The sequence below is a fragment of the Pelophylax lessonae genome, assembly GCF_965119305.1.
Source record: "Pelophylax lessonae genome assembly, chromosome: 10".
Classification (NCBI taxonomy): domain Eukaryota; kingdom Metazoa; phylum Chordata; class Amphibia; order Anura; family Ranidae; genus Pelophylax; species Pelophylax lessonae.
The window spans coordinates 123,666,938-124,664,437 of NC_138777.1; the positions used below are offsets into that span (position 1 = coordinate 123,666,938).

Here is a 997,500-nt window from a genome sequence, read left to right on the forward strand (position 1 = left end):
CCTCTTCTAAAGTTGATGCACAAGAAAGCCAGAAAACAGTTTGCTGAAGACAAGCAGACTAAGGACATGGATTACTGGAACCATGTCCTGTGGTCTAATGAGACCAAGATAAACGTATTTGGTTCAGATGGTGTCAAGCATGTGTGGCGGCAGCCAGGTGAGGAGTATAAAGACAAGTATGTCTTGCCTACAGTCAAGCATGGTGGTGGGAGTGTCATGGAATAGGGCTGCATGAGGGCTTCCAGTACTGGGAAGCTACTGTTCATTGAGGGAACCATGAATGCCAACATGTACTGTGACATACTGAAGCAGAAGCAAAATCCCCTCCCTTCAGAGCCTGGGCCGCAGGGCAGTATTCCAACATGATAACCACCCCAAACACATCTCCAAGATGACCACTGCCTTGCTAAAGAAGCTGAGGGTAAAGGTGATGGACTGGCCAAGCATGTCTCCAGACCTGAACCCTATTGAGCATCTGTGGGGCATCCTCAAATGGAAGGTGGAGGAGCGCAAGGTCTCTAACATCCACCAGCTCCGTGATGTCATCAAGGAGGAGTGGAAGAGGACTCCAGTGGCAATCTGTGAAGCTCTGGTGAACTCCATGCCCAAGAGGTTTTAGGTAGTGCTGGAAAATAATGGTGGCCGCACAAAATATTGACACACTGGGCCCAATTTGGACATGTTCAGTTAGGGGTGTACTCACTTTTGTTGGCAGCGGTTTAGACATTAATGGCTGTGTGTTGAGTTATTTTGAGGGGACAGAAAATTTACACTGTTACACAAGCTGTACACTCACTACTTTACATTGTAGCAAAGTGTCATTTCTTCAGTGTTGTCACATGAAAATATATAATAAAATGATTACAAAAATGTGAGGGGTGTACTAACTTTTGTGAGATACTGAACATACATACATACATACCCCTCTACCTGTCCTGCTAGTTTCTCCCTAAAATAGAGTGTATCTCTTAATAGTTGCAGCCATGTTATGTGAGCCGTCCATCCAGGCTTCTGATACTCCCACAAAGTCAAACTGCTCCATTGTAGTTCATCCACTTTGTTTGCGAAGCTTCTTGAATAAAGCTTAATGCCACTACTCTTTTTGTAGACTTAGGTGATATAGTTTGAGCCCTGGCCTCCCCTCTATTCCGCTCCTCTTTTTATATCCCGTTCCCTTGTAGAAATTTTTCTCCATATTGTATTTTCTTTTCTGATTTCTCCTCCCAGATCCTAGTTTAAAAGCTACTTCATCTTTGTAACATTTTTTTTCCCCTCCAACAGAGCTGCAACAGAGTTGTTTTCACAAATTGCAATATACTGTTAACATTCCAAGATGTTAATGATGAGGCAGATTCATTTTGTTGCTATTGTGGGCAGATTATTCTGCAGGGGCATTTTATTAGAGGGAGACGTGGACCTATCTAGGGAGCCTCTGTCTTTAGCTACCCCATGTATGAACCCCCAAATGAAGCTTCTTGAATTGAATAAGTCAACAGCTCAAAATAATTTAAACAGCAGGCTGCCCTTAAAGGGAATTAAATGATGTACAGGAAAAATGAATACTTACCTGTCGGATGCTGTGTGGACAAGGCATCCCACCAACCAAGAATTGTTGGATACTAGCAGTACCAGTAGCAGCTCCAAAGAGTATAGATTTAGGTTGCCTGCCAAGCAGGTTCGAATTATTAATTTACTTCTCATGGTATAGTATTGAAGAACCCACTACCTTTAACTTCTATATCCTCTTAGTAATTGATTTGAATAGTGCCAGATTACAATATCACCTTTTGGACTGGGAGTTTATAACCTTTTTTTTAGGATAACAGACCAATATGTCCATATACCCCTTAACCAGCTTTTAACCACTTTACTGCTGCTCACTAGAGCTCTACTGCGGCAAAGTGGCTCGATACCGTCTGACGACGTAGACCTACGTCAGGCGCGATCACGGCTCCCGCGGGTGCCGATTCTGATCGGATTCGGTAGGGAACCGATCAGTCACCAGATACAGACCAATGATTTTTGGTCTGTATCTAGCGATCGGTTCCAGCCAATGGTTAACTCTCCCCTGCCTGTGTAATGTAAACACAGGCAGGGGAAGTGATGTCACTGTCCCTTCTGGAGCCCTTTCGGTTCCAGGAGAAGACAGAGACACATCAAAAACGTGAGTTTCCACCAAACACTACACTGACACACCTCACATAGGCACATTTAACCCCTTCATCACCTCTGATCACCCCCTGATCACCCCCAAACCCCTCACAGTGAACACTATATACAGTGGTATACAGATCTTTTACTGATCACTGTATAAGTGTCACTTGTGAGCCTAGTTTGTGCTTGCGCTAGGCCCAAATAGGGTTAGGGCACCCGCCACCTATCCACTAATTTTAACCCCTTGATCACCCCCAGTTAACCCCTTTACTCCCTATTACTTTGTGCACTAAATACAGTATATAGGTAAATACTGATCACTGTATTTAGTGTCACTTGTGACCCTAATTTGCGCTAAGCCCACATAGGGTTAGGGCACCCGCCACCTATCCACTAATAAACTTTTAACCCCTTGATCTCCCCCAGTTAACCCCTTCACTCCCTATAACACAGTGCACTAATATATACAGTAAATCAGATAACTACTGATCACTGTATTTAGTGTCACTTGTGACCCTAATTTGCGCTTGCGCTAAGCCCAAATAGGTTTAGGCCACCCGCCATCTATCTCTCATAAAGGTTTAACCCCTTGATGACCCCCAGTTAACCCCTTCACTCCCTATCACACAGTGCGCTAATATATACAGTATATCAGATAACTACTGATCACTGTATTTAGTGTCACTTGTGACCCTAATTTGCGCTTGCGCTAAGCCCAAATAGGTTTAGGCCACCCGCCATTTATCCCCTATAAAGGTTTAACCCCTTGATCTCCCCCAGTTAACCCCTTCACTGCCCTGTCACAGTGTTCACTATATACAGTGATTACCGATCACTGTATTAGTGTCACGGGTGACACAACTTAGGCTAGTTAGCGTCAGGGTCCCACTACACCACCGTTACTTAGCGTCAGTTAGAGTCAAGTACACTAACACACATACACACACACACACCTCCATTACTAGTATAGTGTTTGAACAGATCAATATCTGATCTGATCAGAACTATACTAGCGTCCCCATAATTTAGTGTTCCCAAAACGCAGTGTTTGCACAATCAGCACTGATTCCTGCTAGCACCTGCGTTTAGCCCCCCTGCCCAGGCCACCTTACCTAGGCAAGTGTAGTAATCAATAGATTACTGACACTTCCAAAAAACACAAATCACACAAAACCACTGCGTTAGCAGAGTCAGGCCTGATCTCTGTTAGCACTAGCAGTTTTTTTTTTGTAGCGACCAAATAGTCCTCGACAACCAGGTGCTTTTATTACCTAGTAGTCACACTACTGTACCGGTAAATTTAGGTACTAAAATGACCAAACGTTGGTACAGTGGTGAAGAGGTCTACAGTATAATGGCCATGTCAGATGAGAGCGATGGGGAAGCCTCACTGGCAGAATCAGGGTCAATATACGAACCAGATGACAGCAGCGGCTCCCTGACAGATAGCTCAGACAGAGGGGTCCCTGCTAAGGTCAGTTGTACCCGACCCCATTTTGGAGTTGCTGATTTGCAAGAACCGGGAGTTTCTCGTATGCAGCAGAGTGCCAGTACTAGTGCCGCTCACACTTCTCGTGATCTGGCAAGCACGAGCGCCCTAGTACACCCTGGACCTACAACCAGCACTGCAGTATCACCTGGTGACGTGGCGAGTCACCTAAGTGCAGTTGAAGCTGATGCGGTGGCTAGCACGAGTAGTGGCCCGCAGCCACCGCGTATCCGAAGACAGGCCCGTAGAGCCCATAGTGCCCTCCCTGAAGCGCTGGCATTTCCTAATTGGCAGCCCACAGATTCCACAGCGCCAGTACTTCCCCCATTCACTGCCCAACTTGGAATCCACGTGGAGACAGCTGGTTTTAATCCCATTAACTTTTTTGAGCTGTTCTTCACGGAAGATCTTTTCATATCTACAGTATTGTGGACCAATCAAATTTATACGCTCAACAATTCATCGCCGCCAACCCAAATTCACCCCTTGCCAGACCATTCGGCTGGAATCCTATTAAGATTCTCGATTTAAAAAAATTTCTGGGCCTTTCCCTCAACACGGGCATCACAAAAAAGAATGAATTGCGGTTATATTGGTCCACTGACCCAATTCATCAAATGCACGTGTTCTCTGCTGTTATGTCCAGGATTCGATACAAACAAATATTTTGGTTCATGCATTTCAACAACAATGAACTCTGTCGTCCTCGGAGAGACCCTGAATATGATCGGCTCCACAAAATTCGGCCCCTCATAGACCAATTCAATCAGCGGTTCGCAGCCTTGTTTACCCCCCAACAAGATGTCTGCGTTGATGAGTCCCTGATTAAGTTCACTGGCCGCCTTGCTATCAAACAGTACCTCTCTAGCAAGCGTGCCAGATACGGGGTCAAGTTGTATAAGCTGTGTGACAGGGCCACAGGCTATACAGTTAATTTCCATGTCTATGAGGGAAAAGATAGCACTGTGGAGCCCCCCGATTGCCCAGACTACATAGGGAGCAGCGGTAAGATAGTTTGGGACTTGGTGTCACCCTTATTCGGAAAGGGGTACCACTTGTATGTGGACAATTTTTATTCAAGCTTGCCACTTTTTAGACACCTCTTTCAATTGCAAATTGGCGCTTGTGGCACCGTGCGATCTAATCGTCTGGGCTTCCCCCAACGGCTAGTAAATGCCCCACTGAGCTCGGGGGAGAGAGCCTGCTTGAGGTGCGATGAATTGCTTGCAGTGAAGTGGAGGGACAAACGGAACGTTTTCGTTATGTCCTCCATTCACCCAGACACGGCAGTCCAAATTACTACGGTCACCGGTATTGTTGTTGAGAAGCCCCTCTGTGTCCACGACTATAGCCGTAAAATGGGAGGGGTGGACTACAATGACCAGATGATGGGAACGCACTTAATTGCCCGTAAGGCCAGACGCTGGTACAAAAAAGTGTCTGTATACATTTTTCAATTGGCTATTTACAACGCTTTTGTCTTATACAAAGCGTCTGCCGGAACATTATCCTTCTTTCAATTCCAAGAAGAGATAATCAGAGCCCTTCTGTATCCAGATGGTGCTCCTGCCCAAATTCCCCAACCAGATGCAGTGAGCCGGCTGCATGAGAGGCATTTTCCGCAATACCTCCCGAGTACCCCTACCCAACGATACCCCAAAAAAAGATGCCTTGTCTGCAGCAAGCACAGATTTAGGCGTGACACCCGTAATTATTGTCCCGACTGTCCTGACCGACCTGGTCTTTGCCACGGTGACTGTTTCCGTCGCTACCACACACTGGTGGATTATTAGCGTAGGGTACAGCACGGCACAGTTTAGGGCATATTTACACAGGGTCTCAAAAGATGTTCGATGGTTATCGTCATTTTGAGAGACCTGAACCTGGAACCTGGAACTCGACGTTTGAAGAAAAAAAAAAAATACATAAAAGCCAAAAATAGTTGTCGTCTGTCATTTTTTATGCTCTTCTACACTTCCTACTGTACTTTTACTGTACTTTGTTTTTCATTCTTTTGTGACCTGTTTCTCTTGCTGGTACTCGTCGGCTACCACATTGATTTTATATATTCTGACACAAACAGCATTTGCGCTCAGCAGATATGGATACCTTTGCTGGCAGCAGCTGTGGTGATTTTCTGATTTCAGCACTGCAGTTAAAATCCTATTTAGGTATACGTGGAATAGTGTCGTGTATACCCATCAATAAATTCAGTGGGTGGTTGTTTGGGCGGTAAATGATGAGTAATATTACACATTATTCCTGTGCTGATTTCTGATAGGTTCTCTTTTTTTCGCTCAGCCCACAGGCTGCATGAAAAAACAAAAACAAAACTTACACTATATGCCAAACAAGGACCAGCAATGTACTGGTGCATTGCTGGACTTTGAGTGGTTGTACCAGGATGATGCCTGCAGATTTAGGCATCATCTTGGTATCGTTTTTTACAGCCAGCGATCGGCTTACATGTAAAAGCAATCCTAGTGGATAATTGGCCGCTAGACTGTTTTTACATGCAGTGGGAGGGGACTCCCCCCCCCCCACCGCTGCCTTCCGCCGCCTTCCACGGTTTTTCTCGGGCTCTTCTGTCCCACCGGTTAACCCAAGAGTGCAGTCGGTGGTTCAGTTATCTAACCATAGAGCTGATTGGAGATGAGAATGGCTCCAATCATCTCTATGGCCTAAGATATCGGAAGCTACGAGCAATTCATGACTTCTGTTTCGCCAGAAATAAACAGCGCCGTTGGGAAATTCGGAAAGCATTTTATCACACCAATTTTGGTGTGGTCAGATGCGTTAAGGTCAGAGGAAAGATCTAGAGTCTAAAAGACCCCAATTTTTTTTTAAAAAGAGTACCTGTCACTACAGATTGCTATCATAGGGGAAATTTAAATTCACTGTGATAACAATAAAAATGATAAAAAAAAATGAATAAAAAGGTGTCAAAATAACATAAAAAAGCAAATAAAAAAAAAAAAACCAAGCCCCCCTGTCCCCCCGTGCTTGCGCGCAAATGCGCACACAAGTGTTGCTCTAGTGTCATATGTAAACCGCAATTTAACCATGCATGTGAGGTATCGCCACGAACGCTAGGTCAAGGGCAGTGATTATTACAGTAGACCTCCTCTGTAAGTCCAAAGTGGTAACCTGTAAAGACTTTTAAAGGCTTTTAAAACCGTATGTAGTTTGTTGCCGCTGCACGGGCGTGCGCAATTTTTAAAGCATGCCATGTTTGGTGTCTATGTACTTGGCATAAGATCATATTTTAAATTTTACCAAACAATTAGGAATCATATAGTGTATTTCTGCATTAAATATAAAAAAAGTGCTTTTTTAACGCAAAAATTGTGTTTGGAAAATGTGTGCGCAAATACCGTGTGACAAAAAAAAAAAAAATTGCAACATTGTGGTCTAAGGGACCCTTCTCTTGGTTTGGTAGGGTTGCAATAGTGAAGATGAATATTCTTCCCCGTCTACTTTACATCCTCCATGCCCTCCCCATTCATGTTCCTCCGTCCTTCTTCAAGTCCTACCAACGTATATGTTCGGACTTTATATGGCGATCCAAAAGGTCGAGACTCCGGTGGGACACGCTCACTCGCCCCAAAGCAGAAGGGGGGGTTGGCTTGCCACACTTGCTTAAGTATCACTGGGCCTGTCATCTTACCCGGATAATTGACTGGCACGCGCATGCGGGTTCTAAGGACTGGGTGTCCTTGGAGTCCGCAGTGTCTGCCGTCCCCGCGCATTATCTCCCTTGGGTGACGCCGTCCAAGACTCCACGCTCAATCCTGACTCACCCCGTTACGGGTGCAACCCTGCGCCTCTTCCATACGATACGTCGCAAGTTGGATCTTTCCCCGAAACTTAGTCCACTGCTACCTCTACACGCCTCCCCAGAATTCCCACCCGATCTCTTTTTCGTCCCGCCTACGGGGCCATCCGCAGAAATGCCCTTTCAAGCGCGTCACTTCTTTGCCGACTCTCACCCTCTCACACACCAAGCCCTTCGTCTTAAATACCCATCTGCTGCCATTCCGTTCTACAGCTTTCTACAGATTAGACATTTTTTACACAGCGCACAGAAGGTAGCAGACTGGACTCGCTCTCTTACTTCCTTCGAAAGACTCTGTGAGGCGCCGGGGCCACATCGTCATCTGATATCAATACTCTACACGATGCTTTTTCCGACTGCCCACGCACACACGGAGGCGCTTCGGTCTAGGTGGGGGAGAGACCTTGGCAGGGACATTTCTGAGGACGACTGGACGAGAATTTACTATCACATGCATAAGGGATCACTGAACGTTCTTGCGCAAGAAACCGGCTATAAACTCTATGCTAAGTGGTACAGAACCCCAGAATTATTGCACAGGTTCTCAGCAGCTAACTCTCCTACATGTTGGAGGTGTGGCCTACACCCAGGCTCCCTCTTGCATGTCTGGTGGGAATGCCCCGTCATGCAGCCGTTCTGGAGGAAGGTACACTCCCTGATTCCCCGGATCACCACCTATACTCCCGACTTTACTCCGGCGCAATACCTGCTGCATCTCACGTCTTTGCCCTACTCGAGTTACAAAAAGTCCCTTACGCTGCACCTTATCAATGCAGCCAGGATGTGTGTGCCTTGTCACTGGCGTTCTACCTCCCCCCCCACAGTTGCGGAGTGGCTGAAGAGGGTTCAGAGGGTGGCAGAAATGGAGGACATTATTGCGCAGGCTAAGGATACCCACCACAAATATTACACAACCTGGGCTTCCTGGATACATTTCACGACTCTCCCTGACTTTCAAACACTGACCACTGCATCTTAGATGCTAGTTACGTCCTGCCGGTCGCGGGACGCCTCGGACATCTTTTCCCATCTACCGCTGCTTACTTCTTTGGTTGAGACCCCTCACCGGCACCACGGCCATCAAACCCACCATCGGAGTATTTTTCCCCACGCTGTCCCTTTCTTCTCTCTTTCTTCCTGTCTAACGTCCTCTCCTCATGTTTTTTCCCTACACCTCCCTCTGTTATCCCCCTCCTTCCCCCCCTTACCCTGATGCTCCCTCCAAGCTGCAGACCCGACCCCGCCCGCGGGCTGGAACACTTCCCTCCACTAATCCCTCGTATGGGTTTCTTCGGAATTACCCACCCCAAGACGGCCTACACGCGTTTGCCGGACATGTGGGGGGAACCGCATGTGCCCTTGAATAAGCCTTATCCGTGTCATACGCAATCGGGATAAACGTTGCAACGGTTTCTTATTTACGTGTTCTCCCCACGGCCCTGAACCATGAGTATGGGGACCAAGGTTGTCATCTCCTTTCTAAACGGTTTACAATGCCTGCCATGTGATGATCTTGTTTATTCCTATACTCCACTGTCTGATTGTGTCGTGGTTTGTTCATACAACCCTATTCACAATATGTATTGTTGCTGTTTCCCTTGGTTTTTTTTTTTTCATTTAATGCACTTCGCTATGCCTGAAAGTGTTGTTTACTTTTTTACTTGTAATGTCATTCCATTTTAACTCAATAAAATGTCTTTAAAAAAAAAAAAAAAAATTGCAACATCAACCATTTTGTTCATGTTTGGGGGTTCAAAGTAATTTTCTTGCAAAAAAAAAAATGTTTTCATGTAAACAAAAAGTCACAGAAAAAGGCTTGGTTTTCAAGTGGTTAGAAGAGTGGGTGATGTGTTGCTAAGATTGAGCATAAAATGCCAGGACTGTTCAAACACCCCTCAAATGACCCCTTTTTGGAAAGTAGACACCCAAAGCTATTTGCTGAGAGGCATATTGAGTCCATGGAGTATTTTACATTTTGCTCTAAGTTTCAGGAAAATGACAATTTGTTTTTTTTTTTGTTTTTTTTTTACACAAAGTTGTCACTAAATAATATATTGCTCACGCATGCCATGGGTATATGTGAAATGACACCCCAAAATATATTCTGCTGCTTCTCCTGAGTACAGGGATAAACCATGTGTGAGACTTTTTGGCAGTCTAGCCACGTACAGGACCCCCGAAAACCAATCCCCATCTTCAAGTTTTCTAATGGCGTAAATTGCTTATTTTACCTTTGCACTACCTGACACAGTTTCAGAGGCCCTGACATTTCAAGATAGCACAACCCCCCCCCCCCCAAATGACCCCATTTTGCAAAGAAGACACTCCAAGCTATTAGCTGAGAGACATGATGAGTCCATGGAATAGTTTATATTTTGCCACAAGTTTCGGGGAAAATTATTATTATTTATTTTTTTTTTGCACAAAGTTGTCAGTAAATGATATAATGCTCACACATGCCATGGGTATATGTGAAATTACACCCCAAAATACATTCTTCTGCTTCTCCTGAGTACAGGGATACCCCATGTGTGAGACTTTTTGGGAGTCTAGCCGCGTACAGGACCCGGAAATCCAATCCGCACCTTCTGGCTTTCTAAGGGCGTAAATTGTTGATCTCACTCCTTACTACCTATCACACTTTTGAAGGCCATGAAATGCCAAGATGGCACAAAACCCCCCCAAATGACCCCATTTTGCAAAGTAGACACTCCAAGCTATTTGCTGAGAGGCATGGTGAGTATTTTGCAGCTCTATTTTCTTTTGGAAAATGAAGAAAAATCAGGAAAATGCATATTTTGTTTCCTCTTTTTTTCAATTTCCAAAACTTTTTGACAAAAAGTGAGATCTGCAAAACACTCAACATGCCTCTCTGCAAATAGCTTAGTGTGTCTACTTTCCGAAAAGGCGTCATTTGGGTGGGGGTTGTGCTGTCTTGGCATTTCATGGCCTCCGAAACTGTGATAGGTAGTCAGGAGTAAAATCAACAATTTACGCCCTTGGAAAGCCTGAAAGTGGTGATTGAATTTCGCGGTCTTGTATTTGGCTAGACTGCAAAAAAGTCTCACACATGGGGTATCCCTGTACTCAGGAGAAGCAGCAGAATGTATTTTGGGGTGTCATTTCACATATACCCATGGCATGTGTGAGAAATATATCATTTAGTGACAACTTCGTGTAAAAAAACAAAAAAAAAATAATAATATATTTCCTGGAACTTGTGGCAAAATATAAAATATTCCATGGACTCACCATGCCTCTCAGCAAATATCTTGGGGTATCTACTTTGCAAAATGGGGTCATTTGGGGGGGGGGGGTTGTGCTATCTTGAAATTTCAGGGCCTCCGAAACTGTGATGGGTAGTGAGGAGTAAAATCAAAAATTTATGCCATTAGAAAACCTGAAGATTTTCTGGGTCCCGTACACAGCTAGGCTCTTAAAAAGTCTCACACATGGGGTATTACCATACTCAGGAGAAGCGAGAGAATGTATTTTGGGGTGTAATTTCCCATATACACATGTCATGTGTGAGAAATTTATCTTTTAGTGACAGCTTTGTGTTAAATAAATAAATAAAATAAAAAATTGTAATTTTCCCAAAACTTGTGGCAAAATATAAAATATTCCATGGACTCACCATGCCTCTCAGCAAACAGCTTGGGGTGTCTACTTTGCAAAATGGGGTCATTTAGGGGGGTTTTGTGGTATCTTGATGTTTCAGGGCCTCCTAAACCGTTATAGGTAGTGAGAAAATGCAATGAAAAATGTACGCCCTTTGAAATTCTGATGGTGGGGATTGGTTTTCGAGGTCCCGTACACAGCTAGGCTCCCAAAAAGTCTCACATATGTGGTATCCCTGTAGTCAGGAGAAGCAGCAGAATATATTTTGGGGTGTAATTACACATATACCCATGGCATGTGTGAGCAATATATCATTTCAATGACAACTTTGTGTAAAAAATAAAAAGAAATAAAAAATTTTTAGTCATTTTTCAAACACCTGTGACAAAAAAATTAAATATTCAATGAGCTCAACATGCCTCTCAGGACATTCCTTAGGATGTCTACTTTCCAAAAAGTGGTAATTTGGGGGGGGGGGGGGGTTCACTGCCCTGCCATTTTAGCACTTCATGAAATGAGATAGGCAGTCAGAAATTAAAGCTGTGTAAATTTCAGTATTTACACCATAGTTTGTAGACACTAAACTTTTGCGCAAACCAATAAAAATTGAGATTTTTTTTTGTCAAAGACATGTAGCTAAATACATTTTGGCCAAAAAATATGACATAAATTGAGTATATTGCATATTTTTGAAAAGACAAAGTTAAAAATGTCATTTTTTCTCAAAATTTTCGCTCTTTTTTTATTAATATCGCAAAAAATAAAAAGTGCAGAGGTGATCAAATACCACCAAAAGAAAGCTCTGTTTGTGGGAAAAAAAGGACGTAAATTTAGTTTGGGTACCACATTGCATGACCGCACAATTGTCAGTTAAAATCACGCAGTGCCGAGTTGCAAAAAGTGGTCCAGACGTAAGACAGCAAAATCCTCCGGTGGTAAAGTGGTTAATATCATCATCATTACCAGCCCCATTAAGGTACTATTATGACTTCAAAAGCTGTAAATTGTGTGTTTTTTTTTACTTATAGATAGCTGAAAACAGAACAGTACTCCTGCCTTATTACATAAATTTGTGGTAGGAAACACATGACACATCAAATAAATTGTAATATCTTGAGCATTGTGTACTTCTAAGTTCATCTTTGCATACCAAGTGATTATTGGATTGGGTGAATTTATGGTGAAAAATATGCATGCTAACATTTGCTGTTTGCATATTCATCTATTTTAAAACTTTATCCTACCGAATAGTTTTTATTTTAAGAAAAGTTCTTGTCAAAGATAACACACCTATCTGTTTGTTTCCCCTCTTAATATCTGTATATATGCTTTGTGACATTTGTCTCGGTATATCCAGCTATAATTTTTGTATGACTAATGTCCAAGAAAACTGTTCCTTTATGTAAGATTTAAAAGGTATTTTTATAAGCTGTCTACTAAGCATTTATGATTTACTCATCATTTAGTTACCAATTTATAAATTGCTCTTAGTTGCGATGGGGTTAATTCAATCTCCTGGAGCCATTTCTTAACATATTAGTTTAGAATCAATCCAAGCTCGCATTTTTAATCAAAATAGTATTCAGAATATGATTCCTAAAGATTATGGTTTGCTAGATTTGCAATACATATCTGGTCTGTATGACAGATTGCATTCGCACTTGAGCTGGCTGGATAATCTAAAGTCAGTTGACCTTTAATAAAGGGGAGGAAAATACCATCCTTAAAAGAGGCACAGCAGGTCATCTTAATATGCTTCTATCCTTAAAAATACACCAAGGAGTTTAAGCATTGCTTCAATCATTGTTTAAAAATAATCTGCAAGGAACAAACATATATGCATCTATATTAAATATGAATGTAATCTATGTGTTTCACTAATGTTGATTTAAACACAGATGGCTAAAACAAGGGCCAAATATTCCAATTTTCTTGAAATGCTAACTGACAAATGTAAACACATAGGCTATTACCCTGGTACCTTTTGACTGGATAGGACAGTTGCTTTGTTCAATATGTATGTAAAGCGCTGCCTTAAATTAATGGTGCTATATAAGTACCTGTAATAAATAAGAAATTAATTAATAAAAAAATAAAAAGTGCATACACTTCTTGTATGTGCTTTAAATTCGTTTTTTAACTATTTCATTAATGACAGGCTATTATATCTGTTGGGCAAGCACAAAAATATACCTGTTGATCCTGCCACAATTCCTGGGAGCTGATAACTTCCTGTGCTCCCTCAGAGTAAAACACTCTTGTCAATTAAATTGTCTACCTCTGGGGACTGAAAAACATCTTCTATTTTTTTGGACAAGAGAACAAGAGGAGGTGTTCTGAAGTCTAATAGCATTTCTCCTCTATAGATACAGTATAGTGATGAGCATTGTCACCCTAGAACAGATGATGTGCTACTAGAGGGGCCACCAGGAGAAAATAAAGGAAAAATCCTAAGAAAATGAATGCAGGCTCTACATTTAAGAACTGGTTAGCTGCAATACATCACGTTTTTGGGTTTGGGTTTTTTAGGGGGTTCAGATATGAATTAAGCTTAATTTCATAGCATATAATAAAAGCAAATGTTTGTACATGTGTACATGTACCTATAATAGTCAGGCACTATTGACCTACCCATTATTAGTAATCGGCTGAGATGAGCGTGGTCATCCTCCAAATTCATCTGCAACCCAAGTTCCGAAATACCAGTTTTTTTGTACACCAATGAGCTTCCAGCCAAGTCATTGCTCATCCCATAGTTCAAGGAAATACAAAAAATCAGGAGTTTGGAGTTCAGGCAAGAGATGATTTTAGAGGATGCCTGAGCTCATTCCTAATGATAAGTCATGTTAGCAAATGTGCTCTGATGGATGATTAATCTACTTGACATACAGTAAACTGGTAAAAAGAATCCCTTATTTAGAACATATAAGGTGTAAGACGGATGAGGTGAGAATCTCAGTTTGATTTGATTATAGAGGTTCAATGGATTGTGGGGTGAAATATCCTTATCCCTGTCATGTGGTTTCTAACATTCTTTGTACAATCTATTTTGTATTTACCAACAACTATATAGTGTGGGGGTAAAAAAAATCTTGCTTGAGTTTTTGGCAATAGCAAAAATTTACACACAAGCATGTACAATATGTAATTGTAAAAAAAAAATCTCAAAAAAATCTTAAAAAAAAATCCCAAACAACAAACACAAAAACAACAAGAGCACATAGAATGTTTCAGTATTTTTTCAAACTTTTAAACTGTTTTTGAGCAATGTGCACAATTTCAATCAATGATACCCATTCACAAAACAGCAGAAAAAAACTACATATGTTTAGCAGGCCCTCTCTTGACCTGCTGATAAAATACATTTTGTTTCTAAATAAAAGGTATATCACACAGTGAAGCAACTTCTAGGAAAAGGTTTTTTACATGACAAATTAAAATGACAAAAAATAAAATAAACTATTTTATAGTTTTTATATTTATATGGATGGATTTTACAGGTATCAAAATATATATATTCACTATTTCAGTTCATCTTTTATCTTTATTTCACATTTTGGGTTTTTGACATATATAAATTAATTAACAAATTATAATTCATATATACACATTTTTACAAATACACATATAAAATAATTTTTTCACATATATTTTTGATTATATATAGTTTATATACATATATTCGTATTATATATATTTTTTTTCACATCAACCACATTATAATTTTATTAGCACTATATAGATGTGTCTATGGGTTTTTCTGTATCACTTGCAATTAGGAAAATGGTTTGTTACTTCATTTGTATCACCTGTTTTTAATTGATAATTGGATTTTTGTGTGTGTATATATTGGGATGCTACATCCATTTTCTTTGTAATGATTAAGCACACAGTGTAGTGTGCGAAACGCATCTACCTTTGTCACTATTGTCACGTTGGGATGTCCAGTTAATAAATCTGGATTTTGACCTCATCTGGAGTACTGCCAATTCGTTTTTCTTTATTTAAACACAAAAACAACAAGAGCACATAGAATGTTTCAGTATTTTTTCAAACTTTTAAACTGTTTTTGAGCAATGTGCACAATTTCAATCAATGATACCCATTCACAAAACAGCAGAAAAAAACTACATATGTTTAGCAGGCCCTCTCTTGACCTGCTGATAAAATACATTTTGTTTCTAAATAAAAGGTATATCACACAGTGATGCAACTTCCAGGAAAAGGTTTTTTACATGACAAAGGCATGCCATTACCCAACCCTGTGTAACTTATCATTGGTTTACCAACAAAACATTTCAGTATAAGCAGGTCATGCGAGGACTTATTGAACACATGGCTTTGTTTTCACCCTTATTCTGCCTTTGACACTAATTAAAAATCGATTTTGCTGAGTGCAACCTGAAAAAGAAATGGATACTGTCGATTTTTTTTTTTTTTTGGTCACTTACCTTATTATAGAAAAAAATATACTCACCTTCCTTCCACTTCCTCTCTCTGCGGCCGCGGCTCGGGCAGTCTCTTCTGGTTTGCGATGACTCCTCGGAAATGACGAGCGGGGCCGGTGCAGTGCATTGTGGGACTCCGACGTCACGGAAGAGTACACGAAGAGAGACGCTGTGGCTTCAGCTGCCCACACCTGAGATGGCAGCGCTGGAGAAGAACTTTTCAAGGTAAGTATTTCTTCTTACAGGTAAGTGCGACCCGGGACAGTTCAGAGGCTATCCACTATAGAATGTACTAGCCCTGACTCCCGGGGTATTTTTAGCTAAAATTGACCCCTGAGGCCAGAACTCCGCTTTCATTTCTCTAATATAGGGAAATCTCTGAGAATTGTCAGAAATGTCATTAAAATTTAGGCATAGAAAAAAATTGTCAATTTTGCTCATCCATAACTGTCTATTCACTGTCAGCAGCACTGTCCAAGCATATACATTTAGATCACACACAGGCACAACATATTCATGAATAAAACACACTTAGACCATACCAAGTACATATACAACTTTTTTCACATTCATACTAGTCACAGCACATATAAGTGAAAAGAGTAAAGTGTAAAAGGATACAGGCTTCAGACCTTGCTGCTCAGTTTTAAATTCAAATGGACAGACTGGCACCCAGGACCGGATTTACATCTCATGAGACTATAGACAGATAATTCTGAAGCACCCCCCCCCCCACCCCCAAAATTAAAAAAAAAAAAAAAAAATTAATCAACACAATCACTCCTAAGCATAAATTCTCTTTGCAAGTTCAAATTCTCCCTAAACAAAAATATAACCCCCCCCCCCATTCTCACAATCCAAATCCCCCTTGCAGCACATCTTTGCCCCCAATCCCACCTTCCAGCTCAAATCTCCCCAATTCCCCAAAAATCACCCCTCCTAGAACACATCCTATTTCCTTCCAAATCCCCCCACCTTGCACAAATCCTCTCCCACAAATCTCCACTCCTAACATAAAATTTCTTCCCCAAAAATCTTCACTCCTAGAGTAAATCCTCCCCCCAAATCCCCACTCCTGGTGTACAGTAAGATTTCCCACCAAATTCCCCTCCTAGTGCAAATCCCACCCAAAATCACCCCTCCAAGCACAAATCCTTTCGCCTCAAATCCATCCTCTTAGCACAACCCCCTTCAAATTACCCTTCCTAGCACAAATCGATGCCCCCCCCCCCAATTCTCCTCTTCTAGCACAAATCTTCGCCAATTCTGCCCCCTAATACATAAGTTCCCAATACCCATTCCTAATTAAAGCATGAATTCCTCCTCTTTGCCCTACAGACTTGCAGTGGGCATGGGTACAATCTTCATGGGGGGGAGCTGTCCTTGGGCGAGGCACAACTGAAATATGGGAAGGTGCAGCCCCCCCCCAGCACCCCCTAGATGCGGCCATGTACAGAGAGGCTCCCCTCTAGGAAGGGCACCTGTAGACACATGTCTACAGTGCCTAATGGGCACTTACTGTATATCCAAGCTAATCTCTCTAGCACCTTTAACCTTGACTTCACTCCACTGTGTACAGTACGTACCTTACTGGAAGCATGGCAACCGGGTTTACATTCTTGGTTTGGTCAATGTGAAATTATTAAAATAAGGATTCTGCAAAAATTCCTCTATCTTTTTCAAGCTTTACCCATTGTTATCCCTACAAGCTATTTCAAGCAAGTATATTCTCTTTTCACTGACGTTATCTGGGCACATAAGCAACAGAGGATTAACTGGAATCTGTCGACACTTCTCAAGCAATTTGGGGGATTTGCCACTCCAGACCTTTTTAAATTTACCCAGGCATCCCACTTAGAACACCTGGTCAACTGGTGTCGTCATGTGGATATTAAGCTCTGGTTGAGCTTGGAACAATGGCATACCCTGCTGCATAGATCTCCATGGTGCTTCGGGGATCAACCCTTTTCTCTCAAAACTCACCCACTCATAGGGCCTACAACACACACATGTTTTGAGCTCTTTTCTACCTTCAAGCTGTCCTCTGTAGACTCCATGTTGTTACCCATTTTGTGTAATATACATTTTGCCCCAGGCCTTCTGGAGGGGGCTTTCCGCTCGCTAATTGAGTTGAGGCGTTATCGAGTTCCCCATTTCTGGATGATCAGTGCTTGGCCCATGTTGCAGGTCTTGATAAATGCAGCTGGCCTGCTCCATTTAGATTTTTTGAGAGCTGTGCAATTACATAATTTTCTACACTCACCACCATCCCCCAGTAACTTTTGCCACCATTTGACTATACTTAAAGAATACTTTACTGACTAAGCTTCGTTACCTCACACACTCTCACAGATGTACTCTAATGGCCTTGCTGCCCGATGATTTACAACTGCCCTTTCTGTTAAAATATCTTTGGTCTTTCCCCAATCTCACGAATTCCTGGAAATAAGTTTTATGGATTACACAAAAATTTCCTGTTTAAAGGTGTTCCTGAGTTTCAGGCCTTTTTCTTTTATATGTTTCGGAAATTCTGGACAAAATTTATATGAAATCGGTACTCTATCATCTCCTTAAAGCTGATAAATTATGTATTTCTCTTACCTGGAAAAAAGACACAGCCACTGTCCATTGGGCTGTGGCTCAAGAAGGTAAAGAAGTTGAACCTGATGGAGGATCTGGTATTGATGGCGCAACATAAATGAGAGATATACTGAAAAAACTTGGACTTTATGGACCATGTATGTTGACGCTGAGAAAGTTTTCTCCCTACCCTGACTTTTTTAGCTTTCTCTTTTCTCCCCTATATGTCTTCTTTCTCTATTCATTTAAAAATGTTGGCAGTCTTTGTATTTGCAGTGTGTCTACAATCCTGGTATGTTCTCCCCGGCGACTGTCCTACTCTGGGACTGCTGGGGCTTCATTATGGTGCATTAGGTTAATGTTTGACTATTTATGTTCCCCATTTTCCTCTTTTGTATGGAATGGAATCAGTGTTTAGTATTTTCATATATTTGTTCCTTGTCTAGTCTAACTAGATTATTCACTACATTCCTCTGATTTACAGTGCTTTGCAAAAGTATTTGGCCCCCTTGAATTTTGACCTTTTGCAACATTTCAGGCTTCAAACATAAAGATATAAAACTGTAATTTCTTGTGAAGAATAAACAACAAGTGGGACACAATCATGAAGTGGAACAAAATTTATTGGATATTTCAAACTTTGTTAACAAATAAAAAACTGAAAAATTGGGCGTGCAAAATTATTCAGCCACTTTACTTTCAGTGCAGCAAACTCTCTCCAGAAGTTCAGTGAGGATCTCTGAATGATCCAATGTTGACCTAAATGACTAATGATGATAAATAGAATCCACCTGTATGTAAACAAGTCTCTGTATAAATGCAGCTGAACTGTGATAGTCTCAGAGGTCCGTTTAAAGCACAGAGAGCATCATGAAGAACAAGGAACACACCAGGCAGGTCCGAGATACTGTTGTGGAGAAGTCTAAAGCCGGATTTGGATACAAAAAGATTTCCCAAGCTTTAAACATCCCAAGGAGCACTGTGCAAGCGATAATATTAAAATGGAAGGAGTATCAGACCACTGCAAATCTACGAAGACCTGGCCGTCCCTCTAAACTTTCAGCTCATACAAGGAGAAGACTGATCAGAGATGCAGCCAAGAGGCCCATGATCACTCTGGATGAACTGCAGAGATCTACAGCCGAGGTGGGAGGCTCTGTCCATAGGACAACAATCAGTCGTATACTGCACAAATCTGGCCTTTATGGAAGAGTGGCAAGAAGAAAGCCATTTCTTAAAGATATCCATAAAAAGTGTCGTTTAAAGTTTGCCACAAGCCACCTGGGAGACACACCAAACATGTGGAAGAAGGTGCTCTGGTCAGATGAAACCAAAATCAAACTTTTTGGCAACAAAGCAAAACGTTATGTTTGGCGTAAAAGCAACACAGCTTATCACCCTGAACACACCATCCCCACTGTCAAACATGGTGGTGGCAGCATCATGGTTTGGGCCTGCTTTTCTTCAGCAGGGACAGGGAAGATGGTTAAACTTGATGGAAAGATGGATGGAGCCAAATACAGGACCATTCTGGAAGAAAACCTGATGGAGTCTGCAAAAGACCTGAGACTGGGACGGAGATTTGTCTTCCAACAAGACAATGATCCAAAACATAAAGCAAAATCTACAATGGAATGATTCACAAATAAACATATCCAGGTGTTAGAATGGCCAAGTCAAAGTCCAGACCTGAATCCAATCGAGAATCTGTGGAAAGGACTGAAAACTGCTGTTCACAAACGCTCTCCATCCAACCTCAAGCTGTTTTGCAAGGAGGAATGGGCAAAAATGTCAATCTCTCGATGTGCAAAACTGATAGAGACATACTCCAAGCGACTTACAGCTGTAATTGCAGCAAAAGGTGGCGCTACAAAGTATTAACTTAAGGGGGCTGAAAAATTTTGCACGCCCAATTTTTCAGTTTTTTATTTGTTAAAAAAGTTTGAAATATCCAATACATTTCGTTCCACTTCATGATTGTGTCCCACTTTTTGATTCTTCACAAAAAATTACAGTTTAATATCTTTATGTTTGAAGCCTGAAATGTGGCAAAAGGTCGAAAAGTTCAAGGGGGCCGAATACTTTCGCAAAGCACTGTATATTATAGCTATGGATATCAGACATTTTTGTAAACATTTTGTACCTATGGCTAAGTGTGTGTGTGTGTGTGTGTGTGTGTGTGTGTGTGTGTGTGTGTGTGTGTGTGTCTTATCACCTGAACAATCTGAAAACTGCCTTCTTTTCTGAAATTTTTTTTTAAAAAAACTCCACAGTACATAAAAAATTCACAGAACACAGATTATATTTACAGAAAATACATAGATTAAGAACTTCAAGAAACAGTACAAACCATCTGCAAACACTCAGAAGACACACACTGAATGAAGATAGAGCAAAGTTAGGCAAAAATAATGATTTGCCAAGAAGTTATAAAAAAATATAAAAAATATCACTTTTGTTTTTAGGCGATTAGAAGTTATTTAGCAGTATTTTCCTTAGGGTACACATACAAGTAGTATTAACTGTTTGCTTGTTTCTTACAGTAAAATAGTTTGCACAAGGAAAAAGTCTATCACGGGACAAACATGATGCATAAAAGTAATAATTCCCATTTTTATAAAAACAGATTTAAATGCTTCTCAGAACAGTGATAAGGAAATATCAGACTGGGAGTAATCCTTAATTTACTGGATTATTTCACTACAGGTACACTACTTAGGTATTTGCAAAAGAGAATCATCAATACACCAAGAAACATGTTTAAATAAAGACTGCAAATTCAGTTACAGAAAATTTAAACATGTAATGGTTTGAGAATGCTGAAGAGAAAATGTCTAGTGTAAAGCCAGCTGGAAGAAGCTTAGCTTCCATCTAACGTAAATATAATCTAATGTAGTACACCCTTTGTGTGGTACAGGAAAAAAGTTTATATTTTTCACCCATCCTATGTAGATGTCTCCAAATATCTATTAGGGAAACATTCTGGAAGAAATGCTAGTCGTTTCTTTTAATTTTAGTGAAGGGCAAAAAGGAGATCTATCTAGCACTCCTTCAAGCACACACATATACAATTTCTTTCCCAGTTTTCTTCTAAAACAATTGAGCATTTTTTTTTCAAAAACATTTTGATGAAATCAGTAGTACTCAGAAAGTGATGATTAACTTATTGAATGGATTGACTTCTCATCATGAAAATGTAATCTACAATATGATTTTAAACTAGTCAGATTTTGCACTATTGCATTATGCATTGTCACATGAAGTATCCTATGCTCCATGGTACCACACGCAGCATTCATAACCAAACAACCTCCAGACATACATAATAAATAACACAACAACTTCTTATTGGCAAAATCTTATGGCCGCGGCCTTTATTAATTGGTTTCAAAGTATACTTATTTAAACTTCAACTTCATACGAACAACGATACCACTTATAACTTTAATTTCCATACCATTTTCAACTCAGCTATTACAGCTCGAGTTGAATTACCACATTTTAATATTAAATAAACTGTCCCCCTTTTCCAAGAAAAGGTGACCCACCACACTAACAAGGCCGCGACAAGGTAGGGAGGGTTGGGTGAGCTCTTCCACTTGACTCTTCCCGCGACGTCTGCGCAATTTTCCAGTCAGGCCCCCTATTTATAACCATCCCGGGGACTTCTAGCAGTTTCCAGCACATTCTTTTAATTACACCTATCAGGTGTCAAGCCCCCCGAGAGACCCCGCCCTCACCTGAAGGGGAGACATGAAACCCCCAATAGCTGTGGTGGTACCATGAGCAAAAGGGGGACACTATAAGAAAAAGTGACCGCAAGATGGTCCTGTAATGTATAGATATATTAGTTCATTGTAATGAGATTTCACAAATCAATTCAAGGGTGAAAAGTTTATTTAAATACGCTTTACAGTATTTATCACACCCTCCTTGATTAAACTACAATGTTCACCCTATGCGTTTACGTAATGTCTGCTTTGTGCAACCTACATAAAAAAGATTGCAAGGGCAACGCAATATGTAAATGACAAATTTGGATGCACAGTTGATAAATTGCCTGATTTGATATACAGTATGTTGCCCTTACTGTCTGTGATGTGACCCATGGCAGATGAATTGACATCTTACACAACCTCATGCTTGACATTGGAATATGCTTGTTCTATTATCAAAAAAAGTTTGAAAAATTGTAATATCCATTGTATGGGTTTCCTCCAAGGGGTCAATATACTGGGCACTAGAATATTTTTGAGGGTACGTGCCAACCTAAAAGTATTGGTGGGAGCTGTAGGTATTTCAGAATTTCACTTATAATCTAATTGCAAAACATTCCAGTGTTTACAAAGGATACTGGATATTGCTTTGTACTTATCATTGAATCCAGTGATAAACCTGACTATTTTTAGATCTTGTGTACATTCATTCTGCAGTTTTTGTGAGGTGGACAAGTGTTTGTATGAGCTCATTAATTAACCGTTTGGAATAACCTTTCTCTATTAATTTTTTTTAAAGCACTTCACTAACCTCTTGCGATGTTGTTGCGCCAGGCAGGGTGGTGGCAACTAGTATACTGCAAGTACCAATTACTGGCAGGAGGTTTACATTAATTGTCCGTTGCTGCCTTCATGTGACAATTCCAAATCAAAAAAGATTTGTTTCTTGCGGTCCATGACGTATGTAAACTGAAAACCTAAAGGATTATGGATAAGGGTTTGGTATGGATTTTGGGTGGACCCCATGCCATTTTTTTTTGTGAATTTTGTATAGTTTGTCATAGTAAGGATGATCTAGGGGAGGGCACTGTGTATTGTCATGGAAAAGAAGGAAGCACATTATCATAGCGTGACCTGGACATTACAGAGGAGTAAATGGGCATTTAATGGATGGGGTGGATGGATCAGGAGGTATGTCCTTCATTTTTTTTTTGTAAACCATGTTAATAGTGATGCTCCAAAGGAACTTGAACTCCTCCACTGTGAGATGTCTCCATTCAAATGGATGGGCATAGGATGAACTGGGGTTGTTTGCAATATTTTGTTGGACAACAAGATTGCTCTGGTCCTGAATAAACTTAAGTAAACTGTCATGCAAAAATACATTTAAAAAATCAATTTCTGAAAAATTTTCAACATTCGCCTGCACACGTGGCTGTGCGATAAAAGGGGGAATACTTGCTGATCTTGAGTTGGAGGTCAGCCATAATGGGTTTTGCCAGTGCGTCTGGGAGAAATGTATGGGCCCTAATTCTTGGGGTCTGATATAATATTCCTGTATTTGTACTGGCCCTTTCATCCTGAGGCCCAGGTCTAGCGCCGTTGGTGTTTGGGGATTGACCATTGGGGTGTATGGTTCTGCTGATGGCTGCCTGGTTTTCAAAGCACCTTATCCTTTTAGGAGGGTCTCTTTTCTCCTCCGCTTAAGTTTGCTAATCCACTTCTTTCAACAGGTTCATACACTGAATCAAAAACAGATTGTGAGAGCTCCCTGCTGCTCTCATCAGTCATACTAAGAATTTGAAATACCTTCTCACTAGTGTAAACATTTTTGGACATGGCTGGCATTGCGCATGTGTGAGATGAGCTGAAGTTTCAGATTGGTCCCACAGCCTCCCGGGACATGTCCCAGGGGAAGGGGTGAACTTCAACAACTCTTGCCTATGTAATAAGTGGGTACCTGTTAGCAGTTAGCAGTCAGAGAAAAAGTTCTCACTCCCAGAAAAAATAAACTGCCAATAATGGTAGAGGAGTTAAAGTGAAGTTCCAATTTAATATTGGGAACATACTCTCTACAATATTTGTTTTTTTTGTTTTTGATTTTGTTTTTTTGTGGGAAATACATTATACTACAATGCTGATTTCCACAATTGCAAATGGCAGTTGTGGGGCCTATTTTCGGGCTTGGGGGCACACAATTAATACTCACTACAACATATGGGGTGTTTTGCCTGGAAATTAATGACACTATATCGCTGATTTCCATAGTTACAGAAAGCTGTTGGAGGTCCCATTTAAATTGGGCTTAAATGCAAATAAATGAAATCTTGGAAAATACTCATCACACTATTTGGGTTTTTTTATGAAGGAATTATACTGTAATGTTGATTTAGGCATTTAAACTAGCTCCTGGGGGGGGGGGGGGCAGGGGGGGGAGCTAGTCAAAGTCCAGAATAACCACATGTTAGCAGAGCTCTGGACTCACTGGGAATAGCGGCAAATAACAGCCCCACGGGGGCCCTTACAATCATCTCAGCTGAGCAATCTACCTTCCAGGATCCAGTGGAACATGACCTAAAAGAGGAAAAAAAATGAAAGGCACTAGTGATGAGCCGAACACCCCCCGGTTCGGTTCGCACCAGAACACCGCGAACAGAGGAAAAGTTTGTTTGAATAAACAAACCCCATTGGAGTCTATGGGACTCAAACCTCGAAAATCAAACGGCCTCATTTTGAAGGCTTAATTGCAAGTTATTACCCCCAAAAAGTGTATGGGAGTCCAGGTACTGACCTGGGGAACATGTAGCAATGAAAAAAGTTTTTAAAAACAATTGTTTTTAAAGGAGCACTGATTTACTGATTTTAATGAGGCTTAAAGTAAAACTATCAAAATGAAAAACTCCTTCAAATATCATGCCTGGGGGGGTCCCCTGAATGTGCCTGTAAAGTAGTGCATCTTTACGATGTATGTAGCCTGCTGCAGCAATATTGACATTTCTAAAGCAAAAAATGTCATATACAAATATACATACAAATTTCGAATTGCATGTACTTGTCATACGGGTGCAGAAAAATTGGGCCTTGGTTGTTGGTGGTGCCTGAACACCGTAACCAAGCCCTCACAGTTACTCTTGCTGGGCGCAGGAACGGGCCCTGCTGCTAAAAAATCCATACAAATTTCAAATCGCATTTACTTGTCATACAGGTGCCAAAAATTGGGCCTTTGCTGTTGGTGGTGCCTGAACACCATAACCAAGCCCTCACAGTTACTCTTGCTGGATGCGGGAACAGGACCTGCTGGTAAGAATTCCATACAAATTTGAAACTGCATGTTCTACACAGGTGCCAAAAATTGGGCCTTTGTTGTAGGTGTTGCCTGAACACTGTAACCAAGCCCTCACAGTTACTCTTGCTGGGTGCAGGAATGGGACCTGCTGGTAAGAATTCCATACAAATTTGAAATTGCATGTGCTACTCAGTTGCCAAAAATTGGGTCTTTGTTGTAGGTGGTGCCTGAACACCGTAACCAAGCCCTCGCAGTTACTCTTGCTGGGTGCAGGAACGCGACCTGCTGGTAAGAATTCCATACAAGTTTGAAATTGCATGTGCTACACAGGTGCCAAAAATTTGGCCTTTGTTGTAGGTGGTGCCTGAACCCCCGTAACCAAGCCCTCACAGTTACTCTTGCTGGGTGCAGGAACGGGACCTGCTGGTAAGAATACCATACAAATTTGAAATTGCATGTGCTATACAGGTGCCAAAAATTGGGTCTTTGCTGTTGGTGGTTCCTGAAGACCGTAACCAGGCCCTCGCAGTTACTCTTGCTGAGTGCAGGAACGGGACCTGCTGGTAAGAATTCCATACAAATTTGAAATTGCATGTGCTACACAGGTGCCAAAAATTGGGCCTTTGCTGTTGGTGGTGCCTGAACACCTTAACCAAGCCCTCACAGTTACTCTTGCTGGGTGCAGGAACGGGACCTGCTGGTAAGAATTCCATAAAAATTTGAAATTGCATATACTTCACAGGTGCCAAAAATTGGGCCTTTGCTGTTGGTGGTGCCTGAACACCATAACCAAGCCCTCACAGTTACTCTTGCTGGGTGCAGGAATAGGACCTGCTGGTAAGAATTCCATACAAATTTTAAATTGAATGTACTACACAGGTGCCAAAAATTGGGCCTTTGATGTTGGTGGTGCCGATGGCTCAGTCCTGACAGTGTGAGTCACAGAAAAGCTTCAGAAAAGGTTGGACCCGGGGCGCAGAGCGGTGCGCCCCAAGCCCACCCATTTGTGTGACAATAACGAATGAAAATTCGCTATTGTCACACGGATCCTCCTCGTGGCCAATCAGGAAGCGGGTCCGAGATCCGTTTCCTGATTGGCCAAAAGGCGAAACCATGACATTGGTTGAGGAGGAAGCGGGAAGACTCGCGGAGAAGCCGCCGCTGCAGGTAAGTGCACTGGCTTTCTGCATTGAAAGGGGGCACGCTGTGGCCAGTCTGCATTGAAAGGGGGCACGCTGTGGTCACTGTGCATTTAAAGGGGGCACAATGTGGTCAGTCTGCATTGAAAGGGGGCACACTGTGGTCAGTCTGCATTGAAAGGGGGCATGCTGTGGCCAGTCTGCATTGAAAGGGGTCACGCTGTGGTCAGTCTGCATTGAAAGGGGGCATGCTGTGGTCAGTCTGCATTGAAAGGGGGCACGATGTGGTCTCTCTGCATTGAAATGGGGCCAGCTGTGGTCAGTCTGCATTGAAAGGGGGCATGCTGTGGTCAGTCTGCATTGAAAGGGGGCACGATGTGGTCTCTCTGCATTGAAATGGGGCCAGCTGTGGTCAGTCTGCATTGAAAGGGGGCACGCTGTGGTCAGTCTGCATTAAAAGGGGGCTCGCTGTGGTCTCTCTGCATTGAAAGGGGGCAAGCTGTGGTCTCTCTGCATTGAAAGGGGGCACGCTGTGGTCTCTCTGTATTGAAAGGGGGCACACTGTGGTCTCTCTGCATTGAAAGGGGGCACGCTGTGGTCTCTCTGCATTTAAAGGGGGCACGCTGTGGTCAGTCTGCATTGAAAGGGGGCACACTGTGGTCAGTCTGCATTGAAAGGGGGCACGCTGTGGTCTCTCTGCATTGAAAGGGGGCACGCTGTGATCAGCCTTCATAGAAAGGGGGCACATTGTGGTCTCTCTGCATTGAAAGGGGGCACGCTGTGGTCTCTCTGCATTGAAAGGGGGCACGCTGTGGTCAGTCTGCATTGAAAGGGGGGCACGCTGTGGTCAGTCTGCATTGAAAAGGGGCACGCTTTGGTCAGTCTGCATAGAAAGGGGGCTCGCTGTGGTCTCTCTGCATTGAAAGGGGGCAAGCTGTGGTCTCTCTGCATTGAAAGGGGGCACGCTGTGGTCTCTCTGTATTGAAAGGGGGCACACTGTGGTCTCTCTGCATTGAAAGGGGGCACGCTGTGGTCTCTCTGCATTTAAAGGGGGCACGCTGTGGTCAGTCTGCATTGAAAGGGGGCACACTGTGGTCAGTCTGCATTGAAAGGGGGCACGCTGTGGTCTCTCTGCATTGAAAGGGGGCACGCTATGATCAGCCTGCATAGAAAGGGGGCACGTTGTGGTCTCTCTGCATTGAAAGGGGGCACGCTGTGGTCTCTCTGCATTGAAAGGGGGCACGCTGTGGTCAGTCTGCATTGAAAGGGGGCACGCTGTGGTCAGTCTGCATTAAAAGGGGGCTCGCTGTGGTCTCTCTGCATTGAAAGGGGGCAAGCTGTGGTCTCTCTGCATTGAAAGGGGGCACGCTGTGGTCTCTCTGTATTGAAAGGGGGCACGCTGTGGTCTCTCTGCATTGAAAGGGGGCACGCTGTGGTCAGTCTGCATTGAAAGGGGGGCACGCTGTGGTCAGTCTGCATTGAAAAGGGGCACGCTTTGGTCAGTCTGCATAGAAAGGGGGCTCGCTGTGGTCTCTCTGCATTGAAAGGGGGCAAGCTGTGGTCTCTCTGCATTGAAAGGGGGCACGCTGTGGTCTCTCTGTATTGAAAGGGGGCACACTGTGGTCTCTCTGCATTGAAAGGGGGCACGCTGTGGTCTCTCTGCATTTAAAGGGGGCACGCTCTGGTCAGTCTGCATTGAAAGGGGGCACACTGTGGTCAGTCTGCATTGAAAGGGGGCACGCTGTGGTCTCTCTGCATTGAAAGGGGGCACGCTGTGATCAGCCTGCATAGAAAGGGGGCACGTTGTGGTCTCTCTGCATTGAAAGGGGGCACGCTGTGGTCTCTCTGCATTGAAAGGGGGCACGCTGTGGTCAGTCTGCATTGAAAGGGGGGCACGCTGTGGTCAGTCTGCATTGAAAAGGGGCACGCTTTGGTCAGTCTGCATTGAAAGGGGGCACGCTGTGGTCAGTCTGCATTGAAAGGGGGCATGCTGTGGTCAGTCTACATTGAAAGGGGGCATGCTGTGGTTTCTCTGCATTGAAAGGGGGCATGCAGTGGTCAATCTGCATTAAAAGGGGGCACGCTGTGGTCAGTCTGCATTGAAAGGGGGCACGCTGTGATCAGCCTGCATAGAAAGGGGGCACGTTGTGGTCTCTCTGCATTGAAAGGGGGCACGCTGTGGTCTCTCTGCATTGAAAGGGGGCACGCTGTGGTCAGTCTGCATTGAAAGGGGGCACGCTGTGGTCAGTCTGCATTAAAAGGGGGCTCGCTGTGGTCTCTCTGCATTGAAAGGGGGCAAGCTGTGGTCTCTCTGCATTGAAAGGGGGCACGCTGTGGTCTCTCTGTATTGAAAGGGGGCACACTGTGGTCTCTCTGCATTGAAAGGGGGCACGCTGTGGTCTCTCTGCATTTAAAGGGGGCACGCTGTGGTCAGTCTGCATTGAAAGGGGGCACACTGTGGTCAGTCTGCATTGAAAGGGGGCACGCTGTGGTCTCTCTGCATTGAAAGGGGGCACGCTGTGATCAGCCTTCATAGAAAGGGGGCACGTTGTGGTCTCTCTGCATTGAAAGGGGGCACGCTGTGGTCTCTCTGCATTGAAAGGGGGCACGCTGTGGTCAGTCTGCATTGAAAGGGGGGCACGCTGTGGTCAGTCTGCATTGAAAAGGGGCACGCTTTGGTCAGTCTGCATAGAAAGGGGGCTCGCTGTGGTCTCTCTGCATTGAAAGGGGGCAAGCTGTGGTCTCTCTGCATTGAAAGGGGGCACACTGTGGTCTCTCTGTATTGAAAGGGGGCACACTGTGGTCTCTCTGCATTGAAAGGGGGCACGCTGTGGTCTCTCTGCATTTAAAGGGGGCACGCTGTGGTCAGTCTGCATTGAAAGGGGGCACACTGTGGTCAGTCTGCATTGAAAGGGGGCACGCTGTGGTCTCTCTGCATTGAAAGGGGGCACGCTGTGATCAGCCTGCATAGAAAGGGGGCACGTTGTGGTCTCTCTGCATTGAAAGGGGGCACGCTGTGGTCTCTCTGCATTGAAAGGGGGCACGCTGTGGTCAGTCTGCATTGAAAGGGGGGCACGCTGTGGTCAGTCTGCATTGAAAAGGGGCACGCTTTGGTCAGTCTGCATTGAAAGGGAGCACGCTGTGGTCAGTCTGCATTGAAAGGGGGCATGCTGTGGTCAGTCTACATTGAAAGGGGGCATGCTGTGGTTTCTCTGCATTGAAAGGGGGCATGCAGTGGTCAATCTGCATTAAAAGGGGGCACGCTGTGGTCAGTCTGCATTGAAAGGGGGTACACAGTGGTCAGTCTGCATAGAAAGATAATTGCATGTGCTACACGGGTGCCAAAAATTGGGCCTTTGCTGTTGGTGGTGCCTGAACACCGTAACCAAGTCCTCGCAGTTACTCTTGTTGGGTGCAGGAACGGGACCTGCTGGTAAGAATTCCATGCAAATTTGAAATTGCATGAGCTATACAAGTGCCAAAAATTGGGCCTTTGCTGTAGGTGGTGTCTGAACACCGTAACCCCTCACAGTAGCAGGGTTGCTGTTTTTTAGACATTTAAATTGTATGCACCTGTCATACAAGTGCAAAAAAATTAGGCCTTGGGGGTTTGTAGGGACCTAAACCAAAAACATTGTTGGAAGCTAGCAGAATCAAGGTAGAGGAATAAGATAGGCAGCATATGCAGTCTTCAAGGGATGGCAGACCCCTAGCAAATTCAATCAGTTACATCAGCATCAGGGGCTTGAAAGCTCTTGTTAATCCAGAACTGGTTCATTTTGATAAAAGTCAGCTGGTCAACAGTCTGTGGACAGACGCATTTTTTTGTCCGTCACAAAACCTCCAGCAGCACTGAACGTCATGCTGGAAGCACGACAGGCCAGTAGCTCCATTGCATAGTGAGCAAATTCTGGCCAGTGGTCCATCCTCAAGACCCAGTAAGCCAGTGGATGCTCAGCTGCAAAGGTCTCCAAGTCTGCTCTTGCGCCTAGATAATCATACACCATATGATGGAGACGATCCAATGGTTGCTGAAACCTAACAGACCTGAGTTCTGCTGAGGACAAAATAACTGTTTAAAGGCATTGGTCAGCTGGCCGCCTTCTCTACCGCTACTCCTTTGGCTGAACGATACCTCAGAAACACGTCCAGAGAATGTTGACCTCCCATTGTCTGGAAAGGTGGTACACAAATTTTTTTCAAGGCCTCCTCAAGATGTTTCATCCTCTGCTCCCTCTGCGAAGGCAGGATGAGTTCTGCAACTTTACCCTTGTAACATGGATCAAGAAGGGTTGCCAAACAGTAATTATCCCTCTCCTTGATAGCACAAATCTTCAGGTCCTTTCGCAGGCTTTGCAGAATCAGGGAGCCAATGCATCATAAGTTGGAGGAGGCATGAGCTTCTGAGTCCTCTGGGTCACTAAGGATGACATTGTCAGCAGGAGCAACCTCTCCCCAAACACGTACCACTCTTGGGACTTCTGGGGAATCAAAACCATCCCTTTGAAGACTACTGTATGCTATTCCCTACATCCATGCTGCCGAAATCCTCATCCTTCTCCTCCTCCTCCTCCTCTTCCTCCTGTTTTGTGGCCCTGCAGAAATGATAATCTGCATAAAGAGGGCCATGTGAGGAAAGGAAGTCCTCCTATTCCTGCTGCTGATCTGCCTCAAGTGCCCTGTCCATGATTCCATGCAGCATGTGCTCCAGCAGGTAGACTAGCGGGATAGTGTCACTGATGCATGCATTGTCCCGGCTCACCATCCTTGTGGCCTCCTCAAATGGTGTCATAACGATGCATGCATCCTTAATCAAAAGCCACTGGCGTGCGAAAAAAAACCAATCTCCCAAGACCCTGTCCTTGTGCCATACTCGCACAGGTGCTGATTGATGGCCCTCTGCTGTATGTGCAGCCGCTGCAGCATTGTCACCGTTGATTTCCACCTGGTGGGCATGTCACAAATGAGGCGGTTGGTGGGCAAGTTGAATTCCTGTTGAATGTCAGATAAGCGAGCACTTGCATTAAATGAACGGTGGAAATGGCCACAGACTTTTCTGGCCTGCCTCGGGAGATCTTGGAAGCCCGGGTATCTGGTCAAGAAACGCTGCACTACCAGATTCAGAACATGTGCCAAGCATAGAACATGTGTCAAGTGTCCCTGTCAGAGGGCGGAGAGGAGGTTGGTGCCATTGTCGCATACAACCCTTCCTGGCTCAAGCTGTCGTGGCGTCAACCATCTCAGAGCCTGCCCCTGCAGAGCTGACAGAATCTCTGCCCCAGTGTGACTCCTATCCCCTAGACAGACCAATTGAAGCACAGCATGGCATATGTTTGCCTGACTGCTTGTGTAGCCCCTTGAGTGCTTAGGGAGCACTGCTGCTTCAGAGGACAGCTGAGCAGAAGAGGACATGGAGGAGGAGGAGGTGGTAGATTAGCCAGATGTGGCAGAACCAGCAGCAGCTTTTTGGAGGCATGGTGGCAAAACAAGCTGCAACACTGAACCCTGTCCTGCATCCTTCCCAGCTGCCAGCAGAGTTACCCAGTGCGCCGTGAAAGAAATATAACATCCCTGTCCATGCCTGCTGGATCAAAAGTCAGAAGTAATGTACACCTTTCTGCTGACCGCTTTGTGCAATGAGGCCAAAACACTACCTTCCACATGACGATAGAGAGCCAGAATGGCCTTACCCAAAAATAAATGCCTTTTTGGGACCTGCCACTGTGGTGCAGCACATTCCACAAATTTGCGAAAGGGAGCCGAGTCTACCAGATGAAAAGGCAGCAACTTTAATGCTATCAATTTGGCCAATCTAGCATTAAGATGCTGAGCATGTGGATGGCTGGGACAGTATTTATATCTACGGTTCAAAAACTGGGGTAGTGAAATTTGCCTGCTGCTCAAATCAAGCGGTGGTGTACTGTTGGCAGATTGGGTGCAAGTCTATGTGCCACTTATTGCTATACCATCATCCCTCTCAATGCTGGTATTTAAGAAGGCATGAGGTACAGTAGGGTTAGAGATCACAGATGAGGAGCAAGGTGATTTATGCTTGTTTTGATCTGGTGCCTCTTTCAGGTGCTGTTGCCAACGGACTGCATTGCAAGTCATCATATGCCTTGCTTTAGGGGCAGTTAGGGATCGGCTGCAGTCATACAAATCACTCTGTTAATGTACACAAAAGTCCTTTTCAGGGCTGGTATTTCGGTATAGGTGAGGTGAAGTCTGGTACACACAGTGCCAAACTCACTGGCCAATTTTTTGAACTGGTGTGATACACCAATGGCCCCCCAATACCACATATTGAAGTGGGGTGTTATTGAACAGTATAATTTTCTAAGATTGTATTTTAGTCCTGCAAAAATTTGGCCTCTTTTGCTGTGTTAACTGTGCTACACACAGTGACAACAGTTACTGGCCAATTATTTGTAGAACTGGTGTGATAAACCTGTGTCCCCCCAATACCATAGATCGAAGTGAGGTGTTATTTAACAGTATACTTTTCTAAGATTGTATTTTAGTCGTGCAAAAATTTGGCCTCTTTTGCTGTGTCAACTGTGCTACACACAGTGACAACAGTTACTGGCCAATTATTTGTAGAACTGGTGTGATAAACCTGTGTTCCCCCAATACCACAGATCGAAGTGAGGTGTTATTTAACAGTATACTTTTCTAAGATTGTATTTTAGTCGTGCAAAAATTTGGCCTCTTTTGCTGTGTCAACTGTGCTACACACAGTGACAACAGTTACTAGCCAATTATTTGTAGAACTGGCGGACTGACGGACCGGCAGATAGGGAGGAGAGGCAGGCAAAACTTGCATTGCACAAGAGGTACAAACTGACTGCAAATGTATCAGGAGCGAGCCATCAACCATGTACAGTCACATCTGGCGTTCCCAGGACGCCGTCACAGGGCTCCGCAGTGTGGGCTTTTTTTTATGTGTCCATTGCTGACAACACTGTTGCCATCTGCAGCCTTTGCAGTCAACGCATAACTCGCGGTAAGCCCAACACTCACCTAGGGACCACCGCCTTAAGAAAGCACCTGAAATTACATCACCGAGCCCAGTGGGAGCAAAACCGTCAGAACCCACAAAGCCACACTCCAGGCTCTCTCTGTCCAGCCTCTTCTCCTTCTCCTGTCTCCTCAAAGTTGTCCAACACTCCACCTTCCATGATGCCGTCGTCATGTTGTTATGGAAAAAGGCAGGCTTCTGTGGCTCAAATGTTGGAGCATAAAAAAAAGGTGTCCGACAGGTGTCCGACTACATCGGGTTAACGGCCGATGTGGACACTCTGAGGAGTGATGAACCCCTGGACTACTGGGTGGGCAGGCTTGACCCCTGGCCAGAGCTTGCACAATTTGCAATGGAACTGTTGGCTTGCCCCCTGTCCAGTGTCCTGTCCGAAAGGTCATTCAGCGCAGCAGGGGGGATCGTGACTGATAAGCGCACTCGCCTAGCTCATGACAGTGTATACTACCTCACATTTATAAAAATGAATGAGGCATGGATCTCTGAGGAATTCAGCACATGTGACCAGTAGACCAGGTTTCATCGAAATTCCTCATGCCAGGCCACAAATATCCGAAAGACCGCCATCCACCCACAACAATTCCTGGTCCTTGTCTTCGCTAAATACTGCGCCATAAAAGGCATTTCATGTCCATTGAATGGCTAATTTTTGGGGCCTATACAGGCCGACACTTACTGTTCTGTGTACTGTGAATGCCTAATGTACCTCCAGCCATCAAATACTAAGTTCTTTGCTGTCAGTTCAACCCATGCAAGCTAATTTTTGGGGCCTATACAGGCCGACACTTCTGTATCCTGTGAACGCCTACTGTACCTCTAGCCATCAAATACTAAGTTTTTGCTGTCAGTTAAACCCATGTGAGCTAATTTTTGGGGCCTATACAGGCCGACACTTACTTCTGTATACTGTGAATGCCTACTGTAGCTCTAGCCATCAAATACACTACGTTCTTTGCTGTCAGTTAAACCCATGTGGGCTAATTTTTGGAGCCTATACAGGCAGACACTTAACTTCTGTATACTGTGAATGCCTACTGTACCTCCAGCCATCAAATACACTACGTTCTTTGCTGTCAGTTAAACCCATGTTGGTTAATTTTTGGAGCCAATACAGGCCAACACTTAACTTCTGTATACTGTGAATGCCTACAGTACCTCCAGCCATCAAATACTACGTTCTTTGCTGTCAGTTCAACCCATGTGAGCTAATTTTTGCAGCCTATACAGGCTGACACTTACTTCTGTATACTGTGTGAATGCCTAATGTACCTCTAGCCATCAAATACTAAGTTTTTTGCTGTCAGTTTAACCCACGTGAGCTAATTTTTCGGGCCTATACAGGCCGACACTTACTTCTGTATCCTGTGAACACCTACTGTACCTCTAGGCATCAAATACTAAGTTCTTTGCTGTCAGTTAAACCCATGTGAGCTAATTATTGGGGCCTATACAGGCCGACACTTACTTCTGTATACTGTGAATGCCTACTCTATCTCCAGCCATCAAATACTACGTTCTTTGCTGTCAGTTCAACCCATGTGAGCTAATTTTTGCAGCCTATACAGGCCGACACTTACTTTTGTATACTGTGTGAATGTCTAATGTACCTCTAGCCATCAAATACTAAGTTATTTGCTGTCAGTTCAACCCATGTGAGCTAATTTTTGGGGCCTATACAGGCCGGCACTTACTTCTGTATACTGTGAATGCCTACTGTACCTCCAGCCATCAAATACTACGTTCTTTGCTGTTAGTTTAACCCATGTGAGCTAATTTTTGCAGTCTATACAGGCCGACACTTACTTCTGTATACTGTGTGAATGCCTAATGTACCTCTAGCCATCAAATACTAAGTTCTTTGCTGTCAGTTCAACTCATGTGAGCTAATTTTTGCAGTCTATACAGGCCGACACTTACTTCTGTATACTGTGAATGCCTACTGTACTTCGAGCCATCAAATACTGCATTCTTTGCTGTCAGTTTAACCCATGGGAGCTAATTTTTGGAGCCTATACAGGCCGACACTTACTTCTGTATACTGTGAATGCCTACCGTACCTCTAGCAATCAAATACATTATGTTCTTTGCTATCAGTTAAACCCATGTGGGCTAATTTTTGCAGCCTATACAGGCCGACACTTACTTCTGTATACTGTGTGAATGCCTAATGTACCTTCAGCCACAGAGTACTACGTACTTAGCTGTCAGGTAAACCCATGTGGGCTATTTTGTGGGGCCTATACAGGCCAACACTTACTGTTCTGTGTACTGTGAATGCCTAATGTACCTCCAGCCATCAAATACTAAGTTCTTTGCTGTCAGTTCAACCCATGTGAGCTAATTTTTGGGGCCTATACAGGCCGACACTTCTGTATCCTGTGAACGCCTACTGTACCTCTAGCCATAAAATACTAAGTTCTTTTCTGTCAGTTAAACCCATGTGAGCTAATTTTTGGGGCCTATACAGGGTGACACTTACTTCTGTATACTGTGAATGCCTACTGTACCTCCAGCTATCAAATACTATGTTCTTTGCTGTCAGTTCAACCCATGTGAGCTAATTTTTGGAGCCTATACAGGCCGACACTTACTTCTGTATACTGTGAATGCCTACTGTACCTCCAGCCATCAAATACACTACGTTCTTTGCTGTCAGTTAAACCCATGTGGGCTAATTTTTGGGACCTATACAGGCCGACACTTACTTCTGTATACTCTGTGAATGCCTAATGTACCTTCAGCCACAGAATACTACGTACTTAGCTGTCAGGTAAACCCATGTGGGCTAATTTTTGGGGATATACTGGACGACACTTACTTCTGTATCCTGGGAATGCCTAATGTACCTTCAGCCACAGAATACTACATTCTTAGCTGTCAGATAAACGCATGTGGGCTAATTTTTGGGGGCTGGAATGGCCGACACTTGCTTCTTTATCCTGTGAATGCCTAATTTTTCAGACTGGAAATGAAAAACAATGGGTCTGTAAAGGTTCCGCCAAATAGTGGAATGGATGCGGACCCATTTTACAGATGTGTGAATGGACCCTATATGTATTAGACAATGTATTTACCGCCTGCTGTCAGTTCTGGCTGATTTATGAAAAAAAAAAAAAAATTGCTGTAAAAAAAAAAATAAAAAAATTAGGGCAACTTTTTCAATTGCAATACTTCTGTTAAGACATTGTCCATGTGCTGGGGCTATTTGTGCACAGCTAGTACATCTTTTGTGGCTGCAAATATGACCTAAAGGTTTTTAAAGTTCGCCTCCCATTAAAGTCAATGGGGCCCGTCGCAAACTCGCGGTTCGCAGACTTTTGAGAAAATTTGTGGCTGACCCCGGCCGATGTTCGTCCATCTCTACTGGTGATGACCCTAGCATAAGGAACAAACTTTTTAGAGAAAGGGAATATAATAAGACACGTGGCCTCTCACTAAAACTAGAGGAAAAACGGTTTAACCTTAAAATACGTAAGGGGTTCTTCACTGTTAGAGCAGTAAGGATGTAAAAAAACTATTAGATGGGCACCTTAAAGTCCAAAACATACAGGGGTATACAATGTACGGTTAACAGCAAACACACACACACATCATAGGTTGAACTGGATGGGCTGATGTCTTTTTTCAACCTCACAAACTATGTAACTATGTAACTATGTGTATAATCCAAATGGTAATGAAAATGGCTCTGTGTCCTGTGATGTACTCCAAGAAATTTTCACATGGTGATTAAACTAATAAGCCTGTTGTTTTACAACTTACTTCAACACCTGTCCTCACAAAGTAGCAGCTAGAGGGTTGGGATTAACCATATATTCAATCCATCTATGGCTAGCTTAACACACTCTCTTCCCAGACTGACAACGCTCCTGTCCAAAGCTTTACTACTTCATTCATAATGCAGACACCGTAAGACAGGAAGAGGTAATTTACTAAAACAGGAGAGTGCAAAATCTGGTGCAGCTGTGCATGGTAGCTACGGTAATCAGCTCCTAACTTCAGCTTATTAAATTAGGTTTTGACAAGAAAACCTGGAACGCAGAGCTGCACCTTTCAGTTTTAGTAAATCAACCTTGAAGTGTGTTAGGAAAGAAAAAAGAAATGAATACAGCCACCACATCTAAGGATTAATAAGCAGGACATTTTTATTTATTTATTTTTTTCGGAGGGGGGTTAATAGTTAAATATGGCTATATTTATCATATGATCGCATAAAATGATTAATGTGTTAACAAGGTTTAGAAGAAGAACTGAAAATTCAGATCGATCTGTACTAGATAATAGTGATATAATGGTGTTTCAGAAACAGTAATAAAAAATGCTATGAATAAAAGAGATGGCAGTGGAAAGTGTAGTCACGTGTACCTTTAATTTGCTGGTAAATCATTAAAACAATTGTGGATTATATGTCAGTTTAGGAAGAAACAGCAAACGGATATCTGTGCTGTTTTGTGGCTGTTTAAATGCAAAAAAGTTGCTGTGGCTGGGTGGTAGATCTGGGTGTTTGAAGGTAGAGGAAGAGTCTGAAGGCACCGAGGATCAATAAAGAAAGGTATTTAACAGTAGAAGGGGAAAATTAAAAACCTTTGAACACCCATATCTCCCTCCCCAGTCTAAGAGCCTTTTTCGTTTGCATTTAGACAGCAACAAGCAGCACAGCCATTTGCTGTCTCTGCCTGAACTGATACATACTGCAGTTTTTTTTTTTTTTTTAACAGATTTACAACAAAATTAAGCCTATAACCTTCCACTGCCATATGTTTTACACTGAGCTGTTTTTATTACTCTTTCTGAAACATTACTTTATCACCATTATTCAATAGAGGTCTATCCAAGGAAACCTCCTGTTCCTGCTCCACACATGACCTCACCCACCTATGGCCATATCTGTGACTGAGTACTCTCTGAGATTCAAACTGTGAGGTACAAGGAGTGGGGAAGAGGGAATGTATTGTGTAAAAGGTGAGTGGGCTGGGGTCTACATTATGTGTGAGGAGGGACAGGGGACTTTTTTTTTATATGTGAGGAGGAGCAGGGGGCTCTTGTTTGTGGGTGTGAGAGGGAGATGCAAGGAGATGCATTGTATGTAAGTTTTAGGAATGCAGGTGACTGCATTGTTTATAAGTGTAAAGAAGAGGGGGCAAAGATCTGCATTATTTGTGAGTGTTTGTTTTGTTTTTTGGCTGGGTTTAAAGGGGAAGTGCAGGATTATGTAACATAGCCTGTGCATTGCATTCTTCTGATTGCCATTCTCTGTACTCTATATACCCCTACTGTTCCTCTGTACGTTATATACTCCTGACCTCTGTACTTCATATGCCAGTAGTATACTCCTGACCAAAAGTGTTCATTGTCTTAACAGTTGCTGGCTGCTATATAGTTTTCTGACTATTTTAATGATGTTCTTTTTCAAGGTAGTGTAACCAAGTCCTTTGTTACTATAGTTTTGTAGGACATTCATATGCTGTATATTAAGTTAAGCAATTCCTTTATTCTGCCACAAAATAGGTATGATGAGTATGCTGACCCCATAAACTACTATTAAGCATCAGGAATGCTGGGAGTTGCAATTTCTGGGCTTCATCCGTGACACTGTACTGGCTGAGGTTTGAACTACAAGCCCCATATACAGTACCACCCTGAAAGCAGGTAGAGTGAGGGCGAGGGGTTATAAAAACAAAAGCTCAGAAAATAGTAGGGCTCATAGCGCCAGACCCTAGTCCGCAGAAAAGAGAGACTAGCCCCTTTCTCCCCTGCCGATAAACTCCAGTGCCATCCACAGCAGCACAGTTCCGCTGCACGTTGGCACGTTGGCCACCATAGGAGATCCAGAGTGCCCAGCCTGATCTACCACCCACCCTCTAAGCCACCTAGTGTACCTCATATACTACATCAGCCTGCGTTGCCATCTATCAAGCTGTCCCCAGTGACCCAACACACCACAGACATCACACCAGCCTATTCTGCCATCCATCAAGCTGCTACAGTGAGATCAGCACCATTCACCAAAGGGGACCATCCACCACCACAGGCTGTCAACTTGACCCAAAGATCTGGTGGGTGGGTAATTGTCCCACTTTAGTGTAATTTCTCCACACAAAATGCACTTTGAACAAAGTGAAGCTACAATCACCTCCCGTTCAGCCAGGTAAATCAGCCAAGTTATCCCTCAGTTAGTCTGTTGTCTTCCATTCTAACTTTACATCTTACCAGGCTATCTAAAGGTGATATCGGGGTACCATTATATTGTGTGCAGTGTCCAACTTTCATTAAGCGCGCCAACGACACAAGGGACCCAACGTAGCCAGCAGAAGATTGAAGGTGAGGACTGTATATAGTTCATTCAGATGTTTGCATACTGTTTCATTTGCAGGAGAAAGCCTAGGCCTAGCTCACCCTCTACAGGTACACTCAGGAAATGTAACTATAATTTGCTACATCAATCATCAGCCTGTTGCCTTACACTTATGGAGAAAACTACAGCTTATGCTGTTTGGGTCAAATTTCAGTTCTTCCTATTTGTGCACATTGCCAGTGTGCTACGTGTTCTATTGTATACTATACTGCTGTACCCTGTGCATCTGCTTTCTAAGAGATAATATAATGTCCTCTCCTATACAGTCTAGAATTTGATTTTAGGGTGACCCTAAGGTACTCTGACATTTGCAAACCCATGTTGTCTATGGGTCTAGGTGGTATAATCTGAGGTTTTTTGGGGAGTTAAGGTAAGAACAGAGGACCCAAAACTATTAGCATCTCCTGCGGGGGTAGTGCTGCAGTAGGCTCAGACAAAGCTCTATTCTGTGTGAAGAAAAGTATGTGAAATGGAAACGTTTAAGTTTTTACAAATGGTTGTCCTGCCTTATTTGTCTCTGTGACTCTTGTTTGTGGCAAAGTACTTAAAGAGACCATCTTACCAGATCCCAGAGACCATCTTACCAGATCCTTTTTTTAAATTATTATTTTAATTCATTAAAACAAGCATAACAGATACCAACAGCATACATGTATCTAGTATCTATTATGCTTCATGTTTTCAAAAAGGCATATATGAGGCGCATGCGCGGCTTCCGGACAAGGCGGACACATAGAGAATGAGCTCCAGACACCGTCGGCTCTCCGCTGCCCCTATACCGCTTCTTTCTGCTCCACAGGCTACTGGGGTAAGCTGCACATTATCCTGACATCACACAGGACCCCATGGGAAAGATTGGCCAGAAACGGCATGGGTACACAGCACCTTTTGAGCCGCGCACACAGGCCAACATGGACCGCTTCGTTACTAGGCAACAATCCCCGGCCTCAATTACACAGCTGGGTCGGTTCTCCTCTATGGATCCCATGTTGGGGTTAGATAACACTAACGATCCCCCCCCCCCCAGGTACATCTCTACGGGTACCCTCACCTCCAATGCCTGCACAGTCGGTGTTAACCCCTGCTATTCTGGATGAGAAATTGCAGGCCCTGCTCTATCAGATTACCCGCAATATTGTTGCAGAAGTGGGAAAATTGTCCCTGGAATTGAGGGGGGAGATCACACAGATTGGGCTATATACTGACACTCTAGAAACTGAGTTCTAACATTCAGTTACTCATCTCCAGTTGCAGCAGAAGGATCTGGAGAACCGTGAAAGGCACCAAAATCTGCATTTTCGAGGCATACCTGAAACTGTGGGAGACAACAATTTACGCTCCTATTTGCTGGGCCTTTTTAGCACATTAGCCCCCAATATAGTGGACATTGACTGGCGTTTGGACCGGGCTCACAGGTCCCTGGGCCCCAAACCACCTGCTGGAGCTAGACCCAGGGATGTCATTGTTCGCTTTCATTACTATGATAGTAAGGAGGCCCTGACTCTGGCTATCCGCAATAAAACACAGGTGGAATACAAGGGTGTTAAAATTCAGATATTTAATGATCTTTCACCTTGGCAAATGGAGAAATCTGAGACCGGTAACCTCACATTTGCAAAAACACCGTATTCCATATTACTGGGGCTTCCCGTTCCGCCTGGTCGTCACTAAAGATGGCACCCAGCACAGCATGCGTGATCTCCGAGGCTTTCATCAGAGGTCTGGGTCTTCCCCCATTGCCTGAAGAGGAGCTTGTACCACAACAACCTCTGGGTCGCCCTGCTCCAGCCACCCCAGGACGCCTGTGGGCCCCTGCGAAGACTCCACAGCGGAAATCTACTGCAATTCCTCAACGCCCAAGTTTTTCCAGACTTCTGACCTGAACTGCTCCAGCTGTTTGTCAAGTTTTTTTTTCCATCCACTTCCCACCTTACTTCTAGGTCTGTTGTGTTTGTGGCCCTCATATGGGCTCTTGGCTGCCCTGGCTAGGGTAGATTTTTCCCCTCCCATGGGGTTTTCATGTTTATGATGTTCTACATTGTTATGGACTGCTGTTTTTTTTTTTTTCACAAACCATGGGTCTATACGGCCCTTTTTTTCCTATTCGCTGGAGAGCCGGCGGGTCCCATCCCCACCGGAATTCATTTTCTGGAGGCACCCGTGTTGCCCTACCTGGCCCAGGGCTTTGACCCTGGCTTCCCTAGACACCCTGGTCTCTCAGGCTTCTCTGTGATAGATTTGGTTGACTTTTCACTTGTCTTTTTTCTGATGCAGTTTTTTGTTTTTTTGTTCCTTTTTTCCAACTGCTGGATTTTTTTTGGTTTTAGTCTGGCCTTTTGACTTTGAATATAAGGGTCGTGCCTCTGTATCTTGTCACTAGACACGCCACAGACTGCATCGGGAGATAACTGTTTTTTGTGATGTAATGTTTATGTACAGTATCTGTTCTTTTGTTCAACGCTTGTGTCCTATGCTCAGATTCCTTGCCATCATGGCTTTGAGATTTCTCTTATATAATGTGAAGGGTTTGAATTCAGTACAGAAGCGTTGGTTGGCACTTAAAGAATTTTGGTCCTCTAGGGCAGACGTGATCTTGGTTCAGGAAACGCATTTCCGCCCTGGGGGTTCACTTAAATTTGCTTTCAAATATTTCCCCACCTCCTTCATGGCATCTGATCCCTCTGGTAAAGCAGGGTGGTGGTCCTGTTTGGGAAGTCCTGTCCTGTCTGTGTTAGGGAGTCCCTCCTTGACCCACATAGGAGATTTATTGTATTGGTCTGTAACTATCTGTTGCTCTCCTTTACAGTGATTAACCTCTGGATGAGATCTTACAGTCTACCTCTCGGTTCTCTCAACCCTTCACGATAGTGGGGGGTGACTTTAACCTGAGTATGTCTCCCTATTGAGATAGGCAATCTCTCAGATAGGATACTCCTTCCCGTAGACTTCTGACAAAGGCTAAGGCCTTTCGTAAATGTGTTTGTTTCCATAGACTCTTTGATTCCTGGAGAATTAAGCATCCTACACATAGACAATTTTCATTTTATTCTGCTGCTCACAAAATGCACTCTAGACTTGACCATTTTCTTATCTCTACTCCCCTTATACCATGTACGGTTAATTCTGTTATACTTACCATTACATGGTCGGATCACGCACCTATTATTTTTGAAGTATCCCTGACCACCTCTCCTCCCAAGGCTTGCCATTGGAGCTTAAACGTCCGCCTCCTCCAGACTCAGGTGATTCGGGACTGATTGGCTGAGGGCCTGAGGGAATTTTTTGATCTGAACAAGGATTCGGTAGACAAGGTCTCCACATTGTGAGAGGCTCACAAAGTCTTTTTCCGGGGCACTTGTATTGCGGAAGGTTCCCGTTAAAAAAAGGAGACTGATGGCCTTAGAACCTCTTTCTTGGCCGACCTGCGGTCAGCGGAGTCCCGGTTTTTGGGCTTTCCCTCGGTGTCGGATCTTAGGAAAGTTATTTGCATTCAGGAACACATCAAGACTCTGGATCTGTCTAAAATGTCATAAAAATTGGGGGGTGGGGACTGCCTCCTTCCCTGGGCGCAGTGTGTTCCCGTGAGGGGCGCCGGGGAGGGGGGAGGGGCCCGGGCCCGCTGCCCACCGGTGTGGCAGATTGGAGGCAGTGTATCTATTCTGACTTGAGTTACCGTTCTATGGATTATACAGTTCTATGGGTACAATACAGACCTGCTCACGGATATAGAAATACGGGACAACTTAGGAAACAGTGACCATAGGTCAATTGGTTTCAGTATTATTTACAGTAATAGGAAACACAAGGGTAATATAAGGACACTGAATTTCAAAAGAGCCAATTTCCCTAAACTGCGCTCGCTGCTAGAAAATATCAAATGGGATAGAACCCTGGGAACAAAGAACACGGAGGAAAAATGGGAGTGCTTCAAGAGCATACTTAACAAGGGGATTGGCTAGTGCATTCCAAAGGGAAATAAATTTAAAAGAGCAAAACTAAACCCTGGGTGGCTAAACTCCAACATAAAAATGTATATTAGTGCTAAAGAAAAGGCCTTCAAAAAATACAAGACTGAGGGGTCATTGGCAGCATTTAAGCATTACAAAGAGTGTAATAAGAAATGTAAAGATGAAATCAGGGCGGCTAAAATAGAACACGAGAGACATATAGCGGAGGAGAGTAAAAAGAACCCCAAGAATTTCTTTAAGTATATAAACAGTAGGAAAGCGAGGCCAGAACACATTGGCCCCATAAAAGATGACAAAGGAAATATGGCCACTGAGGACAGAGAAAAGGCGGAAGTGTTAAATAATTTCTTCTCTTCAGTCTTCACAAAAGAATCATGGGGCTACACGAACCTTGCTTGTAAGGCCGAACTAAATAATACACCTCAGGAAGTGCCGCCATGGCTAACAGAAGATAGACAGAGCTAAACTAGAGAAACTTAACATAAATAAATCCCCGGGACCGGACGGCTTGCACCCGAGGGTTCTTAATGAGCTCAGCCAGGCCAGACCATTATTCTTGATCTTTAAGGATAGTTTACAGACGGGTATGGTGCCAGCCGATTGGAAAAAAAGCCAACGTGGTACCAATATTTAAAAAGGGGCCGAGATATATCCCGGGTAACTATAGGCCGGTCAGCCTAACATCAGTAGTCTGCAAAATTTTGGAGGGGATGTTAAGGGACCACATACAAGACGTTAGTAATGAAAACGGTATTATAAGTAGTAATCAGCATGGATTCATGAAAAATCGTTCGTGCCAAACCAATCTATTAACCTTCTACGATGAAGTGAGCTGCCACCTAGATAAAGGAAAGCCTGTGGATGTGGTGTATCTGGACTTTGCAAAGGCCTTTGACACCGTTCCCCACAAACGCTTACTGTACAAATTAAGGAAGGTAGGTATGGACCATAAGGTGAGTACCTGGATAGAGAACTGGCTCCAGGGGAGAGTACAGAGAGTGGTGATTAATGGGGAGTACTCGGATTGGGCGGGTGTGGAAAGTGGGGTCCCCCTGGGTTCTGTCCTGGGACCAATCCTGTTTAATTTATTCATAAATGATCTAGAGGAGGGGATATCTAGTACAATCTCAGTATTTGCAGATGATACTAAACTAGGCTTGCCAATATCTTCTATGCAGGATGTGGAAACCTTGCAAGCGGACCTGAACAAAATAACGGGGTGGGCAACTACATGGCAGATGAGGTTTAATGTTGAAAAATGTAAAGTAATGCACTTGGGGGCCAGAAACCAGAAAGCAAGCTACTCACTAGGGGGGGAACCTCTGGGTGAGTCTAGGATGGAAAAGGACTTGGGGGTACTGGTAGACAACAAGCTTGGCAGTGGCATGCAATGCCAAGCCGCCGCAAGCAAAGCCAACAGAATACTGGGATGTATAAAAAAGGGGATTCACTCCAGAAATAAAGAGATTATTCTCCCACTCTACAAGACTCTGGTCCGGCCACATCTGGAGTATGCTGTCCAGTTCTGGGCACCGGTCCTGGAACTAGAGAAAGTCCAGAGAAGGGCAACAAAAATAATTAGGGGAATGGAGGATATCAGCTATGAGGAGAAGACTACAAGCACTGAACCTATTCTCTCTGGAGAAGAGACGCTTGAGGGGGGATATGATATCAATGTACAAATACTGTACTGGTGACCCGAGCATAAGGAACAAACTATTCAGAGAAAGGAGATACAATAAGACACGTGGCCACTCACTAAAACTAGAGGAAAGGCGGTTTAACCTTAAAGTGCGTAAGGGGTTCTTCACTGTAAGAGCGGTAAGGATGTGGAATTCTCTTCCACAAGCAGTCGTATCAGCAGGGAGCATTGATAGTTTCAAAAAACTATTAGATGGACACCTAAAAGACCACAACATACAGGGGTATACAATGTACGGTTAAAAGCAAACACACACACACATCATAGGTTGAACTGGATGGACTGATGTCTTTTTTCAACCTCACTAACTATGTAACTATGTAACTATGGATTACTTTGGTTAATTGATATTTTTTATACTTTGCACTATACATATTTGTATTTCTCTAATCCATGTCTTGCAATTGCCAAGCTGTTTTCGCTATGTTTGACCGAGCCCTGTGGGCACACTTTGCACTGTTGTAAATTTTGTTTACTTTCTCATAAAACCTTAATAAAAATTATTGGAAATTAAAATGTCATAAAAAGTCATTGATGTGGGCATGGCAATGTTTTTACGAATACTCTAATATGCCCCACCAAATGTTGGTTAACAGGCTTCGACCTCGTCCCTTTCACTTGGTCCCGGATCTGCTGCTACAACCCGATGGTACCCCTACTCATTGCCCTTTCACTATGGCTAGCATTTTTGGCACGTTCTACAGTAAGCTCTACAACTGTCTCACCCCTGAAAACTACTTCACTTCAAGACAACTTTGACAAATTTTTTCGTGACCTTTCACTTCCCAAACTGTCTGCTGCTGATCTGTCCAAGCTAAATGCGGACATCTCTTTTGACGAAACTTGCAGGTACAATTAAATACCTGCCCTCCCGGAAGGACCCTGGCCCTGACGGACTGCCTTACCTCTACTATAAGACCTTTCTGCCCACCTTAGGTCCTCATTTACTGTAATTATATGCTTCTCTGCTCCAAGGGAAGGTCCCTCATCCTCAATTTATTCATTCTTATATTTCGGTTATCCCCAAGCCAGGTAAGAACGCTTAGCTCCCGGATAATTACAGACCAATTGCCTTGTTCAACTCTGACTATAAAATCTTTACTAAGATTTTGGCCAATAGATTATCTGGGTTCATGCCTAAATTGATTGACTGGGCTTTGTTATGTCCCATCACGCAGGGGATAACAGCAGACGTACAGTGAATCCAGGGCCGGTACAAGGGGGGGGCGGAAGGGATGGGTGCCCTGGGCGGCACAATTTAGTGGAGGAAGGGGGGCGCATCGCAGGTGAAGCATGTGTGACTAACACACCCTGGTATGAACTAACACACCGGGCGGGCAGGCGAGCGGCTGCTAATGGCTGTACCGAAGTGAGCCCTTCACTTCCCTGTCAGGCGGGTACCTCCGCTGACCAGGAAGTGAAGGGCTTACTTCGTTACAGCCATTAGTGGCCGCTCGCCTGCCCGCCCGCCCGGTGTGTTAGTTCATACCAGGGTGGACTGATCCATCCGACCGAGTGCCCAGGAGCAGTGGGGGGGCCCCATGAGAGGATCCTTTGAAGTCAGTTCCGTATCAACGTCCGGCATTGTGATTTACAGTGAAGACTCCTGTCAGCTTGCGCCTCTCTTCTTTCTGCCTTCAGTTCTCCTCTCTCCCCGCCCGGCGCCCGCCTCAATGACCCTCTTGGTTGCTAGGAGGACTGCCGCTGTACACACTGAGGAAATGATCTGTAGAACTGCTCCGCCTCTTAGCTCCACCCCCCAGCTCCGACTCTCACACACACCTTGCTTGCAGCAGTACCTGATTCCCACCGGTCTAATAAAAGAATACAAAGGAGGCTCCATATTTCCTGGGATGCTACAATAGGGGTTAATTGTCTACCTGAATGGCTGTTACAGTGAGAGTATGCATAATGGGGTAAGGTAGAATAATGCTATTGAAAGCCTCTATGGTCCAAATGGAGATCCTAAAGAGGGCAGGGGGTGCTTCTATAAAGATTTCTATGATCTCTGTAGGTCTCTAAGGAAGGGGGGCACTGATATAAGGGAACTGTGAGCTAACAGGGGTCTCTAAGGGGGGTGCTGACTGCTGATATAATGGATGGTGACCAACTATTAGATCAGCAGCACCCCCACTTGCAGATCCCCCAATAGATCATAATCTCCTTATATCAGTGGACTGACCATTTAGGGGGAGGTAAAGCTGGGAGGGCAGCGGCAGTTGCTAGGTGACAGTGGCCTTGTTACTAATGGCAACCCAGACTTTGTCACCCTCCTGAAGCCTCCTGGGAGGGCAGAGCAATGTGATCCTTTCCACCTGTAACCATAATCATCAGTCATGAGTGAACTGAGCTGAGACTAGGTGATCAGCTTCATGATCAAGAAGGAGGGCTGGGTATCAAGCCAGCAGCTGGTGGTTCATTTTCAGCCCTAGCTGACCAACCCGGCCCCTGGTGAGGCCCACAATGCCACCCTCCATCTCTGGGGAGAAGATCAGACAAGAGCCCTGAACTGGGGAGAAGATTCCAGCTGACCCAGGCACAGGAGAGGAGATCAGAGGCTCTGTACTGGGAGTCATGTATTATCTACGAGTCACGGGGGTCTGGTGGGGGGTACAGAGGTCTGGTGTTATCTAGGAGTGGGGGTATAGGGGGGCTGGTGTTATGTAGGAGTTTGAGTATAGAGGGGCCGATGTTATCTAGGAGTGGAGGATACAAGAGTCTGGTGTTTTATAGGAGTAGAAGATACAGCAGGTCTGGTGTTATCTGGAATTTAGGTGTCCAGGGATCTGGTTTTATTTAAGAACAGGGGCTTTAGGGGTTTTGGTAATATCTTCTAGTGGGAGGGTACAGGAAGTCTGGTTTTATCCGGAATTGTGGATACAGGGATCTGATCGTATCTGGGATGGAAAGGGGGGAATGTTTTTGTGAAGGGGGATCAGGGGGTCTGGTTGTATTTGGGAAGAAGTGTACAGGGGGGTCAGGTATTATCTGAGTAGGATCCGGTGCTATTTGTAAAGGAGGATTATTTGGAAGGTGAGGAGTCTACACATGTACGTCTGATTTTCTATATGACATCTTGCATTGTATACCTGTATGATGATCTAGCACACCCTGTATACTTGCACTCACCTAGAGCGAGTGACAGACACTATGACAGTATTTTTTACTGCTAGAATAAATGTACAATTCAAGACTTGTGTGGGTGTAAGAAGATGTCCACCTCTGCTTCGTGTTCTGTCACATTAGGAAACCTATTGGAATGCATAGCGGCCATGTTGGAACGCATGGCGCATGCGCAGTAAGTTGTTTTTGGCCGAACGTCACTTCCGGTTGCAGAATCTGATAGGTAGTGTTATTTTGATAGAACACCCCCCGCCCACCTACTCCCCTGTGATTTAATACAGCAGGAAACTGTCAGCAGATCCCAGCCAATGATTTATGACCGGGACCTGTTGATCGACCTGAGGGGGGGGGGGGGCGCAGTTTGCCATCTTCGCCCTGGGCACTGGATGACCTTGTTCCAGCACTGAGTGGATCTGATTGACCTTCTTAATAGATTTCTTCGTACTGCAGTGGTCCTGAGTTTAGACGCCCAGAAGGCCTTTGATAGGCTGAGTTGGCCTTATCTCTTCTCCACACTGACACGGTTTGGTTTGAAAGGCCCTTTCTATACAGCATTGGAAGCCCTCTATTCTCCTACCAAGACCCAGGTCTGGATGTCGTCTGCCCTTGTGTCGCCTCTGTTCCCCATGTACAACGGTACCCGACAGGGAAGCACCCTTTCTCCTTTACTTTTCATACTTTGTTTGGAGCCTCTGGCCGAGGCCATTTGCTCCCATACTGACATTAGTGGGACTGCTGCGACACAGGGAATATAAGCTATTTTTTTTGCAGACGACGTCTTGTTAACCTTGACAAATCCCTTGGTGTCCCTGCCCTCTCTCCACTCCGTGCTGTCCTCTTTTAGCGCCATATCGGGTTACAAAATTAACTCCTCTAAGACTGAGGCCATGCTGCTCCATATGCCCCAGGAGCTCTTCTTCCAGTTGCAACACTCTTACCTATACAGGTGGTGCCCTAGTGCACTCACCTATTTGGGTGTTAAGCTAACCCCTTCCTATTCAAAGCTATATTCCACTAATTTTGTTTCCTTGTTTCGTAAGGTATCTAGATCTCTACAGCAGTGGACAGGTTACGGGTTATCACTTCTGGGACGCATTCATTTTTTAAAGATGTCAATCCTACCCAAATTACTTTACTTGTTTGATACCCTACCTGTGGCAGTCCCTTTGACCCAGCTTAAAGCGCTCCAATGGACCTTTCTTAAATTTATATGGAATAATAAGGCTCATAGAGTAGCCAGCTCAGTGGTGTTTTCCCTGAGGAGGCGGGAGGACTTGGGGCTCCTGATGTTATTAAATATTATTATGCTTCCCATCTTTGAGTGGTGGCCTCCTGGTCTTCTTTGGCAGCTCACAATCGATGGTCAGAATTAGAGAGGGGTGTGATTTTCCTGGTCCCTCCCTGTTCATTGCTGTGGTCCACTGTGTTAAATGCTGACCGGGTACTGAAGGGTATGTGCCTCGTTTCCATGAGTACTACCTTGGATGTTTGGCGTAAATGTTTCCCTAAGCTTTCTCTCTCTTCGTCATGTCCCCCCCTTACTAATATTCTATTTAACCCCCTGTTACCAGACGGGTGTGGCCCTGGTCTCGAGCCCCCCTTTTTCAGCTCCGAAACTTTTTTTCTCTTTCGAGACATTGCGGGATAAGTTTGCCCTTCCTAAACACTCTTTTTATTTTTACCTACAAATACGCCATTTCTTCCGATCTGGAGAGACCTTCGAATATTTAAGTGCTCACGGTCCTCATCAGAGACATTTGGTGTCCTCCATTTACAACATCCTTCATGATGCCTTGCCGATAGCTGAGGATTATCACCCTTATATGCGAAAATGGTCGGTGCTATTGCAACGCCCTATAACTTTACAAATGTGGAGCAAAATTTGGACTTTTGCTTTTAAATCCTCTAGGTGCGTGGTGCAGAGAGAGACTGCTTTAAAAATCCTTCTATTCTGGTATAGAACCCCGGTCCGCTTACATAAAATAGATCCGTCCTGTTCCACCAGGTGTTGGCGGTGTGGGGTGGAACTGGGCAAGTTATACCATATCTTCTGGCAATGCTCTGATTTACAACCTTTTTGGAATATGGTCATGTCATTGATATTAACTGTTACGGGATTGAACTTGCCATTAGATCCGGTGCATTACTTGTTAGGACTCCCGTTCTTCAGTATCTCCAAACCTACTAATAGACTGATTTCCTTTTTTCTTTTGGCTGCTAGAAGGGCTATTCCGCTTTGTTGGCTTCAGCAAACGCCCCCCTGATAAGCCTCTTTTCTTGCGTTTGCTTTCGAAGATTTGGAGGATGGAATTCCTAACGGCTACTGTTCAGGATGAGATTGCAAAATTCAATACTGTTTGGGATGATTGGGATCTCTATACTCTTAAGTCTATATGATGCTTGTACATCTCCCCTCCTTGTTATTCTTGTTTCTTATGTTGCTTGATCGCAGTACTGTGATACATTGGACATTGTGCTCTATTGTTGTCAACTTGTTGTTGTTCTTTTTTTTTTTTTTTTTTTACGGGGGGCACCATCCTCTAGTTTGTTGGTTGTATTTGTTACATATTTTTCAATACAAAATATAATTAAAAAAAAAAAAGCATATATAATAAATGAAATGTGAACTAGTGATTGGGTCTCTTTGAAGCATATCTTAGAATTGCGTATTAGTGTATCTTAGCAAAGGTGTACTGACAAAATCAAAATATATTCCACACTAATGTAAACACAAATGTAAGTGTAAAATCAGCTTGCAAGAAGACTGATATGTAAAGTCCATATAAAAAAATGCATATAAAAAAACATTTAAAGAGTAACTCCACTTTTGTTGAGAAAAAAAAACAATCCCTTCTGGGTAATCAATTTACAGTACATTGCAAGGGACTTAAACTTTGTTGCAGATTCCTAGTGGCTTCTGCTCTGAAGTAATAGTTGTTTGTTTGACCATGTCTTTTGCATATTCTTAAAAGGAATGACTGGTTCATTATCATCTGATACATTTTTAGTGTTCTGATAAGAAAAGTTGCGGCGTCTCCATCACTTTTAGATGAAATTAGCCCTTAGGCAGGCTATACATTATATACGATATATTCTAAAGGCTATACATTATGCAATTTTCCTTCCAGGGGTTGAAGGAAGGAAATTGCTTGATTCTCCCATAAACACAGTCCGTGTCGATAAGGGAATCAACCTGGAGAGCTATTGTGTTATGCCAGCCGGGTGCGCAGGGAGGCTTTCTCGCCAGCAGAATACAATGATCACATGTCCCGATGTCCCTATCTTTTAACCAGTTCCAGTTTGAACCAATGATGACATTTCTGTCATACATGAAAAAATCGGTGTGTACATATAATATGATAAATATGTATAATTTTTAATTTTTTTTTACTGATAAATTTGATTACGTTTTACCATAACAACAACCAGGGTACAGGTAAGGTTGTTAGAGAAATACTTTAGACATGAAGAAATCTAAAATAGATTGAGAGTAAATAAACAGAACTGGGCCCTAGACAAGAAAGAGTAAGAAATAAGATATTGCTCATGAGACTTTCCATAAAGGGCATTGAGGCATGGATGGAAGATATATATCTTTTCTAAGCAGAGACTCTGGAGAATAAAATGGTTGTTGCAATTTTTTATGTTATCAAATGCAAACTTTCAGGAAAAAAATGCACCTTAATGAGTTTTAGCGAGCACAAACAATACAATACCCAATTTTTTTGTAAAACATAATAGATAATGTTGCCCCAAGCAAGATAATGTTGCCCCTAACACGTCACCTTTAAAATTGCCTACGTCAGTGGAACGGCACTAAACTATGATACCTAAAAATCTCCATAGGCAACATTTTACAGGCTACCAGTTTAGAATTACAAAGACGGTCTGGTGCTTTAATTATTGCTCTTACACAATCACGGTGATACCTTACATGTTTCTGCAACTTGATTGGAGCCCCCTGTGGTAAACTCAGTTGATTGGACATGATTTGAAAAGGCACAAACCTCTCTATATAAGGTCCCACAGTTAACAGCGCTTTTTAGCCATGAAGTCCATGCTTGTAGCATCATACTCAAAAATACTTGAAGCTGTAATTGGTGCCAAAGGTGCTTCACCAAAGTATTGAGAAAAGGCTGTGAATACTTAAGTACTTGTGATCTTTTTTTCTTTCATTTTTTATTTTTAAATAATTTGCAAAGATTTCAAACAAACTTCTTTCACGTTGTCATTATGGGGGATTGTTTGTAGAATTTTGAGGAAAATAATGAATTTAATCCATTTTGGAATAAAGCTGTAACATAACAAAATGTGGAAAAAGTGAAGCGCATGTTGCTTTTATAGTGGCTAGTGGTAAGATATAAATCTATTCTGTCCTATGATTTTCATTTGTGAATTGTAGCACTACCATATTAGAGGGTTCAAGGCTATTCTCTTACATTGAAAACAAAGCAGCAAAACTGATTTGTTGGTTTTGGAACCACCTCCTTTTCCTCCAAATCGGTTTTGCTTGTAAAACAGAAGAAACCCATGTTTAAAATGTTGCCTCTCCACTATTTTTATACATGCTGCATGCAGTTTGTCAAAACCCTCAATGTAAATATCTTGTATTAATCTTCTTCCGAACGTATATGTGACTGCTAACTTCCACCTCCTCAGTGTAAATGAGTGGCTGCAGTGTAATTCAGCTTCATTGTTGGTGCACACATATACTGTACAGAGAGCAGCCATAGCTTTGCATGTGACTGTTTGGAATAAAATTAACAATAGGTATATTATAAATTGTGTATGTGTATTAGCAATGGGGAGGCAACATTTTAAATGTGGGTTATTTTAGACTTTCCTTCTACTTAAAGCGTAACTCCACTTTTGTTGAGAAAAAAAAATTCCCCTCTGGGTGATCCATGTAGATTGCAAGGATTATAACAACCTGCAGAATCCTACCTTTTGTTATTCTTAAGAAATAACTGTTCGTCTGTTCCCTTGTGCTGAGTGAGTCGAATGAAAGTGGTTTCATAATTATCAATCAGCTGTGCAGCTGCAGAGCACTAATGAGGAAACCTGCTGGGATGACATGTTCCTATTGGGAATATCTCACCAAAAATGACATTTTTGTTGCAGCGGATGCCTGAAATCTGACTTGTATCTTAGGTAGACTTCTGGGAAAATTGGTGAGCCAATCACACAAGCAGGAAATTATGTTTCTGGGGGGTGGTCAGTACACATTCTGTGTACAGAACACCTCCAGGTAACCATATTGCATTGCATTTTCAGAAAATTACAGCGGCTGCAGATTGAAAAGGAAAGGTAATTTTTAATAACATTCAATTACAACACGACTTGTGTCGCGGTTGTGTACGCTTTTTTTTATTCTTTATTTGCTTTTTTTTTCTCCACAAAAGAAGAGTTACCCTTTAACCACTTAAGCCCCGGAAGATTTTACCCCCATTCCGACCAGGGGGTATTTTGCGATTCGGCACTGCGTGACTTTAACGGACAATTGCGCGGTCGTGCGACGCTGTACCTAAACTAATTTGGCGTCCTTTTTTTCCCACAAACAGAGCTTTCTTTTGGTGGTATTTGATCACCTGTGCGATTTTTTGATCACGCGCTATAAACAAAAAAAGAGCGTCAATTTTGCAAAAATAGCAATATTTTTCACATTTTTTTATATGAAATTCCCCCAAAAAAAAATTTAAAAATCAAAATTTTTTTACTTTTTCGGCCAATTTGTTTTATGCTACCTATGTTTGGTAAAAAAAATCGCAAAAAGCGTATTTTGATTGGTTTGCGCAAAAGTTATCGCGTTTACTAACAAAGGGAAAGATTTCTGTCATTTTTGTTGGTTTTTTTTTAACGTGTAATGGCGGCGATCTGCGATTTTTTTTGCGGTACTTGCGACATTGGGGCGGACAGATCGGACCCTTGACTGACATTTTTGACACTTTTGGGGTTACCAGTGACATTTCTACAGTAATCAGTGCTATATATATATGCACTGTTACTGTAAAAATACACTGGTAGTGAAGGGGTTAACTTTATTTGGGAGAGGGGCTGTGTGTATCCCTAGGGGCGTGCTTTCTACTGTGATTGGCTGGGGCTTGAGCTGTATGGACACTGATCAACGGATCTACATACTAGATCCGAGTGATCAGTATCCTAACAGCAAGGAGAATGACAGGTGGCTTGTTTACACAAGCTGCCTGACATTCTCCCTCTCCCCCGCCGATCGCCGAGTGACCGGCGGACATCGGGTCCGCCGGTCACACGGGCGGGGGGGTCCGTGACCACGCGGGAGCGGGAGCGCGCCTCCGGGGGCGCGCGCTCGCTCCCTAGACCCTCACAAGCTAGTGACGTAGCCCTACGTCACTTTGCCTGTGAGGGGCTGACTGCCGACGTAGATCGGCGTTAGGCAGTCGGCAAGTGGTTAAAAGCTTAGTGAGCAGTTTCCAGCCTAGAATAAACAAACTTTTTTAGGACAACAGTATTTCTTGGAACATATAACAGTAACAACATAAGAAAACCAACAAACACAATAACTAAATCAATGCTAGATATTCAGAAAAAAAGTTTTCTTTTTTTATAATTTAAACAAAGAATATAGCTGTTTATAATAATAATGTAAGTTACATGTTAAAATAAGCAATAATTGCTTTAAACTGTACATTACAGACAAATTATAGAGGTAGTTTAATATGGCGGCTAATGAAACAACTGCAGAATTTATATCCAGAACATTTTAACTTCTCTCAGCAAACATAATATGTTATCACTAACATCAGACTGACTGAAGACATTTAAGTTAACATTGTGATATAAGAATAAAAATCATGTAAAGGATGCATTGAACAGATACCCAACGTTGTTTTGAATAGTCAACTGTATCTTCAAATTGATCTAGCCCAAAGTATTCATACTTTATTTTGTCTTCTGTCTTGAATCTCATAAAGACAGCCAGTGCTTCAGCTGTAGGTAAAACACATACTGTGGATTAGATAACTAAAAGTTGTGGTTTTTACAAATACAGGTTTACAATATTGCAATTAAGTATTTTATGGCAAGTATGATAACTTTCTGGTGGCAGTGGTAGGATATTACATTTACAATAGCATCAGATTGGCAGTATTCAATATATTTATGGAATTAAAAACCATATTTTAAAATTAAAGGCCAAGATCACTTTTAGGACTATGTTACATGTTACGTCTGAAGTTAGAGTGTAATATGTAGCATTCCAAAGCACTACTTCCCCACCCCCCCTGAATCCCTCCCTCATGACAGCAGGCTGTGGTTCCTTTTCCCTTCAGTTGCTGTCACATTTAAAATCAGTGTGACTCTGTGGGGCTCTGCCCACACAGCCACATCATTTATTCACAGAGATTTGTTAAATAAATAAACCTATAAGTCCTGTCTGCCACCATGCCTGACGGACATGTAGTTTTCAAAGAACTACAAGTACGCTGATCAGCACGCTCATAGTCCATTCATTCTTCCTCCAGCTTTCTAACCTAAAGGCCTATGGAGATATGGACATAAAGCTGAAGGAAGAGTGTGCAGGAGCCTGACATTCCACCCATGATCCACTGGACTTAGGTGCAATGTTTGCAAGTTCCTGTAAAAAAAATAAAAAAATGAATGCATATTTTTTTCCTGCAAAATTATGTGCATTTATTATTTTTAAAGGTGAAATTTAGCCTTCAATTCATTATATCTACATACATTTCCATTATTCACATGCACTGTCCTTATTTTAACAGAATGTTATTCACCCTACATAAGTTACAATCTTGTTTCCACAATAAATCATTTAGAGCCGTTTCACACTACCGCGACCAGAAAGTCGCCCCATGAAGGAGCGACTTTTTAGCTTGACTTTGAAGAGACTTGTTTAGAGACTTGGAAGAGACATGGAAGAGACTTGTAAGAGACTTGTAAGAGACTTGTGCACTACTTTGAAGAGACTTAAATGATAAGCGACTTTGTCTGTGGGGAATGCCTGGCTAATCTTTTTCTTCTTCCTGTCTGATAACAAGTCGCTTGAAAATAGATAAGTATCCGACTTAGAGGTGACTCCCATTGAAGTCTATGTGTACAAGTCGGATACAGGTCGCCTTGAAGTAGTACAGGAACCTTTTCTGAAGTCAGAGCGACTTCAGTAGTGCATATTAAGACGGCTCTCATTCATTTACATTGAATTTGTGATGACAAGGGACTTGAGGCAACTTGAGCACACAAGTCGTGTCCCAAGTCAGAGTAGTGTGAACCCGCTCTTATAAGGAGATAAATATATGTAACGATTCCAGTTATGAAAAAAGCAAATTCCTGTTTACCAATTTAATTTGCACAGGTTTGGATAACTAATGTGAATCCTCACAAATGTTACTGTGTGAACATTCTCAAATCCTTATCAGCCTCACTGAATCATGTTATAGTGTGTATTATTAACAGCTAAACCACAGGAATCCTTAACACACTAACCAATAATGCTATCCCTTTGAGTATTCATGCACTAACTTAGAACACAAGACTGTTTGTAAGCTCAAGAAGACACTGAAGCACATGCAGAAAATAAATCTAGTGGCACTTTGCTGCATCGCTGGAAAAACTTCTTAGGCGCAGCACAATAACAAGAACATAACTCAAGAACATATAGCCAGATTCCACTACTATACAATAGTGTGCATCATCCTACCTTACTGTTATTTTATTCTTTACCATTCTATTAAGTATATATATATATATATATATATATATATATATATATATATATATGAGAGCTGCTTTTTTATTTTACAAAGTGCTGAAGTTAGGCTTACATTTTTATTTTTATTCATAGCTCTCGGTTAAATATATATATTTTTTTATATACACCACTTGGATCAATGCTCTAATAAAAATGTTAATTATTTTTTTTCCTTATGTGTTTATTTACTTATTTATTATTGAAGGCCAACATTGTTCATGTACCAAGGCATGGTGTACTGTGGGAATGCATGATCTCTTTTCATCAACGTAATGGGTAATTCCACTTTTCAAGCTGCATCGGAAAATACCTACAATATATATGTCAACATGTCCCCATTCACATAGCAGAACTTAAAAGAGAACACAATAGCTCCAGGGAAGGGATTCCCCCATCAACACAGTCAGTGTTGATGGAAGAATTGAACGATTTTCTTTCCTGCAATCACACGTACAATCTTTGGCCAGCTAACCTGTCTGTAAATTGCAGGCAAATTATATCTCATCACTTCTTCTAGATTGAACACGGTCTATCTTAACAAAAGGTTTAGAAACTTAGCTTCTTTATTGCATATACTAATGAGTACTGGACTGAGCTGTTCCTAGCCCAGCTATTGGGACAGATTATGCTGAGCTAGCTAAAATATATGCTAGCAGCCAGACTTGACACCTCCTCTGAAACATTAAAAAGTTTAAGAATTATTTAAAAAAATGTTTTATAAGTATGATGTAAAAATAGGAACACATTACAAACATATAGTGGAGTATTCTCAAATTTGACTGCAAAAGTGGAAATACACTTTAACCACTTGCCGTCTGCTCACTAGAGCTGTACTGCGGCAAAGTGGCTCTTGTAGGTCTGACGACGTAGTACTACATCGGCAGACACTCCCCCTTCTAGGCGGCTCGCTCCTGCTGTATTCAGTCACAGCGGGAGTCGGGCCAGGGGAGGAGCAGCGGCGCCGCTGCTCTTCCCCGATCGTCAGGGAATCGAGTGTGGAGATCCGCCCGCTTGTGTAAACACAAGCGGGTGGATCTCCTAAGTGACAGGCAGGGTCAGATTGCAGGGTTCAGCATAGCTGAACCCTCGATCTGTCCTTGCGTCACACAGTCACCTCCCCCCACACATGTCAGTAAGCACCAGGCATACATTAACCCCTCCCTCTCCAATAAAATTAACCCCTTCCCTGCCAGTGTCATTTTTATATTTATAGCACAGTATATTTATATTTATAGCACTGATTACTGTAGTAATGTCACTGGTACCCCCAAAAGTGTCAAAAATGTCAGTCAGGGGTCCAATCTGTCCACCGCAATGTCGTAGTCCCGCAAAAAAAATCGCAGATCGCCGCCATTACTCGTTAAAAAAAAACACCAAAAATGACATAAATCTTTCCCTTAGTTAGTAAACACAATAACTTTTGCGCAAACCAATCAAAATACGCTTATTGTGATTTTTTTACCAAACATAGGTAGCAGAAAACAAATTGGCCAAAAATTTAAAAAAATTTTGATTTTTACATTTTTTGGGGGGGAATTTCATATAAAAAAAATGTGAAAAATGTTGTTATTTTTTCAAAATTTACGCTCTTTTTTTGTTTATAGCGCAAAAAGTAAAAATCGCACAGGTGATCAAATACCACCAAAAGAAAGCTCTATTGTGGGAAAAAAAGGACGTCAATTACATTTGGGTATGGCGTCGCACGACCGCGCAATTGTCAGTTAAAGTCGCACAGTGCCGAACCGCAAAAAGTGGCCCAGACGTAAGACAGCAAAATCCTCCGGTGGTAAAGTGGTTAAGCTGACCTCCGGGTTTACTGTCACTTTAACTATTTTATTTTGGCCAAGATTTGCATTTTCTGAATGAATACAAAGCTTCCTTTGATTGAATGGGGTAGGCAGATGACGTTCTGATTCCTGTCTTAGCCAATCAAAGGAAGCTATGTATTCATTCAGAGAATATGAAGCTGCCAATGTTTGGCTGAGCAATGCTTAGCCCAACCCAAATTGTTTCTGAGTGTGAGACAGGATGTTCTTGTCTCACTGCTGGAACAAAAGGCTGTATGATGTACTGTATGTAGCTAAGGCTACATACATTTTACTCAGCCTGCCCAGCAGACACACTTGTTAGGGTAGAAAATTGTTTATTTGGGCCAGCTTGGGCCAAACAAACTAGTTAAAGGGACAGTAAACCTCAAGATCAGCTTAAAGGTGCCCAATAATTACATTTTTGAAGAACACAATTATAAATGAAATTGCTATAATCATTTTTAGCCATGTAGACATTGCACTAAAACATTCCACTTTGACATGCTGCCAAGCGCACTCCATGACCTGGTCAGCTTTTCCAAATGAAAATTACACTGTATTTAAGAATTGTTATATACAGAAGTACAGGACTAAAATGTAAGAAGGTGAGAGACTTCAGTTGGGCTTTAATAATGTATTTAAGCCATCGATTTGGGTAGAGTGGTGAGTGGCTAGATTCACTGTCAGTTTTTTTTTTTTTTGTGGCTGTGTCCCTGCTTGGGAGATTTTTCTGCACCAGGACAAATAAATGTTTCAGTTGTCACTGGAACAAAATAAAGGGAGTATCTTCCCACCGGGATACTTATTATGGTGACAACTGTCTAAGATGTGATGTAACTCACTTTAGCAAAAATTTCTTCCATATTTTATTGCATCTACAGGCTAAGAAATGAAGTGGAAAAAGTTTGGGATTTAAATACAGGAAAAATTGAAAACTCATCATATTAAGGACACCTATAACTTGTCCCTCTTTGATGAATCATGTGAGATTCTAGCTTTACAGGCCCCACTGAGCAAGCAATAAGTAATCTAGAAACTTAGGAATAAAGCTCAAATAGCTTAAAAACTAGTTGCAATCCCACCTTAAACTGCCTTATGTTTCCTTGCTGAACAAGATAATATTCATTTTCTGGGGTGATACAGTAGCCAATCTTCTAAAAAAAAAACAAACAAAAAAAATATTAAAAATGAAATTTTGCATCAGGTGTACATATAAATGTTACTTAAGTAGCAATGTTACAGATTATGAATACAATAATATAAACATAAGTTTTAGGTAATAATAAAACATTCAAATACAATACATTCATTTAAACAAAGCAAACAACTGTTTCCTCCTCAAATAGGCATAGATCATGGAGGAAAATTACTAAGTGCTCTCAGAATCTCTTGCAGCTGTGTATAGTAACCAATCAGATTCTAGCTTTTATTGTCAAAGCTTAACTGAACATGCTGAAGTTAGAAGCTGTTTGGTTTACTATGTACAGCTACACCAGATTTCTTGTGCACAAGTTTTAGGTAATCTCCCCCCAATTAATCCATCCAGTGGTCCTCAACCCTGGCCTACAGGCCAGATTTTAGGTATTACCTTGGGGAGATGCAGACTAGAGTACTGCAATCACTGAGCAGCAAATGATATCACCTGGGATGTATTTCAGTTATCTTGCAAATCTGGCCTGTTAGTGGGCCCTGTAGGCCAGGGTTGAGGACCACTGCACGGACATGCAAATAGTCTCCAATATAAATGCCACACACAAAAACATATGAAATCTGTCTTCAGTAAGCTTTATTTTCTTTTAGTGCTATTCTTATTGTTTCTATTCCCTCCTAATGTTAATGTTTATGTTTAACACTATTTGAACATTATCAATATTAAAAATATTGTATGGCAATATTTCTCATGGAGTTGTTAATGTTTTGTTTGTACAAATTATATGAATTATTGTCATGATTGTATTGTAATTATGTTATTTATGCCCAGAAATAATAAAACACACATATTCTTTTCATCCACAAGATGGAGCTTGCATTTGGATACCTTTTTCTTTTAGCAATCTTTGAATCGATTGCTTTATATGCAATTTACATAGAGAGACTGGCTCCATCTCTCTTCCTTGAGGGACACTATGTAAGTGTGTGATGAGCAGTGTTTTTTTGAGCCCCTGAGGATGTCATCAATATGTTTTGAAAGCGTAATTAAACATTTGTGTCGGGGAACATTTCTCACATATACAATTTATTGTTAATTCATTTATTTTGGTAATTAGCGCCAATAATCATAGAGGATTTTTCGGTATGCACATCAGGGATTATTTGTGGAAATAGAGTGTTGATGAGATTTAGCGCTGCACATACACCATTTACATTGCATATATTGTATATCAGAATATAAGGTGAGATGCTTTTCTCTGTGATTTTGGCTGAGAGCGCAATTAACTATTTTTTTTTTTCCTAACCACTTCAATACAGGGCACTTTCACCCCCTTCCTGCCCAGACCAATTTTCAGCTTTCAGCACTGTCACACTTTAAATGATAATTACTCAATCATGCAACGCAGTACCCAATCACATTTTTTATAATTTTTTTCTTTTGGTGATATTTAATCACCACTAGGTTTTTTTTATTTTTTGCGATATAAGTGAAAAAGAGCGAACATTTTGAAAAAAAAAAAAACATTTTGTTTCAGTTTTTATTATAAAATTTTGCAAATAAGTAATTTTTTTTTCATAAATTTGGGCCAAAATGTATACTGCTACATATCTTTGATAACCCAAATTAGCCCAAATTAGTGGATATTATCTAGTCTGTGTGAAAATTATAAAGTCTACAAGCTATGGTGCCAATCATTGAAAATTGATCACACCTAATCACACCTGATGTACCGACGGCCTATGTCATTTCTTGAGACCCTGAAATGTCAGGATAATACAAATACCCCCCAAATGACCTTCTTGGAAAGTAGACATTCCAGAGTATTTAGTAAGAGGCATGGTTAGTTTTTTGAAGTTGTAATTGTTTCCCATAATTCTTGGGAAAATTAAGAAATGCTTTTTTTTTTTGTTTATTTTTTTTTTACACAAAATTGTCATAATAACAAGTTATTTCTCACACACAGCATATGCATACTGGCAATTACACCCCAAAATACATTCTGCTACTCCTCCTGAGTATGGCAATACCACATGTGTGAGACTTTTACACAGCCTGGCCACACACAGAGGCCCAACATGCAAGGAGCACAGTAAGGTGTTCTAGGAGCATAAATTACAAATATAGTTTCCTAACGACCTAACACACTTTTGAAGAACCTGGAGCACGAGGACAATGGAATTACCCAAGAAATTACCCCATTTTGGAAAGCAAACACCCCAACGTATATTCCATGAGGCATTATGAGTCTTTTGAACATGTCATTTTTTTCCGCAAGTTTTTAGAAAATGTGGAAAGAAAATGAAAACATTTGTTTTTTACACAAAGTTGTCAATTTATAAGATATGTTCAACACATAGCATCTACATAGCAAAAATTACACCCCAAAATACATTCTGCTACTCCTCCTTAGTATGGCGATACCACATGTGTGAGACTTTTACACAGTCTTGCCACATACAGAGGCCCAACTTTCAAGTAGCACCTTCAGGCGTTCTAGGAGCATAAATTACACATCTAATTTTATTTCAACCTAATATATTTTGAAGGCCCTGGAGGACAAGGACAATGAAAACGACCACAAAATGACCCCATTTTGGAAAGCAAACACCCCAACACATAATCTATGAAGCAAGGCCTGCAGATAGGTACTCAGGTACTCTAATGGGCTGCAGACAGGTACTTGGGTACTCTGATTGGCAAGAGACAGGTACTCAGGTAATCTGATGGGCTGCAGATAGGTACTCAGGTACTCTGATATAGGTACTTGGGTACTCTGATGGGCTGAAAATAGGTACTCAGGCACTGTGAGCTGAAGACAGGTACTTGGGTACTCTGGGGTACAGACAGGTACTTGGATACTCTGATGGTCTGCAGATAGGTATTCGGGTACTCTGGGCAGCAGATAGGTACTCCAGTACTCTGATGGGCTACAGAGAGGTTTTCGGGTACTATGATGGGCTGCAGAGAGGTATGGGGGTACTCTGATGGGCTAGAGACAGGTACTCAGGTACTCTATTGGGCTGGAGACAGGTACTCTGATGAAAGGTACTTGGGTACTCTGATGATAGGTACTCGGGTACTCTGATGGACTGGTGACAGGTATCAGGTACTCTGATGGGCTGGTGACAGGTACTCGGGTACTCAGAGGACAGGTACTCGGGTACTCTGATGACAGATACTCGGGTACTCTGATGGCAGGTACTCGGGTACTCTGATGGCAGGTACTCGAGTACTCCAATGACAGGTACTCGGGTTCTCTAATGACAGGTACTTGGGTACTCTGACAGGTACTTGGGTACTCTGATGGGCTGATGACAGGTACGTGGGTACTCTGATAGGTTGGTGATAGATACTTTGATGGGCTGGTGACAGGTACTTTGTTAGGCTGGTGAACGGTCCTCATTATGGAGGGGCAATCAGTGTGTTTACTGTGCACTGTAATTGGTAACTAGGTGTTACCACAATCTCCTCCTCCCACAGGATCGGTGTGTGAGGAGGAGAGCCCGGTAACAGCTAGTTACTGCGGTATGTTTACATTCTGTGTGTCATTGATTGGACACAGCCGGTCAAATGGTAAAGAGCCAATTCATTGGCTCTTTACCCTTATTGGGGATGGGCTGTGTCAGAGTGACACTCTCCATCTCTGATCGCCACTCTGCGTGCCCCCAGGGCGCGCAGGAGTGGTGTGCACAAGGACATTGCATGTGGCCGGCTGGGATTGGACACAGCCAGTCACATGGTAAAGAGACATTTTTTTTTGGCTCTTTACACTGATCGGGGATGATCTGTGTCTCGAGGGACATGCCTCATCCCCAAACGCCACGCTGTGTGCCCCCAGGGGCATGGGAGGGCAGCGAGAACGGGCGGACATCATAGAATGTCCACCCGGAGGGAGAGAGCTTTCCTGCCGGCGTCATTTTACAATGCGTCAGTAGGGAAGTGGTTAAGCAATAATATAAATAATGAAATAGGCAAAGCAGGATATAAGCATTCATACATAGTATAGTAGTTGAGGTTGAATAAAGACAATAGTCCATCCAGTTCAACCTGTGTAGGTGTGTGTGACCGTAATCATCTCTCATACCCCCTTATGTTCTGATCCTTGACATGTATGTCCAAGAGTCTTTTGAAAGTAGCCATACTTCCTGCAGAAACTACCTCTTGTGGTAGAGAATTCCACAATCTTGTAGCCCTAAAGAGTAAAGAACCCCCTGTGTTGCCTGAGGTTAAAACACTTCTCATCTAATCGCATTGTATGTCCTCGCGTCCTCATACAATCCTTATGACTGAATAGCTTTTTTTCCATGCTGAGATCACGAGGTATTTGTAAATTGCTATCATGTCCCCTCTCAGGCGTCTCTTCTCCAGGGAGAATAAATTAAGCGATTGTAGACGATCTTCATAGTTAAGGTCCTCCAATCCCCTAATTAGTTTAGTTGCCCTTCTCTGGACTCTCTCCAGCTCCAACACATCCCTCCTGAGGACTGGACAGAATACTCCAGATGCGTTTGTGTCCCACTTGTTGTTGATTCTTCACAAAAAATGACAGTTTTATATCTTTATGTTTAAAGCCTGAAATGTGGCAAAAGGTCGCAAAGTTCAAGGGGGCCGAATACTTACGCAAGGCACTGTATATTGCTTTCCTTAAATCCTAAACCTAGCACCCAATTGTAACCTTTACCTCTAAACCTAAAAGGCAATACTGACATTTGCCCCTAACCAGAAAGAATACATCTTTTATTTATCTGGAATAGCAAGTAGTAGGCAAGGGAATCAAATGTTTTAGGCACCTTTGTAAATTTGTGCACACCGACAACAGTGAGTTGTAGAGGCAATAAGAAGATGAAAGGCTGGAAGAGAGGGCAGAGTTAGGGTCTGTGAGGGCATCTATAATTTTGGGCACCCTTGGCACATGCCCCGTATCTCTTCCTGGTGCCACAGGTGCTGATGATTCCACCTTTGGCTCCACCCTCTGTTTGTAGGCAGCCTTTACCCTCAAATCCTTTACCAGTTCAAATTACAATGTACAATACATTATGCTCCACCCTTTTAGCGCTGCCTCCATGCCCGCTGAACCAGCAGTTTATACCTGGCTTGGACCAGCTCTCATTGGGCTTTCTTCTGCTGCCAGCATGTGCCATACCATGCATCCACTTCTATGCTGCCTCTGAGTTTGAAAGTATTAATGGATGTTAATCTATAGACTGGTGCTGCAGTGTTAATTGTCTGTGTGGAGGGGGGCAGCATGACCAGTGAGTAATATTGGGTGCTCAGTGTCTATGACTCTGTGGATGAGGGCAGAGGGTTTAGATGTCGTAAAGTGATCTTGTCATAAAAAAAAAAAAAAATCCAAGGCAAGTGTACTAATAGTGTGCCCATGCTGCACTATTAAAAAGAAATCCTCCACTAGAAAGCTAACACTTCCGATACTGCCAGCTACAGAGGCTGCAGGATCAGCACCTGGGTTGCCTACGGTGCATGGTTCACCCTGCTGATCCCAGAATACCATAGCAGTGGATGCTGAAGTACTTTAAATATGGCTGAATTCTGCACTCTCTGTAAAATAAAGAAGTCCCTTTGCGCTACTGTTTATAAGTAAAGGGGTAAGTAATTTAGAATTATTGCAGCTGCTCACATCAACACAGAGGGGTTTATTTATTAAAGCTAGAGAGGGCAAAATTAGTCGCAGTTCTGCAGCTTACAGGTTTTATTGCTAAAGCTTAAATAATCAAGCTGAGGTTAGAAGCTGAATTGTGACTCTCTAGCTTTAGTAAATTAACCCCAATGTGTCCCCACATTTAAAAAAAAATAATGATATTAATAATTGATGTGGAGCTTTGATTTAATTTGGCTGACTATAGTGTGGAATCTTGTAGATAAGAGATAAGGTGTGTCTTAATTGATCTGTTTAACAAAAAGTGATAGTGTGTGTATATCTATCACAAAAACACAAATTTAAATGTGTACTATTCAACTCATATCCTATAAAGTCTTCCAAAATATAAAGTCTTCTCCATGCTATGTACAGTATTAGTTTGTATACATCCACAGTAGTGATGAGCCAAACAGCCCCCCCCCCCCCCCCAGATCGGTTTGCACCAGAACACAGAGGAGTGAACAGAGGAAAAGTTTGTTAGAATAAACAAACCCCATTGAAGTCTATGGGAGTCGAACCTCGAAAATAAAACGGCCTTGTTATGAAGGCTTAAATGCAAGTTATTGCCCCAAATAGTGAATGGGGGCCTGAGTTCTGACCTGGGAAACATGTAGCAATGAAAAAAAAAGTTTTTTTTAAAAACGAACATTTTTAAAGGAGCAGTGATTTACTGATTTTAATGAGGCTTAAAGTGAAATTATAAAAATGATAAATTCCTTCAAATATCGTGCCTGGGGGGGTCCCCTGAATGTGCCTGTAAAGTAGTGCATCTCTACTATGTATGTAGCCTTCTGCAGCAATACTGACATTTCTAAAGCAAAAAATGTCATATACAAATATACATACAAATTTCAAATCAAATGTACTTGTCATATAGGTGCAGAAAAATTGGGCCTTGGTTATTGGTGTTGCCTGAACACTGTAACCCTTTATAGTTACTCTTGCTGAGCCCAGCAACGGGCCCTACTGCTAAAAAATGCACCTGTCATACAAGTGCAGAAAAATTAGGCCTTGGGGGTTGGTAGTGACCTAAACCAAAAACATTGTTGGAAGCTAGCAGAATCAAGGTAGAGGAAAAGGATAGGCAGCATATGCAGTCTCAAATGGATTGCAGACCCCTAGCAAATTCAATCAGTTACATCAGCATCAGGGGCTTGATAGCTCTTGTTGATCCAGGATTGGTTCATTTTGATAAAAGTCAGCTGGTCAACAGAGTCTGTGGACAGACGCACCCTTTTGACCGTCACAAAACCTCCAGCAGAACTGAACGTCCGTTCAGAAAGCACGATGGAAGCAGGACAGCTGGAGTAGCTCCATTGAATATTTAGCTAACTTATTGATAAGTTCTGGCCAGTGGTCCATCCTCAAGATCAGTAACCCAGTGGATGCTCAGCTGGAAAGGTCTCCAAGTCTGCTCTTGCGCCTAGATAATCATGCACCATATGATGGAGACGCTGCTGATGGTTGCTTAAACAGCCCTGGCTGCTGCTGAGGACTAGAGAACTGTTTAAAGGCAACGGTCAGCCGGCCGCCTTCTCCACTGCTCCTCCTTTGACTGAACGATGCCTCAGAAACACGTCCAGAGAATGTTGACCTCCCAGTGTCTGGAAAGGTGGTACACAAATTTTTTTTCAAGGCCTCCTCAAGATGTTTCATCCTCTGCTCCATCTGCAAAGGCAGGATGAGCTCTGCAACTCTACCCTTGTAATGTGGATCAAGAAAGGTTGCCAACCAGTAATTATCCCTCTCCTTGATAGCACAAATCCTCGGGTCCTTTTGCAGGATTTGCAGAATCAGGGAGCCCATGCAACGTAAGTTGGAGGAGGCATGAGCTTCTGAGTCCTCTGGGTTACTAAGGATGACATTGTCAGCAGAAGCAACCTCTCCCCAACCATGTACAACTCCTGGGGTTTCTGGGGAATCAAAATCATCCTTTGAAGACTGCTGTATGCTATCTGTGATGGTACTCACCATCACTGGGAGTGAAAGACAGATACTTAATGGTTTGAATTGCTTCAAGAAGGACAGTAATATTTGTAAGCAATATCGCTCAAGAAATATGAAGATTTAATCCCACTTTACACTGTGAGACCTATAGCCTGTATTATTAGTATTCATAGCAATACGTAGATGTGTATTCCATGTACTTCAATGTAGGAGACGAACATACTGTCTTGTCCTATTGTCTATTTTGAGATGTGATGTGTATTGTGTCATATCCCCTAGACAGTTTGCCTGTCCCATTGGTAAATGTTAATGACCTCACATTGTTCTGCCCAGATGGCTAGATAATTAGTTCAGGTTAATTCTGTTTCTGTATACAATTTCCTCTGCATATGAGAATGTAATCAGGCAGAGGGGAGGGATTGTGTACACTGTATGGAAGTGACTGAGTGTAAAACTTGGATTGTGAATTTCATGTCCTGTTCCCCACAATGTCCACCTGGTCGGTAACCTTGTGGGGAAAAACTGTATAAAAGAGCACCTGTACCATTAAACCTTGAGTTGTACTTCACCCTCAATCTAGAGTCCTGTCTCTTATTGGGGGAATCTGTTACAAGGGATTGCTATGCTCTTCAAATTCCCTTGAATAATTACTAAGCTCTTACTGTTCCTGCTTCACTCTCTGGGGAAAGAGAGGTTCACCCACTGGAACCTGGTGCATTGTCGTAGGTCCAGGGTGGGTAGAAGACAGCGAGATCCCAGCCATGCTGCGGCAGTTTGTGGGGTCTGCCGTGGTTATGGTGTCTGGTGGAGTGATTGGAGCTCTCTGGAAGCACTAGGAGCTTCCGTCAACGGAGGTACCCAGTTGGGGTGTCCGTATTCCGTTAAAGTATCCTCTACATCCATGCTGCCGAAATCCTCCTCCTCCTCTTTCTCCTGTGTGTTTTGTGGCCCTGCAGGAATGATATCTGCATAAAGGGGGACTTGTGCGGAAAGTAAGTCATCCTCTTCCTCCCCGCTGTTCTGCCTCAAGTGCAAGCTGTCGTGGCGTCAACCATCTCTGAGCCTGCCCCTGCAGAGCTGACAGAATCTCTTCCCCAGTGTGACTCATATCCCCTAGACAGACCAACTGAAGCACAACATGGAATCTTTTAGCCTGACTGCTTGCGTAGCCCCTTGAACACTTAGGGAGCACTGCTGCTTCAGAGGACAATTGAGCAGAAGAGAACATGGAGGAGGAGAAGGAGGAGGAGGAGGTAGTGGAGTAGCTCTGGCTGTGGCAGAACCAGCACCAGCTTTTTGAAGGCGTGGTGGCAAAATAAGCTGCAACACCGAACCCTGTCCTGCATCCTTCCCAGCTGCTAGCAGAGTTACCCAGTGCGCCGAAAAAAAATAAATGTCACGTCCCTGTCCATGCCTGCTGGATCAAGAGTCAGCAGTAATGTGCACCTTCCTGCTGACCACTTTGTCCAACGAGGCCAAAACACTACCTTCCACATGACGGTAGAGAGCCGGAATGGCCTTTACGCGAAAAGAAATGCCTTTTTGGGACCTGCCACTGTGGTGCAGCACAATCCACAAATTTGCGATAAAAAGCAGAGTCTACCAGATGAAAAGGCAGCAACTGTAATGCTAGCAATTTGGCCAAGCTAGCATTAAGACGCTGAGCATGTGGATGGCTGGGACAGTATTTCTTTCTACGGTTCAAAAACTTGGGTAGTGAAATTTGCCTGCTGCTCAAATCAAGCGGTGTTGTACTGCTAGCAGATTGGGTGCAAGTCTCTGTGGCACTCATTGCTATACCATCATCCCTCTCAATGCTGGTATTTGAGAAGGCATGAGGTTTAGTAGGGTTAGAGATCAAAGATGAAGTGCAAGGTGATGTATGCTTGTTTTGATCTGGTGCCTCTTTCAGGTGCTGTTGCCAATGGACTGCATGGCAGGTCTACATATGACTTGTCAAGCAGGTGGTGCCCAAGCGGCTGGTGTTCAGTCTACTGCACATGTGCTGAAAAAAGCCCACACTAATGAACTTTTGCGAGTCGGCAGTGAGTTTGCAGCACCCTGCACCTGTGGAGCTCTGTGCTGTGATGCAATAGGTTGGCTACTGCTATGGCGGCCCCTGGAGCACATCCTGCCTCGTTGGAGTTGTGCATCCTCCTCATCCTCCTCCTCCTCTATCCTGTCAGGCACCCAAGTACAGTCAGTGACTGCGCCATCCCCTCCCTCCTCATCACTGGAGAAAACTTGGCAATATGCTTCAGCTGTGGCAACATGACTGCTGGTTTCTTGTCTGTCATTGTCACCCCCTCTCTCTAGGCTCACGTTATTCCCTTCATCAACCTGGGAACCAACATCACAGCTTTCAAATTGCTTTGCATCCTCCAGCAGGATGTCACTGACACTATGATCGAATAGTTCAGGTGACGCCTCCATGCATGATGGTGGGGCGACAGAAGGAGTAGCTGTGGAGAAGGAGCCTGTGGAACGGGCTGCTTTGGCAGCTGTGGTGGAAGGCAAACTATTGTGAGCGTGGGTGTACGCAAATGACCGATTAACAATACTCTTACTGATATGATGTAATCAATAGCCCTATAGATGAGCTGTGCTGCTTATAGATGTAAGCAAGTGACTGATTAACAATATTTATGGACCCGCGGATGATATCTCGTTGGCCCTCAAGCAACTCAAGCCGGGCAAGTTCCCGGGCCCTGAAGGGCTCACGGTGGGATATTACAAATCCTTTCCAGAGCTCCTATCGTCCCCTCTGACTCGCTTCTTTAATGCCTTCCCAGACTCTCCGACCCTATTCCCTGACCTCCTTTAAGCCCACATTGTTGTGATACCTAAGCCCGACAAGGATCCTTCCTTAGTGACCAACTATAGGCCCATCTCTTTACTCAATGTGGATATAAAAGTCTATGCAAAAACTTTGGCAAACAGCTTCCTACATCTTATCCCCGACGTCATCTCCCTAGACCAGGTGGGGTTTGTCCCTGGTCGAGAGGCCAGGGACAACACCATTAAGGCCCTCAACGTCCACCACTGGCTCACCTCTTCCCGCACGCCAGGCTTTCTCCTGTCGCTTGACGCGGAGAAGGCATTCAACAGGGTAGCATGGGACTACATGATCGCAACCCTGGAAGCTATTGGCATCTCCAGAAAGATTCTAGACTTTATCCGGGCCCTATACTCTGGCCCCACTGCCAGGGTGCGAGTCAACGACCACCTGTTGGATGCCTTCTCCTTGTCAAATGGCACATGTCAGGGTTGCCCCTTATCCCTCCTTATTTTTATCCTTACCCTGGAACCCCTACTTCGCAAGCTGAATTCGAATCCGGACATTACTGGTGTGACTGTAGGTGCCAAGTCCTATAAACTCGCGGCCTACGCCAATGATATTTTACTATTTCTCACACAACCAGTAACCACTTTGTAAAAGCTCCTGAAGGACCTGGATACATTCCAAGCACTCTCGAATCTCAAGATAAGATAAAAATTGGGGTAATGGCGCTGCCTTAGGTAAAGGGTTAAGGTGTCAATGGTGATAAATAAATAAAATGTATAAAAACACCGTAGTGTATATTTGGGAATTGGTGGTCAATATATTATCAGTGCAACAAATGTATGAATATATAGAATCAACATATGATATATAAATAGTAAAACACAGTGGCTGGTGTGTGACAATATCCCAGTGGTAAGGTGCAATCAAGGTGATAACGTGTATATAAGGATAAAACTATGATCAAACAATGAAAAATGAAATAAATATAGTGCACTAAAAATTGGTAAACTACAAAGGTAAAATGGATAAAACAAAATATAGTGGTAGTGGCAAACAAAAGCACAATAAGGTGCACTAAAAGTATATAGAAGGCGTCTAGGCGCTCAGAGAAATTAAAGTGACAGTAGAAGAAATAAAGTGCGATAAAGTGCACAAAAGTGAATAATGCATATAATGGGGTGACTGGCTGAGAAAAGTCCTTTTAGCCAATAATACAGTGGTGGTGTGTATAACCAGATTAGTCCATAACCAAATGGATATACAGGTGACTTTGATGATAAATCTTAGGGTGACCCCGTGGTGGGTAACTGGTGAGGTGCTGGGTGACCCCTAAGGTAAATGTCCAACTAACCAGATATACCCACCCCACACAAGGGTATAGAGCGGGTATTAGATGCAGGCAAAGGTCGCTCCGTGGGCTCCTATCTCCCTTCTGTGATGGGGGGATGTCGGGGGTCGTCCCTGGGGATCCGTGGTATATAGGCATCCCAGAAGGGGTTCAGGATCCTATGGTCCTCTACTTTGGGAGCGGTAGTATATCCAATGATCCATGTGTGTACTCCGGCCAGACGATAATGTGTAGGGGCAGGAGGGTCATATAGGGCAGAAAAGAAGGCTAATAGTGTGATACCATAAAGCCTTTATTGGAAAATCATATAAAAATGGGTACTCACAATATTGCGGTCAGTAAAAGCAATGAACAGCATCCTGGAACTCAATGCGTTCCACCAGAATGCCGGAACCGGAAGTGATGCAAAGGCGCTGTACGTGTTTCATCATCAGACGTCCTCTGCAACGTCGTATCGTTTCCAGTAAGCTTCCTTATTGAAGTCGGCAGGGACACTCTATTAAATAGGTAACGTGGGTGGTCTGGCAGGTGATTAACTTATTGATTCGAAATTCTTCCCCACTCCATCTGGACCTGAAATTTAGTGTTTTCTTTGGTTGGTTCCTGGCCGTCTTGCATGGTAGGCATCTATTACATCGTATGAAGCCTTTAAGTTCGGGGAACATCTTGACAGGTCTTGGAGGATCTACAGCATTGTGGACCAATTGATTCCATAAATCCAGGGCCTTCCTATAAATAAATTTAGGTTGGTTTGGTAATATTTTGGACAAGGTTTTGTCTGACTTCAATATAGGCCAATACTTCTTCACTATTTTTTCCGTCTGTCTAAAACCTTTATGGAATCCTGTTATAAAAGCCAGATCGTCAGATTTACGTGGTGGAACCCTCGGTTTATGTAAAAGTTCATCCCTGTTCATATTTTGTACCTTATTCCTGATATTAGTTAACTTCTGTTTATTGTAACCTTTTTCTTCAAATCTGGTCATTAAAATATCTGTTTGCTGGGTAAAGTCTTCCAGGTTAACGCAATTTCTTCTAATTCTGACGAATTGGCTCTTTGGGATACTCTCTTTCCAGGTAGGATGATGACAACTCGTTGTGGGTATATACCCATTCCTTCCTATCGGTAGGTTTAAAATAGGTCTTACTCTTAAGGCATTGGTCCTCTTTATAAAATATGTAGGTCTAAATAATTGATTTGATTGCGACTCCAATCTCCAGTAAATTTTATCCCGTAAGGGTTATCATTCAATTTTAAAAAGAAGTTGTTAAAAGATTCTTCAGTGCCCTCCCATAAAATAATGATATCATCAATATATCGTCGGTAAAAAAACAAGCTCTGGAATGTTTTGTGTATAAATAGCCTCTTCTTCTAAAAGATCCATGAATAAGTTAGCGACGCTTGGTGCATAGCGGGCTCCCATTGCTACTCCTTTTGTTTGTAGATAGTAGTCATGTTTATGCCAGAAAAAAATTATATTGTATTTGTGTTTGTTTTAGTTTAGTAAGTTCATGTAGGGCTTTGTCCACTGCCTTGAGTCCGTCTGTTTGTCTGATACTAGTATAGAGTGAATTGGCATCTATGGTAGCCAGGATACAATTTTCTGGAATGTGCAATTCTTTAAGTGCCCTGATGAGGTCTGTACTATCCTTGAGATAGGATTTTCCCATTTTCACTGCTGGTTGTAAGTAACCATCCAAATATTCTCCAAGCCCGGAGAATAGTGGGTCCACCCCACTCACAATCGGCCTGCCCGGGGGTTTTACAGGGTCCTTATGTATTTTAGGTAGATAGTAGAGGACTGGGATCTTACTTGTCTCAGGTAGAAGGTATTATGCTTCTTTTTTGTCTAATATCCCTAGTTCCTTGCCCCTATTGATACAATCCTTCAGTTTTTTTCTATGAAATCTGGTTGGATTGCTTCTCAATTTTTCATAAGTGCCTTCTACCCTTAGTAGGTTAGCCATTTCCTCTTCATAATCGGTTTTATTCAAAATAACCAATCCCCCTCCTTTGTCCGCGGGGGCGGATAATTATTCCCTTCTTTTTCTCCAGTTCCTTTATGGCTTGTTTAATCTTGCTATACTTCTTTGGTTGGACTTTAATTTTGCGTAGATCTTCTTCGACCATTTTCTTAAAGGCTCCAATACATTCTCCTCCGGGTACTTGTGGATTAAAAATTGAGTGATTTCTCAGGCCTGAATGTATAAAAGAAGTATCTGGTACAGTGGGTGTGGGTCCCTTGAGTTAAAAAAAATGTTTGATATTGAGCTTTCTTAAAAATTTGTGCAAATCTATAAAAACTTCAAAAGGGATCAATTTCTTTGGTAGGGGCGAATTTAAGACCAAGATCTAAAACCTGCAGCTCTTCATTACTAAAAACAATATCTCTGAGATTAAAAATACCTTGACCTAAAACTCTCGTCTTCTTTTTCTTCCTCCCTCCTCTCTTACCTCTCGTGCGTCTCCTTCTTCCCAATAATGGTTTTGGTGATAAGGTCTCATATATCCTTCTTGTTGTGGTCTTCTCCATTGATCTTGGTAGTCTCTTTCTCTGTTTGTGGTAGGTCTCCTGTCTAGGGAGTAATTGTGGTTCCATCTGTTCTGTTGGCCCTGTGGACCTCTCCATCCTCAATCTCAAGATATGTTACTCGAAGTCTGAGGCACTTAATGTTTCCCTACCGGCGCACCTTCATTCTTTCTGCCAACAAAACTTCCCTTTCCGGTGGGAACCTCAGGCCATCACTTACCTGGGTATTCAGATCCCGGCCAAGCTGTCCGATTTATACGCAAAAAACTTCACCCCCATCGTTAAGTCTGATTTGAATAAATGGGAGAGTGAGTCCTTCTCGTGGTTTGGCAGATTGGCCATCATAAAAATGAACATCCTCCCTAGACTGCGATATGTCCTTCAAACGATTCCCATCAAAATTCCCCCTGTATTCTTCCAATCTTATCGGCGAATATGTTCCGACTTTATCTGGCGCTCTAAGCGCCCTAGGTTGTCTTGGGATCTCCTAACCACGTCAAAATCGTTCGGGGGCCTGGGCTTACCCCACCTTCAGAGGTATTTAGGATTGTTGACTGCCACAATAGTCGCCTCACGAAGGACTGGGTGAATCTTGAAGATACCATGTCCCCCTTCCCCATACGCTTCCTACCATGGTCTAGCCCCAACTCCACTCCGGCGCCCTGCACGAAACACCCCCTTACGCACCCCACCCTACTTATTTTTCGCCAGCTCTGTAAGACCTTGGACATATCCTCCAGACCGGGCCCCATGGTCCCCCTATGTCACAACCCGGACTTCATCCCTGGCTTGGTATGCCTTGACCCACTTGTACCCTTGACTGACATCCCGCACAGGGCAGCTCACTTCTTCAAGGAGGGTTCCCTTCTCACTTACTCGGACCTTTCGCGGAGGTTCCCCAAATGTAAGATCCCATTCTTCAATTACCTACAAATCAGAAACTTCCTACTACATACTAATGACCTCACTGCATGGCATAGAGATGTCACTACATTTGAGGACCTGTGCGCTCGTACGACTCCCCAACATCACTTAATCTCCAACTTGTTCTCCATCCTCTCGCCGAGACTCCCCCTAGGGTCGCACGACTCTGTGATTGCTGGGAAGAAGACCTCGCCATCTCACTTAGTGGAGATGACTGGGACAGGATCTTTACCCACATGCACAAGGGCTCCAGGAATGTGTATGTGCAAGAAAGTGGTTTTAAAATCTTCTCTAAATGGTACAGGACCCCTGATATTCTACACAAATTTTCGTCGGACGCGTCTCCTATGTGCTGGAGGTGCAACAATCACACCGGCACCCTGCTTCACATTTGGTGGGACTGCCCTCTTATAAAACCCTTCTGGTAGGAGGTCCACTCTCTTATTAAACACATCACCACCTACTCCCCAGCCTTTCCCCCAGCTCAATACCTCCTCCACCATACGCCCATCCCGCAAAAAGCATACAAAAAAAAGTTGATCCTCCACCTCATTAATGCAGCGAGAATATGCGTTCCATGTCGCTGGCTATCTCCCCATCCTTCCACTGTTGCGGACTGGCTCCGCAGAGTGGGTAGGATAGTGGAGATGGAAGACCTGACCCATCAAGCCCACGATTCCCCTGACAAATTTTACATCACTTGGGCCACTTGGCTCCACTTCTCCTTCTCCTCCGAATATAGTAAATCGTTAGGCGTGGCAGGCTAACCGGCTGCATTCTCCTTTTTCAGACATAGCTGTGACGAGCTCGCCGGTTCTTATACCTCCCCCCCTTTCCCTTTTTTTTTTTTTTTCTTCGCTGTCGCCTCGCCTCCCTGGCAGCCATTCATGTTCCTGTCTCGTCACCACACAGCGGTCCTTCTGTTCTACCCTCCTATTTCTCCCCGTCCCCTAAAGTACTGTAGTACCAAGGTACTAGGATGACCTAGTTGACCACATGCACTTACCAATTTCCCGCCCTCTCCAATATACCCTTCTGCATGATACCCCTGTTCCCTCTATCTCTGAGATAGTCCTCTCGTAGCCCCCTGAGGCGCACGGTCTGGGGCAGCAGACACAGTGTGTTCCCCTTGGGGTTGTCCCCCCCCCAAGTTCGTGTGTCCAAGGGCCTCCTAGGTTTGAAGTGCATGGACCGCATCTCCCTCAAGATACAGCCAAGGGATCCCACAGTGCCATTCGCCTTTAGGGCGCGCATTCTCACTCAGCCCGATCCCTTTTTGGTACTCAAATGCTTTTCCTGTTGCACAAACTGCCTTCATTTTTTGGTTAGCTCATGTGCTTTTTCCCCTTTTTGCGCTTCAATGGTTTCTTTGTTATTAGCTATGTGCCATTTGGCACGTGTTATTGTTACACTTACTGATGTTTGTTTAAGCTTTCTTTATTTTTTATGCATTCAATGTAACCTTACCTGTATGCTTATAAAAATTTCCAGTAAAATGTTTATTAAAAAAAAAAAAATAATCAATACTTATGGACAGCATGGATTCATGAAAGACAGAAGTTGTCAAACAAACCTGATTTCTTTTTATGAGGAGGTAAGTAAAACATTGGACAGAGGGGTGGCTGTGGACCTAGTATACTTGGATTTTGCAAAAGCGTTTGACACAGTTTCCCACACACGACTAATGTGTAAAGTAAAGTCTACTGGCTTGGAAAGATTGGTTTGTAATTGGATAGAAAATTGGCTAAAAGATAGATTTCAGAGAGTAGTGGTTAATGATTCTTACTCTGAATGGTCTAAGGTTATCAGTGGTGTACCCCAAGGTTCAGTGTTGGGACCATTACTTTTTAATATCTTTATAAATGATATAGAGTCTGGGATTAAAAGTACCATTTCAGTCTTTGCAGATGACACCAAGCTTTGCAGTGGAATAACTTCCTTACAGGATGTCTACAACTTACAAGCTGTTCTCAATACACTGTTTAATTGGGCAACTATATGGCAAATGAGGTTTAATGTTGATAAATGTAAAGTTATGCACTTTGGGGCTATGAATATGCATGCATCATACATACTAGGTGGAGTAGAACTGGGGGAATCCATAGCGGGGAAGGATCTGGATGTTCTGGTAGATCATAAGCTTAATAATAGCATGCAATGCCAAGCTGCGATTTCCAAAGCAAGCAAACTCCTTTCTTGTATTAACAGAGGCATGGACTCCAGAGAGCGAGATACCATTTTGCCCCTGTACAAATCATTAGTAAAACCTCATCTGGAATATGCAGTTCAGTTTTGGACACCCGTTCTTAAAAAGGATATCGGGGAACTGGAGAAAGTGCAGAGAAGGGCTGATATGACCAAACTGGTAAGAGGCATGGAGGAGCTCAGCTATGAGAAAAGATTAGAGGAACTGAATTTATTCTCTCTTGAGAAGAGAAGATTAAGGGGGGATATGATCAACATATATAAATACATAAGGGGTCCTGTGACATGAGTCACTTTGGCTGGGGGGCTTGTGGAACCCAGATTGCTTTAGGGAGGTTGGGAGACTACTTGTCCAGCTTCCCCAGTGCCTCTTATGTGTAAGTCACCCTGTGTCTATTAGGGGCACAGGTAGACCAAGAACCCCAGTCAGGTCTGCACTAAGCAGACTCGCTGTACAACCACACTGGACTCAGCCTTTCGTGTTACCCCGGTTATATGTGTGGTTTGTGTTGGGGGAGTAAGGGGCTCTTTCACTTGGGACTGTAATATTTCTGAACAGTGTCCCTCAGGAAATATATATAAGGATATATTGCAGATTGCTAGGATATTGCATAAAGTGTTTTCATACCCTTGCTAGTGGGGTGGGGGGCTGTTATTGTTGAATACCTGCATTCCATTGTTCTATTGTTCATGTCTGCCTTGAGTAAGCTTATACATACTCTCCAGCCACTGTACAATATTTTTAGATGTTGCCTCTGAATAATTGCCATGGCATCCTTAACAATCAAAGAAAATTGCCGGTTATAAAAAAAAAACAGCATGGGGCCCTCTCAAAATCCATACCAGACCCTTATCCGGGCATGCAGCCTGGCAGGTAAGGAAAGGGGGGGCAAGTGAGCGCCCCTCCTTCTGAACCATACCAGGCCACATGCTTTCAACATGGGGGGTGGGTGCTTTGAGGCAGGGGGGGCATGTTGATGGGGACAAGGGCCTCATTCCACATCCCTGGCCGGTGGTTGTGTGGGTCTGGGGTCAGGGGGTTTATTGAAATCTGGAAGCCCCCCAGATCCTACTCTCCCACATCTGAATTAGTATGGGGTACATAGTACCCCTACCGATTCAGCTAAAAAGTGTCAAAAGGTAATAAAAATACACATGGTTTTTGACAATTCCTTTATTAAAAATTAAAAAAATAGTGTCTCCCGATATAAATCTATCATCAATCACGCCGGCTCCTGCGCCCAAAAAAGTAAAAAAAGGCAGAGCCCCCCACCCCAATGCACCCACCCTTTTGTTGAGGGCATGCGGCCTGGTATAGTTCAGGGAGGGGGGGGGGGGTCCACGCGTTTTTTTTTTATAACTGGCAATTTTTTTTTTTATTCAGCTGTCAGCAGGGAAACCCATTGACAGCTGATGACTCTTCATTTGTTAAGTATGCCATGGACAGTTTTTCAGCTCCGCTCCTTAACACCCCCCCGAACACCCTGAAAATTTGAGTGTTGGAAAAATGGGCTGAACAGCCAATCTTCATCCCAAACTCATGCTCGGGCCGAACCCCTCGCCCAGCACTACCTGTCTGGTAGGTTGTAAAGGGCCAAATTAATTCTAATGGTGGTCCTGTCTGAAACTCTCAGTTTCTTATAAACATCTTTTGCCACACTAATCACACTAAAGTTGCTACCCCTGCATTAGAGTGTATTATTATCTGGTATTGACTTTGGGGGGGGACCCCACGCCATTTAAATAAAAAAATAAATAAATAAATACATTTGCGTGGGGTTCCCCTTAAAATTCATAACAGACCCGAAGGGCTGCTACAGATGTGCCACTTTACAGGCAGATTAAGGGAAACCCCAGGTACTATGTTTAAAGGAAATTTTCATTTTTATTGTTGCACTTTAAGCATCATTAAAATCTCTGCTCCTTAAAAAATGATTGTTTTAAAAAAAATGTTTGCATTGATACATGTCCCCCGGGGCAGTACCCAGACCCCCATACCCCTTTAATAGCCAATTAATTGCATATAAGCCTTCAAAATGGGGACATTTGATTATTCCTGTTCGGCTCCTATAGACTTCAATAGAGTTGGCCTTTCGAGTTTTCCTCTGTGTTTAATAGAATGGAATACAAATATGAATTATATATCCACTACCTGCGCAACCTAATGGTGAATAGCTGAACTAAAATTAAATATCAATTTTATAACCATTAGTTATTGGTACCCCAAAATCCAGAATACTCCCCACTCCCCCCATCCCCCTTTCCTATTGAGTACCTCTTTAACTGGGGAGTTTGAGGTCTCTCTTATCCCATTACCCCAATTTTTTGATATTGTCTACTATCTGGAAGTTGGTACCATTTATAAATGGATTATTCTAGGCATTTAATACTAAAAATAAATATCAGTGCATAAAAACATATGTGTAAAGCTGCTGGTTATTTAGACCACAGGACCGATCAACTAATTAGTCATTCGATTCTTTAACCACTTCTGGACCGGAAGATTTTCCCCCTTAATGACCAGACCATATTTTAAGATTCGGCACTGCGTTAGTTTAACGGACAATTGTGCAGTCGTGCAACGCTGTACCTAAATAAAATTGATGTCCTTTTTTCCCATAATTAGAACTTTCTTTTGGTGGCATTTGATCACCTGTGCAATTTTTATTTTTTGTGCTATAAACAAAAAAAGAGCGAAAATTCTGAAAAAAAAAAAAACAATATTTTTCACATTCTGCTATACAACATTCACCCCCAAAAAATTAAAAACTTAAAGTTTTTTAACATTTTAGGCCAATTTGGCTTTTGCTACATATTTTTGGTTAAAAAAAAAAATCGCAATAAACATATTTTTATTGGTTTGCACAAAAGTTATCGCGTCTACTAACTACGGGAAAGATTTATGTAATTTTTATTGTTTTTTTTTTTTTTTTACTAGTAATGGCGGCAATCTGTGATTTTTTGCGGGACTGCGACATTGCAGCGGACCCCTGACTGATTTTTGACACTTTTGGGGGGGACCAGTGACATTACTACAGTAATCAGTGCTAAAAATATGCAGTGTTACTGTAATAATGACACTGGCAGGAAAGGGGTTAACACAGTAAGTGATCAAGGGGTTAAATGTGTACCTAGGGGTGTGTTTCTAACTGTGTGGCTTGTGAAATTATCACAGAGACCTGTGTTACCATATAGCAGGCGCTCTGTGATCATTGCAGAGAGAAGGCTGTTTTTACAAAAGCTGACCGTTCTTCTCTTTCAGGGGGGAGCGATTGCGGGTGTCACCTGCCCCATGCATCGGCATCCCCGCTGCTGAGTGGAGGCAGAGCGCGCCGCAGCCGATGTAAACTCGCCCCCTAGCTGCAGGCGTGCGACCGACGTATACCTACGTCGGTTTGCGCAGGAGGGCCACCCTGCTGCAGTATAACTGTGGCGGGCTGTCAGGAAGTTGTTAAACCATGCTTAATAATATCAAAATTAATAATCCATAGTATACATAAAATCAAACAATAAAGTGCAATCCGTGCATATGTGCCAATAAATTGCCCCTAGCATGGGCTGATAAATTATGCTGTGATTGCAATATACAAATTCATACGTGGAAATAAAGTGCATATGTGCAATTAAATTATGCCTTATATTAGTGAAACATTAACGTTGACAATATATTAAATAAATAAATGAATGCATAAAGTGCTGTGAGTGAAAAAATGAACAGATCTTTTACTCAAGAAAAAAGTCCTTAATCACCAACGTGATTTATACATGCAATAGTGGTCTAAATTAAATCATTCTTCCAAACTTCTTCATAAAGTGTGCTGCGATAACCTTCGTGTCCACCACCAGTGGCCAAAATTGCCTACTTACTGGAGGTAAGTATTACTATCGACTGATTTGAGTGAGGAAGAAGACAAAGGGCGCCAGGTCACAATATAGTATGAGAAATATGACAATTTTTTGTAGTGAATTACATGTAAAAACGATCCAAAATACAGCCAGTAAGCCATGAACAACGGTACTCGCAATGGGACACATCCGGGATGATCAGATCCGGGGACCTGCTGAACGATCCTGTGCTGTGTGGTAGTGTCTATGATACAGGTGCCGGTTGCTGCTGTAGGTGGCGCAGGCTCCCTGGATGGGCAGCCTTGCAGATGTCTGTGTACAGCGGGGTCGATGAAAGCAGTGACCCGGAACCGGAAGTGATGTCAACGACCTGTCAGTTCCTCCACGGAGTCTGACAGGAACCAGAGAGCTGGATAGAGTGTGGAGGGCGGGCAGCAACGTCGTTTCAGAGGTCCTCATCCTTCATCAGGCAGGCCCACCCCTCCACTGGAAACACTTAAAAAACGAAACAACGTTGCTGCACGCCCTCCACACTCTATCCAGCTCTCTGGTTCCTGTCAGACTCCGTGGAGGAACTGACAGGTCGCTGACATCACTTCCGGTTCTGGGTTTTTATATTGTGCACTAATCAAGCGGCTTAAATACTATCAAACCACTCAACAATATTTAGGACTATGGTCTCTCAGATAATACACTTTTTTTTTTTCAAGCATAGTTTTTACTGGGTTTTTAAAACAGTACAAGACAAAAGAAAGCGAAAAGTAGACATGTACCATAAAGAAAGAACATTGCAGACAATATACTGTAGATGCCACATCCAGCAGAAATTGCCCAGCATACAGATGTTAGGATTTTAACAATCAGTTAAGTCATGGTACTAGCCACTATTTTGTCCAAAAAAGGGTATTGGAAAAAACCCCAGTAGAAAAGGAAACAGTATAAACAAGCCAGGCCAATATTAATAATAGTAAAGAAAGGTAACAACTGAAATATTAGCATTATGGGGTTGATTTACTAAAACTAGAGAGTGCAAATCTGGTGCAGCTCTGCTTCCAGGTTTATGTTTTTGTCAAAGCTTAATTAAACAAGCTGAAGTTAGAAGCTGATTGGCTACCATGCACAGCTCCACCAGATTTTGCACTTTCCAGTTTTAGTAACTCAACCCCTATGTGTCAAGTCACCAATAACACTGGCAGGGAAGGGGTTAACACCAGGGGTGATCAAAGGCTTAAATGTGTCCCTAGGGGGTGCTTTCTGGAATGAACACAGGGACCTGTGTTCCTAAATAGGAGTAACACAGAAGCCCTGTGTTCATTGCTGACAGAAAAGCGCTCTGCCAAGTTTACAACGGCAGACCGCTGCTCTGTCTCCACGGGGAGAGATCGCAGGTGTCAGGCGGCAATTACGGCCGCTGGGCCCGCAGACCAGCTTCCCCTGTGACGAATGGGCGTGCGCCCCCATTGGCGGTCCTGAAAAGCAATGTTCAGTTATGTCGTTTCACCGGATAGAGCTGACTTGCCTGTGTACTGCTGGCGGTAGGCAAGCGATTAACTATTTTTTTTTGTTCAATTCTCCTTTAAGGGGGCATGGCAGGGGGCGTGCCCTATGCCTACATACTTTTGCTAATAGGTGTTCTTCGCTCCTATTTTAAAAAGTTAGGGGGTATGCAGAAGTGACATCATGGACGTTGCTTTCCGGGTCACAACACGAAGGGGAGGAGAACAGGTGTGTGTCCGTTCTTCTTCCTCCCCTCCACCTGCCAGGAACCCGCTATGCTGGTCTTAGGCCCACAGATGGGTAAGCGGAGCCCAGAATACATGGCAAGAGCATACAAGGTGTGGGGCGCTGTCTGTCAGTTTTACACACAATCCTGGTGGCTGCAGCAACTGGATTGTGTGTGAAACCCCCCGCTGCCAGATCTATACTATGTACGGACGGAGTAAGGGGTTAAAGAAGTGATTTTAAAATGCATGGCAATTTAGAAACAGGCAGCTTCTGGTACTCCCCTCTACCTGAGAGGAAATGCATGAGTAATAAACATAACCAGGCAACTGTACCTCAAAGCTGAATAGACCAAAAGAGTTTTTCTATCCATCAAAATGCAGCAAGGATGCAAGGACAAGGTAATACTTTCTCTATACAATGGAAGAAGAAGATTCAGTGCTGAAGGCCATCAAGTAGCTGGAGACTATGGGTCAACAAACATACCATGAGAACAGGATATTAACAAGATAGTAAAAAAGCAGTAGTGGGCAGTAAAAAATGTCTTTTTTTCATGGATGTTTACAGCTACAGTTCTGTGCGCAGGAGACATCTTCGGGGCTAGTGAGCAAAATCTGGTAGATTTATAAGACCAGAGATTTAAATTAGGTAACCATATCTTCATTGGGTTCTGCCAGATTCCACTCTGGGTCCTGACACTCTGAGACTGAGGGCTGTTTACGAGGCTGATCCAGTGGGTCCAAAATTTGCCAGTTGCGTAAGAGAGATTGAGAGAGCAAAGAGTGTGGGTTTTCCCCTCTTTAGTAATTATTAATTTCACTGGATGACCCCAAATGTATGGCACAGGGGTATTGTGAAAGTTCAGAGATTTTTGTGCTGAAGCAGGGTACATTGGGACAAGTCAGCATAGAAAGACCAGCCAGCATACTGTTTAGGCATTGCAGTCGCTTTTCGCGTTACCAAGAGTAACTTCTCTTTGATATGATAAAAATTAATGTGGACTATTGTATCTCTTAGTAGTTTGTTCGGCAGGTTGAGAGGCTTAGGTAATCTATAAATGTTTAACAATCAGTTCCGAGGGGGTACATCAGGCAGGAGATCAGAGCAGTTTAGTAAAGTATTCTCTAGAATTAGCAGGTCCAAACCATCCGGGGGATCCAGGAGCAGAGGAGGGACTAATACTCACTAATCCACAGGAGAAGTGGGTACCACTCCAGACAGAACCCCTCACCATTGAAATGGGGGGCTGTCGGGCAGAGGAAACCTGCCACTCCGCCCAGAGCCCAGTCGTATGTGACCTTGCAAGGCTTTTAACTCGCCGGCCAGCCCCTGTCCTGTAGGGCCATGTCGCGGCCAACCCAGCACATAGCTCCCATCTGCACACACTCAATGGCGTGGCTGGGGAGACCACTGGATCAAGATATCCAACCCATTACCCAACTCGACAATTGATTGTAGATCTCCACAGGAAAAAAAGAGGAAGAGAAAAGAAAAAATAAGAAAAATGTCAGAACCAAAGATCCCAGCAGGGAGCCAGGTCCTTACTCCTGAACTAGGCTGGAAAAAAAAAAATGAAGGCCTATAGCAGAGAGGGGGATGCATACCAGCTAGGACTGCCCATAGGTGTGGTCAAGTTGTTTTTTTCTGCCTAGTGTCCTACTCCTATGGGGGGGAGATATAACCCTAATGGTTTGGAGCTGGAGAGAGTCCAGAGAAGGGCAACTAAACTGATTAGGGGATTGGAGGACCTTAATTATGAAGAGCGTCTGCAATCGCTTGATTTATTCTCCCTGGAGAAGAGACGCCTGAGAGGGGACATGATAGCAATTTATAAATATCTCAATGGTGACCTCGGCATAGAAAAACAGCTATTCAGTCGAAGAGATTGCATGAGGACTCTAGGGCATACAATGCGATTAGAGGAGAAGCGTTTTAACCTCAGGCAACGTGGGGGGTTCTTTACTGTTAGGGCTACAAGATTGTGGAATTCTCTACCACAAGAGGTGGTTTCTGCGGGAAGTATGGTGGCTTTCAAAAGACTCTTAGACGTACATCTCAAGGATCAGAACATTCAGGGCTATGTGAGATGATTACAGCCACACACACCTACACACATTGAACTGGATGGACTATTGTCTTTATTCAACCTCACCTACTATGTAACTATGAATATGGATCGCTGTGTCCGTCAATGAATGAAAGAGAAAAAAAGAAATGTTTTCAAATGGGAGCTTTCTGATACTACAAAGTGATCACACCACCTTCACCTTAAACATATAACCAAAAATCAGTGTAGATACTGTATTATAAATTAACAATCCATTCCCAACTGATATCAATATATACATTAACCACTTTACGACCGGCGCACGACGATCTACGTCGGCACTCAGCCCCGGCCAGGCAAACTGACGTAGGCCTACGTCAGCACAATTTGCCGGCCCTGTGCGCGCTCCCGCGCGTCCCCGCCGCCGATGATGACTCGATTGGGTTCAGAACCGATCAGTCATCAGGTCCAGGCCAATCATTTTTGGTCTGGACCTGTTGATCGGTCCTGCCCAATCAGATCATCCTCTAAGCCTGTGAAATGTAAACACAGGCTTAGAGGAGATGTGCCCTCCCCCCACAACGGTCTTTTTGGATCCAGCGTGAGAGGAGAGCACATCTTACTGTGAGTATTGCACCAAGCACACCCACACACAGTTAGATAGGCACATTTCACCCCCGATCGCCCCCCCAATTAACCCCTACAGCACCTGACACAACACACACTATATACAGCATATAGCATATACCTATATACCTGTATAAGTGTGATTTGTGAACAGGTGTAGCCCTTGCGACCCCCCCTTTTCCACTCAAATTACCCCCCACCCCCCCCTAATAAAGATTTAACCCACTGATCTCCCCTGACCCCCCCTGATCACCGCCGTTAACCCCTACACCCTCTGTCACATCAGCACTAATACAAACGCAATATACGGTGTTATTGTATTTTTGTATTAGTGTCATTGTGATCAGAATTAGCGCAGGCGACTAAGTTTCTGTCCCAAGAAGGTTTAGGGTCCCCGCCACCCGCCCAATAAAGATTTAAGCCCCTGACCCCCCCCCCTGATCACCCCTACACCCCCTGCCATAACACACACCGTATACAGTATATAGCATTTTGCTATATACCCGTATAAGTGTGATTTGTGGTCAGGTCTAGCGCTTGCGACCCCCCTTTTTCCACTTGAATTACCCGCCACCCCCCCTAATAAAGATTTAAGCCCCTGATCCCACCTGATCCCCCCCTGATCACCGCTAGTTAACCCCTACACCCTCTGTCACATCAGCACTAATACAAACGTAATATACTGTGTTTTTGTATTTTTGTATTAGTGTCATTGTGATCAGAATTAGCGCAGGCGACTAAGTTTGTGTCCCAAGGAGGTTTAGGGTCCCTGCCACCCGCCCAATAAAGATTTAATCCCCTGATCCCCTCCTGATCACCCCTACACCCCCTGCCACAACGCACACTGTATACAGTATATAGCATTTTCTATATACCCGTATAAGTGTGACTTGTGACCAGGTTTAGCGCTTGCCACCGTTCCTTTTATCCTTAGGATACCCGCCAGTCCCTTCCAATAAAGATTTAAACCCCTGATCCCCCCCTGATCACATCCCGTTAACCCCTACACCCTCTGTCACATTAGCACTAATACACACATAATATACTGTTTTTACTGTATTTTGTATTGGTGTCATTGTGACTTGAGGTTGCGCTAGCTAGCTAGTTTCTTTCCCAAAGGAGGTTTAGGGTCCCCGCCACCCCCCCCAGATCCCCAGCGCATAGTTTAGAAGTAACCCCTTGATTGCCACACACGCACGCACGCACGCACCTACACTTCCATTTCTAGTATAGTGTTTGAACAGATCAATATCTGATCTGATCAGAACTATACTAGCGCCCCCATAGTTTAGGGTTCCCAAAACGCGGTGTTTGCACGATCAGTACTGATTCCGGCCAGCACCTGCGTTTAACCCTTTCACCCAGGCAAGTGTAGTAATCAATAGATTACTGTCACTTGCAAAAAAACACAAGACACAAAACCGCTGTGTTAGCAGAGTCAGGCCTGATCCCTGCTAGCATTAGCAGTTTTTTTTGTAGCGCTTGAAATAATCTTCGACAACCAGGTGCTTTTATTACCTGTGAGTCACATCACTGTACGAGTAAATTTAGTTACCAAAATGACCAAACGTTCGTACAGGGATGAAGAGCTTATCAGTTATATGCTGACCGAGTCATCTGATAGCGAAGGGGAAGCTACAATGACCGAATTAGTGTCAGTATATGAACCTGATGACGGCAGCGGCTCCCTGACAGATAGCTCCGACGACAGATGGGTCCCTGTTAGACCCAGGCGTACCCGACCCCATTCTGAAGTTGTTGTGATGCAGGAATCGCAGGGTGCTCGTATGGAGCAGAGTGTGGGTACTAGTGCCGCTCATCCTTCTGGCGACCTGGCAAGCGCCAGCGGCCTAGTACAACCTGGACCTAGTACAACCAGCACTGCAGTAAGACCTGGTGACGTGGCGAGTCCCCTAAGTGCAGTTGAAGCTGGTGCGGTGGCTAGCACAAGTAGTGGCCCGCAGCCACCGCGTATTCGAAGACAGGCCCGTAGAGCCCATAGTGCCCTCCCTGATGCGCTGGCATTTCCTAATTGGCAACCCACTGATACTACAGCGCCAGTACTTCCCCCATTCACCGCCCAACCTGGAATCCACGTGGAGACAGCTGGTTTTACGCCCCTGAACTTTTTTGAGCTGTTCTTCACGGAAGATCTTTACAGATCTATTGTGGATCAATCAAATTTATATGCACAACAGTTCATCGCCGCCAACCCAAATTCACACCTTGCCAGACAATTCGGCTGGAAACCTATAACGGTTTCCGAATTTAAGATCTTTCTGGGCCTTTCCCTCCACATGGGCATAACTAAACAGAGTGAATTGCGGCTATATTGGTCCACTAGCCCAGTTCACCATATGCGCATGTACTCTGCCTCTATGTCCAGGACGAGATACGAGCAAATTCTGCGATTTATGCATTTCAGCGACAATGAACTCTGTCGTCCTCGGGGAGACCCTGCATACGATCGGCTCCACAAAATTCGGCCCCTCATAGACCACTTCAATCAGCGGTTTGCAGCCTTGTTTACCCCCGAACAAGTTGTCTGCGTTGACGAGTCCCTGATTAAATTTACTGGCCGCCTTGCTATGAAACAGTACCTCCCCAGCAAGCGTGCCAAGTACGGGGTCAAACTGTATAAATTGTGTGACAGGGCCACAGGCTATACAGTTAGTTTCCGGGTCTATGAGGGAAAAGATAGCTGTGTGGAGCCCCCCAACTGCCCAGACTACATAGGGAGCAGCGGTAAGATCGTTTGGGACTTGGTGTCACCCTTATCCGGAAAGGGGTACCATTTGTACGTGGACAACTTTTATACAAGCGTGCCACTATTTAGTCACCTTCTCGATTTACAAATTGGCGCATGTGGCACCGTGCGACCTAATCGCCGGGGCTTCCCCCAACGGCTTGTAGATTCCCGTCTTAGTCGGGGGGCGAGAGCCTGCTTGAAAACGGACAAATTACTTGCGGTGAAGTGGAAGGATACACGGGATGTTTATGTTCTGTCCTCCCTTCACCCAGACACGACGATCCAAATTCCTACGGCAACTGGCGTTATGGAGAAACCCCTCTGTGTCCACGAATATAACCTTAACATGGGAGGGGTGGACCTTAACGACCAGCTTTTGGCGCCGTATTTAGTTGCCCGTAAAGCCAGACGCTGGTACAAAAAAGTGTCTGTTTACCTATACCAATTGGCTATGCTGAAAGCCTTTGTCCTATACAGGGCGTCAGGACGAACTGGATCTTTCCAGGAATTCCAGGAAGAGATCATCCTTGCCTACCTGTACCCAGGAGGCATGCCTGCCCAACTTCCCCTTCCAGATGCAGTGAGCCGGCTGCATGAGAGGCATTTTTCACATGTCCTCCCGAGTACCCCTACCCAAAGATGGCCCCAAAGAAGATGTCGTGTCTGTAGCAAGCGCGGATTTAGGCGTGACACCCGTTATTATTGTCCCAAATGTCCTGACCAACCTGGTCTCTGCATCGGGGAATGTTTCGAGCGCTACCATACACTAGTGGATTATTAGCGTAGGGTACAGCACGACACAGTGTAGGGCACATAAACACAGGGTCTCGAAGGATGTTGGATGTCCATCGACATTTTGAGAGACCCAAGCTGGAAGAGAAGATCGCAGATGATCGCAGTCCCTCCCAAATCAAGAAGTAAAGGAACAGTTAGAAAGAAAAATAAAAGGATCCAAAAACTGTTGTGGTGTCAGTAATTTTATATGTCCTTCTACTCCTTCCTACTATACTTTTTTCAATGTCCTTTGTTTGTTTTTTCATTCTTTTGTGACCTGTTTCTCTTGCAGGTACTTGTCGGCTACCACGCATTGATTTTATATATTCTGACACAAACAGTGTTTGCGCTCAGCATATATGGATACCTTTGCTGATAGCAGCTGTGGTGATTTTCTGATTTCAGCACTGCAGTTAAAATCCTATTTTGGTATACGTGGATAGCGCCGTGTATACCCATCATTAAATTCAGTGGGTGGTTGTTTGGGCGGTTAATGATGAAGATCCAAAAACTGTTGTTGTCAGTCATTTTATATGTCCTTCTACTCCTTCCTACTATACTTTTTTTCAATGTCCTTTGTTTGTTTTTTCATTCTTTTGTGACCTGTTTCTCTTGCAGGTCCCTCGTCGGCTACCACGCATTGATTTTATATATTCTGACACAAACAGCGTTTGCGCTCAGCATATATGGATACCTTTGCTGATAGCAGCTGTGGTGATTTTCTGATTTCAGCACTGCAGTTAAAATCCTATTTTGGTATACGTGGACAGCGCCGTGTATACCCATCATTAAATTCAGTGGGTGGTTGTTTGGGCGGTTAATGATGAAGATCCAAAAACTGTTGTTGTCAGTCATTTTATATGTCCTTCTACTCCTTCCTACTATACTTTTTTTCAATGTCCTTTGTTTGTTTTTTCATTCTTTTGTGACCTGTTTCTCTTGCAGGTCCCTCGTCGGCTACCACGCATTGATTTTATATATTCTGACACAAACAGCGTTTGCGCTCAGCATATATGGATACCTTTGCTGATAGCAGCTGTGGTGATTTTCTGATTTCAGCACTGCAGTTAAAATCCTATTTTGGTATACGTGGATAGCGCCGTGTATACCCATCATTAAATTCAGTGGGTGGTTGTTTGGGCGGTTAATGATGAGTAATACTACGCATTATTCCTGTGCTGATTTCTGATAGGTTCTCTTTTTTTCCGTTCAGCCCACAGGCTGCATGAAAAAAAAAAAAACCTATATGCCAAACAAGGACCAGCAATGTACTGGTACGTTGCTGGACTTTGAGTGGTTATACCAGGATGATGCCTGCAGATTTAGGCATCATCTTGGTATCGTTTTTTACAGCCAGCGGTCGGCTTACATGTAAAAGCAATTCTAGCAGGTAATTGGCCGCTAGACTGCTTTTACATGCAGTGGGAGGGGCCTCCCCCCCCCCCACCGCCGCCTTCCGCAGCCTTCCATGGTTTTTCTCTGGCTCTCCTGTCCCACCGGTTAACCCGAGAGTGCAGCCGGTGGTTCAATTATCTAACCATAGAGCTAATTGGAGATGAGAATGGCTCCAATCATCTCTATGGCCTAAGATGCCGGAGGCTACGAGCATTTTATGACTTCTGTTTCGCCAGAAATAAACAGGGCCATTGGGAAATTGGGAAAGTATTTTATCACACCAATTTTGGTGTGGTCAGATGCGTTAAGGTCAGAGGAGAGATCTAGAGTCTAAAAGACCCCAATTTTTTTAAAAAAGAGTACCTGTCACCACAGATTGCTATCATAGGGGATATTTAAATTCACTATGATAACAATAAAAATGATTTAAAAAAAAAAAAATTAAAGGAAAGGTGTCAAAATAACATAAAAAAGCAAAAGAAAAAAGAAAAAAAAAAAAAATTGAGCCCCCCCCCCTTACCCCCGGTGCTTGCGCGCAATGGCGCACGCAAGCGGTGGTCTAGTGTCATATTTAAACCACAATTGCAGCATGCATGTGAGGTATCGCCGCGATCACCAGATCGAGTGCAGTAATTCTTGCAGTAGACCTCCTCTGTAAGTCTAAAGTGGTAACCTGTAGAGACTTTTAAAGGTTTTCAAAAATGTACATATGTTTTTGTCGCTGCGCAGGCATGCGCAATTTTTAAAGCATGTCATGTTAGGTGTCTATGAACTCGGCATAAGATCATCTTTTAAATTTTACCAAAAAAATTGGAATTATATAGTGTATTTGTGCAATAAATTAAAAAAAATGTATTTTTTTCGCAAAAATTGCGTTTGGAAAATCTGTGCGCAAATACCGTGTGACAAAAAAATTTGCAACATCCACCATTTTATTCTATAGGGCCTCTGCTTTAAAAAAATATATAATGTTTGGGGGTTCAAAGTAATTTTCTAGTAAAAAAAAAATATTTTTTCATGTAAACAAAAAGGCACAGAAAAGGCTTGGTTTTCAAGTGGTTAGAAGAGTGGGTGATGTGTGGATAAGATTGAGTATAAAATGCCGGAACTGTTCAAACACCCCCCTAATGACCCCTTTTTGAAAAGTAGACACCCAAAGCTTTTTTCTGAGAGGCATGGTGAGTCCATGGAGTATTTTATATTTTGCCACAAGTTTCGGGAAAATTATTATTTTTTTTTTTTTTTTGTTGTTTTTTTACAGAAAGTTGTCACTAAATGATATATTGCTCATGCATGCCATGGGAATATGTGAAATGACACCCCAAAATACATTCTTTTGCTTCTCCTGAGTACAGGGATACCACATGTGTGAGACTTTTTGGGAGCCTAGCTGTGTACGCGCCCCCGAAAACCAATCCACATCTTCAGGTTTTCTAATGGCGTAAATTGCTGATTTTACCCCTGACTACCTGTCACAGTTTCAGAGGCCCTGAAATTTCAAGATGGCACAAAACCCCCCCAAATGACCCCATTTTGCAAAGTAGACACTCCAAGCTACTGGCTGAGAAGTATGGTGAGTCCATGGAATAGTTTATATTTTGCCACAAGTTTCGAGGAAAAAAATTTTTTTTATTTTTTTTTATTTTTTTACACAAAGTTGTCAGTAAATGATATATTGCTCACACAGGCCATGGGTATATGTGAAATGACACCCCAAAATACATTCTGCTGCTTCTCCTGAGTACAATGATGTATGTATTGTGAGACTTTTTGCCAGTCTAGCCGCGTACAGGACCCGGAAAACCAATGCGCACCTTTAGGCTTTCTAAGGGCGTAAATTGTTGATCTCACTCCTTACTACCTATCACAGTTTTGAAGTCCATAAAAAGCCAAGATTGCACAAACCCCCCCCCCCCCCAAATGACCCCATTTTGCAAAGTAGACACTCCAATCTATTTGCTGAGAGGCATGGTGAGTATTTTGCAGCTCTAATTTTTTTTGGAAAATGAAGAAAAAACAGGAAAATGCATTTTTTTTCCTCTTTTTTCAATTTCCAAAACTTTGTGACAAAAAGTGAGATCTGCAAAACACTCAACATGCCTCTCTGCAAATAGCTCAGGGTGTCTACTTTCCGAAAAGGGGTCATTTGGGGGGGGGGGTTGTGCTGTCTTGGCATTTCATGGCCTCCAAAACTGTGATAGGTAGTCAGGAGTGAAATCAACAATTTACGCCCTTGGAAAGCCTGAAGGCGATGATTGGTTTTCGGGGTCCTGTACTCGGCTAGACTGCAAAAAAGTCTCACACATGGGGTATCCCTATACTCAGGAGAAGCAGCAGAATGTATTTTGGGGTGTCAGTTCACATATACCCATGGCATGTGTGAGCAATAACGGAATTTTTGTAAAATCTTACCTGTAAAATTCCTTTCTCTGAGTCCTCCGACAGTCGCCGCCTCTTCATATTCGTCACATATGGGGTATTAGACTTTGCTCCGAAGGAGTAGCTAGGCAACAGAATATGTTAACAATAAAGCTTTAACATATCCCACCCTCAAGGGGTGGTCCCCTCAGTCAATACCCTCCTACTTCCTGCAACCATATCTCAGTTTTAGTGGAATAGCAGTAGAGTATACATTCAAACCCCAAAAGAGGGGCGGGGGCGGCGACTGTCGGAGGACTCAGAGAAAGGAATTTTACAGGTAAGATTTTACAAAAATTCCGTTTTCTCTTACGTCCTCCGACAGTCGCCGCCTCTTCATATTCGTCACATATGGGGACGTCCCAAAGCAGTGCAAACATGAGGGGTGGGAAACGCATCCGCGCCGAAAGGCAACGCAGTCTCCACATCAAAGAAAGGAACCTTACCAAAGGAAGGAAACCAGCTGGGCAACAGCAAAAATAAGTGCTCAACAGGAGCAACAACCCAGGAAAAGACAAAAAACCCAGGGGATACAAAAAACTATCCCAACAGCCAGGAGTCCCCAACAAGGGACCCTAGGGAACAGCCGCACTAAGAACCTTGCGGCCAAAGGAAGCATCCGCCGATGCCTGAACATCTACTTTGTAGAATTTTGTGAAAGTGTGCACGGTCGACCAAGTCGCCGCCTTACACACCTGGGCTACAGAAGCCCCATGACGGCAGGCCCAAGACGTACTCAGAGATCTAGTAGAGTGCGCCTTCACAGGCACAGGGGGAACCTTCCCCTGCAAGGCATAGGCCTGTTCAATGGTCTGCCTGATCCATTTGGCGATGGTAGAGGCCGAAGCCGCCATGCCCTTCCGAGGACCCTCTGGAAGAACAAACAAGGAGTCCGTCTTACGAAAAGACTCAGTCGATTTAAGGTAAACCCTTATCGCCCGAACAACATCCAGAGAGTGCAATCTCATCTCCTTTGGATGTTTAGGCTTCGTGCACAACGAAGGCAAAACAATATCCTCGTTAAGATGGAATTCCGAAACTCGTTTCGGCAGAAAAGAAGGATTAGGTCGCAAGACCACCTTATCCAAATGAACAACCAGGTACGGAGACTTGCAGGACAAAGCCGCCAGTTCCGACACCCTGCGAGCCGAAGTGATCGCCACCAAAAAGGCGACCTTTTTGGACAACATAGACAACGAGATCTCCCTGATCTGTTCAAAAGGAGCACGTTGTAACACAGATAGAACGAGATTCAAGTCCCAAGGGGGCAAAGGATCCCTCCTAGGAGGAACCAGATGCCGCACACCCTGAATAAAGGTGCCAACCAAGGAGTTGGAAGCCACGGGACGTTGAAACAGAACGGCCAGCGCAGACACCTGACCCTTTATCGTAGCCAGCGCCAAACGCTGATCGACACCCGTCTGAAGGAAAGACAGCACACGGGAAACCGAGTACGTGCGGGGTGAAAACCCCCTGGACTCACACCAGGCAAAATAGGCCTTCCAAGTACGGTAATAAACCTTCCCCGAGGAAGACTTCCTCGCGTTGATCAAAGTATGAACGACCTCTGGAGAGAGACCCTTCTCCTTCAGGACCTCGGTCTCAACAGCCAGGCCGTCAAAGCCAGCGACTGTAAAGCAGGATGGTAAATCGGTCCTTGAGACAGTAGATCGTCTCGAAGAGGCAGACGCCAAGGGGCGTCGACCGCCAGATTCACGAGGTCTGCGTACCAGGACCGGCGAGGCCAGTCCGGTGCCACAAGAATCACCGTGCTGCGTTCCGAGTGTAACCTGCGAAGGAACCTGGACAGCAACTGAATCGGTGGAAACGCGTACATCAGCCTGTACTGATGCCACGGGGCCACTAACGCGTCCGACGCGTCTGCCCGAGGGTCGCGCGTCCTTGCCACGAACCTCTTCACCTTGTAGTTGAGGCGAGACGCGAACAGGTCCACATCTGGAAGACCCCACTTCGCGCACAACATCTGGAAGACAGCCGGGTGGAGAGACCATTCCCCCTGATCCAGGGTCTGGCGACTCAGATAGTCCGCCTGCCAGTTCTCCACTCCCGGAATGTGAACCGCCGTTATCGCCGGGACATGAGTCTCGGCCCAAGATAGAATGTCGGCCACTTCTCGAGCCGCTCGGGCACTCCTGGTGCCCCCTTGGTGGTTGATGTAGGCCACCGCCGTGGCATTGTCCGTCTGCACCCGAACCGGGCAGCCCTGCAGCCGGTCCGTCCAGCGATGAAGACAGAGCCTTATCGCACGCAATTCCAGAATGTTGATCGGGAGGGAAGACTCCCCCTCCGACCAGGTCCCCTGGGCGGACAGAACGCCCAGAACACCACCCCAGCCCGACAGGCTGGCATCCGTGGTGATTACCGTCCACGAGATCGGACGAAACGACTTGCCCCCGGACACCAACGGGGACTGGAGCCACCACAGAAGGTTTTCCCTGGTGCGATGACTCAACGAGATCTGAAGATCCAGAGATTGAGGTCGCCCGTCCCACCTGGACAGGATCTCCGCTTGGAGACCCCGCGTGTGAAACTGCGCGAAAGGAATCGCCTCGAAGGCCGAGACCATCAATCCCAGACATCTCATACACGTCCGCAGAGACGAGTGTGGAACGTCCCTGGGGGACCTGACTTCCTCCTGAAGAGTCCTGAGTTTGTCTTCCGGCAGGAAGACCTTCGCCTGCACCGAGTCCAGTATCATTCCCAGATAGGGGAGACGAACCGACGGACTCAGTGTCGACTTTGGAACATTTATAGTCCAACCAAACTCCTGCAGAGTTTGCATCGTGACAGACAGGTCCTCCTCCAGACCCTGTCTGGTCGCAGACCGAACCAGAATGTCGTCCAAATACCCCAGGACAGAAATGCCCTGGGCCCTCAATAATGCCAGAACCGGTGCAAGCACCTTGGTGAAGACCCGCGGAGCCGAGGCGAGACCAAAGGGCAACGCCACGAACTGGTAGTGATCCTCCGCAATGGCAAATCGAAGGTATCTCTGATGACCCTTGAATATGGGGATGTGAAGGTACGCATCCTTCAAATCGATGGAGGCCATGAATTCCCCCGGAACGAGGGCAGCCACCACCGAGCGCAGGGATTCCATGCAGAACTTGCGAACCCGCACAGAGCGGTTCAGAGCCTTCAAGTCCAGAATCGGACGAACCTTGCCCTCCTTCCTGGGCACGGTGAACAGATTGGAATAAAACCCCCGAAATCTGTCCCGATGAGGCACCGGAACCACCACTCCCTGAGCCCTCAGGTCCCGCACCGCCAGGTGCAGATCCCGCAGGCGCTCTGGAGACAGTTGAAGATTTGAGGGAAAAAATCTGCTCTCCGGCCGAGAGAGAAACTCGATCTTGTAACCAGATCGAACGATTTCCAGAACCCATCTGTCCCGCACACGGGCCAACCAGGGCTGAAGAAAACCGAGCAAGCGTCCCCCCACCCCAAAACTGGGTGAGGGCGCCCCTTCAGGCCGAACTGTTATGGGCTGCAGGTCCGGATTGGCCGGACTTCTGTTTCCCAGACCAGGGCTTCTTCTGAGAGCCTTGGCCTTTGAACGGTTTGCCCTTGTAGTGCGGCCGAAAGGCACGAAAGGACCCCTGAGGGGGCAAAAAATTAGCATGCTTCTTCCCAGAAGCCCCCTTAGCCTTGGGGAAATGGGGCAAGAGAGTGCTCTTACCCCCGGTGATCCCCTTAATCAACACATCCAGGGACTCCCCAAAAAGGCGAGACCCATCATAAGGCAGATTGGCTAAGGTCTTACGTGAAGATTGGTCCACCGACCAACATTTCAACCAAACCAGGCGGCGAGACAACACCGCCACGCTGTGCACACGTGCAGCCAACGGAATCAGGTCCAGGTCCGCATCACACAGATACATGACACCCTGGTGGATCTGATCCACCATATCCAGGGTCGCCGCCGAGGCCGAATCGGCCACTAGGACGCGCCTAAGCATCTGCGTCCAACTTGCGATCGCCTGGGCCGCCATGAGAGAAGCAAACAGAGCCTTAAGCATAGAACCCGTAACAGAATAAGTATGACGGGCAAGAGACTCCAGTCTCCTATCCGTGGCATCACGGAAAACAGGGGAACCCTCTGCAGGAATCGCAGTGGCTTTGTTCAAAACCGCAATTGCATGATCCACTGGCGGAGGCACACACCACCGTTCATCAGTGGCAGGCGAGAAAGGATAACGCAGCTTGAATTTACTTGGTACCGCAAAAGGCTTGCGCAGATCGCGCCATTGATCCTTAACAGCGCGCTGAAAATCAGCATTGCAGGGAAAAACCTGCGGCGTCCTGCGTTTTCTCTGCGTCCCATAAGCCGCCAAGGCAGCGGGGGGACACACTTCGTCCTGCAAACGTAGCATGTAAACCATGCGGCCGGAGCGGGCGCCGGTAAAATGGCGTCGTTTGGCGCCGAAAACGCCGCTCCACAGTGCATAAAAAACACACACATTACATCCCAATATAAGGATACATGTTAGATCGCCGCAGCGATCGCTGTATATGCCCAAACATGCCAAGAAAAAACATGCCCCACAGCACACAGCTTCTCACACTGCACAGTGTCATACAGCTCCCCCCCCCCCTTGCAGCCCACAGCATGCAGCCGAGAGATAGGGAGACAAGCAGTGTGATTAAAGGCAGGTTACACAGTCCCAGACTGAGACCCCCCCAGACAGACAGGTCCCCACATAAATACACTTACCTCACATGGCGTGGGGAACCCGCACAGGCGAACAAGCCGCTGCACATGAGGCAGGGAGAGTCGCAATTCAAGACGCACACAATGGAGGTTAAGAAACCGCACAGCGTCCGATGAGGTAGCCACCTCACCAATCATCCCTGCACCGAACAGGGATGGGTCGTTCACTGTGCCAGGAGCGTTACCTGGCTGAACGCTCGATGGCAGACTGGGAAGCCACTGACCCACGACCTGCGACCAGGGGGATCAGCCCGAGACCCAGTCCGCATGATCCTCTTCGTCCGAAGAACTAACTAATGCTGACAAAAATAACAGCTAAGTAAAGATAGAGAAAAAACTCAAACAAAATATTAAAAAGAAGAAAGAGTCTGGGACAGAAAGTCCCAGCACAGAGAGAGCCAGCCACTCCTGACAAGCTAGACATTAAAACTGAGATATGGTTGCAGGAAGTAGGAGGGTATTGACTGAGGGGACCACCCCTTGAGGGTGGGATATGTTAAAGCTTTATTGTTAACATATTCTGTTGCCTAGCTACTCCTTCGGAGCAAAGTCTAATACCCCATATGTGACGAATATGAAGAGGCGGCGACTGTCGGAGGACGTAAGAGAAATATCATTTACTGACAACTTTGTGTAAAAAAAAAAAAAATATATATATATATATATATATATTTCCCGGAACTTGTGGCAAAATATAAAATATTCCATGGACTCACCATGCCTCTCAGCAAATAGCTTGGGGTGTCTACTTTCCAAAATGGGGTCATTTGGGGGGTTTTGTGCTATCTTGGAATTTTAGGGCCTCCGAAACTGTGATAGGTAGTCAGGAGTGAAATCAACAATTTACGCCCTTGGAAAGCCTGAAAGTGGGGACTGGTTTTCGGGGACCTGTACTCGGCTAGACTGCAAAAAAGTCTCACACATGGGGTATCCCTGTACTCAGGAGAAGCAGCAGAATGTATTTTGGGGTGTCATTTCACATATACCCATGGCATGTGTGAGCAATATTTCATTTACTGACAACTTTGTGAAAAAAAAAAATATATATATATATATATATTTCCCGGAACTTGTGGCAAAATATAAAATATTCCATGGACTCACCATGCCTCTCAGCAAATAACTTGGGGTGTCTACTTTCCAAAATGGGGTCATTTGGGGGGGTTTTGTGCTATCTTGGAATTTTAGGGCCTCCGAAACTGTGATAGGTAGTCAGGAGTGAAATCAACAATTTACGCCCTTGGAAAGCCTGAAAGCGGGGACTGGTTTTCGGGGACCTGTACTCGGCTAGACTGCAAAAAAGTCTCACACATGGGGTATCCCTGTACTCAGGAGAAGCAGCAGAATGTATTTTGGGGTGTCATTTCACATATACCCATGGCATGTGTGAGCAATATTTAATTTACTGACAACTTTGTGAAAAAAAAAAAAATATATATATATATATATATATATATATATATATGTATTTCCCGGAACTTGTGGCAGAATATAAAATATTCCATGGACTCACCATGCCTCTCAGCAAATAGCTTGGGGTGTCTACTTTCCAAAATGGGGTCATTTGGGGGGGGTTTGTGCTATCTTGGAATTTTAGGGCCTCCGAAACTGTGACAGGTAGTGCAGAGGTGACATGCACAATTTACGCCATTAGAAAACCTGGGAGTGTTGATTGGTTTTCGCGGTCCTGTACACAGCTAGGCTCCCAAAAAGTCTCACACATGGGGCATCCCCATACTCAGGAGAAGTGGCAGAATGTATTTTGGGGTGTAATTCCACATATACCCATGTCATGTGTGAGAATTTTATCTTTTAGTGACAACGTTGTGTAAAAAAAAAAAAATAAAAAAAAAAAATAGTAATATTCCCAAAACTTGTGGTAAAATATAAAATATTCCATGGACTCACCATGCCTCTTAGCAAACAGCTTGGGGTGTCTACTTTCCAAAATGGGGTCATTTGGGGGGGTTTTGTGGTATCTTGACATTTCAGGGCCTCCTAAACCATTAGAGGTAGTGAGAAAATGCAATGAAAAATGTACGCCCTTTGAAATTCTGATGGTGGGGATTTGTTTTTGTGGTCCCGTACACAGCTAGGCTCCCAAAAAGTCCCACATATGTGGTATCCCTGTACTCAGGAGAAGCAGCAGAATATATTTTGGGGTGTAATTACACATATACCCATGGCATGTGTGAGCAATATATCATTTCAATGACAACTTTGTGTAAAAAAAAAAAAAAAAAAAACATTTTTAGTCATTTTTCAAACACCTGTGACAAAAAAATGAAATATTCAATGAGCTCAACATGCCTCTCAGAACATTCCTTAGGATGTCTACTTTCCAAAAAGTGGTAGTTTGGGGGGGGTTTTGTACTGCCCTGCCATTTTAGCACTTCATGAAATGAGATAGGCAGTCAAAAATTAAAGCTGCGTAAATTTCTGTATTTACACCATAGTTTGTAGACGCTATAACTTTTGCGCAAACCAATAAAAATACGCTCATTGAATTTTTTTTGTCAAAGACATGTAGCTAAATATATTTTGGCCAAAAAAAAAATACATAAATTGAGTATATTGGATATTTTTTAAAAGACAAAGTTGAAAATGTCATTTTTTTGCAAAATTTTCGCTCTTTTTTTATTAATATCGCAAAAAATAAAAAGCGCAGAGGTGATCAAATACCACCAAAAGAAAGCTCTGTTTGTGGGAAAAAAAGGACGTAAATTTCGTTTGGGTACCACATTGCATGACCGCACAATTGTCAGTTAAAGTCACGCAGTGCCGAGTCGTAAAATACCCCCTGGTCGGAATGGGGGTAAAATCTTCCGGGGCTTAAGTGGTTAAACAGGTAAATAACTAAATCAAAATACAGTATCACAGTATGATTTACTATTATTGGTTATATCATAACTGTGTTTTGTGTGATTTTTTTTCACATTTGTGCATATTCGAATATTTGTTGAACATTTATTGTATACACTGATTTGTGATGCACTGTATATTTTTTATGGTTATTTTTTATTATCATACTGCAGCACTGTATTTTTATTTGTTTTTTTTACTTATTTATATATTGATATCAGTTGGGAATTGATTGTTGATTTAAAAGGGTGGTACAAATGGAAACGGAGATGGTTCCTATCATAGTTTTTAGAAATCATGAAAATTATTTAATGTGTAATAAGAACCAGCTTTTTTAACATTATTGCATAAAAAAATGTGTTCATGCAACTCTTTTGCTATTTCCAGGAAGAAGAGAGCCTCTTTATACAGATTATTTAGTAATACGTTAATTTACCTTTTATAGATTAGCATTTTGACTGGACTCATTTTCAAAGTTGTAATACTTTTATTTAGCCACTGGAGGTCACTGTTGTAATATTTATCGTATTTCACAACCTTTTTGATGCTCTTAGTTTTATATCTCAAAGGAAACCTACTCTGAGAGAAAAACAAAGACAGTTTTTCCTAATCTTGTTAATGTGCTCGTCACCTGGCTGTTTTTTTTTTTTCACTACGTCATTCATTTATTGAAGTCAGAACTCCTTAGCTGCATAGAAGGAAGTTTGATTGTGTTGAGGTAAATAAAGAACATGTTCATGATACCTACATCCCACTATAATTGACAATGTCAAACAGGACTAATAAGTCCAAATAGCAAAGAAAAAGGAGAAAATACAAGAAGATATGAGAAAACACAAGAAGAGAAATTAATGGAAAAAAGAAGAGATGAAAGAAGAGCCAGAGAAACCAGGAACAAGAAGAGAAAAAGAGGGCTTTGGGGATTTTAATGGTGCCGTACAAAGATAGTACAATGGAGTTAAAACATTAAATCAATTTTTATTAACAAAGTATCTAAAAAACACACGGAACATGACAATAAATGGTACACACACATACATTTTAAAAGATTTCCCCAGTCCTGCTTTAAATTGTTTGGGTGGACCTTATCCAAGCACATTCTGAGCCTATATATATATATATATGCAAAAAATTCCTCTACTATGTAGAGATATATATTGCATTGGCCTATAAATACATTTCTTATTTCTAGGAATAATTCCATGTCTGAATAACTAAGCTGTTGATTCGAATACCTCTGTACTCAGTGTTAACATCTCCTTCATTAAACTCCCTGGTCAGCTATATCTGCTTCTGTGCTGTAGCGGTATGTACTCTCTTTCTTTATGAAGAGCACATTTTATTGGGTCTAATGGAGCGTTGATCTATACTATTACGACCTTTATATCAATTTTTTTGATTGGAGGTTATTTATTTCCTTCTGCTCTATTGAGGTAACCATCTCTTTCTCTAATAGTATAATTTTCACATAGTTCTTATATACATTCACTCACGCACTCGTCCTGGGGGTTGGTTTTCTGTGTTCGCCTCTCCTATATACCACCTATGGGTCTTGGTGCTCGTCAATCTATATGCTTCTGAGGAAGCGGGGTGCAAACTGCGAAACATGTCAGGCAAGGCCTTTGCACAGCTTTCTGGCTCTCTAGGCCTATTGATATAGAGAGATCTATTTTAAAATGTATGTGTGTAGCATTTATTGTCATGTTCCGTGTGTTTTTTTAGATACTTGGTTAATAAAAATTGATTTAATTTTTTAACTCCATTGTACTATTTTTGTACGGTACCATTAAAATCTCCAAAGCCCTCTATTTTCTCCTTGTTAGTAGGGATGATCGAACTTTTGAAAAGTTTGGTTCGACCAGAACACCCGAACCTCCCAAAAGTTCGGCCCGGATTTCAGAACCCCATTGAAATCAATAAGACCCCAACTTCGGTAATCAAAAAACACCATTTGAAGCCCTAAAACCCAATAAATGCACCTAAAAAGTGCCTAGGGTTCTGGGTCATACCCCAGGGATTATTAATCACACAAAAAAAAAGTTCTTAAAAATTGTCATTTTTGATAGAGCCAATTATTGAAAAAAAAATAAATAAATAAAATTTCTTTGGATTTAGTATCTGGGGGGTCTAAAAAGTGTACCTGTGAAGTTTCAGCTCTGTAGCATGTCCAGAACCATAAAAAAAAAACATTAAAAAAAAAGATTGTTTGTATTTTGTCACTTATAGAACAGGTTAGTGGCTTCTCTCTTTTCACACCTTGCCGGTTTAGTAGCAAGCGATTTTTTGGGCATTTTTTGGGGTCTTTTCAGGCAGGCAAAACATCTGAACTTGTGTATACGGGTATATATACACACATACTTATATGTATATATACACCTAGACATATATAGGTGTGATAGTAGCAGAAATATATGCTTGCGCTAATGAAATCATTTACACGCTCCTATAACACCTATATATGTCTAAGTGTAAAATACATATAAGTATGTGTTTATATATACCACTATACACAAGTTCAGATGTTTTGCCTGCCTCCAAAAACCCCCAAAAAATGCCCAAAATAATGCTAGCGCCAAAAAAAAAAAATGCCCAGGTGTGTTGTTGCAGGCATTTTTGGGGGGTTTTTGGAGGCAGGCAAAACATCTGAACTTGTGTATAGTGGTATATATACACACATACTGATATGTATTTTACACTTAGACATATATAGGTGTGATAGGAGCGTAACTATATTGGTGTTAATTGTTTCATTAGCGCAAGTAGTGTTTTCTGCTCCTTTCACACCTATATATGTGCAGGTGTATATATACATACATGGGTGTGTATATATATACCCCCTATACACATGTTCAGATGTCATGCCTGACTCCAAACATGTGCTCAAAAAATCCCTATAGACGCCTGCAGCCAAAAAGCAAGCTGACAGGGGCGAAGCCATATTACTGCAGCGAAAGTGACTTCAGAGAAACTAGCTTTTCTCTATAGCGGTCACCCTGATATGGAAGGGTTTTGTCACCCTGCCAAAGCAGTCACTGTCAGTTCACCCTACACTACACTACGGTCACCCTGGCACTTAACACTTTCCCTACAGAAACTAAATTATTAAAGCTAACTAAAGTGTAAAAGAGCACCCTAACTACACTAGATATCCCTTTCCTCACACTAATAAATGCTAAATGACACTTTGTAGCAGAAGTCCACGAACTGCTTCCACTCTCTTCCATGTCCCTGTATAACAATGCTAGGAATTTGGCGGGGGCTATCTTATATACTGGGGGGCGTATTCACTAATGATTGGTCTATGGACCCCCTAGTCACTCCAATCACATTCCTAGCATTCTTCTGCCACCTCAATTGGCTTTTGCTAATGGTTCTGGTCCAATCATGGGCTTTTAAAGCCCATTTCCTGTCCCATTGCATTTTGGTTGGTTCTGGTTGCCGAATTCCGAACTTTTTGGGCAAAAAGTTCTAAATTCGGCCGAACCTCGAACAGCCAATGTTCGGGTCGAACCGATGGTCGACCCAAACCGTTCAATCATCCCTACTTGTTAGTGGTTTCTCTGGCTCTTCTTTCATCTCTCCTTTTTCCTTTGGTTTCTCTTCTTGTCTTTTCTCATATCTTCCTGTATTTTCTCCTTTTTCTTTGCTATTTTGACTTATTAGTCTTGTTTGACATTGTTACTTAGCTGCATACTTTTGGGTCAGTGAAAGTATTGAAGCTACAGTGTCAGCAAATTATATTCTAGAGTTGGTTGAGGTAAGAAGAGCCTACCATAATTAGGGATGGACTTCCCTCCCCCTCCTCTGGGTTTCATGCTCCCACACCCAGGGATGTTTTTTTGCAGACGAGATACTATACATGCAATTGAAATAGCATATTGTGCCCCCCCTCCCCCTGGAACTACCGGACTGATCGAATGGCGGCTTTGCTGGTGCTCGCTTTGGACTTGCGCCCCGGAGGCACCTTTCTTGGTCCGGACTGAGACTGTAGCCTTTCCCCGGCCCCCGACCTGCCCCGCTGAACTCCCTGTAGGCTCCTCTGCCTGAGGGTCTGCTGTCTCCCTCCCCTGCATGTGCCCGGGGACCCTGCTTCCCCTTGCCCGGGAGCCTTGTCCCCTGCCCCCCTTCTCCCTCCATGGAACTACCCTCTGGGACTCACGGAACATTTTCGGATTTTTTTCTTTTTCTTTATATTGTATTTTTATTATTAATCTGTGACTTTCATCTTTGGGACTCCCCTGTCCCCTGGTGTGTCTCAGATGCTGCACTCAACGGTCCTTTATTGCAGTCCATGCATTGTGTGTTCATGTGTGTATGCATTTTCTGGTGGGGGGGTGGGAGGGGGGAGATGTGTCGCTGTTATTCCACTTTTGGCGGGCTGTGTTTCCCTGGGAACTAACGTTGGGCGGGTGGGTGATGGGGTAGAGGGTTTGGAGTCTACCCACCCCCTGACTCCACAGTTTCTACAGCGGCGCCTGTCGGGTGGAGGGAGGAGGGACGGGCACGCGGTTCTGGCCGCTTTGATATGCAGGATGCTGTGGGGTGGGTCGAGAGGTGCCCTGGTCCCGGGAGGGGCGGGAGTGGCGGGACGGGTGGCTTATATATGGCAGTCCGGGGGGATGGCTGGAGCACCGGGCTCTGCTGGTGCTTAGCTGCGAGGCCCTGCGGAGTGCCAGTGGTCCTGTTCCCGGAACTGTACGGGCACTGAACGGCCAGGTACTTGATATTTTGGATCAGTGGGAGGGGTCTACCTCTGTCTCCTGGTGCCCGGCTACAGGTCTATCGTGAGAGGGGGATCTGCCCGGTGGTTTTACCCCCTAGAGGCTAAGAGAAGGGGTGAATGTCCCCCATTGGGGGGACAGCTGGTGGGTGAAGCTTAGATAGGTAATACTCCATCTGGTTTGACTCAGGGAGGTGGGGTGCCCAAGGGTTTGGGTACCTGAAATGTTATGGATACCTCTCTCTGCCCATACATCCTCGAATGATGGGTGCATGGAGGTTCCTGGCTTTGGTGCTCCTTTTGTTTGATACTGTTCATACTTACTTTGTTTATGGCATTTTATTGTTCCTTTTGTATATTGCAACTTTGGACAGGGGGGCTCTGACCGTGGAGCTTGTGTATCTTAAGTCGGTCTCCACCTTTAGACTCTTGTCCCCCACTAGGCCTACGCCCCTTCTGTAGGTCTTCCCTCCTCTGGGGGGAGGACCCTGGGGTGTCATACTTTCTGCTTTACTAGGTTTTTCTATTAATTTTCTTGGGTTTGGCTTGGGTTTCCCTTAGTCTCCCCCCTCCCCCCCAAACTTCCATCTACCTCTCGTCCCCAGCCCTCCCCCCTCCCCTTCTCCTTTCTTTCCCATCCCACCCCTGTCGTTCTGCCCCCTGCTCCCCTACCCGGCGTAACTTTCCCCTCCTTACTCCTCATGGATCCCGTGCGGGTGACCTCCCTTAATGCCAGGGGACTTAATGTGCCCGAGAAGAGGCGCATGCTACTGGGCGAATTGCGCCGCCTCCATTCAGACGTCGCCTTCATCCAGGAAACTCACTTTAGGGACGGGGGTCTCCCCCTACTCCAGAATAGATTCTACCCGTGTGCGTACCACACCGCCAACTCTGAATCCAAATCCAAAGGGGTGTCTATCTTGATCTCGAGCCATCTTCCATGGACCCTCTTGGACCGTAGGGCAGACCCGGAGGGCAGATTCTTGTTTCTCAAGGGCCGCCTTGGAGAGGTCAAGGTCACTCTTGCTACAGTGTATGCCCCGAATGTTCACCAGGAGACGTTTCTCCGGAAGTCCTTGACATTCCTCCTGGATTTTTCGGAAGGTAAACTCCTCCTGGGCGGTGATTTTAACCACACGCTCGACCCAGCGTTGGACACCTCTGTGGGAAACTCGTCGGTGTCCGGAGGACGGCGTTGCCAGGTTCAGACCCTGCTCCATGACCTTCAACCGTGGATGCATGGCGTCTCCTGCATGCAGGAGAACGTGATTACACGTACTTCTCAGTCCCTCATCAGGCATATTCTAGTATTGATTTATTCTTACTTCCCCACTGCCTCCTGCAACACGTTGTAGGCGTGAAGATAGGTGCCATCACATGGTCGGACCATGCCCCAGTGACTTTGTCGGTTAACCTAAGCGGCACTCCTCGGGATTCGGAGTGGCATTGGTGGTTAAACGAGAGTCTTCTTCAGGACCCCGAGGTCCTAGCCGATGTCACTCAACAACTGCAGACCTTTTTCCATTTCAACACCACCCAGGATAGTGATCCGGCAGTGAACTGGGAGGGCCACAAATCTGTGATTAGAGGGGTTTTCATTAAACATGGGGCGTGACTTAAAAGGGAACGGGAGGCTCGGCTGGAGGGCTGAGGTGGTAGCCATAGAGAGCCGTCATAAGCGGGGCCCTGACCTGGGAGCTGGACAGGAGCTGGCCCGGCTTTGGGCACAGATTGTGGACCTGTTGTGTTACAGAGCCAAAGCAGCTTTGCAGAGGTGTAAGCAGTTCACGTACGAGTCAGGGGACAAATGTGGGAAAATGCTGGCACGCTCTCTTCGAGAACAACAGACGGAGTCCTATGTTCCCTGGCTGCTGGACTCGGCGGCTCCAAGGTTCATCTTCCGAAGGATATTTCTCGATGCTTTGGTGACTTTTATTCCCGCCTATATGGTCTGCCCCAATGGCGTTTCCACCTGACGGCAACGTCGTCCTACTTGGACTCTGTCGACTTGCCACGTGTTTTGTCCCCGGACAGGGAGGAGATGGACTCTCCCTTTACTTTAGAGGAGTTATCTGTGGTCATTGCTTCAGCGAAGAGGGGAAAGGCTCCCGGACCGGATGGTTTCAGGGTGTCCTATTATCAAACGCTACACACTATCCTGGATCCCCCTTTACTGCAATTATTTAATGCTGGTGACTCCTCTTCATTTCGAGAGGAATCCTTGAGTGCCCATATTTCTGTTATACCCAAGGAAGGGAAGGATCCCTCGGTCTGCAGTAGCTACCGTCTGATTTCGCTGCTCAATGCAGACCTTAAATTCTTTACTAAACTTCTGGCCCTATGTCTGCTGGTCTTATATATTCTAAACCCTCCGCCGCTTCGGTCTGGACAGCCGGATGTTGTCTTGGATTCAAGGTGTGTACACCAACCCTAGTGCTAAGGTGAAAGCGAATGGGTCCTTTCGGACCCGATTCGTATCTTTAATGGTACATGCCAGGGGTGCCCTCTGTCGCCGCTGTTTTTCGCGCATTGGAGCCCTTTCTAACAAAGGTCCGAATGAATGCGGACATCTCAAGCTTTTCATAAGGTCTCAGCGTACACCGATGACCTTCTTTTCTCCCTGTCCCAACCCTTGATTTCACTCCCGTGTCTCCTGAAAGAATTTGAGCTCTTTGGCTCTATTTTCAACTTGAAAATCAATTTTTCAAAATCGGAAATATTGGGGATTGCATTGCCAGAGACCTTGCGAGACCTTTTGACCCACAACTTCACCTTTCGATGGGCCACGGGGGGACTTAAATATCTGGGCACTCTGATCCCCCCCGACCCAGCGGATCTGTTCAGCCTGAACTTTCCCCCTCTCCTAGCGACCATTCTCGCGCTGCTCGCAAAATGGTCCAGGGGGCTTCACTCCTGGTTCGGGAGGTGCAACATCCTCAAGATGTCGATACTCCCCAAATTGTTATACTTGATGCAAGCGCTTCCGGTCTCCATTCCGGTAGCCTTTTTTAAACGGGTCGACTCTATCTTTACTAACTTTGTGTGGGCAGGGCGGAGACCACGCCTAGCACGGCGCCTACTGGTGCTGTCCAAGCGGCATGGCAGAGTTGCCTTGCCGGATGTCAGACGCTACCATCAGACGGTCATGCTGACAAGGTGGATTGATTGGGCACGCCACGCAAGCCTGAAGCAGTGGGTTACCTTGGAGACCTCCTTATTTCCCATCTTCTTACCTAGAGAATCTTTGCTATCTCGGAACATGCCTGCGGAGGTTAAGCAACATCCTACAATTGGACCGACGATTAGGGCATGCTCCTCGATTGCGTCTGGGAAGGGACTCTCGGACGCCCGGGGCCGACTCCTCCCGATTTTGGGGAACCCACGCTTCCCTCCGGGCTGCGGGAGGGACAGGTTCAGCGAGTTGATTCAGGAAGGCACCTTCCAGGTGTCACACTTTGTCACAGGCAATCAGCGGCCATCTCTGTCCCAACTCACTTCGCCTGACGGTGTATTTCGCCTGTCCAGGTGGCAGGCATTGCAGCTACTCCACTTCCTCCGTGAACTTGGCCACCCATCACACTTTACGAGAGACTTGAAGCCCTTTGAACATTTCTCAAGGACACATGCCCCATGCCCTTTCTCAGTTGTACACACTTCTATCTCAACCTTCAGAGGACTTTGTCCTGCTGGGTATCCTCAAGTGGGAGGGGCAGCTCAATCGGACTTTCTCCGATTCCCAAAGACGCAACATGGTCCGATTTTCCCTGAAATCTTCCATTTGCACACGAATCCAAGAGTCCAACTACAAAATTCATACCCATTGGTACTACTCCCCTGCTAGGCTCAGCCGTATCTTCCCGGAAGCATCTGATAGGTGTTGGCAGTGTCAGTTAGATAGGAGGACTATTTCCCATATCTTCTGGAGCTGTCCTATGCTACAAGACTTCTGGACTGAAGTTCATCGCATCTCTCAATTAATGACGGAAAGAGCCATCCCTGACGACCCGGCATTCTTCTTGCTTCATTGCTCCGGTATGAAACGATATAAACGCTCTGTGTTATGACACCTTTTGGATGCAGCAAAATCATGCATAAGCCTATGCTGGAAAAGCTTGACCCCCCCCCCCGACGATTTCCCTCTGGTTGCAGAGGGTGAAATGGATTCATGATCTGGAGGACTTGGTGCTCACTGCACGCGGTAGAAAAGAGCAATACACAAAAACGTGGGCTTGCTGGAATGCGTTTATACTTTCTGATGAAGGCCGGGCTTTGAGTGAAACCCCCTGCAGTTGTAGACCTGCTCGGCGCAGGGGTCACCCGTGCGGGATGTACTTTCACACGCACCCCTTTTTTTTTTGTCAACCCCTCCCCCCCCTTTATTCTTTTTCTTCTCTATAAACCTTTCCCTACTTCCTTTTCCACGACCCCCCTTTCCCCTTTTACCCGTTCTAAGCTCTTTTACCCCCCTTAAGCTACTGTTACTATATTGACCAAATGGCTTTTGGCCACGCATGTATACCTTGCTTTACTTTAGTGTACCCGCACACCATGCTGACCTTAGTTGTTACCTGATATGATGCTCAGAAGGCCACCCCTATTTCGGTCATACTTTTAACGAGTGCAATGCATACATGCTCAATGTTCCGTTGTTTATCATGATGTTGAGACTCTGTCTCTTGCACTTTCTGGTGATCTTGTCAGTTACCCTTTTTTATTTGTATTTGCCTATGTTTCACTGCACTTTGTACTTTGTTTATGTTTTCTAAAATAAAATAAAGAATTTGAAAAAAAAATAAATAAATAGCATATTGTAAATTTTAGTACTATATAGTTTTCTCTGGATAATGATACAGTGGAATTACTTATGTGGAAACCTTGGCTTTTTTGGGTTTAGCATTTTTTATGTATTTTATCTAAAAAAAAATGTACATTTTATATCCAGTGCCATCTTAAGAGCATTATAGGTCCCCAGGTAATGCAGTTATTTATTGGTACCTCCAACAAAATCAGTGTTTTAACATTAACACAACATTTGGATAATATAACACGAGCTTGAAAAACAAGAAAATACAGACTGGGATGGCATAGTACGAAAGCACTATGCATTATTTATTACATTTTGATACTTCTTTGTAGAGAATTCTTTTATAATTGTCTTGAAGTCAATGGTCTTCAGGAAGTCATTTTCTATACACATGAGTGAAAGCCAGTTCAAACACTGCTACCCCATTGTGCTGCAAAGCAATTTTTTTATTACAGAGACCCCCCCAGGGACCCCTTTACATTACACAGCCCCCCCATGGACCCCTCTACATTACACAGCTTCCCACCCCCACACCTCTGGACCCCTTTACATTACACAACCACTCCCATGGACCCCTTTACATTACACAGCCCCCTGGACCCCTTCACATTACACAGCCCCCTGTGGACCCATTTACATTATACAGCCCCACCTATGGACCCCTTTACATTACACAGCCCCCCATGGACCCCTTTACATTACAGAGAACCACCATGGATGCCTTTACACAGCCCCTATGGACTAATTTACATTGCACAGCCCCCCATGGACCCCTTTACATTACATAGCCCCCCATGGACCCCTTTACTTTACACAGCCCCCATGGACCCCTTTACATTACACGGCTCCCCCATGGACCCCTTTACATTACATGGCCCCCCCATGGACCCATTTACTTTACACAGCCCCCCCATGGACCCCTCTACATTACACAGCCCCCCACTTAGCTATGGACCCCTTTACATTACACAGCTCCTCCCAGCTCTCCCCCTTTCTACCTTATTTGGGCATGCTGCATGCAGAGCGGGATACACAGGAGAGCGGAGCAGAGAGCAGGAGGCACTAAGGCAGAACGAAACCGCAGCCCTGAATAGACAGCGCAAGCTGCGGGAGTTAACTTTCCAAGTAAGCAGCAGGTGATTGGTTGCTAGGGGGTCCTAGCAACCAATCACCTGCTCGTTAACTTAGAAAGTTAACTCCGGCAGCTCCCGCCGTCTATTCAGCGCTGCTGTTTCTCACTCTCCCATTTTGCCTCAGTGCCTCAGTGCCTCCTGCTCTGCTCTCCTGTGTTAGTAAGCGGCAGGGGCAGTCCAACAGCCGGCCCTGGGCGTCACCCCTCAGATGGGACATGGCCGTCGGGACTAATGCTTGCCCCTGGGGCTGGGTCACTGGGCAGGTAGGGCCCCCCCCCGAGCAAGTGGGGCCCCCGGGCAACTGCCCAGCGTGCCCATGCGGTAAGGCGGCCCTGTTTATATCTCTATTGTGATCTGTATGGTGTCTACAAAGTCCATATCTTTTTATTTATGCTGTTGGTAACAGGTGTCAGCTTGATAACCATGGAACTAGTATTTTCAGAATTATTTTATTCTCTCAGTATAGATTTCAAGTGAAATACTTTCTGATCTACTTGTTCATTCTGGTTCAATAACCAAGAAAGGATTGAAGTCAGAAGGTCAGTAGGACAGCCAATGCACTTTAACCACTTAAGCCCCGGAGGATTTTCCTGCTAAACGACCAGGGGGTATTTTGCGATTCGGCACTGCGTGACTTTAACGGACAATTGCGCGGTCGTGCGACGCTGTACCTAAACGAATTTGACGTCCTTTTTTTCCCAAAAACAGAGCTTTCTTTTGGTGGTATTTGATCACCTGTGCGCTTTTTACTTTTTGTGCTATAAACAAAAAAACAGCGTACATTTTGCAAAAATAACAATATTTTTCACATTTTTTTATATGAAAATGTAAAAATCAAAATTTTTTAACATTTTCGGCCAATTTGTTTTATGCTACATATGTTTGGTAAAAAAAATCGCAAAAAGCGTATTTTTATTGGTTTGCGCAAAAGTTATTGCGTTTACGAACAAAGGGAAAGATTTTTGTCATTTTTGTTGTTTTTTTTTTTTAACGCGTAATGGCGGCGATCTGCGATTTTTTTTGCGGTACTGCGACATTGGATCGGACCCTTGACTGACATTTTTGACACTTTTGGGGTTACCAGTGACATTTCTACAGTAATCAGTGCTATACATATGCACTGTTACTGTAAAAATACACTGGTAGTGAAGGGGTTAACTTTATTTGGGAGGGAGGGGCTGTGTGTGTCCCTAGGGGCGTGCTTTCTACTGTGATTGGCTGTGGCTTGAGCTGTAAGGACACTGATCAACGGATCTACATAGTAGATCTGTGTGATCAGTGTCTTTACACCGAGGAGAATGACAGGCAGCTTGTTTACACAAGCCGCCTGACTTTCTCCCTCTCCCCCGACGATCGCCGAGTGACTGGCGGACATCGGGTCCGCCAGTCACACGCGTGGGGGGGTCCGTGACCGCGCGGGAGCGGGAGCGCGCCTCCGCGGGCGCGCGCTCGCTCCCCAGAGCCTCACAGGCTAGCGACGTAGACCTACGTCACTCTGCCTGTGAGGGACTGACTGCCGCAGTAAATATACTGTGAGCAGTCGGCAAGCGGTTAAGAAGATTGGCCATGTAAACTTACATCTTTCACTTGGCACATAGTTGCATAGTTAGTCAGATTGAAAAAAAGACACAAGTCCATCCGGATCAACCATAAAAAAAAAAAAAAAACAGTATTGAAAATCATACAATCCCATATACACAATTCTATACCCGCTGTTGATCCAGAGGAAGGCGAAAATAAACCCCAGCAAAGCATGATCCAATTTGCTACAGCAGGGGAAAAAAATTCCTTCCTGATCCCCCGAGAGGCAATCGGATATTCCCTGGATCAGCTTTACCTAAAAAAAAATGTTAGTACCCATTTATATTATGTACACCTAGGAAAGAATCCAGGCCTTTTTTAAAGCAATCTAGTGAGCTAGCCAGAACCACCTCTGGAGGGAGTCTATTCCACATTTTCACAGCTCTTATGGTGAAGAAACCTTTCCGTATTTGGAGACGAAATCTGTTTTCCTCTAGACGTAAAGAGTGCCCCCTTGTCCTCTGTGTTGACCTTAAAGTGACCAACTCAAACCCAAGTTCACTATATGGACCCCTTATGTATTTATACATGTTGATCAAATCCCCCCTTAATCTCCTCTTCTCAAGAGAGAATAAATTCAGTTCCTCTAATCTTTTCTCATAGCTGAGGTCCTCCATGCCTCTTATCAGTTTGGTTGCCCTTCTCTGCACTTTCTCCAGTTCCCCGATATCCTTTTTAACAACTGGTGTCCAAAACTGAACGGCATATTCGAGATGAGGTCTTACTAATGATTTGAACAGGGGCAAAATTATATCTCTCTCTCTGCAGTCCATGCCTCTGTTAATACAAGAAAGGACTTTGCTTACTTTGGAAACCGCAGCTTGGCATTGCATGCTATTATTAAGCTTATGATCTACCAGAACACCAGATCCTTCTCCGCTATGGATTCCCCTAGTTCTACTCCACCTAGTATGTATGATGCATGCATATTCTTAGCCCCCAAGTGCATAACTTTACATTTATCAACATTAAACCTCATTTGCCACATAGTTGCCCAATGAAACAGTGCAGTGAGGTTGAGATTGTAAATTGGAGACATCCTGTAAGGAAGTTATTCCACTGCAAAGCTTGGTGTCACCTGCAAAGACTGAAATGGTACTTTTAATCCCAGACCCTATATCATTTATAAAGATATTAAAAAGTAAGGGTCACAACCGCTGATAACTTTAGACCATTCAGAGTAAGAATCAATAACCACCACTGAATTCTATCTTTTAGCCAATTTTCTATCCAATTACAAAACGATCTTTCCAAGCCTGTAGACTTTACCTTACAAATTAGCCCTGTGTGGGGAACTGAGTCAACCGATTTTGCAACAGATTTCTTTTAAAGCAAATCTCCAGAAAATAAAAGGATGGTCTATTATGTATGTGTTGGAATGATTTTAGGAAGATTTTCTGCAGAAAATACCTGCATAGGATGCCTATTGGAGGCTGATCTTCAGTGCTATGCAGGCTGATGCAGGCTGAGTGAAAAAGATGCATGCTAGTGAACTTATTGAAGGGTTAGACCACAAGAAAAAAAAAAGGGATGGAGGCAATCACTGGCTTAATATTTCTTGAGGACTCTAGAGGTGAGATCTTCCTGCTACAATTTCGGTCTCTGCACCCTCCCACTCTAATAACAAGTCCAAGCGTAATATTGCCCGTGCATACGTTCCTGAAAATAGCTGTAGTAATGCTGGGTGCTGTAATGACCACCAACGTTTCGAAGCCATGCAGGGTCCCTTCGTCAGGCAAGTGACAAAGTGCAATACTGATCACCAAGCATTTAACAAACAATCCACCAATCAGCGCAAACAATTTTTGCTTAACCCCGCCCCCTGACATAAAAGTGATATCATAAAACCACCATTACACTCAGTTTAAAAATATGATATAACTGTCAAGAGCAAAGATGCAATTGTTAAAAAAAAAAACAATAAAAACGTACAGGAGGCATTACACCAAGGAGAATGATGTTGGTCACTTTTGAAAGTTAAAAATTCATATGTATATAATAAACAAGCCTTCTGGCTTTAACCAGCAGCGGGCCGTACAGTCTTGGGATATTGTGATTTCCTGTTGCCTAGCTGCAGGGAAGTGTGTCACTCACCCTCCAATGCTGTGCACACTGAGGCACATGCGCAGTAGCGGTAAATCACTTGTGTGGGCCATAGAAAACGTTAAATGCTGCAGCGACTGCCAGACTGTAAAGAAGATGGGACCGTACTGAAGGGAGGTTGAGGTTGGAGCCATCTAGTGTATGAAAAAAGAAAGTGCTGTGTGGGGAAGGTATAGGAGGCAAAACACAGAAAGGGTAATATAAAAAGCAAAGGAAGAATATTTGAGAATTAAAGTGATTGCAAAGTTTTTTTTAAAAAACAAACATATTATACTTACCTGCTCTTTACAGTGGTTTTGCATAGGGCAGCCCAGATCCTCCTCTTTGGTCTCTCTTCACTGCTCCTAGCCCCTCCCTCCTGTCGAGTGCACCAGAGCCAAGCTGCAGCTCCGTGTGTCCATTCAGACACAGAGCTGCCGTTTGGCCCCACCCACCTTCTCTCCGGATTGGCTAACTGACTTTGATTGACAGTCATGGGCAGCCAAAGGCGCCACTGCTGTGTGGAGGGAGAGTCCCAGATGGCTGAGGGATTCGTGGACATCGCTGGACAGAGATGGGGCTCAGTTAAGTATTAGGGGGTGCTGGGGAGGCTGCTGCCTACAGAAGGCATTTTAGCCACTGGTTTGGTGAGGTCAATACGAGCATAATTCGCTGTCTTAGCCAAGGCTGTCCTGATGATCTTTTTGTGAATAAAACTCGATCAGACACACAACCACACAGAACCTTAACATTCTTAAAGCTGATGATGCCCTGATGACGGATCTGAAGAACTCGCCATTACTTGTTGACAAACGTGGAAAGTCTTTACGGGACTTATTAGTTCAGGCAGACCCCAGATCAAAGTATGCTAAACTTTTCATCAGGCTGTTACAGAAACAGGACTGTTACAGGGGTTACAACTGTAATGTCTGCAACTCCCTTATATGCGGGGAAATTTTTGCACATCCTCAAAACAAGCCTACCAGATACGCAATTAGGCTAGCTGTAACACTGATTATTTTGAATACGAATACTAGGAAAATTTATACCGGCGTCTCGCCTGGGGAGGCATAGCTTATTCGATGAGATGCGAGGTCTTTTCCCACGCCAAAGAAATATGGAGAACGCCTTGGAGAGGTCCTGCACATCCTTATGCTTAATCAATAGGGGAAGTGTCTGAAGAAAGTACAGGATGCGGGCAAAACTGACCATTTTGATCAGGTGGCATCTCCCCAGAAGAGACAGCGGCAGGTTCTTCCAGTTTTCCAGTTCCCCCTTCACTTTGGTAAACAAAGGTGGGTAGTTGAGGGTATAGATAGATGCAGGGGTCCTACCGATTCTTATACCCAGGTAAGTGATGGAGTGTTGCGCTATTTTAAAGGGGGAGTCCGATTCCCAACTTCGGGCCGTGCCCAGCCCCAAGGGGAGAATCTCGCTCTTGGAATAGTTTATTTTAAGGCCCGAACATTTCCTAAAGGCATTAAATGTGGACACAATCGTGGGGATGTCTGCAGAGGGGCATGAGGTGAATAGGAGGACGTCATCTGCAAATAAAGAAATCCTCAGGTCCGTGTGACCCCGACGGATCCCATGGAGGGGGGCAGGGCCAGAGAGGTATCTAGATAAAGGTTCCATGGCCAGGTTAAAGAGTAGTGGGGACAGCGGGCAACCTTGGCGAGTGCCTTTAAACAGTCAAAAATCCTCGGTCATTGAACCGCCTACACAGAGTCTGGCCGTCGGGGAAGCGTACATGGAAGTGATCAGGCGAACGAACGAGCCCTGGAAGCCCATGGCATCCAAGACCCTACGCAGCCAGACAAAGTTTACATTGTCGAATGCCTTTTCGGCGTCTAGGGTCACAATGGCCAAGTCTTGCGAGGGGTACAGACGTGCCTGCTCCAGTACCAGCAGTACTTTCCGGATGTTCGCCGAAGCCGACCGTCCCTTAGTAAAGCCGGACTGCGCAGGGTGGATCAGGTGTGGCATAATGGTTGCCAAACGAGAGGCAACGATTTTTGACAGTATTTTCACATCAAGATTAAGTAATGAGATAGGGCGGTAGGATCCTGGCTCCAGGGGGTCTTTACCCTTTTTTGCAAGTAATTTAATAATGGCTTGGTTGCCCGTTGGGAGGTAGGGCCCGCCTTCCCAAATGCTGGCGTACACCGCCACCAAAGTGGGAACCAGGCTTGCCGTAATGGATTTATAAAATTCCCCCGTAAGGCCGTCTGGACCAGGCGATTTATTTGCCGTGAGATGTCTAATAGTGTGTGTGACCTCTTCCGCCGAGATAGGTGAATTCAGCATGTCAAGCTGGGCAGGTGTGATGCGAGGGAGTCCCGTATCTGATAAAAACATCTCACCCGAGGCATCATCTACTTCCTCCGGGCCGTAGAGCACAGAGTAGAAGTCTCTCATAATACGCTGAACGCCTTGGGGGGTGGAATCTACAATACCCGACGGATCTCGCAGGGATCCAATATGTGTGGGCGACGGTCGACCCTTGCACATCTTCGCCAACAGTTTGCCAGCCTTATTGCCGAACCTGTGCAAGGATGCCGCAAAATGCGCAGTGTGCATACGTTCGACCTTATCGGCCCATTCATCAAAGTTCTTTTTGGCCAAGACCCACTGTTCCCTGTTCGACTGAATATCATTTAGTAAAAGAGAATGATGTGCCTCGCGAAGACGATTACTCGCCGACTTATAGCCGCTTTTCGCGTGTCGTTTGAAGGCCGCCGCATAGGAGATGATACGACCTCTCAGAAAGGCCTTACCCGCTTCCCAGAACAAATGGGGGGAGGAGACGTGGGATGCATTGGTGTCAACATATTCCTGCCATGCCCACTCAAGATAAACCTTAAAGTCCTCGTTGTTAGCCAGAAAGGAGGGGAAGCGCCATATCAGGGGAACAGGAGGGGAGCCGGTGAGGTCAATGGTTAGGGAGAGTGGAGAGTGGTCCGATATCGCTATGTCGTGGATCACTGCGTCTTGAGTGGCTAGGTAGTCAATTCTGGTGAAAATTTTGTGGGGGTGGGAATAAAATGTATATTCTCTATCTGTCGGGTGGAAATGTCGCCAGACATCTGTCAGTGAGAGGGAGTCAGTAAGAGTGGCAAGAGGAGTGGGGGGGCCGCCCGGGCTAGACCGCGCATCCGCAAGGGGCCGAGACCTGTCAAGGACTGGGTCCATGACAGCATTGAAGTCCCCCCCATCAAATGGGGGATGGGAGGGAGAGCCAGAGTTCGGGTTGATAACATTGTATAGAAGGACTGATCAAAAACATTGGGAGCGTAGACTTTAGAAACAATAAGTTCCTTGCTGTTGATGCGGACATGTGCCGAGACATATCGGCCTTCCGTGTCCCCATCCACCGCAATAACTTCTACCGAGAGCCGTTTATGAAACAGAATGAGGACACCTGCTTTGCGTCCGAGTGCTGCAGAACCTACCACTTTGCCTACCCAGAGTTTTTCCATCCGAGCCATGTCAACAGAGGAAAGATGCGATTCCTGAATAAGAGCGATATCGGCCGGAGACGTTTAAGATGTCTCAGGACTTTCATTGTCTTAGCCGGGGATCGAAGACCTTTGACATTCCAGGAGATTAGCGTCATAATTCACCTAATGGGGTTAGATATCTGTCACAGTCCATACTGCGGCTAACCATTATCATGGGGATAACTAGATTCATGCAAACAAATAAAGATCGCCACCTGATAGGAGAGGGTCGCCATGTATGAGTGCAGACCAGAAGGAGCTTGGCCCCTGGGGAAAAGGACTGGGGGGAGGGGGGAACTGGAAAACCGGGTAGGAAAACACCAGAAGAAAACATGAACATAACATAGTCGCATAGACTTCTCTTTTTTCCGCATGCGTATGCGATGGAGCACAGCTCCCCAAGTGCGTCTCCAGACACAGTGGGGGACAAGTGTAGCCCCGTTAAAGAGAGTGTCCGCAGAGACTTGGGTCGCGACCCACAACATAGTGTTGGGCAGCCATAGCATATAGCATCACGGAGAAAAGGCACAGTAAAAGAGCATTAAACAGCAGAAAAATAACAAAAAAAAAAAATAACAATGGTTTCCAAGCAGTTAAATACAGAATAGATCTCCAGTGCAAGAAAACTATCTTACGCTATCAGTCGTTGCCTGGTCAGAGCCACCCGGGAGCAGTGCCCGGAGGATAAATGTATCTTAGGCCCTCTTAGAGGTAAAGAAAAAAAAAAGCCAACAGGACACACGAACGATTCAGCGGGGGGGGCCTCCGCGGCCAGAGCTAACCACGTCAGAGTAGCGTTGCTGTTTCGGGGATTCCTTCCTAGGGCTTTGAGGGATGTCCGGTCTGGAGAAGGAAAGGGATTTGGCCGAGTTGCCATGACCTGGTTCGCCATGGTGCAGTGAGTGGACAAATTTCTCTGCCTCCGCTGGATTTTGGAATGACAGCTGGTTGCCGTTCGGTGCCCGAAGGCGCAAAGTCGCCGGATAGGCCAAGGTAAATTTAATGCGTTCCTGGTGTAGCTGAGAACATACGGTTTGGAAAGTCTTGCGTTTTTTTGCAACTTCGACTGAGTAGTCTGCAAAGATGAGGATTTTCATGCCTTCGATCTGGAAATGGGGGTTTTGGCGGAACTTCTGAAGGATGGCAGATTTGTCTGCGTAGTTTAGGTATTTCGCAATGACTGGGCGAGGGGTCTTGCGTTCCTCCGAATAAAGTCCCATTCTGTGGGCCCGTTCAACCACACAGGTCCCTTGTATGCCCAGAGCCGCAGGGATTTTCTGTGCACAGATTTCTGGAATGGCCGAGGGTTGGACTGATTCCGGAATCCCAATAAATCTCAGGTTACTCCGCCGAGACCTGTTTTCCAAGTCCTCCAGCTTGTCCATAACAAGACGATTGAATTTATCCTGGGTTTGCTCTGTGCCCTGCATCTGGTGGATTTCATCCTCCACACTGGAAATCCGGGATTCAGCTTCAGTGAGGCGGTGGGAGTGAGACTCCAGCTCCTTCCTAATCACCGCCATGCCAGCAGCCACAGCCTGCTCCACCGATGCCTGTATGGTGGGGGTGAGCAGCTCCACCACCGCCCTCGCAATCCTCTCTGTAGAGGGGTCCGGGGCCGAAGAGGACGCCGTGTTGGGTGGTCGGAGGTCACCTTCTGCCTGCTTACCAGTGTCCATGGCCGCCGATTCCGCTGCCGGACCGGAGTAGGCCGCGACCGCGGACTCGATTTGTGCCGGGCCCGGCGGAGGCTTTGCGGCCGGTTTTTCCAAATACTGCTCCATTCCGGAATGAAGGGCAGATAGCGGCCGGGTCCGGGGAGTGTCCCGAGGCAGAGGAAGGTGTTGGTGGCAGGCTGGATGCGTTGGGGCTGATTTTATAGGCCAGATTGCTGGGGCGCACCGCGGGAGCTGCTTAGGAGCCTGCTACTCCATGCGGCGTCGGAACCGGAAGTTCGATTATTTTGTATACCATGTTCACTGATGTATGTTGGTAAGACTATTGGCCCCTTTAAACAGAGACTTCAGAGACACGGGATTGACATCAGGACTGCCTTGGCTAAGACAGCAAATGGTGCTCCTATTGACTTTACAAAACCAGCGGCTGCATATTTTGTGATAAAAAACATCAGGTGCATGAACTTAGGGGCATGGTAATTGAACATTTTGATCACCCAGTAAGAGGGGGTGAACACAACTGCCTCCTCTTACGCAGGGAGGCTTCCTGGATTTACATGTTAAATACAGTACAATCCAGGGGCCTAAACTCTAATTTGTCCTTCACCCGTTTCCTTGATTAGAGATGATTTGTTAATGGACGAGTTCAGGACTGAACTTTGTAAATGGTGTCTCTATCCTTCCTATTTTACACTTCTTAAACTTAGCTCTTGTACTTTCCCCTTCATTATTTTTGTTTCCTACTTCTTCTTTGTTTCTCTCCTCTTTCTCTTCCTACTTTTTCACTACTTGTTCATTTACCAGGTTCTGTTTACTCTCTGCCCCCTTTTTTTCTTACGTTTTTCCTCTTACATTTTTCTCTTACATGTTTTCCCCTTCGGTCTCGCCTGTTATCAACCATTTTTATTTTGTTAGTTTTTTTCCATATCTTTTATTTATTTTTTATTTATATTCTTTTTTTTTTCATTATTTCTCCTTTTTTTCTTAATTTTCTTTTTAATTTTCCTTTTCGTTTTTTTTGCTCTTTCAATTTCTCTGCAGTTCTTCCTCTTTTGTTCTTCTTTCCCACTTTCCCATTCTCGTCTGTGTGTTTTATCTTCTATACCTTCCCCATACAGCACTAGCACTTTTTCATACACTAGATGGCTCCCCTCAGTACGGTCCCATCTTCTGTCAAATGTAAATGACACACCTCCCTGCAGCTAGGCAACATAAAAACACAATATCCTGGGACTGAACAGCCCGTGGCTGGTTATAGCCAGCAGGCTCAATTATTATACTTCTAAAAGTTTTACTTTAAAAAGTGGCCAGCATCTTTCTCCAATGGTGTAATACCTCCTGTAGTTTTTGCTGAGAGGCTATTTGCTGAGAGGCATGTTGAGTGTTTTACAGATCTTGCTTTTTGTCATTAAGTTTTGAAAACTTGAATACATTTTCCTTTTCTTTCTTAATTTTCCAAAACAAATGAGATCTGAAAAATACTCACCATGCCTCTTTGCAAATACCTTGGGCTGTCTACTTTCCGAAAAGGGGTAATTTGGGGGGGGGGGGGGGGGGGTTGTGCTATCTTGGCATTTCATGGCCTCCAAAACTGTGATAGGTAGTGAGGACTGAAATCAACAATTTACGCCCTTAGAAAGCCTAAAGATGGTGATTGGTTTTCGAGGTCCTGTACGCAGCTAGACTGCCAAAAAGTCTCACACTTGGTATCCCCGTACTCAGGAGAAGCAGCAGAATGTATTTTGGGGTGTCATTTTACATATAACCATGGCATGTTTGAGCAATATATCATTTAACTGACAACTTTGTGTAAAAAAAAAAACAAAAGAAAAACAAACAAACATTCTTGTCATCTTCCCAAAACTTATGGCAAAATATAAAATATTACATGGACTCAACATGCCTCCCAGAAAATAGTTTGAAGTGTCTACTTTGCAAAATGGAGTCATTTGGGGGGGGGGGGGGGGTTGTGCTATCTTGACATTCCAGGGCCTCTGAAACTGTGATAGGTAGTGAAGAAGCAATTCACAGTCTTAGAAAAGCTGAAGGCGTTGATTGGTTTTTGTGGTCCTGTACACAGCTAGGCTCCTTAAAAGTCTCACACATGTTGTATACCTGTACTCAGGAAAAGCAGCAGAATGTATTTTGGGGTGTCATTCCACATATACCCATGGCATGTGTGAGCAATATATCATTTAGTAACAGCTTTGTGTAAAAAAAAAAAAAATTAATTTTCCTGAAACTTGTGGCAAAATATAAAATATTCCATGGACTCAGCAAATAGCTTGGGGTGTCTACTTTCCAAAAAGGGGTCATTTGGGGGGGGGGGGGGTCGTTTGAACTGTCCTGGCATTTTATGCCAATATTAGAAGCTTATGCCACAGATCACCCACTCTTCTAACCACTTGAAGACCAAGCCTTTTCTGACACTTTTACATGAAAAAAATATTTTTCTTACTAGAAAATTACTTTAAACCCCCAAACATTATATATTATTTTAAAGCAGAGGCCCTACAGAACAAAATGGTGGGTGTTTCATTTTTTTTTTTATCACACGTATTTGCGAAGAGATTTTCCAAATGCAATTTAGGAATAAAATACACTTTTTTAAAATGTAATGCGCAAATACACTATATACTGCCCAATTGTTTAGTATAATATAAAAAATGATATTTTGCAAAGTACATAGATTCCAAACATGACATGCTTTAAAATTGTGCATGCCCGTGCAGCGGCAACAAATACATACATTTTTTTTTTTTTTTTCGATCAAATGATTTTTATTGCATATTTTCAAACAGGGAATAAGAATGAGCAGGTATAAGTCAAAACTTAGCACACAGGAAAACATTTCCATTAACAGCAAGATTCAAGCCACCCTAACATCCAAGTCAGATTGCCAAAGCCTTTAGAGATTTTTATGGTAAGCTTTACCATGTAGAAGGCGATCTCTGTCATCTCCCTTTAACTGAAAAACGCAAGCGTATTTGGGCCTACCTCAAAAAGGCTAACCTACCAACCCTCTCCAAGCGCTCCCTGCGGAAATTGGAAAATGATTTTTCTGTTGAAGAGTTCCAATTGGCACTAAAATCCACCCAAGTCGGTAAGGCACCTGGCCCTGATGGCTTCACGGTTGCATATTTCAAAAAGTTTGCTGATGTCCTACTCCCTCACTTGACCTTTTATGCCAACTCCATTTCTAAATCCTTGGGTTTTCGTCCAGAATCATTAGCTGCTCACATTTCGGTCCTACCCAAGCCGGGCAAAGATCCCACAGAATGTGGAAGTTACCGCCCTATATCCCTCCTGAATGTGGACCTTAAATTGTACTCTAAGGTGTTAGCTAACAGACTACTGCCCTTGATCCCCTCCTGGGTCTCAGCTGATCAGACTGGTTTTATCCCCGGTAGAGAGGCGAGGGACAACTCTCTTCGTGCTCTCTCTCTAATCCACTTTGTCCGCACTAGGTCCCAGCCTACCCTGTTCCTTTCTACTGACGCTGAAAAAGCGTTTGACAGGGTGGACTGGGATTATTTGTTGACTACCCTCCGTTTTTTTGGCCTTGGCCCCAAAGCTATACAACGTATTGCAGCTTTATATTCCCAACCAACGGCACAGGTGCGGGTTAACGGCCTCCTTAGTACCCCCTTCCCCCTTCATAATGGCACGCGACAGGGGTGCCCTTTATCGCCCCTTTTGTTTGCCATTTCCCTAGAGCCCTTTTTAGCCACTATTAGGCATTCCAACGATATACATGGTGTCACTGTGAACCGTCAGACGCATAAATACGCAGCTTATGCGGATGACATCCTTTTTTTTATCCAACAACCTCGTATCTCTTTACCTGTTCTCTTACGAGCTTTCGCAGACTTCCGCCACCTCTCAAACTTCAAGATCAACATGTCTAAATCCGAAATATTAAACGTTAATCTCCCCCATACTGAAGTCTCCGCTCTGTCCCCACATTTCCCATTTCAATGGTGTCCGGACAAATTGAAATACCTAGGTATTTATTTAACCCCCCGCTTGGATAATTTGTTCCGTCATAACTACATTCCCCTACTTAATACGATCAAATCAGATCTTCGGCAGTGGTCCTCTTTACACCATTCCTGGTTGGGCAAGACCAACATAGTTAAGATGAACATTTTGCCTCGTATCCTATTTTTCTTTCAAATGTTACCGCTGGGTGTTCCTATTGGGCTTTTTACTATTTTGCAGTCATTGCTTTCCAGGTATATTTGGCAGGGCAGGCGCCCCAGGATTGCCAGGACGACGCTTTTCCGTCCAAAGCGTTGTGGGGGGCTTGCTCTCCCTAGTATCAGGGACTATTTCCGAGTGGTCTCACTAACCCGTGTGGCTGATTGGAAGTACTCTATTAGTTCTAAATTATGGGTACAGCTGGAATACGATCTATGTGACAGAGACTTGTCTGCAGTTCCATGGATTCCAAGGTCCGCCAGGGCCCTCTCCCCATACACCTCTCCCTTGACCCTATCAACCTTGTCTGTCTGGGACTCCATGCACACAAAGCTCTCCTGGAACTACAACTCTCCTTTAATGCCTCTGTTGAATCACAACCACTTCATGCCTGGCAAACTGGATGCTGGATTTAAAAATTGGTCTCCTAAGACTCCTCTCTTGTTATCTCACGTAACCCACTCCAAAACTGTGAAGCCACTTAGCCACATTTTGGGATCCAGCCCCGCGACGGTCATGGACCATTGGAGGCACAGACAGTTATCCAGGTTCATAGCTGCTCTTCCACGTCCGCTGCGTGACTCCAAGGATTTGAATCCTATTGAGGCAATACTGGCCCCTCGAGACCCCCCCCCCCTTCACTCCACCTCGCAGTTTTACAAGGCACTTATCTCATTGCAAGGCCAACCCTACCCGGATTTCTTACACAAATGGGAACTGGATATTGGATCCCAAATTTCCGATAACCAGAAGGACAAAATTCTTGCATTGGCTCACATTTCCTCTCTCTCCACCAAGGTGGCGGAGTCCAACTACAAGTTACGGTCCCGTTGGTACTATACCCAGCGGAAAATGCACATTATTTCTCCGGCCATCTCCCCGTTATGTTGGAGGGGATGCGGAGATACTGAATCGCACGCACACATCTGGTGCCACTGTTCAATAATACAACCATTCTGGATGGAAGTCCTTCGGCTTATACATGTGATCACGGGAGTTACGATCCCATCAGATCCTTGGGTCGCCCTGCTTCATGGAACGAACATGCCGCTCTCTAAGTACAAAAGATCAATGATCCCTCATATGCTTAATGCGGCCAAAGCCCTGATCCCTGCCCTCTGGGGCTCACCGACCATTCCCACGATACGTCACTGGCTATGGAAAATCTATACGACATACCAATTGGAGGATCTTACTTTCATAGCCCGTGACAAACTAGACCGTTTTCACTCTGCCTGGCAACCTTGGTCTTCTTTTAAAAACACTTCTTCATATGTGGCCCTACTCACTGAGGACACCCCCCTTGGTTTATTACCTTCTAATGTAATCCTATCTGATTAAAGTTTTTATTATTTGATACATAAGTCACCCATGGCCTACTTTCCCACCCTCCTCTCCCCCTTCTTTCCCCCTTATCTCTCCCTGCTGCTCTCTCCTCTCCTTTCTCTTTCTTTTCTGCTTTTTTCTATCCTTTCACTTTCCTATAGGCTCTCTCTGACATTGGTTTTATGATACAAGATGTTGTGCTATCAGTATGTTTTCTCAGACTTTTCATGACTGGGCGTACTTGAAGCTCACTGAGATATTCATGCACTCATTGATATTGTTACATGGCTATTTGCCGCATTTAATGTCGGATTGTATGGTCTATGTTCTGTTTTTCTTTGTTTTCTTGAAAAAATTTTCAATAAACATAAATTAAACAAAAAAAAAAAAAACATCCAAGTCAGTCTACATACATATTACATTCCATTCAGATAAAAAGGATACGAACGTGCGAGGTGCCATCTAGTGGCGTAAAATAGTATTATCTGCAACAAGTGAAACAATTTGTATAATGTTCTCGGGGAGTAGCTGAAGGCCATCTAGTGTTCGAAACCGACATTGCAAGAGCTTAGTTAGTCAAATAAAATCATGTGGTGTAGTGTGAGGAATACCATTGTGTCCATGTTTGCCATCTGGATTGCTCCCTTTGGTATTGCTCCTGGGTAGGAGTCACAAGCAGTTCAAAAGTTTTGTGCGTTTGGGTAGTGTTTATAACCTCTAGTATGGATGGGGGTTGTGCGGTTTTCCATTTTCTAGTGATGTTTATTCTGGTTGCTAGGATTATATTAATTACCATTTTTCGGAACTTCAGCGGGATTTGGTCAATTGTTATGTTCAACAGAGCTAGTTCAGGGGATGGGGAAATACGGGTCTCTACAAGTTTAGAGATCAGGTTGAACACATCTTCCCATAGGGCGAGTATGGGGGGACATGTCCACATTATGTGTTTAAGCGTGCCCTGGAATCCACAGCCTCTCCAACAGGTGGATGGGGCTGTGGGGGCAAAGTTTGCAATCACGTATGGAGTGCAAATACATACATTTTTAAAAGCCTTTAAAAGCCTTCATGGGTTACCACTTTAGATTTACAGAGGAGGTCTACTGCAAGTATTACTGCCCTCAATCTGACTTTCACGGCGATACCTCACATGCATGCTGCAACTGCTGTTTACATATGGCACCAGACTGATGCTTGCGTTCGCCTTTGCGTGCAAACACGAGGAGACAGGGGTGCTTGCATTTTTATTTTTTTTATTTTGCTTTTTTATTTTATTTTGACACCTTTCCTTTTGTTTTTTTTAATCATTTTATTGTTATCAAGGGGAATTTAAATATCCCCTATGATAGCACTATGTAGTAACAGGTACTCTTTAAAAAAAAAAAAAAAAAATTGGGGTCTATTAGACTCTAGATCTATCCTCTGCCCTTAAAGCATCTGACCACACTAAGATTGATGTGATAAGATGCTTTCCCAATTTTCCAGTGGCAGTGTTTATATCTGGCAAAACAGAAGTCATGAAATACTCGTAGCTTCCGGTATCTTAAGCCATAGAGATAATTGGAGCCATTCTAGTCTCCAATCAGCTTTATGGTCAGCTAACGGAACCACCGGCTGCAGTCTCAGATTACCTGGTGGGACAGGAGAGCCCGAGCCCTGGAAGGTGGCGGGAGGGGGGGGGAGCCCCCCCCCCCCACTGCTTGTAAAAGCTGTCTAGCAGGTAATTTTTGCTTTTACATGAAAGCCGACTGCTGACTGTAAAAAATGATACCAAGATGATGCCTAAATCTGCAGGCATCATCCTGGTATGACCACTCAAAATCCAGTGATGTACCAGTATGTTGTTGGGCATATATTGTAAGGTTCTTTTTTTTTTCATGCAGCCTGTGGGCTGCATGAAAAAAGAGAACCTAACAGAGTCCTCCATTCACATCGATCAATGTGGATGAAGAAATCTCTGCCAGAAAGTGTGTGGTATTAGACCTCCCAGCATCTACCCACTTCTAATGATCAGTATCCATCAGTCCAAAGGGTGGTGATAAATGGGGAGTACTTAGAATGGTCTGGTTTGGAAAGGGGGGCCCCCCAACGATCGGTCCTGGGGCCAATCCTATTTAATTTATTCATAAACGACCTAGAGGATGGAATAAACAGCTCAATCTCCGTATTTGCAGACGATACTAAATTAAGCAGGGCAATAACTTCTATGCAGGGTGTGGTAATCTTACAGGATGACCTGAACAAAATAATAGGATGGGCATCTACATGGCAATTGAGGTTTAATATTGAAAAATGTAAGGTAATGTAAGGTAATGCAGGGAGGCGCATTGATAGTTTAAAAAAACTAATAGATGGGCACCTTAATAACTACAACAACCACAACATACAGGGGTATTCAAGGTACTATTGACATAAACACTTATACACACACACACACTCATGAACTGGATGGACTGCTGTATTTTTTCAGCCTCACTAACTATGTAACTATGTAAAGATGGGCATTAATGCAATGTTCTTTTTTTCTCCTTCAGCCCATGAGCTGAAGGAAAAAAAAAGAGCATAGCATATTCCTCCATTCGCATCGCTCGATGTGGATGAAGAAATCTCTGCGAAGAAAAGTGTTCTGTCTCAGCATCGATTGTACCTGTGACCTTCTTGTAGACTCAGTCTGAAAGTGTTTGCAGCAGGTTGAATGATGACTTTAACAGATAGTTTACTCAATGAATAAAGACTCCAGAGGTGTTCTCCAATGCTTCTTTATGCTTCAAGTTAGCAAAGGGCATAAACATAGAGGCTTTTCCATAGGTAAATTTCCAATGAAGTTACACAGCTTCCACACTCTGCAGTCTCCTCATAACAACTAAACAAAATGGGAGTTACAGCAGGAAATGGAGATGGGAGAAACCAACTAGCTAGAAACAGCAGGAGTGCTAGGATGATACCAATAACATAGCATAATATAACATGTAATAACAACTGCTAGACAGTTAAAGCTGTGTGGCAGCACACTCCCCGCCTGGTATCGTGAGATACCACTACACAATTATTTTCCATAAACATACAATTAACATTGCATACAGTAGAATGCTATGTAGCCCTCTCCTCTAAGCTAACTATGCTAGAGGTCTAAGTGACTCCTTCACATAACACTGAATCAGAATTTTTGGAAGCAGGCATAATTAGGACTGTCTCAGTGACTGGTCTCAGGAAGGTTTTTGGGCTCCCGTCCTTTACAATCCTGACTTCCACACTTCGGACCTTTCCATCATCACTAGCAATGGCCTTTGTAATAACTCCAACTGGCCACTGGATCCGATTTAGAAGAACCAGGTCCCCTTCCTTTAAGTTAGCCTTCTGGGTTTGCCACTTTTTACGTCCTTGGAGAAGTGTGAGATATTCCCTCCTCCATCTGTCCCAGAAACAATCTGAAAGGTATTGAGCGTATCTCCATTGACGTTTATATATGTCCTTTTCATCAAAGATGCTCTTTGGCGCTGGGTTCTGTCCAATTTTCCGGTTCAATAATGCTTCTGGAGTTAAAACAGTCGGACATTTTGGGTCTGTGGATACAGCGGTCAACGGTCTTGAGTTGATTATTGCAGCGACCTCAGCAAGGAATGTAGTAAGTACTTCATGGGTAAGATGTGAAGAACTCACATCAAGCAACATAGTATCCAGTATGCGCCTTGCCATCCCAATCATACGTTCCCATGCTCCGCCCATGTGTGAAGCGTGTGGTGGGTTGAATTTCCACATGCAGCCTAGATCACTCAAATAATTTCCAACTTGTTGTCGCTCGATCTGTAACTCTCTGCAAGCACCAATGAAGTTAGTTCCACAATCTGATCTCAACATCTTCACGGGACGTCTTAGAGCAAAAAATCTCCTTAGAGCATTGATAAAGCTCAAAGTATCCATTGACTCGATTACCTCGATATGCACAGCTCTTACAGTTAAGCAAGTGAACATTACAGCCCATCTTTTGCTGTTGACTTGACCACCACGACTTTTACTGCCGTTACTGTCCATGGTCCAAACACATCGATTCCGACATATGCAAAGGGTGTATCTTGTTGTCATCACAAGTAGTCTGGTACACTGAATCACCAAAGTCCTTTTGAGAAGTGAGCTTGCAGTTAATGCTTTGGAGTGCTTGATATGGAACTTCGTTCTTAAAATCAAGTCTTTCCTTCACATAATAGTGCAATGGACATTTCATCAATCGATAGGTAACATTAGTTTTGTAGGAAGCTACATCCAAGAGCTTGTGAGATTGGTCTAAACAGACTTCTCCTATTATCACCCATCCAAGATCAAGTTTTTGGGCCTGAGGAGCATCATCTGGACCGTTACATAACTCTCTTATTTTATGAACTCTAGGAATGTCTCTCCCTAGTAGAATCAAAATCTTAACATCCTTGTTAAGTGGAGGAATGTAGTTAGCAATGTGGCTCAAATGAGGGTGATGACGTGCAACCTCTGGTGTGGGGATTTCTTCTCTGTTGTTCGCCGGTAGCTGATCACATTCGATTAGAGTTGGAAGAGGAAACTCTGTGTCCTCATATTCTGATGCAACTATGAAGCCATGGGCTCTTCTTCCAGAAGTATTGACCTTTCCTGCACATGTCTGCAAGGTATAAGACCAGGTCTCTCCTTGAATGTTGAATAGGTCAAAGAATTCTGTACTGGCCAATGAGCGATTGCTCTGATCATCGAGTATGGCATACATTTTTATGGAATATTGTGGAAATCCTTCAGGAAAAACCCTTACAAGACATATCTTGCTACAAGACTTGCTATGAAGCCCTTTTCCACATACCTCTGTACACCTTGTGGTTACGGGGTTGGCATATTGCTCAGTTCTCTCCCCGCCATCATCTGATGTAGTCTTGGGGTTGCTGCCGGGTGAAGGTTTCCTTTTGAACAGGTCTGAATGAAGAGCGTCCACATGTTTGGCACTGTTGCAGAGAGAACATCTGATGGCGATCTTACAGTCTCTAGCTAAATGATCGGAGGATGCACAACACTTAAAACAGATATTATGCTCTTTGAGAAATGACTTGCATTCTTCAATAGGCTTTTTCTTAAATGCACGACATTTGGAGAGTGAGTGTGGCGCATTATGAATAGGACACTGTTGATTAAGATTGCTTGCTTTGATGTCTGTAGCTAAGACGTTGGATGCTATCGCGGTCTTCCTCACGGCAATAGGATGCCTTAAATCCTTGAATTTACTGTTGGTGGCAATACCCCTTGAAGTACTTAAAGGAATGGTGGTTGTATCTGGATAGAAGAAGCTTGGGTCATTCTTGGATCTTGCAACCTTCCGCACGAACTCTGCAAAATAAGAAAAGGGAGGGAAGGAAACATGATGTTCATACTTATACTTTGATCCTACACTAGTCCACTTTCCCTGAAGATGACTAGGCAACTTTGCTACAATAGGATTTACGCCCTGAGCAGTGTCTAAATAGCTAAGACCTGGTAAACTAGGATCTAACTTAGCAATTTCAAGTTCATGAAGGAGGTCACCTAACTCTCTAAGCTTATGATTGTCCTTAACAGAGATCTTAGGAAAGTCGTTTAGTCTCTGGAATAAGGCAGATTCAATGACTTCGGGGCTCCCATAGTCTTGTTCTAGACGTTCCCAGGCAGAATCAAGGCCTGCTTTAAAGTTATAAATGTAGACAGATTTAAGTCTCTTTACTTGTTCTGAAGATTGACGCCACAACCACTTTATTAGTAGGTCAAGTTCTGCTTGAGGTTCAATGTCCAAGTTCTTGGTTACCGCCTTAAATGTAGATCTCCAACTCCTGTAGTTCTCTGGGCGGTCATCAAATCTAGACAGTCAAGTTGTAATCAACTCTCGTCGAATCATATACTTGCTGAACTCTGCAATGTCAATGCTTTCAGTTTTTATAGCCACAGGGGGTACTGATGGTGCGCCGTCTTGGACCATGGTTGGTATATGATGTTGGCTGGTAGGTAGAGAGAAAGGTGTTGTAGATGGGTTTAATCTAGGTAAGGGTCTGTCGTCTGAAGGTCTCTGAGCATTTGAAGTTAAAGAGAGCTGTATCAAAGGGGGTATAGAGTTCATTCTGTAGTCTTCTGCTGTGCCCTTGTAATCTCTATGCACATAGGGTTGTGGTGGCACATGAGCTGCGTAGGTTGATTCACTTGATTTTGTGACGTGCGGTAGTTGTGGAGGGTCTCTGTTAGTAGGTGTGTCTAGTTGACCAGCTTGCTTTGGCGACACATTGCCTTCTGGTCCACTTGCTGGATGATTATGAGAAGAATCTCCAACTGTAGGTGGGACTGTATTGTCGTGGTTCTGAGTTAAGACAAACTGTAGGGTCCTTTCAACAGGGTCTTGACACGCAGCCAAGCTGGTACAAGCTGCTCCTTCTTCTTCCAATAGGGCTTGTTCCAAGACAGATAACTCTGCTAAAGCTACTTCCTTTTCTCTGTTCTTCTGAAGAATTTCTAGCTGAGCCTCTGTTTCTGCTTATATTCTTGCTTCAATGCGTTTAGCTTTTGCTTCCTTGCATTTAGCTTCTGCCTTGAAGGCTGCTTCTTTTTCAGAGCAGGTGGCTTGAATCTGAGCTACTGCAACCTTTTGGCGAGCTTTGAGTATTTGGTCGCTCAGTATTGACCTTATAGTGCAGGACCGTAATGACTTAGAAGAAGATTTATGATATGAGCGGGCAGACCTAGAAGATTTTCCTGAGTGTCTGGAAGAAGCAGATTTACAGGATGTAGTTTCATGTAGCTGTGCTAATCTACCTTCTATCTGTGCCTTTGCTTCAAGATATGTGCTATGCCTCTGCTGGTCATTAGAAGTAAAGTCCTTTAATTCCAATGCAGCTTCCTCTATGTTGGAATGTGACAATAGGGAATAGTACTTTTCAGAAAGTCTTTTATAATTCTCAAATGCCTTCTTAACCCTTGAGAGAGCAGTGTTCAATTGCTCAGAATTGTTGCTAGTTTCATTAGTGGCTGTTATACAACTTAAAGTCTTTTCCCATAATGCAGTCAGGTTACTAGATGTTTCTTCCTTACTTGCTTCATAAACCTCCCTTGCCTTCAAGGATGGATGAGGGGCTCTGACAGGCCGAGAAGAATGAAGTAAGGAGTCTGCTTTATCTTGACGAAATGCAGGTAACTTGTGAGATCTCTGTCAGACATAATAAGTACTGTATTTCTGGTGTCTTGTTAGAAATCTGCCAGAGCTCAGCTCTGTAAGTAGTGACTTCTGTTAGTAAGCAGGCTGGGCTGAGAAGCTGGGTATTTGTTACAATAGCTAGCTAGTGCTGAAACTAGTTCAGACTGGATAGCTCATCTCAGAAGGCTGTAATAGTAATGAAGCATTCAGTAGGTGTCTGGTTTCATATGCAGAGTAATGCTTCTGGTGACTGCAGGTAACACACAGGCAAGTGGCTACTCACGTTTCTGAAGCTGCAGATACCTGTGATGGATGCTTCTGGAAATTTACTTTCTGAAGCTGCAGAGATAACCATGTGATGGATCCATAGAAATTTACTTTCTGAAGCTGCAGATTCTTGGAAATTTACTTTCTGAAGCTCCAGATTCTTGGAAATTTACTGTTCTGTCTCAGCATCGATTGTACCTGTGACCTTCTTGTAGACTCAGTCTGAAAGTGTGTGCAGCAGGTTGAATGATGACTTTAACAGATAGTTTACTCAATGAATAAAGACTCCAGAGGTGTTCTCCAATGCTTCTTTATGCTTCAAGTTAGCAAAGGGCATAAACATAGAGGCTTTTCCATAGGTAAATTTCCAATGAAGTTACACAGCTTCCACACTCTGCAGTCTCCTCATAACAACTAAACAAAATGGGAGTTACAGCAGGAAATAGAGATGGGTGCAACCAACTAGCCAGAAACAGCAGGGGTGCTAGGATGATACCAATAACATAGCATAATATAACATGTAATAACAACTGCTAGACAGTTAAAGCTGTGTGGCAGCACAAAAAGTGTTCAAAAATATATGGTCAAGCATAGGTGAGTTACTTTCTCTGTGTCCACCCCATCCCCTATGCTTCGCCATATATGCTCTTTTTTTAACCGCGGTGGTAAAATTACCTCCTACAGTGCTGCAATCATTGATTTACGTATATGCTGAGAGCAAACGCTGATACAGTAAGAATAAACAAATCTGTATTGCAGCTGATGGGCGTACCTGCAAAGCAAACAATGGTTAACAATAAAACTCAGTAACAATAAAACATTACAAAATAATAGTATACAGTGCAGTAAAACAGTAGAATGTTGGTATTTGACCATATATTGGGAGCACATTGGTTTGAACATGAAGCAATTGTGCATAGATGTGTAGCAAAGTAATATTTAATAATGCCAGGGGCCCCTAGACCTCCAGGAGCTTGAAGAGAGAAGACTGTAGAACTAGCAATATGATGGGCTTTGTTGTGTCAAATAGGAGGTGTGAGGTGGGGATTTGGTTGGTGGGGAGGGGTTGGAGGGTGGGGGGAAAGGGGAGAGGCAAGGAAAATTGTGGTACTACTGGTTGTGGTCGCTCATCCTTCAATGTTGGGTTAATGTGGCAGCTCTGTAAAATAGGCCCCCCAATCCCTCACAGCTTACCGGAGTGGTGGATGGGGGGGGGGGCAATAAGCAAAGAAAAGAGAAGAGACAGATTAAATGTATCATCTGAAAATAATATCATATAATGTTAGAGGCTTAAACACACCAAATAAGAGATACAAAATACTAGAAGAGCTCAGGCGGTCTCTAGCTAAAAATGGATTTTTGTAAAATCTTACCGTAAAATCCTTTTCTCTTAAGCTCATTGACAGACGCAGTCCTCTTGATTAATATCAAATTGGGTTATACTGCCCTCTACAGGAGTAGGACACTAGGCAGAAGGAAAACGTTCTGGCCACACCTTAGGGGTAGTCCCAGAGGGTATATCCTCTCTCTCTCTGCTACAGGATGTTAGTTATGTCACAAAGCAGTGTCAGAGAATTTTACCCAACCCAACTCAAAAGTAGAGGGGCAGGTACTGCGTCTGTCAATGAGCTTAAGAGAAAAGGATTTTACGGTAAGATTTTACAAAAATCAATTTTTCTCTGTCGCTCATTGACAGACGCAGTCCTCTTGATTAATATTAAATTGGGACATCCCAAAGCAGTGCCACAAATGAGGGGTGGGATAACAGAAATCAAAATCCAATCTAGAAGGCCCAACCGGTGCCAGCTAGAAGTTTTAAAGGCTCATCAGACAAAAGGATGAGACTCAACTGAAAACCCAACAGAAAAAACCCTCGAGGTAGACCAACGGTCTCCTCAAATTGCGGCCTGCAAAACCTTGCGGCCAAAAGAGGCATCCAAAGATGCCATCACATCAACTTTATAAAATTTTGTAAAGGTATGAACCGACGACCAGGTAGCCGCCTTGCAAACCTGGACCACTGACGCCTGATGGCGGAAGGCCCAGGAAGCACTGAGCGCCCGAGTGGAGTGCGCCTTAACAGGGAACGGAGGATTCTGACCCTTAATAGAATAAGCCTGTACCACCGTCTGTCTGATCCATTTGGAGATAGTCGCGGCAGATGCTGGCAACCCCTTTTTGGGGCCATCCGTGATCACAAAAAGTGAATCCGTTCCACGAAACGAGTCCGTAGTTTTCAGGTATACCCTGATTGCCCGAACCACATCCAAGGAATGTAACGCACACTCCCGAGGATGACTGGGCTTAGGACACAAGGAAGGTAGCACAATATCTTCATTCAGATGAAACTCTGAAACCACCTTAGGAAGGAAGGATGGATTTGGACGAAGAACCACCTTATCCCTAGGCACCACCAGATATGGGGAACGGCAGGATAATGCGGCCAGTTCTGTCACCCTGCATGCAGAAGTAATGGCCACCAAGAAGGCCACCTTCTGGGATAATGTAAGTAAGGGAATCTCCCTGATATTTTCAAAGGGAGGTTTCTGAAGAACCGCCAACACCAGATTAAGATCCCAGGGCGGTAAGGGCGTGCGCACTGGCGGAGCCGCACCCCCTGGATGAAATTCCGCACCAAGGAATGGGTAGCCAAAGGTTTCTGAAAGAAAATTGCTAACGCTGAAACCTGACCCTTGACCGTACTCAAGGCCAGCTTCTGCTCAACCCCCTGTTGCAGAAAAGCCAAGATTCGGGTCACCGAATAGGTACGTGGAGGAAATCCAAAGGATTCATACCACGCAATATAAGACCTCCATGTGCGATGATAGACTTTTCTGGAAGTCGCTTTCCTTGCTTTAATTAAAGTAGGAATAACTGAAGTTGACAATCCCTTGTCCTTCAGCACCTGAGTCTCAATAGCCAGGCCGTTAAAGCCAGCGATTGTAAAGCAGGATGGAAGATCGGTCCCTGAGACCGCCGATCCCCTCTGAGAGGAAGTCTCCAAGGAGCGTCCGTGACCAGTCTGATCAAGTCGGTGTACCCGGGTCAACGAGGCCAGTCCGGAGCTACCAGGATAACTGGAATTGCCTCCACCTCTATCCTGCGAAAAATTTTCGGCAGCAACTTGAGAGGAGGGAAGACATACAGTAGCTGATACTGTCCCCACGGGGCGACCAGCGCGTCTGCTGCGTCCGCTCGAGGATCTCGGGAGCAGGCTACAAACCTCCGCACCTACCTGTTGAGCCGAGCTGCCAACAGATCCCCCTCCGGGGTGCCCCAATGAAGGCACAGCTGGTGAAATACCTCTGGATGAAGAGGCCATACCCCTTGATCCAGAATCTGACGGCTGAGATAATCTGCCTGCCGATTTCCACCCCCGGAGTGAATACCGCAGGGGAAAAGGGAACAAACCGTTCCGCCCAATGAAGAATGCTGGCCACTTCTATGGCTGCCAGGGCACTCTTGGTGCCCCCTTGGTGATCGACATAAGCCACGGTCATGCCCTTTTTTCGACTGGATCCGAACCGGGCTGCCCTGGAGCTGCTCGGTCCAGTAAATCAGACAAAGTCTGATCGCTCTCAGTTCCAATACATTTATCTGTAACCTGGATTCTATCGGAAGAAATGACTTCTCCTGGCTGAGCATCGGAGACCGAAGCCACCAGACCAGAGACTCCCTGGTCCGCTCGCTCAACCGGATCCGATTGTCCAGAGAATCGGGATTCCGATTCCATTAGAAAAGAATCTCCTTTTGGAGAGTTCAAGCATGAGACTGGGCATACGGTACTGCCTCTAAGAAGGCCACCATCAGTCCCAGGATCCTCATGCAAGTCTGAAGGGAAGGCCAGTTGACGGACAGTAACATCCGATTCGTTCACTGAATCTTCCGGCTCCTGGTGGGAACTAGGAATGATCTTTGGGAAAAGTGAAGAAAATGTTCTGCTCAAGGAACGGGAACTACCGCTCCCTGTTGCATCAAGTCCATTACTGCCCCCCGCAAAGCTTTTAAGCGATCCGGGGATAGTCGAATGTTTGAAGGGAAGAATCGCACCGGTAGAAGTGATCGAAACTCGATCTTGTATCCCGACCGTATGACTTCGCGAACCCCTTTGTCCGGGATTCTGGAAAGCCATGGATCCGGAAACCGGTGAAGACGTCCCCCCACCCCAGAGATGGGTGGGGGCGCACCTTCAGGCTGTATTGGTCTTATCTTCAGGTTTGGCTGAGCCGGATCTTTGTTTACCCGACCAGCGCCCTTTGAAACCCCCTGCAGGGGCTTTGGAGGGCTTTGCCTTATCGCCCGCCCCAGCGGAACGAACAAACTTTTTATGAGCGGAAAAGGAAGGTCCTCGCCTGTTACGAGGTCCTTTACCCTTAGCAGTCTGTGGCAAAAAAGTGCTCTGCCCCCAGTGAGATCCTTTATAATCTCATCCAAGGTGGCCCCAAACAGGCGATCCCTTTGAAAAGGGAGATTAGCCAAAGCTTTTTTGGAACCTTGATCCGCCGACCAGCACTTTAACCACAACACGCGTCTGAGGACCACTGCTGAAACCGATGCACGCCCTAGCAAGGGAGTGGCGTCCAGGGCGGCGTCACAGATGAACTGTAGCCCTTGTATAATCTGCTCCAGCAAATCGGATACTGCCGGGGGGATACTTCTCCCCTTTATGTCACGGCGTAACAATTTGGTCCATTCTGTCAATGTTTGTGAGACTAAACCAATGGCCACCACTGGCCTAAATGTTGACCCTATCAGGGAAAAAATGGAGCGGGATTCGGCTTCCACTTTTCGATCCACCGGATCCCTAAAGGACGGAGCGTCCTCCAACGGGATAACAGTGGCTTTGTTTAGTCTGGAAATCGGTGGGTCCACCACTGGTGGTACCGTCCATTTTTTAAGGAGGGATTCCTCAAACGGATAGCGCCTAGCAATGCGTTTGGAAATAGCAGGGGTTCGTTTCAGACGATCCCATTCTTCTTTAATTAGATTACCAAAACATTTGGGCAAGGGAAAAACCTTCGCCATTTTGGTAGGCTTGCTGGTCCCAAAGGGAATTTCAGTGTCAGCTACCTCTGCCGGTGTAACCTCAAGACTTAAGGTTTCTCGGACAGACATGACTAGTGCGTCCACCAACGCTTCTTCTTGTGCTATGGCGGAGGCAGGAACGTCCTCCTCGCTGTCTGAGGAGACCGTACCGGAGACAGCAGCCCCAGAAGAGGGACCTGCAGCTGCAGTGACAAGCTCAGAATCCGTATCTGAAGTGTCAGATGAAATAGGGGTAGGCGGGGGTCGCTTTCTTGACCCCCGTCCCTGACAGGCTACCTCCACCCGGGATACCAAAGACTCCAAAACTGCTGATAATGCATCAATCACAAGTGGGGCACTGGAGGGTCCTGCGGCCACCTCGACGGGATCAGGTGGGGATACATGTGTGGCAGGGTCCATGATTAATCCTAGACACTTGCCAGCAAACAAAAAATAATTGCAAAGAAAAAACTTTTTTTTTTTTTCTTTTTGTAATCCCCCGGCGCAACAGCGCCCCTCAGTGTTACCTGCTTTGGACCCCACAGAGAGAGAGAGAGACCCCAAGGGCTCACCACCTGATGCACAGAAGCTTCTATCCACCTGCTTTCAGCGCTGTCTCTTACAGACAGGAAGTCTTTTGGATTGTTTTCCCGGGTAAAGGAGGCGGCTCCGCCCCTTTACACACCTTACGGGGCCTCCCATGCTACTCCTCGAGGTAGCTGGTCATCTCCAAAATGGCCGTCCCCATGCCGGAGACACGAGGCTACGCCAAGATGGCGGCCCCACGCGACCTGCGGGAGGATGGCGGCCCCTGTGGAAAGATGGCTGCGGCCTGTGGAATGCAAGCATCGGCCTGTGCGGCCTGCGGGAGGTGTGCGGCCTGCAGGAGGTGTGGGGCCTGCGGGAGGATGGCGGCCTGCGGGAGGATGGCGGCGGTGGATGGCGGTAGTCCAGGCAATTGCAACCTTATGTATAAGGTAGGATATATCACCCTCTTACATGGCCATCCTAACAGTAATGCCAGCCACTGACATCAGTCATGGTCCCTTTACAGTGCCCACTCATACAGTGACTACCGATAGTCAGCTCCCAAACCAAGCTTCCTGGTTCTTATTCACCAAATCACTCTCAAAAGGGGGATCTGTGACACCTGTTATAGGATAGAGGGGGGACCCAGGATCATGAGGGTCCGATCATCCCAGGGAGGGGCCCGCGTCCACCCACAAACCCGTCAGGGGGAGAGGGGGAACATCTTACTCACCATACCGGAACAGGCTGGGGCCAACTCCTGACAGAACCCCTCTCCACCGAGGTGGGGGGGCTGTCGACCAATACGGACGCCGCGACTCAGTTTCCAACTGGTCGTCGGCGTCCCGGCGAGACGTTTAACTCGCAGGGTCAGTCCCCGTTCAGTGGGACTATTTCGCGGCCGACCCAGCGCGGAGCTAGGGCCTGCACGCGCTCGTAGGCTGACTGGGGTGACCACTGGATCTCAACATCCAGCCCGTCGCCCAGCTCCAGCATCATTGCTTGAAGATCTCACAGGAACAACTGGAGAAAAAAAGCTGCCTAAAAATTTTTTTCTAAAAAAATCTTGCCAGGACCAAAGATCCCAGCAAGGAACTTAGGTCCTTACTCCTGACTAGACAGAAAAAAACTAACATCCTGTAGCAGAGATAGAGAGGATATACCCTCTGGGACTGCCCCTAAGGTGTGGCCAGAACGTTTTCCTTCTGCCTAGTGTCCTACTCCTGTAGAGGGCAGTATAACCCAATTTGATATTAATCAAGAGGACTGCGTCTGTCAATGAGCGACAGAGAAAGTTATTTTCTTGCAGGAGACCTATATTACACAAGATTCAAATGTAAAAATATATTCAAAATATCTTCCGAACTAGTACTATGGGGACTTTGCTAGAGATACGAGATTCTGCCTGGAAGAAAGACTGGTTGACCCAGAGGGCCGTTACATCTTTCTGAAGGGACAATTGCAGGGAGCTGATTGTACCCTAGCAAATATATACTGTCCAAATAAAAACGCTAAATAATACCTGAGGAAAATATTGGATACATTGTCCACGTTTAAAAAGGGTCATTTAATATTGGCAGGTGACTTTAATTTTTGTATGGATCCATTGTTGGATTGTACAGCAAGTGCACAAGAGTGGGGGGGACTCCAACTGAGAAAAGTAGGAAGCAAACTTTTCCAATGTCAACTGGTTGACGCCTGGAGGCTCCAACACTCAGAAGACCTCATACACACTGACGAAACGTGCGTAAGGTGGAACGCGCGCTGCACACGTCACGGGAGCCTGGGTGGAACGCAAGCCGGTACTCACCGCTCTCCACTCGTAGGCACCATTTTGGCTGACGTTTCTCTCGATTTTTTATGATTTTTATGTACTGTGAACCCGCAAACTTTATTAAAGAATATTTTAACGGTACTGCACTATTTGGAGTTTTTTTTACTCTCTGCCCTGATCGGACCCTGAGGATCCAGGCCATCCAGGAGAGGGATTCCGTATCATTACGGGACTACAAAGCCCAGCAGTGACTTACCTGGCCCTGGCGGCCATAAGGCTCATTAGGTCTTAATACCACACTGTACCTAAGACCCACTACTTCTGGTGAGTGCACCCCCCTATTATTCCTCACGGTTGACACCACAAAAACCAGCATTTGGATTATTGGAGGACCCAGCACAGAGCACTTTCCTTTATTGGCACTCATGTTTTATCTTTATATTCACCTAAGTCACATATGAACTTTTTACTTTATTTTTGCACTATTTTGCACTAAAGGCACATATATGTCATTATATTCTATTTATTGTGATTTATATTTATTGTGATTTTCGTTAACTTACATATATTTTTCATCACCTCCTACACCCATTGGATATATGATACTGTTATTATTTAATGTATACAGTATTGGTTTTATATCTCTATATTTATTTAGAATCACTTAGTCATTCACATATATGCCTACAATCTTTTAAACCCAGAATATTGACAAGCCACTGTCCATCCCTGGGTCTATTTTAGCAAGCGCTATAGCAAACCTCAAATAGTTTTGGGATTTTACCTCACATCTTTCTACTCCCCCGTCCACTCAATGTACTCAGGACTGGATCATATAATGATAGAGCACAAGCTGATAGAAGCGGTCATTAGTACTTCAACAGGAACTATGACAATCTCAGGTCGCACACCGATTACCATGTAAATAAAACTCCCAGGACCTCATAGTAAAGTGTATACATGGGGAATAAATAAAGAACTATTGCAGGATGAGGAATTGAGAAGAAGAATAGAAGAACGAGACCAATATTTCCTAGTATATGAAACCCCCGAGGTGTCCCTAGCCACAACTTAGGAGGCTCACAAAGCATATATTACAAGGGATATTTATGTCAGTATGCTCTAGGAAAAAAAGGAAAGAACTGCACATATACCCGTATATACTCGAGTATAAGTTTACCCGAATATAAGCTGAGGCCCCTAATTTTACCACAAAAAAGTGGGAAAACGTATTGACTCGAGTATAAGCCTAGGGTGGGAAATGCAGCAGCTACCGGACCCAACTGGACCACCACGAGACACAAAACAGGGGCTGCGGGCATAGTATTGGAGATGGCGCAGGTCATGGTATAGGCATGGCACAGGGCATGGCACACGGCATAGCACAGGTTATGGCACAGGTGATGGTAAATGCATGGCACAGGCCATGGTACAGGCATGGTGCAGGCATGGCACAGATGATGGTATAGGCATGGCACAGGTGATGGTATAGGCATGGCACATTTCATGATACAGGCATGGCAAAGGTCATGGTACAGGCATGGCACAGGAGATTGTATAGGCATGGCACAGGTGATGGTATAGGCATAGCACAGGTGATGGTACAGGCATGGCACAGTATGTACAGGCATGGCACACCATAACATGATTTAATTTTAATGTTAGCTGTAAACAATAAGCACATACTAGAAAGATAAAAACACTTTGAGAGAAAATTTTCCAAGGCTGAGGGCTGCTCTCCAATGCTTATATAGGGAGGGAATATTGGCATTGATGAACACAGAACAGAAATGGGAATTCTTCAAAACGACTGTATGCAAATGCGGCAAAATATATTCCCATGGGCAATATGTTTAAAAGGCTAAAAATAAAAATCCATGTGGCTCACAGCCTAAGTTAAGAAAAAAGCTATACCAAACCGACTAAAGGTATCTCCCTTTTTTACGACATCTTGGGTTCCAAATCTCTCTTTACTAAAACGCCCCCGATGGTACGTTGGGGACAAGATCTGGGGACACAATTTACACCGCATCAATGGACTCAGGCATTTTGAACGGTGGCGACGGCAACACATTGCACCAACCACTGGGACCTGTCCCAGAAAATAGTGGCTAGATGGTATAAAACCCCAGTGGTCCTAGCGCAATTTATACCGAGCTACTCGCCCCTTTGCTGGTGTGGCTGTGGCCAGTCAGCAAACATTCATCATGTGTTTTGGTCCTGTGTAGGTATATCTAGTTACTGGAAAAAAATATTCCAAACCATGGCAGAAATCTCTGGTATCCTTAGGCGTCCTGACCCTGCTCTGGCTCTACTCAATATAGGGATTCAGGAATACCCGAAAGAGTTCCGCACCATAATGGTCCACATCCTCCTTGCAGCGAAATTGATCATTGCGAGACATTGGAAAGACAGCTCTGCCCCTAACCATAGTGAAGTGCTAACCCAGGTAAACCTTAATTACCAATACGAATGGTTGTTAGCTGGTAGGACTTTATCATCTATGGTCCCGTTCCAGAAACAATGGACAGAGTGGGCATCATGGTTTCCTCAAAACCCGACCTAATGAGCTCTCATGGTGGTGTAGGTTATATTCGACATTGGTGTACTCATAGCTGGTTGTTATTGTTGTTGTTATGTGATACTGATGCTGAAAATTGCATGCCACACAATTGTTTACTGTTCAGTATTTCTTTGACTTTCCTTTTCATGCGAGTGAGCGTTTGTTACGGCTCTATGTCTATTTGTATGTTGTTGATAAAATTTCAATAAAAACTATTTGAGAAAAAAAAGCTATAAATAATAAGAAAAAAGCTTTTAAAAAAAATAAACATGAAGGAACATTCTTATAAATGAAATGTTACAAAGAATAAAACAGTATATGTAAAAAGGAAATCAAGGCCAGAACTACTTCTGGAAGGGCCGCCTTCTCTGAATCGTCCACTTGACCATCAGATCCATAGACACCATAGCGTTGACCATTTTAGACACTGTTAGTCAGGTGGGAAGAAGACAGGACCAGGAGTATTCTGTTCCAGAACATTGTGATCCAGAGACAATAGTCCTCTTGATTATATCGAACTGAGCCCCGAGGCACACAAGAGACTGAGTTGGCTCCAGGTGTCTCTTGTCCAGAATCAGCCACCAGCTGAATTTGAGGAGCACTGAAAAGACCTGAGCTCTGGGCCCCAGCAGCTGCCCTCTGCCTTGGCACAGTAGGAGAAGAACATCCAAGTAACTATGCTGGGATATGCTACTTGCTGTAAAAAAGACTATAACAACCAATAAGATCCTGAAAACACACAGGATGAAAGCCTGAATGATAGACAAGCGAGCTGGAGATGGCCTTGACCTATGGCAAATGGAAGGAACTTGCGGAAGTATTCTGCAATGGGCACATGAAAGTAAGCATCTTTAGGTCTATTGAAAATGGGCCAGTCACCTGGCTGGACCACCTATGAATCAGGGACAATGTTTCTTGAACTTCTCCTTTTGATGAAAATTGTTTTCAGGTGTGCAAGGTCTAAAACCAGCCTCCACAAGCTGCTCCTCTTTATGACCATATAGAGGGGCGAATACATGCCCTGAAATCTCTCGTGTTCTGGGACTGGCACAGAAGCACTTTGCGACACCAGTGACTTTACGTAATACAAGAGTATATGCTTAATTTTACCTCAGAGTGAAGCAAAATCCATGGAAACTAATCTGAGATGGAGGACTTCTGATGGACCATGCGTGTCCTGAAAAGATCGCCTTGACATTCCAATAGACTGAAGCTCAAACTCAGTAGCTTCTTGAATACCCAAAGTCAAGTTTTTAGCATACTTCTGAGGGTATATCTGGCCTCTTCACCAGCTCTTCCTAAAAACGTGCAACCCTCACGTTTGTCTAGGCACTGTGTCTACCCTTACTGTGTTGTCTGAGGCAAGACCCGACTTGCCAACTGTGGCCCGGGTTACGGTGCTATCCAGCTTGCCAAAAGATGAAGCTCCCTCAAAGGGATCTTACACTATGTCTGTTAGAGCAGGGATTAGCAAGCCCAGGCCCCAGCCATAGCACTCTTTGACGTTACTGATGGGGGCATAACCCATGCCACTATGCAGATGATGACAATTGGAGCCTCACCAAGGCAACTGACACCAGCTCTGGCTCCTGAACTACCAAGTTTCTGAAAACATTCTTAAATACTGCGTCCAGATTCTCCTTCCATGTTTTCATTGTTTTAACATGGCCAGAAGAGCCCAGGCTGACTTTCTGGCCATTCACTGCATCCTCCAAAAAAGAGCAACATGCTTACTTTGTAGAAAATATATACAAAGTATATTCCCTGCGCCAAATATAGAGCAGCCAATAAATATAAAAACTGAAGAGATAATATAATGATAAAATTAATGATAAAATTGGGTGAGATTTGATTAAAAGAGCAGCTGCTGTAAAAAGTAGATAAAATGCCGAGGAATGGTCTTTAAAAAAGGCCAATTACAGCACTTGCTGTCTCACTATAGTTCTAAAACTTACCAATAAATACTAATGCTTGTAAAGTGCTTAATATGTCTCCATAACTACCACTTTAAGCAGAAAACCATGTTTAAGAAACGTGAAATTAGATGTGATAAATATTATAAGACATTGATATAACAATGATTAATAATCCAATAAAAATAGATGACTGTGATTGAATTAATTAAATATATAATCAATGCTAAAATATATATATATTTAAAATGTCCAATAATGGTGACTGGTGCTTAAATAATAAATGTCCTCAGTGAATATCTATCCATACAAAGTGCAAGTGCTCTAGCTTGAACATGCTTGCTTGCCTCATCAAGGCATCAACAACTAGAGAAGCAGCCTTTAGATGCTTCACATCCTTATCTCTGAATGGATAGAGCGCGGCCATATTGTTCAGAAGGGAGGTATATCTCGTGACCTTGCTCCACTCATTCAAAATTATGTCCCTTATTTCTGTTAGGAATGGGAAATTAGAATTAGGTGCTTAAAGAACTTCCTCTTGCTTTGCAGGAGACTCATTTAAATGCCCCCTTCATTGCCTTGACCAAAGTCACAAGGGCAAAGTGACTCATCTCCCTCTGCAGTTTTCATAGATAGATGTCTTGGCTGGGAGGGTTCTAGTTCTTCCTGGCTGTCTTTAGTGGGAGAGCATGCCGTAACGGCTGTTGGACTTTGCGTGTGGCTTGTACCCCACTCTTTAAGAGGTTCTTGTACCACGTGCCTCACCAAAGATTCCATTTGCTTGAAATCTCCATCCCCTTTTCCACCTGCCTGGCTCACACAGAGACTTGCCCTCTGGGACCTAAGTCCTGTATCCCCAGCAGGCTCCTTCCTTGGAGCGGCTGACATGGTGGAGGATGCAGTGACTAAAGGAGGATTCAGAGCTATTGCTATGAAGGCTGGACCCTGACGTTGACCAATGATGACTAAATCTGAAAGAAGAATGTGGATGTTGTGACCTAATGAGGTCTTTATCATCTTGTGCCGTGTATTGTCAATCTGATCTAGAAGGAAAAAACCTAAAAAAAACAACAAAATAGGGAGCAAGCGAGGAAAGGAAAAGGTTAAACACACCCTCTCATACCCGCTTCACAAGGCCCCCATCAAAGGCTGGCCACAAGGGGGGGGGGGGGGGGCAGTGATACATCCTTAGGGTGGACCTGCACAGACAGTGAGCTTCACAGGTGATTGAACCAAGGCCGGATCACACACACACAGGCAGCAAACAAGGGTGTTCATGCAGAGCATATACCTGTGAAGACTGCACACAGCATTTTAGGATAACTGCTGCAAGGCGACTACAGCGAAATCCCAATATCGACAGTGCTGACCACTGATTGAATTTCTCCACTGTAATGATGCCACCACCGCCCACAGAGCACATGCACTGGGCAGGAGTAACCCAGCGATGCCAGGCCAGGGCATTTATGGCCACCTGCTAATAACTAGGCTCTTAGGCCATACTGCCACTTTGCCTGCCAATGGCCAGGCTTAAAGCAGAGTTCCACCCCCCTTTCGGGGGAGGGGGGTTCCCCACTTCTGGGAGACAGTGCCACAGCGCTGTCCTCTGGAAGTTCGACCCCCTCCTTCTTCCTCCACCACCAGGCCAATTAGAAAGCGCAGCGCGCTTCGCGCATGCACAGTAGGGACCCAGCTGTGAAGCTCGAAAGGCTTCACTGCTGGGTTCCCCTACCTTGAATGGCGGCGACAGTACCAGAGAGCCAATACGAAAACTGGCTTTGGGTGCCGACATGGCGGGAACCCTGGACAGGTAAGTTCTAATATATAACAAAAAACTACAAACAAATGTGACTAGTGATAGTGCATATAATGAAATGTGCAATAATACAAATGAATCAATAAAGAGACCGGCAGCATACACTTGATGTGCCTACACCCCACAATACAAACTAAATAAACCAAAAAATAGTGATGCGCCTGTCAATTGTGCACAAATAGTGATTGACAGACTCAAAAGTCCGTGTCCATAAATAAAGCATTCATCCAAGTGTCCATATGATAAATCAATCAAAAAGGTGAATCCACCCCCACGTGTCCAAAGGAATGATCTACTGCAAACTTAATTAAGTGCTTCTGTGAACAGTGCAATAATGGGTCAGTACCAGCATTAATAAAGCACAGAGATCTTCGGATCACATAGGCTATAGGAAGCCTGTCACCTGTTTTGTCATAAATTACATCTTCGGAGGCATGGAAGCCATGTTCATTCATCACGCATTATATATACTTAAAAGTGGACAGTGTCAGTAGGGCAGTTTGGTGTCAGTAGGGCAGGGGATGGTATCAGTCAGTAGAGCAGAGGTTGGTGTGCAACGCATACTAGCACATTATTGCATTGCCTTGCTAGCTAACCTCATTAGATAGTATTGTGTGGGTAATTCATATATTGCATAAAGTGCATAAAGTGCACTGTGCTTAAAAAAAAAATAGAAAAAAGATCAGCAAATTCACACATTCCCTTTGGAGTAGTAGCATCATATACCAACACCATACCATATTTTTATACTCATACCTCTACTCCAAGAGGTAGGTTGGAGGCAGCTTATACCACACTTTAATATATACACTCTCCATAGCGCTGGTTAATCCAGATTTCTTAAATTCAGGGACTAGCTGAACATATATAATCACAGGTAATAAAAGTCCCCAAAACCAGACCAGGAGTTTCAGCAGAAAGAATTCAAGGCCTTTAAAAAAAACCCTAGATAGAAAAGCATGCCACCCCTGTGCAACAAGTGGGGGTTTACCCAAAATATATTGTGCAGTCCTAGATCCCAGCCGCGTTGGTGGTTTCCAGAGCTCTGAAGTCAGTGGAGAGGCCTGCCACGCCTCCTGCCTTCTTCCTGGTAACGTCTTGGCTGTCTGTCTCTCCACTGACCTCAAGTCTCTGGAAACCACCAGCGCGGCCAGGGTCCAGGACTGCACAAACACAGCTATCCTGACGGATATCCCGCAGTGAGACTTGCTGCTTTACATATGCATTACTTCTTTTATCTTGTAAGTTATTAGCCTTCTATTAAACGTGGTGCTTTGTATTTACTACACTTAGACTGGTGCTACTGTTTCTCCCCCTATATTATTTACCACAGCAACCATTTCATCCTGCGATTAAGACTCTGACTGGAACTTCCGGTTCCGGCGCCTGATGTGGTAGACGAGCAGCAGACGTACATCACTGGGCTTCCCGCAACCTCTGGTAACTAATCAGCATGGATCGCTTTGTTACTCACGGAGCCCTTACGCCGGGAGATCCCCACTCAGCCCCTGCCACTCAGGCTGTGCAGCCAGCCATCATGGCTGACGCTAAACTTCCTCCACTGGCGGGCCCGGCAGAGTCAGCGATGCTGCATCTCCCTCCCTCAGCTCTGCCCCAGGAAGATGAACAATACTCCCGCATCGCCCAAGTGGTGGCCGCATTACTCTCCCCCACCATCACCTCGGCAGTGGATCGGGCGGTCACTGCAGGCATTGCACAGCTCTGTAAGGAAATGGGGGAACATTCTAAAAGGATCACAGATATTGAACACCGCATATCTGATGTTGAAGACGAAATACAGGCGAATATGGCTAACGACCAACGCTGCTCTCAGACCCAGAACTACATCCTAGAGAAATTGGAGGACCTAGAAAGAAATTGGAGGACCAATTATAGGAGTTCCAGAATCAGTCACTAATGCCTCCCTGGAAGAATTCTGCTCCTCAAAGATCCTGCTGGCCTTAAGGATTTCTACCCCGTGCTCAGTTGAATGGGCACACCGTTTGGGCCCCCCTTCAAATGACCAGCGCTCCCCGCGCCCTGTGATTGCCCGCTTCCTCAATTATGCCGACAGGGTGGCGGTATTGAAGTCGTTCCGGAATGCAAAATCTTTACAACTGGATGGCCACAAACTATTGCTTTTTGCGGACTATTCGCAGGAGGTCGCAAGACGACGAAAGGCATTTCAGCCAATTTGTACCGCGCTTTTCCAAAAAGGAATCAAGTTTACACTGACCTATTCGGCTATTCTTCGTTTCACCACCTCAGCAGGCGAAGCTAAATCATTTTCTCACCCTGATGAAGCCGCCAACTATATCCAGGCATATATGCAAATCCCAATGGAGACCCAAGCCTCTCCTTCTCCCTCCCACTCCCCGGGAGTCAGAGACTTGCGCAGCCCAAGAAAAGACTCCCCCAAGAGGGCCCGCTATGCGCATAAATCCTACAAATGACCACCTAAAATATTTTTGCTGGAGCTCCCTCCTGTGTCCCAGTGAAATTCCTCATCCCAATGGTTCCTACCCATCAGCAGTACCTCTACTCCTCCAGAGAGGGAAGGGGTCATTCTTTTCTTTGATTCCCGCCTTCCGCCGTCTCGGGTGTGGCCATCTTTGCTCCTCCGGTAATGCCGTCAGGGGAAGATGTTCCTCATCAGGAAAAAAGTGAAGTCCAGGGATACTCTGGTATGTGTTATTTTTGTTATTTTCTTTATTTTAGTTAGCTATGTTTTATTGGCTTTAGTTTCCCCCTCCCCTCCTACTGGGAATACCGCTCTATACTTTTTACCCACGGTGACATTCTACTTACCATCCCTAGGCCTTAAGGGGCTTTTACACAGGTTGCTATCCAATTCTCTTCCAACTACTCTATACAACGCCTCTGTCATCTTCATCATCCCCTCCACTCCCCCATAATATGAAAATAGTTTCCTGGAATATTAAGGGGTTGCGATCCCCGCACAAACAGATCCTTAGACACTTAAAAAGGATGAGGGTTGATATTGCCCTACTCCAAGAGACCCACCTAGATTCTGCAGATTATCATCGAATGCGCAAACTATGGGTGGGCCAGATATTTGGCTCAGCCTCGGTCAAACATAAGGCAGGAGTCCTCATACTCATCAACAAAAATATGCCCTGTAAAATACTATCAGAGGAATCAGACGATCTAGGAAGACTGTCAATCCTCAAGATTAAAATCCACTCCTCCACTTTAGCCATAGCGAATATCTATGCTCCCAACTCACCCTCTAAATCTTATTTAAATGACCTATCCTCCAAATTAGCTCCCTATGTCCACTTCCCACTCCTATTGGGAGGTGATTTTAACACTGTGATGCATCCCGTGCAAGACAGATCTAGGGGTATTCAATCCCGACCCCAACCCCATCTTTCAGATTTTGTATCCGCTTTACATCTCACTGACACCTGGAGGCTGTCCCGTCCTCTAAACAAAGAATATACCTTATTCTCCCCACCACATGATAGCTTATCCAGTATAGACTATTTTTTCTGCAACCACCTACTACTTAAATTCACCTCGGACCCAACTATTGACCAAATAGCAATTTCTGATCATGCCCCAATATCTATCACCTTTATTGATCCTAATATGTCCCCCTCAACCCCTATATGGCACTTTCCTTCTTATTTATCTGACAACGGAGACCTTCAAAACTTCTATATAGCGCTTGGTCCTCTTTTCTTAAAGACAACGAAATACACACTGATGACCCTCTCTGAGAAACGGGTAAAGCGGTCATCCAAGGCAGGATCATTGCCTTTGCTTCAGCTCACAAGAAGGCCACTATTGCCCGTTTTCAGGAAGCCAGTAAAGCATTGCGCCTGGGCCAGGCCAGTCTTTCCTACGATAACTCCCCTCCCCAATCCCCAGGCCTGGAAAGAGGCAAAAACTAAATTTGATCTCTGGATGGAGGCCAGAGAAAGCTTTCACCGCTCGCTACTCGATCTCCACTTGCATAAATTTGGCAATAAGTCCGGTAAACTCCTAGCCCACCTATGTAAAGGTCCACGTTCTTCAACACATATCGCGTCCATCAAGAAATCATCAGGAGAAACTACCACTGCCCCCAAAGAAATCAACTCTGTAATCAGAGATTTTTTTGCATCTCTATATGGTCCCAACCCCATTGAAATGGACACTGCCAAGGCCTTCCTAGATAAAGTCTATATCCCTACTTTGGACCCTACTGTTATCTCAAAACTTAATGCCCCCATCACTCCGGAGGAAATCCATTCGACTATAGCCTCTCTAACCCCAGGGAAAGCCCCAAGCCCTGACAGCTATACTTCGGATTTCTACAAAATGGCCACAAATTCCATCATACCCACCCTGACCAAAGTTTACTACCACATTATGAACGGAGGGCAATACTTACAGGAGGGGGGCTAGCTGCGCTGTCACATGCTACGGACCATTCTGCAGGCGGCCGAGCACTTTTTATGAGCTGCTTTTCATCTGTCTGTTTTTTTTTTTTATGTAAGTGTTTGCCTTTTTTCCAATAAATTTTTATTGAGGGTAATGCACCATCAGTTCCTTTCTTTCCCTTTGAGTATTATGCCCTTGGCTATTGTGCCTTGAGCCACCGGAACCTACAACTGCGAACAGGACAAGTTTTCTGGATATCCCAGCGAGAGCACACCACTCTTTGGTATCCATACACTGGATTTCCCATTCCAGCAGTCTAAGCTCATATCTCCCTGATCTCGGGTAAGAATCCATCTTTACCACCGGGTGTCACCATCTCACCACATTGTCACCTTAAAGTTTGAATGTCACTATTGAAGGATTTTGCGGTAAGAGGCCACCTTGAACATCTAATAACGTGAAACACCATCGTCTGCCCCTATTGTCACGTCACCTTGGCACGGACTCACTTATTTATTCCTTTTTAAGTTTAAGCAGACCCACATTATTTGAAAAACTTTCACGCTTGTTTTTTTACATTTATTACAATAGATTTATGTGAAACACTATTGTCTGCATATATTGTCTTGTCACCTTGGCACGGATTCACTAATTTTATGTATAAGTTCCAGCAGACTTATTTCATTTGAGATTTTTCATGATTGTTGTTTTTTACATTCAGCATATTGATTCTTCTCTTACTGTTAGCGCACTATTCCTTTGCTATTTTTCCATTATTGTCACATTTCTAGTGCTGCTTTCATTTTTTTTCATTTTGTTTTGCGCACCTTCACCTTTTACAAATACTTACAAACCGGGTTCCAAGCACATATTAAACTGATACCAAAAACCAGGGAAAGACCCCAACGAACCTAGCTCTTATCTCCCGATATCCCTATTGAACCTCGACACTAGAATTCTCTCCAACTTGATCGCCAACAGATTGGCCGATATTATGCCAACAATCATCCTCCCCACTCAATCCGGCTTCACAAAGGGTCGCTCAGCCACCTCGAATATCCAGAAGGTCTTGGCAGTCCTGGACAAAGCTAACCTGGATCCCCTTAATGACATGGCCATAATCAAATTAGATGCAGAAAAGGCCTTCGACAATGTCAGCTTCTCCTGGCTCTGCTTGGTCCTTGAGAGATTTGGATTTCGGGGTCCTTTTCTGCATCTAATTTCAGCAATGTATTCCTCTCCCCGTGCTAATGTAGAAGCATGCTGACAAATTTCTTCCCACTTTATAAAGGTACGAGGCAAGGATGCCCACTATCCCCGCTGCTATTTAATATTGCAATCGAACCTTTATCACGCTACCTCTATGCACATTCGTTGTTATATGGAATACACATAGGAGATCAAGAAATTCATACAGCCCTTTTTGCAGAGGACATATTGATCTTCACGTCTGAGCCCTCCTCTGATATTCCCCTAATCCATGACATCTTTCGTAATTTCCGAGCCTGCTCTGGTCTTAGAATAAATTTTGCCAAGAGCGAGATCCTCCCTCTTTCCCATTCCAAAACCCTTCAATAGTCAGATCATTCTGTCTTCTCTATAGCCAAATCCCACATTAAATATCTAGGCATTAAAATAGGCAGATTACCATCTTCCATCTACACCCTAAATGTTCCTCCTGTTATTGATGCAATCAAGAAACAACTGGAGTCTTGGTCAGAATAACCCCTCTCCCTTCTGGGCAGATGCCACCTCTTTAAAATTGTTAGCTATCCCAAACTGCTCTATCCTATGCAAATCATCCCTCTTCTTCTCAAGCATAAAGATTCTCAAACTCTTTATAGAGCACTCTCAGCTTTTCTATGGCACAATAAACGCCCGCGTATATCTGAAAAAACTCCAAAGGCCGAGACGGGAGGGGGGTGCCAACATTCCAGATATTAGACTGTATAACCTATCTTGCCTCTTAAGGGTGGGCATTGATTGGGTCTCGGGGGTATCCAGGTTCTCCAATGTTGATCTTGAGTCTAAATTGATTGCACCTTTTAACCTAGGTGCCCTACTCCAATTTTCTCTATCTGCAGTACCAGCTTACATAAAAAATAATGTTCTTTTACGGGACACTATAATCTCCTGGAGGGAAGTTAGCAAGAAACTGAATCTATCCCCCTAATTCTCAAAATACCTCCCTATTTTGGGTCACCCCTTATTTCAACAATCCAGACAGTATCAAGCTTTTGCTTCATGGACCTCGGGCGTTTTCACCCACTTTACCCAACTCTTCGACCCAACTTTAGGACTACCTGGCCCCCACTTAGAACTTTGTAACACCTATAACATCCCGTCTAGCCACTTTCTATATCTACAACAAGTAATAACTTTCGAAAAGGCAATGTGCCCAGACAAGTCAAAGCGCTTCCGGGAGTCATTGCTGAATGCAATATTACCAATTAAAAAAACATAAACTCTCGGATGTATATAAACCCATCCTGGCTCTCCGATCTCAACAGAACTCTCCTAACTCAACCTCTCCTTGGAACAAAGACTTTAATTTCCCAAACCTCAGCTCATCCATACTACAAGGATAAAACAAGACGTGCAAATTTATTGTGAATGAATTTTGGAGAGAACCACAGCTTAAAATCCTTCACAGGGCCTACTCCCCTTTTTCCTCCTCTGTTGACCAGCCTACAGCGCAATCCTGCTCTTGGTGTCATCTTTAAAGACTTACCCTTGCCCACACACTATGGTCATGTCCTGTCATATCAGTATTTTGGTCTGAGGTACAGCAACTAATCCATTTAGTAACAGGCCTGACCCCGACGAACAACCCACTCCTCCTAGTCTTCAGAAATTTGAACGGTCCCTCCCTGGACTTGGACCGTAATCAGACTGTATCTCTAAACCGTCACAAAGCCTGAATTTCATCGTGCCTCATGATCGCCCGGCGGTCCATACTCAGGAAATGGACAGTCTCTCATCCCCCTAAAATCAAGGAAGTTCAGGAAGAACTCACAAAGCTTTACTCTAAAGAACTTTTTGACATGAAACTTTTCACAGGACCCTCCCCGTCTTTCCTCACTAAGTGGGACCCATACTCAGCTACATTCCCCCAGGCCATCCCCCTCACTAACCAATGTGATGCAAGATCTTCCAGCTCCTGAGCTCCCATCTGAATGTCCCCCGATTGCTTTGACATGCCTGTCTATATACTCCCATTGGTATTCCTTCCCAAGTTGCTTCTCATCCCCCCCCCCCACCCCGACTCCTTGACCCTTTCTTTTCCAATGGATCTTGAATCCGGTTATTTGGTTTGAACTTTTAGACTTTAGTTATACGACTATATATATCTACTTGTAATGTTGATTTCTACTTTCCTGCAAAGTTTGTTTGTTATTATTTGGAAAATTTCAATACAATTTGTTTAAAAAAAAAAAAAAGACGACTCTGACTGGGCCACCCCAGTCCTTACAAAATCTGGTCCAGGGCAAACCACTCCACAATCAGAATAGGGGTCATCTCCCCAGGCTTCACCCAATCCTAGAGTATTAGGGCTAAGCCTGCTCATAACCTATCAAAGCACAAGGCATGGTGTCCTGGCTCATCCTTGAGGTAAGATTTGCCCCCAGCCTGTCTAGTATTTCTACCTTGAGCAGCTTATAATCCTGTGGTGATTCCAGGGGAAAAAATACAGTATGCCTGCTGGAGATCTATACATATATAGCTATACATATATATATATATATATATATATATATATAGTAAATTGTATGATATACTCTATCTACTGTATGGAGACTCATGTTTTTTTTTTGTGTATTGTCACAGAGCCTGGGGAAGTGGGACATTTGGAACCCACAAAATGCATCATGTACAAATCGTTGAGATTCTCCCTACTATTGCCATAAAATATTTTGGAAACCATCTAGCATGAATACAATGAAGCTCATAAGTGTTCTAGAGTAGGGTGGGATGGCCAAGGATTTATTGTGAAACAATTTCAAATGTATTGTTAAACATATTGTGAATTTATGAATAAGCCATGCTTGGCTAAAATGTGATGCAAATTTAATGTTACAAAAAAAATGTAATACATTTATAAATGTATTATTTATGAAAAAACATAATGAAAGTATGCCTTTAGTGTGGAGAATTGAGATTTATAAAAAACAATACAAAATGCACTCACAAGACTCAACACAGCCAGGTGTTATGGTCAGAGATGTCAGGCTCTGGGATCCTGGAAGAGATGAATGCTTTTCCTTTTTTTTTTTTAGGCTGTAGGAGAAACATTGTTGGGTGGTTGCAATGACTGATGGCTGGATTGGAGGGCTGACTTATGTTCCCTTACACTGAAATGTTCACCTCTTCTAGGATCCCTGTGGCTGACAGCTCTGACCAATGCAGGTTAAACGCTCATGGAGATAACACTATACCACCAATACCGTCTATATTGACTATTGTGAGTGCATCTTATATTGTCTTCAATAAATCTCCATTCTATTTTACCTTACTACACTTTAGGCTTACTTGCGCTGTGTTTTCTTTCTGGTTCGCATGTGTCTGGAGCTCCGACTCCTCACCCCCTGGCTGCATTGGATGTATCTTAGTGTTAGAGAGGTTTTTGCTAGTGAAGAGAACTACATGTGGCACATAGACTGATTGACATCTTTGATCTGTTTGTACAACACTGTACATTTCGATAATTATTTTTTATTTAATTGTTCCTGAGTTTGTAAATATGATTGCACCACATGATCACTGGGGGAGAGTGGGGGGAGGGGTGATCTTTGTAATAGCACACACTAAAATTTCAGTTTTGGGAAGTGAGGTTGAGTGCAGAATAAAATCTTTTTTATTACTCAAATAATTTTTTTTTTTTTAATTTTCATAACCCACAGGTATCATGGCTTTACACATAGCAAAATAACACAGCATAGATTAATGAAATTGTAAAATTTACCTGTTCAAAGGTCCCAGGCACAGTGAAGAATTTGTAGAGAGAATAGATGGGGACCAGAATCATGGATGACAATGCAATGGCCCATCCAGTTCGATTAGCCCATGGAGGAAAGTTGTAGTCCTCATATGAAATAGGACTGTACGTCACAATACTAGTGATCACAACAAACTGAGATAGAACAAAGATACAGGTAATTAGCTTCACGAATTCAACGTTTTAAGCATGCAGGTTACTAATATTTACAGCATCTAAAGATATGAAGTTTGTGGTTTAAAATACAATAAACACAATATATATATATATACTGTAAATATACATATATAACAATAAAATAAAAAAATCCCCGTGCGATCTTCTATGTAATGTGACCAGGTGACCACTTTTGCTGTTTTGCTGCTGCTTGCAATTTCCTGTCCTCTCACACACCAGCCAATACTTATATAATACCTGAGTACAGCGCTGCAGATACCAAAGTTACAATATTTTTCCTATCACAAACACCATATAAACCACAAACTGTACAACCTCAATCTATGTACTTAAAAAAAACAAAACAAAGCTATGTACTGTTCATATGTAACATCACCCTGTGCATTTGATAAAACAGTTGTGGCCAGAACAAATAAAAGTCCACTTCAATCAAAATCTTGTGTTCAATGCTTTGTGCTCCACAATTATCTCAATATCATACATGTGACTCTACATGTGATTCCACCACCAGTAACAACATACTTTTCACTTTGATGTTTGGCCCATGAACAATAGGTTTTAGATGCACCTCCCCCTTTAAGAGGCATATGGAAACTAGGTATTTTTTTAAACCTTCCTGCTGGAGTCGTATACCCCTTTATCCTCCATACTTTCCTAATTTTTTCAGCCTCTGATGTTGACTCCAAAAATACCAGAACCTATGCCTATATATTGCTCTTTGACCTTTCCCACAGATGAGTGTATTGTGCACTACAGGTAAAAGTGTGTATACCTCCCCCTTAAGAGTAAAACTCCCTTCTTCCCACGGCTCATTCCTGTATATAAAGTGGAAAATATAAAATGGAATGCTCCACCAATGTACTGCTTAAAATTTAGAGTTATCGTCTGAGAAGAAGTGACCATACATTTTCCAAAAGGACAAAAATCCTGTTAGACAACTGTCTAGGATGGCATTTTCCTTCACTATGGGGACAATTCCTCTTATTTCCTGTTTGATGTGTGTATGACAGTGCTGAGCTGATGTAAAAATTGGTTCTGGTGGCTATAACAAAAGGTGCATTTTCCTTCAAAGAAGCAGATTCGTGTTGAAAATACAGTAATGGTGTATCATTTTTTAGTCCTAGGTTGCTACCTCTCTGATAACAACAAAGGGAGCACTCGCCAATCCGTACATTTTGAGATGTGTACGGGGGAACACCTGATACAAAAGTTAATTTTACTGAAAGGACTTTTTGAATTATTTAATAGTAAAGCCACCTTTAGCCGCTTGCAGACCAGCCTTCGTAGTTTTATGGCAGCAGGTTGGCTCTGTCCTGCAAAATGACATACCTGTATGCTAGTGGGGGCGCGCACGCCAATAAGATACAGGGGGAGCCAATCAGCGGGTCCGGCAGCTACGATGCTCGCCAAGCACCCACGATCGCTCCCCATAGAGACAAAACAGCGGTCTGTCTCTATGATCCATATCACTGCTCTTTTTTTTGTCAATGTCCAATTTGAAACAATTTTTGCTTCCACTTTTAACGTATCTGTTGTTTGTATCTCAATAAACTTGTTATATTTTTATATATGGAGTATTCCATGCACTTGTATGTCTACAGAGCATATCCCAGCCCTGGAAAATCCCAATCTTGGTAAGGTTGCAGTCTGATGTTCTTTCAGATTTTGGTCTGACCCGGACTGCCCCTAACCATTCTCTGCTATTTTCTAGTTTATAGGGATGTGGCTGGTATATAGTCAGTAAAGTGAGCCAACAACCTTCACTTTTCTATCTCAATGGGTCCAAGGATTTTATCCTGATACCTAATGGCAGTCACTGTCTAGCAGGGCCAGAGTGGGACTCATTTTCAGCCCTGGAGTTTCATGCCTTAGACTGGCCCACTTTAGTTCACGACTCCCTATATTAAAATAATGTAATTAAAACCTCAGAATATAAGTTTGCAATGGCGCACTGTTCTCTACAGCCTTGTAATTCATTCAGTGAGAGAGAGAGAGAGAAGGAGGAGTGAAATAAAGAGGGAAGGAGAGGCAGGGAGCGAGAGAGAGAGATAGAGAGGGGTGGAAAGAAAGAGGGAAGGAGAGAGAGAGAGAGCAAGTAGGTGGGGTGGAAAGAAAGAGGGAAAGACTGACCCCCCCTACACTGCTCCCCCTACACTGACCCCTACACTGACCCCCCTACACTGACACTTTCCTTCACTGAACCCTTACACTGACCCCCCTACATTGACCCCTTCACTGACACCTACACTGACACCTACACTGACCCCCCTACACTGACCCCTTGACTGACACCTACACTGACCCCTTCACTGACACCTACACTGACCCCCCCCCCCCCCACCTTGCAGCAGTGGTATCTGTAAACCTCTAGCTGCTGCCTCTGCAGCTTAAACAGCGGGAGTGATAGGGAGCTGTAAAATGAGGCTCAGCAACATGTTTTATTGCCCGCCAACCGCAAGTGTAAATGAGCCCATGGCTAGGTTCACACTGTTACAGGTGGTTGCATGTGCGGGACAGCGTGTAAATGGCACCTATTCCCACAACCACCTGCAGGAAAAATTCCCTGCTCTTTTACAGATGCGCAAGGCTGCCATTTATTCCTTTTGGCACTCCCGCGCATCTGAAAATGCAGCACATTTTTTGGTGCGGGAAATTGCATGGTACTTTTGCACCATGCGATTTTGCTGCGGCTGTGTTTTCATAAAGGTGCAGGGACCTTTTTCCTGTGTTTCCTGCAGGTACAGTAGCCCATTTAAATGAATCGGCTGCTGTACCTGCGCAAATGTGAGTCACAGAAAACGCATTAGTGTGAACCTGATATAATAGCCACCTAAATGGAAAATACATACGGCAAGGTGCCTCTAACATATTTTACTGTAATAGCACAAAGTCACTTTAAAAAATATTTCTGCTGAGTACTCCCCTATTTATCAATCATATCCGCAGTGCTCAGCTGAAAAGAGCAGAATATCACTGCATTGTGCAAGTGCTATAGATATTCGCGCCCAGAGGCATCACGAGCCGGGTGCGGGGGGGGCGGGCCGCACCCGGGTGTCCGCCGAGTGGAGGGTGACACCGCTCTGCCTCTCTTGTCTCTTACTGTGCGGGCCGCCGCGCCGGCATCGCCGCTGCGCCGCCGCCGCATAGACGTACTGTGTCAGACAGACAGTGAGTGTGTCAGTGTCACTCAGTCTGCTGCCAGCCAGTGCCTAGGCTGGACTTCTTTGCTCCGCCTCCTCTGGGCCGGGCCGCGCGCCCTGAGCCTCCCCTCCCTCACTCCCTGCTCTCACGTTCAGGCAGAGCGGGCGGGGGCGGAGCCAGTCGCGGGGACTAGGGAGAGGAGGTGAGTAGTCATGTGCGGGCGGCCAGGCCGGGTGATGTGAAGTGAACTTAGTGCAAATAATTGATCTGGTGGCACTGGTGCAATTTGTCTGTCCCTTATTAATGCTGCATTATGCACAGGCTGGCTAGCACAGTGACAGACTCAGTAACCGCAAACTCTTCTCTCTGCATGCAGGCTGCAGCCCTACTTTTGGCAATGGTCTCCACTCCCCAGAAGTCCAGCCTGGACTTGGCCCACCAAAGACAGATTTTCAGTGGGCTCTGCTGCTCTGCACACAGCTCTCTCCACTCCATCCAGCAATGTAGTCAAGTCCCATCCATGTAGTGGCTGCAGCCTGCAGTCCTTTCTCATCAAGAGCAGTTTCACTTTCACAGAGTACAGCTGCCAATGCAGCCAGTTGCACTGCAGTCCTCCTTCATCCCTGGTCTCCCCCAAAATGCTTGTTGCTCCTCCTCTGTTGGAGAAGCTTTCCAGTTCAGCACTGTCTCCACTGCAAAAAGAGAGAAACTGCAAACAGGGGGAAACAGAGCAGGCTAAATATATATATATATATATATATATATATTTACAGTCTATAAAGTAGTCCAAACAAAAAACACATCAACCAGTCTGGCAGGCTCTCAGGGCTCTTTCACACGGTCCGCCTCCGGCGGATCCGTGCTGCTCAGCGAGGATCGATCCGCCGATCCCCGATGAGCCGGCGGATGACGGCTCCGTCTCCGCTTGCAGAGCGGAGAGGGAGGTGTCACAGCTCCCGCTGCTCTCTATGGGGGATCGGATGAGAGTGGACCGCCTCTCTGCAATCATCCGATCCGATCCGATCCCTGAACGGATGGAAAAATAGGGTTTCCATCCGTCCAGATTTCACGCACAGGATCGGATGCGGATGGCAGCAGGTGTCAGCGGAGGTGTCTCCGATGACATCCGCTGCCCCATAGAGATGCATGGAGGATGCATGATATTGTAATTTAAAGGTCATTTTAATTCTCCTAGTTATTAATGTCGCTATTGCCATTACATTTAGTGTTATATGGGAGCTATGATTTACGAGTTACATTAGTTAAATAAAAACACATTATTAAAAGGGGTTGGGGTGACACCATGAGTTACCGCACCGGGTGACACCAACCCTAGTGACGCCACTGTTCGCGCCAAAATGATTACTAAATTAATTAAATTATATATAGTGGTGAACAAAACTGCAGCTACCTTACAATCACCAATAGGGAAAGAGTACTCTACTAATATTAAGAAGCTATGCTTCAATTAGGCAGCGCATATCTTGTCTTCCAAAATTGTGCTGAAATGTAAGAATTATACTATAGTGACATGGACTTTTAAATAATACCAATCCTTATAAATAATTATTAAAGTGCATAAATGTCAAAAATTAATAAAATATACATAAAGTGCTCTGTGACATTCATGTAAACATCCGTATCCAAAAGAATATAACTGTGTGTATATATTACTGCAATCAATTAAAGTGCTTAGTGGTCATGAAATACCCAATTAAATACAATTATATGTGTTAGGCCGCAGGCCTATATTTGTGGGAGGAGCTAGCGTGCCTTTAAGACGCTGCTCCTCCCCTCCCCGCCTGCCGCGTCACACGCTGTCACCCCGGACAGCCGAACTTCCGGTTGGGCAGCAGCCGCCGCTGCCCCCGCCATCTCCGCTGACACGGCCGACACCGCCATCTCCGCTGTCACGGCCGGCTCCGCCATCTCCGCCATCTCCGCTGACGGCCGACACCGCCACTCCGCTGACGCCCCCGCCACCACCGCTGTTTCCTCCCGGCCTGCCTGCAGCTTGCTTCCAGCCTCATGCACCGTCATCTTCCGCTCGGGCGGCCCGTCCATCCGTCCGGCCGCCGGGCGGCAGGTACTGCTGGGGGGGGGGGGAATGTTACTGGGGGGGTCCTGCGGGGGCTTGATTCTGCCTTGCCTGCTCCAGGCCACGGCTACACTTCATACGAGGGTCTCTGGGGGGTCTTGTTTTCTGCCTTGCCTGCACCAGGCCACGGCCCTGCTTCTTTCTACTCTTTCTGTCCGTACCACTGTACTAGCTGTGTACTTCTACTGTTTTTTTCTATTTGCTACTTTGGGTTCTGTTGCCCTGCCTATGGACACTGCCTTGTTACCATGGTACTGCCGCTCTAATACTGTCGTGACTAGGGGTACTGCTACTACTGATACTCGTGCTTTGGGTTGATACTCTTATACTATTGTTACTATAGGCACGGCTACCTTAATACTGTTGCTACCAGGGGTACTGCTACTCTGCTATACTATTTGCCTTGGGCATTGCTACTCTAACACTATTGTCAACACGGGTATTGTTACTCTATTGGTACTAGGCATACTACTCCGTGATACTATTTCCATGGGTACTGCTGCTATGGATTGTCACACTACTGTTACTGCTGTTATCTTTTTGGTCTACTGCTATTCGTGCCACTTCACTCCCATGTCGTGTTCTACTGTTTCAGCTACACGGCTATACTGTTAAATACCACAACTACTGCGTGCCGATACACTGCTATGCCGGTACTGTGTGCACCATGACGGTATATACTGCCACATTTTCTATTTCCACCGCACGCGCTACTGCTTACACCTACAGAGGCGCTGCCAATATCATTCCTTCATGCACCATTGCTTACATGCCGTCATGCATGTCACTACCATGGACGCTACCATACGGCCACGCTATATCACCATTGATACTATTCCCACCACATGACTACTATACACTATTGTTTCACTACCTACGCTGTTACCACCGCCGTGCTACGGTTACACTGCTACACTACTTGACTTCCTATACGCATGTGGTGCCGCTGTTATACTACTACACTACGTACGCTACTTCCGTGTGTACTACTACTACTTCGTTATGTTGCACTACCCTTTCATCAAGCCTCCGTATAGGGTTAGAGAACTGGCTATTTAGGGCTAGGCGCTGGCCTTAGTCTCCCTGGTAGCTGGTCCCGCGAGGCCAACACCCCAATCTCAACACGGAGATTTTTTCGCCCTCGGGCCAAATCATAGTTAGTGCCTCGCATCCACCCATCTCTTGGGGTCATAGTCAGGGCCTCACCTGTCACGGCCACACGTTAATCTTTTACCAGTCACCGAGAGGCCAACCCCCCGCCACCACGCTAGTGGCTCGTGCCCCACGCCCAAATCATAGATAGAGCCTCTCATCTGCCGCTCGGCAACTAGCAGGGCCTCACCTGTCACGGGGTAGTCAGCTTTCGCCTCGGCACTAGTTAGCCAGCCAGTTCTGTTTTAGCTCAACAGTGTTTGTTTAACCAATTTTTCTTGTGTGTTATTTTCTCTTTTCAGCATGTCTCAAGCAGTCATCGTAGGCGAAGGGTCATCCCCTCCAGGCACACCCGCTAGGCCTACCACCCCTGTGAGAACTGGTACCCCCAGGGAATTCCGAGAACCTTCCACGCCAGGCCCCTTGTAAGACCCTGGACCATCCCCAGGACTTCGTCTGTTTTTAGCCATACGGGCTCCCCTTTTCAGCTACGGCAAGGAGGCTGTATCCTGTGTACAGCTCTCAGCACATCCTGGGGTTCCTGGACTGGGTACCAGCTCTCGGGGGGGGGCTCGGACGGACATTAAAGGACGCTAGACTCCATCTTCTGATCACTACAATCAAACAGTGTCAGACTGTCCAAACTGGAAACGCTGACCATCCCACATGGTCCCACTTCCCTCTAAGCCGTTGCAGGCTCTCACTCCTAACAACTGATGGAGTAGGCCCCCAGCCTCGCCTTTCTTCCCTTCTGCTTCCCCAATCTTTTCCCCGGCACATTGTCCCCCCAGCACTCCGCTAGGACATTTTTGAGGGGTGGACGTGTACCTGGTTTCCTTACTATCTGCCTCCCTAGTTGATGTAGGAAACTGGGTGTACAGTTACGGTGATTCGGCCATCATGATGAAGGCCGGAGACCCAAGACTCTACAAGCTTCCATACCAGATTTTGTCCTAGCCTTCGGCATCCACAGGGACATTGCGTGCTCCGTGCGTTGCAATGCCGGAAGGTATTAGGTTTTAACTTCTTGTGGTGGTTGACTTAGGCGGCAGTACGGGGGTTTTCTTGTCCTTCGACTTCCACAATCTGTATCAGCAAGCAGTGGCAGCTTGGCCCAGTTTTACGTCCGTTCTCACTGGAGCCTCTTGGGCTCAGAACTATCTTTCAGGCATTTTTTCGCAGGCTTAGGCAGTCTGCTCCTCCACCTCTCCTACTGCCGACCTGTGCCCCTCGGAGGCTGATCCCTCCTTTCCTGGTTCCTCATGGGGGAGCTAGCAAACCCGATCTACGTAGCCTAAGGGACAGGCTTGGTCGTCCCGTCATTTGTTTGGCTCAATTGTGCTTTAACCCTTATGGAGGTGCCTGTAATTTTAGTGCCTGCAGTCTGCTGCACATCTGTTCCATATGCCTTGGGCCCATGCCAAATCCATGGGCCTGCTATGCCGCCAAACTCTATTGGGGTAGGCACCAGCGCATATTCCAATAAACATCTTGTCATTATCTGTCTGCTCTTCGTTCGTCCACTAACCCGAGCCTGTATTTACCCTCATTCTATCTACCTATTCTCTCCTTACCGTTTCACCCTGGTCATGCCATCCAAGCCAACTTGAAGGCAGGTAGGGCCGCATGGCTCAGTTAGTCCGTCACCCCTACGCCTTGAGTTGCTACCCATTCGTCCTTCCTTGTTCATGGTGTCAAGGGCAGTAGTATGTTACTTCCTGTTAGTCTCACGTTTGGGGCCTTGAGTAGCCTGGGAAGTTTCGTCACTTGCTGAGACTCCCTGCTGGTTCCTCCTCTTTTTCTCTAGATGCCCCACGATGTTTCATCACGTGGATGATTTCCTGTTGGTCGCACATAGCGACTGCAACCCTGTCAATCCCTTGGCACTGTAGCACCGTCACTACCTTAGGCGTCCCCCTGTCACTAGACAAGACTACTGTACCCACCACTAGACTAGTCCTCTTAGGCGTCACACTCGTTTCACGCCACACAGTCTAGTCCCCCCGTGGTCAAACTCGGGCGTTTCGCTAGGAAGTAGTTAAGTTCCTACTAGTTGGAACTTATTCGTAAGGATCTTCATTCTGGTTGGTTCCTTGAATTCTGCAACGCGCATTATTCCCCAAGGTAGATCATTTTTCTAGGCTGTTGGGCTTATCAACGGGCCTTCCAGATGAACCTTGGACGCTCAGATTCCCCGGCTAGGGTAGTCCTGGCTATGTGATTGGTATTCCTGGTACACCAGCATGGGGTCTCCATGTTCATCCCACCGGGATCCGCCCGATCCTCCACATTTGGCGAACCCTCTACGTCTGGACGGACGCAGCCGCCGTTACCGGGTTGGCAGCACTCATAAACTCTTCTTTAGGTGTTTGTTGGCCGGTTAGGTCTCTTGACTTATCCGCCTCTCGTGAGACTTCGGCCTTTTTAGGGTTTTACCTGATAGTAACGCCGGCTTTCGCATGGGGCAATCCTGGACAGGTATGGCTGTGAAGTATTAGTATCAACTAGGCAGCCGAGACGAGATCAAGTAGGGCCGTTCATCTTCTTTGATCATCATGAGGCTGGTTCGCTGGCTGACCTGGGAGGCAGCCACCGGTCAGTTCTTCCTCTTTGGCGATATTCACAAGTTCCCCAAGTTCGTCAAGTTGATCCTGGGCTAGCCCGGTTTTTGGCTCACTGTGACAATTGTCCCGGGTGGCCGTATCTGCGGACACCAGGAGGACTCACGCCAGAGCCTTGACCATCTTCCAAGGTTCTCAATTGAACTTGTCTTACACGGTCGTTCAGTTCACCATGGTCGCATTCGCTGTTTTTGCCACCTTTTAGCTCAGACTTCTCTATAACACGGGCAAACTTTACTTTGTCTAGCGTACAATCCACGCTTTGTCATCTCCTCCAAGCCTTTCTCCTTTCCTCAGGGTTGCCCAGTGAAGAAGGTATTGTAGGTTTGGTAGGGAGAGCATCACGAGACATCAAGCGCTGCCCTTAGATGGGAATTCCGGACCTTCTGGCGTACTGGACACGTCACCATTCGAACCTCGTACTTCCTAGTCATCAACTTCCATTTATTAGTCCATGGGCTCTTGGTCCCGGGATTTCACCTTTGCAACCCGGTCGGCTAGGCAATCGTGCCTCCTCGAGAGGTTAGGTAGGTAGAGGACCGCTGTCCTTTCACTCCGACGTTCAAAGGCCGGGCAGACATACCATCCGTTGGCATCCCCGTCTACCCGACCGAGGTTAACTGGTGCCTAATTGGAATCCTGTAAATCTTCCAGCTCGGGACTCTCCCAGCCGCTCTCCGCTATTCTCCCTGACAGGTAGTCCCCTAACCACTACTTAATTTATGTTTTACATTCGCTCGTTGTGCATTGAATTAGGCTGGGACCCCTCTTCGCATTCCGGACATTCATTCAGAACAGGGGCGGCTTCAGCTGCTTCTAGTGCCAATACGCCAGGGCACATAATTATAACCAGGGCGATGGGAATCAGCTATTTTCCACGCATACACCCCTCACCCGGGGAAAGAGGTAAGGTTAGCCTTCAAGAATCTTGTATCGTGAGTTGTGACTAGTATTAGTGTGTTTACCGCTTACTTTTTGCCCTCTTTTATTTACAGGCCTACCCCCTACGTCGGTTCCGGCACACCACACCGACTTATCCATACCTGCAGGTTCTAATCATCATTAATTAGCCGACCACAAGTGTTAGGCCGCAGGCCTATATTTGTGGGAGGAGCTAGCGTGCCTTTAAGACGCTGCTCCTCCCCTCCCCGCCTGCCGCGTCACACGCTGTCACCCCACCCAACTTCACCCTTTTTTAATACTCTATCCCTCGGGTGGGCCCTCTTTTATTTACAGGCCTACCCCCTACGTCGGTTCCGGCACACCACACCGACTTATCCATACCTGCAGGTTCTAATCATCATTAATTAGCCGACCACAAATATATAACACTTCAAACAAATAAAAGTGCTTTTGTGCTCAGTGCTACTATAATTTGATCACTCAAAGTTCAGTGCAAAAAAATTGTCCAATATTCTCCCAGTGAAGTATTCGCGACCATGCAGGGGAACAGTGGTGGTGGGTATCTCCTATTCACCCGTGCAGTATTATCTCTGGGGTGTGCGCTTACCAGAGGGATATGATCCCTGTTACCTTATGGCAACCAGGATCCTGAACGCTTTTTAGCTAATATTTAGCCGTTGAATGGTCCTCTCGTCCACTTTTCCTGTGTTTGGGATCACCTATATGTCTCAGGGTAAGTAATAGGAGAGAGACAAGGGACTTCTCATGGTGTAGTATGTTCAATAATCGTTTCCTTTATTACGGGTTCATTAAAACTCATACAAAATATAAAATCAATTAATGCCTATGTAGCATTATGCTGAATAGCTGTATATACTAATTACCGGATCACGGAGAATAGCAAGCCCTCAGGTGCAAATCACGTCGCTCCTTCCCGGCTACTAGTCCGGCATCCGGCGTGCGTTCCAGCTAAACTCTGCAGTGAGGCGGATCCTGGTTGCCATAAGGTAACAGGGATCATATCCCTCTGGTAAGCGCACACCCCAGAGATAATACTGCACGGGTGAATAGGAGATACCCACCACCACTGTTCCCCTGCATGGTCGCGAATACTTCACTGGGAGAATATTGGACAATTTTTTTGCACTGAACTTTGAGTGATCAAATTATAGTAGCACTGAGCACAAAAGCACTTTTATTTGTTTGAAGTGTTATATATATATGTATATATATATATAATTGTATTTAATTGGGTATTTCATGAGCACTAAGCACTTTAATTGATTGCAGTAATATATACACACAGTTATATTCTTTTGGGTACGGATGTTTACATGAATGTCACAGAGCACTTTATGTATATTTTATTAATTTTTTACATTTATGCACTTTAATAATTATTTATAAGGATTGGTATTATTTAAAAGTCCATGTCACTATAGTATAATGCATACATTTCAGCACAATTTTGGAAGACAACATATGCGGTGCCTAAGTGAAGCATGGCTTCTTAATATTAGTAGATCACTGCATTGTACCTGTAATTCTTCAGTGTTCTTGGGTTTAATCTGGGCATCTTCTGTCTGCTTCTGTCCCCGTCTGTCAGCCCGCCCACCACCTGAATTGCTTTAGTGTTCTTAGCTCTGCGTGCCAGGGATGTAGTCCCGACATTTTCTTCCTCTTCTGCCGGCCTCTATCCCCGCCCACCACGTACAGCACTTCCCTAGACCATTAACTACAGGTCTGATAGGAGGTGGGCGGGGACAGAAGATGCAGAAAATGCCGGGACTCAACCTAGACACAGAGCTAAGAATACTAAAGCAATGCAGGTGGTGGGCGGGCTTACGGTCAGGACAGAAGCAGAGAGAAGATGCTGACAGTAAACCCGAGCCCTAAGCACTTCACCTCCGCTGCGCCCCCCTCCCCTTTCCTACAATAAATTGTTCCACCCCTTGTACCGGCCCTGCACTGGACCAGCCCACCGGGAATTCTCCCGATGCTCCCGATTGGCCAATCCGGGCCTGCTGTCTAGCCTGTAGCAGTCTGCGTGTCCCTCCATGGATATGCCTCCCCAGACCACCACTGACCCACCACCAAACCTGTAATGCTGAATGATGTTACAGGCAGCATAATGTTCTTCACGGCTTCTTCAGATCCTTTCATGTCTGTCACATGTGCTCAGGGTGAACCTGCTCTCATCTGTGAAAAGCACAGGGCACCAGTGACTCCACGGTGTCGGGACACACTAGAGCAGTCTTTTTCAACCAGGGTGCCTTGAGGCTTCTTCAGGGGTGCCTTGGCAAAATGTCTATAAATTTATCAAAAATTGTATACAAGCCAGCAGGTGGATGAAGCATACCTTTCAGTGACACAAAGCCACAGGTTTTCATTATGCACCATTACAACTTTCTAGACACTGGCATCCTAACAGCTAATGGTGGTCTCAGTTAATAAGGAGGATGTCTGTTGCCTCCATATCATCTTTGTTTGACCCTCCTCTGCCCCTCTCCCTCAGCACTGGGGTGACATTAGCTAAAGGATGGAGAGAAATTGAGGGAGAAGAGAAACATTGGAATACTAGTCAGTACCAGTGTGCAAAAGCGTATTTGCTTTGGAAGAAAACATCACCTCTAACGTTGGCTGTCCTACATCTGTAGATGTCGCTGCATTACCTGAAACTATTTGAATAGCTTTTACATTTTTAAAATCGCAAATCGCGAATGTGCGAGATTTCGGCAAAGGAATACAGTAAGGGCGGAAATTACGTCAGGGGGAGCCGGCGAAAGCAGATAACATGGCGCAGCCGAGACCAGGAAGCAGCAAAAAAATTTACTTCCATAAAAAGGTATTTTATGAACATTTTAATTTACCTATTTAATGTGCAATGCATTATTATTGTATGTTCTTTACATACATTCGAAAAAAAATAGATTTTTACAGCTGAGTTTACTTCCTCTTTAACACCAAAGCAGCATATATATATATTGTCAAAGCAGTGCTATAGATCCAACAAATATTGTGCAAAATATTGCGATATGAGACAGAAAATAAAGTGCAAAAAGTGTAATATGAAACAGCAATCTATTTATGAGACAGTAAATATTAAACATGCATGTTCCAATATGAAACAGAAAAATAAAGTGCCATAAAAGTGCAATATGAAACAGTATTCAATGAATGGCAAACATACATCCAACACTTGGCCATGCATAAAACTAACAACTAATGTGCAAACAGGCAAAGTGCATATTGCAGTTGTGAAGTCCATAGTGGAAACAAAGAACATTTGTATGTGTTCTTTGAACTCAGGTATGAAGAGATTGATCACCAGCTAGGAGTAATCATCACGCCTCTTACCAGAATAGATGGGCCAAACGTTATAATGGCCAAAAATGCATAAGGTGTTAACACAGGCTGGGCGCTCAGCTTGGAAAACAATGTTTATCACTCCACAGTCAATCCCAATAGAATACCAAGAAAAAATAATACAAATCTCCATAGTGCGTGATGATTATTCCTAGCTGGTGGTGGATCTCTTCATACCTGAATTGAAAGAACACATACTGATGTTCTTTATTTCCACTATGGACTTCACAACTTTCTTTTTATGATATAAGGACCTTTACATATGTACGGTGTCTGTTTGCAAATTACTTGTTACTTTTATTCATGGCTGTAGTGTTGGATGTATATTCACAATTCATTAAATTCTCATTGGCACTTTATTTTGCTGTTTAATACTGGAACATGCATGTTTAATATTTGCTGTTTCATATTGCACTTTATAGTTTTCCGTTTCATATTGCACTTTTTGCACTTTATTTGTTAGATCTATAGCGTTGCTTTGACATATATATAATAACTTGATAGGGTTGAATAACTTCCCTACTTTATTTAAAACCAAAAAAGGTTTGCCTATACATACACTTGCCTATACAAATGAACCAAGGTAGATCGCAAAGTCAATCAAAAAGTTTACAGCAGTTTAACAGTTTAACCATTTCATTGCAATAAAATACAAACAGAAAATTACAACATTAATAATATACACAAATTAAAGAACAAACTTACAGATAAATTAATTTTTCAGGATAAAACTTTCTATTAACCCTGTATCGTGGTGATTTATTTATTTATTTTTTTGCACCATTTTGAAGCCCTAAAACCCAATAAATGCCCCTAAAAAGTGCCTAGGGTTCTGGGTAATGCCACAGGGACTATGAATCAGGCAAAAAAAGTTCTTAACAATTGTTGTTTTTGATAGAGAGCCAATTATTGAAAAAATTATTGAAAAAAAAAATTAGATTTCTTTGGATTTAGTGTCTGGGGGGCCTAAAAGTGTATCTGTGAAGTTTCAGCTCTGAAGCATGTCCAGAACCAGAAAAAAATCGATTATTTTTCTTAGAATTTCAGTAGCGCAGGGATGGTGTTACCCTCCTTTCACACCTGGGCGTTTTTGTTTCAGGCTTTTTTGGGCATTTTTTTTTAACTTCTGTATAGGGGTATATATATCCATATATATATATATATATATATATATATATATATATATATATATATATATATATATATATATATATATATATATATATATATGTGTGTGTGTGTGTGTGTGTGTGTGTGTTTATATATATATATATATATATATGTATACCCCCAACCCAGAATCTGCATAGTGGGGTCACCCTGACATGGCAAAGTTCGCTCACCCTAAACTACACTACGGTCACCCTGACATGGCAGAGTTCGGTCACCCTGACATGGCAGAGTCAGGTCACCCTAAACTACACTACGGTCACCCTGACATGGCAAAGTTAGGCCACCTAAACTACACTACGGTCACTCTGACATGGCAGAGTCAGGTCACCTAAACTCAACTACGGTCACCCTGACATGGCAGAGTCAGATCACCTAAACTACACTACGGTCACCCTGACACTTAAACTATCCCTACAAAAACTAGATTTTTGAATCTAACTATAGTGGTATATAGTACCCTAACTACACTGCATATCCCTTTCCTCACACTAAAAGAACAGCTCCATACAGCAGAAGATCATTGCAAAATGACACTGGAGCTTTACAAGCAGCAGGAGAAACACAAATGCTTCCACTCTCTTCCACAGCCTCTGTATTACAGCGCTAGAGGTTTGGCGGGGCTATGTTATATACTGGGGGGCATATGGGGGGCGTATTCACTCCTGATTGGCCTCTGGACCCTTTAGTCACTCCAATCACATTCCTAGCAGACTCCTGTCCCCTCAATTGGCTTTTACTGATGTTTCTGGGCCAATCACGGGCTTTTAAAGCCCAGTTCCTGTCCCATTGCATTTTGGGCGGTTCTGGTGACCGAATTCCGAACTTTTACCTCAAAAAGTCCAGAATTTGGCCGAATTTCAAACACCCAACCCGAAACACCCGAACCGTTCGATCATCCCTAATGTTGAGAGTCATTACTTCAGTCACTACTTCAGTAAAACATCTTAGGATACAGTTATCATTATCCTCATAAACTACGTTCCTCATAGTAAAGTCTGGGATAATTCATTAAAGTGGAACGGTCCCTATGTGATAACATAATACAAATGTGAAAAACATCCAATATGGTAATCAAAAAAACAAATATATCTTCCACAAAAAACACATTCACCATATCATAACATATAAAAGAAATGCAGTGAACATATGGAACGCATAAATATAAGCCATAAATTATAATAAATAAAAAAAATATACAAACAGCGAAAAACACTTTAAAATTCCATACAATAAGGTGCTATGAGAATTATATGTAGAATTTGTGATTAGCCATGAAAAAGTTCATAGATAAAGTGTTGTGATCATGGTGAAATTCCAAACAAGTGGTGCAATCTGATGCTCAATCCAAGCAATACACAACCTTACGCAATGGCCGCTCACCTCTAATTATAAAGTAATGCACATCAATCTGTATGGGCTGCTGGAAATGATCTCCGGTTCTGATCTGAAAGAGGAATCACATTATTGTGTTTTTAAATGTAGATTTGCTATATCTTAACAAAAATACATGTTTTAAATACTACACCATGAGGAGTTCTTTCTACCCTTTCATGTGAGATGTTATGAAATGACACTCAGCATATAGAAATCATTTTCAGCAGCCCATACAGCCTTGGTGCACATTACCCTGTAAATAGGAGTGTATGGAGATTGTTTCCAGCAGCCAATACAGATTGATGCGCATTACTTTATAATTAGAGGTCAGTGGCCATTGCACATGGTGGTGGATTGATTGGATTAAGCACCAGATTGCACAATTTGTTTGAAATTTCACCATGATCACAGCACTTTATCTATAAACTTTTTATACGGCTAATCACAAATTCTACATTGGACTCTCATGCCCCCTTATTGTATGGAATTTTAAAGTGTTTTTCACTGTTTCTGTTTTGTTTTGTTTATTATTTATGGTTTATATTTATGTGTTGCACCATATGTTCACTGCATTTGTTTTACCAGATTTAGGTATTGTTACTATATATGCTCCCAACATCTCTGGGGGAAAAAAAGAGCCCGAAGCAGCCTGTCATACAGACATCAGTGAGGTAAGGAGTCAATATTGAACAAAAATATTTATAATATTCAGCCGGCAGGCCGTCTGGCCTAGGAGATTTCCCGATTGAAAGAGAATTAACGGCTTTCTCAATTTCCAGTCCTGTGAATGGGTCATTCAAAGTACTAAGATGTTCATCAGTCAAATGGGGAAGATCTAAATCTGTCAAAAATTAGTGTATAATGTCAACCGTAGCTGTGGAGTGAGTTGGTCATTTTGAAGATTGTATAATTCACTATAAAAATCCGTGAAGTGATCAGCAATTTCGTGAGGATTTATTATTTTATATTATAGGGTAAATAATATTAAAAAGGATATTTTTGTTTTCATCTTGATGCTCTTAAGAGCTGTGCATATTTAAAAGTCCAAGTCCTGGGGAACCTGTATGTTCTACACAACTGGCCAAAGAAGCAGAAAAATACCTCTAAAAATAGCTGGTGAATATATTTAATTCCATACTGGGCCCTAAGGGTGCCACCTTCAAACTTAGCAAATTCTCCCTAAGCCGGGTTACACCATATATAATTGTCTGGGGAGCTAGACAAAGGTGTATCCCCTAGGTTGTGAGAACAAATACAGAACACCTTCCCCACCTCCTTCCCCGAAATCCCTCCCTATACTGTATATTATATTAGGTAGGGTTTCATAGGATATAGCCGCCGCCGCCTCCAGTGTGGCTGTCGCTTTCTGGGTTTGGGGAAAAAAACGCCAGTGGAGAAAAATCAGCTGAGAGACAAAACAGTATCTGGTGGGAGTGCCCACGAATCCGAGGTTTCTGGAATAAAATTTTTAGCATGATGCACAAAGTCACTGGGCTGGCAATTCCCAGAATTCCTGAAGTTGCCTTGCTTAATAGCGCTCTGGTGAAGGGTCCAAAATCCAGCTTGAAACTGTTACACTTTATGCTGCTAGGAGCGAAACTTACCTTAGCACGAGCGTGGAAGTCACCTTCGATGTCGGTGGTGGCAGCCAAGAGGAAAATGTCCTGGATCATGACCCAGGAGAAGGTAGTTAGCATATTTTCCGAGAGAAGCAGGCTGAATTTGATGTAATCTGGGAGCCCTGGTGTTTGTATGTCACCCCACCTTCCTCATAGCTACATATGTTTTTGTTTTTACATTTATCCTTTTGGTTTTTTTCTCCCTTTTTTATTTCCACTCCGGCATCTCTTTTCCTGAATTCTTTACTCCTCCCTTTTCTTAGTTTCCTCTATTCTCTCCTTTCTCTATTGTTTCTTGCCTGGCTCTTTCTATCCTTTTGTCTCTCAGGTATCACCAATACCCCGATATACGGAGCCCTAACTGATCGTTTATAGTTGGGGTGAGGGTTGACACCCTATTATGATTTTAGCGGGCCCTGACGTGTTTTCATTCAATGACAAAGTTCTCCTCTTAGTAGAATAAGGGGTGCCTTTGCACAATTGTTTTGTTCACATGATCTCTAGGTCACTTTTTCCTTGGGATATATTTACCTTTCCATAATGTATTTGTTCTCCTGTTGTTCTCTTACCACAGGGGGGTATTGGATATGTACTGTTTTAATGCTATGTTTTTGTTGTGATACCTGTTCATGTTTGCATTTTGATTATACTTTGAAAATAAAAAAACTTTTGCAAGTAGAGAGGCAAAACAGTAGGCCCTCAAATGTGGCCTCATCAGCCCCCCCCCCCCCCCAAGCCAAGGGTAATTTCAGGGTAGCTAAAGATACTCTAGGAGAAGGGGAGTCCCACAAAAAATGTCAGTCCTATCGAGTCTATGACCTGGAAAACCTTTTTTTTTGTAGGGAATTGGACAATACTGTATATATAGAAATTTGGGGAGAAATATAATTTTGAATACTTTCACCCCCAAGTAGCGAAAGGATAAAGATAATGGGATGGGATAGTCCTCTGGGATGTTGTCGACAGCATCAATAAGGAACAGGGACAATTTTGACCAATTAATGCAGAACCTAGAAAAATCTCTGAACTCCTGAATCAAGGCAAAGGCAGCTGACAGAGAGGGGCCCAAATGTCGCAGATACACGGCTAGGTTTTTGTTTTACTATTATTATTTCTATTTGTTTTCTGAGACACTGTAAAGAACCTGTATATAGACTTGTAAACGTCACAAATAAACACTGCACTGTTTTGTCACCACCTGCTTGGATTTAGTATCTGTGCCTGAGAGGCTGCTTATCTCAGGGAGCTTTGTACCTTCTACCTGTCCCCCAGCCTACATATGGTGGATGTCTACCTAAAGGGCCAGTACCTAGAGTGACTAAACATGGAGGAAATCCTCAAATAGTTGGTGTTATCTAATGCTGTAGAGCAGCAAGCCAATGCTATTGCACAGGAGCAAGCAAAGGTGCTGTGCCAACAGATTGGTGCTGTGCAGAAGCAAACACAGAGGCTGTTTGACCAGCTAACCAATGCTGCAAAACAGGATGGGAAACCCCTGACTGAGGTTGTGGAGACACTGGCACAGTAGTCACTTGCTAAAATTGAAGGTGTTGGAGACAAGCCCTCAGCCATCCATCTCTACAAGAGGGCTGCAGATGATGACCCAGAGGCCTTTTTGCTGAATTTTGAAAGGACCGCTGAAAGGGAAGGTTGGCGTAAAACCCAGTGGGCTGGAGTGGTCACCCCCTTACTTACTGGAGAATCTCAGAAGGCCTATAATGATCTGGAGACGGCAGAAGCAAGAGAGCATGAGAAGGTCAAGCAAGAAATCCTGGCACATCTTGGTGTCACCTTGGATGTTCGGGCACAGTGGGTCAGCAGCTGGTCCTTCCGAGATGAAAGGCCCCCAAGCTCACAGATGTTTGATCTAATCCACCTGGTGCAGAAATGGCTACAGCCGGAGTCTCTGTCTTGACCACAAATAGTGGAGCATGTGGTCATGAACCAATTCCTGAAGTCACTACCAATTCCCTTGCAGAAGTGGGACCCCAAGACGGTAGACAACCTGGTGGAGCTCAATGAGAGGTGCTTTGCTGCAGACAGCCTGGTCACCACCCCTACAGCCGCACTGACTTTTCCAGGGAAAGTGTGTGGTCATTTTTGGTGCCAGGTCTGAAAATTAGCATCCCAAAGAAGGGAAGCCAGGGCCTGTCAGCAAACCTAACTGGCTAAATGTTGAGTGTTTCTCTTGTCAGGAACTGGGTCATATTGCAGCAAACTGTCCATTGACAGATGAACCTATGCAATGTAACATATCCTTCAGATGGCAGCCTATGTTGCTATTTTATACGCTGCAGCACCAAATCTGGGTAAACGCATGTGTCAAATGATTGTCAATAATAACCATTTTAAGGATTTGCTGGAGCCTGAGGTTGCCTGGGGAGCCTGGAGCCTTGCCCACAGCCAGTAAGGGTGCAAGTCTTCTACATTCTAGTTTTCTGACCCTAATGTGCACAAGGAAAACGTTGGTACCGAGCAGAGAAAATACCCTACCCTTGCCAAGGCCTGGGAAAATGTAGTAGTGATTAATGAGGTACCTGTTGAACCAGAGGACAGGCCCTGTTTTCCTTATTTCAACAGCAACGAAAATTTATTGTATCGTCTATATAAAAAGAATGATGAAATTGTTGAACAGGTGGTGGTCCCCAAGCCCTACAGGCAAGTGGTGTTAAAACTTGCCCATGGACACTTGCTAGGTGGTTATTATGGGGTTGAGTCTCGTTGGCGCACGGGCTCCTCGGGAACCTCTCCCTTCGTTATGGGCTTACGCTTCACATTCCTTTACCGGGGATTCTCCTCCTGTTGTTCCCCCTTTCCAGTCCATGGGCAGGGCTTACCGTTGGTTGGTTCCAGTTTTTTTTTTTTTACCTGAGTTTGGAACCTGGGCGCCACGATCGCCCTCCCGGTTAGGTTTTGTCCAACCCCCATAGTGTCTCCTTATCTACTGCAATAATCCATTTCATCACCTGTGCTCGCAACTATACACTACCTTCCCTGTTTCCGACTCCGTGCTTGGTAGGTAGGCGGGACCTCCTGCCACCGGACCGTCCACTAACCTTTTCCTCCTCCTCTCCCCTGCTACCCCCCTTCCCCCTCTCTCTTTCTTCTTTCTCTCTCTTCCTTCCTTCTCTGCATCCCCCAATCTCTTTCCCCCTTCTCCCTTCTCCTTCCCTTCTCTGTGTCCTCCACTGTGCCCACCCCCCCTAATCCGCGTGTGATGCACTCCCCCAGGGTGAGCGCCCCCGATTCAATCCTGAAGATACTATCCTTTAATGTCAGGGGTTTGAACGTTCCTGAACGTAGATCCAAACTTTTGCTCTCTGCTCGACAGGCCAAAGTGGACGTGGTGTTTTTGCAAGAAACCCATTTCCGCTCGGACAATATCCCCCGCCTACACGACCGCTTCTACCCGACTGCCTACCACTCAACTTCTAGCATCTCTAAGTCTAAAGGGGTCTCTATCCTCGTCTCTAAAACTTGCCCATGGACCTTACACGATTCCGTCTCTGACCCGGATGGGCGCTATCTTTTCATTAAGGGATCCATCCGAGGCCAAACTTTCACTTTCGCAAACATTTATGCCCCAAACAAACGCGTGGTGCCCTTTTTCCGGGCAACACTCCTCCATTTGACGGAATTCCAAACCGGTACCCTGGTAGTAGGCGGGGATTTCAATGTAGCCCTGTCTCCCCTTCTCGATGTCTCCTCGGGCTCTTCATCCCTCCCTTTCTCTGCCCTACGAGCGATTAAGACCCTTCTGAGAGATCTCCTGTTACATGACGCCTGGAGAACGTTACATCCAGATACGAAGGATTTCACCTACTTCTCACACCCGCACAACAAATACTCCAGGATTGACTATTTCTTTATTTCACAGACTGCCCTATCTTCTTTACTCTCTGCCTCCATTGACCCTATGTTTCTGTCTGACCACCACCCGATCTCCATCTCCCTCTCTCTGCTACCCGACCCTGGTCGCTCCCGTTCTTGGCGCCTAGACAATTCCTTACTCTCTGACCCGGTTTATGTCTCGGAGCTGAATTCCGCCCTGCGGGAGTACTTTGCCTATAATGATACACCAGAGGTGACCCCCGCCACGTTGTGGGCGGCACATAAGTGTACCATTAGGGGCGTGTTTGTTGCCTTAGCCGCAAAATGCAATAAAGAACGTCGGGCACGTATTGCTACCCTTACTAAATGCATTCACTCCCTGGAACGCGCGCACAAACTCACCTTGGCCTCGCAAACCCTGACCGAACTTACTCAGACCCGCCAGGACCTCCTGACTGAACTGGGCTTCATTACACAACGCAAATTTGCTTTGCAGCAACGTTTGTTCTACGACTGCGGCAATAAATCGGGCAAACTCCTGGCTAGGGCGCTTCAAGCACGCCGGGCGGCGAGGACGGTTCATTCGATCACGAACCCGCAGGGCGGGAAGGCTACTTCCACCACTGAGATTGCCCACCAATTTCTGGCCTATTACCGTGCGTTGTACAATTTAGGAACCGGTGATCCCGACCCCTCTCCCTCTGACAGAGCCGCACGTATTAAGGCTTTTTTGCAGGATTATTCCCCTCCGCCCCTCTCGCCAGAAGCCATTTCGGAATTGGATACCCCCATCTCCTTGTCTGAAATGCAAGCGGCGCTCAAACAACTCAAGCCGGGGAAATGCCCGGGCCCTGATGGCCTGACGGTGGGATACTATAAGACCTTCGGGGACATTTTGTCATCCCCGATGTTGGCAGCATTTAACTCCTTCTCCGACTCCCCAGCTTTGCACCCCGACTACTTGGAAGCCCACATCACCGTTATCCCTAAACCCGGTAAGGATCCCTCTCTACTGACCAATTATAGGCCAATCTCCCTCCTCAACGTCGACATCAAATTATATGCCAAGGTGTTGGCGAATCGCTTGTTGCCTCACATTCCCGACGTTATTTCGCTTGATCAGGTGGGTTTTGTCCCCGGCCGGGAAGCCAGGGATAACACCCTCAAGGCCCTCAACATTCACCACTGGCTCACTTCCTCCGGTACACCTGGGTTCTTCCTCTCGCTCGACGAGGAGAAGGCGTTCGACAGGGTTGCCTGGGACTACATGACTGCAGCATTGGAGTCTCTGGGCATCTCTGGCCGCATGTTGAACTTTATTGCAGCCCTTTACTCGTCACCCACTGCGCGGGTGCGAGTCAACGGGGGCCTGTCGGACGCCTTCTCCGTGTCGAATGGGACCCGGCAGGGGTGTCCCCTCTCCCCCTTGATATACATCATCACCCTCGAACCCCTTCTCCGCCGTATCAATTCCAACCCCGATATCAATGGGGTAACCATAGCCCACAAAACGTACAAATTGGCGGCTTACGCCGACGACATTTTGTTATTTTTAACTAATCCGGCCATCTCCTTACCGAACCTTCTCCGGGACCTCGACGCTTTCCGTCTGATCTCCAATTTGAAAATAAACTACACAAAATCCGAGGCCCTCAACGTATCCCTCCCGCCAAGCAGGGTGCAATTCTGCAAGGACAACTTCCCATTTCGTTGGGAACCCTCCGCCATTACGTACCTATCCAAATTCCCTCGACCCTTACTGATCTATACACGCGAAATTACTTGCCTCTTTTACAATCTATCAAGGCAGACCTTTCTAAATGGGAGTTGGGCCCCTTTTCCTGGTTCGGTAGGATAGCGGTGGTTAAAATGGACATCCTCCCCAGGCTCCTTCATATACTGCAGGCTGTTCCTCTTAAGCTCCCCCCAGCTTTTTTCAGCTCTTATCGCTTGGCGTGCACATCCTTCATCTGGCGTTCGAAGCGCCCCAGGCTATCTTGGGACGTTCTGACTGCCCCAAAGGAGGTAGGTGGCCTCGGCCTGCCGCACCTGCAGAAATACTATTGGTCCTGCCACCTGGCGAGAGTGGTAGGTTGGCACAAACACCGCCATATCAAAGATTGGGTCACACTGGAAGAGTCTTTCTCTTCCATCCCTATACACCACCTGCCCTGGATCTCGCCCCCTGCCTCTTCGGCATCATGCCACAAACACCCGATCGTCAACCCCACGATCATGGTTTTTCGTAAGCTGTGTAAGACCCTGCATCTAGCCTCTTCACCCGGACCTATGGTGCCCCTTACTCACAATCCGGACTTTCCACCTGGCCTTTCTGGCCTTCCCCCGTCGGGTTCCGTTCCCAACATCCCGTGTAGGGCTGAACACTGCTTCCACAAGGGCAAGCTGCTTTCTCACTCCGAGTGGGTACAGAAATACCCGGAATTCAAGCTCCGTTTTTTCAACTATGTACAATTTAGAGACTTTCTACTTCGCACCCCTGACATTTCGTGCTGGTTTAGGGAGCGCACCCCCTTCGAAATCCTCTGCAGTTCGCCCGAACCACAACGACATCTCATCTCCTCTCTGTACTCCCTCCTCTCCCCGCAACTCCCGCCTCGCCTCGCCTCGCCTCGCTCGACTGCGAGCTCAATGGGAAGAGGTTTCGGCCACTACCTTGTCGGACGACGACTGGGAACATATCTTTTTCCATATCCACAAGGGCTCTAGGAATGTCCACACCCAGGAGAATGGCTTTAAAATATTTGCACACTGGTACAGGACACCGGAAATTTTACACAAATTTTCGGCCGAACTCTCCCCCTTATGCTGGCGCTGTCACCTCCAAACTGGCTCCCTCTTGCACATCTGGTGGGATTGTCCCCGGATTCAGCCCTTCTGGAGGGAGGTGCATGCCCTTATCACCCGCATTACTACCTTTACGCCGGATCTCAACCCTGCTCAATTCCTTCTCCACCACTCCTCCCTTCCCCAACGGACATACAAGAGGTCCCTGGTCTTCCATCTGATTTCTGCCGCCAACATGTGCATTCCATGTCGTTGGCTTTCACCTTCCCCCCCCACTGTAGCCGACTGGCTGCGGAGGGTGGATAGGATTTCCCGAATGGAAGACCTCACCTTTCAAGCCCTTGACACCCCTTCCAAGTTTTATGACATTTGTGCCCCATGGATCGACTTTGCTGCGTCGGATGAATACCGTCGTCTGCTGAACACATAGCTTGACCACTTACTACCCCGATATGCCCACCTTTCGGCCGAATTCTGGGGGAGTGCACCCACACTCCTCATCTCCTTCCCCCCCTTTCTCTGGCTTCTTTTACCCCCTTCCCACTTAGTCCGCCTTTCCTGCTCTCCTTCCTCCCTTTTTCTACCACTCTTCTAACCCACGGCCTCGTGGCGCTCCCTGCGTCCACCCCCCCCTTCTGGTTTTCCACTACCCCCTCCCCACCCCCTTTACCCCCTGTACCCGTGCTCAGGGAGGAGCGGTCCGTTCACATTTGCAGATGGTGGTCCCCCGGTTTTGGACGCAGCGTGTTCCCCTTGGGGGTGTCCATTCCGAGGGTGTACCTTCCAAAACCGTCATTTTGATGCCCCCTGACCGCCCCCCTTCCATATCTTTTCAAGCTGCTGGGTCGGAGTTCCTACCTCTCCCCCTAGCTGTTCTATCCTTTATTCTCCAACTCCCTCTTCTGAGAGCATTTGGCCCTGTTGCACACCTGTTTGGGCCCATGTTGATGGGGCTCGAGCCCGAGCCACATCGGCCCCTTCTAACGCGAGTCGTACCTAAGTGTTAAATGTGTATTTTGTTCTGCCAGGTTACACGTGACTTATCTTTGTTTTTGTATATACTGCATATTTCAGATTCCTGCACCTAGGTGCGGTCTACGTTGCTCTCGGATGTGTAATACTATTTGTCCTTATATTTGCTGATTGTGCCACATTGTTATCACTTGTCACTGTGCCTTATTGTTTTTCCCAATAAAACGTTTATTAAAAAAAAAAAATTAAGGGGTTGAGAAAACCGTGGAAAGGGTGTTACGCAGGTTTACTGGCCCGGGATACCGAAAGATATTGACAGTTATTGTCAATCATGTCCTGTGTGTGTCAAATGTCAGCCCCACTTCCAAAGTCCTTTAGTGCTCTTACCCATTATTGAAGTGCCCTTTGAGAGGATTGCCATGGACCTTGTGGGCCCCCTCCCCAAGTCTTCCTGGGGTCATCAGCATATTCTTGTAATTATAGATTATGCTACCCATTACCGCGAGGCAGTTCCCTTACGCATCGGATCTGCTAAGAACATTGCCAAAAAGTTGTTCATGGTGTTCAGTTGCATTGGGGTCCCTAAGGAGGTTTATATGACTGCATACTTTGCGACATGGCGAACATGTGTGCATGCAGGCATACGCAAAGCACGTCAGATCCTGGTGCCCTCTGGCGTTTAAAAGCAAGATTTTGGCACATGGACATTGCTGACTGGTCTTCAGCTTCCTGTTCCTATGTGTGCTTATGCCTCTGATCTTCTGTTAATGACCTGGCCTGCCCTTGGATTCCTTGTCTCTCCCCCAGCTCTGACCTCAGATTGCCCACGGATCTGCTCTTGTCCCCATTCCTGTGTATGACTTTGGCTTGCCTGACCACGTTTCTGCTCTTTTCTCTGCTGACCAGTGGCTTACCGACCTCAGCATTCATCCCTGACTACACCTCCTGCTTACTTCTGTCTGCTGTGATCTGCCCTGGTGCCTACCTGCAGTACCCAGCATGCTGTACCTACCTGTAGTACTTACCTGCTGTTCCAGCCTGCAATTCGTACTTGCTGTAGCCAGCCTGCTGCATTTTCCACTGTAACCTGTTTCCTGCTGTGTGCAGTCTGCACCTTTATCAGCTCCACTGGGTCCTACTGCTCACCTCATCTGGTATCCACCTAAGGGCTCTTTCACACGGGCGATCCGATCAGATCCGCCTGTCAGTTTTTTAGGCGGATCTGATCGGATCCTCCATGCAGCTCTATGGGGCAGCGGATGTCAGCAGAGACACCTCCGCTGACACCCGCTGCCATCCGTATCCGATCCTGTTCGTGAAATCTGTACGGATGGAAACCCTATTTTTCCATCCGTTCAGGGATCGGGTCGGATCGGATGAGAGCGGACAGACGGTCCTCTCTCATCCAATCCCCCATGGAGAACAGCGGGAGCTGTGACGCCTCCCTCTCCGCACTGCAAGCGGAGACGGAGCTGTCATCCGCCGGCTCAGCAGGGATCGGCGGATCGATCACCGCTGAGCAGCACGAATCCGCCTACGGAGGCGGACCATGTGAAAGAGCCCTTAGGAGAGATCTCCACACCTGAATCTCTCATCTGTGGCACAGCTGGCAATCCCTCCTTCTTTGGGCTTCATGTTCCCTGTTTCCACCTTCAGGGACACTGAGCACTCAGCTGCAAGGAGAGTCATCTCAGCATTTCAGCTTCAAGACCAGGTATGTGACATAGATACTCAGCAAAGTGTTTGGTGTCTGCCCTCACCAAGGCCAACAACTCAAGCTTGAAGTAGCTGTAGTTTGCAGTGTTCTTGTCAGCACCTTGTGTTTTTGAGAATACAGCCCCTAGTTCTGTACTGGCATTGGTTCTTAGCCATAATGGAAAAGGAGAAGTCCCCAAAGGTCAGAAACTGACGTCAGCTACTGCTTTAAGTCAATTGCCTTACCTTAGCCCCTGGTGTGTTCTATAGAACACTTATGACTTCCTAGTATGTAGATTTAGGATGTAAAAACCAGTAAGACACAGGAAGCAACTGACCAGCTGACCTCAGTAGCACACACCCTGCACCCATCAACTACTGTATGTTTGCACAGCATTCCTCCAGTCATGTGTTTTCCTGGCTTGTCAATGCAGGCTGTCACAGCTGCTATGTTTGCTTAGCATCCCCAGTGTCTCTCCAGTTGGGCCAGGCCACAGGCTAAACTCTCTGGGGCCAAATGTGGTCCATGGGCGATAGATTGAACACCCTTGATGGAGAGCAAGGGCCTATCTGATTGGATACAGAGTGAATAAATAGATAGGTGGGTCCTCTTATTCCATAGTTTTGATAAATCAAAAGGAAATTGTACAGAGATTGTAAAATCAGATTGCATATAGTATGGCTACCCGTTGACTTTCTCTACTCTCTTTTTTTTATTTATTTTTTTAACCATATTTTATTATTAACCACTTCCATACCGGGCGATTTCTGGCACTCCGCTCCTGCATGTAAAAATCATAATTTTTTTGGTTGAAAATTACTCAAAAACCTCCAAACATTATATATATTTTTTTAGCAGAGACCCTAGGGAATAAAATGGCGGTGATTTCAACTTTTTGTGTCACACGGTATTTGTGCAGACATTTTTCAAACGCATTTTTTTTTTGGGAAAAAAAAACAGCTTTATGAATTAAAAAAAAAAATAAATAAATTTAGCCCAATTTTTTTTGTATAATGTAAAAGATGATGTTACGCTGAGTAAATAGATACCTAACATGTCACAATTTAAAATTGCGCACACTCGTGGAATGACGCCAAATTTCAGTACTTAAAAATCTCTATAGGTGACACTTTAAAATTTTTACAGGTTACCAGTTTAGAGTTACAGTGAAGGTCTTGGGCTAAAATTGTTGCTCTCGCTCGAATGTTTGCGGCGATACCTCACATGTATGGATTGAACGCCGTTTACATATGTGGCCGTGACAAATGCATATGGACCATCTGGTCCTCGCAGTCTCTATGGTGTACTTCCGCCAGGGCCGGGCGAGACGGTAGAAGCACCGGAAGGCGGAGGGAGGGGGGGTGTCCCCTCCCACTGCCTGTAAGAACGATCAAGTGGCTGAACAGCCGCTTGAATTGTTCAGATGGTGAAGGGAATCGCTGGCTAAAAAAAAATGATATCAGCTGCAGGCATCATTCAGATATCCACACTTAAAGCTTAGGACGTCATATGACGTCCAGCAGTAAGGAAGTGGTTAAGGTTCACAATGCACAAATACAATAGACAGGTAGATATGTCATATACATACATTGTACATTTGAGGAACAGGATAAACAAAATAAACAAGATAGACAACACTTTTCACTGCCGGGAATCCTAGAGATATATTTTGAGATGACCTTTCTGTGACGTAAAGCTAGGAAATCTATTTCCAGGAAGGTTTATCATCGAGTTTGGAGGGCATACATTACTTGGTGTAAGTCTCAGGAGGTTTCTCCCCATTCCTTTTCTGTGTCTCGTCTGCTTGAGTTTCTACAACTAGGTGTGGATCAACGTTTGGCTCTGGGCACCATCAAGGTCCAGATTTCCGCCTTGGCCATATTTTTTCAAAAGCCGTTGTCTGCAAATTCCTTGGTTCACACTTTCGTGCAGGGGATTCGCCATCTGGCTCCTCCGGTGACATCCCTGGTACCTCGGTGGGATCTCAATTTAAGTACTGTTGGTACTTCAGAAGCCTCCTTTTGAAAACATTTGTGAACTTTCCCTGGTCACTCAGCCACAAAAGGTGGCCTTTTCGGTGGCTATTACTTCTGCACATAGGGTGTCGGAGTTGGCTGCGTTGTCCTGTCAGTCACCTTACCCGGTGGTTCACAAGGACAAAGTGTTATTACGACACTGTCAGGCGTTCCTTCCTAAGGTCGTCTATGGGTATTATTTAAATGAGGATATTGTGTTGCCGTCTTTGTGTCCTATGCCGAAACATCCTAAAGAAATTGCCCTACACTCCTTGGATGTGGTTCGGGCAATCAGAGTGTACCTGGCAGTGACTGAGTGAATTTGTAAATCTGATTCTTTGTTTGTCCTTACGGATGGATCTCGTAAGGGGCAGGCCGCTTCTGCTGTGACCATTTCCAGATGGATCAGACAGACAGTGGTAGAGGCCTAATCTATTAAGGGTCAGGTTCCTCCTTTCCCTGTCAAGGTGCATTCTATGAGTGCGCTTGGTCGCCTCCAGGGCCTTCCGTCATCAGGTGTTAGTGGTTCAGGTGTGCAAGGCGGCTACATGGTCATCTGTGCACACATTCACAAAGTTCTATAATGTGGATGTCCTTGCATCTTTGGATGCTGTGTTTGGCCACAAAGTTTTGCAGGCTGCGGTTGCAGAGGCTCCTGCCTCTTGAGGATGTATTTTTTCCTGGTGATGAGCTCCAGTTGTTCTTGGTTGAGCTCCTGGTTTACCTGGTTGGCTATGTTTAGCCCTTGTTGGGAATTAGATCTATTGTTGTGTTTTTTCCCATCCCTCAAATTGACACTTTGGGACGTCCCAAGGGTCTAAGAAGATATGGAGCTGTGTCCGTCAGTGAATGAAAGAGAAAAATGAATTTTTGCCTTACCGTAAAATCCTTTTCTATGAGATTCACTGACGGACACAGCATCCACCCCTCTGTTGGATTTAGTTATGTATTCTTCTGACACTGCTTGCTAAAAAATGAAGTCCTATAGCAGGAAGTGAAGGTATACCTCCTGGGACTGCCTCAGGGATGTAACCAAATTTGTTTCTGCCTAGTCCTACTCCTGAAGACAGAGCAGCATAAGCCCAAGGGTTTAAGAAGATATGAAGCTGTGTCCGTCAGTGAACCTCAGAGAAAAGGATTTTTACGGAAAGACAAAAATCTATTTTTTTTGCCCGACACGTTACTCCAATTTATTGAGGACCAGACAAATCTATTTGCCCAACAGTATATTGATAACAAATCTTGGTCTGCTAGGTAATATGATTTGAAGGTGTTTGTCTGCTTTTAATATACTGTAGGCCAGTAGTGTTGTATGATCTTCTCTACTTGTTTGTATTGTACGTTAAAATCAAATATGATTGCTACTTGCTCTGATTGTTGGTTGTATTCCCTTGTTACAGTACATTTTATATTCATTTTGAAAACTTCATTAATTCTTTCTTCAATAAAGTCCCAATTGTATCCTTTATTGATTATTCTTTGACCCATTTGTGTAGCTTGCTCTATATAACCATATAATAAAAATAATCAGCGCAAGCCCTAAATAAATAATACAAGAAAATAAAAATAATGTGCACAAGGCTGCAAACAATCAGTGCCAAACACAAAACACCTGTGATAACTAAATAAATAATATTGCTGCGCCAAGTGAGTGAATCAATCAATCCATATACAAAAATAATTTGTTGTGACTAAATCTTATCTCAATCATTCGAAATCAATCCATAAACTGTGATGCCAGGTGATAAAATCAAAACTTAAACCGTGATGATAATAATGATGATAATAGTCCCAATTCACAGTGAAAAAAGTGACACAACAGTAACTGAAACAATCTTCATCCGTGAACGTGTTTAAAGGTTCTGCATGCTTCACTCCAAGTGCTCCTGGTGACTAGTGTAAGATTAGCAGCTCACCTTAGAGACAGACTCCCGAGAGTCAAAATACACTCTGGGATAACCACAGTCGCCTGGTACGCCTTCCTATCACCGCCTCCAGATACTCTCTCCGGGTATATAAGGCATCCAGTGTAGAAATAAAAAGAAATCTGGTGCTCTCTGCTTTGTAAGGCTATTTATTATTATGTAAAAGATGAAAATGCACTTACAATTTAATGCACTTGAAGCAGTGTGGACTTTCTAAGCATCAAAAAGACTGCCTGTAGCCTCCGGGAATCGACGTGATGACGTGTAGGCTCCTCCCCCGTACGCGTATGAGGATCCTATATACTGCTACTGCCGCCGTCGTCCCGCCCAACTCCTGGCGGGGAGACCGCGCCGCACAGCGCTATTAGAGGGCTTTGCCAGTATTCGTTTCCGACATTACTATCCAGCCTAATTCTCCTATTACCTCCGGAAACATCCGAAGCGATCTTAAATCGGTTCATATAGACCGACCAACCGATCCTTTACTCATTCACCTATGATTCTGAAATTTCTTTCATTAGAAGCCTGCTCGCATCCTATTCCTGGAGGCTCGAAATTGACATCTCCACAATATACATCTATGCAGTGTACCATATCTTCATTTTATTTAATTCCACTGCCAAAATATACCATATATCAACAATCAGAAAATATTCACAATGTAAATTATTATCAGACCTACACCTATATGGATATCAATTTTATTAGAGATCCATAGGATGTTTAATAGCCTATTTAAAGTTGTGTCACTTTTTTCACTGTGAATTGGGACTATTATCATTATTATTATCATCACGGTTTAAGTTTTGATTTTATCACCTGGCATCACAGTTTATGGATTGATTTAGATTTATTGAGATGAGATTTAGTCACAACAAATTATTTTTGTATATACTGTAGATTGATTGATTCACTCACTTGGCGCAGTAATATTATTTATTTATTTTGCTCTATATAACCCCTCGTATTCTGACGGTTGCATCTCAGTCGCATAAGTTGGCCTTTGGGTAAATTGTGTAGCAACTTTTTGTAGTGGCAACTATCTGCTGGGAGATAGCTATTTTGGTCTATATTTTTAAAATTTGTTTTAGTAGTTATTCCATTATCTTCCAGTGTAATTCCAGATCTAAAAATATAATATATGTATTGGCTCATTCTGGCCATAATGGACTCAATACCATTCACAATTGGGCTTGCTGGTGTATTATCCTTGTCTTTATGTATCTTGGGCACTGAGTAAATAATGAGAATTTGACACATTTCGGGGACTAAATATTTTGCTTCTTTTTTCTACAGAATTCCTAGTTTTAATCCTAAGTGAACTACTTTTTCCAATTCCTTCTTGAATGTATTGATTGGGCTGCTACGCAATTTTGGATGATATTTTATTCACATATTACACCTTTATTGATATAAAATAGGCAGAGCCAATCACTTCACACACACCCAGACGCAATTTTGTTTCCTCATCTTCCAATAATCTGTTCATTATTTTGTGATATTTTTCCTTTGAATTACAATTCCTCCTCTTTTGTCTGCCAGTCTTATTACAATGTAATTTCTCTTCATGAGATTCTGAATACCTTTTTTCATATAGTTTGATTCTTCTCTATTCTTTATTTTTAGATCTCTTACATCTTGCAGTACTAGTTTTTTGAAAACTTCTATGTGTTTATTGTCTTTACCAATGGGTTAAATATTGACTTGTTGCTTAAATTATGATGTTGTTTATTTAGGCACACACTTTTTCTGTTTAGACATTGCCAAAAAAAAAATGTAGTATATTTGTTTTGGACCATTAGGGAAAAATTATATTAAATATGCAATTGTTAAATGTATATTATATTCTGTATGTAATCATTATTGGGTTAAATGAAATTTCTGAGATCAGGATTAAAATATTTAGCTTTGGGCAATGGTGACTTATTATGTTAAGAAACACAAATTTCAGATGTTTTGCACAAAAAAAAATGTCATAGGTTATGCTACAAGGGGTAAAGAGGAATCCTTAAATATCACAGATGCTAAATCTTTTCCGGCAGGTGACCATTTCCTGCAGCATTAGGGCACATTTACTGGCTGAGGTCACATTCCATTGCACTATTATCTTAACAACAAGTGTATGGAAAATATAAATTCAATTTAATTATCCATACTGTGGTAAAATATGTGTTATAAAAGTAGAAAGTCAAATTATAATCTTTCATTATTACATTTGACTGTACAAATTAGAAAAGAAGAAGCACACACATATCAGGTTCTAAATAAGGATTAAATTGCTACATTTTACTTCTGTTTCATACTATACAGGAAACACTGAAAATGAAGAAAATGACTGGACACACGTGCTGGAAAGTACTAAATGTTAACAGAGTATATAATTTGGATACTTTTGCTTTTATATGTTCTTTAAAAAAAATTTCTGCAATGTTACAGACAAGGAGGGTGGAAATGTTTCCTTTTCTTAAGTTCTAAGGGAGCAACAGAAAAATCCCAGTTCCACTTTCCGGTAACAAGGTTTCTGGGAATCTTTCAGTACATCAAATCTGAGATAACTGGCTCCTCCATAACAGGAAACATAATCAAACAAGCAGGGAAAAAAAACCTTCCTACCCCTTATCCCTCCATTGAGATTAAAGTAGACTACATCCACCAGTGGATGAGAGGGGGAAAAAAGTAGACTTGCTGTCCTTGAAGACTCCCAGAAACATAAATGTTACAAAAGTGTAACTGGGATTTTCTTCAATCATCTTCCAGGAAGGCAAACCTGGGAGAAAAAGCAAGTAAATCAGGTCTACCTCAGTGTGGGACCACTGTCTGTAAGACCTTCCTACCAAACGCTCCTGCTGCTGCAAAAGTACCTCCATTCTATAATGCCTGACAAAGATATCTTGGCTGGACTATGTGGCTGCTCTGCATATCTGTTCCATCTGTTCCACCAATGTCCCTGCCTTCTCCGCCCAGGATGCAGCCAAGGATTTAGTGAAGTGGGCTCTTAAGGAAGATGGAAACTGAGAACCCTAAATCATGTGGGCTTGAAAGACTGACTGTGTAAACCACCTAGCAATCAATCATGGGCCTGGCATTTGATGTCTGTATCCCTTGCTTAGGACCACTAAAAGGACCAACAGGTAGCTCAATCTGTGAAACAAGGACACTACTTTGGACAAATAAAGAGGAATAAATAATAATCTGTCCAGAAGAATGATTAGTAAAGGCTCCTTGATAGACAAACCTTCACATCCCCTTTTCTCCTATCCATAGCGATGGCTAAAAGGAAGCCAACTGAAAGTTAAGAGATTTAAAGGAAGCTTCCTCCCTGGCTTGAAAACGGCTGGACAAGTACATATCCAAAACACACCCATACCTATGTCTTTCCACATATCTGAATGCTGGTATATCAGCTATGTAGCGTATGTAGCGCTGCTAAAAATTAATAAATAAATATGTGTTCATAAAAAAACAATATAATAAGCTAAAATGGTGATGAATCAACCATCAATAAAGTGCCGTTAAGTGCAAATTCTGTGCAAAATAACCAACTCATAAAAAGTGCAGATATTACAATGTAAAACTCATAAAATGCAATCTATGTGCAAACAGTCCATATATCAGTCCTTTGAGATAGCAGGAACTGGATGCTTATTCTTGTGGCTTCGGGGTATCCCCCTTAGGGTATCTACTTACCACTATGTGGTGAAATTGAAGCAGATTGAAGCAAAGTAAGCTGTTGTTTATCCTGTGTCTCCTGCAAGGCTGATTTGGCTGTATATTGGAAGCGATCCTTATTCACAATGCGGTATCCCCAGGTGTCCTCATAGAAATAAAATTACTATGCAGGTAGCACCAGCATCTACACTGTTCTCGAGAAGTTCTTTCACAGCAGTTGCAAGGCTCAGCACTACCTGACCAGAACAAATCTGATGGACAGACTTGCGGTCTATTGGCTTGATTTCTTTTGCTGGTTCAGTACTTATGACAGACGCACGTTAGGATATATATGATAATGGAAGTTATTCTGTAACGAAGGCAGCCTTGCCATTAGTAAATATGGTGACCATATTTACTAATGGCAAGGCTGCCTTCGTTACAGAATAACTTCCATTATCATATATATCCTAACGTGCGTCTGTAGTTAAATGCACTATTAAGCAGAAAGGACCTGGGAAAATAATGACCATGACTATTCCACAAATTTCAGGTGCCCTGATGTTTAAAACATGATTCCACTCCAATATTACTGGGTACCTTGTGATACTGATGAGTGCTAAGTTAAAGTGGTTGTAAACTTTAGACATGAAATACGAACAAAGCATATCCCTGTATAGTGTGTACTTGTCTCAATTACCGTAAGTGTAATTTCTGTCTGCTGCTTCATTCCTCTTCTGTCAGCATGAATCACCTCTGACAAGTTTTTATGACACCAAGAGAAAAAAAGTGACAGGGGAGGAGCTCAAGCTGATTGACAGCCTGAGCTCTGTTCCTGTGTGCTGTGTGAAGGGGGTGTGTCCCTTCCCTTCAATCAGCCCTCAGAGCTCTCTTCACTGAGCTCTGCATAGTGTTACTTATGCTCCTTTTTTTCTGACAGCTCAGACAAGCTCTGGACTTTGATTTGCTGCAGATAAACAGGTACAACTTATGCAGGAGGATTAGTTTAATCTCTGGGTTTACAACCACTTTAAGCAGATCAATACTTAAGGAAACAAATTATGTAGTTAAAAGCAAAACATTCATATTGGCTTGCTACATCATGTTTTGCTATGAGGGTTTTATGAAGGATACATATAAACATAAAATACAGCAAGGATACATTCTATAGTACCATAACATACCAAGTCAGGTATACGGGTCAGATTGATTATGAGTCATACTACATATACAGGCTAGTAATACTGACCATAACCCTGCAATTAACATGTACTGTAGGGTATACTGTGAGTGACCTGTATATCTCTGTAGAAATCTGACATTTTACCCCAGGCACACAACCAGTCAATACTTTTGTATATAAAACAAAACCACTATAAAAGAGTATAGTGAGCACACAACCTCAGTACTATAAGCAATATGGTTTCATGTATTATGCTATAACATGAAGAAATTACTGTAGGAAGAACTACAAAAACTACCACAACATAGGGCAAAACTCATAGGTTACTCCATGAGGTATATGCTTTACTAAGAAGGGTGATTTTATAACCTACCTCCAGTGGTAGATGACTGGAACTATGTCCTATATAGAGCAACCATAAGGTGACTTAGCCTAAGGGAGCCAGGATGGGTAGGAATCAAAATTTTAAACACAGCGACCCCCCTGCCATGTTTACGGGGCTCTGCATTCCCACCTGCGGGCCCATTTATGTTGTAGTGGGTGGTGTCTGCTGAGCTTCCCTCCTGTGCACAGACAAGTAAATGACGTGTATAATGTCACTTCCTGCTCCTGAGCTGTCAATCACCAGGATCAGCGACCGGTGAAGCAGCTAACAGAACAAAGATCGTATTCTATCAGCTGCCTCACCGGCCACATATATGTTATCACATAGGGGCTATTGGTTCCCTATGTGATAGCAATAAAGGCATGTAAAAAAAAAGAAATAAAGAAAGAAATAAAAATGGGTAAATATGTAAATAGACACATGAAAAAGGTCTCCTATGTAGGAAAACGTGATTTGCTAATTTAAGAACCAGAACTCATGCGTAGGGATGAGTTTCGAGTTCAAATCAAACGAAAGTTCAACCGCAAACACTGCCTGTTGCCCGTTCGTCGAATGACGAACAAATGTGCTTCTTCCGGGGAAATTTGAGCGCCCGCATCCATAATGCACTGCGCGCGTGCCCTTGCAGTTCATTATGTGATTAGCCAAAGTATGCACCCTGACCTCCAAATCATTTCTGCCATGATTGGACAAAGGCAGGCTGCCTTTAGCCAATCATAGCTCAGGGGCTAAGCACACACCCCACACTATATAAAGGCTGCTCACACAGCAGTGGCGTGTAGTGTGTGACTGTGCGGGCGAGATGGGATGTGGTTGAGGCAGGGAGAGGAAAGTGCTTTGCAGTTTAGCATACAGTGCAGTGTAGTCTAAGACATTGATAGTAGCAGTCAGTAAGGCAGAGAGAGAGATTTGTGCTTTTAAAATTTAAGAAATCAGAAGTATATTCAGCAGTGCAGTATATACCATAGACCATATACCATAGTATAGACCATACATTTATATGTATATATAGATATAGGGCAATTGAGTACATATTAGACCATTCAGTATCAGTCAGCTCAGTATAGACCATGCTTTGATATCTACATATATATATATATATATATATATATATATATATAGGGCAATTGAGTATCGATCTGTCAGTTATATATATCAGTCCATCCAGTTCAACCTATGATGCGTGTGTGTGTTTGCTTTTAACCGTACATTGTATACCCCTGTATGTTGTGGTCTTTAAGGTGTCCATCTAATAGTTTTTTGAAACTATCAATGCTCCCTGCTGATACGACTGCTTGTGGAAGAGAATTCCACATCCTTACCGTTCTTACAGTGAAGAACCCCTTACGCACTTTAAGGTTAAACCGCCTTTCCTCTAGTTTTAGTGAGTGGCCACGTGTCTTATTGTATCTCCTTTCTCTGAATAGTTTGTTCCTTATGCTAGGGTCGCCAGTACAGTATTTGTACATTGATATCATATCCCCCCTCAATCGTCTCTTCTCCAGAGAGAATAGGTTCAGTGCTTGTAGCTTTTCCTCATAGTTGATGTCCTCCATTCCCCTAATCATTTTTGTTGCCCTTCTCTGGACTTTCTCCAGTTCCAGCACATCCTTCCTGAGGACCGGTGCACAGAACTGGACAGCATACTCCAGATGTGGCCGGACCAGAGTCTTGTAGAGTGGGAGAATAATCTCTTTATTTCTGGAGTGAATCCCCTTTTTTATACATACCAGTATTCTGTTGGCTTTGCTTGCGGCGGCTTGGCATTGCATGCCACTGCCAAGCCTGTTGTCTACCAGTACCCCCAAGTCCTTTTCCATCCTAGACTCACCCAGAGGTTCCCCCCCTAGTGAGTAGTTTGCTTTCTGGTTTCTGGCCCCCAGGTGCATTACTTTACATTTTTCAACATTAAACCTCATCTGCCATGTAGTTGCCCACCCCGTTATTTTGTTCAGGTCCACTTGCAAGGTTTCCACATCCTGCATAGAAGATATTGGCAAGCCTAGTTTAGTATCATCTGCAAATACTGAGATTGTACTAGATATCCCCTCCTCTAGATCATTTATGAATAAATTAAACAGGATTGGTCCCAGGACAGAACCCTGGGGGACCACACTTTCCACACCCGCCCAATCTGAGTACTCCCCATTAATCATCACCCTCTGGACTCTCCCCTGGAGCCAGTTCTCTATCCAGGTACTCACCTTATGGTCCATACCTACCTTCCTTAGTTTGTACGGTAAGCTTTTGTGGGGAACGGTGTCAAAGGCCTTTGCAAAGTCCAGATACACCACATCATCCACAGGCTTTCCTTTATCTAGGTGGCAGCTCACTTCATCGTAGAAGGTTAATAGATTGGTTTGGCAAGAACGATTTTTCATGAATCCATGCTGATTACTACTTATAATACCGTATTCATTACTAAAGTCTTGTATGTGGTCCCTTAACATCCCCTCCAAAATTTTGCAGACTACTGATGTTAGGCTGACCGACCTATAGTTACCCGGGATACATCTCGGCCCCTTTTTAAATATTGGTACCACGTTGGCTTTTTTCCAATCAGCTGGCACCATACCCGTCTGTAAACTATCCTTAAAGATCAAGAATAATGGTCTGGCTACACTTTTAGTATAGTGCCAGTCTTATGGGACGAATTGGGCCAGAAGGCAGGGTCCAGGAGGCAAATCAGTCTGGCACCTCCATAAAGCGCTCCCACTGCTACCTGCTGGATTGATTTGATATTAGACAGACCACAGGTCGCCGACCACAATTAATACAACTGGCCCGACGGCCGCCAATGCTAATAAGTGTGGTACTGCAGCCTAATGCTCCGCCTACCCTCCTCTGCCCCAGGTATGGCAAGCATTATGTCAATAATAGAATTTAATTTCTTTAAACATCCTTGTCCTTGAGCAAGCATATTCAATTGCATCATATACAATTTAAACTTTTTTTGATATGATGGCAATAATATTTTGGACCTGCTCACCTCATATGTGCTATCGCAATATGTCACTGGAATATTAAGATTACTCTTATCTTGTGTTTGCTGCCACTGATTATTTCACTTATTTGTATGACTATGGACTTCCTAGCCATTATACAAATAAGTAAAATAATCCTTTGATTACAATCAGTGGCAGCAAACACAAGTTCAAATATCTTAAAAAAAAGGAGTAATCTCACTAATCCCGTGACATACGGCTGTACTAATGGGCACTGATAAAGCTGCACTGATAAGGTAGCACTGATATGCTGCAATGATGGGCACTTATATGCTGCACTGATGGGCGCTAATAGGCTGCACTGGTAGGCGCTGAAGAGGCAGCAATGGTGGGTACTGATAAACTGCACTAATGGGCACAAATGAGGCTGCACTGAGAAGGCAGCACTGACATGTGGCACTGATGAGACTGCACTTATTGCCACGAGGTGGCACTGATAAGCTTCACTGATGGGGCTTCGCTAATATGCTGCCCTGATTGGCATTGATATGTTGCACTGATGGGCACTAATAGGCTGCACTGGTGGCCAAAGATGAGGCTGCGCTAATGGCCACTGATGAGGCGGCACTGATAAGCTGCACTGATGGGTTGCACTGATAAGGCAGCACTGATATGATGCACGGATAGGCTGCACTAATGGGCACTGATAGGCTGAACTGGTGGCCACTGATGGGGCTGTACTGATGGCCATTGAAGAGGCCGCACTGATATGCTGCACTGATGAGGCTGCACTGATGGGCAGTGATGCGGCTGCACTGATGGGCACTGATAAGGCTGTGCTGATGGCCACTGATAAGGCTGAACCTATGGGAACTGATGAGGCTACGCTGATGGGCACTGATAGACTGTGGCTGTGGTCTGTGGTTTACAGCTGACAGGACGGGTCATAAACAGGAAGGGGTGTGGTCTTTACAGGAAGGGGTGGGTCATATTTTTTAAATTAGAGGGTGCACAAGTTTAGTCAGGCCTAGGGCAGCACAAAACCTAAATACACCAGTGGTGGTGGGGCTTACAGCACCAGACCAGTGCAGAACTCCAAGGCTAAGTGGCCATCTTGGAGTCTTCAGCACATGCGCCTCTGTGCAATGTACATTTTCTTTTTTTTTTTTTTATTTAAAATGTTTGAGCATAACAGATAAATAACCATGACAGAACAGGTACAAACAACCATCAAACATACATTTTGCATCTTGTGGGGGATACACCAACCTGTGGGTGGGCAAGATAGGGGGAAAAAGGAAAGATAAGTGGTCAGAACTCGATGACCTAAGGAGGGGCAGAGGAGGGGCAGAGGAGGCAATCCTGAGTGGATCTCGAAAGAGAAATGTGAAATCGTCCGAAGGCAAGTCTGAGTCCTTTGAGATGAAGGCAAGATAAGCGTTCCATTTGTGACAAAAGGACTTACATGATGAAGGGGCCGTAAAATCCGCGTTAAGGCGGTCAATGGAGAGGAGTGTGGTAAGCTCTGATCTCATACGAGAGATTGAAGGGGGGGACGTGGAAATCCAATGCGCCAGGATCACTCGTCTGGCTACTAGAAGGCAGGTGAGGATCCACAGACGGTGTGTGTTAGCAGAAGTGTTTGACCATTTTTGCAAGCGTTTGTCCCAATATCCGAACAAGAGTAGCAGAGGGTCTTTCGGTACAGAGATGTGCGTCACATCATTAACGAAGGACATAATTTGATCCCAAAACAGTGATATGGAGGGGCAGGACCAAAACTTGTGGTAAAGGGATGGTCTCTCAGTAGAGCAAAGAGGACATTTGTGAGCGTCAGGAATTGTTTTATCAGATAGGAAAGGGATATGTGCTCGGTGGAATATTTTTAACTGAGTTTCTTTCCAAGTAGCATTAGGCGTAAATCCAAGAGTAGAGCGCAGACCACTAATCATGTTGGGCAAAGTATCTTCACCAGGGAAATCCTTGAGCCAGTTGGAGGCAGTGGACGTAAAAGAGGCTGGGGGACACGTCCTCAGAAGGGGTTTGTATATGCCGGAATCCAATAGATTATCAATGAGGGATGACCGGAACCTGTCCTCAGGTTTACCGGTCGCAGTGGTAATAAAGTGCAGGCATTGAGCCAAGTAGAAAGAGTCTGGTCCCTGTAAGTCATATTCGGCCAAAAGAAAGGTACGAGGGTGAGGATTACCAGTCTATAGGTCGCACAGGTGTGCAAAGTTCACCAATCAAGAAATTTAGAGAAATAAAGAAGTAGTTTCAGGAGTTTGCGTACTTCCCTCCATGCAATATCTGTATCCCTAAGGAGCAAGTTATGGCAAAGCTCTGGGCGCATTTGGGCCAACTTGACATGGAGAAGGGCAGACAGAGAAAAGGGGCTGGACTGAGTCTGAGATATCCAGTCCAAGGCCACCCTCAAAAGACATGACAAATTATATAATCGCAGATCAGGGAAATTAATGCCAGCGTCGCGCCTGGGGAGGCTCAATTTTTTAGAAGAAATTCGGGGTCTCTTTCCCCTCCAAAGGAAACGGGAAAAGGCACGTGCTATTTCTTGTGCGTCTTTATGTCTAATCAGCAGGGGTAGAGTCTGAAGAAGATACAATAGACGTGCAAAGTGTAACGCTCCTGCGTTTTTATAGTAAGCTGGATTTGCAGCTGCAGAATCTCCACTCAGTAGTCATGTAGAGATGTGTTGAATTACCAGATCCAACTCTCCAGACTCATCACTGTGGACCCGCCTGCTTCAGCATACAGATATACACACACTCAATAAGATGTTCCTGGAGTGATAGGATGTATATGACAGTATAGAGGTGATGTGCTGAAGGGACAGGTGTGAGCAGTGATAGCAATGATAAGCACTTGATAGTAATGTTCAGGAGAGTAGTAGACGGTAATAGGTAGGATGCAGATAGGTTAGTAATCATGTATGGTAATAGGTGGTAAGGACAGCAGATGATATACAGGAGAGACTAACCCAGTGCAAGGATAGATGGTAGTAGACTCAAGAGCTAGCAATCTATGTAACAGTGCAGATGATAGAATTAGTAATGCATAGATAGTAACAGTCCTTAATGTGCAGAAGTAGATAGTGTAAGTTTGTTATGGAGGAATCCCCTGTGGGGTACTTATCACTAGTAAGGTTAGTAAATAGAGGGGTCCGGTAGTGAGGGAGTGATCCGGTAGCGAGATACGGGATCAGTATCGAGGTTCCGGTCTGTTCCAGGTAAAGAGAATAGCTGGAGGCTCCGGCAGCATAAGACAAGGCTTGTAAGCATGCGGTTAGATCAGGTAGCGAGATACAAGATCAGAAAGTGAAGCACAAGAACAGGTAGCGAGATACAAGTCCAGGTAGCGTCAGGCATAGCTGTATACTGGTGGCTTGAACGAACAACCTGAGAGAGAAAGCCGGCGATTGAAATAGCCGCTCAGAGCGGCACTCAGTGATGATGTCATACGGCTTAAAGGTATATGCGTTCCACCTAACTAAAAAGGTGGGACGCAATATGAAAAGGAAAATGGGCAATAAGGGTACCAAAGGTACCAGAATCTTACACAAAGCTGACTATTTTAATTAGGTGGCATCTCCCCAAAAGCGACAGCGGCAGTTCCATCCAATTTTCCAGTTCTCTCTTTATTTTGTAAGACAAAGGGGGATAGTTTAGCGTGTATATAGAGGATGGGGTCCTCCCTATTTTAATACCTAAGTATGTGATATGATTAGTCGCAATCGCAAACGGGGAATCTTTTTCCCAAGACCAGGATTTGGCAACCCCCAAAGGGAGTATTTCGCTTTTAGAATAATTGATCTTCAGGCCCGAGCATTTCCTAAACTCATCGAAGGTGGAGACGGTCGGAGGTACGTTGGCGAAGGGATTAGAGGTAAACAACAGGACGTCATCAGCAAACAGGGAGAGGCGTAGTTCCTGAGAACCCACGCGTATCCCATGTAGGGGGGCTGTGGTTGAAAGATAACGGGAGAGGGGCTCGATCGCTAAGTTGAATAAAAGCGGGGATAGGGGGCAGCCCTGACGAGTACCTTTGTAGAGGCGAAAATCTTCAGTCAGGGAACCACCCACACATAATCTAGCAGTCGGAGAAGCATACATGGAGTTTATGATGTTAACAAAAGAGCCATGGAATCCCATGGTCGACAGGACCCTGCAAAGCCAGGCAAAGTTCACATTATGAAAAGCCTTCTCGGCATCAAGTGTAACTATGGCCAGGTCATTGTTAGGGTGTATACGTGCTTGGTCTAGTGCCAGCAACACTTTCCTTATATTGGCAGTGGCTGAACGTCCCTTCGTAAAACCTGATTGTGCCGGGTGTATAAGGTGGGGCATGATGAGAGCTAAACAAGAGGCAATGAGTTTCGAAAGGATTTTCACGTCCAGATTCAATAACGAAATGGGTCGGTATGAGCCCGGGTCTAAGGGATCTTTACCTTTTTTTGCTAATAGTTTGATAATCGCCTGGTTACTCATTGGTAAGTAAGGACCGCCGTTCCATATGGATGAATATACTTCGACGAGTGTGGGAACTATACTAGGTGCAATGGCTTTGTAAAATTCTCCAGGGAGACCGTCAGGACCTGGGGCCTTGCTAGAGGCCAAATGTTTGATCATCTGCAGGACTTCGTCTGGAGAAATGGTGGCATTTAACATGTCAAGATGTTCTCTACTGATAGTCTAGTGCCAGACAAAAAAAGGTTGTCCACAGAACTGTCGACCTCGTCAGTTGCATATAAAGAGGTGTAAAAGTCTTGCATAATGCGCTGCACCCCTTGGGGGGTAGAATCAACCAAACCCGCAGTGTCCCATAAGGAGCCAATATGTGTGGGGGATGTCGGGCCTTTGCACATTTTCGCCAGGAGCCTACCCGCCTTATTGCCGAACCTGTGCAAAGTCGCAGAGAGGTGTGCCTTGTGAATGCATTCTAATTTGTCCACCCAATAGTCAAAGTTTTGTTTAGCTGCTAACCAGGCTGTACGAGCTGTGGGGGAATCCGTCAGAATAAGGGTCCGCTGAGCCACCCGCAAACGTTCGCTAGCTAATTTATACCCGCCGTTCGCGTGTCTTTTGAAAGCTGCAGCGTACCATATGATGCGGCCTCTCAAGAAGGCCTTGCCCGCTTCCCAAAAAAGGTGTGGGGAGGTACAGTGTGATGCGTTAGATGTCAAGTATTCCGTCCACGCACGTTCTAAGTAAGATTGAAAGTCAGCATTGTTCGTCAGGTAGTAGGGGAACCGCCAAATAAGAGGGGTAGCTGGGACGTCAGATATGTCCAGGGAGATGGAGATCGGGGAGTGGTCTGAGACCGTTATTTCATAAATAGTGGCATCATGCAGCGTAGGAAGAAGGGAGTCAGTACAAAAAAAATAATCTAGTCTCGTAAAAAGTTTGTGGGGGTGAGAATAAAAGGAGTATTCACAATCCGTAGGATGCGAGTGCCGCCACACATCAGTCAGCGAGAGAGAGTCGAATACCGACGCCAGGGGGGTGGGGCATTCAGGAGCGCAAGGGGGCGATGACGCAAGGGAGGAAGACTTGTCCAAGACGGGGTCCATCATTGCATTAAAATCACCGCCGACAAGGCGGGGGACGTTTGGCAGTGCCAGGATGCGTGCCGATATTGCCGTATAAAAAGACTGGTTGAATACATTAGGGGCATATATGTAAAAGACAACAAATTCTTTACAATGGAGACGAACATGGGCCAAGACATAACGACCATCCGAGTCCGTGTCCACTGAAAGGATCTCCACTGGAAGTCGTTTATGGAACAAAATCAGCACCCGGCCTTGCGGCTGGAGGCCGCCGAACCAACAACCTTCCCTACCCATAATTTTTCCATACGTGTCATGTCTTCCGCTAGAAGGTGCGATTCTTGGATAAGAGCGATGTCTGTCTGGAGACGTTTAAGATGTCGTAAGACTTTCATCCTCTTAGCTGGGGATCTAAGACCCTTAACATTCCATGTCACTACTGTCATGGGGTGGGAAATTGAGGTGTGTATCTATCAAACTAGATATAGTGCTTACCAGTACCCAAGGGTGAGGGTGAGAGACGCCTAACAGAGTTGGACCCGACGAGTGCCTGTACGTAGATGAAGAGAAGGAAATGTTGAGGCTGAGTGCATGACCACTTGAGGGGACAGGCGGGGGAAAAAACAAACAGGAAAACTGGATGGAGGAAAAAATAAACATAACAGTAAACATAACAATAAAATCGCATGAACTTCACTTTTTTCCACATGTGTACACTAAGGAGCGCGACCCCCCAAGCAGGACTCCGGGGATAGGAAGGGGTACAATATGACCCATATTAAGGACTTATCAACCAAAGTAGTTAGGGTCATGGCCCGCATCGGGCAAAAAGGCAACCATAGTGTACACACCAGACGAGGGAGAGGACCACACCTAAATCAAGGCGCTAAAATACACATCAACTAAGGCAGCGAAACCTAAAATGTATGCAGATTAGTATAACACATGGAAAATTAACCTGAGAAGTGCACCAGGACAGGTGCTAGAGACCTCCCGGGCAAGCAGCCCAGAGGTATTAGCCCCAGGGCCATTTAAGGCAGAAAGTAGAAATGATCCAGGACTGGAGGGGGAATCAGTGAGGTGTGACCGGGCGACCAGAGCTAACCACATCAGAGTACCTTTGCCGTTTGGGGGAGTCCTTCCTAGGGCTACGTTGAACCAGAGGTCTAGAAAAGGGAAGGGATTTGACCGATGCAGGGGGCCTTGATTGCCATGATTGAGTGAGCGGACAAAGTTCTCTGCTTCTTCTGGATCCTGAAAGGATAGTTGGTTGCCGTTAGGTGCACGAAGGCGTATCGTCGCCGGATAGGCCAAGGTGAATTTCAAGAGTTCCTGATGTAACTTTGAGCAGACAGCTTGGAAAGCTTTATGTTTTTTTGCGACTTCTACGGAATAGTCAGCAAAGATAAGAATTTTCGTGCCCTCAATTTGGAAATTCGAGGTTTGGCGGAATTTTTGTAGGACAGCAGATTTGTCCGCATAATTTAAATACTTGGCTATAATGGGGCGAGGGGTCTTGCGTTCTTCGGAGTAGAGACCCATTCTATGAGCCCGCTCTACCACGCACGTACCTTGTAGGCCCAGGGCAGCAGGGATTTTCTTAGCGCAGAGTTCAGGAATAGCGGAGGGCGCAATGTTTTCCAGGACCCCGATAAATCTAAGGTTGCTCCGGCATGACCTGTTCTCCAAATCCTCTAATTTATCCATGATTATGCGATTCAGCTTGTCTTGGGATTGCTCTGTGCCCTGAAATTGGTACAGTTCATCTTCCACATTAGAGAGACGATTTTCCACCTCTGTTATCCTGTGGGAGTGTGCATCCAACTCCTTTTTAAAGGCTTGCCATGCCAGCAGCAACAGCCCTTTTCACAGAGGCCGCAATGGAGGGTGTGAGCAGGGCCACTACAGCCTGAGCTATCTTTTCTGTGGAGGGGTCTTGCGGAGAAGAGGCGGCAGTGTGTGGCTGCTGGGAGAGGTTCGGTTGCAGCTGTGATGTGTCCATGGCCGCTGCGTCTGACAAGACGGTGGTGCAGGCCGAGACCGCGGCCTCGATTTGAGGGGTGCCTGGCGACGGACGCGGTGCGGCCTTCTCCAGGTACTGCTCCATCGGCGCGGATGATGGGAAGACCTGCCGGGTTCCAACGATGTGAGGAGCAGGTAGGGGCAGATGGAGGCAAGCAGGGCGAGCTGGGCAGGTTTTTAAAGCCGATCTAAGGAGTCCCGCCACGGGAGCTGCGTGAAGGCTCACCTACACCATGCGTTGCCGGAACCGGAAGTCGTACATTTTCTATCCTTTGTGCATGATTGAGCATTCCAAGATATGGGTTCAATTGGCTAAGTGAAAAACATACTTTTGTCTTACGTCCTCTGACAGTCGCCGCCTCCTCTAAGTCATCACAATTGGGTATTGTCCACCTATCCGTAGGAATAGCTAGGCATATAGACTTAGTCAAAAGACAAAAGGCATTAGCATATACACACCCACGGGGGCTGTCCCATCCGGTCAATACCCCCCCTGCATCACCACTCCCAACTCAGTTTTAGTTTGCCTAGATTAGGAATAGTCAGGCTACCTTGTGCTGGGGCTTCAGTCTCAGCCTTCCTAAATCTTTCATTTGATTTTTCTTTTAAATGTCAGTTTTTTTCTCTCACTTTACTAGCTGTTTATTTTGTCAGCTTTAGTGTTAGTTTATTCTTCGAATGAAGATGGATCATGCGGTGCTGGGATTCGGACTGGCCGCCCTGGTTCTCCAGGGCACAGAGGGCCAGATGGACCCCCAGTCACCATCGAGCGTTCAGCTATGGTTCGCCCTGGCATTAAGAACGACCCATCCCTGTTTGCTGCAGGGATGCAGCCGTGAGGTGGCTACCTCACAGGACTTGTCTGCGATACTGCAGCGTCATGTCCCTGGCTCACGGCACTCCCTGTCAGATGAGGACAGAGGTTTATCCGTGCATAGAGGCTCCCCCACACCATCGGGTACAGGTAAGTACTTTCTGTGTGGGGCCTCTGTCTGGGGTGACAGTCTGTGTTGCTGTGTGTCCCCATGTCTGTGCCTGTGTGACTCCCTGTGCGATCCCTGCCGGGTTTGCTGTGTGAACTGTATGTTTTGCCGGGGGTCCCTGTCCCAGTGTCACCTTAGGTGCATGTTTGGGGGTACAGACTTGTGTGTTGTGCGGCGACCGCTGCAGGGGAAAAATCGCGCGGTCCGCCATGTTTTTTAATATGCACACGTGTATAGCCCCTCTGGGGCGAGTTTACAGCTCATTTTGGCACCATCCGCCGCCATTTTGTGGGCGGTGGAACGATCGGTTCAGCCGCATGTCGGCGGCCATCTTGGTGTAGCCTCCTATGCATCCCTATGGGGCAGCCATTTTCCCTGGGGTCTGGCTTATAGCCAGCCCCCCTCCAGCAGCATTTCCTCTTCCTCTCAGACAGCACAGGCACAGGTAGCAACGATCTGCGGGCTCTGCAGTGTATCTCTCTCAGTCTTCTTCTGCATACTGCTTCTGGCTCAGTTTTCTTTCTCCTTTTGGGGGTCTTCATAGCTGTGACAGTAGCGGTGGGCTGCGCACTCCGCAGTGCTATTTAAGGGGACAGTACATTACTTTTTTTTTTGCACTGTAGTTTTTTATTATCTTGAGCCATGGATTCTCAGGAAAGAAAGTTTCCTCCAGCTTTAGTGGGGGGCCCCAGTTCTCCTGTGGCCCCGCTGCGACCTGATCTGGCTGCTGTGGTTGCGACTTTAGTGGCAAATATGGAAATGCTGATGTCTGAACGGGCTGCGAGAAAACGGCCAAGGCTGTCTCTCTCTTCTGATTCAGATGGGGATATGGCTGCTGCTGCTGCTGCAAGCGTGCCCTTTTCAGGGTCCCGCTCATCCTTGGACCCCCCGGGGTCTGAGGGGGAGGCTGAGGTGGAGGGTGTTGATACATCCTCCCCAGGGTCACCCGAAGAACAGGCGACCATGGATGAGTTGATTGTTTCTGTTAAGGAAACCTTACATTTAAAGGATGAGCCCTGTCCTCCGGGCGTTGTGTCCTCATTTGGGACGCACAGGACCCGCAAGTCTGCGCAGGTTTTTCCCTGCCCAGCGGAATTCCATTACACTGTTAATGAAATGTGGCGCACGTTGAAAGGTCCATTCCTGGTACCTAGTCGGTTCAAATTGCTTTATCCTTTTGCGCCGGCTACGGAATCACGATGGTGTGTGCCTCCACAGGTAGATCACACTGTGGCCGTGCTGAACAAGGCTACCTTGGTTCCTACTGAGGATACCTTGGTTTTTCGGGATCCCACGGACCGGCGGTTGGAGTCTCTAGCCCGCCATTCCTATACGGTGGCGGGTTCGTTGCTCAAACTGGTTTTCGCGTCCGTTATGGTGGCTCAGGCGGTGGCTGATTGGATTAAGGTGCTTAGATGCAACCTAGTGTCCGATGACGTGCCGCCTGCATGACTGGAAATGGTGGACCAGATCCATCAAGGAGTCATGTATCTGTGTGATGCAGCCCTGAATGAGGCCCCCTTGGTGGCTCGCCTCTCGAGTGTCGCGGTACTTAACCGGCCACTGATATGGCTGAAGAGCTGGTCGGCCGACCAGTCCTCGCGGAAAACTGTTGCTGATTTTCCCTATGCTGGCTCTCGCCTTTTTGGCGAGGGCCTGCCTGTTCGCGCACAGACGGACAATGCTACCGCGGTGGCTTACATCAACCACCAGGGGGGCACCAGGAGTGCTCAAGCAGCCCGGGAGGTGACCGACATCCTGTCTTGGGCCGAGACTCATGTCCCGGCGATCTCAGCAGTTCACATTCCGGGTGTGGAAAATTGGCAGGCCGACTATCTGAGCCGCCAGACCCTGGACCAGGGGGAATGGTCCCTACACCCGGAGATCTTTTGGATGCTGTGTGCGAAGTGGGGATCCCCAGACGTGGATCTGTTCGCATCCTGGCTAAATCGAAAGGTGGAAAGGTTCGTGGCAAGAACGCGCGATTCGTTGGCGGATGCCTCGGATGCGTTGGTGGCCCCTTGGCATCAGTATCCTCTGATGTACGCCTTTCCTCCGATTCAGTTACTATCCCGGTTCCTTCGCAGATTGGTCTCGGAACCGCACATGGTGATTCTGGTGGCGCCGGACTGGCCTAATTGCACTGAGATAGCTGGGTAAGGTGAAAATTGTGTATAACAGTTTATTGAAGCACTTATGCCTGGTGGATGACCACAGAACACACATGAACACAATACATGATAAAATAATAAAAACAAGTACATACAGTGGATAGCATCACAAACAGACCACAATGACAAATTAATGGGTTCTGACGGAAAAGATCAAAAATATTGGGCCACATCCATATGATTGAGAGTACAATGCCTACAGTGTTCCTAAATAGGAATTCCGTGTGATTGAGAATAGCTGAATCTTGATTGGGCACTGTAAGTAGCAAACCACCTATAGTTAGATGATAGAAGCAAGTGAAAACCAAGAGAAGAAGAAAAAAAATCCCCTAGAGTAGGTATGAATCCAGAAATTTGAAATTAAATGGTATTTCAATTGCTGCTGAAATAGGGGATTAATGCTGGCTGGACGATGAAGACTCCAAATGATGATAATGTCCATCAGAATTTAAACCAACACAACAACAGGTTGTAACAATCTTCTCCAGTTTTGCATAAGCATGGATCGAACGATTACCAGCCGACCGTCCAGTAGTGAGGTTACCTGTCTCACATGTGGTGGGGAAACAGGTGGGGGGGCCCTTGAGTGCTGGCAAGTAAGGGAGATTGTGGACCTTAAGGTCGTGAAATGTATATGAAAAGTCCGTACCTCCGTGTGTGAATCCGCGGTGACCCGGCGGCTTGTGCAATCTCACAGCGGCGTAGTCCCGTACAGCGCTTGCTCCTGCCGAGTCTCTGGACAGTGACGGACAGGTCCGTGACGGACGGTCTCACGTCACATCCGGTAGCGGCGAGCAGTTTAGCCGGGGAAGCCGTAGCCGACCAAAGGCTGTAGGGGTCACCTTCACACGTCAGGGAGGTTGGTCGTAGTGATGCAGTCCAGCTGGCAAGGCTGACGCGTTTCACCGACTAAGTCGGTTTCATCGGAGCTAATTAAGGGGGAGCAATGGATTCCCATTTATAGTGGACAATAATTAATTGACCCCATTCAGGTGAATGAAAATTGACCAGGGGCCGTCGACATGTTATAACATCATTTGGCCACCAGGTGACAGTATGCTGTTTATACATTCAAAGGGAAGCCAATATAACTCCATAGAACTTTGCTTGTACAATGCACATCTCCACGGCAACTAATACTGGGCCATATCGAGTCCGAGAAGTCACTCAGCATGGCCGAGCGTAGCCACAACATGTTGATGTACCATTTAAAAATATTTTGATTAAAAAGATAGGGGCCTCTTGAAGCCGAATATAGCCATAACAATAGAAAAGGCGGGGTTACTTGGAAAGGCAAAAACACAAATGAAAATAGATTACAATGTGCATTCAAAAATCAAACTAAGAGATTAGAAGACCCAGAGGTACCAAGTGCTGCAAATGATCACATAATCAAAGGTCTGATGTAACGGAGGGGACCTAGTAAGAAATATATACTATTACTATAAATGACCTCGGAGTATCACTAGTTCCCCATATTATGGGGACAATCAGATGCATTATTAACCCCTTCCGTACCGCGTCATGTAAAATGACGTCGGCACAAATCCTTTCTCGATCCGGGCGGACGTCATATGACGGCGCCCGGATCTCCCCGCTACTGCGCGCCCCCGGGGGCGCGCAGCGCGGCGATCGGGGGTGAGGCTCGTCCCTCGGACTGAGCCCAACCCCGATCAAGGTAAACAGCCAATGAAATTGGCTGTTTACCACGTGATCGGCTGTGTCAATCACAGCCGATCACATGAGCGGCTCCAGCGCGAGCCGCTCGTTCCTTCCTTAATGCGCGCCCCCGGGGGCGCGCAGCGCGGCGATCGGGGACGAGGCTTGTCCCTCGGACAGAGCCCATCCCCGATCTAGGTAAAGAGCCAATGAAATTGGCTCTTTACCACGTGACCGGCTGTGTCCAATCACAGCCGGTCACAAATGTCATCAGAGAACACGGTAACTAGCTGTCACCGTGTTCTCCTCCTCACACACTGATCCTGTGTGAGGAGGAGATTGTGGTAACAGCTAGTTACCAAGTACAGTGCACCCCAACCACACTGATTGCCCCCCCCCAATAAAGAGCACCTGTCACTAGCCCATCAAAGTACCCGAGTACCTGTCATCAGCCCATCAGGTACTCTGATGACAGGTACTCGGGTACTCTGATGGGCTGATGACAGGTACTCTGATGGGCTGGTGACAGGTACTCGGGTACTCTGATGATGGGTACTCGGGTACTCTGATGACAGGTACTCGGGTACTCTGATGACAGGTACTCTGATGGGCTGGTGACAGGTACTCGGGTACTCTGATGATGGGTACTCGGGTACTCTGATGACAGGTACTCGGGTACTCTGATGACAGGTACTCGGGTACTCTGATGACAGGTACTCGGGTACGCTGATGACGGGTACTCGGGTACTCTGATGACGGGTACTTGGGTACTCTGATGACAGGTACTCGGGTACTCTGATGACAGGTACTCGGGTACTCTGATGACAGGTACTCTGGTACTTTGAGTACCCGTCACCGGAGTACCCGAGTACCCGTCATCGGAGTACCCGAGTACCTGTCACCTACCCATCAGAGTACCCAAGTACCTGTCACCTACCCAGCAGAGTACCCGAGTACCTTCCACCTGCTCATCAGAGTACCTGACACCTGAAGTACCCGAGTACTTGCCACCTGCTCATCATTACCCATCACTACTCATCAGTACTCATCAGTACCCATCAGTACCTATCACCTATTAGTATCAGTACTGATCATCCGTACCCATCAGTACAGTATCAGTATCACCTATCAGTATCAGTACTACTCATCAGTACCTATCACCTGCCTGTCACCTGCCCATAAGAGTACCCGTGTACCTGTCACCTGCCTATCGGAGTACTCGAGTACCTGCCACTTGCTCATCAGTACCAGAGTACCTGTCACCTGCCCAGCAAAGTACCCGAGTACCTGTCACCCTTCATACAGCCACCATGTCTAAGTCCAAAAAGGTTTATATACGTCCTCCGTTTAAACCTAAATACCGGTGTTATGGCAGCAGATAGCTGCCATAACCCTGGTATTTTTTTAAACGGTGGACGGTTGGCTTTCCGATAAGGGTGGTCCCAGTGGCGGATTCACCGCGGGATCACCCTTCCGGGGTGGCGGAAGAGGTGCCCCCTCCCGCTGCATTCTGGTCCTTTTCCCCGCTTACCGGACCCGCGCAGCGGGGAAAACGATCCGGTCCCAGATCCTCACAGACAGGATGTCGAGTGAGGGCAAGCTTGCCCTCACTCGACTCTATGGTCTTGGAGGACCGGAGCTACGGCAAACGTCGTTGCCTAGCAACCAGTTTAAAGGTCCCTTTTTTTTTTCATTTTATTTAATTTTTTTTTTTATTTTTTTTTTTTATTTTTTCTATCTTTTAGTGTACTTGTGAGATCTGAGGACTTTTTGACCCCAGATCTCACAAAAAAGAGGTCCTGTCGTGCCTTTTTCTATTACAAGTAATGTTTACATTTCTTGTAATAGAAATAAAAATGATCAATTTTTTTTTTTTTTTAAAAACAGTGTAAAAATAAAAAATAATAAATAAAATAAATAGTAAAAAAAAAAAAAAAAAAATTAAAGCGCCCTGTCCCCGCTAGCTCGCGCGCAGAAGCGAACGCATACGGAAACCCCGCCCACATATGTAAACAGTGTTCAAACTACACATGTGAGGTATCGTCGCGATCGTTAGAGCAAGAGCAATAATTTGAGCCCCAGACCTCCTCTGTAACTCTAAGATAGCAACCTGTAGAAATTTTTAAAATGTCGCCTATGGGGATTTTTAAGTACCAAAGTTTGTCACCATTCTGTGAGCGTGCGCAATTTTGAAGCATGACATGTTGGGTATCTATTTACTCGGCGTAACATTATCTTTCACATTATGGAAAACAATTGGGCTAACTTTACTGGTTTCTTATTTTTTAATTAAAAAAAGTGATTTTTTTCCCCAAAAAATTGCGTTTGGAAGACCGCTGCGCAAATACGGTGTGATAAAAAATATTGCAATAATCTCCATTTTATTCTCTAGGGTCTCTGCTAAAAAAAAATATATAATGTTTTGGTGTTCTAAGTAGTTTTCTAGCAAAAACAACTGATTTTAGCTTGTAAACACCAAATGTCAAAAATAGGCCTAGGCAAGTGGCTAGGATGCATGATGATGCTCCTTGGATGTTTAGGCCCCTCTATATGGCTAGGCTGTGAAAAAGTCTCACACATGTGGTATTGCCATACTCAGGAGGAGTGGCAGAATGTATTTTGGGGTGTCATTTTTGCTATGTACATGCAATGTGTTAGGAATATCCTATAAATTGACAACTTTGTGTAAAAAAAAAAAAAGTTTTTATTTTTTTCCCACATTTTCCAAAAACTTGTGGAAAAAAATGACATGTTCAAAGGACCCATAATGCCTCATAGAATATACGTTGGAGTGTTTGCTTTCCAAAATGGGGTCATTTTGTGGACTTTTCCATTGTATTGGTGCTCTAGGGCCTTGAAAAATGTGATAGGTAGTAAGAAAGTTTTATGTGTATTTATGCTCCTAAAACGCCTTATGGTGCTACTTGGACGTGGAGTCTCTTTTTGTGGCCAGGCTGTGTAAAAGTCTCACACATGTGGTATCACCATACTCAGAAGGAGTAGCAGAATGAATTTTGGGGTGTCATTTTTGCTGTGTACATGCTATGTGTTAGAAATAGCTTATAAATTGACAATGTTTTGGGAAAAAAAAAGAAAAAAAAATGTTTTCTTCATTTTCCCAAGAATTGTGGGAAAAAATTATAACTTCAAAAAACTCACCATGCCTCTTACTAAATACCTTGGACTGTCTACTTTACAAAAAGGGGTCATTTGGGGGGTATTTGTACTGTCCTGACATTTCAGGGCCTCAAGAAAGGAGATAGGCCATCAGTACATCTGGTGTGATCAATTTTCAGTAATTGGTACCATAGCTTCTAGACTCAATAACTTTCACACAGACTAAATAATATACACTAATTTGGGTTAATTTTACCAGAGATATGTAGCAGTATAAATTTTGGCCCAAATGTATGAAGAAAAATTAATTTTTTGCAAAATTTTATAATAGAAACTAAAAAAAAGTGTTTTTTTTGCAAAATTTTTGCTCTTTTTTTGCTTATATCACGAAAAAAAAAAATCCCAGTTGTGATCAAATACCACCAAAAGAAAGCTCTATTTGTGTGAAAAAAATGATAAAAATTTTGTTTGGTTACAGTGTAGCATGACTGAGCAATTGTCATTCAAACTGTGAGAGTGCTGAAAGCTGAAAATTGGTCTGGGCAGGAAGGGGGTCTAACTGCTCTGTATGGAAGCGGTTAAACAGGGCCATATGATGACCCAGAACATATTCAGGCCATTAGTACTGGCCGGGATACCGGATATTCACTAGAGGGAAAGACGACCCAGATCAGAGTACATACGTAAAGAGTCATATCAGTAGTATGGTCACACTAAACGGAAATCTGATACTGGGTCGGGACATAAAGTTGTTAAGAGACAGATAGAGGAGAGGGAATGGTCAGAGGGGATGTAGATGGCAGATTTACCACTTATGGGGTTAAGAATGGCCTCAAGCTGAACTCAACATTCAGCCCAACAGGGGCCAAAGACCCCATTTTAAAAATCCAGAGCTTTTCTTTCTGGAGTAACACAGTGTCAAAGTCTCCACGTCTTGCGGGGAGCTTCAACGCATAGATGCCACGGAATAGTAATCCATCCGGGTTGGCACTGTGGTACTCCAAAAAGTGTAGGGGTATCGTTTTATTATCGATTTTATTCCTAATATCTGCCAGGTGCTCCAGAATCCTGACCCTAAGTTGACGCTTTGTCTTCCCGATATAGGATTTATTGCAGGGACATATGATTTGATAGATCACCTTTTCAGTTTGGCAATTAATAAAATTGTTAATGGTGAACTCCTGGCTCATGTCGCAACTATAAAATGTTTTTGAATTTATTGCTTGTTTGCAAATAGAGCACTTTCCACATGCAAACATCCCTTTAACTGGGAGCAAGGACGTCAGCCAGGTTTGCGGAGTTTTAGTACGCACGAACTCAGAGTGAACTAGGGCATCTTTTAGATTTTTCGCACGTTTGGCGGTAATAAGGGGTCGGGGTCCCACAATTTTTTCAAGTAAAGGTGATACAGTTAGGACCTGCCAGTGTTTAGTAATTACCTCACGGACCTGGTCCCATTGTGAACCATAACGTGTGATAATCCTGGGATGGATTTGTTGATCTGACCCAGACAGAGGTACAGAGTCATCCTTTTTGAGGAGTAACTCCGATCTCTGCCTTGGTCCCACTTTTTTTCCGGGCCCGTTTGATGGTATTATGGGAATAGCCCCGTTCCCTGAACCGTCTATGGAGATCTCTGGCTTCCATTTGGTAGTCGGCCTCCTCTGTACAGTTCCGCTTAAGGCGGAGAAACTGGCCTACAGGAATACCATTGATTAGCGAACGTGGATGGTGACTCTGTGCAAGAAGTAACGTGTTGGCCGATGTTGCCTTACGGAACATAGTCGTTTTTAGGCTAGAGCCCATACGGGAAATCAAGAGATCCAGAAAAGGTAAGTGGTTGGCCGTCGCTGTATAGGTCAGTCTTATGTTTTTATTGTTGCAGTTCAATGCTTCGACAAATGCCTCCAGTTCTGATGTGGTCCCTCCCCAGAGGAGCAGTACATCGTCGATGTACCTCAGCCATAAAAGAGAATGGCCGCGGTACATCGGGGATGGATAAACATCCTGCTCCTCCCACAGGCCCAGATGAAGGCAAGCATATGCCGGGGCCCATGGTGCACCCATGGAGGTGCCCCTGGTCTGTACCTGAATTCATGTGGAATTCTCCACCTACTGTCTACTATATACAGGAGGGGGGGAAGCAGTGCAAGCAGCCAATCTGTTGTGCTGCAGTGCAAGGAGCCAATCCGGTTTGCTGCAGTGCAAGGATCATGCTTGAGTAATGCTGATAGGAGGTACTGAGTGACAAAGAGCTTAGTTCTTCAATGAACTGCTTCTCCCTCATTGACCATTCACAACCTGTAGCAGAGAATGATCAGCCCCCAGAGATTGGGATGCTCGAGAGATGGGACTTTGCTAGGGTGCAGAGCTGTTAAAAACTCAAGACTTGATCAACAGAAATAACTAAGCGTAACTCCACTTTTGTTGACAAAAAAAAACTTTCCTCCCTGGGTGATTTATGAACATTGCAAGGATTTAAAAAAAATATGTTGCAGATTCCTAACTTTTGTTATTCTGAAGAAATCCCTGTGTGTTTCTTTGTGCTTGTGTGGGAAAGTGCATCTAATAGGAGTGGTTTCATAATTATCAATCAGCTGTGCAGCGGCAGGACAATAATGTTCCTATTGGGAGTATTTCATCGAAAATGACACTTTTGTTGCAGGGGGTACCTAAAATCTGACCTACATCTGAGTGCAGATGTCTGTAACATTCAATTACAATATAACTTGTGTCGCAATTGTATACGCTATATTATTTTTTCTTTATTTGCTATTTTTTTCACCACGAAAGTGGATTTATCCTTTAGATTATCTGGTAAAAGAACTCCCTATATGTATCTCATCTGTGTATGCAGCGGTTTGCCTAGACTTCAACTTTAACCACTAGCCCTCTAGAGGATTTATCCCCTTCAATCGAAAGTAAACCCATCCATTTAACAGTTTCAAAAAACAGTTACATTCACTGTTTTACAGGAACACAGGATCAATACCTTCCCTTCTGACAGAAAGGCATTCTGCCTTGTTTATATAAGCAGATTGCTGTTTTGCCTGTGTACTGTTTAGTCGGTAGACACTGAGTCCACAGTACTCGCTGCTGTGTGTGATTATGGTGGAAGCGGGTCGCCGGCAGAGAGCGTACAAGCCCCAGACCAAGAAGTTTTAGATCATGTACTAGGTACGTAATCTGGCACAGAGTGGCCACCCTGTCGCAGTATATGTACAGTAGGCAGTCCACAAGTGGTTAATAAATAACCCACTTAGGCCTCTTTTGCATGGGGCAGACTCCGTAATGCACATCCACCTTCTCAGCAGGTTCCTCCGCTGATCCCCACTGAGCAGGCGGATGACAGGTCTGTGTCTGCTTTGCCATGCAGAGTGGACATGGACACAGCTCTGCTGTTCTCTACGGGGCGGTCGGACCGCCTGTCTGTTTCCATCTGACTGCCATCTGATCTGCCTGTTCGATGTGAAATGGATTCCCTATCTTTTGGTGGACAGAATCGGATGCCGGCGGGTGTCAGCGGACGCACATCCGCTGACATCTGCCGCTTCATAGAGAACAATGGCTGGTCCGATCATGTCTGACTGAAAAACACACAAGCGGACCTTATCGGGCAGCCCATGTGAAACTCTTGGGAGAATGGACTTTGCTATGTGGTATAGCTGTGTAAATCTGAGGACCTTATACATGGAAATACTTAAATTACTGTATTTGGTAGGTAATACAGTTCTCCTATATGTATTTATTTGTGACTACAGCTGGTTGCCTAGAGGTCAGCTTTAATAAATAACCCATTTATTCTGCAAGGGCTTTAGAAGCAATACATGCGATTTGCACTAGTAGTTTTCAGTGTAAAACTTCCAACTCCAAGAACTAGCATGAATACTGAAATTTCCCATTATTCAACTACCAAAAGTATCTTGCATAGTAAATCACTCCATTAACAATTTAAGTATATGTAGAGCCTAACAGAATGATGCTTAGTTTGAAAAACACTGTGTATCAAAAACATTTTGCCATATTTAAAATAACAGTTATTTTTGTACTATCTTGCATCTCAGTGTTGCTGATCTCAAGCAGACAATCTGCAGTTACTTCCCTTCACTCTAGTGATGACTGCATACCATTGCTTGCAGTCTCCATCAGAAGGCCCTCTGACAGGATGACAATGCAGGAGCACAATTGGGAGAAAGGAGCAGAGTGTTGTCATTCTATGAAGGTACCTATGCAAGGATCCTCATGGCAGGATCACTAGGTATTATGTTAATGAGAGCTGCATATTTAAAGGGTAACTCCACTTTTGCGGGGAAAAAAATAGCAAATAAAAAAAAATAATAATATGACGTATACAATTGTGACACAAGTCAGACTGTAGTTGGTTTTTATTAAAAATTACCTTTTCTCTTTATGGAAAAAAAAATGACCTTTTCTTTTCAATCTGCAGCCGCTGTAATTTTCTGAAAACACAATGCAATATGGCTACCTGGAGTTGTTCTGTACACAAAATGTGTACTGAACACACTCCAGAAACATCATTTCCTGCTTGGCTCAACAATTTTACCAAAAGTCTTCCTAAGATACAAATCAGATTTCAGGCATTCCCAAAACAACAATGTCATTTTTGGTGTGATACTTCCAATAGGAACACCTCTAAAGGGATGCAGGCCCAGCAGTTTTCCTTATTAGTGCTCTGCAGCTGCACAGCTGATTAAGAATTATGAAATCACTCCCATTACACCCACTCAGCACAGAGAAACAACAAACAGTGATTTCTTTAGAATAACAAAAGGTAGAAATCTGCAACAAAGGTTGTTATAATCCTTGCAATGTACATAGATCACCCAGAGGGGATTGTTTTTTTTCAACAAAAGTGGAGTTACGCTTTAAACATTTTGATTATGCATTAAAAATTACTTGGAAAAAAACATTATCATTGTAGATGTAGCACCCTACAAGGTAGGTGCTAGGCAAAAGTATAGTGGGCCTTGGCTGCCTAACAGCAGGGCCCTGATTTTCAGCTGGGCTTTCATGTCTCCCAGGTTTTGCCATTGAGAGGGGAGTCTCCCCACTGGCTCTATGAGAGGGCTCTCATTGGCCAGTGGAGGAAACCCAATCAGGGGCATATTCAGGCTTGTATCTACCCCAGGAAGGCAGATTCTGCCGCACAGCATTCTGAGAGTGAGTATAAGTTTGGGGGGAGGACATGACGCAGCGTCTTTTGGCGGGAAGCAGAGTCCCAGGAGGGAGAGTATGGCTGTCTCTCCTCCTGTCAGAAGGATAGGGCGTCTCGGGCGGCTTGCCTGAGGGTACCTAGAGAGCTAAGCTGAGCTGCAGAGAAGATCTGGTGTGCCGAGGACCAGCGGAGTTGAGGGGGCCCAGTTTAAGGAAGGCATTCCAAGTTTGTGAGTACTGTAACTGCCCCTGGGGGTCTGCCTAGCTGAGAGGGGACCATTCCGGTGAAGATCCAAGGGATCCAGGAGCTAGCTAGCGGTAAAGGGGTGCCTAGTGAGAGGACCCTGAAGTGCAGAGGGGGTGCCTAGTAGAGGACCCTGAAAATGTAAAGGGGGCGCCAGCGGTTGGGCCCTGAAGAGTTAATGTGTGCAGTGCAGTGGTGTTTTTAGGTTTTGTGCTGCCCTAGGCCTGACTAAGTTTGTGCACCCCCTAATTTAAATATAACCCACCCCATCCTGTAAAGGCCTCACCACTTCCTGTTTATTACCCGCCCTGTCATCTGTACACCACAGACCACAACCACAGTCTATCTGTGCCCATAAGCATAGCCTTATCAGTTCCCATAAGTTCAGCCTCTTCAGTGCCCATCAGTGCCACCACATTACTGCCCATCAGTACACCCCCATCAGTGGCCACCAGTGTAGCCTATCAGTGCCCATTAGTGCAGCCTATTGTACCGGCAGGTAGCAGTGTGACTGCTTTATGGGGGTGCCAGACTAATTTGCCTCCTGGACCCTGCCCTCTGGCCCAATTTGCCCCATAATACTGGCCTTAAACTAAAAGTGTAGAGCAAGCTGGTGGGGACCCTTTTCGTGCAAGAGCCGGGAGACGGCTGTTTTTTTTTCATGTGCTGTGCAGATTTTTTTTTTTTTGCTGCCCCCCTACAAAGTGCCGCCCTAGGCCTGGGCCTTGTTGGCCTAGGCCAAGATACAGCACTGGTGCAGTGTACAGTGTTGAGAGTTGCAGCAGCACAAGCAGTTACAAGGAGCTACTTCAGTCATTGAAGGGCTGGAGGGAGCTGTTTACAGGACTTTTAAGCTTAACAGAGTGCAAGAGTCAAGTCTCACTACACTCCAGGATGTTTTGAGTTAACCAGAGGGTTACAAGTCAAGTTCTAGCACAGTTCAGTAATAAAGCATTTTTTAAGCGTCAGTAAGCGTTGGTTGGCATCCAGCTGGCGTCAAGACAGCGCGAACAGGCATTTTTCTGCAAAGTGTCCCAGTTGTACCTAGTTGAGTCAGAGGAGGATCCCACTCATTCCCTTCTCCCATCCCCATTTTCAAATAAACAAAACAAACCAAAGATGCCGGAATGGTCATTGTGTCAACTCTCACACTTGGGTATTCAGCTTAAATGGGCTGAAGGTGTCACCGGTAACAATGGCAGACCCATATCAGGCCCAAGGCCTGGAAAACCTGCTACATAAAGTTTATACAGGACATTTCTTTACATCTACTGTACATTAACCAATCCCATACCTGAACAATTATTATTTAACCCCTAAAACATACACTTACCACTTAACTTTTCCCTTACACTAACAACATACCATTTACCCATCTCTTGACATTTAACACCATCCAATCATAACACTTTAACAAACCCCTAAAGTGAGCACGTTTTAATAAACCTTTAAATTGTGTCCAAGTCATTTTACTTACCAATAAGAAGGCAGGGCTAACAAATTTCCAGCAGAGTCTCCAGTAAAGGCCAGGCCTAAAACCAACCATCCTGTAGATGTCATCACTGAACCTATCCACACCTAAAAAGGAGGACAAACATGTAAAAATGTATCCTCATGATCCAAAGTAGGTAACAACTAAATGTACTAATGCTTTGTATAAGGGCATGATTATTTATTTAATTTCAAATTTTTTTCTAAATTCCAGCTCCCCTATATACTAATATAGGATTAATGTTCCTCTGATGCGGAAAAGAAATGATCTTTTCTGACTTTTAGGACAGACCTTACGTCAGCCTGCAGTGTGCTCCATAAAAAACTCCTCCGTTACTCCATGCTCTGTTCTGAAATTTGGTATTTGAGACGGAAAAAACAAGTACAAGGAAGTGGTTTATCAACTGATCTTATTAACACACACACTGCACCTGTCTTTCTCCTCCAGGAGATTTACCCCACCCCCCTCTGTTTTTTTAATGTCTTCCAATGCAAACATTGTCAGTAAGCTTCTCTCTCTATACACAGGCATCAGAAGTTTTGTACTTTATCCTTATCTTGCATAGATTGTTCATTTGGCAGAGTGTGCAGGAGCTGAGTGATAACAGCCTATGTGGAGCAGAGGTGAATTATTCAAATCAGGAGAAGAGAAGGGTTTGCTCTAAGCATGGCAAGCTGAAACATGCTAAAATTCCCCCTAAAAAAATGTATGAGCGAGTGTGAGCTCCTGCTATGAGGAGATGTAAATGGGGCTTGACAGCTGAGATTCATTGTCGATTCTCTCTCCCTCCTATATATTTGTATAAAGATGGCCATACACTATGCAATCTGATTGTACAATCTCTGTACAATGTCCTTTAGACTTACCAAAACTGTGGAACAAGAAGTCCCACCTGAACAATCTATTTATTTTGCATCAAATCATACAGGCCCTTGCACTACATAGCTAAAGGTAGATCTAAAGGAGATTGTACAGATTGTAATGTGTATGGTCACCTTAAGGAAGAAGTAGTAAAGTGGGTGGAAATAAAGCAAGAGTTGGTATAGTAATGAGGGAGGTGTGGTCCAGAGGGGTAGTACACCCCAAGGCAGGTGCACGATAGGAGATGATCTACCAGAAGTGATTAAAGTAGAAAGAATTTTTTTTTAAAATTCAAAAAGAAACATGAAAATTGAAAGCTGATGTGGACGAGAGATAAGCACATTGGGATGGCTTGAGCAAAAAAGACATTAGAAAAGGCTTCTATTTATTATGACCAAAACAGTGTTGCGCTAAATTGGAAATAAAAAATAATGATAAACAGTGAGTCCAAGTGCCAAACTCAAAACGCAAGTGAAGAAGCCACAGGGGAGAGTGGCGTAATGCATAAAGGGGGAGTCAGGTGGCATGTATCTTTACTTGATCTGGATGCTTTGTTATATCATATTGCTTGTTTTTAACTGAATAAATGTGAGTGCATTTTCTTAAGCTTGGCTAGTATTCTCTTATGCATTTTAACCATGATACTGCACTTCCGGAGATTTATTCTGAGAGTTCCATGGAGTCATGCCAGTTGGGAAAGTTCTATCGTCAGAGGAGAAAGTGAGCAGAGGACCCATTATCTGGTGTATAGTATTGATTACCATTATGCTATGTTGGCCCTTTTGAGGGTCTTGTCCTGAGCAGGCTATTGGCTACCCTATTGGGGACTTAATAACCTCCATTCTAAAATTAAAGGGATTGAAGAATCTCAGAACAACATCTTTTGAATGCTCCCCCACACTCGCCCAGGGAATAATGCTGCAATCTGATATGGGCTTCCCCCCTTTGACCTCAAGAGCAAGCGCATAAATAGATGTTTTTTAATATCAGGGTGCAAACTACCGGATGTGACGGCTTGAGGGTAGTGGAGTGTTACCACGTCCTTGAATGGTTTGGAATGGCCCACATTGCTCTCCATGATGAAATAGGAGTGGATGAAACACAGCAGCCTATTGTGACCTCCTGTAATTGGTGGGGTAGCACCAGCATCATTTCAGAGGCAGGATCTACTGTGTTTGGTTTTATCCAGTGCCCGTGAGCTACATGTATTTTGTATTTGTATATTGCCTTTGCATTATTTTTATCCTGTTTCAATAAAGTACCATTTCTTTTATCCACCATATACCCCTGTTTGAGCCATTCTATGCAACTTCTTTTTCCTTGTTCTTCATATGTTTTCAGTTGCTTGGCTCACCGGTTATATACCGTTAGGTATTTGGATGGTAATTTAAGCACTTGTTGTCACATCCTCACACCCCAGGATTTTTCAGGGCATTTGAGTGATTTCCTGGTGTTTCATTTCCCTACCCTTCTCCCCAGCTTTTGTATACTCCTGTAATAGGAGGTCTATGCTCTCTGGTATGAGTATATCTTGTATGTGGTGGTGGTGAATTCACAAGGTGAAGGGACCCCATTTGAATCTAGAACACAGGAATTTCTTTTCAATTATCATCACAGCCTTTTTGGATTGTTTACCTGTGTTCTGAGTTTGCCACTTGCACTCACTTTTTATTATTTTTTTTGATTTTTAATTTAGCGCAACACTGTTTTGGTAATAATCTTTATTGTGATAAATATCTCACGTGAGTGGTGCAGCTTTGATTTGTTTCATATATCACAAGCACAATATTCTTTTGTTGTCAATTGTTCTAATTATTATTAGAAATAACATTCTGCCTGAAAAGGTGAATTTACCTTTAAATCTCTCCAAATGTTATTACTAGAAATTACCCTGCTCTTTCTAATAGCTGAGAATTGGCATTTTAAGTGGATATTTAGTCTATGATATATTAGTATATTTATATCCTTTTACATAATTGATTCACCCAGTTGTACCCTTCCTAGAGTGTATGGTGAACTTATGTTAGCCCTGAGTGAATAACTTCACATTTATCAACAAACCTCAGTTGCTATGTAGCTGCCCTGTCGTCCTTTTCTAAGTTAAAAATTCCAATATATAGAACATATTGAAGCTCTGGGACTAAGATAATCTTGTAAAATGATCTAATTGGTTCCTGATCATGTGATAAATATAACAAGAAGTCATAGTGGGAGGACCAAGCTACATACTTGCATTGTTCCTTGCCTCAGGAGATTATATTTAGATGCAGAAAAGGGAGTAATGAAGCATTTCAAAATTCGATTATTGTTCTGGTTTAAGCACATCTATGTTGGAATTTTAAAATGTGTAGAAAAGGTTGGAGTGACTGGCTGTGGAGCAAGATGGCTGCCTAATCTCACAGCTCTCCTCTGCCAAAGGACGTTTTTTTACTCCCTGATGGCTATGCAGCATCCACAAGATGGTGCAGGAGCAGAGCTCAATACACAGGCTCGGATACTTAGTTGCACTCGGGAGAAATTGAATGGCCAAAATGATATGGATAGCATCACCTCTGAAATTGCTTCCTCATTGCAGCCTGCTTCAGATTGAGGTAATACAGCAGCTATCTCCCCAGCCCATTCCCCTGATAAACCACCGTTTTCTAGTAAGCAGCACTGGACTACTTCTGCACACCTTATGCACACTGAAGAGGACTGCTCTGGGTCTTTGAGTGCACATCCTATCAGTGATAACCCAGCCTCAGAGCACACAATGAAACTGATGGTATTATCACAACACAATGAGCTAAACTCATCTAATTCTCATTTGCACTCCAGAATTGATCAGGTGGATGTGCATACTGGCTGTTTAAAGAGCAAAATGAGTGACCACCCCACAGTTCACAATGAAATGGTAGATGCTTTTGATTAACACTCTGAGGCACTCCAACAGTTGCATGCTAACATCTCTGATTTTGAGGATAGGTCCCAGAGGAATAATATTAAGTTTAGGGGTATCCCAGAATCTATTAACGCCGGTGACCTCATCTCTTATCTCCAACCATTAATCCACCAACTCCTCCCAGACCTCCTGTAGACGTTATGAATACTATACACCACATAACACCGCGCCTTGGAAATTCTCTAACAATCAATTATCCATTATATAAGCGCATGTGTATATGGTTATAACAATCTAAACCAACAAAAAAGTATGGAAATAAAATAATTAAAAGGTTTAAACTGAAAATCCAGAAATATTTGCTGAAGTCTCAATAACACAAAAGTGTCAAACAGGAAATCAAAAAGTGTTCATAGATTTTAGGAGGCACTATAACATTAATAAATATCTGTATTACAGTCCCAAAAATGCTCTACCACTCCAACTGTGAGTCACACTCACCAGATACTTATGCATCACATATAAATGATTGTCAAAAATCAATTACACCACTTCCTCTAATGGTCCTTATTAAGCATTTGCATTCAGTGTCAAAGTAACTCAATAATAGCCCACTCTGATTGTACACTCCCTCCACCTCTAGTGTGCCTCTCACCCAACTCCTCAACATGTCTGAGCCGTGGTGTCACATTTTTGGGATGGCGTGTGATATCACTTTCAGTTGCCATGTGGCTGACTTCTTCAAAGTGCAAAGTCGCATGGCACAGCAACAGAACCTTATATAGACCTCCCCCTGAAAAAGATAACCCTGTACACCCCAGGAGCAACACTTTCCTTACATAAAGCCATACAGAAGAGGGAGAGACAACCACAAATTGTGCTTAAAATACAATTGGAGGCATTTAAAATAAAGTGCGGACTCCATAAGACCTTAAAGCTACATACCGTATAGCCCTGCATAATCTATAAAAAAAACTCCTCACTAAACAAAGCTAAAGAGTAATGCTGAAAAGTTAAAGTCAAATCAGTGTGTGTACACCTTACCACCCCCCCCCCCTGCTCTCCCTGAGCTTTCAACTGGGTGTCTGCATAAAGAAAGAAGTTGGACAGTGGGTGGTAATAAAAAAAGAAAAGTGGTATAATAAGGAGGTAGGTGTGATCCAGAGAGGTCATGCATGCCCTATTCTATAATCCAGTAAAGCATGGCATGATGGGAAATTAGGTTTTCTGGATGGCCCAGGAAGTCAGGGCTTACAAAGTATTTTCAAAAGGCATGAACAAACGTGTTCAGTTTCTAAGGTGTCATGGACGAGGTAATTGAGATAAAAGAACATTGGGATTGCTGGGGTAGAAATTATATTACAAAATTCTTCTATATTATGAACAGTGAAATTATTGATTAATGGGCATTTTTAAATGCTCTTATATTTTGTATTTTACATTTTGGGAGGAATCACTTCATTACTTCATTTGTATGTAGTGGTTGCCACCATCCCTACTACTAAACATTTAAGTAAAACAATTCTCAAATTGGACTTTGTCGGCAACCAAAAAAGTGTACAAAAAAAAAAAATCAAAAAGAAACTTCTTTTATACAAAAATACAAAAGTTACCATCTTCATTTATATATGATAACATTTCCACCATACATGTGTGACACGTTAAAATAAAGCCTTGTACTTGTATTGTATACAACACAAACATAAAATTTTGTTTGCACTTTTGTTGGTACGTCCAGTTGCAGTCTGCTGTAAAAGATGTCAATTCACAATTAATCTTTTGACTGGCAACACCAAACGCATTTCAGATCTTAACTATAATATATTTTTCATCAGGGAAGAGAATACCACACTAAAGAGAAACAATATCATGATGAGGTATATCATGGTATACATCTTATCCAATGAAATGATACAGCAAAATGCAAAAATACTAATTATTAATTTACACAAATAGCAAGCATGATATGCCCATCAAATCACCAAGATCTTCCAAAAGGTGGACCCACCAAGCAGGAGGGAGGCCTCACTGCACACAACAGAACCGCCAAGAGACCATATGACAGTCGCCAGTTCTGCATAAAAGAAAGAAAGGTATTATAGTGCCCCTCTTGGTTGGCCAAGGATAGTCATCTACACAGAACTTATACCAATTTTTAACATTGTCCTATTAGTGTTTATTAAAAAGACCAACACAATGTACAATAGGTATTTGTGATTAGGACTTTTGTTTTCCCTCTACTTCTGTCCTTCTGGCATCACTATTCCCCAAAGGTGCCATTGCTCCCCTCCTCCCATACAACTCCCTACAAACTACTTACGTTCTCCTAGTAACCTACACTTCCATACATCCATCCTTGCACCTCCTCACATGCAACAGCCATTTCAACCATCACCCACCCCCGCACATACAGTATATTCATACTTTAAGTCTGCAGCTAAGCACTGACCCCCCCCCCCCCAACCACAGTTGCTCCAGAATCACACCAATCCCTCACCACATGTACAGTAACCACTCACACTTTGAGAAATACATCAGGGAGGAGGTAAGGAGGTAGCAGTATCAGCTGCCTGTATGATTAGGAAGAGCAGCTGACACTGACGCAGATCTAGCAAAGTGCTTGTGAGCAGATACTGGGGAGGAGAGTGGGAGGAATCTCATGCTTCAGTGGGCGGCTTTTGCAGAGGTCATGTGGGTGTGTTCAATGACGCCAGAGCCTGCTGCACTTCCTTGCTCCACTAATGACTATGCCATCCTACAATTTGCTTGGGATGGATTACAGGAAGACATGAAGGGAATCTCCTGGCTGAGGTATGGCCTGTTTCTGAAGAGAGGGATAGAGTTATCTCTGCTCTAAAAAAGGTACATTACAGCTATACTGGCACACAGAGAAGCTGTAATTTAGGGGGGGGGGGGAGTGAACTTAGCCTTTAAGGTGTAGCTCAGACCTAACAATAAAAAGTTAATTAAGATCTTAAAGAGTATTTGACCTGCCCTAATATACCATCTAAAAATGTTCAAAAAGCACACCCTACACTAGAGCTCTTCTTCTCGTATCTTGTTAGCTTGGCAAATAAATCTAAACAACCCCAATGGCTTCAAAGCCCCTAATTTAAACCTATTCTTAATTTCCTGCTTCCCCCTCCCCCTTTTTAAAAAAAATCACTGTAATGGATCAACCAGCACCCCAACCGGGTACCTCTGTTGACGGATGCTCCTTGTGCTCCCCGAGGGCTGCAAGCACTCCACCCGACACTATATGCACCTCAGACCCCACAAACCGCCGCAGCTTGGATGGGGTCTCACCGTCTCTTACCCACCCTGGACCTATGACAAGGCTCCAGGTTTCCGTGGGTGACCCTCTCTTTCCCCAGAGAGTGAAGCAGGAACAAGAGCAAGCTCTTACACAAGCTCTTACAAGAGCTTAGTGATTATCCAAGGAAGTATGAAGGACATAGCAATCCCTTGTAGCATATTCCCCCAATGAGAGACAGGACTCTAGATTGAGGGTGAAGTATAACTCAAACTTCAATGAACAAGAAACAGACTTTTATACAGTTTTCCCCCACAAGGTTACCGCCCAGGTGGACCTTGTTGAAAACGGGCCCTGACATTCACAATCCAATGAAAACAGAGTTTTACACTCCCATACAGTGTACACAAAAGATATACACTGTGGGACAATCCCCCCTCCCCCTTATCAGCCAATCCACATACACATATACATCCCATAATAAGCTTATCTTAAGGCAGACAGAACAATGTGAGGTCATTAACATTTGAAAATGAGACAGGCCCTATCCACATTCCCTCCTAATACGCAAACAATAGGGAAGTCTGCCAATGACAGTCTGTGTGTCTCTCTCTCACAGACAAGCATATGGAATACACTGTGTAAGGTGGTATTAAATCTTCATATTTCTATATGAAGATATGGTTGACAAATATTACTGTCCCATATGAAGCATATCAAACCATTAAGTATCTGCTCCTCACCTCCAGTGACGGGTAATACCATCACAATCACTAATGAAACAGTTGAAATCCAGGCACACATTTTAATCCCACGGACTGAGAGATTTCCGCAAGGAGGGATATCCTCTGTCAATGCCCCAAAATGTAAGGCTTGATGGATCCTTATCATACATCTGCATAAAATGCAATGATACCCTATGTCACTATGTTGACGATGGCTCAATAAATATTCTGTATATGTTTGGAGATATATTTTTTAAAGGGCATTTAGTATGGCCCACATATATCAACCCTCAAGGGTATTGTAATGCATATACCACATTCATGGTATTGCATGCTATAAACTCACAGATCTCATATTGCTTATTATCAGTAGATGACCTAAAAGACTGGCTTTTAGCCATGTTATTCTGTGTTGTTCTGCAAGCCTTATATTTTCAGCCTGCAAAGAAACCTTTACTATCTTCAAAAAGGACCTGTTTGCTGGGGGGTCCAGGTATTTTTAACCACCACATCATCAACATTTGGCACCCTCCAATAAATAAAGGTGTCTTTGGTAACATTGGGCCTAGAACCCTATCCTTGCACAGTATATGCCAGTGTTTGTGGAACACCTTCAAGTTTCAACCTCTCTATACTGTGACTAGAAGTCTGAAATAAACCCCCATTGTTGGTTTGGGTATCAAACTAACTGCATCAGTAACCTCTTTTTATCAGGCTAATTTTGCCCCCTTTTTGAATAAGCTCCCTAAGGAATCAGAGCATTTTTTTAAGCTTGCTGTTTTTTGGTTTGGCTGACTGGCTGCATCTAAAATGCTCCAATAACCCCAGTTGTTCTATTAATTCAGGTAATTTCCCATTTCAGTTCCCTTATCCTTTTTCACATCCATACAAGCTCTCTTAGGAAAGTTTGTGTGGCAACGAAAAAAAGGTTAGATGTGCACAAGCAAACCTAATAAAACACAGGTCTGTGGGGGGTACTGGGTACATAAACATCAGGGACTATTACATTGCCTCTATACTAGTGAAACCCAAATCCTGTTTCACCCCTAACTCTGTTTATGGCACGACATTGAAGCTTTGCAGATTCCTGGTCACAATTTGAGTATTTGGCTACTTAGTGCACCCAGAGTGAAATCTCGAAACACAGTTCTTTCCCCCCACCATCATTGCTACATTTACAGCTTTTGCCTACTTCCACTCAAATGCCTCTAATGGTGATATTCCCTGCACAAAACCTTTGCGACTCACCGTAATTTTCTAATCATCCCCAACATTTCATTAAAATCTTGGCAGGATAAAGGCTTACTACAGGTTTCAGATCTTTAATAATATTCTTAAGCCATTCCCTTCCCTGCAAGAGTCATTTGCACTTTCTTCTGTAGACTGCTACAAATACATCCAAGCAACCCATTGCTTCTCCAAAACCCCCCACCTCCATGTCTCCCTGCATGCACAGGCGTGGAAATACCTATCATATAGTAACAACCATGCCAAAGGAATCTCCCTGTTCTACAATTAGTTGTAGGACAAGACCTTATTTAGTAAACTACCCCCTATTATTAAATGTGCAGGCGATGTGGGTCGATCCTTTAGTGATTTCCAATGGTTAGCAGCCCTTAAACATAGTTTCAGAGCAACCTGCTCCTCCAACTTATGGGAACTCATCCATAAATTTAACCTCAGATGGTATATTACCCCATACCAGATCCAAACCTTTGATCCAGCTACCCCGCCTTTCTGTTGGAGAAATTATGGGGGAATAGGGAGCTTATACCATATCCTGTGGGAATGCATTAAGGTATCAATCTTCTAGAGGGGTGTATTCCAACTCCTATGTGAAATCACTGGAGTTATTGTAGAGCCATCACCAGATCTGGCTTTGTTATGCATTGGCATTGAAAACATTCCTCCTCCTCTCCATTGTATTTGCACTCACATTCTTCAAGCAGCCAGCTTGGCGGTTGATCGCCATTGGATATCCCTGGACATTATATCCAGACACAATATGATTACCTTAGTGCACACCCCAGCTCCAATGAACTCATGTTTGCTGCAAGTGTAGGTCATTTATTATCTGTAAAGGAAAATTGGTCGTACTGGCTTGATTGATACCAGCAGATGTTCCATGATTAACCACTATAGATCTGTATTGCTATTTCTTGTAGATTTTGACACTTTTACCACTCTATGTACACAGCAGTAATGCTCCCTAAACTTGTTTTCTATTCTTACCCTTCTGTTGTTATCTACTCATGTCAACCAACTATTGGTACTTACTGTATCTATACTTCATTACGTTGTATTTGTTTAAAATTAAAAAAAATATTATTGAAAGAAAAAACATATCAGGAGACACTTAAGGAACCTAATATGTACAGACTTGGGGAAAAAGGGAAAGGGGAGGCATGACTGAAACCTTTAAATACATCAGGGGTGTGAATAAAGTTCAGGAGGGCAGTATTTTCAGTATGGAGTCAAGATCAAAAACACTCGAGCATGACTTTAAGCTAGCAGGAGGAAAGTTCAAGACTAATTTTAGAAAGTATTATTTTACTGAAAGAGTATTCGGTGCTTGGAATAGACCTTCAGCAAAGGTAGTGAGTTAGTCAACAGTAAGTGCTTTCAAACATGCTTGGAACAAACATCGATCTATACTCAAAAAACAAATAAATAAACAAAAAAAAGACAGACAGGGCAGAGCTGGTGGACCACTTGGTCTTTTTTTCTGCCATCACTCTTCTATATTTCTAGAACATAAATTATCAGCTTTTCTGTAAAGAGGGAGGGGGGAGGGATAACATTGAAAAAAAAGTTGTTAGAGTATGTTTAGTTCTGCTTTAACCATAATACCTCCCTTTCACAAGTACATAGACAAGCCTGGCAAAAGGTTAAAGGGCAATTTGACTTGTGGGCTGATAAATATAAGCAAACAAAGCCATCCTGCAGGGACCCTAAAAAACCACAAACATTGTAATAAGGCATATATGTTTTTGGATCGGTTAGTGCATACCCCTACTAACAGTTGTGCTCATAAGTTTACATACCCTGGCAGAATTTATTATTTTTTGGCCATTTTTCAGAGAATATGAATGATTACCCAAAAACTTTTCTTTCACTCATGGTTAGTGATTGGCTGAAGCAATTTATTATCAATCAACTGTGTTTACTCTTTTTAAATCATAATGACAATATAAACTACCCAAATGACCCTGATCAAAAGTTTACATACCCCAGTCCTTAATACTGTGTATTGCCCCCTTTAACATCAATGACAGCTTGAAGTCCTTTGTGGTATTTGTGGATGAGGCTCTTTATCTTATCAGATGGTAAAGTTGCCCATTCTTCCTGGCAAAAAGCCTCCAGTTCCTGTAAATTCTTGGGCTGTCTTGCATGAACTGCACGTTTAAGATCTCCACTGAGATGGCCACTCCAGAACCTTCACTTTATTCTGCTGTAGCCAATGACAGGTCGACTTGACCTTGTGTTTAGGATCATTGTCATGTTGGAATGTCCAAGTACGTTCCATGCGCAGCTTCCGGGCTGATAAATGAAAATTTTCCTCCAGTATTTTTTGATAACATACTGCATTAATCTTGCCATCAATTCTGACCAAATTTCCTGTGTCTTTGCAGCTCACTCATCAGCGATCCACCTCTGTGTTTCACAGTAGAAATGGTGTACCTTTCATCATAGGCCTTGTTGACTCCTCCCCAAATGTAGCATTTATGGTTGTGGCCAAAAAGTAGGGATGATCGAATTTTTGAAAATTTCGGTTCGACGAGAACACCCGAATTTCCCGAAAGTTCGGTTCGGATTCCAGAACCCCATTGAAATCAATGGGACCCGAACTTCTGGAATCAAAAAACACAATTTTGAAGCCCTAAAACCCTATACATGCCCCTAGAAAGTGCCTAGGGTTCTGGGTCATGCCCCAGGGACTATGAATCAGGCAAAAAAAAGTTCTTAAAAATTTTCGTTTTTGATAGAGAGCCAATTATTGAAAAAAATATTGGAAAAAAAGAGATTTATTTGGATTTGGTGTCTGGGGGGTCTAAAAAGTGTACCTGTGAAGTTTCAGCTCTGTAGCATGTCCAGAACCAGAAAAAAAACAGATTATTTTTCTTAGAATTTCAGTAGTGCAGGGATGGTGTTACCCTCCTTTCACACCTAGGCATTTTTGTTTCAGGCATTTTTCAGGCGTTTTTTGGGCTTTTTTTTAACTTCTGTATAGGGGTATATGGGAAGGCGGAGCCTGGAGTTGTGGGAGGGGAGGGGCCGCCTATTTAACGGCAGGCCCCCGCCTCTTCTGGGCTTCCTCTGGGATCGTTATCTGGTTTGTGCCACGCCCACCTTTTAATTTGCAGAGCTCCACGAGGACGCTTCTGGGTCAGCCATCAGGCACCCGGCTCACTGTGAGTACTGGGGAGGGGGAGCTGGGGCCCGGTCTCCCCACCCACCCCCCTCTTTCCATCACCAGCCGCACAACCTCCCTGCTCCTTCCTCTACTCACACAGGGTGAAAAGCAGCTTGTCTCCCCAGCCTGGACCTAACCTTCTCAGGCTGCTGCATGGGGGGGGGGGTCTCATCCTGGCCGCTCCTGATCATGTCCGCACTCCCTGGGGCAGTCCACGGCCTCCCTGGGGGGGGGTCTGACTTTATCCCCCGGCCCCCTGCCAGCCCTTGCATCTTTCACTGCCCGGCCATCTGTCCTCCCGATTGTAAGTTCATTGGGGCGCTCCCACCTTTCCGGGCACCTTCAAATTCATCCCCCCCCCCCCGGGTCACCCACCATCAGCCTGCTGGCATCATTCTGTTGAAGTATCTCCTTCGGGACAGTTCACTTCATCTCACAGGTTCGTCTCTCAGTATCAGCACAGGCTACATTTCTGGCTCACTGGTGACACCTAGTGGACTAGAGGGAAATTACATTTTTTTTGTTCACTGTCATATTCAAAACCTGTTCTCATTATTGTCATACTGCAAACCTGGTTAGGAACCCTGCAATTGTTTGTTTCTCATTCATGTTTTCCGATTATTTTATTTCCATGCATCAGGTCACATACACCCAGATAGTTGGTTGCGGCTTCAAAAAAAAAAAAAGGAATCCCGTGAAGCAGCTTTCTTTGCCTTTTAATTGCACCTTTTGGTTTGCACCTGCTCTCATCTCGCACAGGCAACCCCCTGGCTGGGCCTCCCTCCCACTGGCCAGCCTCACTCTTGCATCCTCTGGGGGGTTTTACCAAACACAGACTTAATGCCAAAATGCTTTGTCGTTTTCTTTGCCATCACATTGAATCACGTTGAGTCACTCAATCTTTGTTTTGTTACATATGTTTTTTTTTTTCTTTCGATGTTCGTTTGACGTTTATTTCAGGTACCACATACTGTTTCTTTTTCTTCTCTTTAGTCACCACTCTCAGGGGCAACTCGGCCACAGAGGTCTTTGTACTTACCGGATGCGGGGGGCCACGCTCCCGCCCCCCTCACCTGGCTTCCCGGCCATCACCCACAGCCTTGACACACTAGGACACGCTCCAACACACATTCCTGGTTCACTTCCGGTGAAACATTAATTCGGGGGGGGGCGGACCACATCTCTCCTTCCCTCAGTCGCAGGTTCTGGTGGGCACTTCGTACAGCCCCTCTCGATACACCTAGGGTTGGCGTCCGCAGGGCATGTCAGTTGTTTGAGTCAGGTGCTTATGTCATCTCACTTCAGGCACCAACAGTTTTTTTTACCCATACAGGCAGCACGCACGAACTTCATCGGACGTTCAATCAAGCCTTCAGACCCCTCACAGGTTATCGAAGGTATGCCGTCTCACTTGGTCTATACTCTTCCTTTGTATCGGACGGGGGGCGGGTAGTTAGGTAGGTGACTTGGAAGTTAGCCTGAGACCAACACCCATCCTCACGCGGAGGTATTCGCCCATCAGCCCAAATCATAGCTAGCGTCTCGGTCACCCCGCTCCCCGCTAGCGTAGAGAGGGCGTCACCTTCCAGAGGCCTACACCCCGCCATTTCATTACTTGGCACAGCACAGGGCCAACTCATAGACAGCGCCTCTATCCACCGCTGGGTTAGCGCTGGTCTCCTCTCGGGAAACCTTGTGGGGGGGGGCACGCCCACCCGTCAAATGTTTTTACGCTCATGTTTCATGACCTTTTCCTTCATGTTTTCCAGGATGTCTCACGCGTCAGACATAGGAGATAGCTTCTCCCTTCCTAGCACGCCAGTCAGGCCTCCTACTCCAGTGTCAGTCCCTATCGCAGGACGAAGCCAAGTCTCGACGAGCCCTGGCCCGTTGAGCGCATGGACCATCCCAAAGATCGTCGCTGAATTAAGACGGAGAAGAATTCCGTTCCCGGCCACTGCCAGGAAAACTGAACTTTTCAGGATCCTAACGACCAACACAATTCCGCAGTCGGGGCTTGGATCACAGGACAATGTGCACGAGACTTTAGCTGGGATTCAGGCCATGATTGCGTCCATCTTGTTCTCCATCAACAGCCTAAATCAGAGGATGGAGAAATTAGAAACCCCGGCTCCTGTCCCCTCGGTATCCCCGGGTTTCCCACCCTCCCAGGTTGCCGCCCTAGCGGTCTCACAGAGTGTCATCGCAGGTACTCTTACCTCCCTGGCCTCTATCTCACACATCATCACGCCAGCTCACTTGGTCCCTCCTAGTGTCAAGAAAGATATCCTGGAGGGCAAGGATGTCAACCTCATGACCCTGCTGTTAGCTTCCCAGGACGTCATTTCTGTGGTGCTTAAGGCCAAAGACCCCAGGTTGAGCAAGAAATTGACCATCCCTGAGTTCGTGTTGGCTTTCGGTCTGTTTAGTGATGTGATGTGCTTCAATTTCCCGAACCGAAGGGAGGAACTGGATTTGTATATGCACAAGGTGGTCGAGTTGGGGTACAAGTATGGCGGCTCAGCATTCTATGATTACCACCGTTCTTTTTCCGCCAAAGCGGCTGCCACCTTCGCCCAATTCAATGTCCGGGCAGACTGGGGCCAATTGGACATGGAGCTATTCTGCCGCCACTTTGCTGGGCTCGCTCCACCGGCCTGCGCCATCTGTGCTGCTTTTTCCCATCCCACCAACTTGTGTACCTTTGAATCCAGTTCCACCGTCACCAGCGACGTCACCCCGGGTACCAGCAGAGTCGACCAGAAAGCTTCCAAAGACAGGCTAGGCAGGCCCATCGTGTTCCTAGGTAAGAAACAGGTCTGTAACAACTTTAATGCAGGTGGTTGCAGTTTCAGCGCTTGCAGGTTGTTACATATCTGCTCTACCTGCTTCCGGGCACACACCAAGACCATGTGCCCTAACCGACTCTTCCCAAAGAAATGACTGACCGAATTACAAGTGGACACCCTGGCTTCCCTCCTGGAGTCCCACCCTGCTCAGGATTTGGTTCATTTTCTAATCCAGGGTTTCACAGAAGGGTTTCAGACAGGGTTAGTCGCTCTACCAGCAACCACGGTGGAGTGCAACAATTTGCAGTCTGCCCTGTCCGACCCCTCCACAGTCAACACCTTATTACAGGCTGAGGTGGCCAAGGGTTTCATGATTGGGCCTTTTGACACACCGCCTTTTTCTTGTTGGCGTACCAACCCGTTGGGCATCGCCACCGGGAAATACAACAATAAAAAGCGTTTAATTATTGACCTTTCGGCTCCTCATTCTGTTGTCACGCCTAGCCTCAATTCTCTCATCCCCTCTGAGGAATTTTCTCTACAATACGCCTCCGTAGACAATGCCATCCAGGCGATCTTGCAGGCCGGCGTGGCTGCCTGGCTCGGCAAGACTGACATATCCGATGCCTTTAAACTACTGCCCATTCATCAGTCACTATGGCACCTGCACAGTGTCAAGTGGGGGGGGGGGGCCTCACTTTCGGGGCCAAAAGTAGCACAAACATTTTTGACACATTTGCGGAAACCCTGTGCTGGCTCCTTCTAAACATCAGCCGCTGTCCAGTGGTAATTCATTATCTGGATGATTTCTTGACCGTAGAAAGTCACACCGCTACACCACTCAGTTTAACCAAGACTGTGAGGGTTTTTTCCACCTTGGGGGTTCCATTGGCTCCAGCCAAGACCATAGGCCCCACCATCAAGCTGACCTTTTTAGGCATTTGCATTTTAGGCCAGCCTTCCTGCAGACAAAGTTCAGAGAATCAGGGCTGAGGTTGAGTCTTTCCTCCACAGAGGTTCCACGATGCAGAGGGATCTGCAGTCCCTCCTGGGTTCTCTGAACTTCGCCATGAGGGTCATCCCCCAAGGCCGTGCTTTTGTGTCCCGACTTCTCAGCCTGCTCCCAGGTCTTCAACACAAGGACAGCTTCATCATACTGGACAGTCAGGCCAGGGCGGACTTGTCCATGTGGGGCGAGTTCCTGGCCCATTGGAATGGCATGAACATGTTCATCCAGTCTGTCACAGACTGCTTTCTGGTTTTATGGACTAACGCGGTTGGCCATACCGGGTTCGCGGCCATTTGGGGCAACAGGTGGTTCAGGGATAGTTGGCCTCCTGAAACCTTAATCCTGCCATCCTTCAACTCCACCTCGGCCCTTTTTGAAATTTACCCCATAGTGGCAGCTGCCAGGGTTTGGGGGGCACCTTTGGGCGGGCCAAACTGTAAAGTGCTTAACCGACAACATGGCAGCGGGCGAGATCATCAACAAGGGGCGGTCTTCCTCCCTTACCATCATGATTTTAGTCAGAAGGCTCACTTGGCTGGCCGCCACTTTGCAATTCCACTTGGTTTGCGAGCATGTGCCAGGCGTTCTTAACACAGCAGCTGATGCCCTGTCTCGTTCCAATTTGCAGGGCTTCTTCCAGGCACATCCCACGGCAGAGGAAATCCCGGACGAACCACCACCATTCCGGGAACTCATCCTGGATTAGCTGTTCTCATGGCCCACGGAAACATGCTAGCCCAGTCAGCAATGTCGCAGAACACCAGACGCTCTTACGCGCGGGCTCTGACCATCTTCTTGAGGTTCATCACAGAGTTCAATATTTTGGACCCGTTGTCTTTGCACACCATCCAGGCTTTTTCTTCCTTTTGCCATTTGAACTTGAAACTGGCGCACAGCACAATCAAACTCTACCTCTCTGGAGTTCAGTTTCACATTGTCAACATGTACCCCAGTCACGGTACCTTCATGACGTCAAGTTCCGTCAAGAACATTCTAAAAGGCATCCTTCGGTTGGAAGGCCACAAGCCCACGGGTCGTCAACCAATCGATGGCAGCAGGTTCCGGGCTTTGTCCGACCTGTCGGATACTAGGCCATTTGAGGCAGGGACCAATGATGCCATTAAGACAGCAGTATACCTGCGGCCTAACGAGTTCACCGTAGGGAACATGCTCAGCACCGCCAACATGTTAAGGAGGGTAGACCTGGTTAAGGTGGACGACCATTTTGTCCTGTCACTCCGCCAGTCCAAGACCAATCAATTATGGCCACCAGTCGAGATACCACTGTATCCTTCTTACAATAGATGGTGCCCAGTCCAGTTGCTGGACCGCCTTTATTCAGGCTTGGCGGGTCAGGCCAGCAATGCTCCCCTTCTGAGCCTCCATGGCAGGCCTCTCACCACACCCAGGTTTGTCAAGTACCTGAGAACACTGCTGAGTAAGTTAGGGTGCAATCCCGCTGCTTTCTCCGGTCATTCATTTCGCATAGGGGCAGCCATGGCGGCCTCCAGCCATGGCATTCCCGTGCATATACTCAAGAGACTAGGGTGGTGGAAATCCTCCGCTTACTGCAGATATATACCCCAACCCGAAGGCGAGCTCAGACAGGCGTTCCGAGTCTTAACCGAATGACTCACGATTTTTTTTTTTTCCTTGTATAAACTTTGCACTTGCATTAAAGATTACTTGAACGCTTTCCTTTTGCCCTCTTTATTTCACAGGCCTGCCCGAACGACAGTTTTGGCATGCTACTACCGTAGTTTTAATTATGCTATATTATCCATCTGGGCTCTATTCCCTGACCACAAATGGGAATACGGGGCCTGGAGTTGTGGGAGGGGAGGAGCCGCCTCTTCTGGGCTGCCTCTGGGATCATTATCCCTCCCGCCACTGCCCCTTTTCTACAACATTCCCTTCTTCTTCCTTTCTTCTTGGTGGGCCCTCTTTATTTCACAGGCCTGCCCGAACTACGGTTTTGGCATGCTACTACCGTAGCGTTAATTATGCTATATTATCCATCTGGGCTCTACTCCCTGACCACAAATATATATATATATATATATATATATATATATATATATATATATATATATATATATATATGTGTGTGTGTGTGTATATATATATATATATAAATATATATATATATATATATATAAATATATGTGTGTGTATATATATATATATATATATATATATATATATACAGTGCATTGCAAAAGTATTCGGCCCCCTTGAACTTTTCGACCTTCTGACACATTTCAGGCTTCAAACATAAAGATATAAAACTGTATTTTTTTGTGAAAAATCAACAACAAGTGGGACACAATCATGAAGTGGAACGAAATTTATTGGATATTTCAAACTTTTTTAACAAATAAAAAACTGAAAAATTGGGCGTGCAAAATTATTCAGCCCCCTTAAGTTAATACTTTGTAGCGCCACCTTTTGCTGCAATTACAGCTGTAAGTCACTTGGGGTATGTCTCTATCAGTTTTTCACATCGAGAGACTGAAATTTTTGCCCATTCTTCCTTGCAAAACAGCTTGAGCTCAGTGAGGTTGGATGGAGAGCGTTTGTGAACAGCAGTTTTCAGTTCTTTCCACAGATTCTCGATTCGATTCAGGTCTGGACTTTGACTTGGCCATTCTAACACCTGGATATGTTTATTTGTGAACCATTCCATTGTGGATTTTGCTTTATGTTTTGGATCATTGTCTTGTTGGAAGACAAATCTCCGTCCCAGTCTGAGATCTTTTGCAGACTCCATCAGGTTTTCTTCCAGAATGGTCCTGTATTTGGCTCCATCCATCTTCCATCAATTTTAACCATCTTCCCTGTCCCTGCTGAAGAAAAGCAGGCCCAAACCATGATGCTGCCACCACCATGTTTGACAGTGGGGATGGTGTGTTCAGGGTGATGAGCTGTGTTGCTTTTTACGCCAAACATAACGTTTTGCATTGTTGCCAAAAAGTTTGATTTTGGTTTCATCTGACCAGAGCACCTTCTTCCACATGTGTGGTGTGTCTCCCAGGTGGCTTGTGGCAAACTTTAAATGAGACTTTTTATGGATATCTTTAAGAAATGGCTTTCTTCTTGCCACTCTTCCATAAAGGCCAGATTTGTGCAGTATACGACTGATTGTTGTCCTGTGGACAGAGTCTCCCACCTCAGCTGTAGATCTCTGCAGTTCATCCAGAGTTATCATGGGCCTCTTGGCTGCATCTCTGATCAGTCTTCTCCTTGTATGAGCTGAAAGTTTAGAGGGACGGCCAGGTCTTCGTAGATTTGCAGTGGTCTGATACTCCTTCCATTTCAATATTATCGCTTGCACAGTGCTCCTTGGGATGTTTAAAGCTTGGGAAATCTTTTTGTATCCAAATCCGGCTTTAAACTTCTCCACAACAGTATCTCGGACCTGCCTGGTGTGTTCCTTGTTTTTCATGATGCTCTCTGCACTTTAAATGGACCTCTGAGACTATCACAGTGCAGGTGCATTTATACGGAGACTTGATTACACACAGGTGGATTCTGTTTATCATCATTAGTCATTTAGGTCAACATTGGATCATTCAGAGATCCTCACTGAACTTCTGGAGAGAGTTTGCTGCACTGAAAGTAAAGGGGCTGAATAATTTTGCACGCCCAATTTTTCAGTTTTTTAATTGTTAAAAAAGTTTGAAATATCCAATAAATTTCGTTCCACTTCATGATTGTGTCCCACTTGTTGTTGATTCTTCAAAAAAAATTACATATATATATATATATATATATATATATATATGTGTGTGTGTGTGTGTGTGTGTGTGTGTGTGTGTATATATACATATATATATATATATATATATATATATATATATATATATATATATATATATATATATATATATATATATATATATATATATATATATATATATATATGTATACCCCTAACCCAGAATCTGCATAGTGGGGTCACCCTGACATGGCAGAGTTCGGTCACCCTGACATGGCAGAGTCAGTTCAGCCTAAACTACACTATGGTCACCCTGACATGGCAGAGTTCGGTCACCCTGACATGGCAGAGTCAGTTTAGCCTAAACTACACTATGGTCACCCTGACATGGCAGAGTTCGGTCCCCTTGACATGGCAGAGTCAGTTCAGCCTAAACTACACTACGGTCACCCTGACATGGCAGAGTTCGGTCACCCTGACATGGCAGAGTCAGTTCAGCCTAAACTACACTACGGTCACCCTGACATGGCAGTCAGTTCACCCTAAACTACACTACCGTCACCCTGACATGGCAGAGTCAGGTCACCTAAACTACACTACGGTCACCCTGACACTTAAAGCTATCCCTACAAAAACTAGATTTTTGAATCTAACTATAGTGGTATATAGTACCCTAACTATACTGCATATCCCGTTCCTCACACTAAAAGAACAACTCCATAAAGCAGAGAAACACAAATGCTTCCAGTCTCTTGCACAGCCCCTGTATTACAGTGCTAGAGGTTTGGCGGGGCTATGTTATATACTGGGGAGTGTATGGGGGCGTATTTACTCCTGATTGGCCTCTGGACCCCGTAGTCACTCCAATCACATTCCTAGCAGACTCCTGCCCCCTCAATTGGCTTTTACTGATGTTTCTGGGCCAATCACGTGCTTTTAAAGCCCAGTTCCTGTCCCATTGCATTTTGGGCGGTTCTGGTGGCCGAATTCCGAACTTTTCCTGCAAAAAGTTCGGAATTCGGCCAAATTTCGAACACCCAAATTTCGAACACCGTTCGATCATCCCTACCAAAAAGTTAAATTTTGGTCTCATCACTCTAAATGACTTTGTGACAGAATGTTTTAGGCTTGTCTCTGTGCTGTTTGGCGTATTTTAAGGGGATACTTTGTGGCATTTGCGAAGTGATGGTTTTCTTCTGGCGACTTAACCTCAGCCCATCTTTCTTCAAGTGCTTCCTTATTGTGCATGTTGAAACAGCCACATCACATGTTTTCAGAGAGTCCTGTATTTCACATAAAGTTGTTTGTTGGTTTTTCTTTGCATCCTGAACAATTTTCCTGGCAGTTGTGGCTGAAATTTTAGTAAATCTACCTGACTGTGGTTTAGTTTCAACAGAACCCCTCCTTTTCCACTTCTTGGTTAGAGTTTGAACACTGCTGATTGGCATTCTCAATTCCTTGGATATCTTTTTATATCCCTTTCCTGTCCTTGTGCTTTCCCCAAGATTTAGAATCCAGAAACGTTAGTTCAGCACTGGATAAAAGATGCAAGGGTCTGTCAGAAGTCCAGAAACTCATGGACCTTTTAGACACACGCACTAATTACAAGCAAACAGATCACAGGTGAGAATGGTTACCATTCAAACCCCTTTGTGTCAACTTGTGTGCACGTTATCAGGCCAAAATCACCTGGGTATGTAAACATTTGATTAGGGTCATTTGGGTAGTTTCTGTTTTCATTATGATTTAAAAAGAGTAAACACAGTTTATTGATAATCAATGGCTTCAGCCAAATACTAACCATGAGTGAAAGAAAATTTTTTATGTTATCATTCATATTTTTGGAAAAATGGCCAAGAAATCATAAATTCTCCCAGGGTATGTAAACTTATGGGCACAACTGTCTATTTTCTCCCTGGTAGATCATGCTGACAATCTAGTTTATGAACCTGCGCAAATTACCCAGATCTTCCTCCATTTCTTTAGCAGGTTGTACAAAGCAGAAGCCAGGGACACGCATGTAGCTTTGAATTTTTTACAACAGATTCCTCTCTTCCTATTATTACCCAGCTGTGATTGCAATTCTTAAATGCTGATATTACGTCAGAAGAAATCTCTGATATTATCTCAAACTGAGCTGAGTCCAATGCCATGGAATCTAATGGCTGTACCTCAGAGTTTCTTAAGATCCTCATGAAACACGCTATATACCACACTAGAGGATGAAGCAACCTACCTAGAACATATTAAGGTGTTGACAAAACAGGAAAGCCTATTTCACTCATAAATGTTAAAGCAAAAATCTTATCTAAAATTATTGCAAACAGATTAGCAAATATCATGGCAGGTCTTATTTATCTCTCCCAGGCAGGCTTTACTAAGAGGCACTTGACTCCAATATCCGTAAGGTCCTTACAGTTCTAGAAAAATACAAAGTGGATTGGTGGGTGATTAGGGGCACCACCTCCTTTATGATACCAAAGACACGCAATATTTCCAACATTTCAATTTTTTTTGTGCCAGACATTAATAAAACACATTTTCATATAAGTGTTAGGCCGCAGGCCTGTATTTGTGGGAGGAGCTAGCGTGCATTTATGGCGCTGCTCCTCCCCTCCACAGGCCTGCCGCATCCGCTCAGACTCGTTCGGTCCCTCGCTGCTGTGACGCTCGCTGTCTGCTACCGCCCCTTCGCACTCCAGCCGAACTCCCGGTCCCGTGTGCGAGACGCCGCCGCCGCCGCGTCCCTCCAGTCGGCTCTGTCCTCCTCTTCTACCGCTCGAGCGGCCGTGCATGCTTCACTCATCGGGGTCAGGTACCATCGGCAGGGCGAGGGGGGGGGGGGGGGCTTGTTTCTGCCTTGCCTCTACAGGCCACAGCTCTGTGTGTTTTTTGGAAAAACAAAATTCGGTGTAACCGAAAAAAGGAACTGCGCAAATGGAGTGATATTTAACAATGAATATATAAATGTGAAAAATTAGGGAATTTTCTTCCTCTAGCGAGCAGCAATAAAAACATGAAAACGCAATATGTGATAGTGAATATGGGTTATTGCGCTCAGCAGTATACTCACAATAAAGTGCTAGTGCATAAATAACATAAACATATGAACCAATTATTGAACCAATTATTTAAAGGTGAATATTCCAATGAATATAGCAATAATAAATAATAAACATAGTCCTTAAAAAGTGCTCGGTGCAAACTTTAAGTTCCAGCAGCAAATACAATTGGACTTGATGTGAAATGCCTTCACCAATCACCATACACCCAGTGCTCGGATAAAATACTTCTTACCAAAAGAAGTTGACCCCTTAGTTATAGGGGGTCATGATCGCAATGTATTTCCACAAGAGCTCCAAATTCTCCTATTACAGTCTTCACATCCAGTGTGTGACAAGCCAGAAGTAAACAGATAACTCCGAGACTCCGGACAACATGTCATAAGAAATAAGGAAACTCCAATAGAGTAATATTGCCATATAAAGAGATTTAATAAAAAGTAATGCACTTACTCCATAGTGGTAAGTAAAACGCCACAGTAATACAAATCGTTCAGCTTCTCCTGGTGGATGGGACGCCGCTTCCGCGTCTGCGTTCCACCTCACCGGAACTCTACGGTCTCACGTTCCCGACGCACGTTTCGTTAGGCGTGCTAACGTCATCAGGGGATCATGTGACCGTACATTTCCTCACATCTTATATAGAGGTTCACACAGCTCTCAACAGCCAATCACCGGTCGCCGGAGTAAGAACCGCCCATTCTTTAGTAGATTGTTAGGTTCTTCCCTTCAATAAGGGTGCCTCACGGGGACATATAGAAATGGAAATATAGGAACGACTTTTGACTATGTTTGCCGTTGAATTTAACCCTTGATTTGCTAAAACATTCAATGCCATACTAGTCGTTATTCCCTATACTCTCAATATCAGTTCCAATTCGTAAATAATGTATTATGGGATGGGTTGCTGTGTGCTGAGATATTTGACCAATAAGCTAATCGATTTAAATAACAATATACCTAAAATTACTCAATTAAATAAATAAATACATTTTAATGATTTATTCCAACATCCTAAAATTAGCCTAAAATTGAAATTACATAAAAATCACATAAATTTATCTAAAATATTTTAAAAGAAGCATAAATACAGGTTGAAAATGATGGAAAATTGATGTTGTGTATTAAACTTAAAATTTAAAAATTAAAAATTAAAAATTAGAGATAAAGCAATTCAAATCAATATCAATATTCATTCCCAATGGTTCCAAAGTCTTCATTCTATATATCCATTGGGTCTCATTCATGGAGACTTTTTTAGTCATATTTCCTCCTCTCCAATGGTTATCCACTCTGTCTATGCCACAAAAAGACATAAGCGAGGGATCCTTGTTATGATACAGGCGGAAATGGTTGGAGAGGCTATGTTTGGGAAAGCCTCTCCTCACATTACCCACATGCTCATTAATCCTCACAGACAATTGGCGGGTAGTCCTGCCAATATACTGTAGCCCACAAGGGCAGCTGATTAGGTAGGTCACGTGGGTAGATCTACATGATATTAATTTGTTGATTTGGAATCTTTGGCCTGTAGCTCTGGAATGGAAGGTGGTGATCTTTCTGGGGTTTTTCTTTGACATCTGGCAAGCGTTGCATTTGCCACAGGGAAAGAAGCCTTTTACATCCAGAAAGGTCGATTTTCTTTTAGGAGGGTCTGGTATGTTTGGGGCCAACATATGCCTAAGGTTTGGCGCTTTCCTGTAAATAAATTGTGGTTTAGCCGGTAGTATTTGGTTCAAAGTTCGGTCCTTCATTAAGATGGGCCAATACTTCCGGACAATTGCTTCAATTTCTTTGTAATTCCTATTGAAGTCAGTCAGAAAGGCCAGTTCACCCTTATTCTCTAGGGCCCTATCCTTAGTTCTTAGTAATTCATTCCTAGGTATTTGGCGCACTAGATCTCTTGTTTTTTGCACTTCTTCCATTCTATAACCTTTTTCCACAAACCTGGCTGTTAAAAGGTCAGACTGGATGAGGTAATCCTCCTCATTTTTACAATTGCGTTTAATACGCATATATTGGCCTTTTGGTATCCTACCTAGCCATTTGGGATGGTGACAGCTTTTTGTGGGAATATAGCTGTTTCTGTCAGTTTCTTTAAAGTAACTTTTAGTGGAGACAGACCCACCTTGTTTCACGAGGGTCAGATCCAAAAAGTTCACTGACACTTTGTCCCATGTGGCTGTGAATACTAGGCCATATTTGTTTCTATTGATACGTTCAAGGAATGTTTTGAGTGACTCCTCTGATCCACTCCATATGAGGAGTAGATCATCAATAAATCTCTTGTAAAGTACTAGAGAAGGATTTGGGTTTGCGAAAATTTCGCTTTCTTCCCATTGGCCTAACAGAATATTGGCCATGCTTGGGGCATATTTGGCGCCCATAGCAACGCCTTTAATTTGATTGTAGTAGCTTCCCTCGTGCCAAAAATAATTATTTCCCATGGCTAAACTCAGGGCATCACAAATAAACTTTTTTTGGCGTGGCTTTATATTCGTTTTTGAATTAAGGGCAGCAATAGTGGTGTTCAATACATCATCTTGTTTCAGACTAGTGTACAAAGACTCAATGTCGATTGTCACTAGGAATGTATTAGATTGTACTTCCACTTGTTCTAACAAATTAATCAGATGCTTGCTGTCCTTAAGATGAGATGGATACAGAGGCACTATCGGCTGCAAGAAATGATCCACATATTCTCCTATACGGGAGAATATGGAATCTATTTCACTAATTATAGGCCTTCCAGGAGGCTTGGTCTTATTTTTGTGGACTTTTGGCAGCTGGTAGATAGTCGGAAGCCGTGGTGCTTTAGGTACTAAATATTGTGCTTCCTTTTTTGTTAAGATCCTCTTCTCTTTGGCCTTTTTTACTAGTTTGCCCAATTTCAGTTTTAAGTCTCTCGTGGGGTTGGTCCTTAATTTTCTGTAAGTGTCCTGGTCACCAACCAATCTGTCAAGCTCTTGCTTGTAGTCACTTTTGTTAAGGACCACTATTCCCCCTCCTTTATCAGCCCCTCGTATCACAATATCTTTGCGATTTTCTAATTCCATAAGGCCCTTTTCCAACTCTTTCCTTGTATATTGTTTCTTACATTTCATTTTTCGTACATCATCTTCAACCATATTTTTAAAAACTTCCAGGCAATGGTTGGAAGCCTTCGGAGGATTAAAAACAGACTTGTTTCTTAATCCGCTGTCCTCATATTCTGTAGTATTTGAGGTTTGGTTGGAAGGTTTTTCCATAAAGTGCTTCTTCATTTTTAATTTCCTGATATATTTCTCTATGGTTTTGGGAGCCTCTTCCTCTCCCCAGGCCCGAGAGGGAGAGGAAGAGGCTCCAAAAACCACCCAAATGGAAGGGGACGAGGCCACAGAGGGGGGGGAGAGGCAGACCCTGGCAACGAGGACATGGACCCCAGAACTGGAGACCTCAACAGCAATGGTACCAGGAGAACCAATGGCAGAGAGGGAACCAATGGCAACAATGGGGAGGGGATATTTATCCCCAGTATCCACAAGAAATGACACCCCAACGAAATGGCCCACTAGGAGGAAGGGTAGAAAACAGAGGAGAGGATGTAGAGGTGGACGAAAGAGGCAAAAGGATAAGAGAGTCCTAGGAGCTGGGATATTCAACCTCAGCAACGTCCAGTTCACTCCTGATGAATTGAAAATATTGGAGTTAGGATTAAAATTTGCTGCTGACAGAGGTGTAGACAAATTTAACACTTTCATTGACATAGAGAAATATATCAGGAAATTAAAAATTAAGAAGCACTTTATGGAAAAACCTTCCAACCAAACCTCAAATACTACAGAATATGAGGACAGCGGATTAAGAAACAAGTCTGTTTTTAATCCTCCCAAGGCTTCCAACCATTGCCTGGAAGTTTTTAAAAATATGGTTGAAGATGATGTACGAAAAATGAAATGTAAGAAACAATATACAAGGAAAGAGTTGGAAAAGGGCCTTATGGAATTAGAAAATCGCAAAGATATTGTGATACGAGGGGCTGATAAAGGAGGGGGAATAGTGGTCCTTAACAAAAGTGACTACAAGCAAGAGCTTGACAGATTGGTTGGTGACCAGGACACTTACAGAAAATTAAGGACCAACCCCACGAGAGACTTAAAACTGAAATTGGGCAAACTAGTAAAAAAGGCCAAAGAGAAGAGGATCTTAACAAAAAAGGAAGCACAATATTTAGTACCTAAAGCACCACGGCTTCCGACTATCTACCAGCTGCCAAAAGTCCACAAAAATAAGACCAAGCCTCCTGGAAGGCCTATAATTAGTGGAATAGATTCCATATTCTCCCGTATAGGAGAATATGTGGATCATTTCTTGCAGCCGATAGTGCCTCTGTATCCATCTCATCTTAAGGACAGCAAGCATCTGATTAATTTGTTAGAACAAGTGGAAGTACAATCTAATACATTCCTAGTGACAATCGACATTGAGTCTTTGTACACTAGTCTGAAACAAGATGATGTATTGAACACCACTATTGCTGCCCTTAATTCAAAAACGAATATAAAGCCACGCCAAAAAAAGTTTATTTGTGATGCCCTGAGTTTAGCCATGGGAAATAATTATTTTTGGCACGAGGGAAGCTACTACAATCAAATTAAAGGCGTTGCTATGGGCGCCAAATATGCCCCAAGCGTGGCCAATATTCTGTTAGGCCAATGGGAAGAAAGCGAAATTTTCGCAAACCCAAATCCTTCTCTAGTACTTTACAAGAGATTTATTGATGATCTACTCCTCATATGGAGTGGATCAGAGGAGTCACTCAAAACATTCCTTGAACGTATCAATAGAAACAAATATGGCCTAGTATTCACAGCCACATGGGACAAAGTGTCAGTGAACTTTTTGGATCTGACCCTCGTGAAACAAGGTGGGTCTGTCTCCACTAAAAGTTACTTTAAAGAAACTGACAGAAACAGCTATATTCCCACAAAAAGCTGTCACCATCCCAAATGGCTAGGTGGGATACCAAAAGGCCAATATATGCGTATTAAACGCAATTGTAAAAATGAGGAGGATTACCTCATCCAGTCTGACCTTTTAACAGCCAGGTTTGTGGAAAAAGGTTATAGAATGGAAGAAGTGCAAAAAACAAGAGATCTAGTGCGCCAAATACCTAGGAATGAATTACTAAGAACTAAGGATAGGGCCCTAGAGAATAAGGGTGAACTGGCCTTTCTGACTGACTTCAATAGGAATTACAAAGAAATTGAAGCAATTGTCCGGAAGTATTGGCCCATCTTAATGAAGGACCGAACTTTGAACCAAATACTACCGGCTAAACCACAATTTATTTACAGGAAAGCGCCAAACCTTAGGCATATGTTGGCCCCAAACATACCAGACCCTCCTAAAAGAAAATCGACCTTTCTGGATGTAAAAGGCTTCTTTCCCTGTGGCAAATGCAACGCTTGCCAGATGTCAAAGAAAAACCCCAGAAAGATCACCACCTTCCATTCCAGAGCTACAGGCCAAAGATTCCAAATCAACAAATTAATATCATGTAGATCTACCCACGTGACCTACCTAATCAGCTGCCCTTGTGGGCTACAGTATATTGGCAGGACTACCCGCCAATTGTCTGTGAGGATTAATGAGCATGTGGGTAATGTGAGGAGAGGCTTTCCCAAACATAGCCTCTCCAACCATTTCCGCCTGTATCATAACAAGGATCCCTCGCTTATGTCTTTTTGTGGCATAGACAGAGTGGATAACCATTGGAGAGGAGGAAATATGACTAAAAAAGTCTCCATGAATGAGACCCAATGGATATATAGAATGAAGACTTTGGAACCATTGGGAATGAATATTGATATTGATTTGAATTGCTTTATCTCTAATTTTTAATTTTTAATTTTTAAATTTTAAGTTTAATACACAACATCAATTTTCCATCATTTTCAACCTGTATTTATGCTTCTTTTAAAATATTTTAGATAAATTTATGTGATTTTTATGTAATTTCAATTTTAGGCTAATTTTAGGATGTTGGAATAAATCATTAAAATGTATTTATTTATTTAATTGAGTAATTTTAGGTATATTGTTATTTAAATCGATTAGCTTATTGGTCAAATATCTCAGCACACAGCAACCCATCCCATAATACATTATTTACGAATTGGAACTGATATTGAGAGTATAGGGAATAACGACTAGTATGGCATTGAATGTTTTAGCAAATCAAGGGTTAAATTCAACGGCAAACATAGTCAAAAGTCGTTCCTATATTTCCATTTCTATATGTCCCCGTGAGGCACCCTTATTGAAGGGAAGAACCTAACAATCTACTAAAGAATGGGCGGTTCTTACTCCGGCGACCGGTGATTGGCTGTTGAGAGCTGTGTGAACCTCTATATAAGATGTGAGGAAATGTACGGTCACATGATCCCCTGATGACGTTAGCACGCCTAACGAAACGTGCGTCGGGAACGTGAGACCGTAGAGTTCCGGTGAGGTGGAACGCAGACGCGGAAGCGGCGTCCCATCCACCAGGAGAAGCTGAACGATTTGTATTACTGTGGCGTTTTACTTACCACTATGGAGTAAGTGCATTACTTTTTATTAAATCTCTTTATATGGCAATATTACGCTATTGGAGTTTCCTTATTTCTTATGACATGTTGTCCGGAGTCTCGGAGTTATCTGTTTACTTCTGGCTTGTCACACACTGGATGTGAAGACTGTAATAGGAGAATTTGGAGCTCTTGTGGAGATACATTGCGATCATGACCCCCTATAACTAAGGGGTCAACTTCTTTTGGTAAGAAGTATTTTATCCGAGCACTGGGTGTATGGTGATTGGTGAAGGCATTTCACATCAAGTCCAATTGTATTTGCTGCTGGAACTTAAAGTTTGCACCGAGCACTTTTTAAGGACTATGTTTATTATTTATTATTGCTATATTCATTGGAATATTCACCTTTAAATAATTGGTTCAATAATTGGTTCATATGTTTATGTTATTTTCTGTGTGTTTTTTGTCGTCAATCATTGGCACTCATTTCGCTGAGTTCTCATGGGCATTTAGGAGGTGGAGGGGGGGTGGCAACTGGGGCAGGGGGGGGTTTGTTCTGCCTTGCCTCTACAGGCCACGGCTCTGTGTGTTTTTGTCATTAATCATTGGCACTCATTTTGCTGAGTTCTCATGGGCATTCAGGAGGTGGAGGGGGGGATGGCAACTGGGGCGGGGGGGGGTTAACTGGGGGGGGTGGATTGGTGGAGGGAGGATTAACTGGGGCCCTACTGTTACTGTTTTCACTAGCCTACTATATTCCTGCACGCTAATATCTATTCAAGGGTTGCTACCATGGTACTACCGCCTAATGTTACTTTTTTTTTTTTTTTGTCTGTTTGGTCATGGGTTGCTACCTCTATTTTATTTCCATTTACTGTTGCTTTGTTCTCTTCAGGATTTACTTCATGTCCATCAATACCGGTATCAGGTACTACTGCCAGGTTGTCAGGTTCTTTCCATGTGCTTCTACTGTATACTACGGCACTACCACTTATGTTAGTTCATCACGGGCGCTACCCTAGCATATTGTCCGTTGTTACTAGTTGGCCCAGTCACTACGTTACTACTTCTTGCCACTGGTCCTCCACGTACACCATGGTCACCACACGGTATGCTAGAACTGGTTATTTTGGTTCACCTTCCATCACGTAATCATCATACATGCAACGCAAATTTCAGTACGTCACCATCAGGTACTGTTCAATCCCATTCGCTACGCTCATCACTGCCTATGCACTACTACCGTACTACTATGTTATCACACTATGTATCATTTCAACTTTTGTATGGGTGCTGCTAGTTGCCTTCTGCTCTGACCTACTGCATGTGTATTACTGCTATATGTGTTTTCATTCCCTCTATTAAGCCCCCCCGCAGGGTGAGTGAACTAGCTGTTAGGGCTAGGTGTTGGCTTTATACCTCTCCAATATAGCCGGTCCCGCGAGGCCAACTCCCCAATCTCAACACGGAGATTCTTCGCCCTCGGGCCAAACCATAGTTAGAGCCTCCCTTTCACCCATCTCATGGGGTTCATAGTTAGGGCCTCATCTGTCATGGCCACACGTTTTGGTTCTTTACTGTCACTGAGAGGCCAACCTCCCCGCCACCACGCAAGTGGCTCGTGCCCCACGCCCAAATCATAGCTAGAGCCTCTCACCTGCCACTTGGCAAATAGCAGGGCCTCACTTGTCACGAGGTAGTCAAGTTTATCGCCTTCAGGCACTAGTTAGCCAGCCAGTTCTGTGTTTGGGCTTTACGGTTTGTTAATCAGATGTCTTGGTGTTCTATTTGTTTCTTTTCTCTGCAGCATGTCTCAAGGAGCCAACCTGGACGAAGGATCTTCTCCCCCATCCACTCCAGCTAGGCCTGGCACCCTGGTTAGAGCTGGTACCCCCAGGGTTTGCCGGAATGCGTCCACTCTAGGCTCCTATGGGTCCTGGACCATTCCAAAAATTTTGGCGGTTTTTACGCCACAGAGGAATCCCTTTCCCGGCCACGGCTAGGAAGGCAGAACTGTTCAAAATCCTCTCGGCACATCCGGAGGATCCTGGACTGGGTACCAGCTCTCAGAGCGGTGGCACGAACATGCAAGGAACTCTGGACACTATTTTGTCATCTCTGCAGTCTATCAGCGATAGATTGACCAAGTTGGAGGACCACGGGGTTCCACCTCCCTCTTTGCCGTTGAAAGCTCCCGCTCCAGTCAGTGGACAGGGTAGGCCCCCAGTTTCCCCCTTCTTCTCCCTGGCTGCTTCTCCAATCATCACCCCAGCGCACATGGTTCCCCCAGCTCTCCACAAAGATATCCTAGATGGGAAAGATGTGAACCTGGTTGCCCTGCTTATTGCCTCCCAAGACATCATGTGGAGGGGCCCCTGATGACGTCAAGTGTATGACGAAACAGCTCGGGTGAGTCAGACGTGACGCTACCACGCCCCCAACAGACGGCTTCCACGATCTGCCAAGCTTCAGGAGATGTTCGTTCTCTTCTAAGACGTTGGCTCATTGCTTTTCATGCCTGTGATACTCATCCAAAATGTTATATGGATACCTGATCTGAATTGTCCGGTGAGGCGACACCCTACTCATTAATTTGGGTGACCCTTTTGATCTGGTAAGCTGCCACCTTATTAAAATTCCATGGTGACCTGCACATTGGTGTCTCTTCAACTTCAACATTGCTTGTGGATTTAATAGCTACATTATCTATTGGGCTTGTGGCTTCTTGAAACTTTTATTGAATTTACTTTATTACATCACTGAGGATTTCCGTTTGGACACAGTTTTCCTTTCCATTCTTCATTGCATGGACTTGGTTGTTTTACATATATTGGACACTATATACAGTATGTTTTATGGGACTTTTACTTCACTATATTTATATTTTGATTGTTGCAATTGCAATTCCTATACTCATTTTTCTTTGCACAAATGTCACAATCTGCAACACTTTAATCACAAATTTATGTTTATTAGTTCAGCGCAGCACATATTACTATAAGATACTTGTAAAAGTTTGCTCAGATAACACCCCACTTCAATATGTGGTATTGGGGGGGCCATTGGTGTATCACACCAGTTCAAAAAATTGGCCAGTGAGTTTGGCACTGTGTGTACCAGACTTCACTCAGCAAAAGAGGCAATATTGTTGTTGCAGGACACAAATACACTTGTAAAAGTATACTCAGATAAAACCCCAACATCATCATCAAGCCCTCCGATAAGGGGGGCAACGTGGTGGTTATGGATAGTTCCCAATATGAGAGGATGTGTGAAAAGATCTTATCCAACTCTGATTGGTATTCGGTGATTTCTCCAGATGTATTGAAAACCTTATCAGACAGATACAACACTCTGATCTTGGATGCTTATCATCAGAACGTTATTAACCATGATTTATATTTATTTTTGTAAGTACAACGGCCGATTACACCTACGTTCTATGCGCTCCCCAAGGTTCACAAGAACCTTGGGGATCCGCCAGGATGTCCTATTGTATCAGGTGTGGGATCAGAGACGGAACATGCTAGTCGATATGTGGACAGCCATCTTAGACCGTTAATCCAAATTTTACCTTCGTACCTTAAGGATACTCTGGAGCAGTAGAGGGGGTGGTTGTTCCCGCCCATGCACTCCTGGTAGCAATAGACATTGAGGCTTTGTACTCCAGCATCCCTCATGGTAGGGGTATTGAGGTAGTGTCTTCATTTTTATATGAGCAGGACCACTCACTGTGGCCAACTATTTTGTTTGTTCTCCTCTTGGACCACATTCTTCGCTCCAATGTTTTCATCTTCAAGGGTGTCACTTACCTCCAGGTACAGAGCGTGGCGATGGGGACCTCGTGTGCCCCGTCATACGCGACCCTGTACCTGGGGGGATGGGAGAGATCCATCTTCCATGATGACGCCTTATCTCTATACCTGCGCCATATCCTTATATGGCGCAGGTATATTGATGAAGTGTTCGTCATTTGGACGGGCAGCTCTCAAGAGTTGCAGGAGTTTATGGACATACTGGCCATAAACTCGTTCAACCTTAAGTTTACTATGGAATACAGCATGGAGAGCATTCCGTTCTTGGACACTCGGCTGTTCTTGGATCAAGACCGGGTACTTAGAACAACCCGATACCGTAAAGAGACCTCTGGGAACACTATCTTGCATTTCACTAGTAGTCATCCTCAGTCTCTGGTTAGAAGTATCCCTTATGGCCAGTACCTACGCCTGAGAAGGAACTGTGCCCGGGAAGTGGATTTTGAGACGGAGGCTAGGGCCCTAAGAGAAAGGCTAAGTTGTAGAGGATATAGCAAGAATGTCCTACGTAAGGCGTATAATAAGGCCAAGTTAAGATCTAGGGACGAATTGATCTTCAACTTTAAAAAGAAGAAATCCACAAATGAAGTGACTACCAAATTAGTTACTACCTACCATAGCCACCATGCTCCAACAGGAGGCAAGGTGGATATATGACCTACGGGTGACGTATCCACCAGGTTTGAATTCTTCTATCTCCTACCAGCCCTTCCTTGTCTAACCAGTTGCCTTTGGGTTGGGTCTAGTCAAGCCAAGAACCATGAATATGGTCTGTTATTTGTTTCTAGGTTCTTGTCTTGTTCCCTTGTTTTCTCTCTCTCTCTCCCCCTCTGGTGCTTCCTTGTTTGTTTTATTTTCCCCCCCCTCTAGGGCATACCATGTTATATCTGTTGATTTAAATAATTCACCTTGTAATTCAGGCAGTAGGTTTTCTAGTCTATGATTAGGTATGAACCTCATTATATTTGGGGTTTAGTCCCCCGGGTCATCCGTCAGATGTAGCGTATGCTATGTTATGTATTCAGGTTTTATCATTATGATTGTTTCTTCTAATGATGATTAAAGTTGAAATGCTTATATATAAATTTGATGTTATGATACATTAAATGTTGTAATTTATTATTTTTTTCTTGTTGTACAGTGATGGAATGGAGGGCTATGGATCTCTGGTCGGGATGTGTGTGTGTTTCTACATGCCATGGTCGGATCGTTGGTAGTTGGGAGCTCCCCATCAATCGGGGGGGGGGGGAATGTTCGGGCGCAAAGCCCGGAAAGTGGGAGGTGGCCTCAGGCCCTGCACACTTCCGGTCTGGCTTGTTGCCGGTTTAAGATGGCGGCACGCCGAGTGTGATTACGTCACGCTTGGCGCGCTTTGCCATCAATTAGCGCCCGCACCGGAAGTGGTTGCAACCACTTCCGGTGGAGTCCGGCACACATATAGGGGGAGAGGCGCACGGCCGAATCACGGGCTATTGGCCTCCGCTCTTGTAGCCGGTGGCAATTTTGGAGTCCTGATTCGGCTGTGATGTAAAGGTAGGTTATTGGATGAGGACTTATTTGCCCCCTTTGCTTTCTTTCCTTTTTTGATGGTTATGGCTCTTTTTTACCTGGGATTATTTTACCGCTAGGCCAGTGTTCCTCCCTGCTTGCAAACTAGTGGGCTTTGTCTTGATTAAATACCTACTTTGGGCAGCACATGTATCAAACTGGTTCTTCCTGCTTTACAAAGTTGGAAGGCATGATGGGAATATAATGACAGCGGTATATAATGACCCCAGTATATAGAGAAGCTTTGTTTGCAAGCTCCGGATTTTAGTTCATTATTGCTCCCCCTTTTGTTCGTTTTTCAGAGCCTTACATCCATATCTGCATATCCGTGCAGGGAGTACATATCGGGTCCCTCTTTTGGCCCCACTTGCACTTTAGCTAGCGGTGACCCTGGGAGAGTGCCGGACTCGACACCTCACCCTTTGGGACAGCTCTGGTTCCTAGTGTGCTTGGGCTATGAGCCCCTTTTGCCATAACCCTCCGAGGATGAGTATGGAGCCATGCGCATGATCAATGACCGGACCTCCTGGTTCTCCAGCATCACTGTTCAACTTTATCTATAATGTGGTGAGCATAATTTAACACTTGGAAATCTCCGATTTAAATATGAATGTAAGAACCACTTATAAGAGAATTTGAAATGCTGTATGAAATGAAAATTAAAATGTATGTATTTTTGTAAACTAATAACATATCTTATCTTTTGTAATAGTCTACCTGGGACTCAACGTGGTCTTTGAGAAAGCCCGCCCAAGGGCGAAACGTGCCAGACCTGTGCCTTTGTTTGGTTGAGACTACCATGGATATGTTGTATATGCCATCATGAAAAGTTTTTTTCTCTTTTAATCTGTTTTAATAATTCAATAAAAGTTATTTGTATTTGTTAATATGTGGTCAGTATGTGGTTGATTAATTAACTTACGCTCACCTGTCAGGAGCCCTCCTCAACAAATCCATCTCTTTTACCAAGAGGAGCCAGTATCTTGCCACCTTTTAGGTGTCCAGATCTGTGCCCTCTAACCTTTTTATTCATTATCAGATAACACCCCACTTCAATATGTGGTATTGGGGGGCCACAGGTATATTACACCAGTTCTACAAAAAATTGGCCAATAACTGTTGTCACTGAGTGTAGCACTGTTTATACAGCAAGAGGTCACATTTTTGCAGGACTAAAATACACTCTTAGAAAATTATACTGTTAAATAACACCCCAATTCAATATGTGGTATTGGGGGGCCACAGGTTTATTAAACAAGTTCTACAAAGTATTGGCCAGTAACTGTTGTCACTGTGTGTAGCACTGTTTACACAGCAAGAGGCCACATTTTTGCAGGACTAAAATAAACTATTAGAAAATTATACTGTTAAATAACACCCCACTTCTATATGTGGTATTGGGGGGCCACTGGTCTATTTCAAAAACATTGGCCAGTGAGTTTGGCACTGTGTATCAGACTTAACTCAGCAAAAGAGGCAATATTGTTGCAGGACACAAATAAACATGTAAAAGTATACTCAGATAACACCCCACTTCAATATGTGGTATTGGGGGGGGGGCAATTGGTCTATCACACCAGTTATAATACATTATAAGTGCTTTTGTCACTGTGTGTAGTATTGCTGCAGAAACGCTCAGTCACCACCACACCTGCCACAATGCTGCACAGTGCACAATAATACTACTAATCCACTATAATATGCTTTCTACAAAGTCTATTATACTGGGGATTACCCCCCTCCCCCACACCCCCTTTTTAGCGCACTGCACAGCAATACCAAAAAAATTTGCAGCCCTTTAAATGACTATTTTGGACATTACCAGAGCGATTTGTGTCACTGCTGAAGATCTCTAACTGCCCCTAAAGCACAGACTGGATACCTGACCCTATACTGAGGAGACTGTAATAGACCTATACCGACATTGCAGCCATTTAAATGACTTTTGTGGACATTAACAGAGCGATTTGTGTCACTGCTGATGATCTCTAACTGCCCCTAAAGCACAGACTTGATACCTGTCCCTATACTGAAGAGACTGTAATAGACCTATACTGACATTGCAGCCATTTAAATAACTTTTGTGGACATTAACAGAGCGATTTGTGTCCCTGCAGATGATGATCTCTAACTGCCCCTAAAGCAAAAACGGATACCTGTCCCTATACTGAAGAGAGACTGGACCTATACCAAAATACCAGCCCTGAAAAGGACTTTTGTGGACATTAACAGAGCGATTTGTGTCTAGCAAACTCTCCCTCATGAGCACAGCAGACCTCTCCCTACACCGGCAAAAAGCGGAATGGGAAATGGCCGACAGCTCAGGTCTATTTATAGGGTAGGGGGCATGTCCATGTGCTGAAATGTTTCAATTGGCTGTCCCGTTCCACCTGACGACTGTGTAATGGGTCAAAGTTCTCCCCAATGTAAACTAATAAGGCCACCGCGAACGACGCCATGTGTTCGCAAATTTGGCGGGTAGCGAACAAGCAAAATTTGCCGCGAACCGACCGCCGGGCGAACCGCAAGGCCATCTCTATTGCCAGACCATTATTCTTGATCTTTAAGGATAGTCTACAGACGGGTATGGTGCCAGCTGATTGGAAAAAAGACAATGTGGTACCAATATTTAAAAAAGGGCCAAGATATATTCCGGGTAACTTTAGGCCGGTCAGCCTAACATCAGTAGTCTGCAAGATTTTGGAGGAGATGTTAAGGAACCACATACAAGACTTTAGTAATGAAAACGGTATTATTAGTAGTAATCAGCATGGATTCATGAAAAATCATTCTTGCCAAACCAATCTATTAACCTTCTACGATGAAGTGAGCTGCCACCTAGATAAAGGTAAGCCTGTGGATGTGGTGTATCTGGACTTTGCAAAGGCCTTTGACACTGTGCCCCACAAACGCTTACTGTACAAACTAAGGAATTTACTGTAGGTATAGACCATAGGGTGAGTACCTGGCTAGAGAACTGGCTCCAGGGGAGAGTACAGAGGGTGATGATTAATGGGGAGTACTCAGATTGGGCGGGTGTGGAAAGTGGGGTCCCCCAAGGCTCTGTCCTGGGACCAATCCTGTTTAATTTATTCATAAATGATCTAGAGGAGGGGATATCAAGTACAATCTCAGTATTTGTTGATGATACTAAACTCAGCATGCCAATATCTTCTATGCAGGATGTGGAAACCTTACAAGCGGACCTGAACAAAATAATTGGGTGGGTAACTACATGGCAGATGAGGTTTAATGTTGAAAATGTAAAGTAATGCACTAGGGCGTCAGAAACACGAAAACAAGCTACTCACTAGGGGGGGAATCCTCTGGGTGAGGAAAAGGACCTGGGGGTACTGGTGGACAACAGGCTTGGCAATGGCATGCAATGCCAAGCCGCTCCAAGCAAAGCCAACAGAATACTGGCATGTATAAAAAAAGGGGATTCACTCCAGAAATAAAGAAATTATTCTCCCACTCTACAAGACCTTGGTCCGGCCACATCTGGAGTATGCTATCCAGTTCTGGGCACCAGTCCTCAGGAAGGATGTGCTGGAACTGGAAAGAGTCCAGAGAAGGGCAACAAAAATAATTAAGAGAATGGAGAACATCAGCTATGAGGAAGAGACGATTGAGGGGGGATATGATATCAATGTACAAATACTGTACTGGCGACCCTAGAATAAGGAACAAACTTTTTAGAGAAAGGGAATACAATAAGACACATGGCCACTCACTAAAACTAGAGGAAAAACAGTTTAACCCAAAATTACGTAAGGGGTTCTTCACTGTCAGAGCAGTAAGGATGTGGAATTCTCTTCCACAAGCAGTCATATCAGCAGGGAGCATCGATAGTTTCAAAAAAACGACTAGATGGGCACCTTAAAGACCACAACATACAGGGGTATACAATGTATGGTTAACAGCAAACACACACACACATCATAGGTTGAACTGGATGGACTGATGTCTTTTTTCAACCTCACAAACTATGTAACTATGTAAATAACTTGATAATATAATAATTTTGTGGAAAAAAAAACTTCATTACCCAAACTATTGTGGGCAAAAAAATGCAACTTCAAAAAACTTACTATGCTTCTTACTAAATACCTTGGACTTTTGTAATGTCCTGACAATTTAGGGCCTCAAAAAATTAGATAGGTAGTCAGTACATCAGGATTGATCAATTTTCGTAGCCTAGCTTGTAGACCATATACCTTTCAAACAAACCTATTATCATACACTTATTAGGATTTGTTTTACCAAAGACATGTAAGAAAATACATTCTGGCCTAAATTTATGATGAAATTAAATTTTTTGAAACAGAAAGTAGAAAATATATATATATATTTTTTTAATTTTTACTCTTTTTTCACTTATATCGCAAAAAATAAAAAAATCCAGTGGTGAATAAATACCTTCAAAAGAAAGCTCTATTTGTGTGAACAAAATGATAAAAGTTTATTTTGGGTACAGTGTAGCATGACTGAGTAATTGTCATTCAAAATGCTAGAGCACTGAAAGCTGAAAATTGGTCTGGGATGTGTAAAGCCTGGTACACACAATGAGTCCAGTCAGAGCCACTGTACTAACAAAGTGAAGTTAGTATAGCGATCTCCCCTGCTGAGCTTTTGTATTCTGACAGGGAGACAGACCCCCGCCAAAACATTCCGCCATTGGCTGAGAGCGCTCATTGGGAGTCCTCTCATTGGGAGTCAGTTGGCTGCTGGTTTTCCAGCATGTTCGTCCAAGAGTAGCCGGCCAAACTGTGGGACAGGGTGGCATATACACGGGCCAAATATCGGCCGTTTTTTTTTTTTTTTTTGTCTCTGACATTTGGCCCGTGTGTACAGGAAGAAGTATACTCCTGATAATGAGGACATTGTTAAGGGACATCTTGCGAAAATAAGAGAATTACAGAGCAAGGCCAGAGATATTGCTAAAGTTGGATGGAACCCCTTCAAGGGATTAGGGATTTTTGTTGACTTCCTGTATAGCATAGCAACATGGTTACAGAAAACAAGTGTTTCCATTGTGATGCTTCTGTTTTGTATACTTGTTGTTTATGTTGTCATCATATTTGTACTTCTGTGCAATTACCAGCTGTACCAGCAGATGGACCCAGTCTCCTGTTTAACCCATCATTTTGTGAATGTTAGGAGAGAGCTAAACAGGACATTGCCTGTCTGCACCAATGTAATAGGAGCTACAAACAGTCGGCTGAAAGAATTTTGGATAAAAATGGTATTAAATAAACAAAAGGCAGGAAATTACCAATACGTTTGTCATTGCATTGTATTGGTAATTTCCACAAGATACTCCGTATTGTTTGTAAAGTTCTTCTTGTCGATAGACTGAATTTTCCTAGAATGTTCTCTTTTACCCCCTCACTTCTCAAGGTTTTTGCAACAGTTAGAGATAGCTAATTACATACTGTATGAAATGTGACATTATTCTATTTGCTATCTTTTATTTTCTCTTTTCTTCTGTAAAAAATAGAATTTAATAAGGGATTTTGAAAAGAAAGAGCAGATATTTTAAACACAGTAGTTGGCCTCCTGTGTATCTATTCCTGCATATCCAGAGTTATTTTCAACCCAATGTCTGATCCAGAAAAATCCATAACAAACTGGAAACACAACATTATAATACAGTGGTTGCATGCACATGCAAAGCAACATACGCAGTCTGTTAAACTAAAAAAAAAAACTGCTGAATTATTGTACATACCATAAAACCAAGATACTCCGACTGCCTCTATTAAAACAGCAAACAAAATTGAGGTTCCTGCAGCAAAATTATCCAGGAGAGTGAGCACATAGATTCCACCCTGTTAGATGTGAAAAATATGAATTTTACAACTGGACTTTCAGAATGTGGCAATTATGCTGTGAACAGTATACTAATTTACATAGAGGTTACGCATAAATTGCAGAAAAAACACCCAAAAGGAAGTTCTAGTCTTTACTGGTACCGAGTAAGACATACATAAAAAAAAAAAAATTACAATTTATTACATTGTATAAAACAAACATTAGTAACAATATCACTGAGGAAATATAATCCCCAATTGTGTACATCACTTGAAGTGACACATAAACAAATACAATATTGATATTACTCCCTTGTTTAATAATCCACAAGGTTGATGTTTTTCACAAACCATGATTCTTCAGGGCCTCATTTCTTGGAGAACAGAGTGAATGACCTATCTGAGAAATACAACATATTTTGTAATACAAAGGCTTTTAAATAATATACAAGCACATAAAACAAGTATTTTTTTTCCTTTTACACTCACTTATCACTTTAGGGTGACAGGTGCAGGCAGTTTGGTGGCAACCAATGAAGATGTTACATGTCCCAATGTGACTAAAAAACATATGCTATGTATATGAGGATGCAAAGGACAGTCAAGGAACAATCTGCTATGAAAAAAAAAAACAAAAGGGAAAAAACAGGAAAAACTAAATACTAAGGATACACTAGCTTGTATACCACACAAAAACATTAATCCTCTACAGTTAAATTACTTACAAATGTAGTAGATTAGAGACTTAGCAAACAATCAGGTGCATCCCCTAGTATGGGTAAAGGAGCATGGCTGAGAACACCCAGGGGGGCCAAATCTTCAACTGCATCAATAAATTCAGGAGATGGAATAATTCTGGGTCCAAATTTCATGTATACTGTGTGTATATATATATATATATATATACAGTGGGTACGGAAAGTATTCAGACCCCCTTAAATTTTTCACTCTTTGTTATATTGCAGCCATTTGCTAAAATCATTTAGGTTCATTCTTCTTCCTCATGAATGTACACATAGCACCCCATACTGACAGAAAAACACAGAATTGTTGACATTGTTGCAGATTTATTAAAAAAGAAAAACTGAAATATCACATGGTCCTAAGTATTCAGACCCTTTGCTGTGACACTCATATATTTAACTCAGGTGCTTTCCATTTCTTCTGATCATCCTTGAGATGGTTCTACACCTTCATTTGAGTCCAGCTGTGTTTGATTATACTGATTGGACTTGATTAGGAAAGCCACACACCTGTCTATATAAGACCTTCCAGATCACAATGCATGTCAGAGCAAATGAGAATCATGAGGTCAAAGGAACTGCCTGAAGAGCTCAGAGACAGAATTTTGGCAAGGCACAGATCTGGCCAAGGTTACAAAAAGATTTCTGCTGCACTTAAGGTTCCTAAGAGCACAGTGGCCTCCATAATCCTCAAATGGAAGACGTTTGGGACGACCAGAACCCTTCCTAGAGCTGGCCGTCCGGTCAAACTGAGCTATCGGGGGAGAAGAGCCTTGGTGAGAGAGGTAAAGAAGAACCCAAAGATCACTGTGGCTGAGCTCCAGAGATGCAGTCAGGAGATGGGAGAAAGTTGTAGAAAGTCAACCATCACTGCAGCCCTCCACCAGTCGGGGCTTTATGGCAGAGTGGCCCGACGGAAGCCTCTCCTCAGTGTAAGACACATGAAAGCCCGCATGGAGTTTGCTAAAAAACACCTGAAGGACTCCAAGATGGTGAGAAATAAGATTCTCTGGTCTGATGAGACAAAAATAGAACTTTTTGGCCTTAATTCTAAGCGGTATGTGTGGAGAAAACCAGGCACTGCTCATCACCTGTCCAATACAGTCCCAACAGTGAAGCATGGTGGTGGCAGCATCATGCTGTGGGGGTGTTTTTCAGCTGCAGGGACAGGACGACTGGTTGCAATCGAGGGAAAGATGAATGCGGCCAAGTACAGGGATATCCTGGACAAAAACCTTCTCCAGAGTGCTCTGGACCTCAGACTGGGCCGAAGGTTTACCTTCCAACAAGACAATGACCCTAAGCACACAGCTAAAATAACGAAGGAGTGGCTTCACAACAACTCCGTGACTGTTCTTGAATGGCCCAGCCAGAGCCCTGACTTAAACCCAATTGAGCATCTCTGGAGAGACCTAAAAATGGCTGTCCACCAACGTTTACCATCCAACCTGACAGAACTGGAGAGGATCTGCAAGGAGGAATGGCAGAGGATCCCCAAATCCAGGTGTGAAAGACTTGTTGTATCTTTCCCAAAAAGACTCCTGGCTGTATTAGATCAAAAGGGGGCTTCTACTAAATACTGAGCAAAGGGTCTGAATACTTAGGACCATGTGATATTTCAGTTTTTCTTTTTTAATAAATCTGCAACAATGTCAACAATTCTGTGTTTTTCTGTCAGTATAGGGTGCTATGTGTACATTCATGAGGAAGAAGAATGAACCTAAATGATTTTAGCAAATGGCTGCAATATAACAAAGAGTGAAAAATTTAAGGGGGTCTGAATACTTTCCGTACCCACTGTATATACACACACACACACACACAATATCTCACAAAAGTGAGTATACCCCTTTCATTTTTGTAAATCGTTTATTATATCTCTTCATGTGACAACACTGAAGAAATTACACTTTGCTACAATGTAAAGTAGTGAGTGCACAGCTTTTATAACAGTGTAAATTTGCTGTCCCCACAAAATAAGTCAACACACAGCCATTATTGTCTAAACCGCTGGCAACAAAAGTGAGTACACCTCTAATTCAAAATGTCCAAATTGGGCCCAATTAGCCATTTTCCCTCCCCGGTGTCATATGAATCGTTAGTGTTACAATGTCTCAGGTGTGAATGGGGAGCAGGTGTGTTAAATTTGAAGTTATAGCTCTCACTCTCTCATACTGGTCACTGGAAGTTCAACATGGCACCTAATGGCAAAGAACTCTCTGAGAATCTGAAAAAAAGAATTGTTGCTCTACATAAAGATGGCCTAGGCTATAATAAGATTGCCAAGACCCTGAAACTGAGCTGCAGCACGGCGGTCAAGACCATACAGCGGTTTAACAGGACAGGTTCCACTCAGAACAGGCCTCGCCATTGTCGACCGAAGAAGTTAAGTGCACGTGCTTAGCGTCATATCCAGAGGTTGCCTTTGGGAAATAGACATATGAATGCTGACACAGCATTGCTGCAGGGGTTGAAGGGGTGGGGGATCAGCCTGTCAGTGCTCAGACCATAAGCCGCACACTGCATCAAAATGGTCTTCATGGCTGGCGTCCCAGAAGGAAGCCTTTTCTAAAGATGATGCACAAGAAAGCCCGCAAACAGTTTGCTGAAGACAAGCAGACTAAGGACATGTAATACTGGAACCATGTCCTGTGGTTTGATGAGACCAAGATAAACGTATTTGGTTCAGGTGATGACAAGCGTGTGTCGCGGCAACCAGGTGAGGAGTACAAAGAAAAGTGTGTCTTGCCTACAGTCAAGCATGGTGGTAGGAGTGTCATGGTCTGGGGCTGCATGAGTGCTGCTGGCACTGGGGAGCCACAGTTCATTGAGGGAACCATGAATGCCAACATGTACTTTGACATGCTAAAACAGAGCATGACCCCCTCCCTTCGGAGACTGGGCTGCAGGACAGTATTTCAACATGGTAACAACCCCAAACACACCTCCAAGACAACCACTGCCTTGCTAAAGAAGCTGAGGGTAAAGGTGATGGACTGGCCAAGCATGTCTCTAGACCTAAACCCCATCTGTGGGGCATCCTCAAATGGAAGGTGGAGGAGCGCAAGGTCTCTAACATCCACCAGCTCCATGATGGTGTCATGGAGGAGTGGAAGAGCAGTCCGGTGGCAACCTGTGAAGCTCTGGTGAACTGCATGCCCAAGAGGGTAAAGGCAGTGCTAGAAAATAATGGTGGCCACACAAAATATTGACACTTTGGGCCCAATTTGGAAATTTTACCCTAGGGGTGTACTCACTTTTGTTGCCAGCAGTTTAGACATTAACAGCTGTGTGTTGAGTTATTTTGAGGGGACAGCACATATACACTGTTATACAAACTGTACACTCACTTCTTTACATGGTAGCAAAGTGTCATCTCTTCAGTGAAAAGATAGAATAAAATATTTACAAAAATGTGAGGGGTATACTCACTTTTGTGAGATACTGTTTTATATATATATATATATATATATATATATATATATATATATATACGAAGATATATATAGATATAGATATATATATATACACTATATTGTCAAAAGTATTGAGACACCTGCCTTTACACACACATCAACTTTAATGCCATCACCCCAGCCTTAAGCCTCGTACACACGCACCGATTGTTGGCCGACCGATCGGCCGTCTTTTGTCCAGTGTTGTTGTGTTGGTTGAAAGGTGCTCTAGACTGCACACAAATTTTGTCGGCCAACAACAACCAACTTCAGAAGTGATGTCATGTTCTGGTCTACTTTTCGTGTGTTTTTTCTTCTCTGAGCATGCCTAGTCTTGATCATCACATTTTTGTCGGCCGAAATCTGTACTGACAGAGGAACAATCGGCCGTTCTGTTGACGGCCAACAAAAATTTTATAGCATGCACACCAGATTTTGTTTGGCCGAAAAGTCGCAGTCGGTTGTCGGTAGCATCATACTAACAAGCCGACAATCGGCCGATCGGACGTTGGCCGAAAATTTCCATCAACAATCGGTGCCTGTGTACGAGGCTTTAGTCCATGGGGTTCAACATTGAGTTGGCCCACCCTTTGCAACTATAGCAGCTTCACCTCTTCTGGGAAGGCTGCCCACAAGGTTTAGGAGTGTGTCTATGGGAAAGTTTGACCATTCTTCCAGAAGCGCATTTGTGAGGTCAGGCACTGTTAGATGAGAAGGCCTGGCTCACAGTCTCTGCTCTAATTCACCCCAAATCTATCGGGTTGAGGTGCAAGTTCCCCCTCCCCAAACTCATTCATCCATGTCTTTATGGACCTTGCTTTGTGCACTGGTCCAAATCATTTGGTGGAGGGGGGATTATGATGGGTTGTTTTTTTGGGGGGTTGTGCTTGGCTCTTAGTTCCAGTGAAGGTAACTCTTAAGACATCAGCATACCAAGACATTTTGGACAACTTTGTAGGAACAATTTGGAGGATGGCCCCTTTCTGTTCCAACATGACTGCGCAGTGTGCACCAGTGCATAAAGCAAGGTCCATAAAGACATGGATGAGCGAGTTTGGGGTAGAGGAACTTGACTAGCCTGCATAGAGTCTTGAACACCTTCGGATTGAATTAGAGCGCAGATTGCGAGCTAGGCCTTCTCTCCAACAATCAGTGCCTGACCCCACAAATTTGCTTCTGGAAGAATGGTCAAACACTCTTATAGACACACTCCTAAATCTTGTGGACAACCTTCCCAAAAGAGGTGAAGCTGTTAGGGCTGCAAAGGATGGGCCAACTCAATACTGAACCCTACAAACTAAAACTGGGATGCCAATAAAGATCATGTGCGTGTAAAGGCAGGTGTCCCAAAACTTTTGGTAATACAGTATATATATATATATATTGTGCCTTGCAAAAGTATTCACCCCCCTTGGCATTTTTCATGTTTTGGATGGATTGTTTGAGGATTTGCATCATTTAATTTACAGAACATGCCCACAACTTTGAAGATGTTTTATTTTTATTTTTTTTTTATTGTGAAGCAAACAACAAATAGGACAAAATAACAGAAGAAGTCAATGTGCATAACTATTCACCCCCTAAAGTCAATACTTTGTAGAGCCAACTTTTGTGGCAGTCACAGCTCCAAGTCGCTTTGGATGAGTCTCTATGAGTTTGCCACATCTTACCACTGGGATTTTTGCCCATTCCTCCTTGCAAAACTGCTCCAGCTCCTTCAGGTTGGATGGTTTGCACTTGTGAACAGCAATCTTTAAGTCTGACCACAGATTTTCTATTGGACTGAGGTCTGGGCTTTGACTAGGCCATTCCAACACATTTACATGTTTCCCCTTAAACCACTCAATTGTTGCTTTAGCAGTGTGTTTGGGATCATTGTCCTGCTGAAAGGTGAACCTCCATCCTAGCCTCAAATCACCCACAGAATGGTGCAGGTTTTGCTCAAGAATATCCGTGTATTTAGCATCCATCTTTTCCTTAACTCTGACCAGTTTCCCAGTCCCGGTTGTGACAAACATCCCCACAGCATGATGCTGCCACCACCATGGTTTTCTTTGAGTGATGTGATGTGTTGGGTTTCCCCCAGACATAGCGCATTCTTTGATGGCTGAAAAGTTCAATTTTAGTCTCATCAGACCAGAGCACCTTCCTCCAAACATTTTGGGAGTCTCCCACATGCCTTTTCGCAAACTCAAAACGTGCCAATTTGTTTTTTGCTGAAAGTAATGGCTTTCTTCTGGCCACTCTGCCATAAAGCCCAACTATGGCGCATACGGCTTATTGTCCTCCTATGTACAGATACTCCAATCTCTGCTGTGGAACTGAGCAGCTCCTCCAGGGTTACCTTAGGTCTCTGTGCTGCCTCTCTGATTAATGCCCTCCTTGCCCGGTCCGTGAGTTTTGGTGGGCGGTCGTCTCATATATGTGTATATATGTGTATATATATATATATATATATATATATATATATGTAGATATATATATATATATATATATAGATAGATATATAGATATATAGATATATAAATATATATATACACATATATATATATATATATATATATATATATATATATATATATATATATATATATATAGATATAGATATAGATATATAGATATAGATATATATAGATATTTATAAACAAAAATTAAAATTATTGTAGGGGTGATTGGTGCATTACGGGTTGGTGGCTCCATTATGGCAGTACTCTTTTTGGGTTTTTGTTGAATTTTTTAAATTCTATTTTGCAGTTTACAGGTTATCCATAGCTATAGTGGCCTCTGCTCCCATCTAGTTATTGTGTTCGTGGCCATGGATAGTCATCTGGGCAGTGGGGGGGGTCAGTGTGCGCCCACTTACTGCTGGCCCATGGAGGTGAAAAAGTTTTGGAGGAGGCACAACGTGGTGCTTTTTGGTGATGCAGGACTTTGGTCGGCATTCCTGCATTAACCCTTTTACTCGGCTTGTACTCAGGAAAGCGTGGGTGTGGCCGACTGTCATGGCTTTCCAAGACGTGCCAGTGTGCATAGGTAGGGGGCAGGTTGGGCGGTGACACAGCAGTTTGGCTCGCTGTCTGGCTCTGTCCCCCTCCGGAATGCATGTGCAGCTGAGATCTAATGCCAGCTGAGAAGGCTGAAGGAGAGCCGGAATTGCACCATAGGATGATGTCAGCAGATGTAGCCACGGCATCCTGCATTGCAATGGTGCCACTTTTGGATATATTGAGGAGCTCTCTCTTTACCCCATTTGCTTTGCCGTGCTTGGCAGTGGGATGTAGCTAGGAACTGGTAAGTCAAAAGGCTTATGTTTGGGCTGTTAATATATAATTTTTAACTTTTTTGAAGGCTGCATGCGGATGGACTGTACACTGTGGGATGTGTCAAATCATCTCTATATATTAGCTGGAACTGGGGCCTCTACCATATCTGATATGGCTGTGCTCAGTATGTAATCTAAATGGCTGTGCTGCAATCAGCATCTTCTCAGATAGCAAGAATAATTTGCCACTAATTTGTGGCAGTGTTGAACTGTAAGTCTTATTAACTTGCTGCGCATTTTCACTGGCAAGTTGTACATTTGCAGAGCACTTGAAGCACAAGTTCTAACTGACACTTTTCCAATTTGTAAAAAATGTGCATGGTAAGTCTGTAGCAAGAGAAAAGTTGGAGTGGTGAGTCTAAAGCAAGAGCTCTGCAAGTCACTGTGACCACTGTGATGGGATGACTATTGCACAACATACCTAAACCAGAACTTGCAGCAGACTTGCAGAATGTTTGCAAGGAAAGTTGATCTGGAGTCATGCAATGCAGACTTGCTACACTTGTGCCACAAACTTTTGAAGCCTGGTATGTCCAGTAATAACTTAGCAAGTAATTTTGAAACTTGCAGCTCAATTGCTTGCTGTCGGATTTATAGCAGGTATATTTAATATCTATTGTTGAGTGGGATAATTTTCCTCTTATGAATGGTGTTGAAGAGATACATGCTTCATAGGTCACAGATGTTGTGTTTTATAGTCAAATATATGTTTATTCAGGTTTCAGCATATCAAAATATTACAAGAAAAAGCCAGTAGGTTGTCAAATGTGAAAGAGTAAATACGGGATCCAACAAGGACAGGGCACCCGTTCACATCCAAAAAAAACCTGAAAACCGGCATGCATTAAATCATAAATTTGAACAAACAAAAAAGAAAAGAAGGCATACAACATGAATCCAGCCATCTTTGTCCCTATTGAAACAAAAAAGGGTGGATTAGCATCCGAGGGCCAGGCCCCAGAGCAATTATACTAACTGCAAAGTAGGTATCCCAAGAGATAGACAGGGGAGTGGAGGAGAAAGGGTAGACAAAGTATGAGAAGCGAAGAAAGAGAAAAATATAGGGGGGGGGGTGGTCTCGAGGGAATCCAGAGGCCAGGAATGAGGAGGTAGTGATAGGAAGAGGACCCCCTCAAATAAGGGGGAACCCCAACTCACAATGATTAGAGGGGGCCCAAGGAGGATCCTGAAGCTCCATCTTAAAGCGGAGTTCCGGGCACAGAAGTCATTTTTTACTAAACATACCCCCGGGACAGTCAGGGCTAGCACATTCCACAATGGCTAACCTCTGATCTGTCCCGGTTCGCACTTACCTTTTAGAAGAAATACTTACTTATAAAATTTCTTCCACAGCGTTTCCATCTCTCTTGTGGGCAGCTGAAGCCGGCGCGGTCCTCTTCTGTGTCTTCTTACGCGTCTTCTGTCCCAGAATGCGCCTGCACCGGCCCCTCTCGTCACTTCGGGTGCGGCGCCGCATTCCTCCACAGCTTCTGGGCATGCCCAGAAGCTGTTTAGCAGGGGAATGCGGCGTCGCCCGGAAATGACGAGCGGGGCCGGTGCCGTCGCATTGATTCCTGGGAGCTATGACGTTCAGCTCCCAGGAATCAAGCGAGACAGGAAGTGACAGGGTGAGCTGCGGCTCCGAGGGAGGAAGTACTCTGAGGTGAGTATCTTCGATCTTCAATTACAAGGTAAGTAAACAAAAAAAAAAACTATCCAATTCCTTTTCAGGTGAGGTCTACCTAGCGGAGGGGCACAAAAAAAAATATAGTTTTTGTGCCCGGAACTCCGCTTTAATCAACACATGAGAAAGTGGGGTAAGAATATCCTGTCCCGTAAGAGAATCAATTTATCCAGACAAAACAGGGTGTGGTGAATTTATCATAATTATCTAGATCAAGAGCTGGTACGTCCTCAATACGTATAATGTCATTCAGGGTAGCCACCCAAAGGGAAAGCACAGGGGGGGGGGCCTTTGATTTCTAAACACGCGTTATAATTTGTCTTGCCACCAAAAGAGAAAATCGCAAAAGAGGCACTTCTTTTGGAGATTTACAGTATGTGTAAAAAAAAGGTTTTTCCACTGTTCAGCGAAGACTTCCTGTCCTATGTTCACAGACTAGGCCTTTGTAAAGGAAGGTAAGATGTCGTTAGGTAAGGATAGAGACAGTTTACACACAGTAGAGAGCTTATGTCTGGGAGCCCTGGTAGAGGAGCACTGCTTCTTAAAATCAGTGAGAGGCCTATGCGTTTAAGTGGCAAAAAGTTTTTTGTAAGGAGAAAACAAATGAGATCTGGTCAGCCAATTGCCCTGCCATGCCCACGGTGGATAAAGAAACATGCTACAGGCCATAGCGATCTGGAAAAGGGTCCATGCTGTGAACTACCCACCCCTAGGGAACATGTTAGGAAATAATGGAGTCAGAGGTGAAGGATAGGAGGAGAAGATGTGAACATTCTTAGAGCTATACCAAGTAAGCAGAGCAGCCAAGGTTAAGAGCGAGGCACCCAGAATTAGAGCCAAATCCTTGCTATATCCCCAAGGAAGAGCACATAGGTCTATCTACGTGAGGTCTTGTTCCACCATAGAGGAAGCTTTAGCTATTGGACAGGGAAACCAATAAGGAATACGGGTGAGAAGAGAAGCAGCATTATATAATTCAAAATCTGGGAGGCCAACCTTGGTGCTTGGCATACATAAGGAGTTATAAACATAACCTAGTGTATCCACTGCACCACATAGAGAGAATTGAGAGGGTTCTGAGCGTGCAGAAAAAGGTTTTTGGAGGAATAGGGATAATTTGAAACACGTACAGTATAAGAGCTTGGGCAATATGTCCATTTTAAGTATTGATTCTACAAAACCATGGAATAGAGGTGGAATCCCAAGTCGCCAGATCTTCACGAATCTTAGACAGTAAAGGACTATAGTTCAGTTCATAAAGTGCAGATACATTGGAAGGGATCATGACACGTAGATAAGAGATAGCCCTGGTCTACCATTGAAGGACTCAGATGGCATGGAATATTTAAGGCCTTCGTTTTTAGAGACAATTATTTTGAAATTGCTAATATGCCCAAATCTTTGGAACTCCTGCATTATGGAGAGGATGGTAATATGTAGATGTTGTAGATACAGTAGCAGGTCATTGGCATATAAGGAGATCATTTTAAAAAGGTGTGGGGCGGTTGGATAGATGATAATTCTACAGTGCCAGATAAATTGTTCCTGGGTTAAAGGTTCAGATTGTGGGCAAGATGCTGAATATATGTAAGCCTTGATGGACACCTGACTCAGTTACAGTTGGCATTTCTGGGGTGATGTGGTATGGTATTGCCTCTGTAAATCTTACTTTATTTCTTTTCATGTACCTTTTTACAAGAAAATTGTCACTATTATTGGTCTGGAAGCTGCATTGTCCACTAGTGCTGATGTGATGATGATTGTAGTGCTGAATGTTGAATCTATCTCCATGTTTAGAGTAGAGATCGACTGATTATCGGCACCACCAATATATCGGGGGCCGAAATGCACTTTCCCCAGTATATAGAAATCGGCCTTTTGATTTGCCGATATTGCAGATATTTAGGGTGCTTGTACCGGGGTGATGCCTGCAGCTAGAGGCATCACCCCGGTACTGGTTTCCATAGCCGACGGTTGGCTGACTTGTAATGACAACTTAGGAGGCTGAGAAGCCGCTCAGCTTTCATTACAAGGATCGGGAGGGGACGTCCCCCCCTCCCGCCGCCTTCCGCGGCTCGCCCCGGTTCTCCCATCCCATCGGGAGACCCAGGCATTCTACCTTCACCGCCGCCGCCCAAGAGAAGACCCGGTTCTCCGGAAGTGATGTCATCCGGGTACTCGGCTCTGAATTAAAAAAACATGCAAAAATCCGGAATATTGCTGCACTCCTTGGTAACTTTATTGAAGTATTAAAATCACATCACGGGTTTGACAGGAACATAAAAGGTAAGGCATTTTGTCGAAATGCATTACCTTTTATGTTCCTGTCATACATGTGATGTGAACATAATACTTCAATAAAGTTACCAAGGAGGGTAGCAATATTCCGGATTTTTGCATGTCTCTGAGTTCCTGTCCCTGTTCACAACGTGTGAGAGTCCGTCACTTACCTAGAGCGGTATTTCTTTGGCTATCTCCGTGTTTGTAACGTTATTGTGAAACTTTAAAGAAAAAGAGTTTTAAAAAAAAAAAGTGTGCCTAAGGTGTAGGAATGCCTGGGATAGAGGGATTACTCCTGTTAGCTTATGAAAGGTGCTCAATAATAATTACAAAAAGGAGGGGGGATAAGGGGCAACCCTGTCGAGTTCCATTTAAAATCAAGAAGGTTTCCAACAGGGTACCATTCACTAGTACAAAGGCAATAGGTCTGGAAAATAAGGACATAACCTAGTTGATAAAGTTGTCACCAAGACCCAGCTGTTCCAAAGAGAGGTGCAGAAACCTCCAATCGACCCTGTCAAAGTCCTTCTCTGCATCAAACAACAAGAGACAGGCCTTCAAGTGATGTCTACGAATATAAAAAAATCAGGTGAATATTTTTGGGTTGTGTTACCTTTGGCCTAGTGGTCAGGAACAAAACCCACTTGATCTCGATGTATCATATTTAAAGTAAGAGGGAGAGGCGAGAGACCAAGACATTGGTAAAAAGCTTAATGTCTAAATTTAACCACTTCAATACTGGGCACTTTTCCCCCTTCCCGCCTAGGCCAATTTACAGCTTTTAGCGCTGTTGCATTTTGAATGACAATTGCGCGGTCATGCAACACTGTACCTAAACCAAATTTATGTCATTTTTTTCCCACAAATAGAGCTTTCTTTTTGTGGTATTTGATCACCGCAAGTTTTTTTCTTTTTTGCTAAACAAATTAGATTAGGCAGATTAGGCTGCAAAGGATTCTGAGAGTGGGTATAAGTTTGGGGGAAGTGCGTGACAGGTTGTCTCTCCTCCTGTTTGATGAAGGTGGATGTCTCGGGGTGTCGCCTGAGTATCCAGAGAGAGTGTTGAGTTGAGTTGAGGGGATCAGGTGTGCCAAGAGCCTGCGGAGAGAAAGAGGGGTCCAGTCCCAGGAAAGCCTACACAGGTCGTGAGTACTGAGGATTGCCCCTGGGGGTTCGCCTGAAGTTAGAGGGGACCACTCTGGAAGAGGTTCTGGGATCCAGAGTCAGCTAGCTGTAAAGGGGGTACCTAGGTTGAGGACCCTAAAGTTGTAAAGGGGGCACTGGCAGTCTGGGCCCTGAATTGCACAGAGAGTGTCAGTAAAGCGAGAGTTACAAAGAGTTCTACAAGATACTACCTCAAGCTGCACCAAGCGGGGGACAGTATTTAGTGACTTCCACAGCACAGCAGGGTCAGGAGTTCTACAGTCCTCAGTCTTGGATCTACAGGACTATAAGTCGGGGATTCAACACTTTTTCAGTTATACAGAGTGTTTTCAGTGTCAGAGAGCGTTGGCTGGCGCCGGCTGGCGCCGGCTGGCGCCGGCTGGCGTCAAGAAAGCACCAATGAGTATTTTTCAGTAATAAAGTCCCACGTGTAATTAGTTCAAGCCTCAAGGAGTATCCCACTCATTCCCTTCTCCCATCCCCCTTAAATACAATAAAAACCACAAACAAAGATGCCGGAGTTGTTGCTGCTTCAGTTATGTCACCCAGAGCCACAACTCACATGGGCTGGAGAGAGTACTGGTTCTAATGCCAGACCCACATCAGGCCACGCGGGCTGGAAACTTTGCTACATAAAAAACACTGAAAAGTTTGAAAAAAAAAACAACTTTTTTTTGTTGAGGTTATACAATTTTGTAAACAGATATGTTTTTTCCAGCACTGATGAGCACTGATGAGGCCGCACTGACAGGCACTGATGAGGAGGCACTGATGGGGTGGCAATGATGGGGTGGCACTGATGGGGTGGCACTAATATGCGGCACTGATAGGCAGCACTAATATGCAGCACTGATGGGCACTGATATGTGGCACCGATAGGTAAAACTGATATGCAGCATTGGTGGGCACTGATAGGCGGCACTGCTGGGTACTGATAGGCAGCACAGATGGGCACTAATAGGCGGCACTGATGGGCACTGATGGACACTTATGGGCACTGATAGGTGGCACTGATTGGCACTGATTGGCACTGATGGGCACTGATAGGCAGCACCGGTGAGCAATAATGGGCACTGGTGGGCGGCACTGATAGATGGCAATGATGGGCACTGGTGGGCAGCACTGATAGGGAGGGCACTGGTGGGCATCCCTGGGGTCATGGGTGGGCATCCCTGGTGGATCTAGTGGCACCCCCCAAGGCTCTGCACTGGTAATCAATGCTCTAATTACCAGTGCAGACCCACCCCCCCCTGTCAGGAGAGCCTCAGATCGACTCTACTCTACTTGTGCCTGTCAGGCACGAACTGAGGAAAGCCGATCAACGACACTTCCTATTTACTATGTGCCCAGCTGTGATTGGACACAGCTGGTCACATGGTAAAGAGCCTACGTCAGTAGGCTCTTCACCGAGATCTCAGATGCGGTGTGTCAGAGTGACACACCGCAGCACCGATAGCCGTTCTGCGCGCCCCCCGGGGGCATGCAGAGCGCATTATCCTGCCGCCAACATATGACGTCTGGTCAGGATAATGTAACCACCTTCCCGCCGTCATTTGCCTATAGGGCGGGCGGGAACTGATTAATAAGGAAATAGGTCTATAGCGACTAAATGTCGAAGGATCCTTGCCTGGTTTTATTGGGACCACTGATCATGTAAAAGGTGGCAGGGTATTTGCATTTATAGCATTAAGGTCTCATGCACACTGGATGTTATGGAAAAGCCAGTAGCGTTAGCTGTAGAAAGCTGTAGCTGTAGAATGAGCCTTGCAGCGTTTTTGCAGTAGCGTTTTTCAGTGTTTTAAAAACAGCAGCTGTACAAACATCCAGTGTGCATGAGGCCTTAGGGTGGAAGCTAAAATAGGAGCTAAGGATGGGGCAAACAGTCTGTAAAATCTAGGAGTGAACCCATCAAGGCTGGGACATTTCCCGGGCTTATAATCTTTGGTGGGTGCCATGAATTCAACATCAGAGAGAGGTTTGTCTAAGGAGGGGGATGTTTTACTTCGTAATTGCAGGAGGGCAGCCTAAAGAAAAATGAACAGGGGCATGATCAGACCACAAGAAGTGGCTGATGGAATCCAACAGCTTTTGAGAAATTAGAATGTAGTCAATGCGGCTATACAATTGATGTGCTGTGGAATAAAAACTGTAGTCCCTGTCTGAGGAGTGCAGAATCCACCAAACATCCACTAGGTGCAATTGCTCAGATGTGACACTCTAGTCTGGGGACCAAGGGAACATTGAAGTTTCCACCTACCATGTAGCAAAGACCACCAAAGGTAGCAAGGCTGGAAAACACAGTCGAAAGAAAGGCACCCTGGTCCTGGTTCAGTGCATATAGGTTAGCCACTGTAAAAAGAAAAATGGACAGTTTACGTTTCAGAAAAATAAAGTGCATTGCCGGATCTATCAAGGTGTCTAGCACTTCTGTAGAGAACTAACAGTCAAAATGGAATTGAGACGCCTTTGGATCAGGCATGAGGGTTGGTGCTATAATACCTAATCCCTATTGAGCATCTGTAGGGCATCCTCAAACGGAAGGTGGAGGAGCTCATGGTCTCTAACATCCACCAGCTCCATGATGTTGTCATGCAGGAATGGAAGACGGCTTCAGCGGCAACCTGCGAAGCTCTGGTGAACTCCATGCCCAAGTGGTTTAATGCAGTGCTGGAAAATAATGGTGGCCACACAAAATATTAACACTTTGGGCCCAATTTGATCATGTTCACTTAGGGGTGCGAGAAAAATAAATTAATTAATATTAGTTAATAGATTGCGCTCAACTAAAACACTAGTATGTACACTGGAATAATTAAAATTATAAATAAAGTGTACACATAAATGAAATAAATACTATCCAATCTGTGCAAACGTTCCCAAATATAAAGTGCAATATTGTGAAATGTGAGGTAATTAGTGCAAATAATACCAATACTGTGCAAAACTGCAAATAAATAAACATAAAGTGCAATTTATACAAGGTGCAAATATCGCCAAATAAGTGCAAATAATCAAATGAATAAAGTGCAATAATGGAATAATATTCCCAAAATGTGCAAAATCACTGCAAAATGTCCATAGCTGGATAAATAGCCAGATAGTCCATAAGTAGACAGGGGATATCCAAATAAAGATGAACAAGATCACGCTTGGTAGCAATATACACCTCCACCAGATCACCCAGAGTGTATAAATGCTTACCAGATTCCGTGGACCCCTTCAGTTATAGGGGGTCTAACAGGCAATTGGATAAGATAGATACCAGGCTTCAGAATGGGCATCAACTTCACATACTCCAAAGCGATTCCTCCTCCAACACCATAAAATCTGGGGATAGGCTCCCACAAAATACCCAGAAGGAAAGAAGGGTCTCGATAGTGAAGTACGTTATAATAATATTATTTATTAAAAAGAGGATGCACTTACAAACATGGGTGATAACAGGGCATTGAGGATAATCATGGTCTACGGGTTAGGAACGCCTTCCGCGTTCCATCTGCGTTCCACTGGGAGCCGGAAATGACGTTATGGCACAGTCACAGGTCCTACATACAGAGGAGGGGGAGGGGTGGTCCCCCTGGTCCGAGAGGGAGGGGATCTGGCCATCCGTACAGAGCACAGAGGGGATACAGAGGAGGGAGAAGAGGCTGACGGAATCATCGAGGCCGAGGCTCCCAAAATTGGTGGAGACCCACCCATTACCATCAGGATTCCCAACAATCACAATGGGAAGGGAACAATCATTATTACCCACCCCATTGGGATACACCTCAGACGAGTGGATTATCCCAAGGACATATAGGAAATCGAGAAGAGGCTGTAGGGGTGGAAGAAAGATCAAAAAGAAAAAGAGAACATTAGGGTGCGGTATTTTTAATTTAAGTAATGTGATTTTTACTCCCCAAGAGCTGAAGGTTTTAGAATTAGGTCTCAAATTTGCCCCCGATAAAGGTGTGAATAGGTTTCACACCTTTATCGATGTTGAGAAATATATTAGGAAGTTGAAAATAAAGAAATTCTTTGCGGAAAATCCATCTACGACTAACCCTGTTAACAGAATGTATGAAGTGAGTGGATTAAGAAAGTCCTCCACTTTTAACCCCCTGGTCTCCTCTAATCACATTTTGGAGGTGTTTAGAAATTTGGTAGAGGATGATATCCGTAAAATTAAACCCAAATATCAATATACACAGAAAGATTTTGACAAGGGTATGGAGGAGTTGGCAAAAAGAAAAGATATTGTAATAAGACCGGCCGACAAAGGGGGGGGGGGGTCGTTATTTTAAACAAAACTGATTATTTTAAAGAACTTGACAGGCTTGCAGGTGATTGTGTTACATATAAGAAATTGAAGACTAATCCCACATTTAAACTTAAAATTATATTGGAGAAACTAGTTAAAAAAGCGAAAGAGAATGGTATCTTATCAAAAAAGCAAGCCCGCTATCTAGTACCAGATGCTCCACGACTCCTAACGATTTATCAATTACCCAAAATCCACAAGAATAGGACCAGTCCCCCTGGTAGGCCCATTATTAGTGGGATCGGCTCTGTTTTTACTAGGATAGGGGAATATGTGGATCATTTTTTACAGCCATTGGTACCCACTTATCCCTCTCATCTCAAAGATAGTAAGCACCTTATTAATTTATTGGAATATTGGAAGATGGAGGATGACACGTTCAGGGTCACCATTGACGTGGATCTCTCTACACTAGTCTCAAACAATCAGATGTACTTTTTACTACGGCCTCAGCATTAAATTCAAAAAACAATATCAAAGATGCCCAAAGTAAATTTCTGTGTGACACATTGGATTTAGCGATGTCAAATAATTATTTCTGGCATCAGGGGAAATGCTATAACCAAATAAAAGGAGTAGCGATGGGTGCTAAATATGCGCCCAGTGTGGCAAATATACTATTGGGCGAATGGGAGAAAGAAGCAATTTTTTCTAGGCCAAATCCATCGCTCAAATTATACAAAAGATATATAGATGACCTTTTGGTTCTTTGAAGTGGGTCGGAAGACACACTCAAAGATTTTATAAACAAAATTAATGATATAATCCATTTGGTCTTACTTTTACTGCCACATGGAGCAAGCAACAAGTGCACTTTTTAGATCTTACCTTGGAAAAAGAAAATAATGCAATTTATACCAAAACTTTCTTTAAGGAAACGGACAAAAACAGTTACATTCCGACGAATAGCTGCCACCACCCTAAATGGTTGGGAGCTATCCCAAAAGGACAATTTATACGTATTCAACGTAATTGTAAGAAAAATGAAGATTATGACATTCAGTCCAATCTACTTATTGAGAGATTTGTGGAAAAGGGGTATGATAGGCATGAAATTTCAAAAACTAGAGACAAGGTGAAAGTGATACAGAGAAAAGACTTGCTAGTTAACAAAAACAAAAATGATGCAAATAAAGGTGAATTGGCATTCCTCTCTAATTTTAATTGTGACTATAAAAAAATCAAGGCCATTATGCGCAAACATTGGCCTATTTTAAGGAGGGATAGGACTTTGGGGTCTATTCTTCCTGATAGGATGTGTTTTATTTACAGGAGGGCTCCTAATTTAAGGCATAACCTAGCCCCCAACATTCCAGATCCTCCAAAAAAGACGGTAACCTTTCTGGATCAGAAAGGTTTTTTTCCATGTAAAAGGTGCAAAACATGTATCACCACAAAGAACTACAAGAAGATTTCTTCTTTTAAGTCTAATAGCACTGGTTTTTCCTACAATATTAAAAAATGTGTTACCCCTTTGAAAAAGCTACGAGGGTTGTAGCACAACGCGTCAGGGACAAGCCGTGTTGGCGTCACTTCCGGTCTACGACCGAGACCGGAAGCATCGGGACTCGCTGCATCGGCAGCGGTGTCTGTTTCTCTGCTGTATTACTACGTTTTTCTAGTAAGTGTTCTGTGATATTTTTTAATAAACTAAAGTTTTGATGTGCTACACCATGAGAGTCTTCTTTACTTGAGCACCGGATAGATACATGGAAAGGGATTGATATATACATGAGCCGGGAGTCTAGCCATTGGAGATAGAGTCAATTCTTGCTGGAGACCGAGACGCCTGAGAGGAGGTTTATTAAACTGCATAGAAACGCTCATTCTGAGTGTTGTGGAGGTGAGCGGCCATTACACTCGGTGTCGGATTGCTTGCTCACCTGCGCACTCTTTACCTGGTTGTGACTTGAAGTCTGATTGCACCTTGTCTATTCACCTGGAATTTCAATTGAATGTCCTTGGCACTTTGCACTTTGATCACATTCTGATAATTTGAAGGACTTTATGGACATTTAGACACTTTATATAGAACCTTTGCACTCTTATATTCACTTTATTTATTCATTATTTATTTTACATGCAGCATTATTTATATTATTATTTTTGATGGTTCATCATTGATTTTTTAAAGTTTTACCAGCACTTATTTAATTCCTAATATTGGTTTTATATTACGGATGTATATCACCTCACAAGTTCACTGTATATTCACATCTTTGATATTTGCCTTTTAACCTAAAGATTTTTTATTCAGATTATCATCAGAACTTGTATTTATTTAAAGCATAAAATTCACCTTGATTTGTATTTTTTATCACCGTCCATTACACTTTTGTGTCTGTTGGATATTTCAGGAATCTTTGATTATCGTGATTGGAATTCCTAACCCTCTTTGAATGTTATGGATTATTGATCTCCGATTTCCCACCTTGTATGCATTTTTAGAATCATTTATTGTTGTCTGGTGTATGGATTTAGCCAGAGAGGTTCACCTTAAGAGATGAGCGCTGATTTTTCGTTTCTTAATATTGTCTTGGATATGTGGTGACACTACCAAATCAGCAGCTTTCTCTGTGGTGTTCCACGAGTGTTTATATTCATTTTTGACAAGATCCAGGGGGTCGTTTTATCTCATTTTAGCGCACAAGTTTGGTTTAATAAAAAATGTATTACTTGCCACTCTACTCATGTCACTTATCTTTTGTCCTGCCCTTGTGGACTCCAATATACTGGGAGGACAACACGCCACCTGAGCACCAGGATTAATGAACACATAAATAATATTCGCAAAGGATACCCTAAGCATAGTCTTTCTAATCATTATTTCAACTATGCCATAATAGGGATCCCAGTGGCTTATCTGTATGTGCCATTGATAAAATAGAACCCCATTGGAGAGGGGGGAATCTAACACAGAAAATATCCATGAATAAGACCGAATGGATTTATCGGCTACAAACTTTAAATCCTCTGGGGCTAAACATCGATATAGACCTAAATTGTTTTATATCAAATTATTAATATTTATAACATTTTTATATTTTATAAATTTAATGACATACATTCATATTTAAGATTTATAGCATTTCAGCTCTTTTAATATTTACATTATGATTATTATAATTAGTTACCATTAAATAATATTAGCCACCATTTACTATTTATATAATATTTTAATTTATATCATTAAATATTATCAATTACTGATTATTAATATCTTGGTTTTAAAATTAATTACAGAGTTTTATCATTTGGGACTAATGATTTAATATAAATTAGCATTGTTCAAATAAATATTCAAAATATTTCTATGTATATTAATCTATTAATTTAATGTATTATTGTTATTGTTTACTGATGCATTAATGTATATAGCCTCACGGGCACTTATCCCTCCGCCTTTCTATGGTAATTTATTGGGATGTGCATAATATCCTGTTTAGGATGATAATATTTATTTATTGTCAAATTGTTTCCCTCTTCTTTGCCAGCACTCCGTTCACTATATTGACATTAATGTGGCTCCCGTTTTCTTACTTATTTCCGGTGGGCGGATGTATGATGTGGCGGACTTGGTTAGGATATGCGAATGAGGTTTGGTTGTATAAATAGCGCAGACGTAGTCACAGTCACATGACCCTGATGATGTCAGATTACGAGCTGACGAAACACGTAAAAAAAAAAGGGACATAGGACCTGTGACTGCGCTGGGACGTAGGATCTGTGACTGCGCAACAACGTCATTTTCGGCTCCCGGTGGAACGCAGATGGAACGCGGAAGGTGTTCCTAACCCGTAGACATCCTCTTTTTAATAAATAATATTATTATAACGTACTTCACTATCGAGACCCTTCTTTCCTTCTGGGTATTTTGTGGGAGCCTATCCCCAGATTTTATGGTATTGGAGGAGAAATCGCTTTGGAGTATTTGAAGTTGATGCCCATTCTGAAGCCTGGTGTCTATCTTATCCAATTGCCTGTTAGACCCCCTATAACTGAAGGGGTCCACGGACTCTAGTAAGCATTTATACACTCTGGGTGATCTGGTGGAGGTGTATATTGCTACCAAGCGTGATCTTGTTCATCTTTATTTGGATATCCCCTGTCTACTTATGGACTATCTGGCTATTTATCCAGCTATGGACATTTTGCAGTGATTTTGCACATTTTGGGAATATTATTCTATTATTGCACTTTATTCATTTGATTATTTGCACATATTTGGTGATATTTGCACCTTGTATAAATTGCACAGTATTGGTATTGCAGTTTTGCACAGTATTGGTATTATTTGCACTAATTACCTCACATTTCCCAATATTGCACTTTATATTTGGGAACGTTTACACAGATTGGATGGTATTTATTTCATTTATGTGTACATTTTATTTATAATTTTAATTATTCCAGTGTACATACTAGTGTTTTAGTTGAGCGCAATCTATTAATAAATATTCATTTATTTATTTTTCTCACTATTCACGATTTATGTGTTGGATTGCTGTTTCTAATTTAGGACTTCCCTACACTTTAATTATTTGCACCAATTACACATTTATTTATTCATATTCTTCCTTTGCGCGGGTAGTTGGGTTATACCACATTTATTTTTCCATCACTTAGGGGTGTGTGTACTCACTTTTGATGCCAGCGGTTTAGACATGAATGGATGTGTGTTGAGTTATTTTGAGGGGACAACTAATTTACGCTGTTATACAAGCTGTACACTCACTACTTTACATTGTAGCAAAGTGTAATTTCTTCAGTATTGTCACATGAAAAGGTATATTAAAATGTTTACAATCATGTGATGGGTGTACTTACTTGTGAGTACACCCCTAAGTGAAAATGTCAAAATTGGGCCCAATTAGCCATTTCCCTCCCTGATGTCATGTGACTCATTAGTGTTACAAGGTCTCAGGTGTGACTGGGAAGCAGGTGTGTTAAATGTGGTGTTATCACTCTCACTCTCTCATACTGGTCACTGGAAGTTTAACATGGCACCTCATGGCAAAGAAAAATAATTGTTGCTCTACATAAAAATGGCCTAGGCTATAAGAAGATTACCAAGACCCTGAAACTAAGCTGCAGCACAGTGGCCAAGACCATACAGTGGTTTAACAGGGCAGGTTACACTCAGAACAGGCCTCGCCATGGTCGACCAAAGAAGTTCAGTGCATGTGCTTAGCGTCATATCCAGAGGTTGTCTTTGGAAAATAGACATATGAGTGCTGCCAGCATTGCTGCAGAGGTTGAAGGGGTGGGGGGTCAGCCTGTCAGTGCTCAAACCACACGCGGTACACTGCATCAAATTGGTCTGCATGGCTGTCATCCCAGAAGGAAGCTTCTTCTAATGATGATGTACAAGCATGTGTGGCGGCAACCATGTCAGGAGTACAAAGACAAGTGTGTCTTGTCTACAGTCAAGCATAGTGGTAAGAGTGTCATGGTCTGGGGCTGCATGAGTGCTGCCAGCACTGGGGAGCTACAGTTCATTGAGGGAACCATGAATGCCAACATGTACTGTGACATACTGAAGCAGATCATGATCCCCTCCCTTTGGAGACTGGGCCGCAGGGCAGTATTCCAACATGATAACGACCCCAAAAACATCTCAAAGACGACCACTGCCTTGCTAAAGAAGCTTAGGGTAAAGGTGATGGACTGACCAAGTATGTCTCTAGACCTAAACCCTATTGAGCATCTGTGGGGCATCCTCAAACGGAAGGTGGAGGAGCACAAGGTCTCTAACATCCACCAGCTTCGTGATGTCTTCATGGAGGAGTGGAAGAGGACTCCAGTGGCAACCTATGAAGCTCTGGTGAACTCCATGCCCAAGAGGGTTAAGGCAGTGCTGGAAAATAATGGTGACCACACAAAATATTGGACCCAATTTCAACATTTTCACTTAGGGGTGTACTCACTTTTGTTGCCAACTGTTTAGACATTAATGGCTGTGTGTTGAGTTATTTTGAGGGGACAGCAAATTTACACTGTTATACAAGCTGTACACTCACTACTTTGCATTGTAGCAAAGTGTCATTTCTTCAGTGTTGCCAATGCCAAAAATCTGCCAAGCAAAATAGGTGAGTTGGAAGCTCTGGTGTACGAGGAGAACTATGACTTAAATGGTATTGCTGAATCTTGGCTTCATTCTTCACATGACTGGGCTATTAATATTACTGGCTATGCTCTCTTTCGGAAGACAGGGTAAAACTGAGGGGTGGTGGTGTTTGTCTCTATGTAAGAAGTGATCTCAAAGTGAGTGTGAAAGATGACCTAGTTGATGGAGGGTGTGCTGAATCTGAAGCAGTATGGGTTGAAATGTACATGGGTGTGCGTAAAACAAAGATTATCATTGGAGTTTGTTAGAGACCTCCCAGTATTAATGAGGAGGTAGAGACTCAGCTCCTGGCACAGATAGAAAGGGCTGCAAGGGCAGGGACAGTGATAATAATGGGGGATTGTAACTACCCAGACATTGACTGGAGTAATGGCACTGCTGAAACAGTTAAAGGGCAAAAATGTATAAACCTATTACAAGACAATCTTATGGTGCAGTTTATTGAGGCCCCCACTAGAAATGATGCTCTGTTAGATCTGGTAATCTCAAAACATGCAGAGCTTATTAACAATGTTCATATAAAAGAACATCTGGGTAGCAGTGATCATAACATGATTTCATTTAATGTTAGCTGTAAGCAAAAAAAGCATACAGGAAATACAAAAACCCTTAACTTTAAGAGAGCAAATTTTCCAAGGATAAGGGCTGCTCTCCAGCATTTAGACTGGGAGGGAATATTGGCATCGATGAGCACAGAACAGAAATGGGAATTTTACAAAAATACTTTATGCAAACTCACTGCAAAGTATATTCCCATGGGTAATACATTTAAAAGGCTAAAAATAAACCTATGTGGCTCACGGAAAAAGTTAAAAAAGCTATAGATAAAAAGAAAAGAGCTTTTAAAAAATATAAAAATGAGGGGACACTATCATTGTTTAATTGTTACAAAGAATATAACAGAATCGGTAAAAAGCAAATCAGGGACGCAAAAATTCAAAATGAACAACAGATTGCAAAAGAGAGTAGGACAAACCCCCAAAGATTCTTCAAATATATTAACAGTAAAAAGGTTAGGTCTGAGCATGTAGGTCCTTTACAAAATAATCAGAAGTGGGTGACTGGGGACAAAGAGAAGGCAAATTTATTAAATACTTTCTTCAGCTCTGTATATACAAAGGAGCATGGAGGAGCTCATGACCATAAGGACGATATTGACACAGCCCCAAATGATCCACAATGGCTCAGAAGTGATATGGTCCAGAAATATTTAGACAGAATAAGGGTGGATAAAGCACCTGGACCAGATGGCATCCACCCACAAATCCTAAAAGAATTGAGCGCTGTAATTTCTAAGCCTTTGTTTCTAATTTTTAGGGACTCGTTAAGGACTGGAAAAGTACCACTGGATTGGCGTAGGGCCAATGTGGGGCCTATATTTAAAAAGGGATCAAAGTCTTTGCCAAGTAACTATAGACCTGTTAGTTTAACTTCTATAGTCGGGAAGATATTGGAGAGTTTAATAAAAGACCACATAGATGAGTTCATGCTGGAAAAAAATATTTTAAGCAACAGGAAGCATGGATTCATGAAAGACAGAAGTTGTCAAACAAACCTCATTTCTTTTTATGAGGAGGTAAGTAAAACCAGAGGGGTGGCTGTGGATGTAGTATAGTAGGGGTGGTGAGGTAATTGGCGCTGCCTAAATGTATAGTGGTGTAATGAGTTCTTAATAATACAATAAATCACGGTACAATCATATACAAAGATAAAAACCAGGTATAAAATACTATACATATAAAGTGCAATGATGTAAACGATGAATAAATAAATAGATATATATAAAGTTCTTGGTGAACTGTAAGTGACCAAATAAAGTGAAAAAAGTGTCAAGAGGACTATATAACGGTCATTAAGAAGTGTAAACAGAGTAACAGTGAAGAAAATGTTCAAGTGTATCAGCAAGGGCTGATAAATTAAAGAATCAGCGATTCCAATATAAGTTGATATGGAATAAAAAATACAAAAATGTATAAATATCAGAAAAAGTGATCAGGTGCAAAGAAGTCCTGAAGTGGACAGGTGAGACTAGGAAATGGCCAAAAAACTATTTGTGGTAGTGAATAAATATATCAGGGAAAAAGTGATTGAGTGCAATAGGTCCTACCAAACAAAATTGGTAGAAGGACCCGTGAAAAAAATGCAAGAAACAAAAAGTTGGCCAAATTGGCATTTTTTTCACGGGTCCTTCTACCAATTTTGTTTGGTAGGACCTATTGCACTCAATCACTTTTTCCCTGATATATTTATACACTACCACAAATAGTTTTTTGGTCATTTTCTAGTCTCACCTGTCCGCTTCAGGACTTCTTTGCACCTGATCACTTTTTCTGATATTTATACATTTTTGTATTTTTTTTTTCCATATCAACTTATATTGGAATCACTGATTCTTTAATTTATCAGCCCTTGCTGATAGTGTTGAGCGAACACGGACTGTATTATTCGTGTTCGTACCGAATAATTGGATTTTTTTTACCCGAACACGGACACGGACACTTTACTGTATGTTCGGGTAAAAATCCGTGTTCGGTCGTTTTATTTCCGGGTTTTGCATGCTTTGGCGCTCTTTTCATGGCGGGCTTTCAACAGCCAATCAACAATCGTTTAACTGGTGTGCCTTAAGCCATCCCAGCCATGCCTGCAAATGTCTTAGTAGCTGTGATTGGCCGTCTGAAGCATGTGACCAAGTCTTTATAAGTTCGAGGCAGCCGCCGCAGCAGCGTCATTCTGCTGCTTAGCTAAGGGACAGAGCACACATCAATGTGCTGGCTGCTGATTAGGGAAAGATAGGCAGGAAAAAACCATTTGTGTCCGGATAGAATTGAGGGACCGTTCGGAGTGTTTAGGCAGGGCGAGTTGTAGGCATTTTAGGGATAGAGTCTGCTGAATTATAGGGTCAGTGTCTTCTACAAACTACAATCGATATTGCTGTGTGGGGGGTGGGGTGAATCTGCACTCAATCCTGATCTACGATCTCTTCTCAATCCTGTTAGGGACAGAGTCTGCTGAATTTTAGGGAAACTGTGTTCTACAAACTACAATCGATATTGCTGTGTGGTGTGGGATTGGAGATAGGCAGGTGTCAGTGATCCACATCCATTTTTCTGTGTGTGAGCTGCAGTGAACACAATCTTTTTGGGCTGCAGTGAACACAATCTTTTTGGGCTGCAGTGAACACAATCTTTTTGGGCTGCAGTGAACACAATCTTTTTGGGGTGCAGTGAACAAAATCTTTTTGGGGTGCAGTGAACACAATCCTTTTTGGTGTGCAGTGAACACAATCTTTGTGGGGTGCAGTGAACAAAATCCTTTGTGGGGTGCAGTGAACACAATCTTTTTGGGGTGCAGTGAACAAAATCCTTTTTGGGGTGCAGTGAACAACATCCTTTTTGGGGTGCAGTGAACACAATCTTTTTGGGGTGCAGTGAACAAAATCCTTTGTGGGGTGCAGTGAACACAATCTTTTTGGGGTGCAGTGAACACAATCTTTTTGGGGTGGAGTGAACAACATCCTTTTTGGGGTGCAGTGAACAAAATCCTTTTTGGGGTGCAGTGAACAAAATCATTTTTGGGGTGCAGTGAACACAATCTTTTTGGGGTGCAGTGAACACAATCTTTGTGGGGTGCAGTGAACACAATCTTTTTGGGGTGGAGTGAACAACATCCTTTTTGGGGTGCAGTGAACAACATCCTTTTTGGGGTGCAGTGAACACAATCTTTTTGGGGTGCAGTGAACACAATCTTTGTGGGGTACAGTGAACAGAATCTTTGTGGGGTGCAGTGAACACAATCTTTGGGGGGTACAGTGAACACAATCTTTTTGGGGTGCAGTGAACACAATCTTTGTGGGGTGCAGTGAACACAATCTTTTTGGGGTGGAGTGAACAAAATCATTTTTGGGGTGCAGTGAACAACATCCTTTTTGGGGTGCAGTGATCAAAATCCTTTTTGGGGTGCAGTGAACACAATCTTTTTGGGGTGCAGTGAACAAAATCCTTTGTGGGGTGCAGTGAACAGAATCTTTGTGGGGTGCAGTGAACACAATCTTTGGGGGGGTACAGTGAACACAATCTTTTTGGGGTGCAGTGAACACAATCTTTGTGGGGTACAGTGAACAGAATCTTTGTGGGGTGCAGTGAACACAATCTTTGGGGGGTACAGTGAACACAATCTTTTTGGGGTGCAGTGAACACAATCTTTGGGGGGTACAGTGAACACAATCTTTTTGGGGTGCAGTGAACACAATCTTTGTGGGGTGCAGTGAACACAATCTTTGGGGGGGTACAGTGAACACAATCTTTTTGGGGTGCAGTGAACAACATCCTTTTAGGGTGCAGTGAACACAATCTTTGTGGGGTGCAGTGAACAACATCCTTTTAGGGTGCAGTGAACACAATCTTTGTGGGGTACAGTGAACAGAATCTTTGTGGGGTGCAGTGAACACAATCTTTGGGGGGTACAGTGAACACAATCTTTGTGAGGTGCAGTGAACACAATCTTTGTGGGGTGCAGTGAACACAATCATTGTGGGGTGCAGTGAACTCAATCTTTGTGGGGTACAGTGAACACAATCTCATACTTCTGAAGATTTGAGGGTGCTGCCTGTTCCATACTCCCCCTACTCCTCATCTAGCCTTTTAGGGGTACAAACAATAGTAATTGGGGCCTAGTGTGGTTGTGTACGTGTGATATACATACACTTTTTTTGGATCATATTTTCTATTCCGCTATTTAATCAAAAACCTTTGGGGATCAGTTAAATTGGGGGATAGTCTGTGTTGGTACGTGTGAGAGAGATCCACCTTTCCAAGTTGTTGGGGTTCATCTCATACTTCTGAAGGTTTGAGGGTGCTGCCTGTTCCATACTCCCCCTACTCCTAGCCTTTTAGGGGTACAAACAATAGTAATTGGGGCCTAGTGTGGTTGTGTACGTGTGATATACATACACTTTTTTTGGATCATATTTTCTATTCCGCTATTTAATCAAAAACCTTTGGGGATCAGTTAAATTGGGGGATAGTCTGTGTTGGTACGTGTGAGAGAGATCCACCTTTCCAAGTTGTTGGGGTTCATCTCATACTTCTGAAGGTTTGAGGGTGCTGCCTGTTCCATACCCCCCCTACTCCTCATCTAGCCTTTTAGGGGTACAAACAATAGTAATTGGGGCCTAGTGTGGTTGTGTACGTGTGATATACATACACTTTTTTTGGATCATATTTTCTATTCCGCTATTTAATCAAAAACCTTTGGGGATCAGTTAAATTGGGGGATAGTCTGTGTTGGTACGTGTGAGAGAGATCCACCTTTCCAAGTTGTTGGGGTTCATCTCATACTTCTGAAGGTTTGAGGGTGCTGCCTGTTCCATACCCCCCCTACTCCTCATCTAGCCTTTTAGGGGTACAAACAATAGTAATTGGGGCCTAGTGTGGTTGTGTACGTGTGATATACATACACTTTTTTTGGATCATATTTTCTATTCCGCTATTTAATCAAAAACCTTTGGGGATCAGTTAAATTGGGGGATAGTCTGTGTTGGTACGTGTGAGAGAGATCCACCTTTCCAAGTTTTTGGGGTTCATCTCATACTTCTGAAGATTTGAGGGTGCTGCCTGTTCCATACCCCCCCTACTCCTCATCTAGCCTTTTAGGGGTACAAACAATAGTAATTGGGGCCTAGTGTGGTTGTGTACGTGTGATATACATACACTTTTTTTGGATCATATTTTCTATTCCGCTATTTAATCAAAAACCTTTGGGGATCAGTTAAATTGGGGGATAGTCTGTGTTGGTACGTGTGAGAGAGATCCACCTTTCCAAGTTGTTGGGGTTCATCTCATACTTCTGAAGGTTTGAGGGTGCTGCCTGTTCCATACCCCCCCTACTCCTCATCTAGCCTTTTAGGGGTACAAACAATAGTAATTGGGGCCTAGTGTGGTTGTGTACGTGTGATATACATACACTTTTTTTGGATCATATTTTCTATTCCGCTATTTAATCAAAAACCTTTGGGGATCAGTTAAATTGGGGGATAGTCTGTGTTGGTACGTGTGAGAGAGATCCACCTTTCCAAGTTGTTGGGGTTCATCTCATACTTCTGAAGGTTTGAGGGTGCTGCCTGTTCCATACTCCCCCTACTCCTCATCTAGCCTTTTAGGGGTACAAACAATAGTAATTGGGGCCTAGTGTGGTTGTGTACGTGTGATATACATACACTTTTTTTGGATCATATTTTCTATTCCGCTATTTAATCAAAAACCTTTGGGGATCAGTTAAATTGGGGGATAGTCTGTGTTGGTACGTGTGAGAGAGATCCACCTTTCCAAGTTGTTGGGGTTCATCTCATACTTCTGAAGGTTTGAGGGTGCTGCCTGTTCCATACTCCCCCTACTCCTAGCCTTTTAGGGGTACAAACAATAGTAATTGGGGCCCAGTGTGGTTGTGTACGTGTGATATACATACACTTTTTTTGGATCATATTTTCTATTCCGCTATTTAATCAAAAACCTTTGGGGATCAGTTAAATTGGGGGATAGTCTGTGTTGGTACGTGTGAGAGAGATCCACCTTTCCAAGTTGTTGGGGTTCATCTCATACTTCTGAAGGTTTGAGGGTGCTGCCTGTTCCATACCCCCCCTACTCCTCATCTAGCCTTTTAGGGGTACAAACAATAGTAATTGGGGCCTAGTGTGGTTGTGTACGTGTGATATACATACACTTTTTTTGGATCATATTTTCTATTCCGCTATTTAATCAAAAACCTTTGGGGATCAGTTAAATTGGGGGATAGTCTGTGTTGGTACGTGTGAGAGAGATCCACCTTTCCAAGTTGTTGGGGTTCATCTCATACTTCTGAAGGTTTGAGGGTGCTGCCTGTTCCATACTCCCCCTACTCCTCATCTAGCCTTTTAGGGGTACAAACAATAGTAATTGGGGCCCAGTGTGGTTGTGTACGTGTGATATACATACACTTTTTTTGGATCATATTTTCTATTCCGCTATTTAATCAAAAACCTTTGGGGATCAGTTAAATTGGGGGATAGTCTGTGTTGGTACGTGTGAGAGAGATCCACCTTTCCAAGTTGTTGGGGTTCATCTCATACTTCTGAAGGTTTGAGGGTGCTGCCTGTTCCATACTCCCCCTACTCCTAGCCTTTTAGGGGTACAAACAATAGTAATTGGGGCCTAGTGTGGTTGTGTACGTGTGATATACATACACTTTTTTTGGATCATATTTTCTATTCCGCTATTTAATCAAAAACCTTTGGGGATCAGTTAAATTGGGGGATAGTCTGTGTTGGTACGTGTGAGAGAGATCCACCTTTCCAAGTTTTTGGGGTTCATCTCATACTTCTGAAGGTTTGAGGGTGCTGCCTGTTCCATACCCCCCCTACTCCTCATCTAGCCTTTTAGGGGTACAAACAATAGTAATTGGGGCCTAGTGTGGTTGTGTACGTGTGATATACATACACTTTTTTTGGATCATATTTTCTATTCCGCTATTTAATCAAAAACCTTTGGGGATCAGTTAAATTGGGGGATAGTCTGTGTTGGTACGTGTGAGAGAGATCCACCTTTCCAAGTTGTTGGGGTTCATCTCATACTTCTGAAGGTTTGAGGGTGCTGCCTGTTCCATACTCCCCCTACTCCTCATCTAGCCTTTTAGGGGTACAAACAATAGTAATTGGGGCCCAGTGTGGTTGTGTACGTGTGATATACATACACTTTTTTTGGATCATATTTTCTATTCCGCTATTTAATCAAAAACCTTTGGGGATCAGTTAAATTGGGGGATAGTCTGTGTTGGTACGTGTGAGAGAGATCCACCTTTCCAAGTTGTTGGGGTTCATCTCATACTTCTGAAGGTTTGAGGGTGCTGCCTGTTCCATACTCCCCCTACTCCTCATCTAGCCTTTTAGGGGTACAAACAATAGTAATTGGGGCCCAGTGTGGTTGTGTACGTGTGATATACATACACTTTTTTTGGATCATATTTTCTATTCCGCTATTTAATCAAAAACCTTTGGGGATCAGTTAAATTGGGGGATAGTCTGTGTTGGTACGTGTGAGAGAGATCCACCTTTCCAAGTTGTTGGGGTTCATCTCATACTTCTGAAGGTTTGAGGGTGCTGCCTGTTCCATACTCCCCCTACTCCTCATCTAGCCTTTTAGGGGTACAAACAATAGTAATTGGGGCCTAGTGTGGTTGTGTACGTGTGATATACATACACTTTTTTTGGATCATATTTTCTATTCCGCTATTTAATCAAAAACCTTTGGGGATCAGTTAAATTGGGGGATAGTCTGTGTTGGTACGTGTGAGAGAGATCCACCTTTCCAAGTTGTTGGGGTTCATCTCATACTTCTGAAGGTTTGAGGGTGCTGCCTGTTCCATACCCCCCCTACTCCTCATCTAGCCTTTTAGGGGTACAAACAATAGTAATTGGGGCCTAGTGTGGTTGTGTACGTGTGATATACATACACTTTTTTTGGATCATATTTTCTATTCCGCTATTTAATCAAAAACCTTTGGGGATCAGTTAAATTGGGGGATAGTCTGTGTTGGTACGTGTGAGAGAGATCCACCTTTCCAAGTTTTTGGGGTTCATCTCATACTTCTGAAGATTTGAGGGTGCTGCATGTTCCATACTCCTCTTCCTCATCCTCCCTTTAGGGTAGGAAAAAATTTAATCGGGCCTAGTCTGTGTTTGTACGTGTGAGATACACAGTTTTTTATCCTATTCCGCTATTCAATACACACCCTTTTGGTGTAAAAAACATTAAATTGCGGCATAGTTTGCATATTTGACATTTGCATATATTGTGCCTTGTTGCGCTGTTTTGGGTACTCCACCAACATGGCCAGTGGCAATGACGCCATTCTCAGCTTAACTATCCCACTTCTATGCCTCCTTGAAAAAACAATTTGGGCGATGATGGAAGAGGATGTGGCACAGGATGAGGAGGAGGAGGAGGAGGATGAAGAGGTAACATTTCAAAGGCTTTCAGGGCAGTCATTCGCAAGGGGCTCCGAGGGTGGGTTCCTGCACACACAAACGCCAGGGACACAATTGTCCAGCAGGGGCACAGTTCTGGAGGATGAGGAGGATGAGGAGGAGGAGGAGCTGGAGGAGGAGATGGAACCATGTTCACAGCAGGGTGGCACCCAGGCCAGCTCATGGCCATCACTGGTGCGTGGCTGGGGGGATACAGAGGACACGGACGATACACCTCCCACAGAGGACAGCCTTTCGTCGCCTCTGGGCAGCCTGGCACACATGAGCGATTACATGCTGCAGTGTCTCCACAACGACCGCCGAGTTGCCCACATTCTAACTTGTGCTGATTACTGGGTGGCCACGCTGCTGGATCCCCGTTACAAGGACAACGTACCGTCCTTAATTCACTCACTGGAGCGCGATCGCAAGATGCGCGAGTACAAGCGCACGCTGGTAGACGCCATGCTGCTGGCATTCCCATCTGACAGCGGGGCCACAGTGGAAGCACAAGGCAGAGGAGGAGGAGGAGGAGGTCGCCAATGCAACCAGGGCACCGCCAGCACCTCAGAAGGCAGGGTTAGCATGGCCGAAATGTGGAAAAGCTTTGTCAGCACGCCACAACAAACAGCAGCACCAGCAGCTCAGATGGAACGTCTTAGCAGGAGGCAGCATTTTACCAACATGGTGGAGCAGTATGTGTGCACACGCCTACATGTAGTGAATGACGGGTCTGCCCCCTTCAACTTCTGGGTCTCCAAATTGGGCACATGGCCTGAGCTTGCCCTTTACGCCTTGGAGGTGCTGGCGTGCCCTGCAGCCAGTGTATTATCTGAACGGGTATTTAGCACGGCTGGGGGCGTTATAACAGACAAGCGCAGCCGCCTGTCCAGAGACAATGTGGACAAGCTCACGTTCATTAAAATGAACCAGGCATGGATCCCACGGGACTTTTCCGTACCTTATGCAGAATAGCAATGGATACCGACCTTACCCACCCATTGTTCCATTTTTGCTCTTTCTCACTCTTTTGGGGTGTACCCTCATTTAAAATTTTTGAAAAGAAGCAGTGTTGGCTACCTCGTCCTCCTCCTCAGGTCCAGATTAATGTAGGGGCTATTGGAGCTGCAGCTCCAGGCCCCTACCTTTTATATAGGCCCCGGGTTGGCCATATTCACTGTTACCGCTCTTCTGTCACTTGTAAACACAGAAGTCTGGCTTCTATGCTCGCTTCCCCAGGCAGCACCCTCAGAACCTCCCCACACAGCGTGAAGGCCGGACAAGGAGGGACAGTTGGCGATGCATGGATGTGTTTATGGGCTTCAGAGACAGCATCCCATGTTGAATTAGGCATGCATGGCTGCACCCTTCCTCCTCTGGGTGCATGGCAAGGCACGGCCCTTAAGGCCCTTCAAAATCCTCAGCACCAAGCCCATGATGCTGTTAATCCGGCCCTGGTCCTCCTCCACCGCCGCTTCCACCTACACCGCCCATAGGTGTGCGCAGCCTATTGCATTAAGGTGTGCACCCCAAAGTTGAAATACACATGCATGTGTTTGCCAGCAGGGAGAGTAATGTATCGGGGCCATGTACCTGTAGGCAAGGAGAAATAGAGCAGAGCAGGTCCCAGGGAGATCTTTCCCATCTCCTCACTGGCAATGCTATGTGCCCTAGGTGATTAGGGTGTGCCCAGGCACACCCAGCACACCCTGTGCGCACGCCTATGTCACCGCCACATCCACCACCACCTCAACCTCCCTCCTACTCCATATGGGCCTCGTCCTTCAGAGATGAAGAAGAACATTGTTTTATTTTTCTGTTTTTTTTTGTTGTTTTAAGTTATTTCCCTATCCACATTTGTTTGCAGAGCACTTGCCATGCTCTTAATTACGTTTTGCTGCCATTTGCAGCACTCTAGCCCTTTCCTTTGGTGTTTTAGAGCCATTTTAGTGCCTTAAAGTTCGGGTCCCCATTGACTTCAATGGGGTTCGGTGTCCGGGAAAAGTTCGGTAAAAGTCCGGGACACGGACCCGGACTTTTTTTTAAAGTTCGGCCGAACCCGTCGAACACGGACATCTAGGTGTCCGCTCAACCCTACTTGCTGATACACTTGACCATTTTCTTCACTGTTACTCTGTTTACACTTCTTAATGACTGTTATATAGTCCTCTTGACACTTTTTTCACTTTATTTGGTCACTTACAGTTCACCAAGCACTTTATATATATTTATTTATTCATCGTTTACATCATTGCACTTTATATTTATAGTATTTTATACCTGTTTTTTATCTCTGTATATGATTGTACCGTGATTTATTGTATTATTAAGAACTCATTACACCACTATACATTTAGGCAGCGCCAATTCCCTCACCACCCCTACTATATATTGAATATTGACTTTACAGTCTATATTTTTGAGGTAGGCTGCAGCCTACTTATTCCTCCATAAGCGCGGAAACCCTCACCTTATATGTGGACGTAGTATATTTGGATTTTGCAAAAGCGTTTGACACAGTTCCCCACACACGGCTAATGTGTAAGGTAAAGTCTACTGGCTTGGAAAGATCGGTTTGTAATTGGATAGAAAATTGGCTTAAAGATATAATTCATAAAGTAGCGGTTAATGATTTTTACTCTGAATGGTCTAAAGTTATCAGTGGTGTACCCCAAGGTTCAGTGTTGGGACCCTTACTTTTTAATATATTTATAAATGATATAGGGTCTGGGATTAAAAGTAGCATTTCAGTGTTTGCAGATGACACCAAGCTTTGCAGTGGAATAACTTCTTTACAGGATGTCTCCAACTTACAAGCTGACCTCAATGCACTGTTTCATTGGGCAACTGTGTGGCAAATGAGGTTTAATGTTGATAAATGTAAAGTTATGCACTTGGGGGGCTAAGTATATGCATTCATCATACATACTAGGTGGAGCATGCAATGCCAAGCTGTTGTTTCCAAAACAAGCAAAGTCCTTTCTTGTATTAACAGAGGCATGGACTCCAGAGAGAGAGAGATATAATTTTGCCCCTGTACAAATCATTAATAAGACCTCATCTGGAATATGCAGTTCAGTTTTGGGCACCAGTTCTTAAAAAGCATATCGGGGAACTGCAGAAAGGGCAGAGAAGGGCAACCAAACTGATAAGAGGCATAGAGGACCTCAGCTAAAAGAAAAAATTAGAGGAACTGAATTTATTCTCTCTTGAGAAGAGGAGATTAAGGGGGGGGGGGGGAGATATGATCAACAAGTATAAATACATATGGGGTCCATATAGTGAACTTGGTGTTGAGTTGTTCACTTTAAGGCCAACACAGAGGACAAGGGGGCACTCTTTACGTCTGGAGGAAAACAGATTTAGTCTCCAAATACAGAAAGGTTTCTTCACCGTAAGAGCTGTGAAAATGTGGAATAGACTCCCTCCAGAGGTGGTTCTGGTTAGCTCACTAGATTGCTTTAAAAAAGGCCTGGATTCTTTTCTAGATTGCCTCTCGGGGGATCAGGAAGGAATTTTTTCCCCCTGCTGTAGCAAATTGGACCATGCTTTGCTGGGGTTTATTTTCGCCTTCCTCTGGATCAACATCGGGTATAGGATTGTGTATATGGGATTGTATCGTTGGGATTTCAATACCGTTTTTTTTTTTTTGTTGAACCGGATGGACTATTGGTGTCTTTTTTCAACCTGACTATCTATGTAACTATATACAGTCCGGTCCATAAATATTGGGATATCGACACAATTCTAATCTTTGTGGCTCTATACACCACCACAATGGATTTGAAATGAAACAAACAAGATGTGCTTTAGCTACAGACTTTCAGCTTTAATTTGAGGGTATTTACATCTAAATCAGGTGAACGGTGTAGGAATTACAACAGTTTGTATATGTGCCTCCCACTTTTTAAGGGACTAAAAGTAATGGGACAGATTAACAATCATAAATCAAACTTTCACTTTTTAATACTTGGTTGCAAATCCTTTGCAGTCAATTACAGCCTGTAGTCTGGAACGCATAGACATCACCAGACGATGGGTTTCATCCCTGGTGATGCTCTGCCAGGCCTCTACTGCAACTGTCTTCAGTTCCTGCTTGTTCTTGGGGCATTTTCCCTTCAGTTTTGTCTTCAGAAAGTGAAATGCATGCTCAATCCGATTCAGGTCAGGTGATTGACTTGGCCATTGCATAACATTCCACTTCTTTCCCTTAAAAATCTCTTTGGTTGCTTTCGCAGTATGCTTCGGGTCATTGTCCATCTGCATTGTGAAGCGCCGTCCAATGAGTTCTGAAACATTTGGCTGAATATGAGCAGATAATATTGCCCGAAACACTTCTGAATTCATCCTGCTGCTTTTGTCAGCAGTCACATCATCAATAAATACAAGAGAACCAGTTCCATTGGCAGCCATACATGCCCACGCCATGACACTACCACCACCATGATTCACTGATGAGGTGGTATGCTTTGTAACATGAGCAGTTCCTTTTCTTCTCCATACTCTTCTCTTCCCATCACTCTGGTACAAGTTGATGTTGGTCTCATCTGTCCATAGGATGTTGTTCCAGAACTGTGTAGGCTTTTTTAGATGTTGTTTGGCAAACTCTAATCTGGCCTTCCTGTTTTTGAGGCTCACCAATGGTTTACATCTTGTGGTGAACCCTCTGTATTCACTCTGGTGAAGTCTTCTCTTGATTGTTGACTTTGACACACATACACCTACCTCCTGGAGAGTGTTCTTGATCTGGCCAACTGTTGTGAAGGGTGTTTTCTTCACCAGGGAAAGAATTCTTTGGTCATCCACCACAGTTGTTTTCCGTGGTCTTCCGGGTCTTTTGGTGTTGCTGAGCTCACCAGGGCGTTCTTTCTTTTTAAGGATGATTCAAACAGTTGATTTGGCCACACCTAATGTTTTTGCTATCTCTCTGATTGGTTTGTTTTGTTTTTTCAGCCTAATGATGGCTTGCTTCACTGATAGTGACAGCTTTTTGGATCTCATATTGAGAGTTGACAGCAACAGATTCCAAATGCAAATAGCACACCTGAAATGAACTCTGGACCTTTTATCTGCTCCTTGTAAATGGGATAATGAGGGAATAACACACACCTGGCCATGGAACAGCTGAGCAGCCAATTGTCCCATTACTTTTTGTCCCTTAAAAAGTGGGAGGCACATATACAAACTGTTGTAATTCCTACACTGTTCACCTGATTTGAGTGTAAATACCCTCAAATTAAAGCTGAAAGTCTGCAGTTAAAGCACATCTTGTTTGTTTCATTTCAAATCCATTGTGGTGGTGTATAGAGCCAAAAAGATTAGAATTGTGTCGATGTCCCAATATTTATGGACCTGACTGTATAACTATGAAATTTGGACCCAGAATTATTCTTATAATCTCTTATATTGTATCTATTGATGCAATTATAGATTTGGCCCCCTGGTGGTTCTCAGCTTAGCTCCCACTTCATGCTCCTTTACCCATACTGGAGGATGCACCTGATTGTTTGCTAACTCTCTAATCCACTACATTTGTAGGTAAGTTAACTGATGAGCATTATTGTTATTGTGCGTTATACAAGCTAGTGTATCCTTAGTGCTTAGTTTTTCCTTTTCATGCCATTTTATATAGCAGAATGGTCCTTGGCTGTCCTTTGTGTCCTTATATACTGTACATACTGTAACATATGTTTATTCGTCACATTGGGGCATGTAACATCGACATTGGTTTCCACTATATTGCCTTTACCTGTGACCCTGAAGCGATAAGTGAGTGTAAAAGGAAAACATACTTGTTGTATGTGCATGTATATTATTTATATGCATTGTATTACCATATGTTGTATTTCTCAGATAGGTCATTCTCTCTCTTTGCAAAGAAAGTAGGTCCCGAAGAAGCATGCTTGTGAAAAATGTCAACCACTTGGATTATTAGACAAAGGAGTGATATGAATATTGTAATTGCATATGTGTCACTTTAAGTGGTATAAACAGTTGGGGATTATATCTCCCCGATGATTTTTTAATAACCGCTTAAGGACTGCCCCAAGTACATATACTGCGGCAGGGCAGCCCTTAAGCGCAAAAACAGCTGCCTGTACTGATTCCTTTCTTCAGCTCTGGGGCGCATGCGTGTCACCGGAGCTTCGCTTCCACTGTGACAGCAGGAGCCAATCAGCAGTTCCGGCAGACCCGTGCCCGCCAGGAAACCCGGCGATCATTCGGAGAGAGGCGAACGGCGGTCTGACGATGTAAAAAAGGCAGATTGCCATTCTGCTAGTAAGAAATACAAATATCTTGTGTTTCTGCTAAGCAGGAACACAGATCTCTGTCTTTCTTCAGTTAAGCCATCCCCCACACAGTAAGAAAAGCACTCAACTATAATGACAGTGCTTTTTTTTTTTAGCACTGAACACTGTATTGGTGTCACTGGTCCCCAAAAAGTGTCACTTAGTGTCAGATGTGTCCATCGCAATGTTGTAGCCCCGCTAAAAACCGCTGATCCCTGCCATTAGTAGTAAAAAAAAAAAAAAAAGTCCATAAATCTATTCCATAGTTTGTGCTATAACTTTTGCACAAACCAATCAATCTATGCTTACTGGGATTTTTTTTTTTAATCAAAAACATGTAGCAGAATACATATTGTACATATTGGCCTATATTGATTAAGAAATTCCATTTTTTATTTTTTTTGGATGTGTTTTATAGCAGAAAGTAAAAAATATTGTTTTTTTTTTTTTTTTTTCAAAATTATCAGTCTTTTTTTGTTTATAGCGCAAAAAACACAAAAGTGATCAAATACCACCAAAAAAAAGCTCTATTTGTGGGAAAAAAGGACATCAATTTTATTTGAGTACAGTGTCGCATGACTGCGCAATTTCCTGTTAAAGCAAGTATCGCAAAAAAATTGCCTGGCCAGGAAGGGGGTAAAACCTTCTGCAGCAGAAATTGTTAATATTTGTTTTATACTAAGTAATACATTGTACTGTAATCTTTAAAAAAAAAAAAAGTGTATGTCTTCCTTGGTACCAGTAAAGTCCAGAGTTCCCTTTTTGGGTGTTTTTTCTGTAATTTGATAGGATGTGGTACAAACAATGGTAGCTATTGTTCAATAATCTATAAATAAATAGCATTTGACTTAGGGGTCTATTTATTAATGATTATTAAGAATTTGGCATGACAAATGCTATACGTTTACCTTAAATATTCACTAAAACTTACAAGGCAACTTTCACCCTATTCATAGAGTACAGATACATTTACATTCACCTGGTAAAAATAGTTTCACAGACATGTACATTTACCCAACGAAAAATAAATTCACAGACATCAGTTCTTGCATTGGAAAATGTGTTTATGGTAACATTTGTCCTATTTAGAAAATGGTGAATATTTCTTTCCATGCTCAGTCACCTGACATGTCACTTCATTTTACACATTTAAACACAATTTGCCAGGAGTGACATGTTGAAACCTACTTTTTTTATAGTGAAAAAGCAATGATTGCCTATGCAGAGTGCAATCCTGAATTAAACCTGAATTAGAATTAAATTGTATTAATCTATTTCAACCTAGGGTAGTATTTTTTCAAACCTGGTGGTAATAACTCCCTTTTTAGGTTCATTCAGTTTTGTGTAACCATTATAGTTTGTTATGCACTTTGTCATTTTATATTGCTATAGTAAGATCCTCCATGAACGTTGTTGTAGTAGCAACAGTTTGCTGAATGGCCATGGTGATGATGGAGAGCTTGGTTACCATGACACAGCAGCATAACATGGTAATGTATGCTCAATAATAGACCCACAACATTTGACAGCTCACTCGCACACAACCAGCATCTTGAACTGTGCATTCCTATGTTCTGTGACTGGAATCTAATGTTCATGTGTAAATCCTTGACCACTCAATGGTAATCATACGCCACTGACACTATTTTTATACTTCCTTACACTATTGCTATTTTGTGAATAGACCTCTTTTTTTAGGGCCCTTGTAGAAGATAGAGTGTGTGGAAGAGAGATGAGGTAAGCTATAAAACTATTTATGCTTAGATATTAATTTACATTTGGGAACCATGTATTTTAAGTTTTAAAGCTTTTACATCACTCTCAGGCATGCAAAAGTCTAACCATTTTCAGAAACGAAGCAGCAGCCCAGAGTGTGACACACATACCTGGAGGAACGTTGTTGGTACCTAGCTATTGCTCCAGGATTATATTTCTGTGGAGTTTAGCTTTAACCACCTTCCATACATAACTTCTAAAACATTGGAAGTTCTTCCACCGTCTATATTCCCTTATACCCTAATAGATTTTAAACTGCTTTATCGTATGTATGCTCCATTATACAATTGTAGATTCTAAGCTCTTCTGGCATCGATATCCTTCTTTATAAAACAATTCATGGTAATGCACTGTGTAGTATATAGACAAGCACAATAGTGGAGCTTGCAGAAAAGAGTAAATATGTTCATTTGATGATTAAAATAACATCTAGGTATAAAAATGTTGCTTGGGGGACTTTTTCTCACAATGGTCAAGCTGTAGGGCATGAAAAGCTTGGTGAAATATGTTCTTCCTCTTTAAGAGGAGCTCCAGTCTGTAAAAAGATAAAATAAAAATAAAATAAAAGTCAGCAGCTACAAATACTGTAGCTGATGACTTCTATTATGAGGACACTTACCTGTCCAGTGATCCCCGAGAAGATACGTTAATTGGCTTTGGGTGCAGGTGCCAGCATTGTAAGTAAGGGAATCCAGCAGTGAAGCCTTCAGGCTTCACAGCTGGTTTCCTGCTGCAAATGCACAAGACGCACTGCACTTTCTGAACACTCCTGTCCTCTTCTGGGACCTATGCATGTCGAAGAAGGCAGCTGGGGGAAGAAGGAGGGACTGGAAATGTCACATGTCGTCAAAACCAGGTACCTTCTCCCCACTTCCTCCCAAAAAGTGCCAAATGTTGCTGCGGTGGGGGAGGGGGGTGAACAAGCGGGCAAACTGTATGATGGTGGGGGTATGGCAGTGAGCACTATGTGCAGGGCAGGGGTGCAGAGGGTATGAGAATGAGGAAAAGATGCAGGTAAGAGGTGCAGGAGGCAGGGTAGTGGGCAGAATGTACAGAGGGAGGAGGGGTGCAGAAAGTATGATGGCAGATAGTATGTGAAGGGGAGGACTGTGGATGGTAGGCAGAGTGTGAGAAATGGAAGTTATGAGGGTATGACAGTAGCCAGTATGTGAAGGGAAGGAATATGGAAAATTTACAATATGGGTAAGGATAGCGTAATAACATAGAGTAGAATGTTCAGACAAATCTTTTTCCTTTAGTTTTGGGTAGAGTAGGGAATACTGTAATTAGAACTCCTATTGAATATTCATACTGTAGCTATCCAGGGCTCTACTAGAGAGATTTCCCCTTACTTACTGGTAAAGTTTGGTGAGCAGTTGGGGTCAAGCAAAAGTTCGGCCTGAACATTGCCTATTTGCCCGTTTGGTGAACACCCAAATTTGCGGGGCGCTCAGAAGAATGTTTATCCGCCAAAGACACCCTGTACACTGCATTCTATCCCCTGATTGGGCAAAGTTTTTCACAATCAGGGTACAGTAAATAGCTATAGCTAGTTGTTAAGGAGCAGGCCAGGAAGCCGGCTGCAAACTCCTTAACAACAAATGAATCATCAGCTGCCAATGGACTACCACGCTGACAGCTGAATGAAAATCATTGCCGGCAATAGAAAAATGTTTAAAAAAACACTCCATACCAGACCCTGTTCCTGTAACCCTGACCCTGTTCAAATAAAAAATCACTGTTCCTGAAAAATCTTTTTTTTTTTTTTAAATGTTTGCATTGATACATGGCCCACAGGGCAGTACCTGGGCTCCCATACCCTTTTTATGGCTAATAACTTGCATATAAGCCTTCAAAATGGGGACTTTTTTTAAGTTCGGGTCCCATAGACTTCAATAGAGTTTGCGGCTCGGGTCCAATCTTTTTGCGAACCGAACAGGGGTTATCGGCCCAACTCTACTTACTGGCATTGTGACAATTGTTTAACCAGACAGGAAGTGTTAGAAAATCTGTAAAAGAGACAAAAAGAGCAATAAAAACCTACAGTAACTGTACGTTTCCCCCACTCTACAGAAAAAAAGGAATTTGTATTTCTGTTTGTCCTGCACTTCCTGTCAGGTGAAACCAGTTGCTACCAGGGCAATAAGTAAGGTGAATTCTGTTATATGGAATCCCAGATAAAAAATAAATATTAAAAAAAACGACAGTGATTCTACTCCTTTGCTACTCAATCCAAAAATTATAATTAAAAAAAAAAAAAAACTTTTTTCTTGACATACACTTTAAGGTGCCTCTGACACCACATGGTCACTACTAAATACAAGACAGGAGTGATCCCTCTGTTCTCAGTTGCATACAATCTGGGGCAAGGAGAAGCAACAGTACACTTAGCATCCCGATGAAAGGCTGTGCAGGAGAGGAGTGTCAGGACAAGTCTGATCATTGGAGAAGAATAGGCAGAGTTCCCAGCACAGCTACAGAACTGAGAGCGCTGTGCTCTTCTGCTTAGCGCAGTTTTTAATAGGAAAGCTGAGGGACTGGCAGGAACACCAGGGATTTCACACAAATGAAACAATACAAAGAGAACAGGACACTCTTTCATACAAGTACATGGTACAGCAGGCACATATCAGGAATATGAAATGTTGGGGCTACAAATACTGTAATGTATTTACCTTTCTCTGATCAGAAGTTTTTGTGTCAATAATCAGCTAAAATACATTTCAATATACATGAAGAGTAAAGTACCCAAGAAACACAATATCGGATTCTGTAGATTCAATTTAGGATGGTCAAACAATATAACTTGGTTACAATACCACCATGAAAGTGATTTCAATAGATTTCTCTGAACAAACATACAGAAGGCATAATAGCACATACTGTAAGTATAGAAAAAATAAAAAACAACAACATAACAAAGTACAAAAGAAATTCAAGAATGGAAAAACATTACAATATGCAGTTTTGCTATCCTATAAAATGGAAACACAAACAATCTTCATGTGGAAGGACAGGAAGTATGAGTCTGAGCCCATCATAAGAAAAGTTACCTATTTGTGTATAAACCCCCAAGGTCCTGTTATAAAGAAGAAACCGAGGGACACATGATCCTTGTACTGTAATAAGCTACAGTATACATAACCAGTTAAGGTAGAGCAAGCCCAATAATTCTTAAGGCATGCCTGCCAGATAGAAGATAATTTACAGCTGGCATTTCTATGTTCATAGGTTAATCCTTCTCTTATGAGGATACAGTTGATCTGTTCAATTCAACATTTTATTTTTTAGTTGGGATGTGTGGAGATAATCAAAAATCAGGCAATTTGTTTCCAGGCAATACACAAAAGACTGACTATAGCTATATTAATTGGGGAAATAAAGTTTTCTTTGTCCACTGCTCCCAGTAGACAAACTACTAATGGAACCCTAATTACGTATACCGCTGAAATACAAGGGAGGTTTAAGTCAAACCAGGACTTTTAATTTTACAGGTATAAAAAGGGATGCTAGCGTGGCAGTACCACACACTGTAGTAAGTGGCAAGTGTGTCCTTTTACCAATAGGCAGCGAATATGTCGCAAGCCAGTCCAGACAGCATTAATCAAGATGGCAGATAACAGTGTTAGTGCGTGTATGGAGCAACTCAACCATAGACTCACCAGCACCAAAATAATTTGGAACAACTGCGCCTGCAGATAAAGTGATGGCAAATGTTTTCTGGGACAAATGTGGCCTTATTCATGTGGATTTTCCACCCCATGGTGCCACTATTAACAGTGATGTCAGGTTCTAAGTGATGCGCATACGCGTCTGTGGAAAAAATGGTCTGGTTTGATCACTAAGTACGTCTTGTTTCTCCAGGACAACACACAAGCTCCTACTGCTCACCACACTACATGCACATTATCGCAACTCATCTGGGAGGTATTGTCACATTCCATTATAGCCTGTACCTTGCTCCAAGTGATTTCCACCTGTTTTGACCCCTAAAAGAGTTCCTCTGTCAGCATTTCAGCACTGATGATGAAGTAAAGCAGGCTTTCCTAGGATGGTTCAGGGGTACTGACAAATCTTTCTATGCCGAAGCTTTCCAGGTATTACTTTGGTAAGTGTATAAATGTAGCAGGGGAGTATATTGAAAAATAAATGTAGTTTCCACTTCTTGAAATTAGTTATTTTATTATATAAAATCCAAAGTTTGCCTGGATGCGGAGAAGGCTTTCGACAGGGTCCACTGGAAATATATGGAGGAAGTCCTCTACAAATTCGGATTATCAGGCCCTTTTCTCACTGCTTTATGAATCTTTACTCTCCCAGTGCATGGGTTTGGACTTCCGGCATCACCTCTGACCCGTTCCCAATAAAGAATGGCACCCGCCAAGGATGCCCACTTTCCCCCTTGATTTTTGCTATGGTTATGGAACCTTTGGCACAAGCCATCAGAGCATCGCAAACGATCTCCGGCGTCATCATTGGAGACACAGAACATAAAATAGGCCTATACGCTGACGATATCATCCTCACCCTCACTAACCCTGTTGAATCACTGTCGCAAGTCATCCAATAACTAAACTCGTTCAGCTCAATATCCCTGTACAAACTGAATCACTCTAAATCCACTATGCTAAATGTCGGTATAGCTCCTGACGTAGCACGCACCATCTCTTCCACTACCTCATTCCAATCGTCCACTAACGCATCTTTATCATACCTGGGCATTACTCTGACCTCCCCAAGTCGTAACATCCTAAAATACAATTTTTACACCCTCGTGGGAAGGCTGACGCAACTCTCAAAGGACCTGGGCCATCTTCCTGTCTCCTGGGCGGGTCAGATCCCCCAAGCGAAAATGTACCTTCTTCCCCTATTGTACTAACTTCGATCCATCCCGCTTACATTTTTGACTTCTCAAATCCATAAACTACAAGGTTTAATCAATACATTTATCTGGCAACACAAAAAGCCTTGGATAAAAGAGTCACTTCTCCTTACCCCAGTATCTCGAGGAGGCTTGGGAGCCGCTGACATTAAGCAATACTATAGAGCGATCGTATTAGATCAACTTAGAAAATGGTGGTCCCCACATTCAACAAAACTGTGGAAACACATTGAGACCGCAACTATAGGAGTGGATCCAAAACTCCCCCTTACAGCTATGCTACTTAACTTTAAACCCCAACACCATCATCTAGGATCTGTCAATACAGCAACAAGGGTTTGGTTAGCCACGACTAAGTCTGCGGACGGACTGCCACAGTCTATACTCACCCACCTTCCTATCTCAGCTCTGGAACTGCTGTCCCCGGGCCTCCCCATCTTCACATGGACTGTCAAAGGTTTAAGTAAACTAAACCACATTCTCTCAAGTTCTGACATACAGCCCTTCTATGATCTTCAAAACGCCTTTGATCTGCCGCCCAACAAACTTTTCCCATACCTAAGGATTCATTCAATCCTCTCCAAAATTCAACTGACGTCTGAACCTTCCATACTGGATCCAATCATGAAATTCTACAACACTCCCAAACCTTCAGTTAAGGGCATATCCCTACGCTCTTACAATCTACACAAAATGCATCGTCTTCATCTATGGTCTTTTGGTCCTCGATAGTGCCCAGTTCGCCACCCCCACATGTGTGGCACCAAGCAATGCTCCTACCGTTAAAAGCTTCAAGGTGCATATCCCATTGGGAATCTCTACAAAAGCTATTCCACAAATGGTACTTTACCCCCTCTAGACTGGCAACTATGTATGCCACCTCGTCTGGCGAGGCTGTCAAGGAATAGGATCACTTCAACATATCTGGTGGGACTGCACAAATATCAAACCTTTCTGGAACTCAATCTCAGCATTTCTCTCCTCCCTGTGCAACATTTCCTCCCCACTTTCCCCTCTGGATCTCCTCCTGGGTCTCTCAATTCCAACATGGCCCTCTCACATCAAAACCCTGGCTACCCATGTCCTCATAGCAGCTTGTCTAGCACTGGCGAGAGCCTGGAAATCACCGGAACCCCCCACACTAGCGGACACCTTTCTCTTGCTAAACAATCACCTCCGAATGGAATTTGCCTTCGCCAAAGCCAATCTGACCACTGCCTCCTTCTACAAGCAATGGGCACCCTGGCTCTCTGATAATAGGAGTGCTAACCTATGAATCTCCAACGGTCTCGATCTAACTGTTTCCTGAATTTCGCCCCCAGATAACCTACATCACCCCAGCCTTATTCTGTTTGGGAAATACAGTGCATCTCCACGGACTGGGGACACTCCCACGCTTTCTGCATCAGGTGTCCAACTACGTATCAAAACACCTTCCTCTTGGGTTTTTCCCTTTTTCCCTTTTGTGGAACCTTGCCGGTACATTAACCCTCTTCTCGTAGCCCCCCCCCCCACCGATTGGCCCACCACAAGTTAATCATTACTGACCCCAACCCATAATACTCCCCCTGTTGTACCCGGTCCTGACTACAGTTGGTTCCCATGTGGGGTAGTCGGAGCCCGGTGTACCTTAGTGTTTGGTTCTCACAGGGTGGAAGCTCAATACACTCATATGTCACCGGCAAGGTTCACCTGAAGTGCCTTGACTCGACCTGTTATTATGTTCATGTTTCTTGTTTCAAATCTGTGACCATTGTGATAATTTTTCTCTTCCTTATTATGTTACTACAACGTTTGTAACTAACTTTCTTGCAAAAATTCAATAAAAATTTGGTTTAAAAAAAAAAAAAATCCAAAGTTTGACTTGAACCCCCCTTGTAGAATCAGTCACAGCCCTCCAGTAGCAAAATAATTTTGGGCAGAATTGGGCAGAACCAATACAGGTTAATGTGATTGCCTTCAACATTTTGGGCAAATAGGTGACTTCCTTCTCCCCAGCGATGGAGCTGCACTGGGGTGCGGTAGGCTCTATGCAATAGAAACAATTGTGACAATTTATATAATATGACAGCTTAAATGCCCAACGAAAACCAAATAAAGGTATAAGCTATCCCAAGCGCTTCAAATGAGGACCACTCACCAATAAATAAATTGGCTATGCAGCTACTTAACTAAAACATATGGAGAAAGATATATAATAGATAGATACTCAGCAATATCCCTATATATATATAGTAGCGCAAACTTGTCAAGAAGCAAGTGCCAAAAAAATACTGTGCCCACTGCACAAAAGTCCGAAATGCAATAGATGTCACATAGGCAGCAGGAAAAAGTTCAGAAATGACTCAAACAGTCCATAATCCTTCACTCTATCTCCTGGGATGATAATGTACGAAGACGTGTTTCTCAAAAGGATCACCACCACCACCGTGCTCCAAGGGGGGAGGAGAATTGCCCACTCACCAGATGCTGTGGCCCAACCCACTTTCGTGTTTGAGCATTCAGGCTTATAATGATGGTCACTGGTCCAGAGTATCCACAACAGGAATGGCACCAGCGCAGTCAAAAAAAGCTCAGCAGCATATGGGGAGGAGAGAACATAATCCCAATAGCGTGATACCGTTTAAAAGGGTTTTATTAAATAAAAATAAAACATAAGGTAACACACTCACATGTCTTGTATGTCATCAAACGCAAAAAAACAGTCACGAATAGGGGAGGGATGCCCTTCGGGAGATGATGTCCAGGCTCCACGCCGTGGACGCCGCGCCTTCTGGGTAATCCGAACTCCTCTTACACAGCCTGGTTACACCGCCTGGTCACGCCCCGACGCGTTTCGTGATTTCCACTTCTTCCCCGGGAGCGTGACCACGGCGGCTTGGCAGTAACCTTAAATACCCATGCCCATCAACCCACAGGGCGGGGCCAGGGTTGACATCATCGGCCATTGGTGGTTGCTCAGGTGTGTCGACCAATCACAGACTAGATTTACAGGATCACTTCCTCTCAATTCACTAATCTCTATGGTACATTACCCTATAACCCGGAAGTAGGGTGGTGCCGAGGTTCACACCATCGGTTATTGGTGGATGCCTGTAGAATACTGGCCAATAGCAGGCTAAGACAGCACAGTAACCCTCCATCTCGCCACTATTCACTACAATGGGCCGTCCTACGACCCGGAAGTATAGCACACAGGAAGTTAATTGCACCCTTATGCTGAAAGCAAAAAGACACCAACCACTCAACCACCAATGGACCGATAGTATCCATACAAAATCGCTAGTGTATATACATACTTAAAACGCTGTAAATTACATCACTTTCCATTGGTAGTGACGATCGTGTTCTGACCAATCATAGTGATTCAGCTTTACGCCCAATCAGCTAAAACTTCCTCCTTAATTAACATATGACCCGGAACAATAATAGCACGGATTCCCGGCCGGATGTAAGGTCTCCATGACCCGGAAGAATAATAACATAGAGTCCCGGCCGGATGTATGGGCTCCACCCACCAGGAAGACCAAGAAGTTATTTATGTGTACTCAGTACACTATGCACAACAGCGCCATCTACCAATGGAAGTGTAACAATGTAAGGAAAATTTGTATGGAAGTTTAATCCATATACCAAAAATATCATAATAATAAACAAAAACATGTCACACCAGAAAAAAGAACACGAATCTATTGGAAACTAATAGGCAAAACTAAATATATAAATAAGTAAAATCATTAAAATATTTAAAATAACCCTAAGCCCATAACCAACGCTAGACAGCATGAGTCACAAGTTAGAGTTGGGGAGCACATCAGCAATATTATTAAGGGCAAAACAGAGCACAGTGTCCCAGCCCATTTCCGTTCACATCACCAACGGGACCCCAGTTGTTTACAATTCTGGGGTGTCGAGCGGGTGACACCCCCGTGGAGGGGTGCCAATTGGGTGAGGGAATTATCAAAGTGCGAAACAAAATGGATATTCCAGACCCAATCTTTGAGCCCTGTAGGATTAAATATAGAGTTGGATTTAAATTGTTTTATTAGTGATCATTGATTTTAGTTTCCAACTCTATATTATATTATTTTATACTTGATCTTTTTTGTTATTTGATCTTTCATCTTTGGATGATGTGCGTTGGGAGGACCGTGATCCCCCAAAGTGTCCGCACACACAAATGTCCCTAGGCTTGTGACTCATGCTGTCTAGCGTTGGTTATGGGCTTAGGGTTATTTTAAATATTTTAATGATTTTACTTATTTATATATTTAGTTTTGCCTATTAGTTTCCAATAGATTCGTGTTCTTTTTTCTGGTGTGACATGTTTTTGTTTATTATTATGATATTTTTGGTATATGGATTAAACTTCCATACAAATTTTCCTTACATTGTTACACTTCCATTGGTAGATGGCGCTGTTGTGCATAGTGTACTGAGTACACATAAATAACTTCTTGGTCTTCCTGGTGGGTGGAGCCCATACATCCGGCCGGGACTCTATGTTATTATTCTTCCGGGTCATGGAGACCTTACATCCGGCCGGGAATCCGTGCTATTATTGTTCCGGGTCATATGTTAATTAAGGAGGAAGTTTTAGCTGATTGGGCGTAAAGCTGAATCACTATGATTGGTCAGAACACGATCGTCACTACCAATGGAAAGTGATGTAATTTACAGCGTTTTAAGTATGTATATACACTAGCGATTTTGTATGGATACTATCGGTCCATTGGTGGTTGAGTGGTTGGTGTCTTTTTGCTTTCAGCATAAGGGTGCAATTAACTTCCTGTGTGCTATACTTCCGGGTCGTAGGACGGCCCATTGTAGTGAATAGTGGCGAGATGGAGGGTTACTGTGCTGTCTTAGCCTGCTATTGGCCAGTATTCTACAGGCATCCACCAATAACCGATGGTGTGAACCTCGGCACCACCCTACTTCCGGGTTATAGGGTAATGTACCATAGAGATTAGTGAATTGAGAGGAAGTGATCCTGTAAATCTAGTCTGTGATTGGTCGACACACCTGAGCAACCACCAATGGCCGATGATGTCAACCCTGGCCCCGCCCTGTGGGTTGATGGGCATGGGTATTTAAGGTTACCGCCAAGCCGCCGTGGTCACGCTCCCGGGGAAGAAGTGGAAATCACGAAACGCGTCGGGGCGTGACCAGGCGGTGTAACCAGGCTGTGTAAGAGGAGTTCGGATTACCCAGAAGGCGCGGCGTCCACGGCGTGGAGCCTGGACATCATCTCCCGAAGGGCATCCCTCCCCTATTCGTGACTGTTTTTTTGCGTTTGATGACATACAAGACATGTGAGTGTGTTACCTTATGTTTTATTTTTATTTAATAAAACCCTTTTAAACGGTATCACGCTATTGGGATTATGTTCTCTCCTCCCCATATGCTGCTGAGCTTTTTTTGACTGCGCTGGTGCCATTCCTGTTGTGGATACTCTGGACCAGTGACCATCATTATAAGCCTGAATGCTCAAACACGAAAGTGGGTTGGGCCACAGCATCTGGTGAGTGGGCAATTCTCCTCCCCCCTTGGAGCACGTTGGTGGTGGTGATCCTTTTGAGAAACACGTCTTCGTACATTATCATCCCAGGAGATAGAGTGAAGGATTATGGACTGTTTGAGTCATTTCTGAACTTTTTCCTGCTGCCTATGTGACATCTATTGCATTTCGGACTTTTGTGCAGTGGGCACAGTAGTTTTTTGGCACTTGCTTCTTGACAAGTTTGCGCTACTATATATATATAGGGATATTGCTGAGTATCTATCTATTATATATCTTTCTCCAATTGTGACAATTTGTGTGAAGGTGAGATGGATATTGAAGGTATAGACTGTAAACACATCTCCCAGGTTTCTCCTCCAAAATCTCCCAAATCCTGTTCTCCTCCATGTCTACAGGGCAGTTTTGCCACATCTTGTGTGGCTGAAATGAGGGTAGAGTAAATTTGTGAAATGATACCTTTCTTATTTGGCTCATATAATATATCCTGCAGTAAAGTATGGTCAGTTAGCACCAGATTGGAGTGGCAAGCGTGGATCTGCAGAGTGTGATGCAGTTATAGATACCTATAAAACTGTTGCCTAGGCAAGGCAAATTCTCCTTGCAGATTTAAGAAAGATTTTAATAGATTTTGGCTGTATAACTGAGATATGTAATGAATACCTGCAGGCTCCCATATCTAAAATCCCTCCCACTTGTATTGTTCAGTGTACTTGGGATTGCGCCATAGTTGCCTTTCTTGTAGAAAGCCAAACAGTCCTAAGTTGCATTTAATTACAGACCAGTGCTTCTTCAAAAGGAGTACCATGGGCCCTGAATCTGGGATAGATGGGATCCCCACTTCCAAATAAAACATAGCTGCAAAATTTGAAGCCCCAAAAATTGCAAATTTGATCAGAATATGCATTTACATTTTTGGTGGTCCCTGTGTTAAAAAAAATGGATGCTTTGCTGCTCTCTGGTCACAAAATGTATTCCACACTTCTAGGTGTGTAGAATATGTGTGTGAACCTGTGGTCATTTCCACTGACAATTTCAGTTTTTGCAGCAATAAAGAAGCCCCTGGCATAAGATGTATGACATATTCTTATGACAGGGGGATAAAGATCAATTCATACCATTAATAGTACAATAACTGGATTTAGTATTTATAAGCTTAGTTATTTGTGAAATCAATTTAACACTTGATTTTTAAATATTTTTAAACTTTTCTATGACCATTGTATGTGGGATAGTCAATGTAGGCTGAAGTGATGTGAGAAAAGTAAAGTCAGAATGGAATGAAATACTATAAAAGGATACATTTGTGGTATAGCTCACAGTGTGTTATAATTTTACCTATTTGTATGCTTATTGCTACTGATTGATGTGTGTAATAAGATTTCTCGTATATTTTCCAATTTTCTCTTTTTTAAAGCTGAGAGTTAAATAAATGTATCAAATTGTGCCTGAATGTTGTAGAATAAAAAAAATTTCTAACAGTCTTATAGTCTGAACTAAAAGGTCAGAATAAGAAATATACAGTATAGACAGCTTACATCTAAATCAACTCGTAAATGCAGAATTCTGAATTAAAAAAAAAAAAAAAAAAAAAAAAAACAGTAACAGCTTTCTATTCATCCAGAAGTAATCTTACGTTGTCAATGCCAGTTCATTCACAAAAGTGAGACTAGAACATGAAGACATCTAATTTGTAAATGTGTTTTCTTTTTTTGCTGAGTTTTAGAGTAATCCGAGTACATGAGGTAAACAAGAGTGATCGCAGTAAAGGAATAAAAAATGCTAATCCCTGCATTTTCAATTGTGACCCACATTTAATTGTTGAAGAATCAGCAAAACATTTACAATTTCATGGTATTTTGTCATAACTGAGGCTCCCCTTTATCCCTATTTTTTATTCAATTTTAATTTATAATTAATTATTTTATATAAATGGCAGCAGTGCAAGGTATGCAAGCTTTAATTTAATGAATAGTGTGATTGTACATAAAAAATGGATAGTAAAGAACATTAAGTTGGACAAGTCCTGTAATGTACCCAACATAGCACACAGTGTACTAGAAACATAGCTGCCAGCTGTCCCTGATTTTGAGAGACTATCCCTTATTTGGAACAAAGTCCCTCTGTCCCTCTTTCCTCCTCATTTGGGTCTGATTCATATAGTTTTTTTATAAAATGCCCTTTTTATCTTTCAAAAAGTTTCTCAGTGCTAAACCTTTCATCCAATCTATAAATTGCTACATTTGTAAAATTCAAAAGCCAGTATAAAGGAATAGAAGTGGTAGAAAAAAAGCACTTGTCGGTTTATCTATTTTAATTTTTTTTGCATAATTCTTATTTAAAAGGGGCATTGCAGGGGGGTGTGTCCTGTGCCTACATACTTTTGCTAATAGGTCTTCCCATCTTAAAAAGTTGGGAGGTATGCTAAAAATTCTAAAACATCACAAAGAAACATAGAAGAGTGTTGGCAGAAAAGTCTTCCCAATTTATATTCTTTTACAGTATATATATATATGTATATATATATATATATATATATAAAGGGAAATAAGTAGCAGTATAAATAGAGATTGGGAATAATCTTTGGGTAGCAACAAAGGTGACCAGTGAAGAGAATGGTAAAAGTATTTGTTAAGTCTGATATTTCAATTCCTGCCAGACCCTCTGAAATACCAAGGCAACAAATACTACACAGTGTGTGATTTTTTATTTTTTGTCGGCAGCTAAACACCTTTTTTTCATATTGCTTATGTGCAGTCACGCTGCTCTCCTTCCCCGATCTACAGACTACAGTGGGAGGGGCTGGGTTTCCCCTCTGACGTTAGCTGGGCAGTCACGTGACCGCACATTGGTGATGTGAACAAAGGAATTTAGCTGCCGATTAAAAAAAAAAAAAAAACAGTCCTGCCCCTTGTCAGTGCAAATTAATATCAGCTGGTTCAGTCTAAACTAAAGGCCTTTAAAAAAGTGTTAGATTATCAAGGCTTCACACAAGAAACCTTTCATGATGGGTAAAAAAAAAAAAGCTCACTTAAGAACTTTGCAACCTTATTTTTACAAAACATACTGATGGCATTGGTTACAGAAGGATTTCTAAACATCTGAATGTTCCCACAGTTTGGGCCATAATCCAGAATTGGAAAGAACATAATTTTACCGTAAACCGACCACGACCACGTGCTCCTTGAAAGATTTCTGACAGGGGAGTAAAAAGAAGTATCAGAAGAGCTATCCAAGAGCCAAGGACCACTTGTGGAGAGCTTCAGAAAGACCTGGAATTAGCAGGTACAATTGTTTCAAAGAAAACAATAAGTAATGCACTCAACCCCCATGGCCTGTATGCACGTTCACCATACAAAAATCCATTGCTGAAGAGAAAGCATGTTGAAGCCGTTTGCTGCACATTTAGACAAGCCTGTGAAATACTGGGAGAATGGAGTCTGGTCAGATGAGACCAAAATTGAACTCTTTTGATGTCATAATACACACCATAATTTGAGGTCAAATGGTACTGCACATCACCCCAGAAACACCATACCAACTGTGAAGTTTGGAGATGGGAACATCATGGTGTGGGGCTGTTTTTTATGCATACGGTACTGGCAAATATACCATATCCTTGAAGGAAGAATGGATAGAAAAATGTACTAAGACATTCTTGATAAAAATCTGCTGGCATCTACCAGGATGATGAAGATGAAACGAGGGTGGACATTTCAGCAAGACAATGATCCCAAACACAAAGCCAAGGAAACTTTTAAATGGTTTCAAAGAAAGAAAATAAAGCTGCTAGAATGGTCCAGCCAATCACCTGACTTGAATCTAATAGAAAATCTATGGAAAGAACTAAAGATCAGAGTTCAAAGAAGAGGCCCATGGAACCTTCAAGATTTGAAGACTGTTGGTGTGGAAGAAGAGGCCAAAATCATACCCAAGTAATGCATGCGACTAATTTCTCCAATTTCTTGAAGCTGTCTTCATCAACAAAGGATTTTTTTACGAAGTATTAAATACATTATAGTTAGCCTGTTCAATACTTTTTCCCTGTGTCATTCTATTTCATTAACCACTTGCCGACCACCCCACGTAGATTTACTGAGGCAGGGCAGCTCAGCTGTGCATAATCGTGTAGATCTACATAATTATGTGCACGCGGTCTCTGCAGCGGGTGCGCGCCGCCAGAGCCGCGCTCCCGCTGTAATTAGAGACAGCGGACGCCAGACCGCGGTAGGAGCGGGCTCAATCCAGGACGGCCTCCCACGATCTTCGGCTAGACTGACAGAAGAGCTGCCTGCCTATGTAAACAAAGCAGGCAGCTCTTCTGTCAGTGTCCATTCATACTACCGCGACTTGTCAGGCGACTGGTCAGCCTGACAAGTCGCTGTCCATCGTGGTCCATTGTGTACTACAGGAACCGTTCTAATAGGAGCAACACAAGTCGCTCTGACTTAGAAAAAGGTTCCTGTACTACTTCAGGGCGACCTGGAGTGACTTGCATAGACATTCATTATATGAAGTCCGTGCAAGTCGCCCCCGAAGTCGTGCCACATTAGTGTGAACTGGCACTCACACAGGCACAGAGAGATCATGTTTTTCAGCTGAGCTGAAACACCAATTTCTCTAAGTTTGTAAGAGATCCCCCCCCCCACAGTAAGTACAAATAGGCATACATTTAACCCCTTTTATCACCCCCACTATTAACCCCTTCCCGGCCAGTGTCATTTATACAGTAACAGTGCATGTTATTTAGCACTGATTACTGTATTAATGTCACTGATCAACAAAAATGTCAGTTAGGAGTCTGATCCATCCGCAATGTCGCACTCCTGCTAAAAATCGCTGTTCGCCAGCATTAATAAAAAAAAAAAAGTCCAAAAATCTATCCTGTAGTTTGTAAACGCTATAACTTTTGTGCAAACCAATTAAAATATGCTTTTTTGGGAATTTTTATCAAAAAATATGTAGCAGAATACAAATTGGCCTAAACTGATAAAAAAAATTAGATTGTTAAAAACTTTTTATCGGGAATGTTTTAAAGCAGTATGTAAAAAATATTGTGCTTTTTTTCAAAATTGTTGCTCTTTTTTTTTGTTTATAGCGCAAAATCTAAAAACTGCAGAGGTGATCAAATACCACCAAAAGAAAGCTACATTTATGGGAAAAAAAGAACATCAAATGTAATTGGGTACAGTGTTGAACGACCGCGCAATTGCTAGTTAAAGTAATGCAGCGCCGAATCGCAAAAAGTGGCCTGTCATTAAGGGGGTAAAACCTTCTAGAGCTGAAGTGGTTAAAGATAACTTAACCAGTTGTCGACCATCCACTGGACATTTACTGTGGCAAGGTGGCTCAGCTGTCACGCGTGGGGCTAGGGGAGCGCGCGTGTGCGCCGGCTGTCCCATCAATGTGCTGATTCAGTTCAGAACCGATCAGTCATCAGGTCAAGGCCAATGATTTTTGGTCTAGTGATTGGTTCTGACCAATTGCAGAATGTCTTGTGCCTGTATAATGAAAAAACAGGCATAGGAAATGATGCAATCTCCTCTCCTGGAGTCCTTTTCGGTTCCAGTGTGAGAGGAGAGAACATCAACCATGAGTACACAAGCAGTACACTAAACCAGTACACATAGGCACACATTTAACACCCTAATCACCCCCCAGTTAACCCTTTCACTCCCTGTCACAGTGTACACTATATATAGTATACAGATAAATTTACTGATCACTCTATGAGTGTCACTTGTGACTTCAGTTAGTGTAAGAGTCGGTTAGTGGTAGTTAGTTTCTGTCCCAGATAAAGATTTAATCCCCTTATCACCCCCAGTTAACCCCTTCATTGTCCTGTCACAGTATTGCTTTTATAGTGTACGGATCTTTTTTCTGATCACTGTATTAGTGTCACAGGTGACATCAGTTAGCGTTAATGTTAGTTGGTGTCAATCCAGGATAGCGTCAGATCTCCACCGCATATTTAGTAATAGATTTTAACCCTTTGATTGTCAGTGACACACAAACACACACTAAACACCTTCATTACTAAAATATTGTCTGAACGGATCAATATCTTTGATCTGATCAGAACTATACTAGCATCCCTAATTGTTAATTCCCAAAATGCAGCTTTAGCAGGATCAGCCCTGACACCTCTCAGCACCTACGTTTAGCCCCCCCCCCCCCCCCCCCCAAGAAGTGCAGAATCAGAAGATTACTGTCAACTCCAATTTTACCTGTGAGTCACACTAGGTACCTATAAATTTATTGATCAAAATGTCCAAACAGGTACACTAGTGAAGAGGCCTACACAACGCTGAGCCTGACAGGTGAGAGCCATGGGGAAGCATCACTGTCAGTATCAGGATCAGTATTCGAACATGTAGAGAGCAGTGGCAACCTGACAGATAGCTCTGACGATGGAGTAGTGGTCCCTGCTAAGGTCATGGTTTAGGCCAAACTTTTACACAGGGTCTCGAAAGATGTTAGATGGCGATCGAATTTTGAGAGACCCTAGCCTGTATTGTTTAACAGTTTAAAAAAAAGTGTAAAAAAAATTTACAAAAAAATAAAAAATAAAAAAGCCAAAAATAGTTGTCATTTTATTGAGTTAATTTTCTGTTCTTACTCTACTTCTTCTACTTTTACTGTACTTTATAATATACTGTAATGTTTTATTGTTACTGTTTTTCATTGTTAACCATATGTTGCTTTTCAGATACCACCATTCTACTGTACTGTATGCTTATTTTAATGTAATGTTTTATTATTACTGTGTTTTTCTGTTAACCATTGTTTGCTTTGCAGGTACGCCCATCAGCTGCCACACTGATTTGTTTATTCTGACAGCAACAGCGTTTGCTCTCAGTATATTGTGACAGGAAGTCAGGAAAATCTATGGGTGTTGTCACTGACGGGAGATATATTTCTGCTTGGTTTAGACAATTCACTAATTGCTATCAGGTGTCGGCTGCAGAGGTAGGCAGGAAGGTGTACGGAAGTTGAGAACACTTTCAGCTGTCTCCTGAGGCTGTGTAAGCTGGGGAGAGCAGTCAGATGAGAGACTTCTAAAGGTGAGGTGTTGAATTTTTTTCTGTGTAAAGAAAACACAAATGGACATTTGAGTGTCTGCTGTAGAACCAGCAGGGTCTGCCCAAAGAGTAGGTTGGGAAGACTCCTTAGATAGGTTCCGGTGTGTGAGAAGGTAGACGCCCACAGTGGCCAGGATTTATTTTGTGTTTTGTTTTATTTTGATGTTTTTGCTGCATGCACTGTTTTGAAGAAATTGGACGAATAAACCATAAACTGTTGTTTTCAACCACTCCTCGGCTATCTCCCTGTGTGACGAACCCCCCCCAAAAGGGGTTATCCACACCCGCTACCGAGCTAATCCCTCACATATGGTGGAGGATGCGGGCAGTTAAAGTAAACCCAAAAAAAATGGAGGAAATACTGAAACAACTGATTATATCGAATGCAGCCCAACAGCAGGCAAATGCAGCTCCACAGCAGGCAAATGCGGATTTTCAGCGGAGCTTTGCAGCTCAACAACAAGCTCACCGAGAGGCCATTGAAGGCGTGGAACAGAGACACCAGCAGCAAATGGAGGCCATTGTGAAACAGCTTCAGAGACAGCAGACCGAGGTTGGGAGTCAGGCCAGTAACATACCGACTTTTCGGGTAAACCACTTATTGCCAAAGATGACTACAGATGAGGACCCTGAGATGTTTCTGACCACGTTTGAAAGAACAGCGGAGAAAGAGAGTTGGCCTAAAGAACAGTGGGCTGGACTAGTGGCCCCCCTATTAGCTGGAGAAGCCCAAAAGGCATATTTTGACTTGGAACTTGCAGATGCAAAAAAACTATGATCGATTAAAAGTGGAAATATTGGCACGTTTTGGGGTAACCTTGGATGTCCGTGCTCAGCGGGTCCACAATTGGAGTTATCAGCTGAAGAAACCACCCCGGTCGCAGATGTATGACCTCATCCATTTGGCTAAGAAATGGCTGCAGCCAGAAATTCTGTCCGGACCAGAAATTTTGGAGCGAGTAGTCATGGACAAATTTCTTAGGTCTCTTCCTAACACCCTGCAGAAATGGGTAAGCCATGGTGGTCCGGAAACCGCAGACAAATTAGTAGACCTGGTCGAAAGGTACCTAACAACTGAGAATTTGACCTCTTTTTCCAGAGATGCACAGACTTTTCACCCCAAGACCAGACCCTCCCCACCTATAAGTAAGACTGCGTCAGGGGATGGGGGTGGAGAGAGGATCCAAAGAGCAACTCGAGGTGTTAGTAGGACTACTACTAATGTTTGGCGAGAGCGACCTGGAAGACCCATCCCACAGGAGAGGACTGGAAGGTTGATTTGTTACCGTTGCCGGGAAGAGGGACATGTAGCAGCAGTTTGCCCAGCGGTTTGCCCAGTGGATGATGAACCCATGCATTGTGACTTTCTGACAGAGAGACGACAGTCCTTTTTTGCAACCACATACACTGCAGTAAAGGGGAATGAGAAACCTTTATATAGAATGTGTTTAGATGGTAAAGATGTTGTGGTATTGTTGGATTCAGGTAGCCTGGTTACCTTAGTGAGAAGTGATCTAGTGGTGAAAAAAAACGTACATCCTAGGAAAATGGCGGTAGTTTGTGTACATGGGGACACTCGAGAATATCCGGTGACTACAGTTTCCTTTGAAACCTCCCTCGGTAACTTGTGTCACCAAGTGGGTTTAGTTCCCAAACTGCCACATGACGCCATTGTGGGAAGGGATTTCCCAAAATTCTGGGAACTCTGGGATTGCCCAGATTCCCCAGTAGGTGGTTCTTCTGAGCCTGAACCATCTACTCCAGAATCCTCTAACTGTGAGGATTATCCTGAGTTTCCGTGCTCAGTCTTAGCCGGGGAAACACCAGTCCCTAGGGAGGAGCCTGCTACCTCAGAAGAGGAACAGCGGCCGTTAGGGTTGGATGACCTTAAAGTGCACCGAGAAAATTTTATCACTGAGCAATTGAGGGACCCCACATTGCTAAGAGCCCGGGAGAATGTAGTGAAGATAGATGGGGAGCTAGTTAACCCTGACGAGAGGATTGCCCTCCCTTACTTCATTATTGAGAGGGACCTCTTATATCGAGTGTCACAGAGGATAGAGGACACTGTTGAGCAACTGGTAGTGCCTAAACCGTACCGCAAGATGGTTTTGGAACTGGCCCATGGGCACATTCTTGGGGGACATTTGGGAGCAGAAAAAACCCGGGAGAGAATCACCCAGAGGTTTTATTGGCCTGGGATCACTAAGGAAGTGGAATTGTACTGCTCTTCCTGTCCAGTGTGTCAGATTAATGCACCCATGCCCCATTTCCGTAGTCCTTTGGTACCCCTGCCCATTATCGAGGTTCCTTTTGAGAGGATCGCCATGGATTTGGTTGGGCCCTTACTGAAGTCCACAAGAGGGCACCAGCACATCTTGGTGATAATGGATTATGCCACCCGTTACCCAGAAGCGATTCCTCTCCGAAATACCTCTGCTAAAACCATAGCCAAGGAGTTATTTCAAGTTGTCACCCGGGTGGGTCTACCTAAGGAAATCCTAACTGACCAGGGCATCCCGTTTATGTCCAGGGTGACAAGAGAACTTTGTAAACTCCTGAAAGTGACCCAGTTACGTACCTCAGTATATCACCCTCAAACAGATGGGTTAGTGGAGAGGTTTAATAAAACGTTAAAACAAATGTTGAGGAAGGTGGTGGATAAAGACGGAAAGAATTGGGATTATCTACTCCCTTATCTGATGTTTGCCATAAGAGAGGTTCCCCAATCATCCACAGGGTTCTCTCCGTTTGAGTTGCTGTATGGGAGGCACCCCCGGGGCCTACTTGACATTGCCAGGGAAACATGGGAGAGTGAGAGTTCCCCTCATCGAAGTGTGATTGAGCATGTTGCCCAAATGCAAGATAGAATTGCCCAAGTGATGCCGATTGTGAAGGCACATTTAGCCCAAGCCCAGTTGGCTCAACAAAGGATTTACAATCGTGGGGCCCAGGTCCGTTCTTTTGCACCTGGTGATAGGGTGTTGGTGTTGGTCCCCACGGTCGAAAGTAAATTCCTAGCCAAATGGCAGGGGCCCTATGAAGTATTGGAGAAAATAGGGATGGTGAATTATAAAATTAGCCAACCAGGAAGACGAAAACCTGAGCAGCTCTATCACGTGAACTTGTTAAAACCATGGAAGGATAGAGAGTCCTTGGTCGCTGAGACTACCCGAGTTTCTGCTCCAGTTCACCTGGCTGTCCCTGAAGTTGGGATAGCAGAGACTCTGTCCAAACTTCAGAAACAGGAGGTTAAAGAATTTGTGCTCCGTAATAGGGAGAAGTTTTCAGACCTGCCAGGTTGGGTCTCGGGAGTTAAACATGACATTATCACCACCCCAGGGGATAAGGTCAAGTTAAAGCCTTATAGAATTCCAGAAGCCCGGCGAGATGCCATTCGCCAGGAAGTAAAAAAAATGCTTGAGTTGGGGGTGATAGAAGAGTCAAATAGTGATTGGTCCAGTCCCATTGTCTTAGTGCCCAAACCAGATGGAAGTTGGCGGTTTTGTAATGATTTTCGCCGCCTGAATAAAATCACTAAGTTTGACACCTATCCTATGCCCCGCATAGATGAACTAATTGATCGCCTAGGCACTGCCCGGTACATGACCACGTTAGACCTTACCAAGGGTTATTGGCAAATTCCTCTCTCGGGGTCGGCCAGGGAAAAAACAGCATTTGTAACTCCAGACGGATCTTTCCAATATCGGAGGATGCCTTTTGGGTTACAGAATGCTCCTGCCACATTCCAACGCACCATGGATAAGACCCTTCGGCCTCATCTAGCCTATGCTGCTGCATACCTCGATGACGTGGTCATTCACAGTGAGGATTGGGACTCACACTTACCAAAAGTTCAGGCTGTGTTGGATTCCATCTGGAAAGCTGGGTTTACAGCCAATCCAAAAAAATGTACCATTGGGCTAGAAGAGGCGAAGTATCTGGGGTATACCATTGGTAGAGGTCTAATCAAGCCCCAAATAAACAAAGTTGAAGCTATTAAGGATTGGCCACGTCCCACCAGCAAGAAACAGGTTCGTGCATTTTTGGGGATTGCAGGTTATTATCGCCGTTTTATTCCCCATTTTGCCTCACAGGCTGCTTCCCTGACCAATCTGACCAAAGGGAAGGAGTCTGTCATGATCAAATGGACTCCCGAGGCAGAAACAGCTTTTCAGGCTTTAAAACAGGCCTTATGTAGCCAGCCAGTTTTAAAGTCGCCTGATTTTTCACGAGACTTTGTGGTCCAGACAGATGCATCAAATGTGGGTTTAGGAGCTGTACTGTCCCAGATTATCAATGGGGAAGAACACCCTGTTATGTACCTCAGCCGAAAGTTGAAGGCCCATGAAGAGAATTATGCCACCATTGAGAAAGAGTGTTTGGCGGTGAAATGGGCCTTGGATTCTCTCCGATACTACCTCCTGGGTAGACAGTTTGAACTGGTGACGGATCACGCCCCATTGAAGTGGATGGCACAGAACAAGGAGACCAATAGGAGAATAAATAGGTGGTTTCTGGCCCTTCAGGAATTTAGTTTTGTGGTAACGCATCGCCCCGGTGTTCAAATGGGGAATGCAGATGGTTTGTCCCGTGCACATGCGTGCCTGTCAACCTGTGTCCCAACCCTAGGGTTGAAACAAGAGGGGGGGGTATGTGACAGGAAGTCAGGAAAATCTATGGGTGTTGTCACTGACGGGAGATATATTTCTGCTTGGTTTAGACAATTCACTAATTGCTATCAGGTGTCGGCTGCAGAGGTAGGCAGGAAGGTGTACGGAAGTTGAGAACACTTTCAGCTGTCTCCTGAGGCTGTGTAAGCTGGGGAGAGCAGTCAGATGAGAGACTTCTAAAGGTGAGGTGTTGAATTTTTTTCTGTGTAAAGAAAACACAAATGGACATTTGAGTGTCTGCTGTAGAACCAGCAGGGTCTGCCCAAAGAGTAGGTTGGGAAGACTCCTTAGATAGGTTCCGGTGTGTGAGAAGGTAGACGCCCACAGTGGCCAGGATTTATTTTGTGTTTTGTTTTATTTTGATGTTTTTGCTGCATGCACTGTTTTGAAGAAATTGGACGAATAAACCATAAACTGTTGTTTTCAACCACTCCTCGGCTATCTCCCTGTGTGACGAACCCCCCCCAAAAGGGGTTATCCACACCCGCTACCGAGCTAATCCCTCACAATATACATAAAGCAATGATGGCAGCGCTAAAGGAGGAGATTTTACCACCGCAGTTACTGCTTTTACCACAACTAGACTGCTTTTACTTCCTCACTACCTATCACAGTTTCAGAGGCCCTAAAATGGTGGAGACCCCTCCCCAAATAACCTCATTTTGGAAAGCAGACAGCCAAAAAAAAAATTGTAATTTTCCTGAAACTTGTGGCAAAATATACAATATTCCATGGACTCAACAGGCCTCTCAGCAAATAGCTTGGGGTGTCTACTTTCCAAAAAGGGGTCATTTGGGGGATGTTTGAACTGTCCTGGCATTTTATGCCCATTATTAGAAGCTTATGCCACACATCACCCACTCTTCTAACCACTTGAAGACCAAGCCTTTTCTGACACTTTTTGTTTACATGAAAAAAAAATATTTTTTTAACTAGAAAAAAACTACTTTTAACCCCCAAACATTATATATATTTTTAAAGCAGACACCCTACAGAACAAAATATTGGATGTTGCAATTTTTGTCACACGGTATTTGCGCAAAGGTTTTGCAAACACAATTTTTTGCAAAAAAAAAAAAACACTTTTTATAAAATTAATGCACAAATATATGATATAAGATTGCCTAATTGTTTGGTAAAATATAAAAGATAATCTTATGCCGAGTACTTAGATACGAAAAATGATATGCTTTAAAATTGCACACAGCAGTGCAGTGGCAACAAACTATGTACATTTTTAAAAGCCTTTAGCAAGTTACCACTTTAGATTTACAAAGGAGGTCTACTGCAAGAATTACTGCCCTTGATCTGACATTCGCAGTGATACCTCACATGCATGTTGCAATTGCTGTTTACATATGACACCAGACCGATGCTTGCGTTCGCCTTTGTGCGCAAACATGGAGGGGGGACAGGAGAGCTTGAATTTTTTTTATTATTATTATTTATTTTCCTTTATTTTATTTTGGCACCTTCCCTTTCATTTTTTTTTTTTATGATTTTTATTGTTATCACAGAGAATTTAAATATCCCCTATGATAGCAAGTAGTGACAGGTACTCTATCTATTAGACTCTAGATCTCTCCTCCACCCTTAAAGCTTCTGACCACACAAAGATTGGTGTGATAAAATGCTTTCCCAATTTCCCAATTGCGCTGTTTATATCTGGCAAAAACGAAGTAATGAAATGCTCATAGCTTTCGGTATCTTAAGCCATAGATTGAAGCCATTCTGGTCTCCAATCAGCTGTATGTTAAGCTGATGGAAACCACTGGCTGCCATCTTGGGTTACCCGGTAGGACAGGAGAGCCCGAGAAAACTGTGGAAGGCTGCGGGAGGGGTTCCCTCCCACTTCTTGTAAAAGCAGTTTAGTGGCTAATTATCCACTAGGATTGCTTTTACATGAAAGCCGACCAATGGCTGTAAAAAACGATATCAGAAAGTGTGTGGTATGCCCACCATTTGATCTTCCAGCATTCACCGACTTCTAATGATGGGCATACATGAAAATGTTCTTTTTTTCGTTCAGCCCATGGGGTGAACGAAATAAAAGAACATAGCAGATAGCAGATTCCTCCATTCGCATTGATTGATGTGGATGAAAAAATCTCTGTCAAGAAAAGTGTTAAAAAATATATGGCGAAGCATAGGGGAAATCTGGCCTCTGTGTCTACCCTATCCCCTATGCTTTGCCATATATGCTCTTTTTTTTAACTGTGGTGGTGAAACTACCTCCTACAGCTCTGAAATTATTGATTTACATATATGCTGAGAGCAAACACTGTTGCTGTCAGAATAAACAAATCAGTGCTGCAGCTGATGGGCGTACCTGCAAAGCAAACAATGATTAACAATAAAACACAGTAACAATAAAACATTACAATACAATAGTATACAGTGTAAATAAACAGGAGAATGGCGGTATCTTCAAAGAAAACTATGGTTAACAATGAAAAACAGTAACGATAAAACATTACAGTATAACAGTATATTATAAAGAACAGTAAAAGTAGAAAGAGTAGAAAAGTAGAGTAGGAACAGAAAATTAACTCAATAAAACAACTCTTTTTGGCTTTTTTGTTTATTTTTTTCTTGAAACTTTCTTTTTTCACTTTTTTAGTAACTGTAAAAAAAAATGTTCCAGGCTAGGGTCTCTCAAAATGCGAAAGCCATCTAACATCTTTCGAGACTCTGTGTGAAAGTGTGCCCTAGACTGTGCCATGCTGTACCCTTTACTAAGAACTCAACTAGTGTGTGGTAGCGACTGAAACAGTCCTCGATGCAGAGACCAGGTTGGCCAGGATAGGAGGGACAAAAATAGTAGGTGTCACGCCTATATCCGTGTTTTCTACATAAACAACATTTTCTTTGGAGTGCTCTTTGGGTAGGGGTACCAGGGAAGATATCCAGAAAATGCCTCTCATGCAGCCGGCTCACTGCATCTAGATTGTGAATTTGAGCCACAGCACCTTCTGGATACAGAAGGGCTGTGATGATCTCTTCCTGGAATTTTAGGAATGATCCACTTCTTCCTAATGCTTTGTATAGCACATAAGCGTTCAACAGAGCCAATTGGAATAAGTATACAGACACTTTTTTGTACCAGCGTCTGGCCTTACGGGCAATTAAGTACGGTGCCATCAACTGGTCGATGAAGTCCACCCCTCCCATGTTAAGGTTGTATTTGTGGACACATAGGGTCTTCTTAACAACACCAGTCGCTGTTGCAATTTGGACTGTTGTATCTGCGTGAAAAAAGGACAGAACAAAAACATTCCCTGTGTCCCTCCACTTCACTGCAAGCAATTTATTACATTTCAAGCAGGCTCTCTCCCCTTGTCTAAGTCTGGAATATACAAGCCATTGCGATTAGGTCACACGGTGCCACATGCGCCAATTCCAAAATCAAAAATGTGACTAAAAAGTGGCACGCTTGTGTAATAATTGTCCACGTATAAATGGTACCCCTTTCCGAATAAGGGTGACACAAAGTCCCAAACAATCTTGCCGCTGCTCCCAATGTTGTCTGGGCAGTTGGGGGCTCCACATTGCTATCTTTTCCCTGGTAAATCTGGAAACGATATGTATAGCCTGTGACCCTGTCACAGAGCTTATACATCTTGACCCCATATCTGGCAGCTTGCTGGGGAGAAACTGTTTGAAAGCAAGGCGGTCATAACATTTAATCAGGGACTCATCAATGCAGCTTGTTGGAGCGTATACAAGGCTGTAAACTTCTGGTTGAAGTGATTTACAAGGGGCCAATTTTGTGGAGCCGGTCATATCCAGGGTCACTCCGAGGATGACAGAGTTCATTGTCACTGAAGTGCATCAACCACAAGATTTGCTCGTATATAGTCCTGGCCATGGCAGCAGAGAACACGGGCATAAGATGGATTGGGTCAGTGAACCAATATAACCACAACTCACTCTTTTTAGTAATACCCAAGAGGAGGATAGTCCCAGAAAGGTTTTAAATTTGGAAAGAATGATATGTTTCCTTGCAAATTCTCTGGCAAGGGTCAAATTTGGATTTGCGGCCATAAATTGATCAGCATATAAATTGCTTTGGTCCACAATAAATCTGTACAGATCTTCTGTGAAAAACAGCTCATGAAAGCCAAGGGGAGTAAAATCGCCTGTTTCCACCTGAATCCCGGGTTGGCCAGTGAATGGGGGAAGTACGAGTGCTGCAGTAGTGGTGGGCTCTGAATCAGGATTTGCAAGTGCATCAGGAAGGAAACGTCACCAAGTGTTACCGCAGTGCTGGTTTGACTATGACCAGGATGTACTAGGCCGCTGGTGCTTGCTAGTTCACCAGAAGGTTGACCAGCACTAGTACCGACACTCTGCTGCATACAAGAACCCTGCGGTTTTTGCACTTCAGTAACAGAAGAACAGGGTCAGGTATGCCTGACCTTAGCAGGGACCACTACTCCGTCGTCAGAGCTATCTATCAGGGTGCCGCTGCTCTCTACAGGTCGAATACTGAGCCTGATTCTGACAGTGAGGCTTCCCCATCATTCCCATCTGTCATGCTCAGCATCGTGTAGGCCTCTTCACTAGTGTACCTCTGTATGGACATTTTGGCAAATAAATTTATAGGTACCTAGTATGACTCACAGATAAAAAAGCACCTGGTTATCAAGGACTGTTTAAACTGTTACCAAAAAATCTCACTGCTAGCGCTAGCAGAGATCAGGCCTGACTTTGCTAATGCTGCAGTTTAGTGTGCTGTGTACTGGAAGTGACAGTAATCTGCTTATTCTGCACTTCTTGGGGGGGGGGGCTAAACACAGGGGCTGGCAGGTGTCAGGGCTGGTCCTGCAAATGCTGCCTTTTGGGAACACTATACTAAACTATTGCGGACGTTAGTATAGTTCTGATCAGATCAAAGGTATTGATCCGTTCAGACACTATACTAGTAATGGAAGTGTTTAGAGTGTGTGTGTGTGTCACTGGCAATCAAAGGATTAAAATGTAATACTAAATATGCGGGGGGCAATATGACGCTATCCTGTATTGATGCTAACTAACGTTAACGCTAACTGATGTCACCTGTGACACTGATACAGTGATCAGAAAAAAGATCTGTACACTAGAATAGTGACACTGTGACAGGACAATGAAGGGGATAACTGGGGATGATCAGGGGGCTAAATCTTTATTTGGGGATATATGGCGGGTACCCTAAACCTATCTGGGACTCCCTCTAACTACCACTAACTGTCTCTCACACTAACCAAAGTCACAAGTGATACTAATACAATGATCAGTAAATTATCTGTATACTGTATGTAGTGTACATTGTGACAGGGAGTGAAAGGGTTAACTGGGGTGATCAGGAGGTTACATTTTTATTAGGGGATGTATGGCAGGTACCCTAAACCTATCTGAAACTACCTCTAACTGCCCCTCACAATAACTGAAGTCACAAGTGACAGTTATATAGTTACATAGTTAGTGAGGTTGAAAAAAGACATCGGTCCATCCAGTTCAACCTATGATGTGTGTGTGTGTTTGCTGTTAACCACACATTGTATACCCCTGTATGTTGTGGTCTTTAATGTGCCCATCTAATAGTTTTTTGAAACTATCAATGCTCCCTGCTGATACGACTGTTTGCGGAATAGAATTCCACATCCTTACTGCTCCTACAGTGAAGAACCCCCTGCGTATTTTAAGGTTAAACCACCTTTCCTCTAATTTTAGTGAGTGGCCACGTGTCTTATTGTATTCCCTTTCTCTGAATAGTTTGTTCCTTATGCTAGGGTTGCCAGTACAGTATTTGTACATTGATATCATATCCCCCCTCGATCGTCTCTTCTCTAGAGAGAATAGGTTCAGTGCTTGTAGTCTTTCCTCATAGCTGATGTCCTCCATTCCCCTAATTATTTTTGTTGCCCTTCTCTGGACCTTCTCCAGTTCCAGCACATCCTTCCTGAGGACCGGTGCCCAGAACTGAACAGCATACTCCAGATGTGGCCGGACCAGAGTCTTGTAGAGTGGGAGAATAATCTCTTTATTTCTGGAGTGAATCCCCTTTTTTATACATCCCAGTATTCTGTTGGCTTTGCTTGCAGTGGCTTGGCATTGCATGCCACTTACAAGCCTGTTGTCTACCAGTACCCCCAGGTCCTTTTCCATCCTAGACTCACCCAGAACACTAATACAGTGCTCAGTAAATTATCTTTATACTGTATATAGTAAACAAATGAACATACTGTAGATCAAGAGAATCTATATTCTTCTAAAACACAAATGCAAGATCATTGCTAAATCGTCAAAAAGTGGTACATGTGACTTGTTTTGCTGATAGTTCTACTATTATCATTGATGTAGGAGTTATATCTCTATTCTATATTATATGTCAAACTTTTTTGATGTCTAATTCGTATTTTATGTTGAGTTCTATTTATATATGTTCATTCTGTAATCATGGTACTTCTTTATATTCTAGGTATAATTGTATTCAGCACAGTGGCCTAATCTTTAGCACTCTTAGCTAGCAGTACTTAGGTCACCAGTTCAAATCCCACCCATGCTACCTCCTCCCTAGAATTGCAAATGCATATGTGCTTTGGCGAACACATAAGTGCCGTCAGCAACAGATAAATTCTATCATGCTGATGGCAAATATGCTTTCGCCTACACACATATCCATTCGCCATTGAAACTTTAGGGAGGTGACAAGCAGAATAGGTGAGCTTTGAACCCATGACCTGGCTGTTGCTGTATCAGAGCTCTAACCATTAAGCCACTGTGTTAACAGATCTAGACCTAAAATATAAAGTAGTAGCATGATAAAAGCATGATAAAAGCATAAACATATATAACTAGCAGTCAACATTCTAATAAAATTCTATTTAGACATTAACAATTATTTATCATATAATAGAGACCCAAGAGCCTGGTTTGGATTGGGGGGACCTCCACGCTGATTTTTTTTTTTTTTCTGATCAAATTTGTGTTGTTACACCCACTTGTGGCAGGCAGCACAACTCCACTCCACAAGGCTACATAGATTTCCCTGGACACAATTAAGAGCTATCCCTAACTTTCTAAATGTTACTGAAGTGGATTTGTATTTTGAAACTGTTGTTGCAAAGCAAACAAGGACAAGAAGTACTTAGCAATTAGATCATTTTAGGTGGCTAGAGGTGGCCATACACTATACAATCTCATTGTACAAGCTTTGTACAATCTCCTTTATATTTACCAAAACTATATAATGGGAGGACACCCCAGCTATCCGATCACTTTGTATCCAATCAGGCAGGCCCTTGCTCTAAATAATTGATGACAGATCTAAAGGAGATTGTACAATCAGATTGTATAGTGTATGCTGAGCTTAACAAAACCCAGGACATGCTTCTCCTGTTTTCAATACTGTAGCTCTTTCCATATAAGCGGTTATCTGATCTCTCATTTCCTGCACTCTCCAAATGAGCAGATCTATGCAAGACACAACAAACATCTCTGTATTTAGTGATCACTGATTAATTGTATTAGAAAAGCGTGCACCTAGCTGGGGGTGGTTGGGATCTACTGGAAGGAAAAATTAGACGAAATTCGGACATTTGGTTGTGACGTTTTTGGGACGAAAAAACTAAGAACAAGTTTGGAAATTTTCTGACGAATGAACGATAAATTGAAAGGTTAATGTGTTTCTCGTCCAAACTGTTTGCACTAGGTATATGTGAAAAAATGAACAAAAAAAGGATTCATTTATGTCCATTGAATGATTTATCAGTCATTACATGATGACATGATCATCTGCTCTTATGGCTGAGTGTTTGTTTTTTGAAAATTACTTTGAACGATTTTTCCTATCGTGTATGGCCAGCATTACTGGCTTCTATGTCTAATATCTACATACCAGCAAGAGATGAAGCGTTCTAAGGAAATATAGCAAATCGCAGGTAAGGCCTTCTCTCAATTAAATACATTGTGTAATGTTTTGCAACAAAGGTACATTCATGGTATATTGTTACATAGAGGAGCTGGAATTTAGCAAAATAAAAAGTGAACCAAAGCCCCGTACACACGTACCGATTGTCGGCCGTAAATATTCGGCCAACGTCCGATCGGCCGATTGTCGGCTTGTTATTATGATGCTTCCGACAACCGACTGCGACTTTTCGGCCGAACAAAATCTGGTGTGCAGGCTATAAAATTTTTGTTGGCCAACAAAGAATGGCCGATTGTTCATCAGTCAGTACAGATTTTGGCCGACAAAAATGTGATGATCAAGACTGGGCATGCTCAGTGAAGAAAAAACACACGAATAGTAGACCAGAACATGACATCACTTCTGCAGTTGGTTGTTGTTGGCCAACAAAATTCTTGTGCAGTCTTGAGCACTTTTCAATCAACAAAACAGCACCGGACAAAAGACGGCCGAACGGTCGGCGGACAATCGGTACGTGTGTACGGGGCTTTAGCCTTTAAGTAAGGCATATGCAGACACACTCAGCTGTCAGGGAAAAATGTTAAAATGTGACCAGAGATGACTCATCTGTGGTATTTTCTGTGAATGGTGAACTTTTGATTGGGTGCCATGTGAACAGCACCAGGATGAGGCAACCAAAAACAAGACACATATGTATGGGGTGGTGAAAATTGCTAGCTAAGTTACATGTGCGTAGAGTTCATTATAACTATACAGGATTTGATTTCAGCCAGCAGTTTGGGGAGAACTTGCTAAAATGCATACACACATTCCACACTGTATTTACAGGAACATGTACAAATGCAGGAAGTCTATTGTGCATAGAATCAGGAATTTATTCAGAGGATCACCAAACTGAAAGTTCAAACACTACATCCCCCTAATCCCTGGAAACACCAAGACATCTCCCACACTTAAGCCCCGTACACACGCACAGATTGTTGGCCGTAAATTGTTGGCTTGTTAGTATGATGCTTCCGACAACCAACTGCGAATTTTCGGCCAAAAAAAATCTGGTGTGCATGCTATAAAATTTTTGTTGGCCAACAACAGAACGGCCGATTGTTCCTCAGTCAGTACAGATTTCGGCAGACAAAAATCAGATGAGCAAGACTGGGCATGCTCAGAGAAGAAAAAACACACGGAAACTCAACCATCACATGACATCACTTCTGAAGTTGGTTTTTGTTGGGCAACAAAAGTCCAGTGCAAGTCTAGAGCACATTTCAACCAAACAACACTGGACAAAAGACGGCCGACCAGTCAGCCAACAATCTGTGCGTGTGTACGAGGCTTTACCTTGCGAATCAGCAACATCTTATGATAAAAAAGTGATCTTACCATGTTAACTTGCTGACAACTCTGAGCAGCACTAAAGCCCCGTACACACGCACAGATCGTCGTCATACAAACGTCGGCGGACGAAAGATCTGCCGATTGTACGCGTGTTAGTATGGTGCCTCCGACAGCTGTCTGCACACAATCCGCGGACAAGAGTCTTTCTTGCAAACATGAAAATTTTTGTCTGCGGACACCAGAACGGACGATTGTTCGCCTGTCAGTACAGAAATCAGCCGACAGACCGCAGATTTGCAAGACTGGGCATGCTCAGAAAATAAAAAACACAGGGAAAGTTAACCATTACATGACATCACTTCTGCAGTCAGCTGAAGTCTGCGGACAAAATTCTTGTGCTGTCCTTGTGCTGTCTTTGCACTTTTCAACAGACACCGACATCCCGGGGAGAAAAGACGAACATTTGTATGACGATGATCTGTGCGTGTGTACGGGGCTTAACACTTGCAAGTCCATCTGAACGTTGTTCCACACATGAGGATGCATGGCAACCAGTTGTGTGCCATTGGGAAAAGATATGCACAATTGCAATAAATTCACATTTGCTAACATCTTTTCACATATGTTCAATATGCTTATTTCGCTAAATATTTATTTTAAAGAATGGTATTCATGGGGTTGGCTGCTTATGTGGGATGCTTAGAGAAAATTAATACTTAATTTGGCATGTTCAATAGTTTACCTAGGCCATAGCAAAAATCATTGGAACTTACTTGTGTGCAGAATAAAATTATTTTGTAGCAAAGTAGATTTAATAGAGATTGGAAGGTGTGTTAACAAGATATTCCACTTCTAAAATGTTTTATTAAACCTCGACAAAAAAAACATAAAAAAAATTCAAAACCAATTCTACATTTTATTTAGAAAATAGGAACAATATTTTGTTCATTATTACTTTGCCCCAAAAAATTGACTGGCATTTAATATTGCAATTTTGGTTAGAAGGGTCCTGCTCTAAAGAGCTTACAATCTAAAAAAAACACCTAAATTGGACACCTTAAATTTCATAGTGTACAGCAGGGACAAAAATTAGGTGAGCACTAACCATGTTAAACATTTTAGGGTTTAACAACCCCACCCCCATCAAAAGTTTAAGAGCAGGATTAAACAAACAAAACGGACAAGATATAAAATTTGACTAAATTAAGGCAGCACATTAACTACACCCCACCAAATTCACACACACAAACATTTCTGGTTAGGGTAATAGCAAGAAGCTTCATTTTTATAAAACTAGATCAACATTAGGAGTTGTCTAACACGTGAGATTTGTAAGTAACAATCAAAAGATTCTTTTTAAAAAAAAAGTTTACGATGACAACAATTCCCTGTTCTTGAATGCATTCCTGCCCACCGTAAACTAAAATAATGAATACATCAGGAAGAGTGGATCCTATCATTTTTGCAGGACAGATCCCTGGAACTCAACTATAGATATTTATCTAGAAGAGCCCCTGAGATGAAACATAAGGAATATCTGTTATATTTTGACTATAATCAGTCATTGATGCTAACAAATATTCTTACATACAAACTATAAACATATTTATTGTTGATCAGTCTAAATCTAGTTTTTATTTAAAATAGTGATATAGCTTAAAATGGGCACAAATACAGGCATAAACTTCCAAACTTGTTCCACCAGAAATATAAAAGTAGATTTTTAGAAATGTAAAATATTCATTACTCACATTTGTTATGCACAGCAGTGCCAGCAGGAATGTAATAGATGCAACTGCAAAGGTAAACGCTTTGCGATGTTTCTTTAGAAGACTAAAATCATCAGCCATCCCAGTGATAACTGCCTCCATACCACCCATCTGTAAAAAAAAAAAAAACAGTCATATTTGCTGTATAAGACATTGGTCTTTGTACACTTGTGTACTATTAGCTATATAAACTTTGATATGGGAGGTTTTGGTACCTCAGGCCAATGGTTTGGGACTTTATGGGCTAGTATAGAGTCGGGTTTATTCAAATAACGTTTTATTCAAAAAAATAGAAAAATAAATAAAAGTGACAATTACATATGTACAATAATCACATAAGGTGAGGGTTAAAGACCCATTGAGATTGGTGAGAAGTAAGAAAGAGAGGGTGACATGTGTAATGGGTGACAATTGGTATTCCCCCCTATTTTCTTCACGCTTGCATGGCGTGGAGTCTGTAGGGAGAGATATCCTTAGTTCCTACGCGTTTCGGCTTGCGCCTTTATCAAGGAAATTTATCACCGTATCTGCAAGTATATGATATATAGTTAGAATATTGTGCTGCCAATGGAGAACTTTCATTGGTAGCCAATAAAATACATACTTTGGGGGGATTTGCTGCCATAAAAAACTTTGTTCTTGGTCCTTGTTTCTCCACACAGAAATTGGAGGTGGGCACTGGTCTCTGAAGCATAAATTATGAATAGAATGAATAGTATGTTATATATGTATATGTGGATTGTAGGAAATTTCAGGTTGAGGGTACTTACAGCTGATATAGTGCTTGAAAGTACAGGCGGTGAGGTAATCCTCCATCTTGGTCCTATTATTCTATTAGGACAGAAAAGGAATCCGTTTAGAGGAGGATCATCTCTCTATTGTGTAATATAGAGAACCTGGTCAGAACTTACATTGTACTGGAGAAGTCTGGGTGTAGTGTTGCTTTTTGGCCACCGGGTGGTGTTCACATGGATATGTTCCTATTTAGTAATAAAGAAAGTATATGGTGCTTTTACTTTTCAATAATAACTTGGAAGGAAACCATCAATGCATATTTCGCATTGTGGTTTACTTACAGTTCTGTGGTGGGTCCTGTGTTCTTCCAGGGTTGGTAATTTTTGCAGAGCGGCAGCGTCCTGGCGTCCTATCGTTCCCTTGGCTAGAGGGAAGTGGCGCCCTATTGCAATTCCCGGCCTTTATATAATGCCTGCGCATGCGCAGTGGAGTGCATGACGTAACTTGGCTGACTTCCGGGTATCGGGTGCGGTGCGCGCGCAGCTTGTCAGCTCAATGGGGATTATGTAGTCAGCGGCAGCCGACACAGTTTTAGAGCGGAGATCCTGCTGTGGATCCTAGGGATAGATCTGTCCTACCATCCGTTCGTTCAGTCCCTGGATTTGTAGAAAGCCAGGGACCCCTCTGCCGGGTGTGGATTTTTAAAGGAGCAAGAATTGTGGTTTCCAGGCAGTTTTAAGGGAATTGTATCCGATAATTTCCAGAGAAAAAATTATAAACATTAAGTACATGGTGGTTTGAATGACATGGATAGGAGTTTCCCCGGGATGGAGATATAATATAAGAATAAATTAAAAAAAAAAGGAAAAATTATATAGATAAAAATGAAAATAAAACAAAATAAATTAAAAATAAAAGAAAAATAAAATAAAATAAAAATAAGTGTAAATAAATGGATGGAGAGGGGTAAAAGGATGGACTATGCTTGATACAGCTAATTTTTGAAGAGGTTTTCTCAGTCTGTTTTACCAGAGATAAATCCTTCTAAGAAGGGGCGATAGCTCGCATTCTCATTTAATCCTGGTGGCTGAGTAGCATTCAATTTCTTAATCCAGCGCATTTCTATCTGGAGTAACAGTTTTTTCCAGTCCCCACCACAGGGGGGGGGGGGATATGGACTCTGTCTAAGGTAGAGAAGTTGACTTTGGGCATTTTATACTTATGATTGTTGGTGACATGGCGGCCCAGTGGGAGGTGAAAGTTCCCAATGAACATCGTGTTCATATGTTGATTGACTCGGAGGCCAAATTCTTGGCGAGTCTTACCAACATAGAATCCCCCACACTCACATTCCATGAGGTAGACCACACCCTTGGTCTTGCAATTTGCAAAATGCTTCGGGGTAAATAAATTTCCATTCGGTAAGATTTTAATTGTGGATTTTTGAATGACTGCACATTGTGCGCAGGACCCACAGGGGAATGTTCCCTTGGTCCTGCATGGGTCTTTCCTAGATTTGAACTCGCTATGCACTAGCGTTTGTTGTAAGGAAGTGGTCTTCCTATATGTGATTAGGGGTTTTTTCGGTGATCAAATCCTTGATGGATGGATCTTCTCTGAGGATAGTCCAATTTTTTTGCAGAATGTTGCGAATTTTTTGGTGTTCATTTGAGAATCTCATTATGATTCTTGTTGGTTGTTGGTTGGTCTTCTGGTCCTGTTGGTTCGCTTTTTTAAAGATAAGGTCTTGTCTGTCCTTCTTTTGGGCTTTATTAAAAGCTTTCCTGAGACATGTCTTGGTATATCCCCTTTCGCGGAGCCTGTTGGTAAAGGGGATAAGGTTCAAGTCCCTTATAGCACGATATTCTGCTGCAGTGAGTGTTTGCGGCTCAGTGACTATTGGTTTTTTGTGGTACATCACTTAAAGTAATACATTTTGTGCAAACAAATTAATGTCTTTTACAGCCTCGAAGGTATCCATACTTTGGTTTGGGCAAAAGGAGAGTCCTAAAGATAAGACTTCCTTTTGTGTTGGTGTTAGTTCCAGGGAGGAGAGGTTAATGATATTTAATCCCTCAGTTCCTCTGGACTCGGTTCCTCAGGAGTCACTGAGCCGCAAACACTCACTGCAGCAGAATATAAGTGCTATAAGGGACTTGAACCTACTCTTGGAAGAAGGAGGCCTAACTGACACGGACGAATCGGACTCCTCCACAGATAGTGGAGAAGATAGAATGGAGGAAACTCCAACTAAATTTCGTAAAAAATCACAAAAATTTCCACCCCTCAGTACGAATCTGACTATTGCCCTATTCGTGAGACAAATGACAAAAGAGATCAAATCTATAAAAAAGAAAACCCAACCCACTAACCTGAGCAAAGAGCATAAGAAAGCTCTAAAAGAACTAAGGGAGAATGATACAATTGTAATTAAACCATCAGACAAGGGGGGCAACGTGGTAGTCCTAGACGTGGAACACTACAAACAAATCTGCCAAAAAATCCTTGAAAACAAAAAATGCTATAAACCCATCTCCCCATTGATGATCCAAACATACAATCAAAAATTCTACAAATTGGTGGACCAAGCATTCCACGAACAAACGATATCACAAAACCTCTGGGAGTTCATCAGATCCAAACATCCCAGAACCCCCACTTTTTATTCAGTACCCAAAGTGCACAAAAACCCAACAGACCCCCCCGGACGACCTATAATTTCAGGAAACGGCAACATCACCGAAAAAATTAGTCAAGTCATCGACAATTACCTCAGACCCCATGTCACCCAGCTGGCCTGTCACACGAAGGATACAGTTCATTTATTACAGATCTTGGAAGGACTAACCATATCTAAAGACGCAATTCTCATGACCATCGACGTAGAGTCCCTTTACAACAACATTCCACACTCCAAAGGGCTTAAAGCAGTAGAAAAAACATTAAATCAACACAGCAAACATGACAAAAAATTTAATAACTTTATTCTCACAATGCTGGATTTCATACTGAATCACAACACCTTTTCATTTAATGGTACATACTATGTACAAACCTGTGGAGTGGCAATGGGAACTAGTTGTGCACCTTCGTATGCAAATATATACATGGGGGAATGGGAACAAGAATTTCTGACATCAGAAGACAACACCGAATTTACTGAGAATATAATGATTTGGCAGAGATACCTGGACGATATCCTGATAATATGGGACGGACCGGAAAATCTTATTGAAGGATGCCTAACCAAAATGAATCAAAACAATCACAATATGTACTTTACTATGACACATACAGTCAGGTCCATAAATATTGGGACATCGACACAATTCTAATCTTTTTGGCTCTATACACCACCACAATGGATTTGAAATGAAACAAACAAGATGTGCTTTAACTGCAGACTTTCAGCTTTAATTTGAGGGTATTTACACTCAAATCAGGTGAACGGTGTAGGAATTACAACAGTTTGTATATGTGCCTCCCACTTTTTAAGGGACCAAAAGTAATGGGACAGATTAACAATCATAAATCAAACTTTCACTTTTTAATACTTGGTTGCAAATCCTTTGCAGTCAATTACAGCCTGTAGTCTGGAACGCATAGACATCACCAGACGCTGGGTTTCATCCCTGGTGATGCTCTGCCAGGCCTCTACTGCAACTGTCTTCAGTTCCTGCTTGTTCTTGGGGCATTTTCCCTTCAGTTTTGTCTTCAGAAAGTGAAATGCATGCTCAATCCAATTCAGGTCAGGTTATTGACTTGGCCATTGCATAACATTCCACTTCTTTCCCTTAAAAATCTCTTTGGTTGCTTTCACAGTATGCTTCGGGTCATTGTCCATCTGCATTGTGAAGCGCTGTCCAATGAGTTCTGAAACATTTGGCTGAATATGAGCAGATAATATTGCCCGAAACACTTCTGAATTCATCCTGCTGCTTTTGTCAGCAGTCACATCATCAATAAATACAAGAGAACCAGTTCCATTGGCAGCCATACATGCCCACGCCATGACACTACCACCACCATGGTTCACTGATGAGGTGGTATGCTTTGGATCATGAGCAGTTCCTTTTCTTCTCTATACTCTTCTCTTCCCATCACTCTGGTACAAGTTTCAAGCACTATATCAGCTGTACCCTCACCCTGAAATTTCCTACAATCCACATATACATATATAACATACTATTCATTCTATTCATAATTTATGCTTCAGAGACCAGTGCCCACCTCCAATTTCTGTGTGGAGAAACAAGGACCAAGGACAAAGTTTTTTATGGCAGCAACTCCCCCCAAAGTATGTATTTTATTGGCTACCAATGAAAGTTCTCCATTGGCAGCACAATATTCTAACTATATATCATATACTTGCAGGTACGGTGATAAATTTCCTTGATAAAGGCGCAAGCCAAAACGCGTAGGAACTAAGGATATCTCTCCCTACAGACTCCACGCCATGCAAGCGTGAAGAAAATAGGGGGGAATACCAATTGTCACCCATTACACATGTCACCCTCTCTTTCTTACTTCTCACCAATCACAATGGGTCTTTAACCCTCACCTTATGTGATTATTGTACATATGTAATTGTCACTTTTATTTATTTTTCTATTTTTTTGAATAAAACGTTATTTGAATAAACCCGACTCTATACTAGCCCATAAAGTCCCAAACCATTGGCCTGAGGTACCAAAACCACCCATATCAATCTCCAAGGGATGAAGGCTAAAACCTACTAACAGGGTCTTGGGAACCAAACCCATTAGCAGCTATATAAACTTTATATTTAAAAAATGACCATAAAAATTATACTTATATTGCTACCAAATAATTGTTAAAGCAAAAGTAAACCCATCCATTTAACAGTTTAAAAAAACTGTTACGTGCACGTGCCGGAAATGTAACACTCCCATTGGTTGTGCTCTCAACCAAACTGTCAAATCATCCAATGGTTGGTGTCATAACTGATCAGATGTGCAACATCATGGCAGTTGAAGATTAAACAGAGGCCAAGATGGCAGCTTCCTTGGCTAAAAATGATAGGAGGGTTTACTTCCACTTTAAAGTATACTCCCTTAAAAAAAAAAACAAATAAACCATACAAACACAAAGTGCCGGTTCACGCTAATGCGAACACAGACATCGCATATGATTCAGAGCGCACTGCTCCAAAAATCACATGCGATGTCTGTGCAATGCAAGTTCAGCCATACAGTTTTATGGCGGAATTCGCACCGCAATCGCAGTGAACACGCCCAGGACACTTTTTTTGGTCTGCAGCAGAATCGGATCGCATGGTGGTTCACACCAGTGCGATCCAACTCCTGTGCAAACTGTCAGACCGCACTGTGATACGCGATCTGATGTGGGGGTGTCGTTAACTTTGAATTGTCACCCCCAGTGTATAGCGTATGGCAGTGTGAACTGCCTGTGCTGCGGATGCGATGCGGGAACACGCAGATATATATAGCTTGGCTATTATTCAGGCTGATTTTGTATTTTTCCTTATGTAAGATAAAATAAAGTAAGTATGCTTGTATAAAACAAGCATTGTATTAAACCTGAATGTCATTAGACATTCATAATGTGTATATATATATATAAATGTACTATACCACTTTTAAAACGGATACTCACAGCACTGTCAATGCCAAGGGTAAGCAACATAATGAAAAATACTACAGCCCAAAATGTAGATCCTCGAAGGGTAGATATTGCTTCTGGATATATAATGAAAACAAGCCCTGGTCCTGTTAAACAAAAAAAAATAACTTTAATACATTATAAAAAATAAGTAAATACATTGAAAGATAGCCACAGCTGTTTTTTTTCTAAGATCTGATGTTTCTGTCAAAGAGAATTATTTAAGCACTTAAAAGTAGAGAAAGGAAAATCAACATAAACTTGAAGCTGTAAAACATTGTAACCAAAAAGAATTGCTGTTATTTTTATTTTTTTTAATAAAAGGAAAAACACTGAATGGATGTTAATAGCAACAACGAAATGGTTGATTTCGTTTCCTTTCTCTATATTTACTGAATTAGAACCCTGGAGTGGGATACTCCCATTCAGTTTATTACTACATAACAAACAGATTGACAACCTAAAAAATACATCCATAAAGCCAATAACTGCATACAGTTATGAAAACATGTTTGTGAACCCTTTTGAATTACCTGTCCTATACTAAAGTAACTCTGTCAGGACTAGGAATGAAGTTCAGGTTCACCACTATCATGGGTTCACAGTGAATACTGCTTATTCAAGGTGCAAAGACCTGAAAAAACAGTGTGGGAATTCTCAATAGTATCTACAATGCACTGCCTGGCCTTTAAACTTAGGTCTTTTTAAATTATTTTTTTTTTCCGATCCAATTGCAGATAAACTATTCAAAGCCAGACATGATCTCCGTTTACTGCTAATTGAAAATCACGGTCGTACTCTTAGATTCCTTAAAGCCCAATCTTTCAGATATGGCAATAAGGCCGGAAAATTACTTACCTCTCAACTTAAAGAAAAACAAGCCAAGCAAAAAATCACCTCCAAAACAGATCCAGCTATGGGCAAAATGGTATCCAACCCTAAAGAGATAGCTGAGGCCTTCTGCACGTACTATGGCTCCATATATAATCTTAAATCTGACCCGACCATCATTCAACCGGAACTTGATAAAATCAATGAATTTCTCAAATCATTGTATCTGCCTTAACTGAGTCCCCAAGACATAGACTTTTTAAATTCATTGTTCACCCAATCAGAGTTACATAAAATTATCCGCTCTTTACCTAAAAATAAGGCCCCGGGTCCAGACGGCTTCTCAGCGGAATACTATCAGACATTCTACCCCCTTCTGACTCTACATTTAATGTCTGTTTTCACGGAAGCCACAGTCCGCACAAACTTCCCCCAAGAAATGTTGACGGCCACCATAGTTTCCCTGCCTAAACCGGGGAAACCCCCCACTACACCTCAAAATTTTAGGCCGATTTCTCTACTAAATGTAGATGTTAAGTTATATGCTAAGGCGATCGCTACCCGTCTGGCCACGGTATTGCCCACTTTGGTTCACATGGATCAGGTGGGTTTTATATTGGGCCGTCAAGCTCCTGACGCTACCAGGCGAATGCTCAACTTAATCCATTTATCTCAGTCGCGGCGCTGGCCTTCTCTGCTTCTGGCCTTAGATGCAGAGAAGGCCTTCGTCAGGGTTCATTGGGGATACATGAACCAAGTATTACATAAATTTGGTTTCCATGGCTTCATTCGTTCGGCCATTCTAGCCCTTTACTCGGCCCCCTCGGCGCACGTGTTATGTGACGGTATGTATTCCTCGCATTTCACTATCACAAATGGGACGCGTCAGGGCTGCCCATTGTCCCCCCTGATCTTTGATCTTATAATGGAACCACTGGCAGCAAAAATTAGATCTGACCCCAACATACTAGGCATCACGTCCAAAGACATTCACCACAAAATAACATTATTTGCTGATGATGTAATTCTTACCTTAACAGACCCCGTCCATTCCCTCCAGGCAGCGCAACAATTTAATGCTATTTCCTACTACTAAGTAAATGCTGCAAAATCACAGATCCTAGGACTTGGTATTGACGATAACTCAAAGCGCACACTGCAGAATAAATTCCCATTCCTCTGGGCCGCGGACCATATAAACAAATTTAGGCATCTGACTTACCCCGGATGTCTCTAGTATTTTCAGTTCCAACTTCTGGCCATTGCTACAAGACGTATGTCTGGAAATAAACCGTTTGCGGAAATTTTTTATGTCATGGTCAGGTCGGCTAGTGAAAATGCTTCTCCTCCCAAAAATTTTATATTATTTTAGGACACTACCTGTCCACATCACTTACTCTTATTTCTGCAAGCTGCAATCCCTCGTTAACGGTTTCATTTGGGCTGATAAAAGACCTAGAGCCAACAGTAAACTCCTGATGAAATCTAAACTAGCTGGTGGTATGAGTGTGCCCATTTTTAGGGATTACTATACAGCATCCCTTTTAGACCAATTATGGTATTGGTTTTTACCCCTGAATACTAAACACTGGACCAACCTAGAATCTGCTCATATATCCCCGAATACACTGAGAAACTTACTCCTGATTAGTACCAATTTAGACACTCAACACATTCGGCCACATCCACTTATCTATACATCTTTGGAGGCTTGGAATGCACACGGATATCGATCCCTTTAGAGTCATTGCAATTCCTGACACATAATGTAAACCTCAATTTATGGACACATAGGGGTATCTCTGTAATAGTAGACATAACTACACATAATGACATAGCCCCTTTTTTGTTTCCTTGCATCTTGATTCCAACTGCCCCAATCAGAAATATTTACGTACATGTGAATTCGCAATTTTGCCAAGGGCCTATGTAGGAAAAAGGCCCTTGTCCTCATCAACATGGGGACAAAGAGCTTTGGAAGCAATCCTCATGTTAAGGGCATGTGGCCTGGTATGGTTAAGGAGGGGGGCACTCGCTCCCTTTCCTGACCTGTCAGGCTGCATGCTCGGAAAAGGGTCTGGTATAGATTTTTGGGGATCCCAAGCCATTTTTTTTTACATTTTGCCATGGGGTTCCCCTCCAAGTTCCCCTCCTTTCGGGCCTGGTATGGTAGGGCTCTCTGATTGGCCCTCCTGATCACATGACGGCTGTGTCCAATCACAGCCGTCATGTGATGTCAACAAAGCCGTTCTAACGGTGATCGGCTTTGCTTCTCCTCTGACAGAGGCTGTCAGTGAGGAGAAGGAGAGCAGATCTCAGCTGCCAGCCAGGGATCAGTGAGTATACAGCATTTTTACTGCCTTTTACTCACTTATCTGGGTAACCAGTGAGTAAAAAATTAGAAAAAGTGCTGTATACAAACTGTTCCCTGGCTGCCAGCTGAGATCTGCTCTCCTCCTCACTGACAGCCTCTGTCAGAGGAGAAGTGGATCGGATTGCTGTCCCCAGTGTCCTGCAGTAAAAACACCTGTCCCACACATGTCCCACATCTGTCCCACACTTGTCCCACATCTGTCCCACATCTGTTCCACACATGTCCCACATCTGTCCCAATAAAATATTATATCCCAGTAAACATCTTCCACATCTGTCTGATCAACTGGTGCACACCTGGCGCACATCATCTGACACATCTGTCCGTGATCCTCTGTCGCACATCTGTCGCACATCAGTCCTTGATCTGGTACACATCATTTACCACATCTGGCGCACATCTGCCACGTCTGCCTGCGATCATACGGTGCACATCTGGAACATCTGTCCGTGATCATCTGGTGCACATCTGGCCCACATAATCTGCCACATCTGGTGCACATCTGGCCGTGATCATCTGCCACATCTGGCGCACATCTGCCACTTCTGTCCGTGATCATCCGGTGCACATCTACCACATCTTTCATCCCAGTGATCAATCTGCCACTTCTGTAGTGATCATCCGGCGCACATCTGGCACATCTTTCATCCCGGTGATCAACATCTGGCACATCTGTCCATGATCATCTGACACATTTGTAACGGCACCCCGAACACAAAAGGGTTAAAACCGTTTAGGAGATCTTCCCCTTCCAGAGCTACAGGCACAGCTACTTGCAGGACACCAAACTCCCGAACTGGAAACCAAGGAATGATGCAAACAGTGTAGCTGGAACCTTATGAATGCTGCATACAGCTGAATAGGAAAAACCATATGAAGGGTTTACACTCCTAGCAGTCAAACTGGAACAGCATACAATAAATCCCCCCAATAATGAGACAAGGCTCCGCGTTAAGGTTAAAACAGGAACAACATTTATTGGAAGAACACAGCACACTTTTATACAGAATTTGGAACATCCTTCCCCCAACAACCGTTTTCCCATTGGTCAATTGCACAGTACCTGCAGTTCCAGCCATGCAAATGAGGGCTTGAAAATGAGTCAGCAGTGATTGGTCAGATAGCTTGACCAGAAGGACTGCCATGTGCAAGGAGACAGAACCCCCCAGGGGGTAATCAATGTACACAAAAACCAGACACAGAACAATGGTTCCCTAACGAGCCCTCAATACACATTACTCTGAGTGTAAAACAGCAGGCAAGTTCATTAGCACACCCGACAATAGGTGAATGGAGAGCCACCTCAGACAGTCCGTCTCCTCATTGGACTTCCTGGAATGACCATATTAGGAGTGCACTTCCTGTGCCTTACAGTTTACAGGAATAAGGTAGATCTCCATATTTCCTGAGAGATATGGGTAATGCATATACTGTCCCATTTGAAATAGTCCAAACCATATTCTCAGTGTACACCACCCTCCCGGTCACCCTGCATCCATAAAAGATGCAGGGTGACTTAAACATAAGAAAGCCACACAAGCCTGGCCATAGTGCCTCCCAACCTCTTTAAAGGAATTTGGGGTCCACAACCCCCATGCCCAAAATGACTCCTGTCACATTTCTCCCCTTTTCCAAACAGACTAACAGGGTATCTGACCTTCTGCCGGTCAGCAGCCCACCCACAAAACAGAAACAGCAGTACAGCCCACCCAAAATAACTGGTTACTACACCTGGGTAGAAGAGAAATTTGTCCATGTCCAGGTGCCTCACCTTGGCTGTGTGGGGGACTGGTAGACTGCCTTGGTGGGTTGCTGAGTGGGCAGAGACCAGCAGTACTCTGCCCTGTTGCAAGCGCTACCACGGAATTAGCCTGGTTGGAGCCTGGTTGTTGGAGGGGGAGACTGACTGTCTCCCCTTTAGATACACCACCATACTGCAGTAGGGAGAGACCGACTGTCTCCCCTTTAGATAACCCACCATGCTGCTGTGGGGGAAGACCGACTGTCTCCCCTTTGGCTAAACAGCCCTGTTGCTGTGGGATGGAGACTGGGCTCCCAATTCCCAATGAAATATTCTGCCGCTGTGGGATGGAGACTGGGCTCCCAATTCCCAATAAAATATTCTGCCGCTGTGGAATGGAGACTGGGCTCCCAATTCCCAATGAATCCATCTGCTGCTGGGGGCAGGACCAACTGTGTCTGCCCCATGTAACTCAGCCTGCCGCTGGGGAATGGAGACTGGGCTCCCAATTCCCTGCACTTCACTCGGCTGCTGTGGGATGGAGACTGGGCTCTAAATTCCCAACAAATCAAACTGTCCATGAGGAGAGGGGGTAACAAGCTCCTCTCCCAAATATACTTCCAGCCCCTGGGGAGGGAGACTGACTGTCTCTGCTCCCAATACAGTGTCCTGTTGCTGGGGAAAGGAGACTAGGCTCTCTGTTTCCTGCAGGACACTCTGCTGCTGTGGGATGGAGACTGGGCTCCCAATTCCCAACAAATCAATCTGCTGCTGGGCGACAGGACCGACTGTCTCTGCCCCCTGTAACTCAGCCTGCCTCTGAAGAATGGAGACTGGGCTCTCCTCTTCCCTTAACTGTACCTGCCGCTGGAGTTCCTCCCAACGTGCTAACTGGCCCTCTCTCTCTGCCCTGTCTATCAGAGACATAAACACTAAGTTCCTCACGAACCGCTTGGATCTCTCCAGTGGATTGGGTCCGCAGAAGCTCAGCCGTAACCACACCATACGGTCATATTCTTTTAGAGAATATCTGTACTCCACTGCTGGTTCCATCCTGTTGCTTTAAGGGTTGCTGTACTGAGACATGCGTTTGTAATGTTCCGGTACCTTTGGTACCCTAAATTACACTTTCCACAAGTGTATGCGCCCCACCATTTACTTTTGGAAAGGTGCGCATACACCTTTAAGACTGGAGCTGTCATCACCCAGCGCCGGACTAGATGGCTATTTAAAGCGCCGGTTCTCACTCACATGTGTTCGTTCAAACACCCTTACCTGGATGCTAACCTTGCTTGAAGCTTCCATGCTTGCAAGCTTACCTCGCTGACGGAACCTCGCCGCGCTGATCCCTGTATCCCGCTACTGGATCATCCGCCTCTCCTGAACCACCCTTCGGCTGTATCGCTAATAGTGCTAAGTACCCCGCAGGGGAATTCTCTATAAACTTATACTAAGCTTACACTATCTAGCTCTGCATAGTAAAGACTGTTTATCACATCTGCATAACTAGATTGCTAGCTCTTGAGACTACTGCTACTTTTCTGCACTGGGTTGATCTCTTTTGTATGTCCACCTGCTATTCTGTCATCTGCTACCATACAACATTGCTAAACCTTCCTGCATCCATCTGCTACTGTCTCACCTTCAAGTGTCTATCACCTACCACCTCCACTCAACCTATCCCTCAACCTTCATCATTGTGTTACCACATACATAAAGTCATTCTAGGAACCAGCTTGCTAATTGTGTGTATTTACTGGCTGAAATAAGACCTTCCACACATGATGAGTCATTGAGGTTGGGAATGGTATCTCAGCATATCTCTTACATGACTACTGACGTGGAACTATTTCTGCAGCTGAAAATCCACACCATATAAGAAACGCAGAAGCGTTACAGATTGAACGAACCAAAAAATGGATTCAGCAGAAATAACCACTCAGGTGACACAATTAAAACAGCAAGTATCTGCGTTAATACACGCACTTGCTGAATTAAAAGAAGATAATCAGGCTCTGTCGCAGCAGGTAATTAGACTGACACAACTTACCTCTGCTCAGTCCCCTGAACCCAAGATAAATCCCCCTTTGGTATTTACAGGCGATCGCAAAAAATTTCGCAAATTTAAAAACGCATGTGAGTTACTTTATTTGCTAAAACCTTGTACCTACCTTACTGATCACATTAAGGTTTGTACTATTATTTCTTACCTATCAAACAATCCTCGAGCCTGGGCAGATTCTCTTTTTGAGAAAAACGACCAGCTTCTCAACTCCTATGCCTTGTTTCTGGCAGAGCTCACTAGCCTATATGATGACCCCAATAGGCAGAGTACTGCTGATCTTCAGTTAAGATCCTTGAAACAAGGAAGGAGGCCTGTAGAAGACTTTGTCGCAGAGCTCAAGAGATGGACCCTTGATTCAGAATGGAATGATGCATCTCTGAAAACCCAATTTAGGCTTGGCCTATCAGAAGCCGTTAAGGACGAGCTCGCCCGAGCGGATCTGCCCAAAACCCTGGATGCACTAATACAACTCAGTATTACCATAGATAGAAGACTACGAGAAAGAAAGGCTGAAAAGATGGGAATGCCATTATCCGTTTCCTCTCGGAGTCTGGCCATTGACCCCGTTCCTATGGAGATAGGAACCATACGCCCACCGCTATCAACTATGGAAAAAGCCAAAAGACGAAATGAAAATCTCTGCTTGTACTGTGCATCCCCGGATCACAAGATAAACGTCTGTCCCCTAGTCAACAAAAAGAAGGGTGAGTGTTCACATGTCTCCCTAGGAGGATTGACAACTTCATTCACTAACCCCTACATTTCTGTTTTTTTGACATTACAGTGGGACCAGAACAGGATTACTACTAAGGCCATGATTGACACAGGATCTTGTGGAAATTATGTGGATAGATGTTTTGCTGCTTTAAATAAAATTCCTATTATTTCTAAACTCAAACCTGTCTCAGTAAGTCTTATTACCGGTGTTCCGTTATCCTCTGGTCCGATCACCGATCAGACACAAGCACTTCTAGTCACTATTAACGAGTCTCATAGGGAGACTTCTACCTTCGATTTAATACCTTCACCCCACTTTCCCATTGTGTTGGGACTTCCCTGGTTGCACACACACCAACCAACCATAGATTGGAAGAAACGGTCCTTGACCTTCCCTTCTTGTTATTGCGAGGAAATGTGTAACCTCCCGTTTTCCGGGAAGATTCTGTCTGTGGTGACAGATGAGATTGCACCACTATGTTATCAGGATCTTTCTGAGGTTTTTCTTGAGAAAAATGCTCAAGCATTACCTCCTCATCGAGACTATGATTGTAGCATTGATCTACTCCCAAATAGCAAATTGCCGTTCGGTCATGTTTATCCTCTTTCACAGGATGAACTTGCCCATCTCAAAACCTATTTGGATGAGAACTTGGAAAAAGGTTTTATTAGACCTTCCACTTCTTCCACAGCAGCAGGACTCTTTTTTGTTCGCAATAAAGATTCAAGTCTCAGACCTATCATCGACTACAGGAAATTGAATGCCATCACAATAAAAGATCGCTATCCTCTACCGCTTATCCCTGAGCTCATTGAGCAGGTGCGTGGAGCTACCAATTTTTCAAAATTTGACCTGAAAGGAGCATACAATCTCATTCGAATCCGTGATGGACACGAGTGGAAGACTGCATTCAGAACTAGATACGGATTGTTCGAATATCTTGTGATGCCTTTCGGCCTATGCAATGCCCCTGCAGTTTTCCAACGATTTATAAACGATATTTTTAAAGACTTACTAGATGTCTGTGTTGTGGTATATCTGGACGATATACTTATATATTCACGGACTCTGTCTGAACACATAAGACATGTAAGACTTGTATTATCGAGATTGCTTGCACATAATCTTTATGTGAAGCTGAAGAAATGCTTTTTCCATAAAGATGAGGTACTCTTTCTAGGCTACATCATATCCAAAACAGGAATCGAGATGGACATGAGTAAAATATCCTGCATTCAGGATTGGCCTACACCAACTACACGCAAGGCGCTACAGCTATTCCTGGGATTTTCAAATTTCTACAGGAAGTTCATAAAAAACTTTTCTGCTATTGTGAGACCCCTCACACAGCTCACTAGCATAAAAATACCATTTAAATGGTCAGAAGAAGCAAATAAGGCTTTCCACTTGTTAAAGACAAGGTTTACTTCGGCTCCCATATTACGCCATCCAGACCCATCCCTCCAATACATTCTGGAGGTAGATGCGTCAAACATGGCAGTAGGAGCAATACTCTCCCAACGACCTACCCACACTTCACCACTTCATCCAGTCGCTTTTTTTTCTAAATCCCTGAGCAGTCCCGAGATAAATTACCCCGTGGGTGAAAAGGAACTGCTTGCTATAAAATTGGCTCTGGAGAATTGGCGACATTTACTCGAAGGCACCCAATCACCAATAATTATATACACGGACCATAAAAACCTCCAATATCTTCAGACTAGCAAAACTCTCTCGCATCGACAGGTACGATGGTCACTATTCTTTCTAAGGTTTAACTTCCTAGTGACCTACACACCTGCAGATAAGAACAAAAAGGCGGATGCACTATCACGACTAACTGAAGAAAACTACTTTGAAATCCCTTCCGTTCCTATAATATCTCACAAACGCATTATTGGAGTTGTCCGTTCCTTAAAGGAAGAGGTTCTGCATGGTATAAGTTTGGATTCACCCCCACCACAACTAAATACTGATGCAGAAGGCTTCCTCTACTACAACGACAAACTTTACATACCACCTACCCTACGCACCAAGATCTTGGAATTATCGCATGATGTGCCTATGGCAGGACATATGGGTATGACAAAGACTTTCAATTTGATTTCTCGACAATTCTGGTGGCCTGACATGAAAACATCCATACAAAAATTTGTCTCTTCATGCAATGTCTGTGCCAGGTCCAAAATTGACACTACGAGACCATCCGGTCTACTATGCAGTCTACCAATACCCCAAACTCCATGGGAGGTTTTGTCATTGGACTTCATCGTAGAATTGCCTCCTACCAAAGGATTTAATACCATCTTGGTGTCAGTGGACCATCTGACAAAGATGGCACATTTCATTGCTATTCGCAGACTACCTTCGTCCAAACAAACGGCAGAACTCCTGATGAAACATGTCTTCAGATTACATGGTATCCCAAAAACTCTTCTGTCTGACCGTGGATCCCAATTTATTTCTAAATTCTGGCAAGAACTATGTCACATACTACGGATTGAGTGGAAGCTCACTTCTCCTTACCATCCGCAGACCAACGGACAGACTGAAAGAGTCAACCAATGCATCGAGCAGTATTTACGTTGTTACACTTCTTACCAACAGGATGATTGGTTGGATCTTCTCCCCCTGGCAGAATTTGCCTACAACAAAGCAACTCACAGTACAACCAAGCAGAGTCCGTTCTACTTGAACTATGGGTTCCATCCCTCTATTCTCCCTCCACGCATCCTTCCTTCAAATAACCCAGTAGCCTCAGACTATCTTACCCAAATAAAGGATTCTCTGGGTTTACTAAATACTACCATTGCACACGCTCACAGTCAACAAAAGAAGTACTATGATCTTCGTAGAAGACCTTCTCCACAGTATACTATCGGGGACCTCGTTTGGCTCTCAACAAAAAACTTGAGACTGAAGATCCCTAGCAAAAAGCTTGGACCTCTGTTCTTGGGATCTTTCCCAATCAAGAAACTTATTGGAAAAGCTGCAGTGCAGCTTACATTGCCAATGGACCTAAAAATCCATCCCATTTTCCATGTGTCGCTACTAAAACCCCACGTTCCGGACCAAGGAATAAGGCCTAATATTCCACCTCCCCCTCCTGTACAAGTTGAAGGTGGAGAAGAATACGAGATAAAAGAGATTCTGGATTCTCGTATCTACAGAAGAAGACTTCAGTACTTGGTTAGATGGAAGAACTATGGGCCCCAAGACGACACCTGGCTAAACACCTCTGACATACATGCCCCTAGATTAATCCGCAATTTTCATGCAAGATACCCAGACAAACCAGCTCCAGAGGCCTTCAGGAGCAGGCCTTAAGGGGGGGGGTATTGTAATGTTCCGGTACCTTTGGTACCCTAAATTACACTTTCCACAAGTGTATGCGCCCCACCATTTACTTTTGGAAAATTGCGCATACACCTTTAAGACTGGAGCTGTCATCACCCAGCGCCGGACTAGATGGCTATTTAAAGCGCCGGTTCTCACTCACATGTGTTCGTTCAAACACCCTTACCTGGATGCTAACCTTGCTTGAAGCTTCCATGCTTGCAAGCTTACCTCGCTGACGGAACCTCGCCGCGCTGATCCCTGTATCCCGCTACTGGATCATCCGCCTCTCCTGAACCACCCTTCGGCTGTATCGCTAATAGTGCTAAGTACCCCGCAGGGGAATTCTCTATAAACTTATACTAAGCTTACACTATCTAGCTCTGCATAGTAAAGACTGTTTATCATATCTGCATAACTAGATTGCTAGCTCTTGAGACTACTGCTACTTTTCTGCACTGGGTTGATCTCTTTTGTATGTCCACCTGCTATTCTGTCATCTGCTACCATACAACATTGGGAATGGTATCTCAGCATATCTCTTACATGACTACTGACGTGGAACTATTTCTGCAGCTGAAAATCCACACCATATAAGAAACGCAGAAGCGTTACAGCGTTGCCCCCGACTTGTAAATCCACGGAATGGTGTCTCCTGTAGCTGTCCTTCTGGCTGTGGGAACGATCCCGCCGCTTGCCACCAATTGTTACGAACCTCAGAGTAAAGAGGAATGAAACCGCCGTTTAGTGGATGTACCACCTTTGCAGCATGTACGAATTACCCCTGTAGCACACCAGCATACGAATAATCATCCAAAGAGAGCCCCAAACAATCAAACGGCTTTCTGTATAATAAATCCCCCTCCAAAAACGAGACAAAGCTCCGAGTTGAGGGTAAAACAGGAACAACATTTATTGGAAGAACACAGCACACTTTTATACAGAATTTGGAACATCCTTACCCCAACAACCACTTTCCCATTGGTCAATTGCACAGTACCTGCAGTTCCCCATAAGGTCCTCTCCAGCCATGCAAATGAGGGCTTGAAAATGAGTCAGCAGTGATTGGTCAGATAGCTTGACCAGAAGGACTGCCATGTGCAAGGAGACAGAAGCCCCCAGGGGGTAATCAATGTACACAATAGCCAGACACAGAACAATGGTTCCCTAATGAGCCCTCAATACACATTACTCTGAGTGTCAATACATCTCTTAGCAGACAGCAGGCAAGTTCATTAGCACACCCGACAATAGGTGAATGGAGAGCCACCTCAGACAGTCCGTCTCCTCATTGGACTTCCTGGAATGACCATATTAGGAGTGCACTTCCTGTGCCTTACAGTTTACAGGAATAAGGTAGATCTCCATATTTCCTGAGAGATATGGGTAATGCATATACTGTCCCATTTGAAATAGTCCAAACCATATTCTCAGTGTACACCACCCTCCCGGTCACCCTGCATCCATAAAAGATGCAGGGTGACTTAAACATAAGAAAGCCACACAAGCCTGGACATAGTGCCTCCCAACCTCTTTAAAGGAATTTGGGGTCCACAACCCCCATGCCCAAAGTGACTCCTGTCACAACATTTTTCCGTGATCATCTGTCACACATTATCTGCCACATCTGGCGCACATCTGTCTGTAATCTGGTGCACATCTGGTGCACATCTGCCACATCTGTCATCCCAGTGATCAACATCTGTCACACATCTGTCCCAGGAATAATTTGCACAAATCTGTCTACGTGGCTAAAAAATGATCCAGGGCCTTCAAAAATGTGATAGATACTCAGGAAATTAAATGTGTAATTTATGCTCCTAGAATGTCTGATGGTGCTTCCTGCATGTTGGACCTCTGTATGTGGCCGGGCTACGTAAATGTCTCACACATGTGGCATCGCCATACTCAGGAGGAGTAGCAGAATGCATTTTGGGGTGTCATTTTTTCTATGTACATGCTATAAATATATTATAAATTGACAACTTTGTGTAAAAAAAAAAAAAAAATAAGTTTTCATTTTCTTTCAACGTTTTCCATAAACTTGTGGAAAATAATGACATGTTCAAAAGACTCATTATTCCCTGTAGAATATACGTTGGGGTGTTTTCTGGGGGTGTTTTTATGGGGTCATTTTTTGGGTAATTCCATTGTCCTGGTGCTCCAGGGCTTTCGAAAATGTGATAGGTACTCAGGAAATGAAATGTGTAATTTATGCTCCTAGAACACCTGACGGTGCTCCCTGCATTTTGGGCCTCTGTATGTGGCCAGGCTGTGGAAAAGTCCCACACATGTGGTATCGCCATACTCAGGAGGAGTAGCAGAATATATTTTGGGGTGTAATTGTTTAATCTAAAAAAAAAAAAGTTTATCTATGCCATTTGAAAGACATAACTTGTTAATATGACAATTTTGTAAGAAAAAAAAATGTTTTCATTACCCAAACTATTGTGGGCAAAAAAAATTGCAACTTCAAAAAACTCACTATGCCTCTTACTAAATACCTTGGACTGTCATCTTTACAAAAAGGGGTCATTTGGGGGGTATTTGTAATGTCCTGACATTTTAGGGCCTCAGGAAATTAGATAGGTAGTTAGTACTTCAGGATTGATCAATTTTCAGTGATCCATAGCCTAGCTTGTAGGCTCTATACCTTTCACACAAACCTATTATCATACACTTATTGGGATTTTTTTTTTTACCAAAGACATGTAGCAGAATACATTCTGGCCTAATTTTATGACAAAATTTGATTTTATTGGATTTGTTTTATAACAGAAAGTAGAAAATATTGTATTTTTTTTCAGCATGACTGAGTAATTGTCATTCAAAGTGTGAGAGTACCGAAACCTGAAAATTGGTTTGGGAAGGAAGGGGGTGAAAGTGCCCAGTATTGAGGTGGTTAAAAATGCAAAATACACCACAAAACCTGCCTGAAAAATGCATCAACTGCAACTGCATATATGTGAACCTAGACTCAATGTCATGTAGGTAGCACAATTCTGTGTATTTAAAAAAAAAAAAAAATTATCTTTCTAACTTAAAGAGGTTGTACACCTTCATTTTTTATTTGTATTTTTTTTATAAAAATAACAAACATGCCTATACTTACCTGCTCTGTGCAATTGTTTTGCACAGAGCAGCCCCAATACTCTTCTTCTGGGGTGCCCTGCCAATGTTCCAGGCCTCTCCTCTTCATTAAGTGCCCCCGCTTTCCCTGGAGGCACCAGTGCGGGCTCGCTTCCGAGTCCCACTGTTGCATCCATTGAGACAGACAGTTGGACTCAGCCCCATCCCCCCCATGTCACTAGATTTGATTGACAGCAGTGGGAGCAAATGGCTCCTGCTGCTATCAATCTGTCCAATGAGGAGAGAGATAGCCACTGGAGGCTGCTGCGCTTGTGCAAATCGCTGGATCAGATCGGGCTCAGGTAAGAAAAAGGGGGGGGTTCTGGGGGGAGCTGCAGCACAGAAGGTTTTCACCTTAATGCATAGAATGAATAAGATGAAAAACCTTGAGGCTTCACAACTTTATTGCTGCTGTTGTCCTGCAGCCTCTTTACAACCTGTCCTTGTTCACATGCACTACATTGATAACAAGCTGTATTTTTTTTTTTTTACAGGGAATTTTTTGTTTCTGGCTGCAATTGTGTTTTTTTTCACAAGCCACTTCCCCCAAATGGACATACCCGTACATCCTTGGGTTTCAGGGGTAATACCTGGATGATGCCTGCACCAACAGGCATCATCCCGTATCATTGTTTGCAGCTGTTAAATCTCTTTTTTGCAGAAGTGATCCAAGTGGCTAGTCACTCGATCACTCCTGTGGGTGGCGAAAGGGGGTCCTACCCCCCTCCCGCTGCCGCCTCTCACGGGATTTCCAGTCCCATCACAGACCTAAGCGGCCAGTGGCAATGGCTGCCCTGTACAGAGAGAAAGGAACGTTGTTACCCTTTCTCTGTAACCCTGGAAACCAGAAGTGACGAGTATTTGTCACTTCTGGTTCCGCCCCTTTGCTTACCTGGCCCCCAGCGGCCAGTGAAGCAGCCGATTGGACCAATATTGGTCTGATCGGCTGCATAGGGGGCCAGAAGAGAGATTTGGGGTCTAATTGACCCCAAATCTCTCTATAAAGAGTACCTGTCATGTTGTTAATCCCTTGTGATAGCAATAAAGTTAGTACAAAGAAAGTGTAAAAAAAAAAATTGTATAAATTAAATCAAAAATAAAAAAAAATAAAGTGCCTCCATCCCACTGTGCTAATGTGAATGCATGCATTACTCCTGCACGTATATGTAAACGGTGATCGCACCACACATGTGGGGTGTTGTCGCGAATGTCAGACCGAGAGCAATAATTCTAGCAACAGTCCTCCTGTGCAACTCTAAACTGGTAACCTGTAAAGGTGTTTAAAGCGTCGCCTATGGAGAATTTTAGCACCATAGTTTGCTGCCATTCCACGGGCAGGTGTAATTTTAAAGTGTTAGGTATCTATTTACTCGGCAAAACAGCATCTTTCACATTATACCAAAAAATCTGGGCTAACTTTACAGTTTTTTTTTACTTTATTAAATACCGTGTCACATAAAAAAATGCAACACACACCATTTTACTCTGTAGGGTCTCTGCTAAAAAAAATAATAATAATAATGTTTGGGGGTTCTAAGTAATTTTAAAGCAAACAAAAGTAGATTTTAATATGTAGGAGCGAAGTGTTATAATAGGCTTGAAAAGGAGGTGGTTAAATAGTGACTGAAATAAATAAGGGGTGGCTTTGGGTTCCCTCCATTTAAATTATAAATATGCATTATCTTGTCTTTTTCTATAATTAGCTAGTCTATCTAAGTTCTAATGATATTAATGGTGATGATACAATAACAATGTTAGCTACAAAAATAAACACAATGCTCAAAGAAGCAAAGGTCTTATTTATTCCCAAAGAAAGTAGAACATTAACATGAAAACCAAAAAAAACAAAAAAAAAAATACAGAACATATAAAATTAAACAGCATAAATGATATGTTATGTTGATAAGTTTGCCCTCAGTGTTCAGTGTCTCTCAGCTCGGCTCAATGAGAAAGAGAACATTTATTGCTGGCCATTGGCTTTTTGAAGCACTCTCAGACACAACCCACACAAACACCCTCTGCCCGCCCATGTTCCTACTAATCACCAGGAAGTATGCTATTACCTCAAACATCCTCCAGGAAGTATATTACTGTGTTCCAAAAGGGGCAGCATTACTCTATGCACTTGCCTTGACTCCAGTCCACATCTGTTGCTTTGATATTGCGGCAGGTCAGGAAATGGGTCATTTTAATCTTTACCTCATCAGGAAATTTGGGCTGATGCTCCTCTACCCCCATACATCACATTAGGAGGCCTATGCAAGAACATCCTTCAGGAGATGAATTCTCATTTATGACTCCTTGTTACAAACACCCTGTTGTGTAATTTTGTTCTGCTGGCATTCCAGAGTACTCCCAGCTGTATCCAGATGTCGTCCGTATATAGTAACCTGGTCTTAACAGTCCAGAGATATCTGATATTAAGAAAACAAAAACATGTTGCGCCTTCCAACAGTGAAATACACCTAGGCAATGTGCATCAGCACAGCAGCGATTAGTTCAGGGTGGTGTGACAGGGTGATTTACAGGCGGGAGATTGGAGACGGGCAGAGTATTGTCACTTTATAACACAAAATGCCCAACCGAGGACCCTTATATTAGTATCACCTGCTGTTATTTTCGTGAAACGTAGGTAATAAAAAAAAATAGGCTTTCCAGGTGATATTAACATGTTAAACATTTATGACATTTTAGTGAGTAAGTTTAAAAAGTAACTCCACTTTTGGATCATCTCTCTGGATTGCATTTCTCACAGCTCACTGCACCACACTTCTAGGCTGCATTGCAGCATTAATAGGACCTATAGTTTGACAGGCAAGCTGATGTATGCCTTTTCGGCCAATAGGGAAGTCCCAAGGAGGCTCCTGCAATCCTGCCCGACCGGTGCCAGGCTCCCACATATCTCTGGCTATAGAAACGGAGAAGCCCCTGCAACAGAGGTCTAAGCTGCAATCCTCTGGACCTGGGGAGTGCAATGCAGGTTCTTCCACTGCTCCTCCAACTGCAGGTGAGCCCATAAATTATCCCTTCTCACTACCAAGCCCTGCTTGATCTCCATCACAGGCTACCACCTTGTCCCCAGGCCATGACTCAGTTAGTCTTGTAAACCCCCCCCCCCCCCTACCTCTGCACCTGTTCCACCACAATATTCAGGGGACCCAATACTCCTTGCTCCTTTTGCTGATCTGCTACAGAGGGAATCGGATAAGGCCACCACTAAATTGGTCTCTGAGCTGAACCAGCACTTTTAGGAGCTGGGACACTGTCTGGACAGTACTGAGTCAAAGGTGGATGATGTAGTTCACAGAGTGTCCCAAATCTCGAACATGATTACTGAGCTGCACAATTGCCTAGATGAGGCATAGGCCAAAAGAATGGGTAAGGGTAATTGGTTGACAGATGCGCCAAGACTTTCTGGTATGTTTCCATGTGGACATTGTCAGATGTGCCTTTTTGTAGAAAATACCTGTCCCTTTTGGAACTCACAACATACTAAAACATTTGAGATTAAAAGGTTTATTAACTGTTACTTGAATGTCCCTGTCAGAAATATTATATAGGTAAAACAAAATGTCAACTGAGGGTTTGCTTTGGCGAACATTTTAGGTATATTAGAAAATCATAAAATTTGGACAAAGAAAAAGCTAAAAAACTCTGGATGCTTACATTTCAGGGACTACCATGCAAGTAAGACAGATGGTTTAAAAATCAAATGTTCACCATAATTAAAGTCCCTATCTCAACCTCATTATTACCCGACATCAGTGCTTTAAGTGGGCCAGTATGCACTGGTACTCAGTACCGCCACTTCCAAATATGGCTCTTGAGCATACCGCCACCTCTACGTGCGCCTTAGCGTACCAGTACGCTCATTTTGGACATCTGCGCCCTCAATTGCCCCCCCCCAAGAATATTTTCCACTCCAGAGGCAGACCAGTCACCACCAGTGAGTCCCCCTGCTCCGGAGTCCCAGCCCAGGCCAGGGGGGGTGCTCTGTGGGGACCCTGATGTGGGGTGGAGGGGGCGACAAAATTTATAGGCTATAATAGAGTACCGGCACCTCTTTTGGGCCACTTAAAGCACTGCCCGACATCCTGTCTAAATTGAAGAATTACCACTAGATCCTAGTGTTAAAGACAAACGCACTTTGGGGATGTGTATACCCCAGGTGGTATGGGGACTTGTAATTGCCTTTTCTCCTCTCTTTTTCCTTATCCCTTCTTGCCTTCTGTTTCTGGTAATCTGAGATCTTCAGGTATTTTCTCAAATAGTTATATTTGATTATCTGTTAGATATAGAGTATTTTGCATAATCAAGATTTGGAGGTTTTTGCCTTGGACTAGCCTCCATATTTATCTTCCCTTCTCTTGCAATACTGAATACCTATCTCCCTGGGTAATAGATTGAGCCCAGGGAGATATATGCTTGAGATCTCTACCCAGTTCTCACATGTTTGTCAGTTAAATGATTTTTATTGTTACATCATTTCTCTCTGCTTCACATACAATCTTGAGGTGCAGGAGTAATTTAAGTATACTTTGCTTCCTCCCCCCCCATTCCTCATGATCGTTGATGATTGTTGCCATGTCCTATCTCCTGATTAACTCTGCTGAGCCAACTGTTATGTGGTCTATCACTATGTTGCAATTCTAACAACTCGCTAAGGAGGAGGGTGTGTTTGAAATCCACTGAACTACACAATATAAAAGGATGTGTACATCTCCCCTGATTCGAAGAAGTCCGCTGATTGGCGGACGAAACGCGTCATCCAGTGACGTCTGTTACTCCCAGATGACAGACAGGTGTGCTTTGAGCTGCTCGCGAAGCCCTACAAGCCGATGTGTGTGGAGAGACACTGACTGGCGGTAGCTTCTATAATAGGTAAATAAATCAGGTGCGCTGCCCTAGTGCATATGTGCAACATACAAAATGATGTAAACAAATAAACCAAAAATGCAATAATAATGCAAAAAAATGAAAACGTATGCAAATCGTGTAAAACAAAAAATGTCCAGAAGGTGACTAGTGATACACCGATGTGCAATAAACGTCCATATTATAAGTCCATAAATAAAGTGCAAAAAATGGTGACAAAAACTTCCAGCTTGGGGAAAGGTGAACTGTGATTGGAAGGTGCAAAGTCACACCACCAGCTTGGCCTCTTACCAGAAGTTAAACGTTAAGGGCATATATGAATATGACCGCTCCAAAGGTCATGCAGCCAGGTAGAAAAGTTCCCAGAAATACAGAAGGCACTCTGACACACTCGTGCTCCCTAGACTCTTACCGGACAAAAGCCAAACAAGAAGCCTGGTTCTATGGTGATGAGTGGTCCTGCCGGGGGTTACTGGACTCTAGGATGGCTGATGTAGTTGCTTGTGTCCAAGAGGAACAGACCCAGTCAGAAAGCCTGACGAAAGAAGATCCTGCCAAAGGTGGCTAGACTCTGATTGGCTGCTGTAACTCCTTAGTCTGGTCGACCTCAATAATAGGGGACACAACAGAGGGGACCGCAATAGTGCATTACCAACAGTAGATTTTTATTAAAACAAATGGTTGCACTTACAGTTGTGAAGACAATAATAGCGAGTTCCCTCACGGAGGAGCTGTATGGCGGGGTCCACGGTAGCTTCTATACTCACTGCACTTTATATCGGATAAAGGAGAAGCTAGCTCATGGGATCACCCTCTTCAGCCTTATCTCCCCTTGCTAACAAAGATTCCTTATTTGGATACTCTGAAACTGGCTCCTAAGTTCTTAATCACCAGCCTGGTTATGGTCAACTCTGGAATTTCATATTAGGGTTAGCTCTTGGATACGGAACTGGCTAAAAGGGCGTGTCCAAAGGGTGGTAATAAACAGCGCATACTCAGACTGGTATGAGGTGGTAAGCGGGGGTCCCCCAAGGCTCAGTCCTGGGACCAACCTTTTTCAATTTATTCATAAACAGCATTGAGAACGGGATCAGTAGTTCAATATCAGTTTTTGCAGATGACACAAAATTGGGCAGGGCAATAACTGCACAGCATGAAGCAGATATCCTACAGGATGACCTGGACAAAATAACGGAGTGGGCAAACAGGGGTTTAATGTGGAGAAGTATAAGGTTTTGCACTTGGGGACTAAAAACATAAAAGCACAATACACGTTAGGGGGGGAACCCTTGGGGGGAATCAAAAATGGAGAAAGATCTGGGAGTCTTGGTAGAAGATAGACTAGGCAATAGCATGCAATGTCAAGCGGCAGCTGCCAAAGCCAGCAGAATATTAGCATGCATAAAGAAAGGGATGTATTCCAGAGATAAGACTATAATCCTTCCACTTTATAAAACTCTGGTCCGACCACATCTGGAGTATTCTGTCCAGTTCTGGTCGCCAGTCCTCAGGAGGGATGTGTTGGAGCTGGAGAGAGTCCAGAGAAGGGCAACTAAACTAATTAGGGGATTGGAGGACCTTAATTATGAAGAGCGTCTGCAATCGCTTGATTTATTCTCCCTGGAGAAGAGACGCCTGAGAGGGGACATGATAGCAATTTATAAATATCTCAATGGTGATCTCGGCATAGAAAAAAAAGCTATTCAGTCGAAGGGATTGCATGAGGACTCGAGGGCATACAGTGCGATTAGAGGAGAAGTGTTTTAACCTCAGGCAACGTGGGGGGTTCTTTACTGTTAGGGCTACAAGATTGTGGAATTCTCTACCACAAGAGGTGGTTTCTGCAGGAAGTATGATGGCTTTCAAAATACTCTTACATCTCAAGGATCAGAACATTCAGGGGTATGTGAGATGATTACGGTCACACACACCTACACAGGTTGAACTGGATGGACTATTGTCTTTATTCAACCTCACCTACCATGTAACTATGTAAGTATGTAAGATGTGTGTTTGAACTTTCATCCATTATACTCCTTGATTGGAATACCTGTCATCAGTGGAATATACTGTTTTTCAATTTCACCTGTAGTCAGTCTCAGAATCTCCTTGTGGATGGACTTTGTATTTACACCAGCAAACGCCTCATCAGGTGTTTCCTCTTACAATGCTGTTTACCTGTATCAGATCATACAGCCTTATCAGAAATATAGCACTCTGAAGAGTGACTTACCATTGCAACATTGAATCTGACCTTTTGAAATGTGATACACTCATTATTGTGGTTCCCAACTCATGTTTCAAATTGACTTCAATTCATGCAAATTATGTCAACGTTTACATTGCTATTGTGCTTTGCATCATAGTGTGAATTCTGATATTTGCATTGAATTACAGTAAAACCTTGGTTTGAGAGTAACTTGGTTTGAGAGCGCTTTGCAAGACAAGCAAAATTTTCAAATAAAATTTGACTTGATATACAAGCGATGTCTTGATATACAAGTAGCCTCAAGTCACAGCTGAGTATAAAAGAGAAGAGAGGCGCCTCTAAGTGTAGCAATATGGATACAATGAATGAAGGTACAACATTTAGCAACTCACATGGTTGATGATTGGAACAGGCACATCTAAGGATGCAGGCATCAGGGGTAAAGCTGTCCACATAGGACCATCCTCTGCACCTTCATCTATGTCATCCCTTCCATGCTGCCCCTAGCTTTCAGATCGCTTTACTGCAGGGTGGTCTTCCCGGTCAGGATTACAAACTAGCAGCCGGCGGTGCAGAAGATGGTCTATGTGGACAGCTTTACCCCGGATGCCTGCATACTTAGATGTGCCTGTTTTATTCATCAACCATGTGAGTTGCTAAATGTTGTACCTTCATTAAATGGAACCATATTGCTACACTTAGAGGCGCCTCTCTTCTCTTTGATACCCTGTAGCTCCTGCTGTATTTTGCTTCCAATCCCCTTGTGGAAGCGGCTATTTGTGGATGGACATTGTATGGTTACACAACCTATCGCAATGCTATAATCTTTTTATATGGACTATGAATTGAAGGATTTATGAAAAAATGGTTGTGGAACGAATCATCTGAGTTTCCATTATTTCTTATGGGGAAATTCGCTTTGATATAAGAGTGCTTTGGATTACAAGCATGCTTCCGGAACAAATTATGCTCGCAATCCAAGGTTTTACTGTATCTATCCAAGGTGGATGTGTGTTTGAATTTCCATTTATTATACTCCTTGATTGGAATACCCGTCATCAGTGAAATATACTGGTTTTCCATTCACCTATAGTTAGTCTTAGGATTTCCTTTTGGATGGACTTTGTATTTACATCAGCAAATGCTTTATCAGGGGTGTCCTCTTATTATGCTGATTAATTGGATCAGCTCATGCAGCCTTATCAGAAATATAGCACTTTGAAGAGTAATCCACACCTGCAACATCAGTATCTAACTTTTTGAAGTGTGATACACTTATTAGAGTTGTTTTTAAACTCACGTTTCACGTTGACTTCAAGTCATGCAATTCATGCTAACTACTATATTGCTATTGTGGTTTTTACAGCATAGTGGGAGTTCTGATATTTGTTTATTTCACAGCTGTGAGTGACATATCCCCTGCATTTATTCACCTGCAACTGTCATCGGGATACTCTTTTAATTATGTTTATGTCATGTCTTGTGATTGTGTTTGCAGATACGTGTGACTATGTGTTATTACTTTTCAATTTTTTTTAATACATTTTCTCTTTTTTACCTTCTACACCATGTGGGTATTGCCTTATCTTGTGAATGGTTACTTCCATTCCATTTGGTTTTTGATACGCCAAAATTGATGACCTTGAAAACAATGCTAGGCTCTCTAATTTTCGTATTAGAGGTCTTCCTGAAACGGTGAAAGATGTCATCTCTATCACCTACTCCCTCATGCAAACTGCAGTGCCAGATATTGATGAAATTCATGTGGAAATTGGTCACATTCATAGGGCCCTAGTTCCCCTGAAACCGGATTGGGCATCACAGAGATGTGATCGTGAAGCCCCATTTCTTTAGGGTCAAACAGGCGGTTATGCAAACTGCCAGAAAGCACACAGATTGGGAAATTGATGGTAATAAAATTCAAGTTTTTGCGGACATCTCCCAGGCTACTATCCAAAAAAACCTTGCTTTCACCTCTGATTCAACGGGAAATTTGTTTATTTTAGAAAATATCCTTTCCACCTGCAGTTCACTTATAATGGCAAATCCTACTCCTTTTCTACATTCACTAAGGATGAGAAATTTTTATTGAAATTGGAATTTTTTTCTCACAGTCCCTTGTCTTGGAGCCAGTTAAGAGAGAGCTTGCTGTTTGCTTCCAGTTGACTTTTCCTAAGGGTGGTTTCTCAGTGGTCCATTCATAGGACATTAGCCACTGCAAATGTTTTATAGTTTTTTTTTCCAACATGTGCCTTACACTTCAGTTCTAGTTCTTTTGGTCATATTTTTGGTATAGGCCTTATAACTTTGTTTTTGGCCTACTCATTTTTATGATTGTTGCTGGTTTATTATCATTGTTGGTATTGCTATCTTCATGGGTCACTTAGGGGACTTTAATTCTCTATGTGTATTTCATTGTGCTGGGAGAAGTATATGCACTCTCCCCAGTGGTGGGATTCAAAAATTTTAGTAACCAGTTCCGACTTTCCCAGCAGAATGACCAGCGTGCCCCCTTTAAATGCACAGAGACCAGCGTGCCCCCTTTCAATGCACAGTGACCACCGTGCCCCCCTTTCAATGCAGAGAGACCAGCATGCCCCCTTTCAATGCACATTGCCCCCAATGATTGCAGAGTGCCAACCACAGCATTGTCCTCAATGATTGCAGAGTGCCAGACACAGCATTGCCCCTAATGATTGCAGAGTGCCAGCCACAGCATTGCCCCCAATGGTTGCAGAGTGCCAGCCACAGCATTGCCCCTAATGATTGCAGAGTGTCAGCCACAGCATTGCCCCCAATCATTGCAGAGTGCCAGCCACAGCATTGCCCTCAATGATTGCAGAGTGCCAGCCACAGCATTGCCCCTAATGATTGCAGAGTGCCAGCCACAGCATTGCTCCCAATGATTGCAGAGTGCCAGAACACAGCATTGCCCCTAATGATTGCAGAGTGCCAGCCACAGCATTGCCCCCAATGATTGCAGAGTGCCAGAACACAGCATTGCCCCCAATGATTGCAGAGTGCCAGCCACAGCATTGCCCCCAATGACTGCAGAGTGCCAGCCACAGCATTGCCCCCAATGATTGCAGAGTGCCAGCCACAGCATTGCCCCTAATGATTGCAGAGTGCCAGCCACAGCATTGCCCCCAATGATTGCAGAGTGCCAGCCACAGCATTGCCCCCAATGATTGCAGAGTGCCAGAACACAGCATTGCCCCCAATGATTGCAGAGTACCAGAACACAGCATTGCCCCCAATTGCAGAGTGCCAGCCACAGCATTGCCCCCAATGATTGCAGAGTGCCAGAACACAGCATTGCCCCCAATGATTGCAGAGTACCAGAACACAGCATTGCCCCCAATGATTGCAGAGTGCCAGAACACAGCATTGCCCCCAATGATTGCAGAGTGCCAGAACACAGCATTGCCCCCAATGATTGCAGAGTGCCAGAACACAGCATTGCCCTCAATGATTGCAGAGTGCCAGAACACAGCATTGCCCCCAATGATTGCAGAGTGTCAGAACACAGCATTGCCCCCAATGATTGCAGAGTGCCAGCCACAGCATTGCCCCCAATGATTGCAGAGTGCCAGCCACACATTGCCCCCAATGATTGCAGAGTGCCAGCCACACATTGCCCCCAATGATTGCAGAGTGCCAGCCACACATTGCCCCCAATGATTGCAGAGTGCCAGCCACACATTGCCCTCAATGATTGCAGAGTGCCAGCGATCCCCCCGCACTTACCTCTCTCGCAGCTTCTCTTCAGTCCCCGGCTCCCCGCGTCTCAGAGTCTTCAGTCCTCCCGCGGCGCCTCCTCCTCGTCCAATGGCACGGTGTTTGCCTTTCGGCCAGTCAGGAAGCGGGAGGATCCGTGTGACAATAGCGAATTCTCATTCGCTATTGTCACAGAATGGGCGGGTCGGGGCGCACTGCTCTGCTCCTTGGCCGCCACGTCTGCGGCTGCGCGGTCCGAGCGCGGGACATTCAATTGTACTGCGCTCGGACGAGCAGAGGGATTCAGCCGGTTCTGCGAACTCGCAGAACGTTAGTAACCGGTTCTATGGAACTGGTGCGAACCGTCTGAATCCCACCACTGACTCTCCCTATTTGAAGGACTCTTCTCATTGCTTTGTCTTGGTGCTTGAGGTGCTTTTTTTAAATAAAAAACTGGATTATGATCCAGCCCAGGATTTTACTAAGCAATTAAAAGGTCTCATCAAAACTACACCAACCCACCTACATTCAGAACTTATCAATTCTATTCTGGATAATCCAGAAATTGGGGACGTCTACATGCTGCCCAAGATTTACAAGCCAGGAAATCCAGGCAGACCCATCATAGCAGGTATGAATACCCTTACCGAACATATCTCAGGCCTTGTAGAAAATATTTTAAAACCATTAGTCATGAATACTGCGAGTTTCCTTCAAGACACAACTGACTTTCTTAACAAGCTTAACAATATACAACAATTACCACCAAATACACTTCTAGTTACTATGGATGTAGAATCGCTGTATAGTAACATCCCTCACAAGGATGGATTGGCTGCATGTCACAGATTCTTATTATCCTCACCAAACCACAAATACAGTGCTGAGGATGTTACACAGCTCATCGAATTCATTCTTACACACAACTACTTCACTTTCAATACCGAAATCTATCTCCAGTGTATGGGTACTGCTATGGGAAGTAAAATGGCACCCCAGTATGCAAACTTATTTATGGCTGATCTGGAGGACAAATTCCTGAACAGCATACAACATAGACCATACAGATATTATCGCTATATTGATGATATTTTCATCATAGGGACAGAAGGTGAGGAAAATTTCAAACAATTTTTTTCATTGATCAACACCTTTCACCCATCTATCAAACTTAAAATGGATTATTCTAACTGGCATGTCAACTTCCTTGCAGATACGTGTGACTATGTGTTATTACTTTTCAATTTTTTTTAATACATTTTCTCTTTTTTACCTTCTACACCATGTGGGTATTGCCTTATCTTGTGAATGGTTACTTCCATTCCATTTGGTTTTTGATACGCCAAAATTGATGACCTTGAAAACAATGCTAGGCTCTCTAATTTTCGTATTAGAGGTCTTCCTGAAACGGTGAAAGATGTCATCTCTATCACCTACTCCCTCATGCAAACTGCAGTGCCAGATATTGATGAAATTCATGTGGAAATTGGTCACATTCATAGGGCCCTAGTTCCCCTGAAACCGGATTGGGCATCACAGAGATGTGATCGTGAAGCCCCATTTCTTTAGGGTCAAACAGGCGGTTATGCAAACTGCCAGAAAGCACACAGATTGGGAAATTGATGGTAATAAAATTCAAGTTTTTGCGGACATCTCCCAGGCTACTATCCAAAAAAACCTTGCTTTCACCTCTGATTCAACGGGAAATTTGTTTATTTTAGAAAATATCCTTTCCACCTGCAGTTCACTTATAATGGCAAATCCTACTCCTTTTCTACATTCACTAAGGGTGAGAAATTTTTATTGAAATTGGAATTTTTTTCTCACAGTCCCTTGTCTTGGAGCCAGTTAAGAGAGAGCTTGCTGTTTGCTTCCAGTTGACTTTTCCTAAGGGTGGTTTCTCAGTGGTCCATTCATAGGACATTAGCCACTGCAAATGTTTTATAGTTTTTTTTTCCAACATGTGCCTTACACTTCAGTTCTAGTTCTTTTGGTCATATTTTTGGTATAGGCCTTATAACTTTGTTTTTGGCCTACTCATTTTTATGATTGTTGCTGGTTTATTATCATTGTTGGTATTGCTATCTTCATGGGTCACTTAGGGGACTTTAATTCTCTATGTGTATTTCATTGTGCTGGGAGAAGTATATGCACTCTCCCCAGTGGTGGGATTCAAAAATTTTAGTAACCAGTTCCGACTTTCCCAGCAGAATGACCAGCGTGCCCCCTTTAAATGCACAGAGACCAGCGTGCCCCCTTTCAATGCACAGTGACCACCGTGCCCCCCTTTCAATGCAGAGAGACCAGCATGCCCCCTTTCAATGCACATTGCCCCCAATGATTGCAGAGTGCCAACCACAGCATTGTCCTCAATGATTGCAGAGTGCCAGACACAGCATTGCCCCTAATGATTGCAGAGTGCCAGCCACAGCATTGCCCCCAATGGTTGCAGAGTGCCAGCCACAGCATTGCCCCTAATGATTGCAGAGTGTCAGCCACAGCATTGCCCCCAATCATTGCAGAGTGCCAGCCACAGCATTGCCCTCAATGATTGCAGAGTGCCAGCCACAGCATTGCCCCTAATGATTGCAGAGTGCCAGCCACAGCATTGCTCCCAATGATTGCAGAGTGCCAGAACACAGCATTGCCCCTAATGATTGCAGAGTGCCAGCCACAGCATTGCCCCCAATGATTGCAGAGTGCCAGAACACAGCATTGCCCCCAATGATTGCAGAGTGCCAGCCACAGCATTGCCCCCAATGACTGCAGAGTGCCAGCCACAGCATTGCCCCCAATGATTGCAGAGTGCCAGCCACAGCATTGCCCCTAATGATTGCAGAGTGCCAGCCACAGCATTGCAGAACACAGCATTGCCCCCAATGATTGCAGAGTGCCAGAACACAGCATTGCCCCCAATGATTGCAGAGTGCCAGAACACAGCATTGCCCCCAATGATTGCAGAGTGCCAGAACACAGCATTGCCCTCAATGATTGCAGAGTGCCAGAACACAGCATTGCCCCCAATGATTGCAGAGTGTCAGAACACAGCATTGCCCCCAATGATTGCAGAGTGCCAGCCACAGCATTGCCCCCAATGATTGCAGAGTGCCAGGGACACATTGCCCCCAATGATTGCAGAGTGCCAGCCACACATTGCCCCCAATGATTGCAGAGTGCCAGCCACACATTGCCCCCAATGATTGCAGAGTGCCAGCCACACATTGCCCTCAATGATTGCAGAGTGCCAGCGATCCCCCCGCACTTACCTCTCTCGCAGCTTCTCTTCAGTCCCTGGCTCCCCGCGTCTCAGAGTCTTCAGTCCTCCCGCGGCGCCTCCTCCTCGTCCAATGGCACGGTGTTTGCCTTTCGGCCAGTCAGGAAGCGGGAGGATCCGTGTGACAATAGCGAATTCTCATTCGCTATTGTCACAGAATGGGCGGGTCGGGGCGCACTGCTCTGCTCCTTGGCCGCCACGTCTGCGGCTGCGCGGTCCGAGCGCGGGACATTCAATTGTACTGCGCTCGGACGAGCAGAGGGATTCAGCCGGTTCTGCGAACTCGCAGAACATTAGTAACCGGTTCTATGGAACTGGTGCGAACCGTCTGAATCCCACCACTGACTCTCCCTATTTGAAGGACTCTTCTCATTGCTTTGTCTTGGTGCTTGAGGTGCTTTTTTTAAATAAAAAACTGGATTATGATCCAGCCCAGGATTTTACTAAGCAATTAAAAGGTCTCATCAAAACTACACCAACCCACCTACATTCAGAACTTATCAATTCTATTCTGGATAATCCAGAAATTGGGGACGTCTACATGCTGCCCAAGATTTACAAGCCAGGAAATCCAGGCAGACCCATCATAGCAGGTATGAATACCCTTACCGAACATATCTCAGGCCTTGTAGAAAATATTTTAAAACCATTAGTCATGAATACTGCGAGTTTCCTTCAAGACACAACTGACTTTCTTAACAAGCTTAACAATATACAACAATTACCACCAAATACACTTCTAGTTACTATGGATGTAGAATCGCTGTATAGTAACATCCCTCACAAGGATGGATTGGCTGCATGTCACAGATTCTTATTATCCTCACCAAACCACAAATACAGTGCTGAGGATGTTACACAGCTCATCGAATTCATTCTTACACACAACTACTTCACTTTCAATACCGAAATCTATCTCCAGTGTATGGGTACTGCTATGGGAAGTAAAATGGCACCCCAGTATGCAAACTTATTTATGGCTGATCTGGAGGACAAATTCCTGAACAGCATACAACATAGACCATACAGATATTATCGCTATATTGATGATATTTTCATCATAGGGACAGAAGGTGAGGAAAATTTCAAACAATTTTTTTCATTGATCAACACCTTTCACCCATCTATCAAACTTAAAATGGATTATTCTAACTGGCATGTCAACTTCCTAGACACCACAGTATACATCAGGGATGACAAGCTTCATACTTCGATTCACAGGAAACCGACTGACCGATGCAGCTATCTCCACAGTTACAGTTTTCACCCCCAACACACTAAACGGGCCATCATACACAGCCAAGCCATCAGATACCACCGAATATGTTCGGACCCAGAAGACAGAGAAAAACATCTCAGAACACTAGCAAACTCCTTCCGTAAGAAAGGTTACAAAAACAAAACCATCAACACCAGCATAAACAAAGCCTTGAAAACCCAAAGAGAAAATCTTCTCCAATACAAAGAGAAAAAAAAACAAATAACCGTGTGCCTCTGGTCACCACATATAATCCAGGACTAGAAGGGATAAAAAACATAATCAAAGATTTACAACCCATCATAACAGAAGATGAAACTCTGAAAGGAATATTCCAACAACCTCCAATACTGGCTTTCAGACAACCACCCAACCTCAGACATAAACTAATCAGCAGAAAACATTCTGATTACGATGTCACAAATGATGGGGGCAAACCCTGCCATAAAAAAACGCTGCAAACTGTGCAACCAGATCAATCTATCTAAAAGTGTCACACACACAAATGGAACCTTTAATATAACTGGATCATACAACTGCACCTCCAGTAATGTTGTGTACCTCATCCAGTGCAAAAGATGTAGCAAAGGATCTTATGTAGGTGAAACAGGACAGAAGTTGCAAGCGAGGATGAATTTGCACAGACATACCATCAAGGAACATAAGGAAGATAGTTTCTGCACACTTGTGGGCAGGGCCGCCATCAGGGGGGTACAGCCAATACACTTGTAAGGGGCCCGGGCATCCCAAGGGGCCCAGCCCGCACCCCCTACAGCAGTAGTATAATGAAATAGTGATCCGTTATCTGGCACTCACTCGAAGCCTGCTGCTAGGTTGTGATTGGGCGGGACTCAAATGCATTAAGATAAAAAACCTTCAGCCTTTAGAACCAGTTTAAGTTGTAAGAGTGTTAAAATAAAAGTGTGTGCACTGAAGCACTGGGATGGCCAGTGGGCGTATTTGGTGGGACGTCCAGCTGGCGGGCCCTGGGGAATGTTGGTTTGCCAGGCCCCGGGGGGGGGGGCCAGGCCCAAAGCTGTGTAAGGGGCCCCAACATTTCTGATGGCTGCCCTGCTTGTGGGACATCATTTTTCACAACGAACCACAATATAGAAGACCTCAATGTTTTAGTTCTTAAAGGGAATTTCAGAACTATCCAGGAAAGGAAAACTTTTGAATTAAGAATGATACTTCTTTTTGATACAAAAAATAACGGCTTAAATTTAGACATGGGTTTCCTTACTCATTATCCCACAGTTTTACGACCCCCTCTGTGACTATCCCCCCCCCCCCCCACCTTCCCCCCTGTCTTCAGCTCTCCCTCTGTCTTATCTCACTAACTATGCTAGTTTTATTACCATTGATTATGTTTGTTTGGTTTTCTCTTTTTTTCCTTTGGCTTAGAGATTTTGTGTTTTCTTACCATTCTGCTAAACATTTGGTTAATCGGTACTGCTTGGATCTTGAAGAAGGGGACATACCCTGAAAGCTTGTCCTAAAAAATTTTATGATAGTGCAAATAAAAAAAGTATCACGGACAGTACTCAATTGTCTTTGTCTTGGTGAAAACTCCTCCAGTATGTGAATACCGTTTATTGTATATTTGCATCGTTTAACATTAGTATCTTGTTTGCCTGGAGCTTGGCGATCCCTGGCCCAGTTATCTCTTCTTTCTTTATTTCCTCCTCTGCTCTTTTTTTAACCCTTTTACTGTTCCTTTTTAAGAGTCTTTGTTGGCTTTTCTGGATACCGGTTCTTTCGAGCTGGTGGTTGAGTTTCTATGTCAAGTAATTATACTTGCCATTTTCTAAGTACAATTCAGGGAATATGATTAATACCATCTGCTTTCCTTTAATGTACAAGGGCTAGGATTACTCTCTAAATGTATTAAAGTCTTTACATACTATTGATCTCTAGGAGCTGATGTTGTGGCTCTGAAGGAAACAGACTTTGCCCTTTCCTTTGCCGTCCGTCATATCCACAAAGATTCTACCACTTACTTTTTTGCAAATGCCTTGGAAAAAAAAAAGAGGGGAGTGGTACTCTGTTTATCCAGACGGCTTTAGTTTGTTGAAACCAAAGTACTTAAAGATAAGGAGGGGCAATATTTTTTGGTGAAGGGATACTTGGAAGAGAACATGGTAACCTTTTTGGTAAATGATCCTAATACGTATCAAGTAGCCTTTTTTCGCTCCTTTTTTCAGTCCTTGGCTTCTGAATTTGAAGGGGATGTCATTTTAGCAGGTGATACTAACTTAGCTTTATTTAACATAATGGATAAATCCAATTTGGTTAAACATAGATCCCCCACTAAGCAAAGCTGTCAATTTTCACAATTATTACATCATTATGAGCTTGTTGATGCCTGGAGGGAAGCCATCCCCACCTCTTGAGTCTACTCTCATTTTTCTAGAGCTCATAATCATTACTCTCATATTGACCATATGTTCCTCCTCTCAGGACTTTTACCTAAATGACCCTGTAATGTTAAAGTTCTCTAACTTGACAACCAGGATAGCTGAGCCAGACTGGCGGCTAAATTAATCTCTCCTCAGGAACAAATCTTACTGTCTAGATATTACTACTCACTTGAAAACTTATTTTGAGGTTATCAAAGCAGAAGACACTACACCAGCTATTACAGTATGAGGTCTTAGTTACTCAACATAAAAACTCTCAGACTCCTGATTTATTACATAAACTTGAACAAGCCCATCTGGAACTTAATCTTTGCCTTACTACAAAAGCATAAAAAACCAATTGGGCTGGACAAATCCTAGGTCTTTTACCTGGTGTGATCAACCAGGGTTCCTTTCAGTGCACAAACTTATTCCTAGATATTCTCATTTGACTCCCCCTGAAATTATACTTTTGGGGGGGGGGGGCAGATTTCCCAAGATCCTTAAAAGAAAAGAAGTCGCCAGGCCTGTTGGTCTCCCTAATAATTATTACAAAAAAATTTCTGAACAGCTGATCCCACACACTGCTCTTTATTTTAACTCTTTATGGGATGGTGGAGTGGTCCCTCTGGATGAGAGCAAGACATATATGTGTTATTCCAAAACCCGATAAGGACTCTACTGACATCCTTAATTATCACCCAATATCATGAATTAATTGTGATTTAAAAATTCTTACAAAGCTTCTGGCCTTGTTTCTTAATAATTTCTTGAAAGAGTATATTCATAAAGATCAGCCGGGATTTGTTACTGGGCACCAAATGTTGGATCAGATTTGTCAGTCCATAAAATTGATTTCAGCAGCACATGCTAATTGGGATGCTCCTCTCCCTCTGTAACTTTTACTTAATTCATTGGACCTTCATAAGGCCTTTGATAGTTTAAATTGGGATTATTTATTCACCATTGTAGAGGCCTTTGGTTCCATGTTTCTTTCTCTATTAAAAACTTTATACACTCCCTTAGCTCAGGTCTCCACAAGAGGTTTACTATGAAAAAAAGTGCTTAGTGCTTAAAATATAAGGACTCATAGTGATACATTAAAACTTACATATAAGATAAATGCAAAACAAACAACAGAAATAAATCAATAAATGCTTCTGTGACCAGAAATTATATAACAATAAATATTTTTCCGTGAGCAAAAAAGTGTCCAGTACTCTTTAAAAGTGCTAGGTGCTGTGCAGTTACATACAAAAGTTACAGCATACTATAAAATAAAGTCCTTTTGAAAATTCATCAAAGTGACAGGTACTCTTTAAGGTGCTCCAAATATGCTTAAATGAGTGTGTGTTGCTGGTGTTCCACAAGCCGCTATAGTGCCTCACTCACCAGAAAGCTCTCCCTTTGGGGGGGGGGGGGAGCAGATTTACAAAGCAACCACTGCTAGGGACAGGAGACATAGGATCCACATTCGACTATCACCCTCTATTTGGAGCAGCAGACCTATGGCTCATATACGGAGCAGTTCCTTTTCTTTATACCTTGTTACACATGTGGAGACATGAAGGACGATAGCCCATAGTGCAAAAAAGTGCATAGTGCTTTAAAAATGACTCCATATATGAGTCAAAGGGCTGCTGCTCCATATACAGGTTGATACTCAGATGTGGATCCCAGGTCTGCTGTCCCTAACAGCGGTTGTTTTGGAAGTCTGATACCCCCCCAAAGGGGGAAGCTTTCTACTCTTTGTGCAAGGAGGAACAGGGGCAGGGCTAACAGTGGTAAAATGTACTGTATGTACTGAAACAGGTACACTCCAGCAAACTGAAGAGTTTAAAATCAGTGTGCAAATAAGGGGATAACAGCAGTGAAGAAAAAATGTCTGTGTCGGTCGTGTCACTGGAAGGAAAAAATGACAAACAACCCCACACCATAGTCCCCCCTTCACCAAATGATTTGGACCAGTGTACAAAGCAAGGTCCATAAAGATATGATGAGCAAGTTTGGGGTGAGAAACTTGACTGGCCTGTACCTCAACTCGATAGAAAAACTTTGGGAATTAGAGCGGAGACTGCGAACCAGGCCATCTCGTCCAACATCAGTGCCTGACCTCACAAATGCGCTTCTGGAAGAATGGTCAAACATTCTCATAGACACACTTCTAAACCTTGTGGACAGCCTTCCCAGTAGAGTTGAAGCTGTTATAGCTGCAAAGAGTGGGCCAACTCAATGCTGAACCACTGCAGACTAAGACTGGGATGCCATTAATGTGCAAGTGTGTGTAAAGGCAGGCGCCCCAATACTTTTGACAATATAGTGTATAAATAAACATATATTCACAGGGACAGATATTGGTTAACCAATATTGACCAAACAACATGTCCAGATATTTATATAATTATTTTGTTTTCATGACATAGAGTTACGTACAGTTGTCAACAGATTCTTTATTTCAGAGGGAATTCTTGGAATTATCTCTGCATTTTACCTTAAAGTTTTTAATTTATTAACATGTATTAATATGTTTATATTTGAGAAAATAAATCAGCAAAAACCAGAAACCACACAGATCAGACTACATAACGTCTTTTGTAATTACTAACTTTCTCAAAGATATGCATGACATTCTCTGAGGTTAAATTTTCTCATAGAAGTAAACAGATGGCACTTCATACAAACCTTGATATTGATAGGGACCTCAAGCATTTTGACAGGCATGATAGCACGTTGACTTTGGGTTTGTCCTGAGGCTAACTATGTTACCTCAAAGGCCATGTTGTCTGAGAATGTTTCCTTCCATCAGAAACTAAATTTAGTTTTTTTCATATATGAATAATATGGGGACCTGTAGCAAATTTAGACATCAGCTGTGTATTACCTTTCAAAGATTAAATTAACTTACTGTCAATATTGGCATTGCCTAAATGCACAGTAAATATATAAACTAATACCTTAGACCATTTTTATACAGCAAGAATTAAATGTACAGAGAAAATAATAACTTGATCATTGTATGTGTATTTTGAACAAGAAACCTTATCAGAAAAGGGTCCTACCATTTGCTCATTGGGGATGAGCTTTAAGCTCATAGAGAGGCAATTCAGACTCTAAAGCAACCTTTCTCAATCTTTTCAACACAGAGGAACCATTGAAATAAATTTCTGGTCTAAAAATCTATAACTCATGACACATTAGTGTGACAGTCAATGGGAATAATTCTCCTTACTCTTGTCATCATTGGGAAGAAATACCCCCTTACAGATAGCTAAAAGGAGCAATGGTGTCATTGGGAACAGATCAGAGAGGCAGAAATTGTCCACTGCTAATGGAACCCTTAGGCTGCATTCACACTTGAGCGTAGGGTTTTTTCCAGCGATTTTACAGCGATTTTTACCGCGATTTTTACCGCGATTTTACCGCGATTTTTTCAGGCGTTTTTCATTGACATCTATCAAAAACGTTGGTAATCAGCTCAAAAAGAAGCTCATGTACTTTTTTTAGCTACAGGCGTTTTGCAAAACGCTCAGATGTGAACAGGGGCCATTTAAATTAATGGGGTTTTACTTGTTGGGCGTTTTGGAAGCGTTTCTTTTGAGCGTTTTTGAAGCTGAAAACGCCCAGGTGTGAATGGAGCCTTAGAAACCTAGGAGAACCCTGGTTGAGAAACCCTCCTCTAATGTGTGTTTAAAGACTTCCTGCCTATGTTTATTTATCAGACCAAAACACAAGACTCCCCTGCAGGAGTAAGTAGTCACAGCCAAAGAGATAACAAAGGTATTTAGCCTCCTAGCTAGTTGTGAGACCACACTTGGTCTGCTTATACCTGCAGACATAATCTATTGCAGCCTGCATGCAGCCTTTCTTCAACACACACTTTTTTCATCTTACGGTCCTTTTACATGGACATTGAGGTCAGTTTTTGAGGTGGACCTGATCGTAAGGTCCATGCAGCCCTTAAGATAGCTGGGTGTAAACGAACTTGTGTCCATATCTATTGTCCATCCAGGTACAGGAAAAAAAAATGTAAAAGGACTATGGTCATTTTGGACCTAATTGGAGGTAGTCTGATGTAAATGGACAATGGAATCTGTTCACACCTGTTTGGGTCTGGTATGGACTAGGGAGGGGGGGGGGACTGGTTGGGGGAGATCCCATGCCGTTTTTTTTCTTTATTTTTTTTTTTATTTCAATAACTTTTATTGGATTTTAGTAAGCAGAACATGTTGAAAAAATGTACAGGATTACATACTGAACATTAGAGAACAACAGTACCACGGTCATTTAGTGAGATATGGCAGGAGGAATACTAAGGAGGGTAAAAACCAAAACAAAACACGCCAACAGAGCTTAAAATCATACAATCGTACAACCAGAAAAACTTCATGGGGTAACTCAAGAACCTTTCAGGCCATCAAGATAGGAATATAATGAGACTAGGGCAATCCCCCCAGCCCAAGCACCCCTATTGGGATCCAACTGTGCCGAGGGGCTAGGGAGGCCGCTCCAACCATGCAGTTATTAGTATAATGCCATTACCGATAAACAGGCCTGAATGATTATGCTGTAAGACTCACAGTACCCTGAGAAAAACGTGCGTACCAGTCAAACCAAGAGCACCATCTAAGATTATTAGCGTGGGCCCTATTCTGGGATATTGCAAACATCTTTTCGTATGTACCGTGTGTGTGAACCAGCGAGATTACGTTGTCGATAGAGATAGGGTCCGACGATTTCCAACGTCGTGCAATCAACAGTTTGGTAGCAAGAAGGGTGTGGATGACGAAAGTGTGGTGAATTTTAGGGATCTTTTGGATCCCAATATGCAGAAGGGCTAGTTCTGGCGAAAGGGCTATAGATGACCCAGTCACTGTGGTGATTAGTGAAAGTACTTTTTTCCATAGCTTGGTCAAGTGAGGGCATCCCCAGAGGATGTGGAGGAGGGATCTGTTACCCCGACAATGCCTCCAGCAGAGGGGGAAATTTGAAGGATCAATTTTATGGGAAAGGGATGGAGTGACATACCATTTGAGGTAAAACTTCCAGAGCATTTCCCATAGATTAGCTGTACGTGTTGCTTGGTAACTGAGGGAAAGTGCTGATGTCCAGTGATGGTCATCAAAGGATCCCCCCAGGTCCCTTTCCCATGCTAACATCTGTGGGGTTTTGTGAAAGTGCGATTTGTTCTGTAGTAGTTGGTAGAATAATGTGATACCTTTGACACGTGAGTTTGCCTTCGTGAGATAGCACCATGCCTTCATCGGTAAAGAGATATGTAGGCTAGGCGTGCGTATTAGGCAGTGTGACATACGGGAGAACTGAAAGTATTCAGATTTTGGAAGTTGGTAGGAATGTTGTTGTGAAGAGAACGGTTTAAGGACATCTCCGTCGTATAAATTGGATATGGTTGTGATCCCCAGGTCTTGCCATGCTCTAGTGGACAGGTCGGGGATAAGCAGTGAGAGAGTGGACAGAGGTATCGGGATAGAGTTTGTTGGTTGGGCGACTAAAGGAGATGATGTGAAGTGAAAGAATGCCTTAGCTGTGGCTAATATTGTGGGGGATACGTCTTTGGTAAGTGTGTTTAAATTAGGTTTGCTATATAGCCATGCTAGAAGGTTGTGACCTCTTACCTGAGTGGCTTCAATGTTGGAACAAAGACAGGAGGGGTTTGCGGAAAACCAACATTTGAGTTGCGTTAGAAGAGAGGCAAAGTAATAATCTCTACAGTCAATATACCCTGTACCCCCTACAGAGCGATGCAGGATGAGAGTGGAGTGAACACTAGGGATGATTGAACGGTTCGGGTCGACCATTGGTTCGACCCGAACATTGGCTGTTCGAGGTTCGGCCGAATTTAGAACTTTTTGCCCAAAAAGTTCGGAATTCGGCAACCAGTACCGACCAAAATGCAATGGGACAGGAAATGGGCTTTAAAAGCCCATGATTGGACCAGAACCATTAGCAAAAGCAAATTGAGGTGGAAGGAGAATGCTAGGAATGTGATTGGAGTGACTAGGGGGTCCATAGACCAATCATTAGTGAATACGCCCCCCAGTATATAAGATAGCCACCGCCAAATTCCTAGCATTGTTATATAGGGACATGGAAGAGAGTGGAAGCAGTTCGTGGACTTCTGCTACAAGATGTCATTCATCATTTATTAGTGTGAGGAAAGGGATATCTAGTGTAGTTAGGGTGCTCTTTTACACTTTAGTTAGCTTTAATTATTCAGTTTCTGTAGGGAAAGTGTTAAGTGCCAGGGTGACTGTACTGTAGTGTAGGGTTAACTGACAGTGACCAAGTGACCAAACCCTTCCATATCAGAGTGACCGCTATAGAGAAAAGCTAGTTTCTCTGAAGTCACTTTCGCTGCAGTAATATGGCTTCGCCCCCGTCAGCATTCTTTTTGGCTGCAGGCGTCTATAGGGATTTTTTTGAGCACATGTTTGGAGTCAGGCATTGCATCTGAACATGTGTATGGGGGGTATATATATACACACCCATGTATGTATATATACACCTGCACATATATAGGTGTGAAAGGAGCAGAAAACACTACTTGCGCTAATGAAATAATTAACACCAATATAGTTACGCTCCTATCACACCTATATATGTCTAAGTGTAAAATATATATAAGTATGTGTGTATATATACCACTATACACAAGTTCAGATGTTTTGCCTGCCTCCAAAGAACCCAAAAAAAATGCCAAAAAAACGCCCAGGTGTGTTGTTGCAGGCATTTTTTGGGGGTTTTTGGAGGCAGGCAAAACATCTGAACATGTGTATAGTTGTATATATACACACACTTATATGTATTTTACACTTAGACATATATAGGTGTGTATATATACATATAAGTATGTGTGTATATATACCACTATACACAAGTTCAGATGTTTTGCCTGCCTGAAAAGACCCCAAAAAATGCCCAAAAAAACGCTTGCTACTAAACCGGCAAAGTGTGAAAAGAGAGAAGCCACTAACCTGTTCTATAAGTGACAAAGTACAAACGATCTTTATTTTATGGTTCTGGACATGCTACAGAACTGAAACTTCACAGGTACACTTTTTAGACCCCCCAGATACTAAATCCAAAGAATTTTTTTTTTAATTTTTTCAATTATTGGCTCTCTATCAAAAATGACAATTTTTAAGAACTTTTTTTTGTGTAATTAATAGTCCCTGGGGTATGACCCAGAACCCTAGGCACTTTTTAGGGGCATTTATTGGGTTTTAGGGCTTCAAAATGGTGTTTTTTGATTACCGAAGTTCGGGTCCCATTGATTTCAATGGGGTTCTGAAATCCGGGCCGAACTTTTGGGAGGTTCGGGTGTTCTGGTCGAACCAAACTTTTCAAAAGTTCGATCATCCCTAGTGAACACATCGGGTTTGGTGTTGTGCCAAACAAATGTCCTGATGATGTTATGCAGTGAGGAGAAAAATGTTTTAGGTAAAGGAATAGCGATTGACCTGAAAAGGTAGATAAGTTGTGGGAGTTTGAGCATTTTGAATGCTGCCAGCCTGCCTGACCAGGTGAGATACAGCCTATAGATTCCCTCAAGATCTTTTTGGAGAGATTGTAGTACTGGGGCAAAATTTGCCTGATACAGCAATGCTGTGTTACCGGTCAGCTGGATTCCCAAGTACGGAATCGACTCGCTAGCCCACTTAAAGGGGTATAAACCTTGCAGATGATGTTGCATCTCGGGGGGGATGTTAACTGCTAGAAAGGAAGATTTGGACGTATTGACCTTGTACAAGGACACACAGTTAAATTCCGACAATAGTGCGTTTAACTGAGCCAGGGAAGTGACGGGGTTCGAAAGTATGAGGATGATGTCATCTGCGAACAGACTGATTTTGTGCTCCACCGTACCCAGATGCAGACCTTTGATGTTTATGTTTGCTCTAATACTTTCTGCTAGGGGCTCAATTATCAAATTGAAGATAAATGGCGACAAGGGGCACCCTTGCCTGGTGCCATTCGTTATTTGGAAAGGTTTTGATAGCATAGTGGAGCAGTAGACACGGGCTGATGGTCGGGAATATAAAGCCATAATAGTCGATAGGATATGGTCTTTAAATCCAAATTTGATGAGAGGGATATTGGTTCTGGCTTTATTTCCCTTCACATAGTTAGCTAAAAATTTTCCAGCTTTGTTACCTTTGTTACCTTGAACATAAAAATGCATCTTTAAACATTGCTGTGTTTTTTCAAGATTTTCAAGAAGTGCCATGCGTAGATCAAGTTTCAGCCTCAGGAGTTTGGATTTTAGGTCCAAGCTCGGTGATTGTTTGTTTAAAGCGTCGGTGGCTTGAATTGATACCTGAGATGTGCTGCCTCCTCTGCCTTTTAATCCTAGCCCCCCAGCTGTATCAGCATCCCCCGCATGAAAGCTTTATGAGAGGCCCAGAGGATGAAGGGGTCTGATACCGAGTCCTTGTTCAGCTGAAAGAATTCCTCCAATTTTAGGCAGAGGTACTGTAGTTTGAGTCCGATTCCGATTGTAGCAGAGCAGGGTTCAATCTCCAAAGAGAGAACGGAAAAGATAGAGGATTGTCCTCTATAACCAGGCATATCGGAGAGTGGTCCGACCAGGTTGACGTAAGAATAGTCGAGGATGAGATTGTTTGAAGGGTCCATTGGTCCGACAGAAATAAATCTATCCTAGAATGCGAGTTGGGACATGGTGAAAAGAATGTAAAGTCTCTTTCTTCTACATGGTGGCATCTCCAGATGTCAAACAATTGTGTAGATTGCAGAAAAGGTTGGAGGGCAAGTTACCCTCTTGTGCTTCGATTGGTCGAGTCAAGGCCTGGGTCTGGGGTGACGTTGAAGTCTCTGCACCAAATGGCGGAGCCTTTTTGGATTCGGGTTGTTAATTTGTGCAGTTTACGTAGAAATTTTAACTGATGAGTATTGGGTGTGTAGACAGATATCAGAGAGTATTGATTATTGTTGATGGTACAGATCAAGATGAGATACCGCCCGTCAGGGTCTGCGATAAAAGAGTCCAGTTGGAAGTTGAGAGTGTTTTTGATGGCAATAAGTATTCCTCTTTTTTTGACTGGGGCATTAGCTGTATAAATTTTATTGAATTGCTTGTTCGTGCACGTGGGAGGAAAGGAGGCATGAAAGTGAGTCTCTTGGGCGCAAATTATATTGCAATGTGTTTCTCTTGCTAGTTTCCACAAAGAGGCTCTTTTGGTGGGGTGATTTAGCCCATTGGCGTTGATGGATACAAGTGTAATCGTCATGTTCCTCGATGCGGTAGGCGAAACAGACAGTGGTTAAGGATATCAGTACAGTGGTATAAGTTGAGTGGTGAGGTGAAAACTGAGGGTGGAGTTGTAATCCTTGCAATAGATAGACAAGAGTAGCAAGCCTTTGTTGCCTTCTGAACACCAGATATGTGAAGGTAATAGGATTGTGGCAGAGTAGCAGTCAGAGGGCAACAGACAGGGTAAACAGGGAAGTATCCTCTGTTAGCACAACCAGTGCACAGGATAGGTATGGGGTAATAATTCTAAATGGCCGTAGAACAACTGTGGATAGAATGGGCATAGTTGCTGAAAAGCTCCACTAGGCATGTTCATCTAGTGTGAGGGTTGCGGTTGGTGTGTTGCGGCATAGGAGATGTATGGGGTGAGTGCCCATACCCCCCTTGTGGGGGGACGGGGAGTCCAGGACAGGTAGTATCCCCCAGGTATGTAGACGCTGGTGGCCTTCCTCAGCCGAGGAGATGAGGCGTTTGACACCTTGGTAGGTGATCAATAGCTTGGCCGGATTGATCCATTGATAAATGATCTTATGATTGCGAAGTGCCTTTGTGATATTATTTAGCTGTCTACGTTTTTGCAGGGTGTGTTTCGATAGGTCTTCATAAATCTGCAGGTGCGCATACGGTAGGGGGCCCAGGGCCCTTGCTTTTTGCATCAACTGATTTTTGACATGAAAAAAATGTATGCGAAGGATAACATCTCTAGGGATTGCGTCAGGTAAGTGCGAAGGCTTGGGGAGTCTGTGTATTCTGTCAATCACCAATTCAATATTTTTAAGCTCTGGTAGCAGGGTTTTCATTAGGTTTTTGACGTAAGCTGATAAGTCTTGGAGTTGAACTTCTTCTGAGAGACCCCTTATTTTTACATTATTGCGTTGAGATCTATCTTCAAGATCAGCAATTTTATCTCTAATCCATATGTGGTCTTGGACATGGTCAGATTGGGAGTCAGTGATTTCATGCACAGCTTGGGCACAGGCATCCATTTTAGTTTCCACCCGTGTGATTCTTTCATTCATGTGAGTGACCTCTAGTTTAATCTGCTGTATGAAAGACAGCATGTCAGACTGCAGTGTGTGTCTGAGAGAAAGCATCATGTCTTTCAGGGCAGTGTCCATCACAGGCTTATTCACTGTGGGGTATGAGGCAATGGAGTCAGGTTGTGAAGCTAGGGGTCCAGTCATGCAGTGGGACAGGCTCACCTCAGAATTGCCAGGCTGCGGGGGATCCATCCTCATCCTCGCCTTAGCAGGGCTCCCGGATGTCGGGGTATGTGGAGAGGACTCCCCATCTGCCACTGGAACTGATGTCATCTCGATTGACTCCTCTGGACCAGAGGATGCCGTCTCAGGTCGGGGAGACTGAAGTGGAGTGGAGCCGCAATGCCAGGGCCGTGGCGCCGGCGCCATCTTGGCCGCGCCGGTCCGCGGGTTGAAAGAGATAAGCCGTCAGCTTCTGCGTCTGCCTCTCCTCCTTCTGTTTGGCTGGCATGTCACCGGGTGTTTAGGGAGGCCGAGGGGGTCACTGCTGCGACTCGCTGGTGAGTGGAGCTGCGGTGGATCCTGATGGTGCCCGTTCTTTACCACAGAGCCTCAGAGCAGAGCGTCCATCTCTGTCTCCAGCTGGCCACGCCCCCTTTTTCTTTATTTTTTTAATAGCCAGCAATAGTAGCCACAAGTCATTTAAAATGGGATTTGATTTGTTTTTTTTTTCTTTAGAAATTTCATTTTTGCTGTAGCATGTTTTGTGCTTGTCAGGCTAGGAGCAGATAGCAGGAAACAGTTCAGATGTATTGATATGCAAAGAGTTCAATAAACAAGAGCACATACCATGAGCAGGTCTGAGCAGAGCAGGTCAGCTGGAACTTGTAGTTCACCACTGCAGATGTAGCAGGGGGTTGGCTGGTACTTGTGGTTCACCACTGCAGATGTAGCAGGGGGTTGGCTGGTACTTGTGGTTCACCACTGCAGATGTAGCAGAAGGTTTGCTGGTACTTGTGGTTCACCACTGCAGATGTAACATGAGGTTCAGGGCAGCCAAGTAGTAATGCTGAGTCTAGCACTTTAGTAGAATCAGGCAAAGCATAGTCTAGACAAGCTGGGTCATACACAGGTAGATCAGAGTCCAAATGGTACAGAATCAGAAGCAAACAAAGCAGGGTCAAAACCACCTGGGTCATAACCAATATAGACAGAGCAGATATTAGCTGAGTCAAGCAGGTGCACACAAGGTAACAATGCTATCACGAGCACTGGTGGTGCGCTGATACAGGGGATTTAAAGGTGAGCTGGCCAATCATTGTTGATTCCCAGGCAAAGGCTGTGTCAGGTGAGGTTTGCTGGATCTTAAAGGGATCCTAGTACTGACAGTACCCCCCCTTCCTCGAGGGGTTGCTCCTGTAACCCCAGGCTTACTGGGATAACGAAGATGGAACTTCTTCCTAAGTTGGTCAGCATGAAGATCACAAGCTGGGACCCAAGATCGATTCCGTGGGCTGAAAACTTTCCAATGAATGAGATATTGTAAGGAATTATGTACTCATCTGGAATCAAGAATATATGCCACTTCATATTCCTGACTGTTCAAGACGTCCACAGGTTCTGGTTCATTTACTTGGAGGCTGGAATGAACAGGCTTCAACAAAGACATTTGGAATGCGCATAGATGGGGGAAGTCTTAATATACAGGCCACATGATTAACAATCTCCAAAATTTCATAGGGTCTGATGAATTTTGGGCCAAGTTTTTTAGATGGTATATGCAGGCACAAACTCCTAGATGATAGCCACACTTTGTCACCAACTTTATATCCATGTGCCTTTAAGCACCTCTTGTCAGCCATTCTCTTTAAAGCCTGCACAAAGCGGGAGATAGCATGATTAACATCGGACCATATTTTGGAGAAATTTTCAATCGTAGTGTTGGTATCCAGAACATCAGAGGGTGGAAGATCAAAGGAGCGCACAGGTGGATGCAACCCGTAAACACAGAAGAAAGGAGAGGTCCCTGTAGACGTGCTTGCACAATTATTAACCACTTTAAGACCGGAGGATTTTCCTGCTTAACGTCCAGGCCACTTTTTTCAACTTGCGTGATTCTAACTGACAATTGCGCGGTCATGCAATGCTGTACGCAAACAAAATTTACGTCCTTTTTTTCCCACAAACAGAGCTTTCTTTTGGTGGTATTTGATCACATCTGAGCTTTTTATTTTTTGCGATATTAATAAAAAAATAGCCAACATTTTGCCAAAGATTGACATTTTCTAATTTCACAGTTGATGGGAGGATGGTTACAGAGGACACTGAAAAAGCAACCGTGCTGAATGCTTTTTTCTCGTCAGTGTTTACACAGGAAACGGAGGGGTACACTGACCATGACTGTTTGGTTAGTAGTAATACTAAAAAACTATTGGATGGACACCTTAAAGACCACAACATACAGGGGTATACAATGTACGGTTAAAAGCAAACACACACACATAGGTTGAACTGGATGGACTTGTGTCTTTTTTCAGCCTCACTAACTATGTAACTATGTAACTATGTAACTATGTAATACACAGGACTTGCCACTATGGCTAACAGAGGGTGAAATCAGGGAAAGGCTGGATAAACTCAACACAAACAAATCACCAGGCCCGGATGGCGTACATCCGAGAGTACTCAAGGAACTCAGTAAGGTTATATCCAGACCACTGTTCCTGATCTTTGCTGACAGTATTAGGACAGGAGATGTACCAGGGGATTGGAAGAAAGCTAACGTGATTCCGATATTCAAAAAGGGCCAGAGGCATATCCCGGGAAATTATAGGCCTGTCAGTTTGACATCAATAGTATGTAAACTTCTGGAGGGGATGATAAGGGACTATATCGTAGAGTTTGCTAAAGACAACAACATCATCAGCAGTAATCAGCACGGGTTTACAAATGGGCGTTCTTGTCAAACCAATCTATTAACATTTTACGAGGAGGTGAGCTGTGAGCTAGATAGGGGGAGACCAGTGGATGTGGTGTACTTGGATTTCGCTAAGGCATTTGATACAGTTCCCCACAAGCGCTTAATTTATAAAATAAGATCTGCAGGTATCGACAGCAGGGTTTGCTCTTGGATACGGAATTGGCTTAAAGGGCGTGTCCAAAGAGTGGTAATAAACAGCGCATACTCAGACTGGTCTGAGGTAGTAAGCGGGGTGCCCCAGGGCTCAGTCCTGGGACCAACCTTGTTCAATTTATTCATAAACAACATTGAGGTCGGGATCAGTAGTTCGATATCAGTTTTTGCAGATGACACAAAATTGGCCAGAGCAATAACTGCACAGCATGAAGCAGATATCCTACAGAATGACCTGGACAAAATTACAGAGTGGGCAACGACATGGCAAATGAGGTTTAACGTGGAGAAGTGTAAGGTTTTGCACTTGGGGACTAAAAACATAAAAGCACAATACACGTTAGGAGGGGAACCCTTGGGGGAATCAAAAATGGAGAAGGATCTGGGAGTCTTGGTTGATGATAGATTAGGCAACAGCATGCAATGTCAAGCGGCAGCTGCCAAAGCCAGCAGAATATTGGCATGCATAAAGAAAGGGATGTATTCCAGAGATAAGACTATAATCCTTCCACTTTATAAAACTCTGGTCCGACCGCATCTGGAGTATTCTGTCCAGTTCTGGTCGCCAGTCCTCAGGAGGGATGTGTTGGAGCTGGAGAGAGTCCAGAGAAGGGCAACTAAACTAATTAGGGGATTGGAGGACCTTGACTATGAAGAGCGTCTACAATCGCTCGATTTATTCTCCCTGGAGAAGAGACGTCTGAGGGGGGACATGATAGCAATTTATAAATATCTTAATGGGGATCCCAGCTTAGAAAAAAAGCTGTTCATTCGAAGGGATTGCATGAGGACTCGAGGGCATACAATGCGATTAGAGGAGAAGCGTTTTAACCTCAGGCAACGTGGGGGGTTCTTTACTGTTAGGGCTACAAGATTGTGGAATTCTCTACCACAAGAGGTGGTGTCTGCGGGTAGTATGGTGGCTTTCAAAAGACTCTTAGACTTACATCTCAAGGATCAGAACATTCAGGGGTATGTGAGATGATTACAGCCACACACACCTACACAGGTTGAACTGGATGGACTATTGTCTTTATTCAACCTCACCTACTATGTAACTATGTAACAGTTAAAAAATAACCAATATATTTAGTTTTTGTCATATATTTAGGCCAAAATGAATGTAGCTACATGTCTTTGACAAAAAAATTCTCAATGAGCGTATTTTTATTGGTTTGCGCAAAAGTTATAGCGTATACAAACTATGGTGTAAATACTGGAATTTACGCAGCTTTAATTTCTGACTGCCTATCTCAATTCTTGAAGTGCTAAAATGGCAGTACAACCCCCCCCCCCCAAATTACCACTTGTTGGAAAGTATACATCCTAAGGAATGTAATGAGAGGCATGTTGAGCTCATTGAATATTAATTTTTTTTGTCACGTGTTTGTAAAATGACTAAAAAAAAAAAAGTTTTTTTTACAGAAAATTGTCATTGAAATGATGTATTGCACACGCATTCCATGGGCATATGTGTAATTACACCCCAAAATATATTCTACTGCTTCTCCTGAGTACAGGGATAACACACGTGTGAGACTTTTTGGGGGCCTAGCTGTGTACGGGACCCCGTAAACCAATCACCACCTTCAGAATTTCAAAGGGCGTAAATTTCTCATTGCACTTTCTCACTGCCTATCACGGTTTCGGAGGCCCTGAAATGTCAAGATACCACAGACCCCCCCAAATGACCCCATTTTGTAAAGTAGACACCCCAAGCTATTTGCTGAGAGGCATGGTGAGTCCATGGAATATTTTATATTTTGCCACAAGTTTTGGGAAAATTACATTATTTTTAAAACATTTTTTTTATCACAAAGTCATTACCAAAAGATAAATAGCTCACACATGGCATGGGTATATGTGGAATGACACCCCAAAATACATTCTGCTGCTTCTCCTGAGTACAGGGATACCACATGTGTGGGACTTTTTTGGAGCCTAGCTGTGTACGCGACCCCGAAAACCAATCACCACCTTCAGGTTTTCTAATGGCATAAATTGTGCATTTCACCTCAGCACTACCTGTCACAGTTTCAGAGGCCCTGAAATTTCAAGATAGCACAAAACCGCCCCAAATGACCCCATTTTGCAAAGAAAATACTCCAAGCTATTTGCTGAGAGACATGGTGAGTCCATGGAATATTTTATATTTTGCCACAAGTTCCGGGAAATTTATTATTTTTATTTTTTTTATTTGTTTTTTTACACAAAGTTGTCACTAAATGATATATTGCTCACACATGCCATGGGTATATGTGAAATGACACCCGAAAATACATTCTGCTGATTCTCCTGAGTATGGGGATACCCCATGTGTGAGACTTTTTGGCAGTCTAGCCACGTACAGGCCCCCAAATACCAATCGCCACCTTCAGGCTTTCCAAGTGCGTAAATTGTTGACTTCACTCCTTACTACCTATCACAGTTTTGAAGGCCATGAAATGCCAAGATAGCACAACCCCCCCCTCCCCCCCAAATGACCCCGTTTTGCAAAGTAGACACTCCAAGCTATTTGCTGAGAGGCATGCTGAGTGTTTTGCAGATCTCACTTTTTGTCACAAAGTTTTGGATATTGAAAAAAGAGGAAAAAAATACATTTTCCTTTTTTTTCTTCATTTTCCAAAATAAATGAGAGCTGCAAAATACTCGCCATGCCTCTCAGCAAGTAGCTTGGAGTGTCTACTTTGCAAAATGGGGTCATTTGGGGGGGAGGGGGGGGGTTGTGCTATCTTGGCATTTCATGGCCTTCAAAACTGTGATAGGTAGTAAGGAGTGAAATCAAGAATTTACGCCCTTTGAAAGCCTGAAGGTGGTGATTGGTTTTCAGGGTCCTGTACGTGGCTAGACTGCCAAAAAGTCTCACACATGTGGTATCCCTGTACTCAGGGGAAGCAGCAGAATGTATTTTGGGGTGTCATTTCACATATACCTATGGCATGCGTGAGCAATAGATCATTTAGTGACAACTTTGTGTAAATTAAAAACAAAACAAAAACAAATTGTCATTTTCCTGAAACTTAGGGCAAAATATAAAATCCTCCAAGGACTCAATATGCCTCTCAGAAAATAGCTTTGGGTGTCTACTTTCCAAAAAGGGGTCATTTGGGGGGTGTTTGAACTGTCCTGGCATTTTATGCTCAATCTTAACCACACATCACCCACTCTTCTAACCACTTGAAGACAAAGCCTTTTCTGTGACTTTTTGTTTACATGAAAAAATATTTTTTTTACTAGAAAATTACTTTGAACCCCCAAACATTATATATTTTTTAAAGCAGAGGCCCTACAGAACAAAATAGTGGATGTTGCAGTTTTGTTCGTCACACGGTATTTGCGCACATATTTTCCAAACGCAATTTTTGCGGAAAAAACACTTTTTTTTAAATTTAATGCAGAAATACACTATATAATTCCTAATTTATTGGTAAAATGTAAAAGATGATCTTATGCTGAGTACATAGACACCAAACATGACATGCTTTAAAAATTGCACACACCCGTGCATCGGCAACAAACTATGTATGGTTTTAAAAGCCTTTAAAAGTCTTTACAGGTTAACACTTTGGACTTACAGAGGAGGTCTACTGCAAGAATTACTGCCCTCAACCTGGTGTTCATGGCGATAACTCACATGCATGCTGCAATTGCGGTTTACATATGACACTAGACCAACGCTTGTGTGCGCCTTTGCGCGCAAGCACGGGGGGACAGGGGGGCTTGATTTTTATTTTTTTTTTGCTTTTTTTTTATGTTATTTTGACACCTTTCATTTCATTTTTTATCATTTTATTGTTATCACATTGAATTTAAATATCCCCTATGATAGCAATCTGTAGTGACAGGTACTCTTTTTTAAAAAAAAATTGGGGTCTTTTAGATTCTAGATCTCTCCTCTGACATTAATGCATCTGACCACATGAAAATTGGTGTGATTAAATGCTTTCCCAATTTCCCAATGGCGCTGTTTATTTCTGGCGAAACAGAAGTCATGAAATTCTCGTAGCTTCTGGTATCTTAGGCCATAGAGATGATTGGAGCCATTCTCATCTCCAATCAGCTCTATGGTTAGATAACTGAACCACCGGCTGCACTCTCAGGTTAACCGGTGGGACAGGAGAGCCCGAGAAAAACCACAGAAGGCGACGGAAGGAGGCAGAAGGTGGGGGGGTCCGCTCCCACTGCTTGTAAAAGCAGTCTAGCGGCCAATTATCCACTAGGATTTCTTTTACATTTAAGCCGACCGCTGGCTGTAAAAAAACGATACCAAGATGCCTAAATCTGCAGGAATCATCCTGGTATAACCACTCAAAGTCCAGCAATGTACCAGTACATTGCTGGTCCTTGTTTGGCATATAGTGTAGGTTTTTTTTTTTTCATGCAGCCTGTGGGCTGAACGAAAAAAATGGCGGGTATACATGACAATATTCCACGTATACCTAAAGGTAGTTTATACATATTGGACTAGGTGGGACTTTAAATGAGACCCAAGCTGGTGTTGCCTGGTGTCTTCATCCCTATAACAAAACACAAAATGAGGTTGAAGGAAAGGTAGTTTAACTGCAGTGGTGAAATCAACCTACCACAGCACTGCCATCAGAGGTATTCATATATGCTGAGCACAAACGCTGTTTGTGTCAGAATATATAAAATCAGTGTGGCAGCCGGTGAGTACCTGCAAGGCAAAGTGAACAGTAAACATAAAACATTATATTGGTACCTGAAAAGTACCAATGAAAAACAGTAAAAGTAGGAAGAGTATAAGTAGAAGAGCAGAGTAAGAACAGAAAAATAACTCAGACGACAACTATTTTTGGCTTTTTTATTTTATGGGTTTTTTTTTAATTTTTATGTTATGTTTTTATGGGTTTTTTTTGTATTTTTTTTTACACTTTTTTTTTTCTTCAATGTTAAAGTTCCAGGTTCCAGGTTAGGGTCTCTCAAAATGACGATAGCCATTGAACATCTTTTGAGACCCTGTGTAAGTGTGCCCTAAACTGTGCCGTGCTGTACCCTATGCTAATAATCCACTAGTGTGTGGTAGCGACGGAAACAGTCACCGAGGACAGTTGGGACAATAATTACGGGTGTCACGTCTAAATCCGTGCTTGCTGCAGACACTGCATCTTTTTTGGGGGTATCTTTGGGTAGGGGTACTCGGGAGGAATTCCGGAAAATGCCTCTCATGCAGCCGGCTCACTGCATCTGGTTGGGGAAGTTGGGCAGAAGCATCTGCTGGAAACAGAAGGGCTCTGATTATCTCTTCCTGGTAGTGTAGGAAGGATGATGTTCTGGCAGACGCTTTGTATAAGACAAAAACGTTGTAAATAGCCAATTGAAATAAGTATACAGATACTTTTTTTGTACCAGCGTCTGGCCTTACGGGCAACTAAGTACGGTCCCATCATCTGGTTGTTGAAGTCCACCCCTCCCATTTTACGGTTATAGTCGTGGACACAGAGGGGCTTAACAACAACACCAGTGACCATAGTAATTTCGACTGCCGTGTCTGGGTGAATGGAGGACAGAACGAAAACATTCCATTTGTCCCTCCACTTCACTGTAAGCATTTCATCGCACCTCAAGCAGGCTCTCTCCCCTGGACTCAGTGGGGCATTTACTAGCCGTTGGGGGAAACCCCGGCGATTCGATCGCATGGTGCCACAAGCGCCAATTTGTAATTGAAAGAGGTGTCTAAAAAGTGGCACGCTCTAATAAAAATTGTCCACGTACAAGTGGTACCCCTTTCTGAATAAGGGTGACACCAAGTCCCAAACTACCTTACCGCTGCTCCCTATGTTGTCTGGGCAGTTGGGGGGCTCCACAGTGCTATCTTTTCCCTCGTAGACACGGAAGCTAACTATATAGCCTGTGGCCCTGTCACACAGCTTGCATAGTTTGACCCCGTATCTGGCACGCTTGCTGGGGAGATACTGTTTCATAGCAAGGCGGCCAGTAAACTTTTTTAGGGGCTCGTCAACGCAGACATCTTGTTCGGGGGTAAACAAGGCTGCAAACCACTGATTGAAGTGGCCTACGAGGGGTCGAATTTTGTGGAGCCGGTCAAATTTAGGGTCTCCCTTCATTGTTGTTGAAATGCATGAACGGAAATATTTGTTTGCATTGAGCCCTGGACATAGCAGCAGAGAACACGCGCATTTGGTGAATTGGGTCAGTGGACCAATATAACCGCAATTCACTCTTTTTTGTAATCCCCATGTTGAAGGATAGGCCCAGAAAGATCTTAAATTTGGAAACCGTTATAGCATTCCAGCAAATTCTCTGGCAAGGGGCGAATTTGGATTAGCGGTAATAAATTGACTAGCATACAAATTACTTTGATCCACAATAGATCTTTAAAGATCTTCAGTGAAAAACAGCTTAAAAAATTAAGGGGATTAAAACCAGCTGTTTCCACTCGAAATTTCGGGTCGGGCAGTGAATGGGGGAAGTACGGGCGCTGTAGAATCTGTGGGCTGCCAATTAGGATTTGCCAGCGCTTCAGGGAGGGCACTATGGGCTCTACGGGCCTGTCTTCGAATACGCGGTGGCTGCGGGCCACTACTCATGCTAGCCACCGCACCAGCTTCAACTGCACTTATGGGACTTGCCACGTCACCAAGTCTTACTGCAGTGCTGGTATGTCTAGGTCCAGGGTGTACTAGGCCGCTCGTGCTTGCCAGACCACAAGAAGTGAGAGTGGCAGTAGTACTGTCACTCAGCTGCATACGAGAAACATCCGGGTTCTTGCATCTCAGCAACTCCAGAATGGGGTCGGGTTACGCCTGACCTTAGCAGGGACCCATCCATCGTCAGAGCTATCTGTCAGGGAGCTTCTGTTATCTAAAGGTTCGTATACTGACCCTGATTCTGCCAGTGAGGCTTCCCCATCACTCTCATCTGACATGGTCAGTATACTCTAGGCCTCTGCACTACTGTACCACCGTTTGGACATTTTATCAACTAAATTTAAAGGTACAGTAGTGTGACTAAAAGGTAATAAAGCACCTGGTTGTCAAGGACAGAGATCAGGCCGGACTCTGCTAACGCAGCGGTTTTGTTTTATTTGTGTTTTTTGGAAGTGACAGTAATCTATTTATTACTGCACTTGCCTGGGTTGGGTGGGCTGGGCAAAGGGGCTAAAAGCAGGTGCTGGCAGGAATTAGTGCTGATTGTGCAAACACAGCGTTTTGGGAACACCAAACTATGGGGACGCTAGTATAGTTCTGATCAGATCAGATATTAATCTGTTCAAACACTATACTAGTAAAGGAGGTGTATGTATGTATGTGTGTGTGTGTGTGTGTGTGTGTGTGTGTGTGTGTGTGTGTGTGTGTGTGTGTGTGTGTGTGTGTGTGTGTGTGTGTGTGTGTGTGTGTGTGTGTGTGTGTGTGTGTGTGTGTGTGTGTATGTGTGTTCCTGAAGCTCCGCCCACTCGGCATAATTAATCTCGCCTACTTATCAGATTATAGAGTCTACTCAATATAGAGAGAATTACAGGAAATTAAAAAAGGGAATTTCAAACTTAAGGCCACAGTAGCAGAGTTGGAATAAGTCTCCCATTCAGCTGCACTACTTCTGCGTAACATTTATGGGCAGCCCGATTAACAGGCGCTTCCAGTGAAAATATAAATTACCTGGGACAGGCTCCAATTTGCCGGGACTGTCCCAGGAAAAAAGGGACAGTTGGCAAGTATGAATTGACTGTAACTGACGCTAAATAACGGTGGTGTGGTGGGACCCTGATGCTAACTAGCCTAACTAGTTACACTAATACAGTGATTGGTAATCACTGTATATAGTGAACACTGTTACAGGGCAGTGAAGGGGTTAACTGGGGGAGATCAAGAGGTTAAAAGTTTATTAGGGGATATATAGCGGGTGCCCTAACCCTATTTGGGCCTAGCGCAAGCGCAAATGAGGGTCACAAGTGACACTAAATACAGTGATCAGTATTTACCTATATACTGTATTTAGTGCACAATGTGATAGGGAGTGAAGGGGATAACTGGGGGTGATCAAGGGGTTAAAACTTTATTAGGGGATAGATGGCGGGTGCCCTAACCCTATTTGGGCCTAGCGCAAGCGCGATTTAGGGTCACAAGTGACACTAAATACAGTGATCAGTAAAAGATCTGTATACCACTGTATATAGTGTTCACTGTGAGGGGTTTGGGGGGTGATCAGGGGTGATCAAGGGGTCAAATGTGTACCTATGTGTGTTAGTGTCAGTGTAGTGTTTGTGGAACTCAGGTTTAGCTGTCTCTCCTTCTCCTAGAACCGAAAGGGCTCCAGGAGGGAAAATTACATCACTTCCCCTGCCTGTGGTGGGGATTGATTGCACAGGCAGGGGACATGATGCCATTGGCCAGAACCGATCACCAGATCCAGACCAAAAATCATAGGTCTGCATCTGGAGACTGATCGTTTCTGAGCCGAATCAGACCAGGAATCGGCTCGCAGGGCGCACGGGCCATGAATGTGCCTGACGTATGTCTATGTCGCTGGACCTAGCCGAGCCGCTCTGCTGCGGTCGGCAAGTGGTTAAAGGCAAACTCTGCCCACGGAAGGATGTTGACCCACTCCACATCATCAATGGCCATTAGACAATGTATCATCTTCTCTAGAGTCTAATTAGTCCTTTCTGTTTGGCCATTTGTCTCAGGATTAGAGTTGAGGGAACACCTGGATGTCCGGGTTCGGCGGGTCTGGCCGAACTTGAAAAAAAAGTCAGAGTTCGTGACCCGGACTTAACCCGAACTTTACCCCAATACCGAACCCCATTGAAGTCAATGGTGACCTGAACTTTTGAGCACTAAAATGGCTCTAAAACAAACATGGAAAGGGCTAGAGGGCTGCAAAAGGCAGCAAAATCTTTTTAAGAGCATGGCAAGTGCTCTGCAAACAAATGTGGATAGGGAAATAACTTAAAATAACATAAAATACATAAAAATAAAAAATAATCATCTTGATCTAGGAGGACGAGGCCCATATGGAGTAGGAGGTTAAGGTGGCGGTGGATGTGGCGGTGTAGGTGGAAGCGGCAGGGGTGGAGGAGGAGGACGAGCTAGCCAACACTGGTTTTGGTTTTTAATTTTATTTTTTTTTAAATTAGGGTACACCCCAAAAGAGTAAGAAATATCAAATACAACAATGGCTGGGTAAGGCCGGTATACATGTCTATTCTGCACAAGGTACGGACAAGTCCTGGGGGGATCCATGCCTGGTTCATTTTAATAAACGTGAGCTTGTCCACATTGGCTCTGGACAGGCGGCTGCGTTTGTCTGTGATAACGCCCCCAGCTGTGCTAAATACCCATTCAGATAATACACTGGCTGCAGGGCAGGCCAGCACCTCCAAGGCGTAAAGGACAAGCTCAGGCCATGTGCCCAATTTGGAGACCCAGAAGTTGAAGGGGGCAGACCCGTCATTCAGTACGTGTATAGTACGTAAGGAATGGTAAGGAACTATATATGGTATATGGTAAGGAACTGTGATGGCGGCGGGGGGGGGCTTTTTTCCCCCTTCTGGGTTGAGTCTGGCCTTGGAAAAGGTATGTGTCCCTGGTTGTGGGCCGAGCTCTCCCAAAGCTGTCTAAGTTCTGAGGCCTTCTGGTAGGACGGGCTGCACTGGTCTTGGCAGGGACCGGGATTCTGAAAAGCCTGTGGTGTATGTGCCCCAGGAGTGGCAGTCCAGGGGTGCCATAATTCACGGTGGATGGCAACACTATGAGTATGGCACCAAGGACACTGCACTTCCTACAAACGTTTTTCACACCTGCCTCTAGGGTCGGGCCTTTTGGTCAGGAGTCAGGAGTCAGGACCAGAGGAATTTTTTATTCCTGGCCGAAGGGCCTGCCATAGTAAAGCAATGTGGCACTAACCTTGCACTTCTCCACTATCCCTTTCCCCACTTGTATGTGTTGTGTGTCTCACGTTTTGTGTTTTTTATTGTGGCAGTACACTTTATTTTGCACAGCATGATTAGTAGGGTGTAGGTCCTTGGGCCTGTCCCTGAAAGTCTTGGGAGGGGTAGGATATGGCCTTCTGGCTTGGTTTGCTCTCTCTATCATGGGGTCTCTCTTCGGGAGAGCCCCACCTAGTACTTGGGGTGGTCTGTTTCAGCAGACCTCCTAAAAACGGGGCTGCCTGGTTTCGGCCAGGTTAGCCAGTGTAAGTACCCAGTCCCTGTCAGGAGCCTTGCGCCCCGGGGGATCAGGGTCAGGGACCATGTGTACACCCTGTGCACTTTTTGTTTTTCACTTTATTGGTGTGCACTTTTTTATGCACCCACCGGGTGATAGTCTGAGTGTGTTCACACACCTCTGGTTGTCCTGGTTGTTGTGGCGTCCCGACAAAGCTTTTCCACATTTCATACATGCTAACCCTGCCTTCTGAGGTGCTGGCGGTGCCCTGGCTGCATTGGCGACCTCCTCCTCTTCCTTCGCCTTGTGCTTCCACTGTGCCCCCGCTGTCAGGTGGGAATGCCACCAGCATCGCTTCTCGACCTTTTGGCTAAGATCAAGTGTAGTATCTGTTGTTATCATTTATCTGGGTGCCACCCTGCTGTGAAAATGGTTCCTCCTCCTCCATCTCCTCCTCCTCCTCCACCTCATCATCCTCCAGAACTGTGCCCTTGCTGGACAATTCTGTACCTGGTGTTTGTGGGTGCAGGAACCCACCCTCAGAGCCACTTGTGAATGACTGCCCTGAAAGCCTTGGAAATGATCACTGCTCCGGATGCGGAGGCGGTAGAGGATGAGGATGAGGAAGCGGAGTAGGAGAAGTTAGCAAAAGGAGGCAATATGTAGCGCCCTGCAATCCTTGGTGGTGGAAGGAGATGCGCCAAACAAATTTAAAGGGTGTATCTCACATGTACAGGTACAGACTAAGCTGCAATTTAATATATTTCTGTCCCCTACATGGGTGTTTATTGAATAGCAGAATAGAACAACAGTATCTTAAAGGGTGTATCTCACACGTACAGATAAAGACTAGGCCTCAATTTAATATCTTTCTTTCCCCTACATGGGTGTTTATTGAATAGCGGAATAGAACAACAGTATCCAACGGGTGTATCTCACGGTAGCATATGCAGACTAGGCCGCAATTTTTTTTTCCCTAAATGGGTTTTATTGAAAAGCGGAATAGAAAAACAGTATCCAACGGGTGTATCTCACAGTAAAATATGCAGACTAGGCCGCAATTTATTTTTTTCCCCCTAAATGGGTGTTTATTGAATAGCAGAATAGAACAACAATATCCAACGGGTGTATCTCACAGTAACAGTTAATTTCCGCAGCAGAATTGGATCGCATTGGATATGCGATCTGATCTGAGGGTGACGTTAACTTTGAATTGACACCCCCAGTGATTCGCATATAGCAGTGTGAACTGCTTGTGCTGCGAATGCGATGCAGTACACGCAGTAGATTTGCAGTGTTCCCGCATCGCAATAGTGTGAACCGACACCAAGTATGCAAGCTGAACAAAAAAAAAATCTTTAAGTACTGTATATGGCCAGCTTTACTGAGATCAAATTTCTAACTTAGTGCCGGTTCACACTATTGTGATGCGGGAACACTGCGAATCTACTGCGTGTTCCTGCATCGCATTCGCAGCACAAGCAGTTCACACTGCCATATGCGAATCACTGGGGGTGTCAATTCAAAGTTAACGACACCCCCAGATCAGATCGCATATCGCAGTGCGATCTGACAGTTCGCACATGAATTGGATCGCACTGGTGTGAACCACCATGTAATTCAATTCTGCTGCGGACCAAAAAAAAGAGTCCTGTGCGAGTCCAATGCGATTCAGATGCAAATTCAGCCATACAATCTGTATGGCTGAATTTGCACTGCACAGACATTGCATGTGATTTTAGGAGCAGTGCGCTCTAAATCACATTGCGTCATCGCAATATTGTGAACCAGCACTTAATAGCAGAAATAACCACCTTAACACCCTCACCCCCCCCCCCAGATAGCTTCTAAACCAGGATCAATAGCGAAATATAGATATTGTATGTAGAAAACATATTTTAAATTATGATTCTGAGTCCTCCAGGCTCCAGCACGCACCTTCCAATCCTTTCTTGCTTCCTCCTCCTTGGTTCAGTCACTGCACTGACACTCCCTCCACAGCATAGACTCCACTCCACACTTCCTCTCATCTACCTGTTCTCCCACGCTGGGTGGCCTCTGCAAGCCTGCACTGACATTCTAAGTCCCAGTGACAGGTGCCGATGATATCACTCCGCGGCACAGAGGATGGACCTACACTACAGGAGGGAGCTGAGGCTGACCGAGCCATCACATCTGGGGGGAGGAGGGGGTGAGAGAGGGTCTAGTGACAGTCTGACAGACATCAGACTGACTGAAGTACAATAAAATGTCAGCGGTGGACTCGGCTCACTTGCCGATCACTGACTGTAAGAGATGATACAGAGACCAGAGCGGCTGGCTGCACAGCACAGCACCGGGGAGAGGGAGAGACTAAGAAGGGGAAGTCAGTGGCCAGGCGCCCTAGGCGGCAGTGCGCTCTAGGCGACTGCCTAACTTGCCTAGTGGTAGTTCCGGCCCTGGATCCACGGTAAGGCCTGTTTCAGAAATCAGGTAGCAAAGGAAAGGAACTTGTTTGACATGGAATAAACACTTTCTGAGCTTTACAAAAAGGGATTGAGTCCGCAATCGGGCCAATACCGAGCGGACGTGCCACTGATGCGTTTCAAGATTGGGAGAGTAAATCAAAATATCATCCAAGTATACAAGCATTAAGCCACCCAACAGGTCACGGAAAATGTCATTTATAAAGTTCTGGAAGACAGCTGGTGCATTCCTGAGACCGAAAGGCATGACAAGACATTCATAATGGCCATCCTTGGTGTTAAAGGACGTCTTCCATTCATCTCCTGCACAGATGTGCACTAGATTATAGACTCCCCTTAGGTCCAGTTTGGAGAACATTTTGGCTCCTGGATTTGGGAGAATAACAGAGGGGAAGAGGATACCGATTGGGAACAGTTATCTTATATAAACCTCTGTAGTCAACACAAAGCCTCAGTCCCCCATCCTTCTTCAGGAAAAAGAAGCATCCTACACTGCGGGAGAAGTACAGGGATGGATAAATCCTTTAGCTAGGTTCTTCTAGATATACTCTTGCAAAGCAAGATTCTCTGGCTCAGACAATGGAAAAACTCCCTCGAGGAGGTGTGTACAACAACACTATTACAAGCACTGGTGGTGTGCTGATACAGATGATTTAAAGGTGAGCTGGCCAATCACTGTTGATTCCCAGGCAAAAGCATAGGTTGAACTGGATGGACTGATGTCTTTTTTCAACCTTACTAACTATGTAACTATGTAACTAAGGCTGTGTCAGGTGAGGTTCGCTGGGTTTTAAAGGGATCCTAGTAATGACAGTGCTACAGGCACATTAAGGGGACACCCCAGGCACTATATTTAAAGGAATTTTTCATTTTTATTGTTGCACTTTAAGCATAATTAAAATCACTGCTCCTGAAAAAATTACCGTTGAAAAAAAAAAAAAATATATATATATATATATATACACATGTATATATTTATTGATAGGTGTTCCCCAGTGCAGTACCAAGAGCCCCATACACCTTTTTATGGCCAATTACTTGCATATAAGCCTTCAAAATTGGCACTTTTGATTTATCCTTTTCGGCAGCTCCTATAGACTTTAATGAGGTTTGCTGTTCGGGTTCGAACATTTCCCAGCAGAACTCCCGAACAGGGGAGTGTTCAGCCTATCCCTAATTGCGAAAACTGGGGATGGCCACGGTTCCACTCATGCTTCCCAAACTTGGCCTCTCAACAGGAGGAAGCCCTCTTGATTCTTCTCCACTGCAGCTTTACCAGCTGGGATGCTGGTTTTGAACTGGTTTCTGAGAGAGATAGCCTTCTGGTTGCTAGAAATCTCAACTCTGTAGATTCAGCCAAAAGGTCCCCTGTGGCTGAACAGCATTCCAACAGCTCTACCAGTTGATTAGGGAGTGCGGATCAGCCTTGCTCATCCACCTCTGTACCTTTGAAGATACTGTAGAGCCTTGGTCCTCAACCCTGGTCCTCAGGGCCCACTAACTAAAAGAATAATAGTATGGAAGCAAAGTTCAAAAGGAATAAATGACAAAGCAAATACTCCAGCAGATAAAATATCCCAAGTATATGGTTCAAACAAGCTGAACCTCTTGCAGACATGCTACTGATACCTTTACCCATGCAGGTGAAATAAAGCAGTAATTTGCATATGATTTGTTAGCGAAAGTCAAATAATGGTCTTGCATGCCCAAATTTCCCACAAAAATATTATTCAAAAGCATTCTTTCTTAACTGTGATTTGGAGAATATGTAAAAAAAAAAAACTACTCACCTTCTGTTGCTACATCTTCTATTTTGACATTATTTTTTTGAGCCATGTAACCCAGTATTGAGAAAATGGCAAATCCAGATATAAAACTTGTGACACAATTAACTGTACTTGTAAGCAAAGCATCCCTGAAATGAAAAAAGAGTAGTTCATATTTGAGCTTGCACATTTAATAGCTCTTTAAAGACAAAACATTCACATCAAATTATGTATTAATGATGATTATAATCATGAGCTTAAAACACACAACACTAAAGTCAATTTAAATATAAGCTAAGATTCTTGATTTTGTGAGAAAGATCTAGCATCAGCACCAAACAGAGAGGCAATATAGAGAGGTAATATACAGTTGCTTGACAAAAAACATTCATACTCTAAAATTATCCTTATTTAGGTAAAATAGTTAATGGTTTGAGTGCACAAAATATTTTTATTGTGAGAAAAAATAATTTAGATTTAGCTAAAATAAAACTGGATTTTGGTTTCATTTTAAAAACCTTTTCCTTTGAGTACATCACAATAAACAATGTGTGGTGAATTTCACATAAAAAAACAGCCTTACCAAAGGAGGCATCATCCCTATTATCATAATTTGAACGAAACTTTGTTACTTGGGACATTACACATGCCTCCATTAATACAAACACAAATATTAAAAATTATATATATTTATATATATATATATATATATATATATATATATATATATATATATATATATATATATATATATATATATATATATGTATGTATATATATATATATATATATATATATATATATTATATATATTGTGAAAAACATATTAAAAACATAATAAATGCTAATAAAAACATCACAGGATACAGAGGACTCCATATTCCTGACTACTTGAGTTATGTTGCCACCTTCAGGTGAAAGGACATTGGCCCACAGTGACAGGAAACCCTGCCATGGCAAACCTTTCCCAGCTCACCTAAGCTTCAGTTTTGAAGCAAGCATTCGGGACTAGACAAGAAGGGAGAGATCTCTGTGTCCTGTTATAATTTTACAGGTAAACTAAAAATTCTAATTTCTTAATCATACATCACAGGACACAGAGTAATTCATAGTCATGGCTTTTTGTTTTTTAAATACATTTTATTAGCATTTTCCAAAAATACAAAGCACAGAAAAAAAGTGTAGAACATAGATCATACATCAACATGTGGCCTAGGGACAATGTATATAATAATGGTACAAGCTATCAACAACATCCAGGACCATGAAAACGGGGGGGGGGGGGGACATGTAACAGATGTCATTAAAACAAGAATTGGCAGGTATCTGAATCTTGCACAGCTTCTGGTATCCCCAACTTGTGAATCGACTGAGGTGTGAGGATATCAGCAGCCCTGAAGTGGAAAACAGTAGCTAACTGACCTTCCAGTGCGGATAACACCTATGCATATTAGCGGTGGGAGTAAGTCAGTCATTAAAGCAGATATCATGGTCGGAAGGGATAAAGAAGGGGGGGACGTTAATCAAGGGGGGAGGCCATATCCTAGAGGGCTAGCGAATGGGCATGGACAGGACTGCCTGGAGCCAGAGATATATTGAGAGTGTAAGCACACTACTCCTCCTTCTCTATGGGAAGTTTTCTCCTCCCGCCCCCTGACATCCATCCCTCCCCTTCTCCTCAGTGTGCCTCTATCACCGTGCACTTGTTCCTCCTACTCCAGTGCCTTCCGTGAGCTGCTGCCTGCTACTGCAGCCCCTCCTGCCCGAGCCTTCTCCCCTGAGACACGGAGCACAGCAGGCGACACAAGTGCCGGCAACCGGGGACGAGACAAGGCAGCAAGTGGAAGCCGCCTACGGTTCCATTGTGACTGTGAGGTGTTATGTGCCAAAGGTGCAGCGAGCCCTGAAGGAGAGCGGCGCTTCTGGGAACATGCCTGGCTGGAAGAAAACTATCCCCGTCTGTCTGCAAGCAAAGCAAGAGAGAGTGTTTCCCTGAAGTTCAGTTGAGCTTCAAATACATCAGACATCAAAACAAAAGCCATACATATCGGAGTCGTGTCTGGATCTATGAGCGAGTGAGGGTTGATGCAGTCTAGTGATACTTGGTCCGTTCACGCAGAGGAGAGAACCCAGTCCATAGGAGTTATTACTTTATGCTCTTAGTGGCCCATCCATTAATTTGGAGGCCCACTCATTGCGGTAAGCTGCCATCTTGCCTATCCGCACGGGTGACTGTTTTATTTCCATTGCTTTTCACATCTTGGGATCTTCACCCTCTAGTGGACTCTCCACCATCTATATATGCCGAATGGACTTATGATTTAGCGCAATTGATTCATTTTATTATATTGCATTGTTATCAATTGTATATCAATTTATCAACTTTTTAAGCACAATTAATTTTGCTGTTCATAGCGCTGCACTACTTGACACACAATATGAATGGGATTACTATGAATCCAGTGTTCTAGCTGCTACCTTGTTTTATGTTAATTTATCATATACTTTTTTATTCATCATTAAGCGCAGGATATCCCCCTTGATTTTATATATTGAGAGTGTCCTTGTACGCAGACCACTTTTTCCAAAAGCGTTGCGGGTCGGCTTTGTTAACTGTTACATCCAAATGTTCTTTGGTAAACAGAGCCTTAATATCTGATTTGACTTCCTGAATGGTCGGGGGGTTGGGGGAAGTCCAGTTTCTCAGTATTACTCTCTTGGCTATTATATAGCACGTTAAAATCCCGGCTTTGTGGTTCGTGATGATTGAGGTGTGAGACTTGTCGTGAGACTGGGATAAGGAGAGTGGAAGTTCATCCAGATAGCCAAATAACAGGGAGAAGGGGCTCCTTGTGGGTGTTAGTCCGGTGACCTTTAGCACAAGAGTTTCAACTTGTTCCCAAAAGGATGATATTAAGCGACATGTCTATAAACGGTGATGAAGGGTTGGGCGATAGGACAGGCACCAAGAGCAGCCCTGAAAAGGGGAATGCAGAGGCGAAGAAGAGAACAGTGAATAGGCATGATGGAGAATTTTCAACTGCTGCTCCCTCCAGAATGCATTGCATATAAATGTTCATGTAGAGTTGAAGCCAGCCAAAATGTAGGGTTTTGATCCAGTGCAGGAAAAGGCTTTGTCCCAGGAGGTATGCAGAGAGTTTTTGGAAGTTGATAAGAGCAAGGTTTAAATGGATCCAAAGCTGAGGGGGCGATACATGCAGCAGTGTCCATGCACAAAGTTTTTTACATAGGCCATAAGCTGATATATGTAGAGGTAATGGCTTGACGGGATCTTATACATAGTTTGGAGTGTCTGGAAGGAATAAGGGGATCCTAAAGTGGGATTATACAGTTGGGCAAAATATCTCAGGCCTCTAGAAGCCCACAAAGCATAAATCATTTCAAGGCACAATGATCTCAAGGTGGGATTACCCTCAATAGGTAAGTGTGGAGATATCAATTGGGGGGAACGCAGTTTTTTCCTGAGCTCCCTCCAAGCTACTCGGGTATCCCTCAGGAGAACATTCTGTTGCAAAGGGAGTGGTAAGTCACCCAGTTTACAGTGAAGTATGGCTGCTAGGTTAAAAGGGTTCACCTGCTGGGATTCTATCGAAAAATTAGAGAAGTGCCATTGATCCAATCTGCACCTACTCTCAGTAGACAACAAATGTTATACAGTCTGATGTCTGGAAGATTCACACCTCCATTGTGTCTGGGGGGGGGGGGGGGATAATTTATGGAGAGTTATTCGTGGCTTTTTTACAGACCAAAGAAACGTGGAAATAGACTTCTGCAGTCGCTTGATGACGACATGTTTAATGAGAAAGGGTAGTGTTTGCATAAGATACATCAATTTGGGAAAGCTGACAATCTTGAATAGATGGCATCTACCAAGAAGGAAGAGGGGGAGTTTGGCCCAGCTGTCTAGTTCTCTAGAGATTTTTCCTAAGAGTGTGGTGAAGTTTAGATAAAACAGAGAGGCTGGGGATTTACCAACTATTACCCCTAGATATTTGATGTGAGAAGTGGTTATGCCAAAAGGGGAGGAAAAGGTCCAATTTAAGGAGCGTGGGGCGCCCAATGGAAGGATCTCGCTTTAGAATAGTTTATGCGGAGTACCGAGCAGAGCCTGAACCTGTCAAAAATGTCTTTTATGGAGTGGATATCGTGGGCAGGGTTGGAGGTGAAGAGGAGAATGTCGTCCGCAAACAAAGGGGATCTTATTTCTTCCTGGCCTACCGGAAAACCGGTTAGGGGGGCATTGAACGCAAGGTAGCGAGAGAGGGGCTCGATAGCAAGATTGAAAAGGAGAGGGAATAGAGGACATCCCTGACGAGTGCCCTTGTGTAGAGGAATGGAGCTAGAGATATGCTGTAGAGTGACAATTTTGGCAGTGGGGGGATGCATAAATTGCAGAGACTAGGAGAAGAAAAGGGTCCGGAAAAGCCGAATTTTTGAAGGGTAAGGTGGAACCAATGAAAACTTACATTGTCAAAGGCTTTTTTAGCATTGAGGGTAATTATGGCAAGGTCGGAGGAGGTGTATATTTGTTGTTGGGAAAGAACGGCCAGGATTTTGCGGATATTTGCTGTCGCTGAGCGCCCCTTAGTAAAGCCTGCCTGTGATGGGTGAAGAAGAGACTGAATAACCTGGGCCAGTCAATTGCAATTATTTTAGATAACAACTTCACATCTAAATTTATCAGGGAGATTGGGCGGTATGAGCCAGGTTCGGTAGGGTCTTTGCCCGGCTTGAGGATGAGTTTAATGAAAGCCTGTGTACCTGTAGGGATGTAATTGTCACCATTCAAGATGTGTTGAAACAGGGTGGACAGAGGGTGAAAGTTGGTCTCTGGTAAGTTTGAATAATTCTGATGTGAAGCCATCAGGGCCAGGGGCTTTACCAGGGGAAAGTGAGGATATGGAGGCAATGACTTCTTCTTGAGTGATGGGGGCGCTCAGTTGGGTCAATTGGGCGGGCGAGATCGTTGGCAGGTAGACTTCATTCAGAAAATTGGTAGCCTGAGGTTATGTCTTCAGGAGAAGAAGTTAGGGTACCCGAGGGATCTTTAAGGGCGGTTATGTGAGTAGGGGTGTAGGGGCCTTTGCATAGCCTGGCTAAGCGCTTCCCTGATTTGTTTCCAAATTTATGATAGTGTAGGTCTAATGCGGATTTATGGAAATGTTCCAGGGCCAGTGCCCATTCGTCAAACTGAAGTTTAGCTGCCTTCCACTGTGCTGTATACTCCGGAGAGTGTTGCTGTTGGAGACGAGCATGGGCATGTTGCAAGGTCTCGCTTGCCGCCTTGTACTTGAGGGTCGCTTTCTTCTTATAAGAGGAAGCAAAAGCTATGATTCGGGGGGTGGAGAGTGAAAAGAGAACGGAAATCAGAGAGTGGTCTGAGATCACTAAATCTGAGATGAGGGGTGAGTGCAAGGAGTTGAACAGAAGGGAGTTACTGAAAAAATAATAGATTCTAGAAAATGAGTCGTGTGGGGGAGAGTAATAGGTGTATTCTTTGCCCGTGGGGTTGAACATTTTCCAGATATCTATAAGATGTAGGCTGTCTACAAAAGGGGGAAGGGGGAGGTGGGAATGGCGGTGAGGGTCTGTGCACGGGCAGACCAAGTAGATCTATCAGCCAAGTGGGCCATCGTTGCGTTAAAATCACCTCCTAGTAGCATGGGCATGTGGACGTGAGGGGCCAGAAGTCCGGTCAAAGTCTTAAAGAAAGGGGTGGAGGAAGGTGTGGGGGCATAAATATTGGAAAGAACAAACGAGTCAGTGTCTTGACCCAATGTAAGGATCCGGATTATGCCATCCTCATCTGTAGAAACCAGAGTGACATCCATTGTAACCTGTTTGTGGATGAGTATGAGGACCCCTGATTTGCCCCTGGGTGAAGCAGAGCCAAACACCCTGCCATATTCATAGCTTTTATTGCCCTAACATGTAGGGTGGGCAACACAGAAACAAGGCTGACATGCCTAAATCCCCAAAAAATAGAACAGGGGGGGAATCCTACCAGAAGACCAACTGCATGACCTTCTGTCCAAAACTGGCATCCGCAGTGGCATGAGCATCTACCTGGCAGAACTTTGTAAATGTTTGATAATAAGACTAGGTTTCAGCCTTACAAATTTGAATAACACAAGCTTGATGCTGAGCAGCTGAGGAAGAACTGACACTCCTGGTGGAATGGACTTTGACTGGAAAAGAAGAAACCTTACCCTTGCCACCATAGACCTAAGAAATTATCTGATGAATCCACCTACATATAGTCAGGAAGCAGTCTGAACCTTGTGAGAACCTTCAGGTAGAACAAACAGGAAATCAGGCTGTTGAAACAAGGCTGTAGACTTCAGAGAGCTTCAATAATATCCAAAGAGTGAAGCAATTTCTCTTTAGGATACTAGGATTAGGACAAAAAGATGGCAACACAATGTCCTGATAAAGGTGAAATGAAAGAACAAAAATACCTTAGGGTAAGAAAGAGGAACAAGGCTACAACACCAGGTTACAATGTTGTATTTTGGTGAAGAACCAGAAAAGGCTCCTTGCAGCAAAGTGCAGCCAACTCCAAGGCCGTGTGAGTTGAATGGCTACCAAAAACATGATCTTGCTCTTGAGAAGCAACAAAGGAATCTCTCTAAGATATTAGAATGTAGAAGTCTGCAAAACAGAGAAGACCAAGTTAAATTCACAGACCGAAGAAAAAACAAAATGGGCTCTGTTGGGCATGAAACCTACTGTGGTATGAAGTCTATTATTTAGCACTGAGGAGGGTGAGAATGACAGAGTCAAAAACACCCCTATCCCTCAGGACTTGAGCTTCAATAGCCATATTGTGAGAGCCATAGACATTAAATCTGGCAGACCTGAAAGAGCCCATGGATAATCTAGCAAGAGATCCATGATGTTCACATACCACTTTCTTTTTGGCCAAGCAGGTTCCATAAGAATCACTGAAATCTCCACCTTTATTCTGTGCAACAGCCGAGAAAGAAGCTGAAGTGGGAAGAAGGTACAGATCAGGGAAAACTGTTTGAGTCATCAGTCCTTCAAATGCAAATGTCTGAGAAATCCTGGTTCAAGATCCAAACCTCTCCATTGTCTTTTTGAATTGGTACACCAAGAGAGCCACATCTGGCTTTCCCCACTGCAGACCAATCTCTTTGAACACCTTTAGGTGAAGGTCCATTCTCCCAGATTCAGCTGCTGACGATTGAGAAAATCTATCCGATCACCACCCAGTGACATTAACACTTGCCATCCCTTCAACAAATACCCAATCCAAATACTGGAGACTAGACCAATCCCTTCTCACTAAGGTATCAGATATACTACACATCAGGGCCAAAATTGTTGAATTCTTTGAAACCAACAGCTCCCCTGAGGTATCCCCAATCACATTATGGGAAACACAAAAACGTGTCCTGAGAGGATTTCTTATATTGTTGAAATCTTCTAAAAGGAAAATCCACCAAGCCAAAACACAAACGCTAATTACCATATTTATCGGTGTATAACACGTACTTTTTCCTCCTAAAAATGGAGGAAAAAGCAGCAGTGCGTGTTATACCCCGATATTAAAAAAAAAACGGCCAGGAAGCATTGCCGAGAGCAGAAGGGGTGGGCCGGGCCAAGGAGAAGGAAGGACGAGCTGTCATAAGAGCAGAAGGGGGCGGGCCGGGCCGAGGAGAAGGGAGAACGAGCGAGCGCAGTCATCGCTAGTTCTTCCTTCTCCTCAGCCCGGCCCGCCCCCTTCTGCTCTTATGACAGCTAGTCCTTCCTTCTCCTCGGCCCGGCCTGCCCCTTCTGCTCTCAGCGCTGCTTCCCGCCCTTTTTTAAAACAAATTTGGTCAGATCCAATGGCGCTTGCGAGGCTGCATATTTGGACATTGCGCTTGCGAGGCTGCATATATGGACACTGCTGATGGGCTTCATATATGGACACTGCTGGTGGGCTGCATTTATGGACACTGCTGGTGGGCTGCATATATGGACACTGCTGGTGGGCTGCATATATGGACACTGCTGATGGGCTTCATATATGGACACTGCTGGTGGGCTGCATTTATGGACACTGCTGGTGGGCTGCATATATGGACACTGCTGGTGGGCTGCATTGATGGACACTGCTGGTGGGCTGCATTTATGGACACTGCTGGTGGGCTGCATTTATGGACACTGCTGGTGGGCTGCATATATGGACACTGCTGGTGGGCTGCATATATGGACACTGCTGGTGGGCTGCATATATTGACACTGCTGATGAGGATGCATTGTTGGACACTGCTGATGAGGCTGCATTCATGGGCACTGGTGAGATATCATTTGATTAAAAAAAAAAAAATGTTCTGAGTTCAAAGCTGTTTATTTTAAATGTAAGCTTTTTTCCTGAAATTTCTCTCCAAATATTGGGGTGCGTGTTATACGCCGGCGCGTGTTATACGCCGATAAATATGGTAATAAAATTAAAGTCCTTGAATCTGCTCACAAGCGAACTCAAGCACAAAGCACCTACCAAGACCTCTTAATGCACAGACAAATATTGTTAGATCACCTAAATATTAAAACCAAGCGTAAATTTATTCTACAACAAAAACTCTTCTACGAGTTTGGCAACAAGAGCAGTAAATTCTTAGCAAGAGCCCTACAGAAAAAAAGAGCATCCACCTCGATACACACAATCAAAGATAACGCAGGGAATTCTCACTCCAAAACTCCAGATATTGCAGCCCAATTTGAAGCATTCTACGCCTCACTCTATAACCTAAAATCAACTACATCTGATGGTGAGAAACGCTCATTAATACAATCCTTCCTAAATAATCACTGCCCCAAACCTATCCCAAACACAACATCTAGAGAACTAGATAGCCCAATTTCTACGGAAGAATTGAAGACAGCAATCTCCCAACTTATAGCAGGCAAAAGTCCTGGTCCTGATGGATACACCGCCCCATATTACTAGACCTTTATAGACATAATCTCTCATCCATTAACAAATGCATTCAACTCCCTCTCGTCACCCTCCCCATCATATCATAGGATGCTTGAAGCCCATATCACTGTTATTCACAAAGAAGGAAAAGACCCGACATCAGTTGTGAACTATAGGCCCATATCTTTATTGAACGTTGACATTAAACTATTCGCCAAAACTTTAGCCAACAGACTCCTCCTCATTATACCCCACCTGATTCACAAAGACCACGTAGGCTTTGTTCCTGGAAGGGAAGCCAGGGACAACACAATTAAAGCCATACATATTCATCATTGGATAACCTCTAACAAACTCAAGGGCTTTATGCTGTCGTTGGACATGGAGAAGGCATTTAACAGGCTGGACTGGACATTCATGGAAAATGTCCTTCAGCACATGGGATTTGGAAATAGATTAATTCACTCTATAATGTCTCTCTACTCCTCACCTTCCGCTTGAGTACGAGCGAACGGGAGCATGTCGAACGCCTTCTCCATTGGCAATGGAACGAGACAGGGATGCCCCCTCTCCCCAATTCTCTTTGTTATCACATTGGAACCCTTTCTAAGATCTCTAGCTCATAACTAAGACATTCAAGGAATAAAAATTGGCCCCCAATTATACAAAATCTCTGCCTTCGCGGACGATATATTCCTTTTTCTCACCAACCCTCTGCTAACCATCCCTGCCCTCCTGAAAGAATTTAGAAACTTTCAAACTATATCAAATTTTAAAAATTAACTTCTCCAAATCTCACGCCCTTAATGTATCTCTCCCTATCACTTTAGTAGAGCAATGTAAAACCTTTCCATTCCAATGGCAGCAGAAATCAATTAAATACCTCAACATTCATCTTACGTCCTCACTATCTGATCTCTTCTCAACCAACTTCGCCCCGTCCTTCAAAACATTAAAGCAGACATAAAATTATGGAACAAACCCCACTTTTCTTGGTTTGGCCGCGCAGCAATTATTAAAATGAATATCCTCCCATGCCTACTATACATTCTACAAACAGTCCCCATCAAAATTCCTAAATCATTCTTCCATTCATTCCAATCCATGTGTAACACTTTCTTATGGAATCAAAAAACTTCTAGAATATCATCCCACCTACTCTCGAAATCCAAGATGAATGGGGGTATAGGTCTCACAGATCTCCAGAAGTACCATTGGGCTTGCCATCTTACGAGATTGTTGGACTGGCTTTTACATGGACAAAACAAGGACTGGATTTCCATTGAAAATGCTTTCTCATCCGTCCCATTACAAGTAGTGCCCTGGATATCCCCAGACCTACTTCCTTCCTCCATCAAACACCACCTGCTTATAAATCCTACATTAACCTCCTTCATAATTACTTCCCAACACTTTCACATTTCTTCGAACCTTTTACACCCATCAAACCCAACCCATCCTTCACACCAGGCTTATCAGAGAAATTCCTACATAAGCAATGGAAAGACAAGCCAATTCGAGCACATCAGTTTTACAACCAAGGAATCCTGATAAACCGTACTGACCTCAGACCAGACTCTTCTACTCCCCTTATCCCCAACTGGACTTACTTTCAAATTGGACACTTCTTAAACTCCCTAAACCAAACCAACACCATCTCTAGAGACCTTTCGTCATTTGAAAAACTCTGTTGTAGCTCTGTCCCCAGACGACACCTCATCTCCCAGACATATAACCTCCTCTTCTCGGAAACACTCACCTGCTCTAACAAAGCTCTCCTAGCCTGGCAATCTGACTTAAACACTGCCATCTCGGAACAGGACTGGAAGAATATCTGCTATATCACACATAAAAGCCCCCTTAATGTCTCCACACAAGAAAATTGCTACACGATTCAGACTAGATGGTACAGAACTCCATCTCTCCTCCACAAATCCTACCCCAACATTTCCAACCTATGCTAGAGATGCAGTAACTCACCAGGTAGTCTCTTACATGTGTATTGGTCATGTCCTAGAATCCAGCCATTCTGGAAGCAAATACACAGTACCATAACAGAAATTGTGAACACCCAGATACACTTCACTCCAGCACAATACCTACTAAATCATTCTAATACCCCTCCACACAGCCAAAGCATGCATTCCCCTGCACTTGAAATCACAGACACCTCCATCAACTAAAGAATGGCTACACAGAGTAGATAAAATTGCAAAATTAGAAGAAATTGAAGCCATTGCCAAAAAAAACCTGAAAAATATGCTCACACCTGGGCTCCCTGGACGGAATTCACCAAATCCACAAGGTACACCCTCCTGATGAATACCTCTTAGAATTTAATATTCTACACTCTATATCAGCTTAATCTCAACCCTCTCATGCAGACACTTCAGTTTCAGAAATCGCTTAGACTCTGGGGTAATGGCGTGCCCTTCAACTCCTCCCTTGCCCCATACACCTGTTCTGTCTAACCTGCTCCCAATAGGTGGGAGTGGGACGCTAGATCACCAGATGGCACAACATGCAGCATCTAACAACGATAGGAGTGATGAACATATATCATACTTAAATATAAGATAGAGATACCGACACACTTAAATACAGCTTGAGGTCGCCCAATTCTAGTTTACGATCCTAACAATGCACTCTGACAGACCTTAGAAGCCTTAGGTAATTGCTCATAATTCCTAAATACTTTCTCTCTAACCCTAAAAAATAGTTAAGACATTGTCTCTAGGATATTATACGCAGATAACCTCCCCTTCGGATATTTTTCCCCCTTCTTTCTGTTTTTTTTTTTTCTAATAATTCTGCATTTCTGGTTACAAGATGTTTATTTACAAAGTTTGAAAAGTTTTAATTCTTGTGAACATTCCACCGCTCTCCTGACGGTAATTCTTCTGTTCAATATGTTTATTCTTGTATCAAAATTTTCTAATGTTCTCTTGTTATTTGACTGTATGAACAAACTTTTTTGGAAAAAAAAAAAAAAGAGAAAATCCACCCGACAATTTTCCACACAGGTAATGCAGACAATGGAGGAACATGACATTCTGCTGAAGACAAGATCATGCCCACTTCTTCCTGAGCAGCGTTTGTCCCTCCTTGATGGTTGATGTGACACTGACTGTTCCAGGTGTGGGTAACAGCTGTGACCAATTGTTCCAAAATGTTGATTGTCAACTTCCTTTCCTCTAACGATCTTGTTCTCTGTACCCACAGGTTCTCCTGTACAGCTCCACAGCTTGGAAGGCTGGCCTGCTGGCAAGACCTTCCTTTTCATCTGTAGGATTTCCAGATTGAGTAATTTGGGAGCCCACCTTACCTCAGCCCCCCCCCCCCCACCCCACCTCTCTGTGTGTGTACGGCCATAGCTTGCTGTGGGTTAATATGCCTGTGAAACTGACAGCAAAGAACATAGTATTTGATGGCTAGAGGTACATTAGGCATTCACAGGATACAGAAGTAAGTGTCGGCCTGTATAGGCCCCAAATATTAGCTCACATGGGTTTAACCACTTAAGCCCCGGAGGATTTGGCTGCCCAAAGACCAGGCCCTATTTTTTGATTCGGCACTGTGTGACTTTAACGGACAATTGCGCGGTTGTGCGACGCTGTACCCAAATTAAATTGACGTCCTTTTTTTCCCACAAACAGAGCTTTCTTTTGGTGGTATTTGATCACCTCTGCGATATTTACTTTTTGCACTATAAACAAAAAAAAAAAGCAACAATTTAAAAAAAAAAAACAATATTTTTCACATTTTGAAAAAAAATGAAATTCCCCAAAAAAATGTAAAAATCAAAATGTTTTTAACATTTTAGGCCAATTTGTTTTCTGCTACATATGTTTGGTAAAAAAAATTGCAATAAGCGTATTTTGATTGGTTTGCGCAAAAGTTATTGCGTTTACTAAGGGAAGGATTTTGTCATTTTTATTGTTTTTTTTTTTTTTTTTAACAAGTAATGGCGGTGATCTGCGATTTTTTTTGCGGGACTGCAACATTGCGGCGGACAGATCGGACCCTTGACTGACATTTTTGACACTTTTGGGGGTACCAGTGACATTACTACAGTAATCAGTGCTATACAGATGCACTGTTACTGTAAAAATGACACTGGCAGGGAAGGGGCTAACTTTATTGGTGATGCAGGGGTTAAGTGTGTCCCTAGGGGCGTGGTTCTAACTGTAAAGGGGTGTGGCTAGTGATGTAACCACAGAGACATACGATCCTACATAGCAGGATCGTATGATCTCTGCAGTTAGATCAGGGAGAATGACAGGCGGCTTTGTTTACATTAGCCGCCTGCCTTTCTCCCTCTCCACCGGGAGATCGCGAGTGACCGGTGAACATCGGGTCCGCCGGTCACACGCGCGCGGACATGTTAGGGAACGAGCGGGGGCGGTAGCGCGCCTCAGGCGGCCCCCTAGAGGCTCTCAGGCTAGCGACGTAGTACTATGTCACTTTGCCTGTACGGGGCTGACTGCCGCAGTAAATATACTGTGGGCGGTCGGCAAGTGGTTAACTGACAGCTAAGAACGTAGTATTCTGTGGCTGAAGGTACATTAGGCTTTCACAGGATACAGAAGTAAGTGTCGGCCGTACAAGGCCCCAAAAATTAGCCCACATGGGTTTAACTGACAGCAAAGAACGTAGTGTATATGATGGCTGGAGGTACATTAGGCATTCACAGTATACAGAACACTAAGTGTCGGCCTGTATAGGCCCCAAAAATTAGCCATTCAATGGACATGCTCAAATGTGAAGTAATCTGTTTGTATGGGATTACCTATAGCGCTGGCTTAAAATATTTGCAATATTTAAATATTAAAAATTTAAATAACATGTAAACCCCGTGATCTGATGCGAATGGTGTATAAATTATATAAATATACTTAAGTAAAATTGCAATGATTAATAAATATGATAATACATATAAATATACAAGTTAATATATCGTGCAAAAATTGAATATTCTCATAAGGTTTCCTTAACCACTTGCCGACCGAAACAAGTACATACAGTGCCTACGGCCCCCTTGAACTTTTCGACCTTTTGCCACATTTCAGGCTTCAAACATAAAGATATAAAACTGTGATTTTTTGTGAAGAATCAACAACAAGTGGGACACAATCATGAAGTGGAACTAAATTTATTGCATATTTCAAACTTTGTTAACAAATAAAAAACTGAAAAATTGGACTGGGACGGAGATTTGTCTTCCAACAAGACAATGATCCAAAACATAAAGCAAATTCTGCAATGGAATGGTTCACAAATAAACATATCCAGGTGTTAGAATGGCCAAGTCAAAGTCCAGACCTGAATCCAATCGAGAATCTGTGGAAAGAACTGAAAACTGCTGTTCACAAACGCTCTCCATCCAACCTCACTGAGCTTGAGCTGTTTTGCAAGGAGGAATGGGCAAAAATTTCAGTCTCTCGATGTGCAAAACTGATAAAGACATACCCCAAGCAACTTACAGCTGTAATCACAGCAAAAGGTGGCGCTATAAAGTATTAATTTAAGGGGGCTGAATAATTTTGCACGCCCAATTTTTCAGTTTTTTATTTGTTAAAAAATTTTGAAATATCCAATAAATTTCGTTCCACTTCATGATTGTGTCCCACTTGTTGTTGATTCGTCACAAAAAATTAGTTTTATATCTTTATGTTTGAAGCCTGAAATGTGGCAAAAGGTCGAAAAGTTCAAGGGGGCCGAATTACTTTTGTAAGCCACTGTATACTGCGGCGGTCAGCCCCGGCCAGGCAAAGTGACGTATCGGTACGTCACTAGCCATTGCCGCTCTGGCGCATACGCTCCCACGGTCCCGCCGATGGCTTGATTGGGTTCAGAACCGATCAGTCATCAGGTCCATGCCAATCATTTTTGGCCTGGACCTTTAGAACGGTTCTGCCCAATCAGATTCTGTGCTGAGCCTGTCAAATGTAAACATAGGCTCAGAAAAGATGTGTCCTCCCCTCCCATGATCCTTTTTGGATCCAGCGTGAGAGGAGAGCACATCTAACTGTAAGTACTGCACCAAGCACACACTTTTACACTTAGATAGGCACATTTAACCCCCGATCGCCCCCCCAGTTAACCCCTACACCCCCTGTCACAGCACACACTGTATACAGCATCTAGCATTTTCCTATATACCTGTATAAGTGTGATTTGTGACCAGGTGTAGCGCTTGGGACCCCTCCCTTTTTCACTTAAAATACCCGCCCCCCAATAAAGATTTAACCCCCTGATCCCCCCTGATGCCCCCCTGATCACCCCCAGTTAACCCCTTCCCCCCCTGTCACATTGAACACTAATACAAACGTAATATACTGTTTTTCTGTATTTTGTATTAGTGCAATTGTGACTTGACTTAGCGCTAGCGAGTTAGCTTCTGTCCCAAAGGAGGTTTAGGGTCCCTGCCACCCCCCCAATAAAGATTTAACCCCCTGATCCCCCCTGATCACCCCTACACCCCCTGTCACAACACATACTGTATACAGTATATAGCATTTTCCTATATCCCGTATAAGTGTGATTTGTGACCAGGTGTAGCGCTTGCGACCCTCCCTTTTTCACTTAAAATACCTGCCACCCCCCAATAAAGATTTAACCCCCTGATCCCCCATGACCCCCCCCCCCTGATCCCCCCAGTTAACCCCTTCACCCCTGTCACATTGCACCCTAATACAAACGTAATATACTGTTTTTTTGTATTTTGTATTAGTGTGTTTGTGACCTGAATTAGCGCTAGCAAGTTATTTTTTGTCACAAGGAGGTTTAGGGTCCCTGCCACCCCCCCAATAAAGATTTAACCCTCTGATCCCCCCTTGATCACCCCTACACCCCCTGTCACAACACACACTGTATACAGTATAAAGCATTTTCTATATACCCGTATAAATGTGACTTGTGACCAGGTTTAGCGCTTGCGGACGTTCCTTTTATCCTTACCCGCCACCCCCTCCCAATAAAGATTTAACCCCCTGATCCCCCCTGATCACATCCAGTTAACCCCTTCCCCCCTGTCACATTGCACACTAATACACACGTAATATAGTGTTTTTACTGTATTTTGTATTAGTGTGATTGTGACTTGAGGTTGCGCTAGCAAGTTCGTTTCTATCGCAAAGGAGGTTTAGGGTCCCCGCCACCCCTCCAATAAAGATTTAACCCCCTGATCCCCCCTGATCACCCCCAGTTAACCCCTTTATTGCCCTGTCACAGTGTCACTTTTATAGTGTACAGTTTTTTTTTCTGATCACTATTATTAGTGACACAGGTGAAATTAGCTAGTGTTCGTGTCAGTCTAAAAAAGCACAGATCCCCACCGCATAGTTAGAAATAACCCCTTGATTACCACACAAACACACACACACGCACATACTCTTCCATTACTAGTATAGTGTTTGAACAGATCAATATCTGATCTGATCAGAACTATACTAGCGCCCCCATAGTTTAGGGTTCCCAAAACGCGATGTTTGCACGATCAGCACTGATTCCTGCCAGCACCTGCGTTTAACCCTTTCACCCAGGCAAGTGTAGTAATCAATAGATTACTGTCACTTACAAAAAAACACAACAAACAAAACCGCTGTGTTAGCTAGAATGAGCAGTTTATTTTGGAATCGCTTTAAAAATAGTCCTTGACAACCAGGTGCTTTTATTACCTGAGAGTCGCACTACTGTACTGTACTGTACACGGCCGTGTCAGATGATAGCTATGGGGAAGCTACACTGACAGAATTAGTGTCAGTATACGAACCTGATGACGGCAGCGGCTCCCTGACAGATAGCTCCGACGACGAATGGGTTCCTGTTAGACCCAGGCGTACCTGACCCCATTCTGGAGTTGTTGAGATGCAGGAATCGCAGGGTGCTTGTATGGAGCAGAATGTCATTACTAGTGCCGCTCATCCTTCTGGTGACCTGGCAAGCACCAGCGGCCTAGTACACCCTGGACCTACTACAACCAGCACTGCAGTAACACTTGGTGACGTGGTGAGTCCCATAAGTGCAGTTGAAGCTGGTGCGGTGGCTAGCACGAGTAGTGGCCAGCAGCCACCGCGTATTCGAAGACAGGCCCGTAGAGCCCATAGTGCCCTCCCTAATGCGCTGACATATCCCAATTGGCAACCCACAGATTCTACAGCGCCAGCACTTCCCCCATTCACTGCCCAACCTGGAATTCACTTGGAGACAGCTGGTTTTACGCCCCTGAACTTTTATGAGCTGTTCTTCACGGAAGATCTTTACGGATCTATTGTGGGTCAATCAAATTTATACGCACAACAATTTTTTCGCCGCCAACCCCAATTCGCCCCTTGCCAGACTATTCGGCTGGAAACCTATAACGGTTTCCGATTTTAAAATCGTTCTGGGCCTTTCCCTCCACATGGGCATAAATAAACAGAGTGAATTGTGGCTATATTGGTCCACTAGCCCACTTCACCATATGTGCATGTACCTCCATGTCCAGGGCGAGATACGAGCAAATTCTGCGATTTATGCATTTCAGCGACAATGAAATCTGTCGTCCTCGGGGAGACCCTGCATATGATCAGCTCCACAAAATTCGGCCCTTCATAGACCACTTCAATCAGCAGTTTGCAGCCTTGTTTACCCCCCGAACAAGTTGTCTGGGTTGACGAGTCCCTGATTAAATTTACTGGCCGCCTTGCTATGAAACAGTACCTCCCCAGCAAGCGTGCCAAGTACGGGGTCGAGCTGTATAAACTGTGTAACAGGGCCATAGGTTATACAGTTAGTTTCCGGGTCTATGAGGGAAAAGACAGCTGTGTGGAGCCCCCGAACTGTCCAGACTACATAGGGAGCAGCGGCAAAATAGTTTGGGACTTGGTGTCACCCTTATCTGGAAAGGGGTACCATTTGTAAGTGGACAACTTTTACACAAGCATGCCACTATTTAGTCATCTTTCTGAATTACAAATTGGCGCATGTGGCACCGTGCGAACTAATCGCCGGGGGTTCCCCCAACGACTTGTAAATTCCCATCTTAGTCGGGGGGCGAGAGCCTGCTTGAAAATGGACAAATTGCTTGCAGTGAAGTGGAGGGGTACACGAGATGTTTATGTTCTGTCCTCCCTTCACGCAGACACGCCGATCCAAATTCCTACGGCAACTGGCGTTATGGAGAAACCCCTCTGTGTCCATGAATATAACCTTAATATGGGAGGGGTGGACCTTAACGACCAGCTTTTGGCGCCGTATTTAGTTGCCCGTAAAGCCAGACGCTGGTACAAAAAAGTGTCTGTTTATTTATACCAATTGGCTATGCTGAACGCCTTTGTCCTATACAGGGTGTCAGGGTGAACTGGATCCTTCTGGGAATTCCAGGAAGCGATCATCCTTGCCTACCTGTACCCAGAAGGCATGCCTGCCCAACTTCCCCTTCCAGATGCAGTGAGACAGCTGCATGAGAGGCATTTTTCACATGTCCTCCCGAGTACCCCTACCCAAAGACGACCCCAAAGAAGATGTTGTGTCTGTAGCAGGCGCAAGTTTAGGCTATTATTGTCCCAGATGTCCTGACCAACCTGGTCTCTGCATCGGGGAATGTTTCGAGTGCTACCATACACTAGTGGAGTATTAGTGTATGGTACAGCACGACACAGTGTAGGGCACACAAACACAGGGTCTCGAAAGATGTTGGATGGCTATCGACATTTTGAGAGACCCAAGCTGGAAAATCGCAGTCGCAAATCGAGAAAAAACAGTTCGAAAAATAAAAGAATCCAAAAACAGTTGTTGTATCAGTCATTTTATATGTTCTTCTACTCTTCCTACTGTACTTTTACTGTACTTTGTTTGTTTTTCATTCTTTTGTGAACCTGTTTCTCTTGCAGGTACTCGTCGGCTGCCACATTGATTTTATATATTCTGACACAAACAGCGTTTGCGCTCAGCATATATGGATACCTTTGCTGCCAGCAGCTGTGGTGATTTTCTGATTTCAGCACTGCAGTTAAAATACTATTTAGGTATACGTGGAATAGTGTCGTGTATACCCATCATTAAATTAAGTGGGTGGATGTTTGGGCAGTTAATGATGGGTAATACTATACATTATTCCTGTGCTGATTTCTGATAGGTTCTTATTTTTTTTCGTTCAGCCCATAGGCTGCATGAAAAAAAAAAACCTACACTATATGCCAAACAAGGACCAGCAATGTACTGGTACGGTGCTGGACTTTGAGTGGTTATACCAGGATGATGCCTGCAGATTTAGGCATCATCTTGGTATCGTTTTTTACAGCCAGCGGTCGGCTTACATGTAAAAGCAACCCTAGTGGATAATTGGCCACTAGATTGCTTTTACATGCAGTGGGAGGGGACTCCCGGGGACTCCCGGGGACTCCACCCCCCGCCCCCCACCACCGCCTTCTGTCGCCTTCCGTGGTTTTTCTCGGGCTCTCTTGTCCCACCGGTTAACCCGAGAGTGCAGCCAGTGGTTCAATTATCAAACCATAGAGCTAATTGGAGATGAGAATGGCTCCAATCATCTCTATGCCATAAGATACCGGAAGCTACAAGCATTTCATGACTTCTGTTTCGCCAGAAATAAACAGGGCCATTGGGAAATTGGGAAAGTATTTTATCACACCAATTTTGGTGTGGTAAGATGAGTTAAGGTCAGAGTCTCCTAGAGTCTAAAAAAACCCAATTTTTTAAAAAAAGAGTACCTGTCACTACAGACTGCTATCATAGGGGATATTTAAATTCACTGTGATAACAATAAAAATGATTAAAAAAAAAAAATTAAAGGAAAGGTGTCAAAATAACATAAAAAAGCAAAATAAAAAAATAAATAAAAAAATCAAGCCCCCCCCTGCCCCCCCGTGCTTGCGCGCAATGGCACACGCAAGCGTTGGTCTAGTGTCATATGTAAACCGCGAACGCCAGGTCGAGTGCAGTAATTCTTGCAGTAGACCTCCTCTGTAAGTCTAAAGTGGTAACCTATAAAGACTTTTAAAGGCTTTTAAAAATGTAGTTTGTTGCCGCTGCACAGGCGTGCGCAAATTTTAAAGCATGTCATGTTTGGTATCTATGTACTCGGCATAAGATCATCTTTTAAATTTTACCAAACAAATTGGAATTATATAGTGTATTTGTGCAATAAATTAAAAAAATATATTTTTTTCGCAGAAATTGTGTTTGGAAAATCTGTGCGCAAATACCGTGTGACAAAAAAATTTGCAACATCCACCATTTTATTCTATAGGGCCTCTGCTTTAAAGAAATATATAATGTTTGGGGGTTCAAAGTAATTTTCTAGTAAAAAAAAAATATTTTTTCATGTAAACAAAAAGTCACAGAAAAGGCTTGGTTTTCAAGTGGTTAGAAGAGTGGGTGATGTGTGGATAAGATAGAGCATAAAATTCCGGGACAGTTCAAACACCCCCCAAATGACCCCTTTTTGAAAAGTAGACACCCAAAGCTATTTGCTGATAGGCATATTGAGTCCATGGAGTATTTTATATTTTGCCCTAAGTTTCGGGAAGATGACAATTTTTTTTTTTTTTTTTTTTTACAGAAAGTTGTCACTAAATGATATATTGCTTACACATGCCATGGGAATATGTAAAATGACACCCCAAAATACGTTCTGTTGCTTCTCCTGAGTACAGGGATACCACATGTGTGAGACTTTTTGGGAGCCTAGCTGTGTATGCGACCCCGAAAACCAATCCCCATCTTCAGGTTTTCTAATGGCGTAAATTGCTGATTTTACCACTGCACTACCTGTTACAGTTTCAGATGCCCTGAAATTTCAAGATAGCACAAACCCCCCCCCCCCCAAATGACCCCATTTTGCAAAGTAGATACTCTAAGCTATTTGCTGAGAGGCATGGTGAGTCCATGGAATATTTTATATTTTGCCACAAGTGTCGGGAAAATTATGATTTTTTTTTTTGTTGTTTTTTTTACACAAAGTTGTCACTAAATGATATATTGCTCACACATGCCATGGGTATATGTGAATCCCTAGGGAGGTCTCCCTTTGTAATGCTGCCCGAATGCCGAGAAGAATCTGCATAATGCTTCACTGAAATGTCCATATGCGGGTCTCTCAGCTAATGAAGATTCAGAAGACGTCTCAGGAATTCTGCAGCGCACAGCCAACATTCTGGGTGGATGACAGGAGGAGGGTTGCGGCAGGAAAAGGTACCTGTTTGGAGGGGACGCACCCTGGCCCTGGGAGGTCATATGGTCCTAGTGTCATAAGGCACATAGGGCCCACACAATCCGGTGAGTGTGAAATTCATCTATTTTATCACGGTGAAACACAAGGAGGGACACCAGGGAAAGAGTGGAATAATCTATCACGAAGCACCGAGCACTATTCACTGTGCACTTTATTTTGAACTTTTACCACTAAGAAGTCACATCATTATAAACCTTTCTGCACATGAGCTTATTTTGCACATGAACTTTAAGGAAACCTTATGAGAATATTCAATTTTTGCACGATATTTTAACTTGTATATTTATATGTATTATCATATTTATTAATCATTACATAGTTAGTGAGGTTGAAAAAAGACACCAGTCCATCCAGTTCAACCTATGATGTGTGTGTGTGTTTGCTTTTACCCGTACATTGTATACCCCTGTATGTTGTGGTCTCTAAGGTGCCCATCTAACAGTTTTTTGAAACTATCAATGCTCCCTGCTGATACGACTGCTTGTGGAAGAGAATTCCACATCCTTACTGCTCTTACAGTAAAGAACCCCTTACGCATTTTAAGGTTAAACCGCCTTTCCTCTAGTTTCAGTGAGTGGCCACGTGTCTTATTGCATCTTCTTTCTCTGAATAGTTTGTTCCTTATGCTAGGGTCGCCAGTACAGTATTTGAACATTGATATCATATCCCCCCTCAGTCGTCACTTCTCCAGAGTGAATAGGTTCAGTGCTTGTAGTCTTTCCTCATAGCTGATGTCCTCCATTCCCCTAATTATTTTTGTTGCCCTTCTCTGGACTCTTTCCAGTTCCAGCACATCCTTCCTGAGGACCGGTGCCCAGAACTGGACAGCATACTCCAGATGTGGCCGGACCAGAGTCTTGTAGAGTGGGAGAATAATCTCTTTATTTCTGGAGTGAATCCCCTTTTTTATACATCCCAGTATTCTGTTGGCGTTATTTGCAGCGGCTTGGCATTGCATGCCACTGCCAAGCCTGTTGTCTACCAGTACTCCCAAGTCTTTTTCCATCCTAGACTCACCCAGAGGCTCCCCCCCTAGTGAGTAGCTTGCTTTCTGGTTTTTGGCCCCCAAGTGCATTACTTTACATTTTTCAACATTAAACCTCATCTGCCATGTAGTTGCCCACCCTGTTATTTTGTTCAGGTCCGCTTGTAAGGTTTCCACATCCAGCTTGGAAGATAATGGCATGCTTAGTTTAGTATCATCTGCAAATACTGAGATTGTACTAGATATCCCCTCCTCTAGATCATTTATGAATAAATTAAACAGGATTGGTCCCAGGACAGAACCCTGGGGGACCCACTTTCCACACCCGCCCAATCCGAGTACTCCCCATTAATCACCACCCTCTGAACTCTCCCCTGGAGCCAGTTCTCTATCCAGGTACTCACCTTATGGTCCATACCTACCTTCCTTAGTTTGTACAGTAAGCGTTTGTGGGGAACGGTGTCAAAGGCCTTTGCAAAGTCCAGATACACCACCTCCACAGGCTTTCCTTTATCTAGGTGGCAGCTCACTTCATCGTAGAAGGTTAATAGATTGGTTTGGCAAGAACGATTTTTCATAAATCCATGCTGATTACTACTTATAATACCGTTTTCATTACTAAAGTCTTGTATGTGGTCCCTTAACATCCCCTCCAAAATCTTGCAGACTACAGATGTTAGGCTGACCGGCCTATAGTTCCCCGGGATACACCTCGGCCCCTTTTTAAATATTGGTACCACGTTGGCTTTTTTCCAATCAGCTGGCACCATACCCGTCTGTAAACTATCCTTAAAGATCAAGAATAATGGTCTGGCAATCACCTGGCTGAGCTCTTTAAGAACCCTCGGGTGCAAGCCATCCGGTCCCGGGGATTTATTTATGTTAAGTTTCTCTAGTTTAGTTCTAAGTCTATCTTCTGTTAGCCATGGCGGCATTTCCTGAGGTGTATTTTATAGTTCGGCCTTACAAGCAAGGTTTGTGTAGCCCTCCGATTCTTTTGTGAAGACTGAAGAGAAGAAATTATTTAACACTTCCGCCTTTTCTCTGTCCTCAGTGGCCATATTTCCTTTGTCATCTTTTATGGGGCCAATGTGTTCTGGCCTCGCTTTCTTACTGTTTATATACTTAAAGAACTTCTTGGGGTTCTTTTTACTCTCCTCCGCTATATGTCTCTCGTGTTCTATTTTAGCCGCCCTGATTTCGTCTTTACATTTCTTATTACACTCTTTGTAATGCTTAAATGCTGCCAATGACCCCTCAGTCTTGTATTTTTTGAAGGCCTTTTCTTTAGCACTAATATGCATTTTTATGTTGGAGTTTAGCCACCCAGGGTTTAATTTTGCTCTTTTAAATTTATTTCCCTTTGGAATGCACTGGTCAATCCCCTTGTTAAGTATGCTCTTGAAGCACTCCCATTTTTCCTCCGTGTTCTTTGTTCCCAGGGTTCTATCCCAATTGATATTTTCTAGCAGCGAGCGCAGTTTTGGGATTGCAATTTTACTTAAGTATATTTATATAATTTATACACCATTCGCATCAGATCACAAGGTTTACATGTTATTTTAATTTTTAATATTTAAATATTGCAAATATTTTAAGCAAGCGCTATAGGTAATCCCATACAAACAGATTACTTCACATTAGAGCACTCGCACTTTACTATAGCAGCTGCAAATCACATTTATTTATTAATTAGTTAAGTAGTTATTTATTAATTTTAGGTTTCTCCACTTGGCGCAGGAAATATACTTTGTATATTTTATCCCTCACATTCAATGGACATGAAATGCCTTTTATGCCGCTGTATTTAGTAAAGACAAGGACCAGGAATTGTTGTAGGTGGATGGTGGTCTGGCAGATATTTGTGGCCTGTGTTGAAGAATTTCAATGAAACATGGTCTAATGGTCACATGTGTTGAATTCCTCAGAGATGCATGCCTCATTCATTTTTATAAATGTGAGGTTGTCTACACTGTCATGAGCTAGGCGAGTGCGCTTATCGGTCACGATCCCCCCTGCTGCGCTGAACGTCCTTTCGGACAGGACACTGGACGGGGGGCAAGCCAACAGTTCCATTGCAAATTGTGCAAGCTCTGGCCAGAGGTCAAGCCTGCCCACCCAGTAGTCCAGGGGTTCATCACTCCTCAGAGCGTCCACATCGGCCGTTAACCCGATGTAGTCGGACACCTGTCTGACACCTTTTTTTACGCTCCAACATTTGAGCCACAGAAGCCTGCCTTTTTCCAGAACGTGACGACGGCATCATGGAAGCTGGAGTGGAGGACAACTGTGAGGAGACAGGAGAAGGAGAAGAGGCTGGACGGTGTGAGCCTGGAGTTTGGCTTTGTGGGTTCTGACGGTTTTGTCCCCACTCAGCTCAGTGATGGTATTTCAGGTGCCTTCTTAAGGCGGTGGTCCCTAGGTGAGTGTTGGGCTTACAGCGACTTATGCGTTGACTGCAAAGGCTGCAGATGGCAACACTGTTGTCAGCAACAGACACATTAAAAAAGCCCACACTGCGGAGCCATATGCCGGCGTCCTGGGAGCGCCAGATGTGACTGTACATGGTTGATGGCCCGCTTCTGATACATTTGCAGTCTGCTTTGTACCTCTTGTGCAATGCAAGTTCTGCCTGCCTCTCCTCCCTATCTGCCGGTCCGTCAGTCCGCCAGTTCTACAAATAATTGGCCAGTAACTGTTGTCACTGTGTGTAGCACTGTTTACACAGCAAGAGGCCAAATTTTTGCAGAACTAAAATACACTCTTAGAAAATTATACTGTTAAATAACACCCCATTTCAATATGTGGTATTGGGGGGCCACAGGTTTATTACACCAGTTCTACAAATAATTGGCCAGTAACTGTTGTCACAGTGTGTAGCACTGTTTACACAGCAAGAGGCCAAATTTATGCAGGACTAAAATACACTCTTAGAAAATGATACTGTTAAATAACATCTCACTTCAATATGTGGTATTGGGGGGCCATTGGTGTATCACACCAGTTCAAAAAATTGGCCAGTGAGTTTGGCACTGTGTGTACCAGACTTAAGACAGCAAAAGAGGCAATATTGTTGCAGGACACAAATACACTTGTAAAAGTTTACTCAGATAACACCCCACGTCAATATGTGGTATTGGGGGGCCATTGGTGTATCACACCAGTTCAAAAAATTGGCCAGTGAGTTTGGCACTGTGTGTACCAGACTTAAGACAGCAAAAGAGGCAATATTGTTGCAGGACACAAATACACTTGTAAAAGTTTACTCAGATAACACCCCACGTCAATATGTGGTATTGGGGGGCCATTGGTGTATCACACCAGTTCAAAAAATTGGCCAGTGTGTTTGGCACTGTGTGTACCAGACTTCACTGAGCAAAAGAGGCAATATTGTTGCAGGACACAAATACACTTGTAAAAGTATACTCAGATAACACCCCACTTCAATATGTGATATTGGGGGGCAACAGGTTTATTACACCAGTTCTACAAATAATTGGCCAGTAAATGTTGTCACTGTGTGTAGCACTGTTTACACAGCAAGTGGCCACATTTTTGCAGGACTAAAACACACTCAGAAAATTATACTGTTAAATAACACCCCACTTCAATATGTGGTATTGCGGGGGGGGGGGCACTGGTCTATCACAGCAGTTCAAAAAAATTGGCCAGTGAGTTTGGCACTGTGTATCAGACTTAACTCAGCAAAAGAGGCAATATTGTTGCAGGACACAAATAAACATGTAAAAGTATACTCAGATAACACCCCACTTCAATATGTGGTATGGGGGGGGGGGGGCAATTGGTCTATCACACCAGTTATAATATATTATAAGTGCTTTTGTCACTGTGTGTAGTATTGCTGCAGAAACGCTCAGTCACCACCACACCTGTCACAATGCTGCACAGTGCACAATAATACTACTAATCCACTATCATATGATTTTTACAAAGTATATTATACTGTGGATTACCCCCCTCCACCCCCCTTTTTAGTGCACTGCACAGCAATACCAAAAAATTTGCAGCCCTTTAAATGACTTTTGTGGACATTAACAGAGTGATTTGTGTCACTGCTGACGATCTCTAACTGCCCCTAAAGCACAGACTGGATACCTGACCCTATATTGAAGAGACTGTAATAGACCTATACTGACATTGCAGCCCTTTAAATGACTTTTGTGGACATTAACAGAGTGATTTGTGTCACTGCAGATGACGATCTCTAACTGCCCCTAAAGCACAGACTGGATACCTGTCCCTATAATGAAGAGAGACTGGACCTATACCGAAATACCAGCCCTGAAAAGGACTTTTGTGGACATTAACAGAGCGATTTGTGTGACTGCAGCCGATCTCTAACTGCCCCTACAGCAAAGACTGGATACCTGCCCCTAAACTGAAAAGATACTAGTAGACCTATACCAAAATACCAGCCCTGAAAAGGACTTTTGTGGATCTTCACAGCGCTATTTGTGTCAAGCAAACTCTCCCTCATGAGCACAGCAGACCTCTCCTTACACTGGCAGAAAGTGGAATGTGAAATGGCCGACAGCTCAGGTCTATTTATAGGGTAGGGGGCATGTCCATGTGCTGAAATGTTTCAATTGGCTGTCCCGTTCCACCTGACGGCTGTGTAATGGGTCAAAATTCTCCCCAATGTAAACTAATATGGCCACTGCGAACTACGCCATGTGTTCACAAATTTGGCGGGTAGCGAACAAGCAAAATTCGCCGCGAACCGACCGCTGGGCGAACCGCAAGGCCATCTCTAATGTCCAAGATACTAGCTAAAAACTAAGGCTTAGCTAAACTAGGAAGGGTTATGCCTGAGCAGGGTGTCTTGCCTTTTGTAATCCAGTGTCTATTCCCTTGGTGGCAGCATAACCCAATTGGTCATGAATATGAAGTTCTTGGTGTCCTCTGATGTGCAATTAAGAAAAGGAAAATGGTCGGTTGCACAACACCAGAATGGAAACAATTTTGACTGCAATTACAGCAGTTAATGTTTTGGGATCTTACTCTATCAGCTTCACATATATAGATCTTGCAATTTTTGCCCTGCCTCTCTGCAAAATGGCAGTTTATGGTAAAACCTAGTACATAAAACTGTGCCTTCATCTGTGTAATGCTTATACTGTAAATATCAGGTCCAAAAGAGTGATCTTTTTCTCCAAAAAGTCAGTTTAGGCCTTATACACAATAGGCATTTGGCTCAGATGCATGAAACTCTAGTGTTTAGGTGTGGGTTAAAGGCACAGGTGCACCATCCAGCCCCACTACTTACAGCATGTAATACTCTATGAAAGCTGAAAGCTGCTGCAGCTGGATGGGGCTCGACGGTGCACCAAGTGCTACTAACATTTAGGGCAGAAAGTGCTAAGGGACAAATGCCTGGAATGCAAGCTCAAGTCTGTGTTCTAAGCATCTATCTTTGGGCACATACTGCACTCAACATTAGCACCACTTGGTGCAGCGTCCAAACCCATCCAGCAGCAGCTTTCAGTCTCTCAAAGTTTACCTTCATCTAAATGCCTAGTATGAGGCCTTAATAGGATTTGGTGGACCATTATCTCATCAATCAGGGCAACAGGTTCTGGCTTGGTACCAGTCCATAGGAGCAACATTTTGTCAATAATAGAACAACATAAAAGGGTTTAAAACTTGGGGCTGGAATAAAAACTGTTTGCTCATTTAAGTACAATGTATAGGGCTTTGCATTTGCATTTAGTACCTTCTTTGTGTGGAACCACAAAAAACAGTATATAAACAACTGACAATTGAATTAAACGCAGGAGGACTTCAGCAGTGGTGCTACATCAATGATTGGGCAGATGTGAACTTTCAATTGAACATTACTTATGATTGTGAACAGGTGCCTTTTTTGGAAAGTAGGATCAATGTGTCAGAATTTGGTTTAAGTGCTGATTTATTTGTAAAACCAATGGATCAGAATCCGATATTACACTATGAGAGCTATAATCCACCAATTGACTTCAAATGTATTATTTGTATACAGATGTCAAGAGTTGAAGGAACTGTGCATTGTGAAAAAATGAGAAAGGACACAGAAAAGAAGAATAAAAGAAAAGAGCATAATGCTAGGAAATCCAATGGGAAAAATAAAAGAATCCTACTGATGGACCTTCCCACAGCTTCCCGAGTTCCGGATTCTGGGCATACGCATTTCCAAACACATATACAAAATTACCACGTGTTTCAAAGAACACAGTGTCCCGTGTTCTTTGACAGAGAGAAGCACGGGAAAGACCCGTCAGGTTTGAAATTCTGGGGGATCGAGAAAATGCCCCACTCATGGCGAGGAGCAAATAGGGTGAGGGAACTCTCTAAAAAAGAGACCCAGTGGATATATTTAACCAATGCCTTGACACCTAATGGGTTAAATATAGACTTAGATTTAAACTGTTTTTTAAGTAACTACTAATGGGGATTAATTTTATCCGTATATTTGTCACCTTTTAGCAGTTTGAGCAGTTTTTATCTGTCACCCTTTTTTCCTGAATCTTCTCGGTTTTTATGTTTGTTATGGTTATGACATTACAAAAATGGTTTTATTGGGGTGCATTTTTATACTTATTATATACTTGTATGGTGGTTTTTTCTACTTTCTTATATAAGTTTTATCATCTTAAAGACTAATATTCATTTTAGATATATCTTATTTTTTATGGGGTATATACATTTACCAGCCTTGTTTATTTTAAGTTTATTTTAAATCTAGAAATAAATATAGATTTTATATAAGCTTTTACAAAAATACATTTTAGACTTATAACTGATAATCGTTATAATGCACTATAGGGTGTCTTATAGATATGCACATATTGCACCTCATTTGTTGTCTTTTAATATGCAAGTTATGTATATATATACGTGCATGCTTTGGATTCCGCCCAAAATAAAAATGGCATCTCGGATTCTGTTACCCAGTTACCTATGATTGGATACACGGAATGATTCCAGTCAGCGATGACTTCCTGATAAGGGCGGGACTAAGTGGATGCGAAAGCGTCATCGGGTCCCACCTACGATATGTGTTTTCATTCGTGCGATCACTTCCTGATGAGGGCAGGACTGAGTGGATGCGAAAGCGTCATCGGGTCCCGCCTATGTAATGTTTATTCATGTATGCACGGGGCGGAATCCAATATTGCCGGGTATAAATTGGAGTGCAGAGTGCTTGCGTCCTCGGTGGAAGTCCTTGTGACGAAACGTGTCAGGACGTAGGCACGTTGTCTCCAAGGCAACCTGTGTTGCCACGGCCGGAACGCCTTGGTTGCGGTTTTATGATTACATTGCCTTGTCATTTATGGTTTTGATGTAAGCAGATGGGATTAGGGGGGTTTTGGTGTTGTATACTGTGTTGTGGAATAAACTTGAAAAGCAGTATTACACTATTGTGCCTCCTATCCTATCTTTATATTTGGTACGGTCCAGTCTCTGAGAAAAACCAGACAACAGTGGTTACCTGCAGAGTAGGAGGGTCCCTGCTTGAGGTCACCAAGGGTACAAGCAACCTATGCTTACAGGCGAATGACCAGTGGTCATCTGGTGAGTGCCCATTCTAAAGGGGAGCACATATAGTGTGGTGAAGGCGTGTGCTGGATCTGTGTTCAGAGCACTGGGAGTACCATCGTTTATTGTGAAATCTTGTTTTACCATCAAAAGGGCTGAACATTTTTAGACTCATTTGCACATTGTTTATGAGGATGATTATGATTAACAATATGTACACACATATTGAGCGCTGCTGAATGCCATTGATGCTAGGTTGATTTTAGTATTTATTGCATTTTTTTGAGCGGAATAGAACAACCACAGTATCGAACCTGTTAGGCGTGCATTTAAAAAAGAAAAAAACATTTTTCCTGCATATTTTACTTTGACATATAGTCTTTAGACAGACACTGCTTTTCTAACCTGCTCTTCAAAAAGCACCAATGTAAGGGGAAAATAATTATTTTTCAGTATTTAGGGAAAATAATTATTTTTCAGTTTTTCATTCAAATTGTTTTTTTTTTTTTTTTTATTCAATAGCGGAATAGCGGTGTGTAGCGACCATTTCCTGCAACCTCAGTGCATATGTGTCTGCTTAATCTGCATTTAAAAAAGAAAAAACTTTTTTCCTTCATATTTTACTGTGACTTACAGCATTTAGACAGACACTGCATTTCAAATCTGCTATTCAACAAGCACCAATTAAGGGGACAATTATTTTTCAGCTTTTCATTCATATTTTACAGTGCGATACACCCATTGCATACTGTTGCTGTATTCCGCTTTGCAATAAAAACCCATTTAGGGGGAAAAAAAGTTAATTGCGGCCCTGTGTGCATATGGTACAGTGAGATACACCCATTGCATACTGTTGTGTTGCGCATTGCAATAAAAACCAATTTAGGGGAAAAGAAAAGTTAATTGTGGCCCTGTCTGCATATGGTACAGTGAGATACACTCATTGCATACTGTTGTATTCTGCTCTGCAATACAAACCCATTTAAGGGAAAAAAAAGTTAGTTGCGGCCCTGTCTGCATATGTTACAGTGAGATACACCCATTGCATACTGTTGTGTTGTGCATTGCAATAAAAACCCATTTAGGGGGAAAAAAAAAGTTAATTGCGGCCTAGGCTGCATATGTTACAGTGAGATACACCCATTGCATACTGTTGTATACCGCTTTGCAATAAAAACACATTTAGGGGGGGAAAAAAGTTAATTGCGGGCCTGTGTGCATATGGTACAGTGAGATACACCCATTGCATACTGTTGTGTTGCGCATTGCAATAAAAACCCATTTAGGGGAAAAAAAGTTAATTGCGGCCTAGGCTGCATATGTTACAGTGAGATACACCCATTGCATACTGTTGTATTCCGCTTTGCAATAAAAACACATTTAGGTGAGAAAAAGTAAATTGCGGCCCTGTCTGCATATGGTACAGTGAGATACACCCATTGCATACTGTTGTTTTCTGCTTTGCAATACAAACCCATTTAGGGGAAAAAAATAAAATGCGACCTAGTCTGCTTATTTTACTGTGAGATACACCCTGTGGATACTGTTGTTCTATTCCGGTATTCAATAAACACCCATTTAGGGAAAAAATATTACATTGAGGCATAGTCTGCATATTTTACTGTGAGATACACCCTTTGGATACTGTTGTTCTATTCTGCTATTCAATAAACACCCATTTAGGGAAAAAATATTACATTGCGGCCTAGTCTGCATATTTTACAGTGCAACAAGGCACACAGGTCTCGCATGGAGGCTCGGTTACTGGTGGTGAAGTGGTGCTGTTCCGCAGAGCGACTCATGCGTGAACACATAACATCTTTATTTTCAAATGCTCCCACTACCTCTAGGTGCAGGGGTTGCTATGGGAGCAAGATGTGTCCCCTCTTATGCAAATCTGTACCTGGGGGGGTGGGAGCGTGACCTTTTTTCTGAAGAGAGGCAGGCAGATGAAATCAACAGTATAATGTCATGGTATCATTACATAGATGATGTTTTTATGATCTGGACAGGATCTAAGAATTACTTGATATTTTTTTTGGACTGCAAACACCCGTTTTTCGAGAGAATAGGAGACCATGTCTCTTTGACCTTGAAGAAAAAGATGGAGACTACTATTAGTAGGCATGTAAGCGCTGCGCAAACTGTTGGCGCTATATAAATCCTGTATAATAATAATAATAATGTAGGCCTGTTTCACAATTTTGATCCAAAATCCATTGGTTTGTATGCCTTAGAGCATACCCCTGCACACGAGCAGGGGGGAGATCTAGACAATAGAAACTAAGTGGATTTACTCTTTACAGGCCACCAGATTCCCTGGACTGAATGAGGGGATTAGCTTCAAGTCTTTCTTATAGGTTATATTCTCGGTCTGGAATATACCACTTGGTCTGGAATATACCACATTTACAATTCTCTTTTATATGGGAAACAAGTTACTAATAAAGTGCCTCTGAAATTCCCCTCTTTGGGGTATCGCTGTACCATGATTTACATTTCGAATCTATGAATATATTGTAGGTAGGGTTAATATTGACTTTGGTCAAATGTCTATTGAATGAATAGGTCTATTATGATATGTTGTTTGATTTATATGATGTTTTAAAATTAACAGTTGTTACAGGTGCATTTTTTTTGAGCAGACTGAGGTTTCCAATATTGGCTTTTTTACAAAATCTCTGGTGTGTTCTGGTGTTTTTATTTTTTTACCATGAGTCTGTCACCTAGTCGCTCCCTGGTGGTGGGGGCACCTCTAATACCAGGGGCCCCCATATGGATGCCCAGGGAGTACTATTCACCTCTGATGAGGCTACCAGTCTGGGGGGCCAACCCTCAGCCCATCAGTGGCTAGTTGCCTGCCCTGTTTCATGGGAGTGCAGGGTTTTTCTGGGGCGGGACTCTCTCCTCCGCTTCTCATAGCTTCCATCATGTCTGGGCCATCATGTCTGGGCTTCTCAGCCATGATCATCCACCTCCTTCCTCCCTTGGCTTTCACTCAATGGGTGGGTTGGCGTATGTCTCTGACCACTCCCTATAGCTGGTGGCCTAGAGCGGGTCAATCTGGATTGCTGGGGACAGAAGCACCACATTCCTGCGCATGCGTGGCCTCCCGCACTGAGGTCCACACCACATGCAGACGCTATTGGCATCGGATGGTTGGTGGGGGGTATATAAAGACCCGTACAAGCACGTAGGTGCTTCTGGAGCCTTGGGGAGCCTATGTATGTCTACACGATGATCTGCAGGTAATTAGCCTTCTGATCCTTGTACGATGTTTTGGCGACTTACTTTTGGCTCAATTGAAATATGATTTGGGTTATGCCCTGTGCTTCCTCCCTCCAAGGCTTTCCTTTGAAGAAGCCAAATATGGCGAAACATGTTGGAATTATAAGGGTGTTGGATTACCTACTATCTTCATTCAAGTAATGAAGCCATATGTTTGTACAAATGATTTTGTTCTTTTTAAACTTTAATTTAATTATGTCTAAATAAACATTATTGTTTTTAAGAAAAAAAAAAAAAACTTTATTCAATGTGTCTGCACACCTTAAAAATCCTGTATTTCCAGTCTTTTTTTTTTTTTTAATTTTCTCATAAATTGGGATGTTGGTGCCTTATATGTCTTCTACCTGGTCATGTCCACATGACCCTTTGGAATCATAGGGGCAGTGCCACCTGGTGATGTCACTGATTCCCCACCCCTATGACATCACATGACGATCCCTGGAGACCCCACCCTTCAACTTCAAAGGGAGCAGGGTCACCCAGTGAGGTCACAATTTTAAATAAATAAATTGCTGTAAGCAGACAAAAGGGCAGCAGGCAGCTGTACATAAATGACCAGGACACACTGGTTCTAAAACAGAAAAAGTGTACAATTTTTTTCTAGCATGCATTATGAATGTCAATAGACAATGGTAGCTCCTCTAAATCACTAAAACAGGCTAACAATAAGTGGATAGTTTTCAGAAGTCAGAGTGAATGACATTAGCACTTCAACCACTTGTTCAACTATTCATTTTTTTTCTCCAATAATAAAAGCAGGCAGCAAGTAGCTGCAGTGGTGTTCATTTCCTGACTGTAGTGATGTAGACTGTCAGGCTGTCCAGTTGTAGCTAGTCAAAATCTATAGTGAGTACATTTACCAAGTTTATGGTGTGTTTATTTTCTGACTGTCATTGTCATTTTTTTTTTTTCATTTTCTTGTGCCATTATGCCCTAAGGCTGGCCATACACTGTTAGTATATGTTTGGTCTGAGGGCTGATCTAAAAAATCAAACAGATTCCTACATGTAGTAGGGATAAGCTAAAGGTTCAGTCCAAACACACACAAACATTCAAACATGCCTGTGCAGAGTCATGTATAGTTGACATTACATGACAGCTTCTCTCTCTCTGACACTCTCTCCAGTTCCAACACATCCTTCTTAAGGATAGGTGACCAGAACTGGACGGCATGTTCAAGGTGCAGCCGTACCAAAGTCTTGTAAAGTGGCAGAATATTTTTTTTTATCTCTTGAGTAAATCATCTTTTTAAATTTTAGGGCTGGGCGATTTTGCCTAAAAAAAAAATCTTCGATTTTTAAAGAAAAATTCGAGTTTCGATTCGATTTTTCGATTTTTTTTTCCAATGCACTTAAAAAATGACTGCAGACATCAGATATAGTGTCAAAAGTGCAACTTTATTGCTATTTTAACTCCTCAAGAGTTAAAATGCATAGAATCCCAAAACAAAAAGTACACGCTGCCATGTTGTTAATTTTTTGACTGTGTTGTTGTTCTTTTAATAGACTAGACATTAGACAGTAAAAGAAGACGTGGGGGCTGGCTCATATCGCACTGAGCGGGGAGGGAGGAGAGCTCACTGTGTGGAGGGAGGACTGAGGAGAAGGAGAAGCGCTGCGGCTGTATATGTGTGTCTGATGGACCACCGCCGCGCCTGGATATGATGTCAGCTGCGGGCAGTGCATCTGTACAGGGGCTGCGCTGTGATAGGTACAGTCAGAGAACTCCCCAGTAACCGGCCACCTTTTTTAGTTTGAAACGATTTTTTTCTACAATTGTTTTTTTTCCGCCTGCCCCCGCGTAACTACACACACCTGGGCTCAGCCAGCTTTTTTAGTTTGAAACGATTTTTTTTTTCAAACGAGTTTTTTCTACAATTTTTTTTTTTCTGCTTCTTTCCGCCTTTTTCCTCCTTTTTCCGCCTGCCCCCGCGTAACTACACACACCTGGGCTCAGCCAGCTACTAGTCCACCGCACAGGAACCAAACTCTCCCCAGTAACGGGCCGCCGCGCCACGCCTGGATGTGACGTCAGCTGCGGGCGTCGCGTAATTTTCAGATTATTAATTTTAAGTGAAAATTCTTGAGAGACATACAAGGGGTGCCATTGCAGACCTCTTTTTGGAAATGCTATTTGATGTTCCAGTGATTTTAGTATGTTGTGTCACTGACCCAGAACTAGAATGCAGAGCGCTGCAGAACTAGCTGCGGCGCGCTGTGATATTGCAGGGGGCACTTTAACTCACTGTACATGCTTCTTCCCACCTCCACTCTTGCTCCTCCACCCTCCCCCTTGTGCAGAGCATGAGATTGGATTGGCTGTCCTGGTACAGTGAGTGAATATAGAGTGGCTTCAGCAGTGTGGAGGACAGAGCAAGGAGTAGAAGCAGCAGTGACAGCTTGCTCAGAGCTTCATCACAGGCATCGGAGCTATCTGAAGGGATTTCTTCCTCCTTCTCTGCTACTGTGAGTCACCCCCCCTCCCCCTCCAAGGCTGCTATGTGTGTACGGTTCTGGATCTGTTCACTCACTAGTGACGTCAGCTGCCCGGGAGAGGAAGGGAGCGGTGCGTCTGCACAGGCCAGGGGCTGTGATAGGATAGGTACCTATCCTATCACAGCCCCTGGCCTGTACAGACGCACCGCCCCCTTCCTCTCCCGGCAGCTGACGTCACATCCAGGTCGGGGAGTTCTCTGTGTACCCATCACAGCGCGCCGCAGCCGACGCACCGCCCGCAGCCGACGTCACATCCAGGCGCGGCGCGGCGGCGGTGGTCCGATACTGGGGAGATTTCGGTTCATGTGCGGCGGACTAGTAGCTGGCTGAGCCCAGGTGTGTGTATACGCGGGGGCAGGCGGAAAAAGGAGGAGAAAACAATTGTATAAAAAAACTCGAGTTTTAAAAAAAAAAATTGTTTCAAACTAAAAAATCGATAAATCGATTAAATCGATTTATCGCCCAGCCCTATTTTTAATGCATGCTAATTTTCAGCTTGCTTTGCTTGCTGCAGCTTGGCATTGCATGCTATTGCTGAGTCATCTACTAGGATCCCCAGATCTTTTCCAATTCTGGATTCCCCCAGAGGTTCACCTCTAATAAGTAACTTGCGTTCATATTTTTAGCCCCCAAATGCATTACTGTACATTTTTCAACATTAAACCTCATTTGCTATGTACAGTAGTTGCTAATTTTATTGAGGTCCTCCTGTAAGGTTTCCACATCTTGCTGTAAAGTTATTGCCCTGTTTAGCTTTGTATCATCAGCAAACACTAAGATTGAGCTATTTATGTTAATCTCTTTATCATTCATAAATAAATAAACAGAATTGGTCCCAGGACAGAGCCTTGGGGTACCCCACTTACCATACCAGACCATTCTCCCTATTTATCACCACCCTTTGGATGTATTTCTATAACCAGTTTTCTATCCAGGTACATACCCTATGGTCCATGCCAACAGACCTCAATTTGTAAAGTAAACATTTATGGGGAACTTTATCAAATTCTTTTGCAAAGTTCAGATATAGCACAAGCCTACCTTTATCTAGATGACAGCTCACTTCCTCATAGAATGTTAATGTTAACAGATTGGTCTGGCAAGAATAATGCTTTATAAATCCATGCTGACCACTACCAATGATACTGTTTTTATCAGCAAATTCTTAGATATAGCCCTTATCATTACCTCCAATAAGCTACAAACTATTGATGTTAGACTGGATGGCCTTTAGTTCCTAAATTATGTATCTCGGTTCTTTTTTAAATATTGGTATCATGTTGGCTTTTCTCCAATCAGTTGGTACCATTCCAGTCAGTAGGAACAATAGTCTAGCTATCACCTGACTGAGTTCCTTAAAAGTATGGGTATTTTTTTTATTGTAGAATCTGAATCAGGTTAACTTGGATCTCACTGTGTCGCAATATACTCATTTTTAAAAAGTGATTGTATCATTGGGAGAAAACTATATAATCTAAGGTCACTAATGAAGACATGCCGCCACACAAAGAAGTTGGATGAGAAGCTGTTATTAATTAAACTGTGTAAGGGGTTCTTTACTGTTAGACCAGTAGGAATGTGAAACTCTCTTCCACAGTTGGTGGTGTAAGTGGAGAGTGTAGACAAATTCAAAAAACTTTTAGATGTGCTTCTTAGAGAACACAATATACGGTACAGGGATATTGAAAATGGTAGTGACATAAACACATACACTCTCTCTTTATTCAACTTTACCAACATATTTTTTAAACTGATTTCCAAATAGATAATAAAAACAGAATGTTATGTGTTCATTAAAAAGAATTAATCATATTTTTACTTGCCAAGAATTTAGGTTTAACAACAGGTAGAAGAAGTGTGCTACTCAAGATTCTATTAGCATTTCGTATGGTTTCTCTATGGCATTCATATAGCAAAAATACAGGTTTGTTTTTTTTTTTTTTTCCTGCATGTGATTGGGTATTGTTTTAAAATTACATTTCTACAACATCCACTATTCTAAGAGAAAAATCTGTTACAAAGTGAAAATTCCCTTGTGGAGTGAGCAGTCTATTTGCCTGGCCTTATCCGTCTGCAGCAGAATGTAAACAAATGACCATATCTACAGCAGAAATACACTGACCTGGGTATTGTACAGCCATGAATGGCTGTTAGGGAGCCCTCTTAGTGATCATGCCCATATGCCAGTAAGTAAGGAGAAAACACAAGCGCCATACTAAGTGCTGCATATGTGGGCTTTTTTGAAAAACACAAGAAGGTTACTAACAAAAGTGTAACTAGGGCAGTGGAACGCATGGGCGACTAGGAAGTGTCGGCATCCACAACCGCAAGAAGCCATCCTGAATGGTCACTTCACAGGGATGATTTGTTGCAGTGTTAACCATACACACTCCATGCCTTTGATGCTTACACTTTTGTGAGTAACCTTCTTGTGTTTTTTAATAAAGCCCACAAATGCTGCACTTAGAATGGCCCTTGTGTTTTTTTCCTTACTTACTTTCAAGTCCCTTTTTCCTTGCACACAGAGCTGCCATCCAAGTGAGCTTATTTATGGACATTTCACTTATGGACTCTATATATATTGTGTCCAACCTTCTGACTGTCATCAGCACAAGTTGGGCCCACCAGTGCTCCCAATTTTGCGCCAATATCCTTGTTATCTTTGTTCTATATGCCAGTAAGGGAGCTGGTCAAAAACTTAGATAAAAAAAAATAGTTGCTAATTACTTTGTTCTCAGAGTACCACTGGACTGCACTCTTCTCCTATCTTATGGAAAATAGTAGAAAGGTAGGGCTCCAGTATTTTCACTAAAAAATAGCTTTACATAGATTTCTTATTTATTTCCCATTATCTCAAATAATGGCATTTGAAAGTGGATGGAAAATATTAGGCAGCAAGTCAATGTGTTTTCCCTGAAGCTGATGTGTTGAAAGTAGAAAAATATGGACAAGTGTAAGGATCTGAGTGACTTTGACAAGGGCCAAATTGTAATGGCTAGACAACTTGGTCAGAGCAACTCCAAAACTTCAGCTCTTGTGGGATGTTCCCTAACCTGCAGTGGTCAGGACCTACCAAAAGTGGTCCAAAAAAGAAAGAACATCAATCAGGCGACAGGATCATTTGCAGCCAAGGCTCATTGATGCAAATGGAGAGCAAAGGGTGGCCAGCTTAGTCTGATCCAACAGAAAAGCCAATGTAGCTCAAATTGCTGAAAAAAATATTGCTATACTTTAGACTTCCGGTTCCGGCGCCTCATGTAGGGAGACGCGCGGAACAGCGGCTCCGACTACACCGGCATAAAAAACCCGCCACACAGCCCGTTCGAGTCCTCAGATCTCCCGGAGCCGAGACATCCACCCGCCGGAACGCTGCTGTTATGGTCAAATTCGCCCTCCACGGCCCCCCGCCGACCTCACAAGCCTCTCGCAGCGATCAGGCTGATCAGGCCTCCTCTGAGGCAAATATGGCGGACGCCACGCTGCAACAGCCCGCTCCCCCTCAGGGAGCAACCGCTTCTGTCTTCCCCGATGCCCAGATAGCTACGCTGGCACAAGCAGTAGCTGCTCTCCTCTCGCCCACGATAACAGCGACGGTGGATAAAGCAATAGCACAGGGCCTCACTCACCTCAGGAAGGAGCTGGGGGAACAAGCAGGCAGGCTGGCAGAGCTGGAACACCGGGTCTCCGACATAGAAGATGAGGTACAGAACTCCTTCACCCATGACCAACAGGCCCGGCAGACGCAGAGTTACATTCTTGAGAAGTTGGACGATTTGGAAAATCGGTCCAGGCGCAATAACCTGAGGATTATCGGTTTACCAGAATCTGTTGGCACAGACTCTCTTCACGATGTTTGCATGACCAGAATCCCTGCTGCCCTGGGAATTTCTGCACCCTGCACGGTGGAAAGAGCTCATAGACTGGGAGCGCCCTCAAATGAACGTCGATCTCCTTGCCCAGTTATTGTGCGATATTTGAATTATATGGACAGAGTTAATACCTTGAAATCTTTCCGAAATTCCAAATTGCTTCAATTGGATGGTCACAAGCTTCTCATCTTTCCGGATTACTCGCAGGAAGTGTCCAGGAGAAGGAAGGCTTTTCAGCCGCTCTGTCAGGCATTATACCACAAGGCTATCAAGTTTACTCTCGCTTACCCTGCCACCCTCCGCTTCTCTGATGCGGCTGGGGTACCAAAATCTTTCACCCATCCGAGGAGGCAAGCCACTACCTGCAATCCTACCTTCACATCTCGCTGGACCCCACCCGGAGCCCCAGTCACAGTTCCCCAGGACCCAGGGAGCAACGTAGCCCGAGAAAAGAACCTGCAAAAAAGCAGCGCCTGAACAGGCCTTTTGGTCGCCCGTGATCTGATTTACTAAGGCCCTTTCACACCTGGTTCTTAATGTTTGCTCCAGTCAGGCACACTCAGTTATTCTTCACCATGCTTTGTCCCTGGCTCAATGAGAATCTGTGGATATATGTGCCGCCCTGATGCTGCCCCTAGATGGTGTTAGATGCTTAATGATTATGTTGATTTTGATGTGTTATGCATTACTACAGTGCTTGATGTTTGAATCTCATGGATATTACTGCATACGTGCAGGTTTACTGATGTATTGTATGTCTTTTCCTTCTCTCCCTAGCTACAGCGTTGCCGTGTGTCTTTGGCCCGTTCGGATTCATCCCTCTTGTTAGATGTCTCCTACGCTCCCGAGATCGCTATCTACCCTTTGTTATCTTGCGTTGGGCGCCAACGGCAGACTATCGGTAACGCTGTCTCTGGGCGACAGAATGACTTACATGAGGAAAGAAGTGAAGTCCAGACTTCCTCTTACAGGTACCCTTTTAAGTGTTCCCCCGGACCCCTGTTGGGTCCGCTCCCTCTACTACCCCCCTTGCAGAACGTTCTTGTACCTGATCGACCCACAAGCTGATGTGCCTTTGCATCGATGGCTGAGACCCACCAGTACTATTTTGCATACTCATGCAATCCTACATCTGCTCATTAGCCCCCCCCCCCCCCGACGTTTTCCATGTCGCTAAAAAATTGTCAGCTGGAATGTTAAGGGCCTTAAATCCCCTAATAAGAGAATGGCTGTCCTCAGGCATCTGAAACGCCTGAGGGCAGACATTGCGGTGTTGCAGGAAACTCACCTGGCGGCCGGGGATATAGACCGCATGCGCAAGCTGTGGGTAGGCAAAGTCTTTGGATCTCCGGCGGTAAGGGGTAAGGCAGGAGTAGTTATACTAATGCACAAACGTCTGGCATACACGGTTAACGACACCTCCCACGATGACTCTGGACGTATACTGATCCTGAACCTCACCACTGGTTCCAGGACATGGACTTTGGCCGGGGTGTATGCACCAAACGCCCCTACTAAACATTTTTTCCAACTGCTTACCTCCTTTTTGGCTCCCATGGGCCATACCCCACTCATTATTGCTGGTGACCTCAACACAGTGATGCAGGTAACGGAGGACAAACTGGGTGGAGAGGACCGCTCCCCCACACGTCCGCTCCCCCCCACCTCGCCATTGCAGACATTTGCGGATGGCCTGCTCCTGACGGATGTCTGGCGCTTAGCACACCCCACGGCACGCAAATTCACATTCTTCTCGCACCCGCACAACTCCCTTTCACGCATTGATTACATACTTTCCAATGCTTCCCTCCTACCACACATCACCCGCCCTGACATACACGACATTGCAGTGTCAGACCACGCACCTATATCGGTAGAATTGTCCAATATGACCCCTCCCGCTTCCAAACCCCCATGGCGTTTCCCAGCATATCTGGCAAAGGATGCCGGGCTCCAAAAGCTCGTTAGAGATACCTGGGCGGATTTTCTGTCTACCAACTCCTCACCAGACTGTTCTCCCACACTTCTGTGGGAGACGGGCAAGGCGGTGCTCAGGGGACGCATTATTTCCTATGCCACGGCCCATAAACGTAAGGTTACTGCAGCCTATACAGTGGCCAGTGCTTCTCTCCGTGAGGCACAACGGCTTCTCAATAGCTCCAACACGGCGGTCAACAGAGATCAGTGGTCAAAAGCCAAAGCTGACTTTGAGACGTGGGCTGAAGCACAGGAAACCATGTATACCCATTTTCAGGATTGGCGATTTCACAAATATGGTAATAAACCTGGCAAGCTCTTAGCGACGCTGTGCAAACCTCCCTTCACCCCTACAGTAGTGACCGCACTAAAAAATACACAGGGGACGCTAGTACGTACACCGCAAGAGGTATTGAACACATTCGAACAATTCTATACTTCTCTTTATGGACCTGACCCTATAGATGTCACAAAAGCGGAAGCCCTCCTCGCCTCGGTTACCCTTCCCACGGTTACAGCCTAACAATTGTCCTCCCTAAATGCCCCTTTTTCCCTCAAGGAACTTACTGTGGCTATTAAGTCTCTTTCGCCGGGTAAAGCGCCAGGGTCGGACGGGTATACCTCAGAGTTCTATAAACTGACTCTGGATACGTTGGCCCCGTCCCTCCTTGACCTTTACAACTCGATCTATCAGGGAGACAGGTACATGCCCACTGGCTACCAGGCCTACATTAAATTGATTTGCAAACAAGGAAAAGATCCTACTAACCCCGGTTCATACCGGCCTATTTCGCTGCTAAATCTGGACGCCAAACTTTTGTCAAAGATGGTGGCGAACAGACTGGCTTCTATTCTACCGTCATTGATTCATCCTGCCCAGTCTGGATTCACCCAGGGGAGGTCGGCCACCTCCAACCTTAGGAAGGTGATCGCTGCCTTGGAATACGCTGGTTCCAATCCAGCCGCGGATGCTGCCATTGTCACACTGGATGCTGAAAAAGCTTTTGATAATGTCAGCTTCCGCTGGCTGGATATGGTCCTCACTAGATTTGGATTTTCCGGGGCCTTCCTTCACCTAATCCGAGAAATGTACCGGACCCCCATGGCGCAAGTGATGGTGGCCGGCCTCACCTCGGCAGCTTTCCAACTCCACAAGGGCACTAGGCAGGGCTGCCCTCTTTCCCCCCTCCTATTTAATATGGCTATCGAACCCCTCTCCAGAACGTTGACCTTTCACCCTGACCTTAGAGGCATCCCTGTGGGTACCCAGCAACTGCCAAAGGCGCTTTTTGCCGATGATGTACAAATTTTTACGGCTGATCCCGCTCATGACTTACCGCTGATCCAATCCCTATTTGCTAACTTCCGTCTCTGCACGGGGTTGTGTATAAATTTCTCCAAAAGTGAGGTCTTACCTCTGCGCTCCCCTCACAAACCGCATTGGGAATCTTGCTCCACGTTCTCTATAGTTCGCTCCCATATCACATATCTAGGCATCCGGGTAGGGAGACACCCTTCTTCTCTCTACTCTTTAAATTTTACCCCGGTAGTAGATAAAATTATAGCTGAACTCCAAAACTGGCAATCACTACCCCTATCATTCAGGGGCAGGTGCCATCTCTTTAAAATGTCTAGTTTTCCTAAATTGTTATACCCCATGCAAACGTTGCCCATCCTACTGAAACACAAAGATATTCAACGCCTTAACCGTGCTCTATCAACCTTCATTTGGCTGGGTAGACGCTCCCGCATTGCAATGCGCAAGCTCTACCTTCCGAAATCGAAGGGTGGGGTGGGTCTACCAGATATAAGGTTGTACAACCTCTCATGCCTCCTTCGGGGGGCTTTAGACTGGATCTCGGGTAATTCCAGATATACGAACTATGACTTAGAAATGCAAATGGTGCGGCCGTATGACCTGACGGCCCTGCTGCACTGTAGACATAGAGACATCCCTCCGGATTTGCGTACTAACCTCCTGCTGAAAGACACGGCTATCGCCTGGAGGGAGGTACGCAGAAGACTTGGGACCCCCTACAGGGTCTCCGGTTTCCTGCCTATTCAGAAACATCCTCTTTTTCCGCAGGGTCAGCAGGGGCAGGTGTTTGATCTATGGGCGGATAGGGGACTCAAAACTTTCTCCCAGCTATATGACTCTATTTCTGGTATCCCTCTAACCTTCTCAGATGTTTCTCGGAAATATGATTTGCCACGGGGCCATTATCTATATGTGCAACAATGTGTCAGCTTCATTCATTCCTTAGACACCCCGGCCACGGTCCGCTTCAAGTCGTCCATTATAGACTCCTGGGTGAGGCGGGGGGCTCACAAAATCTCACACATTTACCCCAATTTGTGCTTGGAACTTTGCGACCACGTAGCCTCACTGGTGGCTACTCGCTGGAATACAGTTCTGTCCTCCCAGTCAGCCCATACTCGAATCCTGAAAGGATACAATGACACGTGCCTCTTTGTGCATAATGAATTTTGGAGAGAGCAACAACTCAAAATTTTACATGGGGCATACATCCCCTGCCTCCGATGGTCCCCAGACCCTAACAAATCTCTCTGTACTCTCTGCAACCATCATTTGCCTTCCCTTCTCCACAAATTCTGGCTGTGCCCCAAGGTTTCTATCTTCTGGGACAGGGTCTTGACCCTCATCAACCGTACTCTGGACCTGCTCCTGCCAAAGGATGTATATCTGCTTCTCTTTGGAGACACTCAGGGCACGCTGCCTCTCCTGCCCAAACCTCAGAGGAAGCTGCTGCAACACCACAAACCCTGGCTCTTGAGTTGCCTGATGATTGCTAGGAGGATCATTTTAAAGCACTGGACATCAGACGAACCTCCCACTATCACGGAAGTAAAGGGGGAACTGCAAATACTTCTACGAAGGGACTTGGTAGATTTGCACCAGCTGCGGCTCCCCTCCCACACCCGTTTCCATTGGAAATGGTCTACTTACCTCCTAACTACGGGCTCACCCGCCTCACCCCCTTCACTGACACTGCCTCCCCTTAACATTCCATGACGTATGGAGCGTCTGGCTCCTGCATACCGACAACCGAACAGTACTTCTATAAGTGTTATTGTGTTGCTCTTGGTGTTTTTTTTTTCATACTGGGTCTCCACGTTCTCTTCCCTACACCTATGATCACCCTACCCCTACGCATCCGCTACTGTGATATTTTGTAGCTCTGTACCAGTCTTTCCTCTTATCATCCCCCCTCCCTTCTTCTTCCTCCTTTCTCATAATCTTTCCTCCCTCCTCCTCATTATCTTCCCCCGCCCCTCCCCTCCCCCCCCCTCCCCTGTACCTCTACCCTCCCCCCCTCTTCCCGCCCTCTCCTCTTCACATTACCCTCCATCCGGCTGTTTTGTCCTGTGTTCGATTATTCTCCCAGTTGGGATCGTTATAAGGTATAACATGTGTAATGAAGTGTCGATGACAGCCTTTACAGTCATTCAAGGACTCATAGTTTCTCATTGATCTGCTCTATTTTTGCTGTTTATCCCTGTTTCAAATGTTTCGAGGTATTGATTGTCGACCTTCAATAAAATATTATCAAAAAAAATATATATATATTGCTGGCTCCAGTGGAAAGGTGTTAGAATGCACAGTGCATTACAGTTTGTTTTGTATGGGGCTGCATAGCTGACCCCTGTCCACAGCCAAAAGCTCCTACAATGGGCACATTAGTATAAGAACTAAACCATGGAGCAATGAAAGAAGGTGGTCTGATCTGATGACTTCAAGAACAGTTTGAGAAACACAACGAGTATGAGGTGTTGACTTGGCCTCTAAAATCTCCAGATCTCAATCCAGTCAATCATCTGTGAGATGTGCTAGAAAAACAAGTCTAGTCCATGGACTCTCTCTCCTCGTTGGTTGAGACAACAGCGGGCGCCCCGGGTTCCCACTGCTGTCAATCAAAGTCAGTGAGCCAATAAGGAGAGGGAGGGGATGGGGTAGAGTTGAGCCAAAGCTCCTTGTTTTAGGGGCACCCGGCAGGAGGAAGGGGCCAGGAGTGACAGCGAGGGACCCAAGAAGAGGAGGATCTGAGCAGCTCTGTGCAAAACCACTGCACAGAGCAAGTATGTATAGCATGTTTGTTATTTTTAGCCACTTGCTGACTGCCCACAGTAATATTACTGTGGCAGTGCGGCTCCCCTGCGTCCAGTCATGTAGTACTATGTGACTGGAGTGCATGTGATACCGGCTGCGTGCACGCACTGTGTTTAGACACAGCGGGAGGTGGGATGTGGGAGCAGAGGTGGTGATTGCCGCCTTCCTCCCCCAATCGTCCGGGAAATGGAGAGAAGACCCGCCTACTTATGTAAACAAAGCAGGCGGATCTTCTGTGAGAAAGGCAGGGACAGATCATCAGTTTCAGCTGAAAACTGCGATCTGCCTGTGCCTGTCACAGAACCCCCACACACACACACAGTTAGTAAGCATATAGGCATACCTCTTTGATCAACCACAGGGTTAACCCCTTCCCTGCCAATGGCATCATTACAGTAACAGTGCATATTTTTAGCACTGATTACTGTAGTAATGTCACTGGTACCCCCAAAAGTGTCAAAAATGTCAGTTAGGGGTCCGATCTTTCCACCACAATGTCGCAGTCCCGCAAAAAAGAAAAAACGCAGATCACCACCATTACTAGTAAAAAAAACAAAACAATAAAAATTATATAAATCTTCCCCGTAGTTAGTAGACGCGATAACTTTTGCACAAACCAATCAAAATACGCTTATTGCGGTTTCTTTTACCAAAAATATGTAGCAGAAAACACATTGGCCTAAAATGTTAAAAAATTTTGATTTTTTTTTTTTTTGGGAAAGTCCTATAGCAGAATGTGAAAAATATTGTTTTTTTTTTTTTACAATTGTTGCTCTTTTTTTGTTTATAGCGCAAAAAATAAAAATCACATAGGTGATAAAATACCACCAAAAGAAAGCTCTATTTGTTTGGGTACAACGTTGCACGACTGCGCAATTGTCCGTAAAAAATAAGGCAATGCCGAATCGCAAAATAGGGCCTTTTCAGGGAGAGGTTAAAACCTTCCGGGGCTGCAGTGGTTAAAACACAAAAAATACTTTATTTATCACTTTAAGAGAGAAAAACGAACTGCTGGCTTTAAGATTTTTTTAAGCAGCTTTCTTTATGAACTGGTTGTGGAACAGTCAATAATATAGAACTTTCATGATCAGAAACATTTTATTTTGTGTAAATATAACCATGAAATTTAAATGTTTTTTAAAAACAACATTATAGAAAAAAACAACTTACCTGTAACAGTTATTATCAAATTTATTATAACTGGCAAATGCAATCAATACTCCAAATCCTGCCCCCAATGAGTAAAATATTTGAGTTGCAGCATCTATCCAGACCTAAATAATTAAAACACAGAAAGATTAAATAGTCACAAAACTAAAACCTATACTTGTTCTCCTTTTGTCACAAGTAGAATTATTGCCTAACCATAACTATTCTCAAAACTGTCACCTTCCATTCAGCTGCCAGCTCAAGCAGTGTGCTGTTATGCTGCTAGCTACTGTTTCTGAGTACCCTGTTTTTTGCTTTTAATAAACTGGCAATTTGGATGGTATCACATTATTCAGTTTATCTATTGACTCCTAGGTGCCTTGGATTGTCCATGGAATATTTGACTCTGGGCTGAATCCCAGTGAAGGCACTTTAAAGGGTCAGGGGACATCCTTGAGGCATAGCCTCTTTTTCTATCAAGCGCTCAGGATCTTATGTTTGGGAAGTCATTTGAAGCTGGTAAGGAATTGTTGTGCAATCAGGTGGTGCAATACGAACTGGACACATCATTATGTGTGGGGTGTAAACACAGCTTATTCACATAATATGTGCACCTTTTTTGCATAATTTATAATGGTTGCACTTTATATAACAATGCATGGTTGTTTTGTTCACTAAAAAATAATACGTATATATGAATTATTTGATGCGTGTAACTGGTTCCTGCCTGTGCTATAGCCAAAAGATGGCTACAGTGTGGCTCTGGGAGGACATCCATGGTTGTCCTCCCACATGGGCGCCTCCTGAATGCCCCCTGGGGCGTGCAACAGGTGTGCTCTGTGACTGCTGTATCTTTTGGACACAGCTGATCACAGATGACAGTAAAGGGAAAATCACAGGAGCCCTTTACCAAGTGATGGCCTGTTCCAATCACAGCTGCTCACACGTAAACAGACTGGCTGGTTATCAGCATTCATTTCCTCACAGGCTGTCTGAGTGTAAGGAAAGGAGAGCCAATAACTGGCGAGTCTGACAGGGCAGACTTGCCAGTATATTACATTACAATGTACTGTATGTACATACAGTGCATTGTTTACACTGATAATCAGGGCACTAATTATCAGTGCCCTCATTATCAGTGCGGCCCCATCAGTGCAGCTTATCGGTGCCCATCAGTGCCACATAACAGTGACCATCAGTGCCACTTTATCAGTTAAGTCTCGTCAGTGCCTCTTTATCAGTGCTCATCAGTGCAGCTTATCAGTGCAACCTCATCATTGCACATCAATGCAGCCTCATTAGTGCCCATCAGTGCAGCTTTATCAGCGCACATCAATGAAGAAGAAAAAATACTTTTTTGCTAAATTTTATAACAGAACTTAACTTTATAACTTTATAATCTGTCTTTATAACTTTATAATCTGTCTCAAACAAATGATAAAAATGTTATTTAGGTACAGTGTTGCATGACTGTGCAAACGTAATTCAACATGCGACTACACTGAAAGCTTAAAATTCCTGGGCAGGAAGGGGGAGCAAGTGCCTGGTACTGAAGGGGTGAGCCCCCGTTCACACTGGGGCGACCTGTCAGGCGACCTGGTCGCCTGACAGGTCACCGTAGGTCGCCTTCCATAGAGAAGCTGCGGACCCGTTCTAATAGGAGCGACACAAGTCGCTCCAACTTAGAAAAAGGGTCCGGAGCTTCTTTGGGGCGACCCGGAGCAACCTGCATAGACTTCAATGTTATGAAGTCCGTGCCGGCCGCTCCGAGGTCGCGGGGCGAGCAGCGCGCCGCGACCAATGAGGTCGCCCGGCAAAGTAGCGTCGCCCCAGTGTGAACGGGGGCTTAAAGCGATTGTACATCTGATGTATATTATTAAGTTTTGTAAACAGTTTTGCACAATTATTTTTTTGGTTGTACTTTGCATATTTAGATGCCAACCTGGTGTGTTTTGTATGTTGTTAATTTGTTTATATGTGTCACTTTTTATATTTTTAAAGGCACAGCACAACTAATTTTTTTTTTTTTTTATGTGTTGTTGTATTATGGCAACTAATGGGTGCAGCTGCCCTAAATTTTTTATCATCATTAAGCGCAGAGTTTTTTTGGCTCTACCTATGCTACCTACCTGATGTATAAAAAGTTCTGTATACAGTACTTCCATTTTGTCAGCACGCTTCAGTCCGGTAATCCCACAGCTCCAGCTACTCTGTGTAAGTGCTTGATAACGGCTGTGATATCAGGGAGCCATGACATCACTCATAGGTTCCCATAGCCCAGCTGTTGTCGGCACTTTCTCCTCTCCTCTCCTCTCCTCTCCTCTCCTCTGCAGTCAGCTGCTCAGTGACACAGAGGAGCCAGAGATGCAGTATCACATGTACACAGATCTTTTTTTTTTTTTTTACATTTTAGGAATAGTTATAGTTAGGTAGGAATTCAACTTTAACAAATAAGAGTCATGCAAAGTTTGTCAGATCTACAAAACTACAGTATTTTTACTTAAGAAATCCAATAACAATAATAACATAAAAGTGCTTTCTCAAGCAAACATTGTTTTAATGGTTTGCTTTGTTTCTTTTTTTTTTCAAAATTGCAGTGCCTGCATCCCTTTAGTAGTGATTAACCTTTGGGGAGTATCTCACCAAAAATTACATTTCTGTTGCAGAGGGTGCCTACAACCTGATCTGTATCTTGGTGTAGAGTTCTTAACTAAAGCAGGTACCCAAGCACATAATGACATTTCTGGGGGCGTTCGGTACACCAACTGCGTACAAAATGCCTTCAAGTTGCCATAATGCATTACAGTTTACAAAAAATACAGTGCTGCAGTTTAAAAAGGAAAGGTACATTTTAATAACAATAATGTAGAAATATAGACAAAACTTTTTTTTCTTCATATTGGATGGAGTAACAGAAGGTTATAGTCCCTGTCAGATTTTTGTTTGCAGTATGTGTCCCATTGTGGAGATTTCCCCTCTTTAAGAATCCTAGTACTAACATATGTAACCTGTTTTTTTTTTTTGTTTTGTTTTTTTTAACCTCAAAATAATTTATGCAAATCAGTACTGTTAGGCTAATGGTTAAGTATAGCAATTTCTACAGAGCTACATTGGTCCAGCTGTGACTAATAATGTGCGATACCCATGGAATCGCTGTGGAACCTGGGAATCACTGTAGTAGGCACCACTACTACAGTTATCTCCACTAGCTTCCAAGTACCATGCAAAGTGGCTGCCCTGCTGTATTGTGAATACAGGATATTGCTCAGGTGCTATTCAGGGAAAATTTTTTCTCAATTAACGCTTTTTTCTATGTTCTATGTGTTCTATAATTGGATGAGTTGTTGAGGTAAACTACTTTAGTGGTTTCAAGCTTCCACAAGGATCCCAGGGGTATGGAACATACATACTTATACTGGTTCAAGCTAGATCAGTGTAACCATGTAAAATTTCCACATCTAAACTTCCCGTTTAAGGTTTTTGGGAAGCACATCATGTGCTTTATTCTCAACATTTTTGAGATTCTGGGACCATGAGCTCTGAATGCCTGGGTGATGTATAGTCATTTTTCTGTCATACAGCCAAAATTCCTTAGGGAATCTATGTCATTTATGCATATTAAGATTCAGCAAGATTTATCTTGACACATGCTCTCTGAGAGAGATGAAAAATAATAACATCAACATTTGCCAAAATGTAACTAGACAGCACACTAACATGAAAGTAAACACTTACGGTATGCCTTGAGTTGCTAAATGAATGGGTTACAGTACCTATCAAGGCCATGTTGTTACAAACATAGTTACATAGTCAGGTTGAAAAAAGATACAAGTCCATCTAGTTCAACCAATAAAAAAAAAAAAATTATACAATCCCATATACACAATTCTATACCCACAGTTGATCCAGGGGAAGACAAAAAACCCCAGCAAAGCATGATCCAATTTGCTACAGCAGGAGAAAAAATGTCTTCCTAATCCCTCAAGAGGCAATCGGGTTTTCTCTTGATCAACACTACCTATAAATGTTAGTACCTTGTTATATTATGTACATTTAGTAAAGAATCCAGAACTTTTTTAAAGCAATCTACTTAGCTGGCCAGAACCAACTCTGGAGGGAGTCTATTCCACATTTTCATAGCTCTTACTGTGAAGAAACCTTTCTGTATTTGGAGATGAAATCTCTTTCTAGATGTAAAGAGTGCCCCCTTGTCCTCTGTGATGACCTTAAAGTGAATAATTCAACACCAAGTTCACTATGTGAACTCATTATGTATTTGTACATGTTGTTCATATCCCCCCTTAAAGAGGAAGTAAACCCTTCTCTGCAAGTTGTACCTATAGGTAAGCCTATGATAAGGCTTACCTATAGGTACTGTAAATATTTCCTAAACATGTACCGTTTAGGAGATATTTACCTTACATGCAGCCGGTGACGTCACTGGCGCATGCGCTCTGAAGGAACGGCCGCTGGTGCCGTTCCTTCAGAGCCCCGTGCCGTGACTGTCGGCTCCCGCACGCATGTGCAGGAGTAACGTCAAAGCGGCTCCGGCTCAATCAGATGGCCGGATGCCGCGATCCCGGAAGACGGGCGACTGAACATGTCGCCCGTCATAGAGGTAAGCGGGCGGCACGGCGGGGGCTCGTTCTAAGGTAAGTATTTCATAATGAGCTAGTATTCGATGCATACTAGCTCATTATGTGTTTCTCTTTCAGGGTGAAAAAAAAAATCGGGTTTACAACCTCTTTAATCTCCTCTTCTCAAGAGAGAATACATTCAGTTCCTCTAATCTTTCCTCATAGCCGAGCTCCTCCATGCCTCTTATCAGTTTGGTTGCCTTTCTCTGCACTTTCGCCAGTTCCCCCATATGCTTTTGAAGAATTGGTGCCCAAAACTGAACTGCATATTCCAGTTGAGGTCTTACTAATAATTTGTAAGGGGGCAAAATGATCTCTCTCTCTCTCTCTCTCTCTCTCTCTCTCTCTCTCTCTGGAGTCCATACCTCTCTTAATACAAGAAAGGACTTTGCTTGCTTTGGAAACCGCAGCTTGGCATTGTATAAACCCCTAGGTCCTTCTCCACTATGGATTCCCCCAGTTGTACTCCCCCTAATATGTATGATGCACGCATTTTCTTAGCCCTCAAGTGCATAACTTTACATTTATCAACACTAAACTTAATTTGCCACATAGTTGCCCAATTAAACAGTGCACTGAGGTCCAGTATTGAAGCTGCGCTTATCCGTAATGTATAAATAAATAAATATCAATCAAATGGTAAACTACAGTTCATAGGTAGATAAAACAGTCGTGACTTCTATGCTGTAGGCAGGGTGACAATACAAGGTGCTAGTAGTGCAACAAAGGTGCACATAAAACAATAATGTAGAAAAATACGTAAATAGTTGTGACTCCTATGCTGTGAATGGAGTATCAATGTAAAGTGCTATAGGTGCAATTAAAGTGCAAGAAAAATTAAATTAGGTATAACTACAGTCCCAGTCCAAGGACTAGCAGTGACATCAAGGTACAGATTATAGATGAATGGATGACATAAAATAAATCCCATTAAAGTGTAAATGGTGTAAGGTGGCTGCATGACAATAAGATCAATTCAAATGCATCAATAAACAGTAGTAAAAGCCATCAAAAAGAGCTGGCCATAAAAAAAAAAAGTTAATTCAGCTAGTAGATAGCAGCATCAAACTTCATGAGGTGACAGTGGCGTGAAATCAGGTAATGGGATCAGGTGGGTGATTGCAACACCAGGTAGTGAATGGTGAGATAGCCAATATGTAAAACTTCTGGGTGTGCTACACCCTTACCTTACTGCTGTAAGGTTACAACACAGTAGTCACAACTATTTACAAATTTTTCTACATTATTGTTTTATGTGCAGTCTTATCACTGCACCTTTGTTGCACTACTAGCACCTAGTATTGTCACCCTGCCTACAACATAGAAGTAATGACTGTTTTATCTACCTATGAACTGTAGTTTACCATTTGATTGATATTTTCTTATTTATACATTACAGATAAGCGCAGCTTCAATACTGTACCAATATATTCAGTTATCTGTGAAAGACGGAAATAGGAGCTGCAGCTATTCCCATCTTTTACATTGCCTTCTCTGGTTCTCTTTTCTACCTACTGGTGAAAGTGCAGGGGCATGCTCTTATCAATTATCAGTGCACTGAGGTCAGCTTCTAAATTTGAGACATCCTGTAAGGACATTATTCCACTGCATAGTTTGGTGCCATCTGCAAAGACTGAAATAGTACTTTTAATCCTAGACCCTATCTTAACTAAGGATATTAAAAAGTAAGGGTCCCAACACTGAACCTTGGGGTACACCACTGATAACCTTAGATCATTCAGAGTAAGAATCATTAACCACTACTCTCAGAATTCTATCTTTTAGTTTTCTATCCATATACACACTGATCTTTGCAAGCCTGTAGACTTTACCTTACTCATTAGTCGTGTGTGGGGAACTGTGGCAAACGCTTTTACAAAATACAAGTATACTATGTCTAGAGCCACCCCCGCCAAGATTTTACTTACCTTCTCATAAAATGAAATCAGGTTTATTTAATAACTTCTGTCCTTCATGAATCCATGCTGTCTGTTGCCTAAAATATTTTTCTCCAGCAAGAACTCATCTATGTGGTCTTTTATTAAACTCTCAAAACCTTCCCGACTATAGAAGGTAAACTAACAGGTCTAATAGTTACTTGGTAAAGACTTGATTTTAAATATGGCCAATCCAGTGGTACCATTACAATCATGAATGAGTCCCTAAAAATAGAAACACTGGCTTTGAAATGACAGAGCTCAATTCTTTTAGGATCTGTGGGTGGATGCCATTTGGTCCAGGTGCTTTATCCACCTTTATTCTGTCTAAATAGTTCTGTACCATATCATTTTGGGCCATTGTGGATCATTTGGGGCTGTGTCAATACCATCCCCATAATGGACTTGAGTTCCCCCTATGCTTACTATTAGTGTTGAGCGAACACGGACTGTATTATTCGTGTTCGTACCGAATAATTGGATTTTTTGTACCCGAACACGGACACGGACACTTTACTGTATGTTCGGGTAAAAATCCGTGTTCGGTCGTTTTATTTCCGGGTTTTGCATGCTTTGGCGCTCTTTTCATGGCGGGCTTTCAACAGCCAATCAACAATCGTTTAACTGGTGTGCCTTAAGCCATCCCAGCCATGCCTGCAAATGTCTCAGTAGCTGTGATTGGCCGTCTGAAGCATGTGACCAAGTCTTTATAAGTTCGAGGCAGCCGCAGCGGCGTCATTATGCTGCTTAGATTCAGGGACAGAGCACACATCAACGTGCTGGCTGCTGATTAGGGAAAGATAGGCAGGAAAAAACCATTTGTGTCCGGATAGAATTGAGGGACAGGTCGGAGTGTTTAGGCAGGGCGAGTTGTAGGCATTTTAGGGATAGAGTCTGCTGAATTATATAGGGTCAGTGTCTTCTACAAACTACAATCGATATTGCTGTGTGGGGGGTGGGGTCTGCACTCAATCCTGATCTACGATCTCTTCTCAATCCTGTTAGGGACAGAGTCTGCTGAATTTTAGGGAAACTGTGTTCTACAAACTACAATCGATATTGCTGTGTGGTGTGGGATTGGAGATAGGCAGGTGTCAGTGATCCACATCCATTTTTCTGTGTGTGAGCTGCAGTGAACACAATCTTTTTGGGCTGCAGTGAACACAATCTTTTTGGGCTGCAGTGAACACAATCTTTTTGGGGTGCAGTGAACAAAATCTTTTTGGGGTGCAGTGAACACAATCCTTTTTGGTGTGCAGTGAACACAATCTTTGTGGGGTGCAGTGAACAAAATCCTTTGTGGGGTGCAGTGAACACAATCTTTTTGGGGTGCAGTGAACAAAATCCTTTTTGGGGTGCAGTGAACAACATCCTTTTTGGGGTGCAGTGAACACAATCTTTTTGGGGTGCAGTGAACAAAATCCTTTGTGGGGTGCAGTGAACACAATCTTTTTGGGGTGCAGTGAACACAATCTTTTTGGGGTGGAGTGAACAACATCCTTTTTGGGGTGCAGTGAACAAAATCCTTTTTGGGGTGCAGTGAACAAAATCATTTTTGGGGTGCAGTGAACACAATCTTTTTGGGGTGCAGTGAACACAATCTTTGTGGGGTGCAGTGAACACAATCTTTTTGGGGTGGAGTGAACAACATCCTTTTTGGGGTGCAGTGAACAACATCCTTTTTGGGGTGCAGTGAACACAATCTTTTTGGGGTGCAGTGAACACAATCTTTGTGGGGTACAGTGAACAGAATCTTTGTGGGGTGCAGTGAACACAATCTTTGGGGGGTACAGTGAACACAATCTTTGTGAGGTGCAGTGAACACAATCTTTGTGGGGTGCAGTGAACACAATCATTGTGGGGTGCAGTGAACTCAATCTTTGTGGGGTACAGTGAACACAATCTCATACTGAAGGTTTGAGGGTGCTGCCTGTTCCATACCCCCCCTACTCCTCATCTAGCCTTTTAGGGGTACAAACAATAGTAATTGGGGCCTAGTGTGGTTGTGTACGTGTGATATACATACACTTTTTTGGGATCATATTTTCTATTCCGCTATTTAATCAAAAACCTTTGGGGATCAGTTAAATTGGGGGATAGTCTGTGTTGGTACGTGTGAGAGAGATCCACCTTTCCAAGTTGTTGGGGTTCATCTCATACTTCTGAAGGTTTGAGGGTGCTGCCTGTTCCATACTCCCCCTACTCCTAGCCTTTTAGGGGTACAAACAATAGTAATTGGGGCCTAGTGTGGTTGTGTACGTGTGATATACATACACTTTTTTGGGATCATATTTTCTATTCCGCTATTTAATCAAAAACCTTTGGGGATCAGTTAAATTGGGGGATAGTCTGTGTTGGTACGTGTGAGAGAGATCCACCTTTCCAAGTTGTTGGGGTTCATCTCATACTTCTGAAGGTTTGAGGGTGCTGCCTGTTCCATACCCCCCCTACTCCTAGCCTTTTAGGGGTACAAACAATAGTAATTGGGGCCTAGTGTGGTTGTGTACGTGTGATATACATACACTTTTTTGGGATCATATTTTCTATTCCGCTATTTAATCAAAAACCTTTGGGGATCAGTTAAATTGGGGGATAGTCTGTGTTGGTACGTGTGAGAGAGATCCACCTTTCCAAGTTGTTGGGGTTCATCTCATACTTCTGAAGGTTTGAGGGTGCTGCCTGTTCCATACTCCCCCTACTCCTAGCCTTTTAGGGGTACAAACAATAGTAATTGGGGCCTAGTGTGGTTGTGTACGTGTGATATACATACACTTTTTTGGGATCATATTTTCTATTCCGCTATTTAATCAAAAACCTTTGGGGATCAGTTAAATTGGGGGATAGTCTGTGTTGGTACGTGTGAGAGAGATCCACCTTTCCAAGTTGTTGGGGTTCATCTCATACTTCTGAAGGTTTGAGGGTGCTGCCTGTTCCATACCCCCCCTACTCCTAGCCTTTTAGGGGTACAAACAATAGTAATTGGGGCCTAGTGTGGTTGTGTACGTGTGATATACATACACTTTTTTGGGATCATATTTTCTATTCCGCTATTTAATCAAAAACCTTTGGGGATCAGTTAAATTGGGGGATAGTCTGTGTTGGTACGTGTGAGAGAGATCCACCTTTCCAAGTTGTTGGGGTTCATCTCATACTTCTGAAGGTTTGAGGGTGCTGCCTGTTCCATACCCCCCCTACTCCTAGCCTTTTAGGGGTACAAACAATAGTAATTGGGGCCTAGTGTGGTTGTGTACGTGTGATATACATACACTTTTTTGGGATCATATTTTCTATTCCGCTATTTAATCAAAAACCTTTGGGGATCAGTTAAATTGGGGGATAGTCTGTGTTGGTACGTGTGAGAGAGATCCACCTTTCCAAGTTGTTGGGGTTCATCTCATACTTCTGAAGGTTTGAGGGTGCTGCCTGTTCCATACTCCCCCTACTCCTAGCCTTTTAGGGGTACAAACAATAGTAATTGGGGCCTAGTGTGGTTGTGTACGTGTGATATACATACACTTTTTTGGGATCATATTTTCTATTCCGCTATTTAATCAAAAACCTTTGGGGATCAGTTAAATTGGGGGATAGTCTGTGTTGGTACGTGTGAGAGAGATCCACCTTTCCAAGTTGTTGGGGTTCATCTCATACTTCTGAAGGTTTGAGGGTGCTGCCTGTTCCATACCCCCCCTACTCCTAGCCTTTTAGGGGTACAAACAATAGTAATTGGGGCCTAGTGTGGTTGTGTACGTGTGATATACATACACTTTTTTGGGATCATATTTTCTATTCCGCTATTTAATCAAAAACCTTTGGGGATCAGTTAAATTGGGGGATAGTCTGTGTTGGTACGTGTGAGAGAGATCCACCTTTCCAAGTTGTTGGGGTTCATCTCATACTTCTGAAGGTTTGAGGGTGCTGCCTGTTCCATACTCCCCCTACTCCTAGCCTTTTAGGGGTACAAACAATAGTAATTGGGGCCTAGTGTGGTTGTGTACGTGTGATATACATACACTTTTTTGGGATCATATTTTCTATTCCGCTATTTAATCAAAAACCTTTGGGGATCAGTTAAATTGGGGGATAGTCTGTGTTGGTACGTGTGAGAGAGATCCACCTTTCCAAGTTGTTGGGGTTCATCTCATACTTCTGAAGGTTTGAGGGTGCTGCCTGTTCCATACCCCCCCTACTCCTAGCCTTTTAGGGGTACAAACAATAGTAATTGGGGCCTAGTGTGGTTGTGTACGTGTGATATACATACACTTTTTTGGGATCATATTTTCTATTCCGCTATTTAATCAAAAACCTTTGGGGATCAGTTAAATTGGGGGATAGTCTGTGTTGGTACGTGTGAGAGAGATCCACCTTTCCAAGTTGTTGGGGTTCATCTCATACTTCTGAAGGTTTGAGGGTGCTGCCTGTTCCATACTCCCCCTACTCCTAGCCTTTTAGGGGTACAAACAATAGTAATTGGGGCCTAGTGTGGTTGTGTACGTGTGATATACATACACTTTTTTGGGATCATATTTTCTATTCCGCTATTTAATCAAAAACCTTTGGGGATCAGTTAAATTGGGGGATAGTCTGTGTTGGTACGTGTGAGAGAGATCCACCTTTCCAAGTTGTTGGGGTTCATCTCATACTTCTGAAGGTTTGAGGGTGCTGCCTGTTCCATACTCCCCCTACTCCTAGCCTTTTAGGGGTACAAACAATAGTAATTGGGGCCTAGTGTGGTTGTGTACGTGTGATATACATACACTTTTTTGGGATCATATTTTCTATTCCGCTATTTAATCAAAAACCTTTGGGGATCAGTTAAATTGGGGGATAGTCTGTGTTGGTACGTGTGAGAGAGATCCACCTTTCCAAGTTGTTGGGGTTCATCTCATACTTCTGAAGGTTTGAGGGTGCTGCCTGTTCCATACTCCCCCTACTCCTAGCCTTTTAGGGGTACAAACAATAGTAATTGGGGCCTAGTGTGGTTGTGTACGTGTGATATACATACACTTTTTTGGGATCATATTTTCTATTCCGCTATTTAATCAAAAACCTTTGGGGATCAGTTAAATTGGGGGATAGTCTGTGTTGGTACGTGTGAGAGAGATCCACCTTTCCAAGTTGTTGGGGTTCATCTCATACTTCTGAAGGTTTGAGGGTGCTGCCTGTTCCATACTCCCCCTACTCCTAGCCTTTTAGGGGTACAAACAATAGTAATTGGGGCCTAGTGTGGTTGTGTACGTGTGATATACATACACTTTTTTGGGATCATATTTTCTATTCCGCTATTTAATCAAAAACCTTTGGGGATCAGTTAAATTGGGGGATAGTCTGTGTTGGTACGTGTGAGAGAGATCCACCTTTCCAAGTTGTTGGGGTTCATCTCATACTTCTGAAGGTTTGAGGGTGCTGCCTGTTCCATACTCCCCCTACTCCTAGCCTTTTAGGGGTACAAACAATAGTAATTGGGGCCTAGTGTGGTTGTGTACGTGTGATATACATACACTTTTTTGGGATCATATTTTCTATTCCGCTATTTAATCAAAAACCTTTGGGGATCAGTTAAATTGGGGGATAGTCTGTGTTGGTACGTGTGAGAGAGATCCACCTTTCCAAGTTGTTGGGGTTCATCTCATACTTCTGAAGGTTTGAGGGTGCTGCCTGTTCCATACTCCCCCTACTCCTAGCCTTTTAGGGGTACAAACAATAGTAATTGGGGCCTAGTGTGGTTGTGTACGTGTGATATACATACACTTTTTTGGGATCATATTTTCTATTCCGCTATTTAATCAAAAACCTTTGGGGATCAGTTAAATTGGGGGATAGTCTGTGTTGGTACGTGTGAGAGAGATCCACCTTTCCAAGTTGTTGGGGTTCATCTCATACTTCTGAAGGTTTGAGGGTGCTGCCTGTTCCATACTCCCCCTACTCCTAGCCTTTTAGGGGTACAAACAATAGTAATTGGGGCCTAGTGTGGTTGTGTACGTGTGATATACATACACTTTTTTGGGATCATATTTTCTATTCCGCTATTTAATCAAAAACCTTTGGGGATCAGTTAAATTGGGGGATAGTCTGTGTTGGTACGTGTGAGAGAGATCCACCTTTCCAAGTTGTTGGGGTTCATCTCATACTTCTGAAGGTTTGAGGGTGCTGCCTGTTCCATACCCCCCCTACTCCTAGCCTTTTAGGGGTACAAACAATAGTAATTGGGGCCTAGTGTGGTTGTGTACGTGTGATATACATACACTTTTTTGGGATCATATTTTCTATTCCGCTATTTAATCAAAAACCTTTGGGGATCAGTTAAATTGGGGGATAGTCTGTGTTGGTACGTGTGAGAGAGATCCACCTTTCCAAGTTGTTGGGGTTCATCTCATACTTCTGAAGGTTTGAGGGTGCTGCCTGTTCCATACTCCCCCTACTCCTAGCCTTTTAGGGGTACAAACAATAGTAATTGGGGCCTAGTGTGGTTGTGTACGTGTGATATACATACACTTTTTTGGGATCATATTTTCTATTCCGCTATTTAATCAAAAACCTTTGGGGATCAGTTAAATTGGGGGATAGTCTGTGTTGGTACGTGTGAGAGAGATCCACCTTTCCAAGTTGTTGGGGTTCATCTCATACTTCTGAAGGTTTGAGGGTGCTGCCTGTTCCATACCCCCCCTACTCCTAGCCTTTTAGGGGTACAAACAATAGTAATTGGGGCCTAGTGTGGTTGTGTACGTGTGATATACATACACTTTTTTGGGATCATATTTTCTATTCCGCTATTTAATCAAAAACCTTTGGGGATCAGTTAAATTGGGGGATAGTCTGTGTTGGTACGTGTGAGAGAGATCCACCTTTCCAAGTTGTTGAGGTTCATCTCATACTTCTGAAGGTTTGAGGGTGCTGCCTGTTCCATACTCCCCCTACTCCTAGCCTTTTAGGGGTACAAACAATAGTAATTGGGGCCTAGTGTGGTTGTGTACGTGTGATATACATACACTTTTTTGGGATCATATTTTCTATTCCGCTATTTAATCAAAAACCTTTGGGGATCAGTTAAATTGGGGGATAGTCTGTGTTGGTACGTGTGAGAGAGATCCACCTTTCCAAGTTGTTGGGGTTCATCTCATACTTCTGAAGGTTTGAGGGTGCTGCCTGTTCCATACTCCCCCTACTCCTAGCCTTTTAGGGGTACAAACAATAGTAATTGGGGCCTAGTGTGGTTGTGTACGTGTGATATACATACACTTTTTTGGGATCATATTTTCTATTCCGCTATTTAATCAAAAACCTTTGGGGATCAGTTAAATTGGGGGATAGTCTGTGTTGGTACGTGTGAGAGAGATCCACCTTTCCAAGTTGTTGGGGTTCATCTCATACTTCTGAAGGTTTGAGGGTGCTGCCTGTTCCATACTCCCCCTACTCCTAGCCTTTTAGGGGTACAAACAATAGTAATTGGGGCCTAGTGTGGTTGTGTACGTGTGATATACATACACTTTTTTGGGATCATATTTTCTATTCCGCTATTTAATCAAAAACCTTTGGGGATCAGTTAAATTGGGGGATAGTCTGTGTTGGTACGTGTGAGAGAGATCCACCTTTCCAAGTTGTTGGGGTTCATCTCATACTTCTGAAGGTTTGAGGGTGCTGCCTGTTCCATACTCCCCCTACTCCTAGCCTTTTAGGGGTACAAACAATAGTAATTGGGGCCTAGTGTGGTTGTGTACGTGTGATATACATACACTTTTTTGGGATCATATTTTCTATTCCGCTATTTAATCAAAAACCTTTGGGGATCAGTTAAATTGGGGGATAGTCTGTGTCGGTACGTGTGAGAGAGATCCACCTTTCCAAGTTGTTGGGGTTCATCTCATACTTCTGAAGGTTTGAGGGTGCTGCCTGTTCCATACCCCCCCTACTCCTCATCTAGCCTTTTAGGGGTACAAACAATAGTAATTGGGGCCTAGTGTGGTTGTGTACGTGCGAGATACATACACTTTTTTTGATCATATTTCCTATTCCGCTATTCAATAAAAACCTTTGAGGATCAATTGAATTGCGGGATAGTCTGTGTCGGTACGTGTGAGAGAGATCCACCTTTCCAAGTTGTTGGGGTTCATCTCATACTTCTGAAGGTTTGAGGGTGCTGCCTGTTCCATACCCCCCCTACTCCTCATCTAGCCTTTTAGGGGTACAAACAATAGTAATTGGGGCCTAGTGTGGTTGTGTACGTGCGAGATACATACACTTTTTTTGATCATATTTCCTATTCCGCTATTCAATAAAAACCTTTGAGGATCAATTGAATTGCGGGATAGTCTGTGTCGGTACGTGTGAGAGAGATCCACCTTTCCAAGTTGTTGGGGTTCATCTCATACTTCTGAAGGTTTGAGGGTGCTGCCTGTTCCATACCCCCCCTACTCCTCATCTAGCCTTTTAGGGGTACAAACAATAGTAATTGGGGCCTAGTGTGGTTGTGTACGTGCGAGATACATACACTTTTTTTGATCATATTTCCTATTCCGCTATTCAATAAAAACCTTTGAGGATCAATTGAATTGCGGGATAGTCTGTGTCGGTACGTGTGAGAGAGATCCACCTTTCCAAGTTGTTGGGGTTCATCTCATACTTCTGAAGGTTTGAGGGTGCTGCCTGTTCCATACCCCCCCTACTCCTCATCTAGCCTTTTAGGGGTACAAACAATAGTAATTGGGGCCTAGTGTGGTTGTGTACGTGCGAGATACATACACTTTTTTTGATCATATTTCCTATTCCGCTATTCAATAAAAACCTTTGAGGATCAATTGAATTGCGGGATAGTCTGTGTCGGTACGTGTGAGAGAGATCCACCTTTCCAAGTTGTTGGGGTTCATCTCATACTTCTGAAGGTTTGAGGGTGCTGCCTGTTCCATACTCCCCCTACTCCTAGCCTTTTAGGGGTACAAACAATAGTAATTGGGGCCTAGTGTGGTTGTGTACGTGTGATATACATACACTTTTTTTGGATCATATTTTCTATTCCGCTATTCAATAAAAACCTTTCTAGGGCAAGATCTTAAATTACAGAAATATGAGGAGACCGTCAAATAAGGGCCGTGGCCTGGGTCGTGGTGCTGCTGGTAGAGCTCCTGTTGCAAGGAGAGGACATGGTCGATCTGTGCCAGCTACACGCACAAGTGAAACACCTTCCTCAAGTGTGAGTAGGCGACAGAACCTGCATCAGTATTTGGTAGGGCATCAAACGCCCCTAGAAGTGATGAGGCCAGAACAAGTTGAGGCGATAGTAGATTGGTTTGCTGCTGACAGTGCCTCCAGTTCCTTCACATTGTCTCCCACCCAGTCTACTGCAGAAAGGTCAGAGTTGGCACCTGCAGCCAATGTCCAACCGTCTTTCACCTCACCCCCTTGCAAATCAGGCCAGCAGTCTGAGCCCCAAGCCATACAGCAGTCTCTTATTCTTTTTGAGGACTCTGTCAGCAGGGTTTCCCAGGGCCATCCACCTAGCCCTGCCCCAGAAGTGGAAGAGATTGAGTGCAGCGATGCCCAACCACTTATTTCTCAAGATGAGTACATGCAAGGATCATCGCAGCACGTCTCCGATGATGACGAAACGCAGGTGCCAACTGCTGCGGCGTTCAGCATTGTGGAGACCGACAAGGAGGGCAGGGGTGAAGACTGGGTGGAAGATGATGTGGAGGACGATGAGGTCCTCGACCCCACATGGAATGAACGTCATGCAGGTGAACTGAGTAGTTTGGAGGAAGAGGCGGTGGTCGCACAGAGCCACCAGCACAGCAGAAGAGGGAGCAGGGTGCAGAAGCGGAGCGGCCGTGCCCTAGACACTACGCCCGCTACTGCCCAACGCAGCAAGGGAACGAGCGCACCAAAGTCAGCTCAAAGGAGTTCTCTAGCGTGGAAGTTCTTTAGAAAATGTGCTGATGACAGGACACGAGTGGTTTGCACCCTGTGCAATCAGAGCTTGAAGCGAGGCATGAACCTTCTCAACCTGAGCACAACCTGCATGATCAGGCATCTAAGTGCAAAGCACGAGCTGCAGTGGAGTACACACCTTCAAAACCAAGAAACGTCTCTGGCTCATCCTGCTTCCTCTTCTGCTGCAGTCTCGGCCGCTCCAGCCACATCTGTAGTGATACCGGCACCTGCCACCCCGCAAACAGACGATCTGTCAGCAACACCACCACCTGGGTCACCAACAACCATCTCCACAATGTCCCGTGGAAGCGTTCAGCTTTCCATCTCCCAAACACTTGAGAGGAAGAGGAAGTACCCCCCTACCCACCCGCGATCCCTGGCCCTGAATGCCAGCATTTCAAAATTATTGGCCTTTGAAATGCTGTCATTCCGTCTGGTGGAGACGCACAGTTTTAAAAACCTTATGTCGGTGGCTGTCCCACAGTACGTCGTGCCCAGCCGCCACTACTTTTCCAGGCAAGCCATCCCTTCCCTGCACAACCAAGTGGGGGAAAAAATCAGGTGTGCACTGCGCAACGCCATCTGTGCCAAGGTCCACCTAACTACGGATACGTGGACCAGTAAGCACGGTCAGGGGCGTTATATCTCCCTAACGGCACACTGGGTAAATGCAGTGGCGGATGGGCCTGAGGCGGATAGCAATTTGGCGCATGTCCTTCCACCACCGAGGATTGCAGGGCGCTTCAGTTTGCCTCCTGTTCCTAACTCCTCCTACTCCGCTTCCTCATCCTCTACCGCCTCCTCATCCGGACAGCGTAACACCTTCACCACCAACTTCAGCACGGCCAGGGGTAAACGACAGCAGGCAGTTTTACAACTTGCCTGTTTGGGGGACAAACCACACACCGCGCAGGAGTTGTGGAGGAGCATGGAACAGCAGACAAATGAGTGGTTGCTGCCAGCGAGCCTCAAGCCCGGCCTGGTGGTGTGCGATAACGGGCGAAATCTCATAGCAGCTCTGGGCCTAGCCGGTTTGACGCACATCCCTTGCCTGGCGCATGTGCTGAATTTGGTGGTGCAGAGGTTCCTTAAAAACTACCCCGATATGTCAGAGCTGCTGCAGAAAGTGCGGGCCGTTTGTGCGCACTTTCGGCGTTCTCACCCTGCTGCTGCTCGCCTGGCAGTGCTGCAGCGTAACTTCGGCCTTCCCGCTCACCGCCTCATATGTGACGTGCCCACAAGGTGGAACTCCACCTTGCACATGCTGGAAAGACTGTGCGAGCAGCAGCAGGCCATAGTGGAGTTTCAGCTGCAGCACGCACGCGTGAGTCGCTCTGCGGAACAGCACCACTTCACCACCAATAACTGGGCCTCCATGCGAGACCTGTGTGCCTTGTTGCGCTGTTTTGAGTACTCCACCAACATGGCCAGTGGCAATGACGCCGTTCTCAGCTTAACTATCCCACTTCTATGCCTCCTTGAAAAAACAATTCGGGCGATGATGGAAGAGGATGTGGCACAGGATGAGGAGGAGGAGGAGGATGAAGAGGTAACATTTCCAAGGCTTTCAGGGCAGTCATTCGCAAGGGGCTCCGAGGGTGGGTTCCTGCACACGCAAACGCCAGGGACGCAATTGTCCAGCAGGGGCACAGTTCTGGAGGATGAGGAGGATGAGGAGGAGGAGGAGCTGGAGGAGGAGATGGAACCATGTTCACAGCAGGGTGGCACCCAGGCCAGCTCATGGCCATCACTGGTGCGTGGCTGGGGGGATACAGAGGACACGGACCATACACCTCCCACAGAGGACAGCCTTTCGTTGCCTCTGGGCAGCCTGGCACACATGAGCGATTACATGCTGCAGTGTCTCCACAACGACCGCCGAGTTGCCCACATTCTAACTTGTGCTGATTACTGGGTGGCCACGCTGCTGGATCCCCGTTACAAGGACAACGTACCGTCCTTAATTCACTCACTGGAGCGCGATCGCAAGATGCGCGAGTACAAGCGCACGCTGGTAGACGCCATGCTGCTGGCATTCCCATCTGACAGCGGGGCCACAGTGGAAGCACAAGGCAGAGGAGGAGGAGGAGGAGGTCGCCAACGCAACCAGGGCACCGCCAGCACCTCAGAAGGCAGGGTTAGCATGGCCGAAATGTGGAAAAGCTTTGTCAGCACGCCACAACAAACAGCAGCACCAGCAGCTCAGATGGAACGTCTTAGCAGGAGGCAGCATTTTACCAACATGGTGGAGCAGTATGTGTGCACACGCCTACATGTAGTGAATGACGGGTCTGCCCCCTTCAACTTCTGGGTCTCCAAATTGGGCACATGGCCTGAGCTTGCCCTTTACGCCTTGGAGGTGCTGGCGTGCCCTGCAGCCAGTGTATTATCTGAACGGGTATTTAGCACGGCTGGGGGCGTTATAACAGACAAGCGCAGCCGCCTGTCCAGAGACAATGTGGACAAGCTCACGTTCATTAAAATGAACCAGGCATGGATCCCACGGGACTTTTCCGTACCTTGTGCAGAATAGCAATGGATACCGACCTTACCCACCCATTGTTCCATTTTTGCTCTTTCTCACTCTTTTGGGGTGTACCCTCATTTAAAATTTGTGAAAAGAAGCAGTGTTGGCTACCTCGTCCTCCTCCTCAGGGCCAGATTAATGTAGGGGCTATTGGAGCTGCAGCTCCAGGCCCCTACCTTTTATATAGGCCCCCGGGTTGGCCATATTCACTGTTACCGCTCTTCTGTCACTTGTAAACACAGAAGTCTAGCTTCTATGCTCACTTCCCCAGGCAGCACCCTCAGAACCTCCCCACACAGCGCGAAGGCCGGACAAGGAGGGACAGTTGGCGATGCATGGATGTGTTTATGGGCTTCAGAGACAGCATCCCATGTTGAATTAGGCATGCATGGCTGCACCCTTCCTCCTCTGGGTGCATGGCAAGGCACGGCCCTAAGGCCCTTCAAAATCCTCAGCACCAAGCCCATGATGCTGTTAATCCGGCCCTGGTCCTCCTCCACCGCCGCTTCCACCTACACCGCCCATAGGTGTGCGCAGCCTATTGCATTAAGGTGTGCACCCCAAAGTTGAAATACACATGCATGTGTTTGCCAGCAGGGAGAGTAATGTATCGGGGCCATGTACCTGTAGGCAAGGAGAAATAGAGCAGAGCAGGTCCCAGGGAGATCTTTCCCATCTCCTCACTGGCAATGCTATGTGCCCTAGGTGATTAGGGTGTGCCCAGGCACACCCAGCACACCCTGTGCGCACGCCTATGTCACCGCCACATCCACCACCACCTCAACCTCCCTCCTACTCCATATGGGCCTCGTCCTTCAGAGATGAAGAAGAACATTGTTTTATTTTTCTGTTTTTTTTTGTTGTTTTAAGTTATTTCCCTATCCACATTTGTTTGCAGAGCACTTGCCATGCTCTTAATTACGTTTTGCTGCCATTTGCAGCACTCTAGCCCTTTCCTTTGGTGTTTTAGAGCCATTTTAGTGCCTTAAAGTTCGGGTCCCCATTGACTTCAATGGGGTTCGGTGTCCGGGAAAAGTTCGGTAAAAGTCCGGGACACGGACCCGGACTTTTTTTTAAAGTTCGGCCGAACCCGTCGAACACGGACATCTAGGTGTCCGCTCAACCCTACTTACTATACACAGAGTTAAAGAAAGTATTTAATACATTTGCCTTCTCTCTGTCCCCAGTCACCCACTGCAGATTATTTTGTAAATAGCCTACATGCTCAGACTTAACCTTTTTACTTTTAATATATTTGAAGAATTTTTGCGAGTTTGTCCTACTATCTTTTGCAAAAATGTCCTTGACTTCCTTTTTACATATTGTGTTATATTCTTTTTAACATTAAATCAATGATAGTGGTCCTTCACTTTCTTATTATTTATAGCTTTTTTTACTTTGGCAGTGAGCCACATAGGCTTTATTTCTAGTCTTTATTTTTAGCCTTTTAAACTTATTGCCCATGGGAATATACGTACAGTGCCTTGCGAAAGTATTCAGCCCCCTTGAACTTTGCGACCTTTTGCCACATTTCAGGCTTCAAACATAAAGATATAGAAATACAAATGTGGCGCTAATCTTGTAAGATTAATCAAAGAAATCTTTGATATTAGTGGATAATAAGCAACAGTTCCAATTCTTTCCCATGGATAAATAAATACTTCCAAAAGAAGGGGAGAGATGTGAAGATCCTCAGCGAGGGAAACCACTACCAGGCACCCGCACACACTGATCCTTACCAGATCCCAATGACCCTCATTACAAAGGTCAAAAGCGCTAATGGCACAAGCCCTGGAAAGCCGGGATCCTTCACTCCTCCTCATTAGATATTATCCATCAAGCGGGCAGTCGTTAAGTCCTTGCAGGGTCGCCATGTGAGGAAACAAAATACCGACACATAGTGTACACTGCTAAAAGGTTTTATTGTCCCCAAAGGATAAAATTGCACTTACTCGACAGCCGCAATTAGAGAGCGTTGCTTATTTCCTCCTCCGTACGGTCGGGTGCTCGCGCATCCCACCAGAAAAATGGCCACCGTGTCTCTTCCTCGTGTGGCGTGCGTCGCCGTAGGCTCCACCCGACGCGTTTCGTCAGAGCTGACGTCGTCTAGGGGTGTGGTCCTACGGCATCAACGCCATATATATAGGATTGAGACGGGCGGAAGTAATCCAATTCACCACCACCCGGAAACGGCCAGCTTGCGCTCCACCGCCCGGATGTGGGAATGGTAAAGATAAACATAGAGGCATAATAGCCCCATCACTCCGATCACCACATAATATGGGATCGATTTAGGCAAAAAAGAGGAAAAAAGCCTTTTAAATATTAGACCTTTATAACAGTAACCCCCATTATCAAAAGTCAACACACTGCTTGATCAGAGATCACAGCGCCCTCTGGTGGTCACACTATAGACCACAGAAGGGGGAAAAGAAACAACACTCTCTTCACAAAACGGAACAAAGCAAAATATAAAAACATTATGACACATAATTAAGGATTAAAAAAGCTGAAAAGTTGGACAATGAATACAATTTTAAATGTTAACACTCTAAATCAGAATCTTATAGAACACAAAAAATCATATCCAAAACAAGTCAAAACACAATATATAAAAACTGGGGAACATAGTAATGGGGTAATATCAAGAGTTGTTAATGAACGCATTCAGATCCCATTCTATGTTCAGACCCAATGGGGTATAGGACTTAAGCCTATATATCCAGCTGGTTTCTAGCTTGGAAACCCCCCGGGTCATGTTACTATCTCTCCAGTTTTTGGTGAATCTGTCTATCCCAAGGAAAATGGTTCCCTTCGGGTCCCTCTGGTGGCACTGGTCATAGTGTCTCGAAACACTATGTTTCGGAAACCCCTTGACTATGTTGGCCACATGCTCCTTGAGTCTTACATGGAGCTCCCTTATGGTGCGGCCAACATAGTCAAGCCCACTATGTTGGCCGCACCATAAGGGAGCTCCATGTAAGACTCAAGGAGCATGTGGCCAACATAGTCAAGGGGTTTCCGAAACATAGTGTTTCGAGACACTATGACCAGTGCCACCAGAGGGACCCGAAGGGAACCATTTTCCTTGGGATAGACAGATTCACCAAAAACTGGAGAGGTAGTAACATGACCCGGGGGGTTTCCAAGCTAGAAACCAGCTGGATATATAGGCTTAAGTCCTATACCCCATTGGGTCTGAACATAGAATGGGATCTGAATGCGTTCATTAACAACTCTTGATATTACCCCATTACTATGTTCCCCAGTTTTTATATATTGTGTTTTGACTTGTTTTGGATATGATTTTTTGTGTTCTATAAGATTCTGATTTAGAGTGTTAACATTTAAAATTGTATTCATTGTCCAACTTTTCAGCTTTTTTAATCCTTAATTATGTGTCATAATGTTTTTATATTTTGCTTTGTTCCGTTTTGTGAAGAGAGTGTTGTTTCTTTTCCCCCTTCTGTGGTCTATAGTGTGACCACCAGAGGGCGCTGTGATCTCTGATCAAGCAGTGTGTTGACTTTTGATAATGGGGGTTACTGTTATAAAGGTCTAATATTTAAAAGGCTTTTTTCCTCTTTTTTGCCTAAATCGATCCCATATTATGTGGTGATCGGAGTGATGGGGCTATTATGCCTCTATGTTTATCTTTACTATTCCCACATCCGGGCGGTGGAGCGCAAGCTGGCCGTTTCCGGGTGGTGGTGAATTGGATTACTTCCGCCCGTCTCAATCCTATATATATGGCGTTGATGCCGTAGGACCACACCCCTAGACGACGTCAGCTCTGACGAAACGCGTCGGGTGGAGCCTACGGCGACGCACGCCACACGAGGAAGAGACACGGTGGCCATTTTTCTGGTGGGATGCGCGAGCACCCGACCGTACGGAGGAGGAAATAAGCAACGCTCTCTAATTGCGGCTGTCGAGTAAGTGCAATTTTATCCTTTGGGGACAATAAAACCTTTTAGCAGTGTACACTATGTGTCGGTATTTTGTTTCCTCACATGGCGACCCTGCAAGGACTTAACGACTGCCCGCTTGATGGATAATATCTAATGAGGAGGAGTGAAGGATCCCGGCTTTCCAGGGCTTGTGCCATTAGCGCTTTTGACCTTTGTAATGAGGGTCATTGGGATCTGGTAAGGATCAGTGTGTGCGGGTGCCTGGTGGTGGTTTCCCTCGCTGAGGATCTTCACATCTCTCGCCTTCTTTTGGAAGTTTTTATTTATCCATGGGAAAGAATTGGAACTGTTGCTTATTATCCACTAATATCAAAGATTTCTTTGATTAATCTTACAAGATTAGCGCCACATTTGTATTTCTATTGCTATTGATCTTTCTGTTTCCAAAGATTTGTGTTGGCTGCTTTTCGCATATTGAATGTTTTATATTATATTCTAGCGCAGCAATATTATGTTTTATAAACATAAAGATATAAAACTGTAATTTTTTGTGAAGAATAAACGACAAGTGGGACACAATCATGAAGTGGAACGAAATTTATTGGATATTTCAAACTTTGTTAACAAATAAAAAACTGAAAAATTGGGCGTTCAAAATTATTCAGCCCCTTTACTTTCAGTGCAGCAGTGAGGATCTCTGAATGATCCAATGTTGACCTAAATGACTAATGATGATAAATAGAATCCACCTGTGTGTAATCAAGTCTCCATATAAATGCACCTGCACTGTGATAGTCTCAGAGGTCCGTTTAAAGTACAGAGAGCATCATGAAGAACAAGGAACACACCAGGCAGGTCCGAGATACTGTTGTGGAGAAGTTTAAAGCTGGATTTGGATACAAAAAGATTTCCCAAGCTTTAAACATCCCAAGGAGCACCGTGCAAGCGATAATATTGAAATGGAAGGAGTATCAGACCACTGCAAATCTACGAAGACCTGGCCGTCCCTCTAAACTTTCAGCTCATACAAGGTGAAGACTGAACAGAGGTGCAGCCAAGAGGCCCATGATCACTCTGGATGAACTGCAGAGATCTACAGCTGAGGTGGGAGACTCTGTCCATAGGACAACAATCAGTCGTATACTGGCCTTTATGGAAGAGTGGCAAGAAGAAAGCCATTTCTTAAAGATATCCATAAAAAGTGTAGTTTAAAGTTTGCCACAAGCCACCTGGGAGACAAACCAAACATGTGGAAGAAGGTGCTCTGGTCAGATGAAACCAAAATCAAACTTTTTGGCAACAATGCAAAACTTTATGTTTGGCGTAAAAGCAACACAGCTCATCACCCTGAACACACCATCCCCACTGTCAAACATGGTGGTGGCAGCATCATGGTTTGGGCCTGTTTTTCTTCAGCAGGGACAGGGAAGATGGTTAAAATTGATGGGAAGATGGATGGAGCCAAATACAGGACCATTTTGGAAGAAAACCTGATGGAGTCTGCAAAAGACCTGAGACTGGGACGGAGATTTGTCTTCCAACAAGACGATGATCCAAAACATAAAGCAAAATCTACAATGGAATGGTTCACAAATAAACATATCCAGGTGTTAGAATGGCCAAGTCAAAGTCCAGACCTGAATCCAATCGAGAATCTGTGGAAAGAACTGAAAACTGCTGTTCAGAAACGCTTTCCATCCAACCTCACTGAGATCGAGCTGTTTTGCATGGCGGAAAGGGCAAAAATTTCAGTCTCTCCATGTGCAAAACTGATAGAGACATACCCCAAGCGACGTACAGCTGTAATCGCAGCAAAAGGTGACGCTACAAAGTATTAACTTAAGGGGGGCTGAATAATTTTGCACGCCCAATTTTTCAGTTTTTGATTTGTTAAAAAAGTTTGAAATATCCAATAAATTTTGTTCCACTTCATGATTGTTTCCCACTTGTTGATTCTTCACCAAAAATTACAGTTTTATATCTTTATGTTTGAAGCCTGAAATGTGGCAAAAGGTCGAAAGGTTCAAGGGGGCTGAATATTTTCGCAATGCACTGTATATACTTTGCAGTGAGTTTGCATACAGTCTTTTTGAAGAATTCCCATTTCTGTACTGTATTCATCAATGCCAATATTCCCTCCTAGTCTTAGTCCTAGAGAGCAGCCTTCATCCTTGGAAATTTTGCTCTCTTAAAGGTGTTTTTATATTTCCTGTATGTATTTGTTGCTTACAGCTAACATTAAATGAAATTATGTCGAGGGGCGTGGCTTGCCGGCACCAGAGATGGCCGCTTAAGCCTTTTCTCTGTGAGGACAGCGGAGGATTCTCAGCGACGATGGACCCGCCAGCGCTCGTTCCACCGCTCAAACCGGCTTCAGAGCTTCCCGCGGACTGCCTGCACATTATGTCCCGCAAGAGGAAGGAGAATCATCGGCCGCAAAAGCTTACGGCCTTCTTCTCCAGCCCCCCACACTATTTCCTCTATGCAAAATGGCATGCGGCTACTCAACTCATGGGGAATTATACCCACTCCTCCCAGGGATGAGCCAATGCAAACCATGGCCTCGGGAACCAGGTAGTCCAGGTACCACCAAACTGGGAACTCTCACCAGCGCCCGTGAATGCCGTGCGCAGCGGGCCCCACAATGCATCGCCTCTCTCCTCTGTTCTCCTCTCAGAGCTCTGCTGTAAGACTCTTTCCCCCAATTCACTGGTAGCACACCACGTCTGTGTCCCCTACCGGTGCCTTCCATTCTTCAGGTGGACTTTCAAACCTTGCAGCACCTCTGCCACCTTTCCACCTAACAGCAGCGGATACACGAGCGCCTGCTCTGTACCACATTTTCTTCTCGTTTGAATTGCAGCTACAATTTTTCTTTTTGTTGTTTGTTTGTAGTTGTGGATACTGGTGTTCGTTTATTGTTCCAGGTCTTCAGTTGACGATGCTTCTCCAGCCACTTGGGCTCCTGTCGGACCCTCAGCCATATGTACACTGCCTGTCGTTTGGTGTCAAATCATCTAAAGTGTGAGTACCTCTGCCAATAATCCCAGCTCCTCATATCCTCATATCCAGAACATGCCGCTCACAGTAATGTCCATTAACGCAAGGGGGTTAAACCACCCGGCCAAGCGGAAATCATTATGGTTTACTGCCAATGTCCACAAGAGTGACATTATATGTGTACAAGAGACCCATTTCTCTCAAACACCGCTACCTTACTGTCGACATAAAAGCTTTCCCTATGTATTTCATGCTACACGGCCAAAAAATGAGGTGTGATGATAGCCGTTAGGGACTCTGTCTCTTTCCAGCAACTCGACTTAATCACGGATGTAGAAGGCCGTTACCTTATCCTTGTTTGTTCCATAAACAATGTGCACTATACAATTCTGAATTTATATGCGCCCAACCAGCGACAGATGCCTTTCATCTCCAAAGTCCTCAAAACTGCCACCAAGATTCAAAAAGGACACCTTATCGTGTGTGGTGACTTTAACACCATTCCTGATGCCTCTTTAGACTCCACTGCCCCTTCCAAACGCCATGGCTCCCGCTTGAAAACATTGATCCACTCCTATGACCTTCACGATGCGTGGAGATGTCAACATGCTGAAGAACGTGATTTCACATACTTCTCACCGAGCCACAACACATATTCAAGGATCAACCTCTTCCTACTGGATAAATGGTTACTGCAACATGTTATAGCCTTTGAGATCCATACGATAGCCTGGTCGGACCATGCCCCACTGACACTCACCCTGTCAGACAAATCACCCCAACAGTCTCACTTTGTGTGGCGTACTAACAACTTCCTGTTACAACAACCCCAAGTTGTAAAACACATTTCCGACCAACTCCAACAATTTTTTGTCACCAATCAGAATTTGGTGTCTGACCCGGCTGTGGTGTGGAATGCTCATAAAGCGTTTGTAAGAGGATTGTTGATTCAGGCGGGTTCTAGGGAGAAGAGAAAGAGATCTACCCGCATGGACTCTCTCCTTTCTTCTATAGCTGACCTAGATATGAAGAATAAAGCTAATCCTGATCCTGACAGTAAGATAAAACTCACTGCAATGAGACAGGAGCTGCGGTCTTTATTGTTGGTGGACTTTGAGCGGTTCCACCGCCAGTGTAAAGCTGTTTCTTACGCCACCTCCAATGAAGCCGGGAAGAGCATGGCACAAAGAATTAAGGGACAAAGAGTAAAATCCAGAATTGAATATCTACACAACCCTTCCACCTCTAGGAAGGAATACAACCCACAAGACATAGCCGACGCGTTTAGTGCCTATTATGAGAATCTATATAACATAAATGCGACCAGGGGATGCACCAACCCTCTTCAGAGGAAATTGATGCGTTCCTGGATGCTGTTTCTCTCCCCACCCTTTCCAGGGACCAATTGGACATCCTAAATGCCCCGTTTACGGAACAAGAAATTGTGGAAATCATCTCCACTCTGCCTTCGAACAAATCACCTGGGCCTGATGGATTGTCAGGCGAGTACTTTAAATGCTTCCAATCAATACTGGCACCTCATCTGGTACCTGTCTTCCTCAAAGCGGCCTCCTCCTCTAAATTTCCAACAGAAATGCTCCAAGCTTTTATTATCACGCTTCCTAAACCAGGGAAATCACCTACCCTTCCACAAAATTTTAGGCCGATAACCCTCCAGAATCTTGACACCAAAATATACGCTAAATTGGTTGCTAACAGAATCAAAAAAATTCTCCCCTCCATTGTCCACTTGGACCAATCTGGTTTTACTCCATTCCGCCAAGCCTCGGATGCTACCAGAAGGCTGATAGATATCATCCATCATGCTGAGGTCTCTCGAACGCCTTCTCTGCTTCTTTCCTTGGATGCAGAGAAGGCGTTTGACAGGATCCATTGGGAATATCTCAAAGCTGTTCTACTTAAGTTTGGGTTCCAAGGTAATATATTATTGGCGGTTCTTGCGCTTTATTCAACTCCCTCAGCTAAAGTATACACATCCAGCATGTTATCCAGACCGTTAAGTATTACAAATGGCACTCGTCAGGGTTGTCCACTCTCCCCCTTGATCTTTAATCTCCTCATGGAACCTCTTGCAGCCCATATACGCTCCAATCCCCTCATCTCGGGTTTTCAACTCGGATCGGTAACCCACAAAATCAGTCTATTCACGGACGACGTGATAGTGATGCTTACTAACCCCACATCTTCCCTACCTGAAACATATCGAATATTGAAGTGGTTCAGCGACATATCATACTACAAAATGAAATGAACGTGACCAAATCCGTCATCCTTGACCTACATCTTGACTTGACGACTAAAACCATCCTCCAACAACAATTTCCCTTTTCATGGGCAGATCACTCCATACCGTACCTGGGTATACAGCTGACTAAATCGGCAAAATTCCTCTTCAAGACGAACTATGCCCCCTTCCTGTCCAAAATGCACTCTGACCTTCAAAAACTCCAAAGCCATGAATTCTCCTGGTCGGGTAGACTTGCGGCCTTTAAAATGATGATTCTTCCCCAACTCCTATATTTATTCTGCACGTTACCTATCCCTATCCCCAACTCGTACTTTGCGTCCCTACAATCCACTCTACGAGCATATACAGTCAGGCCCATAAATATTGGGACATGGACACAATTCTAATCTTTTTGGCTCTATACACCACCACAATGGGTTTGAAATGAAACAAACACGATCTGCTTTAACTGCAGACTTTCAGCTTTAATTTGAGGGTATTTACGTCCAAATCAGGTGAAAGGTGTAGGAATTACAACAGTTTGTATATGTGCCTCCCACCTTTTAAGGGACCAAAAGTAATGGGACAGATTAACAATCATAAATCAAACTTTCACTTTTTAATACTTGGTTGCAAATCCTTTGCAGTCAATTACAGCCTGAAGTCTGGAACGCATAGACATCACCAGTAGGTATGATCAAACTTTTGAAAAGTTCGGTTCGGCCAGAACATCCGAACTTCCCGAAAGTTCGGCCCCGGATTTCAGAACCCCATTGAAATCAATGGGACCCAAACTTCGGTAATCAAAAAACACAATTTTTAAGCCCTAAAACCCAATAAATGCCCCTAAAAAGTGCCTAGGGTTCTGGGTCATGCCCCATTAACTATTAATCACACAAAAAAAAGTTCTTAAAAATTGTCATTTTTGATAAAAAAGCCAATTATTGAAAAAAAAAAAAGAGATTTTTTGATTTTTGGATTTTTGGACTTTGGATTTAGTATCTGGGGGGTCTAAAAAGTGTACATGTGAAGTTTCAGCTCTGTAGCATGTCCAGAACCATGAAAAAAAAAAAAGATAATTTTTCAGTAGAACAGGTATGTGGGACCCTTCTTTAACACCTATATGATCTTTTTTTCTGGTTCTGGACATGCTACAGAGCTGAAACTTCACAGGTACACCTTTTAGACCCCCCAGACACAAAATCACACAAAAAAGTTCTTAAAAATTGTCATTTTTGATAAAAAAGCCAATTATTGAAAAAATTACTTTGGATTTAGTATTTGGGGGGTCTAAAAAGTGTACATGTGAAGTTTCAGCTCTGTAGCATGTCCAGAACCATAAAAAAAAGATCGTTTGTATTAGAAAACTTTCAGCACAGGAGGTTGGCATCGCTGCTGTAACACCTTGCCGGTTTAACCACTTAAGCCCCGGAAGATTTTACCCCCTTCCTGACTAGGGGGTATTTTGCGATTCGGCACTGCGTGATTTTAACGGACAATTGCGCAGTCGTGCGACGCTGTACCTAAACGAATTTGACGCCTTTTTTTCCCACAAACAGAGCTTTCTTTTGGTGGTATTTGATCACCTGTGCGATTTTTTGATCACGCGCTATAAACAAAAAAGAGCGTAAATTTTGCAAAAATAACAATATTTTCACATTTTTTTATATGAAATTCCCCAAAAAAAAAAGTAAAAATCAAAATTTTTTAACATTTTCGGCCAATTTGTTTTATGCTACATATGTTTGGTAAAAAAAATCGCAAAAAGCGTATTTTGATTGGTTTGCGCAAAAGTTATCACGTTTACTAACAAAGGGAAATATTTTTGTCATTTTTGTTGTTTTTTTTTTTAACGCGTAATGGCGGCGATCTGCGATTTTTTTTGCGGTACTGCGACATTGCGGCGGACAGATCGGACCCTTGACTGATATTTTTGACACTTTTGGGGTTACCAGTGACATTTCTACAGTAATCAGTGCTATATATATGCACTGTTACTGTAAAATTACACTGGCAGTGAAGGGATTAACTTTATTTGAGAGGGAGGGGCTGTGTGTGTCCCTAGGGTCGTGATTCTAACTGTGATTGGCTGTGGCTTGAGGTGTAGTTACACTGATCAAAGGTTCTACATAGTAGATCCGTATGATCAGTGTCTCTACACAGGGAGAACTGACAGGCAGCTTGTTTACACAGCCTGCCTGCCTTTCTCCCTCTCCCCCGACGATCGCAGAGTGACCGGCGGACATCGGGTCCGCTGGTCACACGCGCGGGGGGGTGCATGACCACGCGGGCGGCGCGCGCTCGCTCCCCAGACCCTCCCAGGCTAGTGACGTACCGATACGTCACTCTGCCTGTGAGGGGCTGACCGCCGCCGTATATAGTCGTGCGGCGGTCGGCAAGTGGTTAATAGAAGGCATTTTTTTGGGTTCTTTGCAGTCAGGAAAAACATCTGAACTTGTGTATAGTGGTACTGTGCACAAGTTCTGATGTTTTGCCTGCCTCCAAAAACCACCCAAAAATGCCAGCAAAAACACACCTGGGCATTTTTTTTTGACGCTAGCGTTTTTTTGACATTTTTTGGGGGGTTTTGGAGGCAGGCAAAACATCTGAACTTGTGTATAGTGGTGTATATATACACACATCCATATATTTATATACACACCTAGACATATATAGGTGTGATAGTAGCAGAAATATATGCTTGCGCTAATGAAATCATTTACAGTAATATATTTCTGCTACTATCACACCTATATATGGCTAGGTGTCTATATACATATAATTATGTGTGTATATATATACCACTATACACGAGTTCAGATGTTTTGCCTGCCTCAAAAGAACCCCAAAAAATGCCAAAAAAAAACACTAGCGTAAAAAAAAAATGCCCAGGTGTGTTTTTGCTGGCATTTTTTGGGAGTTTTTGGAGGCAGGCAAAACATCAGAACTTGTGCACAGTACCGCTATACACAAGTTCAGATGTTTTTCCTGACTGCAAAGAACCCAAAAAAATGCTTTTTTTTCCTTTCCTGATGGACTCCATGGCAGCATACTTATCGGGTTTGGCCCCGCCTCCAAACCTACCCATAGGACCTCACTCCCATAAATCTTTGCTCCTGTTCAGCACACGTGTTCTGTAACTATCCTCCACAGAAATCCGGGAGGGAACTCCTGCTGCCATGGAGTCCATCAGGAAAGGAAAATTACAGTAAGTATTTGATATAAATTTTCCGTTTTCCTGACAGACTCCATGGCAGCATACGTATCGGGAAATAACTCGCCGTACACACAGGGTAGGCAGGTGCTGAACAGAAAAGTTTAATGCATTTTGTCAAACAGACAGGACTTGCAAACCAAAATTCACAGAAGAAAGAGCCGCTGGCTCAACACAGTAATGGGATAAAAAAGTGTTAATAGAGGACCACGACGCTGCTCTGCAGATGACTTCAGGAGCCACATGTCTGGATACTGCCCAGGAGGTAGAGATGCTCCGCGTCGAATGAGCTGTAACTACTGCTGGAGGGGTCAAGCCCTTAGCCCTATAAGCCCACTGGATGGTCTGGATGATCCAAGAGGAAATGGATCTCGTCGAGGCTCTTGAACCTTTGTTTTTTCCATAGAAGGTAACAAAAAGATGTTCTGATTTTCTGAAAGAGGAAGTGGCATCTAAATATTTCTTAATACACTTTCCAACATCCAGCGGATGAACCGAAGATTCTTCCTCTTCCTGTCTAAAGGTTGGTAACACTGTTTCTATGTTTTCATGGAAGACAGAAGTCCTTTTTGGTCTCGCATCCAGCATGGGAATGAGCACCACTCTGTCAGGAAAAAATGTTAAGAAAGGCTCTTGTGTCCCAAAGGACCCAATTTCCGACACTCTTTTTGCTGAGGTTACAGCTACCAGAAACACTGTTATCAGTGTAAGCTCTCTTATGGTCAAAGAATCAGACATGTCTTGAATCTGACCCGCCAGGAAATCCAAAACTAGTGGCAAATCCCACTTGGGAAACCTGGGTTTTCTCTGAGGTCTGATTCTCACTGCTCCTTGGAAGAATTGACGAATTAGGGCATGAGTGGCCCAGGAGATCCCTGTAAAAGCGGAAATAGCCGAGACCTGGACTCTGAGCGAACTCACTGATAGAGGCAAGTCCAATCCTGATTGGAGAAAGCTCAATACATCCTGGATCTTAATTGAAGATTGAGGATCAGGCCTTGTAGTCAACTGTGCAGAAAATTTTTCCCAGATTCTCTGATAAACCCTGTTCGTTGAGCTTCTTCTAGCACTAAGCAATGTAGAAATCGCCGTTTCTGGACAGCCTAAAGCCTGTAACCTCCTCCTCTCAACATCCAGACCCTGAGATGTAGACGGTCTGGGCACGGATGGAGTACAGACCCCTGGGACAACAGATCCGGTCTGAAGGGTAGCGGGATTGGGTCTCAGACACTGAGTAGCGTCAGAAGGGGAAACCATGGCCTGTTCGGCCAGAAGGGAATCACCGCCACTACCTCCACTGGCTCCGACCTGAGTCTCCGAAGAAACTGTAACACAATCGGAATTGGTGGGAAGGCGTATGCCCTGTGGAATCTCCACTGATCCGAGAGTGCATCTATCCCTGATGCTTGTGGATCTCTGAATCTTGAATAGTACTTCGGCAGTTTGTGATTGCAGGGGGAGGCGAAGAGGTCTACCTCTGGAGAGAGCCCCAATGTTAGGATCCAGTCGAACGTTTCCTTGTGAAGGGACCACTCGTTGTTGTCCAGGTCCACTCTGGACAAGAAGTCTGCTTTGACATTCTGGACTCCTGGAACATAAACCGCTGAAAGATTCGAGAGATTTCTCTGTGCCCAGGACATAATCGGCTCCACTTCCCTCAATAGGGACCAGCTGCGTGTTCCCCCTTGCTTCCTGATGTATGCCACTGCTGAGGTGTTGTCCAAACGCAGCATGACAGGTTGGTCTTTTGTCAGGTGAGAAAATGCCCGAAGAGCTTGGAATGCTGCTCGGAGTTCTAGTATGTTGGATACTATTCCTCGAGTGGAAAACTCCCACCTGCCCTGTGCCACCTCCGACAGACAGTGGGCACCCCGGCCTATGTTGCTGGCGTCCGAGGTAACCACTACCCACGGAGCTGGCTTCAGAGAGTGGCAGTTCAGCAGGTGGTCTCTGCACAACCACCAGGGGAGACTCGCTCTCATTGAAGGGGTTAAGAAGATGCGTTGATCCAGATGCCACGTATCCCATTGCTGAAGGCATCCCTTCTGAAAGGGTCTCATCCTCCACAGGGCCCACTTCACCATGGGGACTACTGCGACCATAGTCCCGATCACCTTCAGGCATTGATGTGCCTGAAGATGAGAGGATGAGAGGGCAAAGCGAATCCTGTCTCGAAGTGTCCCTATTTTTTCCTCTGGAAGAGAGATAGTCGCCTTCTCTGTGTCGAACAGAGCGCCCAAGTAGATCAGGGACTGAGTTGGAATCAGGTGACTCTTCTCCTTGTTGAGTAACCAACCAAACTTCTGGAGAGTGGACACGACCTGCTCCAGATGAACTAATAGTTGGTCTCTGTCTTGGGACAACAGGAGGAGATCGTCCAAATAGTGGTGAAGACGGATACCTTTCAATCTCAGTAGGGCTACCACGGCCAATAAGATTTTTGAAAAGGTCCGTGGAGATGTTGAGAGCCCGAATGGGAGACAGATAAATTGAAGATGTAATCCTCCCACTTCGAACCGGAGAAACCTTTGAAAATCTTCGTCCACAGGGACATGAAAGTAGGCGTCTTTCAAGTCGATGGACACCATCCAATCTGCCGGCTGGACTGACTGCTGTATGGACAACAGGGTCTCCATTTTGAACCTTTCTTTTTTTATGAATTTGTTCAAGAAGGTCAAATCTATTACTGGTCTCCATGATCCGTTCTTCTTTTGGATCAGAAAGAGCGGAGAATATATTCCTTGGCCTCGCTCGGACTCTGGAACAGAGATGACAGCCCCTTGAGCAATGAGAGCTTCGACGTAAGAAAACAAAATCTGACGCCTTTCTTCTAGGAATGGTATGGCGGTAGGTAGGAACCTTGAGCCTGGCCTCTCCTTGAAGACCCACTTGTGGCCTGAGGACACCGTCCTGACGGCCCAGGGGTCCTGAATCGAAGCCGCCCAGACATGCCGGAAGGAGCGTAGACGCGCACCCACCCGACATGTCTGAGCGGGCCCACCTTCAAAAGGACTTAGTGGGCTCACGGTCCCCCGAGGAGACATTCTTTGTCGTCTTCCTGGAAGACTGTCTGGATCTCCAGTTCCGGTTGAACTCCCGACCAGGTCTATAAGAACGAGCTTCCCTGGCCCAGTCAGGAACAAATTTTCTGGTAGGCTGTCCTTTCTTGACGTTGAACTGGCGCCGATCCTGGGGAAGAAACCCAGACTTACCGCCCGTAGCCCGGGTTATGGCCTCGTCAAGTTTATTCCCGAAAAGGGAGGACCCCTCAAAGGGAATACGGCACCAAACCTGCTTTGATGCCGGATCCGCAACCCAAGGGCGGAGCCAAAGAGCTCTCTTAGCTGTGACCGAGGACAGCATAACCCTTGCCAATAGACGGATCAGGTCTATGGAAGCCTCCCCAAGGAACGACGAGCCCAGTCTAAGCTCCTGGATTGGAGCGCTTCTGGCCACCTCCTCCGACACCGATCTGACCGATTCGTCTACCACATCAGCCCAAGACTCCATGGCCTTGGATAGAGCGGCTAAAGCCAGGACTGGCTTGCAGGCCATACCTGCTGTGAGATAGATTCTTTTCAAATCGGAGTCCATCCTTCGGTCCAACGGGTCTTTAAATGAGACCGTATCTTCTAAAGGAAGGGTCACATGCTTGACCAGTCTCATGACTGCTGCGTCAACTAGCGGAGGAGACTCAAGATGTTTCACATCATCCTCTTTGAAGGGGTAAAGTTTCGCCATCTTAGATACTAAGGAATTCTTACGTTCCACCTTTCTCCACTCCTCCGAAATAATTTCTCCCAACTCTCCCAGAAAGGGAAAATTAACCCGCTCCTTGTTGAGCTGTTTAAAGTACTTCTTTTGCTTAGGAGGGGGAACAGCTGACTCTTCCCAGTTTAAAGTCTCCCTGACCGCTTTAACTAGGGAAGGCACCAAAGCATATTCGAAACCCAGACAGGGATCCTCATCTTCAGAGTCGCTACCTGACAAAAGCACCGACTGATGGCTTGTCTGGGCCGACTCGAAATCTTCCTGTACTATCTGATGCGGAGTATAGAACACCCAGTATCAGCAGTGTGTATAAACACAACACTGCTGACAGTTCTGTGGTTTAAATATGGCGCCTGGTGACGTCATCAGCGATCGCCACCGACGCCGACTCACTGCGCATGCGCCGAGCTCCTACTGCGCACGCGCGAGAGCCAAGCCTCGTTCTCGAGGCGCCGCACATGCGCAGTAGCGTACCGCACCGGCGGCCGGTCAGGAAGTGAACCGCTGACCGGCCCCAGACCACTAGCCACCAGGGAAGGCAGGAAAGACCAGGTAAGAGATAAATACACAAAAACCAGGCAATACATAAGCATATAAAATAGCTGCCATGGAGTGTTACTCACGAACCGCAGACCACCAGGGATGGATGCACACCGGACTTATCTCTTCAAGGGTACCGGCCACCCGCAGCAGCTGGGCTTTTTGGCCAAGGCTGCTACATCTTCGCCCCTACTCCATACCCCGCAGCAGCTGGGGCTTATTGGAGAGCTCCATACCCGACTGGTAGAGCCATCCATCACCCGGAATCCATCTTCAGGTAGGATATCAGGTAATCCCTTTGGAGGACAAAAAAAGAACACGTGTGCTGAACAGGAGCAAAGATTTATGGGAGTGAGGTCCTATGGGTAGGTTTGGAGGCGGGGCCAAACCCGATACGTATGCTGCCATGGAGTCTGTCAGGAAAAGGAGAAATTCAAACACAGCAATCACCAGCAGTGAAAAGCAAAACTGTTTTTCACTTTCCACTCAAATTTCCCACTCTTCAGCTTCCAATCAGCAAAATATGGCAACAAATGTTTCCTACACAGCCATGTAACAGTGTGATCATATTTGGAGTGGCAATGATCACAAAAGATCCAAAACAATTTTCCATGCCAATAAGAGTCCATAATAAAAGTTAAAACAATTTGGATGTTCTAAACATATCTGCTAGTCTAGCAGAAATATGCATATTAGGTAAAAAAAAGTTCAAGTATCTTGGCATTTCCTATGAAGTATCTATTAAAGCTCTTGTTATGTAAATTTGTTTATGCAAAATTTGAGAAAAGTCTTAGAGATCTGCTAGCACAGTACAGATGGGGTTAATAATGGCAAATACAGCTCCCTAGGCCCCTCGTAAAGTCAAATGTTTTCAGTGCTGGAATTTCCATAAAGAAGCATGTAAAAATTGCAATTTTTAATTATTTTATTTTTTTAAAGTTTTTATAGGAATGGAAAAATGAAACAGATATAAAGTTAGCATTATCCCAATGTAGCACTACCCTGTAGGAGCTGCTGGGGTTTTGTCCAGGTCTTTCCCCTCTTTGCCTGGAACCCTGGCACAAGGCAGATTCACACAGCCAGATGCACACTTTCTACTCATTATTTCAATGACCAGTCTAGGAGTTTTGTTTGCGTTGTTTTTGTTTTTTGTTTTTTGGAGAACTTGAATAGGGAAGGGTTTTGTAGTGGGATACTCCAAGAAATCAGAAAAAAGAACTATGCACATCTGTGGACATCTAACTAACCTCTCGATTAGGCTCTGGTGAAGTTCTTGCTGAAAGCAGAGAGCAGTAGCAACAATGTAGTTACAGGTTAGAGCAATGATAGAGTGGACAAAAAAAATTTGGATAAAGGATGGGTTAAGATTGAAACCACACTAAGCGGTACACAATTTGATAAGAATATTTAGATTCCACCAAAATATAGGTAAATACACGAAGGCACACACAAAATAACGAGAGTTGTATATAAGATCTGGGATATAATCCACAGACAAGCCAAGTGGAAATACAACTCTCCGTTATTACCATTAGAAGGCACAAAATATTTTGTACCAGGAAATGAAAATCAATTTGGTAATTGGGTAAGAGACATGCAGTTAAAAGATATAACGGACAGAGGAAAGATTAGGCCATATCACAAACTCAACACTAGGGGTAGAAATATGATATTAAATGAATGGAGATATCTTCAATTAAAACACTTTATAGGATCTCTTCCTCAGCCCATCAGATCAGAGAAAGAGCTGAATCCTGTGGAAAAGCTCTGTAATCCATTAACAAAAACAAAATGTATCACGTCCCAAATATATAGAGCAGGGGTCTTCAACCTATGCCCCTCTAGTTGTTCAGGAAGTAAAGTTCCCATCATGCCTAGTCATGTATGTGAATGTAAGAGTTTTACAATGCCTCATGGAACGTGTAGTACAGCTGGAGGGCCATAGTTTGAGGATCCCTGATATAGAGTGTTAACTGCGAGAATGAGGAAACCCTCATTTATAGTAATTTGGGAAAAAGAAATAGGAACGTGTTTGAAGGAACACAAAGTGAGTACTGTGCTGAGAGCCGTGCACTGTTCCACTATAGACGTAAATACAGTTGAAATGAACTATAAATGTTTATCGAGATGGTACATAACACAGATAAAAGCACATAAATGTTAGCCAGAGAAATCAAACTTGTGTTGGAGGGGATGTGGGGCACAAAGTACAATGCTTCATATCTGGTGGGAATGCCCTAGGATTCGGGAATATTGGTTGAAGATACAAAAACTCATTAGAGAAATGACAGATGTGAACATCACAGATGACCCATGGACATGTCTGTTCAATAGAACAGACATGTCTTTAAAGCAGTACAGAAATATGAACGCCCCAAACCTGTTGAACGCAGAAAAAGGGACAATTCCAAAAAAATGGCTGGAGACAGAGGAGAGTGGGGTCATAGAACTGAATATATGTATATAACATGGAACATCTAAGTAGCAGAGATGAGGAACAAGTAGACAGTTTTGCTAATAGATGGAGACAATGGTCAGATTAAAAAAAAACAAAGAATACATAGAAATGAGGACAGATTAGGGGGGCGACTAAAGACTGGGGAACTGTAAATGTAAATAGAGAGTAAGATGAAAGAGGCATCATAGGAATAGGGTGGTAAAAAGAAAAGGGGCTGTAGAGGAATATGGGTAGTGGGTTATAGGAAATTAAGTTAAGTATGAAATATTTTTATAGTTGCTTGTAAATTTTTAATTGAAAAATGAATACAAATTATGGAAAAAACAAAACCTCTAGACTGGTCATTGAAGACAACGAGTAGAAGTGTGTGTGCACATGGCTGTGTGAATCTACCTTGTGCCCGTTGTGGGCCAAAAATGTGAAAGACCTCGGAAAAATACCAGTGGCTCCTCAGGGGGTAGCTCTACATAAATGAGGTGGATTAGGGGTGCCCTTTATCCTCACTCATATTTGTCCTTACTATTAAACCCCTTCTCTGTACAATTCAAGTCTAATCAGATATCAGTGGCCTTACTACACCACCACATTGCAGTCTATGCAGATGGCTTTCTTTTTTTTTCTTTCTCCTGTTGAAATAACTCTCCCAACAATTATAGATCAGTTTAAACCTTTTAATGTACTCTCCAAGTACAAGATTAGCTATCATGAATCCAAAGCCTTTTTTTGTCTCTCAAAGTCAGCTTTCTTACTAAATAGAGAATGTATGTAAAAAAGAAAAAAAAAATGTTATTAACACAGTGGTATAAGCAACATTTCTGTTACACAAGATGTATCCACAAAGCTTTCTGCAGTTTTGGCACGGTAAATCCTCTAATGGCACACTCCTCCATATACTGTGGAAGTGCCAAACCTCTCCCTTTTTGCAATCAGTGAAGTGGATTTGTTATAAACATTTACTGATAAATGGTTAAAAGATGCCCCTTTATCCCTTCTATGACATATAAACCTCTCTCCAAAACAGTATAAAAATTCACTATTGATTATTTGGCTGAATGTGGCACAAGTATGCATTCCCATTTCATGGAAACAAACATCTCCACCTACACTTGTTTTGGAGGAACAACAAGACCATCTTCATGAAGGACCTAACAGCGTCACTTTACCGAGGAAAAATTTAAAAAAACCTAGTTTTGCTGGGTGGACTTCCAATACTATCTGAAAATAGAGCTCTTCTATTGTGAGGGATCCTTTGAACAATGCAAACTTCACCTAATCTGAAGATGGTGGGCCATGCACTTTATCCTCGTTCTTCCTTCTTTCATCTAATTTTACTCCCTCCCCCTCCCTTCCCCCACTTTCTAGTTCCCTTGTCTTCCCCTCATAAACTCCCTTCTTCCTTTCTTCTCTGTCCCCATCCCCTTGCTGCAGGCTCCCCTGTTCTCATGATCATCTTCTTATATCATTCCTGTACTTTGGACATCTGTACATATTTTTTTTTTTTTTTATTCCAGCTTTGCTTTTGTGAACTTCTTTAAATAAAACTGAAGTCCTGAAAAAAACATGTTACTGAGGGTTATCCAATTAAGGTGTCCTATTTTTAGGCATTGAAAACAGATGCTTGAAATGTTATGATACAGTTCCTAATGTAGCACCTTCCAGTGTGTGCTTGTAGTGTGAGTGTAGGAAAAAGCATATTCTGGTGATTAAAATGGGTCACGGTTACTAGAGGCCCAGGCTGGATGACTCATCCTGGCAGCTCTCTGGTGCCTCCTCCTGGTGCTTGGAAGGTTGGAGAACCTTCTAGAACTAGAGGGTGGTGGTTATGAGGAGCTGCCATGAATATTTATGGGGCCTCAGCCAATCCCCTGTGATGGGCTGGCAAGGGACTGAGACAATACCATAAATAGACATGGGCCATACAAGAAGGGGAGTCAGGTGGAAGATAGAGATGGAGTGCTGAGGAGAGGCTGCCGGTGGCCCTTAAGGAAACCCCTGCTGGGGAAGGGTGATACCTCAGGCCGGGCGCTCAGGAAAGCTGGCCTGAAAGAACCATGACACAGGAGATAGTGAAAGGATTTGTGCCGGAAAGGCAGCGGGAAGGTGACAGTGAGTAGATCAGCACAGAGCAGGGACAGACAAGGGGAGAGGCTGCCATCTGCAGCAGGCCTCTTTTGAAAACTGCATAGTGTCAAGTCTTCATCTAGCCTTGCCCTGGGATTTTCATCTAGCCTTGCCCTGGGATGTCTCCATGACTGTGTGCCACTCAGGCAGGATTGGGGCAGAAAGTCAGTCAGGAGGACTGGGAGCAGGATCAGCCAGGCGTGGCTGGTGGCAACCAAGTGGGCTAGCATTTTCTGCAAGGAAGTAGAGCTGGGATCAGTGGCCGCAGGGAAAAAGAAAGTGGAATATCATGCTATTTGCTCACTGCACTACTTTTTCAGGGGACTGAGAGTTCCTGCCTGTAATAGGCTATTGCTGAACAATAAAACTGTTAGTTTCCTCAAAAGTGAGCAGCAGGTTACTGTACTGGAAAACTAAGTTTTAATGCAGAAGAAAGGAAAAGTGGACTTTTTGTAAACAGGAAAGAAGAGTCCCTTTGTTCAAGGTTGGGACATTTTTCAAGTTGAGCATCCCATAGTTCCCTACCTCATCCAAGTTATTAACCTCTAATAAAACATAGACAACAAGCCAAGGACTGGTTTCTGGTTGGATTGTGTTAAGGGAATCCTATGTGATTGGCTGTGCAGCAGTGGGGACCCGGAACACTAGCGGCTCCTGTAGGGTAGTGCTACACTTAGGTTAATCATATAGGGTATAGCACAGCCTTCACTAAATGGCGGACCGTGGTCCGTATCCAGACCAACTGACAAACTAGTCTGGAGGGTCAGCCCGCCATTCTGCTATGATGGATTCTCACTAAGTAGCAGTCATTGGTTGCCAGGACTGCCATCATCATAGCAACCAATGATATTAAGGGTGTGCCCCGCCCCTGAAGCACGCTTCTCCTCCCAGATGCCGCCCCCTGTCTGCCCTGTTGAAATAAATGAGGGAATCTGAAACATGGGGGAACATTATGTAAGGAGGCAATCTGATGGTGGAATCTGATGAATGTGGGCACTCTGATGGGGATACATTATGTAAGGGGGAACTCTAACGGAGGAATCTGATGTATGAAGGCACCTGGTGTATGGGGAAACCTGATGTATGGGGGCACTCTGGTGGGGTCGCCTGATGTATAGGGGCACTCTGATGGGGACACGTTATGTAAGGGGGCACTTTGATGGGAACACCTGATGTATGAGGGCACTCTGATGGGGCAGCTGATATATGGGGGCACACTGACGAGGGAACCTCATGTATGGAAGAACCCAATGCATTCTGATCAGGACACAATATGTAAGACCACACTGATGGAAAAACCTGATGTAAGGGGGCGCTTTGTTGGGGGCAACTAATATATGAGGGTATTTTGATTGGAGTTCCTGTTTTAGGAGTTAAACAGATGGGGGCATCTGATGTAATGAGGTACTCTGATAGGGGCACCAGATATATGGGGGCACATTGATGGGAATTCTTATGTAAGGGGATACTCTGATAGGAACAACTTACAGTATGTAAGGGATAATGTGATGGGGACAGTTTAAGAGGGAACGCTGAGAGGGACAACTGATGTATGGGGGCACCTGATGTAAGTGGGCACTCTGATAGGAACACCCAATGAATGGGAGCACTCTGATAGGGACACCTTAAGAATTGGGGCACTCTACTGGAGACGCCTAATGCAAGAGGGTACGCTGATGTGAACACCTGATGTAAGGGGGCATTCTAATGCAGGCGACAGATATAAGGGAGTACTGTAATGTGGGCAACTGATCTAAGGGGGTACTCTGGTGGACACAAATGATTTATAGGGGCATTCTGATAGGAACACCTAATGTAAAGGGGTACTCTGATGAAGGCAACTGAACTAACAGGTGCTCTGATGTGGACACCTTATGTAAGGTGATTCTATTTTCTTTTACTCAAAATGCGGAAGTGATTGGCCTACTTTTATGCTTTATTAAAGAGAGATTCGAACCAGGGCCGGTGCAAGGATTTTTGTCTACACAGGCAAAGGTGCATTTTAGTGCCCCCCCCCCCCCCACTGTCTACAGCCTCGCTGGTACCTCCTTTATGTTGTGCCCCTAATGTGATGGAGCGAAGCGTGAATGACATTACACAGCATTTAAAATTTAAGGAAGCTTGCAGGTGAGGCAAACTAAAATCTCCAAGCTGAGTCCAATAGGAGAGAGGGTGCAACTTTAAGTAATGCATACCTCCCAACACAGAATGCAGGGGACAGGAATATTACGCACAGAATACAAGGGGCAGGAGTGTAATGTCCAGGATACAGGGGGCAGGAGTGTAATGTCCAGAATGCAGGGGGCAGGAGTGTAATGCCAAGAATGCAGGGGGCAGGAGTGCAATGCCCAAAATGCAGGGGGCAGGGGTGTAATGCCAAGAATGCAGGGGGCAGGGGTGTAATGCCAAGAATGCAGGGGGCAGGAGAGCAATACCCAGAATGCAGGGGGCAGGGGTGTAATGCCAAGAATGCAGGGGGCAGGAGAGCAATACCCAGAATGCAGGGGGCAGGGGTGTAATGTCCAGAATGCAGGGGGCAGGAGTGTAATGCCAAGAATGCAGGGGGCAGGAGAGCAATGCCCAGAATGCAGGGGGCAGGGGTGTAATGCCCAGAATTCAGGGGGCAGGAGAGCAATGCCCAGAATGCAGTAGGCAGGGGTGTAATGCCCAGAATGCAGTAGGCAGGGGTGTAATTCCTAGAATGCAGTAGGCAGGGGTGTAATGCCTAGAATGCAGTAGGCAGGGGTGTAAGGCCCAGAATGCAGTAGGCAGGGGTGTAATGCCCAGAATGCAGTAGGCAGGAGTGCAATGCCCAGAATGCAGGGGGCAGGAGTGCAGTGCCCAGAATGCAGGGAGCAGGAGTGTAATGCACAGAATTAATAGGACAGTGTAGTGGTAAGGAGAGTAAAAATCCCCATCCCCTCGCCTTCAAAAAATAAATAAATAAATAAATAAAATCCAGCAGTAATTTGTACGCTCCCCCCTCCTCCAGCCTTCCCAAGTCCCTAGTCCCAGGCCAATCCCCCCTTCTTCTAATTTCCCCATCTTAGCATCCCCACACCCTTCCCAGCACCAATCCTCTTCCCCTTCCAGCACAAATCCTCCTCCCCCCCTATACCCCTCTCAGGATAAACCCTCTTCCACCCCCCAAATGCTCCCTCCTAGCACAACCCCCCATTCCAGTACAAATTCTCTCCCACCCAAGCCCCCTTCCCAGAACAACAAATCCCCCCAAATTTATTCTCCCAGCAAAACAATCCCCTAATACTTCTTCTAGCACAGATCTTCCTACCAGTGTAAATCTTTTAGCATAAATTCGCTCCCCTATATCCCCTTTCCCAGCACAATTTTTCCACCCCCTAAATACTCCCTCCCAACACAAATCCACATCCCAGCACAAATACACCACCCCAAATCCCCTCCAAGCACAAATCCGCTTTCCCTCCCAATTCCCCACGCCAGAACAACTCCGTTGCTTAGTTCCATCATAAATCCCACCCAAAACCCCTTCCCAGTACAAAACCTCCCCCCAAACACAACACCCCCCCTTTTCTAATGCAAATCAATCAACAATACTTCCCAAATGTCCTGTTTTTTTGTGGAACCTTCCGGAGATGAGGACAAAATCTTGCAAATCCAGGACTAGTTCACACCAGCATGCAGTGTGGGAAACCTGCATTCTATGTGTGTTTCCTGCACTCCATTTAAAATGCACTGCAGTTGCAATTAACAGTGGGTGTCAGTGGTAACTTAATGACACCCCAAACTTAGGTTACAAATGTAATGCGTTTGGCTCCATCAGATTGTATGGTACAGTAGTACCATGTGATCCGCATGCGGTGCGTTTTACAACTCTTGGTGCAGTCTGACACGATTTCAGCCCATTCAAACGAATGGGCTGAAATTGCACGGCACCTGGAATGCATGTAAATCACAAGGGAATGCACAGTGTGTTCCTGTGTGATTCATGGTGTGAAATGGCCCTGAGTCCTGGAGTGAGCCCAATGCTGCAAAAACTTCTGCCACCTGTTTCCACTAAACTTGCCTGGCAGGGGAGTACTAATGTGGGTTCATGGGGCGATTGCCCCGCATCTCTAGTGGGGTGCCCATTGTCCTAAATGCCAATTCATTTCCTGTGTGGAAGCCAGCATCTCTTTGATTTTGGGGGGAGGGGAATAAGAGAATACTGTATGTTCTAGGGGTGCTTTGGGAGAAGAGAGGACTTGTGCTGGGGGTGCTCATATTTCATATCCATTCTCCCTCCTAGCACAAGTTCTCTCTCCTACTGAAACACTCCCTAAGACATACAGTATTCTCTTAGCACCCCCCCTCCTTCCCTCCTTATCACTCTTTTCCAGCTGGTCTCCTTCACCCTCCCTCCTATACTTTCCTCTCCCAATTCCTCCCTGCAAGTGTCATCTACATCACAGTGTCATCAATCACAGACCTCAGATCAGCCGGGAGCATGCACAGCAGCACAGCGGCGTTGTTTCTCCTCCTCCCCAGCTCCTCTTGTCTGTGTGTAGAGGAATACATCACAGCCGAGGAGGAGGAGGGGGCGGTTCAGTCCACACTGTGAAAGGACAGGTGGCTGGTGGGCGGGGACTCGGGGAGAGATGCCGGGTGCCTTGCAGAGTGGACAGTGTGCCGTGTGGGACACCAAACACCCTGAACAAGCTGCGGGGTAGATGACACTGGTGCCCACACCAGCGCGCCCCTGCACACTTGCCTCTTCTCCTGAATGTGCCGGGACTCCTATCCAGGACTAATGTATGAGTTATGGGAAGGGAATTCCCCGCCCCCACCACCCTAGCGCCCTCAGGCGGCTGACTGTGCTGCCTTATGTGTAGCGCCGGCCCTGATTCGAACCACAGCTGGTAGAGAGTTTTAGTGACTGGACCTCCTTGAATTTTAATTCATTACCCCTGGTATAGGTTATAGATAGCTAGTCACATTAGGCTGAACTTGCTCTGTAATGTTGAAGACATTTTGCATCTTATACAGCCACCTTTTCAGTTCTAATGAGTGTCAGGATTCAGGAACATAGCCCTGCATTTACTGTAAATCCACACAGATAGCACAGTACTTATGTAGATATAAATGTTGGGGTATTTTGCTGACACTCATTTGCATTGAAGAAATGGCTATGATTAGCTACAAAACATCACAGAAGTTCAGTTGGATACATGTATATGGCCTGGAACCTTTCACAGACTTAATCATATAAGATTTATTATTGTTCAGGTCCAGAGAACAAGTCATCCACATCTGAATTGTTGTTGCAATGGTATTACAAATATTAATAGAGGTAATCACTGATACCACGTTGGGAGTGTGTTGCCACAGCAACCAGTGTATTTATCTTGTTTTTGTTGTATTTGGTATGCTCCTCTGTCCTCTGCCCTCAGATCACCACTCAGATAGAGACAGGCACCATCACCTTTTCTGTCCACCTTGGTATTTGAAGGAAGAATCAAGCCAAACTTTTTCAATACCAGTGAAAATGGAGCTCCAGCCCCCCCACCAGATAATTAAAAGTCAGTAGCTATAAATACTGTAGCTACTGACATTTAATATTAGGACACTTAGCTGTCCAGGGATCTCGCAATGTCGGCAGCCCAGCCGATTTTTTAATCGGCTCTCGGGTGCTGCCGCTGCCATTTCTTGTAAGGGAAATTGGCAGTTAAGCCTTGTGGCTTCACAGCCGGTTCCCTACTGTACATGTGTGAAGTGTGCTGCGCAATGTGAATGGACCGGCAGCAGGGGAAGGAGGAGGGGAGCCTCTCCCCCTGTAAGGTGCCAAATGTGTCAGCAGAGTGGGGGGGGGGCAAACAAGTGAAGGTTCCCCCTTTGGGTGGAGCTCTCCTTTAAACCATTCATTCTTGAACCAAAGATTGAATCAATATTAACCCCAACCAAAAACTCATGTGTAATATATATTTCAGTTTGTCAATCCCTAAATGTGGTGACTGCATTAGTTTTCTTTTTTCAGGTTTTTTATTTTTTCGTTTTGCTTGTTGATTATGCCAGTAACACGCTTCCCATCTCCACTCTGGATGAAGGAGCAACAGAGACACGTTTGGACAGCAGCATTGTCATTCTGGGGAGAGGGCAGTGATAGATGCACTCACAGATTTAGATGGACTTGACTAACAAATTAAAGCTGATATCAATTAACTCTTTTTAAGCAGTTACAGTAAAATGTGTTTTATTCTTTTTTGGGATAAAGATTTTACATAAATGAATAAAAGCTGACCATTGTAAGCACCCCTATAAATGTTAACGGGTTTGTCTCAACATTCTAACTGACACTTTTACTGCACAGCTTGGACTGTTAACTGCTTGCCGCCCGCCCACAGTACATTTGCTGCAGGCAGGTGGCACAGGTAGGCTGGATCACGTACATGTATGTCATACAGCCTGTTCCAGGTAAGGGGAGCGCATGTGTGTGCCCCCTGCTAAACGGCGCTATAACTAGCTACACCACAATTTTGTAAGCAGGTATCAGTCAATGATTTTGGCTGTGGACCTGCTGATCGGCTGTAGCCAATCACAGAATAGAGTCCCGCACAGGTTTTGGTGTAGGCCAGTCAAGTTCCTCCACCCCAAACTCACTTCTAGAAGCACATTTGTGAGGTCAGGCACTGATGTGGATGAGAAGGTCTGGCAAGCAGTCTCCCCTTTAATTCATCTCAAAGATGTTTCATTGGGTTGAGGACAGGACTCTGTGCAGGTCAGTCAAGTTCCTCCACCCCGAACTCGCTCATCCATGTCTTTGTGGACCTTGTTAGTGCACTGCCATGTTGGAACAGGATGGGGAGATTCCCAAACTGTTCCCACAAAGTTGGGAGCATGAAATTGTCCAAAATGTCTTGGTATGCTGATGCCTTCAGAGTTCCCTTTACTGGAACTAAGTGGCCAAGCCCAAGCCAAAGCCCTGAAAAACAACCCCACACCATAATCCCCCCTCCACCAAATGATTTGGACCAGTGCACAAAGCAAGGTCCATAAAGACATGGATGAGCGAGTTTGGGGTGAAGGAATGTGACTGGCCTGCACAGAGTCCTGACCTCAACCCAATGAAACATCTTTGAGATGAATTAGAGCGGAGACTGCCTGACCTCACAAATGTGCTTCTAGAAAAATGGTCAAATATTGCCATAGACACATTCCTAAACCTTGTGGACAGCCTTCCCAGAAGAGTTGAAGCTGTTATAGCTGCAAAGGATGGGCCAACTCAATATTGAACACTTTGGACTAAGACTGGGAGGCCATTAAAGTTCATGCACGTGTAAAGGCAGACGGCCCAATACTTTTGATAATATAGTAATTTTCTGAATTGTGAAAGCATAAGTAAACAGAATGCTTCCACATTTTGTATATAATGGGAATGTAGTGACATCACAAGTGATATTAGGTCACTTCTATTTAGTAAAGATGGCAGGACAAAGCTGTTCTAGCTCTATCTAGCCTCTATCTGTGACAATAGATCACTGATTGGTCTGCTGTGACCAAATCCAGACCCTAATGAAAAAAATAAGTGTAAAAAAACATTGTAAAAAAAAAAATTGCAGCCAAACTAAGCCCTATTAGTGTCCCAAAAACCTATGTATATTGCGTTTAGGGTAGATTTGAAATGCTAAAAAGTCTAACATGCAGAACTGAGGCATCATCAGAAATTACAAAAATGCTCTGGGACTTAAGAGGGTATGGGGGTAGCAGACGGGGATTCAAGAAGTCAAAGAAAAACTAATTGCGGCTGCCAAGTAAAATCCCCCACTGTCTGATACATTTTCAGGGGTCTCTTTACTGTATATGCTGACTTATCTCAAATGACCATTGAGAAGAGAAAGAAACTGTGGCCTTTTATTAAAAACTAGACATTAAGCCCGTTAAATTAACGGGCGCTAGAACATATGTAGCGTCCCTGTTGCCCTAGCAACATCGGGGACACGCGCAGAGCTGACCGAGCGGCTCTCGCGTGCGAGAGCGCACCCGCCGCGTGCCCACGCACACCCGCCGCGTGGCCGTGCACACCCATAGTTACATAGTTACATAGTTACATAGTTAGTGAGGTTGAAAAAAGACACAAGTCCATCCAGTTCAACCATGATGCGTGTGTGTTTGCTTTTAACCGTACATTGTGTACCCCTGTATGTTGTGGTCTTTAAGGTGTACATCTAATAGTTTTTTGAAACTATCTATGCTCCCCGCTGATACGACTGCTTGTGGAAGAGAATTCCACATCCTTACCGCTCTTACAGTGAAGAACCCCTTACGCACTTTAAGGTTAAACCGCCTTTCCTCAAGTTTTAGTGAGTGGCCACGTGTCTTATTGTATTCCCTTTCTCTGAATAGTTTGTTCCTTATGCTAGGGTCGCCAGTACAGTATTTGTACATTGATATCATATCCCCCCTCAATCGTCTCTTCTCCAGAGAGAATAGGTTCAGTGCTTGTAGTCTTTCCTCATAGCCGATGTCCTCCATTCCCCTAATTATTTTTGTTGCCCTCCTCTGGACTTTCTCCAGTTCCAGCACATCCTTCCTGCGGACCGGTGCCCAGAACTGGACAGCATACTCCAGATGTGGCCGGACCAGAGTCTTGTAGAGCGGGAGAATAATCTCTTTATTTCTGGAGTGAATCCCCCTTTTTATACATCCCAGTATTCTGTTGGCTTTGCTTGCGGCGGCTTGGCATTGCATGCCACTGCCAAGCCTGTTGTCTACCAGTACCCCCAAGTCCTTTTCCATCCTAGACTCACCCAGAGGTTCACCCCCTAGTGAATAGCTTGCTTTCTGGTTTCTGGCACCCAAGTGCATTACTTTACATTTTTCTACATTAAACCTCATCTGCCATGTGGTTGCCCACCCCGTTATTTTGTTCAGGTCTGCTTGCAAGATTTCCACATCCTGCATAGAAGATATTGGCATGCCTAATTTAGTATCATCTGCAAATACTGAGATTGTACTAGATATCCCCTCCTCTAGATCATTTATGAATAAATTAAACAGGATTGGTCCCAGGACAGAACCCTGGGGGACCCCACTTTCCACACCCGCCCAATCCGAGTACTCCCCATTAATCACCACCCTCTGGACTCTCCCCTGGAGCCAGGTCTCTATCCAGGTACTCACCTTATGATCCATACCTACCTTCCTTAGTTTGTACAGTAAGCGTTTGTGAGGAACGGTGTCAAAGGCCTTTGCGAAGTCCAGATACACCACATCCACAGGCTTACCTTTATCTAGGTGGCAGCTCACTTCATCGTAGAAGGTTAACAGATTGGTTTGGCACGAACGATTTTTCATGAATCCATGCTGATTTCTACTTATAATACCATTTTCATTACTAAAGTCTTGTATGTGGTCCCTTATCATCCCCTCCAAAATTTTGCAGACTACTGATGTTAGGCTGACCGGCCTATAGTTACCCGGGATATATCTCGGCCCCTTTTTAAATATTGGTACCACGTTGGCTTTTTTCCAATCAGCTGGCACCATACCCGTCTGTAAACTATCCTTAAAGATCAAGAATAATGGTCTGGCAATCACCTGGCTGAGCTCATTAAGAACCCTCGGGTGCAAGCCATCCGGTCCCGGGGATTTATTTATGTTAAGTTTCTCTAGTTTAGCTCTAAGTCTATCCTCTGTTAGCCATGGCGGCACTTCCTGAGGTGTATTATTTAGTTCGGCCTTACAAGCGGGTTTCGTGTAGCCCCCCGATTCCTTTGTGAAGACTGAAGAAAAGAAATTATTTAACACTTCCGCCTTTTCTCTGTCCTCAGTGGCCATTTTTCCTTTATCATCTTTTATGGGGCCAATGTGCTCTGGCCTGGCTTTCTTACTGTTTATATACTTAAAGAACTTCTTGGGGTTCTTTTTGCTCTCCTCCGCTATATGTCTCTCGTGTTCTATTTTAGCCGCCCTGATTTCATCTTTACATTTCTTATTACACTCTTTGTAGTGCTTAAATGCTGCCAATGACCCCTCAGTCTTGTATTTTTTGAAGGCCTTTTCTTTAGCTCTAATATACATTTTAATGTTGGAGTTTAGCCACCCAGGGTTTAGTTTTGCTCTTTTAAATTTATTTCCCTGTGGAATGCACTGGCCCACTCCCTTGTTAAGTATGCTCTTGAAGCACTCCCATTTTTCCTCCGTGTTCTTTGTTCCCAGGGTTCTATCCCATTTGATATTTTCTAGCAGCGAGCGCAGTTTAGGGAAATTGGCTCTTGTGAAATTCAGCGTCCTTATATTACCCTTGTGTTTCCTATTACTGTAATTAATACTGAAACCAATTGACCTATGGTCACTGTTCCCTAAGTTGTCCCGTATTTCTATATCCGTGATCAGGTCTGTATTGTTGGTAATCAGTAGGTCAAGTACCGCATTGCTTCTTGTCGGTGCATTCACCATCTGACCCATGAAATTGTCCTGCAAAACATTTAGGAACTGCCGAGCCTTGGCTGAGTGTGCGGTTCCTTCTGCCCAGTCTATATCTGGATAATTAAAGTCCCCCATTATAATGACATTTCCCATCCTTGCTGCCAATCCTATCTGTAACATGAGGTCCGCCTCACCCTCCTCCCTCTGGTTGGGGGGCCTATAGCATACGCCCAATATTACCTTCCCCGCCGTGCCTTCCCTTTGAAGCTCTACCCATAGGGATTCTGCCTCGTCCATAGCTCCATTATTAATATCATCCCTCATATTTACCTGTATACTGTTCTTAATATACAAACATACCCCTCCCCCTTTTTTACTTTCTCTATCTCTGCGATAAAGGGAATACCCCTGAATGGACGCCATCCAGTCATGAGAGCTGTCAAACCAAGTCTCAGTTATCCCCACAAAATCTAAGTCCTCCTCAAATATCAGCAGCTCCAGCTCTCCCATCTTGTTGGCCAGGCTTCTGGCATTGGTATACAAACCTCGTAACTTTGATCGGTTATATTTATCCTCTTTTGATGTTTTTAGGCTGCTCTCTTGATTTTTCCCCGTACCCACCCTGGGTATAGGAGCTCCGAACACCCTACCGCTAATGCCCCCATTTCTGCCCTCTGAAACTTGCTTTCCACTGGGTAATTCTACATCTGTACCCTCCCCCCCATTCCCTAGTTTAAAAGCCCCTCCCGCCACTTCAACATTTTCGCCCGGCCGCCCGAAGTCTCTGCGCTCAAAGTCCCAACGGCTGTCCATTGGGCACATGCGAAGTAGCGCAATCCCACGGACACAGGGACTGGACGCAGAGACACTTGTACTTTATATAGTAAGATTACAATGGGGGGGAGGGGGGGTATGGCACAGGTGATGGTACAGGCATGGCACAGGTCATGGTACAGGCATGTCACAGGTCATGGTACAGGAGATGGTATAGGCATGGCACAGGTCATGGTAAGGGCATGGCACAGGCCATGGCACAGGTGATGGTACAGGCATGGCACAGATGATGGTATAGGCATGGCACAGGTCATGGTACAGGCATGTCACAGGTCATGGTACAGGAGATGGTATAGGCATGGCACAGGTCATGGTAAGGGCATGGCACAGGCATGGCACAGATGATGGTATAGGCATGGCACAGGTCATGGTACAGGCATGTCACAGGTCATGGTACAGGAGATGGCATAGGCATGGCACATGTCATGGTAAGGGCATGGCACAGGTCATGGCACAGGTGATGGTAAAGGCATGGCACAGGCATGGCACAGATGATGGTATAGGCATGTCACAGGTCATGGTACAGGCATGTCACAGGTCATGGTACAGGAGATGGTATAGGCATGGCACAGATGATGGTATAGGCATGGCACAGGTCATGGTACAGGAGATGGTATAGGAATGGCACAAGTCATGGTAAGGGCATGGCACAGGCCATGGCCCAGGTGATGGTATAGGCATGGCACAGGTCATGGTATAGGCATGGCACAGGTCATGGTACAGGAGATGGTATAAGCATGGCACAGGTCATGGTAAGGGCATGGCACAGTTCATGGCACAGGTCATGGTACAGGCATGGCACAGGTGATGGTACAGGCATGGCACAGGTCATGGTACAGGCATGTCACAGGTCATGGTACAGGAGATGGTATAGGCATGGCACAGGTCATCGTAAGGGCATGGCACAGGTAAAGGTACAGGCATGGCACAGATGATGGTATAGGCATGGCACAGGTCATGCTACAGGCATGTCACAGGTCATGGTACAGGAGATGGTATAGGCATGGCACAGGTCATGGTAAGGGCATGGCACAGGTCATGGCACAGGTGATGGTACAGGCATGGCACAGGCATGGCACAGATGATGGTATAGGCATGTCACAGGTCATGGTACAGGCATGTCACAGGTCATGGTACCGGAGATGGTATAGGCATGGCACAGGTGAGGGCATAGGCATGGCACAGATGATGGTATAGGCATGGCACAGGTCATGGTACAGGAGATGGTATAGGAATGGCACAAGTCATGGTAAGGGCATGGCACAGGCCATGGCACAGGTGATGGTACGGGCATGGCACAGGCATGGCACAGATGATGGTATAGGCATGGCACAGGTGATGGTATAGGCATGGCACAGGTCATGGTACAGGAGATGGTATAAGCATGGCACAGGTCATGGTAAGGGCATGGCACAGTTCATGGCACAGGTCATGGTACAGGCATGGCACAGGTGATGGTACAGGCATGGCCCAGGTCATGGTACAGGCATGTCACAGGTCATGGTACAGGAGATGGTATAGGCATTGCACAGGTCATGGTAAGGGCATGGCACAGGCCATGACACAGGTGATGGTACAGGCATGGCACAGATGATGGTATAGGCATGGTACAGGCATGTCACAGGTCATGGTACAGGAGATGGTATAGGCATGGCACAGGTCATGGTAAGGGCATGGCACAGGTATGGCACATATGATGGTATAGGCATGTCACAGGTAATGTTAAGGGCATGGCACAGGTGATGGTACAGGCATGTCACAGGTCATGGTACAGGAGATGGTATAGGTATGGCACAGGTGATGGTATAGGCATGGCACAGTAGGTGGGATGCCAACCCCCCCCCCCCCCCCACGCACACACACACAGTTTGGGAAGTCCTGTTTTAAGGCATAGATCATTTGTGTATTCTGATTTATATTTATACAGATTTATATCCCATCTACAAAAAGTTTTTTTTTTTTTTAAATATACTTTATTTTTATGTAAAATATATCAAAACAAATACTTAATCTGAGTACAGTATACCCTGTACTTCTATACGCCGCATAACAATACAGTCCAATCATAAAACACAGTACAAAATGTCAGCTTCACAGAGTAATGAGACGCCTCCTACTCTCTCTCTCTACTTATCTGCTATGTAACCCCAATGGTGTACACAGAGCCTACATGTGCTGCTGAGCAGATAACTTCTACTGTCTGATTGGTAGGTGGGAGTGATTTATGCAAATTACCCACAGAACTGCAGAGCTGATCACATGCTGAAGTGCCATGCTGTATTTATTCTTTTCTAATCTAATATAATAAAGTTCAAGTGTCTCTGCGTCCAGTCCCTGTGTCCGTGGGATTGCGCTACTGCGCATGTGCCCCACGGACAGCCGTTGGGACTTGGAGCGCAGAGACTTCGGGCGGCCGGCGTCTTCGCCCCGCCCTATTTCAGTCTGTTAGGGCAAGACTTCCCAAACTGTGGGTTGCGACCCACTGGTGAGTCGCGAGCCGCATCTGAGTGGGTTGCCGGCAGTCACTGCTGCCAGCCCATAACAACTGCCTTTTCACATTACGGTGATGAATTCTGTCATGAACAATAAAGCCATTTAACCCCTTGCCGACCGCCGCAAGTACATATACTGCGGCGGTCAGCCCCTCACAGGCAGAGTGACGTATCGGTCTGTGAGGCTCTGGGGAGCTCCCGCACAGTCACGAGCCCCCCTCGCGTGTGAGCGGCGGACCCGATGTCCGCCGGTCACTCAGCGATCGTCGGGGGAGAGGGAGAAAGGCAGGCGGCTAATGTAAACAAGCCGCCTGTCATTCTCCCCTGTGTAGAAACAATGATCATACGGTTCTACTATGTAGGATCGTTGATCATTGTTCCTACAGCTCAAGCCACAGCCAATCATAGTTAGAATCACGCCCCTAGGGACACACACAGCCCCTCCCTCTCAAATAAAGTTAACCCCTTCACTGCCAGTGTAATTTTACAGTAACAGTAAATATATATAGCATATGTAGATACTGTAGTACTGTAATGTCAGTGGTAACCCCAAAAGTGTCAAAAATGTCAGTCAAGGGTCTGATCTGTCCGCCGCAATGTCGCAGTACCGCAAAAAAAATCGCAGATCGCCGCCATTACGCGTTAAAAAAAACAACAAAAATGACAAAAATCTTTCCCTTTGTTAGTAAACGCGATAACTTTTGCACAAACCAATCAAAATACGCTTTTTGCTATTTTTTTTACCAAACATATGTAGCATAAAACAAATTGGCCAAAAATGTTAAAAAATTTTGATTTTTACATTTTTTTGGGGGGGAATTTCATATAAAAAAAATGTGAAAAATGTTGTTATTTTTGCAAAATTGACGCTCTTTTTTTGTTTATAGCGCATGATCAAAAAAATCGCACAGGTGATCAAATACCACCAAAAGAAAGCTCTGTTTGTGGGAAAAAAAGGACGTCAAATTTGTTTAGGTACAGCGTCGCACGACCGTGCAATTGTCCGTTAAAGTCATGCAGTGCCGAATCGCAAAATACCCCCTGGTCTTTTAGCAGCCAAATCCTCCGGGGCTTAAGTGGTTAAATGTTGTATTCAATGTACTTCATAATGCACATATATATTAAAGACTTTACATTTTATTCTGCACAATATATATAGTCTTTAATATATATGTGCATTATAAAGTACATTGAATACAACATTTAAATGGCTTTTATTGTTCATGACAGAATTCATCACCGTAATGTGAAAAGGCAATTGTTATGGGCTGGCAGCAGTGACTGCCGGCAACCCACTCAGATGCGGCTCGCGACCCACCAGTGGGTTGCAACCCACAGTTTGGGAAGTCCTGTCCTAACAGACTGAAGTAGGGCGGGGCAAAGACGCCTGTCGCTCGGCCGCCCGAAGTCTCTGCGCTCCAAGTCCCAACGGCTGTCCGTGGGGCACATGCGCAATCCCACGGACACAGGGACTGGATGCAGAGACACTTGGACTTTATTATATTAGATAATAATATTCTGCAAATTAAGCTACTTGTATCACGGCAAAGCAAAACAGTATCTTTTGCCAGTTTGGATGCAGGCTTTTGCCTACACAAGAAATAGAAAATTCTACCTAGAGATGACATTCAACGTCATAGGTGTGTGCACAGGGTGTGCCAAGTGTGCCTGGGCACACCATAATCACCCTGTTTGGCTCAGATTCCCCCTGTTTTACCAAAGCCCCAAAACAGGGCTCCTAAAAAATGAAAAATAAATAATTTAAAAAATACGATTGTAAAAAATAAAATGATAAAAAAAATAAAAACTACTGACACAGTCACTATATACAGTATACATGTGCGCACACAGATATATGTATGAGCTTTGGGGTGCACACCCTAATGCAATAGGCTGTGCAAACCTATGTTCAATGCACACAAAAATCTGAACTGACTTAATAACTTTGATCCCCTCTCTGATCATTACACTGGGACTTTCACTTTGCACAGATTTCTCAACAGTCCACTAGAGGGAGCCAAAGGACTGTTCTATTCCATTTTATACAATACATTTACTGTTCCAGTCCCTAAAATTAAGCAGTCCATTCTCTCAGAGTTTCTTTGTTCATTCTAATGGCATTTTTGACATGTCTACAAGACAAACATGGCTAAAAAGAAGTGTGATATCCTAACAGCATCTAAAGACTCAATTACTTTCAGTTACATACAAACCATGTCTGATGAAAAGGCAAAAATAATATCCTTATTTGAAAAGTTATATGGTTTGGAAACCAGGTGCTCATAGGTCTAAAATTGAGGGTCTTTTGTTGTCTACGGATGTGGAAAATAGGGTCTCTTGGGACTACCTGATGTCTACATGCAAACATATTGGACTTGGTGACAATATGATGTCATGGATACAGTCGCTCTATTCTAGGCCTACTGCATAGTCAAAATAAACAATTTATTGTCGGACCCCATTTATATGCACAATGGTACGAGACAGGGTTGCCCCTTATTTCCCCTCCTGTTTATCCTGTCCCTAGAACCCTTAATCAGAACCATAAACTTGGAGAAGGCTATACATGGCTTTCACGTGGGCTCTAGAGAATTGAAACTGTCAGCTTACGCCGATGATCTGCTTTTTTATATTTCTCAGCCCCACATATCTATTCCCAACCTATACAAACAGTTTCAACTCTTCAGGTACTTTAAAAACTTTAAAATAAATCATAGTAAATCCAAAGTCATGACCTTATCCCGCCTACGGAGCTGGAGAAACAAACTAATGCAAATTGTCCTTATAAATGGGAAAAAACTTCCTTAAAGTATTTAGGTATCAGACTCACTCTGAATTTGGATTCCCTATTCGAGGCCAATTTTCCTCCCTTGCTCAAAGTGATTGGGAAAGACCTAAAGAACTGGAACACTAAGCATTTCTCATGGTTTGGTAGGGAGCCATCCTGAAAATGACGGTGTTGCCAAGACTTTTGTACTTATTTCACACACTGCCGATTGAGATTCCATCGTCCTTTCCGAAAGCTTACTAAAATACAAAGAACTTTTATTTGGGCTAATAAACACCCTAGAATTCTACTTAAATACCTATAACTCCCAAAAATGAAAGGGGGAATGGTTCTCCAAGGTTAAATCAATCTATGAAATGGAAGAAACTCTGGCTTGTAAGAAAGAAAATAATGATCAATTTCACAATTTGTGAGGGCCCTGGCAATTGTTTATTCCCCGTAAAATATAAAAACTTGGTTTCCAATTAACCTGATTCAATTAACCCGATTCATACATCTTTTTAGCACAATGTTTGATGGTGGATATAAGACCTTACTCTATCTATTTTTTACCTTTCCTTGGTTTTTTTTTTTTTCTTCTTCTTTCTCTTCCCCCTCCTCTCTCTTTCTTCCTTTCACCTTTCCCATGCCAGCAAGACTTTTTTGGCCAACATGGAAGGATTGTTGCTCTTCCATGGTAGAGGAGCCTCAATCTTTGTTACTTTGGTTGAAGTCTCTGGAATAACTCCTTTTCTTATGTTGTTTTTTTTCAAATATTGTCTTTTTATTTAGGAATTTATCATGTTATACATAACATTTCTGATATCTTATATTTTTCTATCTTAATACATGTTATACTATCTCTTCTTCTCTTCTTGCTATTTCCTTAAATTCCCCTTTTTCTTTCTTTCCCTTCCCCTTCCCTTCCCCTCCCTCTCCCCTCCCCACCCAACCAACGAAAAAAAAAAAAAAAAAAAAATTCCCCTCCTCTCCATCTCCCATCCTGTACTTTTTGCGGTCAGTGATGGTGGGGGACACTTCTCCTTCTCTATTTTTCTTTCCTCTTATTTTATTTTATTTTGCCTTTTCTTATGTTGTAATCACAATGTTTTACTACTCGTACTGCAATAAATGTTTTCTTCAAGTTGGATTTTTGCTTGCCCTTGGGCTTTCACATACCAAACTGTTTATGACTCTGTTACAGTCATTATTTTGTTCTTCTGTATTGTCTGATTCTGTGCCTGTAACTTAATTTGCAATCAAATTTGCTATTGTGGAAAAAAAAAAAATGGGTGAAATGAAATAAAATAATACAATTTGAATTATATGTCAATACATATGAGATGTGATGATATAAGACAATTGATTATTTATATAAACAAATAAGTGTTGAAAAAATATATACTATCACCTGTGAATAAAATCCATAGAGTAAATGACAAGTGATATAAATGAAATCACAAATGTATTCCATGAATGATTGATGAAAAAAGTCCCCAATCAACAGTGCAAAAAGAAAAAAATGACAATCCGTGGGTATTTGTTCAAAAAACAGCTTGTCAGATGTTATCACCTTCAGTCGTATAAAATCCCCCCCCCCCCCCTCCCCAAAGGTGGGTTCTTACCTCATATAGTGTGACCTCGCTGTTAAGCTTGGTCAATGACATATAATATGAAATGAAATATTTACAGCAGGGAAAGGGTATGTGAACATCTCCATTGCTCTGGCTCCCAAACTTGCTTTAATGAGTTCAGCAGCTTACATGCATGGGTAAAAAAAACATATACCCATGGTGCAAGGAACATTGATAAAAGCATATGTTTATTAAAAATTAGTTTCAATACTCACATTTGCCAGGTGCTAAAGTCCACCAGACTATCCAAGCCAGAATAAAGCGAGTACACAGGTAATCTGACAGATAAGCTCAAATGGATACTCGCTGTTCAGCTCAAAGAACAGGGTTCCTCTCACTGCCACGCGATCTGCTCACAGACACAGCCTTGGCCCCTAACCTACGCATGACGACACAGGGACTGTCGTGTCTTCCTCAGGGGGATCTGCTTTGCTTTACAATAGAGATCTGCTATTTCGATATATGCCTTTCCTCCAGTGCAGCTGATACCGTGTCTATTGTGCAGAATCCAGCTAAAGGGGAAACAAGTGATTCTGGTAGTTCCGGCATGGCCAAGGAGGGTTTGATTTGCACAAATCCACAGTTTGGCAGTGACAGGCATTGGGCCTTCCACTGTCTCTCAAGGTCCGATATTCCACCCTGCTGTACAGTCTCTAAATTTGACGGCTTGGGTATTGAAGCCTTAATCTTGAAGAAGCAGGGTGTATCTGGCCCTGCAGTTCATACACTGATAAATGCTAGAAAACCAGTCTCTAGAAACATTTATTACAGAGTCCGGAAATCCTACATTGCCTTGTGTGAGGCTAGGAAATGGCATCTCCACAATTATATCATCGGAAAATACTAGCTTTCCTTCAAGCAGGAGTAGATATGAAGTTAGCCTTGAACATTATCAAAGGGCGGATTTCAGCCTTATCGGTTTTCTTCCAGGAACCAATCACTTCCCATTCGTTGGTTCAGACCTTCGTGCGGGGAATGTTACCTTTGCTTCTGCCTGTAAAGCCACCATTATGTCCTTGGGACTTAAATTTGATTTTGGCAGTTTTGCAAAAAGAGCCTTTTGAGCAAGTTCCCATGGTTCGATTTGTGATATTGTTTACAAGGGGTATTCCATATATGCAATAGAAATAGGGCAGGGTCTAGATCTAGGTCTATAGATGTTATGGAGGAGGTGATTAATTTGACTGTTTTCCAGAAGGACTGAATTTTCAGGCAGGACCACCAGAAGTGTAAAATTGTCCCCTTATCTGAATGACATTGCATGCCTGATCTACTACACATCAAATTTTGTGTAGTAGATCAGGTGTGTGATACCAAAGAGACTGTACCTTAAATCCATTTTCTTGAGTGGTAACATTAAGGGAACCTTTGTGTATATGGAATTAGCTGCACTCCCAGTCTTTTGGGCAAAGGGATATGTTCAGATCTTTCTCCCAAGCAATACATGGTTTGTTTGAGGTTGTAGATGTTCTCTGGGAAAGCAAAGAATGAATAGTTGAGATCAGTTTATTGTGTGGGCCAGTCTTTTGGCAGAGTAAGTCAAAGGGGGTAGGGGGGCTAGTGCAGTTTGAGACCTTCTGCAAGGAATGAAGGAATTGCGATATGAGGAGGAAAGTCCAGGGGGGGAATCTGTGATTTTCCCATCAGGCGTGTTAACGAGGGACAAGAGAGTGATGTATCTCCGTCGAAGAAATGGTGCACTCACATTTATTCTTGTGACCAATGTTCAGCTATGAAGTGGGGGGTTCATACCCGGGGGTAAGTCGAGATTCATCCTTACTGGGGTCATTGGACCTTGCGTATTCGAGATAAGATTTGATTTGCAATTACATGGTGATTGAGTAATGTTGAAGGGGTGTGTCTTTCTTTTAGCCAGGGTATCAAAGCTAGGTTTAAAGAGGTGAAAGAGGCTTCTAAAGAGACCTAATCTTTAAAGGGTTTGGGTGCATTCTAGTCAACAATTCTGGATAGTTGGCAGGTAGAGTTGAGCGGACACCTGGATGTCCGTGTTTGGCGGGTTCGGCCGAACTTGAAAAAAAAGTCCGGGTCCGTGTCCCGGACTTTTTCCGAACTTTACCCGGACACCGAACCCCATTGAAGTCAATGGGGACCCGAACTTTCAGGCACTAAAATGGCTCTAAAACACCAATGGAAAGGGCTAGAGTGCTGCAAATGGCAGCAAAATGTAGTTAAGAGCATGGCAAGTGCTCTGCAAACAAATGTGGATAGGGAAATAACTTAAAACAACAAAAAAAAAAATGAAAAATAAAACAATTTTCTTCATCTGTGAAGGACGAGGCCCATATGGAGTAGGAGGGAGGTTGAGGTGGTGGTGGATGTGGCAGTGGTGTAGGTGGAAGCGGCGGTGGAGGAGGACGAGGTAGCCAACACTGCTTTTTTTCAGTCATTTTAAATGAGGGTACACCCCAAAAGAGTGAGAAAGATCAAAAATATAACAATGGCTGGGTAAGGTCGGTATCCATCTCTATTCTGCACAAGGTACGGAAAAGTCCTGTGGGATCCATGCCTGGTTCATTTTAATGAACGTGAGCTTGTCCACATTGTCTCTGGACAGGCGGCTGTGCGTGTCTGTGATAACGCCCCCAGCCGTGCTAAATACACGTTCAGATAATACACTGGCTGCAGGGCACGCCAGCACCTCCAAGGCGTAAAGGGCAAGCTCAGGCCATGTGCAGACCCGTCATTCACTACATGTAGGCGTGTGCACACATACTGCTCCACCATGTTGGTGAAATGCTGCCTCCTGCTAAGACGTTCCATATGAGCTGCTGGTGCTGCTGTTTGTTGTGGCGTGCTGACAAAGCTTTTCCACATTTCGGCCATGCTAACCCTGCCTTCTGAGGTGCTGGCGGTGCCCTGGTTGCGTTGGCGACCTCTTCCTCCTCCTCCTCTGCCTTGGCCTTGTGCTTCCATTGTGGCCCCGCTGTTAGGTGGGAATGCCAGCAGCATCGCGTCTACCAGCGTGCGCATGTACTCGCGCATCTTGCGATCACGCTCCAGTGAGTGAATTAAGGACAGTACGTTGTCCTTTTAACGGGGATCCAGCAGCGTGGCCACCCAGTAATCAGCACAAGTTAGAATGTGGGCAACTCGGCGGTCATTGTGGAGACACTGCAGCATGTAATCGCTCATGTGTGCCAGGCTGCCCAGAGGCAACGAAAGGCTGTCCTCTGTGGGAGGTGTATCGTCTGTGTCCTCTGTATCCCCCCAGCCACACACCAGTGATGGCCATGAGCTGGCCTGGGTGCCACCCTGCTGTGAACATGGTTCTATCTCCTCCTCCATTTCCTCCTCCTCATCCTCCAGAACTGTGCCCCTGCTGGACAATTGTGTCCCTGGCGTTTGTGTGTGCAGGAACCCACCCTCAGAGCCACTTGCGAATGACTGCCCTGAAAGCCTTGGAAATGTTACCTCTTCATCCTCCTCCTCCTCCTCATCCTGTGCCACATTATCTTCCATCATCGCCCGAATCGTTTTTTGAAGGAGGCATAGAAGTGGGATAGTTAAGCTGACAATGGCGTCATCAGCACTGGCCATGTTGGTGGAGTACTCAAAACAGCGCAACAAGGTACACAGGTCTCGCATGGAGGCCCAGTTATTGGTGGTGAAGTGGTGCTGTTCAGCAGAGCGACTCACGCGTGCGTGCTGCAGCTGAAACTCCACTATGGCCTGCTGCTGCTCGCACAGTCTTTCCAGCATGTGCAAGGTGGAGTTTCACCTTGTGGGCACGTCACATATAAATCGGTGAGCGGGAAGGCTGAAGTTACGCTGCAGCGCTGACAGGCGAGCAGCAGCAGGGTGAGAACGCCGAAAGTGCGCACAGACGGCCCGCACTTTGTGCAGCAGCTCTGACATATCAGGGTAATTTTTAAGGAATCTCTGCACCACCAAATTCAGCACATACGCCAGGCAAGGGATGTGCGTCAAACCGGCTAGGCCCAGAGCTGCTATGAGATTTCGCCCGTTATCGCACACCAGCAGGCCGGGCTTGAGGCTCGCTTGCAGCAACCACTCATTTGTCTGCTGTTCCATGCTCCTCCACAACTCCTGCGCGGTGTGTGATTTTTCCCCCAAACAGGCAAGTTTTAAAACTGCCTGCTGTCGTTTACCCCTGGCTGTGCTGAAGTTGGTGGTGAAGGTGTTACGCTGACCGGATGAGGAGGCGGTAGAGGATGAGGAAGCGGAGTAGGAGGAGTTAGGAACAGGAGGCAAACTGAAGCGCCCTGCAATCCTCGGTGGTGGAAGGACATGCGCCAAATTGCTATCCGCCTCAGGCCCATCCGCCACTGCATTAACCCAGTGTGCCGTTAGGGAGATATATAACGCCCCTGACCAGGCTTACTGGTCCACGTATCGGTAGTTAGGTGGACCTTGGCACAGATGGCGTTGCGCAGTGCACACCTGATTTTTTCCCCCACTTGGTTGTGCAGGGAAGGGATGGCTTGCCTGGAAAAGTAGTGGCGGCTGGGCACGACGTACTGTGGGACAGCCACCGACATAAGGCTTTTAAAACTGTGCGTCTCCACCAGACGGAATGACAGCATTTCAAAGACCAAGAATTTTGAAATGCTGGCATTCAGGGCCAGGGATCGCGGGTGGGTAGGGGGGTACTTCCTCTGAAGTGTTTGGGAGATGGAAAGCTGAACGCTTCCACGGGACATTGTGGAGATGGTTGGTTACCCAGGTGGTGGTGTTGCTGACAGATCGTCTGTTTGCGGGGTGGCAGGTGCCGGTATCACTACAGAGGTGAATGAAGAGGCCGAGACTGCAGCAGAAGAGGAAGCAGGAGGAGCCAGAGACCTTTCTTGGATTTGAAGGTGTCTACTCCACTGCAGCTCGTGCTTTGCACTTAGATGCCTGATCATGCAGGTTGTGCTCAGGTTGAGAAGGTTTATGCCTCGCTTCAGGCTCTGATTGCACAGGGTGCAAACCACTCGTGTCCTGTCATCAGCACATTTTCTGAAGAACTTCCACGCTAAAGAACTCCTTTGAGCTGGCTTTGGTGCGCTCAGTCCCTTGCTGCATTGGGCAGTAGCAGGCGTAGTGTTTAGGGCATGGCCGCTCCGCTTCTGCACCCTGCTCCCTCTTCTGCTGTGCTGGTGGCTCTGTGCGACCACCGCCTCTTCCTCCAAACTACTCAGGTCACCTGCATGACCTTCATTCCATGTGGGGTCGATGACCTCATCGTCCTCCACATCATTTTCCACCCAGTCTTCTCCCCTGCCCTCCTTGTCGGTCTCCACAATTCTGAGTGCCGCAGCAGTTGGCACCTGCGTTTCGTCATCATCGGAGACGTGCTGCGATGGTCCTTCCATGTACTCATCTTGAGAAATAAGTGGTTGGGCATCGCTGCACTCAATCTCTTCCACTTCTGGGGCAGGGCTAGGTGGATGGCCCTGGGAAACCCTGCTGACAGAGTGTAACGCTCCTGCGTTTTATGTATGGTGTGGATTTTCAGCTGCAGAAATATTCCACTTCAGTAGTCATGTAGAGAAACGCTGAGACACCAATCCCAACTCCCAATGACTCATCATGTGTGGAGGATCTCAATTCAGCAAGTAAATACACACACTCAATAAGATGTTTCCTAGAGTGACTTATGTATATAGTAACACAGTGATGATAGGCTGAAGAGACAGGTTGGGTAGAGATGGTAGATGACAGACACTTGAAAGGAAATGTTCTTGAAAGTAAGATAGTAGCAGATGAGATGCAGATAGGTTTAGCAATCATGTATGGTAGCAGATGACAGAGTAGCAGGTGGACATGCAAGAGAGATCAACCCAGTGCAGAACAGGTGGTAGTAGGCTCAAGAGCTAGCAATCTTAGATAATGCAGATGTAGTAATAGTCCTTAGTATGCAGAGCTAGATAGTGTAAGCTTTAGTATGAAAGTTATAGAGGTTTCCCCTCGGGGGTACTTATCACTAATAGCAATGTAGCAGAGGAGAGGTTCGGCAAGAGCGGATGATCCGGTAGCGGGATACAGGGATCAGCGCAGCGTGGTTCCGACAGCGAGGTAAGCTTGCAAGCATGAGAGCTTCAAGACAGGTTAGCATCAAGGCACAAAGCAGTTTGAACGAACACATGTGAGTGAGAGCCGGCGATCTAAATAGCCATCAGTCCGGCGCTCAGTGATGACAGCATCAGTCTTAAAGGTGTATGCGCACCTTACCAAAAGAGAATGGTGGGGCGCATACACTTATGAAAGAGTAATTAGGGTACCTAAAGGTACCAGAACATTACACAGAGTCATAAAAAGAAGAAGAGACTGCTGCACAGAGATGTATAGTAACGAAGTAGAACTACTTAAGTACTGTACTTAAGTACCGAAATGCGGTATCTGTACTTTCCTAGAGTAGAATTTTTTTCTCCTACTTCTACTTTTACTTCACTACATTTTTTCGATGATTTCGATACTTCTACTCAAGTATTTTTTTTTTGTGCTGCATAGTTACTCGTTACTTTTAAAAAAATTACCACTGCCAGAACAGTAGATGGCAGGTTGCATAAAGCTCAAAAAAATGTGTATAATGTCATTTGTAAATCAGCGCATACGAAAATAAAGGCTGTGTATAATAAAAGCTGCTATACCAAATCTTTCCAATAAAAAGAAAATATGAAACAAACAAATAAATGGTGCTACAGCGCTTAAAGTGCATCAAGAAACTACTAACAAACACAGGTTAATCATTTGAAATAATAAAAAACAATATGATGTTCAAACGTTTGACTTCTTTCTTTAATAACTACATAACACAGTACTTGTACTTCTACTTTCAGTACTTGAGTAGAATTTTTTTTTTCAAAACTACTGGTACTTTTTACTTTTAGTACTTAAGTAGCAAATTTTTTGAAAAAACTACTTGCAATACTTAAGTAAAAAAAATGTTGAATACTTTAGTACTTCTACTTAAGTAACTTTTTCTGCGAGCACTTCTACTTCTACTCAAGTCACTTTTTGATCGAGCACTTGTACTTTTACTCAAGTAGAAATTTCGAGTACTTTATACAAGTCTGCTGCTGCATGACTTGGGGCTCAGACTGCTTGCCTGATTTGCAAGGGGGTGAGGAGAAAGACGGTTGGACATCGGCTGCAGGTGCCAACTCTGACCTTTCTGCAGTAGACTGGGTGGGAGACAATGTGAAGGAACTGGAGGCACTGTCAGCAGCAAACCAATCTACTATCGCCTCTACTTGTTCTGGCCTCATCACTTCTAGAGGCCCATGATGCCCTACCAAATACTGCTGCAGGTTCTGTCGCCTACTCACACTTGAGGAAGGTGTTTCACTTGTGCGTGTAGCTGGCACAGATCGACCACGTCCTCTCCTTGCAACAGGAGCTCTACCAGCAGCACCACGACCCAGGCCACGGCCCCTATTTGACGGTCTCCTCATATTTCTGTAATTTATGATCTTGCCCTAGAAAGGTGTTTATTGACTAGCGGAACAAAACAACAACAGTATCGCAAGGGTGTATCTCACAGTCAAATATGCAAACTATGCCGCAATTTAATTTTTTTTTTACCCCAAAAGGGTGTTTATTAAATAGCGGAATAGAAAAACAGTATACAAATACAACTGGTGTATCTCACAGTCAAATATGCAAAGTATGCCGCAATTTAATTTTTTTCACCCCAAAAGGGTGTATATTGAATAGCGGAATAGAAAAAAGGATATAAAACGGTGTATCTCACACGTACAAACACAGACTAGGCCCCGATTACAATTTTTTGTACCCTAATGGGAGGATGAGGAAGAAGAGTAGGAGGAGTTCGGAACAGGAGGCAAACTGAAGCGCCCTGCAATCCTCAGGGTTGGAAGGAGATGCGCCAAACAAATTTAAAAGGTAAATCTCACACGTACCGATACAGACTATGCCGTAATTTAATTTTTTACACTCCAAAAGGGTGTATATTGAATAGCGGAATAGGAAAAATTTTATAAAACGTTGTATCTCACACGTACAAACACAGACTAGGCCCCGAATACAATTTTTTGTACCCTTAAAGGCAGGATGAGGAGTAGGAGGAGTTCGGAACAGGAGGCAAACTGAAGCGCCCTGCAATCCTCGGCGGTGGAAGATGCGCCATAAAAATTGGAAAGGTGTATCTCACACGTACCGATACAGACTATGCCGTAATTTAATTTTTTACACTCCAAAAGGGTGTATATTGAATAGCGGAATAGAAAATATGATATAAAAAGGTGTATCTCACACGTACAAACCCAGACTAGGCCCAGATTACAATTTTTTGTACCCTAAAGGCAGGATGAGGAGTAGGAGGAGTTTGGAACAGGAGGCAAACTGAAGCACCCTGCAATCCTCGGCGGTGGAAGATGCGCCCCAAAAATTGGAAAGGTGTATCTCACACGTACCGATACAGACTATGCCGCAATTTAATTATTTTTACCCCAAAGGGTGTAGATTGAATAGCGGAATAGAAAATATGATATCAAAAGGTGTATGTATCTCACACGTACAGATCCAGACTAGGCCCCGATTACTATTTTTTGTACCCCCAAAGGCAGGATGAGGAGTTCGGAACAGGCAGGAGGCACACTGAAGCACCCTGCAATCCTCGGCGGTATGAGATGCGCCCTAAAAATTGGAAAGGTGTATCTCACACGTACCGATACAGACTATCCCGCAATTTAATTGTTTTTACCCCAAGAGTGTAGTTTGAATAGCGGAATAGAAAATATGATATCAAAAGGTGTATGTATCTCACACGTACAGACCCAGACTAGGCCCCGATTACTATTTTTTGTACCCCCAAAGGCAGGATGAGGAGTAGGAGGAGTTCGGAACAGGCAGGAGGCACACTGAAGCACCCTGCAATCCTCGGCGGTATGAGATGCACCCCAAAAATTGGAAAGGTGTATCTCACACGTACCGATACAGACTATCCCGCAATTTAATTGTTTTTACCCCAAGGGTGTAGATTGAATAGCGGAATAGAAAATATGATATCAAAAGGTGTATGTATCTCACACGTACAGACCCAGACTAGGCCCCGATTACTATGTTTTGTACCCCCAAAGGCAGGATGAGGAGTAGGAGGAGTTCAGAACAGGCAGGAGGCACATTGAAGCACCCTGCAATCCTCGGCGGTATGAGATGCGCCCCAAAAATTGGAAAGGTGTATCTCACATGTACCGATACAGACTATCCCGCAATTTAATTGTTTTTACCCCAAGGGTGTAGATTGAATAGCGGAATAGAAAATATGATATAAAATTGGTGATTTTTCAATAGCACATGTGAACACAGCAGTGTCTTATGCCACAATTTAATTTTTTTAACCCAAAAGGGTGTATATATTGAATAGTGGAGTAGAAAAAAGTGTATAAATTTTAAAATCACTTGCACATGTGAACACAGCAGTGTCTTATATCAGTCAGCTCTGCTGCAGGCTATGAGGGGAAAAAAAAAAAGAAAATTCCCCTTTAAGTTGTCATTTTTAAATAGATTAGTACAGACTATGCCACAATTTAAGTTTTTTTTAACCCAAAAGGGTGTATATTGAATAGTGGAATAGAAAAAAAGTGTATAAATTTTAAAATCACTCAATAATAGCACATGTGAACACAGCAGTGTATTATCACAGTCAGCAGCACTGAAGGAAAAACGCTGCACACAACTGACTGATAAAAAAGATTTTTTTTCTCCCTCCTCCTCAGCGGGCAAAAAGATTGTGTTCACACCACCCCACACACAGCAAAATCGATGTAGAACACTGACCCTGCCTATTCTCCAGCCTTGCCCTAAAATGATCGATAAGATCGGTCACTGGCACTGCAAACCCCCCACACAGCAAAATCGATGTAGAACACTGACCCTGCCTATTCTGCAGCCTCGTCCTAAAATGCCCCTGCAGCACTCCGACCTGTCCCTGAATTATTTTCAGACACAATATAATTTATGACTGACTGTCTGTCCCTAATCAGCAGCCAGCACGTATGATGTGTGCTCTGTCCCTATACTACAGCAGAATGACGCAGCGGCGCTGGGTCTCGAACTTATAAAGACATGGTCACATGCTTCAGATGGCCAATCACAGCTACTAATACATTAGTAGGCATGGCTGGGATGGCTTAAGGCACACCAGTTAAACGCTTGTTGATTGGCTGTTGAAAGCCCGCCATTAAAAACGCGCCATTACATACAAACCCGGAAATAAAATGATCGAACACGGATTTTAAACCCGAACATACAGTAAAGTTTTCGGGTCCGTGTTCGGGTAACAAAAATCCAATTATTCGGTACGAACACGAATAATACAGTCCGTGTTCGCTCAACACTAGTCGTAAGTACATCAATAGGGACAACGACCATATCTGATCATGCCCCAGTCATAATAGAAATAAAAATGTCAGGGTCTCATAGAAAAATAAATATATGGAGAGAAAAAAAAGAACTGATGCCAGATGAGAAAGTGGGGAGGCGAATAGAAAAAGAATTGAACTAATATTTCCTTTTGAATTAATCCCCGGATATCTCCACATAGATGATATGGGAGGCTCATAAAGCATATATTAGAGCAGGGATCCTCAAACTATGGCCCTCCAGCTGTTACGGAACTACACATCCCATGAGACATTGTAAAACTCTGACATTTACAGACATCACTAGGCATGATGGGAATTGTAGTCCCTAAACAGGCTCCAGGAAAAATAAGTAAAGAACTATACATATAAATAGACTAATAAAAGAGATTCATGAGTTAGAACAGAATCACAAAAAGACTATGGAAGATGAGGTACAAAAAATGTTATTATTAAAAAGAGAAAAACTGAGGGAGCTAATAGAAGAAAAGACTAGACAAAGCTTCAAAGGAGTAGTCAGGGAAAGATATAAATGTGGAAATAAGCCAGGAGAATATTTAGTAAGATATTAAAGAGTAAAAAAATGAATAATTATATATATGTAAAAAAATAAAAAATAATAAGGGAGAAATGGTAAATTCTTTTTTTTTTTTTTTTTTTGTTTATAAAGGATTTTATTGGAAAGTCAAAACAAAGCAAACAAAACTAGTACACAATAAAGATTTGAGTGAAGTATACAGCTCAAAAAACAGAAAATCCACACTGCAATATTAATGATAAAGTGACATCACATAGCAACAAAGGAGCTCAAATTATATCAGCAACTTAAGACAGTAAAAGATTACATGGCATTAAGTACGAATGTCAGATCAAAAAGTAATTATGTATTTAAGACATATTTGTCCCATTTATCCCATATTTACCTCTAAAAATATGCATGGTATCATTCAACGAGTGATGAATATATTCTGAAAGTCTAAGCATCTCCATTCTAGACACAACCTGGGACCACAAAACCCTGGAGGTTCTCCAATTGAAGGCAATCATCCATTGAAGGGCACTGAATAAAGTATGTATTAACCTAGTAATAGGGAGGGGGATATCTGGGATTGATGCAAAAAGTAAACACATTTGAGGAGTAATATGAATATTCTTATCAGCCAATTGTAAAATTTTAGCTGAAGTGAAGTTCCATATTCAATGTAGATGTCTACAGTTCCAGAATATGTGCATCAACGTACCCTCCTCTGAACAGCCACTAAAACAACTGGATGGGGTGGCAGGGTAAAATAAATGAATTGGAGAAATGTTACAGTCAACAACAGAAATAGCTGAACCATTTCAAAATTATTATAATACTTTATATACTGTAAGTCAAAAGGAAACACATGATTTGGAACAATACAGAAAACAAAGAATAGAAAAATACATAAAGGAATCAGAACTTCCCAAAGTAGTAGATAACAAATTAACAACATTAGTAACACCAATTTATCAGGAGGAGATAAGGGAAGCCTTAAAAAATTCTGCGACGGGGAAAAGCCCTGGCCCAGATGGGTATACAACCCGTTATGAAAGGTTCAAGAAAATATTGGTCCCAAAACTCTGTTCATATAAGAACGAGAAAGAAAATAAGTGGGAGATGAGAGAAGAATCATTACAGGCCCATCTAACAGTAGTGCCTAAAGATAGAAAAGACGCCACCTTATGCTTTAATTATAGACCCATAGCGCTATTAAACGCTGATACAAAATTATATGCAAAACCATGCAAACCAAACAGGTTTTGTTCCAGGGAGAGAGGGAAAAGATAATGGGATTAGAACACAACTGTTATTCCATAAGGCAAGTGGACATGATACCCCTGCTCTTCTGTTGTCAGTTGATGCAGAGAAAGCTTTTGACAGGGTAGGCTGGGTGTCCTTGATCGAAACATTAAAGGATTTGGGTATAGGCCCAAGAATCTCCCAATGGATAAAAGCATTATATAGGAATCCATCAGCCTGGGTAAAAGTAAACAGTGAGTTATCAACTCAATTTTAAGTGTGCAATGGGACAGGACAGGGATGTCCTCTTTCGCCATTGTTGTTCGTCCTGTCATTGGAACCTTTACTAGCGACTATTAGAAATAATACAGACATAAGGGGAGTGAAGGTCGGACAGGCGGAACAAAAAGTTGCCGCATTCGCAGATGAAATTCTATTCTATATTACTAACCCCAGAGTAACCCTTCCAAGTATTATCAAGGAGTTGAAGAGTTACGGTGAACTATCAAATTTTTAAATAAATCTAATAAAGTCAGACATTTTGAATATTGGGGTAAATGAAAAAGAAGAATTGGCGCTGCAGAGAGAATTCCCTTTCACCTGGGCAAAATCCAAGTTAAGGTACCTGGGGATAAATCTAAATCCATTACTGGGAAACTTATACCAAGCCAATTAATTACCCATGTTAAATTAAATAAAATCCGACATTAAAAAAATATTGAGTCACCCACTCTCATGGCTAGGGAGAATAAATACATTTAAGATGATGATATTGCCTAAAATACTATACAGATTTCACCGGCCTACTTTAGAACAGTGGTTCTCAAATCCGGTCCTCGGGACCCACTAACAGGCCAGATTTTAAGTATTACCTTGGGGGATGCAGACTAGAATACTGCAATCACTGAGAAGCAAATGAGATCACCTGTGATGTAATTTAGTTATCTTGCAAACCTGGCCTGTTGGTGGGTCCCGAGGACCGGATTTGAGAACCACTGCTTTAGAATAATAAAGACAATGGAACTGAATTTCATCTGGCAGGGGAAAAAGCCCAGGTTGCAATATGCGACTCTCAGTAGAGGTAAATACAGGGGGGATCAGCCGCACTAAATATTAAAAGATAATACACGGCAGTCATAATTTCACGCAGGATAGAGTGGACAAAAAGAAACGCAGATAAAAGATGGGTAAAATTGAATGTACAAACCCGATTCCAAAAAAGTAGGGACACTGTACAAATTGTGAATAAAAACAGAATGCAATGATGTGGAAATTTCAAATTTCAATATTTTATTCAGAATACAACATAGATGACATATCAAATGTTTAAACTGAGAAAATGTATCATTTTAAGGGAAAAAAAAGTTGATTTTAAATTTCATGGCATCAACACATCTCAAAAAAGTTGGGACAAGGCCATGTTTACCACTGTTTGGCATCCCCTCTTCTTTTTATAACAGTCTGCAAACATCTGGGGACTGAGGAGACAAGTTGCTCAAGTTTAGGAATAAGAATGTTATCCCATTCTTGTCTAATACAGGCTTCTAGTTGCTAAACTGTCTTAAGTCTTCTTTGTTGCATCTTCCTCTTTATGATGGGCCAAATGTTTTCTTTGGGTGAAAGATCTGGACTGCAGGCTGGCCATTTCAGTACCTGGATCCTTGTTCTACGCAGCCATGATGTTGTAATTGATGCAGTATGTGGTCTGGCATTGTCATGTTGGAAAATGCAAGGTCTTCCCTGAAAGAGACAACATCTGGATGGGAGCATATTTTGTTCTAGAACTTGGATATACCTTTCAGCATTGATGGTACCTTTCCAGATGTGTAAGCTGCCCATGCCACACACACTCATGCAACCCCATACCATCAGAGATGCAGTCTTCTGAACTGAGCGCTGATAACAACTGGGGTTGTCCTTGTCCTCTTTAGTCTGGATGACATGGCGTCCCAGTTTTCCAAAAAGAACTTCAAATTTTGATTCGTCTGACCACAGAACAGTTTTCTACTTTGCCACAGTCCATTTTAAAAGAGCCTTGGCCCAGAGAAAACACCTGCGATTCTGGATCATGTTTAGATATGGCTTCTTTTTTGGCCTATAGAGCTTTAGCCAGCAACAGCAAATGGCACGGTGGATTGTGTTCACCGACAATGTTTTCTGAAAGTATTCCTGAGCCCATGTTGTGATTTCCATTACAGAAGCATTCCTGTATGTGATGCAGTGCCGTCTAAGGGTCCGAAGATCACGGGCATCCAGTATGGTTTTCTGGCCTTGACCCTTACGCACAGAGATTGTTCCAGATTCTCTGAATCTTTGGATGATATTATGCACTGTAGATGATGATAACTTCAATCTCTTTGCAATTTTTCTCTAAGAAATTCCTTTCTGATATTGCTCCTCTATTTTTCGCCGCAGCATTGGGGGAATCGGTGATCCTCTGCCCATCTTGACTTTTGAGAGACACTACCACTCTGACAGGCTCTTTTTATACCCAATCATGTTGCCAATTGACCTAATAAGTTGCAAATTGGTCCTCCAGCTGTTCCTTATATGTACATTTAACTTTTCCGGCCTCCTATTGCTACCTGTCCCAACTTTTTTGGAATGTGTAGCTCTCATAAAATCCAAAATGAGCCAATATTTGGCATGACATTTCAAAATGTCTCGCTTTCAACATTTGATATGTTATCTATATTATATTGTGAATAAAATATAAGTTTATGAGATTTGTAAATTAGTCCATTCCTTTTTTACTCACAATTTGTACAGTGTCCCAACTTTTTGGGAATTGGGTTTGTACATTAAATGGAACTTATTAGATAAGAATATTTGGATTCCATCAAAATCAAGGGTGATACATGAAGATACACATGAGATAACAAGATAACAAGAGTTGTTTACAGGACTTGGGATAAGTTATATAGACAAGCCATGTGGGAAATTAACTCTGTTATTACCATTAGAAGGCACAAAATACTTTGCACCTGGAAATGAGAAACAATTTGGAAATTGGATAAAAAAATACACAATTAAAAGATATGACAAACAGTGTAAAGATTAGGTCAAATCACAAACTCAATAATATGGGAGAGGGGGGGGGGACATGATATTAACCACTTAACCACTTACCCACTGGGCACTTAAACCCCCTTCCTAACCATACCAATTTTTAGCTTTCAGTGCTCTACCATTTTGAATGACAATTACTCAATTTTCACACAAATAGAGCTTTCTTTTGGTGGTAATTAATCATCATTGGATGTTTTATTTTTTGCGCTATAAATGAAAAAATGCATTTTTCTTCCTTTCGGTTATAAAATGTTGCAAATTTAGTAATTTTTCTTCATAAATTTTGGCCAAAAGTTATACTGCTACATATCTTTGGTAAAAATAACCCAAATAAGTATATATTATTTGGTCTTTGGGAAAGTTATAGAGTCTACAAGCTATGATGCCAATCATTGAAAATTGATCACACCTGATGTACTGACGGCCAATCTCATTTCGTGAGACACTAACAAGCCAGTAAAGTACAAATACCCCCCAAATGACCCCTTTTTGGAAAGTAAACATTCCAATTTATTTAGTAAGTTCCGGTTCACACTGGGGCGACCTGTGAGGCGACCTGGTCGCCTCACAGGTCGCGGCAGGTCGCCTCCCATAGGGAAGCTGCGGACCCGTTCTAATAGGAGCGACACAAGTCGCTCCGACCTAGAAAAAGGGTCCGGAGCTTCTTTGGGGCGACCGCCATAGACTTCAATGTTATGAAGTCCGTGGCGGCCGCTCCGAGGTCGCGGCGCACTGCTCGCACCGCGATCTCGGAGGTCGCCCCTGCAAGTAGCGTTGCGGTAATGTGAACCGGCGCTTAGAGGCATGGTGAGTTTTTTGAAGTTGTTATTTTTTCCACAATTCTTTGAAAAATTAAGATTTTTTCATTTTTTTTTTTACAAAATTGTCAACTTGTAACTACACCCCAAAATACATCCAAGTAGCGCCTCCAGGTGTTCTAGGAGCAAAAAATACACATATAATTTCCTGTAACAACCTATCACACTTTTGAAGGCACTGGAGCACCAGGACAATGGAAATGCCCACAAAATGACCCAATATTGGAAAGCAAACACCCCAACACATACTCTAGGAGGTATAATGCATCTTTTGAACATGTAATTTTTTCACAAGCTTTTGGAAATTGTGGAAAGAAAATGAAAATGCATTTTTTTTTTTACACAAAGTTTTCCATTTCTAAGATATTTCTAACACATAGCATGTACATAGTAAACATGACAACCCAAAATACATTCTGCTACTCCTCCTGAGTATGGTTATACCACATGTGTGAGACTTTTACACAGCCTAGCCACAGATAGAGGCCCAACATGCAGGGAACACCGTCATTTCCTGACTATCCATTACAATTTTGTGAGGCACCGTAGGGCACTAATAAGCACTGTAGTGGCACTGATGTTGCACAGATGAGCACTGATGTGGCATGGATTTGGCACAGATGATCACTGATGTGGCATGGATGTGGCACGGATGAGCACTGACATGGCATGAATGTGGCACGGTAGAGCACTGACGTGGCATGGATGTGGCAGGGATTAACACTGATGTGGCATGGATGAGCACTGATGTGGCATGGATGTGGCAGGGAAGAGCACTGACATGGCATGAATGTGGCACAGGTGAGCACTGGCGTGGCATGGATGCAGCACAGATGAGCACTGACATGGCATGGATGTGGCACAGATGAGCACTGATGTGGCATGGATGAGGCATGGATGAGCACTGGCCTGGCATGGATGTGGCACAGATGAGCACTGATGTGGCATGGATGAGCACTGACGTGGCATGGATGTGGCACAGATGAGCACTGATATGGCATGGATGTGGCACGGATGTGCACTGACATGGCACGAATGAGCACTGATGTAACATGGATGAGCACTGGCATGGCATGGATGTGGCAAGAATGAGCAGTGATGTGGCATGAAAGTGGCACGGAATGAGCCCTAAGGTGGCATGGATGAGCAGTGACATGGCATGGATGTGGCACGGATGAGCACAGATGTGGCATGGATGAGCCATGGATGAGCATGAGGTGGCTTTGGTGGGTACAGATGAGGTATGGATGTGGCACGAATGGACATGGATGAGGCCTGATTGAGGCAGAGATAGGCATGATTGAGGCATGGATGTGCAAGACTGAGGTATGATTGAGGCATGACTGTTTTATGATGGAGGCATGGATGAGGCAGGGATGAGCTGTAGCCTCCCTCCTCTCCTTGCACGCTGTTCGATCGCTGTGTACAGCGTGAGAGGAGAGGAGAGAACTGAACCAAACATGCACCTGTTTGTTGACAAAGCGATTCTGGAAGGACGTCATTGTACGCCCTCCCAGAATAAGCCGACTGCGCTGTAGCCGTCATTTGGCTATGACCTGGTCGGCAAGTGGTTAAACGAATGGAGATATTTGCAATTAAAACATTTTGTGAGATCCCTGCCTCAACCTATTAGATCTGAGAAGGAGCTAAACCTGGTGGAAAAGCTGGTGGAAGGTAAAACATGGAATATCTCAGAATTATGGGATGTTGACAGAGAGTGTGGGATCGAGGAAAACCCCATTTATAGAAAAAAAGGGAAAAAAGATAGGAACACAGTTAAAGGAGCACGAAGTAAGGGCTATACTGAGAGTCACACATTGCTCTGCCATAGATGTGAATACCATTGAAACGAATTATAAATGTCTATCACGATGGTATATAACACCGGTAAAAGCATATAAATGTCAGCCAGAGAAACCAAACTTGTGTTGGAGGGGATGTGGGACACAAGGTGCAATGTTACATATCTGGTGGGAATGTCCTAAGATCCAGAATTATTGGCTGAAAGTGCAACAACTTATTAGGGAAATCACAGAAATTAACGCCATAGATGATCCATGGACCTGTTTGTTTCATAAATCAGATACAACTTTAAAGCAATAAAAAAATATGATTGTCCTTTAATCTGCTGAATGCAGCAAAAGGGACAATCCCAAAAAAATGGTTAGAGATAGAAGGCCCTACTATAAGAGAATGGTGTTGAAGAGTCGATTATATATATAACATGGAATATTTGAGCAGCAGAAATGAGGAACAAACAACTAACTTTTCTGGTAAATGGAGAAAATGGGCAGAGTTTAAAGAGACTAACGATTACACAGAATTATGGACAGACTGAGGGCTTTAGGGGATTATAGATAACGACGTCTGGCAAAGGTAAATAGAGATATAGGAGACTGAATGCAACATAGTTCACAGGAAGGGTGGAGGGATTAGGGACAGGGTAATGAGAATGCGTTGAAATATGAAATATTTTTATGGATGTTTGTGCACATTAAATTTAAAATAATAAAAACTATTGAAAAAATAAAAATAAAGTAAGAATTTTCTGCAGTAGGGAAAGGACCCACTCTGTTTTGTAAGACCGTTTGTCTAAGAGACAACCAGCTGACCCGATCCAATGCCTTCTCCGCATCCACAATAAGAAGACAAGATGGGTTTGCTACTTGGGCATGGTTCATAAGTAAAAAAGTTTTGAAAGTGTTATTTCTTGCCTCCCACTCCTGAATAAACCTTACCTGGTCTGTATGTATAAGCATAGGTGAAAGAGGCCTTAGTTGGGAGGTGACCATTTTGGCTTATAATTTCAACTCTATGGCAATAAGCGAAATAGGGCGATAGCTGGAACTTAATGATGGATGCTTTTAGAATAAGAGATGTATGAGCTTTCAAAGTTTGAGACAAAAACTGAGGATCCTCAGAAATGTATTTCAAGACCTTAAGTAAAAATGGAGCAAGGTGTTACTTTATAAAGTTTATTCGTTTTTTTTTAAATTTAGGGGTGAACACATCTGGGCCCAGGCTTTTACCAGAGGAAATAGAGGCCACAGCAGATAAAAGCTCTTCCATGGGGATTTGGTATTCAAGAGAGTTCCTATTGGTGTTATCTAGAAAAGGAAGAGATGTGTCCTCAATGTAGTCACAAAGGTGGCAAGCTTAGGCGCCAGAATCTGAGTCTGGGGAGTGAGGAGATAAATTATACAGAGACAAGAAAAATTCCCGAAATGTTTAGAGGAGCACCAGAGGTGAAGCATAAGGTCACCCCATGTGTCCTAAAACTGGAAATGTAGGTTTGCGAAGTATGCGGGTGGGAGAGCCAAAAGTCTACTACATTTGTTCCCGTACCTATATCTGCTAAAAGAGATCTTCTCATAGTAGCTGTGATGGGCAACTTCACGTAACTGTAAGAAAGATGACTCAATGGAGGAAATAACGACCAGCAGTTCAGGTGAAGGAACCCATTTATGTTCAGTTTCCAAATAGTGAAGTCTATGGAGACTGCCCTGCATAGCCTGAGAATGCTCCTTTTTTAAGTTTTGCACCATATTGAATGAGGACCCCCCCCATAGGACAGCTTACAAAGCTCCCCACTGTGTGTGTAAAGAGGTCTTATTACTTTGGTGATCAAACAAAAATTTTCTAATTGTACCTATTACCTCTTGATTGCAAGTTGGGTTTGATAGCAAAGAGACATTACAGCTCCAAGTCAATTTGGTTCGCTGGGTTTGAGGAACATCCATAGTAAAAAATATAGGGGAATGGTCAGACAACACAAAGGACCCGATATCCACTGAAGGCTTCCATTCCAAAACATGGTGATTAGAGAAAAAATTGTCCAATCAACTATAGTGAAGAGCCAAAGAAAAAAAATAAATAGTTTTTATCTTTCAGATACAAGACCCTCCAAAAATAAACTGAACAATAGTCACGGAGTGGTTTTTTAAGCTTATTTAATTGTCCGTATGGCACATGTGTTCATTGAGAAGAAGAGTCAAGGCAAGGTTAAAGTTCCCCACTACTATAGTCGTGCCTTTTGGAAAATCCACAAGAAGGCCGAGGTATTGAGTAGCAGCTACTGTAAGACCTGGCTTCGGTTCCATATGTTCAAAGTTGCCACTGTAAACATTCTTCCTCAAAGAGTAAACTTAAGAAACAGATAACAACCATCAGGGTCAGTAAGAGGCTTCACAAGGTGAATGGGGATATGTTTATGGATGGCAAAAGAGACTTCCTTTGCCTTAGAGAAAGTACTGTGAAACCATCTAGTATAGTATCAATGGTTACAATGAGGTATATGCTCAGAACGAAAATGGGTCTCCTGGAAGTGAACATGATCAACTTTAGATTTATGCAAGGAACACAGGATTTGACCTCACTTAGATTGGTTGGTAAGCTCATTGGCATTGTAGGAACAACCCGATAATGAACTTCGCTAGACAAAAAAAAAAGAATGCTTTTAAGAAAATTAAAATAAAATAAAATAAAATTCTAAATTACTGTCTAAATAAGACAGGCAAGGTCCTAGCGAAGCAATTAAAACAGTGTCAGGCAAAAACCAAGCTATCCTCTTAAAGGTTATAAGACAAACTCTTTTTTCTACAACACGCAGGAAATAGCAAATGCCTTTGGGGAATATTTTCAGTCCCTATATAACCTCAACAAGTATTCTGATACTTATCACCCATCGGAAGAGGATATAAATACATTTCCTAATTCTCTATGTCTGCCCATGACGGATAATGAGGCCCTCCAACAACTTAATCAACCTATTGCAATGGAGGATATTATGGCAGTGATTAGGGAGCTGCCACTACATAACTCCTCTGGAGCTGATGGGTTTTCAGCTGAATATTATAAAGCCTTTGCTGATTCCCTTGCTGCACATCTAACAGAATGTTTTAATGATTCAGCAGCTATGGGATCTTTTCCAAAGGAGATGCTTCAAGCTGTAATAGTGATCCTTCAAAAATCTGGGAAAGACCCCTTTATTACAAAAAATGTCATGCCTATATTTCTACTGAATTCTGATCTCAAGATATATGCGAACAATTCTTGCAAACAGAATGGTGGAAGTTACACCTATGTTATTAGGGTTGGACCAAGTAGGGTTTGTCAAAGGCTGGCAGGCATCTGATGGGACCAGGAGAATGGTTGACTTGATTAGATTTGCAGAACTATCTCAAAAACCTCATCTCTTTTTAGCACTAGATGTCGAAAAGGCATTTGACAGAGAGCATTAGGGTTACCTCTCTCAAACCTTGTTGAAATTTGGAATATCAAGTTTTATGCATTCAGCCATCATGTCCCTTTACACCTATTCTACAGCACAAGAATTTACGTCAGGGATGTTGTCCTCCAAATTCCAATTATCTAATGGGACACGGTAGGGCTGTCCCCTCTCTCCCATAATATTTTCTCTGACTATTGAACCTCTGGCAGAGCATATTAAATCCCACACCTCCATATCAGGTATTAATATTGGTAGAAGAGAACACAAATTGGGTCTGTTTGCAGACAATATTATTTTGACATTATCTTAGCCACATGTTTCTCTGATAGCAGTGCAAGAAATGTTATCATGGTTTGGCAAAGTCTCCTTCTACAAGGTAAACACGTCTAAGTGTTATGCATATAATTGGGATTCTCCATCCATTACATTCAATTGACATACAATTACCATCTCCAATATCCAATCTTTACACACTAAACTTCAGGTAAAACTCAAATTTCCTGCATTGGGCGCATTTCTGCCTACAAAATGCAAATATTACCAAAATTAATCTATTACTTTAGGTCACTCCTGATACCTTTTTCCTCCCTCTTTTTTCCAGTCTAGCTGCCTTACTGAGAAAATGTATCTTTACAGGGGAAAAAAAACTTGAATCGCAATGCAGATCCTATACACACCCAAACAACTAGGGATTTTGGGTCTTGCAAACGTGCAAGCATTTAATCAGGCGACATTATTAGATCAGCCTCGATTCTGGCTTTCCTGTCAGGAAGATAAACTTTTGGCAGAGGTGGAAAGGGAAGTCACCCCTGGGCATTATCTTTTCGCCTTACTGATGGCCTTGTGCATACAGCATAATCATTCACCACCGGACAATCCAACAATTAAAGCAACCTTATGTGTTTGGCCCACACTAACTAGAATGAAAAGCAATCTAAATAGCTCCCAAAGAACTAATATTCTGTTGAGAGCACATGAATATCTAATCCCAGATCAAACCTATCAAATAAGCCTAAAGTACCCAGTATTATTGGTGCCACATCCCAATATGTAAAAAGAAGAACTATGGATGGGATTTTATGGGGCACTGAGTAATGTTTGTGAAGTTTACATGTTGTATACTGATACATTCTCTGTGCTTTTTTTATTGTTTTTTATTTCTCAGATTCTATCCATCTTATTGTTTAAAAGAATCCCTGAAGAAGACTCAGTGAGTTGAAATGCATAGGGGTCTCGCTTGGGCTTTTTCGTCCTTGGTATGGATGTAGATTTTTTGGTTCTTATACTTTATACAGATCATGTACTTGCACTTTGTATGAATGTGTTTTCATATATTGGTTTTTAACTTGTTATAGAATAAACTTATGGGATTTTACCAGATTAGTGATGTTAATTGGTGCTTTATAAAATCCCATCCATAGTTCTTTTTTTGAATATCTAATCACATACTTTGCAGTCCAGAAATGGGCAGAAAGAGGAGTAAACTTTATTATGGAGGAATTAGGGGAGGCGACTATTGCTGATAGTTTCAAAATCAACCAAATTTAACATTTTATGATCTCAAACCCTACCAGGCATATTGATGTGCCCCATAAGATAAGGAGGTTTCTTATGAGAAAACTTTCTAAGATGCCCAAAGGCATCTGTTTCTTTTCTAAATATTGTAGTCAGCATCCAATAAATAAAAAGCTAAATTCCATGATTAAGTGGGAAAAAGACCTCCAACAAAGCTTTCTATTATCACAATGGTTTAGGGCCATAAAAATCAATAGCAACTCACCTGCATGTATAGACTACTGGGACAACTCACAGAAAATACTTTAAAGATGGTACATGACTCCAGTAAAACTACACAAATTCTATCCAGAGTCCAACCCCCTATGTTGGAGGCATTGGAATCAAGCAGGAAATTTACTCCACATTTTATGGAGGTGTGACAGACTCAAATATTTTTGGAAGGATGTAGGCTGGATTATCTCAGAGGGTTCGGATATAGACAAACCTATTTCACCAGCCTTGGCACTTCTAAGTATATATAAACTAAAAATAATCAGCGTAAACAATCCTTAGTAAATACTATTAATTGCACCTGAACATTTAAGGCCAATTACACAACACCTCCAAATAAACTAAAAAAAATGTAAAAAGTGCAGCGAAAGATATATTCATATATCAAAAAACATATAAATCTTATATAATATAAAAGAGAAAGTTCAAATAAATTTCCATAAAAAGTTAATAAAAAAGATTCCGGATGGTGTAAAGTGGTGTCATATAATGTGCAGCACCTCCACCATACACACAGATGGTTGCTCACCTTAGGCCCATGACCCTCTGAACCTCTGATGGTCAAACATGCATTCCCATGAAGGGATCTAATAGTCTCCCAATGGACTGAGTGGATCTGAGACAGCCAATTCCTCTGTAGGATCCTGGATAGCAATATAGAAGCAAATAGAAAGAATCTAGTGCTCTCTGTTATATAATCATTTATTCAATAAATGTAAAACCACTTACAATTCTTGCACTTGTCACAAGTTCATATAGGAGAGTTCTGTGTATTCACATATAATCCAGTAAGATGGCCTTGGATGACGTCATGCCTGGCTCCTTCTCCTTTATGCTTTACATCCTAGGCAGGACTTTGTCAGACCATTGGGAGACTATTAGATCCCTTCATGGGAATGCTTGTTTGATTGTTCTGTTGGTTCTGGGGGTCATGGTCCTAAGGTGAGCGGCCATCTGTCTCTATGGTGAAGGTGCTGCACATTATATGACACTTGCATGTTCAATCTAGAGACACCACTTTGCACCATCCGGAATCTTTTTTATTAACTTTTTTGTTTGGACTTTCTCCTATATATTTTATAAGCTTTACATTTTTTTTAAATATATGAATATTTATTGTGCTGCACTATTTTAATTTATTAGCTTCTAAGTAAAGGAGTGGAATACTTCCCTAAATTCCCTTCCCTTCCCTAATTATTTGCTGCCAGCATTGTCATTACTAAGAAGTGGAAGTCACGCTCTCCACCAAACATAGTGGCAGTTGTTAACAGGGTCAACACATAATGTCCCTTTAAAGAAATATTAGCATGCACTATCTCCTAACTCCTATCTCCATAACTCCTACATATAATAAGAAGTAGGATAAGTGTAAGGTATATTATTAGTCCTTGCCATGTTGTTGAATTAGTTAATATGTCAACCTAGCTATGAGGATCACAGTCATGACAGAATTAGGAGGAGGAAAGCTGCTACTTCCACCCCAAGTGCAGTAAGAGGAAGTAGTTATGGTTATTAAAGTTCATTATTTGTTTGTATATTACACGCCAAAGGTAAGCCCTTGGGGCTCATAGCTGTTTGAAAGCAGGGAGTCTGGTCACGGTTTGTGCTCATTAGGGGTGATGGACTCCAAGCCTCATTGACGAGGCTCTATGTGCATAAAAAAATTTAATCTAATCTATATGTTATGTTTGTAATACTGCTACATGTGATGTATTTGTGACATATCATACTCATACAGTGCATAATGGCAATGACTGGTGTATTGCTTATTTTTAACCAATAAAGATTATTGTTAAACAAAAAAAAAAAGTAATTGTCAGAAACATTTACAGTATTAAAAAAATTATTTATAAAAATATTTGCACTGGCTGTCAAATATGAGAGGCAAGTCACTGCAGAGTAACATTTGACTTCACCATTGTATTTGGTAAGTACAAAAAATACAAATATTCTTGATGTGTGCTTACAAATGTTACTGTTTGTGAGCTTCATGAGTTATTAAACATCATCACAAGATCCTGAAATAAAAGACTATTGTGAATTAGTTTGATACCAGATTTTTCTATACAGTGCAGTAAATCCTAATACAATTCTTTAAATTATATTTGCTCAAAACATGCAAGAGACATAAAGGTAAAAAAAAAAAAAAAAAAAAAACACTTACGCCAGGTTCTTTAAGTCTTCTGAAGTCTATGTGAAGATATGCACTAATGCCTTTGAAAGAGCCAGGCAGTGTTACACCACGAATGAGGAGAACAAACAGTACCACATATGGTAGTGTTGCAGTTATCCATACCACCTACAATACAAAATTACTATACAATAAATAACAATAATTACTTTGGATACAAACATGGCAAACATTTGACTAGCAAGTAAAATTATACACACTAAAATGTCACAAAAGGTAAATTTTTAATATATTGCTTAGTACAGGCTCTCACATGAATGTTTACAATTTTTTGACAATTATTCTTTTGATATCTCTAAATCTTTTATTTACAATGCAGCTTACCATAAATAATTATATAGTCCTGCGAGCAACCAAGATGTGTAAAATTTAATGCTGCATGCACTTCACTATCTCATAAGTGTAAGAAAATATTCCCAAATAATGCCTCGCAATAAATTAAATAAATACAATAAAGTTCTTAAAATATACGTGAACTTCCAATGTATGAATATGTGTTAGATAAAAAAATATAGGATCATACAGCTACCGTATATTGCATATAAATAGCTTAAATAACTATATTGTGCAGTGAAAAAAGTCCATATAAATATAAAGTGCTGTCACAAACAATCCTTTCTCAAAAAAGTTTTTTGGGAAAGGTTTGTTCGTGACAGCACTTTATATTTATATGGACTTTTTTTCTACACTATATTATATGGACTTTTTTTTACTGCACAATATAATTATTTAAGCTTTTTATATGCAATATAGATGCATGATCCTATATTTTTTTTTATCTAGCACATATTCATACATTGGAGGTTCACGTATATTTTAAGCACTTTGTTGCACATTTAAAACATAGCCTGTATTTTTTTTTATTTATTGCTCGGCATTATTTGGGAATATATTGCAGCTTACCAGACCTTAGACGTGGCGACTGCATTTGTTTTCTTTTTTTTTCAGGCTTTTTCCCCTGTCGTTTTACCTGGTGATTCTGCCAGTAACACTTTCAGTCTAAGGATGACAACACTTAGGGTCCTTTCACACTGTCTGCATCCGCCAGCGGACTCCGTTCTGCTCAGCGGGGATCGATCCGCCGATCCCCGCTGAGCAGGCGGATGGCAGCTCGGTCTCCGCTCTGTGTTTGGAGACAGAGCTGTCAGATCCCCGCTGTCCTCTATGGGGGAATCGGATGTGAACGGACCGCCTGTTCATTCTCATCCGATCCCATCAATCCCAAAAATAGGGTTTCCATCCGTCCAGATTTCACGGACAGGATCAGATCGGATAGCAGCGTGTGTCAGCGGAGATGTCTCCGCTGACATCTGCTGCCCCATAGGGATGCATGGAGGATCCGATCAGGTCCGCCTAAAAAACTGACAGGCGGATCTGATCGGATCGTTCATGTGAAAGGCCCCTTATTCACACTTCTGTGGAGGACAACAGAAACAGGATACAACCACAGAATTGTGCTAACTATGAGCAATGGAACTAATTATAGTCAGCACAGGCATAGAACACAGAAGTTGTCAGCTCAAAAGATTTCTGGCGAGATCAACAGTCAATTTCTTATCAAACAAATATAACAAAATCCTTTTAATATTGTATATAATAATACATGTCAATGGGGAAACTAGACATTCTTTCACCATGGGCAAAGATTCCATTCAGCGCCCTCTCACCCAAGAGAGAAGTTCTCTATCCACGCACCCCCAGCCCCCTGCCCAGAGAGAGAAGTTCAAGTGTGATAAATACATAAATAAGCCATAGGATGATAATAATAATATATATATTAGTCATTTCAAAGTTTTGGTAATAGTGCCTCACTACACATGTAGCATTAAGGCCTACACAATCACCACGGAGGTAAGGTTTGAATAAGGCGATTTCAAGCCTCACTTCCATAGCTGATTAGAAGGAGCACCGCTGGGAAATGAGAAGTGAGCCAAGAAGTGGATTTTTATTGAGGCCTGCTTCTGTGTGCTCTTCTTTTCATACCGAGTTAGCCATGATGAATGCACTGTTGCCCCTGCATGCTGACCGCTCGGCAGCAATCTCCCCACTGTGACTGTAGAAGAAAATGATCAGCAAATTTAACACATATAGTATCTAAAATCGGAGAAATATTATTGGCCCATAATGATACATACAGACCATGACACAGAGCATCAGCATCTGAAACCAAAGATAGCAGATTTGATGAAATAACATAACATTTTGTGGCATTCCAGGAACGGTCCTGGTGTCATACACTTATGAAACATCTCCCAAAGATTCCTGACCTGGAATTGGCCATAGACAGGGCATACAGGATCCCTCAACCACCATATTTGCCCGAGTCTGTTCCTAGAGATGTGCTTGCGCACATTGACTTCTATCACATAAAGGAGAAATTGATGTCCATGGTGAGGAATTCTCCATCATTCCCTGCATCGCATACAGGCGACACTACTCAACAAAAAAAAAAAATTAGTGTCCATCACTAAAGCCCTCTGGAACAACAGCATAGGGTATCAATGGGAATTTCCCACTAAGCCTACAATTAAACGATATGGCAAGTCCTTCATGATCTGCGGCCTAGACGCTTGCTTAGCCCTGCTCAAAAAATGGCACATTCTGCCAGTAGATGACCAATCATCCACTCCACAAACACTGCAACATATAGAAGAGGAGTGGACTTGACAGTAGAATCTACAGGCTTGGGTGATTGCCTTACACCATTCCCTCTGTGATGATAGTTGGAGTACCTCAGTCAACTCCCACCAGATTTGACTACAAAAAACTCTGTTTTACCATATCACCCTGTTGCTGGTATGGTTGTTCATTTACCTTCAAGTCTTTGCAACAGTAAATACTGGCCATCTCTCTCAAATGTTTAGCAATCATTTTTTATACCCTTTTTGTATTTGTTCCTGTTTATTTTACCAGTTTTCACTGCTCCAAAAACCTTTACGGAATTTATGGCAACTCTAGGCCAATCCTTAGTGAGCTTACTCTATTAACCTATTCAGATTGATGCCTTCTCCTATTACCTACGCACAGCCTGCACTCTAATTTAACACATTCCATGGAATTTGTGGGACAACTACAGCATTCTGTCCAAAGAACCAATCGACCATGTACATTTAATTCTAACTGCCGACATGACTTTCAAGATTGTTTCACTTAATACCCGGGGACTAAACAGCCCTAAAAAAGAGCAACACTACTAAGAGACGCTCTCTCTTTCCATCCAGAAAACGTATTTTGCTTCCTCTAAGACAACACGCTTCCAACTGAAACATTTCCCTATAGTGCTCCTAGCCTCTAATGATAAAAAGAAGAATGGAGTCATAACAGCTACAAGAGTTAAAGTGCATTTCCAACTCCAAACTGAAATTGCAGACCCTCAAGGATACTTTCACATAATCATTTGCAAGATCAACCATCTTTAGTACACACTAGTGAATGTGTATGCCCCTAATTCTGCAAACACCTTCTTAAACAAATCACACATAGAGGTGGAGATTTAATAATCAGAGGGGACTTTAACCCCATCAGAGATCCTGTACTTGACTCCTCTTTAGGCGAAATTCCACCTCAATAGGCCTTAAATCGCTTTCTTCGCAATAACAACCTATATGACATCCGGAATTCCTTATATGGTGCGGAACATGAATACACGTATTACTCCTCATCCCAAGTCTCATACTCCAGAAGAGTCCTTTTCATCACAGATAAATGGACTCTTGAACATATTTCGTTTTCAATGGTTGGTTACATAATGTGGTTTAGCCATGCCCTGATCAGCATTTAGTTTGGACACCCTTGAAGGCCCAATATTCCCCGCCTCTGGAGACTAAATTCTACCCATGTTGCAGATCCAAAATACCACCCGATGATCAAGGATGCCCATCAAAGATTCTTTGAAACCAATAACACCCCAGATGTCGCCACATCTGTGCTATGGGCCACCTACAAAGCCTACATGAGAGGCATATTTATAACGCTAAATTATTTTGTCAAAACCCAGAGGACCCATCAAATAGAAGAGGCGCTAGCATTCATTAAACTTAAAGAACAGCAAAATAGACTTAACCTTTCCACTAGTCTCTGATAGAAACTCTGTTCCCTCTTACTATATAAATATGATCTAAATTTAAAACTAGCTAAAGTGACATATTACTTTTTAGGGAACAGAGCTTGAGCTCTTTTAGCTGGACATGTAAAACAGCAATGCATTAAACCAAAATAGCCTCAATTTGACATACCACTACTAATGCTTCATTGGTCAACCCACAGGATATAGCAAATGCATTTAGTGATTACTATTGCTAGCTATACAATCTACAACATGATATATACACCCCCAAACCCTCTCACACTTCTATAATAACTTTTCTCCATTCAGTTGATCTCCCCACCTTATCCCCAGCCCAACTCTAATCTATTTCTGAACCATTCTTCCCTTCAGAAATCGCATCGGCAATCAAGACATTACCCAACAACAACAAGTCACTATTCGGAGGCGGCTACACAAATGAGTACTATAAACAATTTGCCACAATTCGCCACAATTCTCTCCCCCTCTCTCTTAGCTACCCTCTTCAATTATGCTGTGTCTTCTGGCTCCTTACTCAAAGAAATGTTACAAATTACAATCTATTATAACGACAATACCAAAACCTGGTAAGGACCCCCAGTTTGCACAAAATTGCAGACCAATTTCTCTGTTAAACACAGATGTGAAACTATATGCCTTCAGCTTGCTCCCTCTCTTACCATACCTGATCAAGTGGGCTTTATACCGGGATGCTAAGCCCCTGACGCCACTAGACGTCTGCTCTATCTGATACATGGTCTTGAAAAATGTAAAACCACATGCATCTAAAGAAAGGAGCAGAGAGGGCTTTTGATTGAGTGCATTGGGGATTCTTAGAGGTGGTACTACAAAAATATGGAATTACGGACTGGTAGCAATCAGCAATTATGTCATTATATTCTATATTCTTATAAAAATTAGAAAGGACCCCTTAATTTCAGGCATTGCGTTTCATGGCTCAGATCATACGGTGAGCTTTTTTGTTGATGATTTAATCGTTATGGTTACGAATCCCACGCAGTCCCTCCCAGCAATTTGAGATAATCTCACAGCAGTTTCCTACGATTAATTAAATGAAAACAAATCATTGATCCTAAACTTGCATGCTCCGCATACTGTAATATCAAGAACTCTAGTGCAAAGTCCCTCCCATTCGTGTGGGCCAAACGCTCCATACCATACCTAGGTATTAATTTAACTCCTTTAACCCCCTAACTTTTCGACTTTAAGCATAAAGGCTTTAGGATACAAAAAGCAAAGGATAGGTTACCTGATTAAAGGTATGAATGGGCATTTCTTACTTCTTATTTTGATTAGTTTAGGGTTGTAAAAAGGTTAGTCTGGAGACACTGAAATATTTTGAAAAGTGACAAGATTTTAGGGCCTGATTTACCTGATAACTTTTTTTTAGGAAGGGACATGATCGCTCTTAATTGAATAGACTGCCCCATTAACTCTTTCATGCTTAGTGGTCACTACAGTGGACAGCTATTCAAAAGCAGTTTTTTTGTATATGCATGGGTTCTGATTGTACAGTTGCATATCACCCATTACAGTGAACGCTGTACTGTGTCAACCCATACTATGCCACCCACTGGAAAGCTATTGTAAGTACTACAAAATGTTCTCAAAAACCAAGATGATTGACAGAAACCCAGAAAGGCTGAGCATCTTAGGAATATCTTGCCAATACCATGCTATAGGAGGATACTTTTGGAGGTAAAAAAATATGGTAAGATCAAGTAACACCCTAAAGAAACATATTTGAATTAAATTTAACGAGAAACAATTTTATCTTGGGCAGAAATTTAAATGAATCATCTGTCCACTAAATTGGACATTATGCATTACTGGTTATATTTAGGCTACAAGTCATACTATTACTGGGCCTTTGTTTTTATTGAAAATAATACAGCTGCAGTAACTTTCAATTTATTTATGCTATTAGAATATAATTTGCAGTTGTTTTAACAAAAACATAATTTTTTTTGCAGATAAGTTCCATTATGTGAGTAAGGACTCATGCACTATGGATGTTTTCATAGCTCTTGTAGATGTAATTTGCAGTTGTTTTAACAAAAACATAATTTTTTTGCAGATAAGTTCCATTATGTGAGTAAGGACTCATGCACTATGGATGTTTTCATAGCTCTTGTAGATGCCTTTCCTCCTGGTTAGCAATATGGCATAAAAAATGCTTGACACAAAGACGCATGCCCCGAGGACTCCAAGATGGTCGCTTAGCCTTGGTGCTCCGCACCACTCTGGTCCTCACCACAGCCCTCAAAGCACTTGCTCCCGACCCACTCCACTAGCGATCAATCTGGGAACATCCAGGGACTAACCGGAGGCTCTGCTAGGAGGAACCTATCCAGTCAGCTGGATCACGTCTCATGGCAGGCTGGCCTGTCAAGGATGGCGGCCGCTACCACATGAGGAACAGACTGTGAGACAGAGGACTCCATAGCTGACCAAGACGCTTCAGGCCCTGCAATACCTCCCATAACGAATGCCACAGTGAGTAATCAGCTCTATGTTGCACCTTCCCCTGCATCCATTGAATCACTGATTGGGAGGACATGTGAAGAACTTATTCTGACACCCATGAGTGGTTTTCTGACCACCCCAGACGCCTGTGAGAAGGGGGCCTACAATCATCCTATCACCCCTACTGACTTCCCTTCCACGATAGCTGCTTTTTCCACAATGTTATCAAGGGGTCTGGCCCAAACAGCTGCACAGATTACCTTCTCCATTCATGCTGAAGTGCAGCATTTTGGATTACGGATGGAGGTCATGGAACAGAAGGCTGATCAATCTGTAGCCAGAATTAACCAAAAACACCTCCAGAATACAGGGTCTCCAAGATCAGCTAGAAATAGATGACTTGGAAAACCGATCCAGACTTTACAATTTACAGAGTCAGAGGTCTCCCTGAATCAGTAAAAGAAGTTAACCATGCCATTTGTTCCTTCATTAAGAACTTAATCCTAGATATCCCAGATCAACATTTGGAACTGGACAGAGTGCACAGAGCCTTGCAACCACTGTGCTCTGATGATCTACCAAGAGAGATTTTATTTAAACCCCACTTTTGTCAAGGAAGAGGTGATAAAACTGTCCAGGAATTCAGATGGGCTCACTATTCAAGGTCATCGGGTCCAGGTCTTCGGAGACCTGTGTCCCTTTACCATACAAAGACACCGCCCTCTGAAACCCCTCCTTCAAGTTCTGGCTCAAAAGGACATAACATATAGATGGTCCTTTCCATTTAGCCTAAACTTCTCTTTTCGGAGCAAGGCCCATAGCTTCTCATCCTTTTCCGAAGGTGAGCGCCTGCTTCTACACCTGGGGCTAATTACCCAAGAGATTCCTCCATCTTCCACTACTAGAGGCACCTTGTCTACAAAGAGGCCTTCCCCTCCTAGTCCACTTACTCGGGTTTGGCAGAAACAACAATCAAAAGAGGTCAAGGGACTCTCAACCTCATTCAAATTGTTCAAATTAAGGACAACTGGATGCTCTTTTGCACTTACTGGAACTGATCTTTCAGAAGGCATCTTTCTTCCCACAATTTATTCTAGCTCTTAACACAAGTTAGCTTCCTTGTTCCCTGAGCAACTTCTCCTGGGGATGGGGTGGGAAGAAGGGCTTGGAATTTCTGTTCTTCAGTGTTTGTTGAGTTCACAGTTTAACTTGTTATAAAGTTTTCAAGGTTTTGCTTATGCCTCCCCTTAGTTATACTTGGACATATTTGTTGTGTAAGTATAACCAGGATGCCATACATAGTAGTTCCTAGAGTTTCCTTCTTTAGTAGGGTGGACTTTAGGACCTGCAACATTTACCGGATGCCTTACTTCATGGAATCCTACTGTTGACCCTGTGCAGTTGCCCCCTTGCTGCTCCTGGCTGGTTATAAGGAAACCTCTGCTGTCTGGATTGTTTGGCTGGGGTTTAGGAGCTGCTTCGTGACAATTGTTCAGGCCCTATTCGCTCAATGTTTCTAGGGACAGTGCTCTGTTTTTTTAAGTTATCGGATATATTTCTAGACGGGTGGACCAAAGTGGCTACAATGCGCCTCCATCTTCCGCTGATGGGTTTAAGTTTTACTCTCAGTGGCAGATTGATGTCCCCTACTTTTTAGGGCTATCACCCTTCTCTGGTCTTTTGGTGGGAAGTGGCTGGACCCTTCTTCACCCGGGTGGTTTGTTGGGTTTGCGGTTTCATTTGTTCTCTAATTGTCTTCTTGTATTCTTTCACTTTCCCGTTTCTATATATTTTCTTTTTCTTTCCCCAACTTCACCCTCCTCTTATCGCCTGCCCAGAACTCCTCCCTCATCGATTTTCAGGATTGGGAAACTGGAAGTGCTGTAGAAGGCCTGGTGACCTGTCTTCACAGGGTGAGATACTATTCCATTTTGAGTTTTCCAAACCTCTGATCCATGTCTTGATCTAAACCCTCCTACCTGAACTTGCACATTATTTCCCACAATGTGTAGGCCTTAATTCCCCGGTAAAGTGGTGTAAATTGTTACAATTATATCATACCCTAAAGGCAGACATTATTCTTCCCATTTTCCAATCTTATAACCCCTCCTTCCTTCATCAGAGCTTCCCCCAATTTTACCTAGCTAATGCTGCAAACAAAACACGAGGAGTAGCAATCAGCTTCTCCAAACGTTTCAATCTCTCCCCTTCCAAAATACACAGGGACCCTGAGGGTTGCTATCTGTTGGTGGTGGGTACCATTGATGGAAGGACCTATATGTTTGTATCCTATTACACCCCAAATAAAGGTTAAGCGGGATTCTTTGAAGCCATTACATAAACACTTAAGCCCTATTTTCAGGGCACCGCAATTTTTGGAGGTGACTCTAATATAGCATTTGATCTCTCATTGGTTAAATTAGGTGAGGGGATCCGGAAACCCAAACGCCCCCCCCCCCCCCAGACAAAGCTTAAAAACAATAAAGGTTCTTCATTCTCTTGGCTTGATAGATATCTGGAGAGAATTAAACCGCCATGTCAGGACTTTACGCATGTCATGGGTCTGCCTCCTAAGGGTTAAGGGTGCAGACTAATTGCAATGATTGGCAACAGGCTGCCCTATTTAAACACCTCAGAAGCACTGTGTCATTGCTGTCTGATCTGCAGCTTTACTTTGAGTCTGTTCCTATGCTTGTATTGATTCCTGTATTGACCTGGCTTGTCTGACTTCGTTGCTATCTCCAGTCCTGACCCCGGCTTGCTTTGACTCTGCTATACCTGCTTCCTGCCTGATATCCTGCTGCCAACCCCTGCCTGCACACCGACTACTCTCTGCCTGCTGCTTGAACATCCACACCTCTTTACCTGCTTCTTCCTGCTGCTCAGCAATCCAGCCGTGTTCAGTGACTTATCAGCTACTCTTCTCAACTGCCAACAGAAGACCAGCGCAGGCACTCTTACCTCACTGCACTCTTGCATCCACTGTTGCAACTCCAGTGGTGCTTGAGCCAGGGCTGTACGAGAGGTCTCCCTCTGCACGTCAGGCTCTGCTACAAGGTATGTGACAGTATCAGACAGCATGTCTGAGCCTGCAAGAGGGACCTCTGCAATGGATGAGATCTGTCAACATCTCACAGCCCTCAACCAAGCCATCAAGTCCCTGCAGGAAGGCTACGTCCAGCTGGATGAACGTGTGCAGTCTTTAGCCACCTCTGCAGGACCTATCACAGCTCCCTCTCCTGCTGCTGCACCAACGCTGACTACTACAGCACCCACCGTGATGATGCTACCACCTGAACCCAGGGTTCCTACACCTGAAAGGTTCTCGGGGGATCGAAGCAAATTCAGGGCATTTCGCAATGCATGCCAGTTATACTTTGCCCTGCAACCCCGGACTTTCTCTCTGGAATCTACTAAAGTAGGATTCATTATCTCCTTACTTCAAGGGGAACCCCAAACCTGGGCCCACCGTCTGCTCGAGGAAAATAGTGCTCAGATTCATGCTATGACCTCTTTCTTTGACGCAATGGCCCAGCTGTACGATGACCCCCAACGAACTGTCACGGCGGAGGCTGCTCTCCATGCACTCCAGCAAGGCCGCAGAGCGGCTGAGGACTATGTCACGGACTTCAGACGCTGGAGCGCGGATACACAATGGAATGACGCAGCTCTGCGACACCAGTTCCGCCTTGGATTGTCGGAAGGTCTTAAAGACGAGTTAGCCCGGGTTGAAGTACCTAATACCTTGGAGGGCCTTATCACCCTGGCTATCCAGATTGACCGTCGGCTCCGTGAGCGTCGGTCATGGATGATGCCTAGAGCTCCAGTTCCTGCTCATCCTATGTTTACAACTTCAGCTCCAGCCAGTTCAAGTTCTATTAACCCTGCATCAGATGTCCCTGAACCCATGCAACTCGGGTTAATGCGTCCTGCATTGTCTCCTGAAGAGCGACAATGCCGCCGACTAGGCAACCTATGTCTTTACTGCGGAGAAGCCGGCCACTATGTGCGGACCTGTCCTATTAAGATGCGTAAGTGTCCATCTGTCTTCCCTGCTAACCTGTCAACTTTATCTGCTAATGCAACTCACCTAGCTCTCCCACTCTCGTTCCAGCTTCCAAAAGGAACTATCTCAGTTAATGCCATTATTGACTCTGGAGCATTCAGTTGTTTCATTGACTTAAGTTTTGCCACTCAGCAGCAAATTCCTCTGCGACCCAAGACTCAAGGACTTTCTGTCTACCTGGCAGATGGCTCATGTATTAGATCAGGACAAGTTACTCAGGAAACACCTCCATTACCCGTGATTACTCCTACTAAACATAAGGAGTTATTGAGCCTGGATGCCATCTCTTCTCCATTATTTCCCATCATCTTGGGCCTACCTTGGCTTCAAGCCCATAACCCTCAGATTGATTGGAGTTCCGGAGAGGTCAGTTTCCAATCACGCTACTGTCAAAAACACTGCTTTTCTGAATTCCCTGACGCCTCATTGACTCTGTTATGCACGGACCCTGATTCCGAAATACACCAGTTGGTGCCTGAGGCCTATCATGGGTTTGTTGATGTTTTCAGCAAAAAGGGGGCTGACACTCTCCCTCCACATCGCCCATATGACTGCCCGATTGAACTATTTCCCGGGGCCGAGATCCCCTTTGAGCGAATATTTCCACTTTCTGAACGTGAGCAAGAGGCCTAGAAGGAATATGTTGATGAAAATCTAAAGAAGAGATTCATCCGCCCATCTACTTCTCCTGCAGGGGCGGGAATTTTCTTTGTTACTAAGAAAGATCAGTCTCTGCGACCATGTGTGGATTACCGAGAATTAAATAAAATCACGGTTAAAAACCTCTATCCCCTTCCCCTCATGCCTGAATTATTCCAGAGATTAAGGTCCGCGACCATTTTTACCAAGTTGGATTTGCGATGGGCCTATAACTTGGTCCGTATCCGCGAAGGAGATGAGTGGAAGACAGCCTTTCGTACCAGATTCGGACACTTTGAATATCTGGTCATGCCCTTCGGCTTGTGCAATGCCCCTGCCACCTTCCAGCATCTTATAAATGATGTGTTCAGAGACTTTCTGGATATCTTTGTAGTCATGTACTTAGATGACATCTTGATTTTTTCTACGTCCCTTGACCTGCACCGAAGACATGTCAACCACGTTTTGGGCCGGCTCCGCCAACATGGACTGTATGCTAAACCCGAGAAATGTGAATTTGAGCAGCAGAGCATCCAGTTCTTGGGGTTGGTGATTTCCGCAGCAGGAATTAAGATGGACCCCCAAAAGGTTTCTGCTATATTAGACTGGCCTGCACCTACAGATAAGAAGGGGATACAACGTTTTGTGGGGTTTGCAAACTTTTACCGGAGATTCATTAAAGGCTTCTCTGCTATCATTACCCCAATCACGCAACTGACCAAACAGAACTTGCGGTTCTGCTGGAGCCCAGAGGCTCAAGACGCCTTTGAAACTTTAAAGAAATTATTCACTTCAGCCCCTATTCTCAGCCACCCTGATCCATTGCTTCCCTACATACTTGAAGTGGATGCCTCTGAAACAGCAGTAGGGGCAGTTGTTTCACAACGTCAGGGTCTTAAAGATTTAATGCATCCTGTAGCCTTCTTTTCACGCAAACTCTCCCCAGCAGAAAAGAACTATGATGTAGGGGATCGAGAACTACTAGCCATCAAAACAGCTTTGGAGGAATGGAGGTACCTGTTGGAAGGCGCAGCACATCCCATATTAATATACACGGATCACAAAAATTTGGAGTACTTGAGGTCTGCCAAGCGTCTAAAGCCTCGTCAAGCTCGATGGGCATTGTTCTTTTCTAGGTTTTCTTTCCATATAACCTACCGACCAGGATCAAAAAATATTAAGCCAGATGCTTTATCCCGCATGTATGATGACCCCAAGGAATCAGTAACCCCAGATACCATCTTACCCGAAGGTAACTTCCTGATGATACAGTCTGACCTACTCTCACAGATAAAACTAGCCTCTCTGGGCATCTCTGGCCCTGCCGGAATCACTTTGTCATCTAAGGAAGGGTTGTGGTGGCAGGAAGACCGGATTTTTGTGCCAGAAAATTTACGTGTGAATGTTTTAAAGCTACTTCACGATCATCCATTGGCAGGCCATTTCGGCATCCATAAGACTCTCGATTTGGTACGACGTACCTTCTGTTGGCCAGATCTGGAAGGGTTCTGCAAGAGATACTTGAGCTCATGTGCTGTCTGTATCCGAAGCAAGACTGCAAGAAGCAGGGCTTGGGGTTTACTCAAGCCTTTGCCTGTCCCTGACAGGCCTTGGAAAATGATCTCTATGGATTTTGTAGTAGAACTTCCACCTTCTGAAGGTTGCACAGCAATCTTTGTAGTGGTCGATCGGTTATATAAGATGGCCCATTTTCTGCCCTTAAAAAATACACCATCTGCCTTGGAAACAGCCCAAGTATTTATTAAAGAGATTGTTAGCCTGCACGGAATTCCTGCAAACATCGTGTCTGATCGAGGTGTGCAGTTCACATCACGTTTCTGGAGGGCCTTATGTGGGGTCCTGAAGATTGAATTATCCCTTTCCTCAGCTTATCACCCTCAAACTAATGGGAAAACAGAAAGGACTAACCAGACACTCGAACAGTACATTCGATGTTTCACTTCCTTCGTTCAAGACGACTGGGTGTCTTTATTACCATTAGCAGAATTTGCTTATAATAATGCCAGTCACTCAGCTACAGGACAATCACCATTCTATGCCAATTATGGTTTTCACTTGTCTTTTTTGCCCGATTTTATTCCAGAATCTACAGTTCCAGCTGTCCAGAGCACAGTGGACTTCCTCAAACGCAATAACGAAGTACTACAAGAAGCAGTAAGAAAAGCACAGGCAGAAAACAAGAGAGCATTTGACAAGAAAAGAAGAGGGGAACTAAGTCTTCAATTGGGCGATCAAGCATGGCTATCTACAGCAAACCTCAGATTGGCGTGTCCTTCGAAGAAACTTGCACCCAAGTTTATAGGTCCGTTCCCGGTGAAGAGGAAATTGAACGAGGTATCGTATGAACTATCCTTACCTGACTCGTTTAAAATTCATCCTGTATTTCATGTGTCACTTCTGAAACCTGCAACACCAGATCCTTTTCCTAATAGGAGGGCGGGCCCACCTGAACCAGTGTTGGTTGATGGAGAAGAGGAATATGAGGTGGAAGCAGTGTTAGACTGCAGAAAGAGGAGGAACCAATTGCAGTATCTAATTAAATGGAGAGGTTATGGTCCTGAGGAGAACTCTTGGGAACCAGAATGTAATGTCCATACCAGAGAGCTAGTTCGTGCCTTTTTCCGGGCCCATCCAGAAAAAGAAATCCAGTTAGGCATCCGGAGGCTGCCCGTCGGGAGGGGGCAATGTCATGGGTCTGCCTCCTAAGGGTTAACTTAGTGCAGACGAATTGCAATGATTGGCAACAGGCTGCCCTATTTAAACACCTCAGAAGCACTGTGTCATTGCTGTCTGATCTGCAGCTTTACTTTGAGTCTGTTCCTGTGCTTGTATTGATTCCTGTATTGACCTGGCTTGTCTGACTTCGTTGCTATCTCCAGTCCTGACCCCGGCTTGCTTTGACTCTGCTATACCTGCTTCCTGCCTGATATCCTGCTGCCAACCCCTGCCTGCACACCGACTACTCTCTGCCTGCTGCTTGAACTGTATCTGATTACCTGTGTCTGAAACCGGCTTGTCTGACCCTGCTCCAGTCTTTGCCCACCAGCTCCTTCCAGTGCCTGGAGACGCTGTCCTGCATCCGCTGGGCATCCGCTGTGCATCCGCACCTCTTTACCTGCTTCTTCCTGCTGCTCAGCAATCCAGCCGTGTTCAGTGACTTATCAGCTACTCTTCTCAACTGCCAACAGAAGACCAGCGCAGGCACTCTTACCTCACTGCACTCTTGCATCCACTGTTGCAACTCCAGTGGTGCTTGAGCCAGGGTTGTACGAGAGGTCTCCCTCTGCACGTCAGGCTCTGCTACAAGGTACGTGACAACGCACTTCTCAGTCCCACATCACACATACGCCAGGATAGATCATATTTTCATTCAATCCTCCTCTATTCCCTTAGCTAGAAAATCCAAAATTCGAGACACACCCCTTTCAGGGCCATTCCATAATGACTTTATGCCTCCGACACTCTTTAAGGGACGAAGGCCCATTCAAATGGTGGCTCAACGAGGCCCACTTGAGTGACCCTTTACAATGTACAGTCCTAGAAAAAGCCCTTAGGGAATACTTTACAGACAATGACAAAAACAGTGTTTCGCCAATAACACTTTGGGCAGCCCACAAATCAGTGATAAGAGGGAAACTCTTTCAAATTTCTTCCCAATTGAAACTTAAACGCAGAGCGGAAATCAAGAAACTGAATGGGGAATTTATTTTACTGAGCAAATGTCACAAAGGTAACCCTACTCCTGCCACCTTGGTTCAGCTAGACTCTGCATGGGCAATATTAGATCTAGCTCTGACTACAGCAACAGAAAAACACATTAGATGGACTAGTGCAAAATTCTACCCACAAAAAGACAGGATCCATTCTAAATTAGCAACCAAACTATGGCCACGAAACATATTTTTTCCCAAAATTTGAACTTCATCAGGGATTTAAACTATTACTAAACCCAGATCCTGCATTCACGATATCTGGTCTCCTACAGTACACAGGGCATGGAAATGCAATTACTTTAGTAAATATAAACTGATAAATACCTTTTCCCATCAGCTGTATATAGCAATTAGGGCAATCTTGTGAGTGCTGATGGTTTGTCGGAGGAGTTTTTATTTTTCCCACGAATGTCCTATACGGCTTTAAGACCCTTAATTCCCTGTCTGAACATGTCTGGCAGTGCTGATTGGCCCTGTGCTGATCACATGTACCCTCCAAAGAAAAGGAAAATCATCCATCAATCAAGATGTGACATCCCACCACTGTGTTCTTTTTTAGTTACTGGGCATGGAGGAGGAGGGAGGGACTAGGCTTTCATTTAGGATCTGTATACATGCCTACATGTGTGATGTTCTCTGAGCAATAGAGACCAAACTGAGAATGTGCAGCTGAACTACACTTACTGTGCTTATCTGGACTTATCCAGAGTGAACGTGCAGGTAGGGGGAGTATCTGTGCATACGGAATCACACAGCCTTTTTACACAATGCAGAGGATTAATCACTAGGGATGATCGAACGGTTCGGGTCGACCATCGGTTCGGCCCGAACATTGGGTGTTCGAGGTTCAGCCGAATTTAGAACTTTTTGCCCAAAAAGTTCGGAATTCGGCAACCAGAACCGCCCAAAATGCAATGCTTCAGGAAATGGGCTGTGATTTTGGCCTGTGATTGGACCAGAACCATTAGCAAAAGCCAATTGAGGGGGCAGGAGAATGCTAGGAATGTGATTGGAGTGACTAAGGGGTCCCTAGACCAATCATTAGTGAATACGCCCCCCAGTATATAAGATCGCCCCGCCAAATTCCTAGCATTCTTATACTGGACATGGAAGAGAGTGGAAGCAGTTCTGTTAATTTTACTTAAAAAGTGTCATTTAGCTATTTTTAGTGTGAGGAAAGGGATATCTAGTGTAGTTAGAGTGCTCCTTTACACTTAAGTTAGCTTCAAAAATTTAGTTTCTGTAGGGAAAGTATGAAGTGCCAGGGTGACCGTAATGTAGTGTAGGGGGAACTGACTGCCATGGCAGGGTGACCGACTGACCAAACCCATACCAGGGTGACCGTAATGTAGTGTAGGGTGAACTGACAGTGACTGCCATGGCAGGGTGACCAAACCCTTCCATGTCAGGGTGTCCGCAATAGAGAAATGATCATTTCTCTGAATTGCTTCGGGACACCATTATGGCTTCTCACCAGCAAGCATTTTTTATGCTGCAGGGGCTGCCACTGTCAGTGCTTTTTTGAGGACATGTTTGATGTCAGACATGACATCTGAACATGTGTATAGGGGGTATATATACACATATATGTCTGAATATATACCCCTAGACATATATAGGTGTGATAGTAGCAGAAATAAATGCTTGCGCTAATGAAATCATTTACAGTAATATATTTCTGCTACTATCACACCTATATATGTCTAGGGGTATATATTCAGACATATATGTGTATATATACCCCCTATACACATGTTCAGATGTTTTGCCTGCCTCAAAAGAACCCAAAAAAATGCCAAAAAAACGCTAGCGTCAAAAAAAAAAAAATGCCCAGGTGTGTTTTTGCTGGCATTTTTTGGGGGGTTTTGGAGGCAGGCAAAACATCTGAACTTGTGCACAGTACCACTATACACAAGTTCAGATGTTTTTCCTGACTGCAAAGAACCCAAAAAAATGCCTGCTATTAAACCGGGAGAGAAGCTACCTGTCCTGAAAGAAAGTGTTCTAATGCAAACGATCTTTTTTTTTCTGGTTCTGGACATGCTACAGAGCTGAAACTTCGCATGCACACCTTTTAGACCCCCCAGATACGAAATCCAAAAATCTCTTTTTTTTTTTTGCAATAATTGGCTTTTTTATCAAAAATGACAATTTTTAAGAACTTTTTTTGTGTGATTTTGTGTCTGGGTGGTCTAAAAGGTGTACCTGTGAAGTTTCAGCTCTGTAGCATGTCCAGAACCATAAAAAAAGATCATATAGGTGTTAAAGTTAAAGGAGGCTCCCGACCCACATCCCGGTTCTACTGAAAATTATATATTTTTTTCATGGTTCTGGAGATGCTACAGAGCTGAAACTTCACATGCACACATTTTAGACCCCCAGATACTAAATCCAATGTAAAAATAAAAAAATCTCTTTTTTTTTTTTTTTAATTTTTTCAATAATTGGCTTTTTTATCAAAAATGACAATTTTTAAGAACTTTTTTTGTGTGATTAATAGTTAATGGGGCATGACCCAGAACCCTGGGCACTTTTTAGGGGCGTTTATTGGGTTTTAGGGCTTAAAAATGGTGTTTTTTGATTACCAAAGTTCGGGTCCCATTGATTTCAATGGGGTTCTGAAATCCGGGCCGAACTTTCGGGAAGTTCGGATGTTCTGGCCGAACCGAACTTTTCAAAAGTTCGATCATCCCTATTAATCACTTAAGTTACACAGTGAGTATAACAAGTATGCTATTCTGCATCTATAGACAGATTTTACTGTTGTGGGTTTAGTAACACTTGAACCCAAAACCCTATCCGTATCATGGAAACCTTTCAGGTATTCTATTCTAATTTGTACGATTCCCTCTTGCCCCACATAAATTGAACATTTTCCTTAGGGACCTTCCCCTGCCCAAAATCACACAAACCCATAGGGAACTCATTGATAAGGCTATCTCACTAGAGGAGATCTTGGAGGCCATTAAATCTCTCAGACTAGGCTAAGCTCCTGGGCCTGACGGTTTCTTGGTCGCCTTTTATAAGAAGTTTGGCCCCTCCTTGTTCCCTATATGGCTCGATTCTTTAACTCCCTTTGGATGGAACCCCCCTGGGCAGTGATTTAAACTCAGCATATAGCTTTGTCTTTCCCAAACCCGGGAAGGATGCGAGTGATGTTAGTAACTACCGTCCGATATCCCTTATTAATAATGACCTCAAACCTATGATGAAAAGTCTTGCATGGAGACTATCGAGCTTTATTGCTAAATATATTCACAAGGACCAGCTGGGTTTTATCCCTGGGAGGCAGGGCCCAGACCAAATTAGGAGAGCCATAGATATAATTTTGTTGCTCCACTCTCATTGGGACGGTGGCCCCCATGAAGGCTTTCTTCAGTCTATTGACCTCCAGAAGGCCTTTGACTCTATCTCTTGGCCTTACCTTTTTGAAATATTGGGAATATGGGGTTTCTGTCTTGAATTTTTTGGAATCATTCAGCCTCTTTACTCTTCTCCGAAAGCACAGTTCCATCTGATGGGTCATTATTCGGACTCTTTTGACATAAAAAAAGGGACCAGACAGGGTTGTCCCCTATCACCTTTAATGTTCGCAATTGCTATTAAAACCTTGGCTATTGCCTTTAGATCTCACCCTGATATTAAGGGAGTCTTCTGTGGTCCCCAGGAACATAAATGTGCATTGTTTGTGGATGACTTGCTGCTCTTTATCATGTCTTCACTGATCCCCATCCCCAATGTGTTTTAACTGCTCCAAGACTTTGGCTCTATCTCGGACCTAAAAGTAAATGTCTCCAAGTCTGTAGCCTTGAACATCTCAGTCCCTCTGCAGCTAGTAGACCAGTTGAGGCATCACTTCCCCTTCTCCTGGTCCTCTGACTCCATACCCTATTTGGGATTTAATCTACCACACATGTTTTTCAGGAACTAGAGAAGGGTTTAAAAAACTAGGCAAAATGCAATTTATCCTGGCTGGGAAAGATCAACTCTATCAAAACAATACTTCTACCACGTCTTCTGTACCTTTCCCAGTCCCTCCGTTAAAGAAAACGCTACTTCTCAAATTTCAATCTAAAATCATCCACTTTGTCTGGGGGCAAAAAGGGTCACCGCTGCCCTAAAGAAGTCCTTTGTCATCTGAAAATGCAAGGAGGGCTGGCCTGCCCAATTTATGGTGGTACTATCAGGCTGCGCAATTAGCACACATTTCCATAGTGTACTCTAGGGATCTAGATTGTGTTGCTATGGAAAGACAGGCAGTTCCCTTACATACTATAGAATTTCTGCTCTGGAGTCTTCCCAAACAGAGACCCACAGTTTTGGCCCCCACCCTCCCTCATTCCCTGGCGTTGTATGACACCCTACACAAGCAAGCTTCTTTAATCTCTAGCATGAAACCACTTTCCCACCTGTTCAATAACCCTTCCCTTCCCCTGGGTATGAATATACAAGTCTTTTGTTGGTGGCATAACAAAGGACTTTTAAGAATAGGTCACTTCTTTAACTCAATAGGTCCCATTTCTCTGGGGTAAACTCAAAATACCTCCCATTGAGTAATTTAGATTATGTCAAATTACACACGTCCTACACTCTATCTGGCTTGACAAACCTGACCCCCCCAAACTTACAACCAATGAACAATGGTGCTCCAAAATCATGGATCAGAGGAAAGGCATCTCTATTATATACTCTGCCCTGGCTGACAAAGCTGATAAGCCATCCTATGCTCATTCCTGGGAATCTGATTTGGATATACAGTGAGACCCCGGGTGAGTGGTTTCAGTCACTCCAACGCTCCTACAAAGGTATCATAAATATCTCTATAATAGAAGTGAATGTATAAATTCTCACTAGATGGTATTATGTTTTCATCAGATTGGCCAGGATTTACCTTGATGCTTCTCCCATGTGCTTCAGAGGGTGTAATCTCTGTATCACACATGGTGGTCTTGCCCCTGTATTAGAGACTATTGGAACACATTTTTTCACCTAATACAGAAAGTTACAGGGGTAGCTGTGCCTCAGGATCCCACAATAACCTTCTTGAACAACAGGGTAGACAAAATCCCTAAACATACTCAGATCTTGATCTTTTTTATGTTTTTGGAGCCAGACTTACAATCTCAGAAGCTTGGAAAAAGTTGTCAGTCTCAATGTCAGCAACAAAGCAGAAAGTCTCCTGGATCATGTCCCAGGAACAACTTGTAGCTAAGCTTCAAGATAAAGTGCAGAGGTTTGAAGCGATCTGAGAACCTTGGGCACTTCACATTGGAATACCCCTATACCCGGGCATGGTGCTCTCCCAAAAGGATCCTCCTGGGAGACCTACTTACCCTTCTCTTGCCATTTCTTTTTCTAGAAGCTACTTGCCCACCCTTTTTCTTCACTTCTCTTCTATTCTTCTCTCCTCAATGGTGAAATTTCCTTTTTGCTTATCATATAACTCTATAGAGTGCTCAGAAGGTTGTCAAATACTTGTCTCCAAATGGGAACCGTTTTTCTTTTCATTTTCTTATATATTGACAGCCAAAGTGCTAGGTTTTATAGAGACAAGAGTTAGCTTTTTGGTTCCTCTTTCCCCTATCTGTATGGTACAAGTGGCCCTGGCTCTGGACCAGTGACTCTAGATGGAATTTAGATGAGGGGACACTTTCCAGGTTCCCAATTATCCTTGATGGAGCCACAATGTCCACAGGGGGGTGGCGTGGCTGATTCCCATCAACTCGGAAACCCCTGGCTGTGTTCCCTTCCCTCTTCCCAAGGTCTCCTAGGCCTTATAGTTTGAATTATACCCTAACTGTCTCCTTATAGTTGCACAAGTCATTCTAAAGGTTTCTGACTACATGTATTGTAATTGTTCATTTATACCTTTGGGCCTTGCAGGCCAACATATTATTTGTTCATCTTCTTATGATATTCAATAAACAGATTGAAAATAAAAAATGCTTGACACTTGTAAAAATGTGTAACGTGTTTATAAATGTGTAATCATGTGTAAACACATAAACGTTACATGTTTAACATGTAACGTGTTTAGGTGCATCAAGTGTTTGGGCGTACATTAATTTCAATTTAATATATTCTGGTCATTAAAGTGAACTTACTCTCAAGAGCTAAATGCATCTAGTTTTAATGCATATGTGCATGCATGTACACACCTCAAGCTTGTTTTGAGGCAAAATGCAGCTGCTCTCAAATGCACTGATAGTAGTATTGAAAGGATAGTGAAACAAATACCATCATAATTGTTTCTTCAATTAAAACCTCAAACCCACGCAGTCCATTTTTTTTATACCCAAAGATTATAAAAACACCAAGAAAAAAAATACTGACTAACTTTTATACTTCATGCATGAAAGGGTTAAACCATTATCTTTTGGCAGCCTAAAAGGCTTCTACCCATGTCACAGATGTGGAGTTTGTAAGACAGTGTGACTTAATAGTATTTGTACGAGTCCGTTTACTTCCAGTACCATCCAGAAGACCTAAAATATTAGGATATTATTTGTTCCACAAGGGCAATGGTTTAACTCCTGGATTGCATGTGTGGTATGCAATGTGTTAGGAGGACTACCCTGGCATTCTAGGTAAAAAGTGGTGAACGCCTTGGGAATATTAAAAAGGGTTTCAAGGTACGGCTTGTCTAGGCAATATGCAATGAACCATAATAATAACACCTTTTCTGAAATTAGTTGGTATTGATAAACAGCAGCCACACTGGTGTGGTAGTAATGTTGTCAGCAAAATCCCTCTGCATTTATGTGTTGAGGTCCTGCACTCCACACGCTTTGAACGTGGAGTGGGACCTAAACTGTTTTATTAACAATAGCTAGTTTTTTTCTTTTGGTCTGGTGCTAATCTCTTCTCCTCAGAATATTTTAAAATGTTAAATTTATATATCATAGTTTGTTAAAAAAATTTAATTGTACTTTAATTGCATTTTAATACATTTTTTAATTTTTTAATCGTATTATTCTTGTGATCTTTTGTAATATGGGGTGCAGGTGCCTTCTACAAGTATCGGAGTGTCTTAAATATACCTTTTGGCCACTAGATGGAACCAGTTGCCCATATGAATAAATGGATTTTTAATACATACTTACCTGTAAAATCCATTTCTAGAAGTACATCACAGGACATAGAGCCATCAATGATAACGTATGGGTTGTATAGCCACCTACAGGTGAAGGACACTGGCAACCAATCAGAAAGGATGTCCCCCCCATATATAACCCTCCCACACAGGAAGTACCTCGGTTTTGTAGCAAGCACTAAAGGCCCCATAGAAGAGGAGAGGGATCTTTGTGTTTTGTGATGTACTTCAAGAAATGGATTTTAAAGGTAAGTATGTATTAAAAATACATTTTTTTTTTCGTACATCACCGGACACAAAGCCATAAATCATAACACATGGGATGTCCCAAAGCAATGCATGTCAGGGGAGGGGGGCACCAAAAAATACTGCCATCAGACCACAAAAGGATAACACTGCTGCTTGCAGAACACTGTGGCCAAATGCAGATTCCTCCTGGGTCCCAACATCCACTTGATAGAAATGAGTAAACGTATGCACAGACAACCAGGTTGCGGCCTTGCAAATTTGAGCCATAGAGGCTTGATGCCGAAGTGCCCAAGAGGGACCTACTCCTCTAGTAGAATGTGCCTTTACAGGAAAAGGTGGAACCTTCCCTTCTAAATCATTCGCCTGGGTAATAAACTGGCGAATCCAAAGAGAAATTGTAGACTTAGATGCTGCCAACCCCTTCCTAGGTCCTTCTGGCAGCACCAACAAGCTTGCGGTCCTACAAATCTGAGCTGATCTCTCCAAGTAAAATTTAAGTGCACGCATTACATCAAGAGATTGCAATAACTTTTCCTCCTCTGAGTGAGGATCTGGAAAAAAAAAGGAAGTATAATGTCCTGATTCAAATGAAACCACCTTGGGCAAAAAACCTGGGTGTGGATGTAGAATCACCCTATCTTGATGAAAAATCAAGAATGGCTCTTTACAAGAAAGACCTGCAGGGACCCTTTGGTACACAGTCGGCATCCCACACAGCAGACTTCTCCCCTCTTTTGCTTTTACCAGCAGTGACTCGATTGTCAAACCCTGACTACTCCATAGGTATGCATTTCTGAATATCCGTGATGATATCCACATATGTAATGACCAATCATCTTGTTATAACCTTGTAGAAATAATAATGTAACATACTATAACCTGTATAACTAATACAAACATTATCTACTATGTTGTCTAGGAAATCATATCTCTCTACACCCAGACCCCTGAAGAAAGGCCTGTGTGCCTGAAACACGTCGGGTAGGAGGATTTCCTTCATATTCAACATATACTACCAAGTATATGTACCATTACCTTTTCAAATTTTTTGGTTTTACACCCATACACTACTCTTGTACATATTGTATTATCTATTATTGTTTGTACACCTCATATCTTTTACAGATCTATTTTATATTTTCGCTTTAATAAAATTATTTAATTTTACGCCTCTGTGGAAGTGTATTTGCGGTTAAAATCCCACACCCAAGGAGGACCCCTTGTCCATTTTTATTTACAAGAAAGAGCTGCTAGTTTCGATACCCTTATAGCCGAGGTTATCGCAATCAAAAAGACCAGTTTTTTGGTCAGAAGAACCAGGGGAACCTGCCCCATGGGCTCAAAAGGCTGTTTTTGTAAAACTGCCTGCACCAAATTTAAATCCAAAGGACATAATGGTGGCTTCACAGGTGGAAGTAAACGTAACATTCCCCAAACAAAGGTTTGAACCAACGAATTGGAAGCGATTCTTGGAAGAAAAGCGATGAGGTTGAAATCTGCCCCTTAATAGGCAGTTCTTGGAAGAAAAGTGATAAGGCTGAAATCTGCCCCTTAATAGTGCTCAAGGCGAATTTCATATCTACACCTGCTTAAAGGAAAGCTAGAATTCTCCCGATGATATATTTGCGGGGATGCCATTTCCTGGCTTCACGACAGGTAATGTAGGATTTCCAGACCCTGTAATAAATATTTCTAGAGACTGGTTTCCTAGCATTTATCAGGGTATAAACTGCTGGGCCAGATACATCCCTCTCCTTCAAGATTAGGGCTTCAATAGCCAATTTGTCAAATTTAGAGACAGTACAGCTGGGTGGAATATCGAACCTTGAGAGAGTAGGTCCGGAGGCCGTGGAAGGACCCAAGGCGTTGTCACTTCCAACCTTTGGATTTGTGCATACCAAACCCTCCTCGGCCATGCCAGAGCTACCAGGATTGCTGGTTTCCCCTCTAGCTGGATCCTGTGCAACAGACGCAGTATCAGCTGTATCGGAGGAAAGGCATAAATCAGGGAATGCTCCATCCAAGGAGTCACCAAAGCATAGTAGGGGACTGATCAGCTGATCGGCTGATTGGGGGGGTTAACTAAGTGACTGACTGTAATCTGTGACTGATTGACTGACTGTGACCTGCGACTGACTGTGGCCTGCAACTGACTGGTACCTGCGACTGACTGTGACCTGCTACTGACTGTGACCAGCGACTGACTGCGACTGACTGTGACCTGCGACCGACTGTGACTGGCGACTGACTGCGGCCTGCGACTGACTGCGGCCTGCAACTGACTGCGACCTGTGACTGACTGCAACCTGCAACTGACTGTGACCTGCATCTGACTGTGACCTGTGACTGGCTGTGAATAGCGACTGACTGTGACTAGCGACTGACTGTGACCTGCGACTGACTGCGACCTGTACTGACTGCGACCTGCGACTGACTGCAGCCTGCGACTGACTGCGACCTGCAACTTACTGACTGTGACCTGCTACTGACTGTGACCAGCGACTGACTGCGACCGACTGTGACCTGTGACTGACTGCAGCCCACGACTGACTGTGACCCGCGACTGACTACGACCTGTGACTGAATGTGACCGGAGACTGACTGCGGCCTGCGACTGACTGCGGCCTGTGACTGACTGTGGCCTGTGACTGACTGCAACCTGCGACTAACTGTGACCGGCGACTGACTGTGACCGGTGACTGACTGTGACCTGTGAGTGACTGTGACCTGTGACTGACTGTGACCTGTGACTGACTGCAACCTGCGACTGACTGCAACTGACTGATCGGCGACTGACTGTGACCGGCTACTGACTGTGAACTGTGACTGACTGTGACCAGCGACTGACTGTGACCGGTGACTGACTGTGACCGGCGACTGACTGCGGCTGGCGACCGACTGCGGCCGGCAACTGACTGCGCTCCGCGACTGACTGTGATCTGTGACCGACTGTGATCTGCGACTGAGAAACTTTCTTGAGACTGATTAACGTGTGACTTTCTTGCGACCGAGTAGCGTGCGCCTGGGAGTAACCGTCTGGCAGGGAATACCTTGTAACTGGTGAGTACCTGGGAGGACTGGTGAGTATCTTAGCGACTGGTGAGTATCTTAGCGACCGGTGAGTACCTTAGGGTTAGTACCAGGGGAGATAGAGGTAGAGTAGGTAAGGAATAGCAGGTCGTTACTAATTATCCCCATAGAGTAGAGTGTAATAATAGGAAACAGAGTGATAACCGCGCTAAAGGTGACAAAAAATTAGGAAGCAGCGACTTCAAGTGTGACCACACCCTTAAATAATATTAGTAAAATAAGTCGCGCTGAGTGATGAAAAACAAACAAATCAATGTCCAACAGTCAAATGTCCCAAATATAAATGGTGAATAGTGATGTAAATAATATCGAGAATCTTGAACGGCCTCCAAGGTCTCTTAGGAAATGTGCTTACCAAACGAACAATAAAAATCTGCGAGATTCATATGCCGAGGTACATTCACATGCCAAGGAGATTATCTGGAGTTCATGCGCCAGGATCCTCAATGTGTATTGCCATAAATTAAACAGAAAAGAAAAAATACTCCATAGCGTGATACCGTACAAAAAATGTGGTAATCAAATTGTAGTATCAGAATAGATTCCACCACCTCATGTGTGAAAATCCTAAACCAACTGTGAAGCAGCTTACCAAAAAGTAAATATAAAAGTGTAAATATCCCAGTGATAGGGAAGGAGGAGAAACCAACACCAAACGTGGAGCCTCTTACCAGATAGAAATGAATAACAGCAGAATATGGTTAAGGTCCAGATGCACCAAAAAGCCAGCAAGACCCCCAAGAGCACGTCAAGCCTCTTACCAGACCATAGATATAATGCACAATGTAGTCACTTGCTGCACTTCCCCATCGTGTATATAGGTAGACTCAGGGACCCAATGACATCAACGGATAAGGTACTGTAGGGTTCCCAGTGACCAAGGTACATCAGCATACCAACCCAAGTAAAAAGAAAAACGCCAATAGTGTGAAATCTTCTAACAGCTTTTATTAAATAAAAGAAGGGCACTTACAAACATGTAGTAAAAATTCGCAAAGGGATGAGGAGCCGCCGGCCGGACGGCAAAGCTCATCCGCTCCTTCAATAGACTTCCGGGGATGACGTCAGCACGCCGTGACCTAACGGCGTTTCGTCCAAGAAGACGTTATCAAAGGTACGGACAGCGTGCTGACGCCATCTCTTATACTAGGATCAATCAGATATCCGGAAATGAATAAACAGTTCCGCCATTAAGCTGGAGACAGGAGATCCGATATCCGGAAGTGGGGAAAACCAACTCCGCCATTATACTGGAGGCAAAAGCTCAACCACAGTACCCTGATATACCACATATTATGGGACGGCCCCGTCATATACAAGATCGCCGCATAATATGGGGATGGGTACTGCTATTGGTGAATTTAGCAGAATGTTAATAAATATGCAAATCAAGCGAATTTTGCCTATCGGGGTCCCAGCGCCATCTAACGTCCAAATGGGGGAACGTTTTGCAAACGAACCAGCATTTAAATATCATGGAGACCCGAACTGCCAATCCGCATACATAAATCATTATAGCAAAACCTACTCAGATTCCTGTCAGGGAATCAATATTAACCATCAAGAATTATACCACATAGTTAAATTATTATCAATATTAAGAGACATGTCAAATGATGGAATAAATGAACCAATCAAAAACCCTCTGCAGAAAATAGTTAAAACCTTAGATTAAAAGGTTAAGAAACTATCTAAAGTTAAATTAATAATTAAATAAGTAAATTAATATTATTAGCATGCTGCACAATAATATGCTTATCCGCAACATGCATGATGGTACTATGAATAGAAAGTAAACCTGAACACATGAATAATGGTCACGTATGTTGATACCTCTGACAAGTTTTTATAAAAATTAATAAAGGGAGGGGTTTTGATCAGTGATAAATATAATATTAACATTATCCAGGCATAAACATCATACATCATACAGTCCCAACTCAAAATACAAGCACCGACAAGGATAAAAGCAATCCGTGCCAAATTCCAGTGTATCGATAGAAAGAAAAAAAGAAAAAGGAGGATAAATTAGGGTCTAAGAGTTGTCCAAAAATGCATTTACCTCAACATCAACGTTGAGGCCATATGGTACATAACATTTTACACGATGTATCCAAGACATCTCGAGTTTGGAAATGCCCCTAATGAGAGGCTCACCCCTCCAATGTGGCACAAAACGATCTATGCCTAAAAAGAGGGTGTGTCTTGGATCTTTATTATGGACAGCAGCATAGTGTTTGGACACGGAATGTTTGGCAAAGTCCTTCCTTATGTTTGCCACGTGTTCATTTAGTCTTACATTAAGGGGGCGCTTGGTCCTCCCTATGTATTGGTGTCCGCATGGACATTGGAGAAGATAAACGACCCCAGTTGTTGTACATGAGATGAAAGGCTCAATGATATGCCAGCGTCCTGTACTTTTGGACACAAAATCCTGCACTCTTCTCCATTTATTAGAATTGAGAGTGCAAATTTGGCAATGATTGCACCTGTAATAACCAGTAAGCTGTTGTAAGAAGCTAGGTTTAGGGACGGGAGGTTCTAAGATGTTAGGGGAAACCTTGTCCCTCAAAGAAGGGACACCCTTGAAAATCACCCTAGGTCTGTTAGGTAAATTATCACGAAGCACCGGGTCATTGTTCAGGATGTGCCAATGGCGTATGATTAGATTTTTAATAGTCATATGTTGACTAGAGTATGTAGTCACAAAGGGTAAAGCAAATGTGCCAGCCTGGTCTTGTTTTTTGGACTTGCTCAACAGAAGTTGTCTATCAGTAGTTCTCACCTCAGACAAAGCCTGTTGAAGGAATTCCTCGTTATATCCCTTATCAAGGAACCTAGTTGTTAAAGTTTGCGCCTGTGTGTCAAAATCTCGAATATCGGAACAATTCCGTCTGATGCGGAGGTATTGTCCCTTTGGGATAGCTCGCAACCAGGGGGCATAGTGACAACTATCGACAGGAATGTAAGAATTCCTGTCGGTTGGTTTGAAATGGGTGGAGGTGACAAATTGTCCATCCCTAATGGATATTCAAATCCAAAAAGCTGACACCAAGCTGACTACATTCATAGTTCAGGTGTATACCCCTATCATTGGAATTGAGGTCCTCCAAAAACAGGGCTAAATCATCATATGTGCCATCCCATAGGAGGAGGACGTCATCGATATACCTAGCCCACAAAAGAATCTGCTGGCGACGGTGGGCATAGATGACGTCCTCCTCCCACTGGGCCATGAACAAATTAGCGAGGGATGGGGCATACTTAGCCCCCATAGCAACACCAGTGATCTGACGGAAAAACTGTCCGTTGTACCAGAAATAATTGTGTTGGGTTGCAAAATTAAGTAACTCCATAATAAAGGAAATTTGGATCTCTGGTAAGTTAGAGTCACGAGCTAAGAACATGTTAACGGCATTGAGGCCTACCTCATGCGGTATTACCGTATAGAGGGACGAAACGTCCGCTGTGACTAACCATAAATGTTCGGTGGGTCTCAGGTCAGCCAACAAATTAATAACATGCTTGGTGTCCTTGATAAATGATGGTGTAGCTTGAACCAACGGTTGCAGGTACGAGTCTATATATTTCCCCACCCGGGACGTCACAGAGTCAATGCCGCTGACTATGGGACGACCCGGGGGGAAACCAGACTCTTGTGTAATTTTGGCAAATAATATATCACTGGGGTGCGGGGGCACTTAGGGATCAAGAATGCTTTCTCCTTATTGTTGAGAATACTGGAGTTAGATCCCTTCTCTACTATTGCTTGTAAAGTCTTTTTATATGAGGTTTTAGGATCCTTGGGTAGTAACACATAGGTTCGTCTATCACCATGGGTCCGTTGCATTTCTTCCTCATAATCTTTCCTATCCAGTACAGCAATACCCCCCCCCCCTGCCCGCTGGCCTTATCACCAAGTCCTTGCGTGCGCACAGGGAATCCTGTCCCTTCTGTAGGTCCGCGGACAAAGAGGATTTGTGTACTTGAATACTGTCCAAATCCCTTAACATAACATCCCTGAATACTTTTAACGAGGGAGCCAGACTGCCTGGAGGATTAAATAGTGATGCGTTAGCAAGTCCAGAGTGTTGAAACTCAGTACTACTCTATACTCTTTAATGGGGTTACTTAAAACATAACGTTTGATATTGACCTTCCGGACAAATTTGTGAATGTCCATGTATGTCTGAAATTTGTCCAAACGTTTGGGTGGGGCAAATTTTAAGTCTTTGTCTAAAATTGATTTTTCTTCATCACTTAATTCTACTTTACTTAAATTGAATATCCCTGTGCCTGCTAACTTTTTGCTTTTTTTGAGTTGACACCTCCTGCCTCCTCTAGTTCCTCTTGTGGGTCTGCCGGGCGTTTTACTCCTTGTAGGGCCCTGGGAAAACCCCAACCAGGGTAACTTGAGCCTGGATTATTAGAACTATGGGGCTTCACATTCTCCACTGCTACTTCCCTTGAAGAATGGGGGGTGGAATTATTCTGAAAACCCACTATGCTTGTCTTATGAGAAGGTTGTGCAATATTAGGGGCCTCATTGTCCTTAAGTGGGTAAAATCTATTCTGGACCGGGACGTTTTATTGGCGATTGTCTGCCCTATTCATTGAACGATCCCTATCCTGCCACTGATGGTCATTTCCTCTGCCTCGCATAGGTTCAGAGGGAGGGTCATACCACTGGGGGCCAGATCTCGGTGGGCTGTAGTCAAATCGGCCTTGGACCTGTCTCTGTGGGCCATAATCAGGACCCTGATTTCTTTGTAGATGACGAGGGTCTGAGTAATGATCTGGTCCTCGTCTCCATTGGGGTGTGTTCGAATAGGAGGGCTGAGTGTATCCACCTGAATGGTAACCAGGATCATCGTAGTAATCACGATTCTGGTATTGCCAGTTCGTGTTAGGGCCTGGGGGATTGTAATTTCCATTAGGTCTACCTTGATAGGACTGATGTTGATTATCTTTACTCAAATTTTGCCCTCTATATGGAGATTTAAAAGATGGACGTCTGCCCTTAGTATGAGGTCCTTTCTTTTGTTTTTGTGAAGTAGGAGGAATTGAGGATACTCCCACTACTTGAGTGGCTGACGTATCCATTGTTTCCTCCTCAGCACTTGGACTACTGAGCAATTTTTTCTGCCACTCAAAGACAGTGCATGTTAGGTAGTCCTGTAAATCCCTGTTATATTTTTTTCGGTTTTTTTATTTTTTTGGTCCTTTTCTTCTTTTTCTAGATTTTTTAATAATTCCGCTGAGGCATTTATATATTCCTCACTTTCTTTGAAGGGGGCCAATTTTTCTTTTACTAGTTTAATCTCCTCATCCAATCTGGAGAGTTTAGCATTTTTCCTGCCTGTTAAGTATCTTAAAAAATTGACCCCAGCTTCATTAAAGTACTTGTACCAGTCCTCTAAGTCTACTTCCTATGCTTCTGTCCATAATAAAGATCCAAGACACACCCTCTTTTTAGGCATAGATCGTTTTGTGCCACATTGGAGGGGTGAGCCTCTCATTAGGGGCATTTCCAAACTCGAGATGTCTTGGATACATCGTGTAAAATGTTATGTACCATATGGCCTCAACGTTGATGTTGAGGTAAATGCATTTTTGGACAACTCTTAGACCCTAATTTATCCTCCTTTTTCTTTTTTTCTTTCCATCGATACACTGGAATTTGGCACAGATTGCATTTATCCTTGTCGGTGCTTGTATTTTGAGTTGGGACTGTATGATGTTTATCTGCCTGGATAATGTTAATATTATATTTATCACTGATCAAAACCCCTCCCTTTATTAATTTTTATAAAAACTATTTTTTTAAGGTTTTTGGAAAGTTTTTAAATTTACATTTATAACTGTCAGAGGTATCAACATACGTGACCATTATTCATGTGGTCAGGTTTACTTTCTATTCATGGTACCATCATGCATGTTGCGGATAAGCATATTATTGTGCAGCATGCTAATAATATTAATTTACTTATTTAATTATTAATTTAACTTTAGATAGTTTCTTAACCTTTTGATCTTAGGTTTTAACTATTTTCTGCAGAGGGTTTTTGATTGGTTCATTTATTCCATCATTTGACATGTCTCTTAATATTGATAATAATTTAACTATGTGGTATAATTCTTGATGGTTAATATTGATTCCCTGACAGGAATCTGAGTAGGTTTTGCTATAATGATTTATGTATGCGGATTGGCAGTTCGGGTCTCCATGATATTTAAATGCTGGTTCGTTTGCAAAACGTTCCCCCATTTGGACGTTAGATGGCGCTGGGACCCCGATAGGCAAAATTCGCTTGATTTGCATATTTATTAACATTCTGCTAAATTCACCAATAGCAGTACCCATCCCCATATTATGCGGTGATCTTGTATATGATGGGGCCGTCCCGTAATATGTGGTATATCAGGGTACTGTGGTTGAGCTTTTGCCTCCAGTATAATGGCGGAGTTGGTTTTCCCCACTTCCGGATATCCGATCTCCTGTCTCCAGCTTAATGGCGGAACTGTTTATTCATTTCCGGATATCTGATTGATCCTAGTATAAGAGATGGCGTCAGCACGCCGTCCGTACCTTTGATAACGTCTTCTTGGACGAAACGGCGTGCTGACGTCATCCCCGGAAGTCTATTGAAGGAGCGGATGCGCTTTGCCGTCCGGCCGGCGGCTCCTCATCCCTTTGCGAATTTTTACTACAAGTTTGTAAGTGCCCTTCTTTTATTTAATAAAAGCTGTTAGAAGATTTCACACTATTGGCGTTTTTCTTTTTACTTGGGTTGGTATGCTGATGTACCTTGGTCACTGGGAACCCTACAGTACCTTATCCGTTGATGTCATTGGGTCCCTGAGTCTACCTATATACACGATGGGGAAGTGCAGCAAGTGACTACATTGTGCATTATATCTATGGTCTAGTAAGAGGCTTGACGTGCTCTTGGGGGTCTTGCTGGCTTTTTGGTGCATCTGGACCTTAACCATATTCTGCTGTTATTCATTTCTATCTGGTAAGAGGCTCCACGTTTGGTGTTGGTTTCTCCTCCTTCCCTATCACTGGGATATTTACACTTTTATATTTACTTTTTGGTAAGCTGCTTCACAGTTAAAAAAAAAATTATAGAATTAACGTTTACAAGCTATCCAATACTTAGGATTGGGCGAACAGTGTTTCTATGGACATTTGTGTTCCACATACTTGCATGTATTCTTTAGGAGACTACCTTTTGGAGTAGCGCCAGAACTCTTTTTTTGTGCTTCACAGTTGGTTTAGGATTTTCACACATGAGGTGGTGGAATCTATTTTGATACTACAATTTGATTACCACATTTTTTGTACTGTATCACGCTATGGAGTATTTTTTCTTTTCTGTTTAATTTATGGCAATGCACATTGAGGATCCTAGCGCATGAACTCCAGATAATCTCCTTGGCATGTGAATGTACCTCGGCATATGAATCTCGCAGATTTTTATTGTTCGTTTGGTAAGCACATTTCCTAAGAGACCTTGGAGGCCGTTCAAGATTCTCGATATTATTTACATCACTATTCACCATTTATATTTGGGACATTTGACTGTTGGACATTGATTTGTTTGTTTTTCATCACTCAGCGCGACTTATTTTACTAATAGAGTGTAATAATGTCTGACAGGATTGGGGATGCCACTCAGTGCACTTCTTACTGCATGTATGCGTTCCTTGATGAACCAATCGAGGGCGAATACTGCTATGCAAGATCTGAGCGACTTGTTTCTCTGGAAGCCCAGATCCTGGATCTAGAGAACAAAGTGACAACACTGCATAGCATCAACAACCTGGAAAGGAGCTTGGACATTACCGATCAGGTGCTGGCAGGGGCCGGCATAGAGGAGGGAGGAGAAGAGGAGACGCAGGCATCAGAGGTAGGCAGTTGGGTGACCGTTAGGATGGGTAGAGGGAAGAGTGGAAGGGAGGACAGTCCTGAGTTGGAACACACCAAAAAATATGCCAAGTTGCATGTTGATGGGGATATCAGCTCAGGCATGGCAGTGTTGGAGAATGCACCCTCCCCCGGCTGCAAGGGGAGCGGCGGCTCCAGGAAAGAGGGGGGCCGAGACTCAGGAAAGGTTAGACAGGTTGTGGTAGTGGGGGACTCAATTATCAAGAGGACAGAGAGGGCAATATGTCAAAACAATCGTGGTAGCCGAACAATATGTTGTTTACCGGGCGCTCGAGTTCGGCATATCGCGGATTGGGTAGACAGATTATTGGGCGGGGCTGGGGATGACCCAGCGGTCATGGTACATATGGGCACCAATGACCAAGTAAGAGGAAGGTGGAGGATCCTAAAGAATGATTTCAGGGACTTAGGGAATAGATTAAGGAATAGGACCTCCAATGTGGTTTTCTCTGAAATACTGCCTGTCCCTCGAGCCACACCAGAGAGGCAGAAGGAGATTAGGGAACTTAACAAGTGGCTGAGGAACTGGTGTAGGAAGGAGGGGTTCGGTTTCCTGGAGAACTGGGCTGACTTCTCAGTCGGCTACCGGCTCTTTAGTAAGGACGGGCTGCACAATTGAGCACAGGGAATTTCCTCGGATGCGGACACTATCTTTCCCAATAACTTCATGCAAAGATATACAGAAGGATATCTCAGCCTTACTACGGAACAAACCGGATCCTTCAGGTCTGTGACCTTTCTTCTTGGCAAGAATATCTTTGCCTGTTCTGTATCCACAAGAAGACACAGATATTCCAGACGCTGGACTGGCTGTAATACTGACTTTGCCAAGTTCAGTATACAACCCAGACATTCTAGGAACTGTACTGTCTGGAAGACATTTCGGCTTAGAGCCGAAGCTGATCAATCTATAAGTAATAGATCATCCAGATATCCTAAAACAGATATCCCTCGGGACCTTAGAACGGCCAATACTGGAGTTGGGATCTTTGTGAACACTCTTGGAGTCATGGCTAACCCAAAGGGTGGGGCCACAAACTGAAAATGATGGCTTTCTATTGCAAAGAAAACTTTGATGAGCCTGGAATATAGGCACGTAAAGATATGCATCCTTGATGTCTATGGATGCTAGAAATTCCTCTCCATGACTGTACGAATTGACTCCATACGGAAAGTATGAACATTCAGAACCTGGTTTAGAGCTTTGAGATCTAGAATAGGTTTCACATCCCCGCTTGGTTTGGGGATTATGAACAACTTTGAGTAAAAACCCCTGAACCTTTTGTCCTCCGAAACCTTTGTTTTTACTCTTTTGGCCCTCAGCTGGTCCAACGCCAGAAAGAGAGATCTATTTTTTAGGGGATCTGTCGGTATACTTGACTTTACAAACCGAGGATGCTGGAACACCTGAAATTCTAGTTTGTACCCCTACGAGATGGTGGAGATAACCCAGTTGTCTTGAATCGATTTCACCCAAACTTTCAGGAACCAAAGCAGCCTTCCCCCGTCCCAAGTTAGAGGAAGACCTGGCTGATCTCTGGTCCCAGGGCTTTTTCTGACCCTGTCCTGAAGGCTTGGTTCCAGACCCAGGTGGCTGAGGCCGTCGCCACTGTCTGGACTTAGAAGCACTGGTAGTATGAGTGCTGGGGATCTTAAAAGAGGGACACTTGCTCTTCCTTTTTACAGGTAGCAACGTACTCTGACCCCCCGAGATCTTTTGGATATACTTATCCAGATTGTCACCAAAAAGGCATTTTCCCTGAAAAGGGAAGTCAGCCAGCCATCTTTTACATGGCAATTCCGCAGACCAGCTCTTTAACCAAAGGATGCTGCGCATATGCACTGTCATCAGAGCAAACTGTGACATTTGCCTTGTGGAGTCCATTAGAGCATCCACTGCAAAGTGCGAGGCAGATCTGACAGATCTTCCACAGACTCTCCTTGAGAAGGAACTGTCTTGGACACTCGCTTCATACGGTCTTTTAAAGACTGACAAACTCCTTTGGCCACTACTGCTGGTTGTGTCGCAGATCCTGCAACGGCAAAGGAGGCTTTCAATTAAGATTCCAACTTTTTATCTGCTGGATCTTTAAAAACCTGGGTATTATCCTCAGGGCAGGTTAAACTCTTGTTAACCGAAGAAATGGCAGCATCCACAGTGCGTATATTCCATTTCTTAGTAAACTCTTCCTCCTTAGGATACAATCGTGAAAACCTTTTAGGAGGAACAAAAATCCTATCAGGATGATCCCAATCATTATACATTTCTTGCTCCAAGAACGGATGTATAGGAAATGTCCGAGGAGTATGAGGAGGGCGCAAAGAGCCTAGAGAGGAAAAGGAGACTTCAACTGTCTCTAAGGGAGGAAATTTGTATCCAGAGTATCTGGGTTTGAGAGGCTGATAGAGACTCCTCTGACCCTGATGCCCCTGAAGTGGAAACCTCAGCTTGACCTTCCATAGGGTCATCGTCAGCTACTTCTTGTACATCAAGAGAAAAGTAAGAGATATACTCTCAATGTTGATGCCACATCCCAAGTAAACGTGTGCTGAAGGTTTGGAAGGGGAACGAAGGATAATCCTCATCCCCTTATATGGATAAAGGGACTTTTAAGGCATCTAGCTGGCTGATCCCCAAAGGAATTAACACTAACAAATATATAAAACCAAATGATTTAATACAAAAAATACATAAGTATCATGGAATATAAGACCATAATACAAAAGTACAGAAAGCAATCATAAAACAATACGCTCCTCCGTCAGAGGGAACCCTTCTGCAATGCAGAGTGTGACATTGGGTATGTATTATCCAAACCATGAAGATGGTCAAACTTTTCAATCTTGTCGGATATACAGGGTTCACTTCTAACGGAATAATAACCAAAGAATCGCTACGCGTTTCGCTTCGTAGCTTCCTCAGGCAATTCTGTGGAGTTATAGTAGCAGGAGCCGTGAATATCCTCTGTTCCCTCGTCAATAGACTCAAAGGTTCACCCAGGATTTATATTGGTTAGAAAGGGACTCAAATATGTGTGTCTCCTCTTGTGTCCAAGTATATTGAATGAAGTGCAGATCAGGGTAGCAGGGAACCAGCCTCCTCGGGAGACATCCGCGACAGAGGATATTCACCGCTCCTGCTATTATAACTCCACAGAATCGCCTGAGGAAGCTACGAAGCGTAGCGATTCTTTGGTTGTTATTCCGTTAGAAGTGAACCCTGTATATCCGACAAGATTGATAAGTTTGACCATCTTCATGGTCTGGATACTACATACCCAATGTCACACTCTGCATTGCAGAAGGGTTCCCTCTGACAGAGGAGCATATTGTTTTATGATTGCTTTCTGTACCTTTTTCCTTCTTTCCCATTCCAATCCTTTAGTACTTCTTCTACATCCTCTGCCCAATCTTGAACTGATGCAGGGGGTGGCTCAGGTGGGGGGATCTATCACGTTTCCTTACTCCTTGAGATGCTGCAATCATGCCAGTAATCTTACCCTCAAGGCTGGCTAATGCCAATGTCAAATCATCCTTAGTGACTTAGGCTGTGGCAGAAGCACCTGGAGTAGCTACTGTGCCTGACAACCACAATGGATCAGATTGGCTAGTCACTTCTGGCTCTTCAGGGGGAGTAGACACAAAGGAAGAATGGCTAGGACCTTCAAGGCCTGACAGGGGCATCACAGTGCCCCTTCCAACTGTGCCCCCACAGCCCTCTTTCGGACAGACATTGCTTTATAGCATGACAAACTTGAGGTACTAACTTCAGTGTACTCAAGGCTTGTGCCAAGCTTATACAACTTATCACACACAGCACTGATTATCCCAAGATACAGGACCTGTTTGTGCCAGTAACATACACTCAGTTGTGTATTTACATTTTGTGCTGACCTAGCCACCAGTGCAGCCTATCAGTGCCCAACAGTGTAGCATATCAGTGCAGCCCAATCAGTGCAGCTTAAGAGTGCCGCCTCATCAGTGGCAATTAGTGCAGCCTCATCAATTTCACAGCTTATTAGTGTATATTAATTATGTATTGATTATAGCACGAAACACTTTGGAGTGCATGAACTTTCACTGAATGTGGACTGTTTAATGAATTTGCATTGATTTCAGCAAGGAGCACTTTGCACATGCTAAAATCAATGCAAACTCATTAAACAATCCACATTCAGTGAAAGTTCATGCACTACAAAGTGCTCCATGCATGCTGGAATCGATGCAAACTCATTAAACAGTCCACATTCAGTGAAAATTCACATACTGCAAAGTCTGCAGTGCATGAACTTTCACTGAATGTGGACTGTTTAATGAGTTTGTAACATGGAACCCTTTATTACAATCATAATCTGTATATTAATTTAATGCATATTGAGCACTTTTTAATTTAATTGGAGTAATAGTAACTTATTAATCATGATTCGCACCTGCTGTCCTAGCCTGGGGGTAGGGGAAGCATTAGGGTCCACCTACGCCAGTAGAATTAAGTACAGCCAGCCTGGCCAGTCACCAGCCACTCTATGGGGGTGCCAGTCCCCCGCCGGCCCAGTACACCCCTTACTGCCCATAATAACAAGTGTCACGCTACAGCAAGCCGCCGGCCGCCGGGGACTGTATGTGTGTGGGAGGCAGCCGCAGGAGCCTGGACTCGGGAGGATGGGCTGGGGGGCTTTTTTCATGGTGGGGAGGGGGGTTTTTTCTGCCCCCCTGCAAAGTGCCACCCTAGGCCTGGGCCTTGTCAGCCTTGGCCAAGACACAGCCCCTGCATACACCCACAGTGACTTACGCTGCTGCTCTGTGTCCCCTTCAGCCTCTGACAGAGGCTAGCGCATTGGAAACAGTTCCTTATAAATCTCGCCTATTTATGCTGCATTGCGCATGCACGGAGTGCTACGTGGCATCCACATGCACGGCAATCATGTTCAAACACGTCCTCCATGCAGCGTACGCCTGTTTTGAAAGGCGAAGATTCAGGCGCATGCGAATAGGCCTTTGCCACAAACAGGCTATTGAGGGAGGAGACGAACACACAGGCGCTTATGTGCCAAGGTGAAAAAGGCAACATGTGGTGAAAGCAGCTTAGGCTGAATCTTGTTTGTTACAGCTGATACCTTGCAGGTGATCAGCCCAGGGTAAAAACAGTGTGTCAAACAATAAGCAAAGAAATAATGTTTAAACAAACTTTGCATCATTCCCACAACTGCACAAGCTCATTTAATCACAATTGATACAATTGGCACATTTAATTCCTGAGGAAAGATGTATTTTGCATAGCTTAACATCCATTATCTCATGCACACATTGGTTTGTCACAGCTGATACTTTTCAGGTGATCAGCACAGGGTGAAAACAGTGTATCAAACAAACAAGCAAAGAAAAAATGCTTAACAAGATGTATATAGCTTTACATCCATAGTCTCATGCAGAGACTCACATGGCACTTGGTCTCTGTTATCTTTTAAGGGAACAGTGCATACAATATTTACATTTGTTGTATGTGTAAATATTTAAAACTGGACTTACCAGTCCTGCCGCAGGATTCTGTTTGAAACAGGAATCCAGTCTTCACCCATCACGGCGAGCTTTGTCTTGGTGACCTTCAAGGACTGGGTCCCCTTGTTTTAAAAGGGGCCACAGCCTTGGACCTGTAGAGCACCCTACACGGAGCCCATTTGGGGTTTAGTATTCCAAGGGTCTGGATCCCAGGGTCCAGCGCCTAAAAAACATAGCATTACAGGCAAAACCTCGTATTTGCTTCCCGAGACTCAGGTATCATCTTTTTAGTCCACTGACTTTTTTTAGATGGACCTGATAGCTAACCCCTTCGATTCAGTGATCTTTGATTGGGGTATTATTGCATAATCTTTTTCTTCCTTGAAGAAAATGTGGAGAGACTCCCCACCGTCACCATCACCATTGGACACTGCCGAAAAAAATGGAGGTACTTCCTGTGTGGGACAAGTTATATAGGTGGACATCCTTTCTGATTGGTTGCCAGTGTCCTTCACCTGTAGGTGGCTATATAACACATATGTTAAGATTTATGGCTCTGTGTCCCATGATGTACAAAAAAAAGGCAGTTATAAGCCAGTATTTATTAGCTAGAACTTACTTGTGACATTATCACGCACTGTGCAGGCCTGGGAGGTGGTATTTGAGAGTGCCATGATAGATGTCTGATGTTCCATGCTCATTCTTTTATACCATTGTGAGTAATATTTTTTAACAAATGCAAGATTTTTTCGATACTCGACCATTGAGTTGTTATTTGTTGTTTTCTGAGGGACTCGTATAACATAAAGGCATTGAGCTGGTGGGGTCCTTTGGCAAGTGCTGGAACCATTCGATCTGGATAATTTGGTATTTGTATTGCTCAACATGGAGCTTTTAGTTGATTTATTGTTAATATATAGCGTGATAAATAATGATTTCACTTAAAAAGACAGCTTAACCATTTTTTTGCTATTACTTTGTATTATATATTCCAATATTTGGTTGCTGCAGTCTTCATGTTTGATCATTTGACAGCACAGGTGGATAGTTTACTGTATATATAGGGTTATGAGTTATGACCCTATACTGATCTTTTTATGGTGCAGTAGTGCATACTAATTGATGAGGTTTTATTGTCAAACCTTAACTGAAAAAGCTGAAGTTAGACACTGATCAGGGTTGGTGCAAGGCTTTTTTGACACCCTAGGCGAAATCTCATTTTGCAACCCCCCCCCCCCCCTTAGCTCCTGAGTCCACCCCTTTTGCCCTGCCCATACTTACAGTGGAGGTGGCGGGGGTGGAGATTTTGAGGCACCTCTCCACATATGTCTTCAGCCATGGTCCGCAGGCCCGCACCTGAGCCTCTGGACCCAGCCTGGAGACAAATAGTGGCGGCACTGGCTTGCTTCCTCACGCCAGCTGTGTCCCGCCGGTATTTGGACAGGCTAGGGTAGTATATAGACAGGTTAGGGTAGTATATGGACAGGCTAGGGTAGAATAGGGACAGGCTAGGGTAGTATATGGACAGGCTAGGGATAGAATACATAGAAACCAATCAGCTTTTTTGTCAAAGCTTAATTGAACAAGCTGAAGTTAGAAGCTGATTGGCTACCATGCACAGCTGCACCAGATTTTGCACTCTAGTTTTAGTAATGCCTCATGCACAGGGGGCATTCAAAAAAATGAGCTGCAAAGCCATTACCAACGCCAGGAAAAAGCAGCTGAAAAAGCGGCTTTAAAAACACGGTTTTAGTAGCTATTTGCATCTGCGTTATTGCACGTTTAGCCACGTTAACTTTTAGCAGCATTTCTCTGCCTCTATTTAAAATCAATAGTTTCCTATGAGAGCCGTCTTAATCGATCCGACATTCAGCCTATTGATTTGAATAGAAGTTGGACCCAAGTCGGATCATGATGATCTGACCTGTGGTGCGACTTGTGCTCTAAGGATGTTGAAGGGGGACCCCACGCCAAAATTTAAAAACAATCGGCATGAGGTTCCCCCCCTGAAGACTGGGGGTCTGGTATGGATTTTGGGAACCCCCATGCCAAAAAAACATGCAGCTCGGCAGGTCAAGAAACAGGAGGGGAGGAGCGAGCGCCCTCCCTCCTGTACCATACCAGGCCATACACCCCCAACATGGGGGGTAGGTGCCAGTGGCGGCCGGTCTATAGGGGGCGCAGGGGCGCCGCCCCCAAAATCAGCATCTTCAAGGGAAAAAAATTACCTTTTAAAGCTCACTAGGGGCGCCGGACCTATTGCAGTCTATGGGGGGGTGGAGTTTGGCATCCCACGTGGTTAGAGCAGAGGCGCTGATTGGCAGCCTTCTGGGTGTCATTGGGGTGCAGAGCAATGCACCCCAACACTCCCACTTCTACACTTCTAGTCCTGTGATTGGTCCAGACTCCAGCCATGATTGAACCAATCATTCAAGACTCCCGTCTAACGTCGTCATGGGGGCGGTGCATGCGTCAGTCACTCTGACTCACTCACCTTTCCGGTTCCTGTCCGCCATCAGATTCAGAGCGAGGAGGAGCAGCGTGGTCGGCTGTTGCGAGATGTCTCCAGTCAGCCAGGAGCAGGTAAGTCACCCCTCTCCTAGGACTCTAGGACATAGAGTCAGATCTCAGCACAGAGTTGGGTGGAAGTAGTGGGCACAGCAGTGCCATGCCTTCCATCCTTGCCCCCACTCATGGGATGTGGCACCCTGACCCCCACCATCGGATCTGCCGGCCACCTGGAAGTGCTGCGGGCTCAGCCCAGAGTCTCCCTGCTGCTGACCCAGGCTTTTTTTCAGCCGGAACGCACCAGTTCTGATGTCTCGATCAGCTTTAAAAAAAAGCCTGCGTAGACCATATAGACTGGACTCTGGAGCACAAGCGGTGGAAGAGGTGAGAGAGCTAAAAAGTAAAAATGGGGCTGGGGGGCTGCAGAAGTGGTGAGGGAGCTGTAAAGGAAAAATGGGAGGAGGAGGGGGAGAGGTGAGGGAGCTGTGAAGGAAAAACGGCAGAGGGAGGGGGGTTGTGGAAGAGGTGAGGGGGCTGTGAAGGAAAAACGGGAGGGGGGGGTTGTGGAAGAGGTGAGGGAGCTGTGAAGGAAAAATGGGAGGGGGGAGGTGGGAGGGGGGCTGTGAAAGAGGTGAGGGAGCTGTGGGGGGGAGGGGGGGCTGTGGAAGAGGTGAGGGAGCTGTGAAGGGAAAAACGGGAGGGAGAGGGGTGGCAGGCTCCAGAGACTAAGTTCATGGAGAGAGGAGAACTGTAAAAGAAGGGGGGAGGGGGTATTTGGGCAGAGAGCACTGTGAAAGTGTGTGTGGGGATTAGAGCACAGAGGAGTGCTGGGGGGGGGAGTTTGTAGAAAGGAGAACTTGGAAAGTGTATGTGTGGGGGGGGGGGGATTTATGCAGAGAGGAGGACCGGGAAGGTGGGGAGATTTGTGCGGAGAGGAAGGCTGGGAAAGTGAGGAGATTTGTGCGGAGAGGAAGGCTGGGAAAGTGGGGAGATTTGTGCGGAGAGGAAGGCTGGGAAAGTGGGGAGATTTGTGCGGAGAGGAAGGCTGGGAAAGTGGGGAGATTTGTGCAGAGTGGAGAACTGGGAGAGTGAGGGGAATTTAGGTGGAGTGGAGGGCTGGGAGAGTGAGGGGACTTAGGCAGAGAGGGGAACTGGGAAAGTAGGGGGATTTGTGTGCAGAGGAGGGCTGGGAAAGTGGGAGGATTTGTGCAGAGCGGAGACCTGGGAGAGTGGGAGGTTTTGTGCAGAGCGGTGAGCTGGGAAAGTGGGGGACTTGTGCAGAGCGGAGACCTGGGAGAGTGGGAGGTTTTGTGCAGAGCGGTGAGCTGGGAAAGTGGGGGGGGGGGGTTTGTGTTGAGCTGAGACCTGGGAAAGTGGGGGGGGGGGATTTTTTCAGAGAGGACAGCTGGGGGGTGGAAATTTGTGCAGAGGAGAACTGGGGAGGGGGGGAAGCTTTGTGCAGAGGTAAGAGCTGCAAAGGGCAGAAGTCAGGTTGTGTGAAATGAGAGCTGTGGAGGGGGGGAAGCTGGGGGTGCAGAGATGAAACATGGGGTTGGCAAAGGTGAGAGCTGTGGATTGGGGTTAGCTTTAGATGGGGTTGCAGAAGGGGGGCAGAGATGATATGGATGAGGGTGCAGAGGTGAGTTGTGGACGGGGTGGACGGGGAGAGTAAGCTGTAGTTAGAAGGGTGCAGAGTGCAGAGTTGAGATGATATGGGGGGGGGGGGGTGCAAGGTGAATTGTGGATAGGGGTGCAGAGTGGAGCTGTGAACAGGGGAAAGAAGAGGTGAGCTGTGAATGAGGGTTGCAGAGGCTAGGTGTGGATGGGGGACACAGTGGTAAGCAGAGGGATAAGCGGAAGTGAGGATTTGAGGGTTACTTTTGGGGGGATACTTGAGGGGGGAGACCAGGGAAATTTGCTGGGGGACAGTAAAGCATACAGAGTTAGTGACCAAGAGTATGTAATGTATGGCACAGCGTGCAGGGTCCAGTGGTGAGAATTTTGTAACTCCTTGTATATTACATACTCCGAACCGCTGTGTAATATGATGTTACATATTAAAGGCCTTTGGATTGTACTCCTTAATGCTGTATTATGAACAATGAATGGCTTTTGATTACATACTCCTGAGTCCTGCACTCTGTATGCTGGACTGCATATTACATACTCTTTACCACTGCTATCTTTGTGCTGGGCTTTATGTTACATATTCCTGACCCCTGTACTGCACTCTGTACACAGGGCTATATGCACCATGTTTCTGAGAACAAGGGACGCTTCGCATTCAATGTAAGTACCATCCTGTTTGCTGATTTTTTTTTTTTTCTGCGCCTTGTGTGATACACACTGCACACAACTGCACAATAAACACTTCTGAGCCCTGTGTGTTATGAAGTCCTGTACTTTGTGTGTTACACCTTCCTGAACCATGTGCCTTGTGTGACACGCAGTTCTAAACCTCCACTCATTATTTGGCACCGCTGTACTGCTCTCCTCTAGTGAAGGTGTGTCTGGGGGGTGGAGTTTGGGCGTGGTTGAGGGTGGGTTTGGGCGTGGTTGGGGGCAGGGATTTGGGCGGGGAGAGTGAATTCCTGCACCTATTTTCTGAGAAAAAAAGCCCTGCTGCTGACTATGATCTTCCTCTTCTTCTTCTACTGCCTGAGCGGCTCTTTCTGTGACCCCCAGCCCGGTGGATTGTACGGACAGCGCTCTGCGGACGAGTCAGCTGGCTGTGTGTGCTGCTGTCTGCACACTGGGACTGCTGGGACTTGTAGTCCTCTACTGGCTGTGTGTGCTGCTATATCGGCACTGTGACTTGTAGTTCTGTATTGGTTCCATGCTGCTAACTGAATGCTGGGACTTGTAGTTCTCTATTGGTCGCATGCTGCTATCTGGACACTGGGACTGCTGATGTGTGCTGCTATCAGGAGAGGTTTAAAGGAGCAGCTTAGAGCGGCTGGGACTTGTAGTTCTGCACTGGCTGTGTGCGCTGCTATCTGGACACTGTTTATGAGCAGTGTATAGATGTATAGAGCACTCTTCTCACTGATTACTACTCACTCGTCCCCTCCTCTTTCCTGACCTGCCGGGTTGCATGCTCGGATAAGGGTCTGGTATGGATTTTGGGGGGGGACCCAATGCCGTTTTTTTTACATTTTATTTTGGCATGGGGTTCCACTTCAAGATCCTCAGAGCACAAGTCACACCACAAGTCAGCTCATCATGAACCATTGATTGATTGATTTTGATATGTCAAAAAAAAAATAAAAATAAATGCTCGATGCAGCTTAACGCTGTATCCAGTGTTAAGCCGATTTTAGCAGCCTTTAGCAGCTGCAGACGTTTTTACAGCTGTAATGCCAGTCCTCAGAACATGCCGGCTCTGGGTTTTTTTTTTGCAGCTTGAAAACACCTATGCCACTTACTGCTCCTAAAAGCCTGTGTATGCATGAGGCCATAGAATAACAGAGAGGCATTTTTAAGCTGAAAAAAAAAAATGTCTGACGCTGGTAAAAGTGTGTGCATGAGGCCTAACTCTCCCCACTGCTACAACCTTGCCACTTAAATACTGTGAAAGCCAAGAAAAATAGAAACAAATGACATACAATACTCAAATCTTAAGGGACACGTGCTAAAGGAAATATTAACCTAAATCAGCACCTTCTTCCTTACCCCCGCCTGTTCCTCAGCATACCACTGCTGCAATGCATTCTACATACACTATTTTCTTCTAGTTATACTGCCTACTTGAAGTTCAGCTTAAAGGAAATGTCATTAAATTTTTTTATACAACATTTAAAAGTAATCAAATTAATGTAAATAACTTTGTCAATGTATGGTAATATGCCTATGGATAAATTATTATCATAAATGCATATCCTATATACAGTATATAATATTTCCTTATTACATTAAGGGGCTTGATTCCTACTCCCACACAGGAGTTGTACTTTACAGTTCATTCTACAATGCAAGTTTAAAAGTCAGCTTAGTCACTGGAAACAATGCTCTATTTTAGTCGGTAATATTTTATCCCCCTTAAATAAATTAAGAGAAAGCGAGATAAATTGCACGGTGACACTAAAAAGTCTCTGTAGTAATCAGTCCCCAAGGCCTGATTCACACCTTTGCATTCTTAGGGTCCTTTCACACGAGCGATCTGATCAGATCTGCCTGTCAGTTTTTTAGGCGGGTCTGATCGGATTCCCCATGCATCCCTATGGGGCAGCGGATGTCAGCGGAGACATGTCCGCTGACACCCACTGCCATCCACATCCGATCCTGTCCATGAAATCCGGACTGATGGAAACCCTATTTTCCATCCGTCCAGGGGATTGGATGGGAGCGGACAGGCGGTCTGCTCTCAACCGATTCCCCCATAGAGATGCATGAGGTTCTGACACCTCCCTCTCTGAACACAGAGTGGAGAGGGAGCTGTCACCTACCTGCTCAGCGGGATCTGTGTATCAATCCCCTGCTGAGCAGCACAAATCCGCCTACGAAGGCGGACCAAGTAAAAGAGGCCTTAGTGCGTCTTCAGTTTTGCAGAAACACACTACAGTTCATTTAACATGGTTTACTATGGATCACATTCACATCTGTGCATTTTGTCGAAAGGGCCAGGAACTCTTTTCTGGTTTTTGCTTCCATAGACTTCAATGGATCAAAAATGTGCATTGAAAAACACGAAATGCACCTGGAATATACAAACTGCAACCTGCATAGGTGTGAACCAGGCCTTAATCTGCATATTTATTACAATACCCAAAAAAAAAAATGTAAAACACCAGCTTGAATTTTAACAAGTAATAAGGGGCAACTTTTACGAAACTTTAGTGTTTCTTTCTAGTTCTGAGATTTTAGGAAGTCTGATTTTTGATTTTGGAATTATGCTTTACAAGTTGCTTCAAAAAATGTACTCACTTTTCCTGATGTCTTTACTCCTTTCCATAAGCTGAAAAATAGGACTATAAGAACAGCAAAAAGACACAAAGTTAACTGCCATCGTGGGAGGCCAAGGTCATGAATTCCAGCACTTTCATGCAGATGCAGCACTTCACGTCTATGGTAAAAAATAACATAACATAAAGAGATTTCCTGAAAAACAGCCTTTTCTTATTATCCAGATAACAGCTGGAAGTAGTGAGCAACTTACACACATTCTGTTTTTCACATTTTAATGATTATTTAAAGAAAGCAAAACAACATTAAAAAGAATTTATAAACATTAACAATTGACAAGATTTAAAGAATTGGTCCAAATAAAACAGATATCTTAGTGGAGGAGTGTACTTGACTTAATTATCTACTAGCTTCTTACACATGGGGATTCTCACAGCAAGGTCTAGGTTATTTCTGTCAATCCTACATTTTTACGTGTTTTTGCCTCCTACTGTTTCATTCCAGTCATCTGACGTGCTACACTTTAAATGGAATTCTGCTTCCTGAAGTCTATGTCTGCTAAGACTCGTCGTTATAGAGTTATTTTGTTTCTATAAAGTCTGTCAACAGTTGTGGCTTGCATTACTTATCCATTTGAGTGGTGTACAATACATGCTTTTAAACAAAACATACAGCCCGTGTAATGGCCTGTACACACGATCTGAAAATCGTACGACTAATCGTCCGTTTTTTCTTGGTTGCTAGTACACTCTCTAAATAAATCGCAAATGGGAGAGGTTACTAACAATTAGAATTTTCTCGTACGATGCCACAATAGCTTCCTGTAAGCGTAACCACATTGTAGCATGTGAGGGGAAATGATGTAATGTGCGTGGGACCCCTCTAGCCACGCCTTGAGCACCTTTGTTCGGAGCTATTTGGTATTTTCGTTTCAGGTCCAGTTTATTCCCTTGTTCTGCATGTTTTTTTTTGCCATTCTACTGGTAATATGGAGGATTCCAGCCTTCCAGTAACTATCCTTGGTGTTATGAGTATCCAGAATGTTCTTAACCAAAAAAAAAAAAAGCGGAGTAAAACATTTTTTTGGTTATTACAGTTGTCTGCTTCTTCACTAAAAGCTGGTATTTTTTTATAAAAAATCATATACGCTGAAGAGATGGGCACTGATAAGGTGGCACAGATGGATGGCACTTTAAGGGCACTGATTGAAAGCACTGGTGGGACTGCACTCATAATTAGGACATTGAGAAGCAGTACCATGATTATCAGTCTACATGTTAATTTCGGCTGCCATCAAGAGGAAAGGAGTGTTACCTATTTTGAATACCCAGACATCGGGTTACAAAATCGGTCTGCAACATTTGCTGTTCAGATGGGAGAGTGGGGAAGTGCAATTATGATACATATAAATTGTACACATTATTAACCACTTGCCGGCTGCCGCATGACTATTTACTGCGGCAGTCAGCCCCCTACAGGCAAAGTGACGTAGGGGTACGTCGCTCCGCCCCTGCTCGTTCCCTGCGCAGCCAGCGCGTGTGACCGGTGGCTCCGATGTCCGCCGGCCACTCGCGATCTCCCTCAGGAGTGGGAGAAAGACAGACGGCTGATGTAAACACAGCCATCTCTCATTCTTCCTTAAGTAATGACAGAGGCTATACAATCCTGCTATGTAGGATCGTATGTCTCTGTGATTACTTCACCAGCCACACCCCCTAAAAGTTAGAATCACGCCCCTAGGGACACACTTAATCCCTTGATCACCAATATAGTTAACCCCTTCCCTGCCAGTGTAATTTTTACAGTAACAGTGCATATTTATAGCACGGATTACTGTAGTAATGTCACTGGTACCCCCAAAAATGTCAGTCAGGGGTCCGATCTGTCTGCCACAATGTCGCAGTCCCGCAAAAAAAATCGCAGATCGCCGCCATTACTAATTAAAAAAAAACAAACAATAAAAATGACATAAATCTTTCTCGTAGTTAGTAAACGCAATAACTTTTGTGCAAACCAATCAAAATACGCTTATTCTGATTTTTTTTTTACCAAAAATATGTAGCAGAAAACAAATTGGCCTAAAATGTTAAAAAATTTGGATTTTTACATTTTTTTGAGAATTTCATATAAAAAAATGTGAAAAATATTGTTATTTTTTCAAAATTGTCGCTCTTTTTTGTTTATAGAGTAAAAAATAAAAATCACACAGGTGATAAAATACCACCAAAAGAAAGCTGTTTGTGGGAAAAAAAGGATGTCAATTTCATTTGGGTACAGCATCGCACAACCACGCAATTGTCTGTTAAAGTCACGCAGTGCCGAATCGCAAATAGGGCCTGGTCATTGAGCAGCCAAATCCTCTGGGGCTTAACCACTTGCCGACCACTGCAAGTATATATACTGCGGCCGTCAGCCCCCCCTGGGCAAAGTGACATATCAGCATGTCACTCACCCGCGAGTCAATAAGCCGTCTATCATTCTCCCTGGTGTAACTGCAGAGATCATACGATCCTGCTATGTAGGATCATATGTCTCTGTGGTTACATCAAAAGCCACGCCCCTTGACAGTTAGAAGCATGCCCCTAGAAACACACTTAACCCCTGCGTCTCTAATAAAGGTAACCCCTTCCCTGCCAGTGTCATTTTTACAGTAACAGTGCATATGTTTAGCACTGATTACTGTAGTAATGTCACTGGTACCCCCAAAAGTGTCAAAAATGTCAGTCAAGGGACCGATCTGTCCGCCGCAAAGTCGCAGTCCCGCAAAAAAAAACGCATATCGCCGCCATTACTAGTTAAAGAAAAAAAAATGACATAAATCTTTCTTTAGTTAGTAAACGCAATAACTTTTGCGCAAACCAATCTAAATACGCTTATTGCAATTTTTTTCACCAAAAATATGTAGCAGAAAACAAATTGGCCTAAAATGTTAAAAAATGTGGATTTTTACATTTTTTGGGGGAGAATTTCATATAAAAAAATTTAAAACTATTGTTATTTTTTCAAAATTGTCGCTATTTTTTTGTTTATAGCACAAAAAGTAAAAATCGCACAGGTGATCTAATACCACCAAAAGAAATCTCTGTTTGTGGGAAAAAATGGACGTCAATTTCGTTTTGGTACAGCGTCGCACGACCGCGCAATTGTCCGTTAAACTCATGCAGTGCCGAATCGCAAAATAGGCCCTGGTCTTTGAGCAGCCAAATCCTCCGGGGCTTAAGTGGTTAAGTGGTTAAATAATTTATATTTATTTTTTAAATGTATTTCTTGCGAAAATTTCTATCTATAAACTTTGTATTGTACAAAAAATTGCATTGGCTTTCAAAGAACAAAAATCATACTAGTTTTCCTCCAATGAAATGACATTTTGTGAGTGATACCTATTTTTTTTCTATCCCTGGGTTTTCTTCCGGTGTCATTCTTTTGGTTCCGCTCATGCGCTGTCTACTGCTCTCAATTTGTTTTGTACCAACAACATACTAATCATACGATTATCGTATGATGTGTTATCATACGATCATAATTTTCGTGCTTGCCCGATCAAATAATTTCGGATGAAGTGTCGTGATTGGCTCTCGAAAGCTGTGTACTAATTTTCCGATAATTGTACGTTCGCTTCGATAGCGGTATTTTTTGTACAATTTTCGGATCGTGTATGTAAGTGTCTGTTGTTTAACTATACCTAACATATTTGATATAATAAGTGAAAACGGAGACAGGAAAAGGTGTATTCTCCTAAGCAATGCACATTTCACATTAGTTATTAAGGCTTTCACACTGCTTTGGAGATGGGGAGGTGGAATATAATTAAGGTCTGACTTTGTAGCTGCAAGATCCTATTTGGATTTGAAAGTGGAACTAAACCCTCTCAATGAACATTAACTAGTTTTAATTCCTATGCTGCTAGCATTAGTAAACAGATAGGAAAGTTTATTATACTTACTTATTAATACATTTTTTTTTACATTTCTGCAGCTGCTTTCTGATTTCTTTTCAAGGACAAAATGATGTCAGAGACCTTTTCTCACCTACGCACACCCTGAGCATGTAGGCCTGGCGTAAGGGCAGATGGATTTTACAAAGTAAATGCTACATTATTCATCTGCCCTAAACATGACCACAGTTAGAAATGCTGGAGGGCGGGGGGGCTTCAAAATGATTTCTCAACTATATAAAGCCCTGGGACATTGATAGACAGGTGAGTTTGCTTTGAAAATTAAAGATTATTAAATAGAGTTTTTCGTTTATGGCAATCAGGTGCAGTTTAGTTCTACTTTAATCATCCTATTTTTTTTTACTTTTTGAAAGCTTAAATAGGTAGATGCAAGCACCTCTTGATTTATGTATGCCTGGGTTTTACATTTTATGTCAGGTTAAGTACCTTTCAGATAGGGAGGTTTGTTTTCAGCTCAGCATTCTAAAATGTATCTGTACAGTGGTACAACACTACCCTTACACGTTAAAAAAAAAATAAAAATGTAAACACATATGTGACTACTAAGGTTTTATGAATGCCATGTGCACCTCTTACTTTCATATTTATTAGCAAAACGTGTATTAGTTAAATTTGCAGAATAGCACATCATCCACATGGATAGATCCACTCAGAACCACCCAGCTACAATCAAATTATATCAAAATAAAATAAACAAAAGTTTGTCTCAGAAGCCTCCACCATACCACCACAATTTTGCAAGAATTAAAGAAAGGAAGTGCAATTGATGCGCAATACAACCCTAAACAACACCCTGTGCACCCTAACCTTTTTATCTCTTTCCTTAAAGTATAGCCTCCTCTTTTTTTCTTCTTTACTGTCAATTCACTTTTCACAAGTCTAAACTAAACATAACAACAAAATAAAGGAACACATGCCATTGTCTTCAAGGCTGTCTCATTCACATACACGCCTACAATAAATTGTCTAATGACCTAAACTCTAAAGGTCTCTGAGCTGTTGCAGTTCTCACTGATATGAATTATGTAAAAGCGCTTGAAACAGGCAGAGAAGACATTTTTAACCTGATATGATACCTTAAAATGATACTAAAGCTAAAAAGTGTTTTTTACCTTAATGCATTTCTTGCATTAAGGCAAAAAATGCTTTATGTTTCTCTGTCCTTCCCCTTCCCTGTGTGAAGGGGAAGAGAGGGGAGAAGAGATCCATTGCTGTGCATGGCTGCATCTCTTCTCTCCTCTCTTCTTTATCACACAGGGCCTCGAGCAGCAGCAGGAGTGACTGCTGTCAATCAAATGCAGTGAGGAATCCAGATGAAGCTACAATACATCCCTAGCGAAACGCGTTGACATAATCAGCATCACATGACGTCACTTTTGAGATGCCCTTGTGATGTAGGACTAAGAGCTGGTTTGAGGGTGGCATAGTGGCGATACTGGAGAACTTTGACACCATTCGAGGAGCGGATGAATAGTAGCCAGTGACTCCCCTTTATAAGAAGAGCCGGGACAGAGATCACAAAATTTACAAGTGACTCAGCAGTGCAGTAAAGTACTGCTTGCTATCACACATCCTCGCCTAGCCCCAATAAGTTTGCATCTAGTAATTGCAGGTGAATGGCTCTGAGGTAAAATAGCTGACTGTGCCTGGCTGCTGGAACTACACTACACTGCCTTGACACTATAGCTAGCTGACAGACTAAATGTTGATTTGCTACATCTTGACTACCACACATCCTCCCAGCTAACATTACTATACTCCAGTTATCAAGACTATCACGGCCCACTGAACGGCCCCAAAGAGCAAAATTAACCCCCCCCGATATATCTAAGGGAACTGATGCCATCCTATTTGGACTGTACTATATGTTGGAATACATGTCATAATGCCAGCCTGGAAGATGTGTTCTATCGCCTCTTAAACATTATATCTGGCTATCAACCATATGGCTGCCTGTGTCTTATACCATTCCGTGTATTTTTACCTATTGCTGTTAATGCATATATAGTCTCTTGCATTGCAATGCACGTTATTTTCGAGCTTTATTCCCCAGGGGCTTTACACACGTCGGCTGCCACTCTAAATTATATTGATCTTGTACCAAATCTATTATTGTTAAGCGAGTGTTATCGTGTGACAGCCCACAGGTGTATTGACATTTGGCGTCTGGATGCCCACCAGATTTTGTGTTTCCTGTCTGAGTTTTATGTTTGTTTGTTTTTGTATGCATCAAAATTGATAGTGCCTTTTGCTGACCTGAGTGACTCTGAGGCCAGGAGTCAATTGTTTTTAGCCATAAATAAAGTACATTTTTTTTTCTATTAAAATCCTATTATGACTTTCTTGTCACTAAAATAACCCCCTTGGTTTCCCAGGTAGTCTATTGCCAGGGCTTTGTTGTACACTTTATGTTTGGTTATGGTGACAACATCCTAATGGGTGATTGTCCTATGGGAATATATGAATATTAAAAATATGCTAGGGCCCAATGTTTATTGTTTTAGGTGAGGAGGAAGCCCTGCTGTGTGTGTCTATGGAGAACACTTCCATAGACACACAGCTTGGGAGTAAGCAGAAACCTTGTGCTCACATAGCAAATGGCTTGCTATGGAGAAAGACGAAGAATAGGAGAAGCCAAGATTGTAGAGGAGGAACAGGGCAGTTCTTTGCAAAACCATTACACGGAGCCATGGATTATAACATGTTTGTTTTTTAAATAAAAAAATAATATTTAGTAACTCTGTAAACTTTGCATATAATTTAAAAATAATGAAAAAACGTAATAATACCCCCTTTAACACAGTATTTAATGTACTGTTTTACTAAGCCAAGCACAAGGCTTTGCATAGCATATTGAGACTTAAAACGTCAACACTTTATACATATGTCTGTGTATCTTTCCCTGGAAATTCAGACAACCATCTGTTCATACCAGCTTTGGGATGGTGACATGATATGCAGTAAAGTTTTATTATCTTGAAGTCTGTACTAAATGGCAAAAAAGGACAAGTGGTATAAACATATCTCTTTAAAAAAAACTTACTCATAAAACTGTGCAGCTGGAGTTAATTTGTATTTTGAGTATTTTGTTCCATTTCCAAAAAGAGAAGCATTGAGAAGATTTGGGTCAGTGCAATTTGGAGTGTTCCACACATTCCCACATGTGGTCCAAGGAAGCTCAGAGGTGAAGGAAGATGCCAGATAGTATAATGACCATGCGATGATGACATTGTAGTAGAAGCCCACATAGAGTGCTATTAATATCACAGTATAGCCAACACCTGGAAAATAACATAAGACATGTAAGACAAACGTGTACTACATATTATTCAACAATTTGGCTAATATTAGCCATCAGAATAACTATAAACCTTTGCCTACCAAATTCTTATGTTCTATGCATAGAGGTATCCTGCAGCTGAAACATTTATTTGTTCCACTTTCCCTTTATCTTTATATAGGACCCCTTTGACCCAGTTTTTTTTTTTTTAAAGCAACAGTAGATAATAACCTTGTGGTGGGTTACCTTGCTTGTAAGGGTAGTATTGCAGTGTGCCTATTTACTCATTCTCAGATGCAGGCACAGGCATCTTCAACTCCACAACCCCCGGGATTCGTGGACAGGTACAGGAAGCATAGGTTCCTCAGCTTTACTCCCTAAGCAGCTCAGAAAGACCACGCCTGATGAGGCAGAAGTATGTGGGCAAGAGATCAGCAGCCAGTTGAAAGGCCCTCCCCTGTCAGAACCAGCATGCGGACAGCCATGCAGGAGCCTAATAGCACACAGCTTTTCCAGAAGACCCAGCTACTTCCAGCTTCCAGAAAGCCACTCCCAGTTTCCTTCTAGAGTACTCCAGATCTAGTGGGGTGGCATTTTATCCTTGGGCCTTGGATACCTCCAGCTGTTCACCTGTGTTTTCAGAGCACCCGAACTTTACTATGAGAAACACTGTTTATTAAGATAAATGCAAATAGCTATGTTTTGAGCTGTTTTACTGAAGTAGTGATTGTTAGCTTGACTCTTTGTTGTAACAAAGTCTTATGTAGACTATGTTTTGCAGGCATACGTTATCCTGATTGAGTTACAGAAACTTTGCTGTGAACAGTTTGTGTTTTTGCAGCTTTCATAAGTTTGTGCAGCTTTCGTTATTCTGGTGTTTATTTATGTTTTTTGCCATTGTGAACCTTTGTTGCAAAATTGCTTCTAACATAGCACGTTTAGTAAACTGTAAGTTACATTTACTTTCTGTCTAACCATTTGGTCCATTACCCTTTCTGTAGTAGCTTTGAATTTACTTTCTCATGGTTACACAAGACCAATTGAGGTTTGTTCAGAGAGCGAAAGTCCGCCCAGCACCTTGGGGCTTCAACCAAGCTGTAATCACTATAATTGCAGCACCAAAAAAACAAAGAAGTGTTTCTAGGCTCTCTAGCATTTAGGCCCATTTGACATGGGATAGATTCTGCTGGGATTAGCAGGGGATAGGTGAATTGATCCCCTGCTAATCTGAGCAAAGCGGGAGGATGATACATCCATGTCTACTCAGTATCTGCAGAATAGATACAGGCAGAGGCCACTCTATGGACGGCCAGGAGTAGACAGACTCTGATGTCTGTTTACGTCCATATACCTCTGATCTCTTTCGTCGAAATGAAACAAGACAGAGTCCTTTTTTGTATTTTTTAGTGGGCCTGATCGGACCCAGAGATAGGCGGGTGTAAACAGACATGGTAATGCGCAATGACGTCACTCCTGAAACCAACTGCCTCTGGCACTGATGTTGTTGTGCAGGGCCACGATCCCGAGCGGAGTACAAACTTTTTAATATGATGCCTGATTGTTTTTCTTCATTGTAAGTGCAATTTATTATAATACAATGTATTAAATGTATTGGGTAACGTACTATGGAGTGTTCTACTGTATCTTTTATATTCCAACTCTGATCCTGGCTGTCATGACTTACTAAGCGGTGATTAGCCAATGTATGTAACCATTCGGCTGCTGGATTAGGGAGCACTAATTGTGGAAGTATTGTCTGGCCTGTGTATTCGTTGCCACTCAGCTCCAACATCCAAGGTGCCTCTATCCACCCTCTTCTCTACTAAAGGCATTTAAACCTGCTCCGCCCAGTGGTATGCCAAGATGCCACAAAGAGCTGCCTAAACACCTGAAGATGACAGAATTCTTCCCGGCTGCACAGCAGAGGCTACAACAAAATGGTGGTGGGTCCCAGGATCTGCCATCCAAAGCCAGAGCTCTAGTGCCTGCTTTTCCTCTGCTGCTGGAAGCAGCAGCTTCCATGCACAGCGCCACTCTATTTCCAAAAAGAACCTTGTTCACCTTAAATCTGTAGTCCGGTCAAATCTAAACCAAGGACAGACACAAATTCCACTAATGAGGAGGGAGCGCTGACTGGGGTGAGTGGTGGTCCCGGGCAGAATCCCCTGGACACAGAAATCCCTGATCCTATTGCTGCTTCTTTAAGAGCCTCAATACAATTGGATGTACTATCAAGCCTAGATCGGTTATTAAGCAGAATATGAACTTGGGGGGGGGGCAGAATCAGTCACACGGAGGATAAAATGACTGAATTTGCAACATCCTTCATATACTTGTGGATGCAAATGCCATGCTGATATAACCTGGTTGAAAGCAAAGGTGGCATAGGATACGATTCAGAAGGAACAATTTAACCACTTAAGCCCCGGAGGATTTTACCCCCTTCCTGACCAGGGTTTTTTTTGCGATTTTTTACTGCATGACTTTAACGGACAATTGCGCGGTCGTGCGACGCTGTACCAAAACGAATTTCACGTCCTTTTTTTTCCCACAAACAATGCTTTCTTTTGGTGGTATTTGATCACCTGTGCGATTTTTTGATCGTGCTCTATAAACAAAAAAAGAGCGTAAATTTTGCAAAAATAACAATATTTTTCACTTTTTTTTATATGAAATTCCCCCCCAAAAAAATGTAAAAATCAAAATTTTTTAACATTTTCGGCCAATTTGTTTTATGCTACATATGTTTGGTAAAAAAAATTGCAAAAAGTGTATTTTGATTGGTTTGCGCAAAAGTTATCGCGTTTACTTACAAAGAGAAAGATTTTTGTCATTTTTGGTGTTTTTTTTTTAACGAGTAATGGCGGCGATCTGCGATTTTTTTTTGCGGTACTGCGACATTGCGGCGGACAGATCGGACCCTTGACTGACATTTTTGACACTTGGGGGTACCAGTGACATTACTGCAGTAATCAGTGCTATACATATGCACTGTTACTGTAAAAATGACACTGGCATGACACTGGCATGGAAGGGGTTAACTGTATTGGACAGGGAGGGGTTAAGTGTGTCCTAGGGGCGTGATTCTAACTGTAGTGGGACATGGCTACATAGTAGAACCGTCTGATCTACATTTTTACACAGGGGAGAATGACAGGCGGCTTGTTTACATAAGCCGCTCTGCCTTTCTCCCGCTCTACAGACGATCGTAGTGTGACCGACAGACATCGGGTCCGCCGGTCACACGCCCGCACTCCTCCGTGAACGAGACGAGGCGGGCGCGCGCTCACCCGCTATTGGCTCAAAACCCAGTGACAGGCGAGCGACGTATATCTACGTCACTCTGCCTGGCCGGGGCTGACTGCCGCAGTAAATATACTGTGCGCAGTCGGCAACCGGTTAAAGATCTGAGACATTCCAGAATCAATTTTGCCCTCTCAATTGCTTCACTATGTGTGTGATGTTTTTCTCATAGCAATTCCATCTTTATCTCCTGCAGATCTAACTATAGATTGCATCCATAGAGTGCCGAAACCTCCTCATTTATCTGAATATATGCCCAGAGATGTTTTACCCAGGATATCGTTTTTTTCAAGTCAAAAAGCAATTGCTTACAGCTTTTCACCGTGCAGATCAGCTGCCTTAGAAGATAAACATGGCACAAGTTTTTGGTATACTGCTTGCATGTGATAGCTGTCCTTATTTTGTTTATATATCACAGCCCAGAAAGTATTATTTTTTACGATTTTTGCCTAAGAAGATAGCTTACCTTCAATTGCTACTGGCTTTCTCCAAATACACCTTTCAATTATATAGGAATCTACAGTCTGTAACCAAAACCCTCAGAAACCACAAGATAACCTAACAATGGGGATACCTGGCCACACTCCTGGTGACACATCAGAGATCTACAACCAGAACCTTGTCCCTCGATAAGGGTCTTCATTTTTTCCAGCAAGTACAAATCCTCCCGGAACCTCCACTTCTGCAAGCCGCACACTCCTCTACCCCAGTGAGACCATCACTGTCCCCAGAATGGCTTCCGGCTCAGTACAAGCAGTGACAATATGCTAAACATGGATCTTCTTTATCTACATGCACCTATTCCACTGCTACATATGTCCCTGGCCACCTCGGAAGAACAAGTCATCGTATGTCAATACCCCCAAATATTACTATACTATACTGCTCTTGATCCTTTTGGGATCTTTTTTTAAGGATTTTGTTTTTACAAAACCTTTGTGGATGGTGATATGCAGCTGACATGGTCAGTCTAAATTATGGGTATGCATCGATATACAATTGGCATACAGCTGCTGCATACTTGCTGATGGTTTTCCATATTTAGGCATTCTAATACAAGTAAGCTCTAAGGCTAAAAAACAATATAATTCATGTATTACTAAACTGCTTTCTGAAATTCATAAACTTAGCCTCCAGAACAAGGTGTCCCCTTCTGATGCTACAGCCACCTCTTTATTTACTCTATGCACTGAACTAAGGGAGATTTCGGGTGATTGTCACGATAGACTTCTTAAGTCTCTTAGGTTGAACTTAAAAGCCTAACACAACAAAGCAGGCACATTTTTAGCCAAAATGATTAAAGCACAAAGAGCTAAAGTTCTATTTCCATACCTAATCCACCCTCTTGATAAAAAGATACTTTTAAATCCTCAATGCATAGCGGATGCTTTTTGTGGATTTTTATAGTTCCCTATACAACCTGAAAGAGGATGCCTCTACACCTAAATGCTTAGATGCTTCCATTAAGTCCCTTTTTGTACAACTACACTTCCCAACTCTATTAACTGAACACTTAGAGCTGCTTAACTGTCCATTTATGGTACTTGAAGTTGAAAAGGTTTTAGATTCTCTTCCATCTGGTAAATCACCTGGACCAGACGGGTTCACCAATAACTACTATACACTCTTTAAACAAATTATTTTACCCTATCCTATGTTCCAAGATGCAGTGTCTGATAGATAGTTTCCTAATCAGATGCTGAGAGCATATGTGGTTACTCTTCCCAAACAGGGTAAAGAACTTACCATGCTAGCAAGCTTCCGACCAATACCCTTGTTAAACTCGGATGTGAATATCTATGCCAAGTTGCTGGTGAACCACTTGATAGAGATTATTCCTACTTTAGTGAAGCCAGACCAAATGGGTTTTACAAGAAACAGACACGCAGCAGATGCTACTAGACATAATATTAATATCCTGCACGATGCAGGGAGGATTGAACACCTTCTTTGCATTGCTCTGTTAATGCAGAGAAGGCGTCCAATAGATTTCTTTGCCAGTAAATGAGAATGGTTCTTTAGAAATTTTTTTTTTTTTTTGAGAACTCTCCCATCTACCAACTTGGCACTTTATTCTGAACCATTTGCCCTGGTCTGTATCTCAGGCTTATTGTCCAAGACATTTGGGAACTCAAATAGTACACGTCAGGGTTGTTTGCATCGATTTTTAACTTAACGATAGAGGCATTGGTGGAGACTATTCGTACAAACACTCTTATCTCTGGGTTAAGCAGAGATTTTTCTGCTTATCTCTGGGTTTTTCTCTCTCTTTTTTTTCAAGCATGCGCACCACTGCCCACCTCATTAACTTAGTTACAGATGACATGATCCTTTTATTAACCAAATGACAATAAAACAGCGCTTGCCTAAAAACTATTAAACCTAGTAAAAATAATGTGTCCAAGTGCAACAATATATGAACTATAAAATGCTAAGTAGTCCCACAAATAAGTGCAACAGTGCTCCAAATATCCACAAAGGTGTGTAAATGTGTTTGGAAGTATAAGGTGCTGGAATATAAAGTGCTGGAGTACTTGAAACACATCAACCAATGCAGGGTGCTTCACTCGCCTCCTGTGCCCCCACTCACTGGAAATATTGGACCCTCGGCTGTTTCAGTCTGGGGGGTCAAAAGAGCTTAAAACTGGTGCGGTGACTGCCAATAGTCCTCCTTGTTAATGCCACACTCCGTTATCCACCAACTTGCATACGATCTTTGATGCTCAAATAAAATAAAAAACTGACATATTGAAGTCCATAAAACAGTGTTTTATTGCGCACAATGCAACGCTACTTACAAAAAATAAGACAGATTCTGCTTCTGAGAGAGTAGTACAGCTCTTCCAGGAACGCGGTCAAGCGCGGTGGAATCTGTCTTATTTTTTGTAAAAGGTGGAACGTACGCTAGACGGCTTCAATATGACTTGTCATATAATGAAAATAGGTTGTCTGAGGGTGAGGGGCTTATCAGAATCTGGAATCCCCTTTTACCAAAGGGGTCCCCAGATCCCACCCCCTCTCTCTATGTGAATGAGTATGGGGTACTCCTACCATTCACCAAAAAAGTGTCAAAAATTAAAAAGAACACAGACACGGACACAGTTATTAAAAAATAAAAAAAAACAATCCCCCCACCCCCCCACAATGTAGATCCATTGTCAATTATGACGCCGTCACCACCGCCGACCTGAAACAATTTCCGCCAATGTAGATCCATCGTCAATCACGATGCCGACACCACCGCCGACCCGGAAAAAAAAACGCTCTGCCACCAACTAAGGCAAAATGACGAATGCCTGGCTTGCCATTTGATAGTTCTTATATAGGTAAGGGGCGGAGGAACCTGGCAACATCATCTGGTGGCACCATCCTCATTGTGACATCAATGAATGGTGCATGCTGAGTTGGTGATGTCACAAGGGGACAGTGCCACCAGGTGACTTTACCATGTGGCCTTGTCTTTACCTATATGAGAACTGTCAAATGGCAAGGCAGGCATATAGCAGCTTGCCTTTGGTGGAGCTTTTTTTTTTCCATCTTTTTATGGTCCAGGGGTGGCGTCGTCATCATGTTTGACGATGGATCTACATTGGGTGATACTGTTTTTTTTTAACCACTTAACCGCTTGCCGACCGCCGCACGAACATATACTGCGGCGGTCAGCCCCTCACAGGCAGAGTGACGTATCGGTACGTCACTAGCCTGGGAGGGTCTGGGGAGCGAGCGCGCGCCGCCGGCGGCGCGCTCCCGCTCCCGCGCGGTCACGGACCCCCCCTCGCGTGTGACCGGCGGACCCGATGTCCGCTGGTCACTCGGCGATCGGCGGGGGAGAGGGAGAAAGGCAGGCAGCTTGTGTAAACAAGCTGCCTGTCAGTTCTCCCTGTGTAGAAACACTTATCATACGGTTCTACTATGTAGAACCATTGATCAGTGTAACTACACCTCAAGCCACAGCCAATCACAGTTAGAATCATGCCCCTAGGGACACACACAGCCCCTCCCTCTCAAATAAAGTTAACCCCTTCACTGCCAGTGTATTTTTACAGTAACAGTGCATATATATAGCACTGATTACTGTAGAAATGTCACTGGTAACCCCAAAAGTGTCAAAAATGTCAGTCAAGGGTCCAATCTGTCCGCCGCAATGTCGCAGTACCGCAAGAAAAATCGCAGATCGCCGCCATTACGCGTTAAAAAAAAAAACAACAAAAATGACAAAAATCTTTCCCTTTGTTAGTAAACACGATAACTTTTGCGCAAACCAATCAAAATACGCTTTTTGCGATTTTTTTTACCAAACATATGTAGCATAAAACAAATTGGCTGAAAATTTTAAAAAATTTTGATTTTTACTTTTTTTTGGGGGGGAATTTCATATAAAAAAATTTGAAAAATATTGTTATTTTTGCAAAATTGACGCTCTTTTTTTGTTTATAGCGCGTGATCAAAAAATCGCACAGGTGATCAAATACCACCAAAAGAAAGCTCTGTTTGTGGGAAAAAAAGGACGTCAAATTCGTTTAGGTACAGCGTCGCACGACCGCGCAATTGTCCGTTAAAGTCACGCAGTGCCGAATCGCAAAATACCCCCTGGTCAGGAAGGGGGTAAAATCTTCCGGGGCTTAAGTGGTTAAGGACCAAGCCTATTTCTGACACGTTATTATTATTTATAGTTAATACAGTGCTAGATGTCTGATTTGTCACTCACTTAGGCAGAGCGGTGGCAGAGCGGTGGAAGGCGGTAGAAGGGGGGGGTGTACCTTCCCACTCCTTGTGATAACGGCTGAGTGGCTGCTGAGCTGCATCAATTGGTATCACCAGAAAGCTGACCACTGGCTCTAAAAAAAGGTATCGGGATAATGCTTCTAGCTGCAGGCATCACCCCGGGACATACACTTCTTCAAGACAACATACAGGTACGTCGGTTTGCTGGAAGTGGTTAATAAAGGAATTGTCAAAAACTGCCTCCTGTTTTTATACATTTTTACACTTTTTTGGTGAATGGGTAGGGGAATTATGTACCCCATACTCATTCACATGGGGGTGGCAGAATCCAGGGGCTTCCTTGTTAAAGGGAGCTTCAGGATTCTGATAAGCCCCCTGCCCGCAGACCCCCACAACCAATGCCCAGGGTTGAAGGGTAGAGGCCCTTATCCCATCAACATGGGGACAATGTGCTTTGGGGTGGGGGGGGGCAGAGCTAAGCATCCCCCCAATGTTGAAGGCATGTAACCTGGTATGGTTCAGAAAAGGGGGGGCTCGCTCGCCCCCCTCTTTCCTGACCTGCCGAACTGAATGCCTTGATAAGGGTCTGGTATAGATTTTGGGAGGTCCTCCAAGCCATACCAGATTTGAAGCGCCTAGTATGTGTAGCACCCTACAGGTAGGTGCTAGGTAAAGGCATAGTGGGCCTTGTCTGCCTAACAGCAGGGCCATGATTTATTTTTGGTCAGGGTGTCATGGCTTTCAGGTGTGTCTGCTGAGAGGGGAGTCTCCCCACTGGCTCTGTGAGAGGTTTCTCATAGGGCAGTGGTTGAAACCCAATCAGGGACACATTCAGGCTTGTAACTACCCCAGAAGGCAGATTCTGCGGCAGATGATTCTGGGAGTGGGTATAAGTTTGAGGGGAGTGCATGACTCAGCGTCTTTGGTGGGAAGCAGAGTCCCAGAAGGGAGAGTACGGCTGTCTCTCCTCCTGTCAGAGGAAGCGAATGTCTCTGAGTGCTGCCTGAGAATCCAGAGGGTGCTGAGATGAGCTGAAGGGGATCTGGTGTGCCGAGAACCAGTGGAGAGAGAGAGGGGTCCAGTCCCAGGAAAGCCTACAAAGGTCGTGAGTACTGTGGATTGACCCTGGGGGTCTGCCTAGTGTTAGTGGAGACCACTCCAGAGAAGGTTCTGGGATCCAAGAGTCAGCTAGCGGTAAAGGGGGTGCCCAGTCGGTGGACCCTGAATTGTTAGAGGGGGTACCTTGGTTAAGGACCCTTAAAGTGTTAAAGGGGGCACCTGCAGTTTGGGCCCTGAAGAGTCAGTGTATAGTGTGGATTGTACAGGTTGAGAGTTGCAGCAGCACAGGAATTTACATCTGCAAAAACTGAGATCGAGCTAATGATCCCGTCCTCAATGCTATTTATGAATAAATTGAACAAAATTGGTCCCAGAACTGAGCCTTGGGGCACCCCACTTACCACCCCAGACCAATCTGAGTATGAGTTATTTATTACCACCCTTTGGACAGGCTCCTTTAACCAGTTCCCTATCCAAGAGCAAACCTTGTGGTCGATGCCTGCAGACCTTATTTTATAAATTAAGTGTTTGTGGGGAAACTGTATCAAACGCCTTAGCAAAATCCAGGTATACCACATCCACTGGGCTCCCCCTATCTAGCTCACAGCTCACCTCTTTGTAGAATGTTAACAGATTGGTTTGACAAGAACGTTCCTTTAGTAAACCCGTGCTGATTACTGCTGATGATATTGTTGTCTTTAGCAAACTCTTGGATATAGTCCCTTATCATCCCTTCCAGAAGTTTACATACTATTGACGTCAGGCTGTCCAGCCTATAATTTCCTGCAATATGCCTCTGCCCTTTTTTAAATATCGGTATCACGTTAGCTTTCCTCCAGTCACCTGGTACAGTTCCTGTCAAAATACTATCAGCAAAGATCAGGAACAGTGGTCTAGATATAACCTTACTGAGTTCTTTGAGTACTCTCGGATGTACTCCATCCGGGCCTGGTGATTTACTTGTGTTAATTTTATCCAGCTTTTCCCTGATTTCACCCTCTGTTAGCCATAGCGGCAAGTCCAGTGAAGTATTGCTAACCATACAGTCATGGTCAGTGTAACCCTCCTTTTCTTGTGTAAAGACTGAGGAGAAGAAAGCATTAAGCATGGTTGCTTTCTCAGTGTCCTCTGTAATCATCCTCCCATCATCGTTAATTATGTGTGCACATTTATTATTTGATAACGTGCCCTCCGATTTATATCTCTTGAAGGCCATTTTTTTTCTCTAATAAGTTTTGTTAATTTACGGTTTAACCCGCCAGGTTTGGCTTTGGCTCTTCTAAATGTATTTCTCATAGGAATGGACTGTGAGATGCTTTTGCTTAACCACTTGCCGACCGCCGTTTACGGCGGCGGTCAGCCCCTCACAGGCAAAGCGACGTAGGTCTATGTCGCTAGCCTGTGAGGCTCTAGGGAGCGAGCGAGCGCGCGCCGGCGGAGGCGTGCTCCCGCTCAGTCACGGACACCCCCGCGCGTGTGCCTGGCGGGCACTCGCGATCGTCCGTTACACCGGGAGAAAGGCAGCCGGCTAATGTAAACAAAGCTTCCTGTCATTCTTCCCTGTGTAAGAATGGAGATCATACCGTTCTGCTGTGTAGGACCGTTGATCTCTGTTCTTACACATCAAGCCACATCCAATCACAGTAAGAAACACATCCCTAGGGACACACTTAACCCCTCCCTCTCAAAAAATAGTTAACCCCTTCACTGCCAGTGTCATTTTTACAGTAACAGTGCATATGTATAGCACTGATTACTGTAGTAATGTCACTGGTAACCCCAAAAGTGTCAAAAATGTCAGTCAAGGGTCCGATCTGTCTGCCGCAATGTCGCAGTCCCGCAAAAATAATCGCAGATCGCCGCCATTACTCGTTAAAAAAAACAAAACAACAAAAATGACAAAAATCTTTCCCTAAGGCTCCGTTCACATGTCAGCGTATGGATCACGGGCAGAACCGCCGCGGTTCCGCCCGTGATCCGGAGATTATTGCAAATCACGGGACGCCTGTGCGTTGCCCGTTGATTTGCAATAGACCCCCAAACGCTGAGCGATGTTGCCGCGATTTCCGCCTGCCGAATTGCGGTAACATCGCGCAAAAAAAATTGCAGGACACAATACGCTCCAAAGAAGCTCTTGTACGTTTTTGGTCGTAATGCGTCCCGCGATATTTTTTGCGCGATGTTACCGCGATTCGGCAGGCGGAAATCGCGGCAACATCGCTCAGTGTTTGGGGGTCTATTGCAAATCAACGGGCAACGCACAGGCGTCCCGCGATTTGCAATAATCTCCGGATCGCGGGCGGAACCGCAACGGTTCTGCCCGTGATCCATACGCTGACATGTTAACGGAGCCTTAGTTAGTAAACGCAATAACTTTTGCGCAAACCAATCAAAATACGCTTTTTGCTATTTTTTTTTTACCAAACATATGTAGCATAAAACAAATTGGCCTAAAATGTTAAAAAATTTTGATTTTTACAATTTTTTGGGGGGAATTTCATATAAAAAAATGTGAAAAATATTGTTATTTTTGCAAAATTTACGCTATTTTTTGTTTACAGTGCCTTGCGAAAGTATTCGGCCCCCTTGAACTTTGCGACCTTTTGCCACATTTCAGGCTTCAAACATAAAGATACAAAACTGTAGTTTTTTGTAAAGAATCAACAACAAGTTGGACACAATCATGAAGTGGAACGAAATGTATTGGATATTTCAAACTTTAACAAATAAAAAACTGAAAAATTGGGCGTGCAAAATTATTCAGCCCCCTTAAGTTAATACTTTGTAGCGCCACCTTTTGCTGCGATTACAGCTGTACGTCGCTTGGGGTATGTCTCTATCAGTTTTGCACACCGAGAGACTGAAATTTTTGCCCATTCCTCCTTGCAAAACAGCTCGAGCTCAGTGAGGTTGGATGGAGAGCGTTTGTGAACAGCAGTTTTCAGTTCTTTCCACAGATTCTCGATTGGATTCAGGTCTGGACTTTGACTTGGCCATTCTAACACCTGGATATGTTTATTTGTGAAACATTCCATTGTAAATTTTGCTTTATGTTTTGGATCATTGTCTTGTTGGAAGACAAATCTCCGTCCCAGTCTCAGGTCTTTTGCAGACTCCATCAGGTTTTCTTCCAGAATGGTCCTGTATTTGGCTCCATCCATCTTCCCATCAATTTTAACCATCTTCCCTGTCCCTGCTGAAGAAAAGCATGCCCAAATCATGATGCTGCCACCACCATGTTTGACAATGGGGATGGTGTGTTCAGGGTGATGAGCTGTGTTGCTTTTACGCCAAACATAACGTTTTGCATTGTTGCCAAAAAGTTCGATTTTGGTTTCATCTGACCAGAGCACCTTCTTCCACATGTTTGGTGTGTCTCCCAGGTGGCTTGTGGCAAACTTTAAACGACACTTTTTATGGATATCTTTAAGAAATGGCTTTCTTCTTGCCACTCTTCCAGAAAGGCCAGATTTGTGCAGTATACGACTGATTGTTGTCCTATGGACAGAGTCTCCCACCTCAGCTGTAGATCTCTGCAGTTCATCCAGAGTGATCATGGGCCTCTTGGCTGCATCTCTGATCAGTCTTCACCTTGTATGAGCTGAAAGTTTAGAGGGACGGCCAGGTCTTCGTAGATTTGCAGTGGTCTGATACTCCTTCCATTTCAATATTATCGCTTGCACAGTGCTCCTTGGGATGTTTAAAGCTTGGGAAATCTTTTTGTATCCAAATCCGGCTTTAAACTTCTCCACAACAGGATCTTGGACCTGCCTGGTGTGTTCCTTGTTCTTCATGATGCTCTCTGCGCTTTAAACGGACCTCTGAGACTATCACAGTGCAGGTGCATTTATACAGAGACTTTATTACACACAGGTGGATTCTGTTTATAATCATTAGTTATTTAGGTCAACATTGGATCATTCAGAGATCCTCACTGAATTTCTGGAGAGAGTTTGCTGCACTGAAAGTAAAGGGGCTGAATAATTTTGCACGCCCAATTTTTCAGTTTTTTATTTGTTAACAAAGTTTGAAATATCCAATAAATTTCCTTCCACTTCATGATTGTGTCCCACTTGTTGTTGATTCTTCACAAAAAATTACAGTTTTATATCTTTATGTTTGAAGCCTGAAATGTGGCAAAAGGTTGCAAAGTAGCGCATGATCAAAAAATCGCACAGGTGATCAAATACCACCAAAAGAAAGCTCTGTTTGTGGTAAAAAAAGGATGTCAAATTCATTTAGGTACAGCGTCGCACGACCGCGCAATTGTCCGCAGTGCCGAATCGCAAAATAGGCCCTGGTCAGGAAGGGGGTAAAATCTTTCGGGGCTTAAGTGGTTAATATGTTCCTAAAGCATTCCCATTTTTCCCTTGTGGTCAGTGTTCCTAGTGTTTGGTCCCAGTTTATTTCCTCTATTAATGAGCACAGTTTGGGAAAGTTTGCCCTTCTCAAGGTTAGGGTTCTTATGTTCCCCTCTTGCCTTGCTATATTGTGATTTACGCTAAATGTGATCATTCAGTGATCGCTAGAACCCAAGTTGTCCCGGACTCCTATATCTGAGATTAGATCTGGGTCATTAGTAATTAATAGATCCAGAACTGTATTCTTTCTAGTTGGAGAATCCACCAACTGAGACATGTAGTTGTCCTGTAAGGTTTCCATGAAGAGACAGGCCTTTTGTGAGTATTCAGTCCCCTCTTCCCAGTCAATGTCGGGATAAATGAAGTCCCCTAACATGATGACTGATCCCAGCTTTGCCCCGTTTCCCAACATTGATAAAAAAAAATTCCAGCTCTACCTCCTCCCTTTGGTTGGGTGGCCTATAAAAAACCCCCACAATTACTTTCCCCTTTTCTAGAGGTCTGCTGTGCTCATGAGGCATAGATTGCCAGAAACAAATAGCTCTGTGAAGATCCACAAAAGTCCTTTTCAGGGCTGGTATTTCGGCATAGGTCTACTAGTATCTTCTCAGGTTAGGGGCAGGTATCCAGTCGGTGCTTTAGGGGCAGTTAGAGCTCAGCAGCAGTCACACACAAATCGCTCTGTTAATGTCCACAAAAGTCCTTTTCAGGGCTGGTATTTCGGTATAGGTCCAGTCTCTCTTCAGTATAGGGACAGGTATCCAGTCTGTGCTTTAGGGGCAGTTAGAAATCGGCATCTGCAGTGACACAAATCACTCTGTTAATGTCCACAAAAGTCATTTAAAGGGCTGCAATGTCGGTATAGGTCTATTACAATGTTTGGGGGTGCAAAGTAATTTTCTAGTAAAAAAAAAATATTTTTTCATGTAAACAAAAAGTCACAGAAAAGGCTTGGTTTTCAAGTGGTTAGAAGAGTGGGTGATGTGTGGCTAAGATTGAGCATAAAATGCCGGGACAGTTCAAACACCCCCAAAATGACCCCTTTTTGAAAAGTAGACACCCAAAGTTATTTGCTGAGAGGCATATTGTGTCCATGGAGTATTTTTTATTTTGCCCTGAGTTTCAGGAAGGTGACAATTTTTTGTTTTTGTTTTTTTTTATACAAAGTTGTCACTAAATGATATATTGCTCACGCATGCCATGGGTATATGTGAAATGACACCCTAAAATACATTCTGCTGCTTCTCCTGATTACAGGGATACCACATGTGTGAGACTTTTTGGGAGCCTAGCTGTGTGTACAGGACCCTGAAAATCAATCCCCACCTTCAGGCATGAAATGTCACAGTTTCAGAGGCCCTGAAATTTCAAGATAGCACAAACCCCCCCAACTGACCCCATTTTGCAAAGTAGACACTCCAAAGCTATTATCTGAGAGGCTTGGTGAGTCCATGGAATAGTTTATATTTTGCCACAAGTTTCGGGAAAATTATTATTATTTTTTGTTTTTTTAAACAAAGTTGTCACTAAATGATATATTGCTCACACATGCCATGGGTATATGTGGAATGACACCCCAAAATACATTCTGCTGCGACTCCTGAGTACAGGGATACCCCATGTGTGAGACTTTTTGGCAGTCTAGCCGCGTACACAACCCCGTAAACCAATCCCCACCTTCAGGCATTCTAAGGGCGTAAATTGTTGATTTCACTCCTTACTACCTATCACACTTTTGAAGGCCATGAAATGCCAAGATGGCACAAAACCCCCTTAAATGACCCCATTTTGCAAAGTAGACACTCCAAGCTATATGCTGAGAGAAAAAAACAGGAAAATGCATTTTTCTCCTCTTTTTCAATTTCCAACACTTTGTGACAAAAAGTGAGATCTGCAAAACACTCAACATGCCTCTCTGCAAATAGCTTAGGGTGTCTACTTTCCGAAAAGGGTTCATTTGGGGGGGTTTGTGCTGTCTTGGCATTTCATGGCCTCCGAAACTGTGATAGGTAGTCAGGAGTGAAATCAACAATTTACACCCTTGGAAAGCCTGAAAGTGGTGATTGAATTTCGGGGTCCTGTACTTGGCTAGACTGCAAAAAAGTCTCACACATGGGGTATCCCTGTACTCAGGAGAAGCAGCAGAATGTATTTTGGGGTGTCATTTCACATATACCCATGGCATGTGTGAGCAATTTATCTTTTAGTGACAACTTTGTGTTAAAAAAATAAAATAAAACAAAAAAATGTAATTTTCCCGAAACTTGTGGCAAAATATAAAATATTCCATGGACTCACCATTCCTCTCAGTAAATAGCTAGGGGTGTCTACTTTCCAAAATGGGGTCATTTGGGGGGGGGGGGGGTTGTGCTATCTTGAAAAATAGTAAAATCAAAAATGTACGCCATTAGAAAACCTGAAGATGATGATTGATTTTCGGTGTCCCGTACACAGCTAGGCTCCCAAAAAGTCTCACACATGTGGTATCCCCATACTCAGGAGAAGCAGCAGAATGTATTTTGGGGTGTCATTCCACATATACCCATGTCATGTGTGAGAAATGTATCTTTTAGTGACAACTTTGTGTTAAAAATAAAAATAAAAAAAAAACTTTAATTTTCCCAAAACTTGTGGCAAAATATAAAATATTCCATGGACTCACCATGCCTCTCAGCAAACAGCTTGGGATGTCTTCTTTCCAAAATGGGGTAATTTGGGGGGTTTTGTGGTATCTTGACATTTCAGGGCCTCCTAAACCATTATAGGTAGTGAGAAAATGCAATTAAAAATGTACGCCCTTTGAAATTCTGATGGTGGGGATTGGTTTTCGGGGTCCCGTACACAGGTAGGCTCCCAAAGATTCTCACATACAGTACATACTTTACTCAGGAGAAGCAGCAGAATATATTTTGGGGTGTAATTACACATATACCCATGGCATGTGTGAGCAATATATAATTTCAATGACAACTTTGTGTAAAAAAAAACATTTTTTTTTTAGTCATTTTTCAAACACCTGTGACAAAAAATGAAATATTCAATGAGCTCAACATGCCTCTCAGGACATTCCTTAGGATGTCTACTTTTCAAAAAGTGTTAATTTGGGGGGTTTGTACTGCCTTGCCATTTTAGCACTTCATGAAATGAGATAGGCAGTCAGAAATTAAAGCTGCGTAAATTCCAGTATTTACACCATAGTTTGTAGACGCTATAACTTTTGCGCAAACCAATAAAAATACGCTAATTGAGATTTTTTTGTCAAAGACATGTAGCTAAATACATTTTGGCCAAAATATATCACATAAATTGAGTATACTGGATATTTTTTAAAAGACAAATTTGAAAATGTCATTTTTTTTCAAAATTTTCACACTTTTCTTATTAATATCGCAAAAAATAAAAAGCGCAGAAGTGATCAAATACCACCAAAAGAAAGCTCTGTTTGTGGGAAAAAAAGGACATACATTTTGTTTGGGTACAATATTGCATGACTGCGCAATTGTCAGTTAAAGTCATGAAGTGCCAAGTTGAAAAAAGGCCTCTGGTCTTTGAGCAGCCAAATCCTCCGGGGCTTAAGCGGTTAAATTTTGGGGCATCGAAAATGTGAAACAACATTGTCGAGGTGGCAATTACATACGCCAGCTTAGTTGTCATGAATCATTCTGAATTTACAAAACCAAAGTTTCTGTTTCCAGAGGTCTAAACATTGAGTTTGACCTTAATTGCTTCATTTCTGTTGTTAGGATTATTATTACTAATTATTATTAATTTTATAATTTTTTTTTTTTATATTTTTTATATTTTTTTATTTTTATTTTTCTATTCTTGTTTGTATTTTATTTTTTATTATTATTGTGTAATTTTTCTGAGCATTGTTACCTTTTGGAGGATTGTGATTTCTTGTAAATGGAAGGCTGGTAGGAGGTCCTGGCCCCTCTCCACTGAGTATGATTTGGGCTTATCCTTTTTAACGTTTGTTTTGGGTATGCCTTCAAATCTAATGTTTTTTCTAATTATTGGCGCTGGTGATAGGTGGTCAGCTGGTCTTGCCACCTCCAGGGCTTATGTAATTTTATACTGTTGAATAAATATGGCTTTATGTCATTATTGCAATGTACAGTATTGTATATATGTGTAAGGTTGTTTAATGGCATATTTTGCAATGAATTGTTTTCATAATGAGTACTAATTCTGAGGCTGGATGTATATACAGTCACCAGGGTAACGGGATGTGTATTGCCTCTGTGCTCCTGTTTGTCATCGCAATTGGGCCAGTAGTATTTATCTTCTGGGTTGCAGCTTATTAAGTGGGTGGTCGTGTTAGGGCCTGTAGCTTTTTTATGCGGCCGTGCCCCTCTCCCTTTCATTCGCTGAGGAAGTCCCACCCATAGGGACGCAGCGCGTACGAAGGGGGAGGGGCCGGTGACGTCACCCGCCATCCATCATGGCCAGTGATTATTTGTATTCCGCTGTTCATTGTGCACTGACTATAGGAATAGGCACTATGTTTGGCCCTTCTAATTTTATATGGATGTTCCCTGCTGAGCGGGAGCCTGTCTGGATATTAGAAGAGATCTAGCTGCACTATTAAGATTCATGGATATCATCTCTGGGATTTCCCTGTGATGAGTTTAATGCTATGTTAGCCGTCTGGTGATACAGGGGCTAACATCAAGGTGAGAAGATAGTGTGACTGGGATTTGGACAGCACTGAGTGGAGCACGGATTTGAATATATGTGCATGTTCACCTAATCTTCACCTTGGGACATTTCTATTGCTTTCTTTTTTTTTTTTTTCCAAAACGATTTATTGATACATAGAAGGTGGTAATAAATCATACAAACAGTTGAACAATCCGATCAACATTCTCGGTGTTCAAGGTATAAGTGAAGAAAAACAGGAATGCATATAACAGAATTTCACTTCCATATAACAGAATTTAGAAAATTTTTGAATGAGTATGCATAACATAACAGAATAGGTGCGGGTGAGGGAATATCTTTTGTTTCATCAAGTTGCTGAGTGAAAAGCAGATTAGGGTTGCAGACTCAGAGATTAATTCAGGTACTTGATTGATATAATTGAATTGTGCAGAAGTTAACTGTAGGTGATAGAGGGGAGAGGTTGGTTCCCAGCACCAACTCCTCCCATGGAATGAGAAGGATAAGGGTAGAGAAGGGGTAGAGGTGAGGATTGAGGGGGGGGGGGAGGGGGATTGGATAATGGGAGTAGTGACTCAATATAAGAAGGCAAATGTATAGGTGACGATTAGGGAGTTGTTGTTTAGTTTGAGTAAATAGATTAAAGGGTTACATGTTGCTGTATTTTAGATGGAAAAGGGGTCTTCATTTCATAATTGAGATGTACGTGTTTGATTCTCGGAATTTGTTCCAAGGATTCCAGGTGGAGGCATATTTGAATGGTGAGTCATGGGAGATGGCAATGAGCTCTTCCATCTCTGCGAGTTTGTTAATTTGCATGATCCAGTCTTTAAGGGAGGGGACCTGAGGGGAGCCCCAGTGTCTTGGTATACATAGCTTAGCTGCATTGACTAGGAACATACTTAAGGATTTACAGTATTTTCTGTTGGCGTGAGGTTGTAAATGGAATAGGTATGAGAGAGGTGAGTATGGTAGTGAATTGAGCGTTATTTCATGAATAATGTTATGTGCTTGTTTCCAAAAGGCTTGGATAACGGGGCAGTTCCACCAGATGTGAAGCAAACTCCCTTCATTTTCATGACATCGCCAACATTTGCTATCAATGTCCTTGTTCCAACGGTGAAGGAGAGAGGGTGTACGATACCATCGTGAGAGAAGCTTAAAGTTATTCTCTTGGGTGGAGACACTGACAGACCCCTTGTGAACCGCATAAAAAATCCTCGACCACTGGGCATCTGACACGGTGGTTTGTAGATCAGTTGACCATGCTTCACAAAAAAGGCTGTCTCCTGGGATTGTGTTTTCCCAGAGGATAGAGTATAATTTCGATATTAGGTGAGGTTTATGGTTCGGTTCAAAACATAATTCTTCAAAAGATAATTTAATGGGTTTAATGATGTTTTTTAGGCTATGAAGCGCAAAGTTTCTGATTTGGACATAATTCCAGAATGGGATCCCTGAAAAGTGTGGGAGGGAAGTCAACTCCTCGTATGGGCGAATCTTCCCTTGGTTAAGAAAATGTATAATCCTTGTGTGGTCATTGAAAGAATTGTGGGCGAAGCGCAAGTTTTTATGACCTGGCGGGAATTGAGGGTTATGTAAGATGGGTGAGAGGGGGCCTGGGACGGAGGTGATGTTTTGAGTTCTGTAGATGTTATGGAAACATTTTAAGGTAGGACCTATCAGGGGATGTTTAAGCGTTATTGAGGGTATAGATTCAAAAGGACACCAAGGAAGGGTCGCCAAGGGAGAGTGAGAGAAAAAGTTTTCTAATGGCACCCAATCTTTCTCTCTGCCTCGGGTGCTCCATTCCACAATACGCTGTAGGTGGCAAGCATATGCATATTTTTGTAAATCAGGGATACCCAAGCCTCCTTTTAGTTTAGGTTTCGTGAGTTGTGTGAAATTGATTCTGGGAGGCTTGCGGTCCCATATAAAGGTTCTGCATTGGGAACGTATTTGTTTAAAGAATTGTATCGGTATATGTATTGGGAGGGTTTGGAAAAGATAAAGAAATCTAGGAAGAATATTCATCTTAAAAATTGCAGCTCTCCCAAACCATGAGAAATGTGCTTTTTGCCAGGAGGACAGGTCCTGTTTAATATTTTTCATAAGGGTGACATAGTTTAGTTCAAATAATGTTGAGAGTCGTTTGGGGAGTTGTATTCCTAGATATGTGATGCAGTCAGAAGTCCATTTGAAAAGAAAGTTTCTTTCACATTTCTTGACTAGGCTATTGGTGAGAGTAATGTTAAGGGCTTGGGATTTCGAATAATTTATTTTAAGGTTTGAAAGGTCACGGTATGTTTTGAGGGATTGTAGTAAGTGTGGGACAGAAATGTGAGGGTTGGAAAGGAAGAGAAGGATGTCATCAGCGAAAGCTGCAACTTTATAATGTTTGCCCTCGATCTCGATTCCTCTTATATTATCATTAGTACGAATGGAATTCAATAAAGGTTCTAATGTTAGAATAAATAGCAGGGGTGAAAGAGGGCAGCCCTGTCTTGTTCCATTTGTGATGGGGAAGGCGTCTGACAGGAGGCCATTTACTCTTACTCTGGCAGAGGGATTATGGTAAAGAGCTAGTATAAAGTTTAGAAGTCTGGGACCCAAACCCAGATTATTCAGTACCGCTTCTAGGTAGTCCCACGCCAGCCTGTCAAACGCCTTCTCCGCATCTAAGGACAAGAAAAAGCCCGGTTTTTTATGTGAGGTCAGATAGTGGTGAATATTTATCGCTTTTAAAGTGTTATCCCTTGCTTCTCTCCCCATGATAAAGCCAACTTGGTCGGGAGAACAGCAGGAAGGGATGAAGGGAAGTAGCCTATTTGCTAAGATCTTCGCGTAAATTTTTAGGTCTACGTTAAGTAGAGAAATGGGTCTAAAGTTAGATGGTTGGGAGTTATCTTTTCCTGGTTTGGGGATTACTGTGACGTGTGCTTCTAAAAGTGATGGGTTATCATATTTTGATGAGGCAAGGGAATTGAAGGCTCGGAGAAAGGGGTCTACCAAAGTGTTTGCGAAGGTTTTGTAATACACCAAGGGTAGTCCTGCTTTCTATTCCTATTGTCAGCGCTGCCCTACTTTTTTTTTTAACATACTTTTATAGGAATTTGGTTTATTGGTCCTTAGTGTTCAGCAGCTTTCTTGTAATTCTTTAGCCAGGTGCGCTGATTTCATTTATTTCAGTATTCACCAATACTATTTATAAAGGACACTAAGGGGGGAGGTTTTAGACTTTGGTTGCACTTGTTCATGGTAATAATATGGATTCACTTATGAACTGCATATACATGTTGCATTTTTGAGGATTTTTTTTGTTTATGAGATTACAATGCGATACTATGATTTTGCAAATATGCCATTCAGTTGCGATTTTTTTTATTTTTTCACAGTACATATTTGTGTTTCACATTTATAATCACTGTATAAGAGTTTGCCTGGGAAACAGAGTTTGATTTTATGATATTGATATTTATATATGACCCACTTACTGTTTACCAAGGACACTAAGGAGGAAGACTTTAGATTTTGTTTGCACTTTACAACACAATTCTTTTACTTACACAACTAAGAGCACTAGGCTCAACAACACACACTCATTTTTTGATTCACATTGTGGGAACACAATCAGGTTGTATGCAGCCACCCATCACAAGACAAGCCATATACCTATAAGGTAGCGCGGAATATCCCACACTTTTTGACAAGCAACATTGCTACAATTAAGATAAAAGGGGGGAAGAGATCTGCCACAAAAAGGTTTTAATATATGTCTGGTTGCCTCCATCCCTAAATTTGTATTGTAAAAGAAGAAGAACTGCGGGACTTTAAATGAGTTAGCAGCCAGACATATGTGTTTCCAAATGAGTATCATGCAAAAAAAAAACCCACACAAGGAGGGGGACCCGTAAAGAGCTGACATAATATCAATTGTACAAATTTATTAAACCATATTTATTAATCACATATACAATTATTGCAAATAAGGATAAATACACTTATTTCATATACAATAAAATCTGTAAAAATAGTAGGCTACATATGACATCAATTTTTCTATAGATACATGGTCTGGAAACATAAAAACACTTGAATATATAGCTGAGTAAATGTAGGCTCTACGCGTTTCGTGGACCTCCGTCCACTCATCAGGAGCTTAGAGAAAAACAGGGTATCTAAAAATAAATACATTTTGAATGATACTCATTTGGAAACACATATGTCTGGCTGCTAACTCATTTAAAGTCCCGCAGTTCTTCTTTTACAATACAAATTTAGGGATGGAGGCAACCAGACATATATTAAAACCTTTTTGTGGCAGATCTCTTCCCCCCTTTTTTCTTATCCATTTTGGGTGGAAGATACCCGTTATTTTAGATGTCTGCCACTTTGACTTTTATAGTCCTTCTTTTTTACTCAATTTAATTATTCCCCATTGCTTTATTTCCAATATTATTCCAATTCCAGATATTTGAGTTTTATAAATCATTTATTGCCCTATATGTAATTCAGATTGGACCTGGAATACGGGAGCTGGTCAGGGTTTCCTGTTCCGGGGGTTGCGATGGTTGCTTAGCCGCTCCTCCCCCCTACTTGCCTCTGCCTTCAGCATCCAGGTGGGGGGCTGGGCTGTGCTACAACCATCGGCGCCATAATCTGCTTACCATGGAGATGGCGCCATCTGGCGTCATATTGCCATGGTTATGTTTTTCCCATTCGTGTCTGAGGCGGCTCTTCCCGACCAACATCTGGTCTGCTGACCGGATGTGGGAGGTTTGATTTCCGCCTATATAGATCAGACGCCATTATGGCGTTGGCATGGTGTTGTGGAAGTTGCATATTTGACAGTGGCCCACTAAATGATTTTCTTTTGTAAAGATTTTGGAAGGAAGTTTGGCCAAGCCTAACCCCCCCCCCCCCCCTTCAAAGTCACTGTACAATGGATAAACAGCCCTTTTGTTCTCAGGACAAATGGTGTTGGTTTGGGGGGATGGTATATTCTTTAATCACAAGTCTAAATGACTGCTCAAGGCTGCAAGAAGGCAGTCTCAAACGGAACATCTATGAAGCAAGAAGCTAAACCTGACTTCTCTGTGCCATGTGCTTGAAAAGCAAACGGGACTCCATGGCTGCTAACTCCTTTTAGCTAAGTATATTTGCTTTATCTTTATCTGTATCTGCTAGTCTTGTATTATGCTCCTAAATATTGTAATAGTTTTGTATGTACAGATTGTTTTTTCATAGTAAAGCACATTTACACACCACAAAGGTCTAAGTTTCCTTGGTTGTACCGCAAAGTAACCGCACTAGAAACGCACGCAAAACATTTGGGGGCTCGTCCGCGATTTGCGCTATAAATTTAACTGAAACAGACCTGTTTTCTGTGGGGTGTTGTGTAGCTTGTGCTAGGTAAAAAATGCTGCGTAAGCTGTTTAGGAAAAGCAAGGCTGCAGAGGTTTCTGGTGTCCAGAAAGAAATGTGCAGTTTACCTATCTGGGCCAGAGACAATGGGTGGGAGTCTATTGCTAAAGAATTTGCAAAGTATGCTTCTCCTTTGAATAAGACTTGGGGTGGTAAAATCTCAGATCATTTTGTAGATTTTAGCCTTAAGGGGTTGGATTTAAGTAAAGCAGAGAAGAGGACAGTTTCCAAAGTGGGCTGGTATGTTCAACTGCTAGTAGGGCTGATGATTTGCAAGAGCGGTGTGCAGCCCTCATGACCAAATCAATTAATGCCTTAAGGAAAAGAAAGGGACGTAAACCTGTTAGTAAAGCCAGGGTACGTGCCATTGTCACATCCCAAAACTGGGATTGTGAGGATGTCTCCTCCAATGATAGTGAGGATGAGGAGATAGAATTTGATGTTTCTGATGATGATCATCCAATGGGAAAGAAAAAGTGTGCCAGACCTCTCATTACTAAGCATAGGAAAAGGCAACATGATAGAGAGGATATGGCAGATGGGGAGGTGCATTATCACAACCCCAGAGATATTGAATTTGAAGAAGTCAGGGAGTTTACACAAACTGAACTCCATGAGCTGGCAAAACAATACAAACAAAGGTCCGGGGAACCCCTATTGAGTTGGCTCCTACGTTTGTGGGATGAAGGGGCAGACAGTGTTGTTTTGTCAGGCAAGGAAGCAGTGGCTTTGGGAGTGTTAACCCATGATCCACAATTGCGTCAGGCCATGCGAAAAGCCCGAGAGTTTAGTGTGAATTTTTCACTCTTAGACCTCGTGAGAGATGGTATAGTCCGAGTATACGCTAATCCTAGTGACCTGGAAAATACCTACTCGTGGAGAACATTAGGAGAAGGTATTTCCAGGTTACGTGAGATGGGTTGTATAACCGGAATAAATACATTTCCAGAATGGATGGGTCCAGATATGGAACCCTTCACGTCTGCTCTGCGCTCTAAGCTAATGAAGTCTGCACCATTTAATCTCAGGGCTCCTTTATTGTCTTTGCTGGGAGGCCTGGGTTTAAACAGCAAAATTCATGAAGCAACAACCCTTTTAAGCCAGTTGGGGGAGCTAGAGGAGACTAAAACAAAACCTGTCAGGGCAGTAGATAAGGTCAGACAGGAAGAGAACAGGCTGAAAAGGACTTTTAAAGAGAAGAAAGGGAATGTGGGAGAGAAGACAGGAGGTGAAGAGAAAACCAGGCTAGTTATCTCTAGGAAACAAATGTGGGTAGACCTATTAAAGGCAGGAGTACCTAAAAGTGAGATAGATGGCATCTCTACTGCAGAAATTTTGAAGCGGTGGAAACATTTAGTTGGGAAAACTGTCAGGGTTAGAAACACTACTCCTAGTGAAGATAACATCAGCCTAGATTTAGAGACAACAGAACAGACCCCTCCTGTTAGTCCCAAACCCATTCCCAAAACTGAACATGAACCAAAACCCAAATCCCTTTATCCTGGGGAGGAGTTAGAGAGAATTAGAAAAGGGGATTGGGAGGTTCCTTATCCTTTATGAAGGGAAGGTGGGTCTCCTGTAATAGCAATAAGAACAGTGACAGCAGGAGACCGACGCCCATATGCACCTGTCACTGTATGGTGGGGGAAGTCATCTCCTCCTACACATGTCATGGCTTTAGTGGATACTGGAGCTGAAGTTACACTTTTGCAAGGAGATCCTTCCCATCACAAAGGAGAAGTGATTTATGTAGAAGGTTTGGGAGGGCAAACCACACCAGCAGTTAGGACACGGGTGAAATTGGCTATTGGCAAGGGACCAGGATTTTGGACAAATGTTTTGGTATCAGAGTTACCTGAAAATATTCTTGGGATGGATGTACTTCAAGGTCAGTCTGTTCAGACTGAACAAGGTACATTCACATTCGGGTATCCTGATAAAACGTATCTGGTCAGGGCGGTGAAGGCTGTGGTCAGAGGTCATGCAAAATGGACCCCTGTCTTTATTCCTCCACCAGAGAAGCCAGTCTGTCTCAAGCAATACAGACTTCCTGGAGGCCACAAAGAAATTGGGGAGACTATTCATGAACTGTTAAGAGTAGGGATCCTTAGACCTGCTGTAAGTCCATTCTCATCTCCGGTGTTCCCAGTAAAGAAACCTGATGGGACATATAGAATGACTGTGGATTACAGAGGTCTAAACAAAGTGGCACCTCCATTAAAGTCAGCTGTACCTGATATGATCTCAATCATTGAGAAAATTGCTAAAGAGGCAGGAGAATATCATGCTGTAATAGACCTGGCTAATGCTTTCTTTTCGATTCCAATAGACCCAGAGTGTCAGAACCAGTTTTCCTTTGTGTGGAATGGCCGCCAGTACACTTTCACTGTTCTTCCTCAAGGATACCTTCATTCTCCAACGATTTGTCATGGACTGATTGCCCGAGATTTAAGCACCCTAAATCTGAAAGTCGCTGTGTTTCACTACATTGATGACATCATGATCTCTGGAACAAAGGAAGATGTAACTGAAGCACTGCACCTGCTGATACAGCACATGGAGAACAGAGGGTGGGCTATCAACAGAGACAAAGTCCAAGGACCTACCACAGAGGTGAAATTCCTGGGAATGATGTGGACTGGGCCACAGAGGAAAATTCCAGAGACAGTTGTGCAAACTATCCAGGCATTGTTGCCACCTACTACCAAAAAGGAGGCACAGAAGTTCATTGGAGTTGTGGGATTCTGGAGATCATTCATCCCACATCTTGGACTGATTCTGAGGCCTATATACAATGTCACAAGGAAAAAGACTGAGTTCACATGGGGTTCAGAGCAGCGGACCGCATTCCTGGCTGCTAAAGAAGCCATTTTGCAGCATCAAGGATTGGGACCTGTGAGACAAGGAGTACCATTTCAGCTGGATGTAGTGGAGCAGGATGGTACAATATCTTGGAGTCTGTGGCAGCCAAATGAAAAGAAGGGACTGAGAGCAATACCCATTGGATTTTGGTCCAAACAACTTACAGGGGCACATAAGGGATACACGCCCCTAGAGAAGTACCTGTTTGGGGCCTACACAGCACTTCAACACGTAGAGACCATTACAGGAAAGGACACAGTCACCATCCATACTGCATTGCCAATAGCAGGATGGGTGAGAGATGATGGACTGACCACTAGGGCAGCTGTAGCCCAGAACCAAACACTGATGAAATGGAAGTGGTACCTTCAAGAAAGAGGGGGCATTGCAGCTGGGGATGTCAGAGACATTTCAAAACAGTTGGCTGGGCTTGTCACTTTTACCAGCACCCATACAGAAGAAGAAATTCCTGTGCTGCAGTCATCCCCCATTCACGAGGCTCCACCCTTTGAGTCTCTGTCAGATAAGATGAAGGAGTCAGCATGGTTCACTGATGGTTCAGCCATAGTCACCTCGTCTGGGCGTAAATGGACAGCAGCAGCCTACAACCCGAGTACAGACACAGTCCTGCAGGAGACCGGAATTGGAGGGTCCAGTCAGTATGCAGAGTTGAAAGCTGTAGTGATGACTCTTCAGGAGGATCTTTCTTCCCATGTCACTATCTACACTGACAGCTGGGCGGTTTTTAAAGGACTGACAACTTGGATGCCCACGTGGAAGTCCAATGAATGGTTGATTTATGGAAAGGTGGTGTGGGGAGGCAAGGAAGTCTGGGACTTCATCTGGAAGAAAGCTCACTCCCGCACCATAAAAGTGGGGCATGTTGATGCACATGTGCCCCTGGTCCCAGACTTTGAGAACTATAACAGAGTGGCAGACGAAATTGCCAAGGTAAATGCAGTTGTGCCAATTGATTCTGTCTTGATGAACTTGGCCAACTGGGCCCACAAGCAATCTGGACATTTGGGGCAGAAAGCCACATATGAATGGGCACAGCAAAGAGGATTGCCCATATCAATGGACATGATAAGGACTGTAATAGGCAACTGTACAGTGTGTGGAGAAGTGCGACAATGGCCATTGCAAAAGTACTCCACCGGGTCGATTAAGAGGGGAGAGAGGCCTGCAGAGATTTGGCAGATTGACTTCATTGGTCCCCTGCCCCGGGGAAACAATGGACTGAGGTATTGTTGCACTGCAGTGGACACCAATTCAGGACTTTTGTTTGTTCATCCTTGCAAACGTGCAGATCAAGCCGCAACACTTCAACTGCTACAGAAAATTGTTGTTGCGTATGGCTGTCCCAAACAAGTCCAAAGTGATAATGGTTCACACTTCACCGGATCAACTGTACAGCAATGGGCCAAAGATTCTGGAGTGTACTGGTTGTGTCACATCCCATACCATCCACAGGCAGCTGGTTTGATTGAAAGATACAATGGGCTATTGAAGGACCAGATACGCAAACTTACACCCACACGTACACTAAGGGGGTGGGATCGTGTCCTCACACAGGCAGTCATGTTGTTAAATTCTAGGCCACTAGCCAAAAGCACACCATATGAAAGGATGGTTGGGGCTGGGATGCTGATTCCACAGCTAGAGTGCAGAGTTCAGTATTTACACAAGGTTCCTGAAAGAACAGGGTTTAACAGGTACCAAGTTACTGCTTCCCATGACATAGAAACCAAGAGTGACGTATCTGAAGCTGAAGCCTATCTAGGAATGAGAGGGAATCTGGGAGGAAGGTTTGAAGTTATATTTGCATTGGCAGATGAGCTTCAGGATAGTGGCTGGGACTCTGATTGGTTAGTGGATACTTCCCAGCAAGAGTGGAAACCGATGCTCTATAATATCAAACCTTCCAAAATAAACAGCAGTGATCTTCTAGGAAATATCAGTATATTTCCTCTCCTCCCTATTGATGTTCTTTGGGAGGATCAGAAGTGGATACAGGCAGGTGGAAAAGTGTTGGTCAGAGATCCAGGCAAGAAGTCAGTTAGAGGAGAGATTGTAGCTGAAGGGCCGGGATCTACTGTATATGTATTATTAGTAGGAACAGATAATCCGCTTTGTTTTCCACTCCACAGGCTGTCTCCGATTTAATCCATAGAAAGACCAGAGAAAGTGGTTACATGATGGACAGAATGATGGAAGACCGCAAGATCTATGGAGAGCAAGGCCTTTTGATGTATTACAAGCCTGGACTTGTCTTCTAAAGAACGTTAGATTGGACTTTTCTAATGAACTTTTAGCCAAAGACTGAAATACCTTCATAGTTATAGGAGGGGGTTGTATTTTAGTTTAGTTCCCCCATTGTGTTTTATTTAAGATAAACCGGGGGGTGGGAGAATTATTAGATGTTTTTATGTAAAGTTGGAGACATTATGTCATTTGTGAGCCAAGGGGTGGAGTGTTGTGGAAGTTGCATATTTGACAGTGGCCCACTAAATGATTTTCTTTTGTAAAGATTTTGGAAGGAAGTTTGGCCAAGCCTAACCCCCCCCCCCCCCTTCAAAGTCACTGTACAATGGATAAACAGCCCTTTTGTTCTCAGGACAAATGGTGTTGGTTTGGGGGGATGGTATATTCTTTAATCACAAGTCTAAATGACTGCTCAAGGCTGCAAGAAGGCAGTCTCAAACGGAACATCTATGAAGCAAGAAGCTAAACCTGACTTCTCTGTGCCATGTGCTTGAAAAGCAAACGGGACTCCATGGCTGCTAACTAGTGTTGAGCGAACACGGACTGTATTATTCGTGTTCGTACCGAATAATTGGATTTTTTGTACCCGAACACGGACACGGACACTTTACTGTATGTTCGGGTAAAAATCCGTGTTCGGTCGTTTTATTTCCGGGTTTTGCATGCTTTGGCGCTCTTTTCATGGCGGGCTTTCAACAGCCAATCAACAATCGTTTAACTGGTGTGCCTTAAGCCATCCCAGCCATGCCTGCAAATGTCTCAGTAGCTGTGATTGGCCGTCTGAAGCATGTGACCAAGTCTTTATAAGTTCGAGGCAGCCGCAGCGGCGTCATTATGCTGCTTAGATTCAGGGACAGAGCACACATCAACGTGCTGGCTGCTGATTAGGGAAAGATAGGCAGGAAAAAACCATTTGTGTCCGGATAGAATTGAGGGACAGGTCGGAGTGTTTAGGCAGGGCGAGTTGTAGGCATTTTAGGGATAGAGTCTGCTGAATTATAGGGTCAGTGTCTTCTACAAACTACAATCGATATTGCTGTGTGGGGGGTGGGGTCTGCACTCAATCCTGATCTACGATCTCTTCTCAATCCTGTTAGGGACAGAGTCTGCTGAATTTTAGGGAAACTGTGTTCTACAAACTACAATCGATATTGCTGTGTGGTGTGGGATTGGAGATAGGCAGGTGTCAGTGATCCACATCCATTTTTCTGTGTGTGAGCTGCAGTGAACACAATCTTTTTGGGCTGCAGTGAACACAATCTTTTTGGGCTGCAGTGAACACAATCTTTTTGGGCTGCAGTGAACACAATCTTTTTGGGCTGCAGTGAACACAATCTTTTTGGGGTGCAGTGAACAAAATCTTTTTGGGGTGCAGTGAACACAATCCTTTTTGGTGTGCAGTGAACACAATCTTTGTGGGGTGCAGTGAACAAAATCCTTTGTGGGGTGCAGTGAACACAATCTTTTTGGGGTGCAGTGAACAAAATCCTTTTTGGGGTGCAGTGAACAACATCCTTTTTGGGGTGCAGTGAACACAATCTTTTTGGGGTGCAGTGAACAAAATCCTTTGTGGGGTGCAGTGAACACAATCTTTTTGGGGTGCAGTGAACACAATCTTTTTGGGGTGGAGTGAACAACATCCTTTTTGGGGTGCAGTGAACAAAATCCTTTTTGGGGTGCAGTGAACAAAATCATTTTTGGGGTGCAGTGAACACAATCTTTTTGGGGTGCAGTGAACACAATCTTTGTGGGGTGCAGTGAACACAATCTTTTTGGGGTGGAGTGAACAACATCCTTTTTGGGGTGCAGTGAACAACATCCTTTTTGGGGTGCAGTGAACACAATCTTTTTGGGGTGCAGTGAACACAATCTTTGTGGGGTACAGTGAACAGAATCTTTGTGGGGTGCAGTGAACACAATCTTTGGGGGGTACAGTGAACACAATCTTTGTGAGGTGCAGTGAACACAATCTTTGTGGGGTGCAGTGAACACAATCATTGTGGGGTGCAGTGAACTCAATCTTTGTGGGGTACAGTGAACACAATCTCATACTTCTGAAGGTTTGAGGGTGCTGCCTGTTCCATACTCCCCCTACTCCTCATCTAGCCTTTTAGGGGTACAAACAATAGTAATTGGGGCCTAGTGTGGTTGTGTACGTGTGATATACATACACTTTTTTGGGATCATATTTTCTATTCCGCTATTTAATCAAAAACCTTTGGGGATCAGTTAAATTGGGGGATAGTCTGTGTTGGTACGTGTGAGAGAGATCCACCTTTCCAAGTTGTTGGGGTTCATCTCATACTTCTGAAGGTTTGAGGGTGCTGCCTGTTCCATACTCCCCCTACTCCTAGCCTTTTAGGGGTACAAACAATAGTAATTGGGGCCTAGTGTGGTTGTGTACGTGTGATATACATACACTTTTTTGGGATCATATTTTCTATTCCGCTATTTAATCAAAAACCTTTGGGGATCAGTTAAATTGGGGGATAGTCTGTGTTGGTACGTGTGAGAGAGATCCACCTTTCCAAGTTGTTGGGGTTCATCTCATACTTCTGAAGGTTTGAGGGTGCTGCCTGTTCCATACTCCCCCTACTCCTAGCCTTTTAGGGGTACAAACAATAGTAATTGGGGCCTAGTGTGGTTGTGTACGTGTGATATACATACACTTTTTTGGGATCATATTTTCTATTCCGCTATTTAATCAAAAACCTTTGGGGATCAGTTAAATTGGGGGATAGTCTGTGTTGGTACGTGTGAGAGAGATCCACCTTTCCAAGTTGTTGGGGTTCATCTCATACTTCTGAAGGTTTGAGGGTGCTGCCTGTTCCATACTCCCCCTACTCCTAGCCTTTTAGGGGTACAAACAATAGTAATTGGGGCCTAGTGTGGTTGTGTACGTGTGATATACATACACTTTTTTGGGATCATATTTTCTATTCCGCTATTTAATCAAAAACCTTTGGGGATCAGTTAAATTGGGGGATAGTCTGTGTTGGTACGTGTGAGAGAGATCCACCTTTCCAAGTTGTTGGGGTTCATCTCATACTTCTGAAGGTTTGAGGGTGCTGCCTGTTCCATACTCCCCCTACTCCTAGCCTTTTAGGGGTACAAACAATAGTAATTGGGGCCTAGTGTGGTTGTGTACGTGTGATATACATACACTTTTTTGGGATCATATTTTCTATTCCGCTATTTAATCAAAAACCTCTGGGGATCAGTTAAATTGGGGGATAGTCTGTGTTGGTACGTGTGAGAGAGATCCACCTTTCCAAGTTGTTGGGGTTCATCTCATACTTCTGAAGGTTTGAGGGTGCTGCCTGTTCCATACTCCCCCTACTCCTAGCCTTTTAGGGGTACAAACAATAGTAATTGGGGCCTAGTGTGGTTGTGTACGTGTGATATACATACACTTTTTTGGGATCATATTTTCTATTCCGCTATTTAATCAAAAACCTTTGGGGATCAGTTAAATTGGGGGATAGTCTGTGTTGGTACGTGTGAGAGAGATCCACCTTTCCAAGTTGTTGGGGTTCATCTCATACTTCTGAAGGTTTGAGGGTGCTGCCTGTTCCATACTCCCCCTACTCCTAGCCTTTTAGGGGTACAAACAATAGTAATTGGGGCCTAGTGTGGTTGTGTACGTGTGATATACATACACTTTTTTGGGATCATATTTTCTATTCCGCTATTTAATCAAAAACCTTTGGGGATCAGTTAAATTGGGGGATAGTCTGTGTTGGTACGTGTGAGAGAGATCCACCTTTCCAAGTTGTTGGGGTTCATCTCATACTTCTGAAGGTTTGAGGGTGCTGCCTGTTCCATACCCCCCCTACTCCTCATCTAGCCTTTTAGGGGTACAAACAATAGTAATTGGGGCCTAGTGTGGTTGTGTACGTGCGAGATACATACACTTTTTTTGATCATATTTCCTATTCCGCTATTCAATAAAAACCTTTGAGGATCAATTGAATTGCGGGATAGTCTGTGTCGGTACGTGTGAGAGAGATCCACCTTTCCAAGTTGTTGGGGTTCATCTCATACTTCTGAAGGTTTGAGGGTGCTGCCTGTTCCATACTCCCCCTACTCCTCATCTAGCCTTTTAGGGGTACAAACAATAGTAATTGGGGCCTAGTGTGGTTGTGTACGTGTGATATACATACACTTTTTTTGATCATATTTCCTATTCCGCTATTCAATAAAAACCTTTGAGGATCAATTGAATTGCGGGATAGTCTGTGTCGGTACGTGTGAGAGAGATCCACCTTTCCAAGTTGTTGGGGTTCATCTCATACTTCTGAAGGTTTGAGGGTGCTGCCTGTTCCATACCCCCCCTACTCCTCATCTAGCCTTTTAGGGGTACAAACAATAGTAATTGGGGCCTAGTGTGGTTGTGTACGTGCGAGATACATACACTTTTTTTGATCATATTTCCTATTCCGCTATTCAATAAAAACCTTTGAGGATCAATTGAATTGCGGGATAGTCTGTGTCGGTACGTGTGAGAGAGATCCACCTTTCCAAGTTGTTGGGGTTCTTCTCATACTTCTGAAGGTTTGAGGGTGCTGCCTGTTCCATACTCCCCCTACTCCTAGCCTTTTAGGGGTACAAACAATAGTAATTGGGGCCTAGTGTGGTTGTGCACGTGTGATATACATACACTTTTTTGGGATCATATTTTCTATTCCGCTATTTAATCAAAAACCTTTGAGGATCAATTGAATTGCGGGATAGTCTGTGTCGGTACGTGTGAGAGAGATCCACCTTTCCAAGTTGTTGGGGTTCATCTCATACTTCTGAAGGTTTGAGGGTGCTGCCTGTTCCATACTCCCCCTACTCCTCATCTAGCCTTTTAGGGGTACAAACAATAGTAATTGGGGCCTAGTGTGGTTGTGTACGTGTGATATACATACACTTTTTTTGGATCATATTTTCTATTCCGCTATTCAATAAAAACCTTTCTAGGGCAAGATCTTAAATTACAGAAATATGAGGAGACCGTCAAATAAGGGCCGTGGCCTGGGTCGTGGTGCTGCTGGTAGAGCTCCTGTTGCAAGGAGAGGACATGGTCGATCTGTGCCAGCTACACGCACAAGTGAAACACCTTCCTCAAGTGTGAGTAGGCGACAGAACCTGCATCAGTATTTGGTAGGGCATCAAACGCCCCTAGAAGTGATGAGGCCAGAACAAGTTGAGGCGATAGTAGATTGGTTTGCTGCTGACAGTGCCTCCAGTTCCTTCACATTGTCTCCCACCCAGTCTACTGCAGAAAGGTCAGAGTTGGCACCTGCAGCCAATGTCCAACCGTCTTTCACCTCACCCCCTTGCAAATCAGGCCAGCAGTCTGAGCCCCAAGCCATACAGCAGTCTCTTATTCTTTTTGAGGACTCTGTCAGCAGGGTTTCCCAGGGCCATCCACCTAGCCCTGCCCCAGAAGTGGAAGAGATTGAGTGCAGCGATGCCCAACCACTTATTTCTCAAGATGAGTACATGCAAGGATCATCGCAGCACGTCTCCGATGATGACGAAACGCAGGTGCCAACTGCTGCGGCGTTCAGCATTGTGGAGACCGACAAGGAGGGCAGGGGTGAAGACTGGGTGGAAGATGATGTGGAGGACGATGAGGTCCTCGACCCCACATGGAATGAACGTCATGCAGGTGACCTGAGTAGTTTGGAGGAAGAGGCGGTGGTCGCACAGAGCCACCAGCACAGCAGAAGAGGGAGCAGGGTGCAGAAGCGGAGCGGCCGTGCCCTAGACACTACGCCCGCTACTGCCCAACGCAGCAAGGGAACGAGCGCACCAAAGTCAGCTCAAAGGAGTTCTCTAGCGTGGAAGTTCTTTAGAAAATGTGCTGATGACAGGACACGAGTGGTTTGCACCCTGTGCAATCAGAGCTTGAAGCGAGGCATGAACCTTCTCAACCTGAGCACAACCTGCATGATCAGGCATCTAAGTGCAAAGCACGAGCTGCAGTGGAGTACACACCTTCAAAACCAAGAAACGTCTCTGGCTCATCCTGCTTCCTCTTCTGCTGCAGTCTCGGCCGCTCCAGCCACATCTGTAGTGATACCGGCACCTGCCACCCCGCAAACAGACGATCTGTCAGCAACACCACCACCTGGGTCACCAACAACCATCTCCACAATGTCCCGTGGAAGCGTTCAGCTTTCCATCTCCCAAACACTTGAGAGGAAGAGGAAGTACCCCCCTACCCACCCGCGATCCCTGGCCCTGAATGCCAGCATTTCAAAATTATTGGCCTTTGAAATGCTGTCATTCCGTCTGGTGGAGACGCACAGTTTTAAAAACCTTATGTCGGTGGCTGTCCCACAGTACGTCGTGCCCAGCCGCCACTACTTTTCCAGGCAAGCCATCCCTTCCCTGCACAACCAAGTGGGGGAAAATATCAGGTGTGCACTGCGCAACGCCATCTGTGCCAAGGTCCACCTAACTACGGATACGTGGACCAGTAAGCACGGTCAGGGGCGTTATATCTCCCTAACGGCACACTGGGTAAATGCAGTGGCGGATGGGCCTGAGGCGGATAGCAATTTGGCGCATGTCCTTCCACCACCGAGGATTGCAGGGCGCTTCAGTTTGCCTCCTGTTCGTAACTCCTCCTACTCCGCTTCCTCATCCTCTACCGCCTCCTCATCCGGACAGCGTAACACCTTCACCACCAACTTCAGCACGGCCAGGGGTAAACGACAGCAGGCAGTTTTACAACTTGCCTGTTTGGGGGACAAACCACACACCGCGCAGGAGTTGTGGAGGAGCATGGAACAGCAGACAAATGAGTGGTTGCTGCCAGCGAGCCTCAAGCCCGGCCTGGTGGTGTGTGATAACGGGCGAAATCTCATAGCAGCTCTGGGCCTAGCCGGTTTGACGCACATCCCTTGCCTGGCGCATGTGCTGAATTTGGTGGTGCAGAGGTTCCTTAAAAACTACCCCGATATGTCAGAGCTGCTGCAGAAAGTGCGGGCCGTTTGTGCGCACTTTCGGCGTTCTCACCCTGCTGCTGCTCGCCTGGCAGCGCTGCAGCGTAACTTCGGCCTTCCCGCTCACCGCCTCATATGTGACGTGCCCACAAGGTGGAACTCCACCTTGCACATGCTGGAAAGACTGTGCGAGCAGCAGCAGGCCATAGTGGAGTTTCAGCTGCAGCACGCACGCGTGAGTCGCTCTGCGGAACAGCACCACTTCACCACCAATAACTGGGCCTCCATGCGAGACCTGTGTGCCTTGTTGCGCTGTTTTGAGTACTCCACCAACATGGCCAGTGGCAATGACGCCGTTCTCAGCTTAACTATCCCACTTCTATGCCTCCTTGAAAAAACAATTCGGGCGATGATGGAAGAGGATGTGGCACAGGATGAGGAGGAGGAGGAGGATGAAGAGGTAACATTTCCAAGGCTTTCAGGGCAGTCATTCGCAAGGGGCTCCGAGGGTGGGTTCCTGCACACGCAAACGCCAGGGACGCAATTGTCCAGCAGGGGCACAGTTCTGGAGGATGAGGAGGATGAGGAGGAGGAGGAGCTGGAGGAGGAGATGGAACCATGTTCACAGCAGGGTGGCACCCAGGCCAGCTCATGGCCATCACTGGTGCGTGGCTGGGGGGATACAGAGGACACGGACCATACACCTCCCACAGAGGACAGCCTTTCGTCGCCTCTGGGCAGCCTGGCACACATGAGCGATTACATGCTGCAGTGTCTCCACAACGACCGCCGAGTTGCCCACATTCTAACTTGTGCTGATTACTGGGTGGCCACGCTGCTGGATCCCCGTTACAAGGACAACGTACCGTCCTTAATTCACTCACTGGAGCGCGATCGCAAGATGCGCGAGTACAAGCGCACGCTGGTAGACGCCATGCTGCTGGCATTCCCATCTGACAGCGGGGCCACAGTGGAAGCACAAGGCAGAGGAGGAGGAGGAGGAGGTCGCCAACGCAACCAGGGCACCGCCAGCACCTCAGAAGGCAGGGTTAGCATGGCCGAAATGTGGAAAAGCTTTGTCAGCACGCCACAACAAACAGCAGCACCAGCAGCTCAGATGGAACGTCTTAGCAGGAGGCAGCATTTTACCAACATGGTGGAGCAGTATGTGTGCACACGCCTACATGTAGTGAATGACGGGTCTGCCCCCTTCAACTTCTGGGTCTCCAAATTGGGCACATGGCCTGAGCTTGCCCTTTACGCCTTGGAGGTGCTGGCGTGCCCTGCAGCCAGTGTATTATCTGAACGGGTATTTAGCACGGCTGGGGGCGTTATAACAGACAAGCGCAGCCGCCTGTCCAGAGACAATGTGGACAAGCTCACGTTCATTAAAATGAACCAGGCATGGATCCCACGGGACTTTTCCGTACCTTATGCAGAATAGCAATGGATACCGACCTTACCCACCCATTGTTCCATTTTTGCTCTTTCTCACTCTTTTGGGGTGTACCCTCATTTAAAATTTTTGAAAAGAAGCAGTGTTGGCTACCTCGTCCTCCTCCTCAGGGCCAGATTAATGTAGGGGCTATTGGAGCTGCAGCTCCAGGCCCCTACCTTTTATATAGGCCCCGGGTTGGCCATATTCACTGTTACCGCTCTTCTGTCACTTGTAAACACAGAAGTCTGGCTTCTATGCTCGCTTCCCCAGGCAGCACCCTCAGAACCTCCCCACACAGCGTGAAGGCCGGACAAGGAGGGACAGTTGGCGATGCATGGATGTGTTTATGGGCTTCAGAGACAGCATCCCATGTTGAATTAGGCATGCATGGCTGCACCCTTCCTCCTCTGGGTGCATGGCAAGGCACGGCCCTTAAGGCCCTTCAAAATCCTCAGCACCAAGCCCATGATGCTGTTAATCCGGCCCTGGTCCTCCTCCACCGCCGCTTCCACCTACACCGCCCATAGGTGTGCGCAGCCTATTGCATTAAGGTGTGCACCCCAAAGTTGAAATACACATGCATGTGTTTGCCAGCAGGGAGAGTAATGTATCGGGGCCATGTACCTGTAGGCAAGGAGAAATAGAGCAGAGCAGGTCCCAGGGAGATCTTTCCCATCTCCTCACTGGCAATGCTATGTGCCCTAGGTGATTAGGGTGTGCCCAGGCACACCCAGCACACCCTGTGCGCACGCCTATGTCACCGCCACATCCACCACCACCTCAACCTCCCTCCTACTCCATATGGGCCTCGTCCTTCAGAGATGAAGAAGAACATTGTTTTATTTTTCTGTTTTTTTTTTTGTTGTTTTAAGTTATTTCCCTATCCACATTTGTTTGCAGAGCACTTGCCATGCTCTTAATTACGTTTTGCTGCCATTTGCAGCACTCTAGCCCTTTCCTTTGGTGTTTTAGAGCCATTTTAGTGCCTTAAAGTTCGGGTCCCCATTGACTTCAATGGGGTTCGGTGTCCGGGAAAAGTTCGGTAAAAGTCCGGGACACGGACCCGGACTTTTTTTTAAAGTTCGGCCGAACCCGTCGAACACGGACATCTAGGTGTTCGCTCAACCCTACTGCTAACTCCTTTTAGCTAAGTATATTTGCTTTATCTTTATCTGTATCTGCTAGTCTTGTATTATGCTCCTAAATATTGTAATAGTTTTGTATGTACAGATTGTTTTTTCATAGTAAAGCACATTTACACACCACAAAGGTCTAAGTTTCCTTGGTTGTACCGCAAAGTAACCGCACTAGAAACGCACGCAAAACACATGGACTCATCTCTGCCCATCGGGATATGCAGCCTGGTTACTATTTCAGCTCATTTTGCTATCAGATCTTTTTTGATATTCTTTATACTGTGGAGGTGGGAATTGTGGTATGTATCCTCTTGTCACTTTTCAATACACTCTATATTTACTTTATGCACCACTTTGTCAATCCCTTTCACTATGGGATGGATATGTATACCACTTTGGTTCCTTTAATTCACTGCCTCCTCACTTTCTCTTCCATTCCACTCCTCTTCATGGGTTATGTCACTCTTCTTATCACTATTCCTTTTTCATCTGTCTACCCATTCGGAGACACTCAATGCGGTTTCACCATTCTCTCTGCACCCTCCATAATTTGGATGTTCACATTTCTTGGCAATTCTTTAGATTCTCTGGTTCTTATTTATTCTTCAATAGATCTGGTGGTGGTTTTAAATTAATTAGTTTCCTTACTTTGAAAGGAATATAAAATAAAATAAGTAATATATATTTTTAGATCCTATTGATCCCAGTATATCTGCCATATCATCAACCACCTACCGGTTCTCCACTTCTTTGCTGCTTTTTCCCCCCATGTGCTGTATGATGTCTATGCCTCAGCCCCGGATCAGGCATTTCTCAGATCAGCCTTCGTTTCCTTTCTCCCTAATTGGAATATTTCTGGATACGTGACACTATCTCAGGTAGTGCCCATTCCATTGATTATCAATTTTATCCCCTTTTTTTTTCCCCTTTTCCTTTTTTTCTTTAATATTACTTTGGTATAATTGAGATCCTTTATTTATTTTTAGATACCCTGTTTTTCTCTAAGCTCCTGATGAGTGGACGGAGGTTCACGAAACGCGTAGAGCCTACATTTACTCTATATATTCAAGTGTTTTTATGTTTCCAGACCATGTATCTATAGAAAAATTGATGTCATATGTAACCTACTATTTTTACAGATTTTATTGTATATGAAATAAGTGTATTTATCCTTATTTGCAATAATTGTATATGTGATTAATAAATACGGTTTAATAAATTTGTACAATTGATATTATGTCAGCTCTTTACGGGTCCCCCTCCTTTTTATTTGCATGATACTCATTTGGAAACACATATGTCTGGCTGCTAACTCATTTAAAGTCCCGCAGTTCTTCTTCTTTTATTGCTATAATTAATTAAATTAAATGCCATTCTGCTATAACTAATAATGTTATGTGATAAAATTTGCACAACCAACCTCTATTTTGGAGCAGAATACCTGAGTACCAAGCAGTACAGCAGTACAGCACTACAATATAGCCTAGCATTTTTTTTTATAAATTAGTATTTTGGTAATTGACAAATATGTCACAAAGTTTACATAAAATATAAATATAAAGTATGAAAGAACAAAAGTAAAACGTGAGTGGCTAAATACTAAGACAAAAATGCATAAAAATGAGACAAAAACTACCCTTTTAAAAATATTAGACCGGATGGGTCACCATCGGCATTCCAAAACTATAAGAATGCAATATAAAATGCAATAGTGCTGCCAGGGCAGATAAAATAGATTATGAGAAACATATTACTGAAGAAAGAAAAAAAAAACAAACTTTTCAAATATATTATTAATAAAATAATACAGAACATATAGGTCCCACAATTGACAGGGAGAAGGCAACTGTATGTAAATTCTTTCTTCTCTTCACATTGTACGATTTAAGGAGGAACAAGACAGTAATTTAATAACAATGCATTAAATGTACCCTTGTAGCTGACAAAAATCTCTGTTCAAAAAAAGACCAGGAAAAACCTAATGTGAATAAATTACTAGCACTCAAACTCACTCATCCATGTCTTTATAGACCTTGCTTTGTGCACTGGTGCACAGTCATGTTGGAACAGGAACAGGCCATCCCCAAACTGTTCCCACATAGTTGGGAGCATGAAATTGTCCAAAATGTCTTGGTATGCTGACGCCTTAAGAGTTCTAAGAGGAACTGAGGGGCCAAGTGCAACCCCTGAAAAGCAACCCCACACCATAATCCCCCCTCCACCAAATGATTTGGATAACTGCACAAAGCAAGGTCCATAAAGACATGGATGAGTGAGTTTGGGGTGGAGAAACTTGACTGGCCTGCACAAGGTTCTGACCTCAACAGGATAGAACACCTTTGGGATGAATTAGAGCGGAGACTGTGAGCCAGGCCTTCTCGTCCAACATCAGTGCCTGACCTCACAAATGCACTTCTGGAAGAATTGCTATACATTCCCATAGACACACTCCTAAACATTGTGGACAGACTTCCTAGAAGAGTTAAAGCTGTTATAGCTGCAAAGAGTGGGCCAACTCAATAATGAACCCTACGGACTAAGAATGGGATGACATGAAAGTTCATGTGTGTGTAAAGGCAGGTGTCCCAATACTTTTGACAATATAGTGTATACATACTATATATATATATATACACACACACACACACACACATTATACAGTATATTTTATATATATATATTTACAAGTGTAGCACCCTACAGGTTGGTGCTAGGTAAAGGTAAAGTGGGCCTTGTCTGCCTAACAGCAGGGCTGTGATTTATTCGTCAGGGTGTCATGGTTTCCAGGTGTGCCTGCTGAAGGGGGAGTCTCCCCACTTGCTCCTGTGAGAGGCTTCTTATAGGGCGGTGGAGGAAACCCAATCAGGGGACACATCCAGGCTTGTAACTACCCCAGAAGGCAGATTGTGCTGAAAAGGATTCTGGGAGTGGGTATAAGTTTGGGGGTGGCACATGACACAATGTCTTTGGCGGGAGCAGAGTCCCAGGAGGGAGAGAACAGGTGTCTCCCCTCCTGTCTGAGGAGGAGGATCTCGGGGTGCTGCCTGAAGATCCAGAGAGTGCTGAGCTAAGCTGAGGGGATCCGGTGTGCCAAGAACCTGCAGAGAGTTAGAGGGGCCAGTCCCAGGAAAGCCTACACAGGTTGTGAGTACTGAGGATTGTCCCTGGGGGTCTGCCTGAAGTTAGAGGGGACCACTCCGGAAGAGGTTTGGGGATCCAGTGCCAGCTAGTGGTGAAAGGGGGTACCTAGGTTGAGGACCCTGAAGTGACAGAGGGGGCACATAGTCAGTGGACCCTGAAGAGCTTAAAGTGTAAAGGGGGCGCCTGTGGTTTGGGCACTGAAGTGATAGTGCACAGTGTGAAGTGTGCCAGTTGAGAGTTGCAGCAGTACAGGAACTTACAAGGAGTTTCTCAGCCAGTGCAGTGCTATTGTAGTGTTACAAGTCAAGCAGTTCTACAGTCCTGGATCTACTGGACTAAAGTCGAGGATCCAGCACAGTTTCAGTAATTACACAGTGTTCAAGCATCAGGAAGCGTTGGCTAGCATCGGCTGGCATCAAGACATAATAGGCATTTTTGAGAGTCCCACAATTGTATCTAGTTGAGCCTAAAGTAGTATCCCACTCATTCCCTTCTCCCATCCCCTTAAATACAATAAAACACACACACCCAGGGCCGCAGCTCACAAGGGCTGGAGGGGTAACCGGTACCGATGGCAGACCCACATTGGGCCGCAGGCCTTGAAAACCTGCTACACACGTATACACAAATACACTTTTTTAGTATGAAGTACTAAAATGCTTGCCTTTGAAACAGGGACAAATCTTCCAGACAGTGGCTGCACCTTCTCTGTTGTATTGTCCAAGAGCTAATTCCATATAGAACAATGGCATCCCAGCAATAATAAGAAATAGAGTGTATGGAATAAGAAATGCACCTAGGAGAAAAATAATAAAAAGCAAATGTTATGTCCTGGTACAATGTTTAAAAAAAAGCATAATGTCAGATATCAGATGTACCAAAGTAACATGAACTGAATTTCACACTTAATATATATGAAAGCTACAAAAGCTAATATAATATCAATTATAATTCCCGTAAAATTAAACATTGCTTTAAAAAACTCTCATTATGGATCAGAACTGTGATGTATTGGTGGGAGTGTTATTAACAAAGGTATAACTAATAATGTTTGAATAACACCGTGTTTTTGGGGGGAAAGTGTGGATATAGTTACTATATATTTTAGGAATATAGAATTTGTCCAGAAGGAACTTTTTGTCAATAAGTTAAAGATGGTGATGAAAATAAATGGTTCAGAAGGGCTGGAGAGGGAGGAGTGGGAACCTCACCCTGGGAGTGTACCTGGGCTATACTCCCAGTAGGCTTGCACGCACAAGGGGGGTAGGAGGCGTGCTATATACCGTGTGTAGTTCTAGTACTATAAAGACCTCTTCTCTTTAGAGGTTTTTTTTTTCCAATGGCTACTGTAAAAATTATTTCACTCAATGGAAGAGGAATTAATATACCGGAAAAAAGATATATGCTTTTTAATGAATTAAGACGTTTACAAGCTGATATAGCATTTATCCAAGAAACGCACTTCTGAGAGAATAAGGTCCCAATCCTAAGAAATATATATTACTCCATAGGCTACCATTCAGTTAATAGAACTTTGAAATCAAAAGGAACATCGATCTTTATTTTAAATAAACTTGCTTGGGAGCATAAAGAGATTCTCCTTGATAAGGAGGGGAGATATGTGTTGGGTGAAAGGGACAATAGAGGGGACTAAAGTAACACTGGGTTCTATTAATGTGCCCAACTCCCAACAGAATGTTTTCCTAACTCAGATCTTGACCGATTTTGTGGAGGGACAACTTTTGTTGGGAGGAGACTTGAACATCCCCCTGATGCCAGAGATGGACACCTCTAGCGGAAAATCATTGGTCGCTCCCCAAATAAGGAAAAATAGTCCAGAAATGTGATAAGTACCAATTTAATTAGAGGGATATTAATCAAACATGGATCTAGAATAAAAAGAGAGAGGGAAAAACAACTTGAATCCCTACTTGCTACCTTATATGAGATAGAGAAAGATCACAAGCAGGTACCATCCATAGATTTGGAGAAAAAAGCAAACGCCACACGTAAACAAATTACTGATTTGATGCAATACAGAGCCAAAGCGGCTCTACAAAGGAGCCGCAAGGCAGGCTACGAATCAGGTAACAAATGTGGGAAAATGCTGGCTAGAGCAGTTAAGGAAATGGAAAGAACTAGATATATTCCTCAGATTATGTCTCCTAAGGGAAATAAAGTAAAGCTCCCTAAACAAATCGCACAGACTTTCGGAGATTTCTACTCTAGCCTTATATAATTTACCAGAGGGTAAGGTAGATAAATCAAAGATTGATGAATACATCTCGAAGTCAAATATACCAACACTGACTAGAGAATTGAGAGAGGAAATGGATTCTAAAATAACTTTAACGGAAGGCCAACAGGCTATCGCATCAATGAAGTTGGGCAAAGCCCCAGGACCTGATGGTCTAACGTTGCAGTGTTATAGAACCTTTTTACCGGTCCTGGGGCCTCGCCTGACAAAATTGTTCAATGAGGTAGGGAAAGAATCACATTTCTGAAGAGATACTTTAGGGGCACAGACATCAGTTATTCCTAAAGAAAGGAAGGATCTAACACTGAGTGGTAACTTCAGACCCATTTCATTGTTGAATGTGGACCTGAAGTTATTTACAAAAATCATAGCGAATAGACTGACACAACAAATAAATACTCTGATACATTTGGATCGAGTGGGATTTGTCCCACAGAGAGAGGCGAAAGATAATACTACGAAAATATTGAATCTAATCCATAGGGTAAACTATACCCAGAAATCCTGGGTACTTTTAGGAATGGATGCAGAAAAAGCGTTCGATCGCATAAACTGGGAATTCATGTTTTCCACCCTTAACATATTGGATTAGGAAAGAGCATGATGAAATGGATGAAACTCTACACCTTGGTCCCAAACTAAAGTTAACGGAGTGCTGTCGGACCCCTTCCCTATTAAAAATGGGATGAGACAGGGATGCCCCCTGTCCCCTCTCCTGTTCATATTGTCACTAAAGCCTTTCCTTTGCAGGATTAGACAGAACCCAGATATCACAGGCATGGAGAGCGATAATAGGCAATATAAAGTCTCTGCATATGCGGATGACTTGCTTTTCTCGCTTACCAAACCTGAGATATCACTTCCGAATTTGTTGAAAGAGTATGAACTATTATCTAATATGAAAACAAATTTTGATAAGTCGGAAGCAATGGGAATTAGGATTCCCTCCTCTACCTTGCTAAGATTGAAACAAAATTTCAAGTTTAGATGGGAAAAGAAAGCAATAAAATATTTGGGCACCTTTATATCTTCTGATATGAAACAAGTGTATGAAAAAAATTTTCCTCCCCTTTTCAATATGATAAAATCACTATTGGAAACATTCCTGGTTTGGTAGATATAACTTACTAAAGAGGACCATACTGCCGAAATTCTTGTATTTGTTCCAAACATTACCAATCAAGATTCCAGTCAAATATTTTAGACAAACGCATACATTATTTACTAAATTTGTATGGGTAAAAAATAAACCTAGACTATCACGCAAGTTATTAACCTTACTAAAACAATTTGGAGGAGTGGCATTACCAGATGTATATAAATATTATCAAGCCTCCCATCTCTGTAGACAATTAGACTGGTGTACAGCTGGAACAGTCACAAACAGAGATACCCCTAAACAGAGCGACCTGGTGTTTTGATTCATTGCCAATGGATATGAGGACACACCCAACTATTGGTAACACCTTAAAAATAATTTCACAGGTTGGTCCTCAGATCCTGGGTCAAATGTCCTGGGTCAAATGAATAGATCTCCCTTATTCCCTATTTTGGGGAATCCCCTGTTTCCAGCGGGTCTTGAGAAACGCCCTTTTGGACGTATGAGAGAAGATGGGAGGTTTCAGGCATCACATTTTTTGAGGGAAAATAGGTGGCCCACGATAGAGAAACTGACGGACAGGGGGATATTTTTGGGCTCCCATTTGCAGTTACATCATTCTTTGAAATCTGTAGCTAATCCTTCAGAATATGGAAGACAACTGACCCCTTTCGAAAAATACTGTTTAGACTCGGGTGCGATAGCTCATGCCCTGTCAAAAACCTATAATCTGTTGGTAGTACCCCAGGAACAATTTAAAATATTGGATTTTGATAAATGGGAGAAGGAAATTATGTGCACTTTTTCCTCCGAACAACGCCAACGGATAATAGAACGAGCTTTCAACTCTTCAATGTGCACTAAAATTCAAGAAAATACTGACAAGGTGGTATTATACCCCAGATAAATTACATAGGATCTATCCTACAGTCTCAGATCGTTGTTGGCGTTGCAAAGAGGAACAGGGCACAATAATGCATATATTCTGGACGTGCCAAAGATAACGTTTTACTGGGAAGAGGTTAAAAAAATGATACAGAAATTTACAGAGGTAGAGATTCTAGTAGACCCAGAATTTTCCTCCTACAGTTAACAGAAAGCTCAACTGGGAAATATAGGAGATCGATAGTAAACCACCTATTAAATGCAGCAAGAGCATGTATCCCGAGGGGATGGAAAAGAGAAACAACACCAACAGTGAAAGACTGGATAAATAAGGTAGAAGAAATAAATAAGATGGAGGATCTGATACTAACAGCAAGGCAGTGTAGAGAGAGATATAATCAAACCTGGGAAGGATGGAACATGTTTATTCTCTCAGAAAAGGGAAAGAATCTTATGGCATAAGAGCTTTAAATGGATAGACAGTGCCATTGGGGTGGGTTTTTTTTTCTTCTTCTGTGTGTTTTGTTTTGTTTGTTTGTTTGTTTGTTTGTTTGTTTTGTGAGTTTATAGGAGGTAAATGGAAAATGTGGGTGAAGGTGAAAGGTATTCATTATCCCCGGACTGGGAAACAGAAATTATACTATAATTAGGGTTGAGCGAACACAGACTGTATTATTCGTGTTCGTACCGAATAATTGGATTTTTGTTACCCGAACACGGACCCGAAAAACTTTACTGTATATTCGGGTAAAAATCCGTGTTCGGTCGTTTTATTTCCGGGTTTTGTATGCATTGGCGCGCTTTTCATGGCGGGCTTTCAACAGCCAATCAACAAGCGTTTAACTGGTGTGCCTTAAGCCATCCCAGCCATGCCTACAAATGTATTAGTAGCTGTGATTGGCCATCTGAAGCATGTGACCAAGTCTTTATAAGTTCGAGCCAGCGCCGCTGCGGCGTCATTCTGCTGTGTAGTTCAGGGACAGAGCACACATTATACATGCTGGCTGCTGATTAGGGACAGACAGGCAGGCAAAACTCATTTGTGTCCACATAGAATTAAGGGACAGGTCGGAGTGTGTTAGGCAGGGCGAGTTGTAGGCATTTTAGGGCGAGGCTGCTGATTTTTAGGGTCAGTTTTCTACGATCGATTTTGCTGTGTGGGGTGGGGTTTGCAGTGACCAATCTACGATCTTATCAATCCTTTTAGGGAGAGAGGCTGCTGATTTTTAGAGTCAGACAGTGTGTTCTACAATCGATATTGCTGTGTGGGGGGGTTTGCAGTGACCAATCTTATCAATCCTTTTAGGGAGAGGCTGGAGATAGGCAGGTGTCAGTGGTCCACATCGATTTTGCTGTGTGTGGGGTGCAGTGAACACAATCTTTTTTGCCCACTGAGGAGGAGGGAGAAAAGTATTTTTCTATCAGTCACTGTGTGCAGCATTTGTCCTTCAGCTGTGCTGTGCTGACTCTGATCATACACTGCTGTGTTCAGTGTTCAGTTCACATGTGCTATTATTGAGTGGTTTCAAAAATCATACACTTTTTTCTATTCCACTATTCAATATACAGCCTTGGGTTAAAAAAAATTAAATTGTGGCCTGCAGCAGAGCTGAATGATATAAGACACTGCTGTTCACATCATGTGCTATTGATAAATCACACCAATCTTATATTATATTTTCTTTTCCACTATTCAATAAAAACCTTTGGGTATCAATTAAATTGCGGGATAGTCTGTGTTGGTAGGTGTGAGATACACCTTTCCAAGTTTTTGGGGTTCATCTCATACTTCTGAAGATTTGAGGGTGCTGCTTGTTCCAAACTCCTCCTACTCTTCATCCTGCCTTTTAGGGGTACAAACAATAGTAATTGGGGCCTAGTGTGGTTGTGTACGTGTGAGATACATACACTTTTTTTGATCATATTTTCTATTCCGCTATTCAATAAAAACCCTTGGGTATCAATTAAATTGCGGGATAGTCTGTGTTGGTAGGTGTGAGATACACCTTTCCAAGTTTTTGGGGTTCATCTCATACTTCTGAAGATTTGAGGGTGCTGCCTGTTCCAAACTCCTCCTACTCCTCATCCTGCCTTTAGGGGTACAAACAATAGTAATTGGGGCATAGTCTGGTTGTGTACGTGTGAGATACATACACTTTTTTTGATCATATTTTCTATTCCGCTATTCAATAAAAACCTTTGGGTATCAATTAAATTGCGGGATAGTCTGTGTCGGTACGTGTGAGATACACCTTTCCAAGTTTTTGGGGTTCATCTCATACTTCTGAAGATTTGAGGGTGCTGCCTGTTCCAAACTCGTCCTACTTCTCATCCTGCCTTTAGGGGTACAAACAATAGTAATTGGGGCCTAGTCTGGTTGTGTTCGTGTGAGATACATACACTTTTTTTGATCATATTTTCTATTCCGCTATTCAATAAAAACCTTTGGGTATAAACAATTAAATTGCGGGATAGTCTGTGTTGGTACGTGTGAGATACACCTTTCCAAGTTTTTGGGGTTCATCTCATACTTCTGAAGATTTGAGGGTGCTGCCTGTTCCAAACTCCTCCTACTCCTCATCCTGCCTTTAGGGGTACAAACAATAGTAATTGGGGCCTAGTGTGGTTCTGTACGTGTGAGATACATACACTTTTTTTGATCATATTTTCTATTCCGCTATTCAATAAAAAACTTTGGGTATCAATTAAATTGCGGGATAGTCTGTGTTGGTAGGTGTGAGATACACCTTTCCAAGTTTTTGGGGTTCATCTCATACTTCTGAAGATTTGAGGGTGCTGCCTGTTCCAAACTCCTCCTACTCCTCATCCTGCCTTTAGGGGTACAAACAATAGTAATTGGGGCCTAGTGTGGTTCTGTACGTGTGAGATACATACACTTTTTTGATCATATTTTCTATTCCGCTATTCAATAAAAACCTTTGGGTATCAATTAAATTGCGGGATAGTCTTTGTTGGTAGGTGTGAGATACACCTTTCCAAGTTTTTGGGGTTCATCTCATACTTCTGAAGATTTGAGGGTTCTGCCTGTTCCAAACTCCTCCTACTCCTCATCCTGCCTTTAGGGGTACAAACAATAGTAATTGGGGCCTAGTCTGGTTGTGTACGTGTGAGATACATACACTTTTTTTGATCATATTTTCTATTCCGCTATTCAATAAAAACCTTTGGGTATAAACAATTAAATTGCGGGATAGTCTGTGTTGGTACGTGTGAGATACACCTTTCCAAGTTTTTGGGGTTAATCTCATACTTCTGAAGATATGAGGGTGCTGCCTGTTCCAAACTCCTCCTACTCCTCATCCTGCCTTTAGGGGTACAAACAATAGTAATTGGGGCCTAGTGTGGTTCTGTACGTGTGAGATACATACACTTTTTTTGATCCTATTTTCTATTCCGCTATTCAATAAAAACCTTTGGGTATCAATTAAATTGCGGGATAGTCTGTGTTGGTAGGTGTGAGATACACCTTTCCAAGTTTTTGGGGTTCATCTCATACTTCTGAAGATTTGAGGGTTCTGCCTGTTCCAAACTCCTCCTACTCCTCATCCTGCCTTTAGGGGTACAAACAATAGTAATTGGGGCCTAGTCTGGTTGTGTACGTGTGAGATACATACACTTTTTTTGATCACATTTTCTATTCCGCTATTCAATAAAAACCTTTGGGTATAAACAATTAAATTGCGGGATAGTCTGTGCTGGTACGTGTGAGATACACCTTTCCAAATTTTTGGGGTTCATCTCATACTTCTGAAGATTTGAGGGTGCTGCCTGTTCCAAACTCCTCCTACTCCTCATCCTGCCTTTAGGGGTACAAACAATAGTAATTGGGGCCTAGTGTGGTTCTGTACGTGTGAGATACATACACTTTTTTTGATCATATTTTCTATTCCGCTATTCAATAAAAACCTTTGGGTATCAATTAAATTGCGGTATAGTCTGTGTTGGTAGGTGGGAGATACACCTTTCCAAGTTTTTGGGGTTCATATCATACTTCTGAAGATTTGAGGGTGCTGCCTGTTCCAAACTCCTCCTACTCCTTATCCTTCCTTTAGGGGTACAAACAATAGTAATTGGGGCCTAGTCTGGTTGTGTACGTGTGAGATACATACACTTTTTTTGATCATATTTTCTATTCCGCTATTCAATAAAAACCTTTGGGTATAAACAATTAAATTGCGGGATAGTCTGTGTTGGTACGTGTGAGATACACCTTTCCAAGTTTTTGGGGTTCATCTCATACTTCTGAAGATTTGAGGGTGCTGCCTGTCCCAAACTCCTCCTACTCCTCATCCTGCCTTTAGGGGTACAAACAATAGTAATTGGGGCCTAGTGTGGTTCTGTACGTGTGAGATACATACACTTTTTTTTGATCATATTTTCTATTCCGCTATTCAATAAAAACCTTTGGGTATCAATTAAATTGCGGGATAGTCTGTGTTGGTAGGTGTGAGATACACCTTTCCAAGTTTTTGGGGTCCATCTCATACTTCTGAAGATTTGAGGGTGCTGCCTGTTCCAAACTCCTCCTACTCCTCATCCTGCCTTTAGGGGTACAAACAATAGTAATTGGGGCCTAGTCTGGTTGTGTACGTGTGAGATACATACACTTTTTTTGATCATATTTTCTATTCCGCTATTTAATCAAAACCTTTGGGTATAAACAATTAAATTGCGGGATAGTCTGTGTCGGTACGTGTGAGATACACCTTTCCAATTTTTGGGGCGCATCTCATACTGCCGAGGATTTGAGGGTGCTTCAGTCTGCCTCCTGCCTGTTCCGAACTCCTCCTACTCCTCATCCTGCCTTTAGGGTACAAAAAATTGTAATCAGGGCCTAGATTGTGTTTGTACGTGTGAGATACACCGTTTTGTAAAATTTGTCCTATTCCGCTATTTAATATACACCCTGTTTGAGTGTAAAAAATTAAATTGCGGGATAGTCTGTATCGGTACATGTGAGATACACCTTTTTAAATTTGTTTGGCGCATCTCCTTCTACCGCCGAGGATTGCAGGGCGCTTCAGTTTGCCTCCTGTTCCCAACTCCTCCTACTCCTCTTCCTCATCCTGCCTTTAGGGTACAAAAAATTGTAATTGGGCCTAGTTTGTGTTTGTACGTGTGAGATACACCGTATTATAACATTTTTCCTATTCCGCTATTCAATATACACCCTTTTGGAGTGTAAGAAAATTAAATTACGGCATAGTCTGTATCGGTACGTGTGAGATACACCTTTTAAATTTGTTTGGCGCATCTCCTTCCACCGCCAAGGATTGCAGGGCTCTTCAGTTTGCCTCCTGTTCACAACTCCTCCTACTCCTCTTCCTCATTCTCCCTTTAGGGTACAAAAAATTTTAATCGGGGCCTAGTCTGTGTTTGTACGTGTGAGATACACCGTTTTTTTATCCTTTTTCCTATTCCGCTATTCAATGTACACCCTTTTGGGGTAAAAAACATTAAATTGCGGCATAGTTTGCATATTTGACTGTGAGATACACCCGTGCGATACTGTTGTTGTTTTGTTCCGCTATTCAATAAACACCTTTCTAGGGCAAGATCATAAATTACAGAAATATGAGGAGACCGTCAAATAGGGGCCGTGGCCTGGGTCGTGGTGCTGCTGGTAGAGCTCCTGTTGCAAGGAGAGGACGTGGTCGATCTGTGCCAGCTACACGCACAAGTGAAACACCTTCCTCAAGTGTGAGTAGGCGACAGAACCTGCAGCAGTATTTGGTAGGGCATAATGCGCCTCTAGACGTGATGAGGCCAGAAGAAGTACAGGCGATAGTAGATTGGGTAGCTGACAGTGCCTCCAGTTCCTTCACATTGTCTCCCACCCAGTCTACTGCAGAAAGGTCAGAGTTGGCACCTGCAGCCAATGTCCAACCGTCTTTCACCTCACCCCCTTGGAAATCAGGCAAGCAGTCTGAGCCCCAAGCCATACAGCAGTCTCTTCTTCTTTTTGAGGACTCTGTCAGCAGGGTTTCCCAGGGCCATCCACCTAGCCCTGCTCCAGAAGTGGAAGAGATTGAGTGCAGCGATGCCCAACCACTTATTTCTCAAGATGAGTACATGCAAGGACCATCGCAGCACGTCTCCGATGATGACGAAACGCAGGTGCCAACTGCTGCGGCGTTCAGAATTGTGGAGACCGACATGGAGGGCAGGGGTGAAGACTGGGTGGAAGATGATGTGGAGGACGATGAGGTCTTCGACCCCACATGGAATGAAGGTCATGCAGGTGACCTGAGTAGTTTGGAGGAAGAGGCGGTGGTCGCACAGAGCTACCAGCACAGCAGAAGAGGGAGCAGGGTGCAGAAGCGGAGCGGCCGTGCCCTAGACACTACGCCTGCTACTGCATAACGCAGCAAGGGAACGAGCGCACCGAAGCCAGCTCAAAGGAGTTCTCTAGCGTGGAAGTTCTTTAGAAAATGTGCTGATGACAGGACACAAGTGGTTTGCACCCTGTGCAATCAGAGCTTGAAGCGAGGCATAAACCTTCTCAACCTGAGCACAACCTGCATGATCAGGCATCTAAGTGCAAAGCACGAGCTGCAGTGTAGTAGACACCTTCAAAACCAAGAAACGTCTCTGGCTCATCCTGCTTCCTCTTCTGCTGCAGTCTCGGCCGCTCCAGCCACATCTGTAGTGATACCGGCACCTGCCACCCCGCAAACAGACGATCTGTCAGCAACACCACCACCTGGGTCACCAACCATCTCCACAATGTCCCGTGGAAGCGTTCAGCTTTCCATCTCCCAAACACTTGAGAGGAAGAGGAAGTACACCCCTACCCACCCGCGATCCCTGGCCCTGAATGCCAGCATTTCAAAATACTTGGCCTTTGAAATGCTGTCATTCTGTCTGGTGGAGACGCACAGTTTTAAAAACCTTATGTCGGTGGCTGTCCCACAGTACGTCGTGCCCAGCCACCACTACTTTTCCAGGCAAGCCATCCCTTCCCTGCACAACCAAGTGGGGGAAAAAATCAGGTGTGCACTGCGCAACGCCATCTGTGGCAAGGCCCACCTAACTACCGATACATGGACCAGTAAGCACGGTCAGGGGCGTTATATCTCCCTAACGGCACACTGGGTAAATGCAGTGGCGGATGGGCCTGAGGCGGATAGCAATTTGGCGCATGTCCTTCCACCACCGAGGATTGCAGGGCGCTTCAGTTTGCCTCCTGTTTCTAACTCCTCCTACTCCGCTTCCTCATCCTCTGCCACCTCCTCATCCGGGCAGCGTAACACCTTCACCACCAACTTCAGCACGGGGTTTTAAAACTTGCCTGTTTGGGGGAAAAACCACACACCGCGCAGGAGTTGTGGAGGAGCATGGAACAACAGACAAATGAGTGGTTGCTGCCAGCGAGCCTCAAGCCCGGCCTGGTGGTGTGCGATAACGGGCGAAATCTCATAGCAGCTCTGGGCCTAGCCGGTTTGACGCACATCCCTTGCCTGGCGCATGTGCTGAATTTGGTGGTGCAGAGGTTCCTTAAAAACTACCCCGATATGTCAGAGCTGCTGCAGAGAGTGCGGGCCGTCTGTGCGCACTTTCGGCGTTCTCACCCTGCTGCTGCTCGCCTGTCAGCGCTGCAGCGTAACTTCGGCCTTCCCGCTCACCGCCTCATATGTGACGTGCCCACAAGGTGGAACTCCACCTTGCACATGCTGGAAAGACTGTGCGAGCAGCAGCAGGCCATAGTGGAGTTTCAGCTGCAGCAAGCACGTGTGAGTCGCTCTGCAGAACAGCAACACTTCACCACCTGCACACACAAACGCCAGGGACACAATTGTCCAGCAGGGGCACAGTTCTGGAGGATGAGGAGGATGAGGAGGAGGAGCTGGAGGAGGAGATGGAACCATGTTCACAGCAGGGTGGCACCCAGACCAGCTCATGGCCATCACTGGTGCGTGGCTGGGGGGATACAGAGGACACAGACGATACACCTCCCACAGAGGACAGCCTTTCGTTGCCTCTGGGCAGCCTGGCACACATGAGCGATTACATGCTGCAGTGTCTCCACAACGACCGCCGAGTTGCCCACATTCTAACTTGTGCTGATTACTGGGTGGCCACGCTACTGGATCCCCGTTACAAGGACAACGTACCGTACTTAATTCACTCACTGGAGCGCGATCGCAAGATGCGCGAGTACAAGCGCACGCTGGTAGACGCGATGCTGCTGGCATTCCCAACTGACAGCGGGGCCACAGTGGAAGCACAAGACAGAGGAGGAGGAGGAGGAAGAGGTCGCCAACGCAACCAGGGCACCGCCAGCACCTCAGAAGGCAGGGTTAGCATGGCCGAAATGTGGAAAAGCTTTGTCAGCACGCCACAACAAACAGCAGCACCAGCAGCTCATATGGAACGTCTTAGCAGGAGGCAGCATTTCACCAACATGGTGGAGCAGTATGTGTGCACACGCCTAGACGTACTGAATGATGGGTCTGCCCCCTTCAACTTCTGGGTCTCCAAGTTGGGCACATGGCCTGAGCTTGCCCTTTACGCCTTGGAGGTGCTGGCGTGCCCTGCAGCCAGTGTATTATCTGAACGGGTATTTAGCACGGCTGGGGGCTTTATCACAGACAAGCGCAGCCGCCTGTCCAGAGACAATGTGGACAAGCTCACGTTCATTAAAATTAACCAGGCATGGATCCCACGGGACTTTTCCGTACCTTTGACAGAATAGCGATGGATACCGACCTTACCCAGCCATTGTTCTATTTTTGCTCTTTCTCACTCTTTTGGGGTGTACCCTCATTTAAAATTTCTGAAAAGAAGCAGTGTTGGCTACCTCATCCTCCTCAGGGCCAGATTAACGTAGGGGTTATTGGAGCTGCAGCTCCAGGCCCCTACCTTTATATAGGCCCCGGGTTGGCCATATTCACTGTTACCGCTCTTCTGTCACTTGTAAACACAGAAGTCTGGCTTCTATGCTCGCTTCCCCAGGCAGCTCCCTCAGAACCTCCCCACACAGCATGAAGGCCGGACAAGGAGGGACAGTTGCCGATGCATGGATGTGTTTATGGGCTTCAGAGACAGCATCCCATGTTGAATTAGGCATGCATGGCTGCACCCTTCCTCCTCTGGGTGCATGCCAAGGCACGGCCCTTAAGGCCCTTCAAAATCCTCAGCACCAAGCCCATGATGCTCTTAATCCGGCCCTGGTCCTCCTCCACCGCCGCTTCCACCTACACCGCCCATAGGTGTGCGCAGCCTATTTCATTAGGGTGTGCACCCCAAAGTTTAAATACACATGCATGTGTTTGCCTACATGTACATGGCCCCGATACATTACTCTCCCTGCTGGCAAAGAGAAATAGAGCAGAGCAGGTCCGAGGGAGATCTTTCCCATCTCCTCACTGGCAAACAGAGCGATAATGCTATGTGCCCTAGGTGATTAGGGTGTGCCCAGGTACACCCGGCACACCCTGTGCGCACGCCTATGACACCGCCACATCCACCACCACCTCAGCCTCCCTCCTACTCCATATGGGCCTCGTCCTTCAGAGATGAAGAACATTGTTTTATTTTTCTGTGTTTTTTTTTTTGTTGTTTTAAGTTATTTCCCTATCCACATTTGTTTGCAGAGCACTCGCCATGGTCTTAACTACGTTTTGCTGCCATTTGCAGCACTCTAGCCTTTTCCATTGGTTTTTTAGAGCCATTTTAGTGCCTGAAAGTTCGGGTCCCCATTGACTTCAATGGGGTTCGGTGTCCGGGAAAAGTTCGGCAAAAGTCCGGGACACGGACCCAGACTTTTTTTTAAAGTTCGGCCGAACCCGCCGAACACGGACATCCAGGTGTCCGCTCAACTCTAACTATAATGTTTATTTGAGAAGAAAGGGAGAGGATATTTTCTGTGTATATTGTTTGATTTAAATAGATTTCTGTGAAAAATGAGAAGTGTGACAATATATGGTACCTTTAATAAAGATATAAAAATTGAAAAAAAAAAATAAAATAACACTGTGTTCCTGTGTAAGATGCTTAGTTGCAGCAAAAAGATGAAAGTATGCAATTTACTTCTTGGAGCAAGGCATAAGAATCAACTACATACAAGTGTAAATTACAGACTGACCAAACACTTTTACCCATTTATAAAGTGTAGGCAATTCTACATACAATCCTGTCATGCGTTTGGGGTATTTATAATCCAACTGTGGGGTGGAATTAGGAACACAAAAAGCATTGGCACAGTGATTTAGAAAAGTATTTTTTGATTCGAAAACTCAGATGTTCAGCAAACAGAAGTGAATATTGCCTGAATTAGCGTGTGCACCTTTTAAAGTGGAACTTTAGGGCAAAATTAAAAATGGACGAACAGGCTGTAATTTTAATGTAGATGAAACATGCTTTGTCTCTTCAGAATTACATTTACTTACATGCCTGCCTGCCCTTGTACAGTGAGCCGAGCACATGCAGCTCTCTATACAAATTTGGCAAATCAGAATCTGACTGAACTACCGCAAATGCGCAGGGGTGACATCATCCCCACCCGGCCACTGAAAGCAGCCTGCGATCCAGATCTGGTAGCCAGTCGCCCAAAGATGTCAGTGGCCAGGTGGAATGCTCGGGATGCCGCATCACTGGAGCCGAAATATGTATAGTTCTGCTTAACTAAAGAAGATGACTTGACAGGCAAATATCCTGCAAATGAGCAGCATTTAAAAAATGTACCTTCATTTTAAAAGGACAGCACTTTGACACATACTGTACTGTATATATACTAGCATTACATTATAATATTTAGTGAACAGAAAACTATTTTTAAAGCTACAGTAAATAAACAATTTACATTTAGCGCCGGTTCACACTACCGCGACGCTACTTCCCGGGGCTACCTCCGAGATCGCGGTGCGAGCAGCGCGCTGCGACCTCGGAGCGGCCGCCACGGACTTCATAACATTGAAGTCTATGGCGGTCGCCTCCTGGTCGCCCCAAAGAAGCTCCGGACCCTTTTTCTAGGTCGGAGCGACTTGTGTCGCTCCTATTAGAACGGGTCCGCAGCTTCCCTATGGGAGGCGACCTGCGGCGTCCTGTGAGGCGACCAGGTCGCCTCACAGGTCGCCCTAGTGTGAACCGAGGCTAACAGTTTTGTTTTGGAAATTATCTTGAAAAATATTGTGACAAACTCACTCAGAACAGAGGTTTTTATAGGGGACTGCAGGCTAGCCTCTTGCCTACTGACTATGGGTCTTGGCCTGTGAGGCAAAATTGCTCTTTGTGGGGTGTATGTTGGGGGTACCCTTGGTCCCTGAGTAATATTACTTTGGATTCAAGTCCACATCTCCCCAAGACATACAGACTCTGGGACTCTAGGCCTAGGATCCATTTTAAAGGCCTAGTTGCCTATTGCCAATAGGGGACTGCTCCGCACAATCAGACTTGGTCACGATTACTGGGTCAGGATCAGAGTCCAGTCGCAGGAAGCAGCAGCACAACCGTGGTCAACAAGCAGGGTCTGGTACACAAGAGATCAGCCGGAGTGAGGGAGCAAGCAGAAGAGTAGTCGTAGTCTTTAGCCGAAGGTCGGTATACAAGCAGTGAAGAGCAAAATGGCGTAGGCGTAGTCCTTGAACGTAGCTGGAGGTCGGTACACAAGTAGAAGATTCGGGAGGATGAAGCACACAAAGCTAGATCTTGGCAAAACTTCTCTAGCACTCTATCCTGCTGGACGTCATATGAAGGCCAGTCAGGATAATAGAACCACTTTAAGGCGGGCGGCAAGTGGTTAAAGTAGAACTATAGTCAAAATGTTTTTTTTTTTTTTCATTGTGGATACAGCAAACTTCCATGTGTGTCACATTGGGGAGATTTCCCTTCACTTCCTGTCCCATAGCCAATAAGGAAGTGAGAGGAAATCCGTGCAAATGAAGGGAATTCCTTGGGGACCCCCAGGTCACCAGAACCAGTGTCCCCTTTGGGAAATTTCCCCTCTGTTACTTTTCAGGGAACAACCCAAAATGTTGGATTTATTTTTTACTTTCACGTTCAATGACAATGGTAAACAGGACAAACAGAGGGCGAATCTCCCTAATGGGGAAAGAACACAATAAAAATTGACAGGTTTTCTAATCCTTCTCCACTCTATCAAAAACATATAAAAAAAGTTATCACTTCCCATCCGTCATATAGCAAAATGACGGGCACAAATTGGTTAAATTATCCTGACTGGGCGTCATATGACGTACAGCAGGAAGCGCTGCTAATGCACCCCCCGCGGCAATCAGGGATGCCGTGTGTCTCTGGGACACAGCCCATCCCCGATCATGGAACACAGCCAATGAAATTGGCTGTTTACCACGTGATCATCTGTAATCACAGCCGGTCACAACTGTCAACAAAGGAGCCGTTAGTAGAAGATCCCAGCTTCTTCTCCTCACACACCGATCCTGTGGGGAGGAGACCAGGGATCAGTGAGTGACTGCCTTTTTTTTTTCAATTAATACACATATTACTGTGCACCCCATGGCAATAAAGAGAACCTGTCACACAGTTCATCTGGGTCTGTCACACAGCCCATCTGGACTGCCATCGGTGACCTGTTACACAGGCCATCAGTACAGCCATCAGTGACCTGTCACAAAGGCTATCAGTACCACCATCAGCACCGCCATCAATGACCTGTCAAATAGGCCATCAGTACCGCCATCAGTGACCTGTCACACAGTTTTTTGAAACCATCTAACTAGTTGCTATACCAATCATGAATACTGATGTAAAAAGGCATCTGCCATGAGGGCCAAGGGAAGGGGACTTTGAATGATGCCAAAGCAGTCATGTAACATGACATAGCATAAACTTTGCAGTGTAAAAACACAACAGAGCCTTAGGCTCCGACGCATTTTGACTTGTACAGCGTTCCTCGGGGGGGGGGGTACTGAACATTGGAGTCACACTGATTTTTCTAAAAACATAGCACACATTCAAAAAATATACAGTATCTCACAAAAGTGAGTACACCCCACACAGTGAAGAAATGACACTTTGCTACACTGTAAAGTTGTGAGTGTACAGCTTGAATAACAGTGTAAATTTGCTGTCCCCTCAAAATAACCCAACACACAGCCATTAATGTCTAAACTGCTGGCAACAAAAGTGAGTACACCCCAAGTAAACATGCCCAAATTGGGCCCAAAGTGTCAATATTTTGTGTAGCCACAATAATTTTCCAGCACTACCTTAATCCTCTTGGGCATGGCAGAGCTCTGGGACTCCAGTGGCAACCTGTGAAGCTCTGGGTTTGCCAGAGCTTCACAGGTTGCCACTGGAGTCCTCCTTCACTTCTCGTTTATGACATCACGGAGCTGGTGGATGTTAGAGACCTTGCGCTCCTCCACCTTCCAATTGAGGATGCCCCACAGATGCCCAATAGGGTTTGTGACGTGAGTCACTTTGGCTGGGGGGCTTGTGGAACCCGGATTGCTTTAGGGAGCTTGGGAGACTCTTTGTCCAGCTTCCTCAGCCCCTTTTATGTGTAAGTCACCCTGTGTCTATTAGGGGCACAGGGTGACTAAGAACCCCAGTCGGGTCTGCACAAATCAGATTCGCTGTACAACCACACCGGACTCAGCATTTGGTGTTGCCCCAATTATCCTGGGTTCTATATGTGTGGTTTGTATTGAAAGATTGAAGGGCTCTTTCACTTGGGACAATTATATTTCTGGACAATATCCCTCAGGAAATATATCAAGATATATTGCAGAAGGGTTTCATAGACCCTTGCTAGTGGGGTGGGGTTTGTTGTTGTTGAATACCTGCATTCCATTGTTCTGTTGTTCCTGTCTGCCTCGAGTAAGCTTATTATGGGATGTGTATGTTTGTGTGGATTGGCTAAGGGGGAGGGGTTCTCAGATTGTATATCTCTGTGTGCATGTGTTTTGAATAAACAGTTTGATTCTGGTTTCACTCCAAAACTTGTACTGTCTAGTTCTTGGGGTAACTATAGCCAGATTCACAGATCCCGTGTTGCAGAGCTTAGGAAGCAGGTTCTTGGCGGAGATACCCAGTCGCGGTGTCCGGATTCCGTCACAGGGTTTAGGTCTGGAGACATGCTTGGCCAGTCCATCACCTTTACCCTCAGCTTCTTTAGCAAGGCAGTGGTCATCTTGGAAGTGTGTTTAGGCTGTTATCATGTTGGGATACTGCCCTGCAGCCCAGTCTCCGAAGAGAGGGGATCATGCTCTGCTTCAGTATGTCACAGTACATTTGCATTCGTGGTTCCCTCAATGAACTGTAGCTCCCCAGTGCCGGCAGCATTCATGCAGCCCCAGACCATGACATTCCCACCGCAATGCTTGACTGTAGGGAGTTTTCATTCCTTACCTGGTTGCCACCACACATGCTTGACACCATTTGAACCAAATAAGTTTATCTTGGTCTCATCCGACCACAGGACATAGTTCCAGTAATCCATATCTTTAATCTGATTGTCTTCAGCAAACTGTTTGTGGGCTTTCTTGTGCATCATCTTTAAAAGAGGCTTCCTTCTGGGATGACAGCACCAATTTGATACAGTGTGCAGCGTATGCTCTGAGCACTGACAGGCTGACTCCCCACCCCCTTAAACCTTTGCAGCAATGCTGGCATCACTCATTCGTCTATTTCCCAAAGACAACCTCTGGATATGACGCCGAGCAGGTGCACTCCACTTCTTTGGTCCACCATGGCAAGGCCTGTTCTGTGTGGAACTTGTCCTGTTAAACTGCTGTATGGTCTTGGCCACTGTGCTGCAGCTCAGTTTCATGGTCTTGGCAATCTTCTTATAGCCTAGGCCATCTTTATGTAGAGCAACAATTCTTTTTTTCAGATCTTCAGAGAGTTCTTTGCCCTGAGGTGCCATGTTATACTTCAAGTGACCAGTGTGAGAGAGTGAGAGCGATAACGTCAAATTTAACACACCTGCTCCCCATTCACACCTGAGACCTTGTAACACTAACGAGTCACATGATAACAGGGAGGGAAAATGGCTAACTGGGCCCAATTTGCACATTTTCAGTTGGTATTCACTTGTACTCACTTTTGTCACCAGCGGTTTAGACATTAATGGCTGTGTATTGAGTTATTTTGAGGGGACAGCAAATTTACACTGTTATACAAGCTGTACACTCACTACTTTACATTGTAGCAAAGTGGCATTTCTTCAGTGTTGTCACATAAAAAGATAAAATAAAATATTTCCAAAAATGTGAGGGGTGTACTCACTTTTGTGAGATACTTTATATACATGCACAAAGAAAATAGACATTGGGGGGGGGGCGTGGTTTGACCGCAGACCTGAATGTCCGCTTAGTAGAGTAGCCCTGGCACATCAATGACAACCATCTGCTCTTATCTGGATCCACCTGCATCGAGTACCATGGGGAGACTCAGGGGATTGCCTCAGCATTGCGCACATCCAAGACCTCTGGCTCCCAGCAGAGCCAAAACATACCTGAGCTCTTCCGCTCCCAGGCCTCGGGAAGCCACGCGCTGTCACAGGCCTCATCCCCGAGGTCGGCTGGGAATGACTCAGATGGAGCCCTGGATCATGGAGACCCGCCCTTCATGCTGCTGCCATCCCTGGTGCAGCCGCCAAGTCTGCTTGATCTCTGGAAGATCGCATCCGACATAAAGAGCACACTGATGGCAGCCATCACCAAACTAAAGGTGGACATACAGCAAGAATTGACAACGTGGAGCACACAGCCCAGCTTCACTCAGAAGCCATCCACCAGGTACAACATATGATGTACAGCGCCCCCATCTGCTAGACATGCAAAGACAAATTGAAGATTTAGATAATAGAGGATGAAGGCATAATATCAGGGTGAGGGGAATCCCTGAGTCAGTGGAGCAGGAGGCCATAAACCAGCACTGTGCACCATATTTAATGACTTACTAAACAGACCTCATAACTCCCCCATTGAAATGTAGAGAGGGCGCTACATCCCAAGCCGCGGGACTCCGAGCCCCCCAGAGACATTATATGTTGCCTAGTGAACTTTACACTTAAGGAGGAAATTATGCGTAAAGCCTGGGAAAGAGGCTTCATACTTGGAAGTAAAACATTTCCGAGACCTAGCACAATCGACTCTGCAAAACAGACGTGCATTTCGCCCCCTGCTGGACATCCTTAGACCCTGTGGAATCACGTATAGCTGGAAGTTCCCTTTCTGTCTATCGGCCACTTCCAGGGGATGCACGGCGCTCCTCCATACCCCTGAGGACCTCTCAGCCATCTGCGAACAGCTAGGCATCCAGCCGCCGGAACTTCTTGAATGGTACACCTACTTTCCAACTGAGCCACGCAAGCCAGTTTCCCTTAATCCATCCCCGAAGACTCAGAGACAATTTTCGCGACGCAGTCGTCTTAACCAGGTCTCAACCCATCCGCACCCCACCCGCATATATCCGGAATGAAATATTCTGGGCCCCTCTCATTATTAAATTAATCGGTTCTGCTGCTGGAGGAGGTATGGATAGAACTTTTCACCTTCTCCCCTTGATTCCTTTGGTCCAGTTGGCTTTGTACATCCATTCAGTTTGGTTGTATAACCTTTTGACTGTTTGCCAGTGCTGTACCATGCAGGCCTCCTGGCAACTCCGGCCCACCAGAGCATTGAGACTTCCCTGGACACCGTGTGTAGGGGGGTCTTACCATCCTTTATATGACTCACAGCTGACACAGATGCATCCTCCTGCCTCCTCATTAAGGCCATGCCCCGAGCCCCTTGGGTGGATAAGTGCCTAGAGTCCTTTGGCTTCATCGGCCCCCCTCTTCTCCTTATGCCCCATGCTCATGGCCCCCGGGCAGAGGAACATATCAGAATTCTGCTCAGAAACGTTGCTCTTTCTTGAGACTTCATACCTGAGCTCATCAGACTGACACCTGCTACTGTATCCTTTCACTAACTGTGCTATGTAAGCGGGATTGGAGAAGACCACTGATCCATACTGGGGGAATTGTCACTCCACACCCCGTGCACTGACTGAACTGCCTCCCCAGGGTGCCCCGAGGCCTGGGGAAGATGGGGACCCCGGAACCAACAGCTTGCGGTCTCCTTCTTCTGGTCTGGCGGTTTGGTTGTGGTGCCTTGTCCCTCTCCTCTTCCCCCTCCCTATTTTTTTTACTTTTCTGCCCAGAGACATTGATAATTGCATGATGTTCGGGGGGGGGGGGGTGGCGGGAGGGGAGAGAATGGTTTAACTATATTTTTGCCTCAGTATACTGCTTCAACCAATTAATGCCAACAAAGCAACCAGCATTCTGCTTTGGATGATGTCGCCCTATGGTTAACTCACATGCCCCCTTTGGGGCATTGTGCTGAGACATATCACTTCAGAGCGGAATAATCTGGTCACTCGCTATGTGATGGGGCTTGAGGGGGGCACTGTCCCGGATACTGGGGAAATACACTATTGTTAATATGAGAGTATTTGCCTCCTTATGCTTTGGCTGATTCTTGTGGTCCCGGGGGCAGGGCCTTCCCCACACCCTTTGAGGTGGGGGGGGGACCCAGTCTGCGAGACAGCGGGGGTTTCTGAGATCCATATGTGGAGGTTTGAATCACAGTACTGTTATGGTTATGGTATGCTATGGTTTACAATATTCCTTTGGATTCCTTACTAAGTCCTTATTTATGTTCCTCGAGTGCACGGTCATCCGTTATATTCGGTCTATCTTACTGACCCACACAGCAACTCCCCTGGGAGCTTGCTGACCATCAGGTTTTTCTCTCTAAACTAGGTAAGTCAGCGAGTCTGACTTCACCTCTGGTACTATTCTCTTTCTGTTTTTTTGTTTGGCTCCAGCCCTCTCCTTCTGGGTCCACCTCTAGATGCGGGAAGCGGGCGAGGGATCCTCAATCACACCCCAGCGTATCGCTATCACCCTAATTCCCGCTAATGCTTGTCTGTCCCAGTAACTCAGCTCAGATGTCCAAACCCGACGAGTGGCCAGCCAGACAGCCACCCACCACAGGGTGTTAGCCAGCCACCCACCCACCACAGGGTGCCAGCCAGACAGCCACCCACCACAGGGTGCTAGCCAGACATCCACCCACTACAGGGTGCCAGCCAGCCATTTTGTTTAAGCTTATATTAGTGTCTTTCTTGTTTCAATGGAGATGGATGGAGATAGAAAAATTAAAAGTGTGGTCTGGGACTATTTCTCATCCCCATCTCCAGGAAAATCAGCAGCACTGTGCACCACTTGCAAAAACAATGTAAGCATGGGATCAATAACTGTAAAAACCAAAATACGTCTAATCTTTGGGCCCATCTAAGAGTTCATCATGTTGAATTATATAATGCAGGACAGAAAAAACAAAATGAATCACAAGGTGAAACATCACTATCCCAGGCAACAATAACAGATATGTTTAAGGAAAAAAACAGGTGGCAAAAATCTGATGGAAGATCCCAATGCTGGACAGAGTAATCACAGAGATGATGGTCACTGATAACCAGCCATTTACAATAGTGTCTGACTCTGGATTTAAGCAGTTGCTGTCCATGCTTGAGCCAAGGTACACACTAAAGAGTGACACATTTTATCGAACTGAAATGCTGCAAAAGATTCACCAAAAGGTCTTTGACAAAGTAAAGACTATGCTGCAACCAGAGAATGCTGGCAACTCACTCTCATTCACAACTGATTGCTGGTCAGGACAAACAGAATCACTAATGGTTTTTACATGCCACTTCATTGACAGCGGATGGACAAGAAGGCATTTGGTGTTGAATACAAAAGTGATGCCAGGATCACACACTGGGGAGTACATTAGAGAAATGTTTCTAGGCATGCTAGAAGAATGGGGAATCACCAAACACAGAGTGATGCTTGTGCTGTGAGACAGTGGAGCGAACATGGTTAAAGGTATGAGACTTGCTGAAGTGTCAGAAGTGTTACATGGCACACACACTCCAACTGGTGGTAATTGATGGTCTGTCAAACCAGAAAGCTTTACTGGACATTATTAGCATGCTGAATAAGTGCACAGGCCATTTTTACCATTCTGTTCTTGCCAAGCAGCGACTGAGGTGCATTCCGGAAGACCTTGGCCTACCCAAAAACAACCTGATATAGGCTGTTCCAACACGATGGAACTCAACGCTACACATGTTACAAAGGATGTTGGAGCAGAAGCAAGCTCTCACTATATATTCTGGTGAAAATGGGCTTGGAGGACATTCTTGTCCTACTGCAGATCAGTGGGACATAGTAGCCAACATTATTGAGACGCTCCTACCCATTGAGGAAGTGACACTGGAGGTGAGTCATTATGACTCATCTGTTTCCTCTGTGATTCCATGTGTGAGTCTTGAAGATGCTTCTTCAACAGAATCAAGGACCCAACACACGTGGCATCAAAGTATGCAGGCAGGCCATGATTGACAGCCTCGGCAAAAGGTTTGAGAAGCACGAGGAGAAAAATAATGTTGTGCTTGCATGTCTTTTGGATCCTCGATACAAGAACCATGCTTTCTCTTCTGATGATGTATTGGCCAAGGCAAAACAATGGCTGACAGAAGATATTCAACAGAAGGTGTAGGAGGTTCCTCCTGACGAAAAGAAAAGTCAAGAAGAGAAGTTTTCTGATGTGGAAGAGTAGGATGCAGGGGAAAAAGTCCCAAAAGACAACAGACAGAAGAGAAAATTCATTATGGTCAAATAGATGCAATGTTTAGCATTTTATTGGGGCCTCGTGTGGAGGATTCATCAGAATTGACAATGAGCCTGGACGATGAACTATTTGAAGGAACCAGTAATTGACATAAGAAGTGATCCTCTTCAGTGGTGGAAAGAAAATGAGGCATGCTACAAAAGACTTGCTTCTTATGCTAGAAGATACCTTTCTGCTCCTCCTTCCTCAGTACCAAGTGAGCGTGTTTTAGTGAAGTGGCAGCAATTTATGAAAAAAAAGAAACTGTTTAACTGGTGAACATGCTGAAATGTTATGCTTTCTGCACTATAATATTGTTCTACTTAACTGGGAGTATTGATTTGAAAGTGTAGTAGTAGTGTCTGTCCACCAGTCCACTGAGTCTACTCCAATCCACTGACTGTGCTGCGCTGCAGTCAGCGCAAAACTGCTAGAAAAAAAACTAGACAGTGGATTGGAGTCAATGCCAGTGGACTACTGCTGCAGTAGAGCGCCACTCACTGCTGCAATAATTTTAAATCACTACTGCAGTAGTCCAATTATATGTGTAGCTGTTGCCTTGCTTTTTCTCTAGCAGTTTTACACTGACTGCAGTAGTTGTAGTGAGTGTCATACTGCAGAGGTAGTCATCCACTGACTCCAGTCCAATCCACTGTGACATGTGTAGCTGTTGCCTTGCTTTTTTTCTAGCAATTTTGCACTGACTGCAGTAGTTACAGTGAGTGCATACTGCAGAGGTAGTCCTCCACTGACTCCAGTCCAATCCACTGTGTATGTGTAGCTGTTGTTGCCTAGCTTTTTTTCTAGCAGTTTTGCACTAAATGCACTAGTTGCAGTGAGTGCCATACTGCAGAGGTAGTCCACTGACTCCAGTCCAATCCACTGTGTAGCTGTTGTCTAGCTTTTTGTCTAGCAGTTTTGCACTGACTGCACTGCAGTAGTGAATTAAAATTATTGCAGTGAGTGAGTCCACTACTGCAGCACTTTATTATGCATTAATGCACAATCAGATGATGTGAAATGCAAATGTCCCTGCAATTGAAGTTTTCCTATCAGTTTTTATGCAGTTAAGGTGTGAAGAAAGAGCCCTGCCCCTTAACGTTAAAAATGTTAATAAATAAAGATTTACCTGTTCAGTAACAGATTTGTGTCGAAATTTGTGTTTATTTTGCAAAATTTTAAATGTGTGAAAATATCGGCCAATATCGGCGGATACCGATATGCGATCGCCAAAATATCGGTATCGGCAACGAAAAAACGATATCTAGTATCGATCCTCATTTTTAAAACCGCTCACTTCCAGCTGATAGACAAACTCATTGATCTGGATGGGTCGCTTCCTGTTCTTAAAGGGCAAATTTGCATTGAAAGCTATTACGCTAGCTAACATCTACTGCCCTAATGAACATCAAGTATCCTTTTTCCTCAAGGTGGGGGAACTTTTGCACTCATTCCAGACAGGAACCCTAATATTGGGGGGGTGGGGACTTTAAATTACCTCTGAACCCACTCATTGACACGTCCTCAGGCACATCAACACTACCGTACAATGCCTTGCGCCAAATTATTGCACAGCTGTATAGCTTGTCCCTACATGATAACTGGCAGACACTATTTCCCAGAGAAAAAGACTTCACCTTCTTTTCTAGCCCCCACAATAGGTATTCAAGACTGGACTACTTCTTTCTGTCGCAGAGGAACCTTCCATATCTCTCAAGAGCTACCATTGAGCCTATGACCCTTTCGGATCACCATCCAATCTCCCTGACCTTATCCTTCCCAGAAACGATTCCAAACCCAAAAATCTGGAGGTTGAATGCTTCCCTCCTTAAAGACCAGGAGGTGGTGAGATTGTTAAACTCTAAATTAAAGGAATTTTTTTAGAGTAAACTCCACACCGGAGATGAGTCCTGTTACAATATGGGAAACTGACAAATACGTAATGAGAGCAGAATTTATCGCACTTGCTACGCATTTAAAGAAGGAGAAGCAGAAGAGAACTGACCTCCTACTAAATAGAATTAAAACACTAGAAACATTACTCAAACAGTCACTGGCCCTGGATAGTTACATATTTACATAGTTAGTGAGGTTGAAAAAAGACATCAGTCCATCCAGTTCAACCTATGATGTGTGTGTGTGTTTGCTGTTAACCGTACATTGTATACCCCTGTATGTTGTGGTCTTTAAGGTGCCCATCTAATAGTTTTTTGAAACTATCGATGCTCCCTGCTGATACGACTGTTTGCGGAAGAGAATTCCACATCCTTACTGCTCTGACTGTAAAGAACCCCTTACGTACTTTAAGATTAAACCGCCTTTCCTCTAGTTTTAGTGAGTGGCCACATGTCTTATTGCATTCCCTTTCTCTGACTAGTTTGTTCCTTATGCTAGGGTCGCCAGTACAGTATGTGTACATTGATATCATATCCCCCCTCAATCGTCTCTTCTCCAGAGAGAATAAGTTCAGTGCTTGTAGTCTTTCCTCATAGCTGATGTCCTCCATTCCCCTAATTATTTTTGTTGCCCTTCTCTGGACTCTTTCCAGTTCCAGCACATCCTTCCTGAGGACCGGTCCCCAGAACTGGACAGCATACTCCAGATGTGGCCGGACCAGAGTCTTGTAGAGTGGGAGAATAATCTCTTTATTTCTGGAGTGAATCCCCTTTTTTATACATCCCAGTATTCTGTTGGCTTTGCTTGCAGCAGCTTGGCATTGCATGCCACTTCCAAGCCTGTTGTCTACCAGTACCCGCAGGTCCTTTTCCATCTTAGATTCACCCAGAGGTTCCCCCACTAGTGAGTAGCTTGCTTTCTGGTTTCTGGCACCCAAGTGCATTACTTTACATTTTTCAACATTAAACCTCATTTGCCATGTAGTTGCCCACCCCATTATTTTGTTCAGGTCCGCTTGTAAGGTTTCCACATCCTGCATAGAAGATATTGGCATGCTTAGTTTAGTATCATCCGCAAATACTGAGATTGTACTAGATATCCCCTCCTCCAAATCGTTTATGAATAAATTAAACAGGATTGGCCCCAGGACAGAACCCTGGGGGACCCCACTTTCCACACCTGCCCAGTCCGAGTACTCCCCATTAATCACCACCATTTGCACTCTCCCCTGGAGCCAGTTCTCTATCCAGGTACTCACCTTATGGTCCATATCTACCTTCCTTAGTTTGAACAGTAAGCAGTTGTGGGGAACGGTGTCAAAGGCCTTTGCAAAGTCCAGATAAACCACATCCACAGGCTTACCTTTATCTAGATGGCAGCTCAATTCATCGTAGAATGTTAATAGATTGGTTTGGCAAGAATGATTTTTCATGAATCCATGCTGATTACTACTAATAATACCATTTTCATTACTAAAGTCTTGTATGTGGTCCCTTAACATCCCCTCCAAAATCTTGCAGACTACTGATGTTAGGCTGATCGGCCTATAGTTACCCGGGATATATCTCCAGGAACTTACTCAAGCTAGATCCTTGTTGCTGGAGGAGATGGGTAAGCAAACCAGGAGACGGTATGTTCTAAAGCAGAAGCTGTTTTATGAACATGTAAATAGGAGGGGTCATCTTTTAGCGCATGCAGTTCAAGAGACTAAATCCTCCCTTCAAATCCACCACTTACGAAACCGGGAGAACGCGATTATTTCGAGCAACAACGAGATTGCCCAACACTTCGAACAATATTATCAGGGATTGTACAACATTAATGACCATTCTGTGGATCCCAATACTCGAGCAGACTGCTTGAGACACCTGAAAAACATCCTAGCCAAATATAGTCCGCGACCTGTTGCAGCACATACCGCTAGGGAATTGGAGAGCCCCATCTCTCAGGATGAACTCAATATGGCATTAAAACAAATGAAAGTAGGCAAGAGCCCTTGGCCAGACAGGTTATCCTTATAATATTATAAATGTTTCCAGCCGGTCATGACCCCCGCAATGTTGACTACCTTTAACGCCCTGCCTATGTCCTCGTCCCTGCACAATAGCTTATTGGAAGCACACATAATGGTAATTCCAAAAGAAGGAAAGGACACTACTGTGGTAAAGAATCATAGGCCAATCTCGTTGCTAAATGTGGATATCAAGCTCTATGACAAAATATTGGCAAACAGGCTCCTCCCACTTATTCCCTCACTAATCGGGCTGGATCAGGTAGGCTTCATACCTGGGAGGGAGGCACGAGATAATACCATCAAGGCGCTTAACCTACACCACTGGCTCTATTCGGGGAAGGGACAGGGCTTTTTTCTGCCCCTTGACGTGGAAAAGGCATTCGACAGAGATGCCTGGGACTACCTAATGGAGGTGTTGCAGGCACTAGGTCTCCACCCCCTTAGGATTGTGAGTATTTTAATTCTTTACTTCAACCCTACAGCTTACGTGAGGGTTAATGGCCACCTGTCCGACGCCTTCCATATTATAAACGGCACTCGCCAGGGGTGCCTGCTATCTCCCTTGACATATATACTGACCGTAGAGCCCTTCCTAAACCGAGTTCGATCCAACCCCAACAGAAGAGGGATCACATTGAACAACACAGAAGACAAATTGGTGGCGTTCGCAGACGATTTATTGTTCTTTTTATCCGTGCCCCTGACCTCTCTACCCAACCTGCTTAAAGACCTAGAGGACTTAAAAAACGTTCAAACCTGAAAATCAATTGCGCCAAATCACATGCGTTAAATATCTCTCTACCAGCACAGATTAAGACCCAATGTGAAGACAATTTCCTGTTTGCGTGGAAGACGGATGCAATATCGTACCTAGGTATCCAGATTCCCTCCTCCTTTAAGGATCTATACGCCATGAAATTTAGACCTCTACTTGGTAAAATTCGGGAAGAACTTAGGAGTTGGTAAGGCCTTAATTTATCATGGTTTGGTAGATCGGCCCTAGTAAAGATTAACGTACTTCCGCGATTACTGTATCTAATGCAAACGATTCTGATTACTTTACCGAACGATTTCTTCTTCGAATATAAACGAGTCTGCTCCAGATTCATATGGAAAGACTCACCACCTAGAATTAAATACGGCCAACTCACACTTTCTAAATTACAAGGTGGCATAGGGCTGCCGGACCTTTACAAATATTACTTGGCCTGCCACCTAGTCCGGATAGTGAATTGGCGCATCCATTCTGGGAGGAAGGCCTGAAACGCAATAGAGACAGCACAGTCTCCCCTAACGCTTCAGTTGATGCTATGGCTCCTACCTTTGGAATCAGGTGAAACGGAGCCGCGAACACCCGCTGATACACGCATCCTTGCAATGTTTTCGAATTGCATGCAAATCAGCAGCACTATCCTCCTCGCCGGGACCATTGACTTCAATCCGTTGGAACCCGGACTTCCCGCTGGGTCTCGCGCAAACATTTTTGAGGAGGGAATGGCCCCATGACGAGGTTCTAGCCCATCAATTCTTCCTTAGAGGAAAGCCCATCTTGGTGACCCAATTGACAGCAATGTCCCTAACTAACACATTCCCCCGATGGTCCTTTAGGCACATTCAACATTTTCTGAAATTCTCTCCCTTAAACAAAGTAGGGTCTAGAGCAATGACGCCCTTTGAATCCCTTTGTGCCTGGAAAACACCACAAAGACACCTGATTTCACTAATCTACCCGCTCCTGGGAGACTCCACTCAGGAGGACTCCACTAGGAAGGCCTGGGAGAGGGAATTAGCCCTCACCCTCTCAGATGAGGAGTAGGAGAGGATCAATGAATACGTGCACAAGGGGTCTTTGAGCGTTACAGTTCCTGAATTTATATGAATTTTTCCTGAGCAGGTGGTATAAGGCCCCGACCCTCATAAAAAAGTTCTACCCCCTATGCTCCAACCTATGTTGGAGATGTGATAGAGAAGAAGGCTCAATGCTGCACATATGGTGGAGCTACGAGTGACTGCAACCATTCTGGGAGATGGTACACAAGGTAGTTTCAGCTGTGATAACATACTCACTAATATTTTTTTCAGCACAGTATTTTTTACATCACAATACCCTCCTTAAAAGAAAATACCATAAATCTCTCACCATGCACATGGTAAACGCAGCAAGACTATGTATTCCAATACATTGGAAAACCACACAAGCCCCGACTGCGGTGTGGTTCACGAGGATAAACAAAATGGAAGAGATGGAGGGACTGATCCACATTTCTCAGGAGAGACTACATAGATTTGTATGACTTCAAGAGCATGGACAATTATAATGACCTCAAGAAGAACAAATTATTATTCTGCCAAATATTACCAATTACCGAAGAGCATTATGTGGGCAGCTGGAGTTTCACGCCAGTCTCTGGGCAGTGCGCTAGGAGGGGGAGAGCCAGAGCCAACCTTCAAGTTAAAATTTAATTTCATTTTTTTAAGTACAATCTTCTGTCTTTCCTGTCCTCATCCCCCCCCCCTTTCTTTTTTTTTCTCCCCTTCTCTCTCCTGTCCCCTTCTTCTTTCTTTGTATGTTTCACGTAGAGTGTATTTGAGACATCCAGCTTAGACTGACCATTGGGCAAACCGGATGTCTCACCACAATGAGGCATTAATGCTTTGTAATGTGTTCTGTTCAATCACGTGTAATATGTTTGTCCTGTTGATTCTTTCACTTTGCTTTTGATCCATGAGGATCATGTAAACTGTACACTGTTCTTTTATTCACAATAAAACGTTCATGAAAAAAAAAAAAAAAAGAAAATAGACGTGCAATATCAGTCAGTCCCAAGGGGTGGTATACATAATTGAATGTCCCTGTGGGGCGTTCTATGTATCAAAGATGAAGAGAGAATTCTGGCGAAGGATTAAGGAACATGTGACAGCTGCTAATTTAAGCAATATTTATTCAGCCATTGGGAGACATATGGCTAGTGACCATCAATACCATGTTCCTCCTCTCCTCTTCTGGGGCCTGGACATGCATCCTCCAGACCCCAAAGGAGGAGACTGGGACAAGGTACTATTTCAAAAGGAAACTCATTGGATACAGATTATCAGTTACAGATCCTTCCTTGAGGGTTTTCATCTGGAAGATCAGAACATCTTATGTGAGTTGGAGATGTAATTTAGCTCCAATGTATGTGGTGTTTGACTGTGGGTTTTCCACTCCCCCCCCCTTTTTTTCTGTTTCCATACATGCATTGCTATTTTTGGATAATTTTTGGTGTTTGCTTACTTATAGTTTTGTTATCTGCATTTGTAATATGCTGGGTTTGCACCCTATTCTTGGACATCCATGCCCCTTAGGCTCACACTAAAGCCTTTTGGCCGGTTAGTGATTTCAAGTGCCCGCCACGTGTAGCCCACTCTGTTTTTTCTGGGGGGGGGCCTACTTAGTGATTGTGGGGATGCCATTTCAGTGTCCTCCATCCCCCTGGTGTGTTGGGTGGCATCCAACTTGCCTTTCCATGTCAGCGCCGCCTGTAGCCCCAGCTGCCTTTTCTCACAACAGTGGCAGTCGAACTTCCGGTTCTGGTTGTGACGTCAACACCTTTCTGGCTACAGACGGCGAGGGACAGTAGGAGACCAGGCCACCAGTTTCAACTTGGCACTGTGTGATTTTAACTGACAATTGCGTGATCATGCAATGCTGTACTTAAACAAAATGTATGTCCTTTTTTCCCCACAAACAGAGCTTTCTTTTGGTGGTATTTGATCACCTCTGCGCTTTTTATTTTTTGTGATATTAATAAAATAGCGAACATTTTATGAAAAAAATTACATTTTCTACTTTGTCTTTTAAAAAATATCCAATATACTCAATTTTTGTCATATATTTTTGGCAAAATGTATTTAGCTACATGTCTTTGACAAAATAAAACCCCAATAAGCATATTTTAATTGGTTTGCGCAAAAGTTATAGCATCTACGAACCATGGTGTAAATAATGAAATGTATGCAGCTTTTACTTTCTGACTGCCTATTTCATTTCATGAAGTGTTAAAATGGCAGGGCAGTACGACCCCCCCCCCCCCCAAATGACCACTTTTTGGAAAGTAGACATCCTAAGGAATGTCCTGAGAGGCATGTTGAGCTCATTAAAGATTTAATTTTTTTGTCACAGGTGTTTGAAAAATGACTAAAAGTTGTCATTGCAATTATATATTGCTCAAGCATGCCATGGGTATATGTGTAATTACCCCAAAAAATATATTCTGCTGCTTCTCCTGAGCACAGGGATACCACATGTGTGAGACTTTTTGGGAGCCTAGCTGTGTACGGGACCCTGAAAACAAATCACCTTCAGAATTTCAAAGGGCGTAAATTTTTCATTGCACTTTATCACTACCTATCACGGTTTCGGAGGCCCTGAAATTTCAAGATAGCACAAAACCCCCTCAAATGACCCCATTTTGGAAAGTAGACACCCAATCTATTTGCTGAGAAACATGGTGAATCCATGGAATATTTTATATTTTGCCACAAGTTTTGGGAAAATTACATTTTTTTTAAATGTTTTGTTTAACACAAAGTTGTCACTAAAAGATAAATAGCTCCACTACACCTCATCTCCCATCCTCTAGTACCCTACCTGGGGTTGACTCCTCCCCACTTTTTCCTTAGCACAGACACTCTACTAAATGGCTGAATATTGATGCCCTACTGGTGTACGCTTATGTTCCATATTTTCTTATCCTGTTGATTTATGCATTGATCCTGTGTTCCTATGAGACTTCCATATGTGTAGTTCTTTTTCTGTATGTTCACATACTATGAATATTTTCACTGCTTCTTTAGTTATACCCGTTTGCAAGTGGCTGCGTCCGCAACACAATGTTGTACTCTTTCCTCTAAAACCTTAATAAAAACCATTTGAAATAAAAAAAAAAATAGCTCACACATGACATGGGTATATGGGGAGTGACACCCCAAAATACATTCTGCTGCTTCTCCTGATTACAGGGATACCACATGTGTGAGACTTTTTGGGAGCCTAGCTGTGTACGAGACCCCAAAAACCAATCACCACCTTCAGGTTTTCTAATTGCGTAAATTGCTTATTTTACTTCCTCACTACTTGTCACAGTTTCGGAGGCCCTGAAGTTTCAAAATAGAACAAACCTCCCCCCAAAGTACCCCATTTTGGAAATTAGACACCCCAATCTATTTGCTGAGAGGCATGTTGAGTCCATGGAATATTTTGTATTTTGCCACAAGTTTTGGGAAAATTACATTTATTTATTTATTTATTTTTAAAACACAGTTGTCACTAAAAGATAAATAGCTCACACATGACATGGGTATATGTGGAATGACACCCCAAAATACATTCTGCTGCTTCTCCTGAGTATGGGGATACTCCATGTGTGAGACTTTTTGGCAGTCTAGCAGCGTACACACCCTGAAAACCAATCACCGCCTTCAGGCTTTCCAAGGGCGTAAATTGTTGATTTCACTCCTCACTACCTATCACAGTTTCAGAGGCCATGAAATGCCAAGAAAGCACAACCCCCCCCCCCCCACACACACACACACACACACACACACAAATTACCCCTTTTCGGAAAGTAAACACCCTAAGGTATTTGTTAAGATGCATGGTGAGTATTTTGCAGCTCACCATGCATCTTAACCACTTCCCGCCCGCCCTATAACAGAATGACGGCGGGAATGTGGCTGTGTTATCCTGACCGGACGTCATATGACGGCGGCAGGATAACACAGCTCTGGGCGCCCCCCGGGGGCGCGCAGAGCGGCGATCGGTGATGCGAGGTGTCAGTCTGACACCCTGCATCTCCGACCTCGGTAAAGAGACTACTGATGTAGCTCTTTACCATGTGATCAGCCGTGTCCAATCACGGCTGGTCACATAGTAAATAGGAACAGCCGTTGATCGGCTTTCCTTAGTTCGTGCCTGACAGGCACGAGTAAAGGAGCGCCGATCGGTGGCTCCCCTGACAGGGGGGGGGGGGGTCGGCACTGGTAATCAGATCATTGATTACCAGTGCAGACCCTCGGGGGGGGGGGATGCCACTAGATCCACCAGGGATGCCCACTATGACCCCAGGGATGCCCACCATGACCCCAGGGATGCCCACTATGGCCACCAGGGATGGCAATCAGGGCTCAGGGAGCCCCCCATTGCCCTCCCCATCAGTGCTGCCCGCCAGTGTCCTCCCTATCAGTGCTGCCCACAAGTGCCCATCATTGCCATCCTTTAGTGTCGCCCACCAGTGCCCATTATTGCCCACCAGTGCCGCCTATCAGTGCCCATTAGTGCCCATCAGTGCCGCCCCTCAGTGCCGATCAGTGCCGCTCCATCAGTGCCCATCAGTGCCCACCAGTGCCGCCTATCAGTGCCCATTAGTGCCCGTCAGTGCCACCTATCAGTGCCCATCAGTGCCACCTATCAGTGCCCAGCAGTGCCGCCTATCAGTGCCCACCAATGCTGCATATCTGTGCTACCTATCAGTGCCACATATCAGTGCCTATCAGTGCCGCATATCAGTGCCGCCTATCAGTGCCGCCTATCAGTGCCACCCCATCAGTGCCACCCCATCAGTGCCACCCCATCAGTGCCTCCTCATCAGTGCCTGTCAGTGCAGTCTCATCAGTGCTCATCAGTGCAGGAAAAAACTTATTTATTTACAAAATGGTATAACATAAACAAAAAAACTTTTTTTTCAAACTTTTCAGATTTTTTTTTTGTTTAGCAAAAAGGAAAAAACCCACAGGTGATCAAATACCACCAAAAGAAAGCTCTATTTGTGGGGGGAAAATTACATAAATTTGGTGTAGGTACAGTGTTGCATGACCGCGCAATTGTCATTCAAAATGCAACAGTGCTAAAAGGGGAAAATTGGCCTGGGCAGGAAGGGAGGGAAGTGTCCTGTATTAAAGTGGTTAACAAATACCTTGGGGTGTCTACTTTTCAAAAAGGGGTCATTTGGGGGGGGGGGTTGTGCTGTCTTGGCATGTCATGGCCTTCAAAACCGTGATAGGCAGAGAGGAGTAGTGAAATCAACAATTTACGCCCTTAGAAAGCCTGAAGGCAGTGATTGGATTTTGGGGTCCTGTACATGGCTAGACTGCCAAAAAGTCTCACAAATAGGGTGTCCCCATACTCAGGAGAAGCAGCAGAATGTATTTTGGGTTGTCATTTCACATATACCCATGCATGTGTGAGCAGTATATCATTTAGTGACAACTTTGTGTAAAAAACAAAAAAAATTATAATTTTCCAAAACTTGTGGCAAAATATAAAATATTCAATGGACTCACCATGCCTCTCAGCAAATAGCTTGGAGTATCTACTTTGCAAAATGGGGTAATTTGGGTCAGTTTTGTTATATCTTGAAATTTCAGGGCCTCCGAAACTGTGACAGGTAGTGAGGAAGTAAAATAAGCAAATTACGGCATTAGAAAAAATTAAGGTGGTGATTGGATTTTGGGATCCCGTACACAGCTAGGTTCCCAAAAGGTCTCACACATGTGGTATCCCTGAAAAAAAAAAAAATTCCTGAAACTTAGGGCAAAATATAAAATACTCCATGGACTCAATATGCTTCTCAGCAAATAGCTTTGGGTGTCTACTTTCCAAAAAGGGGTCATTTGGGGGGTGTTTGAATTGTCCTGGCATTTTATGCTCAATCTTAGCCACACATCACACATCATCTTTTAACCACTTAAAGACCAAGCCTTTTCTGTGACTTTTTGTTTACATGAAAAAAATGTTTTGTTTTTTTTTTACTAGAAAAATACTTTGAACCCCAAAACATTATATATTTTTTTAAAGCAGAGGCCCTACAGAACAAAATGGTGGATGTTGCAATTTTTTTCGTCACACGGTATTTGCGTATAGATTTTCCAAACACAATTTTTGTGGGAAAAAAAACACTTTTTTAAAATTAAATGCACAAATACACTATATAATTCCTAATTGTGTGGTAAAATTTAAAAGATTATCTTATGCCGAGTACATAGATACCAAACATAACATGCTTTAAAATTGCAGAAGCCCGTGCAGCAGCAAAAAATTACATACATTTTTACATAGTTACATAGTTAGTGAGGTTGAAAAAAGACATCAGTCCATCCAGTTCAACCTATACTGCCTTTAAAAGTCTTTACGGGTTACCACTTTGGACTTACAGAGGAGGTCTACTGCAAGAATGACTGCACTCAACCTGGCGTTCACGGCGATACCTCACATACATGCTGCGATTGCTGTTTACATATGACACTAGACCGACGCTTGCGTGCACCTTTGTGCGCAAGCATGGGGGGACAGGGATGCTTGAATTTTTTATTTTTATTATTATTTATTTTGCTTTTTTATGTTATTTTGACACCTCCTTTAATTTTTTTTTTTTTAAATCATTTTTATTGTTATCACAGTGAATTTTAATATCCCCTATGATAGCAATCTGTAGTGACAGGTACTCTTTTTTTAAAAAAATTGGGGTCTTTTAGACTCTAGATCTCTCCTCTGACCTTAAAGCATCTGGCCACACCAAGATTGGTGTGATAAGATGCTTTCCTAATTTCCCAATGGCGCTGTTTATTTCTGGCGAAACAGAAGTCATGAAATGCTCGTAGCTTCTGGTATCTTAGGCCTTAGAGATGATTGGAGCCATTCTCATCTCCAATCAGCTCTATGGTTAGATAATTGAACCACCAGCTGCACTCTCTGGTTAACCAGTGGGACAGGAGAGCCCAAGAAAAACTGCGGAAGGGGGGGAGGGGGGAAGTCCCCTCCCCTCCCACTGCTTGTAAAAAGCAGTCTAGCAGCCAATTATCCACTAGGATCACTTCTACACGTAAGCCAACCGCTGGCTGTAAAAAATGATACCAAGATGATGCCTAAATCTGCAGGCGTCATTCTGGTATAACCACTCAAAATCCAGCAAAGTACCAGTACATTGCTGGTCCTTGTCTGGCATATATTGTAGGTTTTTTTTTTTTTTCATGCAGACTGTGGGCTGAACGAAAAAAAAGAGAACCTAACAAACTCCACCATGAAATGTGTAGTATACCCACCATTAGCCGCCCATAACATCCAACCCACTTTCTAATGATGGGTATATGTGACCAACGCAATGTATACCTATTTTTTTTTTAATGTGGTGGTGAAATCACCTCATACAGCGCTGCCATTAGAGATTTCCATATATGCTGAGCACAAACGCTGTTTGTGTCAGAATATATAAAATCAGTGTGGCGGCTGATGAGTGTACCTGCAAGGCAAACGGGTTAACAACAGAATAGAAATAAAACATTACATTGGTACCTTAAAAGTAAAAAATGGTTACCAATAAAAAACAGTAACAAAGTACAGTAAAAGTAGGTAGAGTAGAAGTAGAAGAGCAGAGTAAGAACAGAAAAATAACTCAAACGACAACTATTTTTGGCTTTTTTATTTTATATTTTTTTTTTTTTTTTTGCAATTTTTTTTGTAACTTTTTTTTTTACACTTTTTTTTCAACTGCAACATTCCAGCTTAGGGTCTCTCAAAATGACGATAGCCATCAAACATCTTTTGAGACCCTGTGTAAGTGTGCCCTAGAAGGTGCCGTGTTTTACCCTATTCTAATACTCCACTAGTGTGTGGTAGCTAGGGAAACATTCCCCGATGCAGAGACCAGGTTGGCCAGGACAGTTGGGACAACAATAATGGGTGTCACACCTAAATCCGCCCCTGCTACAGACACTACATCTTTTTTGGGGGTGTTTGTGGGTAGGGGTACTCGGGATGGCATAAAATGCCTCTCATGCAGCCAGCTCACTGCATCTGGTAGAGGAAGTTGGGCAGGGGGAACCTCCTGAATACAGGTAGGCCCTGAAGATCAAAACCTGGAATTGTAGGAAGGATCCAGTTTTTGTATAGCACAAAAGCGTTCGGCAAAGCCAACTGGAATAAATAAACGGACACTTTTTTTTTTTCAGCGTCTGGCTTTACGGGCAACTAAGTACGGCGCCAAAAGCTGGTTGTTGAGGTTCACCCCTCCCATATTAAGGTTGTAGTGGTGGACACAGAGGGGCTTCTCCAAAACACCAGTTGCCGTATGAATTTGGCCTGTCGTGTCTGCGTGAATGGAGGACAGAAAGAAAACATTCCATGTCAGTTTTCAAGCAAGCTCTCGCCCCCAACTACAACGGGAATCTAAAAGCCGTTGGGGGGAAGTCCCGGCGATTAGGTCACACGGCGCCACATGCGCCAATTTGCAATTCGAGTAGGTGACTAAAAAGTGTCACGCTTGAGTACAGTAGAAGAGCAGAGTAAGAACAGAAAAATAACTCAAACGACAACTATTTTTGGCTTTTTTATTTTATATATTTTTTTTTTTTTGCAATTTTTTTTGTAACTTTTTTTTTTACACTTTTTTTTCAACTGCAACATTCCAGCTTAGGGTCTCTCAAAATGACGATAGCCATCAAACATCTTTTGAGACCCTGTGTAAGTGTGCCCTAGAAGGTGCCGTGTTTTACCCTATTCTAATACTCCACTAGTGTGTGGTAGCTAGGGAAACATTCCCCGATGCAGAGACCAGGTTGGCCAGGACAGTTGGGACAACAATAATGGGTGTCACACCTAAATCCGCCCCTGCTACAGACACTACATCTTTTTTGGGGGTGTTTGTGGGTAGGGGTACTCGGGATGGCATAAAATGCCTCTCATGCAGCCAGCTCACTGCATCTGGTAGAGGAAGTTGGGCAGGGGGAACCTCCTGAATACAGGTAGGCCCTGAAGATCAAAACCTGGAATTGTAGGAAGGATCCAGTTTTTGTATAGCACAAAAGCGTTCGGCAAAGCCAACTGGAATAAATGAACGGACACTTTTTTTTTTTCAGCGTCTGGCTTTACGGGCAACTAAGTACGGCGCCAAAAGCTGGTTGTTGAGGTTCACCCCTCCCATATTAAGGTTGTAGTGGTGGACACAGAGGGGCTTCTCCAAAACACCAGTTGCCGTATGAATTTGGCCTGTCGTGTCTGCGTGAATGGAGGACAGAAAGAAAACATTCCATGTCAGTTTTCAAGCAAGCTCTCGCCCCCAACTATAACGGGAATCTAAAAGCCGTTGGGGGGAAGTCCCGGCGATTAGGTCACACGGCGCCACATGCGCCAATTTGCAATTCGAGTAGGTGACTAAAAAGTGTCACGCTTGATTAAAAATTGTCCACGTACAAATGGTACCCCTTTCACCAAGTCCCAAACAATTTTGCTGCTCCCTATGTAATCTGAGCAGTTGGGGGGCTCCACAGTGCTGTCTTTTCCCTCATAAACACGGAATCGAACTGTATAGCCTGTGGCCCTGTCACACAGCTTATACAGCTTTTCCCCGTATCTGTCATGCTTGCTGGCGAGAAACTGTTGGAAAGCAAGGCGGCCAGTAAACTTAATCATGGACTCATCAACGCAGACAACTTGTTGGGGGTAAACAAGGCTGCAAACCGCTTATTGAAGTGGTTTACGAGGGGCCGGATTTTTGTGGAGCCGGTCATATCCAGGGTCTCCCCCGAGGACGACCGAGGAGTTCATTGTCACTGAAATACATGAACCGCAGAATTTGCTCATATCTCCCCCTGGCCATGTAAGCAGCGAACACGTGCAAATGGAGGACTGGTTTAGTGGACCAATATGACCGCAGGTCACTCCTTTTAGTTATGCCCATGTTAAGGGAAAGTAGCGCTGCACTGTTTTTATATCATATTATCCGGGTGTTGTTCTTTGTAACTTGGTGTTCAGCAGCTTGGTTTTTATTAATGCTTGCACTGATATAATTTTTTCTACACATGTTAAGGGAAAGGCCATGAAATGTTTTGATCTCTGAAACCCTTATAGGTTTCAAGACTAATTCTCTGGCAAGGGACGAATTTGGATGTGTGGCGATGAATTGACCAGCATATAAATTGCTTTGGTCCACAATAGATCTTTAAAGGTCTTCCGTGAGGAGTAAAATTGGCTGTTTCCACGTGAATTTCGGGTTGGGCAGTGAATGGGGGAAGTATGGGCCCTGTAGAATCTGGGGGCTGCCAATTAAGATATGCCAGCGCATCAGGGAGGGCACTATGGGCTCTACGGGCCTGTCTTCGAATTTGCGGTGGCTGAGGGCCACTACTTGTGCTAGCCACCGCACCAGCTTCAACTGCACTTATGGGACTCGCCACATCACCAAGTCTTACTGCAGTGCTGCTTTGTCTACGACCAGGGTGTACTAGGCCGCTGGTGCTTGCCAGTTCACCAGAAGTTTGAGCGGCACTAGTACAGACACTCTGCTGCATACGAGCACCCTGCGATCTCTGCACCTCAGCAACTCCAGAATTGGGTCGGGTACGCCGGACCTAGCAGGGACCCCTCCATTGTTGGAGCTATCTGTCAGGGAGCCACTTCTGTCTACAGGCTCATATACTGACCCTGATTCTGCCAGTGAGGCTTCCCCATCGCTCTCATCTGACATGGTCAGTATGCTGTAGACCTCTTCACTACTGTACCACCGTTTGGACATTTTAGCCACTAAATTTACAGGTACAGTAGTGTGACTCACAGGTAAAAAAGCACCTGGTTGTCAAGGACTATTTCAAACGCTACAAAAAAACTGCTAGTGCTAGCAGGGATCAGGCCTGACTCTGCTAATGCTGCGGTTTTGTGTGTTTTGTGTTTTTGGAAGTTACAGTAATCTATTGATTACTGCACTTGCCTGGGTGGGGTGGGGTGGGCTGGATGGAGGGTCTAAACGCAGGTGCTGGCAGCTGCATTTTGGTAACCCTAAACTATTGGGGATACTAGTAAAGTTCTGATCAGATCAAATATATTGATCCGTTCAGATAATATACTAGTAATGGAGGTGTATGTGTGTGCATGTGTGTGTATGTGTGTGTTACTGGTAATCAAAGGGTTAAATTAATTTCTAAATATGCGCTGGGGATCTACGCTGTCCTAGATTCACGCTAACTAGCATTAACGCTAACTAATGTCACCTGTGACACTAACAATAGTGATCAGAACAGAAAAAAAACTGTACACTATAAAATGACACTGTGAAAGGGCAATGAAGGGGTTAACTGGGGGTGATCAGGGGGGATCAGCACTAAACCAAGTCACAAGGCACACTAATACAGAAATATAGAAAACTGCTATATACTGTCTATAGTGTGCAATGTGACAGGGGGTGTAGGGGTTAACTGGGGGTGATCAGGGGGGGAGCTCAGGGGGTTAAATATTTATTAGGGGGTGGCAGGTAACCTAAACCTACTTGGGACAGAAACTAACTCGCTAGCGCTAACTGGAGTCACATTCACACTGTCACAGAAATACAGTAAACCGCTATATACCTGTATCTAGTGTGAAATGTGACAGGGGGATAAGGGATTAACTGGGGGTGATCAGGGGGTTAAAAATTTATTGGGGGTGGCGGGTACCCTAAGCCTAAAACGAATGGTCGCTAGCGCTAAATGATGTCACAAGGCACACTATTTCAGAAATATAGAAAACCGCTATATACTGTGTATAGTGTGCAATGTGACAGGGGGTGTAGGGGTTAACTGGGGGGTGATTGGGGGTTAAATGTACCTAGCTAGGTGTGTGGAAGTGTTCTTGGTGCAGTACTTACGTTTGATCCTCTCTCTTCTCACGCTGGAATCCAAAAAGGATTTTGGGAGGAGAGAGAGGGTCATTTATGTTCCTATGTTTACATTACACAGGCAAAGGTCGGTCTGTGATTAGTCAGGACCGATCAGCAGGTCCAGGCCAAAAATCATTGGCCTGGACTTGATGACTGATCATTTCTGTACCGAATCAGACCATCGGCGGGAGCGAGCGCCGTATCGGTATGTGACTCTGGTCGGCAAGTAGTTAAGCACGTTGCACCTATTTATTCTACATGTGGTAATTTATACTTGTGATTTGGAGTAGAAATATGAATTTTTTATGCACAATAGCACCTTATGTACTACTACACTACATTGGGGCAACATTTGTATGATTTTTTATTAATTTTATTATACATAATTTTTCGCATACCACATACACACCCCCTCTTAACCACTTGCCGACCGCCGCACGACTATCTACGTCGGCGGTCAGCCCCTCACAGGCAAAGTGACGTAGGTCTACGTCACTAGCTTGTGAGGGTCTAGGGAGCGAGCGCGCGCCCCAGGAGGCGCGCTCCCGCTCCCGAGTGGTCACGGACCCCCCCCGCGCGTGTGACCGGCGGACCCGATGTCCGCCGGCCACTCTGCGATCGGCGGGGGAGAGGGAGAAAGTCAGGCAGCTTGTGTAAACAAGCTGCCTGTCATTCTCCTCGCTGTATGAGAGCTGATCATCTGGATCTACTATGTAGATCCGTTGATCACTCTGCATACAGCTGAAGCCCCAGCCAATCACAGTTAGAATCACGCCCCTAGGGACACACACAGCCCCTCCCTCTCAAATAAAGTTAACCCCTTCACTACCAGTGTATTTTTACAGTAACAGTGCATATGTATAGCACTGATTACTGTAGAAATGTCACTGGTAACCCCAAAAGTGTCAAAAATGTCAGTCAAGGGTCCGATCTGTCCGCCGCAATGTCGCAGTACCGCAAAAAAAATCGCAGATCGCCGCCATTACGCGTTAAAAAAAAAACAACAAAAATGACAAAAATCTTTCCCTTAGTTAGTAAATGCAATAACTTTTGCGCAAACCAATCAAAATACGCTTTTTGCGATTTTTTTTACCAAACATAGGTAGCATAAAACAAATTGGCCGAAAATTTTAAAAAATTTTGATTTTTACATTTTTTTTGGGGGGAATTTCATATAAAAAAAGGGAAAAATATTGCTATTTTTGCAAAATGGACGCTCTTTTTTTGTTTATAGCGCGTGATCAAAAAATCGCACAGGTGATCAAATACCGCCAAAAGAAAGCTCTGTTTGTGGGAAAAAAAGGACGCCAAATTTGTTTAGGTACAGCGTCGCACGACCGCGCAATTCTCCGTTAAAGTCACGCAGTGCCGAATCGCAAAATACCCCCTGGTCGGAATGGGGGTAAAATCTTCCGGGGCTTAAGTGGTTAACAGGTAGCGCCACAAACCAACACTTTCCAACTAACACTCAGCGCAGAGAGCTGCTTACTGACAGTCAGCAGCTCTCTGCTCAGGGAGCTGTTAGAACCGAGCGATCGGGGGACAGAGGCAGCATCGGACTGATGCTGCATCCACCTAGCTAAGTATAAATGGGGAAAAAGAAAAGAATCCCATACTTTTCTTTTGACATAACAAAGTAATGCATATATTGCTTTATTTTCAGGACAAATGAGGCATTCTTTTTGTGAAATTGGATTGAATTCATAAAAAGTGTTGAGACAAATGGTTCCACTGCCTATAGCAAACAATCAGCTCCTATCTTTCATTTTTTCCACACAGCTTGGAAAATGGAAATGTAAAAGCTGATTGGCTGCACTCCAGCTGAGACAAAGTTGAGACAGAGTTTGCTTCCTGCTAATTCCTGACATTGTACTTACAAAGTTTTTTAATGAAATTTATAGACAAAACAAAAAGTTATGTTATTGTAACTATATTTTATTCTACATTTTGTCCCATTAAAGTGACACCAAAATTATGATTCTGGTACAAAGCATTGCAAAGGTATTTACAAATAAAATAAAGATGTTTTCTTCTGTCTTTTTATGTTGCACTTTTTTATGCAACACTACAGTATATTGCTATGAGGAAAGATTAGAGGAACTGAATTGATTCTCTCTTGAGAAGAGGAGATTAAGGGGAGATATGATCAAAATGTATAAATACATAAGGGGTCCATATAGTGAACTTGGTTTTGAGTTATTCACGTTAAGGTCAACACAGAGGACAAGGGGTCACTGTTTACGTCTGGAGGAAAAGAGATTTTGTCTTCAAATACAGAAAGATTTTTTCACAGCAAGAGCTATGAAAATATGGAATAGACTCCCTCCAGAGGTGGTTCTGGCCAGCTCAGTAGATTGCTTTAAAAAAGGCCTAGATTATTTCCTAGGTGTACACAATATAAATGGGTACTAATGTTTATAGGTAAACTTGATCCAGGGCAGAGAATATCCGAATGCCTCTGGGAGGATCAGGAAGGAATATTTTCCCCTGTTGTAGCAAATTGGAATGTGCTTTGCTGGGGTTTTTCGCCTCCCTCTGGATCAACTGTGGGTATAGTATGGTGTATATGGTTGTGTTTTCTTTATTGTTTTTTTATTTATTGAGCTAAATGGATTTGTGTCTTTTTCAACTTGACTATGTAACTATGTAACTATAATACGAATTGAGAGCTGCCCCTTACGTGCCATAATCCTAATATTGCATAACACAGGAAAAAATGGATGGTACAACATAGGTTGTCCAAACATGTATTGTGGCGGACTTTCAAGGCACACGCTGAGTACACATACTTATTTATTTAAAATACTTGTATTTATTAAGAAAGTTTTAAAAAACATACAACAAAAGTAGTTTAGATGGACATTGACATAATTACGCTTTCCTATACATTCAAGAAGTAGTATATAAACATTGTTGACATGGTGAGGGTTACAGTTGTTTAATACAAATCTGATAAGGTCAACGCGTTTCGCATTTACGCTTCCTCAGGACCTCAGATAGTTGCGTAGCCTCTTAATAAAACAGAGAATATGTTATATATTACTTTTTCATATATATATGTATTAATATATCTATTTACAGTGTTTCACATAGATTGATTACATATGCATGCATATTACTGTATGGTCATGCGGACACAGAAAGAGTGAATAGACCCACCTCATCGCACAACAGTGTATCATATCGATCGACCGGGGGCTGGGCTCGATGGGAGGGGCCACCTCGGACCGTAACCACCTAAATTGGTAGGTTTATCAGATGACATTGTGTAAAATTCTATTTTAAAATTAATTTTAAGCATATATTATGTATGATGTTCCATAATACTTTATAGTTACCTTTTGAAAAATATAGGTGAGTATAGGGAGAGATAGGACGGCTGGGTGGAGGATAGTATGTAGGTCACTTAGGCTTGTTCCATCTGAATGTAAGCAATATATGTTTATATTTATAAACCAGATATGATATTCGTGGTATGACATTTATTTCCTTTTTATTTTGCCAACATGAAGCACATAAGTATATATATTTGATCCTACTCTGCAAGTTAGACATATCACACCAAGACAAAGAATAAAGGGAAAAGTAAGAAAAGTAAACCGAAAAAAGGGAGAGAAAGAGAGGGGGTGGGAAAAGGGTGGGAAAGGGATACAGAGGGGAGGAAAGGATCAAGCGGAGGGGGGGGGGAAGGGGAAGTTGGGAAGATGGGATGAACAAGAGAATAGGGAAAACATGGGAAATATGAGAGGGAGGGAAAAAAGGAAACAGGAATAGGTAGAGAAACCCATAAGGATAGGATAATAGGGGAAGCGGATAGGAAAGAGGTGTGTATATGTATAGTTGCAGATATATGGTATAACACATTTTATGTTGTTTGTCTCCATGTGCTTCAGGGCAAAACAAGTGCGAAGTATATTTGATATTTAGTGAGTACTTACATTTTGACTAGTATTCATATGTTTAAAGGTGTCTTAGTAGTAGACTATTTCGAAGGCTTATTGCTAGGGGAGACCCAGATAGGTCATCGTCCAGCTGACAAACAGCGACACGATCCCCTCACACTAAAGACAGGAGATAGGGATAAGATGTATAAGTTTTGCCTATTTTGGCATATAATACAGACTATGCTCAAGTGTATAGCATGCTGCAGCTTTCTCTGTGCGAACACCGCAATGTACTTACATGTATTCCGTCCTCAACTCGTGTCCCAGCCGCCATACCTTTTTCCCTGGTGGTTTTGTGGTCTATATAGGCCCCCCACACCGGCTGCTAATCAGCACAGGTGTTTGACGTCGGCCGCGGCGCACCGGAAGTGCGTCATCGGTCTCCGCCGGAAGTGATGTTAAACCGGAACACATCTTCCATCGGAAGTGGGAGGAGCCCCAGAGAGGCGTTGAGTGCTCACCAACAACCCGGAAGGGGTGGGTCATCGCCGCCCTATCGCCATCAATTGGGTCCTCCTCCCCATCCCGATGGTGTGCTGAAGTGTACCCAGAGGAGGTATCACACACTGCCGTACTGATGGGCGTCCACATAGTCAGAGCCAGCATGGCCATACAGCGCTACATGTGAAAGACATATATACAATACAGCACATGACAATCTCGCATTTGGACGGATAAATCCAAATGAGCGGTTCGTTTTAATTTTAGAATTTTTCTATTTCACTTATAATCAAGTTATAATTTAAAATATAAAGATTTGTTTAATAAAAATGAAAAACGTTGAATAATTAAATAATATGTATAATTTCACATGTTAGAAACAACAATGATTTATCCGTCCAAATGCGAGATTGTCATGTGCTGTATTGTATATATGTCTTTCACATGTAGCGCTGTATGGCCATGCTGGCTCTGACTATGTGGACGCCCATCAGTACGGCAGTGTGTGATACCTCCTCTGGGTACACTTCAGCACACCATCGGGATGGGGAGGAGGACCCAATTGATGGCGATAGGGCGGCGATGACCCACCCCTTCCGGGTTGTTGGTGAGCACTCAACGCCTCTCTGGGGCTCCTCCCACTTCCGATGGAAGATGTGTTCCGGTTTAACATCACTTCCGGCGGAGACCGATGACGCACTTCCGGTGCGCCGCGGCCGACGTCAAACACCTGTGCTGATTAGCAGCCGGTGTGGGGGGCCTATATAGACCACAAAACCACCAGGGAAAAAGGTATGGCGGCTGGGACACGAGTTGAGGACGGAATACATGTAAGTACATTGCGGTGGTTCGCACAGAGAAAGCTGCAGCATGCTATACACTTGAGCATAGTCTGTATTATATGCCAAAATAGGCAAAACTTATACATCTTATCCTTATCTCCTGTCTTTAGCGTGAGGGGATCGTGTCGCTGTTTGTCAGCTGGACGATGACCTATCTGGGTCTCCCCTAGCAATAAGCCATCGAAATAGTCTACTACTAAGACACCTTTAAACATATGAATACTGTTTTGCCCTGAAGCACATGGAGACAAACAACATAAAATGTGTTATACCATATATCTGCAACTATACATATACACACCTCTTTCCTATCTGCTTCCCCTATTATCCTATCCTTATGGGTTTCTCTACCTATTCCTGTTTCCTTTTTTCCCTCCCTCTCATATTTCCCATGTTTTCCCTATTCTCTTGTTCATCCCATCTTCCCAACTTCCCCTTCCCCCCCCCCCCCTCCGCTTGATCCTTTCCTCCCCTCTGTATCCCTTTCCCACCCTTTTCCCACCCCCTCTCTTTCTCTCCCTTTTTTCGGTTTACTTTTCTTACTTTTCCCTTTATTCTTTGTCTTGGTGTGATATGTCTAACTTGCAGAGTAGGATCAAATATATATACTTATGTGCTTCATGTTGGCAAAATAAAAAGGAAATAAATGTCATACCACGAATATCATATCTGGTTTATAAATATAAACATATATTGCTTACATTCAGATGGAACAAGCCTAAGTGACCTACATACTATCCTCCACCCAGCCGTCCTATCTCTCCCTATACTCACCTATATTTTTCAAAAGGTAACTATAAAGTATTATGGAACATCATACATAATATATGCTTAAAATTAATTTTAAAATAGAATTTTACACAATGTCATCTGATAAACCTACCAATTTAGGTGGTTACGGTCCGAGGTGGCCCCTCCCATCGAGCCCAGCCCCCGGTCGATCGATATGATACACTGTTGTGCGATGAGGTGGGTCTATTCACTCTTTCTGTGTCCGCATGACCATACAGTAATATGCATGCATATGTAATCAATCTATGTGAAACACTGTAAATAGATATATCAATACATATATATATGAAAAAGTAATATATAACATATTCTCTGTTTTATTAAGAGGCTACGCAACTATCTGAGGTCCTGAGGAAGCGTAAATGCGAAACGCGTTGACCTTATCAGATTTGTATTAAACAACTGTAACCCTCACCATGTCAACAATGTTTATATACTACTTCTTGAATGTATAGGAAAGCGTAATTATGTCAATGTCCATTTAAACTACTTTCGTTGTATGTTTTTTAAAACTTTCTTAATAAATACAAGTATTTTAAATAAATAAGTATGTGTACTCAGCGTGTGCCTTGAAAGTCCGCCACAATACATGTTTGGACAACCTATGTTGTACCATCCATTTTTTCCTGTGTTATGTAACTATAATAATTTACAAACAGAATAAAATAAAAAAAAAATCAAACATTAATGATTATTATGATTACAAATACAGAAATCAGAACAATCAAATAGTAATAAAGAAGGTGAAAAATAACTTACATAGGGCTAATGAAAGTAAATAAAGGGCTAATAAAGGTTTAAATAGCAACAAATAAAAAAATACTTGTCAGATTGCTTTAAATTATATGTAGTCGGGGTTGGACTACTGTAGTATGGATATAGCAGACTTCAGCTTTATCTCTGCAGGATAACCCTGTTTCCCTCTACTGCTGGACACACTTCTGAGCCATAAAGAAAATCAGTGTGGGATTTGTAATCTCTTGTACAGCCATTACTGAAACAAACTACCCACCAAACTGGGAAATTATGAGAAAAGCTATAAAATATGTTTTCCAGCAGGCCCCCGCTCTTTTCGTCCCGGGATCCATTAAATGAGCAACAGTCCCACCGCCCAGCTGCTGGGATTGCGGCCTACCATGGCTCAGGAAGTCACCACTGTTCCTGCCCAAGAGGACCTCCTGTGTCTCTCGTTGATGATCGGTAGACCGCACAACAGGTGCCAGCCCAGATGTCCCCATCTGACCGATCCACCACATCCAGCTCCTTGCTGAATGGTGTACAGACCCTGCATCACTTCCAGTGTGAGTGCCAGCTGTCTTCAGGATCTGGTGAGTGGAATCATGCCCAAACCCTCCCCTGCTTGTCAGTAACATACAACACATGGACACTGCATCCAGACATCATAACCTGGATTGGCACGGGATCTGCTACTTTGTCATACCTATCATTCCTCTGCTAATTATTGAACCTTTTATTATTCTCTGAGGGTTCCCTGTTTTATATCTTTGAGCTCCAATGCTGCCGGTGAAGCCAGACTTTAGGCCTGGCATTTGGACTACTTCTCTTTTCCTGCAACTGTAGTGAAATATGACTGGTTCCTGTACAGCTCAATCTCTCAATCCCAGTAGGTTGGCCCTTTTCCCTCTTAGTAACAACATAACCCATTTAGGTCACTTTGACCGCCTTGGCTGGTAAGTGTCTGTTATTGCCCTGTACATTTGGGTATTATTATTATCCATCATTGTCTGATTGCTATACATTTCAGACATATAACTTTGTTTTTAGTTTTGGATAGAGTGGAAAGGGATTAGAACACCTATCAAGTTATTATTTCTGTTTGTGCCGCTGTTCAGAAGATTTACCCTATTTCAAATTTTGGATTGTCACCAGAACAACAATATAGGGGAAATCTTCTTATGGACACACTAGCTCTTGTGACTCTGGTGACAACCATTAATTCCCTCACTTTGGATGGATTGCCCCTCACTTCCTCTTTTGACTATGGGACAGTAAGTTGAGGGAAATTTCCCCAATGAGACATACATAAAAAAGGCTTACAGGGTTATAACTCTCCCTTACTCTTAAAAAAATACTTTAGTTCTGCTTTAAAAAACATCATATGCAGATTGAAACCTGTCCATTTTATCTGCAGATGAATAAAATTACTTAGTAATAGCAGTCACAGTTCAGATTTCTCTGATTCTGTAAGTGTCTTTTTCTTAAAGAAGTACAATACCCAAAAGCAAACATTTATTATATTGCAGTTTACAAATTCTTAGACGCTATAGCTGCTTTTTTTTTTTCTTTCTTTCCTTTATTTTCACCTGGTGATTTTGCTAGTAAGTCTGATGTTTTTCAACAGAACAAGCTGTCCCACAGATGTAGCAGTTACAGGGCTAGGACAAACCATTTATGACTGGCAGGAGTGCTTACAATGATCAGCTTTTTAAAAATGTAAAATCTTTATTCCCAAAAAAATAAAACACACACACACAAAAAAACTGCTGCTGTAACTGCTTATAAAAAGTGTTAGCTGGGGTTTATCTTTAATTTGTTTATGTATCTAAATCTGCTAGTATATCCAACACTCCCCTCCTCCAAACTAACAATGCTGCTGTCCAAAGGTGTCTCTGTTGCTCCTTCATCCAGAGTGTAGGCACTCTAATACAGGAAATGTGCTACTGACCAGATCACCAGATTAAAGCCTAAAAACAAATGCAGCCATCGCCGCTATTTTTTTCTGATTGGTAAGCTGCAATATATTAAAGTTTTGAGTTTAATACTCCTTTAGGTTGCAATGGATCTTTCTCTCATTGAATAATTTGGGCCCCTGACAGCCAGAGATACCTTATCAGTGGCAGCTGGTGCTCCATGGGACTCAGGACCCGCTTCCTGATTGGCCAGGAGGAGAATCTTCATTTGCTATTGTCACACAACTGGGTGCGCCCCGAGCCCACCCTTTTTTGAAGTCTATTAGAGCCTCTGGCTCTAATCACGTGCTTCAAAAAAAAAGAAAAACCCCATTGGAATCCATGCGTCTGGTACCCTGCATGTAGATTAGGGGGCCGTACGCATGGATAGGGGGGGGGGGGCGGTGTCCCTGTGCCCCCAATGCACCAGCCGCCACTTTTTATCCAACCAGTGATTACATCTTGCAATGTCCTGCAGTTTCTACTAAGCTCTCCCTAGACACTCTTTAGTACAAAATATTGCTTTAAAGATACTCCTTTCAGGCAGATACACAAAAAAACTTGCCACCTGGAATTAACTAAGCAACTAACTAAACAAAGCATGCAGTAACTATCCTATTGGATAGTTACTGCATGTGCCCAAAGAATGAGGTCAGCTGACTACCTAATAATACTGAATGACCACGTTATTCCACCCATGGATTTTTTCTTCCCTGATGGCGCGGGCATATTCCAAGATGACAATGCGAGGAGCATGAGACATCATTTTCACACATGGATTGGCCACCGCAGAGTCCAGAACTTAACCCCATTGAGAATCTTTGGGATGTGCTGGAGAAGACTTTGTGCAGTGGTCTGACTCTCCCATCATCAATACAAGATCTTGGTGAAAAATGAATGCAACACTGGATTGAAAAAAATCTTGTGACATTGCAGAAGCTTATCGAAACAATTCCACAGTGAATGCGTGCCGAAATCAAAGCCAACTAAATATTAGAGTGTGTAACCTTTTTATTTTGGTGGAGACTTTTTTTTTGGCCAGGCAGTGTATTTTACTGTACAGCTCCCTCTGGACAGACTGTGCAGCAGGAAACTGTAATGCAGCAGAGCATTATGCACAGGTTTCATCTGAAGGCCTTTCCACAACTCCACTACTGAACAAGCTATTTAGTGACTGACTAGAGAGGATAATTATTCATAACACAGATATTGTTTCTTCCAACTCTGACTGCTTAAAACAGTTCAACAGTATCAGGCAGAACCAATCAATACCATGAATAGGGATGGGCGAACAGTTCAGCCCGAGCATTGCCTGTTCGGGTGTTTGCCGAACACCAGAATTTGCAGGGTGTTCACCAGGTTTTCGCCTCGACGAACACCCTGCAATTCACTGATTCAATAAATGTACTTGGTTTTATGGTTTTACACTATGTCCGTCCCCATTTTTTCTTTTTTCTTGGGATATGAGCCTCACAGTTCATCTCAGCATATCTGATACAAGTAGCCATCTGTACACATCCCCGTGAGTGTTTATACAAGCCTGTTGTGGTCTACCCCTTGATTGGCCCACCTATTTCATCTGGTAAGCAGTGTAATTGGATGCTCATTGTTAGGTATTACTTCACGGGTGTAAATCATTGCTGGGACTTGTGGTGCTTCTTTCCATTTGTGACCCTAATTCAGATACATGGGATATAAGGAGTTCTAAGTGCGAGTGCAATCTCCCACCTTTACCTTTTTCCTCAATTTGTCCTGTACGGTATCACGCATGTTTTCTCCCCATTCCTTTATTTTATGATCCCGGAGTGATCGTCCATTCTGATTGCTTGCTGTCTGGCACTATTAAGAAGAGCACTGAGAGGATCCTGCCACCATTTATTTAAAAAAAAAAAAATGCATTAGGGTTTATCCATTAATTTGGGTACCCATCTATTTTTGGTAAGCAGCCTCAGCCTCCCCTTGCATTCTCCTTATTCAACTACAAGGTTTATGGAACAGTGCTCATCAATTTGGATTGCTATTCATATTGGATCCAATTATTGGGACTTCTCATTTATTTTTTCACATGCACTGTGTTGGAAAACTTTATTTGGTTTCATAGACTTTTTATTTGAGAGTTTTTTTGTGACAAAATTTTTTTTGTCTCATATGCACGTATATAAATATTCCTGTATATACATATATATATATATATATATATTTGTTCATGGGTTTAGCGCAACACATATTATAATACCATTTTTGCTGGATGTTCTATAGATCCATGTGTGCAGCTTCCCTATCGTTTCTTCACTGAAAAAAATATTCATTGATACACTTGTTTTCTTCACGTTTTTATATTTGATTATCACAAAACAAGCTTTTTATATATATATATATATATATATATATATATATATATATATATATATATATATATTTACTTTAGCGCAAAAATTTTCCCACTTGAACACCCTGCAATTTACTGAACACTGCACAGTGCATTCTGTGCCCTGATTGGGCAAAGCTTTGCCCAATCAGGGTGCAGTATAAGCTGGTTGTTAAAGAAAGGGGCCAGGAAGCCAGCCACCACATGAGTCATCAGCTGTCAATGGGTTTCTCCGCTGACAGCTGAATTAAAGAAAAAAAAAGTGTCGGTAAAAAAAATAAATTAAAAAAATGGCATGGGGTCCTCTGGGGTCTGGTATAGATTTTAAGGGGAACCCAATGCCAAAATGTAACCGATGCCTATTCACATGGGGGGGCTGAGACCCAAGGGCCCTCTTGTTAAAGGGGGCTTCAAGATTCCGATAAGCCCCCCACCCACAGACCCTGACAACCACAGCCCAGGGTTTTGGGGAAGAGGCCCATGTTCTCATCAACATGGGGACAAGGTGCTTTGAGGTGGGGGTTACAGAGCCCCCCTGCCCCCAAGCACCCCCCCATGTTGAGGGCATGTGGCCTGGTATGCTAGCTCGTCCCTTCCCCCCCTCCCCATTTTCCTGACCTGCTGGGCTGCACGCTCGGACAAGGGTCTGGTATGGATTTTGGAGGGGGATCCCACACCATTTTTTTTTTGTCAAATGTAAAATCCATACCAGACCTGCAGGGCCTGGTATGGACTGGGAGACCCCATGCCGTTTTTTTTTTTTATTATTTTTTAATTGCAACCGCGATTCATTTTAAATGGGATTTTTTTCTTTAGAAATTTAATTTTTGCTGTAGCGTGTTCTGTTTATGCTTCAAATATGGCACTTTACAGGCACATTAATGGGACCCCAGGGACTATATTTAAAGGAATTTTTAATTTTCATTGTTGCACTTTATGACTTTAAGCATCATTAAAATCACTGCTCCTGAAAAAAAAAATGATAATTTTTTTAGTTTTTTACATGTCCTACAGGGCATTTCCCAGACCCCCATACCCCTTTTATGGCCAATTACTTGCAGATAAGCCATCAAAATGGGAGCTTTTTCCTGTTCAGCTCCCATAGACTTTAATAGGGTTCGCTGTTTGTGTTAAAACATTTCTCCTGTTCAGGAGTTCAGCTGCAAACCGAACAGGGGGGTGTTCTGCTCATCCCTGACCATGAGCTTAGGAAGAACCTGCACAGTGTAAAATAAGTAAAATAAGCTTAGACTAATTACAGCCTGGCTGTACTTACAGAAAGAAAACACAGAAAAACAAACTAGGAACACTCCAGTTTAAAGGTGAAGTTCTCCTTGAAAAAAAAAAATAAAAAGTAAACAATTGCACCCACAATCAGAAGATTGTCAGATTGTCAGACTTGTAAAGGCAAGCAATTACTGAATGGCAGGAAGAATCTATGCATGATCAGATTAAGATCCTCACCAGAGAGCTTACCCAGGGGGTCCCACAGCTTCCTCAGCGTTGGCTCAGGACCCTCAAACTACGCACTAAGAAAAAAGAGGTTTCCTTTTTCAGGACAAAAATAGGTAAATTTAGACAGGATCTCAATGATTATAATCTGCATTGAGTGCTTTGTTGAAAAAAAGAGGTTTCCATCCTTGATGGTTTGTCCATGATTTAAGTAGTTCTAGGCCACTTGTACAATCCCAGCATTTTTTCCCCCTGCTGCTACCCTCTAGGCTGGAAAGCAATCTATACCAGTAGGTAGTTCAGCACAGAGGGATGGTAGTACTATAGTACAGAGTACTGTTGGTGTTACTCATCATAGGGATATCTTTGGATACTGTATCTAAACCCCTTTCCTCCCAGCACAATGATATGGCCCCTAATGATCTTATATCGCCCGCTAATGACCTCACTAGTCTCTTGCGGGACTATTCCCAGTATAATGAGACCATTATTACACCCCACACTTCCAACTCTGAGACTGTTTCCAATATCCCCGTCACATCCCCTATTATGAAGGAACCCATTAATGGTATTGATGTGGCTTTTTTAGAACTGACCTCCCGCTCCTGCCCACAAAAAAGAAAACTCTGAGAAGAAGCCGGAGTTGGGGAAAGTCCAGACAAAAGCAAAAATGGAAAATGGCAGACAGTGAAGATTTTCAACTTGTCTTCCTATTCCCTTACCAAAAGGATGTAACAGTTCTCAGCCGAGGTCTTACTTTGCTCAACCAAACTTGTTTTCTTTATTTAAGGACCTAAACAGGATTATTAGAAATCTCACTCTGAAACGGTATTATAACCTTAAAATGACCCGTACTACTGATGATGATGAACCTGCCCCTAGTGGGGATCCAAACATCTCGCTTGCTACGGATGAGCTATTAGCATTGGGTCACTTAAAAGAACTGATATAGGTATTCATGACCTCTTGTTGTTCACCCAATATCCCCCACCTCTTCTCCTATTGTACACACCACCCTCAAGCCTAAATCCATATTCCATCCCGGTGCATGCTAGGGGGTCGTATTTAGAGGCCTTTTATCGTGTGGTGCACACTGAACTATTAGATAAGTGTAAAAAGATATCCTCCAAACATAACCACCACAATCTGACCATATCTAAACGTGAGGCTCGGAATCAGTTGGCTACCAATCAATCACAACCTTATCATTAAATCTGCAGACATGGGTGGTGCCATAGTTATTCAGAATCGGCCAGACGATTTGAGAGAGGCTGCACGCCTCCTCTCTGACAGTAACACTTATCTTAAATTGTCTAAAGATCCATTATCTAAGTTTACTGCTGAGGCCAATCTTCTTGTGGAAGGTGCTTTTGAACATAGTGTCATCACTAAAGCTAAAGCTGCATTTCTTCCTAGAGACTTTTATAGAGTTTCATATTTCTACCATCTACCAGAAGATCAACAAAGATGCTTCCCACTCACCTGGACAGCCCATAGTGGCAGCCATTGAATGTGTCACTAGTGGATTCTTTATGTATCCCTGGTCCAATCTTTACCCTCTTCCATCAGATATGTCATACACCTCCTTTACATGCTTGGTAAATATCAGTGTGAGCCCACATACAAATGGGTTATGCTGGTGTATTAGGAGCATACATCAAGCGATAGCTATCAGGTAGGCCTTCAGGCTGTCCAACACTTCTTTGGAAGTGGACATTGGAGGCAATATATTAATAGGACCATAAAAACAAAATACAAGGAATAATGTGTGGGGAGGGATCATGAATGGGAATGAAAGGGAGGTGGGAAGCTATGGATATAGATACAGCGATACATAGAATTTGTTTCTTATTACTTCATAATTATTTTCTGTTTGATGCAAACTTTTATCTTTAGGTTACTGGCACAGCTATGGGGGCAAATTTTTCCCCTAGCTATGCCAACCTGAGGATGGGCTATTGGGAAGTCAATTACATCTGGTGAAACAACCCTTTCTCTGCCTACATAGTATTTTACATTAGATACATAGACAAGTGGTCAATGTATGGAAAGGCACTGATACTGATATTGCCAATTTTGTTTCTTATTGTAGTTCCAATCCATTTGGTCTTTCATTCACTAGTGTATGACGGCCAATCCCTTGCCTTTCTGGGCCTTCTGCTAGAATGACGTACAGAAATGCCCCTAGTAAAAAAAAATAAAAAAAATGGGGTTGCTACCAGCAAGCTCAGGCAGAATAGAAATATAAGCCAGCAGTTTATATTTTTTTCTATTCTCTCAAAGGAATCTATCAGTATAGGAAGCATAGATGCTTAACCTGCCAGTCCATCCAACACGGTCAGTAACAATTTTCATAACATAAAGGCATTTCATAATTACATAGTTACATAGTTAGTCAGGTTGAAAAAAGACACAAGTCCATGTAGCTCAACCAATAAAAAAACCAAAAAAAAACACAACCCAATCCCATATACAAGATCCTATATCCACAGTTGATCCAGAGGAAGGCGAAAAAACCCCAGCAAAGCATGATCCAATTTACTACAGCAGGGGAAAAAAATCCTTCCTGATCCCCTGAAAGGCTATCGGATATTTCCTGCATCAAATTTACCTATAAATATTAATACCCAGTTAAAGAATCTAGGCCTTTTTTAACCACTTGCCGACTGCCTAACGCCAATCTACGTCGGCAGTCAGCCCCTCACAGGCAAAGCGACGTAGGTCTACGTCACTAGCCTGTGAGGGTCTAGGGAGCGAGCGCGTGCCACCGGAGGCGCGCTCCCGCGCGGTCACGCACCCCCCCCCCCCCCCGCGCGTGTGACCGGCGGACTCGATTCACTGCCAGTGTATTTTTACAGTAACAGTGCATATGTATAGCACTGATTACTGTAGAAATGTCACTGGTAACCCAAAAAAAAACAACAAAAATGACAAAAATCTTTCCCTTTGTTAGTAAACGCGATAACTTTTGCGCAAACCAATCAAAATACGCTTTTTGCGATTTTTTTTACCAAACATAGGTAGCATAAAACAAATTGGCCGAAAATGTTAAATGTTTTTTTGGGGGGAATTTCATATAAAAAAATGTGAAAAATATTGCTATTTTTGCAAAATTTACGCTCTTTTTTTGTTTATAGCGCATGATCAAAAAATCGCACAGGTGATCAAATACCACCAAAAGAAAGCTCTGTCTATGGGAAAAAAAGGACGCCAAATTCGTTTAGATACAGCGTCGCACGACCGCGCAATTGTCCGTTAAAGTCACGCAGTGCCGAATCGCAAAATACCCCCTGGTCAGGAAGGGGGTAAAATCTTCCTGGGCTTAAGTGGTTAAAGCAATCTACTGAGCTGGCCAGAATCTCCTCTGGAGGGAGTCTATTCCACATTCTTACAGCTCTTACTGTGAAGAAACCTTTCTGTATTTTGAGACCAAAATCTCCTTTTCTCTAGATGTAAAGAGTGCTCCCTTGTCCTCTGTGATGACCTTAAAGTTAATAACTCCTCACCAAGTTCACTACATGAAGCCCTTATGTGTTTATACATGTTGATCCTATCTTAATCTCTTCTACTCAAGAGAGAAAAAAATTATGTTCCTCTAATCTTTTCTCATAGCTGGGCTCCCCCATGCCTCTTATCAGTTTGGTTGCTCTTCTCTGCACTTTCTCCAGTTCCCTGATATCCTTTTTGAGAACTGGTACCCAAAACTGAACTGCATATTCCAGAGGTCTTACTAAGGATTTGTACAGGGGCAACATGATCTATCTCTCTCTGGAGTCCATGCCTCTCTTAATACAAGAAAGGAATTTGCTTGCTTTGGAAACCACAGCTTGGCATTGCATGCTAATATTAAGCTTAGGATCTACCAGAACACCCAGAACCTTCTCCACTATAGATTCTCCAAGTTGTACTCCCCTAGTATGTATGATGCATGCCTATTCTTAACCTGGCCATTAACCAGAGAGAGTGGATGGCAATCGGAAGTGCGGTTGTCCACAGGAGAAAGCTGTTGACATCCTGGGTTTCTATCGATGTGTCTAATATTCATCTTTTAAATGTGAGTGTATCCATCTACAGTTTTGTCTTTATATACAATAAACGGTGTTATGCTAGGGCGGCTGTGCGCTCTCCTCTTTTCTTAGCAAGTAGTTGGGGAATACCAAATATTTTTCACATGTAAACTGACTATGGATAACTTGTTGTTTGTTTCTCATACATAAAAAGATATATGTTTTTACAACAAATTTTAAAAATGTTTAAATAAAAGAAATCTTTTCTTTATCTAGAAACATTTTGATTTCCTTTAAAATCCCATTTAATGAGGATAATAACATTTTTGTAAGAACTTACTGTAAAATTATTTTCTCTGAGTCCTCTGACAGTCGCCGCCCGTTCAGTCAGCCTTCACTAGTGGGTAATGGCGCCCTCTGCAGGAGCAAGCTAGGCAGTTTGAAATGTTAATAAAAAACTTTCTATACTTAGACACACCTCTAGGGGGCCGTCCCTCAGCCATTATCCTGATCCAGTTATCACTGTTCCTCAGATTGTAGCAAGCAGTACCGGCAATAACCCCAAAATCCAAGAACAAGAGGGGCGGGGGCGGTGACTGTCAGAGAACTCTGAGAAAATCATTTTACAGTAAGTTCTTACAAAAATTGTATTTTCTCATACATCCTCTGACAGTCGCCGCCCGTTCAGTCAGCCTTCACTAGTGGAATGTCCCAAAGCAGTGCAGGTGTGAGGTGAAGATGCAACCTACTGAAAAGGTATCGTATCAACCAGGCCAGAAAAAACAACTGAGCCAACAGGGTAACAAAGCTCAAAACAGGAGCTAACCCAGAACAACAAAAAAATGCCCCAGGAAGAGACAAAAAAAAAACACATCTCTTCAAACAACCGCAGCACTCAAAACCAAAGGCCAAAGGAAGCATCCGTGGATGCCAGCACATCAATTCTATTGAATTTTGTGAAAGTGTGCACAGACGACTAGGTCGCCCATTGCACACCTGAGCCACAGAAGCCTGATGGCAAAAATCCCAAGAGGCACTGATAGCTCTAGTAGAATGAGCCTTTACAGGGAAAGGAGGAACCTTTGATTGACCCTTGATTGAATATGCCGGAACGATCGTCTGTCTGATCCACTTAGAAATGGTTGCTGCGGACGCAGCCAAACCCTTCCCTCAGGAAGGACAAACAAAGTATCAGACTTCCTAAAAGACTCAGTGGCAGACAGGTAAACTCTGACCGCCCAGGCCACATCCAAGGAATGCAAGGCAAGTTCCTTGGGATGCTTGGGCTTCACACAAAGCAAAGGTAGCACGATATCCTCATTGAGGTGGAAAGTCGAGACCACCTTGGGGAGAAAAGACTGGTTGGGTCGCAGAACCACGTTATCCCTATGAATCACCAGATAAGGCAAGACAGAGCCGCCAATTCAGACACTCTGCGAGCAGATGTGATAGCTAACAGAAAAGCCACTTTCTGGGACAACACAGGCAGAGGAATGTTTCTGATGTTCTCAAAGGGAGGCCATTGTAACACGGATAACACTAAATTTAGGTCCCAGGGAGGCAAAGGAGCCCTCCTTGGGGGAGCCAGATGCTGCACCCCGTGGATAAAGGTGCGAATCAAGGAATTAGTCGCCAAGGGATGCTGGAATAGAATGGCTAAGGCCGACAACTGACCCTTTATCGTGGTCAGCGCCAAACACTGATCCACACCTTCCTGCAGGAATGCCCAAATCCTCACCACCGAAAAGGAGCGGGGATGGAACCCTTGCGACTCGCGCCAGGCCTTCCAGGTGCGAAGATAAATTTTTCTAGAGGTAGCTTTCTGAGCCTTCAATAAGGTAGGAATGACAGCATTTGGAAAACCCCTATCTCTCAAGACCTGGCTTTCAACAGCCATGCCGGGCTCAACGACCATCTGCACGATGTCTGCGTACCAAGACAGATGCAGCCAGTCTGGGGATACCAGAATGACCGTCATCCGTTCCGACGCCAACCTGCAGAGGAACCTGGATAACAGTTGAATTGGAGGGAAGGCATAAATCAACCGATACCAGTGCCAAGGCACCACCAACGCATCCGTGGCGTCCGCCAGAAGATCGCGGGTTCTAGCCACGAACCTACCCACCTTGTTGTTGAGATGGGACGCGAACAAGTCACGTTTGGAGACCCCCACGGAGCACACAGGAGGTGAAACACCTCCGGATGCAGGGACCATTCTCCCTGGTCCAGGGTCTGGCGACTCAGATAGTCCGCCTGCCAGTTTTCCACTCCTGTAATGTGAACTGCCGAAATCCCTGGAACGTGCGTCCAAGCTAGGATCTCGGCCACTTCCTTGGCCACCCGGGCACTCTTGGTACCCCCTTGGTGATTGATATAAGCCACCGCTGTGGCGTTGTCCATCTGTACCTGAACTGGGCAACCCTGAAGCCGAGTTGACTAACGGAACAGGCAGAGTTTGATTGCTCGGAGCTCCAAGACCTTTATTGCTAAGGAGGCATCCTCCGTCGACCACGTCCCCTGGGCATAAAGCGTGCCCAGAACTCCACCCCAGCCCCATAGGCTGGCATTCGTGGTGAGCACCGCCCACGGCAGAGGCCGGAAGGACTTGCCTTGTGTCAGAGTTGGTGACAGGAGCCACCAAAAAAGATCCGATCTTGCGAGGTGGCTCAGAGAAATCCTCCTGTCCAACGACTGAGGCATTCTGACCCATCTGGCAAGGATCTCCGCTTGCAGAGTTCTCGTGTGAAATTGAGCAAACGGGACAGCTTTGAAAGCCGAAAACATCAGACCCAGGGACCGCATACAGGCCCACAGAGAGGAGAGATCGTTGTCCCTGAGGGAACTGATCTCGTCCCGCAGGGTCCGGAGTTTGTCCTCCGGGAGAAAAACTTGTGCCTGAGCTGAGTCCAGGACCATCCCCAGGTACTGGAGGTGAACGGACGGGGTCAGAGCCGACTTCTGAAAGTTGATGGTCCACCCGAACTCCTGGAGCATCTGAACTGTTAAAGACAGATCGCTTGACAAAGTTGCACACAAGCTCGACCTTAACAGGATGTCGTCCAGATAACCGAGGACCGCAATCCCCCTTAAACGCAGTAAAGCCAGCACTGGAGCCAAAACCTTGGTGAATACCGTGGGAGCCAAAGCGAGACTGAAGGGCAATGCCACAACCTGGTAATGCTCCTCTGCCACCGCGAAGCATAGATATCTCTGATGACCCTCATAGATAGGGATGTGCAGATACACATCCTTCAAGTCGATGGAGGCCAGGAAGTCCCCTGGACTCAACGACGCCACCACCGACCTGATGGATTCCATCCGGAACTTCTGTACCCACAGAAAGCGGTTCAGAGACTTCAGATCCAAATTCGGATGCACTTTGCCCTCTTTCCTGGGCACCGTGAACAGGTTGAAAAAAAAACTGTAAAATCTGTCCCGTGAAGGCACTGGCACAATGACTCCTTGGGCAAGCAGATCTTGTACCGCCCCCATGAGATCTCTGAAACGATCGGGAGTCAGATGGAGATTTGATGGAAAGAACCTGTCTGCGGGGCGAGATCGAAACTCGATCTTGTACCCTGAACAAATCAGTTCGTGAACCCACCTGTCCTGAATTCTGGACAACCAGGGTTCCTGAAAGCAATGCAGACATCCCTCCCACCCCTGAAACAGGTGAGGGCGTCCCTTCAGGAAGAGGTGGACCAGCCTTTGGCTTACCCGACCATGGCTTCTTGTGACCACCTGAAGGCTTGAAGGATTTTCCTTTATCCTGTGCCCCGAAGGCAAGAAAGGACCCATGCTGAGCTTTAAAAGAAGGCCCCCGCCTAGCGCGGGTGGACTTTCCTTTAGAGGCTTGGGGCAAAAGAGTACTCTTAGCCCCCGTAAGCCCCTTGATCAACTCATCCAGAGTGTCCCCAAAAAGACGACTCCCCACATAAAAGACATCAGACACAGTCTTTTTGGAAGCGTGGTAAGCCGACCAGTTTTTCAGCCAAATAATGCGGCGGACCACGACCCTGACCGCAGACAGCCGAGCGACTAACGGAGCCTTGTCCAAGGCCACATCACACAGGTACATCCCAGCCTGGGTCATTTAATCCACCATGTCAAGGGCAGTCCGAGGCACCTTGGACCATGCCGTGACAGCCTGAGAGACCATCACCGAGGCAAACACAGGTTTGAGTAGGGAGCCCACCACCAAATACATGTGGCAAGAAAAGGGCCTCCACACGCCTATCTGCCTGATCCTTAAACACCGGAGAGTCCGCCACCGGCATCAAGGTGGATTTATTTAGCCTAGAAACAGCGTGATCCACCTCAGGTGACACCGCCCAACGTCTGTCCACAGCCTCCGTAAATGAATATCGGTAGTGAAATCGCTTAGGCACCACCAGCATATGTTTGATGCAACGCCATTGGTCGTTCACAATTTTGTGAAACTCCTCAGGGCAGGGGAAAACCTGACCTGACTTCTGGGCCTTTCGGACCTCTAAGGCAGCCCGCTTACTTCAACACGTCAAGATTCAAAGTCTCGTTAATGGAACTAATAAGTGCATCCATCACAGCACGTTCCCAACCCTCCGAGGAGGAAGACTCCTCCTCCTCCCCCTCGGAAAGTGAGGACAGGGACCCCTCCAGGGGGTCGCTGTCCGTGGCAAACAAATCAGGCTCTGAGTCAGAGGACTGGGAGGGCATAGGCCGTTTTTGAGAAGTGCGTTCCGACATCAGCAGATCCACCTTGGATGCCAAAGTCGCAAGAGCAGAAGATAATGAGGCCATGGAAGAGGATTCAGGAGTACCTGAAGCCACAACCAAGTCTTTGGGGAATCTGTTATCCTGGGAGTCCATTATTGCAATTAAAAATGAATGGGACACTGGCCCTTTAAAACAGCGGTTCCTGCGGACCCCCACCGCCACTTGCACTACGTGAAGAGCCCCTTCAGAAAAGGCAATAGCCACAAGAGAAAACAGGAAAATTCCAGAGAAAACGGTAAAAATCCCCCCACAGTGTCAGTACTTGCCATACACTGCTCAGTGAAAAAAGGAAGGGAGGGAGAAAGTGACCTCACACCCTTAGAGGCACAAAAAAATGGTGCTTAATGAAAGTCAATGGGAGGAGTCACAGGCAAAATGACTGCCGCCCTTACTAGGCGTTTGCCCACACCCAAGATGGTGCCCGATTGGTGCCAAGACAAGGAGCTAAAATGGCTGCTGCCCTTACAATGAGCCCAGAGAGCCTACCCTCATCCAAGATGGTGGCCGCTCTAAACGGTGCCAAAGAAAGGATACACACACGATCTGGCCACCACAGGGGACCCCAGAGAAAACCCCTTGATGCCATGGAGCCCCCTATGGCCCTCAGGTACAGCAAGTGCACCGCATAGCGCCCTCAGCAGGGTCAGGGAGGGAGGGAAACTTACCACGCTGGCCAGAAGGGGGATATCACAGAAGCCACCAGCACTGCCATCCCCTAAGAGTGGGCCCACAGAACCCCCCTACAGATCCTAGTCCCAGGGACAAGGAGGTAGTAGTACTCACCAGTCCAGACAATGCAGGCACCGCTCTGATACGGGAAACCTCCCACCCTGAGTGGGGGTGCCATCAGCCAGGGAGGGATGCTAGCAACACATGGGCCTTCCGGAGTTGAGACACCCCCGGCGAAGATGGATCTCCACAGGCTCATCCTCATTCCGAGGGGCACTGTCTTTACGAGGCCTGGGCGCAACAGTGACCTGCGACGCTCAGTGGCAGGCTGGGACTCCATAAGGATCTATATTATCCAGTGCGAGGCCAAGCTCTGCTGTCGCTTTTAGTCCTCCAGGAAATTCCCTGACTAACTAGCGATAGTGAGAGAAATTAAAAAGCTATTTTCAATAGAAAAAAATATTTTTTAAGAAAAAAACATAAAGAAACTGAGACGCTAGGTCCCGCAGGGAAGAGCTAGCCTACTCCTGACGGTAGGCAGCATAAAACTGAGGAACAGTAATAACTGGATCAGGATAATGACTGAGGGACTGCCCCCTAGAGGTGTGTCTAAGTATAGAAAGTTTTTTATTAACATTTCAAACTGCCTAGCTTGCTCATGCAGAGGGCGCCATTACCCAATAGTGAAGGTACCCAACATTTTTACCTGTTTATCATACAAATCAACCAACACTGTTCGCCTCTGTGCGAGTGGCCAATGAATATAGCATAGTGAGGCTTCACCTACAGCCAGGACTGGCGCTACCAGTAAGGTGACCTAGGCAGCTGCCTAGGGCACAACTTAGCAGGGGGCGCCGGCGGAGCCTGACCCGAGGTAAGTGACTTACCGTAAGTCACTGAAGGGGTTTTAACCAGTGGCGTCCGGCCCCCTATCTATGCTTCTGGCCCCCTAATCTACATGCAGGGCGCCGGATGCATGGATTCCAAAAAAGGGTGGGCTTGGGGTGCAGAGCACTGCGCCCTGAGCCCACCCAGTTGTGTAACAATAGCGAATTAATATTTGCTATTGACACACTGATTCTCCTCCCGGCCAATCAGCAAGCGGGTCCTGAGACCTGTTTCCCAATTGACCAAAGGAGAAGGCATCCTATTGGCGGAAGAGGGAGGAGATGGCAGCCGAGATGGGACATGGAAGAGACTGAGGGGGAAGCCACCACCATCCAGAGGAACAAGGTAAGTGAACTGGCACCCAGGGGGGATTTGGAGTGGACTGAACTCTGGAGTGACAGGGGGGGGGGCCGTGGCCAGGTCCGTCTGCTGCCCCCTGGACCTATGGAGCACCAGCTGCCACTGGTTTTAACCCCTTCAACAACTTGGAGAAGGGGGGTGTGAAAGCATATGGGGGCTGCAATTTTTATTTTGCCTAGGGCAGCAAAAATCCTTGCAACGGCCCTGCCTACAGCAGTCCTTGTTCCTTAAAGCTAAGCAGGCCTAACTTGGTACATGGCTGCCCCCATGGCATAATGCTATATTTACTGGCCAGGACGTTCAGGAGTCTGAATAAAGGATAATCAAAAGAGTACCTGTGGTTCCACCCAAAGCTGTTTGAAACCTCCAGTCTCCAGACTGTGACCAAGAACCCTGGAGAAAATCAAAAGCTTAGTTTTCTCTGCTCTGAAACAGTACTCTGGAGCACCTCACTCTGCATACATGAGGTCCCTGTGTTATCTTCACTCCCACTACAACAGCATTGGGGGGGCCTCAACAGCAAGCAAAAAATAAGTCCAGACAAAAAAATTGTCAATTAACAGGCTAAGATCAGTTCAGGTAGAGGGCAGAAATGTAGTTTGTAAACAGGCCAGGATCTGTTCAGATGGCAGGCAAAGGCATGGCCAGTATGCAGGTACAGGCAGCAGGCAGAAACACAATTGAGAAAATAGGCAAATGGTCAGTAAACAGGACATTAGACACAAGGAAGTGGCAGGTAGTCAGGCACATGAGAAATACACTCACTGGTCACTTTGTTAGGTACATCTGTTCAATTGGTTAGTAACACAAATTATTAGTAGCCAATCACATGGCAGCAACTCAATGCACTTAGGCATCTAGACATGGTGAAGTCAATTTGCAGAAATTCAAACCAAGCATCAGAATGGGGAAGAAAGGGAATTTAAGTGTCTTTGAACATGCAATGGTTGTTGGTGCCAGACGGGCTGGTCTAAGCATGTCAAAAACTGCTGATCTACTGGACTTTTCACACCCAACCATCTTTAGGGTTTACAGAGAATTGCCCGAAAAAGAGAAAATATCTAGTGAGTGGCAGTTGTGTGGATGAAAATGCCTTGTTGATGTCAGAGGTCAGAGGAGAATGGGCAGACTTCGAGATTATAGAAAGGCAAAGGTAATTTAAATAACCACTCGTTATTCGTTAGAATGAATCTCGTTAGAATGGCCAAGTCAATGTCCAGACCTGAATCCAATCGAGAATCTGTGGAAAGAACTGAAAACTGCTGTTCAAAAACGCTCTCCATCCAACCTCACTGAGCTCGAGCTGTTTTGCAAGGAGGAATGGGCATAAATTTCAGTCTCTCAATGTGCACAACTGATAGAGACATACCCCATGCGACTTACAGCTGTAATTGCAGCAAAAAGTGGCGCTACAAAGTATTAACAATAATTTTGCACGCCCAATTTTTCAGTTTTTTATTTGTTAAAAAAGTTTAAAATATCCAATAAATTTCGTTCCACTTCATGATTGTGTCCCACTTGTTGTTGATTCTTCACAAAAAAATTACAGTTTTATATCTTTATGTTTAAAGCCTGAAATGTGGCAAAAGGTCGCAAAGTTCAAGGGGGCCGAATACTTTCGCAAGGCACTGTACGCCCAGGGAAAGGCAGAAAGCCAGCATGATGAAAAGCCCTGGTATTTCATAAAACCGCATAAAGAAATGCCTTCACATATTACTGTGCTATCTCCCAGCACTTGGGAATGTATTACTCCTTTGTAGTTGCTGGCTCTGCCTGCTCTCTCAGTGTGAGCGCTGCTTCCATGAGGGATGATGCGCAAAACAATTATGTGTGCGATAGCAATTTAAATATTAGGTGGTAAAATATAAATAACAATGTATCTAAAAAATATCCACTTTAAAAAATATTGTGCTCAAAAAATTATACTGTTCAGTTTACAAACTTTGGGGTTGATTTACTAAAGGTAAATATAGTGTGCACTGCAAGAGCACTGCGATTGCAGTTTCTCCAAAACCTAGTAAATGAGGTAAAGCTTCACTTTCCAAAGAATAATCAAATTACATGCAAAGAAAATAAAAAAACAGCCTTTTTGCTTGCACATGATTGGATGATATAAATCAGCAGAGCTTCCCCTCATTTCAGAGCTTCCCCTTAGATCTATAGCACATGCACTTGAAGTGCACAGTATAGTTGCCTTTAGTAAATCAACCTCAATGTGTCCATAATATTTATTCAAAAATCCAAATAAACAAAAAACAATTTCCTAATGTCCACCTTTATGCTGCATTCACATGTCAGCTTATAATCGCGGGCAGAACCCGCCGCGGTTCCGCCCGCGATTCGGAGATTTATTGCAAATCGCGGGACGCCTAGCATTGCCCGTTGATTTGCAATAGCCCCCCAAACGCCGAGCGATGTTGCCGTGATTGTTTGCGCGATGTTGCCGCGATTCGGCGGGCGTAAATCGCGGCAACATCGCTCGGCGTTTGGGGGGCTATTGCAAATCAACGGGAAACGCTAGGCGTCCCGCGATTTGCAATAAATCTCCGAATCGCGGGCGGAACCGCGGCGGTTCTGCCCGCGATTATAAGCTGACATGTGAATGCAGCCTTAAGTGCGATGTGTGCTAAACAAAAATGTTTAAATAGATTAAAATAAAATTGTAAACAATCCTCTTTGTTCAAAATGTGATATCAAAACACCCAGTGTCCTTTACCACTTCAGGCGACATTGCAGCGGACAGATCGGACACCTGCCACTTTTTTGGGGGAACCAGTGAGTAATCAGTGCTAAAAAGATGCATGTTACAGTAATAATGACTCTGGCGGGGAAGGGGTTAACACTGTTTGCGATCAAAGGGTTAAATGTGTGCCTTAGGGATGGGCTCACTGGATGAACACAGAGACCTGTGTTCCTAAATAGGAGGAACACAGGATTCCTGTGTTCATCACTGACAGAACAGCGGTCTGCCACGGGTGCCCGGCAGACATCGCTAGCCACCGGACCCGCTGATTGGCTCCCCCTCTAGCCATTCGGCGTATGCTGACTGCTACACGAAGCGACGTACATGTATGTCGTTTTGCGTAACAGAGCCGGCCTACTGCATTGTAATTACGGCAGCTGGACGGCAAGTGGCTAAACTTAAAACTGGCAGAGGAATTGGCTTCTCTTCCTCTCTCTGCAGTCCTGCCTGTTTTCTCTTGTGATGTAAAGACTTGTTGTTGTTTGCTCCCCTGTTGTGCTGTATGTTCCCGGGGGTTAGACAATCTGACTGGTTTTGCCTCAGATTCTGTGTCTCCTGTCTGCCTCTGGAAGTGATGCCTGACCTCACCTGCTATGGCTTCTGAAGAAAGTGGAATGAAAGCAGATGGGTCTTAAAGGGACAGTGTACCTGTTTTTTCTTGGTGAGAGAATTATGATTTTCCTTTTTTTCCATATTTTTTTTTTTTTGCATGAGCTCCCCACACCTGTCAGTGGTACAGAAGACTAGCAAAAGGTATGAGGGGGCAGCGTGGGACATCTTTTTAACCACTTTAAGACCAGAAGGATTTGCCCCCTTAATGACCAGGCCCTATTTTGCGATTCGGCTCTGTGTTATTTTAACGGACAATTGCACGGTCGCGCAATGCTGTACCCAAATGAAATTTACGTCCTTTTTTTCCCACAAATAGAGCTTTCTTTTCGTGGTATTTGATCACCTGTGCGATTTTTATTTTTTGTGTTATAAACAAAAAAAGAGTGACAATTTTGAAAAAAGAACAATATTTTTCACATTCTGCTATATGACATTCTCAAAAACAAATTTAAAAATACATTTTTTTTTAACATTTTAGCCCAATTTGTTTTCTGCTACATATTTTTGGTAAAAAAATTTGTAATAAGCGTATTTTGATCGGTTTGCGCAAAAGTTATCGCGTCTACTAACTACGGGAAAGATTTATGTCATTTTTATTGTTTTTTTGTTTTTTTTTACTAGTAATGGCAGCAATCTGCGATTTTTTGCGGGACTACGACATTGCGGCTTACAGATCGGACCCTTAACTGACATTTTTGACACTTTTGGGGGTACCAGTGACATTACTACAGTAATCAGTGCTACAAATATGCACTGTTACTGTAATAATGCCATTGGCAGGGAAAGGGTTAGCCCTGTGGGTGATCAAGGGGTTAAGTGTGAGCCTAGGGGAGTGATTCTAACTGTGGGGGGGGGGCGTGGCTTGTGAAATGATAACAGAGACATGCGATACTATATAGCAGGATCACATGAGCTCTGTGGTCATCCCAGGGAGAAGGACGGTCAGCTGTGTTTACAACAGCTGATTGTCCTTCTCTCTCAGCAGGGAACGATCGCAGGTGTCAGGTGACAATCAGAGCCACCTGACACCCGCATCCGCTTCATCGCTGACGATCGGGGGTGGGAGTGCGCCGCCGGCGGTGCATGCTTGCTCCCTAGCTGCCCCCAGGCGAGCGACATAGACCTACGTTTTGCCTGTAGGAGCAAGCCTGCCGCAGTAAATATAATGTAAGCGGTCCGGAAATGGTTAAAAGAGTGCTCAAGGAATGCAAGTATGTTGTTTTGCATTATTTTAGGAGCTGAAGCCCTAAATGCAAACATGCCAGAAAAAACATAAAAACACGCCACTTGTCATCTGCTGACCAGGAGAATCTGCACTCCTCACATTCCCGCACAAGACAGCTGTCATGCTCCTCAAGCACCATTTGCGATCAAAGGATTAAATGTTCGCATGGGGGAATATCTCCATTGGGGCAACAGACCAAAGTGAATTTCTGTTTTCCCACTGTAACCAACATGATCAAAAAAAGTTTTTTCCCTTTAGTTCAGCCTTAAAGGAGTTGTAAAGTCGTAAGGTTTTTTTTTTTATCTTACTGCATTTTATGCATTAAAACATAAAGCCTTCTGTGTGCAGCAGCACCCCTTCGGCCCCCCTAACACTTACCGAGGTCCCTCTCTGTCCAGCGATGTCCATGAATGCCTCAGCCGTCCGAGATTCTCCCTCCTGATTGGCTAAGACACAGCAGTGCCATCGGCTGCTGCTGCTGTCAATCAAAGTCAGCTAGCCAATTAGGAGAGAGAGGGGGCAGGGCTAGGTCAGGGCTCCATGTCTGAATGGACACAGGGAGCTGTGACTCAGGTGCCACCATAACAAGCTGCTTGCTGTGGGGGTACTGAACAGAAGGGAGAAACCAGGATCACAGAAGAGGGACCCAAGAAGGGGAGGATCCGTGCTGCTCTGTGCAAATCCACTGAAACAGAGCAGGTAAGTATAACAGTAGGTAGTACCTATTTCCCCATGGTAAACACATCAGATGTGGCACTTGGCAGAGTACACTTTTTCAAAGGAGCCAATGACGTCACAAAGGAAAAATGATGAATTAGTTAGAAAGTAATGCATTGATTGTAAGAAATGTACAGTGTTTTTCATGTGCATGCGGGAAGGGTGCTAGGAAAGCAAAGAGGGCAGGATTCTTGAGTTCAGCTTTAACCACTCACAATGTGTATTGGAATGGCCTAAACAAATGTAAGCAATTTTCTGAAGCTTTATTAATGATTGTCAGTCTGTAACATGAGGACAATATAATACATTTGCCATTGTTAATTCTGAAAGTATATGTAACATATACATCAACACATACTGTAACGGAACTTCAACCCACACTGTACTTGTGGACTTCCATCAGTGTACGGCTTCCTCCCAGTCATGAACATAGATATCAGATTTTCCCAGCCGCCCTCATACAAAGCTAGCCGACAACTTAGCTTGTACTGGAATCTCTGTTTATTGAACAGTCACACAGAATTTATATAAAGCATGGACCTCCCCCTCCTGATCAGATTACCACACACACAGGTCAGGGATTGCCTGATTACATTATCATATGCAGATGAATTTGTATACAGAAATATAATTAACCTGAACTAATTATCTAGCCATCTGGACAGAAACAATGTGAGGTAAATAACATTTAGTAGGGACGGATTGCACTTAAGTGGGGAGGGTGCAGCCGTACTGGGTGAGAGGATGGCCATAAAGTTAGAGGGGCTTTTAAACTAGGTGATGGGGGGGAGGGTACAGATGTAGAATTAGCTGGCGGGGAGCAAGATTCAGAGGGCACAAATGGGGACATTAGCGGTACGGGGGTTCAGAGCTCCTAAACCCAAGGTGGGTATGGGGAAAAATCACAAGAGCAGCCTAAAAACAACATCAAACAAGGATATATGCAACCAGTCAAAATTACAAGGTTTGTATACCAATGCCAGAAGCCTGGCCAACAAGATGGGAGAGCTGGAGCTACTGATGTTTGAGGAGGACTTAGATTTTGTGTGGATAACAGAGACTTGGTTCGACAGCTCTCATGATTGGATGGCGACCATTCAGGGGTATTCCCTTTATCGCAGGGATAGAGAAGGTAAAAAAGGGGGGGGGGGGTTATGTCTGTATATTAAGAACAGTGTACAGGTAAATATGAGGGTTGATATTAATAATGGAGCTATGGACGAGGCAGAATCCCTATGGGTAGAACTTAAAAGGGAAGGCACTATAGGGAAGGTAATTTTGGGCGTATGCTATAGGCCCCCCAGCCAGAGGGAGGAGGAGGAGGCGGACCTCCTTTTACAGATAGGATTGGCAGCGAGGATGGGAAATGTCATTATAATGGGGGACTTTAATTATCCAGATATAGACTGGGCAGAAGGAACCGCGCATTCAGCCAAGACTCGGCAGTTCCTACATGTTTTGCAGGACAATGTTATGGGTCAGATGGTGAATGCAGGCAACTAACATTCTCCTTATCAACTGATGATGTCAATGGTCATTAGGCAGTTGGCAGCTAGAAGGTTGATATGGTGTACAATGAAAACCTGTGGCTTTGTGTAAGTAAAAGGCAGGTTTAATCCACCCACCGGCTTGAATACAATTGTGGGGCAATTTAAGGGCATTTTGCCAAGGCACCCCTGAAAAGACCTAAAGGCACCCCATGGTGCCTGGGCACCTTGGTTGAAAAAGGCTGAACTAGAGAAAGTGCAGAGAAGGGTAACCAAACTGATAGCGACATGGAGGAGCTCAGCTATGAGGAACTTTTAGCTGAACTGAGTTTATTCTCTTTTGAGAAGAGGCGATTAAGATTAGATATCGCCATGTGTAAATACATAAGTGGTCCATAGAGTGAACTTGGTGCAGAGTTACTCACTTTTAGGTCATTACACAGGACAAGGGGGCACTTTTGTGGAGGAAAAGCAATTTAATCTCCACATACAGAAAGGCTTGTTCACAGTAAGAGCTGTGGAATAGATTCCCTCAAGAACTGGTTCTTGCAAACTCAGAAGATTAAAAAAGAGCTGAATGCATTCCTAAATTATATTGCAAAGGTAGAAGTTTTTTTTTTTACCTTAATGCATTCTCTGCATTAAAAGTGATACTAAAGTCTTGTTTTTTTGTTTAAAAATAAACTAACATGTCATACTTACCTGTTCAGTACAGTGGTTTTGCTCAGAGCAGCCCCGTTCCTCCTCTTCCCTTTTCCTTGTCCCTCACCGGTGCTCCCTGCCCCTCCCTCCTGCCAAGTGCCTCCACTGCAAGCAGCTTGCCGTGGGGGCAAACACAAGGAAAAGGCACAAACACAGTTGTTCCCATATAACCTATAGCAATGAATAAAATACATTAGGAGAGTCCATGTGACATTAGGATATTTAACTAAAAAGGCCATCCACTTAGGGTTGCCACCAACATAGGAATAGAAGCCAGATCCCAGCGAGGCTGAAAATATACAAGAAGTAGAGGCACCTCTAAGTGTTGAGGTAAAATAATTTAATGGAGACCATACAATTGGCAACTCACGAGAAGTAGGATAAAAACAATATATTTGCTGTGGGGGCACCCAAGCTGAGCCACTGCTCCGTGTGTCCATTCAGACATTGAGCCATGGCTCGGCCCCGCATCCTCTTTCCTCACTTGTTCACTGACTTTGACAGCAGCGGGAGCCAATGTGTGTCTCAGCCAATGAGGAGGGAGAGTCTTGGACAGCCGAGTCTCTCCTGCAACATCGCTGGTTTGAGATGGGGTTCAGGTAAGTATTAGGGGAGCTGCTGTACACAGGTTTTTTTATCTTAATGCATAGAATGCATTAAGATAAAGTGGTTGTAAACGCAGAAGATTTTTTTAAGGTAAAATACCTTCTGTGCACTGGATCCTCACCAGACCCCCTGGCCCATATTGTACTTTCCTGAGCATGGTCACGATCCACAGCTGTGCCCGACAGCAGGGGCTCTCTCCTCTTTCTCCTCACTGCACACGGAGACAGAAACAGGAGCCATTGGTTCCTGCTGCTATCTATTACAGCCTCTGCAGAGACACCGGTAGCGGGGCAGAGTGCAATGTGTGTGTCTATGGACACACAGCACGTGGCTCATGTTTAAACCAGATCAGTACCCCCATAGCAAGTGCCTTGCTGTGGGGGCACTTGGCGAGGGGGAGGAGCCAGGAGCACCATCGGGGGACCCCAGAGGAGGAGGATTGAGGTTGCTCTGTGCAAAACTATTTCACAAAGCAGGTTAGTATGACATGTTTGTAATTTTTTTTAAATGTATGTTTACAATCACTTTCATGAAAAAAAAAAAAAAAAACGGATATTTTACTTGTATAAGTAATAAAACCAGATATTGTTGATCCAGGGAATATCTGATTGCCTCCGGGGGAATCAGAAAGCAATATTTTCCTGCACTGGAGCAAATGCTCCATAGGGGTTTTTTGCCTTCCTCTGGATCAACTGTGGGTATGGGATTGTGTACATTTTCGATGATTCCATATTACCTAATGCCGTTTGTGTTTCTGAGAGACCACGAGTTCCTGCAATTCCTACATCCCTGAACCTCCAGAGATTCTGTTTATCCTATGCTATCCTGTGATCTCACTGTCTCCAGCAAACCCTGAATCCCTGCACCTCCAATACACTACTGACTGCATCCCTCTCCTGTGTCCCCAGTGCACTCCAGACTATAATCGGTTTCTGTGTACTACAGCCAATATCCAGCTTCTGTTACCTTGTTACCCTGTGCATTCCAGCCTGTACCCTGCTCCTGTGTCCCCAATGCCCTTTAGACCAGGGGTGCTCAATCTGTGGCCCCTCTGTTGTGGCCAGCGACCTCAAACCAGGGAAGAGCCCATGCTTTTGGATGGTAGGTCAGCAAGTCCAGATAGCAATCAACAGGGCATAAAATGTATAAACCTATTACAAGACAAATTTTGGTACAGTTCATAGAGGCCCCAACAAGGAATGATGCTCTGCTGGACCTGGTAATCTAAAACCAGGCACAGCTCATTACCAAAGTTCATATAAAACAGCATCTGGGTTGAAGTGACCATAACATGATTTCAGTTAATGTTTGTTGTAAACAACAAGCACATAATGGAAAGATACAGTATATTTTCCAAGGCCGAGAGCTGCTCTCCTAGTCTTAGACTGGGTGGGAATATTGACATCACTAAACACAGAACTGGGTTTTGGAAAAAAAAAAACACAGAAATGGGAATTCTTCAAAAGGACTGTATGTGAACACACTGCAAAGTATATTCAAAAAGGATAAAAAAAAAATATCTATGTGGCTTACGTAAAAAGAAAAAAAAAAGCTATAAATAAGAAAAGAGATTTTTGAATATATAAAAAAGAAACTGTATCATCATTTAAATGCTACAAGGAATGTAACAGAATATGTAAAAATGAAATCAAGACTGCAAAAATTCAGAAGGAACGACAGATTGCAAAATATAGGACTAACCCAAAGAAATTATTAAAATATACTGTAATAATAGTAAAACAGTCAGGTCTGAGCATGTAGGCCCTTTACAAAATAATTTGGAGTCGGTGACTGGGGAGAAAGAGAAGGCAAATTTGATATTCAGCTCTGTGTATACAAAGGAGCATGCAGGAGCTCATGTCCATAATAAGGATTATATTGACACAGCCCCAAATGATCCGCAATGGCTCAAAATTGATTTGGTCTGGGGGGGGAGGGGCGTGAGAGGGCCGAGAGTAATGGCCACCTGAGACCCCTGCATCAGCTGTCTCATCCAGTGTCCCAGAACTGCCAGCCATGCCCAGACGCCACAGGGAAGCCGCACAGCTTCAGATGCTGCCTTTATTCTTCCCGATGATACAGAAGGGCCTGCTCCAAAATGGCAGAGGGAGACATGATGCAGCGGCCGCGGCTGATCCTCTAGTGGCCACTCAGAAGAATACAGCAGAATACAGTGCCAGCATTCCCATCTTCAGAGAATCCAGCCAAATCAAGGCCACAGAGACTCCTGTGAAGAAAATGCCTCCCTAGAACCCTCTATGGAGGTAAGCGCTCTAGACACCCCCTTTGCCTAACAAACAAACTACAGAAGACCCCATAGCCTCTTTCCCTACCCAAGGCCTGCCTGTCTCAGATACCACACTCAGACATGCTACTATCTCTCAGAGCTTCACTACAAGCAGACTTCTTTACCTGTGTACACAAAGTAGCTACAGATGTAAATGATCTAGGAGAAAGAGTTAATTACGTAGAAGATAAAATGGGGGAACTCAGTCAATCGTTTAACACCATGGTAGATGCACATACCACGTGTGAAGAAGAGATCTCTTGGATCAAAGATAAAATTGCTGACCTAGAAAATAGATCTGGGCACAAAAAATCTTAAGATCGGTGGTATTCCAGAGACTATATCTTACTCACAGTTGCTGCACTTTGTACGTGATTTCAAAAGGTGATTCCAGCGCTCACACATGAGGACTTAAACACTGATAGGATCCAGGGGGTCTCCAAACCATCATTTCTCCCCTCTAATGTACCATGAGATGTCCTCCTATGGATTCATTTCTTCCAAGTAAAGGACAAACTACCTTAGCAAGCCCTGAGTCTCCAGTACTCCAAGTACTTCCAGACCTCTCAGCACACACTCTAAAGAGAAGGGAAAACCTGGATACTGTTACTAAGGCACTTAGGAACCACTCTATCATATACCAATGGAAGTATCCAGCCACATTAATTATCACGTGCAATGGTGTTACCTCCACTATCACAACCCTGGAATATGGCCTTAAGCTCCTATGTTCCTGGTACATACTATCTATCCACCAACCTGCTGTGGTCAATACTTCCTTTGCTCCAGTGTCAGAGGACTGGCAAGTAGTCTCTAACAGACGATCCAACAAGAAACACAACCCCTAAGGCACTGGGATGGGATCCCCTTCAGATCCTTAAGCTACAAACAACATGAGCTCTTGAAATCTCATCAAAGTTTATTCTCTTTCCTCGCATCCGAGCTCCGTTCCAAACTCCAGTGTTGCAGATTTACTGCCCATAGTTTTATAGAACTCTCTTTTTACCATACCTCATGCTATGCTGTACTACCATGGCCTAACTATGTTGTTTTGGTGTTTCCTTTGGTTTATTCGCATTTCTGTTCTAGTTTCTGCCAAAAGTCTGTGGCATTTCCACTCTGATGCATCAGAAAATATATCAACAAACTCGACCAACTCTCACCAGCAAACCAGGATGATACAACTCTGCCTCGCAAATCCATGTAGCACCAACTCCCTAGAGATACAGGTGAGTCTATATAAACACATTTCAATCCCTCATAACCCTCCATGACACTACAAATATTGTCAATCAATGCCCGTGGCCTTAACCACCCAGCAAAGAGGGCATCCCTCTGGCGTGAAGCCAGGACCCACAAAGCTGAGGATTCTAGCACTCCAAGAGATGCATTTTCAGACTCATGCTGTACCCACCCTCGAACACAAGGACTTCCAACAATTCTACCTCTCCAACTTTTCAACAAAGAAACTAGGCATTTTAATAGCAGTCAAGAATACTGTGGCCTTCACCCTACATGCTAAAACCATTGACCCGGATAGCCGCTGAACCTCTACAGAGAAGACGTGTATGATGTATGGTGCTGCCTTCATGCTAGTGAGAAGGACTTTTTGTATTTTTCCCCAAGACACAGGTCTTATTCACAAATTGATTTATTTGTTGTAGATAAGTGGCTTTTGCAACAAGTGTCCTTTTCCTCTATAACGTGGTCAGACCATGCTGCTATCACTCTCGCAATAGTGGAGCAGAACACTTCACCTCCGCTAAAGATCTGGCGATGTAACAACAAGCTCAGTCAAAACCCTGGTGATGGTGCTTTGCTCTCTCAGCATATTAACAAGTTTTTCTCCACCAATGACACAGATGACATCTCTCCTTTTTACCCTATGATGGGCCCCTTAAGGCATACATGAGAGGTATACTTATAAAGATGGGGGCTTATACCAAAAGGAAGTCTACCTCGAGGCTTGATTCCCTGCTAGCAGGATTTCACACACTAGGACTCCAAAGCAAAAAATCACTGGACCACTCTACGTCCACCTCCCTCCTCAAACTAAGTACAGAACTTCGAGGGTTGTTGTTTGAACAGCATGATAAATGCTTCCTTAAACTTAAATACTACACCCACAGCAACAAAGCAGGGAAGTTTCTAGCAAACAAACTCAAAATCCACGCACCAAAACCAAAAACCCTTTAATTCTTCGAACCCTCCAGTAACCAATAATTCCTCAACCCCCTGCAAATAGCAGATGTGTTTGCAGATTTCTGTGGCTCCTTATACAATCTCCAGAATGATCCGGTCACACCGCAACCCTCGGACTCCGATATTGCTAGTTTATTAGCAGACTTAAACTTAGCCTCTCTGTCGCAGTCCCATTCAACAACTCAACTTCCCTTTTTCTGCTTCTGAGATAGAAAGCGTTATTAAATCACTCCAAACCAGTCAAATCCCCAGGCCCCGGTGGCTACACAAATGAATACTACAAAACATTTAGATCCATATTGGCCCCCTACCTTGTCACTTTGTTCACTACAGCTCAATCGCAAGCCTCATTCCCAACACATATGCTGGGAGCACACATCGTCACTATCCCTAAACCAGGGAAAGATCCCTCTACACCTTCTAACTTTATACCTATCTCACTTTTAAATGTTGATATTAAAATGTATGCAAAACTGTTAATAGATATGCCTACTCTAATCAAGACTGACCAAGCGGGCTTTACTAAAGGGAGACAGACAAGCCTCAGATACCACTCGGCATATTCTGAACATTTAGAATTTGCTGAGAGATTTCAAATGCCCTCTCTGCTGCTTTTAATAGATGCAGAGAAGGTGTTTGATAGAGTCCATTGGGGCTACATGGCCCAAACTCTCCAGAAGTTTGATTTCCAGGGTCCGATCTTATCATCCATACTAGCACTGTACTCGTGTCCTTCTACGCAAGTATATACCTTCGGGTTACTATCTAAAACTTTCAACATCACAAATGGGACACAATAAGGCTGCCTGCTTTCCTCTTTGATATTTAACCTGTTAATCAAGCCCTTAGCAGAAGCCATTCGCTCCCACACTACAATCACAGGGTTTAAGATCCAAAACAAACCCCATGTCTTTAACCTGTTTGCAGATGATGTCATACTGCTATTAACTAATCCAAGTCAATCAATTTCCACATACATCAGTTCCTTGAACTTTTCAGTCGACTCTCATACTATAAGGTAAACCACACTAAATCTCTCATTCTTAATCTGAGAGTCCATCCTAACGAACAAAAATAATTGGCGCAACAATTTCCCTATATATGGTCCCCCAAGGGAATACCCTATCTTGGTATAACACTTACCCCCACTGTCTCAACTATAGGCCAACTGTAGACCCCTCTTAACAAAACTAGAAGCAGAGCTTCACCATATATCCCAATTTGAATTATCGTGGACAGGATGTCTTGTGGCTAGTGTTGAGCGAACACGGACTGTATTATTCGTGTTCGTACCGAATAATTGGATTTTTTTACCCGAACACGGACACGGACACTTTACTGTATGTTCGGGTAAAAATCCGTGTTCGGTCGTTTTATTTCCGGGTTTTGCATGCTTTGGCGCTCTTTTCATGGCGGGCTTTCAACAGCCAATCAACAATCGTTTAACTGGTGTGCCTTAAGCCATCCCAGCCATGCCTGCAAATGTCTTAGTAGCTGTGATTGGCCGTCTGAAGCATGTGACCAAGTCTTTATAAGTTCGAGGCAGCCGCCGCAGCAGCGTCATTCTGCTGCTTAGCTAAGGGACAGAGCACACATCAATGTGCTGGCTGCTGATTAGGGAAAGATAGGCAGGAAAAAACCATTTGTGTCCGGATAGAATTGAGGGACAGGTCGGAGTGTTTAGGCAGGGCGAGTTGTAGGCATTTTAGGGATAGAGTCTGCTGAATTATAGGGTCAGTGTCTTCTACAAACTACAATCGATATTGCTGTGTGGGGGGTGGGGTGAATCTGCACTCAATCCTGATCTACGATCTCTTCTCAATCCTGTTAGGGACAGAGTCTGCTGAATTTTAGGGAAACTGTGTTCTACAAACTACAATCGATATTGCTGTGTGGTGTGGGATTGGAGATAGGCAGGTGTCAGTGATCCACATCCATTTTTCTGTGTGTGAGCTGCAGTGAACACAATCTTTTTGGGCTGCAGTGAACACAATCTTTTTGGGCTGCAGTGAACACAATCTTTTTGGGCTGCAGTGAACACAATCTTTTTGGGGTGCAGTGAACAAAATCTTTTTGGGGTGCAGTGAACACAATCCTTTTTGGTGTGCAGTGAACACAATCTTTGTGGGGTGCAGTGAACAAAATCCTTTGTGGGGTGCAGTGAACACAATCTTTTTGGGGTGCAGTGAACAAAATCCTTTTTGGGGTGCAGTGAACAACATCCTTTTTGGGGTGCAGTGAACACAATCTTTTTGGGGTGCAGTGAACAAAATCCTTTGTGGGGTGCAGTGAACACAATCTTTTTGGGGTGCAGTGAACACAATCTTTTTGGGGTGGAGTGAACAACATCCTTTTTGGGGTGCAGTGAACAAAATCCTTTTTGGGGTGCAGTGAACAAAATCATTTTTGGGGTGCAGTGAACACAATCTTTTTGGGGTACAGTGAACACAATCTTTGTGGGGTGCAGTGAACACAATCTTTTTGGGGTGGAGTGAACAACATCCTTTTTGGGGTGCAGTGAACAACATCCTTTTTGGGGTGCAGTGAACACAATCTTTTTGGGGTGCAGTGAACACAATCTTTGTGGGGTACAGTGAACAGAATCTTTGTGGGGTGCAGTGAACACAATCTTTGGGGGGTACAGTGAACACAATCTTTTTGGGGTGCAGTGAACACAATCTTTGTGGGGTGCAGTGAACACAATCTTTTTGGGGTGGAGTGAACAAAATCATTTTTGGGGTGCAGTGAACAACATCCTTTTTGGGGTGCAGTGATCAAAATCCTTTTTGGGGTGCAGTGAACACAATCTTTTTGGGGTGCAGTGAACAAAATCCTTTGTGGGGTGCAGTGAACAGAATCTTTGTGGGGTGCAGTGAACACAATCTTTGGGGGGGTACAGTGAACACAATCTTTTTGGGGTGCAGTGAACACAATCTTTGTGGGGTACAGCGAACAGAATCTTTGTGGGGTGCAGTGAACACAATCTTTGGGGGGTACAGTGAACACAATCTTTTTGGGGTGCAGTGAACACAATCTTTGGGGGGTACAGTGAACACAATCTTTTTGGGGTGCAGTGAACACAATCTTTGTGGGGTGCAGTGAACACAATCTTTGGGGGGGTACAGTGAACACAATCTTTTTGGGGTGCAGTGAACAACATCCTTTTAGGGTGCAGTGAACACAATCTTTGTGGGGTGCAGTGAACAACATCCTTTTAGGGTGCAGTGAACACAATCTTTGTGGGGTACAGTGAACAGAATCTTTGTGGGGTGCAGTGAACACAATCTTTGGGGGGTACAGTGAACACAATCTTTGTGAGGTGCAGTGAACACAATCTTTGTGGGGTGCAGTGAACACAATCATTGTGGGGTGCAGTGAACTCAATCTTTGTGGGGTACAGTGAACACAATCTCATACTTCTGAAGATTTGAGGGTGCTGCCTGTTCCATACTCCCCCTACTCCTCATCTAGCCTTTTAGGGGTACAAACAATAGTAATTGGGGCCTAGTGTGGTTGTGTACGTGTGATATACATACACTTTTTTTGGATCATATTTTCTATTCCGCTATTTAATCAAAAACCTTTGGGGATCAGTTAAATTGGGGGATAGTCTGTGTTGGTACGTGTGAGAGAGATCCACCTTTCCAAGTTGTTGGGGTTCATCTCATACTTCTGAAGGTTTGAGGGTGCTGCCTGTTCCATACTCCCCCTACTCCTAGCCTTTTAGGGGTACAAACAATAGTAATTGGGGCCTAGTGTGGTTGTGTACGTGTGATATACATACACTTTTTTTGGATCATATTTTCTATTCCGCTATTTAATCAAAAACCTTTGGGGATCAGTTAAATTGGGGGATAGTCTGTGTTGGTACGTGTGAGAGAGATCCACCTTTCCAAGTTGTTGGGGTTCATCTCATACTTCTGAAGGTTTGAGGGTGCTGCCTGTTCCATACCCCCCCTACTCCTCATCTAGCCTTTTAGGGGTACAAACAATAGTAATTGGGGCCTAGTGTGGTTGTGTACGTGTGATATACATACACTTTTTTTGGATCATATTTTCTATTCCGCTATTTAATCAAAAACCTTTGGGGATCAGTTAAATTGGGGGATAGTCTGTGTTGGTACGTGTGAGAGAGATCCACCTTTCCAAGTTGTTGGGGTTCATCTCATACTTCTGAAGGTTTGAGGGTGCTGCCTGTTCCATACTCCCCCTACTCCTCATCTAGCCTTTTAGGGGTACAAACAATAGTAATTGGGGCCCAGTGTGGTTGTGTACGTGTGATATACATACACTTTTTTTGGATCATATTTTCTATTCCGCTATTTAATCAAAAACCTTTGGGGATCAGTTAAATTGGGGGATAGTCTGTGTTGGTACGTGTGAGAGAGATCCACCTTTCCAAGTTGTTGGGGTTCATCTCATACTTCTGAAGGTTTGAGGGTGCTGCCTGTTCCATACTCCCCCTACTCCTCATCTAGCCTTTTAGGGGTACAAACAATAGTAATTGGGGCCCAGTGTGGTTGTGTACGTGTGATATACATACACTTTTTTTGGATCATATTTTCTATTCCGCTATTTAATCAAAAACCTTTGGGGATCAGTTAAATTGGGGGATAGTCTGTGTTGGTACGTGTGAGAGAGATCCACCTTTCCAAGTTGTTGGGGTTCATCTCATACTTCTGAAGGTTTGAGGGTGCTGCCTGTTCCATACCCCCCCTACTCCTCATCTAGCCTTTTAGGGGTACAAACAATAGTAATTGGGGCCTAGTGTGGTTGTGTACGTGTGATATACATACACTTTTTTTGGATCATATTTTCTATTCCGCTATTTAATCAAAAACCTTTGGGGATCAGTTAAATTGGGGGATAGTCTGTGTTGGTACGTGTGAGAGAGATCCACCTTTCCAAGTTGTTGGGGTTCATCTCATACTTCTGAAGGTTTGAGGGTGCTGCCTGTTCCATACCCCCCCTACTCCTCATCTAGCCTTTTAGGGGTACAAACAATAGTAATTGGGGCCTAGTGTGGTTGTGTACGTGTGATATACATACACTTTTTTTGGATCATATTTTCTATTCCGCTATTTAATCAAAAACCTTTGGGGATCAGTTAAATTGGGGGATAGTCTGTGTTGGTACGTGTGAGAGAGATCCACCTTTCCAAGTTTTTGGGGTTCATCTCATACTTCTGAAGATTTGAGGGTGCTGCCTGTTCCATACCCCCCCTACTCCTCATCTAGCCTTTTAGGGGTACAAACAATAGTAATTGGGGCCTAGTGTGGTTGTGTACGTGTGATATACATACACTTTTTTTGGATCATATTTTCTATTCCGCTATTTAATCAAAAACCTTTGGGGATCAGTTAAATTGGGGGATAGTCTGTGTTGGTACGTGTGAGAGAGATCCACCTTTCCAAGTTGTTGGGGTTCATCTCATACTTCTGAAGGTTTGAGGGTGCTGCCTGTTCCATACCCCCCCTACTCCTCATCTAGCCTTTTAGGGGTACAAACAATAGTAATTGGGGCCTAGTGTGGTTGTGTACGTGTGATATACATACACTTTTTTTGGATCATATTTTCTATTCCGCTATTTAATCAAAAACCTTTGGGGATCAGTTAAATTGGGGGATAGTCTGTGTTGGTACGTGTGAGAGAGATCCACCTTTCCAAGTTGTTGGGGTTCATCTCATACTTCTGAAGGTTTGAGGGTGCTGCCTGTTCCATACCCCCCCTACTCCTCATCTAGCCTTTTAGGGGTACAAACAATAGTAATTGGGGCCTAGTGTGGTTGTGTACGTGTGATATACATACACTTTTTTTGGATCATATTTTCTATTCCGCTATTTAATCAAAAACCTTTGGGGATCAGTTAAATTGAGGGATAGTCTGTGTTGGTACGTGTGAGAGAGATCCACCTTTCCAAGTTGTTGGGGTTCATCTCATACTTCTGAAGGTTTGAGGGTGCTGCCTGTTCCATACTCCCCCTACTCCTCATCTAGCCTTTTAGGGGTACAAACAATAGTAATTGGGGCCTAGTGTGGTTGTGTACGTGTGATATACATACACTTTTTTTGGATCATATTTTCTATTCCGCTATTTAATCAAAAACCTTTGGGGATCAGTTAAATTGGGGGATAGTCTGTGTTGGTACGTGTGAGAGAGATCCACCTTTCCAAGTTGTTGGGGTTCATCTCATACTTCTGAAGGTTTGAGGGTGCTGCCTGTTCCATACCCCCCCTACTCCTCATCTAGCCTTTTAGGGGTACAAACAATAGTAATTGGGGCCTAGTGTGGTTGTGTACGTGTGATATACATACACTTTTTTTGGATCATATTTTCTATTCCGCTATTTAATCAAAAACCTTTGGGGATCAGTTAAATTGGGGGATAGTCTGTGTTGGTACGTGTGAGAGAGATCCACCTTTCCAAGTTTTTGGGGTTCATCTCATACTTCTGAAGATTTGAGGGTGCTGCCTGTTCCATACCCCCCCTACTCCTCATCTAGCCTTTTAGGGGTACAAACAATAGTAATTGGGGCCTAGTGTGGTTGTGTACGTGTGATATACATACACTTTTTTTGGATCATATTTTCTATTCCGCTATTTAATCAAAAACCTTTGGGGATCAGTTAAATTGGGGGATAGTCTGTGTTGGTACGTGTGAGAGAGATCCACCTTTCCAAGTTGTTGGGGTTCATCTCATACTTCTGAAGGTTTGAGGGTGCTGCCTGTTCCATACCCCCCCTACTCCTCATCTAGCCTTTTAGGGGTACAAACAATAGTAATTGGGGCCTAGTGTGGTTGTGTACGTGTGATATACATACACTTTTTTTGGATCATATTTTCTATTCCGCTATTTAATCAAAAACCTTTGGGGATCAGTTAAATTGGGGGATAGTCTGTGTTGGTACGTGTGAGAGAGATCCACCTTTCCAAGTTGTTGGGGTTCATCTCATACTTCTGAAGGTTTGAGGGTGCTGCCTGTTCCATACCCCCCCTACTCCTCATCTAGCCTTTTAGGGGTACAAACAATAGTAATTGGGGCCTAGTGTGGTTGTGTACGTGTGATATACATACACTTTTTTTGGATCATATTTTCTATTCCGCTATTTAATCAAAAACCTTTGGGGATCAGTTAAATTGAGGGATAGTCTGTGTTGGTACGTGTGAGAGAGATCCACCTTTCCAAGTTGTTGGGGTTCATCTCATACTTCTGAAGGTTTGAGGGTGCTGCCTGTTCCATACTCCCCCTACTCCTCATCTAGCCTTTTAGGGGTACAAACAATAGTAATTGGGGCCTAGTGTGGTTGTGTACGTGTGATATACATACACTTTTTTTGGATCATATTTTCTATTCCGCTATTTAATCAAAAACCTTTGGGGATCAGTTAAATTGGGGGATAGTCTGTGTTGGTACGTGTGAGAGAGATCCACCTTTCCAAGTTGTTGGGGTTCATCTCATACTTCTGAAGGTTTGAGGGTGCTGCCTGTTCCATACTCCCCCTACTCCTAGCCTTTTAGGGGTACAAACAATAGTAATTGGGGCCTAGTGTGGTTGTGTACGTGTGATATACATACACTTTTTTTGGATCATATTTTCTATTCCGCTATTTAATCAAAAACCTTTGGGGATCAGTTAAATTGGGGGATAGTCTGTGTTGGTACGTGTGAGAGAGATCCACCTTTCCAAGTTTTTGGGGTTCATCTCATACTTCTGAAGGTTTGAGGGTGCTGCCTGTTCCATACCCCCCCTACTCCTCATCTAGCCTTTTAGGGGTACAAACAATAGTAATTGGGGCCTAGTGTGGTTGTGTACGTGTGATATACATACACTTTTTTTGGATCATATTTTCTATTCCGCTATTTAATCAAAAACCTTTGGGGATCAGTTAAATTGGGGGATAGTCTGTGTTGGTACGTGTGAGAGAGATCCACCTTTCCAAGTTGTTGGGGTTCATCTCATACTTCTGAAGGTTTGAGGGTGCTGCCTGTTCCATACCCCCCCTACTCCTCATCTAGCCTTTTAGGGGTACAAACAATAGTAATTGGGGCCTAGTGTGGTTGTGTACGTGTGATATACATACACTTTTTTTGGATCATATTTTCTATTCCGCTATTTAATCAAAAACCTTTGGGGATCAGTTAAATTGGGGGATAGTCTGTGTTGGTACGTGTGAGAGAGATCCACCTTTCCAAGTTGTTGGGGTTCATCTCATACTTCTGAAGGTTTGAGGGTGCTGCCTGTTCCATACTCCCCCTACTCCTCATCTAGCCTTTTAGGGGTACAAACAATAGTAATTGGGGCCTAGTGTGGTTGTGTACGTGTGATATACATACACTTTTTTTGGATCATATTTTCTATTCCGCTATTTAATCAAAAACCTTTGGGGATCAGTTAAATTGGGGGATAGTCTGTGTTGGTACGTGTGAGAGAGATCCACCTTTCCAAGTTTTTGGGGTTCATCTCATACTTCTGAAGATTTGAGGGTGCTGCCTGTTCCATACCCCCCCTACTCCTCATCTAGCCTTTTAGGGGTACAAACAATAGTAATTGGGGCCTAGTGTGGTTGTGTACGTGTGATATACATACATTTTTTTGGATCATATTTTCTATTCCGCTATTTAATCAAAAACCTTTGGGGATCAGTTAAATTGGGGGATAGTCTGTGTTGGTACGTGTGAGAGAGATCCACCTTTCCAAGTTGTTGGGGTTCATCTCATACTTCTGAAGGTTTGAGGGTGCTGCCTGTTCCATACTCCCCCTACTCCTCATCTAGCCTTTTAGGGGTACAAACAATAGTAATTGGGGCCCAGTGTGGTTGTGTACGTGTGATATACATACACTTTTTTTGGATCATATTTTCTATTCCGCTATTTAATCAAAAACCTTTGGGGATCAGTTAAATTGGGGGATAGTCTGTGTTGGTACGTGTGAGAGAGATCCACCTTTCCAAGTTGTTGGGGTTCATCTCATACTTCTGAAGGTTTGAGGGTGCTGCCTGTTCCATACCCCCCCTACTCCTCATCTAGCCTTTTAGGGGTACAAACAATAGTAATTGGGGCCTAGTGTGGTTGTGTACGTGTGATATACATACACTTTTTTTGGATCATATTTTCTATTCCGCTATTTAATCAAAAACCTTTGGGGATCAGTTAAATTGGGGGATAGTCTGTGTTGGTACGTGTGAGAGAGATCCACCTTTCCAAGTTTTTGGGGTTCATCTCATACTTCTGAAGATTTGAGGGTGCTGCCTGTTCCATACTCCTCCTCCTACTGCTAAACCATCCTTTTAGGGGTACAAACAATAGTAGTTGGGGCCTAGTGTGGTGGTGTACGTGCGAGATACATACACTTTCTTTTTGATCATATTTTCTATTCCGCTATTCAATTAAAACCTTTGGGGATTAATTCAATTGCGAGATAGTCTGTGTCGGTACGTGTGAGATCCACCTTTCCAAGTTGTTGGGGTTCATCTCATACTTCTGAAGATTTGAGGGTGCTGCCTGTTCCATACTCCTGCTCCTACTGCTCAACCATCCTTTTAGGGGTACAAACAATAGTAATTGGGGCCTAGTGTGGTTGTGTACGTGCGAGATACATACACTTTTTTTGATCATATTTCCTATTCCGCTATTCAATAAAAACCTTTGAGGATCAATTGAATTGCGGGATAGTCTGTGTCGGTACGTGTGAGATCCACCTTTCCAAGTTTTTGGGGTTCATCTCATACTTCTGAAGATTTGAGGGTGCTGCCTGTTCCATACTCCTCCTCCTACTCCTCATCCATCCTTTTAGGGGTACAAACAATAGTAATTGGGGCCTAGTGTGGTTGTGTACGTGCGAGATACATACACTTTTTTTGATCATATTTCCTATTCCGCTATTCAATAAAAACCTTTGAGGATCAATTGAATTGCGGGATAGTCTGTGTCGGTACGTGTGAGATCCACCTTTCCAAGTTTTTGGGGTTCATCTCATACTTCTGAAGATTTGAGGGTGCTGTCTGTTCCATACTCCTCCTACTCCTCATCCATCCTTTTAGGGGTAGAAACAATAGTAATTGGGGCCTAGTGTGGTTTTGTACGTGCGAGATACATACACTTTTTTGGATCATATTTCCTATTCCGCTATTCAATAAAAACCTTTCTAGGGCAAGATCTTAAATTACAGAAATATGAGGAGACCGTCAAATAAGGGCCGTGGCCTGGGTCGTGGTGCTGCTGGTAGAGCTCCTGTTGCAAGGAGAGGACGTGGTCGATCTGTGCCAGCTACACGCACAAGTGAAACACCTTCCTCAAGTGTGAGTAGGCGACAGAACCTGCATCAGTATTTGGTAGGGCATCAAACGCCCCTAGAAGTGATGAGGCCAGAACAAGTTGAGGCGATAGTAGATTGGTTTGCTGCTGACAGTGCCTCCAGTTCCTTCACATTGTCTCCCACCCAGTCTACTGCAGAAAGGTCAGAGTTGGCACCTGCAGCCAATGTCCAACCGTCTTTCACCTCACCCCCTTGCAAATCAGGCCAGCAGTCTGAGCCCCAAGCCATACAGCAGTCTCTTATTCTTTTTGAGGACTCTGTCAGCAGGGTTTCCCAGGGCCATCCACCTAGCCCTGCCCCAGAAGTGGAAGAGATTGAGTGCAGCGATGCCCAACCACTTATTTCTCAAGATGAGTACATGCAAGGATCATCGCAGCACGTCTCCGATGATGACGAAACGCAGGTGCCAACTGCTGCGGCGTTCAGCATTGTGGAGACCGACAAGGAGGGCAGGGGTGAAGACTGGGTGGAAGATGATGTGGAGGACGATGAGGTCCTCGACCCCACATGGAATGAACGTCATGCAGGTGACCTGAGTAGTTTGGAGGAAGAGGCGGTGGTCGCACAGAGCCACCAGCACAGCAGAAGAGGGAGCAGGGTGCAGAAGCGGAGCGGCCGTGCCCTAGACACTACGCCCGCTACTGCCCAACGCAGCAAGGGAACGAGCGCACCAAAGTCAGCTCAAAGGAGTTCTCTAGCGTGGAAGTTCTTTAGAAAATGTGCTGATGACAGGACACGAGTGGTTTGCACCCTGTGCAATCAGAGCTTGAAGCGAGGCATAAACCTTCTCAACCTGAGCACAACCTGCATGATCAGGCATCTAAGTGCAAAGCACGAGCTGCAGTGGAGTACACACCTTCAAAACCAAGAAACGTCTCTGGCTCATCCTGCTTCCTCTTCTGCTGCAGTCTCGGCCGCTCCAGCCACATCTGTAGTGATACCGGCACCTGCCACCCCGCAAACAGACGATCTGTCAGCAACACCACCACCTGGGTCACCAACAACCATCTCCACAATGTCCCGTGGAAGCGTTCAGCTTTCCATCTCCCAAACACTTGAGAGGAAGAGGAAGTACCCCCCTACCCACCCGCGATCCCTGGCCCTGAATGCCAGCATTTCAAAATTATTGGCCTTTGAAATGCTGTCATTCCGTCTGGTGGAGACGCACAGTTTTAAAAACCTTATGTCGGTGGCTGTCCCACAGTACGTCGTGCCCAGCCGCCACTACTTTTCCAGGCAAGCCATCCCTTCCCTGCACAACCAAGTGGGGGAAAATATCAGGTGTGCACTGCGCAACGCCATCTGTGCCAAGGTCCACCTAACTACGGATACGTGGACCAGTAAGCACGGTCAGGGGCGTTATATCTCCCTAACGGCACACTGGGTAAATGCAGTGGCGGATGGGCCTGAGGCGGATAGCAATTTGGCGGATGTCCTTCCACCACCGAGGATTGCAGGGCGCTTCAGTTTGCCTCCTGTTCCTAACTCCTCCTACTCCGCTTCCTCATCCTCTACCGCCTCCTCATCCGGACAGCGTAACACCTTCACCACCAACTTCAGCACGGCCAGGGGTAAACGACAGCAGGCAGTTTTACAACTTGCCTGTTTGGGGGACAAACCACACACCGCGCAGGAGTTGTGGAGGAGCATGGAACAGCAGACAAATGAGTGGTTGCTGCCAGCGAGCCTCAAGCCCGGCCTGGTGGTGTGCGATAACGGGCGAAATCTCATAGCAGCTCTGGGCCTAGCCGGTTTGACGCACATCCCTTGCCTGGCGCATGTGCTGAATTTGGTGGTGCAGAGGTTCCTTAAAAACTACCCCGATATGTCAGAGCTGCTGCAGAAAGTGCGGGCCGTTTGTGCGCACTTTCGGCGTTCTCACCCTGCTGCTGCTCGCCTGGCAGCGCTGCAGCGTAACTTCGGCCTTCCCGCTCACCGCCTCATATGTGACGTGCCCACAAGGTGGAACTCCACCTTGCACATGCTGGAAAGACTGTGCGAGCAGCAGCAGGCCATAGTGGAGTTTCAGCTGCAGCACGCACGCGTGAGTCGCTCTGCGGAACAGCACCACTTCACCACCAATAACTGGGCCTCCATGCGAGACCTGTGTGCCTTGTTGCGCTGTTTTGAGTACTCCACCAACATGGCCAGTGGCAATGACGCCGTTCTCAGCTTAACTATCCCACTTCTATGCCTCCTTGAAAAAACAATTCGGGCGATGATGGAAGAGGATGTGGCACAGGATGAGGAGGAGGAGGAGGATGAAGAGGTAACATTTCCAAGGCTTTCAGGGCAGTCATTCGCAAGGGGCTCCGAGGGTGGGTTCCTGCACACGCAAACGCCAGGGACGCAATTGTCCAGCAGGGGCACAGTTCTGGAGGATGAGGAGGATGAGGAGGAGGAGGAGCTGGAGGAGGAGATGGAACCATGTTCACAGCAGGGTGGCACCCAGGCCAGCTCATGGCCATCACTGGTGCGTGGCTGGGGGGATACAGAGGACACGGACGATACACCTCCCACAGAGGACAGCCTTTCGTTGCCTCTGGGCAGCCTGGCACACATGAGCGATTACATGCTGCAGTGTCTCCACAACGACCGCCGAGTTGCCCACATTCTAACTTGTGCTGATTACTGGGTGGCCACGCTGCTGGATCCCCGTTACAAGGACAACGTACCGTCCTTAATTCACTCACTGGAGCGCGATCGCAAGATGCGCGAGTACAAGCGCACGCTGGTAGACGCCATGCTGCTGGCATTCCCATCTGACAGCGGGGCCACAGTGGAAGCACAAGGCAGAGGAGGAGGAGGAGGAGGTCGCCAACGCAACCAGGGCACCGCCAGCACCTCAGAAGGCAGGGTTAGCATGGCCGAAATGTGGAAAAGCTTTGTCAGCACGCCACAACAAACAGCAGCACCAGCAGCTCAGATGGAACGTCTTAGCAGGAGGCAGCATTTTACCAACATGGTGGAGCAGTATGTGTGCACACGCCTACATGTAGTGAATGACGGGTCTGCCCCCTTCAACTTCTGGGTCTCCAAATTGGGCACATGGCCTGAGCTTGCCCTTTACGCCTTGGAGGTGCTGGCGTGCCCTGCAGCCAGTGTATTATCTGAACGGGTATTTAGCACGGCTGGGGGCGTTATAACAGACAAGCGCAGCCGCCTGTCCAGAGACAATGTGGACAAGCTCACGTTCATTAAAATGAACCAGGCATGGATCCCACGGGACTTTTCCGTACCTTATGCAGAATAGCAATGGATACCGACCTTACCCACCCATTGTTCCATTTTTGCTCTTTCTCACTCTTTTGGGGTGTACCCTCATTTAAAATTTTTGAAAAGAAGCAGTGTTGGCTACCTCGTCCTCCTCCTCAGGGCCAGATTAATGTAGGGGCTATTGGAGCTGCAGCTCCAGGCCCCTACCTTTTATATAGGCCCCGGGTTGGCCATATTCACTGTTACCGCTCTTCTGTCACTTGTAAACACAGAAGTCTGGCTTCTATGCTCGCTTCCCCAGGCAGCACCCTCAGAACCTCCCCACACAGCGTGAAGGCCGGACAAGGAGGGACAGTTGGCGATGCATGGATGTGTTTATGGGCTTCAGAGACAGCATCCCATGTTGAATTAGGCATGCATGGCTGCACCCTTCCTCCTCTGGGTGCATGGCAAGGCACGGCCCTTAAGGCCCTTCAAAATCCTCAGCACCAAGCCCATGATGCTGTTAATCCGGCCCTGGTCCTCCTCCACCGCCGCTTTCACCTACACCGCCCATAGGTGTGCGCAGCCTATTGCATTAAGGTGTGCACCCCAAAGTTGAAATACACATGCATGTGTTTGCCAGCAGGGAGAGTAATGTATCGGGGCCATGTACCTGTAGGCAAGGAGAAATAGAGCAGAGCAGGTCCCAGGGAGATCTTTCCCATCTCCTCACTGGCAATGCTATGTGCCCTAGGTGATTAGGGTGTGCCCAGGCACACCCAGCACACCCTGTGCGCACGCCTATGTCACCGCCACATCCACCACCACCTCAACCTCCCTCCTACTCCATATGGGCCTCGTCCTTCAGAGATGAAGAAGAACATTGTTTTATTTTTCTGTTTTTTTTTGTTGTTTTAAGTTATTTCCCTATCCACATTTGTTTGCAGAGCACTTGCCATGCTCTTAATTACGTTTTGCTGCCATTTGCAGCACTCTAGCCCTTTCCTTTGGTGTTTTAGAGCCATTTTAGTGCCTTAAAGTTCGGGTCCCCATTGACTTCAATGGGGTTCGGTGTCCGGGAAAAGTTCGGTAAAAGTCCGGGACACGGACCCGGACTTTTTTTTAAAGTTCGGCCGAACCCGTCGAACACGGACATCTAGGTGTCCGCTCAACCCTACTTGTGGCTTTTAAGATGCTTATACTACCACAAAATTTGTATCTCTTTCGTACCCTCCCTATCCCGCTTCAACAATCTGTATTGTCAGCACTATCCTCCCTCCTTAAAAAATTCCTATGGCAGGGGAAAATGGCAAGAAGCACCTACGCACAACTTAATAAAAACAGAAAAGCAGATCGAATCGGGTTAATAGACATTAAAGACTACATCTAGCCCCTCCACTTAACCAACTAAAATGTTGGTTCATCACAGCTCAGGAAGTAAAATGGATCTCAATAAAAAAAAGCGATGGCTCATACTTGAGACCTCAACCTCCTGCTACTAGCTGATACCTTAAAACCCCTCCCATTAGATTCCTTTCCTACTACAACCAAAGCCTCAGTATTAGCCTGGAGATCATTGATTTCCTTGTCCTTGTCTCTAAAAGAGGGTCACCTACTTAAATTCCCCATGGAAGTCCTCACCCTTCTACTACCACACCTTAACACTACCAATTGGTTTAAGTACAGACTGGAGTTAATAGACCAACTCTACACTGGACCTAAAATTAGGATATGCACAGCTCAAATATGGGCTCAAAACTGCTGACCACTTCAAAATGTTCAGTGTCAGAGATTTCTTGATAAAATTCCCTCCACCAAAAATGTATCTCCATCCTAAAATTTGGTATTTCTACCAACAAACCTCCCACAAAATTAATGGCATCTCACTCCATTACAACCTGCTTCAAAATAAACTGACCTTCACAAAAACTGCCCCATACTTGCATTAGAAAGGGACCTCCAACAGTCTTACACGGACTCACAATGGATATCTGCTTTCCAATATTCACACATCATTTCTCACTGTGTCAATCATTGGGAACTGGCACAAACAATAACTACTAGATGGTACCTCACTCCTCATTGAATAACACATTTCTCCTCTCTCTCATCCCCCTCCTCTTCCCTATACTGGAAAAGCTGTGGCCAAATAGGCAACCTACATCACATCCTGTGGTCCTGTAAAAGTGTTAGAAGCTTCTGGTGGGTTGTGTTTCGGCTCCTTTCCCAGGTTTCAGGTTTAGTGATCAACCCAGACCCAGCATTAGCACTTTTAAATCTATTGCCCTTCGGAAGGTTAAAGCATCTATTCCACTAGCTGCTAAACTCCATATCACCAGACACTGCAAAAAGGAGTTGGCACCTTCATAGCCTCTATACAAGGAGGAGTCATAGCCTCTATACAAACCACTACTCTTTTGAAAGACTGCTGGCACTTAGAGAGAACTCACTACCCAAGGTCGAAAATGCATGGCGTCCATGGGTCGAGTGGTATAAGAAACAATCTGTTGAACTAAGAAATATCCTGTTGCCATACATATTCTACAACTTTAACAATGTTACCTACTAGTTGGTGAATGTTATCACAGACTAATCCTTGTTCTATATACATATTGCCCTGCGTGGCTACCTATATCTGTTGTTCAATCCTTCTCCAATCTCCCTTTTAAAGCACCAGGACCAGATAGTATACACCTATGAGTCCTAAAAGAATTAAGCCATGTCATTTCAAAGCCATTCTAATTTTTAGGTACTCTTTAGTGACTAGCATAGAACCACTGGATTGACGTAAGACCAATGCGGTGCTTATATTTAAAAAGGGGTCAAAGTAACGATAGACCTGTTAAACTTCTATAGTTGGGAAGACACTGGAGAGTTTATTAAAAGACCATAAAGATTAGTTTTTGCTAGAAAAAAGCAGCACGGATTCATGAAAGACTGAAGTTGTCAGACAAATCTGATTTCTTTTTATGAGAAGGTAAGCAAAACCTTGGAGAGAGAGGTGGCTGCGGATGTGGAATTATTGGATTCCAAAAAAGCGTTTAACTACGTAAAGTCTACAAGGATGGAAAAATCAGTTTGTAAATGGATAGAAAACTGGCTAAAGGATCAAATTCAGAGAGTAGTGGTTAATGATTTATACTCTGAATGGTCTAGGGCTGTTAGTGGTGTATCCCAAGGTTCGGTGTTAGGACCCTTACTTTTTAATATATTTATAAATTATATAGGGTCTGGCATTAAAAGTACCATTTCAGTCTTTACAGGTGACACCAAGCTATGCAGTGGAATAACATTCTTACAGGATGTCTCCAACTTGCAAGCCAACCTCAATGCACTGTTTAATTGGGCAACTATGTGGCAAATGAGGTTTAATGTTGAAAATGTAAAGTTATGCACTTGAGGGCTAAAAATATGCATGCATACTAAGGGGAGTACAACAGGGGGAATTAATGATAGAGCAGGATCTGGGTGTTTTGGTAGATCATAGGCCTAACAATGACATGCAATGCCAAGCTGCGGTTTCCAAAGCAAGTAAAATCCTTTTCCAAAGTGAGTAATATTCTTGTATGAAAAGAGGTATAGAGTCCAGAGAGAGCAATATCATTTTGCCCCTGTACAAATCTTTAGCAAGACCTCCTCTGGAATATGCAGTTCAGTTTTGGGCACCAATTAACAAAAAGGATATCGGGGAACTGAAAAAAGTGCAGAGCAGGGCAACCAAATTGATAAGAGGCATGGAGGAACTCCGCTATGAGAAAAAAGATAAGCTGAACTGAATTTATTCTCTCTTGAGAAGAGGAGATTAAGGGGGATATGATCAACATTTATGAATACATAAGTGGTCCATAAAGTGAATGATGTGTTGAGTTATTCACTTTAATGTCATCACAGAGGAGGGGGCACTCTTTACATCTAGAGGAAAAGAGATTTAACTCACAAATACGGAAAGGCTTATTCACAGTAAGAGCTGTGAAAATGTGGAAAAGACTCCCTCAAAAGCTGGTTCTGGCCAGCTCACTAGATTGTTTTTAACTCCTTTGCTGCCAGGCCCTGCACTCCACTTTTAAACTCAGCTGGCCAGACCATTTTGTTGGGGTTTTTTGCATCTTTTTTTGTTTTTTTTATTTTTCACTTATAGCTTTCAGAGTTTGTAAAATACCCCCCAAACCATATATTTTCTGAAAGCACAGGACCAGTAGAATAAAAATAAGGTGCTACTGATTTTTAAGGCCCCACAATATCTGCGCAAATGTATATCAAAACAATATTTTTGCTAAAAATACACTAAAATCGTTATTAGCAGATTCAAAGCTAATTTTCCAAAATTCCTGCTAAATTCCTAATAAATATAGAAGCTTAACCTGTATGGGGCTAATAAATAACAAATATTTGGAATTTTTAAATTGCGCCTTTTTGCATAATGGTGAAAATCGAATATACGCAAAAATGAAATATCCAAATTTCTTCTTCTGGAGGTTTGCATTTTTCACTTAAAGCTTTCAGAATTTGTGAAAGACCCCCCTCCCCCCCAAACCATATATTTTTCTGAAGGCACATGCCCTGTAGAACAAAAAGAAGGTGCTACTGATTTTTAAGGCTCCGCAGTATTTGTACAAATGTTTACAAACAATATTTTTGCTAAAAATACACTAAAATCATTATTAGCCGATAAGAACACAGCAAATTTTACTAAATTCCTATTAAATAAAAAAGCCTTACCTGTGTTGCGTTCATAAATAACAAATATTTGTCAATTTTTGCAAAATGGTGAAAATCGACTCAAAAATGTCTCTAAAAATCTGGAGGTTTTCATTTTTTCACTTACAGCTTTTAGAGTTTGTAATAGACATCCCCCTCCCCAAACCATATATTTTCTGAAAGCACATAACCAGTAGAATAAAAAGAAGGTGCTACTGATTTTTAAGGCCCTGCGATTTTTGCTCAAATCTTTATCAAATCATTATTTTCACAAAATTTCTCATTATTTTCACTAAAAAACACAAAAATCCTGCTAAATTCCTACTAAGGCCTAGTTCAGTGGGGTGTGCTAAAACGTACATGTTTACCTCCATAGGGTTGCACAGTTATTCTGTGCATTCCTGTGTAGGCAGTCCTATTCATATCAACTAGGACGCAGCAGCTGCAAGGACTGATCTGACATCCATGCAGGTGTAGGTGCATGGACCCAAACGCAGACAGTGTGAGTTCAGGGACATGCACCCACACAGATGTCAAGTTGGGAGCAGTGGATGTGTACTTGCAGCTGCTGAATCTCAACTGACATGAATGGGACTGCCTGCACAGGAAAGCATTACCTGTGCAGCTGCTGTGTCCCCATTGACATCAATGGGACTGCCTGCATGGGGGTACACGTAACACCTGTGCATCCCTCTGCAGCTAAACTCGGCTCTGTAGTAGCATGCCCTACGTGAACAAGGCTTTGGGCTTTGTTTAGACTTATGGTTGGGCTGGGGAGTGACAAAAATACACGATTGAGCTGTGTTTCTGCCACCCACCAACCACACCCCTCAAGCTGCAATAGGCAATGGATGGAGGTGTTTACATGCTGGGGCTGCGATGCTTTACGCCCGTGGTAAAGTTGATCTGACTTGTATCGATGCCACCTGCCGAACTCTACACATTCAAATGAATGGGGAAGCACCGCAAACACCCTGTAACTGTGTGCAATGCATACAGTTGCAGCGCATTTGTCAGCAAAAATGGGGTTAAAATAGGCAGTGAGGAGGTATTGCATTTCTTCCTCACCGCCTGTCAGTAGCCTTTGGAGCGTAGCCTTGGGCTTCAGAGGCAAGAGCATTTTAGAGGCATGCCTAAATCTACGCTTAGGGCCTTTTCACACAGGCTCTCCGATCAGGTCCTCCTGTCAGTTTTTCAGACCTGATCGGACCCTTCATTTACCCCTATATAGTGGCAGATGTCAGCGGTGAAATGTCCGCTGACATCTGCCACTATCTGATCCGATCCTGCCTGCCACCCCCCTAGTTTGCATGTGGGGATGCATGCAGGGCACCAAACTCATACGTTTGTATGAGTTTTCTTTTTTTTCGAGCCACATGATTAGAGCTTGAGGCTCTAAGTGGCTTGAAAAAGATTGGACTCGAGCACAGAGCACTGCATCCCGACCCCACCCACTTGTGACAATAGCGAATCAATATGACAAAAGTGGATCAGATTGGCCAGGAGGAGAAGCTGGAGAAGCTGCGGAGGGGCTGAGTGTTGGGGGACTGTGCCATGGAGGGGTGAGTGCGGACCTGGGGGGGGGGGTTGTTTGCTGCCCCCCCCCCCAAAGTTTAGCACCAGCTGCCACAGCATCCGTCTGTCGGATTAGATATAAACGGACGGGCAGTCTGTTTTCACCCGATCTCCCCATAAATGAGAGCGTAACTTTTTCCTCCTCTGCTCTGCACAGTAATAGGAAATGGAGCTGTCATCCGCCTGCGCTGCCGGGATCAGCAGAGGAAGCAGATTCCGTCCCACAGAGGCGCCCATTTGAAAGGGGCCTTACCATGATTTTTATTTTTTACAGTTTTTTTTTTTTTTTGGGGGGGGGGGGGGGCTGGTAAGCGCATGGACCAGGGCATCAAGACTGAAACATAATGTCCCAGAGGTGTTCTATTGGATTTAGGTCAGGCAAGCTTGAGGGCCATTCAATGGTGTCAATTCCTTCATCCTCCAGGAATTGCCTGCATACTCTCGCCACAAGAGGCCGGGAATTGTCGTGCACCAGGAGGAACCCAGGACCCACTGCACCAGCATAGGGTCTGACAATGGGTCCAAGGATTTCATCCTGATATCTAATGGCAGTCAGGGTGCCATTGTCTAGGCTATAGAGGTCTGTGCGTCCCTCCATGGATATGCCTCCCCAGACTATCACTGACCCACCACCAAACCGGTCACGCTGAACGATGTTACAGGCAGCATAACGTTCTCCATGGCTTCTCCAGACCCTTTCACATCTGTCACATGCTCTCAGGGTAATCCTGCTCTCATATGTGAAATGCACAGGGTGCCAGTGGCGAACCTGCCAATTCTGGATTTCAATGGAAAATGTCAATCCAGCTCCATAGTGTCAGGCAGTGAGCACAGGGCCCACTAGAGGACATCATGCCCTCAGGCCACCCTCGTGAAGTCTGTTTCTGATTGTTTGATCAAAGACATTTACACCAGTGGCCTGCTGGAGGTCATTTTGTAGGGCTCTGGCAGTGTTCATTCTATTCCTCCTTGCACAAAGGAGAAGATACTGGTCCTGCTGATGGGTTAAGGGCCTTCTATGACCCTGTCCAGCTCTCCTAGAGTAACTGCCTGTCTTCTGAATTCTCCTCCATATTCTTGAGATTCTGGTGGGAGACCCAGCAAACCTTCTGGCAATGGCACATATTGATGTGCCATCCTGGAAGAGTTGGACTACTTATGCAACCTCTATAGGGTCCAGGTATCGCCTCATGCTACCAGTAGTGACACTGACCCTAGCCAAATGCAAAACTAGTGGAAAAACTGTCAAAAATATGAATAGGGAAAAAAAATGTCAGTTGCCTCCACCTGTAAAACCATTCCTGTTTTGGAGGTTGTCTCATTGTTGCCCATCTAGTGCACCTGTTGGTAATTGCATTAACACCAAGGCAGCTGAAACTGATTAATAACCCCCTCTGCCACTTAACTAACCAGATCAATATCCCGGGAGTTTAATTGACTTGATGCTATACCCTGATTAAAAAGTGTTCCTTTAATTTTTTTTGAGCAGTGTGTCTATACAGTATCTCACAAAAGTGAGTACACCCCTCACATTTTTTGTAAATATTTTATTATATCTCTTCATGTGACAACACTGAATAAATACACTTTGCTACAATGTAAAGTAGTGAGTGCACAGCTTGTATAACAGTGTAAATTTGCTGTCCCCTCAAAATAACTCAACACACAGCCATTAATGTCTAAAATACTAGCAACAAGAAGTGAGTACACCCCAAAGTGAAAATGTCCAAATTGGGCCCAATTAGCCATTTTCCCTCCCCGGTGTCATTTAACTCGTTAGTGTTACGAGGTCTCAGGTGTGAATGGGGAGCAAGTGTGTTAAATTAAGTGTTATCGCTCTCACGGTCTCATACTGGTCACTGGAAGTTCAACATGGCACCTCATGGCAAAGGACTCTCTGAGGATCTGAAATAAAGAATTATTGCTCTACATAAAGATGGCCTAGGCTATAAGATGATTGCCAAGACCCTGAAACTGAGGTGCAGCACGGTGGCCAAAACCATACATCTGTTTAATAGGACAGGTTCCACTAAGAACAGGCCTCGCAATGGTCGACCAAAGAAGTTGAGTGCACATGCCCAGCATCATATCCAGAGATTGTCTTTAGTAAATAGACATATGAGCGCTGCCAGCATTGCTGCAGAGGTTGGAGGGGTGGGGGGTCAATCTGTCAGTGCTCAGACCATACGCAGCACACTGCATCAAATTGGTTTGCATGGCTGTTGTCCCAGAAAGAAGCCTCTTCTAAAGATGATGCACAAGAAATCCTGCAAACAGTCTGCTGAAGACTAGCAGACTAAGGACACGGATTACTGGAACCATGTCACGTGGTCTGATGAGACCAAGATAAACGTATTTGGTTCAGATGGTGTCAAGTATTTGGCACGTATTTGGTTCAGATGTGGTGGCAACCAGGTGAGGAGTACAAAGACTAGTGTGTCTTGCCTACAGTCAAACATGGTGGAGAGAGTGCATGGTCTGGGGCTGCATGAGTGCTGCCGGCACTGGGGAGCTACAGTTCATTGAGGGAACCATGAATGCCAACATGTACTGTGACACACTGAAGCAGAGCATGATCCCCTCTCTTCGGAGACTGGGATGCAGGGCAGTATTCCAACATGATAACGACCCCAAATACACCTCCAAGACGACCACTGCCTTGCTAAAGAAGCTGAGGGTAAAGGTGATGGACTGGCCAAGCATGTCTCCAGATCTAAACCCTATTGAGCTTCTGTGGGGCATCCTCAAACGGAAGGTGGAGGAGCGCAAGGTCTCGAACATCCACCAGCTCTGTGATGTCATCATGGAGGAGTGGAAGAGGACTCCAGTGGTAACCTGTGAAGCTCTGGTCAACTCCATGCCCAAGAGGGTTAAGGCAGTGCTGGAAAATAATGGTGACCACGCAAAATATTGACACTTTGGGGCCAATTTGAAAATGTCCACTTAAGGGTGTACTCACTTTTGTTGCCAGTGGTTTAGAAATGAATGGTTGTGTGTTGAGTTATTTTGAGGGGACAGCAAATTTACACTGTTATACAAGCTGTACACTCACTACTTTATATTGTAGCACAGTGTAATTTCTTAAGTGTTGTCACATGAGATATAATAAAATATTTACAAAAATGTAAAGGGTGTACTCACTTTTCAGAGATACTGTATATTAGATAGGACATTTAAGCTATCCATTTTCAGGTGTTGCCTTTTCTGATTTTCTTTTTTTAGGTGTGTTTTCATATTAACACTGGTATAGGCAAACAGCTTAAGGTGTTTTTTTTACACTGAAATGCAGATCTTATATCTTCACTTGATACTATTAGCAGAAATGTGATGTCCTTATAGCTCACTGTGCCCTGAAATGAAATATCAAACATTTTTTTCAGCCCTCCCAGCTATCATCTGTGAACAAAGGATGCCAACTCTTTATTAGAGAGGAGAAGAGGGTAAGGTGTTTGTAGTTCAAATCAGGAAGGCAGCCAAGGATGACAACACTGGTCCTCCATAGATACAGCGCAGCAAGCATAGTCAACCTCGGACATTAAGTGTGTTACTAGCAAGATCACAGGGTGAAATAAAGGAAAATAAGAACTAGAAAAGAAAACAAATTCAGCCATGACATCCAAGGGCTAATAAACTGCAACATATTAATCTTTCTTTTTCTCTCTCACTGTCCCATGACTATCTTATTTTATTTATTTTTTCAATAAAGTGTAAGGGCTCATGTACACAGGGTGGTTAAAAACCTTTTCTGAATGCTGGAAACGTATTTTTCGTGTTTTCACTATGGATCCCATTATGAGCATGTGTAAGAAAATACTCCCAATGTTGCTGTTGCTGAGGCTCCAAAGAAGTAGAAAATTGCAGGAGAGGACCAGAGTTCATGGCTACTGGAATCATTCATTGATGCACGTAACAGCATGTGCTGAAATTTGTGATAATAAAAAATTATCAAAATTCTTTTCCCCTTTAAAAACGCTTATAAATGCAAACATGCACTTTACCACGGTTACTTGCAGTTATAAGCATTTGGCGTTTAAATTCCGGTAAACTACAGTCCTGAACACGATTTTTTTGCCTTGAAAAAAAAATGCCTGTAACCTCAACTGCTTCTAATCTACTATAAACAACTGAGTGTACATGTACACTAAAGATAACATTGAGGAGAGTTCAGGGGCTGCTAAAAAAAATGCCCAACTACTAAACTTCAGTTTAGCAGCTGTAGTGTACATGAGGCCCAACCGCTAAATCCATGTTTAATTTTCAAAAAATATCTTGCCAGCATTTCTACTTAATTGGCTCATAAAAAAAATATTGAGGTCAGGGACTGCTAGGCAATTGCTAGTATTCGTAGGAGAAGACCAACAAGGGCAGACCCATATTTCTAAAAATACCAAGTTTTTTTTTTTAGGTGAAACTGCTGGCAAAATTATTTTTTATAATTATACTTTGTCCACATAGTTACTGTATGTTCATACCCATATGTGTATAAGAAGACATATATTGCCCAGTGAGAGAGAAAAGGAACGATTGATATATTTCAGTTTATCTGGCCTTAGATGTGGTGGCTGCTTTCCTTTATTTTTACCTTGAAAAACCTGCTATTAACACATTCCTGTCCTTAGAAAGTCAAGCCATTTTATTAGCACAACAGCCAGGCAGCTAGCATTTTCAGAAGAGGACAGCAATGTCAACCCCATTTTTTCTCAGTACAGATTCTCCTTAAATGTATAATATAGCTGGGAAGCGTTAGAGCTTTTTTCAGGTTTTTAATCGCAATCTGTCTTTGTTTTTCTCTACACGTTCTGTCAGGATACAAAATGAAGTGAAATCTCTCAATTAGGGGTACAGGCAAAAACAAACACAAAATGCATTTTTAGTAGTGTGGAGAAAAATTAGAACATTAGACATTTTCTTACATTGCTGCTTTTGGCATCCCGTCCCGATGTCAAGACATGCTCTATTCCTTATACTGGTGTCACATGGACAGGAAGTGAGGAAAAATCTCCCTGTTTTGATCCTGTACAGAGCTGAATCTATCCTAAAAATCCCAGTTAGCTCTTGGTCCACAAAATATTTTTGCCAACACAAAAATTTTCTGAACATATTTGCAACAGTAGCACTGCTGACAAGTCTTCTCTACCTATCATACCTACCCTTTCTCCTTGTAAGGTACCCTTCCATAGGTTCATTATTTTCCCACCCAGTAGGCTTTATTGCCTTTTTACAGCTATCCATGACAGTCATCAAATCTTAATGCACCACAGAGATGAACAGAAGGTAATACAAGGCCCATTACAAGTCAGCTTAGGTCCACACCAACAACCTGCAACAGATCCATGTGTGGGTTATGCCAGATTTGCCCTAAGATTACAGCATTCAATATGCTATTATCAAACCATTTTATAGTGCACCTGTACTGACAAAAACATATAGAGAGACACAGCAGCAGCACCATTGGTTCCCGCTGCTGTCAATCAAACTCAGTTAGCCAATCAGGAGAGAGAGGGGGGGTGCTGAATGGCAGCTCCCTGTCTGAATGGATACACGGAGCTGCAGCTCAGCTCAGGTGCCCCCACAGCAAGCTGCTTGATGTTGGGGCACTCAACAGGAGGGAGGGGCCAGGAGCTCCAGCCAGGGATCCGAGAAGAGGGGGATCCAGGCTGCCCTGTGCAAAACCACTGCACCAAGGAGCTAAGTATAACATGTTTATTATTTAATAGAAAAAAAAAAAAAAAACAAGACTTTACAATCACTTTAATGTGGATCAGTTTGAAAGCTAAGCAACCAGCCTTTTTAAAAGGTAAAGTCAGCAATAGCAGCCTGCATGTTCTTTCAGTACAACTTTCCATTATCAACAAGTTCCTTATATTTTATTAAACTGAATAGCAAAAGTAAGGGTGTTGCTATTAAAATAAAGTTATCCGACAGCAATCAAAAAAAGTATATATTGTCATAAAAGGTTCTTACCGCCTCCGTTCTTATAGCAGAGATAAGGGAATCTCCAGACATTGGCTAAATCCACTGAAAAACCCACAACCGATAGAAGAAAGTCTATTTTCTTGCCCCAGTGCTCCCTCTCTTGCTCTTCTATGACTGGAACCTCATATTTCGGGGATGTATCTGGGGCGATAACTGTGTTATTTGTATATTGAATTCCATTCTGTTCTTTGACTAAAATCAGTTCAACTTCTTTCTTTTCTGGGGAAAAATCATTGAAGGGAACCACTGCTGACAATCTATGGTCAGTATGACCCTGAATGAGGATCTTAGATTTCGGCATCTGAAAAGTATTAGCTGTGCAACAAGATCTGTATAGGATTCTCAAGGAGAGTAAAAACCAAGTGCAGTCTTTGTACTGATGTTTAACCTTTTTTGTTCAACTCTTCTTTCTGAAAGGGTAAATAAAAAAACAATAAAATGTTTTCACAATGTGGGTACACAAATATTTAATGCAATATGGGTATCATTTCCTAGATTTAGAAATTAAATTAGCTTTATAAACAAATCAGTCCAGTTTCCTATACAAGGCACACCACAATTTATTATACTATTTAATAGTTCTTGATTTTCAAATTTTTTTAAGCTATGTACCTGGAAATGTGTTTGATGTTCATTATTTATTAGACCATACAGCTCTTATTCTGTATTCTAGGATTAAGAGGTAAAATCTGTCCAATGTACGCTTTAGGCATTATTTAAAATGCAAAACATTGACAATTTTATAATTCCATAAACTGTTTCATTAGTATTTATTATAATGTGGTCCTCAGAGATGCTGAGGATGGAAGTGGCAAATCTTCTGTAGGATTGAATTCTGATATCTAAATTATACCATCTCCACACTGTTTGCTAACAATACCCCCCAAAATCATTGCATGCCTAGTGATAAGTTAAATCTAGATTTTTTTTTCAAAAACTGTTGCAGTTGGTGGTCCAGTATTTTAGACACAGGGTTTGCAAGCGAACACAGATACATTTTTACTTGCACCAACTCAGTAGTGTCCTTAGACAATATTTTGACTAAGCATATTCTGAATTTGATCACAACTATGAAATGGCTACAACAAAAAATATTTTTGTGCTAAAACTAAAATAGCATTTTACCATATTCATTTTTTTTTTATCTTTAGCATTTATCTAGATTTTAGGCTCTAACAAGCAGATCCCTCTAATCCCTTCTGTATTGTAACTGTATTGTCTTCCCTCATATTGTAAAGCGCTGCGCAAACCGTTGGCGCTATATAAATCCTGTATAATAATAATAATATTATACATATCTCCTTACTTCAGTCCTTCCAACAAATCTCACCATAAATGTCCCTGCCCCAAACACACACTCACATAAATACATATTAGGATTAGTAAGTAATTTGGTAAACTATTAAAAGCTTCCACAATAACCATCATTTTATCATACTACTTGCTAGCTAAAAACATATTTTTGGAAAAGTGCACAGACTTACCAGCTTGCAGCAAGTAGATTCATGGGTTTAACATTAGGTGTTTCAGTAAGCTTATGTTGAACAACATGAAGACCACCAAGTCCTTCCAATCCCTGTCCTCTCCAAGTGAAAACTCTGTGATCCTTCTGTTATGAGAAAACTGTAAAGAATAGAAAGTTGCCAGCTTTTTAAACCATGATGCACTCTGCACGTGCTGCTTGTTAAATCAATACACCCACTGTAGACACTGGAAACTCAGCAGCACCACCTATGGATACTACAGCAAAGAAATACCAGCAATCTGCAAAGAACACTGGTGTTTACACCGAGAAAAATATTTTTTTCTTTTTTTGTCTTTTATTTTTTTAGAAAAGCCAAAATCAAGTTTATTAAGGAAGTGATTATATATCTCTTAAGCATCAGGCATTACAGGGACATATAAGCAATCTTAAATATGTAAATTAGCATGCCCTTAGGTTGAGTTGCAGCAAATGGAAGAGAGAGATTATCTGGATCACATCAAATGTAATTTATATTGATGTCCCCACAGGAGTATACCAGAAAGTAAGAATTAACCTGTTGGCTACTCTTTTTTTTTTTTGATTTCTACAGAAATTGATGTCAACTCCAAGCTGTAAAAGCTATTTAGTAAATTCTAGTTTGCTTCCTTGTGTGCCTACACTGGCTATATGTATTAAGCATTTTCTAGATTATTGGTTTAAACAGGTAAACAAACATACTTGCTAATAATTTAAAGCAGATCCTCCTGTATAAATTACGTGACACATTCATTTACCATTTTGTTTGTATATTTATTTATTTATTTTTTACATTTTTCTCTGATTATGTTTTCTCCCCTAAATATCATATTGTATTACATTTCTTGTAAGCCTTCTTCTCAGAAAACAGAAATGTTATTCTTTATTTGTTTTGGTTTAATTAAACTTGGTTAAATCTTTTTTAAACACAGTTAATATATCACAAACTGATGTTTTGTAACAGCAGCTTAGCTTCTCTGCTCTTACTAGAGCCTACCACCTAATATTCCAAGCTGTGACAGCAATATATAACAATAAGTAGTTTAACCCTTTTACTGCCATTCTGCTGTGCATTCCTTCTACCGCTGGTGGATGGGTCTGCTTTTTAAAGTCTGTAATGTAGCAATAAAAAGCAGAAGGTAACCTGTTTATTTGAACCATATAAAAATGTGTGTGTGTGTGTATACTATGTTTAAAGCAGAATCTAGATAATTAGTATAGATTATATATTGTATTAGTGCCATCAGTGCCAGAAGTTAGCTGTCATTTCTGGGCCAATTAGTTGCAAGCGGGATATTCTATGCTATGACCAAACAAAAAAATGGTCAGATAACATTGCATGAGATAGTTTTGCGTTTGGTAAAAAGGGTGGCAGATGTCTTGTATAAGCCTTGCACCCCAGGACTACCCATAACTACATCTCAAAGAATAAAAACATAACCAAATAAAACCACAGCCAATGAACTAGCACTCCACCTCTGCAATTGTTAAGACTTATAACAAGCTGGCTAAACATGGGCCAGTTTTTTTCATTTGAACAGCAGGATGAATGAAAAAAACATGGCCCGATTCCCGCATCCATACATCAGGTATGGACTCCCTTGCCATCAGAATATACAGATCCGTGCTGCAGCCTGTTGCCTGCTGCACTGACTGAATGATAATATACCGACAGGGTGGTTGAACATAAGTTGATTGGTAGATTAGTGGTTATGGGGGCCTGTATGGAGGACTTATTGGTAATCTGGAAGCCCCCTTTAAAATAAGAAAAAGCCCCCTCACCTTATGTAAATGAATAACCCTACTCATTATAACTAAAATAAGGAAACAGTAAGGAAACACAGGACACTTATACAGTGCCAAATCCTCTATTTAACCACTTTAAGACCGGAGGATTTTGCTGCTCATTGATCAGGCCACTTTCTTCAACTTGGCACTGTGTGATTTTAACTGACAATTTCGTGGTCATGCAATGCTGTACCCAAACAAAATTTACGTTTCTTTTTTTTCCACAAACAGAGATTTCTTTTGGTGGTATTTGATCACCTCTGCGATTTTTATTTTTTGCGATATTAATGAAAAAAGAGCGAAAAGTTTGCGAAAAAATTGACATTTTCTACTTTGACTGTTAAAAAATATGCAATATATTCAATTTATGTCATATATTTAGGCCAAAATGTATTCATGTTTTTGTCACAGGTGTTTGAAAAATAACTAAAAAAAAAAGAATTTTGTTTTTTACAAAAAGTTGTCATTGAAATTATATATTGCTCACACATGCCATAGGTATATGGGTAATTACACCCTAAAATATATTCTGCTGCTTCTCCTGAGTACAGGGATATCACATGGGTACTGTTGTCAGACTGCTGAGTGGCGGCTGTTGCTACCTCCTCTTCCTGATCCGATGCCAACAATGGCTGCGCATCGCAAATGTCTTGTGATGGATCGGAAGATAATTCCAGTGACTCAAGCGGAGGGTATGTGGAGGTGGTTGTGTTTGTGGTGGTGTCTTTGGGGGTGCACACAGCAGAGAGTGAAGAGGGTGCGGATAGAGAGAATGAGCAGGGTGCAGAAGAGGAAGGCTAAGTGAGCCACTCAACCAAGTCTGTTGCGTCCTTTGACGTAATTGCACGTGGTTTTTGAAACTTCACACTTTTGCTCCGGCCTACTGCTCCTGCCCTACCCCTACCACCCCTGTGTAAGTGTCTGCCTCTTCCTCTGCCTGTCATGTTTTTTAATTACCCTGTGACAAAAGTTTCTAGAGAATTGCAGTATATCCGGAAAAAGGTATATAACACCCGCTTCAATCTGTGGTATTGGGGGGCCACAGGTTTATCACACCAGTTCTACAAATAATTGGCCAGTAACTGTTGTCACTGTGTGTAGCACAGTTAACACAGCAAAAGAGGCCAAATTTTTGCCAAATTTTTGCAGGACACAAATACACTTATGAAAGTATACTCAGATAACACCCCACTTCAATATGTGGTATTAGGGGGCCACTGGTCTATCACACCAGTTGTTCAAAAAATTGGCCAGTGAGTTTGGCACTGTGTGTATCAGACTTAACACAGCAAAAGAGGCAATATTGTTGAAGGACACAAATACAATTATGAAAGTATACTCAGATAACACCCCGCTTAAATATGTAGTATTGGGGGGCCACTGGTTTATCACACCTGTTGTTCAAAAAATTGGACAGGGAGTTTGGCACTGTGTGTATCAGAGTTGTTGCAAGACACAAATACACTTATGAAAGTATACTCAGATAACACCCCACTTCAATCTGTGGTAATAGGGGGCCACAGGTTTATTACACCAGTTCTACAAATAATTGGCCAGTAACTGTTGTCACTGTGTGTAGCACAGTTAACACAGCAAGATAGGCCACATTTTGCAGGACTAAAATACACTCTTAGAAAAGTATACTGTTAAATAATACCCCACTTCAATATGTGGTATTGGGGGGGCCACTGGTCTATCTCACCAGTTGTTCAAAAAATTGGCCAGTGAGTTTGGCACTGTGTGTATCAGACTTAACACAGCAAAAGAGGCAATATTGTTGCAGGACACAAATACACTTATGAAAGTATACTCAGATAACACCCCGCTTCAATCTGTGACATTGGGGGGGGCACAGGTTTATTACACCAGTTCTACAAATAATTGGCCAGTAACTGTTCTCACTGTGTGTAGCACAGTTAACACATCAAGAGAGGCCACATTTTTGCAGGATCTAAAATACACTTTTAGAAAAGTATACTGTTAAATAACACCCCACTTCAATATGTGGTATTGGGGGGCCACTGGTCTATCACACCAGTTACATAGTTACATAGTAGGTGAGGTTGAATAAAGACAATAGTCCATCCAGTTCAACCTGTGTAGGTGTGTGTGGCTGTAATCATCTCACATACCCCTGAATGTTCTGATCCTTGAGATGCACGTCCAATAGTCTTTTGAAAGCCACCATACTACCCGCAGAAACCACCTCTTGTGGTAGAGAATTCCACAATATTGTAGCCCTAACAGTAAAGAACCCCCCACGTTGCCTGAGGTTAAAACGCTTCTCCTCTAATCGCATTGTATGCCCCCGAGTCCTCATGCAATCCCTTCGACTAAACAGCTTTTTTTCTAAGCTGAGATCCCCATTGAGATATTTAAAAATTGCTATCATGTCCCCCCTCAGGCGTCTCTTCTCCAGGGAGAATAAATCAAGCGATTGCAGACGCTCCTCATAATCAAGGTCCTCCAATCCCCTAATTAGTTTAGTTGCCCTTCTTTGGACTTTCTCCAGCTCCAACACATCCCTTCTGAGGACTGGCGACCAGAACTGGACAGAATACTCCAGATGCGGTCGGACCAGAGTTTTATAAAGTGGAAGGATTATAGTCTTGTCTCTGGAATACATCCCTTTCTTTATGCATGCTAATATTCTGCTAGCTTTGGCAGCTGCCGCTTGATATTGCATGCTGTTGCCTAGTCTATCATCAACCAAGACTCCCAGATCCTTCTCCATTTTGATTCCCCCAAGGGTTCCCCTCCTAACGTGTATTGTGCTTTTATGTTTCTAGTCCCCAAGTGCAAAACCTTACACTTCTCTACGTTAAACCTCATTTGTCAAGTCGTTGCGCACTCCGTTATTTTGTCCAGGTCATCCTGTAGGATATCTGCTTCATGCTGTGCGGTTATTGCCCTGCCCAATTTTGAGTCATCTGCAAAAACTGCTATTGAACTACTGACCCCGACCTCAATGCTGTTTATGAATAAATTGAACAAGGTTGGACCCAGGACTGAGCCTTGGGGGACCCCGCTTACTACCTCAGACCAGTCTGAGTATGCGCTGTTTATTACCACCCTTTGGACACGCCCTTTTAGCCAGTTCCGTATCCAAAAGAAAACCCTGCTGTCTATACCTGCAGACCTTATTTTATAAATTAAGCGCTTATGGGGAACTGTATCAAATGCCTTAGCGAAATCTAGGTACACCACATCCACTGGTCTGCCCCTATCTAGCTCACAGCTCACCTCCTCGTAGAATGCTAATAGATTGGTTTGACAAGAACGCCCATTTGTAAACCCGTGCTGGTTATTACTGATGATGCTGTTGTCTTTAGCAAACTCTACGATATAGTCCCTTATCATCCCCTCCAGAAGTTTACATACTATCGATGTCAAACTGACAGGCCTATAATTTCCCGGGACATGCCTCTGACCCTTTTTGAATATCGGAATCACGTTAGCTTTCCTCCAATCTCCTGGTACATCTCCTGTCCTAATACTGTCTGCAAAGATCAGGAACAGTGGTTTGGATATAACCTTACTGAGTTCCTTGAGTACTCTCGGATGTACGCCATCCGGGCCTGGTGATTTGTTTGTGTTAAGTTTATCCAGCCTCTCCCTGATTTCACCCTCTGTTAGCCATAGTGGCAAGTCCTGTGTATTACTACTAACTAGTATTGAGCGAACACGGACTGTATTATTCGTGTTCGTACCGAATAATTGGATTTTTGGATTTTTTGTACCCGAACACGGACACGGACACTTTACTGTATGTTCGGGTAAAAATCCGTGTTTTATTTCCGGGTTTTGCATGCTTTGGCGCTCTTTTCATGGCGGGCTTTCAACAGCCAATCAACAATCGTTTAACTGGTGTGCCTTAAGCCATCCCAGCCATGCCTGCAAATGTCTCAGTAGCTGTGATTGGCCGTCTGAAGCATGTGACCAAGTCTTTATAAGTTCCAGGCAGCCGCAGCGTCTTCATTCTGCTGCTTAGATCAGGGACAGAGCACACATCAACGTGCTGGCTGCTGATTAGGGAAAGACAGGCAGGAAAAAAACATTTGTGTCCGGATAGAATTGAGGGACAGGTCGGAGTGTTTAGGCAGGGCGAGTTGTAGGCATTTTAGGGATAGAGTCTGCTGAATTATAGGGTCAGTGTCTTCTACAAACTACAATCGATATTGCTGTGTGGGGGGTGGGGTCTGCACTCAATCCTGATCTACGATCTCTTCTCAATCCTGTTAGGGAGAGGCTGCTGCTGAATTTTAGGGTCAGAGTGTTCTACAAACTACAATCGATATTGCTGTGTGGGGTCTGCACTTAGTCCCGATCTACGATCTCTTCTCAATCCTGTTAGGGAGAGGCTGCTGCTGAATTTTAGGGAAACTGTGTTCTACAAACTACAATCGATATTGCTGTGTGGTGTGGGATAGGAGATAGGCAGGTGTCAGTGATCCACATACATTTTTCTGTGTGTGAGCTGCAGTGAACACAATCTTTTTGGGCTGCAGTGAACACAATCTTTTTGGGGTGCAGTGAACAACGTCCTTTTTGGGGTGCAGTGAACAAAATCTTTTTGGGGTGCCGTGAACAAAATCCTTTTTGGGGTGCAGTGAACAACATCCTTTTTGGGTGCAGTGAACACAATCTTTTTGGGGTGCAGTGAACAAAATCCTTTGTGGGGTGCAGTGAACACAATCTTTGTGGGGTGCAGTAAACACAATCTTTTTGGGGTGCAGTGAACAACATCCTTTTTGGGGTGCAGTGAACACAATCTTTGTGGGGTGCAGTGAGCACAATCTTTTTGGGGTGCAGTGAACAAAATCCTTTTTGGGGTGCAGTGAACACAATCTTTGTGGGGTGCAGTGAACACAATCTTTTTGGGGTGGAGTGAACAAAATCCTTTTTGGGGTGCAGTGAACAACATCCTGTTTGGGGTGCAGTGAACAAAATCCTTTTTGGGGTGCAGTGAACACAATCTTTTTGGGGTGAAGTGAACAAAATCCTTTGTGGGGTGCAGTGAACACAATCTTTGTGGGGTGGAGTGAACAAAATCCTTTTTGGGGTGCAGTGAAAAACATCCTTTTTGGGGTGCAGTGAACAAAATCCTTTTTGGGGTGCAGTGAACAAAATCTTTTTGGGGTGCAGTGAACAAAATCCTTTGTGGGGTGCAGTGAACACAATCTTTGTGGGGTACAGTGAACAGAATCTTTGTGGGGTGCAGTGAACACAATCTTTGGGGGGTACAGTGAACACAATCTTTTTGGGGTGCAGTGAACAAAATCCTTTGTGGGGTGCAGTGAACACAATCTTTGGGGGGTACAGTGAACACAATCTTTTTGGGGAGCAGTGAACAAAATCCTTTGTGGGGTGCAGTGAACACAATCTTTGTGGGGTGCAGTGAACACAATCTTTTTGGGGTGCAGTGAACAAAATCCTTTTTGGGGTGCAGTGAACAACATCCTTTTTGGGGTGCAGTGAACACAATCTTTTTGGGGTGCAGTGAATAAAATTCTTTGTGGGGTGCAGTGAACACAATCTTTGTGGGGTACAGTGAACAGAATCTTTGTGGGGTGCAGTGAACACAATCTTTGGGGGGTACAGTGAACACAATCTTTTTGGGGTGCAGTGAACAAAATCCTTTGTGGGGTGCAGTGAACACAATCTTTGGGGGTACAGTGAACACAATCTTTTTGGGGTGCAGTGAACAAAATCCTTTGTGGGGTGCAGTGAACACAATCTTTGTGGGGTGCAGTGAACACAATCTTTTTGGGGTGCAGTGAACAAAATCCTTTTTGGGGTGCAGTGAACAACATCCTTTTTGGAGTGCAGTGAACACAATCTTTTTGGGGTGCAGTGAACAAAATCCTTTGTGGGGTGCAGTGAACACAATCTTTGTGGGATACAGGGAACAGAATCTTTGTGGGGTGCAGTGAACACAATCTTTGGGGGGTACAGTGAACACAATCTTTTTGGGGTGCAGTGAACAAAATCCTTTTAGGGTGCAGTGAACACAATCTTTGTGGGGTGCAGTGAACAAAATCCTTTTTGAGGTGCAGTGAACACAATCTTTGTGGGGTGCAGTGAACACAATCTTTGTGGGGTACAGTGAACACAATATCATACTTCTGAAGATTTGAGGGTGCTGCCTGTTCCATACTCCTCCTCCTACTGCTCAACCATCCTTTTAGGGGTACAAACAATAGTAATTGGGGCCTAGTGTGGTGGTGTACGTGTGAGATACATACACTTTCTTTTTGATCATATTTTCTATTCCGCTATTCAATTAAAACCTTTGGGGATCAATTAAATTGCGTGATAGTCTGTGTCGGTACGTGTGAGATCCACCTTTCCAAGTTTTTGGGGTTCATCTCATACTTCTGAAGATTTGAGGGTGCTGCCTGTTCCATACTCCTCCTCCTACTGCTCAACCATCCTTTTAGGGGTACAAACAATAGTAATTGGGGCCTAGTGTGGTGGTGTACGTGTGAGATACATACACTTTCTTTTTGATCATATTTTCGATTCCGCTATTCAATTAAATCCTTTGGGGATCAATTAAATTGCGTGATAGTCTGTGTCGGTACGTGTGAGATCCACCTTTCCAAGTTTTTGGGGTTCATCTCATACTTCTGAAGATTTGAGGGTGCTGCCTGTTCCATACTCCTCCTCCTACTGCTCAACCATCCTTTTAGGGGTACAAACAATAGTAATTGGGGCCTAGTGTGGTGGTGTACGTGTGAGATACATACACTTTCTTTTTGATCATATTTTCTATTCCGCTATTCAATTAAAACCTTTGGGGATCAATTAAATTGCGTGATAGTCTGTGTCGGTACGTGTGAGATCCACCTTTCCAAGTTTTTGGGGTTCATCTCATACTTCTGAAGATTTGAGGGTGCTGCCTGTTCCATACTCCTCCTCCTACTCCTCAACCATCCTTTTAGGGGTACAAACAATAGTAATTGGGGCCTAGTGTGGTGGTGTACGTGTGAGATACATACAATTTCTTTTTGATCATATTTTCTATTCCGCTATTCAATTAAAACCTTTGGGGATCAATTAAATTGCGTGATAGTCTGTGTCGGTACGTGTGAGATCCACCTTTCCAAGTTTTTGGGGTTCATCTCATACTTCTGAAGATTTGAGGGTGCTGCCTGTTCCATACTCCTCCTCCTACTGCTCAACCATCCTTTTAGGGGTACAAACAATAGTAATTGGGGCCTAGTGTGGTGGTGTACGTGTGAGATACATACACTTTCTTTTTGATCATATTTTCTATTCCGCTATTCAATTAAAACCTTTGGGGATCAATTAAATTGCGTGATAGTCTGTGTCGGTACGTGTGAGATCCACCTTTCCAAGTTTTTGGGGTTCATCTCATACTTCTGAAGATTTGAGGGTGCTGCCTGTTCCATACTCCTCCTCCTACTGCTCAACCATCCTTTTAGGGGTACAAACAATAGTAATTGGGGCCTAGTGTGGTGGTGTACGTGTGAGATACATACACTTTCTTTTTGATCATATTTTCTATTCCGCTATTCAATTAAAACCTTTGGGGATCAATTAAATTGCGTGATAGTCTGTGTCGGTACGTGTGAGATCCACCTTTCCAAGTTTTTGGGGTTCATCTCATACTTCTGAAGATTTGAGGGTGCTGCCTGTTCCATACTCCTCCTCCTACTCCTCAACCATCCTTTTAGGGGTACAAACAATAGTAATTGGGGCCTAGTGTGGTGGTGTACGTGTGAGATACATACACTTTCTTTTTGATCATATTTTCTATTCCGCTATTCAATTAAAACCTTTGGGGATCAATTAAATTGCGTGATAGTCTGTGTCGGTACGTGTGAGATCCACCTTTCCAAGTTTTTGGGGTTCATCTCATACTTCTGAAGATTTGAGGGTGCTGCCTGTTCCATACTCCTCCTCCTACTCCTCAACCATCCTTTTAGGGGTACAAACAATAGTAATTGGGGCCTAGTGTGGTGGTGTACGTGTGAGATACATACACTTTCTTTTTGATCATATTTTCTATTCCGCTATTCAATTAAAACCTTTGGGGATCAATTAAATTGCGTGATAGTCTGTGTCGGTACGTGTGAGATCCACTTTTCCAAGTTTTTGGGGTTCATCTCATACTTCTGAAGATTTGAGGGTGCTGCCTGTTCCATACTCCTCCTCCTACTCCTCAACCATCCTTTTAGGGGTACAAACAATAGTAATTGGGGCCTAGTGTGGTGGTGTACGTGTGAGATACATACACTTTCTTTTTGATCATATTTTCTATTCCGCTATTCAATTAAAACCTTTGGGGATCAATTAAATTGCGTGATAGTCTATGTCGGTACATGTGAGATCCACCTTTCCAAGTTTTTGGGGTTCATCTCATACTTCTGAAGATTTGAGGGTGCTGCCTGTTCCATACTCCTCCTCCTACTGCTCAACCATCCTTTTAGGGGTACAAACAATAGTAATTGGGGCCTAGTGTGGTGGTGTACGTGTGAGATACATACACTTTCTTTTTGATCATATTTTCTATTCCGCTATTCAATTAAAACCTTTGGGGATCAATTAAATTGCGTGATAGTCTGTGTCGGTACGTGTGAGATCCACCTTTCCAAGTTTTTGGGGTTCATCTCATACTTCTGAAGATTTGAGGGTGCTGCCTGTTCCATACTCCTCCTCCTACTGCTCAACCATCCTTTTAGGGGTACAAACAATAGTAATTGGGGCCTAGTGTGGTGGTGTACGTGTGAGATACATACACTTTCTTTTTGATCATATTTTCTATTCCGCTATTCAATTAAAACCTTTGGGGATCAATTAAATTGCGTGATAGTCTGTGTCGGTACGTGTGAGATCCACCTTTCCAAGTTTTTGGGGTTCATCTCATACTTCTGAAGATTTGAGGGTGCTGCCTGTTCCATACTCCTCCTCCTACTGCTCAACCATCCTTTTAGGGGTACAAACAATAGTAATTGGGGCCTAGTGTGGTGGTGTACGTGTGAGATACATACACTTTCTTTTTGATCATATTTTCTATTCCGCTATTCAATTAAATCCTTTGGGGATCAATTAAATTGCGTGATAGTCTGTGTCGGTACGTGTGAGATCCACCTTTCCAAGTTTTTGGGGTTCATCTCATACTTCTGAAGATTTGAGGGTGCTGCCTGTTCCATACTCCTCCTCCTACTGCTCAACCATCCTTTTAGGGGTACAAACAATAGTAATTGGGGCCTAGTGTGGTGGTGTACGTGTGAGATACATACACTTTCTTTTTGATCATATTTTCTATTCCGCTATTCAATTAAAACCTTTGGGGATCAATTAAATTGCGTGATAGTCTGTGTCGGTACGTGTGAGATCCACCTTTCCAAGTTTTTGGGGTTCATCTCATACTTCTGAAGATTTGAGGGTGCTGCCTGTTCCATACTCCTCCTCCTACTCCTCAACCATCCTTTTAGGGGTACAAACAATAGTAATTGGGGCCTAGTGTGGTGGTGTACGTGTGAGATACATACAATTTCTTTTTGATCATATTTTCTATTCCGCTATTCAATTAAAACCTTTGGGGATCAATTAAATTGCGTGATAGTCTGTGTCGGTACGTGTGAGATCCACCTTTCCAAGTTTTTGGGGTTCATCTCATACTTCTGAAGATTTGAGGGTGCTGCCTGTTCCATACTCCTCCTCCTACTGCTCAACCATCCTTTTAGGGGTACAAACAATAGTAATTGGGGCCTAGTGTGGTGGTGTACGTGTGAGATACATACACTTTCTTTTTGATCATATTTTCTATTCCGCTATTCAATTAAAACCTTTGGGGATCAATTAAATTGCGTGATAGTCTGTGTCGGTACGTGTGAGATCCACCTTTCCAAGTTTTTGGGGTTCATCTCATACTTCTGAAGATTTGAGGGTGCTGCCTGTTCCATACTCCTCCTCCTACTGCTCAACCATCCTTTTAGGGGTACAAACAATAGTAATTGGGGCCTAGTGTGGTGGTGTACGTGTGAGATACATACACTTTCTTTTTGATCATATTTTCTATTCCGCTATTCAATTAAAACCTTTGGGGATCAATTAAATTGCGTGATAGTCTGTGTCGGTACGTGTGAGATCCACCTTTCCAAGTTTTTGGGGTTCATCTCATACTTCTGAAGATTTGAGGGTGCTGCCTGTTCCATACTCCTCCTCCTACTCCTCAACCATCCTTTTAGGGGTACAAACAATAGTAATTGGGGCCTAGTGTGGTGGTGTACGTGTGAGATACATACACTTTCTTTTTGATCATATTTTCTATTCCGCTATTCAATTAAAACCTTTGGGGATCAATTAAATTGCGTGATAGTCTGTGTCGGTACGTGTGAGATCCACCTTTCCAAGTTTTTGGGGTTCATCTCATACTTCTGAAGATTTGAGGGTGCTGCCTGTTCCATACTCCTCCTCCTACTCCTCAACCATCCTTTTAGGGGTACAAACAATAGTAATTGGGGCCTAGTGTGGTGGTGTACGTGTGAGATACATACACTTTCTTTTTGATCATATTTTCTATTCCGCTATTCAATTAAAACCTTTGGGGATCAATTAAATTGCGTGATAGTCTGTGTCGGTACGTGTGAGATCCACTTTTCCAAGTTTTTGGGGTTCATCTCATACTTCTGAAGATTTGAGGGTGCTGCCTGTTCCATACTCCTCCTCCTACTCCTCAACCATCCTTTTAGGGGTACAAACAATAGTAATTGGGGCCTAGTGTGGTGGTGTACGTGTGAGATACATACACTTTCTTTTTGATCATATTTTCTATTCCGCTATTCAATTAAAACCTTTGGGGATCAATTAAATTGCGTGATAGTCTGTGTCGGTACATGTGAGATCCACCTTTCCAAGTTTTTGGGGTTCATCTCATACTTCTGAAGATTTGAGGGTGCTGCCTGTTCCATACTCCTCCTCCTACTGCTCAACCATCATTTTAGGGGTACAAACAATAGTAATTGGGGCCTAGTGTGGTGGTGTACGTGTGAGATACATACACTTTCTTTTTGATCATATTTTCTATTCCGCTATTCAATTAAAACCTTTGGGGATCAATTAAATTGCGTGATAGTCTGTGTCGGTACGTGTGAGATCCACCTTTCCAAGTTTTTGGGGTTCATCTCATACTTCTGAAGATTTGAGGGTGCTGCCTGTTCCATACTCCTCCTCCTACTGCTCAACCATCCTTTTAGGGGTACAAACAATAGTAATTGGGGCCTAGTGTGGTGGTGTACGTGTGAGATACATACACTTTCTTTTTGATCATATTTTCTATTCCGCTATTCAATTAAAACCTTTGGGGATCAATTAAATTGCGTGATAGTCTGTGTCGGTACGTGTGAGATCCACCTTTCCAAGTTTTTGGGGTTCATCTCATACTTCTGAAGATTTGAGGGTGCTGCCTGTTCCATACTCCTCCTCCTACTGCTCAACCATCCTTTTAGGGGTACAAACAATAGTAATTGGGGCCTAGTGTGGTGGTGTACGTGTGAGATACATACACTTTCTTTTTGATCATATTTTCTATTCCGCTATTCAATTAAAACCTTTGGGGATCAATTAAATTGCGTGATAGTCTGTGTCGGTACGTGTGAGATCCACCTTTCCAAGTTTTTGGGGTTCATCTCATACTTCTGAAGATTTGAGGGTGCTGCCTGTTCCATACTCCTCCTCCTACTGCTCAACCATCCTTTTAGGGGTACAAACAATAGTAATTGGGGCCTAGTGTGGTGGTGTACGTGCGAGATACATACACTTTTTTTGATCATATTTCCTATTCCGCTATTCAATAAAAACCTTTGAGGATCAATTGAATTGCGTGATAGTCTGTGTCGGTACGTGTGAGATCCACCTTTCCAAGTTTTTGAGGTTCATCTCATACTTCTGAAGATTTGAGGGTGCTGCCTGTTCCATACTCCTCCTCCTACTGCTCAACCATCCTTTTAGGGGTACAAACAATAGTAATTGGGGCCTAGTGTGGTGGTGTACGTGCGAGATACATACACTTTTTTTGATCATATTTTCTATTCCGCTATTCAATTAAAACCTTTGGGGATCAATTAAATTGCGTGATAGTCTGTGTCGGTACGTGTGAGATCCACCTTTCCAAGTTTTTGGGGTTCATCTCATACTTCTGAAGATTTGAGGGTGCTGCCTGTTCCATACTCCTCCTCCTACTCCTCAACCATCCTTTTAGGGGTACAAACAATAGTAATTGGGGCCTAGTGTGGTGGTGTACGTGTGAGATACATACAATTTCTTTTTGATCATATTTTCTATTCCGCTATTCAATTAAAACCTTTGGGGATCAATTAAATTGCGTGATAGTCTGTGTCGGTACGTGTGAGATCCACCTTTCCAAGTTTTTGGGGTTCATCTCATACTTCTGAAGATTTGAGGGTGCTGCCTGTTCCATACTCCTCCTCCTACTGCTCAACCATCCTTTTAGGGGTACAAACAATAGTAATTGGGGCCTAGTGTGGTGGTGTACGTGTGAGATACATACACTTTCTTTTTGATCATATTTTCTATTCCGCTATTCAATTAAAACCTTTGGGGATCAATTAAATTGCGTGATAGTCTGTGTCGGTACGTGTGAGATCCACCTTTCCAAGTTTTTGGGGTTCATCTCATACTTCTGAAGATTTGAGGGTGCTGCCTTTTCCATACTCCTCCTCCTACTGCTCAACCATCCTTTTAGGGGTACAAACAATAGTAATTGGGGCCTAGTGTGGTGGTGTACGTGTGAGATACATACACTTTCTTTTTGATCATATTTTCTATTCCGCTATTCAATTAAAACCTTTGGGGATCAATTAAATTGCGTGATAGTCTGTGTCGGTACGTGTGAGATCCACCTTTCCAAGTTTTTGGGGTTCATCTCATACTTCTGAAGATTTGAGGGTGCTGCCTGTTCCATACTCCTCCTCCTACTCCTCAACCATCCTTTTAGGGGTACAAACAATAGTAATTGGGGCCTAGTGTGGTGGTGTACGTGTGAGATACATACACTTTCTTTTTGATCATATTTTCTATTCCGCTATTCAATTAAAACCTTTGGGGATCAATTAAATTGCGTGATAGTCTGTGTCGGTACGTGTGAGATCCACCTTTCCAAGTTTTTGGGGTTCATCTCATACTTCTGAAGATTTGAGGGTGCTGCCTGTTCCATACTCCTCCTCCTACTCCTCAACCATCCTTTTAGGGGTACAAACAATAGTAATTGGGGCCTAGTGTGGTGGTGTACGTGTGAGATACATACACTTTCTTTTTGATCATATTTTCTATTCCGCTATTCAATTAAAACCTTTGGGGATCAATTAAATTGCGTGATAGTCTGTGTCGGTACGTGTGAGATCCACCTTTCCAAGTTTTTGGGGTTCATCTCATACTTCTGAAGATTTGAGGGTGCTGCCTGTTCCATACTCCTCCTCCTACTCCTCAACCATCCTTTTAGGGGTACAAACAATAGTAATTGGGGCCTAGTGTGGTGGTGTACGTGTGAGATACATACACTTTCTTTTTGATCATATTTTCTATTCCGCTATTCAATTAAAACCTTTGGGGATCAATTAAATTGCGTGATAGTCTGTGTCGGTACGTGTGAGATCCACTTTTCCAAGTTTTTGGGGTTCATCTCATACTTCTGAAGATTTGAGGGTGCTGCCTGTTCCATACTCCTCCTCCTACTCCTCAACCATCCTTTTAGGGGTACAAACAATAGTAATTGGGGCCTAGTGTGGTGGTGTACGTGTGAGATACATACACTTTCTTTTTGATCATATTTTCTATTCCGCTATTCAATTAAAACCTTTGGGGATCAATTAAATTGCGTGATAGTCTGTGTCGGTACATGTGAGATCCACCTTTCCAAGTTTTTGGGGTTCATCTCATACTTCTGAAGATTTGAGGGTGCTGCCTGTTCCATACTCCTCCTCCTACTGCTCAACCATCCTTTTAGGGGTACAAACAATAGTAATTGGGGCCTAGTGTGGTGGTGTACGTGTGAGATACATACACTTTCTTTTTGATCATATTTTCTATTCCGCTATTCAATTAAAACCTTTGGGGATCAATTAAATTGCGTGATAGTCTGTGTCGGTACGTGTGAGATCCACCTTTCCAAGTTTTTGGGGTTCATCTCATACTTCTGAAGATTTGAGGGTGCTGCCTGTTCCATACTCCTCCTCCTACTCCTCAACCATCCTTTTAGGGGTACAAACAATAGTAATTGGGGCCTAGTGTGGTGGTGTACGTGTGAGATACATACACTTTCTTTTTGATCATATTTTCTATTCCGCTATTCAATTAAAACCTTTGGGGATCAATTAAATTGCGTGATAGTCTGTGTCGGTACGTGTGAGATCCACCTTTCCAAGTTTTTGGGGTTCATCTCATACTTCTGAAGATTTGAGGGTGCTGCCTGTTCCATACTCCTCCTCCTACTGCTCAACCATCCTTTTAGGGGTACAAACAATAGTAATTGGGGCCTAGTGTGGTGGTGTACGTGTGAGATACATACACTTTCTTTTTGATCATATTTTCTATTCCGCTATTCAATTAAAACCTTTGGGGATCAATTAAATTGCGTGATAGTCTGTGTCGGTACGTGTGAGATCCACCTTTCCAAGTTTTTGGGGTTCATCTCATACTTCTGAAGATTTGAGGGTGCTGCCTGTTCCATACTCCTCCTCCTACTGCTCAACCATCCTTTTAGGGGTACAAACAATAGTAATTGGGGCCTAGTGTGGTGGTGTACGTGCGAGATACATACACTTTTTTTGATCATATTTCCTATTCCGCTATTCAATAAAAACCTTTGAGGATCAATTGAATTGCGGGATAGTCTGTGTCGGTACGTGTGAGATCCACCTTTCCAAGTTTTTGAGGTTCATCTCATACTTCTGAAGATTTGAGGGTGCTGCCTGTTCCATACTCCTCCTCCTACTGCTCAACCATCCTTTTAGGGGTACAAACAATAGTAATTGGGGCCTAGTGTGGTGGTGTACGTGCGAGATACATACACTTTTTTTGATCATATTTTCTATTCCGCTATTCAATTAAAACCTTTGGGGATCAATTAAATTGCGTGATAGTCTGTGTCGGTACGTGTGAGATCCACCTTTCCAAGTTTTTGGGGTTCATCTCATACTTCTGAAGATTTGAGGGTGCTGCCTGTTCCATACTCCTCCTCCTACTGCTCAACCATCCTTTTAGGGGTACAAACAATAGTAATTGGGGCCTAGTGTGGTGGTGTACGTGCGAGATACATACACTTTTTTTGATCATATTTCCTATTCCGCTATTCAATAAAAACCTTTGAGGATCAATTGAATTGCGGGATAGTCTGTGTCGGTACGTGTGAGATCCACCTTTCCAAGTTTTTGAGGTTCATCTCATACTTCTGAAGATTTGAGGGTGCTGTCTGTTCCATACTCCTCCTACTCCTCATCCATCCTTTAAGGGGTAGAAACAATAGTAATTGGGGCCTAGTGTGGTTTTGTACGTGCGAGATACATACACTTTTTTGGATCATATTTCTTATTCCGCTATTCAATAAAAACCTTTCTAGGGCAAGATCTTAAATTACAGAAATATGAGGAGACCGTCAAATAAGGGCCGTGGCCTGGGTCGTGGTGCTGCTGGTAGAGCTCCTGTTGCAAGGAGAGGACGTGGTCGATCTGTGCCAGCTACACGCACAAGTGAAACACCTTCCTCAAGTGTGAGTAGGCGACAGAACCTGCATCAGTATTTGGTAGGGCATCATACGCCCCTAGAAGTGATGAGGCCAGAACAAGTGGAGGCGATAGTAGATTGGTTTGCTGCTGACAGTGCCTCCAGTTCCTTCACATTGTCTCCCACCCAGTCTACTGCAGAAAGGTCACAGTTGGCACCTGCAGCCGATGTCCAACCGTCTTTCACCTCACCCCCTTGCAAATCAGGCAAGCAGTCTGAGCCCCAAGCCAAACAGCAGTCTCTTCTTCTTTTTGATGACTCTGTCAGCAGGGTTTCCCAGGGCCATCCACCTAGCCCTGCCCCAGAAGTGGAAGAGATTGAGTGCAGCGATGCCCAACCACTTTTTTCTCAAGATGAGTACATGCAAGGATCATCGCAGCACGTCTCCGATGATGACGAAACGCAGGTGCCAACTGCTGCGGCGTTCAGCATTGTGGAGACCGACAAGGAGGGCAGGGGTGAAGATGTGGAGGACGATGAGGTCCTCGACCCCACATGGAATGAACGTCATGCAGGTGACCTGAGTAGTTTGGAGGAAGAGGCGGTGGTCGCACAGAGCCACCAGCACAGCAGAAGAGGGAGCAGGGTGCAGAAGCGGAGCGGCCGTGCCCTAGACACTACGCCCGCTACTGCCCAACGCAGCAAGGGAACGAGCGCACCAAAGTCAGCTCAAAGGAGTTCTCTAGCGTGGAAGTTCTTTAGAAAATGTGCTGATGACAGGACACGAGTGGTTTGCACCCTGTGCAATCAGAGCTTGAAGCGAGGCATAAACCTTCTCAACCTGAGCACAACCTGCATGATCAGGCATCTAAGTGCAAAGCACGAGCTGCAGTGGAGTACACACCTTCAAAACCAAGAAACGTCTCTGGCTCATCCTGCTTCCTCTTCTGCTGCAGTCTCGGCCGCTCCAGCCACATCTGTAGTGATACCGGCACCTGCCACCCTGCAAACAGACGATCTGTCAGCAACACCACCACCTGGGTCACCAACAACCATCTCCACAATGTCCCGTGGAAGCGTTCAGCTTTCCATCTCCCAAACACTTGAGAGGAAGAGGAAGTACCCCCCTACCCACCCGCGATCCCTGGCCCTGAATGCCAGCATTTCAAAATTATTGGCCTTTGAAATGCTGTCATTCCGTCTGGTGGAGACGCACAGTTTTAAAAACCTTATGTCGTGGCTGTCCCACAGTATGTCGTGCCCAGCCGCCACTACTTTTCCAGGCAAGCCATCCCTTCCCTGCACAACCGAGTGGGGGAAAAAATCAGGTGTGCACTGCGCAACGCCATCTGTGCCAAGGTCCACCTAACTACCGATACGTGGACCAGTAAGCACGGTCAGGGGCGTTATATCTCCCTAACGGCACACTGGGTAAATGCAGTGGCGGATGGGCCTGAGGCGGATAGCAATTTGGCGCATGTCCTTCCACCACCGAGGATTGCAGGGCGCTTCAGTTTGCCTCCTGTTCCTAACTCCTCCTACTCCGCTTCCTCATCCTCTACCGCCTCCTCATCCGGACAGCGTAACACCTTCACCACCAACTTCAGCACGGCCAGGGGTAAACGACAGCAGGCAGTTTTACAACTTGCCTGTTTGGGGGACAAACCACACACCACGCAGGAGTTGTGGAGGAGCATGGAACAGCAGACAAATGAGTGGTTGCTGCCAGCGAGCCTCAAGCCCGGCCTGGTGGTGTGCGATAACGGGAGAAATCTCATAGCAGCTCTGGGCCTAGCCGGTTTGATGCACATCCCTTGCCTGGCGCATGTGCTGAATTTGGTGGTGCAGAGGTTCCTTAAAAACTACCCCGATATGTCAGAGCTGCTGCAGAAAGTGCGGGCCGTTTGTGCGCACTTTCGGCGTTCTCACCCTGCTGCTGCTCGCCTGGCAGCGCTGCAGCGTAACTTCGGCCTTCCCGCTCACCGCCTCATATGTGACATGCCCACAAGGTGGAACTCCACCTTGCACATGCTGGAAAGACTGTGCGAGCAGCAGCAGGCCATAGTGGAGTTTCAGCTGCAGCACGCACGCGTGAGTCGCTCTGCGGAACAGCACCACTTCACCACCAATAACTGGGCCTCCATGCGAGACCTGTGTGCCTTGTTGCGCTGTTTTGAGTACTCCACCAACATGGCCAGTGGCAATGACGCCGTTCTCAGCTTAACTATCCCACTTCTATGCCTCCTTGAAAAAACAATTTGGGCGATGATGGAAGAGGATGTGGCACAGGATGAGGAGGAGGAGGAGGATGAAGAGGTAACATTTCCAAGGCTTTCAGGGCAGTCATTCGCAAGGGGCTCCGAGGGTGGGTTCCTGCACACACAAACGTCAGGGACACAATTGTCCAGCAGGGGCACAGTTCTGGAGGATGAGGAGGATGAGGAGGAGGAGGAGCTGGAGGAGGAGATGGAACCATGTTCACAGCAGGGTGGCACCCAGGCCAGCTCATGGCCATCACTGGTGCGTGGCTGGGGGGATACAGAGGACACGGACGATACACCTCCCACAGAGGACAGCCTTTCGTTGCCTCTGGGCAGCCTGGCACACATGAGCGATTACATGCTGCAGTGTCTCCACAACGACCGCCGAGTTGCCCACATTCTAACTTGTGCTGATTACTGGGTGGCCACGCTGCTGGATCCCCGTTACAAGGACAACGTACCGTCCTTAATTCACTCACTGGAGCGCGATCGCAAGATGCGCGAGTACAAGCGCACGCTGGTAGACGCCATGCTGCTGGCATTCCCAAGCACAAGGCAGAGGAGGAGGAGGTCGCCAACGCAACCAGGGCACCGCCAGCACCTCAGAAGGCAGGGTTAGCATGGCCGAAATGTGGAAAAGCTTTGTCAGCACGCCACAACAAACAGCAGCACCAGCAGCTCAGATGGAACGTCTTAGCAGGAGGCAGCATTTTACCAACATGGTGGAGCAGTATGTGTGCACACGCCTACATGTAGTGAATGAGGGGTCTGCCCCCTTCAACTTCTGGGTCTCCAAATTGGGCACATGGCCTGAGCTTGCCCTTTACGCCTTGGAGGTGCTGGCGTGCCCTGCAGCCAGTGTATTATCTGAACGGGTATTTAGCACGGTTGGGGGCGTTATAACAGACAAGCGCAGCCGCCTGTCCAGAGACAATGTGGACAAGCTCACGTTCATTAAAATGAACCAGGCATGGATCCCACGGGACTTTTCCGTACCTTGTGCAGAATAGCAATGGATACCGACCTTACCCACCCATTGTTCCATTTTTGCTCTTTCTCACTCTTTTGGGGTGTACCCTCATTTAAAATTTGTGAAAAGAAGCAGTGTTGGCTACCTCGTCCTCCTCCTCAGGGCCAGATTAATGTAGGGGCTATTGGAGCTGCAGCTCCAGGCCCCTACCTTTTATATAGGCCCCGGGTTGGCCATATTCACTGTTACCGCTCTTCTGTCACTTGTAAACCCAGAAGTCTGGCTTCTATGCTCGCTTCCCCAGGCAGCACCCTCAGAACCTCCCCACACAGCGCGAAGGCCGGACAAGGAGGGACAGTTGCCGATGCATGGATGTGTTTATGGGCTTCAGAGACAGCATCCCATGTTGAATTAGGCATGCATGGCTGCACCCTTCCTCCTCTGGGTGCATGGCAAGGCACGGCCCTTAAGGCCCTTCAAAATCCTCAGCACCAAGCCCATGATGCTCTTAATCCGGCCCTGGTCCTCCTCCACCGCCGCTTCCACCTACACCACCCATAGGTGTGCGCAGCCTATTGCATTAAGGTGTGCACCCCAAAGTTGAAATACACATGCATGTGTTTGCCAGCAGGGAGAGTAATGTATCGGGGCCATGTACCTGTAGGCAAAGAGAAATAGAGCAGAGCAGGTCCGAGGGAGATCTTTCCCATCTCCTCACTGGCAATGCTATGTGCCCTAGGTGATTAGGATGTGCCCAGGCACACCCGGCACACCCTGTGCGCATGCCTATGTCACAGCCACATCCACCACCACTCCAACCTCCCTCCTACTCCATATGGGCCTCGTCCTTCAGAGATGAAGAAGAACATTGTTTTATTTTTCTGTTTTTTTTTGTTGTTTTAAGTTATTTCCCTATCCACATTTGTTTGCAGAGCACTTGCCATGCTCTTAATTATGTTTTGCTGCCATTTGCAGCACTCTAGCCCTTTCCTTTGGTGTTTTAGAGCCATTTTAGTGCCTTAAAGTTCGGGTCCCCATTGACTTCAATGGGGTTCGGTGTCCGGGAAAAGTTTGGTAAAAGTCCGGGACACGGACCCGGACTTTTTTTTAAAGTTCGGCCGAACCCGTCGAACACGGACATCTAGGTGTCCGCTCAACCCTACTACTAACCAAACAGTCATGGTCAGTGTACCCCTCCGTTTCCTGTGTAAATACTGACGAGAAAAAAGCATTCAGCACGGTTGCTTTTTCAGTGTCCTCTGTAACCATCCCCCCATCATCTCTAATTATGTGTGCAATATGCTCTGCCCTAGTTTTTTTGCTGTTGATATACTTAAAGAATTTCTTTGGTTTTTTTTTACTATCCTCCGCTATTTGTCTCTCAAAGTCTATTTTAGCCATCTTGATTTCGTGTTTACACTTCTTATTTGCCTCCTTGTATTGGTCGAAAGCCAATACTGTGCCTTCTGATTTATATTTCCTGAAGGCCAATTTTTTTCCCCTAATAAGGTTTTTTTTTTTTTAAAACAGTGAGGTTTATTGAAACTTTTGGTACAATACAAAAATAAACCGTGCATTGAAACTTCGATCAGATTCATAACACACAGAAGTACAAAAAAAATACAAATATACACAGTGATTAACACTTAGAAACAGAACAGACATAGTAAAAATAAGGCAGTAGTCAGTTACTTTCTTCCGGCCCAACACTCAAGCAGACAATATTAGGTCAATAGGGGCGGTCAGCATAAAGTAGTTACCCACTGCACTACTGAGCCGTATCAGGGCACTGCACCCACTTGTCCCAAATCTTGTTGAACTTCTGAGGGCACCCCCTATGTTTATATAAAAGTTTATGAAATGGGATGACACTATTAATTTCCTTAATCCACAATCCTAGAGTAGGAGGAGTAGGTCTCATCCACCGCCTGGCTATCAATTTATGTGCTATAAACAAAGTTTCCTGAAGAAATATGACAGTGGATTTGGGCATCTCTCCATCCGGATAGACCCCCAGGAGACACTCCTTAGGGGAGAGTTGTAGAGGAGACCCCATTTTGTCGTGCAGAAATGTGACTACCTGTTGCCATAGAGTCTGTAATTGGGGACAGCTCCACAATAGGTGAAAGAAGGAAGCATCATGGTCTGCGCACATAGGACAAGAGGGGACCAAGTCAGGGTGATATTTGGACAGTCTAAGTGGGGTGAGATAAGCCTGGTGTATTATAAAGGTCTGGGTTAGGCGATCCGACAGTTTTGGCGACACTCTGCGGCACGTCTCCAGGGCATCCTCCCATTCCTCATCCTCCATAGCCCCCACATTGCGCTCCCAGCGGGTCTTAAGTGCAAAAGCTAAAGTGGTCGAGGAAGGTGTGTGGAGCTCAGAGTAGAACATGGAAATGAGGTGACTGGGTTCTGTACTTTTAACAATCTCAAGGGTGGTGACCGATTCTATCTCAGGAGGACCGTCAGGGAATTGAGATCTATAGGCATGGGAGAGCTGTAAGTATCTGTAGTGCATGGGGCCCTGGAGCGCAAACTGGTCTCGCAGGGTCTCGTAAGACCGCAGACCAGTGGTCGTGGAGATATGGCTAAGGAGGAGAATACCCCTCCCACTCCATATCGACAGGTCAGGGATGGAGAGGAACTCACGCAATGTACTATTATGCCACAGAGGGGTGAGTGTGTGGAACGGAGGGCACCGAAGCCTGGACGCTACCACCTCCCAGATCCGACAATAGTGATATAGGAGAGATCTGGGGCACAGGGGCTCCGGCGAGCCCCTGACGCCCCTAAGGATAACTAGGAGGGGGTCCCCGAGGGGATGAGCCCACCCAGGGCAGAGCAGGGTCAAGAAGCGTTCTCTATCCGTTTTATCAATGTGAAAGAACTGGGACAACTGAGCTGCCAGATAGTACAGATTAAAATCCGGCAGGGCCAACCCCCCTAGATTTGTAGGATTTTTGAGTTTGCGCCAGGAGATCTTGTGCCGGTTAGCACCCCAAACAAAGGTCTTGAGGAGTGATTCCATCTGCTTAAACAGCCTGAGTGGCAGATATATAGGAGAATGCCATACAACATAGAGAATTTTGGGAAGGAGAACCATTTTAATTAAATTGACCCTACCCATCACTCCCAGAGGTAATTTGGACCATACTTGAATTTTGGCCTTAAGCAGAGGGAACAAGGGTTGAACGTTATCTGGGACATAATCTGCTGAGCTAGCTGTCACCTGGATCCCTAAGTATTTAATGCGGGATACACACTGCAGGGCCGGGTTTGCGGGGGCGATCGCCTGCGGGCTCTCGTCAAGCGGGAGAATTTGTGACTTATCCCAGTTTATCTGAAAACCGGAGAATCGTCCGTACCGTTCAATTAAAGAAAGGGCTGTGAGCAGGGATTCTCGAGAGTCTTCCAAATATAACAAAGTGTCATCAGCATACATGCTGATTTTCTCCTCCAGCGGTCCCTTACGTAGGCCACGAATCCCGGGATGTGCTCTAATGGCCATCGCCAGGGGTTCCGCGGCCAGGGCATACAGCAGGGGGGAGAGGGGGCACCCCTGTCGAGTGCCACGGGATAAAGGGAAGGCGGTCGACTGCCAGCCGTTGGCCAGGACCCTAGCTACCGGGGCGCTATATAGAAGTTTGACCCACTTAATAAAATTAGGTCCAAAGCCGTATCGGTCCAGGCAGGTCCATAGAAATGGCCACTCTACCGAGTCGAATGCCTTAGCCGTGTCCAAGGAGACCACCACCCTGCCGCCCATTCCGTCGTGTTGTGCCTGGAGATTCATGAATAACCGGCGAAGGTTAAATGAGGTGTTCCTCCCAGGCATGAACCCGGCCTGGTCCGAGTGTATGAGTGAAAGGATCACCTTGTTAAGACGGAGGGATAAAATTTTCGCAAGGATTTTAGTGTCTACTGGGAGCAAAGAGATGGGACGGTAAGACTCCGGGGCGTGCAAGTCCTTGCCCGGCTTGGGGATGAACACAATTAGCGCCTCCCGCATAGAAGGGGGCAGGGCTGCATCCTTGAACAGAGATTGAAACAAAGCCAATAATTTAGGAGAAAGGAGTTCCGAATATTGGGAGAAGAATTCAATCGGGAGGCCGTCCAGGCCGGGGGCCTTAGATCTAGGGAACTCGGACACGGCTGCTGCAATCTCCTCCACAGAAATGGGTGCCTCGAGGGTCGCCAACTGGTCGGGTGTCAATGTGGGAAAGGCAATAGAGTCCAGAAAGTCATGCATGTCAGTGCAGTCAGCGGGGGCCCTAGAGGTGTTAAGTGTACTAAAAAATGATCGGAAACACTGTGTCACCGCAGCAGGATCGGTGATCTCATTACCCAGGTCATCCTTTAAAGTAATAACTACCGGGGGCCTATCCTCACAATGAACTAAATATGCGAGGAGTTTCCCCGCCCGCTCTCCATGTGCAAACAGATTCTGCTTCTGAAAAAACATCTTAGATTTCGCCTTCTCATATTCAAGTTGGGAAAGGACTTTAGAGGTCAATTTATACTGGGATTCATGCGTCGGAGTCGGGTCCGCCATAAAGGCCTGTTCAGCTTCAAACAGATTCGCCGTTGCCCTGGAGATCTCCTCAGCAGCCCGCGCTCTAACAGCTTTGATTTTGGAAATCATAGTGGATCTGGCGAACAGTTTAAATGCCTCCCACACTGCAGCCGGGGAGGCAGTGCCCTCATTATCAGAAAAGAATTGTGTCCAGGTCCCCTCAATGTCGTTCCCATCAGACACCAAGGGGAGCCAGGCAGGATTCAGGCGCCAGGCCGGGGGAGGTCTATTGCAGGGCAAGGACAACAGTATCCAATAAGGGCAGTGATCAGACAGAGTCCGTGGGGCGAAGCCTGCCGCCAGTAACCTGGGGAGCAGGGTTCGAGACATCAATATCAGATCAATGCGTGACATAGAATGGTGTGCAGCCGAGAAACAGGAGTACGCCCGCTGAGCGGGGTACTTGCTGCGCCAAGAGTCGGCCAAACCAAAGCTCTCCAACAATCGGGAGAACCTGGTCGGGGACGACCCCGGCGGCGCCTGGGAGGCGCCACCGGATCTATCCAGACCCGAGTCCATCACATTGTTAAAGTCGCCCAGCCAGATCACCGGGGCCCCCGGGCATTGTGCCATAAACGCCAATCCCTCCATTATAACCACAGCAGAGTAAGGGGGGGGCACATAGAAAGCCATCAGCAGCATCAATTCCCCATGGACTGACGTTTTAAGGAAGACATATCTACCCATTGGGTCAACCTGAGATCCTAGGAGCTGGAAATGTACCGATTTGGCCACCAGAAGCGCCACACCCCTGGAGTGCGAGCTATATGCAGAGTGCTGCACCCAGCCAACCCAAGGCCGTTTGAGAGACTGCTGTACGCGGCCCTCCAAATGTGTCTCCACCAGTACTATAATGTCAGCCCGGACACGGCGTAAAACATTAAAGACAGCCGTCCGTTTAATCTTATCGCGCATACCCCTGACATTCCACGTCAACAATTTCAATGCGGCCATGGCAGGGGTAATACGGAGCGTGGAGCGGAGGCTCCCAGGATCTCAGGCAATAAGGCCACAGAACTAACAATTCCACGGTCATACACTAGCATTAATAAACGGCAGCAAAAGAGCAGGCAGTTATTACTTGAGGTCAATGTGCATAGAACAGAAACAGTATAGAGATTGTACCAATTATAAACTGTAAACAATGGTAATACCCCAATCCCCCCTCCCTGCCCTGCACCAACCCCAACTTGTGCGGGCATGTTCCCAAACAAGTGCCTCAACCAGAACAGGCCCACATGCGACTGGTAAAGAGCAAGATCAGGAGGCCAGGGACCCCCAGGATAGTCAGCAAAAATACAGCAAAATACAACTAGGACAAGCAAGGGGGCCCGGGGGCCCAGGTCCAGCAGAAGTCGCAGGGGGCAACAGGGGAGTTGGGCACAAACACACGCCTGAGCGGGTGTAGGGGGCGAAAACCAACAGGTGTATCGCTGGGTAGCAAAACCTATGGGCAGGTGGAAATCCATAGGAAGAGAACAGAAAAATCAGTTCCATCTGTGGAGCTAGGGCACTCCGCCGGTCAAACACAGGAGCAGTGGTTCAGGGAAATGAGGGGGGGGGGGGGGGGAAGGGGGGCGCAAAGTCTTGAGTTCCGCAGGATCTACAAAACCCCCCCCCACCTCTGCAGCAGCATAAGGCATAGGCAATCAGGGAGAAAGTGTCATGAAGTCGCCAGGGCAAGGTGGTCAGGCTCTAGCTTCCAGTCCTTCTAGCCAGGAGATGGCGGCTTCCGGATCCTCAAAGAAGTGGGCTCGGTCCTCACCCTCCACTCTAAGACGGGCCGGGTACAACATAGAGTATTTGATATTCTTGATACGCAGCCTGCGTTTGACCTCCAAAAAGCTCTTGCGGCGCCTCTGGACCTCAGCAGAGAAGTCGGGGAAAATCGCTATTTTGTGATTTCCAAATGGAATGTTCCCCTTAACTCTGGCCAGGCGCAATATGGCATCTCTGTCCCGATAGTTCAGGAATTTAGCGATGAATGTGCGGGGGGGTGCACCCTGAGGGGGGGGGACGCCCTGAGAGGCGATGTGCACGTTCCACAACAAAAGTGGGTGAAAAGGATTCTCTGCCATATGTTTGAGTGAGCAATTGTTCCAAATAAGATGAGGGGTCTGCACCTTCAGAGCCCTCCGGGAGGCCAATGAACCGCAAGTTACAGCGGCGCAGCCTATTCTCCATGTCATCTTGTTTTTGAAGGATAAGGTGTACTTGTTGCTGCAGCCTGTCTGAGGAGCTTTGCAATGGGGGGAGGGAGTCTTCCACCTCGCTGATTCTGTGTTCAGCCTCACCAACTCTGTCCCTTAGCTTCTGCATATCCTGACGCATTAGTGATATATCTACCTTCACCTCCTCGATTTTAGTTGTCAGCATGGTCTGGCAGGTGGCAATCGCTTCCAATACCTTGGATGTAGCAGGGCTCTCCGGCTCCTCCACCACGAGCGACGGGCCGGCGCCATCTTGGATCGGGGCCTCCTTCTCCAGCCTCCGGAATGCAGCTAGTTTTGCCGCCGCTTCCGAGCCTTTCTTCTGCGGAGACATGTGGAGGTCAGTGCCGCGGGTGTGCGGGAGGTGAAGGGAGGATTATCGTGCCCGGAGGGCTGCAGGATTAGCGGTAAAGGAGATCGGTCCGGCGGAGCTCCTCTCACACACGTCCTCTCACATGCTGCGCCAGGCCACGCCCCTTCCCCTAATAAGGTTTTTAACGCTACGGTTTATCCAGCCAGGTTTGGAAAATAGTGCAGCGCTAAAAATGTTTAAGTTTAGCCCCGTACACACGTACCGATTGTCGGCCGTAAATATTCGGCCGACGGCCGATCGGCCGATTGTAGGCTTGTTAGTATGATGCTTCCGACAGCTGACAGCGCATTTTCGACCGAACAGAATCTGTTGTGCAGGCATTAAAATTTTTGTTGGCCAACACCAGAACGGCCGATTGTTCGCCAGTCAGTACAGAATTCGGCCGACAGACAGCAGATTAGCAAGACTGGGCATGCTCAGAAAAGAAAAAAGACAAGGAAAGTTAACCATCACATGACATCACTTCTGCAGTCGGCTGTTGTTGGCCGACAAAATTCATGTGCAGTCTTTTGCAGTTTTCAACAGACAGCCCTGGACAAAAGACGGCCGATCGTTCGGCCGACGATCGCTACGTGTGTATGGGGCTTAAATGTGCATAAAGTAAAACGTGAACAATCAAACCAAAATGCAAAAAAATGCAAAAAATCTAAGTCCAGAATGTCCATAAAGTGTAAACTGTGACTTGAAAAAGGTGTTGACTCCAGCATGTGAAATAACTGCAACAAACGATAAATCCCACACCAAAGGAATAAAGGAATCAAGACGTGCTCACCAGATGGTATGGACCCAAAGTACTGTACAGCAAATGGGTCATACACGCTGTATATGTAGATGTCCTCGGTACCGAAATAAAAACAATAAAAATGACATAAATCTTTTCCGTAGTTTGTAGATGCGATAACTTTTGAGCAAACAAAACAAAATACGCTTATTGCGATTTTTTTTTTTTACCAAAAACATGTAGCAGAAAACAAATTGGCCGAAAATGTTAAAAAAATTAAGATTTTTAATTTTTTTTTATTGGGAATGTTATATTGCAGAATGTGAAAAATAGAGTTTTTTTTTTTCAGAATTGTCGCTCTTTTTTGTTTATAGCGCAACAAACTAAAATCGCAGATGTGATCAAATACCACCAAAAGAATGCTCTATTTGTGGGAAACAAAAGACACACATTTTATTTAGGTACAGTGGCGCATGACCACGCAATTGTCCGTTAAAGTAACGTGGTGCCGAATCGCAAAAAATGGAAGGGGGGGGGGGCGCAGTTTGCCATCTTCGCCCTTGGCACCAAATGACCTTGTCCCAGCCCTGCTTTTTCCTAACCTGAAAAGAGACTGGACTTATACTGAAATACCAGCCCTGAAAAGGACTTTTGTGGACATTAACAGAGCGATTTGTGCTACTACTGCCGATCTCTAACTGCCCCTAAAGCACCGACTGGATACCTGTCCCTAACCTGAAAAGATACTGTAGTAGACCTATACCGAAATACCAACCCTGAAAAGGACTTTTGTGGATCTTAACAGAGATATTTGTGTCTGGCAATCTCTCCCTCATGAGCACAGCAGACCTCTCCCTACGCTGACAAAAAGCAGAATGTGAAATGGCCAACAGTTTAGGTCTATTTATAGGGTAGGGGGCATGTCCATGTGCTGAAATGTTTCGAATTGACTGTCCCGTTCCACCTGATGGCTGTTTCATGGGTCAAAGTTCTCCCCAATGTAAACTAATATGGCCGCCGCGAACAACGCCATGTGTTCGCAAAATTGGCGGGTAGCGAACAAGAAAAATTTGCCACGAACCAACCGCCGGGCGAACCGCAAGGCCATCTCTAGTCATTTCACATATACCCATGGCATGTGTGAGCAATATATCATTTAGTGACAACTTTGTGAAAAAAAAAAAAAAATAAATAAATAAATAATTTTCCCGAAACTTGTGGCAAGATATAAAATATTCCATGGACTCACCATGCCTCTCAGCAAATAGCTTGTGTCTATTTTGCAAAATGGGGTAATTTGGGGGGTTTTTATTCTATCTTGAAATTTCAGGGCCTCCAAAACTGTGACAGGTAGTGAGGAAGTAAAATAAGCAATTTATGCCATTAGAAAACCTGAAGGTGGTAATTTGGTTTTCGAGGTCCCGTACACAGCTAGGCTCCCAAAAAGTCTCACACATATGGTATCCCTGTACTCAGGAGAAGCAGCAGAATGTATTTTGGGGTGTCATTTCACATATACCCATGGCATGTGTGAGCAATATATCAATTAGTGACAACTTTGTGTAAAAAAAAAAAAAAAAAAACAAATTGTCATTTTCCTGAAGCTTAGGGCAAAATATAAAATACTCCATGGACTCAATATGCCTCTCAGCAAACAGCATTGGGTGTCTACTTTCCAAAAAGGGGTAATTTGGGGGGTGTTTGAACTGTCCTGGCATTTTATGCTCAATCTTAGCCACACATCACTCACTCTTCTAACCACTTGAAGACCAAGCCTTTTCTGTGACTTTTTGTTTACATGAAAAAATTTTATTTTTTTTTACTAGAAAATTACTTTGAACCCCCAAACATTATATATTTTTTTAAAGCAGAGGCCCTACAGAACAAAACGGTGGATGTTGCAATTTTTTTTTCGTCACACAGTATTTGCTTACAGATTTTCCAAACGCAATTTTTGTGGAAAGAAAAACACTTTTTTTAAATTGAATGCACAAATACACTATATAATTCCTAATTGTTTGGTAAAAAAAAGATACCAAACATGACATTCTTTAAAATTTGCGCAGGCCCGTGCAGCGGCAACAACGACGTACATTTTTAAAAGCCTTTAAAAGTCTTTACAGGTTACCACTTTGGACTTACAGAGGAGGTCTACTGCAAGAATTACTGCCCTTGACCTGGCGTTCGCGGCAATAACTCACATGCATGCTGCAATTGTGGTTTACATATGACACTAGACCAACGCCTGCGTGCGCCTTTGCGCACAAGCATGGGGGGACAGGGGGGGGGGGGGCTTGAATTTTTTTTTTATTTTGCTTTTTTATGTTATTTTGATACATTTTCATTTTCATTTTTTTTTATCAATTTTATTGTTGTCACAGTGAATTTAAATATCCCTTATGATAGCAATCTGTAGTAACAGGTACTCTTTTTTAAAAAAAAATTGGGGTCTTTTAGACTCTAGATCCCTCCTCTGACCTTAAAGCATCTGACCACACCAAGATTGGTGTGATAAGATGCTTTCCTAATTTCCCAATGGCCCTGTTTATTTCTAGCGAAACGGAAGTCATGAAATGCTTGTAGCTTCCGGTATCTTAGGCCATAGAGATGATTGGAGCTATTGTCGTCTTCAATCAGCTCTATGGTCAGATAATGGAACCACCGGCTGCACTCTCGGGTTAACCGGTGAGACAGGAGAGCCTGAGAAAAACCACTGAAGACGGCGGGAGGGGGGGGGGAGTCCCCTCCCACTGCTTGTAAAAGCAGTCTAGCTAATTATCCCCTAGGACCACTTCTACATGTAAGCCGACCGCTGGCTGTAAGAAACAATACCAAGACGGTGCCTAAATCTGCAGGCATCCTCCTGGTATAACCACTCAAAGTCTAGCAACATACCAATACATTGCTGGTCCTTGTTTGGCATATATTGTATTTTTTTTTTTTCGTTCAGCCTGTGGGCTGAATGAAAAAAAAGAACCTAACAGATTCCTTCATCCACATCGATCAATGTGGATGAAGAAATATCAACCAGAAAAAGGTGTAGTACACACATGATTAGCCTCCCAAAACATCCAAACCCACTTTCTAATGATGGGTATACGTGACCAAACGCCATGAATACCTATTTTTTTTTAACTGTGGTGGTGAAATCACCTCCTACAGCACTGCCATCAGAGATTTCCATATATGCTGAGCGCAAACGCTGTATGTGTCAGAATATATATATATAAATCAGTGTGGCAGCTGATGAGTGTACCTGCAAGGCAAACTGAACAGTAAACATAAAACATTACATTGGTACCTGAAAAGTACCAAGGAAAAACAGTAAAAGTAGGAAGAGTATAAGTAGAAGAGCAGAGTAAGAACAGAAAAATAACTCAGACGACAACTATTTTTGGCTTTTTTATTTTGTGTTATTTTTGTAATTTCTTTTTGTAATTTTTTTTTTTTACACTTTTTTTTTCTTCAACGTTAATGTTCCAGCTTAGGGTCTCTCAAAATGACGATAGCCATCGAACATCTTTCGAGACCCTGTGTAAGTGTGCCCTAAACTGTGACGTGTTGTACCCTATGCTAATAATCCACTAGTGTGTGGTAGCGACGGAAATGGTCACCATGGCAAAGACCAGGTCGGTCAGGACAGTTGGGACAATAATTATGGGTGTCACGCCTAAATCTGCGCTTGCTGCAGACACGACATCTTTTTTGGGGGGTATCTTTGGGTAGGGGTACTCGGAAGGAATTCCGGAAAATGCCTCTCATGCAGCCGGCTCACTGCATCTGGTTGGGGAAGTTGGGCAGGAGCACCTCCTGGATACAGAAGGGCTCTGATTATCTCTTCTTGGTAATGTAGGAAGGATATTGTTCTGGCAGATGCTTTGTATAAGACATAAGTGTTGTAAAAAGCCAATTGGAATAAGTATACAGACATTTGTTTGTACCAGCATCTGGCCTTAAGGACAATTAATAGGGATGCACCGAAATGAAAATTTTGGGCCGAAACCGAAACCGAAAATGCAGGATGTCCTTGGCTGAAAACCGAAACCGAAAATTACTTTTTCCCCAAATAATTTTAAAATAGATGGAACAGGGGTATACACCAAAAACAGGCAGCGACGTACACCTGTCGCTGCTACCCCGTCACAGTATATGTACTTTAATTACCAATGGTATTTGTATTATGCAGCATGAGGGGGTTAATGTATTGTCACTGCTGGTCACTCATCTATTAGTGACCGACCAGTGGCAGTTAATTAACCCCTTTGTGCTGCATTAGTGCAACCAGTATCAGTGTTAATTAACTAATGCAGCACAAAGGGGTTAATTAACTGCCACTGGTCGGTCACTAATGCAGCAGTGACCAGCAGTGACAATACATTAACCCCCTCATGCTTCATAATTAATACTAATACCAATGGTAAGCTGCCTCAGCTATCGCCCCTCCCCCCCTGCATCAGCCTCAGCGTCCCTCTCCTACTAACTCAGCTCCTCCGGTGTCCATTATTCAAAAGTCCCGCCTCTGGCCGGCCGCCTGCCTCCCGGTGATGTCACTACTACTACGATCTGTCCATGAATGAAGTGACACACTGGGCGGGCGAGTGGCCGCTAATAGCTGTCACTATGTGAGCTTCACTTCTCTTCAATTCCCTGTCAGCGGCACGATGTATATGAATGAAGTGACACTCTGGGCGGGGGGAGCGGCCGCTAAGCGGGGTGCCCCAGGGCTCAGTCCTGGGACCAACCTTGTTCAATTTATTCATAAAAACATTGAGGTCGGGATCAGTAGTTCGATATCAGTTTTTGCAGATGACACAAAATTGGCCAGAGCAATAACTGCACAGCATGAAGCAGATATCCTACAGAATGACCTGGACAAAATTACAGAGTGGGCAACGACATGGCAAATGAGGTTTAACGTGGAGAAGTGTAAGGTTTTGCACTTGGGGACTAAAAACATAAAAGCACAATACACGTTAGGAGGGGAACCCTTGGGGGAATCAAAAATGGAGAAGGATCTGGGAGTCTTGGTTGATGATAGATTAGGCAACAGCATGCAATGTCAAGCGGCAGCTGCCAAAGCCAGCAGAATATTAGCATGCATAAAGAAAGGGATGTATTCCAGAGATAAGACTATAATCCTTCCACTTTATAAAACTCTGGTCCGACCGCATCTGGAGTATTCTGTCCAGTTCTGGTCGCCAGTCCTCAGGAGGGATGTGTTGGAGCTGGAGAGAGTCCAGAGAAGGGCAACTAAACTAATTAGGGGATTGGAGGACCTTGACTATGAAGAGCGTCTACAATCGCTCGATTTATTCTCCCTGGAGAAGAGACGTCTGAGGGGGGACATGATAGCAATTTATAAATATCTTAATGGGGATCCCAGCTTAGAAAAAAAGCTGTTCATTCGAAGGGATTGCATGAGGACTCGAGGGCATACAATGCGATTAGAGGAGAAGCGTTTTAACCTCAGGCAACGTGGGGGGTTCTTTACTGTTAGGGCTACAAGATTGTGGAATTCTCTACCACAAGAGGTGGTTTCTGCGGGTAGTATGGTGGCTTTCAAAAGACTCTTAGACTTACATCTCAAGGATCAGAACATTGAGGGGTATGTGAGATGATTACAGCCACACACACCTACACAGGTTGAACTGGATGGACTATTGTCTTTATTCAACCTCACCTACTATGTAACTATGTAACTATGTAATAGATATAACTATGTGATCCTTCCCTGTCAGCGGGACTGTGTGTGAATGAGAACTGACCTGACACTGGGCGGGGGGGCAGGGGGAGCGGCCGCTAATAGATACAACTATGTGAGCCTTCACGTCACTTCTCTGTCAGAGGATGACAGGGAAGTGAAGGCTCACATAGTTATATCTATTAGCGGCTGTGTGTCAGGTCCGCCCGGTGTCAGGTCAGTTCTCATTAACACACAGTCCCGCTGAGCTGACAGGAAAGGATCACATAGTTATATCTATTAGCGGCCGCTCGCCCCGCCCTTCCGCCTGGTATGTCCCTTCATTCATGCACAGATCGTAGTAGGGACGTCATTGAGAGGCGGGCGGCCGACCATAGGCGGGACTTTTAAAACCTACCCTGCGCTGCGCCCTCCTCCTTCCTCACGGTGGCCATATTAATTTCGGCGATGTTAACCCATTATCGGCCGAAATGGGATAGGCTCATTTTCGGCCGATAATTTCGGTGGCCGAAATTTCGATGCATCCCTAACAATTAAGTATGGTCCCATCATCTGGTCATTAAAGTCCACCCCTCCCATTTTACAGTTTTAGTCGTGGACACAGAGGGGCTTCCCAACAACACCAGTGACCATAGTAATTTCGACTGCCGTGTCTGGGTGAATGGAGGACAGAACGAAAATGTTTCGTCTGTCCCTCCACTTCACTGTGAGCAATTCATCACACCTCAAGCAGGCTCTCTCCCCCTGAATAAGTGGGGCATTTACAAGCCACTGGGGGAAGATTAGATTAGATCGCACGGTGCCACATGCACCAATTTGTAATTGAAAGAGGTGTCTAAAAAGTGGCACGCTTGAATAAAAATTGTCCACGTACAAGTGGTACCCCTGTCCGAATAAGGGTGACACCAAGTCCCAAACTATCTTGTCGCTGCTCCCTATGTAGTCTGGGCAGTTGGAGGGCTCCACAGTGCTATCTTTTCCCTCGTAAATGCAGAAATTAACTATATAGCCTGTGGCCCTGTCACACAGCTTATACAGCTTGACCCCGTATCTGGCACGCTTGCTGGGGAGATACTGCTTGATAGCAAGGTGGCCAGTAAACGTAATCAGGGACTCGTCAACACAGACATCTTGTTGGGGGATAAACAAGGAGGCAAATCACTGATTCAAGTGGTTTACGAGGGGCCGAATTTTGTGGAGGCAGTCATGTCCAGGGTCTCCCCGAGGACGACAGAGTTCATTGTCATTGAAATGCATGAACCAAAATATTTGTTTGTATCGAGTCCTGGACATAGCAGCAGAGAACACGTGCATTTGGTGAATTGGGTCAGTGGACCAATATGACCACAACTTACTCTTTTTAGTAATGCCCATGTTGAAGGATAAGCCCAGAAAGGTCTTAAATTGGCAAACCATTTAAAAAAATAGGTTTCCAGAAGGGGGGCGTGGCGACCGCCAGCAGATATGGCCACTTGAACTGAGAGCTCCTGAGAGATCCTGGTTCCACACACATCTACTCTCTCTAACAGCACCCTCCGAGCCACCCCACTTACCGGTACGGACGTCTGAGCATCCAGTCCTCATGATGGCACAACGCAGGAGGCGAACCAAGGCCACCTTGGTGAAGAAACTGTCTGATTTTTCCCTGCTGCAACCACCGGGCTCCGCCAATATGGCGGCGGAGACGCAGGCGATGGCCGCACACGCCACCCTTTAGCGGCCAGCGTGCCGGAGCTCCGGGAGGCGGATCTTCATCTACCCGTGCCGCTGCATGCTATGTCTGCAGCACAGAGGGACACTACACACAGATCAGGGGATTCCTATCCATCTACTCCCACTTCTTTTTTTTTTAATTCTTTTTATTTCAATATGTGCTTAAAAACTAACATTCCAAATGTCCTTTCAACAGAAGGACAAAACAATATTAAATAATAAAAATTATACAATATCCAAATAATTATCTGTTTACTTAATATTCATAATCTCTTTATGCTATGTATATCCATTTAACTTAATAGATCACCGTTGTCCTGGTGGGCCCCGACCCCTTGCTCCATTGCAATCATAAATTTGTTACCTCATCATACTATGTGCATCCCTCTATATCCTCTTGGTTATCTCCTTATATTAAACCATTGCTTAATGTTGATTGACACCAATTATCCCAAATTTTATAATATTTCGTTGAGCATCCTCTATGCATATACAATACTTTTTCAAATGGTAAAATCTGATTTACCGCTCTTATCCAGTTCTTAACAGCAGGGGGCTTCACTTGAATCCACTTAAGGGCTCTTTCACACGGTCCGCCTCCGTAGGCGGATCCGTGCTGCTCAGCGGGGATCGATCCGCCGATCCCGGCTGAGCCTGCGGATGACAGCTCCGTCTCCACTTGCAGTGCGGAGAGGGAGGTGTCACAGCTCCCGCTGCTCTCTATGGGGGATCGGATGAGAGCGGACAGCCTGTCCGCTCTCATCCGATCCGATCCCTGAACGGATGGAAAAATAGGGTTTGCATCCGTCCAGATTTCACGGACAGGATCGGATACGGATGGCAGCGGGTGTCAGCGGAGATGTGTCCGCTGACATCCGCTGCCCCATAGAGCTGCATGGAGGACCGGATCAGATCCGCCTAAAAAACTGACAGGCAGATCTGATCGGATCGCCCGTGTGAAAGGGGCCTAACTGTGATTGTTTTCCTTGCCATAAACAGCGTTTCTCTAAGCATTATCTTATGATATCTAGACCATGTTATTTTGTCTAGTATACCCAGCAAACAGGGTTCTGGGTTCAAAAGTACAGGCATATTCAGGACAGAGGATAATATTTGAATTATTTCCTGCCAGAATCTTGATATCATTGGACAAAACCACATAATATGTATAAAGTCTGCCGCTTAGCACTGCATCTCAAGCATTTAGGAGATGCAATGCTATTGTAGCACTGACCCCCGAAAGGGCTGCTGGTTTGATCTGGGCCTGCACTCTACCAATAAGCCCCACTAACTTGGCTCAATCCCCTTGGCACAGCTGTGATGCAATGCAATACAACACAATGTAAGATAGTACAAAATACCTGTATTGTCACTCCAGGATAAGACAACAGCACAATGGATTTCAATATAAACAATCAACAAGAAACAGTATACATATATATATGTCTATACCTGGGAGCTCCCCCTACTTTATAAGCTATGTGTGAGATCTCACTTTTTTGAGTGTACTTAGTCCTGGATCTTCTTTTCTTCGCTAGCTAAAGTGGCTCCTTGTGATTTGTAATCCACAGTCTTGGTGAATTAAATTGAAGTGAAAATGCTTCTAGCTGTAACAACTATTTTAACATTTCTTGAGACATCAAGGTAAATGGGCCTCAAACCTTCTCAGTTTCAGTTGCTCTGCTCCTTCGTGGAACTATAATTTCCAGTGAGGCCTGTATATGAGTCTAACTGCATGTGAGATTTAACAAACTGTGGGCCGTGACCCGCTCACCCACTGGATAGATGCTCTGTGTGGTAAATTTTGTCCAGTGACTGAAACTTGCTTCTCCGTCAGCTGGACCAATCGCTCCGTTCAGCCCCACTGGGTGGATCCCGTCCTCCGATGCTCGGGTGAGTGTCTCTGGGTCTCTGCAATCTGGCCACCGTCTCCCCACAGGTCCTCTCAGGCAGGCCACACGATTCCAAGAGACCTAAAATGGCTGCTCCGGCCCCTTTTATCCCCTACCCAGCATGCCCTGCTCAAGAAGGTGTTCATGGGTATGTCACCAAAACCAGTCACTTCCTGTCTCTTTCAGGAAAAATAAAACATACCTGCATTACCAGTATTTGGTCACTAGATGGCTCCAACTACTCAAACATAGCAATGTCCATCAACGTTTTATTAAAGTATACAGACACACAGAATATCAGCGCTACACACTCCCCCTACTTTATCTCTTTGGTCCTCCAAAGAGGTTCAAATTGCTAGCTCTATCTTGTATTTTAGCCTCTATACGGTCATACAATACAGACAGAGGAGCTTCCCACCAGTTGTCATATGATGGGAAGCTATCCTGTGCACTCACAGCTGAAACTACTGTGTCTGGTACAGATGTGCCAAGGGGTGAGGTGTGGCTGTACCTTACTGAATCAAAAGTAGAAGGACCAGGCAGTTCAAGGTTTCTTTTGCTGACAAACTGAGATGCTTCAGAGCATTCACCCAATGTATCATAAGTCAGTCTGCGTAGTGAGTGAATGTCTCTCTTTGCTCTTTGCGCTTTCGGAGTGTCCATTCCTTTTTGACAAATGTCATCATCCCTCCTCTCAGTGACTAAAGATGGAGAGTAAATAAGAGTACTGGGCTCTTTTGCAGAATGAGTTGCCGCCACAAATTCTGGGGCCTCTGCCCTGAGAGTTCTGTTATTATCCTCCTCTACATCTGGAGAGATATCAGCATCTGTTTCTGAAGCTTCCGGAGGCCACAGCCAACTCATCTCCACTTCCTCATCTTCATCTGTAGAGGGTGCAAGCTGAGACCTGGTTATTGGCCTACACACATCAGTGGATGTGGATGGGGATTCCCCCTCTGTGCTTATCCTGACTGCCTCTGTGAGAGGTAAAAGGTGATTCCCATGCCAGGTTTTACTGGCCCAGTGTTTCCTTCTGGCTTGATTTCATACACTGGGAGCCCTGGTAGCTTCCTACACACAACATAAGGCTATGATCTCCAACGATCCGCCAACTTATGCTTGCCCGGGATGCCTAGATTTTTTTAGCAGAACTCGGTCACCTGGTTGAAGATCCTGAATTCTTACTTTCAGGTCAAAGTTCCTCTTGTTCCTGTTCTCTCTGGAGTTCGAGGTGGCTTGAGCCTGCTCGTAAGCTATCTTCAGGCTCCTCCGCAGCCTGTCCACATACTCTCTATGGGAGGTCTCTGATGTGTGATCCAAGGAGGAACCAAAAGCCAGGTCCACTGGTAATCGGGCTTCACAGCCGAACATTTATCTGTAAGGGGAATACCCAGTGGCGTCACTTTTGGTACTGTTGTAGGCATGAATCAGTGCAGTAATGTGTCTACTCCAATGGGGTTTCTGTTCTGCAGTCAACTTCCCCAACATATTCAGGAGAGTCCTGTTGAACCTTTCCGGTTGAGGGTCCCCTTGTGGGTGATAAGGAGTAGTCCTGGACTTTTGTATGCCTAGTAGATCCATCAGTCTCTTTATCAATTTGCTCTCAAAGTCCCTTCCTTGGTCCGAATGTATCCGTTTAGGTAAGCCATAATGGACAAAGAATTTCTCCATGAGAGTCTTTGCTACCGTGGTTGCTTGCTGGTCTCTAGTAGGAAATGCTTGGGCATAACGGGTAAAGTGATCTGTTACCACCAAGATGTCCCCCTGCCCACTCAGATCGGATTCCAATAAAGAAAGTCTATGCAGACCAGGTTCATTGGTCCCTGGCTCTCCAAATGGCCCATTGGGGCAGCCCTCTGGGGCAATGTCTTTCGTTGTATGCACCTGAGGCAGGAATGACAGTAACTCTCCACTTCTTTCCTCATGTGAGGCCAGTAGAACCTGTCCCTTACTAGTTGGAGAGTCCTCTCGGCTCCCAAATGACCATGGTGATCGTGTAAAGCAATCAATACCCTCTCTCTGTGTTTTCCCGGCAGGAGCAGCTGCCACTTCGCTTCTGGACCATCAGAGGGGCCCCTTCGGTAGACCACCCCTTGGTGCAACTGTAACCGATCCCATTCTTTCAGTAACAGCCGGGCTTCCTTCCTGGGGCTCTTCCGCAGCACATCAGACTGTTGATGTTCCAATGCCTTCAGCACCAACCCACACAGTGGATCTTCCTCCTGATCTCTCCTGAGATCCTTTCTGGATAGCTTGGGGAGACCCTCCTGTACAACCTGGGAGACGTTGCAATAGCACCTGGGTACTCCCGCTGAGGATACTCCTACTTCTTCGGCTCTGGCCCCACTCTTCCTGTATTCACTTGTCCCTTCCCAAAGGGCCCTTACTCCTTCTGGAGTAAGTTGAGTCCAGTCTTCTGAGGGATTTCTGGGGTCATGAGGCCTTCTTGACAGAGCATCCGCATCTCGGTTACCAACCCCTGGTCTGTACTTCAGGCTGAAGGTAAATGACGAGAGAGCAGCTAACCACCTGTGACTGGTGGCGTCCAGCGTGGTGGGCAAATATGTGAGGGGGTTGTTGTCCGTTTTAACCATGAATTCAGGTAGTCCTTCAACTTGTCTACCACTGCCCACTTCAGAGCCAGAAATTCAAGCTTGTGAGTCGGATAGTTTCTTTCGGCAGGAGTCAAACTTCTGCTCACATAAGCGATCGGCCGCAGATGCCCTTCATGCTCTTGATAGAGCACTCCTCCCAGTCCTTCACAGCTGGCATCCACATGCAACTCGTATGGTTTGGCAGGGTCTGCATAGGCCAATACCGGGGCAGTGGTAAGGCTCCACTTCAATTGTCTGAAAGCTTCCTTGCATTCTGGAGTCCACTGATCCTGGATGGACTCTTTCTTCCTTCTGGACCCCTCTTTTGGCTTCCTTGACTGCTCTGGACTTACACTAACTTCTTCCTGTTTCTTTAGGAGCTCAGTGAGTGGGTGGGCTATTTTAGCGAACCCTTCCACAAACCTTCTGTAGTACGAGCAGAAGCCTAAGAATGACCTGAGTTCAATCACGTTGGTGGGCCTGGGCCAAGAAGTGACAGCTTCTAACTTTTTGAGATTGATTGCCACTCCCTCTTCAGACACAATGTGTCCCAGGTAATTCACTGAGGGCTGGTAGAACTGGCATTTTTCCATAGAGAGCTTCAGACCTTCATCATGAAGTCTCTTCAGGACCTTCTCCAGGCGTTCTTCGTGCTCTTCCAACGTTCTTCCAAACACTATGACGTCATCCAAGTAAACTAGTACTTCAAGAAGGTTCATGTCACCCACTGTCTTTTCCATCAACCTCTGGAAAGTTGCTGGGGCCCCAGACAGGCCTTGTGGCATCCGGTTGAATTCAAAGAATCCCACCGGGGTGATAAAAGCGGTTTTCTCTTTGTCTTCGGGGCACATGTGGATCTGATAATACCCACTCTTTAGGTCCAGCACACTGAAATATTTCGCTCCCGCTAGGCTCTGCAGAGCATCCTCTATCCGAGGTGTGGTGTACTGGTCAGGAATGGTCCTCCGGTTCAGGGTCCTGTAATCGATACATAGGCGTAGGGACCCGTTCTTCTTCCTGACTACCACTATAGGGGAGGCATAAGGACTCCTGGATTCCCGGATAATGCCCGTCCTCTTGAGTTCGGCCAGTTGCTCTCTCAAATCTTCCAGATCTCCCAATGGGATTCGCCTAACCCTTTCACGAAATGGTTGTCTTCCTCCAGTCGAATTCGGTGGGTGGCACTCTTTGCCAACCCCACATCAAATTCACTTTTTGAGAAGGCTGCCCTCCATTTCAGAAGTTGAGTTTTAGCTCTTTCTCTCCATGCAGGGGTAAGAGGCGTATTTTTCGGGCAGAATTCTTCTACAGGGATTTCTGCTGCTAGTCCTGCCGTCAAACCACATGCTGCGACTGGAGTTGCTGGGCTGACCTGTCCTAACAGTAGTCTGGCTGGCACTCTCACTGGCACAGCTGCAGCGTTGCGGGCACTGACTGGAACTTTGCCATGAGTCCTCTTCAATACCCTGGTGGGCAACACTTCAGAGATAAGCTCTAACCCCTTTTTTTCTTCCTGGCTTGTATTTTCAAGGACAATGAAAGGACCTGGATTTTTCCAGCTTAACTTGACAGAGGCTCTCAGGCAGATTACTTCACCCGGCTGGACTAACCTTTTTTTCCCTATTCAGGAGCCAGATTTTTCCCACTCCCTCTTCAGGAGCCTCTTCCTCTTGTCTAAGGTCTCGGTTTGTCTGGGCCAACATTGGATGTATTTTAGTGGGGAGGGTCCCCTTCTGCAGCACAAGCGGTGCAAGTAGCCTCCTCACTAAATCAGTGTTCGTCCCAATGATGAGAGAATTTTTGTCAGCCCCTGGGGGACGAGGGCACACTATGGCCAAGGTGTCAATAGTCTCAGCCTCTCCTGCTGTACTTGGGTCGAAAGTAAGTCTGACCGGCAGGTAACCATCATATGGGAAGTTCTGAGTGCCTAATCCCCATATCTCTAGTTCCTCCAATTTCTGTAACGGCAGGTGCTTGAGATGTCTGTCATAGAAATCCCTGTAGAGCAAGGTTACTTGGGCTCCAGTGTCCAGCAGGGCTTTCGCATAAATCCCCTCTACTTGGATGGGGACAATTGGGGAGGGTCCCACTAGCTTGGGGGGAAATCCACTGATTGCAGTACCTTTAGCCTGCTTGGTGGCTTGTACCTTCGCCTTTGGTTTTGGGGGTCTCTCTCTTTTACATCCTGGCTTGTTGGTGACCCCAGCAGCCAGGGGCATATGAGTCGGTGTGGAGTTAGCTATTACAACCGGGCACCCAGTTGACTCCTTCACTGGGGCCCTCTGAAGTTTCCCCCCAGCTGTTTGGATTTTGTCTCAGTTACTGGGCTTGGGCACATTCGCCTGAGATGTCCTACCCCTCCACATTTGAAGCAGACTCTCTGTGTTTGTTTCATAGGGCGGTTAATGATAGGAGTCTCCTGGAGCCTTGAGTGGCGAGACTTCTTCTGTCTGGGGTTTCACCAGACGAGTTATCAGCATGGTCATCATCTCCAGTATTTCTTTCTGGGTCTGAAACAGCTTCTCCAGTCCAGTCTGACTTACGTGTAGGTGGTGAAAAGGTGAAAGCCATGATCCCTGTTCAACGCTTGCTGCCAGTACAATCAGTTCCTGAGTGTCTGAGGGGACACCTATCTGCTGTATTTTAGCACTTGTGGTGCGAGAAGCTTGAAGTTTCCTCTGTTTTTGGTCTCTCTCAATCTTCATCTTATCTGCTTCATTCACTTTCTCAATGAGGACCTCATCCGGAGTTGAGGGATCTTCCAAATGCTGCTTCAATTGTAGCTTGATATAGTCACTCCTCAATCCCGTAGTCACAGATCTCCGGAATTTCCTCTTAACTAGCTTGGCTCCAAAATGCTCTCCACTTCTTTCTTCCCTTGATGCGAACAGCAGGCGGTCCTTGAGCTCAATGGCCCGAAATAGGAAGTTCTGAGGAGTCTCGCTACTATCCTGTGTCATATTTATCAGACGATGAAACAGCTCAGTGGCATCTTCCTCCTCATAATAGCTTTTCAGTATCCTCTTGAGCTGGTTCAAGGTCAATCCACTCTTCCTCTCCAACATACCCCTGACACTTGAACCTGGGCTGATGGCATGGATTACAGCCTCTCTAATTTCCGATTCCAGATATCCTTTCTGTAGTCCCAATTCTATTTGGTGTAGTAGGCTGGTGTAGGACAGTTTGTCCTTCTGCCCCTTTTCTCCTATCTGGCCATCAATGTGGAAATCCTTCCGGATGGTTACTTCCTGCAAGCGGCCCTGGGTGCGTTTCTTCAGCACCTTCGCAGGGTTGGGTGTTATCTGGCTATCTCTGTGGTCCTCCAAACCGACACATAACCCATTAATACGTTCAGCTATAATACTGGAGGTCTCTTGAAACTTCTCCTGTATGTCACGGTACTGTCGTTTCAGATCAGCCAGCTGTCGTTCTGCCAGTGATTTAGCAGCAGCCCCTGCTTTCCGGTCTAAAGGTTCTAACTGATTTTGACTGGGAGAGTGTCCTTCATGCTTGCTGGGATGTGTCAAGTGAAACTCTGTCTTTTCAGACAATTTTACACTGGCACCGTGGAAATTTTCAGGGACATCCCGTCCCCACTCTATCAGTGCATAGGTGCAGTCGGTCCCAGGATCTGGTATCACTGCGACCATGTAAGCCTTTCTGTCCAGGGACAATGTTTGTACCACCTCTTTAATTTGTTTCTTTCCCCAGTCGCTCCCTGGAAATTCAATGGCCACGCTTGCTTCTGAGCGTGACCCCTCTGCTTCGCACCACTGGACTACTTTGATGGGGTCCATGGTAGCCCGAAGGGGGGCGGGCTTGCTTGTAGAGTGACAGGATCCCAGACGAGCCCCCACGTGTAGCACTGACCCCCGAAAGGGCTGCTGGTTTGATCTGGGCCTGCACTCTACCAATAAGCCCCACAAATGGTAAAATCTGATTTACCGCTCTTATCCAGTTCTTAACAGCAGGGGGCTTCACTTGAATCCACTTAAGGGCTCTTTCACACGGTCCGCCTCCGTAGGCGGATCCGTGCTGCTCAGCGGGGATCGATCCGCCGATCCCCGCTGAGCCGGCGGATGACAGCTCCGTCTCCGCTTGCAGTGCGGAGAGGGAGGTGTCACAGCTCCCGCTGCTCTCTATGGGGGATCGGATGAGAGCGGACTGCCTGTCCGCTCTCATCCGATCCGATCCCTGAACGGATGGGAAAATAGGGTTTGCATCCGTCCAGATTTCACGGACAGGATCGGATACGGATGGCAGGGGGTGTCAGCGGAGATGTCTCCGCTGACATCCGCTGCCCCATAGAGCTGCATGGAGGATCGGATCAGATCCGCCTAAAAAACTGACAGGCAGATCTGATCGGATCGCCCGTGTGAAAGGGGCCTAACTGTGATTGTTTTCCTTGCCATAAACAGCATTTCTCTAAGCATTATCTTATGATATCTAGACCATGTTATTTTGTCTAGTATACCCAGCAAACAGGGTTCTGGGTTCAAAAGTACAGGCATATTCAGGACAGAGGATAATATTTGAATTATTTCCTGCCAGAATCTTGATATCATTGGACAAAACCACATAATATGTATAAAGTCTGCCACTTAGCACTGCATCTCAAGCATTTAGGAGATGCAATGCTATTGTAGCACTGACCCCCGAAAGGGCTGCTGGTTTGATCTGGGCCTGCACTCTACCAACAAGCCCCACTAACTTGGCTCAATCCCCTTGGCACAGCTGTGATGCAATTCAATACAACACAATGTAAGATAGTACAAAATACCTGTATTGTCACTCCAGGATAAGACAACAGCACAATGGATTTCAATATAAACAATCAACAAGAAACAGTATACATATATATATATATGTCTATACCTGGGAGCTCCCCCTACTTTATAAGCTATGTGTGAGATCTCACTTTTTTGAGTGTACTTAGTCCTGGATCTTCTTTTCTTCGCTAGCTAAAGTGGCTCCTTGTGATTTGTAATCCACAGTCTTGGTGAATTCAATTGAAGTGAAAATGCTTCTAGCTGTAACAACTATTTTAACATTTCTTGAGACATCAAGGTAAATGGGCCTCAAACTTCTCAGTATCAGTTGCTCTGCTCCTTCGTGGAACTATAATTTCCAGTGAGGCCTGTATATGAGTCTAACTGCATGTGAGATTTAACAAACTGTGGGCCGTGACCCGCTCACCCACTGGATAGATGCTCTGTGTGGTGACTTTTGTCCGGTGACTGAAACTTGCTTCTCCGTCAGCTGGACCAATCGCTCCGTTCAGCCCCACTGGGTGGATCCCGCCCTCCGATGCTCGGGTGAGTGTCTCTGGGTCTCTGCAATCTGGCCACCGTCTCCCCACAGGTCCTCTCAGGCAGGCCACACGATTCCAAGAGACCTAAAATGGCTGCTCCGGCCCCTTTTATCCCCTACCCAGCATGCCCTGCACAAGAAGGTGTTCATGGGTATGTCACCAAAACCAGTCACTTCCTGTCTCTTTCAGGAAAAATAAAACATACCTGCATTACCAGTATTTGGTCATAGATGGCTCCAACTACTCAAACATAGCAATGTCCATCAACGTTTTATTAAAGTATACAGACACACAGAATATCAGCGCTACACACTCCCCCTACTTTATCTCTTTGGTCCTCCAAAGAGGTTCAAATTGCTAGCTCTATCTTGTATTTTAGCCTCTATACGGTCATACAATACAGACAGAGGAGCTTCCCACCAGTTGTCATATGATGGTAAGCTATCCTGTGCACTCACAGCTGAAACTACTGTGTCTGGTACAGATGTGCCAAGGGGTGAGGTGTGGCTGTACCTTACTGAATCAAAAGTAGAAGGACCAGGCAGTTCAAGGTTTCTTTTGCTGACAAACTGAGATGCTTCAGAGCATTCACCCAATGTATCATAAGTCAGTCTGCGTAGTGAGCGAATGTCTCTCTTTGCTCTTTGCGCTTTCGGAGTGTCCATTCCTTTTTGACAAATGTCATCATCCCTCCTCTCAGTGACTAAAGATGGAGAGTAAATAAGAGTACTGGGCTCTTTTGCAGGATGAGTTCCCGCCACAAATTCTGGGGCCTCTGCCCTGAGAGTTCTGTTATTATCCTCCTCTACATCGGGAGAGATATCAGCATCTGTTTCTGAAGCTTCCGGAGGCCACAGCCAACTCATCTCCACTTCCTCATCTTCATCTGTAGAGGGTGCAAGCTGAGACCTGGTTATTGGCCTACACACATCAGTGGATGTGGATGGGGATTCCCCTTCTGTGCTTATCCTGACTGCCTCTGTGAGAGGTAAAAGGTGATTCCCATGGCAGGTTTTACTGGCCCAGTGTTTCCTTCTGGCTTGATTTCATACACTGGGAGCCCTGGTAGCTTCCTACACACAACATAAGGCTGTGATCTCCAACGATCCACCAACTTATGCTTGCCCGGGATGCCTAGATTTTTTTAGCAGAACTCGGTCACCTGGTTGAAGATCCTGAATTCTTACTTTCAGGTCGAAGTTCCTCTTGTTCCTGTTCTCTCTGGAGTTCGAGGTGGCTTGAGCCTGCTGGTAAGCTATCTTCAGGCTCCTCCGCAGCCTGTCCACATACTCTCTTTGGGAGGTCTCTGATGTGTGATCCAAGGAGGAACCAAAAGCCAGGTCCACTGGTAATCGGGCTTCACAGCCGAACATTTATCTGTAAGGGGAATACCCAGTGGCGTCACTTTTGGTACTGTTGTAGGCATGAACCAGTGCAGTAATGTGTCTACTCCAATGGGGTTTCTGTTCTGCAGTCAACTTCCCCAACATATTCAGGAGAGTCCTGTTGAACCTTTCCGGTTGAGGGTCCCCTTGTGGGTGATAAGGAGTAGTCCTGGACTTTTGTATGCCTAGTAGATCCATCAGTCTCTTTATCAATTTGCTCTCAAAGTCCCTTCCTTGGTCCGAATGTATCCGTTTAGGTAAGCCATAATGGACAAAGAATTTCTCCACGAGAGTCTTTGCTACCGTGGTTGCTTGCTGGTCTCTAGTAGGAAATGCTTGGGCATAACGGGTAAAGTGATCTGTTACCACCAAGATGTCCCCCTGCCCACTCAGATCGGATTCCAAACAAAGAAAGTCTATGCAGACCAGGTTCATTGGTCCCTGGCTCTCCAAATGGCCCATTGGGGCAGCCCTCTGGGGCAATGTCTTTCGTTGTATGCACCTGAGGCAGGAATGACAGTAACTCTCCACTTCTTTCCTCATGTGAGGCCAGTAGAACCTGTCCCTTACTAGTTGGAGAGTCCTCTCGGCTCCCAAATGACCATGGTGATCGTGTAAAGCAATCAATACCCTCTCTCTGTGTTTTCCCGGCAGGAGCAGCTGCCACTTCGCTTCTGGACCATCAGAGGGGCCCCTTCGGTAGACCACCCCTTGGTGCAACTGTAACCGATCCCATTCTTTCAGTAACAGCCGGGCTTCCTTCCTGGGGCTCTTCCGCAGCACATCAGACTGTTGATGTTCCAATGCCTTCAGCACCAACCCACACAGTGGATCTTCCTCCTGATCTCTCCTGAGATCCTTTCTGGATAGCTTGGGGAGACCCTCCTGTACAACCTGGGAGATGTTGCAATAGCACCTGGGTACTCCCGCTGAGGATACTCCTACTTCTTCGGCTCTGGCCCCACTCTTCCTGTATTCACTTGTCCCTTCCCAAAGGGCCCTTACTCCTTCTGGAGTAAGTTGAGTCCAGTCTTCTGAGGGATTTCTGGGTTCATGAGGCCTTCTTGACAGAGCATCCGCATCTTGGTTACCAACCCCTGGTCTGTACTTCAGGCTGAAGGTAAATGACGAGAGAGCAGCTAACCACCTGTCACTGGTGGCGTCCAGCGTGGTGGGCAAATATGTGAGGGGGTTGTTGTCCGTTTTAAACATGAATTCAGGTAGTCCTTCAACTTGTCTACCACTGCCCACTTCAGAGCCAGAAATTCAAGCTTGTGAGTCGGATAGTTTCTTTCGGCAGGAGTCAAACTTCTGCTCACATAAGCGATCGGCCACAGATGCCCTTCATGCTCTTGATAGAGCACTCCTCCCAGTCCTTCACAGCTGGCATCCACATGCAACTCGTATGGTTTGGCAGGGTCTGCATAGGCCAATACTGGGGCAGTGGTAAGGCTCCACTTCAATTGTCTGAAAGCTTCCTTGCATTCTGGAGTCCACTGATCCTGGATGGACTCTTTCTTCCTTCTGGACCCTTCTTTTGGCTTCCTTGACTGCTCTGGACTTACACTAACTTCTTCCTGTTTCTTTAGGAGCTCAGTGAGTGGGTGGGCTATTTTAGCGAACCCTTCCACAAACCTTCTGTAGTACGAGCAGAAGCCTAAGAATGACCTGAGTTCAGTCACGTTGGTGGGCCTGGGCCAAGAAGTGACAGCTTCTAACTTTTTGGGATTGGTTGCCACTCCCTCTTCAGACACAATGTGTCCGTGGTAATTCACTGAGGGCTGGTAGAACTGGCATTTTTCCATAGAGAGCTTCAGACCTTCATCATGAAGTCTATTCAGGACCTTCTCCAGGCATTCTTCGTTCTCTTCCAACGTTCTTCCAAACACTATGACGTCATCCAAGTAAACTAGTACTTCAAGAAGGTTCATGTCACCCACTGTCTTTTCCATCAACCTCTGGAAAGTTGCTGGGGCCCCAGACAGGCCTTGCGGCATCCGGTTGAATTCAAAGAATCCCACCGGGGTGATAAAAGCGGTTTTCTCTTTGTCTTCGGGGCACATGGGGATCTGATAATACCCACTCTTTAGGTCCAGCACACTGAAATATTTCGCTCCAACTAGGCTCTGCAGAGCATCCTCTATCCGAGGTGTGGTGTACTGGTCAGGAATGGTCCTCCGGTTCAGGGTCCTGTAATCGATACATAGGCGTAGGGACCCGTTCTTCTTCCTGACTACCACTATAGGGGAGGCATAAGGACTCCTGGATTCCCGGATAATGCCCATCCTCTTGAGTTCGGCATGTTGCTCTCTCAAATCTTCCAGATCTCCCAATGGGATTCGCCTAACCCTTTCACGAAATGGCTTGTCTTCCTCCAGTCGAATTCGGTGGGTGGCACTCTTTGCCAACCCCACATCAAATTCACTTTTTGAGAAGGCTGCCCTCCATTTCAGAAGTTGAGTTTTAGCTCTTTCTCTCCATGCAGGGGTAAGAGGCGTATTTTTCGGGCAGAATTCTTCTACAGGGATTTCTGCTGCTAGTCCTGCTGTCAAACCACATGCTGCGACTGGAGTTGCTGGGCTGACCTGTCCTAACAGTAGTCTGGCTGGCACTCTCACTGGCACAGCTGCAGCGTTGCGGTCACTGACTGGAACTTTGCCATGAGTCCTCTTCAATACCCTGGTGGGCAACACTTCAGAGATAAGCTCTAACCCCTTTTTTTCTTCCTGGCTTGTATTTTCAAGGACAATGAAAGGACCTGGATTTTTCCAGCTTAACTTGACAAGGGCTCTCAGGCAGATTACTTCACCCGGCTGGACTAACCTCTTTTCCCTATTCAGGAGCCAGATTTTTCACACTCCCTCTTCAGGAGCCTCTTCCTCTTGTCTAAGGTCTCGGTATGTCTGGGCCAACATTGGATGTATTTTAGTGGGGAGGGTCCCCTTCTGCAGCACAAGCGGTGCAAGTAGCCTCCTCACTAAATCAGTGTTCATCCCAATGATGAGAGAATTTTTGTCAGCCCCTGGGTCGACGAGGGCACACTATGGCCAAGGTGTCAATAGTCTCAGCCTCTCCTGCTGTACTTGGGTCGAAAGTAAGTCTGACCGGCAGGTAACCATCATATGGGAAGTTCTGAGTGCCTAATCCCCATATCTCTAGTTCCTCCAATTTCTGTAACGGCAGGTGCTTGAGATGTCTGTCATAGAAATCCCTGTAGAGCAAGGTTACTTGGGCTCCAGTGTCCAGCAGGGCTTTCGTATAAATCCCCTCTACTTGGATGGGGACAATTGGGGAGGGTCCCACTAGCTTAGGGGGAAATCCACTGATTGCAGTACCTTTAGCCTGCTTGGTGGCTTGTACCTTCGCCTTTGGTTTTGGGGGTCTCTCTCTTTTACATCCTGGCTTGTTGGTGACCCCAGCAGCCAGGGGCATATGAGTCGGTGTGGAGTTAGCTATTACAACCGGGCGCCCAGTTGACTCCTTCACTGGGGCCCTCTGAAGTTTCCCCCCGGCTGTTTGGATTTTGTCTCAGTTACTGGGCTTGGGCACATTCGCCTGAGATGTCCTACCCCTCCACATTTGAAGCAGACTCTCTGTGTTTGTTTCATAGGGCGGTTAATGGTAGGAGTCTCCAGGAGCCTTGAGTGGCGAGACTTCTTCTGTCTGGGGTTTCACCAGACGAGTTATCAGCATGGTCATCATCTCCAGTATTTCTTTCTGGGTCTGAAACAGCTTCTCCAGTCCAGTCTGACTTACGTGTAGGTGGTGAAAAGGTGAAAGCCATGATCCCTGTTCAACGCTTGCTGCCAGTACAATCAGTTCCTGAGTGTCTGAGGGGACACCTATCTGCTGTATTTTAGCACTTGTGGTGCGAGAAGCTTGAAGTTTCCTCTGTTTTTGGTCTCTCTCAATCTCCATCTTTTCTGCTTCATTCACTTTCTCAATGAGGACCTCATCCGGAGTTGAGGGATCTTCCAAATGCTGCTTCAATTGTAGCTTGATATAGTCACTCCTCAATCCCGTAGTCACAGATCTCCGGAATTTCCTCTTAACTAGCTTGGCTCCAAAATGCTCTCCACTTCTTTCTTCCCTTGATGCGAACAGCAGGCGGTCCTTGAGCTCAATGGCCCGAAATAGGAAGTTCTGAGGAGTCTCTCTACTATCCTGTGTCATATTTATCAGACGATGAAACAGCTCAGTGGCATCTTCCTCCTCATAATAGCTTTTCAGTATCCTCTTGAGCTGGTTCAAGGTCAATCCACTCTTCCTCTCCAACATACCCCTGACACTTGAACCTGGGCTGATGGCATGGATTACAGCCTCTCTAATTTCCGATTCCAGATATCCTTTCTGTAGTCCCAATTCTATTTGGTGTAGTAGGCTGGTGTAGGACAGTTTGTCCTTCTGCCCCTTTTCTCCTATCTGGCCATCAATGTGGAAATCCTTCCGGATGGTTACTTCCTGCAAGCGGCCCTGGGTGCGTTTCTTCAGCACCTTCGCAGGGTTGGGTGTTATCTGGCTATCTCTGTGGTCCTCCAAACCGACACGTAACCCATTAATACGTTCAGCTATAATACTGGAGGTCTCTTGAAACTTCTCCTGTATGTCACGGTACTGTCGTTTCAGATCAGCCAGCTGTCGTTCTGCCAGTGATTTAGCAGCAGCCCCTGCTTTCCGGTCTAAAGGTTCTAACTGATTCTGACTGGGAGAGTGTCCTTCATGCTTGCTGGGATGTGTCAAGTGAAACTCTGTCTTTTCAGACAATTTTACACTGGCACCGTGGAAATTTTCAGGGACATCCCGTCCCCACTCTATCAGTGCATAGGTGCAGTCGGTCCCAGGATCTGGTTTCACTGCGACCACGTAAGCCTTTCTGTCCGGGGACAATGTTTGTACCACCTCTTTAATTTGTTTCTTTCCCCAGTCGCTCCCTGGAAATTCAATGGCCACGCTTGCTTCTGAGCGTGACCCCTCTGCTTCGCACCACTGGACTACTTTGATGGGGTCCATGGCTTGCTTGTAGAGTGACAGGATCCCAGACGAGCCCCCACGTGTAGCACTGACCCCCGAAAGGGCTGCTGGTTTGATCTGGGCCTGCACTCTACCAATAAGCCCCACAAATGGTAAAATCTGATTTACTGCTCTTATCCAGTTCTTAACAGCAGGGGGCTTCACTTGAATCCACTTAAGGGCTCTTTCACACGGTCCGCCTCCGTAGGCGGATCCGTGCTGCTCAGCGGGGATCGATCCGCCGATCCCCACTGAGCCGGTGGATGACAGCTCCGTCTCCGCTTGCAGTGCGGAGAGGGAGGTGTCACAGCTCCCGCTGCTCTCTATGGGGGATCGGATGAGAGCGGACCGCCTGTCCGCTCTCATCCGATCCGATCCCTGAACGGATGGAAAAATAGGGTTTGCATCCGTCCAAATTTCACGGACAGGATCGGATACGGATGGCAGCGGGTGTCAGCGGAGATGTCTCCGCTGACATCCGCTGCCCCATAGAGCTGCATGGAGGACCCGATCAGATCCGCCTAAAAAACTGACCGGCAGATCTGATCGGATCGCCCGTGTGAAAGGGGCCTAACTGTGATTGTTTTCCTTGCCATAAACAGCGTTTCTCTAAGCATTATCTTATGATATCTAGACCATGTTATTTTGTCTAGTATATCCAGCAAACAGGGTTCTGGGTTCAAAAGTACAGGCATATTCAGGACAGAGGATAATATTTGAATTATTTCCTGCCAGAATCTTGATATCATTGGACAAAACCACATAATATGTATAAAGTCTGCCGCTTAGCACTGCATCTCAAGCATTTAGGAGATGCAATGCTATTGTAGCACTGACCCCCGAAAGGGCTGCTGGTTTGATCTGGGCCTGCACTCTACCAATAAGCCCCACTAACTTGGCTCAATCCCCTTGGCACAGCTGTGATGCAATGCAATACAACACAATGTAAGATAGTACAAAATACCTGTATTGTCACTCCAGGATAAGACAACAGCACAATGGATTTCAATATAAACAATCAACAAGAAACAGTATACATATATATATGTCTATACCTGGGAGCTCCCCCTACTTTATAAGCTATGTGTGAGATCTCACTTTTTTGAGTGTACTTAGTCCTGGATCTTCTTTTCTTCGCTAGCTAAAGTGGCTCCTTGTGATTTGTAATCCACAGTCTTGGTGAATTAAATTGAAGTGAAAATGCTTCTAGCTGTAACAACTATTTTAACATTTCTTGAGACATCAAGGTAAATGGGCCTCAAACCTTCTCAGTATCAGTTGCTCTGCTCCTTCGTGGAACTATAATTTCCAGTGAGGCCTGTATATGAGTCTAACTGCATGTGAGATTTAACAAACTGTGGGCCGTGACCCGCTCACCCACTGGATAGATGCTCTGTGTGGTGACTTTTGTCCGGTGACTGAAACTTGCTTCTCTGTCAGCTGGACCAATCGCTCCGTTCAGCCCCACTGGGTGGATCCCGTCCTCCGATGCTCGGGTGAGTGTCTCTGGGTCTCTGCAATCTGGCCACCGTCTCCCCACAGGTCCTCTCAGGCAGGCCACATGATTCCAAGAGACCTAAAATGGCTGCTCCGGCCCCTTTTATCCCCTACCCAGCATGCCCTGCACAAGAAGGTGTTCATGGGTATGTCACCAAAACCAGCCACTTCCTGTCTCTTTCAGGAAAAATAAAACATATCTGCATTACCAGTATTTGGTCACTAGATGGCTCCAACTACTCAAACATAGAAATGTCCATCAACGTTTTATTAAAGTATACAGACACACAGAATATCAGCGCTACACTATGCATTGCATAAAATCTACTTGGAGAGAGATATGATTGATGTAGCATATATAATTGTATTAACCTATTGTTTGCTGCTGGCGATACATATAAATGGGAATAGCAAGATTCTTCCCAGTCTTCGTCAGTTAAATTGGGAATTATTCCCTGCCATTTTGTTCTTATTGCCAAGGGATTAATTCCTGAATTGACCCTGGTTAAATGTGCATATATTTTAGAGATTAATCCTTTAGGGCCCTGGGACCTAAGAATACCAATCATTGGATATCTAGAGATCTCAGGTCCTAAGACTCCAAATTGTGCTTGTAATGCATGTCGGACCTGTAAGTGTCTATATAATGAGGTATGTGGTATATCATATTTCATTTGTATATCTGAAAAAGGGTACATATGTGTTGTGTCATATACGTCTGCAAGGACTGATATCCCTTTTTGTTCCCAAAACTGATACTCTACCAATTGTTTCAGTTGATTATACATTGGGTTTCGCCATAATGGGAGATCCATGTTTATTTGTGTGTTTCCCTCTATACATTTTGCCTCTCTCCATATTGTACGAGCTAATGTTAACATTGGTATTTGCTTATATTTTAATTTATTCAAAGGTGCTTCTAGGGCTATAAGTAAATTATCGATTTGTAAAACATGAGCCAGGTGTGATTCTACTATCTGTGGTGTTACTGGTACTATCCATCCTGTAAGATGTTTAAGTTGTCCAGCGAGATAGTATCTGTATATATTAGGAAGTGCCATACCTGCTTCTGTTTTGGCTCCCTGAAGGGTGGTTAACTTTATTCTATTTCTACCCTTTCCCCAAATAAATGTGGTAAATTAGGGCATCTATTTTTTTTTAAATAGTTTTAGGGACTATAACCGACATATGTGAAAAAATGTATAAACATTTCGGCAATAGGACAATCTTGATTAAATGTATTCTCCCTGCAACTGAAAGTGGTAATTTAGCCCAAGTAGCTAATTTAGTTTTAATTGTTGTCATGAGTGGTTTAAGGTTAGCCTGTAGAGCTGCTTGTGGTAATCTTGTAATGTTTATTCCCAGGTATTTGAAAGAGGACACTACCTTTAATAAACTTGAATCTTTGCTTAGCTTAGTGTCAGTAGTTGTGGTTGCAATGGCATAAGGAAGGATTTTTGCCAGTTAATTTTAAGGCCTGAATAAGAACCAAATAGTTATATTATATGCATAGCTGCTTCCAATGAACCATGTGGATCATTTAAATATAAAACAAAATCATCAGCATATAATCCTACTATGTCTATCCTTTCTGCCAATGTAATGCCCCGTACAGAAGAGGTTTGCCGAAGTCGAAGTGCTAAAGATTCAATGGCTATTGAAAATAAGAGAGGTGATAGAGGGCATCCCTGCCGGGTGCCTCTATACAATTGTATGGCCTTTGTTAAAAAGCCATATACCAACAGCTGAGAGGTTGGGTTTAGATACATTATTTCCATCAAAGTACAGAATTTCTCCCCAAATCCAAATGCCCTAAGCACTGCCTGTAAAAAGGGCCATTCAACAGAATCAAAAGCCTTTACTGTATCAAGAGAGACCAAGACACTTGAGTCTGGTAGTTGATCTCTAAGCTGAGCTATAAGTTGTGTTCTTCGAAGATTTATAAATGTGGATTTTCCTGGCATAAATCCAGTTTGATCTGGATGTATAATATTAAGTATTACATTATTTAATCTATGGGCCACATTTTTTGCAAGAATTTTGTAGTCTGTATTTAATAATGATATGGGTCGGTATGAAGCACAATCTGTTAAGTTTTTATCTGGTTTTGGAATTAGTACTACTGTAGCTAAATACATGGATTCAGGAAGTCTTTTTACCCTGAAAGCTGCATCAAATACTTGAACTAGCACTGGGGCAAGAATATCCACGTATTTACTATATACTTCTAACGGAAGTCCATCAGGTCCTGAAGCCTTTCCTATTGCTAAACTTGTTATTGTTCTTCTTACTTCTTCCTCGCTTGGATTTTCCTCTAATGATTTAACCTGCTCGGTCGTTAAAGCTGAAAAGTGTATTTCACTCAGATAAGTTGAAATTTCATCTGCATTATACGTAAGAGAGGTGGCATACATATCAGTATAAAAGGAGTGAAAGCATGACATAATACCAGCTACATCCCTTACGCATTCCCCGTCAGGGCGCTGTATATTAGTTATAACTAAACTTGTACTTTGTTGCTTAGCCATATGCGCTAAAAGTATTCCCTTGTTCAAAGTACTTCTGTTGATATTCAAATTGTTTGTATTTAGCTATTGCTGCTATATGTGTAGTATATTTTCTTACTGTAATTTCCCATTTTTCCCTATTTATTTCAGTTGGTGTTTTCAAAAACGCAGCTTCTGTATCTCTACATTGCTCTTCTAGATCTTCCGTTTCCTGCCTAGTGGCTCTTTTAATATATGATATTGTTGATCTAATTGCCCTCCGTAGATATGCTTTCAAGGTATCCCAAAATATCAAATCTCTTTGGGATCCATGTGTTTCTAAAAATATCTGCAATTGTTCAGGTATACGATCATGCGTTCTAATCTGTGATAACCAATATGGCTGAAATTTCCAGTTTTGCTTCATTCCCTCAATTCCTGTTGCTATATTTACCAGGAGTGGTGAGTGATCAGACACTCCTCTAATCAAATATTCAACAAAGACAACCCTAGAAATAATTTTATTATTTACCAGCGCCAGATCTATTCTTAACAGACATCCCCTTCCTGGGATGGCCCAGGAATAAGCCCTGGTCCGGGGATTAAGCATTCGCCACAAATCTCTCCATCCAAATTCTTCCTTCCCCCAACTCAGTAAAAAAACATAAGTGGTTTTCGAGTTCTTTTTAGGGGGGTCCATGCCTGTCCACCAGCGGGTTCCACAGAAGATTAAAGTCTCCCAGGCATAGCACTAATGCCTTTGGGTATAAACTTGCAAATAGCATAGCTTCTTTAATTACACTTAATGTAGCAGGTGGTGGATTATATATACCTAAAATAACAAACGGTATATCATACACTTGAGCTCGTGCATATACATATTGCTCTTCAGGATCTACCTTTTTTTGAAAGCACTTCCATGGTACCGACCTATGGACAAGCAGTGACACCCCCCTTGCTTATGTTGAATAGCTCGAGTGTATTGACTATTGGATCCAGGGTTTACACAATTGGTTTGTTGTATCTGGGATCATATGTGTCTCTTGCAGGCATATAAATTGTGCTTTAGTTTGTAATATATTTGTAATTACCTGGGATCTCTTCTGGGGAGTCCCTAGACCCCTAACATTCCATGATAGGAACTTACATTGTGTAGTCATCTTAGAGGTTTTTTTTCTATATATAGCTGTAGGTTCACTTCCCAAAAGAGATCCCATATATCTAACCATCTATCTATGACATTTATCATAATAATACCCCGTAGCAATGTACGCCTTATATTTTATACCAATATAATTATTGAGGTTAGTTGGGCACACCAGGACACAGCGATCTTCAAAAGTAACAAGAAAAAATATGAAAAGGAAAAAAAGAAAAAAAGATTACAAAAATAATTTTTTTAAAAAGAAAAATCATCGTGCACATATAGCAAAATTTTGACTAATAGACCTTACTAAACAATGGGACATTTCCCGAGCATACAATCATTTGCATGTAAGGACAATATAGCTGCGGCCTCCACTCAAGCTCCCACCTTATTCTCAGAAAAATTTAAAGTTTTTTCTAAGGAATAATATAAAAAGATTTTTGATAAGCCATCAAAAAAAATATATAAAAGAAATGGCTCAAAGAATTACCAGTGGTGGGAGGAGGGAGGGAGGGGGAGAGGAACCCCGCAAAAAAAAAAAAACGCACAAAAAAAAAAAAAAAACGCACACAAACAAAAAAAAAAAAAAATCAAAACAACCATAGTTCCTTGACTCCCAGTCCCTTCCCTCCCCCCACCTCGTCATTCCATCATCTACATGCTTCTTTTCTTTTTTTTTTTCTTGTATCCTTCACCAGAAAAAAAAAAATATTTTCCCATCTTCCTCCACCCTCATCCTCGCAGGGTATACCATAGAGTAGATAATGTGTCGTTCTCTTAATTTTTTTTTTTACTTCAAAGAAGGTAGCTCTCAATTTTTGTAGATCTATTGAAAAATCAGGAAAAAAAAAACACTTGTGCGATTTCATATTGAATGATGCCCTTTTGTCTTGCTCTCAGTAGTATAAGATCCCGATCTTTACAATTCAGAAATCGTGCAAGTAAAGGTCTTGCAGGGGCTCCAGGGGCTGGTGGTTTTGCAGGAATTCTATGGGCTCTTTCTACTGCAAATGCTGTGGAGAAAGTAGTATCAGGAAATAGGGGTTTTAATCCATGTCTCCACAAATTCTCCAGGATTCTTCCCCTCAGCCCTCTCCGGTAAGCCCACAAATCTGATATTATTGCGTCTTAATCTGTTTTCTAGGACATCAACTTTTTGATTAAGGTATGTTACTTGCTTTTTAGCTGCTAATATACGATTTGGCACTGGAGTGTAATTATCCTCTAATCAGGGGATATCCTTTTTTCAGCCTCTGCCATCCGCTCTCTCACAGCCTGCAGATCATGGTGTATTAAACCAATATCCATTCTAATTTCCTCCATTTTACCAGTCAACATAGTATTACTTGCAGTTATAGCAGCCATAAGTTGAGAATGTACCTGTTCAAATGAGAGTTTTGCTGGTTTCTCCGCCGGCATGTTGCTCTGTGTATTGCTGGGTTCCGACCTACTTCCTGCTTCTCGGTCCGCACAAACTCCTTCAAACGTTCTGTTGCCATAGCGGGACGTTCCCTACTTGTCTCCTTACTCATATTGCCCGGTATGTATCGCAAGCTGCCGCAATACTCGCATGGAGGTCCGGATCAAGGTGGGTATCAAGATGCTGTGCATGGAGTTCGAGTGGAGGCCTGCAGAGCTCCGATCACATGCAGCCGGCCATCTTGCCGGCTAGCCACACCTCTTTCCCCCAAAACACTCCCTCTTCTCAAAGCCCTGCTAAGTCCAGGCCCAGGATGGAAGCCAGGCACCCTTCACAGTCTGCATTGTCCATGGAGGTTAGTTCAGACCAGAATGCTCCACTTTCTTACCCACCTGTTCCAGACCTATTCTCCTCTTTTCAAACGACTAGGCATTCTCCTCCTTTCAAACGACTGGGCAGCCTGTATCAGACACCACAATTAAAGACATGCTGACTATGCTACCCACCTCCCTCCAGGCCAACATTATAGCTGCCATGACACGCTGCCAGAGAGAAATGACGGACTTGGGAGAAAGGGTCCACACTGTGGAAAACAAGATGAGTGAATTCACTACCTCATATAATGCCCTGGTCGACTCGCATGCACTTTATCAGGAAGACATGCACCGCATACAAACCAAACTGGCTGACCTGGAGGACAGGTCACGGCGCAATTCATTTGAAAATGAATCCGTAACCCCCAACCAACTACCCCACTTTGTCTGTGACCTTGTCGGTTATTGGGGGTTATTAATATAATAATAGAAAAAAAAATCGATTTAAAAAGCCATGTATATTTCATATTATGCATATGAGATTCTGAATGGTGCAGCGTCCAATTTGTTTTTAAGGTCAAAGAGAGTTCATATATGTCTTCTTACAAAATGTCTCTCACAGGCTTACAATAGGGTTTTATACTTTCAGCAGACATTTCTATTTTCTTTTGTCATAAATAAGAGGCCTTTACACATCTCATCAGATAAGGACAATTAGCGAGACACCATACTAGTCTAGCTTGTAATCTTATCTGTATATAACAATGGACAATACCCCAGTATATTCTAGTTGTATTTTAAAATGAGTTATATATAAGTTTTTATAGATACATTATTATATGTGAGAAGATATTAGCCATAATTATGTCATTATATTATGTAAGGCATATACATATATATTTAGGAATGTTATATCACATTTTGGGTTTATATTCTCACAGTAGTAATCTTACTTAGACTTAAGACTAGAGTGAATACTAATTACTTCATTTTAAGGTATGTGGTAGGAGTGTTTATATAAGAATTGCTTTGGACTAGTTTAAGTGCTCAAGGTGTCGTAAATATTACAAACTAGACGCTATGTCTGACAGCCCTATGGCATGGTCAAATAAGTAATGGCTATTCACTAGCCAGAGGTCAGAGAGGTCATCTGATAAGGATAGAGTGGTAATTGTTTCTAATTATGTTGAATACAAAATCTAATGAACGGTACGACACTGCCCTCTGTAGACAAAATACCAAATGCAGTTTTGGGATATTTCAGATATTCCCATATAGAAATATTATATTGTATTGAAAATAATTATTATTGAAATGGTATACCAGATCCAATAATTGCCAGAGAATGATGGAGATACAGATGGACATTTATGTATGTACTGGGAGTCTGGACAAAGTTTTATGTTGTGTTTTATGATTACTCTTACATATAGAGAAATCATCCTTTAATTTTATTATACCAAGTATTGGGTTAATTATCAAAAGAGGTGTGTCTCTGACCTCACCAGTTTTGGTATAGAATATCCTGACCAATGGAGATAATGTTTCATCCCTCTGGGTTTTACTTATGGTAATTTTAATAGCCCTTTGTTCTTACCATATAAAAGAACACCCCAGATATGAGGGACATCATTACATTACACTACTGACAACACACCTCACACTTACATCACACACGCTACTATGTCCATCTATAGACTCATCCAGACATACTCCATGGTCCATCATTCATCTGAAACTTGAAGGGAAGCCACCATCTTAAGAAAGACATCCATCTTAGGAGTCTGGTAAAGACCATTTGAAGCTAGCGGCCATCTTAAGTGTGGAAATTATGCCTTGGTATGTTATTTGATTTTATTTAACAATTGTTTATTCCTTCCTTATATGTTTTATATTGCATATTTAAGGGTAATATGATTACAATCCCAGCCGTATAAACCATAGTAGATTTTTCTCTAAAAAGCTGATTTTTGTTTTTATACATTTTTATTAATATCAGATTTAGTGCATTATTTGAAATTTAAGTCTTCCATTTTGCATGGCTTATTCTCACTCATCTGCAGTGAAGTGACTTTCGGCCATGCATTGCGCAGACCATTGTAGTCTGTTTATATAGAATATTTATGGTTTATGCTTTACCTGGGAAAAAATGGTAATTTTGTTTTTGTTTTACTTTCACTTTGTTTTACTTTCACTTTCATTATTGAGCTAAACATCACATTGCATTGATTGTTTGAAGTTAGTATTTTTTCTGTAGAGTTATCTTTTTGTGTCATTTCTTGTTTGATCATATATCGTGATTACATGTCTGGTGAATAAATATTTTTATATATATTCCATGCTGTAGACTGTACTCACTAAGATTGGTATATGCTTTTAAAAATAAATTAATCAATTAAAAATAATTCTCGACATTGATTTGTGGCAATAGGTGAAGACTCTCCTTTCTCATAGATCTTTGCTTATTAACCATAAATAAATACACTGCTATATTCAGAGCAGTATAAATATTCTGACATAATTAAGTACGAGCGCGAATATTATTATTAAATATTCTTACATATAATGGAGGCCCCAGCGAGATAATTATTGATTTCTTACATATGCCAATCATAAATATTGATCATGTGACATAATCAATAACTTTGAAAAAAAAAAATTTTTTGGAATTTTTTTTATTAATTGTGAATGTTGATAGAGATGCCTTAAAAAAAATGTCCACAGCAGGTAATATTCACGCTGCCAACTCTGGCAAGGTGTGAGTCCCTAGTGGTAATGCCACAACCCCAGTAGATTTGGCACAGATCAGAAATGTGTGGAAACACCTCTCTGAGTCTGAAATGGTGGAATATGTAAAAGCTGGTTAGAGTCATATATATCAAAATCCTCAGAACGTCGAGCCAATAATGGGCATCTGACATGGGTAGAGGAAAACCTGTATGTATGAACTCACCAATAGGCTTATCTAACACCAAAGACGTCGGAAAGTGTAATCACATACTTTTAGTGTCATGGCCAATCTTACTGTATTTTTATGAGGAACTGCACCAAAAGGCTCAGCAAAAAGGAATTTAGTAAAGTTTCAATCTCAACTCCAAATAAATGAGAGAATGAGATAAGGAACCTCCTTGAGCAGGTGAAAGTAACCTCTATTGGGACACATCAGTTAAGAGAATGTGGCAGAAGTCTTATCAAGAAAGCTGTAATGAAAGTAATCATGTGAAAGAGAAATGTAAATGATTAATGCAATAACTAGGAAGTTTTGAGCAAGGAAAAATGTTTTTCTAGCAAAAGTTGCCGAGTAATCAGCAGTAGAAAAAAATGTAACAGTTAATGTCATGACAGGAACTCATAAGTAAATACATAGGAGAGTTCCAAAAGGTCATGGTGTCCATGCAAAAGGGTAAATGCTTAATTAGTCCTGTTTAAATATGATGTAATTATTCATGGACCCAGATATGACTCCCAGTCTGTTGGTTATGACCCAGACAAGGGGGGGGGGAGTCAGGTAAAGAGTCCATGTCCTACCCCAGCCATATTCCTAATATAGGAGGGCAGAAATTGGGCAGCCATACATAAAAAGGTATGAGTCATATCAGGTCACTGCAAAAAGACGAGCACCCCTAAAAAGATACCATGCACCTCCAGAATTAAAAAGTTGTTAAAAAGAGTACTGTCCTGATTTTGTTAAGAAAAAGTCCTTAGACATTATTAATCATCTTGAGGCCTATGAAAACAGCTCTTCTGTGTTGTGCCTGCAGGATGTAATTTAACCACTTTACCACCGGAGGATTTCGCTGTCTTCCGTACAGGCCACTTTTTGCGATTCGGCGCTGTGTGACTTCAACTGACAATTGCGCGGTCGTGCGACGCCGTACCCAAACGAAATTTACGTCCTTTTTTTCCCACAAACAGAGCTTTCTTTTGGTGGTATTTGATCGCCTGTGCAATTTTTACTTTTTGCGCTATAAACAAAAAAATAGCGTTTATTTTGAAAAAATAACAATATTTTTAACATTTTTTAATATGAAATTCCCCCCAAAAAAGATGTAAAAACCAATTTTTTAAAAAAATTTTGGCCAAGTTGTTTTCTGCTACCTATGTTTGGTAAAAAAAATCGCAATAAGCGTATTTTGATTGGTTTGTGCAAAAGTTATTGCGTTTACTAACAAAGGGAAAGATTTCTGTCATTTTTGGTGTTTTTTTTTAACGCGTAATGGCGGCGATCTGCGATTTTTTTTGTGGGACTGCGACATTGCGGCGGACAGATCGGACCCTTGACTGACATTTTTGACACTTTTGGGGGTACCAGTGACATTACTGCAGTAATCAGTGCTATAAATATGCACTGTTACTGTAAAAATGACACTGGCAGGGAAGGGGTTAATTTTATTGGAGAGGGAGGGGTTAATGTATACCTGGTGCTTACTGACGTGTAGGGGGGGAGGTGACTGAGTGAGTCATGGACAGATCGGATGTCCAGCTATGCTGAACAGTCCGATCTGTCACTCCCTGTCACTATTGAGATCCGTCCGCTTGTGTTTACACAGGCGGGCGGATCTCCACACTAGATCCCCGGCGATCGGGGCAGAGCAGCGGCGATAGCCGCTGCTCCTCCCCTGGCCCGACTCCCGCTGTGAATGAAAACAGCGGGAGTGAGCCTCCGGCGGCGCGCAAGCGCCGCCCAGAAGGGGGAGTGTCTGACGACGTTAATACTAAGTCGTCAGACGATAACGAGCCACTCTGCCGCAGTAGTATTACTGTGAGCAGACGTAAAGTGGTTAAAAGTCAGCCCATACAAAAATCTCACTGCTGCTAGAGCTGTTATCTACAATTTAAAATGTACACAGCACCAAAGCCCCATTGAATTTTTTTTCTGTACTCAAAAGTGCTTAACACCCTTCAATGAAGGAACCTGAGTACAACCACCCGGAATTTAAATCCCTGTGTTTTGAGGCATTGCCCATGTACATAAAAATAATAAGTTTGGCAAAGGAGCAAGATTTAAACTAAGGTAGTAACAGGTGACATGCCACCTAGGCCCCAAGGGGACACCGGATACCTTAACCACCTCCCACCCGGCCATTGTACATATACTGCTGGGTGGGAGTCTCGTCCTTCTGAATGGACGTTCCGGAACGTCCTTCAGAAGGAGCGAGATCGCGCCGCCGCGTGCACGCGCAGCGGCGCGATCTCGATGTGCCTGTGTCCCTCGGACACAGTGCAACAAGATGCGTCAGGAGGGCCCTGTGATTGGCCCTCCTGATCACATGACGGCTGTGTCCAATCACAGCCGTCATGCAATGTAAATACAGCCGTTGTAACGGCTTCGATCTCTTCTCCTCCCTGACAGATCCTGTCAGGGAGGAGAAGAAGAGGATCGATACTGGAGCTGGGGTGATCAGTGAGTATTTCTAAGTGCTCACTGATCACTGGGGGGGTCTGTGCTGGTAATCAGAACATTGATTACCAGTGCAGCCCTGGGGGGGGTGGGGTGCCACTAGAGCCACCAGGGATGCCCACCCATGACCACCAGGGATGCCCACCATGGCCACCAGGGATGGCAAACAGCCTGCCAGTGGTGCCCTCCTATCAGTGCTGCCCACCAATGCCATATATCAGTGCTGCCCACCAGTGCCTGTTATTGCCATCCACCAGTGCCGCCCACTAGTGCCCATTATTGCCCACCAGTGCTGCCTATCAGTGCCCATCAGTGCCCCCCATCAGTACCCATCAGTGCCCCCCATTAGTGCCAATCAGTGCCGCCCATCAGTGCCGATCAGTGCCACCTATCAGTGCCCATCAGTGCCGCCGATCAGTGCCCATCAGTGCTGCCTATCAGTGCCCATCAGCGCTGCCTATCAGTGCCCACCAATGCTACATATCAGTGCTATCTATCAGTGCCACATATCAGTGCCCATCAGTGCTGCATATCAGTGCTACCTATCAGTGCCCATCAGTGCTGCATATCAGTGCCACCCCATCAGTGCCACCCCATCAATGCCACCCAATCAGTGTCTCCTCATCAGTGCCTGTCAGTGCGGCATCATCAGTGCTCATCAGTGCAGGAAAAAACGTATCTATTCACAAAATTTTATAACCTAAACAAAAAAACTTTTTTTTTTTATCAAACTTTTCGGTATTTTTTTATTTGTGCACCAAAAAAGAAAAAACCTGGCAGTGATCAAATACCACCAAAAGAAAGCTCTATTTGTGGGGAAAAAATAACACAAATTTGGTTTAGGTACAATGTTGCATGACCGCGCAATTGTCATTCAAAATGCAACAGCGCTAAAAGATGAAAATTGGTCTGGGAAGGAAGGGGGTTTAAGTGCCCAGTATTGAGGTAGTTAAAGAGGACACCGGACATCCCATTAACAAGGGGGGGGGGACACCCACAAATAAATAGGGATTTGCCCCATTCTAGGGCTCCCCAAAATCCTCGGGAAGATCAAGAGCCATTTAGGCCCAGACCTCACGCCAGAACCGCGTAACTGGTTCTGATGGGGATCTGTTCCATCTGTCTGAACCCGAGAGATATAGGCACCGCAGGAGGCAGAGCCAATAATTCAATTCTGTAAAAGTTTTCAGCAGAATAGAAGCCAAATTGATCAGTTGACCACTTGGTTCACTCAGGGCATTGCAGCCCAAAATTAAAATAATTTCATCTTTAGGAACAAATCCTGTGGCCAGCCAAAGGCCATAAAATCCTTAAATGCCAAAGTGGCAGGAATCAAAGGGATACACTGAATAGAGGCATAGGAAACAGAGGTTCTAACACCATTTTATCCCAGGTCACAGCATTGAGGATCCTGAAATCTCTGTCAGGGAATCTTGGTTGTTAGATACTAACTACCCTCCTATTTTTCAGTGGTCACTTCATCCCTCTGAATTAAACAGATCGCTTAAAGCGGGCACATTTTGAAAAATCGCCTATGACGGTGATACCAAGGAGGATCAAACCCTAATGACGTAATGCAGTCAAGAAGTTAAAGGTTGTATATGGTAACCAAGAAGGAATCCTCAATGCCAGGTAGTTTATTGCCTCCAATAAATTGCATTGATGTCCCATAGGGGGAGATATTATTATTTTTTTCTAAGTAGTAGGTAAAATTTTAAACAAAATATTGTATCATTGTATTATTGTCCAATGCATAGTGTCCATGGCGATAAATACATCCCATGTTAGTAAGCCCCAGAAGTCAGTCGCCCCTAGGAGAGGTCGCATATATAGTCTCACCTTCTATGGTGATTATATAAAAGGATGATCACACGGTGGATTAAAGGAGAACTCTGAGGAAGCTTAGGGTACCAACATCGCATTGGAATGTCAATTGATAAGAATGTATATTCATACTGTATGTTTCATCTAATAGGAGGGGATTAACCTTCCATGCCAGGTCGTTGATTGGTACAGACGATAATGTTTGCCAAAAACACAGCGATCGGATGGGTCATCTCTCCTTAGAGCCCAGCTCAAGATGGAATCCCTCATTGAATTGGGTCCTTCCTTCAGGAATCAAGCTGCGAGACGCCCCAGATTCTTGTTGACGGAGAGGTAGATTTGTTTCTACAGATCTTTGTGCATTTGATCCGAGGAAATCCATTGAGAGGAATCGCACTACCTCCTGTTTTCAGTTGAAGGAGATGTGAGAATGGTACATTGCACATGTGAGCAAAACCTCAGTCTAGGTGTATGACACTCTAGACCATGCTGAAACCATTCATTATCCAACCAACATCCAAGGTTGAATGTTCACACAGATTTCTCTGATTCCTGATTGCCAACATTGTTTTACTGCGCTTTGAATGGTAGTTGCTAATGCCATTGCAGCAGTTAATTTCTGTCTCCATCCAGACTTTGCAAACTGGAGATGCAGATTTCAAGGAACATTTGAGTTTCTTTACCAGGAGATCGAGATTCAAAGAGACTAATAAGGAACAGTTTGTGACATAGCTAACACTAGCAAAGTCGCTACGAACTGACGTTTTGAACTGATTTTTTTTTCTTTTTCTTTTCTCATTTTTCATTTTTACAGCTTTACTTAAAAGTTATGAACAATTCCCAATATGAACTATGCTCTTAAAAAAAGGCATTTTTGTTTTCTTTTACTACTCCTTAAAAAGCTTTCTTTCCAGATATGCCTAAGTTGCTCACTTGCCTACTGGGAAGAAAGGGGGGGGGATATGTCAGGGTTATTGGGGGTTATTAATATAATAATAGAAAAAAAATCGATTTAAAAAGCCATGTATATTTCATATTATGCATATGAGATTCTGAATGGTGCAGCGTCCAATTTGTTTTTAAGGTCAAAGAGAGTTCATATATGTCTTCTTACAAAATGTCTCTCACAGGCTTACAATAGGGTTTTATACTTTCAGCAGACATTTCTATTTTCTTTTGTCATAAATAAGAGGCCTTTACACATCTCATCAGATAAGGACAATTAGCGAGACACCATACTAGTCTAGCTTGTAATCTTATCTGTATATAACAATGGACAACACCCCAGTATATTCTAGCTGTATTTTAAAATGAGTTATATATAAGTTTTTATAGATACATTATTATATGTGAGAAGATATTAGCCATAATTATGTCATTATATTATGTAAGGCATATACATATATATTTAGGAATGTTATATCACATTTTGGGTTTATATTCTCACAGTAGTAATCTTACTTAGACTTAAGACTAGAGTGAATACTAATTACTTCATTTTAAGGTATGTGGTAGGAGTGTTTATATAAGAATTGCTTTGGACTAGTTTAAGTGCTCAAGGTGTCGTAAATATTACAAACTAGACGCTATGTCTGACAGCCCTATGGCATGGTCAAATAAGTAATGGCTATTCACTAGCCAGAGGTCAGAGAGGTCATCTGATAAGGATAGAGTGGTAATTGTTTCTAATTATGTTGAATACAAAATCTAATGAACGGTACGACACTGCCCTCTATAGACAAAATACCAAATGCAGTTTTGGGATATTTCAGATATTCCCATATAGAAATATTATATTGTATTGAAAATAATTATTATTGAAATAGTTTACCAGATCCAATAATTGCCAGAGAATGATGGAGATACAGATGGACATTTATGTATGTACTGGGAGTCTGGACAAAGTTTTATGTTGTGTTTTATGATTACTCTTACATATAGAGAAATCATCCTTTAATTTTATTATACCAAGTATTGGGTTAATTATCAAAAGAGGTGTGTCTCTGACCTCACCAGTTTAGGTATAGAATATCCTGACCAATGGAGATAATGTTTCATCCCTCTGGGTTTTACTTATGGTAATTTTAATAGCCCTTTGTTCTTACCATATAAAAGAACACCCCAGATATGAGGGACATCATTACATTACACTACTGACAACACACCTCATACTTACATCACACACGCTACTATGTCCATCTATAGACTCATCCAGACATACTCCATGGTCCATCATTCATCTGAAACTTGAAGGGAAGCCACAATCTTAAGAAAGACATCCATCTTAGGACTCTGGTAACGACCATTTGAAGCTAGCGGCCATCTTAAGTGTGGAAATTATGCCTTGCTATGTTATTTGAATTTATTTAACAATTGTTTATTCCTTCCTTATATGTTTTATATTGCATATTTTTTTTTTTCAAATATGATTTTATTGTAAAGGTTGAACAAGATAAACAGTACAATACAGTGTAATGTAACCAAAAACATGCAAATCACCGAGGTAAGTAACAAGTAAGTAGGAAGAAAGCACGCACATACGTGCTGTTAGTGCAAAGGTCAGGACAAATACGGAAGCATCAACAGAGGAAAACAAGTGCGTCATATAAGCATCGACAAATACAAATAATCAAGTTTCCGGGGCACTAGGCCCATGTGGAGGTATGCAAGGTTGTTGTGCGCCAGTACCAAATAAGTGGTAGTGACCAATGCAGACTCATCGTCTGCGCAGCATAGTTCCAGTTCAAGGTTCAGAAAGTAAGGCTAAGACAGCAATAGAGAGATAAAAGGGAGAACAGGAAAGAGAAAGAGGAGGACAGACAGAGTGGGGGACAAACACACATCGACAGGGGAGGGCAAGGGGATAGGGAGGGAGGGGGGGAGGAAGGGGAAAAGAGGGGGAGGTGGGGGGGGGACCCCGGGGACCACTCCCTCCGCGGATGACTTTCTCGTCCAGATTCAGGAGCCCAACAGAGAAGTTCCCCATTCCGACAGGACGAAAACCCTCCAGTATCCCCATACCTTCTCATACTTCTCACGCTGGTGGAGCGCTGTGAGGGTCAAATCTTCCAGTCTGTTCACCTCGACCAGCCTCCGCATGCAGTCCCTGATGGTGGGCGATCGGGAGGTCTTCCAGTACTGCGGAATGCAGGATTTATCCGCACAGAGGACATGGGGCACAATAGAAAGTTTATATTTCCTCAGAGGGATGCTAGTGCGTTGCAAGAGAAAAAATTACGGCGTGTCCGGGATAGTATGTTCGGTCAGATCGCGTAGTAGGGAGCCCACCGCGGTCCAAAAGTCTTGCAGTTTCGGGCAGGACCAGAATACATGAAGCAGGGTACCCCTGCCTTCCTGACAGCGCCAACAGGTATCGGAGGTCCCCGGAAAAATTTTGCTCAGACGGGAAGGGACCCTGTACCACCTGGTGAGTAACTTATAGTTGGACTCCTGCAGTCTGGTACAGGTCGGCGTCTTTAAAGCTATGGTGCAGATGTTGAGCTTCTGCGTCGGTGAGAGAGAAATCTGGAGATCTTGCTCCCATTTGGAAAGGAAAGGAGGGGTGAAATCCTCCGGCGGGGAGATCAGGAGGTGATAAGCCTGAGATAGCGTATGTGGGAGCATTCCCTCACCCTCACAAAGTACCTCAAAAGGGGTCAATTCCCTGTTGAAGAGGTCAGCTTCCGGGAGGGAGAGGAGAAAGTGGTGTAATTGCACAGCCGGCCAAAAGGTGAGGCCAAAGCGCCCCGTCGGGTCTGATAGTTCCGCTATGGAGGGCCAGCCACCTGGGCATGTATAGCGAGACGCCACTCTCTTATCACGGTCAACCAGCGGTTGGAATGTCCGATCTATCAGGCCCGGAGAGAATGCCGGATTCCCCAAAATCGGAAACAGCGGAGAAGTTGCAGAAGAAATAGCAGGGTTAAGGAGTACCGGGGCCAACACAGAGAGGGTAACCCCAATCGTAGGGTGGGATACCAGAGCGGGTGGCCAGTGCCCCTTACACCAGGGGGCGCCCCCTAGGGGTATCGTAGATTGTGCCAATTCCAGGCCAACCCACAACTTGTATGCGGAGTGCCTGCGCCAGTCGAGAAGGCGACCGAGGTGTGTCGCCAAGTAATATTTGTGCACATCCGGCAGGGCCAGGCCGCCACAGTGCTTGGGTAACGTCAAAAGTGCCCGGGACAAGCGTGGGGCACCCGTGGCCCAGATGAACCGTACAAAGAGAGAGTGCAGCTGTTTAAAAAAGGCAGACGGAAGTTTAATTGGGAGAGCCTGAAGCAGGTACAAAACCTTAGGAAGGACCGTCATCTTCAGCAGGTTGCACCTCCCGAACCAGGAATGAAGGCCGGTTGACCAGGCCTCGAGGAGGCGGCTGACCGTGACGAGCAGTGGGGCGAAGTTGAGCTCGTAAAGCTTTGAGATAACCGGCGCCATGCGGGTGCCCAAGTACGTAAGCGCCCCTTTGGTCCAGCGGAAAGGCAGCGAGGAAGAGATGGCGGCCATTAAGGTCGGGGGGACAGCGACCCCCATCGCCTCCGACTTACCGAAGTTGATCTTCAGGTGTGCATGTGTACCGTATAGCGTCAGCTCCCTGAGAAGGTTAGGCGCAGAGATGACAGGGTTGGTCAAGGAAAACATCATGTCGTCTGCGTACGCAGAGACCTTACATTCAAAGTCCCCAACGGTAAGTCCGGTGATGTCCGGATTCACCCTCACCCTACACAGAGAAGGCTCTAGGGAGAGGGCGAAGAGAAGGGGGGAGAGAGGGCAGCCCTGGCGAGTGCCATTGGAGATCGAGAAGGAGTCCGAAAGGACTCCATTGCACTTCACCTGCGCAGTCGGGTTCGAGTAGAGATGCCCAATCCAGGACAGCATGGTGGCACCGAGGCCCACGGTACGCAAGGTGTACGTCATAAACCTCCAGCTGACCCGGTCGAAGGCCTTTTCGGCATAAGTGTTCAGAAAAACGCAAGGGGTATTAGTGGACCGGGCAACATGAATGAGGTTGAGGACCTTGGTCGTGTTATCACGAGCTTCCCTGGATGGTATAAAGCCGACCTGGTCCAAATGGACTAAACGGGACATGTAAGGTCCAAGTCGATTCGCCAAGATTTTTGCTAACACTTTCAGGTCCACATTTAATAATGAAATCGGGCGATAACTGGCGCAGGCTGAGGGGTCCTTCCCCTCCTTCGGGATGAGGGAGATGTGTGCCCTAAGGGAGTCCCTCGGGAAGGCAGATTCCCCAGATCCCAGAAGGTTGAGCCATTTCACCCAGTGAGGGCCGAGGGTGGGTAGGAAAGTGGTGAAGTAGGGGAGTGTGAAATTGTCAGGCCCTGGGGCCTTACCCGCCTTACAGGAGCCTAGAGCGCCCTGTAACTCTAGCAGCGTGATCGGGGATTCCAGCGACTCACAGTCTTCTGCCGCGAGGGAAGGCAAGTGCGCCGAGGCGATATATTCCTCTAGATGGGACGCGGGGGATACTGAGGGAGGGAGGTTGTATAAGGTGGAAAAAAAGTCGCGAAAGGTCGCAGCGATCTGTTTCGGGAGGGCAACCCGCTGCCCCGTCGGGGACAGAACGTGTGGGACGTAGTTAGCCAACCTCTGCGCCCGAATGGAGGACGCCAGCAGCCGGCCACATTTGTCGCCAGAAAGATAGAACTTCTGACGAGCCCTCTGCAAGTCAGCCTTAGCCTTCATAAAGAGAATGTCCTGAACCTTTTGGCGGAGTGTAATCAATTCCAGTTCCAATTCTCTCGAAAAGGATCCCTTATGTCTAATTTCCAGGGCATGGATCTCGTCCAACAGTCGCTCCAGTAGCTGCTGGCGCTGTTTCTTGAGACGGGAGCCGTGCTTAATAAAAAGTCCCCGCACCACTGTCTTGTGGGCCTCCCATATCATGCCTGCGTCACAGTCATCCGGGACATTTACCCGAAAGAACTCAGAAAGCTCGTATTGAATCTCCGCTTGTACCTCGGCGTTCTGGAGGAGCGAGTCGCTCAAACGCCACACCCTGGACCCCACCTCCGATCCCTCAGTCAGGGAGTAGGTCAGGGAGATGGGCGCGTGGTCCGAAAAGGTGATGGATCCTATCGAGGTGGACCGTACCGCGTGGAGTTGGCGGTGTGGTACCAAGAAATAATCGATACGGGAGTATGTCTGATGGGGTGGGGAATAGAACGAGTAGTCCCGTTCCCCCCCATGCTGGAGTCTCCAGACATCCACCAGCTGTGCACCATGGAGGGCTTGCAAAAACCTCTTCCGGTGTCCGTGGGGAATCGAGGACGTCCCCGAGGAGGTATCCACATCGGGCACTAGTGGCAGGTTGAGGTCGCCCCCTAGAATGAGTTGCCCCTCCTGAAACGCGTTCAATTTCTCCAGAACGCCCACCATGAATGAGGCCTGTCCCTCGTTAGGAGCGTACACGCATGCGAAGGTGAGGCGAGCCAGGCCCAGAGTCCCTTTCAAAAACAGATAACGGCCCGCAGGGTCCACCAGCGTTCCCTCACAATGCCAGGGGGCTTTAGCAGAGAGGAGGATCGAGACTCCCTTAGATTTCGCCACAGAGTTAGTGGCATGGTATGCAAAGGGGTAGAAATGGTTCTTAAGGAGTGGAAGGCGATCGTCCCGAAAGTGGGTCTCCTGAATGAAAGCTACATCCGCCCTGCTGCGGCGAAGTTCATTGAGGAGGACTTTCCGCTTCTCGGGGACGTTGAGCCCCTTGGCATTCAAAGAAACAATATGAATGGCGTCCATGAGCCCGTACGGAGCGGGGGGTATACACAAACAAGGGGAGGGGGGTAAGAAGGGGCAAAGGTTAGGAGCAGACAAGAACGGGAGTAGGAGGGGAGAGAGAGAATGCAAGAGAAAGAAAGAATAAGAGGAGAGGAGGAGATAGCAAAACTAGAGAGCAGAAATTACTGCACGAGCGCCAGGAGGCACTAAGCCCACCAGGCGTCAACCTACTGGGGGTCGGGGGTTGGAGAAGGACAGACCATGAAATACAAAAACAGGAAAAATGGAACCCGAGTTCGGCTGTCCGGCCCACCCAGCACTGCGTACGTGTATAGGAGGGAGAGTAGAGAGTAGGAGGCGAGGGATACAGGATACCATCATGAGAGAGAGAGATCTATTAGTGAGTATGGTATGTAGGATAGACGTCAGAGAAAGAAGTAAGGAAAAGCAGCGTGTCTGGAAGTGGAGGGGGCAGACCGAGGGCCCCACGGGGCAAGTCTAGTACCCACAGCAGCATCTAAGGCATATAATGAAAACAGGTAGTGTAACCACGGCCATCTGCATCTCTGCTAAGTGGCCCACAAAAGACCAGGGGTCAAAGGACCCCCCCCCCGCTCTGGGGCATGCGAGGATCGCAGGAGCGAACAGTGCAATAAACAATAACAACAAGAACATAACATCCCCGGCAACATATCCCCATGAGAACAAGTGCAGGTCCCCACAACAGGCCTCCCCAATCCCCCTCCCCACCCCACACAACCCACGGGGAGCCCACAGGCGACCCCCCCCCAGGCACCCACCCCCGGGACTCCATGACCCAAAGTGGGGGCAATATAACGGTCCGCGACGTCAGTCTTGGCGGGGCCCGGTCCTAGGAGGAGGAGAGCGGGGGAAGCCGCACTAGGAAGCAGAAGCAGTGCGGGAGACAGCCGGCGGCAGGAGCCGCATGTGCGGAGGAGAGCGGGGGAAGCCGCACTAGGAAGCAGGAGACAGGAGCTCGGAGCCTCAGACCAGGGAACCAGTGCGGGGGAGACAAAGACCGGGACCAGACTGAGACCGAGGGACGTAAGTTGGAAACAATCTGATCTGATCTCCTGGTAGGGGGGCGGGCTGGTGGGGGGACTACAAGTACAAACTACATACAAGTACAAACACTACAGGCAATACAGGCTACTAAGGGGTTACTATAGACTGAGAGGTGCTCTGCGACTTGCGACTGGTGAGTATCTTGCGACTGGTGAGTATCTTGCGAATGGTGGGTGAGCATCCTTGCGACTGGTGAGCATCTTTGCGACTGGTAAGCATCTTTGCGACTGGTAAGCAGCTTTGCGACTGGTAAGCATCTTTGCGACTGGTAAGTATCTTTGCGACTGGTAAGCATCTTTGCGACTGGTAAGTATCTTTGCGACTGGTAAGCAGCTTTGCGACTGGTAAGCATCTTTGCGACTGGTAAGTATCTTTGCGACTGGTAAGCATCTTTGCGACTGGTAAGTATCTTGCGACTGGTGAGTATCTTGCGACTGGTGAGTATCTTTGCGACTGGTGAGTATCCTTGCGACTGGTGAGTATCCTTGCGACTGGTGAGTATCCTTGCGACTGGTGAGTATCTTTGCGACTGGTGAGTATCCTTGCGACTGGTGAGTATCTTTGCGACTGGTGAGTATCCTTGCGACTGGTGAGTATCTTTGCGACTGGTGAGTATCTAGTGACTGGTGAGGGCATTAGCGACTGGTGGGTACCCCAGGTTTTGTACCAGGGAAGTTAGAGGTAGTGTAGGTAAGGAAGAGCAGGCCGTTAACATTATCCCCATAGAGTAGTGGGTAATAATGTCCGACAGGATTGGGGATGCCACTCAGTGCACTTCTTGCGGCATGTATGCGTTCCTTGATGAAACAATCGAGGACGAATACTGCTGTGCAAGATGTGAGCGACTTGTTGCTCTGGAAGCCCACATCGTGGATCTAGAGAGCACAGTGACAAGACTGCGTGGCATCTACAACCTGGAAAGGAGCTTGGACTTTACCCATCAGGCGCTGGCAGGGGTCAGCATAGAGGAGGAAGGAATAGAGGAGACGCAAGCAGCAGAGGTACGCAGCTGGGTGACTGTTAGGAATGTTAGGGGGAGGAGAGTCAGGGAGGCCAGTCCTGAGTTGGTACACCCTAACATGTTTGCCGAGTTGCAGGTTGAGGGGGATATCAACTCAGGGGTGGCAGAGCTGGAGCATGCACCCTCCCCCAGCTGCCAGGGGAGGGACGGCTCCAGGAAGAAGGGGGGCCGTAACTCAGGAAAGGTTAGAAAGGTTGTGGTAGTTGGGGACTCAATTATCAAGAGGACAGAGAGGGAAATCTGTAAAAAAGATCTCGTGAACCGAACAGTTTGTTCTTTACCGGGCGCCCGAGTTCGGCACATCGCAGATCTGGCAGACAGATTGTTGGGCGGGGCTGGGGATGACCCAGCGGTCATGGTGCATGTGGGCACTAATGACAAAGTTAAAGGTAGGTGGAGGATCCTTAAGAACGATTTCAGGGACTTAGGTAATAGATTGAGGAAAAGGACCTCCAAGGTGGTTTTCTCTGAAATACTGCCTGTACCTCGAGCCACACAGGAGAGGCAGAAGGAGATTAGGGAACTTAACAAGTGGCTGAGGAATTGGTGTAGGAAGGAGGGGTTTGGGTTCCTGGAGAACTGGGCTGACTTCTCAGTCGGCTACCGGCTCTTTAGTAAGGATGGGCTGCACCTTAATGGGGACGGTACAGCTCTTTTGGGGAGAAAGATGGCCACCGAGTTGGAGGGGCTTTTAAACTAGGAGACGGGGGGGAGGGCTCAGAAGTAGAATCAGTCAGGAGGGAGCAGAGGACTGAAGGCAGTTGTAGGGTCAGCAGCGACATTAGGTCAACAACATCAATTGGCGGCGTCTGTGCGGGAAAACAGCAGACCAAACAAAAATAAACATAACCGCCAATCACGTTTAACTTCCGTAAAACTAAGAGGGGTATATGCTAATGCCAGGAGCCTAGCTAATAAAATGGATGAGTTGGAAATGTTAGTACATGAGGAGGACATAGACCTTGTGGGAATAACGGAGACTTGGTTCGACCCCTCACATGACTGGCTGGCCAATATTCACGGGTATTCGGTGTACCGGAAGGACAGGGTAGGAAAAAGAGGGGGAGGGGTATGTCTCTATGTCAAGAACAATATAAAGGTGCTAGAAAGGAGTGACATTACGGATGGGATGAGCATGGATTTAGAATCTGTGTGGGTTGAACTCGATAGGGAAGAAGATAAGGGAAAAGTAGTTGTGGGGGTTTGCTATAGGCCACCTAACCAAGGGGAGGAGGTAGAGCTGGAATTTTTAGCACTAATAGGTAAAGCGGCAAAACTGGGATCAGTCATCATATTGGGGGACTTCAATTATCCCGACATTGACTGGGAAGAGGGGACTGCACACTCGCATAAGGCCCGTCTATTCACGGAAACCTTACAGGATAACTACATGTCACAGTTGGTGGATTCCCCTACTAGAGAGAATGCAATCCTGGATCTATTGATCACTAATGACCCAGACATAATCTCGGAGGTAGGAGTCCAGGACAATCTGGGCTCTAGCGATCACAGGATGATCACATTTAGTATAAATAACAATATAAAAAGGCAAGTGGGGAACATAAGAACCCTAAACTTCAGAAGGGCAAACTTTCCAAGATTGTACTCAATGATGGAAAGGGTAAACTGGGACCAAACCCTGGGATCCCTGACCACTGAGGAAAAATGGGAATGCTTTAGGAACATATTAAGCAAAGGCATCTTGCAGTGCATTCCTATGGGGAATAAATTTAGAAGAGACAAAGCCAAACCTGGCTGGCTAAACCGTAGCGTTAAAAAACTTATTAGGGGAAAAAAATTGGCCTTCAAGAAATATAAATCAGAGGGCACAGTATCGGCCTTCCAGCAATACAAGGAGGAAAATAAGAAGTGTAAACACGAAATCAAGATGGCTAAAATCAACTTTGAGAGACAAATAGCGGAGGATAGTAAAAAAAACCCAAAGAAATTCTTTAAATATATCAACAGCAAAAAAACTAGGGCAGAGCATATTGCACACATAATTAACGATGATTGGAGGATGGTTACAGAGGACACTGAAAAAGCAACCGTGCTGAATGCTTTTTTCTCGTCAGTCTTTACGCAGGAAAAGGAGGGGTACACTGACCATGACTGTATGGTTAGTAGTAATACACAGGACTTGCCACTATGGCTAACAGAGGGGGAAATCAGGGAAAGACTGGATAAACTTAACACAAACAAATCACCAGGCCCGGATGGCGTACATCCGAGAGTGCTCAAGGAACTCAGTATGGTTATATCTAGACCACTGTTCCTAATCTTTGCTGACAGTATTAGGACAGGAGATGTACCAGGGGATTGGAGGAAGGCTAACGTGATTCCGATATTCAAAAAGGGCCAGAGACATATCCCGGGAAATTATAGGCCTGTCAGTTTGACATCAATAGTATGTAAACTTCTGGAGGGGATGATAAGGGACTATATCGTAGAGTATGCTAAAGACAACAACATCATCAGTAGTAACCAACACGGGTTTACAAATGGGCGTTCTTGTCAAACCAATCTCTTAGCATTCTACGAGGAAGTGAGCTGTGAGCTAGATAGGGGCAGACCAGTGGATGTGGTGTACTTGGATTTCGCTAAGGCGTTTGATACAGTTTCCCACAAGCGCTTAATTTATAAAATAAGGTCTGCAGGTATCGACAGCAGGGTTTGCTCTTGGATACGGAACTGGCTAAAAGGCCGTGTCCAAAGGGTGGTAATAAACAGCGCATACTCAGACTGGGCTGAGGTAGTAAGCGGGGTGCCCCAGGGCTCAGTCCTGGGACCAACCTTGTTCAATTTATTCATAAACAGCATTGAGGACGGGATCAGTAGTTCGTTATCAATTTTTGCAGATGACACAAAATTGGCCAGGGCAATAACTGCACAGCATGAAGCAGATATCCTACAGAATGACCTGGACAAAATTACGGAGTGGGCAACGACATGGCAAATGAGGTTTAATGTGGAGAAGTGTAAGGTTTTGCACTTGGGGACCAAAAACATAAAAACACAATACATGTTAGGAGGGGAACCCTTGGGGGACTCAAAAATGGAGAAAGATCTGGGAGTCTTGGTTGATGATAGATTAGGCAACAGCATGCAATGCCAAGCGGCAGCTTCCAAAGCCAACAGAATATTAGCATGCATAAAGAAAGGGATGTATTCCAGAGATAAGACTATAATCCTTCCACTTTATAAAACTCTGGTCCGACCGCATCTGGAGTATTCTGTCCAGTTCTGGTCGCCAGTCCTCAGGAGGGATGTGTTGGAGCTGGAGAGAGTCCAGAGAAGGGCAACTAAACTAATTAGGGGATTGGAGGACCTTACCTATGAAGAGCGGCTGCAATCGCTCGATTTATTTTCCCTGGAGAAGAGACGTCTGAGAGGGGACATGATAGCAATTTATAAATATCTTAATGGGGATCTCAGCTTAGAAAAAAAGCTGTTCATTCGAAGGAATTGCATGAGGACTCGAGGACATACAATGCGATTAGAGGAGAAGCGTTTTAACCTCAGGCAACGTGGGGGGTTCTTTACTGTTAGGGCTACAAGATTGTGGAATTGTCTACCACAAGAGGTGGTTTCTGCGGGTAGTATGGTGACTTTCAAAAGACTCTTAGACTTACATCTCAAGGATCAGGAGATAAAGGGCTATGTTAGATGATTACAGTCACACACACCTACACAGGTTGAACTGGATGGACTATTGTCTTTATTCAACCTCACCTACTATGTAACTATGTAACTATGTAACTATGTAGTACCCCCCCGCCTCGGACAGTGGGGGCAGCGGGTGGATTAATTGCCAGTCAGTGGGGGGCAGCAAGGCCAGTCTATGCAGGTAGGTGAGGCAGGGGCACCCGCGGGGGGGGCACATCCCGGACAAAAAGGGGGGGTACGGACAACAAGCAAACCTGAGTCAAGGGGGCCTCTGCAGGGCAAGGTGAAGGAACCAGGGATCAGTTCAGCCAGCCAGTGAGTTTCTTCAGGGCATCAGAGGGGGCACGGGACGAAGGATAAATACAGTCAAGGTTCTCTATGTGCTTCCGGCGCCCGGGGCCTGGAATTCCGTCTGGAGCGTTGAGGACGGGGAGACCCCAGAAAGCCTCCGGAGGAAGGTGGTGTGCGATCCGACGGCCTGGGCAGTAGAAGGAGCCAGTTGGGTACCTGGATAGGGTCAGCTTCCAAAAAGGCAAAGAGCGCAGGGAGCTCCACTCGGGAGCGGAGTGTGAAGGAGGAGTTCGGCTTACGGAAGGTGACAGAAAGCGGGTATCCCCATCTGTAGGTGGCGCTGCTGCGGCGAGCCAGATCCAGCAGAGGTCTCAGCAAGGCCCTTCGGTATAACGTGGCCCTGGAGAGGTCCGGCATCAACTTGAGGGCCGCTCCATCAAAGTCCAGGGTGCCCACATCCCATGCTTTCCGGATGATAAGTTCACGGTGGGCAAACCTATGCAGGCGGCACAGTACGTCACGCGGCCTGTCCGGATCCGAAGAACGCGGGCCCAGTGCTCTGTGCAGGCGGTCAAAGTCCATGCTGGGGGGTAAATCCTCCCCCAATAGCTGCGCAAAGATCGCGGTGACCATGGCCGGAAGGTCATCAGCACCCGTGGCCTCAGGCAGGCCCTTAATCCGGACATTGTTCCGCTGACTGCGGTCCTCCAGATCCTCCATATGGATCTGCATGGCCATGGTCACCTCCTCCTGGGACCGCAGTGCAGCCTCCACCGAAGCCAGGCGTCCCTCCATAGCCTGTATGGTGGTCTCCCCCGCCGATACCCGATCTGCCACAGTCTGTACCTCAGCCCGGACCGCGGTCACCTCCTGGCGGTGTTTCGCCTCCAGGCGGCCCACGATCGCCTCGATGTCGGCCTTTGTGTGGAGGGCACGCAACAGGGCGCGGAGTTCAGAGTCTACCTCCACTTGGGCAGTCGGATGTGAAGGGCTGGGTCCTGGGGCTCCAAAGGCAGCTGGAGTGTCCAACAGGGTTTCCGAGGCAGCGGTGGAAGCCGGCGATGCTGGAGGAGGACTCGCATCCTGTAGAGGGGGAGAGCGTGTAGCCGCCATGTTGGAGGCGGCGGCGGGAGGCGGTGTGGGAGAAAAGAAGTGCTGAATAGCTCCACGAACCGGGTTCCGGCGGGGTGTATTCGGTGGTCCAGCTGCTCCCCTTGTCCTCCTGCGCCTCGCTGATCTCATCCCGGGCGTCAGCAGTGAACGTCGGCTGGGTAAGGGTCGGACAGGCATGGAGCTCGGGGAAAGCACAACCTCAGCCGTCCATGTCCAGACCACGCCCCCCTATATTGCATATTTAAGGGTAATATGATTACAATCCCAGCCGTATAAACCATAGTAGATTTTTCTCTAAAAGGCTGATTTTTGTTTTTATACATTTTTATTAATATCAGATTTAGTGCATTATTTGAAATTTAAGTCTTCCGTTTAGCATGGCTTATTCTCACTCATCTGCAGTGAAGTGACTTTCGGCCATGCATTGCGCAGACCATTGTAGTCTGTTTATATAGAATATTTATGGTTTATGCTTTACCTGGGAAGAAATGGTAATTTTGTTTTCGTTTTACTTTCACTTTGTTTTACTTTCACTTTCATTATTGAGCTAAACATCACATTGCATTGATTGTTTGAAGTTAGTATTTTTTCTGTAGAGTTATCTTTTTGTGTCATTTCTTGTTTGATCATATATCGTGATTACATGTCTGGTGAATAAATATTTTTTATATATATTCCATGCTGTAGACTGTACTCACTAAGATTGGTATATGCTTTTAAAAATAAATTAATCAATTAAAAAGAATTCTCGACATTGATTTGTGGCAATAGGTGAAGACTCTCCTTTCTCATAGATCTTTGCTTATTAACCATAAATAAATACACTGCTATATTCAGAGCAGTATAAATATTCTGACATAATTAACTACTAGCGCGAATATTATTATTAAATATTCTTACAACCTCTTTAAAAAAGCTGTTCCTGACCTGCCTACCTCTGACTTCACTATTGACAGGATCCACCGCATCCCCAAACCTTCCTTCCACAACAAAATTCTGCGCAATGTCCTTTTGCGCATACACTTCTTCCAGGCTAAGGAAAGGATCCTGGAAGCCTTTAGTCGCAAAGACCACCTCCCGGACCATGCCTCATCGTTACAAGTTTTGCCCGACTACTCGCAACACACGTTCCAATTACGGAGAAATTTAAATTCCATTACAACGGTCTTGAGGAACAATTGCATAATCTACAAATGGAAGTACCCTGCCATGCTGTGTATCACTCACCAAGGCTCCACTTCCTTTGCCTCTACCCTGGATGAAGGCCTCCACCTCCTCCGGCAATAGGGGCTTGTGCCAGACCCCCCACCGTACCCTCAAGCTCACAGAAACCCCGCTTCTCAGCACGTACAACCGGATTGGCAAAACGTCTCCAGGAGGTCCAAAACCTCATATAATCTATCCTAGAGGACACTCCCGTTCACTTACTGGGATCTCCGGGCCCCTCTCAGGTACCAGAGTACCATTCATCATACTCTGTCCCCCACAGGCTTTGCGGCCTCAGTTGCTCTTATGGTCCTCTTGGACCCCTTTTTATGTACTTTGGTTGTTGTTCTACCATATTGCTGGTTCTCTCTGTTTGTTTTTTTATATAACACCTTTGTTTGCAGTATATTCTCCTCGAATCCTCAGGACACAGTACCAGTTTGTCTGCAACCTCATCGCACCTTCACTTTCTTCACCGACGCTGGTTGGATCACATATACACAAGACTGCTCTATACTTCCATTTCGCTAGAAGGAATGTGTAAGTGACTCTTTCCTTGTCTCCTTACGCCCAAACGGTTCACATCTCTACTATCCACCCGTACCCTGAGCTGCTCCACCCTTGCCTAAAGAAACCCTATAGTGCACCTGGCTCACCTTGCCTAAATGCCCTTACAGTGTTTATCCCTTAATGTTAAGGGGCTGAACCTCCCCACCAAAAGGTTTGATTTGTGGTCAGAAGCTATTCGCTCCAAAGCGGATATAGTCGCTGTCCAGGAAACACACTTCCATAGTGACAGGACACCCGCCTGTCACCATGTGAAGTATCCGCATGTTTTCTTGTCATCGACTTCTGCTAAGAAAAGAGGTGTCATGCTAGCTATTGCTGACTCTGTCTCTTTCACCGCCTCAAGTGGTGACAGACACAGAAGGATGATATGTAATTCTAGTCTGTCTTCTTGATAATTGTCCTTATACCATTGTCAATGTATACACTCCCAATATGCATCAATAGCGATTCTTGAGAAAACTTTGGGTTCAAATTAACAAACTGAAACAGGGGAGAATGATTGTATGTGGAGACTTCAACCTGGTGTTGGACCACTCCCTGGACTCCTCTTCTGAGCAGCCGTCTCGCCTGCCTACCTTGGCCTCGTTAATCAAGACAGAGGATATTCATGATGTGTGGCGCTACGACCACGTTGAAGAAAGGGATTATACCTACTTCTCCCCATGCCACGGTTCCTACTCGAGGATAGATTTGTTTTTAGTGGATCTATCAACTCTTCAAGCTGTTACTGACACAGCAATCTCCCCACTAACGTGGTCAGACCACGCTGCTATCCACATGACCATTGACACTGGCCCCTGCACTCCTGTAACGTATATCGGGCGTTGCAATAACTCTCTTCTGAGGGATCCAGAGTCCGTCTCCTCCATTACAACTCACCTGAAAGAATTCTTTGTGCTTAACAACACTCCAGACATCTCTCCAACTACACTGTGGCTGACCCACAAGGCTTACATTAGGGGCCTTCTGATTCAGCTAGGTTCCAAATTAAAAAAAGGTTCACATCTAGGTTAACTGGGTTACTATCAGAAATACAGATCCTAGATACACAACACAAGAAATCACCCTCTCCTACCCTCCTATCCAAGTTGACATCACTGAGACTCGACCTCCGTAGACTTCTTTGGGAGAAACACGACAAACTACTGGCTGGCCTCCGTCTTAGGTACTACACATCACATAACAAAGCGGGGACATTTCTTGCCTCCAGACTAAGGGCCCGTAGGATCAAAGCCAAAATCGACTCCCTAACCCTTCCACATACTGGTGCATCCCTGCGGCACCCTCAGGATATCGCAGATGCCTTCGCAGATTATTATGGTTCTCTGTACAACTTAAACTCAGATACCTCCACTCCACAACCTACAGAGTCTGACATCCATGACTTTCTCAAGCACCTCAAAATCCCCACGCTCACCCCCACAGCTGCTGCGTTCCTTAATGCCCCGTTTTCCCAGCAAGAACTTTTGCGCACCATCAAATCGCTTCCTCTTAACATGTCCCCTGGTCCAGATGGACTTACTAACGAATACTATTGCTCCCTTCATGAAACATTATCCCACCACATCCTTGCTTTGTTCTCGGACACTGTCAATTCCCTATCGTTCCCCCCAGAAATGCTACAGGCCCATATAGTTACCCTCCCCAAACCGGGTAAATCTCCCACTACCCCTGCCAACTTTCGCCCCATTTCTTTACTCAATACGGATGTTAAAATCTATGCTAAACTCCTGGCAACTCGGCTAGCTGCAGTTCTGCCTTATCTGATCGGTCCAGATCAAATGGGGTTCGTCAATGGAAGACAGGCCCCGGACGCGACCAGAAGGGTGATCAATCTCATGCACCAGGCGGAGCGTGCTCGAATGCCTTCTCTGCTTCTCTCTATTGATGCGGAGAAGGCATTCGACCACGTCCAGTATGGACTATATGAGAGCAATTCTCACTAAGTTTGGATTCTCAGGTCCAATTGCCTCAGCTATCTTAGCATGGTACTCTTTCCCATCAGCCAAGGTCCTCTCCTCAGGCCTGCTTTCTAAAACGTTCTTGATCACAAACGGCACACGCCAAGGCTGCCCTTTGTCCCCCCTCATCTTTAACCTGATTATCGAACCCATAGCCACCTCTATCCGGGAAAACCCTATGGTCCAGGGATTCCGATTCTCCAATTCTCAACACTCTATTACCTTATTCACCGACGACGTGATATTTAGTCTTAACAACCCTATTACTTCCCTTCCTGCTGCCCACCACCTTCTCCAAATGTTTAGTAACATATCCTTTTATAAAGTAAACTTTACCAAATCCCTGATACTGAGCATGGGAGTCTACCCATCAACAATTACACACCTGCAATACATGGACGTCCCAAGATGTCTCCAACCTAGGCTTGAAGCTTACATATCCCTTATCCTAACTAGTACCATCTAACCTGAAGCCCCTCATAGCTTCTATCTGGACTGACACACAGACTATATTCCGCAACTAACTATGTTGGGAAAGTAGAATTGCAGCCTTCAAAATGATTTGTCTGCCTAAGATACTATATGTCTTCCGCACCCTCCTGGTCCATGTCCCCACAACCTACATAAAAACACTGACCAAGCTGCTCCACACGTTAGTTTGGCAGAAAAAACTAGCCAGATGTAATTACTCCCATATGGTCCGACATAAATCCGTAGGCGGCCTTGGCTTCCTGAACTTGCAAGATTATTGCACGGCAGCTCAGCTAGCTCCGATCAGACAATGGTCCTCTAAATCCTCCTCCCCACCTTAGGTGACAATAGAATCCTCTCTATCCAAATCCACGGATCTCCATATCCTGCTCTTGGCAGACCTTTGGAAACCTATACTCCTATCTATGCTCCCTATCACTACCCAAACGACACTAAAAGCATGGAGAACTCTGCTCTCGTGCCCTAGTTCGGGTGCCCCGCCCACTCCAATATCGTTCCCCTTGCAAACCCTTCAGGTTCTCCTTCCTTTCACTTCCATCTCCAAATTCATTGCGGCTGGCATTCATTCTGTGTCCCAACTTTATACACATAATGTTCTGAAAAGCTTCGGTGAGCTCCAGGCCGAGTTTGACCTGCCCAAGTCAGCTCTATACCCACACAATTCACTATCCAGTTTTCTATTAAAACATCCCCCCCCCCCCCTCCAATCCACCTTCCCTCCTCTGTGTGGCAATACCTGTTTTCCCCTCTCACCAAGATCAAAGGCATTTCCTGGTTCTATAACCATCTCCACAATTAAATGTCCTTTAGCAAAACTACTCATATGGCCAAATGGGAAGAGGATCTGCAGGACTTCTTCACCGACAACCAATGGCAGGCTGCTATACGCAGCACTTACAGGGCCTCCAGATGCGTGACACACTGGGAACAATCCCAAAAAATTCTCACTAGATGGTACCTAACACCATACCGCTTGTCCAAATTCTACAAACAATCAGATCCCTTTTGAGGCTGTGGCCACATCGGCACTATATATCACATTTTCTGGACCTGTAAAGGCCTCACGGGTTTCTGGAGAAGGGTGTTCGATATCCTTTCTACGGTCACGGGTATCCTGAGACCCGCCAATCCGGCCACGGCTTTCCTTTCTTTAGGTATTGATGATATTCCCCATGACATGCGAATAGTATACACCCATGTCCTGATTGCAGCTAGGTCCACTATAGCTAGACATTCAAAACAATCTGACCCCCCTTCCCACCTGGAAGTCATCCAGCTGGTCAATTCTCACTTCTCCATGAAGAAAGCACATGCCTTTTCTATGTCCCAGGGGGCCCAGTTTACCCTACGCTGGTCCCCCTGGACAGGTAGTAAATATTACACTTCCGTTCTTTGAATAATGCTAACTCTACCCCAAACTCCTTTTGCACTCCACTTACAATGATTTGATAAGTGCTCTTATTATACTTTACTACTATTATGCAATGTACAGCTTTTCAATCGAGGTTACAGTACTGTATGGTCTTATATGCACTGTTATGTAAAAGTTTCTTCTGACATGAAACTCTGTATTGTTCAATGTTCCAGCTGTTATTTGTTTTACCGCATTGACTGTTAAACTTTTTTGTAAAATTTCAAAAAACTTTGAAAGAAAAAAATAGGTTTCCAGCCGAATGGTCTGGCAAGGGACGAATCTGGATTGGCGGTGATAAATTGTTTAGCATACAAATTACTTTACATAGATACATAGTTTGTGAGGTTGAAAAAAGACATCAGTCCATCCAGTTCAACCTATGATGTGTGTGTGTGTGTTAGTACATTGTATACCCCTGTATGTTTTGGTCTTTAAGGTGCCCATCTAATAGTTTTTTGAAACTATCGATGCTCCCTGCTGATACGACTGCTTGTGTAAGCGAATTCCACATCCTTATTGCTTTGACAGTGAAGAACCCCTTACGTATTTTAAGGTTAAGCCGTTTTTCATCTAGTTTTAGTGAGTGGCCACGTGTCTTATTGTATTCCCTTTCTCTAAAAAGTTTGTTCCTTATGCTAGGGTCCTTACCAGTACAGTATTTGTACATTGATACCATATCCCCCCTCAAGCGTCTCTTCTCCAGTGAGAAAAAGTTCAATGCTTGTAGTCTTTCCTCATAGCCGATGCCCTCCATTCCCCTAATTATTTTTGTTGCCCTTCTCTGGACTGTCTCCAGTTCCAGCACATCCTTCCGGTGCCCAGAACTGGACAGCATACTCCAGATGTGGCCGGACCAGAGTCTTGTAGAGTGGGAGAATAATCTCTTTATTTCTGGAGTGAATCCCCGTTTTTATACATGCCAGTATTCTGTTGGCTTTGCTTGCAGCGGCTTGGCATTGCATGCCACTGCCAAGCCTGTTGTCCACTAGGACCCCCAGGTCATTTTCCATCTTAGATTCACCCAGAGGTTTCCCCCCTAGTGAGCAGCTTGCTTTCATGTTTCTGACGCCCAAGTGCATTACTTTACATTTTTCAACATTAAACCTCATCTGCCATGTAGTTGCCCACCCCATTATTTTGTTCAAGTCCGCTTGTAAGATTTCCACATCCTGCATAGAAGATATTGGCATGCTTAGTTTAGTATCATCCGCAAATACCGAGATTGTGCTAGATATCCCCTCCTCTAGGTCATTTATGAATAAATTAAACAAGATTGGTCCCAGGACAGAACCTTGGGGGACCCCACTTTCCACCCCCGCCCAATCCGAGTACTCTCCATTTATCACCACCCTCTGGACTCTCCCCTGGAGCCAGTTCTCTATCCAGGTACATACCCTATGGTCCATACCTACATACCTTAGTTTGTACAGTAAGCGTTTGTGGGGAACAGTGTCAAAGGCCTTTGCAAAGTCCAGATACACCACATCCACAGGCTTACCTTTATCTAGGTGGCAGCTCACTTCATCATAGAAGGTTAATAGATTGGTTTGGCAAGAATGATTTTTCATGAATCCATGCTGATTACTACTAATAATATCGTTTTCATTACTAAAGTCTTGTATATGGTCCCTTAACATCCCCTCCAAAATCTTGCAGACTACTGATGTTATACTGATGTTAGGCTGACCGGACTATAGTTACCCGGGATATATCTCGGCCCTTTTTTAAATATTGGTACACGTTGGCTTTTTTTCAATCAGCTGGCACCATACCCATCTGTAGACTATCCTTAAAGGTCAGGAATAATGGTCTGGCAATCACCTGGCTGAGCTCTTTAAGAACCCTCTGGTGCAAGCCATCCGGTCCCGGTGATTTATTTATGTTTAGTAGGGTTGAGCGAACACGGACTGTATTATTCATGTTCGTACCGAATATTTGGATTTTTGTTACCCGAACACGGACCCGAAAACTTTACTGTATATTCGGGTAAAAATCCGTGTTCGGTCATTTTATTTCCGGGTTTTGTATGCATTGGCGCGCTTTTCATGGTGGGCTTTCAACAGCCAATCAACAAGCGTTTAACTGGTGTGCCTTAAGCCATCCCAGCCATGCCTACAAATGTATTAGTAGCTGTGGTTGGCCATCTGAAGCATGTGACCAAGTCTTTATAAGTTCGAGCCAGTGCCGCTGCATCATTCTGCTGTGTAGTTCAGGGACAGAGCACACATCATACGTGCTTGCTGCTGATTAGGGACAGACAGGCAAAAATCATTTGTGTCCGGATAGAATTGAGGGACAGGTCGGAGTGTGTTAGGCAGGGTGAGCTGTAGGGCATTTTAGGGCGAGGCTGCTGATTTTTAGGGTCAGTGTTCTACAATCGATTTTGCTGATGGGGGGGGGGGGGGGGGGTTTGCAGTGACCGATCTTATCAATCCTTTTAGGGAGAGGCTGGAGATAGGCAGGTGTCAGTGGTCCACATCGATTTTGCTGTGTGTGGGGTGCAGTGAACACAATCTTTTTTGCCCACTGAGGAGGAGGGAGAAAAGTCTTTTTCTATCAGTCACTGTGTGCAGCGTTTTTCCTTCAGTGCTGTGCTGTGCTGACTGTGATAATACACTGCTGTGTTCACATGTGCTATTATTGAGAGATTTCAAAAGTTAAACACTTTTTTCTATTCCACTATTCAATATACACCCTTGGGTTAAAAAAATTAAATTGTGGCATAGTCTGTACTAATCTAGTTAAAAATTACAAACTTAAAAGGGGAATTTTTTTTTCCCTCCATAGCCTGCGGCAGAGCTGGTCCACATCGACTTTGCTGTGTGTGGGGTGCAGTGAAAACAATCTTTTTTGCCCACTGAGGAGGAGGGAGAAAAGTCTTTTTCTATCAGTCACTGTGTGCAGCGTTTTTCCTTCAGTGCTGCTGTGCTGACTGTGATAATACACTGCTGTGTTCACACATGTGCTATTATTGAGTGATTTCAAAAATTATACACTTTTTTCTATTCCACTATTCAATATACACCCTTGGGTTAAAAAAATTAATTAGTGGCATAGTCTGTACTAATCTAGTTAAAAATTACAAACTTAAAAGGGGAATTTTTTTTTTTCCCCTTCCATAGCCTGCAGCAGAGCTGAATGATATAAGACACTGCTGTTCACATGTGCTATTGATAAATCACACAAATTTTATATCATATTTTCTATTCCGCTATTCAATAAAAACCTTTGGGTATAAACAATTAAATTGCGGGATAGTCTGTGTTGGTACGTGTGAGATACACCTTTCCAATTTTTGGGGTGCATCTCATACTTCTGAAGATTTGAGGGTGCTGCCTGTTCCGAACTCCTCCTACTCCTCATCCTGCCTTTGGGGGTACAAAAAATAGTAATTGGTGCCTAGTCTGGTTCTGTACGTGTGAGATACATACACTTTTTTTGATAATATTTTCTATTCCGCTATTCAATAAAAACCTTTGGGTATCAACAATTAAATTGCGGGATAGTCTGTGTTGGTACGTGTGAGATACACCTTTCCAATTTTTGGGGTGCATCTCATACTTCTGAAGATTTGAGGGTGCTGCCTGTTCGAACTCCTCCTACTCCTCATCCTGCCTTTGGGGGTACAAAAAAATTGTAATTGGGGCCTAGTCTGGTTCTGTACGTGTGAGATACATACACTTTTTTTGATAATATTTTGTATTCCGCTATTCAATAAAAACCTTTGGGTATAAACAATTAAATTGCGGGATAGTCTGTGTTGGTACGTGTGAGATACACCTTTCCAATTTTTGGGGTGCATCTCATACTTCTGAGGATTTGAGGGTGCTGCCTGTTCCATACTCCTCCTACTCCTCATCCTGCCTTTGGGGGTAAAAAAAATAGTAATTGGGACCTAGTCTGGTTCTGTACGTGTGAGATACATACACTTTTTTTGATAATATTTTCTATTCCGCTATTCAATAAAAACCTTTGGGTATAAACAATTAAATTGCGGGATAGTCTGTGTTGGTACGTGTGAGATACACCTTTCCAATTTTTGGGGTGCATCTCATACTTCTGAAGATTTGAGGGTGCTGCCTGTTCCGTACTCCTCCTACTCCTCATCCTGCCTTTGGGGGTACAAAAAATAGTAATTGGGGCCTAGTCTGGTTCTGTACGTGTGAGATACATACACCGTTTTTTGATAATATTTTCTATTCCGCTATTCAATAAAAACCTTTGGGTATAAACAATTAAATTGCGGGATAGTCTGTGTCGGTACGTGTGAGATACACCTTTCCAATTTTTGGGGTGCATCTCATACTTCTGAAGATTTGAGGGTGCTGCCTGTTCCGTACTCCTCCTACTCCTCATCCTGCCTTTGGGGGTACAAAAAGATAGTAATTGGGGCCTAGTCTGGCTCTGTACGTGTGAGATACATACACCGTTTTTTGATAATATTTTCTATTCCGCTATTCAATAAAAACCTTTGGGTATAGACAATTAAATTGCGGGATAGTCTGTATTGGTACGTGTGAGATACACCTTTCCAATTTTTGGGGTTCATCTCATACTTCTGAAGATTTGAGGGTGCTGCCTGTTCCGTACTCCTCCTACTCCTCATCCTGCCTTTGGGGGTACAAAAAATAGTAATTGGGGCCTAGTCTGGTTCTGTACGTGTGAGATACATACACCTTTTTTTGATAATATTTTCTATTCCGCTATTCAATAAAAACCTTTGGGTATCAACAATTAAATTGCGGGATAGTCTGTGTTGGTACGTGTGAGATACACCTTTCCAATTTTTGGGGTGCATCTCATACTTCCGAGGATTTGAGGGTGCTGCCTGTTCCGAACTCCTCCTACTCCTCATCCTGCCTTTGGGGGTACAAAAAATAGTAATTGGGGCCTAGTCTGGTTCTGTACGTGTGAGATACATACACTTTTTTGATAATATTTTCTATTCCGCTATTCAATAAAAACCTTTGGATATAAACAATTAAATTGCGGGATAGTCTGTGTTGGTACGTGTGAGATACACCTTTCCAATTTTTGGGGTGCATCTCATACTTCTGAAGATTTGAGGGTGCTGCCTGTTCCGAACTCCTCCTACTCCTCATCCTGCCTTTGGGGGTACAAAAAATAGTAATTGGGGCCTAGTCTGGTTCTGTACGTGTAAGATACATACACCTTTTTTTGATAATATTTTCTATTCCGCTATTTAATCAAAACCTTTGGGTATAAACAATTAAATTGCGGGATAGTCTGTGTCGGTACATGTGAGATACATACACCTTTTGATATCATATTTTCTATTCCGCTATTCAATCTACACCTTTGGGTAAAAACAATTAAATTGCGGGATAGTCTGTGTCTCTACGTGTGAGATACACCTTTCCAATTTTTGGGGCGCATCTCATACTGCCGAGGATTTGAGGGTGCTTCAGTCTGCCTCCTGCCTGTTCCGAACTCCTCCTACTCCTCATCCTGCCTTTAGGGTCCAAAAAATTGTAATCGGGGCCTAGTTTGTGTTTGTACGTGTGAGATACACCGTTTTGTAAAATTTGTCCTATTCCGCTATTCAATATACACCCTATTTGAGTGTAAAAAATTAAATTGCGGGATAGTCTGTATCGGTACATGTGAGATACACCTTTTTAAATTTGTTTGGCGCATCTCCTTCTACCGCCGAGGATTGCAGGGCGCTTCAGTTTGCCTCCTGTTCCCAACTCCTCCTACTCCTCTTCCTCATCCTGCCTTTAGGGTCCAAAAAATTGTAATCGGGGCCTAGTTTGTGTTTGTACGTGTGAGATACACCATTTTGTAAAATTTGTCCTATTCCGCTATTCAATATACACCCTGTTTGAGTGTAAAAAATTAAATTGCGGGATAGTCTGTATCGGTACATGTGAGATACACCTTTTTAAATTTGTTTGGCGCATCTCCTTCTACCGCCGAGGATTGCAGGGCGCTTCAGTTTGCCTCCTGTTCCCAACTCCTCCTACTCCTCTTCCTCATCCTGCCTTTAGGGTCCAAAAAATTGTAATCAGGGCCTAGTTTGTGTTTGTACGTGTGAGATACACCATTTTGTAAAATTTGTCCTATTCCGCTATTCAATATACACCCTGTTTGAGTGTAAAAAATTAAATTGCGGGATAGTCTGTATCGGTACATGTGAGATACACCTTTTTAAATTTGTTTGGCGCATCTCCTTCTACCACCGAGGATTGCAGGGCGCTTCAGTTTGCCTCCTGTTCCCAACTCCTCCTACTCCTCTTCCTCATCCTGCCTTTAGGGTACAAAAAATTGTAATCGGGGCCTAGTCTGTGTTTGTACGTGTGAGATACACCGTATTATAAAAATTTTCCTATTCCGCTATTCAATATACACCCTTTTGGAGTGTAAAAAATAAATTACGGCATAGTCTGTATCGGTACGTGTGAGATACACCTTTTAAATTTGTTTGGCGCATCTCCTTCCACCGCCGAGGATTGCAGGGCGCTTAAGTTTTCCTCCTGTTCCCAACTCCTCCTACTCCTCTTCCTCATCCTCCCTTTAGGGTACAAAAATTTTTAATCGGGGCCTAGTCTGTGTTTGTACGTGTGAGATACACCGTTTTTTATCCTTTTTCCTATTCCGCTATTCAATATACACCCTTTTGGGGTAAAAAACATTAAATTGCGGCATAGTTTGCATATTTGACTGTGAGATACACCCGTGCGATACTGTTGTTGTTTTGTTCCGCTATTCAATAAACACCTTTCTAGGGCAAGATCATAAATTACAGAAATATGAGGAGATCGTCAAATAGGGGCCGTGGCCTGGGTCGTGGTGCTGCTGGTAGAGCTCCTGTTGCAAGGAGAGGACGTGGTCGATCTGTGCCAGCTACACGCACAAGTGAAACACCTTCCTCAAGTGTTAGTAGGCGACAGAACCTGCATCAGTATTTGGTAGGGCATCATGCGCCTCTAGAAGTGATGAGGCCAGAAGAAGTAGAGGGGATAGTAGATTGGTTTGCTGCTGACAGTGCCTCCAGTTCCTTCACATTGTCTCCCACCCAGTCTACTGCAGAAAGGTCAGAGTTGGCACCTGCAGCCGATGTCCAACCGTCTTTCACCACACCCCCTTGCAAATCAGGCAAGCAGTCTGAGCCCCAAGCCATACAGCAGTCTCTTCTTCTTTTTGATGACTCTGTCAGCAGGGTTTCCCAGGGCCATCCACCTAGCCCTGCCCCAGAAGTGGAAGAGATTGAGTGCAGCGATGCCCAACCACTTATTTCTCAAGATGAGTACATGCAAGGACCATCGCAGCATGTCTCCGATGATGACGAAACGCAGGTGCCAGCTGCTGCGGCGTTCAGAATTGTGGAGACCGACAAGGAGGGCAGGGGTGAAGACTGGGTTGAAGATGATGTGGAGGACGATGAGGTCCCTCGACCCCACATGGAATGAAGGTCATGCAGGTGACCTGAGTAGTTTGGAGGAAGAGGCGGTGGTCGCACAGAGCCACCAGCACAGCAGAAGAGGGAGCAGGGTGCAGAAGCGGAGCGGCCGTGCCCTAGACACTACACCTGCTACTGCCCAACGCAGCAAGGGAACGAGCGCACCAACGCCAGCTCAAAGGAGTTCTCTAGCGTGGAAGTTCTTTAGAAAATGTGCTGATGACAGGACACGAGTGGTTTGCACCCTGTGCCATCAGAGCCTGAAGTGAGGCATAAACCTTCTCAACCTGAGCACAACCTGCATGATCAGGCATCTAAGTGCAAAGCACGAGCTGCAGTGGAGTAGACACCTTCAAATCCAAGAAACGTCTCTGGCTCATCCTGCTTCCTCTTCTGCTGCAGTCTCGGCCGCTCCATCCACATCTGTAGTGATACTGGCACCTGCCACCCCGCAAACAGACGATCTGTCAGCAACACCACCACCTGGGTCACCAACCATCTCCACAATGTCCCGTGGAAGCGTTCAGCTTTCCATCTCCCAAACACTTCAGAGGAAGAGGAAGTACCCCCCTACCCACCTGCGATCCCTGGCCCTGAATGCCAGCATTTCAAAATTCTTGGCCTTTGAAATGCTGTCATTCCGTCTGGTGGAGGCGCACAGTTTTAAAAACCTTATGTCGGTGGCTGTCCCATAGTACGTCGTGCCCAGCCGCCACTACTTTTCCAGGCAAGCCATCCCTTCCCTGCACAACCAAGTGGGGGAAAAAATCAGGTGTGCACTGCGCAACGCCATCTGTGCCAAGGTCCACCTAACTACTGATACGTGGACCAGTAAGCACGGTCAGGGGCGTTATATCTCCCTAACGGCACACTGGGTAAATGCAGTGGCGGATGGGCCTGAGGCGGATAGCAATTTGGCGCATGTCCTTCCACCACCGAGGATTGCAGGGCGCTTCAGTTTGCCTCCTGTTCCTAACTCCTCCTACTCCGCTTCCTCATCCTCTACCGCCTCCTCACCCGGACAGCGTAACACCTTCACCACCAACTTCAGCACGGCCAGGGGTAAACGACAGCAGGCAGTTTGAAAACTTGCCTGTGTGGAGGAGCATGGAACAGCAGACAAATGAGTGGTTGCTGCCAGCGAGCGTCAAGCCCGGCCTGGTGGTGTGCGATAACGGGCGAAATCTCATAGCAGCTCTGGGCCTAGCCGGTTTGACGCACATCCCTTGCCTGGCGCATGTGCTGAATTTGGTGGTGCAGAGGTTCCTTAAAAACTACCCCGATATGTCAGAGCTGCTGCAGAAAGTGCGGGCCGTCTGTGCGCACTTTCGGCGTTCTCACCCTGCTGCTGCTCGCCTGTCAGCGCTGCAGCGGAACTTCGGCCTTCCCGCTCACCGCCTCATATGTGACGTGCCCACAAGGTGGAACTCCACCTTGCACATGCTGGAAAGACTGTGCGAGCAGCAGCAGGCCATAGTGGAGTTTCAGCTGCAGCACACACGCATGAGTCGCTCTACGGAACAGCACCACTTCACCACCAATAACTGGGCCTCCATGCGAGACCTGTGTGCCTTGTTGCGCTGTTTTGAGTACTCCACCAACATGGCCAGTGCCGATAGCGCCGTTGTCAGCTTAACTATCCCACCTCTATGCCTCCTTGAAAAAACAATTCGGGTGATGATGGAAGAGGATGTGGCACAGGATGAGGAGGAGGAGGATGAAGAGGTAACATTTCCAAGGCTTTCAGGGCAGTCATTCACAAGGGGTTCCAAGGGTGGGTTCCTGCACACACAAACGCCAGGGACACAATTGTCCAGCAGGGGCACAGTTCTGGAGGATGAGGAGGATGAGGAGGATGAGGAGATGGAGGAGGAGATGGAACCATGTTCACAGCAGGGTGGCACCCAGGCCAGCTCATGGCCATCCCTGGTGCGTGGCTGGGGGGATACTGAGGACACAGACGATACACCTCCCATAGAGGACAGCCTTTCGTTGCCTCTGGGCAGCCTGGCACACATGAGCGATTACATGCTGCAGTGTCTCCACAACGACCGCCGAGTTGCCCACATTCTAACTTGTGCTGATTACTGGGGGGCCACGCTGCTGGATCCCCGTTACAAGGACAACGTACCGTCCTTAATTCACTCACTGGAGCGCGATCGCAAGATGCGCGAGTACAAGCGCACGCTGGTAGACGCGATGCTGCTGGCATTCCCACCTGACAGAGGGGCCAGAGTGGAAGCACAAGGCAGAGGAGGAGGAGGAAGAGGTGGCCAATGCAACCAGGGCACCGCCAGCACCTCAGAAGGCAGGGTTAGCATGGCTGGAAATGTGGAAAAGCTTTGTCAGCACGCCACAACAAACAGCAGCACCAGCAGCTCATATGGAACGTCTTAGCAGGAGGCAGCATTTCACCAACATGGTGGAGCAGTATGTGTGCACACGCCTACATGTAGTGAATGACGGGTCTGCCCCCTTCAACTTCTGGGTCTCCAAATTGGGCACATGGCCTGAGCTTGCCCTTTACGCCTTGGAGGTGCTGGCGTGCCCTGCAGCCAGTGTATTATCTAAACGAGTATTTAGCACGGCTGGGGGCGTTATCACAGACAAGCACAGCCGCCTGTCCAGAGACAATGTGGACAAGCTCACGTTCATTAAAATGAACCAGGCATGGATCCCACGGGACTTTTCCGTACCTTGTGCAGAATAGCGATGGATACCGACCTTACCCAGCCATTGTTCTATTTTTGCTCTTTCTCACTCTTTTGGGGTGTACCCTCATTTAAATTTTCTGAAAAAAAGCAGTGTTGGCTACCTCGTCCTCCTCAGGGCCAGATTAACATAGGGGCTATTGGAGCTGCAGCTCCAGGCCCCTACCTTAATATAGGCCCCGGGTTGGCCATATTCACTGTTACCGCTCTTCTGTCACTTGTAAACACAGAAGTCTGGCTTCTATGCTCGCTTCCCCAGGCAGCTCCCTCAGAACCTCCCCACACAGCACGAAGGCCGGACAAGGAGGGACAGTTGCCGATGCATGGATGTGTTTATGGGCTTCAGAGACAGCATCCCATGTTGAATTAGGCATGCATGGCTGCACCCTTCCTCCTCTGGGTGCATGCCAAGGCACAGCCCTTAAGGCCCTTCAAAATCCTCAGCACCAAGCCCACGATGCTCTTAATCCGGCCCTGGTCCTCCTCCACCGCCGCTTCCACCTACACCGCCCATAGGTGTGCGCAGCCTATTGCATTAGGGTGTGCACCCCAAAGTTTAAATACACATGCATGTGTTTGCCTACATGTACATGGCCCCGATACATTACTCTCCCTGCTGGCAAAGTGAAATAGAGCAGAGCAGGTCCGAGGGAGATCTTTCCCATCTCCTCACTGGCAAACAGAGTGATAATGCTATGTGCCCTAGGTGATTAGGGTGTGCCCAGGTACACCCGGCACACCCTGTGCGCACGCCTATGACACCGCCACATCCACCACCACCTCAGCCTCCCTCCTACTCCATATGGGCCTCGTCCTTCAGAGATGAAGAACATTGTTTTATTTTTCTGTTTTTTTTTTTTTTGTTGTTTTAAGTTATTTCCCTATCCACATTTGTTTGCAGAGCACTTGCCATGCTCTTAACTACGTTTTGCTGCCATTTGCAGCACTCTAGCCCTTTCCATTGGTGTTTTAGAGCCATTTTAGTGCCTGAAAGTTCGGGTCCCCATTGACTTCAATGGGGTTCGGTGTCCGGGAAAAGTTCGGCAAAAGTCCGGGACACGGACCCGGACTTTTTTTTCAAGTTCGGCCGAACCCGCCGAACACGGACATCCAGGTGTCCGCTCAACTCTAATGTTTAGTTTCTCTAGTTTAGTTCTAAGTCTATCTTCTGTTAGCCATGGTGGTACTTTCTGAGGTGTATTATTTAGTTTAGCCTTACAAGCTGGGTTAGTGTAGCCCCCCGATTCTTTTGTGAAGAGAAGAAATTATTTAACACTTCCGCCTTTTCTCTGTCCTCTGTGGCCATATTTCCCTTGTCGTCTTTTACATAGTTACATAGTTACATAGTTAGCGAGGTTGAAAAAAGACACCAGTCCATCCAGTTCAACCTATGATGTGTGTGTGTGTTTGCTGTTAACCGTACATTGTATACCCCTATATGTTGTGGTCTTTAAGGTGCCCATCTAATAGTTTTTTGAAACTATCGATGCTCCCTGCTGATACGACTGTTTGCGGAAGAGAATTCCACATCCTTACTGCTCTGACAGTAAAGAACCCGGTACATATTTTAAGGTTAAAACGCCTTTCCTCTAGTTTTAGTGAGTGGCCACGTGTCTTCTTGTATTCCCTTTCTCTGAATAGTTTGTTCCTTATGCTAGGGTCACCAGTACAATATTTGTACATTTATATCATATCCCCCCTTAATCGTCTCTTCTCCAGAGAGAATAAGTTCAGTGCTTGTAGTCTTTCCTCATAGCAGATGTCCTCCATTCCCCTAATTATTTTTGTTGCCCTTCTCTGGACTCTTTCCAGTTCCAGCACATCCTTCCTGAGGACCGATGCCCAGAACTAGACAGCATACTCCAGATGTGGCCGGACCAGAGTCTTGTAGAGAGGGAGAATAATCTCTTAATTTCTGGAGTGAATCCCCGTTTTTATACATCCCAGTATTCTGTTGGCTTTGCTTGCACCGGCTTGGCATTGCATGCCACTGCCAAGCCTGTTGTCTACCAGTACCCCCAGGTCCTTTCCCATCTTAGATTCACCCAGAGGTCCCCCCCCCCCCCCCCAGTGAGTAGCTTGCTTTCTGGTTTCTGGCACCCAAATGCATTACTTTACATTTTTCAACATTAAACCTCATCTGCCATGTAGTTGCCCACCCCATTATTTTGTTCATGTCCGCTTGTAAGGTTTCCACATCCTGCATAGAAGATATTGGCATGCTTAGTTTAGTATCATCCGCAAATACTGAGATTGTACTAGATATCCCCTCCTCTAGATCATTTATGAATAAATTAAACTGGATTTGCCCCAGGACAGAACCCTGGGGGACCCCACTTTCCACATCCGCCCAATCCGATTACTCCCCATTAATCACCACCCTTTGCACTCTCCCCTGGAGCCAGTTCTCTATCCAGGTACTCACCTCATGGTCCATACCTACCTTAGTTTGAACAGTAAGCGTTTGTGGGGAACGGTGTCAAAGGCCTTTGCAAAGTCCAGATACTTCACATCCACAGGCTTACCTTTATCTAGGTGGCAGCTAACTTCATCATAGAAGGTTAATAGATTGGTTTGGCAAGAACGATTTTTCATGAATCCATGCTGATTACTACTAATCATACCATTTTCATTACTAAAGTCTTGTATGTGGTCCCTTAACATCCCCTCCAAAATCTTGCAGACTACTGATGTTAGGCTGACCGGCCTATAGTTACCCGGGATATATCTCAGCCCTTTTTTAAATATTGGTACCACGTTGGCTTTTTTCCAATCAGCTGGCACCATACCCTTCGGTAAACTATCCTTAAATATAATGAATAATGGTCTGGCAATCACCTGGCTGAGCTCTTTAAGAACCCTCGGGTGCAAGCCATACGTTCCCGGTGATTTATTTATGTTAAGTTTCTCTAGTTTAGTTCTAAGTCTATCTTCTGTTAGCCATGGCGGTATTTCCTGAGGTGTGTTGTTTAGTTTGGCCTTACAAGCTGGGTTAGTGTAGCCCCCCGATTCTTTTGTGAAGACTGAAGAGAAGAAATTATTTAACACTACCTGCTTTTCCCTGTCCTCTGTGGCCAAATCTCCCTTGTCGTCTTTTATGGGGCCAATGTGTTCTGGCCTCGCTTTCTTACCGTTTATACACTTAAAGGATTTCTTGGGGTTCTTTTTACTCTCTTCCACTATATGTCTCTTGTGTTCTGTTTTAGCCGCCCTGATTTTGTCTTTACATTTCTTATTACACTCTTTGTAATGCTTGAATGCTGCCACTGACCCCTCAGTCTTGTATTTTTTGAAGGCCCTTTCTTTAGCATTAATATGCATTTTTAAGTTGGAATTTAGCCACCCAGGGTTTAGTTTTGCTCTTTTAAATTTATTTCCCTTTGGAATGCACTTGTCAATCCCTTTGTTTAGTATGCTCTTGAAGCACTCCCATTTTTCCTCCGTGTTCTTTGTTCCCAGGGTTCTATCCCATTTGATATTTTCTAGCAGAGAGCGCAGTTTTGGGAAATTGGCTCTTTTGAAATTCAGTGTCCTTATATTACCCTTGTTTTTCCTATTACTATGATTAATACTGAAACTAATTGACCTATGGTCACTGTTTCCTAAGTTGCCCCGTATTTCTATATCCGTGAGCAGGTCTGTATTGTTGGTAATCAGTAGGTCAAGTACCACATTGTTTCTTGACGGTGCATTCACCATCTGACCCATGAAATTGTCCTGCAAAACATTTAGGAACTGCCGAGCTGAATGCGTGGTTCCTTCTGCCCAGTCTATATCTGGGTAATTAAATTCCCCCATTATAATGACATTTCCCATCCTTGCTGCCAATCCTATCTGTAAAAGGAGGTCCGCCTCCCCCTCCTCCCTCAGGTTGGGGGGCCTATAGCATACGCCCAATATTACCTTCCCCACAGTGCCTTCCCTTTGAAGTACTACCCATAGGGATTCTGCCTCGTCCATAGCTCCATTATTAATATCATCCATCATATTTACCTGTACACTGTTCTTAATATACAGACATACCCCTCCCCCTTTTTTACCTTCTCTATCTCTGCGATAAAGGGAACACCCCTGAATGGTCGCCATCCAGTCATGAGAGCTGTTGAACCAAGTCTCAGTTATTCCCACAAAATCTAAGTCCTCCTCAAACATCAGCAGCTCCAGCTCTCCCATCTTGTTGGCCAGGCTTCTGGCATTGGTATACAAACCTCATCATTTTGGCCATTTACATATATCCTCATTTGATGTTTTTAGGCTGCTCTTGTGATTTTTCCCCATACCCACCCTGGGTTTAGGAGCTCTGAACACCCTACCGCTAATGTCCCCATTTGTGCCCTCTGAATCTTGCTTTCCACTGGCTAATTCTACATCTGTACCCCCCCCCCCCATCACCTAGTTTAAAAGCCCCTCTAACTTTTTGGCCATCTTCTCACCCAGTACGACTGCACCCTCCCCATTTAGGTGCAATCCGTCCCTACCATAGAGCCGGTGGCCGACTGAGAAGTCGGCCCAGTTCTCCAGGAACCCAAAACCCTCCTTACTACACCAGCTCCTCAGCCACTTGTTAACTTCCCTAGTCTCCCGCTGCCTCTCTGGTGTCTCGAGGTACAGGTAGTATTTCTGAAAATACTACCTTGGAGGTCCTACTCCTCAACTTAGCGCCTAAGTCCCTGAAATAGTTTAGGACTCTCTATCTCCCTCTGCCTATGTCATTGTTACCTACGTGTACCATGACAGCTGGATCTTCCCCAGCTCCACCCAATAATCTGTCCACCCGATGCGCGATGTGCCGAACGCGAGCGCCCATGGTCTTTGTGACAGATTGCACTACCTGTCCTTCTAATGATTGAGTCCCCTACCACCAGCACCTGTCTTTCCTTTCCCTTTCTCCCGGCCTCACTGGAGGAAGTTCTTCCCCTGTCAGCTAGGGGCGTCGTTCTGCTCTAGCAATGCTGGTCCCTGACTGGTTTCCCCAGCATCACGCAATGGGGCGTATCTATTGGGGTGCTCCAGTCCAGGACTGGCCTCATTGCCTTGTCCCCTTCTATCCTCTTAACTGTCACCCCTCTACTCTGCTCTGATGCCTGCACCTTCATTACTCCACCCACCTCTGTGCAGGCCCCTGCCTGCGCCTGACGGGTACGATCCCAGCTCTCCTTCGGTATGGAAATTCGGCTCAGTGTTGCCAGCTGCTTCCCTAGATTCAGGACCTGAGCTTCCAGGGAAGCAACATGCTTACATTTTGCGCATTTGTATTCGCCCTCGATCGCATGATTGAGGAATGCATACATATCACAAGATGTACACCGAGTCGCATCTCCACACCCGCCGGGCATTGTACCTACTAATCTAATCTAATGGGGATTCAGTAATTTAAGTCTACCTTCTCACCCTCTGACACTCTGCTACACTCACTTGACACTCAGTCGCACAACACTCACGGTCACACCACACTCACAGTCGCACCACACTCTCAGTCGCACAACACTCACAGTCGCACAACCCGGTCAGTCGCAAAACACTCACAGTCGCACAGCCCAGTCAGTTGCACAACACTCACAGTCGCACAACACACACAGTCGCACAGCCCGGTCATTCGCACAACACTCACATTCACACAACACTCACAGTCGCACAGCCCGGTCAGTCGCACGACACTCACAGTCGCACAACACTCAGTCGCACAGCCCAGTCAGCCGCCCAGAGCAGTCAGTCACCCAGCAGTCAGTCGCAGAGCAGTCAGTCACAGAGCACAGTCAGTCACAGAGCACAGTCAGTCACAGTCGCAGAGCACAGTCAGTTGCCTACAGTCCCTAGCTAGTCCCTCTGGTTTCCCCCCCACCAGCTGCCAAACAGCTGATCGGTCTCCTACTCACGTGCTGCTGTTCTGGGTCACCAGCTCACTCCCAGTCCTTCAGCCCCCCTGAATCTAATTGACCTATGGTCACTGTTTCCTAAGTTGCCCCATATTTCTATATCCGTGAGCAGGTCTGTGTACTTTGATCCACAATAATTCTGTAAAGATCTTCAGTGAAAAACAGCTCAAAAAAATTAAGGGGATTAAAATCAGCGGTTTTCACTTGAATGGGGGATGGGCAATGAATGGGGGAAGTACGGGCACTGTAGAATCTGTGGGCTGCCAATTGGGATTTGCACTATGAATTCTATGGGCCTGTCTTCTAATTCTACTTGTGCTAGCCACCGCACCAGCTTCAACTGCACATATGGGACTCGCCATGTCACCAAGTGATACTGCAGTGCTGGTATGTCTAGGTCCAGGATGTACTAGGCTGCTGGTTCTTGCCAGTTCACCAGACGTGTGAGTGGCACTAGTACTGGCACTCTGCTGCATACAAGAAAAATCCAGTTCTTGCATCTCTACAACTCCAGAATGGGGTCGGGTACGCCTGACCTTAGCAGGGACCCCACCGTCGTCAGAGCTATCTGTCAGGGAGCCACTACAGGTTCATATACTGACCCTGATTCTGCCAGTGAGGCTTCCCGATAGCTCTCATCTGACATGGTCAGAAAACTGTAGGCCTCTTCACTAGTGTAAAAACGTTTGGACATTTTAGCCACTAAACTTACAGGTACACTAGTGTGACTCACAGGTAAAAAAGTACCTGGTTGTCGAGGACTGTTTGGTCACTACCAAAATAACTGCTAGTGCTAGCAGAGATCAGGCCTGACTCTGCTAACGCAGTGGTTTTGTGTGTTGTGTTTTTTGGAAGTGACAGTAATCTATTGATTACTGACTGCACTTGCCTGGGTGGGGTGGGGTGGGCTAGGCGAAGGGGCTAAATGCAGGTGCTGGCAGGAATCAGTGCTGATCGTGCAAACACCGCCTTTTGGGAACACTAAACTATGGGGACGCTAGTATAGTTCTGATCAGATCATATATTGATCTGTTCAAACACTATACTAGTAATGGAGGTTATAGTGTGTGTATGTGTGTGTGTGTGTATGTGTGTGTATGTGTGTTAGTGTTACTGGCAATCTTTAATTTACTCATGTAAATGTGGTGGGACCCTGACGCTAACTAGCCTAACTAACGTCACCCGTGACACTAATACAGTGATCGGTAATCACTGTATATAGTGAACACTGTGACAGGGCAGTGAAGGGGTTAACTGGGGGAGATCAAGGGGTTAAACCTTCATAGGGGATGTGTGGCCTAAAACTATCTGGGCCTAGCGCAAGCGCAAACTGGGGTCACAAATGACACTAATACAGTGATCAGTAGTTAGCTAATATACTGTATATTAGTGCACAGTGTGAGAAGGAGTGAAGGGGTTAACTGGGGGAGATCAAGGGGTTAAAACTTTATTAGGGGATAGATGGCGGGTGCCCTAAACCTACTTGGGCCTAGCGCAAGCGCAATTTAGGGTCACAAGTGACACTAATACAGTGATCAGTAGTTAGCTAATATACTGTATATTAGTGCACAGTGTGATAGGAAGTTAAGGGGTTAACTGGGGGATATCAAGGGGTTAAAACTTTATTAGGGGATAGATGGCGGGTGCCCTAAACCTATTTGAGCCTAGCGCAAGCACAAATTACTGTCACAAGTGACACTAATACTGTGATCAGTAAAAAAATCTGTAAACCACTGTATATAGTGTACACTGTGAGGGGTTTGGGGGGGTGATCAAGGGGTTAAAAGTGTACCTATGTGTGGTAGTGTCAGTGTAGTGTTGTGGAACTCATGTTTTAGATGCTTCTCCTTCTTCTTGAACCGAAAGGGCTTCAGGAGGGAAAATTACATTACTTCCCCTGCCTGTGTTTACATTACACAGGCAGGGACATGATGCCATTGGCCAGAAGCTATTACCAGATCCGGACCAAAAATCATTGGTCTGCATCTGGTGACTGATCGGTTCTGAGTCGAATCTGACCAGGATCGGGCACGCAGGGTGCGCGGGAGCCGTGAATGCGCCCGACGTCACTGGACACAGGAGAGCCACAGTGCCGCAGTAGCAGCACAGTGAGCGGCCGTAAAGTGGTTAAAACGAAAAATCATCATTAACATTGTCTAGCAATTCAGATCCATTATGCCTGTCGTCAAAGCATAAAATGCTGACCTATGCCAAATGACATGCCACATCTCCTAGGACCCTGCAACTAAAGTTAATCTAAGGGCAGGGTCTCCCACTTGGCATCACTGACCAAATAAGGTCACAGCTGTATTTGGTCAATGTCATTGTCCAGATATGACCATGTGGCCATATTTGATCAGTGATGTCATTCTCTCTTTGCCACTTTGTTTACATAGCCTAGGATTCCAGGCCAGTAAATGAATGGGGCCAGGTGACATCACTGGTTGCAAAGGATGTGGAGGTTCTCATTTCCTTAGAAACCATTAGCGTTAGAAATGCCACTACAAAGTATAACGTTTGGGTCCTGTTGAACAAGCAAAAGATCTGGACGCATGCCTGATAGAGATGGGCCGAACACCCCCCTGTTCGGTTCCCAGCAGAACAGGGGAAAGGTTCTAACCTGGATGGCATTCCCCATTGAAGTCTACAGGAGCCCAACAGGAAAAATCAAAAATGCCCATTTTGAAGGCTTTTATGCAAGTAATTTGGCCTTAAAAGGGGTATGGGGTCCTAGCACTGCCATGTATCACTGCAAATTTTTTTTTTAAAAACCATAGTTTTTCAGGAACAGTGTTTTTAAAGATGCCTAAAGTGCAACAATAAAAATGAAAAATTCCTTTAAACATAGTGCCTGGGGGCTCCTCTTAGTCTGCCTGTAAAGTGGTGCATCTGTAGCATGCATAGTAAAAATTATATTTCTAAAGAAAACAAAAATCACATTAAAATTGACTCGCGGTTTAGTTTGTCGTTAGTTGGTTGCTAGTTTAGGTTATCCAAACATGCAGCCTGGCAGGTCAAGATGGGGGGGGGGAAGCAAGCGTTGGCCCCTCCTGAACCATACCAGGCCACATGCCCTCAACTTGGGGACAAGGTGCTGTGGGGCACTACTTTGATGCGACTTTGATCCAGAGAGTGTGAAGTTGGATCAAAGCTGCACTCAAAGTCGCAATGTAAATCGCACAACTTAAGAGTCTCACTAGTGGAAACATAGCCACTAGGCTAGAGTGGAACTTTGATGCGGCTGAGTGCAGCTTTGATCCACCTTTACACTCTCTGGATCAAAGTCGCATTAAAGTAGTGCAGGCACCTTTTCAAAGTCGCATAGATGGGAATGGGTGTCATGTACCTGGGTGTCCTTGAACCAGAAGGTTCCTTGTTTCGTAGATTGCAGCCTTACCTGTTGTGCCACAGAGAAGCTCTGGAGTTTTGGCAGTGATTTTTCCAGCCTGATGCTTGCCTTGGACTCACTAGCCCCATCTGCTGTCAGTTGCGAACAATGTACAATTTAACCAGCTGTGAACAATGTACAATTTAACCAACCTTTAAATAGCAGCACTTCCTGTTACTGAGTGCCCGTTTGTTTTGGAAGATCTTCCTGGGTGTGCTGCTTGCTCTTTGATAGACTTTTGTATATGAACTTTTGCCTGTATTCGTGACTAGTGATGGGCGAACATCGACCGGGGCCGTTCGAAAACGCCAGCCGCGAATGTTCTCAAAAGTCTGCGAACCGCAAGTTCGCGGCGGGTCCCATTTACTTTAATGGGAGGTGAACTTTAAAAACCTTTAGGTCATATTTGCAGCCACAAAAGACGTACTAGCTGTGCACAAATAGTCCCAGCACATGGACAATGTCATAACAGAAGTATTGCAATTGAAAAAGTTGCCCTAAATTTTTAATTTTTTTTTACAGCAAAAAACATATATTTTTTTTCATAAATCAGCCAGAACTGACAGCAGCCAGTAAATACATTGTCTAATACATATAGGGTGCATTTACACATCTGTAAAATGGGTCCGCATCCATTCCACAATTTGGCGGAACCTTTACAGACCCATTGTTTTTCATTTCCAGTCTGAAAAATTAGGCATTCACAGGATAAAGAAGTAAGTGTCGGCCATTCCAGGCCCCAAAAATTAGCCCACATGCATTTACCTGACAGCTAAGAACATAGTATTCTGTGGCTGAAGTTATATTAGGCATTCACATGATACAGAAGTAAGTGTCGGCCATAAAAGGCCCCCAAAATTAGCCAACATTGGTTTAACTGACAGCAAAGAACTTTGTTTTTGATGGCTAGAGGTACAGTAGGCATTCACAGGATACATAAGTAAGTGTCGGCCTGTACAGGCTCCAAAAATTAGCTCACATGGTTTGAACTGACAGCAAATAACTTTGTTTTTGATGGCTAGAGGTACAGTAGGCATTCACAGTATACAGAAGTAGGTGTTGGCCTGTGTAGGCTCCAAAAATTAGCTCACGTGGTTTGAACTGACAGCAAAGAACTTCGTTTTTGATCGCTAGAGGTACAGTAGGCATTCACAGTATACAGAAGTAGGTGTCAGCCTGTATAGGCTCCAAAAATTAGCTCACATGGTTTGAACTGACAGCAAAGAACTTCGTTTTTGATGGCTAGAGGTACAGTAGGCGTTCATAGGATACATAAGTAAGTGTCGGCCTGTATAGGCTCCAAAATTAGCTCACATGGTTTGAACTGACAGCAAAGAACTTTGTTTTTGATGGCTGGAGGTACAGTAGGCATTCACAGGATACATAAGTAAGTGTCGGCCTGTATAGGCTCCAAAAATTAGCTCACATGGTTTGAACTGACAGCAAAGAACTTCGTTTTTGATGGCTAGAGGTACAGTAGGCGTTCACAGGATACATAAGTAAGTGTCGGCCTGTATAGGCTTCAAAAATTAGCCCACATGGGTTTACCTGACAGCTAAGTATGTAGTATTCTGTGGCTGAAGGTACATTAGGCATTCACACAGTATACAGAAGTAAGTGTCGGCCTGTATAGGCCCCCAAATTTAGCCCACATGGGTTTAACTGACAGCAAAGAGTGTAGTGTATTTTATGGCTGGAGGTACAGTAGGCATTCACAGTATACAGAACAGTAAGTGTTGGCCTGTATAGGGGTGTCAATGCTTTTACAACGCCCCTGGGGCAGCTCGCGTGTCATGGTGCGAGCTGACAGTTCACGCATGAGTCGGATCGCACTGGTGTGAACCACCACATGATCCGATTCTGCTGCAATCCTAAATGAGGGTATGTGCGTGTTCGGTGCGATTCAGACTCGGATTCGCCCATGCAATCGGTGTGGCTGAGTTTGCATCGCACAGACATTGCGTGTGATTTTAGGAGCAGTGCGCTCCGAGTTGCATGCAGTGTCTGTCATCGCATAAGTGTGGACTGGCACTTAATGTTTGTTTTCCTATGGGACACCTTCGATTCTTGACCGACTTGAACACACCACCTCTCCCCTGGTGTTATGTATTGATGTTAATTGCAATTAAGTATGTACCGCCCTATTTTTAGGAGCAGTTTTCACATTATATAAGTTTGATTTTATTGTACATGCTATGAGGAAGGCGTAAAGCCGAAACGCGTCAGTATTTGTCATGTTGTCACCGCTATCCATGTTGGAATAAAGAATTTTACTTGGAAGAAACTTTTCGTGTTCCGGCTTTATTCATATAACATTTGGCGGCCTGTATAGGCTGCAAAAATGAGCTCACATGGGTTGAACTGACAGCAAAGAACGTAGTATTTGATGGCTAGAGGTACAGTTGGCATTCACAGTACACAGAACAGTAAGTGTCTGCCTGTATAGGCTGCAAAAATGAGCTCACATGGGTTGAACTGACAGCAAAGAACTTAGTTTTTGATGGCTAGAGGTACAGTAGGCATTCACAGTATACACAAGTAAGTGTCGGCCTGTAAAGGCTGCAAAAATTAACTCACATAGGTGGAACTGACAGCAAAGAACGTAGTATATGATGGCTAGAGGTACAGTAGGCATTCACAGTACAGTAAGTGTCGGCCTGTATAGGCTGCAAAAATTAGCTCACATGGGTTGAACTGACAGCAAAGAACGTAGTGTATTTGATGGCTGGAGGTACAGTAGGCATTCACAGTTTACAGAAGTAAGTGTCGGCCTGTATAGGCTGCAAAAATTAGCTCACATTGGTTAAACTGACAGCAAAGAAGGGTCCACGCATTACGCTAACGTCACTTCCGGTTCCTTGGCTGGGGCCGGCATTCCATCTTTACTGGGATTCAGCATACCACTTACCAATGCTAGACCCCAAGGGGCCATCTGGTAAGTGAGTTATTCATCCGGTGGTGGATTTCCCTTCCTTCTCCTGTTTCATCACGATCTAAGGAAGCACTCCTGATAGGACTTTTTGAGCACTTTTATGCACTTTAATTTGCACTTGCTTTTTTGCACATAAAGACTATATTTTTGTATATACATTTTATTTCAGGATTTATGCGATGTCACTTTGTTCATATTGTATTTAGCACAATGCACGGTCACTTTATTGGAATGTGATATATATAGTATTGATGTATTGAATTCATCTTGCTTTTGCACAGTATCTTTGAGGTATTTATTTATATATACATATATATATATAATATTGCCTGAAACACTTCAGAATTAATCCTGCTGCTTTTGTCAGCAGTCACATCATCAATAAATACAAGAGAACCAGTTCCATTGGCAGCCATAAATGCCCACGCCATGACACTACCACCACCATGCTTCACTGATGAGGTGGTATGCTTTGGATCTTGAGCAGTTCCTTTCCTTCTCCATACTCTTCTCTTCCTATCACTTTGGTACAAGTTGATTTTTGTCTCATCTGTCCCTAGGATGTTGTTCCAGAACTGTGAAGGCTTTTTTAGATGTTGTTTGGCAAACTCTAATCTGGCCTTCCTGTTTTTGAGGCTCACCAATGGTTTACATCTTGTAGTGAACCCTCTGTATTCACTCTGGTGAAGTCTTATCTTGATTGTTGACTTTGACACACATACACCTACTTCCTGGAGAGTGTTCTTGATCTGGCCAACTGTTGTGAAGGGTGTTTTCTTCACCAGGGAAAGAATTCTTCAGTTATCCACCACAGTTGTTTTCCGTGGTCTTCCAGGTCTTTTGGTGTTGCTGAGCTCACCGGTGCATTCTTTCTTTTTAACTTTCTCCCATCCGCGCTACAGCCTATATACGGCTGCAGCGCGGACTCGAATTTTCGGGAGGCCGTTTTTAAACGGCCTCCCAGAAGCAGGCTCCCCGCGCGCTCCCGCGAGCGCGCATCGGGGAGAATCTGTGTCGGCCGTGTCCCTTGGACACAGCCGATCACAGATCGTGGTGAATGGCCAATCACAGCGGCCATTCACCACGTGATCGGACCATCCAATGAGAGATGATCTCATATGTAAACATATGAGATCATCTCTCATCGCCGGCGCTCCTTCCTCACACGGAGCCTGCAGTGTGAGGAAGGAGGGGGAGCCTCACAGCGCTGGGGACACAGAGACATGTAATCAGGGCACTGATCACCAGTGCCCTGATTACTGCAAGGTAAAAAAACATACACACATTGCCCCCAACAGTGCCCACAGTGCCCGCCATCAGTGCCCCCCATCAATGCCCACAATCAGTGCCCACAGTGTTGCCAGTCAGTGCCCATCAGTGCCTGCTCATCTAGGCACTGATGAGCACTGACTGGCAGCACTATGGGCACTGAGTGTGGGCACTGATGGTGCTGCCCATCAGTGCTCATCAGTGCCGCCCATCAGTGCTCATCAGTGCCACCCGTCAGTGTCCATCAGTGCCATCCGCCAGTGCCCATCAGTGCCGCCTCTCAGTGCCCATCAGTGCCGCCCGTCAGTGCCGCCTCTCAGTGCCCAGCAGTGCCACCTCAGTGCCACCTCTCAGTGCCCAGCAGTGCCACCTCTCAGTGCCCAGCAGTGCCGCCTATCAGTGCTCATCAGTGCTGCCTATCAGTGCCGCCTATCAGTGCCACCTATCAATGCCGCCTATCAGTGCGGCATATTAGTACCTCCTCATCAGTGCCCATAAGTGCCACCTCATCAGTGCCCATAAGTGCCACCTCATCAGTGCCCATCAGTGCAGCCTATCAGTGCCCATCAGTGCCGCCTCATCAGCGCACATCAGTGAAGGAGAAAAATTTATTTTCAAAATTTACTCGCAGAAAATAAGAAAAACTTTTTTTTTTTTTTCAAAATTTTCTGTCTTTATTCTTTTTTTTTGTAAAAAATAAAAAACCCAGAGGTGATTACATACCACCAAAAGAAAGCTCTATTTGTGTGAAAAAAATGATAAAAATTTCATATGGGTACAGTGTAGCATGACCGCGCAATTGTCAGTCAAAGTGTGACAGCGCTGAAAGCTGAAAATTGGCCTGGATGGGAAGGGTGTTTAAGTGCACAGAAGGAAAGTGGTTAAGGATGTTCCAAACAGTTGATTTGGCCACACCTAATGTTTTTGCTATCTCTCTGATGGGTTTCTTTTGTTTTTTCAGCCTAATGATGGCTTGCTTCACTGATAGTGACAGCTCTTTGGATCTCATATTGAGAGTTGACAGCAACAGATTCCAAATGCAAATAGCACACATGAAATGAAGTCTGGACCTATTATCTGCTCCTTGTAAATGGGATAATGAGGGAATAACACACACCTGCCTGGCCATGGAACAGCTGAGCAGCCAATTGTCCCATTACTTTTGGTCCCTTAAAAAGTATGAGGCACATATACAAACTGTTGTAATTCCTACACTTTTCTCCTGATTTGGATGTAAATACCCTCAAATTAAAGCTGAAAATCTACAGTTAAAGCACATCTTGTTTGTTTCATTTCAAATCCATTGTGGTGGTGTAGAGACTTAAAAAGATTAGAATTGTGTCAATGTCCCAATATTTATGGACCTGACTGTAAGTGGCGGAATGTATAGGCGGCAAAAATTAGCTCACATGGATTGAACTGAGAGCAAAGAACGTAGTATTTGATGGCTAGAGGTACAGTAGGCATTCACAGTACACAGAACAGTAAGTGTCAGCCTGTATAGGCTACAAAAGTTAGCACACATGGGTTGAACTGACAGCAAAGAACGTAGTATATGATGGCTAGAGGTACAGTAGGCGTTCACAGTATACAGAAGTAAGTGTCGGCCTGTATAGGCTGCAAAAATTAGCCATTCAATGGACATGAAATGCCTTTTATGCCGCTGTATTTAGCGAAGACAAGGACCAGGAATTGTTGTGGGTGGATGGCGGTCTGGCAGATATTTGTGGCCTGTGATGAGTAATTTCAATGAAACATGGTCTACTGGTGGTCACATGTGTTGAATTCCTCAGAGATCCATGCCTCATTTATTTTTATAAATGTGAGGTGGTCTACACTGTCATGAGCTAGGTGAGTGTGCTTATCGGTCACGATCCCCCCTGCTGTGCTGAACGTCCTTTCGGACAGACACTGGACGGGGGGGGCAAGCCAACAGTTCCATTGCAAATTGTGCAAGCTCTGGCCAGAGGTCAAGCTTGCCCACCCAGTAGTCCAGGGGTTCATCACTCCTCAGAGCATCCACATCGGCCATTAACCCGATGTAGTCGGACACCTGTCGAACATCTTTATTTACGCACCAACATTTGAGCCACAGAAGCCTGCCTTTTTCCAGAACAACGTGACGACGGCATCATGGAAGGTGGAGTGTTGAAAAACTGTGAGGAGACAGGAGAAGGAGAAGAGGCTGGACGGTGAGAGCATGGAGTGTGGCTTTGTGGGTTCTGACGGTGTTGCTCCCACTGGGCTTGGTGATGGGATTTCAGGTGCCTTCTTAAGGCGGTTGTCCCTAGGTGAGTGTTGGGCTTACTGCGACTTATGCGTTGACTACAAAGGCTGCAGATGGCAACACTGGTGTCAACAACGGACACATTAAAAAAAGCCCACACTGCGGAGCCATGTGCCGGCGTCCTGGGAGCTTGCTCGGTTGATGGCTCGCTCCTGATACATTTGCAGTCTGCTTAGTACCTCTTGTGCAATGCAAGTTCTGCCTGCCTCTCCTCCCTAATTGCCGGTCCGTCAATCCGCCAGTTCTACAAATAATTGGCCAGTAACTGTTGTCACTGTGTGTAGCACAGTTAACACAGCAAAAGAGGCCAAATTTTTGCAGGACTAAAATACAATCTTAGATGCAGATAGCATCAGCCATTTTCTCCAGGAGGCTGAGGCTAGTTTTCTTCACACCTGGATGAGAAGCATGCTGGCCATTCAAAGCACGAGCCAGCAGGTATTTAACTTGAGCTTGTTTGCATGGCTACTTCCAGAAGCAACACAGCCACACAAAAAATTGCAGAGGACTATCATCATCATGAACTTTGCTGATTCACTTTTCCAGAGCAAACAAAGTCCCACTGCACATGTAATTTCATCTCACCTTTTTCATAGCAAGACACACTGACAATGAAGAGCAACAGGTCAGCATGTCACTTTTCAGGGCACCTCCTGTAACTGCTGGCAATTCAGAGCACAGCCCAGCAGTAACATAGCACAGACAGGAGTGTCCCCAAAGCAACTTTCAAAAGAGGAACTGCTTCTGGTGAGACAGATACAGCTTCAAACTTGACATCACATAGCTGTATTCCATAGGATTTTGACACAGAAATTCAAGCTTTATACATCACCAGTAGTATCGTGGATCAGGCAGTTGAATAGGCTTCCCAGAAGATCCAATAGTGGTGATGTAATGCCTTGCATCAGCTTGATTGGGCCTCCTTATAATGACACAATCCGGGTATATATGACGACCATAGTCCCAGGTTTTCAGAACTTTAGTATACTGTTCTGCTTGTCTGGGTGACAACTCAGAGATTTTACGGTATGCAGGAATTCTCAGGTAATCTCTGATTGCACTGTCAATCCATTGAGCCCGCTTGTCTTGAATTTCAGCTACAAGAGACTCTGGCACATAAGGATACAAATAGCCATATTCCTCAGCTATTTTCTTCATCACAATTCGCTGAAACTTAGACAACTTTGACAAGATTCTAGGGTCTCCATAGCCAAGCAACACAGGCGTATCTGGAGCACACTTGACAGGATACCCTGCAACTGTATCTGGTCTTGGAGGGACACTTGCAGGACCAGATTCATGACTTGTAGGCAAAGGCAAGGTAGGCCTAATACTGGAGGTAATATTGGGTGAATGGACATCCTCCTTTGTAGGCTCAACTTGCGGTTCAGTCTCACTATCAGACCAATTTTCACAAAATGACACAGTGTCAGAGAACAGTTCTGAGATTCGGTCAGACATTATATCAGAGTCTGACTCTGCAGAGAACTCTTCAGCTGGGAGCAGGTTAGGCCGGGAAATTATAGCAACAGACTCTCCTGACTCTGCTCCCAAGGAAGACACTGGCCTCACAGTCCCAACAGGTACGCCACCCTCACCCACATCAGGCTTACCAGGTTCAGGCGATTTCTTTTCCGGTGATCCCATCATCAAAGCAAGTAGGCGACCTCGACCGCGACCACGGCGGGAGGTCACTGGGATGTCCGGCATTGCAGCGGTCACTGTAGCTGAAGAAGTAGAAGGAACAGGAGCTTCAGCCGGTAGAGCAACAGTAGTAGTGACCACTGGAGCCGGTCCGGAATCGGCAGTTGCAACACATTTGAGCCAGTCCACTTGCAGCACCCGGGGTGACAAGGCCGGTGAGACTACTTCCAGGAGCGATTCCCCGCAACTTCCGCAGGTGATCCAGGGCCGAATACTAGTAGCCAGTCCAGAACATTTCACACATGTCAGCCCGATCGCTTCGTAGCCTCCAGCCGTGTACAGCACCAGGTTCCCTTTAGGTGTGTACCGCACCCCGGTGTCAGTGATGACTTCCTTCAGCCCAGCGGGGCTAGAACCAATGCCTGGCACAAACACTCTCAGGTCAGAAGAGGGAATTCCAAAGTGCGCCATCTTCACACTCTTCCAACACGTGCAGCCAGGTAACTGCGCACACAAGCGCGGGTTAATTTCCTCCGCGTGGGAACAGCGACCCCTCCCCCTGCCAAGGGATTGGTCCAGCTGTTCAGCAATATCTTCAGCGCCCGCCTCTTTTCCTTTGCGGCGCCAAAAATCTTCTGGAGTCTGCCTTAACCCCTTCAGCCCTGGCGTAAAGTGACAAAAGACCAGGCTGACACTCTCCCCAGAGCAAAGAGACAGTTAGGTTCTTCCCACGTTGTAAAAAGGACAAAACACAGTCTTTGAGGTACAAAAGATGTTACTTGCCACTCTCCCACGGAGCCAAACGGTGATTCCTGCGCGGTTGCTATAGGCGACCACCACAAAAATACCGCTTCGCCCCACGTTGGGCACCAGATGTAGCGGACCCCCAGAACCCCCTAGGGCCTAGTGATGACCTTCAGAGGCAGAGAGGGCTACATACCTCCTGTGGGTGTGGATTGTCAGGCATGGTGGGTAGTGATGCAGGTAAAATAAAGGTTGGGCGCCAGTCACTTTTATGCTGAAGAACAAGATAGTTTATTTCTTCTCAACAGGTCAGAAATAAAATGAGGGAGAGAGGGGTAGGGTCCAGGACACCCTTTAAGAACAGTCTATTAGGCAGACTCCTATTGCAAAAGACAGGTTATTCAGACAGCAGTACAGGATAGCAGACCTTGAGAATTAATAGGCATCCATGAGCTTCAGATTGATCTGGGAGACATCTTCTCTCCACTAGACACAATCCCTTTTTGTGGTGGTCTGTACTGTTTGGACAGCTATCCTCCATAAGATACAAGCAGGTTACTCACACAGGTTACTGGATGTCTGTGGATGATCTTTTCCTTGTGGGTCGCTGGCTCTCCTCAGCAGAATCCCAGGTATCTGACTAGGCCTCAGGCTTCAGGCCTAGCCAGCAGCAACAGCAGCACACACCCTTCCCCAAGGGGGGTAGGGGCGGAAGAGACCGATCATTGGACCTCCCATCCTTTTTATAAGATCCCCCACAATGCCGTAGTGACACTGTGATTGGTTGAGGGACACCTGGACATTAACAGTTTGCTTAACTGTAATTCTCACTCTAGTGCCAGAGGCTACAGTGCCACCTACTGACGGAAGGGAGAAACGCAGTCAAACAGATTAGGAGGGAAGTCCAATTAATCACAGAATAATTACAGCCAAGCTAAGTAAGGCTCAGCAACTAAATTTAACAGCAACCTTGCATAAAGACAAGGGTGCTACACACTCTTAGAAAATTATACTGTTAAATAACACCCCACTTCAATATGTGGTATTGGGGGGGAATTGGTGTATCACACCAGTTCCAAAGATTGGCCAGTGAGTTTGGCACTGTGTGTACCAGACTTCACTCAGTTATAATACATTATAAGTGCTTTTGTCACTGTGTGTAGTGTTGCTGCAGAAACGCTCAGCCTCACCACCACACCTGTCACAATGCTGCACAGTGCACAATAATACTACTAATCCACTTTAATATGCTTTCTACAAAGTATATTATACTGTGGATTACCCCCCCCCCCCCTTTTTAGTGCACTGCACAGCAATACCAAAAAATTTGCAGCCCTTTGAATGACTTTTGTGGACATTAACAGAGCGATTTGTGTCACTGCTGACGATCTCTAACTGCCCTTACAGCAACCACTGGATACCTCTCCCTATACTAAACAGACTGTAATAGACCCTATAACGACATTGCAGCACTTTAAATTACTTTTGTGGACATTAACAGAGCAGATGACGATCTCTGACTGCCCCTACAGCACAGACTGAATAACCTGTCCCTATACTGAAGAGAGACTGGACCTATACCGAAATACCAGCCCTGAAAAGGACTTTTGTGGACATTAACAGAGCGATGTGTTTGACTGCAGCCGATCTCTAACTGCCCCTAAAGCAACCACTGGATACCTCTCCCTAAACTCAAAAGATACTAGTAGACCTATACTGCAATACCAGCCCTGAAAAGGACTTTTGTGGATCTTCACAGCGCTATATGTGTCTAGCAAACTCTCCCTGATGAGCACAGCAGACCTCTCCCTACACTGGCAAAAAGCGGAATGTGAAATAGCCGCCAGGTCAGGTCTATTATAGGGTAGGGGGACTGTTCATGTGCTGGAATGTTTCAATTGGCTGTCCTGTCCCACCTGACGGCTGTGTCATGGGTCAAAGTTCTCCCCAATGAAAACAAATATGGCCACCGCGAACGATGCCATGTGTTCGCAAATTTGGCGGGTAGCGAACAAGAAAAATTTGCCGCGAACCGACCGCCGGGCGAACCACAAGGCCATCTCTATTCGTGACCCCTCTTCAGCCTGCCAAATCTGTACTTCACCGCCAGCTTGTGTATGACTTCTGCCTGCCTGACCATTCTTTGGATTTCGTTTGGATACCGCTTTGCCCGATCTGTTGTCGGCCTGATCTCCCTGACTTCATTTTTGCCTGAATCCTCAGCACTCAAGCTCCACTTCGGACTTTACCTCACAGGTACCTAACATAACAAATGGGCCATAATGACAGTGGACCCTGCTGAGATTGTTAAGGTGCTTACGCATCAGGGACAATTAATTGGAGCTCATGAACAGCATATTTCTTCTCTGGACGCTAAGCTAGATGATCCAGACTCCTTTCCAGGACTCCTGTCCAGACTCCTGCTCCAATCTAACCCACCTCTTCTGTGCCCCTCAAACTTACCTTACCTGAAAAGTTTGATGATGACACCGAGGACTGCAGAGGTTTTTTTTAAACGTTTGTCGTTTGCACTTCCACCAACAACCCTGGGGCTTTCAGTACTTCTTCTGCCAAAGGGACATTTGTAATTTCTTTGTTAAAAGGGAAAGCCCTGGCATGGGTCTCTCCTTACTTGGAATGCAATGATCCTAAGCTGCAAGATTCCGATAGATTTCTGGCTTCTCTTCAGACTGTATTTGACAAGTGAGTGCTCACTTTTGGCATACAACAAGGTACCAGAACTGGGGCACAGTATGCTATTGAGTTCCGCACCCTGGCGGCTGAGACCAAAACAGACTCAGGGGCATTACATGCAGCTTTCTGTAAAGGTCTTACAGATCGCATAAATATGAATTTAGAGTTGTGTGTTCGTCTGGATCTCCGGTATCATGAAAGGTGCCAGGAGAGACTCAGAACTTGTAAGCTTCCAAGGTCTGTATATCTCTTGGCCCCTAACTTCCAAGCACCATCTCAGCCTGAACCTGAAATTTCTGTTGAATCCAAGACTCCTTTGGAACCCATGGAAGTCAGCCATCTCCACCTCTCAGAATCGGAGAGACAAAAGAGGTGTGCATTGGGCTTATGTTTTTACTGTGGACTTAAAGGATATTTGCTATCTGGTTGTCCAGCCCGTCCAGTAAAAGGCAGGGTCTAACCAGTGTCAGAGGAGCTGGGTTAGACCTTACAAGTACTCCCTCCAAAACCAGGACTACTGTACCCGCAACTTTCCACTTAGCCTCTAAACTTGTCTCCTGTGAGACTTTTGTAGATTCGGGAGCCGCTGGTATATTCTTGGATTACAATTTTGCTAAAGAAAATAACATCCCATTTGTTCCAAAGTCTAGACCCCTGAACATTACCACCCTGAATGGACAGCAGTTGGGAGATGGCCTTGTAAAGTTTGAGACCACCACAATCACCCTTCAGGTAGGCGCACTCCATAAAGAGGAAATCATCCTGTCTCTTATTGATTTCTGCCTGTTATCCTTGTCTACCCTTGGTTACAACAACACAACCCTTCCTTTGATTGGGTAAAGGGAGAATTAACCTCTTGGGGGTCTTCTTGTTATTGGAATTCTTTATCTCGACCCACAAGACATTCTGGTTGTCTGTTGGCTTCCACGGCCACCCCTCCTACCTTGCCTCGTGAATACCATGAATTTGCAGATGTGTTTTGCAAGAAAAAGGCAAAGGTTTTACCTCCACATCGTTCTTTTGACTGTGCGATTAATCTGATCCCTGGAGCACCTCTTCCCAAAGGAAGGACCTATCCCCTGTCTCTGCCTGAACAAAAGTACATGGAGGAATATGTCAAGGACAACTTGGAAAGAGGTTTTATTCAACCCTCTTCTTCTCCAGTAGGGGCAGGTTTCTTCTTTGTCGAAAAGAAGGATGGGGGTCTTCGACCATGCATAGACTATCTAGGGTTAAATCAGATCACTGTAAAAGACTCCTACCCATTGCCTCTTATTCTAGAGTTATTTGACGTGCTTAAGGGAGCCATTATCTTCACTAAACTTGACCTCAGAGGGGCTTATAATCTGGTTCGAATTAAAGAGGGAGACGAGTGGAAGACAGCTTTCAACACCCACAATGGACACTATGAGTATCTGGTTATGCCATTTGGACTCTGTAACACTCCTGCTGTCTTCCAACGTTTCATGAATGACATTTTTCATGACTTCAGAAACCGTTTTGTGATAATCTACCTGGATGATATCTTAATATTTTTTCCAAGACTCGCCTTGAGCACCGCTCACATGTAAGGCAAGTATTACAGCGGCTGAGAGAAAACCACCTTTATGCAAAGATTGAGAAGTGCAGTTTTCATTAAAACCAGATATCTTTTCTTGGATACATCATAAATAGTGTCGGTTTCCAAATGGACCCACAGAAACTCTCTGCTGTCTTGCAATGGCCCCAACCGACCAATTTGAAGGGACTCCAAAGCTTTCTGGGGTTTGCAAATTACTACAGGCGTTTCATCAAGGGTTTTGCCTCCATAGCTGCCCCCCTTACTGCTATGACTAGGAAAGGCACAAATTGCAAACTGTGGCCCTCTGAAGCAGAATCAGCTTGTGACGGTACTAACCGTCACTATAGTTTTAAAAAACAGATACTTGTTGGTTTGGATTGCTTCAAATGGGGTCTGTATTTACAAGTGATGCTAACGTGTATTGTACTGCAATGTCATCAATGTCTTCATATAGAGATGTGAAGATTTAATCCTACACTGGGAGAATTAGACTGTTCTAGACTGCTAATACTGTCTGTGTTCTGAGATGGAATGTGTATTGTGCTAAGTATTCCTGTTCCATTGTTAGATGTTAATGACCTTGCATTGTTCTGGCCAGGTGGCTAGATAATTAGTTTATTGTTATTCTGTATACAGGTCTATCTGCATATGCTAATGTAATCAGACTCATCTGACATGATAGTGTATATAATGTGTGTGTGTGGGTTTAATAAACAGTTCTTCTTGATACCCTCAGCATAGAGTTTCATCTCATGTTTGTGGGAGAAGGCTATACCAGTTCTATCTCCCTTCTGCTTGGATCACTAAATCCCTAGCTATGGTAAGAGCGGTTCCTGCTCTACTCTACAGCATCCCTCCCACTAGGGGGAAGAGAACATCTCTGGCGGCGAAACCCCTCTTTCCATTGGGGCGGCCGCTACACATCTTTCCAGCTTTTAAAGGGTATGTTTAGCAAGGCTCCAATTCTTCAGCATCCAAACCCTGATCTCAAATACATTGTGGAGGTGGATGCCTCTGAGGTAGGAGCAGGTGCCGTGCTGTCCCAGAGACAACCTAAGACCGGTAAGATTCATCCAGTGGCGTTTTTTTCTAAAAAGTTTTCTCCAGCGGAGATGAATTATGATGTTGGGAATCGAGAACTACTTGCTATAAAACTTGCATTAACCAAATGGCTACATCTTCTGGAAGTGGCTCTAAAGCCTTTTTCTATCCTGACCGACCATAAAAACCTGCTGTATCTTCAGACTGCTAAACCTTTGAATTCACGTCAAGCTCGATGGGCTCTCTTCTTCTCCCTTTTTAATTTTGTCCTTTCCTATGTCCCTGGTCATAAGAACAGGAAGGCCGATGCTCTTTCCAGACAGTTTGTTACTTCAGAAGAAGATCAACCTATCGAACAATATATTGTTCCACCTTACAAGATTGTCGCACAGATCTCTGCAGCTCTTTCCCAACAGTTACACGAAACCCAGAATCGTGTTCCTTAAGGGCTGAAGGTACCATCAGGTCCCCTGTTTGTAGCCCCCAGCAACAGGAGACCTGTACTCCTTTGGGCACATGATGGAGTGTTATCTGGTCATCCTGGTATCACAATCACTCTTAAGACCTTGCAGCATCATGTTAGGTGGCCTCATATGAAAAGAGATGTTACAGACTATGTGGCTGCCTGTCCAACCTGTGCTGCTAATAAAGTACCTTGCACATTGCCTGCTGGGCTATTACAACAGCTTCCTGCACCTCGCCAGCCTTGGACCCATTTAACTATGGACTTCATTACAGAATTACCCAAATCTGTGACTGCTATATGGGTTATAGTAGATCGCTTTTCAAAGATGTCTTATTTTGTACCACTCTCTGGATTACCTACAGCGGAAGCTCTGTCTACCCTCTTCCTTTCTCATGTTGTGAAACATCATGGTATACCTACCAATATCGTCTCAGACTGCGGATCTCAGTTCATTTCCCGATTCTGGAGAGCGTTTTTTAAGAAACTGGGAGTAACGCTCTCACTCTCTACCTCACATCACCCGCAAACAGATGGTCAAACCGAACGCATGAACCAGAACCTTGAAACCTATCTTCGGCATTACATCAACTCGCTACACTCCAATTGGTCTAAGTATTTGCCCTTGTCTGAATTCGCCATTAACTCTCGTTGGCACAGTGCATTCTTGGGCTATCACCCTCAGACCTTTCCACTACTTTAGCCTTCATCTGGTGTACCAGCTCAGATTAACAGGTAAAGCAAATCTTTTTCCAGTGTAGCAAGATATTCTTATTGCTACGGAAGTCAGCAGGCAGATATGAGCGTTTCTCCAACAGACGACGACGCCATATACCTCCATATGCGGTGGGGGACAGAGTTTGGCTGTCTACCAAAAATGTAAGACTGAAGCAACCCTCTTCCAAATTGGGCTCTCAATTCATTGGTCCTTTTAGGGTAATTGTTAGATTCGGACCAGTCTCCTATCGGTTGAAATTGCCCTCCTCACTCCGGATACACCATGTGTTCCATGTTTCTCTCCTTAAAAGGGCAATCTTCAATCGTTACTCCAGAACTCAACAACTACCTCCTCCTCTTCTTGTTGATGGACAACATGAGTTTGAAGTCTCTAAGATTCTGGCTTCTAGAAGGCGGGGTCGTGGCCTACAATATCTGGTTCATTGGAAAGGATACCCCATCATAGACTGTTCCTGGGTTCCAGCTAAAGATTTGCATGCCCCTGCTCTCATCCGAGACTTTCATGCCACCTTTCCTGCTAAGCCTCGCTAGGCCCCCGGAGGGGTCCTTTGAAGAGGGGGTCCTGTCATGTACCTGGGTGTCCTTGACCCGGAAGATTCCTTGTTTCGTAGCTTGCAGCCTTACCTGTTGTGCCACAGAAAAGCTCTGGAGTTTTGGCAGTGATTTTTCCAGCCTGATGCTTGCCTTGGACTCACTAGCCCCACCTGCTGTCAGCTGCGAACAATGTATAATTTAACCAGCTGTGAACAATGTACAATTTAACCAACCTTTAAATAGCAGCACTTCCTGTAACGGTGGTGGGTATCAGACCCATGGCCTTCTCATCAAACTCGTGACCAAGGACCAGGCAATCTCACACCCTGCCGTCACTTGCGTAACAATGCCACTCTCAGCTGCACCTGGCACAAAGATTCTTCCAGCTTGCGGGACCACAATCTAGATGCCAGTAGGCTGAGAGCAATTGTCACCGGGCCAATTAAACAATTAACCCTTTCTCTGCCACCACCGCTATGTTTGAGCCCAGCGGACGCTCGTAATTTTAAAAATACCAATTATGACTTTAAAATAATCATCTGTAACACGCGCTGTCACCGCAGACAGGAGTGTCCAGAGGATTTAATCTAGACAGTAGCACTCTTCAAGAGATAGGTTCTTTGGTTAGTTTGCGTTAAGAGTTTAGAGAAAAAATTAACACTTTTCAAAATAAGGTTTAATTATAAAAAAGGTTAAAATTGGTGCAAATAAAAATATTTACAGAAAAATGGGTTACAGAGAAATAGAGACACGATTCAGCAATCTAGAAAAATCAGACAAAGAATTAGAAATGGAAATACTTGCATTCAATGTCCCAAGTGTATCAGAGTTTCAGAAGCTGAGCATGTGTGATAAGTTCTCCCATTTGTCACATGGTGCTGCAGTCAGAGACAGATAATAATTTGAAGGAGAAACTTCCGGAGAGATCGGCACTAGACACAGGGATTAAGAGAGATTTGCATGGACCGATCCCATACCACTTGACCTGAAATAGCTGGAGGATATTAAGCATATGCCGGAAGACTGAGAGGAGCTTTGGATAATTATACCTAACGCTCTCTTTGAGTGTTGTGGAGACACAGGGATTAAGAGAGATTTGCATGGACCGATCCCATACCACTTGACCCGAAATAGCTGGAGGATATTAAGCATATGCCGGAAGACTGAGAGGAGCTTTGGATAATTATACCTAACGCTCTCTTTGAGTGTTGTGGAGGTGAGCGGCCATTGCACTCAGTGTTGGATTGCGAGCTCACCGGGACACACTCACTCTGTTGTGTTTAACTTCATCTGCAGATTGCACTGGAAGATATCACTACATTTTGTGGCACCTTGCACTTTAATCACTGTATTGGACTGATATTAGTTTAAGAGCTATTTGTGGACCTTTTATGCACTTGGATTTGGGCACTGTCGCACTTTTGGAGTCCGTTTTGTGACACCTTATAATTGTTTACATTATTTATATCACCTTATGCTGTTATTTGCACATTTATATATTGTTTATTGTGATTCATCACTTGTATGAGGAGAAACGATTCACTATTATTAAGTTATTTGTTTTTTCACCACAAAGTCACTTTGATTATATAGGAACACTTAAATTAGGATTCTGCTCATCATTTCACTATTGGATGACCATTTGAGAATATTGGTTTTTATCATCACTGTGATTTTCCTCACTTTCACATTCTTCGTTTATCATCCAATATTATACTTATTTATTTATTTATTATCTTATCATTGTTACCTACAGTTTTTAAGACCATTGAGGATTAGACATTAATAGTCAGAAAGAGTGGTCCCCCTCATTTAGAGTTTAGCGCTGATTTTTTTGCATTTTTTTAAATCTCCCACTTGTTCGATGTTCCTTCCTTGATGTTAAAATGAGAACTGAAAACTCATCTGCTTCTCTCCCTTTTCTCTGACCCGCAGGGGGTGTCACCAGAGGTTCTTGACCAATAAACACAGGGGCCTTGGGCAGCCCAGAGGCTCAGAAAATGCCAAGGAACCTCCCGATTAGACAGATTTATAACAGAATTCATATCTTGAAATATGTAAGGGTTACATTCTTTAAACTGCTAGTTCCTCACTCAGCAGGGGATTTGCCTTCAAACGATACCAAACATTAATATTTTTATCATACAGGGAATATCTTATCGCTCTTTTCTATTCCATGTGTGATAGGGGGATCATGCATGGTCTCGTTTCGTTCAGTATTTTATTTCGCATTCAAATATATACTTTCTAGAGACATATCTTGTTTGGGTTTAAAGTTCTGAAGTTGTGTGGAACTGTGGTCATTTTCCTAATGAACAATTTGGCTGTGGAATTACAACACAGCCTGGTCAGCCGTAGTGGACATCTGCCAGGATGTTCTTGAGATAAGGTTTTCTTTGAAGCTCTGCATACTAATGTTAATTGGGGTGGGGGCTGGTGAATGAGTGGCCTTTTGGTTTAAAACTGTCAGGCTGCTGGAGTCACGCAAAATGGTTGTTTGACAAAATGGTGTCCCAGCGCAGGATATCATTACACTTCCTGTTACTGAGTGCCCGTTTGTTTTGGAATATCTTCCTGGGTGTGCTGCTTGCTCTTTAATAGACTTTTGTGTATGAACTTTTGCCTGTATTCGTGACCCCTCTTTAACCTGCCGAATCTGTACTTCACCGCCAGCTTGTGTATGACTTCTGCCTGCCTGACCATTCTTTGGATTTTGTTTGGATACCGCTTTGCCCGATCTTTGATCCTCAGCACTCAAGCTCCACTTCGGACTTTACCTCACAGGTACCTAACAACGGTGCCATTGAAATCAATGGGCTGTGACTTGTCATGCGATTTTGTATGTCCGAAGTCGCACGACAAATCGCACTAGTGAAAACATAGACTTAGAGTGGTTGCCTGTACTATGATCATTGTAGACTGTGAGCTAAGACCCCAGAGCACTTCCAGCTACACTGACAGTTCCCCCCTCTCCCAGTGTCAAGCTTCCTTCTCCTATGGTAGTCATCAAAGCCCAGCACAGCTATACTGTATATGTGCACTGCACCCCCCCTCCCCCGGGTCCTGTGTGGATGGCTCTTTTTTTTTTTTTTTTTTTTTCTATTTTTTTTTATTTCTTTCTTTTCTCTTGAATAAGGATGTAAAAATGCATCCTTACAGATGTGAGAACACTGGGCGGGAACCTATGATCAGCTCCTCCCATTCTGTATACGACTCTGTATACTGTCCCTCGCTTTCAGAAACCACACCCACTTGCTGCTCTTGTACTCAGAAGAAAGAGGAATTAAAGTCATGTGACTGCACTGAATTCTACAAAATAAAGGTAGAAAAACTATGATTTTTTCATTTTGACACATAAGGTTGAACTCCACTCACATTAATGATTACAGGGGAGAATTTAAGGTATTAGGCTGGACTTCTGCTTCAATAAAGCTGTTATGACTACTTGCCAACCCATTTGGTCTTTAACCACTAGCTGTCCGGGGCTTTTTTTAACGAATTTCACATACATGTTCAAACCAGCATTTTTTTGCTAGAAAAGTACTTTGAACTCCCAAACCTGATATATTTTCTGAATGCAGAGGCCCTGGAAAATAAAATGTTGGCTATTGCAAATGTTTTGTCATATTTGCGCAGTCATTTATCAAACTAACACTTAAGTGAATTTTTTTTTTTTTTTTTTCTAAAGTATTTTTTATTGATTTTCAAAGCATAACAAGAAATGCAAGTTATATTGAGTGACAATAAGGTATCGTTAACAGAGCATTAACATAGCATTAGCAATAATAATGACAATAACAACAACATCAGTGTCTTTAGCACCACTTTTCCGAATTGGCTCATAGATAGCCCAAGGGCAGAGAAGTGTGTGTACATATATAGACATGCAAAGAGGGGAGTGATACAAGCATCATACATAGGTGATGGAAGGATTTACCAGTTAGGCCTCATGTACACTGCAACTTGTAAACGGATGTTTTTGAGCAGTTGGAGCTTTTTTTTTCAGAAGCCCCTGAACCCCCCTCAATGTTATCTTATCTGTCCATGTACACTGGGTCGTTTACAGTCATTTAGAGGCAGTTGAGTTCAGTGTAGTTTTTTGGAAAGCAATTATTTGCATTCAGGATGTTCAGAACGTGTGTTTACTGGCATTTCAAACGCAAAAACGCGACCGAACGCGATCACCCACGTTTAGCGCTCGCGTTTTTCCATTTTAAAGGGGAATGATTTTTTGACCTCTAGAAATGGTTCTGAGGGCAAACGCCTGCTAAACGCCCGCTAAATGCGGCTGCAAATGCGACACAACGGACGTTTTAAACGTCCTTTAAATTCCAGCGTTCTTAGGGACTTTTTAAAATGTCCCGTGTACATGTAGCCTTAGTAGTCAAGAAATTCCAGTATGTACTAAATTTCTTCAAAGAAAGGGTGTTCATAGCTAATGATTTTTCAAATTGGTAGTTCAGTTTCAGCAGGGATATGACCTCAGATAAGTTAGGAGTTGTAGTAGTTTTCCAGTTGCATGGTATGAGTCTCCTAGTGGCTAGCAGGACATGGGTGATCCAGGGTCTATATTGTTGTGGTATGTTCCCTATACCTAGGTAGAGAATTGCTAGTGCTGGTTTGGGAGTAAGAATACAACCAGTATGTGTTGCTATGTAACAGAACACTTGGTTCAAGAGACTAGTGAGGGAGGTACATGCCCACAATATGTGGATTAGTGTGCCAGTTTTCAAGCAATTTCTCCAGAATAACAGAGAGTATACTGTTGAGACGCCCGCTAGTCTATAAGGTGTGTAGTACCATCTGTTGGTAATTTTCAGTGTCATCTCCCAGTGGTTGGCACAATGGGTGTATCTATTTGTGGAAGATAACGCCTGCTTCCACTGAAGGATGGAGAAAGTTTCTTTAAAGTCTCGCTCCCATTTAAACATATTTGCAGTTTTAAGGAACTTGGTGTCGTCCAGTAGGATTTGATAGTATTGGGAAAGCTTTGGAGGTGCTGGCGTTGGTCTTGTGAATAGTTCCCACACCTTACCATCTACTATTATATTCTGAAGAGGGTGTTGCAGCAACAAGTGCGTGATTCGTAGGAGATTATAAAAGAATGACTGCGGAATACCATGTATGCGCATGAGGTCGCTAGGTGGGATCAGGGAACCTCCATTATAGAAGCGGTCCAGGGTATAGATGTTCCACTTGTAAAGGAGATGTATGGGAATGTCCGGTATGTGTTTGCTAAGTAGGGAAACTGGGAGGTGTGTTGTGGAAATTATATCACAATCGTTTAGTGGTACTGTGGACCTACGCCACACATGAAGGGAAGCCTGCATGGTGGGGGGGGGGGGTTTTTATCTCCCATGCGATACATTTATCGCTGGTGAGCAGCACTCAAAGGTCCGAGAAAGGGGCGATGTTGGTTTCCAGACCCACCCAAAGTGGAGCATCTGAATTGTCAATCCAGTTACGAGTTTGAGCCAAAATCATTGCCCAATAATACGTAGGGATATCTGGCATAGCTGCACCACCAAATTGCCGTTTTTTGGTGAGGATGGAGGAAGCACATCTAGCTTTCTTGCCGTTCCACACATAACTTCTCATACTCTTAGTTAGTTTGGCTAGGCTCGTTGTGGGGAATGGGATGGGGAGAGCTCTAAAAAGATACAAGAGCTGTGGAAGTATGAACATTTTGTAAGCTGCAAGCCTCCCACTCCACGTGAGTTGTAGTGGGCGCATACGGGAGACGTGTTCGTCTTATTTAGAGTTCTGGTTAGATTAGTTGTTAAGAGTTGGGAGGGGTTTGCAGGTAAGTCAATACCTAGGTAATGTATGCTGTCAGAGGACCAGGGGATAGGTATAGAAGACTGGACTTGATATTGGATCATAGGACTAGCTCCTAGATTGAGGATCGTGGATTTGGAGGCGTTCAGTTTATAGTAGGAAATTTGGCTGAATGCTTGGAGGACATGGTAAGCGGCTGGGAGAGATGTGGAGGGGTTAGTTAGCATCAAAATTATGTCATCGGCAAACAAATTTATCTTATGATGTGAGTGTGAGAAGGAAAAGCCCGTAATGTTTGAGTGGGATCGTATGGATTCCGCCAGGGGTTCTATAAGTAAATTGAATATGGTCAGGGATAGGGTACACCCCTGTCCAGTGCCGTTCGTAATTGGGAATCTTTTGGATAAGATACCAGAGGTATATACTTGGGCCATGGGGGATGAGTATAGGGCTCTGATGGCAGATAGTACAGGGCCAGAGAATCAAAATTTCCTCAAGGTAGATTGCATGTATCCCCAATGGACCCTATCAAAGGCCTTTTCTGTATCTAAAGTCAGAAGTACAGAAGGTGTTTTGGTGTGATTAGCTATGTGAATAATGTCTTTCATTCTCCTGGTGGCATCAGAGGTTTGCCGACCTGGAGTAAAACTCATTTGGTCTTTCCTGATCAGTGTCGGCAGTATCAATTGTATACGTTTGGAGAGTATTCTCGCAAATATTTTTGCGTCCGAATTCAATAGGGATATTGGGCGAAAGTTTGCCAGCGTAACTAGGTCTTTGCCCGGCTTGGGGAGTGTGACTATGTGGGCACTCAGGATCTCCGAGGATAAGGAGTATTCGGTCACGGCTTTATTAAACACGGCAGTTAGTGCGGGGCCAATGTTGGGAAGGAAGAGTTGGTAGTACTCATTGGATAAGCCGTCAGGGCCCGGTGATTTGACTGCTGGTAGAGTTTTGATACTAGCACGGACATCATCAATGGTTATTGGGGAGTTAAGTGTGTCCAGTTGGGAAGCTGAAAGGGATGGCCGAGTAATTGAGCTTAAACGTTCTATGACCGCCTCCGTCGGTTGATGTTCAGAGGGGTAGTTTTTCAGGTTGTAGAGCGAGCTGCAGAATTTAGCAAATTCATCAGCTATAACTTGTGGATGGGATATTTTGCTTTTGGTGGCGGTGTCTAAAAGAAAGGGGGTTCTGGATTTGGCCTGCCTGCGTTTGACCTGGTTAGCTAAGTGTTTTCCAGCCTTATTCGCCTGAGAATAGTAGCGCTGTTTTAGATAATTTAGGTGTTTATCTGACTGCGCAAGGAGAAAAAGGCGGAGCTCTTGTCTAAGATTTATCAGGGACATTGACGTTTGAGTGGATGGTTTGCTCTTATTATCAGCTTCTAATGTGTGAATGTGAGATAAGAGTGATGATAGTTTTGCGTTCCGCAATCTCCGGAGCCGTGCCTGCTGCTGGATGCACACCCCTCGAATGAAGGCCTTATGTGCATCCCACAGCACCCAGGGGTCAGAGTATTGATGTCAAAGAACTCCCTCAAGTTTTCGGAGATGCGAGTATGACATCCCGAGTCCTGTAATGTTTTGATATCACACCGCCACACAGAGAGTTTCATGACCGGTGTGCTCTCCTCAATGGTCAGTTCCACCACGGTGTGGTCAGACCAAGTGATGTCCTAGACCATCGAGGAGGACGCCTTGCCCAGTAAAAATAGCTTAGTAATAAACATATCCAATCGAGAATAGGAATGGTGTCTGGAGGAGAAAAAGGAGTAATCCCGCTCTGATGCGTGCTGACACCTCCAGACATCCTAAAGTTTCTCGGCGTGCAAGAGATCTCCCAACTCTGGTTGTCGGCCCCGGGGGGAGGAAGAAGAGTCCAACCCGGGATCGACAACCAGGTTAAAGTCCCCGCACAACAACAAAGGTCCATGTTTGATATGATATACTTGCTTGAGGAGTCTGCGGATAAACATGAGTTGGTGTGTGTTCGGGGAGTAGAGAGTCACTATGGTCATTGGTAGATCATTCACTTCACAGGTAACAATGATGAATCGACACTGAGGGTCTAGGATTGACGTTTGGAGCTTGACTGTGAGAGAGTTCTTGAAAGAGTTCTTGAAAGCCAGCATGACGCCTCTCTTCTTCTCAGGGCTGGAAGACAAAAGTACTTGCGAGAAGTCCTTGTGGGAGCAAAGCGGATGCTTCCCCACTTGGAAATGAGTCTCTTGGACAGAGACGATATCAGCCTTCCATAAGGAACATCCTGTGACTGGATGGTTCAATCCGTTTGCATTTATCGAGAAAACTTTAATAGTCATTTTTGCAGAGGTGCCTTCAGTCTGTGATTCCGTTGAGGTGTTACTGTAGATCCATATGTATAATAGTGGTGCAGTCGTCGCTTATGCATAGTCCCAGTAGGTTCAAGCTCTAGGAACCTGTGTCTTGTATCACAACTCATTAGGTATGGTGCTAATGCTGGAAGCTGAGAAAAAATATTAAAACGATGAACAAAAACGTGGAGCAGGGGTAAACAAAGGACCGCCACAGCAGTCCGTGAACGGATACATCCGTTAAGGAGCAAGACAAGGGCCAGATAATAGTTTTACTTTCCATGGCCACTTAGTGTGAGCTCATCATTCAGAAATTAGGGCCCGTGTTGGTAGTTGTGGGATTCGGGGGTCTTTTGCAAGATACCACTTGCCATTCACCCTCCAGAGGCCTCAGAGGAGGAGAGTTAGATGGGGCAGTATGGATCGGGGCAGGATGTTCCATCTTTGCAGGACTTTGATTCCTTCCTCCAGTGTTTTGATGAGGACTGTTGAACCCGCATGAGTAATGGAAAGAGTCGCTGGGTATTTCCATTTGTGGGGCACATTGTGTTTCCCCCGGGCCTTGTTGACTGTGGCCAGATTCCTCCTGGATTGCAGCGTGTGCCTGGAGAGATCTGGGAGCAATTGGAGGTTGCTGTAGCCATCAGGGAGTTTGGCAGCATGCCTGAACGCTATCATAACGCTATCAAAAGTTGTTCTTTAGCATGATAGAAGTGCACCCTCAACAGAACATCCCTCGGAAAGGTCACCAGCCAGGAAAGGCAGTCTATGTATCCTATCAATGAGTAGTTCTGAGCCGGGTAGTGATGGGACTAGGGCCGAGAAGAGGGTATTAACATAAGACATAAGCTGTGATGGCAGAACGGTTTCTGGGATTCCTCTGATTTTTATGTTGTTCCTTCTGGAACGGTCCTCCAGATCCACCACTTTGGTCTTGAGCCATATGATCTTACCAGTTTGAGTGTTCAGGGTTTCTATCATGCCATTAAATGATGATACTTGTGAGTCAATAGTATGTTCAATGGAGTCAACCTGTGTGCCCAATGAGGAGATATCAGATTTAAATTGCTGCATGCATGCCAATAGGTCTGATTGCATGGAGGCTCTCAGGGAGTGCAGCATGTCCTTTAGGACTGTGTCCGAAACCGGGTTGCCCCAGTAGGGAATGAGGCGAAGGGATCACTGGTAAGGGGAGATGAAGATGAAGCAGCTGGCTGTGGATAGGTGATCTCCAATCCTGCGCCTTGATGGGAACGATGTGGTGACTCCCTCTGCAGCTTGTTCTTCGCCGGGCTTCTGGAAGATGGAGAAGGAGGTGAGGGGGACCCCGATGAGTTACCACTATTCGGGTTGCCGATGATCCGGTGTGCTTCTCCCTGCCTGTCCCGCTGCTGTGTTCCCGGGCCGCCGCCGTTTTACCGCAGACCAGGGCCCTGTGAGAGGAGGAAACCCGCCAGCTTATTCAGCTGCTCGGATTCCTTATTGCGGCGGGTCATGTTTGGCTCAGTTGCGGGAGATCTTGGAGTGGTTTTCGGGTCACGGCGGTTCACGGGTGCCCTATATTGCGGCTGTGTCCAGTGTGACTGTACGGAAGAAGGCTTAAAGTGCGGCCATCTTCCACGCCGGTCACACTTAAGTGAATTTTTGTGCACACAAACATGATATAATACCATTTTTTTATATAATTATAAAAGGAGATATTGGAGTTGATTTACTGTGACTGTGAACTTTTGCAGTGCAGTTGCACTCTGCAAGTGCAGTTGCTCCAGAGCTTAGCAAATTTTGAATATTACATTTTGAACAGGAGCCCCTCCAGTAATTATAGCATCAACAAATATGCGTTAGAGTGAAATTTAATTGCCTAAAATGGACATGTCCAGCATTGAATCACTTGTACTAGGCTTCATTTTGAACAGAACCCTCAACAGCTATTCAAATATTAAAAAAATCAACATTACAGTGGAAAAAAGGACCTAAAATATTGTAGTATCTACAAGACAGACACGGTTTTTGTTTTATTCAGCTGAATTTACTCAACTCATAACATCCAAGGGAAAGGACAACATGTCAGAAAAATAAAAACAATTCAAAAACAGATTTATTGGGTTGGAAAAAGGATCACACCCCCCCTGCTAAAAAATGACTTGTAAACTCAATCAGGTAGAGTTATTCACCGTCTCAATGGCACACAAAGCCATTTGACTTTCACCTGTGATCAGTTGTGGTCATTTTAATTAGCTCAGCTTTCCTGGAACATTTCAGTCACTGGCCTCTATGTACTGAGAATCTGGGGAATAATCCATGAGGAAAGCCCGAGACCACCTTCTCCTCCTCCTTCCCAAATGAAGGCTGACTGGTCCCTTCAACACTCCTGATATAACCCGTCCGCTTCTCTAAGCCTATTTTTCACTCCACTGACTTCCATTTCCTGGACGCTGCTGGAGGAAATCCCCCCCCCCCCCCATTTGGAATTTTTCAGCAGTAACACTGCACATTGAACCCCCTTCGACAAAGTCAGGAAGTGACAAAACGCATCAGCACGGCGTACTGAAGGATTGATCGAAGTGACCGGAGGTATCCCTCTGGCTCCAGGAACACAACGTTACACAACGCTGCAGCATCCGGGACCAGAGTGAGCTCTCCTATCCCCTCTTATTTGGGCTATTGTACAATATATGATATATGCGCTTGACAAGTATTTGACACATACGTGCAATTGGGTGTATTTTATTTAAATAAAGTGGTTTAAAGTTATTGCACTAGAGGGGCCCTTCTATTTTGTTTCTTTTACATGCTTATGAGCTGAAGAGAGGCTTCCCATTAACCTGTGATTTATGATCGCTGCTTCCCTGATTGCCGAGTTGGAATATTTATAGCGCTGCCAGCCTTATCCATGAGAGTGGAGGGCAATAAGTGGGGGTGAGTTGCTAATCTGAGGGGAGTGGATCACAAAGGTGGTGAATCTTCTTGGTGTTTCCTCATTTAATTAGCACTGGAACTTAACTAGATCTCCTGTTTTATCACTACTTCAATATTGTTTGCTTGGACTCTCTCATTATTTTCGTTTGGATTTTATTTAATATGGACTACCTCCTGATACTTCAGTTGTAGTCTCACTGATTTATCACTTTGATTTTTTGTCTTCATCACGTTTTGTTATACAATTACTGTATATCAACACTTATGGTATGATAGATTGGTTAATTTGTTTTGTGTGCAACTAGTGTTGTTTTTCTCACTATTTTTCATCAATACCTAATACTTACCTGCTCCATCGCCAAAATCACCTACACCCTGCTCAATGTATACGGTCCCAACTCCAGACAACTTTGCTTCTTCAGACGTCTTTTCAAGAAGATTAATAGCCTGAAACAAGGTATTATCATCATGGGTGGCGATCATAATATCGTTGGTGATCCCTTGTTGGATACCTCCACAAAACAACATTGACACCAGCTAGCTTTGAATCCCCTGCTCCACGTTTTGGATCTTTTTGATGTATAGAGAGCACAACTGGGCTCAGAACATGACTACACTTCTTTTTCCCACCCACAGCTATCTTACTCACACATCGACTCCTTTATGGTGTGCAAATACCCTCCAGGCCACTCCCAGAATCATTAAAATATACTGAAACATTGGAAATCCATAACTGAAATATAAATTTATATAGTTGGTAAGGTTGACTAAAGACTTTAATCCATCCAGTTCAACCTGTCACAAGGAAAGTCACAAGAAAATCCTGGGCTTTAGTGGTGAAAAGAGAGCGGAAGCAAGGCTCAATAACTGAACAGAGCTGGACAAAGCTGTAACAAGCAAGTGAAACAATGCTGGGAATGAGCAAGGTCTTAAATGAGCTGGAGAGAACAGTAACAGGCAAAAGTTACAAAGCTGGAATTGAGCAAAGCCTGAACAGAGCTGGACAGAACTGTAACAAACAACCTCTCCATGGACAACAAACAGCTGTTGGCCGCTAAAACTCTTGTTTGACATAGAAACCTAAAACCGCAGATACTGAAAGTAATTTTTTCTGAGGGCCAGTAACTCATGCAGACATTAGACTGGACTTAATCTGCGAATTGGACTCTACCAGGAACCAAAGGCCAGGCAAGCTTTACTTACTGTATGCAGGGGCCAACTGTCAACTTTTAGCCCAAGGGGCAAATACAAACCAGAGGCCCATGGTGCAGCGACTCGGTCCCCCTCCTACTCTCCCTCTTCCTGGCCTCCTCCTGACCCTCATATAATGCTGAAGGCTCCAGGCACTCTTTCCTCACCAGCCGAATTTGGGTTCCTGACCTGGCGAGCGGAGGCTGGTTGGGGGGAGCTGGGAAAGCTTGGTTGGGGTTGGAGGAGAGTTTCTAGTGGGGCATGGAACTGGCCTCTGCTCAAACACAATTTTCAACATCCATTCGCGGGGTGGAGGCCTGCGCTCTGTCTTTGTCTTCATCCCACACTCAGTAGGTCAGCCGCAGGGACTGTTTACTTCCGATTACCAGGAATCCTTTAAGCATGTCTGTGGCAGAAGCAGTGCATCCTTTTTATGGGGCATCAGAGCAGCCCGGGGGGCAATTGCTCCCCTGCCTCCTGGCCCAGTCCTCCCCTGACTGTATGTATTTTGCACTTGTATTCCTATTTTTTTGCTCCCTATGTCTGTTTTGTAATATATGTTCTGTAAATATTTTCTTGAACAGTTTTTAATGGTGTTCATTAAAATAATACTTTAAACATTGTTAAGCTAAATCTCTGAATGCTCTAATTAGAAATCCAAACTTTGCCCCTGTAAAACATTTTTATTAAAGGTCAGAATTGCAACAGCAGCAGATGCTGACTACCATGTGTCTGTTTGTAAAAAGGTTAACTGCTCAGTTAATCTATATCAGTGATAATCTGTTGGTGCATAGATTGTGTGTCCCAGAGCAATAAAATGTCTTATTTGACAGTGTAACTGTCAAATTTTGATTGTAGCAGTGAGACAGTTCTACTTACAGCCACTAGTGTCACATCTGGTTAACAGCTTGGCAATACTACCTTGGAAGCTGTTCTTGGAGATAATATGATGCATAATTATATACATACTGTGTATGTATGTGTGTGTATACACATATGCACAGTATATATATATATATATATATATATATATATATATATATATATACTATATATATATATATATATATACTATATATATATATATATATATATATATAGTACACTACACCCGCAGGGGCTGCTGGTGACTGGATCCGATCCCCTATCCCAGCTAGGCAACAAGCATTTTTCCACTCACATCCAGACACAAGGAACAGTCTTTGAGCTTGGTTTTGTTGTTTTATTAGGGGTGATAACATGGGTGGGGTAGAGGGGTTATGGGATGCCCAACTTGACTGAAACAATGGGCGGGGACAACTTCCTCCCTATTTACAAAGTATTGGACTGTTCTCCCTTCTGGCCTCCAACAGCCTTTGAATACCAAAAACAAAAAATCCCTTGAGGACTGGGAGCTCTCAGCCCCTTAGAAAATAGCACAATATGTTGTAAGCTGCATTCAGGAATATCTCCTCTCCTTTGTAGAACTGCTCCCAGCTCTACTGCCTGAAGGAACTACTAGCCTTCCTAGACTCCCCCAGGGCAAGGGATAAGAAGTGTTAAGCAGTGCAGCAGTCTGTCCCCTTGTGAATTCCCAGGTGTACTAATATTGTCCTCTTTGCTCCCTGCTGTCCATTAGGCAAGATTCCTTTTCAAACTATAATGCTGTCAGCATCTTCCCTAGTCAGCCTGAGCTCAGTCTGGAGGCAGAGCCCCCATCCCAACCCACGGGTCCCTCCTAGGCCACGACAGACTCCTCAGCACTCCATGAGCCACCAGAATTCCTGTTTGCCAGGCTCCACCATATTTAAGGGCTGACTCAGCTCCTTGCCAGGATTTTCTGCCTTGGGATTGGCCAAGTTCCCTTAAGTATGCAGATTAGCCTTTCTAGCCTCTGGCCACTAACTTCTAGAGGTTTCTCCAATTTTCCAGACTCCGGCAAAGTTACTCGAGACCTGTGTCTGTGGAGCCATCCAGCCTGAACTGCAGTAACCCAGACCCAATTCCTGACTCACAAACTAACCATGAGTCATAACATAAATTTGCCTGCACTAACACTAGTAGCATACTAGAGGATTCTGGATATATACACTATATTACCAAAAGTATTGGGACACCTGCCTTTACATGCACATTAAATTTAATGGCATCCTAGTCTTAGTCCGTAGGGTTCAATATTGATTTGGCCCACCATTTGCAGCTTTGACAGCTTCAACTCTTCTGTGTTAAACGTGCAGTAAAGCACTGAAATATACTGCTTTAAATGTGCAGTAATGCACTGAAAGGTACTGTGTTAAATGAGCACTAATGCACTAAAATATACTGCATTAAACGTGCAGTAACGTACCAAAATATACTGCGTTAAACATGCACTAACGCACCGAAATATACTGCTGGAAACCTGCCCTGACAAAATAAACTGATACTAAAGTAAAAATGAACGGCCGCACTACACTCACACTGAACTATCGCTAGATTCACACTAAACTCATATTCTACACTGACAATAGAATCAGAATAGCACACTATAGCACACTAACTAGCTAGCAGCACTAAACAGAGCCCTGTTCTATCTTTCTCCACGCCAATATCACATTGCAAATGGCCACTATTGAAAGAATAGTTTTATAGTGTGAGGTGTGACCAAGAGCAATGAGCCATGATTGGATATAGTCATCTATCTATCACTTTGCAGTAGTGCAGTGCATTGTGGTAATTCGGCGGGCCAAACAAACGGTCGAACACCCAGACAGTTCAGGTGTTCGTCAAACGGGCAAACAGCCAACTGTTCGCCCTACGCTACTAAGTATGTGTCTTATACCGTTGAAGTGGTGGCAAGTCTGGTGAGGAGATCTGCTTCTAAAAGAGACTTGCTGCTGTGTAGTGGGTATAATGCGTTGCTTACTAATGAGGTTAAAAATGTTCAAGTGAATAATGGGTTAATAGAGCCTGCTCAGCCTGAAAAGGCAAAATCCTATGTTGGGAGGTAAACACTGCCAGTGCACGGTGGTGAAATGGGGGTATTGCAACCAATGACATCTGAAGATGAGTTTATGCAATGTGATCCTAAAACTAATTGGGAAGAGTGGCCCAGGGAAGCAATCACAATGTTTAATGAAGTGACTATGCCATACAAGGCTATGTTGTGCAACAGTGAGGTGGATACTATTGCTGTGCCAGGAGAAGTGGCTGCAGAACAGCCGAGAGACCATAGTGCTTTGGCTGTTGCAGAGATTAACCCTCTCATGTCAAAAGTGAGCGTGAACACACAGCAGATGTTTTGCCCACAACTCATAAAGGAAAACATGATGAAGTGTGATTTGTGATGACAGACATGCTCAAAGAAATGTTAGAATCATGGAGTGTACAGCCAGTGTATATCTTGCCACCCTCTCCTAAGTTAGGAGAACTTGTACCACGGGGTACTGCTAATTGGAGCTGGATTTTACAGGCTGTACTGCACAAAAAAAGCCAATGTTGGAGTTAAAGACAAGGGGAATAAGAAAAGGCTCCAGGCAACCAATAGTGTAAATATTTTACGGTTTATTAGGTGTACATGGAAAACATACTGACCTGTTCAACTCACAGGATTTATACAGGGAGACAGTCTGTGCCAGTATGGGCTGTGTGGAGGATCCCGCTCAGGATTGTGAAGTAGTCCTTGCCACAGCGGTGGCTTCTGTCTCCACGCTGCCTGTTTCCAACAGATACCATAGACATTTCCAACAGACTTTTTGTCTTGTATTCCTATCCAGATGGAATATTATGAGACATTATTTCATATAGGTGTGCACATGTGCAATATTTATTTTTATTTTTTATTTATCTCCGTTTGGACATTCAATTTTTAGACTTTTTACTAAACAAGCTAGAGTAACACTGAGAATTTCTGTTTGTTTGTTCTTTAATGTTGGAGTTGTTCGATGCAATATTTGGTGTTAACCACTTGCCGACCGCCCCACATATATGTACTGCGGGGCCACAGCTCCTACAGGCAAAATCACATACCTGTATGTTGCCTTCTACTTCAGGGTTTGCAGTTTGCTACTGTCAACCTGCTCTCACTGTGATTGGACACAGCAGGAGCCAATGTCCACCGGGACCCGCCGATCGTTCCCGACAGAGGCAAGATGGCGGTTTGCCCATGTACACAAGGCAGATCGCCATTCTGTGACATGGGAAGACAGAGATCCTGTGTTTCTGCTAAGCAGGAACACAGATCTCTGTCTTCCCACAGTACAAGCAGTTAGAAAGCACTCCCGAGGGACACATTTAACCCTTTTATCGCCCCTGATGTTAACCCCTTCCCTGCCAGTGTCAGTACAGTCACTACATATTTTTTAGCACTGATCACTGTATTGCGTCACTCAGTGTTTGATTTGTCCACCGCAATGTCGTAGTTTAATAACAGAAAGAAAAAAATATTGTTTTGTTTTTCACAATTGTTGCTCTTTTTTTTGTTTATAGCGCAAAAAATCTAAACCACAGAGGTGATCAAATACTACCAAAAGAAGGCTCTATTCGTGGGAAAAAAAGGACATCAATTTTATTTGGGTACAGCGTCCCGCAAATGCACAATCTGCTTAGCAGATCCTGTGTTTCTGCTATAAAGGAACACGGATCTCTGTCTTCCCACAGTACAAGAACCCCACACACAGTTAGAAAGCACTCCCTAAGGACATATTTTACCCTTTGATTGCCCCTGATGTTAACCCCTTCCCTGCCAGTGTCATTAGTACAGTGACAGTGCATATTCTTTTTAGCACTGATCACTGTATTGTGTCACTGGTCCGCAAAAAGTGTCACTTATGCCTCGTACACACGTACCGATCGTCGGCCGACCGGTCGGCCGTCTTTTGTCCAGGGATGTCCTGCCCGCTGAAAAGTGCAAAAGACTGCACACAAATTTTGTCGGCCAACAACAGCCGACTGCAGAAGTGATGTCATGTGATGGTTAACTTTCCTTGTCTTTTTTCTTTTCTAAGCATGCCCAGTCTTGCAAATCTGCTGTCTGTTGGCCGAAATCTGTACTGACTGGCGAACAATCGGCCGTTCTGGTGTTGGCCAACAAAAATTTTAATGCCTGCACGACAGATTCTGTTCGGCCGAAAATGCGCTGTCGGCTGTCGGAAGCATCACACTAACAAGCCTACAATCGGCCGATTGGTCGTCGGCCGAATATTTACGGCCGACAATCGGTACGTGTGTACGGGGCTTTAGTGTTCGATTTGTCCGCCACAATGTCGAAGTCCCGCTATAAGTCGCTGATTGCCGCCATTACTAGTAAAATAAAAATAAATAACAATTCTATAAAAATATCCCATAGTTTATAGACCCTATAACTTTTGTGCAAACCAATCAATATACACTTATTGGGATTTTTTTTTTTTTTTTACCAAAAACATGTAGTAGAATACATATTGGCCTAAACTGATGAAGGAATTAGATTTTTTAATTTTTTTTTATTAGATATGTTTATAGCAGAAAGTAAAAAATATTGTTTTGTTTTATAGCGCATACAATAAAAACTTCAGAGGTGATCAAATACCACCAAAAGAAAGCTCTATTTGTGGGGAAAAAAGGACATCAAATTTATTTGGGTACAGCGTCGCACGACTGTGCAACTGTCAGGTAAAGTACTGCAGTGCTGTATTGCAAAAAATGGCCTGGTCATGGATAGGGGGGATTTTAAACCTTCCGGAGCTAAGGTGGTTAATGTTGAAAGTGGTCTCATAGTGTGCTGGATTGCTTCACACTGATGGTGTGTATGAGAAGCACTCTGGAGCACTGTTGAACAGCTCAGAGGTATTGAAAATAGCAGAGGTAACAGATATGGGTAAAGAGATTGGTGTGGAAAACTGTGGTGAAAGAAGTTAATTGGTAGGACAGTCGCTTATGGAGTGTTGGATATCAGGGGGCTATGTGAAACAGTGGAAAGGTCCCATAGGGAGTACCTACTGAGGTTCCTCCTCAGACACACTGCTAGCAAACAAGAAGACAAGAGTTCCTGGTGACATTAACATTGTTATGTGTGATCAAATGTAAAATGTTACTACTGAGGTTAAAACAAAAGGATGTGGTGTTATTTTCAGATGGTTTGGTTGCCAAGGGTAACCACACAGGTATGAGCGAACCTGAAAAACAGATGGTGCTGGTTGAGGTTGAATCAGGTAGTGAGACAGGTCAGTCCCTGACAGATTCATATTATTATTATTATTATTATACAGGATTTATATAGCACCAACAGTTTGCGCAGCACTTTATATAAGTAGGCCACCTACAGTCCTGGGAGATGAAAAAAAATATATGAACCCAAGGCCAGAAGGTAGAAGGGATGGTAAAAAGATCATTGGGACCCCAAGGGTCAGGAAGAAGTGGAAGCACACACAGAAAAATATGTGGGTGGAGTGCCCCTCAAGAAGGAAGGCCAGACAGGTTTGGATCCCTAGGGGTGCTAGTAGGCACAGAGGTGCCAGTGTAAAGAGTGGTGTGTTTCTTCCTCCAGTGTGAAACAAAGGGGGGATATGTAGAGAGGCAAACCTATGCCACTGTTTGAGACAAGTTTTGCAGAAAACAGGCATACTGATGTGCCAGATGAGTGCTGGGGTTATATTGGATCTTGGATTAGAGGTCAGTGGCTCCACCTTCCCGAGGGGGTCAGACTGTGAAAGGGAGCTGTGTGGAACATGATGCTCCATACTGTCCACGTTGGGACAGTGAAAGGCCCAGCCTGTGAGGATGTAGCAGCAGGGAGCTGCAGGAGAAACAGTCAGAGCTGAGGGAAGGTTCAGCATTTAGTGCTTGAGCACTGGGACTGTGTTTGATGGTCTGAAGGACTAAGGCAGGAGGTCTAAGCAGAGATACTGCAAAGAAGAGGCACGAGGCTGAGTATTGTTTGGATATCACATTGATGGTGAGAAACCTGCAAGAGAAACTACTTTAATGGGAACTTTTACTTTGTTTTCAATAAAAGCTGTCAGAAAAAGCACCTAAAAGTAGTGGAGTAAACTCACTGTTTGGGTTCTACCAGTGAGCTAAAATACCCCAAATCCTCATAATATAAGTATATACATGTTAGCATACAAGGTTTGTATTTAATCAGCAACAACCACTGTATGTCATTGCTGTGTGCCTATTACATTGTATGACCACTAGATGGCAGTGTTACATTTGTGAGTTCATGTTTTGTCTATGCCTCAAAAGAGTAATAAAGAGAATAGTTCCTGCTCCGAAAGAAAAGCAGCGTTCAGTGAAACAACAGACTGTCTGCCTGTACTTTGTTTAGCCCCAAAAGGTTATATCTAACAGGTTATGGGCCCAGGACATGTTACAGAAGCTCAGGATATAATACAGATTACCCCTGGATATAGCCAGATACAGTGAGCTAAAGCAAGTGAGTACAGGAGACAGCAACAGAAAGACAAACAGCAGAAATGGCTGCTGCCATCCCCTCAGCAAAGTTCTCCATTGCAAATCTGACAAATCAGAACTACCAATCGTAGGTATGTGGAAATGTATAAATGAATCAAGACCTGCACAGCCCACAGAGGAGTGGTTAGACAGAGATCAGAAAGCACAGAGCACAATCTCCCTGTGCATAGATGATGATCAAATCATACATATATGTAACTGTCAGACTGCTAAAGACATGTGGGAAGAGTTACAGAAAGCACATGAAAGAGTTAATCTCAGCAATAAACTGTATTTAATCAGAAAGCTCTATCAAACTAAGCTACAGAAAGACCAGGACATGTAGGACTATATAAGACAGACCTTAGAGATGGTGGAGAGACTGAGAGGGATTGGGGAAGAGATAAAAGATTTCCATGTTGCAGCGCTGTTATTAAGTGGACTTCCTGAAAGTTATGAGACACTTGTCACAGCACTAGATGCACGTCCAGATGATGATCTGACACTGGAATATGTTAAAGGCAAGCTTGTGGATGAATACAAGCGCAAAACTGAAAGTATGAGTAATGTGAGTGTGTGTTCAGAGACAGCTTTAAAGACAAAATTCAAAAATAAACACAGTAACGTGCAGCTAGAAAAGCGGGAATGCTTTGTGTGCAAGAAACCAGGACACCTAAAAGCAGATTGTAGAATCTGGAAAGCTAGAATGCAAAAACAAAGTGCATTGCAACAAGCTAAGAATGTCATAGAAACAAAGGAGTATGCATTCGGATCCAAAAATGGTGTCACCTCTGTGCAAGCATGGTGTGTGGACTCAGGTGCTACAAGTCACATGACAAATGACCGAAGTTTCTTCACTCAGCTTGATGAAAGCAAAACAGAAGGGATAACTACAGCTAATGGACAATTTATGAAATCAGTGGGAATAGGAAATGGCTTTCTATACTGTCCTATCTCTCCAGATATCACTAAAAGGATCCATATGAGGAATGTTCTGTATGTGCCAGATCTTGAAAGCAACCTTTTGTCAGTAAAGAAACTCACTAACCAAGGCAATGTAGTCACATTTCAGGGTGACAGTTGTATCATAACAAAAGGGGATTGCTTGCTTGCAAAGGCTAAAATCATAGATGAACTGTATCAGCTGAACTGCAGTGAAATGGTTAAAATAGCCAAAGAGGATAAACATTCAAACTGCATCCACACTTGGCACAGACGATTGGGGCACAGAAATTCTGATACAATAAAGAAAATAGTTGAGAACAACTATGCAAGTGGTATTAAGATTAATCCATGTGATCACATAATGATTTGTACCAGCTGTATTAAAGGAAAAATGGCAAGGACACCTTTTCCCAAGCAGACCAACAGCAAATCCCAAAAACCTCTGGACTTAATACATTCAGATCTTTGTGGTCCAATGAAAACTATGACTCCAGGAAAGAAAAAGTACTTCCTGACCTTCATTGATGATTACTCCAGATATACCACAGTATTTCTACTTCACAATAAAGATGAAGTGCCAGAGAAATTAGAAGAGTATCTCGCTCAAGTAAACAATATTTTTGGCGGAATGCCCAGAGTACTACGAACAGATAATGGCTCAGAATATACAAGTGGTAAAACACAAGCCATTCTCAGGAAGCATGGAATTATGTTCCAGACAACAGTTCCATATAACCCAGAGCAAAATAGAGTTGCAGAGAGAATGAACCGCACACTGTGTGAAAGTGGGAGGAGCATGCTATTTGATGCTGATATGCCAACTACATACTGGGGAGAAGCTATCACAACTGCATGTTATCTTCAAAATCGTTTGCCGGGAAAAGCAACAATAAAAACTCCATATGAACTGTGGAACAAAAGGAAACCAAATTTAAGACACATCAGAATTTTTGGAAGTAAAGCCTATGTACACATTCCAAAAGAAAAACGTACAAAATGGGATGCATGTGCAAAAGAAGGTGTACTTGTGGGGTACAGTGAATCTCAAAAAGGATACAGGATTTTACATCAAGACACGAACAAAGTAACAGTCAGCAGAAGTGTGATTATTGATGAAAGTTCTGTGTGCTCAAAGTTTGAACAACAGACTCAAACTTTTCAAACTGAGAAAGAATCAACATCAGTCACTCAAGAAAATAAGGAAAGTGATACAGAAATAGAAATAACTGCAGAAGAATCAAAACCTGAAACTGAACCAGAAATACCTTCAGTCAGAAAATCAACCAGAATCAATAAAGGTGTTCCAGCTGAACGTTTATCTTACATAGCTCGCAGAGCTGTTCAAACTGAACCAGGTTCATGGAAAGAGATGCAGAAACTGCCAATGCATGAGAAACAAGTATGGTATAAAGCCGCTGATGAAGAAATGACATCACTCAAAGATCTCCAGACATGGACACTTTCAGAGCTACCTCAAGGTAAACATGCCATAGGATGCAAATGGGTTTTTAAAACCAAATGTAACTCTGAAGGGAAAGTCTGTCGGTACAAGGCAAGGCTGGTTGCTAAAGGTTACTCACAGAAGTTCGGTGAGGACTATGATGCTACTTTTGCTCCAGTTGCTAAACAAAGTACTTTCAGAACACTAATGACAGTGGCTACCATGCGTACAATGATTGTGAAACATCACGATATTAAGACAGCTTTTCTTAATGGTGATATTGAAGAAGAAATTTACATGTCACAGCCAGAAGGATATTTGAAAAAGGGACAAGAGCATCTTGTCTGCAAGTTGAATAAATCTCTTTATGGCCTTAAACAATGAGCTCGAGCATGGAACCTGAAGATTAATCAAGTTCTACTAAATGAAGGATTTACAAGAAGCAAAGTTGATCCGTGTCTATATGCTAAACAAGTAGACACTGAGTGGATGTATCTGCTAATTTATGTAGATGACCTGATCATTGCTCACAAAAACGACAATGAAATTGCAAAGTTAACAGGAGTACTCAACAAGCACTTTGAAACGAAAGACCTAGGTGAAGTGACATATTATCTTGGAATTGACATCCAGCGTGAGAAAGATGGAAGTTTCCTGTTGAATCAGAGTGCAAAAATTGAATCTATTCTTCAGCAATTCAACATGACAGAGGCGAAAGGAGCAAGCACACCTATGGATACAGTCTATCCAAAGTTAGAAGGAGAAGATGATCTTCTCACATCCAATGAACAATACAGACAAGCAGTGGGGGCACTTCTCTACATTGCAACCACTACACATCCAGACATTGCAGCCAGCATGTCTCTTCTTTGCAGGCGAGTTGATAAACCACGTCAAAGAGACTGGAATGCCATCAAAAGAGTTATGAGATATCTGAAACAGACAAAAGACTTAAATTTGAAACTATCAGCAAGTGGTGGTTTAAACCTCGTGGGATATGTGGACTCCGATTGGGCAGGTGATCACAGCACACGCAAATCCACAAGTGGTTACTTATTAAAATTGGGAGACAGTCCTATATCATGGTCCAGCAAGAAACAGATGTCAGTGGCATTGTCCTCTACAGAAGCTGAATACATATCTGCAGCTTATGCCAGTCAAGAAGTTTTGTGGTTACAGCAATTACTCAAGGATCTTGGAGAAGCAACATCAGAACCTACCGTCTTATTTGAGGATAATCAGGCTTGCATTAAGCTTGCAACAAGTGAGAAAATTTATGGAAGAACCAAACACATTGATGTCAGACATCATTACATTCATGACTTAGTTGATCAGAAAGTGATTGTACTTGTGTATTGTGAGTCGGAAAAAATGATTGCTGATGCTTTGACAAAGCCACTAGCTAGAACCAGATTTGTGGATCTTAGATCAGAAATGGGATTGACATAGATAGTAGTTGTTGAGTGGGGGTGTTAGCATACAAGGTTTGTATTTAATCAGCAACAACCACTGTATGTCATTGCTGTGTGCCTATTACATTGTATGACCACTAGATGGCAGTGTTACATTTGTGAGTTCATGTTTTGTCTATGCCTCAAAAGAGTAATAAAGAGAATAGTTCCTGCTCCGAAAGAAAAGCAGCGTTCAGTGAAACAACAGACTGTCTGCCTGTACTTTGTTTAGCCCCAAAAGGTTATATCTAACAATACAGTCACTGGAAACTTTATTAGCTACCGTAGTATTGAGTTGGACCCCCTTTTGCCTACAGAATTGCCCTAATTCTTTGTGGCATAGATTCAACAAGGTCTTTAAAAGATTCCTCAGAGATTTAGGTCCATATTGACACGATAGCATCACGCAGTTGCTGCTGATTTGTCGCCTGCAAATCCATGATGCAAATTTCCTGTTCCAGCACATCCCAAAGGTGCTCTATTGGATTAAGATTTAATGACTGTGGAGGCCATTGGCGTACAGTGAACTTATTGTCATGTTGAAGAAACCAGTTTGAGATGATTTGAGCTCTGTTGCATGGTGCATTATCCTGCTGGAAGGAGCCATCAGAAGATTGGTACTGTCAGAGAAGTCTGGTCCATAAGGTAGTTAGAACTTCCCGCCATTAGATGGCGCCAAGCTGGCTATTTAAACTGACTTTCTGCATGGATTCATTGCTGTTTGGTCTGCAGCTTCCTGTGTACTGTTCCTGACTTCCTGTGACTTCTGATCTTGATCCAGCTTGTTGTCTCTAACCTGTGCTTGTCTGCTTCCTACCCTGACCCTGGCTTGTCTTCTGGATTTCGCTTCTGCATGTTGATCCTGCATTGCTGCTCTCCTGGTACCGACCCAGCTTGTGACCCGATTACTCTGCTGCCTATCGTCTATGTCCTCCCTGCCCAACCATTACCTACCCGGCTTGTTTGACCCTACACCCTGCTCATCCGGCCTGCTACAACTCCAGCCCAGCAAGCTCGCTCCCAGCAGTCTCATACCAGACCATTCACTGCGGCCACGCTACTACTGGACTGATTACAGGCACTCCTACGTCACCGTGCTCCTGTGGCTGCCGTCTCACTATCAGAGGCCCACGAGCCGAAGTTGTACGAGAGGCCCTCCTCTACACGTCAGGCTCACCTACCAGGTACGTGACAGGTACACTGTAGTCGTAAAAGGATGGACATGGTCAGCAACAATACTCAGGTAGGCTGTGGTGCTTAAACGATGCTCAATTGGTACTAAGGGGCCCAAAGCGTGCCAAGAAAATATCACCCATACCATTACACCACAAGCCTGAACCATTGATACAAGGCAGAATGGATCCATGCTTTCATGTTTTTTTATGCCAAATTATGACTCTATCTAAATGTTGCAGCTGAAATTGAGACTCATCAGACCATGCAAAGTTTTTCTAATCTTTTACTGTCCAGTTTTGGTGAGCCTGTGCTAATTGTAGACTCAGTTTCCTGTTCTAAGATGATAGGAGTGACACGAACTGTGGTCTTCTGCTGCTGTGGTCCACCTGCTTCAAGATTTGATGTGTTTTGCATTCAGAAATTATATTCTGCATACCTTAGTTGTAATGAGTGTTTATTTGAGTTACTGTTGCCTTTTTGTCATCTGCCCATTCTCCTCTCACATCAACAGGGCATTTTCGTACACACAACTAGTGCTCACTTTTTAGGACCTTTCTCTGTAAACCCTAGCATGAAAATCCCAGTAGATCAGCAGTTATTGAAATACTAAGACAAGCCCATCTGGCACCAACAACCATGCCATGTTCAAAGTCACTTAAATCCCCTTTCTTCCCCATTATAAGGCACAGTTTGAACTTCAGCAAGTATTTTTCACCACGGCTAGATGACTAAATGCATTGAGTTGCTGACATGTGATTGCAATTCGTGTTACCATGCAATTGACCAGGTGTAGCTAATAAAGTGATCAGTGAGTGTATATATGCATACACATGTATGTGTATGTTTATGTACATATACAGTGGGTACGGAAAGTATTCAGACCCCCTTAAATTTCTCACTCTTTCTTATATTGCAGCCATTTGCTAAAATCATTTAAGTTCATTCTTCTTCCTCATGAATGTACACATAGCACCCCATACTGACAGAAAAAAACACAGAATTGTTGCAGATTTATTAAAAAAGAAAAACTGAAATATCACATGGTCCTAAGTATTCAGACCCTTTGCTGTGACACTCATATATTTAAATCAGGTGCTTTCCATTTCTTCTGATCCTTGAGATGGTTCTACACCTTCATTTGAGTCCAGCTGTGTTTGATTATACTGATTGGACTTGATTAGGAAAGCCACACACCTGTCTATATAAGACCTTCCATATCACAATGCATGTCAGAGCAAATAAGAATCATGAGGTCAAAGGAACTGCCTGAAGAGCTCAGAGACAGAATTGTGGCAAGGCACAGATCTGGCCAAGGTTACAAAAAGATTTCTGCTGCTCTTAAGGTTCCTAAGAGCACAGTGGCCTCCATAATCCTCAAATGGAAGACGTTTGGGACGACCAGAACCCTTCCTAGAGCTGGCCGTCCGGCCAAACTGAGCTATCGGGGGAGAAGAGCCTTGGTGAGAGAGGTAAAGAAGAACCCAAAGATCACTGTGGCTGAGCTCCAGAGATGCAGTCAGGAGATGGGAGAAAGTTGTAGAAAGTCAACCATCACTGCAGCCCTCCACCAGTCGGGGCTTTATGGCAGAGTGGCCCGATGGAAGCCTCTCCTCAGTGTAAGACACATGAAAGCCCGTATGGAGTTTGCTAAAAACACCTGAAGGACTCCAAGATGGTGAGAAATAAGATTCTCTGGTCTGATGAGACCAAAATAGAACTTTTTGGCCTTAATTCTAAGCGGTATGTGTGGAGAAAACCAGACACTGCTCATCATCACCTGTCCAATACAGTCCCAACAGTGAAGCATGGTGGTGGCAGCATCATGCTGTGGGGGTGTTTTTCAGCTGCAGGGACAGGACCACTGGTTGCAATCGAGGGAAAGATGAATGCGGCCAAGTACAGGGATATCCTGGACAAAAACCTTCTCCAGAGTGCTCTGGACCTCAGACTGGGCCGAAGGTTTACCTTCCAACAAGACAATGACCCTAAGCACACAGCTAAAATAACAAAGGAGTGGCTTCACAACAACTCCGTGACTGTTCTTGAATGGCCCAGCCAGAGCCCTGACTTAAACCCAATTGAGCATCTCTGGAGAGACCTAAAAATGGCTGTCCACCAACGTTTACCATCCAACCTGACAGAACTGGAGAGGATCTGCAAGGAGGAATGGCAGAGGATCCCCAAATCCAGGTGTGAAAGACTTGTTGCATCTTTCCCAAAAAGACTCCTGGCTGTATTAGATCAAAAGGGGGCTTCTACTAAATACTGAGCAAAGGGTCTGAATACTTAGGACCATGTGATATTTCAGTTTTTCTTTTTTAATAAATCTGCAACAATGTCAACAATTCTGTGTTTTTCTGTCAGTATGGGGTGCTATGTGTACATTCATGAGGAAGAAGAATGATTTTAGCAAATGACTGCAATATAACAAAGAGTGAAAAATTTAAGGGGGTCTGAATACTTTCCGTACAGACTGTATGTATATATATATATATATATATATATATATATATATATATATATATATATATATATATATATATATATATATATAAGGCAGACTAAAATATATGGCAAATCAAAAAAGGAACTGATTTGTGATGTGTGAAATCCAGGCGCAGAACATCCTGGAGGAGCCTGCGGGGGCATTGCTTCTGTTACAGCCCAGTCGGGTGAGCATACAAGGACTAAATAACCATCAAATGCAACCTCTGGTCCACAGCCTGTGTATGCCAGCCAGTGGTGTATTTAGGTTTTGTGCTGCCCTAGGCCTGACTAAACTTCCACACTCTCTAATTTACATATAACCCACCCCTTCCTGTAAAGGCCACACCCCTTACTGTTTATGACCCACCCCGTCATCTGTGAACCGCAGACCACAAGTCTGTCAGTGCCCATCAGCATAGCCTCATCAGTTCCCATACGTTCAGCCTCATCAGTGCCCATCTGTGCAGCCTTATCAGTGCCGCCTCATTACTGGCCATCAGTACAGTCCCATCAGTGGCCACCAGTGCAGTCTATCAGTGCATCATATCAGTGCAGTGAATCAGAGCCGCAACATATCTGTGCCCATCAGGGCAGCATATCAGTGCAGCCCCATCAGTGAAGATTATCAGTGTGCCTCGTGCCAATCGGTGCCCACTAGTGCAGCCTATCAGTGCATTATATTAGTGCCCATCAGTGCTGCCTTATCAGTGCAGCCCCATCAGTGCAGTGTATCAGTGCTATCTCATCAGTGGCCATCAGCAAAGCCCCATCAGTGGCCATCAGGTCAGCCTATTAGTTCCCATCAGTGCAACATATGTGTGCCCATCAGGGCAGCATATAAGTGCAGCCCCATCAGTGAAGCTTATCAGTGCACCTCGTGCCCATCAGTGCAGCATATCAGTGCTTCCTTATTAGTGCAGCCTCATTAATGCCCATCAGTGCAGTTTTTCAGTACCGAACATTGCTGCCTCCATCAGTGCAGCCTATTAGTGCCCATCAGTAGAGCCTATTAGTGCCCATCAGAGCAGCTTATCAATGCCCATCAGTGCAGCTTATCAGTGCCAGCTCATCGGTGGCCATCAGTGCAGCTTATCAGTGCCAGCTCATCAGTGGCCATCAGTGCAGCCTTATCAGTGCCCATTAGTACAGCCTCATGTCACTGGATTAGTAAGATTACTCCTTTTTTTAATATATTTGGACTTGTGTTTGCTGCCACTGTTTGTAATCATAGGATTATTTCACTTATTTGTATAATAAATAGGAAGTCCATAGTCATAATACAAATAAATTAAATAATCAGTGGCAGCAAACACAAGTCCAAATATATTATAAGATAGGAGTAATATTACTAACCCAGTGACATATTGTGATAACACATAGGAGGTGAGCAGGTCCAAAATATTATTGCCATCATATACGATTAAGTCTTCATTGTATATGATGCAATTCAGTATGCTTGCTTAAGGACAAGGATGTTTAAAGAAATGAAATTATATTATTGACATGATGCCTACCATACCTGGGGGCGGAGGAGGGTAGGCGGAGCATTAGCCTGCAGTGCCACTCTTATTGGCATTGGCGGCTGTCGCGCTAGTTGTATTCATTTCGGCCATGCTAACCCTGCCTTCTGAGGTGCTGGCGGTGCCCTGGTTGCATTGGCGACCTCTTCCTCCTCCTCCTCTGCCTTGGCCTTGTGCTTCCACTGTGGCCCCTCTGTCAGGTGGGAATGCCAGCAGCATCGCGTCTACCAGCGTGCGCTTGTACTCGCGCATCTTGCGATCACGCTCCAGTGAGTGAATTAAGGACGGTACGTTGTCCTTGTAACGGGGATCCAGCAGCGTGGCCACCCAGTAATCAGCACAAGTTAGAATGTGGGCAACTCGGCGGTCGTTGTGGAGACACTGCAGCATGTAATCGCGACTCACGCGTGCGTGCTGCAGCTGAAACTCCACTATGACCTGCTGCTGCTCGCACAGTCTTTCCAGCATGTGCGAGGTGGAGTTCCACCTTGTGGGCACGTCACATATGAGGCGGTGAGCGGGAAGGCCGAAGTTACGCTGCAGCACTGACAGGCGAGCAGCAGCAGGGTGAGAACGCCGAAAGTGCGCACAGACGGCCCGCACTTTCTGCAGCAGCTCTGACATATCGGGGTAATTTTTAAGGAACCTCTGCACCACCAAATTCAGCACATGAGCCAGGCAAGGGATGTGCGTCAAACCGGCTAGGCCCAGAGCTGCTATGAGATTTCGCCCGTTATCGCACACCACCAGGCCGGGCTTGAGGCTCGCTGGCAGAAACCACTCATTTGTCTGCTGTTCCATGCTCCTCCACAACTCCTGCGTGGTGTGTGGTTTTTCCCCCAAACAGGCAAGTTTTAAAACTGCCTGCTGTCGTTTACCCCTGCCTGTGCTGAAGTTGGTGGTGAAGGTGTTACGCTGACTGGATGAGGAGGCGGTAGAGGATGAGGAAGCGGAGTAGGAGGAGTTAGGAACAGGAGGCAAACTGAAGCTCCCTGCAATCCTTGGTGGTGGAAGGACATGCGCCAAATTGCTATCCGCCTCAGGCCCATCCGCCACTGCATTTACCCAGTGTGCCGTTAGGGAGATATAACACCCCTGACCGTGCTTACTGGTCCACGTATAGGTAGTTAGGTGGACCTTGGCACAGATGGCGTTGCGCAGTGCACACCTGATTTTTTCCCCCACTTGGTTGTGCAGGGAAGAGATGGCTTGCCTGGAAAAGTAGTGGCGGCTGGGCACGACGTACTGTGGGACAGCCACCGACATAAGGCTTTTAAAACTGTGCGTCTCCACCAGACGGAATGACAGCATTTCAAAGGCCAAGAATTTTGAAATGCTGGTATTCAGGGCCAGGGATCGCGGGTGGGTAGGGGGGTACTTCCTCTTCCTCTGAAGTGTTTGGGAGATGGAAAGCTGAACGCTTCCACGGGACATTGTGGAGATGGTTGGTGACCCAGATGGTGGTGTTGCTGACAGATCGTCTGTTTGCGGGGTGGCAGGTGCCGGTATCACTACAGAGGTGGATGAAGAGGCCGAGACTGCAGCAGAAGAGGAAGCAGGAGGAGCCAGAGACCTTTCTTGGTTTTGAAGGTGTCTACTCCACTGCAGCTCGTGCTTTGCACTTAGATGCCTGATCATGCAGGTTGTGCTCAGGTTGAGAAGGTTTATGCCTCGCTTCAGGCTCTGATTGCACAGGGTGCAAACCACTCGTGTCCTGTCATCAGCACATTTTCTGAGGAACTTCCACGCTAGAGAACTCCTTTGAGCTGGCTTTGGTGCGCTCAGTCCCTTGCTGCGTTGGGTAGTAGCAGGCGTAGTGTCTAGGGCACGGCCGCTCCGCTTCTGCACCCTGCTCCCTCTTCTGCTGTGCTGGTGGCTCTGTGCGACCACCACCTCTTCCTCCAAACTACTCAAGTCACCTGCATGACCTTCATTCCATGTGGGGTCGAGGACCTCATCGTCCTCCACATCATCTTCCACCCAGTCTTCACCCCTGCCCTCCTTGTCTGTCTCCACAATTCTGAGTGCTGCAGCAGTTGGCACCTGCGTTTTGTCATCATCAGAGACGTGCTGCGATGGTCCTTCCATGTACTCATCTTGATAAAATAAGTGGTTGGGCATCGCTGCACTCAATCTCTTCCACTTCTGGGGCAGGGCTAGGTGGATGGCCCTGGGAAATCCTGCTGACAGAGTCATCAAAAAGAAGAAGAGACTGCTGCATGACTTGGGGCTCAGACTGCTTGCCTGATTTGCAAGGGGGTGAGGTGAAAGACGGTTGGACATCGGCTGCAGGTACCAACTCTGACCTTTCTGCAGTAGACTGGGTGGGAGACAATGTGAAGGAACTGGAGGCACTGTCAGCAGCAAACCAATCTACTATTGCCTCTACTTGTTCTGGCCTCAACACTTGTAGAGGCGCATGAAGCCCTACCAAATACTGCTGCAGGTTCTGTGGCCTACTCACACTTGAGGAAGGTGTTTCACTTGTGCGTGTAGCTGGCACAGATCAACCACGTCCTCTCCTTGCAACAGGAGCTCTACCAGCAGCACCACGACCCAGGCCATGGCCCCTATGTGACGGCCTCCTCATATTTCTGTAATTTATGATCTTGCCCTAGAAAGGTGTTTATTGAATAGCGGAACAAAACAACAACAGTATCGCATGGGTGTATCTCACAGTCAAATATGCAAACTATGCCGCAATTTAATTTTTTTTACCCCAAAAGGGTGTTTATTAAATAGCGGAATAGAAAAACAGTATACAAATATAACGGGTGTATCTCATAGTCAAATATGCAAAGTATGCTGCAATTTAATTTTTTTCACCCCAAAAGGGTGTATATTGAATAGCGGAATAGAAAAAAGGATATAAAACAGTGTATCTCACACGTAAAAAACACAGACTAGGCCCCGATTACAATTTTTTGTACCCTAAAGGGAGGATGAGGAAGAGGAGTAGGAGGAGTTCGGAACAGGAGGCAAACTGAAGCGCCCTGCAATCCTTGGCGGTGGAAGGAGATGCGCCAAACAAATTTAAAAGGTGTATCTCACACGTACCGATACAGACTATGCCGTAATTTAAATTTTTTCACCCCAAAATGGTGTATATTGAATAGCGGAATAGAAAAAAATGTATAAAACGGTGTATCTCACACGTACAAACACAGACTAGGCCCCGATTTAAATTTTTTGTACCCTAAAGGGAGGATGAGGATGAGGAAGAGGAGTAGGAGGAGTCCGGAACAGGAGGCAAACTGAAGCGCCCTGCAATCCTCGACGGTGGAAGGAGATGCGCCAAACAAATTTAAAAGGTGTATCTCACACGTACCGATACAGACTATGCCGTAATTTAATTTTTTACACTCCAAAAGGGTGTATATTGAATAGCGGAATAGAAAAAAAATTATAAAACGGTGTATCTCACACGTACAAACACAGACTAGGCCCGGATTACAATTTTTTGTACCCTAAAGGGAGGATGAGGAAGAGGAGTAGGAGGAGTTCGGAACAGGAGGCAAACTGAAGCGCCCTGCAATCCTCGGCGGTGGAAGGAGATGCGCCAAACAAATTTAAAAGGTGTATCTCACACGTACCGATACAGACTATGCCGTAATTTAATTTTTTACACTCCAAAAGAGTGTATATTGAATAGCGGAATAGGAAAAATTTTATAAAACGGTGTATCTCACACGTACAAACACAGACTAGGCCCCGATTACAATTTTTTGTACCCTAAAGGCAGGATGAGGATGAGGAGTAGGAGGAGTTCGGAACAGGAGGCAAACTGAAGCGCCCTCCAATCCTCGTCGGTGGAAGGTGATGCGCCAAAGAAATATAAAAAGGTGTATCTCACACGTACCGATACAGACTATGCCGTAATTTAATTTTTTACACTCCAAAAGGGTGTATATTGAATAGCGGAATAGAAAAAATTTTATAAAACGGTGTATCTCACACGTACAAACACAGACTAGGCCCTGATTACAATTTTTTGTACCCTAAAGGCAGGATGAGGATGAGGAGTAGGAGGAGTTCGGAACAGGAGGCAAACTGAAGCACCCTGCAATCCTCGGCGGTGTAAGATGCGCCCAGAAAATTGGAAAGGTGTATCTCACACGTACCGATACAGACTATGCAGCAATTTATTTCTTTTTACCCCAAAGGGTGTAGATTGAATAGCGGAATAGAAAATATGATATCAAAAGGTGTATCTATCTCACACGTACAGACCCAGACTAGGCCCTGATTACAATTTTTTGTACCCTAAAGGCAGGATGAGGAGTAGGAGGAGTTCGGAACAGGAGGCAAACTGAAGCACCCTGCAATCCTCGGCGGTGTAAGATACGCCACAAAAAATTGGAAAGTTGTATCTCACATGTACCGATACAGACTATGCCGCAATTTAATTCTTTTTACCCTAAAGGGTGTAGATTGAATAGCGGAATAGAAAATATGATATCAAAAGGTGTATCTATCTCACACGTACAGACCCAGACTAGGCCCCGATTACAATTCTTTGTACCCTAAAGGTAGGGTGAGGAGTAGGAGGAGTTCGAAACATGAGGCAAACTGAAGTACCCTGCAATCCTTGGCGGTGGAAGAAGATGCGCCCCAAAAATTTGGAAGGTGTATCTCACACTTACCGATACAGACTATGCCGCAATTTAATTCTTTTTACCCCAAAGGGTGTAGATTGAATAGCGGAATAGAAAATATAATATCAAAAGGTGTATCTATCTCACACGTACAGACCCAGACTAGGCCCCGATTACAATTTTTTGTACCCTAAAGGCAGGATGAGGAGTAGGAGGAGTTCGGAACAGGAGGCAAACTGAAGCACCCTGCAATCCTCGGCGGTGTAAGATGCGCCACAAAAAATTGGAAAGGTGTATCTCACATGTACCGATACAGACTATGCCGCAATTTAATTCTTTTTACCCTAAAGGGTGTAGATTGAATAGCGGAATAGAAAATATGATATCAAAAGGTGTATCTATCTCACACGTACAGACCCAGACTATGCCCCGATTACAATTTTTTGTACCCTAAAGGCAGGGTGAGGAGTAGGAGGAGTTCGAAACAGGAGGCAAACTGAAGTACCCTGCAATCCTTGGCGGTGGAAGATGCGCCCCAAAAATTTGGAAGGTGTATCTCACACGTACCGATACAGACTATGCCGCAATTTAATTCTTTTTACCCCAAAGGGTGTAGATTGAGTAGCGGAATAGAAAGTATAATATCAAAAGGTGTATCTATCTCACACGTACAGACCCAGACTAGGCCCCGATTACAAATTTTTGTACCCTAAAGGCAGGATGAGGAGTAGGAGGAGTTCGGAACAGGAGGCAAACTGAAGCACCCTGCAATCCTCGGCGGTGTAAGATGCGCCCAGAAAATTGGAAAGGTGTATCTCACACGTACCGATACAGACTATGCAGCAATTTATTTCTTTTTACCCCAAAGGGTGTAGATTGAATAGCGGAATAGAAAATATGATATCAAAAGGTGTATCTATCTCACACGTACAGACCCAGACTAGGCCCTGATTACAATTTTTTGTACCCTAAAGGCAGGATGAGGAGTAGGAGGAGTTCGGAACAGGAGGCAAACTGAAGCACCCTGCAATCCTCGGCGGTGTAAGATACGCCACAAAAAATTGGAAAGTTGTATCTCACATGTACCGATACAGACTATGCCGCAATTTAATTCTTTTTACCCTAAAGGGTGTAGATTGAATAGCGGAATAGAAAATATGATATCAAAAGGTGTATCTATCTCACACGTACAGACCCAGACTAGGCCCCGATTACAATTCTTTGTACCCTAAAGGTAGGGTGAGGAGTAGGAGGAGTTCGAAACATGAGGCAAACTGAAGTACCCTGCAATCCTTGGCAGTGGAAGAAGATGCGCCCCAAAAATTTGGAAGGTGTATCTCACACTTACCGATACAGACTATGCCGCAATTTAATTCTTTTTACCCCAAAGGGTGTAGATTGAATAGCGGAATAGAAAATATAATATCAAAAGGTGTATCTATCTCACACGTACAGACCCAGACTAGGCCCCGATTACAATTTTTTGTACCCTAAAGGCAGGATGAGGAGTAGGAGGAGTTCGGAACAGGAGGCAAACTGAAGCACCCTGCAATCCTCGGCGGTGTAAGATGCGCCACAAAAAATTGGAAAGGTGTATCTCACATGTACCGATACAGACTATGCCGCAATTTAATTCTTTTTACCCTAAAGGGTGTAGATTGAATAGCGGAATAGAAAATATGATATCAAAAGGTGTATCTATCTCACACGTACAGACCCAGACTATGCCCCGATTACAATTTTTTGTACCCTAAAGGCAGGGTGAGGAGTAGGAGGAGTTCGAAACAGGAGGCAAACTGAAGTACCCTGCAATCCTTGGCGGTGGAAGATGCGCCCCAAAAATTTGGAAGGTGTATCTCACACGTACCGATACAGACTATGCCGCAATTTAATTCTTTTTACCCCAAAGGGTGTAGATTGAGTAGCGGAATAGAAAGTATAATATCAAAAGGTGTATCTATCTCACACGTACAGACCCAGACTAGGCCCCGATTACAAATTTTTGTACCCTAAAGGCAGGATGAGGAGTAGGAGGAGTTCGGAACAGGAGGCAAACTGAAGCACCCTGCAATCCTCTGCGGTGGAAGATGCGCCCCAAAAATTTGGAAGGTGTATCTCACACGTACCGATACAGACTATGCCGCAATTTAATTCTTTTTACCCCAAAGGGTGTAGATTGAATAGCGGAATAGAAAATATGATATCAAAAGGTGTATCTGACACGTACAAACCCAGACTAGGCCCCGATTACAATTTTTTGTACCCTAAAGGCAGGATGAGGAGTAGGAGGAGTTCGGAACAGGCAGGAGGCAAACTGAAGCACCCTGCAATCCTCGGCGGTTTAAGATTCGCCCAAAAAATTGGAAAGGTGTATCTCACACGTAACGATACAGACTATGCCGCAATTTAATTATTTTTACCCCAAAGGGTGTAGATTGAATAGCGGAATAGAAAATATGATATCAAAAGGTGTATCTGACACGTACAAATCCAGACTAGGCCCAGATTACAATTTTTTTTACCCTAAAGGCAGGATGAGGAGTGGGAGGAGTTCGGAACAGGAGGCAAACTGAAGCATCCTGCAATCCTCGGTGGTGTAAGATGTGCCCCAAAAATTTGGAAGGTGTATCTCACATGTACCGATACAGACTATGCCGCAATTTAATTATTTTTACCCCAAAGGGTGTAGATTGAATAGCAGAATAGAAAATATGATATCAAAAGGTGTATCTGACACGTACAAACCCAGACTAGGCCCCGATTACAATTTTTTGTACCCTAAAGGCAGGATGAGGAGTAGGAGGAGTTCGGAACAGGCAGGAGGCAAACTGAAGCACCCTGCAATCCTCGGCGGTGTAAGATGCGCCCAAAAAATTGGAAAGGTGTATCTCACACGTGCCGATACAGACTATGCCGCAATTTAATTATTTTTACCCCAAAGGGTGTAGATTGAATAGCGGAATAGAAAATATGATATCAAAAGGTGTATCTATCTCACACGTACAGACCCAGACTAGGCCCTGATTACAATTTTTTGTACCCTAAAGGCAGGATGAGGAGTAGGAGGAGTTCGGAACAGGATGCAAACTGAAGCACCCTGCAATCCTCGGCGGTGGAAGATGCGCCCCAAAAATTTGGAAGGTGTATCTCACACGTACCGATACAGACTATGCCGCAATTTAATTATTTTTACCCCAAAGGGTGTAGATTGAATAGCGGAATAGAAAATATGATATCAAAAGGTGTATCTATCTCACACGTACAGACCCAGACTAGGCCCAAATTACTATTTTTTGTACCCTAAAGGCAGGATGAGGAGTAGGAGGAGTTCGCAACAGGAGGCAAACTGAAGCACCCTGCAATCCTCGACGGTGGAAGATGCGCCCCAAAAATTTGGAAGGTGTATCTCACACGTACCGATACAGACTATGCCGCAATTTAATTATTTTTACCCCAAAGAGTGTAGATTGAATAGCGGAATAGAAAATATGATATAAAATTGGTGATTTTTCAATAGCACATGTGAACACAGCAGTGTCTTATGTTTTATGTCACAATCAGCTCTGCAGCAGGCTATGAAGGGAAAAAAAAAGAAAATTCCCCTTTAAGTTTGTAATTTTTAACTAGATTAGTACAGACTATGCCACAATTTCATTTTTTTTTAACCCAAAAGGGTGTACAGTGCATTGCGAAAGTATTCGGCCCCCTTGAACTTTTCGACCTTTTGCCACATTTCAGGCTTCAAACATAAAGATATAAAACTGTAATTTTTTGTGAAGAATCAACAACAAGTGGGACACAATCATGAAGTGGGACAACATTTATTGGATATTTTAAACTTTGTTAACAAATAAAAAACTGAAAAATTGGTCTCAGAGTCAGCAGCAAGCAGGCTATGAAGGGGAAAAAAAAAATCCCCTTTAACTTTAAAATATAGCTGATGAACGCTGCACACAACTGACTGATAAAAATAGATTTTTTTTTCTCCCTCCTCCTCCTCCTCCTCCTCAGTGGGCTCAAGTGAGGGCAAAAAGATTGTTCACTACACCATCCCCACACAGCAAAATCGATGTAGACTGTCCCTGCCTAATCTCTCCAGCCTGTCCCTAAAATGCTCAAAAAGATCGTTCACTGCACCACCCCCCACACAGCAAAATCGATGTAGACTGTCCCTGCCTAATCTCTCCAGCCTGTCCCTAAAATGCTCAAAAAGATTGTTCACTGTACCACCCCCCACACAGCAAAATCGATGTAGACTGTCCCTGCCTAATCTCTGCAGCCTGTCCCTAAAATCCTCAAATAACTTTCCCTGCCTACACTCCGACCTGTCCCTGCATTCTTTTCGGACACAATTTTTCACTGTCTGTCCCTTATCAGCAGCCAGCAGGTATGATGTGTGCTCTCTCCCTAATACTACAGCAGAATGAGGCACCGCGCTGTGACTCGAACTTATAAAGACATGGGTCACATGCTTCAGATGGCCAATCACAGCTACTAATACATTAGTAGGCATGGCTGGGATGGCTTAAGGCACACCAGTTAAATGCTTGTTGATTGGCTGTTGAAAGCCCGCCATTAAAAGCGGGACATTACATACAAAAAATAAAATGACCGAACACGAATTTTAAACCCGAACATACAGTAAAGTTTTCGGGTCCGTGTTCGGGTAACAAATATCCAATTATTCGGTACGAACCCAAATAATACAGTCCGTGTTCGCTCAACACTAGCCAGAAGTTCTCCAAAGCGACACCTTCAGGTGGCCGGGAGGCCACAAAATCTTTTTGATATTGGGCCTGTCCAGCCTCAATCAAAGATCACTGGACTATCAAAACAGTTTCTCACGGTCACATTTGGACTTTCAACAGCCCTCCTGTTCTCTGGTTTATTCCTACAACCCTCCCTCGATCAGAGGAAAAAAGGCTAACCCTTCTTTCATAAGTGAATTCCCTGGTCGCCCAGGGCGCAGCAGTTCCTGTTCCAGCTGAAGAGAAATTTCAGGGTCTTTACTCCCCTCTCTTTATGGTCCTGAAGAAAAATGGCTCCTGGGGGGGGCATGGCCAGGAGCGGCATGTGAGAGGACGCATCTCACTGAGCTCCCGCTGTCATCCGTACATTGATCCTTTCCCCGGTCTCCTACGATACTTACCGGGTCGCAGCGGAATCCTTGTGCCGTCGGGTACACACCTGGGATCTCTGCGGCTGGTCTCCGGGCGATGCACCGCCGCAAACTGCGGGAGGACTCCGGGATGTCTGGGCCCCAAGATGGCGCCGCGCACGGCCTGCCACAGCGGACGAGAGGCTCTGAGAAGCCCGGCACCTCTAGTAAGTCCACCAAGCCCCCTAAAAATCCGCCCAAAGAGCCGCAGCACGACATGCGCTACTATGCACAAAAATCCCCTGGCTCGGTGGGGAAGTGGAAGCCTCCGGATGCCAGTACTAGCGTACGTGATCCTGGCCCAGCCAGCCCGGGTGGGAGCGGCCCTGGAGTGGAGGACTGTGCTGCTGAGGGGGAAGAGGAGATGGAGCAGGATGACAGGGAAGCGGAGGCACAGCCTACTCTTGCTGATATCCTGCGGGCAGTTAATGGATGCAACGCCAATATAGACCACCTCAAAAAGCAGTTTGGGGGCCTGACGGAAGCTGTGTCCCTTCTTCGGCAGGACCTCCAAAAGGTCAGGGAGCACACTACAGCTGTGGAGGGGAGAGTTAGTGACTTGGAGGACCAAATACCCCCCTGACCAGGGAGTCCCGCCATACTGCTGGCATGACCAGGGCCCTGGAGCAGCGGGCTGAGGAGGTGGAGAACCGCCTCCGGTGGAACAATGTCCGCATTGTGGGTCAGCCTGAGAAAGTGGAGGGGAGAGCCCCCACAGACTTTGTGGACTCCTGGCTCAAGGAAACTTTTGGCGGGGATGCCTTCTCCCCTCTTTATGCCGTTGAGAGGGCTCATAGGGTTCCCCCTCGTCCCCTGCAACCGGGCCGCCCGCCAAGGACCATGCTTGCCCGCTTACTTAATCATCGGGACAAAGAGACTATCCTGAGGCTGGCGAGAGAGCGGCGGGATATACAGTATAATGGTGTGCGGGTTTCGTTTTACCCGGATTTCTCCGCTGAGGTGCAGAGGAGCAGGGCGAAATTCTTCGCGGTCAAACAGCGTCTACAGAAACTACATGCCTCCTATGCCATGCTTTACCCTGCGAAGCTTCAGATTATTGCTGGGGGTCAACACCATTTCTTTGAGGATCCGGCGGAAGCTTCTTCATGGATCGACCACAATGAGCATTCCCTTCATCCTCGTCAGCCGCCTCCGGATGATGGTGTTGCCTGAGGCTTCTTATCCGGTGCCCTTCTAAGATGATGTCCCGGTGACTGCTGTTTGGGGGATCTCCCCCTGACCTGGACGTGCAAGCACCTGCAATTTTTCCTCTTTCCTGTTATATTTTTCCCCGGATTTACTCCTGTTTTGCAGGTGTTTCTACCCTGGAGACCGTTGGGACTCAAACTTCTGTTTGCTAGTTTGGAGCTGTTAAGGTTCTGTCCATTCCGCAGAAACTTGGGTTCCTGTAAGTACTTGTGACTCATTTCCCCCTTTTCGCTTCCCCCCCCTTTTTTTCCCCCCTTTTATTTTTCTGCGAGGGGTATTTTTTCATCTCCATTTGAAAGGTATTTGACTTCCTCGCCACTGTGGATGAGACCCGTTGTCCTCTGCGTGGGAGGGGAAGCTGAGCTGGGGTGCTCCCCAGGGATGATGTCTGCAACACCGGTGACCGAGGGCCCTGACAGTTGGAATCTGTGTGGCTGGTTAGGGCTCCCTCGGCCCGGTGCTCTGTTCTTTACACTGTTTAGTTGGAAGGTCCTGTTGACCTCCTTGAGTTGGAGTCCGAAATGTGCCTTTCTTATATGCCTAGCTAGTGATAGCCGTGATCCCTATACCATACCCTACCTTGTGCGGTATCCGCCGATCGGTGCCTTTGTCTCATCCGAGATTATGCCGTTCTGCCACCCACCATGACTACTGTCCCGGTTATTTCCTGGAATGTTAGGGGACTGAGGGACCCACTTAAGCATTCTATGGTCTCCTCGGCCCTGCGCAGGCATTTTCCAGCCATCTGTTCGTTGCAGGAGACCCACCTAGATGCTGAGTCGCGATCCTGGTTGCATTATGCCTGGGCGGGCTGGGAATATCACTCCACGCACACCTCCTACTCTCGTGGGGTGAGTGTGCTAGTCCATCGGTCCCTTGACTTTCAGGAATATCATAGTCTAGTTGACAGTGAGGGACGGTTTGTGTTTATCTACTGTAAATTGTATACTATACACTGTATCCTGGCCTTTATCTATATTCCTCCCCCCGTTCCATAGTGAGGTCCTTCGCCGGCTTGTGTCATATCTTACGAGCCATCCGGAGGTCCCGGTCTATGTTCTGGGGGACTTTAATTGTGTATTGGACACTCAGTTGGACCGACATTCTCCTGCACTGGGGAGTGGAGGCATGGGACGATCGGCCTTGGCGAAGTTCGCTGAGGACGGACGTCTGGCGGCTCCGCAATCCGGGGACCAGGGTCTTTTCCTGTTTTTCTAAAACCCATACCTCTTTATCACGTATTTATCTATGCCTCTGCTCCTCTTCTGCTATTAGATATGTTGACAAGGTTGATTATGCACCCAGGGGTGTCTCGGATCATTCGCCATTAGTGCTGTGCCTAGCTGTGCGCCCCTCCGCTACTCTACAGAGGGCACCGTGGAAACTTAATGCTTTCTGGTTGCATTTGTTTCCTTCCCATGATAGGCTCAGAGAGGCTATGCGGGAGTTCTGGCAGATACATGATGTGGCGGGGGAGCGGGGTGTACAGTGGGAAGCTTTCAAGGCCTATCTAAGGGGTTTGTTTATTGGGGAGGTACAGGCCATTAAGAGGAACACGGCGGCTCTGGGGGTGCAGGCTTAAGGTTTGGTGACTCAGTTGGAGGCCCGATACATTGCGGACCCATCTGAGACTAATCGGGAGGGCTGGCTGGCTGACCAGGAGGCTCTGGTTCGTATTAATACCTCTGGGGCTGAGCGTAGGAGGTTCTTTCAACGGCAGGCTTACTATGAGGAGGGGGAATGCACGGGCAGGCTGTTGGCCAGGATTGCCCACTCTCATCAAACGTCGCCGTCAATTGGGGCACTTATGAGTGATGAGGGACGGGTCGTGAACACCCCGGATCAGGTTATGGAGGTGTTGAGGTCATTCTACGCTGCCCTATACCAATCTAGACAGGGACACACTGCTGCGGAACTCTCGGAATATGTGGATGCCATCTCCCTGCCCTGTTTGTCGGATTCGGAGAGAGCCGAATTGGAGGCTCCCCTGACCCTGAAGGAGCTCCAGTGTGCGCGGCTTCCTTCCCCAATTGTAAGGCCCCGGGGGAGGATGGGATACCAATGGAGGTATATAAAGAGTATGCAGAGGAGACGCTGCCGCATCTTCTAATCTTCTAGAGGTCTTTTTGGAGGCCAAACGGAATATGAGGTTGCCACCCTCTATGTGTAGGGCTAATGTTGTCCTTCTCTTGAAGCCTGGCGAAGGCTCTTGCATTACGACTCAATCGGGTGGTTGCTTCCATTGTACATGCTGATCAATCGGGCTTTATGCCGCACAAGTCGACGTCCATTAACCTGCGCCGCTTATTCCTGAATTTACAATCCCCGGCGCACAATGGGAGCAGTAGGACATTGCTCTCACTTGACGCGCAAAAAGCGTTTGACAGTGTGGAGTGGGACTACTTGTGGGTAGTTATGTCCAAGTTTGGCTTTGGTGAGCATTTTATTTCCTGGGTGAAGCTGTTGTACCAGGCCCCGGTGGCCACTATCAGGGAGGGTGGCAGGGTGTCCCGTCCCTTCTCTCTGTTTAGGGGCACTAAGCAGGGGTGCCCCCTGTCCCCCTTAATCTTTGCCCTGACGATAGAGCCTCTAGCTGCTCTGATTAGGTCCAATCAGAATATAGTGGGATTTCGATACGGCACCTTGGAGGAAAAGATCATGCTATATGCCGACGACACCATGCTTCTGTTGGGTGATACCTCTGGATCTCTGAAGGAAGCTATGGAGGTTATTACTACATTTGGCTCTTTTTCGGGCCTGCTTATTAATTGGTCCAAGTCCTCCTTGATGCTGCTTGATGATCCCCAGGGTTCCCAGGAAGTGGGGGTGACAGGGATTCCTGTATCAACTGAGTTCCGTTACTTGGGGTTGCAGGTGACTCCACAGCCCTTGGACTATGCCCGTCTTAACCTAACTCCCCTCCTCGCCCGATTCAGGGATAAGATAAAGATCTGGTCTAGGTTGCGCATGTCACTGGTGGGCAGGGCCAACCTCATAAAAATGATTCTCATGCCCCAACTGCTCTACGCCCTTCACAATTCCCCGGTCGTGGTCCCCCTACAACTGTTTTAAATTGTCAATACCATTTTTAGATCCTTTCTGTGGCTGAATAAGAGCCCTCGTATAAAGTTAGAACACCTTCAGCGACCTAAGGAGCTTGGGGGTCTAGCGGTTCCGAATCCCTGGTTGTACTACCTAGCCTCCCAACTTCAGCATATTGCCCGGGCCATGAGTGAGAAGGGAGAGGGGTCGATTGCATGCCTTCTAGCCCGCATTGTGGGCAGGGGAGATCTGGCGGCCCATTTGGAGTCTTAGCGGTTTGGGAAGTCTAGTAAACGCTATCCAACCTATGTCCTTATGCAAAAAACCTGGAACAAGGCTCGTCAGCTGCAGCAGGTAATGGGATATACGGACTATAGCCCCATCTGGAGGAATGCCAGATACCCTGAATTGGCTGGACTGCCGTATGGGGCTAAGTGGCTGGGACATGGCATCTCTCATATGACTCATATATTCCGCGGTGGGGTGCTTAGATCTTTTGCTGCACTGCGGGAGGAATTTCATCTCCCCCAGTCCATGCATTTTTATTATGTACAGCTGGCACATGCCGTTAAGGCCCAGGGGGGGGGGGATGATCTTTGGACTCACTTTCCCGCACCGATATTTCATTTTATGTCAACTGTTTCTGACTTTAAGGGTTTTATTTCCCATTGCTATTCTCTCCTGAAGAGGTCCTTCATGGATCGACACCCCCTTCGAGTGGTCCCCCTGTGGGAGGCAGATGTGGGGGTATTTGAAGATGAACAATGGGAGGAGGCTCTACAGGCTGTGCAGCTGAGCTCTCTGAATGTGGCTCAGAGATTGTCTCAACTCTACATTTTGTACAGGACTCACTACACTCCAGCTCGGCTGTTTAGGATGGGGAGAAGAGAATCTCCCACTTGTGGTCGATGTATGCGGGACCACGGGGACTTAATGCATCTTCTCTGGCGCTGCCCCAAGCTTCATGTCTATTGGAAGGGTGTGCTCACAACACTCTCGGGGGCCTTCGGGGTTTCGATACCGGAGGACCCTAAGGTTTGCCTGTTGGGTATTCTTGGTGGAATCCAGGCCCCTGAGCCGGCTCTGCAGGCCATTGGGCGAGCTCTGTTTCAGGCGAGGAAATTGATACTGAGGCGCTGGATTTCACCGAGGGCCCCACTGGTTAAGGAATGGGTTGCGGCTATGGGTGACACACTTAGATTAGAAAAGTACATATATCAACATAGGGGCAGCGCAGGTAAATTTGACCGCCTGTGGGCTCCCTGGCTGGCTGTGCCGGGTCTTGCCCCGGTGGATCTGGTCCTTAATAATCTACTGGCGGGGGTGAGATGAGGCCTGCGGACTATTGTTATACGGGAGGTCGGTGTTTGCCCTGTTTATGTATGGTGTGTCTGGTGGGGGTGAGGGGACGGTTGGGACGGATTATTGTACATTTTCCTGTTGATTCTGGGGATGCTTGCTGGGAATTGCATATGCTATCACTGTGGGCTTTTTCTTGTACTTGATTATTGTACGTGTTCTGGACTCTGTATTTCTGTTTTTTGTGTTTTGTTTTGCCTGAAAGCTTTAATAAAGTTTTTGCCTGATTTAAAAAAAAAAATGGCTCCTGGAGGCCAGTCATAGACCTAACACACTTGAAAAGCTTTATCAAGAAGGGAAAGTTCAGGATGGAAACGCTCTTTATGATTCGCCAGGTCGTGCAGCCTGAAGACTGGATGGTGTCCATAGACTTGAAGGACCCCTATTTCCGCTTGCCAGTAGCAAAAGAGTTGCAAACGTTTCTCCGCTTTGCCATAGACCAGGTTCATCTTCAATTTACCTGTCTACCGGGCGGGCTTACAACATCCCCTCAAATCTTTTTAAAGCTCTTACTGGCCGTGGTAGCCCTGATCAGATCAAAGGGGATTCGGCTTTACCACTACCTAAACATCATGCTTCTGCTATCGCAAGACCTGGATCAGATCCTGCGGCACAGGTCTCAAGTTATCAGCCACTCTTCAAGAGTTTGGATGGCTCCTGAACACGGAGAAAAGCCATTTGGAGCCAACAAAATCCTTAGTCTTTGGGGGGGCCCTTTTCGACACATCCAGAAGCACCATTTCCTTACCCCTGGAAAAAATTCTGGTAATCTGGGACAGGATACGTCTGGCATTGTCATGCCCTCATCTCTGAGCCTCTCAGTGCTTGAGAATCATTAGAAGCATGGTGGCCCCAGCTCCCATGGTGAAGTGGGCACAGTGGAGAATGCGGCCCTTTTAGATGGGTTTTCTCCAACAGTGGAGTCCGGGGAGTCAAGATCTTCCTATCCCGATAACCTCCTCCATGAGGGAAAGCCTGTATTGATGGCTGCAGCGGAAAAGTCTCCTGAATTGCCATTCCATTGTCCCTGGCCTTTGGACAGTCATTACATCGGACGCCAGCAGTTCAGGCTGGGGCGCGCACTGTCTGTCGGAGGTGACCCAGGGCAGTTGGGACTTCCCTGGACTGGACAACATGATGGCAGTTGTATATATAAAGAGACAAGGAGGGATGCACAGTCCCTCTCTATTGGCTGAAGTGAAGCCAATTATGTCTTTGGCTCAACGGAATCTATCCGACCTCTCAGCTGTCTACCTTCCCGGAGATTAAAACGTCCAGGCGAATTTCCTTTTGAGGGTTCACCTGGACAACAACGAATAGTCGCTGTGATTGTGTTCACCGTCACTGGGAGTGAAAGACAGATAATTAATGGTTTGAATTGCTTCAGATGGGATAGTAATATTTGTCAGCAATTTCTTCATATAGAAATATGAAGATTTATTCCCACTTCACACTGGGAGACTTAGACTGTTGTAGACCATTGCCATGAAGTCCATGACTCCTAAATAATGTGTGTATTCCAGGTCCCTCAATGTCAGACAGGCTTCCCCTATTGTTTGTGTATTGAGATAATGTGTATTCCATTGTTCTATTGTGTCTGTCTGCCTTAAGATAAACTTATTATGATATGTATATGTGAATGTGGATTGTTTCTGTCCCATTGTTAAATGTTAATGACCTCACATTGTCCCGTCCAGATGGCCAGCTAATAAGTTCAGGTTAATTCTGTTTCTGTATAAAATTTCATCTGCATATGATAATGTTATCATTCAACCCCTGACCTGTATGTAGTAATTTGATCAGGAGGGGATGTGCTCATGTGTGTATAAATTAAGTGTGTGTCTGTTCAATAAACAGTCTGATTTTACCCCTTCATTAAGTCTCGACTCATGTTTGGGGGAATATGCTACAAGGGATTGCTATGCTCTTCATACTCCCTTGGATAATAACTAAGCTCTTGTAAGAGCTTGTTCCTGCTTCACTCTCTGGGGAAAGAGAGGTTCACCCACGAGAACCTGGAGCCTTGTCGTAGGTCCGGGGTGGGTAGGAGACGACGAGACCCCAACAGTTTGTGGGGTCTGATGGAGTGCTTGGAGCCCTCGGGAAGCACTTGGAGCATCCGTCAACGGAGGTACCCTGTTGGGGTGCCGGTTGATCCGTTACAGTCCCTCCATCCCGAAGTTTTCTTTTCAAATTCTTTATCTTATTTTATTTTAGTTTAGAAAACATAAACAATGTGTAAAGTGCAGTAAGAGCCCATTCACACAGGGGCGACACGACTTGCCGGGGCGACCTGTGAAGTTGCGGTGCACAGCGACATGCACGGACTTCATATCATTGAAGTCAATGCAAGTCGCCTCCAGGAACGCCCCAAAGTAGTACAGGACCCTTTTTCTAAGTCGGAGCGACTTGTGTCACTCCTATTAGAATGGGTCCTGTGCTAATCAATGGCAGGCGACCCACCGCGACTTGTCAGGCGACCAAGTCGCCTGACAAGTCGCGCTAGTGTGAATGGGGACTAAAACACTGGTAAACAATAAAGAGTGAGACAGAGTAACTGATAAGATCACCAGCAAGTGTAAGAGACACAGTTTCAACATCAAGTCAAACCAGGAAAACATTGTGCATGTAAGCTCATCACATTTTATCACAAGAGTATGACCAAAATCAGGGTGGTCCGCTAAGCAACCGAGTATAGCACAAGTAAGGTTGGCCAAGTATACGGGCATGCAAAAGCAAAGCTAGAACCACCTGCATGGCCAAAGGCCATTCGGTCAGTGGAGTAACATAGACATTAGGGAAAGAAACCGAAGAGTAGATAACTGGAAAAAAAAGGGGGGGAAGGGAAGAGACATAGCAGATAGGGAGGGTAGACATAGAGGAAGCACAAAGTGAGGGTATAATAGGGAAGCCAGTAAGAAGGGGAAGTTGGAATGAAAAAGTGTAGGGGGGGGGAAAGGGTGGAGGAGGGGTATAGACAAAAAGAGAGGTTTGTATGGAAGTTCCTCCCACACAGATGACCCCAAATCCACGCCAAACTGCTACAGCTGGGGAGGCACACTCAAGGTCTGGCCATCATCATAAAGTATAAACTCATTCCAGCAAGCCCACGTTTTAGTGTATTGCTCCTTCCTACCGCGTGCAGTCAGTACCAGGTCCTCCAGATCATTAATCCACTTCACCCTCCGTAACCAGAGGGAAAACGTCGGGGGAGTCGAGTTCTTCCAGCATAAACTAATGCATGATTTCGCCGCATCCAGAAGGTGACGCAACACAGAGCGTTTTTATCGTTTCGGGGCCATGCCCGAGCAATGAAGCAAAAACAATGCCGGGTAATCCGGAATGGCTATTTCTGTCATCAGTTGGGAGATGAGACGAACCTCAGTCCAAAAGTCCCGTAACATAGGGCAGCTCCAGAAGATATGGGAAATAGTCCCCTTATCCAACTAACACTGCCAGCACCAATCCGACGTGCCCTATCAGGAGAGTAGTACCAATGGGTAAGAATTTTATAGTTGGACTCTTGGATGCGCGTGCAAATGGAGGATTTCAGGGAAAAGTGGACCATGTTACGTCTTTGGGAATCAGTGAAACTCCGATTGAGCTCCCTCTCCCACTTGAGGATACCCGGTAGGACGACGTCCTCTGGAGGTTGAGATAGAAGTGAATACAATTGAGAAAGTGCATGGGGCATGTGTCCCTGTGACATCAGGAGGTGCTCAAAAGGCAGCAAGTCTCTCGCAAAGAGTGACGTTTGGCCCAATTCTCGGAAGAAATGAAGTAACTGCAAAGCCTGCCACCTGGACATGCAAGATGCACCGTCCGGCAAGGTGAGTTGGGATAGTGACGGCCATTGATTATCTCGGACAAAATGCGAGGCCTGGAAGGTGCCACCCTGAACCAACTCGCCAAACCTGTCCTTCCTGCAACCCGGAGGGAAGCGTGGGTTCCCCAAAATCGGGAAAAGAGGCCCCCGGGCATCCGCGAGCCCTTTCCCTGTTGTGATCGAGGAGCAAACCCTAATCGTCGGCCCGATCGTAGGGTGCTGCCGGACCTCCGCAGGCATGTCCCGAGGCAGCAAAGGCACTCTAGGCAAAAAGATGGGAAATAATGAGGTCTACAAAATAACCCATTGCTTCAGGCTAGCGTGACGGGCCAAGTCGATCCATCTCGTCAGCATAACCGACTGTTGGTAGCGTCTGACGTCAAGCAAGGCAACACCACCATGCCGCTTGGGCAGCACCAGTAATCGCCGAGCAAGGCGCGGCCTCCGCCCAGCCCACACAAAGTCGGTGAAAACGGAGTCGATCCTCTGAAAAAAGACTGCCGAAATGGAGATCGGAAGTGCTTTCATCAAATATAACAATTTGGGGAGTATCGACATCTTGAGGATGTTGCACCTCCCGAACCATGAGTGAAGCCCCGTGGACCACTTCACGAGAAGCGCGCAAATAGTCACTAAGAGTGGGGGGAAGTTCAGGTGGAACAGATCCACCGGGTTAGGGGAGATCAAAGTGCCCAAATACTTGAGTCCTCCCGTTGCCCATCGAAAGGGGAAGTCACGGGTCAAGAGATTCCGCAACGTCTGCGGTAGAGCGATCCCCATGACTTCGGAATTTGAAAAATTTATTTTCAGGTTGGAAACAGAGCCAAAGAGCTAAAATTCCTTCAGGAGGCACAGGAGTGAAATCAGGGGTTGGGTTAGGGAAAAAGGAGGTCGTCTGCGTATTCTGAGACCTTATGCATAGCCGTCTCCACCGAGAGGCCTGAGACGTCCGCATTCAGCCGGACCTTAGCCAGAAAGGGTTCCAAGGAGAGTGCAAAAAGCAATGGCGACAGGGGACATCCCTGACACGTGCCGTTATAGATGCGAATCGGGTCCGAAAGGACCCCATTCACCTTCCATCCCGAAGTTTTCAGGTGGATCACCTCTCTAGGCATTTGTCCAGAAGTAGACCTGTTTACCTCCCCATGCCTGCGGAGTAGATGCCCTGACGGACCGTTGGAAATTCCACATGGCATATGCTTTTCCCCTAGTTCCAGTCATCTTAAAGTTCCTGCAGAGACTCAGGATGGAGGAAATAGAAATTGTGGCGGTCCTTCCATTCTGGCCAAAGAGGCAGTGGTTTCCCCTATTGCTGCAGCTGAGTTTTCGGGACCCGGTTCCTCTGCCCTCCAGACCAGGTCTCCTGTCTCAGGGTCCTGTGTTGCATCCCTGTCCAGCTCCGCTGCATCTGATGGATTGGTCCTTGAGAGGGAAAGATTGGAGGCATTAGGTTGCCCAGGTGGAGCTGTTTCTACATTATTAAACACCAGATGGCCCAGTACCAACAAGATTTACGAAAGGATTTGGTCCAGGTTCAGGGATTATATGGCCAACACTGCTGGCTCCCTCATTGACCCAAAAATCCAAGACATCCTTGGTTTCCTCCAGACAGGTTTAGATTTTCCCCTGGAGGTCAGCTCCCTCTGCATCCAGGTCTCGGCCATCTCCGCATTCACAGGTACTTCCTGGGCCAAGCATCTCCTCGTTCACCAGTTCTTCAGAGGGGCTACTAGAAGGGGCTACTAGACTTAGGCCTCCTAGGAAACCCAGGTTGCCCAAGTGGGACCTTTTGTTGGTCCTGGACTTTCTTTCACTGACCAACCTGGAGCATAGAGATCTGCTCTTTGTTAAAATCTCTCCCTGAAGATGGCCTTTCTGGTGGCCATCACATTAGCCAAATGGGTCTCAGAAATTAGTGCTCTAGGATGCAAGGAGCCATTCCTAAAGTTCTTCCCCAACGCGAGTAGTATTGGTTCCTGTGTTGGGTTCAAACCCGAAGGTGTCTTCAGTTTTCCATGTCAACCAGGAAATTGTCCTGTCAATGTTTAGATCTCCAAGCGACCTTAGTGCTCATCCATTGGATGTGGGCAACTATACTTGAAAGTCACGGCTCCTTTCTGTCAGTCAGTCTGATCATCTATTCATTCTCTTCTATGGGGAAAACAAGGGCAAGCGTACCTCAAGGTCAATTGCATCTTGGATAGTCCAGACCATCCAGTGGGCTTATAGAGCCAGGGGCTTGGCACCTCCAGAGGCAGTGACTGCTCATTCTACCAGAGGGATCTCTACATCTTGGGCGACCTCCCAGCATGTCGCGCCCAAAGTTATCTGCAAATCGGCTTTGTGGTCCTCGATCAATACCTTTATGGCCCATTATTGTGTCCAACCAGCTTCTTTGTCCTCTGTTAATTTTGGTTTAAGAATTCTGTCAGTTAATGGTGCAAATTAAACCTTTTTCTGTTTGACCAGAAGTGCCCACCCGGGAGTGTATGGCTAGTTATTTCCGTACGTATGCTGCCATGGAGTCTGTCAGGAAAAAGGAAAATTTCCTATCAAATACTTACCGTAATTTTCCTTTTCTGATGAACTCCATGGCAGCAGGAGTTCCCTCCCATCTGCTGGAGTAGTCTAGTCATGGAACATGGCTCCTGACTCGGAGCAAAGATTTATGGGAGTGGGGTCCTATGGGGTAGGAGAGGAGGCGGAGCTACCCATACGTATGCTGCCATGGAGTCCATCAGGAAAGGAAAATGACGGTAAGTATTTGATGGGAAATGTTCCTTTTTTTTTTTCTCCAGTTGCCTGCAAACCCTCCTTTCCCTTTCTTTGTTGTATCAGACAATCACTTGAATATACACCCGAAAACACATTCTGCTACTCCTCCCAAGTAAGGGGATACATATAGGCAACATTGAGGGACTCAAAATCCAAGAAGCACCTGGGCTTTCAAAGAGTAAAAATTGTACATCTAATTTCCTAAATACCCATCACATTTTTTAAGGCCCTGGAGCACCAGAACAATGGAAAACATCCACAAGCAAACATGGCAAGATATTTTCTATGAGGAATAATACAGTAAGTCTTTCGAACATGTCATTTTTTTTGCCACAACTTTTTGGAAAAAGGATGAAAGAAAATGAAAATGTATTTTTAACACACAACATGGACATTCTGCTACTCCTCCTGAATATGGTGATACCATATGTGTGAAACTCTTTCACAGCCTAGCTACATACATAGTTACATAGTTACATAGTTAGTGAGGCTGAAAAAAGACACAAGTCCATCCAGTTCAACCTATGATGTGTGTGTGTGTTTGCTTTTAACCGTACATTGTATACCCCTGTATGTTGTGGTCTTTAAGGTGTCCATCCAATAGTTTTTTGAAACTATCAATGCTCCCCGCTGATACGACTGCTTGCGGAAGAGAATTCCACATCCTTACCACTCTTACAGTGAAGAACCCCTTACGCACTTTAAGGTTAAACCGCCTTTCCTCAAGTTTTAGTGAATGGCCACGTGTCTTATTGTATTCCCTTACTCTGAATAGTTTGTTCCTTATGCTAGGGTCGCCAGTACAGTATTTGTACATTGATATCATATCCCCCCTCAATCGTCTCTTCTCCAGAGAGAATAAGTTCAGTGCTTGTAGTCTTTCCTCATAGCTGATGTCCTCCATTCCCCTAATTATTTTTGTTGCCCTTCTCTGGACTTTCTCCAGTTCCAGCACATCCTTCCTGAGGACCGGTGCCCAGAACTGGACAGCATACTCCAGATGTGGCCGGACCAGAGTTTTGTAGAGTGGAAGAATAATCTCTTTATTTCTGGAGTGAATCCCTTTTTTATACATCCCAGTATTCTGTTGGCTTTGCTTGCAGCGGCTTGGCATTGCATGCCACTTCCAAGCCTGTTGTCTACCAGTATCCCCAGGTCCCTTTCCATCCTAGACTCACCCAGAGGTTCCCCCCCTAGTGAGTAGCTTGCTTTCTGGTTACTGGCCCCCAAGTGCATTACTTTACATTTTTCTACATTAAATCTCATCTGCCATGTAGTTGCCCACCCCGTTATTTTGTTCAGGTCTGCTTGCAAGATTTCCACATCCTGCATAGAAGATATTGGCATGCCTAATTTAGTATCATCTGCAAATACTGAGATTGTACTAGATATCCCCTCCTCTAGATCATTTATGAATAAATTAAACAGGATTGGTCCCAGGACAGAACCCTGGGGGACCCCACTTTCCACACCCGCCCACTCAGAGTACTCCCCATTAATCACCACCCTCTGGACTCTCCCCTGGAGCCAGTTCTCTATCCAGGTACTCACCTTATGATCCATACCTACCTTCCTCAGTTTGTACAGTAAGCGTTTGTGGGGAACGGTGTCAAAGGCCTTTGCAAAGTCCAGATACACCACATCCACAGGCTTACCTTTATCTAAGTGGCAGTTCACTTCATCGTAGAAGGTTAATAGATTGGTTTGGCATGAACGATTTTTCATGAATCCATGCTGATTACTACTTATAATACCGTTTTCATTACTAAGAGAGGCCCAACATCCAAGGAGCATATATATATATATATATATATATATATATATATATACACATATATATAGATTTATATGTATACCTTCTACTACTCAAAAAGTGGTAAACGTACAGTATATCAAAAATGAATTTACCTTATATAATAAAATTTTAAATCCCTTTGTGTAACCTAGGGGCATAAATTAAACATCTTATTTCCTGACTACCTATCACATTTTTAAATGCCCTGGAGCATCAGGACAATGGAAACACCCACTAAATAACCACATGTTGGAAAGCAAATACCCCAATGTAGGCATAATTGGTGTTTTGAACATGTCCTTTTTTTTTTTTTGACACGTTTTTGGAAAATGTGGAAGGAAAATCAAAGCTTATAATTTTTTTTTTTTTTTTTTACACAAAAGTGATCAATTTATAAGATATTTAAAACACAGAGCATAGACAAACCAAAAAAATACACCCCACATCCCCCCATGGGGATACCACATGTGTAAGACCTTTTCAATGTCTGGAATGATTATGTACCCAACATTGCAACATGTGTAACACAAAAATCCTGTTTCTAAAAGCCAAGCAACCAACCTACTGGTATGTGGCTGCCCTCATAGCACACTGCTATGTATGTTCACTTACCAGGAAGTGCAGGAGGCTGAGCAAAGGGCAAACAAAAAGATTACCTGTGGTTTCAGCAGTGCAGTTGTCTGCAGAGGATAAGTGGGACTGGTGTCTTAAAGTATTACACTGGTGCCAGGCAATGACGTGGTCAACAGACATTCAAAGCATTGCTCCAGGCAGCTGTCAGACACGTAGTCAGCCACAGTCAAAGGAATTGTCCAGGCAGTAACATGCTTAGCATAGACAAAGGTTTGGTCCAGGCAGCAGGTAGGAACATGGTACATAAACAGGCCGGGGACAGTACAGGCAGCAGACTGACATTCAGGAAGCAGACATGAGCATGGTCCATAAACCTAGTCTAGGCTGTAGTGATGGCCAGGGGCTGGCTGGGCCAGGGGGCAGGATGGCAATTTCCCCCCAGACCGCACTTACTTATATTCAAAATGGCTGGTGACTGCTGCCCGCTGACAATTTTTATTTTTTTGGGAGGAAAGAAGTCGAGTTGGGGGCTCACAGCGGCTTACAAATAACTGTAGGCAGAGGGGGTGCCCAGGGCCAGCCCTACCATGGATCCCTCTGGGCTGCCCCTGAGGGAGGGGAGGGGGGGTGAGCGCCACTGGATTACAAACAGAGCAGGGATCTCCCGCTTACCCGGAGGCCGCTGTCATACAAAGCCTCACCTCCTGGACCGGCTCCTATGATAGACAGCACATTGGGGACGTCTATCATAGGAGCTGGTCCAGGAGGTGGGGCTTCATATGACAGCAGCTGCCTGATAAGCGGGAGATTTCCTCTGTGTATTTCAACGGCTCTCCTCTCTCTTCATTGCAGACTGCACTGGATGGCCATTCACTGGTGAGGCTGCATTGGATGGGCACACACTGGTGAGGCTGCATTAGATGGGCATGCACTGGTGAGGCTGCAGTGGATGGGCATGCACTGGTGAGGCTGCATTGAATGGGCACTGATCAGGCTGTAATGGATGGGCACGCACTGGTGAGGCAGAATTGGATGGGCACTGATCAGGCTGCATTGGATGGGCAGGCACTGGTGAGGCTGCATTGGATGGACACCCACGGATGAGGCTGCATTGGATGGGCACTGATCAGGCTGTATTGGATGGGCACACACTGGTGAGGCAGAATTGGATGGGCACTGATCAGGCTGCATTGGATGGGCAGGCACTGGTGAGGCTGCATTTGATGGGCATGCACTGTTGAGGCTGCAATGGATGGGCACGCACTGGTGAGGCTGCATTGGATAGGCATGCACTGGTGAGGCTGCATTGCATGGGCACTGATCAGGCTGCCTTGGGTGGGCACCCACTGGTGAGGCTGCATTGGATGGGCACTGATCAGGCTGCATTGGATGGGCACTAATCAGACTGCATTGGATGGGCACTGATCAGGCTGAAAAAACAAACATGTAACAGGCGCATGAGCCACACAATTAAGCCAAAGTCCATAGGGGTCAATACAGTCTTATGTGAGATGGGAAGAAAAGTCCACCATGTTAGGGCAGCCATCCAGAAACCAAAGCCAGGGGTTCCACGGGGCTAGAGACAAAGAAAAACAGAGGCGCCTCTAAGTGTAGACTTATAAACATATTTATTTAGTAAAATGATGCATTTACATCCTTTAGTAAGCAGGTGCGCATGAAAGAACCCTTCCTGGAGGTTCCAAGGTGGGTGGGTAGTGAATAATATCATCCAGTCTATGCAGCCATCCTACTGGGACTGAGCCCTCCTCGCCGTGGCCGGCAGTGACAGCGGAGATGGAGCAGGAGCGAGGCTCGAAGTCTGTAGATGAAAACGAGGCTTGGTCTGCAGTCGATTGCGGATGACATCACTGAAGATGCGACGCATTTCCGAGTGTGCATACTGCCGGGGGGGGGGGAGGCAGCCGCGCTCCTTCATCACAGCAAAAATTGCTGTGAAGAAGGAGCGTGGCTGCCTCCCCCCAGCAGTACGCATGCTCGGAAACACGTCGCATCTTCAGTGACGTCATCTGCAATCGACTGCAGAGCAAGCTTCGTTTTCATCGACAGACTTCGAGCCTCGCTCCTGCTACAGCTCCGCCGTCACTGCCGGCCACGGCAAGGAGGGCTCAGTCCCAGTAGGATGGCTGCATAAACTGGATGATATTATTCACTACCCACCCACCTTGGAACCTCCAGGAAGGGTTCTTTCATGCGCACCTGCTTACTAACGGATGTGAGTGCATAATTTTACTAAATAAATGTGTTTATAAGTCTACACTTAGAGGCGCCTCTGTTTTTCTTTGTCACTGATCAGGCTGCACTGGTGAGGCTGCATTGAAGAACACTGATCAGGCTGCATTGATGGGCACTGATGAGGCTGCATTGGATGGGCACTAATCAGGCTGCATTGATGGGCACTGATCAGGCTGTACTGGTGAGGCTGCACTGAAGGGCACTGATGAGGCTGCATTGATGGGCACTGATGGGCTGCACTGATGGGCACTAGTAATGCTACATTGATGGGTACTGGTGAGGCTGCATTGGATGGGTATTGGTGAGGCTTCATTGGGTGGGCACTAATCAGGTTGCATTGGATGAGCACTAATCAGGCTGCAATGATGGTCACTGATCAGGCTGACCTGATGAGAACTGATGAGGCTGTATTGATAGGCACTAATTAGACTGCATTGATGGGCACTGGTGAGGCTGCACTGATGGGCACTAGTGATGCTGCATTGATGGGCAGTGATCAGGCTGCACTGATGCACACTGGTGAGGCTGCATTGATGGGCACTAATTAGACTGCTTTGATGAGCACTAATTAGACTGCATCGATGGGCACTAATTAGACTGCATTGATGGGCACTGGTGAGGCTGCACTGATGGGCACTAGTGATGCTGCATTGATGGACAGTGATCAGGCTGCACTGATGGACAATGGTGAGGCTGCAATGATGGACACTGGTGAGGCTACATTAATGGGCACTGGTGAGGCTGCATTAATGGGCACTGGTGAGGCTGAGCTGATGGGCACTGGTGAGGCTGAGCTGATGGGCACTGGTGAGGCTGCACTGATGGGCACTAGTGAGGCTGCATTAATGGGCACTGGTGAGGCTGAGCTGATGGTCACTGGCGAGGCTGCACTGATGGGCACTAGTGAGGCTGCACTGATGGGAACTGGTGAGGCTGCCTTAATGGGCACTGATGAGGCTGAGCTAATGGGTGCTGGTGAGGCTGCATTGATGGGCACTGGTCAGGCTGCACTGATGGACACTGATGAGGCAGAGCTGATGGGCACTGGTGAGGCTGCACTGATGGGCACTGGTGAGGCTGCACTGATGGGCACTAGTGAGGCTGCACTGATGGACACTGGTGAGGCTGAATTGATAGGCACTGATGAGGCTGAGCTGATGGAAACTGGTGTGGCTGCATTGATGGGTAGGGATGATCGAACGGTTCGGGTCCACCATCGGTTCGGCCCGAACATTGGGTGTTCGAGGTTCGGCCGAATTTAGAACTTTTTGCCCAAAAAGTTCAGAATTCGGCAACCAGAACCGACCAAAATGCAATGGGACAGGAAATGGGCTTTAAAAGCCTGTGATTGGACCAGAACCATTAGCAAAAGCCAATTGAGGGGGCAGAAGAATGCTAGTAATGTGATTGGAGTGACTAGGGGGTCCCTAGACCAATCATTAGTGAATATGCCCCCCAGTATATAAGATAGCCCCCACCAAATTCCTAGCATTGTTATACTGGACATGGAAGAGAGTGGAAGCAGTTCTGTTAATTTTACTTTAAAAGTGTCATTTAGCATTTATTAGTGTGAGGAAAGGGATATCTAGTGTAGTTAGAGTGCTCCTTTACACTTTAGTTAGCTTCAAAAATTTAGTTTCTGTAGGGAAAGTATGAAGTGTCAGGGTGACCGTAATGTAGTGTAGGGTTAACTGACTGCTATGGCAGGGTGACCGAACCCTTCCATACCAGGGTGACCGTAATGTAGTGTAGGGTGAACTGACACTGACTGCTATGGCAGGGTGACCAAACCCTTCCATAGCAGGGTGACCGCAATAGAGAAAAGCTATTTTCTCTTAGCTGACTTTCGTTTCTGTAATATGGCTTCGCCGCCGCCAGCATTTTTGGCTGCAGGCATTGCTAGTGCTTTTTTGAGCACATGTTTGGAGTCAGAAATGACATCTGAACATGTGTATAGGGGGTATTGTAACGCTCCTGCGTTTTTATATGGTGTGGATTTTCAGCTGCAGAAATAGTTCCACGTCAGCAGTCATGTAAGAGATATGCTGAGATACCATTCCCAACCTCAATGACTCATCATGTGTGGAAGGTCTTATTTCAGCCAGTAAATACACACAATTAGCAAGCTGGTTCTTAGAGTGGCTTTATGCATGTGGTAACACAATGATGAAGGTTGAGGGATAGGTTGAGTGGAGGTGGTAGGTGATAGACACTTGAAGGTGAGACAGTAGCAGATGGATGCAGGAAGGTTTAGCAATGTTGTATGATAGCAGATGATAGAATAGCAGGTGGACATACAAAAGAGATCAACCCAGTGCAGAAAAGTAGCAGTAGTCTCAAGAGCTAGCAATCTAGTTTATGCAGATGTGATAAACAGTCTCTACTATGCAGAGCTAGATAGTGTAAGCTTAGTATAAGTTTATAGAGAATTCCCCTGTGGGGTACTTAGCACTATTAGCGATACAGCCGAAGGGTGGTTCAGGAGAGGCGGATGATCCAGTAGCGGGATACAGGGATCAGCGCAGCGAGGTTCCGTCAGCGAAGTAAGCTTGCAAGCATGGAAGCTTCAAGCAAGGTTAGCATCCAGATAAGGGTGTTTGAACGAACACATGTGAGTGAGAACCGACGCCTTAAATAGCCATCTAGTCCGGCGCTGAGTGATGACAGCTCCAGTCTTAAAGGTGTATGCGCACCTTTCCAAAAGTAAATGGTAGGGCGCATACACTTGTGGAAAGTGTAATTTAGGGTACCAAAGGTACCGGAACAATACAGGTATATATACACACCAATGTCTGTATATATACACCTGCACATATACAGGTGTGAAAGGAGCAGAAAAAACTACTTGCGCTAATAAAATAATTAACACCAATATATTTCTGCTCCTATCACACCTATATATGTCTAGGTGTGTATATACATATAAGTATGTGTGTATATACACCACTATACACAAGTTCAGATGTTTTGCCTGCCTCCAAAGAACCCAAAAAAATGCCCAAAAAACGCTAGCGTCAAAAAAAAAAAAAAAACGCCCAGGTGTGTGGTTGCAGGCATTTTTTGGGGGTTTTTGGAGGCAGGCAAAACATCTGAACTTGTGTATAGTGTACCTGTGAAGTTTCAGCTCTGTAGCATGTCCAGAACCAGAAAAAAAGATAATTTTTCATTAGAGCAGGGAACTTGGGACCCCACTTTTACACTTATATGATCTTTTTTGGGGGGTTCTGGACATGCTACAGAGCTGAAACTTCACAGGTACACCTTTTAGACCCCCCAGACACTAAATCACACAAAAAAAGTTCTTAAAAATTGTCATTTTTGATAGATTTTTGATAGAGAGCCAATTATTGAAAAAATAAAAAAAAAAAATAAAAAAATAAAAAAAAATAAAAAAAATTCTTTGGATTTAGTATCTGGGGGGTCTAAAACATGTACCTGTGAAGTTTCAGCTCTGTAGCTTGTCCAGAACCATAAAAAAAAAGATTGTTTGTATTAGAACACTTTCAGCACAGGAGGTTGGCTTCTCGCTTTTCACACCTTGCCGGTTTAATAGCAGGCGTTTTTTTTGGGCATTTTTTTGGGTTCTTTTGAGGCAGGCAAAACATCTGAACTTGTGTATACAGTACCACTATACACAAGTTCAGATGTTTTTCCTGACTCCAAAGAACCCCAAAAAATGCCCAAAAAAAAAACACCTGCTATTAAACCGGCAAGGTGTGAAAAGCGAGAAGCCATATTCCAGATCTATAATTGCACAAATACAAACGATCTTCTTTTTTATGGTTCTGGACATGCTATAGAGCTGAAACTTCACAGGTTCACTTTTTAGACCCCCCAGATACTAAATCCAAAGAAATTTTTTTTTTTTTTTTTCCAAACAAGTTTATTTCAATTAGCAAGTCAAAGAGTACAAGGTTTGGCAACAATTCTGAAATTACAATATCAGGTAAGACAATTACATATTGTCATGTTAAACAGTTCAAAATACTTGTAAAGGAATAAAGGAAACAGAAAGAAAAAAGGATATGGAAGCAAATTGTCAGTTGTAACATAATACTAGAATAAACAAAGGGCTTTTCAACAAATCTGGAAGAAGTTGGCATATGAAGATTATATAGCCCATAACTGTAAACTAACTCGAGCAGATTGTATATTGCATTAAGGAGGAATGACTTTAGAGATGAATATTATGAAGTATCATATTGTTAGAGCGTTTGAATGAAAGGGTGTTGGTGACCAGCACCAATACCTGGGCGAAATTTTTTTTTTTTTTAATTTTTTTTTTTTTTTTCAATAATTGGCTCTCTATCAAAAATCTATCAAACATGACAATTTTTAAGAACTTTTTTTGTGTGATTTTGGGCCGGATTTAAAGAAACTGCAGCTTCAAACATCTATGACGTGTTTCAGTTTCGCCGCGTTCAAATCAATTAACTGGCGCTGCGGCGAATTGGCTAGTGAAACAGCAATAATGAATTCCGCCGTCAGCGGGATTCACTTACGATCGCGGCTTCGCCAATTCGCAAACTTATGTCTTCGTGCTTATAGCAGTTTCACATAGCGATGTGGGCTAGTGGATTAGTGCACACATCACACGTCTGTAATTCATCTCCCTCTGCTGTAGGTTCGAGGCTTACCATCTCCACCTACTTTTTTTATTTTCTTTTTTTGTTTATATTGCTAAAATGTAACGGATTACATCATATATATTGCTAAATAATGTTACACTCAGAAGCGCTTGCAAGCTTACACCATTTTAAGTGTTTTTTTGATCTTGTCTGTGTGTCAAATCGATCTTATGATTGAAAGTACCAAAGGCAAGTGACCAAACCCCTACCCTACTTCAGGGCAAGATGAAACCTCACAATTTTACCATGGTCTTCTTCCCACATTCCATACAATGTTTAGTTCTTTAGCTATATGTGCTTTTTAGCCTTAACACACTCCTTTTTTTCCACCATACAGCTTTATTCTGCACAATAGCTAAGTGCTTTGCAACTTCACTGCAGTTAACAACGTCATGGGTTCAAATCACATCACTACACTTGGGATCTCTTTTCACTCTCATTTTTTTTAACAGTTTTTTTTAACTATCTTGAATTTGGGGGGGGGGGGGTGTCCTACCCAAATTTCAAGCACATCAATGGAAACAACACAATTTTGATTTTATGAGTGTGGTCCTAGTTTTATCGAGATGCAATTCTTTACATATTTACCATGGTTCTTACAATTTCTTGACCAATAAACATAGGTGTCTGATATTGGACTCTCTCCATATTTCAACAACACAGACCCTCATAGTCCAACACTACATTTGCCTCACACCTCAACACAACACTGTCACATCCCTACTCTACATTACAACCCCTCACATCACCAGTACAAGCAGCATGCAAAGTGCAAAACTCCGGCCTTGGCAGCTTAATGGGCCATACACTAACAATTTGTCTAGACTTTTTCCTGTAGACTTAACCAAACCATATAATATAAGCTCAAACCTCAACACTTTCAATTTGGATGCAATCAGGCAGGCCCTTGCACTACATAGAAAATGTCAATCTGAAGGATAAAGTCTTCTCTAAATCTTACAGTGTGGATGGCCCTTTTGTCTGTAGGCACCCACACAAAACAAAAAAACACATGTTCAATTCTAATGTCTTTATTTATTTGAGAATGACAGCAGAAGGAGGGATGCAGCAAAATAATATTGTCACTCTCCAGTCCGTGTGCCTTTACAGCGCCAGACCACGATCTTTGCTCCATGGCTACGGGATTCTGATGTCTTCCACAACTTCCGGCAGAGTTCAGAATCCATTCTGCACCTCTACCAGCTCATAGGGGACAGGCATGGCAAGGTTGCTGGTCAGCTTCCAAGCCACTTTCGAAGTTCCAGTGTGTTCATGTTGGTCATTGGCCATGTGCCTTACCAAATATCCACTGACCACAAAAGAAGATGAGTGGAGTCCATCAAGGTGGGTTTCTACCACCTACACCCGCAAGCAGTACCACTCCTGGAAAAATAAAACAAAGGATAAGACATTTCATTATGAAAATCACATCTTAATGCCTGTTTGCTTCATTCTGAACTTCATTTAATTTCGACATCACGAGTGAAATAACACATTTTATGCCAACTTACACAAACCAGAAATCATTAATGTAAACATTTGAATACACACCTGTGACGCCAGACAGCCCATCACCACAGGCTTCCCATGGTACGTGCCATGATTCCAAGATGTTGATGTTCTGGAAAATTAAAACACCATAAGATACCAAGCAGCCGTTCATGTTATCAATAACTACACAGGTGGCATAGACACAAATAAACACCTGCCAGCTCTTCTCAGCCCTTTACACTATTCACAATACCAACATGTTTATGGTTAGAGGTGCATGTTTTTGCTCAAGTAACACAATTTTACCAATGTTGACTACACTTTATCTACAATGGCAAGTGTCATTGGCAGATGATAATGACCCTCTGTCTCCCTGTGAGTGGCACCTCTGCTAACTAGCTAATTAATACACATGCCCTATCTTGACCGGTTACAGTACTTACATGTAAAGTGGCTAGCAACCAGGGTATTCCGGGTGGCCATACCGGCAGCGGTGCTCCGCCGCCTGGGGGCCGCCGGCTGACGGACCTCTGGCTCCCTCTCCTCCGTCAGCTCCCAAGATTCATCCCCGGCAACGCACATGTTGTGCAACACGCAGCACGCCAGGATGATCTTGGAAGCCTTTGTAGGAGAGTACAGGAGTTCACCCCCAGGCCGGGCCAAGCAGAGAAACCGGGACTTGAGAAGACCTATGGTCAACTCAATGATACTCCGGCTTCTCCGCAAGGCCCTGTTGTAATTCCTCTCTGCTGGGCCCTGGGGGTACCTGATTGGAGCCATCAGCCACGTCAGCTGCGGGTAACCAGCATCCCCTGAAAAATAAGAAAAATATACATTAGTTCTTCCTATCATGTGACTTTAGATGACTCCTCAAAATGGGAGACAATTAGGCATTTTACTAAACAACCTGCTCGTCTGTTTGCAAAAAATCATATGAAACATCTCAACTCTGTCTAACTGCCTAAATCACTAATACAAATGGGAAAAAGGACACACAAAGTGGTGGGTTTCTCTTGCAAGTTACAACTTGGCCCCTATTTTGTTCCTATTACATTAGCCTAGGTCTTACTTCTGGAATATATCTGCAACTAGAGTGAGGAAACCAATATTGACTCACTTATGCAAAGTACTTTGGGGATATGGCAATACCATTGGAATCATTTGTAGGTTTTCTTTGGGTGGCTAGAGGACACCATTTACACATTGGTTAACCACCTTCATTGGACTCAAAGACAACTTTGCAAATCTTTCTTTTGTGAGCTGCTAAGCTGCTGATCTGGTTGTGTGTGAACAGCCTGACAACTCCTAACACATCCATTTTAGGTAGGCTTTGCTTAAATCAGGGTGTACTTATTCCTATGTAGCTTATTCCTATGTCTATGTAATCTTACAGTTTATGTTGTTAAGACAAAATACTTTACCAATAAGCCACCCTTCGGGCATTTGTCCACTTTCAAACACCTCGTACAGAGTACTTGTTCTTAACATACTGGAATCATGGCACGACCCTGGGTGACCAGTGTTGACACTCATGATGCGCTGTTTGGCGTCACACACTAATTGGACGTTCACAGAGTGGTACTGCTTGCAGTTCCGGTACTCACTTTCGTGGCTCCTTGGTGGCCTAATGGCTATGTGGGTGCCATCGATTGCCCCTAGGATTTGCGGCATGTGTGCCCGCAGGTAGAAACCCAACTTGACTTCATTCCACTCATTTTCATTCTGTGGCCAGTGGATAAAATTGGGCACTATATCCACTATGGCATTAATGACCAACATGAACACCCTTGAAACTGTGGGCTGGCTAATGCCCATGATACTTCCCGAAGTGGCTTGGAAGCTGCCACGCCCTAAAATATACAAAGTGGCCAGCAATCTGGCCATGCCGGGCACCGCATGGCCGCGCTGTGTGTCCGGGTCAATTTTGTCTGCTATGAGCTGGTAGAGGTGTAGAATAGTTCCTCGCTCGAGCCGGAACTTCCTCCTGACATCAGAATCCCGCAGCTTGTCCAAATAGATCCTTGGAGCAAAAATGCGTGGCTGGCGAGGTAAGGGCACACGGACTGGAGGTGCTGCTGCTGGAGGTGCTGCTGCTGCTGCTGCAGCTTCCCCACCTTCTGCTGCAGCTTCCCCACCTTCTGCTGCCTCCTGTGCCAGGGCCTCCTCAAACAAGGCACCGATAAATGCCAGCATTGCACCATCTAATGCGTCTGGGATATCGTCCTCCATTTTGAACGCGCAAATTCGCGAATGCGCAGATATATATAGAAACGGCCGCTAATTATCACACCTGTGAGCCAGCTATAAAAGGAGCACATGGCCAATATGGCTGCTGGATGTTATAGATCGATGTTTCTTATGTGCTAGCAAGACCCTGTGACCCACAACCTACATTATCTGGAGGTAAGACAATTGTATCTCTCTCTCCCAAAAAAAAGGAAGGAGAGAATTTGTACTTATCTTGGGTGTGCTTAAGTTGTCTATGGTGAATCCCCTCCAACCCACAATAGCTTGGGAACCCCTCAAGTGTCTTTTAATCATTGGCAGTTGGCCCCATGTGCATGTGGTTTGGACATGTGTTTTCTCATGTTTGTTAAAGGTGTGCAGTCTAGATTTGGCATCTAAACCTGCCCCCTTACCTTCCCAGCTTCCAAAGACACCATTTTTGCTTTCCTGATAACTGTAATTTATTATGTGCACGTATGTAGGTCATGCGATTTCTCATGTATGTTTAATGTTTGCAGCCTCCTTTTGCCTATAAAGGATTACACCACCCCCCCTCCACCAAGTCTGTTTGTGCCATTAGGTAAGTGTTTGGAGGGCCTTGTGTGATTTGTACCCATATGCGTTTTCTTATGTGTTTTTTTTTTCCATTTCTTTGCAGCCTCTTCTGCTTTTTTTGCCACCACCACCACCACCACCGTGTTTGTGCCATTAGGTAAGTGTTTGGAGGGCCTCGTGTGATTTGTACCCATATGCGTTTTCTTATGTGTATTTTTTCCATTTCTTTGCAGCCTCTTCTGCTCTTTGCCACCACCACCACCACCACTGTGTTTGTGCCATTAGGTAAGTGTTTGGAGGGCCTCGTGTGATTTGTACCCATATGCGTTTTCTTATTTTTTGTTTTACATTTCTTTGCAACCTCTTCTGCTTTTTTTGCCACCACCACCACCACCACCGTGTTTGTGCCATTAGGTAAGTGTTTGGAGGGCCTCGTGTGATTTGTACCCATATGCGTTTTCTTATGTGTTTTTTTTTGTATTTCTTTGCAGCCTCTTCTGTTTTTTTTGCCACCACCACCACCACCGTGTTTGTGCCATTAGGTAAGTGTTTGGAGGGCCTCGTGTGATTTGTACCCATATGCGTTTTCTTATGTGTATTTTTTCCATTTCTTTGCAGCCTCTTCTGCTCTTTGCCACCACCACCACCACTGTGTTTGTGCCATTAGGTAAGTGTTTGGAGGGCCTCGTGTGATTTGTACCCATATGCGTTTTCTTATTTTTTGTTTTACATTTCTTTGCAACCTCTTCTGCTTTTTTTGCCACCACCACCGTGTTTGTGCCATTAGGTAAGTGTTTGGAGGGCCTCGTGTGATTTGTACCCATATGCGTTTTCTTATGTGTTTTTTTTTTTCTATTTCTTTGCAGCCTCTTCTGTTTTTTTTGCCACCACCACCACCACCACCACCACCGTGTTTGTGCCATTAGGTAAGTGTTTGGAGGGCCTCGTGTGATTTGTACCCATATGCGTTTTCTTATGTGTATTTTTTCCATTTCTTTGCAGCCTCTTCTGCTCTTTGCCACCACCACCACCACCACTGTGTTTGTGCCATTAGGTAAGTGTTTGGAGGGCCTCGTGTGATTTGTACCCATATGCGTTTTCTTATTTTTTGTTTTACATTTCTTTGCAACCTCTTCTGCTTTTTTTGCCACCACCACCACCACCACCGTGTTTGTGCCATTAGGTAAGTGTTTGGAGGGCCTCGTGTGATTTGTACCCATATGCGTTTTCTTATGTGTTTTTTTTTTCCATTTCTTTGCAGCCTCTTCTGCTCTTTGCCCACTACTACCACCACCACCACCACCAAGTCTGTTTGTGCCATTAGGTAAGTGTGTTCTGTAACTGTTCACTAATTATACTGTATATGAAGAGCAATCTGCAAATCCTGTTTTTTCTGTTTTCTCTTTTGTCATTTCAGATTTAGGAGTTTGGGGCTCTTTGCTGCTGCTGGACAGCCAGATTCTCTGCCCACCTCGTGCTCCCATGGCCCCACCCACTGGAAGGATGAGAAGGGGCAGGGTGGCCAGGGTGGCCAGGGTGGCCAGGGTGGCCAGGGTGGCCAGGGGGGGCAGGGGGCAGGGGGGGCAGGGTGGGCAGATCGTCTGGCTCTGGTGTGAGGGAGGCTCCAGCTGTATCCATGAGGGAGTCCACCATCCCCATCCCGGAGGAGGAAGCCGGGGGAGGTGGTAACACACCAAGTGGACAAGCTGGCTCTTCTGACAGTAGTCCTGGAGCGGGTCCGTCCACCAGAGTCAGCTTGTCCACATTATCCCGGCTTCCCCGTTTCACCCACAATCAGTGCTGTGCCCTGGTCCACGCCTATATGGCCAGATATCAGGCGATACATGGGACCAGGGCCGCGTCTTACTCAGTAACAGAGAAGAACAGATTGTGGGATGAAATCCGGGATGCTGTAAATGCACTGGGTGAAGCACCTCGCCACCGTGACAGTGTGCGGAAGAAGGTCAACGACATCTGTGGGTCCGTTCGGAAGAAGCTAATTGCATGGGCTGCGGAGGGTCTTTATGACCGACAAGGTCGGCTGGATGAACGTGCACGAAGTTCTCTCTGGGATTATCAATTACCTTTCTTGAACATCATAGGACCTGATACCATCTTTACCAGAGAGGACTTAGATTCGGATGCTTTGCACCGAGGTAGGATATTATCTTGGATGTCAATTGTGTGAGTTGTTTGGAAAAGATTAACTACTATCCTATGTGTGACATTAATAGAATGTGATACTTGCCCTTCCAATTGTCCTTTTTTTGTTTTCCCCAACCTGCAATTTGTTCATCTGTAGCACGGATCTCAGCCCCTCCACAGCCCATGCAGCTTGGCGAACCAGACGGACTCACAGGTGTTGACATCAGTGCTGACCCTCCTCCTGGTAGGTCCAATATCATACTGTGCCAAACAATGTAGATGTTTTTTTTTTCCAAGATAGCTCATATTGCTATGTCCTTTACAGAAGATCCGCAGCAGGGAACACACCCAGTGCAGCTAGGCCTGGAGGAAGGTGTTGGTATGTCTAGCCAAATAATGTTTTTTGGAATCTTATTAACCCCATTAACACACATGTTTTTTCTTATGAAAGAGTGTTGCCTTTTAGATGTTTACCCTGCAAAACACAGTTGACAGCATTAATGGGTGCCGTCATTAGTAGGCAGACCAAGCCTTCTTAACCTTTGGGAGGGTTTAGCAAGTGTCCTATGAGCCCAGGAAAGCACTTTTGAATGTTTGGCCTCAATGCTTCATTCATGAAGCTAGGAGGGCAATCTGGCCATAATCATTACTGACTAAGGTTATGTACTAAACATGTTTTTTTTTTTTTTTTTTAAAAGAACATCAGGCCCCTCTTGACGTTGCAGCTGGAGTTGGATCAGGAGCTGGCGACGATTCTGCATCCAGTGCTGTGGTATGTGATATAAGGGAACAAGGTGCACATGTAACATTTCAATGGTAGCATTGATTTTGGACTAGATGTGGCTTACATTGTGTGTGTTAAATTAGTGCTATGACATTCTGACGATGCACCAGCACAACAAGAGTTCTATCTTGAACATCAGGGAATTATGTTATAATTTGGTGTGCCACTAATGTTCCAAAAACATCCAGGATCTTTAAAGTCCGGCCCGTCTTTGATTTTCCAGGTCCAAATTCATGGGTATCGTTTGGTTGGGTTGTCCTCTAGCCGATTGATGGCAAGATTTTAGACAACATACGTAGATGTATAAAGTCATTGGTGTAGTAACAGATTTACCAAAAGCATAAACAACCTACCACACCAGGGTTAATTGGGAACACCTTCATGTTGAATATTTTTTGCCTTTGTCATATTAGTCATACCAATATAATATGTACCCATTATCAGAAGTGTTGCTAGCTTGGATAATCTTACAATGAACAAGTACTCATTAGAAGCACATCAAACTTTTCAACGTTCTGCTTGGGGTGTTAAGTTGTCAAACTAATCTGAAATATTTAGTCATGATGTTTGATAATGATTTGGTCTATTTCTTCTGCTTTCAGGTAGCCTTAGATGCAGAGGGATTGTCACCTACCCAACTTCGTCCATCTATGCTGGATGTAGCCGAGAGGCTGCTTGATGAGTATCAGGTCCAAAATGAGTTAAGGAGGCGTACTCAGCAATCTACTGAGGCAGTACGTCTGCTCGGGCTCATACAGGAATCTGTAGCAACAATGGTACAGGTTCACCAGGATATGTTACAGGTTCAACAGGATATGCGTAACAGCTTGGTAAGTTTAGCAGACCAGCATCAACGGGATCGGCAAAGTGTTGACACTCAGGTGCTGGCCACACGCCAATGCCTGTTTGGATCTGAAGATGCCCCATTGGCAGAGCCCTCCCAAACATCTCACTCACCTGCCACTGCAGGTTGTGGTAGTGGGAGGGTAATGCCAGTGTTGGCCACTTGTCAGGCAGCTGGGGATGGGACAATTCCTCCTGTAGCCACTCCTAGCACTTCACACTCCGTTCGGACTCCCACACCCCTCAATGAGCAATCCTCCTGCACAACCTCAATGCGCACTGGTTCCACAGTACCCCTTCCACCTGACTACATTCCCTCCACACCTTTATCACTTCACTCCTCCCCAGGCCGTTCTTCTTTTTTGTCACCAATGCGACATGTCGTTTGCCCCCGCACCGTGGACCACAACAACCAATCAACCACCACTCCCCACACATCTTCACAACCCTTGCACCACCAGCAGCATCAAATAGCCTTGGAGCAGCAACGATCCCATCTCATGTTAATGGCACACGTTGCCCAAATTCTTAGGCTGACCCCAGAGCAGATGAGACTATTGGCACAACATCTTCTGTCTGGGACATTTCCAAGGTTCAACACCCTGCATCATCAGCAGCCTCAGACACAAGATATGATCCTAATGGGCCACTTGACCACAACTCTACAGCTAACCCCAGACCAGATGGAACTATTGGCCCACCATTTGATGGCAGGAACCTTAACAGTGCTCACCACACTGCTTCAGGCACCACCACCAACTTAATTTTTTGTTTTTTTGTTTAATTTGGTTTAGTTTTGTTAATGATTGTTACATTGGCCAATTTGTTGGGCCATTTTTTTTTTTAATTTGAGGGTGGCACAATATGATTTATTATAGTGCTTCTTTTGGGGATGAAATAAAATTTTATGCAAAATGATTAGTTTGTGTTTGCTCTTTGGTTTTTTAGGAGTGTTGGTGGCCAAGTAATGGCCCTGGTTAATGTAGGCATTTATACACACGTGCTTCTCGATCTCCAAACATATGATTTCATGTAAATTTAGATAACTCAATGTTCACATAACGACCCAAGAAAAGGTCTCCCTTCAAATGTAGCTTCAAAACAAGTCTCAAGGCTAACATAAACCAAAGCCAACATACTAACAATTACAGACCACACCACTCGACTAAACAAATACAACACAAAAGACATTCGATGTGTACACCAAAAAGAAAACTTGGGTAATAAAATAATTTTTTTAATAACACATGTGGGTGTCTACCAACTGTAGCGTACAAAAAATATATTACAATATATAATAGAATGAACTAAATTGCCAATGTAACATTTGTGTTGCAAAGAGCAACATACTTTAATTTTATTTAGATAAACATATTTTGTGTTCCAAAATTTTTTTTGAGGTTTTCACTAAAACAAGTCTTTTTTGTAAACATTTTTGGTTTAGTTTGTTACCAAAAACAACAAGGCTTTTTTGTAAACATTTTTGGTTTAGTTTGTTACCAAAAACAACAAGGCTTTTTTGTAAACATTTTTGGTTTAGTTTGTTACCAAAAACAACAAGGCTTTTTTGTAAACATTTTTGGTTTAGTTTGTTACCAAAAACAACAAGGCTTTTTTGTAAACATTTTTGGTTTAGTTTGTTACCAAAAACAACAAGGCTTTTTTGTAAACATTTTTGGTTTAGTTTGTTACCAAAAACAACAAGGCTTTTTTGTAAACATTTTTGGTTTAGTTTGTTACCAAAAACAACAAGGCTTTTTTGTAAACATTTTTTTTTTTTTGGTTGCCAAAAACAAGGCTTTTTTTGTTTTTTTTTGTTTTTTTGGGTCCCAAAAAAAGGTTTTTTTTTAACTTTTTATATTTTTTTTGGTTGCCAAAAACAAGGCTTTTTTTGTTTTTTTTTTGTTTTTTTGGGTCCCAAAAAAAGGGTTTTTTTTAACTTTTTATATTTTTTTTGGTTGCCAAAAACAAGGCTTTTTTTGTTTTTTTTTGTTTTTTTGGGTCCCAAAAAAAGGGTTTTTTTTAACTTTTTATATTTTTTTTGGTTGCCAAAAACACGGCTTTTTTTGTTTTTTTTTGTTTTTTTGGGTCCCAAAAAAAGGGGTTTTTTTAACTTTTTATATTTTTTTTGGTTGCCAAAAACAAGGCTTTTTTTGTTTTTTTTTTGTTTTTTTGGGTCCCAAAAAAAGGGTTTTTTTTAACTTTTTATATTTTTTTTGGTTGCCAAAAACAAGCCTTTTTTTGTTTTTTTTTGTTTTTTTGGGTCCCAAAAAAAGGGTTTTTTTTAACTTTTTATATTTTTTTGGGTTGCCAAAAACAAGGCTTTTTTTGTTTTTTTGTTTTTTTTGGGTCCCAAAAAAAAGGGTTTTTAATTTTTTTCTTTTTTTGGTATATTTTTTTTTAGAATGTAGAAATGTGACATTTAAAAAACATTGGAAAATTAACACAACAAATTAAAAAAAAAAAAACTACAATCTTTTTAAGGGTGACACATTCCTCACAAATGGCTCCTGAGGGTCTGGATCCACCCCATAAGTGTGTTCCAAAACTAAAATTCGTTCTATGCACCACGTAACATATTCCAAAAGGACCTCATAGGTGAGGTGGGTGTGTCCTGGGTAGAAAAAGACATGACAATTAGTTTTATGCAAAATGATCCAAACAACGATTGTAATTAATGTGCCTCAACAAATATGCTTAGGAGTCTATTGGTTGGCTTTTATCAACACTCTGAAGCAAATATGCTAAATTGCTGGTGTAAACCTTAAACTCAAACTTTCACAGCAAATTGTTCAAAAGGTTACATAAGATGGCTTGGAATGTTAGTAGCAGTTCCACCAAAGCTAAGTAAAAGGCTTTTCTTCATGTCAACACAAGCAAACATTTAGAAGAATGTAAGGTGTTTTGGGTTCAATTGGTCAACACGATACATGTGCACACATTTATCTCTATCACCATTGGGGTTTGTGTAGCGTTCTCTCTCCCTCTTACTGTCTATAGATTGAACCTGACACATAGTAGAGACTTACCCTTTGGAATTCGGAGGGCCAGTTGTGGCCGGAGTACATGTGTCTGCTCCACCGTTTTATTTTCCGCCATCCCAGCTGTGTTAAGAGAGAAGAAAAAGTTTCTCAACAAATGGACTCACGCTAACTGTAGGTTACGCAGTCATGAAAACGCTCTAACACCCACTCCTTACCCCTCCACACTTCCCTGAACGTTTTATTTAGACATTGATATGGTGGTGATGCAGATTTGTACAGGTCAAGCGTCATTCTTCTGGGTGAAGCTTGTAGCGTTAAGGATACGTACTCCCTGCTTTTGTGCTGATTGTGTTTTTCAGATGTTTTTGGTGCCTCAGCCCTGCCTGTTCTAAGTGTTGGAAACATATCATTTTGGGAGGGCTGCGGAAAACTAATCAGGTTAGACTTACACTCTCTAGGTTTTTGGGGACAAGAGAAATAACAATCCTCCTTTTTACATGGCCCCTGTACACACCTCTAGGCACCTCCCTCCTGTTGTTTGACCCCACAGCAGGCAGCTTGCTATGGAGGCACATGAGATGAAGCCAAGCACCCTGTGCCTGTTCAGGCACTAGGCTGTGAGCCAGCCTTGCCCCCCTCCCTTCCAATGGTCTCAATGATTAGGAGTGACAGCATCAGGAGGCAATATTGGCATGCTGTCACCTCAGTTAAGGAGGAGGGGGAGTCTGTTCCAGACAAGTATTAGTGCAAAAATTTGGACCGTAAAAAATGGTCCCAGTAAGTCTTAGGGGGAATATGCACACCTATCACTTGGAATACTAATGCATAGAATGCATTCACATAAAGAACCTGCTGCCTTTAGAACAACTTGAAGCCTGAGCGGGGACATACACAGTTAGCATTTCTCCACTTACTAAGTAGACACATTACTGGAAAAGCACACAACTTACCATCATCAGGTTTTTTTTGGGCCCCTGAAGTGGATGGCGTGGCTGGCGTGGCTGGCTCTGGAGAAACTGCACAAAAAGAACACAAATTGTGAACTGGAATGTGTTACATTACCGAGGAAGAGTATTTATGAAAGATTGACAAACACACATTTTCAGTGTGGACTAAATCAGGACATGATTAAATTACAATGTCCACAAAAAATTTACAAGTACAAAGCACACCATTTCCAATGTAGAGAAACTAACACCAATTTAGAATAGGGTGGCTTGAGATAACTTACAAAAGATAACATGTCCTGTAAAGCTCCCCAAAACCACCTTTCAAACATGAAGGTTAAGCAAGAGTGTTTCATGACCAACCTTCCTGTCACATATAGCAAAACTACACTTGCTTAGACTCCAACTTAGATTATCCTAGATACACATCATCCTAGCACACACAATTCATGTGAGAATCTAATTTTAGGTACTTACAGACTAGTTCAGGGGAGCCTGGAGTGGGGGAGGATGGGGGAGACCCTACATGGGGGGATGGTGTCCCTTCATGGGGGGATGGCGTCGTATCTCCTAGAAACACAAAGACACAAATACAATCCTTGAACCAAAGCTATTTGATAAAGGCACACAGAAAGTAGTTGGGAAACATTGAAGGTAGTAGTTACTTTGGACTGGGTAAGCAGCAGCCCCTCTTCACCAGTCCTCCACAACTAACATCCTCAATGTCAGCTGCTACATAACCCCAATGGCAAAATATAGATATTACAGCCCTTAGATTTCCCAGGACACATTGAACACACAAACACATGTAGAATACTTACTTCCCATTTGAGGAGAGCCCAGGTCCTCATCCGGTTCAGACCAATTGGCCTCTTCTTGGGCACCAATGTGTTCCTGGCCCGGATCCAGGCGACTTGGCCCTGCCTGAGGCTCCTCTCTTGCTGAAGTTACATCAACCACAAAAGAAAACAAAAGAAAACAAAACAAACAATCATTCCTCCAAGTTCGACCTACTACACAACACACCAGCACATCCACATTACTTACAGGGGGCCTGAGAAGGCTGAGCCTCCACATCCTGATCACTGGTTTCTAAAATAAAAGAAAAACATTATATATTATTTATGGACACAAATAGGCAGTAACCTCTCATCATGCTAGCACCATACTCAATGCCCCTACAATTCAGAACATAGAAGTGCACTTACACCAATGAGATGCATTGACCATGTTTTAAAACAGGAGGGCACCATGCAAATTAAGCGGGCGCCTAAGGCCTCGCACCTACAGGGGCCTTGCGGCCAGTGGCGGAGCACCAACATTTCGAAGGGCGCAGTCAGGGAAATCTCCCAAGTAAAAGATTGCTTTCAATCCTCGGATATAAAATTTGCTGCAGTCCCTTCACTGCGTCTGCCAGGTGTCTGTTGTCCGCTGACACTTACTCCTCCTTCTCTGACTGGGGATTGGCCGTCTGATCATGTTATCCTAAGATGTGGAGGAATCGGTAGGTGTGTACCTGCACCAGTAGGAAGTGACTGGCCAGTCAACTCACTCTGCTATCATCAGTTGTTGCTCTGGGAGGAGAGCTCCGCCCTGGACCCGGAACATACAGGTAACCAGGCCCAGACTTGATATTTTGCAGGCTGGTCATAGATTTGTGGTGTCCACTATGCAAAGGGATTGAGTAGCCCCAGGGAATTTGGAAGAGTCTGAAAATGGTTGGTGGAGGAGGAGGAGAAGAAGGCCCTGGGTGGCTGGGGGACAAGGAGAGGGCCCCTGGGTGTTTTCTAGAGGAGGAAAGATCCACAATGACGCCAGAGTCAATTGCCAGGGAAGAGAGTGGAGCTGAGCAAGTCCTGCCTATCTGACCTGAAAGCCAAACATGGTGTAGATGGAGCCCTTTGCCCTACACAATGACAGCACCGGAGGTGGAAGGTGAGTGGTAGCGGGTCTTTGACATTATAGAGCATATGGACTCTGTCCATTATTGGTAGTTTTTTGTTTGGAGTTGTCCTTTAGATGTTTAACTGTGTTGTTTTTGACCCGAGCTGTGAGGGACTGAGGTATGACAGCCCACTATGCTGAGACTTATAGTGCCCTAGAATGTTGAGGACTGAGGAATCCTTAGTCCCTAACAGAGGGCACTACAAGTCTTAGCATAGCAGGCAGTAGTTCCTCATTCCCCTACAGAGAGCATTACAAGTCCAAGCAGGTAGCCTTCTGCAGTGGGACTTGTTGTGCCCTTGACTGTGGTGGACTGAGGAAGGGAAGTGTAAGAGGGTCTCTGTAAGCTCAGATGTATGGGGGAGCTTTGGGGACCACAGAGTTCCCTTTTACACCAGAGTCCACAGCTTCCCCCCTCAAATAATGGTTCCCAGAACTCTCCTTACATCAGAGTCTTCACACTTCCCTCTTACAGTGTAGTAAGTCTGGAGACTCCGATGTAAAGGGGGCTCTGTAAAATGTGATTAGAGATTTGAAATTTCTACCATTTTTATTTTCTACTTACGATCCACAATTTTCAGCTGCTCAAATGGCTCGCTGTCTCTGAAGGCATATTGGAGTGTGGCCGTCCTCCTCCTCCCCTTCTTCACCAAAAGCACAAGAGGGTGCCGGCCGTCCGCTTTGGCTAGAAGCAGAAGAAAAAAAAGAAACATAAAAAATACGAATGTACATAGTAGTATTAAAGGTTGTGAAGAGACACTTGATGGAGGTAGGAAAGGTAGGAGCGAGAGGGAGGGGGGGGGGGGTGTTGGTATTAGTGTTGTTGCATAGCTAAACACATGTCCACCTACCCAAAAAATTGTAACCTATCTGGTCACATGTAATGTATATTTTTACTTACCGGAGATTTGCTCCACACCCTTTAGCAGGAGCCTGGGTGAGCGCCTTTTGGCATCACTCCAGGCCCGCTGCAGATCCACCATATCAGCCTGGAACTGAAATCTCCGCTGCAGCCTCATCCGGACACGACACATCATCTTGTGCTTTTGGTGAAGATGCGTATTAACTTTATCATACCCCCAGAGGAGGAGGAGCTGTGGAAAGAGCAGTGTATGTTTGAGTCCAAGTATGTCCAAAATAGTACAGTCTTCAAATAACATGCTAGGTCGTCTTTGAGATATTGTAGAACAAAGAATTCCATTTCTGGTGATACATATACATCGATGTCCAAATCTACCTCCATGACATAGGTTGCCCCACACTGGTGATTTCCTCTACATGATATAGCCATTTTCTCAATTGGCCTTTCATGACACACCCAGGGCCGCCATCAGGGGGGGACAGGCAGTCACTGTATTTACAACCTTATTGCTGTCCATTTAGCAGGGTGAAAGTAACTTTACACACATGTAGCATAGGTATCAACTTTTGTCACCATGTTAAAAGGACAGCAGTATGGGTAGCATTACAGTGACTGTTATTAGTCCAGGCTCACTAAACTAGCCAATGCTTGGAAAAGCAAGCCATGCAGATTGCTTTTCAGGTCCCTTTTAACATGAGCTCTCTGTTTGGGTGTGGCTGTTAATTTTTGACGCAGACCTGATAAGCCCCTCAATTCTCCTTTATGGAGTGTTATATGTAAATGGGATTGCTTCATTTGAGATGCAGATTTAAACTATGTATGGCCAGGCTGAAGGTACCCAAGTGGATTGCTCGATCACCTGGAGGACAACGTACAACCAGTCTGTCAGATTTTACACACACTTATCGCTAGCATCTCTTGTAGCCACTAGCAATAATCACTGTGTTTTCCTGGCAGGGGCAGCACCGGGTGAACACAATGGCTCCGCAGGAGGGTTTCCCCTGTCTGTGTTGATGGTGGAATCAAGGCAAAATGTTTTTCCTGCAAGCCACGGGACAAACAAAGATAGTTTTGTAATTAATCCATGATTTTGCCAAAATGGAAAAAAAAGAGGTTTGCTTTGTATATTCTTAAGTTTGCTACATAACTAGAACATGTAACAGTGTTATATCATTGCATGAGATTTCCCCTCACTTCCTGTCTTGGTGTCACCACGACAGGAAATGAGGGAATCTCCCGTGGGGATATAGCCAGCAATTCTTTCCTTTTATATATACTATGGACATTATAAGGCAACAATTGCAAGCTATTTCCCCACAGTGATATTCCCCTCACTTCCTGTCTTGGTGACACTAAGACAGGAAGTGAGGGGAAATCTCATGCAATGATATCACCCTATTAGAAATTGGAGTTCCGTCTAAAAAGTATACATAAAGTAAGCACTTGGTTTCCAAAGTGGCAAAATTATGGAGGAGTTAAAACCCCATAGTGTGATTGGGGAATCTGACGCTGTGCTCCTACACTCCTCAATGTGTCTGTTCATTATGCTGTGCTGAATTATCCTTGATTCGCAATTCCTGCAAGAGTTGCACATGGTATGTGGGAGATGCAAATTTAAGGTGGCATAATTATCCACACAATCACACATAATCCTTTTTAAAGGTCCCCAGCAGAATTTGATGGCATAGTGGTTCACAGCAGTGCCATCAAATTCCAGTTAGATCTGTAAATTAACAAAGCAATGTGATCTGGGGGTGTATTTAACTTGCAATGGACACCCCCATTCATTATCATATGGCAGTGTGAGATGGGTGTGTTGGGAATGTGATCCATTAAGAAAAGTGATTATACACTCATGTGTTTCTTTTAGAGGTGATTTGTTCAAGGCAATCCTTTGAAGACATGACCATTCCAGATTTTTGGGATCACTGATTCCATCTCAGGTGAACCAATTAGCTGCTGTGTGCAGATCCAGCTTATGATGGTAAGAGTGTCAGACAAGACAAACGGGGCCGAGCTTGCAGTGTGTATGGATGTATGTAAGGCAATAATTTTTGGCATTATGCATTTAGGGAATATAATAATGTTTCTAATCTTGCATATATGAAAAGGGTCAATACATTTGTCTTTATCTAGACAGATTCCAAAGCGTCAGAGCAATCTGTCACAGATAATTGTGTTTCATTTTGTGTAAACGTTGAAACTAATCAAATCTATCTATATACAGGCATAGCCCACTTTAAGCACACAATGGGACCAGGGCATGTATGTAAACTGAAAATGTACTTAAAGTGAAGCAATCCCTTTTTTCTTTTCTCAATGCATGAAAATACACCAGCTCCATTGTAAATTTTGGCCACATTGACATAGCCTTACTCCCAAACCATGTGGGAGCATGTTAAGGGGATCCAGGACTATGACATGATAGATTACCTAGGCAAGCTGCCCAGCCACAAAATGGATATGGTGTAGTCCTGGGTACCCTCTCGTTGCTCCCTAAGTTTGTTATCCCGGTCACTTATGGTTTGTGAGCAGTGTCATGGCAAGCTGAACAAGCTGTGTCCTTACTCACGATTGTATATAAAGTGAGTGTACTTAAAGCAGGGTATGCCTATCTATATCTATATAGAAAGATCAGAGATGTGAACCTGTTCCCTATTATATACACTAATATATGGTATATAACATATTCTATAATGTATATATTGTATATAATGTATATATTGTATATAATATATACATAGTATATATATTGTCTCGAATATATATATTTTCTATAATATATATTTTGTGTATATATATATATATATATATATATATATATATATATATATATATATACACACACACACACATACATAATAATATATATATATATATATATATATATATATATATATATATATATATATATATATATATATATATATATATATATATATATATATATAGGGAACAGGTTCACATCTAGGAAGTTTCTATAACAGGAAGCTTCTAGATCACGTCTAATAGGCAGAAAGTGCATGCGCAGATCAGCAGACCAAAAGTTTCTTGCACACCCGCTAGATAAGCGACCCACCCAGCCACCATCCCCCATCCCGCACATTCACACCCCCTCCTTACCTTACACACAAATGCCACAATTTCGGACGTGTAGAGCGCAGGAGCCATGATTGCGATAAGGGCCGGGACAATTTCCGGAAACGTGTGCACGCACCAAAAGTTTTGTTTCCGGTTTCATGTATAAATGTGAGAATGTGGGTTTGTATATTCGCGAATTCGCGAATAGTCACCATACACAACCATTAAGCATATTTAACTTAGAAAAAGAAATACAAATACATACATTTGTGGACACCAGAAAACTTTATTTAGACACATGAAGACATTTGTAAAAAAGATTGTAAACATGCTGTTTAATACACAAATACACAGCTCAAACATTTCACATGACATATTTTTGGCACAGTCTCCACAGTATCCCATTGAAGCCACAGATTTGTATTTTTCAAACAAAAACAACCTTTGTACAACATTTAGACCATATACATCGACAAAGAGTCCATAATCAACAGATGCATGTGCAGATTGACAGAATTATGTTAACAGCAATAAATACTTACAGAGAGTCAACACACAACACAGCCAAATCTCACCTCCATAAATAACAAAGGGCCACAAATGTGAACCATAAAGCATGTGACACACAAATATTTTGGACCTCTTTGTAGGTCAAATCTTTCCTGATGTCTGAGTGAGCTATATATAATCCAAGCAAACACACACCCAGAATGGTAACGCCCAGTCCAAAAATTAACTGTGTGTGTCCTGTGTGTTTTGGAGCATGCTCAGTTGCCAAAACAAGGGAAATAGAAATGAGGAGGAGGAGAGAGACCTAAACTGCCCAAATCCATGTATGTATGTATGTAGGTGTGTATAGTATATGTGAATTGATAAAATTCTCTCTTCAAGTTTGCTAGTCATTATTTAGAATGTTTAGATACAGGAATACATACATATATATACAATTACATGAGAGAGCGAGAGAAATATATATTTAGGGAAACAATTGAAACACACCTTTTGGGATTTGGGAAGTGAGATTGTGACGATTGAACAGATATTTAAGCCAACAATCTGACTCATCACTCATGAACATCCCTAAATTTGGCGTGGCAATTATATCAGGCGTTCTTATGTGCGTTTTGGCTGGCGTTTTCACAGGCGTTTTGACATGCATTTTTTGGGCAGGCATTGTTATATGAAATCACCTAAAAAAGCCCCAAAAACAGACCACAAACACCTACATGTGAACGTAGCCCGTTTGGGGGCGTTTGAGGGAGATTTGTCCAGCTCAAGGATCAACTCCCAAAACAGGCAAAAAATCCAATCCTATTCAGTTCAATGGCCCCTTTTCCCATGTGAGCATTTTGCCGGCATGAGGAAAACACCCAACGCTCACTGAGAAATAGCACAATGATTAGGGAGTCTGCCTTCCTGCTGTAGGTTTGTAAGTTCGAATCCGGAAGGAGCCCTCTGTATGGGCAACACTTGGATATCTCCAATTCTCCAAATGTTGACATCAATAATTTTGTTCATGTTTGAAAAAGGCATGTGTATCAGCAAACTTTTAATCTAAAGACATGAACAAAATACAAAAGATGCCAGTCAATATGTAGCAATATCGTGAGCTAAAGCTCTATTTGTTTGTTGGGCATACTTTGCTAATTAGCCAAGTATGAGATATATATATATATACCTTCAGTTAAATGTGTATTAAAATGGTAACACTTGGCCATACCCATATGGAAGAAAATGTAGTATTTGCAATATATTTCTAAAAAAATTCTTTGGAAACACATAAAATATTGTCAAAATTGTGACATTTCCTTGATATGTGTGAAATGCTAATAATCTTTCTTTGAAATATGTTTTACATCTATTTTTTTTATATCTGACGACCAATTCCCCAATGTAATATTTTGTGGGTTTTTTCCGATAATGTGGAGGTTCTATATAAACACTGTAGATTTGACTGCTATGATTTCTGAGTTAGCAGGAAAGGTGTATGGAATGTGATGGTGTTTACTAAGGGATCCCTTGTTGGAAGTGTGCATGTTTTTCCAATTCCGCCGGTTTTTGCCATTTTCTATGGGCGAGACAGCGGATTTCCAAGCGGTATTCAAAAAAAATTTGACCCAAAATCGCGCTGGCGAAATTTTTGGAGCCTATTTGGCGTTACGCATGCGCACATTCGCGCGTTCGCAGCTCGAGGCTGGAGGAGCTGTTTAACCTTTCTACACTTTCGCAGATATCTCTCTTTCTAAGTCAGTTTTTGACATTTTTTAAACGCAAGTCATCTCCAAATTGACTTCCACACCTTCCACAGTGATTTGGGATTTTTGGGGGTACAGGGGAAAATTTGGCTAAACTTTAGTCGAGCTTTTAGCTGGCGTGGTTTTAAGTCGCGCTCTGACCATATTGCATCTTAATGAATCTCACACTAGGCGCTATTTTCCGCCCGCCGTTCTTTGAATGCCAATTTCAGACTTAAATAATCGCCGGTTCGCAAAATCCCGCCGAAACGCCAATTCGCCGTACTATGAATTAGGCCCTTTGTGTCTGGTGGGTCTAAAAGGTGTACCTGTGAAGTTTCAGCTCTGTAGCATGTCCAGAACCCCCCAAAAAAATCATATAAGTGTAAAAGCGGGGTCCCACCATCTCTGCTCTACTGAAAAATTATCCTTTTTTTTCTGTTTCTGGACATGCTACAGAGCTGAAACTTTACAGGTACACTTTTTAGACCCCCCAGATACTAAATCCAAAGTCAAAATCCAAAGAATTTTATTTTTTTTTTAATTTTTTCAATAATTGGCTCTCTATCAAAAATTACAATTTTTAAGAACTTTTTTTGTGTGATTTTGTGTCTGGGGGGTCTAAAAGGTGTACCTGTGAAGTTTCAGCTCTGTAGCATGTCCAGAACCCCCAAAAAAGATCATATAGGTGTAAAAGTGGGGTCCCAAGTTCCCTGCTCTAATGAAAAATTATATTTTTATTCTGGTTCTGGACATGCTACAGAGCTGAAACTTTACAGGTACACTTTTTAGACCCCCCCCCAGATACTAAATCCAAAGTCAAAATCAAAAAATCTCTTTTTTTTTTTTCTTTTTTTCAATAATTGGCTTTTTTATCAAAAATGGCTTTAAAATGGTGTTTTTTGATTACCGAAGTTCGGGTCCATTGATTTCAATGGGGTTCTGAAATCCGGGCCGAACTTTCGGGTAGTTCGGATGTTCTGGCCGAACCAAACTTTTCAAAAGTTCGATCATCCCTATTGATGGGCACTGATCAGGCTGCACTGATGGGAACTGGTGTGGCTGCATTGATGCATTATTTTGTTAAACCTCCATTGTTGCTATTAACATTAAGTGATGTTACCACGTTGTATCATATTTGTCTTGCTTCATGACATCCATATCGGTTATAAAACCAGGTGGGCATGGATGGTGAGCTGATTCGGTGGTTTAATGGGCCACTTGACTGGACTTGCCTCACGGGCCTAAGGCTGCCAGCCGTCCCCTGGTGATGGCGAACTGTGGCACCCCAGATGTTTTGAAACTACATTTCCCATGATGCCATGCAGTGTAGTTGAGCATCATGGGAAATGTTGTTCCAAAACATCTGGGGTGGCAAAGTCTGCCATCACTGGTCTAATGTCAGTACAGGCAGCAGGTCGAGACATGATAAACACAGCCAAGTATTGGTCCAGGCAGCAGGAAGGAACATGGTCCATAAATAGGCCAGGGTTAGTACAGGCAGCAGGCAGAGGCATAGTGGATAAACAGGCCAGGGTCAGTCCAGGCTGCAGGTAGAGGCATGGTTAATTGAAAGACCAAGGTCAGTTCAGGCGAAAGACAGAGGCATCGTCATTTAGCAGACCAAGGTCAGTTCAGGTGCCAGGCAGAGGCAAGGTCAACTAAAAGGCCAGGGTCAGGTGGCAGCATCAGAAAGATCAGAGTTAGGGCCTCCGTCAGGTAAGAGCTGGTCTGGACACAGGAATATATGCTACTTTCCACCCAAAGCTCTTCAAAGCTTTTGGACTCCAGACCCTAATTTGTAATTACAGAACCCAGAGAAAACCAAACACTTAATTTTCTCCACTCGGAAACATTACTCTGGAGCCCCTCACATACGTGAGACCCCTGTGTGATCCTGAATTCCAATACTGTAGTGGCAGGACAAAAGATCAGTCCAGCTTTCAGGCAAAAAAACATAGTTGGTTAACAGGCCACAGGCAGAGGCATGGTGGAAAAACAGGCCAGGGTCAGGTGGATGGCAGAAACATGGTCAGTATACACGGTGCTTCTGCCTGCTGCCCAGCTTGATGTGCCTCAGCCTGCTGTCCAGCTGAGCAGAGATTCTTTCAGCTCTGAAGGCAGGCCTAGACCGGTGGTCTCTGCTAATACCCGGAAGTAGGAAGTAAGGGCATTTGATACGCAGGCTGGAACGCAAGCCGACCGCCGCATGCTAGCAGGGAAATAGGAGATACAAAAGGGATACTGCAGATCCTTGGAGGATTCTTTTCCTGATACCCGCAAGCAATCAATACAAATTGCCCAGTGCCAGGAGGGCACAACAAAATGTAAGAAGCCAACTATTGTTATTTGTGTATTTCCATTAAAAATCAACAGTATTACACTATTGTTCGGCTATCTTATATGTCTTTATACATGCGGACCGTATCTTCATATGTACGAGTAACGCACGAATAGGAGTAAGGAGCAGGATACTCTGGAGAAAGGAGTCGATTAAAGGTTTGATCCACCTAAATAAAGGGATCACAGGCGTTGGGGGTCCTTGCGACCTGCCCTTATCTGGTAAGAGGCAACGAGTGACACTCCCCACCACCTGGAGCACCAAAGATCCAAGCGATTGAATTGATAAATTTTTTTGCATGAATTGACTTGGACTAGAAATTAATTATTTAAAAGCACTTTTATACCACCTTAAACACTTTAATTGTGAGCACAATATTTATTGATTTAATATTTATTGATTTAACATATGCACCAGTTTTGCTGTGTTTATTTATCCTTTGTGGATGCACAAGTAAGCACTGTTCCAAAAAAATCTTTTTTAAGAATATTTTGCACGAATGCTGGATAACACTTGCACTTTATTAATTATTTAAGATATATTGCACTAGTGAAGTTTTTATCCCTTGTGAAATATACACTTTAAGTTATTTTATAAGTATTTATATACAGCACTTTAAAGATTACCAGCGCCTTTTTACCATATATCTATTTATTGTTATTTAACAAGGGCAGCAGGTTTTAACATCTTTTAATTGGGGCTGGGCGCCTTCACAACTTTTAATCATGGTGGAAAAACAGGCCAGGGTCAGGTGGATGGCAGAAACATGGTCAGTATACACGGTGCTTCTGCTTGCTGCCCAGCTTGATGTGCCTCAGCCTGCTGTCCAGCTGAGCAGAGATTCTTTCAGCTCTGCAGGGGCAGGCCTAGAGGAGGTTCGCGCCATGCCAGCTGGAATGGTTGTGTGCGATAATGGCACTAACGTCCTGTCCACCCTTAGATAGGGAAAGTTGACACATGTGCCATGCCTGGCACGTCCTTAATTTGGTGGTGCAGCTTTTCTTTAACAGGTACCCAGGATTGGAAGGTCTGCTAAAGCAGGCCAGAAAAGTCTGTAGCCATTTCAGGCGGTCATACAAAGCCTGTGCTTGGTTGGCTGCAATTCAGCAGGAATTCCATCTGCCCGTAAACCGCCTGATTTGTGACATGCCCACCCGGTGGAACTCAACTTTGGCAATGCTGTAGCAGCTGCACATGCAGTAGAGGGCCGTCAATGAGTACCTGTGTGAGTATGGCACAACAACAGGCTCAGACTGGCTCTGCTTTTTTTCCCCATGCCAGTTGCTGCTGATAAAGGATGCACTGTACTGTCACCATTTGAGGAGGCGACAAGGATAGTGAGCTGTGACAACGCATGCATCATTGACACAATCCCTATTGTTCCCCTGCTGAAGTAGACTCTGCATGGAATTATGGACAGGGCACTAGTGGCAGACAAGCGGGAGGAAGAGGAGGACTTCCTTTACTCTCAAATCCCGCTTTATACAGACACCATTCTTGCAAAGCCACAGAACACACAAGAGGAGGAGGAGGCAGATCCATGCAGTTTTGGAGGCATTGAAGCAGAGGAAGACATATGTCAAACCTTAAGAGATGGTTTTCCATCCCCAGAACCCTTGGGAGTAATACGTGGCTGGGGGGAGGAAGTTCCAGATACTGTAATCCTCAGTGATCCCAAGGACTCTGCTTCTCATGCCTCTGCAAACTTGCGGTGTATGGGCTCCCTCATTGTTCAAAGCCTGTGAAGGGTCCCGAGAATTTGTAGCATCAAGGGGAAGGTTCGCTATTGGTTGGCAAGCCTCCTTGACCACCGTTACAAGGGGAAAGTCTCAAAACTCACCCCGTCCTCACAGAGGAAGCAGAGGAGTTTATGTAATGCCTTTCCAGACTCTGCTAGGTTACAGTCTCATGGAAAGGCTAGTTTTGAGGCTTCTGTTGGTCAAGAGAGGAGCAGTGGAGAAGGAGGCTGCTTCAGTGATGCATTTTAAAATATAATCCTCAGCGCCCAGGGCTGTCACCTTCCACATTCCACCGGCAGCATCTGCATCATATGGTGGGAGGTTATCTAGGGGGTGGGTTGATGATCCACTGAGTCATGAGAATAGACCACTGGCCAGAACCTGCTCAGTATGCAATTGAGCTGCTTGGCTGCCCTGCACCCAGCGTGCTTTCTAAACCGGCATTCAATGCTGATGGAGGTTTCCTGACAGATAAAAGAATGCGTCTTTCCACAGACTCTGATGAATGAATCAGTCCTAGATTAGCAGCAGCTATCAAGCCTCTAATGCTGATGTCACCGAAGTGTTTTCTGGATCTGGAATCTCTGCAAGACTGTTTTATGATTCCTAGCTTTGCGGATGTTGATTTTATCTGGAAGAATTTATTTGTATAGGTTTCATCCACCAAGGAACCCTCAAGGAACATTTTTTCCACACCTGTTTGACAGGTGAATATCATTTAAATTTTTGACAGCAAGGCCAATTCTTGCTTTCATCAAGAGTACCTCTTTAGGGTTACAGTGTAAAGGCACCACAAACACCCAAAGCCCATTTTTTTTTCCACCACTCTTTGACCAGGGCATATTATTTCAATTTTTGACAGCAAGGCCAGTTCTTGCTTTCATCAAGAGTACCTATATAGGGTTACAGTGTGAAGGCACAACCAAGACCCAAAGCCCAATTTGTCCACCACTGTTTGACCGGGGCAAATCATTTACATTTTTGACAGCACAGCCAATTCGTACTTTCAACAAGAGTACCTCTATAGGGTTACGGTGTGAAGGCACCACCTGCGCCCAATTTGTCCGCACCTTGTCCGTACCTGTTACTTCTATCCGAAGTCTGTGAAACAGACACCATAATTTATCCCAAAAAAAATCTATAATCTTGTTTCGAGTGCACTAAATTGTGGCCTTCTCATACAAACTGGCTTCCCAAGCCGTTGTTCATAAAATAAAGTAAGCATGCAGGGGAAAATGTAATTTTTTTGCTTTTATAAATGTGTGCAGCAGGTTCTATACCCTTTACAGATGTGCCACTTTACAGGCAGACTAAGGGGACCCACCAGGCACTATATTGAAAAGGAATTTTTCATTTTTATTGCTTCACTTTAAGCATCAGTAAATGACTACTCCTTTAAAAATTGTTTTTTAACAAACTTTTTTTTTCTATCGATACATAATCCCCCAGGACAGTACCTGGACCCCCATACCCTTTGTATGACCAATAACATGCATCTAAGCTCTCAAAATGGGTGCTCAGCTCAGCTCAGCCTTGGAACAACCAGCAACCATCTGCCTTCCACAGCGGCTCCTATCCCCTCTCTCTCACACCAGAGGGAAGCTACTTCATGCAGCACCCGGATGGTATTTCCAGAAAGAAAATCATTATGCCCACAAGTCACGCTGCCCGCCTTACAGGCTTGTTTACTCAGCCAGCCATGCAGCGCAGCCAAGATGGCCCCAGAGCGGGGCCTCCTCATCTTTCCCTGCCAGCAGACAGCGAAACCCAGGACTCCATGAACAACCATGAGGATTTGGACAGCATCAAGCCCGCTTCAGCCCCTCTCCCAAGGCTCACTGACAGAAGTAAGCGGGCAGCACAATCCCCAGTGCTCTCTCCCACCAAAGCTCCCTTAGATAAAAAAACATAACTGGGATGCTCCTGGTTAACTACCTCATAGGATAATCATGAGTCCCTGGCTACAAACCCTGCCAGTGACCAGTCTGCCTCAGAACAAATGCTGAAGTTCATGCTCCTCTACATACAGAAAGACCTCCTCAATGAGCTCTGTGTCTCAATTTCCTCTTTACACTCCAGGATAGATCATGTGGAGGAACGCACCGACAACCTTTAGAGAATTGTCACTGAGCACACAGCGGCCTACAATGAGGTCACTGAAGTTCAGGATTACCACACTGAAGAAATCTGTTTCCTACATGCAAAAGTGGCTGTTCTGGAAGACCATTCCAGAAGGAATAATATTACATTTAGGAGTACAGGAAGTCCCCTACTTATGAACCTTTAAGTTTCAAACTTTCCAAGATGCAAACAAACCTTCACGTTGTGAACGTTCAAAAATGCGAACATTCAGTGCATGTCAACGCACAGAAGTAGCTCACGTGTCCGCCAGACATTGTCACATGCGTGCACCCTCTGTCACAAGCGGTCGTGCTGCTGTGTACTTTACAGTACAGTACTATAGTGTATAGTAGTACTGTACAGTGTGGATTTCAAGCCCAGGATGTCTGGAAGCAAAAATAAAAGCACTGGTGATGTTGCTAAGAAGTGCCAAGCAATAACAATGGAAACAAATGTTAACAATAATATCAAAAAAGCGTGGAAAAGTGATAGAGGACATGGAGAAACTTCTCAGTGTGTGGGTGCAGGATCAACATCAGCACCAAGTCCCTCTCAGCCTAATGCTAATTCAAGAAAAAGCTAAAAGGCTGTATGAAGACTTGAAGAAAAATGTGGTAAGGAATCAGAAGATGCATTTTTTAATGCCAGCCGTGGCTGGTTTCATAGGTTCAAGGCTAGAGCCAACCTTCACAACATAAAAGTAAGTGGTGAGGGAGCGAGTGCAGATACCTTAGCTGCCCAGAAATTTCCTGCAATGCTTCAAGAAATTTTTGATGATGGCCCTTATTTACCTGAGCAGGTTTTTAATGCATATGAGACAGGACTGTACTGAAAACGGATGCCAGACTGAAGTTACATCAGTAAGTAGGAAAAGCTGATGCCAGGCTATAACGCAGCAAAGGACAGGTTAACTCTGAATGGTGACAATGCTTCCAGTAAATATGAAACTGAAGCCTTTCTAAGTTTATCATGCGGAAAACACAAGAGCGCTTAAAAATATAACCAATGGCTCTCTTCCTGTTGTGTGGATGAGTAATTCCAAAGCCTGTGTTGCACAGGCCCTTTTCCAGGACTCTTTTTTCCACCACTTTATTCCAGAGATAGAGAAATATTGCTTGAAGAAATATGTCCCATTAAATTTTAATTTACTGCTTGAGAATGCTCCAGGCCACCCCCCATTCATGGATGACTTTTATCCCAACGTCAAAGAAGTGCATCTGCCACCAAATACTACAGCACTTATCCAACCTATGCACCAGGGAGTTGTTGCAACTTTCAAGAAATATTATTTATGTCACACTTTTCGTCAGTCAGTAAAGGCAATTGACGAATCAGTAACAACCCTGTGACAATTTTGGAAGAACTATACCATCTACAAAGCCACAAAAAGCATTGACTTTGCTTGATGTGAAGTTAAAGCCGTTACTATAAATGGAGTTTGAAAGAACCTTTGCTTGCAGTTTGTTCATGATGTTCGTGGATTTTACATGGATGGTGAGGAGTTCAAAGAAGTCTTCGGCAACTTTGTGACCCTTAGCGAGAAACTGGAGCTAGATCTGCAAGAGAATGTCTTCACAGAACTCCTTGCTGTGCAATATGAGGAGCTTAATAATGAAGACCTGATAGAATCGGAGGCCCAGCGAAAGGATGGAGAGTTCCAAGAGGAAGAAATAACTGAAGAGCCAAAGAGTTTCACTACGTGCAAAATTGCAAGGGCAATTTCTTTTTTTTTTTGAGGCACAGGACCCAAAAGTAGAAAAGTACACAAAGGTTGCAGCAGCTGTTCAGAGTGCCATCCAGTGTTACCTTGTTATCTATGATGAGAAAAGAGGGTACATAGAATTGAATCCAACAAGGAACCAGAACCTGTGCCATCAACATCAGGTATGAGTCAAATTGCATCTTGCCCTCCATCTCCTATTGCTGACAATCCTGCAGCTCCACCATCTCCCACCTTCCCTCCCTCCTCCAGTCAGTAACTCTTCTCCAATTTTAACCCCATGCCAGCCCCTGTATGCCAACTGTTATACTGTACTACTGTTCATTTCAAGATACTGCACTGTATGAATAAAAATGTTTTTTTATTTTGCATTTTTTGTGTGAATGGCATTAAAAACCTCACTTTGTTGGACTTACGAAACAAAGAAGACTTATGTACGTGCTCCCGGAATGGAACACGTTTGTAAGTAGGGGACTTACTGTATACCTGAAAATGCCAAACCTCCATACCTGATCCTCTACCTAAAACAATTATTCCTAAAACTCCATCCTCAGTTAAGCGGATATCATGATTTCATCATATCATGATATCATCATAGACTGAGCGCACAGGATTGCTAAGCCCAACAACTTTCCTGCGTCTGTCCCACGGTATGTGTTGGCGCGTATTCACTTTTTCACATAAAAGATCGAATTATGGCTGCAGCCCGTGCTGCCTCCATGCTATCATTTCCTTATTTCTCTGTCTCTCTATTCACAGACCTATCCACTGCCACAGCTCAAAAGCTCAGAGTTCACCCAAGTCACTGCGATATTCCGAGATAACAGCGTCACAAACAAATGGGGTTTCCGCACTAACAGTGACCATAGGTCAATTAGTTTCAGTATTAATCATAGTAACAGGAAACACAAGGGTAATATAAGGACACTGAATTTCAAAAAAGCCAATTTCCCAAAACTGTGCTCTCTGCTAGAAAATATCATATGGGATAGAACCCTGGGAACAAAGAACACGGAGCAAAAATGGGAGTGCTTCAAGAGCATACTAAACAAAGGGATTGGCCAGTGCATTTCAAAGGGAAATACATTTAAAAGAGCAAAACTAAACCCTGGGTTGCTAAACTCCAACATAAAAATGCATATTAATACTAAAGAAAAGGCCTTCAAAAAATACAAGGCTGAGGGGTCATTGGCAGCATTCAAGCATTACAAAGAATGTAATAAGAAATGTAAAGGCAAAATCAGGGTGGCTAAAATAGAACACGAGAGACATATAGCGGAAGAGAGTAAAAAGAACCCCAAAAAATTATTTAAGTATATAAACAGTAAGAAAGCGAGGCCAGAACACATTGGCCCCATAAAAGACGACGAGGGTAATTTGGCCACAGAGGACAGGAAAAAGGCGAAGTGTTAAATAATTTCTTCTCTTAAGTCTTCACAAAGTCTTCACAAAAGAATCGGGGGGCTACACTAACCCAGCTCATAATGCTAAACTAAATAATACACCTCAGGAAGTACCGCCATGGCTAACAGAAGATAGAGTTAGAACTAAACTAGAGAAACTTAACATAAATAAATCACCGGGACCGGATGGCTTGCACCCGAGGGTTCCCAAGGAGCTCAGCCAGGTGATTGCCAGATCATTATTCTTGATCTTTAAGGATAGTCTACTGACGGGTATGGTGCCAGCTGATTGGAAAAAAGTCAGCGTGGTACCAATATTCAAAAAAGGGCCCAGATATATCCTGGGTAACTATCGGCTGGTCAGCCTAACATCAGTAGTCTGCAAGATTTTGGAGGGGATGTTAAGAGACTATATACAAGACTTTAGTAATGAAAACTGTATTATTAGTAGTAATCAGTATGGATTCATGAAAAATCGTTCTTGCCAAACAAATCTATTAACCTTCTACGATGCTCACTTGATGCTCACTGCTCACTTGAGCAGCCCTGCTTTGTCCCAACCTACTGAACTGCTACCTCCGTTGCAGATCCGAATTGTCTAACCACGCTTACTGCTGCCCGCCCCGACCTTTGGCTCGTCTGACTTCTCTCTGGTTATCCCTTGTCTGCTCCTCCACACCGAACCTGCACTCTGACTGGCTAGGTGATCCTGGGGACCGCGACCTGGTGTTAGCTTGCAACGCAGTCTATCCCCACCATCAAGGGCTCTAGTGAAAACTAGTGAGTACTACCTGGTGTCCATCCGGTATCCAGCACTGCTACCACCGTAGCCAACCCGGATTGTCTGACCACGCATCTGCCAGACTCCCTGCACCTACCACCTGCCTGCGGTCCTTGCCACTGGGCTCCACTCCTACCTCCGGCCAGCAGTCCTCTGACTCAGGTGAGCCTGTAGGATTGTTACACCAGGGGAGAGTCCAGAGGCTGGTGATAAATGGGGAGTACTCGGATTGGGCGGGTGTGGAAAGTGGGGTCCCCTCAAGGTTCTGTGCTGGGACCAATCCTGTTTAATTTATTCATAAATGATCTAGAGGAGGGGATATCTAGTAGAATCTCAGTATTTGCGGATGAAACTAAACTAAGCATGCCAATATCTTCTAAACAGGATGTGGAAACCTTACAAGCAGACCTGAACGAAATAAAGGGGTGGGCAACTACATGGCAGATGAGGTTTAATGTTGAGAAATGTAAAGTAAAGCACTTGGGCGCCAGCAACACGAACCAAGCTACTCACTGGGCGGGAAACCTCTGGGTGAATCTAAGATGGAAAGGGACCTGGGGGTACTGGAGGACAACAGGCTTGGCAGTGGCATGCAATGCCAAGCCACTGCAAGCAAAGCCAACAGAATACTGGCGTGTATAAAAAAGGGGATTCACTCCAGAAATAAAGAAATTATTCTACCACTTTACAAGACTCTGGTCCAGCCACATCTGGAGTAGAGATGGCCTTGCGGTTCGCCCGGCGGTCGGTTGGCGGCGAATTTTGCTTGTTCGCTAACCGCCAAATTTGAGAACACATGGCATTGTTCGTGGCGTCCATATTTGTTTACATTGGGGAGAACTTTGACCCATGCCATCAGGTGGAACGGGGACAGCCAATTGAAACATTCCAGCACATGGACAGTCCCCCTACCCTATAAATAGACGTGACCTGGCGGCCATTTCACATTCCGCTTTTTGCCAGTGTAGGGAGAGGTCTGCTGTGCTCATCAGGGAGAGTTTGCTAGAAACATATAGCGCTGTGAAGATCCACAAAAGTCCTTTTCAGGGCTGGTATTTTGGTATAGGTCTACTAGTATCTTTTGAGTTTAGGGAGAGATATCCAGTGGTTGCTTTAGGGGCAGTAAGAGATTGGCTGCTGTCACACACATCGCTCTGTTAATGTCCACAAAAGTCCTTTTCAGGGCTGGTATTTCGGTATAGGTCCAGTCTCTCTTCAGTATAGGGACAGGTTATTCAGTCTGTGCTGTAGGGGCAGTTAGAGATCGTCATCTGCAGTGACACAAATCACTCTGTTAATGTCCACAAAAGTCATTTAAAGTGCTGCAATGTCATTATAGGGTCTATTACAGTCTCTTTAGTATAGGGAGAGGTATCCAGTGGTTGCTGTAGGGGCAGTTAGAGATCATCAGCAGTGACACAAAACGCTCTTTTAATGTCCACAAAAGTCATTTAAAGGGCTGCAAATTTTTTGGTATTGCTGTGCAGTGCACTAAAAAGGGGGGGGGGGAGGGGGTTAATCCACAGTATAATATACTTTCTTGAAAGCATATTAGTAGTATTATTGTGCACTGTGCAGCATTGTGACAGGTGTGGTGGTGAGACTGAGCGTTTCTGCAGCAACTCTACACACAGTGGCAAACTCCCTGGCCAATTATTTGTAGAACTGGTGTGATAGACCAGTGGCCCCCCAATACCACATATTGAAGTGGGGTGTTATCTGAGTATACTTTTACAAGTGTATTTGTCTCCTGCAACAATATTGCCTCTTTTGCTGAGTAAAGTCTGATACACACAGTGCCAAACTCACTGGCCAATTTTTTAAACAACTGGTGTGATAAACCAGTGGCCCCCCAATACCACATATTGAAGTGGGGTGTTATCTGAGTATACTTTTACAAGTGTATTTGTGTCCTGCAACAATATTGCCTCTTTTGCTGAGTGAAGTCTGATAGACACATTGCCAAACTCACTGGCCATTGTTTTCAACAACTGGTGTGATAAACCAGTGCCCCCCCCCCCATACCACATATTGAAGTGGGGTGTTATCTGAGTATACTTTTACAAGTGTATTTGTGTCCTGCAACAATATTGCCTCTTTTGCTGAGTGAAGTCTGATACACACAGTGCCAAACTCACTGGCCATTTTTTTCAACAACTGGTGTGTTAGACCAGTGGGCCCCCAATACCACATATTGAAGTGGGGTGTTATCTGAGTATACTTTTTCAAGTGTATTTGGGTCCTGCAAAAATATTGCCTCTTTTGCTGAGTGAAGTCTGATACACACAGTGCCAAACTCACTGGCCAACTTTTTCAACAACTGGTGTGATAAACCAGTGGCCCCCCAATACCACATATTGAAGTGGGGTGTTATCTGAGTATACTTTTACAAGTGTATTTGGGTCCTGCAACAATATTGCCTCTTTTGATGAGTGAAGTCTGATACACCCAGTGCCAAACTCACTGGCCATTGTTTTCAACAACTGGTGTGATAAACCAGTGCCCCCCCCCCCCATACCACATATTGAAGTGGGGTGTTATCTGAGTATACTTTTAAGATTGTATTTGTGTCCTGCAACAATATTGCCTCTTTTGCTGAGTGAAGTCTGATACACACAGTGCCAAACTCACTGGCCATTTTTTTCAACAACTGGTGTGTTAGACCAGTGGTCCCCCAATACCACATATTGAAGTGGGGTGTTATCTGTGTATACTTTTTCAAGTTTATTTGGGTCCTGCAAAAATATTGCCTCTTTTGCTGAGTGAAGTCTGATACACACAGTGCCAAACTCACTGGCCAACTTTTTCAACAACTGGTGTGATAAAACAGTGGCCCCCCAATACCACATATTGAAGTGGGGTGTTATCTGAGTATACTTTTACAAGTGTATTTGTGTCCTGCAACAATATTACCTCTTCTGCTGAGTGAAGTCTTATACAGCCAGTGCAAAACTCACTGGCCAATTTTTTCAACAACTGGTGTGATAGACCAGTGGCCCCCCAATACCACATATTGAAGTGGGGTGTTATGTAACAGTATACTTTTCTAAGAGTGTATTTTAGTCCTGCAAAAATGTGGCCTCTCTTGTTGTGTTGACTGTGCTACACACAGTGACAACAGTTACTGGCCAATTATTTGTAGAACTGGTGTGATATACCAGTGGGCCCCCAATACCACATATTGAAGTGGAGTGTTATCTGAGTATACTTTTACAAGTGTATTTGTGTCCTGCAACAATATTGCCTCCTTTCCTGAGTGAAGTCTGATACACAGTGCCAGACTCACTGGCCAATTTTTTCAACAACTAGTGTGATAAACCAGTGCCCCCACCAATATCACATATTGAAGTGGGGTGTTATCTGAGTATACTTTTACAAGTGTATTTGTGTCCTGCAACAATATTGCCTCTTTTGCTGAGTGAAGTCTGATACACCCAGTGCCAAACTCATTTGCCAATTTTTTCAACAACTGGTGTGATAGACCAGTGGTCCCCCAATACCACATATTGAAGTGGGGTGTTATGTGACAGTATACTTTTCTAAGAGTGTATTTTAGTCCTGCAAAAATTTGGCCTCTCTTGCTGTGTTGACTGTGCTACACACAGTGACAACGGTTACTGGCCAATTATTTGTAGAACTGGTGTGATAGACCAGTGGCCCCCCAGTACCACATATTGAAGTGGGGTGTTATTTAACAGTATAGTTTTCTAAGAGTGTATTTTAGTCCTGCAAAAATTTGGCCTCTCTTGCTTTGTTGACTGTGCTACACACAGTGACAACAGTTACTGGCCAATTATTTGTAGAAATGGTGTGATAGACCAGTGGCCCCCCAATACCACATATTGAAGTGGGGTGTTATTTAACAGTATACTTTTCTAAGAGTGTATTTTAGTCCTGCAAAAATTTGGCCTCTCTTGCTGTGTTGACTGTGCTACACACAGTGACAACAGTTACTGGCCAAATATTTGTAGAACTGATGTGATAGACCAGTGGCCCCCCAGCACCACATATTGAAGTGGGGTGTTATCTGAGTATACTTTTACAAGTGTATTTGTGTCCTGCAACAATATTGCCTCTTTTGCTGAGCGAAATCTGATACACACAGTGCCAAACTCACTGGCCAATTTTTTCAACAACTGGTGTGATAGACCAGTGGCCCCCCAATACCACATATTGAAGTGCGGTGTTATCTGAGTATACTTTTACAAGTGTATTTGTGTCCTGCAACAATATTGCCTCTTTTGCTGAGTGAAGTCTGATACACACAGTGCCAAACTCACTGGCCAATTTTTTTCAACAACTGGTGTGATAGACCAGTGGCCCCCCAATACCACATATTGAAGTGAGGTGTTATTTAACAGTATACTTTTCTAAGAGTGTATTTTAGCCCTGCAAAAATTTGGCCTCTCTTGCTATGTTGACTGTGCTACACACAGTGACAACAGATACTGGCCAATTATTTGTAGAACTGGTGTGATAAACCTTTGGCCCCCAATACCTCAGATTGAAGTGGGGTGTTATCTACCTTTTTCCAGATATACTGTGATTCTCTAGAGACTTTTGTCACAGGGTAATTAAAAAACATGACAGGCAGAGGAAGAGGCAGAGACGTACGCAGGGGTGGTAGGGGTAGGGCAGGAGCAGTAGGCCGGAGCCTAACTGTGAAGTTTCCAAAGCCGCGTGCAATTACGGCAAAGGACGCACCAGACTTGGTTGAGTGGGTCACTCAGCCTTCCTCTTCTGCACCCTCCTCATCCTCTTTATCTGCACCCTCTTCACGCTCTGCTGTGTGCACCCCCCAAAAACACCACCACCACATCATTGCAATTATTTTCCGATCCATCACAAGACGTTTGCGATGCGCAGCCATTGTTGGCATCGGATCAGGAAGAGGAGGTAGCAACAGCCGCCACTCAGCAGTCTGACGACAGTACCCAGATCAGCCCAAGGAGGTTGGTCCCCACTGTTGCTGCCTACTCCGAGATCTCGAATGTTAGTGATGGGGATGGTGACGTGGATGATGACGAGTCTATGGACGTCACGTGGGTGTCCACAAGAGAGGAAGAGGAAGGGAGTTCAGAGGGAGAGATGGACCGGCAGATAGGGAGGAGAGACAGGCAGAACTTGCATTGCACAAGAGGTAGAAAGCAGACTGCAAATGTATCAGGAGCGAGCCATCAACCATGTACAGTCACATCTGGTGGCCGAGGGGAAGGAGTCTGACGTCAACCGCAGCTCTCTGAGATCCTGGAACACATGTGTGCACTTTTGCTTTCATCTGGCACTGTGACAGTGCCTTGCTTGTGAGTGATGCTTTATTTTTTACTTTAATAAATGTCCTTAATTAAGCGGAGAGCATTAGATCGTTTTATTTATCTTTTCCGGATTGCCATACATGAGTTTCTGAGAATCTGTTGGATCCTGGATATACAGATCTTCTGGCTGTCTCTGGCTTACTGATACAAAGTGTTGCGACCCCTAGTGGTCGAATACAGGAGGTGAGAGGCTGTATTATCTGTGGTGGAGGAGACACGTTTGCAGTGTCGTTTTAATTACTGCTTTTCACTTTGGAAATCAGCTTTTAAGGACTTTATGATTTATGATCCACATGCTTTTTATTGTGCATTTTATTCATTTTAATGTGAATGATTTTATGCACTATTTGTAATTTTATATCGCTGCACTTTATTTTCTTTTATCGCCTTGCTGAGATTCAGGGCCGACACAACCTGCCCCTCAGGCGTCTTATTTGTGACTGCCCAATGCGATGGAACTCAATGTTGCATATGCTTGATAGGCTGCTCCAGCAGAAATGTGCAGTTAATGACTACCTGTTTGAATTCGGCAGCAGGACATGTTCTGGGGAGCTTGGGTTTTTTTCACCTCGCCAGTGGCTGCTCATGCGGGACGCATGCGGCCATTCGATGAGATCACCAAACTGGTCAGTCACGGCCAGAGCGCCATAAGTGACATCATACCTTACGCCTTCTTTCTGGAGCGTGCATTTCGTTGTGTCATTGATCACGCCTTCGAGGAGCAGGAAGATGAGGAAGTCGCAATGTTGGATGAATTCCCAGGTGGTGCTACTCCATCTGAGACAAATCAACAACAGGAGTCTGAAGAGGAGTCAGAGGAGGAGGATGAAGCTGGGGGGGGGATGAGAAGGAGCAAGAAGAGCATGCTTTAAACCTTTCTGGGATCCCTGGTGTTATCCGTGGATGGGAGGAGGAGAACGTGGGCGACATTATCCTGGATGATGAGCTGGAAGCAGGCCACTATACCACTTACAGTTTAGTGGGAATGGGGGCCTACATGCTGCAGTGTTTTAAGGGGGACCCCCGTAGAAAAAGCATAAAGGCAAAGGACCAGTACTGGGTGGCAACTTACTTAGACCCCCGTTACAAACACAAAATGGAGGAAATTTTACCACAATCACAGAGGACGGTCAGAATGCAGCACTTCCAGGCCTTGCTGCGGGAAATGCTGCAATCTACTTTTTTGTGCGCTGGCAGAGGAATTTCCAGTCACAGAGAGACAGTTGCGGGTAGCAATCCAACAGCGCCTGCAAGAAGAGGGCGGTTGGAAGATGTCTTGGTCACTTCAGATATGAGATCCTTCTTTCAGCCGAACCATCGACAGCTGTACTCTCGATCCAGCATGAGGGAACGCCTAGACCGTCAGGTGTCCGACTACATCGGGTTAACGGCCGATGTGGACGCTCTGAGGAGTGATGAACCCCTGGACTTCTGGGTGGGCAGGCTTGACCTCTGGCCAGAGCTTGCACAATTTGCAATGGAAATGTTGGCTTGCCCCCGTCCAGGGTCCTGTCCGAAAGGACGTTCAGTGCAGCAGGGGGGATCATGACCGATAAGCGCTCTCGCCTAGCTCATGACAGTGTAGACTACCTCACATTTATAAAAATGAATGAGGAATGGATCTCTGAGGAATTCAACACATGTGACCAGTAGACCAGGTTTTATCGAAATTCCTCATGCCAGTCCACAAATATCTGAAAGACCGCCATCCATCCACAACAATTCCTGGTCCTTGGCTTCGCTACATAAAGCGGCATAAAAAGCATTTCATGTCCATTGAATGGCAAATTTTTGGGGCCTTTCAGGGCCGACAATTATTTTTTCTGTGAATGCCTAATGTACCTCCAGCCACCAAATACTAAGTTCTTTACTGTCAGTTAAACCCATGTGAGCTAATTTTTGGAGCCTATACAGGCTGACACTTACTTATGTATCCTGTGAACCCCTACTGTACCTCTAGCCATCAAAATCGAAGTTCTTTGCTGTCAGTTCAAACCATGAAAGCTAATTTTTGGAGCCTATGCAGGCCAACACTTACTTCTGTATACTGTGTGAACGCCTACTGTACCTCTAGCCATCAAAACCTAAGTTCTTTGCTGTCAGTTCAACCCATGTGAGCTAATTTTTGCAGCCTATACAGGCCTACACTTACTGTTCTGTGTACTATGAATGCCTACTGTACCTCTAGCCATCAAATACTACGTTTTTTGCTGTCAGTTCAACCCATGTGAGCTAATTTTTGCAGCCTATACAGGCCACACTTACTTCTGTATACTGTGAATGCCTACTGTACCTCCAGCCATCAAATACGCTACGTTCTTTGTCAGTTCAACCCATGTGAGCAAGTTTTTGCAGCCTATACAGGCCAACACTTACTGTTCTGTGTACTGTGAATGCCTAATGTACCTCTACCCATCATATACTACGTTCTTTGCTGTCAGTTCAACTCACGTCAGCTAATTTTTGCAGCCTATACAGGCCGACACTTTCTTCTGTATACTGTGTAAACGCCTACTGTACCTCTAGCCATCAAAAATGAAGTTCTTTGCTGTCCGTTCAAACCATGTGAGCTAATTTTTAGAGCCTATACAGGCCGACACTTACTTATGTATCCTGTGAATGCCTGCTGTACCTCTAGCCATCAAAAACGAAGTTCTTTACTGTCAGTTCAAACCATGTGAGCTAATTTTTGTGGCCTATACAGCCCGACATTTACTTCTGTATATTGTGAACGCCTACTGTACCTCTAGCCATCAAAAACAAAGTTCTTTGCTGTCAGTTCAACCCATGTGAGCTAATTTTTGGAGCCTATACAGGCCGCCACTTACTTCTGTATACTGTGAATGCCTACTGTACCTCTAGCCATCAAAACCTAAGTTCTTTGCTGTCAATTCAACCCATGTGAGCTAATTTTTGGAGCCTATACAGGCCGACACTAACTTATGTATCCTGTGAATGCCTACTGTACCTCTAGCCATCAAAAACAAAGTTCTTTGCTGTCAGTTCAAACCATGTGAGCTAATTTATACAGCCTATACAGTCCGACACTTACTTCTGTATACTGTGTGAACGCCTACTGTACCTCTAGCCATCAAAAATGAAGTTCTTTGCAGTCAGTTCAACCAATGTGAGCTAATTTTTGGAGCCTATACAGGCCGCCACTTACTTCTGTATACTGTGAATGCCTACTGTACCTCCAGCCATCAAATACACTACGTTCTTTGCTGTCAATTCAACCCATGTGAGCTAATTTGTGGAGCCTATACACGCCGACCCTAACTTATGTATCCTGTGAATGCCTACTGTACCTCTAGCCATCAAAAACAAAGTTCTTTGCTGTCAGTTCAAACCATGTGAGCTAATTTTTACAGCCTATACAGTCCGACACTTACTTCTGTATACTGCGTGAACGCCTACTGTACCTCTAGCCATCAAAAATGAAGTTCTTTGCAGTCAGTTCAACCCATGTAAGCTAATTTTTGCAGCCTATACAGGCCGACACTTACTGTTCTGTGTACTGTGAATGCCTACTGTACCTCTAGCCTTCAAATGCTACGTACTTAGCTGTCAGGTAAACCCATGTGGGCTAATTTTTGGAGCCTATACAGGCCAACACTTGCATCTGTATACTGTGTGAATGCCTAATGTACCTTCAGCCACAGAATACTACGTACTTAGCTGTCGGGTAAACCCATGTGGGCTAATTTTGGGAGCCTATACAGAGCGACACTTACTTATGTATCCTGTGAACACCTACTGTACCTCCAGCCACCAAAAACAAAGTTCTTTGCTGTCAGTTCAAACCATGTGAGCTAATTTTTGCGGCCTATACAGGCCGACGTTTACTTCTGTATACTGTGAACGCCTACTGTACCTCTAGCCATCAAAAACAAAGTTCTTTGCTGTCCGTTCAAACCATGTGAGCTAATTTTTGGAGCCTATACAGGCCGACACTAACTTATGTATCCTGTGAACGCCTACTGTACCTCTAGCCAGCAAAAACAAAGTTCTTTTTTGTCAGTTAAAACCATGTGAGCTAATTTTTGCAGCCTATACAGGCCGACATTTACTTCTGTATACTGTGAACGCCTACTGTACCTCTAGCCATCAAAAACAAAGTTCTTTGCTGTCAGTTCAACCCATGTGAGCTAATTTTTGGAGCCTATACAGGCCGACACTTACTGTTCTGTGTACTGTGAATGTCTACTGTACCTCTAGCCATCAAATACTACGTTTTTTGCTGTCATTTCAACCCATGTGAGCTAATTTTTGCAGCCTATACAGGCCGCCACTTACTTCTGTATACTGTAAATGCCTACTGTACCTCCAGCCATCAAATACACTATGTTCTTTGCTGTCAGTTAAACCCATGTGGGCTAAATTTGGGGGCCTATACAGGCCGACACTTACTTCTTTATACTGTGTGAATGCCTAATGTACCTTCAGCCACAGAATACTACGTACTTAGCTGTCAGGTAAACCCATGTGGGCAAATTTTTGGAGCCTATACAGGCCGACACTTACTTATGTATCCTGTGAATGCCTACTGTACCTCTAGCCATCAAAAACGAAGTTCTTTGCTGTCAGTTCAAACCATGTGAGCTAATTTTTGGAGCCTATACAGGCCGACACTTACTTATGTATCCTGTGAACGCCTACTGTACTTCTAGCCATCAAAAACAAAGTTCTTTGGTGTCAGTTCAAACCATGTGAGCTAATTTTCGGAGCCTATACAGGCCGACACCTACTTCTGTATACTGTGAACGCCTACTGTACCTCTAGCCATCAAAAACAAAGTTCTTTGCTGTCAGTTCAAACCATGGGAGCTAATTTTTTGGGCCTTTTATGGCTGACACTTACTTCTGTATCATGTGAATGCCTAATGTACCTTCAGCCACAGAATACTACGTTCTTAGCTGTCAGGTTAATGCATGTGGCCAATTTTTGGGGCCTGGAATGGCCGACACTTACTTCTTTATCCTGTGAATGCCAAATTTTTCAGACGAAATGAAAAACAATGGGTCTGTAAAGGTTCCGCCAAATTGTGGAATGGATGCGGACCCATTTTACAGATGTGTGAATGGACACTATATGTATTAGACAATGTACTTACCGGCTGCTGTCAGTTTTGGCTGATTTATGAAAAAAATATATATATATTTTTTGCTGTAAAAAAAAGTAATAATAATTTAGGGCAACTTTTTTAATCGCAATACTTCTGTTATGACATTGTCCATGTGCTGGGACTATTTGTGCACAGCTAGTACGTCTTTTGTGGCTGCAAATATGACCTAAAGGTTTTTAAAGTTCGCTTCCCATTAAAGTTAATGGGGCCCACCGCGAACTCTCGGCTCGCTGACTTTTGAATAAATTTGCGGCTGGCGTTCGCGAACCGCCCCGGCCGATGTTTGTCCATCACTAATCTGGAGTATGCTGTCCAGTTCTGGGCACCGGTCCTCAGGAAGGACGTGCTGGAAGTGGAGAGAGTCCAGAGAAGAGCAACAAAAATAATTAGGGGAATGGGGGGCATCAACTATGAGGAAAGACTACAAGTACTGAACTTATTCTCCCTGTAGAAGAGACGATTGAGGGGGGATATGATATCAATGTACAAATACTGTACTGGCGACCCTAACATAAGGAACAAACTTTTCAGAGAAAGGGAATACAATAAGACACGTGGCCACTCACTAGAACTAGAGGAAACACGGTTTAACCTTAAACTACGTAAGGGGTTCTTCACTGTCAGAGCAGAACCTGTACTCTCCAGCTGTTCTCATAAATAGTTCCCACATTGCTTTTTTGCTAACTCTAAAAGAAAGCTTGGGTTTTAATTGCCATATGCTTCTCTGTGTCCTTTTCACTGCTCCACTCTGAAATTGATCCCAGTGGCAGATACCTAATTTTGAGCGCCTCAATCAATAATCGTTTGATTACTATTGTCAACATCTATGCCCCAATTACCAACTAAAGACAGTTTTACAAAACTGTAATGGAGAAATTGGAATCCTTCCCACAGTCTACCTTTGTTATCTGTTGGGACTTCAATCAAATAGTGGATTCATTCTGGATTCTTCTAACCCAACTAGAAAAACATTCCACTGCCCTCCCTTCTCTTTTATGGTCGAAAGACCTCTACGACCCCTGGGGGTGCCTCCACAACACAAAAAGACTACACTTTCTATTCCCACTCGCAAAAAACGTATTGTTGGTTTGATATGTTTTTGGTCGACAAACACACACTCCAATCGGTTCAAGACGCTAAAATTGATAATATTTCATGGTCTAACCACACCCCTATACCTTTAACCACTTGTCTCTTTGGCACTTTCACCACCTTCCTGCCCAGGAAAATTTTCAGCTTCCAGTACTCTAACACTTTGAATGACAATTGCGCTGTCATGCAACAATGCAAATTAATTTTTTATCATTTTTTTTTCACACAAATAGAGTTTTGTTTTGGTGGTATTTAATCACTGCTGTTTTTTTTTTTTTTTTTAATTAAAAAAAAAAAAAAGAAGAAAGGCCAAAAATTTTGAAAAAAAAAATAAAAAGTTTTAGTTTCTGTCAGTATATTTTGTAAAAAAGTCATTTTTCTCCTTCACTGATATGCGCTGATGAGGCGGCACTGATGGGCACTGACGAGGCAGTAATGAAGGGCACTGATTAGGTGGAACTGATGAGGAGGCACTAATATGCGGCACTGATGAGCAATGATAGACGGCACTGGTGAACACTGATAGGTGGCACTGGTAGGCACTGATAGGCGGCACTGATGGGCAATAATGGGCGGCATGAATGGGCAGCACTAATAAGCCCCCCCCCACACTAATTTTTACCTTAATAATGGAACCATTAGCCCACTCTGTCTGTAAAAACCCTCTTATTTCTTGCATCCAAGTTGATGAAATCAACCATAAAATCGGCCTCCATGCCGAAGATGTAATCATCTTGTTTACTAACCCAGCCCAATCTCTCCATCACCTTCACCACACCTAAGACCTGTTTAGCAAAGCCTTCCTTTACAAGGTCAATTACACCAAATCCTGCATGTTAGGTGCAAACATTGATACAGCCACCAAACATGACATTACTAGTAGCACCTCCTTCTCCTGGGCTCCTAACTCTACCCTTACTTACTTAGGTATCCAACTGGTTACTCCTACTTCTTGCTTACTATCCCTTACCTTTACACCTCTCATCTCCAAACTGCAAAAAACAGCACAAGATCTTCAGCATGTCCAGACCCCTTGGGCTGGCCGCATTGTGCTATCCAAGATGTACCTCTTGCCACACATACTGTACACGTTCCAAACTACACCTATCCCTTTTTTGCAATCCCATCTCAACAAAATACATGCAGTTATAAATTCCTTTATTTGGAATAGGAAACATCATAGAATCAAACATGCTACACTATACACACCCAAAACTGCTAGGGGAAACTATGTAACTATGGAATGGGAGCACAAAATATAAATGCATATTTCAAGGCAACCATTCTAGATCAAACCAAAACCTGGTGGAAATCTGCCTCTCAACACAATTGACACCAGATTGAAAGAACAGTCTTATCAGCCTGTCCTAAGATGACTCTTAGCGCCTTGCTTCTGAACTACCATGGAACACATTCCTTAGCACCATAGACACTTCCATTAAGATGTGGGGAGCAATTTATCAATAAACCACAGGCATACCTCAACGATTACTGTCTCTTATCCCAATGTCTGCATTGACAACCTTTGTCCCTGGTAACGGAATGGATCGCCACTGGTCTTCAAACGATTGGAAACTATATCCAAATTCCCTACTTTTCTCCTTTCAGCAACTACAGGCCATATACAATATCTCTTTGAAAGACTTTTTCAAGTTTCTCAGACTCTGTTTAGCTCTCTCTCGTGTACGCTGGTCAAATAATCCTTTTTTCTGGCACCTTATCAATATTTATGACGCAGAAATTCCCAAACAGAAAGGTATCTCTTTAAACTACAATCTTCTTACTGTACTCCTGCTCAAACCAAAGAGCTCCAGAATGCTGCATTGGGAGCAGCTCCTAAACCGCACATAAATATCTAAAAGGTGATTATGCGCTGCCACTTAATAAATAAAAAAGTGAACGGCTGCTGCTATCACCCAATGTGCTCCCACATGTAAATAAAGATAAATACAAATATGTGATTGCGCTGCTCATCGAAAACATAAATAGCAGAAAAAGATAGCTATCCACATTTAGCACAATTAAGTGTTAGTGCAAAAACATCTAAAATAAAGTGCTAACATTGCAAACAATATACAAAAACAAAAAATAATTGGATAATGGAAAAAAAAAATACCCAAGAAAAATAAATGGTGTTGCTTCTTTTAAATTGTTCGAGAAAAAGTCCATAAAAGAGTATTGTGCACACCAAGTCAACACGCAGTGTTAATCCACTCCACAATCTTGTGCTTCAGTCATCAGGTGCGATGCAAGCTCACTGTCAGGACCTGGACTTGAACCTGGGACCTCCAGTGTGTTTGCCAATGACTATACTTGCTGAGCCACCTGGAATGCTGGACAGCTCCTTGGACAAATCTTTGAATGATCCTGCTGTGAATCTTGATTGCCTTGAACCTTGAACCCTTTGCTCCTCCCATGAACTTCCTGTTATAAGCCATGTCTTTGCACTTCCTAGTTGCCAGCATAATTTGCCTTCAACAGCCAATATCTCGCTTGTCTATCCTGCTGCCGTCCGTATCTTTGCTATCATCCGTTGTCGACACTTGGCTTGGCAGTTTGGGATTACGCTTTTGCCTAATCCCAAACTGCAACTACTTGTTACCGACCTTTGGCTATTCCTAGACTACGCTTCTGCTTGATCCTGACCTGTTATATCTGCTACTGGACCCTGGCTTGCTCACCTCCTGGTGGGGCGATCCTGAGGACCGCAACCTGGTACTAACACACAGCAAAATACATCTCCACCATCAGGAGCGCTGGTGAACACCGGTTAGTACTTAGATTCCGCACCTCAGGTGAGCCTGCGTCATCTGCCAGTGTGACCTGCCTGTGTTCCTATACAGCTGGTTCCTGTGTAAGCTGCTATAGCTATTGGTCTTCGAGCCTGACTCCAAATCGTGACACTCCCCTTCATCTTAGACCCGCAGGGAGTCAACACAGCATAATCGGAAAGATCTCTGATAATCAGGTTCCTCGGAATGGCAATAATCCCCTTCTGTGATGGCTCCACACTATGCACACATACTGTAGCTCCAAAGCAACACATAGAAAAAGAAAAAGCTCCCAACAGTGCAGTTAAATGGTTTAAAGGGCTGAATGAACCACACACCCCCAGCTTCATAAAATGCACTCACATTTAAATAGAATTGTACAATTGTACAATACTCTATTATAGACGTTTTCTTGCACAAATTAAAAGAAGCATCACCATTTTCTTTTCTTGGGGTTTTTTCCATTATCTAATTCTTTTTTTGTTTCTGTATATCGTTTGCAATGTTATCACTTTTTTAATGTTTTTGCACAAGCACTTAATTGATGTGGAGACCTATCTTTTTCTGCTATTTATATGTTTTCGTTGAGCAGGACTATCACATATTTGTATTGCTCCTAAATCGCACATACTCACATCAACAATGGTACCAAGCTCTTTAAATGTCACTAAAATCTTCCAGATGTGTACTTCACTGGAAATCTGTCCAGAAGCTTCTTCATGAATGGTACCTTACCCAGTCTAAGCTCACATGGGTCTACCCTAACACCTTGAACATATATCGGAGAAACTGTGGACAGCCTGGTACCTCCTTACATATTTGGTTTACCTGCCTTGCAATTGCCTTTTTATGACCTATCCTTTCCAGGCTTCTATATTCCATTCTCTCAGTCCCTGTGATACGTTTACTACTATCTGTTAAATTTTGAACAGTTTGTAACTAATTGTAAGCCCACCATGTCTTTCCATACTGTACACTCATATTTTCACTATGGAAAAGTAATTTTGTGTGTTTGGTTAAAGAGTTCCTGTAATTTAGATGCTATCCCAGTATCAAAGGTAGCCTAAGTTCTTTAAAGTCTATATAAAGCCAAAACTTAGGAGGCAGGGAATGGTCAAAAAACCTGTCAAGCTTTTGCCATCTGTGTCCTTTTGAGGTGAATGTTCTTAACTTTTTGTCTATTAGACACAAGATGTGAATGGAAATCTCTCCAAACTGATTGAAACTTTCAAGTACAAGAGTTGTACTTGGAACAAGTGTACCCACTGGAAGATTTCCTGTGTATTCCTGTTCAAGTGACACCATAAACTATTGGGTTTTCCCTCACCTTTAAATATATGGTGAATTTCCCTAGGGCAATGAAAGCGTCACAGAAGTTCTAACCCCTCACTTTATTCCAAACAGAATACACATTTTGGCTTTTGAATACACTTTTAGCCCAAATTATGGACATTTAAAGGAGAGGTATGGCCAAAGCCTGCCGTTGGCTGATGTCACAGAGCTGGTTCAGATCAGCAGGGATCCAAATTATATTGTTGGGATCCACCCAGATGCTTTACCAACAGCTAACTCAGCCTAGCAGCATGCCACTGAGAGCCTGAACTGGCTGCTTCTACCCTCTCCACAGCCTGGTACGTGCTGGAGGGGCAGAGACAGTGATTTCTCAGTTCCCGGTGTAGAGCTGGCGGGGGACAGCTGTAGCAATCTAGGTGTCAGGGAACTTCCCACAAGAGAAATGGATCTGCCGCCCACACTAATGCAGCGACGCCCAGTGGCCTATTTAAACCAGCCTGCTCCAGCCATTAGTTGCTGGATGATCTTCAGCTTCCTGTTTCCTGTGTTCCTGTTTACTTGGATTACCTGTTACCGACCCGGCTTGTCTCACCTGCCTTGTCTCTCCTCCTGGCTCCGACCTCCGGCTTGTTCACCTACTCTGCTCCAGTCTGCTGTTCCTGTGTATGACCCCTGGCTTGTTCCTTTGGACTCCTCTACTGCTTGATGAACTGTGTTTGACCCCTTGACCTCGCTCTTGTCGCACGTCTGGCTACCTCCTCTGGTCACCTTTAAGGCAACCTGCATTTCAGCACGCACTACGTGCCTACTACCACAGCAGTCACCTCCTCACCGGAGCTTGCCGCAGTCGATGACCCCACTTCCTTTGGGCACAGCATTCCCTGTCTCCACCTCCAGGGGTGCCTTGCACTCAGCCACAAGGAAAGCCCTCTCAGCACCTCGGCCTCTGATCAGGTACGTGAATGATACTGGCGGTGAGCGAGGAGGGAGACGAGACACTTTTTGTCATCCAGCACGGCAAACCTCAAACTACTCTGCCCATCACGGAAGTTGGGTCCAAGGTACATTGGCACTTTCAAAATCAAGAAGGAAATAAATCCTGTAGCCTTCGAACTTTCCTTACCGGAATCCTACAGGATCCATCCTGTTTTCCATATCTCCTTGCTCAAGTCTGCCTCTTCTGGCCCTTTCTCAGGAAGGGGTGATCCACCTCCACCTCCCATCTTGGTGGGTGAGGAATTTGAGTATGAGGTAGAGGCCATCCTAGACTGCCGAAAGAGGGGAAGACAGGTCCAATACCTGATTAAGTAGAAAGGGTATTCACCTGAGGAAAGTTCATGGAAGCCTGCAAAAAACGTTAATGCCCCCAAACTTCTCAGATAATTTTTCAACAAGCATCCTGAGAAGCAGTCCGGAGGCTGCCCTTTGGGGGGGGGGGGGGGGATTAAATAGAAAGAAATGGTCGAAACACTGTCAAATTGCAAAACATCTCCATCCCGAATTTTCATAAGAAAGCAAAAAAGAACGCCCAGTGGGACTTTAAATGAGGTGGATGCAAAATATAGATAAAAAGCATAAATACGCAATAACAAATTAATTTGGTACATATAATACATATGAAAATGCATATGAACAACAGACATCAATACATAGCATAAAAACGTAATGACATAGTAGCGTCAATAAATAAGGGGATGACATGCATAAACTCATAAATGGAGTGCGAGCTCGACGTGTTTTGTGGGTCCTAAGTGCCCACTCATCAGGAGCATGAGATAGTATGCCTAAATAGAAATAAAAAATTGGAATGAGTCTAACGTAGATATGCATATAATTAGCCAGCAGTTGTGAGACTACAACATAAATGTGTGTACCTCAAGTGGGGGAGTCGCACTTACATGCGGCTGTAAAAAATGAAACATAGTGGATGAGCGCTGCCCCAGGGTGGAAAATCAAGTCTGATCCGGGAGCTGACGGGCATATTTATGCTTTTTATCTATATTTTGCATCCACCTCATTTAAAGTCCCACTGGGCGTTCTTTTTTGCTCCCTTTGGGGGGGGGGGGGGGTCACTGTCAGGGAACTTCCCGCAAGAGAGCTGGATCTGCCGCCCACACTAATGCAGCGACGCCCAGTGGCCTATTTAAACCAGCCTGCTCCAGCCATTAGTTACTGGATGATCTTCAGCTTCCTGTTTCCTGTGTTCCTGTTCCTGTTTACTTGGATTATCTGTTCCTGACCCGGCTTGTCTCACCTGTCTTGTCTCTCCTCCTGGTTCCGACCTCCGGCTTGTTCACCTACTCTGCTCCAGTCTGCTGTTCCTGTGTATGACCCCTGGCTTGCTCCTTCGGACTCCTCTACTGCTTGATGAACTGTGTTTGACCCCTTGACCTTGACCTCGCTCTTGTGGCACGCCTGTCTACCTCCTCCGGTCACCTTCAAGGCAACCTGCATTTCAGCACGCACTACGTGCCTACTACCACAGCAGTCACCTCCTCACCGGAGCTTGCCGCAGCCGGCGACCCCAGTTCCTTTGGGCACAGCATTCCCTGTCTCCACCTCCCAGGGGTGCCTTGCACTTAGCCACAAGGGAACAGTCTCAGCACCTCGGCCTCTAATCAGGTACGTGATACTAGGTGAGTATGTTACATAGTTAATCTGGTTGAAAAACAACACAAGTACGTCCAGCTCAACCCGCAGAAAAAATACTAAAACACACTGACATTGAAACCTTCATATACACAATCCCTTACCCACAGGTAATCCAGAGGAAAGCAACACCCCCCCTCTCCACCTCCCCAATAAAGCATGATCAAATTTACTCCAGCAGGGGAAAATAAAATGTCCTGATCCACCAAGAGGCAATCGGGTATTCCCTGGATTAACTTTACCTATAAATATAAGTATCTAGTAATATTTTGTGCATTTAGAAAATAATCCAGGGCTTTTAAAAAACAATTTTCTGAGCTGGCCAGAACCAGCTCTTGAGGGAGCCTATTTCACATCTCCTACTGTGAAGAAGCCTTTCCGTATTTGGAGGTTAAATCTCTTTTCCACCAGATGTAAAGATTGCCCCCTCATGCTCTGTGATGTTGTGGTGGAAATTAATGGGGCTTGGTGCATAGAAATTCGCTCCCAATAGAACTGCAGTGCGTGGAGAACTTCGCTACGCTGAAAGCGCAATTGAGGATATTAATACGCGTCAAACGCCATTAATCCCTTGTACTGAAAGTACGATGTACAGGTCTTTTGTATGAAGAAATTCTGGCACGCTTGACGGCAAAGTGTGAAACAGGCACAAGCTGTGTCACGGTCATTGCCAACAGAAAGAGTCCTGCTCCAACAGAGGGCTCTCGTTTATTTATGGCCAGAAAACAGGGGTTTACAGTTGGAGGAGCTATACAACATAACCAATCAGCCCCTGGTGTACAATAGCTCTATACAAAGTAACAACCAATCACATACATTTATAGATATATAAAAAATATATACAGTATCTCTCAAAAGTGAATAAACCCATCACATTTTTGTAAATATTTTATTATATCTTTTCATGTGACATCACTGAAGAAATGGCACTTTGCTACAATGTAAAGTAGTGAGCGTACAGCTTGTATAACAGTGTGAATTTGCTGTCCCCTCAAAATAACTCAACACACAGCCATTGATGTCTATAATGCTGGCAACAAAAGTGAGTATACCCCTAAGTCAAAATGTCCACATTGAGCCCAATTAGCCATCCCCCCCCCCCCCCCCATTGTCATGTGACTCGTTGGTGTTACAAGGTCTCAGGTGTGAATGGTAAGCAGGTGTGTTAAATTTGGTGTTATCGCTCTCACTCTCTCATACTGGTCAAGAAGTTCAACATGGCACCTCATGACAAAGAGGATCTCTGAAGATCTGAAAAAAAAGGAGTTGTTGCTCTACATAAAGTTGGCCTAGGCTATAATAGGATTGCCAAGACCCTAAAACTGAGCTGTAGCACATTGGCCAAGATGATACAGCGGTTAAACAGGACAGGTTCCACTTAGAACAGGCCTTGCCATGGTCGACCAAAGAAGTTGAGTGCAAGTGCTCAGCATCATATCCAGAGTGCTGCCATCATTGCTGCAGAGGTTGAAGGGGTGGGGGGCAGCCTGTCAGTGCTCAGACCATACACCGCACACTGCATCAAATTGGTCTGCATGGCTGTCAACCCAGAAGAAAGCCTCTTCTAAAGTTGATGCATAAGAAAGCCCCCAAACAGTTTGCTGAAGACAAGCAGACTAAGGATATGGGTTACTTGAACCATGTCCTGTAGTCTTATAAGACCAAGATAAACTTATTTGGTTCAGATGGTGACATGCGTGTGTCATAGCAACCAGGTGAGAAGTACAAAGACAAGTGTGTCTTGCCTAAAGTCAAGCATGGTGGTGGGAAAGTCATGGTCTTGGGCTGCATAAGTGCTGCCTTCACTGGGGAGCTACAGTTCATTGAGGGAACCATGAATGCCAACATTTACTGTGACATAATGAAGCAGAGCATGACCCCCTCCCTTTGGGGACTGGGCCACAGAGCAGTATTCCAACATAACTACCCCAAACACACCTCCAAGATGACCACTGCCTTCTAAAGAAGCTGAGGGTAAAGGTGATGGAATGGCCAAGCATGTCTCCAGACCTAAACCCTATTAAGCATCTGTGGGGCATTCTCAAATGGAAGGTGGAGGAGTGCATGGTCTCTAACATCCCCCAGCTCCGTGATTTTGTCATGGAGGAGTGGAAAAGGACTCCAATGGCAACTTTTGAAGCTCTGGTGAACTCGATGCCCAAGAGGTTTAAGGCAGTGCTGAAAAATAATGGTGGCCACACAAAATATTGACACTTTGGGCCCAATTTGGACATTTCCACTTAGGGGTGGACTCACTTTTGTTGCCAGTGGATTAGACATTAATGGCTGTGTGTTGAGTTATTTTGAGGGGACAGCAAATTTACACTGTTATACAAGCTGTACACGTACTATTTTACATTTTATCAAAATGTAATTTCTTCAGTGTTGTCACATGAAAAGATATAATAAAATATTTAAAAATGTGAGGGGTGTACTCACTTTTGTGAGATACTGTAAATAATGTTTTTCCAGTTTTTTTTTAAGTGATCACATTCCCTCTGTTCTAAGCTGCATAATTGCTGGGGGGAAGTGAAGCAACAGTATACTAAGCTTCTCTGTCAAAGGCTGTGAAGGGGAGCAGTGTTAGGACAAGTCTGATTATTGGAGGAGAGGAGACTGAGTTCCAGCAGAGCTAGAGAACTGACCACAGTGCGTTCTCCTGTGTGGTTTTTTTTTTTTTTTTTTTTCAAAACATTTTATTGAGAAACTAAATGCACAGTACATGAATAGAAAACCGTATGCAAGGATACATTCCTGAACAGAAAATATCAACAGTTGAACAATTTGCATGGAAATAGCATCATAGAAAAATAACATGAAATCAGAAGCAGTAAATGTGGACAGTTTTTAACAAGAAAACAGAGGAACTGGTAGGAGCACCAGGAGTTTCACACAAAGGAAGCAATACAAAGAGAACATGAGTGAGTCGCCGACGGCGAAAGCCCCAGACCCAGAAGTGCAGAATCACGTACAGGTATGTGATTCTGCACAGGAGAGCCACCTTGCTGCTGTATATGTACTGTATATGGTCAGCAAGCGGATAAAGGAGATTCTGGGGAAATATCTGAGTTTTAAACAGGGATATTTCACTTTAGATGACAGGGAGTTGTCAGTTTCCCCCTCCTCTGCAAAGCTGCTATGTACTCAACACAGGTATGCTCTCTATACATAGCACTGTGTTAATTTCAGAGAACAGCCACAGGAAACAGGATAACATGCTCTTTATCATGTCTCCTCTTCTGAAATAACACAGTAGCATATGTAGAAATACCTGTGTTCATCCAGGGGATAGCTGGACATGAAAAGTCTTCACCCCACTCCTCCTCCTTTCTGTTCTCCATCCTGTAAACCCGTTCACTCCCCCCTCCTTGCAGTGGCTGGAGGAGAAGCCAACAGAGGCTTTAAAAGCCCCTGAGTGAGGGGAAGGGGAGAAAGGATTTTGGAGGATACAGGAACATCAAAGCCAACAGGAGGTGGTGTTGGACTCTTCCAGAGGAGAGAGGAAGATAACAGCCAGGGAAAGATTAACCAGAGCTGCTGTTTGTGAGACAACTGCACTGCTTGTGTCATGCTGCCTCTGCTTCCAGGTTTTAGCTGGGGATATGCTGCCATCGAAACGGAGGCACGTGAAAAGTTTGCTCACTCTACATAGTAGCTTGGGTGTGCAACTCTTCACAAAGCATGGCCACATGTCCAAAAGTGGGAGGGACTAAAAGAGGGACTGGATTGTGGCACTGTATCCACCCCCTGTAAACATTTAAACAGAGAGAAACCATTAGAGACTGCTCTTTGACTGTTCAAAAGCCTATACTGCAAAAGGAAAGGAAGAAATGTATTGGAAGTATGTATTAGAGGGTAACATGCAGGGCTGCTGATAAGACAGTACAGCCAGCCCTCCTGTACTGGGCCCGGACCCCATCAGTTCAAAAAGGGGGCCCGGGCACCTGCTGAGCAGGAGGTCAAGCTGTACAGTCTTATTGCAGACACCGATCCTCTTCTGCCTCCCCTTGCAGCGCCGCCAACTTCTCCTCTTCTTACTCCCTCCAGCTTCACTGAAGGGGGATTGGTTCTAGCACATGCACCCCCTCCTTCTGTTGTTCAGGGCCCCTTTCCCCCCTGCAGCGCTGCTGGCTTCCCGCCTCTCCTCTCTGCTGTGGGCCCACAGGGGGATGTTTCATGATAGAGCAGGGAAAGGGGCAGTTAAATATGTAATTTACTGGTCCCTTCCATTCCTGAATGAACACAGTGAGCGATTGGTACCAGTCACTCCTGTATCCATTTGTCACTGATGCATAATAAACTGTGTTTACCTTGCTTCAGTTAGTGAATGAACAGGAAACCTCAGAGCACTTCCTATTCATTCAACTGTGCAGCTGATGAATCTGACAAATCTGTCCTGTCACTTTTGGCCAGGGAAGGGGGGCCCTGTCAGGTAAGCTGTATGGGGCCCCGTGATTTCTAACAGCAGCCCTGGTAACATGTACTACCTATTTTTGCTTTCCCATACTTCTCAAGATAAACTTATTTGGTTCAGATGGTGTCAAGTGTATGTGGCGGCAGCCAGGTGAGGAGTACAAAGACAAGTGTGTCTTACCTACAGTCAAGCATGATGGTGGTGGGAGTTTCATGGTCTGGGTCTGCATGAGTGCTGCTGGTCCTAGGGAGCTACAGTTCATTGAGGGAACCATTAATGCCAATATGTACTGTGACATACTGAAGCAGAGCACGATCCCCTCCCTTTGGAGACTGGGCCGCAGGGCAGTTTTCCAACATTATAACGACCCCAAACACACACCTCCAAGATGACCATTGCCTTGCTAAAGAAGCTGAGGGTAAAGGTGATGGAATGGCAAAGCATGTCTCCAGACCTAAACCCTATTGAGCATCTGTGGGGCATCATCAAATGGAAGGTGGAGGAGCGCAAGGTCTCTAAAATCCACCAGCTCCATGATGTTTTCATGGAGGAGTGGAAGAGGACTCCAGTGGCAACCCGTGAAGCTCTGGTGAACTCTGTGCCCAAGAAGGTTAAGGCAGTGCTAGAAAAAAATAGTGGCAACACAAAATATTGACACTTTGGGCCCAATTTGGACATTTCCACTTAGGGGTGTACTCACTTTTGTTGCCAATGGTTTAGACATTAATGGCTGTTGAGTTATTTTGAGGGGGCAGAAAATTTACACTGTTATACAAGCTGTACACTTACTATTTTACATTGTATCAAAATGTAATTTCTTCAGTGTTGTCACATGAAAAGATATAATAAAATATTTACAAAAATGTGAGGGGTGTACTCACTTTTGTGAGATACTGTAAATAAGGTTTTTCCAGTTTTCACATTCACACGTTGATCACATTCCCTCTGTTCTAAGCTGCATAATTGCTGGGGGGAAGTGAAGCAACAGTATACTAAGCTTCTCTGTCAAAGGCTGTGAAGGGGAGCAGTGTTAGGACTTTTGTGAGATACTGTATATATATATATATATATAGATATATACACACTTAACCACTTCCTTCCCAAGCCTATTCTGACACTTTGCTCCTACATGTAAAAATCAACTTTTTTTTCTGGAAAATTACTTAGAACCCCCAAACATTATATATATATTTTTTTTTAGCAGAGACCCAATAGAATAAGAGTCGGTTCACATACAGGCGACCCGACTTGACGGGGGCGACCTGTGAAGTCGCGGTACACAGCGCGCACCGCGACCTCGGAGCGACATGCACGGACTTCATATCATTGAAGTCAATGCAGGTCGCTTCAGGTCGCCCCAAAGTAGTACAGGACCCTTTTTCTAAGTTGAACGGGTCCTGTGCTAATCTATGGCAGGCGACCCACGGCGACTTGTCAGGCGACCAAGTTGCCTGACAAGTCGCTCTAAAATGGTGTGTTGCAATTCTTTGTCACACAATATTTGTGCAGCGGTTTTTCAAACGCAATTTTTTGGGGGCAAAAAAAACACATTCATGAATAAAAAAAACGAAACAGTAAAGTTACCCCAATTTTTTTGTATAATGTGAAAGATGATATTACATTGAGTAAATCGATAGCTAACATATCATGCTTTAAAATTGCATCTGCCCGTGGAATGGTGGCAAACTACGGTGCTTAAAATTCTTCATAGGCGACGCTTGAAACGTCTTTACAGGTTACCAGTTTGGAGTGGCACAGGGAGTCTGGTGCTAGAATTATTGCTCTCACTCAGACAATTGCGACAATACCTCAGATGTGTGGTGCGATCACCGTTTACATATGCCTGCGGGAGTAACGTATGCGTTCACATTAGTGCATAAACACAGTGGGATGGTGGCGCTTTAAACTATTTTTATTATTATTTATACAAAAATGTATTTATTTTTTTTTTTTTTACACTTGTTTTTTTTTTATTTATTTTTTTTGTAAAAACAATACCTTATATGTGTGGTTTGATCTCTGCTACATATGCATGCGGGAGTAACATATGCATTCGCATTTGCATGTAAGTGCGGTGGGACGCTTTACATTTTTTTATGATTTATTTATTTGTTGTATACAAAAAAAAATGTTAAACTTTTTTTTTTACTAACTTTACTGCTTTCACAAGGGATGAATAACACAGGCCGTGACAGGTCCCCTTTAAGGAGAGATTTGCGGTCTATTATACCCCAAATCTCTCCTCTGGCCTCCCATGTAGCTGATCAGACACAGATTGGTCTGATTGGCTACTTACCTGGCCGCTGGTGGCCAAGTAAACAAGGGGGCGGAACCAGAAGTGAAAAACTACTTGTCGCACCTGGTTTCCAGGGTTACAGAAAGAGGGGCACAATGTCAGTTCCTCTCTCTCTCTGTACAGGGCAGCCATCGCTGCTGGGCACATCGCTCCCGGCCTCTGCAATTGGACCAAGTAGCTGTGGGAGAGGTGGCGGTGGGAGGTGGGTGTGACCCCATTCCGCCAGTCTTAGAAGTGATTGAGTGGCTACTTAGCCACTCAGATCACTTCTGCCTTCTCCAGAATCGCCAGATAAAAATAATGGTACTGGGATAATGCCTGTAGGTGCAGGCATAATCCCGGTATAATCACTTAAAGCGGAGTTCCGGGCACAGAATTGTATGTGTACAATTTAATGCATGGTCTTCCTAACCCTTCGCTGAGCCAGAATTGGATATTCCCTTTTTTTTTTTTTTTTTTCCCCTTACCTTTTTATAGAGCATTATATACTCACCTTACCATCGACTTCCTCCCTCCTGAGCCGCGGCTCTCCCCGTCACTTCCGGTCCCGCAATGCATCCTGGGAGCTCTTACTCGGCGCTCCCAGGATGCACTGTGCAGTGACGTGGGCGGCCGACCGCTCTTCTCATCGCGCTATTTCCAAACAGGAAATGACGCGATGTTAGGCGGAGCCCAGCGCGGACGGCGCCATATTTAAATAGGTCGACACAGCACATTGCCAGTAATTTCTTTTGTTATTGTTAGAGAGAGGGAGAGAGAGAGCCTATCCTAGCGTTCGGCGGTCCAACTGCAAGCAGCAATAATATAAATAAACAGGTATGTGTAATGAAATCAGATATCTGAAAATGTTTAAAGGAGTCACCAACTTATAATTTGATTTTTGAAAAGGGGGCAACAACTTATAATTTGATTTATGAAAAGGGGACACAATAACTTATATTGTGCTTTTTTTAAAGGGGACAACAACTTGTATTGTGTGTTTTTTTTTTTTAAGGGGACAACAACTTGTATTGTGTTTTTTTTAAGGGGACAACAACTTGTATTGTGTTTTTTTTTAAAGGGGACAACAACTTGTATTGTGCTTTTTTTTAAAGGGGACACCAATTGGTGGTGTTATTTTTTTTAAAGGGGACACCAAATTTATATAGGGTTTTTAAAGGGGGACAGCGTCTTCAATTGCAAATTTGGGGTCACCTGCCTATAAATCTACTTTGATTAAAAGAGCACATATATTTTTTCTTTGTCTACATTGACCACACCCCAAACCTCAAGCATCCCAACCACCCCACACCACTCCCCCTCTTCCTTAACTTTAAAGGAGATATATATATATATATATATATATATATAATATGAATTTCAACGATTAAAGGAGTCACATGCCTCTAAATTTGAAGTGATTTAAAGGGAAGAACATATACGGTTTCTTTTTTCTTTGTCTTCATTTACCACACCCCAAACACATAACTTCTCAGCCCACCTCCACAAAAACAAGTAACAAGGACAAAGAAATAACACAACAATCCCCCCCCCCCCCTCCAACCCCCACTGCACTACCCTTCTTATTTCTGTGTTAAAATGGCTAACCTGCCTAAAAAGGACCATCAAGCACGCTGTTGAATGTACTGTTTTCAAATTATTGATTTTGACGAACACTCATAGCACCTCAGCATTACACTGTTTTCATTACACCATTGCAGGTAAGAAATGTAATTAAAAAACATTTTTACATAATTAAAATAGTATTCTTTTTTTTTAGTGTTTCAAAAAGTGACTGTTGTTTAAAAAAAAAAATATATAATATTAAATTCTAGCATTTTGAAATTTATGATATTAATATTATTGTACCACCAGCCCAGTATTTATTTCACTATGTTTTTAAAAATTTGTACACACCCACTGAAATAATAAATCCACAACCATAGAGTCAATTGTATTCCCAAACTGTTATTTTCAATGTTTGTAATAAAATTTTACTACTTTTAATGATGTTGTTTTCAGAATTTGAGGGAGACACGCTTTTCAACCTCAGAATACACTGATTTGAATACGCCACTTCAGGTAAATAGATAAAATATTTTATTTATTATTTTGTGATATAAATTAATTTATATTTCAATTTTAATTTTTTTATTTATTTTTTTATCAGATTATCAACATATTATAAGAAGGAAATACATTTATTTATAAATATTTTTAAATTTTCTTTCCTTTTGTATTTGTTATCTTTTCATACATTATTTATATTCTTTATTAATGTTTTTTATGTGTCTTTTATTTTCTTTGAAAATTAAGTGTTATATTTAAATGTCAACATAATAAATAAAAATATTATATGTTCACAAATTATTGTTGTGCGTCTTGTCATTTTACATCTTCTATATCTTTATATGTTTTGGAACAGCACCCTTTGCAATGTTTTTGTCTACATTTGAGCATGTGTGTATATAAATATATATATATTTATTTGAGCGTGTGTGTGTGTGTGTGTGTGTGTGTGTATAATATACATACATTTTTTTTTTTTATATATATACACACACACACACACTACATATAAATTAATTTATTTATTTTTGAGCATATATATGATATATTTCCGTAGACGACTATTGAGTGGAAACGCGTCAGAGAGGAGCGCCGCATCGTCATCGCTAGTCGCCGGGACCGCACTGCAGGCGGCCACGGCCTCTCTATTATTGGATCTGGTTTTTGTGATTCTGAAACGGACCTTCTAAATGTAAGTGCAATTTACTCTTGTTTAATAAAACCACCCAAGGTACTGCACTATGGTCTGATTTATTTTTATGAGCCACAAGTGGAAGCCTCCATCCGTGATAGTAGAGAGAACTCCCAGAAGTGCAGAGGACCGGGATTGGGATATATTACCGAGGAAGTAGTGAGACAACTTGCCCATACACAGAGTGATCTGGTAAGAGGCCAATTTTATCTGCACACTCCACGGTGACCCCCGGGAACCCCTAGGACACCACTGGGTGGACATCCGCCCTTGACCTCTTTTTCCCTATGGTAAGAGGCTAATCCCTATAGAGGTGGTGGAACCAATTGCACCCTCACAGATTCAGCAGAATACACCCTGTGGATTTTATCACAATTTGTGTGGGAATATTTGGGACTTTTTGCACCCCTTAGAAGTTTATATATTTACACTAAGGTGGTTAGCACTGGAGTATTGGACATTTTCTTTTGAATGATTTGTGAGCACCATTTGATTATGTTGATATCACCACATTGATGTACTATTACTTTATCCATCACTTTTAATTTGTAAGCACCAGGGTATATGGTAATCACTATATACCCTCCCAGTGCACATTAACCCAGGTACACATCACAGGGATTGGGCGGACACTCATTATAGTGTCACACCCATTTCCTGACGTGTGACACATGTGAATTTAGCGCACCTGATTTTTTCTTTCATTTCGTATCACCTATTGGTTCTAAGGTAGCAGCTTATTCACCTATTTAATCCAGCGCATTTTTATTCTCTATACACATATATATATATATATAATATATATTTGAGCATGTGTGTATATATAAATATATATATATATATATATATATATATATATATATATATATATATATATATATATACATACAGTGGGTACGGAAAGTATTCAGACCCCCTTAAATTTTTCACTCTTTGTTATATTGCAGCCATTTGCTAAAAGCATTTAAGTTCATTCTTCTTCCTCATGAATGTACACATAGCACCCCATACTGACAGAAAAACACAGAATTGTTGACATTGTTGCAGATTTATTAAAAAAGAAAAACTGAAATATCACATGGTCCTAAGTATTCAGACCCTTTGCTGTGACACTCATATATTTAACTCAGGTGCTTTCCATTTCTTCTGATCATCCTTGAGATGGTTCTACACCTTCATTTGAGTCCAGCTGTGTTTGATTATACTGATTGGACTTGATTAGGAAAGCCACACACCTGTCTATATAAGACCTTCCAGATCACAATGCATGTCAGAGAAAATGAGAATCATGAGGTCAAAGGAACTGCCTGAAGAGCTCAGAGACATAATTGTGGCAAGGCACAGATCTAGCCAAGGTTACAAAAAGATTTCTGCTGCACTTAAGGTTCCTAAGAGCACAGTGGCCTCCATAATCCTCAAATGGAAGACATTTGGGACGACCAGAACCCTTCCTAGAGCTGGTCGTCCGGCCAAACTGAGCTATCGGGGGGAGAAGAGCCTTGGTGAGAGAGGTAAAGAAGAACCCAAAGATCACTGTGGCTGAGCTCCAGAGATGCAGTCAGGAGATGGGAGAAAGTTGTAGAAAGTCAACCATCACTGCAGCCCTCCACCAGTCGTGGCTTTATGGCAGAGTGGCCCGACGGAAGCCTCTCCTCAGTGTAAGACACATAAAAGCCCGCATGGAGTTTGCTAAAAAACACCTGAAGGACTCCAAGATGGTGAGAAATAAGATTCTCTGGTCTGATGAGTCCAAAATAGAACTTTTTGGCCTTAATTCTAAGCGGTATGTGTGGAGAAAACCAGGCACTGCTCATCACCTGTCCAATACAGTCCCAACAGTGAAGCATGGTGGTGGCAGCATCATGCTGTGGGGGTGTTTTTCAGCTGCAGGGACAGGACGACTGGTTGCAATCGAGGGAAAGATGAATGCGGCCAAGTACAGGGATATCCTGGACAAAAACCTTCTCCAGAGTGCTCTGGACCTCAGACTGGGCCGAAGGTTTACCTTCCAACAAGACAATGACCCTAAGCACACAGCTAAAATAACGAAGGAGTGGCTTCACAACAACTCCGTGACTGTTCTTGAATGGCCCAGCCAGAGCCCTGACTTAAACCCAATTGAGCATCTCTGGAGAGACCTAAAAATTGCTGTCCACCAACGTTTACCATCCAACCTGACAGAACTGGAGAGGATCTGCAAGGAGGAATGGCAGAGGATCCCCAAATCCAGGTGTGAAAGACTTGTTGCATCTTTCCCAAAAAGACTCCTGGCTGTATTAGATCAAAAGGGGGCTTCTACTAAATGCTGAGCAAAGGGTCTGAATACTTAGGACCATGTGATATTTCAGTTTTTCTTTTTTAATAAATCTGCAACAATGTCAACAATTCTGTGTTTTTCTGTCAGTATGGGGTGCTATGTGTACATTCATGAGGAAGAAGAATGAACTTAAATGATTTTAGCAAATGGCTGCAATATAACAAAGAGTGAAAAATTTAAGGGGGTCTGAATACTTTCTGTACCCACTGTATATATATATATTTATTTAAGCATGTGTGTGTGTGTGTGTGTGTGTGTGTGTGTGTATATAATATACATACATACATTTTTTTATATATACATACATACACACACACACACACACACACACACACACACACACACACACACACACACACACACACTACATATAAATTAATTTATTTATTTTTGAGTATATATATATATATATATAAAATATATGTGTGTGTGTGTGTGTGTGTACATACATATATATATATATTATATATATACACACACACACACACACACTGAAATTATATTATACATATACACGTTCAAAATAAATATATATATATATATATATATTTAATTTGAGCATGTGTGTGTGTGTGTGTGTATATAATCTACATACATACATTTATACACACACACATAAACATATACATATATACACACATATACATATATACACACATAATATATATATATATATATATATATATATATATATTTATTTATACATATACACACATATACACATATTCACATTTTATATATATATATATATAAAGTCTGTCTTCATTTAACACAACGCAACACACAAAACTACACCAACCCTACCACCACAAAGAAATCGGCAATCTACTTCTTTACAAATTAAACCATTTTTATTTTCATTATGGAACTAAGGATGAACATTATAAATTTTGCCAAGGTAATATGACGGAAAGTAGAAACACCTAGATCTATGTTTTGGTAAGTAAGTGTCACAACGAAAAGATGCATTGTCAAAACTAATACAAACTTTGTCGATTTATAGAAATGCCAAAGTGCTTTACACCAGCCAATATTTCTTTTTTCAAGTTTCCAAAACAACCTACTCGCATCCAAGTTTGGTTAGCAAATGCTGGAATGGATAAAAACATGATTCCCGATTTTACAAAATTGATCTTGGAAGACCAACGAGGAGACAAGTTTAGAATCTGTTACATGCATTTTGAGAGGGATTGTTACGTCATGAAAGGAACACAAAAAGTGTTACAGGCAAATGCAGTCCCGACTATTTTTCCACAAACCAGTTCAAGTAAAGTTTATGACAGCTGGGAAAAAAGACTGTCAAAAAGAAGGACTGAAGACAAAAGCAGTGAATCATGCACATCTCAGTGTACATGTGCTTGTCATCGGTCCTCACAGAAGATCACACACTGCACTGATGTGAGTACCCAAACTGTTGACTTTGAATTAGAATGGGATAAATCAGAGGAAAGTTAGAATGGGATAAATCAGAGGAAAGTTATTTCAAAATAGCAAAGTAGGAAAGCATAATTCATGATCACCCGTATGTCCAAGAATTTGCATATTTTATACAGCCTCTGCATGAGTCCACACCTCTCAAAGAGGTTTTTCCTTCTTCGTCGAAATGCATGGTCGCTGTCCAATCAATGGACATTGAAGGTCCATCTGCTTCTGTAGGAACACCTATACATATTTTGTCAGAGAATGAGTCAGTGAGTGATTCACCCCTAGCAAGCATTTTGAATGAAAAAAAAAAAGGAAATTAAAGTATGAGCAGGACTCCAGTTTTCACATTTCAGAATGTGCAACACCCGAAAAATTTGAGCTTGATGAATTGGTAGCAAGTCAAGACGTACCATGTCAAGGCGTACCATGTCAAGATCCAAACACACTAATAAAAGGGAAAAAAATACATTGTCTTTGAAAGTTGCCTAGACCCTATCTTGATGGCAATGAGATGTCCACAGAAAAGTTGCTCTGATCATATTACCAAACTAGATAAAAAATATGTTGGATCGATGGTAATTGTACATTCCATATGCCAAACAAAACATAATTTAAAGCTGTGGCAGAGTCAACCAAAAATAAAGAATATTACCGCAGGAAACATCATCATTGCTGGATCTTTAGTTCTTTCAGGATCTAGTTATGCATAATTTAAGGAACTCTGCGATTATGCTGGAATTCTTATGTTTGGAAAATCATCGTTTCATAGCAGCCAGCAACGTTTTGTATTTCCAGCTATAGACATTGCATGGAAAAAGGAACAAGAAGAGGTCCTGAGATTGGTAAAGGAAAACCCATTGTTCCTGGTGGGCGATGGGCAATGCGATAGTCCTGGATTCTCAGCCAAATATTGTACATACACTTTTATGGACAGACTATCCAAAAAAATTGTAGATTTAGAGGTGGTGCAGGTCACACAGACCACTTCATCTGTCGCCATGGAGAAATTGGGCTTCATAAAATGCTTAGACAGAATACTGGAGAACCATTTGGAAGTCCATTTTATCGGCACAGATCGCCATACTGGAATTAGGAAAGTGTTAAGTGGTCCACGTTATCAACCTATCAAGCACCAATTTGACATTTGGCACTACGTGAAAAATATAAAAAGAAAGTTGCTTCAATTGACCAAGAAAAAGGCCTACAGACCACTTACACCGTGGATTGGGCCGATTCTAAACCATTTCTATTGGTGCAGCCGTACGTCCAAAGGAGATGGGGATTATTTTAAAATGAGATGAGAGTCAATACTTTATCATGTCATAAACGTACATACATGGAAAGTTGGAGAGGAGGAGTATGGGTGCTTACATGAGGCAAGTTTTCCTGAATCGGAGAATCTACAATGGATTCAAAAGAAGAGCCCAGCATATGACGCCCTATCTGACTTAGTGAAAGATCCCCAAATCCAGAAGTACATACCTCACCTTACATATTTTTGTCAGACCGGAGCCATAGAGACATTCCATAGTATGATGCTAAAATATAGACCAAAAGGAATACATTACAGGTTTGACTCTATGGAGGCTCGGACAAAAGTGGCAGCTTTATGCCACAACAAAAATATTGTAAGGAGACCTGCACTAATAGAAAAAAAAAATGGAATCAGGCGAAACAGTGCAATTGCAAAGGATGAACCTGGAGTTTCCACGTGGTCGTAAAAAATGGATAGCCAGACAGGTCTATGAAAAAATGACTTTAACATATGTCATTCCAATTTTAGGGGACATAAGATTAATTTCGGGAAATGTTCATTCGACATGGGTTTCTAAAAATAAAGAAATGCCATGCAATATAGCACCTGAAGAAAGACCGGAAACATCTACTGCCATCAAGGAACATCGAACAAGATTTCCACATCGGAAAACATAATCTGTGGTGAGTAAATACACACAATATAACTACTAGCTATACACCACATCTATCTATCTATCTATCTATCTATCTATCTATCTATCTATCTATCTATCTATCTATCTATCTATCTATCTATCTATCTATCTATCTATCTATCTATCTATCTATCTATCTATCTATCTATCTATCTATCTATCTATCTATCTATACACCTACCAACACTAAACACTTCCTTTATGAAATACTTTTATTTAAAAATAAAACTATTGAAATTTTGGGACTACATATTTATAAAGTACAGCAATGTTGACAATTATGCTGTGATTAGAACGTTAAAATGCAAAGTGATGACTATACCCACGACCGATATAACATAGCACAAATTAAATAGAAATGTGTTATTTTAAATCAACATACAATTTATTACAAAAAATAAGAACAACTACTCAGATACCATTTCAGAAGCATCATAGTCATTACTACATAGGAGACCCACATAGGAACCATCTGGAAAAGCATGCCTGAAAGCATTCACTGAACATGATGGAATAACTCTTTTGTTTCCCTTTCCCAAGTAGCCATATATCCACACAGTGAAGGTTCTGTAAGCAGTCTTTCTTAGTCTCCTAAAAAAAAAAAAAATTAGGACTCACTCAAGTAATTAAAATAATTATTTTCATTTTAAATTAAAATTGCTGAAAGATGGAATGAAAAAAAAATAAAAATAAATGTGCACAGAGAACATTGAAGAACTTTACATTATACATCATATATATAAAGAACTTTACAATATATATTAGTCGACAAATATTTAAACAAAAAATTAAAAAAATTATGTATTTGACATATATTGGAATTTTATGTTATACCTGTTGTTTTCAGGGTCTATAGAAGGTGGATTTTGATGAATGGCTATACAGTTCACTTTTACAATTTTCAGAGTGGTGCAGAAAATTTTGAAGCTTTCGCACTCTGTTATGCATTCTTCACCATCTGGGATGCTGCCCTCCACCTCGTTTATCTCCTGGCAGCACACCGATTCCACAGGAGTGGCCATTGGAATGCAGTTCCCACACTTGCACCAGTCTTTGTTGCCAAGACGAGATATGTCTCCCTCCTCTTCACTTTCGGATGTGTGCTGGCAAATCTTCTTTGTGGGATTCACTGGAAATGCTGGATCCTGTTCTATTGGTGGATATTCCTTCCAGATTTCATCAATGAGCATTTTGCTCTGTTTTAACAAAAAAAAAAAAAGTTTTAAAATTTTTAAAAATAATTAATATTAAGAAAAAATTTCTCATTTACATTTTTATTACAGATATGATGTGTACTGTACAATTATGTTTGTAAGAATTGTTTGCATCTTATTTTTTATTAATAATAAAATTTGGTTTTATAACACATTTCAAGCATGTTTATTTTAAAATACAAGTCAATAACAATATAAATAATTTCATTATCTAGAATTAAAAAAAAAAAAAAATTAAGATTTTATAAAGTTATGCTTACTCTCTCCTCCCAAGTTGACTTCCTGGAACCGCTGCAGGATGGCTTTTCTCCTTCCATGTTAGAAAATCTATAATGTTAAAAAAAAAAATAATTAAAAATTGCACCTTTTGAACATTTTTTATTTTTGGTGTGTGTGTGTGTGTATATATATATATATATATATATATATATATATATATATATATATATTAGGGATGCACCGAATAATCGGCGGCCGAACATTATTCGGCCGAAAATAGAAAAAATAGCACTTTCGGTGTTCGGCCGAATAAGTCTAAAGGCCGAAAAATTTTGTGCCGAATAATAGGGCTGAACGATAGTCGATATGATATTGACTATCGTTCTGTGGCCGTAGGCGATATTTACAGGGGGAAGGGACTCGGAGGAGGACAGGAGGACTCACAGACTTCCGTGTTAGGCAGGGGAAGCCGGGACACTTCAGCGGTGAGCATACATACATTACTCACTAGTGCACTGCAGCCCGCCCCACACATTCAGTGAGTCTTAGTCTCCTCCCTAGTTTTTTCAATGGCACATTCAGGAAGCCAATCACGCCGTGATTAGCTGCACAGCGAACCAATCACACGTGCCTGCACACCTGATTGGTTCCGCTGTGCCGCTACTCACGGCGTGATTGGCTTCCTGAATGTGCCATTGAAAAAACTAGGGAGGAGAGTAAGACTCACTGAATGTGTGGGGCGGGCTGCAGTGCACGAGTGAGTAATGTATGTATGCGGCTGTGCTCCTTTCCAGGCTCCTACTAGTCCACCTCCAGCCTCCTACTACCACCACTATGAGAGACTGTCTGTCACTGTATAATCTGATCGAGTCCACACTGACACTGACTGACTGTCACTGAGTAATTGATGTTACCACATTAACCCTGACCTGCCCAGTGCCCTGTATCTGCAATTAAAATTTACAAGGCTGCCTGCATGCTTCCTGATTTCCATTCCCAGCATCCTTCCCAATCCCTACAGTGTCACTAACATTAACCCTATGGTACAAGGCTGCAGTGTGCACTGAATCCCATTCCCTACAGTAACATTTAGGGAGAGAGAGAGACATGAGAGGACAAGAGAGAGAGAGAGAGAGAGAGACATGAGAGGACAAGAGAGAGAGAGAGTGAGACGACGAGAGAGAGAGAGAGAGAGAGAGAGAGAGAGAGAGAGAGAGACACGAGAGGACAAGAGAGGACAAAAAATTGGCAAAATAAATGGAAAAAATCCAAAACACCGCGTTCGGTATTCGGCCTTCGGCCTTCGGCCAAACATTTTATTATTATTCGGCTTCGGCTTCGGCCAAGAATTTCATTTCGGTGCATCCCTAATATATATATATATATATATATATATATATATATATATATATATACACACACAGGCCCCCCTATAACATTGCATATATAGAAGGAGTAGAGCCCTTGCGGATGTTGTGTGCAGGTTTTTGTTTGGGGTTTGTTCAATAGAGACAAAGTAAAAAAAAAAACCTTTAATCACAAGACTTTTAACAGCAGCACAATATAGGCAGGGTGCCCCTTTAACAGCACATTTGAAATAGTGAAAACTAAAAAAAAAGGGGGATGGGTGTGATGTGTTTGGTAGTTGTTTTGATGGTGGGGGCTGGGTGTGGTTGGGTGTGGAGGTTTGTCTTTTTGATGTGCCAAATGGAGACAAAGAGAAAAAAAAATTTGAATCACAGCACTTTTAAAAGCAAGTCCCCCCCTTTAAAAAAATGGCAACTGAAGACAGTGTCCTCCTTTAACAGCAGCACAATATAAGCAGGGTGCCCCTTTAACAGCAGCAAAATATAAGTAGTGTCCCCCCTTTAAATGCAGCCCAATATAAGCAGGGTGCCCCTTTAAATGCAGCACAATATAAGTAGGGTGCCCCTTTAACAGCAGCACAATATAAGTAGTGTCCCCCCCCTTTTACAGCAGCACACTATAAGCAGGGTGCCCCTTTAACTGCAGCAAAATATAAGTAGTGTCCCCCCTTTAAATGCAGCCCAATATAAGCAGGGTGCCCCTTTAAATGCAGCACAATATAAGTAGGGTGCCCCTTTAACAGCAGCACAATATAAGTAGTGTCCCCCCTTTTACAGCAGCACACTATAAGCAGGGTGCCCCTTTAACTGCAGCAAAATATAAGTAGTGTCCCCCCTTTAACAGCAGCACAATATAAGCAGGGTGCCCCTTTAACTGCAGCACAATATTAGTGTCCCAGCAGCACAATATAAGCAGGGTGCCCCTTTAACAGCACATTTGAAATAGTGAAAACTAACAAAGAGGGGGAGGGGTGTGATGTGTTTGGTAGTTGTTTTGATGGTGGGGGTTGGGTGTGGTTGGGTGTGGAGGTTTGTCTTTGTGATATGCCAAATGGAGACAAAGAGAAAAAAATTGAATCACAGCACTTTTAAAAGCAAGTCCCCCCCTTTAAAATATTTGCAACTGAAGACAGTGTCCTCCTTTAACAGCAGCACAATATAAGCAGGGTTCCCCTTTAACAGCAGCATAATATAAGTAGTGTCCCCCCTTTTACAGCAGCACACTATAAGCAGGGTGCCCCTTTAACTGCAGCAAAATATAAGTAGTGTCCCCCCTTTAAATGCAGCCCAATATAAGCAGGGTGCCCCTTTAAATGCAGCACAATATAAGTAGTGTCCCCCCTTTAACAGCAGCACAATATAAGCAGAGTGCCCCTTTAACTGCAGCCCAATATAAGCAGGGTGCCCCTTTAAATGCAGCCAAATATAAGCAGGGTGCCCCTTTAAATGCAGCCCAATATAAGCAGGGTGCACCTTTAAATGCAGCCCAATATAAGTAGGGTGCCCCTTTTAAACAATTTTGTGCGGCTGGGCAAGCAATATAACACATACCTGTGTGGACTGTAAATGCTGGGTGGTGATAACTCGCTGACACGCACGCTCGCTCTCTCTCTGTCTGCTCCTCTCTCTCTGTCTGCTCCTCTCTCTCTGTCTCTTTGTCTGCTCCTCTCTCTCCTCTCCTGCACGTTGTCTGCGCTTCCGGGAGGCGGAGGGTGGCTTTATAGGGGCGGCAACTTCCTCTAACATTGCCGTCCCTATGGAAACCAGTACTATGCCGATCGCATAGTACTGGGCATGCGCAAGATTTCGCGCTGGACTCACAGGCCTACGCCCACTCGACTCAGGAAGAAGGGAAGACATTTCCCCACAACTGACTCGGCAATCCACAGCAAAGATGGCGGCGCTCATCATAAATTATATAAAGTAAGATTTTATTCTTGCAAACACATTATTTCACCGTAACAAACAGGATTAGCGGATGTATAGAGGTGTAAGGGTGATTGTTTGGGGGACATTAAAATAAAAAAAATGATTCTGTGCCCAGAAACTCCGCTTTAAACTGGAGGACGTCCATGTAAGCCCTGTCGGTGGGAAGTGGTTCATTTTTTTGAGCAGTGTAATATATATATATATATATATATATATATATATATATATATACAGTGCCTTGCGAAAGTATTCGGCCCCCTTCAACTTTTCAACCTTTTGCCACATTTCAGGCTTCAAACATAAAGATATAAAACTAATTTTTTGTGAAGAATCAACAACAAGTGGGACACAATCATGAAGTGGAACAAAATTTATTGGATATTTCAAACTTTTTTAACAAATAAAAAACTGAAAAATTGGGCGTGTAAAATTATTCAGCCCCCCTTAAGTTAATACTTTGTAGTGCCACCTTTTGCTGCGATTACAGCTGTAAGTCGCTTGGGGTATGTCTCTATCAGTTTTGCACATCGAGAGACTGAAATTTTTGCCCATTCCTCCGTGCAAAACAGCTTGAGCTCAGTGAGGTTGGAGAGCGTTTGTGAACAGCAGTTTTCAGTTCTTTCCACAGATTCTCGATTGGATTCAGGTCTGGACTTTGACTTGGCCATTCTAACACCTGGATATGTTTATTTGTGAACCATTCCATTGTAGATTTTGCTTTGTTTTGGATCATTGTCTTGTTGGAAGACAAATCTCCATCCCAGGCTCAGGTATTTTGCAGACTCCATCAGGTTTTCTTCCAGAATGGTCCTGTATTTGGCTCCATCCATCTTCCCATCAATTTATCCATCTTCCCTGTCCCTGCTGAAGAAAAGCAGGCCCAAACCATGATGCTGCCACCACCATGTTTGATAGTGGGGATGGTGTGTTCAGGGTGATGAGCTGTGTTGCTTTTACGCCAAACATAACGTTTTGCATTGTTGCCAAAATGGAAGCACCTTCTTCCACATGTTTGGTGTGTCTCCCAGGTGGCTTGTGGCAAACTTTAAAGGACACTTTTTATGGATATCTTTAAGAAATTGCTTTCTTCTTGCCACTCTTCCATAAAGGCCTGTGGACAGAGTCTCCCACCTCAGCTGTAGATCTCTGCAGTTCATCCAGAGTGATCATGGGCCTCTTGGCTGCATCTCTGATCAGTCTTCTCCTTGTATGAGCTGAAAGTTTAGAGGGACGGCCAGGTCTTCGTAGATTTGCAGTGGTCTGATACTCCTTCCATTCCAATATTATCGCTTGCACAGTGCTCCTTGGGATGTTTAAAGCTTGGGAAATCTTTTTGTATCCAAATCCGGCTTTAAACTTCTCCACAACAGTATCTCGGACCTGCCTGGTGTGTTCCTTGTTCTTCATGATGCTCTCTGCGCTTTAACCACTTACCGCATACTAACGTAGGGCTACGTCGGTAAACTTTGCGGTAGTGTACCGGGATGATGCCTCTAGCTAGAGGCATCATCCCGGTACTGTGGTTTGAAGCCGACGGTTGGCTTTCCGTCGGTACCGACCGATGCGGCTCGGGAGCAGCTGGATCGGTACCCGGGGGGGCGGGAGGGGACGTCCCCCCCCTCCCGCCGCCTTCCGTGGCTTTGCACGTCCGCCGGCTGGATGGAGTCCCGATGAATGCCGGAAACGGCATCGATCGGGTCTCCGTTGACGTAACCCGGAGGCGGCGTCCATGACGTCACTTCCGGGTTACTGTGCTGCGAAAGGCGGCAAATTTGAAAATCGGCTGTATGCAAAAACGCCGTTTTTGGCGTTTTGCATACAGGGAAGTGTAGTGGAGGGGTCTAGGGTCTTTTAGACCCTCGATCCCTCCATAAAGTGTACCTGTCACTACATATTGCTGTCACAAGGGATGTTTACATAGCTTGTGACAGCAATAAAAGTGATCAGATTTTTTTTTTTTTTTTAAAACTGTAATAAAGTTAAAAAAATAAATAAAATAAATGGGAAAAAAAAAAAAAAATTAGCCACCCCCGTCACCGTTAGCTCGCGCACAAAAAAAACGTATACGGAAGTCGAGCCGCAAATGAAATCGCTGTTCAAACCACACATGTGAGGTATCGCCGCGATCGCCAGAGCGTTAGCAATAATTAAAAAAAAAAGAGCTACACTCTAACTCTAAACTGGTAACCGTTAAATAAATTTAAAGCGTCGCCTATTGAGATCTCTATTGACCGTAGTTTGTCGCCATCCCACGGGGGGGCGCAATTTTAAACCGTAACATGTTGGGTATCTATTTACTCGGCGTGACATGTTCTTTCACAATATACAAAAAAATGGGCTAACTTTACTGTTTAGAATTTTTTAAATGCAGTGAAATGTGATTTTTCAAAATTTTTCCAAAAAAATGGCGCTTTAAAAACCGCTGCGCAAATACTGTGTGACAAAAATTATTGCAATGACCGACATTTTATTCTCCAGAGTCTTTGCTAAAATAATATATATAATGTTTGGGGGTTTTAAGTAGTTTTCTAGGAAAAAATACTGGTTTTAACGTGTGAACAAAAAGTGTCCGAAATAGGGCTGGGGCTTAAGTGGTTAAACGGACCTCTGAGACTATCACAGTGCAGGTGCATTTATACGGAGACTTGGTTACACACAGGTGGATTCTTTTTCTCATCATTAGTCATTTAGGTCAACATTGGATCATTCAGAGATCCTCACTGAACTTCTGGAGAGAGTTTGCTGCACTGAAAGTAAAGGGGCTGAAAAATTTTGCACACCCAATTTTTCAGTTTTTTATTTGTTAACAAAGTTTGAAATATCCAATAAATTTCGTTCCACTTCATGATTGTGTCCCACTTGTTGTTGATTCTTCACAAAAAATTACAGTTTTATATCTTTATGTTTGAAGCCTGAAATGTGGCAAAAGGTTACAAAGTTTAAGGGGGCTGAATACTTTTGCAAGGCACTGTGTGTGTGTGTGTGTATATATATATATATATATATATATATATATATATCCTTGGGTGGGTAGTGGATATATATACTGCATACACATATACACACATAAAAACAAATAAATATTACCACTCAGATCACTTCTTCCTTGTATAGAATCGCCAGCTGAACAAAATGATTATCGGAATGATGCCTGTAGGTGCAGGCATCATCCTGGTATAACCACTAAAAATGGAGGATGTCCAGTGGCGGCCTGTCCATTGTGGGCGCAGGGGCACCGCCCCCCCTATCCATGCATCCGTCCCCCTAATCTACATGCAGGGTGCCTGACGCAAGGATTCCAATAGAGGATTTTTTTTTTTTTTTTAAGCACGTGATTAGAGCCAGAGGCTCTAATAGGCGTCAAAAAAGGGTGGGCTCGGGGCACAGATCAGTTGTGAGACCCCTTTCCCGATTGGGCAAAAGGAGAAGCGATCTTACTGGCCAGTGGGCAGGAAGAGGCAGAAGACACATGGCTGGAGGAGAAGCACAGCGGCTTAGCCATCCAGCACTCCCCGACTCGGACAGGAGGAAGGAGGAGGTAAGGAGGCAGGCCTTTTGGGGGGGGGGTTAATGTGTTGCTGGCTGACCGACCGTCGGGGGGGTGCATTGGTTTGCCGCCACAACCCCCCCCCCCCCGAATTACAGAGCACCAGCCGCCACTGAAGACGTCCATGTACACCCTGTCGGTGAGAAGTGGTTCATTCTTTTGAGATAAATATATATATATATATATATATATATATATATATATGTGTGTGTGTGTATGTGTGTATAAGTTAATAAAAAAAGGTGTTGCACTAAATGATAACCAATGGAAAAAAAAGTCCATTGACGAAACCAAAATGTGACAGTCTGAAATTAGGCTGGACATTCCAGCTTCATAATACCCAGTGAAGAAGATTCCATATCTCAATCCAAAACTCCCTCCACCGAGTGTGTTCACTGCCACCAAATAAGGATGTGCTTTTACCAGAGAGCCTGGATCCTCTGAAAGAGCACATTCTTATTTGGTGGCGGTGAACACACATGGTGGAGGGAGTCGAAATCAGGGACAGTTGGAAGCATGTATGTATATCCTCTTCCCACCCAAGGACGTACCCGTACGTCTTTGGGTTTCAGTGGTTATACCGGGATGATGCCTGCATCTACAGGCATCATTCCAGTACCATTGTTTCTAGCCAGCGATTCTGTAGAAGGCAGAAGACCCCTTCGGAATAGCACCTATCCCCTATTTTTACTCATACCTAGTTATATGTGGAAACACTATAAGGATTGGCTGCTGCTCACTCTGGGTCATTTGAAAATTTGCATTGTAGTCTCCCTGTTTGCATCATTTTTAATTGTGGTAGCGTATTGGTTCTCTACACTCACATCCCCCTCTCTCTGTAACCCCAGAAACGGTAAGCGAGTATTCATCAATTCCGGTATCGCCCCTTTGTTTACCAGGCCACCAGCGGCCAGAGAAGCAGCCAATCAGACCGATCTAGGTCCGATCGGCTGCATGGGGGGGGGCCAGAGGAGAGCTTTTGGGGTCTAATAGACCCCAAATCTCTCCATAAAGAGGACGTGTCACAGTCCAGGCTATCACAAGGGATGTTGTTCATCCCTTGTGATAGCAAAAAAGTTAGTACAAAAAAAAGTGTAATAAAATATATTTTTTATATAAAATAAACAAATAATAATAAAAAAAAATTGAAACTGCCACCTTCCCACCACTCTTACAAGCAAATGCGAACACATACGTTACTGCCGCAAGGCGATTGAACCACATATGTGAGATATTGCCACAAATGTCAGAGCGAGAGAAATAATTCTAGCATCAGACCTCCTGTGCAACTCTAAAAGGGTAACCTGTAAAGGTGTTTAAAGCGATGCCTATAGAAAATTTTAAGCACCATAGTTTGCCGCCATTCCGACAGTCAGATGCAATTTTAAAGTGTGACATGTTAGGTATCTATGTACTCGGTGTAACATCTTTCACATTATACAAAAAAAAAAATTTGGGTAGCTTTAGGGCTTTTTTTTTTTTTTTTTTATTCATGAAAGTGTTTTTTCCCCAAAAAAGTGCATTTAAAAAACCGGTGCGCAAATACTGTGTGATATAAAAGATTGAAAACCCCCCTATTTTATTCAATAGGGTCTCTGCCAAAAAAAAAAAAAAAAACATACAAAATTTGTGGGGGTTCCAAGTCATTTTCTAGCAAAAAAAAACCTTGATTTTTAAATGTAGGAGTGAAGTGTCAGATATGGCACGGATGGGAAGTGGTTAAAAGAACACTTTGAAAACCCATCAGAGCTCAATGGGGAAAAATATCATGATGATTTGATGTCAGAAATATATTTTTTTCTCTGACAACATAGAAGTAAAATGTGAAATGTGAAATATAAGAGAAAGAGCTCTTGTTTGGCTCTTTCTCTTACTACTCTTCTATTGCACAGAGCAGGTAAGTATAACATGTTTGTTATTTTGAAAAGATTTAAAAAAAAGTTAAAATTCACTTTAGAGAAGAGTCCTATTAAGCCTTATGCAAGTTAATTTTAAGTTACACTTACTATATCACTGTTCTGTCATTCACTAAAAATGCTGCTGCGAAATTTCTACACTGCCAGCAGTTCACCTGATGCCTGCACACAAGCAGTATATAGTTATGAATAGTCTCACATGATAATACAATGCCCCATTCTTGCGCAATTGAATGCATGTTAGTTGTGAGCCCTGTGTTCCATTTCTTTAGTGATCATTTGCTACACCTAGTAATTATCTAGCCATTTTGGTAGCAGGACTTTCTGTGTAGCTCTATTACAGTCGAGTGACTGCCAGCAAATATTTAAATTTCTAAGTAGCAAGAGTTTACTTTTGTCAATAAAACCCTCGCCTTACCCATTTCTGGTCCTGCTAATATGTTTGCTTTGAAATATTTGCCCACATTGCAGTAAATTAAGTTGTCCGCTTCAATTCAAAGAATGGAGAGATCCAGAACCAAAATGTACAGAAAGCTGGTGAACTAATGGGAGTGTAGAGGTTTTGCAGCAGAATTCTTAGTGAATGACATGCTGGGGGTGAGTAACTTGCACATTATAATAACCTCCCAACGCTGCTGCATATGGTTTACTAGGGCTCTCCATTACTATAGCAGCAACTAAATAGTGATTTACAGTGAAATAAATGCATTTAACATATTGTTTGATATTTAGACGTATTTTGATGTAATTGCTTAATGATTTTAACACATCAAACAATATGATTTATTTTAAATGAAACCTCTCAAACTAAACATGCTGTAATAACATTTTTAAAAAGTTATGACAATATAAATATTTGTCAGACACTGTTCTGACTTGTGTTTCAATATAGACTATTGAATTACTCCCTTAAATATAAAGGAATTATGTTGATTTAGCTGGGTTGGACAACAAGAAATTTAATTAAGTTCTACAATTACTTAAGATGCATCAAGACAAACTGTCCCTCAGGCACAACTGTAACTGGGATATTATGTTTTGGAAAAAACACAGAGGAGGTATAATGGATTTGATGTGATCACATTGACCAAAATGAAATCAAGACATGCTGATAAGCTGTAAGGTTATAAATCAAGAGACCCAATAAGGAAGGATGTCAAATTGAAAAGAAACAGAACACCTTTTTATGGCCACTTTAAATGACTGACAGCAGCTGATAGCCTAATAGTAGAAATTATATAGAAAATGCAAGGTTATATTGTAATTGTGAGCAAAAAAATGACATAATGTATATGACGCAGTCTGTAAATAACATTAACATATCATGTCCTGGCCTCTCTTGTCACAAAGAAAGAGGAAAAATGCATGTTTTTTTTTTTTTACCAGATCTGGTTTGTTTCTAAATGTAACAATGGAAATACTGTATATACAGCAATAAGACCCCTTAAGCAGGCAATATATACCTTTATTCATATACTCTAAGTAAGCTGAAAGTTTTAATTTGAACTCAAAGCAAGTATTTTATTTTTTTTTTTCTCTTGGACAGACTAGAAGATTGTCAGGAAGTTCTGTCTAAGACTTGCTATAAATTATACAATTTTCTTGTTCAATTTCCTTTAAATTTATCTTCAACCAATAGCCTTCCTGATTGCATACAGATTGAAGGTGTTTAGGTTTGACCTCATCTTATATGGTTTTGGTAAATGTAATGGAAAACTGTGCTAGGTTTTTGCACACAGTTTCACTATTATGAAAAAATAATGCCAATATTTTGAGTCCTGTATAGATAGTATGCTGTGGGGTTCAGCATCAAGTGGAAAGCACACACAGAGGTAATGCAAAAATCAAGTGGGTTTAAGGTCTTCCTTAACATGTCTATTGGTCAGCATTGCACCAAAACAGGACCCAAAACAAAAGTTTAAATCAGAGGTAATAGTCACAGTCAAAAACAAAACCCAACAGAAAGATATTCAGCCTCCTGGCTAGTAGCAAGACCACACTGGGTCTGCTTCAGACATGTAGACATGTTTCATCACAGCCTGCTTGAATCCATTCTCAACAACCAACCAATTAACCCAATACAAATTATACCCCAAGAGGAGAACAAGATGTGGCCAGTGGTTAACCCCCTGCATCCTGCTACAGATCTTTCACTGCCACCCATTTATCTAATGAACTGCATAATCCTATGCAGCAAATACATTCCATCCACCACAGGCAGGGGCTGTTTTTCACATACCTCCCCCTTCTGTTTGAACCCGTGAGTTTGAAAACCCGCTACAAAATAGTTAGTTAAATTAGTTCATCAACCCGGGCCATGGGGTAAGTGTTAAACTCATTTTTGTCAAACACTTCATTCACTTTCTAGAAGTTGTTAGAAAATCGTAGGGAATTCTCCTGCTTGGGAATTTAGACAATAGGATTACACCATTCATTTTTAGTCTCATATTTAACCCAGGAGTCTAAAATCCTCCATACTGTACTTCTTCGGCTACTGCCTGTCTGCGAGCCTCTGCAATATGATATGGCTTAAGCCAAACTAGAACTTTGGAGTTGGGGACAATGTCATGTTTAATTACATATGTACAGCCTGGCAACTCTAAGAAGAATTTTGTATTTCACTGTAGAAACTCCATCACCTCTTGCTGTTACAGATATTGACTCAGGTATCTGAAATCTGCTTATGCTTTCCTCTTTCTTTGGGAGTTTATCACCCAGGGCTAGGAGGGTTTCACCAGGCTTTTTAGAAATTTACATGATAAATCTGTTCTTTCTTAATCTTGTCTGGTTGGTACACCTCATAGTTTACCACCCCAATCTTTTCCAGTATTTAATGGGGTCCTTGCCATCTGGCAAGGAACTTAATTTCAACAGCTGGGACTAAAATGAGTACACAATCACCTGGGTGAAAAGTTTGAGTATTTGACAATTTAGTGTACATCCAACTCTGCTGCATGTAATTCTGTTCTGTATCAACGCAAAGAAACAGGAGAGTGCACTTCTAAGTGCAGTATGTAAAATCAATTAATTATTAAAAAGCAAACAAACCACTCACATGTAGTAGAATAAAAAGTGCTGCTCCGGCGCGGCTGCGGAGCCTACAGCTATGGACACATACTTGCAACAGCCGGGCACAACACAGCAGCCCCCTACACTGACTCTATCCGCCACCTCACAAGGCCCCTCCACTGAGCAGATTGCTCAAGCAGTAGTGGCTTTGTTAACCCCTACCATCTCGGCCTCAGTGGAGAAAGCGGTGGCTGCTGGCATGGCCAGCATAAAGAAGGAGCTGGAGTCACATTCCAAGAGGCTCAATGAGGCTGAATCCCGCTTATCCAATGTCGAGGATGAGCTGTATCAGATGCAGGGATCTGAACAGTCCCAGGACAAGCTTAATCGCATCATAATGAATAAACTGGAGGATTTGGAAAATAGATCGCGTCGGAGCAATCTGCGATTTATAGGGATTCCGGAGAACGTTGCCCCCTCTGCTATACCTGAACTTTGCGCAAAAAAAATCCCCGCTGCTTTGGGGCTCCATGGCACATGTGTGGTTGAACGGGCTCATAGGATGGGGCTATACTCCGAAGATCGTAAGACTCCACGCCCGATAATCGCAAAGTATCTGAACTACGCGGACAAGTCTGCTATCTTACAAAAATTTTGGCAAACTTCCAATTTCCAAATTGAGGGCATGAAGATTCTGATATTTGCGGACTATTCGGTTGAAGTCGCAAAAAGACGCAAAGCCTTTCAGACCGTATGTTCGAAACTGCATCAGGAACACCTGAAATTCACCTTGGCCTATCCGGCGACTGCGCCTTCGTGCACCTAACGGCGACCAAATGGCGTTTCAGGATCCAGAGGAAGCAGAAGCATTTGTTCGCTCGCTCCGCCTGGGGGATCAGGGCCCCTCATCATCTGCTAAAGCCCTTCCCTTTTCCAGACCGTTAGATCAAAGGAGCCCCAGGAAGGAATCTCCCAAACGCCAACGATATGCCGACGTGGTCAGCTCTGGTCGCCCGAATGTCCCGCGCTGAAAAGGTCTCCTCATGGTTGGCTGTGATTTGCATTATTGGGTTGACGCCTGGGACTGTTCCCACTAGGCCGCGGACCTAGAGGACTCGTGGCGCCCCTGTCATTCTCTCAGGTTTGATGTATATGCTGCTTTTGTTTTCAATGGAATGTTAATCCTGTTTGTACCAGGGCTTAGGTCTATAGTTCAGTGCACCGTTTGTCTTATCACTATGTGCTCACGCTCTTTTTCTGCTCTGCACACCTCGGCTGCCCAGTCTGCCGGGATAGGCTGGGAACCTGGGCTACTGTGACCACTCGGGCCGCTCAGTGGGTCTTGACATCCTTGCTCGACTCAGGCTGCACGCTTGGTGGGCTGGGCTCCGTGTTGTGCACATGCGAAAAAAAGAGAGGTTCATACCGTATATACTACTGATCTGCTATGGTATTTTATGTGTTTATTCATGGTTCCATCCCATTTTCCCACCCATCTCATCCCCACCCCATCCCCCTATGAAGGTGTGCTTATGTCTTCAGCCTGCGAGCTCACGGATACGAGAGTCTCTACGGGTCAGCAATGACATTTCGGTATACTCCATTACGCTGTCCCAGGGTAAGGCTAGGTCATATATGATTGCTTCTGGTCTAAAATCCCTCTACCCCGTCCCATGCCTATCGTAACTTGGAATGTTAAGGGCCTCCGATCCCCGGTTAAGAGGATGAAAGTCTTGCGCCACCTCAAACGGCTTAAGGCAGACATCGCTCTTATCCAGGAATCGCATTTGCTTGCGGAAGATATAAAGCGCATGGAGAAACTCTGGGTGGGCAAGGTCGTAGGGTCACCCGCCTCCGGCCGCAAAGCCGGAGTGCTGATCTTATTCCACAAACGCCTCCCGGTGGAAATCCTTTCCACGGAAGCGGATAATGAGGGGCGGTATGTATCTGCGCATATTCGCCTTTACAACACTGAGCTAGTCATATCCAACATATACGCCCCTAATGTCCTGGATCGTTCCTTCCACGCCGCCATAGCGGCTCGGCTTCTCACCCTTCCTGATATCCCCCGTAATGCGGGCGGTGATTTTAACGCGGTAATGGACCCTGTTCTAGACAAATCCTCACCCCGGCAGGGACCGCCTACCACCTCACAAGATGGCCCCACTCCACTGGCGTCGGTAATAGAATCACTCTCCCTGACAGACGTTTGGCGACATTCGCACCCCACGGATCGGGAATATTCCTTCTACTCCCACCCCCAAAAGTGCATGTCATAAGTATGCTGCTGTCATCCAGAAACCCAGGTAGTGCAAAAATGATAGGGAGCAGAAACTGCTGATAAGAGGATATACAGTACAAGCTCTGGAGCCGATCTGACAGCATGGAAACGTTCATGTTTTTTTTATTCAACTACATGTGAGTGGAAAGGGTGAAGAGGGAGTGGCTACGCATTTCATGTTCTTGTTAGCCAACTACATGTGAATGGTTTATTTGCTTTTTATTAATAAAGTGATCTTCCATACTGCACGTAGAAGCACCCTCTTGTGTTTCTTTTCATTGCTATGGATAGTCCATCTATCTGCTGAGGAACTGCACTAAGCTTATTTAAACCAGATTAGCCTACTTGTTTAATAGCCTATGTGGTCTTTATGAACTTTCCAGTTTGGGCATCACCACTCTGGAGTTTACTGGTTTGTTTTATGGTGTAATAGATTTGTGCTATAATTCTGTCCTGCATGGCTGAGATATGTTCAGTGACACTCTGGAAGGGAGTAGTTTCAGTGTCCCAGGCTTTTGCAATATCTAGCAAACCTCCAGGATGCCTCCTTTGCACACATTCAAAGACTGAAAACCTTATGGAACACTGCTAGACCTCTCCAACTGCAAACAACAAATAAGGCATGAGACAATCCCAGTCTATCCATCTTTATCCACCATCTTCTTTAGCATAGTTCTGAGGGTTTTGTTAAATCGTTCTACCAAACCATCCGTATGAGAGTGGTAAGCTGAAGTATGCAAGTGCTTAACGTAGCAATATAGGCAAAATGTTTTTGTTCATTTTGGATAGAGTAAAGAAGGGTTATAAACCCTTTTTTTTTTTTTTGCTATATATACCCTATGTGGGAGATTTCTCTTCACTTCCTGTCGCATATCCAAAAGGGAAAGTTAGCAGAAGCGTCTGCAAATTAAGGGAATCCCTTGAGGACCCCCAGGCATCCAGAACCAGTGTGCCCCTTGGAAGGTTTCCCCTCTATTACTTTTCTGGAGATAACTCAAAATGTTGGATATTCTTTTACTTTCAGTTTCAATAATAATGGTAAAGAGGACAAATATAGAGGGTGAATCTCCCTAATGGGGGCAAAGACAGCAATAAAATCTGACAGGTGTTCCAATCCCTCTCCATTCTATCCAAAACTAAAGAAAATGTTTTGTATTTAGTTATACTTTAATGTTTAAAAAAAAAAAAAATGTTCCCGGACTTCATTTTCAAAATTTGGTCACCTTACTCTAAATATACATAGTGCCTTCCTAGCACCAGTTGTAAGGTTAAGCTTAAAGTGCTTGTAAAATCTCATTTTTTTTGCTTTTAAAATAACAAACATGTTATACTTGTAACGGAACTTCAACCCACACTGTACTTGTGGACTTCCATCAGTATACGGCTTCCTCCCAGTCGTGAACATAGATATCAGATTTTCCCAGCCGCCCTACATACAAAGCTAGCTGACAACTTAGCTTGAATATATTGAACAGTCACACAGAATTTATATACAGCATGGACCTCCCCCTCCTGATCAGAATACCACACACACAGGTCAGGGGTTGCCTGATTACATTATCCTATGCAGATGAAATTGTATACAGAAATAGAATTAACCTGAATTAATTATCTAGCCATTTGGACAGAAACAATGTGAGGTCATTAACATTTAACAATGGAACAGACTTAACACAATCCACACCCCACCTCAATAGACAGACAATAGGAAAAGACTGCCAGGAGTCACAGACTTCATGGCAACAGGCTATAGGTCTCACTGTGTAAAGTGGGATTAAATCTTCATATTTCTTGAGATATTGTTGATAGATATTACTCTCCCTTTTGAAGTTATCCAAACCATTTCCTCAGTGTCCATTAAGTATCTGTCTTTCACTCCCAGTGACGGCGAGTACCGTCACATATCTTCCCCCCCACAGGTAGACTAACCAGGTACCAGATCTCCAATCGGTCTGTGCCTGAGTTAGTCGGGTAACAAGTCCCAAAGGGTCAATCCATCATGGTAGCTTCCTTGACAAAGTTCCACATAGTTTGAATGTTTGTACCAGCAGGGGGCATGGAACTCTCATAGCCGATCAGTCTGTGGAAATCTGGTTTGGGCAGGACAGACTGGGCTTCTTGGTCACCCTGTGTCCCTAATAGACACAGGGTGACTTACACATAAGGGGGGCCTAAGGGGCTGAGAGAGGTATTTCCCAACCTCTCTAAGGGAGGCTGTGTTCCACGGGCCTCCCAACCAATGTGACTCCCCTTTTGGATGGAGACTAACACAGGAGGGGACCCCAAACAGATTGACTTTGAAGGTAGTCTGTAGTTCCAGTCCCACAATGTCTGTACCCACACAGTACCCCAAGCAAATTGTCCCGAACTGGAATCCTTTCTGCCGCTGGAGAGAAGACAGGGTGGTTGGACTCACTCCCTCATGCTGTTGGGGACCTAGGCCGACTGTCCAGCATCCCTGAGATATAGAGGTGAAGACCGCAGTCCCATCCACTACCATAGGAACACCATCTTTTGTACATTGAGGGCAGAGGCCAGCCACACTCTGCTCTGTTGCCAGCTCTGGGTTAGTTTCATCATTCTGGGGCACCAACTGCAGCTGGTAAGGGGAGTCAGCTGCTCCATCTTCCTTACTCTCAACTGACGGTTGAGACAACCTTTTTCTGGTACTGTCTCCCAGATGCACAGATCCTGGCTGGGGAGCGAAGACAGTTTCCTCCACTCTGACTGACTGTTGGGGAGGGAGGACAACAACCTCCTCTCCCTTCTCACCCTGGGCCTCCGGAACTGCCACAGGTGTGGGGCAGAGGTCGTTGACTCTCCGTTTTTGCTGCCAGCACTTCAGCTGGGTGTAGAAGCTTCATTTCATCAGCTTGTCGCTGGGGCGGGGGGGGGGTTGGGCGATTTCCCCAGCTTCCTGGAACTCTGTAGCTGTTGCGGGTGCTGGGCAGAGGTTGCTAGCACTTTGCCCTGTTGCCAGCACTTCTGCTGGGGACTCCACATAATCCGCTCCGGCTAACTGTTGGGGAGGGAGACTGGTTTTCTCCACTCCCAGACTGTGGATCTCTCACTGGGGAGGAAGGATGACCACCTTCTACTCCGAACTGTGCAGCTGCTGTTGGGGAGTGATTACCACCTTCTCACCCTGGGCCTCTTCTCTCAAGGAGGCTGAAGCTGCTGTTGGTGTTGGAAAGCGCTCAGTAATGTTAGGCCCTGATGCCAGCTGTTCTGTAGGAAAGTAAACAGAAAAGTCAGTGGCCTTGCACACATCTTCCTGGGTCACCAATTGTTGCAGGCAGAGGTGAGCAGCGCTATGCCTGGATGCCCGCTCTTCTGCTGTAGGCTCACTGGGATGTTCCTCCTCAGTAGAAAGTCTATTAAATCCCCAGCCTCTGGAATTGCTGAAAGTCCAGGGCATGGGTTGCTGGCACTCTGGCCCAGTGCCAACATTGGCGGGTGATTAATCATCCATATCATCCTCCAATGGAAAGTCAATTAAATCTATGATCCATGATTGGGGAACAAAGATGGCTTCCTCTTCTCTCATACCTTTATCCAGTGGCTGGACAGACGCATTCCTGCATCCAAGCTCGTCCTGTGCAGAAACAGGTTCGTCAAGGTGAGTCAGCACTTGCTGCATCCGCCATAAGACCTCTGCATGCAAGACCGTGAGTGCAGGTGAGCAAAGCACACTATTACTGTGCCTGATTTTTGATTCTTCAGTCAGGATTTTTGGACTGTCAGCTGGTACTTCTGGATATTCCCAGGCAAGGCAGCTTTCATCGCTAGCTCCCATTCCCAATTGGCTAGAAATTCCAAATCTTCCAGGGCCCAGTACACTTCCAAGACATTCAGCATCTGTTCTCTGTATTCCAAGATTTCCTCCAAACGCCACTCCAAATCGCTCCCAAAGTCAGCGTCCTCAGACAGCCTCTCTAATAACAGCCCCAGGCCGCAGTAGCAAAAGCCTTCCATTGGGCTATCGTCCACTTTCCATGGGCACCCTTGGGTTACATACCAGCGGAGGGCTCTATAGCTCTCGTCCAACCGCATTTCCGCCTGGACCAGCCTGCTCAACTCGGCTTTCCACTCCTTGTGCAGTTGTCTCCCTAAAAACAGCATTCGCACTTCGTACTGTGACCAGTACCTTTCCTGGAAGGAGGGGAGGATTTTTCCCTGGAGTCACTGCTCACGGGCTAGCGCTTCCTTCCAGAGTTCCAAGTGGATTGAATCATGCCATCCTAGCAGGACCTTCTCTGACACTGGTCCCCTGTGCTGTATCCATATCACTCGCAACCTCCTTCCGAATTCCTCTTTCATGACGGCTGATATCTGTTCCTCTCCTCTTCTGCTATCCGGACCTTGGATCCTAGTGAAGGTTTGGATGTCCCAGACTGCAGGAAGCATCCCACTGCTTGCCACCAATGTAACGGAACTTCAACCCACACTATACTTCTGGACTTCCGTCAGTATACAACATCCTCCATCCTTCCTCGTGAACATAGATATCAGATTTTCCCAGCCGCCCTACATACAAAGCTAGCCAACAACTTAGCTTGTACTGGAACCTCCTTTATTACCACACACATGTCAGGGGTTGCCTGATTACATTATCATATGCAGATGAAATTGTATTCAGCAATATAAATAACCTGAACTAATTATCTAGGCATCTGGAAATAAACAAAGTGAGGTCATTAACATTTAAGAATGAGTCAGACAAACTTAACACAATCAACAAAGGGACTTCCAGCGCTATCAGTAATGTCTCTCACTCCCAAAAGTAAATAAAGTTACCGTATGGTGCTGCTGCTAAACAATGCTGAAGCAGAGTTTGATAAAGCACTGAAATGCAAAACATGTCATCACGGCAACCCTGATGTTTTCCAGCCGGGTCCCGACGCTTGCTGACATCACTTCCGGTTATCGGTTTCCGCTGTGGATACTTCCGGGTGGCGGCTCTGCGGTATGGGTTACACTGCTCCGGCGTGAGCAGCTACATATCGGGTGGGAGTAAGCTACGCTATTCTTACCTGCTGGTCCGGTTTGTCTTTGGCACATCAGATCCCTTCCCCTCCTGCCTGATGCCCTGATGTGAACATCTACGCTGTTTTGGCTTACCCAGCTGCTCTGTCATCCTGTGATCTCTCAGCAACGCCAGCAGATCTGGTTTGGAATACATTCTTTATATGTTTTATTCATCACTATACTTTTAAATAAACTTTCCAAGGTGGTGGCGCTACTTCTCTAAATATATATATATATATATACAGGGCCGGACTGGCCATAGGGCAGACCGGGCAGATGCCCGGTGGGCCGAAGCCTCCACTCTCAGTGCGTCAGACAGTGTCACTGTCTGTGTCCCAATGCCGGTGGTTGCCGGCCGCTGCTGGCCTTTCCGCGGCTGATTCCGCGGAGACTGACGGCCGCCCGCCGCTGTCCCTGACTCCCCGCCAGTGGCCGCCACTCACTCCGAGTCCTAGCACTGCCTGGGCTCAGCTGGCAGCCGGCTGATGCTGAGCTGAGCCCAGCGCCGCTCACTGCGGCCACCGGCCAGTGTCACGTCGGATTGCAGCGGCATCCAATGTAGGCGCTCTGGACTGGAGGGGTGGACCGGCGTCAGGTGACTGAAGGCGAAGGGGTCGAGCTAGAGGCCGGGGACCGTCACCCCCTGCTTGATTCAGGAAGAAGCGAGAATGAAGTCGCCGGCGCCGCACCGCAGACAGCTGAGCAGAGTGAGAGACAGGACGACGAGCCAAGGCCTGACTGCTGCAACAAGGTAAGGAAAGGGCAGCTGCAGGCAGCACAAAAACAGACACAACAGCTGGGATTTGTGGTTCTGGGCTGGCCTCCATTGGCAGAGCAGTGTTCTGGTCAGACTGGTCTGGAACTGTCACTTCTAGAAAACATGTGCCATCATGCCAGTTTGCTTGTTACATGTGATGTGACAGCCAGGTGCACATTTTCAACTTGGAAATGTGCACCTGGCTGTCAAATCACATGTAACAAGCAAACTGGCATGGCACATGTTTTCTAGAAGTGACAGAGTGTAGCTGACAGTTATCTGTTTTTTACGCCTGCCTGCTGCTAAGCCAGAAGTGAGCAATGCTCTGCCGGAGGCCAGAACCACAGATCCCAGCAGTGTTGTGTTTGTTTTTGTGCCCTTTCCTTACATGACACATGTTCTAGCAGTGAGTGTGTAGCTGTTTTGAAAACAGCTACACACACACTGTCAGAGCCCGTTCACACTGGGGCGACCTGTCAGGTGACCTGGTCGCCGTAGGTCGCCTGCCATACAGAAGCTATGGACCCGTTCTAATAGGAGCGACACAAGTCGCTCCGACTTAGAAAAAGGGTCCTGAGCTTCTTTGGGGCGACCTGGAGCGACCTGCATTGACTTCAATGATATGAAGTTTGTGCCGGCCGCACCGAGGTCGCCCCGGCAAGTAGCGTCGCCCCAGTGTGAACGGGGTCTCACTGCTGCTAGAAAACATGTGCCATGTAAGGAAAGGGCACAAAAACAAACACAACACTGCTGGGATTTGTGGTTCTTGCCTCCGGCAGAGCATTGCTCACTTCTGGCTTAGCAACAGGCAGACCGCAGGCGTAAAAAACAGAAAACAGCTACACACTGTCACTGCTGCTAGAAAACATGTGCCATGCCAGTTTGCTTGATACATGTGATGTGACAGCCAGGTGCACATTTTCAACTTGAAAATGTGCACCTGGCTGTCACATCACATGTAACAAGCAAACTGGCATGCCGCATGGCACATGTTTTCTAGCAGCAGTGATAGTGAGTGTGTAGCTGTTTTCAAAACAGCTACACACTTAGGGCTCTTTCACATGGTCCGCCTCCGTAGGCGGATCCGTATTGCTCAGCGGGGATCGATCCACGATCCCCGCTGAGCCGGCGGATGACAGCTCCGTCTCCGCTTGCAGAGCGGAGAGGGAGGTGTCACAGCCCCCGCTGCCCTCTATGAGGGATAGGATGAGAGCGGACCGCCTGTCCGCTCTCATCCGATCCGATCCAATCCGCAGGACGGATGGAAAATAGGGTTTCCATCCGTCCAGATTTCACGGACAGGATCGGATGCGGATGGCAGCGGGTGTCAGCGGAGGTGTCTCCGCTAACATCCACTGCCCCATAGAGCTGCATGGAGGATTCGATCAGATCCGCCTAAGAAACTGACAGGAACTAGATCTGATTGGACCGCCCGTGTGAAAGAGCCCTTACTGCTAGAACATGTGTCATGTAAGGAAAGGGCACAAAAACAAACACAACACTGCTGGGATTTGTGGTTCTGGCCTCCGGCAGAGCATTGCTCACTTCTGGCTTAGCAGCAGGTAGGCAGGCAGGCGTAAAAAACAGAAAACAGCTACACTCTGTCACTAGTGCTAGAAAACATGTGCCATGCCAGTTTGCTTGTTACATGTGATGTGACAGCCAGGTGCACATTTTCAACTTGGAAATGGGCACCTGGCTGTCACATCACATGTAACAAGCAAACTGGCATGGCAAATGTTTTCTAGAAGTGACAGAGTGTAGCTGTTTTCTGTTTTTTACGCCTGCCTGCCTACCTGCTGCTAAGCCAGAAGTGAGCAATGCTCTGCTGGAGGCCAGAACCACAAATCCCAGCGGTGTTGTGTTTGTTTTTGTGCCCTTTCCTTACATGGCACATGTTTGCTGGCAGTGACAGTGTGTAGCTGTTTTGAAAACAGCTACACACACACACTGTCACTGCTAGAAAACATGTGCCATGCAGCATGCCAGTTTGCTTACATGTGATGTGACAGCCAGGTGCACATTTTCAACTTGAAAATCTGCACCTGGCTGGCACATCACATGTAACAAGCAAACTGGCATGCCGCATGGCACATGTTTTCTAGCAGTGACTGATCTGAGGTGTAACAGTGCAGGAATTGGGGTGATCTGAGGTGTGATAGTGCAGGAATTGGGGCTGATCTGAGGTGTGATAGTGCAGGAATTGGGGTGATCTGAGGTGAGAAAGTGCAGGAATTGGGGTGATCTGAGGTGTGAAGGTGCAGGAATTGGGGTGATCTGAGGTGGGAAGGTGCAGGAATTGGGGTGATCTGATATATGAAGGTGCAGGAATTGGGGTGATCTGATTTGTGAAGGTGCAAAGCTCACTTGATTTCTTACTATTATTCAAGCGGTTTACAGCAGTTACTTTATATGAAGCTGACAGTTGTTTTTTATGTATCTGGCACTCCCAATTTCTTTGAAAACATTTTTTGGCACACTGTGGCCAAAAAGGTTGTCTACCCCTTGATTAGAGTAACCCTCATCTTGTGCTACTTCATACTATTTTTAGGACTCAGTGATCAAAATTTAAAGTAAGACAAAAAAAACAGCATCATATGGCAGCTCTGATCTAAATTGGACCCAGTCTGTCAGATTAAACTAAAAAAAAGTACCGTAATCAAATCCACACATCCTGGAACATTAAATCCTGTCATCAACCATCCCGACGAACGCCACGCCCCAGCCACGCCCCCGTCACGCCCCCCTCCTGGGCTGCTCAGTCCAAAATGCCCGGGCCTATTTTTTGTCCCAGTCCGGGCCTGTATATATATATATATATATATATATATATATATATATATATATATATATATAAGAATTATGTAAAAATAAAGGTGGTGGTACATATAAATATAGAAATATATTGCTTGTAGAGTATGAAGATGCTGGGTGCTTTGTGCAATAGTTATATAATAAATATGGATGGTATGAGAAACACAATTTATGATGATAATATTAATACCACAATGAATAAATAGCAATAAAATTCATGAAAAAAACTAGTGATCAACTGATGTGAATACCATCAATGGTAAGTGGCAGTATTGTGATAAAAACGTGATAGATTCCTTAAACAATATAGAGATAAAAAGTGCTCTATTGCAAGGTGCTATAAGTGATATAAACAATTGCAAATACAATGGTTCTTATAGTCAATCCCAAAAGTGCTATTGCTGTAGGCTGTGTGAACCACTCAGCCCCCTTGGCTCAGAGAGTGCTTCAGTGCAAGAAACAATCTGGAGAAAAATTTCACACTATAAGCTTGTGATCCGTTAAGTGATATTTTCAAAGTGAATCGGCGGTACTGCCATATACTTAGCTGTTCTCAGTGCGGTGTGCTGTGCCCCTATTGAAATTGCACTCATCACAATGCTATCCCCTAACTGGGGTAGCAAGCCTTGCACAGCCGTATAGGTATTCCTGTGGTTCTCCCTCTGGGTGCTATTTTTCTATCCCTCCCGGTCCTGGTAGAAAATGGATGCCTCCAAGATCCACTGGAACTGGTCGCGTTATTCCAGGGGTATCCCTCAGATTATTCCCCAGATGGAAGAGAATAGACAACCCATAGTCATCATAAATTGTGTTTCTCATACCTTCCATATTCAGTATATAATAATAGCACAAAGCACCTAGCACCTTCATACTCAACAAGCAATATATTTCTATATGTACCACCACCTTTATGTTTACATAATTTTTACATAATTCTTACATAATTCTTATACATATTTATAAATTTAGAGGAGTAGCGCCACCATCAGTTGATCACTAGTATTTTTCATGAATTTTATTGCTATTTATTCATTGTGGCATTAACATTATCATTATAAATTGTGTTTCTCATATCATCCATATTTATTATATAACTATTGCACAAAGCACCCAGCACCTTCATACTCTACAAGCAATATATTTATATATTTATATGTACCACCACCTTTATTTGTACATAATTCTTATATATATTTATATATTTAGAGAAGTAGCGCCACCATCCTTTATCACTTATATTTCAATTCTAAGCTCCACACTTTGCTGAGGAGTACCTAAAGGAGGCAGTAACTTCACCTTTAGACTCATTACTTGTCCATTTCTGCGTGGGATTTTTCACTATACCAAACTTTCCAAGGTATTTTATCAAGTTTGACTGAGTTATATTGTAGACTATGTACCGTTGGATAGCGCTGCTGTCCCTTCATATATACACAAACTTAATCGCTGGATAGAGAGGGGTTTAGGTAAGTATTAGGGGGGGGGGGCTGGGGGTTCTGCACACAGAATGTTTTTTATCGTAATGAAGATAAAAAAAAGTCTGACTTTACAACCCCTTTAAAGTGGAGAGCTTGCAGAGAGATAAACCAAGCATCAAGTGGGTTTAAGGGCTTCCTGCCCATGTTTCCCCACAGGGGTAATAGTCACAGCCCAAAACAGATTTCAACAAGAAAGTTATGAAGCCTCCTGGCTAATAGCGAGACCACACTGGGTATGCTTCAGACCTGTAGACATGTTTTATCACAGCCTGCTTGT

The 997,500-nt window shown here is 44.0% G+C and overlaps 2 protein-coding genes and 1 pseudogene across 3 annotated transcripts; 1 reads left to right on the top strand and 2 right to left on the bottom strand.

Annotated features, from left to right (window-relative positions):
- Positions 1-55,068: 55,068 nt before the first annotated feature.
- SLC6A2 (solute carrier family 6 member 2) lies at positions 55,069-725,971 on the bottom strand. Its single transcript, XM_082270398.1, has 14 exons — positions 725,549-725,971; positions 623,187-623,318; positions 580,969-581,206; positions 573,992-574,130; positions 527,663-527,797; positions 444,106-444,209; positions 397,499-397,623; positions 337,765-337,877; positions 331,375-331,503; positions 257,998-258,097; positions 217,623-217,723; positions 156,147-156,314; positions 60,086-60,157; positions 55,069-55,418 (listed from the first exon to the last, which is right to left on the bottom strand). The coding sequence occupies exons 1-14, from the start codon at positions 725,859-725,861 to the stop codon at positions 55,395-55,397; spliced, it is 1,893 nt and encodes a 630-aa protein (XP_082126524.1). The 5' UTR covers positions 725,862-725,971; the 3' UTR covers positions 55,069-55,394.
- On the bottom strand, positions 130,478-147,249 carry LOC309565526 (annotated as a pseudogene). The gene is made up of 5 exons: positions 147,141-147,249; positions 145,929-146,036; positions 145,326-145,470; positions 133,880-133,947; positions 130,478-131,458 (listed from the first exon to the last, which is right to left on the bottom strand). The product of its transcript is annotated as an uncharacterized misc_RNA (transcript).
- LOC309565527 (uncharacterized protein) lies at positions 224,084-232,714 on the top strand (the record flags this gene model as incomplete). Its single annotated transcript, XM_082270491.1, has 2 exons — positions 224,084-224,190; positions 231,541-232,714. The coding sequence occupies 2 exons, from the start codon at positions 224,084-224,086 to the stop codon at positions 232,712-232,714; spliced, it is 1,281 nt and encodes a 426-aa protein (XP_082126617.1).
- Positions 725,972-997,500: the final 271,529 nt, after the last annotated feature.

What these genes read in the sequence shown, in the direction of transcription:
- SLC6A2 (XM_082270398.1), bottom strand. Translation starts at nt 725,861, where the DNA reads ATGCCGAAATCTAAGATCCTCATTCAGGGTCATACTGACCATAGATTG. An exon ending in GATTTGTCCCTGTTTCAAAG is followed by an intron (nt 581,207 to 623,186) that starts GCAAGCATTTTA and finishes GTTATTTTCCAG; the next exon opens with GTGTTGGCTATACTGTGATA. An exon ending in GAAGACTTAAAGAACCTGGC is followed by an intron (nt 444,210 to 527,662) that starts GTAAGTGTTTTT and finishes TTAATTATTTAG; the next exon opens with GTCTGGATAGATGCTGCAAC.